Consider the following 1124954-nt stretch of genomic DNA (forward strand, 5'->3'; position numbering starts at 1 on the left):
GTTTCCTCTCCCTGGCGGCTGCTAACTAGAAGTCATCTTCCAAAGAGCAGTAGGGGTCTCTCTCCTGCTGGCCTATGATATTTCTGGGTACTGTCCTGTTTCAGCTAATATCGTTAAGCATTTCCTTCATGCACTGAGCATGTTGATGAAATAAATCCAGTTGAGAAGGAGCACCTGCTATTATAATTTCCCATACCTATACTGAAAATTTAAATCAAATTTAACTTCAGCAGTTTAATGCTTTCCTTAACTAAAAATATATGTGAGTCAATGAGAAAAATATCAAGTCAATGTATTTTCATAATGTGCGTTTTTAATGTTGTGGTACTGTGACAAAAGAGAATTCTGAAGATTCATGTGTACCAGTCTGCTATATTATTATCAAAGTATATTCTGTGCATTTTCAAATAAGTATTAAGTAGTACATATTTGGTTATTTCTATAGAATATCTAGCTGCCAAAATACATCAAGGGTGTAAAATATTTAGAAGGGTACATAGCCTTACAGAGTCTGGCAAATTTATGTTGCTGCATACTGTGCTGTTCATTTAGGCTCTGTCTGCATTATTTAGAAATTTTCTATGTCATACTCTTGACTGCAATTTCACACACCATGTTATAGTTATCTAAATTCTGACTTTAGGCAACAGGTATCAGAGCTCCATGAGGAAACTGAAGCAAAGGAAAGTTATTGTACTGAGAAGTCAAGGACAGAGAAGTACTTTACTATCATGTCAGACCACTGACAGAGTATCTTGTCAGCTAAGCAGTATTTTTCCTGACTTCCAGCTGTTTTCATTTGTAAACAGAACAACAAAACTGTTGTAATGGAAGATGAACACTCTCATATCAAAGTGGAGGTAACACATCATAATGAGCTGTGGTCTCCAACTTTGTTCATTTATAATTTCAATGTAAACATGATGTCTAGAAAAGTTTTATGTGTGGCATCAAATCTTTGAGTCTTCCTCTGTTATGACTTGTTGCATCATTTGTATGGGACAGAGGAGGACCTAGGTCAATTTCTTCATATCAAGCAGTTGAATACTTCAGGTATTTAAAACATGAACTGTGACATCTATGGAACTAACCTTAACACCAAGTTTTATTCTGTAAATCTGAGCTCCTGAAGTCCTTCTCTGTTTCCTGAAATGTGGTGCTATATAAACATTTTCACTATTTAAGACTAAGAATTCCTCCCCTTTTTCTTGTAAGTATTGGCAGAAGGTGTGTTAGGATTGAGCCACAGAGCACAGTGGGTGGCAAGCTGGCAGATGTTCCTGGTCTGTTTTAGTGAATGCTGAGCTGCAAATGGTGCAGATGAGGAGCAGTAGACTGCTTTCTGTTGCATCTTCTTCAGAGCTGAGTCTCCCACAGATAGCCTGGATGGGCAGCCATGGAAGTACTTCCCTAAGTAGCTGCACTTGGAGCTGCAAGACCTTAATTGCAAGAAACATGTCAGAATCAGCTAATTTCTGAAACCTTTGAATTCTCTGAGTAGGTTAGTATTTTGATGTCAGTACTCAACCTCAGAAGTAGCCAAAATTGTCCAGATCTGGCTCTTTTTTGACCTGAAAAATCTCTGTGCATCTGTGTATATGCTCTTATCTGGAGGCCTGAAGTCTCAACTTCATTGTGGAGGAGACTGATGCATTACAAACACTAGCCAGATATCCCCTCTACAGTCCTGACTGCAGGAGTGACATATTCTGTCTGGAAGATGGAAAAGTCCTCTGGAAAGTAACAGGCTGCATCTGAACCATGTCTGCCTGACACCGAAAGTGAACTTTAATTGCCTGCTTTTGGAAGACTGTCTTAAGTTCAAGGTTTATTTTACTAAAAAAGGGCTCTAAGGCTACTTAGAATCATAGAATTATTTCAGCTGGAAGAGACCCTCACGATCATCAAGCACAAACATAACCTAACCTAACTCTAGTACTAAACCATGTCCCTAAGAACTTTGTCTATACACCTTTTAAACACCTTCAGGGATGGTGACTCAACCACTCGCTGAGAAGCCTGTTCTAACACCTGACAACCCTTTCCATTAAAATTTTCTCCTCATATCCAATCTAAACTTCCCCTGGCACAACTTGAGGCCATACCTCTCTAGCTTTAAAAGGAGTAAGCCTTGTTCAGTTAAGTGCCTTCCCACCTTGGCTTCCAAGTGATTCAAGAGCTTAAAGTTCAAGTCCTAAGTCAGGCATCAAAGCTAGTGGGAACTTCTGGGATTCCCAGACATCACTATTTTTTCTGCCTGCTCTGAGTGGCTTTCCACCACCATACACAGATTTTGTAGATTACCTTTCCAAGGAACTCTATTGAATAGATAGGGAATGAGTTTGCCTGGTTTTGGTGTTGCGAATTATCCTGCTGGGCTATATCTAATTCTAACACACTGTGAAACTACTTAACCTACATCAGCTCATGACAAAGCAAAATGAAAACAGAATCCATTCAGGTGGACAACGTCAAATTATTATATATTAGTACTATCTCAAGACTGAAGTGTAGAGTCGCAGCTCAAGTAAGTACAAGCAACATTCCCTAGGATGGTGAAGTATTTCCTCCCTTTAAACACAACTCCAGCAGAACCTACGCCATGTTCACACACAGCTGTACCACACTAAGAAACAAAGTTAAGCCAAAAGTCTTATGATGTCATGTTGATAAAACACAAATAAATCCTGAAATGAGTTACAGTGATGTGTTTAATCTCTTTAATACTCAGCATAAGAATTAGATTAAATGATCCATTCACCACCTTTTCATGATGAAAGAAACCCCAGTGGTGTGTTTTTTCTTTTTTTCAGCACTTGTCATATTTTAATTCAAATGGTTGGGGTTTTATACATTTTTGGACAGTAGAGGCAGGCTAGTCTGATAACTCCAGGGTTCGCAAAGCCGGCTCTGAAATTTGCACCCTGGCAGGCAGGTGCTGTGCTTGGTGTCATGATGAAGAGGTCGTGTATCGATGTTTCAAGCAACTCAGGAAGTAAAAACAAGACAGACTTTTCAAGTTGCATCTACCTCATTTTTCCTTCTAACATGCAAGCTCTCCTGATTGGCTTTCATTTGCTCCTTTTTCAGGTAATTTAGTTTATTTTTTTTTAGCCATTATTCATATTAAATTTATAGCATTTGATCAAGACACTCACAGCTGGCAATGAGTCAGATCTAAACATTATATCTTACTCATTTTCTCTGTCATTACTGCTAAATGAATTATAGGAGACCACTCTAATGCAGAAAAGACTTTCTTAAAGTAACCCATGAAAAAAGTTACATAAATCAATGGGAAAGATATGGGAAAACCAAGTTTTTTTATCTCCATTCTAAATCAGTAGGATAGATCCACTGAAGTAGGCTAATTTTGGCAGACTTATGAATCTTGTGCCACTATTTTGTGTTTTAGATTCTGTCTCTTTTCATAGATCTTCCAGCATTTATAGATAGAAGGAAACGCTATGAAAATGTATGTCAAATGTGAATGAAGTGTTCTGAAACCATTTCTTTAAGATGGTGAACTTCCCATTTTAGGATTCAAACTGCTGCTGGATTCTACAACTGACAAACTCATAATTTTTCAGAACAGCCCAAATTTATAATTCTTTGTGGTAGATTTCATTATAGCTATTATCTGGCTATAAGAAAGCATTAAATATCATATTTTTGTCTTACCGTTCTACTAGGATCAACTTGAAGATGACTGTCTCCAGCCCTCATAATGCAAGGGAGATAAATGAGTTGCAATAATAATTTCCTGTGCAGATTTAGGAAATGATGAAGTGCTGGGGTCCCCTTTCAACCAGGATTTCTGGTAAACTGGACTGACTAAGGAAACTGAACTGGGACAAGTTTTTGCTCCCACTGACACACTGCACAGGGGGAGGGAGGTTCAGGATTGGGCTAGATAGCAACTTAGGAACCAGGACTCTTAAACACTGGGCAACTTATAGAGAACAGCAACAAATATTTCCATCCTAATAATGAGTACCATAAGATACTCACTGACAAAATGTGCTGCCATGAACCACAGCTATATGAGCTATAAACTATTTTGCCGCTTGTATCTATTTTCTAAACAATTTGAATTTACTTCTTCTTCTTTCCATACCCTTTCCATACCCATTTTGAATATTCCTTAAGAGCAAGCCCAGTTGTTGCTTGGCTCACAGGTAAATTCACCACTGACATAATTCAAACTGACTTTACTGGACTTACCCAAGACCTGATTAAGGCTCAATTCCTGTATTTAAATGGAAGACATTTATGTAATTTTAAAAGTCCATATGTGCAAAGAAGAAACTTATAGAAGATCTGCAAAAAGTCCAATACCTTAGAATGCTTTCTCATCTCCAGGATTTTCCACAAAGATTAGTATAACAGCACTTATTCTTTCTCATCGTACATCAGCTAGGCTAAAATAGTAATAGAATTTCACATTAAGGGCATAGCTCAAAAATAAAAGGCATACTCCAGTGTTTCTTTCCAAAGATAGATTACTTACCACTTTTTCAGTTGACTTTACTCTTTCCATCAATTGATCTGACTTTTAAGGACGAAGTGGAGTTGTGTACTTCTAAACAGAGATAATTTTAGTAGTGTTGATCTAATGCAGGGTATTGAGGCTATAATATGAAGCTGACAAGACCATTACAGTCAGTCTGATATATTCAACCTAATTGCCTTTCATTCAGAGAAATAACTTTGGCCCAGTCACAGGGTATTTAATACTCATATCTTTGGAGTAGTTCAGTAAGTTCGTGGTTCTGCATAGCTTTCAGAAACATGCTCTCCATCAATTAAATTTCCTGCAGCAGGCTGCAACAAATCAGTCCCTGCCGTAACTAGATATTCCAGCACAGTTTTATTGTATAATAAATGGAAGGACTGGTTTTTATTAATAAAACGAGAGGGGACTATTTTTTATTATTGGTTCTAACTTACAAGCATGTGGCCATACAAGAATGTACAGGAAATGGCTTCAAGTGCCTAATATTATTATAATTACTGTAATTCATCAGCTGCCAAATGACAAATATGAGCAGTGTTTTTCTCTGCAAAAGTATCTGCTATTGATACACCTCTACTGTGCTATCAAACAAAAACTTAATGATAATGTGTGGAATGAAAGAAACATCTTTTCAGGTGCCTTCCTAAAGACCAAAACACAGAAGTAATTTTGACAGCTTGAGGGCTGAACAAATTGGTCCTTATTGCATTTCCTTGTGCAAATTACTTCTAAGTCCTCTATGTCTCTGTGTTCCTCCAGAGAAATAACACTTTTAAAGTCAGTAGGCTAACGAGCCTGGTACTATTAGAGCTGGGTTTTTGCAGACTTTTGACTTGGTTGATTGACTTTTTAAGTGACTTCTACAAAAGATTTATTTTCTCTCTGCCAAGCACCTATTATGTGCTCCAAAATAATAATTTGATGGTGAATGGTGAGGTGTAGAAATTAGCAGACTAGTATCAAAAGTTGTGAAGGAAAAAACTGTGAATACTTGTACTCCATCTCCCTCTAGCCCTGCAGGCGGGTTTTTTTTTTGTTTGTTTGTTGGTTGGTTGTTTTTGTTTGTTTGTTTGTTTGTTTCCCCAATTAACACTTACAGAGAGTAATTATTTGGAAGATATCCAGACAGCTAACTGATTTCTTAGAAATAAAACAATGAATTATTAGAAGAGAACAAACACAAGTCATGGTCCACGTGATCTCTTAAGCTTTTTTCTGTAAGAAAAAAGACTAATAAAATAGGTACAAACAACCCATTTTTTTCAATACTGTTTGTAAAAATAAGAGAATAAATGGGTTAAAGAAACGTACTTGCCAAATGCATAAAGAATATGAATGAGTAGGGCCATCTGAGGCAAAAGTTGTTGTTAGGCATGAGGACACTAGCTAAACCTCAGCTGAATCCTAATCATGCTTCTTTATCTCTTGGAGGTCATTGCTGTTTGTGTTAGAGGTGAAATTGCCAGGGCTTTCTGAGGTGTTCGACTGGAAATCAATCATTCTGAAACAGCTGAGAGTTTGTTAGTGGAAGCACAGGCAAGTCTGAAACCTCCTTATTGGCACACTGTAGCATGTACATACCAGATCCTATGACACCATGATTTTGCAGAGTTGCACTGCCCTTCACCCTGTCTTCTCCACCTCCAGAGTGCTCATGGGACTGTCTGTAGGCTCAGAGGTTAAGTATTGGACAAGAAAAGTAAGGCATGTAGTTAACTGTTCACATGTGCTAGTTTCCAAGTGAAAAAATATTGCAGTTAAAGAGAATCTGTTCTTTGTCTTTATATAATTTTAAAAATGCACAACCAAAGCCTATTTCAAATAAAGGATTAAAATGGAACAGCTGGTGTAATTTGTTTGCCTTCTTACGTAAAACATCATCTTCAAATGATGGATACAGAAGTGTTACCTATTTAAATAAGAAGTTAAAGATGATTGCTGACCTGTTTAATTATCTCTGTGATTTGAAAGCTGTAGGTACAGAGTCAACTTTATAGTCACTTTACAAATTATTTTAATGAAAATATCATTGGTTATCAAAAATTCATATGTACATTTGAAAGTTCCTCATATTATGCCAAATAGTTATTTCACTTTTGCTTAGCACAGGTATAACAAGGCCTCATGATCGTAAATGTTAGAAAAAACTTCATAGATAAGAAGACTAACTACTATAAATATTAGTTTAATCTTAACAATCAAGCTTTAGTTTTGAGCTGTGGTTATCATATTTTCATAGTAATTTCTGTGAGATACGTAATTGTATATCCAGAACAACGCATACATATTCGTAAGTGTGTAAAATATCTGGTTTTACACTTTTAAATAAAACATACTTGTAGGAAAAGAGCATTACAACCCATTAGAGTTACTATTTTCCAAGGCAAAATAATATTCAAGTAAAATGCAACAATTATTTGATTGACATTTATATAAAGGGGTCATGTAGATAAATCATTAACATTTCCCTTGGAAAGACCACGTAAGAGATTCAAAAGACTTCTTTAATTTTGAAAAGTGTATTTTATATCCACACGGTGTAGGATCTATTACTACTTTTCAAGTTCTCTTAATTTCTGTGGACTACGTACATATAGTGTGTGAAAACCTTAAGAAGTTATGCAGGCATAGGGTTCTCAGATTTTCAGGCGGCACTCAGTACAGTCTTTAAGTGTAAATCAAGTGAAAAATCAGTAGCTGAAGGAAATTAAGAATACTAAGGTAAATAAACAAAAATTATATACATATTTTCTTCATAGGATAAATTAATTCCTGTGTAAGTGACAACTAATTCTTTTACTTCTTGCTTACATAGATCAGTTCAAATGTGAAATGGTGTATCTGCTGAAATTAGTGGCAATACAATTGTGTGATTTCAATTGTTTGTTTTTTGACCATGACAACGTCATTATTAATGTTCAGTGTCTTGCTTCCTGCTTCCCAGACGAAGGGACAGAGGACTTTATGGTTTTTATGAATGATTATTTTAAACAAATACTTCCCATATTTCACAGATATTCACATTTGGTTTTACATCTCTTCATTATGTTCTTCATCTTTTCTTGCAGATAAGTTTATTATCATGATTATTTGCTGAAAGAGTACATATTAGGCTGATATTGCAGGACATGAAAGGCAGAGAAATTTTATGTCTTTAATCATTCTTATTAATGCCACAAAACTCCAGCTGTAGAACTAGAAAAATATCCTGTTTCTGTGTATTCATTCAAAACTTTTTGTATATAAAGAAAATACGACAAACTGCTCTAACAAAGAACGATTTTTACAAATGATTCTAGGAAATCTTTTTAGTACAATAAAGATGCTTGACAAAATCATGACTGTGGAGGGACACTTGTTTTTACATAGAAATGCAATGAGAAATAAAGTAATGTATTAACTATGAAATATGATTATTTGACTCTTGGCTTTCCATACTAACTTGTGGTGATGTTCTGCCCCAGGTATACAGTAGTAAGCAGTAACTCATGTCAGAAGATGCATTTGGCTGTATTACCGATTTAGAGATATCAGATCCTACATAAATAACGAGAGATTAAAGGTAAGAACAAAAACTGCTACCTTTGACTGTACAAGAGAAAGTATCTATATGTAACTATCTACTTAATTCTTGTTTTAGAATATCTAATGATAAAGATGTCTACTTTTCTCATCCTGATTCACGAAAGAAAAAAAATAAACAACAGCGACAAAAACCAAACCACACACACATACACACACAAAAACAAACAAAAAACAACCAAAAAACCAAACAAAACAAAAAACAAAAAACAAACAAAAACCACAACCCAAGTGAGATAGGGCCCTTTTCTACCAGTGAGTATTTGTTTTCTCATGAGCAGCTTCTTGGTTTTGCCTGATTAGAAACTGTGTGACCTATAGTCGAAGAGATTCACTTGTCCCTTTAAAATGGTGGCTTATCCAGCTTCAAAAGAGAGCATAACAAAACCATGTACAATGGCTACAGACAACCATACTGGCATTATGAGGAAACAGCTCAGTTCTATAGTATTTATTAGATCGGGCTCTGTCCTCAAGCTGATAATTAAAGCTAAAATAAAATAGCTATATTACCATGGCCTTGATCCTAAGCTAATAAGTTCTGTCAAGCTTGATTTGCCACCAGACAAAACCAGCTCAGATATCTTGGCATGATCAGTTCTGGGAAGACTCATTTGTTCAAGCAGAGCACCTTGTGATCATGGCAGTCTTCATCCATCCAGTTTTGTGGAACTCCGTCAACTCTCATAACATCTTCAGGAACCAGATGCAGTGGGGAGCGTGTCACAAAACTTCTCAGCCTGGCTCCATGGGCACCAGCTTAGATCCACGTCCTGGAATACATCACGATCATATGGTCTGAAATGATGGAGACCGAACGGTAATACATAAGCATTGATTTTCTGGTAAGCAAAACCTTTGGCAGTAACGGCAAAACTCAAAGGACTGAAAGTCATAATATATTCTTATACAAAACCAGTGCTGAACTACTGCTCTATCATCCTTAATAGAGAGTCTAGAAATATGTATGGATATCAAAATATAAAAGCTAAATGGAGCAGAACTTATAATACATAGTCAAAGACCGTTAGGAGAGACGCCAATCTGATGGGCTATATCCCCTGACTTTATTTGGGATAGAGAGATGCCTCTTTGCAGCAACTCTCCATTTGTGCTTCAGCTGAACAAACACATACTTAAATCTGTCCATGTTCAGCAAAGGGATAGAGTTCGTGTTTAATTATAAGCACTTTAACTGCTTACAGATGTAATCAGTGTGAATTAAGCATGTGCTTAATTGCTTTGCTGAACAAAACCAGAGTGCTGAACTGGGTCTTATGCAACCCAAGAGGAGAGAAGTCACTCCAAATAGGAATCTTTCTCCATTTAACAGGTTTTCTCTTCAACATCAACCTCACTTACACTCAATATAAACTCTCTCCTGCAACCTTTACATTTTTCAAAGGCCGACATATGGTCCACAGACTATAAAACTTAGGTTTCGCAATAAAAATATTTAGGAGTTTTCTCCCTTTTTTGGGTGATGATGCTGTTTATTTTGTTTGCATTAATCTCTCTGTTATAAAAGCCCAATAAATACTTGAATAATGTTTTCATGGAACTTATACTCCTTGTGCATAGTTGTGCATATGCTACCATTGCCAAATTTACCATTGACAAATGAAATTCATTTTTTAGAATGTCAGGAATGTTTCAGGGTTTGTTCTATCACTTACATATTTTGGAGATTCAGATTTGTGCTTTGAATATTCAATATTTTACCTGCAAACATGAAGAAGATCAGTTAGGATTGAATTTTTTCAACACTGACATTCTCAGTACATAATAAAACTCTAAGTGTCCTGTTCTTCACAGTTTATACAGGTTTCCAGTCTATGGCCATTATAATAATTTCTCAGTACTGCCTCTAGATGAACTTTTCAGGGAATTAATCTTCTACGACCTTTGGCAAGATTTATCTAACCTCTGCCTTGGGAAATTTGCCATTGTTGGCCTCTCCCTGTCAAAACATCTCAGTGTGGGGGAAAGGCCTAGATAAACTTTTTCGTGTTTTGGTTCTTTATTTTAGCATCTGTATACTGTTATTCTTCCCTTATTAAGCAACATAGAATTGACTAAAGGAATTTGTATTCATGATTAACTATATACTACAAAGTCTTCAGGGCACAAAGTTATCTACTGATGTATTTGTACAGAGCCTATTACAACTGCTTCAGCCTTGATTTTGGCATAGAACACCGTGTTGGGTGTCCATGACGAGCTGTCCTAGTGAGGGGGCTGTGGGGTGGCCTCTGTGGGGAGAGGCCAGGGTTGCCCTGTGCCAGACACAGATGGTTCCAGCCACTCCAACCACTCACCAGAGGGCATTGCTGAGCTTCTCAAACTAGATGGTGGCATCTCTGCGATAATGTATTTGAGAAAGAGGAAAAAACATCAGAGAGTGGAGGAAGAGCATACAAAAAGAGTGTGAAAAAGCAGAGGGTGTAGCTCAATGAAGAGAACATGGTGGAGCAGGTATTTCCCTGCAGCCCATGGAGAGTCCATGTTGGAGCAGGCTTATCCAGAAGGACTGTAGCCCATGGAGAGCCCACGATGGAGCAGGGGAGAAATGTGAGGACGAAGGATGGGCAGAGAGCTATTATAAACTGAATGCAACCCCCTGTTTCCCATCTCCCCCATGTAGACAGGGGCTAGAGGGGAAGGAGGGAGAGGGGCTGGAAATGAAAGAGTAAAGATGAGCCTGATAAAAGGAGCATAGGTGGGTGTAAGGTGTTTCATTTTTGTCTATGTCTGTTTTGCCTGTGACAGTAATTGGCAAGTAATTTCCTTGTCTTTATCTCAGCTCGCGAGCTTTTTCTTTTAATTTTCTTCCCCTCTTCTGTTGAGGAGGGGAAGTGAGAAAGTAGTTTGGTGGATGTCTGGTAGCCAGCTAAGGTCTACCCACCTCAGGCATTTTCCTTACTATTTTAGTAATCTCAAAAAACAGAATGTAAATGTATTAATTGTAGGGTACAACACAGAGGACAGAGAGGGTTGCTTAAGCTATAGGGTAGTATGGAAATGAAAGAACATATGGTTTCACATTAACTATTAACTTCTTTTGGAAATTAAGCAATATATATCACTGCCAGAGGAGATGTATCAGAATCTTTCCACAAGAAAGTACTCAGACAAAAATAAAGAAGTGGATTAAGATTATGCTGGATCTTGCTGTGATCAGGGAACTGCTTGTGATGATTTTGACAATTCTATGTTCCTTCTTCTCATTGCTATTATACAACTACCTAAAAAGCCTTAGTAACTGTTTTTCTCTGAAGACATCTTCTTGCAGCACCACCTTGATCTCCATGTATTTGGCTCATTGTGTGTAAAGGTGAAAGATTGTCAGTTCTCAAACTGAAACACTAACCTGTGAGATTCTGATATACATTAAGTATTACTAAAAGTAATGTAGGGAATGACACAGTCAATTACAGAGCTAACTTATCTAATGCGATTCAGACTTTCCTGAATGCAAATAGTGGTTTCAGTTAACCTGTACCAGAGTAGGCCATATTTTCTGCTGGGATATTTTCTTTATTTCTTTATGGTATATTTCATAGATAACATAGTAATGTGCCTGGAGTTTATAAGATAACACAATATTTTTCTTAGTAATTTTAATAACTTCTCTATATTAATGTTTCATTCCCTCTTAAAAGATCACTGCTACCTATCAGTTTGTGCATCTGTGATAAAAAATTGTCATTAGTTTTAGTTTTTACAACCCCAGCTAGAGAGATTTCCAAGTTTCTCACAATAATATCCTTATTTCCTGGTAGGAGAAAAAAAAAAAAAAATAATTCCCCAAACATTGTTTTACTTCTTGCGTAAACTGAAATCCTTTTTCCTCTTCTGTTTTCTTTGCTATTTTATGTCTTTTGTTATTTGGGGAAAATAAATAAATAAATAATAGGAAAAAGAAGCCACAGTTGCATTTTGGACTGTATCTTCCTAATCCCCATTCCCTTTTAAATGTATTCCCCTGAGATGTTGTTTACACATCTCAGTTCCTTCTAGTGTTTCAAAGACAACTTTAGAGTCAGAAGTTGCTTAGAACTACAGGGTTTTGACTATATAAAGATTAATTATGTTGCACAAATTCACTAGTGGACTAATTTTCCTTCACATCCATTGGCAGAAATCTTGGTGAAGTCTACCTGCAGAAGAAGCACATATTTCCTTTTCAGAGACCACACAAAAACCCTATTAAATTAGTAGACAACTTCCTGTAAAGTTCCTGTGGCAGTACACAAGACCTTAGATTTCTAGAAGTTCCTTGGAAGATCTATACCAAAGTGGTTTAGAGGAAATGGAACCTTTTTGGTTTTATATGGCTCCAAATCTCATAATCACGTAGAAGTAAAAGCAAATGCCTACAGTAGAAATCTAAACGTGTCAGGAACATTCTCTGGCCGTAAGGTTAAATGGCATGGCATATAATCAAGTACCTTTTTCCCTCAAAATAGGATGACCAGAGCGAAACTGATAACAGTCTCTGGCACGCACGATTGCCTAGACAATGCAGCAGTTATCTGGGAGGTGGTTGTTTGGCACAAACCGTGCCAGGGATTGTGCTAAAATTTAAACAATGTGGACAATCACAGGCTATTACAAGTTCACAGCCTGGAACAATTTCATTTACTTGTATAGACATTACGAATGAAACCACATGAGTCATCCAGTCCCATGCCTTGTAGTTGCAGATAGCTTTGTCATTGGTATTTGTTTAAGAAGGATCCACAACTCTTCCAAAAGGGATCCACTCTCCAAAATAGTGCAATCACAGAAATACTCCTCAGATACCCCACAGAACTTTTTCAAGTTCTGAAGGTAAAAAGCCCTTCACGTGTATGATTCATGCTGCTCTAAAGGACTTATTTCAAACTGGTTATGTAAACAAGATGATAAAAGTATCAGTTCCTCTCCATTGGGCATAAGAAGGTAGATCATAGCATGATGATGGCAAGCACATCTGTATCTTTGCCAGACGTCTGAAGCTTGGTTAGATAAATTTCATGCTCAAACCTTAATACCACAAGCCTAACTTCTGCTTCTTCTGTAAGAGAACTCATCTCCATTACATCATATGATCTCTGCCATACAGTTTAAAAGCACTATCTTAAATTCCAACATAACATTTAGAAAGCTGAAGTTCCGCAATAAATCATTTACTATAAAAAAAATTCAATAATGTATTTTATATTATCCTCATTAAAATATCAGTCTTTACTCCATGTAGATTATATTTGGATAAACAAAGAAGCTCTCTGAAAACAAACAATGGGTAAACTATTTCCTTTATGTATCAGACTCTAGTTAATGGAATCTTTAGGAAACTCAAGAAAACTCTACTGATGGTCATATATTTCACTCAATAACATACACTTTCTGAAGTTCTTCTTGCTCTCCTGAAACCCGGCACAATATGAAAAGGTAAAAAGGACAGAGAACAGCCAGGAACACAGGTTCCTCCTTTATATTAACTTCTCATTTAGATGAAGTAAAGCTTCAGGATGTTAAATATTTTGCTTCTTTCCAACCACAGGCATAAAGAATTTTTGAAGTTCCAGTGTTTTTCAGTTTGTGGTCACCAGAAAGACCATGATATCACCCTTTAGACCTTGAAGTATATTCTAAATTCATATATACAGCAAACAGTTTAAACAGATATAATAAACATCTTGGTTACATATTTAATTCAAGTTGTATTGGGTTTACATGGTAAGATTTTGATGACAGCAGGACTATCGGGGTGATTTCTGTGAGAAGTCTCTAGAAGCTTCCCCTGTGGCTGAGAGAGACAATGAAAAGACAGACCCAGTGCTGGTCAAAGCCAAGCCCATCAGTGATAGTGGTGGCACCATAGTTAAGAAGGGAAAAAAACTGCTGCACAACAACAAAAGGAAGAGATGAGTGAGAATATATGAGAGAAACAGCTTTGCAGACACCAAGATCAGTGAATAAGGAGATGGAGGAGGTGCTCCAAGTGCCGGAGCAGAGATTCCCCTCCAGCCTGTGGTGCACAGCATGGTGAGGCAGGCTGTGCCCCTGCAGCCCATGGAAGTCTGCAGTGGAGCAGATATCTACCTGCAGCCCATGGAGGACCCCATGCCAGAGGAGGTGGACTTGCCAGAAGACTGTACCCCGTGGAAAGAGCACATGCAAAGCACCAAAACTGGAGAAGTTTGTAAAGTACTGCAGCCTGTGTGAAGGGCACATGATGGAGAAGTTCATGGAGCACTCTGTCCCGCTCCCGTAGGAGGGACCTCATGCTGGAGCAGGGGAAGAGGACTAGGAGGAAGGAGTGACAAAGACAACAGCAACCCGCATTCCCCATCCCCCTGCACCACTCAAGGGAAAGACAGAGAAAATTTGGAGTGAGGTTGAGCCTGGGAAGATGGGAGAGGTGGAGAGAAGGTGTTTTAAGATTTTATTTCTCATTATCCTACTCTGATTTGATTGGTAATAAATTAAATTAAATTCTGCAATTCAGGTCTCTTTGCCCATGATGATAATTAGACATTAGCATTTTCAAGAAAAATACGTAATCGTTTTTCCTACCCAAAGTAAACAATTTTTTTTTTCTGTAGTTCCCCTTAGCAGGATTAGAAATTTCTTGAGAAAGCATGGTCTGTATTTAAATCTTCTATGAGAAAAAAATAATTACTAGCTCTATATCTTTGACTACATCTGTTTTGCTTTCTTTGAATGTTTAGTTGTGCAAAGTACTTTCGATGCAAGCTAAAATGCACAGACCTTAACTGTGTAATTATTACCCTTACCAATCTTACAGCACTGACTTCACTATTATGACTTAAACAGAATCAATATGCTTATTTTTCAATTTTTAAAGTAGTTTGTTTTCCTCAAGACTAATACTTATTTGAAGGATACACTAAACTTTGGTAGGTGTCTTGAAGGAATCTCTTTAAATGCTAATATAATGTTGAAAAATATCATGGACATTTTGTAACTGCCATCTTATTTTCTAGTTTTTGATATTGTCTACTGAGGAAAACAGAAAGTAGAATACATGAAACGTTCCTGGGGGGGGGGGGGGGAAGGGCAAAATTTATTGTCTTCATAAAAGGCAAAGCATGAACCTATTTTTTGAAGTATTTTCATTATGAGGAAACCTGTTGCTGGTATTGCACTGAATCTGATATAATCCCTTTAACATTTTTTTCTTTCCAGGAGTTATCAGTCACAGTCAATATGAATGTCAAGTGTATGGCTTCACAATAAATAAATTAGATTTCCAAAACAGAAGACTCTACACTCAGTTCAACCTAAGTAATATATTTTTCCAGCCAAAACAAAGCATTAATTTTTGTAGGAGCTTTCTAGATCTCTTTCTGAAAGAAAACGCTCTGTTTTGTACTCTTTGCTAAGATAGTGATGTTATATTAGGTATATCTATATAATGATATTATGTTATGTACATCTAGTTATCTGTATGGTTCTGCCATGAAAAGCATGTATTAGCTCCAGAATTGGAATCTGTATATACCATATACTCCAGAATTATGTTATTCTCTGATCTTCTTCATGGTTTGTTAAATATAATATTTTCCCGTGGAGGAGAATGGCACAGTCAACACTGGATCTTCAGGGGAAAAAAAAAAAAAAAAGACAAAAAAAAAAGAACAAAAAAAGGCGATAATTGACTTTAAAAAAATTACAATGCAGTAGCTCTCCAATGACTGCCTGACAGAACAAAATTAATGGGATAATAATGACTTCACTGACATTTTTAGGCATGTTTATAAAATTATGTCACACAAACTTTTTATTTTCAGCTAAGACATTTTATTCCCATCTAATTTTTTCTTTTAGTTTGGAGAACAAGTGCAAAATATAACAAGATTGGCTTTTCTGCCTGACATTTGAACTACATTATTCCCTATATTTTAAATCCACCCACTCAGCCTTCATATTCCTTATATTTCTTCTGCTCCCACTTATTTTTCCTATTTTAGTATAGCACCTTTTTCATTATCATTTTTCAAGAGGTGCCTGAGTTTCATTTTGTGTCGCATAAGTGGCTTGGACTGTACAAGGTACCTTTCATTTAGCACACATATGATCAAAATGACCAGTTTATCCTTCTTTAGACTTCGGTTGCACTGCAATAAGGCCATAAATAATCCCAAGATTCCATTTATTTGCACACACGAACAATGTGAAAACTAAAAGTTGAACATGTTGGTCTAAGTCATAGAACCATAGAATTGTTTAGTTTGGAAAAGATGTGTAAGATTATTGAATCCAACCATTAACCTGAGACTGCCAAGTCCACCACTAAACCATGACCCTACAGACTTCATGTATGCATCTTTTAAACACCTCCAGAGATGGCAACTCAGCCATTTCCCTGGGCAGCCGGTTCCAATACCTGACAACCCTTTCGGTAAAGAATTTTTTCCTAATATCCAATCTAAACCCCCCCTGGCATGACTTGAGACCATTTCCTCTTGTCCTGTTGCTTGCAGCGCAGGAGAAGAGACCAACAACCATCTGGCCACATCCTTCTTTGTAGCTGTAGAGACCAATAAGGTCTCCCCTCAGCCTCCTTCTCTCCAGTATAAACACCCTCAGTTTCCTCAGCTGCTCCTCATAAGACTAGTGCTCTAAACCCTTCACCAGCTTCGTTACCCTTCTCTGAACTCTCTTCAGCACCTCAAAGTCTTTCTTGTAGTGAGGTGCCCAAAACTGAACACAGCATTCACGGTGCAGCCTCACTAGTACATGGGGACAATTACTTCCCTGGTCCCACTGGCCACACAATTATTGCTGATACAAGCCAGGATGCTGTTTGCATTTTTGGCCACCTGGGCACACTGCTGGCTCATATTCAGCTGACTGTCCACCAATACCTCCAGGTCCTTTTCCACTTTCCAGCCACTCTTTCCCAAGCCTGTAGTCTTGCATGGGATTGTTGTGACCCAAGTGCAGGACTTGGCACTTGGCCTTGTTGAACATCATATAGCTGGCCTCAGCCCACTGATCCAGGCTATCCAGATCCCTCTGTAGACACTTCCTCCACTCCCACCCAACTTGGTGTCATCTGCAGACTTACTCAATTCCCTCATCCCGATCATCGAGAAAGATATAGAACAGAACTGGATCCAATACAGAGCCTTAGGGAGCACCACTCGTGACCAGCCACCAACTGGATTTAACTCCATTCACCACAACTCTTTGGGCCCAGACATCCAGGCTCCCTGACCACTGTGCTGAGTGCTTCATTGCAGATCCTGCCAGCACTGGAGCTGCTCACCTCATGAATTGAGTCCCACTAGAGATATCATCTCCTCATGCTCCCTGTGTAGTCTGTTTGCAAATGAGGATGCAGTAACCCAAGGTCAGAAGCAGATGCTTGGGTCTTCCCACTGCAAATGAAGGGAATTTATGGCAACTTCTCTCTGATCATGGGTGTATTAGATCTAAAGTTAGGTGACGCTAAGCTATAACAGCATGTGTAGAACATCCTTCTGTATCTGACCCTCTTCTTCCCTCAACAATAGTTGTTTGTCTTAGCTTGTAAGTCCTTTGCAAGAGGAACTATACATTAAAGGACAGGACCATTTGAGAATTCTAGGTACTTTTGCATTGAAAAGTATTACTTGAAGAATGGGAAGTTTCTATGGGAAGAACAATGATTCCAGAAGGAATGATCAAGGAACCTAGGTGCAGAAAGTCAATTGGGGTAATGCTCAACTGCTAGCAGCTTCTCTAAAGCTCATTCTAAAATAACCTAGTGTTTTAATTTCCTCACTGAATCATTATTTTACAGCCTCTCATAACAGCCACAGTAATTATAATAACAGTTATTATTGTTAATCATAATTTAAACCCAAAGTCTTTACACAATTTATGCTTGGTCTATATCTGATATCGTATCAAAAATGAACGCACATCTGTCCTGGTTTCAGCTGGGATGGAGCTAATTTTCTACCTAGTAGCTGGTATAGTGCTGTGTTTTGTATTTAGAATGAGAATAATGTTGATAACACATGGATGTTTTAGTTGTTGCCAGGTAGTAGTCAAGGACTTTAAAGCTTCTCACACCATACCAGGTGCACAAGAAGCTGAGTGGGGGCACAGCCAGGACAGCTGACCCCAACTGACCAAAGGGATACCCCATACTATATCACATCATGCTCAGGATAAAAGCTGGGGGAAGATGAAAAAAAGGGGAGATATTTGGAGTGATGGTGTTTGTCTTTCCAAGTAAACATTACATGTGATGGAGTCTGCTGTCCTGGAGATGGTTGAACACCTGCCTGCCCATGGGAAGTAGTGAATTAATTCCTTGTTTTGCTTTTCTTTTGTGGGTGCCTTTTGCTTGACCTATTAAAATGTCTTCATCTCAACCCACAAATTTTCCCACTTTTACTCTTCCCATTTTCTCCCTCATCTCACTGGGTGGGAGTGAGTGAGAGGCTGCATGCAGTTTATTTGCCTGCTGGGATTAAACAACAATAACGTCCTTAAACCTCTACATTCCAGTAACATGCTGCTTATTTAAACCTCATTTTGCAAAGTCTTTCAAGTACCAGCAGCATGCCTCAGAAATGTATTTAAATCCTCTCATTTTCATTCATACTATGCTTTCCTCTCACTTTTAAATTCTTGTCTTTTAAAAGTAAAGTTTATATGACCCATGTCACTTTGCAGGAGAGAAAAAAATAAGACCAATATGAATTAAAAGGGAATAGGTGATGATGTACATTTGAAAAGTGTTGCTACTAAGCATGTTATTTACATTCACAATTCAGTTTTTCTGATAAATTGTTTCTGATAGGTTGTGGTTTGGTTTTTGACTTTTCACTTAGAAATATAATGCATTTTTATTACTGTATAGATTTGTTTATTCTATTTGGAAAGAAGTGAATTAACTACCTCTGGCATATGTTGCAGGTTTGCCTCTTACGTAACAGAGCTTGTTTCAACATCTGAATTAACATTCTGCCTAGACAACATCTGAAAATGTTTCCAGCTTTTTTGATATACAGAGAAGAAATATAAAATTGAACATCATCTTTTGAAACTCAGATGACATCTCAATATTACAAGTATTGCAATATTGACAAAGGTTAAGAGGTTTGTTGTAAAAACTACCTTTAGAATAGACCAACATTTTAGTAATATTCATTGCAATATTCTAAATGCAGCTCTGAAATATAAGTACTAAATATTTCAGTATTAGGAAAGTCTTCTGGAAATGCAAGTTGATTCTCTTATTTTTGGTCATTAATCCCATATAATATAAAGATCCCCACTATGGCAAAAGGAGAGGTGGGGACAGGATTGGAGATTATGTCTGTTTTGAGGAACCGAATTTCTTAGTTCCCCTGTCTGGATACACACAACAGCCATCATACTCTAAAGCTGTGGTGCAAAGAATCCAGGGAATGTATAATTCCCTCTTTTTCTAGTGTCATGTCCTGGTATCAACTGGAGCAAAATCCATACACGAGTATCAGAAGGGGCTCCAACTTTTCCTCAGTCTTTCTGATTGAGGGATTAGGACAGTGGAGTGCTCTATGGTACACACTCAACCATGCTATAAATCACATAGCTGAGATTATGTGGAGACTAAACCTTTATTGCTATTATTAGAAGATGTCTTTTATGGGACACTAGAAGTCCATTTACTCTCTTAAAGCAGAAATAAGTCACAAGTGAAACACAATACTCCTAATTTCTTAGGCAATACAACTTGCAACTAGAGCACAATATATTCATAATTTGAACTCAGAAATATCAGTAGTTTGGAGTCTCTTTGGATATAAGTATATATACATTAATATATACAAAAGTCACTGACTTATCTTCTTGATACTTTCACCCGAAGTGGGCCCATCTCTTTTTTTTTGTTTCATCTGTATTTTTATTTACATTAGCTATCTGTAATTCTGTCTTTCAAAGCTTCAATTTAAAGTTTTACTATGTCTCCATTATTAATTTAATACTGAGTTAATTATAAAGATAATATTAAAAAGCTCTTTAATTTCCAAAGAGGATTTTCTAATTATTAATTATATCTGAAATGAGACTGATGAAATGTAGAAGTATTTTGGCTTTTTTTTTTTTTTTTTAAATACTGATAGTTATGCAGTTTAATGTGGAAATATAAGCTTAATTAAACTTGAAAAAAAATAACTGAAGTTAACTAGAATTAATAACGTATCTTATTGTAATGGAAGTACTCCCTCATTACCTGAATGAATGTACAGATTTTTTTTTTAAAGCGATTCCACTGATGAAATTTTGATGGAAGTATGAGGAGCTCAGGGTCATTTTTGGAAATCTAGAGATGCCTTCAACAGTTTAGACTACTGAATATGACTGTCAATTATCTGCCTCAAAATGCATTGCTCACTAAATAGATTTCCACATGGCAATTCAGTGGGTGAATCTTTGTGTTTTACTCATGTAATATGTGTTTTCAAGTCTCTGAAGTTTAAGTCCCAGAAGATAAAGTAAGTAGGTTTCTAGAATGTGCACACTCAAGGAAAACTGTTTTCTAAGATTTTTAATACCTAAAGAGTATAGTTAGAAACAATAGCTGCTAGGAGTTGCACTCAATAATTAATAAATTTATAATTAATTCACATGTGCATGCACACACAAACCTTCCTTCCATGAGTTGTTAGTGATGGAAGTATAATTTCTGCTATTTACAGTTTGAGAACTTATTTGATATTCCATTTTGGAAGAAATATCTAATCTCTGATTTAAGTGTTCTCCACCATGGCTCAGAATTTCAGCTTATCGTCAGTGCTACGTTCTTTTACTGTGCAGTAGAACACCAATATATTGGTTCAATTCCCAATTTATATATATTTGAATTTCGTTTGTTTCAAGGAATCTCAGTTACATTTGGAAAGTTTCCAAAAATGAGGGTCTTGAAATATGTTTACTTCAGGCTAAGAACAAAACTTCTTTCTTTCTTCCCCTTGTTCCTGATGGTACTAAGTGCAACTTTGAAAAGGTGGCATTCCATACATAAATAGTAAAAAGAGAACCATTGGACTAAGTGATCTAAACTGGATCTGAACTGGATGAAAAGCATGGACAAACCCTGTCATCATATTAAAATAGCAACTTTATAACATGCCTGACAAAAAGAACATGACCAACCTGTTGGTGGCTTGTTTTCTTTTTTGTTCTTTTCCTAACTTAGAATAATTAATGATCTTGTTTTCCTTGCTCTATAGCATGTGGAAAATCTATGACAAAGATAACAGTCTGACTGTACTGAGTGTTTAACAATCAGCACAGGTTTATCGTCTCCAAAACCCAGGTTACAATAGATGTCTGTTACATGGGAAACAATGGTTAGCTTCTCTACTTTGCATCTGAAAATGCTGACCCCTGTGGCAGATGCAGTCTCCTTCCCCACCCCGAGAACAACAGAAACGTTGAGGCTGATGGACCACTATGGTCACGCGTACATCCCTTGGTCAACAGAACAAGGTCTTTGACCAATAAAACAGAAGTTTCTGGACAACTACCATAAGCAATCACAGCTCAGATGCATCTAGGGTGTAAATGGAGCCCACTGGAAACCCCCTTTGAGTTGGTCTTCCTCAGAGCAGTGGGTATGCAGTTGAAAACTCTCCTCCTTAGCTGGCCATCTAAGGAACATTCCCTGGTGACTGAAACACCTTACTGACCTGGTAAGCAATCTGGGTTCCCTTGAAAGTCCCCAGTTTGAGAGAGAATGGGAAGAGGCACATTTGTGAACCATCACTCTACAGTTTTGAGATCAAATCCACTTGAGACTTGAGTCAGTTGTATAGTAATCAAACTTATAACCGGTATGTGAAACTATGTTGTATAATGTTATCGGAGTGCTAAATCATTTTGGATAAATCCCATTTGTAGCTGGTTTATTTTGAACAGCTCTGGTTAGAATAAAATCTATTTGGAGCTTGTTGCCCTCCTGAATTGACTTTTCGGTTGCCTCTGTGACAACCTCATTTCTTTGTTCCTGTTCCTCCATCTGACCAAATGATTTTTAACAATCTCTCTGAATTATTGAAGCGTTAGTTATAGTGCTATTAGTATTTTCTTTGAGCTTCTTAGGACCATTATTGTTAGGTGACTGAAAAAAAAAAAAAAGTTACATTGGGAAAGCACTAAGAGTTTCTTTGCTGAAAAGAAGTCTAAAATAATAATCATATTCTTCCTTTTAAAGTTAGAGTCTGTTCCTTGATTTTTTTTCTCTCTATGCAAGCAATTGTTTTTCTTCTTGACGTAAAGAATATGCATAAACATAATTTAATTAAACCTGAGTCCAAACCTGCAATATAAAGGCAAAGTGAGAATTAGCAGTGAACCATGCAGTTAGGTCCTCAAAACAAAATTTTGATACTTAGTCTGCTTTAAACAACATTAATCATACAAGGAGATCTACTGAGTTAAGATGGAGGGCTTTTGATATATAAACCTATTCACCATGCTATATCATCTTCACTATAAAATGGAATGAAGATAAAATTGTCTGTTTAGGTACTAAACATCACAGAACTGGCATTTCATTACTCACTATCACAACCAGCTCAACAAAACCACTGTGCATTTTACTTGATTCAGATTTTTTTCTATTTCCCCTTATTGATTCATAAGCATTGCTAATTGTGCTTGCTTGAATAGTTCCTTGTTATTCAGTAATTTGAATAAAATCTTAGTAGTTGACATGCAGGAGCATTTTTTTATTATTATTTTTTCCGCTGTTATTATTCTGGAGACTTTTTACTTTGTCTTGATAAGTTGCTAACATTTCAAAGACTACTGAAAGTTCTTGACCTGCCAGAAACTAAGTAAAGTTTCCAAATAATTTTCATGCTATTTTCTTGCTACTATTTTCTTTTTAAATTATGTATCTTATTGTGCATTCTTTTCAAAGGAAATAAAAGACTTTCATTTAGGCTAGAAATCACTGTTATTTTCTAGCAGAATCAAAGTTCTGAAAGTAAACAGTGACTTCTATGCAGTGTTGCTAATTATTTTATCTCTATTTTGATTTGAAAAAAAAAAAAGATGAAAATTCTTATTTGCTGCAAGAAAGCAAACTTATAATTAGGAATAATCTAAGTAGCCTTGTACAAGCTATCACAATGGTTATTCTTATCTGTTTTAAGAAAAGAGGCTGATTATTATGAATAAAATAAGTGCTATAGTACAACAGTTAGTTTTCCTAGTTACAACCCAAATTATATGTATCTGTGGCAAAACTGAGTCAATTTAAAATCATTTTTACTAATACTCTTTCTTCAATATCTATTTTTTACAGTACAATTGTACAAAGGAAATACTGACTTTGGCAACATTAATCATTGTAATAGTGTAAGTTAGGCCATTTGCAAAATTTGTTATACTATAACAAATGAAGGAATGAATGTTGTACTTGTGTTTTTCCATTTAGTTGCACCTAAATTTCTCATGCTTCCATTTTCAAGGACATTCTTCAGTTCTGATGCATATTTATAAATCTTTGTGTTTGTTTTTTGTGTGGTTTTCTTGTGTGTGTTTTGTGTTTGTTTTGTTTTCTTGTTGTTTTTTCATTCCAGAACGCAGATTTCAGAGAAGATAAAGAAATATGAGGAAAGGCAGTGGGGGCAATTTGGGGCAAAGCAGGGAACCAAACCAAAAAAGACCACCACCACCAAAAAACAAATTCTGAAATATATAGTGTTGATCTTACTAAAAAAGGGGAATCTTTAGAAGAATTTTTTTTTCCTTTTTCAAAGAGCTGTCAGTAAGATATAAAATTCATCAGTGAAGTGGCCCTTGTTGACAAACGTTTCCTAATCATTCCTAGCAAATTTAGCTGTACGCTGGAGGTACAATTCATCTATTTGAGTCTTTGTCAACCTGAAAAATGCACATGAAGCAGGGCAAATATTCCATTTTTTCATCATCCTATACACACCTTTGTAATGCATAAGCAATGAGACTCTACAACCTACGTAAGACCTAATACTTTATACACTGATTTTTCTTTGAGTATCTTGTTAATAGATGCTGTGGAAGTGAAAAGTGGCTACAGACAATTCAGGATAAGATTAATCCCAAAATATAATATTTACTTTCATGCTATAAACATAATGTAAGTTTCCATCACAACACATAGAGGTCATGTTAATACCACTAGTGGAGCCAGGAGGATGATTCAGATGTAAAAGCAGTTGTCCATGGCATGATTCAGTTTGTCAAGCACCCGTATTTATTGCCATGTGAGATTCTTTGAAACATCTTCCTGGTCTCCAGCCTCTGATGTGGGAAAGCATGATTCTTCTGCAGGTCATGGGTCACATCTTCTAGTCCTGTGGGGATGTCTCAAGTATACTAACTCTTCTCCAATGACACTAGATTCCTGTTTCAGTACCTAAATCCTCTCTCCATTGGCTATAAGAAGAAAGCCAGCTAGTCGACATACATTTACAGACACCCAAATTTATGTTATTTAATCTTGATTACTTAACCTCTTAACCTAGAAGCCCCAGACAGTAAGCAACTATAAAATCTTTTTATCAAACAAACAGAAGAGTCAGTCTCATTACCTAGCATAATTATAGATCTAATTCTCATGGAAGCTCTTTTGAGGCACATGAAGGGGAAAAAAAAAAAAAAAAAAAAGGTGACTGGGTACAGCCATCCTTGATTTCTTGAGGGTAAATTGTGTTTTCCTTGTTTTGAATAAATGACCATATCTCTGACTGAAGGGTGCACAGTAGATTGCATTTACCTTGATTGCATGAAGGTTTCCATGCAGTCTTCCACAGAGTCCTGGTAGTCAAACTGAAGAGAAAAAGATTAGATGGTTGAACTACAAACTGGGTTAAAAAAACTGTCTGTAAAGTCAGACTCACAGGACAGTTGTCAATGAGTCAAAGTGTACCTAGTAATCTATTAGTTGTGTTCCTCAGGAACTGATAAAGGGGCTTACACTAATTAAAAGCTTTGACAGTGACCTTGATGAGTATCCACCCGTATGAGGTTCTTTGTTGACTTCAAATTGGGTGTCATGGTTGATATGGTGGACAACTGGGTCGTTCTTCTTGAGGAACCTGAACAAGCTGGTAAAATGCTCATAAATTTCAATAAACATAAATAAAGTCATGTACTTGGCATGCAACAAGTCCATCATCAGTCCAAGCTGGGGACAGACTGGCTGGGTAGCATGTCTTTGGGAAAGGGTCTTAGATCCTATAGGACAACACCATACCTTTCCCATAATGAAGACCAAATGCCTACAGGGTTGTATTACCAAGAGTAGAGCTAGCAGAACGAGGCAAATGGTTATTCTTCCCCATTCAGTGACTGTGAATTCAGTGTGTGCATCTGGAGTACTGTGTCTGATTTTGGACCCCTGGTAAAAGAACAGTATCAACAAGTATCACCAAGATAGTTAGAGAGGGTGAAGAAACATTGTTTGCTTAGCATGGAAGAAAAGAAGGTAACTAGGGAAGAATCTAATTTCATTTTTTTCATTACCCAGAGGGGAGTTACAGAGAAGACAAAGCCAGATTTCTCTCTTGGAGGTGTACAGCAGAAGATCGGGAGCTAGTAGCCACAGTAAGAAGGAAGAAAAATCCTCATTAGATATAGTTTTCACTGTGACAGGTTTCAAGCACTGGAAGAGGCTGCACGGAGAGACAGTGGAATCACCTTCCCTAGTGATTTCCAGAATTCAACTGATCAAAACACTAGACTGTCATGCTTTGAGCAGGGCGTTGAATACATGTGAGTCACTTGTCCTCCTCCAGTTTGTCCCTTACAGTAAAAATGAAAATAACTGACAAATCTTTTCATCAAAGCACACACCAAAAGGTTTTTATGCTATTGCTCTCCATTTTCCTTCTGATATATTTTTACCTATTCCAAAGCTTAATCTCTCAACCTACTGTCCAATGATAAGCCTCATGTATTCACAAATCCTCATTAGGCAGGAAATGCCAATTTTCAATATGCCCTCCACAAGTCCAAATACAGCCCCAGATTTACAGAATTGCCACTGAAGAGCCAAGAGGAAACCAGAAGAGAATCTTTAATAAAAAAGATAACCTACTCAAAACCAAAAAGTGTAAATTGATTTCCAAACCTCCTCAAAACATTTCACTATGGAATAGAATGACGTTTTAATATTTTTTCAAACTTCTAAAAAAATGTCAGACAACAGATTTTGTTTCTTCCTGTCCTTTTTATTCTATTTTCTTCCTTTTTTTCAGAGTGGAAAGATTCAATTTACAGAAGAGTGCAATCAAGTGAATAATAAGACTTATCTGTAATACCACCAACCTAGCAATGTAACATGCATCTGAGGGTTTTCAAGACAACTATTTTGCCTTATTTGATTGTATTATGACATTAGTACTCAGCCCACATTAGATGAAAGCAGAAAGGGCCATGTTACAATTTCTATTGTGCTTGTTTGTGAATTGAAGCCTAAGCTGACATTCCATAGTAGAATCAAGGAATGCAAGCAGCACAGCTCATAAACCTGCTTTTCTCAGGTTTCACCACTTGATAATATAAATGCTTGAGACATATTTTACTCAATAGGACACTCTATTCTAGTTTTGTCTTCAATAAAAAAAAAAACAACTCACCTGATTTTATTTGCTACTTTAAACGTTACACTAATATTGGAGTAGTCATTTTACAGCAATAGCACTGGATGAAGAAGAGCATAAATAGATGCACATAGCATGTTCGATATAACAGACCTCAGACAGTTATGATTGAAATAAGAAAATAAGTAAGTCCAGCATAGACAATAAATATGGTTGTACTGTTCACCTTGGATGTAAGAGGTGGAAGTTCAAATATGACTTCTTTCTGATTTAGATCAGGGATTTGAACTTGAATGTTCCTGGATAATTGTTCTAATCACCTGATCACTTTTAAGCACTTTTTAGCCTTCCTTCCTGTTTGGATATTTCTAACATTTTTTCTGTCAGATAAAAATGGAAGACTGATTTTATTGGTTCTAAAGTTTAATGACAGAACTTTGGTCTCTGAATATAAGGCCTTTGTTTGGTGCTAGTGAAGGATTTCCATCTCCTGAAGGCATGCAGTTGAAATATAATTCAGATAGCTCCATCAATCCAGCTATTTTATTTGTTTGTATCTCATACTGAAGTTAGAATTGGTATTCACTTTGACAGCAGCATACCTAACTTCTGATTTCAGCTCAAGGCACTGACTACAAGTTAATTACCTCAACATCATCTTGATAATAATATGGAACAACTTCCTCCCCTGTGTTCCGAGATGAATGCCAGAGGTTAGCAAGCAATATGGCATTATAGTATAGAATCATAGAAACATTTAGGTTGGCAAAGACCTCTAAGATCATCAAGTTCAACTGTAAATACAATGTAAGTAAGTACACATCTTCAAGTTCTCCAGATCTTGAAGCTTCAAGTTTTTCAGGAACTCTAGCCTTTGGATCCCAATGTTCAGCTTCACTGACCTGAGATCAGTGCGGGGATACAGTAGGAGTCTACTTGAGGTTTATAAGTGGTTCAGCTGTTGGTTGTGCTAAATGCCTCCAAACATAATTGGAAGAACTTCCCAAAAAAAAAAAAAAAAAAAAAAAGTTCTACAAAAACAAATGTCAGCAGGATATCAATTGTCATACAGACCTTTAAGTAAAAAAACACTTGAAATAATTATATCATTAATAACAATAATAATAATAGTAATCATCATAATATATTAGTATTCAAAGCACTCAGCTCTCAAGGAGTTTCTTGTAAGAAACCACATTTATTCTGTTCCAGAAGCAATTGACATTTAAGTTAGGTGTATGAATGCTGTTCTCTTTTACAATTCAGTCTAGTACAATATGAACAGTGAAATTTTTAACCATCTGCATTATGAAAACAGAACCAGTCACATCAGACCAATTGGGCACCTCAGGAAGAGGGGCAATGACACTCAGATGCGTGATTTAGGATTACTTAAGTGTGTCTACAGCTTATTTGCAGCAATTTTCGTTAGACTGACAGGCAGTTTAGTAAGTGGTACAGCAAAGCTAGAGCCTGAGAAAGGAGAAGGAGCTTGTTTCTGATGACAAGACATTTACAAGCAGCTGAGCAAAAATATAGCCCACACTCCATCAAGATGTTGCACGTGAAATACAAGACAAAAAGAGACTTGCATACAGGTTTTCAAAGAGCAAAATATTTATACTCTTCCCTTTTGTACTGTCTATAGATACGTTGCTTTAAGAACTGGACCAGTCACTGGCTTATACTATACTTATACAGCAAAAAGTGAGCACTACAACTATGAAAGAAAAGAATATATATCTAAAGAAAGAAAATTTAGGAAAGCTTAATTGATACTCTACCAGGTCTCAATGATTTTTGTATTATGATACTAAAACTGAAGGTAAAATGATGAATGTCTTCTGAAATGTTTGGTGACAGTCTGATGTTTCTCAGTTTTAGCATGGTTGAATTGCAAGCAAGGTTATTTAGTGTTGTTCTGCTGAACATAGTATTTTACTATGATTATAATGACTAAAAATTACTAGGGTTCCACTGGCTTGCAGAGACATAATATGTAAGGATTCTTAAATAAAGAAGTGTCTGGTCAACTTATCCTACAGACTTGAGCCCAGATCACCTACAGCTGCATTTTGGTGCATATTCTAGTTCAAATTCAGAATAAACCAAATGATTCTGTGAGGACACGTGGGGTTTTTGTTTTGTTTTGTTTTGTGGGTTTGGGTTGTTTGGTTGTTTGGGTTTCGGAGGTTTCAGTTTGAGAGTTTTTCTGATTGGTTGGTTTTTGGTTTGTGTGTGCATGTGGTTTTGTTGTTGTTTGGTTTGGTTTGGTTTGGTTTGTTGGTTTGCTTTTTCTTCTTGGTTTGGTTTATTTGTTTTGTTTCATTATTAGCAGTGTAGATTTGGTCATTGAAACATGGCTTTAATATTTATTTGTCAGCGGAATTAAGCATAGTGAAATAGCCAGAAATCTAGTTTCCATGACATTTACATTTTTAAAATGTCACCTAAAATTTGCCCTATGTTTGCAGCCAAGTCCTTCCATACTTTGTCAGGCAAAATATCTATTGAAGTCTTGAAGAACTGAAAAGATAAGACCTAATAGCCTATTCTTGTTTTGCAATTACTCTCACCTTGGTGTCATGGGCTAATCTCAGCTGACAGCTGAGACACCACCAACTTACATGCTCTCTCCGTCAGTGAAACATTGGAAAGAACTGGAAACACAAAAAGCAATAAAGCTGAAGAGTAAAGATAAAGACAGTTTAGTAAGTGGCGGGGTGGGGGCAAAGAAAAACCCCTAAGTGTTGTGAAAGCAACCAGTCACCACCAGTAGACCAATGCACATCCAGTCCCCAAACAACAGCTCTCTTTTTTAAAAAGTACCACTCCCTCCAGTTTTACTTCTGTGTATGATGTTATTTGGTGCAGAATATTTTTTTGGTCATGTTTGATTAGCTGTCCCAGCTGTGTCTACTCCAAACCTCTCACCTACTCCCAACCTGCTTGCTGGGGCAAGAAGTGAAAAATAGAAAGCCTTGGTGCTGTGCAAGTACTGTTCAGCAATAGCTAAAATATTACTAACCTTTTTTTGGTCACCAGTCTAAGCAACACCATGCAGACTGATCTGAAGAAAGTTAACTTCATCCCAGCCAAACCTGGTATATTTTCATTTTCAGTTACTCCTATCTTAGTTATTGTCCTGGCAACCTAAACATACGGTGTAGTGTTATGGTGTTCTATAGCCATGACTAATTTAGAGCTTTTCACTTTTTCACATAATCTGTTTCTTACATCTCTGTATTCATTTTTCTATATTGATTTAATTTATGATAAATTTGGATTTAAAACTTCAGACAACATCAAAATTTTTATAGACTACTTACACTGATATGGGTCGAACAAGTGAATAGGTAGATAAGACAGACTGAACACATATTCAAAAGGATCAATAAGCTTCCCCTGCCTAGAGGAATTACAGTCTTACAAAAAGAAACTTATTGCTCAAAAATATAATGTAATTATTTCAGCAACAAATTTCTTAGAACTCAGATACTTCATTTCTCTTGTCAACTATAATTACCGTCTGGAAACAAAAAACCTTGCAAATTCAGATTTTTTAAAGGAAATTGCTTTTCTTCTTTGCCTTTTGTCTGCCTAAATACTGAAACTAAAAGTGACTTGAGTGAATAATGTAACGAATCATTTTCTGAGAAGGTGGCTTGTAGATTGTACTAACACTATTCTTATTAGCACAGAATGTAATACTTCCAGTAAATTTACTGTTAATATTTGCACTGTAATTTTAAAAATATTCCTCCGTGTTTTTCCCCCACAAAATAACTGTTCAACTTCAGGAACATCACATCCTTGTTAGAAAAAACATACATAAACATATGTCACTGCCTTTTTTTCTAAGCAGGGACTTAAAGTATAGCATAATTGTTTAAATGGTTCCTGACAATCATATACTTTCTGAGCAAGAACTGAATCATACATAATATTTTTAGACAATCTACAGCTCTACAACTATTACTTTCTCTCAGTAAAATACATTAGGTAATTAATGTTCAATGTTTTGAAATGGTGTTATTACCTTAATATTAGAATTGAAATCTCTCACTAAACATTCATTTTCTTTTCCCTGTTGCAAGCTTCAGTTCCACAATCAATCCATGCATAGTTTCACTAAAATCTGAGAACTCCATAAAGATACAGGATTCTTGTTTAAGAAGTGAAATTGCAAAGTCAGAATGACAGTTCTTCCTTGGCCCTATTGCATTTTGAATCTTGTCCTAGACAATCATGATTAAATTAGTGTTTTATATTTCAGGCTGAGGGAAAACAATAGATATTATAGTAAAAGGCAAAAGAATGTTTAAAATTATTAATTTTCATAGTCAAGATTTCCTTTTAGATAACAGGCTAGAGGTAATTATTCCTTCCTTTCTGAAAGTTTTGAAGTTTTTGTTTTAAAATTTCTATTATTTCATGTAAATTTCCCTTTTCTTGAGAACAGCTGCCTATTGAATTCAGAACTTCAGCTATTGTTCCATTCTTCAAAAAAAAAGGGCTTTATGATTCAGCAGTATTATCTAACCATAGGCTTATTACTCAATTATCTCTGCTGTTAAGTCACGGAACAGAAGTTTTTTAATTACTTGCAATATTTTTTTGAGAAATGTTAGTGTGACTTTAGGGAAAAGTATAGGACAAAAGTACAGGACAAACTTTATGTTCTTTATAATTCAGGAAAAATTCCTTTTATCTTAATAAAATAGACCTAAAGTTAATTGAGCCCTTCAATGACAAAAAGTGTTCTGTATAGGTCAATGGACATTCTAGCACTGATGTGATTGGTGAGTTGAAATAGAGTTGTGCACCTTTAGGCCCAAATCTTCCAATTTGCAGCCAACTATGCGTGCCTGTAAAGCCTCACTGACTTCATCAATTGTTTATAATTTTTACTTTTATTAGAAATTAAGTAAGCTTTGCTTCTGCTTGCAAAATGACAAGAGTACATTTAAGCTGTGTTCTCTGAAGAGAATGTTGGCAGTATCCGAGAACTGTTCCTAAAGGTGTTGAAGGTTTTAGAGGCTGATGGATTCACATCGGACTGTAGATACTAAATGCAAGATCATGAGACCTTTAAAAAACAAGTATGGTTTTGATTAATAAAATAAATCAAACTAAGTGCTGTTTTATGACCTCTACCCACTATTCAGGGAAAGCTAATGCTGTTGGCTGACAACAAGCCAATCTTTCCTGTAATGGCAGCTATTAAATTCATGAGAAATCAAGTCATTATCCAATTCATACCAATTAATCAGATACCCTGGCTAAGTAGAACTGATGTCCTACTTTGTTACCAGGACGCGTATTAAAACATAATGGCTATATTAGGGGTCAGTTTAGTAGTAAACCCAAGATTTTACACCCAAATTTATTTGCTTTTAATTATTTGTGTTTCAGGTCGGTTTTAATTAAAAAACAGCATTCCTGTTCTGGTTTTGTGATGTCCATGATAGTTTGCAAAAAAATGAAGCAAATAAACTGTGGTCTTTTAGAACATATGACACCAGTGAAAGATAATATCATGAACAGAATATTAGACAACAAATGCTCTGGAAATAAAACATCACCTCAGAAGGGCATGTCTAACAGATAAATTGTTTCAGAACATACTTATTTGTCACATCAAGGTAAATAGGTCAATTATAATGATGAGTTTCTGAAGGAAGGAAGAATATTTCAGTGAGGTGAAAATGAAAAAGAATACAGCCAGCAAACTGAAGTGTCACACCACATCTTTGGGAAATTAGCCTGACCCTGTCAAAGGTGCTTTATTTAAAGATCTTGTGACATTCAATATAAGCAATTCTCATAAAGAAGGTTAGTGAAAGTCATACTAGAGCTTAGTCAAATTTGCATTGAACAATACTAAATTATTTTAATATATTTACAAGATTATATAGCTAAAATAACAAAATATCCATCAGTCTTTCAATATTCAAATATTCATTTTATTTCTCTCACCATCAGATTGGTTAGTGGTGTCTGCTGGTTACCTCATGTAAGTTATAACATTTTGCCAATGAATAGATCATATATAATGATTTTACTCATAGAAGGTTTGTCAAGCTTCCATCCTGACATAAAATATGGAAGAAACAGTCCAAAAGCCAGGTCTTTAGGGCTACATCAGGTAGTCCAAAGGGCTGTCAAAGGCTTAGATTTTTGGTTCATATATTACTGTCCAGTTTTGTCAGACCGCAACACTGAGGAGTGTTAACAAAGGGAAATGCAGCTCTTAGTTGTAGGAGACATGTGACTCCTTGGTGAATACATAATGACCCAAGAACTGCATGAGGACAGTAAAGGTAAAAAGATTTACTGTGCAGATGGCAGGAGGAGGATAGTGTGGGCATATAAAAGATCAGATTCCTCTTGTAGAAAACATGCAGAATGAATCTTTGACACTCCCAGAGGACTGACACAGCTCTAGCAAGTGAGCACTCTAGGGACATATTTTCTAGGGAACTTTCTTTCTTGTTTCTTTATCACAGCATGGACACTTTCCTTGTGAACCTCATTGTGGAGAGTTACTGGCTGTGTGCTGTGAACAAGCCAGGGCTTGATGCGGCTGTGCTACACGGAAGGATTTCCCTGAGACACCAGAGACAAAAGGACAGTAAACAGAAGCCGGTCTGCTCTCGACCCAGGCTGCAGGAGGGGCGTTGCCACTGCGCATGAACAGTCTGTGAACAGTGCCCTGCAGCCAATCACCATAGTGGGGGGGCATGAGTGACTGTGAGTGTAACCAATTGTAGCCTGCACTTGCCGCATGGCCTTTTGGTATAGAGTATATAAGGCTTGGAAAAACGTGGTCTCGGGGACATTGATATTCAGTGTTGTTTAAGAGTTCATTAAAGAGTATGGATGGTAAATTCACATTGAATTAGACTCCTTACTCTCGCCCGGCCCGCCCGTTCGATCAAAGAGCTTATGCCGGCGTCTGGATTCGTCGAATTTGCTACCGCCACATTTGGTAGCAGAGGATGGTTCGTTAGCAGAGCATCACGCTTCGGATCTACATATGGTAGCAGATGGATGGATCGTTAGCAAAGCATAATCGCTCCGGATCGAAATTACTGCGGTGAGCAGCGTTCATAAAAACGGAGCCAAGCCGGGGTGTGGGATAGTGTGCTTAGTCCGGTATCAAAAGACGGGCACCAGTCGAGCTGGCCACTCGCATCCTACGTTAAGACCGCGCTGATAAGATAATGGATATTGAAACAGCCGCGGCACTGCTGACGACTATTCTCTCTAAGAGAGGTATTGAATCGTCACAGGAAAAGCTAATCACATTGATTTTTTTAGCTCAGAAGTGGGGACACTTTGGGGAAGTTCCACTTTTGTTTTCCCCAACGGAATGGAGATCAGTGGGGGACACTATGTGGGACAAAACTATCAGAGGGGAAGAAGAGAAAGAAATTAAAGCTGTGAGAGAATTGTGGAAAACCGTATTAGAATCATTAGAAGTTATGAAATCGGAACAACGTGCCGCCCTAAGAGCCGCGGAGGCGCTTGTCCCAGAACAAACCTGGACTGATAAAACTCGTCCAAAAGAAAAGAGGGGCCTGTGGGCTACTCTGTGGGGTCTGCCTGCCGTTCGGGGTGGTCGCGGGGTCCCGGCTCAGCCAATACTTTCACAATCCGATCTGCAACGCGGATTAGAAACCGCGCGGCTCGTAAACAAAGAACCGGAAGTTTCCCCCTCCGAGTCTCTGGGGCAATGTCCCAAGAAGGCGGAAGTGCAACTAGTCGACTGTCCGGATGTGGGAGGCCCTGAGTGCCGCCCTCCTCCTACCGCTCCGCCTCTGCCCTGCCCCGAGCCGGACGCCCCCCCTCCCTCCGAGAAAAGCGCCGGACCGGCCGCGGCGCAGCCGCCGGGGCCGGGGCCGCCTCAAACTTTGCCTCCGCAAGCACCCGCGGAAGTTTTTTGTGAGCCTCCTCCTACATCATTGGGCTCACCCCAAGCAGTAGAGCAGTTACTGCAAGTCATTACCAACAAGCTTGAACAACTTAACTTAAGAGTGTCAAATGTAGAGAAAAATAAGGAACAAATTGAGTTTCAAAAACCAGCTTGCCCTTCACAAACAATGCAATCAAAGGTGCCTATAGACTCTATTGACCAGCCACAGCCCCGACGTAGCAGATGGTCAGGGGTCATCAAAGATGCCATTCTAGAAGGTGATTGGTCTCCAGCAAAATTAGCCCTACCGGTAATTCAAAATATGAACACTCAGACAGCGGTATGGGAACCACACGATTGGAAAATTTCGCAACAAGCAAAACAAACAATCATGAACTATGGTATACGTTCAGCAGCTACCAGACACAAAGAACATCTCCGAACCTGTATCCCAATCAGCGACCAACCGTGAACCAGGCTTCTTTCACCTCAACAAGCCAAGCACCGCAGGAAGCCTCGGAGTTGATGTGGAGACAGCAGTAGATATAACATTGACCAATACTGCAATTCATAGAATACCAACGAATGCTAAAGGACCTTTATTTAGACAAGATAGTCTCATTGGAGGCCTATTGATTGGCCGTTCTTCTGCTAGTATCAAAGGTCTTATAGTAATACCAGGTATAATTGATGCAGATTTCACAGGAACTGTTCAAATTCTGGCCTACACTCTGCATCCGCCAATTTTTATTCCTTCTGGGAGTAGAATAGCTCAGGTAGTAGCACTGGAAAACTGCCTACCAATACTTCCAGGAGTTCCTCCAGCATCCTCAACAGAAAGGCGTGATAAAGGATTTGGATCGACAGGTCCTGCAGTTTGCTTCACCTCATCAATGACTCAGCGTCCCATGTTACGTGTGCAACTATTTCAGTCTGATTCTACTGTTGTTGTAGAGGTAAATGCAATGCTTGATACTGGAGCTGATGTCTCCATCATTAGTCAATTCAAATGGCCACGAAATTGGAAACTTCAAAAATCAATCTCTTCCACTGTTGCTGGAGTAGGGGGTCAAACTACTCCAAATATAAGTGTTGATCCCATTTCGATTAGTTTCCCTGAAGGTCAATGTGTTACCCTTAGGGTGTATGTAATGGAATTGCCAAGCAGCCTTGAGGCGCTTATTGGCCGTGACGTCTTGGGGCAACTTGGTGCTGTGTTAACTACTTCACCTTTTGCTTAGTGGTCACTGGAAAGCAGTTGCCCAACCCTCCATTGACCTGGTTAACAGATAGCCCAGTTTGGGTTGACCAGTGGCCATTAACAGAAGAGCGACTGCAAAAGGCACGTGAATTAGTAGAAGAGCAATTAGTTGCAGGCCATATCAAGCCTTCTACTAGTCCATGGAATACCCCAATTTTTGTAATACCAAAAAAGAGTGGAAAGTGGCGATTATTACATGACTTGCGAAAGGTAAATGATCAAATGCAAGCCATGGGTGCTTTACAGCCTGGATTAGCATCACCTGTAATGTTACCAGAAAATTGGCATATTCTAATTATAGATTTAAAGGATTGTTTCTTTACCATTCCTTTACATGAACAAGATACACAGCGTTTTGCATTTACACTGCCTTCAGTAAACAAAGCAGAACCAGCTAAAAGGTATGAGTGGGTAGTGCTACCGCAAGGTATGAAAAATTCTCCTACACTGTGCCAAATGTATGTTGCATGGGCACTTCAACCTATTCGTGCATCATGGAAACAAACAATTATTTATCATTATATGGATGATATTCTGTTCTGTCAACACGCTGAGTTCACAGGAAGTTCCATAGTCCAAATTACGATTAAACTCAAAGAAAAGGGGTTGGTTATAGCTCCAGAGAAAGTTCAAAAGTCTGCACCTTGGAAATACCTTGGTTGGTCCATTTGTGATGCACAGATTCGTCCACAAAAAATTGAATTACATACTGATTTACAAACATTAAATGATGTCCAAAAATTGTTAGGGGACATACAATGGATTAGAAATTGCGTAGGCATTACTAACAATGATATAGCACCTCTTACTTCACTTCTAAAAGGAGGTGATCCAGCTAAGAAAATAAGCTTAGAGTCCGTGCATCTCAAATGTCTTTCTGATATTATACAAAAAGTACAGACAAATTGGTCTAGCCGAAGACTTTCTGATCGACCAGTTTCCCTCCTTATTAGCAATCTAGAACATCCGTGTGCAATCATCTGCCAGTGGCAAAACAAAAACGGGGAATTCCCCATAGATGTTGCTACAGATTCTTCCTTTTGTGCCACTGTCAGATTGAAAACAGAAAATGATTTACGATTATTAGAGTGGATTTTTCTCAGTGTCCAACCAAAATTCAGTATTCAAACGAGACCAGAAGCAATTGGAGAATTGATTCGAAAAGGAAGATCTCGAATATTAGAAATTAGTGGTCAGGAACCAGATGACATCAGTATTCCGATAAATGGAGCCGATTTAGAATGGTGGCTGAGACATTCGATGCCTATACAGAATGCATTATTAGGATTTATAGGCAAGGTACATTCACGACAACCAAAAGGTAAACTATGGCAATTCCTTAGAACAAATCAGTGGTTAGAGAGAAGCAAAGTAAAAGCAAAACCTGTTGAAGGCCTTACAGTATATACAGATGCAGGAAAACGAAGACACCAGGCAGCATGTGTCTGGCAAGAGAATAGTCAATGGAAACAGCATTTAATTGAAGGTTCAAAAGAGGATTCATTGCAGACTTTAGAGCTCACGGCAGTAATATGGGCCTTAAATAATTGGCTGAAATTTGCTTTAAATGTTGTCACAGATTCTTTGTATGTAGCAGGTGTAATACCCAGAATGGAAAATGCCCTGTTAAGACAATCGAATAATCCTCGATTAGGAAAATTGTTTGTACAATTGAGAGCTATTTTAAATCAAAGAAAAGAACCCTGCTGTGTGATTCACATCCGCAGTCATCAATGGAATCTTGGTCTAGGTGAAGGAAATCAAATTGCAGATAGTTTAGTAAGTTCAGTACAGCACATGCCTCCAACAGATAAATTCCAACAAGCGAGACAAAGTCATGAGAGCTTTCATCAGAATGCCAGAGGTCTCCAAAGACAATTCGATTTGACTTTAAATGAAGCAAGAAGTATTGTACAGGCATGTCCTCAGTGTGGAAGCCAGATGTTAGGTATAGGAATCGGTGTCAATCCTCGAGGTTTAAAAGCCTTAGAAGTATGGCAAATGGATGTGACACATGTGCCAGAATTTGGAAGACTTAAATATGTGCATGTCACAATTGATACTTTTTCAAAAATGATATGGGCTACTGCTTTACCAGGGGAAAAAGCACTACATGTATGTAAACATCTTATAGCTTGTTTTGCTGTAATGGGTGTCCCAGAAAAGATTAAGACAGACAATGGCCCTGCCTATGTTAGCCAGAAAGTTAGAACTTTTCTAATGAAATGGGGAGTGAAACACATTACAGGTATACCTCATTCCCCAACAGGCCAAGGAATCATCGAGAGAGCACATCAAATGATTAAAGGGTATTTGAGCAAACAGAAGCAGGAAGAGTTAGATTGTCAACAGCGTTTAGCAAAGGTGTTGTTTACCTTGAATTATTTATGTCTAACTGGAGATCATGAGGAGCCTCCTGTGATCATTCATCATTATCAGATCAGACTAGGAAGGAAAAACACTTTACCAGAATTCATGGTGAGATATCGTGATCCCACCACTGGATTGTGGAAGGGACCAGTACCTGTTATTTTTAATGGTAGAGGGTATATGTGTCTCTCCACAGATCAAGGTCCATTGTGGGTTCCAAGCCGAGCAGTAAAGCCGGAGTTGAAACAAACTCAACCAAGTCAACTCCCTGCAGCAGAACCCTCGGAGGTCACAGAGCGAGGTGTAACCTTTGCAATCATTTAGCTGTGACATGTATGCGTACTATAGTTATATAAGTAGATCTTTAAACACCACTACCTCTTGAGTAAGTTTATCAACACCCAGCACATCGTTTGTTATAAGTTGAGTATCTTTAAACCAAAGTTCTTGGAATTTGTTTAATCAATCCATTGCGATATTTAAACGACAATGGAATACCTCAGGTTTATTGCAAAGTGCACTGTTTATGTTGATTGTTATTGTTATTTATATGTTATGTATAAGTTGTTTTTTATCACATATCAAAAAAGGATTAGAACACACAGCTAATCAATCCTGGCTTGTCCAAAAAGAAAAAAAAAAGGAGGAATTGTGGAGAGTTACTGGCTGTGTGCTGTGAACAAGCCAGGGCTTGATGCGGCTGTGCTACACGGAAGGATTTCCCTGAGACACCAGAGACAAAAGGACAGTAAACAGAAGCCGGTCTGCTCTCGACCCAGGCTGCAGGAGGGGCGTTGCCACTGCGCATGAACAGTCTGTGAACAGTGCCCTGCAGCCAATCACCATAGTGGGGGGGCATGAGTGACTGTGAGTGTAACCAATTGTAGCCTGCACTTGCCGCATGGCCTTTTGGTATAGAGTATATAAGGCTTGGAAAAACGTGGTCTCGGGGACATTGATATTCAGTGTTGTTTAAGAGTTCATTAAAGAGTATGGATGGTAAATTCACATTGAATTAGACTCCTTACTCTCGCCCGGCCCGCCCGTTCGATCAAAGAGCTTATGCCGGCGTCTGGATTCGTCGAATTTGCTACCGCCACACCTCATAGATAACACCATAAACAATACAGTGCATCTCTCCAGTCTAATTAATCTCAGCAGAACATCCTAACTGAGATAAACTTCTTTACAGAATAAAATACTATGTTCTTTGTATGTATGATGTATTTGAACTATTCCACAGTGATAGAAGGAAAACAAGACAAAATCACATGGAGCAGTTGAAGACTAATAATCTAAATTAGGCAAAGATTAAAATCTTATGAGTTCTCTTAACATTTAAGACAAGCAAAATGGGATCCAGTGGGAGCAGAAAGTAAACTTCAGTATGAAGGGCATTAAGGAAATCAGTGTCATGAATAATGTGCTGTTTCAGATCCTTTTTTGCTTAAATGGTGCATGCAATTTAACATGCAATTTTCTCCACATGAGAGTTAATTGTGAAAGTCTGCTACTTCAATATGAGCAGTACCAACCTGAAAACACAGCATGATTTAGCAAAAATTTGAAGTTCTTACTTAAGCCCCAAGGAATGATCGATAAGATTTTATAGATATGTGAGAGTAATCAGAAGTTTTCTAGCAATATTAGCTTTAAGGTGCTTGCAAGCATAGAATCTTAGAATCAATAGAATCATATAATGGGTCAAGTTGGAAGGAACCTTTAAAGATCACCTAGTTCCAAAAGCCCTGCCAAGAGCAAGGACATATTTCCCCAGATCAGGTGACGGGGCAGCCACAACTTCTATGGGAAAACTGTTCCAGTGTTTCACCACCCTCATCATAAAGAATTTCTTCCTTATGCCCAATCTAAAACTGCTCTATCTCAGTTTAAAAACATTGCCCCTTGTGCTGTCACTACAGGTCTTCATAAGAAATCTTTCCCTTTCTTATAAGCCCCCTTTATATATTGAAAGGCTATAATAAGGTCTCTTCTTCTCCCATTGAACAACACCAACTGTCTCAGCCTTTCTTCATGGGAGAGATGTTCCAGCCCTCTGATCATTTTCATGGCCTCCTCTGGACCCCCTACAACAGGCCCATGTCTTTCCTGTACTGAGGGTTCCAGAGCTGGATGCAGGACTCCAGGTAGGGTCTCAAGCAAGTGGAGTAGAGGGGTAGAATCACCTCCCTTGACCTGCTGTCCACTCATCTTTGAAGTACCCATTTCTGGATTATGTCTAATTTTTCTTCTACCAATACACCCAATTCCTTCTCCACAGGGCAACTGTCAACCAATTCATCCCCCAGCCTGTAATCATACTGGTGGTTGCCCTGACTCAGGTGCAGGACCTTGCACTTGTCCTTGTCAAACTTCATCAGATTCAGATGAACCTACTCCTCAAGCCTGTCAAGGTCCCTCTGGGAAATATCCCTTCTCTCCAACAGATCAGCTACACCACTCAGCTTAGAGTAAACTTACTGAGATGCACTCAACCCCACTATGTCATTACCAGTCTCAATACAGATTCCTGAGTGACATCACCTGTTACTGATCTCCATTCGGACATTGAGCTGCTGACTGCAACTCTTTGAATGTGGCCATCCAGCCAATTCCTTATCCATTGAACAGTCCATCCATCAAACTCATATCTCTTCAATTTAACAAGAAGAATGTTGTGTGGGGTGTTGTCAAAAACCTTACAGAAGTCAAGACAGATGGCATTAGTTGCTCTTCTGGACTAGTCAGGCACTATTTGTCCTTGGTGAAGCCATGTTGTCTGTCTCTAATCAGCTCCCTGTCACTCATATGCCTTGATGTAGCTTCCGGGAGGATCTGCTCAATGATCTCAGTGAGCACGGAGGTGAGGCTGACTGGTCAGTCATTTTCAGGGTCCTTCTTTTTATGTTTTCTAAAAATCAGCATGATGTTTCCCTTTTTCCAGTTACTGAAGGTTTCACCTGATTGTGATTACTTTTCAAATATGATGGAGAAGGGCTTAACAACTACAACAGCAAAGTCCCTAGGATCCTGAGATGCTTCTCCTTGGGCCCCATGGATTTGTATGTAGTCAGTTTCCTCAGATGATCTCAAACCTGATCTACAATGGATGTGAATTCATTTCCCCTTGAGATTCAGGGACTCGAGAGATGTGGAAAGAGAAAATGCAAGTGAAAACTGAGGGAAGAAAGTTCTTCAGTATCTCAGCCGCCCCCACATAAGTTGCCACCACGTCTTGTGTCTCATTTCTTGGGGGAGGGACAGGGGAGGTATACCATTTCTTTTGCCTTCCATTTCCATCTAATGTATCCATAGAAGACCTTTTTTCTTCACATCGTTTGCCAAATTTAGCTCAAGTTATGCATTAACTTTCCTGATCCCATCCCTGCAATCCTGGGCAGTATCCCATCATTCTTGCCGCTGTTTGTGTCTCTGTTTTCATTGCCTATGCATTTCTCTCTTGTGTTTCAGTTTGACTAGGAAGTCCTTACTCAGCCATGCTCATCTCCTGCCTTCCTTGACCAATTTCTTGCACATGGGAATTGATATTTCTGGTTCTCTAAGGAAAATTGTCATGAAGCAGCTGCCAGCTCTCTGCTGGGGAGAGGGCAGTTTCCCAGGTGTTTCCATCCACCAGATCCTTTAAAAAACTGAAAGTTCACTTTCTCAATGTTTAGAGTCTTGACTATGCTATTCACTTGACCTATATCCCTTGAGATCATGGATTCCACCAGGGCATGATCACTGCAAACCAAGATAACACCAGTTTTGACCTCTCCAATAAGTTCCTCTGCATTTGTGAGCAACAGATCCAGCAATGGTTCTCTTCTGTTTGGGCTTTCTGTCACCTGAGTTAGAAAGTTGTTCTCAATGCATCCCAAGAGTCACCTAGACTGCTTGCAGCTTGCTGTGCTGCTTTTCCAGCAGACGTCAGAGTGACTGAAGTTGTCTAGCAAGGTGACAGCCTGTGAGTGTGATGCTTCCTGTAGCTGAAGTACTTCATTGACATCCTCCCTTTGATCAGGCAGCCTTTACTAAATGCCAGCAATTAGGTTTCCTTTGTTGTCTTGGTCTCCAATTTCTGCTTTTCAAAGACATCTCTGTGCAATCAACCCCTTATTTTATGTAGAGGACATACCCCCCTCCCCCTCCCCTGCTTTCCTTCTGTGGATGTTGCTCCTGAAGAGTTTATAGTCATTGCTCGCAGAATGCCAACCATGTGATTCATCCCATCAAGTTTCAGTGACAGTGATCAAACTGTAGCTGTCCAGCTTCACCGTGGCTTGCAGCCCCTCCTTTTTGTTACCCATGCTGTGTGCATTGGTATAGAGATGCAGTTGGTTTGACTGTTGACTGTCTCAACTTTTTGGTGGAACCTTTTTGGAAAGCTAGGGGTCATTCCTCACTACTCTGGTAGATGCACTCATCTGCTCTGTTTCGTGTGAGTACACAAGTGTCATGATTTTGGACTCCACACTCCAAGTTCATTAGTTTAAAGTGCAATTCACTACGTCAGCCAAACTTCCAGCAAATATTTTCCTTCTTCTAGACAAGCAGATCTAATTTCTCCCCAGTAATTTGAATTCATCAAAAAATGCCCCATGATAGGTAGAAGCCAAAGCCCTGGTGATGACACCATCTACAAAAACAGGTGTTCATCTGCATGATGTGTCCACTTCTGCCCACACTTCTATCTCTGACTGGCAAGATCGCTTGGGCCCCTGTCCCCTTCACTTGGGACACCAGGGCTCTGATGTCCTGATTGATTTTTTCCAGGTTATGTTTTACCATGCCATTGTGTCCACATAGAAAAGAAGCAGGGGATAGTAGTCTGTGATTTTAAGCAGTTGTGGCAGTCTCCATGTGACATCCCAGATCTCAGCTCTTGGTCAAGCAGCAAAATTCCCTTGCCTGTATATCAGACCAGGAGATGGGTGCCTTGGTGCCTTTCAGTAAAGAGTCACCCACTATTAGCACTCTTTGATTCCTTTGGCATCTTTCAGCATGTGCAACCAGTGTGGTCTCCTCCAGCCTCTGCCTGACTGATTCCACCAGAGCAAACCTTGCACAGGTGGAGCTTGCATTCTCCTCCACCCAGGAGTGTGGAGTAGTTTGCAGTTCTCCACCTGGACAGCAGCTTACCTGATAGGAAGCTTTGTCTGGCTGGCCACCTCCACCCATCCCAGGCTAGCCTGGCTAGATAGATGGCTCCCAGCTGCTGTAGGGCACAGCCCTTATCTGGTCTAACAAACTATCACGCTAACAAACATGTCAAAGCGCTGCCTAACAAGCCTTTCTAATTCCCTGGAGACCTCAATCTGCTGGGTAGGTTTGCGTAGGTGGCAGCTGACTGGCATGACTGTCTGGGCTGCAGCCTAAGCCTGCAGGTGAGCAGAACAGGCAGCAGCCTGAAAAGTGGCAGAGTGCACTGCCCTTCTTGCACAAACTGCCAGGCAAACTGCCTCTCTACTCCTCTCACCACCCATCCCTGTTTGCACAACCTGTTTGTGGTGCTTCTGGTCACTGGCACTCCCCAGGGACCAGCTACATGCAGCTTCCTGTGGTTTGAACTGGCCACAGGGACATCCAGCCTGCAGAGACCTCTCAATCCTCACACTCTTCCCAGCATGCAGTGACAACTGCTGCTGCTGCTGTTAGCATGAAACTAAAGCATAAGAGCTATTGCAGAGCTGGAAGTATTTGCTTTAAACTGTTTTTGCAACAGTTACTTATGGGAAAGAACAGCAACAAAGAAACAAAATTATGCTGGTTGTTTTTAGCAATGGTAAGGCACACCAGAAATGTCTCAAAGTGCAAAATTAATGGATTGTAAACATGTTACTAGGTTCTTTTTAAACTAATATAACCAACCACTAAAGCAAATAATATGAATACTTGTAAATAACTCAGAGATCCCATAGGATAAGAGAAACTCTACACATATAAATTGTTCTGCTTATCACAATTATGGCTAACATAAATACTGGGTAGAATGCTACTACTAAGACATCTTTAATAGAACTATAATAACTGTTATATAAAAAAAATTAATTATCATGAGCACTTAGTCGAAGTGGATTTTGGATAAAACAGCTGTTACCTGTATCCTAAAATGTGTATTTTAGAATACATGATAATTCTTCCAGTAAATGATCTATCATACCAGTCTTGCAGTTAATCATCGGCTCTCTACAGCCACAACAGGAGAACAGCCCAACATCTACTGTTGCACCACGTAATGCAGAAGGCATACTCAATGCCAGCCAGAGCTACTGAAGTGAGGGAAACATGTATTTTGACTTTCTTAAACTGTCTTCTCTCTTTCACCTGGAGAGCCTATACCCTAATCAGTCAATAATTTCTACACAATCTTCCTCAAATTTCAAAAACATGCCTGTAGTTCTGTTTTAGCCATCTGTACACTTGCATAAAGGCTTGACTCAGCCCAATCTTGTAGTCTTATTTCAGTTGACTTAAGTGCACTTAAGTGGAATTGCACATGCTTTACTGACTTGACAGGTAGATATACTGATGCAAATACAAAGTTTCACTCGTTCTGTTACTATTGTCTAAACCCAGAATTTCACATCTTAACCATATGTGCTCAAAGCACACTTCAGCTAGAGTGAGACCACACTGGCTGTACTATACCTCGTTTCTAAACCTCTGCATTTAATAAGTTTAAATATTTTGCTTGTGAATTTGCATTAAGAAAGCTAAGCTTCAATGTGAAACAAAACCAACTAAAACTCCCAGAATGTACAGTTCAGTTATAAGCCCATGAAAGTATGGAGTTACAATAAAAATGCTGACGCAATTTTAATCGTAGATATGTGAACACAGCAAACTGTAATTGCTCCCATTTATTAAAGACTTGAACTGTCTGTGTGTTTCACAGAACTGGTTCTACAATTCTATCGTGACTTGTTTTTTAACTACTGTTTGAAAAATATTCCTCATTATAGAAAAAGATCCTCTGTGTGTTTGTTGTTGTTGTTGTTGGTTGGTTTGATTGTTTTTTCCTGTATCTAGCATTCATATGTTTCCTATAGTACAGCTTGATCTGTTGTCTGTGCTTGAAATTATTTCGTTGTTAATATAACAGATCACTGCATATTCTCTTTAAGAATACAATAGTGTAGTTGCACTGATCAATTTTTCTCCCCCCATACCTGGGCTTCAGGTTCTGTGGTCACTTCTAGCTCAGACATGCCTCATTACCACCTTTTTTACCTGCTAAAGGATGCAAGAGATCACATACAACTCCTTTCCTCCCCAGCACCTGATGCTTACAACACGAACAGCTGAGTGGAGGAAAAGTAGCCATTCTGAAAATGTGACTTATGCATCTACACAAATGGTTAGAAGACAAGGAAAAGGGACAAAAATAGATAGAATTCAGTATGAATACCAACACAGGTTCTGTGAGACAGTCTTATTGAACCAAGTCTAAGGCAAGCACAGATTACTTCTCCCCTCTCTCTACAGCAAAGAGAAAATAGATTTTGTGTGTGTGTGCAAAATTATCATCTGCTTCTTGCTTTCCACCTTAGGAAACACAACTATATATAGCGTAGGTTTCTGTCAGAGTCAGAATTAGCTCCTTAATGTGTGGAAACACCAGTTCCTTTGATTTGTGAAATATCTGAGATGACACATCTAGGATGACCTTTTTCTCACATCAGTGAACATACATTCACTTAAGAGTGTCCTACAAGTGCCCACAAAGCTGATGCTGAGTTATCCAGTTTGTTGAAGCAGTAATGTCTGTATTTTATTTTGGTACAAAATAGAAATGATGTGTTCTTCTTTTAAAGTATTACTGTTCAATCATTCTTTGGAGCATTTTGGTTGTAAAATAGTTTCAGCTCATTTTTTATGTTATAGTCATATATTATTACTAGACATAGCTCCTGGTATCTTATTGAAGAGTACTTTCCTCTCCTGTTTGCAATAGATAATCAATCCAATTCCCATTACACTTAATGGGCATCCATCAGATTTAATTAGAGTTGATTGAAATCTGTGAACACTAGTCTTGGTCACTACTGTCCAGCACTACATTGTATGCAATCAAATAATTTTTAGATGAGTAACTACCATGCGACACCATTGCAAACCTTTACATGTAATACAAAAAAATAGTATAGCAGGTATTGAAATTATGTAATACTATCTGTGAAGTAAAGTGAGGAATGATAACCTATATCAGCTAAGAATATGACCCAAATTGTTCTTCACTGAGGAACTGTTAATACATTTGTCACAAAGTGCCAGAAATGTTGTCTTATGGTGAAGGTCACCTCCCCTAAACATCTTCCCCTGCAAGCATCCTTATGTTTCTTTTGTGCTGTGAGAGCTAAGTATATATCTGCCTGGTCTTTTTATCAATGGGTCAACTCCATCCAAGATAGAAGACTCGTGGAAATGATGGGGCGGTCCTCAACTAAAACATTTCTGGTAGAGGTGGTGTCTCCATCTGAAATGTCACTTGTGTGAATAGCAGAATAGCCTAAGTGAACTTGTTTTTTCAGTCACCTTTTGTGGAGCCCCTGCAAATCATCCAAGCTTAACAACAACTCCAGCCTCTAACACAGATTACTAGCATGAGTTTGGAAGTGTACCAACTGCCACCATAGTACAGAGTTTAGATTGTAAAATACCTAGGTGCTATATCTTGGAAATGTAACACAAGGACATGAAATTAGTTGTCAGATCTAGAAATCTTGGTAAAACTGTTTATATGATGTGATTAGTATTTGTTGCGGGGGAGTAATTATTTAGGGTTCTGCTTGGCGGGGTGGGGGGGGGGGGGCGTTGAGTACATCCACCACAGTATTATAGAAATTCTGGGGAGCAAATAAATACTGTGTATATTTATAATGTTTATTTCTAGTGTTTGTTAAGAGTTTAGAGGCTAATATTCTTTGTCCTGGTAAAAGAGAAAACAAGAAGAATGGAATAATGTCAGTAATCCATGCAGACCTTTGTTGAAAAGTTCGATGCAGCACTTCTTAGCCTATTTCAAAGTTAGAATGTTGTGACAGTGGAGAATTTTAACCAAATATTTGCCAGAGAAATATTATGACAGGTTATAGACTGACAATCCTACTTATGAGATATTCTGGGAACAATCTTTGTTTGGGATATTAGAAGAGGACTAGTTAAATTAGATTTAGTTCTACCTGAAGGGGAGAATTGATTGAGATGTCAAAAGTGCATTGTAGTATGTGGTGAAAGTAATTACAAAATGATAAACTTAACTATCCTAAGGGAAACAAATGTGATAGAAGACCTGAAAATAACATACTTTAAGAAGTCAGCTTTGATAAGGAACTCAGGAAACTCATGTGATAGGTTTTTTTGGTAAGATAATCTGAGAGATAAAGGAATGTGGCAAATCTGACAGTTACTAAAAAAAGCTATATTAATACACAGTAGTAAACTAGCTAATGCAAAAAGAAGACGGAAAGCATGGTTAGAGACAATTTTACCTATATCAAGATATCCTCAGTGACTTGAAAAGTAAAAAGAGATCATATAAAAGGGTCATAAGACTGTGGGGTCCTATAGTTGAGTCGGAAAGGAAGAACCCCTATTTGTAAGGATAAATCCAGAAATCCAAAAAAAGTCAGGTTCTAGAACTGCATGAGAGGAAAACTAAAAGCGATAGAGGTCCAAGACTAATTGGAAAAGAAGAACAAATAACATCTGGAGCTTTCAATTCTTTCTTTTCTGAAGCCTAAGTTGAAACTGGGCTGCAAAATTTATGTTTTAGAAGATGGTGATGCAGGTTTGATTCTGGAAAGAACAAGTTAAAGAATACTTTGGTGAGATAGTTGTATTTAAGTTACAAGTGCTTATCAAAATCACCTTACATTGTTCATGGCACTGTGTGAAGGATTTGAAACATTAGTGGTACTTTAAAATATGTGATAAGCCTGGAAAAGCCTTAGAGGCTTGGAAATGGGGGGGAAAAAAAATCATAAACCTGTGGTCAAATGCGCAAAAAGGGGAGGGACAAGAGAGCTGTAAATTAGTCAGCTTTGGCTCCAGAAAGATTCTGGAATATATTGTTAATTAGTTGCTACATCTAGATCATTAAAAAGTGGTTAAGAGAAATATTTAAATATTAGAGTCCTAACTTACATTATCAACAAAAGTACATTTATACTAAACCAAAGAAGACTGTCTGTGTGAAAGGCTAAGATTTGGACACAGTGTACCCTACCATTGACTAAAATGGAGCAGTGGAGTAAAGCAGACAACTGGATGCCAAGCAGTGTCTGACAGAACTTTTCTCTCAATCCTCTACAACAGGGAATAAAATTATTCAGCTCTACTTGGCACTGGTGATCCTTGGTTGCAATACCACAGTCAGTTTTAGGCACCACACTTTAAGAGAGAAAAAGGAGTTTAGAAGAGGATAACATAAATGGCAAGCATGTTGGAGAGTGCACGAAGCAAAAAATAATCAAATTATCTTTGCTGATGACAGGAAGTGGGAAGACAGTATCCTAATTATAAAGGGTTGCTATGAAGAAGTAATGAAGACAGTAGGAAAGGACAAGTAAAAATCAGTTCAATTTGCAACAAAAAGCTGTAGATAAGGTATTAATTTACTGTTTAATGTTATGAGACAGACTATTAGGGGATGTTATAAAGCTGCTTCCACAGTGTTTTTCAAGAGCAGATTAGAAATACATTTGTTAGGATAGTTTCACTGTAAGACGATGACCCAGGTGATTTTTCAAGGTCTATAGTTGAAAGATTTTGCTTCCCTTTCATTTTGTGCTAGCATGAGTGGAGTACATTTTGTATCTAGAATACAGTAGATAGCATCAGGTGTTTTTATGCAATGTATTTCATGCCACTGCTAACATTTCATTAGGGTGTGCTTACTGCAGAGATACAATATTTAAAAAACAGTCTTCAAACAGAAAAATGTATAGTCTCTTCATTAAATAATAATTATAGAGCTATATGGAAATAATTGTATCTAGATTTTTAAAAAAGCATTTCACCTATACCCCTTCTAAACACCAGCCATTTGGTGCTACGTTTACTGTTTAGTTTGTGGTGCAATCAGATTCAGAAATGTTCTACATGGTAATTGTCTCAGCCTGATGATAAAGACAGCATATTTTTGTACTGCATATCAAATTATTTTTTAAAAAAGTTCTTTTGCATTAACTATTTTAGGGATTGTGTTGTCACAAAATCAAATACATGATTACACAGGGCAGCTGAATGATTAACACTGGGGCCTGAATGAAGACTTCTAAAATTTTGTGCTGCAACACAGCCTTGTGACATATTCTCTTGTAGTTACAGATCAACATCTTCCTAGTGCTAAACCAAACATAAAAAATAAATTCCAGCATATTTCTGTCTTTAAAGGAGTGGTTTTAAAGCCCTTGTAAGCCTAGGCTCAAATCCATGACACAGACCAATTATATTTCTTATATCAGAGGATTATCTTCCCAAGTAAAAGGAAAAGAAAAAGGTCGGGGTATATTTAGAAATCTGGTTAATTGATTAAACTGTTGGCTAGCTGCTACAGTCTTACTCAGCTCCCTCCAGTACAACTGTCAACCTTTAATCACAACTCATTTATTTGAAGAGTTAATATACAACTAGCATTACGATGCTATTCTTTGTGACTGATTTCATGTGCTGACACTTGTTGGCTTCAACTTCTTTTTGAGATAACACCAAATGCATTCAAAAATCAGATGAACAATTGACTTTCAGGATACTGGTGGAAAAAAATAGCATTTTCTAATTCACTTTATCATAATGAACTGTGAAAAAGTATAGCTCTTTATAAACATAGCCTGAAGACAAATGGTAGCATTCCTATTCAGGAGAAAAAAAACCTGGGCATTTAGGTATCTCCATCTTTAACAGGAGGCCAAGTGCTCATTATAGTAATAAGAAATTTGAGAGGAAGTGTGTGAGGCAGTCACCTGAACATAAGTGTCAGGACTGTTTTATATGGCACAAAGTATGATCCTGGCCTCCAGCTGCACTTTCAGTATAGGTTTGCTGTAGGACCTGTGTCATAGGTCCAGCTTTGTAGGTGCCTTAGATATGCCAGGGCAGATGAACAATGTTTAATATTTCTATATTAACATAGTGATATTATTACTTCTTAAAGCTACATTTGTATCTGGTTAATAAAATCTTTATGCAACCACATGTTTTTCTTATCCTTTAATAAGATTTGATCCACCTATAATTATTTTTAAATCTTTCTAACTGTTCAGAGAACTTGTGTGTTTTGGAGTTTTTAAAATAAATGTGCTTTGTTAGAAGTCTGTTATATGAACTAAATTAATTGACATGCTGAGCAGAGAACTAACTGAAGATGTGCTATTAGACTTCACATATAAAAAAAAGTATTTGGAAAATTAACCAAAAGCTTCCTTTTGTTTTCAAATATCATAATTACTTGTGTTTTGTTTTGTTGTTGTTATTAGTTTGGTTGGTTGGTTTGTTTTTTGTGGGGTTTTTTGTGTGTTTTTTGTTTGTTTGGGTTTTTTGGGGGTTTGTTTGTTTTGTTTTGTTTTTTAAACTTCTCTTTGAACGAACAAATATTAACCTTTTAATGAGAAATCCTTTCTAACAGTGCTTATATTTTAGCTATATTTTAAACATTTTATATAAAAACCATCCCTACCAGGAAAAGTCATCAAAAAGTCGGTGTGATATTTTTAAACTTCCCATAAAAACATTAAATTGATCAGGTTTACTGAAAGTTCTGTACCTGATTTATTTACAAGTCTTGCAAATCAGAGGGGGAGTATTACTAAAATATGCTTTTTAGGAGTCTTTAAGAACCCTAGAAATTTGATTAGGTTAAAAGAAAAAATAAAATCTGATAGATATGATGTTCATTACTTTACCCAGCAAAAATGTGTGCGGACTTAGTAAGAAGGAGGAATTGGGTAGTTTATGGTCTCAAGTAAGAATATAATTTTATTGAAAGATCATTTAAGTAACTTTGTGTAGGAAGTACATGCATTCAGAATCCACACTTTAGATATAAGACCTGATACAGAGGAAAACCAAATTTTCCTGTTCCTTCTGAAAGCTCTAACTTTATGCACATAGTTTGAAAGACATTGCTTAAACTCATTGTGAATGAATGTGATTCCCTATTTTTTTCTGCATTTATGTTTTACCTAAAAAAAAAAAAAGTGCTACTGGTTCATTTTGTGATGTGATTATGAAAACAAACAAGTGCAGGACAATGGTAGCATTTCATGACTTGCTGTGTTATTGTCAGTTATGACTGGCATTAATTAAGAGACTAAGGTGTCTCAGTAAACCCAAGTTTGAATATACTGCACCAACTACCTAGGAATCAAATCAACTTCTCTGTTTTTAGACCTCTTCCTTTACTCTCAATTTTGTCAGTTTATCTGCTTAGTAGATCATGCTTATGTCTTAAGAGTAGGGACTATGCCCTTTTACACATGTGAAGGACAGTCAGTATATGCAAGTGTAAATAATAATAATAACAACATATTTTAAAAATTACAAGAGGCTGATGGGTTCCAGCTTATTGGGCATAATACTAATTTCAAAGAGATGGCTGACATCATATTTGCAGCTTGGATCAAAACTACTGGCAGCTTTTTCTTGCAGAGAGACCTGTGGATATGGTGTGCTAGAGAAAGTAGTAGGTCCTGTTGTGTCTACGTGCAAGATTCTCCACCTTCACCATGCACCTCTGCAAATCTTCAAACCCTGTTCTTTAGTTCCTCTTAAGTAATCATGTGCTGACAATCAATTACTTGCATATTTATGTTGGTTGATGGGGAATTTTCCATTGTTTCAACAAATATGAACAAGGATAATAATCAATAGCAGTGCCTGATAATTTGCAGCAGAATTTTGTGAGGAGGAGAAACAGTGTTAATAAAATCTATATAGGATTGCTGAAAAAATAATATTTATATTTCTATACCTCTCTATACCTCAGTATCTCAAGAGCTGATGAATATAGACATAAAAAAGATTAGAAAAAAAGTATTTTGAATTATAACTTAATAAGTATTTCAAATGCCTCCTTTTTTTTTTCCCCTGCAAAATCTTCTTCCATCAGTTTCCTGACTTCAATTTCTATGCAATGTATTTTTAAACTAAAAAAAAATAAAAATTGAATTGCTAAATTTTAAATTTATAAACAGTTGTAAAACTCTTGTGGATCAGTTTGGGTTAACTTGCTTTTGAAAGAAAAGAAAATAAAAAACACTCTATTCCATTGTATAATGAAATTATCATGGCTGGGAATTCTCAAAGCAGTCCCAAGCATGAAACAATTTCTCCCCCTTCAGGCCCACGTGCACAACTGAGCCATTCCCCTCTCCCTCCTCCTTCCATCAATTTGCTTTCCTTGAAAGCGTACATAAAAGACTAAGATGGAGATTATTCTGAAATTTTCCAAATGTTGTTTTCTTTCTTGTTAATGTAGTAAACATTTTTTTTGCCATTTGGAACTAATAGAAAATTCAATCCTACGTAAATCTGAGAGATAGGAAAATCCATTTAATTGCAAAGACAGAAACCAGAAGTCTGAAATGTCACTGTTCACGTTGTGTAAGGTTCCTTAGAAGTAAGTGAAAATGAAATCTCGACATACGTTGCATGAGTAAGGTTCACAGACTTTCTAGCAAATCAATGGACACGTTTACTTGCTTCAAGTGAAATTAAAAATCTTATTTTGAAACATTAAGCTGTCACAATCAAGGCAGACTCAAACCACAGATCATGACTGCTGTACTTAATACTTCTTTTAATTTGTTCCAGTTTATCTTTGCGTATCCTGTTCTGTGTGATTAAATACTCTTCATCACTCATGAGCTCATGCTGAGCTATATCATCTCACACAAGGCATGACAGGGAAAAGCTATTCAGGATCAACACTCACAGAGAAACCACTTGCCCCAAATTCATCATTTTCCATTTTATCTAGACCTCTGGAAGCAACACATTTTCAAACCAAGACATAGAAAGATTTTTTTTTTTTAAGCAGCACTAAAATTGTATAGACACCAGCACAATGCCCATTCTGAAAATATTTCAGTGCAATGGTTTTGTCAAAGGTCAGAAAAGGAGGTTTAACCTTCTTGTGTAGCTAAAAAGTTGTATTCTTAAAGTACTTCTTATTTGCTTTGACTTAATTCTTTCTTGGTGAGAAAGAAGGTCAAGAAGCTGTAAGTTCACAGGAGAAGCCAGAGGAGTTCGTGAAAAATAGACTTTGAAGGGAATCTCTGTTTATTATTGTAGTGAAAAACAAAGGTCTTCTTTGTATTTTGTGTTTGTTTGTGTTTGACTTTTCTTTTCTTTTCTTTTCTTTTTTTTTTTTTTTTTAATAGGAGTGCCTTTCTTTGAATGCCTTTTATTTATTTATGCATTTAATGTCATCCAAGCATTATAGAAGTGGGGAGTGAAATGGAAATGCATCAAGACCTGAAGCTTATGGCAGCCTCTGTCTGCTAAGCCTGGTCACCCATGGTTGGCAATGTGGCTTTTGCATTTCTGCCAGGCAGCAGGACAGCTTTCTCAGAAAGGGTGGAAAGGGCAAACACTTCTCCTCTGGAAGTGGCCTCGCCCCTGGAGATGTCACTTCAGATGCAACAACTCTGGCTTAATAGGGAGGTGAGGAAACAAGGGCTAACTCCTAAGGCATCACCTGTCAAATCACCAGGTGCGCTGTGAAGAGCAGCGTTATTCTCTCTTCCTGTGGTCTTGACTGAGTGTGGTTTTACCACTCTGCTTGGGAGTACACTGCCTCAGGGGCAATTTGGGTAGAAAAGTGCCTGAATTCTGTATTGCCATATGGGATAAACAGATCATAGGAACCTGTATTTCCAGACCAAAATGCTTTTGCCGTATGTTCACGCCTCAATCTGTTGGACTAGAAATGTTGCTACTCTGGGTTTAGGCACTGTTAGAGAATCAACTGTGCAGATCATGCTGTCAGATATATGTTCTGATACTGTTAAAGTTCATTTTTATAACACTAAAGGTCAGGGTGTGGGTTGTCTGGATCATAACCTTTATAGTGCTGTGCCTTCAATTCCTGACAGTAAAGTAGAGGTAGATATAATACTTTGCTACCTTATGTATTTAGACTGTAAACTCCTTAGGAGTAGGACTTTCTCGTACTCTCAATTTGTACACTGACATGGACATTCTAGAAGTGAACAGAAGAAGGCCTAATAAATATTTCCTGGTTTTGGTACCTTACTGATTTTGTCTGGTTCCCGTGCTACAATTTAATTTCTGGTGACTGCAGCCACATTTTTTTTTTCCCAGTAAATCAGTTGCTGTTCAAATGTTTATGTCAGTTTGCACCATATGATGCTCCCAGGAGTCTGGACTGTTTTCCCAGTTTTCTGGACAGAGCGAGTTTTGCTTAAATGATTACATTTCTCTGACTTCATTACATTAAGAAGTTTCTCCTGGATAACCAGTTTTCTTCATATAATGAAAGCAAAACTTCTAGCCTATCTTAGTAAGAGCAGCACCAATTCATTTTACTGTTCCACAATTTTTTTCACTAGAGCAGGAAAGAATACCCTTGCATATTTATTTCCATTTTAGGATCTAAAATGCTGGAATATGACAGCCTATATTTCCTCCATGAATAACCTTTCCTTACCATAGATCCTTTTACAGCTTGCCTGTCTTAGACACCATAACAGTAATTTTTAATAATTTCATTTTCTAGCACCACCTGCCTAAAATGAGACACCTGCTCTCCACATCTATTTCCATTTCTTTTCATTAGTTTTAGGTAATGTCTTTAAAACTCCCTTCATTTTGCTCTACATGACACATTTTTTTTAAATGCAACTATTGTAATGAAATTTATTTTTCATATTTTGTGCTCTGATCCAAAATCTATTTTAAATATATTTATAAACTCCTCCTTTTTCTCAGACTTCTAGTTTCTCTTTCACTAATTTAGGATTAAAATCTTCATTTTCATTTGCTGGTGAATAATGAGCAGGGAAACAGATGTTTTCTTTTTAAGATGAACCTTATTGCCTTATCATGAGTGACCCTTGTAGTGCAGTGGTGATATAACATTAAGAGGCTTTTTGGTTTTCTTTGCTTTGGTTTAATTTTCATCTAGACACATTTTGTCATTGTTATAACTGAAAAAGTGGGGTTTTTTAGTGTCCACCCAGTGCTCTGCACTATTGCTTGGTGCCATTAAATACATGGTTATAGAGCAGAATACTGATTGACTAGTTATTAGAACTATCAGGATAATGTAATTTAGACATAGATTTCCAAAGCAAACCTCTAAAACAGATCTGAGAATTTTAATCTTAGTTCATACTTCCACTGCTTTCCATTTCAAGTTAGAAAATTTATTTTTCAAAACTTTGAAAACTATTTTCATGTCAAATTTATGGGTCAAAAATCACAATCCCAGCCATTCAAACTGAAACTCCATAATCCCTCCTTTCAAATTTACTTTTTGTTTATTTCCATTCAAAGAAAGTAGGGAAGATGAAAATATATGTGCCTCTTCCTTTGGACAAAACTGATCATAAAAACACTAGTGTAAAGCCACAGATTTGTTTAAACTGTAAGCTAATGTCACTGGCATTGACTTGAGAGGTTATAATAAAAAATTCAGTCTACAATACAACACGAGCCTACTCTGATTTTTGCTGAATGTTAAATAGAGATTGCTTGAAACCAGGGAATTTGCACATGTATCAAAACCACTACATGTTTCAGAGTATCTCAAACTGGGGCTATGATCTTATCAGTGAGAACTTACAGTTCTAGCTTTTGCATTCCCATTGCATTTGAATTAAATATACAGAAATGTTATAGCCAATTATGTGAACTAGAAACTGATCAACAATTTGCAAATGCCTATTCTGACTTGAGTCCCTTAGATTGCATATTCTACGTAACAGACTGAAAACAACCCACATTTCTGCAGAATTAGCTAGCTGTATTCCAAGAATGTTTATCTTTTAATCCCATCCAATTTACAATCAGGTGATACTTCAATCAGAATTTAGATATTTATTTCATATAATCTGGGACTTGAATCAAAAAAACAGTTTGGATTTATTTTTTCTTCAGTCTTCTATTGGAAGAAATATCTTTCTGGCTTAGTCAAACTGCATTCTGCTGATAAGGGGGAATATGACTGACATACAATATTATGTCTCTGTGGAATCCTATATGAACACAGGAAACAATACATTTTGTTGAGATATTAACAAAAACATCAAATTAAATCTATGAAAATCCTTATGGGTAAAACCTTACTGTCTGCAACATTGTACATGGAACCATGTATATAAGAGATACTCAGGCATCCCTTAAACCTCTTTCTAGTCTGTGACCTGATTTTCTGAAAGAAGTGTGTAGTTCATTTATCCAAAGACCCCAGAGAGAAAAATATTTATACCTGTCTATATGGATTTATCTGCCTACGTGTATACATGTTAGTATATAAATAGCTAGACAACTAAAAGGCCCGTTTGTGAAGCTTTAAAAATTTCATTATGAAAGCTGTTTGAAATATGGATAAAGATATTGAAATTAATATGGTTCTTCCTTCACAGTCCAATGGCTAGCAACTAATCACTCAGTCATTCTCATAGCATAATTTTTGCTTTCCAGTCACCAGTTCTGAGTCTCTTTAAGGTTTTTTTTATGTTTCAGTCACTGTGAATTGCGATTACTGTGACTTCCTCAACCTTTCTGTTGCATGTACCAAATATACTTGAGTTCAAATTGCAGAACTGCATGTACAAGCATATTGGTAAGATACTTCTCTGCCTTTCCCACTGTCTTCATCCACTCCGTATCTTCAGGACTATGTCTCCATATAAGCTTTTTAATCTCATGTTTTTCTGTAATGGAATGGTCTCTTATTGATTTTAATTTATTAGCCACTTAGTTCCCAGCTAAAAAATGGAGAAAGTAGACACTGAATTTTTGCAGATTCTGTGCTATCCATCTCAAATACTTGATCACAGGCTTACCTTCTTTTTGTCAGGTTCCCCTCAACCTTTAAAACCTGGCTCATATTCTCTTCTTTATGTCTCATATCTAAGCAGTAAAATAAATGCTGCTGATGTCTGGAACCAAAAAAACTCTTCTGTCTATGCTCTACATGTGCCCCTTCATTGTGTTGAACTTTGTTTTAACTGTAAGCATCATAGAAGAATTGTGGACATTAGACTGTCATTATTCAGCTAAACAGTTACACATCTAACTCGTAGGCTATCACCTCTGCTTGTATGCATTAGCTCCTACAATGAAAGATGAGGTGATCCACAGCAAGGTCATGTCCTCTGCAACTTCTGCAGGTCTCAGTTCTACACAGCTCTGCCAAACCCCACCAGCATCATCCTGAGAATTATGACTGTGTAACTGCTACGCCAAGCAGTGATGCCAATAGTCCAACTGTTCAGCCTCAGCATGTTTAAAACCTGTGTATTGTTTGAAGAGTGCTCTGCCTGACAATTCCCTGTTTGTTGCATCATACAGACAGAGGAAAAAATAAAATAATTACACTGATTAATCCTTATTGTAACACTTGAAGTGCTTAATGGGAAAGATTATAATGGCAGGGGGGAGAAGTTAGTGGTGTTTTTTTTAATTTTTGGTTTGTTTGTTTTTTGTTTTTTTTTTTAAACAAAGCCTTTAAAAATCTAATTAAATACCACAAACTTTCCTTGCAATTAAATTGGCAAGCAACACACAGAGCCCTGGCTACTGAAGAGATTGTCACTTGTACTTTTATTTGTCCTGTTTTTTTAAATTAATTTAACCAAACAATTTCCCTCATTTATGAAACTAGTAGAAATCTGAAAACGCAGTTATCAGGTTACCAATATTTATCAACACTTTATCCACAAGAAACAAAATCAACCAATATATTCTAGTTTTGCTGATCTAGAGACTATATTTGTGATTAAAAAGAAGATGCATAGCCACTAGTAGTAAGTAATGAGGACAACATTATCGTAATTGCACTGCATCATGGTTGCTTCTTTGTTCAAGAAATGATTGTTTTAAATATTAGGCAAGGACAGTTTTCTTTTTGACAATACTTGGATGTTGTTAGCATTCACATTTGCTTAATTTTACTTTTTAGAAGACTGGTTTTACCCAGAACTCATTTTTATTCTTTTTGTTTTAACACAGAAAACTGGCAAGCTAACTCCTCTTAGTGGGGATGAATGTCAGTAACATTGATATTAGGTTTTTAGTGATAATATAGAACTTAAAATTTGTGTCCTTATGGTGCTTGACACAGTCTTTACTAAGGCAAACACTTTTTGACGTCAGAGATTTACCTGAGGGTAACTGAGTAAAAACTTCTGAAGGCAAGGAACCAATTGCAGTTATGATTTCTAATAGTTTAAGATTCAAAAGGTTCTTGTAAGTAAGTAGAATTATTTTCATTACCTTCAAAAGGATTTTGGGCAGACTGGGATGATTACATATTTGCATAACCTTGATATCTATTTTGACAATCCTATTGCCATTTTCCCACACTTTTGAGAAACATCAGCTTTAATACCTGCACAAACTGAAGGACACTTGGAGTCCTCTGCTGAACTTGGCCACCGTAGGATTTAATTTACAAAACAGCTTCTTTTTTCATGGTGGCAGGATGCATGAGTTTAAATGCATTATACCTCAGAGCTCTTTATTTCTTTGTGCCCATGCAGTTCATAAATAGTCCACAAGTCAAGTCTCAATGAAATTAAGATGAAAAAATCACCAATAAATTGTGTGGCTCACCTCTGTTAATTCTGGATTTTTTCTCAAAGTATATTTACAACCAGAATTTCCAGTATACTTTTTAAAGTTCTAGCTGACAGTCTTTTCACTACATTTGGAAGCATGTTTTTGCTGTTCTGACTGAAAAGTGTGCATGTAGTATGAACTTGTACATAATTTTTAATGAATTAATATGTATCTGATATTCTTTTTCCCACAGCTTTTCAAAAGTGTAACAAAATCTCACCTCAAACTCTGACATTGCCAATTACTTCCCTAGTTCTAAGTCTTTTTCCTCCATGTTCCATAAAACTATAATAAATAAAGAAATTATAAATAAGAAAGAAACAAATTCATATTAAAACTGAGAAACAAATGATAGAAATATTGAAGTGCAGTTTGATGCTTAGGCCATGCTCAGGTCATTCATTCCTTATCTCCAAAATCAAGCTGGTTAACTCATTTTAGTTCAGAATATATTTTTTCTGCAAGTACACTGCCTGAGCGGTTGCTTTGTTTTCTTTTTCATTCCCCCAGAACACGGAGAAGAGGTCATCTTTTGACATTCAGTGCATACTTCCAGTGGGACCAATTTCTAGAAACCGAAGGGCTTGGATGTTCTTTCTCTTTCTTTATTTTCAAGCAGCTAATGGCAACTTTCTGCTCTGAGTCAGACAGTGAAACTTTTGCTGAGTCTACAGCTGATTCTACACTTCCCTGCTATCAGAGAAATTAAGTTTTCTAGAGAAAGAGAGAATCAATCCTATGGTCTTTATTACTATTATTGTTATTGTTATTATTCTGTAGGTGTTTAGAAGTACTAATAGCAGCATGCTGCTGTTGAAAAATTCTTCAGAGACCAGAGGACAAAATATACTGTTTGCTTTAAGAGGCACAGCAAAGCAAAATTAAAGATCAAATGTTTGGGAGGTTTTATATTTCTTAAATTTCCCATGTAAGTCACAAACACTTAAGCTGACACACAGTGCCCTGTTTATTTCTGTGGATGTCACATGAGAAATAGTAGTGCTTGAGGGAAAAACTTGGTTGCAATGGAGATGCTTCATAGCCTTGCAGTCACCACTAAAATATGTACACATAAGAAGTATTACTTTAGAAAACCTTGTCCTGTTCTAGACAATGCTTTTCTCCCACATTTTTCTCAATGAGTGCCTAGACTTGCAGTATGCTGGAACACCTTAGTGCAGAATGATAGCCGTGCACTTAGCTGTTGTCGTGGTTTAACCCGAGCTAGCAACATAACCACAATAGCTGCTCACTCACTGCCCCCGGTCCCACCCCCAAACAGGGGAGAGAATTGAAAGGAAAGGGAGAAACTTGTGGACTGAGATAAAGACAGCTTGATAAATTAACAAAATAGCACTAATATATTACTACTATGTAAAATGGAAAGAGAACGTAAAATAAAAGATACTCAATACAATTCCTCATGAGCTCCATTCACACCAAGCAGCCAGTCCTGGGGAGCACCACCTGGTCCCAAACAACCAATCCCAGAGAGAGAAGAGAGCAAATGGTGGAAAGGCCCAGAGACCTCTGCAAAATGGTAGGATGGCAAAAGGGCGAACTAAAGAAGTCCTGAACAGAACTGCTCCGAACAGGTCTTTGTCCTGGCTCCAAGAACCTAGCCGGAAGATCCCAACTCTCTTTACAAAGCATGATGCTAAAGGCATTGTATATTCTCATTGATCAGTTTGGATGTCAGTCAAGGTCTGTCCCATCTATGCCCCCCTTCCCAGCTGCCTCAGAGACCCCAGAGCTCAGGGACCTTGGCTCTCAGATTACAGTAATTAAAAACCTTAACTCTATCTGAGAGGTTATCTTCTTGCTCTCAAACTAAATCCAAACAATGACCATCCATGAAAAAGAAAGATTTCTAAACGCATGAAGGAAAATTAACTCACTTTCAGTCAAACCAGTACAGCTGTGTTTTAAATCTTGAGGGATTTCTCTTTCTGTACTCTTAGATTATTGTCATTTTGACTCCTAGATTTCAATAATATACATGAATGGATTGGCCATGAAATATTTATTGAAAGTATAGCAAAAGTGGAGCCAGAAAAATAAAGTTGTTTGAAAAGGAAGTCCTGAGACAGAATGATATCCTGGGCAGTACAAACAGATCTCTTTTTCATCTTTCTTCCCAACACCAGTTCTTTGGCCTTTTATTTACCACGAAGTATGTGACTTACTACAAGAGCGCATGATTTCAGATTTAACAAAAGCTAACAGACTATTCCTGCTCATATGACAGTGTAGGCTAGCAGTATCCTGGGCGGCATTAGGTGGGTGGAGGTGATTTTTCCCCTTTGCTCAGCATGCACCCAAGGTCAGGCAGTCACAGCAGCCTTCCCTCTGGTGGGCTGCCAGATTCAGCCCAATTCCCTTCACACTTTTCAGGTGCTGTTTCATGACCAGTTTCTTGCATTGGTGCAATAATCTTTATTTTGGTCACTACTCAGATCATACACTCAGCCTGAAAATGTTTAATGTTACCAGTGACAAAATGAAGTCTTATTAAGAAATAATTTCTGTCAGGAATGAAAACACACTCTGAAACAGGTATTCCTGCCCTCATCCTCCAGTGCATCCTCTCAGTTTCAGATCTTATTCGCGTACTTGCCAGAAACCTGTACATAATAAAGACTCAAAGTGCTATATTATAAGTCCTATTGGAAATCAGAACCTTTCCAATATTTAATTATTCTGAACAGAAATTATGCAGTAGGTTTGTACCTTTTCCACTAACATTTTTGAATGCTTTACACCATAAATAAAAATTCAATTTCCCCTTTCTTCTTACTCTCAGTAGGATTAAATAATATTATAAAAGATAAATCAGATTCTAACTTCTCAAGCTTCTTTCTTTGCTTCAGATTGATTTATAATTTCCAGAATACATCATATTTGAACTCAAGCCTCCCTGCCCCTTCCCCACAATTGTTTTGTCCTTCCACACTGCCTTCATCTGAGTAATAGTGGGGTAACAAAATATTTCACATAGAGATTTGTCACCACTAATTTATCCTAAGTTCTTCATAGGAGCATGTATTTGCACCCTGATGAAGTTCAAATCTCGTCTCTTTTCTTATTAGGAAAAGTCAGATTTCTGTTTATTTAGATTTGTTTAATTTTGCTTTTTGAGGGGTAAAGAGCAAGTCAGTATCAGTGGGGAGAAAAATAATGAGAAGAAGCATTCGAAATATGAGAAAAGAAAGGGGAAATTCTGATGAAAGTGAGGATAGTGGAAAGACTCCATATCTTCAATGGAGGCAAGATGTGACCCCAGGTTACTGTTCAGAAAATCACCAGATGGTTTCCTTTGCCTTTTTTCTCTATGGCTTTCTATCAGGTCATCCTCAAATAGATTCACTCCTCTATTTTTAGTTCGTTCATTATTCCTCTTCATCTCCCTCTGTGGTGATGAAGGGACAGGTCTGGTGTCAGTGGAAGCAATTTGAAATGAATAAATGTGCTAACTGACCCCTTCACAGCCGTTTCACAAGGAAACATTTAGTGCTACTATTTATGGCCTACACAGAGGATTCAAGCTCTTAAATGACTTCAAAACAAAACTGTCATTTGGAGGTTACTACCACAGCTGTCCTACCACAGCCTAGTCTCTAGGCTAGAAAGTGGTTTGCTAGTTACCAAAGAATTGTAATAATTATACTTACTACTGTCTTCTAACAATATTTCAAAGAAACATACAGATAATGAAATGCCTTTCTGAAGTAACTGAATGAGGGCTTTCTGTTGGATTTTTAAGTTATTTATTTACTGGACTGAATATATACATTTAAAAATTGGTGACGTATAAAATATTTGTTAGATTTGCTTGTGGAAAGAAAGTATAGAAATTATATCATTAAGTGTTTTCATTTTAAAAAGAAGCAGTCTGGATAAAGGGATGGGAAGAAATGGAGAGAAGGATCTAAAGAAAACCATAGTCTGCTAGGCAACTGCAACTGGAATTCAACCCATTTTTTAAACTACACAGCAATTTCTGAATACCAAAGCCTAAATTTCTTTGTGCAAGGATTCAGAATTTTGTACTGTCTAATTAAACTAAAACTGGAATTTTTCCAAAATTATTTCTGCAAAAATAAACTACAGTTTCTACAACAGCATCTTTCCAGAGGCCTCCTTCTATACAGGAGGCAGCTCCCTTACTGGGATACGTCAGTGTGCAATCCAAGTCCCCCAAGAAAGAAGTTATGCAGTCACATTTACTAATTATAGCTCTCTTATTTAATCTTTTCAATAATGCTGTCATGCAGTGCATTTTCTCTTTCTTTTCTCATAAGAACAATAACAACCAAAAAAAGGGAATTATTGTCCTGATCATGTAAAATGGAACTGCATGGTGTAGCAGTGAAGGGGGACCATAGCCAGCTATTCTTTAAATGCTATACAAATTTTGTGCATGTACAGTTTGGAGATCCACCTGCTGAGTTAACACAAACAAACAAACAAACAAAAAACAAAGACAAAATAACAACAACAAATAGTGCGGAACTTCTAAAGAGAAAACTATGAGAATAGATTATAAAGCATAAAACCAGAAAAGAACAACAGGATGCAAAATAAGAGATTTGAAAAACACACTCAAACAGTGTCATAAAATAAGGTAATTAATGACTGCCTTGATTTAATTAAGCCATATTAAGATCAATCTGACTCTGATTTTTTTAGTAGTGTATAAATATGAAATTAATGTAAGAAACAGAAAGATCAGTATGGGAACTGACAATTCCTAAAGAAATGGGTTTATAGGATACAACTGAAAGGATGTAGCAAGATTCAGATGCTTAAGTCAATGGAGGAAGAGAGAGCGGTGCTTCTTTTGCTCCACTGAGGTAATTTTCCTATCATTTACTTCGAGCTACTGCTTCTCACTTCTTTGTGTTACCAGTTTTCAAAATTAGCTTTCTTTCCACATGCAGGGGGGATACTGATCTACCTGGGGAACAGAAAGCTGAATTCCTGCATTCTTCTTATTTTGCAAGTCTCTTAAGATGGAGTTTATTCATAGAAAAAGCAACAACTAGAATGCAAATCTTCCATGAGAAGAAACTGTGGTAAGGATTCATGTCTCCTAATTTTAGCTTTCAAATAAAAATAAAAATTAAAAAAAAAAAAAAAAAGGCACATATAAACTCGTCACCAAGACTACCTTTCAAAAGCAGTGGAAATGGAGAGGACTTGTGAAAGTTCATTTTTGGCTCTTTAATCCCTATGAAGACAACAGAAAGGCAGAGGCTTCTCCAGAGTTTAACTTGGATGCTCTGAATCATTGTCTAGAGGAGTCTCTAGCTCTTCATTGAGTATTGTGAGATCTGCTGGGTTATTATTCTCATTACAGAATATCCCCTGGAGCAGACCTATAGATCACTCTGTCATTCCTCTAAGCTTAGTGCTCTGTTTTAAGACAGAATTAATTATCTGCTGCAGTGCCTCGCTCTTTTCTGTGAGAGTAGAAAGATCTGAGGGCAGCTACCATAGGCTAGACCCCTGTCTTTTAGGTGAACTAAACTTGGAAAGATCAGTCCCACTCCACACTCATAAAATATAAATGTGCCAAAGAGAATCTGAACTAGAAATGCATTTAAGTTGATAATTCAATTTCACCAGATGAACTTTTCCAATCATTTTCTCAATCATTATACTAGCTTTCTCTCCAAAAATTTGTCGAACCACAGTGTAAAAGATAACAAAGTTGTTTATTAATACTAAACACCTGAAACTGTATTTAAATAATAGTTTGTGTACAACATAAGAAAAAAAGCTCACAGCAGTAAAACACACTTATTCTAGTATAACAAGATTGAAGGAGTTGAGTATGCAGAATGCAGACTTTTCCGTATACTTTCTATAGCTCCCTGATCTTCTCTTTCTCAGAAGTGAAGCTCAAAAAAGATTACATTCAAAAAAAGAAACATCTTAGTCAGTTTTAATGCAAGTTATATAGGTTATAGTATATAAATGTCTCGAAGTTGCAGAAGTTGCAAAAAGCATGGCTTTCATGTACATTTAAAAATAATTTTACTCCTGGTTATTTTCAAGGGGCAATATACCTGTTCACAAGTCTCATTCAGAGCTTTTGGGTGAATAAAATTCCATAATTCGCCTGTTTTAATTGCAGAAAGCAAGTTATTAGAAAAACTGGTACAAGTATTTACAAGTGAAGCCTTTATTTACTTTAATATATTAATCCATATCATTAATTTCTTTGTTATGAGCTAAAGGAACTCTAAGGGTGGTACCCTAAAACTGATGTCAATGTGATTAATTTTATTTTTAATACCCTCTGATTCATAACAGCTTATTTGTTAAGACTATTAGATATTTTATGCCATTTTGATCACCTGCCTTTGCAGACTCCTATTAAGTCCAAATGCATTTGAGCTGCTGTTCTTCCATTTTAGGCTCCATTGAACGCTCTCTCTTAACTTGAAGAGGAAAATAGCACAGTAGTTTACTTCATGCTCACAATCCTTTTTCATTTTATTTTTTTATTTTTTCAATTTGGATTTTTTTTTTTTTTTTTTACTTTTTATGTAAAATGGAAGCGATAAATATTTCTATTGTATTGGTATTAAAGTGTGTAAGTATGTCAGAATGAAAAAAAAGATGACACACATTTAAAAAGAAAAAATGGAGAATGAAAAATACAGGAATTACATCTATCAAGAAGGAAAGCATTCTGCAACAAAGGAGTCTATCAAGTTCTCCTCCTGTGACAAAAGTTATTCAAGGCCTATAAATATGAAGTTTAGATTAGATTAGATTAGATTAGATTAGATTAGATTAGATGACAACCACGAAATAATTACTTCTTTGAGTCCTGTATTAATACCTGCTGCTATAAAGGGGCATAGAGCTATATTATTCTAGATTTTAATTATTTCTAATCTTATTTAGTTTCCATACTAACTTACTTAAATCCTAAATTATTGCCATTACAATGAGAAGAGGCAGTGACTTGTTAACATACTAGTGACTCTTTAATCATTTAGTGCATTTATCCTTTGTCCTACACAAAAACCGAAAGTGCTTCACAGTTCAGTGAAACTAAAATTATTAAAAATTTAAAATATTAAATATTTTCCTATTGGATATAGAAATTATGAGATTTACCTTTCCCAGCATGTCAGATAAATTGTCTCAACTGTTGTGAGCTATAATAAATTGTCTTTTATATTTATGGTAAAGCAATAGACCTGTGCAATCTGTGTGTTAAGAACAATGCCTACTGAGTCAATACTTTCCTCTCACTGTTCCCAGAAGGCATCTCACCCCTTCAGTGAGTACCTGATGTTGCACTAAGGTACGTTCATGGCAAAATTCATTCTGTTTTCCTATTCCCACAAACCTCGATTAAAAGAAAACCCTTAGTGCAGAATTTATACTAGAAATTGTGATGAGATACATCAGAATTTTCTATATCATCAAGATATTATGGAAATGGAATTATATTAATGGACAATTAAGCAGGCCAGTTATGTCTATGTTACTCTATTAAGAGTAAAAACCAAACATATCATCTTTCCAAATGAAAAAAAAAAAAAATTAATTGATCAATTGTTTTAAGCTACTCCTCATTTAATAGTATAGATTGCCATAAAAGTATATTGTACAGAGTGTCTTTTATGCTGTCTTAAATAAGAGACAATACCTTTCAAATGGTGGGATTTTGAAGTCAATCTTTCTTCATGAGACAAAGAATGAGAAAGAAGTAGTTAAGGATCTTTTTCTCTGTAAAGGAGAAGATTAAAGGACTACTCAAATAGAATCTTCCCTCATTTTCTATCTCTTTGCCTCTTTTTTTGCCAGAAGAAAAAAATAAGCTCATGTTATCTTGACTTTAAATTTAGAACAATCCTTTAAATCCTCATTATTCTCAAGATTACAGAGATTACAAGGCCATACAGCATTTCCTGAAAACAGATGCAGAGAAATGACAAACAAGTATCTAAATAAGTGGTCAAGAATTCTTTCTTTCAAACACCGAAAGAAAAAAGGGAAAAGACACACAGCATTAACTGTGTTTCTCCCATTCTGTCTCAAAGCAGTATGGTAAAGATGAACACAAATCAGAGACAATGGTCTAAAAGGACTTTACATAGTCTGCTCAATACAAAATATGTGAATCTGTAGACAACAGATACCACTGCACTTTCAAAGGTGCCCTATGTTGAAAATATACAAAATAAAGTGCAGATGAAAGTTAAAATCTTAGAAAAATGGATATGCAAGCTCTGCGTTCCAAACACTTGCTTTAAAATTCTGGCTTTTTTCAGTTGTCCTTAGTGCAATTTATGATCATTTGAGGTCAGATTTTGCTTTTGTTTCATGTGAAGTAGATCCCAGCAACACATCACTACTGCTGCAGAGGATGGTTTGGTTTTTTTTTCCTAAGTTATTTCCAAATTTTGCCTTGAAAGGTCATTTTACAACCAAGTTTGCATTTGTCTAACATGCTGCAACATCTATTGAAGTAGTTTGCATTGGTATTGCTCAAAATAGAAAGTACAGAGCATGTGATAGCACTAAGATGAATTGAGTTCCTATTCTCTTACACTCAAATTAATTTTAGAGGAAAATATGTTAAAAGAAGTGAATAAATTATTATGTATTTTAAAACTGTCACTTTTACTTTTTAATATAACCACCAGGAATGCTGGGCCATTCTGCTAAAAATCAACTATTTCTGGATCATCTGATCACTTTCCTAGGAAGTTAACTGAAATGGTGCTAAAGCTGAGCAGAAGGGTGGGGTTTTAAAAAATAAAAATCACTGACCTACAAAGAAGTACAAAAGAGCTGTACTATTTGTTGCAGTTCTCAAACAGTAAGTTTTTCTCGATTTTTTTTTTTTTTTTTTAGGTTCTTGTTCCTGATCAGATGAAAGTTAGAGCTCCACAATGCAAGACAATATTTTGAGTAAGAAGAAGTAGTGAAGTCTCGATGCCTGATTTATTTAGAAAATGAAGTATATTAGGTTGCTCTGCCTATGTGTCTCCTCATATAATTTAACCAGCCAATTTATAAACTAATCAAGAGGTATAAATCTTAAAGACACAAAATTCTGACATATTTTGTTGAAATTTGGAGGTGAGTAGAGGATGGAGACCAAAATAAGGAAAAGCGGATATGAACTTGGCCCACTTAATAATTCCAAGAAGAAAATCAACACATATATATACCTTTGGGATACATGATACAGGAATGTTAAAAAATAAAAGACAAAGCTAGCCAGTATTGCAACAAGGGACTTATTAAGGAGACCTAAATGCAGTCTGCAGGAAACCAGCTGTCGCTCATTCTGCATCTCATGGGAATATCTTGGCTTTCAATCGTTTTTCTCCTTGAAATTATATAAAAAAAGTCATCATTCTTCCACTAGATTGACTAGTGTTTTTTCCAAAAGACTTCTAGTGTTTATGTTTTGTGTGTCTGTTACTATTCATGGTTACTTTATATATTTACAAAATCACGATACTACTTAGAGTTGAAAAAATTTATTTAAGATATTAGAAATGCCATGTATATGTTGGGTAAGTATGAAGTGAGTTTGTATTACCCTCTGTTAAGCAATGTGATAGAGGTATCAGAAAACTAAAAGCTTTTTTTTCCTCTGTGATTTACCTTTCAATTTTCTTAGAACAAGTGTGGGAGAGGGCTTGATATCTCTGTTTTCCTGATTTAGAGGTGTAATGGCAAATTGTTATATTGTAACTTAAAACTTGTATTCTAATAGATTTTCTACTTAGATTACATGTGGCTGGTTCTAATATATGCACATATTTCTATATTTGATTTTGTTTGGTAGGTACTTTTTATGTATAAAATGTTCTCATATGGGGTATGGAAGGATTTCCACTTATGTTGTTTCGTTCTTTGTTATTTTTCTTCTGGACTTGGAAGAGATTATTAGCAGAAACCTAATAACAGAACATACTTGTTACTTTTGAAATGTCAGCCCCTTATCTCGATAGCTAAGCTAAAAGTAAAGACAGAGTTGTCTCAGGGAAGATTATAAGGAAGCAATAGAACACCTGCTGAAAGATATGAAGTCTTTCAAGTCTTTCAAAGTAATTAATTGACTGAGGAATCCAGAACTTTACAAAGGAAAAGCCTTGACACTGATTCTTGTAAAGAGAAAGGGAGCAGAAGGATGGGCTCTGCATAGGCCCTAAGATCATGAAAGGACTGAATAAAACTTAGAGAAATATAGATGGTTTGAGATTGGGTTTCGAGTAGAAGCTTTTATTGCTTTTCCAAAAGGCTATGTACTTCATGGGCTTCTCTGTGAATTATCTGTGGTTGTTTAAAAATTCTTTGACTACTCTTTCATTGTTGTCTTGTCCCTGAAAGCATTTTAAAAAATAAAAGATCTTCAGCATTGACATTTTGGTGGAGCTCTGGAAGCAGGAAAGAACGACTCTACACTTCATAGGACAGCTGTTATGAGAGGAGATGAGGTCAGGATGTAGATGGCTACAGTACAGAGTCCAATCCTTTTAGGAAGGGGTTCTTGACAGTAGCTCTGGAGCTTTGGATGGTGTTTAAGGTCCTAGAGGTGCCCAGTCCTACCCAAAGTAAAACCACATGGGATTCTGTGATTGAATTTGTGCAGGCCAACTTGATGAGCTACATATGAGATAACTTATTTAACATTATAATAGTCAAAATTTTGTGATAAATATGTACCATCAATTTTCTATATAGGGGTTTTCAAACAATGTTACTTTACATTTTGCATGACTAATATCCTTTAAATAAAATATCTCTGTCTTTGCTGACTATCTGAATATACTGCAAGTATCGGGTTTCTTTCTATAACTTCCATCAACATCAGACCTTGATTTAGTGTTACAGATCTATGGAGAAATTAATTCCAGACTATACTGCATTATCTTGCAGTTACAGAGCCACTGTTTGTATGAATTCCTGAGCAATGATCTTGACAATTAGACTTTTTTCTGTTTCTTTTTTTTTTTTAATATGCATCATGAACACCTGCTCTGCTGGAAGGTGCTAAAGAGCATTGTTTTGGTTTTAAACTTGTATTTAATTCTCTTTAATGTAAATTAAACTTTGATTTGTTTTTAAGGGAATATCCAGAAAACATTCCTCTTGGAAACATGTCAAAAATGTTTACAGAAGCAACACACAGGAAGGTGGTGAGCAATAGAACTTAAATAGTGACCATTACCAAAATAATACAAATTCCATGTACGGATGTCTATTTCTAGTTTAAGAGTGGAACAGATACTCATTAAAACATCTTTCTTTCTTTTTCCTTCCCAGAAATGAACAGAAGGTGACTACAAAATGCCAAATTGACAGCAATGGAATTACTTCTGTCTGCCTATTAGACAAAGCATAACAACTAAGCAGGTTTTCTCTAAATTTTTATCACTTTTGTCAGGCTTGGCTTTTTCCTCTGCCATACAAAAATTAGTTCTTTGCCCATTTAAATTAATGGTATCATTTCTGTTTACTCCAAAGTCTTTCAGTTCAACCCTCAAATACAGGAGCTAACTGCATGCTAATTACCATTGCAGTAACATGTATATATGCTAAAGTATATGTTTGTTTAAATAAAAAGAATTATGAGAACTAGACATGCATTGTTTGAGATTACTGGTTAAGGCAAGTCCTATTCTTGAATTTTCCATTTACTGCAAGTAATTCTAAGTACTTCAGAGCACATTATATTCGAATAGTGACTCTACTAAGAAACAGGAAGTTCAGTCTGCTAAAAAATAACTTGGGTCTTGCAATAGTGGGTGGAAGAATGACTAAGTATATTGACATTGAGGATGAAAAGTTTGTGTAAGGGCACCTCTAGAATAGCTGTGAATAGAAAAAGTTTCTAGGATGACAGCTATCCTATTCTTTCCATTTCTCAGGGAAGGCATTGAATTATTTTAGATCTAGGAATGACTCCCTGGCGAGCTATATACTAGGTAAGGGTAATTGGGAGGGAAGTAAAGAAGAGGGAAAGGAGTTCACATTTTTTCCCAGTGAAAAAAAAAAAAACCACAATAACACACCCTTCAATAATTTTGGAAAGTAAATGAAGAGAGTAATGATTTTTATATTTTTAATAGTATTAAAATATTAATTTAACATAAATGAAAGTGCTAAAATCTAACAAAATAACCAATTCCAGATAATTCAGGTGTAACCACTGTGCCAGGCCCCATACACACTTTAGAAACAGTCATTTCCCCCTTTCCATTCAGTCCTCACTTGGACGGTTTTGTTATATATTTCTTATGTGCCATCACATGAACCATTGTAATTCATATTTCCAAGGGAATAGAATTAAGGTTGCATGAAGAACTTTTATTTTAGTTTTGTCTAATCTGAGCACACTTAATCATGAAATATTGGTATTTTCCTTTACTCTTACAGAACAGTAATTTGACATAAAGTTTATCTGGCAAGAGTTGGGTTGGATGGGTGGTCTGTGAAATGGGTAGAAAATTGGCTAGCAGGTCACACTCAGAGGGTGATGATCAATGATTTTTACTCAGGCTGGCAGTTTGTCACAAGTGCAGTCCTCCAGCGACCAATACTGGCACCGTGCTGCTTGACATCTTTGTGAATGATGATTGAAAGGATTGAAAGCATCCTCACCAAGAGAGAACCTGTCCTATGAGGAAAGATGTAAGGAGTTGTCTTTTCTCCCTGGAGAAAAGGTCTCAGGGAGAACCTCTTCACAATATTGCAGTACTTAAAGGGTGGCTACAAAAAGGACAGAGATGCTCTCTTCACAAAGCACCACATGGAGAAGACAAGGTGCAACAGGTACAAGCTGAACTGGGAGAGATTTTATCTCAACATAAGAAACAAATTTGTTACAGAAAAAGCAATCATTAACTGGAACAACCTCCCCAGGAACGTGGTGAAATCCCCTTTTCAAAATACAATTAGACAGGGTGCTAGATAATCTCATCTCGTCTCCTTTTCCCACAAACTGTTGGACCAAATGATCTTTCAAGGTTAATCTATGATTCTGCGATTCTGTGATTTATTGAAGGTACATACTGCACTTTTTTTAAATTATTTTTTTAATCTTGCCACGTGTGTCTCCCCCACCAATTTAAATCTTTTGAAAAAAAAGTGAAAAGAATGTGCAAAATTTTTGGGAAGACAAATTAACTGAGAGTTTCTTGGCACTATGAAACTCTGTCACATCTAAGATGATATAATGAGCCAAGTGCCCTGCAGCAAAGTTTGCAGTTGAAGTTACTCGGTGCAATTTTTTTGCAAATTTTCCTTTCCCAAATCACAGAGGGTTGAAAAGCTAAAGAAGATTAGGATCAGAAGCTAGTATTCAAGTTGCACTCATATAAGCAACTGATGATTATTTATAACAGACTTGATATTCTGATGAAAGAATACTTCACTAGTCACTGAAACAACTAATGTATTTTTCATGTTTGGTTATGCACATTCTTTTCAACCTCTAGTCTTGGTGAGACTGGGTTACAGAAGTTTATTTGCAACAACTCCTCAACCAGTTTCACATTAGACCCTACAGAACTTCTTTCTGTACTGTTTGTCCTTTTCATTCTACCTTTCAAGAGCCTTATATCACCCATTTTAGTATTTTACTTGGGATCGTGTTAAAATCATATTTCTCTTCGTCCTTCGCAGAAGTCTGAGGTACTCCAGCAGGCTTAAAATCGTAGAATCATGAAATCATAGAATGACTTGGGCTGGAAAGGATCTTTGAAGACCATCTAAGCCAACCACCCTGCCAAGGACATGGACATTGTTCACTAAATCAGCCTGCTAAAAAAATCCCCATCCAACCTGATCTTGAACACCTCCATGGATGAGGCAACCACAACTTCTCTGGGCAGCCTGTTCTAATGTCTCACCATCCTCATAGCAAAAAATTTCTTCCTTATATTCAAACTGAAACTACTCTCAGTTTAAAACCCTAACCTGTCACTACAGGCCCCAGTAAAAAGTATTTCTCCATCTTTCTTCTAAGCCCCCTTCATATATTAGAAGGCTGGAATTAGGTCTCTTGTTCTCCAGGTTGAACAACCACAACTATCTCAACCTTTCTTCATATGAGAGGTATTCCAGCCTCCTGAACATTTTTGTGGCTCTCCCCTGGACCCACAGATCTCTGCCTTTCTTATACTGGGGACCCCAGAGCTGGATACAGTACGTGAGATGGAGTCTCACAAGAACAAAATAGAGGTTTCCCAGTCATCTCTGTAAAACTGTTGAGTGTGAGACATCAGACTTATCAAATAAATATAACCAGTTTGAAAGATGCTGAAGTAAGTAATCAAACAAAAAAATAATATATATTTTTTTTAAAATATGGAATGTATGTCTTTACTGTAAAGGAAGATCTACATTACTGTTGGCACTATTTTTGTTTGTGTTGGTCTTAAGCACAAAAAGACAATGTAATTTCTTAAGGCCTCAGATTTCAGGGATTCCTTAGCTACTAATTCTATTTTTCCTTCAAACTGGTTGCAGTAAATGAATATCAACTACTCAGCATTGATCATTGATATGTAAGTATATGTGCACATGGACATCTACATGAGAACAACAGCTGACACACTGATTTTCACAGAATCATATAATATCTCAAGTTGGAAGGGACTCATAAAGATCATTGAGTCCAGCTCCCAGGACTCCAGGAATCTAATTCCAGAGAGAAACAATAAGTGGCTGTGAAGTCTCAAAAACACTATCTCATGACTGAGCTTGTTCTTTGAGTTGAAGGTCTATGATATAGGACTGACAGAAAGACAAAAAAAGGTATAGGAACTAGGGAAGTAGAATACTGAGCATGAAATTGTCGGGTCGAGGCTGGGGCTTGATGATCTTAAGAAGTATATTAGGATGACATCAACATGAGAGAATATTGAGCTGAGGTCCTTCTTTGAGGAAATAGAGGAGGAGGAGGAGAAAGGCAAATAGATGTAGGGCACATAAGAAGTTGGAAGCATAATGGAGCCAGAAGATAAGATAAACTTTCAAGGATAGTATTTTATAACATATAAGGCCTTGCCTGAGGCACAGATAGATAGATGTACAGACAGAAATATATCTTTTCTGGTTTGTATTGACAGTTCAAGAAGATTGTAGAGAAACCGCAGACAGTCCAAAGCAGGGCTATCAATATGGTCAGGAGACTAAGGCACACGAGCCATGAAAAGAGACTAAGGTAACTGAGTTTCTTCTGGCAAAAAGGCTCAGAAAGGCTCTAATGGCAATTTACAATTACTTGAGGGGCAATTAAAGAGGTGATGGAACTTAACTCTTCTTAGTAGTATCAGAGTATCAGAGTAATGGAAACTGAATAAGTCACCCAGAACATCTGGGTAATCTCCATTTACAGGGGCCTTCAAAAATCAACTGGTCAAAAAGACATAGCAGACCTGATCAAACGTGAAGACATATTCACTTCAACAGGGAAGTTGAAATGGAAAACTATCATCATTCTAACTAACATTCCTTTAACGTCTGTGTCTGTGTATATTTTCCCATTAAATTAATTTGTAACACCTCTATCTGATTTTTGTATGGATTTCACACTACAAGGATAAAGTAGGGAACCAACTACACTGGTAAAAAAGGAGGAAAAAAATGATGCAAAAAAGTTAACATGACCTTGCAATCTTAAACCAGTGGCCATTACAAGAAAGTTCGGTCTCTATGAGATTCAGTGGAAGTTACACTACAATAAAACTGTATTTACTATTCATACACCAGCAAATGTAGGTGAATTACGCTTGCTTAGCAAACCCAGTAACAGTTGTATTGGTGTAAGGTAAGTTAATTTACTACAATACATATATTAACTCCATTATTTAGACTTCTGCTGAACTTGATCTTGTATATAGCATCTATCTTTTTTTCTTCAACACATCTTCCTAAGAAATTGTCTTTCAGATGTGATTGAAGTCAATTTTAAGTTAGGTGAAAGCTTCATAGAACTGTAAATAAATGTACAAGAAACTTAGTAACTTACTGTATCCCTTCACAACTCTAAATTCCATCATTGTCAAATTTATTTACCTTTACTTCATTGAGCCTCTAGTGAGCTGTTTTGAGAAAGCTGTTCAAAATTTACATACTGAAATACTCAAAAGGGCTGTATAGAAAGTGCGAGGAACATGCGTTTAGTTTGGACTGTTTTAAATGGGATATAAAATAGCCATTGAAATCACAACTTACACTCCATGTTATGGCATATGTGGTGATCTCAATACCCTAAGTATGAGTGAAGTAAGCCAAGGTATCTCTTTGAGCAAATCTATATGTTTAAATGTAAATGTGAAACATTTTGGTAAGACACTAACAGCATAAAAAGTTATTTATATTGATGCTGAAAAATGAGAAATTTGTATCTCAAAGATTCTGAAAACAATAAATACAAATTTTTCTTTCAATGAGTTTTCTTAAAGGATAAGCTTAAGTCTTTGTCCCATATTTTCTGTTACAGTAGGGTACTTTGACAGAAATTGATGCGTTCACTGTGTGTAGTGGGACTAGAGAGATTTGGTATTGAATGTAGATGATAACTGGATTTCAAACCTGAATATGCAAATTACTTTTCCACAATGCCATGATTCTCCTCTACAACACCCCCCAAAACTACAGCATCTTTTGGTTTTTGGTGTTTTTTTTTTTTTTTAGGTGAAAGGCAGCCATGGTCAGTCACTGGGGGGAAGATGATCTTCAGTGCTCTGATGGGGACAGCTGGGACTGGACATGGTGGAAAGGGGACCCTCTGGGGCCATGAAGGCTGGAAAATTCTCCATCCTAAAGCTTTCATCTCCCCCCTTACATAAAACAACTTACTTGCAGCTGTTGACAGCATACTCTCTTGTCCAGACATATAACTTGGTGAACCAGTGCGGTGGGTTGCTGCGGGGCCAGCAGCCAAATTCCCACCTAGCCTCTTGCTCACCCCATACAGGCAAAAGTAGAACAGGAGTGAGAAAGCTCACAGGTTAAGATAAAGACAAGGAAACTGCTTACCAATAACTGTTGCAGGCAGAACAGATTTGACTTGGGAAAATTAACATAATTTATTCTCAGTTAAAGTAAATATTTAATTACTGACTCAAGTAGTGGGAAACAAAATGACAAACATTGAAACAAACCCCTTTCTCCCCCCATTCCCAGGCTCAGCTTCACTCCTTCCCTCCAGACTCCTTTGTTTATCACGGCAGATTACACTCAGTCCCTTCAGTAAGCAAAAAAATACTGTTTATGAACAATAAGCTGTGATACAATGGAATCATGAACTGCAGCACATGAGCCAAAAAGGTAAGTTAGGTACAAGTATACAACACAGAAGAATAATATTAGATTTTTCAGCCAAAGAATTATAATTATGTAGGAATTTATCCTGAAAAATCAGAATATGCTAATACTCTAATATGATAAAAGTAACATGAAAGTAACTTAAATCTGCAACAGTTATGAAGAATTAATAAATACATTTTCAAGTTAAGTCTTGGTTTTGTTTTTTCTACCACTGAGGAAAATATGTCAAATATCTGAGAGTGAAATTTCTCACTGGAATATTTACTCTTCAGTCACATTTTCCCTAACATGATTCTCAGTTTCTGAAGGAATTTAAAAAATAGACTCCCAGAAATTTTATAGTTAGACACTTTGTGGAATGTGGAAAATTTATAATCAGGTCCCAACACCAAGTCATCCATAACTGGATCTGGATCTATGACATCACTTGTAAAGTCTAATCACTAGGCTACTGATGATACTGCAAAAGCATTTTTATAGGTAGGAATTGGTCCACCAACTAGGTTGCATAAAGGAAGATTTTGGTAACACTTTGTTTCTCAGGAGTAATTTGAAGTGAGCCAACACTGACATTTTGAACCTAACTCAAAGATTATTTTAGCAAAGAATCTGGAAATTCTTGGAGGTCATATCTTTCTAAATCTGTCAAAAGTCCCTATCAACAGTTTTCAGAAGAATACATGAAACACATGGTTTTAAGAACTTCCTTCCAAGAAGGCTCTTCTTTCTTCCAAACTGTTAAGACATCATCATCCTTTGTTCATACAGCAATATGAAGGTGTCTGAGTGTACCAAGCACCAAACATTATTTCATTTCCACATACCTGTTATTCTAACAATATACTATTCCTTGAGCTCTTGTTACAGCACTGGTTCTCTTGGGCTTCCAAATTTTTTGTGACGTTCTTGAGATCTGAATATGCTCAAAGGTTTCTATGAAGTCTCTGCTCTTCTCATATAATCTATTGTGATCATAGCATGTACAAATTAAAAAGGTGGCATAAATGATTAAAATGACCTGCAATATTTCAGTTACAGTGCAATGTATTGCAATAATTTTCCTTCCTCTACTGGGAGAAAAAAAAAAATACATATATATATTGGTTCAACAACAATATATTAATATTTAAAAATAGTAGAAGTAGACTAGTAAATTATCTGACTTTTACTTTAATTCTATTAATTCTGTGCAACACTGAAAAAAATAACATTGAAAATTTAGAAAAATTTAAGATTTCATTAGCACAATTCAAAGAAAAAAATGCTATTAGTTTTCTCAGTCAATAAGAAATCACTACAAGTGAAACTGACTTATGCAGCTGAAAAATTAACTAAATGGAGGACTGTTTCTCCCTCTCCTTGCATTACAAAGGCGGTGCTTAAGATGGTCTTGAAAGAGACAGCTGATATGTTTTTGTTGGGTGCCAAGTAATATTTGGTTTCAAAAATTACTGGTCTGGAAAAAAAAAATTAATAAAACACATTTTACAACTCTCTGTTAATGCAAATCCAGGGTTGAGGCACCATTATTTTAGCTACATTAACTTATTTTCTTTGCCTTAGGGGACACCATGGTCAGACAAGCAATGTAGCCACAATTAACTGACTTATTAAAAAGAAAAAAAATTTAAACAAAGAAGCAATAAACGCTATTTCATTATAATGTTTTCCTTACGCTTTTTTTTTTTTTTTTTTTTGGTAAGGAACTTCTAAGAGAAATTTAAGCTTTGAGAACTGTTAGAGGAAAATAGATGTTGGATCCAACAGCCTGAGGGGCGAGGCTGCGTCCAGTCCATGTCTTCAGGTCCAAACAGTGGCAAGGCTGAAGATGTGTTCCCAGCAGGTGTGCACACACAGAACACATACTTATACTAAAGACACCTGCCCACATACATACATACATATAAACATATATACACATATGCACATATACATATACATGGTCAGCCACAGATCGGACAGACACACAGAGCACCCAGATAAGCACAGGGAACACCAACACCCTCATCCTGTTCCCCTTTCTGGCTAAACAGGATGGAGGTCCAGTCTAGGAGTGAGAAATATTTATACATGTGTACAGTCTGTGTCTGTCCAGCAGCTCCGTTTTCTCACTCTGCTCAGCAGCTGGCCCTGGATCCCAGTCTCTCCAGTTGCTGGCACCTGGACATGTGGACCCCTGAAGCCGCTGCCCTACTCCAGTTACTGGTACAGTCACACAAACACAGCTGGTCTAAATGAATTTATTAGCACAACAGCAATCTTACATCAAGACTGGTGAACTCTTGTTGTTTGCAGGTAACCTTAAACAGTTTACATGTAGGAGGTGGAAATGAAAGTTAAATTATTTTCACTAAAGGTTACACAGAATATGACTTTTAAAGTGTAATCACAATGATAAACACAAACTACAAACAAGAAAACCTCTCTTCAGCTGCCATCAGCTCCAGGCTCCCTAAACCTGTGTACAGCACAACAATTTACCTCATACCGAATCCTGATCAGCATTATATGCCCAGTCTTCTTGAGGGAGTTGACTTATTGAACATGCTGTGAGCACAAGCAATAAATGTGGATACAATTGCAGCCGGTGCTTTCCATAAAAATTGTCTTTATGGCATCAGCTTTTCATAGACGACTGTCACTAGTTCATATCCTCAAGAAACAGCAAACTCAGCTTTTCCTCCTTAGGAAGAAAATTCAACATCCAGTCTATGGCTGTGATAAAAGAATTAAATGTGAGTTCTCCTTTTGCAATACCATGAGCAAAGAAATTAATTTAAAATTCACTGAGTGAGAGATAGTATGAGTTGGTAGGCAAGTAGTTTGAATTATCTCAATAGTGAATCAATAGTGAATCGTGGATCCTAATTCCTACCTAACCTTCTTTGTGGATTTTATCCAGTAAATCATTAACATAAAATATAATAATCCTAAGACTGGGAGTTGAAAGGTGGATTTTAGCTGCTCTATAATTTGTTACATATAGTTGTTAGTTCTCTGAATAAAACAATACCTCAATTCACTTTCCAGAGCATTTTGAGTTATGAGTCCACAGAGACGTTTTAGAAAGCTCTTGATCCTGTTATCTGTTTTTCTAAATTTTCATCTGTACTGTACTCTAGCAGTCTATTTTCCAGTGAACACAGCAGTTGTTGACTGGCTTGACAGGGGTCGTACTGCAGTAAGCTTCACCTATTGCCTCTCACCTCTGTGAAGCAAGAAATAAGTCTCCACAATTGTATGACTGTGTCAGATTTCCTATTCATTTCTGATGACTTCTTCTCAGGACTTTGTGATTAACAATCTGCAACATGTGCATTTGCCCACTGTGTCTTATATTGAACGTAAGAATATTTTTATATTGCACTCTCTAATGTATTGCTCAAATTTCAGGTCTTTGAGTAATAACATTTAAGTTTTGTCAGTCTCGCTCTGACACTGTTAACATTTGCATTTGTAGCTAGCATTTTTAAAGTTGCACTGATTGTATCTTGTATGCATAAGATGCTGGCACTCATTTTGAAACAATGACGTTTTGCTGCAAAATATTTCTGGATAGTAATTTTGAGGAAAATAACAAACATTTTTCCATACTCCTCTAATTTCTGAAGTCTCCACCTTTAATAAATCTTTTGCTTTTTTTGAACTTCTCTCTCCCACCACCTGCTATTATCAGGGAGGTAGTTTCGCGTCAGGTTCTAAACCTATCTGTTCTGGGTGCTAATTCATTTCCTTAATGTCAGTAAAGATGAAATAGAAACTGTATTTAATGTCTTTGCAGTTTTCAACAGTAACATGAGAGGCAAAAATGCACTGCCCACCTGTTAAAAGTAGCTGAAGTTCATCTCCTAGAAAAAGTACTGGCATAAACAATGAAACAGTTTGTTAAACCCCTACAAGAGCACAAGGTGATGAGTAAGAGTGCACACGGATCTGCCAAAATCAGGTAGTGTCACACCACTCTTTCTCGCTTTTGTAGCAGGGTAACAGGCATTGTGAAGGAAGAACGGTGGATGACAAATATCTTGGTGTTAGTAAGGCTTTTGACATCATTTAACATGACATTTCATAAATAAACTTAAGAAGCAAGGTCTAGTTTTCAGAAAGAATGAGTGCAAAGCTGGTAGGAAAGCTACATTCAGATAGTGATTATCAATGAAAATGGCAAGTTTCCACAGCAATCTGTTTGATGCTCTGCTTTTCAATAACTACATTTTAGATAACAAGAAATCAAGAAGAGTGGTAGGTATGCTGCAGAACACTAGTAAGGTAGCAAGACTGCTAGATGATAGTCTGGAATCCAAAATATTTTTGCAAAAGAGGAGGTATGGTCCAAAAAGTATATTGGATGCTGTTCAAATAAGGACAAGCAAAAGATCATTTACAACTAATGAAAAACAAACCTGGGTTTGCTAGTAGATCAGAGCATGAAAAATATGAAAGACATCACAGACTGCATCCAGGAAAGGCACTTTCAGAAGAGATGAGTGAAAAAAATATGTTTATGTAGAAAGCATTGATGATGTATACAGTACTGGCCACCCATGTTCGCAAAAACATTTGTTCATACTGAAGTAGATTGACACAATAATGTTTCTAGGAACATGTTGGGAAAGAAATGCTTATTTTGAAGAAGAAAAATGGATTTCCTTCTTTTACCTGCAAAACAAAAGGTAAAAGAAGATCTAACTGAAGAAATAAATCACTTTCCCATAACCTACAGTACATACATGATGTTCAGGAAAAAGAAGTAAAAAGCCCTCCTTAAGGTAAAGGACAATGTTGACACAAGAACATGATGAATAGAAACTGTCTATAAGGTAAATTAGGTTGCAAATTATGACAATGCTATACTATCAGAGAAGTGACACTGGTTGAGCTAATAAACTGATTAAGCTCTAGCTTGAAGCTAGTTAAAGGAATTATGATGAAGCAGTTGCTTTCTATAGCAGCTGGGAGAGCCCTTGCAGTTCCAAATGATTCATCTTAAATCTAAATTTAAAGTAAGTATATATAGTAGCTGATATACTCTGTTTCCCTGAAAATAAGACCTATCCTGAAAATAAGCCCTAGTATATTTTTTCAGGATTTTTGAGGATACTTGAAATATAAGCCCTACTCCAAAATTAAGCCCTAGTTACAGTTTATTAAAAAAAAAAAAAAAATCAATTTAAATAGTGTCCAGGCAGCTATATATGTAAAATGTAATAAGTTTTGGAACAAAAATTAATATAAGACCCAGTCTTATTTTTGGGGGAAACAGGGTACTTCCTTTAGCAGTATGTACCTATACACCTTCAGAAATAAAAATCTCTATAGTCTCCCACACCCTGGCACTCCCCAGAAGTGAAGTCTGGCTTCAGGCTTCCGATGTGCCATAGACTGCAGAAGATAACATCCCCCATCTGCAGGGGACAACATCCCTTGGCACCTCGTCACTACTCTACACCAACTACAGCAACACTGAGTAGCAGCTCTGGACCCTTATGCACCCCCTCCCGTGCCAGTCCCCACTTTAATTGTCCTGCATTAGTTTACACATCTTGATGACAGCACTCCAGATCACTCATGCTCCCTGGACGTGAGTTAAATAGGAAGCAACGCAGGACTCTGCCATGCCTACCTGTGAGATCAGCTGCTCAGCAGGTAACTTCTCACATTACGTTCTGGTTCTCAGTTGCAGCTGACTGAGTCCAGCTCCTGCTCCTTCCTCTGGTGCTGTGTGCCAAACGTGCAGAAGTGTGCCTTCCTAGGAGTAAATTATATACCGCTGGAATCTGTGATGCTGCAGTTAGACTGCTTTTGGTGAGCAGGGCAGGCAGATTACAGGTGAGAAAGTGAGACATGTCACATAGGAATCTGCTTATTGATAATGTGATCTGATCTGAGTTAACATCTTTGCTGTGGAATTAGCTGAACACTTGAGAAGATTGGAACAAGTGCTGCCATTGCAATTAAAGAAGAGCTTCTTCAGTTGTTCCTTCAACTCAGAAATCTACACTTGAGTTTTTATTGCCTTTTCTTTTAATTCTGAGGAGAGATTCTTCTGTAATGAATATTTCTTTATATTTTAGGTCTCAAGAGGCATTAGAAAGTTCTGGGAGAGATGACACTTTTCTTTTGAAGTTTGAGAAGAACTTTATGAACATTAATGAATATTTAGTTTCTAAATTAATATCAGTTTTAATAAATAAGAAATTTTAGGTCATTATAGTAATGAAAATATTAATTCTCCTTGCAATGCCAATATGCAAAACTTCTTACTAGATATGTAAGTTGCAAATGTTGAACTCAAAAATACATTCTCACGAATGTAAGAAGAGATAAAATGCAAACACATTAGACATAACTGAAACATTTTCATCTACTTATGCTATCTTTAAAAACAAAGCTATTGAAATAAGAAAATATTTTCAATAAAATATTTCTGAAATCTTTTGTAGGAATTTAACCTAAGATAATGCAAAGTGGAAGACTCCATCTATTGCCGCTGGGACTCCACTTAGGGATTATTCATTCTTACATTCTACACTTCAAGCACTTCAAATTTGCAACTGCAGATTTATCACTGTTTCATACAGTATTACTCACAGTAATGGAAAACAAATACACACACTAAAAATATTATATATACTTTAATATATATATATTTAAATCCATTATATAAGTGGAAAATATAAAGAAGCTTTAAACAAAACAATTGTTCTGGACCTGTATTTCTGTGGTTCTGTAACTAGGAATTCTTTTTCTTGACATTCAAAGACTCTGCTGTATTGACAGAAAATAGAAGCCTCCAGGAACTTCTGCAATTAGACTGACATCTTATATAGTTAAATAAGGAACTAAAATAATCATTAAAGCTACCACAATCTTCAAGAAATTTACATGTATATATGCATGACAAGAGAGAGAGGGAAGTATCTCTTAAAACTGTCAGTAAAGACAAAAAAATGTTGCAATATGCAACAATGTAAAACATAAGATGGATGAATAATTTGATTTTCCATGTTTAATTTTACCCTCTACAGATATACTGAACAATGCCAATGCATTCAAGGATTGGTCAGTCCCTGGACCAGGTTCCTCAGGCAAGCAATCATCGCATCAAGCCTGTCAGAGTTCAAGGAGTGTCCGAGTGATGCTCTTAGTTATACGGTTTAGTTTCATCTAGTCCTGTGAGGAGCAAAATGTTGGACTCTCTGTGATCCTTATGGGTCCCTTCCAACTTGAGATATTCCATGGTTCTGTGATTCAGTAATGAATGCAAATATAAGCAGCTCAAATGGACTCATCCCACTCTCCTTTCTGGCTAACCAGGATGAAAGAGAAAAATGTATATATACAACATGTACCCCTCCGTCAGCTGGGCTCAGGCACTCAGGCTGCCCAGTAGCGGCCCTGGATCCCAGTCTCCCCACTAGCTGGCATCTGGACATAGGAGCTCCGAAAGCTACCTCTCCACTCCAATTGCTGGTAGCCTAGTCTGCACACACACACGTGCAGACACATTCCCACACACACTATAGATCACAGAATCACAGAATGTTAGGGATTGGACCCACCAATAACCATCCTTGCACACTCAGTTTGTCCAGTAGCTGGTCCTGGATCCCATGGTGTCCCAGCTGCCACACATATATATGCACAGATGAACACACACGACACATGCTTTACTAACTGGTTCAGATCTATGACCCCTCCCATAGCCGAACCCCAGACCCCGTGGTTTCTCCAGTAGCTGGCAAGAACCCCTGTTCCCTCAGGTAGCCAACTGTCAAACACCCTGGTCTCTCCAGGGTCCAGCCCAGACTTATGGCCACTTCAATACCCATCTGCTGAGCCTCTTGTTCTACTCACCAGTTAGTCCAGCTTGAGGCACACCAGAAATTACACACTGAAATACACACCTGCTTACAAAGCACACATTCTCTGGTCTCTCCAGTGCCCCCCACCACAGACATGGAGGCCCTGAGACCTCTGGCCCTTCTCCAGTTGCTGTGCAACCCCAGATACACACATGCACATGAGACACAAATCCCTGCACCTGGGAAGATAGTTAAAAATGGGGTGTAATGAGAATACAAGATAGACTGCATTGATCAGATGTAGGGTATGCCCAGACAAGCATGTTGACCGTCTCACTGCTCACAACTAGTCCTTTTTATCCCTTTTCCTTTGCTTTCCTTTGCTTGCTCCTCACCAGCCATCTTTGATCCCTCCCTCTCTTTGCCTTTGATCATCCCACATCCCCCACTTCTTTGCCCTGAACATCCCACAATAAATCTTGCAATAATGCTGAAGGTCTTCCTGATGTGCTGTAATGACTCACACATCCCCAAAGGCAGTAACCACCTATGGAAGGTGGTTGACTGAGGGATCAGGTTGCTGGGTGCCACCCTGGGGCCATGAGCTGAGGCTCTCCTGGGATTGCCTGGGGAGGAACCACCTTGGGGACTCCATTTGATCTGAGGAGGTTGTTATTGTTCCCCCAACTGCCATTGTTCCCCTGGGATCCTTTGGATTCATGGGGATGAGCCTTTAATCACATAAACTAACGGTTATATGCCCACCTCTAATCTCTGATATATACCCTTCAGTTTTCAACACAGAGGACTACTTAAAGGATTCCCCAATGACAAATATTTCTCTTTAGAAAATCAGATTTTGAAAGAAATTGGAAGTTAAGGAAGACAGTACTACGAGGGATAAAAATGGGTGAGAAACACATTGAAAAATGGTATTAAATCAGAAGCTACAAGCAAAAGTCATGTCAGTATCTGAAGAGTGATGAAAAGAGTACTAAAATGCAGTATTACTAAATAAGCAGGTGAAAGATATTTAATGCAGTGAATCTGAGTGAAGAATGCAAACATATCTGGAGGAAAAAAGGCAAGGAAGACTATAAAAAAAAGGAAAGAGGATATAGAAAAAAATTGTGGAAATAAAGCGAAGGAAAAAGACAAAAATCAGCACACTTGGAAGATATTTTGAGCAAATTCTTTAAAGACAAAGAATAAAACAACACACAAGCTAAGTTGAAATTATTACAATGAGGTATTCACATTGTACCAGAATATGACAAGGAAATCAAAAAGTACATCAATGTGGAAGGTACTAAAATCGATATATAGCCAAATATAGACATTTCAAAGCTCACTGTTTATTTATGTTGTGGTACAACAAGATAACAAAAGTAAGGATAATACTGTAAAGAGGAAGGATTACAAGAACCAAATTAACAATTACTGAATAGATACCAAAAGTGAGATTTCTTCCTGGGTATGTATGGTAACATAGAAACAGGTAATTAGAAGTAAGGTCCTGTGGGGTAGATTCACTGACATGGTGCCTGTAATGGGCATGGACATGATATTGAATATGAGAAAGCTGAAATCTTCAACAGCTGCCATTGGCCAGTCCAGAAGCCTCCACCGCAGTAAACTGCTATGAACACAGATGTGACTTTATCAATGGAGAAGAGAGTTAAGTCCCTTCTTCCCCAGTTCCTGTTCTAAAAGGTCAGTGTTACTGAGCACAAGTGTGCCCCAAGGCAGTGTGTGGTGTGAGTCATCTGTTACACCAAACCTTGGAAGACCAGGTCCATAGCAGATCAGGATAAAAAGATACCTTGGCCAAGAGATAGAGAAGCAGCAATGGGAATCACAAGGCTGCTGGCAACTTGTGGCAGGAAGTTAGACACCCAGCTGTGACCGTTTAACTGAACCAAACCACAACTCATACAAATCCTATTGCAAAAAGGCAATTAAATATGCAGTTTGTAGAATCATAGAAAGTCGTGTGTTGGAAGGGATACACAAGGACCATCAAGTCCAACTCCTGCTCCTGCATATGACAACCCCACAGTTCACACCGTGTGTCTGAGGGCATTGTCCTGTCTCTTCTTGAACACTGTCAGGCTTAGGGCCGTGACACCTCCCTGGGGAGCCTGTGCAAGTGCTCCACTACGCTTTTGGTGAAGAACCTTTTCCTAATGTCCAGTTTAGAAAGATGCTACAACTGTGTGGGTTTCCTGGTGCTTGTCTTTTTCTTTGTACAATCTACATTTTTCTCTCCAAGTTTTGTGTATGTCACAAGATGCATTAATTCAAGGCTAAGATGTTTTCCCACAGCTGACAGTGAGCTGCTAGTGTACTCAGTAACAGAAACACTTACTTCAACAGGTAAAGTTGCAGGAATGGATATGATAGCTTTAGAGGTCAGCACAATATAGTTCCATTATGTTCACTATGAAAGCAGTCTAGTAAAAAGCTACAAAATAAATTGCCATGAAGAAAAATAGTGAGCAGAAAATGAAGGGGGAAAGGGAAAATAACAAGATTACAGAATGAAATTAATACAAAGTACTTTACAAATTATTTACAAGTAATGGCTTAGCCCCAAATGGCAACTAAGCACCATAGAGTCGCTTGGTCTCTCCCCCATCCCACCTTGGTGGAATGGAGGCGAGAATCAGAAGAGTAAAAGTGAGAAAAATCAGTTCAACAAGTAAAGCAAAAGTTACACACAAGCAAAGCAAAACAACGAATTCATTCAATACTTCCCATGGGCAGGCAGGTTTTCAGCCATCTCCAAGAGATAAGGGTTCCACACATGTAATAGTTACTTGGGAAGACAAACATCATCACTACAAACATCCCCCCCCTTCCTTCATCTTCACCCAGCTTTTATACTGAGCATGACATTATATGGTATGGAATATCCCTTTGGTCAGCTGGAGTCAGTTGTCCTGGCTGTGCCTGCTCCCAGCTTCTTGTGCATGTGGCACAGCATGAAAGGCTGAAAAGTCCTTGACTACACAGCAACAACTAAAACTTCAGTGTATGATCAGCATGATTCCCATTCTAAATCCAAAACACAGCACTATACCAGCTACTAAGATGAAAATTAACTCTATCCCAGGTGAAACTAGGACAACACAATGTACATGCTTTGAACTATACCAGGAATATTTGCAACTATAAAGGAGAGGAGATATTCGTAGACTATAGAAATACAGTAAGTCTTCCAGATTATTTTTGGTATAGGACAGATAGGACCTGCCTAGTTAACTTTAACTGCAGTAAAGGTCAACACAGGAAATAATATGGCAGGGATTGCCTGGTTTTTAAGAAGGGTGAGTTGCTCAAGTCAGCTGATCCATCACTATATATAACCAATATATTCACAAGGTGGACAGATCTCACATCTGATAATATAATCATTTAACCATTTTCTGTGGCAGACCTAAAATCCCAACTTTCTTCCCTTTTCTGTCAGGTAAAACTGTTTCTCAATAATGGAGGACAGAAAACTGACTTTTGAACTAAAGGAAAATTCAATCAAAGGTGCAAAACTGCTTAAAATCGATAGAGCACTGCACATGGACTTTTCACATGCGAAAATGAACTAGAAAAAAAATGAACTGACTTGAACTCGGTGCAGTAGAAGCTGATGAAAAAAACTGACCTAGAAACATCTTTAAACTAATCATAGAGATTAAGGTATAGCTGTGAGGGAGTTTCTAGTGTTGAGTATGCTCACTTAAATAAACTGAAAAAGCAAAATGAAAACTAAATTAATTAAAATTATAGTAATGTTAATTCTAAAATGGCCACACTAGAAAAATGTTTAAACATTTCTGCCACTGACAGCAGCACTCTAGCTCCACTGACATTCTCTTTATTAATATTCTTTTGGATGACGTTAGTATTTCTTCAGCTTCAGACTTCATGAGACTAAAATTTAGACTGTCACTTGAGGAGATTTAAATAGCTCTATTTAGCTATTTGTCACTTTCATTTAGCAATTGGCCAAACATTAAATTTTTGAGATTTCAAGCACTTTTATGGCATCTTAATTTTGAAAAGTAAAATTTAGTAGACAGACTCTAAAGCTTCAATTGCTCTTCTTAATTGTATTACTTTTCTAAACTGTGCAGCTGTACAAGAGATTTTCAAAAGAGTTCTTGAACTTGCAGTTGAAACTGCTTAGCAGAACATTTGCCCATTGCATCTTTGGAACATCATTACTGTGCTTAAACACTAATAGTCAGAAATAGTCAGAATATGTATTTTTATAACTCCTGGTTTCTTTTTTGAAGCTGTTGTTACAACTCTGCCCATATTAGTGTTGTACATGGCAGCAACGCTGCTGCCATATTCTCTGCAGTGACCTGATCAGTCCAACACTGGAAGAACAATGCAAGGAAACTACTGCAAAGTGATAATTTCTATTAGTTGTTGGGGTTTTTTTGCTTGGCTGGTTGTTTTTTTTTTTTTTTTTTTTATGTACACAAAAGGCTTTATGAACTCTAGATGCAGTGGGAACAAGGCAAAGCACTATTTTGCCATTCTGTCAACTTGATTCAGTAGCAAACTCTGAAGACTTTGAGTGCTCCCCATGATGTATGAATTTCCTTTTTGAGTAGCTTTGCACAACTCTGTGCTGAGGGTTATCTTTGAGAGCCTTTTATGAACATCATGTGGAATTGGTTGTTTTGTTGTGTAGCTTCTGATATGACACAGGGTTGATTTGTATTAAAGAGTTCGCAACTGATTTTGTGGAGTTCACCTCCCAAAAAATGCAAATCTCTGTCTTTTCCGATGATTCTGAGGTGGTCCTGAACACCATCTAGTAAGAAATTAGAATGAGGGAGAAAAGGGAGAAGCTTAAGGCCTCATTAGAGTTGAAACACTCTTTGAATAAAGATTATATGAGAAGAAGTTTTAAACTTCATTCTTTTGCTCTGCAAAAGAAAGTTACCAACACAGGGTTCATAATCAGAAGTCATCTTCATGTCTGACAATAACTGGTTCTGAAGTACTTTACTTGATCTAAAATGCATTTGTATTCTCAGGAGTAGAACTCAGGACACCTTCCTTGTATCCTAATTTCTGGGCTACATGGAATACCTTTCTTGCTTGATACCTTATTCTTCAATGTGCTGGCATGCTGGAATATCCTGTAAGGTGCCAGTTCTCCTTTTGCAGCATGTGTTCTCTGCTGCAGAGTGATACATAATCATCAAGAGTGTTGAAATGTCAGCAGTCTGACAAGATGCAACAAATGAGATAAAAATGAGAGAGAAGTTTGAATATCTAAAAAGCAGAGAAGCTACGTGAACTGTGTCTTAGTAATAATGCAAAAGGCAAGACTGCATTTTCCTTGCATTAGAATCTCTTCAGTTTTTCACAGGCTGACAAATTTTGGAGGATTTGTGGACAGTGGACTTCAAGTGAATAGAAGCACCCAAGACCTTTTCAGATAAACCTCAATTCTAAGCATTTCTTCCTGGGAATCTCTAGGCAGCTCATCACCAGTGAGCTGATGCTCTGAAGCATCATTCAGAGCCATCTGACACTGCATCTACACTAGACAGAGGAAAGTTTGGTACTTTCATTCTGGGTGTCTGCCTCAGAAGATCTCTGGCCATGTTAGACAAGTATTTAGAAAACTACGTAAATATCTAGTTCCTCTTGAAAGGAGTAAGAGTTATACTCAGAAGTGTTTATAGGTCTTGAAAATTTTATCATGAAACTTCCCATAAATGAATAGATATGAAGGTGGGCATTCTCAAGACTTCTCATTCTTTCTAATGTTGCTGATACTTCATTCTCTCAATTCTATCTCACCTTTTAGTCCTGTACAAAAGTTTATGCCATTGGCTGCCATTCACATTTAACTTTAGACTCTTTTATATCACCCTTTATATCTGCAAGACATCTGTAACAAACCAAACACAAAGCCTAATTCAATGTCTAAAAGACATTTCAGGTATAGGGACCACACACTATCTTGTTATTATTATGCAAAACTACTGTCTATGACCATGCTCAACTACTACATCTAGCAGAAAGAGTAGAGGTGTATAACTGGCTTTATTTTCCCCACTGAAATTTGGAAAATTTCTGCTGAACTACTAGTCTAAGGATTAATTCAAAGTAACACTTAAGGATTCTGAAACATTCAGAGGCATTTATTTCTTTATTTTTGTTAAGGCCACCAGACAAAGAAGGGATGTGAAAATTCATATATTCTGAAAAAAAAAATATTCTCTTTTGTGTTTATAAAGAGCTATGGAAGCACAAGTCCACAAACACAAAAGGAACAATAATAGAATTTTGAATGCTCAGTGACATATTGTAAGAGGTCCCAAATATAAAAGTTCCATTTCAAGAGTATGTATCAAACATGTTAAGTTAAAGGGACTTCAATGGATGTTTGACCATCCTCCATCAATCCTGGCAATTACCTTCTTCTAACATTATGAGATTTAAATAGTGCTGATACTCCTGCAAAATCATATCAGCTCTTATTTTACTGTCAGGACTGTAATTTTCTGCCACTATGCACTGGTTCAATTAGATCCCCATGACATATAATGACAGCCTCTACACAACCAAGAGGCATCAGGGAAACTAAGTGTAGGGACCATATCCTTTGATAGTTGCATCGCAATTTACTGATTGTTGAGCAGGGCTTGGTTAGCACTTAGCATTTGGAATTAGATTTAGCTAGTGAGGGAGTATTACGCTTGGCAAAATCTAAATGAAGAAGCTATCAGCCATATTTTAAAATAGAAAGTCACAAAGTTAAGTTTTGCAAGGGACAAAATCCTGCAGGTGGTTTTGATTTAGTGTCAAACCAAAATGAAGCAGACCCCACCCTGTTTCTGCCACACTTCTGAGCCAGAAAATAAGGGACATTCTTTACTTTTTCCCATGTTGAGGAAAAGACTTTTAAGTCTTTGTGATGCCCTAAATGAGAGAACTGTGAATTCTGAAAGAAAAGCAGCAATTCATAGTGCTTGTGGTTCCCTGTACAACTGTTCATTCACAGGCCCTGAAATGGACACTGAACAGGAGTCCATAAGACATTGAAATGGGGCCTATTTTGATGGTTCATTGACTATGGCATCTTGCTATGGAGTTACTTTAACACTCCTCTGAAGCATTTCAATGAAGCAATACAAAACAGGTTCTTTGTAAATAGATTCTTCACGTGTTAGATTTTGACTAAATACAGCAGTTCTCTTGCAGTTTTGTTATCTCATATCCTTCCTACTCCTTCTCCTCTCTCTTATTTAATCTTGTTCTGTTCCCTTCCCTTACGACACTTAAAGTGTGAGGGTGTTATTTGAAGATCAGATATTGAGTGGGCATTTTCCTTTACATGACATTTTAAGACTGTTTAAAGGGCTTTTATGTAACTGTGAAAGAAAAACTTTACCACAAAATATATTTCTTTTATATGTATATTTATATTAAAAAAAAATATTTATATGACTGTAATGTATTTGGTAAAAATGGGAAGGTGTTGGCAAGGGGGAGGTTGCACGAGTGGTGTATGTGAGAAGAAGCCAGGGGTTGCCCTCTGCCAGACATAGTCAGTTCCAGTTGGTTCCTATGGCAATGGACACACCACAGGACACAGGTGAACCCATCAGCCAAGCTGGTGGCACCTCTGTAAAAACATATTTAGGAAACGGGAAAAAAACACTGAGGAAAAAGAACAATGAAGCTGGAGCAGTAGCAGGTGATCCATGGTGGAACTGGTAACACTCCCAGAGGCACTGTGGCCCACAGATAAGCCCCAAAGGAATTACAGCCCATGGCGGACCCACGCCAGAGCAGAGGAAACAAGTAAGAAGGAAGGAACAGTGGAAGAACAGGATGAGAAATGACGAGCAACAGAAAGAAACTATCAGGGTCTGTCCCAGTCTTCTGGATCACCTCTCACCTCAACAAAAGGACTGAGCATAGCCTGCAGTGATAACAGGAGACTAGGAAGGAGGAAGGAGAAGTGTATGAGTGACATTTAGCCTGGGGAAGGGGCAGCAAACATGTTTTCCCTAAGTGTTCAAATGTTTGCCTTCTTTGTTTCCATTACCTGAATAAGTGACTAAATGTCTATATTAATTGGCAGTCAATCAAGTCAAATTCCCCAAGTCAAATCTGTTCTGCCTGTGACAGTAATGTGTGAGTGATTTTCCTGTCTTCATCTTGAACTTTCTTGCTCCTGTTCTTCCTATTTTCTCCCAATCATGTGGGGCTAGGGGGAGTCAGATGAGAAAGAACAAGCAGCCATGTGTGTTCTTGGCTGCCAGCCAGCAACAACCCACCAAGTAAATCACATGTTTATAAATGCTGATATGATTTATTCTCTTAAGTCATTGTCTGGTTTAATTATCTTCATTATATTTATAAGAGTCAGTTTTAAGTACCTTCATTCTTTAAAAAAAAAATGACTACTGTATAAAAGAGGTTGAAAATAAGCCCATTAAAAATGCTTCTGCTTTTCTCAACCCCATGCTTTTCCTCACAGCTAACTTATGAGTGCAATTTTGAATTTCTTCAACTTTCTATTCAGCTCTACTGCTGTTACTGGGCAGGTAAATCCTAGCCCACAGAAAGAAGAAGAAGAAGAAGAAGAAGAAGAAGAAGAAAATAAAGAAAAAGAAAAAGAAAAAGAAAAAGAAAAAAGAAAAAGAAAAAGAAAAAGAAAAAGAAAAAGAAAAAGAAAAAGAAAAAGAAAAAGAAAAAAGAAAAAGAAAAAGAAAAAGAAAAAGAAAAAGAAAAAGAAAAAGAAAAAGAAAAAGAAAAAGAAAAAGAAAAAGAAAAAGAAAAAAAGAAAAAGAAAAAGAAAAAGAAAAAGAGAAAAAGAGGTATTAAATTATCCAGCTGTCTACCAAATAAAGTCACCATCATAAGGTAGGACTAATGGGATGACCATGACTGCAAAAGTACTGGGTTAATGGATGCATGTTTCACTGAAGATTTGCTTGGGAAAGGCTCAGATCCAAAGAATAGGTCCAAGTGGTTCTTGTCTTGTTTTTCTGCCCAATTAGACCTGTCTGGCTGTAATAGTAATGAAAAGCGTATTTTTAAACAGGAAAAAAAATAGTGCAATGTAAAATGTAACCTATGACTTCTGGTCATTTTCATCGCATAGCTTTAAATCTCAGTATGTTTCTTACTTAACTAAATCAAAATTGTTCATATCATTTAAAATAGTAAGTGAACACTATGGTATTCTGGAGGTGTTTCTGTCTTTTTCTTTCTTTGCAATGTCAATCATTCTGCTCCTGATATCATATACATAACAATCTGAGTCAGAGATTCAATTTATAGAGAAAGAGTTACTCTCCCAATGCTACCCTTTTCTCTCAGTCAAACTCTCTTCCCTTCTCCGTCCCTGTGAAGTTCAATCTTTATTATAAAACTTCAGGAATTAAAACAGCCAAATGTCCTGTAAAAATGTATTTATGTATATCAAAGAACATCAGACTAATATTTCTGAACTTAAACCCTGGAAGCTTGGTGCTTAATGAGACAACTACACTCAAAAATCTTCTCTCATTCCCCATTCAAGCTTTGAAGAAAGTTTTCTGGGTTAAATCCAAAAAAAAGGACCTGAAGTGGGGCTTGGTGAGATTTAACAACGAAATCCAAAGCAGCAACTGAAAAGCTCTTGTTTGGCAGCTGTATACAGGTGTGTTTTCTCAGAGGTCCCTGTGGCAAGGGACTCCTTGCAGAAGGGAGTCAGTACTCTTACAGCTAATTTTCCACCCTAAACTACCTCTGAAGGAAATTCTATTGACTGTGTCAGAAACCTACACAGGTCAGGTCCAGCAAACTGAGGTTAGCTTTTGTGCCTAGAACATGTGGCTTTGTGTATAACCCTGAACTGCAATTCAGTTCTCTGAACTGTCACTGAAGTTCAACTTTAGTTAAAATATAAACTTACTCTAGCCATCATTTCTAAAAACTGGTGCCTACAGGTAGAATTATGGAACCCCTCAAGAGGGGACATTTGTAGCAGGTAGACCAGTACCATATACAGTCAAATTTTGAATATCTCCGTGAATGGAGACTCCACAACCTCCAATATATGTCCAGTTTGTTTAAGTACTCCCTAAATCTTCAAGGTACAGAGAAGCCTTTTTTTGTGTTTTTAATTTTTTCTCTGAATTGGACACTTTCGCTCTCGAGGGATCTAGAAGCTCCCAGCAGCCCTTGCGAAAGCAGGTGACGTGGAGTGGACATTATCACGGTGAGGGCGATCACACCCCTGCTCCTCGCCTTGAAAAAGCCTCCGGGAGGGTAACAACACGTTGCTGCCCACCAGGTACCAGAAGTGGCAACCAGCTTGTGATGTGGGTGAGTAGCACCCACACTGTGCAGCAGCAGCAGGTGTGGTAACTTGCGCACTAGGGCGCAGAGGGTGTCACTTTTTGCTTGTTAGACTCTCTCACCTATTGCCACTGTACCAGACCACTGCTGACCATGGTCTCGTCCAGAAAGAGAGCTTGTCTCAAGAAGACTGTAGCAACTCAGACCAATGGCCTGCCCTGAACCGTGGCTGTTCAGGTTTCTGGCTGCAGGGAGTGCCAGAGCCTGCTGCTGCTGGGGGGAGGATGGCCAGCATCCCACCTGTGTGAGGTGTGAGCAGGTGCAAGATCTGCTCAGCATGGTCACAAAACTTAAGGAGGAGGTCGAGACACTGAGATCCATCAGGGAGTGTGAAAAGGAGATCAACTGGTGGAGTAACTCCCTGGTGTGCCACTCAGAGAGGCTTGAGGGGGATACCCCCCAAAAGGTGATGAACTCCCTGCCCTGTCGGGCAGAAGGGCAAGACCCAAGACAGCCCATGCCCTATTACTGTCAGGCAGAGGTAGGGGACCAAAAAGAGGACGAGGGTTGGAAGCTAGTTCCAGTTAGATGCCGCGGGCAACTCTGCTCCCTACCTGCTTTGCTTTCCCAGGTGCCTCTCCATAATAGGTCTGAGGCCCTAAATCTTGAAAAAAGAGGTAGGTGAGAATGTGGTGTGAGGCCCACCTACAAGGTCATATAGAAAGAGGCATTTGACTCCGTGCCTCAAGACTGCCTCAGATAAGAAAGAAAGAAGGGTAATTGCAGTAGGCAATTCCCTTCTGAGAGGGACAGAGGGCCCAATCTGCAGAGTTGACCCACATTGTAGGGAGCTGTGCAGTCTACCTGGAGCCCGGATCAGGGACATCACCAGGATGCTCCCCAACCTTGGTGCACCCAATGGACTACTACCCACTGCTGATCTTCCAGACAGATGGGGAGGAAGCTGCATCCCACATTCTGAGGTGAATGAAGAAAGATCTCAAGACCTTGGGACGGATAGTAAAAGAGTCTTGGGCTCAAGTGATTTTTTCTTCTCTCCTTCCAGTTTTGGGTGATGACATGAGATGAAATAGAAAAATTCAGTCCATCAACAACTGGCTACAAGACTGGTGCTACAGGCAGGGCTCTGGGTTCTTTGATAATGAGTGATTTTAAAAGACACCAGTCCAGACAGTGATACATTGGAAAGGTTTATCTCACAGGGGCAAAAGGATGCTGGGACAGGAATTAGCAGGGCTCATTTGGAGAGCTTTAAACTAGACTCAAAGCGGGATGGGGTGGTAGCTGGGCTTGCATCAATGGGGCAGCACTCTAGAGTTGATGAAGGCTGGGAGGCCTCCCATATCCTTAGGGTGAAATCAGTGTACTCAGCTCACTCTCTGAGATGCCTGTACACCAACGCGTGCAGCATGGGGAATAAGCAGGAGGAATTAGAAACCTGTGTTCAGGCAGGAGATTATGACCTGGTGGCAATTACAGAGACATGGTGGGACAGCACACATGACTGGAATGTGGTCATGGATGGTTATGTCCTTTTCAGGAAAAACAGGCCAGCTAGGCATGGTGGTGGAGTTGCTCTTTACGTGAGAGAGCAACTACAATGTATTGAGTATTATCCAGGCACAGACGAGAGGTGAGTTGAGAGTCTATGGGTGAGAATTAAGGGGCAGGCTGGCAGGGGGGATACTCTTGTGGGTGTCTATTACAGGCCATCAGATCAGGGTGAGGAAGTTGATGAGGCCTTCTACAGGCAGCTGAGAGCAGCTCACAGTCACAGGCCCTGGCTGTTGTGCGGGATTTTAACTTCCCTTATGTTTGCTGGAAGAACTACTTGACCAGCCAGCCACAGTCTAGGAGTTTCCTCCAGTGTCTTGACGATAACTTTCCGTCGCAAATGGTAGAGGAGCCGACTAGGAAAGGTGCACTGCTGGACCTCATCCTCACTAACAAGGAGGGTCTGGTTGAAGTGGTAAAGGTTGAGGGCTGCCTTGGTTGCAGCAACCATGAGATGGTGGAGTTCAGGATCTCCTGTGGCAGGAACAGAATAGCAAGCAGAATTGCAACCTTGGACTTCAGCAGGGCAATCTTTGGCCTTTTCAAACAATTACTAGGGGAAATCCCATGGGCAAGGCTTCTTGAAGGTAAAGGGGCCCAAGATAATTGGTTAGTGTTCAGGGACTGCTTCTACCAGGCTCAAGCTCAGAGCATCCCGACATGTAGGAAGTCAAGGAAGGGAGCCAGGAGACCTGAGTGGTTAAACAGGGAACTGCTGGGTAAGCTCAGGTGGAAGAGGACAGTTTATAGATCATGGAAGGAGTGGCTGGCCACTTGGGAAGAATATAAGGCTGTTGTCAGAGAGTGTAGGGAGGCAACTAGGAAAGCTAAGGCCTCCTTAGAATTAAACCTGGTGAGAGAGGTCAAGGACAACAGGAAGAGCTTATTCAAATATGTGGCAGATAAAACTAACAAACACCAGAGGCAATGTAGGCCTACTGATTAAAGAGGTGGGTGCCCTGGTGACAGAAGATACAGAGAAGGCAGAGTCACTGAATGCCTTTTCTGTCTCTGTCTACTCTGCTGGAAGCTGTCCTGAAGAGCCCCATACCGCTGAGGCCCCAGAGGAAGTCACGACAATGGAGAAGTTTGCCTCGGTTGATGAAAACAGGGTTAGGGAGCAATTAGACAATCTGGGTCTGGATGGGATGCACCTGCAGGGTGCTGAGGGAGCTGGCTGAGGTTATTGCTAGACCACTCTGCATCATCTTTGCCAAGTCCTGGGAAATGGGAAAGGTGCCCGAGGACTGGAGGAAAGCAAATGTCACTCCAGTCTTCAAAAAGGGCAAGAAGGAGGACCCGGGTAACTATAGACTGGTCAGCCTCACCTCCATCCCTGGGAAACTGATGGAACAACTTATTCTTGGTGCCATCTCAAAGCATATCAAGGATAAGAGGGTCATTAGGGGCAGTCAACATGGCTTCACCAAGGGGAAGTCATGTTTGATCAACCTCATCACCTTTTATGAGGACATAACAAGATGGATGGATGATGGCAGAGTGGTGGACGTGGTCTACCTTGATGTGAGTAAGGCATTTGACACAGTCTCCCACAGCATCATTATAGCTAAACTGAGGCAGTGCGGTCTGGACGATCGGGTAGTGAGGTGGACTGCGAACTGGCTGAAGGAAAGAAGCCAGAGAGTCATGGTCAATGGGGCAGAGTCCAGTTGGAGACCTGTATCTAGTGGAGTGCCTCAGGGGTCAGTACTGGGACCGGTATTATTCAGTATATTCATCAATGAGTTGGATGAGGGAATAGAGTGCACTATCAGCAAGTTTGCTGATGACACCAAGCTGGGAGGAGTGGCTGATACGCCAGAAGGCCCCTCAGTTCAAGAAGGACAGTGAACTACTTGAAAGAGTCCAGCGCAGAGCCACTAAGATGGTTAAGGGAGCGGAGCATCTCCCTTATGAGGAAAGGCTGAGGGAGCTGGGTCTCTTTAGCTTGGAGAAGAGGAGACTGAGGGGTGACCTTATTAATGTTTACAAATATATAAAGGGTGAGTGTTCTGGCAGGGGTATTTGACTAGATGATCTTTTGAGGTCCCTTCCAATCCCTAACATTCTGTAATTCTGTGATTCTGTAACCTTCTCTCCCACTGAGGTTAAGTCTGTCTTGCTCTGGACCTTCCCTCTGATCTCAGGTGCCTGAGATTCCTGAATACAAGTCTTAACAGTGAAGATTGAGGCAAAATGCCTTAAGTACCTCGACATTTTCCACATCCTTTGTCACCAAATACCATGCCCCATTCAGCAGGAGGGGCATGTTTTCTCTAGTCTTCCTTTTACTGTTTATGTATTTGTAGAATTCCCGTTGGTTTTCACATCCCTTGCCAGATTCAACTCCAGGTCATCTTTGGCTTTCTTAACCCTGTCCCTACAGTACTGGACAGCAACTATACGCTTCTGGATCAACTGTCCCTGTGATCACCTCTGATATACTTCCTTTTTTATGTCTTAAATTCAGTTAAGGGCTCCTTGATCATCCATGCAGTCCATAGGCTGTCTTTGCATAATTTCCTGCTTGTCAGTATGAGGCTTTCTTGAGCTTGGAGGAAGTGATCCTTGAATATCAACTGGCTCTCCTGCATTCCTCTCCTGGTCTATATCCCATGGAATCCTTCCAAGAAGGTCCCTGGAGGCCAAAGTCTGCTCTCCTGAAAGCTAGGACTGCAGTCCTACTCCTACCTTTTAGGATCTTGAACACCATTGTTGCAACCAAGGCTGTCTCTGACTTTCATATTTCAACCATTTCTTCCTTGTTTGTAAGTATCAGGTCCAGGAGAGATTTTTTTATGTTGACTCCTCAACAACACGTGCCAGGAATAAGAACAGGCTAATGTACACTAAACAGCTCAGCCTGTTTGTTGCTGTTCTCTTCTTTTCTAGGGAGGATACCCATCTGTTACACAATAACCTACTACTCTGAGGACCTGCATTTAATTTTCTTTTTAATCTGAGGTTTTTCAAAGAACTCATCCAATCTAACTCTTAAAAAAAGATGATATCATCAGGATGTAATTTTTTTCTCTCTCTTTTCAAAGAGCAAACTTTATTCCTGGCTTTGAAAGGATAGCTGGAAGCTGCCATCCCACAGACAGGAGTAGTCTCAGGAGAGGGCAAGTCAAAGAACGCTTATAAATTCACCCTCTAATTTATACCCATTTATGTCTTTAATTAGCTATGAAATTGCCTACTGAAACTCTTTATTCCTCTGTATCAACACTGCGGCTAATACAGTGACCAGTCTTAAACAGTCAATAAATTGAATGTAATTAACTACCACTATTGTTGAAAGTAAATCTAAGATAGAAGTTATTAAAAAAATCATGCTGAAATTACAAAAATGAGATCCATAGGATTTTTTTCTTGAAAAGTATGAGGCAAACAAGCCTTGGCAGGTTTGAAAATAAGGGAATGCTTATCATTTATCCATATCTGAAGCAGTCACCTGACATGCTTAACAGACAATGAGTAAGTGTAGCAATATTTAAGGTGTGATTCATCTGACCTAATTTGGGAGTCTGCATTAAGGGTCAGCGACATGCATTCTAGAAATGCTTGTTTCTCTCCACTGGCTATAAAGGGAATATACACAGCTGGCTCAGGCATAGACATCTGTATTGCAAATGCCTGCATCAGATCAGATGAATCCCATGCTTGATGTATGAATGAAGTACTTTCTGCAAGTCAAGCAACTCTTAGAATAACCACAGAATGTTACCTACATCCTTGTGCTGTTATGATCTAAGAAAAGGTTGGTAAGCTTTGATGATACTCAGAGCTTCTACTGTGTATCGGTAGAATAAACAGCTAAAGGAAATACAGTAACAGGAGCTATGATAAAAGATAATGCTTATGTCTCCATGGAAGATGGAGATAAACAATGGCATCTGTTTTCTCAGAGTATTCTGTCTATGCAGGAAGGGCAGAAGTGGTAAAAAACCACCACAGACCCCCCCACACACGTGCACACACAAAACCCCCCAAAAAACCCAAACCAAACCACACCCAACAAAACAAAACCAAACAAAACAAACCAACCAACCAAACAACAACAGAAAAAAAGCCACACACATTCAAATTTGGTTTCCTGGAAGAGTCTAAATAAGAAGTGTAAAATTACTATTTTAAAGTATTTGTAATAGTTAAATAAATGTTTTAAAAACAGCACTAGGTCATGTCCTTCAATAATTGCAGGAAAAATACAGGATTCTGTAAAATAATTTCATCAATCTGAGGATTGTTCCTGTCAGCCTTTTTCATACCAAACACAAACTACCATGGGAATTTGGAAACTGTGTAATGGCAAAGAAGAAAATAACAGAAGAAATTACTCTCAGTTATATTAGAATTAATGAATTCAAAATTCAGCCTCAAAATTGCCTTACTCTCAGTTCATCTGTTTTCTATTCTTTTCCTTTGTCAGACATTTTAATATCCAAACACTTCATTATTTAAGTATTTGTTATTCTTCCCTATCATTCTTACAGCACTTGACTGTAAACCCACATGACTTCACAGACAAGGCAGCTTTGTGATGTTAGCAAGAGCTCACTCTAGTTTTTCACTGTGTTTATAACATTTTCCCAAGCTTTCCTAGAAGAGATAGTAACGAGGTAAGAAGACCTGTATTTTAATGAAATATTGTATTCCAAGAAAGTGGGGATTTTTTTAGTTTTTTCTTGGTTTGTTTTGTTTTTCTGAGTAACAGTCAATGATGTTTCCAGCGACATGTAACTTAATGTAACTTAGTGTTACAGGGAAACCTAATTTGAAACACTGAGTACCACAAATGGAGTGTAAGAAATATTTATAGTGACTACTGACTGCTTGGTATGTAATCCCAAATGACAGTGAAGGATCACTACTACTTCAAACTAAACCATATTTTACAGACCTGTAGAGAAAGTCTAAAATCACAGCTGGCATAATGCCACAAAGCTGGTTGATTTGCAGCAAGAATAATATTTTTTGGCAGAAACTGTCAACAGTATCACGCGGAAAATGTGTATTGGAGACAAAAATTTTTAAAAAAATGTTTTTCAGAGTCTGATTTTTAAGCTTCTTTAAGCTTGTTTCCATTGCAGAGTTATTCCACGATTTTCAGGAAGGATCCGTTAGTAGAGGTCTAACATTAGCTCCTCATATCTTCATATTTCACCAGCTAAGTAACATACCTCTGATCACGTATATTCTACAGGTATATATCAAAAATATCTTGAGCACAGAGTTAAATAAGTGTGTGTATTGTGAAGGGCCTACCTCAGGAGTGAGTAGAAGTAGAATGGTGTGTTAATATCTTTTTTTTTTTTTATACTGAGCATGCCTGGAAGGATTTCTGGGGCAGCTTCTCTGCACTTATATCCACATCTTCTGGACTGCCCAGTACTTTCCTCTGTGAAGTAAATAAGAAGGACTACATTTACTGGATTGGGGAAACAAATTACCTGCTTTGAGAAAATGTCTGGTTGCCTGTTGTCTCAGCGCTACTGTTTCCCATCTTAGGTTTTGAGAGCACTCCTCATTCACAAGAAGTTTTTGTTTTTTACTTGCTCCTCCCCCCTGCCCATTTGTACCTTCTTTCCCCCACCAAAGCATTCATCCTTCCTTCTCCTTTCACCCTACTGAAGACAGCAGAAGACATACGTTTCAGACTGGATGTTATGTATTTAAATATATCTTTCACATATACATGTCTTTTAATCATAATGGTATACATGTGCTGTTAAACATCTGTATATGTACACAAGGAAATTCACACACATATTGACAAGATGATTTTATAGTTTGCTCACATAATCAGTTGAATGTGTAAAACTGGTGCTCCAGAGTTTTGGGTTTTTTTTAAATCTTCTTTTGATTGCTGCTGTCCAAGGAACTCTATATCGTTATGTAAATACTGCTTAAAAATGGAAGCTATCTTTGTGAATAAAATATAATAAATTCTGCCATCAAATATCTGTGTAAAGGAGAGTGCAGACACTTACAGGGGGATAACACATCCTTCAAAGAAATAGCAGGCAACGTCATAATCAACCTTTAGCTAAGGAATAAAAGGCCTCATGGGCTGATCTGCAGTGTCCTAGTCCTTTCATGTGAATACAAAGTCCCACTGTAATTATAGCTAGTAATTTAGGTTGCAAACCACTTTTATGTTTTGCTAATTTTTGCTACATTGTAAGCAGTCTAACAACGAGATTACTCCTTCATAAATACAAAAAATAAACTGAAGCAATTTCATATATTAACTCCTGATCCCAAAAGTCTCACCATAACTGGTTTTTATGTTTCTTTTGCTGAAATTGCCTGCAATACAAGTGTAAATTTATCAACAGTTTGTCTCAGCTGAAAAAGAAAGAAGGAAAAAAAAAAAGCCTTTTGAGAAAAAACCTGCAGGACAATGGATAGAACAAATACATTTTCTTTTGTGATATCATTGATTACATCCATTGCAGGTAATAATCTGGGTTCAAAATAACATCCAAATCAGAGAAGAAAAAATAGATTTATTAAATATTTAGACTGTAACAAAGTTGAAAAAAAAAAAATAAAAAGTTATGTGTACCAAAAAAATGCACAAAACACAAAATCTGAAAATATTTGTATTATGATAAAGTCTACGAAGCAGAAGAAGAATTTGTACCCCATAAGAAGTGACTTCATTATTAGATGTTGTCAGTGCACCCACTAGTAAAGGTTCTAGAACAAGCTGAGAAAAGCAACTTTTGATTTATAGATATAGGCAAGCAGTTGGCCCATCGGCTGCCAAGCTTATCGAAACTTAAATCCACCCACCTATTGAAGGCATGAATGGTTCTTACTGTATAGCATTACAGGAGAAAGTCTTCAACAGCTGCTCCCTAGGAACTTAGGTTCATGGGCAGGGAGAATCTGGTAGGGGTACAGCTCTGTATTCACAAATCTAATGTTTACCACTCAGTAAGTTACTGAAAGTGGCCAATTTGGAAGTCAGGCTCTAAGAAAACTTCTGACTTTGCAGCTGTAGCAGGCAGGAGACAGACTTTCCCAGGAGGCACAGGTTTTCTCATTGAGAGTGATTACTTTGCTCTTTGATCACAACTTTAGAGACTGTTGCAGTGGTCTCCTGCATTATGGAGCACATCTAACAGTTCTTCTTTAAGGTCCTGCCCAACTTGAGAATTATTATTACTGCTCTCTGAGCACCTAACTTGTCACTGGAGCTTAAAGTTATGGAGTGTCAAGTAAAGAGTTCGACATTTTTTAAAATTTATCTTGTTCCCACACAAATGGTTTTCCTGCATGGATATGCATTGTATATAGTTTTGAACTTGGCTAACATTATCTTAATGTAAAAGTATTTGTATCTTGGGTTGTGTCTTGTGTCCTAGAAGAAACACCAAAACATGAAATCCCAATTTGCACACAAGTTTAACATATTTGTTTTTTTCAAGTCGTTCACATGAAATGCAACAATGTTTCTTTTAACTAGCATTCTGATCTCAAAAATATAGTTCTCCATTGGTATTTTAGTCTTTCAGTACCAAGTGGAAGTCATGCAATCATTGAAAATCTACCATCTACACTAAATAGTATGTCCTGATATATTTAGTGAATACAGTGACTATTTAGTAACCTTGTGCACTACAACCTGACAAGCAAACGGGAGATCTGAATGTTCAGGCATTTATTAAATTATAATGTTCTTTACATATGCTGTGAACCTGGAACTGTTTGTGGTAAAGCAAATGAAAACAACATTATCCTTCAAATATTTAAAAATTTATATATTATTTCTGATAATAAATTTTAAAAATTAGGGATATTAAAAAAAAAAAAAGAAAAAAAAAAAAAAACAAGTGCTATTTATGGATGTTTTCTCGGCCTTTACAGTGCATTCTGTCTTTTCCTATACCATAAGGCCTAATTTTGGAAAGGTGAGAAAAATAGTAAATAAGATTGAAAATTCTTACACGATCACAGGTGCCTGCTAAATCTGACAATATAATTAACTTGTTTCCCTAGAATTAACTCCCGTCAGTTTATGGCACATACTGCTGATGGGGACCAATGCAAGTATAGGAAGATGATAGCAGTTTAGTGTTTCATAAAGTTCCCAGTCAAAAGGTTTTAATTATGTCCAAGTCTTTCTCTAGAATACTAGGTTAAAGACATGAAAACAAATGTATGCTCTGCATAACATACATCATTTACCTACCAAGAAATGGAGGAATGTAAAAACTGAGATTAAGGCAATCTCTTTACAGAAAGGAATTGACTGTCTTACATAACAAGTTTGTGAGCAGAATACATTAGTGAAATTATAAAAAAGTATAGCTATTTTATAAAGTTCAGCCACTCAGTAGAGATCCAAAATAGCCTCATACATGTATTTGAGAGAGGAAACATTGCTGTGTCTGCTGTTGGCTAGTAAAAAAAAAAAAAAACTGAATCTTGATTTGCTGTATTTGATTTGTTTTCAATTTTTCCCTTATCCTTTAGAATATTAGAGTAAGAACTAGAAGCATGTATTTTTAACAAGCCCTGCATTTTTCTTTATTTGTTTTATCTTTTTTTTTTTTTCCCAGGACTTTTCTAAAAACAACTGCCTGTGAAAAACTATCAAGTTATGAAATTACCTCTTTGAGATGTGCTTTACAGTAAGTACTTTGCCAGTTTGGTGTTAAAGCTTGTAGTTTTGTGTGTAAACTTACCCTACAGATCATTATGGACAAACATAAGTAAAAAGTGTTTAGGAACTCCTTATGATGCTCAAAAACTGAGTTTAAAAATTGGGTTTGAATATAAATTCAAATAACTGGAGGTACATTCCTAAATTCTTTATGTTCACCCATCTCTTAGAGTAACCATGCCATCTGAACTAACATCACAACACGTCTTTTCACAAATGAATGTCAAATGGGTTCAAGTTACGACCGCATCGGTGGAAAAACTTGAATAACGTATCTCTGTACCTTGGCTCCTATCCATGTTAATGTTTGTTGATTTGCTTACATATAGGGTCTTGCATCCAAAGTTCACAACATAATTTTGAAACTTAAAAATGGCCTTGAATCTTCCTTGCAATTCTAGGGGTCAACTAGTCTTTCTCTGGAGAGCTGAACAAGAAAGGTTGTGATGTCAGAGTTGGAGTTACAGTCATGCCATTAACAAGAGTTAGTCAAACAAACGTACTGTAGAACAACTTATTAGAAAATTTCCCTTTCCTAGGATTATATCCTTTCATTTTCTGTACATATAAGCATCTCATGAAGGATCTGTCCCCCTTTTCCTTGCTTTTCAAGTATTTAAACCTTACTCTCAACTCTACAGTTTCAAATGAGAAAGCAGTCCCCTGATACTGCCCCCGTTTCTAGCTCTGTCTTCTTTCACTTTGTCACTTTGACAACTCAGAGACTTTTGATTGACTGGCTGTATGCTGGAGGTAATGCTAGAACTTCCACAACCAAAGCACCGTGCTTTCTCTCATCCGAGTTTTTTTTTGTGTGTGTGTTTGTGTGTGTGTTTGGGGGCTGGTTTGTTTGTTTGCTTGGTTTGGTTTGGTTTGGTTTTGTTTGTTGTTGTTGTTGTTATTGTTTTGTCTTTGATTTTTTTTTTTTAATTAAAGAAGAGGAAAAGAAAGCTTTTTGATCACTAAGAGTCAGGAATTTTCAAGCTAAAAATTGTTCCCCAAACTGGAAATATCTTGTTCATATTTTTGTTTAAATGGTGTTAAAAACATTCCTGAATTTACAAGTGTCCTCATTTTTGTGACACAACTGAAAGGTAATTTTGTCAGAGACTTCTTTAGACAGCTAGAGATGAATTAGGTGGACCTAACTTCACCCATCTAATTTAATGCCTTTAGTTGGGCTGCCTAAATTGAGAGTCTGCTCACCTCAGGCTCCCTTTACCACCAGTGCAAATATATAATAATTTCAAAAACAAACAAACAAACAAAAAAAAAGAGTCAGGTTGTGGAAGTGATGTCTTTCTGTCAAGTTGTCTAAAATTCTCCATAGGAGAAGCTTTCAGTAACTAGACTTCTAATTTAATTGTCTCTGTTAAGTACCTAAGACTAAGAGAAGGTGGATGAACTCAGGTCATTGGTTTTAGAACTTTAGCAAAAAGCTGGAAGATAGCATACCACTCTCCACATGTCTAGGCCTTGAGGTTGAATTCTCACACCTATAACACACATATATACATATTTATATACTGATATACATTTATTTTTATAGCCTCAAGCAAAATGGACAAACATACTGCCACCATTATATTGCTGCTACACCTAACAGCAGTAGTGATAAAAACCAAAATCACAAAACATTTACACTGTATCAAAAAAATGTATGGAATGTGTGGATAAACAGGGATGATACAAGGCTGGTTGAAAATCTCAGTGTGCAAGTCTGGAGGAGACCTGCCTAATAAGTAAAATTGCCTGCTTTCATTAAAGAAAACTTCTTAATAACAAGAGCCATGTTTAAAAGTTCTTTTAATAAATCATTGGTCAATATAATGGAACTTATAATTTCAGGTGAGAGTGACAATATCCTGAGTCGCTGAGGACTTTAAGAAGTAGAACAAAAACAACCAGCTAGCCTGGGAGCACTGTCTATAATCATGTCTCAGCCAAATTCTCCTGAGGAATTCGACTTGTCTCAGAGAGTAACATCTCTGCTGAGCTGCTGCTGCTTCACATTCTTCAGGGAATGTGGAATCCTTGTGACTACTGATGCAATTAATTACCAGTATAATTAAAAAGAAAAATCTTAGTCTCTCAGTCATTTGCTTCAAGATACCAGCTCCTTGCAACAACCTTTACCCTGTTTTCACCAGGCATTGTATTTCACTATTTCAAGACGATACATTTATTCCTGAAAAGGGTAAAATAATTTAATTCATCTCATCACTAATGGCTTTTAGCACAAAAATAGATGAAGCCCAGTGGAGGTATAGTATCACATTTTAAATGAATGGTAGCATGCAAGTCCCTGAAATTTTCCTCCATCAGAAAAATATGGGAGAAAGATATTCAAATGACTAATGAATTGTTAATGCATTTTCAAGTTCAATGTCTTATGTTCCCTACATAAAAAAGGCAGCTAATATAATTGTATGTATGCTCATTCTAGAAATCAAACATAGCTTACAGGATTTGCTTTCGTATGACTTCAACTAGAAGTTTTCTGTGAAGACAGCTGTAATATGTGTTGAAATTTTGATTCAGCATTAATGGAAAAATATTCTTACAATTCAAATGCAGAGTGCTACAAATTCTTAAGAAATTGAAGACATTATTAAGAATTTTTGATGTTTTAAGTGTGAAACGCAACTTCGACTGCATGGTTGTTTAGAGCATTTATCTTCTTTCCAATTCAATTCAAGTTTTTCTCTATGGCCCTTAATGTTTGATTGTTATTTTTTAACCTAGTTGATAGTGTTTGGAAAAGTCCTGAGAAGAAAAATAAAACTGAAACACCTATAAGCATGCATTGCACAAAATTATAAGCTGTCCTATAAGACACAACTTTTGCTCTGAGTTCTGGCACTGGAAGGGTAAGACAGGTATTCATTTATTCTCTGCATGGGTCTCACAGTTACTGAGTATCAGACTGCAGAAAATCGACTATAGAATGAAATAAAGACAAAAGATGGGAACATCTAAGGTATCAATAAACCTTTTATTGTTGCTTTATCTCGGTGTCTGTTAAGTCTGAAGTATATTGCCAGACAGTCCTGTTGTTTTGAGGCTCATATATAGTTCTAAAGAGTAGACTTTCCTCCTTAAGTTGTACTCAGTGTAAATCATTTTCTATTTCCCAGAGGAAAACAACCTCAGAAAATCCTTTTTACCATTATTCACTTTCTTAACCTGTTCTTTCGCTTCCAATATCTCTGAATTTGTCATTCAAGCTACATAAACTGCATGCTGTGCTCTCTGTCTTTACTCAGGACGTTGTTCAGGATCAAAGTAGCTACATATTCAGAAACTACACTTAGTCAAATTCTGTCTTTCTGTTTCTTTGGTTTTGGAGACGAAAGTATTTCCATCTTAATAGTAAAGAAACTACATTTTTCTGGCCCCTCATCAACCCTCTTGATATATATTCAAATAACTGCAAGAGCATTTGTCATTAGATAACTGGTACTATCTTACTGAGAGCAGCTTTTTGTAGAGAGTATATAGGCAGAGATTGTGTTTGGATTATGTTTCAAGGGTAAATACCCTACCATTTTCAGAATTTCTTACAGCCTCAGGGTCATGTTAGAGCTAGCATTGCTTGCGGACTCACCAATACAAATCTTGAAACATTCATCCATTTTCATTCTACGCCAGGCATGTATATGATGCAAAGTTAATGTTACATTATCTAGGATTTTATATGATCATAGAATCATAGAATAGTTTTGGTTGGAAGAGACCTTCAGAGATCACCTAGTGCAACACCCCTGCAACGAGCAGGGACATCTTCAACTAGATCAGGTTGCTCAGAGCCCTGTCCAACCTGGCCTTGAATGTCTCCAGGGATGGGGCATCTACCAACTCTCTGGGCAACCTGTGCCAGTGTTCACCACCCTCATTGGAAAAAATGTCTTACTCATGTCTAGCCTGAATCTCCCTTCCTTTAGTTTAAAACCATTACCCCTTGTCTTATCATAACAGGCCCTGCTAAAAAGTCTGTCTGCGTCTTTCTTATAGGCCCCTTTTAAGTACTGAAAGGCCACTAGAAAGTCTGTTCAGCACCTTCACATCTCCAGGCTGAACAACCCCAACTCTCTCAGCCTGTCCTTCCATCCAGAGGTGTTACATCCTTCTAATCATTTTTGTGTCCTCCTCTGGACCCTCTCCAACAGGTCCGTGTCTTTCCTGTACTGAGGGCTCCAGAGCTGGATGCAGAACTCCAGGTGGGATCTCACCAAAGCAGAGCAGAGGGGCAGAATCACCTCCTTCGACCTGCGAGCACACATTGCTGGCTCCTGTCATCCTGTCATTTCATCCACCAGTAACCCCAAGTCCTTTTCAGCAGGGCTGCTCTCAATCCCTCCATACTCCAGCCTGTATTGATACTGGGGATTACCCCAACCCAGGTGCAGGACCTTGCACTTACTGAACTTCATGAGGTCCACATGGGCCCACTTCTAAGCTTTTCCAGGTCCCTCTGGATGGCATCTCATTCCTCAGGCATGTCAACTGCACCACTCAGTTTGGTGTCATCCGCAAACTTGCTGCAAGGCACTTGATCCCACTGTCTATGTCATTGATGAAGATATTAAACAGTACTAGTCCCATTACGGACCCCTGAGGGACACCACCTGTTACCAGTGTCCGTATGGACATTGTGCCATTGACCACCACTCTCTGAGTGCAACCATCCAGCCAGTTTTTCATCCACCATACAGTCCACCCATTAAATCCACACCTCTCCAATTCAGAGAGAAGGATGTTGAGGGGTATCATGTCAAAGGCTTTACAGGAGACCAGATACGTGATATCTGTAGCCCTTCCTTTGTCCACTGATGTTGTTACTCCATCATAGAAGGCCATTAGGTTGGTCAGGCAGGACTTGCCCTTGCTGAAGCCATGCTGGCTGTCTTAAATCAAATCCCTGTCCTCCATGTGCCTAAGTATAGCTTCTAGGAGTATCTGTTCCATGATCTTCCCAGGCACAGATGTGAGGCTGACAGGTCAATAGTTCCCAGGGTCCTCCTTCCTATCCTTTTTAAAACTGGGTGCAATGTTTCCCTTTTTCCTGTCACCAGGGACTTCACCTGACTGCCATGACTTTTCAAACACCATGGAGACTGTATTGACAATTACATCAGCTGATTCTCTCAGGACTCTGGGATGCGTCTCATCAGGTCCCATGGACTTATGTATGCCCAGGTTTTGTAAGTGGTCACGAACCAGATCGTCACTTACAGTGGGAGGGACTTTGCTCCCCCAATCCCTTTATCACATTCCCCCTGGCAGGGCTGTCTATTTCCTGGCTTAGGAAGTTATATGCAAAGCGCTCCTGAGTCTCCTGGATTGCTTACAGCTCACCGTGGTATTTTTCCAGCAGATGTTGGGGTGGTTGCAGTCCCCCAGCAGGACAAGAGCTTGTGAGCATGATATGTCCTCTAGCTGGAGTAAGAAGGCTTCATCAATAGTCTCCCCCTGATTGGGCAGCCTATAATAGACACCAGCCAACAAGTTTCCTTTTTTGCCTCAGTCTCTGATTCTTACTCATAAGCTTTAAACCTGCTCATGGCCATTCTTCGGAGACACTTCTTCACACTCTATACACCTCTTGATGTAGAGGGCAATGCCCTGACCCTTTCTTCCTTGCCTTCTGAACAGCCCGTAGTCATTGATCGCCACACTCCAGTCATGAGATCCATCCCATCACATTTCAGTAATGGTTACTAGGTCATAGCCTTCTAGCAGAATAGTGGCTTCCAATTCGTCCTGTTTGTTGCTCATGCTGCGTGCATCGGTGTAGCCGCCCTTCTGTTGGGCTGCTGGCTGTGTCACATTCTTAGAGGAAAACCCCTTAATTCCTTTGAAAAATTTCACTGTTGCTTTCCTGTTGGTCTCTCTTACCTCATGAGCCCCTGGCTCATCTCCATAAGATTTCGGTTGTGTTTCAGTGAGCCCAACATGTCTCAGGGCCACTGGCTGAGGGTCCTTGCTAGCACCCCACCCATCTGTCCTTGGCATCTTGTCCCACAATTTGCCATGGGAGAGCCTGATATCATCCCCCTCCCCATCATGTCTGTTTCAAAGCTCTGTCGATGAGCTCTACTAGTTCATGTGCAAAACCTCTCTTCTTCCTTTGAGAAAGGTGAACTCCATACAACTTCATAACTATCACATTGTTTGAAATATTAAACTGATTTCTGTATTACACCCACATGAGAACTACCTTAGAATACCACCAGAGATTTCTTTTAATGTGGAATAAAACCGTTAATCTTTTGAAAGCTGTGGGTTGCTTTGAGCGCACACATCTAGTTCACACTGCAGTCACAGAACTGAATACGCAAATAAGAACAGTCACTGATGCTCCAAAATCTGACTGGCTGGAATAATCACTGGCAGTTTAGTAATTTCTGCAAATTGTCAGAGTTCAGGTATCCAAGGTATTTCCATGCCAGCTTTATCTGTAATTTGCAAGATCTCATAACATCAGGACCATTTATTTTGTGTTGATTATGAATATCTGTTTGTGCCTGTTACTTGGTTTAATCACTGCCCTGAATCACATGATTGCCTTTAGAAAGATGCCATAGAAATGAGTCAATTAATATAAATGACCACAGACTTTATAGGTGTTCTAGCATTTTTAATGAGCAAAGTGGTATAAAATACCAACTGGAAGCTTCTTAAAGCTTCTCTAAGGCTATTTTGAACTTGCTTTTGTGTTTATTTTTCTAATTGATAGATTATGTGGTTGCTCATTGCAATGAGTAAAGATGGATATAGAGAAAACTACTTGAGTGTGGTGTCTGGTAATTTGTCAACAGTATCACACATTTTGGGGTTCTACCATTTTCAAAGTTCTCTCATCTCATTTGAAAAGGAAAACAAGTAAATTCTAGGATAAAATTTCTGAAATAATCTAGCTCTTCTTAACTGACTGATTTTCAACAACTTGAATTCCTTCATCAGTCCGACACAAGACACTGTCATTTTTACTTTGTTTAGGGCCAGTGAAATGTGTGTGGTTTTATCCTGTTTTGCATAAAAGCTATGTTTTAGAGACTTGATTGTTCAGTCTCTGCATGAGACAGGAAAAAGGAGTGTCTATCAGTTCTTTATGAAACTCTAATTCTATATTGATATAGATATAGACACTAATAGCTGTATAGAAGCTCTATTCTATATTCTTTGAGTCAGTCAAAGTATAACTTTGACTTTATAATATAAAACAGACTGGGACAGTCTGGCTACTGACCAGATCATTGTATCGGCAGTCACTGATCCTGGCTCTGTGTCATTAGAGAGATCCTTTGTGTTCTTAGAAAGACACAGATTTAAGTTGGATAGTGGAAAATAGATGGGCTTTCATTAGCAAGGCTCTGGAAGAACAATCTGTTCAAAACTCAGCTCAGCTCATAGTAATCAAGAAGCAATACATCCAACTCATTTTCTTTCCTTCTCCTGTAGTTAGCAAGCTCTCCTCCTTGCAAGTAATTAAAGACCTGTACCATCATGGGATTTTAGCCTCTGCTCTCTCTCTTGGAATTTTTGCCCTTTATGCAGATCAGATTTCACTACGGAAAGTGATCCACCTTGTTATATTTGATAGATTTATGGAAAGTGGACTCCTGAGTCACACATTAACACAGTAATAAGAGGTGATAAGACTTAAATATCAAAACAGAGATTGGGTCTGCTTAGTATCAGTTCCATCTTTGATATGTTTTGAGTCAGGGAAGATATTTACAATATTTATGAAGTGTATTTTAAGTGGGATAGCTGGGTCACTCAACTTTCTGGAGTGTCAGAATTTATTGAGGTAAAAAATGTAGGAGCAACCAGACTATCCTGAAAATTCATTGCCAATCTCTGAAATTAATTTCCTGTATCCTGAGGAGAATGTTACTCAATTACTTTGAAAATAAATTCTAAAGATCAATCCTTTTCCAACTTGTAAAGTTCTCTATGTAGGATTATTCCACTACAGTTTCAAGCTTTTCTGTAAGCAGATCATTTTTAATTTGCATGGCAAAGATCAATTTACATATTTTGCAGATTATATTTTTTTACCCAGAAGATGAATTAATATCCAAAGCGGTTTCATGTACTGAAAAGAATACTAACTGTCACTACTCATTATTTCTGTGTGCTTCAGAACATTTCTGCTTATCAAAGTATCACGTTATTAAATCACTGGTAAATTCTAGGAAAAGAAAATTTCATTTAATGTGTAAAACTGGTTCTTAGCTGTGTTCAAACATCCATCACAAAACAGCTTGCTTTAAAACTGAGGTTCACATAAAGTCACCTTTTTCTTTTTGTTTTTTTTTTTTTCTCTCACAAGATTTATTCTTCCTTATAAAAGTCAAAAGACCATGGACAGAAACTAATATTCCATCCTGCACTTCTTCCAGAGGTATCATCTTGAATACAGCCTATCTCTGAAGCAAGCATGAATAACTAGGAAATAAAACCTTGTAAAAAGGCTAATATTCAGATAAATGATCCATGAAATAATTCTTCCAGCAAACAACAAAAACGCTGAACTTATGACAAATAGGGTTCTCTAGTCTCTCATTCTTCGTGTTAGTCTAGAATTTGGATATTTTCATTGACATCTTGCAGTAAATTCATATTGGCTCTAGATACATATGACTAACAGGGGCTTATATCTAGCATAGAAGAAGTCTATTTTTCATCAATGGATTTGTCAATGACTACTATGATCAATTTGTTTATCATCCTTATCATGATTCCTGATTCTGTTTTTTGATGCCAGTAGTTTCCAGCTTTCTAAAATTGCTTGAACTATCCACTAAAGTCACTATCTGCATCATATTCTCAAATACACAAATTCCAGCACTACAGAAACTGGTCATCATATTTTTTGAAACACTGATATAAAAGTCACAGTCTGCCATTATCAGAGATGAATATCCATAGTCTTTCCCGGGCAAAGCAAGGCAACCAGCAGGCAAATCACCTATCAGAATCTATCTTTTTCAGTGGGCATGTGTCCAAGAAATCCAAAGGACATTGAAAAACAAATGAATGCAAATGTATAGAAAGAAAAGCAAAAGGGAAGGCAAGACAGGTCCTAAGAAAAAGGCAGATAATGAAGTTGGTAGGATTTCTAAAATTCAAGCAGCTGGGTGGCAAATATGAGTTGATAAGAAGATATTTAGAAGGAGACAGCTGAGTACAAGAGGAATGAGGCACTTTGGGAGAGAATTTCTCAAGGGAAGTAGAAAATCAGAACTGGTTGTGAAGTAATGTATTCATAAGCATGAAAAATGAACAGATTTAGATCCTCTGTGACATTCACAAAAGTGAAATTTTTCAAAAATGTGTTTTAGTAGGGCCTGTTGTGATAAGACAAGAGATAACGATTTTAAACTAAGGGAGGGGAGATTCAGGCTAGACGTGAGGAAGATATTTTTTACAATGAGGGTGGTGAAACACTGGCACAGGTTGCCCAGAGAGGTGGTAGATGACCCATCCCTGGAAATGTTCAAAGTCAGGCTGGATGAGGCCCTGAGCAACCTGATCTAGTTGAAAATGTCCATGCTAGGTGCAGATAGGCTGGATTAGATGACGTTTAAATGTCCCTTCCAACCCAGACTATTCTATGATTCTATGACTCTAATTTAGTATAGCAATTATATTTATATTTGATCATTCTGTTTACATAACTCTATACTATTTCAGTTCTACTGACTTAAGTGGATTTATATTTATTTTTATTCTAATGCAATTGAGGAAGCAACCATGAGCAGTGATTTTGTCTAATGATTTGTCAGAAGTGTACTCAGTCATCTTTAATACCAGCTCTTTTTTTCACAATTAGATTTGAGGGCTAGTATGTGGGAATTTTAATGAACTGATGGAAACAATTTTGGAATTAGAAGTTTACTAATGACAGTTGCACAGTAAAAGAAACCCATAAATCACAATAGATTCCCACAGTGTGCAGATGTTAGTAGAGCTATCATGAACCCCTAAAAATTCCAAACATATATAAATATGAGCAAAATGAAAGGAGATGACGGATGATACACAGTAAATACTTAAGAATAAAATTTTCAGGCTGTGAACAAGATAGAAGTCATTGCCATTTAAATAAATAAATAAGATCACATCTAAATATCAAACAAGTTTTTTTGAAAATTTATCTCTGAGGCAGATTAATAATTAGGAAACAAGCAATATTTATTGCCATCGTAAACACCAGAAATTGTAGAATATTTGGTGGAATGGATATTTTATAACATACATGTATTATATTTCATAAACCTTAAATATTTGCTGTTTACCTTCTGATTTTTCTTGCCATTTTAATACCTTTATGTGTTGAACTTTATAGCTTTTTCGCATTTATGTCCCTCTCATTTTTCTTTTGAACCCATGTTTATCAGTGATTACATTGTCTGTATTTAACAGTAAAAGAACAGGATTGGATATCTAAAACATGAATTTCCAGACCGAGACTTCCTATTCAGGTATGTAACACATGTTTTTGTGCTATACTTTTCGTCTTCTAAGTTTTGACCAGGTTTGGGAATGGATTTACTGAAATAGCTGACTTATCAAATTAGAAACCTGTCAGAAGATCTTAGACTTTTTCAGGAAACTGGAGATTTCCAACTCTGTTTGTCCTGTCCAGGGAGACTGGCAGTGTTTTGGCAGCTTTTCACTCCAGAGTTCTCAGTGTTTTGATGCTCTCTTGTCAGCCCTGCATGTCTCTGACTCATAGCCTGAAGTCATTCTGCCTTGCTCAGGACCAGTGCCCTTATCAACAGACATGGGTTGTGTTTCCAGGACTTTCAGACATGTCTGCACCCATCCATGCTGATACCACACAGTGCTGAAATCCTAACTAAGTTGGCTACAGAGTCAGAAGCAAAGTGTTTGAGTTAGCAGAGTAGATTATTCTATTTTAAGAAAGCTCCGACATTTTCCAGACTGAGGGGGACCACCTACAGGATACTACGGTGTGCCAAATCAACATGCTGGTGGTTGCACATCCTACCCCATCAAAAAGCATAGGTGTGCAACCTGCCTCTAATCTCACATTATGGGCACTTGAAAGTGCAGAAATTCACTTACAAGAATGATATAACTTGGCCAAATGCACAAACATAATTATATTATTGTTACCAATCCAACACTGCCATGGAGAAAACTCTGAGTCTCTGGTTGAAATTCAGTGAAAGCACTGAAAGACACTAGGGAGGGTTCTCTTGAAACAATTTCTTTATAGTTGGGGTGAAGCTAAGGGACATTGCCAAAGCCGAACTGTATAGTTGGTGGTACAACTGGCTAACGCACCCAAAAATCCCACAGTTTCAATGCCCCAAGGGCTCTTCATTCTGATTCTATTATCTCACTGGACCCTCCAATGAAGAGTTAGTACCTAGACCAAGGTTTTTAAGAACAGGTTAAGAAACTGCCAAGAAAAGAGGATATGTATGGAACTCTGTTTTTTTTCTTGCCAGTTATGTATATTTTGTGAAACAAATTATATTATTCTATTGATTATAATAGATACAGGGAAAAAATCCAGTATGCTTAGATGACTATGGGTGATGGGGATACATTATTCATTACATTGCTATTTTTTCACACATTGTTTAGCTAAGACACTTAGACTAATGAAATCACAGCTAGTGAGGAAGATTCATGCTGGTAGACCACTAAATATTGTGAAATGTATTGTCTAAAATAAAGATGTGTTTATGGTTGTTGCACATAATTTACCTGTAATACAATTTACATGTTAGTTTGAAATGAACTTTTCTCTCCTATTCTGGACTGAATACTATGGGGGTTATCCTGCCTTGAACTGCTGCAAATCATAACTTCATATGAAATATTAAATCTGCTATTTTTGTTGAGATAAGTTTGCCAAGTGTCTGTTAGAGATAGTAGCAGTTGTGCTTTTAAGTAGAGCCAGTGTCTCAGAAAGTGGGAGGGTGCCCAATTATAGACCCTTCCTATAAACCAGGAGACGGTGCCAGGCTGATGCTCACAGATATATGATCCTTTTCCTCTGGAAATTCTGAGTCAGATAACTTGGTTGTGTTGATTTAAGCAAAACCACAATGATATATGCCAACTGCTGATTTGGGTCAGAAACTTTAAATAGTGTTCTCTGTCTTCTAGAATTTGTTATTCAAGATTTTCTTACAGATCAGGGCATCACCAGTACAGCTTTTTTTAGCATGAAGTGAGGTAACGCTGACAGTTGATGATCAGGGGAGGTAAAATGAAAAGCATGATTACGGTGGTATTCTTTCACTTTCAGAGTTTTTTCCCCCTCAAAACAGTTTGGAGTACAGTCATTTTCACGTGTGCAATTTTTGTATGTAATGGAGAGCTAGATATCATTGTAATAAATCATTAATTCCCTTTGAACTTTTTTTTCTAAACATGAATTTTGTCATTTAGTTTTGAAATTATTCCTTATGATGTTCTTAAATATTTCCTAAATTGTTCACTGGATTCAAGTTGCTCTTTCACTCATCCTCATATCATGAAAATGTCCAATAACTTTCCTTATATATTGTTATGCTTTTTTATTATTTCATTTGAGAGCTATTTAGTCCCCTTTGAATACATAAATCAATAATTATTGGCAAACAAAACACATTAAGAATTAGTTCATCATTAAGAAAACAACTGAAATAGAAAATCTGCACTGTGATTAAGCATTTTCAGTAAAGAGTTTGACCAAACAAGAGTTAAGGTGGTATGTACTCTATACTTAAGTGATGTGGTTTTTCTGGGCAAAATTCTCACAAGTTACTGTAATAGGGCTGATTCTCATGAGTAAATAAAATTGGTCTTCTAATCTACCTTATCTTGCTGAACATTCCCTAGCGTTTCTTCTCATTGCTTTATAATGCGACTAACACGGTGTACTCCAGCTACTGAGTCATACTCGAACTTCATGACTGTTTGGTTCAGTCACAAGGGGATACTTACACATATTGTCTGCACTCCCTAACTATTTGATTTAGCTTATTTTTATGTGCCAAGATGTTCTGTCTTCTTACCCTGCATTTTACATGTCTGGTTTTGGCTATAATGCAGGGACTGCATTTGCCGTCAGCACCCTCAATGTTGTTGTGTTTAAATCTACTTGCTTTTTGGGCTCTATTTTCTTTCTTGTATTTTTCCAAATACCTTTGTTCTTTACAAAATACTCCCAGGGCATTAAAAGGTTGCTGCATTTGTCAGGTTTCACTGGGGTATTCAAACATTTCTTACTGTGAAGTATCCTGTTATTGCAGTATCAAGCAATTTAGATGAGCATGATAAATGACAGCAGGTTGGCTTTATTAAGGTTAATGACTTGATGATTTACAAGTGAAGATGTGTTCAAGTCAAAATTATTGCATTAATTGCTCCATTAAACAATGTGAACTTTGAGTATACTGTTTTGGAATGCCCTAGAGAGGTGCCATGACTGTTGTATTAGTTGTGACATGGTGTCTGTTTCAGATGTGCTAACAATTTAGAAAAAATAAGTACTGCTGCTTACAGCTGTCCAATAACCTGTCAGCCATTAATGGCCAATAGCAAACTGAAAATTCCCACAGACAACAAACAGAGCAGGCCAATAGCAATGTAGACTGTTGGACCTCCTGTGGCTTTGAGCAGCATTAAAGCCTGGGGTTTGGAGGCAGTTGTACCTGTAAGCTAAAGTAACACTAGTGATGGACAACTGCCACCTTGTCCATCTCTTCAGTTCAGTCAGAACTGCTCCACACAGAAGCCTCAGCTGTGATCTGTTGGGTTACAATCAGATAAAAGAAGAGTCAACAAAGTGGTGGGAAGATAATCTGCATTTTATGGTATCAGAAATGTTTTTGAAGCAGAACAGATTCCCAAGCGGTACGGTTTATTAAAGGAAAGCCTTACTTCTGGAATTAATTCTGACAACAGAATAGACACTAGGAAGCTCTTTCTGATATAAGGAACATCCTTTTAAACATTTGCTGATGGGACCTTAGAACTTAGCAATCACATGTCAATAATTACAAAGAGATTATAATATTATGTCATTATTTTATTTACTCAAGAAGCACATTTTGTTTGTTATTATTGTTGGTTTTAATAATGAAATAGTACAGTGAAGCCAGCTGATGAATGCTCTCATCTGAATTTTTAATTCACCAGGGATATATCAAACTGCTATGTTGCAAGATTGTTTTCAGAAATAAGTTTTTCATAGTAACATTTTGAGTTTCAAGGGAAAAGATCAGCATAAGTCAGAGGAGATATGAAATGGTAAATGATTCCTTAATATTCCTATACTGAGATATACAGCAGTTATTCTTTTTTGACTAGCAAGAGGAAAGGTGCCCAACCCATCCTTGTCAGCTGTAAGCAGGTCTACCTTCAGAGACTTCAGTAAAGCTACACCTGTTTCCATTCTGATTAAGTTGATCAAATATTCATCTGTTTAACTTCCTTTCTGTTACATATGTGGCTATAGAATGACAAATGATTCTGCTGACTGTTTTCAGGACAACTTGGTATAGGATTACCTGCAACAAGTAAAGTGAAGCAAGCAATAGCAAGTAAATTAGTCTATCATCTACTTTCCTAAGAGATGAGTTACATCAGGATTTCAGGGGGATGACAGACACAGGGTTCAGCTAGACAGTAAGCATAATATCATTTAGCAGCAATTCTACCTGTAGTTCTCTTTTTATCCTTTTGTCCCATTTTCCTTTGTTTTCAGCACTGAAGAACTGTTGCTTCTCTGTTCCCTCTGTCTTTCCACCTTCCTCTAGATGATTTGAGAAAGAACAGCAGCAACCTAAGCTGGAAGCTTTTGCTGTTGTTACTGATAGGAAGAAAGGACCTGATAATTAGATTCTGCTTAGTAGCAGCCCATGGGCAAGGCTTTCACATGGTGCTCCATGGGAGAGGCAACTAAGAAAAATTCCCATGGAAGACATAACCTCAAATTGTTTACCTGGACCTTGAGGTGAGGAACCAGGGATGGGGGAGCATGGCTTTTCTTGGTTCTTCAAAGGATGTATGGCAAAATCAGTATAAATACAGTGTGCGTGTTTGTGTTTTCCATCCAGAGTAAAGAATGATTTCTACTATAAATGTAAGAAGTTATTCAGGAAATGTCTTGATGGGTAAACTTGTTCTGTCTCTGGTTTCTCTAGTCTACTACCATTTGGGTGTTAGCCTCAGGCATGACATTGCGTGATGATCCTCTTTGACAATCCCTTCACTAACTTGGACTTGCAGGTAAACTATCCCCACACGCAAGCCCCAGCTTCTCCACTATATGTAGATCAGAGCCATAAATACCATAACTGTACAAACAAAATGTCAGGTGAACACTTGACTGCTAACACACATGTGCTATTTGTGACTTCTTAATGCTTCTTAAAAGAATCAGAGTTTTCTAACAAGATAGCAGCTTCTCAAGTACTCCACTGATTACTTAATGACAATTTTATGGAGCAATAACATTCCACAGTACTTTCAAATTGTTTATGGCGCTTATGAACTGAAAATACATTATTCTACCTTATACTGAGCAAGTTTTTTAGCTTCCTTGCTGAGAATTGAGGACTTATGCAACTAATTCAGTCCCTTGTTTTACTAATTTTCTTCTTATTTCAGGGTGCAGGTTCAAGCAAAGTATACCTAGAAAAAATATTGAATATTCAGAGTCACTGTGTTAAGGATGTAAGCAATTGAGTCATAGGGTTCAATGTGTTGGAATAGCCAGATATGCCCTGTGTTACTGCAATGGCCAATTCACAAAGTATCCTGTTGCTGTTTATTATTAGAGATGGCCTCTGAGGTTAATAACTACCTGACACAGCAGGTTAAACAATCTCTCTTTTTTACAATACAAATTATTTGGATTTCAATGTCAGAAATTGAAAATCTGGTAAAAGTTACTAGGAAGGATTCCATCCTGTCAGGAACATATGGTAATTTTACATTAACTGATATCTCTTGTAAATGTGACAGTACAAGCATATGTGGAAATGTTTGCCTGTGGAGGGGAGCAAAATGTGTTTTGCTGAAAATAAGTCTTCAACAATTGTCACAGTGTATCTAATGGTTAACAGTGTTGATGTGCAAATGATTTGCTGAAAGTTGCAGACTGAACATAAGTCCTTTAATACTCAAGCTGAGAAGAAAGACAAAAAAGATGCAAAGTGAAGATCTGTTTTGTTTTATCATGTTAACACCTAACTCTGTCTGCACTCCCTGCCTCCATTACTGCAAATGGGCAATCTGAAAATTAGTAATTTGTAAACCCTCACTGCTCCCTCCTTAGTCATTGAATTTAACAAAATAAGTATATCATTGTCTGATATTTAACATCTGCTCAGGAAAACACTATTTGAAAATAAGGTGCAAAATTCCCATGTGGAAAGGGCTGTTTTATAAGAAGATAGTATAGAAGATTATGATTTGCTAATAAAAATAGGATACTTCTTCCTATTTTCCTTGAGGCATGATAAGTTTTAGGCATCTGTTCAGAGGGAAAATGTTCTTCAAAGAAGGCGGCAAATCGCTAAACTAAGGGATGATAATATTTGCATGCAGCAGATAGGATACCTGTTCAGAGAATAAAAAGAGAAAAAATATATTCAAATATTAAGCGTTCTTGCAGTGCAGTAAAAAGAATAGTGTTCTATTAGAAATGAAAGTTGTGATGAAAGTTAATGTATCTATAAATACATATGCTAAAGTATGGGAAAATGTTGACAATTACAGAAAGTTAAGTTACAGAAATGGGGGGGAAGTGTTCTCCCTTCTATTCTTGGGATATCTTGTTCCTTCTACTGTTTTTCATCACTTACTGAAGAATCTGTTTCAAAAGGCTGAAATGCTTGGTTGCAGTTTTAATATTCAGCCAAAATATTAAAATACTTGTCCAAAATATCAAGCTTGCCTGCTTTGATTTTGTGAAACTGATAAAAAAAAAGACAGGAGAAGAATCTTTTTTTAGCAAAGTTTCCAGCATTTAGACAGTCAAACAAGTAAAAAAAATTACACTTTCAGAATATTTTTAATTGTTTCACAATCTATTTATCCAAACAGAAAATAATATTTCAGGTTTAAACCTAAGCTAATCTAACTTTTGAAACTACATAAAAGTTACACTCTGATTCATTCAGGAGATTTTATTTTACGGAACTCTTGTCTATATCTTTTCAAGACAATCATTTAACACCACAGTAGGACACTTCTGCTCTGAAATCACCTCTCTTGCTGCTGAGTGCTAATATGGAAACACTACTTCCATGTGCTTGCAAAATCTTGTATAAAACCAGGCGGGAAAAAGTTTATATCCTCTTCTACCACTCAAATCCTTATAATTTATATCTTTGTAATTCCTTATACTTTATAATCTTAGTTTTCTCTCAGTCCAGCATTTTTACATGTATTGTACCAGAGAAGACCTCAGTTATTTTACACATTTTAAGACACTGAGATTTAGAGGTTTCTTATTGATAGATGACTGTGTGAAATCATTTTAATGTTTTTCTGCTTTTCACTGCAAAGCCACTGTTCCTGTTTAAAATCCCAAAGGCAACTCTTTAAAAGTGATGGTGTCTGGCAAGATCAGAGTTCCCCTGATGTGGTTCATCCCTGTTTCAGTTCTAATAAGTTATTTGAATTTTGCAGGACCAGAAAAGGAATCTGTTGTAGTAATGAACTAGCAACTGTGTGTTCAAATGCAAATTTCCAAGTTTTCTTATCACAATATGTTAAGCATGTGATCACGTTGGAATTGATATGTGAAGTTACCAATTCATTGTTTTCTGTTAGAAATGGGAAGACATACCTGGTCAAAATGCAGATCCCAGACTGCATTTGCAGTTTTGACTCTAAATGTTTCTTTCCAGCACAGTTTTTCAATCAGTTTGAGGACCTGTGTGAGTGTATGACAGAAGCAAGTCTGGTTGTGACCAGTATGTAGGTTTAAACATTGGAAGATCTGATGGCTACATATAAAACGAGGTAGCAGAAATAGTGGACTACCTTAACAGAGGGGAAACAAGGAAGACAGACTTAGTAGGACTGTGTTTTACAAGACTAAAACACTTCTGCAAATGCATCACTTATATCTGTTTCTCTCCTGATCTAAAATGGGTTACTGCCTTTCATTTCCATCAAAATGTAATCCATGCCAGGGGCAGAGTATGAGCATCTGATACCTCACTTCTGTTGTGTAAGAGAACAGAGCACATTAGATGAAGCTCTGAAGAACTATAGTGCACTCTTAGACGGAATAACATTAATGATATTGTCTTTAATGGTGTAAAATTCCAACCAATAAAAGTTTATGACGAGACTAATATGCGTACTATGATCATTTAGCAGAGTTGAGGGGGAAAGAAGCAAGGAATAACAGAACTATTTTCTGCAAACACTATGCTGAAACCTTTTCTATAATGTTATGATGACCAGTAAATATTTAACAGAACAGTATCTCACTTTCACTGATTTAGTGACATGCCCAACCACCTCCCATATTTCTTGTTCATTTTGAAATGCTGAAAAAATGTCTGTCATCTTTTTGACAGGCAGCTTTTATCAGAATAGCTCAAAAATTCTAGAGAACAGGCCATCCCTGTTATCTGTTTCTTGATTCCAACCATATTCTGAGGGTAAATTTAAGCATCACAAATAACACTCAGATGAGACACAGAATCAGCAGCTTGTGGTTTCCAGAAGAATTTGGGTTTTATTTTTTTCTTTTCCCCTCAAAAGATATGTTCAACTTCTTTGTTATTTTTCTGTTCAGTTAGGAGGCTGCTTGCTACTTGTGCATCCACATTATATCGATAAGAACTTTGATGGTGTTTGGATTCGATTTAAAAGAGGAATGCATTTGTAGTGCACCTTGGTGAGGGGGAGTGACCAGATATGTTAGCTCACCTGTTCTTTTCATGAGCTTTTAGGGAAGTAACAAGTAAAAACTGGCCAGAATTTTTAGTTCTATAGGGTATTTCAGATTTCAAGTGCTTTTGACATTATAAGTGTGTTAATGGATTTCAGCAGTTTAATTTGAATTCTGTGATTACCATGCTTCACTTCAAAGAGGGATGCCAAGTCTAGATGGATGCTCCTGTAATCTGTAGATAAAGGTAAATAAATTTTTCTGTTCACTGTAGCAGGTTCATATCAACTTTTTCATATGCTATGTTAAAATTCTACTTCTAAACAATGTCTGAGTTGTAGATATTTTCAGTCTAGCTGGTAGATAATGTATGTGAAGAGAAACAGAATACAAAGCAGAATATGAATAATGTACTAAAAAGTCTTACAGATGGGGATCCTAACTTCAGAAGTTGGAACCCAAGTTTTCCTATCTCTCAAGTTTATTTCTACATTCTTACTTGTGAAGTTGAATTGACAAAATTCTCTTTGACTGCTGATGTGGGATGAGCATGTATACATAAAAACAGTAAAACTTACTGGTGGTTAATTATCTGATGACAGCATTCTCAACAAATAAGAAAGTTGTGGGCACTAAGTTGTATGCTTAGTTATGTTCAGGAGTAATTATTGGTCATATAATCCTGTGAAAGCAGAAATACTTCAGAATAAGAGAATTATATCTTTAAAGTGAATTTAAAACTGCAGTGTTGCCAATATTTTCAGAAGTGCTGAGAGATGTGGCTTTTGACTGGACTAAGCCTCGATGTGCAAAGGAATTTCTAATACTGAAACCTGCCTGAGCTGTGACTTAAATGCCCTTAAACAAGGCAGAGTGAGAAATTTATCTAAGGCAGGAACTCAGTAAGATGCTCAAAATGAACAAGGAACCTTATAAACTCATAAAGAGGAGATGTCAAGGAGAAACATCATGATTCACACCCCATTTCAAAATTTGTTAACTATATTCACCCTTCCAAGAGCGTATATGTAGAAATGTTGAATCTGATGCTGTTTGTATAAATAAATACCTTTTTTTTTTTAAACTGAGACTTAAAGTCTATATACCCACATAAATGCCCTATCCATTAGAATCTGGAATCACTGTTTTACTAACACAAATAAATATGATTTCTGCACATTCAAGACTCTTCAGCAATGAAAATGCAAAATCACCCCCACCAAAGCAAACAGTGACATCGTGGTGACAAACTAGGTGTCATTATCTGTGTTACCTGCACATTGTAGACTGGACTAATGACTGTCAAATATCAAGTAACAGAGAGATTTGAACTGGAATATTCCACATACTGGCTTAATAAAATAACCATTGACTGATGAGGACATGCACATCAGTCTAAAAATTTTGTTCTTTTATAGTCTTTTAAGAAGATTGAGACTTCTGAGCGTGTACCTATGATGATATAATCCAAGGAACACCTACCCAGAAAATTCTGTAACACCTAAATGGCATTACTATTTTCCAACAAAATCTCTTTCACATGCCTATGGAAACTTGTGAATGTTTTGAGGCAAAGTGACTTTTCACATTGAGCAGCAAAACCAGTCTGTGAATAACATGGGTGCCTGAAGAGGATATTTGGAGCCCCCTCTTAATCATATGGCTCTCCAGAATTCCCTCAGTTTCACAAAAGAGATCTGTTTGTGTCCTCTTGAAAAAAGATCATGCAGTATGTCAGCTTTTTGGTTAATTAAATTTATATTTACAAGCTTGGCTAAGCAAAATGAGAACCATTAAGAGAATCACAAGACCGTACTGAGATGACCTTTGACCTGAAGACTTCTCAGTTGTGTCCCAGTTCCATAACAGGACAGGATATGGGCATGCAGTAGCCTCATAACCTTCCTTTCTGTGACTCCTTCTCTCATTTCTTCTTTCCTAAGCAAAAGAAACCCAGGCTCACAGGTCCACAGCAAGTGGCAATATGGCCCAATAGCTGCCTTGGTACAGACATTAGCAGCCTGGGTGGCCTACAGACTACATACACCTTGAAATACTTAGAGACTTGCAGAAAGAAACTCTCTACTTTTGTTAATACAGTCTGATTTATCCTGTAAGAAGCAGTTCTGGGAGCACTTAGTACTGACATAAAGCTTTCTCCTGGAAGCTATCCCCACTTGACCTCAATAAGCCTGTGGGAAGCAGTTTCTTCAATATATACTTGTAGGCTAACACCAGAAATTCATTTCTGTAATAAAAATCTTAAAAACTATTTTCCAGTCTGACTTCCTCAGAAGATTTCTTTAAGAAATTACTACAGTATGAAGTACAGCCTCTGTACTTGTTAGTACTGACTCTCATTTTAATCTACGTGCAAACCACAGTCTCTGTTTAATGTGGTAAACCATTCTTCATTCTCTTCACTCACATTTGCTTCTTTAAATAAATTTTTATAAATCTTTGCTATTTCAGTCACATTCTCATAGCTTGTTCAGAATTCAATTGCATGCATGGCATAGTACACAACATATTGTGTGAAAGTTCTCTACAATACAGTCTGTTCCTTTTAAAGAGTCTGCCATAATTTTTCATTATAGATGCTGTCAAAACTAAGTTAGACAATATACTGTTTGATAAAACATCTTACTTCAAAATACACCAAGCATATGCAGTTAAAGCCAATGTAAATGAGTCTTGAGGAAGTAGCATTTCCTCCTCATAATAAGAAAGAGTCAATGTTTTGCTATATTTTTGGCAATGAATTCTAAAATCCAGACCATGAGTGCTAAAGAGCTTGTCAGTTTGGGAGCTAATCCATATGCCAAGGAAGCATTAAACAAATATGTAGCTACTCATCTCAGGGAATGACCAGGTATGAATAAAACTTTCACAAGGAAATCAAACCCAACTGCTGGTAAGTGTAGGGTGAAATTTAAATCACTTTTGACAAGGTGGAAAAGCAGACAGGGTCATGGTGTAACTGCAGTATAATGTGTATGATTAACTTACTGTGGACCAGTTCCCTGGCAGCAAGATTTTACACAGGCTGCATAGCAGAAATAAATAATAATTGAGAGAAAACATGTAATTCAAAGTGCAGAGGCATGCAGGAGAATAAAAAATGGAAAAAGTGAACAAGCAATTATTTCCTTTTCTAATCACAGGCCTCGGCAGTGGGCTCTACAACACAGTTTTATGTTTCCACTTAAAGCCATAGCTCTTGTTTCTCTACTGGAAAATAGGCAGAGGAGCTCAACTATCTTCAAATATACTGTTAAGCAAAAAAACTTTTATCCTCTTCATGGATGCTGTATTTTTCTATACCTTTAAAAGAATGCTAGGCACAACTCTCCTTCTTAAGTTCTTAAATCTGACAGAATTCTTCACTTCGATGAGTAGCTGGTACAGTCTTTTAGCATATCTGAAGCCCCAATGATCAAAAGGGGGAAAAAAGCCACCTCTTCCTGGAGTTGCTTTCAGTTTTCTCATGCATTGTTAAATCAGAATACTCTACAGGGATGGATGCAGAATTAGGCCTTGCAGTCTCACTAAAGTTTAATGGGTGGTCTGATGATAACAGCATCAGTTTCTGCTGTCTGTTCATAAGGGGACCCCTGGCTGTTCAGTGAACCCCTTTGTTAGTCATGCTAAAAGCAATTTGGATAGCTAAAATTGAATTGTGTGAATATCCCCACCTAGAAAAAACATCAGTGCAGTAAATACCCGAAGGTAGGAAAAGAGCAAAAATTAGAGCAATAAAATTATTTAAATACTTAGAAAATTAGTTCCATTTTCTCAGCTTTTTTGATTTAAACAGCTACATTCCAAGTACTATAGTAAAGAAACTGTACTTACGCACTCCAAATAAGTTGTCCAATAAAGTTAGACTTCTTTGTATAAAAACAATCCTGGTTTCACAAATATGTTGTTTTATTTCATTAGCAGTCTAAGCAACATCTATTACCACTATAGTCGGTTTTGAACTAATGGTCTTGCATATATCTTGTTCTGCCTAATTTCTAGTACGTATTTCGTTGTATCGTTACTGATGCCAAATGAAAATGGGGAAAATTATAATACCAGGTTATATGGAAGGAACAGTGATAGCACTAAGAAAAGTATATATTTAAGTTTGTATGAGAGTATACTTACTTGTATAAAAATTATTTGGGAAAAGAATTTGTATGAGTGAAAACATAGTTCTTTAAATATTGATTTTCAAAGTGTAGTATGGTTGAAGAAAATAGTTCTTTTAAATTCAAATAAATATTTGTGCGTACTCTGTTGCAATATTTACCTAGATACAATATTGTAGGAATGCATTTCAGGAGAGTTCTGCAGGGTATTAAACATAGACATGAAGCAAAGATAAGGATTAAAGCTAATCAAAAGCTAAGCATAACAAGAATCAGGGATATTTAGACAGATTGTTAATTATCTAACCGTTTAAACATTAATTCCCTGAAGAACAGTGAGCATTAGAGACATCCCTGAGAAATGTGTCTAGAGGAAGAAAAGGCTTTTTACTCTAAAAGTGTTTATTTGGATGTTCTAATTAGCCATTTAAGTATACTTTAGTTTGAAAGTGGCTACAAATTATATTGTTATCAATACGAACATGCCTTTTCAACAATGACCTTCATTGCTTCCATTTTTTCTTTTCTAATTAGAGTCTGGGGAAGCATCTATTCCAGACCAGTTTCCATATCAGTACCAAAGCAAAGTTAAATTGTTTTCAGCTCTCTTTACAAGAGCTGAACAAGCTCTAGGCTACTGTCTTGCTCCCCGCTCCTGCTTTTATTTATGTCATACTTAATTCCAGCTTATCTGGTCTTCCAGCAATTAAGGATAATATTAGGAAAGTTTGCACAGAAAACTGAGTTAGAAGTTGAGTAGAAAGATATGTTCAGCCTTTTTTTATTATGGACAAATCTCTCACTGTACTGAGCTTAAAAGAGGTTTTCACATTGATCTTGTATCTGAAACGTATCTGGGCCCAAATTGGCCAGCATTTATCTACAAGTATCTATAGGTACACAAGCATACTTATTGAGTGCACTGAGAACAGAGACGGCCTTGGGTGTGACCTCTGTAAGAAGACACCAGGAACAGCCCCCATGTTAGACAGAGCTAGTTCCAGTTGGCTCCAAAACAGACCTGCTACTGGCCCAAGATGAGCTCATCACCAACAGTGGTGGCACCTCTGGCAATATGTATTTGAGAAAGCATAAAAAATGCTGCACAGCAAATGTGAGAGAGAGAAGTGAGAAAAACGTGAGAGGAACAGCCCTGCAGACAACAAAGCCAGTGAAGAAGGAGAAGAGATGGTCTCCAGACATCACTTGCAGCCTGTGGTGAGACCATGGTTGTTCCCTTGAAGCCCACGAAGGATCCCACGCAGATATGCATGCCCTGAAGGAAGTTGCAGCTTCTGGAGAGGCCATGTATGAACAAGTTCCTGGCAAGAGGTGTGGTCCATGCAGAGGAATCCACATGAATCAGGTTTTCTGGTAGGAGTTGTGGTCCATGGACCCATATTGGAGCAGTGTTTCTGAAGGATCTTACCCTGTGGAGACCTTCCATGGTGGAGTAGTTCCTGAAGAACTACAGCCTGTGGGAAGAACCCATGATGGAACAGTTCATGAAGGACTGTCTCTCATGGGAGGAACCTCACACTAGAGCAGGGGAGAAGTGTAAGCAGGAAGGAGTGGCAGACACAAAACATTGTGAATTGACCACACCCCCCATTCTACATCTCCCCTTCACTGATGATAGAGCAGAGAAGAGATAGAAGAGTTGAGAACAAAGGACTGAAGTTGAGGCTGGGAAGAAAGAGTGGGGTGGGGGAAAACTGTGTTTTGTTTAGTCTTTGTTTCTATTCTACTCTTTTTTTTTTTTTTAATTGGGAATAAACTAAATTAATCTTCTGCAAGTCAAGTCTGTTTTGCCTGCGATGGTGATTGGTGATTGATCTCCCTGTCCTTTTCAAACTCATGAACCTTTCATCTTATTTTCTCCCTGTCCTGCTGAGGATAGGGAGTGAGAGAGCATCTTGGTGGGCACCTGGCAGTCAGCCAAGGTCAACCCACACAGAAGTTTATAAGTCTGTCACATCAGATGAGCCCCTTCTCCCTCTTTCCAGTTCTGCTGTATTGTCTGGCATATGATGTGAGTGGGTGGTATTAATTTCCCTAATGTGCTAATCTAGTCTCTTCTCAGTGTCCTTTGAAGCTGATGTCTCTTTCGTGCTATGATCCTAAGCCACTGACGCCCCATGCTTCAACAAGAGGAAGGCATTCACATAAATTGTTCCGAAATTGCAAGCTTATTTCTCATCAGTAAGCAAGAATGTTTTTGAGATTGAGTTCCACATTTAATACTTACATCCAGCTTATGCTGATTCATCTGCAAATAATCACCCAAATTCATTTTCAGAAGGTTATTGGTGAATTGCCCATGTAGATTTTCCATATCTACAGTTGTAGATTACACACGTACCAGAGTTCACATTTTAAAATGTGGTCCTGCTATGCAATTGTGCAAATTATACAGTGTTAGCATATACTGAAATTTCAAGGCAAAATGATATATGTAGTATTAGTAGCTAAAATTCTAGAAAATTACACAAGCTGTGATGACATTTATAGTATAAGAGAAAGTAATGTTGATAACATAAAAGTTAATACATGGCTTAGAGAAAGACCATGACACATCTTGTGTGTATGATGGCAAACTGGAATTTGCATGTAAAGGGCAAAAAATCTAGAATAATAGATTCCAGTGTTGTGAAGTGAACATAACATAGTGCTTGGCAGGAGTAGTAGTAGCACCTGTAAATCTGAATGTTGATAAAAAGGCAGACTAGACTACATACTCTAAAGGGCCTGCAAATAGTATATTTTATTTTTTCACAGTGTTTGGCATAGGAATGGTTTCAAGACAAAGGAAGTTACAATTATGTACTTATAAAACTTCACGTAACAATTAAAAATGTACACAGAGTATCTAAAGCACTAGGTACAAACCTGAAAACCTGCTTTATGTACAAAAATAGTACAAGGAAAGGTTATGTGACCACACTAATGAAGAAAAAGGAATTGCAGATGGTAACAATATCATGAACTTTTACCACAATTGCACTGTCAGAGAGCAGTTTGTAGAAACTATTAGCCTATTGTTCTCTACTCTGACAGTCCATATCACTGTACTACTAGGTGTACTGGTTTTGGCTGGGATAGAGTTAATTTTCTTCATAGTTGCATGTATGAAGCTATGTTTTGGATTTGTGTCCAAAATAGTGTTGAAAACACACTGATGTTTTAGCTATTGCTGAGCAGTGCTTACACATCATCCAGGTCTTTTTGTCCTGCTTCTCACACCACCCCACCAACTAGTAGACTGGGGTGCACAAGAATTTGGGAGGGGGCACAGCTGGGACAGCTGACCCCAACTGACCAGAGGGATATTCCGTACCATATGATGTCATGCTCAGCAATAAAATCTGCAGGGAAGAAGGATGAGGAGGGTTGTTCAGAGCTATGGCGTTTTTCTTCCCAAGTAAGCGTTATTCATGATGGAGCCCTGTTGTCCTGGAAATAGTTAAACACCTGCCTGACAACAGAAAGTAGTGAATTAATTCTTATTTTCCATTGTTTTACCTATTAAACTGTCTATATCTCCACCTATAAGTTTTCTCACTTCTACCCTTCTGATTCTCTTCTCCAGCCCATTGTGGGGGGAATGAGTGAGCGGCTGGGTGGTGCTGAGCTGCTGGCTCAGGTAAAGTCGCAACAGTGAGGAAACTGGAGAAATTTTAAGTGCTACTTAAGCACTATTTGAGTTGCCTTTGGAAAGAACTGAGTGAGCTCTCACTCTGTACACTTGCCCTCATTCCCATCTAGCTTTTGATGTGGCACTTGGCCTTGGCCTCCTTATTTAGCCGTATAGACTTACACTATGCATAGGATGTTCAGTTGCTATTGTAAATACAGTTTTCCTTATCTAGATTGATAGCTTGTTGCCTAGAGTTTCTAGATCTGTATAGTATTATCCATATTTCTATAGTATATGATGCATTTTAGAAAATACAATAAAGAATGAATATATTAGTTTGCTGATTTATGAAAATACAAACATATTTTAATCATTAAATCATAGGATACGCTTCCTAATGTTTTGATGGGATGACAGGATGATTGTATTTCATATATTAAATCTGACTGTGCTGTTAGAAATATTCAAGGATTAAAAAATACCACCGTTACTTCTCCTTATAGCCTTGGTGTGACTGTACAAGCAATAAAACCTTCTGCTTGCCATAAGCTTAAGGAATTCCTGCAAAACAGTTGGTGTCTGCTGCCTTGAGTAGGTAAATTGAGTTTCTAGAGATCCTGCCTTCTGATTTCAAGATTGGGTCGTTTTTATGGTCTTAGGAGAATGGCTCTCAAGTGTGTGTTATTGAATGTGAGTACATTTGCATAGCTATTGGTAATCTGAACATTTTGCAGAAGTGGCCTGCTTATGGCCAAAGTTGTTGCTTCTGAAGTGATTACATTTATAAATCAAACCACTGCAATGGTCAGGCATAGGAGTGTGTTTGTCAAAATCAGATTACTATCAACAAGTTAAAACAGTCATTTTGATACTATGGGGTACAAAAAGTGTAATGAACTGAATATGGCTGTGTGTTTATTAAAAATATTAATGATCATGTGAAAGGTACTCATTTGGATATTTGGTAACATCTTTGGTTGTGAGTAGTCAAATAGGTTCTTGCTTCCTTCTCTTGAGAAGATGTACTAAATCATGCAGTAAATCACTACAAGAAAGACATGAACCTGTTGGAGCAGGTCCAGAGGATGGCCATAAAGATTATTGGGGGACTGGAACACCTTTCCTGTCAAGAAAGCCTGAGGATGCTGGGGTTGTTGAGCCTGGAGAAGAGAAGGATCTGGGGAAAACTTATCGCGGTCTTTCAATATATAAAGGAGGAAAGAAGAAAGATGGAGACAGCCTTTTTGCCAGGGCCCTTAGCGATATGGTCAAGGGCAACATTTTTAGTTATTGCTTAATTCAAAATACACATCATAAAGGTAAAGTTTTTGGCATACGAATTAGGATTCAACATCATTAACAAATCTAAAACTTACAACTGAAAAGAATCTTCACTGTCAGTTGTGGTGCAAAACCAATCTCTTCAGGCAACTCTTTGCAAAACATAATGGGTATATTGTTTCCCATCCAGAGGACTGGGAATCTTATGCTAATTCTTCGAGAATAATTTAATACCTAAATATTCAACTAGTGCTATATTTAGGGTGACTTTAACTATAGATGTTTGTAAAAAACAGTACAAACTATTGTTATCTTACATAGATAAAAAATATGTTATTTGTTCATAACACTGGATAAGTTAAATCTGACAAGAAAGACTTTACTTATGATAATTATATTTTTGATAGTGCTAGACATAAAACTAGCTAATAGTAGTAGCAATAGATTACAACATAGACTTATAACACAGACCATAAAAAAATCTGCATTTTTCCTTTTTATGCCAGCTTTTCCAAATATTTGAGAACTGTTTTCTATCTTCCAAAGGTCAGGTTTTTTAAGAACCTTAATGATCTTATTAGTATGTTTTACTGGAGTGCCTGTAACATTCTGTTTATGACTTGATAATTTAACTACAAAAAAATGGCAATTTGCATTCTGAATATAAGAAGCTGATGGTTATTTGCAATAAGATCACCTTAAGAAAAGTTTCATAATTTCAGCATTACATAAATAAAATTAATTTGGCTTCTTTCCTGTCAGCAAGAACTTTAAGAATGGCAATCTGCTGTGATATTTTCTGTTCAGATATAAGTCTTCCTGTCAGAAAGATTGACTAACCTTGTATCTTCAGTGCAATTTGAACTGAAAAGACAATGCACCAAGGAGAAATTTCTTAAACAAATAATTAAACAAAAATCTCTGAAACAATAATATCTTTTCCAAAAGAGTAAAACAAATACTTTAAATATGGAATAAATACTTCAGAGTTATGTTATCTTTCCTAAAAGCTGTTGCGGATTTGAAATTTTGCCTTTTATTTTTAGGTAGCAATAACATGCAAGAATTTTTAACCTTTCCAAAGTGATGCATACTGATTAGTCAGATTTGTCCCTTTGACAGTTTACTGTCTTCATATTGTCTGTGTCACAAGGCAAAATGATCAGTTAACAATGTTCCCAAATCTTAGTATAATTAGTTCTTATGAAGAACAGAATGTCAGCAGTAGATTAACCAGGAGCTGTTTTCTTTTACTGTTCCACCTCAGAGGTGAAGAATATTTGTGAATTATTTAATGTGGGGGTTCCAGTTCTTGTATATTTTTTTCAAGTTACTATATTTCTCTTTACTTCCATTTTATGGATGCCTCCTTGCATCCCTAGCACTCTTGCTATATATTGAAAAATTAATCCTATATTTTTTATTTACAGGACTGCAATGTTAAAAAAAATGACATTTTATTCCTGCTGTTGATCAACAACAGTGATTCTGAATTCCAGTCCAAGAATAATACCTACTTGTATCAGTTTACAGACTGTAACGTCTCAGTGCCCATTAAGAAGAGTATTTCACAAATACAGAGCCAGACAAAGGTCTTTGAGTTCCTGCAAACAACATATACTTTATAGCCCAGCTAAAAATGGTAGTAGTGGAAAAACATACAGGCAGCCTGACCATTATTCTGTTCTCTGGATCTCACTATAGTTTTAAATTTCCACTACCCATTTCAGTACCCTGGAAGGTTATCTGCATCAAATATTCAAAAGCCGCTTCCACTGTGCATCTACATGAGTTCTTCTTTTATTCGTAATCCTCATAAATGATCCATAGGGGAGGGGAGAAAGATCATAAATGAACAAATAATACTAATGCCTCTACTGTGGGTAAAACTGTCAAGGACAGACCTTTAGACAGCCTATGAGTCCAGTAGGCATGTGTTAATGTCCTGACAACTGAGTAATAAGGGAGCTATTAACACCACTTACTAGATATTAGTGGCAGTCAATGGGATTTAGCCTTATTTTCTAGGAGGTTAAATTCTGTTCTTTTTCTGTTTTACCCAGGCTTTATAGCACTCATCAGAAAAGGTGAATACCCTCCAGTAGGATTGCAACATGACCAAGAAATAATCTGAAAATTACCTTTTTTTATTTTTTTCCTCTTTCCAGATGGAGAAATGGCTAATTTGGGTTAATAATATTATTGCTTTATGCAAGCTTGTTGTTATGGACTTCCAGTAAAAGAAAAAAAAAAAAAGACAAACAAACAAAACAACAAAAACAACAAAAGAAAAGAAAAGAAAAAAAAAGGGAAAAAAGGCAACAAAATAAAACCTAACAAGAACCAAAAACTTCCTAGAAAAGCACCTTCTGTTTGGAGAAGTGAATTTTGTCAAGGAAGTTTGTCTTTGTTGTGGTTCATTATATGTTCTCATATGGTCCTCAAGGACCTTCAATCAGACTTTTGTTTTCTTGCATATAGTTTATTTATAATATAGGAGAAACTCTGTCAACAAGAGACATGTAAATGATCTTATCCATGTGCTCAGTGGGTATCTTGCATATTGAGAACAAGACTTTGAACATGGTCAATAAGTAAATGATGATTCTCTGTCTAATCTTCCAGTTTCTCTAAGATGCAAAACTTAAAAACAAATTTGAAAAATCACACGTAGGAAGATAAACAGACAATAATTTTCAGGATCATTTCTGCAGCCTTTTTTTAAATAGAAACCCTCTCACCAAAACGGACACCAGCATATCAACAGCATCTTCTTAAACCTTCCAATTATTCTCAAGGAAGTTTACTATTTTTAAAGAAAGGAGCAGTATGTTAAAACCTCGAGTTTATGCTTATTAAAAAAATAACACTATATTACAGATATTGGAGATATCAAACTTAGTGTGGCCATAAGTTCCTTCTGAAAATATGCCAGTAAGGATTAAAGGTATTTTTAGTTCTCACAGTGCTTTAATGCAGATAATTTAGAAGGATAGGAAGAAAATCAATCTCTGTTTACACAGAACCCACATTAATTGGCAGAGGTACACTTTCTGAAAAGCATGCTCCAGTGCCTTCCTTCTTAAAGGATACGAACAATTTAAGACAGCATTTTCAACTCTAACCTCGTGTTTCAAACAATACAGGATCTCAAAGGATCACTTCTGAAAACGGGACTCAGGAACTTCTGAAGGTGCTATTCTTAGTCTTTTTAATGTCAACTGTTATCTTAAGGTGGGAACAACACTGGGATTCCTGAGGAAAAGGTTGGATTTATGACCTCTCCCCATAGATATTGGAGCTGGATGCAGACATCCTTGTGCCAAAAAAACAAACCAAACCAAACCAAACCAAACCAAACCAAACCAAACCAAACCAAACCAAACCAAACCAAGCAAACAAACAAACAAAAAACAAAAAACCACAAACAAAACAAACAAAACAAAACAAAAACAAAAACTAAAACTCCTTATTTTCATGTGCAACTTAGAGCCGTGTGCTTTCCACATGACACACAATTCTTTCTGGCACATGCAAGACTGTATATTTACATGGGCTGAACCTTAAAGTAATAAAAAAGAAGGAAGGAATGGCAATCAATATGAATGGAAGAGAGTATTACACAATTCATTTAAAGTGACAGCAAGAAACTAAACATCGACCTTAGTAAAAGTTGCAATGGATTTATAGGGATCGTCTGATTGTCTATACTGTGTCTTAACAGAAAGTTGTCAAAAATACATTTTACAGTTTGATCTTTGTATAAGATAAATATACTGCTGTCATTATGACTATATAAGGTACAGGTTATAAAGGTGAAAATTATCAGAGCAAGGTGAGAACAGGACTGCAACCAAGACAAAACTTTTTTTCAAAGCAGTAAACAAGAAGGCAAATAGTATGATTTACCCAAGACAGAAACACTACCAGAAATCTTGGGGTCTTATTTCCATTGCTCAGAAGAACACAAAGCACAAATGTCCCCCTGAATCCCTACCCAAAGGAGGTGAGCAAACCACTCCACATTTGTACAGATCCTCTACTGTGTAGTGCCAGGCGAACTGGAGTAATAAATACACACAGCTTTAATTGTTCCTGCACAAATTCTGATGCATAAGAGAAGACAGTATAATTTCTTCACCATATTCTTCTGTTAACTTTGTATAATATTTGAAATAATTATTTTTTTCCATGTGTCAGAGCGCCACTTCATTGTTTATTTTGTTATCTTAAGAGTGCAGCAGTGGGTCATCATTTAAAAATAGTAGACTTTCTAACTTAAAAATAAATTAAAAAAAAAAAAAAAGCTGTCTTTTGTAGCCTCCAAAAAAAAAAAAATCATATTCTTACACCAGAGAGATGGTTATTCCCTAAGCTTCTGTCTATAAACACCCACTGTTCTCACAAAATCGTTGTCATTGAACTTTATTCGGAATGACAAAGATATCTGTGAAATGAGACTCCAGCTGGAAACCTGAAGGATAGGACACATTTACATTAATGGAAAATTATTATAGGTAGAGCTTGTAACATTGAGTGCCTTTTACTAAGATTGCTCAACACTTTCCATTATGAAGGTTTCCTTTCAGTTATTTACAAGGTTACTAAACTTAAACTGTTCGATTTTTTCCATGCTAGAGACCTGCTTCAGGTTGAATGTCTTTTTTTTTTTTTTTTTTTTTAATGTGTAAAATGTGGCCAGCCTTTTCTGTAAGAAATACATACAGTGAGAGCAGGAACTGGCAATGTGGAAGCAGGGAGTGGACATTTTTTTTTTCTGATAAGAACTTTCCAAATTGTGTTACCAATTACATGGCAGTAGATGTTTTACAGCGGTTTATTAACTGTTAAAACTGTCAGAGATTTCACATATCCTGAGATCTTCCTTTCACCCCATCTCGGTACCTTGTATTGATAAGATAAGGACTTACTGATTTTTATATAGTTTATAAATAATATTTTCATTTATATGTCTCTGTATGATATTACTTATAAGAACATTATAGTAATGGTACATGTGCGGCTACAGCTTGGGTCTTTTTCTTAGACAGTTGTCTCTCATCCTTTCTGTTTGCAGCTAAATACCTTTGCCTTTGAACATTTTCAGATTGGCAGTGAAAAATTGACACCTTGTATCCAAAAGTAGTTTTCTCATTAGTTTCACTCCAATCTTTAAAAGTTTCTTCTAGAAAAATGTTTGCTTTGGTTGTTTACTAGAATATCATTGAAGACAATCAAAAGTCTACAGTTTCTCATCTGTATAAGCATGTTGGCCTGAAATAGAAAGAAGGAATTAGATTCGTCTGACATGATTTGTTCTTGGCAAATCTGTATTGAAGATATATATATATATGTGTGTGTTTTGGTTAACTTCAAAATGGTTTTATAGTCTGCTTCCTCCCTTTCCAATTGCATGACAACCCATTCCCAATTGCAGTTACTTCATAAACTCAAACAAGGAAGATCCACATTTAGGACCTAGATTCTGAGTATGTAGATGCTAATATCATGAGATTTGTTGGAATATTCATTTTTGCACTTCGCTTTTGAAAATCTGCGAAATTGCTTCAAGACACATACAGAAGATGTTAAGCAAAGCAAGCACTTGCAAGATAAGAAATAACAAAAGTGAGATTCTTTGTCTTATCCTAATTTTCCTGTTCAAGCATAATCATACTGACTTTAATGTGGTAGTAAAATTATATTTTATGAGAATTCTTGAGACTCATTTGGTATCCTATGTGTACCTCTCTTTACCCACTCAGGGTTATGCAGTACAAAAGTATAAGATAGCTTTTATACACTGACCCATTTTTTGACTTTTAATGAAAGTTTGCAAGACATAGGTGCTCTTAGGACATGCTGTTGAGACCACTTTCAGTGGGTCAGTTTGATGGTACCAGGAAAATCACAGAATCACAGAATGTTAGGGATTGGAATGGACCTCAAAAGATCACCTAGTCCAATCCCCCTGCCAGAGCAGGAACACTTGGATGAGGCTACACAGGAATGTGCCCAAGCAGGTTTTGAATAAGAAGCCTACAGCCCTGATTGAAGTCACAGTTGAGAATGTGAATTTTCATACAGCCCCCTTATGCAAATAGTCTTTAGTTTTTGTTGTGGTTTTTCTTATCTGTCCTATGTCCAGCATACTAGAGCTCTAGTTCCAGTTAGCATATTTGGGAACTACGATAATTAAATCTATCATTACAGTCATCAAACAAGAAATTTACATTAGAGCTCTGAAAACATGTTGATCTAATTCTTTTTGGCATTGTCTTACAAAAAAAAAAAAAAAAGCTATGCAATTATTAAATTGATCTACTTGCTGTATTAACACATGAGAGTTCATGATCTGATGCAATACAGAGGGGTGATCTGTTTCCCTGTCAGCATGTGTACCTTTGTGAAAAAATATTATTACCTTTTACAAATATTCCACTAATGGAGATAATGTCCATAAAGACTGAGTAACCAAAATTAGCCCAAATTTAAGTAATTATTGCTTATATACACTTTCTTTTTGTCAAGTACGCTTGTACATCAGCTGAAAATGATCTTTTATCTATACTGATGTTACTTTTGTATTAGATGTTCATACGTTAATAAAGTAAGCAATAGAGAGAATGACCTGTTAGGATGAAACGTAGACATGCTAACAATACTGCTTCATGTTATAAGCAATGACTGAAGTGAAAATATTACAACGAACCCAGTCTGACATTTGCAATAATTGTATGGCAGGTGTAAACATGCCAGACTGAGTATTAGGTAACAAATATGCGGTCCCCTTTCTGTAAGGGATCAATAGGCTTCCCTTTATTGTCACAGTGCCCACAGATATCACTGGAATCACATTCAACTAAAAATTGAAAATGGCATTCATATAAAATCTCTTTTTAAAAAACATATTCCTTGCTTTAAAAAGAGCAATAGAAGGATTTCTGTAAGTGACAACTGATTTCTAGGCAATCAGAGGTTAAAGACCCAGAATTGTGTCCTCATTATATTTTATGCTGAATTATTTTAAAGATATAAATTCAACATTTTAATTACTCACATTGCTCCACACCCTCCCCAGTGTACTGCCTATATTTAAATTCCTAATGGGTTCTGTTCCCTCAGCTTCTCTTTTTACCTTCAAATATCTGCTGAATTCCCTGACTGTTCATTTTCAGAGGCTGTTAACTTCTCATGTCCACATCTTTTGGCTATTCCTGACTGCATTTTTCATTTTTTCTGGCATTTTTGTCTCCTGGTGTCACATCTCAGTGTCAGCTCTCCAGACTTCACTCGCTTTCATCAGTTCAGCTTTTAAATGACATCTGCCTCCAGTTGCAGTCCTATCATGTTCCTGCCTTATTGTAAATGCCATTGTTAGGTCCCTGCCTGTTTCCCTTCACACCTTCAGTACCCAGATCTCCAGACAGCAGTGATGAAACAATAAGTCCTACTTTCAAAGGCTCTGTAGAGTCTATAGCTGCCAGAAATATATCTGCATGACTTCAAATGTACCTTTTGTACTAGATTCTGTCCTGTAAAATGCACAGGTAAATGTGATCTGGGAGGTACAGCATCTCTGAAGTCCAGTTTTCTCTCTGTTTCACCCTTACTCCATAGCAGCAACTATTATGGGAGCTATAGTTGCTTGTGAGTTCTAAGTCTGTTGGGTATGAGAAAATGTGACATCACTTGTAAGACTGATGGGCCAATAATGCCAATGCTGACATGCACTGCAAAAGGCTCCTGGATGACACTGTTTTCCAGTTGTTATTTAGCACTGCCTGTGTCAGGGCAAATGGTGGTGTTTGTCCTTCTTGCCTCAATATTAAAGGCAGAATAGAAATGAAGCCAATGCTCTTCCCAATCTTTGTTTCTCTCTGCTCTCATACCCTAACTCCTGGTCACTTACAAAGTGGAATATGGTTGGAAACCACAAAAGTTATTAGCTTTTCCCCAGTCAGCCACCCAACTAGAAAATAATAATTGTAAACCGTTATTAAGCTAGAAAAGCAGGAAAACTGGGAGTCTTTCGTTAGACTTACGCATGAAATAGAATTATCTTTTTCATAAACTTATATTTAGAGCAACTCCTTTTTGATGTGTAACTCTAAATTATTTCATAATTGGGAGATAATTTGGTGCAGTTTAACACCAGTTAACTGTCACTTTTTCTTCTAAGATTGCTTGCATTTTGGATAAAATAGTAAACACATTTTTTACAAACACCAAGGAAAGTCCCTGTTCTTTACTGTACTATCCAATGAAAGTAACCCAGTGAAACAAGGAAATACACAGAGCTGACAACAAGCATTTTTCCAGCTACAACTAAGTAGTAAACAAAGGACTTACCAGGAAAAACACAGGAACACATCTTCTGATATCATCATATTCTGTAAATGTTTTGGAATTGGCTCAGTCTAATTGCTGTTCTTGGAGTCTTCATGGGAACTATTAAGTATTTAATCTATAGTACCTCACTCAAAAAAAATCATCATCAGAGTGGGAGGATTATTGACAAAATAAGAAGGGAAATAAGTGGTTTAGCTCATAGGTACATCCTGGAATAGTGCCTAAAGTCAGCCAGAACAAAATTCTAGAATTCTTCAGGAAATTCCATTTTTCTAAATATGTAATCCAAGTACCATAAAATACTAACATTTTTTAAGATGTGGTATGCACAACAGTTTTATTAAACAGTATTTTCAGCATTTATCTTGACCTGAGCACAATAAACACCTTCAACATTTCATGCACTGCTACCTTTCAGTATTTTTAACTTCTGATTGTTTATTTATTTATTGCCTTTAAAATTAATTTAGAAGTGTTAGCTGGTGATGTGATAACTCTAATGAGGTCTTGGAATCTCATTCTTGAAAGCATGTATTTGTGTGATTTCAGGGCATCATAACTATGCAAGAGATGTCAACAGTCAGAAGCAACCATCAAATGCTGTTATATGTCAGAACACACTTATACTGACTTTTACAAAGTTTGTTCAGATCTTGCATTTAGATAGTTTACATGGAAAAACACTTCTACATACCATGAAATACCACTGCCTTTTTTTCCCCTTGCACTGTGCACCATTATCTCAATATCTTGAAACTCTTGCATTATGATGGCTTTCACATTTCACCAAACACGCTATTTCCCATTCACCATCTTCTCAAAAATTGACCCTGATGTCATCTGAACACCAGTGAAAATGATGCATATGCTTCATGTTTTTATTTTCATTGCTCTAGTGAGGGAATCCAGAAATATTTCTGCTCATTACCTCAGCAGATCAGTAAACTCCTGTAACTTTAAATGCCACTGACAGCATTGAGAAACTTGAGCTACTGTGACATGCTGATTGTCAAATGTGCCCATAGAAACACTTTTCAGTGTCACCTCTTTCAAGAACTCTTATTTTCTCAATTGACACAAAAAAGCCAATACACCAGTGATGACTGTTCAAATTTCAATACGAGTTAAATAATTATAACATTCATATTTTGCCTGTACCAACTTGTGATGCATTTCACCAAACTGAATTTTCAGGAACAAAGGTGCTAGGCCTGTGTACTTGTGCTGCTAAACAAGTTTGATGTCTATTCTTTGTTTCTTTTTTCCATATACTTTTAAAGATAGTTAACTGAAGACAGGAGAGGTCAGACAACAGGTTAGCAAAACTTTGTTAATTAAAACCTAGAGCTCTGTGCTATTGGACTTTTTGATGTTTATATGTTTCACTGTGAGTCTGGATGTCTGTATTTTGTCTGTAAACAGTGGAAAGCTATGAAATACTGCTAACAAAACATATCTGTGGATGATATAAAACATCCCACATTAGTCCAAAACTATGTGGATCGGTGTAGCCACTGTTTTTGGCATCCAAGAGTGTTTTTCTTCTTAAATTTGTTTCTAATGCTTCAACACTTGAGGCCAAGAGACTTTAGTCTTCCCAGACCTAGTCTCTAGTCTTTAGTCTTGGAATGAGCATAGGCCTCTCCACATTTATGAGTGTTACAAAAACCAGGAGAGACAGCGTTGATGTACTTCCAAAAAATAGTTTTGCTATCTGCTCTTTTTCAGTCCTTTTTGGTTGTCATTTTCTGTAGATGATGCATACTAAATAGAGAACAATATTTATCTTGCCCAACAGTTACCCTTCTGTCACGTCGATAATGTATAAGCATACTTTTGGTGTGGAGAATAAACTTGCAGTGGCAGGTATTGCTTGACATTTGAGGTTGAGATATCATGTGTCACACAAAGCATAAATTTATCCTCCTCTGAATATAGGAAAGAACTTCACAAATGTTTTTTTTTTTAATAGACACTGGAGGCTGACTCTCACTTAGGAATCAGTACAATTACGGCAATGTCTAATTCTCAAAGCAGCACAGTGACCTGAAACTCAAATGAAACATATAAATTCTATGGCATTTTTTAATCCATATACATCAGTGTTTATCCAAATATTTAGCTAGCATGATATGTCACTTTGGGTCCAAGCCTGTATTACAGGAAGAAGACTCTTCCCATTCTTTCCAAACTCTTTCATCCCTTTTTATTTACAGCCATCACAAGAAGGTTACGGGAAACTGCAACAATGTGTTTTACTCAGAGTAGGTTTCAGGCCCCCAATGGACAATCTTGTTGATTCTGGCTGATTATGCTGAAAAGCAAATCTCTGCCTCTCTTAACAGCCTTCACCTAATAATTAAACTTTGGTCCTGAAGATTTTTTGCAGATTCCATCAGTCACTCAATATTCTGGACATGTACCACGAGCTGGACTTAAAATGCACATCGAGCATGCATCAATAAACCCAAAGTTTCCCAAAGGCGTATTTAATAGTCATTCTGTGACTGCTGAGCTAGAAACTAAGGGAATTCTTGTGATGATTTAGATGGTCAGTCCGTTTTTTCATAAGTCAGGGAGGCAAAGGTTTGCTGAGCAGTGGGGAATTCTGCAAGTTTTAGTGTCTGTCCTTTTCTGTTAACTGTTCATGATCTCTTGAGGCAGAGGTCAGGAGCACTCTCTTAACGTGCTTTCTGGTACAGTAAATGGTATTGATGCAATCCCTTCAAGTGCCAAGGAAAAAATTGTCTCAGTGAACTGTGGTTTCTGAGAAGTAGAAAGGGAATGAGTGCACTCCCTAATGCACTTGTGGGATTCTCTGTAGACACAGGCAGTCAGAAAACCTCAGGGAATTTCTAGGATTTGCAATGTGCAAGCAAGTGCTTTCCATAGCACAGTATATGCACTAAGCCCTGGCTTTCAGCTTGCTGTTGCACAACCCCTCAAAATCCCTTAAGAATCAGGTATCCTTTTCCTTCTCTTACTGCTTGACTTAGAGCTTAGTGCAGTGAAAAAAAAAAAAATTGTATTGGGAAGCAATGAGTGAAGATCCTTCAGGACTATCTAAACTAGCTTCCATGTTTCCTTCATCTGGATTAGTCTGGAATAACCCTTTTCAAGTTTAAGAAGAAGCCACTCTTCTTCTCTGAATAATGTGGACACACTTTTTTTGTGTCCTCTCCAGGTAAGCAGAAAGAGGAGAAAGCAAAACCTTTAGCCCAAGTTTTATCCCATTTTAAACTATAAAGCTTTTCCTATTTGTTTTTCACATGATATTATTACTGTTTTTCCTGTGCTTTGGCACTGTGACACCCAAGGTTGAAATGCTCTCATTTCTCTTTTGATATCTCCAATGTCTACCTAAATATATATCTGTGATGTTCATTCTAATTTCCTCCTCTTGTCAATGGAGAAAAAGAGAGACTTATAGGGAACTGTTTATCTACTCTGTTTTAGACATATGCATCTAATTAGTTGAACTAGCACAAGAAGAACCTACTTGTCTGCATAAGCTACAGAGTCCAAACAATGAGCTGAAATGTACATGTTTACACAGTACACATCTGTATTCAGACAGATAAATCTGACCCCCAATTTCTCTCCCTCCTTTTCTTTGCATTAAACTGTATAATTTAATTAGTAATTAACTGCCTTTAAGCTGTTTTTCTAACAGAAGAAACATTGTTAACGTGTATATATGGTGATAAGGAACAATCAAACAGTGCTTTTACATGAATCATAACTGCTTTCATTGTGCGAAGAAGTACAAATATTAAATATGAAACCACTGATAGTATTCAAATTGAGTAACTACTTCTATGCCCTTCAGGTTTTGTTTTATGCAGACTGCTTCTGGGTACTCTCACACTTATCTGTGTCTAACAATGGGATATGAACTGGAAGATGCTGAGCAGAGCAGAAGGATTATATATATATACCTTTATATATTTTCCTGGCTGTACTCCTATTTTGCCTTCTAGTATAGAGCAGAGGGACATTGCTGGTTGCATAGTATGTGATCGTCTGTACTTCCACATCCAGCAGAACTGGCACCTATTCAGTTGTTTCTTCTGTTATGCTAAGTACTAGGTTGCAATTGTCCAGTTATCTGAAGACTTCCTCATGTCTAAATAATGCCAGCATTTCTGAGAGTACCTTATGCACCTAAACAAGACCCAGATCACCATAAATATATCACCCTTTCTAAGACCCACTAAATGTTTATTTTCATTATTTAAGATTGCATTTTTACCCCTTGGTTACTAATATGAAAAACCTTGCTGGTATATGGCAGTAAATCTTTTTATTGAAGACTGAGACAAAAAGACATTTTTAAAGTAAAACTGTTTAGTGGTTTGGTATCAGACCAAGTCTTTCCTTAGTCGTTTCTTTGCATCTGACTACTATGATCTTTGTAGGATGACTCTGTGATGCTTTTTTGTCCCTTAATCGTTGTCTCTTATTGTTGTTACATCCGATTTTCCTTTATAATTTTGTCCCTACACATCTGTGCTACACTTTTTAACTCTTTCTTGATAACCTAACCTTAATCCTAGGTTCTACATTCCTCATTGTCATGTCTGAGCTCTAGGGAGGGTGCATGATTTAATAAAACTGAACTCTTGGTAGTCTCCTTTTTTCCCTCTGCAGTGAGATAAATTGTAATTATAGCCTTACTTTTATTTCTTTAAAGATGCTAACTCTCTTTAATCCTTTTACTTTTGGTTACTGTCCCCAAATATATACCCTTCTGCTTCTGTGAGTTGATTGAACTCTTTAGTCCTTTTTACATATTTTCCTGCCCCAGAAGTTGTGAAGACTGATATTTCAACTAAGCCTTAATGAAGTTACTCTCCACAATAGCAGTTTAAACAGTACCTCTTTATTAGTTATAATCATATCTAGAAAAGCCTTTCTCTCATTTTAACTTTTCCTATAAGAAAAAAAGTATTGCTAAAGCAAGAGCAGGAGTGTTGTCCTAGGAGAGCCCAAGGATTTTTAGCCTCTATAATGAAACTGCAAGTCCTCATATCTGTGGAGAAAAGCCTTAAACAGAAAGCAAAAAATACTGAAAATAAACTGACAACATTCATTATTTAAATTTCAAGATTTTGAGAGACATGACACATGACAGTTAAGAGCTTGAGGACCCAGTATTGAGTTATCAATAATAAATCTTAGAATGATGAAATGAAGTTTTCTTAGCTCTGAAATAGAGAGGTAGTATTTTAAAAATGGAAAACATTATTAATATACTTTTGTTAAAATATATACTTTTGTAAAATCTCAGACAGCTTTTGTTTGTTCATGTTTTAAAGAGCTTAGCTAAGAGTTTAGCTTTCTAGCACAGAACATGTTTCTCTGTCTTTTCTGGAAGATTATGTAGACTCACCTTAAACAGTATGAAAGCAGAAGTTAAGCATTTGTCTTGAAATTTAACAAGAGGATTTTATCTTTGCCAATGTACAAATACAGAAACTCAATGGATTCCCAAGAACCAGTATATCAACAAGGCATGCACCTGTCAATATTTCTGAAAATACAATGAAGCAAACTGTGAAACTGTAATGTTTTTTGTTGCCAATAAAATCTATGTAAGAAAACTCATTTAAAAGTCTGTTGTTTATCTTCTGATTTTCTCTGACAACCTCCTTCACTGAGCAGAGAGAGTGGAAACTCGTTTGCTCTTGTTGGAACAAGGACAATTCTCGCTGATCTGAGCCACCTCCATGCACCATCATTCCTCTCCCTTTCACTCCCCGTGACCCACACCACCCTCTCCAGTCTGTGGACTTATAAAAACCTGGAGATACTCTTGGTTTAGTCTCCCTCCCTTTTTTTCTAATACCTCCTAATAGCATTACTAAAAATATATTAGAATTTACAGTTTTACTACCTTACTGACATGCCTTTCTTCGCACAGAAATCAGCAAGAAAGAAATCCAGAAGAGGTCTAGGTAGGATCAGTTACACAGAAATATGGAGTAAAAACAAAACAAAACCAAAAACAAACACAAAACAAAACAAACAAACAAAAATCAAAAAACAAAACAAAACCAAAACCAAACACAAACAAACAAACAAACAAACAATTTGTGGCAGACTAAGGTTGACACAGAGGAAATTGAGGAAACATAAGTGTCCTGGACAGATGGCTCTGACTTGTCTCACAACAGCCTTCCACTGTTTCTTGAATAAGAGGGAACAGCTTTTTCCAAGTGGAAGGACATAAAGAAACTCTTTGGCAGAAATATAGAAATATTTCCCTTCTTTTTCCTGTACAAGCTGCTTTTCATTTCAGATGTTCAAAGCAGTGGAAAAAGTTATTTAAGTAATGTTATCTATCTGCCATTTGAAGACCAGAAATCAAGATTGAGAGTTCTGAAGTAATTTGTCATTAAATAAAATGTTAGGGAACAAACAAGGAATGAAAGCTTGTTAAAAATGTTATCACCATTTCTCTCTCCCTCTTTTCATCTCTCCTGTTCCTTCTGATTTTCTTTCCCCTATTCTTTCCTCTCATCCTCTCTCTCTTTTGCTCATGCTCACTTTATGTTAAAGTCTGTATCTCCCTGTCAGCAAGAATTTACCATAATTTAAAAGTGATAACAGTAATGCAAGTGAACAAATATTCAACCATCTCATATGGCATGAATGTCAGAAAGGAAACGCTCAGAAAATTGCATGCAACATATAAAATGCAAATGTAATATATAATGTCCCATGTGGAAAATGAAAATGCTGAGCTCAATTCTTGCCCTTTACTTGCCTTTTACTTCGACTTCTTCTGCTGAAAAACTAAGGCATAAACTCTCCTGAATCTCATCTCACCATCACTACACAGAAAACTGTGAAGTATTGAGGTAGCTGTTTTCTCTCAGAATCAAGACAAAATGAAGCTTCATAATAACTTGTTTTATCAGGCCCACCTATTCCGCAAATACTTTAGCTTGTATTGACTGGCAAAGAACACACTACTTTCAGCTTTCTGCTGCCATTGATCTCTCATGACTCTATCAACAGTTTCTCCTGCAACTAAAAATTAACAATTGGAATATGCAATAAGAATTAAAAGTCTTTTACTTTTCTCATGAAAGAAAATTGTTTTTCTTCCTGTCCGTGCAATTAGCTCGTGTTTCTCCCCACCTCTACATCTGCTATTAAAATGTCCCAAAGTTCTTAGCAAATTGTTGAGGCCTTTTTTTTGTTTTGTTTTCTGAGGAAAAAAGGGATCTGGTTGTGCTATACACTTTCATAACTTCTGCAGAATTCCCATAGGACTGCTACATTTTTAGTTTCATTAAAACTTTAGAAAATTTTTGTGATTCAGACTGATTTCTTTTTTCATGTCATCAGAATCTACCTCATTTACTCATTATTTTGCTTTATTTTTTTAACTTAGCCACAGAAATTTGGTCATTTCAAAGAGTAATGCATGTTAAAAAATTCTGGAGATATTAGTCATCAACAACGTTAATACTCTGTGGTTTGGCAGAACTCTTGGAACTGGTGGAGGGGCTGCCATATGTCAGAAGAGTGCTTTGCTGTGAATTCTGAAAAGTTGCCAGTGCAGGAATCATTGTTGGTAATTAGAAGCACCCTTTAATTATTCTATCCTCCCAGATCGAGTGTGACCCAACCATAAAGCACTATCTCCAATGGCAAGTTTTTTCCACAGCAGAATTACAGCTGAAGATAAACGTTTTGGCCAACACCAGCCACAGCCAGTGAGTGGGAAGTAAACTGGGAACATTTCTGACCATCCTTCCTCATCAGTGTAAAGAACAGTCCTGAATGAGCAAGCTGTCAAATTGGGATGTAAAAAGGACAAAAGACAGAATATAAGGAAAGAAAGATATGGATGGACTTGACAAGCCCATGAAAGATATGGATGGACTTGACAAGCCCATGAAGACTGTAGCTCCAGAAAATGAGATAAAACTGTGGGCAACAGTTCTGAATCAGACAGTAAACAATGAGGCAGATAAACAGGGAGGTAAGGGGGTTATCAACAGACAAGAACAAGGAGGAGGGAAGACAGTCTGTTAAAGCATACAGGGTAACACCAGGAAGCTTGAACTGTTTGAACAGTTCATTGGGTTATAAGCTTCTGTGAGGAAGAGGGCAGAAAAGAGAAAAAGACCATTAGAGAGAGACATTAATGAGCAAAACGCTCATTCATGAGACTAGCTGATGCATTGCTAGGGAAATGGTACAGTTAAAGCCATCAGAAAGAGGACCCTGAAGGATGACGTGTAAATACACACCTGGGCAAAAGAAACAGGACTGAACCAGGGCACCACGAACAGCCAGGAAACTTATGTGGCTCCCTGCATATTGAAGCAATTGGCATGGACTCCTTTCCTCGGGAATCTCATCATCCGCGTATATTTTATAGACACTCCAGAGGCTTACCTCAGAGCTGTGGATTACATTTGGCTTTAGGATGTTCAAACATTCGTCTTTGCAATGATCTTTCTCCAGTCTTCCCACCAGAGCAATTGTTTATTTTCCTTTTTCCTTTATTCACATACCCCACATCAGTGTAACCATCTGGCAAGTTGGAAAGTCAATATATTATAATGGACAAATCTGGATTTATCAAAAATTCAGAACAGATTGCTTGTTCTGGGGATAATAGGTTTGAGTTTACTCTGTTTGATATGCAGCGTTAGTCTAAAGTTAGCAGGACAATCTATATATATCCTTTATATGAATTCTCTGTACATTTTTTGTGCTGTATTTAAAAAAAAAAAAAAGTCTCTCTGTTTGATCAGAATTCACCATCTGAATGAAAACAATTACAGTATAAGTCATAAAGCTTCATTCCTCTTCAAGCCCAGAAGATACTGGCTGAATTTAAACAGAAGCTCACAAGGTTCACAAGTAAATGTCCTTTTCTGAAGATGTGGCCCTCAGTGATTTAGCACTTATGAGCAGGATTTGCAGTACACATTAGATTGGAGAGAAAGATGTTTATGTTAATCAGCTGGAACTAAAAAAAAATTAAAATAAAACTGTGTAAGAATCAGGCTTTCTTTCTCATATAGCCCAGCTACAACCCTGAAATATGCAACTTTCTGAAAGGCACATATCGAACTCCCAGCTACCTGCCACCACAGCAACTGGCTGCCTCTGTAACTTTTAAAAAACTTGTTAAGAAAGGCAGTAGCACCAGTGAAAATGTCCTGCTGGATGGAGCAAGTCCCAAGGCTGTCCGTTGACATGCCTAACTACTTTGTCAGGATAAGTTCAAGTCCCTTCTGGACTTAGCCTTAAATTCCTTATTTTATATTTCAGTTGTTTCTAGAGAGGCCTTTTTAAAGAAATACAATTAATACAAATATATATTTTTTCTTGACTTGAAGATAGCTGTCTGGAATATCAAACCTAAAAAAAAAAAAAAGGCAAACAGAAAAAACTAATTTTGACACACAAGTTTCCCCTGAAAGGGACAATTTAAATTATTATGCAGCTATGTGTAAAAAGTAGAGTTTATATCTGAAATAATTTTTCATCCTTAACTACTGTGTTTATCACCATGGAAGAAATATGTTAAGATCACAGTATCACAGTATCACAGTATGTTTGGGATTGGAAGGGACCTCAAAAGATCATCTAGTCCAATCCCCCTGCTGGAGCAGGAGCGCCTAGGTGAGGTCACACAGGAATGTGTCCAGGCGGGCTTTGAATGTCTCCAGGGAAGGAGACTCCACAACCTCCCTGGGCAGCCTGTTCCAGTGCTCTGTTACCCTCACTGAGAAGAAGTTCTTTCTCAAATTTAAGTGGAACCTCTTGTGTTCCAGCTTGATCCCATTGCCCCTTGTCCTATCATTGTTTGCCACTGAGAAGAGCCTGACTCCATCCTCGTGGCACTCACCCTTTATATATTTATAAACATTAATAAGGTCACCCCTCAGTCTCCTCTTCTCCAAACTAAAGAGCCCCAGCTCCATCAGCCTTTCTTCATAAGGGAGATGCTCCACTCCCTTAATCATCTTTGTTGCCCTACGCTGGACCCTCTCCAGCAGTTCCCTGTCCTTCTTGAACTGAGGGGCCCAGAACTGGACACAATATTCCAGATGGGGTCTCACCAGGGCGGAGTAGAGGGGAAGGATGACCTCTCTTGATCTACTGACCACCCCCCTTGTAATACACCCAAGGATGCCATTAGCCTTCCTGGCCACAAGGGCACAGTGCTGGCTCATGGTCATCCTGTTGTCCACCAGGACCCCCAGGTCCCTTTCCCCTACACTGCTCTCTAATAGGTCATTCCCCAACCTATACTGGAACTTGGGATTGTTCCTGCCCAGATGCAGGACTCTACACTTTCCCTTGTTAAATTCCATCAGGTTATCCCCTGCCCAACTCTCCAGCCTGTCCAGGTCCCGCTGGATGGCAGCACAGCCTTCTGGCGTGTCAGCCACTCCTCCCAGCTTAGTGTCATCAGCAAACTTGCTGATGGTACACTCAATTCCCTCGTCTAAATCATTAATGAATATATTGAATAATATTGGCCCCAGTACTGACCCCTGAGGCACTCCACTAGATACTGGCCTCCAACTGGACTCCACACCATTGACCACCACTCTCTGGTTTCTCTCTTTAAGCCAGTTTGCAACCCACCTCACTACTCTATTGTCTAGACCACACCTCCTCAATTTAGCTGTGAGGATGCTGTGAGGGACTGTGTCAAAGGCTTTACTGAAGTCAAGGTAGACCACATCCACCGCTCTGCCATCATCCATCCACCTTGTTACATTCTCATAAAAGGCTATGAGGTTGGTCAAGCATGACTTACCCTTGGTAAAGCCATGCTGACTGCCCCTAATGACCCTCTTATCCCTGATGTGCCTTGAGATGACACCAAGGATAAGCTGTTCCATTACTTTCCCAGGGACAGAGGTGAGGCTGACCGGTCTATAATTACCCGGGTCCTCCTTCTTGCCCTTTTTAAAGACTGGAGTGACAAGATAATGTATTCTAATCTAACACATCTTATTTATTGAACTATTAGATAGTTCAGTTAATCACTGTAGTTTTAATGTGAAGAATTTCCACTTAAGAAAGCAGAAAAAGGTGCTCAAATTTTCACATTATCTTCATTTTGGGTTTATCTTTTTTTTTGTTTGTTTCACACAACTCTCTTCCCATTCACTTGTAATGCAACATAGGGAAACATTTGATAAGACAATGATAAACTGGTTATTTCTGAGGAAAGAATTTCAGTATTCAATAGAACTTCAGTTCACAGAATGAATCTAACATGGGAAAATAATTATTGTCTTGTATGTTGTGAAAACCTGAGCTCTTTAAAAGCAAATCACCAATAAACATTCAGCTACACACCAAAAAACAGCTCTAGCAATGCCACAAATGATAATGCTGTTTTAACAAGACCAGAATTGAGTCTGATTAGTGATTTTCTACTGTTTCTGATTTACTACAGCTTTCCAGGTCAAGCATACAGATCAGAACTCAACAGTATTTTAGAGCCTCTACTGTATCTATAGCCAGCAAGGTTATTTTGTTTTTCTTTAAAGTGATGTCAGTAGAATAACTAAATTATTTTTACAAGCAGAACTGTGTTTATCTCATCTGCAGTTCTTCCTTCTTTGGTATCATGAGACTCTTCTTAAGTAATTCATTGTTTAGTAGCATAGTTTTAAAGAATGTGTTTTGAACCCTAGAAAGTTATAGTTATTACCCTGCCAGAGAGAGCTTCCCCATACCAACGTGACACAGGCTGTGTAGCCTGAACAACTTGTTTCTGCAGTGTTGTTGTTGCTATGGGAACAGATGTGAAATGCTTACTGCTGTACTATAACACAATTAAGTACATTATGGCCTCTTTAATTGCATTCTTTAGGAGTCACTACAAATGAAAACAGAGCATCAGTCTGGACGGACCTGCACTTGTATTCAAACAACAATATTGAATTAATATTAGAGGATATTTTTTTTACCTATTTTAACCACTTCTTTCTCTTACAGTTCTCACATCAAAAGAAAAAAAAATCTGTCTTCTAAAGATACCTAACAAATTACTGCATTTAAAAGGTGGGAAGACAAAAACATTGAGTTTAGGGGCTTTTTGAGCCAGTAGATCATATTTAGTAGATCTTGACAACTCCAATCTAGTAACAGTGGAAAATTCTTGAAACAGAACATGCCAGTTTCTCCTGCATAATGGGCCATATAGACCTACTATGAGAATATCCCAGCTCTTTTAAAATAGCTGGGATATTCTCATAGTAGGTCTAGATGTAAATATTGGTTATAATAGTGATTCTATCTCCTTTATTTGTATATTGTACTATAAATCATCTGCTTTTATTTTTTTTTTCCTCCTAATATTGACTCTCCATTCTAGTTTACATACTACATAATGAGTCACTGAGCTGTCTTCAAAAGAGAGTTCCATTTTTTCAGGGAAGAGAAAAATAAAGAAAACGTAAAGAAAACATCAAAAACCAAACAAATAAGCTTGATAAAAAGAAACAAGTCTTGTCAAGAAACAGAAGAATGAAGTTTCCAAGGCTCCACTAAATCTAAATTCTTGTACTATTCTTTCAGTACTGCTAATCTCTCATTGTCTCTGACATAATTCTATGCCTAATCTGTTACTTCCCACAATCTGCTAATGAAACCCTAGCCATAGAAAAACAAACTACTCTGGAATGGAAGGAAGGAAGGAAGGAAGGAAGGAAGGAAGGAAGGAAGGAAGGAAGGAAGGAAGGAAGGAAGGAAGGAAGGAAGGAAGGAAGGAAGGAAGGAAGGAAGGAAAAGAAAGAAGAAGGAAAGAAGGAATGAACGAAGGAGGGAAAAGCAAAGCAGTAAGTGATAAGAGGAACATCAGATTGAGAGTTTTTGCTGTCTCCCAGTTAGGGAAAACCACTGGAATAGTTAGTCATGCTGAATGGAAATAGCAAAAGAAAATACATAAATTCTGCCAGTTGAAGAAAAGTTTTCAGTTTTGAAACCCTGTATTGATCTGGTGCATTCATTCTTCAGGAATACTAAAAGTTGCAATCAACAAGAGGACCTTTTGGGGGTAGAAGAACAGGGAATAGCAGGAAGAAACACTTTGAACTGATCATAAAGAAATAGCTAAACTTCCAAGCAGTTTGGCCCGTGGTGGATATCAGAGACAAGTCAGAAACAGGAGGTTTACAGAGATGCCAAAAGATGGAAATACCTGAGCAACAAGGACAGTTGTGGTATGGTCCAATGATATTTTATGTTCAAATAAAGATCACTCTTGTTCAAAATACTATTACTAGTACCTCTATTACCATCCCTGTTGTTATTGACCATTATTGTTATTAAATGCCTGTGTGATTCAGTGTTCGCCGAGGCATGGGCGGCTCCCAGTAGGAGCACTGAGCTGGACCGACCTCACAACCACTGGGAGAGTCAACAAAAGCCAGGCAGAAGCTGTGGCCACAGAGACTGGCTGCCTATAAGCAAGGAGGCAGCAAGTGTTTTTCTAGAGCGCTGGGACAAAAGTTGTGCTGTGATTTGTCAACATTATTCCAGTCTCACACACAGTAACCATTCAGCACATTTTTAGTTGTCTGATAACTTCAACATCAGCACAAAACTTCTGATTAAGTCTCCTCAAAGGTTCACAACAGGTTGGGTGCTGCTGTCATGCCAATCACCTAGCAGTTCTCTGCTCATTATTCTGTTTTTGAGGAAAGCACTTGCTAAATCCATTGGTCAGAAGATCAGTTCAAAACTCCGGCCTCAGCATCTGACAGAGAGAATATGTAAACACAGAAGACTATGGAAGGGACAGTAAAAGATTTCCTCTTCAGATCATCCATGACTAGTTAATTCATGTCACAACAACAGTTTTCAGCAATGATTCATGTGTGTTTCAACAGAATAATTTCAAATTGGTAGCCTATCTGTTAGGATTAGAAAAATCAAAAGGGATTGGAAAAGAATAGTAATAAATTATTTCTATGTATTTGTTATTTTTGAATTGATATATGATTCATTTATATTTATTAACTTTATTTCTTGCCTTTGGTAACAATACAATGATCCCCTTACAGGAGGACAGTTATTTCAACTGGTATATGATAAATCCTTAAAAGATGAGTAGAGTAGGACTAACCAAAAAAAGACATAAGCTCCTAAATCTATCCGGAGCTATCCCCTCCTTTAGGTACCTGAATCTGCTCTAGATGGCTAGAGCAACCTCCTAGGCAACTGGGTCTAGGTGGCCCTGCTTGAGCAGGGCAGTTGGAGTAGACAACCTCAAGGGGTTGCTTCCAATCTCAACCGTTCTGTGATTCTGTAATCCAAAATTTAAATTCTAAAAACTAACATTCAATAGCCATAATTAAAGAATGCCTGAGCTTTCTCTGAGTAGGGACTGCTTTTAGATCTTATCAGAACTAAGTATATATGGACACCAACGAATAGTTATTTGTTCCTTCTTCCACATTGTCTGCTAGGCTGAGTTCAGTAGACATTCATAGCACACTTATTGTCTGACACAAAGTATGTTACTGTCACAAGAGAATATGTTGTTTATTCCAGCTTTATCAGTAAAGAAATGCACTTACCCAGATTTTGGGAACATCTAATGTAAAAGCCGTTCCATCTTTGTCTCCCACTAAGCATGCCAGCTTTGTTAACACAAAGCTTGTTTCTGTTCTGCAGCCTGGTGAAGTAAGAGCAGCACTCTAGTCCCTTCTGGCTCAGCTATTTCACTCAGTAGAAAATGATTACATGTTCAGTATTCAATGTTTAAGCATGACTTCACAGGCTAGTGGACAGAGAAAGAATCTTTGATTATCTGCTCTACTGAATACTTAACATTGAGTCATGATCGTTTACTGACACCTAGTCTCTTTGTTCGAAAGAGTACACTACACACTGGAAGTTGTTCTGTTCATGTTTGCTGGTCCAATAAAAATGTATTTATTTCATGGGGAAAAAAGACAGTTTCAGCAGGAAGTAGTGATGGAAACTGATTTCATTATAAGTTATAATTGTATTGTGTGGAAGGTTTAAGGGAACAGATCGAAGAAAGAAGGACAGAAAACCAAAGTCTTCTGTCAGAGAGTCTGGAATGAAGAGCCAGTGTCAGGAGCACTCTAAGTGGTATCCTGTAATTGGTACATAACTGTTTGGGTTCAAGCCCTGTTTTCACTGCATCTTATTAGGTACCTCAATGTCTCCTTTTGCTACCTGCTGTCTTTTATGGATCTTATCTTCAGATATGAGCTCCTGTTTCTAGTATGGATCTTATTTCTGCAGATCTAATTTTCTCCAGGCATTTTGGGGAAGACTAAGCACTGGAGCTGGGATGGGGAAATTCCACTAGGCAGTGAAATGCTCAAAAGAATCAGTACAAAGCTACCCATTGCAATGCTCAAATATTTTCATAGATCTAATCACAAATCACTACTGGTCCCAGGAAAAAAGTATACTTCACAACAAAATGGTAACATGTGAGATGAAAAAGATATTTTATTGTTCTTTCCTTGCTAATTTGTAAAATACAAGGGTCAAAAATGTCTTGTCCTACCTCTAAGTACCATGAAAAATAAAGGACAATAGCTTCAGAATTTTCCCCTCATCAGGTAATTTAATGTCCCTGGACTAAATTGTTGGCTTTCTTCTGTGATTCAAGGCATCGGTCCTAGTGTTGACTTGCTTTCTGTATGTATACTTCAGAGTACACCTGCTGATACTATCTGTGCCCATGTATTTCACAGTTCTGGTTGTGGTTAGCTAGGATTATCAGCAAGATCAATGAAGGAGATGTGGTGAAAAATAAGGACAGTGTTTGTTCTTAGAAATCTCACATTCCACATTGATTTCAGTTCTAGAGCCAGCTGTTGCAGTGTTACATGTTCTAAACAAACACAAAAGAAATCAGGAATTTCTGACTATGTCAACTAATTGCAATTAGGTCTACTTATTTCAGTGGTAAGACAGAGTATGCTATATTGTTCTCTTAAAAATAGTTTGGAGCATAATTTCTTATTCCCTTACTGTCTTTATATCTGTATACAGGATAATAGGAGTTCTTGTATATGTTTTAATGGGGTTTTTGCTGTTTTTTCCACAGAACAGATTTATTGTTTCAAAACAAAGATTTAACTTTATGGATATGCTTCTGTGTTTATACAGGCAGGTGTGTCTGATGAGCGAATCTAGCTGCAGCACTAACTTTGGCTCTGAAGCCAAGAAAAATCCGCTCCCTTCAATTGTTTGAGCTTAAGGCACTCAAATGCCAGTGGATATTACTCAAAACAGATGTTTTTTATATTGGAAATATAAAGAACATCAATTTGGGAAACCATAAAAAAGAAAATTGGTGTATTTTGTCACCAACAATTATTGATTACTTTTATCTTAGCAAAATAAATGTTTAGTTATACTGATACTTCAGACAAAATGGACAGGAAATCTGGATGTAAAATCAAACAATGGCATTTAACCAGGTTGCTTTTCCATTTTCTTTCTTTCTTCTTCTTCCTTCTTTTTTTTTTTTTTTTTTTGTACAATTGCAGAAGTTAATGCTGCTATCAAATTCAGACACCATTATTCCTTTCATGCAGAAGCATTGTCTGTTTCCTTGCCAACTGTTCATATAATTTCACATTTGGGTTTTATTTTCTATTTATAATAATTATGTAGAAATTAATTTATATAGGCATATCAATGGAGAAATCCAAGGTAAATATTTTTATTTCCATATTGTATGTTCATGTTTTTTAAATATCCATTTATCTTTTTATTGTCACTGCAGTGAATCTAAAATCCATATCACAAACTTCAGTGTTAAACACCATCCTCAGAATCTGCTTGGTCTAAGATCATTAGGCTGTGACTGTGAAGAGATCAATTGCTATTTCTGCTCTTAGTACACAAATAGTCTAAACAACCACATACTTAGAAAGCATGTTAAACTGTTCACTGCTCTTACCTTGTGTATATGTCTCAATTCTCGGTCACAACTGATATATACAGAGAAAGGAAAAAGAAAGTAATGATGTGCAAGAGACTCAGGAGTAAAGCACTTGAAAAGACACACACTTTCCTGCACTGTGGTAGACATAATTTTCATCTAATTTTTTTGCTGATCATCCTCCTTGTTATCACAGGGTGTCTGCCGGTGTCACATGTTCTATGTGTTACCTATGTGGCGATCAGTGCTCAAATCTTTCACTTCTTTAGCTTTTTTCCAAAAAACATGCTTAGTTTAAGGCTACAAATATCTTCTTAAAACTAATTAGTGGTTACTCAATTGCACACACACCCCCTTATTTCTATTGTGAAAACACTAAAAGAAAAACTTAAAGGCATGATGGCATTATCCTGATGTTGCAAGAAGAGGAGGTGAGGAAGGGGGTGAGGTAGGATTTTTCTGGTGCCATCCTCCTGCTTGGAGCCTACCATGGCTGAAGGAGTTCCAGGGAGGGCAGAGCTGCTGGCCAAGCTTGCACTGAGGCCAAAGGGACAGTTACTAGAAAGGAGAATGGAAGACTCTGGGCTTACAGGTGTCTTAAGGACTACTGGCAATATAGACGCAATTTTAGAGAGTGCTTTTCAGCAGGGAGCTGGAAGTGAATCAATGGAAGAAAAGCTCCAGCAAAGAAAAGTAGTATAACTCTTTTACATCCCAAAAAAGAAATTGGAGAGTGAGACCTGGGTGAAATAGGCCTTTGAAAAGACTGTGGTTCACATGAACACTCCATAATTCTGTGATTCTAGGACTCATTAATTTAAATACGTGATGTGGTAGTTATGACAGCATGAGAGATAATGTGATCTCTTTATTACAATGTCAATGACTCTAGCCAAGCTTGAGTTATCTGCAGTGTTTACATCTGAACTTGTTATTCTAAGCTTTCTTTATACCTAGCACAGAGGAATTCCTACTTCTAAGTTATATTCACCTCACCCTAAATTAGACATGCAAAATGTGTCCTAAATTGGGGCCCTAGAAATGTGTGCTTTTATGTACTGATAGCCTTGACTGTAAAAGTCTATGTGGTGTTGGTATCTAAGTGAAGTAGACTGCACTGTATGTCTTTGAACATATACCCCAGCATTGATTTAGCATGTATTTTATTTTATGAACACTAGTTTGAGAAGAATAAATACTTATCTACATATTCAGATTAATGAAACATGTTATTCAAAATCCTGTGCAAGTGTCTAAGTAATATTTAAGTATGCTAACAATGGGAACTACTTGATCATCATTACCATTTGTCCACTATAGCTTTGTTTCCTTCTGCCTTAGCTTCAGATAATCACTGCAGAAACTCCCTCATTTAATTGCTCAGTTGTCGTCTTGTTTCCTCCCTGGAAGTCCCCTGCCTGTGTGTTGCATGCAGATGCTTCACCTTTTACCTCACAATCTCTTCCTGCGTGTTCCTTGACTTTTTTTTCTCTACTTGTTTTTTTGGACAAATTGACAGCTGTTGTTTGATCTCAGACAAATCCAACACTTGTGAATTCATGTCATTCTTAACATTTACAAGTTACACAACCTAGCAAAATGTTTCTAGTGCATGGAACTTGAGCAGTGAAAGTGAACATATGTATCCCACAGGGAACCACAAGAAGAGCAGAGGTGACAACATGTATCTGCAATGGATTATATGAGTTTTATGTAAAGTATGATAGAGCTGCCTTTAGCATATTGGTATAAATTGGTGGAACTGTGAGGAGAAATAGACTGATATTTTTTCTATAACATCTTAAGCACCATCAGCTGTTCTGAAAAAACTATAAAAAAGGAAAATAGCCCCCCAGTAAAATGATTTCTGATTTTACAGTGCCCCTTTTGCTGCAAAATATGTGATCCTGAACAGAGAATTTTCCTGTCATCTTTCAGCCTAGAGCAAAGTTTTATTGATGAATTATAAGCCCTTGAAAACAGGGAATTATAATGTAAATCCTGGCACAATCTTAGCTATTGTGGTACAAATGACAATAGTATAATAAGTAGCCTACCGCATACTACTATGTTAATAAATATGCACAAGATGAAACATGCTATTTTAATATTCTAAACTCATATAATCAATATGTTAATATATTACAATACACTTCCCTGAAATACAGCAAAGCACATACAAATCTGAGGCAATATGCTATTAGAATGTCCCAGCTATACTAGAAATAAGTAAAAGGCATAGGTGGTATCACTACAAAGTCATTGATACAGCAGCTCATTCCTCTTACCTTTTGACCTTGTTTATATTAAAACTTTGCTGAGTGTGTGGAGTTTTTCTTATTTTTACATGCAGTACAAAAATGATCTGAATACTAAAATAATTTACAATGTCTTCAAGAATTGTTACCTGATATGTAATTACATCTAAATATAAAATAAAATGCATGTAGTCTTGTGAGTGCTGCTGATAAACAGTCAAATACAAAAAAATTGCTTCAGTAGCATTTTACAATTTTCGTGTAACAGAATGAATAAGATACTGTGGATGTCCTTGTGGAACAGGTGAAAACTCAGATAGCAATTAATGTTCATAACCTAAAATAATCTTTCCTAATGCTGTGATAGGAAGTAGAGAAAGAAAATAAATTTGTAATATAGTATATTTCTAGATGTTTTAATACTCTTCAGAGTGAAAGCCAACCTATGGTTTTAATATGACCATTCATTTGTTTAGTGTAAGGAGAAGTCCTCATGGTCATGAATATAATACTAGCAATAGAAATTTAGGACTTGCATTTCATATCTCAAAGGAATAGCTTGTTTCTCTACTTCAGCTTTATAATACTAAAAAATCTTCTTGTTTATTTAGGAAATTCTAGTACTTGTCATTGGATAGATCAAGTTTTAACAGTCTATTAAGTCTGCTTCTGAAAGTATATACTTCTGAAATTCTTTAAATGAAAGTAATTCAGTTAAGGTATTTGGAGGGTTGTCTATAAAAACTATTAAGACTATTTGCTGTACTGAGATTTTCTATTACCTTTTATAAAGTGTAAGTTTCCCGTGTATAGCATGATACACCATATCAATGCATGTGTAAAACATGTGTACAACGCTTTTACATTGAAGTTTAGTCGGCAAAAAAATAGACTATGGAGTCTGTTACTGTGCATTTCACCCCAAGGACATAATTTCAAATCCGCCAGCAGTCAAAAGTCCTACAATCTTAAAAATCTTTACAGCCTTTTCCAGCTTTCAGTCTTGTCATCCTCAGGAAAGAATCCAGACTCTGAATCATGGAAACATAAAAGCCCTGTGTCCTCACTAAATCTTGAGAGGAGATTAACTGATAGACTGGCATTGGAAAAATGGGAGTTCCACTTCTCTCATTTTACCTTTTCTCAGGACAACCTAAAAACGTCTGTGTCCCTGGTAGCTAAACTGTACGTGAGTTTTAACTTTTTCTGTTAACGAATTCCCATTCACTAGTGTCTTGCTCTTGTTCAACTGACAAACATAGATCATACAGTCTCTTTCTCTCCCTTCACTGTATTAATTTTATGAGTAGTGTGACCTTCCTAAACCAGAAAGTCAGAATAAGAAGCTGTAAAGAAAAAGCACTAATCCCAAAGCCAGGCTGCTAGACTTCTTCCTGGGAAATTCTGTGCAGAAATATTAGTATACAGTCTGTGAAACCAGGGAACCCAATGAAGGACCAAAAGTAAAAAAGGGAATAGGTACATTTATTCTGAAGTGAAATTTTGTTAATTATATATGCAAAATATTTAGATGATCTGTTAACGAAAGAGGATTCATAATTACACTGAGATATTGTTTTGCTGTATACTGCTGTATTTCCTATGCATATTCTCCTACTCTGTATGTTGTCCGAGAATGGCACACAATTTTTCCTGACACCTCCAGAGACACCTGTGACGTTAGAGTCTTCTCCATCCAAATAACCTTTCTGCAACTTTGTCTACACCTCAGTTCAGCAAAATATTTATGAGAGTTTGACAATTAGCATAATTTAGAGCTCACAGGTAACAGTGTTAGCATATTAGCTTTTGTTAACCCTATCGGAAAAGAGAGTTGCTCAGTTATAAGAATAAAGGACCATAAGCATAAGCAACATGGGACAGCTACGAAGGTGTCAAGAATCACAGTGTGTGAGGGATATTTCTAGTGTTATCCACTTGACAGCCACAAAGAGACTGTGTCATCTTTCCTGTGGGGCAGGGAAGTAATGAAATTTGTAAAATGGCACATATGGGCCATTACAGTGTTTTGGTATCCAAGCATGGTTTAATAAGTGCTTATCTGTTTAGTTATATCATCAGTTGTTTTGCTTGTTCTCCCAACATGTTTCTCTGTAGCTGATTTCTTCTTCATGCTGATGTTTGATTTTTTTTTTTTAATAGTGTAAATATTTTGGTTTTATCTTTGAAGAGCAAGCAGATGTTTTCATTGTCATGAAGGAATGTGTCTGGTTGAAAGGAGGGAAATATCTTCTCTGCTTCTCCTTAGGCCTTTAACGGCTAAACAGGCAAAGTAGTCTTATCTCTTCAGTGAACAGATAAGTAATTTCAACATTTCTGGAAAGCATTCATAATACTTGAAGACATGTTCTATTTCGCCCACCTGAAATGCTGGAAATATAGAGAAATAATATAAAAGTACCAGAACTTAAATAATTGAAAGTTGTCAAATTAAAAGCTGCATCTTCAGCAGAGTAGTGAAACCATTTGTGGTTTTTAGGGGATTTTAAGAAGTTAAAGTGAGATTTTAGCATGTTTTTATTGCCTTATGTAGCATGACAGTATTATCTGGGTGAAAGAGAAGTGAGCACAGAGCTCCTTCAGGCACTGCAGAATGGTTGAAAGGGAAAGGTCAGTTGTTAAGTTTTACTTGACAGTGTGTACAAACTCATTGACTTAATTTTCTGTCACACATCTCATTTGAATTTCCGATAGCTACATGCCCATAGTAACTCCCCATTCACACAAACAACACACTCATTGACTGATTTTGCAGAGATATAAAGATAAAATGTTTGGAAAACTTTCTCCACATCACACAGAAGATGCACTGTTGCTTCAGAGGGGACTCCTGTTCTGCTGCTGCCTTTCTGTACATAGTCAGTAACAATAAATAACAGTTTCACTTCTGTACCAGTCAATTTTATAATTTCCAGAAGCTTTAAATTCATTTGAAAGTATGCTGTTCTTTTACAGAATGACACAGGATGATCTTTATTATACTATTTTAATTTTTTATTGAAACATGCTAATGCTAAACCTTTCACGAACACTGTAGTTTGCATTGAAAATTGTTTGGAAAGAACAAGGTGTCTCACTACTGCTTCTGCTGTGCATAAAATGCATTCAAAAGGAAGTAATTCCTAAGAATCTAAGCTCATAAAAAAAAACCTGATTGGAACATGATCTGAAGAAAAATACATGGTTGTATGTTCAATTTTCATGCATGTACAATTCCTTGTTCTATAAATCATGCCACATTTACTGTTTTAGTTGTAAAAATACTGTATAAATGGACATTCCACATTTTTAAAAGCATAGTTCCTACTTTACTAATATAGTTGTCAGTCCACAGCACAAATAATTTTGGAAAAAACTAATGTTTTAAAATAAAAGTAGTACACACAAACCTATAATCAGCCAGTCAATAAATATGCATCTTACATTTCCTGGCTATTGCAGTAAGAAAGAGAAATAAAGGACAAAGCCAACCACAATCAATAGCTAATTTCACTAAGAGGAATAGACAGTAGTCTGGTATCTGTACGTCTATGTGATGTGCTCACTTTGAATGAATCACCACATTGGAAGCTGTCATATAACAATTGGGCAGACAGAATAAGTTAGTGAAACAAGAAGTATGGGAGAATTTAATTTAGTTTGGAACTCAGAGTATATGATGAAAAGTGTAAATAACACTACTTACTCAGAGAAGCTTAAAAATGCAGTAAAATAATATAGGCTCTCACGAAAAAGTTTCAAAAATTTCTGTGATACAAAGATAGCTGCAAGATTAAAAGAAGCAGCTGAGGTTTGCCATTTTTTTTGCTCCAGTACGTTATGATGTAACAGATTTATGTAATTAACCATTGTACATTCAATCAAAAAACAATTCTACAGGACTACAAAGATAATTTTCTAAAAAAACCAATATTTTAATATGGTTCTTGGTTTTTGTTACTTAGATCTTCACAAAGCAGCATGTTTATGTTATGGTACTGCAACTTCAAACTCTTTACAGTGTCCTGCAGATCCTATGAGAGTAATAAATGCAGATGTCCTCATTTTATTAAAACTGAAGAACCTTATTGTACTAATGTACACATTTGAATTATATATATTCATAGCATAAAGATAACTGTGCCAAAGAGCCATACAGCTAAAGATCAGAAATTCATTAGCATTCCAAACCTAGTGATTGATTCTCTCCCAAAACCAGTCTTAGAATGAATATAAATTGAGAAAAACACAAAGTAGTAGACCAGCAGGAGGTCTCAAATGCAAGTGAAATTAAAAATAAATACTGAGGTTTCAAAAAGTCCATTTTCTCATTCTCACTCTGAAATAGATCCATTGGAAACACAGATAGCAATTGCAGTTTTCAATCAAAAATCTCTGTCCAGAGCTTTTTTATCCTTAATTGTAGAGTATTCTTTGAAGGCTAAAAACACATTGAGAAGTTGTACTTCAGCTAAAATTAAGTAAGCTGTTTTGTTTATTTATCATATGTCTGAGTCACAATGTTATCTGCTCTGACGTACGTAATTTAAAAAATCAAATGAAATTGATTTTCACGCTCAGAGGGATAACATTCAGAAAGGTAAATTTACAAGCAGAACTCAAGTTCTAAAAGTAAATAGTTAATGGAAATGTTCCCAGGAAACTAAGTCTAGAAGCAAAGAGGCAGTTTTGGCATTCTTGTCTGCCCCATCATCCTAAGACATATCACATATCGAGCCTGGAGTCAAGGGTGTGTATAGCAGATGAGTGCAGTAAAGCTCAGGTCACAGTATCACAGTATGTTTCAGGTTGGAAGGGACCTCAGAAGATCATCTAGTCCAATCCCCCTGCCAGAGCAGGAACACCTAGATGAGGTCACACAGGAACATGTCCAGGTGGGTTTTGAATGTCTCCAGGGAAGGAGACTCCACAACCCCCCTGGGAAGCCTGTTCCAGTGCTCTGTCACCCTCACTGAGAAGAAGTTTCTTCTCAAATTGAAGTGGAACCTCTTGTGTTCCAGCTTGATCCCGTTACCCCTTGTCCTATCATTGTTTGCCACCGAGAAGAGCCTGGCTCCATCCTCATGGCACTCACATTTTATATACTTATAGACATTAATAAGGTCCCCCCTTAGTCTCCTCTTCTCCAAACTAAAGAGACCCAGCTCCCTCAGCCTTTCTTCATAAGGGAGATGCTCCACTCCCTTAATCATCTTTGTTGCCCTACGCTGAACGCTCTCCAACAGTTCCCTGTCCTGGTGCTGAGCTCAAATTCAGATATTCTGCACGTACAGGCCACTTACATTCCATCAAATTAAACATGTCTGAGAATTCCAAAGGCACAGGGATCGTTAACAGAATGGCTGGTATCTACACTAAGAGATTACCAACACTGGCATAGCTGAAGGCAAAACTAGGTATTCTCCTGAGCTGCTCTGACCAACAGGCCATGTTGGGGAGCTGTTAAGGGACACCAACACTTGAAACACGCCAAGATTTTTTTAGGGAGTGTGCTGAGAATTGCCTAGCAAGGACAATTACGTTCTCACACCCTGAAGCGTTCAGAAGCACATTTGAATTGAGTATAAATGCATCAAGGCAGACCAACATAGGCAGTGTTATACAGACATAGGAGCTCAAAGTTCTTAACCGTAAGACCTAAGCTTGCAGTCAGCCATGAAATTCCAAACTGCGTCTTAGATTTAATGTAGAGCATGCTGTCACGACACAAAATATTTTATGACAATGAAGCTTAACATTTTTCTTTTACTTGATACAGCATTCCACCTATTGACAATGTCTTTTCAATATCATTGTTATCAGTGAATTTTGTGCTTCTACTTATTTTTCCAAAGTCACAAATGGAAATATTAACTGACATTTTTCCCATGACTAATACCAGAAAGTTCCACTGGCAGTCTCCCTCTAGCTTACTTCCTTTGTACCTATTTATCAGTTATTGCCTGAACACTTTACCATTTCTCCATTACTATTTATATTCTGCTGCTAAAATAATAGTTCTCGAAGTGTTATCATTTCAGATGATCAACTCAAATGTGAGAATATAAATTTCAGTAGAATTGCTATGTAATACACTTGCTATACAGTAAGTATATTATGTGAACTTACAATAAACTTTTTCCCTGTATTTTGAAAATTATCTAGTTTAATATTAAAAGATATGAGCTTAATTTGGCACCGTTTCCTTTTGGCAAATCCAGCTTGTATTTATATTTTGGAGCTTTGTATGTAGGCCAAATCAATAGTTAATCTTACTATCTGTGCAAAGGAAAGATGTGATGCCATTACAGCTGTTTAGACAGCAGCTCAGTTCTAGCTAGAGAAATGGAACAGAAAAAACTGGCATAGAAAACAAAGGGGAGAAAGAGATTAATGCCTTTATGTTTTCAGTAATTCTATACTTGATAAATAACCTTTCTTACTGAGCAGATAATTGCAAACTTCTAAGCATCTCGTGCTTCACATGCCAATTGAAGGCAAGAAGTGAAGAAAAATTAACAAGAAGACAAATGTTTTTCATAAGAATATATGTAAAAGAAATTATAACCACAGAAGTTTATGAGTTACTAAATCTATTCATATTTTAATGCTGGTTCAAAATAATACTTTAAAATGGATTTGGGTTGAAAAATGTATGGAGAAAGGAATAGTTTTGCAATTCCATTTGTGTAAGAAAACACTCATGAATGATATTTATGACTTTTTCAAGTGGAAATGGTTGCCTGTATGAATTGAAATAGTGCTATTGAAGTCAATAGGCAATTTTTCTACATAGTGAACAGACAGATATGCCAATGACAGTCAAAGAAAGATCCTGTAAGAAAAAAGTATTTTTTAGTGACACAACTCTCTGTTAACATTTTTCCATTGTTCTAATTTCTAATTTGTTAATACCCATTTTCTTGTTTGTTTTATTTCTTTACCATTTCATCTTCACAAAGGAAACTTTGCTCATGATCCGGTTCTGTGAAGTAACCTTGAGTCGCCAGTCATTTTCAACGAACTGGAAATGTACTTGTAGATTCATTGAATTCCATTAGATTCACTCAACAGTTCAAGTGTTTTTGACAAACTAAATTATGGACCCTAAGTATGTGGATTTTTATCCTTTTTGTCATAACAGCTTTTCCACATAATTTCACAAAATATCTCTATAGTTATATATATATTTTAATTTATAAAGTTATGAAATTATAAATAAAATTCTTATGAAATTATAAATAAAATTCTTATGTGTATAAAGCAGCTTTGGACATGTGTCAATGAGCAGATTCTCAGAGCCTCAGACTAAATGCTCAGTCACATATATATCAACTGACAAATCAAGTAGTATTAAAGGGGTTTAGAATACATGAGTCAAAGAACTGCAACATGAATAGGACATGCTCTAGGACCACTTTCTGTGTCTTTAGAAGAGATTTGAAAAAGAATACCTAATTAACAGAGACTACAACACCCTTAAATTCTTCCTTGTCTCTCTGTAGGGTACATTCAAGTGCATGTTTATTCATCTATAAATACACATATATTTTCTGTTAATATTTTTAGGGGCCTTGAGTCATAAGACTGTGTGCAAAAGTTGGTTTCTGCAGAGGTAGGGAAGGAGATGATGCACCCACAAAAGTCACTCAGAGTAAGACTGCATAGCAACAATCTCTCACCACACAGGTCTGAATCAAACTGTACTCCCTCCACACTTATGTGCCAGCACTCCTGACAGTCACACAACCCTGATTCCACACTCCTACTTCTCATTCTACCCTCATGAAGGACAAACAAGCTGGTCAACAGCTGTTACTTCTTCTTTTCTCCCTTCTTGATCATCCTTCACATACAGAATCTGGCAAAATGGTATTTGCACAAAATATAAAGGACATCCTTATTTTTACTTTTTTTTTTTTTAAAATAGTATTTTTAGGAATTTGAACTTCATTTAAATCAGTGTTTCTTTGGATACTGAAAAGCAAAACTTTCTTCTCCCAGAGGTTTAAACTGAAAGCTCTTTCACAAATGAAGGAGTTACAGCAAGCCATCCTAAACTGTGAGAGCTAACTTCAAATTCCTTCCCGGTGGTAAGTCATATTTTGAGCCCCAAAATGTATATAAAAATCACAGTTAGATCTGCAGACTATCACAGGTGTCTAGATCCTATATAAAGTCTTCCTGAAAAAGCTAGACCCTGTAAAAATTAATCTAACTCTGAAGTTAGTCCCCCTTTGAGGAAGATGTTGGCTAGATGACCTTCAGAGATCCCTTCCATCTTAAATTATTATATGACTCTATGAGCCTCGTACTGCCTTTGACTTCAACAGGTACTGGGCTTGGTGTTTCTTGCAAAAGTAACATTTATTCAAAATTTTGAATGTTAGGTCCATTCAAAAATATCATTCTATGAAAAATAATTTCTGAAAAATCTCATCATGGGTTTTCTATTTTTAAATTCAAAAGCAGAAAAAAAACAAAAAAAATTGTTTCTGAAAAATACTTTTGTTAAAAATATATTTTTTAAAATGCTTTGATATATAACTGTGGCAGTTGCACCCCCCCCCAACAATAACATTCACCAAAATATTTTTTCAATATAGATATTTTAATTTTTTTCTATTTTTCATAAAAAATAACAATGCCAATTCTTTTCTTAAAAATAATTTTTAGATTAAAAGTCAGTTTTCCTTAAACTCATTTTTTTGAATTATGTAATCAGCCTTCAGTAGGTATCGTAACCTTTTTTTGTTATGGGTAAAATAGTTAGCTAGATAGTGTAGTTGTTTTCAGAAGCTGTGATACTGGGTATTAATCAGTTTTGTAATTCCACAGGAAAGCAATTTTCCTCCAGACACAACATTCTATGCCAGCATAAGCCAGTTATCTTCTGAAGTTGATAAAAATGCAAATAATGGTAATGATCCTGATTTAAACAAGAAAATATTATGATATACTATCAGGGCTATATAGTATGCTGTTCTCACGTGTTCTGGCATCAGAAGGAGTTCACTTCCCTCGTGGATTTTAATATATTTCACAAACAGAAAATAGTTTTGAACAATACATGTCACAATTTCCTGACTTAGTTTCTATTCTATAGTATTCTACTCTACTCTAGTTATTAGAGTAATTACAGAACAGGTAATACCTTAGGAAAACTTTCTAGATTCTCATTATTGGGTCAGGGAAACCAAATCAAGTAAAACAACTGACACCAGCAAGCAACTGACTGAGATCTTTTAATTTAATTAAGAAACAAACTGTTATAAAACTATTTTTAAGGTGTAACCATTGGCTCCTTCCTAGTTATTGTTTCTAAGTTTACAGTGACGGGGCAGTGTGTCTCAAAAACTAGAGTAGTCTATTATTCCTTGTGATTTCCTTCAAGAAACAGTTTCAGACAGGATCACTTGTTATAATAAAATGCTGCGAATAAAGGTAAAGAATGAAGCTTTCATGACAGCAGTTGAAAAGCTTGCTGAATGCTGTAGATATGTGTACTCCAAAAGAGAACTATAAGACAAAGAGTAGTTGCACATACAAAAGGAGCCCGTTTCTGGGAAGAGACACTGTCACTCAGATTCAAGCGCAGGCAATGTTACTTACATTGTAAGTCCTGTGTCAGGTGGTCTTGATACATAGAGGATGAACCAAACAGAACTGAAATAGCAACAGGAGGATTCTCATAATACAAAAATAGTGCACAAGCAGGGACAGGAAGAACATATCTCTTTACAAAAGAGAACAGTAGAGCTGTGCAGTTAGGAGAATGATAACAAGCAACAGCTGGAAACTGTAAACAGCAGAGAGGAGTACTAAAGGAAGTGTCATAAAAGTTATACTTTCCTAACAATAGAGAGGCTGCCCAGAGAATCTGGAGATAACGTTGCTGTCATCAGTGTACATCACAAGATCATTTCACATTCCAAGGGACAAAATATGAAATAAAAACCATATAGTAGTATTAAATGTTGAACTGAACAGACTATCTTATATTTAAAACTAATATGGAGCAACTGCTGCAATATTGACAGGAAAAAAAAAAAAAAAAAAGAAGAAGAAAAATAAGGAAAAGAAAAAAACAGAACCGGTTCAGGACAATATTTATTCAAAGCAAGACAGCTATGAAGATCAGCTAAAATACTACATGCACTTAGAGAAACGAGGTTGGACATTTTTGTTTAATTCCAAATGTGAATAGATTTTTTTCAAGTACATTTATTAAGAAATGAGGATTGATGTTATATCCTTAGGTTCCAGATGTTTGAGGAAGTCTGGTTCATATCTGTCACAAAAGATAACTTGACAGAGGTTGTTTAAACAATTCACATGAAGCAGAGGGCTGCTTAGGTTAAGTATAAAGAAAACTTAATCAGCAACTCCAGGGTCACTCTGATATCTGCATCTGGGAAATTTAAAAAAAAAAAAAAAAAAAAAAGAAAAGGCTGATAATATGAAATTAGATATCACTTAGTGGAGTGGAAGCAGATTTAACAGGAGTGCTAAGAAAGCAACACTGTTCACCTTCTCCTGTCCAAGTCGCACCTCATGAGTTGAGGGCTGACATGCTGACATGCAGCCACACAGCTCCTGTATCCACATGCAAGGTGCACCATGCCATCAAAGCACAACAATGCTTTATGGCAATGGCAAAATGCCTCCTATTTTATACTTACAGAACAATACTTATGTATGGGCAAAGACATGCCTTCTACAGTTAATTAAACAGTAATTCTGGTATCAGATATCAAAGGATGCTCAACACAAGATGTCCCAGCGGGCTGTGGAAAACTCCCTTTTGCAACAGTCCTAACCAAGTCTGGAAGATATTGCTCCAATGAAGAAATATTGTCAAAGATTAAGTGGGTCTCATCATTAAATTATTTACTTTTTTTCTAACTTCATGTGAGGTGCAGAGACTCCAACGTGTTTCTTAATTTTTCCCATGTGAGTCGGCAATGAGCAGATAACCTTGGAAGTATGTGTGTAATCAAAGATTTAACAATAACCAAGCAAAAGTACAATAATATCTGTCATATTTCAGTGTTAATACTTTTGTGATATCCAAAAATTCATTAAAATAGTTAGTTATTTAGAAAAGTGTTCCTTATATAATGCCTACATAATAAAAACATGAAGTAAACTCCCAGTGATAGTAACACAGGGGTGCTGAGGAATTCACAAGAAAACAAATCAAAGAACTGGTATCCCTGCCTGTTTTGACTGTTAAATGCACTCACCATTAGCAAAAGATACATTTCTTAATGTTTTTAGAGTAATACTCACACACAGCAGCTATCAGTAAGCCAAGAACTTCTTTCCCTTTGATTCATGGTGTTTCATTCGTAATCACTATACTCTCATTGCATTAATAAGGACTGAAGAGAGCAGCCACTCAAATCCTAGCAATGATAAAATGCTAAAAACACATCTAAGCCAGCCATTTCTCACAGGTCCTCTGTGGCATTGCACTCTGCTCACTTTATATAATAACTGTTTAATCCAATAGCTCCTTTTCACTAGAGATGCATTCAAATCCCTCCTTCGTCAGATAAATCTAAATTGATATATCTACCCTCTCAAAAGAAAACAGTATGGATATATGCCCTGTGCAAAATGTTTCTCCTTGAATGAATTCTTAAAACATAGTCAGACAAGAGATTGACTCTAGGTTTTAGAGCTTAGACAAGTGAAAGAATTATTCCTGTTTCGTATAGAAGGTTTGTTGTACAAGTGAAATAGATTTAAGAAATCCGAGAGGCAGACCCAAAAAGACTCTAATGGTTAAATCACTCTCTTGGAAAAGTTGCATTCAAATGCTCTGAAGGTGAGGGAAAGGGTGAAAAATAACTGGACTTATATCATCTACATCCATAGTGAGGGTTCTAACCAGCCGTTTTTGTCTATGCTGTATGCAGAACATACTCTGCTCAGTGAGCAGTAAATAATTGCCAGGTCAGACTCTGCAGAAAAGCTAAAAGAGGTCCCTAAATTATGACTCCTGGTGGGTACCAGTAAAAGAGAAATATTTATCTGCTCCCCGCTATCAAGAATTGATTGATTTTGAAATTTCTACTGCAGAAATAGAAGACATTCAGCATCCCAGGAAACATGATAACATCAACATATAGGGTGGTTATGTGCTCAGGATTTAAATTTGAAACTTTGCTGGCAGAGAAATTAGAAGACCCCCAATTATTTGTAGCCATAGCTCTTGGCATACTGAATTGGATTTTTCCTACGTGAATAAATAAAATTACACAAGCCCTCAGGTGTCACCATTTCACTCACGACTAGTAGGTAACATTCTGCTATAGATGTAAATGGCCCAAATACAACAAATGCAATTTTATTTCAAAAACTGAGCACATACCACTCAGAGTAACAGACACTGTATGGAGAGCTTCAGTTTAACAGTTTCTAGTGGAAGCTGAAAGGACAGTGAGAATCAAGGTCCATACTGACTTCATGTAAGCAACAATTTCAGTATTAGCCAGCTAATAATGAAACTACCAGCAACTGAAATGTATTCAGTTAAAGGAAAACAACAAAACAAGCAAAGATACAAAATCAAAATGCACTCATCTTTGCCACAAAGGTTTGCATCAAAGGGAATAAATTTCTAACATGCCTGTTGCCATATGGGTTAGATTGCAGTTACCTAAATGCAGTTGATTGCATGTCTGTGGAAAGACGGCACATTTTATTACAGCACCATGTCCTAAAAGCAATTATTTCAGAAAAATAGAATTTCACAACTTGTTCAGTAGTCTTCCCTGAGTAGGTAGATTCAGACTCTTGTACAGAACTGTGAAATATTTAACATGAAGAATACCCACTGTGCAGCATAACCTGACAAAGTTTTTTTGCTTGTTTGTCTGCTTTCTGGATTGAAACACATTTGTTGTGGTTGATCATTTCTCCTGATACATAATTTGCAGTGTTTACAGAAACTGCAGGTATTTAGGTCATACAGAAATGGAAACTGATATTTGCAAAGCATAATATTTTTCTTGATTTAACTGTTCATGCTGGTTCTCAGTGTACAGATCTATCTATCTCATCATCTTCGCACAGAACTTTGACTATAACTATTGCGTTAACTCGAAGAGCTGCGTTACAAACATAATATGATGGCAGCCATGGAGGACAGAGGGCAGTTCCCAACAACTTCCCACTTATATGTGGAGCATGATGTTCATGGTATGGAATATATCGGTTGCCTGGCTTGGGTCAGCTGTCCTGGATCTGCTGCTCACTGGTGCAATCTTGTATCTGCAGCTGGGCAGCTGGAAAGTCCTTTGTCTGCTTGGCAACAGCCAAGATATCAATGAATTCTTACATTCTTTTCAAACGAAATCTCAAATACCGGAGAGCTACTTGAAGAAAATATTAACTTTATCTCAGAATGAAAAGTTAATAACCGCATGAAGAAAATTAACTTGCTTTCAGTCAAACCAGCACAAACTCAGTTTGGGTAATGGCTATAGGATTTTCTTGATTTTCCAGGAAAAAAAAAAAGACAATACAGAACTTATTTCACAGAACCAGAGTCACAGAATGGTGAGTCCTTAATTCAATATAACTTTAACTAGCTCTAACTTCAAAGCAGTTCATTTCAAGAGACACCAAACTTCTGGAATGATTTTGAAATCAACAGGACCTACTTCTCACAAGTATCAACTTTAAAGCTAAAAAAATCACTTCTCAAACTGAATTCCTACACAACAATGACGGGTATCAGACCTAAAAGCAACTTCAAAACAGGTCACAGACAAAAGCTCTTGTATGCAGTCACTCACACTATTGAATTCTTAGTATGGTCCCTAAAACAGCTTTGACCTGTGCCGATCAGAACAGTCTTATACAATGCCCAAGCAGCATTCATGGAATACTCTGGGCAAGAGACTCTTTCCAATAGGCTGGATGCATGAAGCCCCTGAGCGAAGAGGTGCAACTTGCCACCACAGATTGATTCTTGGTCTATTTGACTTGCCTACAAATACAGCTTTGACTAGAAAAAGAGTGTTGGGAAAAATTACTATCAGGAAACATTACAGAGAAACTCCTCAAAACTTAAACATGCACAGGAAGACCATCAATTCTTCACAGAAAGCCTTGAGTCAGACCTTCATTTAAACGAAATGAGCTGAGTTCTACTGATTTTGAATGAAGTCAGTAGTACTATGCTGATTTCCATGTGCTAGTTATTTGACTCTCTGCTTCACAGCACAAAAACATCTTCATTTAAAGTCTCAGTTTAAACAGTTCTGAGATATTTCATTTGTCTGGAAAAATCTCTTCTTAACTGTGGTTGGTTTGTTGGTCTGAGTCCCTACGTAAGAAGGGTTTAGAGCTCTAAAGGCAGAGAGAAGTGGAGCTAAGTTAAAATATCCATTTCATTCATTTGTTCCTACAGAGGATCACTAAATGCAGTAAATCAGGTGCTATTAAAATCTTAGGGGAACTGGTTCAGAGAATCTCACTGACAGCAGCATGACACCTGCTTCTTCCATATAGTAATAGAATCAGAAATAAAGGAAATGATGCAGGCTAGAGCTTTAGATGGAAGAATATAATTTTAATTTGGTAATCAAGGCAAAATATTTAAAAGTAATTACTTTCCTCTATATTTTTAGATATATGTGATTCAAAATAGAGTTTTAACCTCTTTTTGGCAGCTAATGACAGGAGAGGTAAAATGATGAGACCTTTCACAGGGTTTCAGATCCAATGACCAGTCATCACCTGTGAGGAGATACATGGCTTTAAAATTACATTACCACTTAGTTAGTACCTGAAAACTTTTTTGTATCATAAACACATTAGAAAACTGGTGCATCTGAGTCCTCTATATATTGACTGTTGCTATTTCATAGCCTACAGCTGCTCTACAGCTTCTCCTTTTTTATTGTTTCTTACATTTTCTTTTTCAAAATTAGAATTACCTCATCTGCAAACTTCCAGTTGCAGTCTGTTGCTTTCTATCCAAACCTACATTATTCCAAATGCAGATTGATGCATCTGGGAAAGACAACTTTGGAAGAAAAAGTAACCCTCAGGAGAGAAAAGCTGACCCTCAGTAACAGGGAAGCTGGGCTAAGAAAGGTTAGTATTTTCTTATGCATTGATAGTGCACAAATTCCTTGTGCAACTCTGTACACATAGCTGGGAAAGGAGAATGCATGAACATTGAAATGAACATGAGTGAAGCTTAGTAGTTTTGTATCTTAAGTGGGAAATTCACCCAGGCTTCATGTGGGATCTGCTTAAGACAAGGTGGGTCTACAATCGGTGGGCTATCATGACTTGAAAAGTCTTTCTGCTGGAGCTTTGCATGCATCTTGAGTAACTCCCATTTAGCCAGGATGACTAGAGACTGACTTTAGAGGCTTCTGGCTACAGTGCTCAGGGAAAAGGAGGATTCAAAAGACCATCTAATTGAATAGTCAGAATTTGCAATTAACAACTGAAGTAGCCCCAGGTTGTCAGAGCATTCAGATTCAAATTCCTGACTTGAGTCAGAAGAACTGAGAGTCAGACTCTTCCACATGCAAGAAAAAATTACTTGGCCATGGGTATATAACACAAGTAGAACAAGGAAGGAGAGGAAAGCCTGTGAATCTCTAAAAAATTGTCTTACAAGTTGCTGCAAAATCATAATTTAATTTTATTGCTTAATTTTGAAAAAAATTGCAATGATATTTTGGAGGTAGGAAAACTGATTATCACTCAGATCTCTTTGGAAGAGAGACTGCTGACATTTACTGGCACTCCCTAAACACAGATAACAGAGTTACATCTCCCAGGGACTGCTCCATTTGCACTAGTTTCTACAGATCTGCTTCGCAACACGCAGGAGTAGTATTTTCCTCATTTCATCAAGCATTCATCTACATATTTTCTAGACTGATCTTTCTAGTCAGATCATGTTTGAACTGTCTTTTGCTGACTGCATTAGGAAAAATACACCTTAAGACGATCTATCTATAATCAATGAGTCCTCCTACATCGTCAGAGGATGTATTCCAACTGTAATAAAGTTCTACCAAAAAATCCTGCAAAGTCACATACGCACCGACAGAAATACATTCAAACTGGAGAATTAGAGTCAATTCTTGTCTCAGTTATTGATCTCAGTTTTCTTTGTCTAGGGTCAGTTTATCCTGGAAGAGAATTATTCTCCTATGTTGGTTTTGACTGTAATAATACTAATCTTTTTTATGGTTGCTAATATGGGGCTATGGTTTTGATTTGCACTGAAAACAGTGTTGATAATACAGAGATGTTTTAGTTATTCCTGAGCATCACACAGCATCAAGGTCCTTTCTGCTTCTCATACCACCTCACCATCAAGGACAGTGGGGGTGCACAAGAAGTTGGGAGGTGACACATCTGGGACAGGTAACCCCAACTGATCAAAGGGATATCCCATACTATATGACGTCATGCTCAGCATATAAAACTGGGGGAAAAAGGAAGGGGGGATGTTCAGAGTGATAATGTTTCTCTTCCCAAGTAACCATTACACGTGGAGCCCTGCTGTCCTGGAGATGGTTGAATCTCTGCCTGCCTGTGGGAAGTCCTGAATAAATTATTTGTTTTGCTTTGCTTGTGTGCTTGGCTTTTGCTTTACCTATTAAACTGTCTTTAACTCAGCCCACAGGTTTCTCACTTCTACTCAATTGTCTCTCCCATCCCACCAGGAAGGAATGAGCAAGCAGCTGGGTGGCGTTTAGCTGCTGACTGGAGTTAAACCTGACATCCCCAAGTTGGTTGGTTGTTGTTGTTGGTGGTGGTTTTGGTTTTGTTTGGTTTGGTATAGGGATTTATGGTTTTCTTGTTTGTTTGTTTGTGTTTGGTTTTGGGTTTGTTTTTAATAAGGAAACTGCCATAAAAAAACTTAGCAAATCAGTTTTTTCTTCTGGATTATGCAACTGTATCCTTTAGATTATTTCAGAACCTAAATCTAAACCATTGGGTAGTATTTAACCCACAGCTAGTCAGGAAGCCTTTGGTAACCTCCAGATCCTACCACATATTTCCAGTGAACTACTTTAGCAGATTAATTCCCAGAGAGGTTACAGAAACAGCTTAGGAAAGCACTGACTACCTGGGAACTAGTTGAGGCAACTAAACCTATTTAGGCCCTTCACTTATAAAAGATATTAAACTCACAAAGAGGAGAAACAAAGAGGATTTTGCTGGCTAAAAAGTAAAGCTACAGAGCAGAGCTCTGGGAAAGCATAGCAGCAACCCTGAATACCTCAGAGTTTTTATTTTGGAGGAGGATTTCTGTTTGTCACACTACAAGGAAGAAATAGGGCTAGAGACATTTACGTGTTTAGTGTCAAGCTGGATAAATCCAAAATCCTTGCAATAAATCCCTAACTGCAAAATGAGTTCAAGCCTGAGCCTTAAGTGATTTTTCTTGTTCTGCTTCTGGCTTGCTTGAAATGACACAAAAAAAAAAAAAAAAAAAAAAAAGTAAAATCCAGAAGAATGAATACACAAAAAGCTTTAAAAAGTATAGTGAAACTTGGCTATGCAGTGGCATTTTTCCTGAGAACTCAGTAATGTATTTGACACAGGACAAGTTCAAACCTGCTTTGCACCTAGTCTAATAGAGGTACTTAGGTCAAATGACTTTCCAAATAGTGTGTGGGATGACTATCCAAACCAGTAGGAAGGAAATAAGATCAGTGTGAAAATTAAATTCTGTATGTACTGAATTTTAGTAGCTTAAATATCTGTGGTGCTTTATTTAACTTTGTTGTTTTCCATACTGATTCACTGAGGAAGTTCCAGCCAATGAGAAATTTCTGCTTCTCTGTCGTCTTCCATCATCTGACCTCCAGAAGAACGGTGTCTGATCAGACTTGCACAGACTGCACTGAGGGTACAGGCTCACTCCTCAGCACGTGATGTAGCTGATAGCACCATCTGCTTTACTGCGGAGTGGAAGACATCAGTATGGGGAATGAAGACTTGGAATAATTTCTCTCGCCTTCTGAATTTTTCAGGAAGCATTTGGATCCAAGACTATCTGACAGATGACTGTTTTGCTCTGGTCTAACGTCAGTGACTAGTACAGCGTAATATGTGTCTCTGCACATAGCATCCATCAACCAGATGATTTAAGATGCTCTTGATGGTAGATCATCCCATATATGCTTTTCTAATCAAACAGAACCATGGTTATAATTAACCATCAGCATCAGCATATTACAGACTTTCAAAACCTTATAAGTGTAAAATGCAAGTTTGTACTGACATTAAACTATTTTATTAAATTACGTTAAATATTTGTATTACTATGTTAATTGCAATTCTAGACTAAGATTTTACGCTCATAGAAACATGGAAGAATTTCTCAAAGTAATATGTTGTTTTTCTTTTACTAATTACTGAACACTTTGTCTAACACGGGAAAACATCCAGTCCGGACATTTTACTACATAGAAAACTTAAAAATATATACTCTATTACTTATTCCTTGGCATTTTCTTAACATTCTTGTGATCCTTAGAATTAGTAAATTTTGATAAATTTCTACAGTGGATTGATTTCTAACTACCCTAATAGACTGTCATCTTGACTACATTTGAAGACAACATTTTTGCTAATTAAGTGGGGTTTTCCCCTGTTACACCAAAAAAGTTCAATACAAAATGCATTTATCTAGGCAGATATACATGTTTAGGTGTCTGCATAATCAAATAGCTTTTCCTGCAAAATATTTCATAGATCTACTTTATTCTCTGGTCTATGTGCTCCTAATCACCAACTAACAGTGTTGATATTCTTCTCAATAACACAATAGTACTGAATCTACACATCACCTAAGATCTGGTAATGTTCATTTAGAAAAAGAACAGTTTTACTCTAAAGAGAGTTATACAGAAAGGATATACACATATAGATATACAAGTAGACACTCTGGAAACACGTAGAGTCCAGAAGAGGGAAACTGATTTGGGGCTCAGAAAATACTGAGTCAAATGTAGCTTCTGAGTCTTCTTTACTGTTCTGTTTTCCGAAGATATTCCTTTCTTATTTAATTCTCTCTATTTGCAAGACAGAGGAAGTTTCCCTGATGGGGTAGGTAACTCTATTATTGAACAGACTCTAGAACTCTAGAACTCTATTGTTGAATAGATGTATAATAAAAAAGCAAAGTACTTTTTGCCCTGCAAAATTTCTACTATGAATGAGCTGGGACAAGTGATATGAGAAGAGACAGTAAGAAGTTTAATTTACCCTCAAAACAACTGGGTTACTTTTTGAAACTACTTTAGTTAAATTAAAATGCTCACTTATGTAAGTAAGGCTCAGCATTGCAATGTATTAGCCAGTAAATCTCTGCATTTGTTAATGTAGGTGTCTTATAAGTTTCTGTTCAGCCCTTTGACTTCTGTGAAAAGTCAAACTGCTGAATTGTATCCAACTCCTGTAAGTGAGCAGCTAAAAAGCCTAAAAGTTTATGTTGAGACTACTGTACCAAGGATGTGCAAGTGTGAATGGTTTGCTGTTGAAGTATGCCGAAACAGATCCTGCCATGTCAGAGAAACTGCAGGATCATTTTCCCTCCTTCATGTCATTGACATGTCTCCCTTTCAAGAGGAATAAAACAAGATCCTAAAAAAGACAAAATTGCAAATTTATATAGTCTTTGCCAAAAGATGTCACCTCACAAATCTGACTACATCCATGTCTCCAATTTCTATCAGGAAAGGCTTTGAGGATGGGTATGATATTTTATGCTTCCTATGCAAGACAGAAAACTGGGGCAGCAATGACTGTGCCATAGAGCTGAGGGAATAATTCAGAGTTAATAATTTATTTGCTGAATATAGCTTCCTCTCTTCCTTTTGAACAGTTGTGAAAGAGCATCTTCCGTTCAGCTGCAAGAGGCAATGGCACACTGGGTCACTCAAGGTGAGCAAGAGGCCATAATACTCCTTGCACCTATGCAGTCTTCCTCCTTTGCTGGAGTCCTTTAAGTACAGATCCCCTTGATGTACAGTCACTTGTATTTCCTGATTTGTGACCCAACCAGGCTGATGTGTGCTATAAAGCACCTCAGGAACTACGGTTCATTGCTGCATACACCTAAGACACGCAGACCTGGCTGGGTTTCTGCATTCACAAGGCAAGCATCAGCTGCATGAGTCTCATATATACTACATGGTAGACCTCTGAACAGAAGGCTGAGATTAGTTTAAAAATTTATTATATAATAATACTATTTATTTATTCATTAACACTAGCTAAAATCTGTCTCCACATACACTTGGTAATAGTGCAGCAAGCAGTTTACCACAAATACAGAATAACAGATCTTTTATTATTTATCTGTAGTAACAAATAGAAATAGGTCTTTTGTTTGGTGCACTTTATCGTCTATGTGAATACAAGTCTTACCCCAAAAGCCTGGCTTCATATATTTCCCATTCTACAAATATTTCTGCCCATGTTTTGTTAAAATGTAAGACCATTTTGACTATGCTTTAATTTAGAAACACACAAAATGTTTGTAGGAATAGACTACGTATTTGATGATGAAGATGCGCGGCTATAACTGGAAGAGCAGGAGATTACACGTAAAGTATTGCAGCTATCATACAAGCAGCAGTCACTTTTTCTTTTTTCTTTTTGTTCTCTGCAGGGCAGAGCAGAGCTTGGAACTAATAGCTTATTGTTCATTTTCAATAATTGCATATTAGAACTCCAAGTGTGACTTCCACTAGTATAATCCACTATTCAGTAACAATACATATTTTAAGCAGTTTCTCAGTAAATTAATTTCCTAGAATATTATTGCAATATGAGCACAAAACGAGCTAGAATATTGCCATGGAAAATTCAACATTTCATTTAAATAAATATTTGAAGATTTTACCCCTCATTATCTGCTTAGATATACTCATCTGCAAAAAGGAAATATAGAAGTATTCCTTTTTTTTTGTGCATCAATAGCTGAAAATGTGCTTTAGATTTTTTAAGGGCTGAAAGTCTTCCTGGAAAAGGAATGGGAAGAAGAGAAACATAAAAAACTGACTTTTCTGAAACTCCTCCATGTATACAAAGGTAAATGAGTATTTAAATCATAGATATACATATATAAATTATATATATATGCATGTATAGGTACACTGTGTATACAAATGTACACCAACTGAAGCAATATTGGAATTTCCATTAAATACCTATATTGACTGCCCCATTCCAAACAATAAGTTTGGAATTTTTTTAGAGACATAGTTATGGAATGGCTGTAATCAAGACAAAACTATTGTTTGAGTCTTTAAAGATGCAATAAGGTCACAGCAAACTCCCTACCAGAACATTACAAAACCAAGTCAATGTCAAATGTTTATGATAATAATATGCATACTGTTGTTTAGGCAATGAAGCTCAGTAAAACAACACCAAAAGGTTCAAATGAGAGTTTCATGTTTTATCACTGAGGTTATTTGTTTCATCCTCAGACTATATCTGCATACTGATTTGCATGACAACTCAGAAGCCCAAATAGACTGAACAATGTCTCTGATTGCCATTTCATCCTCAGGGCAACTAGTGTGAACACCATTAGATGACAATTTTTGTTACTGATAAAATAGAGTTTGCATGCCCAATTAGATAAACTAGGTGAGAAATTTTTATCTCATGAAGGTAGTTCTTTTTTAATGACTTAATTCAGATTGCCAGAAGACAAGCAACTTTCAGATAATGCTACATGACAGTTTTTCCAAAGTGGATGCATGGTATTGTTTCCTCCATAAATATATATACATATATATATATATATGCATATAAAGGAAAATGAGAACACAACTGTATTTACTCAAGACCTGCAGAAACTAAGAGGAGAAGGGGGAGACTCACTTACTCACTAATTACATTGCCATAAACGTAAAACCAGAGGGGAATGTTTTTAATCCAAGTAAGACAGACTGGGTTTAGGAGAAGCTATGAAGCATATCATCAAAGCAAGGAGAAACGTAGGCTTTATCAATTCTGTGACGACAACAAAAAAAATTTCACACAATTCCTTTTTTTCCACTGAAAGCTGGCAGATATATATACTTAACAATTAAAGAGGTTCTAGGTGACCTGATTAAGCTGGACTTCTGAATGGTCTATGGTCTATCTTCCTTGTATCTGTGTACTTGCGTACCCCATCAGTGAAACTTTCCCGCCTCTTCTCCACCTCGTTCTCCCCAATGGGCTGATTTGCCTTGATGTCCATTTCCCTCTCTATTCATACCTAATTATCCATGACAAAGTGATCTAGTCAGGAACTTTAATGACAAGATTTCCAGCATCTTTTCTCCAAGTGTTGGGTACAAAGTAAAGACACAAGAATTACTCTTGAAAACTTAAGTGCCTTCTGCCCCTTTTTTCCTTTTCAGGTCCTTCAGCTGGTGAAGGACTCCACTAGAGAAATGAACGAGTCATCTGTGTGGACTGCCTACCTGAAAACAAGGAAAAGTGATCCCAGCTGAGCAGAAGACTACCTTGTCAGGTTCTACTGCAAACATCTGCATGTGTATACATCAGGGATCTCCAGAAAGCACCTTTGCAGTTGTTACTACATCATGAGTGTAGCAAATCACTGGATGGCCATAGGATCTGAAACCTAAGCACAAAATAAATCACGGCCAAGTTTCACCAATATTGGCCAAAAGAGTAGGAGGACATGCACTGTGTCACCTTTAGAATACTTCTTATCTGTTGCTGTAATAACTTAGGTTGTTTTGGTTTTTTTAATCCTTGCTGAAATAAATTTAGCTTACCTGTGATCCACTAACACTTAAAGTATGAGTATTTTAAATTTTGATGACATTTTAAAATCTACTAATCACTTCTGTTTTTTCCTATTTAGAAAATGTTGTTCTGCCATTTATTTTCAATGAAGTTTAAAATAAAAAACATTTTTCTTTCTGTCATTATTTTTGCATCAGTATCATTGTTGGTTTCGTTAATGTCAGCACAACTCAGAAACGGGTTTTAGATTACTTGAGCTGCTTTTGCTGACTGAATTTGCAGCAGCAAAGCACAAAACATTTCAGGCTCTTCAAAAGCACAGTCTTTTTATTATTTCTTATTGAGAGACTAGTGATTCAAAAAGTAAATAGGTGCGTAGATTTCAACATGTTCAACATGCTCCTTTTTTGTAATCTCCATGCAATGAGACATTTCTGTGCACTAGATAAACAGCATAATTTATATAGATTTTTTGTCATTGGTGTCTGCAAAACACGCACAGTACCATATACCTAAATTGTACAGCCACTACAGTCCCACAAGATTGTCTCTAAAATGGAGACATAAAATATATCCAAGCAAACAATATACGTGTCTATCATATATGTGTCTATATATACATATGTGTATATACATACACTCACATAAAAATAGTTATTTTGCAGTAGAAGTTGATGTGTTTTGTGGCATGTGCCAGTTCTCTTGGTGAAATTAAATGCACGTCACACTTTCTCTTCTCACCTGTTGCATGCTGCCTAGTTTTCAGTTTGGTGCTGTCTAGATATGCAGCCACAGATGGAAAGCCAGTATGTGTGACATGTTTTTCACCTGTCGTGAAATGCTGAACTCCCTCCATCATTTTGTATAAACAATTTGCAGTTCATTTAGTTCTCACACAGGGTATTCCAAAATAACTCCGTAAAATGTTTACTATTGACAGTACTGGATTTAAAAGCAATGAGAGCTGGCAGAGCACTGGAACAGGCTGCCCAGAGAGGTTGTGGAGTCTCCTTTTCTGGAGAAATTCAAAACCCGCCCGGATGCATCCCTGTACAACCTGCTCTGGGTGAACCTGTTTTAGCAGGTGGATTGGACCAGATGATTTCCACACATCCCCCCCAAAACATTCTGTGATTCTGAGATTCTGTTAGAAAGGAATCCACTTATAGAAGCTTTTATGTGATATCATTGCCATATCTGTAACCTACAGCATAGTATGAGGGATTAAAATTATGTATGAACCTCTGCATTTGAATCTCTGATATGAATTTTTTGTATTGACATCTGGAACAAAAAGGAGTAGATGTATAATTTAATCCTATCAAAGACAATTTTAGTTTCCCTTTTCTACACTGTGTTAAATGCGCAGAAGCTTCAAGCAATACCATACGACTGTCTAACAGCAAGTTTATGATATGGAAGGGATGTTGACTTAAGACACATGATATAAACAGCTTTGCAGCACATCAGTACATTATTTCAGTTGTGAGGCCATGTTTCTCTTTTCAGTCCATGACATCTTTTATGTCTTCCACAGTAAGGAGTATTTGAAGGATGTCTTCTTGTTCCCACAGAATGACCTTTGATGCCAAAGCACTTTACAGATATTGCATAAAAATCTCTTGGAATCTGTTTTCCTATTATTCTTCTATGGAAAAGTATTAAGAATATTAAGAGTAAAGAAGGATATACTGAAAGATACTATAAGTAAATTCAAGATGCAGTTGCTTGCCTTTTTCTATTGACAATAAAAGAAGCTTAGAATATTATCTTAGAATAAATTCTTGATTTTGTGATGGTTAAATTAGGTGAGATGCATCCCACCTTGCAATTTGCCTTTAGAGAGCATCTGCAGCTCTCTTCAGGTTCATCTCTGGGGCTGATTCTTTACTAGCACTGCGTAATGCTTCATGTTGCTAACATCCTTCATTATAACCATGCAATGCCATCAAACAAGCATATGTCATCCCAAGGGTTACCTTTAGCTTACTTACTTCATGGAATTGTTGATATTTCTACATGTCAAATATGTAAAGATTCACTGGACAATAATTCATTAGTTCATACACAATACACAATACTAAATATTATTGGGATTTCTTATTGCCACTAGCAATAAAAACTGCTCTTTACTGTTGATATTAGTAAACCTGGTTTTTTCTTATTGTTGTTTGTGTTTTCCTGAACAATAAATAGGGCAATCTTTCAACCTTTTTTGTTAGATACAGTCATATCAAAAATTGAGGGAAATAGCATATGGACACGAGTGTTTAATTTTTACAATTTAGGCCCAAATTGTATTCAAGACTCTGCATATTTAACCTACTTTGATCACTGTGGGAGATGTAAGTAAGAACATAAGATTACAAATTAATCTTACTTACACAGTAGGAGAAAGATTTTATGTCAAGGAGTAAGAGTTACAGAAATATAATCAGAACCCGTATTATCTTATTACATATATTAGTCATACTGTAAAACATGAAACACCCAGCCCGTACAAAAAAAGAGGTAAACAGTGTCCAAGTAATTACGCAAGTAATTTTTTACATAGCCATTCCAAAACTAATGCAGATGTTCTGGGTGGCTCTTCAGGGTCAAAATATTTCTTCAGGAGTGTAACATTAATCATGTATGCAATTACTGGGAGGATCTAAGCCTAAAAAAAACTATCTTTCCCAATACAGACCTAACTGATCGCTATAGCATAAAGCTGCAAGGTAAGCATGTATGTATTTCTTCAAATACCTATGGATTTTCCAACTGGTTACTGTACCCTGCAGTTTCCTTTCCTAAGGCAATCCTCACTGTGGACACGTTTATGTTCACAGATGAATCCTTACATGAGGAATCAGGAATCATTAATTTTAAAATCAGGCCTTGGTCCTTCAGTAATAATCCTGTACTGAACATCCCTGTGCCCACATAAAACCCTGATGAAGCTCATGGTACGTACAGGGACAGCAAATTTTGTACTAGGTGTCACTACCAATTCAAATCCAAATAGAGGATATACATTCAAATTTTCACTTTATCAGAGAAACCCATGTCACAGGTCTAATTAATTGACAAGTTTTGAAAAGTCTACAGCAAATAGTAAATCTGTGTTTTATGACTTCTTTTTTCCAAAACCAGTCCATTCTCTGAAAAAAACCAGCCTTTAGGGTAAAGGTGGTGGTTTTTTTTTTTTTTTTTAAACGGCAACTTGCTTTGCTAAATGCCAACATTTGGGAAAAAAATTAAAAATAAGTAAAAAAATGTTTCTAACATTATTAATAAGCTAATTTGATTTCATCTTTTTGTTTTAGTGGCACAATCAGTGAATTTTAGCTCTGGGTAAACACAGAACAGTGTTTTGAGTTTTTTAAATTTTTCTGTTCAGGGACTGAATAAGAAAAAATAAAACAAAACAAACAACAATTATTTGTGGTTTTACTGCCAACTCTACAGTCTTTTATTTGAAAAAATTTCTGCTTGTCAACTACATGTTCAGTACAAAACAAACCAAAACAAAGAAAACAAAAAAGCAACAGCAGTAATCTATCTTTACAGTTTTACCATGAAAAATATACTTGTCTACAGAAAACTTTTCTAGATCAAGCTTGAAATGACATGAATACATACATGTATTTTCTTTGAGTGTGCGCATGTACAACTTTTTTGTTATGTCATTTCTGTTTTACTTGGTCAAGATATTTACATTCCAACAAACCAAATGGCAAAATATCTATTATTCAAACATAACACTGGATTTTGTAATTTCCTGAAAGTTTGAATGTATTTAACCAGATACCATATTTGAGCTTTACATATGTAATGAAGCACAGTAGATTATGAATTCCGAAGAAAAGTAAGCACACATGATCTGACATTGTATCTTTAAAAAAAAAAAAAAGGAATGTGAATTCTTTATTGCCCTTTGTTCCTGTTAGCCAAAGAGAAAAGGAGAATTTTTACAGTAGCAAAAGTGCTTATTTCATAGTAGAAAGGATTCCTCAGTGATGCAAATGTTATTAACCATTAGCTCTACCTTTGAAATAACCATTTTTTATGATGCATCAACAAAAGTGAAAGCATTAAAATTCTTGTCTTAGTACACAAGTCCAAATCCTACTAAATCTGTTTGCTTCCATGGCTTTTATCAGAAGTGCAACAGTGCAAACTGGAGTTCTTGTGGTTTGCAATAGTAAAATCACTGCTTGCTGAATTTTCCTGCTTAATATTGCATGCAGAATATGGAGTATGATAATCGTGAAGTGTTTCATATATGGCAAATTAATTCAGGGAAATTTGCTATAATTAGGTTGTTTAACAATAATTTTTACTGGGTTTTTTTTTTTCTGTAAGTATAGTTTTGGGTTGGTTTTATTGTATTTAAAAAGTTAAAATGCTAGATATCGTACCCTTTGTTTAGATTTTTTTTTAATACCACACATATGTACAAGTTAAGAGAATTATGCTGTCAGGTATTATACCAATTGAATGACTGAAACATTAACATATATAATTTATACAGCGCATCATGGATCAATATGTCTGGATGATAACTAAGAAAAGCCATTTATACATAGGCAGTTGGATTCTGATCTGTAATTTTACCCATGTGGCAACACAAGGAAAAACAGATACATAATTCATACAGGACCTCTTCCTGATGGTGCTAAAGTTAATAGGAATAAAAACCAAGGACTTAAATTTAATAATTATGACCCACCCTGGTATCTTCTTGGGTGGTAAATAAGAATTTATTCTTCTGAGGTGATAAACATTCTTAGATGTCATTAATTACATTAGGAGTAGGAGATGTGCAGCACTTTGTAGACAATGCTCGCCATTAAGCTCCAAATTAGATTCCTAATGCCCAGCAATGAGAGTTCAATTTGTTACCATATTTAAAGATGTCTCATTCACTCTCTGGCCTTAGGTGAATGTACCTAAACATGTATTAAATGTCACTGAGAATATGAGACTTTAAAAAGTATGAAAAGTTGCCCAGTGGCCCCAACTACAAAATCATAGGGCAAGAAGAAATGCAAAGAAAACAACTGAAGAGCTTGCCTTTAATATTTTTATAGAAAAGAAATGGCTTTATAGAAAAGAAATGACTTAGATAAATTTGTTTGTTTGTTTGTTTGTTTTTTCTAACTGCTGCTCTCTCAATTCTACAAGTTACTGGGATCAGGCATAACTTTTATCTTGGAGATATTGAGCTCTATCCCCATACAAACTTTGTGAAGCTTATTGAAATTTTTCTTTATCGTTCTCTCTTTAGTGACACACAGTGATAACAGAACACAAGACTGTACAGAAAAACCCTTGTATAGATTGTTATGAAGGGAACACTAACAAGGTAAGACAATTTAGTTGTTATACACTGGAAGAAGAGGGAGAAAATATTATTACCATGTTTGTAACTTCCTCTTCTTTGACCTTTTTCACACTCACCTGGAGCTGCTCACCAATCTCTGCCAGCCTGAGGATAGCCAAATAAATTCCCAACATGTAAGAAGTTGCATTAAGTAACAGGTTCTCATATATGTAGTTTTTACTAATGTTTAAGCATGTTACAGAGTTCTCACGCAATAGTTCACTTCCACACAAGCTGCTAATGGATATTTTGCAGGCTGTTCCCAAGCTCAAAGAGATGGACTGCAGTAATGCCACAAAAATTACCAGGACTTTCACCTCGTTAGTATCATTGTGATAATGAGTAACCTCAACTGTGCTTGTTTTGTATGTCAGTGTTCTCTTAAACCTCCACTGCATTATCCCTGTGCATACGCATATGAACACACAAGTCTATTACAGATTTTCTTTTTTTTCTTGAGATTCTGACAAGCTACTAAGTGTTTGAGCTGACACGGACTAGGGTCTAGGCCGGGAATATGCCACTAAAGAGCTCCTGTTGAAGAACAGCTGCTCATCTACACACACCTCCAGCTAGGAGTTGCATCTTTTTGCATTAGCAGCTGTGGAAAAGCTGCAGAAGGGCTCCCACTTCTCAGCTGTAATTCTTTGTTGTAGTTCAGGGCCATAGCAACCGGGCGAGTGCAACCTTTGTGCTGTTCCTTGTAACTGACCAATGTAACCAGAGATTCACCTACAGGAAGATAAATGTGGAAGTCCACAGTAAAGAGACTGGAAAAGAAAGTGTCCAGATCTCTCTTTTCTACAGTAAGCTAGCAAGCAATTCTCAAAATTAACACTTCAAAATAAGGAGAGGTGTCAATTTATAGCCTGGTTTTCTGGGTAATTGAGTAAATTTCCAAGTAATTGAGTGAATGCAATCCTTTTCCATGTCAGTCTGTCTGTCAAACAGTAACTCTTGAACATCATTTTAGAGGGCTAAAGAGCCTAAAGTTAAGCAGTTTTTATCATTTTAGGAGAACTGGCAAGTGGATGGAGAAAGAGGCACCCTATTATTATTCCTTGCGAAAGAGGCTAATGAGATCACCCTTTCTCAGACATCAGAGACAGGAGGGAAATCAGACATCATTAGTTTTGCTGGACCCAGTAATAGTCATTTTTTTTAAAGCTTTCCATGTTATATGATCTTCTGTCCTAATTGCTACAACTGGGGGATGAATTAGAAAAGTACAATATGGAGTTTGGAAGGATTGATGTCCCATCTAGACAACATTTCCATTCAGTACAACAGACAAAATTAGATGACCAAACTCATTGTGAATTGCAAGACGGGTTTGCTGAGGCTGATGAGAGCAGAACAGAATCCTCAAATGGACTTTGACCCATAACAGAACTGTCATTGATTCTGGGACCTTGAACTACACAAGTGGTTTCAAATTGTTTCTTCTAACAGAGCTGTATTTACAGAAATGTCCCTGCTGCCTGGTGTTTCACCCTTCTGCTTTCTATTGCTTTAACATGAATTAGATTGGACAGATTTTTTTTTTAATTCACATGGTGCATGTCAAATATCTAGACTGTAATTGCTGTAGTCTTGATGCTGGTTTATGTTATATCATATAGCAGTTCTTTCAAGTGACTGAGCAATGCTACATACACAACCGGAAGGAAACTAATGATCCGACATTGCGATGATTTTGTTCCTTATTATCTTGCTTTGAGAAGGTTGTAATTCACGTTAGATATTTTCTCGCTATTTGATTTATGAACAATGATATTACAGCAAAATAATGTTTTTAATTTGTAAACAAAGCTACTGCCTCCTTATGAAGCAAGTATGATTTCACTGAAACATACTTCTTATAACTTGGACAGCAATAATTTTGTGCAAGCCGTCAGATTGTCTTAGCAGCATAACTTATAACTGAATAACCTGTGCTGAAAACTGCCCTTGAGGTGAAGTATTTGTTTAGTTTTGTGATTAAGTTAATTCAGGAATAAGTCTAATGTATCTCTGTGACATATTTCATTTGGAAGCACATAGAGTACAAAAAAAAAAAAAAATAGGATAGTTTTCAACTGTAACTTCTTGATTTTATGACTGCTAAGTTCTTGATTTTATGACTGCTAGGTCCAGATGACATCCACTAATACCACGACACCAAGTCTAATTAATGTGTTTCTCAGGACTTGTTAACTTTCCACTTTTATACCTTCATTTATGTTCCAGAGGAATACAACGAGGTTTAGATATTATGAAAAAAATGTTATCTTTTCAGATTTTTATTGTTTCAACTTGATTTTTTTAAATTAATTTCATTCAAATGCTATATAGGTAATGTTTCACTTTTGTAGACAGATTCGAAGATATGTTATTTCATCTTTTCTTGGTGTTGGAAGTTTGGACTCAACATTCGCAGCAGCAATGTCACCAGGAATGCCACAAAAAAAAAAAACAAAGTATTATTTCCTCTGTAAGCTGGTGAAGTAGTTTGCTACAAAGGACTGCTTTCTCATTGCTGTTTATGCAATTAGAAAGCAATCATTAACATGAAAGAATGTTTTTATTTCCTGTTCTGAACTGTGGTACAGGGGCTATTAGCAATTACTGGCATAAAAAGTGCCCCTACAGGCAGCTCTCCAGATATTTTCAGGTTTGAAGAGTTACCAGCTTCATGCCAGTCTGCCCGACCTCAGGCTTCTTCCTTTACTAAGAGCTGGCTGGACTAAGGAAGTAATTTGTAGTGCAAGATAATAACTTTATTCAATCTACTAACTTCTGAAAATATTAATTTGTGCCAGTGAATGACACACTGTTTCTATTAACTATATTTTTGCACATATTCATGTATTTCATATAGGATTCCTATAAAGACACTGAGACTTGATATGGTGGAAACTTTGCTGGAACAGAAACCAGTTATTAAAATGGCTAGGACACAATTCTAGTCACTCTTGGTCTGAGCTGTATTACCCCCTTTTGGGTCCCCTCCATGTAAGGTGCTGAATAGCAGAGACAATCTAGTAAAAAAGCAGTTTAGAAAGGATTCACAGTGTAAGAGAGATAGGACTAATTAGGCAAGGAGCCATTGATCATTGTGGTGCTTTTGCAGGAACAGGGGAAGGTGGCTGACATCCAAATCCTACATTTCCTGGAATGCAAAGAAAAAGGAGTATATATAAAATGGTAGAGTTTGGATACACATTGAAAGATTGCCATGCTGCAAGTATGCTGTAGAGTAAAAATAAATACATACTTTAAAAAAAGAGAAGTAAAGTAAAAAAACCTGTGAAATAAGAAAACCAAAATATTCACTATATATTTTTAGTTTGTTTTGGCTGATAAAACATTTTATCATATAATCTGTTGTCTATGAGGCAAATAGGTCCCAAAGTGCAGAACACAGAGAAAAGTCTGGTAGCCTTATATATATAAAACCTTATATTTTCTCGCTTTATTCAGCCAATATTAGACATTTATTCTATCAGGTATCATCCCAATGGAACAAAGACTTCATAATTCCACTGAGCAAAGATTTTGTAATTTCACTGACCAGATGAGTTTTTCCAAGTATAAGTAGACAGATGGATAGTAGGGATATGGATGGCCTGGAGTAAGGTGCTTAAACCCTTAAGAGAAGAGGGAGAAATTATATTCTGCAATGTTTTTCATAGTCTTTGAATCTGAAAGCTACTAAAATGCAAAATAATTTATTTTGTATCTTGGCCCTTGACTATGGACATTTTAAAGAAGAAAAGTAATCCGATTTGAAAATGGAAAGGTTCAGCCTTTGTGAGGTTGTGCAAATTTAGTGTTTCCTCGAAGACTTCATAACCACCCAGGAGAAGTCTGTCATGTCTATGGTTACACTGGATCACAGACTGTCCATGTCTCTTTAAATGTTACTCCCTGTGAATCAGGTCTTGTTTAGCAGATCTCGTAGCTCTCTTCAAAAAAAAAAAAAAAAACAACAACATTTCTAGGCAAGTTCTTTTCCTTCTGAGACTAAGATTCTAATCTGATTTAACCCTTTCACTGTTGTAAGGCTGGAGAACTTACAAATAATTGCAGTTTAAAGTGCAAAGTAGGATTCAGTGCCCTAACTAAAATGACCTGGACTCATAAAATTTATTTATGTTCTGACCCACTTTGGTCCTTCAGTTTAGCCAAGCTTTCTTCTGAACTGAGAAGGAACATAGGAAGGAATGGTCATGACTGAATCCTAGACTTGTAATATTGTCTGCCTGTTCGAATATGGTCTTTAGGTGCCTTGGTCTTTGAGAACCAGCTTAGGTAAAAATAACTTGAATCATGTCTGATACATATTTTACCCAATGGCTCAAGCAAACAATGACTCTCATGTGCTAGAGAATCAGTGCATAGAAACAGAGTAAATGGAAGCACCAAACTCTACATACTTCAAAGAGCAAACTAGTTGAAGTCGCATGTTGTCACACACCGATGCAAAGATTTGTCAGAACTAAGTACTGTACTAGCACCTCACAATTCAATATGAGAGAGAGAGTGTTTCTAATGCATGCTGTGCATTCTAAGAGGGTTTCCTAGTGTTATTCTTTTCTAAAATGCTTGTTGAATGAAAGGTGAGTTATCTGATGATACTGGAGATTATGCATGTGATTAGAAATGTGGCTACAGTGAGAGAGAGTAAGTCTGGCAAGAGGCATCCTTGTCAAAGAAGACTTCCCAGAGTGCTTCAGTACAGCCAGGAGTATCAACTCTAGTGGTGAATTAGTTTTCTTCATTAATTCACTCTTAGTTTCTCTTTCTAAGGATATGACCTTAAAGGCACTGAAGTCCAGGGTTGTTTTCCCATTGACTTAGTGGACTGGCTCAGGTGCTCAGTCTCAGGCTCATTCTGCCTAATTTAAAGTATCTAAGACTCCTCAGTTAAGGATCATTGTTAATCCAGTCTGTCCTTCATAGTCAACAGTCACCTCTCTAAATATACCCAGATTGTAGGTAGAATGGATTGCTCTCTGGAGTTGCTTCTCTCCCTGTTAACACCTGGAAGTTAGGGTGAGTAGGCTCTTAATTAGGTAGCACAGGTGCCTAAAGCTAAGTTGGTTGAAATTGGGCCACATAATATAGAAGAAACAACTATCCTTTGAAGATACTATAAGAGCCAAAACATGAATTCAAAATGAGAAGTATTTATTTATCTAAAGTAAAGTTTACAAGTGTTTATTTACTATTTCATTGGTGGTTAAAATATCAGAAATTTGAAGAGGAACACCCAAAGTTTAATATGACTAATACATAGTTTAATAGAATTAATCTTTTATATAATATCCTGTACATCAAGAAAAACATACGTAATTACTAAATCAGAATTTGTTGGGTTAGAGCAGATAAAATACAAATATTTGAGACTGAATCTGTCCCTTCTTCATGTGAGATTTTCTTGAGACTATTCCAAGTACTGGCTTAACCTCACCCTAAGCAAAAGTAGAAACCACAGCTCTGCTTTCCTCTTCCATCCACTAAATCTGTAATAAATGCATAAAAAGCCTTTTCCACAGAAATAAGGGTCTTATTTTAGGTTAATGATGGCTACACTAACTCTCAGATTTGCTTCAGAATTTAAAAGAAATGGTGCACATTTTGCACCTCCCCCACAGTATGTCTTAATCGTTGACCAGTGAGAGGTCATTTTTTAATGTCCAGAGCAATCCACTTCTACATATAGAAAGAAGGGTGACAAGCACTTGCACTGCAAAGTGACCTGAGCCGATTTTAGCAAACTCCCAGAAAGATGGCTTTTCGTCTTTGGAAAATTATGCCCATATCAAAAGCCTCCCACTTATTCTGTCTGGTCCACAGTACAAAAGGTAGCTAGTTTTAGACAAGACAAATCTATGAAGGCAAGGAAACTGTAGACTGTGAATATAAGTATTTGTGCTGATTGCATATTTGACCACAGCATTATTTTTTAACTTGCATTATAGAATCATTTTCCTCTGTGAGAAACACTCTTAATCTCACGATCCAGTTCTTCAATGGGGCTGTGATCAGCACTCTAGAAATCCTCATATCAGACTTTTTCTATTTACAAGGTTTCAGGAATGTTCCCTCCACTGAGACAAACAAGCAAACAAAACCCAAACAAACAAACAAAACCAAAAACACTCAAAACAAAACATCAAAAACCCAAACCTGTTTTGTTCAGACTGAAAAGCACCCAGACTTTCAAACAAGCAATGCACAAGGTAGAAGAGGCAGATCAGTAGAATATTCTGCTAACAATAACCAGAGTAAGTTTTGGAAGAAATTTTTTTATTTTGAAGGATAATAAGTAATTTTGGTTCCTATAAATTAAAAAAAAAAAAAGCCCTTTGCATTGTTTGATAAATATGTAGATAAATATGTGGGGTTATTTTATGGAAGCAATTATCATTACTCTAGAAGGGGGAAAATAGCATACATTTAGAACCCAGTTATCTCCACATGATTTTATGCATTTGGTATTGAATACACAAAAATATTAGTATAAAAATGCAGGAACTGTGGAATTATCTTCTAGACTAAGAAAGAAATAAAAAAGTCAGAGGTATAGCTGAATCTTAAGGTTAAGGCTTACAAGGTAGCTTTAAATATTTGTAGTGTTCTTTTCTCAAAAGGAAAAATCACTGACTTTATACTAGAAGAATTAGGAAGAGGAGATGTACATGTACTTTAGTCTGTAAAGAAAACTCTTAGTTTCATACATTCTAAATACTTCTAAAATATTAAAGAAAAAATTAAATGCAATAATATAAACTTATGCATCATAACTGTTACTACTTTAATCCTTAGAGAGTGCTTTGTGCCTCAAGACTTTGGAAAGAATTAAGAAGGAGCTCTTATTAGAGTCCATTGTACATTCCCTTTAGTACAATTTTCTTCTTTTGCTACAATTACTAGGATTTATTTTCTTTGCTTTAAAATAGGATTTTTGACTCATTTGAGTCCCTGATACTTAATTCCTACTTAAAGTCATAATCCTCCCTTTCACATCATACCAATCTCTTGGTAGCTAATTTTGATGTCACAGGCAGGTTTTGAGTTCAGAAGAGCTGATTATTTAGGCACATTTTATGTATCACAGTTTAGCCATTCTGGAATGTACAAAGTCAGCAATACTGCAACCAGACAATTTCAAGACACTAAACTCAAGGCACAAGCTGCGAAAGTTTGAAATTCTGGTTTTCACTTCCCAGTAGTATATCACCGGACTTTCTGTTAGAATGAGAAGGTAACAAAGTGTATTCTTCAGCTTTTCCTTCCACAATACTCTTCCTGAAAGGGGCCTTTCCGATATACAGACTGTCCATGAAAATTTTAGGTGAGGTGATCATTTTTCCAGTTGTGTCAGAAAAGACTTTGAATGTGGACTGTTTTCAAACCTCTGATTTAAAACAGACACTATATTATAACACTGCCTGATACCAACTTGTGCAAATGTAGAGGCTTCGGGTTTTTTGTTTGTTTTGTTTTTTCCTCTTCCTGCTGAAATGTGGTAAGTGTCTGAAACAACATTAAGATAACAAAAAGAATCCAAGTGATTCTTTAATGGAACCCATTCTCATCTCTGCAGGGGGGAAACCCTTTGTTGCAAGTGAAGAATTCTATCCTGGAAAAATTGCAAAGAAAGAAGCAACTGAGAGCAGTAATTGTTTTCTGTAAAGCTAAGCATGTTAAAAAATAAGAGCAGTCATCGATTACAAAAGGAATCTATAGCTGAAAATGAAACCTCTTTTGATTATTTGTCAGGAAAGGAAGTCCTGTGTTATTGCCTCAGTGGTGAGCTGACAGGACCATAAATTGGGCTTTATTAATTGCTACAAGACTGTATTTTTGTAGCACCAAGTCAAAACCCCTGATCTTTCATATGGGAGAAGAATATCCACATCATTGAAAGCTTAATACCTACGGTTGACCAACTTATTTCAAATTAATGGATCAGTTTGTAGGATATAACGTATCGAACATCTGAGCTAGAAAAGGACCAAACCAACAAACAACTTTGGTAAAACTACAGAAAGGATCCTTTATTTTTTGTAATATTTTAATTCATGTGATTTAATGTATGTGATTGATCATCATTTCATGTTTTCCTAAGTTACAAATTGCACACACAAACATTTTTAAACCTTTTCTCCCCATGCTTTCAAGTATTTCTTATGGTAACCACTTATAGACTACAGTACTGATAGTGTTCATCTTTTTAATGGGAACTTAAACAGAAGGTAATACATATTGAAGTTGCGTATATTAATAAAATATATGAAAGAGGCACCCCTCAAGCTTTGGTATATATTTGGTTTATTTTTGTTTCAGGTTTATTTGGCATATGGCTAACATAGGTGATCGAAGTGGGAGGTTTGGTTAGAAGATCTTCAAGTATAAACGAACCTTTTTACTCTATGGTTCCTCTGGAAGTCTCCAATTACTAAGGTAAAACGTAAACTGGGAGGAGGAATACCTTCTGATATCGTGATGCCAGCTGTGAAGAAGACACCGAGTCTTTTCAGAAACTTAATTTAAAAACACAGATAGTTCCTCGTATTTATCAGAGCTATCAGAGCGGCACGTAGAGCTCGAGGAATTATGTGCCCGTTTTCCCCGGAGATGCAGCGATGCCACGAGCTGGTCTGCGGCTGGGGGAGGTGGCGGCGGAGCCCCGGTGCAGCCCAGCGGGCGAGCGGCAGAGCGCGGCGAGCGGAGCGCAGCGCGGAGGGTCCGCCCGGCTCCGCAGCGGCACCTCGGCGGGGAGCTCACTTCCCGTCATCCACACGCCATCTAGCGACGAGAAAAAGGGGGCCACCTTTGCACGGGAGCGGAAAGGAGAGGAGGAGGAAAAGGCTCCCATACCCGTCCCAGCCCTCGCCTTTCCCAAAGCTGGTAAGAGCCATTTGGATATTGCAGCTAGAACTCCGTGTGGCTCGGGGCGGTTTGTGAGGAGCATCCCCTCCCTCGTCACTCCCAAGCATTTTATCCCCCTTTCTTTCAGTAAATCGTTCCCCTTCCCTTGAAAGGAGCCAGCGCTCCCAAGATATCCCCTAGATACCTCACCTTAGCTATCGCCGCCGCTCGATCCCTACTCGAAACACCGCTAACTCCAGAGGATCTGTGCGGCGCTGCCGGCGGAGGGGTTGGACCGCGGGATCCCGGCCCCGCAGAGACACACGCACACCCACACACACGGGCACTCCCCGCCTGCCCTGCCGCTGCCACCGCCGGCGCAGCCGCCCGCAGCCCCTTTGTTCCGCCCGCGGAAAGATGCGCTCCTCGCCCGCGCCGCGCCCCCCCGCGCCCCGCTCTGCCTCCGCCCGGCGCCGCCCGCCCCTGCGCCCCTAGCCCGCCAGCGGCGGTGCGCGGCAGGGCGGCATGGCCCGCCCGCCGCGGGGGAGGCAGCGGGAAGCCCCCCTCCCGCCCCCGGCCGCGCCAGGGCCTCGCCGCCGCCGTCCGCAGCCCGCGGCAGCCCCGCGGCAGGGCCAGGGGCAGCGGCCGCAGCCGCGCCTGACAGCAGCCCCGCGCCGCAGGATCCGCGCCCTGGAAGGACGTGCTCCGCCGAGTTGCCAGGCGCGATTACGTTGTTTTTCCCCCCACCCACCCCTTGAACTTGTTGCTTGGCGCTCGGCGGTGGCGGAGGGGGGTGGGGGTGGGGGAAAGCCTTATTATCGATGTCCCTTTGGATGTGATCAAGCTTTCTCAGGAGCAACTACTTCCCCACCGTTCCCGGCGGGGCGCGGAGATCTAGCGGCAGAGCCCGTATTTCCAAAAGTCTCTATGCAACTGAACGCTCTCGCCAGACTTTCCCAGGTAGGTGCCACAGGCTGGGCACGTTCGGAGGGATGCGAGAGCAAAGCCGAGGGGAAGGAGACGGGAGGGGGGGATGATCCACTGCCGACCACCAAACCCCTGTGGAACTCCCGGCTCCTGCCCTGCGCCTGCCCCCGCGGTCCTTCGCCCGCGCCGGCCTCCCTCGCCGCCGCGGAGCCACTGCCCCTCTCTCACTCCACCACCAGGCTCTCCCGGCTTCGCCCTTCGCTGCCCGCTCGGCCGCTCCCGAGGATGCCACATGCATCCCGTCTTCTGCAGGTGGCTCCAAAGCACCCCGCTCCTGCCCCCGCCACCGCCACCGTGGCTGTGCCCGACCCCGCTCTCCTCGCTCCGGATCAGCCCCTGCCCGTCCCGGGGAGACTCCCTTCCGCCCTCCTCATTTCTCTAGGGTGCACCCCACCCCCCCGGTGCCCCTTCCCCGACGCCCCTCTACCCTTCAACGCATCTCCTACAAGGAAAACTTGCCTTAAAGTTTAATGCTGTCACCGGAGCTCCTCCCCCTGCCCCGCCGGCTCCCCCGGCCCTTAGCCGGGGTCAGGAGGAGTCCCCGGGGCGGCGATCAAGGTCAGGGAGAGGATTCGTCCCGCTGCCGCTCCAGGGCTGAGGCTGGGGAAGGAGGGGCGGCCCGCCCGGCCCATCTCCTCCGCTCCGCCACAGCGGGCGGACGGCGGCGCCGGGCGGCCTCGCTGCAGCCCGCCCGGGAAGGGCTCCGCTGGCGGCCGCGGCCCGGCTCCGGCAGCGGGCGGGGAGCGGAGCGGAGCCAGAGGAGGGGCGGGGGAACTGGCTGCATCGCGCGTGGAAGAAAATCTTCCAGGTGGCTGCACCGCTGCATCGGGGCTACTAGCCGGCTCCTGGGGTCAGCGGTTTGTGGTTCATTTCTTCCGTCCACGGGCCTCGCATGGACCTTGTATCCAGAGGATCTGGCTGCTAGAGTAGCTGCTTTGAATACGTTGATTTCCAAGTGCCCTGATCTATTATCCTAACAGGCTAAGCAGTCCCTGGAAGGGGTATTCTGGAATGAAAAAAAGGGAGGAGACAGAAAAGAAGCACTAAGATTTTCATTTAATCACAACAATAGTCAGAAATTCTGTTGCTTAAAAAATATGTGAGCTTTTTTTTTTTTTTTCTCTTCCCTCTCTGTTTTAGTGGCTGTACCAGGACTGTCTCTAGATTGACTCCCTCAGCTGTAGTAGTTGTTTGGGACCATGGCAGCAGGAGTAGCAGCTTGGTTACCCTTTGCCAGGGCAGCGGCCATAGGATGGATGCCAGTGGCCACAGGTCCCATGCCAGCTGCTCCACGGCAGGAGAGGAAGCGAAGCCAGGACTCTCTGATTGTGCTGAATGTGAGTGGCATCCAGTTCCAGACATGGCTGGACACCTTAGAGCGCTACCCCGATACTCTATTGGGCAGTTCAGAGCGGGACTTCTTCTACCACCCTGAGACGCAGCAATACTTTTTTGATCGGGACCCTGACATTTTTCGCCACATTCTTAACTTCTACCGTACTGGGAAGCTTCATTATCCCCGCCAGGAGTGCATCTCAGCTTACGATGAGGAGCTGGCCTTCTTTGGCATCATCCCTGAAATCATTGGTGACTGCTGTTACGAGGAGTATAAGGATCGCCGTCGTGAGAATGCTGAGCGTCTGCAGGATGATGCTGATCAGGATCATGCAGCTGAAAGCTCCCTGCCCTCAATGACAGCTCGACAGAGGATGTGGCGGGCCTTTGAAAACCCACACACCAGTACACTGGCTCTGGTCTTCTACTATGTCACTGGTTTCTTCATTGCTGTCTCTGTTATTGCAAATGTAGTGGAGACAGTGCCCTGTGGGGTAAGCCCGGGTCGCATCAAGGAGCTGCCCTGTGGAGAGCGCTATGCTGTGGCTTTCTTCTGTCTGGATACTGCCTGTGTCATGATCTTCACAGTTGAATATCTCCTACGTCTGCTGGCAGCCCCTAGTCGCTACAAATTTGTGCGCAGTGTCATGAGTATCATTGATGTGGTTGCCATCATGCCGTATTACATTGGCCTGGTGATGACAGATAATGAGGATGTCAGTGGGGCTTTTGTGACACTACGAGTCTTTCGTGTTTTCAGGATCTTTAAGTTTTCCCGCCACTCACAGGGGCTGCGCATCCTGGGCTACACCCTGAAAAGTTGTGCCTCAGAGTTAGGCTTCCTCCTCTTTTCACTCACTATGGCCATCATCATCTTTGCCACAGTCATGTACTATGCAGAGAAAGGTTCATCAGCCAGCAAGTTCACCAGCATCCCTGCAGCCTTTTGGTACACCATTGTCACCATGACAACACTGGGGTAAGTGCAGCTGGTGTTTGGTTACCGTCAATGTTTCAACAAGTGTATTGGCACAAACGGAAAATAGTCAATTTAAAAAAAATGTTGCTAGAAAAAATGCAAGGGTATGTTTTTCTTACAGAACTTTATAAATATGACTCATCACTTCTTTCTAAATGTTTTACACATGCAAGTGACTTCTAAGTTTTGCTCAAGTTAAAATAATCCAACATACAAACCTGCAGATAAACTGAAAAAGTAAACAACAAAACAAAATCTTGAAGCTGTTTGGGTTCTTTGCAATTTTATCTAACATTTTATTTGGTTTTGGATAGTGAAACTGGAATATTTTATGAATATCTGTGAGTTATCAGTGGATTTTTAGTAGAGTAGTGTGTTTGCTCTCAGGACTTGTTAGAGTGTTGCTGAAGTAGTGATAGCTATAAGGAGAAGCCAAGTATGATCTCTTATTTTGGTAATACATAAAAGTCTGCCATTTTGTTTGAATTGATGTATTGATGTATATTTGGATATTGAGTTCAGTATTACAAAGTGATTTGTTTTTATGGAAATAAACCAGGTATAGTTACCTTAATCTTCACAGAAATTATTCCTGATGCTATTTAAGACACTGGATAAATTTTCTTTGATTTTTATGTATCTGTAACTTGTAAATGACAAGTGTCAAACTGCACTGACTGGTGATAGACTCTGGAAAATTTTCTGAGGAAGTGTGAGACACAAGACAGATCAAGCATATGTCTTAAAAATAATTCTAATGCCAGTATAAGTTCTTCTAGAGAATTAGGAGTTAAAAAATACCATTGTTGACATTAAACCTCAATGCAGTTTACTGAAAGGATGTGAGATAGTATTATTTAACAAGGTCTGTGATACCAGAGTCATAGTGTACCATCTGATTCTGTGCACCAACTTGTAATATGCATATGTCTGTAATTATAACAGGGATTTAGAAGGCTGACTAATTTAAGAAGAACATTTTTTGCTCTATTCTTAATTCTGAGCTGTAGAGAATCATCTATGAAACTGAAAATTTGTTAATTCTTTAGAAGCTGTCTTGTTATTTAATAATTAAAGAAATTAAAAGGCAAACTTTTCACTTTCATGGAGATAAAGCCCATCATTTTACTAGCCAAACATTTTTCCAGATCTTGTTGGGACTATTGAGGTTCATTAAACAAGTATAACTTCTAAATTTAACAAAATAAAAGCGCATTATTCATCTACTGTGAAAAAGTTGTTTTGTTATGTTTAATTGTAATTTAGTTGGGAAACACGCATAACAAAATATTGAAAAACATAAAGGAACTGTTTTATGCCACCATTTTTTATACAGAGCTTTTACCTTCAGTGTGATATAACAAATGAAGATAAATATAGTGCATCATAAATATTTCATACTACTTGTAAGGGCAAGTTATGCTAAAAAGGAGTGACAGGAGCTTTGGGGATTTTAATTTCCTTTTCAGGTTCCCAACTTTTTTTTGTTCTTGTTTTCTTCTGGTAGTGACAAACTGAAGGGACAAGTCAGCAGAAGGAACAAGTTATGCATGCTGACTACTTCCATAGTCCTGTATTTTCTGATGCTGATACATTTTGTCACATATTTTTGAATTAGAACTGCGATGGTTTCAACAAATTAGGTCTTAAAAATTTACCAATATTTAGAATGTATAATCTTATTATAAAAGAGCAGGATCTGATCTGTGTTTTTTGCAAGGAAAGGTGTTTTTTGGGTAAGTTACGTTTGCTGTTCTGGGCAGTTTGGGCAGGACTTGTCCATGGTACTGAACATAATTTTGTCACCACTTTGCGATTGTTTATGACATGGGTGTGGTATCTACTTGACATTAATATGATTTGTTTGCTTCTTTCACCAAAAAGTGAGTATTCTTCTATAGTTTCAGGCTCTGAGGTATTGCACCAAGTAAAATCTTAGAAAGTACTGATGAAATTTGAACATCATTAAAAATCTCTTTGAACGGAGCCTAAGAAGTTATTTCCACATATGCAGCCATACAATATTTAGGTCCTGAGTGGAAGAAAAAGGTTTAAAAAGAGTACACTCATGCTTGACTGCTTTATCAAGGTAGCCTGCACAGAGAAAGTTTTGAGCAGGTTGTACAGAGACCCAAAGAGTCACCCTCAGAAGTTCAGATATAATTATAAGTTCAGACATGAAAGACATCACAAATTTCTGACAAATCTTTAATCAATGCATTAGCTGGATGAAGTCCTTTTAGTAACCTCATGATAATTATATAAAGATTATGTTTAAATATTAAATACGTATGAATGATTTAAATAGAATTAACATAATAAAAGCTTTGAACTCTTTTTAGTTGATGAAACAATTACACACACGAAAAAGAGAGAAAATAAAAGGACAAACAGCAAGGGTCAGTGAAAACCGATTGTAAGTAGTATTGCTACCTTTGCTCTGTGCTAAAGCTTCTCGTCCATTTACTAATATAGAACTGCCATTCATTTTTAATTTTAGTTTTAGCTAAAGTAGGGCCATATAAATGGACTCTACATGAACGACTTTTTTTCTTTTAGCAACAGAACCAGATGAAGTATTTATGTTTTAAATGACAGTAGCACACAGTAGGTTATGTGAAATATTACAAAAATGCATGAAAGCTAATACTGAATAATAGATTAACATGAAGTTGGGCTTTTGAGTTTTGGTGTCATTCTCATATTTTGATAGATAGCAAGGGTATTGAGCAAGAGACCTTTACAATTTGGGGAGTTATTATCTTGGAAGCAGAGCTATATTTCTCAGTTCTGCATGACTGCTGAGCAATTAAAGTGTCTTTAAAAAACATAGATTACATTTTCCTCTGCAGAGTGCCAGTGATTTCAAATATTACTACATTTTAGCACCCAAGGATATCCCAGCTATTAACTGTTCTTGACTGCTCAACTCAAGAAGTACATAGTTGTACTCAGAGATGTTATATGAAATAAATGGAAGAAAGGAGCAAAGGAAGAGAGATAAAGAGAGCAAGAAAAAGATGAAGGCTCAAAGAGATAGATAGAGAGGGATAAAGATGACTCTAGAAAAACAGCATGCACTCTGCCAGTAGCTGAACTGTCTGATTTCAAGTTTCAAATTAGTGTTTTATCAGTATTACTTGTAAAAAAAGCAGAAGTAGGGACAAGAGACAAGAAAAGACAAGAGAATAAAATTGAGAGAGGTCACAAAGCAGCTTCTGGTGAATCAAGAGAACAATGAAATGCATAGAAGTTAGGGGCATCAAGGTCAAGAAACAGGGTAGTGTAAAACCTGGCAGAGAAAAAAAGCACAAGTCTACTAAATTGGGACTGGTAGACTTACATGGGGACTTGTGAACATCTACACACATAATGACGCAGTTATGTCACTCTCTGCTGTCACCTCATAACATGAAAATATAGAAACTTTCCTTCTGCCCTGTCAATAGCCAGCAGATGAGTTGGAATAGCTGATAAGGTTTTGATGGTGTAAGGGTAATGTTTTTTCTCAAATAAGACAGACCTATAGTGTAGTTTATGCTTTATAAAGATACTATACTTAAATAAGGAACATAGTGCTCTTCTGTGGCTAGTTTTAAAGCGATCTCACTGCTATGTTAAACTTCTATAGTTATATGCTTTACATTGTGTAGCTTTGTCAAGTCATAAAATACTTTTGTAGATGAGCACAATACTTTATGAAGGAAAGCTTAAACACAAGACCATTTATTTGTTTTGACTGTATAAACTAGAGATGTGTCTTTCAGAAAAGACAAAGCAACTATTTTCATTATTTGTTAATATAGCCCCTAACATATGATGAAGCCCATCTGAGACATATACAATTCCCTGGACTTCGTAATAAAAGAGGTGACTGGATGTGACAATGAAAAGCTTCAAATGGTGAACAGGAAAATAGGGTGATAGATTTCATTCTCTTGCGCATTTGATTCTCTCCCATCTTCACTCCTTTTCCATTCATATTGCACCTTATGGGTATACACCACCTATTTATTTTCTTCACTTTTCTTTCAAACTATGACATTTTACAGTTTGGGGTCTTTTCTGCCGGCTTGGCAGCTTTCTTGTCTTCTTCAAGACAAGTTCAGTGTTCATATTAAGACTTTTCTGGCTTTATTTTTTTCTGTTTCTTTGTTTCAGATTCCTCATTCATCCTTCACCACTAGATCAAATCTTTCATGCATCATCATTGTCATTCATTTGACCTGAACTTTTCTCGTAACAGGTTTTTCTTCTGACCTTTCTTTGATAGATTTTTTCCTTATGAGCATCATAAGATTTCCACAGCATCACTTTTTTGCCAAATGCCACACACATTATCTTGTTTTCTTTTTTTGACCATTGTGAGCTGTTTTGGTTTCTTATGGTATCTGCATGCTAGTTTGAAAATAACCATCTCTTCAGAACTTGTATTAAAAAAATTTAGTTCAGTAATCTATAAGAGAACACAAAAAATAGCAATCTTTATTTTGTGAACAATTTTATTAAAAGTTTAGAAATAATCTTATGATAAATATTACAAAAGTAGAGATTAGCAAAGTTGGAATATTATTTCTGTATCTCTTACTTGCATATTGGCTCATTCATTCATTTTGTGTTTGATATTTCCAACCCTGTTTCAAAAAGAATTTTTCTATTTTTGTGTTCTTGTATACAACCTAGTGAATTTTGTATTTTACAAATGTGTTTGATGTCTCAATCTATTTTCTCTTCACAGCAGAAATGTTTAGCCTGAATAGGTAGAATACTATGTAACAGAAGAGGGACAAAGTGTAGTGTAATCATCTTCAAAGCACATTACTAGGTATTCAATAAGGGCTCCAGAAAGGATTTGAAATACTGAAAAGTGAGGGTCATTTTGATGGCAGTGAAAAAAAATATTTGTTCTCCAATAAAAAGGTTACTTAAACAGTATTGAGCTGTTGTTGGCCTGAGAGAGAGCAAGAGTCATTACTTAGTTGCACTAGGGACCAGCTTTCCTGTTCAAAAAAATTCTGAAGAACTCCATGAGGAACAGGAGTTAGTTCACTCATTTTTCTTGACCATGTATTTTCTTACTTCAGCTATGAAGAGCATGAAGGTGACACTTAGCAAAAAGATCTTTCTGCTCAGAATCTAATTTATTTGCTCCTTTGATGGAAACAGATGGAATTTTGTTTCCTTGCTGTTATTGCGTGTCAAGCATAAGAACAATGAGATTGGTGTGGGCTGGGATGCAGCAGAGAAATACGCTGACTTAGTACAGCAGAATAAATCGACTCAGAGAGTAATTATGACTGGTGCCTGATCTATTAATTATGGCCTATCATTCAACTAGTCCTCTGCGAATATTGTGATTTTAGTAAAAGCCTTAAGTGATAGAACCCAAGAAGTTCAAACTGAGTGATGACAATCTGTACTTGACTCACATCATTGTGCCTCTGTCTAAGAAGAAAAATTTGCAATATAAAAGCCATATAAATCTATGAGTACAGTATTAGAAATAGTACTACTGTGAAAAAAAATCTGGAAATGGAACTTATAAATTCTGCAGAAATAAAACAATTATCCAAAATAGGTTGACAGCATCTTCTAACTTCAAGATGACTATTAACTTCCCAGACATTTGAAAGAAAATCAAATTAACTACTATTATTTTATTTTTACACTGCAGTTCACTGGCAGCAGTTCGTAATTTGTGTCATAGTAAACTGAGAAGAGAAGAATCTGGCTCAGCAGGGGTTAAGTGGATAACTTGTTCAAAAGAGGGAGTATAAATTAGAAATGCAGAAACAAAGTTTAGATTCACCCTTATCAGGTTTCATCAGTTACCTGACAACAGAGCTGACAGTGATGGAAAAGATGCTGCATATTTCTGTACCTATCATTTATCGGGCAATAGATGGGAACACAGATTTTTGTGCAAGACATAATCTTTAAAACATCTTTTTTTTTTTCTGCATTGCTCATGCAGTGGAGGAAAGGTATTTAAATTCCTAGGCAGTACTTTGAAATGATAGCTCTATGCTAAATTTCCTGGAACAACAATAGTTACCATGCTTGGACTTTGACCCCTGTCACAATTAGTAACCAAAATTCTACCATTATTTCTTAAGTATTTTTTGCTGAAGCACATGATTTTGATCTACTTGTGCATCTGGTAATATTTTCTATCCTCCTGTTGAGTAAAAAAGTTACCCGTTTTGTTTTGACAAAAAAAAAAAAAATCCATTTTCATCAAAGTACACAAATTTGCATTATTTCCACAGCATGGAGATAAATAAATGTGAATTGAGATGAAATAAAAAATAGTGCTTTTGACTAGGTCACCTGATATGCAACAGGTGTAAGTGTTCTGTAAAAAAATACTGGATACAAATATTTGCTCAGGCATCTGGTGTATGAATGCTAAAATTTAAACATGAGCACATATGAAGATCATGTACCTGATACATCAGTCCTAGAATATTTTCATTTCATTTAAAAAAAATCCAACAAAATTAATCTCTATTATGATTCAAATAAGACCTCACTCTTTTTCTCATACCAGTGTAGACACACCTTGTGCTTTATTAGAAGGCATATCTTAATGTATCCAGTCATCAGTACAGAGTTCCTACTACCATCAGTTCAGATTCTGGCAGTTAAGTGCATGTACAAAAGCTAACAAAACATTAAAAGACTATTTGTGTAAATATTAAAGATACAAAGATATTATTCATGTAAGCAATTGTGTTCTTTGTGTATTTAGAAAAACAGTGAAAGTGAAAGCCTTTGGAGGCACTGGGTTAATGTACTCATTTAGGGCCTGATCCTGCACTGTTACAGAAAAGGAGAAGTTGCCTAAATACCCACAAGAATGTTATTAATATGAACAGAGTAAATTTTTGCATATTTGAAGTATTTAGGAGCAGTATTTTGCATTTCATCCCCAGGTTTTCAGTTTTATCCGTGTTATGGTTTCTTTGATCTAGTTGGCTTGGTGAAATCAAGTCTTATAGACACAGAGATCTCCTGACTTTCTTAGTTTATAGAAGCTAAACACTGCAAGAAAGTTTTTTGAATGGTGTTTAGGTATCTAGAGAGGCAGATGGACACCCAGCTTGAATTCTCAAAGAGGCTTAGGTGCTTCAAAACACAAAGAAGAACAGCTGAAAGCAAGCAAGCTGGGAAACTAGGTACCTAGTCACCTTACAAAACATGGTCCTATGTACACAAGTCTAACTGCTAGGATGAGTGCTGTACTGAGACTCTGGGTATGTCCTACTCAATCAAAATCAAATGGATCTTGCAAGGATTCATGTCTTGCTAAAATACAATATGCCCTAGTCATATAACCCCTTGGAAGGAGATGATAGACAGCTGAGTGTATGGTATTCTTAAAAGGCATTAGTAATTCAAGAAAAGAAAAAAGTTATTATGTCTGAACGAGTAATGTAAAGCATTCAGGGGATAACTTATTTGATCCTAACATTGTGGTTTGTGAGTTGACTCTTAACCAGATGGTGCCTAACTAAGCTTTGTACTACCACTTGCACTAAAGCTTCATATCAAAAATTAACATATGAAGCAGAACTCCTAATATTAAGAACACATGTATAATTTTTTCAACGTGCGATCTAATATAACGTGATACTAACATTAAAATAAAAATAGTATAAAATCCATATCTACATAAACAAATTTGTCTGATTATTGAAGACTCAGTTTCCTTAAATAGATAAAACTTTTGGTATAACAGACAATATAAGCTTCTAGGAATTTATTTAATTAGTTTAAGTACTTTGGTGAATTAAAATAAAGTAAGTATATTCCACTACAGTTTTAAATCACCTTGGATAAAGAAGTAACTGCAACTTCATAAAGGTACTTATAATCTATTTTTATGTTAATATAGTAACATGCTTTGATAAATTTTTTTTTGAAAAAAAATATTTTAAGGCCAAATCCAACTTTCTTCAAATATGTGTTAAGAGACATGGAGTTTTTTTGCATTTTATTGGCAGATTCTCAAAATGTTTTGGCTGATACACAGGGAACAGTCTTTCAAGTTATCACTTGCAAGCTTGGCCATCCAGGCATTCCTTGGAAATGGCTGAGAGTCAGACTGTAAGGTTGTGAAGGACATAATTTAGCATTGTGTAATAGCTCACAGTCTAAATGTGTGTGCTGCATCCTAACTGCTTGCTTCTTTCAGTAAGATGAACCAGAGGAGTATTCTGTATGAGAGCAGATATAATGTGAGTAGGATCCTTAACTTTTCATTGTTGTTGCTGTTCATCTCCTATTTTTTTTTTTTTTTTATAATCCAAAAGAGGAATTTTATTACTGTGTTCGTGGCCTTACTTTCAGTTTCTGTAACTTTCATCTCTCCCACTTGCAGGCAGTTAACAATTCTCTGTGCATCCTTATCAACTATGGACAGCAACTACTGCACCGTGCAGGGTTGCTTAGGAACAAAATTGATGCTCTTTGACACGGTGGATTACAGCTGCAACATGCTGGTCCCCAAACTCTCCTGCTTCCCACAGAGGAATGAAAAGCAGAGAGGTTGCAGATGCTTTCCAAAATCTGTGAAGAGAGTATATACTTTTTTGTTTAAGGATATCTAATCACTACTTTGTTGGTAAATAGCAGGTTAGGAATTGTGGTCTTTCTATTGAAACCACAGCAGTACCAAAAATCTTTAGTAACAACTCCTTTTAACAGCAGCTTTCTAATTTAAATACCATGGTGTCTTGTATCACTTACAGAGTTGAGATTTGTTATATTTTCTAAGCTTTCTGGTTGACATTCATTATTGAGGCATTTGTTCATATGATCAAATCCCTGTTGAGTCATGTATATCAAGGACTAGGGACAGGCAGAACTATAGAGAATATATACACCTATTCTTGTACACCTAATAAGAGCTAGATAAGTTGTAGGTGCAGCTATTTGTTATATTTATTTGATATGTATTTATATAAAAAGAATCTTTGAATATTTGCATTGTAAACTCTACAGTGATTGAGAATTTAGTTAGTATTTGCCTTTTCGGCATCTGTATAGAAAACTGCAAGGACTACCAAGTGAAGCTTCCCCTCAGACAGATAGTTTAGAGCAAATCTCCACAGACTGGCTTAATGATTTGACAAGCTCAGTATTACTTATTTTCCAAGTGAAAGGGAAGCTCAAGTTTTGTCTGATTTGCTTGTGAACACAGTAATCAACCTATAGGATGTTAATCTGTGTCACAAAGTGTTGAGTTTTAGAAGGAAATATTGTAAAGGAAACTCCTTACAAAAAATGTGTAATATGTGATCCATACACTGTCGTTCTTGGACTTTGTCACACTTTTGGCACCCCTCTCCCTTCACCTTATGTCAGTCAGATCATTGCAGAAATAGTGGCTGCTGTAAGACTGCAACCATTATAATTCATTTAATATACAGTTCCTTTCCTTCCAAGGCCCCAAGTTTTGAAATTTAATACATTAAATCATTCATGGGAGAAGCAATGTTGCTGGTCATGCTGGTGAGCACGGTTCAGCCTCCTGCCATCCTGGCACAGCCGTGACAGCCTCGCTTCTCTGTGGACAGGCACAGCTGCAGACCACAGATGATGCTGACTAGTTGTGTCTGGCACATGCAACCAGTGATTTTAAAATACAGACACCCTTGTGCAGCAGTTCACATGTGTAAGATAAAAACCTAGTTGCGGCAGAGGGAGATAGAAAGCAGTTTTGCCGCAGGTCTCTAGGACACGACAGAAAAGGGAGCGTCTGGAGCGAACTGCACAAATTGCTTTGGATGCAACTGCCTCCTGGCCACTGTTTGCCCCGAGCCCTCTTCACACCATGAGTACAGTGTGAGGTCTGTCAGACAGGGATCCGCGGAGTGAGTTTGTCAATGCAGTAGGAAAAAGACTGTGTTTTTTGCAACACCTTTCTAGAAGGTGTGTGAGCTTTCCTTATTTCTCTATGTAGTCAGCACATCTAGTGTGCACTGTTTGCTACGTCTTCACAAATTAAATAAATACAGAGAAAGATGCTAGATGATGCGGAATGCTGGACAGGGCAATGTTTTGAACTATGGATTTGGATCCTTAAAAGTGGATTTGAACGACACTCCTATCAAAAGGCCGAAAACAGGTTGGTTCATCTCTTTAGTGTAAGTGGGGTATCTTCTGCCTTAATATACTTTCTGATACCCATTTTCCAGCTCACTAGCTATACCAAGAAGCCCCTTTGTTTTCAAAGTAAACAAATCCAAATACAGCAGAAAGGTTTCCTTAAATAAGCCTTCCATGCTGTCCGTATACAGTTCTTCCAATGCCTATGTTCGTGTGCAAGGATATGGCTACAAAATTAATGGATTGTGTCTTGGGTGTGGGGGTTTTTAAAGGAGACAATCAGGACATACAACTCTTTTAAAGGAGACAAGTACAATATCCTTTTTTTTTTTTTTTCTTTTAAAGGGACAATCAGGACACACTGTATAATTAAATTATTGTAGAAGAACCTGGACGTGGAATTCAAACTTATTTCTCTGCCAGTTGCTTACCATTTCTGGGAGGTATTTCTAAGCCCTTACTCCTCTAAAAGTTAAATCCTTCTGAACTAGTCATCCTTGTTTCACTTAGGAAGTAATGAAGAGAAGCAGGCAGCTGGAGGTGCTCATTCCTCTGCACTGAGTATAAGTGAAATTTATTATGATTAGCAGAGACTTAAATATTTAAATACCAAGTGAGATGGATGAGATAAATCCCAACATTCGTGTCTAGCTAGTTTGGTCTAGCCTCCTTGTTCCCAGTTATATAACTCTGAAAGACCCATAACATATTCCTTTCAAAGATCATAGCAGAGTGCATGCTTGGGATTTGATGACAATTCCCACTTTATCAAAAAGACAGTATGTCTGCCACATTTAAACTCAAAAATTCTTGTTTTGTGTAACTCTCAAGGCCTCTTCAGTGCTTTTGCCAATTTCCTTGCCTTTTCCAAGCAACACACAAAGAAATTACATTAAAAAAAATACTAAGGAGTTTTAATGGTCCTGCTGGTTTAGAAAAAACCTCTAGAGGACTGCAAGAAACACTTGGATAAGTATCTATTGTAATTTTCTGCAGGAAAGAAGTCGTTCTCCAAATAGCACTGCTTTTGAAACCTTAACTTCAAAGGGTTGTGAACTATTCCCGTTGTTCTTCCTGTTCAGCTGATTCACATGTTGGTCTTAACTGTTTCAACCACTCCATTTTAAAGTGCCTCCAGACAAATATATTTACTTCCCCAATGGAGAAGTGTCAGGCATGTTCCCCCATGTCATTATTCTAGTGTCTTCCACGAGGTGTCAGAGCTCTAGATGGCAGCTAGGCATTGCCAGTGCATAGCTCTGAAGTAGACTGAAAATCTTAGATACACTCTAAGCTAAATTGCAGCAGCGATACTCTCCTCATATCAGTATTCATTTTCATATTTACTTCAATTTAGAAATGACCATTTGCTTTAAAGCTGCCTCCAGACTGGAGCACTGCAGAAGCTTGAGGGCCACAACGGAGGGTTATGGTCAAAATTGCTTCAGAGTTTATGTCTTTCTCATTTGCCTTCTGAACTTTGTTCACTTCTCTTCAATTCATGCCAGCCTCTCTGGTGAGGTTATTCTGTAATTTGGTATGACATCCTGTTATTGACAATGATTTGGTTTAACTCATTTCAGTTCATCTTCATGTTCTGCTTTTCCAGAGCAGCAAATCTCAAATTTGCCAGCTAGTGCAGTTCTATACTAGTGTGAAATAGCTACATTTTGTTCAGTATGTTACTCTTTGTGTGAGATTTCATGAAATTCTTTTCCTTTATGCATTAAAAGGCACATTAACCTTTTTTTTTTTTTTTTTTTTTTTGGTGGAAAGACATGAATGAACTGCAGAAGAAACAAGTTCTAAAGCAAAAGTGCTATCCTGTATCACTACAGAAAGTTAACTTCTCCTTTGGGGGAAAACAGTGGTTGTCTCATAATTTGAGGAAATTAATTTCGATTTTACTATATTTTAAAAAATAGTACTTCCATTTGCTGTTTAAGTAAATGCTTTTTATAAACTTGAAGTCAGATAATGTTGATGGGAGAGAATGTATGCTTTTTCTTAAGTTTTTTGCCTGATTCTAAGTTGCTCTTGGAACAAGTCCTTGTATGAAGACAAGTCTATTTACACACTTCTGAGACTTGAAGGGATGTTTTTAATATGCCTACCACTTTCCCCCTGTCTTAAGAAACAAATTGACAACACGGACTCTAGCAACGTCTGCAGATAAATTGTTTACCTAACTAGTTTACTGGAAGTTGAGAAAAAGCTGAATACAGTGTTAGAAATGTGAATTGCTAGTCCTTCAAGAGAGCAGTGTGATAGTGAGTGGTGTTCTGCACCGGGGTGGGGTGGGTGGGATGTGGGGCAAGAGTGAGATGGTGCAGGATTCTTTCTGGATCTCAACAAGAAAGACCTAACAGAAAATGGCTTAATAAAATATCTGTTTTAATAAGATAGAGTGAAAACAGTAGTATAGATAGCTAGTAAATCTTATACTCAGATGCTACAAACCACACGTTCATGTAGTTTGGCTGGATTTTTCCATGATATGCTGCACAGACCCTGTCCGTGAAGAGAAAATCCTTTTTGGTCCTTTGCACTGTTATATGATTTGCTTATTTATATGTTTGTTTGTTTGTTTGTTTATTACAATCAAACAACTGTCTTCATAAAGGATGTTCTCATGAGAATTTCTTGTTGCACTTTTAGATGAAGCTAAGGCCACCTGAGTGGTGTAGTTGCCATTACTGACCTACTTGCAGGCTCTTCGATTACAACGATCTGATCAGGTTTATCCTGTGTACAAGATATTTGTGCAGCACAACCCAGCATGAAGGGTAGGATGGACATGCAGCACAGGGCTATCAGGCTCACCCAGTTTTGCTTTTAGTGGACCACTAACTCTTCCATATACTGTGTTCTCCCAGGCAGGTTCACTACAACAGATTTGTGGTGGGAGATGGAAGAACAATATACCTGTTCAGAACTTTTCATTGCTATAGTGTAAGAATTTATAACTTTTGTATTGATTCTGTTTACTGAATTAGATCAAAGTATTATTAAGAATGCTAAGAACTTTCGTAGTTAGACTAAGTTAATATGAAAATAGGGTGAATGTGTTCAATTAAGTATCTAGAATTTTTTTTCCAAAAGAAACCTTATCTTCTTCTAGAAATTTCACAATATTACATCAAGAACTCTTTGTAAGGTGATAGAAAATCTATTCATCAATCTTTGAACTTCTTTTTTTTCTTAAGTAAGACTTTGATAAAAGCAAGATGTAGTTAGAAAATATAACTCATGAGTTTTCTGTTTCAAAAAAATTATGAATGAAAACCACTTTTTCTTTTTTTTTCATTTTTTGTTTAGAAATGTAGAAAATGAAATGACACATTTGGTTTGTTTGATCTGAATTGCTTTTTGGATTTCAGTTCAAAGCAATTTTGACTTTACATCCATACATCGAATGGAGAATATTTTTAAGAAGCAATGCTGTGAGAGAACAATTTCATCTTATGATGTAAGGCCTCTTTCCAGTCATTACTGTTCTATTTTTACTGCAAAACAACTAGAAAAAATAATGACAAAAGACCCACTAATGGGTATCAAATACAAAAGTTACAACATCTGCCTTGGAAAGTCCTTAAGCTTCAGATTGCTGAAAGCTGAGAAGGTAGAATGGGGGAAATATCACTGTTTTCTTACCTTTGCTTATGTCATACCCATGTCATTTGCTTTTAGCCACTGCTAGGATGTTGGACTAGATGGCTCCATCATCTCACCCTCTCAGGTTCTCAGTTAAGGGAAATGACTTAACTGTGGGTTGGATCAGGCTTAGATTTCAGAAAAAAAAAAAAAAACAAACAACAACTGTTTTATATTTTTTTCCTAAGTTATTTCAAGAAGTCGTGGACAACGTATAAAGACAGCTATTCCTAAGTACCAAAGGTTCAGAAGGTCCAAGAACATCATAGAGCTTGAAAACTGTGCGAACAGGAAAACAGTTGCTTTAAACTGGCAGTTGTTCCTTACATTACTATTTTGTTCAGCTATTTATATAATCAAAGGTTGTAATCTACAAGGTGATGAGAACATATGTCATCTTCAAAACACTTAATAAGCATTTCAATGGAAGACAAATAAATACTGTAGCAGCTGGGAGTGTTGAATGCCTTGCAGGATTTAGTGCTATTCACTTGATTTAAAGCCTATGAAAATCAATTAGAGTCTTGGACTTGACCTGAGAGGACTTTGCATCAAGCTTGTGTATGAACAACTTCTAGCACGATATTGACCAGGACAACAATTATTTATTTGAATTATCTGAAACTCTAAGGATTTAAACCAAACTCCATGGCAGTGCAACAGGAATTCCTGCAATACATGTCAGTACCTTGTACTCAGAGAGTATGAAAAAAAGCAACAGACACAGTTTGTTATATTTATTGAAGCATAGTTTCACCATGAGAAAAAGAGTAAGATAATAGAGTCCAACTTCTGATGTAACAGGTTTATTCTATCCGCAGTTTATCAAGAGGAAACTCTTTGTGGGAAGCAAATATACAGCATCTCCTCTGGTAACACGGAGGCTGAGTCATACATGGGATCCCTTCACGAGTAGTTCACAGAAATTGGTCATAATCAACATTGGAGTAGAGAATTTGCTCAGAGTTTCTTACAGCTGAAAAAGAAATAAGTTGGTATAGTTTTTTGTTTTACTTAGCTTACCAAGGTCTTGTTAACTCATAGAAACTTTCAGGCAGCCTTGAAAGTATATCACACATTAATAGCATCAGAGAACGTGACAGCCAGAGCCTGATGTAACTAATTTTGGACTGGTATAAGAGTGCTGTTTAGAGCAATAAATGTTTTATCTGTTGGTTGATCTGTTTACTAAAATAGTTGGTGAAAAATGTGCCAAATATTGTATGTCCTCATTATCCTGCTTTTATAAAGGACTTCTAAACTGATAGTTCTGCCTATACTTTGGGATTGTCCTGCTTAACTACATTAGGATATGGTTATAGATAAAATGGGCAGAAAGAAGAAATACTCAGTTCCCAAAGAGGAATCTGTTGAACAGTTAAAATGAATGGCTGGCTAAGACCCATACGTATCAACGGCACGGTGATTATTATATGCACTTCTATATTTGCTTGCTTTTCCATATTCAAATCCACCACTCCCAGCAAGAAGGCCCACACTTTCTTAAGTTCCTCCCATATATGATGACCATTAGCTAAATAATTTGTTTAATGAAAGACAAATAAACTTGCAGGTATTTTGTTTGTTTGTTTGTTTTTCTGATGTGAGACATGAATGCCAATAATCTGAGAAACCTGGAAGAAGGACTGAGGGAAGAAGGCTTTACTCTTGGATTTTACTCAGTTGAAGAGCACATTGCAGCTTTGTTGGCACAGATGCACTACATGAGTGACTTCACGCATATTCACAGCTGTTTCATGGAAGGAAATGGCTTATTAAACAGTAATCATATAACATGTATAAAAGAGTTTTGTGGATAAACACAGATCTTTATGCTCATTGCCTAACATGGATTGTTGAGTAAAAAAGTTCTTCTGATGGCATTTTCCAGGAATTTTGCAAGTCATATCTGATTTCCTGTTCTCCATGAGAAATTCTTTTTTCCTTATCTCATATGTAAATATTGCTGATTTTCCTCTGTTCCTTTTGAATCACACACCTGGAGAAAAAAAGAACAGCATTTAGGAGTGTCTAAATAAGAGCCCAGGTGAAGTAATCAAATACACATGTCTGATTTCAGGTGAGCTAGATCACTCTCTAGATTCATTGACTACAATGGGAGCTTCAACCCCAGCTCACTTCCAAAAACCTACATGCACACATCAAAAGTGTCTTTGTTTTCTACCTGAATTCTCTTCCAGGACAGGAAAATGGACTGACCATGATGTCGGAATTATGAATATTTTTTTTTCTTTTCTTTTTTTTTTTCCCTTGAGATTGCCCTGTTTAGTGTAATGACCGAATGTAGTTTTACCTGCATCTTATTCTATTTTCAAGCTTCTTTCGACAAGATGCTTTTGCCTAATGATATTGTCCACTCGGAGTGACAGCATCTTTCTCAAGAGAAAGGACACAATCTATTGAACAGGTCACCTCAGACCTTAAATTCATATACCTATATGTCTTGAGGCACTATGGTTATATTACAATAGCCCCTGTACGCGTCTTGAAAGAGTCATGAGTAAATATTTTTCTGCTAGTTGAATAGAATGAGGGAAAACACACAAAATGTACAGCATTTAAATCTTCTGTCCTTGATAGTGCATTTAATAAACAGTGGAAAACACAGCTGAAATGATATTCAAAAGTATAAAATATTGCTAGAAGAAAAAAGACACAGAGGAATATTATAGAACTGTATTACAAACTAGTGAAATGAAATGAGACAACTTACGGTAAATAAAACTAAAGAAATATACATAATGAATACTATGTCTTATGACAAAAAAGGCCACTAGAAACTGTAAGGGAAAACATACATACTGTATTTAAAAAATATTGGCAATATTTTGTTTTATAAAAATAGAGGTAATTTTATGCCAGTTTCTTTTCATGTGTGACAGTCTTATTGATCTAATACAAAAGAGGAGCATTTTTCACCCGTGCATTTGCTTTCTAAGCAGCAATATAGACAAATGGGTGGAAAAGTTAATTATTTTTACCAGCATTTGGGTTTGGAGGCAAAGCCGACAGAAGCTAATGGAAATTCTTTCATTTTCTTCAGTGGGCTTTAGATCAGGATTCTAGTTATGTCTTACAGTATATAATCTAACATTTCTATGTCCTTAGTTCATACCTTTAAAAGAACTCAGTCCAATGGGGAGTGGAGTGTTGGATTTTTCCCACATAAAATCCAACATAAAAGCTTTGACCTGTTTTCCTTATGATAGACTGGTGGAAATGTCAATGAAAGCACTGAAAACAGTTTTGGTTTGTTTTTTTTTTGCTGTTGTTGTTGGGTTTTTTTAATGTTAAATGTGTCATGGAAAGGTTTGCTTACTTTATGTAATCCACTCCAAAATGTGTGTCTCAGCCGTCAGGCTGGAACATATCAATGTGTAAAAAATGGAATTACTCTTCAGGGCTGAGGCGAACTCTAATAGTTAGATGCTGCGCAAGCTTCTGAAACTAGGCACCGTGACGATTTTGTAGGCATCTCATTAACAAATGGTAGCACTGCAGCATGCTCTGCTTTACTTATTTATTGAAGAGATAATGGGAAATAACTGGTTTCTTTGTGAAGTCATAAATAATATGACAGAAGGATATTAAATGCACTGAGATGTGACAGGAAAGCTAAAAACTTGTGGGGTTTAGTATTTTATGGTGCCAGTTCTCTTTTAGCAGTACATGTAAAACCAACAGATATGTTTTAGCTGTTTTTGTGAACAATTATCAATTTAGTGTGCTAGCTACTAAAATGTGGGTGTCTTAAATCGTAAACAGTATCCTGCTTTTGCTGTTTTACAGTAACATTCAGAAGATACTAAACAATAAATCTTCTTCCTTTTTTTGTGTGGTCGTTTTTAGGTCTTTTTCCATTTTTGTTTTGTACAGAGATAGTTTTTCTCTGGTTTTAAATTCCTGATATGAAATACTGGTTCTACAAAGTATGAACATTTCTGACCTTTATTCTCTTCATCCTCTGTTCTCAGAGGGAGTCCTGACCTGAGGCTGCACACAAACATAGACACAAGGTGCACTGTGGCTTCTCAGTACTTTGCACACTTGATTAAAATAAAAGCTATTTTTTTCCCCTTTGTATGTGCATATGCATGCATGTGTGTATATGAAGAGAGAAAAATGTGGTTTATTCTGAAGTTCAGGCATAGCACTGAGATATAGATTGAGGTAGCACTATCCTCTGTTGTCTTCATTCCTGTTCTTTTCACTAAAAGATTTATCATTCAGTCTATTGTCAATTCCCTCAGAGGCTGTGGTGATTAAAAAAGTAGTAATCTATTTGGGTATATTGGTTAGTCTTGGGAATATTTCTGAGTATCATGACGCCACAGTTCTTTACCCTGGGTTTGACACAACATTTTGTATGAAACTAGTATAGAAGACAGAGCTTCACAGTGATGCAGCCTATTCTACTTAGGTTTCTATACCCTGTCCATCTTCAAGGTACCCAAGCACCTGTACGGTAAACAAATTTGAATAAATTACTTTTCCTTCAGCAATAGGAGCTCCTTCAGGGTTGGTAGTTTAGACATGATTGCAGCAGACAAGTGTTGAGGTCACAAACATGGGGATCTCAGTCACTATGCCAGTGCGAATCTTGCCTATGCAAAGCATTTTATGGTTTTATAGCATCCATTACCACATCATCTAAACACTAAGCTTGTCTGCTGAAGTGTGACACTTTTCGCTGGATACATTCCAATCATTTTTATATGGGGTGCTAAGCCTTCTTGCTTGCTTATCCCACTTACATCAGTTTTACAGCAGTATATTAATAAATCCATTGTTTCATGAGCTACTCCCAGTTTACAGTAATGTGAAAATAGAGTGAGGCCTGATTTGTCATGCTTAGCACTGCCAGCAAAGTATATGTTAATTCTTTTGAAGTAGTGGGATGTAGAAAATAGCTGAAGCAATTCTATTGTAATTCAAATGATGTATATATAAAAATCTAAGATTAGAAACAATTTGATCAACCATTCCAACTATTATGTGATGCTTATTATTTTAACTTAAAATTTTTCTTCAGGGTCAACAGTACCATAATGATTTAAAATAAAATGTTCATTTTTCATTGGACGATGGAGTGGCAACACAGTGGTTCATACTACACTTGTATAAGGCAGAGTTTCATCTCCAATTGCTTAAATGACTGAGAAGGCACTGGATAAAATGTTACTCAGTTCTGGAAAAACAAATTATGAACAATCACAGTATCACAGTATGTTTGGGATTGGAAGGGACCTCAAAAGATCATCTAGTCCAATCCCCCTGCTGGAGCAGGAGCGCCTAGGAGAGGTCGCACAGGAATGTGTCCAGGCGGGCTTTGAATGTCTTTCTTATAAATTTTAGGAAAATACAGAATTCTTGATCTGGAAGTACAGCAGATGAGACACATTCATGTTGTGATTATACACAGCAAAAATGACAGTTTACTGTTCCTGAAGTGTATGTCCATTTCTGCTAGCTATTTCATAGGGACTACTGCTATAACTATATTTTCCTTGTTTGCACATTTTGGATCACCTTTCAGGGAAAACAAAAACACCAAAATGAGTGGTTGACTTGAAATATCAGTTCTCCAAGCGAGCAAGCTGCAGACTTACACGAAATATTCTACTTTTTGAAAAGCTACCAAGAAGTTACATCTTGAATCTATCATTTATACAATCAATTGAAAGATCCATGACGCAACCTGGGCACCTAATTTTGATACTATATGTCATTGTAACTCTCTTTTTTTGGACTGGCTGAGAGGTCTTTGAGACATAGAGTCTTTAACAGATTATTTCTATCAGCAATCCATTGAATTAAGCAGCCACACATAGATATTCAAGGATAACAAATGGAGACCCTTGCTTGGAGTTTGAAGTAAAAGAGGTAATAGATTGAATCACTGTCATATTTTGCCACAAGTGGTTTGTGGTAGAACACTTCTCCATTCATTACGTTCCATGTTTAATACTGTTACAAGCTATTTTAACAACATTTCCAAATATTATGTTTCAGAAAGAGTAGGCCTAACATAGTTTGGTAAATTCTAGATAATTTTTTCTTGAGAATAATACTGGATATAAGTTAAAATAACATATAACAGTTCTAAATATCAAAAGAAGTAGATGTTTATGAACCTTATCAAGTATTAGGTGTATTTTTAATATATATTTTGCCTCTTTGTTCTTCTGAGATAGTAGTTATAGAGCTAGATAAACAATATTTGTATGGCTGTGTCTCTTAACCTCATTTCTTATGAGCAGTTACAGGTTTTGAATTAGAAGATTAGAAAAAAGAAAACATTATTTTGTATGGCAAATTTTACTATGGCTTAAAAGGCGTGAAGTACATAGCATGTCTCAAGCCTTTGCTTTTTCAAATGCAGTGGAGGACTCTTTTCAATAAATATGATGTATAATAATAAATGCTTTTTAGGCCATGAACCACTTTGTCAGGAGAACTGCAAAATAAAAGGGTTAATTTTAAAAGTAAAAAAAGAAAAAAAGCTACACTAATATTTTCTTAGTTACGTGTAGAACACAACTTGAGCAAAAATGGTTATTAGGTTGTTCAGCTAACTGATTAGGCCATTCTGTTCTGTTTCCAGTTCCAGGAAAAAATCTGATTGTCAGGCTATATATCCTTGTTTGTCCGTTTTTTTTGCCTGCTACGACCTCTTCATATTGTATAAATATTTAACAGAAAAGGGGCCTAATTACACAGACTTCCCCCTTCCCTTTCTAGTGTAGAATTGTTCCATCAGAGGAGCCTGGCACTGTCTGCTCTGATGGGAGGACAACACAGCTATGTTGCTTCACAGGATGTTAATCTAAAGGGTGTTCTCAATTTATGTTCCCAAATGGTGACATATCCTCCTACCCATAAGTAATGTCTATTCCTTGCAAAACAACTGAGACCTTCGCTATTTTTTTCCTGAAAAGCTTGTAGTTTCCCATGCAACTGTCTTCAGAAGATTACACGGTTGCATGCCTAGCTTTTCTGAAAAAAAAGAAAAAGAAAAAAAAAAGAAAAATTAAAAAAAAAAGGTATGAATTACCTCAAAGCTAATTTAGTGCCTATTTTTATTTTTCCTCTCTACACACTTTTTATGGCCTATTAAAAATGCGCAATATACAGTTTATTCCAAATAATTACATAGCATGTGTGTATCTGTCTGTGTGTACATATGTATACACACATATAAACATACACACACAGAGAGTATAAATGTAGTATATATAATCATATAAATAAAAGTTGTATGCAGTTATACTATATATTTTAGCAGCACACCTTGTATGTACTTCAGAGCATTGAAAGTATTTAAATCTTGAGAAGTGCTGCAGCTCATTCTTGTCTATCTGAATCTTATATTTGTCTGCTACAGAAGCATCTCCTTTTTTTGAGTCCTTTATTTTTGCCCCACTTAATTTCAGTAAGACTTCTTGCATATGTAAGAATTTAAAATGTTAAGGATCTCTGTTTCCAGATTCTGAGTCAGACACTAGCTAACCAGTAACATCTTTACCTTGAACCTCTCTCTTTTCTTTTAAAATTGGCAGAGAGCCCAGAAGTGTTCTTCATCAAAGGCATGTTTGCAGTTTTTAGCCTCCTTTCATGCTAATTTGCTCTTTTAATCATGAAACTAATTAAAAAAAAAAAAAACTTTTCCATTGTTTAAAGTAAAAATAACATTTTTATAAAATCATTTTAGAACATTTTAAATATAAAGTAAGTGCACTATTAATGACAGAAAAATAATTACACTTAGAGTTGTCTCCTTTAGGCAAATGGTAAGTAAATTAGTGGCTGATCCAAAGCCCATTAAGGATCTTGTTGACTTCAGAGAGTTATTGGTTATGTTTCAATAAAGAATCTTTACTACAAAAAGACCTCAGAAGAAAGGAAAATGTAGGTATCTTTAGAAGTAGAAATTGCATCACAGTTCAATCTTCAGCCATAGTAACTACTAGATTTGTGCAAAATCTGTGAAAAGAAATATCTTGAGAATGCTTGATAAGGGAGGATTTATTGATCTACATTTCTTTAAAATTGTCATCCTTGTGAATTTTGTAGTCTAAACTGTGCATTTCAGAAATGCTTTTTTTTCACAGGTAGTCTGTGTATAACATCTTCTTCCTTTTATATCCAGATTATTGCTTCCTGTAATTCTGTGTAAAATACAAATAGAGCTGATCATGGAAATTCAGTTCTGGAAAATTAAAAAGAGAAAACCCTTGTCTGATGGTATCATGTTCCCAAATGGGAAGGAAAAAGAACCAAGTAATTTCAGAACAAGAATTCAGGACCTGAAAGTGTAGTTGAAAGTTAAAGTACCTGAAGAAGCATTTTTTATTAGGACATGGAAGATCCAAGGGGATTCTGGAAATTGCTGATTTTCTTCCTCTGCTAGCAATGAACTGAGGGGGAGACCAGGTTCAGTCCAAGGCAGTAGGGCAAGGTAACAAAAGGGAAGGTGTCACCAGGTGGTGCTCTTGTCCTCCATGGTCCAAGTTCCTGTTCCTTTGTGTGTGAGCATATGTTTAGTCTTGGGTAGACATGAAGAGCTGTTTTAGTTTAGGGTCATGCATGAAGAAAGTTCCCTTTCTTGATTGGTTTCTAACCAGCAAACTATCCCAGGAAAAATTTGCTTTCCAGGAGCCACTCATCAGGTTTGAGTTTCAGGGTGGAAGAAACAATATTTGCAGAGTATATAACTACATTTACTTCAACAAGAAATATCATTTTTGCTCCAGTAAAATGAGGGGAAAATTTTTAAAAGTAACACTGGCATTGGTGAAAGAAACAATGGTGAAAGAAACAATGGTAGCCTAAGCTATGCGTCTGTTTTTAGCTGATCAGTGTCATTAAATATTTGCAAGGGTTGTTTCAATGCTCGGTCTTTTGAAACATTGTAATTAAGCTACAAAAAAATAACAATGCCTTTCATACTGGATGTTCTGCAAGAAGCCTGGAGAATTATTCCATGAAAATTTTTAGTTAACTTACTCATCAGTCATGAGACTTCAACAGTATTCATCAGACATAGTCATGACTAGGAAGACCTTAGAAATGCATTAGAGGAAATAAATATGATGGAAGTTCTGTTCACTAAAATTGTGCTAATACAGAAGAACAAGAACATATATAATGAGATTTTATATCAAATTGCATGTCAGATAAATGCCAAGTCAAGCTACAATGTCCAAGTTCAAAATTTAAGTATTATTTTTTATTATTTTTTTTAAATGTAGGAACTTTGAACATTTTGCATGGTTCTAAATTTTCAGTTATGTTGGCATAAAAACTATGGAAAAGTCTTGCTTCTAAAAAAAACTTGTCAGTTTTTGATTTTTTTTTTATTATTAATGATTTAGTGCTTCAGTAATCCTTACTTTCATCCTGTTTTAAGACTTTGTAGTTCTCAGAAATGCAATGTTTTTTCTCAAGATTTTCAGCAAACCAGAAACTCACTGAACTCTGCTATATCTCACGTAATAGGTGTTTAAAAATTTACTTTTACTCAAGGGGATAGCTAGGCAAATTCATTTATGTTTGTAAGTACATAGAAAAGCTATCTCCTTCATAAAATCCCTGAACTGAAAATAGATGGAACTTGAGACAATATTAAGGGAAAGTGTCAAATATGTTTGCTTGTTTTCGCTCTTTTCTCTGCAGTTGGTAATGACCACAAGAACCTGTCCTATATATCTTTGATCTGACACAATGTATGAATTCTCAAGTCGTTATGTCACTTCAAAAGGAATGAAGCATGATATTACTGTGTTTTGGATAGATACATTAAACCTGTATGCTATGAGAATGGAGATTCCAAAATTCCAAAATGTACCTGGTGTTACTTCTTATGAGTCATCAGAAGTCTTAAGATTTTGTAACAGAATATTTTGTATTCAACACATTGTCATCACATTGTCTCATCATAAATATCAACATAAAACTTTTGCCAGGAAATTTACAATTAGCAATAGATATGTTGCTTACTGCATACTTAGTCTGAGGAATTATTTAGTTTCTAATTAAAAGTGAGTATGTGTGGCATTTCCTTTCTAGCTAAACGTTAAAAGGTACATTGGACAGAAAAATTAGTTAGGTGGGTGTCACAATGAAAAATGTTTTTAAATTCTCAACCATTACTTCCAGTGATTTCTTTGAAAATCATACTACTGAAGAAAGTTGTAGAAAATGTGTTTAAATAGATTCCATAGCATATTGGTAATGTGATTAGCATGTATGTAACTTTATTTTGTCTGTAAGGCTATAAGAACTGAAAGCTAATGCTTGTGACCATAAGCCAGCAATTTAAAATATCTGTTCAAATGACTTTTAAGAATTTGATGCCATTGACTGCTTAGAAAACTTGCATCTAACACTTTAGAACACCTGATAGACCAGATAATGAATAAAATAAGTAATATTTTATAGAACCATAGAATTGTTTGATTGGAAAAGACCTTTAAGATCATTGAGTCCAACTGTTAACCTGACACTGCCAAGTCCAAGTCATTGCAGGAGCTTATTTAACTATCATAATTTTCTAGTTGAAGCAATACATCATGTAGATACAAGAAAAAGGTTTGTTTTAAAGACTCTCATGAATTACCAGGCTCATAAGTAAGTCTTCTGCTTCTTCTGAAGTCTTCTTACTTCCCCTTACTCCTCAGTCTGTACTGTTTATCTCCTAAAGGGCTCAAAGGATGCTAATATAGGTTTTGCAAAGTCTGGTCTTCTCTAATCTGTGAGATACCTGAACTGACTTTCCTGACATTGCTGTGGCAGGCTGTCTGGCAACAATCACACCATGCCTGGGCCAGGGATTTTAAAACCACTGTTAGCTGTCTCTTACACATTCACTAGTGGGGGAAAACCTTATGTATCAGTAATCCTGCAAGGAGTGTTACAATGTCAGGGATATAGCCTTACAGCACAATATTTTATTCTTGTAAAACAGCATCACATAACTGAGCTGAGGTTGAAGGGGAACTCTGGAAATCGTCTTGTCCAGCCCTTCTAGCTCTAAGTAGGGTCACCAAAAGCAGGCTGCTTAGGGTCATGTCTAGCCTGTTATTGAATATCTCCAAGGATGGATGTTGCACAGCCTCTCTGGGAAACCTGCTCCAGTGTTTGACTACTCTCAGACTGATTTTTTTTTTCTTATGTTTAAAAGGAATTTACTCTATTTCAATACTCTTCCATCACCACTTGGCCTCCATATTCTTAACTATCTCCATATTCTTAACTTCTGCACTCATCAGGTATTTATATACATGGATAAGATGCCCCTGAGCATCTTCTCTAGGCTGAACAATGCGAGGTCTCTCAGCCTCTCCATGTAGCTCAGATGCTCCAAGCCCTTCATCATCTTCATGTCCTTGTGCTCAACGCACTTCAGTATATTCATTGCCCACTTGTACCAGAGAGCCCAGGACTGTACTCAGCACTTCAGCTGTGACCTCTGCAGTGCTGAGGAGGAGGGAAGGATCACACAGGAGATGCCATTCTTTTTCTGATTCAGCCAAGGAAAGGTTATTTACCTTCCTTGCTGCAAGGGCGCATTGCTGGATTTTCCACCAGGATTGCCAAAGCCTTCTCTGCAAAGCTGCTTCCCAGCCAGTCAGCCCCCAGACTATACAGGTGCACGTGGTTATTCCTTCCCAGGTACAGGATGTAGCATTCCTGTTTTTTGAATTCCTTGAGATTATTGTTTGCCCATTTCTTTAGCCTCTTAAGGTCCCTTTGCCAGCACAAGAATCTGCTCCATCAACTACTCTTCCCAAGTTTTTATCATCTGCAAACTTGCTGAGGGTGCATTCTGTCCCATTATCCAGGTGATTAATGGAGATGTTAAACTGTACTGGTCGCACTACTGACCCCTGGGAAACACCACCAGTAACTGGCCTTCAGATGGACTTTGTGCTGCTGACCACAATCCTTTGAGCCCAACAGTTCAGCCAGTTTTCAGCTCACCTCAATATCTGTTGATCTAGCTTGTACTTCATCAGAGTATTATGAAAGACATTGCTGATAGCCTTGCTAAATTCAAGATAACCAATATTCCCTCATCCACTGAGTTAGTCATTTAGCAATAGAAGGCTTCCAGGTTCTTGTGGCGTGACTTTCCCTATATAAATCCGTGCTGACTACTCCCAGTCCGCTTGTCCTTCATGTTTGGAAGTTTGTAGTTACCTGGATCCTCCCTCTTGCTGTTCTTGAATTTAACTATTCTATTCTGAAGATAAATACATTAGCTACCTAATTTAGGAGGTTCATTTTAACATATATATGATATGCAAATATCTTATAAAATTCAATATGTGTATTTATGCTACTTCAAGGCTTTTTTTTTAAATGAGCAAAAGAGTTTAAAACACACATCCTGTGGGTGGATGTTGGGCTCATTAACTTTGCTTTGGTTATCATAGAGTTAAGAATCTCTTGGATGTGATAACACTCAAATGACAGAAAATGCCAGTTAAATTTTGGAATATATATATTTTGAGAGGTTTTTATGAAGACAGCAGTTTTAGTAAGAAAACTTGAAGTTCATGAACACATTTTGTCTGTTTCCGCTTGGACATTTTTGGGATTCATTGTGGTGGTGTTTCCAGCTGCTTCATCAGTTGAGTTTGTTCATGCACTGAGGAAGTCCAGAAGAAACTGATCACATAATTTTAGTGAAACAGAAGTCAAAATTTGAAACCAGTACATTTCAGTAAAATATTGGCAATGGAAAAAGCCTCCTTTTCTTAAGGGATATGTGAAATGTTAGTGACAACTGTGAATATACTTTACATTTTAGTGACTGATAAAAATTAAATTAAAGTTAAATATGTTCAAGAGAAAACAGGACAGGAAACTTAAACTATAAACCTGTTTTATATTGATTTCCTGATTTCTTCAATCACACCTTAAACTGGAAAGGTAAAATTAACATTAAGAGAAATACAGTTCTTCAATATATTCATTGAATAATCTTACTAAAAACTGATAACTTTGCATGGTGTGGAGAGAATTTGGAAGAAGTTTTAAAGAAAATAATAAAATAGATTTCAGAATAGATAGGCTAAAAAATACTAGAAACAAGCCTTGCTGCTCTTTGTGAACTTGAGCATTTGTAAACCCCAAAGATTTGATTTGCAAAAAAATGGAGAATAAATAGTTTGCAGTAGTATCCTGAATTCAGTTTGAACAAGCATAAGTCAATATAGTAAAATTTATTTTTATTTACAAGTCTCCCATGACATCATCCATGATGCAACTAAATTAATGTCTTATTATGATAATGTTGAGAGCCAAAGTAATTTTTCCCTATTTCGTCTCAATTTTTTAGAAGAAAAAAAAAACAAAACAAACCCACACAACAAACAGACAAACCCCAACAAAAAAAACCACCACCAACAAAAAAAGACAACCACTGTTCAAAGTTTTAGTGAATATTACTACTAAGCATATACAGTTTATAATAGTTAACCTGCAGAGACAAATGTCATTCTTATTTATGGAGCATTACCTTGCTGGAGCAGTACAGGTCACTGATTCCTGTACTAACTGCTGGCCACATTTGGATTCCAGAACAGCCATATTATTGTCATGATACCACAAAACTCTGCCCCTTCAGGCCCTCCTGAATTATTTGGTTTCTCTTTATTCATGGTCAGAATCAAAGTTTGTCATATACAAATGTAAAAGGAGCTAACAATACTGAAAAATGGTAAAAACACTGAAAACCTCCTTCCTGTCTTCAAAGCTGAGGAAAAGGGCAGAAAAGTACTTAACGCTTACAAGTCAGAATTACAGATTCCCAGTACAGAAACAAGAAAATGAGGTAAGCAAAGAAATTTTATTAATTTCTTTCAATCAAACTTCTTCCATTTAAAAATTGGCTTTGAAATTATTTCATGTTATTCTCATTACTCGCAGGAATTTGAACTCTTTCTATAAGGGGAAAATAGGTTATGGAAAGAAGTATGTCTTTCTCATTGGCCATATATAGGTTACACAGTGAAATGTGCCCAGAGCTAAACATCTCCCACATGGTTATAAGCAGAAGCTTATTTTACTACTTTGAAGTTGAGAGTGTGAGTATCTAAAGCACCTCCAGACTTGCTTCATGCTTATGAGTTTAAGTTAAATACTCCCACATAACTAGAAAAAAAAATAGGTTGAACCTTCAATTTATCATGTAAAATGTAAAATGGTAGATTTAAGACAGAAAAAGTTGCACCTACAGTATGTTAAAAGTCTAAATACATCTTCTAAACCGTAATCTCAATTAAAAACCTGAGGAAGAGAGGAGATTTGAGAATGCTGAAGGTTCAAACCAGAGCCAAAAATATTTGCAACTAATGAATGAATTAAGAACTTTGATGTTAAATATGTCATGCATTCTGTTGCATTTATAATTTAGTGTGGTTATGAGGCTGAAAACTTATTCACATTTTAATTTTTAGACTGGAGAGAGCATTTTTATGTTCCATGTTAGAACTCTTCTGGCATGAGCACAGCTTGTACTGAAGTCTTACAAATCATTTCAGCACTGAGTGGTAAATTCTGTAGCCATATAATAAAGGTTGTTAAACAGAATAAGAGATTGAGAAATTATTTTTTGAGCTAAAGATAATATGAAAAATACATCTGTCACCTATTTTATCTCTCACAATTTGATTTCTAAGACAGAAGTGAAAACTCATGTGTTAGATGGGTGAATGAATAGTATTGTCCAACCCATGAGCATACAAACATTGCCATCAGGAAAGAACGAGAGGTTAAGGCATCTGTGAAATGCCATTACAATTCTGTAGGAATATCAAGATGATAGTATTAAAGGTTTGGTGACATAAACTTATTTATACTGGTATGCAGGTGTAGGGGTTTTTTTGGTTTTTTGTTTTTTTTTGTTTTTTTGTAAGAGAATTAATTGTTAATCAGTTTTATTTCAGCTGGAGCTCCAAATTTAACTTGAAGAGTTGAAGCAGAAATAAAAGATCTAGGTTTGATTATGCACTTCATAACGTTTGTTTCTTGTCACAATTTGAAAGTATCAGAGTTAAACTGATGAAGAAATGTTGCTGGAAATTCCTTTTTGGTTTAAATCAACTGTATTGAATTTTTTTTAAAGATAAGACTATTGTGATCACTGCATCAGACCTAATATCTGAAACAAGTTATAGGAGTATTCTGAATTCTGGTTTAAATTTGGGAATATGGTATAAGAAGTGCTTCCTATTCCGTTTGAAAAACCATCGGTGAAGAGTCCATCACAGTCTTTAAATATCTGTTGAAATGTGTGTGACGCTCCTAAAATGAATGAAGGAGTGCTTCTTAGCAAACTTTAATTTAGATGTCTATTTACATCTGAGCAGGTTTTCCAGTGGAGAGTGATCGGTCCTTTAGAGCACAGTTCATTTACCTCAGATGAAAAACGTAGTATGATAGAAATGTTCATAGCTGTCCCCAGCCTGTAAAGGAAGTCGAGGCAACTATTCATACATCTGCATCTGAATCTGCATATTTGCATCTGAACAGAAGAAACGTGTATCCCGTGCAACTTCTCTGTCATCAATTTTGAATATTTGGAACTTGTCTTCTGGACTTGTCTCAATGGAAGAGTTTATCATCAATATGTGTTCTCTGCATAGACATTGCGATATTCACTCTGACTGACTCAGTCATCAGTTAATAGAGTCTCTTTGAGAAGTTACATGGGCAATGTGCTCCTGGAGTCTTCTACTATGAAGCATGTTTTCCAAACCCCAGTCACTCTTGTGGTTATTCCAATAATTCACCTTCATTTTCAGCATTAGTCTTGAATTATGTGCAGAAGAACTGTATGCAGTATTCTCAGAGCACTTTTTCCAGAGGCAGAATTGCAAGTGATATAACCTGTGTAATTGTGATTCCTGCATATGTATTGGAGAATCACACTGGCTTTTTGTCCACAGCAATAGACTGTGAGTTATTCAGCTGATTATCTCATCTACTATGTTTTGTTTAATTTCAAGTAATTAAGGCAAGAATTAAGTGAAGCCAGAATAGAGAATATTCATACAGCTGAACTGACCCTGTGAAAATGTATTGAGATTTCATGAGACACAATGTACTGTGGAAGAATGCTGTCAGTGGCACTGTGCCTTAAAAATGTAATCTGTGGGTTTATTAGGACTTTACAGAAGTTTCAAGTAAGACAAATGAAAAACCAGTTATATTACATAAATCTGTCAAATTCAAGATAATAAAATAAAGGAATATCATGTGCATTGAGAACCATCATCCCTGTTATTCCAGCACATTGGGAGGGATGTTGCATATTGTATATAAGATCGATCAAACCAGATAGTTTTTACTGAAGTCTTTATCTTAATCTGATGCACTATGGAGTAAGGTTTTAGTAAGGACCGCCAGGTTTTTCACAGTGGGAATTTTCTTGGGTAGAAAATGCGGAATGGAGTTAGTAACTTCAAAGGGAAATCTACAGTTGCTTCTGTTCCTTGTAACAGGGCAGATATCTCTGTTAAAGGATGTTTTAATGAGATGATGCAGCATTATATCTCATGTCTAAGCACAGTGATCACAGTAAGGTTATACCCACTATTTAAGGAAAAGAATGAGGAAGAAGAATGCTATTTTATGAACTGAAAAATTCAATTAACAAATCTAATTGGGAGTTGCATGGGTAGAAGTATGTGTTGGGGTACTTAGTCATCTGTATATAGGACTAAAATAGAGAAGAAAAAGATTGTTACATTAAAGGTGCCAGTATTCTATTTGAATTTACACAAATGCACACAAAAATATCTTGTTCCTATTCCTATTGAATGTCGAATGTCCTCAGAGCTTACTGGGATGGGGATTATGGGAAGATGTTAATGGGAAAGAAGCTTAGATCAACTTAAATGATGCAGCCTTGCAATGTGGAAAAGTGTATAAAGGAAAACAGTGCTAATTATTTGTTTATATATGTGTATTTAAATATATATTTATATTAAATATTACTCAAAAATCCCATTTGACAGGGAAAATGTTTATATATTCTAAATAAATAATGGACAATATAAAGAGCATGCATAGAAGAATCACAAGAGGACACTCAGGTTATTAACAGATAGAACAGTTAATATATTTTTTGGCACTCCCAGACCATCAAAATAATGGAGTCTTACCACTTGTCATGCTTTTACCACTGAGTTCAACATCCCCTGACATTTTCTTAACTTTTAGGCAACAGGGAGGGTCCTGATTAGAATTTGCATTAGACAGGTTTTTCCACATCCTCTCACATTCTTTATTTCCTGCCTTTCTGAGCAACTTGCTGCAGCTTTTGTTGGAGCTTTTGCTTTCAGTGCTCAGTGACTCTTCTAAGCTTTTCAAGGTTTTCCTAAGTTAAACAGATAGTCCAATGCAATTACTCTTTTCCTAGTTTGTCTGCTTAAGGAATTTCAGGTTTTGAGGTGGATTTCATGCTTGGGAAGTTATTGCTTATTTTTGTAAGAGTTTGTTATGATGGACTGGTATTCAGAACTCCGTCTCCTGCAGAGACCCTTCAGAAATCACCACAGCTGGAGCTCCTAAACACAGTTGAGATCCTAACAGGTATACATGTTCTGGATGAGCTGTGTTTCTTGCTTCTGAAGTAAATTGTTATGAAAATCTCTCTTTGAGAGAGATTTTGTCACAGGAAAATTTGTCTCTACCAATGCAATAATTTTAAAAATAGCAACATTTATGTATTTGTACATATGACTGCTTCTGTAGAGCTGTAGGACAGGATGGCCATCTTGGCTGATGTCACTGATCCTATACTAACACATTTAAGGATTGACAGTTGCACACTTCAGAAAGCTGAAGGAAGAGCATGCTTTAGATTTGGTTCTTAGTTGAGAGAGGAAAGCTGATCCTTACATCCCCTTATCACCTAGAGATCTGGGTTATAACTGAGTTTCAGAGCAAATTATCATGTCGCTTCGTCACCCTATTGTCTTACATCTTCATGGGGTTTAAATGGTCCCACATCCCTGTATCTCCGCAGTTCCACTCTCAGTTCTGAGACTCAGCTCCAGTTTGAAAGAGTACCCATAAGCCACTTGCAACACATCATCTGTGATTGATAACATTATTGTGGGACACCAGTACTACCAGTTGTTTCTTACCTTTCAGCTAGCACATTGTAGTCGAGCATTTTGCTGAATCAGCATCAATATTCTGTCTGAATAAATTGAGAGAGTGTTGTGTACCATTTGCTTTTACCGTGAGTTTGTCATTGTTAACTAGCTAAAGTTTTAGCACGTAAGCATGAGGTAATCTTACAGACACTCACCTAGATCAGCTCTACTCTTTCCATTATTGCACCTACAGGTGAGCTGTTTCCTGTCCTTGACAAAGAATTGTTTTGAAGAACCAAAATAGGGCAATTACAAAGATATTATATATCCAGCACTAAGGATCCAGTTGTGCTTGCTATTCTTCCTCAGGCAGACTGTATTGAAAGGAAACAATTGAGTAACAACTGTTTTCTGAAGCAGTAGTTGTAGTCACCTCAAGGCCATCCAGAGTATATTGTCAGAAATATTAACCATTGTACGTTAATGTGTGACTCCCTTCTGGATGGCAGGCAACAAGAAGATTTTTAACAGAAATGGCAGTGACACAATGCAGTGCTTTGCCTCTGGTCATGTGGCATCCCTCCACTTCACTTCATAGAGGAGATTTGCTGTTCATATACAGCTGTCAAGCAACAGTAGAGTGAAGTAGTGACTGTTATTCTCTGGTGAAATTAGGCAGTTCATGCTTTGCAATGGCTTAAAGTTACTGGTCTGAGGAGACAGCATTTTGTGCCTGCTTTATGGTGCATCTAATTAAAGATTTCTCAGGATAAAAGGCTTTCCAAAAAAAAAGTGCATTTTTCAGCCTTTCAAATAAATGAAAGTGAGCCATGTTTTTTGGCATGAGAAACACCTGCCTTTTCGAAGATGTCAATTACTCTCTCTTTTTCTGCCTTTAAAAAATGAACTATTCTAAATTGAATAGCCATTTAAATGTAGTATTAATTAATATTTCATTGCTTTACACTGGAGAACAGATCAGGAAAAGGGTTTTTTTGTTCATAGACATCTGGTTAAACAAAGCTAAGTGGAACCTTCTGACATTATCAATGGAAAGATCTGAAAGGAAAGCTGTTCTGTACAATAGCCTCCTTCATGTATTTCTGCAACTGTTCCATTCTGGTTTGTTACAAAATAATACAGCTTGCGCTAGTTATTTTTTATTAAAAGAAAAAGAAAAGCTGTAGTTACAATGTGCATGAGCTATTTTCCATTGTTTTTAGAGCAAACTATAATCCGTTTGCCTGTATTTACATGATTTCTGAAGCCTTTGTGGACTAAGCTGATCTTGCCTCATTGAACTGTTAGTTTGCCCACTGAGTAGATCAATTTTATCCTTCTTTATGAACTCATCTAGTGAGTCATCATTTATTTCCATGAAAATTCAGTTACCACCACCAACTACTGCAGCTTAATCACAAATGTGCCTGTGCCTTCCAGATGAAAATCAGAGGTTCTTAATTTTGTTCTGTATGCTGTTTCCCATATGAAAATATCTATTCTGTAACTATGGAATACAAACCTTCTGAATACTGCTTAACATTCCAAATAAAAAGAATGTACCTGAGGATGTGTTTTTCTTCAACTGGTCCGTTCCTAGTAGGAGTGTTTCTGCATTCTCTTACACCCTGCCTTATGCCTTATCATTCAGGTTCTGCAACCTTTTTCTCTAATGGCAGGCACTTCCAAGAAGGCAGCCAAGATGGAGCTAAAACTCCTGTTCATAATGCTGTCTTATGCACACAGACACAGAGGCACATACACACATTGCATTATGCAAAACACCATCATATACTTATTTTGTTTCCATTATCTGAGGTCTTAAAGAATGAGAATATATTTTAAGGAATTAAACATGTAATGTCAGTCTTAATCCTGCTAATTAAAATAAACCCAGCACAAGACATAAAAACCTATTTGTAGGGAAATATTTCTTGTAGAGTTTAAATGTGTCATTATATATTATGGTGGAAGAATAAAATATGCAAACAAATATTTGCATCAATAGAAACAAAAAAAATAGCAAATTCGAACACATCTGTTAATAAATCTCTCTTTATCATTCAATTTGAATAAAAAAATTGACTAAATTAATTACCAATTTATGCTTTGAAGCTAATGAAAACAGTTCCTGATCAGGAAAACGGTTTTGTGCTGCCAGTAAAGTTGACAAACATCATGGAGTCTAATAAGCTCTACTGAAATTTTATATTTTCATCTGACTGAAACACATATGTAACATAAAGTAAGACAGTAGGTTTTCATCTTGTAGAACACATAGGAAAATAACCCCCCACAACTTTGGCCATGCACTGCTTATACAGCTGCAATAGTACATTTCCTCAAATTAATTAATTTTGAATGATGTTATAAATTTGAATGTTTGTTTCAATAGTTTTAATAATGTTTTAACCGGTTTGTTTGAGCATGATTTTTTTGTTGTTGTTGTTGTTGTTGTTACATGGTATTTTGATCACTGAGTTGGTAAATCTCTTTTCACATAAATTCTTTCAGGAAGTTAAATATTTGAGTAGATTTAATTTAATTAAAGATTCAGTTTATCTGCAAATATCCACTAATTGATAACCATTGAGCTGTTGGAGCATAATAAAAAATAAAAAATCAAATATTAAGACAACCATGGAATGATAAAATTAGAACTGTTAAGTCTTTCATAAACTGGTCCCTAAAAGATTAAAATCTCTGGACACTGTTATTTAGCTGCCCAGAAGCTCTATGTGGAATATCCTTAATGAGAAAAATGCAAATAGTGTTGATATAATTTTTGAATAATGTAAATCCCCTGCATTAGCCAGGTTATCAACTCTTTTTTTTTTTTTTTTTGTCTTCAGCAGGTGAAATAAATCAGATTTTCTATTTGCCTTGCAGCTGGTACAGAACCGAGTAAAATAACTAAAGTCCTTTCTACTCTATATTAGCAGTGGATGTAACATGCAGCATCTGTTTTACGTTCACAGCCTGGAAAGAACCACTAGCCTGACCTGCTGTAAGATGCGAACTGTGTCATTCATACATTTTCGTATTGCTCATGATCAGGGCATACACTGCTGTCACTTCTTTGCCTTGCTCATACATCTGCTGATGCCTGAACTGCAGCATAGATAAAAGTAACCTCTGCTGACAAAGCATACCTTTACTGGTGTATTTCTCACATTTACCTGTCCTTTAGTTCTGTATGCATAGTAAAGGTATGAATTTAGAAGCCTTGCCATAATTCTTTTTCTGTTACTGCAACAGAAGGTCAGAAGCCTTGCTGAGTGGCACTCATGTTGCCAATACAGCCAAACCATAAAAATTCACATTTAGGGCTACAAAGAATTTAGACGAAAATAGTCATTCAAATCCTACCCTGCAATGCCTGCCCTGTAGGCATTACAGAAGGCACCCTTTATGTTTATTAAATAAGAAAACCTGCTTGATAAACCCTTCTTTCAACTCACCTCTAGCTTTGCTCATTAAAGACTGAATGCAGACATAATATTTGTCTCAGGGATAACACTGATTGCTGAGTATAATTAAAGATGAGTCTTCATTTGACTGTAAATGTACTTGTCCGTATAAATTTACCACTCAGTCCTAGTTTTCCTTTCTTTTGAAAGTAGCTGAATGTGAGTGATCGGTTGAGTCAAATACCTGGGTTTAACACTAAATCGAGTGAAATATATAACTTACAGTAGCTTTTTAAAATCTCATCAGTGAAAAGGAAGACCTCTCTTTGCACCATATGTTAAAGGATAGTACTTATATAATGAATCAAGGATTTTAGAAGTCTTCAGGTTAGCTTAAACCAGATTGATTGATTTTCAAAAGTTAGTGTTTCATTGGGTTTTTTGTTTGTTTTGTTGTTTGTTTGTTTTTAATCCATCACAAAAGTATACTTCCAATTGAGTAAAATGTTTAGCAACCCCATGATTCATCAGTGATCATGAAGTTTAATCTCTTTCCTTCATCCCCATCATTCTGCTCCTTCAGTATGAAAAGTTAGGAAAATTCGAGGGCTTTTTAGATACCAATAGGCAATTCTCTCCTGATATCTGTCTATCTTGATAAACTTGCAAAAGAGATACATAGATAGATAGATAGACAGATAGATAGATAGACAGACAGACAGATAGATGGATTTACTAAAATGCCCAAGGAACAAAAAACAAGTCAGTACAGATACTTGTTCTTTTAGAATATCTTTGTTGAAAGAGTATATTAAACATGGGATGTCCAGTAAGGATTCAGGACTCCTTTAAATCACTTTTTTGTTTATTCCTGAAAGTCTGTATGGAAGCTTGGAAGTACTGCTTTTGTACTATAGCTCTCTGGAAAGTTTATTTGTCATCAGATCCTGCTACAGAACCTTCCAGATCCCAGCTCTCCACCAAGATAAACTGGGATGTGTACCCTTTTCTCCTTTCTGTTTGTACCAAAAATACAAAAAGCACCTCATTTGTTTGTACTGACCAAAGCTTTCTGTCATAATCAATGGATCCAAAACATCTACTTCAAAGGACATTAAAAGATATTTTTAGATGCAAGACAGAAGATAGTCCTCTTCTACTCCGAACATCTCAACTCATTGCACGCTTTACATTGACCTCAGTTTCTTTGATGCCCACATCAAGGCATTTTGCATGGTTAGAAACATCTCAGTCTAGGAAACTGGCACTTATTAATATCTGCTGATCTCACTCTGCTAAAATGCTCGCTTAAGTCTCCAGAAGGATTTAGAAAGAGCAGATGGATTCAGAAAACAGCTAATTGCATCAAATGGCATTACCTTCATTCATAAATAAGGGCAGCAGCATCTGTGTCCATTTGCACAACATTTAGGGATACAGTGTATATGGACCATTCCAAAAGAGTGTCCAAGGGAGCAGGCTGTTCCAGAAAGCAAGACTGAAGTGAAGAGAAACATTAAGAAGACAAGCAAGAATAGTTTCTACTCTTCAGCTGAAGTTGCTCCCAGGGCAGTTCTTCAACTTTCCTGGATAGGTGCTTGTAACAACTGCAGTATTATGCAAAACATGCATAGCACCCTCAGCAGCAGTCCTTTTTAAAAAATTAAGCTCTGTAAATTAGCTCAGCTTCATTATCAATACCCTAGATCCAAGGTGAACACCTACATAGATATGCTTTTCTACTGATTGTCTCCAGTTACTGCCTTACTCAACATCCAAGTATCACAGTATCACAGTATCACAGTATGTTTGGGATTGGAAGGGACCTCAAAAGATCATCTAGTCCAATCCCCCTGCTGGAGCAGGAACGCCTAGGTGAGGTCGCACAGGAATGTGTCCAGGCGGGCTTTGAATGTCTCCAGGGAAGGAGACTCCACAACCTCCCTGGGTAGCCTGTTCCAGTGCTCTGTTACCCTCACTGAGAAGAAGTTCTTTCTCAAATTTAAGTGGAACCTCTTGTGTTCCAGCTTGATCCCATTGCCCCTTGTCCTATCATTGTTTGCCACTGAGAAGAGCCTGACTCCATCCTCATGGCACTCACCCTTTATATATTTATAAACATTAATAAGGTCACCCCTCAGTCTCCTCTTCTCCAAACTAAAGAGCCCCAGCTCCCTCAGCCTTTCTTCATAAGGGAGATGCTCCACTCCCTTAATCATCTTTGTTGCCCTACGCTGGACCCTCTCCAGCAGTTCCCTGTCCTTCTTGAACTGAGGGGCCCAGAACTGAACACAATATTCCAGATGGGGTCTCACCAGGGCGGAGTAGAGGGGAAGGAGGACCTCTCTCGATCTACTGACCACCCCCCTTCTAATACACCCAAGGATGCCATTAGCCTTCCTGGCCACAAGGGCACAGTGCTGGCTCATGGTCATCCTGTTGTCCACCAGGACCCCCAGGTCCCTTTCCCCTACACTGCTCTCTAATAGGTCATGCCCCAACCTATACTGGAACTTGGGATTGTTCCTGCCCAGATGCAGGACTCTACACTTTCCCTTGTTAAATTCCATCAGATTATCCCCCGCCCAACTCTCCAGCCTGTCCAGGTCCCGCTGGATGGCGGCACAGCCTTCTGGCGTGTCAGCCACTCCTCCCAGCTTAGTGTCATCAGCAAACTTGCTGATAGTACACTCAATTCCCTCATCCAAATCGTTAATGAATATATTGAATAATATTGGCCCCAGTACTGACCCCTGAGGCACTCCACTAGATACTGGCCTCCAACTGGACTCCGCACCATTGACCACCACTCTCTGGCTTCTCTCTTTAAGCCAGTTTGCAACCCACCTCACTACTCTATTGTCGAGACCACACCTCCTCAATTTAGCTGTGAGGATGCTGTGAGGGACTGTGTCAAAGGCTTTACTGAAGTCAAGGTAGACCACATCCACCGCTCTGCCATCATCCATCCACCTTGTTACATTCTCATAAAAGGCTATGAGGTTGGTCAAGCATGACTTACCCTTGGTAAAGCCATGCTGACTGCCCCTAATGACCCTCTTATCCCTGATGTGCCTTGAGATGGCACCAAGGATAAGCTGTTCCATTACTTTCCCAGGGACAGAGGTGAGGCTGACCGGTCTATAATTACCCGGGTCCTCCTTCTTGCCCTTTTTAAAGACTGGAGTGACATTTGCTTTCCTCCAATCCTCGGGCACCTCTCCCGTTTCCCAAGACTTGGCAAAAATGATGGATAGCGGTCTAGCAATGACTTCAGCCAGCTCCCTCAGCACCCGCGGATGCATCCCATCTGGACCCATGGATTTATGGACGTCCAGACTACTTAATTGTTCCCTAACCCAGTCCTCATCGACTAAAGCAAACTCCTCCATTAACCTGGCTTCATCCGGGGTCTCAGGGGTACAGGGTTCCCCAGGACATCCTCCAGCGGAGTAGACAGAGACAAAGGCGGCATTCAGCAATTCTGCCTTCTCTGTGTCTTCTGCCACCAGGGCACCCACCTCATTCATCAGTGGGCCTACATTGCCTCTGGTATTAGTTTTATCTGCTATGTATTTGAAAAAGTTCTTCTTGCTGTCCTTGACCCCTCTCGCCAGCTGTAATTCTAAGGAGGCCTTGGCTACCCTAGCTGCCTTCCTGCATCCTCTAACAGCAGCCTTATATTCCTCCCAAGTGGCCAGTCCCTGCTTCCATGACCTGTAAACTCGCCTCTTCTGCTTGAGCATACCCAACAGATCCCTATTCAACCACGCAGGCCTTCTGGCTCCCTTCCTCGACTTCCTACGTGTGGGGATGCTCTGATCCTGAGCATGGAAGAAGCAATCTCTGAATGCAATCCAGCTCTCTTGGGCCCCTTTTCCTTCAAGCAGTCTTGCCCATGGGGTTTCCCTCAGCAGTTGCTTGAAAAGGCCGAAATTAGCCCTGCCAAAGTCCAGGGTTGCAATTCTACTTGCTATTCTGTTCCTGCCACACGAGATGCTGAACTCCACCATCTCGTGGTCACTGCAACCCAGGCAGCCCTCAACCTTTACTGCTTCAACCAGACCCTCTTTGTTAGTGAGGATGAGATCCAGCAGTGCACCTCTCCTGGTCGGCTCCTCCACCATCTGCATGAGGAAGTTATCATCAATGCACTGGAGGAACCTCCTGGACTGTGGCTGGCTGGCTGAATGGTCCTTCCAGCAAACATCAGGGAAGTTAAAATCACCCACAACAACCAGGGCCTGTGACTGTGAGGCCACTCTCAGCTGCGCATAGAAGGCCTCATCAACTTCCTCAGTCTGATCTGGTGGCCTGTAATAGACACCTACAACAGTATCACCCCTACCAGCCTGTCCCTTGATCCTGACCCATACACTCTCAACTCGTTCCTCATCTGCTCCTGGGCAGAATTTAGTACATTGCAGTTGCTCTCTCACATAGAGAGCAACTCCACCACCACGCCTGGCTGGCCTGTCTTTCCTGAAAAGGGCATAGCCATCCATGACCACATTCCAGTCATGTGAACTGTCCCACCACGTTTCTGTAATTGCCACCAGATCATAATCTCCCGACCGAACATAGGATTCTAACTCCTCCTGCTTATTCCCCATGCTGCGCGCATTGGTGTACAGGCATTTCAGGGAGCGAGCAGAGCACACCAATTTCTCCCTAGGGGCACAGGAGGCCACCCGGTCCTCATCTGTTTTAGAATGCTGCCCCTCTGGGGCAAGCCCAACTACAACCCCATCCCCCTTCGAGGCTAGTTTAAAGCTCTCCAAATGAGCCCAGCTAATTCCTGCCCCAGCATCCTTTTGCCTCTGCGAGATAAGCCTTTCCTGCATAACACTGTCCGGACTGGAGTCTTATAAAACCAGCCATTATCAAAAAAACCAAAGCCCTGCCTGTAGCACCAGTCTTGGAGCCAACCATTTAGAGACTGAATTTTCCCATTCCACCCCACATCGTCACTTGAAGAGGGAAGGAGTGAAGAGAAGATCACTTGAGCCCCTGAACCTTTCACCATCCTTCCCAAGACCTTGAAGTCATTCTTCATTCCCCTCAGACTACGGGAAGCAACTTCCTCCCCATCTGTCTGGAAGACCAGCAGCGGGTAGTAGTCTGTCGGGTGCACCAGTCTGGGGAGCTCTCTAGCAATATCCTTGATCCGGGCTCCAGGTAGACTACAGACTTCCCTAAGATGAGGGTCAACCCTGCATATTGGGCCCTCTGTTCCTTTCAGAAGGGAATTTCCTATTACAATCACCCTTCTATCTTTCTTATCAGAGGTAGTCTTCAGTTGTGTAGTCAACCGCCTCTTCCTATGTGATCTTGCAGGCAGGCTTGGCACCACCTCCTCACCTACCTCTTCTTCAAGATCCAGGGCCTCAAACCTATTACGGAGGGGCACCTGGGGAGGCAAATCAGGCAGGGAGGGGGGCTGCCTGTGATGCCGAACTGGAATAAGCTTCCAACCCTCATCTTCTTTCAGGTCATTTACCTCTGCCCGACAGCGACAAGGGTGGGGCTGTCTCAGGACCTCCGCCTCTGTCCAGTAGACTGAATTGTTCTGCAGACTTGACTAACCTTTCCATTGAGTCAATTGAATGAAGTAAATAACTCAAGAGTTCTGGATGATCTTTGATAAACAAAGGTGCCTATCTCTTTCCAAAGATCCTGCCACAGTCAGGCACCCACTTTTTAGGCACTGAGATGATGACTGTTACGTAGAGATCTTGCCTGTGAGGGTAGGCATTGGAAATGAAATTCTGCTCCAGAGAAGGTAGGTAGCTATTGACAGGTATACACAGATCTGGGTGTTCAGCTGAGTTAGGATTCAGTTTCTTGAAGAGAGACCTGTAGTGCCATTTGATACAGTCTATGACATATTGCCTGGTAGCACCTCCTGCAGAATGCATGGTATCCATCTGCTTCTCCTACAAGATGCACATCTCCTTTGGTATTATGTTAAAGCTTTCATTTATGTACAGAAATTCTAGAGGGTTCTTCCAAATGGCAAGTAGAGATCCAAACTGTGTCTGTTTTAGGTGAGTAGCATCACTATTAAGCATCACTGGCCTCACTGATTGACTACAGTGGGAATTTAAACATCAATTCATAAGTGTATGTACACATATGAAGTTAGATTTTAATTTTAAACTAAATTGAAGCCTAATGGATTAAAGTACTCCAAACCCAGCCCAAGGCAGAACATGGGAGAGGAAAGAGAGAGATCACTCCAATTTTCTGAAGGCAGGTGTGTACCAGCTACCACGTGGAACATCCTAGGGTTTCCAACTTCCACACAAGGCTAACAGACATATATGACGTGCAGGAGGTCCATGTTTTTTGGAAGAGCAGATGGCCAGGTCAGATGCCCTAGGCCATTTTACACAGAACTACATGCCTAAGTTTAGACATCTGAATCACATCTAGATAGTCTACAAAGACAACTACTGGGCCAGCTGAATTTGGGAATAACCAGAGCAGAAAATATAGAATGGGTGAAGTTCACAATAAGGCTAATGATAAGAAAAGTGCATTAAGTCTGTTGAAAGTGAGGGAGTTCAGACTGGAAATGCAACTTCCACATAAACCTGTTAGTGCTTGACACAAAGGCTGCGTTTTTAACTTAACATGCTGTTTGTACTTATTTCTAAGTCTTGTGTTTCAGAGGTGAGTCTAAGTGCACTAGTCTTCTCCACAATATTTGGGATAATGAACTTATTACCTAGTTAGTTAAGAACAGTTAAGTTTAACTGAAACTGCTTTGAGCTTTGATAGTGTGTTAACATAGTAGCGTAAAACATTATGCCTCTTTGCCTGTAAATTATGAAAAATAACAATAATAAAAACTGAAGATTTGTTGTATTTTCTTCAGTAAACTATTTTTAAATTTGCCAATCTCAGTTTGATTAGAAAAGGCATATGCATAAGTATTTGTTCATAGCCTTTGGGAATTTTTAATCCTTTGTTGAAAACATTGATCTGGAAATTCTGCTGGGATTACTGGAAGATGAAGGTCCTGGAACATATAATTCAAGAGGTTATTTCTGCTATGGATAAGATATTTAACCTGCAATGTTACAGTCAGAATATTTTGTTGGCTTTTAATAAATCATTTTGGAAAAAAAAAAAATGCATATACACTGTTAGAGGCATAGATCCAGCAAAAAAAACCATGGGTTACTTAACATTTCACTAGTGGATCAATTGAATTAACTATAAAACCACCTTATGATTATTTTTTTTTTAGCTCACTTGAGACCACCGTCACCAATCTATTAAACCCTCATATCTGTATAAAGACATCTTCTTTTAGAAATGAAAACTTAAACAAGTGTATATTCAACAGAGGCATGGCTTTCAGGCTTAGAAGTGACTTTTAATAGCCTTTCTCCTTCATAGTAGTTATCTAGTTTTGTCTGTTACATTACGATTTATAAGAACCTTAGTTTTATGATTTCAAACTTCTCAGGTATGTAGTACTTCCTGAAAACTAAAGATTTCTATTTTTAGAAAAAAATTCAGTCTTCAAGTGTGACTAAGTATATTCCCCACATATTCTATGTATTCAAAAATAAACTAGTGAACCAGTAACTTTGGAAAGAAACATTGTTCACATGAAAATGTTTAGCTAAGAATAGATATTTTTCCATGAAGAAAAACAGAAAAACCTAGTCACATTAATAGATGTCCTGGAGAAAATTAGATGAGTCTTCATGATTTATTAGAAATTGGAAAAATGGAAAATTCACCATCTGAAGCCAAAATAGGAAGCAAAAAACATGAAAACAAAATGATGCACCTGCTGTAATAAAACATTTTAAAACAGGAAATTCTTACTAATACTGTTAACAGTTAACAATGGCTGAAAATATGTACAAGCAATATGAATGTAGCTTGTTGGTATCCTTCCCATAGTAACATTAAATTTCTCTTCTCTAGAAGGAAGTTTGGTATTAAAGAATCATGTTTTGTTATGTGATTCTTAAAAGATAAGTAGTACCTCTTTGCAGAAAACCTTTATTTTCTTCTCTTATAGAAGATTTCTTCCATAAAAGAATCTTGCCCCATGCTGAGCTCACTGAATTTATCTAGCTGTCACCATGACTTCCCATGAATCTACCTGTTCTGAAGTTTCCCTGCAGTATACAGCAGTGTAAGCATTATGTTTGGGACTTCCTAAATGAAAAGTCTGACAAGGAACAGTGCCATTTGCAATGCTGTGTAAGGCTCTAACCTGCAACACAGCAGAAATATTCTCAGTGACATGACCAGGCATTGTTTTAGGCCTGAAAGGAACCTCACTTGCAGTATCCTTGCTACCAATAGACAAAGAAGTAGATTATACAAGTCTGATTTTCCAAAATAGTTTGTGTATTTTTAGAATACAAACAAACTTTTTGTTAGGTTTCACTTCAGATGAACCAGTTTGCCACACTCTGGAAGAAATAGTACAATGAGGTCCCCTCTAACCCTAAACATTCTGTGATTCTGTGACTCTAGCATCAGGAGAATTTAAATGAACTTTTGAATTATCTGTGAGTATGTGTGCTGTATTTGTTTTTAAATCTTCAGTCTTTAAAATTCTTCAATCCTTAAATCCTCAGACATCAATTTGCATCTTAAATATTTCATGTTGAAGGAATGATTTATTTGAATTTTCTGTCTTAAGGTATACTGACTCTGTCTCCTGTGACTTGTACCTCTAAATTGGCTTGATTCCGACTATATAAGTTCAAAATTAGAAGCAATACCACTTGTATTTCAGCACTTCATAAGCTTATTTTCCATGGTGACATCTCCTCTGAAACTGACATTTCCTGACATTATTTGTTGCTTGTTTGTAGTGGGATTTCTGTACTGACAGTAATGATAACACATCACTTTCCTATGGCTTACAATAAATTTGCATTTTATTCTAGATGATCAGCCTTTGAAAATAAGTACATACACTATATTTTCATTATATGGAGAGTGGTATGAGTCAATTTCTATGCAGATGTTAATTCTTGCATATGAAGGTATTTGCATTTGTTTTTCAAAGCTATTTTGAAACCTTGAATCAAAATAGAAAGATGCAGAGAAAATTTTTCACACTGGGTTAAATCTTAGCAGCACGGAAGTCAGTGGGAGTTCTGCTTCAGTGCGGCTAGGTTTAAATCCTTTTAGCATATAATACAATAATATATATCTCCCATCCTTTTCCATAAAGCTGACTAAAAAGGAAAGAACAGCGTCCCCTTGCCTTAGCCTGCACACCAATAATATCTTTATAATCAATAACTGATGTGTATAGTAAATTAGCAATGTTAATTGCTAGTGTTAGTTCATCCATGGGTTCTCTATGCAAGTTGTTTCCTATCCTGGATTAACTTCTCCCATTACATACTGCACTAATCATTTGGTTAAGAACCATACGATTTGAGAGTGTCTTATTTGAAAAGGCTTGGGACCACACTATGCAAGAGAGATAGACAGTAGGAGGAAAGGTGCAGTATCTCCATTCTGTGGAAGAAAATTTGAGACCTAGAGAGTGAGTTGCTTGCTGGTGTTTGCAAAATTTGTGGCAGGCCTAAGAGCTCTAGTGTTGCTGTTTGGAAGTTAGTTTCTTCTTGTCCTCCTGCACACAGGTATAGCTCTTGATTCCACTTGGTCCAGTCTTCTGCACTGACCATGGCTTCTTAAAACTGAGAAAATAATCCAAAGGTATTTTAGTTACAAAAACCCCGGTTCGATCATCAGTAAAACCCAACAGAAAAATAGGAATGTAAACTTAATATTATTTTATATTCTTATATCAGACTAAAACATTCTGTTAATTAGAAAAAACACAACTTGAGAAACTTGTAACAAAAACCTAGAAAACCATAAATGATAAATATTATCGTGAGTGTGAAAAGAGACTAGCAGTGTTTTTGTCAAGATTTTTCTTCAGCTACAAAAATCAGACCCTGTCATTGCCCTGTAGGGCACTGCTTGATCTTTTACGCTCATTGATTATTAATGGGGTCTGAAGATGCTTGTCCCTTGCCCCCACGTTCCTTGAAATAAAGAAAAGTAGTTTTTAGTTGTTAGAAAAAAATGACAAATTTTATATTACATTTATAGTTCATTTGCAAGCCTTAACACTTGTTAACTCCAGGAGACATCAGGGTACTCAACACTTTGTACTACTAACTCCGCAGATATCACCTTACATGAATACTTTGGGTAATAAGCATTATCTCGGTGAACCCACTTCAGTCAAAAGAAATGAAGGAAAACATTCCTGCATTCCTGAGAAAACAAGTTTTGACAGCAATGATTTTTTATTTTTTTTCACATGTGTAAATGTCAGTGGACTAGAAGATGGAAGTGGGATTTTTTTTTTTCCATTTTATTTAGGAAATAGGCTCAGCTACTCCTCTCCACCTCAGGAACACAATTATTATTTCTGCAAATCTTCGAAAATATAACCTTTCATATAGGTCTATGGGGAACACCAGTGCTTCTGAGGCAAGTCTATTCCACATGATCAAATATTGCAAATAAGGCATGTTTTTGTGAAGAATATTGCTTTAATTTCTATTTAGTACACTATTTCAATGCAAGTGGGTAAAGAAATCCTTCTCTTTTTTGTAGGCACAAATGAGGTTTATGTTTTTGAGTGTGGACTGCTGAGGTTACCAAAATCTGAGCAATCACAGGGCTGACTGAGGCTAAGAAAAATATAAAAGGTTTGGGAGAAATTTTGTTTTACAAGGCTATTTATAAAGAACAGGCAAATGACTGACTTTGCCTGAACTTTTGAGTATCTTATTAATGAAAGCACTTAATATGTCCAAAACTTCTCTAAATATATTTCTAAACAATAATGACAGGTGTCTCTTGGAGGAGGAATCCTGTATTTTTTCATTTGTCTGTTGCTTGTAGATTAGTTTTAATGTGTCTGTTCTTGTTTGTGAGCATTGAACATCTGTGTTCTTACACAGATCTTACACATCCCTGTGTAAGAATATCTTTTTTTACCCATTTTATCATGTCTGTTGCAGCTTTGAGTAGGAGGTGTAGTCTATTTTTCATGGTTTGTTTTGAAATGCACATCTTGTTTTTATGTTGTCTTTGAAATTCCCATGCCCACTTATCTTTAGATGAAAGAAAGCTGTTCATTTATGCAATAAGATACGATATAGAATATATTTGGGGATGATAACTGCACATTTGTAAAGTCTTCAAAGACAAAAGACTGAAGGTCAACAAACTAGTATTTCAGCAAAGAGCAGTGAATCTTCTGACCACTCCAAAATTATTAAAACAACTCTCTCAAATCTTGAGTAGGTGTTTTCTTTCTTTCATGAACTGAACTGATATGGGAAAAATCATATCCGGTTTGTCTGATAAGTTCACACTTTTGTGAATTTCTTTATACCCAAAGTCAATCAAGCCTTTTTTGTTTCCTGAATTGTAAGTTACTTTTCTAAGAAACAGCCAATGGGACAGGCCTAGAAAGAATGACATTCCCTAGACCTGTCACTGCTAGGCATGGCAATTTACTGGAGAATATTTGCCTGAACTCTAGGATCCCGAGAGTCTAGACATGTTCTCTAGAAGCACTAGCTTTTCTTCATAGGCCTTTCACATGGCCGTATACTGTAGAAACACAAGAGACCTCGGCCGAGGAGGCTTCTAGTGGAATTTTATGTGTAAATCATATGACTGTCTTGCCTTGAAATAGGCAAAAATTTGTCAAATCTGAGATATCTTCAGTGAAACACTTTAGACTCAACAAATTTGTGTTTCATTAACAAAACCATGTTTCTTTTTCTGGCTTATTTTTTTAACCATTATGTTCCAGATCTAATTCTCACACCTTTGTGATGCTCTTTATTCTGTGATCTTCTTTGCCTTTGAGGTCTGCAGCTGCGGAATCCACCTGTGCTAATGCAAATCACCGTTGCAGCTGAAGAAACCTTTACAAAATGTGATTTACTGTGTTGTATTTCACCCTTCTTAAAAAGAAGGTCAAATTACACTAACTCAAAATTTAGAATACACACTACCTATTTTGATCCATGCATGTTATAAAACAATACAGTTGCATGGGTAGTGGGAAGTCAATACTGAAAGAGCTACAAAGATAATTAGGGGTCTGGAACATCTTCCTTATCAGGAGACACTGAGAGAGCTGGATCTGTTCCGCCTGGAGAAGAGAAAATTGAGAGGGGATCTCACCAATATTTATAAATACCTCAAGGTGGGTGTCAAGAGGATGGGACCAGAGTCTTTTCAGTGGTGCCCAACAATAGGATGAGGGGCAACGGGCTCAGGCTGAAGCATAGAAGGTTCCATCTGCATATGAGGAGAAACTTCTTTACTTTGTGGATGCCAGAGCACTGGAACAGGCTGCCCAGAGAGGTTGTGGAGTCTCCTTCTCTGGAGACACTCAGGACTCATCTGGACACATTCCTGTGTGACCTGCTCTGGGTGAACCTGCTTTAGCAGGTGGGTTGGACTGCATGATCTCCAGAGGTCCCTTCCAACCCCAACCATTCTGTGATTCTGTGAAATCTTGTGACGAAAATCCTAAGCTCAAATCAAGGCACTGGAAAAACAGGATGATTAAAGGTGCAATAGTGTACAGCTAAGCTCAGAGCTGAAAGCTGAAGTCTAAGCAGATTCTGAGTGCAGAAAAATACCTATGTCTGAGTTGGCAAAGTATATGAAATTCAACACAAAATCTTTATAATCAGAAATGCCAGAGAAATTTAATGTCAGCTAGTGCTCTTAGCCCGGCCTGAACTGCCCGAATCATGTCAGGTCTAAACAGCTGCGGCTGTCACTGATGTTAACAGGAGCTGCATCCACTTGCAGGAATGGATTTTGTTCCCAGAGATAAGGCAATATTACTCCTCCTCCACCCCATTCTTTTTTTCCTTCTAGCTGAAAGAGAAGTTAAATAGGCTTCTAAAATAATGGTAAAGATAAAAGCAATGATGTTCAGAGGTAAATATGATGAAAGAAGAGAATGTTTTATAATATGAAGACTAACTGAGCCACACAAATCATTGGAATTCATATCAAAGTTCAGTCATTGGTTCTATAAATCCATGAATAATTCGTCAGAGAAAAATCTACAAACTTCAGAAGAACTACACTATGAGAAACCAAGCATTTTAGTTCACCATTGGCTCTTTGGTTTCTTACCACTATCAAATGGATCAAAGGAGCCATGTGGATTGTGCCAACATTTACCACACACTGAAGGCAGAAAGAGCCTTTAGTTTTAGAGACACAATTAACTTTCGGTTTATATTTCTAAATCGAGTGGCTAGATATGTCAGTGTTTCCATGCTACCGCTTTGCGTAGTTTAACAATATAGAGGCCCAGAATGCTGCCTGATTCTAGCTGAGGGAGATTTGAGAAATGACACATAATAGTAATGCACAAATGATTTCCATTCTATATGCAGATAGTACAAACAGATGCACATATCCCTGTTTTATTACTATTAAGAGTACTGAGAGAGTTTCTTTGCTTGCTTGCTTGTTTGTTTAATGCCAAATGTCCCTCTCAGAAAGATGGAGCACGAAATCTGTTCCCCTAAACACACTATTCCTCGTACTGATCATGGGTAGGGACAAACTCCACACTTCCCTGGACTGAATGAGTCAAGCTCAAATTCATCACACCTAATATTGGATATTTAACTGATGCATCCAAATTAAGAGAGTGGTTCCCTTGCACTTCTTCCATAGTCAGTGGAGAATAACGGAATTATTGGGATGAATACTACTCCTCTCTCTCTTCTGAATGAAATAAAATGGTAAAAGGGCTAGGCTCCTAACTTACATGTGGCTAGAATAAACAATGAATGCTAAAGATTCAGTGATTAATGGGGAGATTAATGGTGCATACGGGTCCCAGCTTCTAAATGAAAATGGAATTAGGATTACATCTTAAATAATTTTGGCTTAGGGTAAAGAAATTATGTGAAGAATTGTATTCCTATCTGTTAAGATATCATTCATCATCTTCAGGCATCATGCTGCACCTGTTACTAAGACCACATTAACATTTACAAGGCAAGACTTTTTAAAAAATTAGAATGTCTGTCATTTGGTCTGCTTCTGTTTTAATATCTTTGCTTTCTGAACCAAAACTTGTTAGTTATTAACCGCCATAAATGGCTTTCAGGTTATATACTGGATTTCTCGCTCACTTTTAAAACTATAGCCTATAACTTCACAGGTACAAGTAATCCTTTTAAAGCTAAGTTAATTCATCCTTTGATTTTTTTTCCCAGTACAACAGTCAGCTTACTGTGGGTAATTTGTCATCCATAAACATGTTTAATTAACATGATTTCAAAGTCTGGTATTTTAGAAATTGAAGGGTTTTTGGAAACACAGAGTATGAATTTAGAATGATCAAAAACTACTATACCATTTCCTTCAGGGAACTTCTGATTGTATACAGGAATCACATGCAATGCATTAGCAGATGAAAACAAATTTGAATACATTACAGCATGTTTATATACATCTCACATAAACACAAAGTATAACCTGAGTTGTAATATTTCTTATTTGATATATGTTACTGACTTTGCTAGTGGAGTTCTCAAACTATTATTTTATTATTAGAGTTCTTAAACTATTATTTTTATATTGTAACAAAATTAAATATATTGCATTGCCATATTCGATGCTGAGATTCTGCTAGTGGTTCACATTCAATCCCCTGCTTTCAAGAAAAGAAAATAGATAAAAGTAAAGTAAAATTAAATTATTTTTATAAGCATTTAAGCAGGCATTCTTCTTTGCATTACTCAACAACTTTGAAGCAATTTGATTTTTGGAGAATGCACATATCTATTCCCTGTTTGCATGTGTGTATATATGTATACACATAAACACTTACATTAATGTATGCTTACATTTACATCTGAAATAAATATTCATTAGTTAACATGATTTTCACTTTGCCACTACCATAGTTGTCATGTGGATTTATCTTTTCACAGCAGAGTCCACTGAGCTCACATGCCCAGAGGAAGATGGCAAGATTAGAATCATAACATACAGATGTCTTAGTTCAGAAAAAGCATGTTCAATGTATAAGTGAATGTCTTTAAAACAGAATTTGGTATTGATTTAACAATGAGAATTTGTCTTCAGGTTCTATTTTTAAACCTATGAATGCATATATCATTTCTGAACAATTATTTTATTCTTTTTCTAGCATATCTGAATTGCTATCAGGTGTAAAAATGTCTTCCTCCTCCTTACCACTTTCTCCAAATCTGATGAGAAATCTTTTCAATCTCCATAAATCAAAGTCCTTGTTGAGAATTAGAACACTCTCCTAGTCAAGGGAAGTGGGGAATTAGCACTATTGTTTTATTTATCACTCAGAGGCTTAGATCCCTGTCCTACCAGCTCAGATGTTAAAACGGATTCACAAGGCTGACAAAAGTTGTAAGATACGTTATTAAGGCAGCTGTATTATTTTATGGCCACAAACTTCAGAGAAGCTTTACATTCATAATATAGACTGGAAGAGATTAAAATTTTAACTATATTGCTACAAAGGTTATGCAGTTCTCAGCCGAAACTACAGAAGAAACCCTTTACTGTAATTTTTACTAATTACTTGGCATTAAAAAGCACATGCTTTAATGACAGTAATGATGAGCAAAGAGCCAAAACCCTCAAGAGAAAAACTCTGATTAAGAAATAAGATGACAAACTGTGCAATAGTTCTGATTAAAATATACCTTGGATGCATACACAAGGTGTTGTTGATGCCAAGAGCCCCTAATGTACTTAAGGTCTACATTAATGAGCCCTTTTACACATTTCATTTAGAATACTACTTTACATTTCTAAATCAAGATTTTTATGTTCAAATAAGAATCTCCCTCTTAGGTTATAAGTAGACCCAAGAGACCCTTTTATAAATGTGTGACATTTTGACATAATTGTTTGTTTAAATACTTAATACAATTAACACTATTTGCAAGAACTTTTTTTCTCCTCTTTGCCTTGTTTTATGGTTAGATGTCTTATTTTGTTTTGTTGTCAAGTCAGTATTTATTTACACTGTCAATAGCATGTCAAATCAACTTTATACTAGCAAAATTTAGCCAGGCCCTGCTTATTGTGCTCACTGCAGAAAGGTAGTAATCAGGCTTTGAGGGCATAACTGTCTACAGACTGTGACCCTCAGAAATCATAAGAAAAAGGAAAGTATGTTCATTACTATCTCACTGTGACTCCAACAAAGCTCATCTGATGACTTTAAAGTATTTGGACACACCTTACTGCCTTATCCTTCTTTTACGTGTCATATATTTAGGATTTCATTCTTAAGTATACTAGCAAATTAGTGCCATTCCTTAAACCTGGCAGAGGTTTTTGCTGTATTTTGTCAAAATATGCTTTTTTTAGAGTATATATTTTCCATGGGAAATATACCTTCCAGACTGCAAAAGCGTTGTTTAATAATAATTTAGAAAGATGTGTAGGAAGGGACTATCCCAACCTCCTTGAGATATTGCTCATTTGCCTTTGATCATTTGCCTTTGATCATTTGCAAATTTAGGCCCTGTTACTGCTAACACTCATGGGCTTAATTCTCCTTTAAACATTTGTGGCAGTGAGGTCTTGAAGTTTTTTTTTTTTCTTGCCATCAAAGACTGAAGACTCTGATGTTCTTGGATGAGAAGTACAAGATAAATACATAGAATACAGAGTTTTTTCCCTATGAATTTCACCAGAAATTTCCTTTCCTCCGCTTTTCCTTTTCCTTTCTCTCAGCACTCTCAGGCAACATATCCAGGCTGCTTCCTACCACCATGTGCACTCTCAGTATACACCTCTCTTGCATTTTGGTATACCTCTATGTGTCCTTTCACGTAATCCAAAACATGAGTATCACGAGTCTGGAATTAGGGAAGACATGTAGGAGGAAGTTTCTGAGTGCCAGTTTGGCATTTCACATTAGTTAGCACTCAGACAAGCACTTTCATTGTGCTGAAACTCTCAGTAAAAATAGAGATTATTGCCTAATAGAAGTAGAGACCATAATCCATTACATACCTGATAAGAAGTTGTAAGTGCCACATATCATCCCAAATTCTCGATAAATTGTACCTTCCCAGTAGACCCACGCATTACCCAAGCTTTACCAGCTGAATAATTTGCACATAGAGAATAAAAATCAGTCTCTCTAAAAAAACCACAACCAACCAAACAAAAAAGAAATCCAAACCAAAACCAAACCAGAAACAACACCAAAACCAATCAAACAAATGAAAAACCCCACAACATAAAACTTTATGACTAGTTTGTTCTCATTTCAAGGTGATATGGTGCAAATACCAAAAAGCAGTGTTGCTTATTTTATAAGAAATAGCCCAGGAAGAATTTGAGACATCTCAATCTGATATTCTCTCCTACATTCATAAAAGAACAATAGGAGCATGTGCATTAACACAAACTGTGCAAAATGAAGGCAGCACATACATCCTTTCAGGTTCAAGAGAGATAATGCTGAGGCTTTACATCAATTCACTGGTATTATTTTTGGCTAATACAGAGGGATACACCCTTGCAAACTTAGCTGAGAAAACTACATGACACATATCACTTCTGCTCCCACTGTACCAGCTGAACAGACACTGGAGTAGAAACCAATCTGTACTTCCCTGCCTTACTAAGGAGAGGCAAACTAAAACTAGCTTCAGAAACTGCATGTGCTTTTGACACTTCCTGGCAATTCTTTGAAGCTTTACAGTTAGAAGTTTGAAATATATTTTCTGTGTTGTGTTTGAAAGACACCCACCACAAGGGAAGTCTGACTGGAAAGCAGGTAGTGTCACTTCTCTTCTTCAAAGTGATCTTTGCAGACCAGTGCCTGAAGAGTCCTGTTGCAGATAGGAGGATTGTCTACTGGCAAAACCTTTGCTGCTAGCAATAAAAATGCCTGTATTCTCTTTCTTCTTCTGCCTGGCATTGCTCTTGGCTTCATTATGGAGAAAAAAAAAAAAGTAATTGGATAAAAGAGAGGTATCATATGGTTCATTCTCAGCCCACTAGAAGGTGTAGTTATGAATAACATTAGAGCTTCTCCAAAGATAACCAGTAGATAAGCAGACAGAGTGGATGTACCTGTTTTTGTACTGAGGGGAAGAGAGTGCGCTCCTACACTGAGTCCTGTACCAGGGCATTTCAACACAGATTTGAACACAGGGATCTCCACACAGAAGATGGTGAGAAGAGAGAGACCCCGTGGGCTTAGTACCTGAGCACTGTCTTCAGGGAGTGGAGGGGTGGCTAAAGGGGAGCAAAGGGCTTCTTCCTTAACCACGTCAGAAAATCCAATCTGACATCTCGAGAAAGTGGAAGTAGCAATTAGCTCAGAGCACCTAGTCAGAGCTCTGTCAGATGCAACCTGTGTTGATTCAGAAATCAGAGGAATTCAAGTAGTGAAGCAGTTTGCATATTTTGACAGTTGCATTCAAACCAGTAGGGGTGTTTTGGATATAAAGAATATCAATTGGAAAGATGATAGTTACATTCATCATCTTAAATGCAATTAGGCTTTTGAAATTCTACTATTTAAAGAACAAATCCTGAAATTTACAGCTCACGTTATTTTTGTTTTAACATATGGATGTGAAGGATGTAAATCTATCAAAGATATAGAGTAAAGTCTAATTTCTTCCAAAAGAAAAAAACTAGATATTGCATTGATTCAATATGTAAGAAGTATTAAGGCTGGTGTTCAGATTTTTTTTTTTTACTTAAAGATATCCAAACAGAAGATGGAAATGCGTGAGAATGTGATCTGTCATGATATGTGTGCCATTGGACACCAGAAGGGTCAGGCAAGTGAACAGCTAAAAGGCCCCTTCCACCCAATATTATAGAGAGAGGATAAAACTTAGGAGACTGAAAAACACACAAATATAATCAGTGGTTTCTGACAGGCCTTATTTGCACGGCAAGCAACATCTGACATCATGGGAAAGACTCAGCTTCAGGTGTTAGCCCAAGTTTCAATTCATGTCCCTGATTAGAATCATTAAGTGCTATAAAAGTTGACAACATAACTTTAAATAAACTTAAAATAGCTTTAAATAAAGCAAGAAAACTTAAAAACTTCTTAAAAAATTTTAGAATTCTGTTGTAAAATGATAACTCATATAGGTCATGTCCATAGCTCCACCGTATTCAATGTTTTACAGGACAGATCACATCCTTATGCTTTGAATATTAAATTTTGGCAAGCTACAAAGGCATTACTTTTGAGAATATCTAAAAAAAAGATAATAAAAACACTTTCTCTCGAAAATATCTTGTTTATAGTGAATGTTAAATTTATATACATATCCTAAAATTTTAGTGTGCTCAGAACCACTTGAAATCTACAAGGCTTTATTTTGGTTACAGATAACAAGCTGTCTCTCATATTTTACTTTGTCTTAGTGTCTTAATCTGTGCTGTTCCAAAATATATTTTGTCCATGTTCCTCTGTGCACACCAGATAAACACTTGATTCTCCATCTGAAGTCCCAGATATTTTTCTGTGTAAGTTTGAATCATCTAAAATTGCATGAACTGAACCAAAACTGATTAATGTAACTAGAAAACTGAATATCGATTTAGAGATAAGTATAACTACATTTCCTCTCTAAATTTTTTTTAAAGATTAATTGGCACACTCAAAAGGATCAATACTGTACCTCTTAAAGAAGATAGATAGGATGAAATGTTGTTTGACAAGCTTGTCAGAAGAACAAGCTGTAAAAGCTGTATTTAAGGCCAGGCCATTTGGTTATTCTGTGTGCTGATTTTGAACAGTTCTTCCAGTAGAATTCTTTCAGTAGTAAACCTTTCATAGATCATGATTTTAAAGGAAATTCTCTTATTATAGTTGCATACTTTACTTACCTAGGACTTATCCTTTTATTTAATAAGTACATATCTGTGACTGACTGCATTATGGAAGAGAAAGTCAGTGTTCTATTTTGCTCATTAGTTTTACTAAAAGGAGTTAATGGGAGTTAGTATTTGGAAAAAATGATGATTTGGAGTTCTGTAAAGTATTTTGGATGATATTTCCTCTTCTTTCTCAACTGAAGCAAACTAAGGTCTTCAGAGAAACATCACGTACCACTTCACTGTAGCCTAATGGTCTGTACACATTCAAAACGTATAGTGATTTCAATAAACACACCAGTTATAGAAAAAGTTAAAAGTTAATGCAAAACAAACAAACAAACAAAGTCTGGGTGCTTGGGACATGAACAGATGATTGCGACTTGGGAAATAACCAAGGCAAGGCACTGACAGTTCTGTTCAGAAGTTGTAATACTTGTAGAACAGCAGAAACCCCCTTGGCACACATTTTAAGTGGTTTTGGCACTGTTTAGCTGGAGCACTGAATCAGAAATAGCCATGGTGGACAAAGCCAAGGAGCATCCTTGCAGGATCTCTGTAAAAATGTTCATGAGAATTAATGGTGCTGGAAATAGTCATCTTGGTGCTTGCTGTTATCCTCAGGCATCAGAATGCTAATGAAGGCCATCTCATTGATTAGTGTATCACGAAGTGAGGGAAGCAGAGACCAAATTCTACCTCTTTATAGGATTTCTGAAGTTCCACTGAAGTTTCTTCTGATTCCAAATCATGTAAAATAAATATGTATGCATTGACAGTGAGAGACATTAATATCTGTTTGCTGGGAAATGGGCCCATTTGTTTGCTGAGTAAAGCGGGGTGTGTAGAAAAGGGTGAGCTTGTTCCTTCTGGCTCATCTGTTTTTTCTTAACCCCAGGGAAAGTAGGAACATGTAGGAGAGAAGGGGTAGGAAACAGCTTTACCAGCTCTCTGACTGCCAGGGAATCTATCACACTAAGAGTATCACCTGCTGGTGAGATGTTTTTCACTCCTCTGTGCCACCTGGTTAGTGTAGAGGAAGAGAAATAGATGAGATAAGCCAGACCACCAAGTGCAAAACTGTAAAATGTTGTTCTCATTTTGAACATGTGCAAAGCATCAGAGAATAAGCCTTTATTTTAAGGAACTGAAGGAATACTGTGTGAAAGGACTGTGTCATTATATCTGGTGATAATTATACACTGGAAATGTAAATTGTATTTCTTGAGTATTTTTTTCATTTAATTTCCATTGTAAATACTTCAAACTATGAAGCCTAATTTACTGCAAAGAATGTGTGAAATGACATGTGGTATATTTTGCAACATCTGTCTGCACACATCACATTTCATTCAGTAGCAGTGAAAAAAATAGTGCTTTTTAAATTATATTGACTGACCATAACCTTCCCCGTCTATTTAAAGGTATGTCACTATTGAATGCCCAGCTGCAAGTTTCAGTTTTTACCACTGTACTAATAGAAAGTCTTTTCAGATATACTGTGTATTCAAGGTACATACTCAAATTACAGAGGAGATCACATGTTAATAATTACATTATGTGCTTCTCTATAAATTTGAGAGTGGAAATATTTTTCAAGAGAGTACATAAAGGTCATTTGCTTAACAATATTTGCTTTTATAGTAGATTAAGCAGCCTGTTCTTCCCTTGGGTTCTCAAAGCATTGACATGGAGCAGAGAGCCTCCGGCACTTAGCACAGTGTTAAGATTAACTATTGCAGTTGTGGACCAACAACTACTGTCAAGAAGTGGCTCTTTGTAGACCTTTGAGGCTGGTGGCTAAGCTTCTGCTGCACTTCCTGATACATTCTATCCACATACAAACACAACAAACATGACTGAGCAGCCTTGACATAATATGAGATACACACTTGAAGTGCAATAGAAACAATTTTTCTTGAACATTATGATGATATAGCAACTGCTGTGTTATTCTATTCAGAAGTAGCTAGATTCTCAAATATAGTTTCTAACCAATATCTCTGTCCACTTTGTGTACTCTTGCAGTCAGCGTTTTCTCTGGGCAAGTTGATGAACTCTGAATCCTGGCTTGAAGACTCAAATAAGGGGCTGTTTTTCTCTTGGCTTTTTAATCCATAGGAATTAAATATCTTTGCACTTTTAAAATCCTCTTGATTCTCACCTCTGACTTCAGATGCCAAAAAACTTTGAAAAGCCATTTCTAAATCATAATTTGCTCCAGTTTTTGTGATCTATAACATAATAAAATATGAAAAATACTGCCTATCTACTTCTTTGCCAAAATTATTTATTGTTTGCAATGTGCTCTGAAAAAGTGAAATGTTAATTATTGTAATAGAGGGTTTAGTATCAAAAGAAGATTGAGGAACAGAAAATTTACAATTTTATTCTTCCAACATAAATTTTTGGACTGTAAATAGATTCCACCGTACTTGATTTGTACTCTAGCTCTTAAACAGCCCTTAGAAACTTTATTCTCAACTCTTTCTAACTTGATACTAAGATAGTGAATCAAGCATTCTTACGTCATGCTATTATTTATTTGTCTCAGTCACCCATTGCTTAAGTTTTCTTTCTTCTCAAAATATACATGGGAAATATCTCAGGTCTTGTAATGTATTGCTGAGGACAAAATCCTTTCATAGGTAAGAGTGAATCCTTTCAACACAATAGTGTCCATTTGAGTATGCGAACTGAAGAATGAACAGATGGAAATTCCTGCCTACTCCCTGGTTCCACTTAAGCTGTAGATGAGGCATGACACTGAATTCAATAGGAGGAAAGCCTGAACTTTCATCGATATCAGAATCAACATCAAATAGCACTTCACTCTTATTTGTTGCTGAATGGTCTAAAACGTAATTGCAAAGTACTCTTCCAATTAGTTATCTTTCAAATTTTGCCTTTAGCATGTTACATTCAGCAGCTTTGTGAAGTGTAAAAAATGCCACATAAGTGGATAGTGTCTGGGGAAACAGCTACTTTTTTCTAATCCTAAAAAAACAACAGCTTGTGAGGGTCAATCTTTTAAAGTGTACGCTTCACTGAATGCAATTATTAATCATTTCCCTTCAGGAAAAATATTAAATTAAGTGTTAAAGTACAGATCTAAACAGTGTTAAGTGCCCAGAGCTACTGAGTTCCTAGTTTCAGCTGTATTTCAGTGTGAGATAATTGACCTTCCACAATGCAAATGTAGAGCTGGCACCGACTGATACAAAATGACTCATCCTGCCTTAGTATTTTATCTCCTTGCACTTATTTATGTATTTCTGTGTCCATCCTCAGTTGCCATGAAGATCTCTGTAGGTCTGCTTAGGATTGGGTCCTCAGCTATACCCATTTTTACTTAGGACATAGTTTGCAGGGTGATTTTCTCTATTATGACAGTTTCCTAGTAAAGATAGGTGGAAATCAAGACAAATAATATGGTCAAGGATGTTTTGGTTTGGTTTTTTTGTTTTTTTTTTTTTTTTTTTATGGTTTAACAATCCTCTAAGCCAGCTGAATTTACTGAGATATAAAACTATTTGCCAGCTATGGTTAAGATGATTTTCGTAGGTAAACAAAATCCTCAAACTGTATCAATCAGGCTCAAAACCAAAAAAAAAAGAAAAAGATTGTAACATAAATCTTTTTCTCTGTGCTTATGATACTGGAAAAGGCCTCTAATACTCATCCTAGTGTTTTATTATTAAAGTGCTTTCTGTGATTACATTTTAATAATATGATTGACGTCACTAATTACACGTTGTGGCTTTTCCAAAGCAATACCCAATTCTGGATGCCTTCTCAAAGTATCATGCTAATAACATCTAAACCAGAAAAGATACTGCTAGTCTGATGAACAGAAGAAGCAGATATGAAAGACATATTTGAAAGGAAGCAAGGCTGGGGCACTTGGTAGGATCTAAGAACAGTAGTACTCATTTTTTCTACCTTAAATGTAGTGTCTTTGTGTGTGTGTATGTATAAATCTGTGTATATAAACACATGAACATACTTGTTGCTCTCCCTCTATATATGTACACATACATGTATTTATCTTTGTCCAGCTGTTCTGAGAAATAGAGCTACTGTTACTATCACCATATGCTATAATGAGTTTACATTATTTTGTATCAGTGGTAGCATTCACAGTGGAATGAGTGTTGCTGAAGAACAGTGATTTTGAAAAGTCTGATTAGGAATGACTGCTCTGGTGGGAAAGATTATGTCCAGTTTGATTCATTACTCTTTCACAAGACAGTTAACTTTAGACAAGTCAGTTATTCTTATCTTATACACTGGCTGTGATTTGGCAAACAAATACTTCATGTGAAGAAAAACAATCCTGTTATCCCAAGTTACAAGAAAATAATAAAAATGTCCATTTTTTTCCATGGACAACTTTGTTGCCAATTGAAAGGCTTCATTCTAAATAGTGATGTGGATTTTCTGTATTATAGAAATCTGATGTATATCCCAGACAGAATTAAAAAGATGAGATGTATTGTTTACCATCAAAAAAGATCCTCATGATGCTTTGAAAGGTAACAATGGGGAGGGGAGAGAGGTAGGAAATAGAAACAATTCACGATCTTTTTCTCTTCAGGTTAGAGTTGATATTTCAAAATGATTTGTGATATATAGGTCTCAGCCGCCTTAGTGAAAACAGTGATTCTTATGTAATTAGTTACACAATACAGAAAGTGGCATCTGAAGGGGCTGATCACAATTCTTGATATCATCTCCTGCCACATCTCCTTCCATACAATAGCCTAGTAGCAGAAGTACTGAAAGGCAATATGGGATGTATTTTTCTGACGTAAGGGCTTAGAGAGAGCGGAGGCTTCAGCCTGTGTCTCTGACATCAGCACTCTGGCTGCAGGGCTGTAGAATCTCCTTCTCTGATGTAATCATATAATGTACAAGAGTTCCAGTAAATGACCTCCTTTAGGCCAAGGACTTGAAAACCCTTTTTTCTATATGTAAGGTGACTGCACTGATAAGTAACATAGTAACACATTCTTGGCTGATTTCTGCTCTCAGGTAACTTATGCAGTTCTGAATATGAGGAACCAGTCTGATGAAAGCCAAAACAAACTCAGTATATCCATGCACAGAGTTCCAGTTTTGACACCTGGCATTTTCGTATGAAGTGAGATTCTTCTGAGAAATAACCACGAATATATACAAACATTTTAATATTTTTGGATGTTAAATGTGGATGGCCTCCTTAGAAGAATCATAGAATGATAGAGTATCAGGTTGAGAGGGACCTTAAGGATCATCTGGTCCAACCTTTCTTGGAAAAAGCACGGTCTAGACAAGATGGCCCAGCACCCTATCCAGCAAATCTTTAAAGTGTCCAATGTTGGGGAATCCACCACTTCCCTGATTATATTATTCCAATGGCTGATTGTTCTCATGAAAAATTTTCCTCTGTGTCCAACCAGAATCTCCCCAGGGGTAACTTGTTCCCATTAGCCCTCATCTGTTCCATGTAACTCCTTGTAAAAAGGGAGTCTCCATCTTCATTGTAGACACCCTTTAAATACTGGAACACAGTATTGCCTAAGTCTTTTCTCAAGGCTGAGCAAACCCAGTTCTCTCAAGCTTTCCTCATATGGCAGCTTCCTAGTCCTTTCATCATCTTTGGGGCCCTTCTCTGGATCCTCTGCAGCCTGTCTACATCTTTTTTTGCACAGTGGCGGCCAAAACTGAACCCAGTATTCTAGGTGTGGTCAGACAAGCATTGAGTGGAGGATAATGACTTCTTTATCTCTGCTGGTGGTGCCCTTTTTGATGCAGCACATTTTCCTGCTGGCTTTCTTTGCCACAGCAGCCCACTGTTCACCCATATTGAGTTTGTTGTCCATCAGGATGTCTTCTTTAAACTTTGATATTACTTTTGTTCCCCCGCTACTGGCATAATTTTGAGTTTTCTTTAAGGCTATTACAAGCCATTAGTTACTTACTGTGTATATGATTCAAGCATATTCTTACAAGTTTGAACCTTGTTCAAGAAACAGTACTAATGTTTTAAGTGAAGGTTGACCTTTCTTTAGATTTCCAAATATTTTCAGCTGACTATACCTGTAAGGGCAAAGTTGGAACCAGGCACCACCTAATATCTGTCAAAATTTGTTTATCACATAATGGCAAAGCTGTCCTGTACGTTACTAACTGACCCTATGAAGTGGCACTGAAACCATAATCCAGTGGCCTGAGGAGTCCAGCAGTTCATCGTCTTCCGTCAATGCTGTATGTAGTTCAGAGAGGGGAATGGATTTATTTCCATGAATACTAGCTTTAGTTGCAAGTTCACAGCAACTGCATTGTTCTGGGTTTGACAAACATTTATTTCGACATTTATACCACTTCTTGCTTTACACCTACCCTCTTTCTCTTTTCTGGGATTTTGCTGAAGACACAGGTCCTGAGGGAAAACAGAAGCAAGTTCTGAGTGTTGGAGCAGGTGGCTGTCCTGAGTACATTGCTCTGAAGTCTCCACCCCTTGAGGGAATGATTAATTGGAAACTGCACAACATAGCCCTCGTACCTGGAGTCACTTCTCCCCGGCTTGTTTTAGCTTATGGGGTGCATCTGTTTATATTTTTTCTACTTTATGTTAAGCCAGTCAAGAGTTGTTTGTTTTCTTTGAGAGTATATCAGAATCTATCTGACCAAAAATAGTGAACTTCTGTCAAAGTTGCACTTCTAAAGAATATAAGTACAAAATCTGTTATAATGTGTATTTGGAGAGCTTATAGAGAAGGTTAGCCCTATTTAATTTTCTTGCACATCTCACCTTGAATTCAGACTCTGTGTCCTTGCCTTGAAAGACCCTCAAAGTTTTGCCCAAAGCTATCTCTCTAGCCTTATTCCCTATAGCATTCCTTTTCTTTATGCCACCAACACCTGTCTCAATGCTTCATTTGTCCTCTCTCACTCTCTCCAGGCTTTTTTCCATGCCTGTACATTCCAGCTTGCGCTTCTTTGCCAAGTCACTATCCTACTTTTATTCAAGTCCATTAGCCAAAATAAAAGAAATACATTTCTTTCACCAGATTTAAAGTGAATATGGAACGAAACAAATGAAAAGCCCACCCAAATCCTGGTCTGAAGTGGTAAGCCAGTGTCCCATTTCCTTGGGTCAAAACTGCTTGATCAGACAGATAAAACTGCAGGGTTCGGGAGATGATCCTTCTCACAGAAAGTAATTGGAGTAGATTTATTTAAAATTTGTTGCTTTGCTTAGTCAGTATCACATGAGTCAGTAATTCCATCATTCAGTTATGTGTTTACATAGCTCTTTTTAGTATTTTCCATGACCCATACATAAAGGTATCAGTGCAGCCTGATGAAATTACTATTTAATGAAAACAGTAATTCTCATCTATCTTTAGCAGTGGCTTATTAACACAGCACTAATTAGGGCTAGATTCTACCATGAAGGAAGCTGACGAAGCAGGAGAAGCTCCTTCTAGAAAATGAAGGATTTTTATACGGTCTTAGGGTTACTATCCCTTAGGAAGTGACCATGAAAGTTCAATTCTGATCTGTGCTTCCCCCTTGATCAAGGAAGCAGTTGGCACTGTTCCTTTTGCTGGAGTTGCTGGCTCTGTTTCTGCTCCATATAAAGTTGCCCAGTGCTCATCCACCAAGAATCTAAACATCTTCTGACAGTACCTGATGTGGCTAACATCTGTCCCATGTGGTCTGGTGTCTGTTCCTGGCTCTGAGGAGTGTACAGGTGGAACATGATGCAGTTCCTGGTTTTGAGTTCTTCCTAAAATGTAAGTTTAAAAGAAATAAAAACAGAAAGTCAAGCAAGCAAAAACCTTTTCTACCCGTAGCGATACTAGCTGCTGAATCTGAGATTTTTTTTCTTTTTGAGGTTGGATATCATAATCTGTTCCTTGCCCCTTTCCACTCACTGGAAAATCCCAGCAGTGGTGACACAGAAGGAGCAGCTGTCTGCCTACCCCAACCCCACAGGCACAGGTGGGGTGTGTTCCACCCACTGCAAATGCTATCCGGGCACACTGCAGGGCTCACAGCCTAGGCTTTAAATGTTTGATTTGTGAATTAATTATTTACCTATAAAAGTATCATGGCATTTAAAAACATGCTTCACTGAAAATCTGTCCTAAACTTTACTCACTCTGAGATGTGAAAGTGGAGGCATAATGCATCACCTTTAAAAGATTAAAAAACTTTCATGGCATTTCACTCAGGAAGACCCTCTCCCTTGCCTCTCAATACTGCAAAGTAGATTGGCACTACACAGAGAAAGCACTGCACCAGAAAGTTTGTTTTCTAATCCTTTGACATGCCTCCTATTTTTTTCTTCTCCAGTGTTCTAGAAAATAGACAGGCAAAAAAAAATCTGAAACAATATAACTACTAAACTTAGCACTGTCAGACAGTACATGATCAGAGCTGGGTATGTTTTACTCTGGGCCTGGAACTGCTGTCAAAGATCTTCTAACCAACTCTGCTTAACAAAACTAAATAATTCAAGGGGAATATTGTTTGTTTTTCTGTTTGCTTTTTGAAGTTGATTAGTCTAGTGGGCATTGAATCTTTCATTATGAAGTTTATTTTCAGGATAAAATATTTGGTTTCAATATTGCAAAAAAACCTTCTAATCTTAAAAAACAAATGCCTTGACTGTGGTGTGGTGGGTGTTGCTTTACTAGATATGGATCATACATGTTGTCTTTCAGAGATACACAGTTTGGGGAATTGTGGTGGTGTTTGCCAGTATTCCTTGCTCACAGCTATTCCTGCCTCGTTGGTTATTTTCCTCACAGATTTAATTTTATTTAAGTGTATGAAGATTTCTTCTTACTTCATGCCATCTTCTGTTTTCTCATTCTTCCTTATTCCCTTAGTTCCATTACATGATTATGAAGAAAGTAACAGCTGTGCTTAAAGCAGCAGGGTTGAGGGGAAGCAGTACATTCTTGCCCAGTTTCCTCACTAAAAATAAGAGGGAAGGAAAAAGAAGGCTGTCAAAGAAAATATTAAACAGGAATTTTGCATTTCAAAACTAACGTGTTTTGTAAAGTCCCACAATTACTGTCTGCAAATATATATAAGAATCTTAATATGAATGGCATTACGTTCTGGATTGGCTTCAAAGACATTTAGAAATGCCACAGTTGTTTTAATTTCTCCATAATACAAGCAATTTTTTTTATAATCATTCAATCTGAATCTTACTGAAGTCAACTGGCAAAGAACAATTTATCCTCTCAATTAAAGAACAAATTGAAGACTTTTCAGCCTTTGAAATATCCAACTCAAACTAAAGCTTGCTAGCAGAGAAGTGCATGTTCCATGGGAGGGTTAAATGGTATCTGTAGTCCTGACAAAATTAACAGAAACGTACAGCTGAAGTGGCAAAGATATTTTACATGGGATGTTGACCATGATTTAATTATTACATATATTAATCCTTTTAATATTTTTGTATAGGAGAAAATGTGTTGTTCTGTGCTAGATCGGTTCTTCAATATAGGTGAACACGCTCACTGTTTCATTTTTTGCTCATGCTTCTTGTTCTGTGGGCACCTGCCTCCATATTCTTAACTTCCACCCCTATCAGGTTTCTATACACATGTATAAGATGCCCCTGATCTTTCTCTTCTCTAGGATGAACAATATCAGCTCTCTTGGCATTTCCATGTATCTCATGTGCTCCAAAGCCTTCATGAGCTTCGTGCCTCTTTACTGGATTTACTCCAGTATGTCCATGTCCCTCTTGTACTGGGGAGCCCAGGACTGAAGCCAGCACTTCAGATGTGGCCTCTCCAGTGCTGGCCTCTCTGTCAGCTCCCAGACTGTACCAGTACACACCATTATTCTTTCCTAGCTGTCTGTTTCTCTAGGTTGCTGACAGCCTTCTGAATGTCAGCATAACCATGTGGTTCATCAACAACTCCTCTCTGTTTTGTATCATGTGCAAACTTGCTAAGGGTGCACTCTGTCCTGTGGTCCAGGTTATCAGTGGAAATGTTAAAACATATTGGCCTCACTGTCAGCCACTGGAGTACACCATTAGTGACTGGCCTCCATCTGGACTTCATGCTCCTGACCACAACACTTTAAACCCAATGGTTTAGCCAAGTTTCAGACCACCTCACAATAGCCCATGTTTCATCAGTTTGTCTAGGAGGATTTTATAGGATACAGTGCTGTAAGCCTTACTGAAGTAAAGACAAACATCAGACCCCTCTCCCTTTATGCACCCAGCCAGTCATCTCGTTGCAGGCTTTCTGGTCAGTCAGGGCTGCTTCACAAATCCATGCTGACAACTCCCAATCACCTTCTTGGCCTTCATATGTTTGGAAATGGTTTCCTGGGTTATTTACTCCATCACCGTTGCAGGGATCAAGGTGAGGCTAGCTGACCTGTAGCTCTGCTAATCCTCATTCCTGCCCTTCCTAAAGACAGGAATGATATATGCTGTTCTCAGAAACCTCCAGCATTTGCCATCACCTTTCAAAGATTATTTGCAAGTAGTCCTGCAATGGGACCGACCAACCCCCTCAGTATGCCTGAGTGCATCCCATTGGGTTCTGTAGATTTTACTTTGTTTAAATATTCCCTGATTGGGTCCTCCTCCACTGAGGGTAAGTCTTTTTTGCTGCAGACTTCCCATCTGTTCTCAGGGACCTAGGATTCCTGAAGTCTCATCATACCAATAAAGACCGAGGCAAAGAAGGCCTTGGGGTGTTGGCTTTTTCCATGTCCTTTGTAGCCTGCCCTGTCCAGGCTGTTGTTGCTGGTGTACCTGAAGATGCCTTGTGAATGCCAGCTCAATTTTTCCCTTTGCATTTCTGTTTTTCTTTACCTAAAAATAACAAAACAAAACAAAAAAGGCGATATATATTAAATAAAATGCTGTACTGAACCTCGTATCAGCTCTTTTACGGATCATCTAATATTACTGCACTGACTCTACTATGGATAATAACTAATATCTAGTAAAATGTAGTTCTTTGCCCAGCTGTAATTTAGCACTGCATGCAAAGACTTCAGATATATGTAGACAGAATGCCGGTTTCCCCAAGGTATTTTAAAATTGTTATCCTACATAAACCAATTCTTCTTTATATTAGTTAGTGTGAACAAAAACATCGTTTTATTGTACTGTAAGCACGTAATTTGACTTACTAGCTTCCAGGATCCCAAACGCTAAGAGTCTCACATAGCTTCTTAAACAAAATAACAGCTTTACTGATTCAATTATAACATTTTATCTGCTTGGCCGATATAGCTTAAGCAAGCAAATCACACATTTTGGTATCTCCACTCTGAACTGTAAGGTTCTTGTTAGAGACATTATGAATTTCATCTCAATCACAGCTTTCACAGTTGGTACCACATTCCAGTCTCTGTAATCTACTTCTGTCATCTTCATAATTCTTTACTCCATTTATGCATGCCTCACCTTCTACCTTTGATATTTTACTCATATTTACTACTCAGTATGGTCTCTAGTTCTCTTTTCATCTCCACCTTTTTTCTGGTTTTTTTTTTTGTCTTTATTAACCCATCATTTTCAGAGACAGCACAATTTGTTAATAGGCAGGGCTCAGCTCAAATGCACATACTTTCCCCATAGAAAAGTAGCTAGGGAGATGAACAATGTAAGATTTCAACAGAAATGTTTATATTTCCGTACATTTAAAGCAGTTTTCTTAGCAAATGTTCTATGTGCACAGTCATCCATAGCCTGATTTCCGAAAGATCCAGTGATATTTTACTTCGTTATAGTTCCCTTGAAATCAAGGGATGAATGCTGTTGCATGGCACTTGTGTGACACCATTCCTTAGAGCTTACTGATCTTATATAGGGAGTTTTTCAGTAAAGTGTAGTGGCGTCAATTCAAATGCAATTTCAGCTGGAAATTTGTCCCAATGGAGAGAAATTTCACTGGAAAATGGGGATTTTCTGTCTTTTCTGTCCTTTCAGTGCTGCAGTTGTTTACAACACATGCATAACATGTTTTTCTTTTCTTTTCTTTTCTTTTTGTTTTTTTTTTTTTTTTTTCAGAGGGGAAAACTAGTACTCTCTGTAGTTCATTAAAGTACTGAAATATTTGAATCACTTTTGAGTCATTTTACTAAAGTTCAATGAAATAGAATATTACTCTTTTCTCTCCTGCTTTCTTACACACTGTGTTGTGCCTTATACAACTGTGTTGATTGTTAGTGTTTTGTATTATATCCAGTTTGCAACTCATTTTACACAGGAGTTATTTTCTGTGGAAAAAGCAAGAGATGAAAGATGGAGCTCTGTGTCCAGATTATTTATTCTCAGAAGATGATATAATATTCAGAAGGTTTTCAGGAAATGAATGGTAGAATAGAAACAATTATGTCATCTTTCCTAGAATGACTGAACTTGTAGTTACAAGTTAGGACTGGCTTGTGAGCTGGTGTAAATCACTGTAAATTCTCCTCAGTCAAAGCTATGCTGAAGTAAGGATCATCCTTCTTACCAGCTGGCAGGATAATGATGAATTGGTACATCAGATTGCACTATTTTAAAGAGATTTTAAAATATCAGCTGTGTAAAGAGTTTCAACAGCATTTCCACTAACCAGTACCTTTCAAAAGTCACTATCAAGGTGATGTGCCAAAGCAGACTATAACAACCCATTTATAAATTAACTTGAATACATAGAATGTGCCAGAACAAAAGAAATTAATATAAGTCAATATATTTTCACCTTGACATAATGACATGGGAAAGAAATAAAATAAAGTTAATCTTAAAATGAATTCAGCCCAGCCTACCAATTAATCAAGTGTAGTATCAAATAGGCTTTTGGCCTCACACAGGGTGTCCTGTTTCTTACCTAATTCTAAAAATAAATGTTCAATCACATATCTTCAATATCCAACAAGTGGATTAAAGGCAGATCCTTGAATTTGGATCTAGATTTGAAAGACTCAGTATGGAAGAAAGCCCAAGGCCCTTTTTTTATCTCCTTTTTCATCTTTCTACTCCCCTGTTGCAGTAACCTCAAATCATTTCCTCTCCCCTCTCATTAACTGCTGCATTTCCCCCTCTATGACTGCATAAATATTCAGACCTGTGCCTAGTTTTTACTGTAAAACCAAAAAAATTACCTTGTTTCTGACTTCCCCACCTTCCCAAACTAGGAACCCATCCTTGTGCCTCTGTGGCCTTTCTATCCTACTGCATAATTAACTCCCTTAAAGCAAAACCCCAAGCCAGTTTCTTGTATCTTTTTCCAAATTTTCTGATACACTTTCTGTTAGATCCTCTTTGTTCTTTTTCTCCCCTTTCCTTGTGATTATCCAAACTTCAGAAATCAGCTTGAACTTGTTGCTGCCCAGGGTGACAGCTGAGCATTTTCTGTGAAAGATGACAGCATTAAGAGCACAGAATAAGGCCAGAAACACAGGACTCAAAATGTGATGCTTAAGCCATCAAACCAGAGCCATCCTTACTATAAAAGCAATGAGCGACTGCAAGCTGAAAATACGAGGAGCAAGTTCATTGTACATAGGAAGAAATTTTCAAGTGTGAGAGAACTGAATGGAACCATAAAAGACTAAATTTATCAATGCTGAAACATGTTCCCCTGAGGTAAAGTCTTGCTAATTTTTTAGTAGTCAGGACTTGCTACACATTAACTCATACACTTCCATAAGCACCTCACTTTTGAATGTTCAGCAGAATAGAGTGTTTTTATGGGAAAGCAAAGTATGAACATTTACTAAAGATCAAGCAGAAGTAAACTTTGAGCCTGGATGTGTTGTCCCATATAGTGGCAAGGTGTTGTAGTATTTCATCAAGATACAGTTGAAGAGTACCACATCTTACTTGTTTGTTTTGCTAGAGTAAAGAAAGACATTTCATGTAAGAGCCTGATTTAAATATCAACAAAAGAAAAAAAGTGAAATAATCAATAAAAATTATTCAAAGTTCATCCTTTTATTTTTGCTTTGATACTAGGTCTACACAACCTACCATCCTTATTCAGCATTTCATCTGCAGCTGAATTTTGTGACAGAAATAAGAAAATAAGCTGTTTAAACCATAACCCTAAAAGGACTACCATCAGTCTTACCTAATGCTTTAAAACTTTTTTTATTTAAAGCTAAAACTTCCAACCCTTGAATTTTTTCATTTGCCAAGCCATTATAGAAGGCCACAGAATCCACAAGGCTTTCTATATGGAAACATATAGAGAGGTAACACTATTTCTATAAGTACTGTCACACCATGCAATATTTTGAATTAGTGTTCATGTATCAAGATGCTAAAGAAGGCTTTGGCCATTGATTGAATGTGGAAATGAAATGATGCAGACCTTCTGTGTGCATTCAGAAAGAAATAAAATGACCCCGGAGATAGTTATTTTCTCTACCTGGTAGTTATACAAACACATATTTTATTTATAAAAGTGTTCTATCCTTGACTCCTTGAAGTGCTACATAAATGCTTGGAACAAAAATGTTGGAAAGAGGCCAGATTAAAAACCCAAAATGTCCATCAGAGGTAAAGCAAACAAGAATGGTATGTTCTAAACTAACATTGCTCTTCAATTCAAAAACTGATTTTGCACTCAAGAGTACAGTTCTGCTTTATGACTTTGTTAGTATTTTTGCAGTTTCTTTTACAACAAGCTATTGCATGTTCTAACACAAAATGCAAATTCTCAAGAGCAGTTTATATTACAAACTTTATACCAACTTTTTCTTGTCATTAAAGATAAATTGAGTATAAGTAAATTACAAGAAAAATTATTAAGGAATACCAGGCAGGAAATCATCATTGTTTGGGGAGTCATTGTTTGGAGTCATGGCGGATTTGTTTGGTTTTTAAATAGCTGGGAATGGAGGTGAGAAAAATTGGGAGGGATAGAGGCAGCTTTCTCTCCTACAGCAGCAAACTTACATTCAGTACTATGTAAATCGTCAGGATCATTAAGTTAGGTTGTCTGTACATTTTATTCCATGGCTGGTAGCTTAACTGGTGTTCCTGTAAATAATGAAGAGTGAAGGACAGGCTTATGGTTCATCCAAAGAGCATTTCTCCAGGGAGTGGCAGCCCCGGTTCAAACCTGTGTGTCAGTTGTTACATAATTACTTAGACAAAACAAAACTGCTCCAGGAAGATAGATCTAAGCTCTAGCTTAAAAAAATAAAAGTCAGATGAAAGATGGGAAACTGGAGAATAAGACTGCAGTGAAGTAGTACTGGTCCTCCCGACTATGCCAATTTGTCACAGATGAGTTGAATGTACCTCACTCAGAGAAGCAGCAATGTGTTTCATTGAGGTAAAATCATAATTTGACAGAGTTCAATGAATTTGATGGAATTTAACAAAGTTAACAGTGGTTTGACAGGGTTCAACAAGTTTGTTATGGCAAGGTTCACCTTATTAATTACTGCATGGAGAAAATATACAGAAGAAAATTGTGTTAGCCTTCAGTTAGAATGTTTCACACAGAGATCAGAGATGCAGAGAGTAAGGTAAACCCTCCTGTTGAGTCTTGAGGTTCAGAATGGACCTTCTGGCTTTCTAAACTCCTTATGGAGCCTAGGTGCAGGTAGGTCCAATCTTCATCCTAGACTCAGTCAACAGTTTATGACTAAGGGTGACAAAGTAGTAATAATACATAGAATGAGGAAAACCCTCTAATTGAGTCACAAGCTTCAGAACAGACCCACTTGCTTTCTAAACTCTTTCTTAGAGAGGAGTCTAGTGCAGTTGGATCCAGACTTAGTCCGAGACTTGGTCAACGGTTTATGTCTAAGCATAGAGGTGTGGGGAATAAGGGTAAGGAATACAGAGATTGTAATGATTAATATTGGATGGCCACATGAATTGGTAATGTTTCATTAGTTGTCAACTTAGCATGCAAACAAAGTTACCAAGGCAAAATCAAAGTTACTACAAGGTTAAGTGTGATATTCGCCTCTTACCAAAGATCTGCTGTTGATATAAGGTCTCTCTGCCTCAAGGAGTACCCTTGAGAGGTGTCCAAACTCAAGGGGAGATCACAGCCATACAGTCATGCAGGGAAAGCTTGAAAAAGGCTCATGTAGGCTGTCATATTTTTAGGATAATGGTTCATAGTCAAATCATAAATGTGGCAGGAAAGATATGCATGAGACTCCTTGTGTCCAGAACTTTGTTCCTTGATAAATGAGTCTTGGAAAAGCCACCTGCTATTCATACATCTCTTGCATGACTGGTGTTCCAAGTTCATATGCATCGGTGCTCACTGTACCACTCTGCTCCTTTGTGGGTAAGCTGGAGGAGTTCATGGTTCAGACACAGTGAAGGCTTTTGCCTTCTCCCGATCCTGTAGCCAACCACCACTAGCCTGATCAAGGATGTAGAGTGCTTCCATTACAAACAGTTCTTCAGAGAGTTAAGGTGAATATGCCAAAGCCAAGCCAAGTGCCATTGCTGAGAAGGTGGCCTTTCTAACTGCCCCATCCTGCAAGACCAGCAAAGCTGCTGCCTGCCCTTCTGCATGAGCAGGGAGACACCAGCATTTGCATCAGGGGAGCAACAACAACTCACACACTGTTACTAATGTGGTCTTGAGAACAACTGTAACAGCTGAACAAGAGAATGAACAATGCAGGCACATCCCCAAATACAGTCCTTAAGACCAGATTTTAGTAAATATTAGTGTGACTTAGGTTTTAATGGCACTGATCTACAAAGACAATAGAAGCTCCCCCTGATGTCCTTTGGATTAAGGTAACTGGTTTTCTTAGAGAATTTAAACTTTAACTGCTGTTCCAAGATGGCTTTGTAAAAGCCTTGTTAAACTGTTTTGCTTTTTTATCAATGTTTTCTGATTCATAGAATCATAGACTCATAGAATGATTATTAATTAAAAAAAAAAAAAAGACACTTCTCAAATGTGATTTTTAGGAAATAGAAACAAAATAAAAATAATAAAATTATTTTCAGGATCAATAGTTGCAATTAAATTGCATTTAATGATAGTAATTACTAAAGCTGTGGATTATTACACTCAAAAGATGAAATTACATAGGCTGTCACAATTTCTTACAGCAAATGTAGAATGTCTTTTCTAACACATTCTGTGTTAGCTAGATCATCAAAAAGTTGACTGTTATTTGGAATTGTCTTAAAACTTCCTAAACTGTATGTCCACACCCCTATTATTTGAAATCTAAGTTATTCACCATTATCAAGGTTTAGCTATCATAATAACTTTAGGATCTACTAAAAATCTTTAAGCATCAAAGGATGATTAAACTCATCTCTCAATTGGTAATGTTGGTTTCAAGCACTACTAAAAAACTATGTCAATAACAATTTTTTAAAAATTGAACTGAATTAATTGAAGGAGGACTTTTTTTTTTATGTACCCAAAAGGTGGTAAAACAAAATTTTGTGTAGGCTAAGATTAGTTTCTGAATGACACGGTTATTTAAATTAAACCTAATGAACTGTGGGCTATCATTTGAAAATCCAGTTAACAAGGTTTTTCCCATCAGAAGATAGCTCAGAGTTAATTAAATCAGTTTCTCTTTTTTGCATTGTACGTATGCTCGAATTATTTCTAAGTATTACAGAATGATTTTGACATATTAGAATCTGTGCATCATGTTCAGAGGTTAACTTGTGAAAAGAGATGACTATTCACTTAGTCCAAATAAGATGTAATTTCTGAATAAATACTACACTTGTGGGAGGTACAGTTTCTCATTATAATCTTTCATATTAAGCATCTATGTATCAGTTATGTACTACTGTTTTTTGAAAAAGATTTTCAGGTAACAGTTACACAGTTTTCTTGGATTTACCAGTGTTCAGCAAGATAGAGGAAGGTCTATGAATTTTTTTCCTATGTGTCTTGTACTATGTCCCTCTCCATAGTATTTAAGCAGTCTTTAACTGAGTTATCTACGATTTATAACATAAATGTAGCTCATTCTTTTTCAAATCCTCTGTCAAGAGAGGCAATTTACAGGGCGTAGATCTGTATGCTTCATGTCAGTCCACATCTTCAGATTAGCCCTAGAAAATTTAATGCAGACAAGTTTTACCATTTTTATTTTTACTTTTTAAACACTTTTACTTACTTTACCTTTTTAGAAAATAGGTAAGTTAATCTACTACAGCCCAAAACTGTTGGGTGATCTAGTCAAAAGCCATTTTATGCATAGATGCATATGCAATACAATGAAAGTTTAAAAGAATGTGTAAGGCTAGAACCACACTGTACAGTGCACCTTGTGTGTAGTTACCTTTATTACCACAGGAGATACAGATGCCTCCAGTGAAAACTGAGGCAGAATTTGTTGGACTGTTTTCTGCATTAGCTAGATTGCATGGCACTGATGCTATTTTAGGTAGTAAGCTGTCCTGGTGAGACTCCACTAAGAAATCCCATAAGTAGTCTTGACAAAAGCAAGAGAGTCAACTCCTCTTCCAAAAGCTTGATGCATATGAGACTGCAGAAATTGAAAGAGTTGAAGGAATTTAGTACATTCCACCATAATGGCCAAGGAATGAAATTAGAAAACACAGGAAGATTAAAACTGTATACCTTAGTAACTATTTCTACTTCTTTGATGCAATATAATTTCTAAATTACTGTGAAGTCTTTATTGGTTTAGAAACTGCAAAGTAAAAAGATTTTAAAATTGGCTAGCTTGGGACTCAGCCTGATTACAGAAAGAATGTCTCCAACATTTTCATCAAGTTTCCATAAAATATACCTTTATAAAAATATAACTGTTTGGGGGGGGAAGGTGTTCTTTTTGTTTGTTTGTTGTTTTTAATAACTTTAGCCCTTACATACTGAACAAAATTATCCTTATGATGCTGTATTTCTAGCATTAACATCCAGCACTGATTTTTGAAACATGAAGAATGCCAGGGCCAACAAAACATGACTGGATTTGTAACTCTGCAGGCTTTACTACAATAATTATCTTTATAAATTTGAGCATCTTTCACACAAAATGCTCAACTTGCCTAATCACTTATGTTAATTCTGTGTTCACATTAGCGACTATGATTTTGCATGGTTTGGAGATACTTCTACTTTCAAAATCAGATCTTCTGTATTGGTTTATCATATCCAGAAAATAACATTTCTTTCAGGAAAAACATAAAAATAAGATTTAGGGCTCATGATATATTTTAAAAAGCACAATAGTGTACTGAAATAAGTGACCAAACATCCAAATAGAATGCTGAACACACACACAGACCCCCAAAATTAAAAAAAAAAAAGTCAAAGTAATAGAAAGACCATAATTTAAAACCAAGTAAACTAAACACTAGTTATTCTTTTGACCTCTTTAACAGCTCTAAAATCAGATTTCTTTTCTTTTTTGTAACCATTCTGTTCATAACAAAACAAACACAAGAGGCTCCTAAACAGATTAATGAGTCAGTGTCTCCCTGTCATTCTCAAGATCAAATTGAGTTTCAGGCTTTTATGTCCCTAGCAATCTTGAAGTAAATCTTGGCATGTCTCAAAATAGAAATTTTGACAGAACTTTCTATCAAAGCCACATCCATACAAACAGGCACAGTTTTGTCAATAGAACTGTCATGTGATTCACAGTACATGCATCAGCACATGATTTATGTCTAACTTTTTTGAATTTTGGCTTTTCAGCCTGTACCCCAGTAATATATAAAAAGAAATGCAAATAAGATTAGCAATTCACAATTTCTTGGCATACTTAAGCGCTTAGCTTCTGGTTTTAGCCTGGGGTTCATCTTGATTAAGATTATAGATCTTAGTATAGATATTTTAGATAAATCATGGAAGTTTTCCATCAGTAAGAATGGAAAAAGCATCTTGTGAGGGTGCATATTCTTTTTATTACCCTCTGGATGTATCTGTTTCACTTCATTGATTAGAAATGGAGCAGAGATGACTGAAGTTTATGAAGTAAGTAACTTTAGGATAGCTAAAATCATACGAAACAGAACCAGCCCTTAGGGTCTGATAGCTTCTTGCACTATGGATCAGTAAGCTTTACATTGCATTCACTCCCAAAAAGTATTAATACAATAAGAGATATTGTCTCACATCATGTTGTTTTCTGTTTACCACCAGCATTTTGGGCTTTGTGAATTACTGGGTATTAAACTTAGGACAACAAAATGTAGAAATCAAAGCTGTGAAATCAACAAAGGAAAGAAAAATGTACAAATGGTCAATTCTAGACAGACTGTTGTAATTTTATTTAAATGTTCTGGGGGAAAAAAAGAAAACAAGAATGCAAGAGTCAGAAATCAGTGGAGCAAGAATTATTTACTTGTTCATTTTTTTTTGTAATGTACATAGTATCACTATTTTACCCTAACATGGAAACAACTACTTTTAAGTAAGATGTGAAACCAGATTTTAATACAGATCTTTATATTTTAAAAGATTTGGATCCATCAAAAAGTTTTACAGGTACAGGTTATTTTAGGATTTTTTCCTGATTCTTGTAAAATGCAGAGGTGTTACTGATATTGTCTATAATTGTTTTATATTGCAATGTAAATGTTCTTTTAAGAATGGAAAAAAAAGTATCTCTGTCATAATCTCTCTGAATTTGATTTCCTGAATTTGAAGACATCTTCTTGTTTTGCTCATAAATCATATCCCTTATGCTCAGTAAAACACAGCACACAAACCCACATATTAGAGTTGCCTAAAGTTTTCTTCACTAAGAACAGCACCATTGCTTCAGTGCTACAGAAGAAAATAATCTGAGCTGAATTTCAAGGCCAGCTCACTTGATCCCTTTTTGTGCTGGAGAAACACACCACCATTTCTTACCAGATGCAAGCACGGTGCCGTGCTGAGCTGTGCCGACATACGTCCTTGTGCAGAGTTCATCCCAGCAGACGTAACATGGCAGTGATTTGTGCAGTTAAGATATGCAAGTAAATTTAGAAATGCGAGAAATCTTAACTCCCATCCTGAGCTAGGCATCTGCATGGGATTGAAATTCATAGCCTGGTAACCATCACATGGATATATAATAGTATGATATCCCTTTTGCACATGAATAATTGAATCACTCTTTCCTTTTAAAACATCAGAGCACCAAAGGCATGGAGACATACTGTGCATTTCCCTGGTTCTCTGGTCATCCAAAGAATAAGGCTTGGACTCCCGGGCTCAAGGATTTTCTTATCCTTTATTTCTGGCTTGAGAAAGAGGTAAGAGTTCCTTTGGCACAGTAGAATACAGTGTTTCTAAAGCTAAAGAAAGAGTGAATGCCAGGAATGTCCATCTTTTGAGACATTATCCTATATCTTCTGCTGTTAAGTACAGTGAAATCCAAACCAAATGTTCTTCCCAGACAACTCATTTTTTTTCCCTTCTCAATGACTGGTATTACCTGATTGGTATTTTGATAAACATGTGAACTTTTTAATAAATCTAGCACATTAAAAGGTTTTTTAGAGACTAAAGGGGTGATAGAATCATAGTTGTAATATTACATTTCTCTGCAATAAATGGTTTGTGTCTTCTACTTTAATCTGTGCAGAAAATTTATGTCGGTTTAAGTGAACAGCTCATTTGTAGCTTAAAGTAAAATAAAGCTGAAATAAATTACCAGTAAATTGTAATAGTCACTTACAGAAAGTAAGACAGACTTTTCTAAAAGGAAAATATTTTTTTCCAATAATATTCAGAAGGTTTAGCACCATAAGGTTAACTGCTGTACCAAGGGCTAAAGCAGAGGCAAGCCAGCTCTGTTCCATTGTAAACTCGATCATTGGTGTAGTGATTGAGACACATCATATAAATGTAGATTGGGTCATCTTCTAACATTCATTATTTCTGATTAAAGAGCTCCTATTGGGGTCTCTCTGTCTTTTGTAGAACCTTAGCAGAAGAATACAGGCAAAACTGCAGTGGGAATACATAACAAAATGTAATTCCTCTGATTATATAAACATGGACTCAAAATGGACCTGCAGATCACTTGTAGTGAAATATAGCTGATGTCCAGGGTATTGACACTTGTAGTTCAATCTTGAAATGCTGTTCTGAAAACTCTGATGTAAAAGCTACACCAAGACAGCAGTTCTAGTTACTCATGAAAATAAACACATCCCTGTGGACATCTAAAGATGTTAAACAGTTCTGTAAGTAATGAGTAGCCAGGTATATTGTTGATCACTAATCTACTATTAGTTATTTTTTTTTTTTTTTTTTTTCCCCCCACAGGTCATCAAATTAATTCCCTGTTCTGGCTCACTGTTACAATCATTAATCAGGTGTAAATTCCTGGAAAATATGGTGCCATCAGACTCTACAGCAAAACTCTGTTGATGTTTGTGGATTGGAATTTTGTGCTAAGGCCCATGCAGTGCCATGTTTAAACATGAGAAAGAAATAGAGTTGGACTATAGAACAAAACCATCCACTGCATGATTTGCCTGTTCCCTTACACCTTGGAAGCTAGCAATACTGTGTGAATCAAATAAATGATAAATTAAAATTAACAAACATTTAGTTTGCTAGTGCCAGAAAAAAATACAGTAAAAAACCCAACTTTTTTATTAGTAAAAGCAAAAACCTACTAAATATTGCATACTCGGGTCAAACACCTGATCAAGTCATCTAATTTAGTCCTGCTGTACAAACTTCAGTTCTGTACACTTTCATCTTAAATGTAATAGTTCTGTATCTGATAGCTGTGGGCATAATTTTTGAATGTGAACCAATGTACCTCTTTGAGGTTGAAACTACAATGTGAAGGAAGAGATTTTCCTATAATGAATTAGCAATTCTGCAAAGCTAAGAATAATTAATTAAATGTGGAATTGTGTATGCAGTATGGCTGTTTTCCATTTCTGTAACTATTTTTATACACAGAATTACAGAAAACTTTGTACCGCTAGCTGTCTATGAACTGGATACTCAAAAAATTCATTGCAGGAACAGATTTGCTGTTTCTGAAAGCTACTTCATAGACAAAAAGTAGTAGTAGTGGAAGAACTGATGTTGTCATTTGGATTTTGTAACACCTTAAGTTGTAACCTCTAATTAAAACTTCTTCCGTTGGGGGTGAGGGCATTCATAACGTATCTTTCTCTCCTGCATGGATTTTCTCATATCTAATTTGAAGTTAATTCACACTCCAGTCACTCCTTCAGTGTATATGATAATAGGTTGTTCATATTTAGTAGCAGTCATTTAAAAAAGAAAAAATGAAGATCTTGTTAGACTTGATATAATTATAGGTCTATCAAATTTCATAGACTTTGGACAATAGGTTCAAATGGTGATTGGGAATTGAAAGATAGACTTAGGATTATTACAGCAAACTCCTTTTCTTACAGAGACTGACAAAAAATGCAAAAGTGAAGACAATCTGAAAATTGCAGGAAGATTAGGATTTTCTTCAATGTTTACCTAAACTGTAATTAATCCATAAAACCAATTTATGGTTCTTCAAACTGAATAATCAGTACCTTATGAGCAGTTGGTCTGTGGAGGCATATTGTCTACCTCTACAGCCTTGTTGTCTAGCTGGCCTGAAAACCTCATGAGCTGAGCATCGTGGTGAGCCACCAGCTTTCCAGGCACAGACCTGCCATGTGCTTCACCTGCAAAATGGTTCGACAGCTTGCTGAAGCCACTAAGAATGGGCAGGCATGTGGCATCCTACCAGGCTCTGCCTATGCCTGCCACCACAATCATAACATAATTGTTGATACAGCAAGTCTGGTCTTTCAGGAGGTCTCAAGATGGCCCTCAAAATGCACTGAAATCAATGGGACTATTGTAGCCAATAAATCCCAGCTGTGATGTTTTCTGAGGTGTTCCGAATTACAGATGAGGATTTTTCTGTGTCATTTCTACTTTTTCCTCCATCGAGAAGCAGGTGTTTTCAGGCAATCAAGAAAATATTTTAGGTATTTAGAGGTGCATTTTGTCTCACTGAAATTTAAAACTATCAGTATATGAAAGCAGAACTGAAAATGTGATTATCATTTGAAGAATAATCTGAGTCTGGCCTCTTTGAAGGAAAAGAATGCAGTTACTATTCCCATGTCTCTTAAGGTAAATATATTTGCAAAGTATTCAGAATATAGCTCTGAAGAAAACCAATTTAAAAGGTAGAATTTATTTTTCTACTCTTTCCATGTTTGTTTAAAATATATCAGCTTTAACAAACAACAGAAGTTTCAATGGCAACTTGTTTGTTTTCCAAAGCATGTACACATTTCCTTAATGAATACCAAAGACGGAAATATTCAGGAATAGAACAGACTTTAAATAATTCTCCTAATGACACATCAAAGTTTAAAGAAACCATGGAACAGCTGAAGGTTATCTCCAATCAACTTTATCTCTGAAAAAGTGATTGAGTGTCTGACATAAATTCTTAAATCTCCTGGAAAATTTAGAGTCAGATACACACCAAACTACATAAAAACCCTTACTGCTTATTTGCAGATAATTAATACGCATTGGCTTCATTTAATAATTACGGTCTACTCATTTATTTCTGACTTCTCACACTGAGGTTTATCATCACAAGGAGGGTTGAACAAAGAATTGATTCCTTTATACTTTATTAACCAAACTGCAAAACAGAAAAAAAAAAATATTTTCAGCTTAACTTATATATTTATATGACAATACTTGAAAGTTTCACTGATTTTTAGTGAGATTCAGGTAATTTTTAACTGTTTGTTGTTTTTCTTAAGGGGAAATATTCAAGTGAAAAATTAAGGTATTTTTCATATGTTTTACAGGCAGTTGTTCAGAAATAATGCATTTGTACTTTAAAGGACAACCTTCCACCTAAAATAATAACTCCAAAATCAGAAAAAATTGCAAGTAATTTCAATAAAATACTTTTGGTGAATAGTATATCATTAAAATATATGTATAGTCAACAGATGACATATAATCAGTTGTTTGCATATAATCAATAGATTATAGATTCTGAAACATTTTGCTCAACTTCACTTACAACCTACCTGTCTGACAATTAAAGAAATGTAGTTACTTCTTTAGAGATGGAGAAATGAAACACAGATTGTGTTATTCCAAATCTGATGATATGCTGGTTGACGTTTTCTGATCTACTGCGTTAGTTGATCTTTACATTTTCAGAATACACAAAAAACCCTACAAACACCACACTCCCCTCCTCGCCCCCCCCCCCAAAAAAAAATCTCCAAAACAGAAAGACAAAAACAAGCGAAACCAAACCAACAACAACAAACCACAACAACAACAAAGCAAACAAACAAACAAATAAAATCACCGAACATTTATGATACTGGATTTGGTCTTGCAAAATAGAAGTGGGAGGGAACATCAGTGCATACATGCACCTGAGAAACTGGCAGTTTATTTATTCTCTGAACCATTATGAAAAGTTCCAGGTCAATGTCTTCAGCAGAGCAGGAGTACCTACTCCTTTCAGGTGTGGTGGCTGGGAAAAAGGTGAATCTTTCAAAGGCGCATCCCTCCCCTTGTATTTCATCTTAATACGTTTATCCAGTGAGCCAAAAGCTTTTTTGCTTGGTGGCCAAGTGTTTGCTGTGTAAGGAGAACAGTGCAAGCAACACTTGGACTTGTCTGTCCCAGCTGTGGTGATGTGCAGACCTCCTCCAGCCTCTTCAGGCTGATCTACCAACAGACTTTTAATGGTGCATAATTGTGCCATTATTGGGATTTTTCACCTAACATTTTAAAAAACTCACGCGGGAGCCTCATTAAGATTTCCTTTATTTTCTCAGTAGTTATTGACTCTGTTCCTCTCTATGAGGATGTAAATATTTTTTTCTGAAGGCATTTACATTAGTGTAAAACAGCTTGGAGAGAAAAATCAGAGTTGTTCAATTTCTGGGAAACAAACAATATAATTTCTCTCTAAATGAGTAGGAAGGCTTTTACGCATTGATCCAAACTTTTATGAGTCTTACCTTTCAATATTACTGCATATATAAAAATAGGAAGGCAATACAGTCCTAATCTACAAGGAATTGGTGCAGAACTGCCCATCCAAAGCAGGCACGATGCCCAAATGATAGTTTTTAAGTCATTTTGGTTTTACCCTTTTGGGCATGAGGTAGCCCTGTCAGAGAGATACTCAAGATCATTTTCAGTCCCACACAGATAAATCATGCATGTGCAAAAGACTATATCGTGCAAAACAGATGAGTCCAGCTGAACCCATGCCCATAATATACAGATTTGTTTATTTGGGCTTTGTGTACAGGGAGATAGTCACTAAATTTCAGGATGGGTGAACAGCTGGAAAAGCAGCAGGTTGCCACAGATATATGGGGAAAGAACAATTTCAAATGGTTTTGTATAACGCACAGGGTTCAGCTCAGATGCAGTGTTGGATGGGACATCTGAACTTTAGGACCAGTAAGACAGAATGGGTTGGACTGAGGACTGTCCCCTTTGGGCATTTGCCTTTAAATGTTACTGTCCATTTCATCAGCAACTCCTCACTATTTTCAGTAACCCCATCTGGGCTATTCATGTGAATAACATGAGCAGGCTATCACCCTAACTTGATTAGTTTGCACCTTCAAGGTAATTAGCTCCTTATGTTCCTCTGCTCGAGGCAATCTGTGTTATATTCCAGGCAGCTACACAGTTGCCATCCCTTCTGTCCATACCGCCTTTTAGGTTACTCAGGAAGGTAAAATGTGCTCTAGAAGTACTGCTGCTCTGCTGTGTAGAGAAATAGGTTAATGAAAGTACACTTTTAGGTGAGAAAAACAAGAGATATCTGAAGTACAACTAAGAAGAGCTAATAATCTGTTTGCTCCTGCTTGTATTTCTGAGGTTTAATTCTCATTTTAATGATTTATTTTTACATAATTCCTTTTTCATTGGTAATGGCTGAGACACAATATAAAATTATAGGTTGTTAAATATTAGGACTCAATTTTAGGACCTAAGGATTTAATAAGTTAGGACTTTGCTTCTGCTTGGCTTTTGACTTTGATAAAAAAATTACAAATTCTTTTATATAGCTGTGCATTTATTCTGTTATACACTCCAAAAGAGTTTTTCACTTTATATCCTCCCAGGTATGGAATGCTGTAATTTAGTGCTGAGGCTGTTTAAAATAAGTGTTGTGCTATGATTACTGTGGCACAGAAACAGAAAACTTATACAAATTGTTGGAGGAGGGCAACTTCATTTTGCTTTTGGTATGGGTAGGTCACTTATAGATGCATAAAGGAAGTATTAGAGCTACTATAACAGTCACTGGATTACAATTTCTCAAAAATTACATTAAGAAGCAAATTAGGGGGTGACTTCTTAAATGTTGTGATTTAATAAGATAAGAAATCTCAAAGTGAGGTCATTCACACTGGCAATGATAATACCGGTACATTAAAGGGTAGGTCACTTTTATGTAACATTAATCATATAAATCCCTCAAATATGACTGTTACGGTAAAGGCATTTAGTGGATCTTAGCATTGTATGACCTTTATTTGTATTAGCATTTTAACTAAAAATCCATTAATATATGAGACCATTAAAAGGTCATCTTATATACTTTTATTATTTCAAGAGTTTGGGTTTTTGCCACATATTGCATACCATAGACTCAATGTAAAACATGCGTTACATGTAAAACATGTCTTAAAGGATTTTTTCTTCATGAGATTGCCTTTTGTAGTACTATCAGGTTAAAAAATGGAATTTCTAGATTTGGTTTTGGAGTTAAAGTATTTTTCAAGCAAAAATACTCAATTGTCTGCTTGATTTTTTTCCCATATTATGCCAAATGGGTATAATGCACCCATTCCTAGAAATTGCTTCAAAAAGACCTTAAATCCTTGCAGTAGTATTTCTGTGGAGTTTTATTATGGAGACTGTTATAAAAACAACATGAAAGGAATGCAGAGCTTTTTTTTTTTTTTCCCTCGAGATTACTGTGTTGACAGGACTAAATAACAGTAGATGTTCTTCAAAACAGTGTAAAAAGATGGAAAGGAAAAAGCCATTTTAAACTATAATTTTTGTAAAAAAATTATGGTATATTTTGGAATATATCTCTGTAGATTTTTCACAGGGAACAGAAAGTCCAGAACATCATAAAATGTTTTGACAGTAGATTTTTAAATGGGAAGACTTCTAGGAAAATTACTCAAGACACACATCTAAACATTAGTGAAGATCAAGTCTAAATTACTGCCTGTTTTCCACTGTGTTTTTCCTGCATGCAACAAAATTTTATTTTACCTTGAGTGAAATATTGGTATAACTGCACAGTTGACCAAAAGTTATCTTCTTTTTTTTTTTTTCTTTCCCTCTTGAATGGTAAGATATCTTCTGAACTCTAAATGGTGGTCATTGTTGTGATGTCCTTACTATGGTGGCCCTGCAGAGTGCCAGGCAGCAAGTGAAGAACATGTTGACCAGTCTTTAGTGGTGCAAGTGAGACACAAGTGGTGTTGAAGTGAATGGATTTCCAACATATTACACTCTCTGTGAATCTGGTCCTCAGTTCTTAGCCCTCAGAGAACTCATACTTCCAAACTAAAAACAAATACAACAAATGAGTGTGATAAATATCCCTAAACCATAGGGGAAACCAAGGATTAAAATAAGCTATCCCTATTTACTACATGGCTTAGTTAACAGTCCTAGGACCTCACAGGAAAAAGTAATGGTGGATTTTAAGATACTTTTATCAAGGGTAAATTTCTTTTCCCATGGCAAGACATATTAGTTTAGATTGGCTTAAATAATTTGTCTTTAGATGCATGCACTTTTTCTATTGTTTTCACACTTTGCCTTTTGTTTTCTTGAAGTCTCACTCCATTCCTTCTCTTTTTATCTCTTCCTGTACCCACCATTGTCTCTTTCTTCATAATACCTGAAACAAACAAGAAGGGTGAGTTGGGGTAGGGAACATGTTAAGATTCTAAATGCATAGCCAGGACAGCAGTGCTTCTCAAACAGGCTCCATTTCTGGTGTAAGCTATTGTAACATTCTTCTCTTCTTTGCATGTGAATCAATAGCTTGTTACATTATTTAATCATTAGGCATCATTCCAGATGACCACATATTTCTTTTTCCCCAAAATAATCAGCACAACTTTCTGCTGTAAATAAAGGGGATGAATTGGTGGTTGTAGCTATTTCCCCTCATAGCAGAGCAAATAAGTCTTAAGGCTTTTCCACCTCTGGCCCCTTATGGGAACAAAAGAAGATGAGCTTTCAGGCTTCTACGGTCATAAATCACCTAAATAAGAAACTAGACCCATGTTTTTACTAATTTATCATATTGTCAGTTATTATAGATACCCTTTCATCTAAAGTCTCCTAGCACTATATCTTGAGCATCTTCTTAAGGCAGCTCTCTCAATCCCTGTTATGCTTCTTAGATTTCTGTATTTACTCTTGGCTCTTCTCACATCCACTTCCCCAACTTTGTCATTCTCACCACCCCCGTTCACCTCCTGTCTACTGCTCCAGTGCTTCCTTTCTGCCAGTCCCACCTCCATTTTCAGGTTGAATAGTATCTTACAATACTTTCAGATACTAAAATCGTGTGCTGGAATGGATTTCTCAGCAAATGACAAAATCAGCCCTCTGTAGTCACCTAACTTCGAAGTCAGTCTTAAATTCTTAGTAGGTGATGCAGATCACCTGTCACAACCTAAGTTACTTATCTCTGCTCTTTGTAGCTTTGTTTTTTTCTAGAGATCCTTTTTCTTTTCTCTTTTTTTTTTTTAGTTAGTCTAAAAATTGCTTAAATCATTCATTCAACTCCTGATTGTGTAAAATTGTGAAGACTTAAATATAGAAATTTTCAAGATGATTTCTTTGTTTCATTTCAGGTTACCAATTAACAGAGCTCCTCCATTTCTTATTGGAACATTTCCACAATGCTAAATGATTGTCTAGTGAATGAACAACCATCTATTTTTGGTTCTTAAAACAGACTATATCAGGTCATCATTCATTTTTTATATTTATGAAAATTTCTGATTAAAAACTGATATATGACACAGTTAAATAACTTCATAAATGAGCTTGAAAAGAAACCTGTAAGCTAGAACACTAAATTGATAGTCTTCATATTTGTCAAGTTTTTTTGCTAAGGAATAATAAAAATACCTTAAAATCTTCAACATTTTGAAGAGTGATGGTAATTTCTAGACACGAGATGAAACCTGAAAAAAAACCCTAAAAATATAAAATATAAAATGAAAATCTCTCTGTTAAAAATAAGCAGCACAATTCTTAATGTAAAAAGATTACTTCCTAAAAGTTATTATACCATTAGTATAACTTTTTGTAATGTTTCAGAAATGGTATTTCTTATACTACGTGATCTAAAATCTTTGTTTTCTACCTAATAAAAAATCATTAAAAATAATTGAAAATAGCTCAGTATGGGAAAAAAAAAAAAAGTTAAATAGGTTCTTCATGGTATGCTCTACAATGAGAGCAAATGTTTTCAGGTTTTACTGTTTGTTTGTTCTAATGCAAGAAAAAATGCATAAATGCTGCAGAACTAGGACAAATATGGGTCTATAAATAACAGTCAGTCTCAGTGAAGCACAGCAACTTAATCTCCATTTGAAGCTATTCTGAGCACAAAGTTAGGTTGAAGGACATGAAGCTTGTTTTGGTTCCCACTGTCTTCCCATCACTTTTGTCACTCCAAACATTCCCCTGTTCTCCACTTGTCTTATACTCCTCTTATCTCTCAAATTTATCTCTCTATTTTTCTCATTCTTGACATCTCGTGTTTCTACTTTCCTTCCTCTGATGCTCAACAGAGGAGCTTTCCCCTTGAATTTTCATCTTTCTCATCTTTTGAGAAACAGATCTGTTCTCCTTAGGCTGCTTGAAGGAAGCACAGAGAAAACACTTTTTTAAAGGTTAGGGATATCTTTTAAACTTTCTGAATCTTTATGAATAAAATTAAATTCCTTTACCTAGATAGACTGTTGTTACTCTTTCCTAATGCTGCTAAACTAAGTAGAGCTTCTTTATGGCATGTAGCAACAAAACATATAGGGGTATAAATGAATATAGGACACATAATAAAGGAATATGGTATATATAATAAGATAGAACATAGGAACATAAATCAAACTTATTTGGAGGTGCTAGGTAGAGATGTTGCCCTTGATGAATATACCTCTCATCTCAAGCTTCAGTGTGCTACAGTCCTCTGGGGTTGAGTCACATCATTCAGAAGACAAACTGTAGCAATGAGCAGAAAGAAAAGGGGCTTCTTCAGTTTCTTTTTGTGGTATTCCAAAGTATTTTCTTGAAAGGTAGCAGGGTTTATTCTCAAAGTAGAATTGGCAAGAGTCCTCAGCTTAGACCTCATGAACACCCTGATATCTCTCAGAGCTTAAAACCCACTAGAATATGATTTAAGTCTTCTCTCTGAGGCAATTTGGCTTAGGATGTCTGAGCCAGTCTCTGGGGAATTTAGTATGATGCATTATTATTTTCCACAGTCACCTACGCAGCACCCTGAGGTAAGATCCTGATATGTCTGATGTTACACAGGAAGGCAGTGTCAGAGCTAGGATTCAAATTGTTTCCCAGTCGTACTTCTGATCCCTTCAGGCGCAGAAGGCCATCAGTCTCCAAGACTGTTACTCGAAGTGTCCAGAGCTCCACCAGTCGCTCAGCAAGAGATTTCTGTACATATCCTGTCAGAGGCAGATAAGGACCGAGCAGCCCTAATGGGATCAGTGGTAGCCCACAGCTGTATGATGCAGGTTGCTGGTTGGAATAGCATGGAAATGCAGGGAGTGGGGATGGGTTTCTCGGTATTTAGTAGTCTGGCTGGGTAGAATTTCTATGCTGCATCTTGAACTGATATTTTCTGAGTTTTAGTTCAAGACTGAGCACATTGTACAGTTTGGTATGTGACTGGCCATTATGAGACAGGCTTTCTGCAGGTTGTCCTTCAGGCAGAGCTTGGGCAGTCCATGAACCATGCCAGGATTTAGGGCACTGCTGCTCTCACTGATCCAGTGAAGTGCAGACATAACTAACACTGCAGAAAACCAGCATAAAGAAAGCAGACCTGCAGGAGGCAACATCACCAAGAATTAAAAAGCTGACATGGAACAGAGTTTTCACAGGGGAGCTGCAGGGTTGGACAGTGAGGAAAAAAGAAATCATCAGCTACAAGGTTTCTAAAAGAGAAATGTTTGGGAGCCAGGAACCCAGAGCAAGCTGACTGATTGAGATCTGAAGACATTCATTTGAGATAGGCTTACTGCTTGCATTTTCTTCATTGTAGAATCCTAGTTAGAAACCACCCTGCGCTAATCAAAGTAGGTTTCTTCCCTTCTCTCTCTTCCAACCATTTGCCCAAAACTCTTAGTGGGGAAGAGAAATGGGCTGAGAAGCAAAATGCTCCTTACCAGTATAAATGTTAATGTTACCATGTCTTAGTTTGACAAAATAGTAATTAATTTTTGAAGCCTTAAATATTGGTTTGTTAGTAGTAGATTTTGTCAGAATTTTTTTCTTCTATATGTATGTTCTTCAGCTTTATGTGATTTTCCTTAGAGGAAACAGGCTCTAATTTGTATTCTGCTTCTGAAGCATGACCTTGACGTCTCTTGTGTATTGATTAAGACAACAGAGATACCCAAGTGTTTGAGCTCTAGTAGGTCATTTCGGTATTATGCCCATTTTAAACAGCTTTAATTTGATTTTTATATAAACATCACATCACCAAATAGTTTCTTTGTCTGTCAGTTCAGTTTAGCCATGCAGGGCAGTTTGCAATTAGCTCATATGCTGTTCTGGAGCTCTAAAGGCACAGCTGGTGTATGCAAACAACCTTTCTTTCTATCCCTGCCCTCGGCTGTTCTGACTGCCAAAAAGTTGGCTCTGCACAGAGACCTCATGTTCTCTCTGCTACCCTCTCCTCCCCGTTCCTCTGAAGATCTGCTGGTCTATGAAGGGTAGCTATGTTTTTCCTTCTTTGTTGCGCACTCTGTAGCAGTGGTGGATGAAAAATTGACTTGTAGATGAAGATACAAAAGCCTATTAGCTCTTCTCTCTGAAATCTTTTGCTATGACCCATTTTCTTTTCTAAGGACAGAACTCTATACTATCCCAACAAATGAATGTACCTTGTAGATGCACTCAAACCTTTACTAAATACCCTTCAGTCGTTTCTACCATGTAATTATTTTACTTTTACTTCTAAGTATTATTTTTGCTGTTTTCCAAAAATACCATGCTACACTGCCAGTGACAGAATTTGTTTCTGTTTTGCCAGTCATCCTGAGTTTTGGAAGGAAAGGGTTACACATCTGTTGTATAAAGTTGTCTTTGTCCTTCTTAGAAACGTTATTTTAGTGATTCTGGTTTGGGCACAGAGTTTTCCTCTGACTGCACATAGTGATGTATGGCAAGATGAGTGATATCTGCAGTAAGAGAGCAGGATGAGAACTGCTGTTCTTGATGTCCTTGTGTTGCTTGAAGGGGACGTGACTGAGCTGAGGCTATTGTTTTAGTAAGTTGTAAGCCTGTGAAAGAGAAGTTGAGAAGAGGAAGAGGGGAGAAACCTGCTTCTAAATGCCATTGTCCTTCAAATGTACCACATACACAAGGGCATCCTAAAAGAACACTAATCCCGTGACCAGTCTCCTAGATTTTAGTGGGGCCACTGATGCTCAAAATTAAACATGCCCTTAGGAGCATGGCTTCGTGGAGTAATGCTAAGAAGCAACATCTCCCACTGTCTGCTGACATTCATCTCTTTCTCTTCTTGTGTGCCTCCTGATACTGCAGAAAAATGCTTTCTGTGAAGCTATGATGTAATTCAGTCTCATAAAAGAACAGCCCTTGAGAAAACAGCCACAATGATTTTACATCACACAGAAGTAATGCATAACAACCTCATCAGTCAACATTTTAATTTTCATTTACACCACTTTATTGCAGCAACAGTGAGGAATCTAAGCTTTAAAAATAAACTGAAAAGATACCATGTCATGTCATGTCATTAAATCTGTCACTACATTATGGCTAAAATTGTGGGTTTTTAGATATATTTTGAAAATATATGATGTAAAAAGGAATGAACAGTAGGTTAATTAGGAGAATGAAGAAATCCCCAATGAAGACAATGGAGGGATTATGTAAGGGAACCCTATGCACCCCCTGAAATTGCCATGCATTTAAGATATCGATTTATTGCAGACAGTATAGGCTGACCTTGTTCACTGGGTGAAACTGAAATGGAAAATTGAACTGCAGCTTTGGGATCATTGGGGCAGTCAAAGGCCATCCACCACTCAGAAACTGCTGATGCATATTCCTGGGCTGCCCTAGTCTGATCCACGTCTAACTGCACGTGGTCACTGACATAGAATCTTTACACTGCTGCAAAGAGTCTGTCAGGGGAACATCTTCCTGAGGCTTTTTCTGAAAAATATTGTGTCTCTGAGTCACATCTGGTGTATTGTTTAAAATAATGCAAGGAAATAAAACGTTTTGGATATTGAGCACATTTTTTCTGGTTTATAAAGGCCATGTATATCTGACTATGCACTGTACTGAATTCCTGCTTAGGAGTAAACACACCATGACAAGCAGACTTCAGCCAAAAAAAATCACAGGATAAGGCAGGATAAGGGATTGGAATTCAGGTTTTCTTCGACATCCTGTGCTGATCACATCACTGGTCACAGATTAGTATGGTATCAAAATGTCTAGCAGTGCTTTTCACAAAATTACAAGATAGCTTAGATGTAGAAGTATGATTTTATTTTTGTCAGGATAAATGGCTTTTTTAAAGAATTTTCCAATAACAGTCTTATTTGCTAATTAAAGAGAAAGAATTCTGTCAAATGAATTCAAAAGAATAAAACTGTGAAATCGCATCTGCCCTAAGTGTAGGCTGTCTGTTCATTGAGACAACACACAGATTATATAGTTACAACCATGCCAATAAAGAAAACACAAGTATATAGTATCCAGCATTAAACACGTTGCCAGAGTTCCTGCCTTTTAGCATTGCAGACTGTCAATAGTTTATCCCTTTGTGCGTCAGAAGGACTTGCATCTTTATAAACTGAAACCAGGCATGCACACATACATATGCGCTTCTTTTTTTCTCTCTTCCTATTTATACCTCATAGATTCTTTGAAGTAAAAGGTCTGATCTTTTATTATAGCAAGCATGAATGCATCTACTGTATTTAGCACCCTGAAAAAAAAATATTTGCACAGATGGATCCAAAAACACACTGGCTTCTAACTATTGTTATCTATTCTAGTTTTTCTCCTAAATTGTATGGCATTGTGTTTCTCAGAGTCATTTGAATGTTTTCCGTTTCTTATTTTGTTCTTATTTCAAGTTAATTTGGGGAGTTTCTTGGACATTACAAATGTATTAATGCTTCCTACATATCCCGATTAGGGTCACTTGTTTTTCATGTTCTAATGGACTGAATCACTAGAGCCCTGCACTTCATGTGATCATTTACACATGCCCACTTCGAAAGCAAAATTAATATCAAATCAAAACAATATCTGTGAATATTTGCACTAGGTGCTATACACCCGTGAACAGAACTTAAATGATTCACATCTTCCCAGCATATGGAAGGAAAATGGGGACATCTCTGTACCTGTAAAAAATTCTAAGCACTTTGAAGTCTTTTGAAAGATATTTTTAGGCAAGAGCTCAGTTTCTGTCAGTCACAAGTATAAAAGGAAAATTACTGTATTTGTGCACTCTGCATGTGTATCTGCATCTATAAACAAATATTTACTTAATAGTTCTTAATTTCTCAGAAATATTGATTGCTGATATATTGATTATCCATTAGGATTGCCTGTCACACAATGAATATTCATTACTTCACAAAGATGCACAAACCTTCATGGGATTTGACTGTTAAAATATATGAAACCAGTTTGTATATCTTCATCAATTAAAATAAAGAACTCAGGATGGTAGTTTCATTATGATGCAGATATGATTTCAGAATGCACGTTACTCAAATGGAAGTAGTCGAACATAGTAATAAATCTCAAAAAGAAAAAATGTTCAATAGATATTTCTGTTCTAGGGAAAAAGCCAAATGTTACATCACAGGATGAGGAAAAACATTTTCCGTTTCAATTGTAACTAGAGCTTAAAAAGCAGCTACTAAAGTTAAATGATTTCAAGTTACCATCTGTAGATACTCGGCATCTAAGAGCCTTGAAATCAACTAGCTCTCTGGATTATTCCTACTGATATTTTATTTTTCCTGCAACAAATAGAGAAATTCCATAAGATTGGAAGATAATAACTATCATATAATTATCTAAGGAGAGTAAATAAACCAACTTGAGAAATATTATCCTATAGGAAAAGCAATGCAACAGAGTTGTGGACCTCAACTAATAAAATATTAAACAAAGATAACATAATGAAAGACAATCGGAAAGGTAAAAGGAAAATTATTATCCTCCAACACAATTTCATTTTAATAAGAAGACAATTTAGGTTGATAAATTTGTTCATATATTATATTTAAAATAGTTTAAGACAATTATTTAGTATTGTTAATTATTTTGATTTTAAAAATGTAGGAATAAAATTTTAACATAAAATCAAGGGGTTTAAGTACTAGCTAGATGACACATTTCAAATAAACATGTAGAAGGCAACTGCTGTTCTAAAGAAGTCAGTGTCATTTTAATTAAACTATATTGAAAAAATAATAAAACATAGTTTGCAGTTGACACAGAACTTAGGGTACTAATAAATAATGAAATAAATGGTAACTCTTACAGAAAGCACAGTGGAAAAATCCAAGCATGATCCTAAGGGACACAGACATATATCAAGCAATAGGTAAAGTCCTTCTATTCCTTCAGTCTGTAGTGTTGATGCAATTGCCCAGTGTTCCTGGGCCTGTTTGATGACTACATGAAGAATATTGATACAGAGACTGTACAGAGGAATTTCATAAAATGTTTAAACATGTGAAAAGCAGAATATGCATTAAAAGACTGGAGAAGTTCTATGTATTCAGTTTATAAAAATAAAAAGTTAGTAAGATTGTTTGTGGCAAGTACAGATGTGGCTAACAAGCATAGGCTTTGCAATGTAACAGACATAAATTTATTTTTCTGCTGGCTAGATCTGGAGCTAGAAAAAGCTTAATGTACATTTTTAGCAAATTCCAAGATTTGAGATGGATGTTCTATCAAAAGTACTTTTATAATCAGGGGTAATAATTTGTTCTGCAAGACATGTTGTTTGGACAAGAACTAACATCAGGGAAGCCCTGCAATCTGTATTATGTAAGTGGTAATAATTGCTGAGGTCCTTTTGGGTTTATGATCTAGGAATTTATGGAAATCCACAGCTTGGCCAAGATACCATTACAGAAATCAATTTCTAATGTTAATATCTAAAAAGCCTAGAATGTGGTACTGAAGGCTAGGCAGGGATGAACTGTTCACATTGTTGGACATCATTATAGAAAGAAAAATATATTCCAGGTAGTTTAATTCCTTGATGCTGAAATCTCATCACGTTTTGGGAAATCCTGTATGCCTTAAACATTGTATTTTCTGCTTCTGATACTAAAACAAGAGAAAGAAAAAAAAAATCTAATTTTTAATTTCTAAAAATCATTTGGAGAAATAGAGGACAAAGAATGGAGATCCTCTTCTCAGGGTGAATGGTGACAGATTAACATGGCCCAGAAAAAGAGTTCCACTTTGCTAGAAGTATTCAAATTGGTATTTTTGCAAAACGTCAACAATGCACAACACGGAAACCAGATACCATATCTATCTTAGGTTAAACTTTTATTAAACTCTGCAACTGGGATGTTTGAAACTGTGTGTATTGATATACAATAAAACATGTTTAGATCTTTATATAAATGGATCTCAGAATACCTAACAAAAATATTCTCCTGAGATTAGAGAGATATGTATTACTGTGATTTCATTTCACGGAAGGGGATACCAAGTATGAGAGAAATTAAGTAATTTTGTTGATCTCATGAAGGAAGGCAATGACAGAAATGGGACAAAATAGTAGGGCATGTGATACTGATGTGGATTGTTTCTGCTGGCTGAAAGTCCTACAGACCTGACCAGCACAACAAGAAAACTCTGGCTTATCCTCTTCACAAGTCTGGTTATTTGCTTTCTTTCCTTCTGGTTAGCCAGAATTGCAAGCCATTTGTTTCATAACTCAGTCCAAAAATACATACATCATTTATGGACCTGTTCCTTATTGCATTTATTATTTTCTCTTCCAAGAGGAATCAGGCCAATTCAGAAGGTTATACTCTCTCTAGATAAATGTTCCAAAACAAATGGTTTTAGATATGGCCTCTTATTTAGTTAAAGAGGTCCTTTGGCAACAGTCTCTAAATATTGAATTGAAACCCACTTAAAAACTGATAATCTCAAGTGAACCCAAATAATAGGATCCTGTCCTGAAATTCTAGGACTACTGTTGGAATAAATTGGCTTTATATTTACATCACAAGTTATTTTGTAATTGTTGTGTCTCCTGTTTAGACTGCATATCTTGTTTTGAAAATGAATGTTGAAAGACATTGTAAGGCTTATTTGTTAAGCAATTGAAATACTATTTATACATTAGAAAGCAATAATTTTGTCTTAGGGGAAATGTTTTTGTTTTAAAAGAAAACATTTTAAGTAATAGAAATTATACAGTGGAATTAAAAATGTAAAAAAAGGCTACAAATTTATTACTTTTCCTATCTAAATACTATCTCTAATGTTTTAAAAATAGTGTTACGGGCTTTAGGTTTGAAAGTTGAAAATGGTTTCTGTAATGTTGATGGTGAGAGACTGTAATTATACTGTTAAAATAGAAAAAAAAAAGTTTGCATCTTTTTTTGCCATTGTTTTATGTTAAAAAATGTTGTTTCATAATTGAAGTAGCCATTGTAACGTTACTAATAATGGCAAGAGACACAACAGGGATATACAAGCTAAAAATTCTGGGGATTTTTGTTTGGCTGGTAAACCTCTTTTGTCTTTAGCTTTCTGACAGTTTTAATGACAGATGCCTAGTGTCAGCTGTAGCACTTTCTTCTCTTACTGTACCTGCCAGCAGGAAGTGAGTTGTTCCTAAATTTACTAACAGCAGCATGATCAACATGACATGGTAATGAAACTTGGGACAATATTAGAATAATACATCAAACTAGGGATGATCATTAGTGCCATGGGTCTAAATGGTATATACCATTTTTCTGTTGCCACAGAGAATATGGGAGGGCACTTTATTCCTCTAAGGATTGCTCAGGTAACAGCGCAATCTTTTGATTTAAACCCTTATGAGCATGGTCAGAACAGTTTGCAAAATAAAGCACATTGATTAAATAATTCAAAGTACTATAAAGGGAAATGATGTGTAATCTCTGTTCTTGTAATAACCATGTTTGAGATCAGGCAAGGTAGAGCACAACAGTGGATAGAAATGCTTGATCATTTAAGGCCTGATGTTGGGAGGTGCAGAGCTTCTCCTGAAGTTCTCACTGGAGTTAAGAGGCATAAGCGTCTCTCAAGAGCAGGCTTTCACTTGCCAAATATAGACATACAGCGTTTTCACTCAAGAGTTTTATATTCGGTTTCTCTAAATGCTATACATAGTTGCTGTTTCTTTCTATGGCATGTTCTCTGAGGGGGGTATTCACACCATATAACTTCTGGCATCTGACTTGTGGACCTAAATTAGGACTGTGAGCTCCATACTTAGCAGTGCTCCAACAGGCAATTTAGAGCTACTCAGCCCTAAATATCTGCTATTTGGAAAATATGAAAAGCAACTATAGTAAATTGTAGCACAAGATCTTTATTATTGTGTCAGAGATTATATCAAAATACTGTACCTTAATGAACATACAAAAGGAACAAAATTGCAAATAGCAAGTATCAAATACTGGAGAAAATTCACTTTGCTAAAGGTAGATTGATTGAAACACATATGTGTAAAATACGTTTTATTTTTTATGTTATATATATGTGATATTTATAGTTTTCAGCACTCACTGCTCAAGTTCAAACCACTACTTTTTATTTTGGAAAATGAATTTTAAGTCAGTTGGTAATATTTTCATTCTTTTTCATATGTTTTTCGAGGCCATTCATGTTTTTTTAATGTTACCTTATGTGTTTGGCTTTAAAGGTGTCCTGTGTACGCTTTTAAACAAACAGCCCTGAGGTCAATGAGAGCTACCAATGTGCACGATCTCTAAAAATCAGTCCCTTTAGGTTATGGGTGTTCAAATTACAAGTGTTCATGTGCATCTACAGTTTATAATAAGCAGTGATAGTGAGCCTGTGGCATGTGTGACAGAATTAGCACACAGAGTTGTTGTCAACAGCAGAGAAACCAAGACCCAGGGTTTACCTGCTTCTCCTGCCTGCCAGGTGGGAAGTGGCAGCAAGGGGCCGGGGGGATCTGTGGAAAGTCAACAGTGAGGCGAGGGATGGGAGGGGATTCAGAGGCCAAATGGCACAAGAAATTAAAAACCAAACCAAACCAAACAAAACACAAAACACAACATGATTTTATATAAGTCCTATAAACTGAGAATATAAAGCACATTATCTTAACATTAAGGTGGCAAAAGTTCCTTTTCTCTAATTTCAGCCTCCTTGCATGAATGTAATAGGGTCAAATATAGGTAACCTATAGGTAGGAAGGAAGGTTCCATGTCAAACTGAAAGACAGCTTGTGAATTTTAGTGATCTGGATCACATCCTTACTACCTCAGATTTCTAAATGCAGAAATGAGAACAACTAGGAAGTACTAGTCTTACAGAGTCACACAGGTTGGAAGGGACCTGGTCAGCTGATCCAAGCCACTTGCTCAAGAAAGGCCAGTTGCCCAGGATCATGTCCAGGTGTCTTTTTAATTTCTTTAAGGATATATACTTCACAGTCTCTCTGGGCAAACTCTGCTAGTGCATGGTCACCATCACAGGTAAAAAGTATTTGTTAACGTTCAAAGGAATATTCCTGCGCTTCATTTTGTGCCCATTGCCTCTTGTTCTGTTGCTGATAAGAGCCTGGCTCCATCTTCTTCGGTTCATTTTTTTCAGATATTTGTACACATTAATAAGAATCGTAGAACAGTTTGAGTTGGAAGGGATCTTCAAAGATCATCTGGTCCAACCCCTCTGATCCTTCCTTTCTTCAGGCTAAAAAGTCCCAGGTCTCTCAGCCTTTCTTCATATGAGAGATGCTTCTGTACCTTAATCATCTTCATGGCCTTTTAGAGGACTTTCTTCAGTAGCTCCACATCTCTCTTGTACTGGGGAGCCCAGGAGTGGACACAGAACCCCAGGCGTGGCCTTGGCAGTGCTGAGTCGGGATTCTTGCAGAGTTGGGATCTTGCTGTACCTGTTTCCTTACACAAAAGGCCCTATACCCCTTGCTCCTCCTGCATGCCCCTGTCCCAGACCACTTCATCCCAGTTGTCTGTTTTCTCTCTCAAGCTATTCAAGCTATTGTCCACAGCATTTGCATTGCCATCCTTCCACGTCTCAGGTCTCCAGCTTAAGTGCTGAGGAAGTGCTTGAGTTTCCCTCTTTATTCAACACTGCTTGCAAAAAAAACCTCAGACAACCTCTCTCTTCTCCTTCCTTCTCTCTCGTCCTTCCAATAACAACCATTACAAAACAAACATGCTGCATGAAAACTGTTGACCTGGATTTTAGCAGTTACAATGAAAGTATTCAGAGTTTTCTCTGTGGATCAAAGTAGTGCCAAGATCTTCACTGACTTAAGCTTTTAGAAATATAGTAACTTATCATATTGTAATATGTAAATGTGGTTTCAAATATTAACATTTCTTGCTTGTTTCTATATTTCAATAATTAGTTCAGTTTTAGTAGACAAAGGTGCAATGCATTTTTGGTTTCTGTCTTAAATCCTACTTACTGTGCATTATTAGAATTCTACATTTCAAAACTGTTTCTCCTGATGAATCCCATTTGGCTTGGTTTCTTTGGCTACTCTGGCAGCAGTAAGTTGTTAATTTTGCAAGTCAAGCTGCATTGAATGCAGAACTGAAGGTTTTAATGTATTTGAAATAACAAGGAGTAAGAACAGATCACTTTGAATCACTTCCATATGCTATAGCAATCTCAATTGTTGATGAAAAAACACATCTGCATAAAAACAAAACCAGACAGACTTCAGGATTTTTTTTCTTGTATCTTAGAAATACAAAAGGTATCAAAATAAAAATACAGAAAAGTGGCCTCAAATACTGTTAGGAAACAATACAATCTTAGAAAACTTCCCATTATCATTGTACCAGAAACATGTATTTCTACACGTAGCCATATAAATTTGTTTTAAAACTATACTGTGATACAATCAATTAAAAAATATCCAGAGCATCTGGACAAACCTAAGTCACAACTGCAAATAATAACTTAAAATCCTCTAACTTCCAACAACCAGTTACAAAAATTACTTGTTGTTTTGTGTTTTCTTTCTACAGTCAGATCATATTAAATAGAAAATGGAACTAGATTACACACCATGTTTTCACTGCAACATTTTACATCTCTGGAAACAACCTCATGGGAAACACTGTGTGATACAAGGAATAAAAGTTGCATTCAGTCTTAATTGGTTTCTTTCTTGATGTTGTATGTGATTCAAAGAGGGCACGTGCATTTGTTTCCTGCTTGTTTTCATTTATCAGGCACAGATGTTCTTTTGGGTACATTTGTCTTCTAAAATGCAAAAGATTTTGTCACATCTGGCTACCCCAAAAAAGAGCATCCCTTAATGAGAGAAAAAAAGAGCCAAAGTCATAATGAGATTTAATCTCAGTTTAATTGCTTCAGAGCTGTTCAGGAATGTAAGGGCAGGAACCACTATCAAATGATGAAACAGATGGATCCTACTGAAATCCATCCTAGTCATTGTGCAATACCGACTTGTACAAACCTTCGTTGTTTTTGATATCCTTGAATAATCATTGATCAAATTCTTAGTAGTTCATTGATCTATGTAGTCTTCTGACTCTTAAAATTTGAATGGAGTCCTGTCCTTGCTACTAACAGAGTCAGTGTTTCGTTTGTGGACTTCTGGGTGGAAGTCGACTGTTGGATCATCATAGATGATATCATGTCAAATACAGGACAGAAAAACTTCTGCCTAGAAATTTCTGCATCCAGCTTCTTGTAATTAAGGTACAACATGGCTGAGGTGGGAAAACATATTTCCATTTTTATATTGCATCAATATTTTTTGATAGATTGGAGCAAGGAGTGTCCTTATCAGTCAATTATTGGAATTGATGCAGTAAACTAAGATTTTTTTTCCATTGCTTCCTTAGGGCAAAGTTCTGGTTTCTGTACTAGCAGTGCAGTGATCTAGTGATCATTAAAAGAAGAATAATGGTGAAGTGGTCAGCTCTCTATTTGCATATATTAAGAATTTACATGGCCCAAATTTTTATCAGTGTTGTTGATTTCTAGGGAGAGGCTTCCCACTCAGAAGCTATTATGTAGATCTCCCTAGTTAATCACCACCTGACGTTTTGCCTTGACAGGACTGATGCCTTCACTCAGTTGATGTCTGTAACCTGCCTTCTCTTTGACACTGTTTGGACAACTTTTACCACGAATAAAGACACTGCAAGAAGGATGTGAACATTGTAAGAGTATAAACCAGTTATTTTTGGGTGTTACACACAACAGAGAATGTGGACAAACAGGGAGAATAAGTATTAATATGCTTACAACCCCCAGTAAAACATGCAGCAAGTTTGTGCTAGCGAGACAGCTTGATGGCATGTGTGAAAGGGTCAACCTCCTCAGTGCTGCTGGTGTGCCATCTTTGTACCTTCTCATGTCACTGTTTTTCTCCTGGAATCACTGAGATGCCAACTATCCCTGCCTCAACAATCTTACCTCTGACTGTTATCTTACCGTGCTTTTCTAGCTTAGTACTTTTTCACAGCTCTTTCTCACAACTTAGCATTTTTCTCAGAAGTCTGAGCCAAGATTACACAACCACGTTATATCAGAAGGAGACAGCTCTGAGAGGACCCCTAGGAGAAAGATGACACACCAGTGACACTGGGAGACTGACACTAGTGAGGAAAGCTTCTATGTTTTTAAGTAGAAAAGATGAAGTGCTATTCATCTGTGGCTGTAGAATAGCCAGGCTTATGTGAAATTGAAATGGCCAAAGCCTCACCTTTATCAAGGCTAAATTTTAGGATGACACTCTAAACAGAGGAAGGAAGAAAAGTCAAAGTACCTCTCAGCTTCTTCTCAAAACATTGCCCCCAGTGCACCATGTATTTCAGAGACATCCATTTTCCCACAAATTCACCCTAAAGAATTTATCTGTCACACATTTAAGCCTCCTCAGCCTAGGAGATTACAAGACCATCTGCTCAGGTTTAGACAACACAGTAGTTAAATTGCTGGCATCCTTCATGCTCTAGCACTTTCCTGACTGTTGCCACCAAAGGAGGTGAATAAGAAATAGCACCTCCACGTGTATGAGATGAGGGAGGAATGTTGAACACCGACAACATGTTAATGAGTAGGAGAATGTGTAGACAGAGAAGATTTAGCTGGCCTAGGAGAATGTGTAGACAGAGAAGATTTAGCTGGCCTAGCAGAATATCAAGTGAGAAGCAAATGAAAATACTCTATCCAAAATTGAAAGAAAATGAATTTGAAATCCATAGGGAAAATGAGAAAGTGGAAAAATGGAACAGGTCAAAAGGAAATGGACTGAATAGTGTAGCTGTGCCAAAGCTGCTTCTGAGAGGATCCAGAGACATATTCATCCAGAATAACTGAGATGCCCAAAGAGAATAGGTCACAGATACTGCCTAGAAATTAGATGGAAAAAAAAAAAAAATGTCCTAATATAAAACATCTGTACTATACCATCATTATCATGCCAGACAAGTAGGCTTTTTGTATGCATCATAACTCAAGATAAGGAGAGATAGGCTAAGATATGTATGTAGAAGCACACACAGATAGGTATCAGTGATTTAAATCATCAGTGAATATACAGCAGGTAGAATTTGTGTCTGGCAGGCTGGATGCCATCTGTTGCAGTTAGGTTCCTACAGGATGACTGGAAATAGATATTGGCAGCTTCCTGGTTAAAATAATCTATTTAAATATTCGAAAAAAATGTTTCTTTGCTATCACAGGCATAATTTCAGTTTATGTTTTTTGTATATAGACAGGAGAAATAAATCAGTATATCTTTAAGAGGCTTTGTGGCATAACAATAAATGGTTCTGTTTTATTCTTGAAACTGACTTATTATGTTTCAAATCCTTCCTAAGGCAATTGCCTTTCTCTGAATATACAGTATGTTAATCTACTACTCTCAATCTCTGCTTCTTTCTCTCTGCACTAAACCTGATGTTGAGGCTATCATTCTTCTTTGGTTCCAGGAGAGACAAAAAGTTTTGGTTTTTTTTTTTTTGAGATAAAACCCTCAACCTTTTTGCAGAGAAAAAAAAAATCACAAATGTTTTGAAAATTAATTAAGCATTTAAACAAATTACTTTATTGCTCCTCGCTTTGTGTAGTCAAAATGTATAAACTCAAAAAGACCATGTTACTGTAAAGGGCTCCTATCAAGAAAAATCTTAGTTGTTAGAAAATGAATGCTTTGATCAAAATTGGCTGACTGATCTATGAATGAGGTGATATGATGCGGTGCATGAATTAAAACATAAACCACAGCATTATTTTTGTGGCCACTTTTTGTTCCATCCTGTGCTATGTATTTTAATATGAATTGTGCACACAATTTCAGATAGAGTAAAGCAAATTAAAAAGAAGACAGGGTTGTTTATGATGCCTGTGTATTTTTACATTAAATACCAGTTAATCCATAAACCACACATATTGTATTTCACTGGTTCTTCACCAACAACAAAAGTTATTAGAGCTTTTAGTTTATTCTTTTAGTCAAGCAACAATATATAACACACTTCTTCCAATACAGTAAACACAGAAGTCCCCACTGAGTGCAATTACCATAAGACAGAAGCTGTGGAGAATTTGTTTTAAAATTTCATGTTTTCATTTAAAAAGAAAAGGTGAAAAAAACAAACCCTGCTACCAGGAAATAATAGTAATTTATATTTTTAAAATGGTCATTTTACTTTTCATGTCTTTTTACTCTAAATCTGATACTATTATCTATTCTGATATACATTCATGCCTAAAAACTGCTGATATCTTACCGTTTCTACTTAATAACCTGGTAATTTATCTAACCTGTTTTTATATAAGTGTATATTATAGGTATGTATATAATTATTCATACATTATGTAAGAATGATTGTTTCCTGAAAAAGCCACTGGGATTACAACTATTTGAGAGATGAAAAGTGTATTGCAAGGCTTATATTAAGAAAAGTATTTTTAACCAATATAAAACACTGTTGTAATAGTTCATTAGCTGATTTCTGTGTAGAGCCATTTTCATGAATATACTTTTTATGATCTATACTTTTTTTGAACCCACTCCATGTTATGTACCAAATCTATATTTGTTTCTTTTTCTTTAGTATGAGGAACCATCTTTTACCCAAAAAAAAAAAAAAAAACCTCTTATTGGGTCATACTGAAATTTTAATGCCTTTTCAACGCAACTGATAGCAAAGGTTTATGCTGTCATTTTGTCATGCTATTTGAGTTTTATTTCATAAAATAAGCATTTGAAGAGGATAGGCATCAATTCAGGAACTAAAACTTCTGTTTAACAGTCATTCAAGTCAGAAATTTTAGTTGGAATGGTCTCGTACTTATATTTCATGCTATGGTTTTAGGATAACTAAAGGTCTTCTGCATTTACAGTCCAAGCTCTTTTATGTTCTAACAAGCAAATTTTAAAGAAGCAAAAACTGCACTGTGGTGTAATTACTGAAAGGGGAGATACAAGTCCAATGTCATTCCCATTTGGACCACTATGTCGTGTTGGGAATAGAGGCCCAATATTTTCAATGAGATATTGAATTATACCATTGTTGTCCTTTTAGCTGCAGGACTCATGGTTCCTGACTGTCTTGGAAGGTATAAAACGTAGATAAATTACTAAAATTAAAGTATGTAAATGTATAATTTTAAAAATCTAAAATTTAGCATCTAAATTCGGAGCGAATGGTTGCAACACAATAATGCACAGATATTACGACACAAAAAGTGGTTCCCTATAATAATCAATATTAAAATATTATAAAATGGGATTATAACACAGAGGAGAACATGCTAGCACATCAAAGTATTGAGTAAAGTCATGGAAGAAGAAACCAACACGTATATAAATGGAAGAAAATTAAAAATACATATCTTGATTGACTTCAAAAAGATAAATAAAAATACAAATGTTTAACAGCAAACATAATCCTTAATGGGAATAAGGTTAAAAAGCAGATTTAAATTTCATCCCGTTATGCACAGTCTAGTACCCAGAAAAATAAACAACAGCTATTAATAAAGTAACAGTTTAAGTAAGTGATGTACATGGAAGTTTTAGATGCCATAGATAACTTTTATTTTGTTAGGTCAAGTTCTTCTATGATGAGGACTAGAAGATAACTGCTGTAAAAAACAGTGGGTTTTTTTAGTTTTCTTATGGTACCTTTCATGCTGACTTTTAATCACTTCTCTCTGATTTCTGTTCAAGATTATGGAAGAAGTTAGGACAGAAAAGAGTAGGACAGACAGAAATGTACCTGAACCCTGTAAACATGATTATTTGATTCCAACTGAAGTACATTAGCAATCTATTTACCTGTTAACATATGATTTCTTGATGTCAAATAAACATTAATGTTCACACTATTATGAAGCCACAAGGTACTTTTGATAGTCTTGGTCCTAAAATTTGTGTGGGCATGAATGTGAGAGTCGACAAGATTATCTTACTATTCCCTTCATTCTTTCTCCTCAGATTGAGTGAAATTTGTGTTGAGCACACTACAGGTTCTCACAGGATGCTCAATCTTCAAGCTGCTATCACCTCTTTTAAATCTAAGGATATATTACATTGTTAGGATTTGGTGCAGAGATGTCAGTTGAAATATGAGAAGTATCTTGATGATGCCCAGTTTTACATCCTTCTCCCATATTAAATATTCTACTGACATCAGTCAGGACACTGACGAAAGCAAATTGCCTTTTCATGTCTGAAGGACGTAAAAAGTGAAGAGATAATGGTGGCATCTGAGTATTTTGGCAGTCTTTCAAATCTAGAACATTGGCCAGACATTTGGACAACTTAAAAAATAAATAATAATTGCAGTTTCCTTTACTTTCAGGTGTTTTGAGAAAATGTAATGTAAAATTTCCCAACTAGAAAATATAAAGTCTAATGGTCTCATATAAGACCATGTCTTTTTCATATATTTTCAGATATGGACCATAGTATCATGGGACATGCTTTTGCCACATTCAGGCAAGACTACATAAATATGCTTACTGTCGGCTAGACTGAAGAGATAAATGGTAGAGAACTTAGTGACCACTTGTTTTTGTGAATATTAGGCACTACAACTCCACAATTCGCATGCCGAATGACATAATGTTGGCATCGACCACTAAAGAACTAAATAATCTCTCCTACTTGGAAGAAGACTCGCTGTCTCAATTTTCATTTTATTGTCCCCTTCTGCATTATAGGATATAGTCAGTTTCCACTGTTAAAGGCATTCTTCTTAAAAATGTAAACTAAATGGCTATAGTTTTCTCCAAATCCTTTTTAATAGAACAAACAAAACCAAACAAGAAAACCCCAACCAAAACCAGAAAAAAACCACACCCAAACATCATCTTCTTAAACTTCACCTGAATTCAAGGAGAGATTTATTCCATATAGAGAAGACTTTTTTTTTTTTTTTTTTTTTTCAGTGCAAAATATTAAAATAATGAATAGGGTGAGAGAATCTGGGCCATCAGATCTGAAGGTCTTGTTCCTTCACAGCTCTCAGGATCCATGTGAGCATATTTTTCCTCATAAAGGAACTTATCAAAGGAATTGCCAACTGTGCTCCTTGAGAGTAAATGTGTTTGTATGAAACAATCAGTGAAGCCTAACTAGTTCATTAAGACGTGGCCATACATACTGCAACAATCCAGTGAGGAGTCAGTATTAAATGTTGAAAGCCCCCAGAAGACACCTACAGATAGAAATTGTGTGAGCCCTAATTTTCTTTCTCCTGAACTAAAGTACTGTACGTGAGACAGTCCTATGAGAATATCTACTCTAAATTCATGCTAGTTCTTCAAACAAAACACAAGCAAGTAAACTAAAAATATCTAGGCACCTCTAGACTCATAGCTGAAGAAATAAATGGCCACATTTCTGGAGTACTGAACGACAGCACTCTGTCCTAGTCCATTACTTGAAAAAAATGGCTTAAGTCAAATCCTGACAAACTAAAGCTGTTAAGCAATTTCATCCTGCTTCATACTGCAGTTCAATTTTACCATAAAATCATAGCCACCACTTGCCAACACATCATACCCTATCATAACTCTGCACAGCACAAGAGAACTGCAATTTCCAGCAACAGGCTATCATCTGCTGCACTCCACCAAGCACACACTGGAGTAGCATGTCCCTGGCTGACTGCCAGACCACTTCAGCACTCCTCAACACTCCATGTCCAGCTCATAACTCAGCTGACGAGTATCAGGACACCATAATGGACATCTTTGTGTGAAGAAGGATTTAGCACAGCTGTAGAACGATGCAGCTGACACTCTCATCGTGATACATCACCTTATAAAACCAGTAATATCCACGAGAGGGGAAATAGAATTGGCTGGTCAGATGAGGGTGCAGCCAACTGGATCCTATTGTTCTCAAAACCTCTGTATCACATTAACATATCAGATTTCGAACTAGCTTTTGGAAGCTGAAAAGGAATGAGACATTTCATATGTAAAACCGGCATAAAATTCTTAGACCAAAGTCTGTTCTGCTTGATACCCATGTAATGCTATTAAATTTATTCTGTACAGTTAATACCCAGCAGGTGTGTTAATTTTAGCAAAATGTTCTGTGTCATGTTATGTGGCCCTCCACATGGACTGCAATGTCAAGCTGCAAGGGAGTACACAAAAGCCACAATGCACTGTGGATTCTCAATTCAACCTGATGATCTGATGAACTCAGCATAAGAGGCCCACCAGAAACAAGCAAAAGTTGACAAAACACATCATTTTAAATTTTGCTCTGTGTGAGGAATGAAAATGGGTAGTTATCAGATGAGGAAAGCTGAAGAGTATATGAGCAAGTGTGGTGACCAGTGTGGCTCAACTAAGCAATTGACACCCAGACAACAGGGTAAGGTTCTACGACCCTAATATAACCAGATTCATCACTTGCAGATGAGAAGTTCCAAATTCCCTTTGGCAAGGAGATGAGTTTTACAGTGTACTAAATCCGTCACACTGATTGACCTTGAAGGACAGGACTAGGTTTTTACTTTTGTCATAAAATTTTTGCAGAAGAGGGTGGAGTTTTCCAGCTTTCTGAGAGCAGAGGCGGAACCTCCATGAGGTAGGTTGGTTCAAGTTGCAATTTGCATGTATACTTGTTTCTGGTCATCCACAGATGGAATTACAGATAGGATAGTCATCCTCCCAAAGGGTGGGTTAAGGTAAAATATGTTGTGATGATTGCAATCCTAGAAGGACCAGGAGGAAACTGGTGAAGGCTGTGATGGTCTTAGCTGGAATCAAAGACGAAGAACAGAAGGGGCTTGTCTGTCTTCTTGGGAGAGGACTGCACAGGTGTATATTCATTATACATTTTGACACAAAAAGTGTGTACTTCACTGGATAAAATGAATGAGAGTAGGAAGAGGCAGGCTGTCTGCAGACCTGTCTGAGGCCTCTCAGTGAATCTCTACTTGGAGCAGAGAAGGGTTATTGGCAGTCTTCTACAAACTAGAAGAAATTAAGGAAGGAATAGTGACCTGTTCTGTGTGAGTTATATCCAAGTGAGTTAGAGTAAATTGTCTTCAAAGCTGAAGTAAACCATATGCGTAGCCTCCTGTCTTTTTTCTCACACATTAAACACAATTCTTGCCTTTGGTGACATTTGTCATCTCATGATATTCTGCTGCTCCAAGTTCAGGGTGTGATTAAAAAACCAGAATCTTATTTGGATGGGCAGCAGCATTTTCAGGTATCACCCTCATAGAGAGGTGACAAAGCTTAGGGAGCACTCAGGAGCCAGGTAGTCTATACAAGAGTAGAAAGCACTTTTATTAACTGAATTAAGGGCTCAATATAAAGCAAATGAGTATGGGCACTTGGAAACATCCAGGCTATGAGTCAGTGAGGTATTAAAAGGGATGCTTAACTCAAAACCTACACTTACATCCCATTAGTGAACAGTTTAAGTCAGTCTTTCATAAACAAAGAAATTCTGTTATAAAACCTTATCTTTTAACCAACATATATGTTGAAAGTATTTTGCTTTGAATTAGGGCACAAACTGGGTGTCCAAGAATGTTAGTAATACCTGTTTTTATACTATATTCTCCTATGAACACAAGCCCTCCTAAATTAGGAATGTAACTGTCTTTTCTTGCACAATCTCTAAATCTGTGTTGTAGGAAGTTTTTCAGTACTCTGAATGAACAAAATGTCCACCTAAAAATGCTAGATTATATCTTAAAATAGTGCTTTCTAAAACTACCAATCACCTTTCCTTGTTCTGTCTCTTTGTGATATTCTCTACATTTTAACATTTAGCAAGTATAATTTCTCATTCCAAAATGCAAATAGAAATTTGTAGAAGTTTAGACCACATTCCTTATTTCAGGTAAGAACTTAAAGTTAGACTAAATGGAGTAATTATACTTGTCTCTTCATATTTTGTAAGCAGTTGAACATTTGCTTAAGACGAATGATGTTCAGTGTTGGAATCTAAAGGAATTAGGAACTCAGTCATCCAGGAAATTATTGGAGGTGATACATGCTCAGCGAGACTCTGCAGTACAACAGTTTTGGATTTGCAAGCTGTTAAAGAAAAATAAGGAAAAATAAAAAAGTCATAAGCTTTATGTCTTCTGTTGTTGCTGCTACTTACATTTAAACAGCTCAAATAACAGCAAGGCATTATATCCTCAGTGGTCAAGGTAATTACTCTTCTTTATATGGTCAGAGTTACTTATGTTAAAGTAACTGTTGTAACTGCCTTTTCTGGGTAGAAAGGCAGGAAGGAGACAGTATGTTTATAAAAGATGACTGAAAAGGATTCATTTGAAATAAAAGCATTGTGTTTGGATTGCAGCTAATCCTAACATTCCAGTATACTGGCCCTGGGATATGGAAATCTAAAGCTGTATGGAAAATCATTTATCTGCTCTGTCAGGTGGCAAGGAAGTCATGCTGATAGGCAGGGAGATGACAGTTGTCACTAAACAAGTGACTGTGGAAAAATCCTGAACACTCCAGTTCCTTTAGGTATTTGCTGTCAAGCTGAAGTGAAAGAGATCTTGATAGCAAGAGTCATTGAACATCCAGATCGATTCCCTTCCTTGGTAGAGGCAGAGGCACCTTTGTGCAGGGGAAATCTTTGTCAAGGGCAAGCAGGAGCAGAAAGAAAAAATAAAACTTACAAGAAAAAACAAGTAAGAATTTTATTAACCCCACTTCATCCTCTCAGTCGTGTGATGTTTGATTGAGTCGCAATTTATGATGATCCCTGTCATATTGATGCAACATTTAGATATCAGAACACCAGGAAATACAATGAGGTTAAATTGTTCATTCTTAATATAACTTGAGAAAAGGTTTAATTTTCAGACGTATAATTGACTATTAAATATTATGTTAGGTTATGAATATTAGGTAAATTTAAATAGATATTACTCTTGCATTTTTCATGCAGTTGGTGTGGCTTTAGTCTCCAGGACATTCAATTTATAATAATGAATATGCATTTTTGTAGAAAGCATACGACAGCAGTGTCTGAAAGCAGCCATTTAAGTTGTACATAGTATTAACTGAAGGGAAAATTTAGAACAGAAAAATACTGAAATGTTTTGCTTTCTTATTTTTTTAATTAAAATGTGCACAAAAACCCCAATATCAATATGAATAATAATCATATCCACAGCTTGTTGTTTGGTTTCAACAGGTGCACAATTGGGCTTGTTTGAATAGATTTTCTTCTGTATGTGCCACAGGGATTTCTCCCAGGAAAGTGCTGTTTAATACAATAATAAATGAGCAGAGAAAATGAGAAGAGAGAGGTATAATAGCGGAATATTTACATTTTAAACTACTCAAGGTAGCTAAAAACTGAGTGACTGGACAGTAAAAACAGAGATTCAGTTAAGTAATGATAGGTGCAAAGTGATATGAACAGAACTATCCCCAAGCATCTAATGACAATTATACAGTGAACCACTCTAAATTAACTTTTGTCACTCAGAAGAGAGTAATCATGAATAAATTTCTAAAACTAAATCTCAGTGACTGGAAGTCACCAAAACCAAAGTGGCATAATAAATGCTATATATTTAGGTATAATTTGAGGAGAAATACATATATCATGCATGCCTGTAGTACATCTTTATCTTGAATACTGCAAGTATCTATATATCTCCAAAATGTTTTCACATAAAAATTAACATATGACTTCACTTGAAATCATTAGTACATTTAATAAAATGTATCATTAGCTTAGCCTGATATTTTGAACTGCACACAGAAAAGTCTTTGAGAAGTTCTGGGACCTGCCATAAACAGGGCAGTACACAGAAAACTACCAGGTAGGTCAGCAAGTATTATCAGAGACGAGAAACAGATTTTGAATGGGCAAAGCTAGATTGTGATTCTTCATCTTGGAAAAGAGACACAATAGTTTTCTTTAAAATTATTAGTGGCAAAAAAGCAAAGCAGAAGGATTTATCTAAGTTTCTTACAACAGATGAATTAGGGAATATCTGAATTAAAATATCAGGCAGCATTTCTAAATTGAACAAAAGAAAGTACTCCTTTCATCCAGTATGTCATTTAAATTGTGTGATTAGGAGATTGTTCATAGGCATAAGTTGAAACTAATTAAATTCATGGAGAATATGTGTTAGATTAGGTATTAATGGTTTAGATGCAAGTTGTGGCTCAGGCCATTACTGCTTATTGATATAAACTGAAAGGACACACTAGAAGGAAGAACACTCTACTCACAAGCTATTCTTACTGTGTATCTGTGCTTTTATTAGGCCTCTGTTCTTGGCAGTTATCAGAGACAGGCTAATGGGCTAAGTGGACCTTTGATCTGATCCATTATCACAATTTGTATGCTCATCTTAGATCAGGTCTCCTTAGAGTGGTATGTTCCAAAGAACTTGGAAGATGCAACCGTTAATTTATGTTTCATACTCTTGATTTCCAAAATAATAACCAATTCTAGCGCAGTAGAAGAATGGGTATACATACAATAGAGTGAGGAATTGTTTAATAATTACATCATGTGACTTGCTGCAGGGCTGTTAAATATGAAAAATTTTTACTTTACTCTTACAGCAGCAAAAAACTTCTTGCTCTTCCAAAGTACCCATTGGCCACCATTTTGGATGACTTGTAAACATTTAGACTCAGCATTAAATGCCACATTTTGAGACAGTTTTTGTTGTATATAAGATACTTACATTTTCATGGGGAAACTTTTGCTTTTTAACCCTGTCTCAATTCAGTGCAAATCCCTTGCAGTTTTATTAGAGCAAGCCATTTTGCTTCTTACTTTTATAATTTTGAAACCCTAGTTTTCAATTATCTTTGCCTTAGCTTAGCATGTGTCCTCTTGGTCAAGTGCTTACATTCTAATTATAATTAGTCAAATTCCATTCAATCCATTGCTAATTCAGAATATTAGAGTTTTAGCCATCTCAGCCTATCAGCCTCTAATTACCAGGATGTTTGTGCTTTTTGCCTTCCAAAAATTCACAGCAGTGCTTTTTGACAACCACCATGCTTGTTAGGAGGACCTTGGTTGCATTTCCAGTGCATACACGAACATTAAGCAAGTATAAGGAGAGGGTAATCTCCAATTTTATTGATAACCTTCACATATTTGTGTGCTGGGCAGCCTGCCCATGCTGCAGCTGCTTGGACTGTAAATGAGCCAGAGGTCTGGCAACCAAGGATCCCTGGCCCCTGCTCTGCTCCCTGGGCAAACAGGCAAACAGGCAAGCATATTTTATCTTGAAAACAGTTAAATGTTGTCACTTGTTTCCAAACCATTATTGGGCTGCCATACTTTGACAGAAAATGGAGTTTGTGAACCTTTGTTTCAATGGAGGCAAATGCTGTTCTTGAGTCAGTCAAATCAAGTCCAGTTGTCACAGAGAGGGACGCACACTGGACACTCTTAATGGACAAGTTAATAGGTTTTCTTCATTATGCCAGTTCTAACCCTCCATCTTCAGTTTGCACATCTTCTGGATGCACTCACACAGCTATGAATCTTTGACTATAATAACAATCTGTGATGCCCTGAGGGGAGGTTACCGCTATGTTTTATATGTACCTCTTTCCTTTCACCCTCTTGGAAATTAGTCAGAGTGAAAATACCAGCTGTCAAGGAGGAAAAAGAAGGCTTCTCAATCTGCAATTGATTCTGCTGAAGTCACTTCAACATCTGTCTACTTTATCTTCATTCTGTATCTGGTTGGGACAGTTGGGGATAGTGGAAATGTTTGGAAAGTAATTTTCATTTTCAAGCACAGAAAAGATTGATGAGGATTTTTCTCTTCCATCATAATCATAGCTCCTAAATACATCTTTCCTCCCACTCACAGAATTCAGTTACTTCACCCCACCATTTAAAATATGTGTGGATGACTCGGAAAGAACAAGTCTGATTTAACCTGAGTTTGTTTTTAAAAATTCCTCTATCTCTGTATAATCAATATGGATAGAATGCATCTCACCATTTTTGGTATCTGTAATACGAATATTTACATCTAGCTTAGACATTACTTGTGGTCAAGAGAAAAGAGTACTCAGCAATCGATTTCTTTGTCAGTTCCTCTGTCCTGTGTTAGTCAGTGCTGTACCTCTGGGTGGCATTTGTCTCCACCACCTATACGGAGTCGAGATGGTTTGATCTATTGTAGATCATCCACATGGTAAAGGTATAGAATTAGGTAGGAAGAATCTCATCCTGTCTGTCTAAAATATCTCATTATTTGGGTTCTGGGAAGCAGAAAGAAATAATTTAAGTAAACAATTAATATTACTGAGGCAACGTATGAACTTTTGTCTGCAGTAGATTATGTTTACCTTAAAAAATGCCTGAAATGAGGAAACTTCATTTATACTGCTAACATCAGAGTTTTCATTGTTGCAAAATAGATTTTGAGCATGGGGGATTTGTTTATTTTCCTAAGGTCCCACACTTTAACGCTTTTTAATCAGTTTTATTATTTTGATTGTTTTGGAGGAGTTCAAAATTTTCCTGAAAAAATTCCCTAGGAAGTGTTTTCTTTCAAAAGAGAATACCTGTATTTGTGCTCTGTTAAGATCCTGTGCATGTTATTTCACTACAGCACATCAATGTAACCACATGTAATATAGATTAGAGGCTCTGTCATGTGTTTTGTTTACAGGCCGAATGATGTCTCAGCAATTCACTTTCATTTCCCACTGTTTTGAATGTTTGTTTTTCCCCATTTGTTTGATTTCAGTTCCTCTTGAAGGAAATTCTGATCTACTAATGTTGCTAGCAATTTTGCTACTTTAGAAAATCCATGTTTTCATTTTAGATTGCAGGTTTCGTCATAGCTATATGACATCTCAGAATGGAACTACTGGATATGGCATAACTAGCATTTTCTAGCTGAAGATGTGTACAGTGTTCACAGGTTAAAAGTTCATGGTGGGTATATTGTTTGAGAGTTATTTAAGTGCGGAGAAACAGAAATTTACTTAAATGCTTAAAAGTGAACCATTTAGCCTCTTAAAAGCAGATTGAGTGACTTGGGGACCAGAGGATTAATTTCTTGTTAGAAATAAACTACTGACTTTAAGGGTCTCTTTAATATAAAAAAATAATATTAATAATAGGAATTCATAACTGAAAGACATTTAAACTGAGTAGGAAACTGGACCAAAATATGCAATAGTGAGATTAACTAATTGCTGGAGAAAACTACAGGAAAACCTCTGGAGTCTCAGTGGCCAGATGTCTTCAGATCCAGTCTGGATTCTTTTCAAGAAGATATTTTTTGCTAAACTCAATTTGTACATCAGTGAAGCACAAATCATTGGCTCCAGCAAATACTGTAATGTATTATGTGACCTAATGATCCTCTTTTAGCAGAAAAATGAATGAAAAGGATATATCCACACAGTTATATTATGATTGTTTTAATATTAATTTTCTTTCAATTTGGTGGAATTTGCTAGAACCAAATAAAGCACTAACTTTAGATTTTATAAATTGATACCCATATGGCAAATATTTTTCATTTCTAAGCCTTGTTCAAGTTCTCTTTTGTTGACTCTCCAAAGAGCATCACATGTTTCAAGACCAGTTCAACATTTGGGCCTTTCCACAAACAGTTGTCATGCTATACTTACTGCAAATGGGAATGAAGAAACAAAGATTATACAGGTGTGTACAATAAATACAATTTTTTGAGAAAATATACCAGCAATACATTTTTGAGAAAATATACCAGTAATGTGTGTCAGTATTTACTGAGATGATTTCTGTTGGGCTACTGTGTTCAGTTATCACCAAACTGAAAGGCATTCAGAAATGTATCAGCTTCAGTGAATTGACAAAGGGACTAATAAATCAATGGAAAACACACACAGCAGAAATAAAATGAAGGCTCTTAGTCCATTCACGTTGTGAAGAGCAATATTTTGAACATATTTTGCAATAGTAATCCAAAGGACCAATTTGACAGCAGGAAGTTTTTTGGTCCAGTGGAAAAAGTTATAAGAGATTACGTGCTAAGAAGTGAAGACTTACAAGTTTAAACACCAGATATGACTGACAGGAGTTTGGATTTATTGTTTGTTTGCTTATTTGTTTGCTTTTGGAATGTGAGGTTTGAGGGCTGATCTGAAGTCCACCTGACACCTTGCAAATGCTTAATCAAGCCACCTCCTGAAATCCTCATTGTGCTGGAGAAGGCACAAAGCCACAGGAGATCTAGCTTCTATCAAGACTTTTAGGTTCCAAGTTGTACAGGTGGCCATAAGTAAGGTGAGTTGATAGGGAGTCCATCTGGCTTTTGTTTCAACTAATTAGTGTTTGCCTGATAATTTTTCACAGACATTTTTCAAACAGCCTAGAAATAAACATTAAAATGACTTGTGTATAGCGTATGTCCTATAATTTGAAATATTGAAATGAGATTCTCATTTCAAAAAAAGCACATATATTTCAACCACAGCTACTACTAATAATAGCAAGACATAATGTAGGGAAGTTCTATTATTATATTAGGCAAGATGTATTATTAAATGTTCACAGTTTTCTCATTGCCTGAAATTCCTTAAGCTTATCAACAGGTAGCCTTTTTTTTCTTGATTTTGGTATAACTGGATTCAAAAAACAACTATTGTAAAAATCTTATTAAAGCAGAAATCTAGGGTCTACTTTCCACCTGGCTTTCCAATTGTGTAATCCCAGTGGTTATTATCAAGGTGCACAGTTAGAAAATCAGCACAGAATTTACTGCTGAATAAGTTAATATTTTAAGAGTTTTAAAATAACTTTCACATTCCTCTTTGTTTGGCTCTTAAATTTGATATTGCTAATAGATAATCATAATCATTAAGTGAATTCTCGTAATGATATTATAACAAAGACGACTGCACTATTGTAGCATCGCTGACACTGCTGTCGGTTCTTTAATTTCACTGTAGCTGATGCAATGGTTTATTCTTTGTTGTGGATTCAGTTTTTACTACTTCTGCAGCTACCAAGGAGAAAAAGCTTAATTTTAGTGCCTAAAAGTCTCAAGTATTAGACTACCAATTTCCGTTTCTGACTTGACATCTGAAGTACAATACTACAAAGAAACATTGATTTCACTTTCTGTATTGCTGTACTTGAATACAGCAAGCTGAACCTGAGAACATTAATACTCAGTAATGAAACCAGGAAAAAGAACCAGAAAAATAGGCTAGTGAAAAAAAAAAAAAGCTTTGAATCCCCTCAAGCAGAAGAGGGCACCTACATGTCCCTTAACAGTTGCTTTAACACAGAAATTGTCACAGGGTCCTTACAAAATATAAAGAAAACTTAGATGGGAATTGACCTCTGTAAAGGTATCACCTTGGAGACAAAGATGTCATGGTCAGTGAAACAGCAACCTTGAAATTTCCCCTTAATTGCAACCTCCCTTCCCAAGAGGAAGCTTCAGGGAAAGGTCTTTTGGAAAAGTGTGCTTAAAATAGGAATATATGATAGCAGTCACAGACAAATGTATTCTTCTGTGAGTTAAGCAAAAAGTAGCAAAGACAGTAATGCAGATCCTATTTCACTATTGAACTAGCTGGTAAAATGTTATATCTTCAGATTGTGCTTAGTGGTAATAGTTTGTTGTTTATCCTCTCTTTTAACTTCTAATAAACCGTATTTCTGGTCATGTATTTTCCTTTGTTAACATCTGATATTGATTTTGCACTCTAGTACCTCAGAAATGTGTTAGAAAGTTTGTAGTACAAATAAATAGCACAAGGTACCTCTTACGAAGCCAGATGCTCAAATTTATTGTAAGATCTCAAACATGAAGTGGTAACACCTCAACAAAGGAGTGAGAGTTTGTTAAGTTATTGCATGAAGGTTCAATGTATTCTGTAACTTCACTGGGAAAGGTGAAAAATGATAATGAATTAGTTTTGCAAGATGGTTAGGTACTTTATGGTGTGCTACTGAATACTTTTATACAACAATTTCTTTATCTGGCATAAGCATTCCCACAGCTTTTGGAAGGATATGTTCTTCAATATTTTAAACACAGTTGATATTATTTAAGTGAAGGGGAAAGGGAACTAATGAATGTGATCAGTACATTTGGGACAGAACAATGAGCTTTACACATAATAGGATACACTATGTAAAGTTATTAATTGAATTATTTATTTTTTTTAGAGGACAATAGCTCTGCAATCCTTTTCCACAGACAGTCATGGTAGTTCAACCTGACTGTAGACCACAGGAGATTCAGAAGTCAGTCTGTACCCAAGCTGTTATATTATATTCTACTTTCTGTAATTATCTACATGCAAATTTTGTGAGAGAATATACCACTTTGTTTAGAGAATACTTCACAGATCTGTTCAGTTTTGACCCATTCTGCACCTCACTGTGTAAATCCCTTACATGTTGAGCACGGGTAGAGCACAGAAGTAAATGAATTATAATCTTCATTTGTGGAGAACAGCATTTCATCTCTGTCTTACCACTGTTATGGAGTAGATGTGGTTATTAATCTTCAAATAATTTATCAGATGTGTGTTTCACACTAAAATATATTTAACTGCTGTATAATCACATTGTGGTTTCATTATTACACCAACAGGAGATGTTTTATTTCAGTTTTGTTAACAGCTCCTGTAAAATCAGACATCACAATTTCTCTCCTTTTTTTTAAGTACATGATTAGTAGAAGATTAAGAGCCCAGTCCAACTCCTCCGAAAGATAACGGCAGTCTTTCAGTCAGGGTGTCTCATTAGTTACCTAATGTGAGGAATAAATTTTAGCACTTCAGGCATTATTTACACAAATTTTTATTTATATACATGGTTCATGAAAGTGTTTCATGGACTTAAAATAAAATAAATTAAATAAAACTGCACTAGATATTATATAAATAGCCAGAGGATGAAATGAAATAGTAAAAAAAATGAGGTAAAACCCTTACAAATAACTGTACAGCATTCAGAAACTTCTTATTTAATGAACACATCTGTGGCATTGGCTTGATGTTTAATTACATTTATAAATGGTAGCTCGGAATCTAATTTCACTTCTGTTTTAGAACTTTTTTTGCTGCTATTGGAATTTCACCAATTTGAGTTTGAATATTGATTCTCTATAAATACATAAGGCTAAGGTTTTTTTTTTCTTTTTTAATTTTTTGCTTATTGTATTTTATTTTTAAAATATTTATGAGACTGGATGATAGAAGGATAGACAGATAAACAACAGACAAACAACAGGACTTCGGAAATGTTAAAATATGAAATTCTATTCCGATGTACTACGGGGGTCATTGACTTTTCATTCACACTAAGGTGTTTTGGGTTAGGTGTTTATTCAGATAAAACATACCCCTAACGTTATTTTCTGAATAGTAAAGCTACAAATAGAAAGAGGGAAAAGCAGAGAAATAGAAATAGCTAGGTCATAATTTTTAATTATATTATTCCAGATAAAAAAGCAGACCACATTACTAATTTTGCTCTGTTATTTCATCTCAATGCAAGCTAAATTATCTCTCTCTAATTACTACTGCTGAAGGATCAATACACCATTTCAGTGCTTCACAATCTTTTGTCAATCTATCTGCCATACTCCTGAAGAAAGACATCTTTATTTTCCTCTTGCAGTGTGATTCAAAATGAGATAAAGGTATTTGATCTTGGCAGATGGACAAATAATCTCTTCCAGTATGGAAGAGTATTGTGCTTTTTTAGAGGAAAAGGGAAAAGGGAAAAGAAGAAAGGAAAGAGAACAGAAGGAAAGAAGGAGGGGAAGGGAGGGGAGGGGAGGGGAGGGGAGGGGAGGGGAGGGGAGGGGAGGGGAGGGGAGGGGAGGGGAGGGAAGGGGAGGGGAGGGGAGGGGAGGGGAGGGGAGGGGAGGGGAGTCAAATACTTTGACTTGAAATGACAATCATGTTTAGAATGAAGTGAACATTTTCTAAAAGTCTCAAAGTTTTAGTCCTTGCCACATATTACATAGGAAGTGGTTTAAAAGGCTGAAAACATTTTAGTGAAATGTAAGAGATCTTTTGCAGATATTCCTAGCCAAAATTATACAAACAAGTTGCAAGACTTTATCTGGAGCTTAAAAGAGAGAATAATCCCACTCTGTCTGAGTTAAAAATACAGTGAAAAGATATGAAAAGTTTCTTCTTCCTATGCATATGAACCAAGTTTAAAGTTTCCATTGCGGTTGCTAACTTCTTATACTCTGGGCTAAGGAAAGGCGAAGAGGTGTAAGATGGATCTCACCCCTTTGGCGCCTCCATCCCTGAGGTTACCCTTCAGAAGCACATGAAATGCAAAGATAGAGGTGCAGGATGAAATATAGAAAAGGTGGCTGCCAGGGCACTCAACTGGGAGCAACAAGACACAGATTCTTGCTCCTCATGGCTGCAAGGGGGGTCAACAGACCTGGCGTCTTTTCTTCATCCAGTAATATACAGGGAAAATGGATATTTTGACAACTCTAGGATAACCATGGATATCTTATTTTAACATAGGGAAAAAAAAAAACCAACAGTAAAAGCATTCCTTAGAGACATGCACCATTAGAAGACAAACTACAGTGAGGTAACTGAAATACAAAAAGCTCAGTTCCAGTAAGTTTGAATTAAATTTTGGATGAAACCTGCCTTCTGTCCTACAGCCCTGCTTTCTAATCACTGGTGTTCACTGGCTATTTGGATAGCAAAACTATTCACACCATTTCTCTGAGGCCCTAGGGAGACCTCCCTCCTCTGTCATTCCAGTGAGCACTCCCAAAACTTCTTATAGTTGCCTCCAAGAAAGGAACAATCATTTGAAATTTTAGTGTATCCTTCCTAATATAGGCCAAACAAAACAGGTAGCTGCCTCCTCCTTCCTGATGATCCTTTTAGAAAATACTGTGCACGGCCCATGCGCGGTAAGCAGTGAACAAACAAATATAACAGATCTCATCCATTTCATTTACAAGTCCCACCTAGAGTAGAAACAATCCTGGGATTTGAAATGCAGAGAACAGTTTGGGCCTGCGATAGTATAGGTTTCTTCTTTCTTCTGAAATGAAAACTTGGAAATCTACATTGTGCCACTTGGTCCATTGCAAAGAAGAACTTATGAAATTCTGTGAATCTCCCAGAATGTGTGGGGAGATTTTCCTGTGCCTAGGAGAATTACTCTACCCCAGCAAGGAATAAATTAGGCAATCCACAACATATTCTTCATTTGTTATGTCTTCTCATTAACTCCTTCAACTGAAATTCATCCAGCCTGCCTTCATTCTGTTTTGGTATCTGTTTTCAAGTAGCACCTAAACGTAAAGCCATGCTAATCTTGTCTGAGTTTAATTTTATAGTAACTGAGAAGAAAAAGATGCACAGTTCTTGCTCCTATGATGAAGCTCTGCAGTTGTATAATGTAAACGGACAAAAGGTGAAATCATATTCTGTTAAAGATAATGGGAGTTTTTCCATTTGCACCACAATGTCACTCAGCAATGACTGTGGAAAGCAGAAGAGTCACACAAACATTCATGTGTTGGACCACATCACGGAGGAGTTTCATCAGAGGGCTTTTTCCCTCTCAGATTCGCATGGGCCACCTCTCCTTTCAACTGTAATTGAAATGCTTTCGTAGCAGCAGCTGCAGCAATTAGTGAGGTGGAGGAGTAATGCTGTAGAAAAGTATTTAATAAATTTCAAGTGTTTGCTGATGGTTTTGCTCTCCACAGAATGGCCTGTTTATTCTCAGAAAAAGGAGTTTGAATCATGCGGTTGTAAACATTCCTTTCAATTTTTTAACAGCTTTCCAAGCTGTTCGTTGCAATTCAGAACATGAACATCAATAGGAAAGCATGGCTTGGAAACCCCTCAAATAGATTAACTGGATAGGCATTTGATCACTGACGGCCACTTTTCTGACTTACGACACTGATCTTTCCCTGCTTACAATGATAGCAGACAGCAAGATTTTCAGAACTGTTTATGTTTCTTCATCAATAAAAAGTATGGTATTATGTACCTGATTTACTTGTTTATCTATAAATGTAGACATTTTGAGTAGCTGTTCTATGTTCTGATGTCAGAGGGTTGCAGGTGGAGTGTTAGAAACCATGCAGCAATTAGTTTTGATGTAAAACTGTAAATCAGTCATTTCTACCTGTATTCACCATAAATCAACCAGTGCAATTTTTTCCCTCTCTGCCTTCATCTGCCTCTGTACTTCCCTATTGCCTGACTTTGTGTCAAATCTCTAGTATGTTCTGTGCTTTCAACCATGCTTAGGTTGAATGCTTCTTCACATTTTACCACTTATTTGCCTTCTGCTCTGAGGTTTATTTACATTTTTCACCTCATGCACGGAGTAATACCTTTTTCCCTATGGAATCAGAGAGCTTAGATTAATTATGTTTGTTGGTCATGCATCTCACATGATAAGCTCTAATTAGCAGATTTGTTTACTCATAAACATGGTTTCCAGGTAGATCATAATTCACATGACTGGCAGTGCATATCAGTAGGTCTCATAAATGTTTTATGTTTGTACTCAATGTCAGAATAGTTTACTAAAACTTAAGAACAAATCACTCTCTTCCACTTCATCCCTATATCACATTTTACAAACCACTATCTCTTAACCCTGATTATGACATTATGTACTGAAGTTTAGGAGCAAACCCAAGCTAGAGTTGCCATCTCCCTGCTCACTTTTTCTGAATTTGCTACTCTAACATTCAAGAACGACCATAAAAATAAGAATCTTAAACCTTATTATATCCTTCATATAATTTTATTTTAAGTAGCACAATGAACAGTGTTTTTAATGGGTTTTGGATAATTAATCTGTATGTTTTAGGCAGAATAATAAGATGAAAATAACCAGATTCATATATAGTAATCAGTAACTGTTAATGCACAATGAATTGTACAACACTTCAGTACAAATGAGTGCTATTTTCTCCAAGAATAGATTCATTTGTTACGGGCTTTGGTTCCCTGGTAAAATCCAGGAGCTTTAGGTGCGCCATAAATTAAGAAATCACTCCTTTAGTGGATATACTACGTATGCAAAACTGTGCTTATTGAGTTATGTAACTCATTAAAATCTTATTTTCCTAAATATTATGGTACATGTTCAGTATCAGACATTTTTCTATCCTATCATTGTGTATGTGCTTCCTAGTAATGACTTTTCACAGCCACCAACCCAAACCGATTTCATAACAGTGACTTAGATGTAAAAGACATAACACGGGCATCCTTTCTCCAGTCTTTTGTTACATCCATTGTTATCTTACAGTGCAGGAATGAGAAAGATATAGTTAGCAAAGTAACAAATAATACTTTAGCTTTGGATTTCATAAGAAAATCAATTGAGATTTGTGTCTGTTCTATCTTTGCTGCAGGTTTGAAGCCACACTGTGATTCATTTCTTTTACGTAGTTCACTCGATCACTTTATTACAGGCACAGGTCACTGCAATCAGTTTGTGCAGCTGCTGAACCATGAAAACCCTCATTCATGGCTGTGACTTACAACCCTGCAACCACTCTTTTCACACAAGCTGAATCTTCAAATACCCTCTGTCCCATTTTCACTGAGATAGAGTTAATTTCCTTTCTACTAGCTGGTATGGTGCTGTATTTTGGATTTAGCATGAGAAGAATGTTGATAATACACTGATGTTTTGGTTGTTGCTGGGTAGTAAAGGACTTTTCAGTTTCTAATCCTCTGTCAGGTGCACAGAAACCAGGAAGGAGTAAATCCAGGACACATGACCCAAACTGTCCCAAGGGGTATTTGTTAACATATGACATCATGCTCACTATATAAACTGAAGCTGTCCAGGTGGCAAATACCACTGCTCAGAAACAAACAGACTATTGGGTTGCAGGTGGTGAGCCATTGCATTGTTCAGCACTTCTTTTGTGTATTTTATAACTATTATTTAATTATTCCTTCACTGTCATATCAAACTGTTCTTATTTCAACCAACAACTTGTTTTTTTTCCTTTCCAGTTCTCTCCCCCATCTCACCTGGGGGCAGAGGTAAGTGAATGACTGCTTAGTCCTAGTTGTTGGCTGGGGTTAAAGCACAACACGCTTTTAGGTTCCCAGCACAATCAAAGATTTTGGGAATAGGCAGCTGTTGAATACAGGAGATACCTGGGTAGAGGTAAGACATTCTTCTCCCAGTTCTCTGATTTTAGAAAACAGGCTTATTAAAAATATACTTCTAGCCAGATGCTCAGTAATTTACCTTTTAATTTCATTGACATGTCTACTCTGGAGAGAGCAATATATATTGACATTTTGCATCTAGCTACTTCTTTATTGATGGCAAGGCCAGTTGGCAGATATTATTCCCCTGAGAAATACTAACCAAATACTGCAAATCTTATTCACAAACATCTATTTGAACTAAAAACCAAAAAAATTGGCTGTGTCTGTGGTCCCAGGGGATATGCTTTCTGCAAATATTCTAGCAAACAATATTAAAAGGAGGCATGTTCACTGAATGGCCCAGCCAAGCAGCTCATGCATATTCAAGAAAATATTTAAGCATATGTTTAACTTTGAACTTCAAATTGTATTGAGTCTCAGAGGGATTCAGGCATGTACTTAAAATTCTGCTTGTGATTACTTACGTCAAGAAATGTACTATACTGTGTCCTGAGTTAAGACCATATGCCTTGACAGCTATCAAAGATCAGCTGATGCATGGTAACTTGCACAATCAGATCATTTGTGGTCTTGATAAAGTCTTTGCATTAGTGTAAATTTATCTCCTTTGGCCTTTTAGGCTAAATATTGATTAAAAGCATGACATAAAACTCTTAAAATGTTTTACCTTATGTCGCTTCTAAAGGGTGTGGTTGTTCCTCGCAAATGAAGGATAACATCTCAGAGTTTTATGGGTAGGAGAGCGACTGAAGTTTAGCTATGGCAGATGGTATTCCAAATCATAAAAGCCATTGGATCTAGATTTTTTTCCATCTATCTACACTGGTAGACAGTGGAGCCATAGTCATCTAGGGATTCCTATTTCTTTCCTTGGGCTAGAAACAGAAAATATTAAGAGGCTATAATTTAAATAGGGTGAACCTGAGCCCTGATCTCATAACATGGATTAAGAAGAGTATTTGGTTAGGGACTATACTATGCCAACTTTTTATTCTTATTGTCATTAAAAATATATTCCTTGACCTTTAGCAATCACTTGAAATCCCGAGAAAAGTTCATGACACTTGCAAATAAAATTAATTTCTGCAGACATAGATAAATGTTTTGTTTCCTACAAAACAGTATGTGCTTCATAATAGGCATTTTTTAATTATTAATAACCATCAAACTTGATTTTTCATTTGGCAGAATGAGTTACCTAAAACATTTTCCATTTTTTCTGTCTCTGATAATTTGATGAACACTGCTATTCCAAAATTTTGATTATGTTTATTTTATCTACTCTAATATACTGTTCTGTCTTGACTTTGATAGTTTGCTGCAATATGAGGATGTCACCATTGGTTTACAACTCTTTAAAGTTGTTAGACAACTTAATTCATCTTCAGCTCTTATAATAAACACTTGATAATGATCTTTCCTTAATTACTCAATTTATAGTTCCACTCCCTCTCCATTTCCTTCTTGTGATAATCTGTTTTCCCTCAATGGACTTTACAGAAAGTGAAGAAGGAGATAACATTTCTTCCTCTCAGACTAGAGCTTTTATGAGTTACTACTCTTCTATGCACATCTTTGGGGAGTATGTGCTGAGATGAGCTTTTTCTTCATATACGTGCATTTCTTAAAAGAAGGGAAGCAATAAGATTGTACTATTTTCAAGATTTACTTTAAATATGTTTCAATGTTCTGCAGAAAAGACAGAAAAAGACCTTCATGCAAAACCTGAAGTTTAGAAATCCATTCTACCTGCTTAAAAATACAAATTGCCATCACAAACTTCAATGATTCTACCTAACATGGTCCCAAATCAATATCACCACGTTTTTGTTGGAACAATCTGTGAGTTTTTAAGGCAGAGATTAATTAGTGAACAGACAGCCAATTTCCTTTCCTACATCAACCCAAATTCAGTGGTAGTCTTTGTTCTGCATATAGAGAGGAAAAAGATTGTTTAAATCACTAGTCTTTTCTCTAATAGGACACAGTAAACCCAAAATATAGTTGTATAGAGACTGAAATCTGTGCATTATGACAGCACTGGCATACTTTCTTTCTGAAGACAAAATGTTGGGGTTTTTTTTGTTTGGTTGGTTGGGTTTTTTTTCTCACCAAAGCAAAAGTTTCAAAATAATTTGGGAAATCTACGTCCATCAAGCACAGTTGCTAGCAGCCTTTCAGAGCAGCTTCGTGATTTTTAAACACTGTTTTAGTCTGTCCTACCAGTTACTTCATTCTAGAGTTGATTTGTGACCTGCTTGAAATACTCATCCTGTTTTTGTAATCAACAATAAAATAATGGGTAGTGGATCTGCCAGGGGCAAAATGCATTGGAAAGGATTGCAAATTAAATTACATTATCTATATGTAGTGAAATATTTGTGTGGTCGATTGTGTGTGGGAAGTATGATCCTTAGTTGACTGATGAATTAAGGTATAATTAACTTTGCAGTACTTGATTAGGCATTTTTGTTATTTAAATGCTTACTTGTATGTTATCATTGGATTCTTGAAATACAACATCCCGCATATGCTAGCAAGAGACATAAGACAAAACAAAATCAAACAGGATAAAACTTCACTGATGCAATATACTGAGGAAGTTGACAACAGTCTCCCATATTCATGGTACAGACACCACCTAAAAATCCCGCTGTTCCTGCAAGGTGTAACTCTCAACTTATTTGAGACAACATTTAAGCCTATCTTTAAGTTCAACTTCGGTATTTGGAACAAGCTTTAGGGAGTTTTACAAGGAAATTTTCCTGAGGCAGTGCCTAAGTAGGGAGTGTTCTCTTCCCGGTAAAAGACAGAAGGGGAAAAGGACTGGAGACACTATACACGCTTGTTGCACACATTTGAAGAATAAACACCTAACTTTTCATTCAGTTTTGGTCCCAGTTTGGTTTCATGTTGTTTCTGATTTAATAATTGCTTGTTGGCTTCAGTCAGTGATATGTATTGCCTTCTATTTGTGCAATTAGTATAATTACATAATTAGTGTAAATAGATGCAATTGTGATTAGAAAGTTTTGGATTCCATGAAACTTTATGGAAATCATACACTCAGTGGTACCTAAAATACTGCAATGTGATAGTTTCAACCTTTCTTTTTAAAATTACATTGTGATGTTTCCACAGCATAGCTCAAAACTGTGCCTTGTATTGCAGGTTGCAGTATGCCAGCAAGCTAAATGCACTTCTTGCCAAATAATAACCAGCAACTTCTAGAAGTGTGAAGTGTGAAGACTTCTCCTAACTGCCTCTAAAACATAGGCATAAATAACTGCACAAAAATTCTTACATGGAAATATGCAGACATATAAAAATTCAGATTCAGCGAACACCTCTTCAGTTTTTCACAGATGCCAACTTAGTATTGTATTAACATCTTCCTCTTAATGAAACATAAGAATAGGGAGGTAGGTAGGGAGGTAGGTAGGGGGGTAGGTAGGTAGGTAGGTAGGGAGGTAGGTAGATAGATAGATAGATAGATAGATAGATAGATAGATAGATAGACAGACAGACAGATAGATAGACAGACAGACAGATAGATAGATGGATGATAGAAGTGTAAAAGCACAAGACATAGGAAAGTAGGACTGAAAGTCATAATTTGCTTGATGGAGACCCTGCAACTATGAATAGGAGCTTCATTCATAATAGTCTCACTACACTTACTCAACAAGAGAGCTGGGGAATTTAAAGGTATCACAACATCCAGAATTCCCAGGAATTCTGCCTGGTAGCAAAGGGTTTCACAAGCTTCTCTGCTGAGGACATCTGCTGAAGCCCAGACACAAGCAGCTATTTACTCATCTGCAGACATCTCCAAGAAGAATGCTTTTATTCACAGTAATTTCAAGAACCAGTCTGAGGTCTTTGAAGTAAAAAAATCTACAAATCCATAGAAGAGTCAAGACTTATTTGCCATCTCACTTGTCAGCTGTGCTGTGCAGTTATGTGATAAAGACTAAAGTGATAGCTACACTTGGGGTCATTATTGGTGGGGCACATTATATGAGGAAATAATACAGATGATAAAAGTTTTGGATACTCTGAAGAATTTCCTAAGATTTTCTGTTTCACATAATTCTGATATTTGATTGTCTGTTAGGAACAGTCAAGTTTTCCAAGGAGTTATGCATCCAGGCATTTAAAGGGGAGCTGAACTCAAATTCTTTTCCAAATTGTGACCACTGAACATAACTATCTGGCTTACAAGATGTTGCACTGTATCTGCTAGATGATGATTTCTGTGACTCTGTTCAATGTCACTTCCTCATAAGCAGCTTCCACTGACATACCCTGCATCATACTAATGCATGTGAGAAATTCCATTCACATGAGGAAATTGCTGCCTAGCATGCATAAGCATTATAATATTCACTTTACCTAATAAGTCTCATCTGTTAGGGTATAGGAAAGGATGAAAAACATTCACTTTATTGCTCTTTCTGAATTGCTATTTCTAAACCTTGCAACTCTAAAAGAGGCAAAAGGTCTACAGATCAGTGGGAATTTGTCTCATTAACATTTATATATTTTTATTTCATTTTAAATATTTCTAAGATGGTCTTCCTTCTGATTGAAGATGATTTCTGTATCAGACATATCAGAGTCTCATTTCCAGAATAGCATAATTAAGGGTAAAGTTCTGTCACAGGTTGCAAGGTATTTTAGACACTGTGGGGAGAAAAAGAACAGCACACCTCCTGTAGATCATAATTTCATTGCCGAACACTCTGCAATCTTTAACTTTTTATAATTTTGTTAGTACCATGATGAGTATTTTGAGATGTGCAACTCTTCCAATTCAGCAATCCTAGATAGGAATTAATTCTACCATGGAGGAATTATTCCCATATTTTTATGATGTGGAGTTCCCCAAACCTACAACACACACACACACAAGCCTGGAGATAAAAAATGGCAGTGTTTTTTTACCCCTTTACATGTGCTTTACGTTTCAAAAACTTTGGAGTTAGTTTTAAAATTATGTTGGGATTCTGTGTAATGCTAGTCAGGGTTGTCACTTTTGCAGTGGGGCTCAGCCATGCTCCCTGCTGTTGTCTTAGTTCTGCTGAAAGACTAGGAAGAGTAGAAAATCTTATGAAGAGAATAATGCTGGCACTCTCAGCTTCATTTGTGGATTGAATAGTTCAATTTTTTATATTTAGCTCTACTTTATTAAGTTATTTCAATTCATTTGCTATTAAGTAGCTAATAAAAATAATACACTGTAGACATCTGTAATCATGCTGAGCATGTGAAAAAGCAGGGTTGCATTTTACACCTCAGATAATATTTTAAACTAACTCCAAAGAGAGGTGCTTTATGGTCACCCTCCATTCTCACATAACAGGTGTATAACTCCCACTCATTTCTAAGTTGAGCTACAGAGAAAAGTAAAGGATCATTTTCAGTAGCAGAGGTCAGTACATTAAAAATTCAGATCTCTCTTCTTCATATAGCTCATAAGGATATATCCTGATCACTGTTATTTCTTGGAATTGTTTGGTTTTGCTTTTATTTGTGGCAGACACCAGCCAGCCTGGTCACACAGCCCTCTGCTGGGCTGCCGTTTCTCTCTTTGCCCTTCAAGGACCAGGAATGACATGCAGACTTCTTCACCCTTCCATGCACTGCCAGACTCTCACCAATCACCATCTGAGCAGGGAGAAAGGGCACCATAGCCCACCTCTGTCGTGGCTTCAGACTTTCTTAAGTACCAAAGTTCAAGAAATAGCATGTCTTGCTTATTCATGTCTGCTGTGCCGCCAAGAAACCAACTGACTAAAAAATGACTTGAAAAAACTTGTGACATACATTCTCATTTGTGTGTTTTAACTTTCAGTGGTTCATAGCCTTTAAAACTCAGAATCAGCCTAAGTTAAGTATTCTCTTATTACTCTCATTCGGCCCCTCCCTCCCAGCCTTTCCCTTACCATGTGTACTTGACGCCTGATCCTGCTCTGACGGTCTATATGAGTGCACAGTGAGTCCTTTGTGTCTGTCTGTCCTCACTCATCACTGTGTTCTTGTTCCCAGGAAGAAGTCATTGTCCAAAACCAGCCTGCAGGTGCAGGTCTGGTTTTCTTTTTCTCTGCTCAGCAGTGCTAGGCTTTACAAACAAGATTTTTAAAGGCATTGTGACATCTATCTCCCTCTGATTTTGATGAGAGTAAAATGTATAAATACCTTGAAAAATCTTGTTATAAATGACTTAGCAAAATCCAATTTTCCAAAGTGACTTAAGCAGACTTAGGAGCCTGAGAACTCAGACACACAATTAGGTTACTGCTGCTTAACATGTTACCATTCATCAGCTTAGCTTGAACTTCAATCATTTCAGGGTAGGCTAAACAAAATTATCTTATATTTGCCACTGGCTAAGACCGAGTGCACAAACATTTAAAATTGCTCAGCTAATTCAGTATATCTTGTTAAATCACAGTAATATGACAATATTCCTGGATGATTTATCTATTTGAAAATCAATGGGATTTGGAACTTTTGTCACAATAATGACTTTTTATGGCATTACATTTTGTGCTGTGTCAGCTTTTCATCATCGACAGTTCTTCAAAGACAGTTCTGTCTTTACTCCAACCCTTTGGCACAAGGTGGCAGAGTATCCCCTTCACTGTGTTATGGGATATGTTCATATGAGGCAAATGTGTTCACACGAAGAGTTACAGCACCTTTAGCTCATCCCAAGATGTATTATGTGTCATAACGTTAAAATTGATAATTAATTTGTACAAGTATATCTTGGATACCTATAGATATTTCTATCCTGAATAACTACAGCTTATGTAGATATAAGCCCGTTTTACGTTAGCTGCAGTGGTAGTAATGAAATGGTGACAACATAACGTTCACCGTGAGCTAACTGCATCAATATTTACCCAGCTTGTCAAACAGATGGATTTAATTTTGTGGTATGTGCAGTAAAAATACTTCCCAACCTAGCAAGTTAAAAGTTTCTGTAATAACACAGAAATGGCCACATCAGAGATCCATGTAGCCTGGCATATTACTTCCACCAGCTACTTGGAGCAGTATTTGTGAAAGAGTGTCAGGGTAGGGTCAACATGGTATAGTATCTCCTCTGCAATACCCTCTAAAATTGCAGCAACCTCAGTCTCAGTTGCAGCAGTTCTATCTTTGTTTTTAGTAGTCTTTGTTTCTTACTGGAATTCACCTGGTCAGTTTTTGGTCAACTGTCACCTTCTGCATGGACATCATCATGAGGCAATGGATATCAACACTCTGTTGGGGGGAAAAAAAAAAAATAAATTGGTTTTATTTATTTTGACCTGTCTGTAAATTATATTTTATATTATCCAGCTCTTTACCTTTAACAGTCTGGACATAACTGTCTTTCCTCAAGGTCACAGAAAAGCTGTGGTAAAGAAAAGGTCTGAATCTGTTTTCCTGATTTCTGTCTTGTGACATAGCCACAGAACCAGCCTTCTCCTGTATATATCAATTTAAACTATTTGGAATTCAGATGAGTTTGCCTTACTGCATTCCTAATTTGAATCAAACTGACTGGCAGTGAATACATCTTTGCTAATGCAGTGTAGATAAGATATAATATTATAAAGGAAACATCACAGTGAAGGCACTTAAATGTTCCAGCACACCTCTCATACATCAGGAGCCCAGGTGTTCCTCTTCAGGTTGTATATATGCTTTATGCATATATTTTATTTTGTGTTATCTCACAGAAAACAGTTTAAGTATGTAGGCTTTATTTCCAGACTATTAAATGGGTGCCATTTCTCCAGAGAATAACCTTGTCCTGTTGATTAACAGTAACATCTTTCACCTATGCTGCAAAATCTCTTGTGAATCACTGTCATATGTTTAGTTGTCATAGGGAAATATGAGGATTATTGCATTCCTGTGTTGTGCGCCAACATTCATCTAAATCTAGCTTAGTTCCCTTATGTGAAGAAAACAGCTCTTCTTCTGATTTGTTTTTTGGAACCTGTGATATTTTTTAGACCTTTCATGTTATGGGTAAAGGTAATAAGTAGCTGTTCTCTCCAGGCAGACATTTGCCCACTTAGATATAATTTACAAATTCACTCATTTTCTAGTTCCTGGCATCTTCTGGTCTGACTGAATGTTATGTGCAACTTTAGCATCATTTCAAGGAGCCAACAGCCCTTTCCCCAGGACAAGATTTGGCCATTAAAATTTATTCAAGTAACAACTGTTTTTTCCGAGATGACTATTCTAACTCGTATCTCTTTATGTCTCCATAAATTTTTTTTTTATTGATAGGCTGAGGTGACTTGTAAATTCAGTAATGCATACAACATGTTCATTTGTATGTGACATCTTTTCATAAATCAGACCCTAATTGCCTCTTACCCCGGTGTCTTTTTATTATCCCCTGGTTTTCATCAGCTGAAATAATTCTGATTGGTGGACCATTTATCTTGTAAAGCAGTTTTATATAAAGCCATTTCTTAGCAATTGGTTTATAATTATGTTCTTGCAGAAATAAATTCTCCAAAAGCTTTATTGTTTGGGTTTTTTGTTTGTTTGTTTGTTTCTCTTGACTTTTAAGGAAGACAAACAACAGCAACCAAAGAAAGATATTTGTTTTGTTTTGCTTTCAGTATTATTTTACATTTAATGGAGAAAAGAACATTTGAAGGGAAAAAAAAATATAACAAGCAAAACCCACAGTCCTAATATAAACACATAAAGGCAAAATGCTTTGTGAAGGCTGCATTGCATGCTCAAAGGAAGACAATAGAAATTCATAAAAGAAAAGACACACAAGAATATGCCCTGAAGTTTTGTTTTATACTAATATTTCTAATAGAATCTTAGACACTGAAGCAGCAGCTGTAAATTTAAGTTAATTTGAATGTATTTCCTTCATGTAATCAGACATGATGGACAGATACTTTTGTTAACCAGGTACACACTTTTTTCCCAATAATTATTTTTAAAGGATCAAATCTCAGAGCATTGTGACAAAATTTTGCGTAATTCCTAGCAATATTCCAAACCAGCATTTGTGATTTATTTATGTGTAGAAGAAGCATTAGTACTATTAGATATTATAATCAAATATCAAACTTTTCATGTAAAATGTTTCTGATGCATTGCTTGTTAAAGAGATAGGCTTGCTTACTCTGACAGTTTTTAAAACTGAATCTACTTTTTCCTTGTATTCATCCATCTTTGAGTTTTGACATGTTCTATGTTTCCATGAAGGCTTCAAGAGTTGAGATGACCTTGCCAAAGATCAAGAGGTGTGTCTGGAAGACTTATAATTTCTTGGAGGACGATTTATTTGCTTACAGTGTAAAAGAGTACTTGTTCTGTAGTGATTGATGACAAGACTGGCAGTATTGACTGATCATTAGAAATATTTATATGGCAGGTCTGTTAAGGTAGTGGTAGATTTGAAGGAAAGATTAAATGCATATCAAGAAGACAACAGTTTCTCTGTGTATGAGATCAGAACTTTCGGTTCTTTTGCAATATCTTTAATTACTTTCTTAGTTTGTCTTGTTTCATTGAAACAAATGTACCATGATTGCCTCCAAAATGACTTTAAGGGAATATGCATGCTCTGTTATTTGTGACTCTGGCATATTTTTAGACATCTGAGTTTTCTACTGTGTTATTTACCAGGTTGTGTTGAGACATTTGTGAGTAACCTTTAGTAAGTGATAAGCTAGTATTTTAGCTATTCATGGTCATTAAAAATAGATGGTCATTAAGATGGTCATTTAAACACAAGTAGACCCGGCATTCTTTTCAGTTTCAGCACATCACATTACTCCATTAAAGAGAATAAGTCAGTAGAATTACTCTTAGTTTAGTTAGGTGCAAGTGAAAGTAAAATCTCTCACTGCTAGTGTATATAGTAACTGAAGACACGCATGCACTCTCGAACCCTCCCTAAATATATATTTATGTCTAGTGAGAGTTCATATATAGTATGAGTAGAATTATCACAGCTTGACAGAGTACCTTTAATATATTTAATTTATGAAAAAGCTATTAAATAGAAGTATGTCTGATTTAATCTTCCTCTTCTTTCTTTGTATTGCAGCATTATGAAATTTTTTGCTTACACTACAGTCAGCTTTTTGATTTTTTTGAGCAATGGGACAGGTTGCCCAAAGATGATGTGGAGCCTCCATCCTTGGAGATATTCAAAAGCTGTCTGGATGTAGTTCTGATCAACCGGCTATGAGTGGCCCTCTGTGAGCAGGGAGAATGGACTTGCAGGGATATCATCCAACCTCAGCTATTTGTGTGGTTCTGTGATTCTGTGAAACTAGCTTCTAAAACTTCTCCATATAAAATGCACTGTGCAGTTCTGATAATAGGTTGCATGTAGCACAAAATACAAAATAGTAAGTGCTCATTAAGATATACAGATTCCATTGTTTCGATGTACTGAAGTAAAGAATGAGCCATGTTTCTCAGATTTTACGTTAACATATGTATATACACTGGTAATCACCAGAATAGCTAGCTATTTTGGCTCATTGGGATGAAAGTATTGAAACTACTTATAGTATATATCTAAATTTATCACTCCTTTCCTTCATGTTACATTTTCTGTGAGTTAATTATTAGTTGCTTTTAATTATGCTTCATGGCCTCTGTCCTGGACACTATCCAAAGAGTAGATCGTCATAGTATGCAATTTAGTGAAACGGCTTCCAGGCATCATGCCATCCTCAAGACCATGTGAAACAATTGTTATTAAAATCAAGAAAATATTAGTATGCATATTTAGATTATGAATAACAGGAGATAAATAGTTGATGTTATTCCATGGAGTGCTATTAAACTGATGGAAGTTTTGGGTGTAGTGTGGCTTTTATTGCAGTTCCTAAGCACTTCAAATTTAAGAGCATGAGAACAGCAGTGTGTCACTTCTGTGTCTCCATTTCCTGACAGAAAGCACAATGGTTTCTTATCTTTCTGAATCTTTTTTAAGTTTATGTGTAGGTGTAAAAAATCTCGCCCCACTGCTTTGGAAGCAGCTGTTAAGCAGCATTTGTCCTCAGAACATCACCTCTCAGCTGACTGATTCAAACAGTCAAGATGAAATAAAACTGACACAGGTTTTCACACAGGCCATTGACATCAATGAGGAACTACTGGGAAAATTAGGTAAATCCTTGAGGTGCTAGACCAGGGGTGTCAAACTCATGTTCACCGGGGGTCGCAACAGCCCTGTGGTTCCCTTCAAAGAGCCAAATGTAATTTTAGGACTGTATAAATATAGCAATAGTTACATTTCTACAGTTTTAAAATTACTTTCGTCCATTTGAAGGCAACTGCAAGGCTGATGCAGCCCCCAGTGAACATGAGTTTGACGCCCCTGCACTAAGCCACGCTTGGTTAACCATGGTTACATGTGCAAAGCAACCATGGTTTTATTATAACATTTGGTTTTGGGGGCACCTTGCAGAAGCAAAGAAATATGTACAAAGGCAGTAGATGTCTATAAAGATACAGATAGATATAATATAACTATTGGTTAATTTATGCCTTTCAGGAACCATTTATGAATTTACAACAATGTTTTTGTAAGTATTTTTGAATCTTATTACTTGAAGAAGCAGCCATGCAAAGAACCAGAAAAACTGACTCAGAGACTGAGCCCACAAGGACTTGCTAAATGAATAATTTTAGTTTCCTGAATTGTCCCATTGCTGACTTTATGTAAATTTGCTCTGTAATGGAAAATGTTCTAACACTTTTAATGTTGAAATGCAATTGAAGACCAAGTAATACAAAAATGTTTTCAAACAATTAGCCATTATTTGCAAAACAATGTCTTATATCTTTATGAGCCACTACATAAAAATTAATCAGCTCGGGACCTTTCTGATGAACCAGGAGAAATAATTACATGAAGTTCAAAAAGGAAGCTGATTCTGGGAAAAAAATAAAATAAACAACTTGGAAATAGCATAAACACAAATGAAAATACTTTCAATCAAATTCTAAGTACATGTATAGTTAAAAGCTCCCTATGACTAGAATATGCCATGTGCCTCAAAACAGAAGGTTTATTGGAAGAAAATCTAAAAGTTTTTGTTTGTGTTAAATTACATTCAATATAACTGCTAATAGGAACAAAATACTTATGTTTGACTAGTGCAATACTCTAATATCACACATCATTATCAATATACTAAAAATAAGATAATTTGACATATGTGTCTTGTTGAAACACATTTTAATATGAATATGAAAGACCTAATTTCTAATGAATAAGGTCCCACTATAGCAAACTACAAGAATATTCACTTAAACCAAGCACCTCTGGTTCTCTTTGAGTAACTTTAACAGACTTTTTCTTACTTTTTTCTTTAAAAATGCCTAACATTGTTCTTATATGTTCAAAAAATAATCTAAATGAAATAGACACTATTTTTTCTTCAGCAACAAACCCCAAAACAGGCTTCATAATAGGCCTTTAGTATACCAATCCTGAGTCTGAATTTAGCAAGCAATGTTCATTGAAATTCGGCATTTTGTTATTCATACTAGCTTTTAAACAAAATTTCCATTTTATTATACCGTATTTTATGAATTAAATCTATTCAGCTTCTCCCTATAGAACTGCTGTATTTTTTCACAGATTTTTCCCTCAGTACTTCACATCATTGAACCACTATAAGTCAAATTTTCCAATTTGAGAGCTGACTTTACTCTCAGGGATTTCACCTGTTAGAAATGTATCTGGATTTCACAAAGTAGTTAAGCATGGTCAACAATTCCTGCTCAACTACACAGAATGAGAGTGTCTGCTTCTCTCTTTCCAATCCAAACCAGTATTTTACACTAACAAGCCCATGAGAAAAACAGCACAGTGGTAATTTCCCAGTTACCGTTATTCTGCCCATTGATTTGTAGTTACCTAGACATGGATCTCAGAGGCTTCTCTCTTGATTGTGACAACATCTCACCTTTTTGCATTATTTGTCTCTTTCTGCCTTACTATTTCCTGCTGCTCTGTTTTGGAATCCTCATACATATTTTTTCAGGACAGGATGGTTTCCCAGCAATTTTTATCTGCAGTTAAAAAGTGATTCACATTTTTTTATCCAGTTCAGTGGCAATCTATAAAGATTACTGAATCTCTTTCCACACAGTAAATTTCACAGTGGATATAATGTGAATTTAGATCCATACTATTGAGTACATGTTTCAAACTGAAAACCAGTTAATGAGAGTTAATCTTATGGTTTCCATATTATAAGGAACAGTTCTTACAAACTCAGGTCATTGTCCTAAGGGTTCATGATAGTTTAAAGTAATAGTTTTTTGCTTAATTATAATGATCCTTTCATGAGCAGAATCTCATTTGTGTTAGTAGTCAAGTGTTGATTTTAATTTGGAAAGTTCATTGCAAGTAAGTTCTGTTCTCTTGATTTAGGTAATTATACTCACTTAGTACATTAATGGCAAGGACTGCTCTGGCTTTTTAAAAACCTTCTAGCTCTCTGTAGAACAGTTATTAAAAGGAGTGGAGAGTATGCAGTTCTCTTTGATCACTTTAATGAACCTCAGTGTTTTTATTATCTGTTCACTTATATGCAAAGTGCAGTGTAATTGTGTATTAGCTACTAATTAGAGTTCTATTCAAGAAAAAATAATATAAAAGTAAGCTATGTCATAATTAAGATTTTGAACAATATTGTTTCTAATGATTATCAAAGAGCAAAACAAATCCATGTTAATTACTTTTTAAATGCACATGCCTTGTTGCAGAACCTTTTCTTTTGGTTGTTTTTATGTTTATAAGGACTTTTACATTTTGTCAAAAAGACAAATTAGAGCATAGCCATTGTCACAACCTTTGCCAGCCCACAGGCAGCAACAGAAAGGGGAAAACACTGTGAGAACAACATGAAATGTTTATCTCCCTGTTGGTCTCAGTTGCAACATTTACATTTACATTTCCTGCAGCAAACGTAACAGCATTCTAACAAACCCCTCAGGCGATGAATGACCAGTGACTACAAGTAAGGACTGCAGCTGTTGAATCGTGTTATACTTAGATGGATCATGTTTAGATATTCCTTTACCACTTTTATTCTGTATATGCATGGGACATAACATTGTAGTATGCATGAGATAAAATGTTCTCACTTTCATTCTGTCCTCAGTGCAGGTCCATTATTTCCAGCAATGATTCAAGTGATAGCATAGGGCAGAAGGTGGTATGTTCACTACTGTATTAGCTAAACTGTTTATGGTGCAGTTCTTCATGTGCAAAATAGTAAAATAATAGGATAAACACGTCTCTGGTACAACCAGGTGTTCAGGAGGTGGGGCAGATAACTGAAGAGTAATCTTCAATCCGAAGAATAAAGGTACAGAGGTGTAATTTAAAAAGGCACACACGAAAAGAAAGTATGTGAAATAGCTTCTTGTGCAGGGAAATTATGCACAAAAGTACCTCACCTGTTTGGAAACTGTGAGAAATGACATCACAGGAATGGGCTACATAAATTAACAAAAGTCATGGAGGGAACCTAAATATCACCCAAGCCCTAGTGAGAATAAATGCATGGAAAAGAGGACATAATTCTTTAAGTGATGCATAAATCTTACTTAACAGCTTGTATTGGACTTCAAGAATAAATAAATATGCATTTATATATATATTTTAAATAAAATCTAAAGTAAGGCAGTCAAACAGCATCACCTGGGTGGCTGTGTCCCACCATCAAGGTTTTTTCAATAACCTAGAATAATGCATATAAGTATTTCAGAGATATAATACAGTCCCTTTATGTGTTGTTTATTGATGTTTTCCTGTTACATGCTTGTCCACTGATAATTTCAGCACTTTCTTTGACAAGTGACCTGAATATGCTGAAGGAACAGATTCTAATTAGATGTATTCATTTCAGAAGCAATAGTTTTGGTCTCTGCACTAACACTAGTAGGAATAATGTTCCAACTTAACTTGGGTCAAACAAAAACCTCTAAAAAAGTTCCATGTGGCTTTAACAAACATACTTTCTTCTTTTTTCCTTTTCATATATGCAGCAACTTTGCTTAACTGAAGGCATAACTTTATTAATTGATGTCATGTCATCAGTTGTACCCGAAGGCTTTTGAATGAGGGCATCAGATGGGTTTTGGAAGTGACACTTTGCTCTCATTAGCCCTGTGAGACTGCTGAATTGCAGAACAGATCATCTGCTGGTCAAGCTCCTGCCTCATCACCTTGAATTAGGGCCAAATGATCACATACTTATAGATTCTTCTTGTCTCTTTTGATCCCTCCACTGACTCCCCTACATAAAAACAAAAATGTTGCACAGAAATCTGCTTCTTTCATCACTACAGCTTTCTGTTCCCATACAGAGTTCACTGTAATCAAGTTAAGATTTTCATCTCTTTTACTTATTGACTTACCTAATGCCACTGGATTCAGCAGAACATTTTCCATTGGCTTGTGTGGACTTTGGTTCACACAAACTGGAGTCACCGTATTACCAGGATCTCTATACTGGTATTATGAAAGCCTTCCTAGAACTGCATAAACACCAAACACATTTTTTGTAAAGAAATTCTTCTTTTGTTAATTGCTTTTAGTCTCGCACAGGTTTATGGTCCTTCCCTACATCTTCATGCGATGGGGTTCTGTCCACTCAGGTGTTGAGCAATGTCTAGTCCATACCCCTCCAAAGCTGACACAGTAACACCAAACAGAAGATGGGAAGCAAGAAGGAGCAGAGGACAGCAGCAGCTGCAGGAGGGAATGAGCTATGTGCCAGAATCGAAGCTAGCAGCACACTCTGGGCACAGCATCAGTTGTGCAGGAGCTGAGTGCTTTATCTTCTCTGGCACTTCCAGCTCTCACTTGCTAGCTGTTCTCCTAAATTTCCCCAGGATCTACCAGACAAGTCTCACTGTAAAGTATTTGACTGTAATATAGGGAATCCACAACCAGAGTGCATACTCAATGTAGTACAATCAGCTCTCAGGAACCACCCCTGCTCTTAGTGTGTTGTTGACAAACAAAGTTTTTACTCTATTAGGTCTAGTATGCCAACAAGGCATTAATTCTGCCTAACCTTCAGAAATTAGAAAAGGTAGCAATTATACCCATGAAAAGTCACTTTTGAATTGACTAATTAATCATTCATTGCCCATGGCACTAATAAGTCATTAGTTGTGTAGTGGCTCATTATAAGGTGCAATATGTAGAAGGGCTCATTTATGCAACTCCTTGCTGAATGTTGATTAGGTTATTTATAGATAATACGTGCTTGTTATGATCAATTATGACTTACAACACTGGGAATGTGGTTTTTCTGTCGAAATATAACAAGGTAAAGACTCATTTAAAGCAACTTTAAATTTAAAGTATTGTAAAAGAAGCTGTTAATACACTATCTCTTTCAGTACTATATCCTCCAGAGAAAGCGTTCTTTTGTCTTGCTACATTGAAATCTGTTCCCATTTGCTCTTTAGTTTTGCTTTTCAATTGCTGTTCTGTCTACTTGAGTTATTCATGCTTCCTGAAGAACTCTGCAATATAAGAACTGAAGTAAAATACACGTTGTAAACAGACTTTAATGCATGAAGGCAGTTAGTAGCATTATTCCAGTTTTATATGCTAATGTTCTAAAGGCTTCAAAAATACAATATGAAGTCAAAGTTATTGGATATATCAACCTGTGTTTTGAAAACACTGTCTGAATTTAAAAGAGGCATAATTACCCCAAAGAAAGAGGAGACAGAAAAAAGGATGGTAGCAGAAATGCTATGTGTCAACGTTGGCCAATTTAGAGTCACTGAAGTAATTTTTTAATTGTTCCTTTTTGATTTTTGCCTCAAGAACAGAATTTACAGCCAAACAATTAAAACCATGCATTTCTCTCTACAAAGAACATAAGTAAAATGTAAAACCACATCAAATCTTCTTTAGTTTAAAAAGGCTGCAGTAGATTTTATCTCAATACATATACACAGAAATCCTCTATCCCTAATGGTTTAGGTCATCTCTAAGGACAGCGCTGAATACTTCTAGAATAGCTGCTATGGCTTCATCAAAAACCCTAGTCCTGTTAGCTAACTGCAATGGAAAACATTGTTTGATATATCCCAGCCTCTTGTGGTTGATAAAGACTTCCACACCCAGGCTGCTGCAGAAAGGGAAGAAGGGCTGGAAGAAGGGGGAGGTGGTGACAGGCTGGAGGGATTCCAGTTCCCATTCTGAAAGAAGACAGAAGCAGGGGAAGGGGAGGAGAAAGAAAGAGGAAGAACAAACAAACAAAACCAGTTGTTCTTGCAGAAAGCAACTTCAAAAATTGTGAAAATATCCCAAAGCCAGATAGGAGGAATAGAGACTCGTCCAGAAGTGGCATGGAACACCTCTGAGCAGGGAAACAGATCAGGAAGAAACCAAGGACGATGTTTAATAAATTTGCAACTATTTCTCTCCTTTGCATTCAGTCCTCACTGTGCTCAGATCAGAAGGGTGGCATCTTGAGAGATCTGAGGCATTGAAGAGCTGCTGGGAACTTGCTAGTATGAATCTATCCAATGAAGGAGAGGCGTTGTTTATGGTACCCCTCTTGCAGAGGGAAGAAGGTAATGTAGATCTGAGGATAGAATTCCCAGGTACAGCAAAAGCATGTGTTAGCTTCGGATGTTTGGTGTCCTAGGAGAGGTTTGCCAGGATGATATATAACTATCTAAAAAAAGCATTATGTTCTTAAATAAAACTGGCAGGCACCAAGGTTTCTTTGGCCTTTTTCCACCAAAGTGAGGCTGTATCCAGGAGTAGTACCTCCAGAAATAAGGATCTGGATGTGGTTCCCTGCTTTTTCTATAAGTGTGATATCCCACCATGGACACCCCAGAGAGATCACCCTTGAAGGGTGAAAAGCACCTGAGCAAAGGATGAGTCACTCAAATTTCATGTTCTAAAAGGTAAGATATGTGAATCAAACAAGTAGTGTAGATGAGCAAATCACACTCTGTTGGCTGTATTTTTTCTCCTCAAAGTAGTGAGGGAACAAACTGCCATTTATGATATCAGCATTACTATACTATTATATTTCAGTTCCTATATGTCCTGTGACTGTGCTAATATGCATTCAAGACAGCTGTTGACAGCTTTCTTTGCTAGTCAAATAAGGTAAAAGGCGCCAGTTTCTGTGAATCAGTATCCTAGCATTTGCTCAGAGGCATCAAAGTCCTCCATGACACAGAAGAATTGGCTGGAAACTCTATCCACAAGAGCTTGCTACTGCCAGCATCTAGCAAAGTATTAAATATGTTCTCGATTCTACCCAGCGAAATACAGGGCCTTAAGCATAGAAGAAACATGTTACAGCAAAGTAATCCAGGTGAAAGTAATCATGGCAATTAATCACATACTAATGATACACAAGTGTTAAAATGTCTGCTGGATCAGGACCTGAGTTTGTTTCTGGGTTATGCCATAGAATGGAGGACATAGTTAAAATTTGATAATTATATAGTAGTCAGCCTCAAACTCTTGCTTGTAGAAATGTTTTTGTGAGCATTTTTGTGTGAGCCAATGAAAGAATGAAAACTTTGATGGTCTGTATATAAAATAACTAAATCAAAAGTATTATTTAAAAATCAAAGGAAAAATATTTCCTAATCCTGTTAAATAAAATTCAATTGGAACCCATTCAGTCACGTTCATAACTATTTAAAATGGTGATTGCACAATACTTGTGTGATCAAAGTTAATGTAATATTTATGCAATCAAAGTTAATGTTAAGACATATAATTATTTTACCAGATGAGTTGTGAATATAAATGACAAATTAACATAATTATTAAAGATCATAATATTTGCATGAAGGAAAAATATTTTTTGCAGAAGTAATTGTTTGTCTCATTATGTCTAAGACGATTCTATGTATTATTTATCTTATAAGAAAGTTTCCAGATACCAGCTTATGATTTGACCTTTTTGAGTTATTTTTGAAACAGCAGCAGTAAAATGGTTGTGTTTGTTTTGTCCTTTTTTTTCATAGAATATTTAAGTACATGGACAATTCTGTCTTCAGTGGCTCCTACTCAAATCTTGAGTCCAATCCACCTTGATTATTGACTGGAACATTAGCACACAGGCTTCTTAATTGTCCTCTTGCCTTTTAAGTTTATATTCTAATGACACATTTTATGGAGTTGCCTTGTCTGAGTGAAAAAAACAGAGACAAAAAGCCTGAGGGAGCTGCATGCATCTTCCCCAGAACTGAGGTCCATGGTGGGACTTCCTCTCCCCACGCTCTGTGTAGTCTCCTGCTTGGCCCCCATGACAGCGGTCATCAGGGAGGGCTGTGTTCCTCCCATCAGGACCTGACACCGCCATGGAGGTCTCCTGTCACATAGCGAACACAGAAGTGATGCCATTGTGCCAGGCTTGTCATGCTTGCAGAAAGGGGGAGGCATTTTTCACATTATTTTCTTGCACTCACATGCCAAGGAAATAGAATCAGGCTTGCTTTGTTTTCAAAATGCAAGCTGGAGAGAAGCCACAAAGGTGAAATCTCACTGAATCCTAAGCTTTGCAAAGTTTTTATAGTCTGACCTTGTATGTAAGATTTAGAATATCAAAAAAGTAAGGATTTGTCTTCCTTTGTAAGATGCTCACATACTGTTTATCCATTCTCAGTTAGTGACTATGGAAGAACATTTTAATCTTCCTCATTATTTCTATTAACTATGCTCTAGTTCCTTCTAATTGTCTTTTGGATTTGTCCCAAAAGCCAGCTTCTTAAATAATCCTAAATACCTATCACCTATAATAGAATTATTTAGATCTCAGGTCTCTGAAACCCCCACAAAACATTAAAGAAAGAGGTGTTTGCTGGAGCTGTCATGAGCTTAACCATTCAGTACAAAGAGGATCTTTTCTCATGATTCCATGTCACAGATAGAAATAGTTATTAGCTGTGTATATTTCTAATCAGGATTTGTATAGAACAGAGGTAGCTTTAGGACTAAAATGAGTGACAACCCTCAAAAGTAGTGGCTGTTGAAGCACACAATTTTATGTTTAATAAATCCGTAACAGCTTAGATTCAGTGGAGCTGGCGACATAAATGTTGGCATATTGCATATTTGATAATGGCGAGGGCAAAGTGGGCTTCTGAAATTCTGTGGAGTTTGTTGATGTGTTTTATACATATATTTAAGCATGTACATAGTTATGGTGTTTTCTCATAATTTGTACCAGTCATACTACCAGTAACCCTGCACATGCATTTGTAATGATATTATATGTATTTTATATAATAGTATTACACTGACACCAATTCTACTGTGCTCAGACAATAAAAAATAATGAGAGCCTGTTCTATAACTGTATAATTTATGAATACCATAGTTGTTTCAGGAGATTATCCTTGTCCTCATGCAAATTATTTATTTTGTATCTACTTATAGTGTACCCTTTGAAATTAAATTGAAATTATGGAATGCCTTAAAGCCTGACTATCCAGTACCAGCTGTCTCAGTCAGCTGGCTCATCAGTCAAGAGAGACTGCAAATCACAACTATATTTGACCCTGATTGGGAGACTATTTTGGGAATTGTGCCAGTGTGACGAACAAGTTGTACTGAAGAGATCATACCCTTCGTAACTGGTGAAATGAAGAACACAAAAATAATCACAGCTACACAAGGATGAGTTATGTGTTTAAAAAAACTGATAGCCAAACAAGCTTATATGAAAACGCTCATAGTCAATCCGCATCCTATCTCTCTCCAAACATTCTCTCTTGCTGCTTTTCCTTTTCTTTTCCCCACCCACGTTTTTCTTCCATCCTCTGAAAAATTATTGCCTTTCCCAGCTTTCTTGAAGCTCTTGCTATCCAGTCACTGTCCTAGAGGATGCCCACTACATGCTGCCCTGGCTTTTGGTCTTGTCTCCTTCTTTGTTAGCTGAAAGCTTCTGGCAAAAAAATATTTATTTATTTATTCTTGGGGAAATTGTTTCATAGGCTACTGCTGTGTTTCACAGCACTATAGTTTTTTAATATCAGTTTGGAATCTTTGAGAGTTTTAGGTCTTTCTTTCTTTTCGCTGGTATTACTAAGTACACACTAAGGTTCATTCATATGCAAATCTCTGTTAAGGTCTAGTACCCTGACCTAACTGGTTTTTATTGGAGCAAATATATTGGGGAAATTATTTTTTTATTGAAAACATGAATCATACAGATGTTTTTTCTACCTATACTACCCAGTTAAACCGTTCAATTTATGCCTGGATTGCTAGAACACCCTTTTTCTATAGTCCTGAAAATGACGGTGACTCTCACTATGTTATGCTGTTTCCTGTTGCAGGACCACTTAATTGACTCCCATAATGATAACATCTCTGTGGTTTTAGGACTGTTCAGGTGCACATAGTCACCCAGACACATGTATCCCCAGCTGGTTTCCTCGCATTCTCAGCAGACTTTTCCAGTGTATACTTTGGTGATTTCATCCATAACCTAAAGATACATCCCATAAATACCTGCCAACCTGCCTCTCTGTTTTCCTTTAAATCACAAATTCTGCCTTTCCTTGCTGCAATGCTTACACAACCCCCAACAAAACCGTTGTCACTCATACTGTCTAACATTACCTCGTTGTACCTTTGCAACCTCTATCTGCCTGCACTTACCAATGAGCTGTCTTAAATCTGAATTGCCTACCTGTGTTCTATTTGCACAATGTCTGGTGCGGTGGACAGACGAACCCTGCCTTTTTTGTTTCAAGGTTTTATATTTAACAATAAGCAGCAATAATAATTAAAAAGTACCAAGTACCAAAATTATCTTGCTAGAAGGGAAACAGAAGGAGGTATTATTGCAAGAACAGTATTTTGTTCTTAAATACTGTGATAGTTCTTTTTTTTCTGGGCTTGTCTGAAGAAAATCTCATTTTACCTTGAAGCAAGTGAACCTATTTGCTTTGAAAAGTTTATCTATGGATAGGATTTACTGTAAGAATGACTATACTTGAATACTTCCATCTTAAGATTTTATTTCAAAATCTAGACTACTATTTTTTAGGGAATGAAATGTAACATAATACATGTTCTTTGATTTCTGTTTCCTCTGGGAGAGAAAGAAAAGGAAAGGAGTAGAACAGTATTCACTGTGCAAATGCATGTGTCTTCATTTCAAGAATATCAGGCACTGAATCTCCATTCCACATCTCTCTCAGAAAGCTGCTTGTTCATGGCACTTACCCAAGCTGTTTTCCTCATTGCTGAACTTGAAATGCTCTCTCACCTTGGCATGGTTTCAACCATGTCAGTTAAATCAGAAAGAGGGAAAGTCGAGCCAACAACAAAAACACCTTTCCTGGAGAGTTACGATGCTGACCCAGAAATAACACTTAGCAGCCAGAATGTCTTTGCTACATGTAATATTGTTTCAATAGAAGAGGAATGATCTAGTGGTATTTGCACATATTCAGCCATTGTTGTGTTTCCAGTTGCCATGATATGTGCTTGCTAGAAAGATTTAAGTAAGGAAAAGGAAAAATAGTGTGCAGGATATGAAATGTTCTGCTTGCTACTCTGTAATAGAGTATAGGGCAACATTTAATCATTGACAAACATCATTTTTTTATCATTAAGAATCCATATGGAAAGTACATTGCTTGTGGTAGAATTTTTACTGACTTATTTTGACTATGCATTTTCACACGTTTGGGTATATTAATAATAATGCTTTTCTCTGCAGAAATGCAAATATTGAAGCAGATTATAGTCAAAGCTTTTACAGCAAAGGTTCAAAATAGATTCAGGAAGTAAAGGACATTACTTTATATTGAAGATATATTTAAACAAAATTCTTCAAGTAGGCAACAAATTGATTTTTTAAAAATATATATTATTATTCTCATACTTGTACTAGGTGTCAACAGGTTTTTCATTGCATCTATTTTGTATATAAATACACAGAAATTACTTCAAATCCTCAATGTAGTAAAATTATCAAAAATAATCCAGTTATAGAAATTATCCATTAAGCAAGGACTTGTTTTGTCTGTTTGAATCCAGATAACATTAGATAGTATTTCAAAAGCATTCATTTTTGACCTACCTTTATTTCCAGTGATATCAGCTCAGCCATTGAATTCTCTGAAACTGTCCATTGCTCATTGATTTTGAAAACCCTACTCAGGGTGCTAAGGAAGAAGAAAACTTACAAGGCCAAAGCTCAACGTGGTTTAATTGGCTGTTTTGTTATTCGTATCTCCTAAAAAGCCAATCATGCAAATTTTTATGCTAATCAAAAAGTGCATTTTTCCATTTGTTAAATTATTACCCTCCACTAAACTTACATTAAGTCAATGAAAATTTGGGGATTTAAGTATCCATATTGTCAGTGGTTAATATAGAAAAAGATGAAACCATTAATATAGAAGTTTGAGTGCAAGTAACTTGTCTAAATGCATAATGGGATATTCTTGTTCATCGTAGTCAATAGCCAGAAATGGCAAGTGACAAGTACTTCCTAAAGGTGGTTGTTATTTCTTCATATTCACAGATTGTGGGACATGGTTAAGACACAGTTAAGAATGTTTGTGTGGTAACATCATGCCCCACTCCTTATAGACAGTTTTCATTTTAATTTTGTCTTAAAGCTCCATCTGTGATAGGACAGTGTAACACATTCTAATTGCAATGTGCATAAACTGATAAACATGTTGCTTTGGGATTTTCATATCACCAGTTGAAATGAAATGTGTACCTGTTCTGTATATTCATGCAGTTTAATTTGAACCTGAACAGTAAGAATATATTTAATAGTCTGCTTCAATCATTCTGTGTCATTATGTGTTACTAAAGATCTCAGAATTTGTCAAATACATTCATTAAACATGACACTGGCAAGGACGGACTAGTCTTTTTCATGTACCAGCTCTCCATTGGGAACAGCATATTTCATGGTGAATTTTTCTTGATGAAGTGATAGCAATGTTGAGCTATTTTAAAATATATTTCCCATTTTTCTGCAGTGCTTGTAATGATTGGAGACTGATGCAAATGTCACTCCCCATAAAACTGAAGTTTTAATGAGAGGAAATTAACTTATTCAGTATTGTTAGTAATATAATTTTAGAAGTCTTTAAGATGCTGATTCAAAAAGTCTTCCAATAAAAAGAGTCTATTTAACATACATAGCTCTAATTTTCCTACATGAGATGTCTAAATTGTCTAAGTATACTCTCTAGAAAATTTAATATTTCACCTTCTTTGAAAAATAAAAAGACAGAAAAGGACATGTTTATATAGGCTATGGTTAAAACATTTTCCTTCGCCTCTGTCAAAGTACATATGTCTACTGTACATAGAGTATAGTAAAAGTGAATATTAATAGTTCTTTCTATGAGCTACACACACGTTGTGCCAAGTGAAATTCATGAGTTGTAAAATATTTTCATGGATCATTTTTTTCTTTTGTAGCACAGTCTTCACAGTAGGACATTATTAGTGGATAAAATGCACCTAGGTACTGAAAGCTTGTTGCATAATCATTAACAATTTTTGTCATTTCAGAAAATACACCACGGTGGGAGGGAGTACATGCTCAGGTGCCTTCATGATGTTCTGTGTTGGTTCTGTGTAACACAATAGTATTCGGGGCATACAGCCTTTGGAAGATTGATTTTGTGTGGTTGGCTGTCATGCTATTTAATGCCACTTTAGTTGTCAGACCTTATGTGAGAGAAGGAAGATAAATGAGAGGAATAAACACAAATTATGGGAGAAGAAAATTCCACAGGAATAATTCCAAAAAATGACCTGTGTTTAACTACCAGGCTGGGTTTGTACACAAATCTGCATCTGTTTAACATCCCAAAAGTCTGAGAACTTTCTGATGAGCATACTGATTCTCTCTTGTAATTAATGCACCATTGAGAAATAACACCCTAGCGAGAGTACCTGACTAAGAGTGCCAATTCATGGCTGTTAAGGAATGTGAATCCTTCTATAACTGCTGATAATTTGGGCTATCTGCAGGCCAAGAATGATGTTTAACAAAACACACTAACTTTTTATGGCTTCTCCTGTAGTACAGATATCTCTTAATTGTACAGGAAAAAAAGCTAAGTATTAATAACTAATGATAAGAACGAATCAAGTAATATATTAATTAATTTCATTCAATCTCCCATGGTAATATCTCCAGCTCGTTTATATTCGATTTACATTAAGTATAAATCGACCTTAACGGCTGTATTAATTAAATAATAAAAGAATCTCCAAAAAATCAGAAGCAACCAACCTAAATACTTTAAAATTACTAGTAAAAAGTTACTTAATCTCAGTCTTTTTGTAATTCAGATCATAATATTAGGTTTCAGTACATATGGGGTTAGGGCACCAAAGTGACAGGCACATGAATTCAAAATTTGAATTCTCTAATCCTTAGTCTCCTGTGATCTCACTTGTGAAGAATTTAGAGTCCTACCAAGAAAGTTCTGCAGTTCTTTTAGTTCTGATGCTAAGCAGGTCCTAAAATTACCGAACACCTTGGTCCCTAATCCACAACAATATTTATAGACTGGAAGATCCCCTGGCTCTTCAACCACCCTGGTGTCATCAGGAGGATGACAATGCTGTCTTCCCCTCCCCAGCCCTTCTCACAGGGAGAATATTTTCTTAGTGACTGGGATAGCTTGTCTCAAATCTTTGCTTAGGCCAGGCAAGTAGAAGACCTCAACCAAGTCCCCCCACATCTCAGTCTCTACCCATTGAGCTAAAAAGTGGTAGAAGCTGGCACACTTCCAGTTTTTGTTTTGAATTGTTACACTTTTTATTAATTAAATAGATTTTTCAGGTGTTTTAAGGATGATCCAACCTAGCAACTGTTGTGAGATATCACCTAGTCTGTATTTTCACTGAGGCTGATGCCAACCAGTTTGGCACTGAAACTGTTGAAAGAAGCCGTGTGTAGGGCCAGACACAGAAACATGGCTGCCTTGTAGCTTCACTAGGAGAAAGTTAAATGCCAGAGCCGAAGGAGTGTTTTTAAGGTATATACTTCGCACTCAGTTGTCAAAATGACATTGAGATATAAACTGCTGTGCAGATCCTAACCCTAAAGCTCTAATCCTAAACTGAATGCATTTTTCCATGTCACCGTAGGTTCTTTAGGTTTGCAAACAGCTAATAAAGGAAGCAACTAAAGTGTCAATATACTAAAATCTTGTTTGTTCTCTTTAAAGCTCATTAAACTCTGTTAAAAAATTTCCCTATGACAAAAGGGATTGTCAGACTCAATTAGCACTGCTTATTTTCTCTTTTAAACCATCATGCCTGCTCCCTCCGGAATTAGGTGTTTGCAACAGAGACACACAAAGGAAATTGCTCTGTTTATCTAATTCCTTTGTAGTGCTTTGTACAATTTATTTCTCACTGGAACAAGACAAGACTCCTGGCAGTTGCCATCTCAGGAATAAAGCAGTCCCATAACATTTTGCCTTGCTTTTGGTGAAAAAGCATTCACAACTAAAGTTCTTAGGTCATTTCTGGAATCAAGATTTCTGAAAGTGCTTCATGCTATGATCCACATCAGTCATTTTAGGTGACTTAAAAAGCTTCTACAAGTAAAAAGTGTATCTGGAGTCACTGAATTCACCTTATATGAAATACAAGTAGTCCGTTAGAATATTGATATATTTTAAGGTGAAAAAAATCTAATTAAAATTACATTTAATTTGTTTTATGTCAGCCTTGGAGATGAAACAAGTTAGCATTATGAGAAAGTATTATTAATCAACCAGAGATTTCCTAGTATTTTTAAAGATGGTGTAAGTATGTTTACAACTGAGAAAAGATTTTGCTGAGTTAATGAAGGTTTTGACTGGAAGTATGCAGCCACATTTGAATAAGCATATGATGCCATATTTCCAGAAGAAGTGTGATGCAGGTATCATCTTGTCAGACTGTGACTGTGTTTATAATATAAAAAAATGCAGACCTGTAACCATTCTCTGGTCTTAAGATTTAAAGGCATGGTACTGTTGAAATTGTCAGTCCAAACCGACACAGAACTATGGCCTTCTAGTGACATATTAATGTCTAATAGATGAGGAAGGAGCACACGTTGATGCTCCTATTCTTTCCGTCTACAGACTAAGCATCATCATAAAGAAAATTATCTTAGCCGTGCAGTCCTCAAACCTTACCAGACTCAGGTGCTGATTTTGATTACATCACCAGACTTTGTACCATTCGTTTACATGGATTTTTTTTTTTCCATGAAAATAGTTTGCATAATGGAATATTGGATTCTCAGGCTTTTGTGCACAGAGGTCTCAGTGAAGTATTAAACACAACTATGAACAGTATATATTTCTAGTTTTAAATTTTAGACTGAAGTTGATTTTGCCAGTAGTCAGTTGAAATAAATTCTCTTAGGTCTTACAAATTTCATAGAACTCAACAGAGAGCTGGCATGGTTCACATATGCAAAGTTAGGTCTATAGTGAAACAAATCTCTTAAATTTTACAAATATAATAGAGATTATTTCAAACTCTTGCACACTTACAGTCTTCTTTAAAACAGGCTATTAGATTGTGATCTCACACGGGTACCTCTTTCTTCACATGGATTTTTCTAGAAACTGTTTAACCAAAAGAAAGCAGGAATTTAATCTAGTAAAGGAAGACTTTTTGAAGAAGATGGGAGTTTCATGCAACCACTTTATTATTAGCAATAAATAAGCACAAGGACTTCAGTGATAAAAGATGGAAGCTTGACACATTTTTGCTGGTGAAAATAACTAGGAAGATTAGGATTTCTATTTTCATGATTACATGAATCCACACATTGCCTTTTTCCAAATGTACCTCCTTACATTGTTATAATGGATCTTTTGACTGTTATGACTAGAGTAGCCTGACCATCAAACCTGCAATATGTGCTGAGTGAGGTTATGAAGTATGGTAAATTCTAATTTTTCTGCAGTATAGTTATATTCAACACAGCCTTGACCAGTGACAGCTACATGTTTGCACTGTTCCCCTCCAAGTTATTTATGTCAGAAATGGTATGAGAGGGCTATGAGCTGCCAAAGTTATGACACTTTCATTCATGTCCTGCCCAGTCATTTTTGAATCTGTCTGTCACGATTCATGGAATACCTGGAGAGGGTAATTGTCCAGGCATTTTTTGAAGATGTTTAGAGGAAGGGAGAGGTCTCTGACAACTGAGCCATCTGGTCAAAGGTTAGAGACGTGCTCATTCCAGTAATGTCAGAGTTTAAATTAAGCATATGAATTAAGAGCTCTGATTAGGTGGCTGGGATATTACATACAGCCCATAAAGAGAAAGAGCTGCCGCTAAAAGCAATATGTAACTATACAGGCATTCGATCAGGATTATGTTTTGTGTATATTAAAGTGAGGTGAATACCCTAGTGTGTTCAGGACTTGTGAACTGCCTCCATTGTGACATGACACAACATTTTCACACATCTTTGAGAGTCCTAATTAATTAGAATTAAGTGGTCTTTTAGGTTCCTTAGGATCAGTGGCAGGTTGTTATTTTACTTGAAAATTTTACCCACTGTGACCATAATTTTTCCAGTAATTCTGATAGCATGTATTTTGTTCAGAAACAGGTGTTTCTGGATGTATTAACTTTTGCTTCCTGTTCTGAAGAGATATTTGTATGGGAAAGCAGGGGGAAGAAAAAAAAAAAATCAGCTGTCTCTGTGGTGGTTTCATATTCATTTTCCACTGGTACTCAATGTTCAGATTTTATTGGTTATTAACATCACTATATGCAAATTTTAAACAAGACACTGCGATATCTCCCAAAAGTGAATGTCAGCTTGTACTATTGGCAATCCGTTTTGTGTTGGCTAGTTACATCAGTCATATGGTACTGTTTATGTTAAGTCATATAGCTCTCTTAGAATCAGAGAACATAAAAGAGGACTGCATAATTATCAACAAGCAAATAGTAATTCACTGCAGATACTTCTGGCTATTTTTGAATAACCAACATATTCAAACATATTGCAAAATGGATATGCAATTTTCAAACAGAATTGAAAGAACAATGATGAAAATAAAATATTCAACAATTTCTACTACTAAATTGCAAGAGGTTTTATAAATTTGTCCATGGCATTAGCTGGGAGATTTCTTCAGTTTTGGTGTTTTGCTAGTAAATCTTTGTAGTCTGTTGTCATTATTTGTGAGTACCTCAGAAAATAGACTTAACCAGAAGCAAAGAAGGCATAAAATTCAGAATATAAAAATCATGTTAACTTCAGTGGTGTATATGTCTTAAATCATTAATCTTAATAAGGTTAAGATCTTAAATTAGTATATTAATATTCCTTCTGCATACACAATTTGAGATATGTGAGATCATGTTGAGAATATTATGGTTCTAAAACATTACTGTATTGGCACTACTCTATCATTTAGCATATTTCCTTACTAATATTTCATATTTATACATTGCAGCTTCTTGTAATTTGATTTTGTAGATAAGGTTACACTTACTAAAAATCTCCCCTTCATTTTCTTCCTTCAAGTAACATAATTATACAACACAAGTTTTTATACTCTTAAAATTAATTTGAAAAACTTGAAACTCCCCAGAAAAGTGTTCAGAAGTATATTCTTAATTAAGAGATAATGTCAATGGCAACAAAAGTTGTCTTAGGTTAATGGTCTCCAGCTGCCACATTAATGCTGAGGCAGAGCCAAGATATTTATTTTCTAAGCTGGAATCATTGATCTTATGACAGTGCTCTATTATGATGACTTAATTCCTCTTATGTCAAAAAACTGATGAAGAGTTAACCATTTTTTCAGATGAATTGCAGTGCATGAGAGTGACAGATGTTCCATGTAATAGTATTCATTTGCTTTATCCTAAATTGACCTTATTTATCCAATCAGGTGTTAGATTAAATTTTAAAGTAAGTCACACTATTTGCAAATAGCATTCTTTATCATAATGGTAAGTGAAAGAAAAATGATCTTGGAATGAGAGATGACAATATTGGTCATCTCTCTCTTATTATAAAGACATTTGGCCTTATTGCTGCAATATAAAAGGAATTTTTTAATGTTTAGGATTCATTTCAGGTGTAATATATAATTTACAAGTGTAACTTCCACAACATCATCTGCACTGGATGTATCAATATCTTATGCAACAATGGAGCAGTCAAAATATCAATATCACATTAGAGAAGTAGATTAACTTAGATGAATGGTTGGCTTAAACCATTGACTACCATAACATAACATTATAGAGTCAACAAATAGTTTAGTGTTGCAATGTGTTCTAGATCTTAACAATATGATATTGCAAACTAGAAGCTGAGGTTATTCAGAAAGGCAAAATATACATAAACTTATTCACTTTTCTTCTCGATTATTGTCCCTCTAATTTCTGTGAAGGGAACCTTATTTATTAATGAAGCAGAAAGAAGGTTTTACCCAAGTAAAATTTTTGAGCTTTTCAATTGTACTCACATTTAATCTTCAATGTTTTCATTGAAGCCACAACACCCAGGTGCTCTAAAAGACAGAGCTGCTTGTTTAGGGTCCCACTGTTGCTAAAGGAGAAAGACTTGCTCCACAGGAGTCCAAATAAAAAGAGAAAATAGTAAAAGTGTCCTTTATCTTGCACCATAGAAGTCTAATTCTACCTACAGTCTACTGAGAAAGCCTAGAGGATCTGTTTTCTTAAATGAAGCACCTGAAATAGGATCACTTAAGGCTTGGTTTTCACATACTCGAATTTTAAAGTTTTTATCTTCACATGGCCACTTTGCTCTAGGAGCTTCAGCTCCTACAATGAAATTGTTAAATGGCAGCACTTCAAATAGCCCACACCAAGTTTTAACTTCAGAGATTATGCTTTTCAGAAAGCTTTGTAAACTAAGTATAGCTGTTGCAATTATTTTTTTGTCCTTTTAATCCCTTAGGGGAAAGAGGTAATCTAATACACTGAAATTTTCAAATCATATTACATTGTCAGAAGCACGTTTCTATTTCGTCAAGGCATTCTTACTGAGATGTTAAATCCACTGTGAAGTTTAACATTTAGCAACTTGTTCTACATGACAAATGGAGGTGAAAGTGGTCATCAAGGTCCTCAGAAATAGCATATCAGAAAAGTACATTTTGGGTTTCTTTTTTAAGTAGATTAAAAAAAGTAAACAACCTTTTTCTTCTTGAGGAAGATAAAGCTATGGATTTTATGAAATTAGTGTTTTCCTCAAGAGAGTGTTTTCTTCATTTGTATGAGCATGTCTTAAGTCAACATTTATCTTCATGGACTCTTTTCATTACAATTTCTATAATGCAAGTTTCACCTGGAAAAATATAATGATTTTGGCTTGTAATAAAGAAAGAAAATTATTTATTAAAAAAAAAAATATATAAATAAAGGATGCAAAGTACAAAGCAGGAAAAAATCTCCAGAAAATAGTTAGATAAGGGGTTTTGAACACCTTGTTTTGCGGTAAGAAAAATTAACATGAATTTAAGTAACTCCATAATGCTGAAAAAAAATCCAAAACAGCACTTAGACAAATAACATCAAAGCCATAAAAACAAATTTAAACTAGTTTGAAACTTTTTGTGCCTTTTCTACGCATTTTAGTGTCATTTTAATGCAGTTGAAAGTAAACAGTATGAAATCCTACTTCCATAGATCTCAAGCAGAGTTTAGCCACTGAGTTCTATAAAGCCTGAATTTAAGACTGATCACAAGGCAAAGAAGCTTTGTTGGAAACAAAAGTCTCTGGCAACTCAAATATCAAAGCGGAAAAAAGCTGCAAACTGGAGGCTCTCATTTCTTTACAAATTCAGGCATTTCTGCATCTAAACACTGATGTGAGCCCTCCATAGCCCCAGGAGCAAGCATGGAGGCAGTCTCAGGAAGCCCCAGACCACCTGAAAGGTTTTTTGTTGTCCAACTCTCCTGCTATTTTTCCTCTGTTGACTCATCCTCCCTCTGTGGACAGCTGTGGGACACTTGTGACCTGCTGGGTTTTACTCCACCTTGTCCCCCAGTTGGTGCTATAAGGTGGACTTTGCCTCACTGAACACCTTTGTCTCTATACATCACTAGGGTAATGTAGTATCTATAGTAGCTGGGATATCACCATTACTGAAGCTAGGCTTTCTTTAAAGTCACTGGAGAGAAACAGCCATTTGCATGTTCCAATAATCTCCCCAGATGTTGATGTTTGCATTATAAATCACGCCTCCATGACTCTAAGGGATGTCTGCAAAAGACAATAAAAAACTACATGGACATTTGCAATTAGTCAGATAAATCCTACTCCCTCTAGCTATAGCTGCAGTCCTTACAGAGCATTATCTACTTTCTACCATATTCAGATTCATTTAATATTATTCCAGTAAGGTACAGATTACACAAGCTTAGTTTTACATTCCTTAAGTAAAAGAAATTACATTAACTACAGTCTATATTTCTCACAGTTAAAGCAGGGGACATTTAAATATACTGTGTTTCTATTTGAAACAGTAATCTGGAGTTTAGCAGTGATTTGATCACAGGAAAATTTTGCAGTCCCTACAAGAAAAACAGCTCTTTTAAAAAAGCTCAAATAAAACCACTGTAGATATTGAGACTACTGTGAAAATGGGCACTGTACTATGTAATCTACATCCAAAGAAAAAAAACACAGCTAGAATAAAGGGAAAAATTAAAGTGAAAAAAAATACTATGCGTTAAGTTTAAATTAATTTTTCATAGCACATGATTAGACTTGAATATCTGATCTTCTTCTATTAGGAAAATGAGGATGTGATTGATGGAAGGCGAACATTTTAATATACAACCCCCAGATATTGGCAAGATACTTTTCTGGGTTCTCAGAATTATCTTCTGCCCCAAAGCTTATTCATAAATCATTCAGTGTTGATATAAAAATGGATGTTTTTGCAGAAAAACTTGTTTCTGAGGCCTTGAAATGATGCTGTAAAATGTTTTATTACATAAAACTCAGAACAGATTAATCAATCCATATAATTGAGGATTTCTTCATTTTAAATGTAACACTAAAATGCTTGCTAACTTTTCCACAGGCAGTTCAAATGATTACCTATTCATGTATTCCTAAGTATTGTATGCTTATCACAAAGCTTCATCAGCTTATCAATTAAACTTCAAGGAGTTTATGTGAAATAAATTGCTGAAAATCACAGTTACAGCATAATATTTGGACACACTGGGAGAACCATAGCATAAAGAAAAATCTTAAAATCTGAAATAAATACTTCTTATTATTGCACATGTACCGGTGTTTTAAATAGTTTGGGTTTTTTTCTTTAATGGAAAAGAAGTCCTTGATTTTTAACTGCCTATTGCTTTTCCAGACTTTTGTGAATTCCTTACATGTTAGTATTACATCTCTTTCCCTAGATAGATAATTTCTGGATGAAGACGTAGTGAACATTGTCCACCAGGGTTGATGTTACCCCCTTACTTCTCTCCAACAGTGCTTTTTCTTTCTGTTTCAGTTGTTCCTCTTTCCTGGTGCCTGCAAGATTGCACAGAGCAGTTTTAAATTGGTAGCATGCTGTTAACTGAAGAGTATAGCAAATTAGTGTAAATTACAGGGTTTTGTACAATGTACACTACAAAGCTCTTAGCAAACTATCTGTGGAGTTCTAAGACAATAAACTGAGTTCCACAGTTATACCACACAATGCACTATTGAGATCAAGGGGAATTGTATCCTGGGAGCAGGAAGAAACATCAGAGACTAAACTCTGTTTTCTTGTACAGCCAATACAATATCACTAATGTCAAAGTGATTTTCAGAGGGAGTTCAAAAAACTTGAATTTGATAATAAGTTCATGAGAAATAAGAGGAGGAACTACTAGTTGGATGAGGGAGTAACACCTTATTGGAAAAAAAAAAAAAAAAAGAAATGTAAAAAACCAGTAAAAGGAAAATACCCCCTCCCCCCCACCTCAAAAGAAAAAAAAGAAAAAGTGACAGCTAGAGAGTTAACAAAGAAAATAAATGTAAGAGATGGGAGGTAACAGAAAATAAAAAGAATGTGAATAACAAAATCAGACAGGGAAAATGCATCCTATCAACAGGGACCTTTTTTATTTCTCCAGAGTAATTGTATCTCCATATACCTGAATCTTGAATCACATATAACATTTCTTTAACTTAGACCTCTCTGCTGTTTAATTAAATTCTCAGTAATATCTTTTCATAGGATCATGAGCTAGGAGAAATGATCCTCTATTTGCAGCACAGTTCAAGTCACTGTCAATATCAGGTGTTAGAAAAATTAAATTTCTGCTTTCCCAAAAGATGTTTTGACTACTTCTCCAACATTGTAATGAATTGCCTGACCTGTTGAGAGGCCAGCCTCACTGGAGAGGCCATCCCTACTTTAGCCATCCTAACTCAGAGGTAGTTTGACCACTGAGATAGTTCATATGCATGGAATAGGATAACATATCAAATAATTTTGAAAGTGCTGAAGAAATATTACCCAGTTAGTATGGTTCACTTCCTCACGAACAGAAAAGGCCAGGAGTCAGTAATCCATACTTTTCTCAGTGACTTTGATAAAACCTTTTTATGCTATTGCACTCATAGATATTCTGATTGTGTCGCTACATGTCATAGTAAAAATAATTTTTCAAAGGTATTAGAATTTTATTTTACTACATCTGTTTTTGTATTGTTATGTGTGCAAAGAGAGGTCCAGACCTACTATGAAGCACACTTGAGTATTACTGGAATCTTAAAATTGCCTCAAGAGTTCTTATACACATATAGATGCATCCGTTATTTAAAAACTAAATAAATAAAATTAAATCCTATGTCAAACTTTTTCTCTTTGAAATCTGTCACAACACTTTCTGGATCTTATTAGGAAGCAGATTTATCTTCCTCCCATAGTGTCTTGGGTAAGAAACAATGATTCATATAAACCAAGAATCCCTAAAATCCAGCAGCCATCATCTGTCTGTGAGGCTGTGGGAATTGTGAATGGGATCAGTGGTCTCTGTCTGAGCTGCTCCCCTAGACCCATGCAGTAGCCAAAGGAAACAAATATCTTTCAGGCATGATACTTCTCACCCTAAAGAGACAATACATTTCCTCTAAAGCAGGTGAGACAAATCATATCTTAAGAGTGTCTTTTTCTCTTCCTTGACTATAAAAAGAGCCTTAGCATGGCTAGTTCTGATGTAGACATCTACACTATGGATATTTTAATCCAGATGTAATAAATTTTCTCACGTACCACTATCCGGATGTAACCAATTAATTATTTTGAAATTAATTCTATATGTAGCAGGTACAAAACGTTGGCAGTTTGCTCTAGAAAAGGAATACTTTTAGTTCTCTTATAGTTATTAGCATCTCAAAAACAAGTGGATCTTTGATATCATCTCCCCTTTCCTTCCTCTTTCCCCAGTTATTTGTTGGTATGGCATGCTTACTAAAAAGGAAGTAAAGTATTTGATTAAGAAAGACTTTTTCAGAGCATGATTGCTTCTCCTGAATGCTGTTGCCTCTCACTCTTGAAAGGCTGACTCTAAATTAATGGGGGATGAAGGGGATCCAAAACTGCAAAAGCAGGTCTCCAAGAGTAACGTGTGGAGCTTTTTCCCATGATTGATTTTGATGCAGTTCAGCTGGTGGTGAGAAAGAGCCTGGGGTGGAGAAAGGCAGAGAAGGAAGGACAGGAAGAGTTTTCACAAGATCAAGACAATGTGTTCAGTTATAAAACACTGTGCCGCAAGAAATTAAATCCTTGTCTTTTTGAAGGAAATAATATAGCTGGAGGTGAAAATTTGACATTATTTCTTTTTAACTAATACATCAGGTTTCTTTGCCATACTCACATTAAGTTCCCATTATAGTATTTTGGCATAAAACCAGTAGTGTCGTAGCAGCTTCTCCTCAGGAGCATAAATAGCAAAAGGTACCTTGTGTGGGTGAACGGAAGCACATGACAACAAAACATTATGTGGTATTTTCTGAAAAAATACTGCAAATATTGCCATTTAAAAACAGGCAAATCCTTACATGTCTTTACATTGAAAGCCAGTTACAGGGAACATGCATTGTTATTTTAGTATGGAGCTGTTTTCAGTTTTAATCAGATTTTCATGATTTGATGCAATCTCTTTAGTAACAGTCTGGAAATTTAAAATCTGAAACTGAGCTGCTTAAAAGGTCAGTCCAGTTACTTGCCAGGGAAGTGACTGGAGATTTATGTTTTCAGCATTTGCTTTTGTTTGTTGCATGTCAGAAAATGAATTTTGTAGTTCATGTCTTATATATTTGGGGTTTGTAGAAACTCCAAGATCTCTATTTTATAGAGTATTGCTCCACTGAAAAGATGTTGCAATGAATTTTGACAGTAAAATGTTTTCAAGTATTTTTAAATACCTTTGTTCATTATGTATATTCTTGAGCTTCATAAAAGATCTCAATGTTCTTTATTTTACCTGATCTTAAGGACAGGAATGAAAGACAACCTCTGAAATAGAACAAAAATTACCATGAAAAATTATAAATAAAAATATTTCTCCCTGTTCCTTACTCTGCATATCCGATATGCTTGTATAAAAATATAGGCCTTGTGGTACACCTTGAATCTAACAGTGAGCCAAAAAGAGCAATGAATTTGAAGTTGAATCTTCCTCAAGGACATTTCCACTTGTTTGATAACAAGACAGGTCTGTTTTTAAATTCAGTGGGGATTACATCATTGTTTGCAACTGGTTTAGGATTCTGCTTTATAAAAGGTACTACCCACAAGTTTGACGAAGTACAGATTTGCAAATGATCCAAATAAATGTTTGAAAATTGTAGATATAAAAAAATTCTGCTATTTGGCTTATGAGGAAGCATCTGATTAGTGAATGAGAGAGGAAATACCTTTGAAAATCATGTTGTAGATTGAGAAGAGGCAGGAAACAAATTATTATTTATGGTAATTTTAAAATTGTATGGTTTTATGCTGATTCTTTTTTCTATTTCTGAGTTGTCATATTGTCAGAAATAATGTGTGCAGCAGCATAGGATCTTCCATCCAAAAATCTTAAATAGTCTACAGATTAATTAATGTCACATCTTAATATCACCAAAACTGAATTTCTGAACAGGAAAAGAGAAATCTAGTAAGTTGGAAACACTTAATTTCATTCAACTTGGGAACAGAACTCAGAATCCTGTATCTGAACTTTGTTTTGAACAACCCTATAGAGAAAAGCATTTTCATTACCATCCTGCTTTCTTTATAGAGTTCTGGAAGTTGGCTATTTTAAAATCTTTCCAGTGATAATAACTTCTGAACAGACAATTTTGCCGTTTCTTTTTATGGTTTGCTTAATTCATCAGCATGAAAATTAACCAAAAAGAAAATTGAGTTTTGTTTAGGGGGTTGGACTTTGCTTAGCAAAATATGGATTTGTACAGCATCTCTTTTTTCCATACTCTGTGTAACACTGCATTTCCAAAGGGGTTTGTGTGCTGTATGTAGTTCCATACTTCAGAAAACAGGCACATAAACAATAGATAATTGTTTTCCTAATAATTACAATAGGTATGGAAATGCTTCTCACTTTTGCTATTTATGTGTCATTAGGATGGCTAGAAAGACTATCGCAGCATCGCTCAGTCCCTATTTCAACGGCAGAATTATTTTTCTAGCACTGTTGTAGCATTGAAGCATATAAGAAATGCTAACTGCACTTTTACTGTATGATCACAAAGAACTTGTCGTATAGCCATGGATGTGGTGCCTAGTACAAAACTTTATAATTTGCAGTAATCAATTTATGATTTAAATTCAGGGAAATTAAATCTGTGACACATTACGGTACATCACGGCTGCGGTTGCTGTTACCTTCTGTTGCTTCCTTTTTCACATTTATTACAATGATATCCAGGGATCCTTCTGCAGACTTCTTTATTCGGGCCCTTTTGGATAAAGACAATTTAACATGCTGCCTAACATGATGTAAGAACTCTTTCTCCTGTATTTCAACTCCAAAGAAAATATCTGTACATGAAACAAATGTCTTGCCTACATTAGCTCTTAAACAAACAAACAAACAAAAAACAAAGAAAAAACCCATAAACAAACAAAACCCCAAAACAAACACATTAAATAAAATATTACAGTATATGTTTAAGACTTTTCTCCCAGCAAAGCATAGCAAAACCCAAGCTGCAAGCTATAATTATGTTTTTGAAGGACAGTTCTTGTCCTGTCCTTGCTCAAATAACAGCCTTTCATGGCAGCAAAACCACAGAGTAGCCAGCCTGTAAGCAAAAGCTTAATAACATGTATTGTGCTGTGATTTCTAACAGGCCATGGTGCAGATTAGTTTTAAGAACATATCGAAGTAAATTACAATAGCAGTTCTGGGAATGTTTTTGTATTTGTTTGCATGCTGCTAAAATGTTTTAATTGGTTTCAGAAATCTGTTGACATGAAATAATTTAATTCATTATGCTGCCTCTAACAATGAACTCTAAATTACCTTGTACCTTCTCTATAGTTAGGCACAGTATGTTTTATAATTAATATTTGGAATATTTATTTTACAGCTTACTAGGCAAAAGCTTTGTATTACAGACACACACACACATTGTGCACCTTAAGGAGTTACATGCATTATGAGTGGTTCAAGAACAGTAAATACCTATTTTGTATTGAAATACCAAGCAATTTGTAGCAAACTGCAAAATATAAACTAAAACCTGTAATGAAAGCTCCAGTCTAACTTGCACTTTCTGCACCAGTGGAATTGTAGCATAATTTAAACTGAAAACTGGTGCAATGCATTCAGTTGAATTTCCATTAGATCTCTCTACTGTCACTGGAAGTTTTATCTGGTAGGTAACTTCCCAGACAGTGCCTGCTGTAGTGTTCCAAGTTAACAGCTTTGAAAAGAAGCCCAGATACAAAAGATCTTCACTTGTACCAGACGTATGTAGTAAAAGTAGCATTGGGACTTCCCAAGGCTATAAATATAACTGGAAGATGGCTAGGGATGGCAGAGCTCCAGTAAATTTTACCTCCCCAATCTCAGAGTGCTGGGATGTATTGTGACATTAATTGAACTAGTACTAAAAAGGAAATTTCAGATTTTCAGTATACCTAAATAAAACTCATTCACTTTAAAATTAATAGTGCCAGACAAAATATTAGTAAGAAAAAGCAAGTCCAATTAAGATCTAAAGTTATTTTTGCATTTTTTAAGGTTGGATATTTCTCTTCTAGCAGAATCTGTTGCTAGGGTCTGTTAATTTTTAAAGCAAAAATGGGAAAGCATTTGAAAAAATGAAAACATAATTCTTTAAATATATGCTTGTTTTCTCCAGCAAATAAGAAAACACGAGCTGCTCTGTCTTTCCACCAGCCAAAAGCCTGCTGCCCTTCTAACATAGTGCTGCACACATTGGTGCACTTTGGGTCTGTATGAGGGGTGGGCAGGTCTGAAATCACCCTCCAAGTAACAGAGATAAGTGGAAAAGTTGTTCTAAATAGAGCTGCGCATCAGCTGAGCTAAGACCCTAGACTTCAGGAATGGAGGAGGAATCCCAGTGAGCTCTGCAGTCATCTGTTTCAGGACCATCTATTTCTGGAAGGCCGGTTCCAAGGGTGAATTGAGTGGGGACAGCTAACAGCACTACAAAACAGGCCGTCCCAGTTCCATCCTCCCAGGAATAGATGCAGCTGAAGAGAAGACTGCCAGGCTCAGGGCTCACCTGCTCCAGGCTGTGACAGGCTGTGACATCCATGCCAAGATTTGTGGCTGATTGCGGGGGACACAGCACTCTGGAGCTTGTGGAGTCACTCACTGAGCTCGCGAGTTTAATGTACAGTGTATATGTAGCTGGTAAATTACTTTTAAAGGAAGCTATGGGGATCAGTGGTGCAAAATAGGTAGAAAAGTCTCCTGCATTGAGGGGTGAGATATGAGGAAGACACCCTGTGAGAATGAGCACCGCTAGCAGAGTAAGCCCCTGTAATTTTCTACCCTAAATTGAACACGAGATCTTTTTTAATAGCTTGAGCATGTGAAGTCTGAGTGATGAGTGCAGAGAGGTTGGTGTGTTACCTGAAGACAGCTAATATGCTCTGCAGGTCCTCATGAAGGCTGCAGGTTACATGAGACAATTTTTGGCAGTTCAGGATCTTCAGATTCCTTTTACAGTCATTAAAATATTCTGAACTACGCTGTATTTAGAGGAACGGAAACTGTTTCAAAGGGACTAATTATCGAATATGCTGTTTTCCCTGAAGCCTGTTTCAGTTCATGATGCTCTTCGGGGATCAGGAGAACCTACATGTGAGGATTAAATATAATTGCAGCCATGTTGTTCAGGTTCATCTTTGGGGAGTGGATGGAAATGCTTCAGGAAGGCAGGTGTATTGTCTTGGGACCAAACAAAGCATTTGAAGGGGAATAAGTACTACTGCTGTCCTCTAAGTTTATCACAATCCTTTTCTTCTGTTTTTAGGCTTTTTCAGACAGTGGAACTCATTAGGAAAAAGTACTTAATCATAACAAAACTTGTAGAAAGGCTTTATAGGAGGAGTATTCTTTGTCAGATTCTATTTTGATAACAAAAGCTGTGTATTTCAGGAAAATTAGAAGATTTTTGACATTTATCCGTGCCACCTGATTGAAAGCTCAGTGAGTTTAGGCAACTTTGGAATCAGGGTTGCTTTGATGCAAGTCCAGCAGTGACCCCAGTACATCTTTTCACCAACCATGATGAAATTTGAAGAGATGGGGAAAGAAGAAAGTGTAATGCTGATCAACCCAACTACTTCACAATTATTCTAGGTAGTTCATGAATTATCAGTTTGCAGACTAAAGCAGAATTTTTCTGTCTTAATGGGGGAAGCAGAAGTATCATTTCTAACCCTTTGAAGAATGCAAAGAAGAAATGTGATAATTCTATTGCTTTCAGCACTATTCTAATCCATCTCTTTGTTGTGCCTCAAAATCTCTAACTATCATGTTCAAGATTATACAAGCCAATTAAAAAATTATTGTCAAAAAGAACCATGTGCTGAAGCCTTGTTATTTGCATATTGGGAACACAGCCTTATAATTAAATGCTATTTGCATGTTATCTATGCAGTGTCCATCCTGCTAAGGCTAACACCTCAGAACAGATTCTATCAAAAAGTTTAAATGAATTCTGAAAAGTCAAAATAAATTCTTCTTAAATTTTTTTCCCTCTTTTTTTTTTTACTCTAATGTTGAAGGCAGACATTTTATTTTGTGATTTTAAGTTTTAAAGGGAAAAAAAATGAAATGCAAAATGCATTTCAAACTACAAAGTAATTTGTTTTTAATATTAACAATGTAAACAAATGAAATGGTTCTTTTGAATATAGGGTGACAAGTTTAGATCATAAGAACTTTATGTTGAAACTTTAATGCAAAAAGACTTCTTATTGTGAGTCTATGAAGTGATTTATTCTTGTTTTGAAGGCCTTGAAATGAATTGTACTTTGGACTTTTTACTCTTCCTGACTGTTCTATATGCTGGCAGGACACTGCACTCATTTCAACCGGAATATTTCATACTGATTGTTCAGTTCAAAAGAAGAAAAGTTCTTCCCAAATATTTAATTTTAAGGAATAATGCCAGTAAAAATGAAAAGAGCCACTGACAGCTACTAGGAAACTGTTTAAATAGAAGGTGAATTTTGCTACATTTAGGACATGCAATGCAATCCTGGTCTTCCTGTGTTGCATGTAAATTAGAAGTTTCACTGTAAGTGAAGCTACACAAGTTATGACTTGTTTCAAGATTAGACTTATTATGATGAACAGTAACACATTAAAGTTAATGATGACATTTCATTTGACATTTGGTGCTTTATAGTTTCTCACTCAGGCTTTTCCAGATAGACTGTAACAATGAATGTGGTAAAGGGTAAAGAAGACTCTAGAAATAGTGATACTTGAAAAGGTCATCATAATTTCTTTATGTACTGAAGAACATTTGTTTAAATGAAATGTACTTGTTGTAAAATTATTTTGTATATTGGCACATACATAATTTCTGATATACTGTTTAGGTTATCCTTTTCAGTGGGGTGAACATTTGAGCAAAAGTGTTTTCCTCCCTAGACTGAGAAATACTAGCTTTATTTCTGCTTGCATATTTCTATCTACATATAGTAATCACTTTCAACAATAAGTCTCACTAAGTTCACCCTAAAACTTGAAAAAAACCCAATATTTCTTTCTTTGTTTAAAGCTGCTTTCTAAGGCATGAAACAAGGGAATTCTTGCTTGAACAACCATATAAATAAAGTTTAAATCTTAGTGTAGTGAACCTGAACAAGATTTTATGTTTTGAATACATATAAACTAGTCTGGATACAAATCAATAGTATATATCCTCTTTCTTGTTTTATATCCAGAGATGTGACTGGCACGTGACAATAATGCAGGCATTCCTGCCACATGCTAGGAGCTCTTAAGGATATAGACAGCACAAGGTTATGTAATTAAATTTCTATTTGCACAGTTTTTGTGTGGTGGGAGGGAACAAAAAGAAAAAAAAAAGGAAGGAAAAAAAACCCAAAAAAAACAAAAACAAAACCAAAAAACCTCATTCAGTTCAAGCATGATGAAGGATATTCCTTAACTAGTTCAGAAAGTGCCCTAAAAAATTATTCTCAAGGGATGGGTGTAGCCTGCAGGACACAGGATGGGAAACCTGAATTAATGTGCAATGTTATCGCTGAAGTAATTTCCACATGACATCTACTGGTACTTCTGAGGGATAAATGTGTGTCTCCTCTTCAAAGAAGCCCACCCTACTGCCAGTAATGCAACAATCGCAACTAGGAAAGCAAGCAAGTTTCCCACTATATTCACATGAACTCAGTTCATATTTCCAAAAGCGTGTCTCTTATTAAGCAGTAAGTATACATACTCAGTCATATGATGTGGCATTGTCCTCTTCCAAGTGAAAATCAGGCTATCATTTCCCTGACCACATTTTCTGTAAAATTGCATTTCTTAGGTTTCTTAGGTTTTAAGCTCTCCTGTTGATCTCTTAATTCTTTCTGCAAAAGCTGCTGATCAGAATTCAGTGATTAGTTAGCAGACTTTAGCTTATAACTTTCTGCTACCTTCTGTCTGTAAAAGTAAAGTGTGAAATTCCTTGTCGTTAATTAGACCAGCAGTAGGAAAGTTCTTAATCTGTTTAAGGAGAGCAAATAACACCATAGCTTTTCTGCTTATGAAAATGACTTATTTAAGGCAGAAAGTTTTAACTGGGAAGGGTTACGTTTATATTCTTATTTTGAAGTTGCAGGACCTTGTAAGAAACAAGCAATTGCACTGACTGAAATGATGAAACAATTCTTCTGAAGTGAAATATAAACACTATCAGTGGCTGTTGAGTAGCAGGAGCTACTTTACTCCAGAAATACTAGAAATTGGTTTCCTTAGCTTTTTTAAGATTAAATGTTCCACTGACCATTACTTTCTGTTGAAGAAAAAAGCACAACTTCATGAGTTTGATCGTTCTGCAGATGGGACATTCCAGGAATTGTCAATATTGGTGTACAGAAATGATAGTAGTTTCACTCCTCTTCTCGATTGCTACAGCTTTTTTCTCCCAGTATGTAAGCAAGTGTAGTGAGGATTTCTTTTCCCTTTCTTCTACTCCTCCCACCAGAAGATAATTGCATGCCACAGAGACTGCACAAGGCCTTTTGGTTTCTCTTGTTATTTTGTTTTCACTTATTCTGATAACTCCTCAGGGTGTGTGGATGGAGGCATGAGGGCCCTTTCCTTTAGGATGTGTCACTGGAAAGAAAAGAACTTTACAGTAGTTGATGACCTTGTAAACTTCTCTGTCTTTCATGTCAGACTGAGTTAATTATTGGGACACTCATCTCTTCAGCTGTTTATCTGCAGTATCTTTTTTGTTTTGCCTACATTTAGACAGATCATGGATAATGCTTCATGTTGCTTATCACATGGCACTCCAGACTGTGACAAGCAAGTGATTCTGTAACTTAAAAATGCTGTTGCTATAATTCCAATCTGTGTTTTGACACAAATTCCCAGATGAATAGCCATCTTCCAGCTTTCCTTTGAAATGTCAGCTTTAAGATTTCAATTTTGTTTGCTTCTGGTATACTTCTATTTGGTAGCTTACTAGCATTTCACTAGGTAGAAATTTTATTATTCTCCACAGGTGTTTTCCTTTATGTTTATTTAGGAATTTTAGTCTAGGTAGGATCAAAAAAAAATAGTTTTGTATTACTTAAGTGACCTTATAGTATTAGTTGTGATCTTTTTCTAAAATTGTCAATTACATTCTTTTGTACTACATTATGCTTTGTGTACTGTTATACCTCTGAGACCATGATATTCTTTCCTTAAAATTCTTAATGTTCATTCTCCTGGTATCTGTCTCAGCAGAGAGAGAAGCAACTACCAAACTTTTAGGTATTTTTTCTATATGTCTGTTTAGATGGATGCTAAAACAGCACAGGTACAGGATAAGAATCAAAGTAAGTGCAACTGAAACAATTGTCAAATTAACATCTAAAAAATCTATATTTTACTGCAAGTTCCTTACATACATGCAAAGATACCTCACCGATATAAAGAGAATGCTATTTAGGAGGCAAAAGCAACCCACTAGTCCAGCTTAAAAGAAGTCTGTCACAAAACAATTGCATCTTAATGTTCTTTCTAGCAAAATTAGCACACTTGAAAACTGTAAATTGTCCATACATGAGATGACTGTTTCACTCCATGCAATTATGTAACTCCCCCATAGTGTTTGAAACAGTGATTTCATCTAGTAATAGATTAGATTGCATACAACCAATGAGGAACTGTGAGGCAAAATTTACTTGTAGTTTCATAGCCTGTTTCCAAGAATTGAGCCTCTGGACAGGTATATGCATTGAGTGGCTGTCAACATAGGCAAGAACAGCTTCCAATAAGGAGAAAAAGGACTTTGATGCCTGTGACTTTGTAGTTATTTCACTTTGAGGCTTTTAAGTTAGAAATAAGTTGTGGAAAAAACATGTAAGATATCTCTTCTTTCAGAATTGTCCTTTTGAAATTAGTCCCAGAAACAAAATAATCAACAAGTACTTTTATATTTAGGAAATACTCCTTTTTTGACAGTTGACTTCAAATATCAGTGCTCTGTTTTGTTTGGTTTTTTTTCCTACTTTGCTAAGACAATATGCTTCTTTATTCCTCTTTGGTGACTGAAACATTTATGGAGATTTATGGGACAGCTACTGCCCCAAGCTGACAGATTTACTGTCCAGCTCAGGAGGATACACACACATTATTTACAACCCAAGGTTGTGGGTTCATTGCTTACAAGACATTCCAAAAGGCATCCTAAGAAGAATAAATACCATTTTAACATATGCACAGATAACCGCTACTTATTGGTCACACTTTAAACATGATAGCCTGTGGCATTCATTTTCAGTCTTTTCCATGGATGAGATACCGTGTAAGCACACAGAGGTATCACTGTCCTATAGATATGGACAATAAACAAGTGCCACTGGATTACTTTATATTCAGCAGTCCCTGTTTGGGGTTTAATTCAGTTTTCCTTATACTATTCCTTTAAAAATCTAGGGTGGACTTTCAACAAAATATTTAGGAGACAAAATTGGTTTTTAACCTCATGAGATTCATTCATGTTAAGAACAATTTAAGAAAACACAGTATGGGCATAAACTGTTTAAAACACAAATTTCCCTAAATGTCCTAAAGAACTAGCACCAGTGCAAAGTAGAGATCTTTCCGTTTCTGATCAGGACAGTCTGCAGTTTAAAACCTTTTGGAATTCAAAAAGCTAGATTTCCTGTGCCTTAGGTGATGATGACATACATGTTCCTGTAAATATGGTGGCAGCCTCACCTCGAACAACTGCCCACAGCACATTTTCCTGTGATAACTGATGCACTTAGCAGTATCCAGGTGCTGCCATTGACAGAGGGTCAAGGTACATGAAAAAATGCTTGCCACTCCTTCACTAAGTAGTACTGAAGTAGGCATGTCCCACACACAGCCAGGATCTCCAGGGCTACTTGATCTGGTGCTGCTTTACCTGCATCCCCTCGCCAGTGGTGCAGGACTGGGGCAGGAGTGCAGGTGTGTGAGCAAGGGTCATTGAGGGAGAGGGAGGGAGATTTGACAAGAGAACAGAGCTTTTTAGAAAGCAGTTCTTATTTATTTGAGGATAGTGAAAGGAGATCTATGGACACCAAAAGGTGGTACTCTACTACAGGGATGTGACAGAAGAAGAAAATGTGGTTCCTAAAGGGAAGAACCAGGAGATAGATAGATGGATAGATAGATGAATGAATGAATGAAATTTAAAAAAACCCAAACAAACAAAGGAAACACATAGCTACGCTTGAATTCTTCGAACTTTTCCAGATCCCTCCCAACCCTTGATTTCTTCCAACCATATGCAGTTGTTCTTTCTGTCCGCTACCTGATTCATACATCCCCAATGTCTTCAATACCCCTTCAGTACCTGTATATTCCTTCCATGCCCTCTTCCCCCCAACCCAGGCCACTCACACCCTTTCCTACTGTTGGAAAACCATACCAACACCTTCAGATCACCCGTAACACCTCCCCTCCCCTGCCCCCTTGTTCAGATAGCTGACAGCCACCTTTGAAAAGCTGTCCAAATCTGCCCAGAAGGGTAAGGACACCTGCTCTTTTGGATAGCAACAATTAGTTTTGCTTGCATCGTGCGCAACGTTGAGCTCCCCCAGCTTTCCCATATGTCCCAGGTAACCACTGTGTTTTGTCTCCTCCAAGGGGAGGGCTGCCCCATGAGGACATGAGGACTCCCCCTGCACAGCTGCCCACTGGCAGCCCTTGAGCCCACAGCACCTGCCCAGCATCACGGAGGTGCAACAGCCCAAATAACTTCCTACAGGCACATGGTGAAGCAGGACAGAGAAATTGCTTGTCAGGCAGCATCTGGCCCTGTATGTGTTCATTGTTGAACAAATAGCAATCACATAGAAATTATTCACTGTTAGGTTGTAAAAGACAAAATCACACAAAATACTGTCAGGATATTTTATTTATGTTTTTTGCCTTTTAAACATAGTTTGTTTAGTCATCAGGGACATTTTACAATGACTACATATTTGTGCTCCTCTCCTCTTTGACTTGCTCTTTGACTCTCTGGTAAAAGGTGAGATTTTTTTTTTCCGTTTGATGGTATGCATAATGAGAGTTTTAAAGCATATTTCGAAATGTCATTGTAAAACTTAGGCATATTCCCGTTTAGCTCAGAGCCTGAAGCAATAATAGGAGTCTCTGTTAAATTTTGAGATTTCTGTATTTGCATTCAGATTAAATTTTCAATGCTGAGTATACTGTGTAAGTAATAGAAAGTCAGTCCTCTTCAGAAAATAGGACCTTCAGTTGGTAAATGTGGAGCAAGCAGATAAAGCTTAGGAGTCAACCAGCACTTCTGTCTGGGGAAACAGTACTTGAGATTTGAGAAAGACCACAAGTTAGCTCATTCAGGGATGTCTTTTACCGCCATTTTGACAAGCTGCCCAATTATGATCACCAAGTGAAACCCCTCTCTGTTTACACAGGCTGGATGGAGGCTTTAGTTCACCAGATGAATCCTCCCCAAGACTGTTAACTGGGAATGAACTTGATCCAAGTCAGGGGTCCTCTTCTTTGACAAGAGTGCTCATACCTAACCCCACTAAAGCATAAGCAAGCTCTCTCTGGCAGCTACAAGGCCTCTACAAATGACCCCATGTGGGCACTGGAGTCCACCATGGTGCTGAACACAAGACCTGGCAACAGGCAGACTTTCTCTCCATAGAGGTGGGATGCACTCTGCTTCAAGAAGGAAATGGCAGTTAGGCAGAGAAGGGAGAAGGGAGTAGGAACCGCAGAAGAACACAAGCAAGAGTGAGGAAGTCTCACAGAGAGATGCAGCAGTTCAGGGTGGATGTGGAAGAGAAGAAGCAGAGGCAGAGAAAGTGGTCAGCAGTAAGAAGGAAAGAGAAGCAGAAAGTCTGAAGGAAGAGACAGAGGCACAGCAAAGTGAAAAGTTAGAGGAGTGAATGTAATTTAGTGAGTACTAAAGGTTGGAAAGAGGGGGTAAAAAGTATTCCTCCACAGTAAACTCCTCCATCCAACCAGTAGCACACCTTGCACTCCTCCAGTGTTTTCCTCTCTTATTTTCTCCCAGAGCACCACGTATTCCAGCCCTCCATCCCTCAAGCAGGCAGGGAGCATCAACATGGATCTCTTTTTCCCTCCTGATTCAGTATCTGTATGGATTCATACTGCTGTTCAATGCAAATGTTATAAGTGAGTGCTATTTTCCACTCCTTATTCAGGGGATTTCTCCTAGTTTGCACTCCTGCTGTGGTTTTCACTTAGCACTTTTTGCTGGTGTAATCCTCCTGCCTTAAATGGCTTTCCTGCAAGATCACACTGCTCCCAGAACCATTACAAAACATTATAAATCGCATACCATAATAAGTCTTCATTGTACTACATCTTCTCAAGCTCACAAGATTGAGATTATTTTCAATGTTCTAGAGAAAACATGTGCCATCTGTGGAAAGGGTGACAGACTGCTTTGTCTGAACCTGCTTCCCTCTTATTTTTTCTCATTTTTTATGCAACACTTCGACAATGTTCCATATACTGGAAAAACAATCACGATACGAAATAAAATACTCAGAAGGCAGGAAATGCAAAGATTAACTTTACCGTGGCAATTTCAATCTCTCCCCTTTTGCCCAGTGCATATTTGTGAATTTATTGAAAATCTTTGCTAATGCAAAGATTAACATTAGGTTGCTTAGTGAGTCTCCAAGCACTCTAACTCTGAATGAACAGCTAAACTTAATCCTCTGAAAACCAAGTAGTACAAAAGTCAACACCAATGTCGTGAATCTGTAACGTTGGATCTTTACACAATGCCTGATGTGTATTCAAGCCTTTACCTTCATTGATGCTCGAGACCTCAGACTCCAGGGTAAATCTAGTACTTTACTAACATAGATTTGGTTTTAGATCAAATGTAACACATAAAGCTATCTACAGTTTGCCTGTAGTTAAACCTACTCAAGCAAAGCAAATCACAGAATCACAGAATGGTTGGGGTTGGAAGGGACCTCTGGAGATCATCTAGTCCAACCCCCTACTAAAGCAGGTTGCACAGGAATGTGTCCAGGCAGGTATCGAATGTCTCCAGAGAAGGAAACTCCACAACCTCTTTGTGCAGCCTGTTCCAGTGCTCTGTCACTTTCAAAGTAAAGAAGTTTCTCTTCAAACACCCTCAAGAAAATATTACATCTTCTTTATTCTTGCCCTGATAATTTTTCCAAAGAAATAGTAGAAAGAAGGTGAAGGACATCACTGCTGAATATGACACATTCATCTTGATGCTTTCTGTAGCCAGGAGATATCATATCTGCTTGTTTCAGAACCAAACATAAAATAAATAACAAATGTCAATCAACTCCAAAACTGCTTATTTTAGTGCTACTTGGCAAGCATTTAACAGAAAGTAAAGCTTGAGCCTAGCTGTAGCAGGATTGAAACTCCTATACAAAAAGCAAAGAATGCAAAACACAAATATTTTAAGATAAAAGTAGGATTGCTGGAACACTATAAAATTAACATCGTAGTATTCAATCTTGAAAAAAATGAATATTGTTTTAGCCTGACCATATGCCGTAAATTCCCTTTTTCTGTTTAGAGACTGAGTTGAGGCAGACACAGACCACAACTGTGAGCTGTTGACACCTGTGCACGCTTGTGGCTTTGCACAGGTTTGGCAGACTCACTGTGTTCTGAGTTTATCATTTCCTGCAGACTCAACAGACTTTAGGGGCTATCAGTCCTTGGGAAGCTTCCCCACACTACCTTCTCAGTGCACATTTTTCTATCCAGACATATAGATACTTGCAGTACACATTCACCCTCTCCACCCCTATCCCCCTCCCAAAAAAATGTCATTTCTGATGTAAAATTGCAACAGAAACTTTTCATGTTTTAAAGACTCTTTATTTTTCTCTCAGATACATATACAGATATATGTGTGTGTATATATATGTGTGTATATGAATGTATACAAACACAGAAAGAGAATAACAGTGTGGGGGGGCAGTGTGTTTATATGTACAAGATCTGTTATTTAAGTTTGAATGCATATTTAACAGTGGCTAAAATTTTTTGTATGGCTTTTAAAGTATCTGGTTTAGTATTCTATCCACTCCTCAGCCTCACACCAATGAACTGAATAATCAACAAGAGATTAAATTAAAATCCAAACAATATCTCCTACATGTGCTGAAGGAAGTCAAAGCTTCGTTCTGCAAGATGTGGATGTGCCCTGTGTATGAACTCGACACATTTGAAGCCTATTGATTTTTTTCCCATGATGAGCTCTATCCAACTCCTACTAATGTCAGTGGGCACCTTTTCACTGAGTTCAGTAGGATTTTGGAGCAGATTTTTAATCTTTTTAATTTTAGTGTGAATTTGCAGAAATCATGAACTGTAAACCTTTATGTTTGACCAGCTCTTTGATATGAAGCGTTTTGTACCCATGGAGTTAATTTATTATTTGCAGAATGACTTAAATTCAGTGCTACAATAAATGTTATTTTCTGATACATAAACGCAGTTTGACGGCTCAGTGGTACAAAATGTATTCAGCAAAGTGCAAATTTAGTCTAGGCTTTGCAATAAAGTGTTTTCTGGAAAAAAAAAAAACGATTTCTTAACGAGGAAAATAAACTTTTGAAAAAAAGACATGTATTTATTTATTCATTACAAGTCCATTTAGAAATCTGGAAACAATTTAAGATTTTTAGGCTTTTAATTTAAAAAAAAAAAAAAAAGGTTGTTGTGCTAACTCAGTTTTAATACTGTGGAAACACTGAACACAGATATCCATTTATATCTGTCCACATCTATTTAGTGAAAGCTTTCATATTTTTTTATAAGGCAAAAGTATTTAGGATATAGAGAATCTTAAAAAAATATATATATATATATATTAGTCTTAATGGAAAATATCAAAAGATGGATTTAATCACCTGTTCAGTTACGTGCAAGACTCCAATCCTCTCTCCAATCACTGACATGCAGGGCAATAAAAGTTAAACAATTATATTTTAATGATTTATTCTCAAGTTCATATTCAGAGCTTCAACCACGTGTCTGCCATTAATGTTAATAGGGGTTACACAGCTAAAGCCAATTTAATCAAGAACACATTCCAGAGTTAAAAAACTGTCATATGACAGAACATGCATTTTTGTATTAATAATGAGATTATGGGTTGCAGTAGAAATTCACTATGTCCTAAAAAGAAAATGCAGGAAGCATACACAACAGATGCTGGGAAGATTGTTATTACAAGGAATGCATTTCCACCACTAACAGCACCTTCTCTCTGTCTCATCCACAAAAATGCACTTGATGGGAAACAGGCCTCTGAAGCTGATGAGTCAGGCAAAGCTTAACACAAATAAGTTTTCTGAATCTGATGTGTCCAAGAAATGGACAAGCTCTTCCACCTCTTTGAGGTAGGGAGCGAAATAGTAATTCTTGCAACAGAAACAGTTTAGTCTTTCAGGATTTGTTTTGGTTTGGTTTGATTTTTTTTTTTTTACTGTACAAGAGCATCTTGCTGGGGATGCCTAATATGCAGAAAGAGTTGAATCATCTTTGGGAAGCAGTATAAGATCCTGTCTCCTTCTTCCTTCTTGAGATGCCTCAGGTTGAAGGAAGACCAGGTTTCCATTACAAACCAAGAACTCAATGTGAACCTAGACTGCAGCAGCTGCAACTGAAAGGGAACTGGCCTAGACGAGGCAGGTCTGGATGCATTGAAAGGAATGGCTGCGTCCTGCCAAGATCCCCAGCTGATCTTCCTCAGCACCTTCTCAGACCTGTAGGGGATAGAACTAAGGGATTTGAGACATGATGTTGGAAGGACTGCTTGTTGGCTTTCCTGCCCAAATGCTTCTCCTTTTCCTTCTCCCCAGAGATTAAACAGGGACAGAAAGAGGAGCAGGGGGAAAGTGAGCTGAAATCCCTGGCTGTGAAGAAATTAGACTCTCACTTTTTGGGAGCTTTCAGAGAGCAGACATAGGGTCTGGTTGACCAGCCACTGTTCCCAGCCATAAGACTGTCTGTGGTTGCTATGAACTTCATCTCACGCAAAGATGGGCTCTTCTGTAGGGTTGGGTGCTGGAGGGATCGGCCTTTATGTCTGTACCATTGGGAGTTAGCTGCAGTCTTGAGAGTTAGCTTCAGCCTGGCTTTCCATCCTGCCAGCAACTGGCCTGCTTCTCTAAACTATGACTGTGGACTTCATGTGTCATTGTATGTGGAGAATGTGCAAAGATTCTAGATTCAGGAAAAATCCATGGATTTGGTAGAGTGATTCCAAACTTTATAGTCCTTACAGGTTTCCTTTTACACAGTGATTAGTCCTCCTTTTGGAAAAACACCAGAGAGGGCCTGTGATACAGATATCTGAGATTCCACGTGCCAGTTCATGTGATGGAAAGATGCTTCTTGTGTAGTATAATATCCATGTGATTAACAGGTTTGCAAACAGCCATGAAATAAGAACAGTGCCATGTGTACTGAGTTCCATGACAGGACTCAGGGGACATGCCCTCCAGTGGCTTTCTGGATGTGGTGCAGTGTCAAAGAGCTACTCTGGAGTCAGGGTTGCAGAACAAAGAGAGGAGAAGCTGTAGCACTGCTCAGCAAATGGATATGGGAAAATGGGAAATAGATCCCAAAAGTGGGAGTTGATTCAGGTGCTGTGAGGCTTAGCAGGCCTGTAATGGCCAACAGCAATGATAAGCTGGTAAAATGAGTGAATGCAGCATAAAAATATGGGAAGAGGGGGAACTGGCCAGCACAAAGTAGCTGTGTGTGGAAGCAGTCCCCCCCCTTGCAAGAAAAGATAGTATTGACACTGGGATTGCTGAAATTTTTCTGTTGGAGTGGGGAATGTTTGTTTAGATTCAGAGTGCTTTTCACTCAAGCAGAGCTTCAAATATGACGGAGTTCTGGTCACTGCTAGGCTTCAGTGGTGAGAACAGTTCTGAATTGATATGGCACAAAGGATGTATCCAAGGTAAACCATCTTCTTATTTTATCTTTATTTGAACAGTGAGATATGTGAAAATGTGAATAACCACTGAAAGCCTGTAGATAATGAAAGAATAGTGTTAAAAGCTAGGGAGAAAAAGACCAGAGGCAGAGCTGGAACCTGTTCTGAAGAGTACAGATTCCCCTGAGAGCCTATAGCAGAGAGTTTGCCAGGGAACCTATCTGATCTGCATGAAATGATGAAGTCAGGCAAAGGGTGAAGTGGCCAGAAGTTTTGATATAAACAGGAAAGTTGATAATTTCTTGTTGTAAAACTGCATATTCAATATCAGATTCACTAAAGGAAGGAATGATTCATGAGTATGACACTGAACTGTCTCCAGTCTGGGAATCCAGCAGTAGTGGTGAAGACAGCCAGCTCCCAGTGGAGGTTCAGATGACTGCTCAATAAGGATCCTCACAATCCAGAAAAGAAATAAGGGGTGTCTTTTCTTAAGGCCAATGAGAAAGAGGATTAGAATTCCCAAAATCTTCTAAAATGAAGAAAGTCTACCTCTTCGCAATCAACATCTTGCACAGAAACATGAGATGAATTCCTAGATACGGTGCTAGTTCTGTGGGGTGCAGGGAGGGACAGACAGAGAAGTGGAAAACATGTGGCTGTTCATCACTCAGAAAAGACCAGCTGGCAGCACAGAAAGAGAATGGTTGGCACATCTCCCTCAGGTGGTAGAGCTGGCACCACAGAAGTTATTGATAGAGCTGTTGCAAACTGCTTAACCTACTTTGAGGGAAAGATGGTACCAAAATATGGTCTTGTTTTTCCCTGCATTACGTTTTGGAACCAAGTTAGGTTTCTAGCAACAACTTCCCATCAAAGAGGAAAAAAATATTAGCTGAACCATTATTAGAGGAAGGTTTAGGGCTTACTTAGAGCTTATAAGAAAAAGTGCATTGTGCCTGTATTAGGTGAAATGGAAATGTTTGTAGTGCTATTCTGGCAGAACCTCGGGCAGGGACTATGTAAATCAGTCCTGGATGCTTCTGGATTGATTTTAGGTTCCGGCTTACAGTAACACCCTCCAAATATGTCTGTGTATGGATGTGGTTTCTAAAATGTTAATGCTGCAAACTCTAAAATATCCCAAAGCAGAAGGAACATAAGATGCATGATAGCATGTTTTTGAGCCAGTAATCTAACTAACCCAATTTAATCAACCCAATAATCTAAGTGTAACAATAAACTATTAACACTGTAGTGCCAGTACTGCTTTTATTTAAAGAAAAAGGAAAATGGAATGTAGCATTCCATTAACATATCTTGGATATAATAAACTATGAAATTAACTTAAAGATGAGTGAATTGTCTTGTAAAGTCAGCAGGAGCTTCTTATAGCATCAATCATCCTTTAATTCATAAATCCCTTTACTACATCCTACAGCTGGTTGAAAGTATTCACATGAATTTTGAGTAATACTAAGTATAAACGGTTGCAACCTCAAACACTGAAAAATGGTTGACTACACTTGAAACATTAATCTGGTGACAGTTGCTGAACAAGCAGCTGAACAAGGACTCTTCATCAACTGTCTCCCTAGAAAACCCTTCCAAAAATTGTGTTTTAAAGATAAAGAGCATTTTAATCAATCAGACATCTTTCACCCATCAAACTACTGACAAAGTCCAAAAATGGTAAATGGAACTATCAGATGTACAACCCTTACACCGATGAACAAGCAAACTGTGCCCTAATTCTCTGGCATATACCTGTGTGTTTATATAAAACATCATTTCAGGCATGAAAAAGTAGGAAAAATTTTCTCCTCTCCCTGCTCTTTTTGTCCTCATTCACACTTCACCCCAGTCTACATTTCAGCAGCTAATGGAAGTTTCTCATGACTGTAACTTATCCTGGCAGTATACACAGCATCTCATCAGCATTTCATTAATGTACACTGGTGCTTGCTCTGGTGTCCACTGCAGGTGAATGTCTGTGGTAAGTCACATCCCTGTATACCCACAGTAACAAGAAACCATGTTCCTCTGTGCTGGAAGTCCAACACTGAGCATTTTGTTTTGTGCATCCACTCAGCACCTCCTGCCAGAAATGCTCCATTAGTCGGTACACTTTCTGATATCTAACAAGTTTGGGAGCAAGGTTTAGGGTTCATGTAGTCTACTTAGAGCTCATAAGAAAAAGTGCACTGTGTCTGTATTAGGTGAAATGGAAATGTTTTGGAGCACCATTCTGACAGAACCCCAGGCAGGGACTATATAAACCAACCTCTCAACAGATCTGGAAAGTTGAGTAGTCTTCCTGCTCACCTGCTCCAGCCCACAGCTCAAAGCCATATGCCAGGTGACCTATCCACAAGTTCCCCATAAGCTGAGGACCACATATCTGACTGTGATTGCCCCAGAAGGGCTTCTCAGCAGCCAGCCAGGCAGGTTATTCCACTGCTGGGGCTCTGTTGCCTTTTTAGAAAACACTGCCAAGTTTAGGTCTCTGTGGTAGTTAATGTGGTTATCCATACCTATGGATTTTAGGTCTTGCCATTACACCTGTAACGCTGCCACAAACATTTTTTTTTGGTGCATGAAAGTAATTTGCAGTGTAGAATTTCCACAGGTGTGCAGGTAGATAATAAGTATAAGAAATAGGAAAGCACTGAGTGATGTAGTCCCCGTCTCAGTATGGAGAAAGGCAAATGTGCAGATATGTTCATTTTTTTTAATAGTTGAGAAGTAAATCTTCATAAACATAGCTTGTGTTTTAGGACATAATCACTCACTCTCCTCTCCCTGTTTTAATGTCAGCATAAAGAAAGTTATGCAATAACACAGCAGGTGTTAAACATAAGATTCTGCACTAGAAAAACCTTTGGCTTGTAACTAAATTAAGAGGAAATTGATGGAAAAGGTCTAACTGCTCTCTTGAATATCCAGATCTGAATGACGATAAAGACTGCTAGTTCTTTCCTCCCTTTTAGTTTAGGTAAATGAGTGGCTGGGATCTGTCCCAAATATTCTATTTCGTTTCTGGAGACAACTTGGAACATGTCTGGTTATGAACAGATGCCAAAACACCCTAACCGAGACATTCATTTTTAATGCTCAGTTTCTTCTCTGTTGAGTAATTTGGTTTAGATAATACAGAGATCAGTAATTATTAGACCTCAGTGAGGAGCTCTCTGCTTTGAAATTCCCTTTGTGCACCTTATTGCATTTAGCCCAATACTGATCTTTATAAACCTGAAAGCTTGGCCTTTTGGATTGCTTTGTGGAATTCATGAACGCCTCCAACTGTACTGATTTTCAGTTTACTGATATGAATAGGAGCCTTTTCTCTGAGTTAAGCCCTGCAAAATGTCTCAATCTGTCTGAGTTGCATCTAACCATCTCATATTTTCTGCATTTGTGTGATGGAGAAACAAGACTGATTCTGCCTGTTTATAGTACTCCGTTTTCCTTTGCTTTGTCTCAGATTGCCGCAGACACCATTCAAGGTCTGAGCATTTCCAAAACGTACAAAGAACTATCCTATTTCCTTACTGATATTTACATTACTACAAAATGATCCAAATAAATGCATGTTTATTACTTATAATTGTATTGTGAAAAGATTCAAGTACATACAGATATTTTTTTTTTTAATATATATTGTCTCAGAGTTCCTTTAAAAACCTACTGACTCCATATTCTTGCCTTTAGCTGTCATTGGATTTACTCCACTGCAATTTAATTTATGGGGGTTAGATACGTACTTGAACTTCAGAAATTTAAAAGTAACCTCTTATGTGTAACATATGTTTATCATTTTATGTGCTAACTTTTAATATACAGAATAGACATTGACTTGACTGCAAGATATGTTTTTATTACAACAAATGCACTTTAGGAAAACAGCAAAATAGGAAAACAACCCAACACGAAGAATATGAGAATCCTGGTCATTGATTCCACCCTCCTGAACAGTGCAGCATGACTGTACACTGAATGTATTTCCTTCAGAGATCTTTGTTCGCATTTCAAGACTATATAGACACTTCATTGGTGTTTGGGGCCAGCCCAGCTGCTCCAGAGATCTGTAGACATGAGAGCACAGACAGCCTAGGGACTCCGGGGATTTTCCAAGTGGACTGCAGACTCTATTAGTTTTTAATTTCACACAGTCTCATAAATGTCCTTTCAAAGGAAAATCAGCAGTCTGTGAAGGTAAATAGATTTTTAAAATAAGTAGACAGGGTTACAGTTATGTAGCAAAACTGATTACTTAACAAGTGAGCACAGTTACCTTCCAAAACAACATTGGTCTGAAATTTCCACCTTTTATTCCATACTTTGTACTGTGACTTGAACGTCTGTTCTTTCTTTTTCTCAGGATCTTGTAGATGTCTGTTGAATATCTAGTACATAGCATCTTGGTGTACTAATAAAACAAACACCTTGCTATTGCAAGCATCATTTTCTAGTCCTCTGTGTCGATGACATTATGAATTTTGTCCATGACAAAAATACCATTATGAGCCTTTATTATTTTTTTTTTCTGTCTGGTTATTAAGTGCATTACCCTTCAGTTATCACTCATAGAACTAGGCAGGGAGTTCTGAAAATTTCTGAAAGGAATAGTGGAATCCCACTGTGAACCAGTCTCTATATTACAGAATGAAGGTCATGTACATAGTGTAGTGAAGAATTAGTGGAAGCAGAAAACTACTTGTTCTCCCCTCAGGACAGTGAGGCTGTGGTGCCTCAGTCAGTATTGCTTATCACTCAAGGCACAGAATGAGAAAAAAGTAAACAACATTGAATAGGCTGCAGAAAGAGTAAGCACATCAGAAACTATTTCATCTGCACTGTATTGAGGTGCTTAGCAGAGCTCTTACTCAGACTTTCTACTCAGAAAAGAAACCACTGCACAAAAACTAACACTGGAGACCCAAGCTATTGTTTATTTTCTACTAGCAAGTAAAAATGAAGCCAGCAGGCCAAAACAATCAGCATTACAGAGGAAAATAAAAGTACTGATGAATATCAAAGTTGTACTGATAGATATATATTTATGAATGTTTATTTATTTATTAAAAATTTATTCATACATGTGTATACACATGCATATGTGTATATACTTGTAATTAGGAAGGGAACTGCTCCACCTCTGATAAATCTCATGTTCCTGGGGGAACATGCATTTTTTTAAATGTATTCCAGCAGACTCAGAGGAGAATGGGCTGACTTCAGCAGGGATGGATATGAGGATTCTCAGAAGGCACACTTAGATATATGTACAGTAGTTCCCAGAGACAGGCAGATCTAACCAAGTGCTGCCTTTGACTCAACTGGTGTCATTGCAGCTGGCTGTGATAATCATGGCTAAAACAGAGAGCTGTGAACCAAAGGCAATGCCGTTCAAGGTGACCCTTGAATATTCATCCTCACCATGGGACAATGAACAACATTGCAGGTGATGATTTCACAAAACGACCTATGGATGGATCACTACCTTGTTGATATTCAACATGTTCTCTCAGGATTGCTTAATTTTTTCCCTAATTTGAGTTTAAGAGAGAAAGTAGGAAGCAATCCAATATTAACTATACCAGAAAAATAAGGGTATGTGAGTGGAAAGAGATGTCTTTTACCCATGCATTTTCATAATATCTTCTTCTGTACAGACAGGGATAAGCAAGTTCTATGTGGCAGTTTGCAGACACATGTTGACACAGACTGAGATGCAAAGAGGGAGTTTGCTCAGCCACCAGAGCACTCCAGAAATGCTGATGAAGACCGCAAGGCAATAACAACCAGGCATTGCTAGCTTAGGGGTTTAATTCTTCTATACCGGTTCTTTACTAATTTCTGATGTGATTTTATTGATTATGTTAGGTCTGTGCCTAAAGTCAGTCAATGGCTCGTTCTCATCCAAGTATCTTATGTCAGCCCACTCTAATGTGATATTGTGCATGATGGCAATGGTACATGTTGGTGAACAAGATGGTCAACAATTTCGCTTCAAATTTATCTAGCTATGGCAAACTCAGGCAGTAACCTGTCTGGTGTCTTTTTATAAGGCAATATCATTTTCTTTTTTGTAGTTTTGGAAAAAGAAGCAGGGCTGATAAATAAACAGATGGAACAGAATATCAGAAATAGATGAGCAAAATCAGAAGCCAGTCAGAAACCTTAAAAAGAAGGAAACTAATTTTTCCAACAGCAGAAACTCTATAATCTTTCCAGACTTTATATAGATCCTTTATTTTTAACCTATGGAGAGCAGATGGAACAACAAAAAGAGAGTATCTATGACTAATCAAGTCTATGAAAATGACCAAAGCAACTAGAAATGGAAAAAACGTGGGGTTTTCTAGTGTGTAGCTCTGCTATTTATGCCCGTTTCTGTACAGTACATTTTCTCATGACTTTAAAAAAAAAATCTATTTAGATATAAATAGATTTAAAAATCCAGCTTGGGAACTAGTGCAGCAGCCAATTAGAACTGTCAGACAAATGTTTTGTATCTGATAGCTTGTAAATCTATAATGCATTTGTATATGCATACTTTAGATACAATACATATAATGCATATATACATACTTTAAATCTCCTGTCAGCAGAATATGAAACAAAACCACAGGAGGTTATGTAAATGTTTGATTCCTGTTTGTAAGAATGCAATAATTTTACATTTAGATTCTCATAAGAGTGAGAATTTCTGTGAACCATGTAGAAATGATGAAATCTGGCCCTTAAACTAACCATTAACATTTAAACCTTGCTAGTTAAGTCACTTTATAATTATGGTAGAAAGCCAGATAAACTACAAAGTACGTAATAACTGTGTCTAATTGTACAATGGTGCTATTTCAGTATCAAAATTACGTATATTTCTAAAGCCTTCTTTTTGTGCTAGCAATATTATAGAAAAAAACCCTAATGAATATTTAATAAGAGTTTGGTTTGGCCATATGTATTAGAACATAAACGCACTTCCATTTGATACATGTTTTAAGGTATTTGTTGCAAATAGTATGTATGATTTTATTAACAGACAGTGCTATAGCACTGGTAAATCTTCCTGGTTTTGTTCAAATGTTTAACTGAAAAGATGAAGTTTCTCTTCTGTTCTCTTGCAGCAGGGAATCCAGGTGTCTCACTTCATTCTTTGAGTGGATCTGCTCATATATATCCTTAGAGAAAGCTGCTGCTGTTAATGTTTAATCCAAGGTAGTGATGAATCTCAAGATCACTCACGTGTGATGTTGCTGTGCTTACTTGATAGTCAGATGGTTTCACAGAAGTGCTCAGGTTGCCTGCTAAGAAACACTGGATTATAGGACCCAATACTTTAATGTCAGATCCAACTACCACTGTAAGAAATGAGCTTACATCTTAAAGTAGGAAGTTTGGGCTTTGGGTTTATTTCATATTCTTCTGATTAGTCATTCTGATTATTCAGATGGTTAGAAATGTAATTTTCAGACTAGATTTACATATAGGTAGTTTATATTCACTTGTTATTTTGCCTATATTATCCTTTTTCTTTAAATAATTCTTTACACTTTCTGATGTTTACCCTATTATACATATATAGCAGCATCATGCTACCCCTCAGCTGTTTTTCCCTACAATAAACAAGAAGGTACTGTCTCCTGATCTGTAGGAGGCCCTGTATTCAACTGGCTGCCCCAATACTGATTCTGTAAAGGTACACAAAGATGGGTGAGTAATCGGATTTTCAGAAGTGCTGTGACACTCATTGTATATCACTGTAAGACATAAAGACTTGCTTTGCAAACAGTACAAGTATCTTGGAATGCATTAGATATGTTTAGATATGTTTTTCCAAATGCTGGAAGCCATGATTAGGAGCCATTTTCGAATCTGCCTACATTTCTGACAGGACAGAAACACAAACTTCTCAACCTTCCCAGCAGTTCTGCATCATGCCTGTGCTTCTCAGCTCACATTGCTGTTTCCTGTGCATCCTATTCTGAGAGGTCCTGTGGAAGGCCTGCCTGGAACAGAGGATTCCACTAGATGTGAAGGCATTGAAGTGTTAGACGCTGCAGTTCTGATCATTGAAACATCAAAGTGCATCTGTTCATTTAGCCCCTGATTTAGTGCCTTGAAGATGCTTCTCCGTCTTTTGTAGTGCCTAAATACATTGAATGTGTGGATCTTTATTTTAAAAATTGAAAATATCCGTGCACGCTTCTTAGCATGTTCATTTATCATATGTAGTTCAGGTCTGTATCTATGGGTAGGGCCTGGGAAGGCTCCCAACCCAACATTGTTCTTTCCAGACTAAAACATGGTCCAGGTAGCACCTAACAGATGCCTGTTACATGTAACCAGTAAGAAGCAATCTAAATGGTGGCTGAAGATGACAGGTTTGACTGAACTCTTTCCAGGAAGTGTAAAAACCTGTTTCTTTCTGTCTACCAGTCATTAGAAATCAACATTTTCCATTGACCCATTGTCAGGGCTGCTGACAGAAGTCCATGCTCATCTTTGGAAAGCTGATCCCCTTCCAGCATTTTGCTACAGGGTGTTGAACCACAGAAAATGAGAGTTTACGATGCAATTTTTAAATCACACTCAAGCTTAGAAACAAATGTAGGCCTAACTAACAATGTCAACATACCTTCACAGTGCAAGAGGTTGTGGTGGGCAGCCTGAAAGTCCACTGAGGCTAACTGGAGGTATAGGGGTGCCCGTCTGTTATGCTCTTCAGGTTTTTTCTCCATTATGTTTAAGTTGTACAGCTAGCTGTGACTAAACTATTACTGTTACATTAGTAAACATGTGTGATTCAGAAGTGTTACGAAATTTGGACATCACAATGTCTGTAAGAGGAAAAAGCAACTTAAAGCTGAAACATTAAAGCTTAAAAAATACATCAAGGATGCCAATTAGAAATATCTGAGAGACTGGGATTACTTCATCTTTTCTCATACAAGGTCACAGTATCAAATCACAGGCAATGAGGGACAGATAAACAAGAGAGTGTTTTAATTTAGACAAGCAGAAAAGTGATGATGTAAAATATATTGTGGCCCAGGGTAATCTGCTCATTATCCAGCCCCTTAAACTGAGCAGGGAGAAAGATCCTTATTGTAGAGCGTGATCTTGAGAAGATACTTTATGTCTAGGGCTTTTCAGTGATTTTGTTCTCCCGTTACAAATCTTACTTCATTCTTACATAGCCATAAAGTTTCTCATTTCCTGGTGTACAGCAGTCATTAAAACATAACTGGGACACTGTCAAAGTGCCCTTTGGGTGAGTGGTTTTCTCTAGTGTGTCGGCTGCACGGCTTGCTTTTAGGTACTGAGGAATTTACTAACATTATCCAGGGAACTGCCTTGTCCTATAGAAAAAAACAGCTGAGAAAAATGCTGTCACTGCAAGTGTCCCATTGAAAGTTCATGGAAATTCAGCTTCTAAGTCACTTGAAGTTTAAACAAAAAATTTCACTGAAGACTTATTAACACTAGGACCTATGCACATAAGTCATGTACATTCATTTAAAAATGTTTATACTATGTGCAGCTTTTAAGGACTTAATTTATTTAGCAATCTAAATTTTCTGTTCCTTTCTGTAAATTTCTTATTCAGCAGAAGAGCTCTAATTGAGTCATATTGAGGCATGCAGTAATTAACATTTCTTCAGTCATTTCTGCAAAGTGGTCATTATGGTCAGGAACTTGCTTATGCAAAATCTAATTCATCAGATGCACTGTTTCTATGCATTCAGTCATAAGAGTTTATTCACATTTACTTCTTTGAGTGGCAAAAATCATTGCCAAGGAAAAGTCAATACAACTATCAGATGGTGATCTGCTTCTATTCTGGCTGGCAAATCATTTGTGGAATCATTAACTAAATAGCAAATTCTCTATTACAGCTTATATGTCAGCCAATAAGAAAACAGCTCTGAATTCATTTTGTGATTAAGTTAAAAATTTTTCTTTATCTTTGTTTATGGAGCAAGAAAGCATGTTTGCTTACAGCACAAGGGAACACAGAATTGCACAGTGCATTGCAGAAAGAGTTCCTTTATAGAATGCAACTGTACCTCAATACATTTGCATATCTGCAAACAGTATCTGAATAATTAATCATTCAGCAGTAGTGCTGCTTATTTAAAAACCTTACTTATTGGGCTAGAGTGTGAAAATCTTATTTAAAAAGTTTAACTGTCATGATAAACATAAGTTCTAATCTATTTTGCAGAACTTGTGTGTTTTATTTCATTACATCAAAACTGTAAATAGCACAGATGCCCTCTTCCTGTCCTGCAACTGCAGAGAAAATCCTTCTGTATGTAAGGAAACAAAATAACAGAAAATAATTTGTCTTACTTTTTTATTATTTTTTAGATTTTTTTTTAAATCCAACTCACATGGTTGATGCCAAGATTCTTTAAGAAATATTAAATAGTTCAGCAAAACTCAGAAAACATACTACAGTTTAGTTTACTTGTAAAATCAGTACAGATCATTCTAAATTACTAGACTGTCTCAACACCTTGTGATAGGCAGAAGACTGAATACTCCATGCTAATGCAACCCTTGTGAGATGGATATACTTAACTCTTAGACTACAGAAATAACTGCACTTTTCCTCACCTCTTCTCTGCTTGCCATGTTCAGTGCCAGGAGGTGTTAATCTAATCAAACGTTTGAAGGGGAGATTAAGAAAATGGAGATACCCTGCACTGCTGTTGCTTCTGTCCATAAACGTAATAGATGATCCTTTCTGTTTCCCTTGTGTCAGAATTGCTGCACCTTAATGAATTTGACTTTGGCAAAGAACAGAATGATCCGTACTCTGTTACCAGTCCCCTGAGCCAGTTCCTTCATCCCACAAATCTGCCTTTTGCACAGGATGCAGTTCTGTGCCACATGCATTTAGCATGCGCTTCATCTTATGTTCATAATCTTTATGCAAAAATGATTCTGCATTTTGTAGATTTCTTAAGTGACAATATCCCTCAGCAGCTGGGGAATGCACAGGACACAAGGAAGGTAGTAAGCTAGTTTTGAGGTGAGTGATATTTCCTGACAGGCAGATGATACATTCATAATAGGATTCAATTTTAAGTGTTCACTTGGCTCAGGACCACAAGTCATGTAATGCTATTGTGGTTTCTCAAATAATCATGCACATCCTAGTTGCTTACAGATGCTAGCACTTTAATTTAAATGAAACATATAGTTCTGAGTAAACCGTGTTATGTATCTGAAAGCTGATTTCTTATAGAGCCAAGATACTGTTATTTTTAACCACTAATTGGTGTTTTCCTCATTTGGTAGATTTTAATGGGGTAAGAAGACTCCTTTCCTGCCAACCTGATGTCAGTTAAATCCATCAAGTAGTGTTCTGTTTATACCAGGTTTACACATGGCTCATTTGAACATATTTTTAAGTATTATATTGAGACGCTAATATGTGAGTAAGTTGAAAATGTGTATCCCTATAAAAAGTAGTTGCCAAAAATAAATCTGTCCAGTTTCATAAAACTTACGATAAATTAAATATCACCAAAAGTTTCATTTACAGATTTATGCACTATTATTTGCATTTATACCCATTGTACGGAGAGATACTTTAGTAGTACTAAGAATGGTAATGACAATAAGAGCATTGTCAAATCCTCAGAACTGTGTACTCAGAACTGTTTTTGAATTGTGGAAGAGAGATTTCTCTTGCAAGCAAAGTCAAGTCCGGATTTTAAAGATTTGCAATCTATACCAGAGATAAAGTATTTAAGAGTAAGGGCTACATTCTGTTTCATTTCTGCACAAATACAAGGACAGGAGTGTGATAATTTCATCTTTTCTCTTTGTAGCTCTGTATTAACTACCATGTGTTTTAAAACAAGTGAAGAACAATGGAATGGGGAAAGAACAAATAGGAAGAAGGGTCTGGTGGAGACAGAGATCTGAGCTCATCCTGTCTGCCTTGACTGAGTCAAATTACAAAGCCAGTACCAGTAGGCTGCGCTTACAATCAGTGGATGGAGGCAGACACTTCTAAAAGGCAATTCAGCCCATTTCAGTAAGTGATTTGGGACTTGCTTTCTCTCTCCATGTTGATCCTGAACTGAAATACTGTGAATCTAAATCAGAATTACCTAACGCCTTTGTATAGTCATGACATTGAAAGTATATTGTGTGTCTGCTTAGAAATGAGTTGTAGCCGGCTTGCAGAAGTGATCCAGTGAATATTAATGGAAAGTAGATGCCATATGGTTTCTTGCAACCGGTAGCAATATGCAGTAGCCCTGGCATTCTTTAACACAGAAGCACGTAGCACCTGAAGAAGCTCATTTTATTAAAAACTGAAGATAAAAAGGGAAAGATAGGTTTTCTTGTCGTTTTCATACTTCTTAATGAGTTACTTCTCTGCACAGTCTGCTTAAAGAAATGCTTTCATTAACAGCAATCACGCTGTTGAGAGAAAATTCTTTTTATTCTTTTTGACAACAGTTTGTTAATCAAATTCAGTATATATGTCCTCAGTCCAGAAATGAAATGGAGGCTTACATTTAAAAGAAAAAAAAAAAGTAATAATGTCAAATAGATATATATATGTACTCCAGGCCATCTATGTACAATGAGGAAAAGTCTGTACCATTTCTATGTGGATGTATATCTAAATATATGTTTTCTTTTATTTGTCAGTGTATTTGTATAGAAGTCTACTTTCAAAGTTTCTCAGGTAACTTTCTGGAATATGGAACTTTCCTAATTTCTGTGTATTGAAAGGTAATATAGCCATTATAGCCATTCACCAAATTAACATCATAGTGACGACTTCCCAGACTTGCACATCTTTTCTTAAAGCACAGGAAGGAATGATAGCAATTGTTAATAACCCACAAAATTGATCTGCAAAAAACACTTTTGAAATACAAAAAATGTGTTTTATGAGAGAGCGTCTAAAGGAATCCTTCATTTCTCTTCACCAATGACGCTATGAAAGATGTCAGCTTGAGCCATCCTACCTACTTGCTGGTAACATTGAACCCAGTTGTCTGTGTAGCTCACTTCATTTATTTGTCTTTAGTATATGTTATAGTGGCAATTGCAGGAAGCTTTGTTTAGGCCCAAAGGACAACCCTCCCACTGTAGGGAACTGTGGGACTCTGATTTACACTTGATTGGATTGCTGGGTCTCAGAAAACAGATTACTGTTAAGAGACCAGACCCGTGTCTAATGTATTTAAATGGAAAGAACATTTATTTTGCAATATCAGTGTTGCTTTGGGTCCAATTTGAGAAAGTAAATCTCTAAGAGTACTGTAAGGCCTGGGAGGCACTGGAAAATCACTTTTGTGTCTGCTTAAAAAGAATCCTCAAAAAAATTTAAGAAATTAATCCCAACCACCTGAAATGATCTATAGAAAGTTGTCATTAAGATAACTTATGATTTGTTAAAATGCACCGATATCTGCCAAACCAATATGAAAGTCTTTGAGGGAAAACATTAAGGGATTCTTCCTGTGGCAAAATATCAAACTCTTGGCACAAAGGAAATCAAAGCATACTCATTTGTCAAGCTTCAGCCTCACTCTACACTGGCTGTAACAAAGCATGCAACCTACAGGAACAAGCCTAGAGATTGCGATACAGACCTTTGAAGCTAATCTTCCATACACAAGGTTCCCATTACTAACAAAACAATGGTCCTTGTGATTTCTGTGGATCACTACTCCAAAATATTTAAGGTTTCACTAAACATAAAGCTGGAACAGATCTTGGATCACCCAATCTATCTGCCTATGCCATAAAAGCAAAATGAAGATTAACAACATTCAAATTATTTCTTGAAGGTTTTGCCTAGCTTGTTCTTTCATTCTCCACACATTTCCTATTCTGTAATATCTTGCCCAAAGCAAGATTAATTTTTTAATTCAAATTTCCTTTAATGTTAGACCTTGATCACAAAATGGCCTGAAATTCAAGTACAAAAATAGCAGTGGGACAGATTTGAACACACTGTATATATTTAAGAAGTACAATTATATATCCTAAGAGTAAAGGGTTCCTCTGAACAACAAAGGTGAAGTTGCTCTGTAGTTACAATGCTTTGCAGATTGACAGGCTGGAAAACTTTCTTACAAGTAAATTAATCAGAGCAAATTTCTTGATCATACTAAACTGTCCATCCTCAACTAAGGAGAAAATGCAAGGTGACTTTACATCATCTTCATACTGCACAGATCTTGAGGCCACATGAAGACTAGGCAATATCTAACATAATAGGTACAATAATGTACAACTATAAGAATAGTTATTATATCTGGCAGATATCAATGCCAATTCCTCTAATTCTTTGAGACATTGAGCAATAGATTCCCTTTCCTCAGATCTTATCTGTTGTGCTAAGAATGGAAGTCTATAAACGGATAATAGAGCACATTCATGCACTGAAATCATAGCCCTGAGCAAGGTAAAATCTCATGAGATGAATCCACTGCCTTTAGTGAATCACCAGACCATGAAAATTGGGAAAGGACTTCATCAACCCTGCAGAATCAGCCACTTTTCTTCCTGCTCAACTAAAAATACTGAGTGCAAGAGGAGAAAAGGAGAGGCATGACTGCAGAGTACTGCCTGTGAAGTGACCGGTATGTATGATATGTATGTATCTCTGTCTAAACATCATGTTCCCCCTGAGTAAAATTTGCCCAAAAAAGTTTACAGCATGAAAATGCATACTGCATCCTTCCCAGCTACTGCTGAAGAGAACTACCCTCAAGACTGGCCATTAGTGAGCAAAGAAGTTTTCCTCCTCTTTCCAGGATGGAAACCCTATTTTCTCTTTTTTTTTTTTTTTCTCTTGTTTAACATGTCTTAGCCTGTTTTCTTCCTTTCATACCTACAGAAGTTCAGTTCCCCTTACTTATAAAAATATGGATCAGTCCTGAGTAATTCTGGCCTTATACTTTTCTGGATAAGCCATGACAACGTGTCCTTACCTGCCTAGTCTATACATCAGGGGTGAGTGTTAAGAATTGGCTGAATTCATTGGGCTCTGTGGCCTGGGGGTTTCCCCTTCCCTGTTCAGCAGGATAACTGTGGCATCACAAACTGGGACACATGCATGTGCTCCCCAACACACACAAACATGTACAGATGATGCTTTTCATTGGTCCTGCCTCACATATACACACTCATTCATACATGCATTTGCCCTTTTCCTCTTCTGCTTTCAGAGAACTGGTAAGTTTTCTTCTCACAAAGGCAAATTTGGGGTGTATTAGGGGAAGAGTAAGTTGACAGCGGAGGAAGTAGAAAAATTAGTTGTGAATGTGTGCATAACCCAGAGGAAAATAAGGCAAACACTATTAATATTAATATGTTTTTAATAAAGACAAACATTCTGCAGTAAAATGTAGTGAAATATGCAGGTCTGATGATAGCAGTCCACTAGTGGAATGATTTGAGTGATGAATAGGAAACAAATGTTCTATGTCTCCAACTGGAGGAGCCTACACATTCAGAAGGCAGGTAATACTGACATCTGCAATGTCTTGTACTTTAGATACCTAAAAACTTTCTCATAACTAACACTAAAATGAACATGGAAATTCATGACAAATGGAGAGTATTGAAAAAAGTATTCTTAAAATTTGCTTTGGTGAGCTATATGCTTTAAAAATATCAATCATACTCTCCTTTGAGTGGAAATATACTTATGAGAATTGCTCTGTAGTATTGATTCCTGGAATACATGTACAGATGCAGTTTATTTCAGGTTGGTAACTGCTGTCAGCTCCCTCCCTTTAAATGCCTCTAAGTAACCATAGTTCATTGAGAAATTTATTTCACATGAATACATACCTGAACTTGGATCTCTTTATAAGTCTTCTTGCACAATAGCTGATTACCTTGGCATATGTTTTCAATATATCTACTCACTGAATATTCCTTTAGATATATTTTTTACTTTTACACGATAAACTCAAGATAAATAATGGCTAGAACAGCAGGTGACAATTAATTTTTTTATACAGGAAGGTGGTATTGAGAACATATTGAGTTGAGAAAGTAATAGAAATGTTTGGTAGAGGGGCATATACCTAAGTTATTTTAGATGGAAACAGAGAAAAAAAAAAATCAATGTTTTGGGGTTGATGATGCTATGCTCTCTCCTTCCATTATAAATGATGGAACGACAACGGGTGGAAGTTGGCTCTCTTTCTTTTATATCTTCCTCATCTGCAGTTAATACAATGATTTTTTTAGCCATTAAGACAATGTGGCATATTCCTTCACTGTGCATTGCTTTCCTTTGAGTTCATTTAGCCCACTGACAGGATACCTTGCAAGATTCAAACATTCCTGTGTCGAGTCCACAGCTTGAGAAATGCAAAAAGCTTGAATGTTGGTCTCATAACATTTAATAGCACTCATTAAAATACTTGTATTAAAGTTACTTCCTTTTTAAGACAGTTATAGAATAAATCTTGTGGGGGTTGTTTATTTTACTAGCAAGCAGAATTCCTGAGTTATCAGTATTATAATGAAGTCCAGCAGCTGGGAAAGAACCCCTGTCTGATGTTCAGGCTGGGAACTGGTTGGCTGGGGAGCAGATCTGTGGAAAAGGCTATGGGGGTCTTGACAGAGAGCAAGCTGAACATGAGTCCAGCAGAGTGCCCTGGCAGCTAAGAAGGCCAACATCATCCTAGACTGTGTTATGAGCAGCATAACCAGGAGATTGAGGGAAGTGATTTTTCCCTCCATATTCAGCAGTTGTTCAACTACATCTAGCCCATTGCACCCATTTTTGGACTTTGATAAAATGATTCAGGTTCATCAAAGGACCACCAAGCTGGTCAGGGAACATGAGCTCTTTCTCTGTGAGAAGAAGCTTCTGAGGGAAACAGGTTTCTTCAGCCTGAAAAGAAGGCTTAACATCAGCTTGCCAAAATGTGTAGGGAGTCTACCAAAAGAGATAGAACCAAACTCTTCCTGGCGATCCATGGTGGGAGGATGAAGGACAACAGCTATAAGTAGAACTCAAGAGTCTTAAGCTGGACATTAGCAAGAACAGTCAAGTCCCATGAGGATAGTCAAGCAGCAGAACAGGTTGCCTGGAGAGGTAGTTCAGCCTCCATCTTTGGAAGTTTTCAAGATCAGACTGGATAAATCCCCGAGCAATGGTTAAATCACCTCTCAGCTAAGTCAGTTTTGATCAAGCAGTTGGCCAAGAGAGCTGCTGAGGAGCCTTCCAAGGTGAACAGTCCTGGGGTCATGGCACCTGCGTCGGTGGCACTGCTGTCCATGGTGCTAATTGAGCCTGGCACTACTCTGTGATTTTGGCACTAGATAAGAGGATTACTAAGCACATGTTTATGATATTTCATAGCAACTAAAGTTAAAAGATCCTGAATGAAACACAGCTTACAATTACATTATATGAAATGTTTAACTCTGATGAGAGATGAAGCTGTTCTAGGAAATATGGCAGCAAAACTCTAACAGCTCATAAGGAAATTAAGTCCGTAACATCACAGGGACTCTTCAGGTTCCATGTCAGTGAAATAGTGGTGCTCACCACCATTCACTACTGGATTCCAGTGCACTGAACCAAAGGACCTAGAAATGGAAAAAAACTTAGCGTGTTAATTTTTTAAATTCACTCTGATGGGCTGTTTCCTATTTACATTTTCAAACACCAAGAAAGAGAAATTTGAAAAGTGTATCTAAGAACTCAGCACAGCCTCACATCTTTTAAAGTAAACATAATGACTTTGTACTGACAATGCTTATGTTAATTCTAAAAAGATTTATTTTTGGTTTTAAATAGGTGTTCCTCTGACTTCACATAAAAGCATACTATTTACATCTTTTAAAATATTTATTTGGCATTCTTTGCTGAAACTCCTGAAAGTTAATTAAGATGCTGAAAAAAATATATGCATTACCTTTATCTTCTATTGATTTCAAAAGAGTGAAGAATAGAAAACAAGCCAATGTTGCAAACTAAAATAGTGGTCATTCATCTGAAACCAATGAAAATCACATTTCATACCTCAGTCATTTTCACCCATTGCTACCCTCATGCAAGAAATAGCAAAATAAAAATTCTATACTGACTGAAGATGATGAAGAGGTGCATTTGCAGATGTGAGCAATTTAAGGACATAATTAGCGATACTTGAAGTTCTTAGCATGAAAAGATGTATTTGTTAATGGAATGAGCAGAGAAAGAATTCTCAAGTGTCTTCTCATGTTATCCTTAGAACTTTTTGAAACAATGGTTTCTCATTAATTTTTATCAACAATGGTGTTATTCACACATCTACCTTGTGCTGAAAATTTCATTATTATTTTCAAAGTGAATTGACGATGTAAATACAACTACCACTAACATTTTCTTTTGTCATTGAAAATTTGGTATTCATCTGACAAAGCTTTTTCATACGGATTTCTCAACATCTCTGGGTCTGTAGCTGGACTTCTCACCCTTGGAAAATAGGTTATCAATTTATTACTTTTTCATTTAGTTACTGTAATAAAACAAATAAACAACTTCCATAAGTAGGGGGAAGAAAGTGGCAAGCTGAAATTTACTTTAAAGTTCCATTGGTGTGCTTTATTGTTTGTATAAGTTCAGTCAGTAATGACTGCAAAGCAAAGAGTCAACATGTATTGAATAAACCTTCAGCAATCAGTTACAAATAGGACATTGAAATATCTCATTCATAAAGGAGAGTAATTACTCAGGAAATTTAAGAGTCATGATATCTCTCATTAGGTCTTATTAGTTTAAAAAAAATAAAGTATTATACATTTTTTGTGATATTATTTAGCAATAACATGTAACTCTGTATGTGATAAATAGCTTATCATGGTGCACAGTGGCAAATGATTTAACACATCTTATGACTTGGAACTGATGAAGCAAATTAAGCAACCAAAGAAACACCAGAAAAACAGTGAAGCAAAGCAGTATATATTAATAGCATAATTTAATGATGGTTATAAATGTTCCCAGCAAAAATTATGCAATCTGACACTTAGTTCCTGTGTAGACCATCTGACTTCATCCACATTCTCTTTTCATCTTGGTAGAAGTTGCACCACATATGTATGTATCCCAAATGAAAAGAGTAATAGGTATCATAATCATAAAACTGAGCTGGCCCTCCCTCCTCAGTAAAAGCGAAGTTAAATGGTTGTCTTAGGCACTCTGAAAGACCCAGAATTACAACTCTTTCTGTTGTATCTTAGACTTCTTTTGCTGTTTCTCTTATTTCTCAGTTTTCTACAGACAAGTGTTTGCCTTGCCTGCCTTCCAATCTATCTTTCATCTACCTAAACTATTAGAAGCATGATGAAGGCTGTAGTCTTTTGATCTACCTACTCATTGGCATATTTAGGCCAAAGTATCCCAAAAAATCCATTAATTTTACATGACCCCACTATTTCTTTTAAGAAACTGGGTCTTACATTTTAATAAACTTCATCATATCTGTAATCAAAGCTATAAAGTTTCAACACTAAGAAGATTAAGCTTCCTGTGATTCAGGTTGAGTCTCAGGAAATGACCTGCATGCTGAAAGAAGACTGCCACATGACTCACTCAAAGTCCTATGTTCACCTGTAAAACATTTTTCACAGCCCTAGCATTCCCCTTTTGAAGAATGTCCTTGGAACTCTATTTGCAGTACTCCTCTCAATCTAGACTCAAAACTTTAAAGTGTGCACTTAAACAAATTATTGTGAGAAGTGCTGTGGTGTTAAGAACACAGAGAAGAATGCTTAATTAGTCTGCACCGGCTACCTACCTACATGCTGATACTGACATTCATTTTATCACTTCTGAGGTTATCCATCATCATTTCAGTGGGCTTCCAAACACCTTCTAATTTAGCAAAACCACAATATGTAGCAAAACCAGAATAACTTAAAATTTATTTTCCTGTTCTACAGTGACAAAAAATCTCTGGCAGGCTCTCTGATTGGAAGCTGGATACATCTTCTGCAGCTTAGAAGGAAAAAAAACACTGCTAGAACATTCTGTTCCACAGAACACTCCCACTCTCTTGCATGTGCTTATCAATAGTATCATCTTCATAGTGTTATTTTCTGTGGAAGGAACTAGAAAGGTAACAGATGTTTGCTCCCTTTTCACAATGTAAGAGTAATTTCATAACAATAAATCCATCACTGACTGGCAGAAAGCAAATTATCTTGGCAGCTCTGGACCTAATATTTGACTGAAAAAGCAGAACGTCTCCATATATTTCAAGAAATTTCTAAGATTTTCTTTGGAAATAGTTCCCTCTTTGTCAAAAATGTTCTTTCTTCCTTCAAATTTTCTAGGAAGGGGAGTGTTCTTTGGTTGGTTGGGTTGCATTTTTTTTTGTTTGTTTGTTTTAAATCTGATTCCATAGCTTTAATTGGCAAGATGATTTTTACACTAAGCCATCATCTTAGGGGAATGGCTATCAACTAACTTTCATTACTGGAATTCATTCCAGCATGTGTTTAGCTACGTATTATATCTTCCACTGAAAGCTTTCTTATAGGATAATTCCTCCATCCACTTCCCTTTTGTTTTTATAACAAAGATATTTGATATTTGAACAGTATTAGTTCTCCTAAGAGAGTTTTTCGGGATGCAGGGAAATAGATTGCTCACTCTACTAAACTATTTCTTTAAATCTCTAAAGTCTCCAGTTTATTGGAAGTTATTAGAATACTTCCTCTGTTTTGTTCTTCACTTTGTTTAGTTTACTGACTTCTGTGGAAATATGATTATTCAGCATACATATTTTCAGCTAACTATCTCCTTTCCTGTGTAATCATAAATAGCTCATAAAGTGTATTTGCTACATTGCAGTGAGAAACCTGAAAACTTCACAGAGTTGTAGAACAGTTGCGTTTGGAAGGGACTTCTTGATATTACCTAGTTCAACTTCCCCTGTTCGGAGCAATGTCAACCAGGTAGAGCAGGTTGCTCAGGATATTATCCAATCCAGTTTTTAATTTTCATGAAGATAGAGTCTCCACAACCAATTCAGCCATCAAGAGGTTGAATTCTGTTTGCTTCACGCTTTGCCTCCTTTCGACTGGCAAAAAAAGAACAAAACATTAATTCATGAAACTGCTAAAAAAATCTGGAGAACATGAAAAAAGGAGTATGAGGGAATAAATCTTGTTGTCCATATGCTCATGATAAGTAATTATTTATTCAGTTGCTAAGAAACTAAAAGACAGCACTGATTCTACCTTAGTGTGTGTGCATGTGTGTGTGCACGTGTGCACATGTACGATGCACGCATGTTTGATTTACTTTTCTATAATTAAGCATTTAGGTATGTATGATTCAATTATTAAATGTTTTCTAAGAGCAGATTCACATTAACTATATGAAAAAATAAACTTTTAGACCTGTAGAAGACCATGTGTGAGAGAATTCATGTCTGTAAGAAAAAGTCATTGAATGAGCTGCTGTTTGCTGTTCAAAGGTTGCACATTGTTGACTAGTAACTAACCGTTAATATTTTTGTTAATTCATTTACCAATGAGAATGACCCAATAAAAAATCCAGTCAAGTATCCATCCTCTAAAAATCTCCATAGCATTATCCTCAGAACTTTAGTCATTGATTTTGATCTGTTTCATCAACAGGGAATACCTAGATGTGTTTTCTAGTACAGGCACACTGATTCTATCAATTGCCCAAAAACGTTTTCAAGAGGGTTTCATCTTGAGTATTACATCTGTGAGACTGGACACTAAAAACAAAGACAGTGAGAAAACTAGGAGGCATACAAAGCATAGATAGGCTTTGTAAGTGAACGCAAACCATCTGAATTGTGCTAATTATGTATGTTGTCTCTCCAAAATAAACCCAGTAGCTTTGGACAATTTCAAAGTAAAACTTTATATCTCCTTTTCCTTTGTAAAAGTATATTAATATGCAAATTCTACTTGCCAGAAGCAGATTTTTAATATAATCTCATATGGTTGAATTTGAAATTAGGTGTGTATGACTGTTAATGTTATAGGAGTGCTGCTAACTACATCTGCTAACTAAATCTGTAAACTGTAAAATCTTTTGGCTTAGTGATCACATCAGCTTTAAAGAGCTACCATTTAAAAAAGATTACATGTATTTCTAACAACTGTTTCTAAAGCTGTTGACAGAATGATAATGCACCGTCTAATGTCTTAAGATTCATCTCAAAATGTGATCAAGGTAACATTTTTGATCCATTTTTCTACCCGGGTAGTGTTACAACAAATGTGGGCAATCACAAAATACTGTTTATGCAAGCTTAAATAATGATTTTACAAACTTTTATCTACTGAGTAGTTCCCTGTTCAAGGCTACTTAGTGATGATAATACTTTCTCATCATAGTTAAGAATATTACCTTTGTTTCTAAACAGCAGGGCTCATCCAGCTTTTAAATAGACAGCAGTAGAATTTAAGGAGGGAGCTCAATAAAATAAATGAAATAAAATAAATTGGATGCTACTTGGTAAAACTATTATCTGGAAAGTAGGATATGATATCTGATATAATGTAGACCTGAAGAGGGAAGATTCTACTCATCTACTCATCCCTTTAGCAATATTTATATAGAAAACTAGAGAAGCACCTTAAGGTATGTTTTTCCTCCTGAATCCAAACAGATAAATTGATGCCAACTAGGACTTTCCAATAATTTGTGTTTCATAACTAGCTCTGCTCCCATAGTGATAGCAGGAGTTCTCCTTGACTTTATCTCCTAGTGAGAGTTTACAGACCTCCACAAACTCAGAATTTTTCAGGTTTTAATGCTAAGAGGTATTGGACCACTATCTGGACCAGGCTAATGATGCCTGACACCAATGGATCTCCCTAGCCAATCTAACAAGGTATTTAAGAATTCTCCTTGTCAGAAGTCCCCCAGGAGTGTACACAAAAAAGCAGAAATAGGGAGAAGGAAGAACAGGCAACCTAAGACTGCTGCTGCCCCGTGGCAATGCCCAGCTCAGGAATTGCGCTCTGAGGGCTCTTTCAACTGAGGCACTTCAGAGACCCTCCCATGTGGCCTTTTGGATCAGTTTTAAGGTCAGGTTCTTACTTCAAGACCAAGAAAATAGCCTGTGATTCAGTGAGTGTATAAACATAAGAATGCATTTGTTCAGATTTCCTTGTAATTTTTTTTCATAGGACCTCAAGAACAGTTTCCCAATTGCTTTAAGGGGGTGTGGCCCAACACAGGAAATGTAAACCAAAGTCATGCTAATGATAATTAGCTACTGTAAGCATGGTATGTACCTGATAATCTACCCTTTGGGCTGAAATCTCAGCCTACCTGAGGGAATCTTTTTAAAGTACAGAAGGCTGTACTGTTCCCTAATTGACTGACCAATATGCAATGGGGCAGATCCAGGAAAATCTGATGGCCATAGAAATATGTTGGACGTCATGACTGCAGGAGAGTATTACACCTGCCTTATCCTGTATCTTGACAACTTTATCATCTCTGTCTCCTCTTCCTTTCCCTGTGCTCTTCAGGAGCACATTAGGCTGAGAATTGGTGTTACAGCTGCAGTTTCTTACACCAACTGAGCAAACTTGCTGAACCTGACACATAGCTACTTAGGGAATAGACTCCAAAATCCTCAATGATTTGAGGAAGTAAGACAATATAAAGCCAAAGAGAAAGTTTCTTCCTTTGCCCTTTTTTAAACTAGAGCTTACAGTTGGCCTCCTGGTGTATGTTTAAGTCCTGATCCAGTAATTGACCTGACTTGTAATTTCTTTGGTGCTATAATAGTTGTCAATCACAGGACCGAATTCTTTGCAGGTACTGACCATCCAACAGCTTCCATCAGCTTTTCATCTAGGAATGTTCAGCAAGTAAGAAGAAAGAGAAAATACACAAAGGTATTTAGGAGTCTAAATGTCAATTGAAATATATCAATGAAAGTTCAAGCACCTAAACAAAACTCTGCAGAAAAAATTTCCCAGCTAAGGTGAATCACAAAGTTCTAGCTGTGAGGTTTTACAACACTGAGAAAGAGATGCTAAAGCATGACATTTAATCCAATGTAGGTCTGCGTATTTTTTTAACTATTTGGGAAACAGTGACTCAATTTCTCATCTCTGCTTTCCCCTGCATTGAGTGACATCAAGAACAAATAAAACCTGAGTTCACATTAAAGTATATGCATACATATTGGCAATGGAATTTTGTATTCAGGTGATAACCTCCAATTTACATAATCAGTTATTTTAAACAATATATAGTTATTAATACCAACAGTTTCCAAAACAATATTATTCTTTATAAAATCTTCTGATGCAGCTTTCTTTGAGATGGATAGCTCACCTTTCTTCTAATTTGATCTAACCTGCTCATACCTAATATCATTCAACCCTGCACAAACTGTGAATGGAGAAATACAGCAAAGATGAATTTAATCTACCAAGTACATGTTCCTTCTTGCTCAGTTACTCATGTTCTTGCTACAAATCTATGGATTAATTTAATTTCAACTAGGTAGTGGTAGGCAGAAACTGCAAACACTTCAGTCAAGGGAATTGTCTTTGCTTTTGTCAGCCTTTGACCGTGCTTTACATTACTAAATCATACTGTACTTCATAGTAAGTACTTTGTACACAGTAGTCTTTTTTCAGTGCCTCTGAAGGAAATTATCCCTGTGTGAGAAAGCAGAAACAGCTAATGGAACCCATTCTTATGTCTAATCTGAAACTCTCATGTATGCGTCATTCCACTTTTCAGAAATCAAATTTAAATTACAGGTATCTTAAATGTGGTTTCCTAATAACATTCATAGCTTTTGAAGATTGATTGTTCAGCAGTATTTCTATTTTTCCCTTTTTGGTACTTTTAGTCTACCCTGTGGACTTTGAAAAGTCTAGTAATATAGCGAGCTTTCAATGAAATTTATTATCCTTTTTGGGCAACATATAAATATCTTAAATAAAACTTCAGCATCAACATCAAAGCACTGAAATATGTCTTCTGTTCTCTCCAGCTATTTCATATTTTATGTGTTTGATGTTAATGTGAATGTGATATTCAAACTTAATAAATGTATGGCAAAGGGAAAAGTAAATGTCAATAAGCTTCATTGAACGTTTCTATTAAATGCATGTGTTGTATACAAAAATTTTAAAGTTAAGAGATGCTATAAATCCTCTGCACCACCATTATGTAGTTTTGCAAGTTACAAAAATATTTATAATCCTCTATAAAAGATGTTAAATAAGTTATTCTGATATATTAACAAAAATAATTAAGGTATTAATATTGCCCTTATTGACGAAGTCTTTTTCAGCTATCTGCTTCTACCAGCCAGTTGTACATGCTGTGTGTCCACAATGAATAATGCTATCCCAAAATAAGGGATGTTTTACTTTTTCTATTTTGTGAGATCAAAAAATGCAATAGCTAAAACATTTTCTACTTGTTTTTCATATTTTCAATTAAAGTCTAAGAGCTCTAGCAATGAAAGGACATTATTACTCTATGTTAAAGTTCTGTGCATTACACATAAGCTGTGTTTTAAGAATCTTTTTATCTACACAGTCTGCATGAAAGAAAACTAACCTGCACGCAATTACTCTTCCTAGGATTAGTATTCCATTTTCCAGTAGTCTCTTTTCTACAAGAGGCAGGTGCAGCAGACATGAATTGTGCCATCAGCCTCTGTATGTGAGACTGAGATCACTAGGTAAACAACTTCTGGGGCTGTAACCTCCATCCTTATGGATCCTTGCCTGCATGGTTCCAATTCAAGTAATTTAACAGGGTAGTATCTGCAGGGAATCAGCTACCCTATTCACAGCATCCAGCTCCTCCAAATGTCAGGTGGCTCTGGCTCAATGGGGACTATGATCACAGCAACTGGATAAATGGTTTCTTTCAGACTTTGGAAAGCACCATGATTAGTTCAGTAACTATCACTGGCTGCTGTGAAGTCCTTGGTGAATATAAGTTTCACCTCAGCAATAAAGGTAAGAGTTACATTGAGAAGAACCAACACGCACATACATCCACCTGCTCTCCCTCAGTGCTAGTCACCTTAGTGCCGTGATGGACTACATCAGCCTAGGTGAATCTACCCAAGGTGTGTTTGAAATCACAAGCAGCGGGTGGGCTGCTTTGGCATGTGTGCTGGAGAGCAGTTCCCTTGGTGATGTACACCAGAAGTACCTGGTGTTATGGTTGTAACTTTGAAATAGTGTACGTATGATTTCCCCTTCCACACTTAGACTTAGCTATGTGGGGCTTGGTTTTATGACTTGCTCAGTAGCTTCTGGAAGCACTAGATTGCTGTCTTGAGCTCTATTACACATTTCCCTCATCTTAATTTGCATTGGTCATTTACTTCCAGTACTTGCAAAATCAGTGCTAGTAATCTAAGGGAATTCTCCAAACTAAATAATCTTATTTCTGTCTATTGTAAGACCACTTCCTACTCACAGATGAACCATGAATCTTGAATAGAATTTATCTGAGGTCTAAAATTGTGAGAAAATTTTACTTCAAAAAACATCACATATAAATCTGTGTCCCATCCTTTCTCTCGTAGTCTTCCCCCATGGCAAAGCCAAAAGTATGAAACCCTCAAATACTGGTTGCTATTTCATGAGTAGCTAAATTACTTTGGCTTTACCAGGGTGCACCTCTGTGCAAATGGCAGTTATCACAGGTAGCTAGCACCCTGTCAATTTACACATTCGCAGGTTTCCCTCTCAGTCATTTGTTTGAAAGTAAATTTCATGGTGTTTTCCCTTGGCTATTAAAATTCTAATCCTTTAAATCAAAGTGGAACATTAAAAGATGCCTCTTACATTTCCAGATGCACCTGACTAGGCCCCAAAACAGCTCTGCTAACCTCCACAGATTTATGCATGAGTGGATTGACATGATTAGCTGTTCTTTTTAACTGCCAGGGAGAGCATTTTAAATTCAGAATTACCAACAATACGATAATTAGACTTTAATCCCTGTGAATTTTGATGGATATGAAACTTCAGGCCACATATAAAGACTTAAACACTTAAAGCAGAATTCAGGTGAACTTCAGTTTGCACACAACCCTGATTTTGAAAACACGTGTTGCCTCAGCCCTGAAGACCACCCTCGCTGTTAACCAGGTTTCTGTCTCAGATCCTCAAACCTCTGCCAAGCTGCTTCTGCCATTCCCCAGCACCACCTCAATCCTGACACGACAGAGCAGCTTGGTGTCCTTCACACATCTCTGCTGTTTGAGAAGCTGGGTATCCTCCTGCCTTTCTCCAGAGGGGCTTCCCAGGAACTGGGGAAGACATGCTTTTCAAACATCACTGTGACAGCCACTTTCTTTTAAAACATGACCGAGTTATGCACTTTCCTCAACTCCAACCACAGCATAATGGTTAACACACTCACAGATTCACAGGAGATGAAGCGCTGGTTTCTACCTTTTTATTGAGAAGATTCACTCCCATCTCCTGGGAAGGGATGTGTGAGGAATGGTGGGACACTGTTAGACCTTTCGTTTGAGTGAATTCTAGAGTGGAGACTCATCTGTTTGCCTAGTCCAGACTCCACAGATGGTATGTGACTAGCACAGAGAACACAAACAAACATCAGGTCTAGAACAGAAACTCCAGTTCTCAGGTGAACTCCTACCTGAGCTAACTTTAGCAGACTTGCCTCCTTTAGCCTCCTCTGTAGACCGGCAAGTCCTGAACAGCTTTCACATCAGGGACAGAAAGATGGAATCACATCACCTTATTTCCTTCATTTATGATCAGCACATATCTACTCTCTGTTCACAGTGAATAACACTGGAAACAAACAAACAAACCAACCACAACAACAACAACAACAACAACAACAACAACAACAACAACAAACCACCACAACACTACAAAATCTGATCTTATTTAAGGAAAGGTAACCAGAACCTACATTCAAGACAAGCTTCTGGGCTCTCAGTCCTGTCTGGACAGAGATGCTTACCTGCAGGAGAATACGGGCAAACTTCAAGAATGAGGTTTTTGCTCTTCTTTTTTCTAAAGGCTGTCCCCAGATGACTTCCCACCTGTTTGGCTGCCTGTTTTATCCCAGGCTGGGGTACCTAATTCTCCTCATGCACATTGTAAGTGTTGTTTTTTGTGGCACATAGTCTTCTTGAATGCTACACTGACATGCCAAAATTAAGTTGTGTAGTCTTACATTTTCTTTTTTATTTTAGTCTGTAACACTTATAAACTTCCCTGCAGCAAAATCCCTCTTTTTCCCCACCTCCTCCATATCCCAGCAGAAGTTCTGGTTCCTATAGCATTTCATAATATCAGCAAATCTAACTTTTTCAATCATTTATTGATGATTCTAATGGTCAACTTGAAGCATAGCGCTGGGGTCTGCCTGTCAGAAGCCTGAGTTCTGAGCATTTTCTGAAAATCAGATCTCTCAGTCTCTCTCGCCTTTCCACTATTTTGAGTTTGACTAAACTGGCATGTGTGAACTCCCAGACTCCCCAAAGTCAGTGGCAGTTCTGCCATTGATTTCAAATTGTGGTATAGATCTTCATCATGACCAACCAAAGTCTAAAGAGATCTGACCAAAAAGTCAGAAAATGGCAGCTGCCTATCCAACATTCTCAGACTTTCTGCTCCAGTACTGTATACTAAAGTTTGATGCCATCTGATATTGAACTTCAAAATGAAGGGAATTACTTAGTGAAAACTGACAAGCGAGATGGAATGAGGGATATCAGTCTACATAGCTCAAAACATAAGCAGAAAAGTAATTTAACCTATTTTCTCTGTAAAGATGTCACTGTTAGCAATTTAGACTGTTTACCTACTACTTTCTATGAACTTTAAACTAAGTGTTTTTCTAATTTAGCAGATTGCCTTGAAGCCTGCTACTGGCTTTCTAGTAAGCTTGATCTTTTATCAGCTACAGTGCTTTGTGGTATTCAATATACATTAATTTACATTTACATTTTTAGATTTCAGAAGTATATTAGCATTCTTTTGTTATTAGCAAATGGCAGAGTAATTAACATAGAATATTTGATCTCACTAATAGAATTCATGTTTGGTCTTCTGAGTCAAAACTCATAAAAAATAAGCAGTGAAAAAAATAGTAAAACATTACTCTCTTGAGGTGTTCAAGATATTTTGTTTGGTGTCTCCTTTTATGTTGCTTTATGTTTGTTTTACCAGAAATGCATCCTTATCTGCACAATCCTGTTAATGTACCTTTTTATTTTATGGAATATAATACACTCTAAACTGGAATTGATAGTTTGAACATAGAAGTGGTAACACTGTGTATACTGTTCTAAAGCTAAAAACCAGGAATTTTTCCTTGCTCATGTCATACTGTGTTGACTCCTGTGAAATTCTACTGAAGAGGCCGATTTCTTCCGCAAAGACCTAGGGGAATATACTGAGCCAAATGTGTCTACCTTCTTTACACGTCAGTGATTTTATATAAAACATACAGTGTCTCCTTCCCATGCAGATGCTTGCCTTTCATTTAGGGCATGAGTGGAATTTGCTCATTGGTAGTGTTTGAATCCAGTAGAGAAATGGACAGCATCCTCACAATTTCTCGGTGGGTATTGGATAGATACGTGATCCACAATCAGATAAGACAGGCAAAGGAAATTCTCAGTATGATTGCTAAATCTAAACTAATTGCAAATGTTGAAGCAAAGTGCTCTTCAGATGATTCTTCAAAAGATACTGAAAGCCATTCTCCTGAGGAAGGTGCAGATGCATATAATCAGAGTGCGCCCAGGATTGCTGGTAATCTCACAAAGGTGAGGCCACATGGTTGCCAAAAGGCTGTAGCTACGTATGACGTCGTTGTCCCTAGCTGTTACCCAGGAACCTACAGTGAAATAATTACCCTCACTGCTGGGCAGAAGATACATCTGTGCTCATCTCACTCTGTGCAGAGCCTGGCAGGCTAATTCAGACCGCTGTAGCAGACGCTTGGGTGAGCTGCCAGGGAGGGCACAGACGGGCACCTACACGCTGTGTCCCGGCCACTGGGCTTCGGAGTCCGTAACCTCTGACAGCAGAGAGGGAATGGAGGGGCCACAGGGGAAATAACGTCAACCGTCAGAGTTATTTCAGCAGTGTATGACTGCCTATGGCCTGACACATTAATTGCTCTTCTTCCTGTATTTTCTGAATGGTAAATTTTCAAATAAAATTACATGGAAAAAAATCCTGAAGTTTTTAATAAAGGGAAATAATTTGGTTGACAGGATTTCCTACTATTATCTGCATGAGGAACTGTTCTGAGAGAGACTGTAGAACAAACTGAAGCAGCTTAAAATTGTTGGCTGGGATCACCAAGCACATAAGGCTTCAGCCAACTACAGCAATGGTCAGTAATTCTAAGACAAACAGCAGGTGAAAGGGTACCATGGGTGTTTTGAGAAATGACTGCAGAAAGAGCTAGAATTAAAAGCTGAAGATAGGCTTTGGTATGTGCAGCAGCACTCTCTCTATGGACTAGGGTGCTTAAGCAAATATGGATGGAAGGGGAATCAGTTTTCCCTTTGTTCCTGCCTGAAAAAAAATTAAAAAAAAAAAAAGTTTTCAACTTTCGCTGTGGTAAGAAAGTCTGAATTTATTAAGCAAATGATCATCATAAAGTCCTCCTCTGTGGAGGAAACAGATTATTCTCTTGTTAGATCAGCTCGTGCTGGTTTGAAAGCATCCAATTCACTGCTGAATTTGAGGAATAACACAAAGGGGAAGGCTCTGTAGGGAAGGCGCTCTGGGGATCCAGATTCTTCAAACAAGATACTACACAAACTGAATAAGGCACCTCTGTGCTCTGTGAGAGCACTCTGCCACAGATTACAGCCTCATATTAGACTTTCTAATTTGACAGACTCTGCTAAAGCTAAATCAGAGCTTCACGACTAAAATATTTCTGATAGTATTCTTTATTAACACAGACTTCCTATAGAGACATTTTATTATTTACCATTTGGTCTGAAACTTGATGGTCAAAAGCACGACAGCTGCTGTTAGTAATTAGATTTGTTGATTCCCTCTCCCACCACTCTCACTAAAGTAAATAAATAAGTAAATAAATAATCCCCCCAAACCACACTGTTACCTTAGGAAAGCTGGTTGACAAAGAACATCTGACTCCACCTGAAACTGAGAAAAGAGGGGAGCAATCACGTGTTTATATACTGGAAGTTTGCGTTTTTAACAGGGTGAAATATTCTGGATTTGTGTTTAGCCCATGAGAAACATTACCCTTTCTCAATCTTATAAATCTTATATTCTTCAGCAATGGCTGAAAGACATCTCAGCTCTGTGCTGAGACTAAGAACAGTTAGCTAGCTAGTTAGTTAGCTAGATGCTTGGCTATAAAGTTTGTCACACTGCTGTAGAAGAAAGGTACATTTATGGCTTCAATTCAATACTGGAGAGTGGTTCACATTGGTGAAAACCTGTTTTGATTTTCTGGCTCCAGTCTTTTCTCATACTGGGCCAGAAGGTGTCTTCCAATTGTTAAATGACAAGTGGATAGGCATGCTTCAGGATTTCCCCTGGTTTTAGGTGCATTTTGAATTAAATTTTTGTAACCAGTGTAAGTATACAATTTGAGTTGGAGTTTTCCATGTGTTTCACAATCCCATTTAGTATAACGCTCTTTCAAGCCTGCTTTGTTGGTCAGATCAGATGAATACTCTAGAAGAGATTAAAATAAGTAGTTTTGCAGCTAAAATTACTTCACCAGCTACAATTAAATTTTTGTAAACTACAGTGTTTGCCACTGTTTTAAATTATCACTCATTTTCTTCATGAGGAATTGTAAATACTTATCAGCAATATATTTTTTTTCTAAATGAAGTTAAATGATTGCTTTTTGATGAACAGCAGATTTACTCCCAAATATATTTATGAAGAGCCTAGAGCTATTCTCTAAATTAAGTTGAATCTAGCCAAAAATACAGGCCAAAAATGCTGGGTGAAAATTTCCAAAAATCAAGTATTGTTTTTCACTAGTTCTTAAAAATAAATACATTCTAAAATAAAAAAATGTAATTGACCTACTCTTTGAAAAAATCTAGGTTTCTAAAAGCTTTTATAATGCTAACATCAGAATAATTAAATACTTCTGTAGTATTTTTCAGGTTTACTTTCAGTTATATATTTCTTTTTCATCTTACCCAACATTTCCGTTCAAACATTTCATTCAAAACCAAACTGCTTTTTATCTACCAGGGATAAAATATGGAACCCTATTACCAGTCCTATTTCTAATTGTAACTGTTGCAACTGTCCCTGCAGATGTATTTTCCTTCTTTTTAAACATGACTGACCATAAAAATGTATCTGAGACATTTCCACACATTTATGGGGACAACTATCAATGTTTTTATTTGTAAAGTAAGAATACTTCATAAATTCACTATATTCTATCTTTCTTGGAGCGTGTTATTGAACTGCAACTACTTTACTCCAAAATGGTGCAGCCAGCTGTTAAAAAAAATACAGAAGGAATTATTCCTATTTTTGATAACATGCATGAGGCATTGTAATTAAATTGAAAATTCCTGTTAAAAAAAAATATGTGTAAGCCACTGCATCTGTTAGCCACTAGTCATTTATACACCAACACTTATTCAGGATTGCATTCCTTACTATGCCTTAGAAAAAGATCATCATTATGCCAATGCAATTCATTGTCTTCCCTGGCAGTGTGGTAGAAGCAGTACCGATACTAAGGTATTTCTTAAAGAATCACATGCTTCTTGGAGAAATACTTCCTATTTTTGCATATCCTGAAAGGAATTGATACAAATAACAGGAAAAAGGAGTTAAGGTATCTAAATTATATTTTTATTTTTAACATTTGTCCAAATTATAATGGATTTAAATTCTGTGCAAGAAAGGAATCCCACTAGTTTGTCACTTGTATGTTGTCAAAATAACGTACAGGCATTTAAAGGAAGGATGCTATTTGACTATCAGAGATTAGTTAAATGTTTATGTGTCCAATTCATTGATTTAAATGTAATTCAAACTGCTCTAAGATTTAGTCAGGTTCATAATTGCAGTAACTAGAGCAGGCAACTGGAAACCACATTTACTGCAGTGGTTTGATTTTCCTTAACAAGGTTTATGGGATATGTTAGTCATGAACCTCCAATATGACCATCAGGAGTACTTTCTATGAGTTGGCCATCATTACACATGAATTACAAAGGGAAAGAGGAGTTCAGAAAAACACTTACCTCCTCTTATTTAAAGTAATAGAGGGTAAAACTCTCCTACACAACTTCTCAGGAGTTTCTTATCTCTACAAGCATCCTGCTTGCCTACAGTCAAAATGTTTGTTAGCTTCTACTGGCAGATATCCAGGGGTAGGTGTGTGGTCTGAAAATTTCCTGAGTGGAGTTTATAGCAACATAAACTGCCTGTTGTTTCCTTTCCCAGTATGGGCTTGAAAAAGGCCACTTTGGCTTGAAAAATTGGACAGAGAGTGCAACTAGAAGATTTCACGGACAGCGCAACTAGAGAATTGGAATATGAACAGAAGTGCCTCCTCCGCAGGGCCCTGACCACACTGGGAGGTGACCTTTCTCTTGGTGTAAGATTGATGGAAAATGTGTTGCACTCTAACCAGATGAGAATCAAATTCAAGAGGTCATGTTAAGGGAAGAAGGGGAGGTATTCATCTGTAATAAGTCAATATATGTTAGCTGTATAATAACTGTGCCAGGAGTGCTTAGTGTAGCTCACAAGTTTTTACTGGGTTCCTGGCAAAGGACTTATGTTAAATGACCTTAGCTGTATTTTAAGCCCATAAATGGCTGTGCCTATTCCATGCAAATTTCTCAGAGACAGCTTGCATTCCCAAGCCTTGTTTGAGTATGAATTTATTTTCTTTTTTTTTTTTTAGTTGGCAGGTCTTTTTCATTCTCTACTACTGTACTTAAACCTCCTGTTTTAAACATCCTTCTTAGATACATAGCTCATTCTTAATTTTGTCTCATATTAGCTGCAATATGGTACAACTAGAACAAATGTAATTCCCATTTAAATGACATATGAAAACTTCATCAGTAATACGTTTGTCTATAAGTTTTTTACAACCTCAGATGAATTAAAAGTTCATTTACTTGCTATTCCAGCTCTTACTACAGGAATTCTCTGTAGCTACTTTAAAAATGTTATCTCCTACCAGATTTGTGACAGAGCATAATTCAAATGAGTTCCTCAAACTGATACCGCTATTTCTGGTTCCAAGGCTATGTAGGTCACAAACAAACACACTCTGATTAACATTATCACTTACTTTATAACACACTTATTATTATTTGTCTACCCGCATTCTAAGAACACCTGAAGCAAAGCTAGGATTCAATGAGCTGCTGTACCAAATGGGAGTGAATGATAAACCTTGCCTCTTAAAATCTAAGGCTATAAATCAGAAATGCATTAAAGTGTCTGTGAAGATTTTCTCCCTTCAGAAAAGCACTTAGGCAAATAATTTCAGTTAAGTGCGTGTATAAGTATGTTCCTATTAAGGAACAATTTCTAGATTAAATCTCTGAAATTATAAATCTTAGATAAATTCTTAATTTTACTTGCACAGTTGGAATAATTCCACTAATATTTTACAGTGCTCTGTGTCTCTGTCTGTAAAAGGTACATGCATTTGACAAAATTTCATGTAAGGGGTTAGTGATATCATGTCTGACATGTTTCTTAATGCTATGAAAAACTCTTACAATGCACAATGCAGACTGTAAAGTACAGATCACTTCACTTACACTAACTTATTTCTTCAGCTTCTTGATGAATAAAGTTGTAAAGGTACAGTTCTGTACCTCTTATTTTTATAAGCCACAAAGGGTTGTTTTTATTGTCAATTGATGTAGTATTTTTCATTTTTTATGTTTTTATCCTGTGAGTTATAGTCATCACTCCAGAAAGTGGATTCCTTTCAATGAAGATTTAATTACTTTGCATTAATTCTTCCATGCCATTATTCTGCTGAAGAACTTCACTGCACATTTATATGTTTATGTGGCTAAACATTTGCATTTAATAGCTTTTGAAAGGCAAGTTCATGGCTACCCTAATTAATAACAATGATATAGTGTGGATTTTATAGCAAATTAACCATCCAACAACAAGGCTGAACAACAATAACGTAAAAGTTATGATGTGTGCTTCATTCCAAAACTAACTTACAGAGAAGAAATAGACTGCAAATACAGAACATTAAACAATTCATCCATTAATCAAGTTCGATCCTCATTTACAAATGTATATCAGAAGTATCTTAGTTAAAAACACTGTATGCATTCATTTCAGAATACAGAAAAGGAAGGCAGAACAGCTTTGGTTGTTTGCGTGTTTCTTTATCTAAAAACACTGATCATATAACTTAAGTCATTTTTACATTTTTGTGAAACATATACTTATAAGAACCCATTGTTTTCAATTTTCTCAGAAGAGATTACAATACTTTGCAATCACTTTGCAATCACTTTGCAGCACCTCTGCAAATTAGAAGACTCTGACCAAAAAAAAAAAAATCAGTATCATAGAATTAGCTTTTCTCAGTACTTTCTGGTGTCATCAGCAAAATTTGACTTCTAAAAACCAGGCAGTGAAGAGTTACTTTGGTATTTTGTATTCAAAGCTTTTAAAGCTAAAGCAAACTGAGTTGAAATGACCAAAATAACCTTAATTCTCACTCACATGGAGAGCAGATTAATTCTGAGCATTCATACTCTTTCCTCCTACTCCTATCTTGTTATGAAAGCAAATGGCAGAGATTGAGGTCCTGATTAATGGGAAGAGAAACAGAAAACAGCTAATATATAAATCCCAATTGCCGTGAGGAAAACAAAGGCAAAAGCTCACCTATCTTACATGATACCAGGGCTTCCTTGCATCTTGACATCTTCATTACAGAGTAGAACTGAGCTGGGACATCTCAAGGGTGATAGGGAATCACAGCTTGAAAAAGAGAAGAGGGCATGAAGCTGATAGGTGCTCTCATTTATTCTCTCCTATTTTCCATTTCTCTGTGTACTATTCTCCTAATATTAATGGTTCCTGTTTACCCAGACTTTCCCTCATGTTTCCCTTCTTTACTAATACATCTCATCTCTTCTTACTTTCCTAAATGTCCCTGTTGTTCCCAGGCTGTTACTCTTTACATCATGTAAAATAATTTATTTTCTTTCTGAAAGTATGTTATTGGGACTTTGAGACTTCTGGGGTACTCCAGTTATATGTTTACCCTATCCCTTAAAAAAAAAACACATAGGCAGGCAGATAATGGCATTTTCTGTTTATTGACAGTCTGCTCCAGATTTTGGTTTTCTAGGTGATGTTTAAACACCAACAATCAATGGGAATTAGGCTACCGGGCACTTTTACTGACATTGCTACACTCACCCCAGTGCCTGATCTAGCTCAAGTACCTGATTCTACTGCAGCCTTACATAATCTTGCATATGCAAAAAGACGATTTAAAAAAAAATACATCTCTTGTATCATTGCACAGATAAATTGAGTGCATGAGAAAACCAAATGGAATCGTAGTTCTGCAGAAGAACAACTTGCAGAGATCTTTCTGTAGAAACAGTCTATTCCTGGGAATAAGTGACACAACTTTCCTCAGCTCAAAACTATTTGTCTCAGGGTGTCTAACCAGAAGGAGAAAAGTCTTCTGAGGTTTTAACAGCAGGGACAAAGGGAATTTCACCCTTGTTGAGCCTTATAGAGTTGTATAAACCTATAAGAAGTTGAAACAAACCATCTGGGTTCTTAGGAAGTGACTTAAGTCTGAATCACAGGCACTGATGTGTTGTGTCTGTAATGCAATTTATAATATTCATAACTAAACCAACACAGTTATCTTTTTGAGAACTTTGCAGTTTCTGCTACATGGCTGCCACAACAGGCTCTGTACAGAACAATGTTATTGTCTAGTTTTGTAAACTGAAATCAACCCAATGAGATAACTGGCTTCCTCACTTCCTCTCCCAATGAGCATATCAAACTATGGTAAACATATCGTTTCTTAAAAACAAAACAAAACAAAGCAAAACAAAGCAAAACAAAACAAAACAAAAAAACCCCCACACAAACAAAAAAGCCCACACAATATTTTTATTGCCTACTCAGTGTTGTGCACACTTTGAGTCAGTCTGAACACAAAGGATCTTTCTGGAGAAGGCAAGAAGAAGTCTTGTTTCATCCTGTTGATTCTCTTTTCTTTCATTGTACGAGTCTGAAAAAGCTGGATGATATGATACTCTTCCCTGTTGTAAGGAAGAGGGGTGTGGAATACTTCAAAGATGTACAGCCTCAAAGGCAGTACTTGGTAATTGCTTGGGAATTCCTTGATTGTAGAGCTATGTATTTTACTTTTAACATTCCTTTATGGAAAGACCTGACTAAAGGTGAGCCCCAAATCCTAGGATGGAGGTTAACTCATGGCATTTCATAATCTCTGTGCCTGTTCAAGATCAGTCTAAATTCTCCTCTGACCACTTCAAATATACTTTTAGGAGGCACCAATCAAGTGGATGTGGAAGAGTTTCTCTTCCCATTAAATAAACAGATCTTCTCTGAACTACTTTGATTTAAAACCTAAGCACATCTATAAACATTTTAAATATAAGTGTGGTTTTTTCCTACATTTCCACTTTCACACAAAACTGACTTTGAGATTGAAGTAAGAAGTGATGGGCCTCAAATCTGATATTAGGGTAGAAATCTTGACCACAATGAAACCCAAGTCACCCATTGACAGGAGTGACAAGATGTTGTCTTGCCCTGAGTACTGACTGGAATCTCTTGTCAAATTCATTAATTCCCAGTCACCTATGCTGAAGTTGTCCCTGCTTCTTTCTTCTCTGAATATAACTTTTATTCTTAAATCATATACTCCTGTCCATTGTTTATCCTTCTCCTGCACTTCAGTTTAAAATATGAGTTTGTCAGTGATTCCAGTTACAACTGATTATAAATCATACTCCAAGCAATTGGTGGATAAATACAAACTAGGGTTATTTCACATCTGATACACATGTAGCACTCTTTCTTGTATTTTCAAATACGCTTGATCAAATACATACTTAGAATTTTTTTGCTTTGCTTGCTGCAACAATGCAGAACTCTGCTTTACATGATATACCAGGGTATTTTTGGTATTCTAAACTGATGATACTCCTCATTAACTAATTTTATTATTATAGAGTATTTTGCCAGTGTAACACTAGGAGAAACACAACAGATTTAAGTCATAAAGCTTCCTTCATAATGTTTTTAACAGCTTTTGTTCCTTGAGGGCATAAGGAAAAGGTGTTGCATATGCATGCAACTTTGTTGCCAATAAAGCTGAAATAAAATTAGTTAAAAACCTAGGGAAATCAGAGTTCTTATGGAACACTTTTACTATTAAAAAAAATACTACTGTAATATAATTTCCGTTCCTATTTATATTAATTGACTAACAGATTGTTTCATACAGGATCTTTAAAAGATTTATTTCTCAAAAAATCTTCCCAGGCAAAGAGGAAGGCAGATGGAATGAGCTATAATTGTATGCTGCTCTGTAGTTTAAAAACATTCTGTTGACAGAAACCTGGTAGGAATAACATAACCCCCAAGTCTGCAGAGGCACCACTGAACTGCTCTAATTGTAAGAAAAGTTCATACTGGACTAAGTAGTACTTGCGATTCAGTCAGTTTACTGCAGATCAACCAAGAAGCCTGTGATAGAATCCAGATGCTGAGGCTGCGGGTTCTGCACTATAGATGTGTTTTTTTACAAAGTCTGGTCTCCCCAGGGTTCCTCTGCAGTAGATAGAAAAAGAGGCTTCTTCCAAGGACTCACCTCAAACACCCAAGTTCCTATTCCAAATCTTTTGGCTTGTGAGTCTTACCAAGATGGGGGATCACGTTCACTCTCTCTCCCTGTATTGTAAGGAATTACTTGTCTGATCTTTAGGTAGGGAATTACAAAGGGTCAGTTGAGCAGAAAAGAACAACCTTGCTCAGAATAGGTTGCTATGAAGTGCTTCAGCTACTGTGAAGTGCTTTGTTCTCTCAAAAACTTAGTCCTATTTGTTTTAGCTACTGAATATTCTTAGTGACTTTAGTGGCACTTCATGTATCATGTTAATTCATGCAGTTGTCTGCACTTTTGCTGAAGGGAGTGAGAAATCATGTTGTATCCACACATAGAGTGGAGTGAAAGAAATACCAAATATTTAAAAAGTAAAAAGTTCCTTTGTCATAGTTCCAAATATTGTGTGGATGTTTCCTCCCATTCCTCTCTCTCTCTTTTTCTCCTAACCATCCTTGGAGGGTGGAATAGCAGAAAGAGACAGTGCTGAGAAACAGTTCAATGACAGCCTGGCAGGGAAAATACATGTGGTAAAGCATGGAAGAGTATGAGAAGCTGTTGTGAAAGTAACTTACCATCACCGCTGTACCATCACTGAACTACAAGCAGCAGTGACAGATCTTATAACCAGGGGTAGACAAAGATTAGTGAAATAAGCTTAAACATGATACAAATGAGAAAATTAAAAAAAAAAAAGTTCCCTAGTCTGTTAGGGTTTATGTCATGGGCAGCACATAACTCAAAAAGCTCACTTCAGTGCAGATCAGCTCTATGAAAATGTCATACTTTTTGTTTTGCTGACATTCTTAACTATTTCATCCCAATTTTTAATTTTCAAAATGCTTTTTACTTGTAAAATGTTTTCATGGGAGTTGCTGACAAACTCCTTGATTTCCAGCAGCTCCTAATCCAAACACAATGTTTATCTGAAAATTGATTTGTTTCTTTGAATGAGTTACTGGGCTTTGGGATCTTATTTTTTGCTGTATAACCGTAGGTCTATTTTAGCTTAGAAGATTTGTGTACTGTAAGTAAATATTCTTTCGTAAGTTATCTCTTTGTGGATTGTATAATGAACTGTGAGAAATAAGTGCAATTTCAAGTGAAATACCATAGCTGCAAAAATCTTACACAAACATGTTTTAAATCATCTAAGTATTCATACATGAGTGTTAGTCATGTCAATAAAATGCTCCTTGACAAGGCAAAATACATAGTTTAGCAAAGAATTCAGGACTTGTATAATAAAAATTGCCTAAAACCCATCTACTTAAAAATATATTAGCTAGGAATTCATTTTCGACAATAACTTGACCTTTAGGGTATTTCTTCTTAAAAGACTATCATTGTGCTGAAAAAGCAAAAACCCAAACGGAATAAGAAAACAGTGCAGTACACAGGGGCATTCTCAGATGAATGCCTGGTGAAGAGCTAGACGTGTTCAGAATTTTTCTGTGCATCAAGGTTATCCATTTAGCTGGTGTCTCTTTTACTATCTAGGAGCATGCATTTTTCCAGTCTAGAAGATTTCACACATGAATGGTAGTAACACATTCTGTAATTATCCTTCATCCTATGTCTTTGTCACAATGTGTAACACTACAGTTTTTCATCATTAGAAACAGCACAGGAATTTAAAACACTTCAAATAAATTTTACACATAACTGTTTTTTCCCAGAGTTCTTAGAACACATTGGAGTGTGTTTTAATCAAGGGGATGCCTTCTTAGGCATGGAAGGGGAGAAGTCATTAATAATACTATTATTAATCATTGTTTTGAGAAGAAGCATACGCAAGAAAATTAATTATTTTGGAATTGTTCTGATTTTTTTTAAAACTAAATACTTTGGATTCATTGAGTTAGTAGACAAAATACAGAATTCACCATTCTAAAAATTTAGCCAAGGGATTCCAAGCAATTACTAAGAAATTAAATTCTTAGTAATTCATAATCAAAATGCTTCTAATGATTTTGATTCTTTCACTGGCTAGTCTAGGTCCACAGCTTGGATGCAAACCAACTTCAGCGATGACAGATAAGCATTTAATAATCTTTGATAAAATGTATTTTCTACACGCCACTTAGAATGAGAGCAGATAGAGCAAATAAATTAAAATACAGTGCCAATTTCGTAATTTCTAAAATTATGGTCTTTTCAGAAATGTGTGATACGAGTACAACATCATTTAATTTTATTTTCCATATATAATAATTTCTCTGTTATTTCTCTGTTTAAGTATGATCAGCTTCTTGTAGAAATATTTTATAGAAGCTCAAGGTTTCACAACAGCTGTTGAATGGAAGATCTTTAACTTTTAATACCCATTTTTCGCAGACAACATGCAGGCATAACTGCAAACCTGCTCTTGTGAGGATGCAGGATGATCGCAAAACATAATTACCAGTTGTGAGCAAGACCAGAACTTGTCTTCTGGACAATTTTCATGTCAGATAACTGCAGATGTTTCATGTTCACTACTTTGCTCATTCCCCCTTTTCAGTACTTTTGTCTGCCAAACTGAAAAGTTACTTATATATGTAGTTTCTGCTTCCTGTTGGAAGCAGCCTAGACTCCCAAGGGTGTTTGGGCAGGGACCTCCAGCAGTGGGACGGGCACTGGCTGGAGGATCTTGCCCCGAGGGAGCAGGGCAGATGAGGGGGCCACAAGGATCAGACCCACCCCAGGCACTGAGCACCTCCATGAGGTGGGGTTGGACCAAGGCCAGGCCAGGATGTGGACCCAGTTTGTCAGTTGCCCGTGGCTGAGCAGGGCAGTGGGGAGCTGGAGGCCAGCTCTGCTGTGGCATTGCTGGGCAAGGGCTACAGCGCTGGGGGTCTCCTGGGCCATGGCAGAGCGAGGGAGGGCAAGAAAGGATCGTAGTGTCCTCAGGGCCTTGACAGTACCAAGGACACTGTAATCCCCAGTTAGCAAAGGCAAGCATTCTTAACTGTATCTGTTTCACTATGCATAATAAAGCTTAATTTCCAGTAACAGAACAATAAATTGAGATGTCCAAGTTTCATACTGATTAAAGTATTTAAACCAAAGAGGAAGTGAGTAATAAAGTCCCTTCTTGGATTTGGTGCATTCTCAACTAGGATAAAAACTCTAACACTGGTATAATTTGAAATATCTGCTGAGCTCTTTTCATCATTTGACATCTTCCTACACCTTAGATCCACTAGCAAAGGCTCTACAAAAGCGAGCCTGCCAAACATACTAGAAGTTTGGTTTCCAGAGCTTCAGCATAACCTCTATCTGAAACAAGCGTGGCCCCCAGGCGGCACTCCCCCAGCTTGCCAGTGACAGTTCCTTCTCTGATGGGAAAGGCTATATAATACAGAAACAGAGGATAAAAAGACTTAGCAAAGTGGATTTTTTTTTTTTCAGGCAGTTTCAGTCTGCTTTCTCTGGAAGAAGAGAAAGAAAGGATGTTTTTCATGAGGGAAGCACTATAAGCGGAGACAGTAGATAAAACTGTCCCAGTAACAGAAGACTCTACCATGTAGCAAGAACCTTAGGATGGGACTGTGCTGCATGCCAGCATCATTCTTGTCTCAGCAAATTGAAAAGGGCATAAAGGAATGTATTGATTTTCAGGACACCTCCTTTATTTTGCTATAGGTCACTGAGGTAACAGCTTCTAGAGTTTAAGGTTGCATTGGCAGCACTTCACCCTGCCTGACCCTCTTCCTGCCCCTGAAAGAAAGGAAGAAAATAACAATGTCTGTAAAGTTTGAGACAGGACACAAAAATCAAAAGGAGGCAAATAGATCTTAAAGACATCCTAAGCCACTCGTTTCAGATTTCTGATAAGAATGAAAAAAAAAGCCATAATTGCTAATATTTATCTGCAAACTGAATAGGTCTTAAAAAACAGATAGTAGGATACACAGTCTTTGAGAGACTGAAATAAATAGTATTTCAGCATGAGCACCATATGACTCATAAGTTTGAGGAGTGATGTGAAACCTGAGCACAGGAAAACTTTACTTAAGTTATTCCAAACATGTAAATTTATTAAATATTAAAGTTTTTTGATAAATTGAATATTAATATTGGTACTGACTATCAATGAAATGTGATTGTTATTTGCTGGGATACACTGAATTATCAGATACTTTCAGTTCAGTATTGGTTAGAGGTGATGGTCTCCTTATGATGTTGGCAGCAGGTATTAATAAATACCAATCCTTCCCCCATCTGAAAATGTTTGGAACATTATGTAAAATATACATGTGTCTCTGGTTAGTACCCCATTTTCTCCCACCTTTGGTTAAGACATTTCAGCATAAGGCTGTAGAAAAGAAGTACACATCTTGCACCTGTTCCGTAAATAGCAGTAGAAAGCAAACCTCTCATTCAGAGATCCTTCAATAATTTATGAATTCACTTAGAAAGGAAATAAACCAAAAAAGTAACTCAAGCACAATAAGCAATGCCCTTCTTCGTTACCAAATATTCGAAGTAATAATGCATTCTATGGAAAGTGACTTGATGCACTTCATGGAGTTTAATAACAAAAATGATTTTCAGTTTTAGAGTTTCTTAAGTTTCAAAACTAAGCTGCATGAAAAACAAAGTGTGATTATGAACTAATGGAATATACAATAGGGTGGGCAATTAAGAAAAGAGCCTTAAAAAAAGCACTTACAGAGGAGCAATGTTCTGCACCCATTTTTAACTCTGCAATCCATGTTAGCTTCAGCAAATTAGAAGTGCGTGAGTCTGATGAGAACACAATTTGTCATGCTAGCTAAGCAACAGCTTGACTGTTCCTGAGAGCTCTTCTTTCCTTGCATAAGTATTTATTAAGTAGAGAGCAAGGATCATTTCTGAAAAGGTGTATCACAGCTGCCAAGGAGTATTTTGGCAGTATTGTTATGAACAGCACATAGTACACAAAATAATAATGGACCCCCCTCTTATTCAGGATGTCCCTTTTCTTTGCATTGTTCCTACAATTGGTACTATTTTAATTCATGCAGCAACTTATATAAATAATCAGATGGATGTCCTATAGGTCTGTAATGCCCTTCAATTCACTGTTTCAGGGTGAGCTTTTGTTTCCTTTCTCTTTAGTCAAAATAGAGATATTTTCAAAAATGTGGTATTTGTTGCCATTCTGCATTTTTGTTACTGTTGATGGATTTTCAAAAACATGGTGTGCAGTAACACATCCTGATCTTTATTATGCTACCATCAACTCCATGAGAAGTGTGGAACTATGAATCAGATGCATTGGCTTTTAATTTTATCAAGTAAATAGAAGCCAATTGACATTTTCTGTGTGGTACTTCTAATAATATCTCCTTTATTTATCTAACAGATTTCTCCATAGCTTTTAATTGCAGTTGCACTGTTTTTACAGACCACAGTACTTTCCTTCATAATTTATAGTGTTACTGCACAATTAAATTAACACAGATCCTCTAGATTTCATTGGGAATACTTTTTTTTTAGTGAAGAGATACTGGAATGCAGTGTACATATCTCACAAAGCAGGTGGGGTTTTTTTATATATATTGCCACTAAATGTGGTTACTTTATAATTCTTTCAGTGTTTATGAATGCAGTCTATTTTGCTGGAAGGAACACATGTTCCAAAACATCACAGATAAGTTAAGAAATAAAAAATAACATGTGCCCTGATCAGTGGATTACTTTTTTTTTCCGGCAATGCTAATGCATATGTATATTTGCCATGGTAACCAGACCATTTTAAATTTCAGATACAGGCTTTTTCTTCTCTTTGTTTCTGAATGTTTGAAAATATAACAAACCCCTAGGTTCACAGATGCTGAAGTTTTATAATGAAGGGCTTCTAAAAACTATTCCTGCAGTTTAGAACTGTCAGAACCTGAAACTTTTCCAAAATGGAAAGCAATTACCCTGAAACATTTCGTTGGTCCAGTATTTCAAATGAGAAAGCCTGGATGCAGAAGAAAGTCAAAATTCTTATGAGCATTTCATCTCTGCTCATGATGACATCAGTCTTGTGCAGGTGTAACAGTGATGAGCAGGTGGGGAGCTGATGTTGTAACATTGTCCATTTAAATAGTGTGTGGTAGTTTTCCTTCTGTGTGGAGCAGATTGTCTGAAATATCCTTAAAATGCCCATGACCAAGAAGTTGGCCAGTTCTTCCAAATATGCAAGTTTATAAGGATAGTACACTATGAAATATATGCCGTTGCCTTAAATGTTACCTGAATCTCTTAGGAAAAATAAAAATTACGAATTGGGATTTTACCCTGTCATTCAGAAGCATTGAGAAGTTTTTAGCACTTTTGGCTACATGAAACAAATCAGCAGTCCATATACTTTAAATGGGATTTTTGTGCATATCTTGTAGTGGGAGCATAATCATTAATTTGTTAGCCATTTTTTGTTGACCTGTCAGTGTAATAAGTGGCTTTTGTGAATGGAGACTGTGCATCCCCTCAGCTCCATTTTCTGAAAATAAGCCATATCTGTTAAGTGTGCTCTGTCACTGCACTACATTTAAACTTCATTATAGTTCCTGCATATTAGCTTTGGAACAGTTACCATGATCTGATCATACCTGGAGCACAGCTGAGATTTCCAGTCAAATTGAAATAAATGCACTATGCTGGGTTCCCTGGTAGACATATTTGTACTTTTTCTATAACAATTTTTGTAATGAATCTAGAATCAAACTCAGGCAAATATAGATAATCACCCTCTTTATTTTGTATGCATTCTATCTAATAATGACAATTGCCATGTGTCATCATACTTCAGACAGTTCATTGTGGATTTCAGGGATTTCCAGGTAATTTCCTTTAGAAAGAGAAATCAGGAATACCTAGCTGGATATTTTCTCCTCTAACTTGTTTTATATTCATGCTGCATAGACAGGAGGTCACAAACGGCAGAGAATAACACTTTTCTGACTCTTCAGCTGTGACATTAAACTTGCTCCTTAACAAGTGGTTCTGCCCGAAGACAAGATTTTAGTTAAAAACTCAAGAGCAAAGAGAAGATTCCTTTGATCTACCCAAAAGGAGACTGTATGATAATACAAGCAATGATATTATATTTCTTCAAAGATATACTCACCACATAGGTTCAGAAAACACTTTATAGAATAGTGCAAGGTTCCAGCTCCTACTACCCTTCTATATTACACATGCACATAAATTTTTCTATTTGATGAAACTCACCCCATCTCTTACTAGTTTATCAGGATTCTTTTCCTGCCTGGCTTTCATTGATTGTCTCTTTTCTCTTCTTTTTTTCTTTTTTTTTTCCTTCAGCGCTGTTGCTAGCTCTTTGCCACTCAGTTCTTCCAGTTTTTGATTTACAAATCACAACTGTCTAGGCCAGTTTGCAACAAGCATCAGCGTCTTTTGGCATCCCTTAATTATTGTGCTGAAAGTAGGCAAGAGATCTCTGGACCATATTGAGCAGTGTTTCAAATGATGAATCTGATTTTGCTGTGGATTTAGATCAACGCGACACCTCTGGAATCATATCTCTTTCACAGTGGTGGAATAAAGTACTGACTCAGATTCATCGTTAATAAATATAGCTCATAGCTTTGTTCTTGCTTTGGATTATGTAACATAGCCCAGAGAAAAATAATCATAAGAAAGGCAGTTACATTCCTCCCTCTGCTACCAGTTGCTTACCAATTGTACGTTACAGAAATGAGAGTACTTCTTGATTTTTAGCATTGTAGATGAGATCTAGACTGAATTTACTATTCCTGCATTTTTTTTACCCTCCAGTAGTTGTTTTGGTTTTGCTTTTGTGGGTTTGTTTGTTTGGGTTTGTTTTTTGTTTTTGTAAATTTAGAAGGAGATTTTGATTCTAGCAGTATTTAAAATCTTCATGTGGGAATTAGAAAAGATAACAAGTTGGAGGAGTACATATACAAAATCCTCCTTAAGTGATTCCACTGGATCAAAGAGAGTAATTGCATAGAAAGGCATTTCCAACAGGAACTAAACCTCTTGCATCCTAAGGAAATCAAGTTGTATTCTGATTCTGTTTTTTATGAAAAACAGTGGATTATCTTCTTTTAAACTCCCCTGCATATGGCAAAAAATGAACCAGAATCCTGGCAAAGGATTGAATCTTGAAATTTAAAAAAAAAAAAAAAAAAAAAAAGAAAAAAAAAGAATGAGAGCAAAAATAAACTAATAAACTGTGTTCATTTGGTAGAAGGTACTATATCTAATGCAAATTAAAAAAAAAAGAAAGAGATTCAGGCTTTAACAGTGTTTTTATACAAACAGTATATAAGGTTCCACTATACAAAAATTATTTTCCTAGCATTGCCAGGTATGAAACACAAATGTTCCTTAAAGAATTATACTTTACACTGGAGTTTTATCTTGGAAATCAACTAAAAGGCTAAAGTATGCCTGTATTTGGCAAGGGTAAAAATGTTTCTTGCTATTGGTTGCTTCAGTAACTTTTTGCGAAAGACTTCCAAAATTCAGTTTGATGGCTAGAAGTAACTTCATAATTCTGCAAGTTCTTTAATCATGCACAAAACAGTGCTATGCCCAAAAGAGGCAGTCCTTCTCTCACCCCAGCCATTCTTTTCCACCTCTATACCCCTGCCTCCTTTTTAGGCTGGCAGAAGTATTCAGGCAATCATGGGGCAAATCGCTAAGTAATTTGGCTTAAACTAACTCAGGAAATTAAGTGTTTGAACCTGAGTCCATTGTCTGAGCCAGCACACTGTGTCTCCACCAAAGTGCCTGGGGAACTACAGGCAAGGCAGGAGCATCTCTCCTTTAAGAAGCTGCAGTGCCAAACTGGTGATCGCTTTTAGGGACTGGGACACAACGTGTATCAGAGAAACATGGGCAATAGACCTAAAGAGGAGCATCCCACTAAGTTGACTCTCATTACAAAGGTCATATGGCTGGTCCTTAGTTCGAGATAATCTTTCCTGTTCATCATAGACTGAATTTTGTGGAACTATTCGAGTTCCTCTGCATTGAGCTCCATAGCTCTCTAAGGGTTTATGTGCTTTTGCCAAGGACCAGACCCGAGCTGGCTGGCAAGTCCATGCTGCACAACTCAGTCTGTTGAGAGGCCCCTAAGCACAGCATTTGTCATCTCCCACATGCATCCAAGTGGATCTACTTGAACCATATTGGGCCTCGTGGTATTTACGCGTTGTCCTGCCCATGCTGGAGCAGGTTGGAGATGTCTGTGGTCCTTTGTGTCCTCCCTGGCTGAGTCACCATGCACCCACAGAGACTAATGTGTCAACAACTGCACGGACCTGCACTTGCATGAATAATCCTGCCAGAACCAAGTTGGCCTCCCCCAGCGTCTCTGCATCTGTGGCACAATTAATCTGTCAACTAGATAAACTGTCCATGGATAACTGAGCACTGGCTGTGCACAGTAGAAAATGAACATATATAGCACGCTGTATCATAGTAGTGTAAGGACAAGTAATGATTAACAGGTAGGTCTTCCTGTCATTGTAATTTACGAATATGCTTTGTTAACACTGAAGGCAATCATAACTGAAAGTGATGGGAATAATCTGCTTCTGTAAGTTTAAATTACAGTGGATAGTAGCTAATCAGTTGTGTAAGAGGGTGGGAAAATTCAAACTAAAGTTGTGTTCATTACAGATGTGGTTTAGTAACAGGTCTAACTGCAGTGTCATCTGTTAGTGAAAAAATAATTTCTGCATATCTCAGGAGGACACCAGCATCGTGAGCCTTGCAAAAGCTTGTGGAATAGCAGCTTGATGCACTGGAAACCAGAGTACATTTCTTCCCCTGAGTGTCAGTGAGTGGGCTAAGCAAATTCTATTTCAGAAGGGACAGTAGAGAAAAGCTTGTCAGAAATATGAAATCGCCAGCACTTGTTAGCTCGGACTGGGCAATACTGGATTTCTGGAGCAGAAGAGTTATTTGCAAAGTGCTGAGCAGAGAGGAGCTAACCCAAAAAGGCTTGTCCCACGGGTGCCAGCAGGTGGCTTTGCAGCAAGTGTTAAAAAAACAAGCAAACAAACAAACAAGCAAACAGATGACAAACACACATAGGGGTCTATTTAGGTATGAACAGAAAAAGCACGTGCTGTGATTCAAGGAATAATGAGCTAAGTAAGGCAGAGGGTAAGTGATGTTGTCTGTTATCCAGATGACATGCTAATAGCTGGGAAGATTTCAGATGAATGTTTAAAACCTAGGAGAGGCTTGAAAGAGCCTCATCACAAATATGTGATTCTAAAGCTAACAAAGAGTAGTGTGCTCATTTTTGTTGGATTTGTCATACCCCTGCACTCCCAAGGCAGGTTACGTAGCTTATGGGCTGAAAATTAAGGCTACATATCTTCCAAAACTTAAAATCCAGTATACAGAGTATAAATAGGGCTTTTAAGATTTCTCAAGGGTTGAGCTTTAGGGCCATGAGAGGAGCTAGGTGTCAGATGCTCGGGGAGGATAGAGGGAAGAGTCTGTTAGATTGCCAAAGCATTGTATGTTGTAGAATGCCTTGTGGGATTTTATTTTCTAAATATGGTTTGTTAATTTTTCCCTCTTAAGAGGCAGGGCTGCTTCGGATGTTAGATGTCCAAGGTATGCCTCAGAATATTCTGCTGCTTAGAACAACTTTGGTATTTTGATATCTGTGCTTACAAAGAAAAAAAAGTGAAATAGCTGTGGACAGAAAATAATGCTGTTTGAGGAAGCAAAATAGAAACTGAATAGTTCAATTTACATCGAAATTACACGTTATCCAAAACAATGGGGTGTAATACCTCTCTTCCAGGAAGTGAGCTACAGCTTCAGACATCTATAAATCTGGGATTGAAAACACATTACATTTCCTTCCACAATATTAGCAAAAAGTGGGATAAACTACTAAAAGAATTCAGACTAGGGATTATTAAACTCCACACAGAAAAAGTTGTTTTCAGCTCACAACAAAAATCACAAAGAGTTGGTAAAAATACTTCAAAGATGCACCTTCCCTAGCTGGTGACAGTGAAGAGCCTGGATCTTACCAGATCATTTTAAAGACCATCAGAGAGATATGCTAATCTGGAGTTTCTGTCCCAGCTGCCATTTATTCAAGAAAAATGTTCATAGACAAAGAAATGCTTCATTACTAGATGACCTCTTTATTACAGTTAAAAATACTGCCCTATAAATAGGAAAAGCCCCTGTACCAGTTAAGAAAATTACTTTTACATGCTCTGACTAACTTCATCGCATAACAAAAGGGAAAGTTTATTCTTTCTAATTCAGGAGATTGAATTCACCATGGAAAATGCTGGCTGAGGACTAAATGTAATACCAACATATCCACAAAAAGTATGCAAAATAGGTTCAAATGGGAAATGAAAAATGAAGGAAGAAGTTAATTTAGGAAGCAGACATAGGAATCAATACATAGAAAAGGCAAAGAGAAGGTCTGACCAGCCATCAGAACATCACAGTATCAAACAAACGATGTTGTGCCACCTGTAGCTGAAACTGAATTGCTGAACACTGATTCCTCAAGCAAACATTATGCAAACATGGCCAGGCAAAGTGGATGTGTTCTCTCAGTGCTGAGAAGTTGAGGTCTGTGATAAAAGACTTTTCTATTAACACTTCTAAAGTGTTTGGGGAGGTTTTTTATTCATATAAATGAAATTTCAGAGAAATGTCTGTGATTTACTCTGGACAAATTTCAGATATTCTCCTAGCAAATGCAGTAAAAGTCCAGCTTTGAATGAGCAATTTGGGCAGACACACAAATAAGGATAGAGGAAAAACAGCTGTAGAATCCCACAAGGCAGCAGTCCAAATTACTTGTTAGCACCAAGGTTTGGCCTACCACCTCCTGCTCAAAATACTTATCTGAAGCTGGTGTCCTGCATTTGATTTCCTAAAAACAAAAACCAGACAAGACCACATGAAGAAAGTCAGTGCACATTGTAAATCTACATTTCATAACTTTGATTCCACAGTGACACTAAGCAGAATGGGAGGAATAGAGAACAAATGTAGGGAATGTGTATTGGGATCAGTGGTATATTAGGGAAAAAAGAGGAGATAACAAAGATGAGAAAAGGCCAGCTATTATCAGGTAAGAGCTTAGTTACAGGGCATAAGCCTGGAAGTAAATTGAAATGATAAGAGTTTTCATTGACTGGGAAAGAGAACACAATACCTGAAAACAAACTAATAAAAAGGAGCAAAAACAATTCCTCTAGGTGAAATTCTAGTAAAAAACCTGAGAACTTTCAATTCTATTTGCCTTCCTTGACCATACAGCTCTAATGACAGAAAATTTGCAGACGTTAATAAGATCAACCATATATTTTGTATTGATTTTGTACTGCATTTATTATTTACAGAATGTGCAAGGAAGCCTGTAAAGCAGATTTAAAAAAAAAAAAAAAGTTATATGTCTCCTTGTTCCATGGATTTGTCTATTTCTTTTTCTCAGAATACTGTGTTTAAAGTACATATGTGATTGAGAAGGTTTTCATTCCAGCTATGATTTAAGCTTCTGCAGTAACATAGGTTATGTTGTTTCTCCCTGTTGTTTTCCACTTTCTTGGCAGTGTTTTGCAGATGAAAAATAATGTGTTGTTCAGTATCTGCCTTTAGGAGGGAGTGCTGGAACTTCTGGTTTCATACCCCCACACATGGCAAAAACATAACAGAGAGCTGGAAGGAATACACAACGTGCTGCAGCTCTGATGACAGAATCACAAACCCATTTAACTCCAAATTTAAAAAAAAAAAAAAAAAAAAAAAGTTTATTTAAATTACCCTTGACACAGGTCACATTCAAGGCCTTTGAGGATGAAAGTCGGCCATGGGGAGCTGCAGTAATGGAAAGCAGCTGCAACCTCACCTTTGTTGCTGACGCAATTTTATCCAGCATAAAAAAGAATAATTTGTAGCTGAGATTATGGAAGGATCCAGAATCCTCCATTCACAACTTCATGCCTTCTAAGCCTAAGGGTGGCCAAACAATCCCTTTTCTCTGCATAAGAAATTGTACTCCCTCCTTACTGAAACAAAAATAGACAGGCTGGGACAGATAAAAATACATTACACATCCTTGTATTCACCTCCGTGAACCTCAGCTGTTGTCTACAAGAACAATTTTCATAAAGAAGTGCCTGCCTGTAATTCAGCAGCAATAGTTCTTTTTCCCCACAGAAATAGTTCCTGGTTCAAGCAGGCAGGCAAATGTATGCATTCCTTTCACAGAGAAAAACATGCTCTCAGCAGTGCTCAGGTAGGCAGGCAACCAGGCATGAAACTGAAAACACTCAGGCACAGAAAAAACAAGTGCTGGCAAACGCAGCCGCGAGTTACGGGGAAAAAAAATAATAATAATAAAAATAAAGATAAAGAGGTTGAGGGGCAGAGAAGAGATCTCAGATCAACTCCTACTGTTTTTTTTCTCATATTTTCAAAATGTTTCCAGCAAAAGCATGAAGATAATTGAGTTATCCCAGCAGCAACATTTCCTATTGCCAGAGGAAGGAGTCACAGCCTCTTTGTATTACACTGTGCAGCCTGTGACCCCTGTTCTTCAAATGTGCACACACAGGGGTGGGCCGCAAGTCTGGCCAGCACAGACCAGAGCAGCACTGGGTATCAACCTGGATCTCTGCAGGATTGAGATGCCTCACAAAGACAGCTGAATGAACCTTTGTCAACCGAAGATTCGTTAAAAAGGAACAATAGAGCATTCTTCTTTTAATAAAGAGCAGGCAGGGGACAACAGGAGCACTCAGAGGGAGAGGAGTAGAATGGCTCAGAAGAAAAGAACAGCAGAGAAAGGGACCAGTGCTGTGCCAGCCTGGGGTCTGCTCAGCTTCAAGCAGCAGCAGCATTAAAGCTCCTGAGCTTTAAAGACTGGTAGCAGCTTTTGGAGGGGGAGAACCATTAATTTTGGCACCCTCGCTTTCACAAGGTAGTAGAGAGGCTGGATCGTTTCACAACCCCATTTTCCCTGAACAACCATCCGCATTGAAATAAATTATGGAAGCATCTGTACAGACATTTTGGGCAGCATTTCATATATCTAAGGTTTGGAGTGCAAGAAACAATAAGAAATGCCTACTCATGGGCTGAAAAGCACAGTATCAGAAAAAAAGAAAGCAAGTCTGCCAAACCTTATTCATCAGCAAATTATACATTTCACTGGACATCATGAGAGCCCAGTTCTCTTGCGAGAGGTACTCTGGTGTCCATGTTTTTCTTTCAAGGAATATCTGCTTTCATGTCAAGTTAGTTCAGTTTATCAGTCAAAAGCAAATATTTATTTCTGGCAGACATGCAAATGCATTTTGGGATTTGAAAATCTAGCTGAAATCTCTCTGATTCATATTATGTATATATTACCTTTGTTTCTCTTTTGCTTCTGTCTTGATACTGAATGATTCTTATTTTCTCTGACTTTGGGTGTATCTCTGGTTTTCTGAAACAGGAAGAACAATAACTATATCTCCTCTTTTCCTCCTAAGTCCAGAGATAAAACTGCTTGTTTCTGTTTATTTGCTTGTGTTTGTATGTATTTATGTGATAAGGGGCAAATGTGTGTCTCATGCATGTGTAAATAAATTGTTGAGGGAAAATAAGGGAAGTGTTATCTTTTGTTCTGAAAGCTTTTAGAGTAATGTGAATATTCTTATCTTGTGCAGAAGAGGGCATGATAATGTCCATTATCCTCTGCAAGTTTTGTTGCTTGTACACACCAGCCTGGTGTTGTTCCATTGTTTCAGAGAACCATAAATGTTATCAGAAGCAACGATTCACACAGGGCATGCAATTTCTCAGTAGGCGGGTTTTAAAATTCAGAAATTTAGACAACCCCCCTGATGAGAATTAATGGGAAGCCAGAATAGAGAACTGAAAAAAAAGGCAGTGGGTTTATGGACCAGAGGACAAAAAAGCATATACCACATCCAGATCTGGGGCTCAACTGGCATGTGTCAGCTTGTAGTCAGGGTTGGAGACCATTTCTGCTGTTTTATTTGTGACAGTCTAATCAGCAGGTGAGACTTTGTAGCATCTGTGCAATTTAGTGAGAATTAATGTAGAGCTGAGCAGGTAATGGCCTTTTTTTGTGCTAAGTGGTTATCATCAGATGAGGTGTTGAAAACCTTTGCTGCCATCCAGTTAAGCCAGGCTTCAGAGCCAGTGAAAATGTCCCTACCTGTTGTCCTGTCTGCCAAGTGGAAGTTTTGTGTGAAATGAATTGGACAGGAAAAAACCTGTTTCAGCTCTTCTTTCAGACTTCCTTTCAAAATCCAGAGACTGTCTGTAAGACCACCCCATGTGTGGGTGTTGATCTCTGAGCTTTGTTCTTAAGGACAAGGAAGCAACAAAGAGACAAGCAGTTCAGAAGTATTTGGCAAGCTGTTATTTAGCCAGCAGTTTTAGTCATTCTGAATGAGTCTGAAAATAATTTAGCCCATTCTTCTATAGCAAATTTTTGATCTATTTTTTGTTCATCTGAACTGCCTCTGTGAATGTTCAGTTATGCCAGTTCAGAGCAAGACTGAACAGAGCACAGTAAGAAGCATCAACGTATAGTCTACTTGTCACCAGCTGCTGTTATACAGAGCTGTGGTAGCTCGGATACAGAAATATCTCCTATTTCAGGGCTGGTAGAGACCAGGAGTTCACAGTCCCTTAAGAGGCAATGGGAGGCCTCAGTGCAGCAAAGGGCCATGAGTCCAGGTGGGATAATTCAACTGATGCGGCAAGCTCTGTTCTGTTTCTATTGATTACAGCTGAACCAGTTCAGGGGTTCACCACTATGTTCAGCTGTGTTGGGTTTACATGGCAAGATTTTGATAGAGGGGAGATAGAGGAGAGCTGCAGGCGTGACTTCTGTGAGAAGACACCAGAAGCTGTCCTCATACCAGACAAAATCAGTTTCAACCAGCTCCAAAACAGACCCACTGTTGCACAGAGCTGAGCCCACCGGGTGGTGCCTCTGTGATAGTGTATTTCAGAAAGAGTAAAAAATGCTGCACAGCAGTTGTGACAGAGAGGAGTGAGAAAAATGTGAGTGAAACAGCCCTGCAGACACCAGATGGAGAGGAAGAGGTGCTCCAGGCACCAGAGCAGAAATTTCCCTGCAACCACTGCAACCATGGTGAAGCAGGCTGTGTTTTAATACCTTGCACAAATCCTAACTAATTTACCATTAATGAAGGCCTGGCTACACTTTTGAACAGGCTTTTTTGCAAACGCGATATCCACTAACACAGACATTCTTTAGACAAAATACATTAAAGCCTTACAATACACAATGTAAATAAATGTAGTTATAAAAGAAGTATTGAGGTACAGCAAAGCTGAAGAAGAAGGCTTACAGTTAAATAAGAAACAAAATCAAGGGGAATTCAGTAATTCATTTTAAAAAGCCAGTCATGATTTGAACACCATGTCACATCACCTGCTTGATTTTAGAATCTTACTAGGAAAGTTAACCCGGAATAAGAAAAAAACAGGGTAATAATTCATAAATGCTCTTAGCCCAATCAGTATTTCAGTAGTCTCTGACTGCTAAATAATAACTATTCTTAATTTTTTGAGTGGAGGGGGAAATTGGTAATGACACTGAGCAAAAGTGAAGATATAATATTGATCCTAAGTGAGCATTTTACCTGTCTTAGGTTGGTTAGGGTCAGAATTTCTATTACAAAATTTCACTTTTTTTGCAGTCTTAGAGAGGTTTTATTATTATTTGTCCAATATCCCCGGTGGACATATCTGGGTGTTCCATGTTCACTCTGTGAATACAAAATAGTCTTTCCCTGTGGATTAGGTACCTCCAACCTCACAGCAACTCTAAGTACAAGAGAGGTCAAGGAAAGAGAGGGGAAATAGAATTACAAAGGACTGTATTCAGACTACATATCTCAAGGTACTTCAACCCAAGGAGAGTGCTGAGAGTATACCTGCTGTTAAGAGCTTGTGGCTTATGATGCAATCATAGAATTGTAGAAAATTGTCACTGGAGGTCATCTGCTCCAGCCTGCTTGAAACAGGGCTAACTTCGAAGTTCAGTCACACTGCTCATGACCTTTCCAGTCAAATTCCAAATATATACAAGGTCAGAGACTCCACAGCCTGGATGTCTTGGTGGCCCTCTGGCAGTTTTCCAATGTATGTCTTGCAGCAGCAATAACATTTCTTATTCTGATGGCTAAACTCCTGGTAATGGAGCTCCACACGTGGTTAGAAATAACATACCTCTGACTCATGTTCAGCTTGCCCACCAAGACACACAAGCTCTTCTCTGCAAAGGCGCTGTCGCCAGTAAAGAGCATAGCAAAGAAGACAATGTCCTTCCTTGTCCTTTGACGCCCAGTCCCATACTCAGCAGCAAGCTCTCATTTTCCTTAGTATTCCTTCTTCTGTCACAGTTCTGAAAGAATAAAATAGATGGAGTTTGATAATGCATTCACATTGCCTGTTGTAATGCCTCATTCAGGTGCTGTTGGGTGAATTGTTTCACTTACTTCACATACCACAGTGGACAGCATGAATGTGGCCTAAACAAGCATGCCCAATTTCACAAATTAAGCCACTGGCAGAGGCTGGAATAGCACTCTGTCCTGTCCCTTATCCCATTCTTTCTCTTCACTTTGGTATTTTATTTGACTTTTTTTGTGAAAATGCTGCCTGGATTTGCTAAACTGAAGATGCATTAACAATGTGTCTGTATCCAAGGGAGACGCAAACCAATGCAGCTTTGCAGCCTCACCTTCTGCAGAGTTGTAGTTTGAGAACCCTGCAGGCCCCAGCAGTCATTGTGCCATTCCTACATCAATATGGGCATCACATCAGTATTCCTACTAGATATGACAATGAGCCATTGAAGAGCTCCAGGAGCCTCATTTAGTGTCTTTCAGCTCACATAATAGTTTTCCATTTCTCAGGGGCTGGCTCTGGGTCCTTTTTATAAAATCAGTAGCAGTTACAGAGATTAGCATCGCAGATCATGAAAGAAATCCCATTGCATAATATTTTCAGCCTAGAATAATTGTTCCAAATGTTTAAGAAGTTGCATTGCTTTTCACTAAAGTATTGTATGCCGGAGGAAATCATTTGAGCTGAGCACTGATGAGCATACAGGCTGCTCTTGTAAGGGAAGCAGTGCTTTATGTTTCATTCTTTTTTAAGTACAATTTTGGCAAGTAGAGGAGTATGAAGAAAGTACTTCAATCTCTGGACAACACATTACTGACATATATAATTTTCTGTTGACTTTGCTAACATCAGCTTGAAGAAACATTACTATTTTTCTGCTTCAGTATGAAATCCAGTCCTGGTTTTAGCTGCTTTGTGTGGGTAGTGGTTGTTTTTGCAGGCTAATGGAGATTAGAGACCTATGAAATGTCCAATAAGATACATCACAGTAAAAAGTTTCCAGTCAGGTATGTTGAATAGGTTTGAACAGTTTCTCTATAATATTTAGCACATACTAATATAAAACTTGAGCATGATCTGATTTACAGATAATCCTTTAGAGTAGCATCATAAAAATGTATGAGCATATAAAATGAAAAGGAAAGGGAGAAGAGCATGTGTATCTTAATAGACCAAGTACACAAAATATTGAAGTATATATTCCATTGCTTAAGGCAGAGTAATAATAAAAATTGCAATAAAAATGAAGTGTAATATCTTTAGACTAGAAATGACCTGCCAACCCCAATTGTAAACCAAAGACAAAGTTGGAAGTGTAATTTCCAACACCAGGCATTAGGTACTCCAGCCACATGTATCAGACTTCTTAATAAAAAGCAAATATATTGTTTATTAGACTCCCTAAAAGTGTGGTCAAAGGCGATTAATATACATGCACTTACACATGCTCAAGTACACATGCACTGACAGGTAAGCACAGTCAAATATGGAGAAAAAAAAATCAATTGAAGTATTCTGTGCATCTCTGAGAAAAAAAAAAAAACAACAGGTTTTATTTCTCTGAATATTTACTGATCTGTTGAGAATAAATGCTTTTGATATTGACAACTGGAAAGAGAATCTGAAGAACATTGTTACTGGTCTCTGAGCTTCTTGACCATTGCTTCTGAGAACATAAATGTATGGGCTGAAATTAATCTCTTCTGCTTTTTAGCTCTCCATATTTAAGTACTTGACTTTACCTAGGCTTTCAGATTATTATGAGAAAAAGAGCTCTCTGATCCAGATTCCTCAGATATCTTTTCAAAGGGAGATGAGGTGAATGCAGGTGAAGGTGTATACAACCATACATCTTGTGTCCCACCATTCTTACTACAGAAAGGAGCATTCCCATAACAAAACAACATTATCAAAAATCTCACAAGCAACAATATGTACTTTAACTCCTGTTCAGGTTTTTCTCCATTTTTATTTGATCTCCTGTCTCTATAAGCTCTGCTGAAGTTTTTGAAACCTAGGCATTGCCTTCATTTCTGTCTGTAAGTACATTGGTACTTATAAGTGTGTAAGTATATCAACACTGCAACACTAATAAATCCTCATCACCAACAATAGGGAACTTATTTGCTATCTTATTTGAAAGACTCTGGATGACAAAGGTTGGCTTTCAGATTTAAATTCACAACCCCTTTTTCTGCAATATGGGTCAGTTGATTCAAGTGGGGTTTCATTGTTGTACATGATGTTAGAATTTAGTCTACAGTGTTCATGTACTGCTGTGTCACAGCAAAACTTTTTGTTTCACTATGTAGAAAGTGGTCTTCATTAGAGTCCTATTTTATATTCCCTGTCACATTGATTTCAATACTCTATAAATGACATATTTTTTATACTAGAAGTCAAAGGAAACTGTATCTCCAGAGCTCAAAAAAACACTCATTATATGAACTTGAAATTGTTGGCCATCATGGAATTATACTCCTAATAAATTTCAACTCAAAAGTAGTTTCTTATAGGACTTACAAACGTTCTTTGCATTTAAATGCGGAAAACTCATGTGCAGATTGTTTTTGAAGAAAACAGGTTGTTATCAGTAGTTTTATCCCTAATCTGCCTCCTGTCAATTTGAAAGAGTATTATGGGTCTAATCCTGCTCTTGCTAATTCAGCGAATAAGATCAGACAGTACGTGTAAGGGCACACATGTTGCCTTTACTCTGGCCTCAACTGGGAAAGTACCTCTCTCTTTCTTCTTAAGCTGCTTTTGCCCTCCTCAGATACTGCAGAGAGGATCTGGAATGGGAGTTTAGGGCATTCCTCATAGAAGAAGGAAAAAAAGATTGTGTTAGGCTTCCATGGCTGCTACCTTGAGACCGTGAGAGACTAGGATACCAAAACGAGCATCCGAGACTGCATAACCGCAGAATTTTTACTCCAACAAAGCAAAATTATTTGTCTGTGAAAGGAAGAGAGAAATATTTTAATGAAGTCTCCACTGCTTAGTGTTCTTTTTTTATGGTGCCACTCGGTCTTTGGCAAGAACCACCCTGTAGCCCTAATGCATTTCTTGCGTAACAGTTCAGCTGAGTAAAAAGGGCCAGATGTAATGCAGTACATGACCTCGACAAATTCATCCCTTTTATGGGAACAGAAGAAAATAAGTATCAATGAATTACATCTGACGTGTCCAAAAGATTTTTGGAAGAACAACAGCATTTATTATACTTGTTGTTTTACGTCGCATTCTGATTTATTTTTCAAATAATACATTATATAGTTTTATAAATGACTTAAGGTGGGGTTCTTCTAAGGATTAAGTAAATCTGCTCAAAATGCATCAATTACTTGGATTGTCATGAAGTTTTGATTGTCTTCAGTGTTTCTCCAGCACTGTTTATAGCTTAGTCCTCTCACTGAAGCAAACACTTGTACTAACAGGAATTTGGCACCACTATTTCATTCCTACACTTTGATGAACTCTGTATTTCAGGAAAACTGACCACATTGACTGGTTTTGTTTGATCGCTCATTTTTAATAGCTGTATAATTATTATGTCAGAAGGACAGAATGGATTCAGATGAGATGAGTCACACTTCTCCAGTCACCAGTAATCACACCACAAAAGGTGGTCCATATTGTCCACTAAGGGTCACAGACCATCATCTCCTCAGAGCAGAAGCAGGGCCCCTCTCCCCTCTCCCTGTGGGATACCAGGAGTACCGAGTAGTAAACACATTGGCAGTACAAACGCTGGGCTGCATGTCTCTTCCGCTGACCCTCTGAGCTGATGGGATGAAACTCAGTCCTGGTCTGGGCCCTGTGCCAGCACAGCATTGAGATAAAGCTGATAAAATTCTTGAAAAGGTGACCAATGCATCCACTTGGTTCCCCCACTTAACCTTCACAGGACTGAATCACTGAGAAGGAGGACCACATGTATCGCTGTCCTCATAGACGTGTCTATAATAATTCCTGAGGAATCATGTCCCTGGGCACCTCTTTCTTCTCTTCCTTTATACCCATTGTTCTTCATGCTCTTTGTGAGGTTATCCTCATGTTATGCTTATGGTGACAGGTAGATTTATATAAAGGCAGGATCCCAAAGCCTGTAGGCAGAGATCTAACAAACTGAAATTTGAGGTTGAATGACCAGACAGTTATGACTGAGAGGATCAGACATTACCAGACAGATAGAACATTTTAGGCTGGGGAGAAGAGGGGAAAATCAAAGTGTAGTAATATAAAATCAGAAGGAAAAAATACTGCCCAGCTATGTTCTGATTATTGGCATAGATGGGAATTGCTGCTTTAATCCCTGAGAAGCTTCCATTAATTCGGTCTTTTTTTTTTTTTTTTCTTGTGAGAATTGACCTCCTGTGGATTTTTTTCTCCATTTCTTCCCACTCCCTCTGAAGAGGAACAGGCCAGTGATACACCTGCATGCCTACTTATTAAAGACAAAATGTCGTTAATAGAAAGCAGAGATCTGCTAGCTCCTAAGACAGACACATTTAGTGTTCAATACTGATGAGCACATTAAAGAAAGGAAGGCCTGGAGAGAGGGCTTTAATTGCTATCTGACGTATGAGCTTGTAATAGTGCAGTGTTGGGAAGAAGAAAGGAAAACTCTCCTAATAGTTACAACCAAAATTTGCCCTACTTTGAAAGTGATGAAAAATGGCTTTTTAGCTAACACCCAAACCCAATCTGTGCTCTCCAGCACATGTAACTCTGAGATCTCACAGTCTAAGTTTGTCAGCATGGTGAAGGATGATCTGAAATGCACCAGACAAAAAGTAAGCAAATATGACAGGACTCATGGTGATAAGACCATGTGATCATTCAGTCTCAGATGCTTGAAATGTTTTTACTCTTTCTATGAAAATTTTTATTAGTTCAGTTTTTGTCGTGCAAAAAGGAATCCTAAGTCTGGAAATGAAAAAGAGGATGAGAGTGGTATGGCCTGCTGCTGTACATTTTTGCTGCCTATCTCCTCCCCTTCTTCACAGCTGCCTCTAAGCAATCTCTTCCTGTAAGAAGGGTGCTGCAACTGGAACTGTGGTGAAAAGCAGAGTGCTGGAAAGAGAGACACAGCAGAGATCCAAGGAGAACCTCTGGTGTGGTACCAAGAAGAATTAAGCAGAGTGCCAGGGACCAGTACAAATGTGAGAGTAGAGCGTATCCTGAAAATGGATGGGAGAAACTGGGAGGTCTCTTGCAAAGATAAATTAATAGGAATTATGCAAAATACTTCATTAACTAATGTGCCGTATCATCACAAGAAGCAATTTGAACATCAGCATTGATGGAGTCTCCTCTGCAATCAGATCTAGGTTGTGAGCTAGATCGCACACATCAGATACTTACAGCTGAGAGCAATTACTCATAAAAGAAGCCCTACAGAAGTAAGTGAAGCTGTTGTTGCAAGTGGAGAGGCCAGAATCTGGTCCTCATCAGAAGCTCTACTTCACTTGAAAGTATTACTTTTGAAAAAATTGCCCTTAAAAAAATTGAACATTTCTGATTTTCAGACTACAATGACCCAGCGTGTTAAATCACTGGGCTAAAAGTCACTTTAAGAGCCCTTGCAATCATGAGACACCAACTCCCATCTCTCACAGGAGAGCAGAAGTCACTTCTGGAGATGTGTGCAACACAACACAATGTTCACAGCAGTGACATGCAGCCATACCTGTCACTCCTCTGTCTCTTGTGCCATGTAACAGCTTAAGGCCAGCAGGTCATTTCTTCACACATTCTCTCAACACACAGCTTCTGTACAGAGCTGAAAGCCAGTGGGGACCCGGGGGGCAGTTGTCAGGCAGCCCTGACCCAGTTCATGGAGAAACAGTTCTCTGAGGTGTATAATATTTTTGGACCAGGATTGCAGCCTTGACTCTCTTCCCCCAGGATGCCAGCTCCGTCCCCAAAACTGTGCAGTCATAATGTAGGCACAAACAAGAAAGCACCTATAATAAGAAAGTCAAGGAGAAAAAGAAGAAAATCAGCGTTCAACACACTGAAAACAACAAACCTGACAGAAGGAAAGGACAGAAGACTTGCTATATAAAGGTCTCTAAAAAGAGATTTATACTCAGTGAGAAACAAAACTAATTGAAAATGCATAAAAAGGAGAGAGCTTGACAGTCCTCATTAAATTGTTCCTGTTGTTGTAGAGATAAAAGAAACACAGTTTGAAACAAAAGGTTGAGTAGAAATTTAAAATCCAAAGACAAAATTTTCAGTGAAAGGCACAGGCAAAATTAAGCACGAGGGTTGTCAGATATTGGTTAGAGTTCCTGATTGATTTTGACAAACAGAAAGATAAATACATCAAATACAGTTATACTCGAAGCAGAGACAGGTAAAGACTGTGAGATTATTCTTTGATGCTGCTGTGCACCTTGAGGTCAGGCTGGAGAGAGTGGCTCAGGAAATAATCTTTCAGCTATGGTCAGAGTGCTGGTTAGGAGCAGCTTTACCTACTTAGTCATTGTTTACATCAAGGGTCCAAAAACACATCCTGCAAGGCCAAGAAAAATGATCTGCAGTATATTGCTTTTATAGTGTTTTCAATTAACAATGTGATTCTAAAGGTTTGCAGTAGGTCAAAGTGTGGTTCAAAATGTTCAGGAATCACTGGTTTGGGGAATTCACTGCTTGGTGGATAAGCAGTAGGAGCCCTTATTTGCAGCACAGAAATCATTACTGAAAAGGCAATTTTTACAGTGCTTCCATGCTGATGTCTGGCATACCACAGCGTTTCTCTAAGCATGACACACAACCTTTGGAAGGGGAAAGAATTACAGTGGAGGCATAATATTAATGATTCAAAAAGTCTCATGTCACAACCCTGAGCACTGCAGTATCTAATTATTAGGCATAACGATTTGCACACAGGCTGTGTCAAATAATGATGGGAGAATTAGACACCTAAAAATGGAGCCTGCCCCCTGCAGAAGGTCAGTGTAAGCCAGTTGAGGGAAAAAAACCCAAGTAGTGCTGTGGGACTGAATTCCTATTCCCTCACAGAATCCTGATCCATGCTACGAGGAGGGTTACATCCTCCAAGAATATAGAGTGAGCCATCATCCTAACTGAAACAGGTTTTTCTTCCAAAACCTGAAGAAGAGAGAGGATAGGAAACAGCTTTTTTTTCCAAAGGGCAGGGAAATAGGTGCAGGGGATCCCCCCTGAATTCCAACCTTGATGTTCAATGCAGTTGAACCAACTGCTGGAGGACTGGGATCAAAAAGATTTTCTGCATGAGGAATTTGACCCTCCATGAAAGCTCCAGTCTCCAAAAGTTTTACTCACTATTGGTAGATAAAGTATTCTCTCTATGTCATAATTCAAAAATGAAAATTAATGAGTTAAAAAAAAATAAGACTGCTTGTAGCTGTGGCTTCATCGTTCACTTAAAACAGTACCAAATTTTAGGTTTGGCTTGCTGAGTATTTATGCATGTTATGAAATACAGGCTGCATGGAAAGAGATTGAGAAAATCCCTTTCCAGCATTCCCTAAAGCATTTCTGGCGTACACATGCGGAGTGTCTATACTCATATCTCTCTGGGTAGAGAAGTCTCACATAACCTTCCAAAATCCTTGCTTTTACCATTGGGCATCTAGCAAATTTTCCACAAAGCTCCAGACTTTTTAAAGAACACTGAAACTTTACAGAGTCTGCATTTTAAAATGTGATGGAAGGATGCGTAGTGGCCCAAAAGCTCTATTTCTGAAGGATCCATGAGAAAATTCAAGCACTATACGTGATCTCTAAAAAGTTAGATTTTGAAAGGGCTCTGGCATAAAGCTTTTGAATGTAGTCTGAAACAGAGAGGGAGACATTTTTTAAAAAGGGAGAAAACTCGTGAAAATCTATTTCTCTACTAGCCGTGAAAAGAATGGTAGTGGTCAGCGTTATGAAGCATTATGCCTCAATGACTGAGAGGATTGGCAGAGAGAAACTGAACCTCTCAGTTATGGGACATGAATTCAAATAGGAATGGGGTTAGTAGTGACAGAAAGTCATTACCATGTCATTGCAGTTTGCTAACGTTTAGAGATTCACTGGTGGCTTGAGTCCAATTACTCGCACACAAGAGGTCACATTACAAAATGCACTATCAAAACTGCCAGAGGTAGGCAAACCCATTTCCACTCTTTGTATTATAACATGCTGCTACCTTTCTGTGTCCAAAGTTATCCATTCAAATTTGTGTTGAGACTCAAAGCCAGTGTGGTGAAGCATTCAAAGTCCACACTGTAAAATCCGATGAAAAGAAGACTTGAGTCTCGTGGCCATTGATCCAATACTTCTCATGTGTAATAATTGCAAATTTCCCTGTTTAAACTATGTAATGCTAAGCTCGTACAGGCTGCAGAGGGAGTGCCTGGCAGCTGGGAGGGTGAGGGTTAAGCTGTCCATGGGCAGAGCAGCTCACACAGCATTTTGGTTTCTTTGCAAGAAACGGGATATAACTATGCTCAGCTGAAACAAATTACTCTGCCAGGAAACTTTAAGTGGATTGAATGCTATAACGTCTCCTCCTCCTCTCAAGGTTTGGGGTGATTTAGCACTGATGGAAAGCTGAGTTGTGAGGAGCCTTGAGTGAACTCAGAAGAGGCTTTTGTTTTGCAAGGCTTGAAGTATGTGAATTGCTTCATTTTTCCTGGACTTATCTGAGCGAGCTCAGAAACCCCTGAAAACTGGAAAAGAGCAAAAAAGACAATTAAACCAAGGCAAAGAATAGTATCTAATTTTCCCCAAAATGAGACCTACCCTGAAAATGAGACCTACACTGAAAATAAGCCCTAGCATGATTTTTCAGAATTTTTGAGGCTGCTGGAAATATGAGCTCTACTCCAAAAATAAGCCCTAGTTACAGTTAATAAACAAAAGATAATCTCAATAGTGTTCAGGCAGCTATACATGTAAGAAAGTAATAAATTTTGGCCCAAAAATTAATATAAGGCTCTGCCCTATTTTCAGGGAAACATGGTAAATAGTCTGTCGCAGCTAATAACTTCCATTGAGGTGTTTTCTCAAATATATTCCAAAGAGAAAGGCACTAAAATGTCATGAAAGAGGAAAGAGATGAATTTTGGAGGCAAAATAACAGTAGATGTTCTCAGAAACATTACTTTCTTGACTAGTAGCTAGAAAGGAACACTAAGATCCTGGACTGTGATAAATATTCTAGTGCACAAAAGTTGTAGAAAGGAATTATTATTACCTTAATGGGAAAGTTCTTGGTCTTATCTAAGTGTATGCATAGAGATATATATGTGTGTGTATATAAAAATGTGCAAAAGTAGTTTTCACTCCTGGTTTAACAGATTCAGAGTTAGGATTAGAGAAAAATTACCTGAAGTATTCAATATTTGGCAGAGATCCCTAGTGAGTTAGGTCAGCAGCAGTTTCACACTGACACCAGCTATTTCGTGTTTTCAGCTTTGCCTGAAGGATTGTATAAACAACATTGGTCCATCGGTGGTTGTGTTAGCAAGCAAAAAACTAGCTTGGCCTAAACTGGCCAGTAATGAATGTGACACACTAGCCTATTTTCAAAAGAGGTGAAAATATTTGAAGGAAAACAAGTAATAAAGAGAAAGCTGTGAGGATGAGGAATTCTGTTTATTTTTAAAGAGAAGGAAATAATTATGTTTATTATTGCAAGAACACTTTTGAAATACTTTTAGTATCACTATTTTAACATATTAAGTTCCAGTGTTGTCTAATGGGACTAAATAAGTGGAAGAAAAACCAGAATGTTTTTAAGTTGGAAGGTATGACAAAGGGCGAAGACAAAGCTGCACTGCAGACTGGGTACATTGTTCAGTATTTTGCTGGGAAAAAAAAAGCAGAACAAGGAGTTTTGAATTTTCTGGGAACCATCCCTAGATCTTGATCTGCTCATTAGAGTGCTGAACAGCATTAAAGCCAGCAGTGGCTAAAACCTCTGTCAGTCAGAGTTTTACTTGAACACGGCAGCAGCTGGATTTGATTCCCGAGCGAAATCAGTAGTGTGCCCAGCAGCCGTCACAAAAAAAGGCATGGCTGTCCTTGCAAACTTCCACAGTGTTTTTCTAGTGTTAATGTGATTTATACTTGAAGCAGTTTGACCTGATGGCTAATATATACTCAAAAGAAATTTGGGAATGGATTGGAAGATTAATGCTTTGTTTTGATTTTGCTGCTGTTTAGCACAAGTATTGCTACTAGAAGAAAGTCTGTAGGAGAAATTAATTACATAAAATTTTCAGCAGTATTTCTGAAATGAACATTGTACCCAGAATGTACCTAATCACACAGCTAATGGGAAAATTCTCGTCTTCAGTCCACTGAAGGTGGCACATCAAAGCATACTCCTGGGCTTCAGAAAGATGCATTTGGACCTTCATCAAAATCTGTGCTTCACAGCTCAATCCTAATTTTAGTCATGATGCTGAAGTTTTACTAGACAGTGTGTTACTAGAAGAATACAGAAATATGTGGTTTTGTCATCTTCCTCATGCTCCTGGGGTGTCTAAGAACAGAGAGCATTCACGAACGAAGGCCAGATGGGCGAGATGTGTGATATTTAGCAGCTGCCTTTGGAATAATTTTGCAGGAACGATGTGGCAAACCCTGGTCTCTCCTGCTGGGAATCAATGGAGCCGGCAGCTGGACTCTCTTCACAGCCAGCCTTGGCATAGTCAATGAATCTCACATTATTCTCATTTACCACCTGCACCATGGGTTTTTCATTCAGTCTTCCCTAGGCACTATGGCCAGACCCTCACCTGAAGGCATTGCTCATGTTCCACCCCTAATCTTTAATGTGAAGAGTGGCTAGAGACGGTCGTACTTCTGAAGGTGGGGCTTTTTTATATCCTGCTATTCATGTTGTTTCTGGTTAAGGTCTCAAGCAGGAACTGCTGGAAATTCTTTATTGTATTTGTATCAATTTATTTAAAATGCAGAGTGTTTGGTATCAGTGTGCATTCATCTATTCACAGGACAAAAAAAGCTGCACTTCTTTAAACCTAAATGTTAATACAAATCTATGAGTTCATTTTCTTCCTCTGATTAGCACAGGTACTGAGTGAGTTATGCCATTTGAACAATTATTTTGTAAGAATTATGTCATGACAGTCAGCAAGACCCCCACGCTGTGCCCCAAGTCTAACAGCTCCTTTTCCTCTGTCAGTGGTAGAGTTGGGAAGTAAGGCAAATTTTACCAGCTCTCACCAATAAAGATTTGGACTGAGAAATATTGACACCGTGAGTAATAACAGCTCGCTGTTCAAGTTGGAACCAGAAAAATAAGCTATTCTGAACTTGTACATGCCTCTTCTTTGAAAACCATGTGCAGTTCTCACCTTGCTTTCTTGTAGGTAGTATAGAAGTGTATTAGAGAGTAGATTCTGTACAAGCTGAATATGACTTGTCAGGCTAGAACAGGCATAAGGTAAATAGGTATGAAAAGAGAAGTAGCAGGAGTAGGGTGGCTAGAGATCACACACCAGCTGCTTTTTTGAGTACAAGGACCTGGTTGGGGGCATCCTACAAAGCAAGGAATCACAGACAGAATAGTCAAAATGACCATAACCAAGGAATTGCAACACAGTGTTGTGAATGCCAAAAATGTGCATCAATTTAAGGGGACAAAATAAAGCCCACGGAACTGTGATCCACTAAGGATCACTAACTACAAAGAAATGACAGTTTTGGTACTTCTTGAGTTATTTGTAAGCCGTTAGAGGATGGAAGAGCATTCAAGGATATTATCATGTGTATTTAGCCTACTCTTTTTCCCTATATGTTTGTTTGCTTCAGGTTGAATTTCGGAGACTGTATGCTAGGCTTAGTAAAGCTTTGACCTGACCTCTTACTGGTATTATTTTGTTTATTTCTAAGCCTTGAAAGACCTGGTCAGTTCATCCTATATATCTACTTGTCTGTGGGTGCATGCACTGACAAAAGAATTGTTAAAAAATTAGGTCCAGACTAAGTAAGTAATACAAGTCATTGATTTTTAGCAGCAAAGACCTTGGAGCATTTTCTCTTAGTAAGTCAGAACTGCAAGGGCAAAGATCAAATTGCCTGTTTTTTTTCTTTGAGTTACTGTTGGCTTCACATAAAATAGAATGAAAAAAGGGGAATGTCTACAGCAGGGTCCAGAAAATGCAAAGTATCTGAGTGACAGAGGAAAAGTATATTCTTCCTGTAATCATTTGTACCTTCTTATGAATAATTATGCAGCCAAGCATTTATTCTCTGCTTATCACCATTGTGTCTTAAAGACTTGAAATTCTGAAATAATACAACAAAGTAATAAATGAATTCTATGTTAAATAGATATAGTATTCTTAGGACTAACAGTGATTTTAGGAAATGAAGACATTTTTACTTCTGTCTCAGTCTTCCATATCTAGCCCTAGATCATTTCACATTCACATAGAGCAGTGTTTTAAAAATGTACAGGTTGAATCCTCAAGGCAACACAGTTGAAATGCTTATTTTGAAATTCCACTTAAACTTATTACCAGTAGCAATTTAAATTATCTGGTTTTGGATGTAATGTTGAAATAAATGACTAATTAGTGTCAACTTGCCAGCATTTAGTCACCAAGCAGCTTGAAAGCTCTAGGGAACAGCTTTATAACAATGTAAAGCACCCTTCTCAGACAAGGACACCATTTTGCAATTGTCAGATATAATTTGACAACTCTATAATATTGCTTTACATGTAGTACTTCTTTTTCTACTCTCAAAATGGATAGATTATGTTCTTTATTGATGGCCTTTTTTTAACTGATCTTGAGGTCAAAGTGGTTAACTGATATTTGGTCACTTGAAGCATATCTGCTTAGTCCTAGAGCCAACCTTGTTGTGAAGGAAATTAATTGAGATTGTTTAATTCACACATCTGTGATAGCACAAAGGCAGGGCTGAACCAGTCACTCCTCCTGGAGCATGTGGCAGTCCAGCTGATGAATTTTATTGCTGACGTACAGTCTTCAATCCACTGTAGTAAGCATAATACCCCACCAAATACATGGTGGAGTAAACATCTCCGTCACGGAAGCTGGTGCTGGAAGCCTCGATTCTGCGGTAGTCCATAATGGGCCGTGATGTTACATCATTAAAAAAGAAAAATAATAAAAGCCAAAAAGGGATTTGGAAGAGTAAGCCAATGCCTTCCTCAGTGGCCAGAGACCCTCAGCAGTGATTTCCATGTTCTCAGTGTCACCTTTCAGCACGAGAGGGCTCGGGCGCCGGCAGGGGCCCTGCAGCGTGAGGCCACTTGCACTTGCTGCAGAAGCCTGACACCCTGTGAAAGGTTGTGTGAAGCTCCGTTTGCCCCCAAACTCTAAAAAAGGCCTAATTTTACTTATGACTCTGGATGATGGCCAGTGTGTTGTCAGCACCACCAATTTTAGGTAACAGTAGGAAAGACAGCTTGCAACTTCTGCATCAAGAATAGTTTTTCTGCTATGTTGCTTTTCTTAGTCATAAAAAGTGTCTGATCCATTCAGAAATATCCTCTTTTTCCTAAAAACAAATATGCTTATTTTAGCCTCTGAAGTCTGAGGAAAACAAAACAAAACAAAATGCCACCTTAGCACTATGTCTGTGTAACTGCAATGTAGCTGTTAGGAGTCAGCTGAGCTGTGGTTTAAATAGCCCCTGTATAACAAGAACCAGGTGTCATATTTCTGTGATGCTTTGCAGCAGCTCAGGAATAGTTAGGATGTTAAATTTTCCTATGGAGCGGGGGAAAGATGACAAAAAAAAAAAAAGGAAAAAAGATACTCTTTACCACTTGGGGTTTAATATTTTATGGTAAATGAAAACAGAAGGACTTTGGCTATCTTCAGTACAAGAAACTGGGATTGCTTCCTTGGGCAAGTTCTATTTTTTTTTAACTTCTAAGTACTGAAGCCCACTTTTACAAATCTATTTAAGCTTATTGGATAAAAGCCCTGGTGCACATGCAGAAAAAAAATCCTTGAATTTTGTTAGAAATTTTGTATTTCAGAAGCTGCAAACTCAGCCAGGTGCAGCAGCAATAGTTTGAATCTCTTCCTGGGAAGCCCAGGGAGCGCTGCCACTCCTGAGAAGCAGATGTGGTTTTCATCATTCATGAGTGATCATTCTGGCCAGCTCTTGGAGGAACATTTGTGGACCCCAGAGGGGACCACGTCCATCACTACTGAGCAGAAGACAGGGCAATTGCAACAGAAGGCCCTTTGCAGCGATAAAAGCAGACGGGAAGATTATTTGCAATTCCATGCAGAATCTCCCTAGGCTGGAATAAAATTTTGAATAAACTGTGTAATGCTCTGCGTCTCACACTAACAGCAATATTTTGTATTATTAGAAATTACTTTTCCAAAATCATTAGACTATTTTAAGATCTAGGTAAGGCTGCATATTCATCATGATTACTGTTAGTGTCAGAGAGGCTGGGAATTGCTTTTCTTGCCTTCTCCCCTCTGCTGGCACGTAAACCCATGCCCAATTGTGTGGCTGGCTGACTAAAAGCATGGGCCGATGAGCAGCTGTATAATCCTCGCTGAGAGTCTCACCAGAGCAGCCTCTGGGGCTCTGCCTGCAGCTCCTGGAGAGCAGGAAACAGCCATTAGCTGAGAGGGAAACAAGAGGGCAGATGTATCATCATCATCATCATCATCACCATCATCATCCCACCCAGGTGGGTAAAGCACCACCTCTGCCCAGAGTAAGATTGCAGCTAGAGGATGGGAGGATAGACGTGGTCCTGGAGAGGCAGGGCACCATTCTGTTAATCACCTCCAGTGCAAAAAGCTTGAATTCTGCCTGGATGACACGCTAAACCCACTGGGAAATGTGATTTGTCTCCCACACATGAAAGAAAAAAAAAAAAAAGAGCCGTGCTGGCTTCTACAAAGGTTGTTTAGTTTCCATGGATTTCGTGTTGTTTTCCTTATTCATTGGTCATAAATTCCCCTTCTTTTAAAATAAATATTACCAAGTTAATTTTAATGACTTTTCATTTATTTTACAACTCCTTCATTTTCTGACACGTTTTAAATGTTTGAAAGCAGAAGTGTTACTACCTTTCATTTTCAGCAAATAAGGTGGGAGCAGACAACAGATCTCAATCAATGCAATATTTTATAAAGAATGTAAATAAATTCGAAGGAGGTGGGAGAGGGCACATGTATTTGTAACACGCATTTTCAAATGGTTTTGCATTTGCATTTATTTTTAATGGCGTTTATGCCCTCTAGTGTCAGTAAATGTTATTGCAGCTATATTTTTTTAATAGTGGCAATTTTTTCCTTACATATATGTTACTATTAGCCTAAACTACTTCATCCTTGTAAAAATGTCCATCCTAGATTTATTCCTACTACATATGTCCTACAATTTCAGATTTTTAGTGTAGAGGTCACCACTGGGGGAGGCGGGGAGTGTTTCTATCTGAAATAAGCTATTGCAAATATGAATTTCTGATCTGTAAAACATACAGAAAAATATTATTAAATTACATTTTCTATTATTACTTACTTTATCCTCCAGCATATGCTTCTGTTTTTCAGCATCAGATATATGTCACTCTTCAGGTAGAAAAGCAGTATTGCTTTGGTAGGTGGATGTCCACAGGTGAGCACTGACATGGCAAAGCTTACTTTACAGATTGGGCATTTGTAAACCCAAATACCTTCATGTTTCCCACGATCCTACAATAGCTCAGCCTTTTTGTGTGTTTCAAGCTGCATCTTGTGCCCCTGAATCTGTCATGCAAATCACTAAGAAATTGTGCCCATGTTACTCAGATCAGTACTTCGAAAGTTCCAGTATTTGCAAAATAAGGGAATCCACTGGTTTGCTGCCTTCCCTTGCAGTAAGGAACAAAATATGCAAATGTGGTCTGTCACCTGTTTAATACAAACAACTGGGACAAGCTCACATGCCCTTAAATCCATCCATGTATCCCTGTACGACGTCACTTAGTGAACGGATGTTCACAAACCTCAAGCAGCAGTGTGTCTGACCTGTCTTGACTATGTCTAGTGAAACCTAGGCATTAGTCTTACCATGTAGCTTCTGACTTGTGATTTGATAAAACTTGATCGACACATCTAGTTCGTCATAGGCTTTTCCCTCCCCTGTTTGGCTAATAAATTATAATGCATGTGATTGATGACAGAGATCAGTACAACATCTCTTTTTCTTCACTTATCCAGAGCGTACAATATTGGGATGACAGCTTTTGACGTTACAAAATTAGATTGTCAGTAAATGCCCAAAGACTGACTTGAGCTTTGGCCACAATAATAGACATATGTGGAACAACTATATGCAAAGTTACGCAAAGACTGCAAATAGGACAAAAAGCATGTAAAGGAGAATATGTTTGCAGTTACAGTCTGAAGAGCAGTAAGACAGGCAGGGTAGCACTAGATAAAACCTTGAAACTGTTCTCTCTTCACAAGTGACCCTGTGAAAATTGCTTAATAAGATGACATATTTGTTGTCTCTGTGACTGGAGAGATCAGATTTTTCTGCAGAATTTAGAATTTCTTTTAGAGATCAAGTATAATTTTCCACTTTGAAATACAAGTACCACAAAGCTACTCTGCCATTTGAAAATGGAATTATGTTCTTTTTGGGTTTAGACTTTTCAAGGAAGAAAGCAATTACAGGTGAGGTAAAGGAAGAAATTTTCACTTAATTTTGTCACCTGCTTCCACTGGTAGTATTTGATGATTTATGGGTTATAACTAAAGGTAATGTTTAATCCTGCAGCAGGAACTTCATTAACAATTCTGCTCGTGCCTACACTAGACTAAAATCTGTGTCACTGTCCCCAAGGAGAACAAGGCTAACCAGGGTAAATGTAGTAAATACTCTGTTTTGTCACAGAACTGAGCAAATATGTTTCTAACCTGTGCAGGAAGGCTAATTTCTTCAAAGTCATTTTTTCTGACTGTAATTTTCTTTAAACATCTCCAACACAGTGTTTATCAACAGGAGAAAAAATAATTATGTAAGAGTTGTTAATGATGTGAAAGATATTATGAGCACTACAAAATGGACAAACAACCTTACATTTGGAAAATGTCACCGAACTACAACTTATTCGAGCCAAAATAGAAAAATAAACAAAAGCAAGATATTTTAAAGTAAGCAGTATATCTATCTATCCATCATTTTGCCCAGAAGGTAAGAAAAACATTGCAAAATACCCTCATCTATCAAACAATCATCATTTTCTTATTTCACTCCATAACACTGAAATACTGTGAAAAGACATCTCCTTATGTCAAGTAGGTAGGTCCACACATAAGTACTGAAATGTTAGTGATGGAACAGCTAATAGTTCCTGTCACCACTCCTAAAGCATCCGTCTCCACTTAATTCACGTAATTACAGTGTCACATTATCAACAGGATGAACTACATCCCTGAGCAACTTCAAATTAATTAGAGCCAGAAATGCCTCCTGTCCGCAGCAGCCGTCAGTGACAATGTGAGCTTATGAAGGTTCAGTAATTCCACATTTCAAGTGACAGGCATCTAAATATAGGTTTTTAAATGTGTTTTAAAAGGTCTGTTCCATTTGTACCGGCCATGTGTAAATTTTGCGATCCAACATCTGACTGCATCAGGTGTATATGTTGCCTTTTAAATAGCTTTCTGTTGATAAACTTTGATTCAATTTAAGAAAATGCTTTGATTGTATCTAAAAGATGAAGTAAAACAGTAACAAATACTGTAAACCAGCAATGATTACCGGTGATATGATCCTTGGACTTCTACGCTCACCACCCTGGCCCCATGCCCACTGCTCTCCTCACTGCTCCACCTGAAAAAAGTGCGCTTAGGTGATGGGGATCCCATTTGTCAAAGGGACCTTGAAAGATCGTTTATCCACTTCCCTGCTTAAAGGCAAGAACAGCTGGGCATGCATCACTCCTGACAGCCGACAGTCAGCTCTGGCTTTCAGAACACAAGCACCAAAAATGCCTGTGTTGTAGGTGCAAAAGTTGATGTGAAGGAAAGCATGTCTTTCTTTCTAGTATTTTTCAAGTTTTATATATCTTGTAATTAAGACCTGTATTAATAATTTAGAAGATGGATTCTATTATATTATATCTTTTAATCCAATCCTACATGTCACAAAATCAGAAACTAATAAGCATTCAAATATTGAACAGGGTGGGGGGGCTTTGTTGGTAAAAATATTACCGTATTTTTTCCTGTGAATATTTTACACTTGGGCATGCTTTGTAGAGGAACTAAACATTTATTTTATACAACATCATCTCTGACAATATTCTAAGACTTGATCACCTATATTTTATCTTCCTGGATGACAATTTATTTTAATATTTACATTTAAAACCTTCCTCGTGTCTTACAAAATGCAAACCATTCATCTTCACCTACAAGGTGATACATAGTCTCCTTTTGACATATGCTAAGCTCTCATTGCTAGAAGGTGTTCTCTAACCCGACATAGATTCTCCATCATTGGATATCCTCATCCCTTTTATCCTGTCCTTTTCATGAATAGGTGCAAAATTTGTACCTTCCCATCTTCTCTATTATTTTTCCAATTCCTGCTCAACAGACAGGTTTTGTTTTCCAGATAGCATTTTCCAAACACTGCCCCTCCTGCAGTTTTATTTCTTACCTTTTCTTGTGTTAACAGTTTCTAAATTCTTTGCAACAGGAAGTGTGCAATGTCTCTGCTCTCAAGCGTACTAAATCCATGTGCTACAATAGATGTCTAGTAATAATTTAAATTCCAGTAAAATTAAAATAAAAGAGTATCAGAAGGTACTTTATCTCTTTATTAAACTCTGTAGTATGTAGTTACTTACTTGTCTATAGAATATGGCGTCCACAGAGTGCAAAGTGCTGGAGTGCCTCTATGTTCTTCAACAGCACTATGTTCTTACTTGCTGGACAAAACAATAGCCAGCAGCATAAAGAAAGCTGGTAGCCCTAGTAATTCTGAGTACTGCTGGGATTCACAGTTAGAATTTGTTTGGTTTCTTGTTTGTGGCTTGAATTTTTTGTGTTTGCTTTTGGCTAGACTGTAGATGGGACATCCGGAGGCCAACTAATCCGGCCTCTCACTCAGACAGCCTATCAACAACAGTAGCTTAGGTCAACCATACTTTTGTCTAGCCAAGTGTTGAAAATCTCCAAAGATAGAAAGTCCATTATCTCCTGGGCAACGTGTTCCAAAATTGCACTACCTTCCTAAATGAAAGTTGTATATCAACCTAGTGAGACAACAGATTATTCAGTGTGGTATCTAACTTACCAAGTGGTTTCCCTAGGATCTTACCAATGGAAAGCAACGAGTTCTTCCAACACACGAACCACATAAAGACTTAATTTTGACACTGATTATTTTCTTTTTTCCTTAGCAAGGTGACTCTCTCTCCATTGCAATAGAGGCAGCCTGGGAGACTAGAGCAGGTGAAAGAAAGATGCCCACAATTTGATCAACAGGACACCCAACATTAGCTTGAAATTATAATTATACGTGCAGAACACTGAGCAAGCTGTGTGTGTATGTATGCTTATGTGTATGTCCTGGTTTTGTTAAAAAACAAGTTTCTCTTTTAGTGAATTTGCCTGTCAGCTAAAGCCTTCATATTAGCTTCATTTTCCTGGAGAACCAGACACATGTTTTGGTAAACCTAGCAATGGAATGCAAACTTATTGATAAGCACGGATGGACATCTCGCGAGGGGCAACGAGAAACCGGTGACCAAGAAACTGACCAACTCTGTATAACATTCCATTCACTTGAATGCTTCGTATAAAAGTGGGAGATCATGAGGATCTCGTCCCTTTTCCCTTCTGCTTATGGCCAACATTAGGAGAGGACCTTGCTGGTTGTCCCTGCAAACTGAGGCCTAGTGAGAGACTGAATCCAGCTCCGGTTGGCTGCAGAGTCCAATCCAGGACTTTGGGTGCTGGCTCGGCAGTTGCTGAGACTTTCAAGATTGGTTTTGTATATTTTGTATTATTTTCTCTATTCTTATTAGTAGCATTAGTAAAAAATTTTTAATTTTTCCAACTCTCTTCTCTCTGTCCTTCTTTCCCTCCCGATCGCCTGTCCTGAGTGGGAAGGGGGGAGAGGGAGGGACAAAAAGGGGGAGGTGGGGGGGAGAGGAGGTTAACAATACATCTGCCAGGGTTTGATTGTCACCCCACAATCTTAACCCTTGACAGTATATAAAACATTACTTGTATGCAGCGATTATTATTTGCAAGAGAAGTAAAATCCATTGTGCACTTAATTAATCTTGAAATTCAATACTTATAAGAGATTTTGTCTTTACTAAATGTTTTATTTTCTTTAACCCAGGTATGGTGACATGGTGCCGAAGACAATAGCTGGCAAGATTTTTGGTTCAATATGCTCCCTGAGTGGGGTCTTAGTCATCGCTCTGCCTGTTCCTGTAATTGTCTCCAACTTCAGCCGTATTTACCATCAGAATCAACGAGCAGACAAGCGCAGGGCACAGAAGGTGAGCTTATAATTTTTCTAATTTTGTTGTTGAACAATAGATTAAATATGACTTTTCTATGTGTAGTACATTTGAAAGTGAGTTTAGTTTCTTATCAAGAGAACTACTATATGTATGTGCTACATGCCTACCCGGTGTCCCAGATGCAAATACTTCATTTTTTTGGGGGGAGGGGGGGGAGGAGGAAAAAGGTTCCCTTATCTTTTCTGTCAGAACTTACAAATCTATTATTGTGGTAATTTATCCTACTTATTAGACTAGATCTAGTATTTTCAGGCAATAGCTTCAGTGCCATCCACTGAAGATTTCTCTGTATTTTTCAGGCAGACTTTCCACCAGAATCTTCTGAGGAAAATAATAGCCAAAAAAAGAAAACTCCTTATAATGATTTCTAATGTCTGTCCTAACAGCCTGCTTCACCAATCCATGTGTTTAACTCTTAGGTTCATTCCCTGGGGGGATCTGATTATTGGGGAACTTGTCTCGTCAGCTCTAATTTGTGTAAAAGGCTTCAAAAAAAGAGTTTAATCAGGGAAAGCCGAAAGCAAAAGTCTGTTTTTCCAGCTTCCTTGATTTGCTGAGTCTCCCACTGAAATATCAACTAGCTCTACAACAAGACAGTTTCCTTCCCTGACCCATCCAAGCAAGATCAGGAGCCAGGAAGAACTTTGACCAGGAGAGATGCAGCCAAGCCTGGACAGTCATCTTCATCTCCACATCACTGCCAATGCCCCAGTCTCAATCCACTTCACCCAACCCTGTGATGCAAAGCAGATCAGATGGTCTCTATTGGCACCTGGAGCCCTGATGCTCATCTGCTGGTGGCAGTTGGAGGGCTGCACAGGTTGCAAGATTTCCAAGGTTGAAGTGTCACCACCTGGGGTTTTTGTGGTCCCATGGCCTCTCTTTAGAGGTCCTGAGTCTCCAGCAATGACATATAATATATAAACCAGGGAACACAGGCTCCCAATGTCTGCTTCATACAAACAACAGCACCAGATTTAAAGATACAAAATGTTTGTGTGTTTCTTTCTGGCCCGCTTTTTGACTGATTTCTTCATAAAAAGGAAGTGAAGTAGATGTACACAGTGATACCATCCCCAGAAAAATCAGGAGAAACAGAGGCACATGGCCAAGAACATCAGTCATAGGCCCAGGCTGAAGATAATGCACCCTTTTGTGGCCACATCTTGGAAAAATGCTGTCAGATGAGGAAAATGGCCATAAAAGAAACCAGATGTATCACAGAAATGTCACACCTGTCTAGAAACTCGACTTCAAATATATGCTGTTTCAGTGGTCCAAATACCACACATGACCTTTCTGCTAATTCTGCACAGCCTTTTCCATGCTTTTTTGTCCCACATGCTATTTCCAGCTGTGCGTTCCCCTGTCCCACAGCTGGAACATGGAGAGAACATGTCACTTCTACACTACATTGTTTTTGTTGAGAACTTTTCCACTTCTGTTTGCGTAATGGCAGCAGACAGAGAAGGAACAGTATGTATCAGCCAGAACACAATGCTTCATTACTGTGCCTCCAAGCATTGTGCCTGTCATGGATAGCAGATCTGCTTGATCCCAGCAATCAGTGTGCCTGTTCTGAGCTTTCATAATAACTGCGGACACAACCAGCCTTGTTTCAGATAGAAACTGTCTCTTACTGCATGTCATGAAATAAAATTTTCTATGCCTGCTTTACACTTGCCAGTGAAAAAGAGATGGACACAAGAAAATACCTTGCAAAAATTAGATTGGCAGGCTGGCTGCTATTCTCCGTAATCTCTTCCTGAATAGAAACTGCCTGAGTTAATAACTGACTTTTTCTCCTTGCAAAACAGTGAGCTCATTGTATGTTTCCAACAGGAATATAAAGTGATGAATGGCAATCCTGCCAAGCGTCTTTTCCTCTGCTCCCCAGAGCAATGCCAAAAGTGAGGATGAGAGATTTCCTCTGACCGTGTTTATACCCTGCTTGCTTTGGAGAAAATGACTTTGAGGTCTGATTAATTTAGCACTGGATGTGTGTTTCATTGATATCTCCTATTGCAAAGTTAATCTCTGTCAATCTAAAATGACTGAGATGTTGAACTGAATATTGCTCTGACAGACTGAAAAAAAATCAACTAAAAGAACTTCTTGGGTACTGTATAGTCCATATCTAGCAATATTTAGCTATGAAATATAGCCTTGTATTTCATAGGGGATTCTGCTGCATTGTATAAGAATATTCAAGCAAAAAGGTCACATTATTAAAGTTTGAAATTCCTTCTTCATTCAATACAATAGAAGATTTACACCCTTTTCTAAAATAAGCATTTCCCTAGACACCAACCTTATTTCTATTCTCTAAGGCTGAAGAACATAAGCTTGAAAGAAGGTGCTGTTTCATGGAACACAGCATGAACCCATGCAGGCAATGGTACCTCCTGCTGCCTGCAACAGCTTCCATCTGATAGAATTGGGTATTTGAATTGTTTGACTTACTTTATCAATATTTCATACAGAATTTTAATCAGGTAGTCTTCAGACATGACAAAACTTTTGGGCTCTAAGGAAACTCAAGAGAAAGTTCTCCACTGAAAACCTGAAATCTAGTCTCAGGAGCACTGGAAACTTTCAGCAGAAAAAATTTGTCACTTACATTAGGTTTATTCAAGAGCCATGTGACCGTGAGTAGATGTATTTACTGATTTCTGTCACTCAAGATTAGACAATTCTACTAGTTTCTTTTTGGAAAAAAGACGCCGTATATTAATGTTCAGAAGAAGAAGGAAGAGAGAATTTTTTTATATACCATCTCATTTTGAATGCATTTGAAAGGAAGTTCCTGTTTCCAACCATGGAAATACATTGTTGTAAGAGATACAATATAAACAAAACAAATATAAACAAAACAAAACCAAAACCAAACAATTCAAAAAGTAAAATAAAAGATATAAAAATCATCTCTGCTCATCAGAATATTTTCTTCTATCAGATAATAAGGTCCAAGGATCTGACCTATCCCGACAATAAATAAATAGATTAGCCAAAATAGATTTTAGAACTCAGGGCAGAACTAATTATGCTCAGTAGTCTTACTATGCCTTTTCCTAAAGCAGATTTATCACAACTGAGACAGTTTTGAAGAATCCTATTTGTGGAGCTTTTCTCAGCTAGAGACAACTTCAAGAAGCCAAGATATTTTGGTGGCCCATCAGTGCCTTCAAGTGTCAAAGTTATGACAGATGTGTTGTGACTGGCCCATGTGTAAAGGAAAAGAAAGGAAGAAAAAGGAGAGGAAAGGAAAAATAAAAGTTTAGGCAAGCTTGGATACCATTTCCTATTCCATATTTGATAGGTATCAAAGGCTGGGGTACAGCTAGACCCTCTCAGTGTCAGAGTCACTGGGATGACTCCCAGCACAGGGAAGGGAAAGGAGGAGTCTGAGCTTCCCTCTAGGAACAGGTGTCTGGACACTCTATGGCACCTTGGCTGAAAAGCTCCATCCCAGCTCTTATGATGACAATGTCCTCCTTACCCTGAAAGAAGCATTCCTTGTTAGATGCCTTCCCTGTTTTCCACAAATCTATCTTCCTGCATCTTTTGAAGGCAGAAACCTTATAGCTTTTTAGCCAGCAAGTCCTAAATGCTGGTCTATCTGCCCGTTATTGTTCATTACCTGGAGGAGCCTCAGTTTTAGTTGCCCAAGCACTCTCTCCCTAGAGTGACTTTGCATGGTGCCTGAACAAAACACTCAAGCAACTATCAACTCCAAAATCTGTTTTAATACATAAAATTCAACCTGAATCTTTCATGTGAGTATGGTCTTTTACCTTTATATAGCAAAATATATCCTGAGAATTGGCTTGGCTTTATTATCTATTGATTGTACATGATGCATTTATCTGTCAAGTTATGAATAATTAGTTACTAGATAAATATAATAGCTCTACGATAAATTGAAACAACTGCTTAAAGCGCCTGCCAGTCTAGAGTTGAGCGTTTGCAGGAGGGAACCCTGCTAGCTGTTATGACTTCTTTAAACAAGATAGACTATTAATCTCAGTGGGGTTGCAGAGACATAACTAACAGAATAACTTACCCAAGATTTTTTAATTTAGCAAAAAGCATGTAAAACTTCTGTTTACTGAACAGCAATTCGAATAGATTGTGAAAGCAAAGCACGTCTCAACAAATATATGCACCTTATTTAATTCCGTACTCATTAATGTACAAAGTAAACAACATTTTCTTCTCTGCTGCATGTTGACGTCCTATAAATTATTGCAAGCTAATCTGAAGTCAATTATTTGCAATTACTGAAAATTAGAAAATCAGAGCATGAAATGTGGGCCTGATTTTTTAAAGCAAATGTGTAAGGTGGATATATGAACTGCCAAACAAAAAATTATGTAAACAACAACATAGATGATTTTCAGACTATTTTGGCCATCACTGTAGGAGCCACAGAGTTGTGGTTTAACCCTGACAGGCAGCTCAGCACCACCCAGCCACTTGCTCACACCCCTGCAGTGGGATGGGGGAGAGAATCAGAATAGTAAAAGTGCAAAAACTCGTGGGTTGAAATGAAGACAGTTTAATGGTTTTTTAAAAAGGGAGGGGAGCGAAGAACAACAGGGAGGGTGGGAGGAAACAATACCAAGAAAAAGAAGCAATTCAAAAGAAAACAATTGCTCACCACCAACTGGCTGATGCCCAGCCTGTCCCAGAGCAACAGCAGCCCCTTCCAACCTCCAAGCCCCATCCAGTTTTACTGCTGAGCATGATGTCATATGGGGTGGAATATCCCTTTGGTCAGTTGGGGTCAGCTATCCCAATTGTGTCCCCTCCCAGCATTTTGTGCACCTCCAGCCAACTCAATGGCGGGACAATCTGAGGAGCAAAAGGGCCCTGACACCATGTAAGCCCCGCTCAGGAGTACCTGAAGCATCCCCGTGTTATCAACGCTGTTTCCATCACAAATCCAAAACACAGCCACATACCAGCTACTATGAAGAAACTGAACTCTATCCCAACCAAAACAAGTACACACAGAATGACTGTGAAGGAGTTCTTATCTTTTAACTGTACAAGTTAAAAAAATAATAACCATGATTAGTATTTTTTGAGTTTTGATAGTAAGATAGTTATGCAGTCTGGAGAGTAGCAGAAGAGAGACAAGAGGAGCTATCTAAGTACTAAATTACCTAGGCTACCTGGGCTTCTTGCATAGCAAACTGAAGAGAGGCTCTTGCCAAAAATTATTCTGAGTACCCCAGTAAGCCCTGCTCTAAAGTGTTCCTGGTAAAATCTCTCTCTTAACACAGCTGGACAGCTGAGGTCATCTTGAGTGTTAAAAGGTGGGTGTTGCAAATACCCTACAGTGCTGCATTTAGCACTATTTAAAACCTTGTGAAAATAAATGTTTATATTTCTAAAAACTGACAGCACTAGCTGTTGTTGAATAACAGTGTTTTCTCTTTATAAGGTTTCATAAATGCAATCACAGAGAAAGATCTCTAAGTTGCAAAATTTGAGACTGGAAAAAAGAGAATGCATTCAAAATGAAAGTTCAGTGCAGCTGCAAGGGATACTATAAAAACAGAGGTGATGATCAATTTCTTTAGGAAGTTTCAGATGAGATAATTATGGTGGAATTTCATCAGAATAAGTAAAATAATTGTATTTCAGGTACACTGGTTTTGTTCTAAACAACGTTAAAATTGCCAAAACCAAGGTTTCGCAATCAGTGACTAACAGGGAAAACCTCAGAGCAAAGAAGATAATCTACTGCTGAAAAACTTAATCCTTTCTTTTTTTTTGCTAGATATTTCATGAAAGGGGAGAGTTAGGAAGGGCTTTGCTGTCATCGAAAGGGGCAGTTATCACTCCCTTTCTGCTGGATGTGACAGAGAATGCAGTTCGCAGAGTAAAGGAAAGTACAGTTCTTCTGTAATCACAGTTTTCCTGATGTCATCGCATCGTTTTGGTGTCCTTCATGGGAATTCAATCCCCAGTGCACAGCCCTTAAATCCTGTGGCTGACACGAGCTTTTAATGGTTCCTTGATAGGAAATGTGAGGAGTCACGAGACTACTCACGCTACAGGCTCTGAAATAAATCAGGCAGAAGCAGTGAAAAGAAATCTTATCACTTGAACAGATTTGTAAACACCTCCAGTTTCAGAAGTATTTTCTGTAAGCTGAAGTATAAGGATGGAAGTCGCAATATCTGGTTCCTGTCTTGTTAATAGATTCATTGTCTTCCCTTTGGTAAGTGATGTAAATTCAGTCCACCTGAATAAGTCCCAATTATAAAGATGTAAGCTATTACTTTCCACCTCACAAAAGCTTTCTAAGATGCAATAAGTCTGTATTTGTAAAGCAATTTGAAATCTTCGCATGGAAAGTACAACCTTCATTTTATGTGTGTTGTAGTAAATTGATATATTAAGATAGTCTGATGAACCACTGTATTTTTTATATTTCTTTATTAAATGATGCTGCACCATCATTAGTTTCAGTCACTGAAAGAGAAAATGAATATGCATGCTCAAATAAAAGCATAACTAATGTATGTAAAATCTCTGTTCATTAAATCTAATGAATCTCCCTTGATAAAGAGCACTCTGGAAAGTACCACGGCTAAAACATTTCTAACTGAAATCACTTATTTATGAGGCTCCTTGTTATACCCTGCAGAGGCACCTCTAAGGCATCTCAAGCTCCTAAGGCTAAACAGTAGTGCTAAGAGAGACCTTTAATACATTTATGAATATTTTCCAGTGCACATGTCCCAACCCATTACTGCATTCTGCAGTGCAGGTAGAGCCTTTAGCCCATCATGCTGGTGTTGCATCTGAAGAGCTCCACCTTGAAAATAACCTGTTTTCTGCCAAGGGTGTTTTTGATTGCCAGACCTGAGGACTCAGCCCTAACCACATCGTTGGCCCTGGATTTGCCACCAAGGAGCCCATGTAAGCCCAGAGGGTTGGAGCTGTTGACCATTCCCCCACTGGTTGGGTCCTGGAGACCCCAGGCCAGGCCAGTGTGTTGCCCTCCTGGTGGCTCAATGCAGCACACCAGGCTGCTCAGACCTGGTCAGCCGTGGTGCTCAGTGAAAGAGTCCTGGCTGAATATTTACCTCCAGTCAAACCTCTGGGGACCCACTCAGGGTGACAGAATCTGGGGCTGCAGTTGTCCTTTCAGTGCTAACAGGAAGAAGGAGAAGGTAGGAATTCACCTGTGCAGAAACACTGTGCAGGCGGTCCAGGCACTTCGCTCCTTACCACTAGAATAAGGTGGATTAACCACATAGCTGGAAAGGCTGTGTGTTCTGGGGAACGTGACAGACCAATGTGTTAATCTAAAATGGCCAATATATCACAAAATCAGGCAACAACTTCTCATGTGATCTTTTTGTCTCAGTGAGGCACACATGCACAGCATTATCTTATTTTCTTGTGGAACAATTAAAAGATAATAAATGCATGACATATAACATAAGCCAGATTCTGGACATGTTTTCTGTTAGCTGTCATTAATTTCTTGGCTTGCTGTTGAGAAGATCCTCTGTAAGTTTGAGGCTGTGTTTGCGAAGAAGCATGGTGTTGAGTCATTCCTTATAGTCAGTTAATTATTAATCATGTCAGAGAGCTCTGGCAGCTGCAGTGACCAGGCTGCTTTTCTCTAAGTGTTCAGGGATTCTCAGTCATTTCATGCTGACATTTAGTGCCACAGAAAATGGGGGAAGAGGGGAAAAATGCTCCCCCTATTTTCTGAAAATACGCACTGAGTAATTATCAGATATGAAATCTTTGTTAATGTATCAGAGTCAGTTTTTCAGGTTCTTCACTGTGTCTCCTGTGCTTCAGCTGCCATTGAATTCCAGATGCTACATGGCATTTGGCTTTCAGAATCAGAAACCTAACCAGGAAGATAAACCCAGACTCCTTCTTACACATGTAACCAGCCACAAAAATTACAGAACCCGCATGCCGTCCTAGAAATCCCATAAAAGCTTCTGTTTTCCATATTATTGTTTGAGAGTCTTTTCTTCATGCTTTCCCTTAATGTTGGCTTCCAGCTGTTGCACTACAGTCAATGGATGCAAAGTGTCCTTCGCTCATGAGCCACCTTCTGCTCTGGGATGGAAGTCACCTTCGCAAGCAATGAAGCTCACCTGGGAAATCTCAGATCTCGCTCAGCAATTTGATGCCTGCAGTCTCTGAAAAATCAGCTTATGGACAGATTGTGACTAATGACAAGTATTAAGTCTGATTATACCAATAGGTATGAAGAGGTTAAAAAGGCTTTTAAAAGGCCTGGCAAGCATTCAGAAACTTAGCTGAGTGACAGCATAAAAAACACTATCACATTCTGCTACTCTCAAAACCCAGAGGCTCTGAGAAACTAGCTCATGGCAGTTACAATATTATGTTTTTCTGAACCGTTTTTTTCCATTTAAAGAGATTTTAACTGCAGGAGCAGCTGAGATGGATGCCCGTGTTCCTGAACCACAGTTGTGACAATGCAAAAAAAAAAAAAAAAATTAGAGGCACTTACATGCTAATCTGTCTAATGTCTTATCCAAAATCATTGTTCTTATTAGCTGATGCATGCAAACAAATAAAAAGTTCTGTCATTTGCATTTTAAACAGGAAGGCACTTCTGATTTGCTCCTGCTGGAGGATGGATGCAATGCAGCCATTCAGTGGTTGTGATACTGGTATTCACAAGCAGCTGATTCCAATTAGCAGTTTTGGATAAACAGAATAATGGATATGAGTGTAAGTGACACTTTCCCTTTTGTCTGTTTACACAGAAAGCCAGACTTGCTCGAATTCGTGCAGCGAAGAGTGGGAGTGCTAATGCCTACATGCAGAGCAAACGAAATGGCTTACTGAGTAACCAGCTGCAGCAGGTAATGTTTTCATACCCTCCACCTCCAGAGAAACAGCCTAATGACAGCCTGGTAGTAGCTTAGTCTATTCATCACCAGGGCAAGCCAACCTCAGTCTTCGGGCATGGTTATCTTTAGAGGCAGATTAAGGAAGGATAAATTGGACAATTACTATTGTTCAAGGAAGATTATGGGACTCGATGACAAGGTATAAAAATATGAGGGAAATGGCCAGATAAACATGCTGGATTCAAATGTAACACATGATTTTTAGAATTAGATCCTGTAGAAGACCTCATTAATGAAGTACAGTTTCTGCAAGTAGGTTTGATTTATCTGCTTTGACTTTAGGCAGGTAGGACATGTGTGACAAAATCAGGCTCCATCGTCAGTGAGGGAAAAGGGTGGCTCTGGGGCACTGTTTGCACAGAGGGTTGTTGCAGAGTGAAAAGCCTTCCCTGGAAGTGTCTAAGGAAAATGTGTATGATAACCACAAAAGCATCAAAATCTAATGTTACCTGAAGCAAACTCCCCGCTTAGCCGTGCTGAGGAAGCCAGGACGAGGGCAGGAGCCCCAGGCAGCGGCTGGGACTGGGATCCAAAGTGACCCGCGCTGCCAGAGGCAGGCCTGTCCTGCTCGGAGCTGCAGCCACCTGAGAAGAACTGAAGGCACAGTGTATTTTATCCCTGTCATTTTCTGGCATTGAAGCAATTCCCCGAGGGATACAGGAAGGCTTTCTTTCCTCTATGCCCTTTCTGTTCAATATGTGTTAAAAAGCTGAACGCTTTAACCTATAGCCAGAAGCAGAGGAAGGGGCTGTCCTGCCCGTCCGGTCTGGCACAAAAGATGAGCAGCAGAGCACTCGCTTCCTCTTCTGCTTGAAAGAACTCAAATCTTTGAACTAAAAAGACACCAAATACCTTAATTGCCATTCAGATTTAAAATATCCCAAAGTCGAATTGTAATCTTTCTTATTATCCCACTTCCTCTCCCGTTTAGTTTTCTGCTTTCTAGTGAATAATTATGAAAGCAATTAATAAACAGTGGATGCTTTCTATTTAATTCTTCATTCTGTGCCAGTAACATCTGCTATACGCTTTCCAAACTCAGCAGATTGGGATCACTGACATGAATTTTTGTGTAAGCAGCAATACCACAAATTCTTTAGTGCTATGAAATGATCCCAGGGGGACAACTATGTTTAATTTCCTTCAAATGAGGCACATTCTCAGGAAAAAAAAAATAGTATATTACTGTCACTTAAATTTATGATAATTTTAAGCATGCGTTGATTCAACATTCAAAGCTTACATGTTGATTGCAAATGTAAATTGTACTATTCCATCTATGTGTAAAAAAAACCTAAGATACAAACATTTAAAAGGAGGTTCAAGGGAAGGAAAGCAAATATTTTGATTAAAAACTAAACAAGCAAAAGAGAACTCAGGTCCAAAATAATTTGGGTTATACTGTGTAGATGAAGCATTGCAGTTATGCTACCGTGTACAATCCAGATTAGTTCTGATCGAATATTTGGATAAGAGCCCTCTTGCTCACAAATGAGAATAATACAGAGTTTTATGTATTAACAGTCCTCCAGTGAAGAAGAACAGGCCTTTGTTAGCAAATCTGGCTCTTCCTTTGAAACACAGCACCACCACCTGCTTCACTGCCTAGAAAAAACTACGGTAAGAAAAGAGAACTGTGTTTTCCTGTGCATTCCAACACCAGCCTAGTTTAGAATGTTTTCTGTATTTCTTCTCATTAATAAGCCTTTATATGAAAGCATTTAGCTGGAAAGAAAAGCCATTTTATCTTGTTTTAAGGCATTATACCCACTGCATATAAATAAGAGAGAGCTCCTGGGTGAGAACCTGATCTGGGGTGAAAGATACTGGCATCAGTGAGATGACACCAGTACAACCAAGCTGTATATGGAGTCTTCAGTATGATCTGCATACACTCCATAATGTTATCATTTGCACTTTTCTGCAGTACCATTTGTAAAACGCCATTTGTAATCCACGCACATTCAACACTCAGTGCGGTCAAAGCAAGTTTTTGCCTGAGTAAATGTTGGGCTTTTGTACAGCGAGAGCTGCCAAGTGTTTCCTCAGACGTGAACATGACCCTCACTGGTGTGACTTTAAAAGAGGATCCCCAAGCATCCTAGTTTGAAACTTCAAGTGCTTAATCTAGATGCAGGTGCAATGCTTCAAAGTCATTTGGCTTCAGTTTAGACTCTGAGATCCCTGTAGAAATCACTGATGTAATTCATAACAGTCCAAATATGCTCATCTAGATTTGAAACTCCCTATAAATCAGATAGACTACTTATTATGTGTTCTCTATATTTTTCCCTGGTCAATACCTGAATAATTATACAGCCATAAAGGATACAAAAGTACTACAGGGTTATGATTCAGTAATAACTTAGTGCCACGTTTTCTAATAGTATATTTCTGGACGGATAAAATCACAACTATAATCCTAATAATCCCTAAATTTACATTGTTTCTTTTTTTATCATATTGTAAGGAAACTAAGAACATAAATATTAGTTATATTGAATTTAATCTTCATAGAATCTTCTCCATTCCTACTTTTGAAGTACTCATTTTTATATTACGTGCTGTAGGACAAAATGTCTTGCTTCCTATTCAGAGTATAATGTGGTTTCTTTGCCAAGATTCAGGCTGGGTCCATTGGAATATTTTTGAGACATTTTGTACTAGAACCTGATAAAAATGATCTGCCTTAAAATCTGTTCCACAGTTGAACATTACAGACATATTTAAAAACCCTTGTAGTAGCCACAAGTCTTGTGAAACACTCATAGAAATAATGAAAAAAAAATTCTTTTCATTTGATGGGAATTGGATTCAGCAGCCAAAGTTTCACATTTCCTCTCATCATAGTGGTGGAACACGTAAACCTATTCTTTTTCTTTTTTTAAACAGAGCTTTTTTAAAAAAATAAATAGGTCTATAAAGCGGGTATTATCTTGTTTCCTGAATTTACATAGAATCTACTTTCTTTGTTCCTTGTTTGTTGGGTTCTGCTACTGGCATTGATGTTCATATGACACAGGAACACAAAAATGTGTGCAGGGGTTCCAAGTTGTGTTCTGCAACTTTCTGTTCATATCAAGCATTCCTAAAATTTTAGTGGGGACATGAAATTTTGGACCATCTGCCTGTGGAATTTCAGAAGTTGCTGGTTCATGGTGTAACAGCGAGAGTGAGGTGCTGCCTTAGCCTTGCCTCATCCTTTGAAATATCATTTGGTACAAGCATCAGCACAGATGATGGTATGCAAAGGCGTATTTTCTCTTTTTTGGCACTTTAAATTCAATAGGATAAGAACTCTTCCACTCTAAAAAAAAAATGAAGTGTGGGCAATGTTATGGAATTCTGTGAAAATTACATTAATAATGAAAATAATTGGACTGAAAGTTAGATTTTACAGACTAATTTTAGCTGAATTAAGAACAGTTAATTAAGAAGTATAATAAAATATATTAACTTGAGCCATTATATTGTTTCAAAATGTTTCCAGTCTACATTAAAAGTTCACTCAATAACCCTCCTTAATGGACCCTACTAATTGAATTGCATTGACTTGAATTGAGTTGGTTGCTCCATAAAAGTTTTAGGAAGCACAGAATTACTTTTAATTGGAAAACTAGTGGAGTATTTGGCAAACATACTACTGAAAGCCACTGAACATAATCTAAAGACAGTGATAAGGTAATTTTTCTCTCTCAATTTTTTGTCCACTGTGTGGTCACATTCAAAATCTTGATTATGACTGACATACATCTTGTAGAAATCTATTTTCGAGCAAGTTCTTTCCATATCACTAGAAATTGGCATTCTTCAACACCACTCAATTCCACACAAACTTATGCCTGAGTGAAAAAGAACAGGAGAAATTGAAATAAAAATAATATGCCTATGAAGGTATTTCCATTTGTTGCAAACACTTGGCTGCAGTTGCTACACTATTTACTTTGCTAACATATTTTATATTAGCACTGTACTGTAATTCTCCTGGAAAACATCATCACCTTTCCAATTAGCACGTTGTTCTTTAGGGGAAAAAATGATGTTTCTCATTTTGATACACAAAGACACAGCATGCTAACAAACTTTTAGTGAAAGAGACTGAGTAGAGCATAAAACAACCCAGAAAATGTTCCCTAAACCATCCTCAGGATCTTCAGACTGATTCCAGCAGTAACTGGAAAGACTTAAAATAAATAAATAAATAAATAAAAATAAAAGAAAAAGGAAAAAAGGAGGCTTTCTCAAACTGTGCATGAACATATCTTAATGGGCTGCTACTTTAAAAAGACTGTAAAAATTCCTCTCCCCACTCCCCACATAAGCAGCACCACTATTTCACACTCTTTCACACACAAAGATAATGTGGAAATCACAGTTATGTGTGAAATGCTCCCTGATCACCTACTGAGTCAATATAAACCAGCCATTTGCTTGAATTTGGATTCAGGTCTATGACAACCCTGTAAACCTACTGTCCGTTCTGGGATTAAGCAACAATTGCAGGAATAAAGACTATGTCATTTAACTAAATGATCAGTCTTCTAAACTGCTTTCAGTACATCCATCTACAGTAATTAGGAACTTTTTAAATAGCTGCCTCATCTCCTATAATTAAATATTCTCTTTAATTGAATCTTCTTCTTTTGCATGGATGCATACTTCAAAACATTTCTAACATGTAATTCAACAGGAAGCTTTATAAACTCATCTGGAAAATATTTATTATTTTATTTTATTAGAGTTCACTACAATAAATCTTATTTATTTCTAAATGACATTTAGAGCATTTACATAAGCACCACTTGCATTTTTATTAATAAACATAATCCATTGTTTTGTGGCACTTCATAGATTATACAGATATTTATAATGCAAACTACATTACAATCATGTGCTATTTTACAAAATATTTTGGATTAACTTTTCCTTATTTAGAGCTCTGAACATTTTATTCCAGTGTTTACATTTGTATTGGTATTCAGCCAGGCTAATACGGGCTAAACACCATAATCAAGAATAAGCTGTCTAACTTGCCCAGTTTATTCAGTTGTGTCAATTTAAGCCTCTGAACAATCATGATTAATATGTTTGCTTTAATTATCTTTCTGTGTGTGCTTTATTCCTTTGTTGGATTCCTCTGGGCTAGAATCACGAGTTTGTGGATGAGCAAGTCTATGAAGAGAGCTGCATGGAGGTTTCCACCGTCAATAGACCACCCAGCCACAGCCCCTCTCTCTCATCTCAACAAGGCGTCACCAGCACTTGCTGCTCACGAAGACATAAAAAGACTTACCGCATCCCCAACACCACCATCACCGGTAGCCGCCCAGGCAGCGTACAAGAGCTCAGCACCATCCAGATCAGATGTGTGGAGAGGACGCCTCTGTCTAACAGGTACTTCACACCATCTGCACGCCCAGAGCTGAACCCCTTTCTTTGTCAGAGATGTAGAGGTGTTGTGACCTCTGCAGGCAGGCTGTGAGGCTAAAGACCAAAGTCAAATAGTCATCAAAAAATGGACACTCGTACTGAAACATCCTGTGCTTAGTTTGCTCCAAGCTTAATCCAAGACAACAGAATAGTCTCTATCAATTTCTACCATCTCATTCCACTCACCACAAAATAGTCTGCACTATTTGCAGCTCATAGCATCCAGGGATCCCAAATTACATAGAGCACCAAGTATTATATACCATGCACAAACATATATCAAGAAAAATTTAGCATAGCAATTCAAATATATGAAATGAGCAAGTGGGAAGAGAAGAAAAAGGTCTGTCGCTGCTGTATCTACTGGTTTTGTTCAGAAGCATAGTACAAATGTGACTTCCTTGGATTTCCACAGAGCAGAGAAATAAAACTGATTTCCAGAGTCCTAAGTGTAATAGTCACTCTTCTAAATAAAAAAAACCATGAAATTGATGAGAAAAAGAATGTATGTCCTAGTTTGAGGACTTATTACAAAAGTGAATTTAAGAGTCTGTAAATTACTGGACATCTCTGTACTCTCAGAACTAAAGCATTCGTCTTTCAGGTATTTCAGAACATCACTTCTGAAAACACAGCAAAGGTCTCAGGAGACCCAGAAGTGTTTTCTATTGAACTCAAACACACCACCCTTTTAAAAAGAAGTGTTTTCAGCACTAGTTGCTATAGAGATTGTCTTGTTAAGTTACATTTTGAGTAGCTTGTCTTGTATAGTTATTAGGTTTGGATTTCACTTCCATGAACAACCCAGCACCTTGTTGCTACTAAAGTTTTTCAGCTGTTGTGCAATGAGACCGCCTGGACAGCACAAAGCTCCAATCTGTCTTAGCTTTTCAGGAAATATTCGGCCTGGATCCAACCTTTCTTTGCTAGAGGAGTTGCCTGCACCATACGTCCAGTCACAGAGTATGTAAAAACACAAAGCACCAGCTTTCTGCTTAAAAAAAAAAAAAAAACAACTAAAAGCACAAACACAAAATACCAGTCTCATGTCAAAACAGTCTGAGTTTTACAAGTTTCTTGTGATGCTGAGGTACTGCAGCAATTCCATGAACATATTAACCTTTACTAGTGCATGCATCGCTGTGCCTTACTCTTGACGATACATAATATGCAAAATGTTCTTACACAAGTGTGGCATAGAGGAATTGGTAGGAGACTGGAACTGCCCCTTAGTTTCCACTTTCCTGTATAATAAGTCATACAATACAAGGATCATCTTTCTTGGCAAAAGCACAGTCTAGGCAAGACGGCCCAGCACCCTGTCCAGATGAGTCTTAAATTTATCTAATGTTTGGGAATCCACCACTTCCCTGGGAAGATTATTCCAATGGCTGATTGTTCTCACTGTGAAAAATTTCCCTCTTGTGTTCAGTCAGAATCTCCTCAGGAGTAACTTGTACCCATTGCCCCTCATTGTCTATGCCAAGTTTGCTCCTCAGGGAGCTGCTCAAATGCTTCCCCTGCTCAGAAACACTTAAGTGATGACCCCAGAAACTTTTAGAAGTGCAGAAATGGTGGGAAGGAAGGGAGATAGGGGGCCTGTCCATGGACGTGGGCATGGACCACCCACTGCTGGATACAGGGTGGTGGGTGGTGTCAGTTCGCACCTCCGAGCTCTGCAATGGGGCAGGATGGAGATGGACAGCTGAGGGAGTGGAATCAGGCACACGAGAGGTTTGCAGTAACGTGGACTTTCTTTCTTCATCGATTTTTGTTTCTTCCTGCAGCCGTTCCAGCTTAAATGCCAAAGTGGAAGAATGCGTTAAACTAAACTGTGAGCAGCCTTACGTCACTACAGCAATAATTAGCATCCCGACACCTCCAGTCACCACACCCGAAGGAGATGATAGGCCAGAGTCTCCTGAGTATTCAGGAGGAAACATTGTCAGAGTATCTGCTTTATAAAATAAGGAATTATTTATAAATTAGCATAAAGACCACTTGCAAGCTGAGCTCGAGCAGTGAGAAAAGAGTCATGAGGAATGAGAGAGCTGACAAAGACAACACGCCTTGATGTCTGCGCCAGCAGCCGCAGAGCGAGAAGTTCAGGAGAAACTAAACACTTTTTGGCTTTCAGTGTCATAGCGTGTGAACCAAAAGGAGTTTCTTACCCCTTGTCAGAACTGATGCGCGGTGGAATCTTCTGTGACCATTCTGACTTACTATATGAGCACAATGAAATGTCCCCATTGATGCTTCTTCTTATCATAAGAGCTCTTTTTAGAAAAAGAAAAAATACAAAACAAAAAATAGAAACAAACCTGTGTTCCTGCTGAATGCAAAACGACAAGAAACATTTTGATAACACGTCTTTTTTTTTTTTCCTGTTAATAAACCACAAACTTGTTGAGAAACTGTCAAAAAAATGGAAGAAAAAAATGCTCATGAGAAATATGTTTGTACTGACTGAAAGAACTACAACCACAATGCATGCTGAAATTATTTGGACCTGTGATCTCAGTTTATTTTTGTTGTTTTTCAGATTAGGCATGATAAAATATTACTGTAGAAAGGGGCATTTCCGTGCACTTACAACAAGCTGATTGTTAATGTTCCATGGTAGTTGTACAAATAACTTCCCTTTGAAAAATGCAGTATTTCTTATTCAAACACTCATTAGTGAACTAAAGGTGTTCAGTTAGTTCAATATTTACTATTGTTTTATCTTGCTTCCTAGGTACTGTTACAACTGCAATAAGTCATTGTACACCTGTTGTATCAGGAATCAGGATTTCTTTTTTTTTAAGGTATATTACACAACTTCATCTACACTAAACACTTCTAATGGCAAACATTTAAATAATCTTATAGCCAAACAGTGCACCACGAATGTGCTATTCAGTCATTGTTCCTTTTGTCCACCGTCCTCTATTTCTGTGACAGTTTGTTGTCCACTCCAACATTACCGTACTATTTGGGATTTCAAGGCTACTGATGAATCAACACGGTCCTTTCTTCGTGGGCATCTTCTCTACTTCTGTATTTTAAGAACACAGCCCTCATCCCAATGTACTCTTGCAGGATCAGTCCCATTTGAATTAAAATGGCAGGAAAGCTATTTTTGGGATAAGCTAACACTCATCTCCAAACCTTCCTTGTTGATACTCTGCAGCATCCAGAGTATTGGCTACACTGGAAGACACCGAAAGACATTCAGTAAAAAGAGATGGCCTAATTATTTTTGTAATTTTCTGTAAACTTGTATCCTAAAATTGGTTGAGAATTTATATTGTGTGAAGAAATCTAATTACCTAAGAGTACTGATAGCATAACAGATTAGGTCCCAAGGCTATAAAAATGTAATGTATTTCAATTGGAATTTACGCAGATTGGCAGGCCTAAAAGCTAATATTAAGGTTCTACTAGTTAAGGCTTTTTGTCTTCATTTTAAAAAGATAATGAAGTTACCAGAAACCTTTCTGATAAAAAAGCATCACTTTTCATCATGAAAGTGCGTTAGATGTATCATAATGCTTCCTATATACATGACATACCATACATCATATACATCAAATATACATGGAATATATGCATATCAATACATACATATATACATCAAAAACACTGGATCAGAAATAATTGCATGTCTGCAAAATAAAATATGCATATAAATCAAAAGGCTCAGTGCATTAGATACCATTACAAGAAATGATTAACATAGTTATTTAATAGTTTGAGTAGTGTATGTTTCAGTACAGTATTTGCTAGCATTCTACTGACCTGAAAATTTGCATTAAGTGACAATACCCACTAAAAACTGAAACTTGCTGATGATACACTGTTTACTGCACACAAGTACTGGTCTTTCTCTCTACCTGTCAACAAAGATTGAAGAGTAGGTGATGGACTATCATGCTACAGTACATACACCAAAATACAATCTCACATGTCAGAATTACATTGCAATTAAAAGGAGTACATAATGTCATGCATTACTCTTTTATAATTTACTTATTCAGAAGCTTGGTTAATTTGCAATTAACTTCCCACTTTTTCTGCAAATCAGAAAAACTCACTCGTTGTAAACTGAGTTTCTACGTTTCTCTCCAAGCTGAACAGAGAGCAGGAGCAAAGGCCTTGCCTGGGCTGACCCGGGGAGCGCTCCTGCTGAGGAGCTCTGCAGAGGCTGGTGACCTGACCTTCCTCTTCTCTCACCCTGTTAGAAAATTCCAGTAGATCTGCCGAAACTGGTGGGTTACATAAGTCTTAATGGAGCTTCAGAGAGAGTCAGAATGGACCCACTTGCATCCTACTTCTACCCATGGTTACTCACCTTTTGCCAAACAGTTATTGGTATAAGAACTGTCCTGATGTTAGCAACCTGCAACAATTTATTTATGCCACATGGTACTTCTTGACTAGTTATATCAGGTAAATAATGCAAAGAGGCAGTTAGTAAACCCACTTTGGGACAGATTACATACAACCCAGGAAACCTGCTGACTCCATCAGGTCATGTGTCTTTTAAAATCTCTTTATTCTCCTTTTCATATGGACTAAAAAGAATGCACTACAGCAATACACTTGCATAACAGTTCTACCCCTGAAGCAACTTGTACTTTCATTTTAAAAATGTGGCTTAAGGAATAATTTAGTATGATTTTGCAGAATTTCAGTCCTGTCTTCTATTCCCATGTCACATGCAAAATCATTAATTTATTCTGAATTCGGGAAATACACATTCTTTTGGTGTTTTAGGTGATTTAAATGCTGTTTTGGTAGTGAATGACTGTTGATGACTGTGTAAAATGCATCTGTACTGTACATGAAATGTAATTATTTCTGTGTATCATACAAAGAAACCGAGGTTGTTGTTTTGACAATTTTGTTTGACAGTCATATATCGTATTTCAGAAGGCAGCATAATACCTGCATTATGCTGAGCAAATAGACATTTGAGGAATATTTAAATAAAACATCTGCATGCTTGAATGGGTCAACCTGGTTTTGCAATAACTTATTCATGGAACTTTTTTTTTTTCCTAATAAGGCTAAAGGAACATTAAATCTAAGGGCAACGAATATCCCCAACACTAATTCCAGGCAAGCTGCAAGTGCATGTAAACCATACCAGAACCACCAAGACCAGGATGCCACAGCTGCCCTCGTCTTCTGTGGGTGGCAATCGCCTTCTCACCCTGCAGCTGCAGAGAAAATTGGGGCATTAAATTATTTCCAGCAAAAGCATACACCTTCTGGAGAAGGATACATTAGTGAAATCACAGGATCATAACGTTTTGGGCAGAGAGAGTGCTCAGGAGGTCATGTGCTCTCGTTCCTGCATCTGGGACTTTATTTTCCCACTGACTATTGTAACATCTGAAGATTTTCATGTGTTCTGGAATAGCAATCAGCTGATGGGATAGGTAAAGGCAAAGCTGAAAAAGCAGTCAGGAGTAAACAACATATTTAGACCGAAAATACTGTAAGACAGCTTAGTTTCTTACCTACTTACCTTATCTATTTACTTTGAGGTACCCATTTTCACAGTATCTATGTAAAATAAACAATTGAAGGTGGGGGAGCGTTGAGTAAAAAGCAAGGAGATGCATAAAAATTCTGAAGTATTTAGGACATCCCAATTTTATTTTTGTTTAATGTAGTCAGTCATACACAAGTCTTAAACTTTTAGATACAATCTCACTTCAATAATAGTAATTCATATGAATCAAACATAATGTTTTCGTGGTAAAAAATTCAAAATCTATTTGAAAAGTGCTGTCTCCATATTTAACTGTATAGTCACTGTGACCAGCAGTATCTCTTTTTACTATTTATTCTTCATAGTTTCCCTTATATTTACAGGTTGCTTTTACAGAATGAGCTGTTATAAAGAACAAAAAACATAGCTGCATTTCCTCCAGAAAGCCCTGTCATACAACCTGCTGGCAGATGAATCAATACCTTGTCTAAAGACCAGGAACAGTGAATTTTGCCTCCTAAAACCATCCCCATACCCCCAAGTCATGACCTCATGGTGCAAACCTTCTCAGCCCCAGGACTACAGGCAGAGTCCCCCAGACTCGGCACAATTACTTGGGCTGACGGAAACACCGGATGCGGGCAGGGGGTGACCCCTTTTCTAACACATTTGCTCTCTTCGCCATTAAGGGATCTGTGAAAAACGTTAAGGAGCAGCTCCACAGTTGCTTGTTGCCACAAGAAGGATTTGGTTCATTACACTTGATACTGCAGAGAAGAACACAGCAGCCGCCTTCTCCAGGTACTCCAGAGGATAAAGTAGTTTTCACTTCTGCAAGTATCTCTAAATGTCCCCTTCTTGCCAAGCAGTCTCTCTCCTACACATATCCTAAAACTTTACAGCAAAAGAACAGGCTCACAGCAGCCCAGTCAATCAATTTTAAGGCTCTTTGAACAATCCCTATAAAAACAGAGACACCTCATAGCCTGAGCACAGTGAAAGAAAAGAGTTTGAAAGTGTTCCAGTTTGCAGCTGAGACCCATTTTGGCAAGTGTGGTTAGATACTCAAAATAGAATGATTCTTTCCCAGAATACTTACCAGTAGTCCTTACTAGGGAAGGGAACACTTAGGTCGAGAGAGGTTCTCCTTCCCCTCTACTCTGCCCTGGTGAGACCACACCTGGAATATTGTGTCCAGTTCTCGGCCCCTCAGTTCAAGAGGACAGAGAACTGCTGGAGAGAGTCCAGCGCAGGGCAACAAAGATGATTAAGGGAGCGGAGCATCTCTCTTACGAGGAAAGGCTGAGGGAGCTGGGTGTCTTTAGCTTGGAGGAGACTGAGGGCTGGTCTCATCAATGTTTATAATTATATAAAGGGTGAGTGTCATGAGGATGGAGCCAGGCTCTTCTCAGTGACAACCAATGGTAAGACAAGGGGTAATGGGTGCAAACTGGAACACAAGAGGTTCCACTTAAATATGAGAAGAAACTTCTTCTCAGTGAGGGTAACAGAGCACTGGAACAGGCTGCCCAGGGGGGTTGTGGAGTCTCCTACTCTGGAGACATTCAAAACCCACCTGGACACATTCCTGTGTAGCCTCATCTGGGTGTTCCTGCTCCGGCGGGGGGATTGGACTAGATGATCTTTCGTGGTCCCTTCCAATCCCTAACATTCTGTGATCCTTCCTGCCATGTGGGTTTTTCCCCTAATTAAACCAGCCCTGTACCCAACACAGACCAGCTCAGGATCTGGGTAGCCAAGCCCAAGTGAGGTTACCCTCACCATGGATGTTCAGTTTGGTGGGGGTTCACAAACACCGGTCTGGGAGGTTGGTCCTGTACCAAAGGAGCCCTACTCCAAACAATCCCTTTGCTCTTAAAACGAGCTGATGCACCTAATGGCAGTGCTTCATCACCGCCTGGGAAGCCTAACACCAAATGACCCAGGCTGTGAGCATCTCTAATTCTAGTCATGGACTTCTCCAACCCATGCCCCTAGCCTGGCTTGCCAAATCTGTTTGTTCATGAGCTCTAACCTGGACACGAGAAGATAGCCAGGCAACCCTCGCCGGTAGTCTGGGGAATCCTCCCATGAGAGGACTTGGGATAGCTGGAGCATGGCTAAGCGAGCTGCCGGACACTCCTTGGGGAAAAACTTCAGGCGCCAGGATTTCCTGGACAACGGGTGGGACTTCTTCCTGCCCTTTTTTACATTACTTACGTTGAGACTCCCTACATTCAGCCGTAATCCACAGCAGGATGTAGCTGTGTACATGTAACCTATGCAATCCACAATCAAAAGATTCCAAAATTTGTGGTTTGGTGGGTTTTTGTTTGTTTGTTGGGGTTTTTTTTTGTTGTTTCATTTGTAACAGGGAAAAAATAACAATGGCTCAAATGCACTGCGTAGCACCACAGGTCTGCAGCACTCCAAAGCCCAGGGCTGGCCTACATCCAGACTTTCTCAGACACCTGCTCTTTTTCTGCATGGGAACCTTGTCCTCAGCTGCAGCAATGAAGCCCAGTGGGTGCAGTGGAAAGGATGGAAACCTGCAGGAACACTGGGCATCAAGGCTTCCCAAATAGTGCATGAGAAAGTGTTTCTGACAAGATACACCAAGGAAAATTTTGGGAAGGTCTGTCCTTCAGGATTTTCTTACCACCCAAGATAAGAAATAGCAACTCTGCAGGAGAGGTACAAGAGCAGACAGGCAACCTTGCTTGCGATACTACCTGTGAAATAATTACACCCACGTGTAGACTGCTAAAAACTAAACAACAGCCCACACAACTGAAGAGCTTAATTTCATGAGCCCTTAAGAAGCTTTCTCAGAAGCTATAAAAAAAGAAAATGGAATTTACAACACAGTTTCTCCACGACAGAGTAAGTGGAATGGGCAAAGACACATCAAATTAACTCACACTAGCAGCAGGACCCTCCCAACTCCCACCCAAAGCATTCATAATCTAGGACTTTAAAATAAAAAAGCCATTATGGAATTTAAGACAAAAGTAATTTTATTGTCCTCCAAATCACACCTTGTTGGTTTTTTTTTCTTTTCTTTTACAAATTCCAAAACAAATGAAAGAATTCTTAAAATGTAGTATTATGTAAAAACCCATTGGCCACAAACTAGTGTCATCAGTGGAACAAATATATATTTCTGGAGCGTGGCCCATTGTAAAAATAATCCTATGAAATAAACCTTGTTCATAAAAATACAGTAAAATGCACTTTCCCCACCTCAATAAATACATTTTAATGCTGTTTCCAGTTGGCATTTTAAGCCACTAGAGAGCTTTTACTGAAGAAGCCAACATATAATTTCTCCTTATGTACTTTACAATTATTGCAATAGCACCCAGAACTGTGAGTATTTTCCTTGTAGTCTATTTTTTTTACCTTCAGGAGAATCACAGACAGGAGAACAGATTTATCTGTAAAAATGTGCTACTCCCATATTGATTCCCATTTGGAAAGAGTGTTTAAAGTTTTTTTTCTTTTCCTTTTACTAAGAAATAGCCTGTAGAACAAACATTTTCAAAGAAGAATTCTTGGGAATTACTCAGAAAATTAGTTTATTTTCCAGAGTCATAGTTTTGTTTTTAATCCCTGTTTGATACATTTAAAATTAAAAATTAACCAGTTATGTTAGATAAAAACAGAAGTTTTAGAACATCTTTAACAACAGCTAAGATAAAGGTTTTGTCAGAAAAAAGGAAATTGCAGCCTATTTACAAATCTTGCAAATTTTTAAATCCAAGCATTGACTTGAATTGTAGTGCTGCTTTCCATGCACACACAAAACCCCACAATTATATATACATAAATCCCTGATTAAGACATTTTCCAAATGGCTTATTAAACATGTAACAGTCAATTTCAGCTGAAGTCACATCTTGTTTGTCCAAAGCACAGTCGTTTCTTCAGAAGATGAGTATTTCTTTTCCTTTCCCATGATGCTTCCTTAGAGGTTCTATCTGCCTGTGAACGAATCAGTATTTCACACATCATGCAGCTTGTGACAATAAGTTAAATACGACCGTGCTCAGTGAATGAGTGCCTTTTAGAAAACAAACGAACAAAATCAACTCTCTTCCAGGGCTGAGACCATGGCTAAGAGGCAGGCAGGCTTATCCTTCTTTCCATGCTCACCTCCTTCACTTCCATGCATCAGCTGTTTTCTGAAGCACACAAAGACTGGTCTATTTGGCATACTTGATGGAACAAAATAAACCCAACAACAACAAAAAATACAAACAAAACCCTTTGTGACTTCTCAGACTGATCACATCAACCTATAGCTCTTCCATTTCAAAGTGTGTACTGAAGCTGTTTGCCATGGATGTGTGTTCAAAGATCCTTGTCAGGCTTGGTTTCAGTAGCTCCACGGAATGACACGACAGCTGCTGCGAGGCTTCGCTCTTCAGGGACATGATCTGACCCGCCCCGGGATCCCTTCTGTCGTAGTACAGAGCCCACAGCAAAGTGATGGTGAGGATCATGGCCAGGATCTGCGTCACTCCAATGGAGATTCCCAGAAATCTCAGCACTTGCAATTGCTTTGTCCCTCGCAAAAAACTGTACATTTTTTTACCGCACCCCTACGAAACAAAAATAGATCAAAAATATTTAGTCCATATTATTTGGCTTGCAGTTCTCGAGGTTTAGCTCATCCTACTTAGTGCTGGCTCATCTGGTTCCCCAAAATTTCTCTTTCACTCCCTTCAAACAACGCTTAGAAAATTATTTTCCCTATTTTCAGGTCTCTTCCATAATGCCATCTTTACGTTTTTTCATACACAGAGTTTACTGCATGTATCAAGCTCCAAGAGATCTGTGCTGCTCTTCAATTCAGAAATCACTCAAAGTTGATGTGAGTTCCTATCAACTATCACTGATTTGTAAAGAAACAAACTGGTTTCGCAAAGGTTTAAAATACACTAAATCCTCTTAATAGTGTTCTTTCTGTCCTTAAATTGCAGATCTTCAAGGTTGTCAATTATTTTAAACTCTTTAGACTTCTACAAATAATACCACAATCTGCAGTCAAAACAATATCCTAGGAAAAATCTACAGACCTGCATAACCTTATCAGTGTTTCTTCCCTCCTTTTTAGTGTTTTATCTGGACTCATTATATGCCAGTTTACTAGTTCTGAAGACAGTCCCTAGGGAGGAGAAAAATCATTACATTCCAGACACCATCTGAGTAAGAAACATCAAATAGATTAACCTTTAACAGAGGGCTTCTGACAAATTTTCAGAATGCAGTGGGTACAAACAGATTTTACTTAGTACTTAACAGTAATAATACCACATAGGTGGCACTACTCCTGCTTTTTACTCTTGAACTAGAAGCATCTCTTCATTGAAAAATTTTATCAATTTATGTTAGTTACACTCTGCCTACCTCCTCTATCTGCAGACTATATTTTACCATTAATTGGCTTAATTTACTATCTGAATGTAGAAATACCTCTGCAAATTATTATGATGGCACTACATCAAGAGCCAGTTTTCTCATATCTTGTGCTGGGCTGTTGCTACTTTAAGCACAATGATGTCTCAAAGTCTTTGTAAAGACTCATTGCTATTTCCTCAGAGAAAGAAAAAAAAAAGGAGAAAAAAAATCATATTAACTTCAAGTCATGTTTACTGGGAGGCAACACTGAAGCAAATATTATGAAAAATGACAGGAAAATTTACCAGTTCAAAAATGAACTGGTTTGGCACAGTGGTTTCCACACTTTTTCCCCTCTCACACAGCATCTCTGACTGCATCTCTGGCCACAGCAGGTCCCCAGGCTGTCTCAGGTTACCTACAGCTCCAAAGCAACCCGAGCACCAATACACATCCCCCTGACCACTATGTCAATGTGTACTGTGCAGACATCTGAGCTTGAAAGTCACCTCAGTGTATCGCTGCCTTGTTTTGCCTCGTTAACCGCTATGAGAGAAGCTGTAACAACCCACCTGGCACCAGGGTCCCCACAAAGCCAGGCTGGCAGCTGGACCCTGCTCCAAAGCACTGAGCATCCCATGCTGCACTAGGATGGTGGTCACAGACACCACCTCTCCCTACCATTGAGCAGGTGCAAATCCAAAGCAATCATTTAAAGAATAATAATAATTTCTATTATTATTTACACAGCAAACTTCTGATCCTCAAAAAGCATGTTAAAACATCACAGGTTGGTGTTTCCTAGAAATGGAAATTTAGAAAGAGTTGTTGGCTCTTTGATTCCTCAGCAGTTTCCAACCCATCAGCGCACACTCCAGAGTTTGCTTAAATGGACAAATAATTACTGTAAAAGGCTTCAGGAAGGCTCCAAAGCCCTTGTAAGGCAGCAATGATGCACAGAGACACCAGCTTTGGGAACTACTGGACAACAGTGTAAACACAAGCTATGGTGCTTGCTGCTCAGGAAAGGTGATGCCCAGTCTTAGAAATGATAAAACCTTGAAGAAAAATCCCCAAGCTACTCTAGGCCATGCTAATTCTCTACTCTAAACTTTACAGGGTTTCACAGCACAGAAATCAAAGGAACAAAGCCACCAAGGAAAAATTCAGAGTAATAATCTGGATAGGATAACTGTAGGCACCAAAAGGCATTGGTCCCAGCAGAAGACATCAGGAACTCATCTAAATGACCAGCATCTTCAAAATGGCATTTTTGTGTTTATATCCTTGCTACATATTTCTTATGCTTTTCTGTTGAAAGAAAGTAATTTATTAATGTGACAGAACCTAAAGACAGGACATGATCAGTAACAATTTTCCATCAAGCTGAAATTACCCAAAGCCAACAATTTCAAATGCTACAGTCCTGAATGCACTTGATGAAAACCCTGATTCTCACCTCACACAAAAAATTCACATTGCAGTCAACAGATTTTCATTTAGGATCTAAATAAAATTAATGTATTATATAGCTAATTGTACCTGAGTAAATTAAAAAAAATCTCAGTGTCTTTTCTCCAGTCACCATTTCACTGTATCAGTTTCTAAACATTAACAGAGTTTAGATAAAGAACAAAGACTAAACGTGCATTCTTTGAAATCTGAAAATAATTTTAAAAACCCACACTGTAGTAAAAGCAATGTAATTGAACTTGCTGATGAACAAAAACTGTCACATTGGTGTCTTTTTTTCTTCAACTAGAAAGTGTTGTAATTATACTACTTTCCAAATATGTTTTTAATTACAGAGAAACTGGCTGCCTGTTGATACTTTTGATAACTTTAAGGTATGAAGGTAGATGGTGGTCACAATTTAAAAATGCTCAGCCACAGCAGTATTCAAATTCAGTTCATTTGTTGCCTAGAGGGAACATCCATTAACAGAGAGCAATAACATTAATGCCTACATCTCCCACAATACAGACACATAACTGAGACAAATTATGCCTAATCTAGATAGACTGCCTCCTTCCATTTAATGATGTTCTTACAGTTCTGCTCCAGTACACACTCAAAATCAGTTTCAAAATTGAGAAACATCCAGCCACTCTTGTTATCCTCACATTCATGCATTTTATTTCTGCTTATGTGACACATTCATAGTTGGTAGCCTGCAATTAAAGCATACATAAATATACTTTCCTCAGCAAAAGTAAAACTTTGTCACTAAACAGGGAGCTCTTGTTGACAACCCAAAAATAGTATAAAACTTTGCAGCAATCATTCTGAAAAATTATCTTCAAACTCCTACAGAGCTATGGACTAAAGGCCTGATTCACATTTATTACAAAGGCCATTTTATATTTTCAGCGTTAAAATGGAAACAAAGCATATAGTTCCGATTTACAGCAGCATTACAGAATAAGGACCAGATATTAAGGCACTTCTCAGAGTAGAAAAGATAAACCATCAGCATATACAACAGATTTGTTGTATACTCAAAATTATGGTAGAAAACAAAAGAAAAAAAACATCGAACATGCAATTTTGACTTTTCTGAAGATATCCTACCAATCATTTTATCTAGGCTACAGTTCCCAGTCACAAGATGGGCAGAGGTCTGCTTGTACTCAGACCACAATGAACCTCCGAGGCCACATCATCATCTGAACCATCTCCCTCACAACTACGCTCTTTCTAAGGTGAGTCTGTTCCATGAACTGCACCCAAAGGTGGAAGCTCATGAGAATAAAAGCAATCCAAGACCAACACATTTGAAAAATAGCTTTCAAAAATCCATCAAGGGAAACATGATGCCTGCCAAAAAATACTCTCAAGCAGAACTATAAGTAAGCCACCTTTCTTTCTACAAAAACTCTATTGTGAAGGATTCCAACTCAGACTTCAGAAAGCTCTGAGATCCCAGGAGAAAATTACAGAACAGCTACAACAAAACAATTTTATCAATCCTAGCCAAACCAAACTTCGGTTTTCTGAAGTACTACAAATAATTTTTCTGAAGTACGAGATTGGACTTGCAAAGCATTTACATAAGCCAATTTCAGGCTAGCGAGGCTAATCTTGTCAGGCGCCCTCTCAAACCACCAGACTATGCAAGTTTGTTTTGAATCAGTTTCTAAAAAAGCCTTTCTCCTTCAATTCTCCAAAGCAGAAGTCAGACAGATTAGCCTTGCAAGTCTAAGTTGGTTTTGCTTTATATTGATATACATATCAGCAAGTGCACTGTACGAGCCTGTGAGACGATCCACAGGTAAGCGCTATGGGAAAAAATGGTTTTGCTAGCAAAATACTGTACCTATCTCAAAGAGCAATGGAGTATTTTTCTGGTTGGTAAAACAGGACACAGCCTATGCCTTTTTGGAATGGATTTTGCAACAGAAAACCAAAAATAAATTTTTGCTAAGAGCTGAATCTATCCAAAATACTCTAGGGTACAGTAGAGGAAGAAGCAGAAATGTGCCCTTCAGGTTTCTTTTAGAAAATAAGTCAGGCAACCCTTCTTGTTATCAAGTGTATCTTAACATTGCCCTTATGTTCTACACCATCATCATCTTTGGCTATCATTCTTCTCCAAGAAGAAGTAAAAGAACCTGATCATATAAGGTGCACAGAGAATCACTTTCACGGAATGTGGCTATGGCAATGAAATGTTAGCAGAAGAAATGAAATGAGAAAACCTTGCAGTTTTGACAAGACACTCCAGTGACTAGTATTCTTCTTCAGAAATTTTTGAGCTTCCTCACCTCAGAAAATAGTTTTTTATTGACTAACACTGCTTACATACTCTTGCTTTTCCACATAGGCAGGAAGGATGCTCAGGACAAATTAATGTTCTGCAGCTTCCATACCTCTACACTCCCTGAGGGCTCTCCACGGCAGAGTTGGGCTGCATGTTATCAATACTGGCAACAGTATTACAAAAAACAACCATTAATGCAGAGTGACCCACGGTTTGTTGTTCTTCAAGAATGTGTAAGAGATTGTCAGGCCCCAGGAAAAGCCTGGATGGCTTTCCCATTCCGAGACTGACACTTCTGAAGTGTAATCAGTGCTGCAAGCCCTGTCATAAGGCAGGAGAGGCCTTACAAGTAGCTGATAGAAAGAAAACAGCCTCTGCCACTCACTTTAAGGTTCCCTAGAACAGACTGGCCTGCTGAGGCACCTGCCTTTTGGCAGCTCTACTTTCTCGCTTCCTATTGAAGGCACACAAGGCCTAGGACAGACGTCTGACAGTCCAGAAGAGATTATATAATTTCCGCTCATATGCGTCAATGCCATACAAGCCTAGCAAATCACTCTACGTCAGTGATGCCATTTCTCCAAAACTTGATTCTTTCCTAGCAATAGCTAATACTTATCTTGGCCTGTTTATATAGTGAATCTCCCCTGCTTCAGAAGTTTCTCTCCATGAGTCCTGAACAAGAGCCACATAATAGATTCTTGTAAGAGTCTTCAACGGTGGTAAGAAATTGGGACAAGACAAAATGGTTCTTTGGGTGCTCTTCCATTGAGCAGAGCTGCACTGTCCACTAGAGAAATGTTCACGCTGCAGCATCTGAAAGCACACTTCTCAGGCCCATCCTCCTTCCTATGCATTCTGTATTACTCTTCTCAGATCTTCATAACTACACAACTGAGACATGCTTTTTGTTGCTACTGGACTACACCTGGTCTGTTGCTCACTCTGCTATTACTGAACGCACAATTAAAGGTTTTCAGAGGTCTGTGAGCATAAAAGGAAAAGGTAGTTATCAAAGCAGCCTCCAGACAAAGGCAACTTCAGATATTTCTGTGAGAACAGTTAAGAGTTTAAGTAGGGAACATGCTTACTTATTTTTATAATTTTCACCCTAAGAAAAGCAATGATTTGCTACCATAATCTCCTCCCTTATCCACTTTGAGTTCAAATAGGCCCTCTTCTGCTTTCAAGGCTTTTTTTTTTTAATTTCTTATTTTAAAATAATAATCATACTGCAACATAGTACAAGTTAGAGAGTAAGAAAATTGTCACACAAAGTTTCTAAGCATGCTTGCAGCGTAACAACCTGCCTCCTCGCATGAGCACTGTTAACAAGAGAATGCTCATCTTCCAAAGGACTTCGCAAAAGCATCCTTCACTGTACATACCACTAGACATACGGTAACATGACATACGGTAAGTAGAATTTCTCTTAGTTTAGGCAAGCTGGAAAATGGACATTACACCGAAACTAATTTTTCATTTTTTGATTGGAACAAATTTCAACTCCAACCTAACCAATATATGACAAATACCTCAATGTTTAAGCATGTTAACTGCATTGCTAATAACATCTTACTTTCAGATAAGGGTGGATGGGTTTGTTCTTTCTTTTTTCTTCCTTTTTCTCTCCTCTCACTTCATCAATAATAAATAATAAACATAAATAAACATAATAAACACTTTCCATAACCATAATTACTCTACAAACCTTTCTGCTGCACTGCAAGTCAGAAGTTTGGAAAATGACTGGATCAGGAAGAATTTACAGAGCCTTCTGAAATATCCACATTGTTGTTCTTACCTCCTGGTAAAGGTCACTGAGATCCTCATGATGTGCCTGCTTAGAGCACCCAGGGAACTCTCTGACACAGCAGGAGTCAGGCGGCCAGTCCATCTCTGTCATTTCCAGCCAGTCTGTGAAGTACACCACCCCACAACATTTAAACTGCAAAGGAAGGATTGGTCAAGATCAGCAATAATGATGCTACTTCTTCATAAAAGTAGGTCATCAGACAAGCTAAATAAATTCCTATTGACAGCTTCCAAAATACTTATGAAGGACTAAAAACCATCTCCCAAAGCTTCCATGTATCTTCTTCTGCTGCACTTTGACATAAAAGCAATGTGAAAAACGTAATGTAGTGACCAACGAACACCTCAGAAACCACCAATGCTATTGCTCTGGCCTTTAAATCCCAACTGCTCCCTCAAAGGATGCTTCACAGAAATCGTCCTACCCTGTAATTCTGCTATTGTTACTACAAGGAACCAACACGATAATTTCATGTCAAAAGGGTGACTAATGAACAAGTATACCTGTGCCTGAAGGAGGTAGTAGGAAAAGATGATTACGGGCTAGTGCAGACTATTCTGGCAATGCTATAACTATGGACACATCTGTTGAATATCAGACAAGAAAAGGTACAGATTTATCTGAATACATAAAAAAATATTTAAAAAGTGAATAAAAAGGTATAGAAATCACAAATGCCGAAAGGTAAAAGGAAAATGGAAGCAGAGTATCACACTAAAATAAACACTGCAACAGAGTTCACCATAAAAGCAGGAAGTCTGGCTGCAAACCAGATGAGCCATAATTGGCTATAAAACCCACCAGGACTAACAACCTGTCTTCTCCTCTGCAAAGCACACCAAGAGATTTAAAGCCAAACAACCAGCCTACCACATTCCTAGATGCTTTCACCTAAAAAAGGGTTGAAGCAGCTACATTAGATTTTCTTCGGCACTGGATGAGGACTTGATATGACTGAAAAAAATAAAAAAAGCCTCACTGCAGGAATAAGATGCTCCTTTTTTTCTGTCTGCCTGCTCTCCAGCACCAGGCTGAGTGTTCATAATGCATCACTTGTTTCCTTTGACCCATGGGCTTGGGAACATTTGCCCCCCTTACCCACTTCAGGGCCAGAGTCCTGCATACCACACCACTCACAGTCACAGTCCAGCAGGCAAGTGCCCAGACATCACGGTGGCACACACTGTGCTTTGGCTTCTCCAGTCCTTACAAATCTCACTTTTTCATCACAGCTTTAATGTCTCTGTTTTTATCAGTTTGCTACTCAGTCAAAAACCTCCCAACGCTGGGCTTTCTAAGGAAAGATCAAGCTTTAGCTCTTCATTGTAACTGCAAAGACAACCTCATTAAACATCCTTTCCTTACTCCCAAATCTTTTTTTCTACCCCACTCAGTTCTTCCTTCTTGACTTCAACTGAACCTTCCCATCCTCATAGTCACAACTGTGATTTTAGAGGGGGTTGGAGGGAAATATGTTTCCCATCTCTCTCAGATATTAAAAGATACGGAAGAGTGAGCACAAAGCTGATCAGGGCTGAATCTTTGGAAACAATTGTAATTACAAATTTTTTATTTAGGAAAAATATTGTAATGCTGAGTGAAGAAGGGCCCCAAGCGTTGTGCTCATTCATGCATAAAGCACATATCAGGCTCACACATCCATTGTCTGAGTTATGAGTGGACAGAATAAAAATGAGAGCCCACTAATTAATTAGGAGCTGTAAAAGAGCCTTCTCAGTTCACTTCTAACTTTCCCCCAATCATTCCTCTGGTCAGAGATGGAAAATAGGAAATCTAATTTCTAAAAGGAACTTTTTCTCCCCTGGAAGAGTTAAGGCATAGTTGAAGTTTTATTCATATTCATATTAAAACCAGCTATTACGATGACACTGCAACAACCAGTAGGGTAAGAGGTAGCTTTTAATATGATCAACCTATACATTTAAACCAAGATACAATATCAGCTCTATTCAGGTAAACAGAGGCCATTTGATTATGTCTATCTCAGGTACAGAACACAGGCACCAGCACTACCTGAGTATGAAGGATTACTTGGTTTCATGGAGCACTTGCACAGCCAGAACAGGAGACTGGGAAGGCCAAGGGCTGATTAACCTCATGTAGTCCTTGTTCTTTCTTTCAGGTTATAGTATAAATACAGACTAACCAAGTGCTGCCAGGAAATGTTTAAATAAACAGGAAATCTGTGCAACAATGATAGATTTCAACATTTCAACATGGGCAGCACAATGACAGGCATTTAAAGAGTTCTCTTCCTGCACGTGAGTTATATTTGGAGTTAATGGCTTTTACCTTGGGCAATTTCATGTTTTTGTAACATAATAGTTCATTCTTTGAAAACAGTTCTGAATTTTAGTAGGCCAGAGGGCAAAGCTGCGAATACACAAGGCAGCTTTTTGGTTTGTTTCCCCCACCCACCCCAGTCAAAGAAAGTAAAAATCCTGATCACTTTCTCTAGGCTCAGCCAAAGAGACAGTGCTGGCATCCTCTTGGAAACTTCCTTTCCCACTCAGTTCCAGCTAAGGACGTTATCTTAGACGTGACAGCTCTGTGAAAGGAAACTAACAGAGTCTAGAGGAAGGCAAGCACAGTTTAATATTAAAATAGCATATAGAAATATTAATTTTATTTTACCTGCTGACTTTGAATTTTATATACATCATATTCCTAAATGCTGTAATAATCCTAAGAGGTATTGCAGTCCTAACCTTACTGGCAAAGCAGAAGACAGTGTTAATTTAACCGAATTTAGTAACATTCTTTTCTTGGTGTTTTAGAGTCTTTAGGGCTCCAGAGTTGGATATCAAGTGATGTTAAAAGACATCATCACTACACAAGGTTTCACATTAAATGAACTTACATTTATCTATTCACTTAAAAACAGTCTTTTTCCCTTGGCAGATAAATAACATTTACTTCAGCTCATGAATTAACTGTCATCTTACCTCCCTCTGGAAGAAATTCCAGGCATGGGTCAGCCACTGGTACCTTGGTAGACCATAATTGGTCATCCTGGCCTTCAGCGTGATCATATCAGACCACTGCACTGGAACCTGGAACAAGGAAAACAAAAGTGATTCACACCACAGAAAGCTCATAATCGTAAACAGATTGGTTGGCTTGTGGCTCCAATCCTAGAACTTTCACCTATTCTGAGGTCTTTCCAGTGCAAGGATCAAAATAACTTTGTATTCAAATAAAACAGGAAAACAAGTGCTTCAGTCTTTACAATATTGAAACTTTACGACCCTTTATTAAAATATCAGGAAAAAGCTATTTGTATCCTTTGCTTACAAATTAATGGACACTGGCAAATGAGCTGCATTTTGCAGAGATTCAGAGATAGTTGGGTGCAATTTAACTACATCATTACCAGATTATTTTAATCTGGCATAAAATTCTAACTGAGCCCCATCCAGGTCATCAGGGATGGTATTTATCTCCCCCAGTTCTGGTATCTCGCTTGTGTCTTTAATAGAAAGAAACAGGTAGCCATGAAGAGCAATCTCAAAACAAATATTAATATTAAACAGAGCAGATGAATCATTCCTTGGAAGTCTCAAATCAATTCCACTGTTTAAGGTGACAAACTTAGGTTTAAACACCTAACTTCTAAACATATAAAATCAATTTAGATGAATTCTACCCTGAGAGTCTTTTCAGTGGCTTTCTGGCTTTGTCTGGAGTCCCACGCAAAGGTATCTTGAATGTATGTGATTTCAGTATCTTGCTCAAGAATGGTAAGAAAAAAAGTTTAGACAATGAGGCCCTGTGAACTTTTTTCTTCACACACAATTGTGGCCTTGTAAATCTTTTATTCTGAAAGGATTCTTAGAAGTATTTTTCTTTCAAATTGACTACTCAGAAGTGAGGAGCTGGTGCTCTCTATTGTCAGACTATGACTCTCAATCAGCAATTTGTTAGAAACAAGAGAAACAAGTGCTATGGCACCCAGCATAATGCAGTCAGCATTCAAGATAAGAGACAAACTTTTGTTCAGCAGCACAAATTTCAGTGCGCCAAACTACAATAAGAAGCTGAAGACTTTGCAGTCACCCTTCCAGGCACACATACCATTCATGCTGCATTTTGCCTTGTTCCCATTAGTCTTCACAGTCATGGTGAGAAAAATCACAATTGCAATAACAGCTTTCATTTTGAGGGTGGGGAAGCCCAGCTCCTCTAGTAGCTGTGAGTTAGCCCTCCCATTCAATTGAAAGCGAGCAGTCAGGGCATTCTGCAAATCAGCAAAACTATTATCTAAGGAAAAAATATGACAATACTTCCCAAGGAGCCTTGATCTTTGTTGTGCTGGATGCTCTACAAAAATATAGGGACAATCACTGCCCACCTGACCCCGTAATCCAAATAAGAACATTTGGTAATGTTTCATTATGGCTGTTAAGTTACACTACATTTTTGATGCCCTGGTAAAGCTTCATATATCACAAACATATTAATCAAATCCCATAAATTTTGCACATCTTTCACTTAACAGAACTTCTATTTCTTAAGGTGTAAAGCACTGAACTTAAAATTGTCCACGTGAAAAATACATTAGCAGTGGAATACTAAAAATACTTGAAAACAATATCACTAAGTATTTCTACAACAAACATTTACACTGGTCACTATAATAAAATAATTTGGTTTTGTACTCAATGCATTTCTCTTTCCATTGCGCTGGAAGTTAGCACTCTGCTTTCTTTGGATAATAGTTGATATCGCTACAATTAAGCTCATATTTGCTAGACTATTTTTTTATTATCTTCTCTGAGTTGAATACAGGCCAAGGTTATGCACGTAACACAAGACGTCCAACTTCTTTATGAAAACAATGGAAAGCAGGGGAAAAAAAAAATCAAGAAGTGAGAAAGGAAAATTAAAAGCAAGTCAAAACAAACTAAGCCCCACTGTAGGAAGGCAATTTGAATTCTGTAGCTAAGGAGGGACATCGGAATCTGTGTGTCTGACTGCTCCAAGAATGCCAATGTGTCAAACTAAGGACATCAAGGCATCTACTAAATAGCTTCCCGTCAGCTCATGTGTGCAGTAATGCACAATAAAACATGACATTGAGGGGCATTCGTTTGACCAATATTTTTCTGTAGCACTTAGCCAAACAAAAACTAGAGATGGTGGTTTGATTTTAGCACACATTTTGTAAGGCTCGGTTTGCTGTTGAGATTTACTTATTCATTATTATTTTTCTAATGAGTATCAAGGCCCGACCAATGCCCAAGTAAGACAAGAACCCACACTAGCTGTTCAGTCTTGTGCGTGCAATAACTTAGTCATGAGGCACACTTCATGCTGAGAGCTATCATGAGCTGGAAGGAAAACCGTTTATACAAGGACTCTTACAGCAACTTGTCCACGTGCCAAGGAGAGCCCATATTGGATTAGCAGAGGCGATTATGCCTCAGTGACATTTTTGACAACATCACCCACCCACCTACACTAATATTAGTCAACTGATTCCCTAAAACCCACCAGGGGCTCAAGTGATTTCATGCTACGCTGAAACCAACATGACATCAAGTCACCCCTGTAGGTATAAGAGGGAGTCATCTTATCTTTATCAAGCAGAGTAGGAGAAAGCATGCCCTAGGGAAGCGATCTGCACAGAAAGAACCACTGAAAAAAAAACTGTGTTCTTCCAGAATGCTGCATGCCCTACGGGTCTCAGCAACCAGAAATCTGAGTCTCGCCCACCTCATCACGTGAGGACCAGTAGTGTTAGGACAAAGGGAAGCAGAAGAGGAAATCAGATGGAAAAGAGAAAACAAAACCAGGTGGCGGGGACAGAGAAGAAAAGAGATAAAAAGAGAAAAGCAGTTGCTGAAGATATTTTTGTTTCCATTCTGTTTGCATGCGCATGTTCATACACTCAAACACCTGGGAGAAAGGAAGAACTGAAGGACTGTGGAGTATCTGGGTTCACTGTGACCCACTGCAGAAGGTGCAAACATGGAGCTACGCGCTGCTTCTTTTGGCAAAGGGGTGCAGGGACAGCCATGATTCTTCTGGAGGGAAGCAGCATCACCTGTGCCTTCACATATAGTAGGGCTATGCCAGTTTTTATCAAACTGTCCCAGGTTTGGGTTTCAGTAGCATAGCAGGTAACTGAAAGCTTAGGAGTCACACTAAAACAAGCCGCAACTTGTTCAGCAGCACAAATTTCAGTGTGCCAAACTACAATAAGAAGCTGAAGACTTTGCAGTCAACTTCAGTTTTTAACTGAATAGTGAAGGCTGGAGAAGGCATGTATTACACAGTGCACTGAAGGTTGTGCTATTTCAGGCAGCTTCCACTGACAAGATTTCTGTGGAGAGATGGATGTTAGTTATAACAGTCATCCTCAGCAAAACCCCCGTAGAGGGCAGCTGTGCCCACAAGATGAAGCATGTCACCTGTCCGCATCCCCAATTTCAAAACGCATCAGTGTAAGCTGACATTTAAAGTAAAGGGATAGCCTTAATCGCTCCTATATTAGAAAACCCCTCTGGAATCCATACCACAAGGGAATGAATGCTGCTGATGCAAAATGCTGCCACGTAACTTCAGACTTCAAATCTGCCAGTAATTCCTTTGGTCCCAGTACTGTCTAAATACCAAGAAGGTTGCCTCCCATCTTACTACAATGAAACTGACATATGCTGGTGGAAATATCAGTATATTGGACACATCTTGGCAGCTTAAAGAAAATATCTGTCCCCCTATTCATAAAAATGTACCAGACTGAGTACAAAACAGAAGGTTATAGGAGCCAGCAGAATAACATTTCAGTTTAATTTCTGCTCAACACTTAACCCTTTTCTTGTGTGACGGTTACAAGTCTTCAGTTTGAAAATTACAGATTGGCATAGCTATAAAAACTGGACAGAGACAAAACCTCTCCACAAGTTTACAGAAGAGTGTTTTATAGCCAAGGCATGCTTGCTTAAAACCGGCACTTATAGATTGTGGAGGCAGCATGAAGGTTTCGGCAGACAGCATTCCCTATCGAAAGAGCACACTGTCTGTTTACAATGTAAGACACTCAGCTATAGCTCTTTAAAACATGAGGAACTTTTGGGGCAAAATCCTTTCAAATGCTCACATCTCCTCTCTCAAAATACTTATCTTAAGCCTGAAGTTCATACTCTATCCTCAAAAAATCCATTGCCTTCAATAAGAACCTGCCTAAGCAAGAATTAACTAAAAATAAAGTCCTTAAATGAGGGGCTGCAGGATCTGGTTCTCAAATATACAGGAGGTGGGGAGAAACCCAGAGAGAATCTTCCAGACAGACAAGCTTTCCCAGAAGAACTCTCTGTTTTATAAAAAAGGCAGTCGTATGAAATTAGGCTGTCAGAACCATGAACGAAGATAAACACTACAGCAATTAGAAAACAGCTAGCCAATGGAAATCTTTTGTTTTTTTTTTTTTTTCTGTTGAAAAAATGTAGCCTCCTTTTCTGACTCACCGTAATTTCCTGCTCGTAGGTCCAAACACCACAGGCCAGTTCAACACAGAATATAACAAGCAAGCTTCCAAAGTACTGCAGAAAACAGAATGGTCTTGGTTATTTCATCCAGGCTAACCTCTAAAAAAAAGAGACTTGAAAATATTAAGGGACATCTCAAAACATCATTAACTTCTCACATGACTGAAGACAAGGAATCTGAAATACATTTTTGCATGCAGCAAACTTTCTAAAATTTTAAGTCATGTGGCATTTCTTACTCACTTAACATGAATCATATGAACATTACCATCGGAAAACAAATTCATTTCCTTGTTGCCCCAGAGTCCAAGGCTATCATTACATATTATGCTAAAGCACTCACAAAGAGGACAGTCTTTTTTCCCCTCATATATGTAAAAAAAAGTAATATTGTTTTGTTCAGTTCTATCCATTTAAGTAACATGCCCAGATTATGCTAATAGCCAAAAAGTGGAAGGAAAACAGAATAAAAGAAAAAGATCATTCACAAGATGAAACCAAACAAGGCTCTTGAAAGCTATGTTCTTATCAATTTGTAGGTATTTGAGTCCAGGTGTAAGTAGAATCACAAAACCACTTACGTTGGAAAAGACCTTTAAGATCATCGAGTCCAACCATAAACGTAACCAAGTCCACCACCACTAAACGATGTCCCTAAGTGCCAATGTACAAAAGTTTATTGAGATGGATTGAAATATCTTTGTCTGTTACAAGATCTAACCCTTGAACTATTTTAAAATAGAAAATATGTATATAACTGCAGAAGCTGTAGAGCTCTTGGTAATGATGGTTAAACCTGGTCACTACAATTAAAAACAGTGGGACTACATTCTGTATAGCTTCAACAAATCCCACCTGAACTGCAGAGTAATGCAGCATGGAAATTAAGACTGTTTAACTGGTGCCTTCTATTAAACAATTTATATTTTATTTAAAGCAAAGGCACAGTTCCATTCATTCTTGAGTCCAAGTGCCCCTTGTTTTCAGTACACAAGACTTGAAATTACAGTCTTCATGGATTTTAATTTTATTTGGAGATCAAAGAAACACTGTCACAATATAAAAAAATATAATAAATATATAATTCCATTAGCAGGATACATGCCAAAAGGCTTCTAATTAGTCATTTAATTCTGGAATGTATCTAGGACAGGTATTAAAAAAAAACCAAACAAACAAACAAAAAACCACCAAGCAAAACAAACAAAAACCCACACATGTACCAGGGTAACTGATTTTTTGGTTGGGTGGTTTTTTTGTTGCAAGATCAATAAGTTGTATTATTTAAAATAGAGAATATAAATCTGCAAGTTTTAGGATTTAATAGTCATCTACACAGGATCTTTTTCATTCACTCCATCTGGAACTGAGAAATTCACAGACACCTTGGTAGCTACTAAACAGCATCTTGCCTGAACTTCTACTTGCTGACCGCATCTAACTCCCTGAATTAGGTTTCTAGACACAAACAGCCAAATTAAAGATGTGCATGTAAAAATATTCATATGAATTTTCAAGAGAAACTTGTACCCTCCCGCCCACAAAGGTCTGCTCAATAAAGCTGGTGTCAAAAGAAGAGGTCCTGTTTTACTGGTCTCCACCACATTACGTTGCATCTTCACAGTCATTACAGCTGAACACCACATCGCATATCCTTACAAATCAATATTGTCAGTGCACACAGAGCTCCAGTATAGGCCTTCAATAACCAACATGTCCATTCTTTAAATATCTAAAGAGGATAGAAGTCTGAGCCGCATCTTATAAGAAAAATGATGCTTTCTCTAAAAAAAAAAATTCATGAGCTTCTAGACAATGTATTCACTATCACTGTAGTGCCTGCAAGTTATGCAAAGGGATCTTTAAAAAAACATGGAAATCTACTTTGCAAAGTATTTCCTTCAAAAGAAGGAAAGACTGCCACGTTTTAGCTCTTTTAAGTCATGCAAAAAAAGTTTAAGGACATTATGGTTAAAAACAAACTTGAGTTCTCAGTTGTCTAAGAAAATTTCAGTGGTTTTATACCCTAACTGAATAACAATGCTGGGACTGCCTGCTATCCCCAAATCTTACACAAAACTTACTGATGATGGTGAAAGCTATACATCTGGGGGTGTACGTGTGGCATGCTCTGGAAAATTCTTTATTTGCAGTTCCATATAACATTCATTCACCAGCATTAATGCTGAAACTTTCTCATTTTTGTCAGCATACAGTTAAGAAAATTTCTGGTAGCAGTTAAAGACAGAAAAGCCAAACCCAAGATTTTCTCCAGTTACTGAATACAGTCTGGGATAGAAAACTGTTTAGCCAGATTCACACATAAACCACTTTTGGGTCTGTGAGGAACTGAGCAGTCCTGACTCTAGCTACATCTGGACACTTCAGGACACTGCAAAAATCAAGCCTTCTGTCCTGAGAAAGCACATCTTCTGTCCTTAAGGCAAAAGACAAGAAAAGACAGAAAGCACGTGAAAGCACATGCTAAGAACTGAGCAACTGCAGGGACATCAAACTCACACACAGGAGCTTCAGTTTCACCCTGCTATTGAAGAGCAATATTATACCTCTCTCTAAATGCAATGGTTTGCAAAACAAATAGTTCTTATGTAAGTTGTGTGGGGAAAAAAAAAACACCCTCTAACCATTATTTAAATTTATTACCCTTAATTTCGAACTTCCAAATACAGAAATTATTACTGGCTTCAATGCTTATTCCTTGTCCCCAATTAAATTCCCACAGGAGTCTGAATGCCAAATGCATCTTCTTGCATTTATACACTTCTGCTTTTTGCCAGAAACAGGGACTTGGTTTTGAAGCAAGACTTAATATTTCTTCCTAGGAGCTGAGTGGCTGCATTTTGTAAAGGAAACGAACTCCCTGAGGAACACGGGTGTGCATCATGCTCAAAACCACACCAGCTGGTCGCTGATATTACCTTCTACAGCACATCTCCTTCAGAGCACTCATGGCTATTGCTATTTTATACTATGGTTTTTTGGTTGGTTGGTTGGTTGTGGGTTTTGTTTGTTTGTTTTGGCAGGGAGAAGGTAGGATGGGGCAGGCACAGAAGGGAGAAAGCAGATTTGCAAAGATACCTACAGGTTATCATAAAATAACAAAATCTATAAGCATATAAGTATTTAATGCATAGCCACAATCACTTCAAGAACTAGAAACCTTTCACATGGCAAATCCCACAGGCTTTTAACACTTCTGTATGCAATTGCTAATCACTGTCATTCACTAGCCAGACTGCGCAAAGTGAGAAAACTGAAGTGGTGCCTTCACCCTGTACCAAACCCCACAGAGTCAGGTTCGCTGAAGGATTTCCTCCAGCAAGGATGTGAAAAACTTAAAATGTTGCTTCCTTGAGACTGAAATGCTGGTAAAAAACACTCTTTTGAGAGTAACAAATCAATGTAAAAATACTTGCCAATAAAAAAAAAATGCAGTAGACATTTACTGCTCCTCACTAAGTCACAGACACACACATGGCCAAGATCCTAAACTTCAGCATCCCTGCGGTGTCAAATGGATGTTGTCAATTAGCAGGAACTGGTTCTCCTGCAACCTCCTCATTAAGCTTGCTCACCACCGCCGCCGGCCACAGGGGAGGAAGGCAGGCAGGCAGCAGCTTTCCAACAGAAGCATCTCCTCTAATACCTGGAGCCTTGCACAAGCCCCTGGATTATTTTCGGCAGCAACAGATGGGTATGTGTGTGCGGTTCCCTCCCCAGAGTGCAGAGCTGCAGCACTAACAGCCTGCAGAGGCTTAAACAACTGTATTTTTCCAGCACATCAGTCCTGAAATGCAGGTGAAGGAACTAGGGACTGCAGTTGAGCAGAATCCTGTTCCCTTCCTTTCTTGTGCAAGAGAGTAAACAGGAAAGAAGTGAGAACAGAAACAAAGTTATTACTGTGAGAACAGCTTTCAGAGAAATGTAGAAAAGACAGAGGGATGAAATGCAAAGGAAATATATTAAAGATATACCCTACCTAATCACCAGACTCTGTTCTTCTGGAATACCCTTCATGTGGTACAGATGTAAATGGGACCACAGTCAACATCCTCATCCCTCCCCGAAACCTCAGATGCAGAAACCACGCACATCAACAGCACAGAAACCCACCACAATGGATGGTACCTGCTAGCACAGAGAACACTGCCAGATCACACTGCTACAAATCACAACAGCCTCCAGAGAGGTCTGGCTCCTGTGCAAGTCAGGCAACCATAAGTCCACTTCTACAGGGAACTGACATACAAGACAGAAAAGATGGTGGGATAGTGGAACATACCGAATGGAAAACCAATGATGATGGAATTCAACCACAGAATGGAGATAACCATCAAGCAAATAATCAAATACAGGAAAAATTAAGACTAGAATTGAAGTAATAGGTTTTGTGCTATCAGAACCTCATAAAGGACTAGAAAGGTTCACGGTATTTTCAAATACGCATTTAAAAATCAAAATAATTCATAATTACTTTTAGAAATATCTGTATGGACTGTCTAAATACGATGAAAAGTTTTAGTCTGAATAAAATTCCTGCACACTTCAGTGGCATCCCATAAGAGGGCACAAGCTACACATATGCCAGCGCTCCATACATGGAGCATATATACTCTGGCATGTGCCCAAAATGTCTTCCTTTATCTCTACATAAGGCTAAAAACAGAACTACAGAATTAATTTATCCTAATTTAATTATGACAGGCTTTTTGTCATTCTATTTGTTCTACCAAACTAAGCAAATGACAACCACCAAACACATTACAGGAACAGATTTCTTCCTTGATCATCTCAACCATTTAGATACAAACACAAATAAGAATAGCAAATGCAAGCACGAAATAATTCTTACTGAAACTAAGATATTTTGCATTTGTTCAAAAGGTGTTTGTTCCAACAATTCCCATTCTGTTCAAAGAGTAAGGGTGAGCAGCACACACATGAAGTGCCTCTCAACATAAATCTCTCCCTCATGGCTTCCTATCCTGCAGAGAACAGGATTTTTCTTTTGCAATTGTAGGCAACTGCAGGGAAGGATATAAAACATGAAGCACGTTTTGTAGTTTTTTTGCAGAGATGTAATACAAAACTCTTATTGTAGTTCTAGAGATTGTTTTGCTTGTCTTGAATTTGCCACCAATTCCTGCAATGACTGACTTAGTAATATAATTTGTCTATGCTTTTCAGGCGACAGATGAAAAGAATTGGTGAAAAATAACCTTCTGTTTCTGTTACAAATATGGCGACAAGACAGTGGAAAAACTGGCACTCCGGAAAACACAGTATATGGATGGAGTTTGTAAAAATTTTGCCACTCCTCCTAGCCCACTCACCATTTTAAATGCCCTTCTACAAATTATTTTCAAGAAAACAGAGTTTTCCAGAGATTTTTTGACACTGCAAATACTAAATTCTAATTACATTTAGCAAAGGAAAACTACAGTTAAAACTCTATTGTCCTGCAGTAGTCTCCTTCACATTGCCTTGGCTACTGCACTGTATATCACGTGCCCTATTATCAGCCACTGCGATAATCCCACTGGCACAGAAACAAAAGCCACCTGACTGTGCTCTGAGGATGCCTTTCCAAACCCTAGTGTGAGAATTATGCCAGAAATGAAGCCACAAGCAGGAAACCTCACAGAAATTTGGTGACTTGGGGTACTCAGTGACCAACAAGTCACTATGGCCCTCTGGTGCAAAGCAGCCCAGGCAGGTAAGGGCAGCCATATTACAAAGCCATGAATACCCAACTATGTTCCTGAAGTGGTACCACATGAGGTTTTTGCTGGTTTTAGTGATTTATTTGGGCAATGATCTACAGAATCATAGAATAATTTAGGTTGGAAAAGACCTTTAAGATCATGAAGTCCAATCATAAACCAAACACTGACAAGTCTACCACTAAACCATGTCCCTGAAGCACCACATCTACATATCTTCAAATATCTCCAAGGATAGGGACTCAACCCCTTCCCTGGACCTACAGAATGCCTCACCAGCACTCAGCCACTATAACCTGTAAAATCAGTGGGCGATTAGCCCACACATATGGAGAATCAGAGATCTGGGCACATGCCCAGTCATGTTCTCATGATCCTGCTCGTACCAAACATGGAATGATCATTTTGTTTGCGGTTTGGAAGCGTGATCTGGAAGCAAGAGTCTAGGCAGCTCACAAAAACACAAACTGAGACAGGGTTCTGCAACAACCCAAATTTCATCAGAACTAGAAAGGCACAAGAGTGGCTTAATTCATCTTCTTCCTCCCTCAGACCTTTTGGTCAGCATGCTGCATGTTGCTCCTGGTACTGGGAGTAGGACCCTATTTCATCCATTCTGACAGCTTCCCAGTTAACTACTGTCATCCTAGAAAATCTGAAAAGTCTTCATAGTCTACTAAATTCAACCCTAGACAACAAATCTATCCCATCACACAATATACTCAAAGTACTGGCAACTACTTAAGCTCATTGCCAGAGAGTGAGAAAGCAAAAGAACATTCTGTATGTGAAAGTAAATGGCACTGGCAGGCCGGAGCTAATGACTGGAGTCAGGGGTTGCAACATGGTGAAGAAAAGTGAGAGTATGGGGGGTGTTGCAGCTTTTGGAGCATCCGATCTATAAGACTGTAGGAATCCTTCAATTTTTGAGCAAATGTGTCTTTCTTTGAAGGATCAATGTACTTATTAATGAATCATCATTCATATGCTCTGTATTTCATTTAATTTTTTCAAGCTTTACCACTCTCCTCCCAAAAGTTTCTCTTTACTCCCAGAAGATCTAAAACTATTTTTTTTTCCCTCCCTTCAGACTCAAGAAAAACCACAAACCTCATGTCAGAGCAAATGAAGAGTAGCTGATCAACAAGCTCAGCCTCCTCAGACTTGCTGGCTGGTGCTCACGCCACCTTTCTGGGCAACATGGTCCATATGGCAAGAGAAGCAAGGAAAGCTCTGGGAGTGAAGGGCAAGGGCTGAAGGAAACTCCAAGGGTAAGGCAGCTGCAGAATTAAACCTTACAGGAATCTCTAAAAGACCAGAGTATATGGTATGTAAAAGAGATGCCAGAAGATTTTCAGAGGGTTATGCATAGTATTTCCCAATGGCTAACAGCCTGAGACCATCAGCCTTGTTCTCCTGAGACACGAGCCATCCAGACATCTGTCTGCACTCTGAGAAACATCAGATGACTACCACCGCTGCATCACCAACGGGAACCAGACTCTTTCTGTGCAAAACCTAATAAAAAGTCCTCCCTCCTTCAGTAAGTTACAAGCTATGGTTCCCTTTTGTTACAGTTTAAAAACAAGGTTATCTTGATGATTAATCTAGTTATACTTTTTAAAAACAAAGCAAACACTCATTAAATGGAGTCGGACAAGCTGCACAGAAAACCAAAATCCTCTTGTTTATCCACTCAAGTAGCACAAACTTTTCCCTGCCCCCTCTTCATCCCTCCCCAGCTCTCTCAGCCCTGCCCTGAAGGGATTAACAGTTCATTTATCATTTTGATTTAAAAATTGGTTTACTCACTTGACAATGTAGAAATTTGTGAGAGATGCAGGCACAAGTCAACAAGAAAATGGGCTGAAACTGCCACCTTAACAACGTTAGCTACTGAATGCCATCCCGTTCTTCAGAATACATACATTCCACTGCAAAGTTATCAAATATCTCTGTTATTTTAGATTTGGTTTCCCAGATCACAACATCTGATCGAAATGTCTTAAAGCCTGTGACCTTTGCAAAGCCCAAGTTTTATATAAATAGTTACCACTTTTTCAAAAACCTTAATGAAATTTTCAGAATCAACTTTTATTTATGGCAATGAACATTTTAAATTTTCTAAGGTATGTGTCCAAGTTTGTTTGAAAAACTAAAAATTATTTATGAATAGTTAGAACTTTTTTCACAGCTTCGATTCTTCTGAGAGATATTAATGATTGGTTTTACATTTTTTACTTTAATGGTTAATCTTTGCTTATAAAACGAAACATGTATTACTTTGGAAATAAGCAAATGCACACTTCAGACAATTATTAGGATTTATTTGCCCAAGGTTCAATTACCTCAAGTCATTGAACTCCAAGGAATATGGGTCGCTGCAAGGTCATGGTAAAGTACTGCACAGGACACAGGTAAAAATAGATGTTAGACCACAATTTCCTCAGGGCTTATGATATTCCCTTCGCCCTTCTTTTCTGCTTATTTCAAGGATTTATATTAGAAACTAAGGTTTCTTATTCCACACAGATTTTTGAAACACAGCCATCTTCATCTGCCTACCCCCTACTAAGGAAATTAAACACTATAAAAATGCTTATTTGGTCAAGAAAATCCAATTCAGTAATGATACACACACTAACTGTGCCTCAAAACGTCCCCAAAACACTGCAGACATTCACAATTTTGAGTGGAAAAGTGTTCTTCTCCGGTACAAAACCCATACTGCAGCCCCTGTGCACACACACAGTAAAGTGTCTCTGTGGTTAATTACTCATAAGGGCAAGATTAGGCACAAAAAAAAGATGCATTTACCTGACCGAACACCCACTCCATACTCAGCTTGTGGCAACAAGAATGCAGCTGAACCACAGCATCAAGGCATGTCCCACTGGTGGGGCTGGGCTGCATTTCCGACCAGACACAGAGCTCTGGCTGGGCTTTGGAGGGTCTGTTTACTCACTTATTCCTTCCCTCCTCCAGGGACTCTCCTGTTCCCCATTTCTTTCAGTGCAGAAAACAAACAAACAAACAAACAGAACACACATGCCCCCACCCAAAAAAGACAAACAAACAAACAAAAACAAAAACAAAAAAACCACAACCAAACAACTGGGCAAATAAGCAAGGAGAGAAGAGGAGCTGAGAAAGAGAGAAAAAAAAGCACAGCACTTTGGCAGCAAGACCACACATCATCTCAGCAGCTGCCCATCTTCTCAGTCAAGATGCGTCCCTTATCCTCATCCTGGTGTCACTCCCAGCTCTCTAGCATCATAAACCCCCGTTCCTTGAACCTATGTCACATCAGTCCCTGTCCTTTCAATAGCTTCCTGGTACCACTTCCACCATTCCACTTCAACAACCTTTCTATTACTACCTTCCCTCCTCTATTCATGAGGGAGTAGCCCTCCAGAGATTTTTTCAGCTCTGGTGCCAGTTTAGTCTTTACTACTGCCCTGGGCATCCATAACTCTCAGGAACCTGGAGAGAGGATGTAATATTAACAGTGTAACAAGTGGGAATGTGGGAAAACTGGAAAAAAAGGAAGATACCAGAAACAAGGCTTGCTCCAAAAGTTTTGCATCATGAGGTGGCACCTAGTAAAACCACTACTCAGGACACGCATCCCAAGCGCAGGCAGAGTAGTCACCCCCATCATGTGAGCCTGAAAGTACAACATGCAGTGAAAAGTGTGTCACAAAAGTCCAGTCAGCATGTTTCATACTGGAACCATGAAATGGCTACTGTCAACTGATATTTACCTTTTAACTTAGCACTATACCTTTTTCCAAAAAGATGATCAAGTGGCTATTCATTGTTGCAGAAGTACGCAAAAAAGCCCCAAAAAAACACACCATGTCACAATTTTAATTGATGGCATCATAACTGTACTGTCCAACCTTGCCAAAGACATTTGTCTGAATAGCTCTCAAGGGACTGGACAGTTGTTACTTGGAACCACCAGATAACAGCATCAAGCAGGACAGTGCTGCCTCTGCCCTGGCACAACACGCCTGTGTGTCCAAGGCAGCTGCCAGGGTGAGGGAAGTTGATCATGACTGAGAGCACAGCAAACATTTGGATTTAAGCCAAGCACTTGCAAAAAGACCTGGACACTCCCACCAGCTCAATTCCTGTAGTGCTCCTCCACCCCAACTCTTCTCCCTCCAACACCGCTCAAATACGCAGCTGCTCTTGTGGTTTGCTAAGCAGGCAATGCCCTTCAGCTCGAAGTGCCTCCCAACAACCCACAGCGTGAAGCAACTTGTATCTCTCTTCTGTAAACTTCCTCTCCTTCTTAGGGATATTAGGCTCTGTTTCAAAGCACTTGTTTTTGAAGAAGTCTTCTAAGTACATACACAGCACTGCATATTTATGCTGGAGAAGACAAGGTCAACAAAATGCATCTCATGCTTAGGCAGACGAGAGGTTGGCACTGGACCCCAGGACCAACATAGTCCACTCCACCATACTGGAAGCCCTGCAGAGTGCACTCGCTCCTGCAAAGCCCAGCTTTGCTCTCTGGTGACGCTGTGGCATCACCAACACCCATCTCAAAATCCAACAACTAGTGTGAACCTTAAAAACCTTGATCTGAACAGGAAAGGAGTTTACCCTCTACTCCATTTCAAGGCAAAAATATGTCTAATAATGATTAGTACAGGTATAGACTCAAGCAGTTCACCTTTGAATTGCAAGTTAGAAATACAGAAAGAAAAAAAAAATAGTTCTAGATTTATTTTCTTGAGAAAGTTGCTCATATCTGAAACTACTGGAGTATAATACAAACTGGTGAACTTTCAGTGTATTTTCTCTTACAATCACAACATCAAACAAGCACCACTCCACAATCCAATATCCAGCCCCTTACCCACTGACTATCTCAATTTGAGTTTTAGTACTGGCTTCTCATCACACTTGTACCACAGTATTATAAACACACTTAAATCCATCTTCCAACAAGGCAGGCCAACCAGTCTTATGAATCTGTTCTTCTCCTGCTCATACCACATTCATAAATGAGATGCTGATAACAGGCGCAAAATATGAAAATGAACTCAGCCTCTGTCCTGCCTGATTCTAAATTGAAGGGGTTTACACCAAGTATATTTGTCAGTTATTTCTTCCCTTTCAGTACTTGGTAGATAATAATTAAGAAATACTTATGTTAGTACAAGGTATCAGACCAGCTGTGACTGCAAGGAAGAGTCCACATGGGTCAGAACAACTATCCTGTAGTATTACAAACCACTCTATATTATGCATTATTGCAGAGACACATGCTGCCACACATACACACACAAAAAGGACAAGAAATAATTATCACCAAACTCGCATACTAATTCAGGCAAGTTGTAGCCGCAAGTGCTGCAGAGCAGCTGATATTTCCCACTAAGAGTCCCTTCCAGGCAGCCATTAGCAGTTACAACTGGTATCTTGCAACATAGCATTCACCTGAACTTAATTATCCCTATCACCTGTGCATTCACAGAGACTGAAACGGGTGTATGGGGATAGAAGAATCTGCCCCAAGTGGCAACACAGTCACTGGTTCCCAGGAATTGTTCAGATGGACATACAGAAACCACTGTCACCAACATCGCCTTTAGCTGGCTGGGAACGACTGACATTGAACAGCCACGGTCACCTTGCGTTTTTCACATGTCTCCAGTTTAACCCTTTCAACCAAAAGCTAGCACCATTTCAAATTGTTCTTTATGAAATATTTACCTGCTTTTAAAGAAAAAATCAGTTTAGTTTAATAATGGTTTGTCCAGTTGTGTTTCAACTCAATTAATAGACAATTTAGTCTGTCAAGTTCTAATTTACAACCAGGTTCTGCCATAACTGAATTAACAAGCTGTCTGACCACACGCCAACAGGGTCTAACAAAGTTTAGCTCTGAGGAATATTTATTTCTCTGCCAACCTCATGAAAAAAAAAAAAAATCAGTAAAAGGATTTGTCCTACTGACCATCAAATATTTCTAACACTTCTCCCCTTTGTGAAAACATATGCAGACAAATTTGAATCCTGGGCTGTTTGAATGCTGTAATTACTGAAAACTCATAAATGCCAGAATTTGCAATGAAAACTCCAGCCAGGAAAATATTTTCCAGTGGGATTTTCATGAAGCTCTTCTTGTCAAGCAACAGAGTTTACTCGTTGTCTTCAAAGCAATTCACACACCCCTAAGGTTATTATGCGTAAAGAATATACACGTGTTTTCTTCTTGTTTGTTTGTGTGCTTTTGTGGGGTTTTTTTGTTTTCTGGTGTGTGTGTTTTGGTTTTGTTGTTTTTGTTGGGGTCTTTTCTGCTTGTTTGGTTGTTTTTTTGTTGGTTGTGGGTGGGTTTTGGTGTTTGTGGGTTTTTTCTTTGTTTGGTGTTTGTTGTTGTTTTGTTTTGGTTTTCCCTAGTTAGGCTATATGCACAACATACTTTAAAAACAATCCAAAAATGTACAGAGTCTCAGAAGAAGTAAAGGATGGTTCTGGACTTTAGAAATATAAACTAAATGATCTTGTTTGAAAAACTAACAAGCACCATAAAACCCGGACTCCAGTCTCTCATCCTTGGACTTCTAATACATTCAAGTCAATGACCTAAAGGAGTCCAGATCTTCCAGTTGAGGCTGGCATCACTGCCACTTCTACACAAGGACATCCATCATTCATGACACAAAACAAAATTATATTATAGACATTCAGGGTACACATAGGCTCTTTACTCCAAGTAGCCTTCAGGACTATGCATTCCTGAAGCAATTAAAATTAAACAATTGTAGCTTTAAAATGCTGATTCTACAAATAATCCAGAGCATGCACCTCAGAAGACTGAGGAGTTATATGTTCTTACTATTAAGCTGAGTAAATATTGGTTTAATTTATATTTATGTGAAGTTAGGCAGGTTTCAAACATTTAAGTGAAAGATAAAATTTTAAAAATACACAAAAATAGCTATGTATTCAGTTTTATTAAAATATCTAACACCATAATACATATATTTTATGGTCCTTATGCTTTATTAGATTTTTTTTTTTAAAAAAACACAATTCAATTAGCAACATTAGCATTAGCATGCTGCCAGGACCGTCAAGATATGTATCCAAACATCTCTGCATGCCGTCATTATGGCTGTTCACGAACTTCAAAAAGAAGATTAAAAGCATGATTGAAGAGATTGTTAATGTTTTACATGAAGGTTCTTTTCTTTTAGTTCATCTGGTTGTACAAAAGCTCATTTTGCTGATCCATCACTTTTCTAATTAGTCCGATGAATGAAGCATTGACGTAGGTCTGCATATTTATGTGGTGTAACACAACTGCATTCATTTAACAATTAATCAAAGACAGTGACATACTTAGGAAGATATCATTTAGTTTTGCTTTTCAGTGTGCTTAGCAAAAGCAAATTCTCAGGCTCCTGAAAATGAAATACTGCAACTTAAAATGATAGAAATGCCTTGTTTTGATTTGATATAATTTGACTGCCTAAACACACTTTGAATTATTTATGTCTAGATGGAATTAAAAGCTGTAAAAGATTTCTTCTTTTCACTGGCAGTTTAAATAAACTGAATGTCAAAGCCAGTTTTAACTTTTTTTTTTTTAATTAGTTATAAATTTTTTCAAGGCTTATACCAAAGATAACGACTTTTTTTCAGACACTGTGTAGCATTGGTCTATATCATATAGTTGCTTTTGCCTTCTAATTAATTTTAATTCACATTAAAAGCTATCACCACTATAAAATAAACACTTTATGAAAACAATCTTATAACCTTACTGTAAGAACTAAGGGCTTAACAAGTTTATCATCTCTTAATACTTTCACTATTTACATAAAACAAAAATATGTACAAAGCCCAAAGCATGTAAGAAAGATTACTAGATAAATTGTTATATGGTACGAAATTACATTAATGCATTATTCTTATACAAGTGCTCATAACTAAGTAACATAGTAACTTAGAACTTGTTCCCACTGAATTTAACCTTGTGAGTTTAGGGTGTAGAAATAAAAAAATGCATGACTATTATATCACTATAAAGTATTCAGATTTAAATGAGAGTCTTTCCTAACTATACAGCTTTGACACAACAACCTTTGTACTGCATACAGGCTTAACAAATACCCAAAAAGAGAAATGGCATCTGCTCTCTTGCAATTGAGGAACACCTCTGCTGCAGACTTTCAGCTGGAAATCTCAAATAAAGCTTACTCCAATTCTCTCAAATTAAAAAAGACATTTTAATATAAAACCCCAGCCCAGCTTCCCAACTGTTTCCACTGCAGTTAGAATATTTCCTATTAGATAAAAGTGAAGGTTGCATAAATCTCAGCCAACTGCTCACTTTTTTTTTATTGGTCATTTTGTGCAAAATTTGTGAGGTCCGGATATCATGTACTCAAGCCTTCACAGATTCACAAGCAAAATGCAACCACAGGCACTTTGGGAGAAGCCAACACACACTGCAGGGAAAAAACAGCAGGAGCCCAACTTTACTTGTTTAGGACTTTGAATATTCTCAGGAGCTGAAGGATTTTACCCATCCACCTTCTCCTACTGCAATTACGGCAGACAAGTCTGATGCGCCTCTTTCACATCCATTGCTCCCACTCTCTCAGGCTTACAGACTACTTGGAATCCTGCTCATCATCACGTTACAAGACAAAGCCCAACTCTACAGAGGGAACCACCTACACTTCCAAGAAGTACACAGGTAATGGCACTGCTTGGCCTCAGTGTTGTCAATGGTCTAAATATTTTTAAACTCTAAACCTTTGAAATTTGTGCATGATTGATGGGGTTTGGTTATTTGTTTGTTTGTTTTTATTGTACTCAAACTCACTGACTTCCAGACGAAAAAGGCATTTGGCCTATTTGACAATCAAAGCCTCACCATAGTTAAATGGTACATAAAGCCTTGTACAGCAGAGCCTATCGTTTTTCAGCTGCTGTTGGCTCAGTTATGTAGCCTCCAAAGAAATAAAAAAGCTGGATACTTCGAATTTAGTTTTAAATTTGCTCACAACCAAATGCAACTGCAAAATTCCACATCCACATAAGAGAAGGTAAAGCTTCTGAATGCACTCAGAATTCACTTTCATCAGCTACAAATGCTGCTACTTTACACACACAAACTGTTGGGATAAAGCAAAGCATACGTTATTTAGCTATTGCACAGCCAAGAGTCAAAAGGGTAGCATAAGGGTTTATTTCAGAGCTCTCAGATTCGAGTTCCTATAATTATCAGTGCTTAAGAGTTTGAGTTATTTGTCCCTTCAGCAACTCTTCTACTAAATGAAGTGGATTTTTGCAAACGAGACACTGCTTGTCTTTCAGTCACAGCATAATGCAGTCGAGGCAATAAATTATTTCCTACTGCGTGCTCTGCAATTACAATTCCTCACTGATATCATAACTCAACATGGTAATAAAAAATAATCAGTATTTATCTAGTGCCTGTGGATTAAAACGTTTCTTACACTGTTGAAGCATAGCAGAAGTTAGCTGGTTTTAGAGGTTATGAAACGTACCCAGACAAGGAGCAACAGATTTCTTTTGACTGTTCCGCAGTAGCCCAGCATTCCAACTATGATGAGGAAACAGCAGACTGCAATCATGACTGGGTGGACCACAGGAAAGTAAGTCAAAATGACAGCCTCCTCCACCCTAAAACCAATCGGAACCATAAAAAAAAAAGCCTAATCACACAAAAGTGACAGAAAAAAAACATAATATAGCTATTAAAACAAAAACAGTGGATTAGCAGATGTGTTATTTCCAGCGCCTTACATGTTTCACAGAAATCTCTTCTACGTAGTTTTAAAGTCAAATGCTACATTCGGGTACCAGAAAGCAATGCATCATCTGAAATCTCTTTGGGGTGAAAGCGATCTCCTGTCTTGCACTTGCACAGTATGTAGCACAATGAGGCCCTGTTCCATCAGTAGAGCTCATAAGCACTGCTGTAATAAAACTAACAGCATTCCTAAATCTCTGGACTGAATAAAGTATTCAAAACCAAACAGTAATATAATATGGTTACATATTGGCAAAGGGCCAAAAATTTATTCCTGTCAGAAGAGAAAGGCACAGAAATAAAACAAGACTGAATACATCTTTCCCCCTTTTCTAATTTCAACTGATGCCAGAAATGCTTGCAAAAATACACCTTCTAACGAAACAATAATTAGCTCAACTGAAGACTTCTTAATTCTAGAAATCATAATTAGGAAACTTGCCATAAGAATGAATGACATCTACCACAATCAATCACCCACATTGATTAATAGGTTGAAGGAAAGCTTTACCTCGTTTCTGCGGTCAGAGTGAGAACATTATTCAGGTAGTCTCTCATCCAAGCAGAAACACCTAATATGCTGATGGACATCAACTAAAAAGAAAAGATGAAGTTATTTATCATGCATTTTTAAAAAACTGCAAAATGATTCATAATTTAAGTAGAGGGTAAATCATCAGTAACATCTTTCATGCATTCGTTTATCTGAACAACATACTGTCCCCAAAACTGTACTTCTATATGCTTAGAGTTGATTTGTTGCCCAGTGGTTTATGGAGCCAGTGACAACAATCTTCTCTTCTGGTATACATATCTGATGCCTGGAATACCTTCTCTTTCACTCAGTGATGCCACTGCTGGCTCAAGCCCCACCACTGCACAATGCACCACAGAAACAACAGGGAGGCTTTATGCTGCTAAAGTCAGTGACTCTTTCAAGGCTCACAGGTGATGTCCATCAGTCTGTAAGAAACCATGAAGCCTTACTCAGGTATGTAGCCAGTGAAGAATAATCTGAAGCCCCATAATGGATACAACAGTACTGATAAATCTCCTGTGTGTCAGTGTATCTACAGGTCAAGTTTAGAAGAATCTGGTTCTCACTCATCAGATAAAGTCACACCATGAACACTATGCCTCAGTTTCCTGAATCATAAAGGACAATAAAACTCACTGCCCTTCAATTATAAATCCTAGATCATCAGAGCTTCTGGGTACTTAACCCACCAGACACTTAAGTGGCATAAAGCTACTACAGTTTCACCAGGACTCCTCCTACAGCAAGCAAGCCCCTGAGACCGAACCCACCTAAAACTGCCAGCACCTCAGCAGACCTGGATTTCTGTCAGCTGAGCCACTGTGCACTGCAGCACACCTGGGACCTACCAGTAGAAGCTGTGGCCTCTGATTTTCTTGAGAAGCTAAACCTGTACGTGGTCAGATCACATCTGCCACACTGTGACAGCTCTTCTGCTGCTGTAGCAGAAGTACCGCTAGAGGACAACACACTCTTCAGGGTACTTGTCCATGTATTTTGCACAGCATAGTAAAATTACAGAGGCTGGGTAAGTCAGTACACCCTTCCTTCTGGAAGAGGACTCATGTAACAGTGGCCATCATCCTCACCTTTGTGATGCTCTCTGGCCCCAAGAGCACATCTCCTCCTGCACGCACAAGACAGACGGAGCACTGCTCCCCAAACAGAAGATCAGAGATGCAGCTATAAACTCCTTCAAGAAGAAGAGGAAATCACAAAGCTTTTCTATAGAACAGGGCAAAGTTAGGGTTACTAACACCACTGCTTACTTCTCAAACTATTTCAGGGAATTCAGCTGGTATAAACCGGAAGAGGAATTTAGAAATATCAATGTCACATAGGCACCTAAACCCCACTTGCCAGCACAGGGGTTGAACCTGGTAGACTCAGGACTTCAGAAGCACCACTGTCTAGCTGAGGGAGGGAGACCTAAGCATGCTGGTTCTCCTGAATTCCCCTGTTTTCATGGATTGTATAGATGTCTGCCAGGAGACGTCAGCATTGCACCAACAGCTTCTTAAATCAGTGAGAAGTGCTAATTGCCCCTGTTGCCGTCAACAGCTAGCTTCCCACACAACCTCATATTTCCCTGAAGTTGCTACAAAGAATAAGTTAACTGGTTCAAAACTAACACATCAGAAAAGTCGCTCTGTGTCCGTACCGGCTCCTTTGCCTGCAGCACGCCTACAGCAGGCTACTTCGGCCTTTAAAACTTCACAAGGAGTCCCAGTGGCTACCCCATGGTTTCCTCCTGCTTTTCAAAACTGATGCACAAAGCACAGGTACTGCCTTGATTCTGGGTGGTGCCAGCAAGAATATGGGGTGCTCAGCATGCTGCAAGCATGGTCCTGAAAGCCAGTGCATGCTGCCAGTCTGCTAGGTGCATGTATGTCCTTCACACTCTGGAGCATCCATCTGGGCTGGTGGAACAGTAGGAGTAAAGAGCACTTTCTCTTGTATTATTTGCAGAAAGCTGCAGAAGCAAGGAAAAGAAGATGACTAGATAAACCTCCTACATACCTCCTTGGAAAAAAAGCATCAGGAAAATATACCACACAAGCAATAAAAAAATATTTCTAACAGAGAGAGGTAAAGGCGACTAAAAGCAGACAGACTACCTCCTTATGGTCAAAAAGCAACAGAACACATTTTTAAACCTCTGAATCTCCCTGCAAGACCTGCTGATAGACACAGATAAAGTGTTATACTTAAGGCATATTTGGTTACTTTGCTTTATAGCAGTGGTGCTCAGGAGTGAGGAGTCCATCAAAACCACACTTCTTATCAATTATTAATAAGACCCAGATGGTGCTACTACAAAAACCACACCAGAAAAAATGTTCACTTGCTAAATAATACTCTTCTTCCCATACCAGACTAGTGGACTGCCTAGTCCCCGCTCTCCATTAAGAACTTCCAGCCTTCAGTACATGACAATACATTCCCCTATATCAACAAAAGGAGATGGATCCCTTGGAAGAAGGCAAGAAATTGCTTCTTCAGCCAGGGTGAGATCTGACATGCAAAACTGTCACCACGAGGATACTGGAGCCTCCAGGTTACTTGGAGACAATGGGCAGGTCAGGAAAACCAGCTAAAAGGCACAGGGGACAGCAAGGACTTCCTAGAGACAGAAAGAAATGAGCAGAGTCCTGCCACTGAGAGAATCAGTTTACTAGGAGAAAGGACTTTCCTATTTACGCAGATTAGGAAGGAGAAAAACCTTTGTTTCTGCTCTGTTTGCTTAATCTGAGTTTTCTCTACCCAGATATGTATTTTTGCCCACATAAAATCAGGGAGGGGAAAGTCTAGGCAGATACATCTCTAAGCTGTGGCCAGTACATGGCCACGTAAGTTCTACAGAAACATTTAATAACCATACCATGGAACATGACTCTGTTTTCATTTATCATGAACAGCAACTGGAAGGGCTGCGTCCTGTCACCTAGCAAATGTAACCTTCACCAATAATTTATCTACACAAACACTCTTCCAGTTCATAAGAACAAGCTCTCTATGAAAAGTCTTTCACTTCAGTCAAAAAGTTTTTAGCCATTTAGGTCCCCCTGGCTGTTCTCCTTCAGTGTGAATAGCTAATTACTACTGTTTCTTGCTGAACATATACTATGTGCAAAATAATTCCCTCTGTAACTCCTGTGTAACTACAGCTCACCTGTTCACCTGTCCTGTGCCCTGAATGATCTCACCACCATCAACTCCTCCAGGTGTTACTGAATTCTGCTAGGCTTACAACACATGTATGGTACCAACACAAGGTAGCTCAGCATTGCTCTGAAAATGTACACAACATAGTCCCTTACATCACTGCTACACAGGTGTTACACACAGATTACCCATGCAACACCCTCCTGCCAACCAGACAATTTCACCTTTGGCACTGTATTTTGAATAAAGTCCAAAGTGAAGTATTACTCCAAGTGACATGAAAACCAGAGTGCTGCAACACAATGGATTCATGCCTGTAAAAGTCAGTAAAACTGTCAAACTGCGGCATTATAAAGACATGGTTCAGAAAGAGAGTAGATAAATACGTGAGAAGCTCCTCTTGAACAAAGAGGCCCGTGGAAGAGCAAACTGCGGTAACTCAAAAAAAAAAGCAATTCGGCAATAAGTTGATTAAGAAAGGTTTATTTTACAGCACATAATCCAGCAAGTAGCTCCCTGCTAGCAAAGGGATGTGCTGACAAAATGTCATATCCCTTCTGATCAGCAAAAGTGAGACTCTGGGCAGGAACTCCCTGAGGGATGAAAGACACATTTGCAACACCAGATTGCCCTGTGTAATGACTGATGTTTAGTGACAAAAGATTACCAAGCACTAACGAACACTCATCAATCGACTTGCTCACCTGCCTCGTATCCCCAAGGGAATCACAAGACCACCACAGGCATGCCCAACCTCCACAGCCTCCTGACTCAACACACGTTCTGCCCTGTACAAGCGCTACGCTTGCTCAAGTGCCAGCCAAGGAGGCTGCAGGCACCCACCCCCTCACACCACCTCCAGCAGAGGCACATCTTCAGCCAGCAGCACAGGAGCTACACTAATGCCAACGTTACAACTCAGCCCATGCACCCAGCAGGCAAGAACAATAACAACCTCCCCAAAAACCCTGGTGTGCCTCCAAACCTACTAGCAAAGAACAGCCGTCACTTCACTGCCACAATTTTCATGGAGTCATGGGCAGGTTCAAGGTCCTGATTACAGTTTTTGTCCATTTATTTGGAGGGTGGAAAAGTCAGCGTTAAAAAACTGGCAGCCCCTACTTCAGCCAGTGTTTTATAACTAATCTAGATGTAAACTACAGTTAGAAATCTGTATCAAGGAATCAGACAAAAGGACACAATTTTATAAGAACTAGAAGTACAAAGATTTAATTCTCACCACATTAGCAGTTACATCATTTCAACATAAAGTTTTCATCCAAGCTTCTCTGATGACAGCGAGTCTGCTGTGCTGTAAACATAATATGATAGTAGGCAGTAAAACATGTTTATTTGTTGCAGCTGGCTGCACAAGTCACTATGGGTTTCATTCTGAACTGTCACAGTGTGTTATATAGCCATCAACATGACACTGGAGAGTTTACAAAACTGCCTGCTGCCTTACTCGATCTTAAATATATTTTCATACTGATGAAAAAAAGGTAACATATATTTGTACACATGAGCAATATGCAGCTCACACAACAATATAGTAAATTTCCAAATTAATATGTAACAAAATTTTTAAAGCTACTAGAGCTTTCTCAAACAACTGAATTACAGTATCCAACAATGGGCTCAAACTATTAGAACTGGTCATTTCCAAGCATAGTTTAAATTGTCTTTGGAATTATTTTACATAAATTTCTGCATCAAAACCAGAAAATATCAAAGCATCTTTTATCCATTAAGTATAAATTCTAAACTCTTATAGTGACAGTGCTACTCACGTCTTTGAGGCCAGACTTAAACTGGAAAAGAAACCTGCATTTTCAATGAATGAATGATTTCTGTCTTTGAGGAAGCAGAGCTGTTGCTATAGGCACACTTGTTTTCATTTGCTTATCACGTTTCATTCAAACATTCTAACACCTTAATTTTTGACAATGAAAGTTGCTCCATGCTCAAATATGAGAGAGGGGATTTTTTTCGTTATTAAATCAAAGGAAAGATTAAAAGTACCTTCCATATTAAAATAAAAAGGAGGGAGGGTGATTTTTAACAGCTATGGTAAACAACTTCAGGCCACACTCTGGTACCCATACAAGGTACTGACTAGTAGCACTACAGGGCAACTTGCTTTACAGAAGAAGGTTGCCAGCTCCAAGGAAATTACTTCCAAGATATGACAACATTCATCAGAATACTTCGTTTCATTTTAGTAAAGAAATAAAACTTGAGAAAATTTTCCAGTTAAAATTGATTTGGGTAACCTGAACTGTCACTTACCAAAGTGGAGGGTGGTTAATACACTACGAGGTCAGGAACAGAACATGTTGCAGTGCTTTCACAGACTGTTAACAATTAGGTTCAATATTCAGATCATTGAACAAACACAGATATCTGACTCAGATCCCTGGACAAACAGGCAACTACATTTTTTTGGAAGGGAAGGGTGTAAAGGCAGAAGAGAGTGGGACAAGAGGTCTTGTTTTTCTGTATTACCTGGAAAAAGCATTATAATGTTTACAGAAAGAAGCGTGTCCTATTAAAAAAAAGGAAATTCCCATTCTTCCCACTAATGCACCTTCTATTCTACAGACATGCCAACATTTTGTTTTAGCCAAGGTTCCTACATAGGGTCATGCCTTTGTCCTCCCTCACTTGCAGTCAGCTGAAGCACTTTGAATCTGGTTTTGCTTGCACAGCTGCAACAGTGAGTTAACAACCTATTCCACGTTTGGCACGGGCTGGAACTTGCACACTTTGCAATAAGGCAACTGCCAGAGCACTGACAGGCTGCTAAGGGGTCACCCTCCTGCAGGAAGCAAGCACATTTTCCAGCAGCTGTTTGTGCAAGGTTCCTAGAGCAGCACAGCATAAAGAACAAATCAGAGCCCAAACATGCAAACAGGTCTAGGTACTGTCCATCTGTCAGCCAGTTCTTCTGAGTGTCAGACCGACGTATCAACTTCTGGGCTCTGCAGCATGAGGCTACATTAAAAGCAAAGAGGGATAAGCAAGTGCTTATATTTCTGCATTCATATTCTCTGTGACTACCTGGGCACTGTACTTCTTAGGACACGATTTGTGCCATTCTCCCCTCAAAAGTAAGCATCTCACTGTTGCGACCTTTTGCCCTTGGGGAGGCAGAGGTGCATGCTGCTGATCACAAGTCATTTGCAGCAATGCTAAGAGCTCAAGTGTCCACATCTGTATCACGTCACACACATAACCGTAAAGACGACAAGCCCTCACAGATAAACGATGCACTCTTCATTAAGTTTCTGTAAGAGCTTGTTTTTGTTCACAGCCTCACAGATGGCAGGTAAAATGATTTTTAAATCCAGGATATATAACTGGAAGACTGACAGAGAAAAAGCCTACGTATTTCCTATGATCCACAGGATCTACATATCAGCTGGTTGTGGGTATATCACTTAACTCTCCTGTTTTACACATGAACACCGGTGAGTACATAAAGATTACTAAAATAAGCCTGCATTTTTAATGAAATCACACATTCCTATTAAACTGTTGCCTATACTTTAGAAAATACCTACAAGAGATTAAAAAGCTGGTATTAATCCTATGACTTTTGCCTAGTGTCTAAGACAGACTCTTGAGATGATGGAAAATCTTCAAGGTACTGAAGCAGTGCCTGAGAATTTATGAATAATTGGGTTATCTATCTTCAACAGAAAGAGATGCAAATTTAAAGAAAAATAATGCAAGTACCTACAGGCCAGATAGAGCTTCCCAGTTCTGCTGGAGATCGTGGCTTACTGATATAAGCAGTAGCCCTTGGGCTACCGGCTCAAATCTAATCAGCACGGGTTCATGCCTTCTTCCTCAAAGTAGATGCAGTGAGTCCACACAGTTAATCATGAGGATTACAAAAAAAAAAAAAAAAAAGCCTGTGGTTTCACTGATTTCTAAGTGCCAATAAGAAGCATATTAATGTAATTTCTAACATTAAGGTGGAGTTTATTTTTTTTCCTTGCAATCATCACATCAAGCCACTCTCTTTCAAGACTGTTTTGCAGAGACTCATCTAGCAGTTCACTGTAGGCATGCCATGCAGGGTGAGCTGTGTCACCCACAATGATATACATGAGATAAAAGGTTATAGAGAAGTAGATACAAAATTGTCTTATGGCTGAATTCTACTTCATTAGGACATAGCCTGGTAATAAATATAAATAATACCACCCGAAGACACAAAAAGTGAAAGATTTCTCAAAGACCAGAAGTAAAAGTATTTCTGGTACTTTAAAACTCCTCCTGTAGCATGCTCTGCTGAACACATTCCTTTAAGAGATACCATATTCCCACAGAAACTGGACTTATTCTTGCATGGTTTTTAGGTATTTTCTTTATACAAGAATGCTAAGAAAATCAGGTTTCAATTACATACATCTACACTGCAGTCCCTAAAATCAGGGTATATTAGCCTAGAATGAACCTCATGTTCAGACTGCTATAGGTACCCAACCAGGCAGTGTTCATTATGTTATCAGTCAGTTCAATTCTTTAAAAACTTGACCCTAATTCTATTTGTCCCAAGTATCTGCAGATCCCACTGATGTGAATGGAAGTTAGAAAGCAGCAGAAACACCACGTCCATACAGAATCTGGTTCCATGGAAAGGAGGATACACTGATTTCTTTCTTTTATCACAGTACACTTGAAAAATTAAGCAAAAAATGACAAGATTCAACACATACATTTTAGGTTGGAAAAAGAATTAATGACAATACACCACTGCTTCCAACCACCCTCAGCGCTTCCTTGCATAACACAAATATTCCCTTGCTCTAAATGTCAGGTGGCACACATAACCAAAACTAGAAGATTTAAGGGTGCAAAAGTATACAAAACAAAAGGAAAACTAACTGTAAGCTGGCTTCTCTTTCCTTTTATGTGACTTTTTTTGTTCACAAGCATGAATTCAAGATAGATGCAAAACAACTGCTGCTGCCTGCCAGGACAGTTTATTGGCTGCAAGCACATAGTCTAAATCAGCTAGTATTGCTCTGTACATGAAGAAAAGCTTAGGCACCACTCAACAGAAACAGCATATCCCCAGGCAGAAAAACCTCAAAAGGTGAAGGATGTGGCAACATCGCTGGCTTGGCTCAAACATCCAGTGACACTATTAATCATCGGTTAAGAGATCCTTACCACCTATGACAGAGTCATCTGCAACTTACAACCTTGATTTGCCCAAGCCGCTAAAGTACAGTCATCCTCAATTACAAGCAACACAACGGCAGCTGCTCCTCCTTGTGCCTCACATGTCCACTAGGAAAAAAAGAAAAAAAAAAAAAAGCTGTTTTCTCAAGACAGAAAGGCTATACAGACTTTTTTTGTCCGTGTTTGCTATACTTTTTTTTAATTAAAAAAAAAGATGACTGACAAAATAATTGCGCTGCTTTTACTTGCATCTATCATCACTAACTAGTTCACCAATTTTGACTATTTATAATTTTTTGAAGGAATACGTGTGGCTGAGCTGCCAAGAAAAGTAGAACAGGCCCATGCCTCTCAAAGCTCTTGCTTTGCCTAATCTTCCATTAGTGTCAGCAGCCAGGACATCGAATTTTTCCTGTACTCAGCACTGTTTTCTAGTTCCTGTTCCAGCACAAACCCCAGGGGCCACTGCCCTCAGATAACCTTCTGTGTTATGCCTGTGCCCTTACTGCAGGCTGGCCGCATTCTGCAACTGAAGTTCTCCCTAGTATAAATGTTTGCAAAGGTGGTTTAATATGGAAAGAGACCACTGCAAAGTACAGAAGATCAAGGGCAATGTTGCAAAATACAGTGAGGAGGATTTCTGTGAGGACCAGTTACAAAGTGCTCAAAATGAATGCGCATGTTACATCCGCGATCACTACTGAGCTGGAACAGTGTCAGGAGTTCACTCAGACAGCAATGCCCCATCAAGAGGAAAGACCCTGTAGTCTCATAAAGTGCATAAAATATGTTTGTAGAGCTATCAAAAATAAATCTGAGTCCTGACACAGATGTTATATAGAGATAATAAAGACCAGTATTGCCACTAAGAACAGAAAACTAGGAAGCAGCAGGAGCATGCCTTCTCTCCAGCACTACTAAGATTACCGGCTTAGTTAAGCACTGAGTGTTAACTACAAAACATCAAATCATGCACTTTTTTGGAGCTTTCCTCTTTCTGTTACAGCTGTCCAGAATGTAACATGCTACAAACAGCAGTGTTACAGAGTGTACGATCAGATATCTGCAGAAATCAAGTTAGGTCTCTCAGTCTCATAAATTACCTGAAGAAGTGATGCTCATTCATACATGAGGATAACAGGAGAATGAAACCAAATGTTAACTGCAGGATTTAGTCTGAATGGTATTCCTTGTACAGGGCACTGTCAAAAAAAAGCCTTATGAAATTAGATGACCGAGAGGTCCTGAAACTGCAATTCCTTTTGCTTCAAAAGAGACGTCTTGCAGTCAGAGGCAGGATTCAATTGACCTTGGAAACAGCTTCCAGAAGGGTATCATGAAGTCTACTACCACAGACAATCAATAATTAGAGCACTGACAACAGACGTATTCCCACTTCAGGAGAAAACACCTTTCAAGATCTGCTGCAAGTTGCAGCTCTAGAAGTTCTGATCCATTCATATCCACAAAAACAGTGTTTTTCTGGAGCACACTTACTGGTCCATTATCAAAACGGGATGAACCACTAAAACTGAGCCTTGGGCTTACAGTTGATTGCTTATGAATTACTTACAGCTAAGCAGCCTTCAGGCCAAAAATTACAATTAGCACCCCTCTCACGCACATACAGGTACATTACCCTGTCTACCACTCCGCATCACAGCTCATCAACTGAGCCCAGTAAAACAAGTTTCTTTCCAAATAGACAGCATGCAGCTGCATACTTACTAACAATGCTCTGGAAAAGCTACAAGGATTGCAACAGAGTGACTGATAAAGTTTTTTCACTTCTCTGCTTCTGTAGGCTTCAACAGAATCCAAATTATGAAAACATCAGTGTGTTGTGGCAGCCATCCACATCTTAAGCTTTTCAGCAAGACTGATGGTCAGATTAGCCAGTTCTGTTATGCACAACATCTTCTTAAGGAACTTTACCTGGAGAAGAAAAGGCTCTGGGGAGACCTTGTAGCAGCCTCCCAGTACCTAAAGGGGACCTACAAAAAAGCTGGAGAGCGACTTTTAAAAAGGGTGTGTAGTGATAGGACTAGGAGTAATGGCTTTCAACTGCAAGAGGGTAGATTTAGATTAGATGTAAGAAAGAAGTTCTTTACCATGAGGGTGGTCAGGCACCAGAACAGGCTGCCCAGACAAGCTGTGGATGCCCCATCCCTGGAAGTGTTCAAGGCCAGGTTGGATGGGGTTTTGAGCAACCTGGTCTAGTGGAAGGCATCTCTGCCCATGGAAGGGGGTTGGAACTATATCATCTTTAAAAGTCTCTTCCAACCCAAACCATTCTATGATTCATGTGCAACGCTTGCAATGAAAAATGCTGGGGTCCCATCATACACATGCTGAGACAAGTTGCATACATGACATGCCTGAAACTTACTACTTTAGATGTTCCCTATTCCAGTCAGGACCTTCAATCAAACCATGATTTTAAAAAGTCAACATGCACTGTTTGCACATCTTTGCTGTTTTCAGTCAAACACTGATAACTGACACAGCAACCAGGCACATTATCAACAAGCTTGAAGATGTTTGGAGGCACCAGCCCTTGGAAAGGAAGGAAGCAAGAGAAAGCGTGAAACTCTCCAAGACTGGGATTGAAGAGAATCCCACAACTGTGTCCCAAACTGGGAGGTCTGTACAGATCCTGGAATTGCACATCGCTCTCATCTCTACCTACCAGGCCAGATCCTGCCAGGCTCAGGATGCAGGAGGACCATGGCTGCACATTTTCAAGGGTCTGATCTAACCTAAACTTCCTGACATCCAACCCATAAGTTGGGCTGGTATTTTTCACAGTAAGTGCTAACACAAGCGATAGGGAAGATAAAGACTTCCAAAAGGAAGGAAGAGTGGCAGCAAGGGGAAATCACAGCCCCCATCCCCACACCAGTGGGTATGCACCTGCTGCCAGGGGAACTTTTCACAAGAAAACTCTGCCCCATGGGTCATGTTCTGACACTCAGAAAAGGCAGTGGTAAAACTCCCACTGAGCCCAACATGAGAAAAATTCAAGCTCTGACAGAGGACATATGGCAAATTTCACCAGAACAAGCAGCTTGTAGCAGATTTGTATTTAACTGTTAAATACACATCTGAACAGGACCAGATAGGAAGCAGAATGAGGTTTTTACACACACATGCCTCTGAAGAAGTCTGATGTAACTGCAATACATTCAACTACTCATCATGCACCCCATTTCTTACCACGCAGTTCTGGAAGACTGAGGGTTTTTTTGCTTATTTGTTTATTTGCTTTGAACAAACCCTTTGCATTCATTTGCTTTGTAAAATGCAGAGAATTCCAAATGGACTGGCCAGTTTTTCATTTGAGTTCCAACATCTTTAATTTTATATACATTACAGAAGACAGCTTTAGTTCTTTGTGACATCTGTGGTGCAAGCCATCTGCTATACTGGCATTTATTATTTAATTACATTTTCACATGCTTCAGCACTATACAGATTTCACTTAGCTGCTTGGGTGTAATTTCCAGTGTCCTGGCCTTAGCTAAGAAGATTAATTACAGACATCTTTTATATTTTGCAGACAAGCATGAGAAGTTACCATTTTCCTCCCCAGGACGTGTCATACCACAACAGACTCAAAAGATTCTTATTCCTATGTGACAGAGGTGAAAGAAAAAAAAAAAAATAAATAAAAATCACACTTTCTAGTCAAGGATGATCTGAAACATCATTATTTAAAGGGCAACAAAATATAAAGAATGAGAAAATATTTCTAGCCATGAATGCTTTAAACCAGATCTAGACGTGAATTATAAATGGACAAAGTTAACCGCAACACTGCATGACAGATGCAGTTCATGCTGTTCTCCTGCCAAGCAAAAAGGTGCTCTGTAGCTCCATGTCTGAGGTCCACAACAGACAAACACGTGAACAAAACAATGAAAAGTAGGAAGGAGGAATCTGACAGGGAAAGAAATGTAAAATCTGAGCAAAGAGGGCAGATACATTAAATCTCCCAGGTGAGAACTCGATCTCACTGAAGAGGAACTGCAACACAACACACTAGCCCCCTCCAAAGGTAAGGGCAGGCTTTAGTACTCAAAGAAAACATCTCAGGGCTGAGAAACTAAGCACTTGGCTCCAGTATCAAGGCCCCTACCACCACACAACAGATCAACTGACAGGGCACAAGGGTATGACCTCATGTGTAACCTGGGTACCACCTAAATGGCTATTTCAACTATAAAAAGCTGCTGCTGAATAATTTATCTGATGGGACACAGCAGGCAATGAGCATGGAAGGCAAGAGAAAGGAGCAGAGTAAGTTTGACGAAACAAAGACAGCGGTGAGTTAAGGTGTGAAAAGGAACTGATGAGAACAGCTCAAGGCAAGAATTATGGAAAACAGAGGAAAGCAACAAACACCAGGACAGGATGTTTTCAGCCACGTGGATGTCTGTTGACCCGACTCTAACAGTACATGTGTAGAAATCCAAAGTTGAACACAGGTCAGTTGAACCCTGGCAACCTTCATCTTAAAAAGAAAATATAGGTTTTTACATTTTGTATAGTATCCAATGAAAACCATGTATGATGTAAGAAACAATTACTTTTTTTTTTTTTTTTAAATAAAGATTTCCTCATCTCCTGGTAAATAGTTTTATTCCTACATGCACCACAGAAATAACTTCATCTCTTTTAAATATAATACACAAACCTACATACTTTCAACAGATTTTTGAGATCGCTTGCATTATATAAAAAGTACCATCCTGTACCAAATGCTGTTCAACAGTTTTGTCTCTCATTCATATTCTAATCTCCACTTAATTTTCAGTAACGGCGGTATTTCATCTCAATTCCACTGTAAACTAAGCTGGGCCCTAGCCCACATATTATCCCTTCATCATTCAAGTCCACAGCACCTCAGGAATCAGTGGTTGTGAACAGCTGTGGGATGTCACACCTTTTGCCCTTTTGTTCTCTTTCATTTATCCAACATAAATCTTCAACTATACAGGTGAAGCAGAATTCACTTGGTGCAAGTGAGGACTCTTGGAAATCTGCATCATGCTGTTTGTCCAGAGCTGTGAAAGTTTGGGAGCAAGTGCTGATCACACCCACTTATGCTGGAAAGAAAAAAACCCTGCTGCTATAAATACAGCTTTGACTGAAATGATGTAAACAGAAGAAAGAAATCACCCGAGGCTTTGCCTGCCAGTTGGGATCTCGCCACTGAAAGCACAAAAATTACTCTGAGCAAGCCATTCTCAGAGCAGCTGAGTGCTCAGATACCTGCGAAAGCTACAAGTTCAGCTCAGGTCACAGGATGCTGCAAAACTCATCCAGTCAGAGAGCCACAGCACACGTGAATATTTCCCTCTCTACTTATTATAAGTGCACAAATTCACACTTGTATTTATAACACTAGGTTAATACCAAATCTAATTTTACTTCCAATTAATTTCCAAAGGCTTTTTTTTTCTTTTTTCTTTCAGTGATCAGTATTGCCTGGCGGGAGTTGCCAGGCATGTAGCACACACCCAGAGGGGCAGCGTTCGCCCCTCCGCCGAGCGCGGGAGCCCCGCGGCCCGAGCGGCCGAGTCCGCCGGGCTCTCCGTCACCCGCCCGGCCGAGTCCCCACCTGCTCGGGCGGCGACTGGAGCCCGGCCTGGCCCGCCCCGCGTCGCTCCACTCACCCAGAAGAGGAGGTTGAGGGCGTACAGCAGGCAGCGCAGGCACTTCACCGAGTCCTCCCTGGCCATGGCGAGCCCCCGCGGGAGACAGCCCCATCCTCTCACCACATCCTCCCTCCCGAGGCCGGGCCGCCAGCGCCCTGTAGGGGAAGAGGCGGAGAGGGGCCGGGCGAGTCCCCTTGCCGAGGAACCAACGCGCAGGTGGAGGCGGTGGAGCCGAGTCGCGGAGCGGTCCCGGACCAGCGGCACCCGGGCGGGAGTGGCCGAGCCCCCCAGGCACTCCCGCAGTGCCCACCGGCCGCCCACCCCCCGGCAGCGTCCCTTCTCCTCCCGCCCCGCCCGCCGCTCCTGGAGATACTGATGGGCGGGTTTTTTTAATAAAAATGATAAAAGCGTGGAAAGGGGAGAAGTCGCGGGCTGCCCCAGGAGCCGAGAGCGGCTGAGGGCGACGGGGAGCACGGCGGAGGCGCCGGTTCCCTCCCCGCCCGGGAGGGACGCGCTGCCCCGGGGTGGACGGCCGGAGGACAGCGGCCACTTACCGCCCGGGCGCCCCCCTCACTCACTTGCTCCGGCGAGGACTCATCGGGACGGGAAAAGGCAGCGCAGAGGCGCGGTGCCCATGCCTGGCGGTGCGGGCGCTGCCTCCAGCGGGGTGCTAAGGGAAAGGTCCCGGCAACTGCCCCGGCCCCTCCACCCGCTGCGCTCCGCCGAGCCCGGGGCGCCCAGCTGCACCGATACCGCCGCGCATGCGCAGCTGCCTGCACCCGCAGCCCGGCGGGTCCTAGCGCCGCCGCGCTTCTCACCCTGTCAGGGCTCCGCGAGGTGAGGAGGGCTCTGCGGGATCTGACCTGAGGACGGTGGGTCTTTCTAGAGCCTGCTGAGTAGGGACACGTACCTGCGTGGAAATGACAGCTCGGGGCATGCCCGAATTTCGGTGTCAAATCCCGCAGGTTTCTTTCAGTGGAGCTGCGCCCGTCGCGGTAGTTTTGGGTCTCGGCCTGGGGAGCAAAGGCTGGAGGGGGCATGCCCAGAAACGAGGGATTCCACCCTTCCTCGCGCTGACAGACAGGCACGCTCAAAACCTCATTTATGGCGATGCTCGGAGTTTGCTTTGCTTTTTTCCCCCAGGAGGGACGTTAAAAGCAAGGGGCTCAAGCAAGCAGAAATAAAGGAACCCCCCATCTTGTGGCATGTTGGCCCGGAATGGCAAATACCTCGGAAAACAGGGTATTTTTTGCAAGATTTCACAGGCTTTTCACAAGGTTTAAACCCCACTGTATCACAAAGTAAACCCTGCTGATATGGAACCCCAAACTGATCACTGACAGCCCAGTGCCCATTCCCCACCGCTAAACAGCAAATGTAGAAGTGCAGCCATGTTGGAGATAAGTTATTCCAGAAATAGGCAAGATCTGGAGGGGGGGTTTATTATTACTTAGGGAAAATGGCCATTGATTTGCCCCATACTGTGCAAAGTACTTGCAGATGCCACAACTAAGCTGAAAAACACATCCTGTCTCTGAAATCAAATTGGGTAGGCATCTGCTGATTAGGCTGGTAAATTCCTACTGACGCCTGTATTGCTGCAATTGCATCTATCTCTCTGTATTTTAAAAAGAAAATTTGTAGTTTAAGGTTATATGGTGATTAGCAAAGAATTTTCTATTACTACTTTTAAAGGTGTTGCAGTGCCACCATCAAAAGTATTAGAAGAAACTATGCTGACAAACGTTTCTTAACTAGAGAAGGAAAATAATCTTCAGTAGAAGTTATATAAAGACTGTTTTAACAACCGCTAGTGAATGCTAAGAAAGAGGAAAAAGGATGTAATGGATGAAATCTACCTCTTGTGAGGCCAAAGAAAAATCTGTTTTGTGAAGCACTAGAAATAGCGACCTGAAAAAACACACAAACACCGGATATTCAAATGCTTGGCACTAAGGCTGTTGGTGGGATCTCACCTCAGCTTTAATTTCCACAATGTAATGCCATTAGTAATGAATCAGGGCAGACCAACTCTTCAGGTGTATTTATTTCTCCTTAAAAAGAAAGTAAAATGCACATGGATAGACATAAAATCCCATGCAACAGGGATTTTATGCCCAATTTATAGAAGTGAAAATGGTAGTAAAGTTGAAAGTAGTCAAGAATGTTGCAGAAATGTGATGTGTGAAGATTTTTCTTGCTTGAAATTTGCTGAGCTTGAACTGCTATTTTGGTCGTCTTGTCTGGAATCAAGAGACCCTCCAGGGCTTCCGCAGTGAATATTGCTAATTCCATACCTAAATAAGGCAAAGTGAGACAAGACAGATACTGTTAAAAGGTGACATTGTACATTCATTGTGCTGTTTACATACCATTCATTCCTCTTATTACTGAAGACTTCACATGAACACAGTCAGCAAGACAGATCTTGAACAGGTACAGTATTTTCAGTGAACTAATGCTAGTTTACAAAAATAGTGTCAGTTTACAAATGAGCTCCAGCCTTGGCTGAGGACAATACAGACTGTTATAAACCAAATTAAAAATAATTGAGGTTGTGTTTGTGTTCTTGATTGTTACTTTGGAGAGAACAAGTTACCTAAGCAAGGTTTTATAAAAAATGCACTACGAAAGTATTAAATTATCTTATACTAATTTTTCTTTAGACATGCCAAAAATAGCAAATGAAAAGTGTTATTACTTGTTTCAGATTTTTTTTTTTTTTATTTAGAGCTTAGCTATTCCTAGTGCATAAGGATTTGAGGAAAGGAAAAAGAAAATCAGTCTCTTAGACTTCTCTCGTGTTAAAAATCCTATTTAAATGTCACTTCAAGATTTTATGTCTCTGAGTTTCCATTCTTTGAGGTCTTTGGTCATAAGATACTCTCAGACTAATTTTTTTATAATTCTGCTACAATAATTCCATCACAAACATAAAGCAGACTCCCTAGTTGGTAAAATGATTTTTCTGTCCTTTTACTGTTAGCTAAATCATTATTTGTCCAGAAGGGATTTTGCTAAAAACCTAAAGAAAACAGGTCCTATTTATGAGTGTCTGCCAAATGCTATAGGGTCTAGGGGAAGGTCCCTCTGGAATACTGCTTTCTGACAGGCTGTCAAACTTTGTGAAATTTCCATTATGTCAACACTGGGAAAGAAATACACAGAAAGTTCCCAAGCATTCAAAACAGTAACTAAACTGGAAGTATTAGCTTATCACCTAAAAAACCTTAGGGAAGCTACTATGCTGCTTCAATACATGCTGCTTTTTTTTTCCCCTTTAAATACTACAGATTTTATTTAGGGAAAGATGAAGATAATTTTTAGAAAAAAGTCTAATGGCAAAGCTCTTCAGATTTATAATTTTTTGAAATATGAGTTTGCTGTTAGCAAGTAATCCTTCTTTAATGTATAACACAGACACTTATGACCATTGAACTATTGGGGCCTTCTGGGTTGGTATTGTTTGCTTAGATTCTCCAGTGTCTAATAAACTACAAATTGTGAAACTTTTTTCTGTGTATCCACAATAAATTTCTAATATGAATTCTTTAGATTTAAAGTGTTCATGATACAGCCTTTCCATCAATGGCAGGGGAGGAGGATGGAAATACAAGTAACCCCACTAATCTCTTTCCTCTGCTTAACTGCCCGTTTTAATTTGATGTATGAAAACTTAACATCTGAAAGATGGCTCCTCTGTCAACTGTGCTTGAAAAAGAGTGTGGTTTGGTAGACATATGTCTGCATGAATATTACAGTATGATCTCACAGGACCTTCATCAGGAAACTCGACTGAAAGAGGAGCAGATATTAAAGACACCCATCTAGCACGTAGCTGCAAGTGTCTTTAATTTAAACGACATGAGTAGCCTGATCAAGTGGAATAATGTTACACATACGTGTAAATTTATAGGTGATAATTGCCTGATACTATATGGCAGGAAACTTTATGACTGAAAAAGCAATAAGTTAGAGTAATGTCTTCTTATATGCTGCCATAACATTTAAAATCACTCAGATGAGTACTGAACAGAGGAACATACATGTGGGTGTGTTTTGGCAGATATGCATTTAATTCTGTGTGGTATCATTCAACCTCAGGCTATTCTGATGAGCAAATTGTTCATGCACAAATTTATTTGCAAGATAGTAAATACATAAATAGCCGACATGGACCTCTGAGGATGGATTTCAGAAGCTAGCTGGTGGCTTCTCAGTGTCTCTGATGTCTCTCACCACTTGGTCTTGGTTTCTCAGTGTGTTACTTGATTGTAATTGCATCCTGTACTTTGGTTCTCTCTACTTAGCTTAGCTCTTTCTCAGCTTTGTTCCAGGTCTGTCTGCTCCTTAGTCTGGACTTGGTTTCTTTCCTTAGTTTCCTTCCCTTTGCTCCTTGAGCCATTTACTCTAGAGCCTGTCTGTCCATGTCTCCCTTTTTCTGCTCTTTGCTTTGTATACTGCTTAACTTCTCTGGGGTCTGGTTTGCCTTGTTATTAAACCTGGTTCTTGCCTGGTCCTCAGCATTGGTTATGACAGCATTAATGACAGCATTAATGTCAAGGGCAGGATGGAGGTTTCTTTAAGAACAGAATTCTCTGATACACAAATATCCATTGATAAACTGAAGGTGTAGTAGTTGGCTAAGGAATAACCTGTCTGACAAGTGCATGCTCATAACAGGACCCATCATTGCTTAAGACCAGGAGGTAAAAGTGCCTTTCTTTCTTTTGAAATAAATACATCAAAAGACACCGACAGTTTCTAAAGCTTGGTTTTGATTTAAGGCGAAAACAGGAGTCTTCAATAAGGTAGCACTTGAAATAAATAAAATACAGAAGATTAAGAGATTAAAGCCATAGCCTTGAAAACACACTGGTTTAATGGGCTCTTGCAAATGGGCTTCCCTGCCACCTAGTTCATCAACTTTCCATGGGTCTCAGAACTGGAATATCACTTCAGCAGGTTTATTTTCTGGGACTCTGTGACAATTTTTTTTTCTCCATCACTTCGGAAACTTTGCAGATCTGCTCTCCTCTCCCCTCATCAATCTCTTAATCTGAGCCCAAGATGGACAATCCCTGAGCAACCTGGTCTGACCTCACAGCTGGTCCCTTCCAACCTGAGTTACCCTCTAAGCCTATGTTTCCTCCCTGTCTCCTCTCCTGGCCATCACTGTCTCTCTAGAAGCTCCTCTGGGTCACCCTTTGGCTGGGGAACAATCTCTTCTTTCTTCCTTACCTAGAGAACAGCAGCAAACAGCCTTCCTCTTCACAGCCAGCAAAACTCTTCTTCACAAAACATATAATTCGTACACAATACGATGTGAGCGAGCAACCAGACACTTATAACATCCCTCACAATGTGTTTCAGTGTTTCTCTGTGAAGAAGAATATGGATATAAGTATGGACAAGCATGGATTCTTCAAAGTCAGGGCACCTGAAACAAAAAGAATGGAATGAAACAATAATACACATTAAAAATATGAGAATAATATACCATGTAGCAGCTGGAAAAAAATGAAAAATGAGAAGATTCAAATTTGCTTTTAATACTAAGTGGAAAAGAACAACTCACATTTTTCAGTCTTTATTTTTTTGAAAAAAGAGCATTAAAATCTGCATGTCATACAAATGATGTGAGAACCAAGTTCAGCTGGAAAAATACGTCCTTGATATCACAATTAATGTGTTAGCAATAACAAAAGTGATGCATCTGATAATCAGAAACAGATGAATCCGGCTCTGTGATTTCTAGGTCAACAGTTGTGAGATGAGCTACACAAGCCAGGAGATGAGAATCCTTAGTAGGGGAGCACATTAACTCATTAGGAGTCTAGAAATCCCATCCACACCAGAAAATATGCACAGCCACTGAGAGATGGAAGTTTGCTACCAGAGCTAATTGCTAAAAGTACTGAAGCAGACAGCATAATGTGAATTTCTTAGAAGCAAGCAAGAAAATGTCATGTGGTCAGTGAGCCACGTGTTATAGAGCTCAGGAAAATGAATGCTTTATGGACTCAAAAGAGCAGTGCTCTTTAAAGTGACTCCCAAGGTGAGTCCAGCTAGAAGACCAGAAAAACATGGAGTTGGATTGTTTTATCCCTGCCATAGGCTGAATTTATTTGCTGTTTATCCTAGGGCACTTCCCAGTGCCTCTTCTTCCTCATCCCATTCCCCTGTCCATAAATATGGATTTTAGTTCAACAGAAAAGATCATGCCTGCACTAGAAGACACAGTTTGAAAAATCCGCTCTCTTGTTTTCTGGTGTTTTTTCTTCAATATATGGTGTCTGATGTTATAATAGGGGTCATATAGTTTTTGCTACATGTTCTCTTCTAGTTAAATCCCATGAGGAGCTGTTCAGCACTGGTAACCGCCCCAGAAACAAGTGATCTTCAGAGTCCTGTTTATTACAGTCCACACTTCCTTTTCAGTCAGAACAGGGGATTTTACACAAGCAAAGAGCACATTTTAGTATCTGTGATGTGCCAGTAGCACTGATAGTTATCAAGCTTGCATGATACTTCTTGTCAGAAAGCCCTGATGCCACAGGGAAATACAAGGGAGATCTCATTGTGAGACAGTAGCTGCTTTGGAGAACTGGAGTCCGTCTCCACTGCAGAGTTCCTGTGTGGCAAGTTCCTTTAATCACATTTTTCCGAGGTGGTTGTTATTCTCTGTTTCCATTGTCCAGCTTGAGATATCACAGACTGATTTGCAGAAATGTTTAAACATTCACAACTGTATCTGAAGCTACTGGGAAATGCCCTTTGAAAATAGGAAATGTTACTCATTGTGAACTACTCAGATGGATCAGCCTGAGTTCTCAGATACTCATATCGTACAGCCTGAGTTTCCCAGCTGTAGGGTGAAGTTGATGAAACTAGATTCTTTCAGGGCAAGTATTGTGGAGAGGAATGTTTGTGAAACATATATGTGCTATGAGAGCCACAGAACAGGCAAGCAAGAAATGTATGGCTGTCCTCACAGCTGACTCAATAGTGGAAAGTAAATAGACCACATGCCAAATGAAGCTAAAAGAATAAACTGAAAAGCTCATTCTTTGCACATAATGAAGCAAGGGTCAAAGGGAAAAGTGCATATGATTGTATAACTAAAGCCAGCATCATAATTTAATAATGGATTAAAGATTCGCAGACATCTTTAACTCTGACACTTACTTATTTTCAGTGTTTGATAAATTATCTCTTAGGGCGGTTTTTCTTTGGGGACGTCAGGATGAATGTGGAATAGGTTTTCAGAAAAGACTCCCTTGCTGGCTAAGGTGAATGCACATAGTTGCACTGCTGTACAGAGTTGCTGTCACACCCTATTGTTCCATCTCATTACACATACCCTACGGGATTATCTTCTTTAATAGCGGTCCCAGGTCTCTGAAACGTGTGATAATCAGAGCTCAACTCTGATTAAGAATTAACAGAGAACTTACTAGAGGCGATGAAGCAAAATCTGGTGTTGCAGAGCACTAGAAAAGCACTTAAGTAATCATCACTTTCCTTTTGGCCTTAAAGGGAGAGGAGAAGTATTCTCTTTCTTCACATTTGTTTCACTTTCTTCATCTTTCTCCTTATCCTTTTTATCTCTACTCCTTCTCTTTCTCCTCTTCTAAATATCCTCTGTAGTTAACCTGTTTTTCCTCCTAAGTTTCCATCCCTTGTCCAGACCCTTCTCTGCACTGAGATTGTCATTCAGGAGCCACATAAAGAAGTGTCTGAGGTCACAGCTCTGTCTGGGCCAGTTACACCTAAGTCTTCTGATGTCAAAGCCTGGAGCTACAATGCATGAGATGCCCTAACACAAATGGTGTCCCCTTCTCCTTGGATCTGAAAGCCTCCCTGGCTGGCTCACAGTTCCCATGAAAATTGCTGCTGGAACTGTCATTGGAGGGTTGAGCGAGATGCAGGGGGAAGCAGGACACAGAAATGACAGATGAGTGGAAATTCAAAGACATTAAGAACAGGTAAGACAAAAGAACATGTAAAAATCTTGAGAATGATGGAGGGATGCTGAGGCTTGGAAAGGAAAACAAGGGATGTGAAGACATCTGAAATATGTATTACTTTGCTATCATTGTAAAGCTTGGTAGGAAGAGCAGAGTGAAGATGCTTTAGACTGAAGCTCTTCAGAGAAGGAAAGAAAAATAAGTTGTCTGACTGCAGTTTTCTTAATTCTAATAAAGTTCTTTATCCATGTTAGAAGGCACAGATTTTTACCATGGCTTTTTAAGTCTGATGTGTGATAATTAGATCTGTATTGGACAAAGGTACATGCCTGACAAGATACTTACCTAAACCGAAAAACTATAAAAGGCATGGAAAGTCTTTATGTGAAGGATGCCTCTCAAAGCATCGTTTATTTTACTGAATATCTGGAATTGTCAAGTGGCAGGTTTTAACTGCTTTGAATTTATGTGTAGAAGTAAACATACTTAGGTATATAAGGTATATAAGCCAAAACTGTTTTTCTCACCAGAGTCATGAGTGAGGCTGGGGTTACTGTGATATTTTTCCTTTACATTGTAACCAGTCTCACTTTTCTGCACTATGAGGGATTTTTCATCTAAGAAAATGGGCTTATATCACAAGAGACAGCAAGTAACAAGTCAGAATCAGAAATGATCTTTCATGGAACAGAGGACAACTGTGGCTTCCTCACCAATCTTTTCCTACTTTCTGTGTATTATCTGAAGTAGGTTCCTTGTGCCGTAAATCTGAGCCATCTTTGTGCTAGTTTTTTATAGGCAGCACACAGCATAGGCTGTGGTTTTACCTTAGAGCCTCTACATGCTTGCCACAACACAAACAGCATACTTCATAAATATGTACAGCAGAATCATTGTACAGCTTCCTCTGAACACAAAACCTCATTATTTTCACAAGTACTTGTAGTTCTCAAGTATTTTGAATTTTAAGTTGGCAGATGAGGATGTATAGCATTTATTTGTTAAAATTCCACCATTAAGAGTCTCTTTATAATACCTTTCATTAATGTACCCCATTTTTCAAGTGGATGAATGGGCTGCTCGTCATGTAGACAGTGTGGTATAGAAATGTTGATGCATTACTGCCATGGACCGAACACCCTGGGGAGGAAGGGTGCTGGATTTGTGATGCAGACACAAGGACAGAGAACTGAGCTGCCACTCTGTGGTGCCAGGGATCATCGATCATCAGTTTTTGTGCCACTACCCATTGGCACTGACATGGCGGAGCACAGCTATTATACACAATCAAACAGATAAGATAAACTGCTCACAAACAGTGATGCAGAGATGCTATGCAACTTTAGTATAACATCCTAGCAATGACAGAGTAATTATAAATAGACTTTGTAAGTGATTCTGAAAAACACAGTAGGAACCCAAACGCCATAAAGCTCCATTTTATCTGATACTAAAACACCATTATCAAAGAGAATTTTCTGCTCTGATCTATCGCTTATCTACTGTCATTTATCCATGATGTTCCATGGAAGGTGTTAAAATGAAATTGCATTCCTGGTGGATTATTTCTTAAAGAGCTCTTACTTCAGTACTACAGCATTAGGATGCTTTTGATAGCTATGACATGCCTTAGTTTAAATCATCTTCTCTGTTTGTATCACACTAGTGTGTATCAATTCCTTTTTTTCAGGATCAAACAATAACTCATTAAATTTCTATTTGTAAATAAAGCATTTGTTCCATAGCACCAGGTGTTCTTGAACCACTACAATGAGCAGCTCAGCAGGACGTGTCCTAAATGTACTCAAGGCTCCACTGAATGGTGAAAATGTGACTTGTCTTTTAAGTGTCCTGGGAACAACTCGTTATGGCCTATAAAGCAGTAGAAAAAGTGTACACAGTGGTATTTCCAGAACTGAAATACAAATCTAATTAGACTCCCATCAAATGGCTTGAGACTGAAGAATTGCCAGACTGATTACAAAGTTTGCTTTGTAGATTAATAGGCTAGTTTAATAGCCATAGTTCTCATTGTGTATGAACTACTGCTTTATTCACTTTGTTGTACAGATATTAATTGCTTTGGCTTTTATGTGATGTATGTCTATATTACTGCTACTTTTGCAAATGAGACCTGCCTCAGGTAACCTTTTTAGCCTGTGATTTCCTTTTTATTTATTTATTTATTTTTTTAATTAATGAAAAAAGTCAATCTGTTTTCCAAGCTAGAATTCACTTTCAGGCTTATCAGCAGCTAACTATCCAGACTGGTAGTCATGCTTCCTAATTATTGAAAAATGTTTAATTCAATCCAGTAAGACTTTAAAAATGGAAGCAGAACAAATGATACACAAAGCAGGATTTCATACACGAAACTGCCTAAAATAAAATGCTAATAGACCTTCTTCTGGGGACATTCTACATTTGTAGGAGCTACTGGATCTGAGAGATGAGTGAAAAGAACTTTTGTCTGTGTCACATCATGACAACAACTTCTTGGTATTGATGCTAAAATTATTAGAGCTGGCACTGCACACACCTACTGGGCAGCAAGGGCACACTTTCCTTCTTCATCAGCTTCTGGCAGCTGGGATGGCAGTTTTCATTGCAGAAGGGTTGACTGTGATTTCATAAAAAATTCTTTATAGCCTGCAAAATCCCCATCCTAACTAATAATGAACTACAATGACAATGAAATTTTTGTGCATTTCATCTTTTTATTTATACAGCCATATCAACTAACGAGTCCACACCCCTGTCGAAATCTAATGCCAGATGTTATGTTTGACTTTTAAAGAAGCCAAGAGAAGGACAAAACATTTTCTTGTGGGGGAAGAGCTGCACTAACAAATTTTGAGAAGACCAGCGGTAAGGGGAAATGACTGGGTGGAAGTACAACTTCAAGACTAGGATAAGACATTTTAATTTCTTAAGTATGAAGGAAACTGCGTTTCTGATTTTGACCACTCATTTGACCTCTTCCCTCCTTCTAGCTTTGACATATTTTTTATTTTCTTTTCCGAAGTGATTGCTTTTCTTACCAAAATGTCCATTTATTTTACCTTTCTCTTCATTAAACACTGATCTGGCTAGAAGACCACCATCCAAACTATTTTTTGACCAGTGACCATTGTTTCCTACATGCTTAGTAGTGATATGTTGGCCTTTCATGAGTGACCATGACTTTGCAGTCTTTTCTCCTTCACAGTCTTCTCTCATTTTTACTTATGCATTATTCATCTGCCCTATTCCCTCTCTTTCTTACCCTTAAATCTTTCTCTTACTTCCCCCCATCTTGCAGACATAGATAATTTTGAACAGCAATTTCCTTTTATTTTGTGCAGCCTGAATCCTGCTAGACTAATCTTATGACTACTTGGAGGTCTTCACAGCTTTTCCGTTCTTCCTTTATATCTCTTATTGATGTCTTCTGATCTCTGTCTTTACGTTTTCAGCAGGTCATCTAATTCTTTGATTTTCTTATAAGCATTCCTCTGTAAAACTTTGCTTCTAAGTGAAATCCATCTCTTGGAAATTCCTCCCTTTCTGTATCTGCCTGTTTGCAGTCCATGCTGGCTCCTTCCTTCTCTGAAATCATGAGATGATTCATTTGCAGCTGGGACTGAGCAAGATTTTTCATATCATCACGTTTGATCTGTTGATAATTTACTTAGCTACAGAAGAAAAAAGAAACATCCCCCTCCACTCAAATAAGAAAAGTTTACATGGCTGAACAACAGAGAGGGACTTATATGTGACATGATCATAGTTTAAATACGTATCTGTATTACAAAGAAAGTTGGGTTGGTGTTTTTTCATGCTATTGTCTTAAATACGGCATAGATGCTTAGCAACTTTATGTTGTACTCTTAAACACTGACATATTTTTTCACCTTTGTTACTCTTCTAAATCTGAGAGCATAAAGGTTTAAGAATGTTTTATTAGTTCTGCTAGATAATCAATAGGCTTGAATGATACAAGAGAACAGAAGTATTGATTATATGTATATGTTATATAAGTACATTTGACACATTTGCCCAGTCATCACTATTGCTAGAAAAGAGCTTTATGTACAGCATTATATCATGTACTTTTTCTGTTTGCTTTGAGCACCTCTTATAATACAAATACTCAAAGCTCTAATATATGATGAAATTTATACTCAAATAAGGAAGTATTGTTTGATAGAGATCTTGCAGCAGTAGAATAGTGTTTGTGCTCAAGTGACAAGTATCCACAGGTTCTGTGGTATCTTGAGTCCTCTCTCAAACTAATGCATAATTTGCAGTGTGGCACCAGTGAGAGGCCTTTTGTGGGATCACCAGTATTTATGCAGTGCTTACAGTATTAAAGTCTCCATTGGGAGATGTCTGCCTTACAATACCTTCTGAGGACGTGTAGATAAAGTGCATATATGCTTTGTCTATTACTTGTCTTTTTCATTCAAGTAATAATAAGAACAAAAGGAACTTATTACTAAAACAGGATGGCAATGCCTGAAAAGTTGTGCAAGTGAAGCATATAATCCTTTAGCCCACAGATTTGTTACGTTCCATGTTTACTCCATGCTGAACAGCTAAAAATACTTGGAACATGTGGAAAAATTGAAGGTGATGAAGATAAAGCTATTCTGAAGCCTGATATTGCCATTCAATAGTATTGTTTTCGTGGTAACTCCTGTATCACATGGCACCTGTGTACACCATGCAAAGACATTTCTTAAAGTTACATAAATACTAACAGGAAGGGCAAACTTCCATCTTTTTTTTTTTTTTTAATCAGTGTGAAAGAAGCATTTTATTTTCATTATAAACATAGAATTTCCCATAATTCCCATAGTACTTAAGATATGAGGTTGTAAACAAAGTTTTATTCATAAGTGAAAGACTTGTAATAATAAATGATGAATTTTAAAAAGGGTTTATGAGGAAGAAGGAGAGCAGTGGGTTAAAGGGACAGCTGGTGCCTGTGCGTTACTCGATATGGGAGTTGTGCTCTCTGTTACTATTTAGTTACTGCTGTGGCAAGGCAGCAAATGATAGCTACCAGTAATTCACTGAATAAGGCACGTGTATCGCCCAGCTGCATCCATGCCTTCAGCCTTCCTGCAAACAGACTGAAGAACAGAGTCTCTACAAAAAATCCTTTAGAACTCACGAGAGGTAAGGAAGCTGGCAGGATTCTACAGATATTGCTTCAAAACTTACAGAATTTATCTGAGTATTTGTCCTTCTCATTTTTGACGTTATCTTACAAGATTCTATAATGTGACTATTACTTCCTAATGAAATCTGTAAGATAAATAAAAAATAAAGTTATAACATTCCATTAAATTGTGTAGGTTTACTCACATGATGTTCTCTTTGCCCTTTTTCAATTCAGTCTTGTAAAAATCTTACATAAAACCAGATAGATGCTGAAAATACACATTCTTTTTCTATCGCTTTCAAATTCTGAATCTATAAATATATATTCTGTCAACTGAAATGAGATATGTAAGGACAGGTAATGGAAAACAGTATTATGAACAAGATCTGAGTACCATTGCCAAAAATAACGTGTGTGTGTATACACAAGCATTCACACACATACACACGTACATGGAGTAGATGTGTGTTTGGAAGGGGGAGATTAAAATTTAAATCTGAGTGGGTGATTAAAGCTAAAATCTTCACCAGACAACAACATTTCTACTTGATTCAAATATGCTGGTTCCAAACTAAGAATCTGTATAATATATTGATTCTTAATAGGGAATAAATTCTTATATTTCTGAGACAGACAGCAGACACAGAGCACCTCCAGACTAAACTATAATTGTATGTAACACTCAGTACAAAGGCTCTGGCTCCTATGAATTCTGCAGGGCCCTGTAATGTCTTCAAAGACTGATCTGGCCAGTACCTGTCATCTTTTAAACAGTTTGATGTGACCATAATCACTCATTGCTTATGCTAAACATTTAACAAAATGTGCTTGTAATTTTGAAAGGAAGTACCAAGGAATGATTACACATTAGTTTTATGCAGTTAACGCTGATAGAAAATTGAAAAGGAAGAACATTCATGGTAAAGAGATAGGTGTGCTTTCGTTTTAAGTATCTATATAATAACGTTCAGTCCTAGCATGATAATTTAATCTTCTTTCCATTCTGTTCTAGCTCGTTCCAAACACTGTCCCATTTGGCACAAAAACCTCCAGTTCGCTGTTGGAAACCAAATATTTTTCTTTCCAGGGGCAGACATTCTTCAGTCAAGTTCAACTAAGTGGCCCACAAGGGAGCTGTCTCTGTTGTCCAAGCTAGCAAGATACATTTATGAGCCAGCATCAGTAAATAAAGAAGGCAAGCTACATCTGTCCTCCAGCACTTGAGGTCACTGAGCAATTCCAGAACCATAAGTCAGCGATTTAATGGAATTTCCCATTCAACTGATTAGGGCACATTAGACCATATCACAAGCCAAAATTTTCGATTCCTGCTGCATTCCCATTAAAAAAATGCCATAAACCAGTTTTCTGTCTGGCATCTCTTACATAACTTTTTTGTAATTCTGTGCAAGAGTACAGAGAGGTTAAGGGAGAAAAAATCTTGGAATATGAATTATCGTGTGCCTGTCAATGAACTCTGCAGCCTACGATGAGCCATATCCCTGATATGAGCCAAAGGCCAGGTAGAGAACTCATATATTGTCCAAAATCGGAGGATGCCACAGGACCAAGGAGCGGTGCCAGAGAGGGCCCGTGAGAAAGCAGCCGTGGTACGGGCATGCTGACAAGAGACCAGAAGGTAATTCCCATAAGCAGCAGAATGTGCTCCAGCCCCAAGGGTTTAGCTGTGGACCCTGCCAGCTGCATGGCTGAATAGTTTGAGGACATAGAAAATGAGTGACTCTTGGTGGGAAGAGCATGGTTTTATTCTGTGGTGCTACTTACAGGGTAACACACTTTGTGAGAAATATGGTAGAGGTCATTTCAGCTAAACAAATGTGTAGTTGATTATCCAGACACTGCACACCACTACACAGAAAATGAATGCGTTGTTCTGAGATCTAACATTCAAATATAAGACCATAGGAATTAAAAAAAACAAAAAAAAGCAATTATATAACACTACAATCTATTCTTGTAAATTACCTGTTGTAATTTTAGCTCTGGACAACAATGACAAATTACAGTCCTCATTTCAAGGATATGAGATACATCACATAATGCAGATCTATAGTGTTTACATCCATTAATCATCTTCTGGCAGCACCATTTGTGTTAACCCTGTTTACAAAAGAAGAGACCCGCTAAAACATACTATTTTAGGCGTTTCTTTTTCCAGTTAATATTGTTTGTAAGCAAACAATTGTAATCTGAATTTATGTTTAGCCTTAAAATGGAAAAATAGCCCAGAGGTAATCACAGCAAAGAAATGTTGACATCCATGATAAAAAAAGAATTAAGATCTGTTTCTATTTTTACCAAATATTTCTCTGTGTCTATGTTAATTACAAGCTAAATATTGTTATAAAATTACAACTTTGTGTTACCTAGTAGTTTTAAGATTGTACCTTATGCAAAGAATTTAGGGTGCATTGGATTTTTCTCAAAAATTTAGAAAACACTTTCTTCGAAGTTATATAAAGTTCTTCAAGTTTACTGTCAATTTTTTCAAGGGAAATTATGTCTATAATCATAGAGTACCAGTTTTCACTGCAAATAAAAGTCATTCTTATTATTAATGCTATCAGGATATAAATACAATCACAGTCAAACTGAAACAATATGAGTTTATAACCATGTGTAATCATAATTATTTTTATTAAATCTGTCCCCTACTGATAAAGATGCTCAATATCAGGTTAGACCAGGAAATGGATTTTTTTTTTGATCCTGTAAAATTTTCTTAAATGTTGTTTTTCTTTATCAAATGACACTAAACCCTTTCAATTTTATGGATGCGCAGATAACAATCTGGCAGTGAGAGGAATTTACCTAGAATGTGAAAGATTCAGATTCAGTCTGCAGGTCTGCCATCCCTGCCTGTCCCAGAAATCTGCTCCAGCCACCAGGAAATCAACTCTGCATTGTTTTTCCTAAGCTAGCAATGGATTACAACTTCTGTATTTGTATATTTTGTTTAAATTCTCTGCAACAAAGCCATGAAGCAGAGTACCCAGGTTGTCCAGCCCGGAGAAGAGAAGGCACTGGGGCCTTTCAGTATTTAAAAGGGGCCTGTAAGAAAGATGGGGACAGACTTTTTAGCAGGACCTGTTGTAATAGGACAAAGAGTAATGGTGTTAAATTAAAAGAGGGGAGATCCAGGCTATACATGAGGGAGAAATTTTTTACAGTGAGGATCATGAAACACTGGCACAGGTTGCCCAGAGAGGTGGTAGGTGCCCCATCCCTGAAGACTGGATGAGGCTCTGAGCAACCTCATCTAGTTGCAGATGTCCCTGCACATTCCAGGGGGGTTGGACTAGATGACCTTTGAAGGTCCCTTCCAACCCAAAATATTCTATGATTCTACCCAGCATCCCAGACAGACAGAATGATTGTTGGACAAGCTCTATAGCGGTGTCTCCCACATCTAGCAGTCAGGGGACTAAGTTAAGATCAAGAAGAAAAAATCTCAGCCCCAACACCTCAATAATGCAGAAGAGACTCCTGAATGTACTGCCTATCTTCTAAGAGAGTTTCATGATCACAAGGTTATTACCTATTATACCTCTCCCTCTCTTTGAGTTTTGCATTTCAGTAAAAGTCCTGTTGAAGCACCCAGGTTCTTGCAAGTGCCTTCATATATAGTGAATGAGTATTTTCCAGTTAAAAATTGGTTTCATTGAAGAATTCCCAGTCAGCTGCATTTCTAAGTGTTTTGCATTAATCCTTAAGGGCGGAAATAGAGAGAAGAGCAGAGAAGATCTAAGATTGTAACTAAGTGGAATACAGTATTTCTAGTTAAAGGGGGAAAAATACTTATTTTGTTTTCAAATTTAACTGAAGTAAAAAATGCAGTAATTTTCTTACTTTCCTTAGGAATTATTGTCAGTTAATTAACAATACTTTTCTTCTTTTGTTTTTGTTTTTTTAATAAAAATAGGCTTCCCTGCCACATTAGCTCAGAGTTGCTGACGTGCTGTAAATTCAAGTTGCGGCTTCCCAAGAAGTAGGTTTCTTTTCTGGTAAAGCCCTTAATTCTTATAACTTCTGTGATACCAACAAATTTATCGGGCAAAACATATGTGAGTGTAAAAGACCAAAGAGCTCTGCAACCAACATGCATGATAATGAGAGCTGAAAAATCTCTCAATTATAACCTCTTTCCCCAAATTAATTCTTTTTTGAGTAAGATCTCCTACTCATGGTAGCAAAGTTGGTTTTGAAGTTACATTCTTTCCACTTGCTACACTGGAAATACACTGTTCATTGCAATGAATACCAACTAATATTATGCCAGTTAAGTCCAAAGTCACTATGTAATTTTCTTCATATGTTATTGAAGTACAATACTGATGCAAGGTGGATGTCTAACAGGCAAACTCTCCACATGCACTAAATTAAAATAATATTTCACTTTTAAAACTTAGATTTCTTTTTTGGAAAGAATTGGCCTTAAAATAGATGAGAATTGTGGACATGTCTAAAACTTGAAACAAGATTAATCCTTCTAAAATGGACTGCAATGGGACTTATCAGCTATTCTGTTTTAGCAGTGCAATTTCAAACAACCTTGGGCATGCTTACATTAAAGCTTTTTGCATTTATGCAAACATTAGGCAATTTGTTACATCATTACGTTATGTGCTGATTGCAAACCTTTAGAAGTCATAAAAAAATATGGCAAGGTTACTACATCAAGGCATGAGATTAAAAACAAATTAGGTATTAACTTAGCCTGTGGCCACTATTTATTCTTTATTTCTGTAGTAACTAATATGACAAGGCTCACCAGATGTGGGACCATGAATTTGCATTTCAGAACAAAAATTATAAAAATAATAACCTTAAAGTAAGCTGATGCAAGTCAGTAGGGAATAATATTAGTTCATTTGTAAGCTGAGCAGACATATTTTCCATTGTGTTGCAAATTTGGCCAAGGATGTATAAAACAGGTGTGTTTATATAATGTGAAATATTTGTAAAAGTTAGAAACATCACACAAAAACCATCAATAGGATAGCTGGAGAAGAGCTTATGTGCTCTCCAAATTGTCTGTATGTTCATCAATTTTATACATCTATAATAAAATAATTACCATGTAAATTAGCTTCCCCAGAAAGATTAGAGTATCACAGCTACAGTGTTATTGCCATTTCAAATACATCCAGTAATGGAATTTCAAGAAAGTCAGTTGTTCTTCCTTTTTTTTTTTTTTTTCCCCCTCAAGTTTTGCCTAACATTCTCATAATGTGGTTTTAGCAGAGAGGTAAACCTGTGTCTTGTGCTAAATACCATTAGATCTTCCACCCCCTTGGTGAGGAGTTGCAATATTTGCATTCTGTCACAAGGATCTGTCATCTCCTGCAACTCCACTGAGTCTGAACTCTGGTTTTTCAGGTGCTCTAATCTCTGCACAGCTTTTGTTTAATGATAATGAGAGAGGAGGTGATTTCTGGGTTGTCCTCATGTATCTGACAGTGTTTGTCCAGGAGCAGTGAGGATTCATGCCTGCACTCTAAGTCTGCATCCTCTCCTGTGGCAGCTGTGCTCCTGCAGTCAATCATCATGTCACTATCTTGGCAAATTTCTCGGAGTATTTCCTTCCCCTGCTGCCACTTTCATCTTCTTTGAATTTGCACCAGGGACAGAGAAGGCTACAAGAGCATGAATTTGGGTGGAGAGCATTACAACTGCATTGTCACCTCCTAACTTACAGTTCCATCTGCAGGGCTCACCTCTCAGAGAATAAGTTTTCTGAGCAGCAAAGGGGATAGATAGATGATAGATACATAGATAGGTAGATAGATAGACAGACAGACAGACAGATGGATAGATGGTGTTGTATCCCATATTCTTTTGTGGCACTGATGGCAGAGCAGCCATTTATAGCATTTCTTGGTGGAAAGCTAGCAGACATGGACCTCTTCCAGACACAAGAATGTGCTGACCTCGTGGAAAAAAATATGATTGTAAATGTGACAGTTATAAAAAGGCAATAAATGTCTTTCATTACAGATAAACAGCTAAAGGCATTTGAAATTTCAACTTGTACTGTAAGTGTTTAAATGATCATTAAAATAATTAATTTCAAACTTTATTCCCATGCATACTGTATGACCATCATTCAGGAGGTTAAGAAAATCAAGTGAACAAAATCAGACAGCAAAACTGTTTGAGTTGGTTCATTGTGCATTTGCGCTTACAACGGTGCCTAATAAGTTATGTTCTCCCACTGAAGCTTTCTCCATGGTTGGAGAAGTCATTGCTCTCGTGTGGATTTTCTTGAGTCTAAGACAGGGTAGGTTCATACTGCAACCTTTTCATTAGTGAAAGGAAGAAAACAAAACAAAACTCTTAAGGACAACACAGCATTTCAGGAGTACAAAGTTCATCTCCAAAAGAATGTATTTTCCTTCAGATAGGTTGAAATCAGTCAATTCATTCAACAGACATGGGGCAGAATGAAACATCAGATAAAGAATTGTGCACACAAACATATGGATGTAAGCTTTATTTCCTTAGGAAGCCAGATAAAACATTTCAGTGATTAATATATAAACAGCAATTGCTCATATCCTGCAGACGTTCAGGAAATAACTGAAATCTGCAAGTAGATTTAACGGAGTCGGTAGCAGATAAAATTAACTAAAAGATGAAGATGTAATTGCCTGAGCCTGTACACAAAGTCAAGCTGAAAGATAAATGGCAGTTCCATTTTCCTGTTGACTGTTAAAGCAAATTAATTATCTAGGGTCATGGATTTGTTTCCAGAAATAGGAATATGAATCTCAGAATTTTTCTGGAAGTCTTTGTCATAAGTAGAAAAGGAAGATTATTTCTCAGCTAGATTACCATCCAGCCACAATACTTCTGGGCCAATTTTGCCTTTCTGAGGAACATTTTCTGAAAGTGTGAAGTTTCTGCACAGTGCTGCACTAGACAAGGGTAACATTATGTATTTTCTAGTCTCACCCAGCTTATTCCTAGGATCTGGCTCTGGATGGAGTTTCCCATTACATAAAGTTGATTGCCCAGAACAAATACGATCATGCTGTAACTCTTACGTGGTGCTCAGTCTCAAGACAATTTAGTTATTTAACTAATGTCCTCCCATAGCCATGGTGTGTAGCACAGCAGGAATGATCGTTATTTCCTGCAGAGGGAGAATGAAGCTGTGGGTGATGTCCCTGTAGCAGCAGAACGGGTGGAATTTGGGAGACAGTGGGATCCATGGCAGCTGGGAGGGACAGCTGGACGGGGGGACTGTCAGGACTGGAAAGAATGGAAAAATAGCAGCAACAGCAGAAAAATAGCAGGCAACAAACAGGAAGTGAGGAAGAATTATAATAAAACAGTTGAAAGCATGTGAGGAGACCAGCAGATCTGATGCTGACACCGGCAGACAAAACTGCCAGGAATGCTGCAATCGACAACACACGCTCGCAGCAGCATGCCGTGGTGAATGGATTCCGGCCCGCCAGACAGGACTGCTCTGGCGCGGCAGCGGCAGGTGCCAAAGAAAAGCAAAATACTCATTTCTACTAGTATGAGAGCTACCCAGGCTTGTAGTTGTATGTAGGCTCTGCTGCATCACTGCCTGCTCCTTCTTAGCTGTCACTTGAAGTCCTTAAAGGAGACCAGGGTAGCCACGGTGACAGACAGGTTTTGCTTTCTGCACTCTGTACATCAGCAATCTTCATGTGCAACAGGCAGTAAGGCTCCTGTATGAGAAATCGAAGCACAGAAACCCACCAGTAGTAGTTGTGACCTGCAGCATCCATCTAGAGATGAGCTAGCTTGGTCTTGGTCTTTCCTGATTTTTTCAATCCAAAGCATTGGAAATGTATCCTTCTTGAAAACAAAGAAACAATACATATGGACTATAGGTCTGGAAACACTGTATTAGACAAAAGTTAAAAATCAGAGTACAGAATAAAGCCCTGGAAATCATACAGCTTAGAATACAGAATGGATCTGGAATGAACAAGGAAAGGGAAGGACCAACGATTGATAGCAGGTGGAATGCAAATATGGGAAGGATGGAGTTAGAGGTATGGCAAACAACCCTACAAGTGGGAAGAAATAGAATAAATTAGAGTAACTGAAAAAGGACATTACTGGGTTATGCAATGGGTAAGGACAAAAGAGAGGGACAAGATTTATAAGTCCTAACCCCATCTGAGAAGCGTACATCAAAACATAAATCCATGTTTTTAAATCCGTTTTTTCCTGTCAGTTTAAAACTAATGAAACCTATGCAAGTAATTAGCTTGAGGTAGATCACAAGACAGCTGTTATATTCCGTTATGTCATTCTGTCACAAGTGAGGATAAATGATTTATGTGAAACATTTGCTGGAGAAATGCCGTCAACATTAATGATGTTTTATCAACAGAAGAAAACAGCAGCTCCTGTGGCCTCCCTTCCTTTCTCTGTGCTAAACAGTTCTGTTGCTGTGTGGAAGTCTTTGAGCAATGTTGGTTGGAATTCACAAATGGAGTTTCTTTTTACCTTGATTTCACAGTTGGTGTTTAGTTCTTTTTCACTTTGTTTGCATCCCAATAAACAGTGTCATTAATCAATGTTCCTTTATCAGGAACTGTTCTAATTAGGCTTTTCTAAAAGTTCAGTTAATCAATAGAGTTAATTCTTTACATTTATACACAACAGGAAGTTTTCCATTGTAAATAGTTTCTTTTTGTACAGACTGAGTGGATAATCACTTCTTAAATGTCCGTTTAAGCTTAGTTCCATCAGTATGTTATGATAAGCAGCACTTAAACACACAAGCCCACTTGGTGTAGCTACTCATTTGATTATACAATATGAATTAATGTTGACAGAAATGAGAAATTTGACATTTTCTCCACCTGTCTGAAAAAAAAAAAAAAAGCTGAAGAAGACCACAGGTGGATAAATAAGTTCCTGTTTGCTTTTCAATAAACATTGAACAAAGTTGAACTACATTTTGATTTGCATTCTACTACATAATGCCCTCCCATCCCTTGCTATAAAGTACTACAAAGAACAATTTCAGAAGTAGGTTCCTATTTTTGTAAAAGTCTCTCACACTCCAATAAACCATGAAACATAAAGGGGGGTGCTTGAAGACAGCAGCCTCTTAGCATGCTGGAATTTCCTCTTCCCTTTCCACTAATGTGGACAGAGCATGTGCTATTAGTAATGGGAATGACTGAGACACAGCCCCAGGAACTGTGTTTCTTGGTTTGCTTGATCTGGATACCACAACACACAGGAATTAGATGAAAATACCTTTGTACAATAGCCCTCAGAGAGGATTTTCTGGCTATTCCCAAGTTTGCAAAGATGAGAATGTGGCAAAGTCAGGCAGGAAAACTGGAGCTTCAGGGAAGTCACAAGATCCCAATGTCCTGGTTGTCCTCAGATTCTGGTCATGAAGCAAATGATAAGAACTTCTTGTATGACTGTGGTTCTAACAGTGGAGTCTTTGTCCAGTATTTGTACAATATTGTTCTTTTAAACTTGTGCTACATGAAATGTGCTCCCAAACATGTTTATGAACAAATTTTTTATTTAAAAACCATTAAAGCCATCACTGAGCATAAAAGCAAGTGACTCCACACCTAGCTTTTCTCCTAATGAACAGGGGATGTCATTACTTTGCTGTGCTTTTACATGGGCTAACTTCTCTTGCTGCATCAAACCCTTTCACTTCAATAAAAGTGCAGGCATATACGTTCCTGGGAAGAGTCAGTCTTGTCATCTACATAACAAAATGGGGCCAAGCAATTTCTCTCATAAAACTTCAAAAGTATTGTCATTCCTACACCAGTGTATCAGAAGTCATCCAACAAAGAGTGATCTGGATGAGCAATAGTATACAGATTCTTTCAACTAAGGCTCCAGGTGAACAGTAACTGAGCTGGTTATTACCAGCTAAAAAATGTGCATTGCTATGTATGAAACTAGTTGGTATTACTGTTTTGACAGTATGGATTACATGGCTAACAATGAAGCAGGTAGGGAAAGTGACCCCTTCGGCGCATAGTTTTTTTTTTTTCAAAGTTGATAGTTACTGTTATACTTTTTTTTTTTTCCCCATCTATAATGACATAGGAATTAAAAAAAACAAACCAAACCAAAACAACAACTTAGCTATGCCCTATGTATTTGAGACATAGCTAACATCAGTCTTCATAAAATATACACACAAAATTTATGCTTCACTTCCCAAATTTCAGTCACCATTAGCTAACTACTCACAATATATGTAAAGCATGAGAAAAAAAATACCATTTTCCTTTGGTCCTGACACTCAAAACCATTCCACACAGGTTTTTACTCAGGCTTGGCTTACACGCACACTTTATTTCCTTGCTTGGATGTATATGGCACAGATGAGAACATGATAAGGAGAGAAAAAGCACAGCGGAAAGTGAACCCGTTCTGCTGCCACAGTTCTTAGGCTCTTGTACCTATGCCTGGCATCACACTAGCTCTAAAACTTCCTTCCCACAGCCAAAAAGCAAATGTGGATAAAAGCATCAGTCCATGATTAGAGCAATAAATATTAGATAGTGATAAACCTGCGATGAAATAAACTATTTGGGGCATTGAAACTATGTGAAAAACCTCAGCCCCGAACAGCTGAAAGTAAGTTAACAGTATTGTAACTGGACTGCATCGCTTCATCACTACCATCTGCCTGGGTTTTGCCCTTTTTTTTTTCTTTTCCAACTCCAAACAGCAGTTCTAAAGGCCACATGCTCTCTCATGCCCATGAGGTTGTTAATACCTGTGTAACTGATGTCTGCTCAACAGAGCTGCTTTTTTCCCTTCGGGTCACTCATAAGAAGACACGTGAATTAATTTCATTAGTTTTTTCACTTCTAACGCATTTTATGCACTATTACCACCTGTAAGCATTTAAGGGATAAACAAACAAAAGCATAAAGTCTGATCAAAAAGCTGCAAGTGTTTCCTTTCTCTCGGCCAGAGTTGCGGCGCCGCGCTGGGATCGCGGAGACCCCCCAGCAGGGCCGGCAGCTGCCCGGCCGAACTGCGCCCGGCAAAGCGAGGCCTGAGAGGGGGCTCCTGGGGAAAAACCGCACGGACCTGCAGGGCCGGTGTGTCCCCGGGACCCGCGACAGTCCGGGAGTAGGACGGCCGGGAAAAGCCCAGTGCCGCCTCAGCCCCAGCGGCCGCCCCGAGGGCGGAGCGGCCGCCGCAGTGCACGTCGGCGCATGTAGTTTCCCGTCGCCTCCCCGCGCGCGGACTACATTTCCCGTGACGCCCTGCGGGAGAGCGCGAGGCACGGTGTGCGTCAGCGGCGCGGGCAGCCAATCGCGGCGCGGCCGGAGCGAGCGCCGTCAGCCGCCAATGTTGTTTTCGCTGAGTCGAGCTGCTGGTGTTGTTGGCGGCGGCGCCATATTGGAGGGGACGAGCCCCCGTTAGCGAGAAGCCCCTTGGCGCTGGCCCGGCCGCCGCCATGCTCTATCTGGAGGACTATCTGGAGAGTGAGTGTGTGCGGGACGGGGGTGCCGGGCGGCCGGGCACGGCCGGGGCAGGGGAACCGGGGGGGAGCCACGGCGAAGAGGCGGCGCTCCCCCTCCCCCACGGCGGTGCCGGACTGACTGACTCCCTCCCTTCTCTCCTGCTCCCCCGCCCCTCCCTCTGCCCGCAGTGATCGAGCAGCTTCCCATGGATCTGCGCGACAGGTTCACCGAGATGCGCGAGATGGACCTGCAGGTGCAGAGTACGTGAGTCCCGCCCCCTCCGCCTCTGCCCGCCTCCCCGCGCCCCAGCGCCCGCCCGCCCGGCCCGCCCCGCCAGCGGGGGGCGGCCGCGGGCTCCGGCCCCATGGCCGCGCCCTGCCGCACGGCGCGGGCCCGCGGGGGAGGAGGGAGGGGGAGGCAGAGGAGGGAAGGAGGGGGAAAGCGGCAACGCCGCCGGGCGCTCCGACCTGAGTGGCCAATTCCGCTCCCCTCCCCGCCGGCCCGGGGCGTTCGCGCCCCTTCCCCACCCTGCGCCCCGGCTCTCCGGCAGACGCTGCTCCGGGGCGGAGGGCCGCGCCGCGGGGCCGGCCGCGTCTCGTCTGCACCGGGCGCCTGACGTCGTCTCCTGCGGGCGCGGGGCGGCGGGCGCTGGTGCGGCTGCGGGAGGCGGCGCTGCGGAGGCCCGGAGCCGCCGGGACGCAGCGAGGGGCGGAGCGCGCTCGCCTGGCGCCGTGTCAGCAGCCGCGCTGAGCCGCGGCCCCGGAGAGCCGCCCGCACGCCCGCCCACCCGCTCCAGCCCCGCAACTGAGTCTCGGCCCAAGTAGGGTCTTACAGGAGTTTCGCTCCTGGGCTTGTGCTGCTCCCAAAGGCACTTTCGGTGGCACGGCCCAAACTCTTTAGATTTTTGATCCCTAAGAGCAGTGATGGTGGTTTGGAACGTGAGTTGTGTCCCACTCCTTCGGCAGGTAGCGACATGCTGTTTCTGAAACTTTCCAGCCAGCTCCCCTTGTTACAGCCTATGGGCAGGTGCTTTTTGCTTAGCCTCTTGTGCTCTAGCTGACACATGAACAAATACACAGTCTGGTTTAGGTCTCTTTGTAGATCACTTTGTATTATAGCCCGATATAGCTGTGCTTTACCCTGTTTTCAGGTGCATTGCCTTTTCATCTTTTCTAACGTAATATCATCTGTGACTTTGGTGTCCCATAACGCTCAGTTGTTGCTGTCCTGTAACTGTGATGGAGAGGTCTTTGTTAATGAAGTTGTTACTGCACAAAAGATGAGAGAAGTCATCAGTACAGAAGGGTAGGACTATTGTAAAGAAGAATGAGAGAAAAGTCAAGGGTTGAAATAACAAGTGAATGTCATACAGGAATACAAAATGCAACACTGTGTGGGAACACAGTTTTTGAAAACAATAGTTTCACCTGTAAGGTGAGGTCTCAGGCTTTCCTTTGGATATTGACTTTAGCGGACCCAGCTGGACTATTTGACAGACTTTATTGGCAAATGTTGAACTAGCTATAGGATTTTTTTTTGTATACTGTGGCCTAAGTGTCATCTTGGGTTCAGTGCTTAAAGCTGTGGGAACAGAGCACTCGGAAGTAACTTGCTGGAGAGCACCAGGAGAGGGAGTGGGCAGCTTGCTGACTTAAGCAGTTCTGAGTAGGATCATAAATTGTACTTGCATTTAGTAGGGAGGCAAAGAAGACCCTACTAGCACTGCCAAGGTTGCAGTGGTGTCATTTCCTCTACTTTGAATGGAAGTGGCAAATAGCACTCCATACTGTATTACTGGAAGTAGGAAATAACATTGAACATTGTATACTAAGACCTGCCTTAGGCCCAGAGAACAATTCTCTCAGACCTTGGTACTTCTTATTTCTTGCACAATGAGTGACAAAACATACATAGACATCTATGAAACTTCTGGACTAGCATCTCTTGAACATCAGTTGCCGAACTGCAAACCTGGAGGTGGTTCTCATGCTGTGACACGGTGATTTGTGGTGAAGTGTCTCTGAAGTACTTGTATTCAAGTACTTTGATGAGCAGTGCTGTCCCAGAAGCCTATATGAGTTGTAATTCAGAGAAAACTGTGCTGCTGTGTTTTAGAGTCAGTGTTGACTTTAGGTTTTGTCCTGTTAGCACCACATAGACTTGTAACAGGGCACGTGCTTCTGTTGTTGGAAGAAATAGTAAACCAACTGTACCTACTGTATGTCCTGATAAGGCTGCTGTGGGAAAAGTGAAGACCATCTGAGTTGTGACTTGACTCTTGAGCTCCAATTGAGACATTTTGGTATGGAACATAAAATGTGTTTCTCTGTTCAAGTTAAAATAATGGATTATCAGACCTCTGTGGTAAAATGTTAAGCTCTGGAAAAAGGCTTTTCTTCTAATAGAATTTCTGACAACTCTCTTGGGAAATTCGATCTAAGAAATTAGTATCTCAGAATATAGCATCACAGTTGGATTAAAGAGGTGTGTGGGGGACAAAAGGTGGAGGAACTTGAGTGTATCAGAGAGAACATTTCATGTCATTTAGTAGATCTGACCTGCATTCCCTTTTGCCATTCCTACCCTTTCAGGAGAGACCAAGTTTCTGGGGAAATTTTCCCTTAAGCAGTTTCACAGAAACTGTTTTGTGTCCTCAATAAAAGTTAAAAAGGGAAGACTTTTTTTTCTTTCATGTCTATGGAGCTATTAGATAATTATCACCTAGCTGTTTGCACTCTGGGAATAGGAGATAGGACATTTTGTCTATTGGCTTTATGGACCAAATTGAAGTCATTTGGTCAAAGAACAAAGCTTTAGGAAGCCTCCACACAAAGTGTGTGCTGCTTCCTTGTTTCTTAGGCTTCTTAATCTTTTCCCTGAGTAACACAGTGCAAGTGGGAAAGGCTCATTTTACAAATTCTCCCATCTTTAACCTGCTTTACACCAAAATTTTCAGTACTTTGTTTGTCTGGGTCTGAATACTGTTGATGTGAGCCTGTGTCACAACTGTTCGAGCTTGGGATTAGTTGCTCTCTGTCTGGTCAGTTGTTAGGTTCCTGTTGGGTTTGATGCTGGATCTTCCCAGCATAGGGAAAACTGATGAATGTTCTTGCTTCATTTAGTATGTATGATTTTGGTTATTTACATGAACAATTAACTCTAGCTGCGCATTTTCACAGAGTGAAAAGACCTTTGGCTTCATTGGATTTGAAGAGTTAATCATACTTGGGGATTCTTAAGTTTCTTGAACTACTTAATTCACTTTTTCCCCCCCCCCCCCCCCCCCAAGAGATAGTGGCCATCATGTGATCCAGTTTTAATGGTGGTTTCTGGAAAGGATGTTAAGTGTTTTACACTCTGAGCCTGAAGTGGACATTATTGCTGAGAATACTGTGGAAAAAATTTCAGTACTATCATGTGTCCTGAGACTAGCAAGGCTGTGAAAGTTAGTTTGGCTGAGGCAGCTGTGTGTTTTTGGAAATGTGCAAGCTGTTGCATGCACAAGTGTCCAGCTGTTGAGATAGTAAACTCAGTGCTTTTTCTTTGCTTTTGACGGAGGGTGGAGGGAAAGGGAATCCCTATTTCTGTCTCAGTAAACAATGCAACAAATAACTTGTAGTTGACATTTTCCTTTCTTATGATAGTTAATGTTAGAGAATTGGTGGCTTTATTTTTTCCCGTTATGGTATTTCTCAACTTCAAGGAAGTGAGAGTCCTGTCCAAACAGCATCTCCTCAGTGCATTTACCCTTTAGTGCTACCATGTGGGGTGGGGGGAATAACTTCATGAGTGCTTTTGATTTGCTCTGACCCTCCCTAGCATATAATGGAGAGGGCCTTGACTTAAAGGTGGTGACTTGACTATTCAGTTGCTCTACCTTTTTGAGGCACTAATTTTTTTCAATTATTTGGTTTTGTATTTGGCTGTTTCTCTTAGGAGAATATTTTGTTTCCTGCTCAGTTTGTAACTGGCTAGAATGTTCCAAAGTCAGCAGTCTAGAGCCCTGGGTGAGGAGTTTGGGTCGTGCTTTAAGTCACTACCACTGCTCTTAGGGACAAAAAACCTTTAGAACTTGGAGTCCTGCCTGTCCCATGCTGGAGAGCACAAGAACTTTGATGAGAATCCTACAGAATGCAATTCTGCTTCTTGGAAATTAAGGTAAATATTTCCCTCCTCTGTCCACTGTCACTTGGTTGTTTTGGGTTTTTGTTGTTTTGTTTTGATTTTTTTTCTTTTCCCCTCTCTAATAGTTTACACGGTAGTCCTGTCAACTTTGTTTAAGGAAAAAAATCCACCTTATTTCGTAATGTTTATATAAATGAGAAACTAAAATTTATCTTAATCTTTTCCTATGCTACAGATGCAATGGATCAGCTTGAGCAGAGGGTGAATGAATTTTTTATGAATGCAAAGAAAAACAAACCTGAATGGAGAGAAGAACAAATGACATCAATCAAAAAAGTAAGAATATCACAGGAGTGGGTCACATTTTTCTTTTGTAAACAAAGGTAACCTTAGGAAAAAACAGCTTATGATTGATGGAGACTTAAGCATTCAGAACTGTGACTTTCCTTGGACTTTCACAGAGATGGATAGAACTTCCTAGGAGGAGAAAAATGACTGAAAGTTTTCTTTGATCAAGTATTTCTCTCAAGTTTTACCCAGTATTTGCTAGCATTTTAAAAATTATGATCCTGGAGTGGTGAGGAAACCAGGTACTAAATTTTCAACTTGGATTTTTTGTTTCTGCTTGTCTGACATGAAGCAGCATAAGTTAATTGGCTTGCTTTTAGAGGATATTTTTCAAGCTTAGCTGCAGCATTTCCTGTGATTCTGCCTAAGTCCTTGTATATGTTGTACATATGGTATATCTAGCTTTAGGGAGGGAGAAATAAGAAGATAGATGTGTTTTGTTTTATGCTTCAACACTCAGGCATTGGTGGTACTTTTAACAAGGTAGTCCATAGTTTTGTCAGGAGAGACTCCTTTCTAGTCTCCTGCACTGGCTACCTCAGCTCCTTGTTTGGCCAAGGTTTATTTTTTTTTCTTAGTTAATACAAATAGCTTTCTATAGTCAAAGCTCTGACTTCACTGTAGTAAAAATTTGCTTTTGACTTTAGTTGAACCAAAATTCCAAGTAGTTTTCACTAAAAACATGTAAAAATAGAAAAAAAAATATTCTGTGGATTTCCACTGGTTAGAGCAGATTTTAAAATTGAATTGCTTCAGTCAAATTATTTTATAATACACCTACAAGTTGCAAAAATATATTTTAAAATAATTTCAACCTTAAACTGTGTACATCATTATCTCTGTTTAACCACAGTGCTGAAAAGGCCTCCCCTCACAGTACTGTTTAGCATCATTTTGAAGGGCAGTAGTATCTCCTGAAGATCCATACAAAGTAAAAGACATCTCATTTCAAGTCCAAAATTGTATGCTCTGTAGTATAAAATGAATCCAAGACTTTGTATTTTTGTAGCGTTTTCATGCAGAAATAGAAATATTACTGTAGGAGGAAGTGTCCATATCTTGTAGTTTTGCTTTTTCCAAGCCACAAACAATAAATTGATATGTAATATATCCCTCATGTAAAATTAGATGATTGCTGTTTATGGTAGAGTTTCACAGCCTTTCTGAAAATTTATTTGAATTTCTCCTTTTAACTTGCATTTTTTGCTGGATAACAATAGCTTAAAATGATGGAAATTAATCTAGTTATGTTCATGATTTTAAAAAAATCTCTTTATAACAGGATTATTATAAGGCTTTGGAAGATGCAGATGAAAAAGTGCAGCTGGCTAATCAAATATATGATTTGGTAAGTAGAGAGAAAACTTTTGGTGAGTTACCTAATTTATGCTGTAAGGAGTTCTAAACATTTTTATAAGCTCTGCAACTCTACCACTTGTCCTGTCAGCTACGTAGAGATATTTTTGGTTGTGAAAGAAGCATTGAATATTTTATTGACTTGCTTTGGATAGCAAGTGCCACTTCAATTCAAAACATACAGAAATAATGTTAGAAATCCTAACATTTTCATGCATGTCTCATTTTCATGAGAGCATTCAAGGACTTAAACATCCTTCTTAAAATGTTGGGGCCAGAACTGCACACAGTGCTCCAGATGAGGCCACACCACTGAATGAAGTGGGAGAATCCCCTCTTTTGACTGGCTGGTTGTATTGTGTTTGATGCACCCTGGGATGGGGTTTTGCCCTCTGGGCTGCCACAGCCCACAGTGCTGACTCACACTGAGCTGCTGTCACCAACACCCCCAGGTCCCTTTCTGTAGGGCTGCTCTCCAGCCACTCCGCTCCCAGTTCATAGTAGTGCCTAGCATTACATAGAATCTGGCATTTTGACTTGTCAAATTTTATAGAATCACAGTATGGTTTGGTTGGAAGGGGCCTTAAAGATCATCTAGTTCCAAGCCCCCTGCCATGGGCAGGTACACCTTCCACTAGACCAGGTTGCTCAAAGCCCCATCCAGCCCAACCTTGAACACTTACAGGGATGAGGCATCCACAACTTCTCTGGGTAACCTGTTCTACCACCCTCATGCTGAAGAATTTCTTCCTTAAATCTAATCTGAATCTACCCTCTTCCAGTTTACAGCCATTACCCCATGCCCTATCATTACATGCCCTTGTAAAATGTCCCTCTCCATCTTTCTTGTAAGTCTCCTTTAGGTATTGGAAGGCTGCTATCAGGTCTCCCTACATCCTTCTCTTTTCCAGGCTGAACAACCCAGCCTTCTGATCATCTTCATGCCCTCCTCTGGACTTGCTCCCACAGGTCCGTGTTCCCCTTATGTTGAGGGCCCCAGAACTGAATACAGTCCTCTAGGTGTGGTCTCATGAGAGTGGAGCAGAGGGGGAAAATCACCTTCCTTGAACTGCTGGTCATGCTTCTTTTGATGCAGCTCAGGATACAGTTGGCTGTCTGGGCTGCAAGTGCACATTGGTGGCTTGTGTTGAGCTTCTTATCAGCCAACAGCCTCAAGTCCTTCTCCTCAGGGCTGCTCTCAGTCCATTCTCCTCCCAGCCTGTATTTGTGTTTTGAGATGCCCCAACCTGTGTGCAGGACCTTGCACTTGGCCTTGTCGAATTTCATGAGGTTCACATGGGCCCACCTCTCAAGCCTGTCAGGGTCCCATCTGGATGGTATCCCCTCTAGTGTGTTGACCATACACCTTGGTGTCATTGGCAAACTTGCTGAGGGTGTACTCCATCCCACTGTCCATGTCACCTGACAAAGATGTTAAAAAGCACTGGTCCCAACACTGAACCTTGACAAATGCCACTAGTCACTGGATGTTGAGTTGTTGACCTTAACTCTTTGAGTGCCACCATCCAGCAGTTCCTTATCCACTGAATGATCCATCTGTTGAATCCATGTCCCTCCAGTTCAGAGACAAGGATGTTGTATTGGACAATCTCAAATGCTTTGTTATGCACAAGTCCAGGTAGATAATGTCGGTTGCTCTTCTCTTATCCACCAATGCTGTAACCCCATCGCAGAAGGCCACCAAATTTTCCAGGCATCATTTGCCCTTAGTGAAGCTGTGTTGCTTGTCACCAGTCACCTCCTTATTTCCCATGTGCCTTAGCACAGTTTCCAAGAGGATCTACTGCATGATCTTGCTAGACACAGTGGTGAGACTGACTAGTCTGTAGTTCCCCAGGTATTCCTTTTTTCCTTTTTTAAAAATGGAGGAATAAGTTTCCCTTGTTCCAGTCAATCAAATTGCCACAACTTCTCAAATATGATGGACAGTGGCTTAGCATCTTTATCTGTCAGTTCCCTCAGGACCCGCGGATGCATCTCATCAAGTTCTATGGAACTGTGCACCTTCATGTTCCTTAGATGGTCTCAAACCTGATCTCCTGCAGTTGATCATTCTTCGTTCTCTGAGTCTGTGCCTCTGCCTTCTGCAACTTGGGTGATGTGGCTAGGGCACTTGCCGGTGAAGACAAAGGCAAAAATGTCAATGAATACCTCAGCTTTCTCCATATCCTGGGTAACCAGGTCTCCTGTTTCCTTCCAGAGAGGGCCCACATTTTTCCTAGTCTTCTTTTTATCACTGATGTACCTGTAGAAGCTTTTCTTGTTGCCCTTGGTGTTCCTTGCTGGATTTAATTCTACCAGAGCTTTGGCTTTCCTAACCTGATCCCTGGCTGGTCAAACAGTTTCTCTGTATTCCTCCCAGGCTACCTGTCCTTGTTTCCACCCTCTTTAGTTTTCCTTTTCCTGAGTTTATCCAGGTGTTCCTTCTTCATCCGTGCAGGCCTTCTGGCATTGTTGCCTGTCTTCCTCTTTGTTGGGATGCATCCTTCCCAAGTGTAGAGGAGGTACCCCTTGACCAGTTTTCTTAGTCCCCTCTTCCCTCCAGGGCTTTATCCAGTGGTACTCTTCCAAGCAGATCTCTGAAGAGGGTGAAGTCTGCTCTCCTGAAGTGCAGGGTAGTAAGTTTGCTATGCACCCTCCTTGCTGCCCTAAGGATCTTGAACTCCACCATTCCATGGTCACTGCAGCCAAGGCTGCCCTTGAGCTTCACATGCCCCACCAACCCCTTCTTGTTGGTGAGAACAGGGTCCACCAGAGCACCTCTTCTTGTTGGCTTCTTCATCACTTGGAAAAGGAAGTTATCATCAGCACATTACAGGAACCTCCTGAATTGTTTATGCCCTGCTGTGTTGTACCTCCAACAGATACTGAGTTCATTAAGTCCCCATCATGACCTGGGTTTGTGAACATGAGGTTGCTCCTATCTGTCTACAGAGGGCCTCATCCAGTCTTCCTGGTTGGGTGGCCTGTAGCAGACCCCCGATATAATGTCACCTGTCCCAGGTCTGCCTTTAATCCTGACCAAATAGCTCTAAGGTTGGCTCCTCATCCATGCACTCCAGCTGACCACTGACATTGAGGTTGACACCTTCTCATCTCCCGTGCCTGTCCTTCCTAAAGAGCCTGTACCCTTCCATTCTAACACTTCAGTCACAGGAGCCATCACACCACGTCTCTGTGATGCACATAAGATCATAGCCCTACAGGTGCGTGCACATGTCGAACTCCTCTTCTTTATTCCCTGTGCTATGCGGGTTTCATCCCATTAATCATAGCCCAGTGCTCCAGTCTGTCTGGGTCCCTGTTTACCTAAGTGTGTAGTGGCACAGAAATTGCAATTCAGTGAACATGCAATTTCCCCGGTGCAGCCTAACTTCTTCTAAACTGTGTATTCTTTCTCTTCCCCTTTCTATACTCATACCCACAACACCCCCATGTCCTCTTAATCTTTTTTTTCAAAAGAAATGCATAACACTGTGTCTTGGAACATGGCCTGGGGTAAGAGGAGGGCTTCTAGCTGCTGAGCCAATATGCAGCCGTATTGTATCCTGTGATTGACTCGGCAGCTTAGGAGCAACAGTGCTATTTTGGCATTAATTCTAGTATCTCTGCTGGGTTAGGGATACGGAGGTGACTAAGAAGATATGCTTCTGTGTGTTTTTATACATGTTTAGTGCTGCGTTGCAGCGAGTTGCTGGGAAGGAAGTATTAGCAAGCCCGAGATTAAGGGTGGAGATATTTGTGTTCCAGAACTGGATGCTATGTATTGTTGCTTTGTCTCAAAAACAGGTAGACCGTCATTTGAGAAAGTTGGACCAGGAACTTGCTAAATTTAAAATGGAACTTGAAGCTGATAACGCTGGAATTACAGAAATATTAGAGAGACGTAAGTATGCATGATTTTCTTTTAATAAATAGACAGATTTTCTGTCAGTTTGCAAATTAAAAATATCATACACTTGTTAGTGGCCAGCAGTTTTTCCACTTCTTTCGAATTTGTGGTTTAACCTGCATACATTTAATCAGTCAGTAATTCTCAAATTTTAGTTTCAGCCTCAATTTTTACCAGGTGAAATCAAAATACTACTGAGTAATTAGAATAATTTTTTCCACACAATTGTTGCACTTCTGAATTGCTACAGTAAAGTACAGAATTCTTTAAAGCTATTCTTAATGATTGTAGGTATTCAGACAAGTACTTCAACCTAATCTTGCCACCTACCTGGTTGAAAGTGTACCAATTTTCACACCATTTGCCACCAAATTGATGATGGTAATTGTTTTAATTATAGGTGTGGAATGTCAAGTAAAGTTAGATACTCGCTGGATATCTTTTATTAAAAGGGGAGAGAATGGATTGTTTTGTAATAGGGTAGCAAGAGAGAAGCATTTTGGGCAAGGAACTTGCGTACCTAACAGTATAACAATGTTAATATCCAGAATGTGAAAAAAAGTAATGTGACAGCTTTTTGGCTGGTTTGGTGTAGAAGAAAGAATCTCACCTTTCTGTACACATGAGCATATAGACATCAGGTTCAAATGTGATTATGATAAATTTCAAAGTTGGTTTAACTACTGTGATCATGGAGCTAAGAGACGGTGACTGCTCATACCCAAGGATAGTGAAGAGTAACCTAAATCACTTTAGGATATTAGGAATAAATATTCTTTCTTTGAACTTTGTGTGGCTTTGTCATAAAAACTGAGAGTTTTTGGATATTTTATTTGTAATTGCTATTACATGTAATGGGCAGAAAAAGAAAACTCCGAAATAAGTGCTTTTAATGAGCTGGCAGCTACAGAAAAGAACTAGTTTATTTTAGTTGGAATCCCAGCTGCAGTTTTAAGATGTGAGACAGCCTTCAGTTGAGCTATGTGTTTGGTGAGGTAGGTAGGTAGAATTTCAAGAACTCGAAACAGAAATGTATCAGGCTGCATGTTGCATCTTTAAGATATTTATTTATTTTTCAATAAAGTGAGAAGTAGAAACCTCTTAACGTTTTTTAGCTTTCAGACTAAATGCCTATTGTTGAGGTTCCTCCAGAGGGCAGCCTTTGGACTAGTTCGTAAACTGATTAATGTTAGCTCAACCAAAGTACCTCCTTATGCTATGAACTTTTCCTAGAATAATTTTCTTTGAACTTTTGTAGTACACTCACATACTTTTTGAAAGGACTAAAAAAAAGTTAGATATTGAAGCTACAGATTTTGAAAAATGAATGTGAATTACGTTATTGAATTGTATTTTGTATAAATGCAAGTTGGTATTGCAGCAAGTTCAAAATCTTTTTGCCAAAGATTAACAAACAAACCATTATATCTTGTTGTAATGGAAATTTATGGTCAAAGTCTGTTTTGTGCTGTGATTGCTCATGGCAAACATTGCAAGAAATGTTACTCTTAGACTTGCATTTGTGCTGCCCCGATCTTTCCTTTTTTTTTTTTTTTTTTTAAATTCTTTAGATTGTTGCTCTGTGTATTTTGAATGTTGAGAAAATTTGCATACTGCTCTGAAGCCCTTCCTGTTGATTGTTAGATCATCTTGGAAGACACTAGTGCTTGTATGTTTTGACTCATTGTGACAAGATGTGTTGTTTAATACAGTTTACCTGTTACAATCTTTAATTCATTTTGATGGAGATAGTCAGTACTTTTTGTGCAGTATTCTCCAACCATCATTGGCATGTATGCAACTTATTTGGATAGGGGGCATGTTGAGAGCAGTGTTGTTATTTGTTCTCCTTATTTGCCTTGATACTAACTTACTGATTTCAACAGTTGAACAGCAGCAGTCACCAGTTTTTATTTTAAAACTCTTCTTCTCACTGGCTCCTGGTTGTACTGCAAGAAAGGTTTAAACTCTAGTGAAAATCCTTCTGATTAAAATACATATAACTGCATAGTGATTTGGTTAATATGATATTCATTTAGTGTCTAAAAGTCAAAACCATGTCAATAATAACTGGAATTTTCTTACCCTTTTTACCCCCCTCTTAGGGTCTCTGGAGCTGGATACACCATCACAGCCTGTGAATAACCATCATGCCCATTCTCACACTCCAGTAGAGAGTAAGTATTTGAGACTTAAAAACATGTCCACTTTTTATGTTTCCTTATTTCTTGTTGAGCAGTATTAAGGAAAAAAAAAAAAAAAGTTCAGGCCTTTCTCCAAAATTGGAGGGGGAAAAAAAAGGCATAATGCAATAATGATGATAATTTCTATTCAAAAGAAGTTCAAGAATGAAATAATAAGGTTTTGCTGTTGGGAATTAGTTGAAAGTGCTGTTTTATTTCTCTAGTTCTAGTTTGACTTTCAAGCTGAAAAGGTTTTGCATTTGCATTGTCTTCATTTGTTTCATTTAGAAAGGAAACACAATCCATCTTCTCACCATAATACAACAGATCATGTTCCTGAAAAGAAGTTTAAGTCTGAAGCGCTTCTGTCTACCCTGACTTCAGATGGTTCTAAAGAAAATACACCAGGTAATCGTAATTGTCCTGCATTTTATTACTTCTTAATCAGAAGAAGAGAAACCACAATTTTATTTGTGAGTTATTGTATTTTGAAATTGGAGACTCATACCCTTTCCTCTGGGATTTTCAGTCATTTGAAACATGAGAAATCGCAGGCATTGTTACTCATCTGTGTTGTCCATGAAGTGCATCAGCTTTCTTGTCATTTAACAGCTGCATGTTAGGTGTTTGTTTTCATTTATACTGCTTGGAAGAAGATAACAGTACAGTTTCATTCAGCCAGTAGTAGAAATATAAGAGATCAAAGCATTATTATTTTTGGAAAAAGAAGCGTATACAACAATTTCTAAAATAAGGAAAAAGAATTTTCACACTTTTTTTTTTAATGGTTGGTCTGACATGGAATCCAGCTGCAATATAATAAAATTCCTTTGTGTGTTGTCTATTTCAAAAGAAGTGAGAAGTCTTTTTGAGTAGTGAATTGAAAGAAAACCCACAGCTTTCTGCCTAATTAAAAAATTAGGGGTTTTCGTAGTTTATTTTCTGAAAATAAAATATTGTGAGAGGTTATAATAAGTAAACTACATTTTGGAATTTAATGCTGTTCATCAGTTTTAAGTAGTCTCCCTCATATCCATTTTACTTTTTTTTTTTAAAGAACTTTACATGAGATGGCAAATAAAAGGTAACTGAGCAGCTGTCAGTCTGTAGATGGCCATGGAAATCTCTGTTGCATTAGAACTAATTTGTAGTTTTTAGAATTAAGGTTATGAAGTTTTAATTCAGGAACAGTATAGGTATACAGTCAAATTCTTTTTCTCTTCTTGATAGTTACAGCAATCAGCATAATTTCAACAGAGATTGGATTTGTATAGATATTGTCATAGCAGCTGCATCTGTTCTTTGTTAGCTGAATATGATAGTGAGGACTGCCTTCTAAAAGGACTTCTTGCACATGAGGATAGGTGGGGAGCAAACCGTTGTGGTTTTTTTTAAGCCAATAGTGGCTGGGTCAAATGACTTTTAAACTTTTTTCCAAGTGATCAGACTGCTCTGCGTAAACGGAGTTCCTGCTCTTTCACTGGTTGTCATATATATTACTCTTCTTAAAATGCAAAGGAATTTAGTTTCATTTTGAATTTCATAAATGTGTTCTGTTCATCAAGGGTGTCGAAACAGTAATTCATCATCCTCTTCAAACAATGCATACAATACAAATTCTTCTCAACCATTGGCATCATATAACCTGGGCTCATTATCTTCAGGATCTGGGGCCGGTGCAATTACCATGGCAGCAGCTCAAGCAGTGCAAGCCACGGCGCAGGTAATGTCAAAACATCCTTGTCATTCTGCCATCCACTACTGATCAAGAAGAAAGACTAGTGAATATTTTTTTTTTAATCTGAATTCCAGTGATCACTTTCAGCTGATGTGATTCAGTTGTCATAATTTTTGTTTATATGCTATAGTTTCGTCCTGTAAAACTTAAATACAGGGACAGCTTGTTTTCTGGCTTTTCCTGGGGGCTATTCTTACCGCCTTTTTACCACTTACTGTACATCATTTTGTTAACAGGGTAACTAATGAGCTTGTGCAAATAATTAGCACTTAGCAGCCTGGTATGTCTTCTGTAAGAGCTCCACTGTGTAATCTGATACAGTATCAGTATTGCTTCTAGATGAAGGAAGGAAGACGAACATCCAGTCTAAAAGCCAGCTATGAAGCATTTAAGAACAATGATTTTCAGCTTGGAAGAGAATTTTCGTTATCAAGAGATTCAACTGGATATTCATCATCAGCTCTGGCATCTACATTAACACAGACATTAAGTTCATCAACCACAGATTCACGAAGTGGTAGAAAAAGCAAGTAGGTTTTTTTACTTGTTGACTGCAGTTACAGCTAAAGGTTGTGGGCCATGGGCCATATTAGAAATACTTATTGTCTGTTGTCCTTTTTTTTTTTTTTTTCCTTTAGTGCTTTCTTGTTTTTTCCTCTCGCTGTTATTTTAAGCAAACTTACTCCAAGGCTTTAAATAAATTGAGATGTTGGCCTGGTGGCAAATGTTGGGAATGACTATGCTTTTGTAGACGGTTTTGAAATAAATCTGGAGATCAACTTCATGCCACTTGACAAATAATGGTATCTGGTGGCTGACCATCTAGGACAGGAAACAGAATGAATTTTGTTTCTCATTAAAATAAAAATTAAAAGCATTTTAAACAACACAGTGTCACAACACATTGTGACAGCGATCACAAGTTATACTTGAAAGCACTTGTGTCAGAATGCCCATCCTTTTAAACTGACTTGTGTGTTTTTCTTCATGCAAATTTGTGTTTGTTCACAGCTCAGTTAATAATAGTGTCTTAGAAGCATTTTTCATCAGAGGATATCTTAGGTGTCAGATCTGACCTATAAGCAAAAGCATAGAAATTGTATTCTGGTGCTGTTCATGCAGAGTGATTGGTGATGCCTGAGTGGAGATTAACGTAGAATCAGTCATCTAGAAAACATAGCTATCTATTGTACATGACATACGACATTATCTATATGTAAATTGCTGTTCTTTGGTCACATAATTTTTATGGGGACTTTATGGTAAAGCTGTTGATGGAAAATTTCGTGAAGAAAAACATTCATTAAAGCTATTTGGCAGTTTAAAGCTGTTAAATTCCATTGATTAGAATACCCTGTCTTGTAATATGTTAAGACCTTTTTCCTTTTCCAAAAAACATTCAATGTGTCCAGTTCTTGTAGTTCTTGAATGAAATCTGTTAGGGAATGATGCTTTGGGATTTACATAGTGCAGTATTTCAGAGTCAAAAAGGTACTTGTTTTATGATCCTTTTACTTGGCAGGAAAAGATAGTATTTTTTTTTATTTTCCACCCCCCCCCCCCAGAAACAACAACAAATCTTCAAGTCAGCAGTCCTCATCATCTTCCTCTTCTTCATCTCTGTCATCGTGTTCTTCTTCGTCTGCACTGGCACAAGAACTGTCTCAGCAAACAGCAGTAATACCAGAGTCTGATTCTAATAGCCAGGTTGACTGGACCTATGATCCAAATGAGCCACGTTACTGCATTTGTAATCAGGTAAGGATGGCTTCCAACCTGAAATACAATGAGAGCTGCTGTTTCGCGGTAGTTGAACTTCCTTCTGATGACTAATTTACTTAAAGTCTTGCAATTCTGGTCTGTTTTTATTTAATTTCTGTTCATGTGAATAATGAACTCAGCTGTTGAAGCTGAAAACAAGTTTTCCAGTTGATGTGGCATACCTGGAGAGTTTTAAACCTGTAATGAAGACTTCAGGAATAATTAAATTAAAAATTGAACAAGTTCACAGTAAATTTAATTAAAATTTTAGGTTAGTAAGGAATTTGCCTGGTCTTTCCTACTTTCCTTTAAAAATGAAACGTGACAAACCACAAAGAAAACCCACATGAACCAAATAAAACCTAGTTTTGTAAAAGCTATCCAGAAACCTCAGAGACTGAACAAAAATATGAGAAACTTTTATTTTAAAATACCTGTTCTTATTTTGAAGACTTTTAAAATTATTGGATTTTTTAGAGTTTATGGAATTCTGTAATTCTCTTGAAAGTATTTTTTTTCAAATAAAGTGCTTTAAATTGTTGCATGTGCAAGGAAGATGCCAGACATCAATATAATCCTGAAAACTGGGCTGGTAATGTACTGAGCACTGTTGTCCAGACCAAAATATTCTTCATTCGGGTTTTGAATGCTGACTTTGTTAATCTAACCTGAAATATGCAGAAGTATCTCCTTTTCTTTGTATAATTTTTTTTTTAAAACCAGTTTGCTGTGAAGACATTCTTTGGGTTGCGTAACAAAAGACAAATCTGTTGTTGCTGTTAACGGAAAAACTCCTCAGAGGAGGAAACTTGAACTTTTGCCCTTTGAAAATGTTATTGCTTTTAATTAGTAACACAATTTTTAATAAGGTGTTTTTTGTTTCTTTACTAGGTGTCCTATGGTGAAATGGTAGGCTGTGATAACCAAGATGTGAGTAACAAAGTTAAAAAGTTTTATGAGACACTTGTGCCTGTAACTATTGTTTCCGGGAGTTACTTTTCTTTAGAGTTGGTTTTAGTATAGAGGATTTAGAGTCATGTATGTATGAGTTGAACCATTCCACTGGAAACTTATCATCTGTCCTCACAGTTCAGGTGCTTTTAAAAACCTTCAACCTTTACTGGGAAGGTTTGACATCTTTAATGTGCCCTTTATTTCTGGGAGCTTTTAGCTATGTCACTATGAATATCAGTTGTCCCCTTCAAATAAAAACAGAATCACAGAATGTTAGGGATTGGAAGGGACCTCAAAAGTTCACCTAGTCCAATCACCCTGCCAGAGCAGGAACACGTAGATGAGGTTACACAGGAAGGCATCCAGGTGGGTTTTGAATGTCTCCAGAGAAGGAGACTCCACAACCCCCCTGGGCAGCCTGTTCCAGTGTTCTGTTACCCTCACTGTGAAGAAGTTTCTTTTCATATTTAAGTGGAACGTCCTGTGTTCCAGTTTCTACCTGTTATCCCTTGTCACTGAGAAGAGCCTGGCTCCATCCTTGTGACACTCACTTTTTACATATTTATAAACATTAATGAGGTCACCCCTCAGTCTCCTCTGAACTAAAGAGACCCAGCTCCCTCAGCCTTTCCTCATATGGGAGATGCTCCACTCCCTTAATCGTCTTTGTTGCCCTGCACTGGACTCTCTTCAGCAGTTTCCTGTCCTTCTTGAACTGAGGGGCCCAGAACTGGACACAATATTCCAAGTGTGGTCTCACCAGGGCAGAGTAGAGGGGAAGGAGAACCCCTCTTGATCTACTAATCACCCCCCTTCTAATACACCCCAGGATGCCATTGGCCTTCTTGGCCACAAGGGCACAGTGCTGGCTCATGGTCATCCTGCTGTCCACCAGGACCCTCAGGTCCCTTTCCCCTACACTGCTCTCTAATAGGTCATTCCGCAACTTATACCGGAACCTAGGATTGTTCCTGCCCAGATGCAAGACTCTACACTTGCCCTTGTTATATTTCATTAAATTTTTTCCCACCCAACTCTCCAGCCTGTCCAGGTCTCGCTGGATGGCAGTACAGCCTTCTGGCGTGTCAGCCACTCCTCCCAGCTTGGTGTCATCAGCAAACTTGCTGACAGTGCACTCTATTCCCTCATCCAAGTCATTGATGAATATACTAAATAGTACTGGTCCCAGTACTGACCCTCGAGGCACTCCACTAGATACAGGCCTCCAACTGGACTCTGCCTCATTGACCACGAGTCTCTGGCTTCTTCCCTTCAGCCAGTTCACAGTCCACCTCACTACCCAGTTGTCCAGACCGCACTTCCTCAGTTTAGCAGCAAGGATGTTGAATGTAATAATGTATTTACTGAGATAATATATTTAAACAGAAGGGAGCAATGATACCGCTGTTGTGCAGCTTACTTGACCTGTGACTTTTTGTGAAAAGCAGAATCTATGCTTCTTACTCATGCATAATTTTTGTAGAAATGTATTGGTGATAGGTGTTCTGAAAAAAAGTATCCCATATTCCAAATGCTCTCTTTTACTCTGTTTTTGTAGTGCCCTATTGAGTGGTTCCACTATGGATGTGTTGGACTGACAGAAGCACCGAAAGGCAAATGGTACTGTCCACAGTGTACAGCTGCAATGAAGAGAAGAGGCAGTAGGCATAAATAAGTTTCTTCATCTGGAAAACAAATGAGATACTAAAGGTTTTATAGAGGACTCGGGAGGGGAAGGAACCCTCACCACACTTCCTTGCAACCACTTAAGGGTTAACATAGCAGTCATAAAATCTTGAACTATTGATTTTGCTAGTTGTGTTTTAATATTGTAAGTAAATTATTTATGCACATTGATGTGCTACAGATACTATTCCAGTGAGCCCTGGATTATTCCAGTGGCCAACATATGCAGACATTTGTACTATCAAACCATTTTCTCTAAGCAGTGGGCATTCTACAGTTATTCAATCTTCAAAAAATTCCGATAAGTCAAGATTTTAAATGTTGTTTTATATACAACAGATATATTCTGCTGCATGTACTGTACTCAAGAGCTGTTATGTAACACTATGTATATAAATGGTGCAAAAAGTCAGTGCTTCTGAAAAAAAAATTGAGACAATGGTTTTTAAAATGCCTTTATAGCTTTGGTTCTTTATGAAACTTAATTCAGCAGGCTGAAGAAAATGGTTCTTGTATACAGCGGGCTGTTGTCCTCTAGGGTACTTGAGTATGTAAAAACAAAAAAATGCTGTAGAATAAAACAAACTTGTGCCATTAGTCTTTATATGTTTCTGCTCCAGAGAAGGCGCAGGCCATTAAGAGGAAAAAAGGTGTTAAAGTGATGATAAATTTTTATACCAAATGTGTTTATTTTTTTGTGCAAGTAATCCTTTAAATTTGAATTGTATTAGGTGTTAAAATAAAACAACCTCAACTCCTCAAATTCATGTTTTCTCTACATTTGCAAAAAAAGGTTTGTTCCTGAAATGATTTTGTTGTATGGGAGGACTTTTCTCTAGTGGGTGGATAACTAATACATATATGGGGAAATGCTGAAGTATCATTTGCCTTGGTGTCTCTGCCTCAGGACAGTCGGTGGCACACGGCTCAATGGGTGCAGCAATCCCAGCAGTGTCAAGAGTTGTGTCCACAGGCAGGATTGCCTTCCCGTTTCCATGGCACAGATCAAAATTGAAAGGGGAGAAGAAAACCATGGGAAGTGTGTCTTGGCAGCTGCCATATTCCTTCCTGGACAGCAGTTTGCGTGTGAATACCAAGACGTAGTTCAGGAAAGAAGAAAGGGAGTAATAGTTTGTCCTGCTGTGGAATCTCAAGGGTGACAGGGAAGGATCATGTTAGGAAGCTTCAATGCAGGCCCCTGAGTGGCTGGATCTGTGACTTGGAGATACTGTAGTAACAGATCAGAAAACAGATCACTAAATTAGACGGTTGACCATGACTACAATGGAAAGATTTTATCTATTTTTTTCACCATTTGCTTGTTTTGGACATGGTAGATTTCCTTTTACTGACAATTTCCTTTTGTTGTTTTTGTATGGTTCTTTCATCCAGCAGCACTGAACAGAAACAAGGTTATTACTCCAATTTTTCTCCTTCCTCCTTCCTTCCACTACTAAAAAAAATTACACTTTCCCTTTGAAATAAAGATTTTTTTACATAGGTATTGGGTGGGCTGTCTAGCTGGAGGATCACAGCCTGATTCATGTGGTAGCTTTCCAAATGCATGCAGAGGAAGAGAATAGGGAGAAGTGGTGTTTCATTGCATGACTGAAAATAGCATCAAAGAAATAAAACACGTTAGGCTCTTTAATAATAGGAGTTTGTGCAGAAAATGGCAAGCTTTACCTAAACAAAAATGAAACCAGGCTTCTGTCACATTTGAAAAAATAAAGTAGGCCTTTTAAATCCATGAACTGAGGAAAACTAAATATCTGAGAAAGAAAATGTGATCATGGACAATAAATAGACCTTGGTAAAATAATAGAAGTTGGTGAAAATAAACACCAAAGGGCAGCATGACTAAGTTTCTGTTAAAAGTGGCAACTGAACCCACTGTATTTCTGTGGAAATCTCAGTCAAAAAGAACGCTTGAGGACTAGAATATCTGTTTTTTAAAGAGGCCATTGAGACAATAGAGATAACAAACTATTAGTTCTGTTGGAAACTGGTGCCATGCTCTGAACTGAAGGTAAATAAGCAAAGGGCAATCGAGGACTGAATGTCTAAGTCTCTAGTGCTAAGAACTAAGTCTGTTAAGAATTAAGATCATATGTAGTGAAATGCCTCATGCTGGTGGTAACCATACCTAAGATGGTGCAGAGACTGCAAATCCAAATAAAAATTTCTATTTTTCTTATGAGCATTAGTTTGCTGTTTCCTTGGGCAATATAAATTATTTCTTCATGGAGGAGCTATTTGGAGAACTCACAGGAGGAAAGAAACCTTACCTTTGTCCTCATTAGTACATTAGTATTTTGTGTCTAAGTTAAGAAAACGGACAAACGTGAGAAATGTGGAAAAAATCCAATACATAGATCAAAGACGTAGGGCAATAAAACCTGTACATGTTTTTGTTTTGCTTTCTTCTAAACAGGATGCAGGTGATTACAGCGTGAAAACGTTGAATAGTGTGAATAGTGACATTGGCAGAGTCCTTGCCTCGTCATTTGAGTTCTAGGAAGCTCTTCTGTGTAGACAAGGCCAGGTTGATATAGTCTACAGAAAGGCATTTAGACAGTTTCTCGTTGAAGTTTCGTTAAAAAACAGTGATGCACTGGTTGAAGAGTGGAGGTCCATTAAAGTTATATGGCTACTTGCAAAATAGAATAATAGAAAGTAAAGGGATAAATTACTGATATTCCAAACACAGGCTGCTAAAGGAGTCCAGCAGGACCTTGCTGCTCAGCAGATACGCAACAGACCAGTTAAACAGGGGTATAAAGTAACATAGTGTTTCTACTTATGCTGGATTCTCAAAAATAACAAGAATGGAAAGTGTTAAAAGTAGCAGAACACTCTTGAATGATAAAATGGAAGATGCAATTCAACATTTGCTGATTAATATCAATATGAATAAAATAATACTTAATTCTCAATTTACCTGCAGCTGAGGCCTCTGAAGTACCTGTTGCCAGGTAGGAAAAGATTTTGGAATTATCCAGGAAATTCTGTGGAAACATCAGCATATTGCTCAGCAGCAGGTCAGACAAGTGCTAGGAATGACTCAGTAGGAGGTAAAGAATAAATCAGAAAACAGCTTTACACTGTGTAAATTGATGTGCACTTGGGTCTTAATGTAGTGTAGGATTCTGATCCACTTCTCTGAAAAAATGTAGTAAAAGTAGGAAAGGCTCAAATAGGAGGATCCAAGTAGTCGGAAGCTCTGTAATGACAATGTGTCCAAGAAACAGCTGAATTGTCTGGGAGTCTTCTGGCTGGGAAAAAGGAGGCTCAGTAAGGATGTAACACGGATCTGTAAATCCAGGAGTGCTGTGGAAAAGGTGTGTTTTTTGATAGAAGAAGCGGCAGTGAGGTAGCCAGTCCAAAATGAAATAAGAGCAGCATCTTTTTATACACATCATGCTTAAATTGCAAAACTAGCTGTATGGCTCACACGGCTGTAAAATGTGACTGAGACATTAATGAGAGCAAAGGCCATGGAGGCATAAAAGTAACACATCCAGATCAAAAGCTCACTGAAGAGTGATCACTAGAAATTAAGAGAGTTTGTAGCCAGGAAAGTGTTCCCAGATGCCCACAACAGTCCTGCACCCCTCTGGCGTACACCACTGCATGCTGTTTGGTACAGGACATGCGGTTAGATGACCCTTTGGCACGCTGCAGTGCTGCTGGTTTTAGTTTCATCTCAATTCTCCAGCATTTGCCTGACTTTTTAGGATGAGAAGGTATTTGTAGCACCACAAACTGAAAACCAATGTGCTAAGCATGTAATAGAACAAAAAGTGGTCTATGCCCTGTAAACTGAATTGTCTGTTTGCATGAAGAAGCAGGATTTTTTTCCTCAGCTGTAGGTTTTATTTATTCTAGCTCTGAAATGAAAAAAGAAGGAGGAAATATATTTATGCTTCCTGCTCTGAAAATCCTACTAGGTTGTCTGTCTGAATAGCACAGAATAATTTGCATTCTTGTCTTCTTCACTGAACTTTGCAAAGTGTTGTTCAGCTGTGCATGGTAAAGATCTAGAAATTCTGAGGTTTGTTTTCCCTTTTCTGTTCTCCCTCACCGGGGAGGTACTTTCCACTGAGAGCTGGCTTTTCTTGGCAAGTTTTTTCATCTCCCACCTCATCCTGCTGGCATGTCTGGGCTGTGCACTTTCCTTGTTCAACAGATGTGACAGGTGACAGAAAGAGGACCCAGGTGGCCTCCCTCTTGACAGCAGAGAGTTCAGTTTTGCACTTACACTAAAAATCTCCGAGAAGAATTGCAAGAGGGATAATGGTCTGACTGGTCACACTCTTAGGGGTACTCATGAATAATGAAAGTTGGACCTGACTGAATGAACACAGTCTCTGCAGTTTTATTACTCTTCCCAGGATTGCCTGAAATCCTCTGGGAAGAGTAACTGAAACAAGAAAAATGTCACTCTTCATTATATCTATACTAAGTTATAGTAATATTATTCTAGCACTTTCAAATCTCTATCTTGCTTTTATATTTATATGATCTTCTATAAAGACAAGCAGCAACTTTGCAGCTTTTTCTTCTTGATGTATTTTAGGAGCTATTTGAGCAGGTAAAAGTTGTCAACAGTGGCATGATTGCTTACAGACTTGTGCTTGTATACATCATGTCTTATAACAATAACAATTTCCTACATTATTTCATATGCATTTCAAAAATTTACTATAAACATGACTTTAACTGTTTGCTAACTGTATTCTCTTTGTCTATTGACAAAAAGGTCCTGGAGGTATTGGGAAAAAACTCCTAGCCTATTACAACTAGAGAGTCTACCTAATGCAGTTGAAAATGGTATTAGGATCCACAGCTGGTTTAACATTTTTAAAGCTATTATACTTATTTGTGCCTTGTATCTTATATTCTGTGTGTCATGACTGCTCTGTTCCTTTCTAAATATTCAGCAATATGTCGTATACATTGAAGCAAATGTGTATGCCCACATTTTTCAAACTGGCTACTGCCAATTTAGAAAAGTTTTACTGAAGTTTAACAGTACAATGAGGAGACTCTTAAACTAAATAAAGTAGATGCAGTTGTTTGGCTACAATTTGCATATTTTGTATTAAAAAAAAATGGGGAAACCTAAGTATACTTCTGTTGCTGAACACAGATTTCATTATTAGGCTGCCAATTATCTTGGTTTTCCTAATTAGGGTTACAGTAAGCCTTTCTTCATAGAAGAGTATATGATAGTTACACTGTATTTGCACACATGAGAATTGGTGAAACAGAAATACGAGTTTTATATTGTTTCCAACTGTGAAACTGTGGCCCTGCAACTTCAAAGCAAGTTTTGCTTTTTCTTTTCAGGAAAAGGCATGGGATAGATGTTTGGATAAACTTTGCAAGCATGAATGCAGCTAAGTGCTGGAGGGGTCAGTCAGGGAAATGCTATGGAGTTAGGGAATCCTTTCTTGTCAGAAGTATAAGAATATTTTTCCCTGTGTTGGTAAAGGAAATGTTTTTTACAGCATTTTTCTTTTATTTTGGTGAGACTAATATGACATTGTTACTGTGTGGGGATAAAAACAAGTTCTCATCATATTTAAAAATTGTTTTAGTAAGCATTGGTTTATGTGGTTTGCTTGAAAAGGTGGAAGACTGGGGTGTTTCCTGCTGTCATTGATTCATCTGGATATGATATTCTTGACTTAAATGATTTTAAAATGTGTTTCTGTCATGTTATTTGAGGCTAAATTAATCTCAAGCTTTTAAAGAAAGCACATTCTTTAGATGGATGGATTAGCAGTTGAATGAACTCGCAATAAAATGACGTGTTCCTTGTTCAGGTCTGGAAAATGAAATGGTTCTACAGTCAGTAGTGTTTACCAACCCCTTATTTTAACTTAGGAAGGTATACCATACATTTACTAGGGATCTTCCGGATAACGTAATACACATGGAACAGATAAGGAACTGAGGAATAAACAGAAGTTAAGCTATGAGTTATTTTAAAATTACCCCCCCCAAATTAAAATAATTTGTGTATCCTTTTAATCCAGAGTAGAATTTTCTTGGACGCTGATTCAAAGAATGCTTTTGCAGATAGAACTCCTGTTTTCAGAAGTATTGATTACCTTTGAGAGAGTCACATTGGAACAGTTTTCCCCACCTCTTCTCTAGCATTGTTCGTTGCTCTTGTAAGATATAGATACAATTTAAAATATCCACTGGGAAAACATCTCAACAAAGTTTTAGCCAAGGACAGAAAAACTAAAGAAGATTCTTAAAATCAAAAAAGAGAAAAAAAAAATCTAACTTTAAGGTGTTTTGGTTAGTATCTCCATTAATGTTCAACATTTACCAACTCTAAAGTACTTTTCATTTTGAAAGTTCTTTTACAAACACTCACCTACAGCTATTTAGTTAAAGACTTCAGCTAAGAGGGTGAAAGGAATGTACTGGGAATGTCTCTTTATGGAAGCTGACAAGCCTTTTAACAGAAAAGAATCTAAGTTTTCATTTTCCCTACTGTTTGAATCTTAAGCAGTAATATTGAAACTCATGAAGGAAGGAATTGTCAAAGTATATTGTTCATAACTATATCAACACATTATAAAACTGTAACCTGATTTCATATTTGGCTAATGATAGCATGATTTTTAATTGGTTCCAAATATTCTTTGTAATTCTCTTTCTAAAGTCTGTTTTAAAACAAGCAAATTAGCTATCAGCCTTTATACACCTTTTATAAATTTCCTGTGTTGGCACTACCTGGTTTTACTTTATTTTCCAAAACAAATAGTTTCTTCAATATGCTTTTTTTAAAAGTGCATCAAAACATACGGAAGAAAATGATTGATTTAAAAATATTAATAAGATTTTATTCAACTACGTCATACTGTATTTCAGACAGATTTTGATTTAGTTGTGTTTTTGGTAATATTTTAATTTTTGCCAAATCAAATCCTAAGACCACCCATATCTGCCTCTAGTCACAGAACATACCTCCGTAATTAAAAAATATCACAAAACAATGAACAAAAGAGACAACCCAAACAACTCAGTAATCAGACATTGACCAAAAATGCTTCTATTCATTTTTCAGCCCCTCTGGACAATTCAAATTAGGTGTGAAATGTAGAAAATGACAGCGGAACATTTTAGATCTCTCAGACCCAAGAAATATCTTCCTTAATCCTTGCTTTTGCAACAGACTATGGTTTTACACGTGACCTGTTTAACCAGGATGGCTGAGATCACCCACCGCCAGTGTGATGTTGGGCCTCCTCCCAGCCACACCACCGCAGTCCAGCACGATGTCCCCCTGTCCATTTCAGCTTCCAGAACACTCCTCCCAGTCCCGTGCAACAGCTGTTGGGCATGTTCTGGCCAGCTGTGTGCTCCCGCAGCCCCAAGCGGCGCAGTGACTCTGCCAGGCAGGACACAGAGAGCACCTGAGTCCCCATGCCAGCTCAGTGGGGACTTACCATGTGGCCTCCTTCACTACATGTGTTCTGCCCACCTCACTTTCGTTAGCTGTAGAAATAGTCAAACTTAATTTTCAGCTCTGCTTTTAGAAATACCATGTGGATGAGGTTGTCAAAAGTCAGTGCTTAAAAGATGTAATGTACTGAAGGGTGTTTCTAAGGTAACTTCAGTGCCACAGCGGTTGCTGTTATCTTGTTCTGCTGTAATCATGCTGCAGCAGCTGGACTCGTGAGGGAAGCTGTGTAGTTATAATCAGATTGATAGATTCAGAAGTATATTATCTTTTTCTGCTTGTCTGTAATAACAACAAAATAGCATGTCTTGCGCCTCCATAAATTCTATTTTCTTGTACAATAATTTCTCCTACACATGCACAATATGTGAAGCGCCCCAGGTGACACGTTTCTGTACTGACGGTATATTCTGGCAGCACCACAAGAATGCAACAATGGGAATGGAACAAACTGAGAATCGGAGTTCAAATGTTTTTGCCTGAGATGTGAAGAAGAGGGGGACCAGCAACTTGCCAGAGAAGAGTTGAGTGTGACAAAATAAAATATTTACTTAAAATAGAAAGGAACACACATGCTGTCAGAGTCATGAGATATTTCACTTTGTTCCTGTTCTGCATACCCAAAGATAAATGTTCACATTCTTGCAGGCTATCTGGGCACTTTTTGATTATCACTGATTCTCATTCAGCTCTCAGCAGTAAGCAATGAGTATAAGCAATCAAACTGGCTACAAAATCCATAAATCTCTGTAGAATCTCAGAATAACTGCTGCAAGGGGATTATGTGAAGAGTCAATGAATAACTGTAGCAGGAGGAAACCAAGTATTTATGGATCTGTTTCTTCCTCCTGACACACAAATCTGCCTTTTAAGCAGGAACCAGTATCTTCATAAGACTTTGGTCTTCAGCTGCTTTCCCTTATACCCCTGTCAAGCAACTTTCTGTATTATTAACATATATAAATAGATATCTGTGTTTCATTGCCACCTGTGGCAGAATGCAAACCCCCCTCTCTCCCCGCCCCTCCTTCAGTATGGAGGGAGTAGGCACATCTCCCTCTCTCTGCTACTTGAGGCTAACAACTTCTTTTGTTTGGCCCAGAGCACCCTGGCCAGGGCCATTAGGAGAAGGGATTGCCAAGGCGCCAGTGAGCCGCTGGGCACCTGTGACCAGTGTGGGGGATGTTTGGAGGCTTCAGGGGCACCCCACACACGGTGTGGGGGTGCAGAGAAGCTTCTAGAATGCCTACAGTCAGGTCTGATCAGCCAGTACAAAAACGGGACTCTCTCGTCGAGACTGGGCCCATTGTCGCCGGTCTCTCGGAGCTGCGAGCTGAAGATGCTGCTGCCAAGAGCCCGTCTCCCCGGGATGGAGACCCCGCTTGCCTTGCCGCCACAGGTGTGAGTAAAACCCCTCGCAGGATTGTGAGTATATTTATCCTTTCCGTGCACATATGCACGTGTAACTTCCCGTGCTTAATACAAGCACGTAGAAAATTATTTCCTCGCACAATCGCGAGTGTAACTTTATTCCGTGCACATTTGCACGCGTACTTTAAATTATTTCCTCGCACAATTGCGAGTGTATTATAAATTTATCCTCGCACAATCGCGAGTGTATTTTCCTCCCGTGCTTCCACATAAGCACGTGTAGTATTCCGTGCACATTCGCAAGTGTAAGTAAACTAACCCTCGCAGAATTGCGAGTGTGTTATAAATTTACCCTCGCGGAATCGCGAGCGTACGCTTTACCTTTATCTCTTTAAGAATAATCCCGCACCGTGTTCAGGCAAGTGTGTACTCCTCTGGGACTCGGGGGTGGTTCCGGCATTGTTTTGGGTGAAACCACATGCATGCCTGTTGTACCAGTTGCTGCCCCTTAATAATTTTCCTCAACTGATACCCGAACCTATATTTAAGTCACTTTTGGAGTGCTAAAACCCTGTTTCTCACCGGTTTAATAAAAGTTGTTTTGGACCCTGTTGTCCCTTAAATTAGCCTCGGGGTGCCTCCGTGACACCACCCTTATGCCAAAAAATAGTAGTGAAGAACATGGCTGAGGTACAAAGAGATGGCTCTGGAAAAACGAGTCGATTGGCCCAGATCCTACCTAAAACTTCAGGGAAGCCAGGGCAGGTTCGGCACCCTGGTGAGCTGCACGCCAAGCTTTGACACAGCCTAAAAGGTCCCGTGTTCTCCTGTGGTTTAACTTGCAGCAGCACTGGGGCCCCTTGGATCCCTCTGTCAATTCAACTGAGTCACCTGGTAGAAAAACAACCCAGCTGTGCAGTTTTTTCTCATGGAAAGTTCTAATGAGCACCATCATGGGATAGGAAGAGGGGAAGGGAAAGAGCAGGAGTCAGGGTAAGAAGGAGACACTAAGGCATGGGAGAGGGGAGCAAGCAGGACTTTCCCCTTTCCATTACTAGAAGTGGGAATTATTAGACTGGCTGGTCTGCCCATGGAACTGGAGGCCTAACAAGATCTTTCTTGGGGCAAAACATCCAGCAATCACAGCTCTTAACACACTGATACAATGTACAGACTAAGGATCTAAAATGGATTATATATTGACTATACATATATATGGACTGTAAATCCCATGATAAAAGAAGTAAATATGCCACTTGTGTGGTCTAGATAATTTATTGCCTCTTACATAAAGAAAAAATATTAAATAAATAGAACAATAATGAGAAGCAAAACCAAAAGGAGAGTCTCCCTTAGAACTCTCCTCACATTAACATCAACCGTTTCCTTTTCCAAGGATTTGCAGAATTTTCTCTGCTAGATTGCCTTCACTGTGAGCTGAGATCAGAGCTGAGCCAAAGCAGGATCAAGATGTGAGTCTTTGTTCTCTGGAGTGCTCTGTGGAACAAAATCCCAATATCATTAAGGCTTACGGTGTTCTGTGAATGGGAAAGGGGAGAGAGTCTGGGTATTTACTATGCTGGAATCGATTTAAACTTCAGTAGTATCAAATCTTCCAATGTGCAGAGAAGTAATGAAATTTATTTCTCCTGTTTTCTTCACTCTGTGCCAGTCTTCCTCATTCACTGCTTATAAAGGGACCACACACAGGACTGAAGACACTGCAAATCTAATTGCAATCTGGATTGAATTCAGGGTGAAGTAAAAAATCATGGAGGGTGCAGCTGAGCAGGTTTTCTTCAGCACAGATTAACTAGATGTTTTACCGAAATATTTACAGTGCTATTAATGCTTATTGTTCATAAAGCTTTTATCCAATATTTGAAGTTAGTGAGAATTTATGGCTCTTGGCATAGTTTTTAGTATGCTAGAAAATAAAAAGAAATCAAAGAGTTGAACATAAACAATGAAAATTGCATATAGATTTGTACTGTGAAGATGACAGGCCTGATTATAAGGACTTGATGATCAGTTCATTCAGAAGTGATTTGTTGGAGCTTATTTTTCATGTGAGCTCATTTATCACTGAAATGGTTGCTAGGACACTATACTTTGAAATTTGAAACTTGCTCCAGAAAAGAGCAATTGTGAACAGGTTTTTAAACATATTTTCCTCTTGGCAGCCTCTATATAGTGAAATTATTGATGCAAAATGTTTTTTATTATATGAAGTCCTGATCTTACAAGCACTTATATCTGAAGTTAACTTTATTCAGCTTTGCAGAATGATTCATGGTAGATTTCTGAGTGAAGTTAGGCATGCATAAAATGGTTCTATTCAGTTGGCCTTAGATTTCTGCTAACTTTCTGTGCCTAATATTTTCTTCTTGGTTAGCTCCTGGCAATTATCTGTCCAGATCACTACTTAGACCATGGAAATCATTCTTCAGTGTTCACTAGAGTCCACCACTGAACAGAGACCTGTGTGAAATCGAAACTGTGTGAATAGGAGCTGGGTTGCGTAAAAGCCCAGTGAGATGATGAATGATGCAAATTACATGTCTGTATGGTGTATTGGCTGAGACCTTTCAAATCCTAGTCCCTGGCAATTTTTAGCAAGTCTTGTGACTTCCCTCTCACCTTTTCTGTGTCGGGTTATCTTTAAACACTTACAATCTATTACAAATGATGTAGTTGCAGCTGGGATTCTGGCTGCGAGCATTGGAGATCACTCTTGACAGACGTGGCTGGTTGGATTGGGCAGGAGCGATCCCTGCAGGATCTTCCTTCAGGCAGAGCTGGGCAGCAGCTGGTTGCTGGAGGGACAGTCCAGGAAAGCAGCCCTGAGTGGAAGGAGCAGGGAGAGGTAGGAAGGCCAGAGAGATCTTAATTCATGTCGTGGGAACAGCCACTGGAAGGAACAGATCTGGGAATCCCAAATAGGAAATTAATACTAGATTTATTTTGCATGTCAGAAAGAGGAGATTTGCAGCTTTCTGCTAAGAATTCTGAAGTAGGTGCATACACCTTCAAGTATAAATACTTAGCTGCATATTTCCCATCTTAAAGACAATTGTGTTCTGCAGTTAGTTGAATATTATGCACTGAAGAATCTTTCTCATGAGTTTGGGACCCATCATGCCTGACTCTTTATCCACTTACATATTTTTTTTAAGTGACTAGTAAATGTCAGAGGAATTAGTCCCCATTTGCAATACTCCTGGGTAAATTTCTGAAGTGTCAGGATGTGACCAGGTAAGTCTGTAGACATGTAGGTGCAGAGATGTGGTGGAATCCCGATTCAAAAGATGACAGGGGTCATGTTCATTTCACTCTAACTGTGACTGAAAAAAGTATTTACAGCTTAAGAAATGTGCATTACACGCTATTGTCATGAAAAGAAACCACAGAACACAAGGGAAAAGCCAGCTCACTCCTTGGAACATCTGGGAAAAGCAGATGAACAGAAGACTGATCCTCAGCAGCACTCAGGAGGCAGAGGGATCTGCCTGCCCTCTGCCGACATCCCTTCATCTCTGTGTTTGCACTATCAGTCTTTGTATGGTAAAGGAGTAGAAGTTGTTCACTTGTCCTGAAGACCGGGGGCTCATGGGTGATTTTGGGGTTGCAGGAAGAGTGAATTGGTTCTGAGATGTTGGGGAAAATGTGAGGAGTATACCTCAGTTATGAGCTTGGAAGGGGAAAATGACTTTGGGCTGGAAGGAGTGCATGGTTACCTGCTGTGCTGAAAGCAGCTGAGGGAGCAGACAGAAGGGGTTACTTGTTCTAAGTGTGGGACTCTAGCAAGGAGCTATGATCTCCACATCATGAAACAAGCATTAACCCAAATTTTATAAACTGGTTTTAACCAAGTCTTCTAGCAATAGAACATAAACCTCTGACTAAAATACCCTCAGGGAGAATTTGGGAGAAATTGACAACCAGGCAAATGCCACCCACACAGCTGGTGGTTGTGAACTCAGCAAACCGGGCATGCCAAAAAACCACAGGACAGTCTCTTCAAACAATAAAGCAACTCTGCTGTGCTCTCCTCCTCTGCCGATGGAGTTTACTGTGGGTCCCAGGCTGGCTGCAGTGTCCCAGCAACCCTCCTTTGAAGGTACCAGCTCCCTGGGAACCCCTCTCCACTGAATGGCACAGACCTACTGCAAAGCCAGCCACGGGGAACCCTTGCTTTGCCAACACCCACCAACCAGATTTGTAGGCTTGGCAGGGACTTTGCAGGGCATGCTGCTGGAGCAGGGCCTGAGGATGCAAATTGGTGTGCTGGGAAGGAGGGAGCACAAGCAACCGTGTCTCCAGAGAGCAGAGATGGGCGTTCCCGTGTGGATGGCAAGTATCTGTCACTGGAGGGTACCAGCGAGTTTTCTGCTCCTTTCCTGCTCAGGATAAGCCAGGAGGCTAATTTAGACAACTACAGCTGCAGACAGAAAGTTACAATGCAGTGTGTGTGACAGCTGAGGTGCTGCACGAGGTGTTGAATCACTCCTATGGCATTTTTCTATGTGTGCAAATTGATGGGTTAAGTTTTTGGGGAAAAAAAAAAAAGGGGTTGAAAGCTGAATAAACACCAACATTTCAAACATATATACTCGTCATTATTGTATATAGGATTCTAGCTTCCTAATGCTGCTGCTGGTGGTGCTGTTGAATTGTGTAAATTGTCTCAAAGTTATCACAACAGCACTTGCTTCTTATTTATGTGGCAGTATAGGAAGAATTATTTCTTTTCAAGAATAACTAAGGATGAATGATAAAATAGATGACTTGTGTAGAGGTATTTTTAGCTAAAGAACTTGATTATATGAGAAGTTTAAGTCTAGAAAGATAGCGGAGTTCCTCAACTGTTCCCATCTGTCTTGTCCCTGCCCTGTGTCAGCAGGGGGAAGTAGTAACTAAGACCTTCTATGGCTTAGATACTAAGTGCTTTCACTGGAGTATTTTTGTCCGCCTTCCTTTCTTTCCCTCTTTGACATCAGTAAGAAGTTTTATTTATACACTGCTATGAGATATTACATCTACTATGGAAAATTACTGACAACTGCTTTGTCAGTGATGTTCATGTCCAAGTAAATCTGCTTCCTTTTACAACATTTTTGATAACCTGGATTAAAATATTGTAGGTGCTGCTCAGATTTCTACTGCCTGCCAAGATATTAATATTGTTCCAATTAGACTGCTTGCTGTAACAGCAGTTTTCTAAAAATTGCACTGATGGTGGCTTCGAGCCACGCGGTGTGAGCAAGGACACCTCTTGCTCCCCATCCAGACCTCAGGCTGTGTCTCCAAACCCCGAGCCTGCTCTGCGCAGAGCTGGTTTAGCCCCACCCTCTGAGCAGTCCAGCCTTTATTTATATGAAATCCGTGGTCCAACTGGCTTCAGATGGTGTGTGTATGTGCGTGTGCCTGCCTTCTGAGTGAGTGAGACGAGCTGGGATCATGAGCCAGGGTTGTTCCAAGTGGTTTTAATCAGCAGCCCATTAGAGGAGAACGGAAAACTTCTAACAGGATAAGAACCGAGTAAGTAAACCTAACTTTGAACTCGCAATCTGGACGAAACAAATGCAAACGAAAGTCTTCATAGTCTGTCAGTTTTCAGATAAATGATCACTTTTAGAGAGAAAGCTGAGCATGCTGACAGGAAGGAGGCAATTTAAAAGGACTGGAATGAAGGAAACTGTAAAAACAAAGTGGGAATCGAGAATACAAGAGAGAAAAAAACCAGCAAACGATTGTTCACAAAGTTGGTACACTCTCTTATTCTTTTCAGCTGTGGACAGGACGTGTTAAGCTTTAACCTGTTGCTTTCTTGGACCCTGTTGTCTGTCTGAGCAGTGCTCTCTGCGAAGCGGGTGAAGATTTCTGCTCCTCACCTGTCTGCCGGCAGGTCTGTTCTCCCGTTAGCGAGGCGTGGAGCAGCTCGCTGCGGATCCGCTCAGAGCGCCCACGGCACACTGCCCTGTGCCCCACTCACTTCTTCTTCCTTCACAGGTTGTTCCTGCACCCCCATGGGCCGGTACCTCCCAAGCCTCTGCTCCCCTGGAACCTGTGACTCCTTGCCAGGCACCAGGAAGGCGCTCAGCAACAGAAATGGGGAAAGCTCTCGCTAGTTTTGGGTAAAGCGTGCTTTTGACTTTTTTTACCCTGGCAAGACGTGGCTACTTGGACTGCATCTGCAATGTGGCAAAGGGTGAAGTGAGGACGGCGAAGAGGCCATGGTTTGTGGGCAAGTCCCCAGGTGCCGCAGGCTTTGTCGCCCTCGTCCCTTCCTTCTGGCCTTAGTGGTGGCTGGCTGTCTGTTCTGCCAGACCCTGACCCCCCTCATGACCAGCAGCATCCTTTCGTCAGTCGTTAATGGGATTGCACCCAACAAACTGACTAAAACACGGCAAGGAAGATACAAGGAGGTCTCCCCAAGCAACATTCTCTGCTTCCCCCCTGGCAGTAACTCACAGACAGTGAAAAAGGTAAGTCAGCTGGAGCAGAGTGCTGAGCAATAATTAGCAAAATGAGGGGTAGCGAGTCTGGCAGGATCATCCAAGTCCAGCTAAAATTAGCCTGAGCTTGGAAGTCTGAGATCTGTATACAAACAAATGGGTGATCTAATGACAGCGGCATATGCGCAAGCACATCTCCATTACCAGCTCCTCACTGTGGTGTTATTAACACAGGAATCCTGAAATCTTCAACTGAATCATGGCACTGCTCTGTGACTCCAGGGAGATTTCAGTGTGCTGCACAGACCATATTTTATTTTGGCTTTAGGAATCGGTTCAGAGGCTTTATGGTACAGGCTCATAAATCAGGAGCCAGTGGGGTTTCATGAAAGTGACGGAGGCTGTTAATTAGCACTGGGGTGCAGCTGCCTGTGTTAAAGTTATCTGCTGGTCTGTTTTAAACTTTACTGGTGTTCTGCTGAGAAGCTGAATTTAACTGCATTTGAGAAATAAAAAAGTGCTTTTCAGGTTTTCAAATCACACTATTTATTTTGGAATCTTTGTCCCACAAATTTTATTTTGTCCTTAGGTTACCTGACCTCATGTTTACTTTGTATAGGGTTCCTAGAATGTGTGTTAAAACTGCACAAATGCACACACTGTTATTTTAGTTGGAAAATGTGGTTTATTAAATGGTCCAGACTGAGGCAGTTATTTTTACCCTGGAATCTGTGATCAGCACTAGCACAAATGTTTCAAGTTTTCTTCACTTATGTAGAGGGCTGCTAATAGAGCAGCACATAGCTCACAGTGAAATGATCATTATGCTGGCATTTTATGTACAACTGTATCAGGACTATAAACATTTATCTGTGACTTCACAGATTATGGACAGCATCTACATAAAGCAGTTCACATTAAAAAAAGTCAGAATGTTGCTTTTTTGGTTAGATATGGTTCACGATCTGAAAGGTCAGCAGTATTGATTTTAGGAGAACAGTTGTAAAGTGCATCTTCTGCAGCAATTGAAAATAGATATGTGAAATAATTTTGGCATGAACTCTTTAAACTCAAATCTTAAAAAATGGATGTTTTTTTCTTGTGAAGGTCAGAGAGATTTTTCTTATAAGTTGCAAAAATCTACTCTATGATGCATTTGTAATAATTGCATATTTTAATGACCTTTTAGTATACTAGGTACCCAGATTTGGATTTTTTCAACAGTGTGACATGAAGAATTACTACTTACAGGCACATAAGCACAATTGACAAGTGTTGGTCATGTTGTGTTACAACCTTTGGCACTTACAGTTCATTCCTTTCCACTCATTGCCATTGTAATGGCAAGAAACATTTCATATCTAACCTCGGACTGCCTACATTCTATAAGAACTGGTGAAATAATGGCAAAGTTTTGCCTGAATGCTCTCTGTAATTTCTTCTTTCCCATTTTACCTGAGAAAAATGCACATTGATGTTGGACTTGGTGTGCTGGCTGTTCGAAATGAGAAGGAAGCTTATGTTTTTACAACGTGCTGTACTTACTGCCTTCCAGTGTGCGTGGTTGGATGTGACTATCACATGCACATGCTGAGCCTATAGTACAGATGTAAATGCATATGTTAACCCTTATAGGTATGTTTTCCAGGACTGTGCTACTCTAACACATTCCTCTTCAAGTTCTGAAGACCACCCATAGCTGGCTCCCTGTTTGTCTTGAAAGTTTCCTCTAGAGCATGATGAACAAAATGTCTTGCACATGTTGGGATGTCACTCTAAGTTGCTCTCTGTTTCCAGATAATACTCTGCTGGTTGTGTGGGCTGAATAATAATCTCAGGGAACAGAAAAAACAAACATCTCCAAAAATCTCTACCACTTCGCTTTGAGAGTGTGTTCTTGAACTGTGTGTTTTCGCCCACTGCTTATTTAGATAGCTGGACTGTTATCTTGCTTGATTTTATTGGGTACCCAGTAACATCTAAGGCAGATGTCATGGTTGAAACTTCACACAGTTTTATTTTACAGTCACGTGCCCACCCCCAGTGGCTAGTTTGGGAACAAGTTTTCATTAAAGGTCTGGTTTGAATCTTCATGTATATATCTGGAAAAATACTTTAAAATATATTTCAAAACATTCACATCCTTAATTAACTAGTCACACATGTATTCTTATTCTATAAATAGTCCAGCAAGCAAATTTATTAAAAAAATGATTCTGCAGTTAAACAGTGACTAAAAGTAAACACTGCAACATGTCTTATGAAGTCAAAGTTCATGAATAAACGTTAAGGCAAAGAAGACCCTGCTGGAGATAATATTCTTCAGATAATACCCAGAGTTTGTGGGTTTTGAGCCATAGCATCTGTCACACTGCAGAATCTCTTCTGACTGGGTAGAGGCAGGTTCAATTCTTGTTTCCTGCAGAGAAATAATCCGTATTGTGTTGAGCCTGCTGCAAGAATGTGGTTGTGATTGTTATTGCATGAGTAAAATCCCCTTGTAAAGTCTGATAACTTCCCCATTAGCACTAAGTGTCTCAAAAAAAGAAAAAAAAAAAAAACCAACAAACTGGAATCTCTTATGAGCCTTGGGGATAAGCGGAGGGAGAGACTGGAGGAAAAGTGAAGCTTTGCCACTGCATTTCTGATCTAAAAACTGGTCTCATTTTGGAAAGTTCCAGACAAATGTGGAAAAAGCATGGGGCTGGAAATTGCCAATTTGATCTATAAATGTGTCACCCATGATGCCCTGGGATGGAACCACTACTGTCAGGCACATAGTGCCTGTCTTTTTTAAATTATAAAAATGCAGTTTTCATCCATAGACTGGAGAACCTGACAGAGCTGATACCTCTCTCAGGTATCACACATTACAGGAGTTTTAAAAGCTACTGGAGAGCTGGTCCTGTAGCCTTATTTTCACATGAGCAGAGGTCAACTTTTTATAGTGTAAAATTAAATGTTAATATCTGTAGCATGAAAAATAGAGGGCTTATTTCTGATTCTCCAATATTAAAGTCATTAGAGGGAGATATTACATCCAGCAGCAGGCTATCTTCAGGTTCAGCCAGGCACTCTTACCTCTTGCATGACAAAATATTTGCAAATATATACAGTAAGGAGAACAGCTGGTGCTGTAGCATCAAAACTGAAATAGTTATCAACAAAAAAAGCCCATAGGAGCCCTGAGTGGAGGTTTGCCTACCATAATATTGTGCCAGAAATACCTTCGGTACCAACCAGACATAAAACCATTACACTCATATTAAGTAATTTAGCTCTGATTCTCAGCCAGTTCTGATAAGAGCTGATTAACTGGTTACACTGTATTTCCACTCTCCAGATTAATTTGGCCAGAGCCAAGTGAGGTGTCTCTGCACAGCAGGGCATTTTGCCCAGGTAGACATAGCACCTTTGCTGTTGTGGGGAAGAAGTGAGACAGTATTGCTGTAAAAGAGGAGCTATAATGAGGTGAGCAAACAGGAAGAATGAGAAAAGGATTTTTATGGCTTTATTCTGAACCAATAACATATGGTTTACTGGCAGCAGACAGCAAGAAAGAAGCAAGATAATGGCAGCTTCATGTGGCTATATCTCAGAGATACTATGTAGGAGAAAGGGGAAGGGGAAGAGGAAGGGGAAAGGGGAAAGGAAATTGAAAGGAAGGGAAGGGAAGGGAAGGGAAGGGAAGGGAAGGGAAGGGAAGGGAAGGGAAGGGAAGGGAAGGGAAGGGAAGGGAAGGGAAGGGAAGGGAAGGGAAGGGAAGGGAAGGGAAGGGAAGGAAAGGAAAGGAAAGGAAAGGAAAGGAAAGGAAAGGAAAGGAAAGGAAAGGAAAGGAAAGGAAAGGAAAGGAAAGGAAAGGAAAGGAAAGGAAAGGAAAGGAAAGGAAAGGAAAGGAAAGGAAAGGAAAGGAAAGGAAAGGAAAGGAAAGGAAAGAAGGAAAGGAAATCTGAGAAATTGTTACTAGAACTTTAAAACATCCAGAGTGGAATGATCCTCTCTTTACTTGAGTGCTCCACTGTATCTTGTCAGACCCAGAAGGCTGGACTTCATGGTCAATGGATATAACTTCCTCTGATGCAAAAGTCGTGACTGAATGTAGACATTTAAAACAAATCTGTTGATCTTCATCCTCTAAAGACATGTGTGCCTTGTTTTTCTATTGATTTTTTGGATGGAATACACTTGCTTCAGTCAGAAGATGCAGGGCAGGAATGGACCAGGAGAGGAGTGTTGTGGAAGATGAGATGGGGAAAAGCGGCACTGGCTGGGCGAGGGTGGGAGGCAGAGCAGGGAGCTATGGCTGCAAAGTAACGCTGTCCTCAAAGAGCACAGGAGAGACTGTGCACAGAGGGCTCTGGGTTTGTTCAGGGGAAGAGGAGATGGGAATGGAAATGGAAAGAAAAGAAGACAAAGTCAGTGGGAACTTTGAAATGTAAATGTGTGAAAAAGGAGAAATGAAGCTAGATGATAGAATGAGGAGTGATTTTTGCTATTACACAAAAACGGAGTGTGGTGAGAGCTCAGGATAGAAAAGATTACATTATACTTAATAAGGTTTGATACACTTTTAAAGTAAATTTAGTCTTTAAAAGGATATTTATTTCATAGAATATGGTAGGGGGATGAGAACTCTCTTCTCCTCATAAAAGAACAAACTACTTTGCTAGTATGAAACCTGTGTTAATAGAAAGCAATCGACAGATGGTATGGTATCAGCAACTGTTTTCCGTGATATGATACCACATTCACATTGCACCCTATCAAAGCAGGACATTTTTTCCCCTTTTCAGTGTATTATAGAATGCAAAAGGCACTGAGGAAACAGCTATTTTTACTGCGCAGATATCTAGAGAAATGTTGGTGGTAAAGGGCAAGGCTATTGTAGCGGGCAGGAAAGAGGGGCAGGGCGGAGACTCTGCAGGAAGGGACCTTTGAGAAGGATGGATGCATCAGCGCCAGATGGGAAGTGGAGGCAGAACCTCACTCATGCACTTCTTTGGAGCCTTTTTCTCAAAAGCAGCTATTCTGACAAAATGGAAGGATTGGCTAATCATCTGTTCTCAAGACAAGGCAGTTGGTAACATGAACTACATGCAATTGTAAAGCAAAGGCATTTTGATAAAATAGCTCTGTACTTCTAGCTCTGAAAGCCAGTGATGACTATGCAAATAATTCCAGTTTTGCTCTTGGATTTACGAAGTCATAAAAAACCAAGAATCAAAGTAGTGCCAATAATCTAGTTTCTTGTTCTGTATTGATTCAGCAAACAATTAGAAGCAGAATTACATTCCAACCATTTCATTCTGCAACCCAGCCCTTTCTGATTAGGAAATCTAACAGAACATAAAGCCAACACATTTAAATATCCTCCAGAAAGTGAAACAGGAAATCAACTGCTCTGTTACTTCTTGATACAGGAGCTATGTGCACTTCAAATACAACAGTAGTATGAACAACCTACTATTTCTAAGAACTTTTATGCGAACATGAAAAAGAATTTAAAAGTCTCATTTGGAATTAATAAAGGTCTGCACAGTCTTGTAAACTAATCACTCAGGGCATTAGAACCACATGCTAAGATTTTATAATCGCTCTTCTCATTAATGCTGTTTAATATTAGTGGAGTGATTTCTAGGAATCCCACTCATGGATTTTTTGTAACGTTGTTGTGCTAGGTGGTATTTAGCAGCGCAGGCAACCCATGCTGTCCTTGGTGGCTGAATGGGAATTTAAGCAGTTCTCCACCTATGAGGATCGTTGGTAGGGCCAGTGTTGTTTATGTAAGGCTGGTTCTCTTTCAGGGTATTTCTGTTTCACGCCTCTTCAAGCAAAAGCCTTTTGGTTTGCATGGTGGCTCATGCATCTCTTTTGCAGCAGCCCAGTTCCTGCAGAAAGCGGTGGGGTTAGAGTAAGCTGCAGTCCAGTTGTTTGAACCTACTGGACAAGACCCTGAGAGTCTTGGCTAACTCAGTGTAAAAGAGTGGCTGCCTGTAATCAACACGGGGACTAAAGCCACCAGAACTGGGGAGCTGAAAAGATGAGTCACAGTTTTTCAGTTCTTTCCTGAGAGAAGCTCAGGCAGGCATGAGTTGGGCCATTATTTTAGGAAAAAGAATTTTGTTTCTGTATTTGAAGTGATGGTCAATGAAATTCTGTGGCAACAGTTCAAACTGTATATTTGCTTCCCTGCCAGGCAGAGACAATGCATAAAAATTTATGGAATTATGCAATCTTCCTGGAATCTGAAAAAATGCCAAGGAACTGTTTTTCTCTCCTCAACTTGAAATATCTTTGCTATTTTCTTCTTGGCCAAAACAATGACAGTAATTATGTATCATAAGATTCAGTTACTGACCAAATTGTGGATTTTTGGATCAACCCAGAAATTCTGTACAATAGAGGAAGGCTTCAGAGACTAATACAATCAATTTTATCTTTAGACATTCCTAACCTAGAATTGGATAAACTGGCTTCAAGGAAAATGTCAAAACATTTTCTCTTTAACAGAACTTCACAGCTGTGTGGAACTTGCAGGCAGAGAGAACTAAGAATTGCAACTCAGATAATAGACGTCTATTTTCAGTCAGACAAGGATGGTTATGTAGTTCTTGAGCTTTCATATTACATAAACTGAGCTGTTTATCTCATTTGTTAAGACCTCAGAGGAATATGCATTTGATTTGATAATTTAAAAAAAATTCCATAATAAATGTTATGGAGCTGACTTTATTTTGTGGTTTTGTGTTATTCTATAAACTGAAAGCAAAATTACAAAATTCATTCTTATGCATTTTTATTTACTTTAGAGCCCATTGTGGTTTGTTTATAGCAGTTCTTCCGGCCGTGGATAATGTGTGTAAAAGCCTATTGCACTAAACTGAGGTCAGTGACTCAGCTAACTGCAATGGTTTGCAAGCTGCACAAGCAGGCATATCATGTCAAAGTTGACACAGGTCTCATCCTAAATCATATGGGAAATCTCAGCCTTGCTGTAAAGCCTCATTAATTTCAGTGGAGACAGCCACACTATTCTCTAGGTAAGACATGGGCCACAGATGTTCTTTACCAACCCGTTTCACATAAGGTGTATTGAATCTGTAATAAACTGACCTGCTAACAAATAGCCTGAGACTTCAAACAGGGGAAGAGCTAAAAAATGGTTAGGACATGAAAACATTTTGCCATGTAACAATTATTTTCAAATGTACCAAATGTTATGGATCCTTTTTTTTTTTTTTGTTGGTGTAAGCCTACTGCACATTAAAGTTATAGGAATGCCAAAAAATCAGAACCATAAAATGTCAAAATATGCGAACAGCTTATTTTCATTTATTGCACTCTGCTTCTTTTATACCAGCTCTCTGCCCAGACTGCATTTTTATGATTGAGAAACATTTTATAAAAAACAGCAGACTCTTTAAGTGTCTAAACATGACTGCTATTGCTATAATATTGGAAATTCTGAAATACATCCAGTAGTAACTAGATCAGTATGGCCAGTGATGTAAAGCATTTTATAGAGAGGTTTGGAAAAAATTATGGAATCACTTGCTACAAACGTGCAGTTGGCCAGAATTTTTTTTAATTCTGTGTAGCCAATGGTTAGCTCAAAACAAAACAAAACAAAACCACCCTACACTGCACTGGCTTGGCAAGAAAACAGAGAGGACACGTTGTATCTTGTAACCTGGACTGCAAATAGCTCTGAAAGGAAAGGGCAGAGGAAATAAAGTTGGCAATGCTACACATGGATCTCAAGCACACACCGTAAAAGGTGCAGAGCTACATCATGCTATTTAATAGTATTAGATTAGACCTCAGGTTAAGCTGTTAAATTTATGACCCTGAATTGTCTCAATGTCCCAAAGATCCCATCATGGATTTTTGGGAAGTTAGTGGATAAAAGTGCATTATGCCCAGCGCCTGGGTGGCGGGAGGGGCAGCTGGGAGTGCAGGCAAGCGTGTCCCTGGGGAATCAACCCTGCATCAGGAGGCTTTGGACACCGGAAGCCTGAGGGGTTTTTACATGTCTCTGGACTGTGTGTCCCAAGGAAAGGCCTCTGGGGCGGCTGGTGCTGTGCTCCGTATATGAGGGCCATGGTGAGCCCTGTGTGTGCCCATGGAAGGCGGCCGGTGGGAGCTGGCTGCTCTGCAGGCCCTGGGGAGCCACTCCGGCTGTTTGCCTTTGTGTTTTGTGGAAGTGACCTGGGTTACTGCCGTTGCTTGAACTTCCTTTTTTTTTTTTTTTTTGTGCTAGTATCAATGTTCACTTGAATATTTGCTATTGCCAAACTGTTGTAAACATTTCCACTAATCCCTGGGCAACTGGGGAAGATGTGCCTGCATCAGCACTCACATGGAGGATGGAGGGAGAGCTCCCTTCCCCTGGGAGATCTCACTGCAGCCAGGCTGACCCCAGCCTTTGGGGTCCCCAGGGCCCTGCCCGGTGGTTCCTGTCCTGCTGTGCCCTGCCGGCCAGGCGGGGGGAGCAGTGGGGGGCACAGCTCAGCCCAAACCTCACTGGCAGCCAGGGCCACCAGGGGCTGTTGCACCAGGCATGGGCTGCCAGGTGGTGGCCAGGCTGGGGTCCGCCCTGCCGGAGCTGACCTTGGAGTATTGCCTGCAGGGAGAAATAAAGTTGTTTCTGGGTGCTTGAGATAGAAGCTCTTAAAGTTTGTTTGCAGGAAAATGCTTAAGGAGTGGCACTGCCGGAAGCTTTGCTTTTGCGAAGAAAGGTGTATTTTGGCAGCATGATAAAAGTGTGTTACCTGTCAGTGAGGAGAGGTGCACACGAAGTGCCACCAAGTCCATGGCAGATAGCACCTTAGCCGCACCGGGAGGGGCGGGAGCAGGGCAAGCGGGAATCGCCAGCTAAAACTGGGCAGGGATGTGTCCTGGGCTGCAGCCCCTCTGCGCTCCTCATGTGTCCTTAGCTCACTCCACAACACCGGCCCTTGCAGCACACGTGGGATGGAAAATTGGATTTGCTCACAAAATAAAGTGAGAGGTGTCTCTATCCACTGAGTCCCTTCCGCTACGCAAGTGAAATGGAAAGTGGAAAGTGTCCGGCCTGAGTGCCTGGAGGGGGAGGGAGAGGGAGTAGAGGGGGAAGGCTGGCGAAAGGGCTGGATTTAGGAACAGGGAGGGAGGGGGGAAATGGAGATGAAGGGCTGCCAGCGCCTGCTGGCGCTGCAGGAGAGCAGGAAAGAGAGGAGATAAGGGGAAAGGAGGGAGGAGCAAAAGCTAGAGGAAAGAATGGCCGGTACTGTAGCGGGGAAGGGCGATCTGAGGCGCTCAAACGCTGTGACTGCTGCCCAATTAATGTGTTCTAAAAACCCTGGGACGCCGTGAGGACATTTGACAGGTTACCTAATGCAGTTCCTCTGACTTCACCCTGTGCTATTTGTGCTTCTTCCGGCCAGCATGTGATCAGTCTTTACTCAAATATCCCAGTGTCTAAAGTTGTTTTGAGTTGCACATTCAGCAAATACACATGGAAGACTGACAGTGTTGTATCGAGATATTTTTCAGGGTCAATTCATCTATGATGCTGACCCTTTCCACAGGAGATATCTACTCTGGAGCAAAAGCAGACACGGTGTTAGAGGCTCAGGGCTCTGAAATAGTTTGTGCTCCTCACTGCCATGGAGGAGCTTACACTTCGGCCAAGTGTAATGTAAATCTGCATCCTGTAGCTGCGGAACAGACTGCCGAGAAGAGTGATTTTATCAGTGGATCCCAGGCCTATAAACAACTAGACACATCTTGAATGACATTTGTTTATATCAAAGCATCTGTCTCTTTTCAATGTGGTCTACTGTGCAAAAAATTGTGGTGCCTTGTTTGTGTAGCACTTCCTATGTCCAGTGATAAGCTTACTAAAATTAGAAGTTATGGAATACCTTAGTTTTTAAAGGACCTACTGTTGACTGCTGCTAGGTTGAAAGAAATGAACTTAACAAGAACTGATTTAATGTCCTGAACTGAATCCCTTAAATGCTGGTATGTTTCAATCCTAAAGATAAATACTTTTCACCAAAAGAAAATCTTGTCTATTAATGGTGTTTTTATTGCAAAAGAACAGCTATACTACTTCAGATATTAGTGACCTGTTTCCCACAAGGAGCATCCTGTTTTTATGCCTTATGTAAGATGTAAGATGTAAAATACCCTCCCTGATTACAGTGACCCTGTAATTCACTTTGCAGTACTTAACGTCCAGCTCATGCCATCTCTGTGTGTTTGGAGTGACTCTCTTCCATTTCTCCTTGCAAGAAGCTCATATTCCAGGCTTTATACAGAGGAGGGGTTTCCTCTAGATGTCATTGCCCCTAGGCCCTATGTGGGAAGACAGTGAATGGTAGACAACTCAAGAGTTCCCTGGGATTCGTTGCAGACATCATATACCTTTCCACTTGCTCCTATATACAGGTGTCTCTGTCAGTCCTCCTGAGCTGGATTGTGTTCAACTAATAAGGTAATAAGTTATTGACAAGATTACATTTAATTTTCTAGAGCCACAGCAATCTACAGTACTGTTTAGGATTCCTCTACGTGCTTTTACCTCAGTACTCTTCTTATGTTTCTTAATCATGCTGCACAGCAGAACTCAGACCCCTGCACTTATCATCTGCGTAAGACCCATGTTCCTTAGAACAATAAACATGGATCCTATCAAGCCTTCTCTGCTAGATGACCCACAGGTCAGCCTCAGGCCACAGTTAAAGTCATCTGGCAAGTACTGTTACCCGCTCATCAGAGCAGGCCAGATTTTAGCTAAAGATGTTTCCATGAAGGGAAGACCATGGTTTAAAGACCCTCCATTGCTACACTGAGCTTTCAAACCCTTGCAATATCAGTCCAAAATGAAGGCAGAAAAGACAGAGAGGCTGACAAGATTGAATATGTGGTCAGAAGTCCCTGATATAAAAAGAATTCTTAATTATACCAGAAATATTTCCTGGATTGTCACAGTAAGTTATTAGTATTTTGTTGTTGTTATTGTTGTTGTTGTTGTTGTTGTTGTTTGGTTTGGGGTTTTTTTGGTGAAAAATAACAACTACATGTTATACTGCTGAGGGGTGTCCTATTGTACAACCATGATCTTTTCGTTGTGTTTGCTGCAGATCGACGACTCCATTCTCCAGTACTTTGGAAGCCGTACAAGAAGAGCAGTTCTGTATGCACCTCCTGCACACCGAGAGACTGACAGTCAGCTCTGCCAGCGCATCCTCACAAAACATGGATATAAAGTCACTGTCCTTGAAGACAGGAGACTGGTGGAAGATCCCAGGCATGAGGGCCCTTATCACAGTAAGAATAATTGGCTTTAATTAATTCAGTAGTTACTAAATATTAGCTATTGGTCCAGCATTCTTCCACAGAGGTAAAACTTATAAACTCTTGATACAAGTAAGGATAGAAGCCAAATTTTAGCCCTTCTCAGTTGTGCAGTTAATTTACCATAATTAGGTGATTTGTCCATTAGATATATCCCTCTGTAAAAAAAATGCAGCAGTGATTCATTATAGTCTAGACAACCAAATCACATCAGTGTATTTCCTGATGGCTTCTCTTACCAGCTTCCTCCATATAACTGAGTGATTTTCAGTAGAGCATTTAGTACCAAAACACAAACCTGCTACATTTGTTTCTTTCTCATTTTCTCTCTTAAAGAAAAGCTGTGTGTTCCTTCCTCCAGTAATGCTTTGATTGTTCTGTAAGTTTGTTAAAGAAGATGATGCAAAAGAAGTACATTTTGCATTTGCTGCAGAGCTGAGGTAAATTACTGTTGGTTCTTAGTTCCTGTTGAAATTTTATCCACAGCTAAAGCAGGCTGCTGAAGAAACAGCTTGATCTCTTGCACAAGAGACTAGCTTTGTGTTGCAGTTATACTGTGCCTGACAGAGGAGCTTTGGGCAACAGTTAAATACATGCTGATCATGTTTAAGTGGACACCTTAAAGGTATGAACTGAAACCATTATCTCAATTTGATCTTCCATTGGAAATCAATTTTGGAACTGGAAGACTTAAAAAATACACAGGCCACCATTCTGTCAGTAGAAAAATGGTATGGTTGGTCACTTCTCATGCTAAAGGGAGTGCTGCTTGCATCATTCAGGCTTGTAATAGATTCCTGGCTTTATGAGAGAGCCCAAGTTTGCTTTGTGCTTTAACCAATCAGAGTAGTTTCATAGATGAAAAACATAATAACTTAGCATGCTGGAGACTGTTCAAAGTTCCACCACTAATTTCAAGTTTCTTTAAGAAACTTTCTTGAAAATTAGGTACATGCACTTTTCTTGGCAGGCTGTACCAAGAAGTGGTAAACTGTCTTCACCCCACTCCATTATTTTAATCTGGTTTTGTAGGCACCTTTCAGCCACTTCTTGCTTTGAGTACTTTCCATCTCAGAGTGACAAGACACGCTGTGTCTGGAGGCTTTGCTAATGTCAGATGTGCTGCAGAGAAAAGATGGCATCTCTGGGGACCATGTGCACCATCTCTGTGAAATAATTTGTTTGAAATAGCCAAGGAAGTGGGTATGCAAAATTCAGTTATGACATAAAAAAATGACTGTACAAGATTTTGCTACAGTGATCAGCTCAGGTTGAAGTTCTCCAACACAGGCTTTTACCCTCCAAACACTGCCTTTGCAGAAATAAACTTAACTGTGGGTATTCATATTTTACAGGCTAGTATCAGTATTTCCTGTAGTATTTTCACAGGAATTAAAAAAAGAAATGAAAAGGTTTTAGAAGTTTTCCAGGAACATCCTACAGCTTCCAGCAGATGTTGGAGTATGTAAAAAAGTCAAATGCTTTCCAATTTAAGGTAAAGAATAAGACTCTACTAATTTCACTTCATGGCAACATAAGTCTGCCTTTAACTGTTCCCTGGGTTATGTAAGCACCTAGCTTTAAGATTATGTTTTGAAACCAAGAAGTAAGTAAAAGGGCATGTATGCATACCGAACTAATGATCTTTTTTTAGAACTAAACAAGTTATGCTAAAAGTTGTTTTTCTTTTTCAGTAGCTGATGGAGTTCACTGTTCTGGCTGGGATAGTAGTCCTTATTTTGGAGAAGGGTATTTTGAGCTGTGGTTTGTCATAATATTTTCCTGATAGGAGTGTTATAAATTATTAAAAAATATGCTCCTTGAAGCCTCTATTAAAAAGATATAATGGACTGAGAAACATAGATCATGAGTGTTGTGAAAAATCTATAAAAAGAGTCATTCCTTCTTACTTAGTATGATTTAGCAGCTCTATCTGCTGCTTTTATTTTTGTGCGGTCTGTCTTACTCATGTATCTTTCAAAGTTCACTCTAATTTTGAAAGGATTTTTTGTTTAGAATGGCTGAAAGCCAGGACTCTAGCTGGAGTCATATATGGAAAAAAATCCACCACAAAACATTCCTAACTTTTTTGTGCTGGCCCGCTATTAATTTTGGGACCAGTTCTGCTCACATTTGACACCCAAATGTGACAGCTCTGCACACCGATCTTCCAGAGAGATGCTCCACACCTGGGCTGTAGCACCATGTTGAGTTCATTGACGTCAAAGAGAAACATCAGGAGAATAGTTTTCTTCAGTGGAAACCTTTCACTTCTTACAGACCACCTAAAACATTTTGAGATTTGTTAACTGGAAGATAGTTGGCTAAAAAGAGAAAGGATACTTTTTTTTTTTTTTAATGGCAAAAAGACTGTGGTTTATGGATTTCCTATGAAAAATCCATACAGATGTGTTCTGCAGTAAAACATAAATTATTTAAACCCCTACTTTTTCACTGAAAAATAGCTTTGTCAGTAAATTCTGAAGCAGCTTTACTTGAACAAAAGGTAGCTGTGCTTTCACCATTCCTTAGCAATTAAACCCACATGGGGAAAAAGACAGAGAACTGATGATATCTGTGCCTGCTCTGAGCTCTTTGAGTCTTGCTTTTGCAGCAGCCCTAAAGGAGCCAGTTTTGCTGTAAGCTTTAGCACATCTCTTAGTTGGCTGCTGGGATGGAGATGGAGAGGTGGTACTGTGCTAGTAGAATATGATGGGATGGTCAGGTTTTGTGGGGAGCTGGGATTGCCACCTTGGGCAAGCAGCTGCTGCTGGGGTAGATCTGTTTAAGCATGGTCAGTATCTCCAGTATCTGTGGTAAGTCCATTGTGGATTCAGTTCAAATGAAGCTGGATGACAGCTGAGGAGAAAGATGTCAGGTTGTATCGTCCAGCACATCTATAAATTGCACACTTATTTTGTTTGCCAGCTAGGCAGAAGGGGGTGTACTTGGTTACTTGGTGTGTTGTTCCTTCCTGCTCCTTTATTTTTTTTTTAAATGTGAGACTCTGTTCATAGAGACATAGCCTCTGTGACATGTCCTGCCTTTGCTGCAGCCTGTGGTCATGTTTGAAACCAGTGTCACACTGCTTCACAGAAAATAATAAAAGGATCAGAAGGAGGCGTGAGAAAGCCCCATACATCTGGGCTTCCTCCTGGGAGCTTTTCTGTGCTGAGCCGCACGAGCCATAGACCTTCCTTCCCTCTGCACTGCGCTGCTCTACCACAGGTGAGTGGGATGAGCTGCCTGGCTTCAAGGCACACTTAGATTCTCCCAGAGTGAAAAACACCAGAGAAAAACTTTCCAAATATTTTTCAGGGTCTTCTGCCCTCTTCCCTGTCCTTCCAGTCCAAGAAGCTCCCACCTCTGGGGCCATAGCAAAGATTAACAAGACATATGGGTCCCTCTGGCTCTGTGATGCCCTGCCAACATTTTAACAGGGAAGTTTTATCTCGGAAATTTGTTGCACTAAAATGCATTTCTGCCCTCGAAAAATGTCTGCTGCCCGAACCTTTCCTGAATTCCATATTTTCCCCAGATGAAATCTTCTAAGAGAAATAACCTACTTATATGTTTATTTTTGGAGTCATCAGTTTTTCTGTCCTTTGTTCAGTGTGCCTGCCTCATTAGTCAATGATGACCCTCCCTTAACAGGTATTTCTCAATTCTTCACCTTTGCTAATGGTTACACAAATCTCAGAAAACTGCAGGCTCTGAAAAACATGTACAGTTGTATGCTACAAATCTGACCAGCCAGTTTTAATTCTGCAATTACATGCAGAATTCAGTTGTTACCGCTCACTTTTGGAATAGAAGACATTCTGCATAACTTTAATGACAGCCAGTCAGTTTGGCCATGGAAAAAAGCACATCTATTCAGGCTGCTGGCAAACGGAGTACAGCATAACATGATATGCTCCCTGCTGCCTTAGAATGCTGATTTTAATAATCTGGTGGAAGTTTGTGCAATTGCAATGGGTGACTTTAAAAAAAAGAATCATAAACTATTTTCATAGTATCGATTTTGCACGAGCATTTCCTACTTTTATAGTACTATGTTTAAGCATTTAAACATTACTATGGCTTCTGTTTGCAGTTTGAGTAACATCCACTGAAGATGAAATTTTAACCATGCCATTGAAAGATCATTAGAGTACATATATTGATTTGGGAGGTTTTTGTGGTTTATTGTTCCATAGCATTTATAAAAGACAGAAATATATATATATATATATATGTGTGTATATATATATATATAAAAGAACATTAGATAAGAAGTTATTTCCTCTTTGCTGATCATGTCAATATGCACTGAATTTCGTTCTGTTTTCTGCCTTTTTCGGAGCATGCTGTGTTTCAGCACTTGACTGTGTAAATTAAGCCCTGGTTCCAGCAACAAACTATGAGGATGGTCTGGCTTTTTGCAGATGTGGGAGTGGTGCTTGGGTGGAGCTGCTCCAATAACAGGAAGGGATGAGTGAGGCAACAGACCCATGGGAGCAAATCTTGGCCCTTCTCTTTGTGTGCTGGGTCAAGAGATCTGTCTGGCATTTAAGGTGGCATCTCATGGCATTACTTACATATTACAGCAAGGAGTGAATAAACCCTCATTGTTAAAGCAACCTGAATATATTCAGACTTCTCTCATTTTTCTGTAAGATGCTGATTTGACAACTGTTGTATTGTTCTGGCAGATGTGGCCTCTGCTGCCTCCCTCTTTGGCTCTCTACAGAGGGTTTTGTTGCTTCCTTGTACCCAGTGGTTTCTCCCTGTATAAGCTGCTGCCTGGGGAATGTCAGGAAGCATCAGCCTCATGAACAAGCACAGGTGTTCAGCAGACGTGGAGTGACACCAGTTGCAGGTTTCTGTCTCTAACTGGATGGTCTGTGACTGAAGAAGCAGCTGGGGACAAATAAAAGAAAATTTCACTTTGATTTTCCCAAAAAGCAATTATCCAAGTCAGTCTTCATCAATTTTTCATTTTGGCTTATTGGGTATCCTTTGGGAAAATTGCTCTTTAAAGGAAATCTGCATTTTCCATGGGACGAAAGTGTCTGTTTGTTCACAGTAGGACTAGGAAGCAGAGAAATGTTGCCACACCAGAGTCAGAGATGGAGAAACTAGGATAAAAACCATCTGAGTCACTGTCAGAACTAGGATGAAATGCATGCTCTTTGCTGTGTATCTTTATGTTATTCCTTCAGTGCATTGTATCACCTCTATTATTCCTCACTATCCATACCTTTGACCAGAGGCTAAATCAGCAAAAGAATCAGCTTAATTGCTGACATCTGGCCATCAGTAAGGTAGGAACTTGCAGAAGTGCTACTTCATAAGTGCGGCCAGTAAGAGTTTCCTCAGGGCTGCTAATTAGTCTGGAGAATGAAGTACAGCCACAGGTTTCAGAGGCCCCCAGGGCTGTGTCTGGTGACTGTCAGACATTTGCTTTTCATTTTCCAAGGCATACTATGTCAGCAAAAGTAGTCAGAACCAGAGGAGGTGATAGAGACAGGAGGACACAGTGATGCTCTTTCATCAGTGAGTGTGAAGACTGGTATGACTGGGGGAACAGAGGTATTTGTTAATGTAAAATATTTTAAAAGTCTGTTGCCAAGGAAAAAAATAACAATTTGTTCTTCATTCCTATGGTAAATAGGACATGAAGTACTACAACAACAACAACAAAGCTTGGTTAGATATTAGGAAAGCTGTTTTGGGGGTAAGGCTAATGAAGTAATAAAATGTATTCCCTGGAGCTGTGGAGCATTCAATCTCAGAGGTCTTAGAATATTAGGTAAAGAGATTTTATTTGGTGTATTGTGTCCCCTTGTGGGGTAACAAGATGGACTTACAGATTTCTTGAAGTCTATGACTATTGTTGAGAAAATGAGGCAGATAGAAACTAAAAAGGGAAAACATAGTGATTTCTTAAACAGGTGGAGAGATTTCAGGGCTTTAACTGAGCAATATATAGTTTACAGCATCTTCTTAAAATGCAAAATATTCTAAAAAAAAAATTCCAAACCTATGAGAAAATATTCCTGCCAGGAGCAGGGAAAAGGGAAGGGAGCACAGTGTCAGTGGTGTATAGCCAGCTGAAGTTTGAGGAGATATAAAGCAACATAATCTGAAAAAGGGATGTTTTTCATGGGATGGCATGTAAAAATCAGTGCTAAGAGAAGATCTAAATCTTCTCCTTTACTGAGTTGTTTTCTACGGAGTTTGAAATACATTATCAGAAGTAGGCAGCATTAGTTCTAACTTCAATTTTATTTCATTTTTTATTTTTAATTGTTCAGAGTAAAGTTAGGAGGAAACCCTTCTTGCTGTTTGTTACAGCCTCAGACAAGTTTCCATGAAGCCCAACTAACTTTAGCAAACAATTACAGAGAGTAAAGGCCTCAAGGAAAATTGCTGGTGTGTTCTGTAAACATCTGGTTGCCATTTTCAATTACAAAGACCAACCCACTGAAGGAAGCAGTTTAGTTTTTTTGGAACAGAAATGGGACACTGGGGTTTTTGTTCTTTTTCATAGTGGAGAGTAAAGGAAATGTCAGGAACAGAGAGGTCACTAGATGCTCAGCTTTTATAAATACAAAAGTCTCTGAGAAAATTAAAGTAAATTGAAATCAGGTTCTGAAAGTGTAAACAACCCTGTGGAGGTAAGGTTAAATAAGCAGGACTGGAGATCCTAGCATGCCAGCAAAAGCACAAGATTATTCTATCATAAGTAAGTAATTTAAAATATTGTGCAAAATAACAATGGTGAGGATAGCTACAGAAGTGGATTACCATACAAATACATGTGTATCTTCAAATCTAGCAAATAAAAATTCTCTTCCAAAAATCATTTTGACTGTTGGTACAAATATATAGCTGACGGTATGCAAAACTGCTTGGTTTCCTAAAGCAAAATGTATGTCATATGAGGACTGTGCAAAATTTTGACAAGTAAAACATACGTTTCAGAAGCATTCCTTTTGTATGTGGTTGAGTAAGGAACTTCCTAAACAAGATAAATAGGTAGAAATGTGATCCTTGGAGCATACTGATTTACAAGCACACTTAATGTTCATTAAATTTGTTCTGCTTCCTTAAAATGAAAACTCATGTAGTTTTAGGAAGAAAATGTATACCAGAAACATACACTGTCTTGATCACATTTTAATTTTTCTTCTAGAAATTAAGCCTCAGTGTTTGCCATAAAGTTGAAAGTGGATGCCTGGTCTCATGCTGCAGACATTGTTGGTTTCAGTACAAAACACATCGGTTTCTGACAAACCAAAATAAATGCTGCTCTCTAATGGGATGCTGTGGTTTCTTGTTAGATAATCTAAATGCATCGTATAGTTTTCTGAACAATATGTATTCTCTTTCTTAATTATTAGCAGAACACATTCATGGTTTTCTAGCAGAAGATCACACAGACTTTTTCTTTATACCACTAAAATAAACCCTCTGTAGAATTGTACTAAAAACCCTGTTTCAAATGGACTCTTTTCCTTGAGGAAATAAATTCTTTATTTGTTCATAACAAAAGCATAAGCACATTGAACTTTTTCAAGTTAAAACCAAAATATAGCATTCAGTCGTAAAGTTACCAAATATACCTTTCTTCCAATGTTCTTTTTAGTCATATAAACAGAACATGCAGTCCAGTGGAGAGTGGTATTTATTGGACTGACTTAGAACTCACAATAATGAAAATGTTACATGCTGATTACACAGTGAGCTAAAATTAAAACTTTGCTGGAATAAATTATGTCATGTTAATAGAATGTGAAAAACACCAGTGTCCAGGCAGATACACGTTGGCCAAAGGAAAGCAACAGTGTACGCATCCACTGAAATTAAATAAATACAAGGGATTAAGGTGTGAGTATGCAAGCTTTATAATATGCTAGAAACATGCAAATCCTATACAAGGGTTTGAGGCAATATTTTGTAAATGTAGCCTAGGGGATAAAAAGGCAACAGCAGGTAATTGTTTATTCAAGTATTTTTAAAATGCTTCACTCTAAGAAATGAGTCCTGGCTCTGATAGGGTTCAAGCAGAGACTCTGGTTTATAAATATATGTGTCTGTTCTTAAATGTCAGATGATTGTCTATTAATACAGGTGCTGGGAGAACGGCAGTGAGCCTGGCCAGAAGCCAGTGGCAGCCCCTCCAGAGCGCTCTGTCAAAGGCGCTGCTGCGTTGGTGCTCTGCCCGCTGTTCTGGCTGCTGGAAGCTCTGCGCCCTTTCTGATGCACTCCCTGGCTCTGCGCCCTGGTCAGCTGTGATGAGAAGTGTGCTGTCTTTCATCATTGTGTTCCCATTTTATATAGAGGCGCTACATACCACTGAAATCAAACCTTTTTTTCTTTTTTTTTTTTTTTTTTTAGCTACTGTGACTTTGGTTCAGACAGCAAAAAGCTAATCCACTGTGTGGGCCTTCATTGTAATTTGCAGCCAGCCCACTCCATTCCTAGGTTCAGATTCCAACTTTCTCCAGCTGCATCCACTTTCAGCTGACAGCTCTTCTGACTGTTGCATCCCAAAAATGCCCCAGACATCAAAAGCGCAGGAGCCACCCACGGGTTAGAACATGTCTCTGAAAATTTCACACAATGTATTGTTGTTACACTGGCTTATTTTACATCAAATGGGAACCTTGCCTTCATGAGGACACTGATTTTTCTACCCTTTTGATGTCCATTATAATCCCTCAATGTTGATTTTTCAATGTAATGTTGAATATTCTTTTGTTCGCCTTCTGAGGTTGTCCATTTGGAGGTAACCCTAGTTAACATGGATGTCGAAGAGAAAGGAACATTCTCTGATGTACTCAGAAATCAGTACTCAGTTTCAAATAGGTCACAAGACCTTTCAGATCCCTAAAAAAACCCCATATGTACAGAAGTGGTACCTTCGCTTTGATTAGAAATAATATATATATATATACAATTTCTCTCATTTCTGGCAGCCATGTTTCCTTAAAAAACAAGGTCCATTTTTAACAACAGAAAGACAAAATATGGAATGGATTTGGACTAAGAAGTAACAAAGGATTTGAAATGAAGATGAGCAACCTTAACTGGTAGCAAGAATTAAAAAATGTAGTCTAAACATATTCCCTCAAGGGTGCCTCATGTAAGTAAAAGATATTCAGACCTTGAACGAGGGAAGGACAGAAGAGCTGAGTGGTATGTATTTTGGAAAGTTTGAAACAAATGATTCAAGGCATAAAATGTTTCTATAACAAGCTCATTGTTGTAATGACTTTGTTTCTGACATTTGTGGTAATGCTTTCCAAAATAAATATTTAGCTATAAAAATGGGTTTCATTTTTAATTTATAGCAACTACTACAAGTGTGTATAAACATAGAATATACGATTTTTTTTCTGCATTATGTAAGTGCAAGAAGAATCTGGCAGAACCACAGTTATTTTAAATCTGACAGAATACGGCTCTATTGATCAATTTTTTGCAAAAGGATTTTTAGCGTAAAATGGTAAAAGACAAAATCATTTTTTCTTTATTTGGAAGAAAACCGCTGTTTGCTACAATTCTTTCTTTCTTTCTTTCTTTCTTTCTTTCTTTCTTTCTTTCTTTCTTTCTTTCTTTCTTTCTTTCTTTCTTTCTTTCTTTCTTTCTTTCTTTCTTTCTTTCTTTCTTTCTTTCTTTCTTTCTTTCTTTCTTTCTTTCTTTCTTTCTTTCTTTCTTTCTTTCTTTCTTTCTTTCTTTCTTTCTATTTTTTCTTCCCCAAGAGATTAAATACAAAACCTGTCAACATATTGAAGCACTTTGTTAAACAGGCTGATAAAGTAAGAACAAGACTTAGCTATTTTGCACCAGATCAAGAAGTAAAGTATTTGTCTAAATAGAAATGAGGCATTCAATTTATTTATTTTTTTTTGCCATCTGGCTTCAGCAACTCTGTCTCAAAAAAAATAAAAGCCCTCACTCTGATTTTCACAACCACAGTGAGGCCAAGTATCACCGGGACCCTTCCAGAAGTCAGTCTTCAACAGAAAATAATTGAGGTAATTTTCTGAGTAGGGCTGAAGACACGGACTTCAAATACATAGGACTTGGCACATGTTAACCCCATTTTCACTTGGTATGAAGTGCTACAGCTTTAGAAAAAAAAAAAAGGTTAGAGGACCCTTGGAGAAAGCTCTAAGAATGGAAAGAAAAAAGTACTCACAGAAATACTGACACAGGAAGTAACTGTAGACTGGCCAGGCTGCCCTCTTTATGACAGGATGATGTGTGAGGTAGGAGAGAGCAGCAGGTTTTTTTTCCTCTCTACCCAGCACCACAACACGTCTGATTTGCATCCCAGATGTTATAGTACATATATTTTGGAGATCAAAGAATGTGGGGGTTTCTGTTGACCTTCAAAACCGAGAGGTCTGATCCTATATTTCTTTAAAATGTTTGGAGAGATGATTTTAACTTCTGCTTTAGAGTCCATGTTCCAAGGATGCTCTACATGATAGTCTGTATCTCCAACTTTCCATACCCTGTGGCATGCCAGGTGGGTTGAGTTGAAAGGCAGTGTAGGGTTCTGCAGATAACACAGTATATGTGGGGTACAGCTGGAAATCTCCCTTACATGACTATTGCATCACCGTCTTCTGTGGTTTTGTCTAACTCATAAACAAAATAGGTCAGTTCCCTGGTCCTGAGGACAAGTGATGCCATATGGCTCATGTCCATGTATCTAAACTCTTTTCCCCTGACTGAGTGTGGCCTGCTCTTCACAGAGATCTAGGAACCGTCACTGGCTTGAGCTGTCTCCTGGGGCATTGCATGGCCACCCAGGGAGAAGAAAACAAACACAGAAGATGGTTGAAGGCCAGCGGTTGAGGCCATGTCCTGACACTGTTTAGTTTAGCCATTTTCTCTATTCCCAAGCTTCTCTTTTTCAGTATTCTGATTGTTTCCTGCCTCGTGGGTATTAAGGAATCTGACATATTAAATAGTGTTGGCATAGGATGCCCGAGGGCTGTAAATGCAGTGATAAAGGGCTGCCATTCTGACTTTGAAATGTCTTTGTTTCTTGCAATGATGATCAAACACTGTACTTTAAACACTAATTGTAATCCTAATTCACTGTAACTAGAATGAGATAGGACATCAAGACAAATATACCCATCTTACATCTTAGTTGCTTATCCTGGGGCTCCTCTATATCCACAGAAGAGGCTGTTTTCTCAACTCTAGTTCAGTTTCTGCCCTTTAAACTCAGTGATGAATCCTCATTAGTGCTGTCATTCAGGGGACTTCTCAGCTCAGCCTCGTTATGTTTTCAGTCTGTTGCAAAGGAGCGGCAGAAAGGTTGGGCTGAAGGAAAGCATAGAAAGTGTACTCAGACTGACAGTTTGGTTTCCTTGGCCACAGTTCCTCCTCCCCAGGTGCTACTTTCCCATTGAATCTTTTTTTTTTTTCCAGCCTCTGGCTCTTTCCATTTGCTGCATGTGCCTCTTTAAACACCCAGACTCTTCCTTGTAAGAGCAGCAGGATCAGCAGGCTGGATTATAGTCTAGTGGGGAAGATGCTTCAATACCTCTTGGTTTTGTCGTAGCTCCTATGGCACATGTATCCAAGTTAGGGATTGCCAAATCTATCAGCTTGACAGAGGCGAGGCCACCACAGCTCCATGCTCCCAGGTCCAGCCAGCAGCAGGGTTGAGCATGTGCTCCCAGCCGGCACAGGTACACACCTGTTCACCACACACACACTGGTACCCCCCCACACTTGCAAACCACACATACACCCACACACAGCAGCCGCAGAGATCAGCACACACAGACACAGTGCGCACACAGATGTGATCAGCACTGGCAGCATCATTCACTCACTAGTGGCCTCCAAGCCCTGGTCCCACACCCAGGGCTGCACTTAGAGCCCCAGACACACACACACACACACACACACACACACACACACACACACACACACACACACACGTGAGAGAGCCTCGCTGCCAGGAAAAGTGATAGAAATGGAGCTTAATGAGAGGAAAGGACAGACTTGCCTGAGCAGGTGCAGGGCATGGCTGGCCAGGACTAGCAACCATCCCACTGCTTAGACATGACAAGCCTTTTCTATTGCTTTATTCCTCTGTTTTCCCATGCTTGTTACTCTTTAAAACATCTTGATACCTTATTTTCCCACTTTTGATTTCCTCCACTAAACAACCTGTAATAAAAAATTGGGAAGTGCTCTTCCCCTGCACCCCATGTTGGATCCCAAACCCTTAGGTAATGTGCTCCTCACCCTGCCCAGGTCCAGAAGGTGTTTTGGGGCTCCTGTTCACTCATCTTGATGGACACTGGGGCTGAGTTTCCCCCGGACAGTGGCTTGTGTCTCTCTGACCACATTACTGGAATTCCCTCACCCAACCTTGTGCCTCTGCGCTTCTTTGTGTGTATGTACACGTGCATAAGAGAGAAGTGTGTTGTGTGGGCAGATCCCACTCCTGTGATGTCCCTGAGAGCAGCTGGAGCAGGGAACTCTTTGGGCTTCTCCGCCTGCTGCAGTTTCTCTGGACACTGTTGGGTGCATCTGCAGGATCAGCTTTTTATCACAGAACCAGCAAACACAGCACTCCTAAATTCTGCTTATTCAGCAACATAGACATGGGTCTGAAAGTTGTAACCTGTGTTCCTCTGAGTTTCTCCCAGTAGAGTAACAGAGCTTCAGGCCTAACTAATCTCTTTTTTTTCTTCTCTGCAAAAGTAATCGAAGGATTAATAACAGTTTCTGTAAGAGAACTTTTGAATCTTGGTGATTATGCATCTATTGACTCTGTTGGTTTTCCATCTTACAAGTCTGTATCCAGCCAAGAGCAGGTTTTCCTGTCCCCAATGTGTTCTTCATTGCTGCATGTGTTTGTTTTCCTTTTGCCACTCTGCTCTGAGTGACAGAGGTAACTATCTCATATTTAAACTGCTCCTTTTCTTTATGTTATCTGAAGTTTAAATAAAGCAAATTAAGCAGAAAACTTGAAGACCTTGTGAATCTATGACTAGAATGGGTGTGTATGCGCACAAGCAGCACATTTAGGTACTCAGAGCTGTGACATGCACTCTTTTCAACTTTAATTTGACTCATTTGCTCATGATAAATCCTTCTATTTCATGACTGCATGCTACTTTTCCACATGACTTTGTCTCAGGGTGCACAGAACAGGGATATGAAGTTCTTTCCTGGATATAGTCCCAAGAGTTTCTGTTCGAATAACTTGGATCATGTAGCAGTGAGGGTTGTCCAATTGAAATTGTGTCAAGCAGTCTTTTTCCTTGGCACAGAGCAAGGTGGAGCTATTCTTCCCCCTCCTCTGAGGCTTGGAGAGCTGAACACCCTCTTAATCACATGAAGCGGTGTAGTCTTCCTCCCTCAGTGGAACGCAAGTACGAAAATTTGGTAATGTTTTGATTTATTTTCTTTGATCGATAATGGTCCAGTGCCACCTCTTATGCTCAGCCCCAAACCCTGCTACCAAGCCAGAGACATCACTGCAAATTTTCTGATACCTGTGACAGATGGTGCATATAGACAGTAACTTCCTTAGCTATAGAGTTGCCGTACCCATGAGCTTCTTCATCCCAATCTGATCATTGCATATCTCAACTGCATGACCCCCTATATGCACATCCTCTTTTTTCAGTTTTCACCTGGTTGTTCATCCCAGTCAATCTCTAGTAGCCTGTCTCTATTGTCTCTTATTCTGGTTTATCTGTCAGAGAGTTTCTTTCTCCACCTTCACCACAGGTAAGGAAGCATCCACACAGGTGGATTAGAGGTACCAAGTACTCCCGTTGCATGCAAGGTTAGGTATCTGTACCATAATGCTTTCTTGTGCAAGTGAGAAACATATCTAGCAGCTTTGACTGTGGTAGTCTACCTGGTGTATAAAATATATATAGAGTAAGAATTCCAACATTTGGGAGCAACTAGGGGTGTAAGCCTTGTTAGCTTGCATACAAGTAGAGCATACCATATTGGATTATTAGATGCTTTTAGTTTCACTGAGGCTTGTTATGCAGAAAGTACCCACGTGTGGAGAGCATACCAGAGTAATCTGAATGTTCATGCAAAGCATAGTGTGTAAGCATGGAAGTTGAAAAACAGGCTTGAGTGTTTGAATTGCCCTGATGTGTTTGCCATTGGGTCTGGACTACATATTTTCCTTTTGTTTTGTGGTGGGTTGACTTTGGCTGGATGCCAGGTTCACACCAAGCCAGTCTATTGCTACCCTCCTCAGCAGGACAGGTAAGGAGGGAGAAATTGAGATTGAAAAAATTTGTAGATCAAGATAAAGGCAGTTTAATAAAGCAAACATAAAGGCCATGCACGGAAGCAAAAGAAACCAAAATATTAATTTTCTACTTCCCATCAGCAGGTGATGTCCCGCCACTTCCTGGGAAGTGAGGCTTCAATATGCGTAGGAGTTTCTCCAGAGGGCAAATGTAACCATTAATGTCCCCACAGTCCTCCTTTCTTTTAGCTTTTGTTGCTGAGCAGATGTCATATGGTACGGAATATGCCTTTGGCCAGTTTGGGTCAGCTGTCCTGGCTGTGTCCACTCCCAAGATCTTGCCCACCCCAACCTGTTGGTGAGGGGGCAATGTTGGAGAGACAGCCCTGATGCTGTTGTGGCACTGGTCAGCAGTGGCCAAGACACTGGTGTCTTATTAGCACCTTGCTAGCTACCCATGCAAAGCACAACACCATGAGGGCTGCTATGGGGAACATTAACTCCATCTCAGTGAGATCCAATATGTGTTTGCTTTTGAACTCTGCTGTAGCTTAGAAAGTATTTTGACAACATATTTTCATACTTTCAGTTGACAGATTATGCCACGATAAAAACTATAGGTTGTTAGAGTTATGGTCTGTATTACAACTCAGGGAAGAACAATTGCTAGACTGAGACAGCCTCTCCCAGATAAACTAGGACCCATCTCATGTACCTGTCTTACATGCTGCAGCACTCTTCTCCTAAAGTCAGACTAATGTAATTTTTGAATGTACTTCAGTCACTTTTCTTTCCAGTATTCTGGTCATTCTTTTGTTGCACAGAAAAAAATATGTGGATATAGTTTAATAGTACAGCAATTTTTTGTGTGCTAACTTTTTTTGTCTTACAGGCAACCAGTTATCTGCAAAGTAAAACCACCACTTTAAATTATCTGCTGTAGGTCTGCAAATTTTCTTGTGGTTGTAGGGTAATTTGTTGATTGAAAAAGGGATTGCTAATGCCTGAATGTGATATAAATGGAGAAGGGTTTGTCCTGTCTCTTGTTTGTTCTTGTATTTGTGCCTGCAATAGGTATCTTTTGCTTCTTTTAGAGAAAGTTATCTGCCTTGTACTAGCAATTATTCCAGTGGGAAGATTGTAGCTGGTTGACTTGGTAAGTGGGTCCAGGGCAGTTTTAGAGTCTGAGATCAGGCAGAAAAGGGAAAACATCTGGCCAAATCTGAAAAGAGTTCTGGAAGGAACTGGTAGCTCTTGGCTTCTTACACTCATTTATTTTTGTACTTTTAAAATTCTGCTCTGAATTAACAAGAAAATCAGCATTGCAGCTTGGCCCTTCCTGATGTAAGGAAACTGTAATAAAATAATTTTTTTTTTTTTGTTCTTTTCAGACAAGAGTGGAAGCACTAGGCCTCCCCATTTATAGCTAGACCTAACATGTCTCTGCAGTACTTGCAAAAGAGATCCAGAATAGTCAAACATTACCCTGATTTTGTGGGTGAGGCACTGAGACAGAACTCCAAATGACTGTTTTACCCTCTAAATGCTGAACACAGATGTGGCTGCATTAAGTCTTGCAGACTGGGAAACGATTTGTGCTAAACTGCTCAGGGACAGATGAACTGCCCTGGCAATTAGACTGGTTCTGCTTGGTTCACACCAGCCTCTCCTCCACAAAGAATGCTTCCCTTGGCGCTTCAGATCCTCTGCTTAATTGTTGGGTAGCTGAGCCAAAATAAAACCATGATCATCCTCAAGGGGAGTGGATAGTGACTGTCCCCAGGATTCCTGCAGCCTTCCCCTTGCAGCTGTACAGCAACTCTATGAAGTATTTTGTGAATGAATTGGTTGCATCCAACAATTTCAGCCTCATACATAAGGTGGGGTTTTTTTTACACTTATAATATTACACTGCAATTAATCTGTCAAAAGATTTCAGCGTAATTTGTCTAGTTCAGCAGGTGGTTGCTGGACTGGACCATGCATTATGGCAGAGTAGAGTCAATCTCAACAAGTAGTATGGAGCACACTGTGTGAAACAGCAAGAGGTTTGCACATGGACAGGTGAACAGCTGCTCTCCAGAATAAGTCAGAAAATATCAGAAACTTCATTGTCTTTTCCTATGCTATCTTCACTAACCAGAGTGATCATTTCTTCATTGTTGGTGTAGTGAGTTCAAATTGGTGATCGCTCATGACTATAAATAGCCATGCCAAAAGAAAAATTAAAATACCTCCAATAACTACTTCTTTAAGGGGAAAATTCCTGCACACCTAGGTATGAGACATGCCCTACAAATGAAACAGTGATACCAAAAACTTATAAAAGGCAGTATCTTTAACATAGAAAGCATTCAGTCCAACAAGTGGCATTCTGATCTTTGCACAAGTGAGACAGCCAAGCTGCCATAGCCAGAAATAGTCTTCAAAGGATATTTCTCCCTGGAACGTTATCAGTGAAGCTCAGATCTTCAGGGGTGTAGAATTCCCACATCCCCAAACCTTATCACACAGCCTGCCTGATGCTGCTGCCCTCTGAGATGCTGAGGGACATAAAATCAAGCCCAGAGTCCAAAGCCAGGCAGTGAGGCAGTAGTTCTGTCTTTCAGACACTGGGTAGTTCTTCCACTCTAAACCCTTGACTGGCAAACCATTGTGTTCTATAAATTGACTACATTGCAGGGATGAAGCCTGCCTTGTAAAACATATTCCTTGGTCTTTTTAAAAGTTCGATTTATACACAAGTGGCTGCTTCCATAAATATGTGTATCCTCACTATACTCGGTTCAATATGTTCTCACTTCATTGCCCTGCAGGAGCAGAGGAGTTTGACTTTTTATTTTCCATGTAGACTATGAGAACTCATCATTCATGAAGCTAAAACCTACATTCATCAAATTTCATGTTTTTACAGATCAGATCACAACAGGCCAAAAGTGTATTTGAATCCAGTTTAGCGCATCAGTACCTCAACAATACCATTTCCTAAAAATCTTCTATTTGCATCTATGCTGCTCAAAGGTGCCTCCTGGAAATACGTTTTAAGTAGAGCTGAGGGGAATTTCTTTTAAAAAAGCACTATATGCAAATCTCAGGATCTCCCTTGGCAGGGGTTCTGTAGCCTCCTTAACGTAACATATTGCAGTACTTCATCCTTGTGGTTAGAAACTTTTCTTCATATAATCTTTGTGGAAAATTAAAATGTTTACTTTGTCTCTTGCCTCCAGTGACTATTATACAAAGGACAATTCATTTTGGATGGGTAAATATTTGGTTTTTTGGTGTTGTGGTTTAACCCCAGCCAGCTGCTAAGCACCACCCAGCTGCTCGCTCACCCCTCCCTGCTGGGATAGGGGAGAGAATCAGAACAGTAGAAGTGAGAAACTTGTGGGCTGAGTTAAAGATGGTTTAATAGGTGAAGCAGAAGCCATGCACACAAATAAAGCATAACAAAGAATTCATTCAGTACTTCCCCTGGGCAGGCAGGGTTTCAGCCATCTCCAGAACAGCAGGGCCCCATAATGTGTAATGGTTACTTGGGAATACAAATGCCATCACTCCAAACATTCTCCCTTCTTTTTTCTTCCCCCAGCTTATGTGCTGAGCATGATGTTGTACGGTATGGGATATTGCTTTGGTCAGTTGGGGTCAGCTCTCCCGGCTGTGCCTCCACCCAGATTCTTGTGCACCCCCAGCCCACTCACTGGGTGTCAGAGTGAGACACAGGGAAGGTGCTGACACTGTGCAGGCATCACTCAGCAATAGCTAAAATATTTTGATTTGGTCAAAAATCTTAAAGACAGCACTGTGTAGGCTGCTAGGAAGATTGTTAGCTCCAACCCAGTCAGACTCAGTACAAGGTCTTCCAAAACCCACCACCCTCTTGTGACCCTCTACTGAAACCATGTTTTCCAAACCTGAGAAATGGTGTTACTGCTGGGGTATGACCAACACCAACTGCAGCAGCAGTATTACCTCCTGTTCCTTGTAAATAACACTCATAAACAGGTTTTGTTGCAACTCTTAATGTCTGCAGGGTTATGATTATATAGAATAGTCCCCATTATTTAGAATTCTCTATGATGTGGAATAAATTCAAACTGCAACCCTAAAGGAGGGGAAGTCAGCTCTTTCAGTCCCAATAAGTCTTTGCCAACAACTCAAAAGTTATATAGGGATTCTTTTTACATATTAAATTGTTAATTCATACACAGTTTATGAATCTGGTCCTTTTCTTCAGTAGTGCTCCCTAGCCAGTTGTATCTGTCCATCTAATTTCTCCTTCCAAATTATGGCACTTTGAACTTGTTTTGAATTTCCTCAGGTTGAATTTGGACCATATGTCAAAATTTTGAATTCTAAAATGTCTGCCAGAGTACTTATAGTTTCCCTTAACTTGGTGTCATTTGCTATTTATAAATGCACTTACTGTTCCATCTTTCAATTTGTTAATGAGAAATTTGAACAGAACTGAATGTACAGTGGGGTATGCTTTGAGGTTCTACTCCAAAAAAAAAAAAAAAAAATCCACTTTGATAGTGTACATTTCATTTTTTCAAATAGCTGTGGACTCACCAGATAGGTACCTTATGTGAAAACAGTGTCTAAAGACTTTACTAAAGTTGAACTGTTTCATCGCTTCTATTTCCTTTGTTCACTTAATCAGTTACTCTGTCAGAAGAAATTACATTAGTTTTATATGATGTGTTCTTGACAAACAAATGTTGGCTGTTTCTTGTCATCTTCTTAGCCCCTAGTGTTTGCAGATTGATTCTTTTTAGGGTGATGGTGGGAGTGAGTGCAAAATTGCAAATAAATAAAAATAAAGCTGACCAGCCTTTTCAATTCCCAGAATGAATGGAGTACAGAAATATAAGCATAAAAGATGAAAATTTTATTTGATTTTTAAAGTGCTTTCATTTCAAGATTCAGAATGAGTATCTTAACACTAAAAAATGAAATTTCAATCTATGGTATTGAGATGACACTTACTCATTTGGTTATATCAAATAATGATTTGGTTATATCAAATAATATTTCTTATGTGCATACACATCTAACAGTTTTCCTGCAAAATCTACCCTCCAATGCCATAGCTCATGGGAAGAATGCAATGATTTCAAAGGTAGGAATAAGATTATTTCATTTTAGAGCTCCAGAAATTGTTGGTGTTCATCTAAAAAATTTATATGATGTAAGCCAAAAACCCCACTAAATCCCACAGTTCTCATTTTGTTTCTCTTCACTTTGATCTATAGTATCAGAATACAACCCCCCCCCAGAATATTTTTATAGAAAAAGTTAAATGTTTTTATTGGGCTTGGTCTCTGCACTGCTATTTCCACTGCTGCTAAAAACATGTTTGTTTTTTTCTCCCCAGATTATCTTTTCGATTATTTTTTCTACATTAACCATTTTAATTATTCCAAGGAACAAGTCAGAGTCAAAGCCAATAAAAACAGTGGTATCTTGTTGAAAATTTTAATTTATACATTATATCAATTTTTAGTTGAAATGTATTGCACTCTAAATTGTATATCATATACTTTGACTTGTTCAGAATGAGGGTAATTAAAGGTGGTCACAGCAGGCTGGAATCAAACAATGCTGTACTACTGCCTCTTGGATCAACTTGTGTTGATATTCTTAGGCAAACATGAGATACACATCTCAGGTACACAGACACTTTTTAAGATGGGACTGCAAGATGGGGCTACAAAGACTGGAGGTGAGGCAGGGAAAAGCTGACCTAAAAGAAATAGAAGCATCACGCTGCCAGCATAATCCATATCCATATTAAGGTTGCTTTGCCTGCATAATACGATGTAATTCTGCAGATGAACATTCCTTGTGTAGGCAAGGCCTTAATTAACAGGCTGAACTAAAAACCCTTGGTTTGAAAAGATTCTTAGAAAGAAGATGAACAGACAATTTTATATGCTCATTTTAAGAAGTTACTGCTGCAAAATGCAAAATAATACAAAGCAGTAGAGACCATCTCCCCAAGGTAGGACTTTGTATTGGTTAACCAGTCTACTGCTCCTGCATGCTGAGCTCCGCTGCTTTGCTGAGTTAAGTAAAGAAGATTTTAGAAACTGTAGACAAAACTCTTTGCGTGTAAAAAAACTTCATGTATATTGCAAGTTTAAATTTTCAGATATGAAGTATCCATTTTAGACTTCCATGGCAAATGTCCTGTAAAAGACTGTTCTGATATGAAGTATGCAGGAAACCAGCAAAAGAGTATGTACCTTGAAGATGGAATTATATAGACATTATTAATGTTTCTTCATTAAATATTTCTAAATACATTTTGAAGCATGAGTTTTTCCATACAGATGAATTGTATTACTACTGTCACTTCTGTTCTTCTTTTCTCTTTTATTGTAGTCTGTTTTAGCTCACATATTCTGTCTTGCTTTACTTGAGATATAATTTCTATGAAAGAGATCTTCTGTGTTAAAATACAGTGCCTGACAGCTTGTGATCCTTTGCCTGGGCCACATGATGTTACTGGAATATTAATAACACTACCACTTTTTCACTGAGATATAGTTTTATAATTATGAAATTTGCAGAATGGAGACAGATTCATGGTCTCATGATCATGGATGTTCATTTCCAGAAAAAGTTAAGCTGGGGGAGGAATTACACAGGCAGTTTCTAGGCTATATCTGTTCACAGAGAAGTCAGTTCCAAAACTAAAAAACTGTTTGTACACATGCCTCTCTCATTTATGTTTCCCAAGAACATGTTTTCAGGTGTAGTTGATGAGGAATGTATTTATACATTTAAATAGAAGTCAGACTGCTCTGTCAACTAAGACAGCACTAGGTGTATGCGGTTTTCTAATAGGAAGTCTCCTGTTTTCTATAAATAGATATGTTTCAGTTCTGATTGTTCTGTGCTGAAATAACTGGCGAGATGTCTAATTACTCTAAATAGGAAACACAAGTAATGGCAGGCATTCAACCCCTCCTGAAAAATTGTTCCTAGCAGTTAACTGTTCTACTTCCTGGGCACTGGCTTGAAAACTCACTATGTCCAAGTGTCCTTTTTCCTTCTCTTTGGTACATTCATATTGATCACTGTGTCCTAAGGGCAAATGATACACAGTACAGTGTATACTTTGGAGTCAGGATCAAATTCATCCCTGGCCAGGACGTATAACTATAAACAAGGGAAGGAAATGAACTGCTGCTGAGAAATGAAGTTCCCTTGAGCTCCCTCTCAATTTGCACACTGCTAAGCATTGTGCTTTATACATAGTTATAATGATTTATTCAAAGGTGTTTACTAGTAAAAGGCATAACCTCTTGCTTATCTGATAATTACATAGCTGGTGAGGTCATCAAGTAGGTTGTTAACACTCTCAATCTTTTGCACTAAAATGAAGTATTTTCTTGCATGTTTCTTTAATGTTTCATATATTTTCTATATATGCCATTTTTATCAACCTGCAGTTTTTGTTTGTTTCTTTCACAAGGGAGCATGTAGCTAATCTGTCTTGCCTAAATTTCACATGCCTTAATTATCCTGGTACCATAATACTGGTTCTCATATTGTGAAACTGAAGGATTCTTTACAGTAATGGGTGCAGTGTAACTTACTGAAAATTCATCTCTTCAGCTTTGTCACACTGCTTATAAACAAAAAGGTGGTTGTTACTTTCATACTCCTGAACTCATTCTGCGCAATCGGTTCATTACTGTACTTAACATAAATTGAGTGCTGCATCTCCTTAAGCAAAATCTGAACTCTGCAACTCTGCTTTGTGATTGCGATTGGCATAGGAAAAAAAAAAAAATTTTGAATAGGGAAATCAGCCAAAATAAATATCTCTTTGGGCCATCAGTGTGACCCAATTTAGAGGGTCATCTAATAAAATTAGGAAGGTATCACAGATGGATAGCACAAAATGACATAAAATGTATGTAATCTTCCCAACGTTGGGAAAAGAATGAAGCAACCAGTTGTTGAAGCAGCTGTCCTGCAGAGAGCTTTGACCTAACGCTGTACCCTGCCTTGGAGGCTGTAGATCTGCTCTGGCTGCCCTTTCCTGTTTGGAACTTCTTTATTTTTAATTGTCATCCTGTCACTGAAATAGTTTACTGAACATATTCTTGGTGTTCTCAACAGATGTAGTGATTCTGTTAAACTTTCAAGAGATGCCATAATCTTGAACTGATCCAGATGAAGGCAGTATGTGGAAGAAAATAACTACTTCAGGGAGCCGATCAAGCTTGTTTGAAGCTACACTGGCATTTCTATACCACATCACATGCTGCGATGTGTGCAGACTCCAAGATATATTTGTATCTTCTAGTCTGTAATGGTGTTTTAGCTGTTGCAATTTAGTTTTGCCTCTTCTTGAAGCAGCCATCTCTGACTCCAGTGTTGCTTGTTTCCTGACAAGAGAATCCCATTGTCTCACAGGTCAGCTTTGCCCCAGAAAGGCAGATTCAGAGCTAGCTCAGAAGCTGGCTAATTGCTCAGTGCAACTTAATTCCCACTTATGCACCAGTTCTAGATGTTGGCAATCTGGTGTCTAATATTTAGGAAGCTGCTACACAAAATTCAGGCTAGAAATTCCCGCTGCTTGCAATAGCATGACCAATATTACTTCCAGTAAAATTTAATTCCCAATAATGAAGGATGTCAGAAGATCAAACTGCACATAATGGATGTATAGGTGTGCACGTTAATGGAGTTCAGAAAAATAAGAGCAAATTGCAACAGCACCATGTTATTGAACTTTTTAGTTCCTGAATGATAATCAGATCAGACACCCAGAGACTGGATATCAGTAGGTAGGTATAACAGCAGCTGATTACTGTGAAATACCTGAGTATCTTTCCAAAGCTTAAACTGTTGTAGTGAATATGTCTTTTTCCTTTCTGCCACCTGTAGCTGTTTATGTACTTAATGCTCCAAAGTTTGCTGTTCCTCAGGATATGGTGCTAAGTATTTCTTTGTTCAAATAGGAATCGCATGATGTTTTATTTCTCAATATTTTTTTTTCTTCCCGATAGATGGTGTAAGCCCTTGGGATCTTTTGATCTGCTTATCTTCCAGAAAAAATGATGGTACTGGCTGCATTCAAATGGATGACTTTCATCATCTACAGTTATTCCAAAAGGTACAAGATTATTCTGTTTTAATTTGTGGAAATGAGAGGACAGGGCCAGCCCAAATTTTCAGTACCCAGTCATAAAAAGAAGAGTATCTGATCCTCATTTTATGCTACGGCAGCATGGTTTAACAGCAATACAATTTTTTTTTCAAGTTTCCTATCTACTGAGAAATACTTGTCATATACCAAAATTTTATTCTTCTTTACATCACACTCAGTGACCAAAAGCAATTTCTCATTTGGACATCATATGTTATTTTGGATCTAAGTATTTCCATGTAAATATTGAAAATTGTTACAACTGAGTGTCAAGTTTTCCTTTTCTTTAGCTTGAATGTTTGCATTCTTGGCCACCCTCAGCCAACAAGTCAGGCAGCAAAAGTGTCTACAGAAGTCGGAAGAAATTTAAGCACTTCACCTCATTAGAAAAGAGAATTAGAAATGGGAGAAATAACCAACAAATGGATACAATATTTCAGAATAGTAGCATAGGCAGAAGATAAAGCTGGACTAATTTAGGCTTCATATCTTATAGTGCTATGGAGTTTAATCTAATGTAATTGCTCCCTTGTAAACATAACTTAGGCACCTCACCAAACAGTGACAGTGTTCCTACAATTGATTATGTGCGAGCTGGACCAGTGTTCTCCTTCAGGCCCTTCATGGGAGTTCCTTACTCTGGCACTACAATCTGCTTATTCACAGTCCAAAGCATCAGCAGTGCCAACACTTATTGGTATTTTCAACATTGCTTTTTTGTTTGTTTCTTTGGTTGGTTGGTTGGTTTTGGTGTTTCGGTGGTTTTTTTTTTTGGTCTACACTTAAGCCTATTGTGGGCACAGTTTAGGTTACTTTGATGTGCAAATGTCTAAATAAGCAGCTGACTTGTTGGTGAAAATATGTGACTTAAACTGAGGGCTTTGTTTGGAAAAGTGTGACCAAACTATGGATAAAGCTTGTCTTATATTTAAAGTACAGTTTCATAGATAATAATGTCAAGACCCAAAATTATAAACTCTGACCTGAGGGGCAGAGAGAGTTAGAGATGCTTTTGAAAGGTATTCAGGTTTGAAGTTCACAAAGATGCAAAAAATGACTGTGTGTCCACAGAAGTCAGATCTAGGAGCATGTACACTGGGGTTCCTGGGGACAGGATGCCTTATCTACGTGTATCCAGTGAGATTTTTATAGCAGTTCCAGCGTGCTAAAAATACACATACTCTGGATTCAGGTCTCAGATCATAAAACAGCCCAGGCTCCTGCAAACTGCTTTTTGCTCATTCTATCCATATGATCCTAGCTGAGCCCCTAATACTGAGCAATATAATAGCCCTTACAGCACTCTGCAATGTCCAGAAGTTTCACACATGAATGACCGAGACATAAGGTGATCAAAGGAATTGTCCAAGTTCCCTCAGGAAGTCTGCAGTGCAGCGGGGACTTAAACCAGATGGACCGTATCTCTGGATAACTTTAAATATTGGACTGACATTACTCACTGTTGGCATGTCCATACGTCGGTGCAACACCGTTCTTTGTTGCAGAGCCTGGATGTGGTTTAGCTATGTTAGCTAACCACTGTTCTCCAGCACAGCGATTCAAGAGGCACAGGCTATTTCCATGCTGTGAGAGACAGTGATTGATAACTGGAAGAGAACAGAGAAGCTGCAGAAACAGAAAAGGGGGTAGGGGAGGTGTGAAAAGTCAGCAGCCAGGAGGAAAGCCAGAAGTCTAAAATTTTGTGTAGTGATGGCTATGGAGGAAGAGCCCCCACTTTAATGTCATTATTCCACATTGCAGGGATGGTGAAGTTGTAATTCCTCTTTGACACTAGCAAGAGATTTGCACACGAGGTGTCTCTGATAAATTAAACACAAACTCATTGAAGGCTCCAGGAAAAAGAACACTTCTCTGAATGAAATAATTAAAGCTTATCTTTTCATGCACAGGTAAACCTACTTCCAGAAATCCAGCATTTCCTTTGTGGAAAAGAGGGATTATGCCAGATAACAAAAGTGTTTTCAGGTAATGTAATTTCTTCAAATCTGCATATGTGATGATGGTCACAGGAAGTCTCTGAAATTAGACTGTCACGTTTGCAATTCTTTTTTATTTTTAGTCATAAATGCCTAGGGATGAAAAAATGAAACAAGAATGATAATCCATTTTGGACAACACTTAAACACGCTTCAGTTATGCAGTATCTTTTCAGGTAAAGATATTGCATTGTTTAGCCATTGCATACTGCAGAAATAATTTGGATATAAGTGTCTTATTTTTGGACTGTTTTGTGTTAATATAGTGTATTGATGTTTACACTTCAAAGCCCTGGGTTCAGTGTAATATGTTTGTTCAGCTTTACAAAAATGTTGTGGCATGGAGAAGGAGTAGGAGTCGGAGTTTGATTCCCATCCAGACACAGTTTACTGCTAAAAAGCCTTTGTGTATTAAGATCATCGACCAGTAAAGTTTAAAGGTTACGGGCCTGTTGCCAGAGAATTCTAATTTACTATGAGTGAAATTCAGCTTTGAATAGAAACTAGAAAAAACTTTTGTGCATGGTATTAGGTCTTTTAGAGCTGCAGGGGGACACATTCTGATCTCAGTTACACCACTAAATAATCAGTGTTAATGCTATTTTGGGTTTATGATCTATCTTCACTGTATAAACTTTGCTTATAAGAAGTCTTGTCTTTTTTTTTTTTTTTTGCATGTAATCCAGTAACAACCAACCCCACATGTATTCCATTAGTATTTAGCCTTGTTTTCAGACAAATAAACACGATTGATCAGTTTGATTTTCCCTCTCCTCCTCTGCTCTCCCTCTCCTCTTCCTTTTCACCTTTTATGTGTATGCTATCTTTAGCACATAAAAGAAGGATTAATTACAATCTCATTTAACCATTTAAATGTCAGGTATCTTCTGCACCAGTATTCTAAGCTTCCCATTAAGCCCACGGGGAGAGAGGGACACCTTCAAACACCACTTTATTTTATTCTAAACTATGTGTTTAAAATAAGTGTGTTAAATTACTCTCTGCAGGTACTCACTACTCAATTAAGTCTCACCACAGACTGTAAATGGAGCCTAGACAAGTCACTTAGATTAAATACCTGACACTTGGATGCTTGACTAAATTTGAGGTTAGGTGGTTCCTAACCTAAGCGGAGTATATTTTACCTTTAAAGATTGATCAATTTAAAAAGCTATGTGAAGTGTTTCCCTTAAAGAACTGTATGTTGAGGGTCAGTTTAAATTGAACAAAACTGATCCCAAGGAACATGCAGTATAAGCAATATTAGTCCAGGTTCCATGAGAGTCCCTTATTGTGAAGTCATATTACACCAGGTAAGTATATTCTGCTTTGGCTGAGGTTTAAGTATGTCTTTAGTGATGCCTAGTGCCTTGTTTCCCTTGCACTGGAAAGTGAATTAGAAAGTATTCTGATATAGTACCAGTTTCAGACAAATCTGAGCAGATTTCTAAAAATTTCAAGGACTTCAGGAATTGGTAGTACCTACCCATGTTGTAACAGACTGCCTTCAAAAAATATTGGCTTGCCCTTCTACTTGGAGAAAGGCCAATTGTAGTAGTTTTATTATTTTGCTACTGCAAAACCGCAAACACAAGAGGCACTCACTACACACAGGACTTTCCTCTTAAAATATGCACATTTTCACTGGTGTCCACAAGCTGTGGTACAAGCCACTCTGTCTATGTGGTCTGCTAAGCATTCCAGTGTTTTCTCTCCTTTATGGAAGGGCCATTTGTAAATATCTTAGTGCATACTTACATTATTAGTGCTTTCCTAGCCTTTCTGACTAATGCTGAAATCTGATTGAAATCAAGGTCGTATGTGCACCCAGCAGCAGGTGTCTGAAAGTCCTACCCACACAGTAATGGAGGATTATTCTAGCAGACTGATGAAGCACTGTCAGATAGGAAAAGGTCCATCTCTCACCTTCCAGTTACCAGTAAAACAGATTTTGCAGTAGTTTAAAACAAATAAACAAACAAACAAATCCATCTCTTAAATCTAGGTGTCTCCACATCAACATGTGGCCTAGGGGCTGAGATAGCAGTTTCAACAAAAGGGTCTCGTGCCACTTGAGATGCCATAGAGAGTACAGGACTCCCAGTAGGAAGGGCAGATTTGGCACAGAACCTATATCTTTGTGGTCCAGCAGCTGTAGGGTCAAAGGGATATCCTATGGTGTCCTAAATGACAATAGATGTCTGTGTGTGGATAACTGAATTTAACACTTTATATCTAAGCTTCCAAAATTAACAGAAGTACAGCTTAGAGTGAGCAAGCCCAAAAGAACCTTTACTTTAAGTGTAATTTACAGTTGGCTGAATTTCTCCACACTGATTGTACAGACTACACTGATGTCCACTGACAGGAATGAGAACTTAGACAGTGGCACACAGAGGATCATCTTTGTATAGACCAGACCTCAAAGTGTCTCAATCCAGAAAGGAATCCCATTCAATACCACTTGTCTCTGACAGCTAGTTTTCTACGAGTGAAATTCACCCACATAAGGTAACATTAAAATCAGAAGGGTAAATCATTTTATTTCAGGTTAAGAAAACAAGAAGGCCATCTTAAAAAAGCAAACTTCTATGTAGAGTCAAGATTTCAGATCCTCTCCTCCCCGTCCATTCATCTGATAAAGCCAGCTCTTTCCGCTTCTTTCTCTAACTTGCCTCCTCTGACAGACCTTTCTTCTCAAAACCAACAATGTTGCCAATTGTCAGGATTTGTTTGACCCTCAATTTTAAAATTATTTGGGAAAGAATAGTTTTCATCAGTATTTCCTCCACAGAAGAGTTTGTTTCCTTTCAAATTAGTCGTGTACTTTCACTCTTGTATGTTTAAGTCAACAGAGGTTTTCTGCAATTCAAGAGGATCAGTTGGTTTGCTATGACTGCATTTGTTGTTTAGTCAGCCCCACAAGGAGCCAAGCAATTTCCTGTAAAAGTGAAAACACAAAGTTACTGCTCTAAGTATTATGTTATCTAATTAAAGACACACTAAGTTGTAGAAAGAAATATTAGGCAGCAAGGCTGAGAGGATTGGATTACTGAATTTACTATGGGTATGACAGTGTAGATATTGATAAGCAGTGGGTACAAGGATAATGGTTATTTAAAAAAAAAAAGTTATTCTATTTGTTGTTGTGCAGCTCTTAAGCTGCTAGGTTTTGTATTTAAGAGAGCTTGACCCTTCTCATATCCTTTTTGTATCAATATGGGAAAGAAAAAGAGTTGTAGAAAATATCAGGTCATTGCTCATTTCTTTGCTTTGTCTCTTTATTGGAAAATCTTTTTGTCACTCTGAAAACTCAGGTTGGTTCTACCTATATAGGGGGAAAACTTAGGCATGAACCAATGATGACTCCTTTTTATGAGACAGGAGAGAAGCTGGGAAGAGGAAAAAAGTTAGGAAAGACAGACTGGGGGAAGAATTTAGAGGAGCAAAATATGTCAAAATACGTGTGATGTGTGTGGATAAATAGGATTGAATAAGAGAAGCAAAGAGGTGAAAGCAGTTCCTGGAGGATGGGCACATGTGGCAGTGAGTTTGTGATGAGGCCTAAGAACGGTAATGGATCTGAAAATTCAACACACAAGACACTGATAAGTGCTTGCTGCTCAGTCTGAAAATATTGGTTTCACTCTTGCTTTTGCAGGGCACTTGGCCCATTTTTTAATTGGGTGTCTTCTGTTTGCTCACTATATGGAACTTGAGCCATGAAGAGGTTCTGAGATGTCTATTGAATGACCAAGGAAGGCTCTTGGCACTTATTGGTCAGGTCAGCAAAAGCTGCAGCTGTTGCAGGGATCTTTGAATGAAATCTTCCTGCAAACATCCAAAACCTAAAAGCTCTCTGAGGTTGGAGTATGACTGTTGAAGATATTTCAGGTGCTCGTACTTTGTATCTCACCACAGGTGGGCTGAGAATGGGGCTTGGCTTCCTCCTGGAATGACCCTCTGCTGCTAGATGGAGAGGACTAAGGTCCACAATGTGAGCAGAGTTGTCCATCCTCAGTTTAGCGCACAGGAAAGGCACCCTAATGTATGCAAAACAAATACTCTCTTTGACAGATTTTGTCTGATAAAGTAGTAGGAATACTTATAGCATTGCCTCCCTGGTTTTCCTGATCTCTGAACAACCCAGACTAGTCTGTCTTTACACACAAGCATTTCTCTTGCTTCATCACTTCCAAGGCTCACCCTGGGCCATGCATAGCTGTTTTCTCTACCCATCCAGATGACTGACTCTTTTTAAAGTAGCATTTTGCTGTACACCTTCCTTCTGTGTTTGTTTTTATAAGTGCCACTAGTGCAGAGACTTTATGAGTATCTACCAGCCTTTTGTGCTCCCTGGCTCACCTGCAGGGCTGGCCAACAGCATTAATCACCCAGAAGGTCTTGGGATAGACACAGCCCTAATGAAATTGGGTGGGAGGGAGAGCCGAGATAGTCCAGCTGTGTGACTGTGCTCTCACTAGGTGATATGTTTACTGTCTGGTGCTAACCTCACTCCAGCTTTCCTCTCCTCTTGCTTAGAAAATCAGCCCTGCCTGTCCCCAGTGTCCCTGGGTCACTCGGGAATCAGTGGGAAGGGTGATGAGGGGAGGGGAGGGGAGGGGAGGGGAGGGGAGGGGAGGGGAGGGGAGGGGAGGGGAGGGGAGGGGAGGGGAGGGGAGGGGAGGGAAGGAAGAAAAACCCCACAGAGCCACCTATGTAAGAGAGAAATTCCAGATTAAATTTATTTTCTGTTGTAATAATTCAACACCTCTGCTACAAGAACATGCTTTTTACAGGGAGATGGTTTCTTTTGCCAGCTGCTGATTATAAATGTCTACACATCAGTTGTGATCAGTTTTCTGCCTGCTACATTTCTGCTACTGAAGTTGGAAAGAGCCTCAAGAATGGCCAATAAAATCAGCATCTGATTCTTTTGAGTTTTTTTGATTACAAACTACTTGGGGCAAGATTTTCTTTGTTTCACAACAGGGTCAGATCTCAGCTAGGACAAAAACATACTTCTGTAATAACAAATATGAGAAGACTGAAAAGATGTAAAACAGCTAAATTAATTTGATTGCTTGGCCTTTACTGTTCTATATTGTACTCTTTTACTATTACAGAATTGTAGCTGTGGCTCTGATCATGTAATAATCAGCCAGCATTTTCACCCAATTGCTTTCTTCAGAGTTGTATAACTTATCTGTAAATTTAAGTTCTGGTATGAAGAGTACACATGGAAGAAGCAGCCCTTTTGGAAAATATTGAGAAAAACCCTAAGCCTATCTTTTAACTGTGAGCATGGTTTAGGAATGAAGAAGTAAACATGTTTAATGAATACTGTTTAACATGCATCTGACAAAACAGAGAAGCGAAAAACATAATAAATGATTAATCTAAACTGAGACTGTATTTGCTGATGTTTTTAAACGTGAAAATAAACAACACATAGATTTCGAAATGACGCACTATCATCTTTATAATTCTGAAACCTCACAGGAGCCTTTAAGCATGAATTTCAGTGCATTCCAACCCATAGTTTAAATTCCTTTCCCTTTAGATCTGCTTTACTATGAACTTTTTTCTATACTGAACATAGATAGTTAGTTTAAATTTCCAGAAATGACTAGACTAATAAATTGAAGTTTCTCCATTCCATATATTCAGAGTGGGTTGCTTTGAGGTTAACTGTGTTACAGAGGGAGGGATCACTGCAGTGTTTGAGCAGAGAGACCTTTTAAGGACAGCTAGATCAATAGTCAGTAGTGGTTGGGATGTAAAACGTGCAACAACATGCACATTGCAAACGAAGCTTATAATACATGTCAAAACCATCACAGGGCTGTAAGCATCAAGAAAGAAATCATATTTCTGTGAAATCGATGGAAATTCACCAGGACTTCACTGGGGGCCAGGATTGCCCCTAGTCTTCCTGGCTTCTTTCAAATACTCAGCATCTGCTTTGCGTTTGACACTTTTCTAAATGCAGAGATTTAAAAACTGAGTGTTAAAGGTTCTCTCTCTTTCTTTATCAACCTCAAAGCATGATGTGTAAGCCATAGGAGAGTACTAATCTTTGTTTCACAGTCTTTTCATTGGATAGGTCAAATGGATAACAGAAGGCAATTAAATGGAATCGGTCCACTTTCTGTGACAAGCCTGCAATGACCTCAGGGCATGTAGCAGCAGCAGTTCAACTGAAGTCATCCATCCTCCAAAATCAACACTGAAAAATTGAAAAAATGTGTTTTCAATGCTCATTACTTTCATGGTTATGCAGCTTAGAGCAGGTTACTATACATGACTGAGCAAAAGGTACTGGATTTGCTTTATTTTTACCAAAATCTGCTAGTTGTGGAGGTGCTCAGAGGTCTGTCTAAGACTTTGTGAGAGCTATTGAAGCATCTCCTGATGTGAAGCAATCTTTGCAGCTGTCGAATACACCTTTCCAACATTGGAAAACTGCCCGGTTGTGAATACCAGACAAGCACCAGGTTGTAGCAATGCATTTTGCCCAGTCCATATCAGAAATAAGCTCTTTGTGCTCCAGCATCCCACACCAGTCAGGCAGGTGGATGACCCCAGCACAGGATGCAATACAAAATTCCTCTGACCCGCTGAAATACCTTATCAGAGAGCAAACCTGCAAGGCAGGCAGAGAGGACCTCTTATCAGTCCCTCACGAATATTGTGCTCCAGAAACTGCCGAAAAATTATGGGAGGTGACTATAATTCTTTTTTTTCCTGTATGAGAGGATTCAGAGTCCTGCTAGAAACAGACTACCACTGTGAAAATCTAGGAAAAAAGTTCAGAAGGCTTCATGCAGATGGAGAATCTCCTGTATACTTTCGGGATGTTCTTTAATGTACTTTAATGTTCTGAAGTGATGTTTTTCGTGCTAAAAAAGAAAAACAATTGGATGAAGACTCTGAAAGTACAAATGTGCTGAACTTACAGTCTGCTTTATGAAAGATATGAACAGTGAGCAGGGCTCAGGACAAAGCACAGCACCTTAATTACGTTTCGTTACATCTCTAGCCTGTGCTTCATTAAACAACCAGGAGCTTCCAAGGTGACCTGATTGCTCTTGAATTGTTTCTTATGGATCTGACACTTGATGGGCACTTTAGAAATGACAGTCAATAAACAATAGTCTTAATTGTTCCTTGCTCCGTGTTTGAAGTGTGTAAAATATAGCTTATTTGATCTTGAATGAAGTAAAAAAAAAGTGAACAAAAAGGAAGCATATCATAACCCTTCTTGTAACAACAAAGGATAATACAAAAGGAAGTATAAAGAAGAGGACACATTATCACTCATTCTCAGTTTCCTTTTCTTTCAGTTGAGTGTTACTCACTTTGTTCAGCCAGTAGTCTTCTGCTGAATCCATTATCTTTGCAGGTCACCAGATGTTCTTGTTAACCTCACTGTTCCATTTACCACCAGTCCATGTGGCTGCAGCCAAGTCAACACCAACCTGGCTCAGCTCCAGGAAGTCTTAATTCGTTCAAATGTACTTCTAGCTATCGGTAAACCTTTTGCTCACTCACACGCCGTAACTCTTAAATCAGCTATTCTTTATTGCATGTGGGTTGAATCTCATGTTACACTTCAGAACTCTGAGCCAAAGACAAGTAAATAACTTGAGAGCCAGAGGTGGGGGGAGAGGGAGCAAGAAGTCATAGTTGTGTAAAATACTTGAAAGGCTGCATTAGATGTCAGTGTAACTGCTTCATTAGATATCAGTTGTCGCAGTCAACTCATCTCTTTGACTCTGTTGTACTTTGAGAGATTGCAGTTGACAGAACAATATCTACCACCAGTTCATGTGACAAAGAGGTGCTTAATTTTTTTGATCTAGAGGTGCTGACTTGCTTTGGTGGATGTTATACCTCCTTCTCACATGTGCCCCCCAGATGTTCCTGTGTCTTAGATTTGTGTTTTACCCATTGCTGTGGTTAAAGGGCTAATGTGTGAATTCAACAGAGAACTTGTAGTGGCTTCCTCACCCATCAAAATGGCATCTTGGAGAACACCCCAGACAGAGGTAAAGTGGTGCTGTTTGTCAGTGTTTTCAATGGTGCCATTTCAGAGATATCAGCATAAGAAACCCTCTTCAAACCAGAATTTTGATGAAGTGAAGCATATTTTTTAAGTGAAAGCAGGTATCCAGCCTTAGGCTCTTTGCTGTACACCAGATCATCACAAACAGCCTGCAGCTGCTCCTCATGAAAACCGGCAGTTGGTGTAGCCTTTCAGTTACTGGAGAGCCACTTTAAAAGGGAAAATATAATTTTCTAGTCTTTGTTTGGTTTTGTTGTTTTTTTTTTTTTTTTGTGGGGTTTTTTGTTTGTTTGGTTTGTTTGCTTGTTTGTTTTTAATCTTCAGAGTCTACTACAAAAATTACCGATATTAAGATCCGGATTTTTGAAGGTGAGGATGTAATCTAGACATGATACTGTGGTGCTGGGACTCTTTCTAACTTGCTTTCCCAAACTGCCTGACACATCAACTGCTGAGCCTGCCTCACCTCTTCTATTATAAAACGTTGATGTTATCTCCATACTTCAAAAGGACTGTTAATTAACAACAGCTTGTAGAGTGATTTCAAGATGGAAAAAACATGGCAATTACTGCAAACAGTAAAAGCACTGCAGGCTAATTTTCATTGATGGTAATGTTGACTAACAAATTTACATCCCTAATAAACAGTGTTTCTGCTTTTGAGTGCAAGAACAGGTGAAGAGTTGCCATGAGAACTGATGCAGCTGAGTGTGCTGCAGTTCAGTGCTACTGACATCTCTTTATTATGATGATAACTGTATTCATTGATTAGTAGGAGTAGATTTACTGAAGTGAGGGACTATTGCTCCCTCATTAACTCTTCCTGGTGGTCTACAGGCTGTGTGTCATCTCGAAGGAGCAAGCACCTTGTGACAGTCTCATTCCCCTTTCTGCTTCTTCCAGCCACCTGGCAATGGGCTCTCTCACAGATGGATGCTGACACGATCCAACAGAAGTGTGCAAGGCACCACACAAACAGGGTGCTCCCTAGCATGAGGAATAATGTATGAGCATTGCTCCTTTTTTGTTCTCAATACTAATTGCCAACACCCTGTATTTGTTTAAACCTCTCTTCTTAAGGAGATTGTAGGTTTCCTTTTTTTTTATGTTGAGGCATTTTGCAATGACTTAGGACAATGCTAAGGAGCTTCTACCCAGTAACCTGAGAATTTCAGGGCACCTGAAATTTCATCTGTCCCTACCTTTTTGTTTTGTTTTGTCATATCCAACTCTAGTAAATGGTCCACCGGGTAGTGGCAAATGAATTAATGCCAAAGTAATCTTTTCTATTTCCTTAAAACAGCTAAAATTCTCATTTTAGAGGAGTAAACATAGATATAAACCTCATCTCCTGATTTTCAAACCCTGCCTTGTGAATTAATACCACATTGGTTACTTGTTGCTGTAGCAACACAATTAAAACCATGTTTTAAAAAGAAAAAGATGTGTTCTACATTCTCCTGAGTAACAAGCTGAACAGCACTTCTCTGCTGCCCTGTTCTTATTTTCAGTGAAATATTAGCTTTCTTTTAAATTTAAAAAATGTGGTTTGTGCCTTTCCTTTTCTCAACATTAAGGTCATTTTAACTAAAGCAATTGCTGAAAAATGTGTACCTTTGTCATACTTTGACTTTCAGCTGATCAGCTGAAAAGATCTGTCATTCTTGTCCTTTGCATGGTTCTGTTAATTTTGTCAGGTAGCTATGACCTAATGTAAAAGGTTGTATATGTCATAGGGAGCTTGGTCTGGAAGCACAATTCTGCCTCCTTTTAAGCTGTATGCTGGAGCCATCAAGGCAGGACAACCTGTCTTTCTCTTGATGTCCCCCGAGGCAGCAATGACAAGGGGGTAGCTTGGACTGCTGACATCGGCTTCATCAGGTTTTGTGTGACTCTGATTCCACCCATGCTCAACAGATTGGTATCTTGCTGTTTGAAGAGCTAGGCCATGAGATTTAGGAAATCCTGCGTCTGACGGCACTGGGCTGTTCCTGATGGATGTGCTACAGTACCAAGATACAAGGGAGCGGGTCTTAACTCCATAACTTCATAGACAGTTGCAACAGCAGAAGGCTGTGTCTTGCCTTTTTACCAATGTGAGGATAGATCAGATAAAGGTCTTTGAAGTCATGTGTGCACTGTGGAAGGCCTTTATGTGTTTTAATAATTCTGGTTTTACCTGAACTCCAAAGCTGTATGATCAAACTTTACACTGTGGGAATTATTTGCAACTGCAAATAAGTAGCGTAGTTTTCTTGCAGAGTCAATGAAAAACCAGCCCCCTTCAGACAGCAGTTCCAAATCAACATTTCCCTTAGTGCTCCAAGGATTGGTTTCTCTCTCTCTCCATTGCCTAAAGACAAAGCCTAAGAATACTACTTTGCTAATATAGACATTTCAGTTAGGTGACTAAAACAATACATAAGAGTAGTTGCAGTGGGACCATAACAAATTGCCATGGTGGAGTGCCATTGTCTCTTTACAGGGTAGAAATTGCTGTAGTGAAATGGTGTTGTGTCTTTACAGGGTGGATATAGAAAAAATAGGACCTCATTTAGCAGGTCTGCTCCCTGCGCATATTCAGAAACAAGTCCGCTGAACAAATGACTTAATGGGAGTTTACTGGCTTATTCCTGTTATCACTGCAGAGCCAAATAGGGAGAGAGTAGTCTACCAAACAGGTAGTCGCTTACAAAGTCCAAATCAGTTATAATGCATAACACAGCTCAAAGATGCCAATGACAGTATAATCTGAACATGAGGTGCTATATTAATAAGCGCCTGGTTTTGGTTAGTAAAACCTTAAATCCTGCTCAACAGTGCATGGAAAGTGAAGGAGAAAATTAATTTTAGATCCCAGTTGAGCTTGGAAGGCTGAACTGAGCTGATGTGATGAACAGTCGATAAACACAGACAATCACAACGTAATTTTAACAGGATCTGTATGAAAATGAGTAGTACTTTTCCATGAATGGCTGCTCACAGCTCATCACCAGAAACACAACTTCAGTTTTATTTTTCATTTCATGCACCGAAGTGGAGAATGCATGCATTAAAAGAGAAGCTATACAAATAAATTCATAACAGCATGGTGCAATATGTCATTAAAAAGATGAGTAATGAAGTTTGGAAATAATGTGAACAACTTGACATTTCCCTGACTGTTACTTAAGAACTTGAAATCTGAGCTGTCTTAGAGTTAATGAAAACCACCCTACATGAAATAATGACATAATGTGAGGGCTCTGAGCCTTTTTAGCAGCATAGTAAAAGCAGAAAATACATAACACCTGTTGACTGATCTCACATCACAATATTTTGATTAGTATTAATAGTCACATGCCTCAGTAATCTTGAGGACTCTTGTACATCAGTCCTGTTGCCTCTGCATTTGGTGGCAGAGCTAAGCCTCCTATAGATTTCAGTAATTACAAAATGTAGCCTTAAACAGCAAACCTAGGAACAAGGATATGTTTTTATTTACTGAGCTGCCTGTGTGATTACAGTGGCATAGTCCCTTGGTCCTTAGTCAGATAAATTTCTTATCCCTTTTGGTTGTAATTAGGGCTATGTGAGAAACAAAGTTTTTGGTATTGTACATTTAGAAATACAGGATTTATATTTGGAAGGGGGAAGGGGATGGTTTCTTCTATGCAGTACTCATACACTCTTAAAGCGGGAGTTGCAGTTGAGCCTCTGAGCTTGCAGCTGGCAGGAGGTGCTTGGTGGGTGTAAAGCTCTCTGCCAGCAGATCCAAAAAGGATTATAGCCTCAGCATTTGTTATTTTACATTTTCACCTGATGCTGGTATTTTCTTTCTGCCCATTGTGTTTTACACTTATTATCTTTAACAGCAGGAGTCCACCGCTGCTTCCAATGCTTTGCTGACTTTATCATCCTCTTGGCACTTTTTCAGGCCTGCAGCTCCCAGTCATCACCCCAGAGTGCTCCGGTCAGCCTTGGCTGTCAAGGGCCAGCGTTACAGGCAACATGTCCCAGGGCAGTGAAAGCGCTGAGAAGACACGTACAACCCATCATCTGCGGTCCTGGTGGGAGCAGAGCAGGAGCGCACAGCTGTAAGACAAAAATGAAACCCCACCCTCAGAAACTGCGAGTGCTTCATTGCAGTTTTGGTTGAGAGTCAGGGACACACAATGTAGCAAGAATGCAGCAACTGGAGCACTTGGATGTCTTGCATCTCTTATACTTGCACAATGTTTATTTCTGTACTAGCCAAGCTTCAATGTTTTTGTGTGTGAACAGCTAAGTCTTTATGTCGAGGGTATTGAAACATCTAGACAGATAAATACAGACCCAGAGACACCCCTGAATGTTTAGGTCTTGTAGCAGCTGCTCCCATCCCTGCCTTGTCCCTACTGCAAGTACACATCTGTAGTTCTTTACACAATCACTCTCCCTGAAGTGAAAAACTAAGAAATATGTGAGGACTGGCTCTCCAAGTGCTGTTTCCTATGTTACATTATCTCACAAATGTTATGCTCTGAGGACCTACTGTTCTGCAGAGAGGAGAAAAAGGTCTCTTTAAGATAGATATTCTTAGACACTCTTAACAGGAAGCAAAACTGAGGTCTGTAAAGGCCACATATTGCCAAACATTACACAGAAATGGTAGGACAGCCCTGTGTCTTTTTACCAGTAATCTGTCTTAGAGACCCGTAGTTTGTATAGTCATCTTGTCATTGCATTTATTAGAGGGCAGATTGAAACTCAGAGATTTTATCAGACAGAATAGCAATCACATTTTTGAATATGCCCAAGTAATAAGCTTTTATATAGCAGATTTTTTTTTCCTGTCCTGTTTCGATGACTGATTCTTTTTGTGTGGACTATGGGAGCTGTAGGCCAGTATCTAGAGAGCCATGCCACTTCCTAGACAAAGGTACCTTGCATAATTATTTTATGTTTAGTTCATTTGTTCTGGGTTATTTATAGGTGTCATAGTCACTCATAATATTTGGAGTCATAGTTCATGGCTTTCATTAGAGAAAGCACGAAGTGCCACATGATTTTGTTCCTGTATTACACTGAAGGAAGTGCTAACAATAGTTCAGTCTTTCCATAGTTTGTTTGTTGTTTTTTTGTTTTGGTTTGTTTTTTTCTGAATTCACCACAAATCAGTGTTAAATTTGGGCACTTCAGCTATGCACCTCTGTTACTTAAACTTCTTGGATTTCTTCAGTGTTTTTGCCTTTACTCTGAATGTCCTGGGTTTGAAACAAATTAAACATGTTCACAGTGCATTTACCCCTCCTAACAGTTACTTTCTACGTATGGAAATTCAAATTTTAAAATAGTGAAAGCAATAAAAAGACTTGACATACAGCTTTGTTCCAGCCTGCTTGGTTTCATCTACTGTGTTGTTTAACTCGAGGGGAAAAAAAAGCCAATTTCCTGTTTCCACTATTACTATTTCATTATATTTTTATAGCTTAATTTCCTCATTTGCAGAAGCACTTCATTATTGCTATATATTCTTATTACTTTCCAGAAGTCAGGTATCAGTTTCACCAGAACACCAGGACATCCTTAAAGCTCAAGACTTTTCTGTCATCGTCAAAGCATATGTGCTTGTGACATCCTTAACACCTCTGCGGGCATTCATTCATTCAACCGCCACTGTCTGGCATCCACCCAAGAAGAAGCACTTTACTGTAAAGGTAAAACATTTCATTTCCTAATTTTTCCATCTTTCAGGCGAAGAACAGAGACAGAAAAAGCAGATAATAGCTCTCTTCTCTTTTACCTCCTCTTTATTTGCAGTCTCCGGATGACATATGAATATTCTCCTAATGTACAGCTTTCATTCCTCAGCATGAGTGGGATTTGATTCATGAAGGAGGGAAGAGTTGCCATGTGCGGTGGGGTTATGAAGGGCCATGGGATTTGCTGCTTCAGAGGCCATTTTTGTTGGTGACATTTGACAGCAGTTGCAAGGTTTCCTCTGAAGCACAGCAGTGGGGGTGCTGTCATGCAGAAATGTCTTTTGCCCGGATATTGACAGTGCCATAAAAAAGGAAAGTAAATATTTAAAATGTTTTGTTTAGATTGTTTAGATTTCTTTTTTTTAGGTGCAGTAAAACAGCATGGAGGAGGGTCAGGGTCAGGGTCAGGTTTTATGGAGAAGGATGTTTCATATATACCTTAATTAGATTAACTCTGGACATCTCCAAGTGCCTGGAGACACCCTTCTTTCTCCATGTCTGGTTTGCTCAACAGTTCTATGGATTTCCAAACATGCCTTCCCATTCCTTTGTTGTTTAAGCAAGTAACTGTGCTTATAACATGGCAGCTCTTTGTGAAGGAGCTACAGTTCCATGGCTGTTCCTTTCCTTTTGAAGGAATGAGGTCGCAAAGTAGCAGTGATTTCTCGAGGTCACACAGATCAGCTGCTGCACAGCCATCTGAGGATGGTGCACTTTGCCCATGTAGCCCTCTTGAGGTAGGAGCAGGTCTTGGCTTTGAATCAGTCTCAGTGTCGTGGTGCCACTGTCAGGCCTCTTGATGATGCCAGCCATTTGGTATGTTCTACAATTTTAACTATCTCAAAGTTAAGTGCCTAGTCTAAGCTCATTATCTAATTCTAGTTATTGGAGAAACAGACACCTCTAGAGAACAAATCATCCCACTCAATTTAGACACTGACTTTGGAATGAGATGAGTTTCCTGCTAAAAGTATCTGCTTCCTTCCATGGGCTATGATACTCTTAGAGAACATACCAAATTCTAGATTGCCAGAATTAGCTGAGTTGAACCTATTTCTTTTTCTTTCCCCACTCAGAAGCTATGGAAGCCCAAAGAGATACATTATTTTCCCATCTATTTTCCTTTGTTTACATTTAAGAAGACTAATGGCCACCCACTTTCAAACCCTGGGGTTCAGTTTTGTTTTATGTTTATTAAAATAGCACAATGTCCAGCAGCGTCAGTGTTGCAGCTGATGTACGGACTACTTTAAAGGCTAGTAGTTATAAGTAATTGTGATATGGCTCTGTAAAATAATTTCCACTGAGGAAAATCTGCTAAATGGGGTGCCCGCTGCCATTTACAGAGTATTTTGGCAGCTGAAGAAGCACTAAAAATGATAGATAGAAGCAGAAACACTTTTACAGTAGTTCCACTCTGGTTACTGCTGTTGTGGTGTTCTATCTTCCACGACTTTAGGCAGACTTGTCAAAATGGCAAGAGATAAACAAAAAAAAATGGCACCACAGAAAGCACATTTATAGTGATGTAAAGACTGAAATGCAAATTAACAAAATGATGGGAAGCGGGTTGTATAAGACTGTCTCTCAGCATAAACGGTGTGCCCTATAAAGAACCTGGGAAGAATCAGAGAGTCTCCAGGAGAAGTGAGACACTGGGAATTCATGGAGTGACCAGAAAGGACTAGTGGGAGAATCACAGAGAGGCTTCTGTGCTTGGTACAAAGGCATCAGATGGGAGGTCATCAGTCAGAAAACAATACTTGGGAGAAGATTTTAATTCAGTTGTTGACATCCTTTGGGATGAGATTACATCAAGTTTCTCATAAACATTGTGGACCTGTCACTTGTTGCCAGTGGGATGTGCCGTGCCAGCATTCTCCTCTCCTTATGTTACCAGTGGGGCTATGGATATCTGTACCAGCCAAGGAACCTGGTCCCGTAAACTCCTAAGCCTCCAGTTTCTGCTAACTCTATTGTGTAGGAAGGAAAATTGTTTGTTATGTTATGAAGTTCCAACCTGTCGATAGTCAATAATGACAGAAAGGATCTCTAAGACCTGATATTCTGCTGATTGAAAGAATACCTGTAAATGTCACTGGGGATTGAACATGCCTATACAGGAGACTTTGGTCTGGAAAATTTTGCTAGTGTTTGATGTGTTTTTCCCCAAGAACAGTTGACTATTTTGTTTTGTTTTGTTGTGGGTTTTTGTATGTTTGTTTGGTTTTTTATGAACATATGAGAATAATTTAAATCTGCTACTATCATAGATGTGCTACTTTCAGTAATGTTGCACAATAATTTAGAGACCCCCTCAGTGTATATAGGTCTCTGGTCAGCAAATTTTCTCATGCCAGTATAATTAAACTATTACTGATGAGAAATTGATCCACAATTGTGGTTAACTTGGCTACAGCATTACTATCACAATCTCAGTATATTAAGTTTAAAATTTGATCCTCTATGTACAAAAACCCTTTATGATTTATATGAAGGGGAGATTTTTAAGAGGTCTGGGCACGGAGTATCAGAAGATACTAAATGAGTAAGAGAAACTGTGTAAAGAAAAGCCAGAAGTTTAATAAATTAAATAATACTGCATTCCTCACTGTTTCTTTGATAGTAAACTATTACAAATTATTTTTACAACTCAGATATACTTATCGTAATTATAGTGGCAAGGCTTCAGAATGACTCCTTGAATAAGCGTTGACCAAATGGCAGTTCAGGAAGAGTTCAAGTGTGTTTTGCTCACCAGCTGCCAGGTTTTCTCTGGATTATGCACATTTTGGTATCTCAGTCCAGAAAGCAAAGGAAGCTAAATCCTGTGCTGGCATGAGATTTTTGTGTGTACTCAAGGAGTGGCGAAAGTGTTACTTTACATTTAGGCTATGGTTGGGAAGATGCAGGAAAAGCAGGGGAGAGAGTGGCTTTCTGCCACGCAAATGTTTTGATATGAGACTTGCGTAATAGCCCTATTTCCTTGAGGAAATTTGGAAACTCCTTATTTAGACCATCTGTGCTTTGAAAAATTAATAATGAAATAGAAGCTTTCTATTTTGCATATGGTACTGATTAAGGGATGGATCTCTGTCAATGTATGCAATAATTACCTTTGAGTTAATCAAGATTATGCATGTCTATCGAGCAGAAGGCTGATCTCTGAATAATTTTCTGTTTTATTGAAGCTGGTGTGAGAAACAGTCGTTTATGATTGATTATTTCAAGGTTTAACACACTGTGAAGTGCTTCCTTTGCCCTGCCATTAACCTTTTCCAGCCTGGTCCCAGTTCTTAATGAAGGGATGTACTTTCATGGACTTCCGTGGTGCCAAGTCCTTCCATGCTGTTGGCAGCTTTGCATGGCCCCCACTCTGGCTCACTGTCCCTTCACTTACCCAAAATAAACAGTTAGGTGTCTCCTGAATTGGAATTCCTGGACTCGCGTACTTGCCTAACCTTTGATACTCTCAGCTGAAACTATGCCCTTAAGTGATTTTCCTGTTGTGCAGGGAAGTAAACATAATTTATTAATGCACTTTGCTGATAAGCTCTGTGTGGTATAAGTCACTATATCACTGAAATTCTCTCTCTCCGTGTTATGCATTTGAAAACTTGACTAAAGAGAATTTTTTTTTTTTATACTTAACATATATGCAAATAAAACTGGACCCTCACCTCCCCAGGAAATATATCTTTTAGTATGACGTGGAGGTCTGGCTAAGAGCCGAACGCTGTGAAAATAAGGTTGCCGTATTGCCCTCAAGTGGCCAGTTTTGATATTACTTGAAGTACAATCCGGAGACAATGTGAACTAGGATGCAAACATGCATGGAGGTAAAGAGCAAAATACTTAGAAACAGCAGAAACGCTCAGGATCTTTTCCCCTTTGTTTTATTTTTGAATTACATGTGCTTGCCTTCTTACTTAGCAGGAGCAAATGCAAATAAAATTACCATCAACTCTTAATCAATTAGATTGCAGGGTTATTTGGAAATAAAATTACATTTGTCCATCAGATTCTGTAAGAACTTAGCTTTTGCATTTCACTGTTCTTGCAAGTAGCCTCTGTAGAGAATCAAATGCTCTAATGCTTCCCTTCCTGAGAGACTGAACATAACACAAATGCCATCTCTACATCTGGAGCCCTATCGTTTCTCTTTTCACTGATACAAGAATGAAAGTCTGTCTGGACTGGGGGAGATCAAAGACATGCTTGGTCTGACATTCTGTTTCAAGCAAGAAAGCATCATGAAACTGTGGAAGAGAACAAGCATAGAGTGGCACTCATCCCTAGGCAGACTATAGTTGTTTCTGATAATTTGCAAGGTTAGAAACACAAAACTGGAAGTGGAATATATATATTTATGATTAGTAAGCTCTAGTGGACTTTTATGCCATGCAATCCTCTGATAAATTTTTAAATCCGTTAGTTCTTTTGGTCTTCCCAACCTCCATTAGTAATGAGATTCTACAGATTAATTATATGTTACCTAAGGAAGAATATTTGTTTACTTTAAGACTTCTATCTGATTACTCAATTTCATATCCCTAATTCTTGTCTTAAAAGAAGGAACGAGCAATTTTTCCTTCTCTACCTTCTCCAAGTCTGTGCCAATCTGTCATGCAGTGCGCAGAGTTACAATTCTTCCTAAAGTTCTTTTCTGCTCTTCTCAGTACAAATATCCCAGTCCCTCTGGTAAGAGCTCTAGTCTGATGCTTCTTTGTAACAGGAGGATGTGTCATAAGTGACTCTCTACACTGTCATGCAGGCCTATAGCTCTCTGCTTTTCTCCTGGTCCACAGATGCCCTCGCCCTGACTCTTTGGTCCAGGGAGGTCTGTAAACTTGTCCCTCTGTGGCTCCCAGTTTGCCTAGACCTTCCTCCTGTTGTCCTAATTCTTTTTCTTGTCTTTCTTTTTTGCTTTCCAGCTTCCATTAGTCAAGCCGATCCATGTTTCCTTCTCACAGGAAGCTGGGAAACGCTGTTACTAAATCACCTTTACTTTTCCACTCAGAAGTCGATGAACCAATCTTAGTTCAGACTCAGTCAAAGTACCTAATTCAATGGCTGCTGAAGCTGATAACTGTCTTTTTGTCTTCGGACTTAGTCTCAGGAGCAAGGATCCTTAGAGGAAAGCTTTCTCAGATGGTCTTTTCTCCTTTTTTCATTAGCAAAGGCTTAAATAAGACATTCAGGAACAACCACAGGAGTGAAGATCTTCCACTTAAGTCTGAAATAAAACAAAGAGTATCTTCCATGTAAGTAAGTTATAGAAATGGTAAGGGCCAGGAGTATTTTTGTCCTGAGATATAAAAATCTTACGTAAAGAAAAAAAAATACAACATGTACAATATATAAAAAATGTATTTTTAAAAGTGAGAAATTTACTGTATAAAATAGCTGAATATCGTGGCTTCTTCTTTCAACAAGTAGCGTGTTATAGCTGCAGAGAAATGGCACAACATAACAATAAATTAGGGATGGAATAAACAGACCTACCTAAGGCTAACACTATAAACTTATGATAAATTACTGCACTGTTTTCTTTGTGATGTGTTATGGAACCTTTTTTTTTAATATGGGTACATTTTTCTCCCATTACACATCTTATAATTTTTTCTATATACTGTGATAGCCTGCACTAGCAGGCAGTATAGGAAATAGCTTCATTGTAAAATATGCTTTTCTGGCTTTCTGTGTAGAATCGGTCCGTATTTTTGCAGATATTTAGTTACCTGCATATATATATATATAAATATAGTCAAACAGATTCTTGCTTTTTAACTATGAATGACTACTTATATCCAAAAGTATTTGGACTTTTAGTGAAGAAATTTCACCAAATACAGATCCAGTAAGAATGAAAGTACAAAAATTAACTGAAAGGACAGAGCTGACAGAGCTTATACTGAAAAGTTATCAGAGACTGATTGAATTTATTCAAGTGAAGACATCCTCAACTGTTTTCAGAGATATGATTACCTTAAGTCTTTTGAGGACCTGCAGATCCAGCTGATCAGACAGACTGCAGCAGCTCTGATGCACAGCAGAACTATCTGGACAGGACACCCTTCATTATTTCAAAAAAGGTCATTTCTTGAAACCAAAGGTCACATTTTGGTTCCTCAGAAGTAAACCTTGCTTTCAGATGTGATCCTGATAACTTTATCTATCACCTAGTTTTGAAGGCTACAACGAGGGACCAGCAAGGTCCTCTTTAAAATCTATTAATACAAATTCTTTAAAGCATGATGCACTAAATCTGAAAATGTAAACCTCAAAATTACACTGAATTACTCAGTAGGCCCAGGGGCCTTTCACCTTGTATCTCCTTGTTGCTTGAGTAAGTTCAGAGCTCAGCTACCCCTCTGAAGGTGTTGCAGAAAAAACTGACAAGTTCACGTTGTTTAAACAAAACCAAGATAGAAGTGGTTAACTGATGATATGTAATTAACTGGCAACCAGTAATAATAATATACTCGCAATCAATATCAGAAACAGAACAGGTAAACCATGATACTAAACACTTCAATAATATTAATAAACATTACAGATTTCTGAAGGTCCTTTTGAAAGAACACCCTGAAGCTGCAGTCACACCCACCCACTCCACCATGCTTACACAGCCCCCATCTTACAGGCAGGATGGGTGACAGACACAGCCCCGTTCTCCCGGGATGCTTACACCTGCTTGGAGAAGTGGGGGCTCCAGCTCTGTGTCTGCCCATTTTACGTGTACCCACACAGGACCCGTGCCCAGTCCTGCACCCTGGTATTCCCTGCGCTCCAGGCAGAAGCTGTGATGCCAATGGGCTGACTTCTGGCAGTGTCTGACCAGGTTTCGACTGCTCTCGTTTCACTCCAAAGTCTCTCACCCAGCGGCAAATTTCCTGGCTGCCCTTACATTGCTCTCAAAGCCAACTCCTTCCTTGTTTCAAAAGCCACTTCATAATTTCTTGGTTACTGTCTAACCTCGCTGATGGTCACCCTCTTCTTTATCATGAAAAGTCTGGGGCAAACATGCTCCCAGATGGTTTTGTATATTCCAGACGCAGGGGTTTTCTTGTCCGTGGGTGGGCTGTGTGAGTACTCCTGTGGTGTATCTCCTACCTGTCTTCAGTGTCTCATTTAGATTCCCTGTACAGTCACTGGAGGAAAAGAGCAGCTTTGGATTGCAATTAATGTCACTTCGTTGAGGCATCTGCCTTAGGATGGCATAGGTAATTCTCTTGAAGCACCTGTGTTCTGCAATGAGGTATGAAAGGAACCTGTACATTTAGCTCATACGTAGATATGAGCCATGTAGACTTGTAGGGTGGGATTTGTCTATGGATTTTGACACCTGAGTGAATTGTCTTCACTTGAGCTGTGCCTCTGAAGACCTATTACAATTAACACCAAGCTGATCAATGCAGTCAGTGAAGGCAGGTATTTCCAGGTTGTGTTTGTTGACATTCCTAAGGTTAGTTAGGGAAAATCTTTCTTGACTCATCACAAGGCTACACTGTGCAAGGACTGAGCTCAAAGGTAACCCTAGAAGGGTCACTACAGCTTGTTTTTATTAGAGTAAAATTCATTTCAGTCTTCTGTAGAGTGTTGGCATATGATGTGCAGTGCACACAGTGTCTGGCTGTGTCTGCTGCTCAACATGATCTGAACAAGCCCCTTAAAACAAGGGGTGGAGGTAGAAGGAGCAGGGAGATGGCTGTCTAAATCACCCTATAACCTTTCACAAGAAAATCCTCAGGTGACGGTTGAGCTGTCTGCCCCAGGCTGCCCCAGCTTCTCTCTTAAGAAATTCATTTGCAGAAAAATTGCCAGACGAAAATGCTTTCAAGGGAATTACTTCAGTCACCATAACATCCAGCCCTGCAGATGGCACACACTCTTCCACTCTCCTTCAGTGTCCACGAGTCTGCATGAAGCCTGCAAATCGGAATTCTTTTGTCAATTAAATTGAATTTTTTCAGTGTGTCAGGCCTTTAACTGATGGTTCAGTGTGTTTTCGAGGAGCCAAAAAATGCTTTTAAAAAATGCTGAAGAAAATGGCAAAATCAGTGCCATGATTACTTGAGGGTCTCTGGTTTTGCAGCCCTGTGTGTATCCAAGTGCTCTTGGCTGTCCCTTGAAACAGAATCATAGAAGAGTTTGGGTTGGAAGGGACCTTCAAGGGTCATCTAGTCCACACCTCTGCAACAAGCAGGGACATCTTCAACTAGATCAGGTTGCTCAGAGCCCCATCAAGCCTGGCCTGGAATATCTCCAGGGATGCGGCATCTACCACTTCTCTGGGCAACCTGTGTCAGTGTTCACCACCCTCATTGTAAAAAATGTATTCCTCATGTCTTGTCTGAATCTCCTCACTTTTAGTTTAAAGCCATTACTGCCTGTCCCATTGTAACAGGTTATAATGCTTATTTTAATGACTGCAGATTTTAAAAAGTGGATGTCAAAGCAGGTAGAAGAAAAAACATTGTAAAATTCATATTGTGTTAGCCAAATCTATTTTTCCCCAGTGGCTTATCCTAAAGCAGAAGTAATTACCAGTGAGTGAAAGGTCAATGACTTAAAATTGATCTTAAGAACATTTCTAGCTCATTCTGCCTTTAGAGAAAAAATACGCTCGGTCCATGTAATCTGTCTGCCTTTACACACTTTCTGAAAGGCATTACAAAAATATGTGGACCATACCTCCAACTGTATGCATCCAGCATGTGGATGAACATCTTCAAGATCCTGAGAAATCTTCCATTTCTGCATACAATGGTGTCATTGTAAAAAATATATGTGCATGTCTGCATTAAAGTTTTGTAGCCTACTAAAATTTAATCCCTATTCCTTTGCTTAAAAATTTGCCAGCCAGAGGTCAGCTTTCTCCCAGACTAAATTCCTGTGATTGCCACAAGTTTTTCCCATTCTGTTCTCTATTCTACCATTTAATGCTGCTTTTAATCAGGCTCAATCAATAATGAGACTGAATCTTGCTGGACAGGTAGTTTATTTCCTCTGAAGGCAGGAGAACAAGCATCAGAAGTAACTTTCAACTCCATGAACACAGATATTTATAGATCTTTATCGGGCACATGCAGAACCCTGAGGTTGCTGCAGGTTTTCACAGTTCATCTCTCCTAATCCATATACTATATTTTTCCCTGTCAATTGCTGAGAATCCTGTAGAATCCGCAGGAGTCAAACCTAACCTGAACTGGTTTAAATGGGATTTTTTTCATGAATTGGAATTTTACCTGAAGCATTAATATCTTGTCTCTATTGGTCCTGAACCAGACTGACTAAATGTTTATTTTCAGCCATTGGCTTAGAATAAGCCTCACCCTAAAACCTGATATCCCCTGATGAAAACCTGTTGAGCAACTTTCCTTGTCTGATCTGGCTAAAGAGGTCTCCTGCTCCAGCAGGGGGACTGGACTGGATGATTTGAGGTCCCTTCTAATCCCTAACATTCTGTGATTCTGTGATTCTGTGACTAAAATCCAGTTTCATGAAACAGCCAGTTTTATTTTAATGCCTGTTGTACTGGAAACATTTAGCTGGTAGGGCCAACAGCATGCTCTGAATGCATTTCTGGTTTTTACTTGAAATACATGCATTGTTTATCCTTCATTTTGAAGTGCTTAGGAATTGATTTACAGTGAGGAGCAAATGAGATAATGGGGCTTTTTCTGTCCCTGTTGCCCTTCCGTCCAATAATACCCATCTCTGAAATTCTGTAGCTCCTTCTGTTTGCTGTACAGCAAAATCACACAGCTTCTCACTTAGCCCCTCAATGCCCACTGCAGATTTAGGAAGTTAGAGGAAAGGTGCAAACCAGTATAGCAGCTATGTGAGTGATGTACGGGATTTGCAGAAATGGTGGAAATAGTTGTCAAAGACAGCTGAAAAACCACCGTGTAGTCCCACCTTGCTGAGATGAGTCTTCAGTTAAATTTTTTTATTTCACATGAACATTTTAATTAACTGATTTTGACCTGAACAGGGAACTGAAATGGAACAATTTCATTCAGAGATTAATCTAAATCAGAATTGATTTGAAAAATGTGAAGCTTCTTGGTTATAGTCTTTGTACTATTCTGTGAGAGAAACACAACTCTGATGTTCTTAGAATTTGGGAATCACAGGCACTCTCTCAGCCTGTTGTGAAATGAAATGGAGCGTGATCTGAGTATTTGTGTATTCTCTTTCTAAACAGCAATTCTGGGGCTCTTTTGCCCTAGAGACTCAGGGAATTGCAGTACACATGGAAAACTTTCTACAGCATAAAAATACAGTTTGATGTAATGCAGGATTTCAAGATGATGCAAACATCCAAAGGGCAGAGTTGAGGCTATATGTTCAACCTTTGCTTTTCAATTTCCCAGCAGTCAGAGTTTAATTTTATAACTTCAGTCATATATACTGTCGTCATATTTTTTCCTACTGTAATTTCAAATAACTTTATCAGAAAAAGCAGAAAGAGTCCCAGACATCACAAACCTTCAGCCCAGATCTGTGCATGGGACACATTTCTTTTAGTCAGTAAAGCTAGGGAAGGAAATGACTTGTTAGAATAAAACCGGAGGTGACAAGAACAGAAGACAGGCAAAACATCTTCCTGCCCACCAGTTATTTACCAGCACAACAGAATGGAGTTACTGGAATTGAGCAAAAACCAAAGGAAGATCAGCATTAGCTGCATGTCTGAGTATTTCCCATGGCTGGCTGTAGGCAATGATACAGTATATTTTAAAGGAATGTGGAAAATGCTTGTTACATTTGACTGCAATATGCTGCCTGAAGAAAAAGAAAGCCATTCAACCATGCCAATGCAGACCAGTGTGCTTGGAAGTGTTCACACTCACAAGGCGGGGGGGCTTTAACACTGCCTAGAAAATTCTGTGGACTAGAGTGCACAGAAGCATGTTTTAAAGAGATCTAGTGTCAGCACAGTGAATGTGTCATAATGCATCACCAGTAACTAGTGATGTACCCCAGGGGTCCCTACTGGGTCCATCCCTGTTCAAGTTCTTCATTAAATGTCTGAGTGATGGGACAGAGTGTACACTCTCATGATGCAAAGCTGGGAGGACTGGCTGATACACCAGAGCTTTGTGCTGCCATCCAAAGGGACCTCAACAGGCTGGAGAAATGGGCTGACAGGAACCTCGTGCAGTTCAACAAAGGGAAGTGCAAAGTCCTTCACCTGGGAAGGAACAACTCCATGTGCCAGTACCTGCTGGGCACTGATCAAGTGGAAAGCACCTTTGCAGAAAATGACTTGGGGATCCTGATAGACAGTGAGTTGAATATGAGGCAGTAATGTGTCCTTGTGGCAAAGAAGGTAAATGATACACTGGGTTGCATGAGGAGAAGTATTGCTAGTGGGTTGAGGGAGGTGATCTTTCTCCTCTACTCACCCCTGGCAAGGCCATACCTGGAGTTCTGTGTCCAGTTCTGGGCTCCCCAGTACAAGAAATTTGTGGAGATACTGGATAGAGTCCAGCGAAGACCTACTAAAATGATTAAAGCATTGGAACATCACACATATGAGGAAAGGCTGAAAGAGCTGGAAACATTTAACTTGGAAAAGAGAAGGCTCAGGGGGATCTCATCAGTGTGTATGAATATCTGAACGGACACTGTAAAGAAGGCAGAGTGAGTCTCTTCAGTGGTGCCCAGTGTCAGGACAAGAGGCAATGGTCACAAAATGAAAGACAGGAGGTTATGTCTGAACATCAGGGAACAGCATTTTTTTGCTGTGACAGTGACTGAGCACTGGTAAAGGTCTCCCAGAAAGGTTATGGAGTCTCCAAATTTTGAGTCATTCTAGAGCTGTCTGGACACAGTCTTGTGTAACTCACTCCAGGTAGCCGTTTTTGAGCAGGGCTTTGGACAAGAAGACCTCCAGAGGTCCCTGCCAAACTAAACCATTCTGTGATTCTATGATCATGCTTGAGACTCAAAACATTACATTAAGCCTTGTTACAAACTTCTGATAAATGCCAAGCTTTGTAAACTCATCTGCAATGAACACTTGATCATGACTGTAGTCAAAGGCAGCTAGAGAGATGCAGCCACATCAGTCCCCAGTGGGGTTGTCTACAGAAGTGTGCGTACTTCAGTCAAGATACCCAAGTGGGTCTTGTAGGATAGGTGATAATATATATATATATATATATATATATAACTGCATTTCCAAGTCAATTTAGTAGAGAAATTCTCAGAAATAATCAGAATTTATTTCTTTTCTGAATCTCAATACAAAACATGTTCTGTGTATACTATAGTCCTTCATCTCTAAAGAGAGTACTTTTATACTGTATAAATGTATCTGGTAATATAGTGCTACTTAATTACCTAATAGTTTTACACAGTTCAGACATTAATTGGGTTCTGTGCAGTGTGATAATGGGGTTCAAAGGCAGCGTCTTTCTTAGCACAAGGGACTCTAATGAAACAAAACCTCCCTGTGTCCCACTCTTCACTGGGGCTCTGTGTTGCTCCAGTTCCATTTTGCTGAATCGTAAGTGATGCAGCAGGTGAATTCTGATGAGTGATGAAAGAAACCGAGAGGACAGTGTCATGCAGGCCAGAGAATATGGCACTGGGAGGATTCGTGAGACTAAAAATCTCAGGATAAGCCAGAGTCCAGTCAAAACACAGGCTGTGGTGGCTGATCAATTTTTCAACATCTCTTTTCTATAGTCTATTTAAAGCTTGTTAACATGGGGTAAGGATTCATAGGCAAGGTCAAGCCTTTGGCATAGAATGTTAACAAGAGAGAAGTCTTTTACTTTGAGTGTGCTATTACCTACTGCTGAGGAAAAAGTGTTTGTGATTTCTATTGCCTAGAACCAGTTGACAGCAAAAGCTTTTGTCAAAGTAAGCTTAGACTGTGAGTAATATTTTATAAACCATTCATACAGAATTTGTTTCTGATATACTTATTTCTAAAAAAACAGTTCTTTTCTTCTAGTATGCTGCATGGTTCTTTTCATGCATCTTTACTGTGCAAAGTAATAAGAATTGAAGTTTATATTCTAAGGCAATTTTTATTTCTAACAGACTTTTAATTTATGATCTTAAGCACTGATTTACCTTGAAAGTTCAAAACCATATGTAATTTCTTCCACAGCTGCAAAGGTTTTTTGAGTTATTTTTCAAAAGTGGTTCTCCCCAACAAGCCTTCAACAACATGAAGGAAGCCATAAGCAAACTTCTACTTATAACTGAGATCTTCAGTGAATCTTCTGCCTCAGGACCAAATTCTTTCAATCGGTAAGTGACTTGCGGTGTTGTCAACGTTTAATGCAGGGCAACAATAAACCATGGCAGATGCTCTCTGTTAACTACGTCCCCTCCCACCAAGGAAAAGCAATAGGAGGAAAAGAGAGGAGACTTGCAAGTTGGAAAAAAGTTAGAAATTATTTACCAATGCTACTAATAAAATAGAGAAAATAATACAAAACATACAAAACCAATCTTGAATTTCCAGGCTCCTCACTGCTCCAGCCGCTGCAGGGCAGACACCCGGAAGTCCTGGGCTGGACTCTGCAGAAAACTGGAAGTGGATTCAGGGATGCAGGGTCTGGAACCAGGCCTCGGATCACAGGGATGACAGGCAGGGTCCTCTTCACATGCTCGCCACGGTCAAAGAGAGTGAGACCCTTGTGATCTCCCACTTTTATAGGGTGTATGACGTGGATGGGATGGAATATTTAGTTGGTCAATTTTAGTCACCAGTTCTGTTTGCCCCTCCTTGCAAATATGCCCCTCCCACTTATGGAATGTACATTTTTGTCAGTGACCTTGCATACCATTGCTCCTATCTGCAAAAACATGCAGCCAAACTCAGAAAAGTGCAGTTACTTAGAAGAATTTAGCTGAAAGGAAAATTCACTAAAAGAGAAACTGTTCTTGTTTTTAACAAAACCAGGACACAGTGCTCACTGCTGTGCCATTGTCAAGATAGCTCCTTAGAACAAAAAAAAAACAGCAGAGGATCCATGACTCCTAAAATAACAAAATCCCCTCTATTTCATACTTGCTTACAAAGTGAGGATGTGCTGTGGTTAGGGAGTAAGACTCTTCAACATCCAGTGTTTCTGGTTTGTGAAAAGGTTATGAGGAATACTTATGACCAGATGCTGTGTCTTGATGAAGTGTTTCAGGCAGCACAAATGAAAACAAATCACTCACAACTGGGCTTCAATGAGCCCTCTGTCATGTGTCAGTTGAATGTTACAGTAGCCCAGACAGTTCAGAGATGGCTGGGGGTGGCAATCTGAACAACAGGCACTGTAGAATGCTTTATGAAAGGTACCCTAAGAAATGCACCTAGGCAGCAACAGTCATGTTTCAGTGGGTGTTAAATCATTGTAATCACTCAGAGTGTTAGAGTTGTTACATATAAATCAACGTTTATTATGTAATATTTTTCTAATTTAAAGTAATATGTATTATATATATGTTATGTCACATCCCTGACATTTTTATGTTAAATAGTAAATAAGTTACTGTTTATTACTTTTATATGTTTTATAGAGCTATTTGAGAGCTCAGGTGTTTCAATAGCAGTAATATAAAGCTCACTATTTAACATATGCAAGTTGGAAATAAAGATTACATTGTGAGTGGAAAGGGTGGTGAGGAGGGGAGGAGTATAATAGGGATGGAGCTATTTTGACAGTGGTCCAAACAGTGACATTTTTTTACCAATGAGGTAAGTATTTCTTGTGTATGTAATCTGAGACTTGCTCAGAGCTCCCAGCCCCTGCCTTCAGAAATCCCTGTAGCTGCAGCACAACTCTTCGGGTTCAATGAACCTGGAGAGTTTCACCATCTATTGCCTTCCAAATGTCTTCAAAGCTTTTGCAGGACCTCATTCTCAACAAAAAGGATTTCCTCCTCCAGTGTAGTTCATCTCCCTCACTGGTTTAAAAATAAACTATATAAATACACTTTAATACATCACTGTTTTAATCAGTTCACAATATGACTCCATCTATGTTTAAGGCTCCTGACTCTTCTTAGAAATTGTTTTTAGTCTGTATCTCATGCTTTCTCTGGACCTTCGTGTGTGTTCTATCATTGTAACACACATTTCACAACAGTATCTAACCTCACTGAATACGATTCCTGTTATACTGTATTTCAGATGCAGCCAATGTTTTCAAATGCTAACCTTTGACATTGGATTTGGCACCTCCATATACCCAGTAGTTCTTAAGGTGAGAAAATGACACAAATTATTGCTTGACCCAAAATGACTTACAGGAAAAACACAGCAGGGAAGCCTCTTTCAAAACTCTGAAGAATGTCCAAGTAAATTAATATTTATTTTGCCTTAAAGGGGAGAGTTGCTGTGGGACAAACCAGTTTTTAAGGGTCAGAGTTCCTCCAAAGTTCACCATGCTGTTTAAGTGTGCAAACCTTTCAGTTTTATCATTATGGGATTACTACCCCAACTGAATACCAGCAAAACAAAATCCATAGGAAACATTGCATGCAAGCAGAGTTAGGTATGAAGTGTGCCAGAAAAAAGAGGAAGGGAGGAAGTTAAAATGCCACAACAGGTTTTTAATACAAGTTAAAGCTTCCCGTGAACTGTATTGTACTTCTTCAGTTCATTACCTGCTTTTATGCACACACCGACAGCTTGAAGTGATATCCACGTTCGTGCTAAAATACTAATTTATTCATATTTTGTAAACATGAGTTTATTCACTGTGTTTATATATTGTAAAACTTATACCTTCATCTGTAGTAACTTCTAAACACCTAAGAGAGTTGTGTTAACATATAAGCTGACATTTTACTTTTTTAACAATATTTCAATACACACACACAAAAAGCTCTCACATGAGACTGCAATGTTTTACTCTTTCCACTGGAGGGCAGCAAACATTGTGATGTGTATTTCTAACAGAAAATGTGGTACCGCATTTGCTGTCTCATAATACTGTCTGTTTTGTTAGTGTTATTATGACTTTTTTTGTATAAATAGTTCCAGTTTGGTATATGTGGCTATGGGAAGGTTGGACTAGATATTCGGACTATGAATTCTTGCTTTGTTTTCCAACAGGTGCATGGAAACTTTGACTTTCAAGATGAGGATGAATCAAATATTCAGGACCAAACCTTTAAAGAGTTTCTTTTTGAAGATACTTTTAAATTTCTATTATCTAATGAATCCTCCACATCCACTTTCATAGAAACTTTACAAAAAATACATGGATCAACTGTGAGGAAGGTTGTTCATTTCACTTTTTCTCATTAATTATTTGAAAATATTTAATTCTGATTTGTATGCCCTTATGAAATTGTTGGTACAAATTTATAGAATGAAGTATTTATTGAATCAAAACTGTGTGTTACTGAATTTTGGAGAAGTAACGAGAAAAACTGTGATTATATTGAATAACAGAATTTTCTTTAAGAAAAATTCCACTCTCAAATTATGTCATTTCCCAAAGTACAGTGCTTTAAAGATAAAATTAAAACATTTACAAAGTAATTTTCCCACCATTTTTTAAAATGATCTTTTTTAATCTATTGTTGTGTGTGTTTTTATAAACCTAGAATTCATTAAATCAAACAAATAGATTCACAAGCATCAGAATTAAATTGTTTCCTACAACTTCATGTCTTATTCTGAATGCAAGATCCAACTACAATTTTTTTTACATTTATAGGGTCTGTATTAACCTTGCATCACTAGTGAAATCTGTTTCTGACAAGCTGGACTCTCCTTCAGCAGCATTTCTCTCAGTCTGGACACTCTTAGGGGGCATTTCTGAGGAACCCCCTGCTTGCAAGAATTACAGGGACTAATTTATATGTGGCTTCTGCCTCTCAGGCAGGTGTGACTATAAAAGGGTCATGGGTTCTACATTTGTGACAGGATAAAGTGGGAAGCCACAGACATAGGCATGGGTAGACGTACAATATGATTACCAAAGTCTGCCTCCCACAGGTGATCAGACCACATTTCGAACTGTCCGCTTAATTGTCTGTACTTTATGCAGTCTCTTCCCATGGTAGTTTTTATGGGTACTCTTCTACACAAAACCAGTGCAGTCTACTTTATTCTAGACTGAAAAATGGGAAGAGCTATCAAGGAGCTGGCTTGACATGACTTTGGATGAGGTGAGGGCAAGTTGAGCGCTGCTGTAAGTTGTTCCTCTGATCACCAGAGGGATTGGGGTATAGTGAAAATACATTGTCTTCCATTGGATTTCACCAGAATATGCTGCCCTTTCCTTCACAGGATGGAACGTACCACAGAGAAGATGAGCAATGTTTGTCTTTAGAAGAGATAAATTCAATGATTACTTTCATACAAGAGCTGAAGAGTCTTGGACGATTTGAGCTGGTAAAATAAACAGGGTTTTGTTATATTGGATACATATTTTATGTAAATCTCTTAACATTTCACTTTCATCACTGTTCTTTGCTATCTCTGGCATGTGCATTAGGCTGGATGGACAGGGAAGCAGGGAGAGCTTATGTTGATTTTATTTTGGAGGATTTTTGGAATTTAGATTAGAAGTGATAAAGAAATAAAACAGAGAATTTGAGTTAAGGATTCATTGAAAAGAATAGCTAAAGCAGAAACAGAGACCAGAAAATAGAATGAAACGAAAGGGAGGAAAACTATGTAAATTACTAATGAGTTGGTAAGAAAATGGAATGATAATGAAACAAAGCAAGTGTGAATTGAAGAAATGGGGCCAGCACAACACTGAGATCATGACCAGAGAATAGATATAGATGAAAAAGTGGTAAAAAAGCAGGTGGAGTATGTAATACATCTTCTTCTTCACACTTCAAGTGATTCCATTTTTGAAGAAGAATAGAGATGGAGGAATAACAATCAATGTCTGTTAATAGGCGTGGCATCTAATGAGGGAAGTGATGACTATTAGAGAAATAAAAGATCTGCATCTGGATCTGTTGTTCAGAAAGTCTGCAGTATATCAGGATTTCTTCTAGACCTCCTGGATGAGTATCAAGGTTGGAAATGGATGAGACTTTCTGAAGAGGGACTGAGTTAAATAGATCTGGAAGTTGAATCAGAGGCAAAGGAGTTGGACCTGCATGTCAGCACTAGTAATTGTGATTTCAAAGGCTGGGCAAGTTTGTCATTTACTATACTTGTGGGAAAGAACATTAATATACATCCATCTGCATGCCATATACACTGTATTCTGATATTTTCTCACTTTTTTTTGCATTTTACAAATATTATCACATGTAGTGTCTAATCAGTGTCTCTTTTCTCAGCTTTTCCCTTCTACTGCACCCAAGATTCAAACTTTACTGCGTGACCTTTATCACATGGTTGACCCCATGAGGCGGCTTGGTTCACTCCTAACTATGCACTGGTTACTCTCCAGCTTACTTGAACAATTCCAGTTCATGACTGAAGAGGCACATACAAATCTTTCAGAATGGTAAGACAGCTATTACTTGGTATCTTCAGGAATAGTTTCTCAAATGATACTAGCTGCAGTAGCTCCAGTGAGCACCATAAAACTTCATCCTTCAGTAGATGTAGGTGTATTTACGACAGTTGTGATGAGGATCCATCATCCCGTCATGGTGCACTGTCAGCTGTGCTGCCATCAGAGTTGCAGCTACATTTCTACATAGGGCAGTTTTGCCCATTTGCTTCACTTTCTAATCCAAAGAATGCTGGGTTAAAAACTTAATTAAACCTACAGTATTTTTTTTTCTAAGAAATATGAAGTGAATTAGGTAGGTTGTTTCTAAACAACCGTAAACTCAAAAATAGGAGTGCTTACCAGGGTTAAGGCCATATTTTAATTTATTCACTAATTAGAAGCAAAACTGTAAAGGAAATGTGAAAATTTCAGGTGAAGATTTTTCCAAGAGGGACTAATAATTTTGAGTGACTCTACATTTCCTGTCTAACAGGAAAGCAGTCAAAGAGCACCATACGCTGAGATCCTCATTTTAACTGTTTTTGAAAAGCTGGAAAAATATTGTAATGGCAAGTTTGGATCCATTGAGCTTCTGGCAATAAATTTTAAGTTTAATAAGGAGGGAGGAAGACAGGGATAAAGAAAGGAAAACAGAAGGAAGAAAAGGAGGAAAGAAAAGAGGGAGTAAGGAAGGAATTTCGGGAAGGAGAAAAGTTGTGGTATACTATATGTTCAGTATAAAATTTTTAAATTGTTTAAAAATGTGTTCAATCTCTCCAAGCTAATGACATTTCATATACATTTATGCCATACTTCTTTACTGACTACAGGCATGTATTATTTGCAAACAAGGGCTTGGGGGTGGAGGCACATTAGAAACTGAGTCTCAAGGAGAACGTGCAAATGGCATTATCTTGACCATGTTGCTTGGACAGTGCCATAGTGACTATATATATAAGGCATCTGTAAGATTTCTTGAGTTCTAGTTTTGTTCCTCATTGAATTTGGTGTGGCTTTCAGCAAGTCAAGAGTCATCTCTACGGTTGTTTGCTTAGCTATGAAGTGGACCTTATACTTAAACACAATGCTAGATGACTGTTTATTAATGTTTTTAAAATACACAGTGTTGTGAATGTGCTAAGTATTATTGTTGTTACTGCTAGCTACTCCATGAAAAGTAACTCAAAGATGCAGCTGCTTGCATTCATGTATAAGCCCTTGCCCTTTTGCCAAAATATTTAGGTTTGCATATCAAAGCATACCAAACTTTAGCAGCTTTCTATTCTAATCTAAGCTGTGCCACTCACTCACTTTGAACAAGCCCCTTGGCCTCTTTTTTCTTCTTCAGGTTGAACATTATTGTATGTGTATAAATATGTAGAAGTATCATGACCCTTCTCCAGGGCATAGGCCAATCTCCTTCTTTGCACTGTATGTTTCTGCAATGGCTAAGCTAATACTATTTTGTTTATTTACTGTATTAAAAAAATGTGTTTTGGCATTGCTAAATCATAATCTTCCACTCCTATAGCTACATGCATATGATGGTGATGCATGTGTCAGATATGCATGTAATTACACTTAATTGCAAAGAAGAGCTTAGTAGAGCTTACTCCCCAGATAACTCAGGTATGCATTCTCTTTGAGCTTTGATTAATCTTTTTTGAGATTCTCAGTTTTGATGACTTTGTATATCAGAACACTTTTCCTCAGTTTCTTCAGTTAAGGCTAGGTTATTCAGTTGATTTATTTAACAGTTTTTATTTCTCTGACTTTGAAAAATTGGTATTTCCATCTACAAAATGCAGTGATTTGCATAGCTGACTGTCCAACTGGACAAGGATGGATACTTATGGGAAAAGTAATGACTTTTGACTTAGATGTTGTTGTATAGTTATGTTCACTGATCATGAATCCATAGGATGGAGACAGGATGTAAAGACATTTCCTGGTCTACTTTTCTTAACCCATTTCATCTATGTGACTAGTAATGAAACCTGCAATGGTATTAGTGAATTCTCTGAATTCCTTCCACAGAAGAAGCAAGAAGAACTCTAGATAGAAACTCATCTCAAACTATAATGAAATGGTTGCAGCCTAGATGAGAATGACCATCTCAGATGTATTGGTATAACATATGACAAAGTTCTTTAAAAATGATGAAGTGGTCCTACCTAGCATGCACTGGAATAAATTTTCTTGTGTTGTTTGTGCACTGCTTTCAACTCTATACAGTTTGAACTTGTGATATGACTGAGACATACATCATTACTGTCTTTTAGAATAAGGGCTGCGAAGTTCCATGGCAAGTATGGCTGTTTCAGGCAGCAGGGTAGCATGGGAGAATCAGACTAGTAAGAAAAGCTAACCCTTCTATATTTGCATAGGACAAAAGCCTAAACGGGCCAATAAAGTTGCAAATGCTTTAATGACGTCAATTCATATACCTGTAAAAGTGTTACTGGTTTCCCAAGTGCGAGCCCTTTGTTAGGTCAAAATAGAAGCAGCAACCCTCAAACTGAATTTGGATTGAAAAGTTTCTTGGAGTTTAACTTGGTCATGCTCATCACCTGGGTAGTTTGAGAAACAAACATGGTTTGGATTATGAGGTGGAAAAAGACAACAGCAAGAAGTCTGGATAAGACTACTGATCTGCAATGGTAGGAATGAGAGACTGAGGAAGGGAGAGAGACAGGCAGTTGGGCTGAATTGCCGGGAAACCAATCCCACTCTTGGGTCTTCAATTTTGTATTTCTCTTTTGAAGACCAGAACAAGATACTTCATTCAGTGAACTAAATGCTCTCATGGAAACTGTGACTGAAGCCAAGCAAACACTCTACAACAGAGAGATCACACTGCCAGTTAATCAAACAGAAAAAGTTTGCTAGTGATCATATCTTACAAAATTACAACTGGTGGCTCCTCATTTGCAGGAGACACCTATAAAACATAATCTAAAGAAAAAGAATTCATAAATCTACTGAATACTGAGATATGATCTCAGTTTTTACTCTGTGACCATCCACAACTAACACCATCCACAACTAACACATCCATGGCAGGTCCCAAAACTGACTAGTTCTTTTTTCTTTTTATATTTTAATCTTAGGAGAGATATTATCTATTTCTACACATCCTTCATTGCCTCTGTTTCTGATTGCTTGGAGCATCAGAGCTATATTGCTATTGCTGCTGTCAATCCTTGTTTGCTGAATCAGAGAGATTCCTAAAGAACAGGTTCACTATCAATAGTCTGTGACATATATGGTGGGGATCTCTCAAAAGGTGCATTCACGAACATGCACTCACCTCGGGTACCCAACGTACAGTCATTAGTTTCATTAGAGCTAATTGCAAAGTGTGTAGGCAATGCCGTCATCTGCGCTTGATAGCTACTACAATATAATGAGTAAAGTAAATAAGGGGCTGCTTATATAAACAAGGGTCCCTTCTTCAGTAACAGAGCGTGGAGGAAAGGACTCTGCAGAGCCCAGGACCTCAGCTGCTCCCTGCCTGAGGAAGAACTTTGTGTTGTTCCTCAGTCCTGCCCGCTGCACAGAGCTTGGACAACAGAATACTTAATGGTGTTGATGATCACAAAGCCTGGTCTTCAGCAGAGATAAACACAGTAATCTGAGTATTTCTGTAATATCGTTTCTAAATATTACATTTTGATACCCTTTTGTAATTAGATAGATTTATTATATGTGTCTTAATGTTCTCTGATGATAATCGCAATCTCTTTACAGAGTTGACACATGCAGGTCATGCAGTTCCTTTGAGAGCCGTGGCCTTGCAGTGGGGGTGGCTGCCACACTCCTGTGGTGTCTTCTGACTAAACCAAAGTCCAGTGTTTTATAGAGTTAAAATATCTCGTTTTCACCTTACGATAGGGTTTGGGACTGGGCAATGCAAAAAAGAGCAGAGAGAAAAAATGTATTTGACAGATGTTAACCATTACCTCCTTGGCAAGCAGAAAGAGGGGTACAAAATTACTTTTAAGTGGGAAAACAAACTTTCTAGTAGTTTGTCAAGTGCCTCCTTTGAAGGAGGTCACAAACGTGCATGAAACTAGGGCAGTGTCTAGACCCTGCAAACTCAAACTACATCTTCATGCACATGCAGACACACACAGATCTACGGGGTGCTTCTTTCCTTGTTTTGGTGAGATAATGCAGAAACCTGTTTTGTTACTGGACAGTTTGCATTTTACTGTGATTGACTTCAATATTGCTTTCAGCAGCTCCTGTTGAAACATTAGTGATGGCTGATTGCACAGAGCAATGTTGTCTCCTCTCTTCCTTGGCACAGACAGTGCCTTTGTGTCTTTGAAAACCTGAACTAAATGGGTAGCAATATTTGGGAAGAAGATGCTTTATGAGGACTTCTACAGAAAACCCTGTAAGGAAAATGTGTAAGCTTGAAGAAATGCTAATGAATCTCTGAAAAGGTCTCATCAGCCAGAGGTCCAGTACATGGTCTAGAGAGACACCTGATGCATTTCTTCTTCTGTGCTCCTGGAATGCTATATTAAAGAAAAAATCTGCGGAGTTAGCAAACTGGGCACCACTACCATGTAAATGAATTTCTGCTATTGTCTTTTTTCACTGAAGATTTATATACATGTTCTAGATGTTGCGCATGTGATTTGTTTTGAATTAGCAAACAAATCACAACACGTACATGTTCCTTTATATAAATTCATGCTAACCTCAGAACAGATAATCACTGTGATACAGGCCTTCATTAATATTTAAATACTTTTTAACAAAGTCTAACTTTAACCTTTTATATATGTTAAAAAACCAACATACCACCAGTTAAGAGATATGATTTGGATTATTTTTTTCTTGGCTATGTCTGCTCTTCCTTTTACCAACCACTCAACTTTGTTTTGAAAAGTATTTCTGATTTTATTTTTTTGTGTGTTATATACTACTATTTATTATAGAATATGTGTTTTCTGTCATGTAAGTTCAGGTAATATTGCTAATGCTGGGAATTTGAATCCAGAAGGTTCATCTTTCCATGGAGAGTATTAAAATATTATGTACCATGTGTCGCCATAAAGAAATTTTTGAAAAAAGTTCCTTGATTTCTGTTCCTTCCATTCATCTAGAAATATGTCTGATTTTGAATTGACAGGGATTCTTCTCAAGAAAGCATGAGTCCTAAGCAGAACGTTCCTTCTGACTTCAGGAAGATTCATGAAGGTAAGGATTCAGAGTAAGATCTTTTATATACGTTATGTTTCCTGAATTTGTACTACTTCTGATATTTTATATTGTTTAGGTGACATTGTTTTGCATTGCAGCTGGAAGGTCTTGGTTTAATATATATAAAAGACCTATTTCTTCCTTATCTTTGTAAGGTATTTTGCTGAGCCCACGAGCAGTGGTCATGAGCCTAAAGCAAAGATCTGACATTGAAAAAAATAAAAGTACACTGTATCTTTTCTAATTAACACAATGGGAGTTCCTTCCCCTCTATGACTGTAAATCAGGTTTAGAGAAGAAAATTGTTAATTGTTTCTGTTTATCTTTCAGCATTGCGCTATTCCAGTAAGACTAAAGAAAGGCAGTGCAGTTATGGTAAGTCAAGGTCTTTCTAGACCACTAAGGGTGAAGAAGAGAGATTACTTGAACAAATTTCTTTTTTTTTTCTGCATAACCTTTCAGTGAATGTAGTGCCTGTGGGCTGCTATGTAAAAAAAAAGGACTTTTAGGTAGCAAGAATGTTTATGAATCACTCAATAATTGGGCTTTATGTTAAAAAGCCTCAAGCACAAAGTTAAACATTGCTATGTGTACATATTATTGAGAGTATTGCAGCACTCTTTGATCCCTTGCTGCACGTCAATAGACTTTTACCCCTTATTTCCAAGAACTTTAGCATACATTTGTTCTTGTGGAATAACCTTTAAACTTGTGTGGAGTTTAATCAGCCTTGTATAAGGCCGGTCTTCAGCTCAACAGTGGAGTTTTAAAGAGCTACTTAAGAGATGAAGAGTTTTTCTAAAATATCTGCTTGTAGGAATATTTTAAGTATATGTAAAGATATGTAAAGATTCAAAGTATATTTGTCTTCTGTGGGAGCAATGCTTTCTGCTACCTTCCTCATTGACACATTGTCTGATGGGTCACCTTACCAACATGAAACAATTGCTCTGTGGTGTGCTCATTTCCCCTCTGTTACTGATCTCATGGTGCCTCCAGGAACTCTGTGTCAGAGTCCAGAAATTCTCCTTGGCTGACTGACTGGAGTCACTATTCCGATTGCATGCTCTTTTATTTTGAAAATACCTCAATAAATTCTATTTTGAAAATTGCTCTTCATTTTTAAGCTAGTAGTGAGATAACCTTTCTAGGTAAGACATACAGAATCTGGAAAACTGTTTATACTAATCTATAGGATTTTTTAAAATACCTTCTGTGTGTCAACTTGTAAACCTCTGTTTCCCTACAAATCTATACCAAATTCTGCTCTTCCAGCAGAACTTCCTTTATGTTTTAACCTGTGCAAAAGAGTGCTGAAATTGCCCTGTTTTGTTTCTCAAGGCAGATATTTCAAGATAGAAAAGGCCAACGTAGAACTGTTTGCATCCTTTATGACCCTTTTAAGCCATGTTTTAAGCCACAAGATTTTTCAGATATTATAGTAAAAGAGTTTCCTGGTTGGAGTGTGTTCTGAAGTACACATTTTTAAGCACATACTAGAGAATACGTGTGGAAAGCAAGTTTTGAATGTGTAATTGTACTGGAAATCTGAATTCAATAGGTTGGATTAAAATATTTGTCATAAGTGGGTTGCCAGCAAATAATTATTCTCATGAGTCATTTGGCAAACACTACAAAATAAATGATACATTTGAGCAAATAGGATTTGATTGTGGAGATTTCATACACAGGGAAGGAGCTGGAATTTGTTGATTTAGGAATGTTAATATAACATCCTTCAAGCTGTACTGCAAATGACCCCATGGGTCTAGATATCTCCATGTGACTTGTTCTTATGAACAGTATGTCTAACTTATTTTGATTTTTATTGGAAATTGCACATGTACATAAACCCTGTACACAGGCTGGTACCGAAGTAGGTTGTGAATTTTTGCCTAACTCTTCTTTAAGTTTCAGTTAACCAGCTGGAGACAGGATCTCCTAGACCTAATCCTTGCATTTTCAAAGGCTTACTCAGACTTTGAGTTTTGTGACTCTGACTAGAGTAATTGAGCACTGAATTATTAAAATCCCTTCAGAGTCTCAAAATTTCTCTCAAGTGACAATACAAACTCCATTAAAACCTTGCAGCAGGATTATCAGTCTCAGAGTAACCAAGCACTAAAAATCTTGCCACTGTACACGTTATCAATCTGCCAGAAGTTACATGTTATTTAAAAATGTTCATACATTTCACAGTTTTTTCTTTGATGCCTTCTTGGAACAGATAAAGATACCCTATCTCATATCAGGCAGATCTTCACCAGTCCACAGCTGGACTTGAATCCTCAATTTAATCCAAAGACCAAGGAATACTATGCAGAAGTGCCATTTGACATGGTGACAGTGAAGATAGGAGCAGAACCATCTAATTGTCAATGTCAAGTACACCTTGATGACAAGAAAGGACCAAGGTATGAGTGACAAAATATGAGTGTAAAAAAATTAAAGTGTCCTTAACACTGGAAGTATGTCAGAATATTACAGAATTGTTTTGTGTTTCTAAAAGCACTGAATGCCTATAAATTAGTCACAGGAAAGTTGGAGAGAGTTCAACAAAGTTGTATTTCTTTGTCCATGTCCTAAAGGCAATGGTAATATGTTCTCAAGTCATAATCAACCCTAGCTTTATGGAGTGCAGTTGTTAACATCTCTGTCATCTTCTCCAGTCACGGACACCATCAAAGCTGGGTGGGAACAGACCATTATTACACTGCACACAGTAGACAGCAAAGAATTTGAGCTTTCACATCCAGGCCTTGATTTTGCACTATGGCCTAAGCTACTGCACCACTGGACTTGGTCACCCAGCCAGCAATCTTCACACATGGGTCAGAGAAGGGCAACTGTGGTCAAAAGAAGAAGGAAGTTCAAGTTTACTGATTCAGAATGACCCGTTTTCATCAGAATTACACTATAAGGGATTGTCATGCAGTCATTTAGGTTGGAAAATGACCTGAAGAATGAATCCAACTGTTAATCTAACACTGCCAAGTCCCTCATTAAACCATGTCCCTAAGTGCCAAATCTGTATGTCTTGGATGTTGATTCAGCCACTTCCTGGGCAGCCTGTTCCAATGCTTGGCAACCCTTTCAGTGAAGATTTTTTTCCTTTTATCCAATCTAAATCTCCTGTGGCACAACTTGAGGCTGTTTTCTCTTGTCCTGTCACTTGCTACTTGGGAAAAGAGATGTATACCCACCTTGCTTCAGACAACCGTACGTAGTGATAAGGTCTCCCCTCAATCTAATTTTCTTTAGACTAATCCACCCCAGATTCACCAGCCACTCCTCATAAGACTTGTACTCCAGACGCTTCATGACCAGCTTTGTTGCTGTTCTCTGAACTCTCTCCAGCACTTCAATGTCTTTCTTGTAGTGAGGGGCCCAAAACTGAACACAGTATTTAAGGTGCAGCCTGAGCAGTGCTGAGTACAGGAGGCCGATCACTTCCTTGTTTCTGCTGGACACACTATTCCTGACACAAGCCAGAATGCTGTTTGCATTCTTGGCCACCTGGTCACACTGCTGGCTCTTGTTCAGCTGGCTGTTGACCAACACCCCCAGGTCCTTTTCCACCAGGCAGCTTTCCAGCCACTCTTCCCCAAGCCTGTAGCGCTGCCTGGGGTTGTTGTGACACAAGTGCAGGACCCAGCACTTGGCCTTGAAACTCATATAACTGGCCTGGCCCATTGGTGCAGGCTGTCCAGATCCCTCTGTAGAGCCTACCTACTCTCAAGCACATCAACACTCCCACCCATATTAGTGTCATCTACAAACTTACTGAGGGTGCACCCGATCATACAGATCATTGATAAAGATATTAAACAGAACTGGCCCCAATACTGAGCCCTGGGGAAGACCACTCATGATTGGCCACCAACTGGATTTGACTCTGTTCAACTGGATTTGACTCTGTTCACCACAACTCTTTGGACCTGGCCATCCAGCCAGTTTTTTACCCAGCAAAGACTATGCCTGTCCAAGCCATAAGCAGCCAGTTTCTCCAGGAAAATGCTGTGGGAAAGTGTCAAAGGGTTTACTAAAGCCCAGGTAAACAACATCCACAGCCTTTCCCTCATCCACTAAGCCGGTCATCTTGTTGTCAGCAAGAGCCTCAGCTGATCTGATCTTTTAGAGAAGTATAGAGCTGGATGATAGGGGAGAGAAAAAAGTCATCACTAAACATCAGGTCTGAGACTGATCCACAATCATCCATGATGTTTAATTGCTGATTCCTGGCACAGTTTTGGCTTTCCCAACCAGCTCTCTCACAGACAGCAGCATGTGTCAGGGACAATCCCGGTAGGCGTTTTGGGCATGACTTTGTTTTGGATGTTAGGAAGGACAAAAGGTGTTTCCTGGGTCAGGTACCTCAGAAACAGAGAACTGGCCTATTTACATGTAACCATTAGTGAGTGGATAAAAGGGAGAGCAGGGACAATTATTTGCTTGGCAGAAACAATCCTTAATCATTACAGAGGTAGCTTTGCTTCATGACATGAAGTGCCTATGTCACACACCGTCTTTTGACTGACTATGAAGCAGACATTTTGACATAGAATGTCTGCTAATAACTAGGCAGTCTGTGCAGTTTTTACTGATCTAATGCCTAATTTGCTTCCTGTGTTTTCAATTAAAAATTAGTCTTGATTTATCATTGTACTGGTTTGACTGAAAATGAGTTAATTTTCTTCATGCAGTTAGAAATCTTGCTTTTTCATAGGTAGCATGGTCATTATTTGGACTTAGTTTGAGAATGAGAGAGAACACCCCAGTACAGAGTTAATGTTTTTAATTGCTCTGGTCTGAGAGCCGAGGACATTCTGAGTGCTCTGCCCACGAATGTGAGGCATTGAGGAACAGGGGCATGGATGGGGAAGAGGCTGACTGACATCCAGACTGACCAATGAGAGTATTCCATCCCATTAGTGTCATGCTAATTATTTAAGGAGAGTCAGGATCTTTTGGTCTCTCTCTTGTGTTCTCTTCATTCTTGGAGACCTGTTTGGGGGAGTTCTGTTTGGGACTTTCTTTAGTTCAGCCTTTTGCTATCCTGCCATTTTGCAGAGGAGTCTGTGACTTTCTGCCTTTTTCCTTTTTTCTCTCTAATGGGATCGGCTGTTTGGAACCAGGTGCTGCTTCTTGGCTTCTCAGTGTGGATGGAGTTCATGAGGAGCTGCACTGAGTATCTTTTATCTTATATATGTATATACTAGTAGTGTATTAGTATTTTGTTATTTTATTAAACTGTGTTTATCGTCTCAATCCGTATTCCTCCCTTCCTTTTTGATTCCCTCCCGTATTGGGGGCAGAGGGGGAGGGGGTGAGTGAGCACCTATCATGCTTGTATTGCTAGCTCAGGTTAAACCAAGACAATCATTTCAAAAGAAGCTCCCGTAAAATTCTTCCACCCAATCTTTTAGTGTTTCAATATTAAACTGCCTTAGCAGTGAACACAGATAGATGTGAAAAACTTAGGAGATTTCTTCCTTGTAAAAGGAAAGCAGAATAGCAATATGTCCTTTACAAAGAAAAATAAAAGCTCTGGATGTGCAGGTTCTATGTCTGTCAACATTTCTCTTTTCCCTGCCAAGGGAGGAAAAGCACAGTCCAGCTTTGCTCTCATCTCTCACTCTGAGCAGTTCATTTGAGACTCCGTCATATTTGTCTAGTGGACAATTTCAAGAGCTAGCTGACACCTCTGATCTTGTTTGTCTCCCTGCTGACTTCACCATGAACTTGGACCTGCCAGAATTTGTTGTCCCTAGTGGCTTCATTCAGAGATTTCATGTCAGAATTGTTGTCACTGAAGCTGTTTTCACTTATTTTCACTGTATTTTGTGTTCTGAAAATAATTGTAAATTGTTACAATTCTTTTTTTACGCTGTTTTTTAGTTTAAATCACATGTATTTTGTAAGAGAAAGAAAACATTACCAATAGAAGTCTCAAGGAGCTAGTCAGCTCTATCTGCCATAGATGAAGTAGTGTAAATCTTTGTTTCTTTAGTGTTTATTCCTCTTCTTTCCTGTTTTACCTTGCAGAATTGCTAACTACCCCCTTGGCCTTGGATTGAACAAAGTCATTGTTCTCGTAACAGATGATTCTCAGCCCAGTCCTCAGGTTGTGGGCAGCTACAAAATCACAATTTATCGAGAGGACCGCCCTAGTCTGCCTTTGTTTGATGACTATGTGATGTGTGGATTTGTGCAGGTATTATCTCTATTTTCTTTTGTTATAGAAATTAATAGTGAATTTAACTGCTTTCTATTCATCTAGTGGTACAAATTAGGGTATATGGGCCAAAGCGGGTGTAGAGTCAGTTTTGGTGTGATTAGAATCTGAGTTCTAATAATTGTATGAAATACAGCATTTACACAACTTTTTTGGATATAAAAAGTCCAGCATAAGTACCTGTTACAATTACCATGTATTTGAGAGCTCCAGGTTAATTAATCCTTACTTTAGTTAGCCAAAATGTCACTCATCAGAGAGCTGTTGTTTGCCTGTGAGAAAACAGTCCCTCAGTACTGTGCAGTGGGCAGACTGCAGTGGTCATAACTATCTATGACAATGGAACCATAGAATTTGTTTTACCAGGAAAGATATCTATTATGACAGTGTGTTTATCACTATTCAATACAAATGCTGCTACATAATTTATGAAACAAAAAAAAACAATGAAAAAAACCCACTGATCACTCTGAAGGAAGTAGTGATTGTTGCCTACATCACCTACATTTTTCCAGGTATAAGTAAGTCTGGGAAAGCAAATAAAATACTCCTAACAAATAATAATCCTTAGGAAGCAGTGGTTGTCCTGAATGCAAAAAAGTCTGTCCAACAGGGCTTAGGAAGCAACAGGTGGAGGAGGGCCTCAGGCTGCATTATACATGGAATTGAAAGGAAGATAATGAAAGAAAGGAAAAATGAAGCTTTCAATTAGTGAAACTACGGTGATAAAAGTATTCTTCATAAGATAGAAAACCTGGGACACAGGCTGGAGCAAAGCTGTTTGAATTCCAGAGTTTGAGGACTAAAAGTTGAGACTTGATACAGTGGACAAAGATAAGCCAGTCAATTCAAAAGGGAAGTGACATGGTAAATCATAATGAAGGGCAGTGCTTTTGCCTGTGGGATTTTAGGCAGATTAAAAGATTTGGTGAGCTCATTCCAAATATTGGAGGATTCCAGAGAAATATGTTTCATCACTATTAATTCTGCAACCATGAAGCAGGATTTTTAAAACCGTAGTGTTCAAACTGTCATCCAGTCAGCCATGTAAAATGTGGAATCCTCTCTTTATCTTCTTTATGAAGATCTTTATATATCAATATATGCTTTTTGTGAAACTTGTTTTCCTTCTCTAGTTTCTTTCTATATACTTCAGAAGAGGCTGGGAGACCAGGGTGGGAAAAGGCAGAACAGTTTACATTACGGGACAGATCAACAGGGATTTTTTTTTTTTTTTTTTTTTAATTGTGGAGAAATAAGTCTGAAACTTACAACAGGAGCCAAAGAGATTGTAAATGTTGATAGCAAATTGTATGTTGACGATAATTACCTCAATCTGAAAATCAGAACTGCCAGAGAAAATGCTCATAGCAGTCATAGCCTGCTGCCTGTTGATCTGAACACCTGATTATGGTGCTGTCTGGCCTTTTACCTATTTGTTGTATCTTCTCTTACGCTTATCTTAGAAGCTCAAAAGGTCAAGGACCATCTTGCTCTTTGTACTGGCTCAGCACTAGATCTTACAGTTGTTATAGTAATACAAATAAGATTAAAAATGTAAAATACCTAAGCTTTCAGTTCAGGTGTTCAACAATTAGCTTGACACCTTAGGTGTGAATTAGTATGAAAAGGAGAGTAGCAATAGCTGGTGTTATACTACTAGGAGAACACACTGACTGGGAAGATGTGAGGAAAGTTCCTCTTATCACCCAATTTAAGGCATGTGTCTGTAGGAACAGAAATTCCATCTCATACACATCCTCCCACACTAGAATTTATACTGTTGTTAATGTTTTATGATATCATTTCTGAGACTGTGTATGAATCTTTGAAGTGTTGTGAAGGCAAAGAGATCTAGAATGATAAAAATAAAAAATGTTTTAGAAGTTTCTTTTGACTGAGCTCAGTTTTCTGTTCATCTGTGAATAACTAATTAATATAATTGTTCAGAATTAGGGAGGACTTCAAAAGTTCAGTGAGATGAAAAGCATTCTTGTAATATCTAATGAGAGCTGTGAAGATACAGTATGATATTCTAAAACAATATTTCTTTAGGTATGTTAAAGGCAAACTTATCAGAGAGTGCATTTAAAAAGCAAACAAAGGCTAGAGCTGAAGATAGAAATGGCACTCTAAAATGCTCAAAAGCCTGCATTTTTTTCCTTTTTTCCATATTTGCTAAACATAATTTACATGCCTTTTGCTTAGAGTGTTTTTTTTTAATCAATACAAAATTTAAGTCTTAAATAGAATCATTACATTTTGCTTTTCATACCAGGGAACATTATGTGTTCTTGCAGGGGGGTTAATACACCCTGATCAATGACATGAATGCTTGTTCTCTTAGTAACAAGACACCTGTTATAGGAGCAAAAGGATAAATGCAGCATGAACTGATGGAGTCTCCTTTGGACACTTGACTAGGCACAACTGGGATCACGCATGGGGAGAGAAAGGTCACTGACAGTGGTGTGGTCTTTCTCACAGAAAGCTTCAGCTAAAATTCTAATCCAGCAACTTTTTTTTTCCTGGTCTTCTTTTATGTTTAATCCCATTAGGATATTCAGGTTTCACTGCAAGATGATACTATAAGGAAGGTTACAATAAAAAGACAGTGTGGGATGTTGTTTCCAGTCTTCTAACAATTCTTATGCAGCTGAATAATCCTGGATTAATTTCAAGGCTATTGAGTTAAGAAGTCTGTGGTTCCAAGCCTTGCAGCCCCTCAAAGGGGAAAAATTATTGTCCTCTCTACTTTTTGATAGCAGTTCTAAAAGCAAATTAGCGAGGGATAAATTGTGACATCACCATAGCACCTTCAGCAGCTTTGGTTGCCTCTCACCGTGTGTTCTGCATTCTGACAGTGTTGCTTGGACTGCAAAGAGGTTATTGGTTTGTGTTTTAACTTAGTTGTATGAAATTATTGACAATATTAAAATTAAGTGTCTTTGAGAGGAGTGGTGCCATCATCTCATTATCCTCTGTGAAGCTGTGATACCAAGATAGGCAGAATACAAAGCAAGCAGCAAAAAACAGTGAGCTCTTAAGACAGGGATATCAGCATTACCCTCCATTGAAAGATCCCAGACTATGTACACACTGTCATAAAGAACAAAATATTCTACTCATTCTTGCACTGCCCATTATCTTTAAAATGCAAACAGATTTATCTATGCCTTACTTGAAATGTGTGGATGTTACCTCTCTCTTTGATTGTTAATCTTTGCCTAGTTGCAGTCATGGAAAGTACCTGGTGTTTAGGGAACCTTCTTTGACACTGTGAACTTTTGTATCTATATTGTTCTGCCACCACATGTTTTTTTTGGTCTCTCTCTGTTTTTTTGGTTTTGTTTTATTTTTTGTTTTGTTTTGTTTTGTATTTTAGTAATACAGTTATTTATTTGGCTCTGTATTTCCATTGTAAGTAATAGATAGCTAATATTATATTTTATAGCCATAGCATGTATCGTTCGCTTTGTCTGTGTATTTTCACAAAATATGAAAAAGTACTTTCCAGACTCAGTGCAGCACAGTGGGTTGATGCTCTGACTGTCCTACAGCTTTCTCAGGTCTGAGAGAATGAACTTATAGGAGAACAGCTTTGAAAACTTTCCTGATTTTTACAGAACACCTTATTCCCAACTACTTTTATCCCCTGTATTTTAATAAGCCCTTTAGTCATATTCATTTCCTATAGTCCAGATAGCATAAGCAGTCCAATAGAGCTGATAATGAAATACTGGTATATTGTTGCTGACTCTGTAACTCCAAGTGGCTGCAAGGCAGCTGGCAAAAAGATGCCGGCAACAAGACATTGATTTATCTTTCTGTCTACTGAACTTCCACTGATGAAAAAAGCAATTAGGACCTAGGCCTAATACAATAACTATATTTAACTTTACTATTGTCTCTGAAGGGTAGAGATGAGAAAACTCTTTAGAAAGGAAGAAGCCTTTCAAAACAAAATCAAAGTATTTCATTTCTTTAATGTAAGATATGGGAATATTTATAATTTTTCAATTCAAGTTACAAATTTCCCAAGGAAAATAAAATGTTTTTACTTCATTTTAAACTGTGTGCTCTTACAGTTACAATGCCCTTCATACCAGACAGTAGAAGTAAAAACTGTCAATTATAGAAACAACAGTTAAGTCTTTGCCTAGTGCTTTCGTGCAAAGATTTCAAAGAACCTTGCAGAAATTAAATTAAGTCCATAAAATAAAAATAAAAACAAACAAACAAAACCAAAGCAATCAAACAAGCTTAGGACAGAAACACAGAACTTGTCCTACAGTAGAACAGGCCTGAAGCACATTAGTCTCTTCAGTATTTCCCATTAGCTGCACTAGATTCAGTTTGACCCCCACTGCAAACCAGCCGTCTCTTCTGTCCTTAGGTCATTGCAGGTGCCATGTGCAGATGCAGTTTTGTAGTGGTTGTTGTAGCAGCAACTAAGCTCCCTGGCAGTTCTGGGTCTGAGTGTCTTGCTGGAAAATGCACCAAAAGTGCATCTCTGGAACTGAATACACAGCTTAATTGTATCAGCAACCAGTTTGTATCTTATTTGCAAAGTGAGTTTATGTCTCTTTCAGAGAATCAAAGAATATCCATTATGGGAGCAGTCATGCATTGCATTCTTCAGTCTTCTCAGATCTAGAACTGGTTAGAATTTTTTCAGTGGTTTTGAATTTTTCAGAAAACAGCAAGAAATGCCCCAAAGTTAAAAAAAAAATTAGTTTGAGTCTATTTTTTTCTTTTGCTGTATAAAGAACAGCATATGTTTTCTTCAAAAGTAGATGTTTTGATTCAAAGAGGGTTATTTGATTAAAAGAGATTAAAATTTGAAATTTATGCTAGTGTAGATCTCAGTTACTTTGCAGTCCTGAATGCTGGCTGTTTTCGAGGAGGAAGTGGCTGGGACAAACAAAAAGCTTACTCATTACTAGATCTGAAATGCTCAAGCCTATACTTCAAATTTTCTCCAGAAACACTGGTGAGAACATAGTATGACAGTCGTTTTTTCCAGGAGCAATGCCAACTTAAGCATCCCTTTCCCTGCCTGCAGCTACTCATGAACCAGATGAGAGAACACTTTTTTTTTTTCTAATGGGCTACTTTCTAGGATAAGGTTCCCAGTTGCTCTGTGTTAACACAAGCGAAGGGGTGGGTGAAGGGGCAGAAATGAGCAGCTGGGCACAGGTGAGTGGTAGTGAGTGCCGCTTAAGGCAGCTTTTGCTTTCTTCATGAAATAAATTCCTATTGAGATTGGGTTTAAAACTCTTGCAAGTGAACATTAATAGCTATAGCTGTGCAGAAACCAACAGAGACCTGACTTTAAATAAACAGGAGCTTCATGTTCAGAAATTGTAGAAGGGATTTAGGGATTAAACGCATAAAAACACTGGAAGTACATTTTCATTGCTATTTATCTATTAAATAAGGCATACATTATTTTCTGTTTTATATGCCTGCAACCCACTCACGAAGAAAGACGAATCAGTGTTCACATAACCTTGAGAAGAAAATATGTAGCAAACAGAATATGTTGTTAAATTTGAGGTATTTCAGATGAAAGCCACAAAATACTTAGAGAGCTAGAAGAGAGAGACTGCTGTAAAAAGAAAGGTGAGAACCTGTACCTTCAACTGCTGAATGTCAACATGATTCAATTAATTTCAGGGGAGCAATTCCAAATTACACTGTTGGAACACCTGTCCTGACAGAAGCTTATGGCTAAGTTCTCTTCAATTATGTGTGCCAGGCAATGTTTATGAGCGAATTCACTTGTATAAACTGCTAAAATTGTTAGTAATTTTCCTAAATATTCATAGTCAAAAAGCAGCTCAGGAAAATCTAAACACTCAAAATTTTTAAAAGGATCTAAAGGTCAAGGGGTGTAAGATCACCATTCACTATAAATATAAAGTGAACAAGCACCTAAATTTATAACACAACTTGGTGCTTCTAAAATGTGTATTCATGAAGATATAGAAGATAGAGGTGTATATAATAAATACACTGAGATAATTTGCAAGTAGATTGATAATTTCTGTATACATCTCAGAACAAAATGTTCTGTTAAATTAGCATATTCTGGCTTCATTCACATCTATACCACTCAGGAAAGAAGGTTTGCCATGCTTTCTTAATTATAGGAAAGTTTTTTGTGATTATTTGAAGCATTGCTTTGTAGATAAATCAGAGGAATAATTAACTATTTTGATGGATCTTCTCTACATTTGTGCTGTTCTATGCTGACCTCCTTTTGGATCTAAATATCAGAGATGGAGCTGTTAGGCTGGGATCTTAGTCAGCGGCTGGTATCTGTTGCTTTAAGGAAAGGTCTCAAAAGCTCAACAGAGCATAGATCTGTCCTTTGAGGGAATTAGTGTAACACCCTGGGTTGTCTCTAGAAACCAAACACTCACTTCTTTCACTTACACAGCTGACTTTGCACACAATCTGCACTATCATCTGGTAATGACAGGTTCCCACAATCATTGTTTGCTGTCAGACATCTGCCAGGCCCTGAACAGACCACAGAGAGAAAATGAGCACTACTAGGGCATAAGGTGGGAAGAATCAGTAAAAGAATGATGTTCGGCTATGCTTCTACTGAGTCATCTCTTTCTCTAAGTACGGGATGAAAATTTCCTTTGCAGTTTCATCCTGGGTCTCCAGTAGGCTGTGCTTGACTGGGACCATCAACATACTTTCCAGCATTTTGGGGATGTCACATTACAGCACCCAAAATTTGAGGCTCAAGTCCATGTTGGGTCCAGCTGCCTGGATAAAAGCACATAGTCTTCCAGTTTACTGCATCTTGCTTGCACTCCTAATTTTATATTAGTTGTGCTTACTCTATATAGCTAAGTTTCCTGTTTAACATGTGATACAAGATTAATACCAGATACTGTCCAGGAAATGTCTCCAGCAGGATCAGGCAGAGGCTGAAGGGAGCGGATGTTTCCATTCAGCAGCTACATTTGTCATTATTATGATACATTGTATATGGTAAATGGTGTATTACACAGATCACTGATGGATAACTTGCCACGAGTGCTTTGGAACAAGCCATGTGAATGCTGATTCAGTAATTCAACAATTTTAAACCAATAATAACTGAGATGACACCAATGAATTAATTTTGTTTATGATTATTAGGCAGAGGAAATATTAGGTTGCTGCAGTAATTAGCCCTTTAAGAGAAACATTTTTTTAGGCAGCTTTCAGCCTTCATTTTACCTATGCTCCCTTTCCTTGGGCAGCATCTTGTAGTTAAGAAATTCTTGAATCAGGAATGATAACATTCTTCATCACCACTGAATTTATTAACACCAGCTAGGGTAGTTTGTAGCATCTCCTACCTCAGCAATGGAAAATTTAGTGTCTTCTCTCTCTCCTTTCCCTCTTCTCTCTGTTTGCAGTTGAGTAGAGTCTTACTAGGAACATCCCACCATTCCAGACACTCACATTAGGTGACTCTTGACTTGAAGGGTTATTTTGCTATTATGCTGCTGTAGAAAAATGTAATTAGTATATCATTATGTGAGGAACAAAAAGATAAACCTCAATGCCCTGACAGAGCTGTTTAATTATTTTGTGTGTTCAGGGTGTGCTCCCCCTTCATGCAATTACTTTTGTTGTGTCATGGGTGTGCATGACACCTTAAAGATATAGAAGATGAAGATCTGCCTGGGAACTAGCCAAGCAGAAACTCATAATTGCATGACTGAAAATGCTAGGGAGTCAAATCTTGACCCCTATAGCGACTGGTGAACAAGATCCCATCCTGGTGGGGTGTATCGTTGGACATTTCAACCTGAGAGATGCCTTGCAGTACCTGCTCTTAGGGTGCTGCAGGATGGGGAGAGCTGAGACAGATACAGTGGTATGAGTGCAGATTCTGGAGATACAGTGCTATCTCTGAGCCCATCAAGGACTGCTAGTACAGAATGGACCAGACCCAGGTTTTTCTGACTCCTTGCCTTTAACCACAGGATTGAAGTGTATTTTTAAATAACAACAGTGAACCATTGTGGGTGGCTGTGAAAGGAGACAGACAACAGCAATTACAGGATAGGCAGTTGTTCTCCTTGGAGAACACTGTTCACTGGAAAAACTTAATAAAAAAATGCTGGGTTTATATAAATCTTTTTAGCCATGGGGTTTTTGTTTGCATTATCAGGCAATTGCCCCACATATTTAGAATAGATTTCTGTTTATGCTCTTTTTTTGCTCTTTTAAAAAAATTATTATTATTTCAATATAACACTGGCCCAGTAATGCCACTGGAATCAATTACATTTTGCTAGAGAACTGGTAGTAGTAACCTCTGCAGAACACTCTGTGTAGTAAATACTTTTTTGTGCTTGTTCTTGTTTTCTCTCCCTACCCTCCACAGAGGCTTCTCCATGAGTTTCTGAATTGTGGCCAGGAGAGGTACGTCTTGATGGGTAGAGCCCATCAGGGAAAAGGGGGAGTGAGGTGTGGCATGGTCTCAGCCTGAGGCCAGCCTGGAGACTGAGAGCCTGGGGGGTTCCTGGCCCAGCCTGACTAGCCACAGGAAGGCTGACTCCATCTGGCTGCCCCTGCTGGCTTCAGGGCACTGCTGGAGCCCAGCCTTAGGCAGGCAGAGGAAACTCCCAGCCTGTAGCCCTGAGCTGGGTGCTCTTGAGATACACCCTGTGTGCCGTTTTTGTGATGTGTATAATAGTAAAAGATGAGAAGAATATCCCTAATCCAAGCCCTTTGAACAGGGAAAAGACTCCCACTGACTTCAATGTACTTTGGATCTGACCTAACTAGAGTTATTTTATTAGCTTGTGGGGTCAAAAAATGAGTCTGCAGAAAAGAAAGTATGCCTGCTATCACATCTCCAGAAATAATAGCTCTGCTTTGATTATCTCAGCTTTTGATGCTAGTGGAATTTATTGGTGAGATTTTGCCATTAGAAAGCTGTAATGTGAAGTAGAGGGTATAGGTTGCTATGAAGATGATATAAGAAGAAGACTAATAAGTCATGGTAATGACTCTGTAACTCTCCACAGTAATTTTTCTTGTCTTTTAATAATAATCTTAGAATTCTGAGTTGGTACAATAAAAGCAAAAAGGTTAGTTCTGCAAGTCAGTCATATGGTACAATAGAACAACGGAGACTGATGTGATTTATTGTTGTGCTGTGTAAAGGCTATCACCTCTTTTGGCTATATGCTCACAATGCATATTTGAAATTCAGATAATTCTCCCTGTGCATGGTTTTGGTAAAGAGAATGTGACACTACTGAAATCCTGCTGTGGGTTTCATGATGTGGCATAAGGTTTGACCATTTTTGTTCTCATTCAAAGAGCCAATGATGCTGTGGCACAAAGAGCGGGTAACGGTCTGCCACAGGAATGCTGGGAAATGGGATAAACCCACGTGTCAGTGAATACTTGAAACAAAACTGAGACCTGAAGGTTTTATCACAATGTGGGGCAATTCTTGCATTCTGGGCCTATCCCAGATAAAGTGGAAAGTTTGGTCACCTTTGTTTAGAAGCTTGAGAAGTGGCATGCTTCATGGACCAGAAAATTATAGAAGTATTTAGTCTAATTCATCATTCTAATGTCAGTCAGAAGTAGTTACACCTAAATTATAGGGCCATAGATATTTCATAGTTTCATCTATGAAAACTTGTGAAAGTCAGAAGCCAAGTTCCTTTGTCAAAGATCAAGATGCAATTAAGACAATCCATGTTCTTGATTGTTTTATTTTGTTCCTCATTAGTTTCTTATTGTAGAATGTTCTGAATTGAGATCCGAAATAGAAAATTATCCAACCCATTAGCTGGTTAGTCTGATTCTTTTCTATATAGAGTTATGAATACATGAAACAGTTTTTACTGTTTTAAAGGGTGCTGGTACTTACCTATGTTGCTCCTAAGTAAGACAGTGAAAGTTTATTGCATGGCTAATTATAGTCAAATTGATCTGGTTTCGTGTTTGTTTAATAACTTGAAAAAGAGCAATAAATTGATTAATTGAGAAGTATTTACTATGCAAGATAAGCCTAACACCAGAAGGACAATGTTCTGCTAAAATCAGGAAGCCAAAAGGCTTCTTCTACTTCTCTTTCTCCTTTTGGAATCTAGGTAGTTATAGAAAACAACCATCAATATAAGAAAAAAGGAGACTCATATTTGATATATTTTACTTTGTAACTATCTTCACTGAGAAAATCAGGTTCAGAGTACTCATTACTATTTCTGCATCTGTAGAATCTGTCTGTATCCTGCAGAGAATTGTTATTCTCTTTACCAATGCCTCTACAATTTATGTTTCAAAGCTGAAATCCAGGGCATTCACTATTGACAGTTGCTGTATGCTTTTCAGTTCACCTCATATGCTGCTCTCAAATTCATCAGAAAATGTGAAATAGCGTGTTGAATTTTCCCCTTGATGATACCACAATAGATATGAAAGAAGAGCCTTCAGCATGAGGCTTCCTAAGTGTTAACAGATCATGAAAATTGGCAACAACTGTTGTGCCGAGTATCATAATCTGCAAGAGGAAGGCCAGCAATTCCACAGTGATGAGAAGAGAGCACTTGGTGTTTGAGCTGTGGTCACATTTGCCTTTCAAGTCATTCAGGCCTCCATAACACACTTTGTGGGAGAAGAAAGCTGATGCAGCTGCCTTTGCTAATCAGTCAGTATGACCCAGCCCCTCGGGGAGGCAGGCAGAGGCAGATATGTACTGAGACACACAATCCTTGCTGATTAACAGTGAAAGCTGGTAAAGTTACTCTCTAAGCCTGTCTGGCCCATCAGCTCCAGAAATGTAATTTAGATGATTATCTACATACCCATTAAACCTTGTGACCCATCGCTAGTCTGTTTGAAGTTTGCCTGCTTAAACTTGCTAATAGGAAGAATAGAAGGATTAACTCAGAGGTCATGAAATAAGAGAGCAGCAAAGAAGATGACAAAAGAGCAGAGGAAAACTTCCTACTGCATGTATTTGGTAAGGAGAAAGAACTACAGTACCACAGTCATCTCAGCAGATACTGCTACTTTATGGAGCAAGTGAGCCATCTGGAATTCAGGTCATTTAGCACTTTAAACCTATTTTGTTTGGCTGCACAAATAAAATGAACTACCTGTGTAATAAATGTTGTGAAGTTAGGTGCTACAGAACATAATGCAACATATCTCAAAAGGACATGGAATGCCCGATGTGTCATGGTAAGTGTTCCTGATTTTGCTCAGAGTTACAGCATGTAGATATAAAGAAGGAAGAATTTAATTTAAATTGGTCACATCAGAGTAGTCACAGTTAGGTCAGAATCAAGGCCAGACTTGTTCCCTTTAGGGTAAGAACCTCCCTCCATTCATTAGAGGTGCTTGTGAGTTTAACCATTGTCAACAAAAAGCTTATCTTGTGAATCTGTTTCTCATTAGTCAAACTGAAATAAATGTAAACATTTATAATTATCTGCATAAATTAGTCACAGGATGTTGCAAGAAAGATAGTAACTGGTTAAAACTAAATTTGTAGACAAAAGGTGGGATTCATTGAAGAAAACAGAATGGAACACATAACCACCTCAGTAAGGGTGTCCCAGGGGTTTGACCAGTTACTGGAAGAAAATGAGATTGACCTTTAAATGGAGTCTGAAGGTCATTTACCTGCTTTTGCATATACTGTCACCCTTGAAATGAATATTAACCCTTTTGCTAAAGACACAGTCAACGTACTTGATGAAAAACATTGTTTGGGGGCACATTTCAATGTATTTCAAAGAAGAGAAAACCATTTCACTGGTGCTATGTCTAGATCCCTAGGTTTTGTAGTATGAAATGTTTTTATAAAGAATTACTCTGGTCTACTTTGTAATACTTTTGGAACATTTCTTTATGTGATTCTTGTTGATATAATAATGATTAAATATAGTTCTGTTTCTCATTTTATTGTGTTGAATCAGGCATATTTTCCAACTGTAATCTCTGTGCATCACAGACTCCTTTCATTTACATGCACAACTCTGTAGGAGAGACAGCAATATGCTAGTGGGGAAAAAATAGAATGGTATTCAGTACTGGGGCAATTCATTTTAGAACTCGGGACTTAGTTTTTTCGGTGTTCTTTGTAATTTTTTTTTTTTTTTTTGTGGCTGATACTGGCTGCTCTGAAGCTGATGCCTGTATTTTGCAATAAAATGCAGCAATTTCAAAATTCCACTGTAAGCATTACACTGAAACTGCCTTGCACAATAATCTGGTTAGAAGTATTCAACATTAGTGTCAACCACAGTCTGAATCTTCAGTCTGAAACTGTCAGCCTCTGTGTGTTGACCACGCTGGCAGTGGTTTTCACCTTGAAAAACATATTTTGCCAGAAGTTTTAGAAAGGAAACAAATTTCTGTTGCTGATACTGAGTCTTCCATTGACTGACACGTGCTCAGCTGCTTGCAGCCAGACTGCTTCAGAGGACAGAAGTTATTCATAAATCTCGTTCCACCATTGTTGTCTGAAAAATAAAATAGATGCCAGTATCTGCTGGGAAGCCTTGTAGAAAGCAGATCAAAGGCTTCTGGAGTTTATTTAAGAAGGACCAGTTGTGAATGGCTTAATGTCTGAGCGTGGCATGAAAAGTGAAACAACCATGACGATGAGCCACCGTACACAGAAATCCTCAGGGCTTCAGTAGAGAATTTGGATAATGTGTGGTACAGGTGGGCTGATGTCTCACCCTGTCATTCTGTTATTCCTTTGCCTTTAAATGAATATTGCCCCCTCTGTCTAAACCTCTGAAAAAGGGGGAAAAATTTCTCAAAGATGCTGCAGAACAGAGCCTTTTTCACCTATACAAACTGAAGTACCTGTTGAAGATCCATTGTCTTCTCTAGGTCCTTTGGTTTAAAGGATCTGTGAATCTGTGTAATTCACTTAACCTGTGGCCAGTGTTCTGGCTAGTATTTTTACTTTGAGAGTTTATCAGAATTAATCACATCCTTTGTTGTATCCCTGTTCCAGGTGTGAGAAACTGGATTGTTTTTCGTTAGAATTATCTGTTTTATTTATTCCTATCACTCTTATGTCCTATGGGATGCCTTGATTTATAAAATACTTGGAGACAGCTGCAACATTCCGCAGTTCTTACCAGTCATACGTTGGCGTACAAATAGTGTCTGTGCTTTCCTATGGAACCATCCCATCTATGTTTTAGGGATTTCTTTTCTATTCATTTTTGTCCCATGATTTTCTTCTTCCTTCCTGCATTCCACATGTGACTAAGTTTTCAGCATGGATGGCAAGTACAACTGCAAAACAAAACAACTCAGCTTTAGAAGAATCAAAAAAGGGGTTAAAATTTTAAAGAAGTGGCTATCCTGGTATCTCGAAGTGGGCCCTGCTCCTTAGCTCTCTTTTTATTGACCTCAGTGGTATACAAAGGCACCAGCCCTTTCCTGGCCACACCATGCTCTGCTGAGAGAAGGGTTTAGGGCTGCTTTCAATCACTCAGGTCTCTTAGGCTGAGTTCCTCCAAGGAACAAAAATGCTTCAGCAGGGAAGTTCCCAGATATGGTTTCTTTAGTAAAGAAATCACTTTAGAAAAAGATCAAGGAACCAGCTAGGAACTGCTGTGTGAAAAGGATCTGTAGAGAAAAAGGAACAGGGATCAACTGCCTCCTTCTGCGCTTCTCTTCACAGCAGAAACTCAGTATCATGTCTCCAAGCTGCTGATCCCAAAGGGGCTGGGACTGTGCATACTTGTCAGTTCTGTGTAAATGCTTAGTATGTTGAATATAATTTTTACACCTTAATGCACCCAACTGGCATGAGTTTCAGCACCTCTATCAAACCCTCAATGTTTCTGACTGGTCACCTGACAGGTTAAGGTAACTCCCATGATGTGTTGTTGCTATATGAATTTCGTCTATAAAATATGTTGTCAGAACTCAAAAACCCTACTGATACTCATTCTGATATCTGTCTCCATTGTACTATACCTTTCCTAGTCGAAAAGCCTGGTGTTTTTAATGGTACTAAGCTACAGATGAAAATCAAAAAAAAAAAAAAAGGAATTGGGAAAGAAATTTCTTGAGGATCTATCTTATTTTAATTAAAATAAAAACATTCCTAAGTAAAATTATTACGTAGTTTGCCATAACAGCATTATCAAAAGCATCATTAAGACACACAGTGCTTGACAGAAAAGTTGCACAATTTGTGTTTAGTGGTTGCTGCTGTGACTTTTTTTGAAACAGACATTTGACACTTCAGAATTTTATTGTGAGAGAGGGTGGATGTGATGGAAATTAGTTGTGGTGTTACCAAAAATCTCTAGAAGCTGCCAAGTAAATTCAAGGCAAAAAAAGGAACACTAATAGAATGCAATAACTGAACAACAATATGGTGATAGCAAAAAGAGAGAGAAAATACTGGAGGAGAGCTCTAATCCCCATGACTTGATGCAGTTTCAGAGGGAAAACGTGAAGATATATTGCTTTTTTTCTGCAAAGAGGTACTCTTAACTTCACACACTGTGGACATTTCCACTGATAGTGAGATAACTTGTTCTGAGTAATACCATATGTCTCCAACTTTACAGGCCCAAAGTCTTAAGCAGAATTTCTTAAGTCTGGTATGTGTATAATTGTATCCATGTTTACGTTTATCCAGTACTAAACCAGGACAATCAGTACTTATTTATTCTTAAAAAAGAAACATATTTGTACTGGCTATCAATGTTCATGACTTTTGCCTTCTAGCTTTTTGTTTGTTGTGTGGTGGTTTTGGTTTTTTGTGGTTTTTTTTGTTTTGTTTTGGTTTTTTTGTTTGTTTTTTTTTTGTTTGCTTGTTTGTTTGTTTTTTTTTGTGTGTGTTTTTGTGTTTTTGATTGTTTTTTGCTTGCTTGCTTGTTTGTTTGTTTGTTTTATAATGACACACTTTGATATTTATGAAAAATGACCCTCTTGTTTCGATAGGAAAAAATAAATGCTCTGTTTCAATTCTATGTGAATTATTACATTAGCAATTTGGCAAAGCAGATTCATCGATTACACAGAGCTGTTGATAAATATTGAGTTGCTTATACATGTATGCAATCTTAATCTTCTCTTAGCTAGTTTTACACTGGGATTTCCTGAAGTCTCTGTGAATTGATGAAACGTAATAATCTACTAGAATAACCAGAAATAACAAAGAAACAAAATATTCTCTCATTGTTTCTTCTTGTCTTTCTGTCTTTTTTTCAGTCTATCTGTCCACCAGTAACATTTGCTTGCTTTGTTTGGGCAAATGTTTGAGGAAAATATCTTTTAGGTCCACCATTGGTGTCCTTTCCACAATGAAAAAAGTGCTAGTCTTCATTGGCTGGTAACGTCATAAAGTCTGAGTGAAAGTTTTGGGGCAAAATGTGTCAAAGAGGAAGAACAGATGAGAGTGGCAATGGAAATGGAGGTCAAGCACATATATGAGAAAGACAAGAGTGAGAAGATCTATTTGTCATTGATGTTCTTTTTATCATGAGAGATAGTGATATGGGAGCAGAAAAAGAAGACAGGTAGTTTCAGAAAGTGCCTGCAGTAGATTTACAGTGCATGTATGTGTCCTCCATTTCTACCAGGACAGAGGACAAATAATTAAAAGACAGAGAAAGTTTCATTTGTGTGTTTTGTGCTGGTGTGACTGAGCTTTTATCTTGTAAGCATCATAGTTGGGTGACTATTCAGACCTCAGGTTATGAATATCTTTTCCACTCATTCATGAACAGAGTAACAAAGTACTCAACTAGCTATAGTTACCCTGAATATTCCTTTAAAATTTCTTCGTAAAATATTTTACCAGCAGTATTAAATCAAATGCTTTCAAGTATTCTGTAACTGTTTTACTCAAGTAAAACATACATATATATATTCAATGAAAGCTTTACATGATCAAGTGATAATTGAACCATTTTTTGTTTTTAATAGTAAAACACCTTATAATATTACACAGTGCACATTATGTATTTTGGCAAATGTGATTTTATGTTTTTGCTTTCCTAATTTCATTGGTCATCACAGAGCTTTCTTCTGCCAGAAATCTGCAAGATACTCATTCTTGTTATCAAAACAACCACTCCTTTTACTATTCCTTTTTGTTTACAATTAAATACACTAAGTTCTCCCTCTAACAAACCTTTGTATTCTTTGCACTGCATGAGTTGACAAGCCTAACCTAGGAATAAACACAACATGTGGATTCCTCTGGCTGATTGTGCAATGAGAACAGAGGCTAATCTGAGGTCTTCATGAGGATCTGGAAATCCCACAATATAATTTGAGAAAAAAATGTGCACCAAGAATTTTGTATGTGTAGTTGATCTTAGGAAAACATCAAAAAAAGTGCAGATAGACGATGCAAGACTCTCTTTTAATCTTAGCATTAAAATCTTAGGACATTTCCATTCTTTAAAGCGTATGGGATGATTTAGAGGAGGGGCTTTTTTAAGCTAAAATTCAAATCTTGTGGCTGAAACCTTGAAATCTAAATGGAAGCCACAGGCAGAGCCAGTCATGGGCAGAGTCCCTGCCTATGACTGCAAGAGATATATCTCAGCAGTATGCATATTCTACACTGGTAAACAAATGGCAGGAACATATGACTGAAGAATTTATTTGTGTTTCCATAACCTTGAGATCAAAATACTCTAGATGGGCTACAGTGACCAAAGGAAAGTACTACAGTTGTCTCTACAAGCAGCAATTTCACTGAACAAAACAGCCACGTGAGAGCATCCACAGCAGTAGATCTCAGTCCCTGGCAGGTGCATTTACACTGGTATTTCAGTACTTTATTTTTGGTATTCAAAGCTTCTTGTCTGTGATAAACTCTGCCACTGCTGCTCGCTATTCGTTTGTGCATTCACTCTTCCACTGTAATATTTTGAGTGCTACAGAGGTTGGAGAAATTAAAGCTCATGTTTAGAGCAAAACTAACAAAATAAAATTATGGGACTTTGTTTCTCCTGCCTTTATGGAACTTAAATTTTCTTCTCTCTTTCTTCCTTCTTTTTCCTTTCAACTTTCTCACTTTTCTCATTTCCTCTAAGAATTCTGCTGCATCATGTTAGGAGGATGTATATGGGTTGAGAGAATGAGGTTGCAATTTGCTCTCAGTGAGCTGATGCTCCCAGTCATCCACCTCCCCTGAGGGACCAAGTACATTTGTCAGCTCAGTCACTGGAAAAGTTCACACACCGCTTTCACTCTCATAAAGCTTCCAGTTCCCCAATTGTAAGAGCAAAGCAGGTATAAAGAAAACTTTCAAACTTGCAATGTAAATAAATTGGGTATGTCCCAAGCAGAACTGGAGAGGAAAATGTAAAAGACGTCTACATTGAAGACATCAGCTAAACAACAAGCAAAGCACTGTGCGAGAAACTCAGAGTTTCTCACAGTGCAAGAAACTTGCATTATGTATCACTATTACCAGTTCTTAACTTCCAGTAGGCAGGATAAAATGCCTCTTTTTTTATTTTGGAAAAAGTTTGCACCAAGGGATAAAAGGGTGCTTGGCCCATCCCTCTTCAGTCCCTTTGGAAAATCCACTTTTGCACATACCGATTTCAATTCTGCACTCAGCTTTGGCCACACATTTCAATGAGATTTGGACACATGACTAGGATGTATTTTCAAAACTAATGATAAGCATCCAGAAGTCTTTTGGAAATATGTGTGATGACTAGTGCATATTCCAAATTACATGAAGGCATATTCAGACTGTGAGAGATGGGGCCTTGAAACTTCCAGCAGAAAAGCTGACACTAAACTGCATGAAATTCTTGCATGTCAAAGAAGGGAAAGTGTTAGGAGGATGGCAAGACAGGAGGGGCTTGGCACAGTTTATTGTCTTTATTTTACTTACATTAATGTATTTCTTTCCAGATATATTTCATGTTTTATGATGACATTATGAAGCATTTTACTGTAATCAGTAATAACATGCGTATTTTTTCCTAACAGTTTGGGTTTTTTGTTTTGTTTTGTTTTGTTTTGTTTTAATTTTATTGTTGCAAATGAGGACTGAGCTTGCATTCAGCTGTTGCTGTGCCAGTCTAGCGTAACCCCACCAAAGTAACTGAAGCTATTGTAACTGAGTACAGACTGTAGGCTTGTGCATTTTGCAAAGCATCTGGAAGCTTTAATGGATCAGAGCCAAAATCGTAACTCATAGTTATTGCTCTGATTATGTGATGATTTTATGACATATAATATCCCATTTTCTTAACAGGAGTCTTTTAAATGCAGACCTCTGGGAACTGGATATTTCTGTCTCTAACATTTGTTTGTAACTAGCTTGGGTAAAAGTTTTATATTGAAGACCAGGTAAAATATATTTGTTAGGCTTTGAATCTAGTGCTTAAGTATGACGAACTTTTAACACATTACATAAGCAGTTCAGGCATTCAAGTCAGTTTCCAAAACAGGACTGAGAATGTCCTGACACACCTGACCTTAAATAAGAAAAGGTTATGAAGGACCGAACTATTCATTCACTGTCTGAAAGACCGAGGTACTCCCCTTGCTAATACAATTGGCCAGGAACCTCAGAATTCCCATTTGAAATGAGTACACCAGAAAAATGGAACTCAACAAGTGTAATGGCTTTTTTTATACCTCTGGTTGTCTTTAGGAATATAAAGAAACTTAACAGATATTTCCTGCTTTGAATGTTTGCACTGTTAACCCCAAGCCTGAGGCAGGATCTTTTCTGTTGTTGTTGTTTAATAGGTGTTTTTTGGTACTTGACTTTTCAGAAATACTTAACCAAATTTCACATTCCAATTACTGTATGTAACTACATATTCTATTAAAACAAACATGCACTAAAGCAAAACAGAAGTTCAGTGGAAGGCATAAAAAACTTTTATTATCACCTTGGCAAGTTCTACAATCAAACATGAATAATTTCTTTGGAAATTAGTGATAATTGAATTCAGAAATACTGATTCATCATATGTTCAGGCTTCCAGTTTTTCTACCGCTGCCTTGGCTATCAGATGTCCAAAAAGACTTTTTTTGAAGGCTGCTTCAGCAGACTAGAAGTTGAGAAATTTGGTGGGATTTTCCATGAAGTGAACTTTCAACCCAAAACTTTCTTCTGCTTCTTCCAGTCTTACCCCAAAATAAAAATAGCAGCTCCCAGCTTTTGTCTGTTCTGCCTCTGGCCCAATGGTTTCCTATTTTCATTATTCTGAATGACCTTCTCCAGTTGTTCTAAATCTGCTGCAGGTTCTTCTCTCTATAAATAAAAATAGAGATGTTTTTCCTTGTAAATCTCTTTCATCTGGTTGGAGAGAAGAACTGGCTTCCTGGCCTATAGTTTACCTAATATTTCATTGGTGAGGTGAGGTTCAGATGGCCTGAATGCATGATGGGTACTGCTGCGTCCTCCTCCTCACTGGCTGCTGCCCTTCATGAGAAGTGTGACACCACCTTAGGTAATTCTAATGACTGCTACAGATGGCCTTAGTGATTCCTTCTGAATCATATTCCAGAGATCATTCTGGATCAAAATATGTAACTGACTAGCCAGTTATCAGAGAAACTTTCTATTATTGATTTATGGAATTAAGTTCTCCACAGTCCCAAATCAGTATAGTTGTGCTAAGGCAACAGTGTCTGCAATTTGATCTCTTATATAGCTGGATGATGGATTGGTGTACAAAAAGATGATTCTCTGTTACCTTAAATATCATGTAAACCTAACTTCCCAGTGAAGGAAAATTCCACTTATTTGGGATTTTATGCAAGAGAAAATATTTGCAGTGTCAAACAGATGATAAAATTTGTAATTATCTTTTGGACTAAACTGTCAGTGAAGGACATCAATCACAGATGGAGGCTTCATGAAGGAATAGTGAGACAAAACTGGATTGCTGAGAAGGTTCTGCAGCTTGTTCATTCCTGAAGAGGTTCAAACCTTCCACTGGTACACCATTGTCTAGAGGTGTGTTAAGCAAATGGTGGGATGCACAAGCTCTCTGCTGTATCACTTTCACTTGCTGCTGGGCAGCTGTTTCATTCTGGCTCCTCAGCAGAGGTGCAGTCACTTCTTTTATAAATGTTTGTAGACAATTTCAAAATAAAATTAACTAGGTTTGCTAGACTGTGGTATCTGGAATTTAAATTAGTTAGGAGCCCTCAAAAAGTGACCTATCACCTCTGCCTGCCTTGGGCCTCCTACAGTCTGTTCAAACCTAAATTATTCTGTGAGTCCACAGGTCCAGAGTCTGTGAAACTTGGTTGAATGCAAAGACTTTTTGAGAATACCTCAGCTACATGGATCACTTCACAGTTCAGCGAAGGACAATGGGCACTTCTCAAGCCAGAATCTATCCTGTAGCATATTAGTTTTTCTGTTATTCCTGTGAACACAGCATCTCTCACCTCTTTTGTATGTGTGCCACACAGAGCAGAGCAGGGAGTACTTCCACTGCATCTAGCAGAATTCCACCTGTCTTTGAAGGTATGAGCTGACTGTAGCACTTTCACTTTGCTAAATACCACAAATAATATTCTTTGTGACTTCCAGCCGGCAATCAGACGTACAAGTGGATATAACCGATTAGCAGGGACCCTACTTCTAGTTGGAGACTGGACTTGCTGTGTACGTCTCCTACACATGCCTGCAGTGAAGTTTCAGCCTCTGGACCTTTGGCACTGTAAGGCAGGAGCATCGTCTGCTGAGCCAGGCTGCAGCTCCCCACTCACCAAGCTAGAAGCTGTGCCAAGTTTGCTTCAATGTGAAACTAAATGTGAAGCAAGATATGTCCTAGTTCTCTCATCAAGGGTTAGTTCAGCAGAGAAGGGCATTTCATTAATTATGTTTTTCTATTCTCCTACATTGTATTTCTTTAACATTCTTATTTGCGGTTTTGTTAACCACTGTTTGTTTCCATCACATTCAAATAAACAACTCATCTTGCTTCTCGACTAGTATTCTGACATTTTGAGGGAGAGAGTTCATTAAGGTCCAGAGGACACAATATATGCTTTCATATTGTGTTTAGTCAAAAACTCCACTCAGAAAAGTTAGGCATTCGATCATATTCATATAAAAGTAACTGGTATTAGTAATCAATACCTTATATGAATGAATATTTTTTAACATTTTTAATTAAAATGGACATAAATAATCTGGAGTTTTCTGTTATCAGGTCTTTTGACTAAACATGCTTTTCAGTTTGAAATTCAGAATTCACTTTTTTTCTGAATCCTTCTTGTGCTTGAAGGAAAACTCATTCAGGCCCGTGTGTCTTCTCTATTGCACTGTTTTTAATTAACTTTATAGTTGCAGATCTGTAGAGAATTGCTTTTTGCTTTGTGAATTGATTCCTTTCTAATAACCATTAGTTATAGATCCATCTATGAAACAAAGGGAGGTTCTATAAAGAAGAAATAGTAAATGGAAAACAGATATTTGGCAAAGAAAATTATTGCTTGTTCTTTTCAGACATTGCTGTTTCTTAGCATTTCATGAGTAATAGATTATGTGGCTTCTCCCAGCCTTTTTTAGCTATGTTGTGGAATGCTCTTCACTGGAAGATTTTAAGCAAGATTAGTAAAACTGATGATAAAATTGATCCTGCCTTGGTATGGAGGATGAACTAGATGAGCTCATGGGTGTATTTGCTCATGGGTTTCTTTCCTGTTTTGTGTGTTTGTGATTCTCACAGCTCAGACTCTTTTTGTAAGAAACTGTGCTGCTCTGCATTTAATTTTGCCCATACTGGAAATGAAATAAAATAGGATTGCTAATGATTTGCTCTATCTATATTTCACATAGCTGAGCTTAAGAACTCCTTCTCCTTCCATTCAGTTTTAAAACACTGAAACAAGAGAGAAATATAATTTAGAGACCTCTTATTGCCAGGAATCTTGCTTACAAATGCTTTGCTCTACAAAGATAAAGGTCAAGAGAGTTTTAAACCAGGATGTACCTTGCCAACTGAGCAATTTAGGAAGCAATTATTTGTAGCTTATACAGTTTGGGATAGATGCCATCATTAGAACAATGAGACTTTTCCCTTGTTTTTGATCCAGTAAACATTCTGTTATGGAGCTGTGTAACCATGCATATAGACATTAGGGAAATGAAGGCAGAATTTGAAAAAGGAAGTTGCTGAATTAAAGACAAACTCATGATACAGATTTTAGCTCAAAATGAAGCTGTGCTCAAGAATGAAGGCTTCATTTGTGATTGCTGAAGAATTATGAGGTAGTTGGATGTCAACAGAACTGTGGCATGATCAACTACATACAAGTATAAAAACAAAAAAGCAACTACTTTAATCCATTGTTCAAAGCAAGCTATTATGTCTACCTAGTTTAAATTAATGAATTCTGATGTAGTAGAAAACAAAGGCATTTTCAGACAACATATTTCACTTTCTAGCAAAATGATCTCAAACTATATGTTGCTGTTCTAATGTTTTTCCAGAAATTCAGCTTAATCAATAAATGTTCTAGAAATGTTTTTCTATACAGGGCTCATAACACCAAATTGAGAAGCTAGACAGAAGTGTTTGTTTGAAATGCTCTTTTCTATCAGAAAATAGTTGCTGTGTACAAGTATGAGAAGAGGTAAAGTTCTAACGTAACTTTTGTTTTTACAGCATCATCATAGGAAGCATTTAACACTTTTTCTGTATTTCTGGTCAATTGCGCACAATGAAAGCAAATCATTCATATTTTTCCTGTTCAGATAAAACATTTTGTCTGCTATTGGTGGTAATTCCAACTGAAAGGAAGATACATTTACCAAACAAAACATGTTTCAGCCACACAGTTCCTATTGTATCTCAGAGTCCTACAGAATGGCCAGTGCCCAAGGACACAAAAAGAGGTGAAACATCTGTTCCAAAATAAATATGGAAAACTACTTTAGGGGACATTTATGTCTATTAACATCAGCTGTGTCACATATGTTAAACTAAGCTCTAGAGTTCTGAAAAAAAAAAAAAAACAGAGTATGTAAAGCTCTGTTCTTTAGAAAAAAAAAGAACAGAAATAGGACAGAAATTAAATAGTAAAAAAGCAACTACAAAAAGACCTGTGATCACATGCAAACACTGAAATGATGAGTTTTTTTAGTTTTAATGATGCTACATTCATCATCTTGCAAATATGTATTAACACACAGGTACCAGAAGAGCTGAACATATCAATGTTTGTTAGTTTATTAGAAACAGAACCTATCCAGTTGTTTCTGAAAATAGTGTTTGGGCTGTTGTCACATAGACATTTGTGCATCATTAAGAAGGAGCATATTAGGCTGCCTTTTTTCTCCTTGTAACACTGTGTTACAGATTTTACCTACACACACTCCACTCTGCTGTACTGATGCTTTAATCCAGTGAAGGAAGGCTCAAGGCTTCCTTATTTGCACTTAGTAAAAGATCAAACAGTCTGAATTATTGAGACTATGTTTGGTGTAGCCACCAAAAATATTTATTTTAATGACTAAAATTGTTGTGTATCATACTTCAAGCCTAGATAAGACTTTAAAAATAACCATAGAAACATAAAAATGTCAGCTGGGTCCTTCTGTGCGGGAAGATCCTTCTGGCAAAAGCTATGGAAGGCCAAACAACAGAAACTTTGTTGTTTGGTCCAGATAGGTGAAATTGTGACGTCATTAGCCAAGGGACATTTTCAGAGACGTCTTCCAGGCACAGACCCAGAAAAGCAGGATCAATACATCACCTACACGCTCTTAAATAATTATTTCTACCATGCTTTAGGCGGGGAAAGAAACACTTTATTCCCTGTTCTGTAGGTTCAACAGAGTCTGAAGCCCTGACAAGCCAAATTAAGGTGAGGCATTATAGACCAGGCTCTGTCTGAAAGGTCCATTAATAAAGACAGAGACATCTGCTAGAACAAACAATGTTTCAGAAAAATAAAATGGAGCATTGTACTTGTTTTGTTCTACTTCAATAATTCTGTGCTTTGTGACTGTTTTCAGAAAAGAGCAGATGAAAAACAGTCATGGAATAAAGATATACCACACTCAATAGGAATTTGATTATTTCTTTTCTGTTCTACAATAAATTAAATTAATAATTATCAGCTTTAGACAGGAACCCATAAAAATATGTAAATCCACTGAAAAAAGAAATGTGAAAGAATATCATCTCTTCAGAATGCATTTTGTTGTTCCTTTTGAAAGGAAGCTATTGAAAATACTACAGTTCTCAGTTTAGTCTCAAATCTCTGTTTTTCATTATTGTGGCTTATTGCCCACTATTAACTGTTTTTAAAGCCCATTTGAAGCTCGTGTGTTCTTTGACTGCTTCTGCTACAGATTGTGAAAGAAATTGCTGAATATTGTGTCCCATTAAGTTTTATATTTGGTTTGCTGTAGAAAAAATATTAACAGCATCTTCTACTGCCTCTTCTTTTGACAGTAGGAAAGATGAGAACCATAGTGTGGATTCCCTCTGTGCTTTGTAGCAGGCTTATAAGAAATTCATCTGACGATAAGTTGCCAGAGAGTTGATATGGTACCTGAAGAGTCACCATGTGCATTTCTAAAGGGTTCTCTGGTAACTGACATCTTATGTTGACCCTCTGTACCAAATATTTCACTGGGTCCCCACTCTCTGCAAAAATGAAAATATGATGGTGGGATGGAAGGGAAAGCCTTCTGTGACCAGAATAGTTTTCTCAGTCTGTACCTGACTTCTGTTTTCAGCAATGTAGAGCTCCAGCGCTCAGCTTGTTCCTTTGGGTGCCTTTATAATCATTTGAGAAAAATCAACAGTTTTAGGGCATAATTCAGCTGATCTGTTTTGGGTATCTATTTTAGTTGTCTGAATGACTTAGCTATAAAGATGTAGTGTTTGTGTTTCAGCTATTAATATTTTATCAGATGAAACCTATCTTGTGTAACTTACATGCTGAGCAATGCTGATAAAATATGTGACAACTCATGCATGCAAAGTTACCTGAGTGTCGTGTTCACAGGAGGTAGGGAATGTGATGCAAGCTCCTTTAGCAGAATGTTGGTTGCATCCACTAGCACACGAGATACTTGTAGTTCAAACCCACTGTCAGAACTCTGGTGCCACTTTGTGACTCCCAAGTATGTGAAGCTGGATATGATGCTCAGAATTTTATGACTTGTGGGGTGCTGGATATTCTGTATACATATATTTCAGCAGAATGGAAGCATATGCTCCTAAACGATTTAACCTGTGCCAGATCTATTTACTCACTGAAAATTCCTGAAACTCTTACCAATACAAGGTCAAGTCATTATGAAGGTAATGTGATTTTTACCTAAAGGTTTGTTTTGGAGAAAGAAGTGAAAGAAGAGAAAAGGAAAGGAAAGGAAAGAATGGGAAAGAAGACTGGTGATGAAGAAAATTGAACAGCAAAACCACTTTTCCCATAATAATTTTATTTGAAAGTATAAACTAGTGGTGGGTGTTTTTTTGTTTGTTTTGTTTTGTTTATTTTGGTTGTTACTTTGCAAAGCTGAGTATTTTGTACTCAACCCAGCAAAGTACTGATATGAGTGCTCAACCTTAAACACATGAACGTAAAGCAGGAAGGTCTGGATGGGATGTATGCATGTGTGTAGAGAGAACAGGGTGTTACCCTGCACGCTTGCTCCACCTCCTGCCACAGAACTGGGAATTTTTGGCATATTTCATCTCTCTGCCCTGCTAAGAGCATCACACCTATTAAATCACAGAAATATTGTTATTTTGTTACACCTTACAAGAAAGAGATAATTGTCTGGAGCAAGCAGTTTTGGGGAGTAAAAAGGCAGCCAAAGAGGCTGCCCCTCCACTACTCGCACAGCTGCCACATTGAGCTTTCCATGCACAGGCTGTTGACAAAATTGCTGGATCGTGTTTTAAGATGAGAGAGACTTTATATATTCTTATTGTTTAGGACACATTGGTTGTAGAGACTGATTGCTAAGCCCTTTGCTGTAGCTGCAGATACGTTTGCAACAGGTTTTTCTCAATTTGTGTTTCTGTACTGGTTCATGCTATTGATAGTCTCTCATAAATTGCATTTGGTGTCACATTACACAGCTCAGAAATCTGTCATGACATTTTTGTAAAGGTTGTTCTGCAAATGAAGCCAGCATGACCATTCCCCTAATGAATCAGACAGAAGCTGATATAAATGAAAACATATTTTGAGTTCTGTGTTGCTAAAAATATCTTGTCTTCATAGACCAGAACTGTGACTGATAATCAGACTGAAATGTAAACTGCAAGTAAGTGCTAAATAACAGCCCTTTGTTCAGTCAAAGCTGCATATTTTCTAAGTAGGAGTTAAAATACTGGTAACATCAAACAGAGGACTTGTCAAACTTGCAATCATTCACATAAAAATTCATTACAACAAATGTAGTGCAGCTGGTTAATTAGGAATTCTTTTTACAGCTGATGGTAAAAAGATATATATATATATATATATATATATATATATATATTTAATCTACGAAACAGTTGCCTAAATTGCAGCAGAATCCCCATGCCAGAAGAACTCCTAATTTAGAGTTAGTTGCTACTTATACCACTGGAGAATTTTTACTTAAACCACTGACTGACCTCCCATCAATCAGTACACAAAGTATTTGATCTTGCATCGCCTACATCTCAGCATTACTCATTAGGCTCTTAGAGATTAGAGAGATCTATTAGCTGTGTTTTCTGCTGGGCTTAGGCTGGCATATAAATTCCCAGAATATTTACTAATGAGCCTCTGCTGACAAAACTGGAGGAATACCTTTTTCTGACCTGATTCTTGGCACCATCAAGTCTCAGATAGTTGTGTGCAAGCCAAGTTGAAGAATAAAAAGCTTTTAGGGCACACTTGGCCTGTAGCACTTGCCTTCTGAGGAGATGTTGAGGGAGATGGTTTTTTTAACCTACAGTGCAGAAAGTTTCAGGGAGTTAATAACAGCCTTCCAGTATCTAAGAGGAGGTCATCAAGAAGAGGGAGCCAGGCACTTGGTGAAAGAGGTGCACAGCAGGAGAAAAAAAGCTGATGGTCATGAATTGAAACAGGGCACTTTCTGACTGGGAACTTGTAAGGGAACATTTCTCACTTTGAGGACACTCAAGTGATGCAGACTGAAGAGGAGGGTGTGCAGGCTCCATCCTTGGAAGTTTTCAAGACCAGTTTAGATAAAACAACCTGAGCAAGCTGGTCTGATCTCATAGCTGAGTCTGTGTGGAACAAGAGGTTATATTAGAAACCTGAGGTCCTTTTCAAATAGAATCATTTGTGACTCTCTGATTCTTCAAACTGCATAGAAGCAGATGCACATTTTCAGGAATTATAAAACAAATCAGATGTGCTCTTTGACTATGCCAAGTCATTATGCTGTGAAAGATTCAAAGGTATATATGTTAGTTTATATTAATGATTAGAAGTGCCTTTCATTTTGAAATTCTATCTTTTGACATCTGAAGTAAATAGTATAATCTACAAAATATGAAGAGTGTTACAACTGCAGGATATGAACCAGAGATGAACACACCACAGCCTCAGGGTAACCCATTTCTTGCTGTATAAGCCAGAAATATTTGTGAGAGTATCATGATGTTCCAGAGTGCTACGCTGTGCAAACAGATCTCTGCTCTTAGGGGACAGATGTGGAGCAAAAGCATGTGGTCAGACAACACCATTAAACACTGCACATGTGGATGTTGCAAGCAGCACATTATTCCACATAAAATTACTACAAAGTTATGATCAGCATGCTTTCACTCCTTTTGTAATTTTTCTAACAGAATAGAATGATTTGACACTATTTTTTTATACCATTACTGTTTGTGTGAGGAAGACTTTGGATAAAGAACTTGTACTTCAGAAAAGAAGGACGAGCAGATCTGAAGAGTTGCTTTGTTGGAAACAACCTTATGTATGTGAGCTGTGTCTGGTGAGGTAAAAAAATGAGCCTTCAGGGAACTTACACCTTGCATTAGTTCCTGGCATTTGAGGCATTCACTATTAAGCATCGTGAAAAGATGGAGATTACTTTTAGAACTTGCTGTATTTACCGTGGAGAGGTACTCATTAGCCTTGTGGATATTTGAGACAATTACACTCAACAGCTGCCAGTGAGGTCAATCAGAAGAGAGGAAAAATATATTAGGAAATGTTCAATTTCTTGTAAAAGCTGGTCATGAACAGCACACTGCCAGTGGACCACCAGCACTCATAAATAATGATGGCACCTCTTTTGTTTGGCTTTAACTCAGAACTAACTTCACCACTTTAGTCAGTTACTGGAAGGTGAGAAAGGCATAAGATTATTGGAACAGTTTTTTTGCTTTACAAGAAATGCCTTACAACACATCCAAGTCTCAATTACATGAAATTTCACTCTTACACTCTGGTAGAGCAAAAGGGTTTATACTGTTTTACCAGGAGAAAGCAGAGTCGTCCCCAAGCCATTGAACTTGTCAATGTGAGGGTCATTTGGAGCCTCTATGTGTCTGGGTTTTCATAGCTGCATTGAGCTAATTTGTTGGACCTGCACACCTTTTTATTCCCCAGTATGCTAGGTGCTGAAGTTCAACAGCCTAGAAAAAGGTTATTTAATCACCATAATCTCTGTGTGGTGGTCTCTTAAAACCAGGTTTTGCATGAACAATTTGGAGTGCCAAATTGTAAGCTGGAGTATGTCTGCTACATATTTTCTTTTTAACACACTGTGTGAAAACAGTAATACAGTACTTTCAGACTAGCAATAAATTTTGAGTTGTTTCCTCCTATGTAATGCTTTCAACACAATAGAAGGCAGGTTTAATACTGAAAAATAGAGGCATATCAAAGTATTTCCAAATGCTCTTTAACAATTGCAAAAGATCATTCAAGCAATTATATCCAATTGTCATAACATGGCACATCTAGACAGACATGTACTCTAAGAAACTCGTTTACTGTTTATTTAACCCATGTCCTTCTCTTTTCCCTTTCTTCTTTCTGATCTTCTCTCAAGATTTCTCACTCTCTTCCTCATGTTGGTAATATGAAAAGAAATAAGAAATTATCAAGCAGAAATACTTTGCTAGAAGTATCCTCCCTTGGTTCAGTCATGCAGAACTGCCATTTTTATGAGGGAAAAGGTATTAGCAGCTGAAGGGTAAAAATCACTAAGGTAGAATCAGCACAGCAAGACTACTTCATATCTGTGTATTTCTATGAAAAAAGACTGTAAGCTTTATACAATTTCTACTGTTGTCAAATAAAAAAAAAAAAAAGATATGGAAGGGGAGAATTAAAGAGAAGTAAAAGCAAGATGACAGCATCCTTGCACTAATATGTAATTTTACCTTTGTTAAATTACCATCATGTATCTAATATAGATTATAGTATACTGTATATAATGGTATCTAATGTATGCTATATCATAGTATACTGTGATCTACTACTTGATGGAATAGACTCCTTCTATTATTTCAGTCCTTTTGGCTGTAGTATATCCTCCACATCTGCTTCAAACTGGAAATGTTTTAGTTTTTCCCAACAGCCAAGTCTGCCTCAAGGTCAGGGTCTCATTGTCCATGGTAAGTTCTGGCCACCCTTTGCCACACAGAAGAGGTCTCATGTGGGAGGGAATCTAGCTGTGTGTTTGGTTCAGGATTTTTAGGGGTTTTGCTGAGGTACTACTGAGCGAACACTGAGCAAAATTCTTCCTGCAAGATACCCAGTATCTTACCAAGGAAGAGTATGAATATAAAAAATAGCTGTTTAACAACTAGCAGCATGGGCAGGCCAAGAGCAATCCACCAGCCAGACTGTTCATCTGTCTAGGCAAAAACATTTAAACAATAACATAATATTCAAGCCATGGCTTCAGAGGTGCTCAGGAGACACTGCCTGTGATTAAATAATCTTGTCGGTCAGGAAAACATTGTGAATTACAATGTGGGATTATAATGTGAATGTATCCATGCCTATTTTGCTGAAGTAAAAACTTGTTCCACGTCTTCAGAAACCTGAATTTACGCCAATTCATTTTATTAGTGGACGCAAGGAAGTTAAACACAAAATGCCTCATAGGCAGACTTAAAATACATACGAAAAGTGGAGGAGCCCTTAGCTCTATATAGAGTTATTTCTTTGAAGTGCTGAATCTTGGTTAGTGTAGGTTGGGTCACTGCCTGGGCCTGGAGCATTGCCCAGATCCAAGTGCAGCCTCCATCCTTGCAAGAAAAACAGTTGTTAACATGTTTCTGACATTTTTGGGAGAACAACCTGAGTCACTTTGATTCAGTGATGTTTGTAGTGCTGCACTAGCTGCATTATCTGCCTCCTCAGACTTGAAGTGAATCACAGAAATATTCCAGTCTGTCTATTAGGGAGAGTAAGTTGCTGTATAAAACTATTCATATAAGCAGGGGAACTTAGGTGATTAATAAGCTGTAATTAACTGCCTTGATACATTTTTGAAGGAGCTTAAATTTAGATTTTTAAGGGTTTTTCTTCTGTTTCCACTGTGTTCCATCTCTGTGCCCATATGACCTCAGTACTGACAAAAGCAAGGCTTCAGTTCAGCATCCCTTGCCATGCCTTGTGCAGTAGAATAAACATTGTCACTAAGCACATTATTCAGTTTTCAGCAGTAATTAGTTGTTTTTTTGTGAAGGGAGCCTTGTTCAACTAGTGGCTGCTTGATTACTTTAGCTGAATGAGAAGAACATGCAGCAGTAAATTACCGCAAGCAGGCTGTTGGAGAAAGCAGGGTGAATTCTAACTTCAATCTGCTCATTTGGCACTAACTGCATGCAATCTGTTTCTGTCCATGTGTTAAAGCTACCTGCATGCAGTCTGCTGTTCAGTAAGTCATCAAGCTGTAAGGAGGCTGCATTTTCAGTCTGCTGTGCACCAGAAGGCAAACCTTTAATCAGTATCTTTTGAAAAAAGATCATGATTAATAAAAATCCATGAAATTCACTTCTGTGATTATAGCAGCAAGTGTGCTGCAAATTCATTAGAGTAAATTTTGACCCTATTATAGTTTAGAAAATAAATTACTACATGAGCAGATTTGTAGGTGTTCTAGGAAAACAGACTTGCCTGTCTTACCCCTGTCTCCCAGCTGTGTATATTAAATGGGTATCTGGGGATATGTAAAATTTAGTGCTGGACATAGCTATTAGACTGCAAGTTCTTTTGAATGAAATATGTATCAATTTTCAAAGGCAAATCAGTCCTTCATTACTTCATTCTTTTCACGGTAAGATACAGTGTGGTAAAAGGGAAATATAAATAATATACATACTGTATATAAATACGCTTATCTTTTCTATTTTGATGCAGTCTTCATTGTGTGCATTATCCAATAAACTCTAATCTTGAATGATGTTGACTGATTTAAATATTGTATTTTTACTGAAGCTTTTAACTGAAGAGGAAGAAAAGAGGAAAAAAAAAAACCAACAAACCACTACTTCTTAAGTCTTCACATTCTTTCATACTTACAGAGTAAAAGTCATAGTCTTCCCTTCTGTACTACTGTAGACTTACACAGGACCTTCTAAATGTAAGTAGCTTCAATGTGAGTTATGGATAGTGTGGAATGGAGACCTATCTGTGCACTGTCCATCTGTCCTGGACATTTGCACAGAGACTTTCTCTAGTGTCATTTACACATTCTTAGTTTTAGCCCTCACATTTCTTTGTGTATGCAATGAGATTCTAAACTTTACATCAAGTAACAGATTTTTCGTAAAATGCTTGCTGGTTACAGTTATAAAGATTTGTATAAATACTCTTTCTAAATATATACCCTCTCAAGATCTTTGAGCCTGTCACCTGACTCAAACAAACAGCCTAATGTCTTAATATGCGAAAAGTCTGATATTTGATCAGAAAAGCCTTGAAGATTGATCTTTTACCAGAGATGGGCCCATCATTGAAGGCCACTTCAAAAAGATATGGTCAGGTTGCTGCTTGTGGGGCTGCCCGCAGCTGTAACCTGCCTCCCACTGAGCTGCTGGGAGAGCACAAGGTGTCAGGGATCATTCCAGCCCAGGATGGTGCATTGCAACCAGTGCACTTCTGATTCATATGCCCCTTTTCTCCTTGTCACCTTTCAGGTGAGGAGCAGTAGTTGCTGAGGTGGTCTTCCACAGAATGGACATCCCCAGGCTCGGGTCTGGCCCTGTGGCACACCCCTGTGTCCCTCTGACCTGGATGATATTTCTCATTGAAGAGTGGCCATTGAGCAGACAAACCGTTTGTACCAGTCTCACTGCAGGGCAAGCACAGGTCCCTTCTCCAGGGGTGCTGCTTTTTGAAGAGTGGGGCGTTCAGCTCCTGGGAGCTGGCTTGAATGACTGGGGTGCTCAACGCAGCTGCTCTCGGGATCTGGCCCTGTGTGTTCCCCAGTCCACCAGTGAAGACATCCAACATCAAAGCGCATGGATATGTGAAGCTGCCTGCGTGCTTGGGCTCTTCAAACATGTGCGGCAGTGCAGACTGTAAATATGCAAAGGGAAATACCTCCTGTTGTCCACCAGATACAGGCATGCTTCCCACTAGAGTGAAACCTCCACACATATGTAGACTCTGTCTTTACATGAAAGGCAGGAACTTGCTGGGTTTTTTGGCATTGTCTGGGAAAACAGATTCAGAAGTTTTCCACTTGGTGTTTTAGTGGCTTCCTCAGTGTTCCCCAGACCATGCATGGCTCTGAAGTCTATTCCAAAACCTACTAGGCCACAGAGAACAATTTCTGTATAAAACAGTGTATGCACTAATTCCTTAAATAAAAAAACATTTTAATTCACCCTGCAGCCAGCATAACATAAATAAAGAAACTCACCTGGCTTTTTTTTAAAGTGAATATATTTAGTCCCTTTATTTACTCTTTCCTTATCTTTGTATCATCTACTTTTCCAAGGTAACAAAGCTCTTTAAATCTTCCTGTCAGTCTATCCATGGCTCTTTAATAAAGGACTGAAAAATCCTTTGGTCCAGTTTAAGCTCTATTTAGACTAAGAGGACATACTGATTTTTCATTTTTTTTTCAATGAGAAGAAAAAAAAAGCAAAATCAGTGTTCCTATTGACCTAGACTTGCAGAACTTTGTTATTTTGCATCCTTTGAGCAGTCACCAGCTTGTTATTCATCATGAACATTTTGCTGGAAAAAAACCTCAGTATTATGTTTCTTGTCTCCTGTCCAGGGAACGTCTAGGAGAATCCAGGGGAATCAGCTGAGGAGAGAGAGAGATTTAAGCATCATGGTGTCCAGTGAAACACACAATGTCCAAGCTCCTTATGCAATTGCACAAGGAGTGGTAGTGAGGTAAAGCTTGTAGAGAAAAGTTTAATATTTTTTAGCAGAAAAAGTGACCAGGAAAAAACAAACACAAAACCACAAACAAAACCAAAATAAACAAACAAAAAACAAACAAACAAACAAACACCAAACCATAAACAAAAAAAACCACCCCCAAAAGTATTTGGGTACAGCCCTTTTTAAAATTTCATAGAGCAGAGTTCAGCTAATAAAAATAAGATCCACCAGAGCCTGCACAGTGATTAGGGAGTCAGATGTATTGCCCAGCAGAAAATGGTATGGGAAGGAATGTATCATAAGTGTACCTTTCTCTGGGAGTTACACATCCAGTCTTGGGTTACAGGAGGTTCTGTCCTCCACTTTGAATTGCCATGTGCTCTCTCAAGGAATTAAGTAGCTACTTCAGCTGGTCCTTTCTCATGTAAGAGTTAACAGGGAGGCTGGTGGTGCTCCATCCATCCACTTTCACCCTGTGTTCTTCAGACATATCTAGCCTGTGAGTGGAGCAGGTTCAAGGCTCTTTACAAGTTGGTATTTAATTATGTGTACAAAGCAAATGCAAACAGCTTCCCTAGGAGAGACTGAGGCAGAAGTGCCCAGAAATTGGGAGCTTGAACTGAAATCTTGGTTGCAAATCAATTAAAAGAGGGACATTAAACTGTTTGTTATATCACAGGGAAATCTTCTACCTATTATATGAAAGGGGAAAACAGTTTAGGCTTTGTACACTGCATGTTCCCAGTGACATGTCCTGAGAACACTTATCAAATCAAGCACTGTTGGCAAAGGGATTTTTGAACTCTGTTAAGGCTTAAGGGGCTGACTAACGTAGCTCCACTGAGCTACGGATAGTTTTGCCTACATCCACTAGAAGAAACTTAGGCACTTGGGAACATGGTGACAACAGAATAAAGGTTTTGAGATGATACATTACAGGTGTGGGTAGTAGTGGCTGGAGCTTCCAGTTATCTGCCCAAACTGATACAGAAAATAAAAAATAGAGTCATAAATTGGACCCAGATACACTAAATCTTTCCTTGGAATCTTAACCTCAGTATGCCCCAAGCCCTAAATAAAGTTAATAGATGTTCTTGATTTTGTGCTAAAAGAGAAAAACTATTACTTGTGGTACAGTACATCCTGAAACACTGAGTCCAAATCTGCAAGTTTTGCTTGCTGTGAAAAGCAGCTTTAACAATAGCTTTAGCAGATGTACAGCTCACTGGACCAAGTCATTGGCTAACGTATTTTTTCAATGCATTACATTCATTGTCAGAGTATTCAGTTTCAGAAATCATGAATGAACAGTAATGCTTTTTCAAGTCATTCTTTCTCTCATACCTTTTCATACTTTCTGAATGTAGTAATGGCTGTTCCGTCTGGGAAGTTCTACTGTGTTTGTCATAACTGTGATAGAAAGGTCTTAGTTTAAAATCAAAGGGACAAGACTAGAGCTCAGGCATCTCTTGCACCTAGGAAGGTGTAGAGTATAGATCTCTCTGCGATGTGAAATGTGAGTGCCATATATCCTAAGCATGGGAGGGTAGAAAAGAATGCTCCTTAAAAATAGCCACAAGATTGTGGGATTTCTCAGCTAATACAGTACATTTTTTACTGAACTAAGAGGGAAAACAGTCGGGGCCATATCAGCACTATATTGAGAGAGAACCATAAATACCTAATAATTCCTTTTGTTATCATGTAAAATATTGACTTTTTGCACTGTGAAAGCACGTTGTTTTCTCAAGCTATTCCCCGTTTTCAGATAGTGCACTGGGTAAAAGTCAAGTCAATTCACATTGAGAGCTTGCACTACAAAAAGAGGTGGGAGGAAAGTGGAGGACTAAGTGGGAATCCAAAATTAATGCAACTCTTAGAGTCTCCAGGTCAACCTTACCGTCTCACTTTTAAACTACAAAACCACCAGAACCTAAAATAGCAAATTGCCTCTCTTTATCTGCTATTTCTTGTTCCTGTTTTATCTTCATTTTGAGAGAGGAAAAAACACTACATTCTTTTCATTCCTTTTTTATTTTTTTTCTTGCATTGTGTTTTTAGATTATAAAATACACAAGCTGGAAATCATCACTGCTCTTGCTTAGGAAAACTATCGTTAGTTGCATTAGGAAAACATATTTGCTAGGAAAACATATTTGCTAAGAATACATTTGTGAAATCCATGCAGATGTTAGCTTCAAATATTGAAAAAATCTGTAATTATCTTTAAGTATAGTTAGAAATATTTTCCAACTCTTATGTTTACAATATTTTATTCTTAATGGAGTTGATTTTCACATTCAGCCATCTGACTTTGACTAATTCCACTGCATCTCTGAGCTCTTCAGAATCATAATTTACAAATCTCTGCTAGATTAAGAGTCATGTTTTTTAGCCCAGATGCAAAACTTTGAACTATTGACTATTTGGGAGCAGAAAGGCAGATGCAGAGTCTAATTGACATTGTAAGCAGTATTAAACACAGTATTATACAGGGTAAAAAGGAATTGAATAAAAATCCTTAATAGATTGAAAGGATTCTTTTATATTGCCCACACACATAAGAAATATTAAAATAGTGGTATGCAACTTGCAATATTTTCTCTTTCTAAGTGCTGCTCAGTTCTCAAAACAGTTTCCTAGCTTTCTCTGAGGTTAGCACTAGTGTGGCGGAAGCCACTTTGCATCTGCTCTAGTGTCAAGATGAAATTTATTTGTCTATATAATCTGTATGTGCTTTAAGGCAGTTATCTTTGTAGACAGACACCTACTGAGATTTTCAAAAACTCTTTAGCAGATAATAAAGATATTGTGCAGATATGACATCTTTCTCTAACTGGTTAAAGCATGTGACATTATTCCCCCAAAAAATTCCTATGCAGAAGTTTTTGCTTGAGAGAGGGAAAATCTTGCAACACACAGTATGCTTGTATTCTTAAGACAAAATAATAGCAACAACATGAATAGCACTAAGTAAGTACTTGAAAGCAATTCATACTGATGGCTGCACCTTGTCCACATTTCAAAGTGTTCTCTGATGTTTCCACCATGCCTTGACAATATGGCCAGTATCTCAGCTTTCCATATCATTCCCCGTCTCCTGCTGATGTCTGTGCACTGCATCTTCCAACTCTGTGAGTGTCCAGACCCTTTTCTAAAGAGCTTTTATGGCCTCTATCAGATCCCTGTGGAACTGAGCCTCTCATCATCATTTAATGTTTCTTTTGTGACAGTGTCTTTGGGGTCATTGAGGAAATACTATCCCATTTTTGCAGATGGAACATATTAGGTTCCTTAAAAAACACAGTGGTGGCAGTTTCTTTCCTCTAAAACATAGATGCAACACACAGACACGCTGCTCCATCAGTTCACCCCATTAATCCTATACTCTCTGTTTAAAGGTTTGGTGTGTCTTCTGATGTAGGCAATGTCTTCATCTATGTCTTAGACAGTGCTTGATTAATAATAGTCGTTGTTTCCCAGGCAAAAGCAGTAGTGAACTGAAATGTCTCAGGAGACTGCTTCTCTCCTTGTGAGAGCTTTCTAGACTTATTTTATGGACCCAGGAGTTTCAGTTCTATCTAGTTAATTTTGACTGTTGAACTAAACCACCCTAAACCTCCAAATCTTTAGGGATTCATTTGTCACTGAATAGTGCAGCCAGCCAGAGAGAGATGGCTGAATAGAAGTCAATATGCCAACTGCTCCTTCATTTGTTACTGCCATATTAATAAAGTTGATAGAATGGAACTAATCCATCTGCTCGCAATTTATTCCCTAGCAATAAGATACAATTTCATTATTTCATTATTTCATTATCTCACTCTTTGACTAATTTTATTAGAGTTCCTTCTATAGCATAATTTTTAATCACTTTTCATCCATTTTTACCTATGTGTGAAATAGAGAAAGATGTACTGAAGAGAGATGAAAGGATTTCATGAGAAACCCAGGGCAGCTTAAGTAAAACCAGATCAAATAAAGTCAGCAAGCCTACAAAGGTTTCAAAAAAGTGTTAAAAAAAGTGTTCAAAACTATCTCTTGTACAGGAAGCTTTGTTCTAAAATGTAAACAGTCAAAAGGAATAAGTCAGCCTTGGCATCATCAGGAGGTGATGCAGAGCTGTGGTGCCTCAGGGGACATGGCTGGGTGACGTGCCAGGCTGATGGGCAGCGCTGGATGAAGGACTGCAGAGTCAGAGCCTGATGGGTGGAGAGCTCCCCTCCCTTCTTCACTAGGAACTATTGAATGAGGTTTTTATCATCTACTAGTTCACAGACATGTGTGGGCTTAGAATGTTAAAAGGATACAGGATTTTGGCTACACTCTGGTTGTATGCAATGCTAGAATGAATTCCTGTGAGCTTAGTTACATTTCTCTTTGTTTAGTTTAAAACATTTGGATATGCTGATCCTTTATTAGTCTAGTAGGGGTAATCTTCAATGATTTGGGATGGGTACAATCTCAGACATGAGCACCTAAGCAGAAATTACCTGGTTTTTGAAGCATAGAGCCCACCATTCTCATTGATCACTGGTGGTTTTAATACAAATGCAAGAAAGAGTCTTACTGAAATAGCTGAGAGTAGAGCCCTGATGCAGGCATCCTGGGTGGAAGTTTCCAGACCATTCAATTCATTAACATATGTCTGCTTCCGCTGAAAATGATAGTTTTAGAAACAACTTTGAGTGGACAGCATTGTGTTATTCCAGAAAAATTCTGAAAATCCTACCTTCCTATTTTAAAATGCCTTTTTGAGCTGAGAGATGGCAGCAACTATAGATACTAAAAGTAATTTTATTTTTGTTATGTGGTGCTCTGTCACTGCTGGAGCAGTGACTGAATGAACAGAGATGGACAATTTGTTCCTATTTGTTATGACTTTTCCCAGGAAAGTCATGGGCTTCTTACCTTCTCTCCTTTAGACTGCTTCCAGTTTGGGGGAAGCTTATGGGGTTAACCTGTAGGTAATTACTGCAATTTCAGAGTAATCATCCTTTCATTAGAGTGGAGGTGTTAAAAAGGTACAACAGCAAGGAAAAAATCCATTAATAGTTGTTAGATCTCTTAATCTAAATCATAATTGCAACCACAATGGTATTCTCGATATGACATTCATTCCATGATATTAGCTGCATGACTGTGGATCATCTTTATAATGCTTTGGTTATCTCTCTCACACACACATCTATATGATTTTAAAACTGGTATTTTTTTTTAATATTTATGTACACTTGAGTGAAAATATGTATATATCTGCATATGCATGTGCATAAGTACACAACCAAGAGGCAATATAGTGCAGTTATTGAAAGCTGAGCTAAACAAACAAAATTCTTGTTGTACCAGGCACCTAGACAACAAATAAATGAAATAAATATGCATTACTAGCTCCCAGTTAACAATTTGAGAAAATTATAAGGTAGCAGACGCAAAAATCTGAGTGATCTCTTAAAGGCTAAAACTTATTTCCTTTGTAAAGAGCCAAGTTCACTGTAGTGTGTTCTGAACAGAAAAAATTCTCATTTCACACAGCAGATGGATTCCAGAAATGTTTACTCTCTAAGTATCAACTGATGTTGACTGAAAGCTATCTAGATGTTCAGAAGAAAGCTTTGTTCCTCTTATTTGTTATTGTCCAGAAAACCTTCTGTAAAGATAAAAGAAAGTTTACTAGTAAAATGCCAAATCAGTCTTATAAAGAATCAATTCTAACTGTGAACTGAAGGACGTAATGTAGGGGAAATTTTCTTTTGATTCTAGTCCAGACATTTTAAGGGTCTTTTAAAGTCTGCCTTCTAAAAAAGAAGGTTTGCAGGGAGATCAGACACAGAGCAAGAGCTATCATTTAAGTTTACATGCCTGGCTCTCATCTTTGCCATGAGTGATCTTCCATAAACGTACTTAAGATCATAAGATGTTTCATCTTCGAGCAAGGCAAGAAGGATGTCATGTCACTGCATCACCTGTAGAATACTTAAAAAAATCTGCAGATAGTTATAAAAGTCCTTAATGTGCCTAACCTTGGTGAAACTGCAGTAGATCTATGACTGCTGCAGATTCATTCTGCACTTTATATTAAATATGTCAATGATGATAAAGGATTGGTCTCCCACAAAAGAATGAAACAGATAAGGCTTGTTTAGTGATTCACAATATCTGACGACCCTCTACTTTTAGATGTTAATTACATATTAAACACAAACAGTGTCCTTTAAAATAATAGTTTCCATACTTTGTAAACACAACCAAGTTAAAGGGAATCAGTTACATAGTTTGACCTGCATGCTGATTGTGAATAATAATAAACCAGCCACATGAAACTGTTGTCATTGATATTGTCCAAGGAATGCAACTAAAATCAATTTTTTGTTTGTTTAAACACATACCCTGGGTAGAGATATGAACAAGAAAAACCCTGTTAAGCTATTTTATGGCACTATGTTGAGAGCAATGGCAGCACATTCAGGAATTTCAGGCTTTCTTGTGAAGTCCTGTGCAAATCATTTTACTGCGAAGTAGAATCTTTCTGGTGTTAATATTAGTTGAAGTAACACTGTCAAATAGCTCTATCCAGTGTGTCCAGACCCAGAGACTCCAAGGCAACATCACAGTTTAACACTAGAAGATACCGTGCCATTCATTTTGTTATAACAGCTTTCCCTACTTAAGGAGCATTAAGCAGAGAACAGGACAACTGTGCAACAGAACCCCCACATATCTACTATTTCTCTGTCTTTTTATGTACAAAAATGTCCTTAACCCTTTGAAGTCAGTGGAAAGATCTTTTGTTTGTTTGTTGTTTTTTGGTTTTGCTTTGATTTTTCACCACATAATTTCATGCAATCAGAATAATTGTGAGACAACTATTTAACTCTGGGTTTTGATTGCATAATCGAGACCCATCAGTATTTACTAAATTCCAGGATGGATTAATAGCTCCATCTATATCAGTGGCACATATCCTACTAACTGTCAAGCTTCACCTTGACAATATTAGGACATACTTGTAATTTGCTCAGTGGTCCAATTTAAGTATAACATCCAAGATGTAACATAATTTCAAGGAAACAGTGAATGCTATTACATGATAGTTGGAAAATTAATTTTAATATAATTTTTGAAAACAAAAAAATAAATTAGCATATTTCTGTGAAGAAAAGACTAATTAAATATTTTTTTCCTTTTTGGAGAAAATACATTTTCTTTTTGATTTCAAGAATACTCCTTGAAACAAACACAGTCCAGTAGAAATATGTTTCTATTTGTGTAGCTTGTTTGTAACTAATTAGTATAATAAGTATATGCAATTCTTTAAAAAGACAAATTTTGAATTATTTAACATTTGCATGACTAATATCCCATTTAGCCAGAAAGGGCCTCAGTTGCATTTTTCATACAGTATTTAAAAATAAAAGCACATTAAGTAATGATTCCCATGGTTAAATTTTCATAATATTTTATTCTTTGTCATAAAACAATCTTTTTCATTCTTTTAAGACCCAGTTCTACAGCTTTTTGATTTGGGTGAAAATAACCCTCATTCCATTCTGCTGAGCTTATTACAACACAGAAGTGAGGGTCAGACAATAAAGTATGAGATAGTAGACACTATTTCTTAAGCTAACACTGACCCCAGAATGCTCCTATCTTCTTATGAAACAACCGACAGCAGCACCAGTTTGGGCAATGTGATGTGGAGGATGAGTATTTTTACAAAGAAATTCAAAGAGAGATTCCTCTGAATTAATGTAGATATGTGCCTCAGAATTGTTCTAATTGTTCTCTTTTCACAGTTGAGGGAGAAAGGCTGTGATGTGATTCATTTTATCCTGAAGTGCACATCTAAAACAGATTAAAAAGGTGTACTAGGAATGCTATTTCTCTGCAGAAATGATAAAGGAAAACTAGAATAAGCAACTTGGGCAGCTCTATATACTGTAAATATCTAAAATTATCAAAAGAATTTCCCAACGTCACAAATGCAGTGATGTCATTTATATCATGTCTGTGGATGCCTGAGCATTATAACAGTAAGGCACAAAGGTGATACAACCCATTATTTAAAATGTAGGAACCCACATGTGCGAAAACTTATGATAAGGAGTCACTATTTATCTGGATATTTCATCTGAAATTCTTGGGAGCTTGCAGCACCTCTGGCCTTCTACGTAGAATAACATTCAAGTTTTCTAAAAGCCAATAACATTTTTTACTTGCAAATTTTAAGAAAGTTGATTTCAAATTGAGCGATTGCTATTCTAGGTTGTTACTGCTAGATTTTTAGACATCTTGTATTGATTGATTCTCATATGCATTTCTACTAATCTCAATAAGGTTTATCAGAAATTATCAAAATGTGAGAAACAGCCCCTCATGAAGTGTGTTTACAGTGTATGTCATTGCATTAGCAGTCTTTACTACATGCAGTTGATTTAATAATTAGTCCATATTTCTGGATGCAACCATAAACATAGATAAAATATTTTGGTGTTAATTGTGGATCTTAGTGAACTCTTCTTTAACTAGAACATGATGAAGAAAGATCAGATTCTTTTCTATGAAGAAAAGTAGTTAAAGGTGAATGTTTTTAAAAAGAAATACGTCCATTATTAATGTTACCCTTATGGTAGTGTCTGAGGTTTACTATGGATTACATTTCACATGAAGACCCACAAGAAGATTATATTTATAGTTATATTAAAACCTTTCTGTCAGAACCCCTAATAAGTATTTGTAACTGCTCTACTAGCTCAAACCTTTTTCCCTTGACATTTTTTTTCCTCTTTTCTTTATGCACCTGTATCTCCTGAAGTTAATTTGGGGCATTTCATCACAGAGATGTATTCCATATGACTGCAGATATGCATAGAAAACTGCTAAGGGCAAATAGGTCAGGATGGTACAATAAGTAGAGACAACACAGCATTATATGAATGTTATATATGTTTGACTTAAAATTTTTTTGTATCTTTAGGAAAGGTAGCATCTTATACATTTACTGCAGATTGGGATGATTTATTACAAAACCATTGTCTGAATTGAAAAGGGATTCTGAATTTCATGTTAAAAATATGTCTTGAAGAGCAAAAGCTGAATGAATTGCAGAACCAACCAACCCTAAATATATTTTTTCCTCTTTAAATGAGCTTGAAGAGGGTTTCAAAGTCATACAGACGGGTGTAGTGCCGTCATTTTCACAGATTTCATTTTACTTCAGGACTGTGGTTCTCGAATTCGTCCAGAGGAGTCCTGTGGCTTGCAGCCTCTGTCTCATGAATACCTCTCAGCAATTTCACAGACGGTGTTCAAGACCTGTGACACTGGAGACACAAAAGGTTTGTACTTAATCTTTCTTCTGAAAATGAACTCATGCACCTCATCAAAGTAAAACCAGAAACAATGTTTCTTCTTTTCCACGGACATGCAATAACCTACACACAATAAATTTAACTAATCACTTGTAATAGTTACAGATTTTTAAAAACAGGTTAATTTGTTTATGAGGCAATTTTTAGTTAATAAGTTTCTAATCAGTGATCTACCACTGCATGTGCTATTGTCATGTAGCCTTTAAAATACATTGCAATATTTCCATCAAAACAATTTAAAATAAAAATTCTTTATTCTAAATGGGAGGTATCATCTCCTCCAAACAAAAATTAGCATTAGAAAATGAACACAACATTTTGATCCATTTGAATTTTATATTTCCACTTCTATATTGAAAACACAAGACCAGTTTACACTTTCCAACAGTAAGGCATGTGGGTTTTTTCACATTTTGAGACCTTAAAAAACAAGATGGACAAATCAAACATTATACAACCAATACAATCAAAACATCTCTTTGGTTTCATGAGAACCCAGATCACCACAGAACAGCAGACAGGTGTTCACATCTAGGTCACAGATACATGAAGATTTGTGCAAGTGTACTTTAATAATCTGAGTAATCCACAAGACAACTCAGGCATGCAATCTTATTCATAGCTGAATTTGTTGCTGGATTAGACAATAAGTAATTCTGCTCAGTTCTTTAATAGACAAATGAAAAATAACTCAACACGCCTGTATGGTCTCCTAACACAATTGTATTTTTTATCTTGCCATAAATAGGAGCAGCTTCTCACAGCAGTAAATTTGCAAAAACTCATGGAATAATCAATACAGAGTAAAAGAAATGTGGGAACTGCCTGAATGCATCACTTTGTGTGAACCACACAGGCATCCATATATTAATTTTGTGTTATATGAAGGGAACACACAGGTGAGACACGGTTGTACCTGGCAGCATATTTTAATCACACAGCAAGTTGTGAATCATAAAGAAGCACAACTCATCCTATGCTACTATATCAGGACATACAGTTCTTGACTAGGATGCCCAAATCAAACTGACAGAAGAGTCTTTCTGGGGCAGACTATCTGTTTCTCCTGATATATAACATGTTTCTTTTGAATATTGTATCTAGCTAAGTGAAGCTGAATAGAAAGTGTCTTTTACAGCCTTCTTGCAAATACTATACACATTTTAAATGGAAACAAACTTCAGGAGTTGTAGTCTCAAAGGACAAGTATATTAAACAGAGAAGAATAATTTCTGCTTATAAAGCGAAGATTGCCAAGAGGTGTCTACTAAGCCTAGAACTGGGGTTTGCAATATCTGGCAATGAGTGCTTTTATAGTTTCAATGTACGTCACAACTTCTAAGTGGAACTGAAAAGCATTGCTTTTTGTGGAAAATTGTTCCAAATTTGTAACTGAAGGATATCCGATGCCTGGCAGTTAACATTTTCCTAACACGCATGGGAGCAATTGCAAATTCACAGCCAAAACAGCAACATCTCTTTTACTTAAATAAATTGATTTTTCAGAGAAGCCAAGCAATATCTTGTTTCCTCTCAGAAGAAAATCCAAAACTTCTGCAGAAGTAAGGCAGTGTCATACATTGTTCTTAAGCCAGGGAACAGCTTAGTTGTATAGGGATACCAAGGTACTATCACAGAAAAATATACCTATGCTGGCAAAAGCTTGTGTTATGTATGGACATAGGTAGAGATAGAGATGAAACCTTAATTCTGACATTAAAGATAAAACTTAGAAGTCTGCTTTGCAATTCAGTACAACCAGGATTTTGTGCCTCATTTCTGGTCCTTTGATGCAGGGCAGAGGTGGTAATTCAGGGTCTCACCAAAGGCAGAACTGGCTGCCTCCCGTCTTCGTCACCACAGCAGTCTGCTTTGGAGGAAGCTCTGCCCTTAATTCACACCATTTCTTTCACTTTTTCTCTCTGTTTTCGGTTTGTTTTGGGTTTTTGTGGGGTGGTTTGCTTTTTAAAAAAAAATACAAATTGGAATATTCAACAGGGGAAGTTTGTCTCTTTCCATCTTGTTTGGATCATGGCATGAACTTATGGTATTTGTAGCCACAAAAATCCTTTTTTCCTTCAGAAAATACATTTTGATTCAATGGCATTTGAACCAGGCTATCATAGGAAAATTACCTCTCTGTTCAGTATCACTACGTTATTAATAACACAGAAGTCGACAACCACTAACCATGTGTTTGGCTCCTCAGAGAGAGAGAGAAATAAATTGACAGAGACCAAGAGAACCCAGCATTGTGCTAAACTCCTGCAAATGAATTGGGCTACTGCAGTCTGTGGAAATTTCGTGTGCAAACAATTACAAAAGCTGCTGCATAAGAGATCACAGCCTCACTTCTAATGTTTTACCTCGCTGCTATGACACGTGTGTTTTACTTGTATCCAGCTGTCCACATCTTCTATGACTGTATCCAGTTTAACACAATTCTGTAGGAGCTCTGTCTTCACATTCAACAACTACCTGGATTTAGGTCCAGCAGAGACTTAAACTGATATTGAATTAAATGAGTGTCTCCTTTGATTACAAAGACTAAATTTCAGTTTGGACATAAGTTTGTAGGCCTGAGGCAATTTATTCTGTAGCATCAAAATCATGATCTTTAAAAATATTTTTTTGATGTTCACAGATGCAACTAAAAGAAAAAAAAAAAAGTCTGTAACAGATTCATGGATAAAACATGTTTTTAAAGACTTAGGAAGCCAAATAGACACCAAATGTAAAAGTAAACTAGTCATAATTCAACAAGCTATCTTTAGCATCAATTTAGGTTAAATATTTATATTTTGAGTTGTCAGCTTAGTTTTTTGGTTTTTTTTTTTTCTTTTTATATGGATAATTGTTTGGCACTGTAGAAAAACATTGATTTTGTTCTTGAAAGCAAAATATGTGTATCTGTGGCTACAAAGATGGGAAAGTTGGAATAAAGATAAAAGAGGCTGAAAGCCCTGTCCAGAAGAAACAAAACTATTACATTAAGTGTATAGCCATTATTGGTTAAAACTTTTTAACTTTGGGCTAATGTTTTTAAAATACAAGGTAAACAGTCCTAGTGATTTTTTTTAAGTATATTTCTTTACATACCATTTTAGGAAAACAGTTTATGGGAGCAGTGGCATTGTTTAATATCTTATCTTAAGCAAAAGATGGATTTATGCAACTGAAAAACTGCTTTAATGAGCCAAAAATCCAGTTTACTTTCACTCTTCCTGTGGAAAACCTCTTACCTACAGGCTTTCATAAAACTTTGTCTTTACCAGTTTTTAATTTGGGAATAAGTTTAAAGTAACAGCAGCACTCTCTCTCTTGCTCTCAGTAAAAATTAATTGGCTAACTGTTGTGAAGTTACAGTAGGCAAAGTTACTAATAATTAGATAATTGCATAAATTTACTTACATCATTTTAAAAATCCATATAAATATAAAAACTGCAACTATTCTATTATCATTAAATGTCAGTGCTTCCTATAAAGATGAGTTTATGTCCATATGTCCTTGTTCTCTCATTGTATTACATTTTCCACTAACCTTCATCACATGTCAAAAATGGACCTATTTTTTTTCTTAATATACCTAGAGAGCTATTGAATATAAATCAAACACTATTTGAAAGAAGCTTTTCAAAAGGCACTTATCACTTTCAGTTGCCAAAATTTAAACTTTTATTGTTCAGATGTTTCAGCCCCTCGATAGTCATTTTATACAGTTCTATTTTTCTAGTTTACTACCTAAAACCAGATCAGCTCATACATGTACAGGATGTTAAGAAGAAAATACCATAAAATGAAGGATCTCAGATCATAGAATCATAGAAAGTCCTGAGTTGGAAGGGACCCACAAGGATTATCAGTTCCAACTCCTGTCCCTGCATAGGACAACCCCAAAATTCATACCACGTGTCTGAGAGCGTTGTCCAAATGCTTCTTGAATACTGCCAGGCTTGGCTGTTATAGACATTGACAGAATGTTTGGATATTTAGTTTAAAAGAAAAATTACGTGAGGAAAAAACTCATTCGTGTTTTGAACGTAGTCTCAATCCAGACTTCAAACTAACCAACCATTCTGTCCCTACCCTGTTACCCAAAAAGGCGTAAAGCAATAAAATAAAGGTGTTTGCATAGCATCTATTGCTGTGTCATCAGAGACCTTGCACTTCGCAGTCTCTGTGAAGCTGAGAATGACCCTCTAGCCATGGATTGCAAATGGGGCGCAGAGGGAGCTGAGGGCAAGATCCACAACTGGTGACAGAAATTGTGGAGGGTCAAAGTGTGCCTGGCCCCAGAGGTGGCCAGGAAGCCACGGCCTGGAGGAAGAGACCTCAAAGCCGAGAGAGGGCCAATGTGAGGAGGGGTTTCACTGTGGCCAGCACTGGAGGCTGCAAGAAAGAGGAATCATCTAAATTCGCCTGTGGTTTCCCTGCTGAGCAGAACATTCAACTGGAAGAGCAGTCCTTGTTCCTGATTATCCGCTTTGTACCTTTAGATAAAGATTCACTGTAACGCCTAGATGAAAACTCTACATAGAATCTCACCCAGGGACCGAAGTTTGGATCTCTCCAAATAAATAATCAAGTTACAATCATACTACTTTCCTATCCTAATTAATTTTGAGCTGCATCTTTTGCAAAACCTCAGCTGATGAGACTTATCCTTAAGGACAAATAGCTAGGTGATTAGGACACAGGTGATGCAAGTTTGGGACTCATCTGGGGAAGAAGCACTGGGCAGCTTCATCTCCCCACCTGTACCCTAGCATCACGGAACTGAGCATCCTTCCTTCCTCTCCTTACACCGTGCTGAACCCCGTTGCTTGCCCAGCGGCAGCCTTCTGGAGGCACCTGTGGGAACCAAGGGAGCCGCGTTATGCTTACTGATCCACAGCATTATAAAGTCAATGTCCAGGCTTTTATTTAGGTCCAGTCTGCTGCTACTTGCTCCACCTCCAAGTGTAGCTGAGGGTGGGATGAGTGTGTTCTGCAGAAGGGAGAAATAGTGGCAACTGTGCAGGCTACACAGAAACTGGAACTGCATGGTGGTAACACTGTGGGATATATTCTGCCCTTAGATGTACCAGTGCAGGCTCCCAAACAAACAATTCCTGATGGTTTCATTTAGAAGGACATTTTTATCTGCTAAAATTATTTGTCTTGCTACTTACCAAAACATTTGCTTGGGTCTTTTGCTCCGTGCAAGGACAGGCTGCCTCCCTGGAAATTCCCTTGCTCCTGAAGCAGCAGCTGACTCTCCCAAGGTGCTGGGATCCCACAGGATTGCTTCACTCAGCCTCCCACTCAGTCCCTGGCCTGATAATTGTCCACAGGCAGCAGCCTTGGATTTTTGCTGTGGCTTCTTGTGTAGCAGCAATCTATCACACACAGCAAAACCACCCAGCTGGCTGCTGAGCTGCTGCCAGTAGTGGCAGTCACAAACTCCAGGATCAACTCTGCAAACATCTGCTTTTGGAGCTGTTTGCTGGGCTGCAATGAGAAATCCGGCTGTGCTAGCAAGGTCTGATACCATTGACATAAGGGCCTGGCGACCTCTGCGCTTTTCCTTGTGCAATGCCTTTAATCAGAGGCCAAAGTGGGTTTGACTGGCAGAGGTACGTTGACGCTGGGAGATATTGTCAAGGTGATACACTTGTTTGGGTGAGAAAAGTGTTTCTTGTGTTGATCTGAATATAAAGGTAACTCAAAAGTTTTCTATCTTCCTTCAGAACCTAAATACCTCTGACTTCATGTAGGATTTGAAATTTAATAACTTTAGAGAACCAAAATTATAGAACCGTTCAACCTTAGGTAAGAGATGCCTAAAACCCAAGGAATTTTTGTAATTCCACTTTATGCTCCTAATATGTTAAACCATTTTTGAAAATGGGGATCAGACTCCAATAAATCACATACGTTATTCACCTCACCTTATTTTCACCTTCTGAAATGTGTACACATAGTCTGGGGTGTTTTCTGAACTCCCACAAATTAAAATAATCAGTATTTCTGAGGTAAAGTCATCCTCTCTCACCTGTACATTATCTGTATAATCTCATATTCATGTTTCTGTCAAGAAGCTCTCGTAATTTAGCTTCAAGCAACCACCCAACTTCTAGATGTTTAGTGTTAGGTGAGAATGAATCTTGTCTTCATACATTTCTGAATGTGAGTATTTTCTATTCCTATCCAGCCTCCTCATCCCCTTTCCCTTTCTCCTATGCCTTCTGTTGAGAAAGGACAAGCTGCTACAAGAAAAGTAACATGAACTGAGAAATGAACCCACATGCAACTGTCAAATTCAAGCATTTGCAGCTCTTTCATGGAACGGAAGGGCACAACACAAAGGAAGGAAACAGTCTCCTCAAAGGGTTGAGGGGCATTTAATTTAGAGAAAACTCCCATTAAAAAACCACTTAAAAATATCTCACTGTATAATAAAGCTAGTCAGAAAAATACAGAGGAGATTCTGACATCCTGTTGCTGTTTTACAGGGCAGTGGATCGTCCCTTGCCTCAGCTGCTCTGACAACAGGACCTGTGACTGGAGAGAAATAACGTGGCAGCCCCACGGCTGCCGACACTCTGTGCTGGCCAAGCCTGAGCTCCAGCGCTGTGTGGAGGGCAGAAGGGTATGTAACAGATTTTACGTTTTTATTTGGTTTTATTCACCTGGATATTTAGTGTCCTGAAGCCTTAAAAACGATCTTATGATTGATGTGTAAGAAAAAATCCTTGTTAATTAGAACTGGAAAAATACTTGGATGGAAAATCCACAGCAATGAAAACCAGCCACTATCTATAATTTAGCCTCATATGCAGTCACATTTGTCTGCTGCCGTTTCACATGGAGCTTACATCACACCAGTGGAGTTTCAAGACCTATGGTGTACATGGTTACCATTTAGACCTGCAGTGAGTATATAAGGACCATAAATGGAGGATGGATTTGCATTGTTTTCTTAGTTCGTCTCACACTTGACATGCAAGTTGGGTTTCTTCTGCTGCATACCTACTGCATGGCATTGCTTGTGCACACTAATCTTACCAAGTCTTCTTGCACATTCTTTTCTTGTAGTGAAGCTTCTAAGGTGATTGCTTGGAAACACAAGGTCTCCTTAATAAGCATGCTATGACTGTAACACTGTTGAGAGCGCTCTGGTCTGAGGTTCAGGTACCTTACTGAGGATACAAATATCCAGAAAGTAAGTAAATAATTGTTATAAAGATTTTTATAGCATATTGTCTAGGTTAAGAAAATTGTAACTAAGAGTGGCATTTTGATAAAATCCGAGAGCATTTGTATATAGACAAATACAAAAATAGCAGTCTTTTGGTTAACATTTCCTCTATATTTTCTGGTCATTTCTTGTCCTGCACAAGTTCCTTCATGGCCATTTGACTTTATTTCTGCCTGTGGTTTTCTCCATTACTATAGAGCTGTGGGCTTCTCCTAAAATATTTTTCTAAAAAAAAAAAAACCCTTAGGTTTATATGATAGAGGAGAAGCTTGATTTGGTCCTCTTGTACAAAACAAGCACTTCTGGATTGACCACAGGAAAACTATAGAAGAATTTCGTAGCTTTTGGTCTTTAATTTGCATAGACATTGGGCTGCTTCAGTAAGCAAACACCCTTTGGTCAGACAATTGGAGGGCCGCAGGGGAACAATATGCCGCTATGGAAGCAGATTGCCAGGGTATTGCTGGGAGGATTATGCTGACATCCCCACCTCCTGAATTTGACCACTTACATTCAACAGTGTCAAAAAAGGGGCAGTGGTTCTTAAGGGTCCATTAAAACCAAGTATATGAAATGAATGCTTGTGAGCTTGATTTCTTAATTCAAATGCCACTATGTTTTGACTCTTTGAGGTCACGGATCTAATGTCAGATGAGTGTCAGATCCTGTGTGAACTACATTAACACCATGCAAGAAAAACCTCTGTTAAACTAATTGCACTTGTTTCCTATTCTGCATCTTTTGCGGAAGTCTTCCATCATTGTCTGATAACCTCCACTGCTCTGTAGAGATCTGCTGAATCACTCCTGTTACCTTTGCATAGATGTCCTTTTAACTGGTTTATTCTTTTAAATCATCATCGTCATGCATGTTCCCCTTTTGGTATCCTTCTCCTATATCTTTCCCTTTCATGTTATTTTTGTCATCACTTTGCAGTGATTTTAACTTCGTGTGGTATTTTGCAATAGTATTTTTGCTTCTTTCACCAAATAAATAAATGTAGAGCCTGGACCAACTCCCTTGTGTCAGTAGAACTTAATAACGGAGAGAGTCTTTCTTCATACCTAAGTCAGATGAGTAAAAATGGTCCTCGGCTCGAGTGATAAGGTCCCAATTCTGTCTGTGATTATGGCAAACTTTAGAATTACTTCACACAGTCTAAGCAATGTAATAGAAAAATAATTTTTTTTCGGGTTGTCACTGAAAGAGACTTTTGCCATCAGTTTTATAATGTGCTACTATATGTGTTTAAGAGATCTGAATCTTTTATAAGGGAGCTATTGAATTGACAGTAATATATAATTTTTGTGAACAAATAACATTTTTATTATACAAGAGATTTTGGTAACCATCTATAAATATTCATGTTTCCTATTTTATTATATTTATTTAAAACCGTGATATGCCTTGACTTTAAGCACTACAGAGATCACTGACTTCCACCCAAACTAATGACATTGTAGTTTCTGTAGCAAAATAAGATGAAAGTTTCAACATCGGAAATGTACACAGATTGCGAAAAGACCATAAGTGCAAACAATAAGGGCAAAAATAACCAACCCAAGTGAGGACACTGAGATGATCTAGAATATTGTTTGATTTATACTCTCATTTGCTGCAGTTTGAGAAGGACAAGAGCTCACTCATGTTCAGTTCTCAAAATGTGTCCAACTAACCTCTGTGCCCCTGCATTCTGGAGTATGTAGTGTGCCACCACATTGAGCAACTTCAGCTAGCGTAACTTTGGTCCCTGAAGTTAAAATCCTTTATGAAAGAGTGATGTAACTTGACCTACGTTTTGCAGCATCAGAGGCAAAATTGTTCCATCAGAACTGAAAGCCACCAGGAACTATCCCTACCGCAGCACCATTTTCTTACTTGCAGGATCTGAATTCTGCACACACACTGCACCTGAATTCTTGCTAAAAAGTTATCCTGAACTAAGGCAATAAAACCTCCATACAGCCCGCATAATTACCGGTCCTTCCTCAGGAAAGCAGAGGTGTGCACGGCTGTAGCATCCCTATGTCAAATGATGTCACACCTTCCATCAAAACACTAACAGCCCTCTATGACCAAATTTGTCTTCTGAACACCCTTCATAAAAAGGTCAGAGTCGTGCAACTTCTGATCAGGAGTCAAAGGTAAAGCAATTAGTGGCATTTGTGATTCACTAGACTGAAGTCGTCGATTTTTGGCCTAAAAAAAAAAAAGGGGGGGGGGTTTCACAATTCTGACCTTCTGGCTTTACTTCTTATGGGTAAAATGTCATGATAAGACATTATAAACAACACAAGTGTCTGTGATTATGTCTTTTCTTTTAAACAGTAGATGCTATTTGACATGCTGCTGCTAAATTTCAACTATGATAGCTGCAGGCTCTTTTCATATACTTCCCTATTAGTTTTATAAACAAAACAAAACAAAGAATAAAAGAAAATATTAAAAAGAAAGAGAAAGAAAGGAAGGGAGGAAGGAAAGAAAGAAGGAAGGAAGGAAGGAAGGAAGGAAGGAAGGAAGGAAGGAAGGAAGGAAGAAAGAAAGAAAGAAAGAAAGAAAGAAAGAAAGAAAGAAAGAAAGAAAGAAAGAAAGAAAGAAAGAAAGAAAAGAAAGAAGAAAAGAAATCAGGCCTGCTTGTATTTCTATTTCTAACGAATGAGAAGGGAAGTATGCAATGAGTTAACCATTGTTGTGCTGTGTCCCTGGTCTGAGTGCACTGCAGCAACTGATGAAATAAGATGTACAGTGAATGCTCTTTTTGGTGTAAGTGCAGCACATGTAAGGTCAACTACTTAAGTGCAATCATTCTGGTTTTTCCACGTTTTATAAAACAACAGTAAAATACAGCATTCAGCTAAGTCTCTTGCTCATTAACTTCTTTCATGCATATGTCAATGTTTCTGAAATATGTTTATGGTCATCAAACACAGCATTTCTTTCCTATCTACATCACAAATAAAACTTAAAAAATACTTTCTAACTCCAGGCTACTTTCACATCTTTTATTAAAATTGATTTATTTTTTTCAGAGCTCATCTCTAAAATGGTCATCTCCTTTCTCTATAACAGAAATTCATTTTCCCTGGCTGTGACTTCTGATTGATTTCACATCATCATTAATTGCCATTTTAATTTGTGTGCATATAAAACTGTGTTTCAACTAAGTTGTTTTCTGTTTCATGAAAACCTAAGACCAACTGTAGTGAAACAATAACACTCAGATTGGTGGAGATGAGAGAAAGGATATACATCCACAAAAACAGCTTATAAGGCCTTATTTTGCTTTATGATGTGTTAGCAACACTAGTCAGTCATATGTTTGTATTTCAGACACAGTAAAAAGCAAAATTTTGAAGCATTGAGGCTAACATGATTCTGACTGATTTTCTTTCAGTCCGCTTCTAATATTTACAGTCCTTTTTCTCCTCTATTTTAAATTGTAAATGTAATGAGAATCAGAGCATGTTGTTCTTGGGGAGCCCCATATGTATGCCCTAATTGAATAAAAGAAATAGGTGATCATAATAAAAATATTATATCTGTATTATATTGGCTCAACAAAATCCTCTGTAACTGTGGTTAATGATTTTTTGCTGTAAGATTTATACAATTCTATTAAGATAGGATGCTTTGATATTTGTACAAGAGCTTTTAAAAATGGGTGAAGGAAAAGGGATTCTAACAGGTAATTATTTATCCAATTAACAGCATATAGAAAGCTGGCCTCAATAGTGGGGGCAGATGTATTTTGTTTATCATTAAGAAATACTACTCAGAGTCTAGTCTTATAATAAAGTACCATTGAGTCATGTGTAATTAAGAACAGGAAATATGAAAAGGCAATATTTGCTGAAGTACTTAAAATTCAGCTGTTAAAACAGGAATTTTAACTTATAATTTCTTAAAAATATTTTAGAGTTAAGTAGTGTTTTGGACTTACAGGTGTTTAAATTTCCTAAGTGTGGTTAATTTATAATGATAGGTCTAGTTAAGAAGTGAATTCCACTATGCTTACACAATCTTTTAAAGCCTGCAAGCTATAATGGAATTTTTCACACAAAACAGTTGCAACAGAAGACACTGAGAACATCTGTCTGCGTGAAAGTGTTGTTCTTAGTCTGGTAAAATTATAGCCTTCTGTATGTCTGATCCTTTAGTCATCCTGCAGACAAATCCCCCATTGACCTGAACAGTGTCTGCCTTGTGCCAGACTGTAAAGAAAACAAGATATGGCATATTCTACACACCTGAGCCATCATTTTACTCATTGTTCTCATACAGCTGAATACAGAATCATCCCCAGAGTCCCTGTTTCATACCGTATTATAATAAATACTACATAGCATGCACAACTATAGTAAGTTCATGCAACTGTATAGAAATAAATATGGCCATAGGTACCACACATTCAATTACTTTGAATAATTATTCCAATTCATTTAAGCTCTTGGCTTAGTTTAATTATATAAGTTTTCTCTTGAGGCTATACACCACTTACTTTAGTCCTTGGGTCTTTAAGCATTTTCTGTAAATGAAGCTGACTTGGAAAAGGTGGGTGCTTCGAAAGATGATTTGTGATGGTCTACATACCACAACAAAATGTGTTTAACCAGGTCTGCACAAGACATGTCACATCTGCTAAATCAATGTAATTAATAGCTGAATATGCCTTTGCAATTTGAAGTCCCAGTGTGCAGAGATTAAAAAATGTTATCATACGTGATTAGAAGTCAAACAGAAACAATCTAGCATGTTCTGCTGACTGCTCGATGTGTGTAACCCAGTACAGCCTATTTGTTATTCTGCTAATGTTGTTCTGTGTTTTAACAGAAATGTTCTCACCCACATTGCAAGTTAATTATATCCTGGCTGCTAATATCTGAGAACTACTTTTTAAATAGATATACATCTAGATACTGCAGTGATGGACTTATGAAACAGAGATTAAAGAGACATGGGTATAGACAGACTGGAGAGCTTAGGAGATTTTGCAAGTTAAAAGAATTGGGTTTTAAAACCTCGAGTTAACCTACTTTAGAATTAGGACATATTGTAAGTGTGGACTGTCCTCCTAATTGTAACTAATGGTGTACATGTTTGTGTCTGTTAGAGAGGTAAAGAGAGAATACCAACCAGTCCTTCCAAGGATTCTTGACTTCTGTGAGTCATGTTAATGCTTAGTTTAGAGGTTTCTTCTGACACAATGTAAAAAGACTTGGAAATCCCCTTACATGTGAGAGAAGCACTTGCATAGTCCAGGCATGAACAACAGCTGTTTAAGGATTTACTCTATGAAACAGTTTTGAGAGGTGCAGTACAGGCACTGCTTGGTTTAATTAATTTGCTACCATACATAACCTACCAAGGGCTTCTCTGCAGCCCACAACAGGCAAGGCCTGGGATGTTCAAGTCATTCTTATGCTCATTCTTGGCCCTTGCACTAGATCAGGAAATGTTTGTCTGAAACTGCTTCTTTTCTGTGGCAGCCATCATTGGTACACTGTTGTGGTTTATTTTTACTCACAATAGGTTCACAGTGGGAACCAGAATCAGTCACTAAAGCTGTGACATTCCTGAAGAGAATAGATAAATAGAGGTGTATTGGATGAGAGAAGTCCAAAATGCTTTCACCATGTAAAATCTCTAAGAGAAGCTTTGGAAATGTGTTCTTAAACCTGTAATCTTTGCAGTCTGAATTTTATTTGCATAACCAAATATTCAAGGTGGAAGTGGTAAAGCATCAAACTCCAAACCAAACTGAAAAACAAAAACCCAACTTGCAGGATGCCAACTACCCTGAGTGCCAGAGGAGATAGGAGAAGATACACATTGCTGTGCAGAGAACAGGGCTGTTATTGTGTTATGGCTCTATGGAGTTTCTGACACCCAGTTTTACATTTATGCTCCTCTATGTGGATTGCTGTCTGAGGTGACTGTGGTAATAACTGATTATGTACATAGTTTCCCTGGCAAACCACAGTGAACCTGGGTTCTCTTCTCTTTTGGACTCTTGTCATTGCTTATGTGTTCTCTTCAGCAAAAGGAAATGCTAGTCATACCCACTAAAAATAGGGCAATTACATTAAAAAAACCCACACATTAAATTATGTGGTCCCCACATACAGAGATGTTTGATTTGCCAAGGGAGTCTACAGAATGACAAGAAGCAAGCCCAGATTTGACTTCTTCATTCGTTTGCAAGTTCAGAGCAGCCCAGTGAAAACTGCTGATACTTGAAGTATTTCTGCTATCCTGATGGCACTCCTAACTCCCTTCAGGCTATAATGCTTCCTGGTGGTCACATCACACATGCCAGGGGTCTATTCAAATTGTCTGCCAGCAAAATAACCCCTTTTTTCCCAACTCTCTGAAATGGCAGAAAGACCGTCTCTTTACAAATAAAGCAACAGCTGCATCCATTGATGTGTGTGAGTGTGTCTTACTTTGGTGTAAATACAACATTTGTGGAAGACAGACATTAATGAGATGTGCTCTGTAGGAACAAACCACATTATAAACTGGAGGAAGAAAGGCAGGAAGCTGCAAGCAATCATGCGATGCTCTGTTCTAGCAATTGGAAGTCAATATAAACTTAAGCAAAATAAATTACCAACAAAGATGAAAAATGCAGGACTAACTGTGCACCTATAGCCATCTATAACTTGTACTTTTTATCTTTGAAACAATATAGCTTTTTGGTTTTGATCGTATTGATTTTGCTAAAGGAAAATTTTAGTATTGAGATGTCAGGGCTCGAGAGCTGGCAGCTCACAAAGAGTTTTCTTGAACATTATGAAAATAGTCTAAAAGCATCCAGACTAGCTGTATTATTTTCGTAGCTTTTGTTTTTTGGAATGTACAACTTCTAAGTTGGTCATATCTTTTTTTCCATCCAAAGATTCTTTTTATAGGTGACTCAACTAACAGAGGGATGATGTACTACCTAATAGAAAGAGTGAATAAGACTCTTCAGGAATGGCAAAAGACTCATGATGTTAAATGTTATCACAATATCAATGAGGGGAAAACATTTATCAGTTACTCCTACTACCCCCAGTTTTGGATGAATGCAAACCAGAGACCAACTTTTGAGAAAGCACTAGAACAGCTGCTACAGAGGTACCGTACAAACTCTATTGCTGGGTCATTTGTATTCTTGTTGTATTCACAAATGTGTTTAACACATTTTACGATTTAAGTCAGTAAACAATTAAATGTAATGAGTGCAGACTGTATTGTGTGGTTGAAAAATAGCAGAAAATGACATGAGGCCTCTGATCAGGATGCCAGATACAGTTCACTGAAATGCAGCGCAGTGCAGTTAAAATGTTTGCCATCTGTTTTAAGGCAACACGTGTTGTTTTTCCTTTCTGGGTTTCAGATCACGTCCCCTGGAGAACACAGACCAGACCGTATTAATTGTAGGTGGTGTTCAGTGGCTTAATTCCAATCACCTGCAAATTATCCAAAAGGTGTTGAACAGGTAATGTCATGTACTTGGTGTTGTTCCAAGTCTTGATATGATAAATTATGAGAAACAATATTTCATTTGTTTTCTCATGGGTGTGCAGTTAAGTGACTTTGGAAAAATAAAAATGCAGCATCTTTTGATGTGTCTGTCAAGTAAAATGCATGTCCTTTTTTTGTTTTTTTGTTTTATTTTTTAATTTGCCAAACAGGGAAAATCTATCAAATATCCTGGTAATTATCAAATCCATAGGAATGGGCTTTCACCTCCCAGTGGATGGAATACATTCTCTATCACAGGTAAGCTACAGTATATTTAGAGTGCATTTTCGTGGAAGACTTGTCCTTTCAGCAATAATTTTGCTGTCTGGTCAAAATATGTTAGAACCTCTGATGAGCAAGGCTTAAGTGGATCAAAGAAAGAGTGTTTATATTCACTCATGCAGTTTGCTAATACAGATTCAAATCAGTTTCCCTGCAATCAGAGGACCATTCGAGACTCCATGCTCAGTCAGCTGTCCCAAGAACCAGAAGAAGACCTGATATCAAGTGGGCTGCTAAAGCTGAGAAATCGAGCTGAGAATAGGCAGGTTGAGCTCTCACCAGACTTCCTCCATGGTTATTGCTGGATTAGATTCACTGGTGTGGCTGCATTGCACGGCTATCCATAAATCTATCTTAACCAGTCTATAGAGCCAGAACATCACAGAACAGCTGGAATATACCAGTGAATCTAGCCTGTTATTTGTATGTTAATTGGATGTTACAATCAGCTTAAATCATATCCAAGACTCTCAGAGTAACAGATGGGCTCATTTCAATGTGCTGTGTAACTCATTCAATTAAATATTTTTATTTACAATTTGGATGGTGGTTTTCTATTGAACACATATAAATGTGTGGATAAGATGGGGCTGGGAAGCGCCAGAGGGCAGAACAGAGACAGTGATGCCTACCAGCACTGCGTGTAATGCTCCAGCTATTCACTGGTGTTGAAAAGAGAAAATTATTAGCTTTCACAGTTTACATACAACACTCCTATCACACTAGGGATTGGCACCCACGTCTTTTTGCAACCGTAGCACACTGCTGTATTCAGTGTGTGACTTACTGCTACTCTCAGCTTTTTGCTATAGAGGCTGTCCTGTCAGACTTTGTCCATTATTTCCAAGTTAGTACTACCTGCCTTGTCTCTACTGGATGTCTTCTTACTGATTCCAACCATTTCCTTAATTTATCTGGATGACCAAATTATGATACAGTAGAGAAATTATTGCCATGAACATTGTCATAACTCCTGCCATAGATTCAGCAGAGTTCAGTCCTAGGAGGAAGAAGCAGAATTTTGATTGAAGGTAGGTGAGGCAAGGATAGAAAGAGTATTAAAGTCTTCCAAGGACTACCTTTTTCTGTTTCTTATCCAGTAGATTTACAAATCTCTAGAAATCAACTACAGTGCATAACTGATTTTCTTTTCCCTTTCAATATTGGAATAATGTGCCAAATTACCCATGTCATTTGGGTGCTCTAGACTTCTGGATTAACCCAGCCACTCTCAAAGCACTTCCATCTTCAGTGTCAAATCCACCAGCTTGCCAAATTTATGGCTAACCCTTTTTCTATTCCTGGACTTCCTGCAGTATCTTGAGAAATAATAATCTGTTCTTCAGCATAACCACTTCTAAGATACTCAGGGCCTTATACTTGTTTTTAAACAAGTCTCAATGACTTTGATTTGAAGCTGAATTTTTCTTCACAGGAACAATTTCACCATTTGTTTCAGAACTTTATAACAGGATTTTTTTTTTTTCCCAACTACACCTTATATTAGCTAAGTACATATTAAAAACAGCTACCCAGTAATTATATTTTAAACAACATTGAAATATTCCTGTGAAGGAAGCTACCCAAATACTGAAAAGTATTGATAATTTCTGCAGAAGTCTACAACAGTCTTTGAGGAGAAGCTGTTTTGAAGAGTGAATTTATAGTATTTCACGTCTGGACTATAATGTAATTGCTTTATTCAAAATACAGTTTTACTATTGATTTCCTTGGCAGAACACAATAACCTTTAAACAGTCCTTCTGACAAGACATTGCAATATTTTATTTGCAACACAGGCAGAAGTGCAAAACCTGTGGAATGAAAACTTGGTTATTCTGGATACAGCAAAAAATTTCGGCTATGAAGTTGTTGACACCTTTATCATCACCATGGGGCGTTACAAAGAATTCCTGCAAGGGAAGTGCGGCTGTCATTTCCATGAGGTAATAGATTACGCTTGTATCATTCCCAGGTATATAAGAGGGAATTTAACTGACAGGTGCTTTGAAACAAAAGGGTACACAATGAGGTTCGCATCTGTGACTCAAAGGTAGACCTAAATAAAAACAGTTGGTACTGTGGCACTTGACCCTCACCATTCATAGTGAGATGCTACCCAAGGATGGACAGAACTGCTGCAGTGGTGGTTCCTTGAAATAAAAATAAACATGTTCTTCTGCAAAAGTAGCATGTATAGAAGGATGTTGCACAGCTTCCAGGTTCTTATATTATTTGCTTTGCATTACATATCCCTACTGCTTCTGCACAGGCGCAGTTTATCTGTGTGCCATACCTCAGTCTCACAGGGTTTTACCAAAAGCCTTCCTAACTGTGCAGGTCATCAGACTCCCATCAAACCAGAGATACATTTAAATGGAGCTTAAGATTGAAAGACCAGTCTTACTGCTGTGTGTCTGTTTTCATATGTCCGAGAAAGACTTGTCTGGGACCGTTATAGTGACTGGATATACAAAGAGAAATATAAGTCCATTGCTCTCACACCCATAGTTCTGTTTTCTTTTTTTTTTTTTTTTTTTTTTTTTTCCTGAAATCCATAGAAATTCTGTCTTCTGTTTTATAGCTACTGGACCGGTGAAACTGTGACATGGTAAAATATAGGAGTACGGCAACTGAGAATATGTTCTTCTGTTCATTCGAAGTTCTGGCAAGGCCTCTTCACAATATACTACAAGTGAAAGGAGTCAATGGTTTAAATAAAAAATAAATAAGCAAACACATTATTATACCTAGGCACAAAATCAGCCCAGAGACTGCCAAACCAGTGAAAGCAAAGAGTTTGAAAAACAATATATTTAAAGTTTTTCTGGTTTTCTTTAAGATGTATTTCGAGTATGCAGTACGTCTTTTTATAGCGAGTGCTCTTCTGCATCAGCAAAGAAGGGATCCGTCTTAGGTTTGCATTTCTTGTGCTTTATGTACAGCAAAGGAACAAGCGCACCCCAGGTTTAGTGAAAGGGACCCTAAATGAAAACAGAGAGTATAATTTTTGAGCAGTGAAGCAGGCAGGTACCCTCTGCCATGAGGTTTATGACATTAATTTTGCGTATGATACTTAAAGAAGTGTCACCAAAGCCACCAGACTATTTCTGTAGCTTCCAAGTCGTTCCTCGTATTCATGACACCAGCTTGTTGGTATAGAAGCCGAGTTCCCAGGTTCCTATTATGGGGGATCATTTGCTGAGAATCTGAACATGTCATTCATTGCTCTAATATTACCCATGAATATTACATTGCTCCCTTTGGAAACCAGAAAAAGCTTTGAGGAATAAAGGAGGCTTATACCTGTCCAGGTGCTTAGCTCTTAATTCTCAGTAAACAATATATCTTCAGTGAAAACTGGAATCATGCACTCAGACATCCTCAGTAAGCCCATGCCTGAATTCTTCAATGAATACAAGGACAGAGAAGCCTTCTGGTACCTCTATAGATGAAGTTATATTTGGCACTGTAAGAAATACCCTGTGATGCTACAAGGATATTAATACTTATTAACTGAATCTGGATTGTCTGCTTAACAAAAGAGTAGGAAACTACCACAATTTATTCCATTAAAATCTGTTTTGGACCATAAAACTTGAACTGTCATATCTTACAGGAAGATTACATTTCCTCTACGTGATCAGAAGAGAGATGACAGGTGCAAGTTCTTTCACAGGATGAAATACAGAATGAGAAGAAATTGTTATCGAAAAGTTAAAACTGGAAGAAATAAAAAAGATTCAACAAAGGGTATCTCTTTGAAACCAAGAGTTAATAATTTATAGTGTTTTACAGTCAGCTGGGGGCTTTAAGCCAGTAAGAAGCTACTAGTTGGTAGAAATCTCAGGAGTTTGCTTGCTGACTAGAATAATGACACAAGCAATTTGATATATCACTTACAAGACAGAACTCAAAAAGTTAATTCTTACGGGCAAAATCCTAGAACTTTTTTTAATTATAGGTATCAAAAGTGCACAAATATTAAAAAATATTATCACCCACACAAGTGAAATGCTAGCATTTTCCCAGCACGAATTTAGGAATTTGTTTTCTGTCAAAACAAATTACTTCAAATAAGAGAGACCACCAAATGTTTTCTGAATCTCTCAAGAGAAGAATAAAATCCCTTTGCTTATTTTGCCAAGTCATGGCTATTTTTCTGTAAGCCTCACTCTTGGCCAAAACTGTTATGGGACGTGAATGTGCGCAGGAATAGCACAGAAGCTCCGTAGACCTTCACAGGTACAAAGGTGGACCATGATGCCAGGAATTAAGTGGAAACACTAATTTTTGCTGTGAAGAAATGTCCAGACAACTGTGATATATTTCCCTTATAGACCCCAAAAAAGCGAAGATCTTAAAATAAAGTTTCCTTCATCAGACACCCACAATATACACCGGGAAACCAAATATACTTTAGCTAATAAAACCTAGGAGCAGCTTAAACCAAAGAAACTGAAATTTGGTGGTGGTGATAGTAAAATTCAATCATAGGCTCCGGAGTGTCCTTGTGGTGTCTGCTGGCCAAGGACTAACATAGAAATCCTAACTATTTTCTTGTAGCTTGTGGGTTATATTTAGTTCTCTTCACCACAGCAGTCACCTTTACATAAAGCAGAATAAAAATATGAATAACTATAAAGCTTTGATTTTTCTCCTTAAATATCACAGGCAGAAATATAAGAGTCAGTCTACCAGACAACAAATGCATTCCCAAAAGAGAGTGGGAAAAAAAACAGTTGCCACTGGTTTAGTGTCTCTGCCAGTGTGAGGCTTACTGGGACTGAGCACAGCTTTGGGAGTGTTATCAGACCCATCTGGCCTCACGCGCTTTGCATCAACCTCACAGCTGGTTTCCACCTCAGGCTCCTCAGCAGCTCACGTGTTTCCAGCCCATTGCCTTGGCCTCTGTCCTGCCTTGGGACCAAACGCGGCAGGTGTGGTTAGTTAACTGATCCTTTAATCTGCTCTGCTCAGTATGAAAGAGGCATGAACATAGCTCAGTCCAAATGGAGCTGGGAAAGAGGGAGTAAATCACAGGGCAGGTATTATGCATGGAGAAAATTCTTCCCTCTGTTTCACCCAGAAGGCTGTATTGACCCTTTTCTGTCTAGAACCCAGATGTTAGTGTCTTCATGGGTCATTGCTGTTGTTCACCATTTCCACAGAGCTTTTGAGTGAAAAAGAGAACTTCAAAGTGAAATATTTCAGATGCTTTGTGTGGAACTGGGTGGAAAACAGCAGGGCGTGATCGATCGTCAGCATTTTTCATGCACTCCTCCATCATTTTGTATGAGCTCATGTGCAGATTTGGTCTTGCTTCTCTGTCGGAGGAATTTCAACAGAGAGTATGCACTTCTGTGGAGGATCAGGGGAGAACTTGGCTCTCAGAGCTGTTGTTAATGAGTCCTGAGAGGCCATTGTGCCTAAAAGAAGCATAGATGTGCCCAGGAGAAGCCATCAGCCTCCAAAAACCAGACTCTATCCTTGAGGAAAGCAAAAAGAAAGTCCTTGAATGCTTTTGATACCTTGTTAGTTTTAACAGTTTTGTCATCAGTTTATTTCTGCATCCTGGCAAGTGGAGTTTCATCAGGTGCTGGAGCAGCTTGCACTAGGAAAATGGCATTTTGCCTTCAAGGATGGAGCCAAGAACATTGTGTAAAATCCCAGAACTGTTCGTGTTTTATGAAACCAGATGAGATGGATTAAATCTACTGCTTTGTATTTTCACTTTCTTTCTCTTAAAAAGTGACGTTCTAAATTCCCAGAAAACTAAACCCCTCTGTAAATGCCTTTGAGCTAAAGCATGGCTGTGTGGGAATGGCGAGCTGACCATTCTGTGCAGTCAGAAAAGAAGATCTGAAGTGCATTCCACCATTCCCATTTAATTCTCACTAGCTGGCCAAACAGAAAGACATTTCCTTTGATTGTTCTGATATATTATTTGAGTTCCCATCAACCCATTTCAGAAGGCCTTGGGTCACCCTGATAGCACAGAAATCTGCAACTCTGTAGATCCTACAGTCTTCGCTAAGATTGCCAAGGGATATGGACTCACAAAGGGATTTTACCAATCTGGGACCAAAAATCTGGCACTTCCTGCCGAAATATACTTCTAGTTCTATGCACATATGCAAACCTAATTTTTTAATTACCTCATTCTTCACATCTGCTTATGGAGAAGTAGATTGGCCCACATTTATAAAGACCTTCATGGAATCTATTTTTTAATTCAGATTTATTTCATAATTTAATGGCAATGGAATCATGATCACAACATAGAAACTAGCAACCTTGTGATTTTGGTATCTTGATCAGTGGCTGGCTGCTGCATGAATATTAGATTGCATTCCTGGGAGATTATGCCTAACAGGAATGCAGTTTGGGTGATTGGTTCAAGGTGGCATCATTTTGAAATAGTTGTAAGATCTAAGGCTCTAATTTAGAAAAATGAACCTGCAGTAATTGCATGAAAACAAATAATAGCACTTGGCTTAGCTGTGTGAAATTCATCAGAGGATATTTTAATTTTCTACAAGGATAATTCCTCGTCTTTTTTTTCCAGTTCAGCCAGCTCCCTCATAGCTTCTCTGCCCAGACTTTCAAGCCTTTGCACGTTAATCTTTCACTTGCATTTAATTTTGTATGAGTTGTTTCATTTATGAGCTTCACTATGTGTGAACATTGTTTCCAATTGCTCAGCGACAGTAAATATACATTGTATTTTTGAAAAGCTAATATCCTTATGCATAAATCTATGCACCAATAAATGAAGTCTGCTTTTTCAAGTATCTGCCGTGATGGATATAGTGGGAAAATTGATGGATATCAGAGCTACCAAAGAATATATATACTATTTTAAAAATAAGTTAACCACCTGGCCCTTTTTCTGCATTCTCTGTGTTAGCCAGTGCCTGGGTCAGGATCCTCTGTCCTGCCTCTATGCAAGGTTCTGAGGTTTTGTCTCTACTGAAGTTGCTTCATTATTTATCAGCGACTGTGTGTTCACTGAAACAAGACCTTCAGCATCTCACAGGAGACTCCTGGCAACCATACCTTTCATATTCTTTCTTGTTAGTCCCATGGGCATTTGTCTATTCCGTACAAATTGAACATGATAATCCCAGAGCTGTACACATATTGGGGAGGGCCGAAGAGGGAGCATTCTTCTGTACTAAGTTATTGAAGCACATTTTGGTTATGTTAGTGTAATGTCCCAGGGAGAGGGAAGTTAAACTGCACCATAACTCCCTTCTTGGAGGAACACGACACATGAGTGTTATCATCTCAACATGGAGCTGGGCCAGGTTTGCACCAAGACCTGAGGGTGAGACATTCTCACAGGGATCATGGCTGAGACACAGCATATGCTCCTCAAGTGCATGAGATCAGAGCAGTATTTAAACCTTCCTGCAAGTTATGGCTGTCCTGACTTTATTTTTTCCCGTGGTAAATACACAGACCAGCTGTTAAGTACAAATTTTGTTGTTCAGTTAAACTATCCCTAATGAAGAGTCAAGTCTGATATACAAAGACTTTATAGAATCAACTGAGTACAATGGGCCTCTACATTTAGATTTCAAGGCTTAAGTAAATAAGATCTTGCACTTTAATTAGTATCTAACGTAATGAATTTGCCCACTAAAATACTGGTTTTGAGCAACTTGCAGCTCAAGGTGAGAGTATCAGGACCTGCTTTGTGTAGAACTGTCTCTGCATTTCTGTACACACAGCTGTGCATCCTTCTAAGTGCAGGCAGAAAGCACTCACATCTGTCACTTGTTTTGCAGGTGGTGAAATCCAATCCTTCTGAAGAAAGTCCGCACATAACAATGACGTTACCAAGGCACCATACATTGGGGAAATATTTCGTCAGTCAAAGCAAGCCATCAGAACTGCAGGACTATGCAACAAATTCTCAGTCCCCATATCATGTCCGAGGTCCAATAAATCAAGTTTATTCTGAAATCCTTCTCAGCAGGCTCTGTGCAAGAAAGAGGGAAGTGGTCAGCACGTAGCCTCTCTTCAATACAGCACTGGGACTAGAGATGTGCCGCTACCTGAGCGACAATCCAAGGACCATGGTGGATTTATGACATGCTTTCTTGATTGGCTGCATGCACACCAAGAGAGTTTGGGACATGTGGCATTTTTCTAAAAACTTCATGAAATCAAGATATGCCCTGGCAATTCTGTGGTGTCAAAATGGAAGATGGAGGGGTGCAAAGGACAGAAGAGGCAAAGTTGCTTGAACTGTTGCCAAAAGCTGGAACAGCTGTAGCTCAAGCAGCTGTGTATTAATGATAGTAAAACCAGAGAAATATATACACTTGGAAGATTTGGAAAGGACTGCTTTAGCTCTTCGGCAGTATCTAGTTTTCTATTTATAGAGACACTGTAATATTTGAATGTATTTAGAAGCTGGCTACATTCCATTTTAAAGAGTTTTATGTGGATAGGTTCCCCTTCACTATCAAACCTTTTCTATTTAGACACTTGGTTTATACAAATTGCAAATATCTATCAGCATTCTACTGATGATGCCATTTTGAACTCCAGTGTTTTTAGTGAAAACACATCCCTTCTTTGTATCTTAGATGGAACAGATGTCTATTCTATTTTTTGCATGTTCTAAAGCTAATATAGAGACAGATTACTTAGACTTGAGACTGATTATAACATTCTTCATGTAACATGTAAATATAGCGAACATGTTAACATAAGCTTATTTATGGTCCCAGTTTAGGAGAGTGGCCATATGCAGCAAGACTGCTTAGATATGTGCTCAGTGTCTACCTTGGCCTGTAAGTCAAGCAAGTATTCTTCCTGCATGGAAGTTCCATTTCTGTTATGATTTTTTATAAAATACTTGCTAATGTTTGAAGCCCGTACCACAAACAGAAGAAAAAATCCCCTTTGCAAGCACACATAAGAACCTGGGGATCTGGATTTTAATCTGTTAGGAGCAGTGTGTGATGTGATGAGAGCAGAATATGCTGTCTGCAGCTCATGCTTGGCAGGGACAAGACCTTCTCCGAACTCCAGGTTCATGCTGTAGTCCAGCTACACTCCCAATGTTTGCAGATCTGCTCTGGGTGAAACCCCAGGGAGCAGCTTTACCACCACAGGGGAGAACCGTCTGCTGATCCGCTGCCACAGCATTGGCAGCACACTCATTTGCAGTTGTGGTGCCTTGATGGGGAACCACATGTGGTCCAGGCTTAGTAGCTGCATGATGGGTTAATGGCATTCCGTAAGACTATTCTCCTTACAAATTATGCAATTATGGGTTTTTATGAATCCAACCATGGACAGGCAATCAAGACACCAGTCTCTCCCACCATGCACTAGAGAAGGGAGTCAGAATCAGGTAAGTACGAGGACCTGCCAAGCTCTGTGACATGCTTCCCCTTCACATTTTTATAAATAAGCTTCCACTAGCTTCTACTGCCTTTTGGACAGGATGCTGCAAGCAATGTCAGGGAAAAACAAAACAAAACAAAACAAAAACAAAACCCAACAAATTATAGCGCGAAACTGATCACCATCCTTTTGGTCTTAGTAGCAGACAGAGAGTCTGCCTTGTGTAGAAGGACTAGAAATTCATGTCACCATATTTAGGGTCTGCCAAAGATTATTAAACTCAACACAGTCTGTATCCCTGAAGTTTTGTGAATTCCTAGTCCTTCAGATAAGATATGTGGGGATACAACTTGAAATCATCATGCAATATGGACTTTGGCTTCCCTTGACAATCGAAGGATCCTCAAAAAGAGCATCTGACATATCTAATTCAGGAGACCTTCTACAATATTGACAAAGCTCCTAATTTAGGCAATGACATTACATTTAACGAGACAGTGTGGATATCTGTTTCTCTATAATATGCTGCTGCTGTGCTTACAGTAAATGTGCCTGACTTTCTCTGTAAGGTTTTCCCTGGCATGGAGCTTTACATGAAAGATGGGTCAGGAACTGTGCATAAATACTGAAAAAGTCAGCAATATTTTTTTTTTTTTTTTTTAGCAATATGATTATCTAAGGAATAGAATTGTATGCAAATGATATAATATATAATTTTGGGTCTGGAACTCCAGGGCTGCACAACCTTAAATTGAAGGATTTAATACCATGTCATTCATATCAATAGATGTAAAATGCAGCCAGATGTCTTTGGTATTAAGATGATCAATGATAGGTGTATTACAATTCTGCTTCTGTTACGATTTTTGTAGCTCCTTTACAACCATATGCTGTTGCTGTTATTGTTGTGTACACAAATGCTTTAAGGCATGAACTCGGGTTTTATATTTGGGTTGTTTGCGTTTGTTGGTGTTTGGTTTTTTTGTGGTTTTTGTTTGTTTGTTTGTTTGTTTGGGTGTGGGGGTTTGTTTTGTTTTGATTTGTTTGGTTGTTTGGTTTTTAATCAAAGGCTATTGCTGAAGCATCAGCATAATGATGAAAAGGAAAGAGCTGACTTTGTTATCCTGTAGATGATACTAGCAAATGTGCAATTCATCACTTCTGGTTTCACCACAAATGGTTTACATGTGCTGTGCACCCAGATGTCTTAATGTTTTCCAAATCTTAATATTTTTCAAATGTAGCAAGTGCATTTTTTTCTATGTGTTTTCTATTTTTCACATGTCTATGTACATATATATGTGTCTACAAAGTCATTGGTGTAATTTGCAAATTGATCTTTACTTAAACAATTTAACTGAATATGTTTTTTCAACACTATATATGAACCATGCAATCCTAGGAATAAGCAAAGGGAATGCTGACTAAAATAGGTACCAAAGTGCATTTTTCCTTATTTAATTTTAAAATATATCTAGCATCTCTAGGTATGTGAAAGAAGAGAGTTAAGATTGGCATGGAAGTATCCCTCCCTCATACACATTAAAATGTACAGATTAAGACAATAAAAGAATCATGTTTGAATTCCATTGAGAGCACAAATGTTGCTATCAGTGGCTTACTCTAGAATTATTACACCTGCTGTGACACTTTTCCTGAATAAGCATAAAAGTGTTCCTACTATATTAAGACTGTTTCATAATGTAGGACATTTTCCTTAGTCCCATGATTTACCATTAAAACAGCAAAGGACCTAATTATCAAGATGAGTTCCACCTCCTAATACAGACATGAACTGCACTGGAATTGGTGGGAGGATTGAAATATTCGGGTTGGGGAACAAGAACACTGAGAAGTTGTGTTTCCTGCTCAACCTCTGCCCAGCAGCATGTGGAGTTTAGAGTGGAACCAAGGTACACTTTAATCTATGGGTGGAGAGACTGAAACCGGGTTGCAAAAAATAAATACCCTGGCATACAAAGCAGTAATCTCAGCTACTTTTGTATCCCTTCACACTTTAGCTGAAACTGCAGCATGATGTACCAGTGTCCAATGAGTTATAAATCCTTATCTCTCATGTGATTCCATAGATGTTGCACGGCAACTTGGTTTTAACCTTGCAGGGTAGATGCCACTATGGTCAAGTGCCTCTCAGTAACTATCTTTGGGATAAATGGCTATAACGAAAAAGATTTCCCTATTTGTAAGGAAATGCCTTGGCAAGTCAGCTCTGTCATCGGAGATGCTGTATTTCAAGTAGCCTTATTTGACAAGGAGCTGAAAGAATGAACTATGAATACCATTTTTATGCTTAGTAGTCATTTGAAAATGTTAATCTTTAGAATAATCTCTTTCACACCACTAAATATGAAGTCTTTACTTTTCTCTTTTGTGACATATTAAAGGGACATCAAAGTCAATTTATTTGCTTAGTGGGTGGGGTAGTGGGGCATCCAATTACCTCAAAGTTTAAATAACCACTAAAAGTTATGCTTCTGTTGCTGTGCTGAGCCAAATAGAATGCTTTGAAGAAGCAGATATGTGTGATATTAAGTTGACTGCAGTCCAGGGATCTTTCAGATTACTCTTTCAGAATAAAGCAATTTTTTAGAGGTGTAGCAAGCTATTTGGCATTGAGTCAAACTACTAAACAAGCCTCTGTAGACTCACATGAAAAATATAGTCCAACCTTTTTGTTTGCCTGCTAGCCTTGCATCTGGCTTGTTTTACATCTCTGTTATGACTATCTGTACCTGCTCTATTCCACATCAGCCTTTCTCTCAGATGACCTGAGAAGTTTCTGTTTCATCTTAGAAGCAACTTTTGGAAGTCTGAGAGATAATTGTCACAGATTCAGGCTAAATCTTCAAAATATCAATGTAATTACCTTCAAGTTTTTGTCAGTTCCAACAGCAAAAGATCCACTGATTGCAGCAGGGGTAGAGCACACCTCTTCTCTAAGGCAGTGATGTTCTCTGATGACTTTAAAAGAGTTCAGTTGTGGAAAGTACTTTGTGTGTACTAGGATGTAGCCAAACACTATCTTTCAAACTCCACTGCCATCTTTACCTCTGTAAATCTTCAGAATACAAGAACAGTCAGTGTATAATGCAGGCATACCTATGTATTGCTGCTGGTACGTACCTTGCAGTATTTACTGGTACCTTCACACTATCCATTGAATGGAAAGGCCCTGACTACACAGTAAAAAGATGCTCTGCATTTTAGCCTTACTAGCATGAGGTTTGGTGGTAGTAAAAACAGTGTTACATATGCCAGTCTAGGCCAGTGCCTAGATCCAAGTGTCCTAGAAAACTATTTGTCATTTACTTGAATGGGACAAAGGGTCCTGTAGGGTCGCCACAGGGACTCCTGCAGCACCAGTTTCTACTGTGGTGGACTTCTCTTTTTCAGGGTTCATTCATCTGGCTGCTTGGGCAGCTCCCCAGCAGCCGTGGGCAGCCCTTCCTGCAATCCCTTAAAGATGTTCAACAGCCTTGGTAATGTACACCATGTTAGGTAGCCGTGAACTGAAGGTAAAGCATATGTTTAAATGAAAACTGAACTGAGGTCTTTGTGAAACACAACACCTACTCAGCATCTCCTTGGTTTTCTCTATAATTGAACTGTTCTAATGAAGAGCAGAATTCAGTCCCTTTCAGATGAATCTCAGATAATGAGGTCTTTTCTCAACTTTCAACAAACTTTCTTCCCACTCCTTGCTTGCCTGGAATAAAGGGAAGGACCTTCTCTGCATGCTGCAACCTAACAGAGTGGGATGAGCTGTGCTTGCACAGTCACTGCAGTGGGATTTTCCCTCGTATGCCTCATTATGGGGACAAACTTACCATGACAGATGGTGTTTTCAATATTGTGATTTTTTTATGTGTCTTGGGCAGTGAGAGGCAACACGGTTGAAACAGCCAGTGCCTGGCTCAGCGTCTGCCAGCACCGCCTGCCCCAGTGCTGCTCTCAGGATGCCAGGGAGATTCTGAGTGAAGACAGACTCCAGAACTAAGATCCTTGAGTGAGGAATCAAAATGCCTCGGACGCCTTTTGGTGGGCAGTTAGGGACATCAGGGCAGTTATGAATTGCTCAATACAGATCAAGCAGGTGAAATCAAAGTTGTCAGGAACCCTTTAAAGTCGGTAAATTCTGTGGGATATTGCCAGGGTTTGAAGACCAGATCTGTATTTGGCAGAGTTTCTCACTTGCCATATTCTGAAAATGTCCTTTATCTTTTCTTTTGTACTTGTCATTATCAACTCCCATATTTCTGTTATGATTCTCTGGGATTAAGAAGCTTAAAGTAATATTTCTGCTCTGCCTTTTGACTGTACAGCCTCCCCAGAGGGTATATAAATTATCTTATAGATCAGAGAAGTTTTATTATTTCTGCACGATTTTTTTCCTTTTTCTTCCACATGACAGCTCCAAAGATTCTGTATATCTACAGTTAATCATCAGTGGCTTTAGTTATAATGACCTCAATGCCTCCAACATATTTGAAGAAACCTGATGATCCCTTTTTATCCTAATAGGACATAAAATACTTTAAAACTTGAAAATCTGACTTTGCAAGTCATTAGACAATGCAGCACCCAGCATGACCTGGCCCACAACTGGCTTCCTTTAAAATAAAGAATCAGAGTCACATCTTCATATGTAATAATGTGATGTTGTCTCTTACTGAAGTTTTTGCTGGAGTGATTACAGTTGGAACACGATTTGTGTGGACTGAGGTTTTTTTTGTCTCAGGGCCTCTGTTGAGCTCTCTTTACAGCAGATGGTATCTACTAGCTACTGTGAAATTCTTTTTCAACATCTTTTGTGCATTATTTCCCCCTCAGTTATTATAAAATACATACATACAAGTGGATTTACTGCTGATGGTCTTATGGCTCCACCCATTACAGGTCTTTAAATCGCGTCATCTGTGTATAGCAACAAGGAGTCAGGGTTTAGTAACCTGGTAATTCTGGCTGTCTGCATGGCTCCTCAATCCCCAGAACAGTTCAGTGCTGAAGCCCTGATGGAGCTACCCAAATAGCACACCTTCAGCTATGAAATGCATACAACAGAACCTGCAGACATAAACAGAACATGCCTGTTGAGTCAAGTTCACCCTGGAAGTCAAGAATGACAGATTCAAGAGATCTATTTTCAGACACCAGAACCTGGAATCTTCCTTAACTCTAAATATTTAACTGAGGCATTTTAATTATGAGTGTGGTCACACTAGGTTTTGTGCTCATGATAGAAAGATAAAGATATAAATTATTCTCTAGAGGTGTCTATTACTTCTGCAGTATTGCTTAATGTACAGGGAACCTAAAGTAACTCTCAGAATTGTCTGATAGGTGCCTAAAGTTTTGAGAAATTAACAGCTCAACAGATGAGTCAGTGTGAGATTTATTGTGTGGGTAAAAGATATCTTCACATACCCACTCTGCTCATTTAGACCAGAAACTTGGTTATAAGTCCACCACCACCACCACCAGGACATGCTCCCCAGCATGACCTAGGGTGATACATTCTCAACATCTACTCCTGGAGCTGTTTGATCATTTAACAGTGTGCTGGATCAGAGGGAAATCAGCCCTGCAGGTAACCTGGTGAGCAGAACATTTGATGGTAGTATGGGAATGCAGGTTCAAATCCCTTCATTTGGAGAAATGAAGAAAAAATCTCCATCTATCGCCTTACAAGGAGGGTGAGTAGGTGGGTGAGAAAAGCCAGGCTGACAAGCTCTGAACTCCAGAAAATAACAGAGGTTCTTTTTCAGGTTTAGAAACCAGATTAGAGATAGGTACCTGGTTTGTATCTGATGGTTCCAGCTTCTTGCCCTTATGCCTGTCCTAGAAGCGTATGGCGAGCCTGAGTAATTTATAGGCTGCTGACTTTACAATGCAGTAAAAGCACCTAATAGGTGTTGAAAACCTGAGCCAGACACCTTGGTCAAATACCCTATTTTGGCTCCATGAAGAATTTACGATTCTATCTCTCCATGCCTCACATACACAAACACAACCCCAACATTATTACCCTGTACTTTGTGGTTTACAGCTGTTCATGGAATTGCTCTCTAACCCAGCTCACTCAAAACAACACAGGCTAGAAGAGATCTCTGTGAACTAAAGCATGTAAACTAAGCTGAGCAACTTCAGATTATTCGAGATAGACAGCTGTTAGGTAGCAGCTACACCAGTAGGTGAATGGTAGCATCCCTGAAGACACAGAGGAGAAAGGCAAATGATGAACTGGAGGCAGGGTGGAGCTGACAATCTCTCCACAAGTCAGCTGCAGACAGAACGAGCATCTTCCCCTACTGAAGGTCTGTTGATGGACTTGTCCTGCAGCTCCTGGGGTTTGAATGCCTAACTTCAAAGCAACATCCTTAAATTAATATGAATAAATAATTACTACAAATACAAGTCCATCAATAAGACAAAAAGGGTCAAAATCAGGAACTTCTAAATGTTTGGTAATATATCTAACTGTGTCTAGGCTGTCCCTTGAGACTATAATGAGTCTATAAAACAAGTTAACACCTGCTCCTCACACTTTCCTTAATTAAAATTCAGTAGACACGTAAGTCATTTTAATGAGTGATGTGTGGCTCCGCAGGGACCAGTCTGGACTGGAGGCTGTCTCGACAACACTGCAGTTTGTGTGAGGCAATTACTGCACTTTGCATTGGACACACCATCTTCAGCGCTGCTCCAATTTGGGCAATCAGTTTTTTTTTTCCTGGGGTCTGAGGGACTGAATATCAACCATTTAGTCATTATTTGTGTCCCAAGTCCACAATTTTTTTCTAGTTTGGACTGATACCCTCCAGAAAAAAACTGTGTCATGACTGTGGGAAGGTCAATTCAGGTGCACTGACCTTCCTGTGAGGTACCAACACTCGAACAACAGAATCATCATCACAACACTATGGAGTACAGTCCTGCAGTTACTGGGAGGGAGTCAGTACAGTTAGCACACCCCAGGCAAAGTGAGTGACAACCATACACCACCCAAGGCAGCACTTGCACATCTAGTAAGACTTTTTGTGCCCTGAAGAGGTGCTCACTGCTGACGGCTTTGCTTCAGTTTCTTCCACACGTGAACATAAGACCTAGCCTTGCTCTCTCCACCGTAACCAGTGCTCGGCCTCCTTTGGGATCCTGAGACCATCATCCTGGCCACACATTTTCTGGGATGTGTGTAAGTGAAAACATCAAACTTCGTGTTGCCTGGTTCAAGGTTGTCGCTGCCTGTGCTGCACAAAGGCTTTCTACACAGAGCGTAGAAGATCTGGGTGAGGAAACCTGACGGGAAGAAAAGTCGTTTGGCACATTTAAGGTTTTGACAGTAATTCAGCCACAGACAAGTTGCTGAAGTGAAAAGTATGGCTAATGTCCAAGTAGCGGCTCACTTCAACATATAATGAAGGAAAAGTCAAGACTTGATTTACAAGGGCTCTGTTTAAAATGTTATGACAGAACACTGGTAGGTTTTTCCCTTTTTGTGTCTTAAAATATCTCAACAAGCAGTACTGAGGGACCTGGCCTTATTTTTTTGTTGTTGTTTTTTTTCCGATTGAATATCTGAAGTTTTTTTCTCATCTCACAACAATATTAATGGCAGTGCAAGTTATACTCAATAAACAGAAATCTAAGGTCTGGCCCTGGTTTGTTCATGTGTGATATTTTATTACATTTGAAGGCAAAGAAGACATTCAGCAGAAGTGCCCAGTATCTTTCCAGGTTATTGTTGACATCTTTAGAGACAACTGCTATGAAAGCATGTGAACATCGGCCCCGTCGTGGCCAAATATTCATCTGGTATTAATGGACTTGCTTCCTGGGTCTATAAACATTTTATGGTCATCTAGTCAAGCATGCAGATAATGCTTTTTGGTATTGATGCCTTGCACATAATTCCAACATTTGGATGAGCTACCTGGGATCTTTTCCTCCTGTCTAAACTCCTCCCTCCAACTGCTCACATTTTTATTTGAAAAGATCCTTGAAAAGGGCTTCCAGATGGCCAGAAAATGGCAAACCTCTGAAACCTGAAGTTCTTCAGATTAGCTCATGCTTTACTTGGATGCACACAGTGTTCTTTATGAACATGAATGCGTGCAAGCAATTCACAGACTCTCCTGGCTTATTTTGATGAGTCCTACAAACAAATAATTCCTGTCCTATTACAAAAGCATTTCCCAGCCTTTGCCTTTTCCTCTCTGTTGTTGAATATTCCTTTGTAAAATCTGTCAGCCTTTTCCATCATTTTTCTTTACTTCTCCTGGGGTCTCATGCTTTCCATCTTCTCTCACTCCTGCCTGTGTGCAGCTGATGGAGCTCATTTTTCCAGTCTCCACCCACCACCTTCCCTTGTTGACTATTGTTCGGATCTTGGCTGGTGAAGTTGTGGTCTCCATCAGCTTTATTTTGGTGGACAAGCACTGAAGGTCTTGCGAGAAAGCCAGCTTGCCTCTGTGCTACAGCCACTTTCATAACGATTACAGGCTATCATGCCAGCAACCAGAAGGGCAAGTTGCGCAGTCTGTTTCCTCAGAAGGTCAGGGAGAGCTGTACAGCAGCTTACAATAACCTCGATATCTCAGCACACCTCGGTCTCACTGCGCCTCTCCTGAGCTAAGACTCCTTGTGTTCACAACTGAGACTCACTGTGTGACTAAAATCTGATAGAAGCAAGAGCTCCGAAAAGATGAAAACTAAAGTTGAGTGGGGACGCATTTCAGTTTTCCATGTTTTCTTACAGGAGCCATTTCTTCCTTCATCTCACGTGTTTTGTTCACCAGCACGTGAATTTTGTCAAATCTCTATTTTCATAGAAATATGTTTTACTTAGCCTTTTAACTTCCATCCCCTGTGCCCGTATAGGTGAAATTACATGGTGTATTTAAACAGCCATGTCCTCCTTTTCAGTTGATCCTAATACAGTGACAGCATACTAAAGGAGGGAAAAGTTTTGTGTCGGTGAGGTGGAGACCCCTGATTTGAATAGGTGGAGCTGTATTCCTGTAACATAGCAGATTCTGGATTTTGGTGAGTAAATTGCATCGACTCTCACACTCACACGTGCATAAGTGGTCTCAGGAGTCTGCTGTAAAGCAGTCTACCCTGTAACACCTCACCTCAGCACACAGCTTTAAGTGTCTTAAAGCTTACTTCTATAAAAAAGTAATTTCCATAGCTCCTGGCCACTTTCTGAAGCTCGCAGATTCTGCAGCTAGGGAGTAGTTTTACATCTGATTATTTTTTTTAAACCAGTTTGCTTATTTTTGTAAAGCAGGTAAATTTAAAGTTAGTATACAGCCCCTCTATAGTCATGAATAATACAATGAAACTTTATCCTTCAGCATTGCTGCAGGGATCTGATCCAGTAGGCACTTACTGTGAAGTTTATATGACATAAATATAGTCTGATATAGTTTGTTTCAGCAGACATTTATTTTTTCTGCTTTATTAATACTGTACAGATAGTGTCATTTATTTGCCAAAAGTAGCCACAGATATAAAATAGAGACCATGTGAAATATTTGCAAGCTCTGGGGATTTTTATAACTGTATCTGAGAAAAGATACCTCTCCATTTTGAATACATATGATTCACTTAACATTTTGTATTTAGGCTTCCCCTCTAACTATGCTGCATTTGTTTTTGCCATTGCCAGTTTCTGTAACAATACTAGTCAACTTTATTGGTAAAGCTAAGTGAAAATTGATTACTCTCTGCCCTTCAAATTCAGTTTATATTATTGTTTCGGCTTTATCAGTGTATTTTTACCTCTCAATTTCCACATTTAGCAGAAGGGGATCATTCATGGAGACGCTATCGTTGGCATCGCTAACAATAGCATTTTCAATCTCAAATGTAAAAATAAAACTAACACATCAGTGCCTCAAAACTGTGATAATATAAAATTAGTGACAGCTACAATAAAAGAAAATATCTTGTAATCCTTTTCATGTATTTTTGCATCTGTATCACACACTCAGTCTTCCTCTACAGTCATGAAAGCTTTGAATCACGCATCCATTAAGTTGCACTTCAAAACACAGACCAAGTATCACCAATTCAGTCTGCAAACCTACCTATTAACATATTATTGGCCAGCAGACTATGATGTCCTGCATAGCCTGAGGGTTAGATAGACAAGCAGTGCTCGGAGATACTGGACTTGTGTGCTAACCAAGTTAGTTTTCTAACAATAAAAATAGAAAGAAAGCCCTTATGACTTTCCTCCCCTTTGCTCCAATACATACTAAAGAAGTGTAACAAGCCTTGGAAAACACAAGGTGAGGTGAAGATAGTCATTGCCAGAAAACAGGCTCATTTTCCCTTCTTTTTTTGGGACTTGGATCAGGCCTGTTCTATATCACCATGATGTTTGCCTGTGAACTAAAGGATTCTCTTGGGACCCTCGCAGATAACACCCCCCAGGGTGTGTCTGAAGAGGGTGTATGCTCCATTAAACCACAGATAATGGGATGTCTGACACTGGAAACAATTATGAATATATAGCTTACACACAAATTCTGTTATCCAAGCATATGCCTTCATCACTTCTGCAGAAATAGCCATGGATATTAAAAAATTCAGCAACTATGATGAAGAACCTGTTAGGCTCTCACACATGAAAGTAGCAAACACAGCTGGGGCAGAGTGATGAGATGGACTAAATTCTATCACAACTGTTGAGGATACTTAGGAAATAAAATAGATTAATATTTACACAAATAAGAAATTAAAGGATTTGATGGTCTTATATGTTGTTCTTTACTAGCTAAAGGGCAGGAAAATTCTAAATCATGAGATAATTGAATTTTCTGAGGAATAACAAATGTTGAAAACATTTGCTGTAAGAACGTTGAAACTATAAAAATATGTCTAATTTCTAGACAGAAGTCAACGTGGTGTTGAGGCTGTAAATAAACTGTTGATTCAAGAACAAAGCTTAATACTGTTCGCACTACTAAAATCAGATATTTAGAGCACTGCAGGACTTCATTTTACAGCTGTGTTTGTGAGTTCCTTTACGCTTCATATGGGGAATCTTTCATACACCCCAGAAGCTGCAACCGGCAGGAGGTTCCAGCCCTCTGGGCAGCAGCCCTGTCTGTGCAGGGCGGGCAAGGAAAGACCAGGGAGCGACAAACTGCCCGACTCCACTTCTGGGGTTGGGATCAAACACCACACTTTGAAGGAGCTGAGATTCTTCCTTCAGAGCTGCTGGTGTTTATGGGTCCTGGCATCATCTGGACCCTCCATGGCATCATTGGACCACACACCTCCTGCTTGCCTCTTGTAGCAAAGACTAACGGGCTGTATCAGCACCTGAACGGGATCGGGGTGGAGATGCCTTGCCCTGCTCTCCAGGATGACTCCCAAGGCACATTTGCGGCTGCCCAAGCCATGCTAGGGGACACTCCCCTCTGCTCACGTGAGCAGGGGAAACTGGACGTGCTCGAGCTCATTTTTGCTGCCTCTTAAACAGCTCAAAAGACAAGAGTCAAGTAAGTTTTCAAACAATAAGAAACAACCCATGGGAATGGCCTAAAACCACCAGAAAAAATCCCCAAACAACCTAAACTATTCCCTTTTATCCACATCAACCTTAAATTTCACATGATTTAGGTCTATGCTATTACAAGGTTTCTGAGATATCAAACCCCAGCTACTTTGATAACTCACCAGTTCAGCAGAGAGTTCAACTCGTTGGGTACAGCCTAAACCCTGTAGACTTTGGCATCTTGCCTGCGGCTACACACATTTTAAACCACAACCACCCTGCCTCATGCAATAGTGTATAAATATCACAGCTGCAGGGATATAACAAGGATAAGATTTCCAAAGCTGAAAGACTCTCTGTGACAACAGTGCTAAAAGGTTTAAGTGGGTTCAAATGCTCCATTACCAGGCCCAGTCAAAAAAAAATATATTGGAAAGAGAAGAGCGGATCACTAAGGAGAAGAAATAAGAAGGTGGCTCAGGAAACAGGTAACATGTAACACTGATTTAGCAAGATTCAGTAAGATTCGAAAAATAATTTGATATTTATCAGTCAACCCAATAAAATATTTTGAAAGTGTTATAAACCTGCTATTTCAAGGCAATCTGTGACCATTTGACATTAAAATGAACCATTATGAAGGGACAGATCAGCTTCTTACTAGGGAGCTTCCTGCATCTTAATTTTTAACATCCACTCTGCTCATTATCAATTAAGAGATATTATTTTGCGTGGGCCTTGGATTGCCCAGAACATAACTGTAAGATATTTTTATTATATTTTCATCAGTCAAAAAGTGCTTAGTGGAAACAAGGAAAAACATGAAACTAGGAATATTGAGGGTCTAAAGGAAAAACACCAAGGCAGAAAAGATGAAATTAATGCACTAAAGATAAAATCATTGAAATTGGGAAAAATGGCAGGTAATGAATTATTTTAATCCCACACTTGGGATTTTTTAAATGTTGTCATATAACCTGAAAGACTGTTAACTTGAAAAAGTAGGCTGTTTATTCTTTCCCATCAGTACCACATTGTAGGTGGCAGTTTACTACAAGCAGCTACTGTGGCTGTCAACATTATACCATTCCCTCCCATTTCTTCCTGAACTTCTTCCTTTTAAAACTGGGCTTGTAGGTAAATTCATATGTGTGATGAAAGTAGTCTGATGGCTGGACCAAATGCTTTGCAGACGAGCTACACATCCATACCTCGATGAATGAGAAAATCATAAATTGAGCACCTGCTTTGTGTTATTACAGTTACAGAGTAGATTCTTGATTCTACAATACTATTATTCTCACTCAAGAGATAAATAACTTGTTAGAAATTGAATTAGCAATTAAAAACTGAGGTCCTAATTGTAGGTTTGATCATGATGTGCTTATCTGACTCCAGCAAGTTGAATATCTTTCTAAATCTGAGTTCTCTCATCACAGGATGGCAATAGTTCTGTATATATGAATCATGTCACTATTACAAGATATAACAAAATTATTACTGTAAAAGAGTTGTGTGGAAAGTGTTAACACAAACTAGCATTTGGGGTAGGAACATGAACTGAGTTGCAGACAGCACAGCTCCCAGGGGAGCAGCTCCCCCTCCTTCCTCTGCCTGTTGCGTACCTAAAATACAGCGACCTCCTTGTGAGTACGCTGCTTCTGTGCACTCGGTGAGTGCACCTTATCCTGCTTATCTCAGGAACTTCTGTATAAAGCTTCCACGTAACAGCAACAAAGCAGCGGTGTGACACCCTCAGGAGGGTCTGATTTAAACGCTAAAAAAGGAAAACTTCCAGACTTCCTCTCTCCACTAAAATTACTCAGGCTCTTCTGGGCACTTGAGCTACTTTTTTCCACCAAATTCCAGAATGACCTCCTAGAAGTTCTGCAAAACCACTCAGTAGCACCATTCTCCTCTATTCTCATACAGTTTATATACAAACAAAAAAAAAATATAAAGCTTAAATAATGCTGCTTTAAGTATGAAGGAAAACATTAAGCAAATTTTATGTCAGTGAAAGATTTAATTTTTCATAACCTCATATCTACTAGAGTGTTTTCCATCCTCTTCAAAACAGCCAAGGAAATTCATTGATGGCATAAAGGTGAACTGCTATCAAATACAATGTTGCTACTAATTTTAATTTTTAATAGTAAGGAGGATGTAGGTTAAACCAGAATTTAAAAGTTGGGAGTTTTTTTCCACATCATTCATACCCCTCTTGGTTAGGCTTTGAAGCCTTATCATCATTTCCTTGACACATTTTCCTTAATATTGGTATGCCAAAAATATCCCCCTGGAGCAACTCCAGAAAATACCTACGTTTAGACTGTCCATGTCAGAGAACAGAATTTGCCAGCAGTGCTTCAGAAGAAAATTGGATCTACTTCCAGGATCCCCGAAAATATAAGCAGATCTCAAGTTCTTCTGTGAGTACTGGTAAATCCAGGATACTGTCACCAGATTTGCAGCCACAGGTTTGGTAAATACAAGATACTGTCTGAATTCGTGACTACAGGGAGCAGCAGACTCCAAAGTCAGGTTGAGTCCCCTCTTCCTCGGTCCTGGCTTTCTGGCAGCGCACCATCAATGGATGTAGATTGGCAGGAGATCTGCTCAGCAATTGCTTCAGCAACTGTCACTGGAGTTATGAAATCCAGGAAACTCACTTGGAAACTACACTGACTTTCCTCTGAATTTTCAGTAAGGATGGAAGAGATTGTGCCTTCCAGGTCCTACCTCTCCATTTTTTATGTATTTGTGCACATGTAGAGTGTTAATGAAAGAGTGTGGTTCTGTGTTATGCAGCTATTCTAAAGATAATATTAAGGGGAAGCTTTGGAATCATTACACATTTGTGAGGTCTGTTTGTGATGTCTTTGCCACCTTGTCATTACTGGATGCACTTTAATTGCTGTCCTCATCATGTGTGAACTCAGCCTGCCAGGTCTAAATTAGCAACGGATGTGTGTACTTTCAGGCTATACATACTGAAATGAAAAATAACACTGAGAACAGCAATAATATTACACCTCTGGACAAAAGGTGGGTTGGGACTTTCGGGGACTATGTATGGGAGAAGGGGCATCTCTCTTTTCCTCTCTAATTTCCCCTACCAGCCTGACCTTATTGAGAGCTTAAGATTCATCTGCTGAGACACCATCTCATGCAGAGATGCTGCAGGGTCCCCTATAAGTGGAGCAAGAGTGTAAGGATCCCTGCCCTGAAGTCAGAGGTGTCACTGCACCTGTGTCCTCACACCCTCTCCCACTGACGGTACAGTGGTCTCACAGATCTCATGGTGCTACAGCTCTGCTCACGAACCACTGTTTTGCTGGGGAGGGGGACATGAGCAGGGCTCCCCGCCAGACCTTCCCTGCTGCCCAAGCAAGGTGGCTCACACAAGCATTGTTACCTGTGGGCCGAGGAGGAAGGGAGTGGAGGCAGAGAAAAGGGGTATAGGATGGCTGGGCTGGGTCAAGCGTCCCAAGGCACAAGCCCAGTTTTGCAGATGGGGCAGCGTCATGCTATCAGTTCCAAATAACCCTGGCAGCGCATAGAGCTGCGCAGAGAACTGTGATACCGCTGTGCTATCAGAGTATTGCCCCGCACTGACTGTGTCACCTGTAAGTGAGCACAGGGCAATTCGCAGCTGCTGGTTGAGGAGCAGTTGTGACCTTTAGACTCACTTCAAGGTTCTGCTGGCATGTGATCTCTGAAAACAGACTGGGTACTTCCTCAGAAAAGATTGTCACAGCCAAAACATATAAACCTTGATGACAAAACCTAACACTGACACAGTTCCAGTTGCTTCAGTTCAAAAACTCAGCATGTTCCCAGTTCCTGAGGCTGACAAACACCATCGTGCAGCCAGGCACTGGGGTGGATCAGAAGTACATTTGTTGCATTAGAAGTGCAGAACTTGCACTTGGTCACCGAACATGATAAATTTCAAGGCTGAAGGGATAACCTGACTCAGAGAACATGGGAGATTTTTCTGTTTGGATGGTGGGTTTATCTGTGCTCATGTTTTAAGATAAGGGCATAATGGTCAGTAGGACAGGTGGGACAATGAAGTCTGCTGTGGGGTGTTAATACTTTCATGTCTCTGCTGGGCATCAAAAGTTCCAGGAGAAGGAAAATAATTTGAAAAGTGGTGACTTGTTTGGGAGAGGTTAACTTTGCATGTACTTCTATCTAGTAAATAAGATGTCAGACCTTGATTATAGCAAGAGCACTATCCACTAACTTTTTAAAGAGATAGCTGGTCTATCTCTGTAGCATACTATCTGTCAAGTGTTCTGTTTATTCACACAGATTCTGCACAACAAGATATTTTTTCCTTATCTTAGAGTGAATCAATAAAATATACTCTGTCAAGATCACATTAATCATCATTAAACAGTAAATTACTAAATGTCCAGTCAGGAAATACCACTCAGCTTAGACACGTTTCCTTCTCTTTTCTTTTAACAACAGTTTATTGTCTTCTTTTTTTAAAATAGAAAAATATGGGGGTTTTAGTATGAATAGCCACAGATAGCCCCACCTTGGTCAGAGAAAGCAAGATAAGCAGTAATTCTAATTTATCTTCCCTGATTTATAGTAAATTTGGATGATGCAGGTTTGACACTTGACTTGGGTTGGAATCTAGTTCACTGCCTCTGCATCACACTCGTGCAGCTGTCTGTCACAGGAGGAATGGTCTCCAGGCAGAGAGGGCTCTGAAGCACCAGCGAATTAGAATTACAAACTTTAGAAACCTTTGGTAAAATTCAATACATTTTGGTAAATCAGCAAGATATTTCAAAATACTGTGTCCCTTTACAGTTTGCAAAGTACAGAGCTTGCAAAGCAATTTTATTTCCCTTCCTAGTAGCCAACTGACTTGTACGCATGCACATAGCTCTAGACTGGAGATAACTCCTGTATAGAAAAACTCCTGTATGTGCTGCTTTTGCCCAGAGGGGAGACTATTGCTAGAGGGAATAAAAAAGAGAGATGGTGTAAAAGGCAGATGGGAAGCTGAGAGGCAGGAGAAGGGAAGGGGCTGAGGGATCTGTGGGGAGCCAGGCTGCAACAGCCGGACAGGAGATTCAGGGACTGTGGGCCATGGGGGAGTGGTTGTAAGGGAAGCAGATGGGGACAGTGGCAAATGCAGGATGAAGACACAAACACATAGTAAACCAAACTTCTCTACAATCAGATGGCCACAGGAAAATGTGGTTTTCTTACAGTCACTGCTAGAGATTGAACTGGATGATCTCAAGTAGTCCTTACAATTTATATTTTGAACTGGATGATCCCAAGAAGTCCCTTAAAGTTTATATTTTTTACCATCAGCCCTCCAAATTGCAACTGTTTCACTTTACAGGAGTGTATATGATCAAAGGGTTTTCCTAACTGCTTAATGGTTATTGTAGCAAAAAAATGTAGAAAAGATGTGATGCCAGCATACAGGAATGCAACAGAGAAATAATTTATTTATGATGAAATATATAAAATATTATACAAATAGGACTGGGATTTTTGAAATCAATATTTTTCTAATTTAAAAGTTATGTTAATTGTTATTAGAACATAATTTTATGGAGCTTCTAGAAAAAATCACATTTAAAAACTTAGGACCAAAAGCTCCATACCAATAAAAAATAAAAATAATTAAAAAAAAAAAAAGAAAGAGAAGAAGCTAGTTAAAAGAACTGGCAGGAAAAAATAATTTCAGAGTGGGTGATAAATGCATACAGTAGATTAAGAAGCACATAAATACATGGCTGCTAGTTCATGGCTTTGAATTAACTTTAGTAGGTGGAGTCAGGAAGCAGCAATAAGGATAAAACAAACCATGTGTCCTGGACTAATTAGATAATACTCTAACACAGCCCACACAGTTTTGGCTGGTTCAGACCTGCTTCACAGCCGGTTCCCCGTGTCCCAATGTCATCCTCCATCCATTTCCCTCACTCCAGACTAAGTTCCTCTGCAACCACAAGCAGATGTTCTCCAAACTAAAATTCAGAACAGAGAACACAAGCTGTATCAAAAGGTTTAAATAGCTCATTGGGTCATATGGCATCTGCCCAGAACTGGTGATGCTTCGGAGACTCTTTAAGAGCAGGCAAATGAGCACAAGTAGAACGGAGACATAATTTTATAGATCTAAATGTACCACAGCCTATTCTCTTCAAATACCTCAGCACATCCATGGGGAAAAAGACAGAGGGAACACCACACTTGTGTGATTATTTCTCTACATGTTGTACTCTTAAAAATGTACATCTGTCACCTGAAATGATTGATTGCGCTCTTCACTTAGAACTATTGTCAGTCAACAAGAACTATTTCCCTAATTTACAACGGTGTCAAATTAAAGTCTTTACAGAGCTGTCATTTTATCCAGATTATTTTTAGTGCAGGTGTTTCACTTACACAAAAGGAAGCAGCAATGTATTGTGATCACAGAGGACTTGGAAGTCCAGAGTGCCAGCACCAGCTCACCATCAGGTGCTTGCTGACTCATTGTCGTTTAATGTGTAAAATGAGTAACTGACAATTGTTAAGGTAGGGGTTGATAAGTGTGTCTCACTTGAAGTTAAAAGGAGTGGACAAATGCTGTCCTAATGAATACTGATGCTGACTTTGGAGCCAGTTGGTTAATACTGCTAAAGCATTAGGAAATTTGGATGAAATGTATGGGGATTTATTAACATCAATATTTTGCGCCTTCTTCTGCGGATGAAATCACTGCAGACCTACAGGTTCCTCCTCTTGCAGCCCCCGCAGCTCCCGGACCCCCGTTAACGTCTCTCGCTGCCGCTCTCAGCGCTTCTCATCGCAGAGGAAAGGGGCAGCATCGCCGCGGGTCTGGCGAGCAGCTGCACCCGTCCCTGTCTCGGCACACGGAGCTGCGCGGAGCGGCGCGGAGCCCCCACGCTCTCGCCGCGCCCCGCCCCGGCCCGCCCCGGCGCCCGGGCGGCCAATGCGAGGCCGGGAGAGGCAGAGCCGGGGAAAACATCAAACCCAACTTTCTCACCTTGAAGGGAATCGAGCGCTCCCAATGCTTCCCCTCCTGCCGTCTTCCCTGCCAGTCCGTCCTCTTCGGGAGGGCTCTCCGACGGCCCGGGTTGCCCCTGCCAGCTGCCCCCTGCCCCCCGAGGAGGAGAGGGCCGAGTAGGGGGGGCACCACTGACAACCGTCCCCCTTGGTCCCTGCTGGCTGGGGAGCCGGGCGGCGGGCCAAAGGCGGTGCGGCGAGGCTCGATGCAGCGGCCATGGGGCGCGGGGCCCCCCTCGGACCGCGCCTGCTGCGGGCAGTGCTGCTGCTCGCCCTCTGCCGCCCCGCCGCCTGCGGCACCTGGATGTGAGTAGCCGGGCGCGGGAGGGAGGGCTGCGCGGCGCCCGTCCCCTCGTGTCCGCCGGGGCCCGACGCTGACCAGAGCGCTGCTTCTGCAGGTGGCTGGGCATCGCCGCCGCCGGCGGGCCGGAGAAGCCGGGCTGTGCCAGCCCACCGCTGACCCGCCGGCAACAAGACCTGTGCAAGCAGAAGCCGGAGCTGGTGCCCGCCATCCGGGAGGGAGCGCGGCTGGGGCTCCAGGAGTGCCGCAGCCAGTTCCGACACGAGCGCTGGGACTGCCGCCCCCCGCCCGCAGCCCGCCGCGGACCCGCCGCCCCCTTCGGGCGCCAGCTGAGCAGCGGTGAGTGTCCGCCCCGGCGGGGCCACCGGCCCGCAGGTGCTCCCGCCGGGGCAGGGTGGGGCGCGAGGCTCCCTGGCTCCGGAGGGGTCCCGCGGGGCGGGCGGCGGAGCCGGGACTCCAGCGGGCCGGGCGGAGGGACCGGCCGGGCGGAGGGACCGGCCGGGCGGAGGGACCGGCCGGGCGGAGGGACCGGCCGGGCGGAGGGACCGGCCGGGTGGAGGGACCGGCCGTCCCGCCGGCTGGGCCGGGCAGAGGAGCGCCGTCGTGGCGGGTGGTTACCGCATCCGCCCCGGGAGGCTGACACAGGTACGCGAAATACACCGAGCAGACAAAACCTGACATTGTGTTTCCAAAATTATTGTTGCTTATTGCAATTTTTTGCTTAATACGTCCGTGGATGACAGTGCCTTTAACTAGATGTACTCAACTGTGTTGAAACGTTGTTATTTTTATACTGATGCTAGGTTTATCCCCTTATAATTACTAAATGAGTAGGGTAATGACACACAGCATTTCGAAAAGGTCACTCGATTGCAAGTAAAAATCTGCTTACAGCACCATATGCGATGTGAAGTACTTTAAAATGTATCATATACGCTGAATTAGGTGGTATTACTGAACACAGCAAGACAAAACTGCTTTCGTTCTGTGAACTAATAATGGAATTGCCGAAATTTATACTGAAATAGGGACGTTTTGTTTGTATCAAATAGCCACACCAAAGGTCTTGAACCTACAAGGTTTTTTTGAGCACTCTGCTCAATGATTTTGGCATACCCATGAGTGTGAACTTACATATTGTGGTACTTCATTTTGTGTTTGTGCAATCTTCACTTTATACTACAATGCAACAGTGAAAAAAACCCCAAACATTAATCATAAAATCAGGAAAAAAAAAAAAAAGACGCATATTCCAACCAGAAAAGAAAAAAAAAGAAACAGAAAATAAATAAACAAACAAAAAACAGGAAAAACAGGAAGCAGTTTACCCTACTCAATGTAACCATATATATCATATGTTACTCCTGCTGTTCAATGGGAAGGACTGTTCCTGGAGACCCATAAATGAGTGGCACTGCTAACCTATGAAGCTTCACTAGTATGTCCTGTGGAAGCATTTTATGATGGTACCAGCACCCCAGACTAACACAAACAGGAGAAACAAACAGGAACTTTCCTACCCATGAGCATAAACTTGGGAGACTGGAAATAACAACTTGTTTTTCCAACAGTAAAAATTAGCACAGTGAAATTTTAGGATCAGTTAATGGTGAGGCATTAATTTTCAGTTTGCTTAGAGAGTATAACTTGCTTAACACGGTTTAAAGGTCTGTGCCACATTATGCCAGAAGTCTCAGAGAATGGGACTGGCTTAAGAGGCCCGGGCAGGTCCCTCCATGACTCTTAAGAGATATAGTACAACAGTTAAAGCCTTTTTATACTGCTGACTTTCCCATGGAAAACGGAAAAGCACATGGCCTAAATATCCTTGTGCCATCCTGATTTCTGCCTGTGTTAAGATTCTTGTGGCTGTTTGCAACCTTTGTGAATTAGAACAACCTCAATGTTTGCTAAATTTAGCATGAGGTAAGTTCTGGCCCTGTACCAAAGTAACCCAGAATCGTGACAGCTTCAGGTTCCTCCTCCGAGATCTGAACTAACCTTTTCTTCTTCCTCAAATCAATATGAATAGTGAAAAGCAGAGTGGACATTAAGGGGTTTGAGGTGTGGTCTGTTTGGGATTTGATTTTTTTTAATTATTAAAACTTAATTGGCTTGAAAGTTTCTGTGGCAAATAAAGTTTCCAACCAGATTTAGGAAGGACTTACCAAAAATCACAAGGTACAAGCAGCCAGAAACAGCACCATTAATAGCATGGTCATATGAAAAAGCCCTGAAGTCTTTTTTGAACAATTTAACACTACAGACCAAGTTGTGATGACTTTACACTTGTAAATGTTCCCTTTTAATAATAGTCTTGGCTTGTAAAATCACTTCCTACAGCTCTGCTGGGAAGGCGATCAGAAGGAGTTATGAAGTAACATATTTGTGCCGTGCTTTTGTAGGCACGAAGGAGACCGCGTTCATATACGCAGTGACATCAGCGGGCCTTGTGCACTCGGTGACGCGATCGTGCAGCGCAGGAAACGTGACTGAGTGCTCCTGCGACACGAACCTGCAGCACGGGGGCTCGGCCAGCGAGGGCTGGCACTGGGGCGGCTGCTCCGATGATATCCACTACGGAATGGCCTTCAGCAGGAAGTTCCTGGATGTGCCCATTAAGAACGTAACGGGCAAGAGTGGGAGTGGGCTGGTGGCGATGAACCTGCACAACAACGAGGCTGGGAGACAGGTACGTATCACTATTAGGAAATTGGAGCAATTACTTGTTCGCCTTCTTTGACAAAATGACATCAACCAAACAAGGCCTGTCCTTGTCTGCAGGTACAGGTGGGGCCAATGGCAAGAACTGCACTAACACGACCAAAGCAAACATGTACAAACTCAGAATCAGAGCTGTTTGTAACTTAATAACTAAACTCCACAATCAAAATAAAATCCACAAAATAAGAATTAGATCTGGAGAGTTAACCAGAGTAATCTCTAATAGATATTTGATATCTGATAGATATTTGATATTCTGTAGAAAACTTGAAATAGTCTTGTTATCAGAATAATACATTAGCAGTTTTTTCACTTGTTATCTATCTGTTATATTCTGTTATTATAATGACCTGCATTTTTAATTCTCTCTAATACTGAATGAGCAGGCAGACAGGACATGAGACATCATTACCCATCCACAGCCTGGGGTCAACATCTGAGAGCAGAAATCCAAAACTGTTCAGAGAGGAAATTGAGTGCTAACTTTTCTTTTAAAAGATGGGGTGGAAATGGCACTACTGTTTTAAAGTAACTCACCAGATAAGTGAGATGAGCCTGGCTTCGCATAGCTCTTCTTCAGGCCAGGGGATTTCAAACCCATGATTGCAGAAGAAATTGTTCATGGGTTTGTGACGTTGGGTCCTCCTGTCCTTTTCTTCTGGGGGTGATAAATAGGAGTACGAACGGCCAACACAGGGAAACGTGAGTCTGTAATCTAGCACTTGGGGCTCACATCTGGAATGATGGAGACTTGGATTCTGGTTCTTGCTTTAAAATTAGTTTCTCTCCTTTACCTTGGAGTTTTTAACTTCATAGGTGTTTAATGGCTCTCTCTGGTCCTGTAAGTCTTTAAATCTGCTCCACTCAGTGACACAGCTGTAACTGAAGAAAAGAGATGGAGAATCTCTGGTTTTGTCTGCACATATTGATCACACTTGTTGGACTCCAATGTAATGTGGTAATTTCCTGTAGCCAGAAGCAGCATCAGTGGGTTTTACTGAAAACAACTTTCCTATCAGGAATAGCCATAGTAAGCCATTTTATGATAAGAGCCATAGTGGTACCATTGCAACCTATTTTGAATTAAACCTATTTTTACAGTTTACAAGGTAATATATTATATTTAGTTAAGTTATATAGCTGGAAAGACAGAAAATCTTTCATGGACATAGACCCTTTTCAGGACTGGAGTGAGAGAAGCAAACTTTAAGACTAAGCAAATGCTGAAAACAGTTACAGTGAGTTTAATTAGATGCCAGGCAGCTAAATCATCTCCAAGAAAATCGGGTTGGTATTGTACAGTAGGGATCTTAATAAGAGCAATAGGAAATTAAGTGGTTATTTTCTTAGGGAAAGACCAAAGTGTCATTTATCATGTTTGTAGGGAGAGATAGTTAAGGGAGGAGATAACAATCTCCAGAAAATTCTCTCTCTTGATTTCATGAATTTTTAATGTACAGTACATACATGTTGTTTTTTTTAAAAAAAATTTTAATAGTCATGTTTTTCATTAGACGGTGTCATTTCCTTGGATTAGGATGAGAGCAGAAGTGTAGGGAGAAAAATTGCAAGGCCCCAGAGAAACTTCAAAAAGAGAGTAATGATTTCTGTCTTCAGGTGGCAGTGACACGGGTCTTCTCTTTGATACCCTGTTCTCTTTTCTGCCTTTAGCTTTATGTTAGCAGCAGCAGTATTTTGCTGTCCTTTTGACTTTAGTGACAGTAATCACTTATGGTCTTCCAGCACCATCCTTGTACTCACCACTTGTTGCTGACTGTGTGCCAGCACAACTGTCTGGGGTCTTCCTCTGTGAACTGTACCAAGGAACCGTTCAACTTGAAAAAAAGCACACACACAACACAGACACACACACAGACACGCAAACACACACACACACACAGCCTAGAAGAGACACTTTTCTTTTGGAGTTGATTTATTTAAATTTGGGTTGGTTCTCTGGTCTCACCTATAGCAGCCACACAGAGAATTGTGCTGCCAATGTCATAGGGACAGGCCTGACTGGCAAAAGGGAAGAGTGCATTCAACCAGAGATAATTTGGATCCTGTCAAAAATACCATTTATGGAAAGTGAAGACTTTCTCCAATCACTTGTAGCTTTAGCTCACTGTTTGAAAAAATGTTATATTCATGAAAGTATATTAATAGTTGATTCTGAGTCCACATATTTAATGTCATGCAACCGCAGTATCTTCTATTACTATTCATGATGAGTGGTACTTCTTACTACACATAACTTAATGAAAGCAGAGTTTTAGGCTAGGTTATCAGTCTCTGGGAATGCAGTAGAATCTGGCCCAACAGGATCCATTAGGTCTTGAAGACCTTTCAGGATTTCAGGTATGTGACGATACTGAGCTCTCCAACAAGGCCCTCAAAATACACAGTCACAGGCACATTTGGTGCACACGATACATGTGCTCATTCCTTTTGCAAGACGCTTTACTCTGTTGTTTTGGTTTGGTTTTAATCCACTGGAATCCTGAAAGGCTGGGAGATCCTTATTTCACCGGTTTTTATCAATGGTGTATTTGTTGTCCATTATCTTGGAAGAAAATATGCAGAGTATTTAGTCAGCTTTCATGCATAAATATTTTGTAAGTTATTGGCAAACTGTAGGATAAAGCAAATATTTTGTCCACTGTCCAGAGTGAAAGAGAATGTTTATTGCCGAGATTTCTAGCAGTGACATTAGCTGAAGTAAAGTTTAGCAGAACTCTGGGTTTTTCTAGTTTCAAAATCTTTAACTAGGAGATGTTAGAAAATATTGACTTTCATGTTTTGGGACTTACAAGAAGAATGTTTCGCAATACATTTTGATACCTTATGACCTTTTGTAATAAGTAATATAATGTTCCTGGTTCTGTGCCTTGCAAGAGCAGTCTTCCAGGAAGAATACTTCTGTGTTCGTTTGGAGTTACTAATGGAACTGGTATGTGCAGAATTCTCTTGTTCCTTTCCCATTTACATATAAAATTATACATTTCTACATCTCATAGTTAAATCCAAGATATATCAATTTCAAAACAGTAAGAATCCTTTGACTGAGTTGTTCACTGTTTAGGTTACTAACCTGAACCTCAGAAGATCCAGATTTCATTCCTTATTCTGACACAAGATAAATGTTCATCATCTTTTAGCATTTAAATGTACTTAGACATGCCTATGTGAGTTGGGGACCTTGGCTCCTTACATAAAAAAATGAGGGGAGTCAGGCACTATGGTTTGAGTAGTATTGTATTTGTATTCTTTTACCAATGGAAGAATTGCTCAGTTTTGCACTTGTGGGACTCTATTTGATCTGCAGGACTTGTGTTCTCACATTGAAATAGCTTTGTTCATCAGAGTTTATTTTTAATGAGATTTGTGAGCTGGTAACAGACGCACCAACAGCCTGTGACTGTTCTTAAGTGCTGTGCCTTCATTTGGACACGTGCTTGTCTTCATGAATAGTCCTGTCAGTTCTACTGATGGCTTAAATTAGGCTATTTGATTGCAGGCATCAGTTCCCATTGCAAAACAAGTACTGGCAGCCCCTGTCTCACAGCTGAGAACGGTGCCTGCAAGCACAGAGCTTAGCTTGGAGTTATTAAGCATTAATTGGCATTAAGGGGTATATAAACTGCAATTCCACTGACACTCTCCTTTGCTGCAGACAAATCTCTGCTTTCAGCTCATCTGCCTGTTCTACCCACACTTTTCCACTCCACTGCAGTCCCTCTGTTCATTTAATTGAATCAGTGAGAGGAAATCAGTTTTAAAATTACATTTTTTGGGGGGTAATTTTTAACACAGCTGTGTTCAGCACTGTATCCAGTTCATCACTTGACCCTGCACTCTTATGTGCTACTACCAGCACGGCTGAGGTCAGTGAGTGGCAATAGAGGCAAGAGGAACTGCTCAGGTTGGCTTGTGGCTGAACCCAACACTTGTGGACACAGCTCAGTTCCACACAGATCATTTCTCACAAGCAAACAGTCATTTCTGTTTCATGACCAGCCTAAGAAAACTGAAAGTCTGTCTCAGTCTCCACAGAAGGAAACATCTTTCCACCGTGTTTCTGTGACTAATAATACTCCTCTAAAGTTCTCTATGCAATTTTGCTCTTAAGGGACAATCCTGTCACCGAACTTTATGAATAACTGTGAAGATTCACCACATGAAAGTAAAGGTGTGAAACTGAGCACTGGTTGTGGAGTCAGTCTGGAAGTCATGCTCCCAGTAATTCTGTGTATCCCAGTAACTGTGCACTGCTGAGACACAGGCATATATTGCAGCCACATCCCACCAGAAAGCTTTGTTGGCTCTATAGGCACCATCTTAGGTTTGCTTGCAAGAAACCAGCAAGAGAAGATTCTAAGTCTCTATTTTGCCAGATGTTCGGCTTTGGGAGTTCGTTGGAGTTCACATGGCAGCCTGAAATCCAGTGGCACATTTTGTGACAAGCCAAAGCAAGATGTCAGCTCCCAGGGCTGGCAGTACAGGCAACCTGAAATATCTTGGAGTCCAACCAGAAAACTTGTCCATCTTAACAGATGGGAAGCAATAGTCTGAGGTCATGCAAGACTGTGATGACACCATAAATTGTGTACACAGATTGTATCAGAGCTTCATGTGAGAATCCTGAGCAACACAGAATAAAACCACAAATGTTTGTAACTGCTGTGGATGTTCTTAGTGCTTCCACACTCAACCATATTTGTAGTTCTTCCATTGATCTGATCTTCCATATGCTGCTAAAATATGCTGTATTTTTATATTTCGTTATCAGCTTGAGACTCCAACATCAGTTTTCTCCATTTAGAAACTCTGTATCCCTTTAGTTTTTATTGATTTATCCTCAGAGAAAGAATCTGAGTGTCATCTGCTGGGCTACTCGCCCACGTTGAAGTAGCTCACCCTTAGCATCTAGCAGACATGTCCAGTGCTTTCCCAGACAACTTCTGAATCCTTCTGCCTCATGCAGGTTTTACTATGCCTGGTTCTAGCAGACTTGGAAGCATACTTCTTTCCCCAAGACAAATTGCATATTTTCCCCTGTTGTTTCTTCCCTAATTAGTACCCTGTCATACTGCAGTGAAAGCAAGGATTGCATCTGTAACCTCATAAATCTTACAGCACAATGTGATCGCAGACTACTTTGAGATTCTAGTTACTTGTCTTGATACAAATAACGAGTCATTAGAAATTGGATAATACTATTGAATCTCTTCTGTTTGTAAACTGTGTGTAAAATTTATCTTTCAATACCTTGTTTCTCTTTACTGTGACGTTTTCTTAGGGTATCTGTATCCTAACAAAGACTTTCTGTCCATGGATCTCAAATTCTTATCTCCCTCAATCACTGTTATGTCTTAATAATGCATATTCTGACTACTTGGTGATTTCCTTTTGATAGATTCTGGAGATACAAACAAAAGGTCACATCTGTCTATTAAACATAAACTAGGCTGTGAAGGAGAGAAGATAAGTATCTACAGGAATTACTGCCAGTTGATTTGCCACTGAAAGAATTTGTGTGTGCTCTGGGGTGATAATCTGTTTGTTAAAATATTCTTGTTTCTTCCACATTGGGGAAAAAACCTGCAATCCCAAACACGATCTATAGCACCTAGAAATATCTCCTGTATTGGTGCATCCCTTCACCAGGCTGAGTTTGAAAGGCTAAATGGCTGTTCTAGGTCAGGGCACACATCTGCTCTTTCTTGCTAATGGTTCTTTGAATGCCTTGCTTGTTGGCTTCCATACTGATCTCTACCCACAAACAGGTCCTGTTCATTCACCAAAGACGTGACTCCAAGCAAACACTTCAGTGGTGTATTTTTAACAATGTTTGTAGAGCTATATGCAAATACCAACTCAGGTTTGTGTCAATATCTTTGGGGTGGACCGTGCCAGGAGGCCTCAACTCCCGCTGAACTCAATGGATTTAACCATATTGGACTCATCCCAAACTTCAGTGACTGCATTTGCAATGATGAAAAGTCCCATTTTAACACATGGGGTAGAAACATCTAATTTTATCTGCTCCATGTCTTGACTAGCTCTGAAACCTTGAGGATGACATTTGTGCTGCCTGAGCTACAAATAAGCAGTCTGGGACTTGAATTTATTTACAGTCATGCACAGGGTCAGTAGGGCTCGGTAGAATTTCAGAACTCTGGTCTCACTGCAGAATTGGGGCTTAGGAACAGGCACAAATGAAGCTACTTTCCCAGGGAAAAGAAGAGTGTGTTGTGTAGATTTGTCTTCCGGTTTTTGTTTTGTTGTGTTTTTCAATAAGGCAGTTTGAGAAAGACATAGGTTGGCAGCAGCTCATATTTATAAGCATTGTGGAGTAAGTGAAGGTTTATGGTGAAATTTAGTAAACATCATGAAGCTGGGGGGGGATGTTTTTCTTCCCCACTTTGTGGGAAATAGTGGTTCCTCCACAGTTGAATTTGTATTGGCCTTGCTGCATGAGAAGCACCAAGAGAAACTTACTGTGAGTTTATTTAAAAATCACTCATTCTGTTACATTTCCCAATTGCCTTTATTGTGGAAATTAAATATGGGGCATAAGTTTAGTAAGATGCAAGATGATAACATGGGCTTTCCACACCATTTAACAGTAGCTTGTATGAGTTTACAGGATGGCTCCAGAGCATGAGCTAATAGAAAGGTAAAACAGAACAAAACAAAAATTATGATACTTTGTCCTTTTGCCATGTCTGTGCATGTGATGCTTTTTCTGTGCAGTTTTCAAAACTATAATATAATGTGAGATGTGTCACAAGGCTAACTGTGTTAATTTTTACTATGACTATTAGATATTCCAGAATGAAGTATTACATTGACTGCCTGCTCTGCTGGTGGTTTGAGTTGCTGTCCTAGATAAAGAAAGTTACTGCTTGTTTACGGATTCCAGTTTTTTGAGGCTTGGTCTCATATAAATCCTGAGTGTTGCAAAAGTTTGTCACAGGCTGCCGATTCCCATTATTGGTCAGACAGTTTCTGGTCAGCCCAGTGCTTGCATCTGCATGAGTGTGGAAAAGTAACCCACCTAAAGGTATTTTAGTGTTGATAATAAATGTGGAAATTTTGCTAAAGCATTTAAAATTATAAAAGCAATGTGAATAAAATTACCAAATTGTGTTAAATACGGCCACTATGCAACTGGAAACACTAGAAACCCATGATAGTACCGATATGCCAAAATTACAACAGTAAGGTTTGATCCCTTAAGTCGGAAACACCTGAGATTTACTCCAGAACACCTGAGTTGAAGATCGATACCTCTGCTGAACTGCAGTGGCTCCTTTGATGGCCTTTACCTGCAGATCAGAGACATGGGCATCATCCTGTTCTTCCAAAACGGGTCTGCCCTGAGGCACATGCACTGCACTGCTTCAGATGCTGAGCCACGCTGCTTGCACAGACGCTGTCACCTCCAGCCATTGCTGTGGCTGTAGTTACCAACTGTGTTGTCAATGTTTAGTGATCTTGATGGGAGCTGCAAGGCAGGCTTAAAAGACAGCATAGACCTGCTCAGTAAATACCTTCCAATGTAGGAACGGTGCTGTTACCTGCCCTGTCCCTGCTTCCCCTCCTGCTGTTCCCCATGAGGGCTGTTTGCGTTCCAGCAGAGGAGTGACACAGGGTGTGTTAATTCAGGTATTTAGGGTCCTCCAGAATGAAAACCCAACCAGAAACATAAGCGTTCATTATTGTGATTTGATATTGCCATTCCAAAGTGCAAATGCAGAGCACTTCTGAAGATCAGGTGTCCCATAGTGGGGATCTGCAGTTGGAAACCTGATTCATAACATGTATCCTCCTGGATTCTGGCTTCCCCATCACTGAAATGACGATGACAGCTGTAATGTTAAATGTTTCAAGATGCCAGGCAGTATTCCCAATGAATGAAAGACCACGTCCAAATGTCATTCTCCCTTTGCTTTCAGGCTGTAGTGAAGCTGATGTCAGTGGACTGCCGTTGCCACGGTGTTTCTGGGTCCTGTGCTGTGAAAACCTGTTGGAAAACAATGTCGTCCTTTGACAAGATTGGCCGTTTTTTAAAGGATAAGTATGAAAACAGCATACAGATATCAGACAGACTGAAAAAAAAGCTACGCAGGAAAGAGAAAAGCCAGCGAAAAATACCAATTGGGAAAGAGGACCTGCTGTATGTGAACAAATCACCAAATTACTGTGTCGAAGACCAAAAACTGGGCATCCCTGGGACTCAGGGAAGGGAATGTAACCGCACCTCGGAGGGACCCGATGGCTGCAACCTCCTCTGCTGTGGGCGCGGGTACAACACCCACGTTGTCCGGCATGTGGAAAGGTGTGAATGCAAGTTTGTCTGGTGCTGCTACGTGCGCTGCCGGAGGTGTGAGACCATGACCGACGTACACACCTGCAAATGAGATGAATTACAGAAAACAAGGCCAAACCATCCAGCACTGTTTGGTACATGCAACAGCAGCCCAGGCAGCAATTGCTCTTATTGTGTGGGATTGCAGGGGGATCAGCCTCAGGGGAATATGTATTGCTGAAAAACGGGTAGTTCAAACATTTGGCGTATGAAAGAGCAACTGAGTGAACAGCAGCCTGCACGCAGGGACAGCTGAAACAACAGAAAAGGACTCCTGATGACACATTTGGACAAATGACTCTGTGAGCAGGGATGGACACTAAACTTTCCAAGTCTGTAATAGCCACAACATTGTGAAGATCCATGTGTTTGGTAGGTACAATGGAGAAAACTCAAGATCTTGTTAGCCATAGGCTGAAGAGTTGAGAGGGCATGTAAGACATGTTAGATATATTCCTTATGTATGTATTTCTAAAGCTGGGACTAGATGAATCCACTAGGTCGTTCGTTTCTACAAACTTTAGGGGAAAAAAAAAAAAAACAAAGATGGGGAAATTTTCTGCTGTTGACCATGAAGAATTTGCTTTGCAACCCTTTGGAAAGCTGTCTTCTGCATAGTATGCAGAAAAGTGTCTGGTACTGAGAACCAAGCATGACTACAGAGAGCCAGGCACTGCATGGGAGGAGAGGAGGGTCCATCAGTGTGGAGTGAGCTGTGTCCAGAGTAGAGGGGCTGGAGCACTGCTTGGTGAACATGAACAATGTACCAAATGCCTTGGGATTTTTTATAGGTTGTCTTTCAAATGCACAAAGGACAGGTCTGAGGAGGGAAAGAAATACAGTTTGGTATTTGAAGGAAATAAAATCATTTGCAGGCGTTTCCTCAGTATCTGAACACACAATTTGCAAGTCAGCTGGTCGTCACCCTGCTCTTGGACTGCATGTAATAACCCGCCATGTTCAACCATCTAGCTGGTGGTTCACTATCATTTTCACGATTAACCGTATGAGATTCAGCCCAAAGAAATCTGCCATAGAGTGAAAGATTTTTTAAAACATTGCTTTCTCTTATAGAAACAGCAGCTAGAACTTTTCATTAGGTTGCATCTTAAGTAAGTTCAATGCACAATGTAGTTTATGGATTGGCTCACACCACTAAAATATTTAAACTGTTATTGATAACATTTTCTCCCCCTCCATATGTTGGCTCAATTTTAGTTTACATCTGTGAAAGTTTGTTTATTTTTATGCAATGATTTAATGCCTAGCTTAAAAAGCATCATGTGAAAGGATTTCTGTTGTTTAAATGTGCAAAGACCTATTTTTGATAAGACAAGAAAGTTTATATTTTGTAAATATTTAAATTATGCAAGTTATGTAAAAGGTCTCCAAAACTAATGTGATAAGATTACAGCCTTTGACATTTGTTAGGTAGGTATTCGTTATTATTGTAGTAGCTTTTAACTGATTTTTATTTGCATGTGCAGGGGGAAATTACACAATTACATAAATGTCCTTTTTATTACCATCAGGGTGGTTATAACTCTTGCAGTTAATACACACTATGATTTTCTAAATGAAAAGTTAATCAATATTCTGTATACCTTTTTTTTATTATTCTTTTAAATCCATTTTACAAACAGTGAGATCCTGGCTGCAGTGGTAGGCACAGAACTCCACTGACATCAAGGGGACTTGCAAAAGTTTGCAATCCCTTAACTTGTTCCACACTAACACTCAGTTTTTAGAAAGAAATAATCTTAGACAGTTTGACTGAGGCTTTCAAAGTTACTTTGAGAAATTAATTTCCTAGTTGTCAATTATTTTCCGATGAAAGGTGGTGACTAGATTCTCTGTCACTCTTCATTGGATGTGTAGGTCAGAAAGATGCTAACAAAATCATCTGTGTTGTGGTACTTCACTGCCTGAACATCAGGCCAAGAAGTCCTTTATCTGCTGGTTGTTTTCGGACCTTCCCTCCACATTTGGCCAGTTTTTCTCCATTGGCCAGATAATTATCCTGAGGTAATAAAATCTGTTACCTATGGGAAGGGTGCCCAGCATGTCAATTGCTGTCACAGGAGGATTCAATACCCTCCAGATAAAAACTTGGATAGGGAGGACACATCCTGATGGAAGACCCTGAAGAGAGGGTTGTGAGCCCCAGGTTGTTCCCATCTTCTATCAGTGGAAATAATCCCACAGGTTCCACAGGCCCTGCCACAGCACCTATTGGCAGCATGGATGGAACATGTTCCTGGTCACTGATGACATGATGGTGTTATAGAGACCACCTCTCTCTGAATCTGTCCTTGGTCAAGCTGCGGGCAGAGGTGGGCACCTTAGTGCCCCAAGTGAGGCTGCTTCTGGTGGTGCCTCCAGTTAATTCAGTGTTGTGGTCACCATGGTTTTGTCATACAGGGCTCCAGCAAGAACCAGCCACTGGGAGTTCAGTGTGGAGACCAAGATCTTCTCCTGAAGCAACCCCAATCTGTGTCTCAAAACTACCTTAGAGTTTACTGGACCCAAAGGTTCTTTCACATCTGATCTGTAAAGTACAGAAAATCACCAATGCATTTCTCAGTACACTTTAACTTCTGGCAGTGTAGAAAATGCAGAAATAATGGTCCCAGAGTCCTGGGCCTAAGGTGAGCTTCAGGGATCTGCCCAGGAGCAAAATCTCAGTAGGCTGTTTCTGTGGATTTGAAGGGGAAGGGCACTCACGTCAGCGTTGCACTGAGACACGGGTAGTCATGGTCCAGCCAGTGCAGTCGGGGTGTCTCCTGCCTGCTTGGGTAGCCAGGAGGTGAGGCTGCAGTACATTTGAGAGGTTGTCTAGTTCCAAAAAAATTCTTTTTGTTCTTAAATGTTGTTAATATTATTTTTTTTTCTGGTTTATGGGGGTGGGGAAAGGGTATTTTTTTTAAGAGTGGCAAAAGGCAACAAAGAGAAGTGGCAACACTCAAGGTTTATGAGAGCTACAGTGCTGAACAAACAAGGTACCAGGGGCTTGAAGCTTCACTGGCAGTGGTAGAACTCATGTTGCTCCTGAGAAGCCAAAGAGATGGTGTCACCTGCTCTGTCCCGAGGTCAGAACAGTGATGAGAGCAAGCGTGTGTGGTCTGAGGGGCTTTGGTCGCTCCCTCGCTGCACCAGCATTGGGGGCTGGGAGGGGGGAGCAGAAATGGGGCTGAGGGTGTCGTAGAAGCTGGGGCATGAGCCCCTCTGCCTTTCATAGCTGAAACTGCTGTTTAGGTTAAGCACCATTGTAATGTATCTATAAGTTACATGCATAAAACTTGTTCTGGATAGGCAGCACCTGTAAAAGCAGTTCCGGATGGGATCAGGATATGAATATTGTTTTGTTGTAGCATCATGGCTGAAGCATTAGTTGACCTTCATTACAGTAATTATTCCACAAAACTGCCTTTAGCCCTTCCACACTCTGGAAAAGCTCTCCTTGAGTGAGAGAGAGCAGAACCATCTGTAAGACAGCATGTCTCCCTAGCTTTCAAAGAGGAGCCTACACATGACATATGTGGGTCAGCTACTTTTGTGGGCATATGGCACTGGGATGTATTTCAATCACTCACTTTAATATGGTGGATTTTTTTTTTTTTTTCCCAGTACTTGTACTGGAACATCAAGGTTGTTGACTTTGAAAACATCACCTTGTGTAGCTTTGCAATAATATATCCTTTCTGGTTGAAAGTAGCTATGTGTGTGCTTATCTGAGCAAGAGGGATTAGGGAAAAAAAAATGGAAAGAAATTCACAGTTTGAGTGGGAGAAAGGTTTTATCTCAGTCCTGTCCCCTCACACTGCCCTTTCATGCACGGAGCAGCTGTTCGTGAAAAGTAGCAAACCTATGAAAAATGCCACAAGTTTGTTTTTTGAAGAAAGGATAATTGTAACTTCTTTTGAATGTGAAAATTATGTACCCTGTTTTGAAAACAGAAATGCTTGCACACTGACTGTGTATTTTAAGAGCAAAGTTGTGTTGTTGACTGAAGTGCTGACTTAGGCAGCAGAGTTACTGCAAGAACACAGCTGGCCATCGACTTCCCAGCCTGTGTGTGCATCGGTAAGTGAAGAACACGGTCTTGTCCTTGCCCATTGGAGATCCCTTGTCAAAAGATGTGTGACAAATGGAGATTGTTTCTATTGCTGTCAAAATTTCAGTGAATGACAAGTATGTGAAAGGTACATGCGAAGCAACCAGCAACAATTAGCACTGGTCATTCTGAGGAAAAGCTCTTAAAAGGAAATGCACTTCAGCTGAGGTTTCTGACAGAGCTGAGATGCTGGATTTCATTGAAGGATGAGGTTTCACAAGGTAGCAAATTTGACTTTAGGGCAGTTCCTCATAGATCAAAACTGACAAGGCTAGGTCATGTAAAGTGCTGAACAGGGAGCAACTCACTCTACTGGTTGAAGTTTGTTAAAAGCATGTACAAGGATCACCCCACAGTGGCAGACATCATGCCAAACAAGACACTGTTTGTCTGAGCCCTCTAATGTATTGTAGATTTCACACAGGGTGGAATATCAGGGAGGATCAGAGTGGAATAAACGTTATTTGTTCTAGATAACCTACCAGAAATGCTAATTTTGAATTCTTCCCTAACCGTATTCCCATCAGTCTTGCAAGGTTACCTGGAGTGTCCAGATCCAGCAGTGACAGTAACAATAAATGTGGTACCATAACTTTATATCTTTCATTTCAGACAAGGGTTTGCAATAGCAATTTTTAGCATTATACATACACAATTTTCACTGTCAATGAATTCGCACAGGCAGACAATCACTAACACTACATAACTGAGAAACGAGACTTCAGGCTTCACACTCGTAAGTCCAATGAGCATCACTAAGGAGGGTAGTAGTGGTAGTATTCTGACTATAAATGGGTAACTGAGGAACAACTTTGCTCAAAATCACTTGTAAAAACGGTGGCAGACCTAGGTCTAAAAATAAAAATAAAAATAATAATAAATTATAATAATAACAACAATAACAATAAATTATTATTGTTATTGTTATTGTTATTGCTATTATTATTATTATTATTATTATTATTATTATTATTATTATTATTATTATTATTATTATTATTATTGGCAGGTCTCCTTATTACCAACATAATGCTTTAGCTATGAGATCACTGCATTTGTTTTTTAGCCTGTGTAGTTTATAAACCATGGTTTGCCATTTAGGACTGTACAGCAACCATCCGAGTTGTGACTACTGGGCAAGTCCTGCTCCAGAGCCCAGTACAGGTTTTCAAGGGCAGGTAAAGACTAAAACAGTTGGCTAAAATTGCATTTCCTAAACCTCCTGTGGTTTGTATTTCTGGAAGTCAAATATACTTTTTTTTTTCCCCACACACAAATGATAAATTCATCCTGAAGAGAATGGTGTCTGTGAATACCATATTAAACGAATGCTGCAGACAATTAATGCTAAAATACCCTTGCCTGTCCCAGAGTCTGCTATTACACTGAGTCAACAGCTGTGTAATTTCACAGGTATTTCTGTTAAATAACTAATGGTTTATTCCGGAGAGAATTAAATGAGAATTAATTGTCTCTGGCCACTGTGTCAGCTCTGCAGGGCTGGGGCTGTGGTGGCAGATAGCAACAAGGGTCTGGAATTCATTTCCCAGCCAGCAGATAACACTGGCTGCTGATCCCTCTGTCAGAGGCTGGAATTTGGATTCCAGGGCTGACTATAAATGCACGGGTCTTCCATGGAGGGGACCTATCACTTAATTTGCACAGCAAAGAGATGTAACTAATAAAGCCTTGGGAGAGTGAAGGCAGATGTGCACATGGAGTTTAGATGCACTAATTGAACTGGAGGAAGATGCAGATTTATTACAGGGCAGTGCCACAGACCTTGTGAAACCTTTTGCTGAACCTGAGCCTGCAAGCACAAGCGCAGCTTGTCACGGGCTAAAAGATCAGAGCTGATCTCAGGGTTTGGCCATTTCATTTTCCTCTCAGCCCCACCGTGTTTATGACTATACAATATAATATTAAGTGAGCTGAATGTTTTTCTTCAAGAATCATCAGCTTACCAACATTTTTACATTATTATTTTTAATATTAAGTGTCTATCAGGATGCCTTAATTAAAATGCTTAAACTTCTGATTGAGTAATACTTCTATTATAATTTTCCCCAAAGTCCTGAAAATCTGTATTTGATTGTGAAAGAGAGTGAAGCAAATTTAATAAGAATTTTTCTAGAGAAAAAGCTTGACACTATACTAGGGGTTAAAACCAGGTTGCAGTATTATTTATGTGGATGACGATTTACCCTCTGTGTTGACAGGTACATTGTGCCTCATGTCAGCAGCACAAAACCAGCTGACAACTGAAACAATGTCCCTTTCTCTTGCATGGACTAATCTGCCCCATAATCTAGGAACTTAATCTGATACTCTATTGTGTCTCAGTATGTGCTAATTAATATTTTGACATTAAGCGTACTGAGTCTTTAGATGATCTACATATCATTAAGAGAATCAATGTGCAGAGGAACACAACAGCAAGAAAATATTCAATTCCAGTTTAAGATGTGCTATTTGGGTTTTTAAAAAACTGTTCCAGCTGGTCATTGCTGATTACACCAATTGGAGCAAAACCAGAAGTTATGTGACATTTAGAGAACTGAGTTAAGTTTTATATTTGCTCATTTTGGAGCTTTGGCCCGCAGCCTCAGGCTGGCTGGATTTACCTATCAGGTTGCTGAGCTGCCCTGACCTCAGACCTTCCACTGGTTTAGAGACATAGTTCATAGAAACACTCCAAAAACAATAGCTTTGGCTCAGTTTGGAGCAGCAAACTGCAGCAAGGATGTGGCAGTAAGAACTGAGCGAGGTGACCAGATGTAGTCAACTTCTTGAGCTGACTGTGCTGCCAGCATCAGAACATTGTCCAACTATGGTTTTACACTTCATGTACACTGAAAACATCAGGTTTTTAACATAAAACAAACGAACAATACTAAAACCCACACAGCACAAATGGAAAGTATTTGACAGATGTTCTGCAAATGAAACAGTTAGTGAAATAAACCCATGCAAGAGGTTTACATAGAATCAAGTTTTGGAATTACCCAGTGCTAACAACCACCTCCTGCAGAAGTTTAATGATCCCGCATGATGTGCTAACATAGGAGACCTCTCAGGAAAACAAGCAAGCCATGTACAGAAAGAAAGGGAGCAATGATTTTCTGGCACTACCACTGCAGGTAACCACTTTAAAAAGCCCTCCTTGCTTTGGGTCTCTCAGAACTAAACAGCACTAAGGAAAGACAGAACAGTATCATACTCTCTGCTGAGACCGTATTTGGGATAAAAAAAATTCGACCATTTAAATAACCTTGATATGTTAGTCGGGTTCAGTGTTGTGCTGTGTTTTGTTTTGTTGTGTTTTTTCCATTGGCTGACTGCCCCATGACTGCAATGATGAGAAAAGAGTCTATAACTCCTGCATTGCAGTGCAAGGTCAGCAAAAGGAACAGAATTAACCAGCTGCTTTGGGCTGCCTCCAGGGATCAGAAATTTCCCATCGAGGATAGAGTGACTTCAGTGCATTTTATACAATACATAATGTTGTTGGACTATTAGAGTGCTCTATACCAATCCCTAACCCCCTCCATATATAAAGCCCTGAAAGAAACTTTTCATTTCTACATACTTCTAAGGTTAACAAACAGGCAATGTTAACTTTATTTACTAATATACAACAAAACTTAACATCAGGTATAATTATCTACATTGTGTGTTAGGTGCTTTTGAGACATCTCTGAGGGTTTAGATATAGAAGCCACAGATCAAGACATCCACCAAGTTTTCCAATGGGAAGGATGATTCAGCTGCCAAAACCTGTGAACATGAGGCTGTACTGATAAAAACAGTACTGAAATATTCAAGGCTGAAGAAGATAATTAGTCAGAGGGGACTGGAAACACTTGCAGGCTACATTCCGCAGAAGACAGCACTCCCACCACCATCTGTCAAGCTCAAATAGGAGATACAATTCCTCCTCAGCTGGGTGTGCCTTTTTCATGTCAGTGAAGTTATATTATATCCTGCTATGGACAACACCCTCAGAAAGGAACAGATCTTTTTGAGAGAATGAGTGATTACAGATATATGAATCAGAACAATTTTAAAAGGATAAATGCAAGATTAAAGGAACTGGGTTGCATGTTCTAGAAAGGAATAGATAGGGCCGGAAAGACTGTAAAAGACATTGAATAGGAGAGTCACCAATTTTTAACTTGCAAAGAAGTAGTAATTACTTTTCAGCAAAGATGAGACAGACTATCTAGATGGATAGTTAAGAATAGGAAGAGACATCTGAAGAACCAGTTATCACCTGAGTCTATGAAGGATGCATTTTATCTTGTTTGTAAGGCTGAAAGGGACAATCACAAGAGCAGTGGGGAGGAACCAAAAGTCATTTCAAGCTCCTATTAAGCTAATCAGAAATGTAACAAAACATTCTTCATTTTTTCACCTCCAGGAAGGCAGCAGCAGGAGGTGGTGGAGCCCAGGTGTTTGCATCGTTTTGGCACAATGCTCAGAGGGCCAGAACCAGTGCCCCTACTACCTCTAGTACAGCACCAGAAGCCACTGACACCTCATGGTACCACCGAACAGGCCGAGAGCCATTCTTGCACCTTCCTGCTTTGACCTCAAAGTTCCCATCCAGTCTTCCAGGTTTCTTTTTCAATTTTCTTAGCCCAATGCCTTGTATTGAGGCTAGGGTATGGCCTTAGAGATGTAAAAGTGAAGAGGATTTCATCAATAAAAAGTCCCTTGCTTGGCATCTACCTTAGCCGTGACACAAGTCAGTTTAGGGAGGAACTACAGAACTTCCCACCCTTACATGGGATGGGTCAGTCAGCATTTAGGGTGGCAATATTATTATTTTATTCAACCTCCTAGAGTTATCCACCAGCCTTTATTTTATTAGTATGCTCATTCTTGAAAAGCAGTCAGGCTGCAGAAAATTCAAACAGTTCGGGGGACATTAAATGCACATCAAGCATTTAGTAGTCATGTCAATGTTTGAGGGAACTAAGACTGACATCTGGAAAGCAAAACGTGCCAAACAAAGGGAAGCTTTTTTCGAATGAGCAGTCAGGAAACTAAAGCTGTAAAAGCCTCTAAGTTTGACCATGAGAGACACCAGGAAAGATACAGAGGGCATGTCAAGGCAGAGCTCCCCTTTGGCTTCTTTCTTAAGGTTCCTGTTCTCCACATGAGGCAACACCAGCACAGCAACGGAGAGCTGCAGTTTACAATGAAGACTTCAGGTGTCTTGGACCCAAGCTGGTGGCTCCTTAGAGTAAAAGAAGTTGCAACCTCCTTCTGTCCTCCTCCTCTCTTCTCACAGCTGCATTTTTGAGGTAGATATACCCCACAATCTTTCTCTTTCTTCCCTCACCGCTCTGTTCTCAACAAGTGTGCAAGATGCCGCTAATATTCCAATCATCTCATGTAGGACAATATACATCCTAGAGCTTTGTTACAGGTACCTCTGCACAGAGTCACCTGTACACCACGTCTTCATCTTCACAACCAACAACTTTCTACCCCCAGCTGTGGGAGAGATCAAGGAGGCCAGAAAAGTCAACTTTGTGCTTGGTAACTCAAAGGAAACACACACAGAATACCAGAAAGTCTCACTTCTCAAGAGTAAGCATCACAAAGTTTACCTCAACAGGAGGATACTGTAACTAACCATGACTAGATTGTGGCAAGTCAACAGACCAGGATGACGGACAAGAGCAAGGAGACCCCACTTGGGTGGCCACTCCAGTACAAGTTTTATATATTTCAAGAGAGCCTTATTAAATATGATGCCATAAAGCTGTGAGTATACAGGTTAGAGAACATGATGAAGATTTCCATTAAAATAACAAGAATCAAATTTAAGTAGTTACAAAAGTAATCTTACCACTTCACCGCTTTAAAATCCGTTATTTAAGTGGTTTGTGGCAAATACAACTTTAAGGGGTTAAAAGAGTGACAATATATTTACTTAATTCAAATTGCTGGAAAAAAGTAAAAAATTGGAAAGACAGAGGGTCTAAAAGAGGTCCGCCTTCAGTCTTATTTCCTCTCCATTTAGTTTTGTAGAGGAAATTTGAACTTTTTAATTTGACGAAAAATGAAATATTCATTGGCATTCAAAACCAAAAGAATGAAGACAGGCGTAGTCCAGAGACACTATTAATGCAGACAATTTTTTTTCTCTTAAGCCCTTGCCAAGTAGCTTCACAATTATTCTGGTGTTATCCCAGATAGCAGCATAACCAATACTGGCACATACACCAACAGAACAGCATTTCTGCGAAAAATTCCAGGACTTACACAATTAGTTTTCCACAATAGTCTAATGTTATGAAATAGAAGAGGGTTTTTTCCAATTGATAGAAACAGAGGGGGCTACTTCGATTAAAAAATATTCATTATTTTTACACGCTTGCCTACATAAGAAAAAGTGAAAGATTTGACAAGAGCAGTTTCACTGTATAAGGTGCATTTATTGCTGTTCTACATTAAAGTTGAGGGAAAACCACATTATTTAACAAGCTAATTAAACATACAGAACAACTCAGAATCCAGTCTTACTCTGGTATCACAGGTTATCTGACTTACAAAGTAATTCCCAATACTGCTTGAAAGTTTTAGTGCACAGAGTTAAATTTGCCTCAGAAGACAACAATAATAGCATTTAGAGCATCACTGTGTCCACCTCACACTGTGGGTTCCTGAAAAATCCTTTGTGGCTTTTGCCCAGCATAAGAGCCAGAAGCTTTTGAAGATTATACCCGAGCTCCTGACAAAAAGCTCCAAGAGATTATACCCAGTTCTGTGTCAGCCCCTATTTTGTGAATACGACCACCATCAGTTCCTTCTTACTAACTTAGTTTCAGCAGAAGTTCAAGCTGGCCCTACTTAAAAGAAACAGAAGTTTCCAAACAAAGCAATGTGTTCTAACAGCTCTGATACAAGCTAAAAAATAAGGCCACTTCAACTTGGTCCATTGTCTTCCAGTAAGAAAAAAGGATGAAGGAAACATTGTCAGTTAAGTTTAGATGTCACACATTGCATAACCCAAGACACAACGCTTCCTCTAACATCTCCCTGCAAGAACAAATTGCCTCAGCTCACACTGGATGTAACGCAGGTTGTAAAGGTGCACAGTCGTGTCCTGGAACAACTCTCCCCAGAAGGCAGAGCCTGTTTTCCAGCAAGCTCTCTGGGGTGGGAAATGTATTCCTGCTGTTAGAACTAAAAGAGGAAGCTATTCCATTACGCACATTCACTGTGTCTGGCCCCTATAGCTGAACAGCCACAGGCAAAATCAATGGCTAAGCAGGAGTACAAAAATTGCAATAAAAACTGAACAAATCAGTCACAGTACTGCTGCTTAACATGCCAAGTCTCTTCTACAAAGTAAACATTGTTTTCAAGTTAAGCACAAATCCTTCCACGCCACTTTTAAATATCATGCACACTATATATTTACTTTCATTCTTCCCCTAATAAAAAGAATTTATATTGTGCTTCTCATGGCATATCTTTGTTACACTATCATGTATTGTTTCGCTGCTGATTATTCAGTTTTGATGGGGGATAACAAAATAAATTTTTGGAGCAGTTGGTATTAGAATAACCAAATAGCTTTAATAAAAAGTGATGCTGCCATTAAAAAGGCAGAGGATAAAAAAAAAAAAAAATAAAGCTCTTTATTAACTTATCACTAAAATCTACAATATTCCACAATGGTTACATACTCACAGCAACTTTACACTGTTAAGGGAACAGTAAAACATTTGTCAGGATCTGTTTATTATCCACATATGCAATTTATTAGCCAGTTGAGAAGATATTATTTACCACAGGCAAACTAAATACTGTGCTTTTAAAGAAATCTGCATAGAAATGATTTGATGTTTCTCATCTTTTGGACATATTTACAAAAAGGATTTCTATGTGTGTTAGCAATAAATAATCCCAATATTCAAAATGTCAGTGCTCATGCACACACCGACAAGATGGTTGCATGCTTTAAAAATATTATTTACAGTACAGTTTCCTTCATAGCCCTCTCTCTAATAATAGCAGAAAGTGCATTTTCTTCCATGTTCTTTCTCCTTTGCTTTTGCTGGAATTTAGTCTTGCTTCTGAGGGATACAGCCTTCCATCTCAACAACTTCTGGCCAGCCTTCATACTTGTTTGTGTCCTTGTTGTTCTTTATGTGCTATAAACAGAAAACATCAATCTACCATTAATGTGAAGTCATTTTTATCCTGTTGCTTTAACTCACAGCTTTAAAAGACATTTGATTTACCTATTTTCAGGTCAAAAGAGAAGACATCATTATTAGCCTCTTGTGCTTTCTATCAGATATAACAATCTCTCAATATTCACCACTTACTGTACTTGCTCAGCCAAGTGTATGCCAAGAAGTTAAGCCATACTGGGAAAACATTTTAAAAATTTATCGTGGGTGTTTATTTAGGAAAAGAGGCAAGCAAGAAAAAGACCAACTGCATTAAAACATGAACCACTGTGAAAACATAAAGAAGGATACTACATTTACAAGGCACTGAAAATGCATAGTGAGAATTTTAAGAACTTTATTTAATGTTGAATGATCAAGTTTTGTTCTGCAGTCAGGTAAGACATCACTGCCTCCAAGAGTTTGCCACTGCTCCTGCACTGGTTTCCACTCCCTTGCAAAGCTGGCAAAAGAGAACATACACATGCACCTTCCTTGCTCCCCTAGTACAAAGCTACCTCTACTGGTAATTAAAGGTAGTAATAACACATGTTGAATTTTAACAGCTAAAGTATGGGAACATATTCAAATTCACAGATTTTGCTATGGCAGCAATAATTTTTGCCAGAAGAGCAAAGCAAACAGCTGGGAACACCACCACCTTAACTACCACTTATCTGTCAGAGGTCTAGTATTGTTAGTGCAACCAAAACACAAGCGTTAGGCAGTAAGTTTTTAAGCCTTCAGTTTAACTAGATTCATTAAAAAGATAAATAATCTAGTTACTGGGATGCTAGGATATACCCCACAAGATTTTTTTCTTATTTGTGAATCACAAAATAATCTTTTTTGTACAATTAAAAGGAGGCTAGTGAAAGAATAAATTGGAAAATAACAGTGTGTCACTACTGCAATAGATACCCCTCTTGAACAAACACATGGTATTTATAAAACAAGCTATGCCTTTATTAACGTAAGCTGTCAAAATTCCAGTAAGTTACAGAATCACAGACCTGTTCAAATGGACTTTTAGTCTTAATTCCTTTTCCACCGCAGAAGACCCAGTTGTCTCTAAAGCCAAGGTTCGTAATAGATGTGCTTCCCAGGTCAGCAATCAGTTTCCGTGCTTCTTCATTAAGCCTTAAATAAAACAGAAAAGATCAGTATGTGAATAAAAGACACATCCTTAGAGCTTTCATTGTTTCAACAGACCATTAAGCTTTAATTTTATTATATCTAGTTTAAGTCAGTGAATATTGGGCAAGATCTGTCTTTCAAAATCAGGTAAGGCTAGTTCTGAAATCACCTAGTCTATCATCTCAAGGAACCAGCATACAAACCTGTCTGGACACCAACAGAAGCCAAGAACCCTCTCCTGTGAGAATTTATACACACATCTCAAGTCACGTTAGAAATTCTCCAAGCAATTAAAAAAGTCAGCTTTTAAAGTGAACACTGTTCGCAAGTTCAAGCCAAAGTCTAGATACAGTAAAAGCTATTTTACGTTAGAAGAATAACCTAAAAATATGAAAGAAGTGTTTGTCTGCTTGGGTAAATTCATTCAGAATGCTGCCTCACAGCACGGTTCAGTAATGTAGGTCCAAGTAGAATAATTTTAGTATGGAAAACAGTTCTGTAGGATGATAAGTTACCATTCCAAAACCTCCAAATAATGGCTATTTCTTCCTTTCAATTACTGTATTAGCCAGATATAGTTGTATGACTCACTTTCGTTAAAATTATGAAAACTATTAAGTACTTTGGAGGTTATTTCAGAACTCAAGCTCCAAGTCTCTGAAGCACTAGGGCAGCTTTTATATGTGTGTGTATATGTGTGTGAATATATACATATATACACATATGTATAATATTTAATCTTTTAAACATGTTGATTCTTCACAACTGTAATTGTTTTGAAGAACTGCAATTTATAATTATCATCAACCACCAGTAGTAAGGTTTTCGTTAATTACGTAATATCACTAATAAACAGCAGTTTCTGGCTGTCACCATGAATGGGCCTAATTCACCTTCTTGTTCAGTTGATATTTTATCTACATACAAACTTTCAAAAACATCAGCTGTAACATGATTATTGAAACAAACTAACTTTGATATCTAAAATATCAAAGAGGAAATTAAAAACAGCAGAGAGAAGAAAAGTAACAAACCAAGAAACATTAAATTGCTTTCTTCTCCTAAAAGCAGTGAATATATGGACACTTAACTATTTACTGCAAATATAGCACACTACGAAGTCATGACTTGGTCACAGGAAAGTTGCTCCTATATCAAAAATACACACAAGCAGTGGATAAAAAATTGAACCAAAAGAGAATAACACATAAGAAAAAAGTCAAATATTATTAAAACAACAGAGGAAAAGGAAAAAAAAAAAAAAGAAAAAATTAATTTTCACTATTAAAAGCAATCCTTTGGACAGGATGACTTAAGCGAGGAGTAAATTACAATACAAATTGTATAGTAATGCTGGGAAGGTTGGAAGATAATGCTTAAAGAGAACAAAGACTATTCCTACATTAATAAATCGGACAGCTTTAGGGTGGAACAGCTGCAAACACTGAGGCCTACAAGCACAGGGCACATGTGAGTAACCTCAGACTTCAAAAGGAAGGATACAGGCAAGGCCTACTGGGAATGGTCTCTGCACTCCTGTAACCACCAAACTCTGGCTTGGAGTTGATCCAAGAAAAGTGATGGGTGGAACAGACCCATTTCCACCAGGGTAGGTTCTCACAGTCATGTTCCTATGTCTGGACATATCTGAATTTACTAGCGTAAGACAGAATGAACTATCAGCAATAGGAAAACCACTCAGTGCATCTCCAAAAAGACAGATATGCTTGGGAAAATACAGTTGGTTGGACTGACCATATGCCCTCACTGGCTTCCTGTTGCAATAAGATCTTTTCTCAGAGGGGCAAAAAATCCAGTTATGTGCACTGACATAGCAAGTGCTAATTAGTCAAGTATTAATCTTCAGCCTTTTCAGATTTTCAAACAACACTTGGGATACTTCTGCTAAAGGATCTAATTTAATATCTAATTTATTTTTTCTCTGCTGTTAGGATCACAAAAGTATACACCTAACAGTCTTCTGTGTAGTTACATGCAGAACCCATTACACCTGCTTAGCTTTAATTTGATCTTTGTTGTCTTGAATCACAGCAGCATTATAAAACCACTAAACTGAAAGCACCGTTTCAAATCCATCATCCTGGAACAAAAGAACCTGACCAGAAGTGAGTGTGTAATAAAGAAAGTATTTTTTCCAGTAAAAAACAGCATTTAAAAGTTTACGTAATATTTACTGTGTAAGTCAATGACATACTTGGTTGCACCGTCATCGTATGTTCCCATTAACACTATTGTTCCGTCTGGGATGGACTTCAGAAATTCAATAAATGGTGCCACATCTGTACAAGAATTTTTAAAAAGAAAAAAGAAAACACAAACCTGTTTAATAACAAGCAACCATTCCATTTTTAAACACCTGCCACACCTTCCTGCAAAGCCATTCCTTTTTAAGAGTATTTGTAAATTTACATATAAGCTTATAAAATGATGCTAAGTTGGAGAAAGATAAAATGTATCCAAGAAAACACTCTCATTTTACAGAGTTTCATCCATATTGTGTAAAAACGTAACCACTAGTTGGAACTACTCAAGAGAACAAGTGTGTATGATGAACTACCCCATTCCCTCCCACCTCAACTATTTGTGTTTCTTTAAAGTTGTACTCTCCTCACAATTACCAAAGCAGAAACGAAGCACCTTAAACCACCACAGCTCATGGAGTCTGGAGAAGGGAAAACAAACAAACAAAAAGGTAGTAGTTTTCCTCTAACTAGCTAAGGTAATTGCACCTACCTCCTCCCCACATGTCAAAGAATTTAGTGTCTAATGTTTCTCCTGTTTTACCTGCAGAAAAAGAAATATTTGGCTTAATCAAATATAGCAAAAGTCATATTACAGACAACATGCTGAACTTCTCTTAATGACTCTTTCACAGAAAGTGCTGCAGAAGACACCACATGAATAAATTACTATAGTAACTCTAATCCTTTATGAAGATTGCTTCTTAAACAGCACAGTAGTTTGTGAAAAGGCACAGATAAAGGTAAGAGGAAAAAAAAAAAGAGAAAATGCAAACTTTCTTTTGCTTAACAAAACAAAGAGATAATAAAAACCAATAAAGGGAAATCACTTCATGTATTTGCCTTTTTTTTAAGGTGTTTTTGCACAAATGGATAGTATAGCTATAGGTTGCCTTTAGTGCCACGTGGAAAGTAAGAAAGACTAAAATTACCCTGCGTATTTTGCTATAGACTGGAAATTCTTAGTCAATTTAAACATCCAGAACAAATTGAAGAAAATGGACAATACAGTAATCTTGTTAGCACCTTTTTTTAACTATGCTTTCTACAAAGCCAGTACTTCATGAAAGGTAGAATTTTAATTCATACATTCATTTAAAGTTTGGAGTGCAGGGAGAAAGACTGGCAGCTATATAACAGAAAGGTAGGTATTTTGGTTTTGAACAGATGATTGAAACAATTTAGGAGGGCAAAATAGGATTAGGCAAGTATTGTTCAAGTCATACTTTAGATGACTTAAACCTGAGTACAATCCAAACACAACATTAATTTATATTGCAGCAAAATTACAAACTGCTATCTCTGTGCTACAAGAAACTGCATCCTACACACTGAGGACAAATGCCAGTACTGACACTCAGTTCAGCTTTCAGGGTGACAGACAGGTAAACCTGTTTGGTTTTAATGACAGTTAAGTATCCTGAACTCAGTTACATAACACAACGCATTTAGGGATGATCTATAGATACAGACTAATCAAATACACTGACTTCAAGCTAGGAAATAATGAGCCGGTCTTTCCACATAGTAACAGAAGTGTTAAGTAAGTTTTCAGTGAAAGAGCAACAGAAGAATTTAGTCTACAGAGTTTTATTAGTGGTGGCAACGCACAAAGCCAAAAGAAGTAGCACACAACTCACGCCTTTTTCCATTTTACATGTGCACTAAAACTCATCTGATCTATCACACAGATAGTCACCACAGTACTCCACATTAATATTTTTACTACACATTTTTCGAAAAAAAAAAAAATGCATGGAGTGTTTCTGCTAACAATTGGGTGTAAGTGCCAATATCTGATGTTCTATCAGTCTTGATATGCTGAATACTTCCTTTTCTCCTCCTGCTTGCCTTTCTCCATCCCTTTGTATTTCACCTTAAATTTCAGAAACTATTTGGAAATGAAGACAATCTGCTCACTTAAAATGTCACTTACCATTGACCAAGGCCACATTTATTCCTCTGCCAACGTTATTTTTAACTCCACTCATTAAACTGAAAAAAAAAAAGTTTTATTTTTAATAGGATGATTTTCTGATGTGAAATAGTTCTGTTTTTTAAATAGGATCAAATTGTACGAGATACATGGTTGAAAGACCACATATTTCTGAGCACTTAAATGAAGCAAAACCTCCTCGAACTGATCTGCATGCTCTCACGGCACCATCAAATTGAGAACAATAATAGATCAAATAACCCCAGCTCTATCACTTTCATTTGATCATTTTGTCACTTTAGTCATCTTGGTTTCAAAGTATGTGTGTATACCAAAATTGTCACAAACAAGATGCTATTAATGTGTTTAAGGAAATTCCTTGCAGTTAAAGAGCCTAAAACAAAAAACAATTTGAGGACCTCAGTACCATCATGTAACCACATTTTAAGCTTTTTTTGTAAGCACACGATGAACAAAAATGTGTTAATGAGTTTAAAAGTTAATTAAACAGAAGCATTTAAAATGAATTTCGCAGCATCACACTAAGAAGCAAGAAAGACAAAGCAGTTAGCTACTTGCATTTAGAACAGGAAATGCAGATCCAAGAAATATAGTTAATACACTGATGGGACTTTAAAGAAAAGTTGAATGTAATCTTGGGATACAGCTATACATCCCAACAAAACCATCACAACCTACAGCAGCAATCACCTGGCCAAACTCAGAACGGGAAGAAGAGAAGCACTGTGAAATGGAAGCCCTTCAGAGCTGTGAAGAGCTAATGGGAACATCAAGACTGTGAGCTGGCTGCTCTGCTGCCCTGGCCGTGGAGGTGAACCCCTCCGGTGAGAAGAAGCTTCCAGACCTCCCCACCTCTCTTCAACAGCACTGTGTCATAAAAATCTCTCACCTGCCTCCAGGCCCCAAATATCCCAGCGTTAATGGTTTGAAACTAGGAGTAAAAGAGTTAACACACACAAGGAGAAACAGGAGTAAAGGTTGAAACAATTGCATAAAATCAAGATAAAGAAGTCTTCAGCTGAGATTGAAGGCACCTCAGCATAAGCATATGGGTGCACATATGATTAATTACAAACACATACTAACACATGCTTCAATTCCATCCGAATCAAGATTTCTCTAACCTCCCTAGCTTGCTCTAGGAAGGGGTTGCAGATGTGTATGATCCTCTTATGTTCAAAACTACTTCGCATTTCTTCTGTGATCATATGATTTTCGGGTTGTATCGGAACACCCGTTCTAAGCAATGTTTTGGGAGGACCAGATCCTCACACACACACCTGCAACATCAGTTTTCTCATGCAAACTCATTAGTGACAGACTAGAAAAAAGAAATGGTCTATCATGGAAGTATGACAAAAATCTCTGATGCCATCTTTTGCACCCAGGATGAAGCCAAATCTTAGAAGAATGCCACATATCAGCAACAGACTCAATATTAGTTCAGAGAGGCTGCAAAAACTACTGGTAAACGGTAACTCTTGGTAGAGTGACTTCAGTTTTAAAGAACTAGTAATCAGAGATGAAAGAGTCCATATTCTTCTATTAGTCCTCTAAGTTACACAATCTGCCAAATATTCTGATTCAAATTAAAACTCTAATTCAATAACTTACGAAACAGAAAACCTGCAATTTTCTGCTGAAATAAAGAATCCAGTTCTGGTTAGCAGGGAACTCCAGAAGCATTTTAGCCACTGGAGGATCATTTCTTCTCTGACCACATAATTTTCAAGTCATGTCCAAGTATCTGCTCTAAGCAGAGACATGGCAAATTAAGTCTGAAAACATAAGCTAAAAAACCCAGAGAAGCTGTGAATGCATGCTTTTGCTCATGTAAGATGCACTGGACCTTTAATTTACCAATAAGACCTTCCTTTAACAACAAAACTGTCTGTAGAAAAGTGCCAGTCAAAAATACCCAATCCTGGGGTGACCAGACCCTGAAAATCCACACATACATAATGAAAGTCATAACGAAATTTCAGATAACAAAAAATCCTGAAAATACGAACACAAGAAGTACTAGTTATTAAAGGAACATAGTGCAAATTCTCCTATAAGGTTATGCAGCACAAACATGCAATTGCCTTCTTAACAGAACAAGTAAAATTGCACGGAGAAGTTGCTGGTAAAGAAGAAAAGCAATATTGTTCCTTCTTCTAAAAAGCCCATGAAGTATCAACCACAATATTTAATATTTTGAGGATGACTACAGTATGTTTTTTCTAATTTGGATTATGTCCTTCCAATATAGTAGAAGAAGGCTATAACTGAACTTCTATACAGAAGAATTACTATTTCACACAAGAACCTCTATATAATTAAAAAGAAAAACCGAGAAATTGAATGCATTCTGAATTATATCAGCACCTTTAGTGTTCTCATAAACCAAGTGATATCCTTATGTTTATTACACAGCAAAAAAACTACATTGGAAGTATCATTGTGATGCATTATGAAAACATGTCCTTGCTTCCTTGTCCTGGAAGTATGAAGAAGAATACAAAGTAATCAGAAAAAAAATATTTTGCAGGAGTGACTTCACAGAATATCACTAAAAACAAAAAAGCTACTGAAGAAGAAATAAGTTATTTCAGAGCTCTGAGATGCCACTTTACACACTTGAGACAGCTTATGCACTAAGTCACAGATGCCACAGGCTGTAATGTGACAGTCTTCTCACATGAGGGCAGCCGTTCATCAGTTTTAGAATTCTTCCAACAATTCATAATCAAGTTTGGGGAGCTTTTGAAAGAGAAATCAAAATGTCTTATGAGCAAAGCAGGAGATCATCTAAAATTAATCAAATTTTCTGGCAGACTTTCAAACAGACATTACAAGTCCTCCTCAGAAGGAATTCTGAAAGGTTTTTGCCATGGGAAACTGTACTTAAGACTCCAATAGCTGTGCACTAAGGTGTGCACTACTATGAAAAGATTTCTTGCCTGCAACTACTTCCTTTACACCACTTTCTGCAGTGAAATACCCAGTAGAGGATTTATTTTTTTTTTTTTCAACAGGAACAATTTCTTCCTCGTTAACCAGAATGACAAGGTGGCACATTTTGTAACACCAACAAAAAGACCAAGCAGAGAGATTAGATAAGACAGCCCAGGGTCACAAAGTGTATCAATGATAAGAACGGAAAGTAGAACCTTTGTTAGCAGCTAATAATTAGTAGGTGCACGTGGTGAGCTCACACTCGCTTTGCGTGTGCTCCCCAACTACACCATGATGCTCGCGGCAAACACACTCCCACGCAAGCTTGAGCTAAGTCAGCCTTGCAGGAAAAACGGCTTGAAATGTGAATGGTGCTTGTGTTTCTACTGATAACACAAAGTGAAGAAGCTGCACGCGTTTAGTTGTCAGGGAAAAAAGCTCCCATTTCAGTTTTGCTACATCTTAATTGCTAGACTTAGTGCTAAAAAACACAGTTTTCTCTTTAAGATCTTATAAGATCTTACAGACTGACCTTTGAGATTAAGCTTAGAGAATAAAGTGATGGAAAATGTAAACCAACACTTTTTATTATCTTACAAATTAATTATCCTATCTGCGATATTAGATGAGGTAACGTTCACAGGGAAGTTGCCACTTACTTTAGAAGTCCTTGGCACTACGTGCTGTACATGCTACCTGAACCACTCTGTACTAACAGAGTGTGGGCTGAGAAACAGCTCAACTGGAGTAGTTTAAATGCAAATTGAAGGCAGAGGCTTGTAAGTGTGACTGATATTAAAAAAATATCCTTCCAACAATGCAAACAGCATGTCTTTCCCAACAGGTGACATGTAAAAATGTGGCTAGATTACGTTAAAGGAAGCTGCACACTCAGTGACAGTGAGAAGGAACAATCTAAGAGCACAGAAACAAAGAATCTAAAAATTAATATTAATGCTCTCATTATGGCGATTACTGAAAGGTATTCAGGCACACCAGGCACAGTATTATTGATAATACTGTGTTAAAAATACTGTTATTAGAAATACAGGGTTTAAACTGTGTTTCAAGCAGTTCCTTTCCTCATTTCATAATTATTTTAATTTTACTAACTTAAGTTACAATCAGCACAACTAAATAACTACTGATCATTAAAATATTATTTTTCCCTTTTGAAGTCATCCTTTAAAGAAAAGTGGAAAATACGCTTTGACATTGGTACTATGGAAACAGCTTAAAGGATGACTTGCAAAAGACAGTTCCACAGTACGAGTTTAGCTTATAACATTGACTTACAAGTATCAAGAGTAATTACTTAAAAATATAATTGTTCACTGAATTATTAATACTATTAGAGGCACAAGAACAAGTTACTTGGAGGCAAGTCTGCGTCTGACTTGACAAAGTCTGACTAATCCTTAAGTCTCTCAACTTGAAATAAAGTGTAAACTGCCTTGCATGTATTAAAATAGACACATTTCTGCACTTACTGCAGAGTACTAAGCGTGCTTCATTAGAGATTAAGTTATAATGCAATGTATTTTTTCATGTTGTCAAACCACTGGCAAAACAAAACCTACAAAGAATCACTTAAATTACTGACATTGTGTATGAATTGATTCAAGACAGCATCTAATAAAGAGATAATCGAGACAACAGGCAGAAATACTTACACATTATCTTCTACACAAATTTTAGGTCCAACTACATTTGCTGCTCCACTTGCCATCTTGAATGCAAAATGCTTTTCAGGACAAGCTTTAGAGATCCCACATTTGTATCTTGGAGGTTTTGTAGCTTTCAAAAGGAAATAAACCAGGATTTTAGAGACAACACCACAGGTAAACTAACAGAGAAACATCAGTTAGTTTTCTGAAGGAATTCAAGGAAAAGAGCAGAGACAAATAGAATCTCATCAGCAGTTTCATAGGAGCTTAATATAATCTAGGTTCCCCCCTGCTTGCTCTAGCACTGTCATCAAAAGCCACAAGACAAATCTACAAATGAAATACTGGCAAAAAACAGACTTTACCAGAAGTTTAGGAAAATCAAGAAGAAAGGAAAATTAATTTCTGATTGCATTTAAAGTGTAATTAAGACTTTCTTAACTATGAAAATTCAACATTCTTTCTGTTAATAGCAAAAGGAAGTCACAGCAGTAACACATGCATATGAACACTCACAGCGTGCAGCTGCATCCAGTGCTGATCTGGCTAAAATGCAAAAGGAAGTTTTACAAGATGTTACTATTGAAGTGTGATCTATTATAAAATATCTTACAAATTAAAAACCCTTCTCTACCCCTATAAAAATGAGCTGGTTGAAATGAACATTATGTTCCAATATAAAACATTAACCTTTACACAGCAGAAAAAAGAGAGTGATCAGGGACCCAATTTAGAAGCACTGCCTTAATTCATGACTCTCCCAGTAACACAAAAATCCAAGTAGATACAACACCATCAGGGATATGTGCAGGTGTGGACACTGAAGTGAAATTAATTCCCTCCTTATGGCTTCTCCAGGATGGGCTTGGTCTCACCTAATGCTGGGAGCCTGCAACTCATGAATGGCTGGGTCAAACACACCTGACTCCCTTTCTTGGGCTGGGAAGAGACATACGTGACCTCATCATGCATATACCCACAATATATCTGTAATAATCCACAATACATCTGTAATACTTAATGATACCCTTGTCTCTTTAATGATTATTAAAGAGGTCTCTGCTGACTGGTTTGGATATTGGCTCACACTGTAGTAATATGGGGTTAAATAACACGAACCTTACTCATACACCTAAAATTGTTCGGGAGTTTGTTTTGGTTTTTGTTAGGGTTTTGTTTGGTTCATTGGTTTTGCTTTTGTCTTTAAATGAAAAGACTCTTTAAAGACCAAGTTGGTTCAAAACATACACTCTGGATTTTAAGTTGCCTCAGCTGTCAGTTTTCTTCTGTGTAGAACCTGGACATATCCAAGATGTTTTGACTACTGCACATTCAATTGTACATGGTAGTGTACCTGTGCAAGCAAAAAAACCCACCCCAGAACACAAATTCTGAACAGCAGAAGGCAGAGTGCAGATTTCCAGAAACATGATTCAAGTCACCTAGTCTACAATTCCAGACTAAGACTCTTAAGTACCACTACACAGAAAAAACAGGTAAAACTATGCATACCTGGCAGGCAAAACAATCAAACTGATCAAGACAGTAGGTTAAATATTTCATACAGAAACATAACTTAATACACACATTATATATTATGTATGTATAATATATATTTTATAATACTGGGTACACACATTAAAAAGCCACAGAATTATTAAGTGTAAGAGCCCAAGTCAAGCTTAAAGCAAAATGAAGATGATATTCCTGATCATGGCTCAAGTAAATATTAATAGTTGTCTGAAGGAAACAAAATCATCACTTACCAAATATGTGTCCTAAGTTTGCATCCATTTTTATTTCAAACACTTGAGATATGACATAGAACGTCAACAAAAATATTGCTACGACTACTACCAACTTTGCAGCACCTATTTAGAAGTAGAAAAAGGTTTCAAAAAAAGCATCTGCAAATGATAATATTAATTTTATCAAAATTAACTACAAGAGAAATGTGTATCAGATTACATTAAGGGGAACTCATACACAAGACGATCATTTGTGGGCTCACTAAGCAGAAATCATCTGCAAGAAACAGACACTATGATGTAGGATGCAGCTGAGCCAGTCCATCAGGTTGCTATACCAAATATAATACACCCTGCTCTCAGCTTGCTCCAGCTTCATGCTTGTGTGACACCACAGCACACCAACTCAGCTCAGCATCTTAGGAGAAACCACAGAATTTACCATGGAAATCCAGCTTAACAAGATGAACTAAGCTCATCTGATTGGCTGCTGTCCCAAAGGGAAACTCCCACCTCCCCCCATTCCACTTCCCTGTTTTTATCCATGTGTACTTGTTTCCTCACTGTTCACAAATACTCTTTTTCCCCCCTCTTTAAATTGAGCTACCTCTATTTTAACATATGGCCAAGACTAAGTGATTAAGGATCTGTTCATATACTGTAGCATGGCTGCTTTGGTCAGTCAGGTCTGAGCATAACATTAAAAAAGTCACCCAACCAAAAAAATTAAAGCCTCCTCACCTCATTTTCAACAAATTTAAATTGCTGACCTTCACAAAGCAAGTTTGAAGGTTCAAAAAAGCTTATTTAAAAAGTAATAAAGAGCAGTAACGCTTCCCTCCCGGTATTAATATGTCGAAGCCTCATGCAGGTTGGAAGTTTTACAAGCCTAACTTTCCCCAGCACTGAGCAGTCAAGTTACCTCCTGGGAGCAGAGCTGGAAGCACACAACCACAGCAATTTACCTCTGAGATGAAAATTCAGGTATAGGTGGTACTGTCATGAACTCCCCCATTTTTTAGCATAATTTTCAGTAGATTTTTACAGAATACTCTACTCTTAGCTTATTGTAAAAGACCAACTGAGAGCAGAAGTTGGGTGAGGAGGCATCTGATCCACATCCTGCCTTCTCGTCTCATGCCAGTAGGTCAAACTGTTTGGAAGAAGCAACCCTACACATTCTTCTGTTTCTTAGATCGCCAGCCAAATAAATCCTTCAGAAAAAATACAAACTTATGTACTGCAGATCTCAGACCGCGCTGTTCAGAAAACCTTAAAATAGACAGATTACTCAGCCTTCAGAAGGATGAGAGACATTAATCAATCCTTCCAAAAGGCTAAAAAAAGATAAGGGGAGATGAAAAACAACAAGAAAGATGCAGAAAGAGACACAACTTGTTTGTTTGCTTCTGGCTTGGTCTTCCTCTCCCATTTTCCCTTTTCATGTGTGTGAGCACATATATACTATGTAAGAAAACATAGATGCAAACCTAATTGAAAAATACTATGCTGGAACTCCAAAGATTATACCACTCGATGGGAAGTGAACCACATGTAAGCACTAGAGAAAACAGATGATCTGAACATTCATTAAAAAGCAGAAAAAAAGGTTCTCAAAGAAACACTGTTTAAAACGGGAAGATGGTACCAGATTTTGGAATGTGTCATCTAGCAAATGGCACTTGGAGAGCATGTTGTTTCAGCAGATGGTGGGCAAGATGAATGAGAACGCGGTCTGAGCACTGACTACCCCCTCCACTCAATATCATGAGCCCTTCAGCTGAACTGCGAGTGCTCCCCCTTAAGGAAAGACAAATCTAGAAAATTCTTTTAGCACTTGAACCAAAAACAGCCTCTTTGCCTACAAGTTAAACATTCTGTAGGAACTGCTGCATCTTGTCTGTGGGTTTTAGCAACAAAACTATTTACATGAAAGAAAAAAAAAAAAAAAAGAGGTTCAGGTGAATTCCAGGTGATTTTGCCATCCTATAAATATCACAGCATTTTACAGTTCTTTATCAGATTTACTTGAATAGGTTGCTCCCAGTTATATATATTGAGGTTAACAACTTCAGAAGTAGTGACAAAAATCAGGACTAATTTCATACATTAAGAAGGCTAATGTGCAGCTCTCTTGGAAAAGACGGTGTCATTCTCTCCCAGAAGAGCCAAGAGTTGCTCCTTTTGCTCCTTCTGCAACATAACACTACAACTATTGATAAAAGTGCAAGGCATCAGAAACTCAAAACTGTTCAATTGCCATGCAGGCTATCCTACTGCAAGGAAATGTCTAAAATAATATTTTTTATACTGTTATATTGCCAAATATCTATTTTTACAACCACTACACCTTCTATCAAGTAAAATCAAGATTCTCAAACCCTGTACTATGGTAACTTACCTCTATGAAAAGGATTTTATAGCTTTCAAACTCCCAGTAACCAGGAAGTTTCAGACACTATATTACAATAGCACAAAGCACTTTCAGTTAGGGTGTGAGTCAGGGAAGAAATCACTTAAGACATCAATTGGCCATTTCTTATTACTTCATCATCTTACAGAATTAGCAGCCAAGGGGTGTCAAGTCATGACACCTTAACAGTTCCTGCAGCTCAGCTGAAGCATTTTAACCAGCTGCTTGCTCTTAGACCATCCCAAATTCCAATATGAGTCTCATTAAGCATCGACTAAATGGAACCGCAAAGCCTGTTATGTCAGTTAAGTTTATTTTAAACCTTTAGTGTCACAGCTTGTTAATGCTGTCCAGAGCACCAGTTTCACAAGTTAAAATAGTCTTATTTTACTCAGCCTGCTTACCTGCTATTCTCATGTTTGGTCTTCAGTCAGCTATTGACAACACTGCATTAAAAATAGCCACCTAGGGGGAACAAAAAGCACAAAAATGTAATTACAGCCAAATAAGTACTTTTATTATGAGTTAACAGTAAAAAAACCCATAAATAACATTAATTATGATTGTCCTGAATACCTAAGTAAAGGGAAGACTTAAAATGGATTTTTGATGGATTGCTTTCATTTGTTACTCCATGAAGCAAATGTTCTGAAAAACTGTGAATTTAACTTCATCAAATCCACTACTACAAATTCTGTTCAACTTTCAACCCTTCAACCTGTGACCTAAATATTTATGAGTCTTATATCTAAGCAGACTTTCATTTCCTAAAGCTACATGGTAAAAGTCAGCAACTCCATCAGCATTGCTTCAAAGCCCTAGCAACCTTTGGATGCAAGTTGTTATTTAATAACACAACACAGCAAACAATGCTTCAGAGAGAAAATATTTAAGCATTTTGGCCTTTAGGATACTGTATAAACTGCACTCAGTGGAACCAAAAGAAGGTTATTCTAATAATTTAATCTACATGTTAGAGAAATATAAGAGCACATTTGTCACTCATAGCAGCATCCAGGAGATTCAAGTGATAGTCAATGGTGACAGAAGCACCAACCCCAGAACAGCGACTATTTCAGAGTAAACTGAAAACCACCATCTATGAGCAAAGACCATGTAAGCACACAACAGTTTCTTCTAAACCAGAGCTTTCACCACATAGTCAAAATGTGCCACAACCTACGTGGGCTCTGCTCAAAGACGACATCTCCTCCTCAGCAACCCCTTATCCCTGAGGGTACCAAGTCTCTCGTCCTCTGCCTGCAGAGCTGTGACTGCTGGTGGCTCTGTACCATGGCCATGGTTGGCCATGGTGGGCCCATGCTGCCCTGAGCATGGACATCTGTCTCCAGCTGTTCCCCACTCCTGATGAATAAAGATGACCACATATAGTCCCTTGGCACCCCTGCACTACACATGGCATCTGAAAAAATCAGGTTTGGCAAACATTATAATGTCTATTAATGAAGTACTAAATATCCATTAGGAACATGGTAATTCATTTTAAAACTTTTAAATAGATTAAGCATGTAAAAAAAATTACTTGAAATTAGAATTTACTTGGAAACAAACCACTTCAGGCAGTATACTACCTCATTTCCTCTATTTTTATCAGTGTAAGAAGAAAGAGCCCTCAGTTACTTTCAAAAAAATACATGAGGTGTTCAGACAAATAACAGTCTGTAATCAGTACTTCCCTTCTGAATAAATAACCACACTATTTCTGAATTTGTGTTTTGCTGCATAACTACTTACACTTAATATGGCAAAATAAAGTCTACTGGCATTCAGGGATCTTACTGGATCATCTACACTAAGGCTGAATTTGAAAACGTAATAAATACCATTCTAACCGAAGTGACCATCCCACACCCCCATCACAAAAGCTACAGCGTCACTAACACTGTGCAGTCCTATGACATGATTCTCAAAATCAACAACATCATATTCAGAAATTATTTGTAACACTATCATTATTAGAAGTCAGGATATGCAAATCATTTGGAGAAGATCACCAAAACCCCCATGTAGTTCTCACGATGTATGCTAGGCAATAAAATTGCATATTACACAAATAACCTTTTGCCTTAAATCCATATCTGTAAGCTCAGCAATTTGTGCCCAGATTCTCCTTGCCAAAGATACAGACATCACGCGATGCTGCCTAGAGTGTCCAAGAAAATGGTCAGCAGAGAAATAAACAGGAAAAAAAATAGACAAGTACAGACATACTTAGTTCTACTCCATAAGAACGTGAACATAAATATCACCAGTAAAACCTGAAAAGCAGACAAATGTTTTTGAATACTAAGATTGTACTACAGGGGAAATCTCATAGCATATTATGGATATAATATACCCATTAGATTTATATCCACATATGGTATATCCATATATAAAATCCATTATATCTTCTTTCAGTGAAAGACTACTATTTATCTGTCTTATAAAAAAGCAAAGCCAATCTGCCACGGCAGACAAACTCCTTTCATTTAAAAGTCTGTGAACAGAATTATTCTAAGCTCCTTTCTCTCTTTTCCCCACCCCCAGAAATACATCAACATTAAAATAAACACCATCTGTAGTTTGAACAACCACAAGTTTGTTTCAAGTCAGTGCTGGGAAAAAAAAAGTTTCCTCTTTTTATTTGACTATAAACAAAAACACATAAGGAAGTCAAAGCATGACAGCAAGAATATGAACAAAACAAAAAAGCAGAAACTAAAGTGATCACACCATCCAATCTTGACTGCAGGATGCCTTTATGTGAACACTCGCATCTACCCTTCTCAGTAATCATTATTTGTTGCAATCAACAAATATTCAACAGATACGACATATTAAAAAAAAAATTGAAATGTTTCCTTGATTTAGGAAAAAGAATTAATATGTTACACCTCAACTTGAAAGGAATTAAAAAAGTTACATAGAGATTCTTTTTCTGAATTACAGCATACCAAAAAATTGTGGGCTTTGATCTAGAGAATAAATACAGAAATGCTACAGTACAGATGAATATTGTACAGCATTTTCCAGGTGCAAGAGACTGTCCTGGTTTTGTTAAAAAACAAGTTTCTCTTTCAGTGAATTTTGCCTGTCAGCTAAAACCTTCATATTAGCTGCATTTTCCTGGAGAACCAGATACATGTTTTGGTTAAACCTAGCAATGGAATGCAAACTTACTGATAAGTACGGATGGACATCTCGCGAGAGGGGCAACTAGAAACCGGTGACCGAGAGACTGACCAACGGTGTATAACATGCCATTCACGTGAATACTTCATATAAAAGTGGGAGATCACGAGGATCTCGGCCCTTATTCCTTCCCTTTTTCCTCATGGCTGACATTAGGAGAGGACCTTGCTGGTCGTCCCTGCGAACTAAGGCCTAGTGAGAGACTGAATCCAGCTCCGGTTGGCTGCAGAGTCTAATCCAGGACTTCGGGTGCTGGCTCTGCAGTTGCTGAGACTTTCAAGATTGGTTTTGTATATTTTGTATTATTTTCTCTATTCTTATTAGTAGCATTAGTAAAACATCTTTAATTTTTCCAACTCTCTTCTCTCTGTCCTTCTTTCCCTCCCGATCGCCTGTCCTGAGTGGGAAGGGGGGAGAGGGAGGGGCAAAAGGGGGAAGTGGGGGGGAGAGGAGGTTAACAATACATCTGCCAGGGTTTGATTGTCACCCCGCAATCTTAACCCTCGACAGAGACCTTTATTTATGAATGTCAAGTCTTTTTCCTATACAGTATTATCTTATTTTTTTTAATTAAAGACAGAACAGTAAATAAAATATGAATGCTTATAGACCCTCATGAATGTTTATAGACCATTACTCCACATCTTTAGTATTAGACCTCATTATTAGAATTACAAAAGTGATATAAAAAATGGATCTGGGATTTCCAAAAGTGCTTAGTTTAGGATCATTTGAAAACAAAGAATGAACACAGGTTCACAACTGAGCTTGCACAGACTCAGATGTACAAAAATAATATCAACAACATTACTTTGATTGTTTTAGGAATGGGCTAAAGAAAACATACACTGTTTCTCTCCTCTTTGACCTAACATGCCATGAATCAGAGGCAGCAGAATTACAACCCAAGTATCTTCTTCACTTACCAACATCCAGTAATATTATTACTACATTAACATAATTTATCTGTCAGGTAGCACAACAAGGCTGACATTTATCCCTTACTAGGTCTGAGACTGAGGCAGGAGGTACAGCCTACAGCATGATCTACAGGCAGCCCCTGATGGGCAGAGCAGAACCCTATACAGACAAAAAGGCCAAGGAGAGCATCATGGAATAGACAACAGAAGTGATCAACAAGTGTCAAACAGCTGGTTTTGGGAAGCATTATACTATACAATTGTGAAACATGGAGTTTCTTTTTCTGCAAATGGTTTTCTTGGTGCAGAACTTAATAGGTTAATCAGTCAAGGTCTAAAATTTGGACGATGGAAAGAAACAAAACAAATCCTTCACATGCAGCATCAAGTGCCTTTAAACAAGAAGCTGTCCACAGAGGAACACAAACCAAGTGCCTTCAGGTGCCGTTTTTCCTCTGTCAAGAAAAAAGGAAGTTATTACCCCCCAGGACAGGCTAATAGAAGGAGAGGTGTGTCAAATTCCAGGTTTATATCTATCATGGACAGCAGTAAAGGTGTTTTAAGTCAGACCAAATTCTAGCTACAATCAGCTTAGTCAAATATCTGGACATGGCACATGCATTCATTCACTAGACTAATATTACCATGAATTTCAGCTCTTCTATTAAACTTCTGATATTCCTATGTCATCAAAGCAATCTTGTGCAACTTGTCATAAAGGTGAAAGAATGTGCCCTCCTGGTCCTGTTATCTCACTCAGTGCTAAAGGTCTGGACACATCTTCTCTCAGCAACAACCACACGTCAGAGAGCTTTCTGAACCCTGCTGCCCATCATCGCCAACTCACACCAGCCAGCACTCTGGAGAACAAGCAGTGATCTCTCAAGCACAGCAAGCTGTATCCACATCCTGAATAAAGAGCACAGGAACACCAGGAGGTGATGGTCTACAGGCTGGTAGTATCAGGCCTCCTGTCAACAGCTGGCTGATATTGTTCTTGTAAGGCCTGGCTGATGTGAATCTGCAGCCTAGCTCAGCCAACCAGCCACGCTGGTCCAGCAAGATCATACAAATCCAGTACGTAGAGCTGTGAAATATTGAGCAGCAGAAAACAAAGAAAGGAATGCTTTGTTTGTTAAACTGAGGCAGAAAGTTTTCTCTGAGCTGGCAGAAACTGATGGCCTCACTGACAAAAGTAATGGAATACCAGGAGACAGGCAGAGAGCTGGTGCTGCTGTACTAGAGAGCTGAGAGGTTGCTCTTTCAGCACAACCTGGTGCATGGTGTGGCAGGATGCAAACCCCCCCTCTCTCCCCACCCCCCCCCCCTTCAATATGGAAGGAGTAGGCACATCTCCCTCTCTATTACTTGAGGCTAACAGCTTCTTTCGTTTGGCCCCAGAGCACCCTGGCCAGGGCCATTAGGAGAAGGGAGTGCCAAGGCGCCAGTGAGCCGCTGGGCACCTGTGACCAGTGTGGGGGATGTTTGGAGGCTTCAGGGGCATCCCACACACGATGTGGGGGTGCAGAGAAGCTTCTAGAATGCCTACAGTCAGGTCTGATCAACCAGTATAAAACGGGACTCTCGTCGAGACTTTGCCGATCGTCGCGGGTCTCTCAGAGCACGAGCTTAGCCACTGCCGCCAGGGGCCACGGCCCCCCCGCTTCCCGGGACTGAGACCCCGCTTGCCTTGCCACCACGTGTGTTAAGTAAATTAACCCTCGCAGAATTGCGAGTACATATATATTCCGTGCACATTTGCACGCGTACATTAAATTATTTCCTTACACAATCGCGAGTGTATTTTCCTCCCGTGCTTCCACATAAGCACGTGTAGTATTCCGTGCACATTTGCACGTTTAAGTAATTTAACCCTCGCAGGATTGCGAGTACATATATATATTCCATGCACATTTGCACGTGTACTTTCCATACTCACTACAAGTACGTATATCTCTTTAAGAATAATCTCACACCGTGTTCAGGCAAGTGTGTATTCGTCCCGGACTCAGGGCCGGCTCCGGCATTGTTTTGGGTGAAGCCACGTGCATGCACACTGTGCACCTCCTGTTGTATTAGTTGCTGCCCCTTAATAGTTTTCCTCAACTGATATCCGAACCTGTATTTAAGTCACTTTTGGAGTGCTAAAACCCTGTTTCTCATCAGTTTAATAAAAGTTGTTTTGGACCCTATTGTCCCTTAAGCTAACCTCGGGGTGCTTCTGTGACACATGGGTCATGCAACCCCTCAAGAATAGGAAGGAAAAGGTAGACAGCTCACGAGAGGTGGAAGGGGAAGGGGAAGGGGGAAACTGCAGGTTAAAAATCCTTTTTGAATGCCAGCATGCCATTGTTCAGTTCCCTCGTGGAGTTGTACATCTATCCATGCAGAAAAGAGTTATTTATTCTGGATGAAAACTACTAGGGTGTGGATTTGCGGAAAGACAGCTGGGAGCTGAGGTTACTGGTTGCTTTTTTCTGCTCCACCCATCCTTGTGCATTGTATTTTGTCCCAAGGCAGAGGCAATTTCTGGATGTTGTGATTTCCAGTGCTAAAGCCTCTCCACGTAGCAACTCCCATGATAGCCCAAAATGCTATACGTGGGGCAACACAAGAAAAGGAGAAGAAAAAAACCAGCAGCTTACAATGAAAATAATTTTTAAAAGGGAGAAAAGGGCTTTTGTCCGCTTCTTTACCGCTCACTTTCAGTCTTCAGTGGATTTTTCGTTTGTTGCTCCACTTGTTGATTAACTTCTGTGGGAATGACAGACTCAATACAGAGCTGACAAATTTAGTACATATGTCCACATAGCTACTACATGTATTCTGATACATACAAGAACTAGCTTCAATCAGCAGAGCAGAAGACACTTACTTTTAAAAGTGGCCTGTGTCTCTTAATGGAACTCTGCCAAGTACTTCACACAGGGAGCTTATAGTTTAGGAAAACTATGCGCCTCTAATCCTGCCAAGCAAATAATAACCACATTTTATTAGATGATATAAAGTTTTCCAGCATGCCAAGATTGAGTTCTTTCCATGTTCATATAGTAGATATGAGGGTCATTGAGCAAGTTTTCTTGCTAGAATCAAGGTGCAAGAGGAAACTGTATTGAGGTAAGGTAATGGATAAAGTAACACACAAACAGTTCAGTTCTGAGCTGAATGCAATTCAATTCAGTCAATTTTTCATCAGCTTTGCTCAACACTCTTGCCCAGAGATGGTGCTGTGGAACACACGACATGGGCACAACCTCTGCCCCACGCACTGTGCCTGAAAGCTTTGGTCACTTGCAATGTATTAATACTTCTGTTTATAAGGGTTTTTCAAATACAATCGTAACAAATGTTTTTATGAATAATAACAGAATGTGTAGGTCAGTCTACGTCATTCCCAAGATAACAATATTTCCATCAGCAATTTGATAGCATGAGGAGATTATACTTACAAAATGGGCACACAAAAACAAGCAGAGACAAGAGGCAAGAATTTAAAAGGTCAAGGCAATTTTGAATTCTGACCTTAGCTGATTAGAAAAAGGTCCAAAAAATCAGCACAATATTTAATAAACCAGAAAGTAATACACTTAAAACAGACATCAAGCATGGCCAAAACAGGCAGCAGTAATGAAGAAAAGAATCGAAGAGATTATAGCAGCTCTCTAATATCAGTGTCAACAATGTGATACTGCTGCAGAAGTGTGACTGCTCCTTGTGAACTGCACCAAGGGGACTGTGTGTGTGAAACAAAAAGCAATTATTGTGCTCTGTCTAAACAAACAACACTCTGCTTTATGTGCTATCAGACTTTTAACTGAGACCCATATGTAGTTTTTCCCTAAGTCTATCTTAAAGCATAATCTCCAATTGGAAGCATCTAGATAACAATTACATGACCTAAATAAAACAACTAAGGGCTAAAAGAATCAGGTTTGCTTTGCGAGGAACTGTGAAAGCAAAGAGGGCAATGAGGAATGGACACTGTCTCTTACCTCCAAGGCATACTTAAAAATTGTTTTAAAAGATGCTAAACAGTCCTTCTCAATATCTGCTGGTTGCTACTTATCTATTTGTAGGTAATTTTTCAGCTACAAGGATAAACAAAATACAAAAGGTGGCTGTAAATAATCTTAAAACTCTGGAAAAATACGAGAGACAGGTTTTCTTAACCTAGGTAGTTTATGAGGTAGGTGTGAGTTAGTGCCTCCTTCAATATTAACCCTGTATTTCTAAACTATTATATGCAAATCTATACCCAGATATGTAATACTAAATCAGTATCAGCCTAAAATGCTTTGAACTAAATTCACAGATGGGAATTTTTTTCCTCCCCAAACAGGACTTAAAAGTTTGGATAATTTCAAAACGGTCAATGAACACTACGTGTGGTTTTATCTGTATTTGCTATCTGTTAATATGCATAACATTACTAAGTATATACCAATGCTATCCACAGCATTACCAAGCACACTGTATTAAAATTAGATAAGCACTCAAAACTACTTAGTACCAATAGGGGGGAAAAGAAAAGAAAAAAAAAAAAAAAGAAGAAAGGCTTGAGCTTTTATTTTTATTTCCGAGCCACAAGTAGATTAGGACAGTGTTTGATTTTTGCAGCACAAACCATCTTCCTCAATGATTACCAGATGCATTCTTTTTCCTGACAGAGAACAACTTTAAAAAAGTCATTTTACCTTTTCATAACTGATAAAATGCAATCAGTGAAACAACATTTTGTTTAATCCAGCTTCTGTTAATAGATATTTCAGTCTGTTGTTTTCAAGCAGTTCAGAGTGGTGGTTTTCTCCTCAAAATTACACAGTGAATCAGATATGTCAGGGACAGCATTAGTTATTCTTATGCAACCTCTGGTTTTAAACCAGTGGTTGTGCCAAGCTGAATTACATGTTATGGACCAAACAGCTGAGACAGCCAAAATCATTCCAGTTCTAAACCGGAGAAGGAATCTAGCCTTCTAATATAATTATTTTATTCAAACACAATATGCATTTCCTTACCCAGACGATTGTTTATTCCTTGCTAGACTACATACAGTCTTTCCACTACATTTACAAAATTCATTTAATTGGAAACTGCTGAATGGCAGACATAGAAAAGAATTACATCTTTAAAAAGATAAATACTGTAGTTCAGTATTATGGTATAATCGTACACCATTTATGTCTTCTGATAAGACAGGCTATGACCCAAGTAGTTGTTCCCTATAAGCACTCATATCTATATGAATTCCTTGTGGTTATGACAGAACTCTACACATGCGAAAGGTTTGTCCACACAGAACAACTTACAAACTTTTCTGCTTTGAAACAAATACTACCATGAAGCATAATTATTAACCTCTTACAAAAACGGTACCACCCAAATTGTACTCTTCCATATACACGTAAGATTCACCTTGGTATTCTGACAACACTGAAGCATTATTTTACTTCTACGAACTGCAAGTGAAACCAAAACTCATTTCAAAATTAAAAATAGGTAATTCAGCTACTGTTGCATGTCCTGTGTTGCTAATACTGCTATGTGGTTTCACTTCTAAGAGAGGAATGAGAAGCAGCATTACTCTGCCAGGGTGTTTTGATACTTGATACGCAAAACAAACGTTTCCCAAATGATGTGTCGAGTTACTGACCACGCAGGCTCTTGCTAGTGGCATCCATCCAGTACTTTCACCTTAGGCAACACACAGACTAGTCTGTCTCACAAACAGGAAAATTCTCCTGAATCCTGGGAAGCCCAAGATAAAAGCATTAAAGCATTCTTCCCAGTGAGAAACTCAATCCACATGCCTTTTGCAATTAAAACACGAACAAAAAAATCCCACACTACCAAACTTCATAAGCAGCCAACCCATACTTTGGATACTCTTCCCAAATATTACACAAAGTTTACTGGTCCATATATTTTAAAATGGAATTTAATTTACAATACCTAAAATCCATACTGTTTGTATGTCATGAAGTTAACTGTACCATTGCTGTTGATGTACCTATCAAAGAGAATCTTAGTCCTGGTATTTCATGGAGTTGGATAAAATCACCTAGAGAAATTCAGATAAAATCCTCAAGGACGAATTTCTGATCCTCATGCACCCGCTTGCTTTCCAACTTAATCACAGAGAAGTTCATAAATCTCACAGTAGAGATTTGAGAGAGAGAACTTTAACATTTTCTTCTGACAAATGATGAACAAACTATTTGGTAATTGAAGCACTGTGGCAATTACTACTTGTTCAAATATTCAAACCCACCAATTTGTTTTCTAGAATTTTTTTAAGAAACAAATTACGACCTTGATTTCATAAGAGAGTCTGATAAGTCTTTCCATGACAGGAAGGAGTAGATACAGCTTTGCAATGCATTTATCTGCAAGATCACCAGGTCTTGCGACAAGATGTTGCCAGAATCCAGTTTCAAATGCACAACAGCTTTCATATATTTGTAACAATAAAAAAAACCACCAAGCCTGTTGTCAGAATAATGTATCAGTACCATACATCTTATCCTATATAGCAATAGAAATACCATACAAAAATGTATGGGTCTGAAGAATATACATACAATTACTATGACTTCATATAATCACACAGGACCACTGCAGAAATTTATTTGAGGCTATGGTTACAGCATCTCACTGCACACTGGGACCCATTTTAGATAAAGTTATCAAGCAAGCAGAATAGGCAAGAAGCATTAAAAATACTTCCTCTGTAGGTCCAAGTTCACTGCAGGAAGACTAATCTGCTCCTTCACACTATTCTTCTCCCCAATCACAACCAGATTCTAGACAGGAGCTTTAAGATGTCAGAATGAGACTATCTTCTTAGAAGTGATACTCACTTACTGCACAGACCACCACATCAGCCTCATTGCAGAGCTGCACGTCGAGACCACAGACATAGCCAGGCACGGAGCTCCTACACACTTTGCAAAGCAGAGAGGATCAAGGATACCCACAGCAGCAGGGGACATCATCACAATGCTGCTGCCAGAAAAATATGATACTACCAAGCATTTAAGCTTCTTTAACAAGAGTTCAGCATGATCTGAGGCTGCATATTGGAGAGGAGTAGCTCAGTAGCAAGCTGATCTCAGCAGGAAGCCAGGATGTGCCTCTGGGGAAAGTTCTCCATGATGTTCACCACTGTTCAGAGCACCGCTGGCATATCTCCCTCCTCTAGTTCTAAGGGATACAGAAACCCCTGCTCCACCAGAGCCCTTTATCCTCCCCTCATCTCCCACGTGAGGCAGCACTTCAGCAGGACCTTGGCCCTTTGCAGGATAAAAAGAGTGTGCTGCTGACTGAGTGGAACGCCCAGCACAGAAAGCGTTGCCCATCAGCTCTAGGGAGCAGCAGCACATCAGGCCCAACCCGCAGAAGGGCCATGCTGTGCTGACAGGACACCGCAGAGCAGGATCGCACTGCAGATATGCTGCCAGCAGCTCATAACCTCCATGTTGCATGGTGCACCCAGCATCGCCGTGCTCCTAGGGTACAGGCCAGACATTGCTACAGGTCCATACTAGCACTGGACAGGCCATCGTTTGTGTGATGAGGTGGAAGATGCTCAGACATGTCAGTGACATGATCCTTAACAGCTCTAGAGTGACTCACTTCTTCCTTGTTGCAGCAAAGAGACAGCAACAAAAACTGCAATCTCTAGACCGGTTTCTGAGCATGAAGGGATTAGAACAAAGATCCATAACATACCTCCTGGCTGGGCGCAATCTTCCAGCAACCAGTACCAAACATATAAACCATATCCGAGAAGAATAAATTTCAAGAAAAAAAATAATTCCAGAGGCAATGAATCATATTTTTATGTGTATATATATATATACTTTGTATACTTCAATATTTGGTTAACAACTGGTACACAGCACACTAAAACTCATCACAGCTATCTTTTTTCCTTTGAAATTCTAAAATCTAAGGCTCATCGTAGCTGGGAAAAATCAAAAGTTATGTGGGATAGCAAGGTACTGTATGTAATCAGCTATAGGGAATTTTTCCACATTAAGTGCACATAAAATACTTTGAGGAACGGTATCCCTCGATGACAAAAGGATGCTTACTACTGTGACCCTACCACTGAGACCCCATACACAGCTGATACAAAGGCACTGACATGCAGTCACTGTATGCTGTAACAACTCCTGATGTTACATCTCTCTGGATCATGCTGTTGTTGTAAAAGAAATTCACTATTACAGAAATTTCTGTCATAAACTTCTGCCTGAATCAACTCAAATGCAGTTCCAAAACCATTCAGGTGTCAGTGATGTTCAGCTGACCAGCAAACAAACAAAAAGTGATGGCAGTTCCCTCAACCACCTCACCTGGTGCTCACAAGAATATCTGGGCAGATCCAAAGGCAGAAATAAGTGCCTGGGAGCAGGTCAGCAGCTTTCTGGCAGTGGTAGTATGAGCTTATACCAGATTAAATGTTTGTGAAATGATAACTCAAGTAACTGATGATACCAAAACAGAGAGAGAAAAAAAACTCTTTGCTACTAGAAGATGGCTACTTTCTCCTCAGATAAAAGAAAACTGGAGAGTGGGAGAAGGGGTCAACCAGTCACAAGAAGAAAGCAAGTCTTACGAAGAGAGGGAAGACTGCTAAGTGTCATCTATTTTAAAGTTAATTAAGATTTTAACTGGACTCTCATGAGAGCTACCATGCTTCTGCGCATATAAATACACTGTGCAACTTTCTGCCATTAAAACTGACTCAACAGTAGTGCAGATTAAATGCAGGACAGAATTTACTACAGCAGCTCCCTCTGTCCTGATAGTCAACAGAAACTTCTCCCTTCTCCCACAAAGTCTCTTCCATATCCTCTTGGCACTGAGCTCCAGTAAGAGCTGGGAAAAGCCAAGTTGCAGTTTTGTTTGCAAACAAAGATAGAAATTATTTTTGTATCACAGGTATATGGTACTGTATATGGGGAGCAAAAATAGCTGAAGAACAATTCCAAAGAGTAAGTATTGACAACTCCCCATGAAAACTTAAGTGTGACTGCATTTCAGATAGTCTGGGTAAAATAAAATTTAATCTTGCAATCAATGACTTGGACTACTGAATAGGAATAAGCTTTTTAAAATTTGTGGCTAATGCCAAGATGCAGTCAGATGCAAAAAAAAAAAAATTAGAGGGCACAATCAGAAATGCGAATTATATTAAAAAATATTTTAAGAACAAAAAATCCTAAAGCCCTTTAAAGGATGAATATACCATTAAGAAAAGCATGAGGAGGCTATGTTTGGATTCATGGTCAAACACAACATTTTAGATGATGAAGCAGGAAGCCAGGTCACAGATGCTTTAACACCCATCAGAGTTGAAAATTCTGGTGCTAAGAAACAAGGTTTCTAGCAGTAATGCCAGTTCAAAGTTATTTACTCATCACTGCTTTTTGGTGTTCCCACATCACTGGGCCTCAGGTCTACACAACACTCAGAAGCATGAAAATTTATGAGATAGGTGAGCTCACCTGCCAAGTTGCTCCAGGCCCACTGACCATTTCTCCAGCCCCGGCCACATAACTTCACTCACTAAGGAAAGCTGACCCAGCAAAAGAGAACTGATACAATTTCTGCCAGATTAGCAGACTTTTTATGAGGGCTGGGAAGCAAAGCACAGCATCGTCAGGCTGTTAGATTTGCTCAGAAATCTCATGAAGCCTCATTGTAAGACTAAGATTTCTGACAGAGTTGCAAATAACATTTTTGCTAAAGTAATCTTGAGAATTTATGGACAGTCTCAGTTCCAGATCAATGTGAGAATTCCCAGAGGGATCCTTCTAAACCGTGAACCAATTACAATAGTTCCAGTGCTGTTGACAGCAAAATGGTTGTCACAGGATGGCATAGCTACGCGCTGACACAAAAAAACATGCAGGTTAAAGATAATTATGCCTTAAATTCTAAACTTTCCCAGTATATTTTAGTGAAAAACTCAAAACTTAACATATCACTTATATTAGGGCTCAGAGAGATACTGATTGCTGATATAGCGGTAAGATTTATACTAATATGTCAACCCTCTGACTTCGCTGGGACTGCAGGTTTAAAAAACAGAACCTAAGTTCTATATGAATAAGAACTTCTCTTTGAACAATTCAAATCTTAAGGAACAAGTTCTCTGTGTCTGCTGCAGATTCATCTTATGTACACTTCATCTTTAGGCTACAAAACAACCTGTAAGCAAACTGGTATTTTTGCAGCTTACATAGTACCAATTAATTTTATGATATTACAGAAAGAAAATCCCTTCCCCATATAGCTTGTTAACATTCCAAACAAAACTGGAAACTACACATTCAGGAGTTCATTTTTTAAGTATTAGCTTGCCAAAGTTCCATTAAATTCTCAAAATCTGTCTGTATTATCACTCTCTTCTTAAAGCACTGAGAATTCTCATTAAATGTAGAGCACGTACACCCTGAAGCACTCGCACTGCACCTGAAGAAACCAGGCAGTAACTTGTGGGTACTGTGAGCTGACTTGTAACTATGCACTCTGCACTCTAACTGGGTGAAATGGTCAGGACTGCTGGAAGGAGAAGAAAGCAGTGGCCTGCAACAAACCAGCTATCAGCTTGTGAAGAGCCTACCTGCAGGCTTAAAGCAAGTTACAGAACTTGTTTTGCCACATAAACAACTAAGCAAACCAACAGATGAAAGAGATTTCTTCATACTTAAAAGAATCCCTGCGGGGGATATGTGCTAGTGAGGACGTTCATACTTGATTAGTTTCGAAAGCTTTAAAAAAAAAAGAAAATACTGTTGTGAACAGTCATTAATTGTCCATTTCTGTTTGGGTTTTGTTTGGTTGAGATTTGTTTGTTTCTTTTCCAAAATATTACTCCTCCTATTAGTATTAAATAAATACTTTTTTAAGAGAAGAGTACCTGTCAGCTAGGTTCACCAGCAAAGAACCACCACAAGCTCTAAGCCTGTGCATCATTATGAGGTACACACATTATTACAAAGAATACCTGGTATAAGTAGAGATCTCTACAAAAGTCTGGAGTTACTATGGTATAATTTAACCACTTTTAAATGTGAGAAAAAGGAAATATAATCGGGCGAGTTACACAGCCCCTCAGAGCAGCTCTGGCAAAAAATGTAACTTAAGACACGGCAGCACTAACCCACGCCCCAAAAAAGAGTCTAGAATTACTGTATTTTTTCCTACTTCAACACTCAGAGGCTAGAAACCAAAGGAACACAGGCTGCTTCGACACATATCTCGCTGCAAACCTGAATGCAAAGCACATTCTCTTTCCATATAGGTTCACGACTGTTCTCTGTAACGGTGTATTTAGTGTTTTAGTTAAACAGCAGCTGAGCCTTAAACCGCATCTGCCAACGGCCGGGATCTGCTACTGAGCAGCGAAGAACAGACCACAAACGCTGGGCAGCAGCACCGTCTCGGTTTCGCTGCGCTAAGCCCCTTGTTTCAGCAGCAAGAGCTGCCTACACCGCTCACACTTCACTTACTTCACCGGTCCGGGGCTCCGCCGAGCGCCGCCACCCCGCGGTGCCTCCCCTGGCCCGGCCTCCGCCGCGCCCAGCGCACCGGCCGCTCGCAGACCCGCAGCTCCGGCCGCACCGCCTCGCAACCGCCAGCCCGGCCCTCGGCCCCCTCCCCGTGCCGGCTGGGCCGACGGAGAGGAAGGGCGGGGAGGGGAGACCCCCGCCCAGCGGGTCGGGGGCGAGGGGAGGACAGACCCGCTGCCCCCTCGCCACTCCGAGGAGCCCCGGGGGACAGGGGTGCGCCCAGCTCAACTCTGCCCCACACCCGGGGCTCCTGCCCGCCTCACGCACACCAGCGGCAGTTCCCGGGCGGGCCGGGGCCCGAGAGCCGCCGGGACCCCGGAGAGGACAGGACAGGACAGGGCAAAGCCGGGCGGCTCCAATGAAGCCAGCGGCGAGGGCGGGCAGGCGGCCGGCGCCAGCGTGCTGCCCCACGCCGGGCAGAGCGATACGCGCCCGGGCGGCAGAGCCGCTGGCAGGATCCCCGGCGGGAGAGGCAGGGGCTGCCCGCCGCCCGTCCCGCCGCAAAGCCTCGCGGAGAACGCGAGCCCCTACCTGGGCTGTGCAGCCACCGGCACGTCGCGCAACGTCCCCGCGTCCCCTCAGCGGCCGCGCCGCACACGCAGCCCGGCCCGCCCGCCGGCGACGGAGCAGGAAGCCGAGCGGAGGCGGCGGGAGGCGCGGAGGCGGCGCGCCCGCCCCCTGCCGGTGGCGGACCGGGCCCGCGGCGGCACCGCCCCGCAGCCGCGCCCCCTCGCCCCCTCGCCCCCGCCTGCCGCGGCCGGAGCGCCTGTCCCGGCCACACACGGTGGGGGACAGCGGCCCGCATGCCGCAGCGCGTAGTGGCCTCCCGCCGTCCGTAGTCCGGGCGGCCAGAGCTGGTGGCTCGGTCCGGGGGCAGTGGAGCCTCCCCGGCCGTGCTCTCGAGGCCGGGAAGAGGCCGGTACGGATTAGCCCTGTCTGACACCGCGCTGGCGCCTCGCACGGGAAGGGCTGTGTTGAACCACAGCTGTTCGGTGAAGGCTGGAATTAAAAAAATGGCTTAGCATGAACATCCGTAGTCCCGCATCCACAAGGGAACGGCTGAGGGTGGTTGGTGTGCCCAAAAGTCAGTCCGGTGCCCTGGGACGGGAGGGACTGGGAGTCCAACCAAAATACTTATGCTTGTTCTCTTTTATATTTTGAATTATTTTTTCACAAACACACCAGAAGTTATCTTCTGTTACCGAACAGAAAATACATTCTCCAACAAACAAACAAACAAACAAACAAAAAAAGCCCAAACCCACACATTTTGATCAGTAGGAAAGACCTGATGTGTTAACACATTAGAAGAAAAGGTACTTTCTTTCTCTTCATTATCCTTAGCTGTGCTGTGACTGCTGTTTCTTTTTCCTTTCCTTTTTACATTTTTTTTTCCCACTGGTGTTCCTCTAACCCCACCATGAGATGGCATAGATAGGGAGATAAACTGGAAGGGCACTGTTGTATCATGTGGAAGAAGATTCCTGTTGGTCTGACTCCCTCAGCTGGACTGTTGCTGGGTGGGCACGGAAGGTCCTGAGACAGCACACGGACAGATTCAGTCAATTCCACTGTGGCCAAAACACAAAGATAACTTCTTTATAACATCAGTGTGGCACTTCTCTTAGCAGAGAGCAAAGCCACAGCTAAACTATAGGACATATTGCACATCATCAAAGTCAGGTAGACAAAAGGAAGTTTCCATGTCTTATTTTAGCCACATTTGGTCTACAGATCTTTCTTTTAATGGATTTAAATTAAAATACTTTGCTACCAACTGTTCTTTGGTATGAGATAGTTATTTGTACATCAATCAAGCAATTTTTTTAGCAAATTCTCACAAGACATTGCAGTTTCAGACATGCTGTAATCTCACAATGAGCAAAGAAATACCCAGTGGGAGCATTGCTCAAGACAAGAAAGTCTTTATAGCTTTTAATTCTAAATGATGATATATCTTAGTTTCACAGTTATTTAATTGCTTAATATATGAAATTTCACCATGTTCCCTTGATTACTTATTAGGTGACACTACCTACATAATAGACTAATAAGGTCAGTATGCTAAGGAGGCTGGCTCCTTTGATAAGCAAATGTTTGCAATAGAATCAAACGTTTTAAAAAGATTACATAAGCAGCAGTATCAAATTATTAAAAGAAGAAATAATGTTATCTGCACAATAACCAGCACCTCAGAATACATCTGTATCAAAGTCAAAGAAATAAATAAGGTATGAGTATGGCTGTGATTAAACCCCTTTGATTATTTACCTGGCTGAGACGCTGCCACAGCGCACGCAGGGTGGAGAGTCACAGTTCCCAGGACATGTGACAGCTGGCCGAAGCCCGAAGAAGAGGTGGTGTGCCAGCCCCACTGTGTCTCACACAGTCTCTGAGTTCTTTTTTTTCCCTTTTTTTATAATTTGCCTTATAATTACCTTTGGTTTTTTGTGCTTTTTGTTTGGTTGTTTTGGTTTTTTTCGGTTGGTCATGTGCCTTACAGTGAAATGGCTGTGGCTGTTAGGTAGGGGTCTTCCATGAGAAGTGCAAATAATATCTATACCTACAGGAGTTTATTTTTCTTTGCATTATTGTCTGTGATGAACTGACAATTTTTGCTTTTGTAGATTAAGAAATTCAGTATGAAACAGAATGTGTTTCATAGCCACATACGTTCTAAATGTTTCATCACAATGTAATGTGTTCTGAACTTATACTTTTTAAATCCAAAATGCTCATATCTATTTAAAACAACAAAACAACAAGATAACTTGTTTTTATCATTACACTGCTCAACTCTAAGAAAAACATATACTATAACTATTTATCTTGCAAACATCAGAAACCAAAGTGTCTTCAAATTCAGGTACACTGGGCCTGAACAGAGATGACCATGTTGGCCTTACTTGCATCTTTGACGAGTTGCTTTGCTGGCGTCTCTATCATTTGAACTGAACTTTCTTTCTTGTCTCTCCCTTAATTACTAATTTTTACTAAGTGAAACTATAGCACTGCATGATGTTTATTTTTTTTTTATTGAAAATGAAAACATTCCCTTTGTGTAATTACCAGAATGCTGGATGTGATGCGTGCCTTATTTAGCATCATGGGGCTAACAGGGATAAATGTAAACACAATAAAATACAGAAGCAAACCCTTTCAGGTGCTTTGTCTTTAGGCAATTGATTATTGCCTGTGGTAATAGATGTTCTGCTAATCAGTCATCAGTCTTGATTCTCAGTTCTGGTATCAAAGCAATTCCTGGTGGCTTTTAAAAGTACTTTTTTTCCTGCAAGCCTAAACTTCATGTTTGTATGCTATACACTAATACTCCTGCCTTAGCATATCTTTCCATGGCCTCAGACTGCTGGCAGAGACCCAGGTCTCCGAAACTTGGAATATCTGTGGCATAAAAGTTACTTTTCTCAACACAGGATGACAATCACATAAAATACTTATCTTTGCATTTGGTAGTTTCAGTATTACAGTCCTGTGTTAAATAAGATGCAAATCCTAGGCCATCTCTTCAGTATTATACAGAAGGAAAAAAAAGGAAGAAAAGAGAAGAAAGTTAGAGAATGCTGCAGGCAGTTTGCCTTGAAGCAATTGGAAAATGTGATTTTCACCAAGTTGTGAGTTGCTTGACTATAAAGAGAAACTAAAATGTATAAGCACAACATGAAGCCCACTCCTCTCTCCTGCCTCTTCCAAACACACAAGAATATATATGAAAAACATGTTCCTTAAAATGACATTTTGTTACTTTTCTGTCTGGTGTTATCAGGCTTTATATAAATGATATGGATGTATGTCTGAAAGATAATATATTATTTAGCATTTGCCCTGTGATGTGGTAGGTATTTAAAATAGATAGCTTCTCATTTTTGTGACTTCTGTGTTGCTATCAGAAGTTAATTTTCAAGCAGCCAAAATAGATAGAAAGGACAGAAATAAAAGTAATTTGAAAAACTGAGTCCACAGGATGTATCTGAACAGTTCCAAACCTTTCTTGTCTCTGATGCACTGATTCTGATCAGTATTTCACAGATATCTCCTTTTTCTGTAATGTCAAAATAAACTCTAGGTCCAAGCATTCCCAAACTTTCGGATTTCTTTCCCTTTATTTATGTCTATTTTTGTTTCAAGTTAAGTGCATATGATTATAAAAGGGAATCTGTAAGTGAGCAAAATTCCACTGGAGTCAGTATAATTGCAATTGCTAAAATAATGTCACATTTCAACCGCAGGGTTTCTTGTTTGATTTTCTGCCCTGTGAGTGCATCTAGTGTTGTTTAAGTCTTATAGACTGACAACAGTAGAGACCAAAGTGTTCTGTAAATTACATATGCAAGATATATAATTATATATGCAGGACATAAGCTTTCTTATCTTGTTTGTTAAAGTACCTTAAATGTTACAAGAGCTATTCCGTATGTATGATATCCTATTAATTAATTGTGAAATATAATGTTTTTTGTGAAATCAGACAATTTGGTGCCAATGAGAACAGGATATTCTGTCATTTAGACAAAAGAAGTGGAAGCTAGTAATTTTCTTTTGCCATCTTGGACTCATAAATATTTGTCTTAACATCTGGTACACAGGTATTAGTGCAGATGCAGTGAGATATTGCTGGCTTAAGGTCTCATAAGCAATGTGTAACGAGCTGGAGACCCACATGAAGCCTGCATGCAGTGATAAAGAGCAAAATGTCAATCTTTTGCAAAACCTCCTGTTTCCGGATGTGGAGACCTTATGGTTCCCGTATATGACATTATCGAATCTAAGCAGCCTCCCAAAGACCTTTATAAATCTTAAAAATCAGCACTCCAGTTCTAGTTGAGGAGCATCTGAGGAACACTTCCGGCCAAGATCGTACCCATTCAGATCAAGAACATGCATCACCAGCTGGAAACTGTGGACACCCTGAGACAGATGCTGCATATGGTGTTTATTGTTCCTGAGTAGCACTGTGAAAGGCCATGAGCGCCACTCTGAACATCTTGCCTTAGCATGGAAGCTCTTTCACACAATGAAGCTGCTCCAACTACGACTTTTCCCCATAAGAAGCATAGAAAGCTTGCTTCCAAGTTTATTAATGGTTCATTTCAGCAAGATATTTTTCCTGACCCATCAGCTCACACCTTTCCCAAGGCAGAGCTCCATGCATCCCTGCTGCTCTCTCACAAAAAGGGCAAATCCTCCCCTCTCTCTCAGCCTGTCCTTGCTAAATCACCTTTATCTACCCATTGCACCACCCCTGTTGTGTGAGCTGTGCCATAACATCATTGGGGTTTCAATGGGATATTGTAGTCCTGTAACCACACTGAGACCTGTAATTCCTACTGTTGGTTTTCCATGCTACATGCATTACGTACAGGCACTTCCAATGGGCACCCAGTCATGCTGATTTTCCAGAAAAGGTATGAGAGGTTTCCCCATGTCATACTGATTGTATTTTCTTATGATGTGCTTAAGTCAACCTCTTTCACCTTGTTCTGTTGATTACACATCACCTTCCACCACTTCCTTGACAAACTGGTCCACCACTTCCTTACCTGATTGTAGGTCATCATCTCCCTCCCTTGTCATTCCTAGTTTGAAGCTTTCCTCGCCACATTGGCCACCCATTTGGTGGAGCTGCTTTTGCACCACTTTGCTGAGTGGATCCCGTTTCTTCCTTGCAGTTGTTGACCCTAAGATAGGGTCCTATAATAATAAAAACCAAATCCCTGTTATTGATGCCAGCTGCATGATGCTGGCTGGTGATCTGCAGTATCTGTCCACTCCTCCTCAAGCCCTTCCTTTCCCTTCTCTGCTAGTTTTCAAGGAGAAAAACCTGTGGGGTCATACTCAGCTGGTGCCACTGCTTTTCTGGACCAAGCTCCTGGTCCCTCGGCTGCCACCAAGGCATTTAGTCTATTGTGTAAGTGCAGATCTGCAGATGGAGCAGGAGCTTTCCTCCTCTTGCTAGAAACCACAAGCCTTCAGCCTTCATAATAATTTCTTCCCTCCCACCTGTGTAACTGCATGAGCAATGTGCTCTCTTTTTCACAACACAACTCAAAGGATGAGAGAGGAATTGATGGACAGTCTCTCCATGTCCACCCACACCTTAATGTTTAATCAAGATAACAACTCTTCCTGTCTTACCAGCATATAAACCTGTGTCAGTAGCTGTCATGCCTGTGTTTTTCTAGTGAAAAGGAAATAATGCCATCTCGTGAGGAAACTCTCAGGGTGATGGGGCAAAAAACAGGGAAGCTCAGCAAATATCTGGAGAGTAGAGCCCATACTCAGTTGGGCCCCTGAGTGCTACTATGATAAAAACCATTAAATCGTATGTATCCAGAGACAGAAAGCAGCCTATATAATTACATATTCTGCCAGCTCACACAGTTGTCACCAGTATAGAATGACTGGATCCCATCCTTCTAAGCCTCAAGTGATGAGTAAGATAAAAAGTGCAGAGACACTGGTGATCACCCCATCCCTACTGTTGTACTTGGCCAGGCCACACAAGAAATTGCATCCGTAGCTGTACATTGATAGGCACGTTCCAGAAGAGGGGATTCTAGCTCCAATCACAGTGTTACAGGACTGGTAACAGGGGCATCTGACTAACTTTGAAAGTGAAAAATAGAACTTGAACAGCAAACACACTTTTTGTGAAGCAGATCCAAATGCAGCTGTTTTTAGGCCACACTAGGCTGCATCATTGTCCATCTAGGACAAGCAGCTCAGCTCTAATGAAAGGATCCCTGGCAACTGTGGAAACTCCAGGAGCAGACACCTGGTGATGCAGCAGAATTTATGGCTCACTAGCCATAAGATCACACTGTAAAAATGATCTCTTCAAGGACCAGGACATTCAGTACTCTGGGACTAAAATACTGAGCTGTGGCAGTTTGGACACTAAGGTTATATAGCACTACTTTGCAGCTGTGGAGCAAAGAACCAGAACTGTGAGAACCTCTGGAATGACTTGGAAGATGTCAGCTTCTCAGTTAACCGTATGCCCTCTGATACTGTTCACTTTCCATCTTCCCATCAGTATTAAGCCTCTATGGATCTCACTATTGCTGAGAGCACAACGACATTCATGGTCAACTGCAGGCAGGCTCCTGCTCTGCCTGCAGCTGACCAGCTCCTGTCTGAAAAACTCTTCACAGCCCAGCCAGGGCAGAGGTTCACTTTTGCTCAACAATAAAACAAGTGCAGCAGGGAATTTCTGTTCATCTGGTCACAAGCATGGTGTTTTCTGACCTCAGTACTTCAGAAGGAAAAAAGATGTCTCACTGATTACTTCCTCCTACCACAGAGCTGACATGGCCACAGAAGCTCAGATGTCTTTGAAGGAGGCTTACCTCAATAGTCAAAGTAGTATGATATGAGAAGCAGCCAATTTTAAAACAGTCTCTTTAAGCAAGATACCTTGTCAGAACTGACACCTCCTGTTTGCAGCAGGACACTCACTCCTTATACATTGGCACTTAAACGTGTTTCTCATGCTGCCTGATTCAATACTGCACCAGCCTGACACCAGAGATTTTCTGACAAAACAACAATATGCCTTTAAGTGAATTTTTTAAGATACATATTCCCATATGATACAACTACAGGTAGCTTAAATTTTGCTTCAAATGATGACAATGGGAGAATGCTTACTCTGTTTCATAGCAACGTGTACTGTACAAGCATCATAGGAAAGAAACAGCTCATGAGGAACAGGAAGATGCAGCTGGTAAGTAATTCAAGAAAGGCACCTTTTGGCGCTGGGGTGTTTCCTACTCTGCTTTTGCTGGGTCTGTTCACACAGTTTGTTACACTTATGTTCAAGTCTCAAATGCTAGCTTGTGGATTATCCAGACAGCAAAATCTCCCATTTCCCCCCCTAAAAATTCAGAGGGCCTCACCTTCCTGAGGAAAGACAGCTTCTTCAAACAAACATTAACTTCTTCCTCCATCAGGTCTGCACAGCAGGCCATGCCATATCTTTTGAGCCTATGTCTCTGAAGGAAATGTCACAAGTTATGCAAGATGTGAGACTGTACTGCACTTCTTAAATAAAGCCCTTTCTAGCAACACTCCCCAAACATAAGACATCAATTTTTTTGTTTGTCCTTTTTTTTCCTTTTAATTTTAACAAAATTGCTTGTCAAAAGGAAAATTTATTTAATGCTTATAAAAAAATAGTCTAGTCAAGGCTTGAATTCTGAACTTTTGTGACCTGCAATCAGTCTTTTATCCTGCAAAAAGGAGGGGAGGGGAGGGGAGGGGAGGGGAGGAGGGCAGGGGAGGGGAGGAGGGGAGGGGAGGGGAGGAGGGCAGGGGAGGGGAGGGGAGGGGAGGGGAGGGGAGGGGAGGGGAGGGGAGGAGAGGGGAGGGGAGGGGAGGGGAGAGGAGGGGAGAGGAGCGGAGAGGAGAGGAGAGGAGAGGAGAGGAGAGGAGAGGAGAGGAGAGGAGAGGAGAGGAGAGGAGAGGAGAGGAGAGGAGAGGAGAGGAGAGGAGAGGAGAAGAGGGGAGAGGAGGGGAGAGGAGGGGAGAGGAGAGGAGAGGAGAGGAGAGGAGAGGAGAGGAGAGGAGAGGAGAGGAGAGGAGAGGAGAGGAGAGGAGAGGAGAGGAGAGGAGAGGAGAGGAGAGGAGAATACTGGAGGAGTGAGAGGCTGTTATGCGGTTGCACAGTTAGCTTCTAGACAGGACATATGGAAACTAAAATCACTTGATTTACACTAGACAGAAGTGTTACTGTAACAGATTTGTGTTACAAAGCATCCTTTTGATGTACTTTCCTCCTTGAAGTACTGTATTTCTGTTAAAAATTCACTGAAGATGTTTCTCCCAGTACACTGGTTTAAATTATCCCTAAATCCTTTTCTTTTAGAATACACCAAAACTTACTAGTTGATCAGGTAGTCACACGTAGTTTCCACAGAATATTAGGAAGAAGTTGAAAGGGACCTTTAGCAGTCACCAAATCCGTCTGTCTTCTTCCTCTCAGAATCATGAACCTTTCCTTACAACTATTGCTTTATATTTATGCTACCTTCATCTGGTGATGAAGAACCTAGTTTCCGTAAGTGATGATACCATTACCTACCTATGCTTATGATCCTAATGTCTAACCTAAATATTCATTGTTGTAATGCAAGCTCATTTGTTGCGTTCATCTACAGTGATGACAGAGAAGTGTGTATTTCCTTTGCCTTTGCTATTAGTCTTCTCGGTGTTTGAAGACTTTTTAAAACGTTTCCCTCCCCCTGTTTTCTTTCAGCCTTCTTTAAATAAAACAGTCGCACTTTCTCTAAATATTGCTCAAAGATCATGTGTTCCAGACTTTCATTCATCTTCTCTGGATTAGAATTTCTTTGAAACTTGATGGCCAAACCTTAGCACAACTCTTCTATTTAGGTGTTACCAACACAACATGATCTATGGCACACTGTGCTTTTACATTATTCAATTTTTGCCACAGCAATATTGTTGACTTATGTTTATACAGCTGATTTTTCAAACTCGAAATTGCAACCCTTTTTATACTATTTCTGCTGTGTGTCAAGATCTTCTTGAAGTTAATCCCATTCTCTAAACTCCTCACAGGCTTTTGCAGATTAGTTGCATCTGCTTATTTAACAATCAGATAGTCCATCATCTGGAGTGTTAATCAGAGTAGTATTCTGTACTAGAACCAGGACAGACCACTGGGGATAGCACAGGACAAAGGAATTTTGGCATTATACAGCTGAGGGCAGGGCTTTTTTCTATCAGTGTTGCACCCATGCCACAGCAATTTTCTCAAAAACTTCTATGCCAAGATTGCTTCTGAAAGCCTTGTGAAAGGCAGAGTCCACAACCTCACTACTGTCAAGGTATATGACATCCACCTAATTTCTCTTATCTATGTGGCCTGTTACCTTGATTAGGACTCCACCTAAATAATTTTATTCTTCTTTAGCATGATAGAGCCTCTGATGATTATCTGAGGAAAGACGCCTGGTCTTCATGGTATTTGGAATAAAATTTCTCCTTCATTAATAGAATTTTTGTTGATTTCAAAGCAATTAGGCAATATCTGCCCACCTAACCACAAAACACATTTATAGTCACAGAATGTTTGTTATTTACATACCACTAGAAAATACTATGCTTTTTGAAGCTGCTTTTGCAGAATTAGATTTTATTTCTTGTAGGGCTATTACAAGCTGTCTAAGTGAAAAGAAACTGCTTACAGAAACATATACCAGGATTTCCATAGGATATCTTGCCTTCTTGTATTTAAGACTAATTTGGTATTAATGTGTATCTTTAATCAGAGGCAGGCTTCTAGTTCAATTAATTGTGCAAGGGCTGTTCTGAAGTTAAGAGCACTTATGGGCATGTAAGAAATGCAGCAATTGATTATCTTTTGGTAGCAGCATGCTTCAGTTGATATAATTTCTCTAACTGAGGCCTGAATGATGGAACTGGATCTTAGATTTCAGCCAGAGGGAGGGGTTCCTGAAGTAAAGCCTCAGAACCAAATGCCACTGAATGTTCAGAGTGCTTTGCTCATTAATCTGATCCTACTAAACCATGTGGGAATGAAAAAACAAAATCTATAAAACAGCTTTATCTACTTCCAGCAGAGAACAATCTGACTAGAAAATTTCTGATGAAACATTTTCTCATCAGGATATGCCATTCATTTAAATCAAACTGTTCCACAAGAGAATTTCCATTTTTGACCAATTTCCAGTGGAATCCAGGCAGGTTTCCAGGACAACTGAGCTTGCCAGTTTGCCTGTCTGTCTTCTCAACAACCCTTCTGGCTGGTTCTAGGGGATCTTGGGCTTACAGACTCCTTCGCTTGGGGGCTGGCAGTGTGCTGAGAGCTGGAAAGGAAGGACCCTCCAGTTTGTGGCTTCTTGGCAATCCCAGTTCCCCAGACATGCAGGGGATGAGGCTGACAGGCTGCCCCAGAGCTGAGGCATCATGCCATGAAAAGACTCAACACTCCTTGGTTTCATTCCAAATTTTGAAATATTAAAATCTTCTATGGGAAAATAATCTGTATTTCTTCACTCTGCTCTAATGAGCTTATACTCCTAATCAGAGCCTAATACTGCAAGAGAGTTCATATCTGTTTTCACAAGCTGTTGTACAAAATTACACAGACATTAATGGGGCTCTGGCAGGCTGGCTGCACACAGGCATAGAGACGATAAAGATCACACCTGAACATGACAAAGGAGTAGTTCCCATGGTGATGTGGTTACATACCACTGTATTACTAATGCTTTTCTTCACAGTACTTAACAACTGATTAGTTCTTCCAATATATCCTTGAAATACCAATACACAATATTCCATTTTAGAGGCAAAATATTCACATGGAAATGTCACTGGTTTGCTCAGAACCACAAAACATATCAATATCATTAGGTTTACTGTTGTACAGTCTAGCATATTTTGTTAGGAGTCTTAGTTAACATAAAATATTTTCTGTGCCTTAGATGATCATCCAGTTCTGTCTTCAGCCAATGAAAACAACACCTTCCCTGCTGATCTTTTCACATTTCACTTTTTACATTCTAGTCTTAAAATCAAGGGACTTAAGCCCTTACAGCTCAGCTCATAGAGAGAGTATGTCACTGTTTCTTATCCACTTCCACGTGATGGTGTTACCTCTGTCTCAAACTTAGCCTAACACGGCAACATGACCCATGTACTGATTCTGCTGTTGACTTGGGGATCTACAAGAAAAAGACAGTAGAAAACAGCTGTAGAGGTGGTAGTGACTTAAAAGCCACATCAGATTTTTTTCCAAAAATGTGACCTGCTGTTCATGTTATTTGTGGTTGCTTGACATTCCCACACTAAAATATCCCTTTCTTGATGTCAATGTCAAATATAGAAAAATATACTATTAGAATTATGAAATGTAGTGAAAACTAGTAACAATCAGCTAAACTGAGGTAATGCTTAGCCTGCCAAATAGTAGAGCTTTGGTCCAGAAAGACTTTTGAAAACTTGATGAATGGACCAACAGAAACCTCATAAAGTTGTAAGAGGGGAGGTGTGGAAGTTCTGCACCTGGAGCGGGATCACCCCATGCACTGAGAATTAACTGGCTGAGTAGCAGCAATGATGAAAAGGCCTGGTGGGGGGGGTCACAGTGGATGCCAAGTTGAATATGACTAACTAACATGGTGAGGGAGTAGGAGCATTTGATGTACAAAGCCTGAGAGAGTTTGTTCAGTCTGGAGAGAAAGCCAAGCTGTTTTAAACTGCCTAATGAGGGAGGAAGGTTTTAAAGATAAAACAGAGTCTCCTCAGAATTGCACAGCAAGTAGACAAGTGTCCACATTCAAAACCTGCAGCAAGAAAGATTTCAACCAGATAGACAGACACAAAGCCCACAGTGGCAGAGATTAAGCACAGTGGGAAAGATTCTCAACAGACACTGTGGAAACTCTATCCTTGAAAATACTCAAAGCCTAGTTGGAGAAAGCCTTGAGCATCTTAATATAACTTCAAAGCTGTATAACTTCAAATGCTTTGTGCATTAGGTTAGACCACGTGATCTAGAGCAGACCTTTCAGATCTAAATTATTCCATGCTTTTGTAACTGTGATCTCACAGTGAATAAGAGAAATTGCATGCTGGGCTCTATGAGGAGGACACTGGTCAGTAGATCAGTGGGAGATCTTATCCCTGTTGTTCAGCACTGGTGAGGTGATCTCTGGGATGCTATGTGCAGGTTAAGGATCACCAGTTGAAGAAGGATGTCAAGAGCTGGATAGGACTCACAACACTGTCAAGGGCTTGAGACACTTTACTGATAAGCCATAGCTTATCTGCTAGATGGTTAGGCTTTGTTTATCCTGCAAGCCAGAGCTCATGGGATTTAAGCTTGTTCACTCTGGAGAAGAGGAATCTCAGGGGTGATCTGATAGCAGCCTACAACTGCTTGAAGGACAGTTACAAAGACAATCGATCTGAACTTTTCAGAGTAGTGACAGATAGCTTTATAAAGAGTGACAGCCACAAAATGCCAATTGGGAGGTTCTATCTGGACAGTAGAAATAAATTTATCCCTAGGAGAATGGCTCAGCAGAGACACTGGTCACCCAGAGAGATTCTGGAATCTTTGTTGTGCAGGTTTGCCAGTCCTGACTAGATAAAATCTAGCTGACTTGATTTAATGTTGCCTGTAGTCCTGCTTTGAGGAGGAGATGGATCAGTCAACTTCCATAAGTCCCTTCTAACCAACATTTCTATGATTCCGTTAGAATTCTATTTTCTAAAATTCTATTTGATTAATATTAAACACAATTGCCTGGCTGAAATCAAGACCTCTGGAAGTTTCTTTTTTGCAAATAAACAGGGTATCAGGATAGGACATACCATGAAAAAACCCTGCTATGTTGTATTCATGATTTTTCCTAACCTTTTTTCCACAACTATGTAGTACTAGCCATTGTCAAATACAGAGCTAAAGGCACTGTTAGATTGACATATCTGGTAAGGAAAATACTGGTTCCGGATTCCTGAAGAAAAGTATAACGGCTTTTTCTGCATTTGTAGAGTGTAAACATTTGCTGAAGGTAATAAAAAGTCTAACTGTCTTCCAGTCAACGTCACAGCCAGTACAGGATGTTCAGATACTGCCTCTGAGGGAGGGTGAAATCCTGGCACTACGCAACATCCGTGAAAGTTTTCCTATTGATTTCAGTGGAGCAGGATTTCAAGCAGATAGGCTTAATCTGCCCACTTATGAGACTGTAAGACAGTGGTAACTTACCATTACTTGACTAAAATTAACAACTATGTGGTTTTGAAGGTAAACTAAGCAAAACTTTATGCATTATATGAGGACAAATATGTGTTGACAAAGATGAGGCATTGGATGGATTCACTTTGACTACTTACCTAATACTCTTTGTATATAACAAATGAGTTTTAAAATATCTTTGTTTTTGCTATCATGCCCAATATACTACCATGTGATGAATATGGGGAAAATCCTGACTCCTTTGAAGTCATGGCAAACTTCCCATTGGTTTTATTGGCCAACACCTTGTATGGATGTGATTGTGTGAGGTACATGAAATGAAATTTTAACAAATGCGAGCAGGAGTTGCTGGCAGAGTTGTATCTAAGACCAAATTATGTCATATAGTGATTTAAATTTAATTCCTGCTTAGTCAAACATCCAACCATGCTATGGGATAGCAGCTACTGTGCCATAAATGGAAAACAGAGAGCGACTGGACCGCAGATGAAAGGCTGGTGTCTGAGCCTATCTCAAAGCTCAGGCTCTTCTTTCTGTCTGTTACAGCATTCTTTGGCTAACTTACACTCAAGTTTCTTTTATTCCTTGATTTTCTTTCCAAAATACTGGGCCCCCAATTTCACTCTCATAGACCTCAGAGTGAGTATATTCACTCTCTCTATGGATACACTTTCATCTACTCCATTGCAATATTTTGTATTTTATGGGCTATTTTTAATTGAAATCACGAAATTTTAGTTATACAAAACCTCTGGGTGGTCTTGACTCAATCCGAAATGTATATATCTTTGGACTCCTGCTGGTATTTGTCTTGGCTAACTTTGACGGTTCTCATTTCCCCATGCATTGCAGTGCTTGGGAACTCCATTGGTAACTATTCTTGCTCTTGGATATGATTTTTCTGTCTTATAACCTAACACCCCTCCAGGAGACAAAAAAGTAATATTTTATGCAAGAGAGAGACAATGAGTTCATTTTCTTGATTTTTTTTTTTTCCATCGAGTACCCAGCCAGTCAGAAAAAAAAAAAAAAAAAAGCTGAAAAGGCATTTTATACATGTAAAGTTAAGTATAGATTGATTTGGCACAAAGTGGAGAACCCCACCCAGAGAAGTCAGAGATACCAGTGTAAGACTAATTACATCTATGCTCACCATTTCTGACAGGGGTTTCCAGTCCAATATATTCCCACAGACTTTCTATTCACATTTTAGCTTGTACACTGTCTAAATAGTTTTCAAGTTCTCTGAAATTATCTAAGAACTTAAATAATTTCATTTGTAATGTAAATGGTCATCATACCAGTCTTATTGCAGTCTGGCATCATGACTGAATTGGCATCATGACCACATTGGAAAACTAGTCTGCAGAACTGCTTCTCCAGGTGTGCACACTCTTACTTTACCCATTTTAGTGGTAGGCTAGTGCTTTTATGAATCACATTCTGAACTACCACTTTTTTGCCGCTTGTCAAGGATTCCTAAGCGTGTGCACGTCCACAAATCCAGGATATGCAGCAACTTCTCAAGTGCTTGCTTGTGCTGTAGCACACAGGCACAGCATGAGAGGTTTATAGCATATGGGGCCCGCTGTGCAACTGATTTGCACATGCATTCAGGTAAGACATTCTGAACACTGATTTTGCAGCACATGCATTGAAGTTCAATCTGCATGTGCACAACAGCTCTGATGCATCTGGGATACATCAGGCTCCATGCACACACAGATATGTATGAGCTGTGTTAGCCTAAAATAAGATTAGAGGGGTAGAGTAGGCAAAGTTGAAAAGATGATGGTCTTTTTCTGGCTTTGTTGGACTCAGTAGCAGAATGAGATGCTGCCCAACACATGCCTGTAGCATCACTGGTTTCAGGCAATATATATCCTTTCCCCAAGGCTGCAATACAGTTCAAAATCAGAGGGCCAGGCTGCTCACAGCTAAGGAGGAAAACAAGAAGTATTCTCATCTCAGCCTCGTACCTTGGTAAAGCATGTGTAAAACTTCACAATTAATTGATTCAGAATTAATGGGTATGCATGAATTGTTATTTAATGGAAGCCTGTGGTAGTACAGTGTGACATCCCCCTCAACCTGGCTGGCCAAGACAGACATCTGCCACATGATCAGTGTTGTGAGTCCTATCCAGCTCTTGGCATCCTTCTTCAATTGGTGATCCTTAACCTGCACATAGCATCCCAGAGATCGCCTCACCAGTGCTGAATAACAGGGATGAGATCTCCTGCTGATCTACTGACCAGTGTCCTCCTCATAGAGCCCAGCATGCAATTTCTCTTATTCACTGTGAGATCACAGTGCATGAAGAGATGCTGCTGTGGATAACTGCCCTACATACTTAAATGGCAAGTGTGCAGGAAACTTTCTCAGAAGTGGAACTGTACTTCCCATAAGAACACGGTGCTGTCCTATCACCCCAGTGTTTTGAGAGCAGTTCTGTCACACAGCATACTGCAAGGAACAAAATGCAAACCTGTAAATCAGATATCAACTTAATAAACCAAACAAAAAAATTAGACTTCTTTGCTGAAAGAAGGCAGGCAGCTAGTACTGCAGTAGCTGCTAGAAACTAAAAGTAATTTTTACTCATATACAAGAAAGCTGCCAAACTTGCCCACAGAGCTTCCTGAGTCTAAGCAGGCTGCACACGTGTGTGTATGGTACAGTGTATTTGCACTGTAGTCATTTCCATTGTGTAGAGGGGCTAGTTTTGAATAAGCTGAGCAATAGCAGAGGTTCTTATCACAAATTAATACCCTTACTACTGCTTTCTTCTCCCTTTTTACTGCCACAGACCTGTGAGTTCAGTAGGGGTGCTCACAACCACACCTATACTCAGAGATAACACTTTCTGTTGCAAGACACCGCTGTCGCAACATTGGTAAATACCATATTATTTTCCCTGTTAGCTCAAAAAGCAAAATGTGATGCAATATTGATTCGACCCTAACTGCAGTGACTTGAGGTATGAAAGTCTGTACAGGTACAGGTTTTTCCACTTTGTTTTGCCAAAGTGCTTCAGCCACGATGTAAAGCTTGTAAGCTGTTCTGATCCCAAGTCTAGGCTGTCAGCTCTGATGATTTTTGTGGTGTAAAAGGAGACCTCATGTGAGATAAGTACCAAATTTTTCACTTTAAACTACAGATTAAAAAATTAATTAGTTCAAATGGTACTTTAGCTTTAAGATCTCCAAGCTAAGTCCTTGAGAAAAGAAAGATAGTTAATTAAGTTTTTTTAATTGTTTATTGAAGAAAGTAATATTAATATGGTGTTCACAGGTTAGAACATTTATTAATAATACTGTATCCTTGACTTTAACTGCTGGCAACTGTACTTCACAAGCACCTGTGAAAATGAAACCTCTTTTTGAGAACACAAAAGTGATATTCATAAAGATGAGGATGTGGATAAAAATAAATATTATAAAATAGCCACATGATTTGTTAGCTCCAGGACTAGATTTGAGACATTTTTCATAGTTACTTGAATGCATATTTTTTTTTTCTGTGGAAACAAAAGCATGTCAACTCACTGAATAAGTGCATTTAATTCACAAACTTTTTTTCAAGATTGTATGTAAAACACACCTTGTCTTTTCAAAGTAGACTATTTTTGAAACATGGTGGTCAAAATAAAGCAAACATGTAAAAAGGTGGAGAACTTCACAAAAAGGCGACACTGTGCACCTTTGTACCCAACGTCAGTATAATTTCTGTTGCAGTGACACTTTTACAATAGGAAACATCTGAGTAATTTTGCTTTTGAAGTCTCAAGGCTGGTTCTGATCTAAGCCTCTGTAGGAATTTTACCCTGACAAATAGATGAAAACTGGCAAATTAAGAGTTATTTATCTAATTCTTGCATTGAAGTACTATTTTTCCCCTCACAGGAATAATGAGAAATATGGTAAATCTAGTAAAAAAAACCAGAGCTTTTTAAATTTTGTATTTGTTAGACACCACACTTCTCTATCCATATATTGCTGCATCATATGGAAGCATTTACATTTTGATTGTATGTAAGGCCGAGTAACACCCAGGAATACTCTAAGCTGCTGAGGAGTAACCTTAGCAAAGTCTCCTTCTCAGAGATGGCCTACATAACTCCATCTCTAGTTGAGGACAGCAGTTTATTATTTTCTCTTCAGCATATTTGACCACTTGAATTAGTGATCAGTTTAATCTTCCTAGTAAGAGCAGAAATACCAATTTAATGGCCAATGAAACTTGCTATAGTTGTCTTGAATGAAATCTCAAAATAATAAAAAGTGAATGAACAAAACACTGATCACAAACAATAACACTATTATATACTTGGTATTATCATATTTAAGCAATAGAATTGGGTTCCTGCCTACATACCTATAATATACTAAGCAATTTATATTCTGTCTTATTCTTTCTTTAAAAATATTACACGCAAAATATGAAAACTGTAAAACATATCACATCAACAGGCCTGGAAGTTGGAGGTCATCTGCTCATCCCAGGTGAAAGTCAACCATTCCTGAAACAAGCCTCAAGAATCTGGCTGTGTGCCCAGTGACTGTGGTGGGAGTAAGAATAAGTTTTTTATATATGAAGGTAAATCATTTAGCACATTCACCTCAGTTCTTTATCCATTTGAAAGAAAAAGGGAAAGGACACTTTGGTATTTCACAAAATATGAGACAGACAGAGTGCTCAAGTAACAGAATGATGCGAGCCACGTAAGGATGAGTAAGTGGCCACCAGTTGGACTTGGGGGCAGCTGCAGGCTCTCAGGCAGCACCCGCAGACACTCACTGCTCTCTGCTCCGTGACAATCCCTGAGGAGCAGTAAAGGTTTCATTCTCTGTCCTCTGGCAGTGCTTTCAACTCTTCTATGAGATTGCCAGCACAGATGCTGGTTAGCAGCAGGAGCAGTGATGATTTTGTGATGAAGATGTGTGTCTCCTGGGAGCTGGATGAAATCCACCGGACTTATTTTTCAGAATTTATTTCAGCAGACTGTATTACAACCTCTTTCAGTCACCATGAGCCTGACTCGATTCAGATAAGCAACAGATTCAGGAAATGAAGAGGAGTTAAACTGCACTTTTGAAATGGCATTACCATATCTATTCCTGTTTCTGTATGTAGTCATATTTTCTTAGCACTCTTTCTGAGCCATAGTGACTTTTGACAGCTTGTTGTCTAATTTGATTTCCCAAGAAGAGACACAAAACTGGATGGCAGATGATATGCTTTTATTAGACACGCTCATGTCCATCAATGTGCTGGGTAGGACAAGGCAATCAATTCTGGTTTGTTCTTGCCCTTCCAGCATGTTCATTGATATCAGCCACAGAGCATCCCTGTGTGAACCACTGCTTACTTGTCCGCCTCCCCATTGCTCTTTGGATGAGCCTATGTGTTCTCTTTATGTTCCTCCATTTGTAGACACCACAGAAAGTTTTAGCTTGTGGTCTGCTCTTGTTTCTCACCAAGGTTGATGTGATGTTTTCAAGCACAATTACTTACAACATTCACTACCTGAAGTGTGATAATAATTACTTAGAAATAAATTTTTTTTGTTTGCCTGAGAGGAAGCCTTTATGGTTGAAGTTGTGTTGACAGGAATGTCAACAAAAGCCCCAGACTTCCAAGGATGTACTAATTTTTTTTTTTTCTTCTTTCTTTTTTCATATCAGCATAAACAAGCTCTGCATAATTCAATTTCTAAGTGAATCGCTGATCTCAGTCATAGCTGCTTGGCTAATTACTCTGGAAAATTATTTTTATTTACTTGACTGGCTTTTAAAAATGATTACTTCTGTGATACTGCAACTTAAGGGTAATTAGTTATTTGGGAGCTGAGGTGTCTTTGTGATCTAATGACTATGAGAAAAGTGAAATCTCTGTGCTAGCAAAGTTTATTTTTAGTGCTGTGGTTTCTACATTTACTGTAAGATAAATGCAAACTTGGCACATCAGATTTTGCAACTTTTTAGATAGCTTATGCTAATTTATATGATGTGCCAGATTCTTCTCTGTCAGCTCTCAGTCAAAACCAGGATGTCTGTCATCAGTTTTAGTTAGTGGAATGCAAAAATTTGGCTGTGTAAAGCAGAAGGGCTTCATCTGCCTGCTATTAATCGAAGACAGACAGGTGGAGCTGAGGTCATTCAAGAGAAGGAAGAATATGATGGAACAGTGAGGCTGACAGACACCGAAGGTTGACCCTGGCTCTGGGACACGACCTCATTTAGAGACAGATGAATGGGCTTCTAGGGATCTGTGTAGACTGAAGGAAAACTTGAAATGAATGAATAATCTATTTTTATTTCTTTCCTTTTCCTCAGTGCAAAGATAGGGAGCTTACTACATGTTTGAAAATAAAGAGAACATCAACAAAGAAACGAACTGCCAACCACTTTTGCCTCCAGATAGAGTAACCAACAACTCACTGTTTGTGGCTAGCTGCTCAGAATGAATGGAATGGCAATATTATATAAAAATGCTGATTTGTCAAGAACATTTGAACTCCCGTTATTTTAAAGCAATGTTATGGTTTAATGAGTTACCAGTCCCAAAGGAAGTCCTAAGCAAAGGTTGCTTGTGTAAAATTTTACTACGCGTCTACTACAGAGTGAAGCCTTTCAGATGCTTTTGGTGCAACACAACAGGTGGGAAGATAGGTGCAAGCATGTCAGCAGGTTGATAATTGTGCAGGTGCAGGCAGGGTTCTCCCTTGCAGCATGTTGTGGGGACGGAAGCTCAGCAGGACCCTGCATCCTCTACCACTGTGGAACCTGACAGGAGCAGCTCCTTCAGCCTCTCTTGTGACTTCATGCATGGCTTCTGGTGTTAGCTGTTAAGATTATACAGTATTTTAAATCATCATACTTGTTTTTCAGTATCTTTTTTTTTTTTTTTCATTTTAGATGCTCAGAGCCCATTACGGTTGAATTTGTTGAGAAACACGGCTTACTGGCAGAGTTGGGAAAGCACCATTTGCTGTGCTCACCAGAGCTTGAGTGCATTTTAAATCTTCAAATATTCTCAGCTCTGGAAGTGAAGCATGGCTATTTTGTAATGCAGAAAACCAGAATACTGCTGTGTGTAAATTCATTGAGGGCCTTTGAAAGCTAGAAAGGAATTAGAGAGGGAGAGGATTAATAATCTGAATGAAAGAAGAGCAGCAAACAAAAGAAAGAGGCTACAATAACTAAGATCTGTATATTGGTATCAAAAAAACATTTTCCAAAGTAGTGACTCTTCTCTTCCTAACATGGCATCTTATTACCACTGTCGGCTTTTCCAGAAGTTCAAGTGATTAAGTGAGCACTAGGAGTGAAAGTTAAATGTTAAAAACTAGGTTCAAAATTGGTGCACTAAAATAGAAAAAATATTTTAAATTCACATGTTTAGAACCTAAAAAGTGACAGAATTGAGGATCTCTATGCAATTTTAATTTGCTCCTTTGATGCACAGACATTGTGATTGTCTTTAATAACATGAAACTGTGCTGCCACTTTTCAGTAGTTTCCCACCTCATCCAGTGATTTCGATTAAAAAGGAATTTCATTTTCTTTACAGAGGTTTCAGAAGTGCTGTTAATAGAATAAGCTAAGTAATTAAAAAACATTATTATAGTTATCTTCACAATACTACTATTATATTATGTGATATCATGATTCTCATTCTATAGGCAGAGGAATGAAAGCCAAATTTATCAATACATAATATATGCCAATTTCTACTGCTCAAAAAAAAAAAAAAAAAAAATCAGGGCCCTAAATATTCAAAGCATGAGGCTGACTTATCAGTAAAACAGCAGGTAAAACGTAAAAAAAAAAAGTCTAGAATCACAGAAGCAGTCCGTAATCAAGGGAGGGTTAGGATTCAGTCCTCCAGAAAAGCACTCAGGTATCTAGTGTTAAGGTCTTCACTTGCCATCCTGCTTTTCCCTGGCTTACCCTCTGCACATCTACTCGTGTCTTTAAAGGAAGCAGACCACATTCTCTACCCTTATAAGCTCCAGATTTGTCCCAGTGATACCATAACACTCATGCACAAGGAAGAACAAACTGAGATTGCATGAAGAGCCCTAACTGGGACATCTTACAGGCTTGTGAATTCTTTGCTTTACTGTCATCTTATTTTTTTTTAATGTTTGAATTAGGAGGGATGAAGCTGATTTCAAACATTCTTACAGAGAGGGCATGATTATCAGGATGCTGGACTTGTACTGACCCTCAATGTTAGCAATAAAGCAATCAGCCATCCTAATAATCTTACAGTAACTATTGTGTACTCAGCTGCACAATTGAGTAAAAAAGAGAAGGAATAATTACAAATTTCAAAGCATAGTGCATTTTTTTCTAAATGGTACAGGACATTATACTATGAATTCATTCTTTTCCACTGTGTGTTAATTGCCTGTCATCTTTGAGATGGCTGAGTCTGATCCAGCTCATCCTGAAATGTGTGAGGATCTTTCCATTGACTTCAGCAAGCATGTCAGCATCTCTGGGTAGCTCTAAGGTTTTTGGCATTTGACCTGAGCTATGCAGATTCAGCACCTGCAGTTTTGTATTGCTGATGTCAGCTCTTTTCTCCTAAACACAGTGGTTTCACAGAGCTTAATCATTCTTCAATTTGTCTGTTTGGAATGATGCTTTGTGGTAGTTGTATTGCCATGTATTTTTAAATGCATGCCCTGTAGTAGCTGAACCCGAGAACAAACTCTGTAGAATCGTGAGGAGAATGTCACTCCCTAACGACAGCTTTTCAAGCTCGTTGATGCTCTGATTACAGCTGTGCAAACAGAAAGCTAGGAAGAAAAGGAAATGTCAAAGGTTCGTAAGTAGAAAGCCCCTACCATACCTATGACTACAATGAAAGTAAAAGTACAACAGTGATCCCTCCTGCTGGAAAAATAACAAGTGTGACTTGGACTGAGTCCAGGACTTCTGCAATCTATATAAAAATAAAGTTATCACTTGAATAAACAACTCTGTAAGGTCCAAAAAACCACTTCTTTCTCAAACACTCCTACACTGTGCTATCAGGGCCACATGGGCTGTGCCTCTCCGCAGCACGCATGCAGAGGGAGGCTTGCATTATTGTGCGGTGACACGGGTACATTGTATCCCAGGGCTCCCATGTGTAACTGGGGCACCCAGACCCTAGGAACTTTCCAGCCCGTTCTTGGATCTCCCCAGGGAACCCTTCCCGGCTCTGCCGCGGGGTGGGTGCCCCAGCACATGAGACTGGGGGAGTACGTCTGGTTGCTATACTTGTCTGTCAGTGTCAGGGTGCTAGGCTGAATTTCTGGGTCCTCAAGAAGAGCATGGTGGAGTTCGACAAGGTATAGAGAAAGGCAACTGAAGTAACTGAGGGGATGCCATGGCAGCTTTATTAGGAAAGATTAAAAAGGCTGTAGCTATTCAATAGGGAAATGAGAAGGCTGAAAGAAAAAGGGAGTAAGGTTTAAAAAATTATGAATGTGCTGGAAAAGGTCAATGCAGAAGTGAAATTCACTACATCTTGCAGTACTAGGGCTGGAGAGCACTTGGTGAAGCTAGTTTAAAATAGACAAAAGGGAGAAACTATCAGAGGTTTGAAAGGGAGTAGACCATTTATTTAAAGGGAACAGGCAGCGATGTACGTTTACCTTCTGACATCTTTTAACCAAGACTTGTGGATGCTGGGGAACTATCAGGAGAATAGACTCCAGATAGTGGTCTTGTCTGGTTTGTCCCAATAGCAGTGTGTATTGCGACTGTCAAGAGAGAGTATTGGCACTGATGGTTTGACTCTCTGGTCCTACAATACGATGTTTCATGTATTCTTACCCACAGACTAAATGGGCTGGACTAAATGAGAAGTAAGGAGAAATTTCTCTCCTCATAGTGAACACATACAGAAGCCACTGCTTAAAAAAAAGAGAGAGGAAAATAGGAATTTCCTTTCACTAATTTCTTCCTCCCCCTCATTAAAACATCATATTTCCATTCCTTCCTTTAGAATCAGTTTATTAAACATTAACCACAATACAAGTTGTGCAATACACTCCTATTGAATACTAATACAAAAATACAGTAAGTACAATAAACACATGGCAACAGTAATAAATACTACATTTCTTTCTGAAAGCCTCTTGGCCAATCAAATAGAAGATTTTAATTTTATTTTGTGCCACTCACACTAGTGGTCAAATGAAATGAGACTAAATTTCAAGTTTTCACAGGTCTTTTCATCTCAGAAACCTACAAAAGCTTTTACTGTCCTCCCACCCTGCTCGCTGCTCCTCTAACCGACATGCAAATAAAATCTGCTCTGCTCCCTCACTGGCTCCCTTCCTCCCACCAGAACAGATGAAAAACAAAACAGGAGTTTCTTTTCTGACTTCTCACTCTGTTGATGAACAGGTTTGAAACTGTCTTCTCGCTTCCTTCTCTCCTTCATAACCAAAGAGAAAGGAATACTGCATTATTTCCTTCTGGTACGCGTAAAACAAAGCAAGTAAAATCTTTTCTTCCTTCCTGCACTCTGTTACTTATCCTGCTTTACCTGCTGCCTTCATATTAACCCCAACAGGATGGCACAGTTATTTTTAGTTGTTTCATTACCTTTAGGAATCTTTACAGTTTCTTATCCTCCTGTAATCCTCATCTATTCAGGGCTCATTCGTCCTGTTACCTTAGTTGAATGGTTAGTTACAGCTTCCCATGTGTATCCCGTACCTGCAACTAAAGTCCTGGTCATTCTGCTCACTTTGAGCTGCCCTGAAAGCTGAGATGTTGCCTGGTGTTGCCTGTTGCCCACAACACCTGTCCTAAGTGGGGATGCAGCAATACTCCACAAGCACACCCAGCAGACAAAGTGCAAATGAGACAGAAAGAGCCTTTGTCCCTGGTGAATATTCTGTGTTATTCATGTTGAGTTGAACTGGGTAAGGGCAAGTGACTGGAACATCAAAGTCCCACAGTCCCTGCGCTCAAAAAATTTAGAGCACTCCTCTGGGTGATGTTTGTTCAGTTGTCCTTTAGCAGAGTGGCACTTTACACTCAGGCCACCCTCAGCCCTGAGGAACGCCCTCACCAAAGGTCTCTGCCAAGTGGAACTGAAACTACACCCAGCCTTGATTGCTTCAGCCCCAGCAGGGCCTCAGAATGCAACTTCTCATACTAGGCATTTCATTTGCTCTAAAACTAATAATTCATCCTTTTGAATTAAAAAAAAAAAAAAAAAAAAAAGCAAGACTGTATTCTAGCTTAGGTAAATTGCTAAATTGCACTTTTTTGAAAGGTTTACATTCTGCCACTGAATTGGATGAGCAGTTAGTCATAGAACTTTAAAGCTTTCACCTAATAGATTGCTTAAACAGCTAAGAGAGTCCTAGCAATAAATGTCTGCACTGGAGGTATCATATTGCTCTAGAAATAAAGCACAATTATGTAATAGTTCTGTAAATTAATGTTGAGATCAGCTTTTTATAACAATTAGAGATTTGTGTTTCATTTTCTTATCATTTATTATCCTTTTTATTCATTATAAAGTTTAAATGATTGTATGGTATGTAAGGAGATGTTACCCTTTTATTTTAAAGACTCCAATACGTTCCAAGCACTAAGATAGAAAAGTAAATCAGCTTAGAAGGGGATAATTTACATAAAAATATCTTTATTAATATTGTAGAAATATCTTAATATTTTAAGGATCTCTACTAGGCCATTTCTCATTCTATTTTGTTTTTTTTCATAAAGGTTCAGAGCAGATATGGCTCTAAGAGAGACACTCTGGTGCACGACACTGATATGACCAGAAAATCACAGTAGAATTAAATAATGGATTGTATTCTCTAGCACCTAATTTTTGAGAGGAAGCTTCAAAACTCATTTAGTTTCTTTTTTGAATAGAAGAATCTACAATTTCTGGCTTCTTCCAGTTTGAGTACTATGCAATAATAAAAATAAACAGCATGCTACTTCAAAAAACTTCACCATTAAAATAGCTGTGAAATTTAGGTCTTCTCTTGTAATAATGCAAAAACTAGGCCAAGTGTCCTGGATCCTATCTTGAGAACTTCAGTCTTGAGTGATGTACCTAAAGAATACAATAGTATGCAATTAGGATATTGAACTCCTGTGGAAGGAGAAATGCAGATGATGTGTAGTGGCATCCTTAGGAAAATTAAAATGCTGCAGCAGAAGACCCTTGGTCAGGGATACCATACAATGGACCCAACTGGTAGTATTTTAAAGACAAGAGGCCTACATTACCACTACCAGAGTTAAAAAGTTAGCTGAAGTTTTGATTGTCTGGGCATACAACCTTTAGACAACTATGTTTTCTGTGCATTTGTCAGAAAGGCAAGAAAAGAGGGAAATAACAACTAAAAGCCAAGTGACTGAGTCCTGGGTGCTACCATTACAGTAATGAAATCGTATATCAGATAATTGTTGCATGTTCCTGGATATCCATTCCATCAGGATGCAGAACAGCAACTGCAAATACAGGAGTACAGAGAACTACTGTTCAAAATAAAAAATAAACCCTACTTCCACTTTCAGCCAAGTCATAAAAGAGCTGAGCTAGATAAAGAATTTAGAGCGTGAGATTTTTGCAATATGACATACAGTTACTATATATCTGCTTATTATCACATTGCATTAGATTACATGAGATTACATTAATACACTTAGATATATTAATTTTTAAGTAGGAATTAGGAAGATGATTACAAACTCAGCTGTCATAGAAGTCTGACAACACTCACAGTTTTCTGTTAAGTCTGGATAGCTGAGAGTAGATCAGACAGATAAATATAAAGGGATTTATCACTCTGAGACAGAGTTTATAACGAATGCATCTAACTCTGTTAAGCAGCTGGGGAAGCCTTGGGTTATAACAGAGGCCCCTAGGTCTCACAGGAGCTTGGGACCTTTAAGTGGTGCTTACCACCTCCAGGTGTTAGGCAAGCTGTTCAGCACCTTGAAGAATGAGGTCTTACTCAGAATTGCACATCAAGCTCCAATTAATGTGCATTAGATTCACAGGCTTGATAAAGAAACAGGGTAATTATCATCTGTCTGCTTAGATATTGTTGACTTCTTATAGCGCTGAAGAGCTCCTAGCTTTTGAAAGAGAAAATGTGTTGGTTTAAGTAAAATAGATTTAATGTATGGTTTATAGTTCAAAAAATCTAGAGGGAATACAAAATTTGCCTATGAATTATGTTTTAAATAAAAACTGGAGTAACAGAACAAGCCAACTACTCATTAAATATAAATGCTCTCCATAGAGGAAAAGATATTTCTTCAGGAGTGCAAGGAATTAAACAGATTATGGAAAGACACTGCTAAAGCTAAGGACAAAGTATAATCACTTCACAAAATTCATTCTATTTTCTTTATCTGTTCCCCAAAGTCACGGTATTATTATTAATTTCATTCGGATTTGTCCCAGGCCTATTTTTTCAGACTCTCTCTTTTTAGACTCATTTTTGCAGCCGTTTTGCAAATCTGGGCTATCCCTACACAGAAAAAAACAGGAGGAGGTGCATTCCCCATGCCTCTGAGAGTCCATTTCTGGGAACCATCTGCAGTCATTTTTACTGTAAAAGAGGGTTGCATTCAGAACTGTCAGTAACTGATTCAAGATCTAGGAGACAGTTAAGAATAAAGCCTGTTTGTTGGCACTGAGACTTAACTCCGAAGCTCATAAAGGACCAGTGACTCCTGAAATACAGACCACGCTCGGTAAGGTTCTGGTAAATTTTATATTGTCAGCTTGTGTCTAAATTAAGAATTAAACTTTAATCTTTTCCTAAGATATACTCTGTGATATGCATATCTGGCCAACAAAGAAAATGTGGAGTTTAATTAAGGTCTATCTATTTCATTCAACTTGTTAACAGAGGTGTCAGTCATCTCAGGTTTTCTTTTTTGGGTTGAATCCACTGCTGTGCACTATACACTGGTTATTTTTCTCATGTCTGAAATGAATGTAAATTGGCCTGCTAGCAGCTAACCATGTTGGTATAAACAACTGCCTAAGATGCAGAAAAAGGGTGATTCAAATGTTATGCATGCACTTGGGGCAGACATGACAGAGCTGCCTTCCTCATGGCCATGTCAGAGGGACCTCTTTGGCAGTTCATCACACTGCACTGCATAAAGCTGTTTCGTTCACTCCCGCCCCAGTCAGCAAGGTAGGCTTAATCACGTCAGCAAAGCAGGCAAATGTGTTTTTCTGCCCCCCAGTTAAAGGAGATTAAGTATATTATTTTATCATCATATTGGGTCATAAAAATATCAATTTAATGGCAGTAGCAAAGCTGTTCACTAAAGTGTCGTCTTCCGTGACCAGCTTGGAGTGCAGAGGCGGAGCAAAAATCCTTCTCAGCAGGGGCAGCCTGCTTTGCCTCCTCCCAAAACCAATTCTGCCTATGAAAGACCTGGTATTTACTTAGGTTCTTATTGTCTAAACTTGAGCTATGGGGACTGATCATCCTCCTGGGGCATTTTTTTATCTGACTTCAGTGAGAGTATATTCAGATTCCAGATATGAGAGTGAAAAAGAAGCTGAGCTATGTGTCTGCTGAAACCAAAAGTAACATTTGGAAAAATTCTGAGGCTCTAAATTTCTTTTTTTCCTTCCCACATTTTTTGTCCAAAATAGACTATGTAAAAATATCCTTCACTAGACCATCTTTAACCTTGTGATTGCTGAAGCAGGAACTGACAGTGGACAGCGGCACTTGACATCAGTAATGAAAGTACCTCGCTGAGAACTGTAAATATTGAGTATTCTGTACTTAGATTCCATGTTATCATTTCATAATCCTATAGAAAGCTGATCTGTTACTATTCAGCAGAGAGACATTATTATGAGCAATGGACATCCCATTTCAGGTCAGTACTAACTCCACAGGGAGACACAGACTTATCACGTACCTACGAGGCTAATCGGCAGACGGGTTACAATTTCTTGTGCCTCAGTGGTGTCAAGCCAACCCTTGAGAATTTAGCTCTAGTGTATTAGGAAAAATAGAGGACACTTTCATGCAGTAACTGTTTTTCCTGTGTCTAAAGTGCTCCATAAGTCAATCCTGTAAGCTAATGGAATGGTAATGGATCAATAGCAATAGCATGAGAAAATGTCACTCTATCACACAGAGACCATCAGATAAGCTGATTAATGCTCCATCAGTCATCTGGTACAATAGAAATAGTCATTATGAAAGAATACCAGTACATGATCTTTTTGGAAAATAAACACTCTAACCCAATACTTATTTCCACAAATGCTGGAATGTTCTCTAAAAGCATTTGTGAAGGAGCCAGATGCATTGACCACACATAATGCTAGAAAAAACAGCTCTGCAGCCATAACTGTTCTGCAGCCATAACCCTGAGAAACACAGAAAGTGAGTCTTTCCTGTTTTCCATGTCCCTGTGGTGTCAATAAGTCAAATGAAACACCCTTATAGGAATTACCTAGAGAGGGATAGGTTTGCTTATTTTTGGGGAGTGTATGAACAGAAGCCATTCTGTCCCTCAGTTAATGACCCACTGGCTAATCTGCTAAACTAAACCCAGGAGTGTGGAGAAGAACACAAGGGCTTAAGGATCTGAGTAACTTTTCTTGCCAGTAAATGTCATTGTCTCATGTTATTCTGAAGCAGTATTAGACTTTGAAACCCAGAAATAAGGGTCAGGATTCAAAGTCTCAGTAAACTTATAAACCAAAACTGAGCCAAGCTTCACCCTGAAACCTGAGAAAGCCAAATGCCTCCATAACAGGTCTAATGGAAAGCACATTATCACTGACAAGCACTGAACGCTTTGCTAAGGGGATGAGGACAGGAAAACTTTCATTACCTGAGGAAAGCTTAGGAAGAATCAAACAGTTGGCAGATGTGAATAGTGAATTACACAGTCCTGCCAATGAGGGCTCCTTTGACCCTTGAGTTTTATTTCCTTGTGCCCTCAGATGGCTGTCAGTGGTTAGTGATGTTTCTGGGCCCACGGGTTTTTCAAGAAGACCCATTTCCAGCTGCCTGCTTTCTGTGAAGAAGCCTTAGAGACACTCCTGGCTTGGTCCTGTCCCCTGTAGCTGCAGTATTGCCAGCAGCAGTCACAGTGTTTCTGCCTTATCATTTACCTGTCCATGTCATACGGCCTCTGTGCTTGGTCTGCTCAGCCTACTCCTACCTATCCCACCAGCTCTAGGGGTGGTGGTCTTCCATCCATTTCTCCAGGCAATGCCTGACTGAGGCAGGATGGTGCTCCACAGCCAGGGTGGTTTCTGGTCAGTGGAGTCCAGACAAAGAAGAAAGCAAGTCCTCAGACCAAAGGCTGAATTTCAGCTCTGTGAGGACACTTGAGAAATGTCTGAGCATCAGGGATAACCTTCTGCTTGTCAAGACATCTCAAACCTTGCCCTGGTCTGCATTCCTGAACTGCATGTTGGATAAGGCAGTGTGTTCACTCAGGTGTTTTAAAGATGTGCTGTTTTTTGACATCCTTCTCTTCTTTTTCCGGTGGACACTCTCACCTCTGGAAGCTGTTTCTACCTCACCTTCTTAGCATCAAGAGCAGTATCAGCTGCATCCCCTGCTGCTGCAGGCAGTGAGGGGGAGTGGGAGTGGGCAGCAATGGTGGGAAGGTCTGTCTCCTGCCCCACCTGCCAGAGACAGCAGCACTGTGGCAGCTTTTCCATAGCCTCTGAAGGAGGCATTTGTCTCTTCAAGTGTAGTTCATACTCAAATAGCTATCCCATGTCCTTCAGGGAAGAGACCAGATGGAAGCATCCTGTATGCCAGATTTGACTACAGGTTGCCAGTGGGAACACAGTGGATCAGACAAAGAGGGCTCACTAGCCTCACACCAGAAATTTAAAGGATTTCTGACCAAACCTCATGCTGCTTGGTCTGGCCTGAAATCATGCAGAAGCTGCCTATTCATTTCATTCCCTCCTGTGTGGCCTCTGTAGATGGCATCTCTCCATCTGTAAGCTTTAGCCTTCAGGGCTAATAATGCTTTTGTCATTTTCAATCTTGGGTAACTCTCATGTGTGGCACTTTTACGGTTGTCACAAACCTGCTCTTTTCTGCAGTGGAACCAGTTGATTCACACACCTATAAGCAGAGCATGTCAGTGGTCATCAGGATACTCCTACGGAGTCTAGATACTGCAATGGAAACCTGCAGCATGAGACATATTATCTCCCATGGAACACCAGAGTTAATCACACAGTTATTAATGCCTACAAAGATATGAAGTGTAAGAAGATGCAGTGAACTAATTTAGGCTTAAACATGATGCAAAATCATGCTCCCAGAATAAAAAATTACCAATCAATGTCAGTGTGCCTTTGAGTGTTTTCACTCCAGAAGAGTGCGAGGAATTAGTATCTTACTAACTCATTCTTGGTTTTATAAAAGTTATTTCCCGTTAAAAAAATCCCTCAAGGGTATGACCTACTAAACCACATTCTGTCATGCAGCCTGAAGTATTATCTGTACAATAACAATCCTGTCACTGGAATGCACACCACATTATTTTTAGCAGATTAGTATCCAAAATCATTCAACCACAAGCCAAGGATCCCTTCTGAGAAAAAACATGAGCTTGATTATCCATTTATTACCTGCTAAAATGTTCTCATTTGCCTTCCCTTTGCAAAATTTGTCTCTTTGTACTCAAAGAGATTCAATTTCAGAAAACATATTTTCACAGTAATAAATATCTCTATTGCGTCAAAGGGCGTGAGTTGGAGGGCAATATGGGGTGGTATGCAGACAAAACTGTCTCTAGGACAGACAGGCTCGATTTCATCATGGAGGAGTTGTGGCAAAAGTCAGAGCAAAATGAACCCACTGTTGCAATATGTTGCAAACTCATTTAACCAGTTAATACAGATTGGATGCCTCAGTCAGTCCTTCCTGGGCAGAGAGCAGAGGAACCTGCATGGAGTGCCCAGCTGGAAACACCTTCTGAACATCTGAGCAATTGCCGTCTCAGTGGGTTTATGTCAGTGGGTGTGCAAAGGCGAGAAGACATCTTTCTAAATGTCTGTTTCTAAGATAGAAAGAAATAATAGTCTCTGCCAGCTGCCATGAGATTAGTGGTGGCAAAAATGGGAGTTCATCTATTTGGTTCTTTATGGTGACACTTCCCAGACAAAGTATCTCTGTGTCTTGTAGGCAGAGGCCTGTGAATGTGGCTGCTTTGCAGGGAGGAAGACCTGAGCGTGGCATCGCCTTTTTTGTCTCTTCCCAGGGAAGAACGCTGGCTCATGTATTTTCCAGAAGGAACAGGCTGACTGCTCCAAATGTTGCTTAGGGCAAAGCTGTGTCCTAATGCTGCAGATCAGGACAGATTTGTTTTGGAAACCTGCTTTTCCAGAGCGGTCTGGCTGACGTGCTAGTTATTCCCTATTCTTGGCAATTGCTTGCTCTGGCTGAATGTCCTTTTGAAAACTGTTGACAAGATCTATGCACCACCCAGAAGAGCCTGGCCTGCACACAGCCTGATCTACACACACAAAGTATTCTTTGCTGAAGTTCACAGTGTGCAAGCGGGTGCTGGACAAAAAGCTAGCTGCAGATACGGACAAGGAATAATTGTGGTTGGCACCACTGCAACTACCAGGGTGAAATTCATATCACAGATCATTCACAGAGAGACAAACCCAAAAATAATCTCAGATTTTTTTTTTTTTTTGCGAAGAGTACCACGACATTCTGCCATTTTAGGCAGTGCAACCTCGTTGAAAACATCTAGATTATTGTCAAGGGAATCTCTGGATTTATTGAAGTCAAATGCTGTAGTACTTGATGTCTAATCTTCCCCTTTCATTAGGAAAAATTCTTAGGCTGCCACTGTTTTTGCTGCCCTCAGTCTGAATTAAAAATAACTCCTTAGGCAAGAAAAAGCAGGCACAGCTGCACTGCCATCGTATTCAGTGGCAATGCAGGAACTCCTGGGAGAAGCAGAGTTTTTGAAATGGAAGGTGATTGCCTCCGTGGAACTGTTCTTTCCTTGTTTCTGTGGCTTGCTTTTTTTTGGGTTATTTTCCTTTTAATGAATTGTCCACACAATATTAGCCATGAATAGAGATGATTTTAAAAGTGTCCCTTTAAATTCAGAGTGTATTTCACTGTCTTATGCGCTTCTTCATGCTTTTGGTTCATCGATGCTTCTGAAATCCATTACAGGATGTTCACCTTCTTGGATTTTGCTTGTGAGTGCTAATGATATACCTTCTCAGTAATGTATTATTCAACAGGGAAGAAGATGAATGGAGCAAGTTAATGTTAGTTTTTGCCCCAAGAGAATGGAGTTCCACCTACTGTTTGGTTTAGTCTTTTTCTGGGTTTTTATATCACATTGTTTATCAGTCAGAGCCCAAACACTGAATTAAGTAGATTGCTGTCAGAAACCTTTGGATGAATGATTATTGAAGTTTGCAGTAATACTCTACTTAAAAAAAAATCACTACCATAGAGCAAAACATCACCTCCAGTGGTAGCAAATCCCCCAAAAGAAGAAAAATTGTAAGCTGAACTAAAAGGTTTTGCAAAGTGCTTGTGATGAATTTCTTGAGCCCCTGTCCACTGTGGTTTGTTTAACTGCCTGAGGATCACCCTGGGAAGCAGCCTGCTTGCGCTTCCCTTTCCAGCACCCATCCTGCTCGCATGGAAAGCAAAGGGGTGGTGCTGCGCAGCACAAGGCAACTTCAGGATTGGCTTTCAGTTGTAAGGCTGCAATTCCTCAACACGTTCTGCTTCCACAAAATTGCCTGATCCCCTCCTGCTTACACAGGACAATTTCTGCAGATTTATACAGGAGAAAGAACATGAAATGGAGCCATTATTTTTCCTTCACTACAGTGTTTGCCATCTGTTTTATTGGGTACTTGTTTATAGCATGCCCCAAAATAAAGTTTCTTTCACTTTCTAGAGATCAAAGCTAAATGCAGGAGGGACTGAAGCCCTCTGTCATCTTGATGACTGGTTCAGCGTGGGAATGTTTGTGAACCAGGAGAATACAGTCACAGCAGCTAAGAAAGATCAGTGCATGGAGAGTCATGCCCATTCAACCTGCATCCAGTTTTGGACCCGTCAGTACAAGAAAGGCACGAATCTTGTTGGAGAGGGTCCAGAGGAGGGTCACAAAAATGATCAGAGGGATGAAACACAGCTCCTGTGGGGACAGGTTGAGAGAGTTGGGGTTGTTCAGCCTGGAGAAGAGAAGGCTCTGGGGAGACCTTATTGCTGCTTTTCGGTACTTTAAAGGGCCCTGTAAGAAAGATGGGAACAGACTTTTTAAAATAGCCTGTTGCAATAGGACAAGGGGTAATAGTTTTGAACTAAAAGAGGAGAAATTCAGGCTAGACATGAGGAACAGAGTTTTTACAATGAGGGTGGTGAAATACTGGCACAGGTTGCCCAGAGAAGTGGTAGATGCCCCATCCCTGGAGACATTCAAGACCAGGCTGGACAGGGGTCTGAGCAACCTGATCTAGTTGAAGATGTCCCTGGTTGTTGCAGGAGGGTTGGACTAGATGACCACCCTTCCATCCCAAACTATTCTATGATTCTATTCTATGATCTGTGGGGTATGGAGGGACAGAGGGGTGATTACAGCATGTGTCAGAGCCACTTGCCCTGCAGCCACTGGCTCATGACCCCCCGTCCTTCCCCTGACAGCAGCCAGAGCAGGGGGTGGCCTGGCTTCCCATGCTCTTGCCTGTACAATGTGGCTCACAGCTGTGACTCTCTTTCCCTCTCCCCTTTTTCTCCAGCAGTCCTGCACTCTTTCCAGCTGCCTGCTCACTTCTGCCTCAAAGCAGTCCCAAAACAGGTTGGAATAGAGGTGACCCATCTGCTGCCAGCCCAATGCCAGTGCTTATTTTCTGAAGAAAAACACAATTACAAAATAAAAGCGACGTTAGTTCCTGTAATACTTTATAGTAGGTACATCTTAATGCAGAAAAAAGACATAAAAAATACCCACTAAAAATAAAACCTTTTAGTAATAACAAGCTTTTATTCAACGCTGACAGTATTATCTCCTGTCCTACAAGGAAAGCTTTGTACATGCTTCTCTGTTTCCAAAAGCTCCATCATTAATATTATTCCTTCATCTATAAGTGAACTCATGACTCTGCATAATCACTCTCTCTCCTGCATGAGGCAGAATCAAGCCAGCATTGCACATGCCATTACTCCTGAAGGGCAGCTTCCAGACCTGCATTTTAATTGGGGTGATATGTTGTTTTGTCTCTAATCGTTCAGGCACACCAGTGGGTTTCTGAACCTTAATAAGTTACTGCATGTCAGCCAGGGCAGGTGACTGCTGAGGTGCTTGCTCCTCCTCTGGCAAATGCCAGGGAGAACGTTTTTTCTCTTATTAACCTAGCCTGAAGTCTGATCTGACACATTGTTCGTCTCCTTTGCAGTGAGAACTTCCAATCAATTACCAGTAGCTTGTTAAACTGCAGGTTAAATAATCTTGTCTCTTAGTGTGGGGTGCTAAGGCACAGCTGTGACTCTGCCCATCGTATCTTCCTCAGGACAGCTTGGTTAATGGGAAAGAGGAAAGTTCATCTTCTCTGCCTTCAGTTTCTTAAAAATGCATGATAAATGAGCCTCAGGTTAATTACATAGGTTTGCTGTCTGTAAGAGTAAAGATAGTTCTGTATGTTAATGATGAACCCACAGACAGGTCATTTCATACATTTTTACTATAAAATAGCATTGGGATTTTCTGATATCAGCCTTTTCTTCCAGCAGAGCAGATACTGCAGTAATTTAAGACCGAAGCTTTCCTGTGTTACCTGGTGTCATTTAACCTTGCTTGAGCTTATTTATTTACACAGAAAGTGGGTAAAAGAATGCCTGTCTTTCGCACAAGACTGAGGAAGCTTTCATTGAATAATGATAAAAAAACCCTGGAAACCTTTGCTAGAAGAAATATTATGAACTGATAGTTTGTGCACATTAGTTAGGGATTTTTTTAATGTTAGGGATTTTTTTATTATCAGTCTATTGGAGTAGAACTTCCAGGATCATTCATTCTTCCCAAAGAGTTTCTTTTGGTGACAGACGTATTGATTTGCTATTCAAACTAAAATTGTCTTCATGAGCTCCTTAACAACCAAAAAAACCCACATTTGTAATTTAACCAGGTAAGAAAATACTATTCTTCTTGTATTTTTTTCTAAGGAAACAATGTACAGTTTAGGGCAGGCTATTACATGAGATTGCAAAGATAAAGAACACAAGGTGGGAACATTATAGTTGTAAGTGTTGCATGGATTTCTCTTGTAGTAAATTAAAGCAAGAAATATTCACTTTTCTTACGCTGAAATTCTAGAAACACAGGTGATGTCTCTGTTCAGGTGATGACTCACTGCATGACTCACTGCCTGAAGCTGTGGTTGTCTCTTGGAACAGATACCAGCTGCACATGCTTTTATCTGCTCTCTTCGGAGACATGTCCACACATGTGCTGGATGAAGCTGTGAAAGCTCACAAGCCTGGCAGCTCGGAGTAGGGTATTTCTGTATGTTCTTGTGTGCCTATATTTAAACTGCGAAGATAAGGTCCAGACAACCTATCAGAGTGCAAGGTAGACCCGCAATAAATGTAAATATCAGATAGGCTTTACAGGTACAGAAGGATAGGCTGTCTCAGTCACTTTGTTCTGAATTTCCATTGTGAGTAGGCACTCAAAATACAGCTCTTAAAAAAATTGCCATTTAACACTCAGGATGCTCAAAGTCCATAGGTATTAATGTTTCCAACATAAAGTATTGCCCAGTTGTTTTCCTTGTAAATTTTGCCATCTACAAAAGCTCAGCAACTATTCCACATTTACCAGCATAATGACTTGTAAAGTGATGTTTCTCAGACAGACACACAGCCCAGTATGCATTTATAGTATAATGATTATACAGATCTCTGCTAGATACATGGCTGGAGAAGGTACTAGCAGTGCTACTTTTCTTTTTGTGCAGATGTTCAAGGATTAGCATTCAAGAGGAAAGAATCTGGGTTCTGCCTCTTCTGCTGCAGCGTGTTGGAAGCTGCAAGCCCAAACTTTCAGAAGAGCATCCAGACTTGCTGTGTATTCAGCAGTGCATGTTGTGCTAGAAGCTGTGGGTTCATCAAAGTGGTGGGTGTGACAGATGGGGATTTTGAGAATGAGTCAGTGACCTGATGTTTCAGGCACCTGGAAGAAGACCTGGCCTCTGCTTTTCGTTTTAACCCATACATCGAGCATTAATGAGAGCAGAGATGCTCCTGTTTACCTATAAAGGTCTGATGGCACCACAGGAGTTAAACCCAGGCCCCCTCTTGTTAGGTTGATGTTTTATCTGGCATCAACAGGGCTGCTGGAAGACCCAGGTTTCTCTGGGTGACAGCAAGACTCATTTAAGAGCAATCAGCCCCGATGCCTGGGGGCTCTCCCTGCATCCCTTACTGACTGAGCAGGGGGGAGTTCCTGCCTCTGAGGGTATGGGATCCATTATGGTGTGCTGGGAAGAGCATTTTGGGCATGTACAAGACTTGTGCGATGTTTATGGGAGGAACTAAAGGTAGGGCAAAGGGATGCATCAAGGTTATTGAAGGAGGGAAGTGTGTGGAAAATTGTAGAGGAAAGGGGATAAAATATGTAAACAGGTTGTTGTGTCTGGCAGTGCCTTGTGCCTGATCCCCACAGTGAGTGTGTGTACTGGGGGTGTGTGTGTGTGTGGGCAGGTCAGAGTACCAGCAACTGAAATGGGGTGGCAACCTGGGGGTGCCTGAGTCCCAGTGCCAGCAGCAAGAGAGACTGGGATCCAGGGGCAGCTACGGTTCATATGCACATACACATTTACATATTTTCCACTAATGGGCTCTCATCCCAATCAGCCAGAGAGGGAACAGGATCAGGCCTCTTGAACTGTGCTTGTGTAAGTGCTGTGTTTTCTGTCTGTGTGGTCAGCCATGTACATATGTAGATACATCTATGTACATATGCATATATGTGCATATGTATTCTGTGCGTGTGTGCGTGCCTGTTGGGTGTACGTGCTCAGACTCACCGCTGCCTGGGCCCATGAAGTTGTGGCAGCCTTGCCTGAAATGAGCTACTGGATCTGGCAGCATCTCTCAGGTGGAATCCAAACCATGAGCTGTGAATTTGAGGATTCAGGAGAAGTATGAATCCCTTCACAGAGAAGAATAACGAAGACACCAGCATCTCCTTTCCAGTCATGACTCCAGAAAAAGGCTATGAAACTAAGGCAGGTTGAGGCTTTCAGTGGTGCCCTGAATAAGGCATCTAAATTTCAGAATGAAAGGTTTTGGGTTTTTTGAAGGATTAGCCTAAATGGCTGCTAACTCACTGAGCTCATTTCTCCAGACTGCTCCCTTGCATTGAGGCAATTGATTCAGCCTGAAGAAAGCTCCCACTGCTTGTCTCACATAATAATACACAATGTTATGATATTATTTCTAAATGCTTCTCTTTATTATGAAAAGTTCAGACTTGTATAGTCATGTGAAAACAGGAGAGGGCCACATACGCTGCTCACTTTTTGAGTGGAAGAACCGGATGGTACAGAAGTAGAAACTACTGTTTCTCAGGACTGTAAATAGTATTCCAACTGATACAAATGTCCAAACACAAAGATATGGGCAGATAAAAAAGAAGAAAACTCATCATCGATAAAGAAACAGATGCCTGTGTTTATTGGCTGCTCTCATCCAAGAAAGTCTGGGGCAAAAAGCCTACTATATGCAAAATAAACAAAAACATGTGCCAATGTCCTGTCCCCCAAAGAAATCACATCGAATTTTATCACTTCAGTGACACAATGAATTCACCAAAATGTTGTTAAAATATTCAGGGAAACAAAATGTACTGGGTAGTATCTTGGTCTGGCTGAAGTTTGTGGGAAAAGTTCCACCAAATTCTACCAGAGAAGTATTTCGTAATGAACAGAACAAATCTTTGTTACAGAAAAGTACAAGGAAAAATACTATTGGGAGTAGCTGCTAGTCCTTAGCATGGAGTTAATGGTATTGTGTTTTGTTCAGTAACAAAATGAAGTATAGTTAAAAACAGTACCTGGGTCCTAGGGATTAGTTGAATCATGTATAGAGACTGGGAGTAGGGATCCACAGAAAAGGAGAAAATTCCTGGAGTTTCATTAGCTGACCTCTGACTGGGCCACTAAAGTCCTCAGACTACGCTGATTGACTTTGCCTGTGTGTGCAATATTCATGGCTTCTAATAAAACTGGTAAGCATTAGCTAATCTTTTTCTGATAAGAACTGGTAAGCATTTGCTAAACTTTTCCTGATAAAAGCAGGAGCTGCCATCTTTGAGAGTAAGAGTAGAATCTCAACTTCCTAGAAAAAGCTATGAGAAGGACATAGAATTGTAACATGGAGAAGAGGAAAAGGAACAGTAGCTCATGGTATGTGGGAAAATCTTTTTGTTTCATGTCTGGTTTGTGTCTGTGGTGCTTTTTGGTTATTAATATAAGCTCACTAATAGAAGTTGCTTTGAATACTAGCACAAAAGTTTAATTGTGGGAGAGAAAGGCTGACAAGGAAAAGCTTTCCCAAAAGAAACCTTAAGATTCAAGATTTTCATATGATTGTACATATCTTTTTCTTTTCATTCAAACAGTTCTTAAGGCTTCTGTGGTGTAATTTAACCAAAGGTTGGTCCTGCCAAGTTGGGTTCAAGAATTGCGCAATGCACATTCCAAGCTGATTGCATCCACTTGCATCTTTACAAAGTACACCCACTTTAGGTGATAAGATCGAGATACAATGGAAGGCAATGTTTTTCTTCAGAGATGGCAGTCACTGGTGATTTTGTCTATTCATATAGAGTATCAGGCTAAGCAAAGTGCTCTCCTAAAACATGCTGAACACTTCTGAATGACAAATTGACTCGGCTCGGCAGGAGTCAGCATTGCGGAGCTGGCAGGTGTTTGGCACGTACAGGGCAACTAGTGAAATTACGTTTTAGGACTTTTCCTTGTAATTACTTTGCCTCGTGGGAAGTCTAAATTTTCTTTCTACTTTTTCTTCTTGCAGATGTTACAGTCATGTGAGAGCTACGTGTAAATGGGTCATTCTCATTTTATGAATGCTTTGCTTGTCACCAATAATGTGATACTTGTAATTATGTACATGGCTCTGTGTGTAGTTCATAATGTAGCTCTACTTATCATGAACTGAATTGAAGCTTAAAGGCCTTCTCTGTAATTCTCTCTGCAGGAAAGACACAGCAGAGAAAGGGCTGATTAATTCATCCTTTGTGGCTAGAGGGAAGTGTCATTTATCCAAAGTGCTGAGAATTCTCTCCTTTGCACTCCACACTCCAAAACATACCTGTCATAATTCAGAGAGACTAAAAGCTTCATAGACACTGTCACATTCACAGCTCAGTGTGAGATTTGCTGTAGTAGGTCTATAATATTCAGCAGTGCCTTCCAGCACCAAGTCACTTTCTCACTTCAGTAATGCTAACTACTTCAATGTAATAAACATAAATAATTTGGCATAGCTTCTACTAGTTACCTGGTAGGAGGTTTGGATTAAGTTAACTTTTCCACCAAAAAGTCTACATTGGAATCAGAATTTTTTCCATAGATCATATTTTTTTTTGGAGGGTATATGTTGAAATCCTTACTAATGTATGTCGTCATCTCACTTCTGCTCACAACCTCTTCTGTCCCCACAGGAGCCTACGACAGATTTCTGAGGCTGTTTGGCACCAGTGACCCGATGGGTCCAATTCTGCTCATGAAGAAAGGTGATGCTGAGCTCAGTTACACCACTGGATCATCAAATGATGCACTCTCTCACATTTACACCCACTGGCAATAAAGCTAAGAGTTTTTTATAAATTATAAAGATGCTGGTCTTAAAATAAAGTCACTTCTTTTCCAAGAAATCCTATGTTATAAATTTTATATCCCTCCTCTCATCATGGTCAAGAAGTTCTGCTGACCTTTGACTCATATTTTAGTCATCTCAGTTTGGCAGGTGTGGGGATAGTGAGCTTTTAGCCAAAGAGAGTTCTATGTAGTTTGTGAGGGAGAAATTATTATTATAATAATTGTTATCATCAACACCAGCTCCTAGTGTTACAGAAAAATGATTTTACATTATTATCTATAGTGAGTGAAAATAGGGGCAGAGGATTAAAAGGAACCTTCAGAGCTTGTGTCTTGAAATTGCAGGTAATCATTCAATGACAGCAATCACAAAGGTCCTCAAACAATTACAGTAGATTCAGAAAGGCCAGAACAACCTGACTAACACACCTGCAGTGCACAAGAAACTGCACAACATTTCCTACAACAAGCAAATTTCAAATATTTGCATATGACAAGCCAGAAGCACTAAAAAATACATAGGAAAAGAGAAGGAGAGACCAAGACCATGAGAACATCAGGGAGTTTGTCAGGATCTTAAGAAATGCTTCATGTTTTCACCATGTGGAGGAGCAAACATTCTTCACATGATCTGGTTTAAGGGAATTTTTTTTTCCTGGTCTGAAGTCCCGTGACTGTTAAAACAACATTCCCCAGGCACACCTATTAGCTACTCACACATTTCTCTGCACCATAGTTGATCTTTCAAAAAACAATTTAAACCTGAGTATTGACAAATGTATCTGATCACCCTTTATTTGTCTTAACCCATAGCTGTTTTGTGAAACTTTCGAAAAGTAGTTGGTGTTTCTTACTATTTAATGGACAAAAAATCAACATGAGTTGCTTGTATCAAGTCACAAAAATTCTAAGGCGTAGTTTGCCAGAGGTGAGCAAAAAATGAGTGAACTTCTAGCTTGGGAAAATTAAAAGATGATAAAAAGGAGCCTGTATCTTAGTTTCAGCTTATTTGAACTCTGCAGCTATGGAGACATTCAGATAAAAGCTCCCAAGGTCATACTATCTCCCTTCGTGACAGCATGTGGATGGATTGGAAATACAAGTGCTGGACCTGGATTCTGATTAGAATCCACTTGGTGGACCTTTGGCACACTGAATACAGGGACAGATTTGGTAGATGCCATTTAGATCTGTGCTCATCTTTTCTTTACTTCTCTTTAAGTTTGATTCCATCTCTGTTAAACTATTCTGTTAATCAAACTACCATGTTACTACATACCACAACTATAAAACAAGCATAAAATTAAAGAATCTGAGGGCTGCACTTGAAATCTAGAGCCAGCTTTCAGTAAATGCAAGGATGATACATATCCTTTCAACATATGAATTATTCATTTACTATATTGATGTTTGAGAAAATTAGAAATCGGTATCCATCAGAAGTGCAAATGTGACATGGTATGATAAACGAGTCTTTGAAACTGCTTTGCTTTTAGTAAAAAATTCTTATAAATCTTAATGAAACATTGACACGATGAAGCCTAAGGCGTTTGGTTTAATAACTGCATCCGGTGACCAAAAATTGCTGGGGCTCTTAGTGCCACCTAGTGATATTTGGGTGGAATTGAAACGTAGCTATTTCATAGCGTTGCATACACGTTATGAAGATATCCTATAATAAAAAACTCCCCTAGATTAGTAATACTATATTTTTTTTCATATAAATAACTCTTTAAATTCTATTGTGGATAGATAATATAAGAAATCACACAGATATTGGTCAGATTAGCTTCTAGACTGCAACGTATCAAACTCTGAAATGCAGATGCTTCTGATGGGAAAATGAGGCAGTAATTACAGCAGTCTTTCTGAAAGAAAGGAAAAAAAAGGTGAATCCATTTTAAATTGGATACAAAAATCAATCAAAGTTACTGAACCTGTCATACTTGAGCTATCTAAAATGCAAGCTAGTGATTTATCTGCTTGGTGACCTGATAAAGCAGGAGACAGCAGACACCTGCTAGCTCTGTGTCCCACAGTTCTGGCCCTGCATCTTTGCTGGGTTCTTGATTTCCCGACTCCCTTTTTCTACCCTGTAGCATCTATGTATTGCTTTACCTTCACACAAACCTTGACAAAGTTTTGTTTGTTTGTTTGTTTTTTTTAAAGAACTGAAGAAAAAGTAATCAGAAAAACTTTTAAGGTTCAAACCACAAGTAAGGAATTTACCTTCCACATTCAATGCCAGAATAACTCTGAGGTTACAGACTTTGGTCACATTCATATGTTGTGTTCAAGGCCTAACTTTAAAACATATAATGGCTGGTTTTTCTGCATACTTCTCTCTCTTCCTCTATTTGTTTGTGGGGGTTTTTTTGTGGTGGTTTTTTGTGGTGGTTTTTTTTTTTTTTTTTTGTGTGTGTGTGTGAATTGTTGAAAATCTTTAATTTTAGTATTGGAAAAAGAAAAGTATGAAAGCTTTCCATTGACCATTTTGAACTGTAATGCTATAGTGTCTGAATTTAAACCAGATCATTTCTGAAATATTAATAGTATTACAGTCTTCAGGACTTATTTAGATGTAAATAATCCTTTACTGACTGAGAATAAAGCACATATGAAGTGTGAATTCTTGTGTCAACAGCGTACACAGTGCAAATCTGGACTGTGACTGTACTCAAGTGGATGTACTAAGGAAGTGGAAAAAACGGGTTTCAGAAGAGTGATAAAAAATGATAGAATGTTGGATGGTGGGTGCAGGTTTTCTCTGCCCCTGCAGAGAACTGATGGAGCTCTTGCCTGAATGCCTGGGAGCTGAGTTGAGCCAACCTGCCCCAGCACCACACTGTAGCTGCTTTAATATCTGGCTGCTGCAGGGCAGGAGAGGCATTTGGTGGTGTCCGAACACCTTTGTCTAGAGACATGCTCTATACAATCTGTGCAAACTGTAAGTTTTCGGTCTTCGGGGGGAGGGAGGGAAGGAAATATGCAAGCAAACATTTACTTCCACTATTATATTTAAACTATATTTCAGCCAAATCTGCTTAAATGTCTCAGTGAAAAGGAATGCTTCTGCATCTTTCATCTGCCAGATGAACTCACAAGAGAAGCGGAGCCGCAGCCCGAATCAGTGCTCAACATCAACACAAAGCAAGCTGTATTGAGGTTTTTTTTGTAAAAATTTGCATAACGCCATCCCTCCCATTTTGCCATTGGAGCGACTGCCTTTGAGAGGGATGTGTTTTACAATTTACAATAATTATTCATGTTGTAGACCTAAATTTCATCCACAGCATTGCATGCTGAGACAAGCTCAGTATTACATGAATTGAGGCTTATAGTCCCAAAGCATACAGAAGAAGCATTTCAAGTCATTCAACAAATCTCCCCTATGACAGAAGAACAAGGAAGAAAAACCCTGATGACTTTCTATTTCTAGCTACCAAGACAACAACTGCAACTAAAAAGAGCTTCTTTTGTCTCTGATGTGAAAGAATTGTATTCCTTCCTCTAAAATGTGGTCCTTCTCACTCCAACATGTACTAAATTTTTGCAATTCCCAGCTGATCTTGAAGAAATAAAATTTAGTGCCTGAGTTGCACAGCCTCAAGGCAGTGCAGCCCAGCAGCAGTATGGACATCAGATGGCTCCACTCCCGCATCGGCATCAAAGGGTCTGTCTTGACCTTTAAAGCTAGCAAAATCTAGGTCAAGCTTTCAGAAAAGCTGACTCTTCTTTCATGGCCTTTGAAACAAGTGCAATATCTCTGATTCAGGAGGAGGGGCAAGGGGTGGGGAAGGACACTGCTATAGCTTCTTTCCTAAAACCTGATCAGTGACAAAATGTACCTGCAGTTGTGACAGACAGCATTATCAGTCTCTGTCACAGCACATGATACCAAAGAGGATAACGCTTACTGCCAAGTGCAACAGAACTGTTAATGTTTGTGGAGAAAGGACCCAGTGGGATTTGTGGGGGCTGTGGATGGGGACACCTGCTAACCTCCCTGCTGCTGCAAGGTCCCTCAGGGGAACTTCATCTCCTGATGCAGAGGAAGGTGTTGGGACTGCTTCTCCTCCAGCCTTCTTTGTCAAGGGAGGCTCTCCTCCCTCCCTACCTCACTGTGACCCAAGGCGTGCTGCCCATAGCTCATTCATGACAACTCTGCACTTCTGGATAGAGAAAGCTGCTGAAAAGTGCAGAATTGACCATGAAAAACATGTCACAAAACTAGTTATGGGGACCATAATATCATGGTAGCTTCAGTGCCTAGGTTCCCTGATGTTGTCTGATGGTGGTTTAGCACTGTGATAGCACAGCAGCATCTCTGCGTTGCCTTTCTGTGTCTTCAGGGTGGGCCCTGTGCAGTGTGGGATGGGAATCAGCTTTAAACGAGTGTGTCACGCTAGTCAGGAATGCAAATGTGTCTCATTCTCCTGTTACAGGTGATGGTCCCTGAGGAAGATGGGAACAAGCACTGAAGGCAGCCTGGTTTAATCTGCAGTGCTCCTGAGCACCCATGAGCGCCTGAGAGAAGAGCCTGAAATTAGATTGTAGAATAGAGGTGGTTGCTGAGAATGCACATACTGTGGTGAGGTGTAATTTTCCTTTCATCTCTGTGACTTGGCAGTAGACTTGGTTTACATATCAATGTTTCATCAGGATTAACATCTGATGAAGCTCAGAAATTTATCAAATCCAGTTAAGCTTTCTAATTAACTTTCAACCTGTCATAGCAAATCACAGCCACCAAGATAAGCCTCCTATTACTAGCACAATGTAGATTTTTTCAATGGTTCATGAAGAAGTCAGTATTTCAGAAGTGCAACTCATTAAACTCAACCATATTGAGTTTGATTGCTTTCTGAAATGACCATTATGTCAACAAAGCAAACCTTTTGTGAGTCTGTTCTTTGAGATCAGTTGAATGTCATTAGTCTACTGATGTTCCTATTCAGAAGATGACAATGGCTTTGTTGGACCAAACTAGAAGTTCTTATAAATCCAGTATCCTGTTACTGGCCAAAAGTGGATGCCTAAGAAAGGCTATAAGAGCAGAAGGAGCTTTTCAATATGTCCCCCAAGAACTCTCTGATCTCTAACCCAACTCAGATACTTTCTAAACTCTATATTCTTTTTAACACAGATGGTTTGTTCTCCAGAAACCTACCAAGCCTTCCCATGAATCATTGCAAACTTTTAACATCCACATCTTTAAGTAAGGAGGTTTACAGCTTAACTACACAACATGAGAAAAAAAGCATCTCCTTTTGTTGGTTTTGAGCTTGCCTCTTCAGTTTCCTTGACATCACCTAGCTGCTATACTGGAAGAGAGTGTGAACAATCAATTCCTAGTCCTCTTCTCATGCTATTCATCACTGAACAGGCCTCTGTCCAACCATTATCAAAACCTGTATAATTTCAATTTCCATCACCTCTGAGTCTTGGCTGCATTCACTCCTCTTCACAGCAGTTTTCCCATGTCTACTTGATGCAGAGGGTTTCACAACCTGGCTGCATCTCTCACTCTCAGAAATCCCTTTGGTGCCTTTCTGCTCCCTTTGCTAACAAGGATTTCTCACTGATGGACCTCCTTTGACTTTAAGGGACAGAAAGAGATCCTCCTACTGCTGTCAGGTTGCATATGTCAGTCTACTGTTGCCCAGGTCATGTTTTCCCTCTTAAGAGTTAGCGCCTGTTATACATGATCCACACCAGCAATGCTGAATGATGGTTTCAGTATTCACAGGGCCCACTAGTAAAGCAGGAGGCACTTTTCAGGCTGCAATGTCTAAAGTCAAGAGGAACAGATACAATATAAGGACAGAAATGATTGTTCTGATCAGAGCAGATTGTTTCAATGATGTCAAGTCCTGGATAATGTAATGAAATTTTCCTGAAAAATAAAAACACCTCATGCCGTTTTTCTTTTGCATCAGGAGATCTGGCAAGCAGAGCACCTAATGTGGTCTTCATCTGAAATTTCTGGTAGTTAAATAATAAGAAACCCCTTGATTATAGCCACATATTGAGTCAGATTTGGAGTTTTTAATTGATTCTTTTTGACAGGACTGAAGGTGGCTGCCATTTCTGTACATAAAATTTAATGCAGCACAGGAATCTTGCAGGTGGTCTCAAGAAAAAAAGAAAAAAAAAAAAGGCAGATGTCTTTCTAAATCCTTACTGAGCAGCTGAGAATATTTTGGGCTGTAAGTCACAGGAGAAGGTAAGGCAGGCGTTCTGACAAATCTTGCCATAACCAGGGCAGAAACAAGGCAACTGCTGATGCTGTGTTTCAGCCAAACCTATGTCTCCTGCATTCGATTTAATAACTTTTTGCCTGGCAAGGTGCCTGCTGGGCAGTGATTCACTTCATATTTTAATAAAGAATAACTCAAGATAGAAAATTGAATAATGGATGGTAATGCAATGTAGGGAGTTTTGATGACCTGCTAATACAGTGAACTGAAGTGGTTTGTGAATGACAACAAACTCCTCATACTAAGTTACGGTAGAGGATATGTTTCATTCATACAATCTTTATTGTAATTTATAGCAAGAAAAGAAAATCCAACACACGAATAATACTGTAAGACATGGACTCCTCTGCACAAGGACAAACCAGGTAGTTTGGGATGGTAATAACAGAGAAATCTACCTCTAGTTCATTATAATGAAAATAAACACATTAGTACCTTTTCTGTTTTGCTTGGAGCTGCTCCAAATGATAGGTACGCAGCGTGGGCTGCAGAGTTAACTTGTGCCACAGCTGAGGGAGCTTTCTTTGTGTTCGACATGGAACGAGTGGGGGAAGGAAACTCTGTCCTCACAGCAGCAGCAGCTGTGTTTTGGTATCTGATATAGAAGTAGGATTATATTTGATAGGGTGAAAGAAGGATTACAGTGCATCCGACAGTAGAGGGGGCTTGCAGGAAATTGTTTGCTATGGATTATGGGGACATAATCTTTTAATGTTCACAATAAACGTTGATTTTAGAGGAAAGATAGATAAAGAGCATATTAATCTTTAGGGGGAGAGGGGCTGTGTATGTGAATTTCCATAACAACCTAATATGATTTTGATTTAATTATCATTGAGAAGGATGGTTCCGTTTCACAATGTTTTTAATGGATGGAGTGTGATACAGGTACAAATATCACAGCTGTAAATAACAGACATGGAAACAATCAAGACTGCTACAATGCTTTATCTAATACCTTATTGATGTAGACTTTCTACCAGTCGGCCATATTTTAAAGTAATTCTGTAATGCCTGTCAAGAAAAAAAAAATCATGCCCAGTCTTTTTTCCTCGTTTTTAAATTCAGGCATTGCAATCATCATAAGTAAAAAAACTTGATGAATATGTGAATAACCTGTTAATGTTTTATATTTTCTAGTCTTTAAAGAAAATTTAAACGGAAGTGCTTTTAAATAACTAGTATGGTTACTGTCTTTCACTTCTGGGAACTCATTTATCCTCTAAAGCTTGTGTGAACAAGTTTTTATTGTGGGGATACAAAGCACTAGATATCCAATCCAGTATAAGGAGGTGCAGATACCATTGAAAAGCCTGCAATTTATCTCTTGCTTCCACATTCTCGAGTTTCCTTCCATAAGCATCCATTGACAGGGAGCTCTGGCAGCCCTGATCTGCAGGTCTGAGTCCATACTGGATTTCTGGGTGCCCTTTGGGTTTCACACCTGGATAGCGAAACTTGGTTTACCTTCAGTTATTATACAATGCTGGTGAAGACAGAAAGTACTGTATGTATTGAGATGTAAAAGCATATCTAAAGGCAGACCAGAAGCTCAGGGCTCAGGCTGTTTTAGCTTGCCTCTCTGGCAATAAAGGCAATTGACTTAATTTTTTCAAGTGAAATCCACGGGACTAGGATTTTGCTCTGTAATTATCTATTAGTATGTAAGTATACACAGGAGGATTGTAGGAAAAGTGTTTGAGGCTTAACTAGGAACTTTAGAACCACTAAAGGTTCCTTTCATAGCCAAAGAAGAGAAACAGGCAATGGGCCAATAAATCTTATTTTATGTGTTAGAAACTTCCTGGGCTTTTTTGAAGAAAATGGATTGGAGATCCTACCTGTTCTGTGTGGACATAAGGATCTTACTGACCACATAGAGAATTTCTGGGTGGAAATTTGTCCAGTCCCACTTTTGCCCAGTGTGTTACAGAGTTACCACCAACTTTTAAAAGTGTTTGTAAAAAATAGCTCCTTTTCCATTTAATGCTGCAATTTTACGAATTAAATATAAAAATAAGACAAAATGCACTTTCTTGTGAATGCTGTTGGGTGCCATGAGAATACTAGATTCATTTTCCACAGGAGATAAGAACTAGGTTCAGGAATCACAGTATTGGTAAAAGAAGCTATCCATTTTCCTTAGCACAACTTCAAATATTAAATTGGGCCAATAATTAATTCTCATAGTGTCCAAAAGACCTGACAAAGTATTACAGAAATAAAGAGTTCAATATGTAAGCTAAGATCATAGAATTTAGCATATTTGGTACAAATAGTACCCTAAAAGAAAAAAGAGGGGAAAAAAGCAGAAAAATCCTAAATACATATATGTAGATATGGACTGGAAGATTGCTTATAGAAATTAATTTCTTCAGACAATAACTGTACTATGTGTTTAGCAGACTGGATCCAGGCTAAAGTGTCTCCCTAGTATGGATACATCTCACAGCTTCAGATTAGTCTGAAATGACTTAGTGAAATTTGTTTTCTTGAAGAAAGCATTACTTCTGGTAGTTCTGTTGAGCTACAAAATGCACTTTTATATTTACTCTAGAAGCAGTTGATTGCAAATAACATTATTTTGGTTTGTGAACCTTCTGTGGTCACATCAGGACTGTACAAACACCTGCCATCAGCAAGACCCTGCTGTTTCATCATGGTGTATTCACTTTTCCTGAAATGCTGTTGTATGGACTTTCCTGAGATTTGATACAAAAATATTAAAGTCAGTCCACCAGGTGATTTACCTGTAGCTTGGTGTTAAGAGATACATAGTGTGAGAAATTTCAATAGAGTGGGGGGATTTTTTTTACCTTCTCTAATTGCCTTTGTGTATGAATTTTAGCTCATTCTGTTGTATGATAAGAAATTGTGCTGTTCTGGGTAGTTCCTCTAGAATCATTTGTGGTTTTTCTATTCCTAGAGATAACAGGCTAAGGGAGAGAAGCCCCAAGAGTATGCAGAGCAGCAAATGAATGCTGTGATGTCAGTCAGGATCCTGAAGCTCTTGGAAAGGTTGGATTTGCCCAACTCGGCAGGGCAGGAGAAAGCCTGGCTGCCACAATGTCACTTTGCAATAGTGGCTTCAGCAACATTTGGTCACAAAAGTGGCTGCAGTTCGGCTGGGCAGCAACACCCAAACGCACACAGCCTTTGTTAGCAACAGCAGCACAAAAGCACAGGGTTTGATCTCTGCAGGGAGGCCTGGCATAATGCGTCTCTTCTGGCACACCACAAGGTTCCCAGGCCAGGGGACAAGGGGACAGCTTGGGGTCTTGGCCATCCCAGTGCCACTGTGAGGGCAGGAGCCAGCAAAGTGCTCGGTAGCAGAGAAAACTGCCAGAGGTGGTGTTTTATTGCAACAGACCACCTTGTGAGAGAAGCCCATCCATGAGGCTGTTTCCATGACTTGAACAGGTTTTTGACTTCATACTGTATTTATGGCTGATTGTGGGCCCCCAAGCAGCTGGCTAAATAGAAACACTCACAGAAAATGACACCACAGTATGTGCCTAAAGTGATGAGGTCTGAAATGAGAGGTACATTAAAACATAAAGCTTGTGAAGAGAAACAAACCCGGGCATTTAAAGACAGAAAAATCATAGAGTGACTGAAATACACCCGCTGGTAATACTTGTGTGTTGAGCTCTAGGCAAAAGCAAGATTAACTTTATTGAGGTCCATAAATAAACCTCCCCTTTAGAAACAAATTACTTAATTTAGCTCTGTGGTGAGACAACCATCTGCAATGCCCACCCATCGCCAGAGCAGTTCTATAAATAACTACCACCATTGCACTTAAGCAGAAGAGGATTAAAGCTCTCATTTAGCTCCCATGCAGAGACAAAATACAAGGTTTTTACTGCGTGTGAGCAGTGTAAATGGTTGCTTACTGCTAGGCGAATAAAGACCTTCCCAGGACACATTGTGATGCATTCGTCTTTCCATTTGAATTACAGAATCATGGAATCATAGAATACCAGCTTGGAATGGACCTCAAGGATCATCTGGTCCTACCTTTCTTGGCAAAAGCACAATCTAGACAAGATGGCCCAGATGAATCTTAAAAGTGTCTAATGTTGGAGAATCCACCACTTCCCTAGGGAGATTATTGCAACAGCTGATTGTTCTCATTGTGAAAGATTTCCTTCTTGTGTCCAGTTGGAATTTCCCCAGTAGTAACTTGTACCCATTACCCCTCCTCTTTTCCATGTGACTCTTTGTAAAAAGGGAGTCGTCCCTTTTTTTTTTTTGCAGCCAGCAAAGCCCCAAACTGTTCCTGGGAGCATGCTGGTGACGGCATGATATGGGCGCTCAGATGTCACTGCCGGTGGCCCTGCCCTTCTCCTCTTTCCTTTACCAGTACAGACATAGCCTCAAAGACCAAAAAGGGCCAGAGACATAGCAAACTTTATAACCTACTAATTGGCTGGCACTTTCTTGTTAAGTGCAAAAATGACGCCAATCTTTTTCATACCAAAATGTGTGTAGGACTTTTCTTTCTCCTGTGTTTACAGCAGGATTTAAGGAGCTGTAAGGAGGGATTTGCAGCATATTGCAGTAGGAAATAGGCATGAAATGACAAAAAAAAAGATGAAGTGATAAAAGCAGAGAAGACCTTGGGCCTTCACCTCTCTTAAATATTGATATATTCCTTTCCACACTCATCTCTGACAATACATTCTCTCTTTTTTCATTCTCTTCCATGTCTCCATCTCTTTTTTCTCCCTTTTCCTTCTCCCATTCTCATAATTAAAAATGTTTTATTTTTTTTTTTTTAATTAATCTCCTCACTACTGTGGTTCCTCCTGTATATTGCCCTCTAGCTCTTCAACCTGCAACTTCTCTCTCTGTTAAGTAATATTTCTGGCAGTTACAAGTTATTACTAATTGACAAAAATAATTTCTGTCAAAGAATAACAGTTTGGCAGAATAGTGGACCAAGAATTTTTTTCCGAACAATTGCCATGAAACACTGGGATATGCTACCAGACAGGCTGAAGGCCGTACATTTTAACAGCTTAAAACAAACAAACAAACAAACAAAATCTGATGGAAGCATAAACATACAAGAAAATACAATAGAATTTCTATGCACATTCTGATTTAAAGAGTTTCAGCTCAGTGCTTCTGAATTTTTGCCATTCAATTATCTGACTAAAGTGAGGTTTCCAACAAGTTTCTTCCCCCAAGTCCTACCAAAACTACGTATTATTTTGCTGTGAACTCTTCTTCCTTCCAAAGGCTGTCACTGAAGAACCGATTTAATCTCAGGTGTTTTCTATTACAGGTATTTAAAACTGAAATACAGGTTGTAGTTTACAATATTTAAATCTAAAATTTAAAACTGAAATACAAGTTGTGCCCCAAGCAACTACTTCGGTACTCATGTAAACCTCTCAAAATTTATTCAAACTTGGGCAAGGAATTGCTCCTTCCCAGAATGAATCCCAGATGCACCGTGTGACAGAGATTCTGGAAGATACTGGAAGGTGTGATTGAGGTGTGATACTGTGTTGTGCTTCCTTATATAGGCAGTAAACCAGATCCCACTGGAAATAGCATGATTGATGCTGTGTAAATTCTGAAAAAAACATTTGTGGGAGGCTGGAGGAGTTAACCCAAATTCTTTATTAACCAGACTTTTAGCCTGTCTCTGTGAATGGTTGATTTGGCACAAGTAGAAGCAAAAGAGAGCCAAAAGGAACAAATTTTTCAGGGGGCTGTTAGGGAATAGACTGCCTTAGCTTATTGAATTATCTGGTATACTGCTTCCTATAGAACCTATTTAGAAACTGCTTATGGACAACACGCTTAGCATAAGTAGCTTAGGCCACAAGCTTTGAACTTCTGAATTTTCTGCCTCATCAAGCAAAAAAGGGCCCCAGAATTTGTTCAAGCAAGAAGATAAAGGAGCTTTTGATCGTCAGCAGGAGCTACATCCCTAGAGATAAGAAACATAAAAGTGTGTCTAAAAGAAGACAAGAAACAGAAGAACATTTTGGTTATTGCCATGGACTTCTTTTTCCCCCCAGCCGCAGGTGTGAAATAGCAACTGAAGATCAGGACTTTGATATCTAGTCTGACCAGTAAAAGACAAACAATTACACACAGAGATAAGAAACAGCCCACCTGATGAAAATGAAGGATTCCAATGAGGAATAGGGAGACCCCAGACTCTAATCTTGCAAGTAGACCCAAATTGGCACAGAAGTGGTGGGAAGCTTAGATTGTAAGGGTATATTTGGAGTACTGCATCCACTTCTGGGCTCCCCAGTTTAAGAAGGACAAGGAGTCCAGCACAGAGCTACAGAGATTATGAGGGGTCTGGAGCATCTTTCTTATGAGGAAAGACTGAGAGAGATGGGTCTGTTCAGCCTGGAGAAGAGAAGGCTGAGAGGGGACCTTATTTATGCTTATAAATATCTCAAGGGTGGGTGTCAAGTGGATGGGACTGGACTCTTTTCAGTGGTGCCCAACGACAGCATGAGGGGCAATGAGTACAGCCTGAAGCATAAGAGATTCCATCTAAAAATGAGGAGAAACTTCTTTACTTTGAGGGTGCCAGAGCACTGGAACAGTCTGCCCAGAGAGGTGGTGGAGTCCCCTTCTCTGGAGACATTCAAAACCTGCCTGGACACATTCCTGTGTGATCTGCTCTAGGTGAGCCTGCTTTAGCAGGTGAGTTGGACTAGATGATCTCCAGAGGTCACTTCCAACCCCAGCCATTCTGTGACTCTGTAATTGCCCAAGGTTTCTCTCAGTGTACAACACTGAGAGACTAGGAAAAGCCTGCATAAGTTTGCATTAGTCCCACAAATTTTATAAAATACAATTTTGGTGGCCTTAGTGGGTTTAAATCTGCTTACCCCTGGCTTGAATTTGCTCAAGGTAGTTTAGGCAAAGGCTACACAGATACTTTGTTTGATTTCTAATGTAACTGATTTAATTAGTATGTTTACCTTGCTAGTACATACATTTCAGAGTTTATACCACTCATGGACACACAGTTGAGTGAAAAGGTACTATTATGCACTTCAAATGGATTGCCACAGTTCATAAAATCACTGAATCATAAAACATTTTATTTGAAAGGAATCTCTTGATGTCATCTCACCTAACTCCCCGATCAAAGCAGGTTCAGTTAGATCACATTGCTCAGGGCCTTGTTTTGATTTATGGATATGATTCAAGTTTTGAGTATCACCAAGGATGGACAATCCAGAACCTCCCTGAGCAACACATTACAGTGTCTGACCATACTCACTGTGAAAAAAATTGCACAGTAACATTCATAAGGCTGTTGGGACTTTAGAAAAAAATGGTAAGCTTGAATTTGACAGAAGTATTTAGCAACATTACAAGACTCTTCTGTGATAATTGATCTGGTGAATTTATACAAACGGAGTCTGCTTGTCTAAAAGGTACTTTGATTACCACCCACATGGCAAATAACACTGAAAATAATATACTTTTTATTCAGCAAGTAAATCTGTTTAAAATGTTGTAAGTGTCAAAATGAGATTTTTTTGCTACAGAAAATAGAAGATGGAAATGCAGTAAGTCCATGATATACAAATTGCAGTCCTGGGAACCAGGAACCATTCTTTGTCCCCAAGAGCAAGTGTCATTGTGCTACGTGACTCCACACAACTAAAGAGTTGTCCTCTTTCCTTCTGTAGCCAAGTGGTCACATCCACACTTTACCTCCAGAACAGTCCCTGGCCTGTGTTAGTGCCGCACACAGGATCTGAAATGGATCATGATTGTTCCTGTTCCCAGGATCACCAAGTAATTAAATCTTGTAAGCAACCACAAACAGACTTGTTTGATTTTATATGTATGGACTCCTCCATTTCCTTCAGAAATATAGTCCTTGAGCCAACTGGGTCTGAGTCTTCACCTAATCTTAAATATTAGTATTAACAGTATTAAATTTAGTATAAACATTAAAAAATACCTGCTAATATTTTATAATGAGGGCAAGTGTCCCCTTAATTCAAGAAGACACTATACAGTTTTTTGGTTTTGTTTTGTTTGTTTGTTTGTTTTTTTTTAATTAGGATTAAGTGGTAATCAGTTTCTGGTTGGTGCTTCATAGTGATAATCACTAAACATTTTTTTTTTCTGCTATTTTAAGTGGTTTCCATCCTTCTTTTTTCCCTATAGCTTGTTCCTGTCCCATTAGCTAGAACAGGGCTATTTGATTCAGCACAGCTGGGAGACTAGAGATTTCTGGAAATGAAGCAGCACGGAACAAGGGAGGGGAAATCCTATCAGTGACTGTCAGGACCTTGAGACATGCAACTGAATGTCAAGTCAGTGGTCTGCCTGACTGCTTTTTAATCTCTGGTGTGGGAGCGGTCAATAGGAAAAAGTGGTTTTAAATCTCTTTTTTATTCCATATCATTTTGCAGCTGAGCTTTGTAGGCAAAATTAACAGTCACATTTTGACTAAAAGGTGGAATCATTGCTGCAACTTTGGCTTACACAGAGACCAGTTTTGATACGATGTTGGTAAAACTCTCACTGGGAGAAAGACCAGGGTTGATGTCCTACCTGGACCACATCACTGTCAGAAGAAAAGTTTCCATTTCCCATTCACACCAGCTCCACTAAAGCTAACCACAGAATCCTTAAAATTTCATGATCTGAAAGTGATTATATGCCTCTCTTTTTTTTAAATAACTTACATGAACTCAGATTTTACTCAGCCTTCAGGGCAGAAAAATACATAGGAGCTCAGTGGGGCTTTAAGGCTCCAGGACTGTGATTTTGTATCACTAAAATTCCAATAAAAATGTAATTCCTGCGTAAAAGCAACAAAGTAATCTTGCTTCTCAGGAAACTGGGACAGACAAGAGTGTTACACTAATTGAGGGTAAAGGTTAGAACGCATTCTGGTTTCTGCTAATATTTAAATGTCAGTAACAGTATTGTGCTAAAGAAGTTTAGAGATTAATAATTTCACTTTCCATAAGGCACCTGACCTCTAATACCTTTGCTCCATCTACCAACGATACAACATTTATGAGAGTCTTAAGGAGAAGTTCAGGTGAAAGGTGTAGTCCACAGTGACAACATATTCCTATTCTCATGTGTGTGATGCTACATAGATTTTTAAGTCATTCTCTCGGTTCAGAGAAGTCAGTCCCAAAGAGGCTGGTGGCCTTTTCTTGCTCAGAACAGTGATCTGTTGCTGTCTGTCAATTCTGGGGCTCTACAAGAAGACTTGTGCTGTGTCTGTGCCCAGGTGCTGGCCCTGGGCGCTGCGGGGGAACTCCCTCAAGTGGCTGCAGACAGTGGAGAGCCCATGCTGGAGCAGGTTTATCCTGAAGGACTGCAGCCCATGGGAAGTCCATTCGGGAACAAAGAGAAAATGTGACCAGGAAGGATCGGCAGAGAGGAGCTGTTATGGGCTGACCAGAGTCCCCATCCCCCATTCCCCTGCCCTGCTTGGTGGTGGGGGTTGAGGAGTGAACAAGCGAAGCTGAGGCTGGGAAAGAGGGGAGGGTGTTGTTTTAATGTTTTTCTATGTTTCTCACTACCCAAATCTATTTTGATCTGCAATAAGTTACATTAATTTTGCCCAGGTAAAGTCTGTTTTACCTACAAGAGTGGTTGGCAGGTCAACTCCCTGTCTTTATCTCAATCCATGAGCTTTCCCATTCTATTTTCTCCCCCATCCTGCTGAGGAGGACTAGCAAGTGAGGGGTTGGGTGACTGTTTGCCCTTTAACCAAGATTAACTCAGTACACGGCTATATTTCTTATTTTTCTTGCCACTAATGTCAGCATTAATACTTTTTCTTCTCCTCCTTTTACCTCAGTTCCCCTTCCTCATGCTCCTGATGTATGGAACATCATCCCACTACATGTTTACTCAGATGTGTATTTCAGTCACCACAGTAAATAGGGTGCTATGAACATTTTTCTGTCAAAGCACCTAAGTTGTCATACTTGAGGCTAAATATCCGTACACTTCATAGTGTCTAGTTTAGGGAGCACCACAACTAACATGTGAGAGGAGGAACCTGATGAGCATTTAACCTTTACTTGTTCTCTGTTATGCTTCAAATGTATGATAGCAAGTCTGTAAATTCTCATCTGCATCATCCAAATCTTCCAACACATGTGTGACAAATTTATATGGCATGGCTTTATACCACACACAATGCCATCACTACTACTTAGAGTGTGTGTCATCCAAAACTCTGTTGCACTGACAGGTAATACGGTGCTCTTAATTATAAGTTTTTTGTTGACCATCCCATGCCTGCCTTCTGGTTAGGGATAAGACTGGAGGAGACAAAACGAAAGCAATATATATCTTGCCTATTCCTCTTTATTCAAAAGGAGTATTTGTAAGACCAATGCTTGGGACAGGATATCTTCAGTGATCATATCTGTGTGGATATTACTGACTAAAGAAGATCATTTTGTTATTAAAGACTGGTACTGAGTAAATGTAAAAAAGGCTGAAGGGTAATTACACCAAGGATAAAAAAGTGAAGTTGCTCAAAGTGAGGAGAAGCACTTCCACATCAGGCAAAGGTCCAAGGCTGGGGAGCCTTGACGTGTATGACCACAGCCCTGAGAGAGATAAACTCAGCTAGAGGGAGAATTCAGTTGCTTTTCAGCTTCTGATCTTCAAGAATGCATCCAAAACCACAGGATCTGTCATATTTGCATTGCTCTGAGCCTCCTTTCCCAAGGATCTCCAACATACAGGTTCGTATTGTCAGACTTGTTAAGGCTATTAGCATTGTAATCACAGAAATCAGCAATATGCCTGCCTCCAGAGGCAGCTCATCCCAGAGGAGTCAACAAGTGACAACTGCCATAGGCAACCTGTATCCGTCAGCGAACGACTGTACCTGAGCATGCTGCCGTCCCCTCTGTTAGTCCACGCTGCTGTTCCATCCCACAGCTGACACCTACTGCAGTACAAAACCACTTCTGGGCCTGAAAGTGTGTGGGCATGTCCTTCTGTTCACAGCAAACTCCCACAGGCCTGAGGTACAGTCGTTTAATGCTGGAAAGCCTATGCTGATTATAGTGTGCTGATTGCCATGGTAACTAGGGACCTTACCAGCTTATGTGTTGCCATTCAGAGCTCCTGAGAGCAATGTTCTTATTGTAACCATAACAGAGACTATCCAGTACATCCCAGCACATCCCAGGACCACACAAATTACCACAAATATTAAATGTGGAGTGGGTTTAGTCAGGCCCACGCTGTACACCAGGACAGGTGCCCTCAGCCTCTCCCCCAGAGCTTGTGCTGCTCTTGGTGAGACCTTTCCAGCCTTTGCATCACTTCTGGCTCTTCTGCAGCTTCTACACCCCAGTGCTGAAGAGGTTGCACCCAGAACTGCAGCTTAGTGCCTACTACCATCTCTCTGTGCCATTGTAACATGTTCTGACTGCTGATACTGAGGCCATCATGAGGAAAAAAATTGCATTTTTATTTTGGGAGGAAAAATATTCTATTTCCAGAACAAAAGTTTTAAAATAATTGTTTGTTACTAGCAGATAATGTGAGAGAGCCAAAAATCAATTTCAGCCTTTTCTATTAAACTATGTAATGAAACAAGGAACTTTTCTGATCTATTGAATGTAAGACAACCAATGTTTACACATAGTTGCATTATTTCTAAAAATCCTTATGGTCCCTAGAACTTCTGTAACAAAATTAAATAAAATGGCTGAAGGAAAGAAAAGGTCCTTGATGCATACAAAACAAGTGAAGACATGTAATGGTCTTTGCAGGATAGTTAGATTAAACATGAGAAAATTATACATTATTCTGAAAGGCACATTTGAATTAAAAATGTCAGCCTTATTACGTTATTAATAAATTCTGGGAGCTGTTGAGTAATAGCTGGCCATCGCACATCAGGATTTGGTCAGGATAAAGCCCTGAGTAATGATGTCAAGTTGGATGAATCTTCTTTAGTGTGCTGTTTAAACATTGACAAATCAAAGTATAACACTATGTGGAACAACTAAGAAAACATATCCTAATGCAAGTGAAGGGGGGAAGTGAGTACCTGATAAAACATATTTGGGTTAACTGTTGAATTTTGGCCAGTATACAAGCATAAGATGTTTGGACATCATGGGCAATAATTTATGATTTTTAAGCTTTTTCTGAATCAGAATCTGGATTAATTGACCAGAGATACAGAAAGATTTTTTACAATGCAGATTCATTTTAGTTTACAGTGAAATTCAGTATCTGTTGAAATATTGTTAACTGCATGTTGGCACAAAGAAAGCTGAAACAAATTATTCATAACAATTAGCATAGAAGTGCAAAATTTCACAGGAGGGATTAAACTGGAGTGACTCATTCAATCTATCTTGCTGTTTACAGAGCTTTCAACAATCCAGCGAGGGTGGAAAAATTGCCACGTGACTGAGGTCAGGTGAAGAGACGTTATGAATAAGTCAATTGTAACAGCAGTGTTTGAGTAATGTTTTGTGTGAAATATTGTTGAAAGGTACAAACACCTTCCATGAAGTGTATCTTTTGCTTAATACAGAATAGCAGGCTAATTTATGGATGGTGGATATACTAGGTCAAGGGAACAGGCAACCAAGCCTGTCCACAGAGTAGCTCAAAACACCACTGGAGGGAACAATACTATGAAAAGATCTGATCAGAATCTATAACACAACGTTGTTAGACATACCTATGCATTTGAGGTAGAAGGCAATGGTACATTCCATCAGAAAATAAAAGCATTTTGAGAAGTAGCAAAAAAATTAGTGCTTCTGGGGCCCAGAACGGACAGAATGTTCAGATATGGCACTTGAAAGAAAAGAAATTGCCTGTATCTTATATGGAAGAAAACACTTTCACGTACATCTCTTGTAAGCAAGCACAATTACAGCAAAAGAAATCCAAATCTTAACACTTGTCCCTCTGTCACAATCAATCTTGAAAGTGCCTGATTGTTTAAGTAATGACTCAGATTAATGGAGCAAAAATATATTCAAGAACAAAATGCTTAGAAGATAAGAAAGACAACATATTTTACAGTTCTGTAAGGGCCTTAAATGTCTGTATCTGACGTTCGTTCTAGACCACCTAATATCTTTCTGTGACATCACATAATTTTTAGAGGCAATATTTTGACTGGAAGATGTGTGTGAAAAAACATTCTAGGATGTAAATCAAGCTGAAGAGCAAAGCTGGAGGAGAATTTGCGAGTGAATAGGTGAAACTGCTAGTAAGCATTTGTAATTTGTCTTGCAGTTTGGACAGAATTATCCCTGGAGCTGTGGAATCATTCATAGTTGGTGTAATGTAAGAGTTGACAAGAAAAATTCAATTTCTTCAGGACTTGATTCTTGTCTGTGATCAGTACTCTCTAAACTTATGCCCATTTTTTAAATTAATGTAATTAGTTAGAAGGATATTTTGTGCAAGAAATCTATTTTGGCCCAATCCTTCTAAAGCTAGCAGGTAATTTAAAATAAGTTGAATGTCTGATGCATTCTCTGCATTCATTCATTTTCCTGGATGATTTCTGCTGGCTGCAATGATGTCAAACCATCAGTTTACTAAATAGCAGCAGGGTAGCCATCTCTGTGTAAGCAACTCCTCTGGGCAACAGCACAGTATTTGTAGCTCTTGAAGCACAGTGGGATTCAGGTGCAAAGCTTCTTGCTATAAAGAGGAACAGGCAGAGGAAGAATTTGATTAGAGAGTGAATTATAGTAAGTGATTTACAAGAAAGGGCCAAATTCAGGTACCCAGCACTGATCCTCAAAGCTCAGCAGTATGCTGACACTTTTTACCAGGATGCTAAGAGAAACAGTTGTCATTTATGGTCATCAGTCTCTGATAGTCTTAAGTTTATTCTGTACTTTCGACAACAAGAAAAATTACAAGGAGATTTGGCTAGTAATGTATTTATCAACTTCATTTCTGCTGCACCTGAAGTCTGCAGAATCACAGACAATCAAAATTTTGGGAAAAAAAGCTTCAGAATTTAATGAGCACAATATTCTTTAAGACTTGTTTTCTTAGTATTTCTTGGACTGGGAAAAGGGATGGATCTAACTAAATATTGTTGTTCTGTACAGAAGTATGTTAGCATCTTTTATGAATTGCTGCATAGTTTCATGCAAAAAAAACAACAACCCAGGACTCACATATAGATACAAATCTGATTTTCTGAAGAAGCTTGATTTCTATCTAATGGAAGAAGTATTATTCATTTGTATATTTTTTTAAATTTTAAGTCTTATCTTTCTCTAAATTATTTCAATGGCTACTGTATTTCTCATTTTGATGGTTCAAGTTCTGGCCCCATGAATCAATCTTCTGTTGCTACTTCATTAGCAAAACAGTACTGTTTCATGCAAACACAATGCCAATGTAACTATATTTGTGTTTCCACCTTATTTAGGAATTTTTAAAAAGCAAAAATATGTTTAAAATTAGATACAAGAACTTAATCATACAAATAAAGGAAGACGGAAAAAGAGAAATACAACAGCTGTGGTGGGAGAACAGGATAAAAGTAGAAGATCTTCTGGAGATGATTTAGTTTCTGATTTCAGTAAGGAACAAGTTGTTAAAATAGAATAATGGAATAATTACCTTTGGAATGGACTTCTAGAGGTATTTAGTCCATCTTCCACTGTCCACTGCCTGCCCCCCCCAACTCAAAGCAGATCTAATTGGATCAGATATTTCAGGGCCACGTCCCATTGATTCTCAAGCATTGATTCTCCAAGGATGGAGATTCTACAGAATCTCGGGACAATCAGCTTTGGACCAATCTCATGTTTAAAAAAAATAAAATTTTTGCAATTAATCACAATTTATCATGTTCCAACTTATTTTCCTCTCTTCCTAAGGCCAAAGATGATCTAGTCACTGGAAATGAGGATATGAACATGGAAACAATCATAATCAAGAGAGAAACAAAACTCAAAGGGATTAATGATCTTAAGATGATTATTTAATTGAGGTGTGTAGGAACTGCTTTAATGGGTGGAATACTGTGAGTTGTATTGAGTCGTAGAGAGGTCGGTAGCAGAGTCTTTCTAAGATCATTATTGGCAGTGAGTTTTCAATATTTTCACTAATAATCTGGGCAAAAAATAATACTTTATTAATGCAACTTGCTGACAACATAAACTTGGAAGATAAGAACAGTACAGAGAGAAATCAGAACTGTGTAGACACATAAACAGATAACCTTAACTACTGGGGAAAAAAAAATCAGCTTTAATAATATAAAATGCACAGAAGTAAACTCACTTACCCATCCATCCCCCAAATTCACACTTTTTTAAACTGGACTCTGGCTGTGGGTCTTGGGCTAAGGCTCAGTCCACCCCCTTGGTTAGGCTCAAGAGAGAAATAAATTTTAGAAAGCTGACAAACTATGGTGATCAAAATAAGGTCTAGGCCATAGATACCTGGTTAGTGTTCAGGCTCAGACCAAGACTAGGACTTGTACTAGAGTTAGGGTTGGGGTTAGAGTACAGAGAGACAAAGGCTAGAGCTTCACTCACAATCTGCTTTTGATATGAAGTACCTCTAAGCAATTGCTTCTGTTGTATTTGCAGTTTCTGAGACGAGGAAACAAACCTCAGCTCTCAGACCAGTGGGTTCATCCATCCATGACAGCACAAGTGTTAACGTAATTAAAATCTGTCACAGCAAATGTAATCTAAAAGAGAATAATGCAGATTTTAATTTTCCCCATACACAGTAGATATATTTGCCTTAGCAATGAAAATGAATTTAGGTTTTTTTCAGCTCAGGTTTTTATGAGTTTAAGTAATTATGCCAGAATATGTAATTTTCTCCTAGTTCCTGGTTTCAAACATTCTGCTCCTCAACTAGCAAAGAAAAAAGTAGCCCCATGTATGCCTAGTGTTGAACATTCAGCATTGGATTATACTGATGTGTGAACATAAGGATTATTTTTAGCATGGGTTTGAAGGCTTCTTTAAATCTCATAGCACTGCAGGATCAGATTCATCTTGCACGAGAGTCTCCTTTTGCTGCACATACAGGTTTTCCATACATCCTTAAAATGCTTTGTTACAGAGCATTCAAGTAACCCATATCCTAACACTGCATACACTGGGAGGGAAAAATGTCCCACTTGTTTGAAGAGTTGAAATACTGAAAGTAGGAACAGGGCAGTTTCAGAAAGTTGAAGTGACTGTGAAGTCACTTGTCTGAAAAGACTACAGCAGAAACAAGGTGGATAGAAAAGGCTTCTAATAACTTCCATGTTAAATGGGCTATTGAGTGCACACCAGGGAAATGAAACTAATTAGGAGGTTGTATTGGATGCTTCTAACATTTATAATTTTTCAAGCAATTGTCTCTACTTATTTGCTTTCTGCACTGCGAACAAAGAAAATCAGGGAAGAGGATTAGTTTGGGAAGAGATTGGAAAGGTTTTTGAAGAGCACATTACCATTGTGCATAAGGGTTAATTTCAGTGATGACTGTGGAGCATCCTACTCACTTGTTTGCTTCTGGCATCTAGAGGTCAGGAGAAGGGAAATCTGAACACACTGTTCAGCTTTGCCTTCCCTTGGCTCCCACATACACTATCTTACAGGAGAAGTGCACCCACACAGGAAATAATAACCTGCACTTAATCAGCGGTCTTGTTGGTATTGTTCTAAATAGTGCAGAGCAGTTTAGGCTTCATAGACAGAACGAGGTACAGAATAATATTATCATTCTACTCAGTAAGGGCCAGAGTCTTCTTAATGTTACAAATCCAAATGAAAATGAATTAAATAAATCATGTCACTTAAGTAATGAGATTGGAAAGAAATAGAATTTGTCCCACTGCTGAAGGACCTCCTTAATCAGTTGCAGCTAGGTTGTGCTACCTAAACCTGTTAGCAGAGATCCTTACACCTCAGGTATTCCTGGCAGGAATAGATATAGCTGAGAAAGAAAGAGTTCTACGCTGCCTTAGCACTGCTCAGAGTTGCAGGATGAAACAAGGGCTGGCTCTTTCCTCTCAGTTAACACTTTAACTATATTCCTACCTGTACTGTTATCATACTGTGTAGACAATAAACCCATCTGTGACCTTTTGTTAGCATGAAAAATTAACCTGCATTGATCATATATGTGTTGGGAAACTCAACGCTTCCTGCCAGGTCTCAAGGTTACGTGTACCCATAGGCAGATTTTTACTGGGGCTTCATGTGCACATTCCCAAGAATGCATGAAGCTTCAGTTTTAATTACTTGTACTAAAGCACTGAGATGCAGGAGATTTTCACATTAAAATTACATGTTACAATTTTCTGAACTCACTTTTGGAAATGACTGGACCCCTCAAACTGAAATAAAAAATAATTGCTTTAGGTAGCCATTCAGGACTGGACATATGCTTAAAGACTTCAGACTGGCAATTGAAGAAAGGATCATATAATCAAAAACAGTAGTGTGAATTACAGGCATCATTAAGAGTGGTGCCTATAGTGAAATAGGACCATTCATTAAACTACAGTACTTAGCCAATTAGAGCTTTAAACACCGTGTATTATAAAAATTATAGCAATCATCATGATAATTAAATGAGTCATCGATGATTACATATGAGCTTAATGTCACGCTTAAGGCAAGAGGTGCACTTTATGCTCTAAAATGTTAATTGGCATTTAGGAAAAAAAAAAATAGATGGGTTTAACATAAAAGATAGATGGTCCTTGGATTGTGTTCCTCAGTAGTAGAATATAGCATAAGAGCAACCTCCCCTATGTGTCTTCATGACCTCCTTGGACTTCTGTAAAGAAATGTTACCTGTAGGCCCAAAAATTCATTCATTTTAAGAGTTTTTGTATTAAGAAAGACATTAGTTCCTAATCTGGCTGTTCAAATTTTCAAGCATTTAAACATTGTAACTGTGTTTCACTCAGTCTATGAAGCACACCTCATCTGTTCTAGACACAAGCATGTTACTGACAATTTCCAGGGTAAAAACCTGTGTCAGCTTTTCCACCATGTACTTTCTTTTCTCTGATGACAGAGGAATGTGTCTCTTCTGTGAGGAGACCAAAATTTCCCTGAGAACTCCTTAAAGACAGGACATGCCTTCATACCCCTCAGTGGCTCCTGAGTGAGACTCCTCCAAAATGCTGTCCCCTTCCTACAGTGAGGTGGGGACAGGACAACGTTAGTGCTTGTAGGATTAGGAATTCTGCAGAAATGTGAATATTCCCTGGTTCTGGAAAAGACTATGTAAATCTGTATAATCTAAGGATGTGACTGAGGGGATTCATAATCAAATTACTCCAGACCATCTTGTAATCTAGATGAAAACCCTCTGCCAAGGGAAGCTGACAATTGCTCCTACAACCCCGTATTTTACTCGGGGAACTCTGCTAGATGGGATGCCTATACTCCTGACATCCTTGAATGTCTCACAAAGGAATCACCTTTTAGCACCCTTTTTCACTCCCACACTTTTGTTGCTCTGGAGTTTAAGCAGCTCTTCAGAAAATATTTCAGACTCACAGTCAGGTCACTCAAGGGAGTGTCCTTTAGGTTTACTCCCCAGTTCATTCTGAGCTAAAATCACTATTTACTCCAGTATTGTCCCGTGTTTACCCCTGGCCTCAAAAAACCTAGAAAGCTTAGTCAAAGAGGCAGAACATTAGTAAGAGAGAATGGCTGACAAAAACACTTTGGCAAACACTCTGCTCTTATCCACAGAACCGTGCTGAATAAGAAAGTGATAGACAGCAGCATTCACATTAGGTGCTTTCAGGATCAGGAATGTTAGAGAAGTGGTAAACAACACAAGCATGGATAATTTAGCATGCACAGCGTGAGACAGAGCCTCTGGGGAATAACAGAGTTAAACCTGAATTTGTTCTCCACTTCTAATATGCGCTATGGGTTTTGTCGTCCATTCCTCTGAGGAAATTGAACATTGCAAGTAGGCATGCACAGAATTAGGACTATATTTGTCTGCAGTCTTAAAACCCTCTAAGTCTTAGCTCTCTTAGAATCCCCTATCCTGTATAATCAATGATGATCTGAACCTGACCATGCAGGAGCCAAGAAAACTGTATGGCAAGTAGCAGTGAAAGGCATGAGGTCCAAAGATCCTCTTCAGCACCCCAATACAAGTCTGTATCATGATACAAACATTAGCTATCACTGAGGCTGTTTGGAAGTTGCTCACATTTTCTGTAATTCCTTGCTTAGCTTTTCCTTTGTTTTAATATTACAACCTCGTGAGGGAATATAACTGTCCAGTTAATAGATCAGCTGTATGAGCTTCTGCCTGTTTCTTTATTTTCTTGGGTGGATTTCTGATCTCTCAAACACAATACGCAGGTACAGACTATGGATGTGCTGCAAGCCCCACATCTGATTCTGCTGCCTTGACAGCCATAGAAACATTGTCGTCAAAGCTGACAACATTGGACTAGTGCCAGCTAAATATAGCTTTAATGGGATCACTTCCCCTGGTGACTGAGGAGGCTTAGCTGCCATATGGTCTCTTTAGGCTTCTTTTCCATCAGTGCTGTGGAAATGAATTGCCTTTTCACAAACTGTGGAAGGGGAGATTCAAAACTGGTGTTAAGCAAAAGGAAATGAAAGTACAAGAGGTCAGGCAGATTTATAGATTAGCAGAGGACTCATTCATCATGAATCATAGAATCATAGAACAACAGAATCATAGAATAGTTTGGGTTGGAAGGGACCTTCAAGGGTCATCTAGTCCAACCCTCCTGCAATGAGCAGGGACATCTTCAGCTCAGATCCCTATCCAACCTGGCATTGAATGTCTCCAGGGTTGGGGCATCTACCACTTCTCTGTGAAACCTATGCCAGAGTTTCACCACCCTCATTGCAAAAAATTTCTCCCTCATGTCTAGCCTGAATCTCCCCTCCTTTAGTTCAAAACCATTACCCCTTATCCTGTCACAACAGGCCCTGCTAAAAAGCCTGTCCCCATCTTCCTTATAGGCCCCTTTTAAGTACTGAAAAGTTGCAATAAGGTCTCCTCAGAGCCTTCTCTTCTCCAGGCTGAACAACCCCAACTCTCTCAGCCTGTCCTCCTGGGAGAGGTGTTCCATCCCTCTGATAACTTCGGTAACCTCCTCTGTACCCTCTCCAACAGGTCCGTGTCTTTCCTGTACTGAGGGCCCCAGAGCTGGATGCAGGACTCCAGGTGGGGTCTCACCAGAGGAGAGTAGAGGGGCAGAATCACCTCCCTCGACATGCTGGCCACGCTCCTATTGATGCAGCTTCTATTGATGCAAGATACAATTGGCCTTCTGGGCTGGAAGTGCCCATTGCCAGCTCACGTCAAATCTTTCATCCACCGGTACCCCCAAGTCCTTCTCCGCAGGGCTGCTCTCAATCCCTTCATCCCCAGCCTATATTGATACTGGGGGTTGCCCTGATTCAGGTGCAGGTCCTTGTACAAGCCTTTACAGAAGTCCAAATAGCACTTCCTTTGTCCACTGATGTAGTTACTTCATTGCAGAAGGCCACTAGGTTGGTCAGGCAGAATTTAGTCCTAGTGAAAGATGGTAGCAAATGAAGGGGCAGAAGACACAAGTTAACTGTCCTGAAGCACATTTTCCCTCTATTGTGGAATCTATCAGTGCATTCTTCACTTGTGCTTCTTTTATGTTTTTCAAACTCCTAAGGACTAAATGTTTCATATAATACAGATGAACCTGTAGAAATGAGCCAGCAGTGTTCAGAAAGCAGACTTCGGCAATAACCACAGGAATGCTGAGGAAGATAGTCCTAGCAAGGACCAGGGGTGTCCTGATAAAAGTAGCTATTGACTTTTCAGCACATCCTTGAACTGATAATTAAATCAAGTGAAATGAAATGAGATGAAGAACAAAGTAAGTGGTATTAAAATGTAATCAGAGAGGGATAAATGCAAATGTCAATAATTTAATTAGTGCTATTCTTCCTTGAGATGTACTAAGAAGAAAAAAACAACCAAACCAAACCAGAAGATTACAGTTTAGGACCAAGTCTATACTTCAGGACTGCAGAAACTCTTGTGCAAAAACAGTTATATAGATATATATAGCTATCCTTCCACCACTGTGGCTGTTTCTTCATGGGAGAAGTAGTTTTAGTTTACCGATGCAGAGCAAAGTACTGAGGCTGCTGGATAAACTGGCTAGCAAATACCTTCATGATGTAATGCTGATGGTACAGACTTGCTCTAAGATTCCACTGACACAGCCTGAGCAGTTAAGGTCCTTAGTTTTAGTTTGTTGTTGTTCAGAGTCAACATCCATACATCAGAGCTTTTTCTGAATATTTCCCCCAAGGAAAGCACAAGCAGTGCCTGGAGAACGATGTTTTCCCTTGTTGAGATAGGCACACCATCATACTTAGTGATGTTAACCTTGGCAATGAAAACACTCTTCCATCAGCCTGTCTCCACCTACATAAGCAGTTTTGCTGGCATGAGCATATGAAACAGAGGATATGATTTGTTCACGCTCTCTATCATAGCAATATTTAGTGCAGCTGAATCCTTTATCGGTGTAACTTGAGGATCTCAAGCCAAATGTGTACAAACTTTCGCCAGGATAGCAAGTGTTGGCTAAGACATCATCCTCCCTAAGCAATTTGGCTACACCACCAAATGCTGCATGTAGACCTGTCAATTGAAGAGTGGGGACTTTTTTCACTTTGTTTAGCTCTTTGAGGAAACCTATGCAAGCTGCATCGATAGAAAAATCCTCCTGCTGCTCCACATTGCAATCTCCACGAGAGGGCTCTGCTGGCGTGCCTACCTGGGCCCAGCCGGAGCCCAAACCGGAGCCACCTCCCACAGGTTCCTCTGAACTCCGAACTGCCTCATTTCCCTAGGACAGTCCCTCGTAAACATTCAGACTAGCTGAAAAATATAAATACACAAAGGTCAAATCTGTAAAAAACAAAACCAAGCCAAATCAACAACAATACAAATACATCAAAATCCAATTCGTACCATTTTTTTTCAGCTAGCGATGACTGTTACAAAGGTCTTTACTGAATAAGATGTATCACAGACTTCTTTACAAGATAAGGAGCAAAGTTTTGCAGTGAGCAGTTGAACCCTGCCATAGGTCAAAAGACATATACAATACGTGGCAAACTTTACTCTCCAGTGGCTTTGTTTTTTCAAATGCCTTAAAGCATCGTTAGTCTTGATCTTCTGCTCCCTGGCTACTGAGTTTCCCTCAGTAGTGTAAATCCAGGTGAACAAGAGTTCATCTCTTTTTGATTTGGACATTGCAGTGTTTATCAACTTTATATGAGGACTGAAACAGCAAGTTCACTTTATTTCTTATTTGCCACTGTACAACTGACCTCATATCCCCTCATAAGTGAAAGAGTTCAGTCTGTGTAATTGAGCATAGGTGAAAGGAAAGCCAAGGCTAGGACTTTCACCACTGTACTCAGTATAAAATCTTCCTGCACTGAATAATGAGATTTCTGAAACAGAAGTTGGCTCTCATGTGCACAGCATCAAGAAACCAGAACTAGGTCACTCTCATGTCTAAAAATAAATTGTATGTTTCACCATAGCAAGTGATTGGCTTTATATATTGGAAAGCTGTGGTACCTTATTAATTTTCTAATAATATAACTAATTTCTAATTTTATATCTAATCATTACAGAGTATTTGCATGCCTAAGGCTGACTACATGTGGTTTTTTTCTATTTTTTATCTATATGGAATACTGCTGTACTCTGCAAACTGTATTTCCAAGACATTCTTGTAAAAACAACTTCAGCAGTCTGAAATAACTGCAAGCCTAAAATCATCTTTTGCAAATGTGGCTTATGTATTTGAGACTTCTACAATTTTATTCATATCTCATGAACATCTCCCAGGTGAAGGACATTGTGGATAGGGCTAAAGACACTTCTGAAGGGATAAGGAACAATAATGAATGTAAAAAGTTCAATTCTGGTAGAGGTAACTACTGTAATCTTAGTTCATGCCCTGAGCTCTCATGTGCGTGCAGATTTTCCAGCATAGAGGACAGGTGTATGAACACACCGGCTCATACTGACTCACATCTGGAACGCAGCAACCAGCTTTCCAGGCAAGCAAACTCATGTCAAGACTAGATCTGTCTCACACACTGCTCTTGCCCTTCTAGGCAGAATGGGCATATCCAGCTCGAACTCTAGTCCAGCAGACAGAGACAATGAGAATGCAGACACCAAATGTAGTGAGAATGTAGTAACTGAATCTAGCCACCGAATGTCTCTTATGCTTTAGATACACAGGGAAACAAAGGCATATGTGCCAGCCTGTGTTCCCCTGACCCAAATGACTGCACTGTGCTATGATCTACATTTGAAGACCATTCACAAATTTCACCTGGTTCAAGATGCAGAAGGCGGCTTCCTGCTCTTTCCTCAGCATTTCTCCAGAGACACTCAGTGCCCAGAGCGTCCTGGCTCCCAGGTCATTTGTAACCCGGGGTCGCCTGCAGCCTGTGCAGTGATACATGCCTTTGTCTTTCGTGGTTTTAGGATTTGTTGATGCTCACTTTGAAGTTCAGGACAGAGCTCATTTTGGCATCAATGGTAGAATGTTAGTTCTGAAAGAAGTACTGCTGTAAGAACCCAAGTAATTGTACAAAAGTCTCACATGAAATTGGATCAAAAGTCTAGAACTCCTTCCTCCCCACCTTCTCACACACATACACTTTTTTGTTCTCTATCAGAACTACTGAATTCATTTGGCAGGACTAATCAAATCCCATATCAGTTGAAACTTTGAAGTCTTGGTGGCATGGTGGTCTCAAAGAAGGGCATTTGACTAGAAACTTTCCTTAACACTTGATAAGTGACCCGGAGGTCTCAATTTCCAGACTACACTGAAACACCTTCCATTTGGCTTCTGATGAAGGAGGTTGATGATGAAGAGTAGCATTTCAGACAAAGATGTTAAGATCTAATGTTTGATTTTTTTGAATGTTATGTTGTGTCACTCTGGATTTGCTTGACTTCTAATACACATTTTGTCCCAAATGCTGAGAGGCATAATTTAATGAACTGGAAAATAAAATTAGTAGTTGTCAGCATGACTGTTTAGAGATTGGAGTGCTTAGTCACTCATGAATCTGTGACATTTTTAAAGGTTACATGTGATTTTAGTTGTCTGAGTTCTGCTAAAGTCTTATCAAATCAGACAGCTTTACCTCTCTCCTTGAGTAAATGATAGGAGGAGTCATTAGAATTGAAAGACCACACATGAGTTCGAAGGGCTAATGCATAAAGGTTTTTTAGAAAACCTAGAATGGAATAAAATCTTGGTAGTCAGTCTGAAACTGTGAAGTAGTGCTCACAAAGGAACATTTTTTACTTTGCAGACACCATTCCAGCAAAAAGAGACTTGCAGCAGTGAGTCAAGCCAAGGTATCTATTGGTTTAGATGTATTATGTACTTCTTACTTGTGGTGTAAGGGAAATTTCTGGAATTGTGTAAACTCTGTCTTAGTATTCATATTTTTATTTCAAAAATAAAAGTGACAGCAGAAGAATGAAGAAACATGTCAGCAACCATGGCAATCAGGCATACTATAGTCTCTTCCGAGCAAGCAGTCTGAAGTGTTTTCAGGGCAGACCCAATGCTGATCCAAATGGAAACTCTTTGGAGGTGCAAAGGTGGCCTATGGCAAACACCAAGCTGTGGCTTACATGCCCTGTATTTCTTTCCCTGAAGTGCTAAGCAGGAATTTGACCAGTTGTCCCAAAATCACAATGTATACATATTCCATTCTTGTTGCAGACTGCAGTGTGCAGTCCATTTGTTCAGGATTTCAAATGTCGAACAGCTTTCTACAACCAGGTAGTGAGACATCAGAAAGTCCCATTTATTGGCTAGAGCAGTGTGCTTAGCTTTGAAAATAGGAGATCTGTAACACAGCACGTGGGGTTTGGCCTACTCTCTGAAATTCCCAGGATAATTCTGCTGTGGGTGCTGCTATAAAATTCAGTGTTGAGAATCATGTTCCATTGTCTTAATGACTTGCCTTTCACATTCTTCTGCCCCTAATTAGACTCAGATCAAATGAAGTCATAAGTGCCTAGGGATAAAGAGAAACTCTTAAAGGGCAATTGGTTCAGACAATGCAAGCCTCTAAGGGGAGTTTGAAGCAGATGCAGGGATTAATTGGTTATTTGAACTTCGCATGCTGAACTGTTCTGACAGCACAGGTATTTTCGTGCCAACTGGCTCACTCCATTGCAAAAGGAGTTTGGTTGTGTAAGAAAGTTGTAGCAATGAAATGAAGAGATGGCCATTTTATGTGCACATGGCAAGTAGTAAATGGCAGCTGTGCTCACTATTTAATAAACAGCTGTAATAATTACTATGAGAAGTCTAAGAAGATATTTCTAAGGTTTAGAATGTGCTGAATATTTGCCAAAAAAAATGATACTGTTAGGAATGGTGTGTCAATTAGTAAATATTTAGCTGAAAAAAACTGAAATTACTAGGAACAACTGTTGGAAAACGTAAATTCTTCTGTATTATAATGTGGGCATCTTCGATGATATGCAATGAACCAGCAGATCAATGGCTCCAGGAGCGAATGCAAGGTCCATTGGGACTTGTGCTATTATTGAGAAGCCATGCACTGACACTCACACCTATTGCCTCCAGTTCTTTATAGTATTGACAGTGTTAGGATAAACATCCAAAATATCAGCCTGGTCCTATTCTACTCCAATTGGCCAATGTTGAAAAGAGACTCTGTACTCTACAGCTTCCATTCAGCATCACAATGCAAACTCTCAATTTCTGTTTCATTTACTAACTTGGAAGAAAAACACCTTCAGCAAGAGAAGAGATTTCACACCTTGGTCCCTTCCAGGTTGTAACTGTACGTCATTTCTGTGGTATTACTTTGACCTTCCACATGTGCTATATCAGTTGTGTTGTTAGAGTACAGTTTAGTCTGAGTTTAACTGCTAACAACCACCTCTGGGATCTCTTTGGGCTCCAGTATTGGAATGACTTTGCATAACAGACTTTTGTAACTGACCTCTTCCCATCATTCCCTTACTGCAACGTCTTTTGTACAGTAAGACTTAACATTAGTTCCTTTTTCATGCCTTGTTTTGTTCATTCTCTTTCTTCTTATCTTGCTTTCCCTTTCCTTTTTCCTACTGCTGTACCCTGTGCAGACACATGCCCTCTTGCCCTAACATTGTTATTCCACCTATTTTTATCTCTATTTTTTTTTCTAACAAAATACACACAGAGGTATGTACAATGCCTGAACTAGTAAGACTCCTGCAGGAAAAGAAAAAGAAACATATTAACACATTATGTTTTGGGCTTGCTTCCCTTTCTTCTTCTCATTCTTTTGATTTTTGGCTTGATCTGTCATGAATAATCAAACCATGTAAATACTTTGAAGTAGGATCCATATCCTTTATCAGTACAGCACTTAACACACTTTTGGATGCTATCTAAAAGCTACAATATGTGGTTGAAAATATGTGCCTTAAGAACTTGATGATATGGGTACTTAGCATTCAGATTTTATTATCTTTCTTACGTTAGGCAGTTGGCTCTGAAGTAAGAACAGCGATAACAACATATGGAATTAGTCAGCTTGCATCAGTCAAGGGACTGCTCTTGATTCATTTATAGCTTGTTTACATGCGAAAAAAAAAAAATCAAGGCACCTTTACTATTTCTCCACAACTTCTGCGTGACAGTAGAATACTTCTGCACTTCAGATTATACACTTGATTTGTAAGGGAAGAAGAGCAGAACCAAATCTTTAAAGATGTAAATACTGCTCAAATCACATACTATATTTCTCTGTAAACACAGTTCAGTGCTTTGAATTTTGCTGTTTTCACATAATATTTTGCTACTGTGCATGGCCAGTGATAAGCTACAGAAGCACCTCCATCACCAAATCACTTCCCCAAGCAAACCCAATGCACTCAAAGGGCTCATGCTCCATTTTATCAAATCCCACACTCAGTATGGGAGACACCAGCCTTGTCCACAACTTGCTGGTTAGCAAACTTGCCTGGGATGTTTAATCTGCAGGTCTGAGTCTCTTCAGGTGCCTGTGCCAGGCCTGAAAGACAAGTCTCTTCCCACGCTTGCACGACTGCTGTGACCACTAGAATGTTTGCAAGGCATGGAGAGTATTACAGCAAGTGTGAAGGAGGCACTGTGCTGAGAGGGATAACAGAGATCATGTAACAACTGCAGTCTCTAACAGATACTGAAGAGAGGCAGAACTTCAAAGATAAGTTTCCCTCTGGGTTTTCCTATGATATCCACCTACTTGACATCAGATAAATCTTGATTTCCATGCTGCTAGTCATCCATTCATTGCATACGAAATGCAGTCGGGACTATTAAATGCTTCTCAAAGAACCAGATACCTATTAGCATGGCAAAATCAGAATCCTTCTTTGAAGCTGGCCAATAGTTTTGGAACTGGAGCGACTACACACTGCCTTAGACAATGCACCGAGTGAGGCCTTTCCAAACTGATTATTTGCCAGCTACTAATGGCTTATTAAGCTTATTATTTAATTAAAAACGCTGAAGTATTGGAAGAAAGCAGCAAGCCTGATCTTATATTTCATACCATACTCTTAAAGGATATGTTTAAGGAAAGCTCAATGCAAAATTAGCTTTAATGTTTAATCCTTACATCATTATGAATAATGCTACATTATTAAAAGTGAATCAGTCTGAAATATACAGTTTTGCACTCTTGCTGCTGGCAAAGTTTTTGCATTTTATTAATCTGTTGTGATGAACAGAGACCTTTCGGTTATCCTTTTGTTTCAATCTAGTCTTACATTTCACTTTGAGGACAGGATCAAGTTTTAACCTACACTGAAGGGAATGTGCTTAAACTCCCTTTCACTATTATTTTTTTTTAATAGAAACATGTGAATGAGCTTCCAGTTCTGTGATTTGTTGTGATGCTAAACAACACAGCAAAGGTCAGAAAATAATCATCCCCTCCTCAGATATAAAGGCTTTGGATCCAAAATTATGTCATGAAACTTTTCAAGTAGACTGATGTTTAAGAGCATTTCAGGGCAACACAGGTCAGACATGATACAACCACCTGTCTTACAGCACCCCTTGCCATGTGTGCCTTTGGAATGAGTACACAGGATCGAGGAATCAATCTGATTAGAACTGAAGTAGAAAAAATAAATGCAAACAATCAAGCAAAACCCCACTCTTCTATGTTGTGTGTGTGTGTTCCCACCCCCACGAAAATAGTCTGTGCAAAACCCCAGTTAGTTTTAATCCACATCAGTTTCTTCACCACATAGCAGCATAGGGTATGTTTCAATTCAAACTCCTAAATGTGCTTGTCTCCAGTGCTGGAGTTTAAACGTGAGCCCCTTACAGGATGTCTGAACCTCCACTGGAGTCAAGAGAGACCTAGGCCAGAATTCAGAGGGTGACAGCTAATATCTCAGATGCCCAAGAATATTTAATGTACTTCCTTGGAGCTTGCATGTCTGTTGCAAATTTAAGGCAGACCCATGCCCTTCCAGACTGGTAGATGAAGGGCAGATGGGTTTGTCTAGGGACATGCATGACACTACGTATTTATGGTTAGCCAACTGAATATTAACATAGACATTTTAAAAATTTACCTTTCTTTATCTCATCCTAAGATGTCTTAACCTACAGCAGAAAGCCACTCACAAACATGCTAGCAAGCACCAGAGAGAAGGGCAGTACAAGCCATAGTTATTGCTCAAAGGCAATGAGACTGAAAGCCTGCTTTCTTACAGCAGAAATACTTCGAGAGTTGAAAGTGTTGAAGGGACTGGTGCCAGAGAGACAAAAGAAGCCACAAAAATGATTAAAGAAGAAAAACTCCTATTGATTGCTGATAGGCACGAAACCAGAATGCTATTTAGACAATAGCACTGCTTTACCGTTTCAAATCCTTCAGATACTCAAGGTAGCTTAGCCTCAACTACAAACCCAAAAATTTTAGCTTTACACTAAACACAGAGATACAAAGAGACCTCTACAGCCACACTAACATTCATTATCTTCAAGGAGACTTCACTGAAGGGAAATCTCCTTGTGTATTAGAACATGTATTTTATAATTTTCATGTTATTAGTAAAAACAACAACAATAACAGAACTGAAGAGGCCTTTAGTTCCCCTTTAGTGCTGCAAAGGCCTCTGGGGAAAATGGTCCAGCCCAAGATGCATTGTCTTTTCTTGACGTGTAGTCTCAACCTCAATGCATGTCAAATTATTCTGGAGCATTTTCAGTAATTAATTTGAGTTCCTTTTTCCACAAGTTACAGCTGCTGACTCAATTGTTTCTGAACTCAGCCTCTGATGAGGGCAGCCCTCAGTCTCAGCTCCCTCAGGGACCTCCCTCTCTGGTAGTGGCAATGAACTCTGAGGAGTGGGACAGTGAGAAAGTTGAGGAGAAGTCTCTTACACTTCTAAGGCGCTAAAATGATGTAAGTACAAATAAACATGATTAAAAAGCAGAAAACTATTTCAAGAATGCAAACTGCTGCTGATTGTAAGACTCCACAGCCACATATGTGGATAACCTGAACTGAGCAAGAATGAGAAGTCTAATTCCCTCAAATCCAGGAGTTTCACCTCAACTCATTTTTCTTCTAATTTGATCTGAATTCCCCACCTACTCTTTCATAAAACTTGTGGATGATACCTTTGATTTGAATATTTCACCTCTAACAAAAACAAGTGTTCTTAGGTCTCCCTGCTTAGGTGGGATTTCTATGAGCATCTTCCTACTGTGGGGAAAGAGACAAAAAACCCTATTCGTCCCGTACTGTCATCTGGACCATTCCTTCTCAGAGGTTAATGTCTTTCTCTCTTATCACTCCTCTCAATAGAGACTAAAAAAACAAGCTGAAAAATGAATAAAGAACATTCAGGAAGAACAAAACTCTCCTTCAATATAAATCTTACTGATTTTTTTTTTTTTTCCCCGGTAAACATCATTGCCCAATTTATACATATATGAACAACAAAGGCTCCAGATAGCACAAGTGGCAGCAGAGAAACATCATGAAGCTTGTACAGAGAAGCTGACTCAAGAGCTGGGAGCAGCCAGCCAGTCTCAGAAGGCATGGGAAGATCTTCCTGGGAAGAGCTGTTGCAACTCAGAAAGTCACTGACTTGGCTAAAACCAAACCTGGAAGCAAGGACGTGCCTGCAGGGACACCATGAGTGGGAGGAGAGTTGGATATAATTCCCATTTTTTTCTCCTGTTCTTCTTGACTTATTCATTTTGTATTTTCTGTGTGTAGTAAATTAGATCAGTTTGTATAATAAATGCTGCCTTTCGCATATAAAAATCCCTTTGGTCTTCTTTGGGATGCTCACTATGAAAGGAAAGTTCAAGCCAGGGGAGTCAAAGGTCATTCCTTTAAACTTTCCATTAAAAAAATCAGGTAATAAAGTTCAAAATGTAAAATCTGAACTAGTGAAGGAAACCATCACTGATTGTGAAATAACAGGATCAAAAACTGCTGGACAATCTTATAATAGATTTGCTCACATAGCAGGCATCTCATCAGGCATAACAACAAGACTGCAAATCAATAGGCACATTTGAAATAATAAGATATTTTTTAAAGACATGGAAGTATAACAAAACATAAAAATCAGAAACTATACCACATGAAATGTGAAGTTGTATCTTCTCTGGAAATCATCCATCCTTCTGTCCAAGAAGATGAACCCTCTGCAGGTACATTCGCTTTACCTTCTGAGAATTACCTTCAGCTGCCTACAAGTGGGTAGGCTTATGAAGGCATGGGAGCTTTTGAAAGAGACCTCACAAGGACTTAAAAAAAGTCTTTAGATCTTACTCAGGCTGAACATCATCAGGGATGATAGACACTTCTACTAAAAGGTCTATAACAGTTAAATATTTTGCATAGAGAAGGCCAGTTATTTCAGGAAAAGGCATGTAATTATCTTCAGACCATATGAACAGACAGAGGGTACAGCTTTTTTTCTATAACAGAACCATTTTAGTGTTACAGGTATGGCTACAATGTATTGAAATTCTAGCTAGACAAGTTTCTGAGAAAACTCAGAATCAAACTTAGCAAAGATAGTTAAAATGATTGATTTCACAGTAGCTGCCCTTTGAGCATTGCATGAACAGAAAGTCTCCAAAGTTATTCAGGGTGTTGAAAATCTCATGGCAAACGTAAGAGAAAATACAAAGATAACGGAAATGCATAGTCAAGATACTCTTCAGGTGTGCTTTTAACTTTGGTCATTACTAATTTGTCACTCAATCTCATTTATTGTCAGCCAAATGTCAGCTCACAGAATGAACACTAAGGTCAGCTCAGCATATGTTTGTTAAGCTCACCTAAATAACAGCTGCCTTCAAACGCAGAGAAGCCAATTGAAATGAAAGACTGCAAAGAGTGAGTGTAGCCATGGTTCTATGCCGTACAGTAAAATACGGCTTTGACTTACAGCAGGAGAATCCAAGCTGAACTGACTTAAGTCTCCTACTGTAGAGAAACTGAAGGTAAGTAGATGCTTGAGAAGAGTATTATAAATAAATGCAAAAAAAAAGGACCTTGTTTGAAGCATATCTGACATTTCAATATAACCACTGTTTTTGTGGTTTTGTTTTTGTTTGGGTTTTCGGTTTTGTTTTCTTTGTTTGTTGTTTAATATAATTTTTATTTTAATGGGGGAAAAAAAACCCTGAAACAAAGCCTTTGCAATGACTTCCAAGCCTTGTATTTCTTTGTGAAGAGAAACTGTGTCCAATACTTCATTAGAAGCAGGACAGTATTTCTTCCAGACTCTTTTACTAGCTTGGTCTCCTAGATGCCTACACCCAGGCTTTTCTCCACATAATGTTATATTAGCCATAAAACTAAAATCCAAAGGCCAGGGAGACAAGGTAGTAGTCCTCAAAGTTTTTCCATTTGTGTTTTTCTGTATCTGCAGAAATTTATTGTACCTGGAAAGTCTTAAGTTCCCAAGGTGAAGAAAAAAAATACAGTTTATTTAAAGAGAAAAATAAAAAATTGAAAGGACGAGCCTTAATGTTGTGGAAGATCTTGAAAACCCAAATGTTGATACTCTGACAAGAGGTTACAGAATTAAAATGTGGTTTTAAGTCAATGCTCAATTTATTACTTTTGAGACCTCTATTTTCATGTCTAGCAGTGGACTTAGTTCATGATTTCTCATGTCAGTTTGGCAGCACTCATTACCCAGCAATTAAGTTAAACTTGTTACCAAAAGGACTACTTTTAAAATAAATCACGTACTTAATGCATATGTGAAGCCAGAATAGGATTTAAGGAAAACAATAATGAATACCTGAGGACTACATATCGAACAGATGAGTCTTAAAGGCCATCGTTCTTCAAACATTTTCAGCTTGCAGTACATTACCTGTTTGATAGTCATGTTGAAAATAACAGGATTTTTTGTGCGCACCAGTGTTGGAAAGATTCACTTCTGAATTGGGAGGAGCTACTATATATCTATCCTTAACTGAATAAGTTGAAAATCCCCATTCCTTTGAATTCTTGACAGTTTTGAATTTTTTCTCATTACAGGTAGCGTTTTGGATGTCAGCTCAGTTCTTTGCTAACTCAGATGTTCTGGTTGGTTGTCTCTGTTAAACTGAAAGCAGCAATTTAAAAAATATATTTCCCATCATAATCTGCTGTATGGTATGTATTCCTCACTGCAGTATCTGCTCTGCAATTTGCAATGGATTTCTATCATCTGCTTTAGAGTGATCTGCAATACCAATCCATTAAAATATTTTGGATGAATCTTCATGAGTATTTGGGTAGCAAGGCTGCAGATTTTTACAAGCAAATGTATCTGGCCATAGTCATTCATTATGGTATTATTTTAATTCTATCCCTTATGGATAAAGAATACCTGCAGCAGATGCATGTCTGCCTTTAGGGATATTTTTTGAAAAACAGATACGTTTAAATATCTCAAAAAGGAAAATGCATCAAAACATTCTGGTTTTCTAACATAAAATTTAATGCAGTTTGCAAAGACACTAAGAGAGACTGGTTCAACTCCCAGTTAGCAATAAAAGGGAGGTGTGTTAGGAAATCCAACAAAACTGAGAGAAAGGGGCTCAGCCTGGCTAAATCTAGTTACTTTCCACCATCATTTGCCCACCTCTGGAGGAGACTAATTTCATTGTATGCCTCATTATTTAGCATGAAAGCCCTTAGTCACTCTCATACCTGTTCCACGGAGGGGAATGCTTATTTCCACCTGAGGTTTTACTGCCTGGTAGTTCATTCAGACAGGCAGCACCTAAATCCTGACAGCAGCCTAGAAAGTTAGTTGTACTCAAAACTAGCAGCTAACTTCTCCTGACCTATTGGTGTTCTTTTCCTTTTCCCTGCACTTCATTCTAAGCATGTTTGCGAAGATCACAGAAAGTGGACTGGTCTGGGTGCAGGCCTTTTCATTTGAGAAATACAACAAAAATCACAAGACTGTGGTCAATGGGAAGCCATGTCCTTGCCTAGTGGGTGGAGGATTTTCCTGCCTCCTGCCGCTGGGGTTCTGCATTCCCAAGAAGAGTATGAACATTACAGAGGACTGTTGGTGGGTGGAAACAATACCAAGGCTGAAAGTAAGCTTCCTTCTGATAGGCAAGTGCCATAACTGTGAGACTAGAGCCAGGCTTTCGCTCAACTGCTTTCCTCTGGCTTTTGCCAGAGGCATGGATTCAGGACTCGGTGGAAACAAGTTTCCATCTGGGCACAGAAAAACAGAATTGGTTAAGAAAGAACAGAAATGCCTGTCTTGCAATACATATAATGATCAAACTATTTTGTGATTGTAAGAAATCAAATCAGGTGAGTTAACTCGGTGAAAAGACATTTTGATGAGGAGATATCTGTTTCTTTGGGAATTCCTTTATCTTAATTTTCCACATTCTCTTACCTTCCTTTCCATCAAGACAGGGAATACGAAAGCTTCACCACTGTTGTGGTTCAGCTAAACTCTGTGGCTAGTTGCAATTTGGAAGCTCTTTACCGTTTGCCATGCAGATGGTGGGTATCACTCTGATTAACATGTAGGTATCTCATAGATACGTAGCTGAATAGAATGTCGAAAGCTCAGGCAACTGTTTGGAGAACCCAGGCTATAAAAGCATTTCATTAGTACTGCACTAACAGCTTGGTGCATTAGCAGAAAGAAAAGCATATTGGAAACCCAGAATGGAAGGGTACTTCATTGTTTTCACTTTGGGGTGACAGAGCACTGGAGTTGGTGCCTCAGTTACTGAAGTTGGTGTGTAAGAGTAATACAGCAAATAACTGATAAATCCAGACCAACTTTTTACTAATTAATTATGAAATTATGTGTAATTTTTTTTATTCTTCTACACATCTATGTGATTTCCATTTACTCATTTTGGGATCATTGAACAAAATAGATACTGATTCATGTGTTATTCACCAAATTCCATGTTTATATTGAAGTTATAATGTCATATAATGTGGGATTAGTGTCAAGACAAATAAAACAATTTCCTACAATATACATTTATTTTAAAATGCAGGCAGCAAGAAGGAAAGGAGGAAAGAAATTATTTTACAATAAGGCATTTTTTGACAACTTCAGGGCTAACTGTTGCATGCTCTTGCTCTGTGTAACCCCTTTAACAGAAAAAATACGAGAAAATGCACAGAGCAACTGACTTACTAGTAGATTTTTTTTTCTTTTTCATCTCCTTAAAGCTTTTTGCTTTTGTAAGACTTATGGGGAAAAGCAGTGCAGCTGTGGCTGGATTGTCACTGGAACAATGCTAAGACAGTGCAAGGGAAAGGTGTTCTTTACAGGGTGGTGACAGATACAAGAATTTCACTTGGGCTCTACAGGAGAGACAAGCACTTGAAGAAAGGTCTGTTGCAGACTACAAAATCTACTCAAGAAGCTTCCTGGAGTGAAGATGGTCAGAGGAGAAGGGTGCTGGGGGATGTGTACTGCAAATTGTTGCCCTGTTCTCATGATCCCTGAAGTATCTGCTCACAGCCACCACTGGAAACAGAACACTGGCTTAGAAGAAGCAACTGGGCTTTTCTTAGTGGACTGAGATTTTAAAGAAAAAACAATATGCCTCATAACTAGACTACAAAAATTCTGGGTATCTCTAAGAAACATTTGAAGTCAGTTTATTTAGCTTAAGATGGCAGTTAAACAGCTTTTAACTCTGAAAAATGTAGTAGGGAAGTCTTCCTCATCTCTGACTTCACTATAACATATGCCTACAGGTCTGTAAGTCAGATCCCTCCTAACATAATTTCCTCTAGTAAGTTTCATTTATTCCTTTTGCTTTCTTCACAGAGATTTTAGAAGCTCAGATAAGATCTTACAGTGTGAAACAGTTAAGCAGTGTGCAGTTGTATGAGCATTAACAATTAAAACTACATCATTCCTTTTATATACAACCTTTTCTATAGTGTGTGAACAGTCTGAATTGTAGTGCTGTGCAAATGAATACTATTTAGTCAGCAGCAAGACTCAGCTGTTACATCACAGTCAGAGAACTATTACTTTGCATGTACATAACATTTTCATCCTCAAAGAGTTTCATGAGCAGCCACTCATTCATCTCTGACAGATGCCTCAAAGCCAAGCAGGTAAATATTACCCTATCTGTTTCTAAACATGAAAGGCAGAAAGACAGAAAGGGTAGGGACGTTAAGTGACTCACCCACAGGCAATCAAAAAAAGAAAGTCAGTATCAGAGACATAATTATAAGCTGAGAACACCTAATTATATCTAGACTGCATTTAGAGGAGGAGCCGGAGGCCATGCAAGTCTAAATACTTGTGTCAGCATTGCAAACATGAGGTTGTGGTGACCTTTGGAAAAAGCCAGGGAAAGAAATTTTGGATCATATTATCCCTTAGTGCAGCATGCCTGATCCAAACACCTCTGTAACTCCTTTCAGCGATGTTTCCACCATTCCTTGCAGTATGATGAACATGCACAGAATTATTCTGAAATCCTTGAGCACATCTGCCCTATGATTGTGTGGGATTTGTTGACAAAATAAAAACTCCTACTGTCAGCAGTATGGATTCATGAGATCAGTTAATGATGGAGAGCAGGCTGGGTTGGACCTGATAGTTCCTATCTTGAAAGCATCAGGTGGGTGTGGATGCTACCTCTAGCTCTCATGATTTGACCATATCACTCCATTTTCCCATCCCTGTTACTTTTATCCCTGTCACTTCCATCATGTGGAATCTCTCTGAAAAACTCAGTCTTTTTTTGAAGTTTACTCTGGTCTGCCACAGAGAAAAAAATCCTTTATTCATGCCCACATGAAATATGGGATTGACTGTTGTCTCTTGATGGTTCCCTCATGATGAGGAATTTCATTCTCTTAACACAATCATCATATCTCTAGTCCTTACTAGTTTTATCACATAAATTCTTTACAGGAGTCCTACATTCTCCACAGCCGTTCTGCACAGCAACCATTCTATCTCATCTCTCGCAAAATTTATTAAATGACTCTTCAAACTTTTTGTATGCCTTTTATCTCCAATCATATCTGTGCAGTTCACATTGCTCTCTCCCCCTTCTACACCTGCTCTTCTACAGAGCAACTTAAAAAAAAAAACCAAACTTGCTTTCCCCTCTCCATCTCTCATTCCTTTCACCCAAGCCCTCTGCACTTCAGCAAAACTCCCATCTCAGCACTCTTTCTCTGCTCACCAAAAGCTGACTACACTGAGGATATTAGCATAATTGAGCAGCTCAGATGACTGCAACCAGGTGAAGGTTTAGGGTTTTGGAAAAACTTGATCCTGTTCTCTTTTGCCTTTAACGTCAGCCCAACCTTCTCCACGCACACATGATCAATTCCTTGATGATTTATGTCCTTGATTTTCACGTCTATCAAACAAACATAAATTAGACTGTAGTTGCTATAGGGCAGAGTGCTTGCCTTACTTCTATTAATTTTTCTAGCACAATGACTGACTACACAAATAAGAGTTACACCGTTCCTTATAATTCTGTTCCTTCTGATTTACCATTCAAAAGTGGTAAAGCCTAGAGCATTCAAAAGAAGTGAGTGAAGGGAGGATATCCTTGTGTTAGCAGACAAACATCCAAAGCTCAGACATCTCTTTTCTACAGGCAAGAAAGACAAGAATTGCCAAGTTGTGCCAGCTTACTTATTCACATTAAAACATAAGCTTTGAGGTGCTAGTTATTTTGTTTTTCTGCCCTCGTGGACAGCATATGGCAAACAGTGCACAAATATACACTCAACCCCTTTAACCACTAGCAAGGCTGTGTTAATTGATTCATACTGGGGTCTTCATGGAAAAAAATGAGGAAGAATCCAGCTTAAGGGATTGAATTCCCCAGCCTTCAGAAGCATTCCTGGGGTTTGTTTAGTCTTCCTTTACTGTATTGTTTTTCTTCCTTAGTTAATGAAGAATAGTGCAGCCTGGAAAGATGAGCTTATCTCTACTTTCAAAGAAGAAACTTTGTCAGTAGAATTTATTGATGAGTGAAAAAACTGAGCCCACAGAGACCCTCTAGTGGGATCCATTTCTGAGATTAATCTTTTCTGTTTGCAGATATTTCCAACAGTTAAAGCAATTTGCTACTGAAAACCAGTCTGAATGGTTGTAAAGCACTTTACAATCCTGTAGAAATACACAGGAGACAGTATCTCCAGTACTGTAAATGAATGTATCACTCTGAACTTCAAAGGAACTAAGAAGTTTTGCACCAGGTGAAGACCAAATCCCATAGGAATTTCCTGTTGTGCCAGTGTTCAGTTGCTCTCGCATGTCTGGCTTCAGCTGATCTGGATCAGAAGGGTTCTCAGTCCAGCTGCTTCTCACTCTCTTCTCTGATGTTTATCCCCCCTGTTCCCCATCCTTCCCCTCTGATATGTGTATGCAATTGTTCCCTAACCCAGTTCAATCAAAATGAGACAGGTTAGGAAAAAACCTTACTATTTAAAGTGTGTGAGCTAACCTGGATTGTTTTGACTGAACTGGGTCAGGGAGTGATTATACATGCAGTTATACCAGCTGAGTGAAAAGGAAGGGGGATGATCTATTTGCTTGGCTTAGCAACAGTCAGAACGAGCCATAAGACTGCAGCTTTACATAAACAATTCTCAGAGATCAGCTTTGGGTAGTAGAAACTGGCATGTGGTCTAAGAGACGTTTCACTATGCACAGCCACCTTCTTTTTGAAGTGGCTTCTGCCTACATGAGATGCTCCAGAAAATCCTCCTGCAACTGTAATGGAGTGGGCAAGTGGGCATTTTAGGTCTCCCAACATGCTGATGCCTTGAGAAGTCCTGCCACGCATGCTAAGTTCCAACAAAACAGTGTAAAACCAAAATGGTTTAGAACAGTGCTGTGAGAGATGCAGGGAAAAAACTAACATCTATGTCTTTTGAAATCAGCCCGATGGTTTTATTCTGGTAGATAGAGGCAGGCTCCTTTTATCAGTTCTGAAGAGGAGAAAGGATGTGCTACCACTGTCAGCATGCAAATGTTACTGTGTCCTGTCTAACAGATTTAACTATACTTCAAGTGAGGACAGTTAATGTAGACATTTGGGTTTAACAGAAGGTACAGTCTTTGTCAACAGCTCATTTTATATAATAAGATTGTGCTCTGCCTGACCTTTCACTGAGCAGAAAGGAAAACCATGGCAGGCCCTTGGATACACACCTTTTGGCCACACAGAAAGCTAGACCTCTCCAGAGCTAGGGCTAATATTATTACTCTCAGGCTTATTTCCTTCCTGAAAGAAAAAAAAATAAAAAAAAAAAGAGTAATGTTTAATGATTTTGTTTGTTTGGCCTGTTACATGGAAACTTCCCTACAACTCCTCTTCTTCAGTTCTGCATTATCCAGGTACTGACAAGACTACAGGAAACACTGTCCCAAATAAACGGACATTCTGTGAACCATCTGGGTAACAACAAAATGGGAATCCAGAAAACTAACAGTCCTGCTTTGCCTAATTCACCTCAGTGTCTGCTTCTTATCAGACTCAGGGCAGGAAACCATCTTGTCTTGCAAACAACATCACCTGGGTTCAGCACTACCATGTACTTTGAAAAAGATCCCTGGGCCCCCAGTTCAGCAGCTTCCTGGCCGTGCAACATTAGTTTAGTCATTTAACTTGTCTGTATCTCCTTTGTTAAACAGTCTGAAGAATATCATGGTCTCAGGACAACCAGGACACTGAACTAGAGGCAACTCTAAGCATTTAGTACAGATGCCTAGAAAATACTAGTAAGCATTAAGGGCAGCTGGCAGTTAGTGCTATTTGAAAATCCTCCCTGAGAGCTTTGGTTCACAATTCCTCCCAAATTCAGCACCTCTGCAGCCAGGAGGGTTAACCCCAGCTGATGGCCGCTTGCAGGGGTGCGCTTGGAGAGCGAGGGGCAGACACGGCACACGCTGTATGGACTCTGCAGTAGGTTGTTAATCTTTCCCGCAGGAAAAGGGAGGACAGCTGGAGGCAGTAACCTCTTTTGCCATTGTAGTTAAATCCATCAGAGACTGTGAATCACAGCCCTTATTATTTTCCACATGAGTGTTCCCCATTTATGCCCTGATGAAATGATGCATTCAACAGAAAACAAAATGAAGTGCCGAAAGCATTTGATTCTTTAATAATAGGACACACCACAAGTTTTTGTCATTAATCTGCCATAATTAGGAGCTGCTGTTAATGTCTTTCAAAATACAGAATATTGAAATGTTTTTACTGGAAATGTTATAATGGAATGATATGGTGGGATGCAGAATCTCATTTGCACCCTGTCTTGCAATTCTGCTTTTGTCATGAATCAGTGTAGGAATAATACAAACATGAACTTAGAACAATATGGCTTGAAATGAAAGTTTAACTTCCAGAATTCTTGTGGGTTTTTTCCTGAAAAAAACACTTTTCAAAATATAGGGGGTGTGAGAAGATCACTTGTTCAACCAAAACCAAAAAATGTCTGGTTTTGACTCCAAATTGAGATAAGGTCAAATTCCAAAGTTAATCACAAAACAAAACTTTGGAGTTTCAACTTGTGCTTGAAAGCCTGGAAGAAAAGTGATGAGAAAATGTGGCATATTTATACGGGAAGAGGAAATGATTTTCAAATTACCTGATTCTAGGCCACATAATCTGGACAGGCTTGGCTACCTTTATCATTACATACAATTTTTGTTGAATTTGTAGAGGCTGAAGGAGCACTGCATGTATGTAAGTGTGTCCATGTGTATATATGTATTTTATATATATATTAGGTATATTTACAAGGGTATGTGTAGCTAGACAAACAAGAACAACAATGTAATAAAGAACAGAAGTATTAATTCTTAAATATACATATTTGCATAATGCGTGCAAGAATGACAGTAAAGCTAATATCTCTCCTGTGAAAGTCAGGGCAGACCCCCCTACATTTAACAGGCAAATTCAAAACCAATTCTGATTTGTGCAGAGATAAAAAATATATAAAGATTTTTTTAAAAATCCAGTCTGAAAGAGAATGACAACCTCCCTCCCCAATACTTTTCATTATTTTCGGGGTGGGGGGGGGGAACCAAAACCAAAAAAAACCACACCCACCAACAAAAAAACTTATAAATAATACTAAACTGAAAATTTCAACTTCTGTGCAGGGTGTGGAACTGAAAAGCCCGGAAAGCTGATTTTTCATTCTTTTCCCTCACCAGCTTAAACCATGCTGCTGGCTCCTTTTGGATCCAGGGTATTCAAACTCCCTGTCATACCCACAGCTTGGCTGAAACAGAAGGAACGGAGAGCCAAGGGAAAGGTAGGGAGGGCAGTGAGGCTCCCACGCTTCCCGCTAAGTCAGCCTGTGGGTTCCCAAGTGGAAAACTCTTTTAAGCTCTCTTTTACTACTGAGTAAAAGCAGAAGTGGTGAGAGCCTGCTGGGCTGAGAGCTGTGATTTCAGTTTTGTGAGATGGAAATATTGCTAACTATGCAAAGGAATGAAAAATCTCTGTCAATCCTCTACACAACCTGTTTTTCAAATGTGTCACAAGAAATGGGATGAGTACATAGTGTGAGTAGAGGAAACAAAATGAACAAAATCTCATGGCTATTCTAAATTGTGCGGAACTTGACGGTTCCCTTCAAGATGATTTTTTGATGGCAAGTTGATCTTCTTTTTGCAGACAGTGTAAGTAGCATAAGGCATATGTTATCTTCCATTTTATTGCAAGATCTGTTTTATTCTGCCAGAAAATAAGAATGCTCACAACTAATTATCATGTAAAATCACATTCAAGCACAGATTGTGGCAGCCACAGTGAAACTCTGGGAGATTGTTATTTATCATTTTTATTTATGGAAACATTTGGTATTCTGGGCACTGTACAAAACAGAAAAAGTCAGAAACAGTCTCTTTCCTATGGAGCCTACAATCTATGGCTCATACTGTACAATTTAGGATCAGCCTGAGCACAGAGCAGTGGCATTCCCTGGAGTGGGAACATGCCAGCTGCTGCCCTCCTTGCGAAGATAAATCTTGCACATCTGGCGTGCTAAGCCATCTTTGCTCTTTCCTTTGGGTCACTGACCATCCCCAGGGATGCAGTAAAAATGTAGGGTACAACAGACCTTTGAGAGAGAAGCAAAGCCACCTTGAGGCACAGGCTGTGCAGGCAGCTCTCTCAAGCAGCAGATTGCAAGGCCTGCAAAATGACCAAGATTTTGTCTGCTGTGCGCCGGGCAGTCTAGATTTGCTGCTGCTGATACTGTTGCTGACAGAGGGGTCAAGGTAAGCGAAGCAGCAGTGGGAGCAACTCCAGCCCAACCCCGTTTCCCAAATCTCCCATTCCTGCAGCAGGATGGCCTATCCCTGTCCTCTCACCTGCTGAACCGCAAAACTTAGATTTTCCTAAACAGACTCTGAAAAGGAGACTGCTTTGTATATCTATAAAATTAATGCAGTGCTGTGTAGACAGCCCCATGCTAAAGCTGGATAAATGAATATACTTAAATAGTACAGTGCACTGTCTCACAGAGATATTAGCCTAGCTCTTAGAAGCATGAGTTAACAGTTTTCCACGGGGGCAAGTTTGAATGATGCATTATCCTGACATGGCTATAACCCTTGAAGTTTTTGAGCCAGTTCACTTGCAGACAGTTTGGACATGCTACATGCTGCGACAGTGCCTGATGTGGATTTATCCTTTGTGATCTCCCTGCCCTCACAGCTGTGGTAACTGAGTAATGACCCACCCCAGGCAGGTCCTAAATTTGCTAGAGCAGCTCAGAGACCGAATATACTGAGTAAGCAGATGGTGTACCCAACTCATAGTGGTTTAGATGTCATTTTATGATTAAAAACTGTGTAGAGAGCATAATTCTTGCAACAGACTACTCATGGTAGGCATTTATAAAACTATATTGAAGAAGAGATAATGCATGTGGGTGGCCATTAGGCAGGAGTTCAACTCTAGGTGGCCTAGGAGAATGTGGGAAGACAAGACTGTGAGACCATGTGGCACTTAGAAGTGGCATCAAACAGTGGAAGCGGAGGCAGTGAGAAAGGATTTGCACACAGAACAAGGAGTCTGCTGAGCCTTCAGAACAGATTTGGATGTAAGTAGAAAAGCTCAAGTAAATTAGTGTAGGAATTTCGATCTTGCAAGGAGGGAGAGGCAAGGATCCCTGATGAGGATGCTACTACAACTTGTCCACTCTCGTGGATGAGTGATTTAGGGTCCTGCTCGCCACAAAGCAGTGTTTAGATCACCTAAAGAAAAGTGCAACTTAAAGGAGTTTGATGGCAAGGTTCACTCTGTTGCTTACTGCATGGAGGAAATATACCAAGCAGAACTGGGTGAGAGTTGTTTTAGAGTGATTCCTATGGGGACAGGAGATACAAAAGGGTAGAGGGAGGCCCTTCCAATGAGTTACAAGGTTCAGAATGGAACCCTTTGTTTTCTAAACTCCTTCTCAGAGAGGAGCCTAGGTGCAGCTGGATCCATACTTAGCCCCAGACTTGATCAATGGTTCAAGTCCAAAAGACATAGAGGGTAGGGGAAAACAGGTAAAAGATTATATGTATTTATGACCAAAGGGTTATATGTGCACACCTGACTCTTTATATTGCTTGGCTAGGATTTTAAAGTTTTGTTATTCTGCATCTCAGTCTGCTTATTGCCCCTTCAGGGGCCTGGTGTCAGGTTGTTCGAAAGTCTGGATCTCAGGTCTCTCAGAGCAAGTTCTCAGGCATCAATTTCATGGGCAGTGAGTCTGGATTCCAGGTCTCTCAAAGCAAACTCTCAGGCATCAGAGTTTGTAGAAATAAATAATTTAATGAAGTAGTACAGCAGCAGAGTTGACTTGAGCTGGGTGCCTTCACAAAGGTCCCAGCCCTGGAGTTTTATACTGTTACAGTCTATTTACCCATCCCTCACAGGGTGATTCAGTCCAATAGCAACATCTGAGTCTGAGGTCTTCTTGCTTCTCATTAGGTCCTTTTTACTGATCTCGGATGGGCCTTTGTTTTGTTTAGCTGTACATATTGTTTACAGTTCATAACCTTGAAGGTGTTGTTTTGTCTGAATGAATCTTATTTCTTCCCCGTAAAGTGCAGAATAGACCTTATCTCACAGATGTCCAGAATCGCTTCGGGTTGTCCTTGAAGAAATAATTTTCTCCCCAGTCAATTCCATTCTTCCCAGCAAAGTACAAACAAGGCCTTATCTCACAGATGTTCAGAGTAGTCTGTAGCTGCTTTTGTTTACCTTAAGTAGATGCAAGTCTGGTAAATATGAGCAGAACTTTACAGCACAGAGCTTAAGATTTCAGCAAATTCAGCTTACTAAGTAACATGGAGCAGACAGTGTATTAAAAAATCACACAACCTTATAATTCTAAGTAGTTCATTCTATTTGGTAATCATTCAGTTAAGCTAAATTATTGATATGCAACTTAAATTGGGCTCATACAGTCATCTGTGAGTAGTAAAAAATGATTGCCATACAGACAGCTTGTTTAGAAGAGAGAGCTCAAAGTGGAATTATTCAGGCTGTCATATTGATAGAATAAAGTGGTTGGCTCCTAGTCAAATTGCACACAGTGGCAAAGGTGCACACGAGACTCCTTTCATCCACAACTGATCGGTGCTCAATGTGCCATTCTGCTTCCTTGTGGGTTTCCTAAAAGAAGTTCTTGGCCCAGCAGCAACTCAGGCCTTTACTTCCTCTGGAGTCTGGACCAAAGTGCTGCTGGTTTGGCTGAGGGTGGCTCGAGTGCATCTGCCATAACCCCATCAGAGATCATTCAGTGAGAAACACCCCAGATTTCTTTGGTGGGGAGGCAAACAACAGAAAAGAAGCCAAATTAATTTTGTCAGTATTACTTTTCCCTAGAAGGTATAAGGTTATGTAATTTAAAAATAAATTTTTAGTAGTAATTTTATGAAGGGAGAAGAAATAGACTTGTCCTTTGTATTCAGTACAGTTACCTTTGTCTCTATTCTTCCAGCTGGAAATAGAGAGGAGTAAACAGAAAAGAACAGAGATCTTCCGCACTCCTCCCACCCTTACTGGTGTAGCTCCTGTTCCCTGTCACACAGCAGGGACATACAGCAGCTCCAAATGTGCGCTCACTGTCTCCTTCTGCTCAACTGTCCAGAGCAAGCATCAGCCCTACACAGATCCTCCCTCTCCTGCAGCACAAGGGAAAATGTCAAGTAAGAAGGACAAGTCACCAGTTGATCAGTTTGAAAAGCACATATCATCTGTTACTAGTACTTTAACTGCTGTGTACTGGCTGTGTACATAAGTGGTCATTTCTTCCCTGTAACAACAGTGTATATGGAATACCATGTACTTTTGTCATACTCTTTCTGTCCCACAGATGCAGCTGTATAAGCCATGGTACACCTTGCACAGAATAAATCATTCACCATTTATCTAGCTCTTATTTTCCACAGAAGCCTGAATTTATTCATATTAAAATAAAACCACCACTATTCTTTCAGAAGTTAGCTAAGGGGGAAACTACAAAAGCAGTAACAGTTCATACTAGACATATGAATAAGCACTGATATGTATTTTGGTTCTCTTGCCGTAGCTTCATGAAATTTTCTTTATAGGAAGCCTTGGTCAATATAAACAATAAAGTCCCATGTTTTGGTCCCTGTGAGGCCACGTCAACTTACTAAACATAGAAAGACCCCTATGGCAGAGCGATATTTTGTCTCAATTCCTAGATTCTCCAAAATAACTCAGAGTGACTAAGTTGAGGCCTCCAGGAGATCAGCTTTCCCTGAAAGTTGGGGCTCATGCAGTTGTCCCTAAAATTGACATGGCCTGAATCTCTAAGTACTTTAAATGTTCTTATTCTCTCTTTTCTCTGTTTTCAGAATGTTTTGCCTAAATTTCTTGTCATATAGATTGAGAGGATCCTCTCCACACTGAGCACATCTAAAAAAGATAGTATTCAAACAATTGCATAGCTAGTATCACTGAAGATGCCTGGGGCTGCCCTATAAAGAACATCCCATTGGTCAGGCACTCATCCATAGATGTTCTATATTTCTCTTGCCTTAAGAGTCTTGAAATGTACAGAGACCAGCTCCCAAGAAAATAGTCATCAGACTATTAACACCTTCCATTTTTTGTAGTTGAAGCTCGAGTCAGAATGAAGATAAAATACAAATTCCAGGATGGCAGAGGCAGGGAATTCAGATTCTGTGCCAGTTTGTTTCACATCATGAACTTCAACAGATCAGAAAAGTAAGCAGCATTTTTAAGGAATTTTGATGTTCAAAATAAATTAATGTATGCAAAAATAATGCTACCATTAATTATGTAACTGTCTCAGAGGTGCTGCCTTTGAGCAGAGATAGTGGTTACTTTCATACATTTTCCCTTTCATAATACAGATTATATAGAAATACACTATTGAAATTATTATTAAATCATATGCTGATGAATGAGCACAAAACTATTAATGGCACATAATTTGCAGAGCACATGTTCACTAGAGTATCTAGCAATCCATGCAAATCTTATAGTATATCCTATGTGCTTTGATTTTCTCTGTTAGATGATTGAAAAATATTCATTAAGAGATTTCTCTAATGAGCTGTGTTCAAGCGTAAAATAGGCCACTCCTTTTATAATTTAAGTGTGGGTTTCGGAATATAAATATCCTCCAATTCCCTGTAAGAACTGACTTCAAACAGGGATTTTGTCTTAACACAGATTTCAGGATCTTTGAAAGGTCTTTGAAGTTTATAATTGGATCCAAGATGAAATGTGATGTCATTGACTCGAATACTGGAGTTTGCTTTAGATGCTGGAAAAGACATACTTTTTGGGTATATCCCCAAAATTCTTTGGATACACAGTTTGGCAGAAAGTTAGGAGAATATTCACATCACAGAATCAGTACAGGACCCCCTGAGCCTCTGGTCAGTTAATCCTGGATCCCATTCATATATTACATCAGCCTTACTCTCTTTGTTTTCTATTAAGTTGCTTGAGAGAGGTCTTTTTATGCTTTTATTTATTCTGTTTTCATTTTTCAAGGCACCAATAGTGCTTAAGCAAAGCATTAGGCAGTTTTTAAGAATATACATACAGGCCAAATTTTATGAAAAACAAAAAAGTGTTTTCTCATGTACACAGGTGGAAAGCACAGAGTGAAACAACCCTTTGAAATACCAAACTGTATTGCTGTTGTGCCTTTCTGAAGCCTGTTAAAAGCAGGAACATTTGCAACATGTCCTGAGAGTGAAACAGATCTGAACTTCTGGCCTCCTCGGGAAGGTAACCTAACTGAGGACATTGCTTGTCAGAAGTGGCATTTCCAAGCCAGATGAGCTCACTGTGATTTGCTGTCCCTTCCAGAGATGAACAGAGTGACAGACCAGGAGCATTCTGCTTCAGTGATGTTAAATTGCTAGTTACATGATGAGATGAGGAGACTGAAGCTCCTTTCTTTTGCTGTGTTTTCTTTAGTCATGAAAGATTCACACCTGATGTTAAATTGAAAACTCAGTTTAGCTACGAGCTTCACCACAGCTGTCCAGCAAGGCTCCAAGCTGAGTTGCTGCACTCGTCATCACTTTGGCTTTCCCGAGTAGAGACAAATGAGCCTCCACAGAATGCCAAATCAAAACGACCCACAGAGACAGAGAATATACGTTAGCACAGAGGTGTGGCAGATGTGACACTGGGTGATGGTGCATTATAAGCAAAAAAAACCCCACATAATCCATTGCATCTTCCAATGGCTCCAAGGATGAACACAGAACATGGATCCCGTCAAAACAGACTGTAACTTTGGAATGAGCGGAAGGTAGATCCATTATCTGCTCTAGCTACTACTGTTAGCCATCTAACACAGCTAAAGAGAGCCTGGTTGCAGACTAACAACTGCTCTGAAGGGACAAGCATATAAGCTCTGCTCCCACAAGAGTGCTCTAACCATGAGGTTATAATTACTCTTTGTGTCACATCTTATTTCGGCTCTGTAATCATTGGCCTCCTAGTGCACATTCATATCCTCCTGAAATATGGGCTGTATTGGTTCGAACCTCTCTTCAGCTCAGAGGTCAGAGTGAGATTTCTTCCTTCCTAGGCAAGAACCTGAGGTGGTAGGTTTTATGGGAAAGGAGAAAAATGCTGCCACCAAATTCAAGTCAGCCATGATCTTATATAGCCATCCAAGTGGAGTATGAGAAAGAAAAAAACCCACATTTTTGTAATATATGAAAGTTATCAAGATGATTGAAGTCTAATATCAAGCTTGGCAACTTTCTTCTTTTTCACAGCCAAAAGACTCTGGGGACACTCCTGAGACTGATTATGAGAGTACTGGCACATCATAATTTAATCATTTCTTCCTTTTCCTTTCCTGGAAAGTCATCTTGGATGGTGTCTTCTGTGCTGAACGGTGTGCAATCAAAACCTCATTAGTTATACTGTCAAAACCAAATTCATTTAGCTTTCCAACCAAATTCAGGCAATTGTTCTTCGATGTCATTGGTGTGGTCGGAATACTTTTTAAATTAATTTTCAGTGAGGAAAAAATCCAGGGTTGGGAGCGAGCAGCAATTTCTGCTCCTGTAAGTCACGCTTGCTTTTTCATTGTCCCAGTTTCATTGTAAAGGTTCAAAGATGTAATTTTCAATTCCTGTGAACTGGCAGTCTGTTCACTGAGACACACAAGCAAGTCAGGTGATTAGGCAAAACTTGACAGCCACAAATCACCTGTGCCTTCAAACCTGAAATCAGTATGAAAGCTTGCTCCTCAGACCAGAATTCAAAGAGACAAAATGGCCATTTTCAACCTGATAGCCAGTTCATTTCCTTTTGAAAACACTTTGATGACTGACTTCTATTTTTCTCACATAACTGAAAAAAAGCATAAATCCGCTGCCCATACCTTAATAAAACTGACAGCTTTACAGCCTGACTAATCCACAGCCATTTCCAAGATAACCAGCAATTTTTAAGATATAGTTTGCTGCAATAAATACCAGGGTGACCAAATTTCTGCTTGTTCTTCAATTCTCATCACTCAGCCAGGGCTTTCTAGTTGATGCTCACAGTCTTGTGTGAGTTACCAATGTTCACCATTCATTGTGAGAAATTCACCATGCGTTCAGTACTTCTTTAGCCATAGTTCATTCTGGCACAGCTTTACGCTTTTGACAATACTCCATGAATAATCTACTGAGATCCAAGCCTCCCTATGTAAGCGGCTGGAAAATGCTTGTGAAATGTGTACTTCTAACTGAACAGACCTAAATATTTTGTGAGCTTTCCAGAGCTTTGGAAACCATGCTGCAAATAATTTTCTACAAATACCTGTCTGATAAAGAAGCAAGGGTATTTGGCAACATTATCACTTCTGCCATATATTTAAAGTGCTAGATGGAGTGAATAAACTGTGCGTTGTGGCTACTCAAACAAGTCACAAAAGACAGAGTAGCCTCCCCTTTCTCCTTATGCTCCTCTCTGCAGAAAATCTGTGTTTGAGGGCACTTCTTAGTTGTTATACCTACGATCAAGAGAGATGTGAACTCAAGTCACTACTAATCGCCTATGTCAGTTTATATGCTCAATGTAAAGAAGCACATGCAGTGATATGGCTAGAAGAAATTCATTCTCCAATTGTGCAGATTTTATGTATATGCCATTGAACTAATAGCTTAGGGCTAACATATGAAGAGCAGTGAAACAAACTCTCCCAGTTCTTTCTGCTTTTGTTTCCATACTGAATTACTAAGATGACATCCTTCCACATCATCTGAACATGGCTTATATTCTGTTTCTGCATGAAGCATGAGAATCTCATCCCCCCATGTGGGGCTTTCAACTCTGTATAATCTCACTCTGGGCAGTTTTTCAGTCTCTGTGGCACTTTTTCACATTTGTTTGGTCTCTTTGCCACTCAAAAGCAGTTTGCAAGACAAGTGGTATAGGGTTGCACTTCCTAATGAGTTGGCAGAGTTTATTGCTTCCTATAGGAGTTGTACTTAGTTGTGCTTGAAAGCTCTCCAAGTCCTTCTGCTCATCTGACCAGACCTTCACTGTGTTTCTTCACATTCTCTTTTGAAGGTGACTGTTTACCTGCAACTGAGGATACAGTCACATTCACAAATGTAAGCCATCTGTCACACATCTAAATCCGGGGCAAGAGAAGGTTTCCAAAGCTATGTGAAACCCGCTGTCGAGCTAGGACATGGGACTTCTCCCTGGTTTCATGTAGGCATGAGGATCTGTTAAAGATGGTCTGACTGGCAAAGATCTGCCTGTAACAAATTCAGCAAGAGCAGGGCTTGGCAAAGAGAGACTGAATGGAGGACTGGGGGGATTTGGGGTGCGAGAAGGGTTGGTTTTAACTCAGACAAGGAATGGGTGTGAGGGTCTGCATCTGTGTAAGGCAGTCCTAGAAGCAGAGCCCTTGGGAAAAGACACAAGATTAAATTTGAACATCAGGCAACTTCAACTCCTGCAGGCACTTTGCTTCTTGCCGGCTGTGGAGCAATGATGGGCAGACTGCACAGAGGGTGTGGAGAGGCTCCAGCTGTGGTCAGCCACACGCTCCACGCATGGAGACTGTACAGGATTCATATCGTGCCCCTGCTTTTAGGTAATAAAGGCTTCTTTGGGGCTGGTAGTGTAGAAGTAGTGTGTGCACTGCAACTATGTGTTGTATGGATGCTCTGTGATCTGAAATGACCCTGGAAAACACATTTTGCTTTTCAGATATGTTCTGGCATGCTCCAAAGCACACACAAACTGTCTCTTGCAAACAGAAAGGCTTTTTTGCATACCACTTCAAACGAGCTTATCAAAGAAATACCTGTGGTAGATATGTCTCTGGGCAAAAAACCCGCGTCATAGGGAATTAAAGTAATGACCATCCTCTGCATTCCCATGTATTTTACTACCTTGGAACTCAACAGTGGTTTAGGAATTCTAAGTTGTAACACTCCAACAACCCAAAGAAGTATTATTCTCCACTTTGATAGATGAAGCAGCTGAAGCTCAGACTGGCTGGATGACTCACCAACCTAGCTAGAAGTGTAAAACATCCCTGGGGTAGCTGACTTACAAAGTAAGACTAACAAAGAGCTTCATATGCAATTATAACACATATCTCCTGCCAGTCACTTTCACCTTTTGCCCTTTTTGTTGCTATCATTCATCCTGTACTTTTTCTAAATCCACACAAACTGTACTAATTGCTCACTCCAGTCATTTCCCGTTTTTGTCACACATAATATTTTGTACATGAGGAATCTCAAATTCACAACTGAATCTCATTGTAGGTGGTCTTGTGGAGGGCTTCCACTGACTTTCTTAAGCCATAGCTCATAAATTCTTCTACTCTTCTATTGTACAGAAGCCAAGTGCATCGGGAAGACCATTTTTAGTTAGCTTTCTGGTTCTTTCACATTCTTTGTAGGGTTATCCCCGAACAGTCTAGCAGTCTAACTGCTTTCAAAGAAATGTTATGCAATAAATCTATTTCATTTGCAGGTTCCTGAACACCTTTGTGTCAAAGCAGAATATAAAATCTGTATCTTGTTTCATTAAAATTTCCCATGGCAGTTCAGCTCTGAAAAATCTTTCTTTAAAGACTAGCACAATATGTTAAATGTTCAGAGGTCAATGTTGTTGCCTTTGGATACCACATGACATGGTACCAAAATAAAAGAAAGATATAGAACCAGAAATGCTGCACAGAAACACACTAATTAGATCATTGCCTATTCAAGGGAAGAGATCTTTCATCTCCAGGAACTCAGGCAATTAGGTGAGGTCCCTCACAGTACACCACAGGGGCAGTCAGCTGGTACTAACGAGTTTTGTGCTGTAGTTGAGTAAACAACCGGTCATCATGGTCTCATTAAGGCTCTTCCATTTCCATGTTTTCTTCCCAGATGCTGGGCTCTGTGGTCTGGTAACGTGTAAAGGCCTTGTCATTACTTTGTGCCTGCACATGTCACTTCTGCTTGCTCCTTCTACTCTATGCTCGCACTTTTGTTTGCAGTGTGGGACTGGTGCTCACCCTGCTCGTTCAGGCCTCACCCAGCAGCATCATTCTGTTCACGTCCTAGCATGCCTTCCCCTGAATGCACAAACCTGCCCATGGATGTGCCTCTTTCTTGGGCTCATTTTACCAGTGATGAAGCTTCCACTTGCACAGAATCACTCTTTCAGTTCTGGCCAGCTATGATGCTGGTTGGAATAGCAGTCATCACAGCTGGATGAGTTTTAAGCTATTTTATAATGATCATTCACAACAAAGTAGCAAATTTTTAAGTTACACTGACAGCATTTCTACTTCAATCTGTCCAAATGCTTCAGCACACATAATTTTCATTACACTTCTTGAGTCTGTCGATTTTATTCATGTATCAAATAATATTTTATGCTTTTATTCTGAAATAAAAGTATCTGCACACAAGAAATAACTTAAGTCTGAATGTGAATCAGTTTAGCCATTTGAATTCATAGAAAGAATAAAGACTGGATCTAAAAGCAGATACACAAAGTAATTTGCAGACTCTAGGCCAGGCTGTACTCTCCAGTGTACAGTCACTGTAACTTTATACTAGAGGAAATGACAACAGATGTGTGATGTGAGAAGCTGTAAGAGACCAGAACCTGAAGAGCAGAGTTGGTCAGAGAAATTTAGGTAGCACTAGAAACTGATGGAATCAGCCATTCTGCTGAAATTTAAGACCTCATGAAACTGGGTCAATGTTACTTGTATTTTATTTCCACAGAAAATGAGACTACATCAGTACATTGCTTTACGTACTTTACTTTCTTATTTAGACTGTTACAACATAGCTTCTTTTACATAAATGGAAATAAAAATGCCACAATGAAATGAAAGATGGAATTCAGTCACTTAAACAGAGGTACCTGTTGCCATTTGAGATGCACTGGCTGCCAGCTGCTGCCCCAGAAAGGAGAAGATCTCCATAAGTCCTGTGCACAATTAATATAACACAGGTAGACAGATATAGATATAGTCACAAATATATGCATTAGATGTTTGTATTTAGGCAACTAAATCCCAGCACCAGTAATTGTCGATAACTGGGTTTAATGACTGTATACCTTTCAGCATTCAAGGTTAACTTCTTTAGATTTCTCTTACAATTAAAGATAAATACGAATTTGCTTGTTTCGTGGTCCATTAACTTCTCCCGTAACATCTTCCTCAAAATGCATTTGCTTCACCTTTTGTATATCCTGCTCGCTCTGATGTTTCTTGAGCTATGGTGCAAAATATTCCATTGTTTCTAACTGAGAAAGAATTCTTCTAATAAACAGGTATATACAATGTCTTCTTATGTAGACCTTATTTGGGATTGCTTACCTTAAAAAAAAAAAAAATCCAAATTAAGACACTTGCCCTAGGAGGAGCATATTTTGGAAGTAGATAATGCCAGGAAAATGTGCTCTCATTCTGAATGAGGTCTGTGCTTAGAATTACGCTGAAATCAGTAGTACTGAGCATATATACATACATAAATATATGTATGTATGTGTATTGCATCTTAATCCAGGACAATTTTCATAGACATGCAAAGCCTTGGGTTTGGTTATTTGCACTTCGTTATATGAAACAAGCTTTTTCTTGTCATATGCTTTCTTTCCCAACCTTTTCTTTCTTGAAGTAACCTAACCCATTTCAAACAAAAGCCTGCCAGACCACAGACTTTTTTGTCACTGAGAGAACCCTGGGGTATCACTGAAAACAAAGAACATAACAATGCCCAAAAAGTAAAGTATAATTTATATAAGCATATGTAAGCAGCAGAACCTGTCTCATCTCTCAACTTGAACATATTTCACAATAAGAACAGGAAAACTTGAAAGGGTGGGGGAAGAAAATACTGCCTGTTTTAATGCCCTCTGAAATGGTAATTTGCTACAAAATTAACGTTAAGGTGAAGAGAGACATTCAGAAAGTACACCTAAAACATAGTGAATCACAAAAGTCTTTAAAAAGAGGAGGTCTGCGTTTATATGTATTTTTTATAAAACACAGGGTACACGAAGTCTAAGCCAAATGCAGAACTCTTGAGTGTAGATTTAGCTCTTGGTTTAAGTTTCTGCTTTACCAGAAGCTTTTTCAATAACTGGAGAAGTCACCCAAGGACAAGGCCCATAAGGGGAGCCTTTAAACCGACCCATGGGTATGTGCTGAATGTCGACACAGGTCTCATCCTCGCTGCAGATGCACAGGGGAGATTCCTGACAGTTTCATTCTCCAAAGGCGGGTTCTGGAGGATCAGTTAAAACGCACCTTCACCCCATTGACGAGTGAAACACGATACAAGGAGCTGAACCAGCTGATTTCTGGGCATGGAAACTCCTGGCAGGCAGACAGCTGCAAGCAGGGTCTTCCCCAGTCAAAAGCCCTGTACACTTACAGGGGATGTATAGTTGCGTACAGAGAACAATGATTGAAAAACATGTTTACCTCACTTCCCTTGGCTCATTTCCATAGGCAGCTCATCTCTATAGCAGAAAGAATTATACTCAGTTTTACATTAGTGAAGCAGGAGTTGTCTATGCTGGTTTTAATGGAGCACACATTGCAACGTCAAAGACAGAGTCAAGCTCAGGCTTGTTTATGTGGCTAGTTTTTTCCAGAGACTGAGACAGCCAATTAATTCTGCCCAGATAACCAAAAAGCTCTTGTGGCAAGGATGTGGGGGTTTTTTTCCCCACTGAGCTGTGCTACTGCAAAAAAGCATTGACCTAGAAGTGACATAGCCACATAGCTTTATCCATCCTTGGATAAATTATCTCTTTTTAACATACCTGTTCCTAAAGAGTGACCTGGAGTTGATATTCAGGTTTAGAAAATTATTAAAGATCAAATTCCTTTCTCATTTATACCAATGTGAATAAGGCCACTGAAGAATCTGATCCCCAGACTAATGGTGAATATTTTCGCTTACACAAACACAACTGAAGTTATATAACTTGAACAGATTTTTAGCTTTGTTTTCTTTAGTGGTTATTTCCCCCCCCCCCCACTTTTTTTTTTTTCTGTAGCTTTAACATGAAAACAGATGGAAGTTCTCGTTGATACAGACATTCAAGATAGAGAGAGATAATTTAGTGGTTTTAATTTAGCTAATATATAAATGAATAACCATCCTTCTGTATTTTGTCTTTCAGATATTTTTCTTTTTGTCTGTGGTTTAAAAATGAACTCTTTTTCCTTTAGTAGACATGGTTACTGTGTTCCTGTAATTTTCCTGTTATATTTATGAGGCACATCCTTTTTATCATATCCAGTCACCCTTAACCCAAGCACCAAAAATTAAAAATACAACTTTGCTTTGTACATCTGTGGATCACAATGGAGAACAATACTGCTAGAGATTGAGAATACTAGATAGTGTTACAATGACAATAAACTTAACTATCAATTACAATAAATGTATTCCAGAAGGACATTTAGATTCTTTAGTTGATATAAAGGAAAATACAGACACTTATCCAATTACAGCTAAGATACTTTACAGTCAGATGGCTTCCTTAAGTGCCTTTTTCTTGGATGCAATGTCTAAACAGACATTGTAACACTATATTGAATAGCACTCTATAATGCAATATGGAAGAAAATAAAACCCCACTGTTTACCGTAGAAAAAGACTTACTAACAAAGGAAATATTTGCATTTTACAGTGAGTATTCCATCTATAAACACTCTTTAAAATGCCATTATTGCTGTAGCTATAGTTAAGTTTCCAAACTGATTTCCAGGTTAACCTTGCTCCTTATTGTTTAGAATGTTCTGAAAGATTCTGCTTTTGGACCAAACCTCTCTGTGTTTTGCCTCAAATAAATATGAAGTTTGTCCTCTTTATGATCTATTTTCCTTAAAATACTAATGTCTCCTTGTTCGTTCTTTCTCTTTTCTGACCTCAGCTGAAGTGAGCATAAGTACTGTGACCTAAAATTACATTCAACAGCAAATCTTTGTGCAGCATAACCATAAACATGTGCACTGACCTTTAAAGATTGTGCACAATGAATTCTAAACACACCTGTGATGTTTTGTAAGCCACAAATGAAGAGCAGCTTTTATGAATAATTGTGTGCAGTGATGGGTGTAATTCTCCTGCAAAGGCAAAACCAAATATTGTTACAATTCTCAGGCTGAAAAATAACATTTTTATATATATAGAAGGTAGTACCTTCTATATCTCAGTGTTGATATTTTACCATCTATTCTGGTATCCAAGGCTGCATCTTACTGGTAGATAAAATGGAGCATGTCCCATTACTAGGCCCTGAGGGCAAGTTCATATGCAGATCATATCTGTACAGCTAAATTGTATTTCTATCACCCACCTCCAAAAGACAATGGCCTTCTCTGTGATCCTTACTGGAAACAGCTGCTGGTCTGACATCTGCCATATGCTGGAAGGGTTTGCTTCTCAGACCAAACCCATCAGTGTAAGTGTGCTAGGAACATGGAGTGCTCAGTGCTGTGCTTTGGCCTTTACTATGGTATTATAGCCAGCTCATGTGATTTCTGGCACTTATTCAATTGGCATTTGATATTCAGTTGGTCATTCAGCCTTTCTGCCTTGCAATTCAGCTTGGATGTCTCCAATATGACATTGTGGATAGCTTTTCCAAGACTTTGGTATGCTTCTTAGATCATAAGAGTTCCAGAGGAATGCAACACTCTGTCATTAATCCATTTTTCTACCTTTATCTTCTGATATGTCTTCCCAGAAAGCATATATATCTATATATACAGAGTTATCTAGTGCTTCTGGGGAGAGTGTAGCCTTCAGGGATGGATATGATGCTTTTTCCCCAGTACCTTAAATACAAGATACAAACATTGTCTAAGAGTTCACTGCCTTTCCACTGTCTTACTTGACTTAGCCTGAGTATTGTCTGGAGCAAGAGCCTGAATCTGCTTTTACTGTCCCTTTCAGATCTAAGTCCTTGTTATACCAGAAGTGTGGCATTGAAGAGCACCAGAATAATTTTCCTTCCCTTTTTCATCTTCTTCTCAACTGTCTAATCCAATTACCAATGATGTTAAAGTTGAGTAATTATTAGTATGCAATAAGCAATGCAGTGCCATTTAAATGTGATGCTGAAGTGCCATGAAGCAAATGGCTCTTGATTGTTAGCATGATATAGTTATCTCCTTATGCAATGTGATTTTTATAACAGGTAATGAAAAGCACTTTCCATAAAGTATAAAAATTGCAACCACTAAAACTAATGGCCAAATCTACAGAGAGTTACCTCCAGGAGGAGGTGGAAAACAGAAGGTTCTTCTTCCCTATAGTCTCTAAATGGAGGTTTTTACATCAACACCAATAATTTCACACAACATATTTTTCTGGTTTGTATTCTTCACTGATAACCATTCTGGATAAGTGATATTGATTTGGTGTTAATGTCATTAGACCAGAATTTACACCTTTCTGCCTAGCATACTTGGAAACCTTCAAGTATCAGAAGTCTATCAATATATTTTTACAACTCTGTGTGGTATGCTGCCATCACACAGAATTACAAACCTGGGAATGATCCCTCTGATTAGGTAACATATCAGTGTTCAACAAAAGTCTTAAGCCTTCTTGGTATGAAGAGAACAAAGCATTTTATGTTTCTTTATCCAAGACTCCCACTCAGGGTTTATTCTTGAGCACACCACAGTAACTGAAGGTAAGCAGATACAAGACTTTACAGGATTTCCAAAACATAGTTATATTCTGTTTATTATAAACATACATAGATCTAGAAAAAATAATAACACACCTGTCAGAATTTCCCCACCTCAGTTGCCTTCTCTTCAACATTCATTGGATGTGCTTCAAAGTCCTCTGAGAAATCCCGGATCCTGCACAGTGAAAACCTTTCACCACACTCATGGCCTCTCTCTTGCTCTCAAGCAAGAAATTTTATTTCTTCTTTGGCTTGTCTCACCTGCTGTGGCTAACTACGTGAGACTGGAGCTTAGTGATATGATGTGAGTTGCGGGCACAGAAGATTTGCTAATAGCAAAACCACCTGAAATATATCTCACTGCAATATCAGGGGTTTAGAAAAGCAGAGTATGAGTCACTTGAGTTGGAGCTGCAAAACCTGAAATAGAAATGAGATTCAGGTAGTTCAGACTATTTGAAGATCATTTTGAATGTAACTGTAGACATCACCTTGTGTTGTATGAGTTCATGTCCCTTCCCTGTTGTCCAGCATTCCTCTGCCACTGTTGGTCCTCCTCTTTTTCAGCTTTTTCAGATACAGTAGTTTTCAAGGGCAGCTGTTCTGCCCTTGGAGAAATCCAGCAGCCTCAGATGCACATTTGCTGCAGAATAATTAGAGAAAGTTACTTTTTCTTTTGGATTCATCCATCTCAGGCCAAAGAGTTTTCTTTGACCTCTATCATTGATATTCTGGATTTTGTTGTAGTTCATAAGCATATTCAAACCAAAGTTTCAATCTGGACATGGCACACTTGGGAAGTCCCAAATTCACATCAGTGTTATGGTCTACATTTAGACATATTTTGCAGATTATTATGTGTAGATTAGCAATTAAGGTATATGTTTATGGTTTTTTAATCCTTTAACCCAGTAGTTTCTTCTGAAAAATTAAATAAAATATGTTTTCATTACAATAAACACAGACAGTGATTGCTTGCTTATTTATCTCAAGATTTACCACAAAATTTCTTGATGAAAACGTTTCATTTATTGCTTTAAGGAAGGGTTAAAAAGGGTAGCTGTGTTATGTGCTTTTCCAAAAGTTTTCATAATAAACCAGGAACATGCGTATTATCACCTTTGCTATCAACTACCACTATATGCTTTTTCATACTCATCAGATTTTTCTGCCTGTTTCTGCTAAAGACAGCCCAAATGAGACTTTCTTTTAAGAAATGGTCAAATAATGGGCAATCCTGCACTGGTTTTAGAATATCTGTGAGAAAAACATTTGCTTTTAAAGATGATAGCAGCCATTTATTTATTTCACCTGGGACAAGTGAATATTTCCAATATTTCAAATGCTCATAATTGAGTTAGGGTGTAATCTTTGTCCTGTTTAAGTCAATGGGTAAGCTCCTTCTGCCTTTTTCATCAATATTTTCACAGAGCGAAAGAATAGTTGAGGTTGGAAGAAGTATCAGGAGGTCACCTGGTGCAACCTGCCTATTTAAGCAGGGTCAACTAGAGCAGGTTGCCCAGGACCACAACCAGATGGCCTCTGAATATCTCCAGCGAAGGAGACTCCACAGCCTCTCTGGGAAACTTGTTCCAGTGCTCAGTCATAGAGGACACCCACCAGGTCCTTTTCTGCAAAGTTGATTTCCATCCAGGCAGCCACCAGGATGTACTGATGCCTGCAGTTGAATTTTCCCTTGTTGAACTTCGTGGGGTCCCTGTCAGCTCATTTCTCCAGCCTGTTGAGGTCACTCTGAATGGAAGCATGACCCTCTGGCGTATCAGTCACTTCTTCCACTCCTGTATCATCACCAAAACTGTTGAGGGCACACTCTGTTCCATCATCCAGATCACTGATGAAGATGTTGAGGAGTATTGTACCCAATATCCATCCCCAGGATATCACTAGTTATTGGCCTCCTGTTTAACTTCATACCACTGATCACCATCCTCTGAGCTCAGTCAGTTTTCAGTCACATCACTGTCAGCTCATCCAGTCCATATTTCATCAGCTTTTCTGTGAGGGTCTCATGGAAGACAGTCTTGAAAGCATATTGATGTCAAGGCAGACAGTGTCCACTGCTCTCCACTTGTCTACCAAGCCAGTCATTTCACCATAGATATAATAGCTATTGGATTGGTTTGTTATTTTGATTGAGTCAGCAACAGAGAATTGCTCTGCAAGACATAAGGGTTGACAGAGCAGTGTCTCATGATGAAACTGTTTCAGGGTTTCCGAAGTCACTGAAGATTTAGAAAAGATCAGAGTCCTAGAGATAGCCAAGCCTGAGCATTTACAAAGGAGCCTAAGCTACTTTCTGTCCAAAGGCCTCTATAAACATGAATGCAGCGGTGCAGGAAGGGACAAATCTATCATTTTTCTAAACTGACCAAGGTAATGTTTGATAAAGAATACTGCAGTCTTCTTCCTCTTCAGTTATAACAATGGAGGCACTGAAAGAGGACACCTAAGTCTGTCTTAGAAAACAGTAGGGCTAATGCTAGATGGAAGCTATCCTGAATCAACACAATAGGTAATGGCATAGGGTTCTTGAACTGGCAGGAGATACCCCTGTGTGTTTACATTAGGTCATGGGCAGGTACGTAGATGTGGCTTGGCTGTGTGTTTCTGTATCATTATAGATTCATTTTCCAAGTCTGAAGATCTTTTTCTATTTCTTCATTTCAGTTTAGCACAGTTTAAAAATTATTTGCTAACAGAAAACAAATTCTAATTGTGACCTTTGCCACCATTTTGTATCACAGTGCATACTGAATTATAATTACTTAATATATTAGACAGAAAATTCTTTACAGATGGTATAGCACTACCCAAGGTGAATTGTTCAGGGATTCAACAGAGAGCAATGTGAAAAAATTATAAAATTAACAAGGTTTCATGTATTTCTGAAAGTATGTCAAAGATGGTGAATTTTCCTTTAGGAAAATACATGTTGACTTCTCTTATCCACTTCTATTGAACTTTAAAAAGAAGTAAAATCAAAAATCTAATGAGAGATTTTGAAGTTCTTTTTATGTTCTTACTTAATCTTTCACATCATTATATTCTACTACAAAACCAGTTAAGAAGTCATGACTGTACCAAGGGGATACAATCTTTTTGGCATGAAGGATTTAGAGCATCATCTGTGGTAATATTATACTAAAAGGTAGCTATAGACAGGCTGAAAACTGTCATTAAATTTTTTTTTTTTTTTTAAGTGAACATGCCTATTCAGTATGATGAAAGACAGTCCAGTTATTAGAAGCACAATACCAAAATAGGTCAGTGGTGGATTACTGTGATGCTGTGGAGAGCACGGGTTTGTAAATGTCAGTCTTTAGGGGTACTTTGAGAAGCCAGCATAACAGTGATTTTACTGAGCTAAACTCGATCCACAGACTTTCTCGGTTCAATGTTTCATACTAAGCACACCCAAGAAACATAGCAGCAATTAATCAGATTGACTAAATTCCACGTGAATGTAATGTAATGACAGCTCTTGTCTTTCCCTGGTTTTGACTAAAGTCAGGTACAAGAACTGAATAAAGATGAACATAAACTATCACACATACTTATGAAACTTGGCGAGTTGAAACTGTTTTGCCTAATTGTTCTTGTGTTTATTTCCCATGGATACGTTTCAAACAGGAATGATCAGTTAAACAATACATTTCTAATGAAGCATTAGCAAATAGATGTTTTTCTCCTTGTGAAGAAAGCTATTTCCAAGTTTTACTCATCCAGCTTGGGAAGAAAGGAACATCATGTGATCAGCATGTTCTAGCACAGTTTGGATATTGCATATTCCTGCCAGCAGAGTCTACATATAAAAATAATTTACAAGAAATATCTGGTGAATAAATTCGAATTGCAAAACTATGTTATTTTTAAAATCAGGTGATTTGACTATGAGACAAAGCTAAAGTAATCAAATTATTAACTGAGGATTAGCTACTTAGCTTTACGTGAGATATTTTTATAAGTAATTCTAAATAGGATTACAGTTCACTCTTTGTAACTATCACAGATTATCACTGGAAAAATTCAGTTGTTTCAGATAGTCAGATGATCAAATCGATTTCTTTCCTAATGAAGTACACATGTGTGAATAAAAACTAAAGCATTGTGAGCTTTTTTAGTTCCTTATTACTTGATTATGAGGATGATCACTTTTGAAGAAGTTAATGTTTGTACTAAAAGGTAAATAATTAGTTATCAGATCCTTTTCTGCAAGACAATTGCTTTATATCTCTAAGCCCAGGCAGGCCGTAATGATAAACGGCACACCCATAATTTGCCCAGGCATCTTTCTTATTTTGTTTTTAAAGGGTGATCAACAGGTTTTCCTGGTTTGGGCTGGTTTTGTTTTAGCGTGTCTTGTATAAAGAGTTGACTTCTGTCTTTTGTAGTGTGCTTGACTGATTCTTTTCCTCCAACATGCAAATCTTGCAATACCACATGATAAACATATTTTTTTGCAGCTGATCAAAACCAGCATTTCATATAATAACTTTTATAGTATGACAAGTTATAATTGTGGCATTTTTATAAATTATTTGAAACTCCTTACTGATCACTATGGGAGAATTTTTTTTTTTCATTGAAAACCTCACCTCTCTTAATTCCATGGAATTAAGGCCTGTATCTAGTGGAGTGCCTCAAGGGTCAGTACTGGGACCAGTACTATTCCATAAATTCATCAACGATTTGGATGGGGGAATAGAGTGCACTGTCAGCAAGTTTGCTGATGACACCAAGCTAGGAGGAGTGGCTGACACGCCAGAAGGCTGTGCTGCCATCCAGTGAGACCTGGACAGGCTGGAGAGTTGGGCAGGGAAAATTTTAATGAAATATATCAAGGGAAAGCGTAGAGTATTGCATCTGGGCAGGAACAACCCCAGGTTCCAGTATAATGAGCTATTAGAGTGCAGAGTAGGGGAAAGGGACCCGGGGCTCCTGATAGACAGCAGGATGACCATGAGCCAGCACTGTGCCCTTGTGGCCAAGAAGGCCAATGGCATCCTGGGGTGTATTAGAAGGGGGGTGGTTAGTAGGTCAAGAGAGGTCCTCCCTCCCCTCTACTCTGCCCTGGTGAGACCGCACTTGGAATATTGTGTCCAGTTCTGGGCCCCTCAGTTCAAGAAGGACAGGGAACTGCTGGAGAGAGTCCAGCGCAGGGCAACAAAGATGATTGAGGCAGTGGAGTATCTCCCTTATGAGGAATGGCTGAGGGAGCTGGGTCTCTTTAGCTTGGAGAAGAGGAGACTGAGGGGTAACCTTATTAATGTTTACAAATATGTAAAGGGTGAGTGTCACGAGGATGGAGCCAGGCTCTTAGTGACAACCAACAGTAGGACAAGGGGTAATGGGTTCAAACACAGGAGGTTCCACTTAAATTCGAGAAGAAACTTTTTCTCAGTGAGGGTGACAGAACACTGGAACAGGCTGCCCAGGGGGGTTGTGGAGTCTCCTACTCTGGAGACATTCAAAACCCGCCTGGACACATTCCTGTGTAACCTCATGTAGATGTTTCTGCTCCAGCAGGGGAATTGGAATAGATGATCTTCTGAGGTCACTTCCAATCCCTAACATTCTGTGATTCTGTGATTCTGTGATTCTGTGAATTTGTAGCTAATTATTCCAGACAGTTAAAATTTTTCTCTGTCTTTTTAGAAACGTCCCTCAAATCTTTCCAGCATTTGACCATGTTTCAGTGCAGTGACTGTCTAGTGAACTGCCTTCCCCTCAGTAGCATAGTCTTGCTGTAAAATTACAGCAATGTCTGATACTGAATATAAGGTACTATTAAGAAAGCATTTAAGTAGTGCTAGGTGCCTTCCAAATTTTTCAGTGAATGCAAAGAAAAAAAGAAAAGTCACTAACTCGAGTAAGCACTGACACAGAAATGTAGATTGTATATTTATGAACTTTTGCACAGTCAGGAAAGGAGTGACACCAGAGTAACATCCCTGGTTCTTATCACGTCTCTTATCAGGTATAAATCCCCGAGGCTGTATGGTAATGCTGATCACACTACCTGAGGCTGCTGATTTAAGTCCATCATTTAGTTCTGCATTATTTCAGACCACCAAATTCCTATACGGGGTTAAATTCTTTTCTTAGCAAACTAAGTTCACTGTTGGGTTGTAGGGAATCTCTAGGGCCTTGGTAAACCTATAGCAGCCTGGATATCACCATGCTCTAATGTTGTGAGCTGCTTACACCTTTCTCAGAAAAAAAGATCTTAGAAGATGCTGAATTATTGGTCACCAGCTCCTGGTAGAAGTGCCATTAAAACCATTAAAGCCATTGAAACTGGTATTGGTTATTTTTAGCTTGTATCACTTACATTTCAAGATTGCTACCACAAGGAAAAGATTTAGACATTCGACCTTTTTGTCTTTCAACTTTTTTCTTCTTCAAAAAAAAATATATATATATAAAACCAAGCTTGGTTACTTTTTCGATTTTTAGATATCTCCAACTGGATTGTAAGGAGGAAGAGAGAATCAGACATTGACATGGACTTCCTGGCCCTGCCACAGCCAACTTTTGTTGCAGTCATGCAGTATATGTATGTGACATGCAAGAAGACTGGAAGTCACATCTGTGAGTATATTCATGCATGTTTGCATTGAATTGTACTGCACAAGAAAACAGTTGCTGCATTGCCACAGAGAAAATGTTCAGCTGAGGATTGTACTGGTCCTCTTGCTTTTTCAGGAGTAAATCCTGAATGGTTTGCACAGCCTCTGCATAAAATCCATGCTTACAGGTCCTCACAATTACCACTCAGCTTTCCTTTGTTATTGTTATCATCTTCTCCCTTCTCTTTCTTTTGCACACCTTGTCACCTCATAGCCTAAAATTTTAACTGTGAAAAATAACAATTGTAGATACATTAACCACATTAGCAGAACCAGAAATTATTATCAAGTTAAATAAGGAAAAAGGTATTTTATCCATGTCAGTACATGTGTAATTATTCTCACATGAAGAGAAAAGCGAGAAGAGGCAATGTGTTGGAGAGTGTTTCATTTGGAGAGTGCTTTGTTAGCTTTCAAGTAGGTTACACCTCAAGTGATTTGGTGGAATTACTTTCCCTTTCTCCTTTTCATCCTGGGTAAGAGTGAAAATTTAAACACTATGAAGCGTGTGCTACAGAAACTAGGTTAGAAGAATTCTGTAATTATAGAAGTTCACCCAGCTTTTTTCTCCAATTAATTTTCAAAGCTTTTCAACAACCATTGCTGGCTTGTAAATTCTTGTTCTCTTATTGTTTACTCTGCCCTCCATGTATATCCTGCAATAGATGTGAACACCATGACATACTAGGCTTGCCTCCCATCTCAGCTGAACCAGTCTTGCGCCAGTGATTTTGGTAGAGTCATCCTTGGTTCAGGCCAGTGACGAATAGAAATCAAGCCTTTGTTTACAGAATATTTGAACAAAAATGCATAATCGAGAAAAGAAGGCAATGTACTAACAGCTCATTGCTTTCTAGTACTTTTGCCTTTCCACTGATTGCAATGACAGCCAAGCTGATGAACACTGTTCAGTTACATTTGCTACAGTGGTGGCTCTGTGGCTAGAAGTGGAGCTCTGATATAAGACCTGGCCCAGCTATCTCCTCCTGCACACCTGAGTCAGAGTCCTCAGGCACAGTGATCAAAACAAAAATGTTTACATTTTTGTGCTTTATCATAATTACCCATGTTCAAAAACATTAACCTAATTTTCTTCTATATTGACAAGGATTTTCCAGACTCCTAGATGTTTTTCTACTTACAAACCATTTTCCCCCCTCTGTTTCCCCACCCCATGCTTTTTTTTTTTTGGGGGGGGGTTGTTGTTGGTTTTTGTTTGGTTGGTTTTTGTGTTTTGTTTTGGCTTTCAATATAGAATATCATTAAAACATTCCTTTTGTGGAAAAGCATCTCTAGGATGTATCCTAGTTCTCTTTTTATAGCCATGTTTCTTTACCAGTACTAAAATGTATCAAAAATAGTACAAATATTTCTCTTTTGGGCATCTTTACACACAAAGCTCTTTAGAAAGACAAGGAACTCAATTTTCAAGCAAAAGAGATTTTCAGAATGTCATTGCTTTGCACTTCTGCTTACTGGCCTCTTACAGGAAGCCTCTGTTTAACTTCAAGCCATGAAACACACATGCTTGCACATTGTTTTGAAAAGTCACGATCACTTCAATTAAATTTTATCTATATGTAGCACCCGAAATAGGACATCTGAAGGACCTTCTAAACATCTGTTTGCAAAGAATGTGCTTTTTGTACCAGTAGTTAAATCCATCCCTTTGTAACACCAAAGTAATATGGGTATTTTTCCAGTATATTACTTATGAAAGTCTGTCTTTCATGCAAATTCACACTCTTTGTATGGTTTCCTTCACTTTGCACCTGAAAAAGTGGAAGAAATTCTTATGGTTAGCCAGGTGATGTTGATGCTGTTGGCACTTTGGAAAACCATGGAAATATGATGCTTGTCTTAAGGCTCAGCTCAGTCACAGAAAACGGTTCAGATGTGTCTAAATGTATGAAAGTAAGAAGTTATTTATTTATAGGCTTAATATAATAAGCGTTCTTGAAGGAATGGTTTGGTTGCAAGTTGGAAGCAATTCCATGTACAACGAAGATGTTTTCACTTATCTAAGAAAGGATGGGAAAAGTTGCCTGATATAAAACTGAAGTCCCAGGCTCTTAAAAAAATCTCAGAATTGTTTCCAATAAACACGTTTAGGATGCTAAATTTGGTGAAGGACAGTTTTTTCCCACCATGACAGTTTTTCAAGCCAGCCAAATTCCAATCTGAGGAGCAGCAGTTTTTCCCTGAAATCACACACCAATATGAGCAGCGAGACACCAGGCTCATTTGATTCTATATTGCTGTACATCCATGAGAGAACTTAATAGTTCTTCCATCACAGAAAAGGAAATACCACCAGCAGTAGCAGAAAGCCAGAGGCTATTTGGCTTTTGGAGTAGCAGGAAGAAGTGAAACAGACTGGGAGCTGCCTGCAGAAAGAGGGCTCAGTGGCTTAGATATTGGGATGAAAGGCTCAGAGCTGGCATGAGAAACAATATGTTTCTGGCAAAGTGGGCTATAATAGCCATGAAAGAGCCGTGTGGGTGGCCCATTAAAAAGGGGGGTACAGCTGAGTCTGAAGGAGGCTGGCAGAAGAGGGTTCCTGGCTGTTGAATTTGCCAGCCTGAGTATGCTTGTAGCAAGGCAATGACATACAGGGACTTGGCTGGACAAACTCCATCTCTTCACCCAGCAGGCATTGGGTTGCCTTTAGAGCTGAATGAAGTATGGTGATTTTACACTGGTTGGTAAGCATTTGTATACAAAGAACATGAAAAGAATGCTCCTCAGAAGCAAAGGCTGAGAAAGGGTACCTTCACTACAATAGCAACAAATGAACACAGAGCATTCCTGAGAAAGGCTTATTTAAATGTATCTACAAATCTCTAGGTATTAGGTTTGCACAACCTTCTCAGACTATCTTTTCCAATGCTTTGCTCACCTTGAAATTATAAAGTATTTTCAAATAAAAACAAAATTTGTAGCAAATTAAGCTATTTACTTGTTGCCCTACCATCCATGGACTTGAAGATTTTAAGTACAAAAGAGAATTATTCTGCTAACAAAACCAAAACAAAACAGTAACAAAAACAAAACAACACCTGTTACAGCATTGGAAGGCTTTTCATGTCCTTTCTCCCTTCTTCAGTTTGTTTATATGTAGGCTAAATATAACAATATCTTTCCAAACTTCTTAATGGGTGCAGTTTTCCAAAGCTCTCTTTTTGCTGGCTTTCTCTAGATTTTCTTTGACTGCAATATTCTTAAAATACTAAAATATAGTACTCCAACTAAGTCCTCACCAGGGCAAAATACAGCAGAACAGCCACCTTTCAGACAACCCAAAATGATGTATGTCTGTTTATGAAAGCACTACATTGTTAATTCAGAGTTAGTCTGTGAAGCTTTCTAACTTCTAGGTCTTCTCTCTGTTATTGCTGCTAATCAGTTAATGCTCCCTTCTGTACTAATTCCTCACATGCAGTATATTGAATTTCACCTTTACTGAAGTTTACCTTTTTTATGTCAAATGATTCTTCAGACTGTCAAGATCATCTTCAGTGAAACCTTACCTGCCAGCTTCGCTCATTTTTAAACGAAAGTTCTCTCATCCAAACTATTAAAAAGATATTGAAGAATATTGAGCCCAGGAGAGAGCCCTAAAGAACCTGACATAACAAGAGATGGCTGGCAAATAGCTCTGGAGCTCATGTGTGTTTTTAGCTGTGAACCTGCCAAAACCATCATCTTTACAAGACTTGCTTGAGAGAGTGCCGTGTGAAAAGATTTCAAAGGCCAGAAGTCAAGATGCATCCTCTTGCTGCCTCTCTATCCATAGGTGATTTTCTCTGGAGAAGAAGGAAATTGCAGTGGGTGAGTGTTTCATTCTTGACAAATCAGCCATCTTTTTTATTATTACATAATTATCCTTCAGATACTGACAAATGGCATTTAATAATTTACTCTTGATTCTTCCTGGTCTCCAAAATGGTATTTTTTTATAAATCCATTCCATTCCATAATACCCTTTTCAAAATCGGAAATATCTTTCCCATCAGGTTCCCTTGGCTTCCATGATTTCTTGAAGAATATTGCTGTACAGTTGTGAGTTGCTATAATACATTCCATCGGGACCTCCCAAAGTTGAGAATATCTAAAATATTCAAAGGGCCTTGAGCCTAGGTTCTTCTGTTTTGCATTCATATTATTTTAACCATGTAGGAGAGCTAATTTTTCATGATACTTGAAATAAAAAATACTTTGAATTTCCCAGCCTTTTTTTCACCCTTTTCTCTCCTTTCCTGGTGTTGGGCTCCTTCTTGTCTTTTCCTTTCATTTACTTCTAAGATACAATTAGAAGTTTTTCTTCTTGTTTATTTTCTCTTGTTAGTCACCTAAACTGAAAGATTCAATTCTATGATCTCAATCAGTTGATTTTTAAATAATAATTTTAACAGTAATAGTGAGTCTGTTTCAGCCTCTTGGTTCAATTGCATCATTAAGCCTTGCTTCTATTTTCATTCATTCCCAGATTCTTTCAAAAGATAGGCCTTTGTTTTCTTGGAAGTGTCACATAAAGCATATTCATTTTTCATATAGTACATGTTGTGTTTTCAGCCTTTACTATTTAATCCATTGCTCATGAACTTGTATGAAGCAGGTCTAAGGAACAGGAGATCCTTCTGTCATAAGAACATGGTCTCATATAATATGGCAATTGATCACCATAAAATCATAAGTATATTAAAAATGTAAATAGCAAAACGTGTATCACTTTGCAACTCTCTTCTTAAATGAAAAGAGAACTCCAGCTATGCTGAACATCTCTCAGTGCCCACAGGAGAATTACATTCACTGTGAGCTGCAGTAACTTCCTGCGCAGTGAACTGGTGCTCCTTCTCTTCTGTTGAGATTCCCATTCCCATGAGGAAGGAGAGCTGAGTGTCTTTTGTATTTCCCTGTGCCCTGTGCTGAACAGAAAGCCTAAGGTCTTGCCTTGCATAAAGGAACTGAAATAAGTAGACAGTGTATGCAATGGTGGCTTCTGGGAATGGTTTCAGGACTTTGTATTTCCTAGTTATTTTGTGCTTTTTTGTCAAAGGGTAAACATTTCAAGCTAAATTATTCAGAAGGGATTTAGGAGGTGTTTTCTTTAAATTCTGTTGAATACAAATGTGTGGAGAGAAAGAAAAATCAAGCATTCTGCTTAGGTTTTGTGTTTTTGTTCACTGGTTACACTGCGATCTTTGAGGAGAAGGATTGTATAGATGTGTGGGGTAATCCAGTTCCCCCTCTTCCTGAGTAGGGTTTTCATAGGAAGCCGCTCCAATCCATTACTAGAAGAGGGCTATCTCAAGCCTACTAAAGGAAAGAAAAGAAAAATCCTGGCAAGTGACAGGCCATGATAAAATCTGAGGTGATTCTGCTACCAAGAGTAGTATGCTAACCATATTTCTTCAGTAACTAGAAGACGCTGAGTACTTTTCAGGAAACAGTATTATGGAAAGAGATGGCACATTACAGCAGTACAAATCACAGCACAGTTCCTCAGAGTGAAGAGTAAATTCATCTTCCCAAAAAAAATACCTTATTTACATGTGGGTGGAAGAATATAACTCCTTAAAGTATAAGGTAAAAATTTAAGTAGGAGCCACGTGCTTCTGAATTACTGCACTGACAATACAATTTATGCATACACATAGATGTTTGTAATTAAAAAAAAAACAAACAACAGTAATTACTAGAACCATGATATGCCCCTGAACATATATTCTGCATGTACTAGAACCATGATATGCCCCTGAACATATATTCTGCATGAAACCAGAAAAAAAAAAATGACCCTGACACAGTGAGAACTCCCCCAAGGGCTGCTGGAAATGTCATCTTCCAGATGAAAGCATCCTGCAGTGCACAGGAGAAAGCCAGCCAGCACCCTGGGATAAGACCGACTATAAAACGGAGCCTTGACTGTGCTTCATTATTGTAAAGACTCAAAATTTTAAATACATGTGTATTGACAGACCTGTGAGGTTGCTTATATTGGAGGTGAGGAAGAGGAGAGCCAAAATTGTTTCTTGACATCTCAGAAAAGATTAAAAAATTACAAGATATTTTACTCTCAAGAGGTACTGAGAACTTTAGGTTTCATTATGCTGATTAACCTGCTGAGCCTACATGTCTTGGTTAGGCTGAATAATACCAAATGCTCTCAGTAGAGTCAATGTCTTCCTTCAATGTGCTCACAATGTAATTTGGGTCGTGGAAGAAATAGTAACCCCCAGAAAGGTATGTTCCTCATGGCACACTGTTCCCAGAACAGTGGGCTGCCTCCTTTTGAGATTGGGCCTTTTGTTGCTTTGGTTTTCATCCATGCTGAGCATTATTCCTCTCATCTGTTAGTATGGATGTTATTATGTGTGAAATGTAATACAGAAGTATGTGTTTACTTTTAAACATGCAAACCATTATGCTGACTGCAGTACAATTACTCTTTAGCAACTGACCCCAGGACAATTCTGTTCCAAAGCAACACACTGTTCCAGATATTTTTGTAAGTATGTTCTTTCATAGTCCACAAAGCTGTAGGTGTCAATGTGCAGGCATGCACAAGAAGTTGTGTACATCTTGGCTTTCGACATATGAGGTGTAGGTTTACATCCTTGTCCTCTGTCTCAGCATGATCTGTGATGTTTTAGGGCTGAGTTTTCAAGCTAGAACAACTATTTCTGGATAGATTTCAGATACGCAACTGTGAGAGACTGATTTGAAACCTTCTTGACACTAACTCTATTAAAACAAGTTTCAGTACTGCAAGAGAGCTTTGCTGTTCCTGTGATTAAAATTAAGCAGATGCTTAAAAACCTCACTTATCTGGAGCTTGTTAATGAGAGTCCCCCAAACTAACAATAAATGGGAATTAACCACTTATGACAGAGCTCCATTACAAAATGTAGCATTGAAAAATAAGAATGAGCTTGCTGTACAAAAATGCAATTACAATTTATTCTCTTAATGATATATACTTTGCAGATTTTTATCATAGGCTTGAAATATTGGAATAATTTTAGGAATGTTCCCAAGGAAGCAATGAATTCCTAATTTGCAAATAGATAGAAGTAAGGAGAGAGCAAGACGCTGCTGCTATGGACAACTTTTGATTCTTGAAATTCCTCTCCAAAAGTCAATGGAAAGAGGTGTGAGTCTTGAAAGCTTTGCTAGAGGTGATTTAGAATTACATTTTGTTGTTTTGTTTTTCCCTTCACCACTTTATTTCCAACCCTGATATTAAGAAGATTACAATTTTCCTGTGCTCAAATAAGCTTGCATTAATTTTCCACAGCATCTTTCCAGTGCTAGAGTTGAGGCCAAGGGAAGCTGACAAATTCTGCTCACATTCTGCCGCTGGAGGTAGAATATGAAAGCGTCAGTCTAATGCTTCCCCCAAGAGGTGCACCCTGACACAGGGCTGAATGCTCTCAGCCAGGATGGAAGGGTCAGCCGGGGCCTGGGAGTGCCAAGCGCTGTATTGAGCAAGTGGTTCCTGGCAGGCACAGAGAACACCCCTTCTTCCCAGGAGCAGGTAACAAAGACAGACCCCTCGCAGCAGACCCTTGGGGAACCTTTCAAACCAGTCCATGACTTCAAGGGAAAATGCAACAGCTTTCAGCATAGGAGAGAAAGTTGAAACTAAATTAACCAATTTAGTGTTGGACCACACTGATCTGTTAGACTATGTTTGAAAAAAATACTTACAAACCCTCTCTGCAAAGTTGCTACTACTGCAAAATGTTCAGCAGAAGGTGCTTTCATCAGGATTAAGAGGCAGCTCCTTTAGTCTAATAATTTCCAGGAAATTAGTTTGCTAGTCAGCCCTTTGACCTGAGATCCCTGCTGTAAAATACTCGTGTATTCTAACTATTCTGAAACATATCTAGTAGTTTGCTAACTCCAGTAGGCATCACAATCATGCTTTTATTTTTATCACCTCAGTCCTTAAGGCTTCTCTCTGCACTGTCAGACTTATGCCTCAGGAAAGTCACCTGGGAAACTACTTGGAAGTCTGCTTATAACCCAGACACAGACTTTGGAGTAGGTCATTAATGCTAAGGAACAGTCTGACAGGGTATAATGTTTGGAGATTCTCCATAAAAGAACAGAATACAGACCATAAAAACATGTATTGCAAATGCTAAAGTAAGGTGTCTGTTACCTGACACTCATGCCTAGACTCCAGACATGTCCGAGCTAGATGGTAGACCCACCTGTACGCGGTTCATCCAATTATGATTGGATTTGTCATTTCACTGTTACACCTCATTTCACCTTCCCTGCATAATCCTCACTCAGTTACAAGCCATTCAGTAGGGTTTTGTGTATTTTTCTAAGATATAAAATGCACCATATAATTTATTTGCCTAATAAACATAGGACAATGTGTTTGTGAAATGTCACGTCTTTTCCATTCCACATGGAGAAAAATAAAAAGCTCAAACCCAAACTACAAGGCTGTTTGTGTAGCAAGATGCAGTAGGTAAGAATCATGACAGCTGAGAAATGAAAGCAAGAAACCAAGTAATGCTAAATGCAGAGCGCCATTTGTTTGAAACTTTTGAAACAACCAATTTGTACTCATATTTCATTATGAAACACAAGCAGCTCTTGGAATAAACTATGAACATGAAAGTCTGTGAAGTATTTACTGCAACCTAAAACCTGATATTCTTCTCAGATTTAAGAGGTAAATAAGATGTGGGGAGAGTTTTTTTCTCTGCAAAATAGGTGACAATTACACTAACATTGTTTTATAGCTACTGTTGGAGTCTTTTTAGGTTGATAACAAAACAACAGATGGAAAAGATAAGGATATATTGGAAAGGGCTAATACAGAAATGCATAGCTCCTCATGGCCCCAGGTTCTATAAAATGTTTAGATCCCACTCTAATAGGAAACAAAATGTGCAGGAGAAGAGCACAGTTCATTACAAGGTGCTCAAGGGCACTGTCTTGGTATTCAGCCCCATGCTAAGGTGGTGTTAAAATAGAAATATGAACACCGTATTTTCTAAATACAATGGTGTGAAATGTTTTCGCTTGGAATGGTTCCGATCAGATATCAGCAACATTAGAAAAGGAGAATCTCCTGAAGACCTCATCTGAAATTTTGTGTTTTGTACTCATGTGCTCTTCTCTTTTCAGTCCTTTTGCCAAATTTAGGCAAAGCATTTAAAATAGAAAGTGACATATGAAAAAGTGTACATCACGCAGTAAGGTAAACACTATCGCCATTCTAAATCATGGAGACAAATGTGGAATCGAGGCTGCAGAAAACTGCAGGGTGCATTGAAAGTGCTTTTAAGTAAAGCCTTCCAGAGATAATAAGAACTGTCAAAACAAGCAAACCAATTTTATTTGGAAGAAATGGAAAGCAACTGTGCAACAAGAAAACTATACTCTTCTGTAGAAAATATTCAAGTGCAGAACACAGAGCCAAAGTGATGGTAATTCCAGCTTGAAATGGGAAGTATAACAAGAGAAAAGGCTCAGCTTAAAATAATAGTGGCCAAGGTATCAGTCTTCCTAAAGGTCCTAATTATGCAAAAAAGACTGACCAAGATAATAGCATCAAGAGATTAGCATGAGGATATTTGATATTGCCCAAGATACTAGATATATGTCCAAGATATTAGCACCAGGAAATTACTCTAGTAACCTGAGTACCCTGACAATGTAATTAATAAAACATTAAACTGGTATTTTTAATCCATCAGTAGTCCAGGTTAAGTCATGAACTTGTGAGTTAAGCATGTGCTAATGAAACATCAGAACCTAAATTTTATTCATAAAATACACACTCGCAGAGAGGTTATTGTACACAGGGCAAGCGCACACCTACTGAAAGCAGGCAGCCGTGCATGCAAAATTACCTCCTGTCTGTGCAGTGCAAAGGAGCTACTTAGATCCCTTCTGTGTTTAATAATGGGGCCCAAAGGAGAGACAGCTTGGATACTGTGTATTGCTAATAATTGAAAAAGGTGCACTGGAGCCTGCATAACGAACTGTAACAGAAAGGGTTATAGCAATGCCTGTGAGCAACTACAGCAAAAAAAAAATGAGAACACTGAGCTGTGAAAAACAGCTCATGCTCCTCTTCTTTAAGGCTTTTTCTTACAATCCTAATTAGACATGTGCAAATAATTGATTTTTCAGTTTGGTGGCTGAACCTAAAAAATACTTTCTAATTTGTTTCAGGTCAATCCTGAAGTGATTTGTTTTTCACAACATAAAAGGCAGCAGCAACAATACTTGGTTTTCAAGTATTTTTTACATTTATGAAGATGATTCTGTAGCTTTTTTTTTTTTTTCTAAATGAAATAAGATTTGACTTCTACAAGGAATAATCACTAAAACATTTGTTTAAAAAAATTGGGAATTTGATCCCAAAGTCCACAAACTATTTTGGTAGACCTGAAACCTCTCCTCTCATGTGAAGTTTTTCCCCATTCTAATTTTAATGTAGGCACAACCTCCATTGTGAAAAGCCTTTACATTCTTTTTCCTAATTTTGTGTTATTAGACTTCTGCCCTCATGTAAATGGAGCAATGTAGCTTCCACAGCCACAGTGTCCTGAATCAGCAAAGCACTTGTGTATGTCCTTAATGATAAAGAACCTGGCAAAGCATTTGTATTTATTTCTTGAAAACTGGATCAATTAGAAAAAAATAATTAGCCTAACATCATTTCAGCAGCTTACTCCTACATTTGTGTCCCCCCCTTTGGTGTCTACAATAAATATAGTCACTCTTTCTTCTGAAATTTCAAAAACGTTGTCTGTCTTGTTGGGGATCCTGACAGCACATGCTGAGGGAGAAGTGATGGAGGGCTCCCAATCCACACTGCTGATTCCTGAACTGAGGAGCCCCTCAGGGTGCTTCTGCTCTCCAAGGTCAAGCTTCATGCTTTTGCCACAAGCTGGTTTTATCTTGGGGTGATCCCTGGCTCTGTACAGCTCTGCCCATATGGATTATTGTGTGGAGGAGATCCAGGCAAACAGGCTAAATGAGAACCAAGGGAGACTTAGGTCCTAAGTTCTCAATCCTTGTAACTGGGTGAACCAGGATCCCTGAGTTTTCCCACAGTGCAAGCCTTCAGCAGTTGAGCAGTTGCGGACCATTTACATCCTGCCATTTCCCAGCAGCTAACCATTTACAAAAAAAGAAAAACAGGAAATGCACAATAAGAGAGTAATCGATTATATCAGCAAATGAGGAAAATTATCTTTGTCACTTGGACAAAATCAATAACCTGAAGAACAGGAAAAAAAAAATCAAAGTTCTCTAGCAATCTTGGATGCCACTTGTATCAACAGTTTCCAGGGCTTTTTAAGAGGAACAGTGATTGCCATACTGCTTCAGCAAGTTGCCTAACTTTATATTCTTTATGTTTCTTTACACTTTTCCTTATTTCAGTTGCACATGAATTGTAGCTAAGCTCAATTCAGGACATTAACACACAGCCAGACCCAGAGCCATTTGTTAAAAACTTGCTTTTGAAGAATCCTGTCACCTGCTGCTGCCTCTTTTCTGAGAGCTGTGCCACTGCTCTTGGACAACTGCGCCTCCTCTCCTCTTCAGAAGATCCTCATTGGATTCAGACCAGGAAATTCCCGAGTGGGGAATGAGGCAGCCCTTGCCACCTGCTCTGCCAGCACTGTGGGTAGCTTCTACGTCTCCTTTCTGTCTGTTCAGGCTCAGGACCTGGAGTCGCTGCTCCTAAGCAGACAGGCTCCCCACAGCTGTCTTGTGCTTAGGTCCAGCTCAGGTTCCTGGTCCCAGAACCAGCTGCTGTTCAAATGACAGTATATGCCTTCCTGTTCTTAGTCCCAGCTGAAGTGTAGCTTTTGCCCCTTCCTTCCAACAGTTTACTAATTTACCTCTCACACATTTAAAATTTGGGGATCCCACTGATGCAGAAATGTTAAAAACCCAGCCAAAAGGGTTGATCAATCAGGTAGAGCTTTTGGTGTGTGTATGCACACCTCTCTTTTTGTGCAGTCATGAGGGAGTAGGACAAACAATGCTGCAGTGTCTGTGCATGCTTAAATGTTCCCAAAGTTTGAAGGTGATGCAATATTGCAGGAACTGGCTTGGTTGCAGAAAAGGGACTAACCCAGCTGAGTCACACTGGCATATTGTGAAGCTAAAGGTTTCCATCAGTTCTGTCACATCACTTGACATAGACTGGAAGAAGTCTAGGTCTGTGCTCCATGACAAAAAAATCTTCACAGCACCAAGACAAAACACCGGACTTTTCTTCCCACAGTACAAGTGTCTGCATGCATGTGCAGATAACATTTAGTATGTCTGGTATTGGCCTTCACATCTTCTGCTGACATAGTTTTTCAAAGCATGTTCTTACAATGCATTTAAACAGACTGGTTACAGCCTAACATGGACTGATCACTGTCTACACCAGCTGCTGCAGTGGACCACTATGTGTAAAACTCACAGAAACAGAAAGTCAATAGCAGGTAGATGTAGCCTGACTCTGGTAAACTCAGGACAGTATTCAGGAGGGAGGGATCCCTAGAAATTAGTCTTTATTCCCAGCATCGCTTGCACATTTTGTCCAATAACTGTTAAGTGCAGACAGCAGTAGCATATGGCACAGGCCCTGCCCTCCCTGTCCTCACAGAGGCTCTGTACCACAGGACCAGACCGTCAGGTCAGCTCTTGATTAGTCTCTTTTTCACACAGACCCCTCTAAGCGGTAAATGTCTACAAATACAACTTCATTTATGACCTAATGTCTGAGCTCCCACTATAGTCAACTCTATTCATTAGCCTAAACATGGGCACCTTCATGTGTTTGGGACACACATGGGCCTCTGAGATGCCTGCACAGGGTTAGCAGACATGAATCACGACTTAGGGTAGCTGAGTGCTGAGCACTCCACAACACCCAAAATAAACACTCAAATGTGTTTAGACAACTGAATCCCATCCAAGAGATCTAGAAGACAGTGGAAAACAGAAAGCATCTGTGGCAGTGGATGTGGTCTACCTTGACTTCAGTAAAGCCTTTGACACAGTCTCTCACAGCATCCTCACAGCTAAATTGAGGAGGTGTGGTCTAGACAACAGAGTAGTGAGGTGGGTTGCAAACTGGCTTAAAGAGAGAAGCCAGAGAGTGGTGGTCAATGGTGCGGAGTCCAGTTGGAGACCAGTATCTAGTGGAGTGCCTCAGGGGTCAGTACTGGGGCCTGTATTATTCAATATGTTCACCAATTACTTGGATGAGGGAATAGAGTGTACTATCAGCAAGTTTGCTGATGACACCAAGCTAGGAGGAGTGGCTGACACGCCAGAAGGCTGTGCTGACATCCAGTGAGACCTGGACAGGCTGGAGAGTTGGGCGGGAAATAACCTGATGAAATTTAACAAGGGAAAGTGTAGAGTCCTGCATCTGGGCAGGAACAACCTCAGGTTCCAGTACAGGTTGGGAAATTACAATTAGAGAGCAGTGTAGGGGAAAGGGACCTGGGGGTCCTGGTGGACAAGAGGATGACCATAAGCCAGCACCATGCCCTTGTGGCCAGGAAGGCCAATGGCATCCTGGGGTGTATTAGAAGGGGGGTGGTCAGTAGATCAAGAGAGGTCCTCCTTCTCCTCTACTCTGCCCTGGTGAGACCCCATCTGGAATATTGTGTCCAGTTCTGGGCCCTTCAGTTCAAGAAGGACAGGGAACTGCTGGAGAGGGTCCAGCGTAGGGCAACAAAGATGATTAAGGGAGTGGAGCACCTCCCTTATGAGGAAAGGCTGAGGGAGCTGGGTCTCTTTGACTTGGAGAAGAGGAGACTGAGGGGTGACCTTATTAATGTTTATAAATATATAAAGGGTGAGTGCCACGAGGATGGAGCCAGGCTCTTCTCAGTGGCAAACAATGATAGGACAAGGAGTAATGGGATCAAGCTGGAACACAAGAGGTTCCACTTAAATTTGAGAAAAAACTACTTCTCAATGAGGGTGACAGAGCACTGGAACAGGCTGCCCAGGGAGGTTGTGGAGTCTCCTTCCCTGGAGACATTCAAAGCCTGCCTGGACACGTTCCTGTACGACCTCACCTAGGCGTTCCTGCTCCGGCAGGGGGATTGGACTAGATGATCCTTTGAGATCCCTTCCAATCCCAAACATACTGTGATACTGTGATCTCAGCTGACTAAATATAGGCCATCTTAAAATCACTTTAGTCTCTATGAGCAGTTGACTGAATCTACACTGACTCTTTTGGGAGCTTCAACAGCTAGTTAAGGTTTGTAAGTGGACACCCAGGTCTCTTAATCTGAGAGCTGTCACTTGGCCCTATGAATCTATTGCCTTTTTTTCACAACAGCTTTATTCTTGCAGATAGGACAACCCAAGCACTTAAACTCTATGGCTGAAAGCACACTGACAATTGAATTTAGACACACAAAGGCTTAGATCTGAACTACTAGCTAATTTAGGCAATCTAGCCATTATTTCTGGATGCTGCAAAATCTAAAATTGCTTATTAGATTTATAGCAAATATGATCAGATGATTTTAGAGCAAATGGGAAGAGCTGCCTGTAAGAATTCTGACTGAGCAAATAGCTGGGTGCCAAAATTTAACTGAAGTTTCTTGTAGAGGTAAAAATACTTGTATTTATATCAAAGCCATGCATTCAAAACTATCACATTATAACCAGCTGCTGTTACTGTCTCATGGCCATTTGGCAGTACCCATATATAACGATCCCAGTTTAGTTGCTGTACAAGGAGGTTCTATCATTGCAAAGGGTCCATTCAGCTCCCTCACACATAGACTTTGACAGGAAGCCAAAGAGAGAACTGTCACTAATGCTTTTAATCGCTCTTGCAAGTAAGGCCTGAGCCACATTCACTGGAAATTGTGTAAGGGCAAGAGATGTATCTTCCCAAGGTGTTTAATATATTTCTTCAACTTTTAGATTGTCAGTCTGATAGCCTTCACTAGAAAATCAATGCACATTAAATGAATACATAAATGAATGGCAGCAGCATTAAAAGAAGTGGTGTCAAGAGACTTCGAGAGTAAAAGTAGGTTATTTCTGACAAAAATATCTGAGTCCTAAGAAGGCAGTTGAAAAGACATTGGAGAGGCAGGGAAAATGAGATCTTTTCTACCAGTTGTGACTACAACTGTAGTGAGAAAATTTTCCCTGACAATAATTCTGGTGAAAAATCAGCTCTATGTATCTAAGCAGTTGTACCCTGAACTCTTTTAATATGATGGTAAGCATGTTTTGCAGGTTAAGATGTAAGGTAGAAAAGTAAAGATTTTTATAATGAAAATCTGTGGGTTGTTGCAAACAGACTAAGATTGTTGTAGGAGAAAGGTATAATTAATTTGCAGGATTCTTTTCCAAAATAGAAAGACTTCATTCTACAAGTGAAATCTTCATAAACTAAGTGGTTCATCTTGCCAGCTGTAAATTCAGCTATCTGTAAATTCAACTCTCACTCCCACTGACTCCTCAAAGGGCTTAAATATTAAAAAATGTAGAACTGAAACTAATGCACAAATACTGTGGTAAGGAAAAGAGTGACAAGATTGAAAGGGCAGATGAAACCGTGCAAATCAGTGAAATTCACTGTCTTAAACTCAGATCAACAAGACAGCTATGTGGGATCTGGGGAGTTCACTATAGGGCAGGGTCACTCTCATGCTGTCCCCCAGAGTGGGGAGGTAATTGATGATGTTCCAGGCCTGATAAAAGCAGAGACAGCACCTACAGTAAGCTTGGACATCATGTTTAGAGACTGACAGGCACTAGTGATGACCCAGGTTAATTGCTTTCAGGTCTGAGTTTCCTGCAAAGAACTCCCCTGGCAGGGGAGAGACCATCTTCACTGAAGCAGCCAGAAGTTACGAGCTCCAGAGAAGCAAGGTAAGGGTGACAATGGAAGTTAAAACTGTAGTGAAAATATGCCTATGAGCCATGCAAACTGGAAAGGAGAAAGGAACTGGGAGAAGAACTGGATAGTAAATTATAAATAACATACAGACAGTTTAACTGCATGAGACTCAAACACAAGTATCAGCTTTAGAAGAAAAAGATGTTTCGAGAACAGGAGTGCTCTTGTAAGTCATGGGTCAGTGCTGGGTGTGCCAGGAAAGAGAAGACATTGTTCTGAAACCTTATTCTTGCCTCTGCCTAAGTCCTTTTCATGCTATAACAGTAGGAAAGAGTTGTTAAGTGTACAAAACAGCTGCTGCTGTACTTTCTACTGTCTCACACAGTCCTTTGATCACCAAAAAATATAAACAGAGGCCCAGGTTCTTTGCTAAGCAACAGACTGCTTAAACATATACCTAAATTCAAGTGTGAGAGAAAGTTCTGCTTACGTTAGTAGGACATAAGTTTCTAGCAGTTCAAATCCACATAAGTGTTTTGCATCACCAGTGTTGGAAGAGAGGTCACATGAAGCTAGACAGCCATCAGACTTTAGTTGCATTCTCAGTCTCAGCTGTTGCCAGTTCGTGTCTTTTCATTCGTTTTCTGCAGCAGTTTTTGAGTTTCCTCTTCTTATAACATGGCTATGAATTCGGGAGAGGTGGAGCATGAGTGAAATGTGAGAATATAACACCTGAAGGAATCACTGGATCATCTAATCCCATAGACCACTGTCACGGAACCCCATGCACTAACCTTTCAGTATCAGGAAGGCTCCACAGAACATGTCCCCTGTCAAAGTCCTGGTGTATAGGAAGGAAATAACATCTTCCTCTTGCCCAGGTGAGGAGAATTTTTCCTTTGTCTCTGACACAGCTCGAGTCAGCAGCTGGTAGGCTGTTTTAGGTTGATGAACTTTCCTCAAGGAACTCTTGGTAACTTCTATTCACAGTCTGTTCTGAAATTACAGCCCATAAAAAGGAGAAGGACGCTGAGAATATCTGACTGACATGGAGAATAATGTTAAAATGTTTCTCCTACTAAAAAAAAAAAAAAAAAAAAGAGAGAGAGAGGATGAAGCAGCGTAGTGGAAAGGGACCTGGGGGTCCTGGTGGACAAGAGGATGACCATGAGCCAGCACTGTGCCCTTGTGGCCAGGAAGGCCAATGGCATCCTGGGGCGTATTAGAAGGGGGGTGGTTAGTAGGTCCAGAGAGGTTCTCCTTCCTCTACTCTGCCCTGGTGAGACCACACCTGGAATATTGTGTCCAGTTCTGGGCCCCTCAGTTCCAGAAGGACAAGGAACTGCTGGAGAGAGTCCAGCACAAGGCAACAAAGATGATTAAGGGAGTGAAGAATCTCCCTTATGAGGAAAGGCTGAGGGAGCTGGGTCTCTTTGACCTGGAGAAGAGGAGACTGAGGGGTGACCTTATTAATGTTTATAAATATATAAAGGGTGAGTGCCATGAGGATGGAGTCAGGCTCTTCTCGGTGACAGCTAATGGTAAGACAAGGGGTAATGGCTGTAAACTGGAACACAGGAGGTTCCACTTAAATTTGAGAAGAAACTTCTTCTCAATGAGAGTGACAGAACACTGGAACAGGCTGCCCAGGGGGGTTGTGGAGTCTCCTACTCTGGAGACATTTAAAACCCGCCTGGACACATTCCTGTGTAGCCTCATCTGGGTGTTCCTGCTCTGGCAGGGGGATTGGACTGGATGATCTTTTGAGGTCCCTTCCCATCCCTGACATTCTGTGTGATTCTGTGATGAACAAAAGCAACGAAAAAAAGAACAAAAGCAGTGGGAAAACCTGAGTATGACACATGAAGGATTAATTTAAGAGCAACTATGCGATATTATCTTTTTCAGCCTCCTCTAAACATTGCCTACATTTTAAGTTTCTTCCCAACATCAGTTTTTTTCATTAAAAATATTTTTTTCTGCATTTAGATTCCTTCTTCAAATCCTCTTCTTCTGCAAGACACAGTTTTTATGTATAACTATATATGTATATATGTGTGTGTTAATATATATATAAAAACAATATATACAATGTGTACACAAATATTGGCATTTAAACAGCTACTTACCTTTGAACAAGACACCTGAGAAAAGGAAATACAGGATCTTGCTGCTATAGGACTTATTCTTCTTAGCCCAGTATTCCACGCATTATTTGTTACATTCACTTCTCACAGCACTATGAAAATGAGCTTATAAGCATTTGGGACCTGAGAAATGCAGCTCTGTTCAATCTCTCAAATCAGTATTTTTAGCTACTCCTTAAAATCTGTAAAGGAAGCAGTAGCTATAACAGCCACAAAAATTGTGTTAGAAACTTTGGGAAAACCCACCTGACCTGTTATAAAGGGATCACAGACGTTCACATTTATTATATTCAATTTTATTAAAATCTCCTAGGGAATGTGTAAAGACTCTCAAGAGGCAGCAAGGCGGTGGCACTGACAAGCAGCTGGGTTCTGGGCAAGCACCTTCATGGGAATGGCACCAAGGCTTTGCCAGCTCTTCTGCAACAGACAGGAAAAAGAGCAAGAAATGCAAAATCTCCCACAGATGGGATTCCTCACACCTCACTTCAGATGTCTGTAATGAAAATGCCTGTGTTTGAGGTAGTTATCCCCAGGTCATTTTACCTGGAGGTAAAACATCTTTCCATTGGCAGATCCAGGGATCAGCCTGACTCATCAGATGCAAGCTGTGTGTAATTATATAGGCTAATTGCGGGTGCAATTTTCTTCACTTGTAACTTTGTTGTTTTAAAGTTTGGGGATCTGTTTGGTTTGTTTGAACCACACCTGCTCAGAGAGCAACTCTAAAATTTTGCTTCATGCTTTTTTTACTGACATAATGATTATAATTATCACCCCACTTCAGTTAGCAATGTTTTAGATGTGGTTTCTGAGGGCTTAAAGTTGACCGTCCAGGGAACAATACTCCTCAAAAAAAATGCTGATTTTGTCTTATGTAAAATATTTCACACAAATGTGAATGTCATTCTGGAAAAAATCACTCTCCTCTTGCAAGTAGAAGATATGTCCAAGCAATGTCAATAAAAAGAACAGAGATGTTCTGATTGAAGCTAACCACAACATAGCAGAAACAGTTAATTTTCCCCTCTACTTTCAACACACATTTCCATGATAAATGTAAATTCAGCTTAAGCTTGGTGAAGTTTCATGGAAGAAAGCAACATTCAAGAACTCTGAAGTCTACTCGAATTCAGCTACAACCATTGGAATGAATTATGAAGAAGTATTCTTTCTAAAAACTGCATGAATTGTTAAATTTGTATGACTGTGGCATTCCATTAAAAAATCCATAGGATACAAAACAAATAGACTCCAATTATCATGACTGAGAAGACATTAAAAAAATCCTGTGCTTTTTGCACAGAAATAAATGGATAGAAGTTCATTCGTGTCTTCTCTCTAAGTCTGTCAATGTGACTTGGAAAGCTAATAAATTTAAGCCCCAGAAAGATCAACCCATTATTGGTATTTTCAGTAATTTTAGAAAATGGTAATGAAAAATCAATTAAATAGAAGCACTCAAAATGAAGTACTTCTATGTTATCTCAGACTTCAATTATAAAGACTAGAGAGCAAAACCTTCCAGCAATCATTAGCGTCACAGGAGATCTCTTTACTAAGCTCATTTAAAACCTAGATGTGCACCTAAATCCCTTCTCATGAAAGCATCTTCCTTCTGTCTAAAATTTCCCAGAAGTACAAATGTTGAGGCATTGGTGTGCAAATGGAGCAATTAAAAGGAAGATTAAAAGATATTTAAAGAATATATTTCCTTCATAAATGCTCTTATAACTGCTCTGAAGTTCTTCTGTGTCTCATTTGACTTCCCCAATGGATTTTTAGTCTTATTCTAGTATCAATACCAGTCACAATCTCTCCCTGCAGAGTAACACATCTATTCTCAGGGAAGGGGGAGACAGATATGGAGCATCTTCTAAATCAAGCCAAAAATCTTGTGAACTAGTTATGCATTTTTTTTCCTTCTTGCATTCCCACAGCCATAGGGAAGTCACAGTAGGTAAAGAGGTACTGTGGAGAGAAAAATGTCACAAAAACATGAACTACAGTTACACCATGTAGGTGTAATGAAAGTCAGATGTATTTAAACAAGCAGAATTCACATTTACTGGAAAAAATACTTTTTGGGGTTTTTTTGCCAAATGCAATTTAGGACTTTGCCTTTTTTTACTGTTACAAAATAAACAATTGTTTTAAGGTTGGAATTATCACAATCAGTTTATTGAGATAGGCAATTTTGCTGGAACAAAATCTTTATGAGCAAAAATAGTTATATTTTCCCAAATCAGCAGCCTTATTTATTTGAAAATGAAATGGCTTAAATCCTTGAGGGGTTACCTGAGCTCTTACCTTCCTAGATTACAAGAGGTATGCAAGGAAGCCAGAAGTGACTCATCTTGATTTTTAAAAGCTCTTTATAGCTGTTGTAATTTGGACAACTCTGTTCCTGCTGAAACAGTGTGATCAATATGATCTCTGCAGTTGTCTCATATACAAGTTGCAGTTAATGGAAATAGAAGGGGGTCAACACAGTTGGGATTTTATTGTCAAAATAGTTTTCCAGCTTGATTAGCCAATAATAAAAGGTGGCAAAACACCTTCTACCACCATTGCTGGCCAAAACCCTACATCCCTCTCTAGGGTCACAGACATACATGTTTGTTTTCTCCTACTTGGGTCTGGATGCTCAGGCAAGGTGAAACCTTCACTTCACACAGAATGCAGCAGCTCATCTCTGACAGGCACAAATTTCGAGAGCTCCTGAGGTTCAACGCTCAGAACCTGCAGTTGTCTCCCTTTCACTTCAAAGTCACACTGACACTGTCAAACGTTTGGCTTCTATTCAGCAGCCTTATTTAATTTCCTTCAACTGCTTCTGTATTAACAACTGCATAGTCCATCTTTTAGACAATTAAACCAGCAACGCCTAGGGAGTACAGAGGAAAAGACAGTTCTCCAGCTGTGAACCAGGATAAGAGAAATAGAGAGGAATATAGTGGAAAACCAGACCATGCTTGGAATATACTGTAAAATGTCTGCAAAAGACTGAGTGGGATTTACGAACCAAGGAAAAGAATGGAAGGAATAAACTACAAAATAATGTACAAAAACCTGTCAAACCACGAAGAAGCAAAATCAGTTCCATTGTGCTGCCCACTATTGCCAATGTTATGCAATGGCCATAATACTGAAAGTTTTAGTGCCTAGAAAGAAAGTCAATATGGAGTGAAATCACCTTATCCCTTTGTCATTTCTAGAGTTGCTACGGTTGAGCTTGTGTAAGGCCCATAGCTGTTTTATAGTGATTGACAGCAAACATCAAACAGTCCAGAATTTAGATGTAAAAAGACATATTGTTATAAAATCCATCTGCTTATCTTTACAGGATTATTTCCAAATCTATTATAGTACTTTTCATAAAAATAATTGTTTTACATGTCTTGGAACTCAAAATTAGTCGGTGATGTTTGGACATTTAGGAACCTGTTTTTTGTCCAAAAGCAGCAAAATAAGGTTGATTACGTTACTTACTAAATGAGTGGTAACTTACAAGCCTTTAAAGAAAACCAGAAGAAAAAGAGGCCAAATGCTGGATGGAAAAATGACCTCAACACTGGTTTAGTTCCAAGACTGGACTGAATGACATTTCATGCTCTCCATACCTTCTAGATAGTTAATTTAAAACTTTCAAGGGTTTGTGTATTGGTTCTGAGATGTTCCATTTCCAAACTGCAACTGAATGAATGGACTCTGAGTACATCTCTATACTGAGCTGTACTTCTGCCCCTTTGCCAGCTGGAGATGGAGCATGATGAAGTTTCTTCTCAGGCGCTCTACCTACTCAGGATGGGAGAACAGAAATATCATGTTCATGATAACCCAGTAGTGAGTAGTAGTAGTTTGTGAGGTGAAACATGACATGTTAAATGCCCTTCAACACATTTGTGGGCTTCTTGATACTGCTTAGAACCAGACCCAACAGTTTTAAGCTTTGAGAAGTCTATTTGGATAACTGTATAAGGCAGCTGGCTTGATGTCCTGGACAACGGCTTCCATTTACAGTAAATGGGAGCTAAGCTGACGTGGTTAACACTTACAGAGTTTATAATAAGGGTATGCAGTAAGAGTCATTATGAGGCACTAAAGTAATCCTTTTTTCTCATCAGCAGCATGACTCTCAAGATATCAGCTTTCACTAGCACCCCATCTTTCTTCTGACAGGTAGTGTTGTCCTTGTTCTCACTGTATACATAGGGCAGTTGACTCCACCATTCTTCCCCTGAAACAAAAAAATCTCACTTCCTTTTCAGAGCAAAAACCCAGGTAAATTTGGAATTCAGGGTACATAACCAATTAATGAAATGACACATAGCTTCATGATCACTGCTACTTGCAGTGTTCTGCAGTACATCATCTTACTTGGCAATTAAGTGAGCTTGTATTTGCTTTGAACCTTTCACTTCCCTGGGAGAACAGCTGTGACTCAGTATCTGACTCTGTGATGCCATGTATACTGATCAGCGAGTTTGATTCGGAAAAAAACCCAGATCAGTCAGCAACAATCTGCTGAGCTCAGAATGCACTCACATAGATGGCATTAGTATTACAACTGTTCTGCACATGCTGGGCTCTGGTATGTTTTAAAGAACTATGTCTGAATAAATTGTTCTACTAAAAATCACTTATTTATTCTGACCTTCATAGCTGAAGTTCCATGCTCTTCACCTGACAATAAAATAACCATTAGACCAATGGACTGACTGGGCTGTAACATAATCAAAACTACTATGTATTTATATATACTGAGGCTAATTACATTTAAAATTAAAAACCAGCTGCTGTAAGTTTGTACCCCGTCAGAAATTCCGGTCACATCAGTAACCACAAGTCAAGAGCTTAAGTTATACAGCCACTAGAAGACCTCTGCAGAATTAAATCTCAAATAATTCAAAACAAGTTTATTTTTAATATTTTATACCAACACAGACCTGAGCCAGGACCCATGGCCTGGCTTTGAATCTCCAGAGAGTTGTTTAAAATGCCTCTCTTCGACCTGGAACATATCTACCATCCTTTCCTAAGCAATTAGGACTTTTCCGTTGCCTTCAGAGAGTATTTCTTCTTCCCTGTACTCCACTCCCGCATCTCCCTCGAAGCTCCTACTATTTCCACCAAACTTTTCCAAGACACACATCACCACCTCCAGATGCTCTGCTTTCTGTGTGGCTTTTTACCTCCCTACTGGAATAGCAAGACCTCTGCTCTAAAAGATGCAGTAACACTTCAGTTTAAGGAACTTGGTATTTTCTAACTAAATTCAGAAGTGGTTATATTGCCACAAGGTTTGCAACCAACAGGGGTTGATTTCTATGAATTATTAAAGTAAACCAACACTTCTTCAGTATTTTATTCAATAGTACTTTGAGTCTTACCCTACTGCTAGAGCCATACTTATGTACTCATGTAACTGTGCTTCTGCTGATGTTATAAAGTGTGTTGAATTTATGACTCATCTTCTTTTTAAAGATAGTCAATATGCACACATATAAGCAGAGATCAAAAGGCTTGTAACCACTTAACCTTTTCAAATCCAGTTTACTTGCTATTTGATGTCAAACACAGAAGCCTTATCTGATCATAAATGCTGAATGCTACTGACCATGACTCATTTTTGAAATCTCATCACAGTAGGAAACTTGAATCAGAAACTGCTTGCTCTTTTATTGAAGATCTTGATGTGTAACAGGTATTGCTTATTAAGTGATGTGAGGTATAAGAGAAGGAACAATATATTCTACTCGTTCCTATATCAGATTCTGTGTCAGTGAGATAACTGCATACTAACATAAGAACCAGATTTCAGAGGTGCACGTCACTGTTAATTTTTGACTTAAGGTGATGGCAGTTGCATGTGCAAACTGTGTTTCAAAAATCAGTTGCTGTGACACATTCCTAAATCCACTGAAGACAACAATAGGTGTCCATTTTCAGTGGAACAACTTCAAGTCCTATGGCAATGGCTTTTAAAGTTGTATGTTCCTGAATGTCAAATTTTTCAACATTAAAGAAATTCTGATATTTCATTACTAATTTTTTACATAAATTACAGTGGAAAAATACTAAATGTCAGAACTTCCTAGTGAGCCCATTTTCTTCTCCAGAGTTCAATGTATTATATTTTGTATTCGTGCGGTTTTATTTATTTGTTTGTTTACATTCTCATTCTAGAATAAGTTTTACAGAAGACTCGCATCCTAAAAATACCTACTTCACTTTATTGACATAAATGAAGCCATAGACAGTAAGTCCAGGTATAGACAAAATATCATACATGTCTGTAGTTAGATGGGTTGAATCCCAGCTTTTGTAATTCAGAAGTCATGAGACCTAAGGAGATATATAAGACAGCATGACTTGTTGCCCAGCACAGACTACAGAACATTATCCAGTGACTTCTCCCAAGGTCGAGAACTTGTAATGGATAACTGATATTCCACCTGTTCAATGAGGTGAGAAAGTTAGGGACAGGCATAGCAATAGATTATAGCATAGATGATATATAATCAATTATTTTAGAGCCAAGAGAGACTGACCATTGACTTCAAGCAAGGCTTGACGTTTGAGTCAGACACAATTTCCCCAGTAGTTTTGTTCCAACTAGCCAAAATGTTAAATATATATACCCTCTACCTAATTATTATACCTGGTTTAACTTCCAGACACTGCCTTTTCCTGCTAGATTAAAGATGGTCATTGCATCTACTGATATCTCCTTGTTGCATAAATATATGTGTATGTATATATTTATATAAATATCTAAGTTGTACCTAGATTTTCCTTTTGATCAGCTAAATAAATTAAGGATAAGTCCCTCACTATAACATATGAACTCTTCATAAACTCTGTTACCTTTTTGATAAGCTATGGCAAATGCAATCCGCTTGAAGCCTTTACTGCAAGAAAATAAAAATAGAAGTATCATACCCTATTCATGGCAATGAAAGTTTTAGTGTCTATATCTAGCTTTATTAATAGTAATTAAATATCTAGAAGACAGCTCTTAATAGGATCAAAAAGATCTTTTTATTTTTAATTCTCCAAATGCACATCAAAGCCTCCCACTCCCTCCATAGTGCTGTCAGGCTGCTGTATAAATATGTGCTCTGTTGTCTGACAGTAAGGAAGAAGGAATTTGTGGTAAAATAACAGCTCAGCAGTAATGTGGCCATTGCAAAACACGGTATTGTGGGTAGGGGAAAATGAAAGCTTTACTGCGAAGGCACCATGAAACTCAGTTGAGCCAGAACCAGCTGAAGAATCACCATCCTGGTTTTAAAAAATCAGGTGTCCAAAGGCACCTTTTGACTCACGGAACATGAGCATGAAAACTTACTCCACAACCAAGGCAGCCCACAAAAGCCTTTCGCCAATGCCACTCAAAAAAGAATTGGATCATATTTCTGCTCATAGCAGTTAGAGACAGTCAGCTCTGCCAAGTAACAAAGAACTTACTGCTCTTCTAGTCTACTGCAATCCTGCAAGAGCCTCTTTTTGAACATGGCTACATCCCCTGAAAGGTGGGATTTTCAGTCAAGTGCAGATCTGAGAGGAAGAATTTTTACGGATTCTTCTACTTGGGAAGGAAGCGTTAGTTCCATGCTGTTTGATCTTTAGATGTGCTCTCTTAATGATGTATACTGGCTTCCAAAAATCCATAAGATTTATGCAAACACCGAGAGAGGAAAAAGATAGATGTTATTATTTATTAAAAGAACACCAAAGAGAAGTATGCATTGCCTTGGTCAGACAGTTTGAACTGCATGATGCTTAAAGGGCAATAGGTAATTCTGTGCTCTACATACTTTTCCAAAGAGCCCAGAATATCAGGTGTTAAATAAGCAATGGCAAATTATGCTGTACTACATTACACAGTACGTATGAACGAATATGTAGATATTCTGCAAAAGTAGAAAGAACAAAGAATGGTTTGTGTAAATTAAAATTTCATTTGGAGACATTACCTTCATTCCTTATTCTCTCCAAGCACCACCATGACATAGCAATCCCTATTACCTAAGGGATAACAGATTGTTAAAAACTAACACAACAGATTGTTTCAGACCTCAGCAGAAGCCCAATCACACAGCTTGGAAGTGCCTCTCCCTTTGTTGGAAAGTCAGATCTTGGCTTTCTACATTCTTACAGTAGCTGTATGGAAGTTTGCCTATGACCAGTAATTTCAAAGTTTGCATTTATTTGAACAAAAGTTATGATGCACATACTTGTATCTAGATATTCAGATTGTCTCTAGCAGGGTAAGAGAAAGCTGGCTACGGGTATCACCCTTTTGTTACATATTGAGAAGCATCTGTGATTGGGTGGAAAATAGCAAACTGGACTGACTTCTGGGCTCCAGACAGAAATATCGGATTAGAAGTATCAAATGTCCTGATTTTTGTGCTCATTTTCTTGCCTAGCTATTCCCATGGAATTGAACATATCATGCAAGAAATGAATCCCTTCCTCCAATGTGGGTCCATCCCCAGATGCTATATTGCAAATAAGGATAGGGGTTATTATCAAGAGGTCTTCACAGTGCATAGCTCCAATAGCAAAATGCATCCTTCAGCACAATGTAAAAGCCCAGGATAGACTAATTCCTGTAAAGCTGGAAGGTATTATTATCATTGCTTAAGGTAAAATCTTTTAAAGTGCCTAAATTACTTAAGCTGTTGAAGTCCTTTTTCAAAAGTGACATAAGCGCTTAGAAACACAAATCCCACTGAAGCCACAGCCTCATGATTGCTATAGCACTATAAGTTGCTTCACATCAGCTGAGCAGCAGTAACTGCTGGGCACACCCTGCTAAGCTCTGCAAATGAGGCTTAGGTGGCTCTTCCTTTGCAGGTTAAGTACAGTCAAATCCTTCTCACTTCCCATGTAGTGGGCATGCAGCCTGTTATGAAGGCCTACCTGACAAATGGTAGATGGTTAAGTTGTACTAACTCCACTGTTAGCAAATGAAGTCAATGGGACCTTGGAACTTTGAAATAGGTAAATTCAAATCACAAGAGGGTTTTGATTTATATCCTAGATAGAATGTCACCCAGAAGTTCCCTCAACAAGCCCGCAGTGGCTCATTGAATAGATACCTGAATCCATTTGCTAGTTGAATACAGACAGATTGCTTCCTTTTTCTTAGAAATAGGTACAGATTTTCAATACTCTGAAATATTATTCTGGATATTCTTATGCACAGGTATGTATTCTCCAAAGACAATGTTTTACTGAGACCCTGTTGATACTTTCTATTCCTTTATTTCTTCTACCTATGTCAGGTTACCCAAGTTTTTGAGTAGGTATGTGCCTTAAGTGTGTGCATGCGTGCACACACACGTGTGTGTATGCATTAAAAATAGAAATTGTGAACAACCCTCCAAGAAAAGGCTCACTAACAGGTTAATCATCCATATAAAACCATCTGTGGGTGGTTAAATAATTCATTTGAAATATCGCTCACTTCTCACCCATTCACAAAGGTGTTACTGAAGGCATGAAGTTTCTTTCATATTTGGGAACAAAACAAGGCTTCTTTTTGGCTTTTATAAGAACTGCTAAAAGCAATGTGAGAAATCATCTTCTCAAATATACACAGAGTTCTCACAAGCATTTATGCAACATCTGCTACCATGGGCTGAGGCTAGTAAACTGTAATGTTAATACAAGCTAATAATGTGTTATTACTAATAATACAAAGTAATAATACATTTCTAATGCTTAGGGTGTCTACAACTGTATATCTTAAGGCAAAGGTTGGATTGAATCTGGAGGGGCAGAAAGAAGACAGTCACCTGTTTACAGCAGTGAATGTCATCCTTTGTAGTATTTCAGCTTCTCTGCTGCAATATGATGTATTTGTTGGTTTTAAATGTATTGCCCTGTATCTAAGAATGGATGTTGTGATCCAAAGAGCATGTACAGAAGAATATCTGGTTTGATTGCAGGATCACACTTGTTAGGCCATAATATGCTGGATGTAAAGATTTTGTTTTCATGAACATGGTGAGTTTTCCTGTGACACTATCTGCAACTGGATACCCTGCTTTAATGAAAAGTACACAGTATTCTCTATTTACAAAATGTAATTGTTTCCAAAGTGCTGGTGTTGGATAACAAAAGCTTATGAATCTTTTATCTTCCCATGTATTGAAGTTCTCAGTCAAACAGGTTTGAAAGGAATCATGTCACGTTTTTACTCATCAGGTAAATATATCTCACATACCCTATGAAACATGACTATCATCCTGTTTTCTTCCACTCTATTTTATGCTTTTCAGATAATTTTAGTTAAAAAACAAACAAACAAACAAACAAACAAACAAACAAACAAACATGATGTTCAGAAGATACTGGGAAATACGTTTTCACATAGGATAAATCCTGGATGGTATTTTCTGGGAAACTGTGCTTTCAGAAAACAAATTCTAAATCTGGTGGTTTGACATTTTAGAATTGCATTTATAAATTCAGAAGAATGCTTCTGACATGGGCAAGGTATGCTTAACCTTCAAATGCAGGGAAGTGATAATGTGACCACATAGCACAGCAACCTGAGACTATGTCCTTCAATGAGGCATTGGCTTCCTGGCAGTCACTGCACAGTACAAGCAAGCTCGAGGTGTTTCTTGTGCAAGGGTTGACATTATGCTGTTTCCTACTATACCTTACTGTGTGGTGTCTTGCCTACTTGTTGATAAGGGGGACACTGCGTAACGGGAACACCATCTCACAGGAAAGCGTTTTCTGGTTGACTTTTTCTCTCCTCGGACACTGCTCCCCTGTGTGTGCTGGTATGTAAGGAAACCCATTTGATACAACTCCACACCTAAATGCAGCCCAGCCCCCTCATGGCTATAAGTCTGTACCACATGATCCGGTTCAAATCCAACTGGATTGAAAGAGGGGTCTTTCCACTGTGTTTTAGACCAGGCTATGCATCCTGCCTAGGACAGCTCAACAGACAAATAGGTAAGAGCTGGATTTGCCCTATGGTAGACCGAAGTACTCTACTGAATTAAATTCATAATGTCCTGATTATATTGTTTTTAATATAAAAGTCCTTCTAATTCCATTCAAGTTCTCTCCTCAAAACATCTTCCTGCTCTGTCAGGAGAAATTCTGAAATATTCTCATTTTCCGCGTGCTGTGAAATTACAGTACGTGGTCTTTATGGGCAGTGTATGATGCAACTGGCAAGTGTTAAATAGCTGGCCACCCACTGTGGAATAATAGTGGATGGTTGCAAAAGCACAGTAAAAGTCCATCAAATAAAGGGCCAGAATTCCTTAGACAACAGTTAAAACCCCAGGGATAAAGCAGTCGAGCATCACTTCCTGCTTAAGATAGATGACATTAGTATCCAATGAAAACAGACCTGGACTCACAGGGGATAATGCAGACCAGATCCTAAGGTCTAGATGTGGAGGCACCCCATTAGCTGCACTTGTTATCTGTCCACAAAACAATGCATAAATCTGTAGTGCCGCCTGTTTGGGAAAATAAAAGCACTATATAAACCAGTTTATAATTTTTTACAATTCCTCATTGCAGCTGGCGATTGCTAAAATAGATGATCTCATAGTCTGCTGTGTGCCTGCCAGATAGCTTGCATGCAGATAGATGCCTTTGTGCTGCAGACCATAGAAACCTGCATAAAATTGGCCTTCTTTCCTTAAAAGAGCTGCATGAACAAAGATGAGTTTGTTGCTGACCAAGAACTGAAAGCTTTGTTTTGTAAGACTCTCTGAATGTGTTGCACTTCGCCAAAGGAGAAGGTTCTCCATTAAAAAAAAAAAAAAAAAAGAGAGAGAAAGAAAGAGAAAAGGGGAGAGAAAGGGAAGGAAAGAGATAGAAAGTGAGAGAAAGAAAAGGAAAGAAAGGAGAAAGAGAAAGAGAAAGAGAAAAAAATGGAAACCAGACAAAGTGCATGCACTTCTGGTGGTGGATATTTGTGACTAAAGTGGGCTGAAACCTTCTTTTTTTTTTTTTTTTTTTCTGAATACTGGTCACATTTCTTGAGCTGAATAAAAATGAAAGAAAAAGGAACTTTAATTAATGGGATGCCTTTTGATTTGTAGAGCAAAACTGCCAGAGCAGATGTACCAGCAAAGAGGATTAGATTGTCCCTTCTCTGACGCACTGAAAATTTCTTTTTCCCCTTGTAGTAACCCCCATTGAGGAGAGGCTGTCTTTAGTGTCTAAGATTCAGCACTGCTAAAGAAATTGTTGTATTTGGGTACAATGGGCAGTTCTCACAAGACTAGACAGAATATGTGAGCAGAGAGCTAATATTCCTTTAAATCCAAGGTTGATTTCACTTCAGTATTTAGAAAAGCTTAAATAAAAGAGAATTTCTGAGTTCTTTCAAATCTCATCAAATATGTATTAAAGTGAATCTCAAAACAGCTGTGACATTCAACCTTTTTACAATCTTAAATAAGTTAGATAAGGTCTTGAACCTATTTTTCCTTTATTTTCATTACTTCATTAATTCACCTGTTTCTGAGACTTCTGTCTCTGGCTGCAGTTCTCCTTTAACCAGGATGGAATGATGAAGTGCACATTTAACTGATAAGTTTTATACACACAAATTAGGCTTGATTAACAAATTATTTAGATACTCCATTTAAAATGATATTTTAAATGAAGTTTTCAAAACACTAGTTTGTAGAAAAACTGATCTCCACTTCACTTCTACTTTTTTAACTTCCTCTACACTAAATGTGAGATAAGGTGTATATTAAAAAGTCTTTTTTCCTAGTGCTTGCTTAAGTTTATTTTGAGTTTCTTCTGTACTAAGAAGAAGCAAAAAAAATCCAGATTGTATTGGACACATGTAACTGTCTGAGCAGTACACAAGCTAAGGTGGTGAGTATACAGCAGCCTGACATCCAAAGAGACACTGAATGGCTGCAGGAACCAAAATAAACTTCCAGTCTGTTTCATATATTCTGTTCCACCTATAAACAACATACATTTTCTAATGTATGTGTACACAAAAAAACAGAGGGGCAGTGAAGCACTTTGATGCTTTCTTTAGTTATTTGGTTATTTGCTTTGAAAGAATGGAAAAAAGTAAAATTTTTCAGGCCACAGTGCTTGTTTCTTGTCTTTTTGTATGACTCCTGAAATGGAGCAGGCACACAGGGCTTCAGTTTACATTTTCTTTCCTTTTAAAAGGGTAATAACTCTGGACTACATTTATGCCTGCCTTAGCTAAAGGCTAACCTTGATGTCAACTTTCATGAGGATGTACCCAAAATCATGATCTTATTGCTTATTGGTTGCTTAAGTGATAATGTCCTTCCCTGCCTGGTATTTTCCTGTTGTTTGTTAGACCAAAAAATATTTTTTTTCCAGACAGAAATATATCCCTATTTTACCCAGAAGAATGGCTCTCATATAGTAAAATTATTTAAAACTGTTAAAACTTCCTCAGCATAATTCAGAAGTTTTGATAGGACTGAGTCACAATAAAAAGATAGGATAGCACATTTTGACTCCAAAACTAGAATAAAATTTAAGATAGGTAGTAAGAAAGAAACATTTTTGGCAATGTAATTTCAGAAATGTAGTGAATAACATCTTCTCAAAGATGAACAGGGGATATCCTAGTGCAGAGAAAACCTTACCTTATCCTACAACGCTCACAGGGAATATCTCTGCCAGCCTTCTATTCTATTCTCAGCAACAGCAGATATTTTGTATCTAGACTTCCAAGCACCCACTTGAAATGAAAATATCAAATATTCGCCATGCTCTTTATATCCTATTGGGGCAGTACAACATATAATGAAGATACAAAGAAAACTTTCAAAAGTGTGACTGGTACCTCAAGAATTTTCTTTTAGGTCTGACATTTTAGGCATTTTTGTAAATCAGTGAGAGTGCTCACAGACTTGCATTGTCAGCCTCTTTTCTCTGGAACATAGACTCCTGAGTGTGAGAGCAATGGTGGCCAACTCCTTGTACTTCAGTTTCAGGGAAAGTACAAGAAACAGCTTTCATCATCAGGGCAGCTAAATCAATCATCATTTGAGGGCATAAATGGGGTAAGGTTTCAGACAACACACCCGTCAAGACAAACATGAGGAAAAAAGATAATTGTAAAGAAGAGGTGGGTGAGAAAGGCACAAAGACATCAGTGGTTAAAGCCAGAAGTACATGATCCTCTTAATTTCACCGGCTGGGACACGCAATGACACTAATGTTATCTTTTTTGAAGAATTACAAAAATAGTAAATTGTTTGACATGATCATTAGGCAAATCCTTTTCTTGCTTTGCTGTCTTCCAGTTTTCTTTTAGAGCCAACATTGACAAAGGACAAAGATCTCCAAAATTTTGGTCCTAGAAGGCCACTTTGGCTAGTCAGGCTGGGGACTACATAGCAAATGACATAAATCCTCCACCACGACACCCAGCAACATGATGGCCAATAATAAACCAGAAAGTCACCTACGTGTGGGAGTGGGGTGCCTCTGCAAGTTAACTGGTAGGTGGTTTGGTGATATGAGGTTGGCACAGGCTCTAAGGACCCTGGACCCTACGTATCCAGGCATGATCTTCAGTCACCAAACAGCTGGAAGAGGCTCCATCTTTGATGATCACTCAGTCCCCTGGGGAATGAGCACAGTCTCACAGGTGGCCACTCTGAGAGCTGCACACAACACATCCGTGGGCCAGAGATTTCTACAGTTTGACATTAGCAGGGCTTCTCTAAAGATTACCTCCAATATACCACTTCTATCATGTTTACCTCCCCAGAATGGTTTATATTGCCAAATGTAAAGGAAAAAAAAAAAAAAAATTATTTTGTCAAAAATGGTTTCTTCTGGTGCAGAACTTGGTCAGTTATTGCTCTCCCACTGGGTTAGTAGGTAGTTTAGGCTATGATATCAAGAAGTTCAAGTCCTAATGAAACAGTTTAAATTACTACTTCTTGTAAACCAGATTACACATTATACTGCGCATAATACTCCTGTTGCTAGGATAGTGTCAGAAGCTTTATATTTTCATCAAAAGTACATACATCTTTTCCTCACAGAGACCTATCCTGAATAGTACACATATCATTGCCAAGGAACCACAGCTTTTATTTAGCCAGCTGTAAATCCTGTAGAATGCAAGTTGAAAGTCAATAGAGGAAACTGGCAAGTCAAATCATCAACAGCAACTTTATGATGGTATTAAGGTGGTTCTACAAACTCTCCAACATCAAGATTGTGGATGGACTTCTGTGATGGATGTAATGGTATGACCAGCGTACCATTAGACATTTATCTCAGGGAAAGGGCTTATCAACACCCACTACTTCCCATGTGTAACACAGATGGTCTGCAGTCCTTTCTTCCACATTTACCTCACATACTAACAGTGGGTAAAAATGAACACATGGCTTATTCACTAGGGAGCTTGCTTGGTTGTGTATATCCAACTGTTGACCCCCATCCTCAGCTTTGAAACTCGCGAAAAAACAAACAAACAAAAAAAAAAACAGTGAAACAAACTTAAATTTTTACCTTTTGGCAAAAATTGCATATTCTTAGGAAATTTTGTCTCATCTGGACAACATATCCCTAAACTGCCCATTCTAAACCTGATTAGATCATGACACCAGAGTAATTTTCCAAAGCTTTTACCAGCCTGTAACAAAAATCCAAGATTGGCAGAGACAGGGATTGCAGTTCATATAGTGCACAGAATTTAAGAGTGAATACATAGGTTCATTTAAATAAGTTATTAACATTATAATTAGTAACACAATTTTGGCTGTGAACTGTGGGTGTAGTAATATTCCTGCGATAATGATGAGAAGCAGAGGAGTCAGGCAGGGAGTGAATTTTCTTTTTCCATAGATTTCCTAGATGTCACTAAGATTTTCATTAAGTTTATTTCTCTTTCATTTGCAGCATGAGTTTTCATGTGCACTTTTACTGTGCATGCTTCATTTTTTTCTTTAACATGGTATTTACCATTCATGGACATAGAGATTGGCTATAAAATTGTGCTTTTGTCTGTTTAATTCTAAGTAGAATATTTATTAGGAAGGAAAACATAATTTTTTAATATCCCACTATTGAAAGAGCTACAAAACATGTCTTCCTTTATACTGGTTTTCTTGTATCTGTAGTGATAAAACATTTTGGGCTTGTGCATGGAAATTGAATTAGAAACAAAATGTAATGTGAATAAGTTTATCAATCACAGTCACATTTCCATAATAGCATTACAACCACTTTGCTTGCACTTGCTATGCAATTAAATTCATGATTCAGCTTGTTTTGTTAAATTACATTCATGTCTACATATGCAAAGAGCTGGTTCTCTTCTTTTTCTTTTTTCTTTTCTTGTTTTCTTCTTTTCTTTTCTTTTCTTTTCTTTTCTTTTCTTTTCTTTTCTTTTCTTTTCTTTTCTTTTCTTTTCTTTTCTTTTCTTTTCTTTTCTTTTCTTTTCTTTTTCCCTTTCCTTTCCTTTCCTTTTTCCCTTTCCTTTCCTTTCCTTTCCTTTCCTTTCCTTTCCTTTCCTTTCCTTTCCTTTCCTTTCCTTTCCTTTCCTTTCCTTTCCTTTCCTTTCCTTTCCTTTCCTTTCCTTTCCTTTCCTTTCCTTTCCTTTCCTTTCCTTTCCTCTTCTCTTTTCTTCTTTTTTAATTCTGGAGTAGAGTTAAGATGAAGGCACCTAAATCAATGCATGCTTATGAAGCACTACATTAATCCTTTGTTCCTTGTATTTTTTCATATTTTTTAATGCTATCTTGTTGTGTTTGTAAAAAATACACTGCTGTATTCAAATACTTTAGCTTCAACGCAGTGATCTTTTTTTCCTGGTATTTAATGTGCCACATCATTTCCTATACTTAAATGTTCATATAACATAATGCATGTTTCTTCGACTAATGCCACTCACACGTTGCAGTCTACCTACCTGGGTACTATAAGATTTATTCCCCTTTAAATATCCCTTGACAGCTTGCCTTACTTGGTTTCTCTGTATTCAACCTCATCCCACTCTTATTGCAACATCTCTGACAGCAAACTCCAGAGCTTTTCATTCAGTGGTAACTCCAAACCACATACAGTCATTATTCATTTGTTTATCTCTCAAAATATAGAATCTTCTAATTGATTCTGAAATTACTCACTCTGCAATTCATGTCATAGCTCCTAAAATAGACTTTTTGCATAATTTATCCTATTGTTTTTTCTTTCACTCCTCCCATTAAACACAGCTTCGCAGGTTTTGCTTTTGTAACTTGAGATCTAAGAAGAAAGTACATTGTGCACTACATTATTTGATTTAGACGCTGTCCTTGATAACTCATATATCATGGCAGGAATCAAAAAATAGTTGATCACTAGACTGGTATGAGGGTTGTCCTTGTGTCCCTACTCTATGTGACATGAGAATGACTTGGCAAAATGAGACTTACTGACGACTACCCCACCTTAGCTGCATAGCCTCAGCACGCCTACTGGTAAATGAAGAGACATCAAACAGGCATGGAAGTGCATCCATAGGAGGAACTTCACAGTGGCTCTGGCTATTATTGTCAAATCAACTTGCAAAGCACAGTGTTGGATTATCAGGCAGGTGTCAGCCCATGAACACTGAGATGTCCAAGGCAGTGCTGTAAAAGGAGCTCTTGAGCGACAGAGTGGGGCAAGCGAGAAGTGTTATACTAAGAAGGAGAGAAGATTTGGGCAGAAATCCCCAGATGAAGGCAGAGGCAGAAGTAATAAGCAAGAAAGGAAGGTGGTTTACTGCAGGAGAGTAAAACAAAGCAGGTGTGAGAAAGATGAGAGATCCACCTCTGCTGCTGTTTGTTGGCAGCTGACACAGAGGAGCAACGTGAAGCTCTTTTCCCATTCATAACTCCTCTCAAATAGTGCAATATGAGGAGTGATATAACATTTGGATAGAGTGTATTCCCATCACCTTTTTAATGCAGAAGCTATGAACCCAATTTAGGCATGTATTTAAGACACAGACACGCAGAAGAGGAACATCTGAAAGTGGAAGCGTGATACAGAGAACCACAGGTTTGCTTGTCTTCTGCAAACTGCCCTGCTGTTTGCATGGTGCAGCTTCAAGAGCATCAAGCACACTGTTAGCCAGGACACCACAGGGCTGGAGGGCTGGCCACCCTTCAAGAAGCCCTGAAATAAATCAAATCCCCGTCAGGTAAAGAAGGCCTGGATTCAAGGTTTCCTTCTCCCAAGACTGAGCACTCATCGTCATATGATGCAAAGAGAACATGACTGCTGATGGCAGCTCAGGGTGGGAAATAGTTACCTGTCTCCTCAGCACAAGTGTACACGAGTGTCAGGAAGGTTTTTCCAAGTCTTCCTTCAGTGGCATGCCTGAGAAGATCACTGCCTAAGGGGCTGGGTATGTAGCCAGGCTGGAAAGATGTGATCCTGTTTCATCACCTGTCTTTCACCAAAAAAAGTTTTATTTGTATTTATCTCAAGATCTGATTCTGCCAAACTAACTGTCATCGAATAAGGACCTTGATCTGTGAGCAATTCCATCAAAATCACTCTGCTTTTCTCATATACTGAGGTTCAATTCAATATAACTCTGAGGAACAGAGTCATGGCCTTCAAGAAAATATGATTCACTGTGTTAACCCCTCTCCCATCCCCCTCCAGAAAAGAACATTTACCATAGACTTTCTGTCATTGAACCTTCCTCTTTTCAAGGTTCAATTATTCTTTAAAATGTGCCTTAAAAGATCTCTGCCGTTTTCAAAATTTGTAGTTGCCATCACAGGACTTTATATCCCTGAATGAAAGGTCAAGACAGATTCTAAATTGGTATCAGTTGGCACAAAACCATGAGCTTTCATGGAGCTGAGTCTATTTACATCAAATGCCTTCCTGGCCTTTTGAGAACAAGTTTTTATTGTTATTATTATTATAATTTTAAAGGCTACCAAGGCAGCAACATTTATGTAACTCATTTCCTGAAACTTGAGTTTGTAGGAGAACGCAAACAAAAAAGAAGCTACTTTCTCTATCCATTTGCTAATTAAATCCACATACAGAAAATTGCCACTACAAAAATAATTGAGTATAAATTCTTTTTCTTGCAAGCATGAAAAATTTTTCAGCAAACATGATAGCATGAAATGTCCCTTATAATAGGCTCAGTGGCTCTCACAACTAATTGTGGTATTATATCATAGGAAAAAAAACCCATAATGCTCCTCCACCACTGAACCGAAGAAACGTATTAATACATGTACAAAAAGTTATCTCCAAGCTAACCCCCTGACTCTTGCTCAGAGCCTGAAGCTGTGGCTATGTCCCTGTTGAAGGGAACAGCATTCAGAGCAGAGTCCTGAGACCTATGTTATGTCTAGAATTATTTCATAGGATCAGAGGCATGTATGCTGTCCCTCGGCTCTCACATACAGAGACTTTGGGATTTAGCCCCATCCTGTAGCATCATGGTGTACAGTAAAATGACATTGACCCTGTGCAGGTGACCCTGCATGTGGAGCAGGAGGCCCTCACAGCTACAGCACTGCTCCTCCTGCCAACAAACAAGTGTTCTGCTCTTGGGCTGAGTTCCTGTAGCTGTTCCTACCCCCAAGCAGCACAAATTAACACGGGTCTGCAATAACAGGCACTCAGTTTTAGACAGACTAACCGTTTCCAGGCAACGCAGTGACCCTTTTTGTTCAGAGGTATCGTTTTGTTAACCGTAATTGTATATACTATCTCTGCTTTAATGAAAGACACCTAGTAAATTATACAGGGAGGCATTTCACTGAGGGGTACACAGGCACCCTGAGAAACTCCAGCTGTTACTCAGCAATATTCATTATTCATATGCCATCCTGGTTTTCTGTGTGAGGCACTTCACATTACAACAAAGCACAAAGCAAAGATGGTATCAGTTGACATCTTGCAACTCTGGATATAAAAGTTCAACTGTTCAATCCTATGGTCTTCAAGCAGGTTGCTCTTAGCTTAATAGGGTTTTTGCTGCCTAGTGAGTATTTTATTGTAGTTGACCAAATGAGTCCAAGAAATACAGTATAATAATGATGACATTATCATGATGTAATAATGGGCTTAATTTTCCTGATGGATAGCATTAAAGCTACACAGTATCTTCTCCTTTCTTCTAGAAAAGAGCACAAGGATACGACTGGTAAAGAACAGTGTTGCTTGCCACAGCCTTTGGCATCCCAGACAGGTTGGCAAGCAAAAGCACATGCCCACGTGCCTGATCCAGCTGTGTTGTAAACTGAGGGTCTTTGCAGAAGATATGGGAGGTCACTTCAGCTCATATCTGTTCATGTACACACAACAAAGAGAGGGAACATAACACAAAAAGTAAGAGAACAAGGGAAAAAAAAACAAACGGTTAAATTCCCCTTCCCCTTCATTCTCTGACGGACTTCTGTTCTCAGTGCTGTGGTACTAGAGGAAACCTCTGAAGCCCAGACAGAGACAGATAAAACAGCCTGCCTGCCCACAACACCCAGATATCATAGGCTTTAAACAGGAGCAAATGTACTGATGGGCTGTAAAAGATGAGCTCAGATGACCTACAGCGTGGTTGTTTGATTTCATGGGACACCAAATTGAGTGAAAATTCCCAGCCCACCTTAACAAAAAATCTCTGATATTTTTCTAGGAAAAGCTTTGTTGAAAACCATATGTTCTGGAGATGGCATGTTTGGGGATATCTTTTTGACCGCTGATCAGAGCTTTCCAGACCAGTTAAGGATGGGTGCAAAGAGGAAAATTTCCCATATACTGCAGAGAATGAGTGATGACCGAGAGCAAAAGAATTGGCATCAGTTTAATCCTTCAGGTCTGTGGAATAAAACCAGAAGATTCATGACTAATAGTCAAAACTCATTATGTTTTCTTCAGAGAACAAAATGATGTACTATTCAATAATGCCATGGATACTAGGAGAGAGGGCAGAGCTGTGGTGAGTAAAGGAAAATTATGGTGCCATATGGCAGCAGAGCCCACACAGAAAGAGCAGCTGGAAATCCATAACAGCAGCAGCTCCTGGAAGGGACTGAGGGACAGGGAACCCCTAAAAAAGTCCTGGAATAGAAAATTATGATGGTGTGAGGAATGCCCATGCAGCTATAATCATTCCCAGGGTTCTGAACATGGAGTAATCACTATTGCTGGACACTGCAATGGAGCAGTGCAGGATCATAGGGGTATTTCCCTGGTTATGACTCTTTCGACCCTCAAGATCTTCTCAACTGGCTCTGCCACCTCGCTGTTCCCTGCCCACCGGTCCTTCCCAAGGTGGCTCCCATGCTCATATGACAAGAAAATAACCCTGAAAAACCAGTTCTGTACCTAATCTGGAAGTTCCCTATACATAGCTCTGTAACGAAAAGGTGTCTTAGATGTGGCACAAAACCGACAGTAGAGCAAAGGAGCCAGGAGTCAGTTCTCAGCCTCCACTCTTTAATCCCTTCTGGCTGCACTTACTTGTGGTGAGGGAGAAAGCCAGATATGTACAGATCAGCGTTAAAGAATAACCCTTTAGCAGAGCGTTGCTCCACCCAAGTAAGTGTTGCAAAAGCTTCTGAGTATGCAAAAACTTATAACACTTCTAACCCCACAGAAGGAAAGGAAAGGAAAGGAAAGGAAAGGAAAGGAAAGGAAAGGAAAGGAAAGGAAAGGAAAGGAAAGGAAAGGAAAGGAAAGGAAAGGAAAGGAAAGGAAAGGAAAGGAAAGGAAAGGAAAGGAAAGGAAAGGAAAGGAAAGGAAAGGAAAGGAAAGGAAAGGAAAGAAAAAAGGAAAGAAAAGAAAAGAAAAGAAAAGAAAAGAAAAGAAAAGAAAAGAAAAGAAAAGAAAAGAAAAGAAAAGAAAAGAAAAGAAAAGAAAAGAAAAGAAAAGAAAAGAAAAGAAAAGAAAAGAAAAGAAAAGAAAAGAAAAGAAAAGAAAAAACAGAAGAAAACACTGTGCTAATTAAAATACAAATTTGTACAAAAGGAGACTAGGAATATTTTAGCTATGATTTCCTGTTTGAGTGCACATGTACCTTTTATAAAAACAGTAAACTTGAAAGAAAATTCCCAGCAACAACATACCCATAAAAACTCTGAATAAGTTGTTCCTCTGCTTAATTAGCCTCGCCATAATATGCTAATCAATGGCAAATAATTGCTTTTTAATGGTAACCACTCTGTACAGCCTTTAATTATCCACAGGTTTCCTGTAAATCATTGCCATCTCCAACCAAGCGGTAACTTACCCACTAATAGCTCTGAACCTTCATAAAAGTCTTTTGTGATCTGACTATCTCATCCAAGAAGTTCAGCCTTGTCACTCCGAAGTCAGGTCCTTAGAGCAGATTAGCGTATGTGGGGAAGATCAGACTATAAATGGAGGAAAAGGCAAGTTTCACCCATATTTACCAAGCAGAGTTTGGCTTTTACATAGCTGGTTTTCTCTTTTGCTTAACACATGCATTTCATCTGTGATGAAAAAAAAATATGTCCTCATTTCATTTTGTATAGTGTACATATGGGAAAAAGCTTCCATGTGGCAGCAGTGATCTTAACAGATGCTCCCCTTTGGGCAAACGTGGGCTTTTAATGGAAAAAGCACTGAATAAGGTGCCAGGTACCTTATCTTGATGGAGCAAATTCATTTCAAAATGAAAGTTTAGTTTATCTTTAGTGTTCCTTATTTATGATGTTAGCTGTTAGCTGTTATCCTGCATGACAAACAACGCTCGACTTACAGATATTCACATTAGCTATAAAAACAGGGAACTGGAACTTATATCAGTTAATTACCACAGTTTGTTGAATTGCCAACATAACCCATGAAAAGAGAGAATATAATTGTAGCTTATTCTTCATCTGTCACTCATTTCTCTTAAGGAAAATGATTGTTGCTTTTTACATGGAGTCATCAGTCAGACTCATGGGTGCCTGATGAACTGTGATAAAATGAACGTAGGAAACATAAAGAGTCAAGTCATTCATTACTTTCTCTTGTACACCACTTGTAGACAAGGTGCCAGCTGCAGGAAAATCTCTTTCTGCCCCACACTTGAGTTGCAATAGGCCTATTATTCAGTGCCAGGCTATGGTTTCCTAACTTTTCCGGCATCAGCTTAATAGCAGTGTCAGCTGGGCATCATGCCATGTACATCAGCTATGCCTCATTTACCCTCCTACTCCCAATTAGCTCGACCATGATGATAAAACCAGGAGAAAGACCTTTGGATAGAAGGCACATATTTATTTGGCCAACAGTCTAGTAAAAGGAAGGAAGGATGGGGAGCTCATAAAGGGGAGGAAGGATGGATTGTGATCTTGGCTGTTCTGCAAATGTTCTGCGTGACTGTCACTTCTCTCAGCCTCCTCTTCTCCTTTCCCCCCCCAACTGGGATAATTCTTTACCTTGCTCACGGGAATCTTGTGAGCCACTCAGATGCCACAGTGATGAGACTAGAAATGACTATAAATAAAGTAGTCCAAGAACTTTAAATAGCAAGATTAAACACTCATGTTCACAGATCGACAGCTACTTGCTGATGCCTGTTCATCAAAAATCTTTGTTGAATTTCATGTCATCATATTTTGTTTGCTGTGGCTGTTAGGTTGTGATGCAATCAGCTGTAATCCAAAAAAGCTAAATACGGTTATTTTTTGAAGAGGAGAGAAACCTTCCACTTTAAGACCTTTGTGCAAGAGTCACAAGACACTTCAATATAGCTGTGAGAAAGAAATCTCTTTCATTTATCGAGCAAGTAGGGTTTGCACTAGCATGCAGGATCATTACTCTTTACAAAGACCCCTAGATTTGAGATATAAGCAGGGCTTACTATATGCTGGACAGGAAAGGGCAATTTGCAATTCCCTGCTATCGACTTTGTGACATTATCTGGCAGTGTAGGGACAGATCGCTTAAAAGAAACATCCTGTACTTCCCTGTGAACCATAGCAGGAGAAATGTTGTTCTCAGATCCAAGGTGGACAAACTGAGGAAGAGATGTTAAATATTTCTGCAACAGCTGCAAAGAAAATATTCACATGGAATAACTCCAGAGTTTAAGATTTCCTTTGTTTTGGCCTTTGGGCCCACCTTCTGTAACCTGCTACCCATCTTCTAAAAAATCCTTTAGCCTACATGATTCATGATCTTCTGAAGAGAGATGTTCTTTTTGAAGATAATGGAATCGAATGAATGCTGTGTGAAGTCTTCCAGGAAATCTGTACCCAGTGTGGTCATGATGGCTGTTCAATGCCAGCACAGCCAGTCTGGAAATGTCACCACCCAACACAGGGCATATCACAGCATCAGAGCACAGAGACACAGCAAGAGCCAAGGCAAAGGTCCCATTAGGACTGTGTGTCCATTCCAGGTCAGGAAGTCAGCTGCAGATCCTGTCTGATCAGGCCTAGGACCTGTTCCTTCCCACTGCCGTGAAAATGGTCAAGCCGGGACCTGAAATGAGTCTTGTTTCCTCATCTGGGCCCCAGGCATTTGTCAGAGATTGTCACTTTGGCTGTGACCCTCCATTCATCAAAATGAATGGTAGTGGAAGAAGAAGAGAAATAGAAATAGAAAAAGAGAGAGATCAACATGTGATGCCATTTTCATGCCATCTGGTAGTAAGTATGGGGATGCATATGGGCAAAACAGTATTTAGAAGGCTTCTTAAAATGTTTACCCACAAAGATATGCTAGTTCACTAGTTCAATCTTTCCTAGCAAGAATAATTCTCAGAATTACTGTATCATTTAAAACTCATCATAGTATTTACACCTACATTATTTAAAAGTAATGATGTCCATGTTCCACATAAACAGTCTTTCTGTGGGAGGCACTGAATAGAGTGCAAATGGCTTACAATCCCTATGTATTTTAACGTGACTTCCCTTCTCCTGATTTAAACACTTTGAATTTGTTGTGCATAGCAAGGAGATACCTTACTATTTGACTTCACTGAAAAGTTTCAGCTATTTTTCAAAGATCAAATGCTAATCAATATCAAGTTCGTAGGAATTAAATTCATCTGCATTGTACTAAACATGTCTGCCTCTTTTCTCTTTCAAGTTCCTTTCCAAATTGGAAGACTAGCACATTTGTTTCTTTCCAGCAATCATAATTCAAACCATGTTCAAAATTAGGCCTCAGTTTAATTGAGAGCCTCAAGTTCTTACCCAGAAGACTGATTTTCATCCTTGGAGTGTGCTTAAAAACTCTTCGCAAATCTCATTCTAGGATTCATGTGATCCCATCCCTCTTTAAAGTAACTGTCCAAAAGGTATAGACTGTGATGCCTTGAACGTGTTGCTAACTTTGATCACACAAATTCATAGCATTGACTTTCATGCTTGTAGAACTGGGCACTGAGTTTCTACATGATCTGAGTGAGTATATAACCTCCAGAAAACCATTAAAGTGAAAAGATTTACTTTGTTAAAGCAATAAAAGACTATTCCTTGTAATAACATCCCCAATCTTTCGTTCACTACTGTGTGCAAAATAGCACGTCAGTGAAAGAGACACATCTCAATTTCATCAGTATTTGGAATATTTTCCATTTTTCTTTCAGTAGACTTTCCACCAGGGCATTGCAGCCCCAAGCACTCTGTCATAATTCCTCAAATAATTAACAAGGAGAGTATTTAGGTTGAGCAAGTCTCTGAATACAGTCATTGCTCTCTAACATGGGAACATCCACAAAATGGGATGGCTGTGCAATGGCATTTATACACAATATCAAATAATCTGGAACACCATATGAAGAATATACCAAAAGTCATGGACAGGATGTCTCCTTTGCAGCCAAAAGAAAATGCTGGTTTTCAACTGAAAAACGAAGTGGAAGAAATGCTTGCTTTCTTAAAAAAGTACTTTGCTGCCAAATATTTTGGAGACATTGTTGAAGAACAGTCCTTCCTCACATAGAGGTTATCCCTGTGATGCTGCCAAGGTCAGTGCCTGAGTGAGTGATTTGCCAAGTAAATGCCAGTCGTGTAATATATGCTGTAGCAGGCATGGAAGCAGATTTTACTTTCACACCCGCCTTCTGAATCGGCATTCTTTGCCTCTTTTGTGCCAATGTTGCTTCTCTTTCCCATTCTGTGCCCTCTCTTTTCACTGGAATGCCCTCGCCCCTCACATATAAGCTGAATGTCTGATTGTTTGCTAGAAAGCAAGACTTGCTGAATATGGATGTTATGGAAGTCACACAGGAAAGACAGACTGTATAACTTACTATATACCTTATTCACATGATGACACTCTCAGGAGTATGTTATTATCAAAAAAGAAAATCCTCATATTTTGTCATCTGTACTTTTCTACCTCATATAATGGGCATGAAAATAGTTCTTAATTTTTTGGTAGCTCTTCTTTCTCATCATCTCATTCTCTCTTCATAATTTTGCTCCAACTTTTTTCTTTTCCAAATCTTGATTACCTACAAATGTCTTCCTTTTGGAGTTGCAAATTTCCATTGATTAGTTAGGTATTTCCTACTTTTCAGTCTTTAACCATATATTTTCAGTCAAGTCTCTAATAGCTCTACACAGAAGCTTAAATGAACTTATACACTTCTTTCTGAATGCGGATACTTATGTGTATCCTTTCAAGCAGGTAAACCAGATTTGCCAAAGACTTTTTAGAAGCAAGCCTTAGCAGGCAGATAGGATTACACAATCAAATGACAGAAATTCTTGCATATTGGAAAGTTTCTCCAAGTTAGATGTATCTTTTCTGGGTGAGCTGGAGAGTGAGATCCCCGTTTCATGTGTGTTGCTTTTAGTCCAGGCCTGCTGTAGACTAACGTCTTCCTTTTCTGCTATGGGAGCAGGGCAGGATGAACAGGCTGCACAAGGACCATATATTTGGAGTCCCATACCTACACCTCGGTGGCCAGAGTAGGAGATCGGTCTTGCATCCTTTGAAGTTCCAAAGAATTCCTTCCAAGAGCCAAGAATTGGCTGAGGAACAATAGTTACTCTGAGGGTTTAGATGTAGGTTACCTCAGCTGCGCAGGCCTCCACTCATCAGTCAAGCAGCTGTGTTAGTCAGGATGTGTGCTCTGGTCCTGGGGCAAGTATTAGGTGTTTCAACTTAGGTTGCACTTTCACTGTGGCCTAATCCAACTTAAGCTTCTTTTTCCTTTCCAGGGTGTGTACAGGCAATTACTGCCATTCAGCCAGTGCTTCATCTAATATTAAATATAGTAACATGATGGGATGTGAGACCTCCGAGTCTTAATACCTTTACTGAAAGTCTCTAAGATGGATCACTTTAACTGCTCCCTGGCACAGGAAAGTGCCTAAATAGTGTATGAAAGTATCTTGTCTATTAATACATCTTGTAGCCAGAAGAGACAGAAGGAACCTCATTGTGTAGAGCTCATCAGGCCTCCAGGGATTTGTGAGATCCAATTAACAGATACTCTCAAGGGTGGCTGCTGCCACTGCAGAGTGACCATTCAGCAGTCTTATATCTGGTATGTACAATGTCAGTGCAGTCTTTGGCATGCGACGATTTTGCCATGGGGAATTCTACTTAGGAGAATTTTTATTTGGAGACAAGTATTAGTTACCCATCTATTAATGCCTTCTATCAATAGGAAACAAACAATAAAGACATGCGGTTCGAAAATGAGGGGGAAAAAATTACTTTTGAAATATCTGGACAATATTCTGCTTTTATTTCTGCTGAGAGCTGTGGCTTCATCTAAGCATATGTCAAAGTAAGCTATTAAGAAAGAGTAGTTAACACAAAGTTTAGAGTCCCTGTCAGGTTTCTCCATTTATAGGTTCATGAATACACAGCAACAGAGGAATATTGAGTATAGCATTTTATGGGAATAGAAGGGGAATGAATGGAAACTCACTAATTTATTTGAAAATAGTATTATTAAATAGGTCACCTTCTTTAACGCAGAGGAGAAAGTCTACAGATACTAATCTTTGACACACTTTCTATTGTACTTTCCTTTGCATAACGCTGATATCTGTATTTTGCTATGACTGAACTCAGGACAATTTCAAGTGTAGCCACCTACTATTATTTTCAGCAATCTAAATAGACAGAAGCCTTGCACAAGCTTCCCAACATTTCTTTGTAGAATATCATTGCACAAGATATCTTCAAGCAGTTTAACTAAATTTGGAGAAAAAAATGGGCAAACTTGCAGAACACATGAAAATGTATTCTTACCTATGGTAAAATATATTTTATTCTGATTTAAAATTATATTTTGTTAAGTTGACTTTGTGAGTTACTTTCTCACTGGGAGATTTTATTTCTACAGCTCTTCCTACAGTGAAACACTTTTTCTTTTTTAATACATGCTGTCTATTAACTTTCTTCCTATTAGAGATTGTAACAGGATGCTCAAATTATCTTATTCTTCTAGAGACTGTATTTAATTGGAAACTTCACTTTATCTCATTATTTTCACAGTTATATTACTCAATATATTCAACATCTATGTTTAACTTGTTAACATGTAGTATCACAGTATTGGCAGTTCTTCACAAATACCGTAGTAAGAACACAAGAGAAGTCTGATTTCTTAAATTCATGGGTGGTAATAAAATATAAACATTTAAATGTTTATAAAACATTTTTTTTCACTGCCAAACAATCCATCATCTTTACTGTAACTTCTTAGCTGAACTTCATTGGAACAGATGTCGAGCTCCTTCTTCTTCCTTCCTCTTCCTCTTCCTCTTCCTCTTCCTCTTCCTCTTCCTCTTCCCTTCTTCCTCTTCCTCTTCCCTTCTTCCTCTTCCTCTTCCCTTCTTCCTCTTCCTCTCTCTCACTCTCTCTTCCTCTCTTTCTTTGTCTCTTCTCTTTTCTCTCTTTCTCCTTTCTCTTTCTCTTTGGTATCAGCTTCAGCTTCTTCTCTTTCTCAGCATAGTTTAGACTCAGTTTATGTGTAGGAGCCATGAAGGTGGAAGTCCTACTCTCACAGATCTTTAGGCAGCCAAAAGACACTCAACCTGATCCTAATTATACAATACACTAAAATAACATAGAAGGAGCTAGCTGTCCCCAAGTCTTTTGTGTGCTGACTGTTGGACCCCCACAAGATGCAGCCCATGCTGAGATGACACTGACTGTCATCTTATGACATGCCAGTACTAAAAGGGAAATTGCACTTGAAATAGGCTCAAAAAGCAGAAATGAATTAAGATAGGATAAATTTAGCTTTTCTTTAGTTAATAAGTTGATAAGTCCAATGAAGTTTTTTAAGAGTTTGAAGTTTAAATGAATTGGGACATAAGTACATGGACAGTATTTTACCTTAATAAGGAACTGCTTATAAAGAAAACCACTAATGTGTCTCCACTTCACTGATAACATGACTTTATCTTGTTTCCCGATAAATGTATTTATTTCTGTAAAGGATCAGCTGTTAAATAAAGCTTAATATTAATCCATCAGCGAGCATCATTAGATTCTCTACCCTCTTTATTGAGTGGAACACAATATTGTCAGAGTAGCACTCCTTGAGAGCCTGTGTTTCTCTAACCATATTAACACAGAGAAGCTTACAGATTTTGCCATTTCAGTGACACTCCTAGGAAAAATTATTTCTAGATAATAGTTTCAAGCTAGCATCTTAGCTCACTTTAGTGAGATATTACAACATGTCCTGCTATATGCCTCCTGCTGTGATATAAAGGTATAACTAGAACATGAAAGACATCAATTCTTTTGCTGGGCTAATCACCAACTCCTTTTTTTGGGCACCCACCATCAGACATACCCTTCGCTGGGTTTTAAACCTTCTCTTAGTTTTGAAGACTATTCCAGCATATGGCGTGTCAAGAATTGAGCTATTGTGACTTACAGGGTATTCAGAGGAAAAGAAGAGAGGTTGCAGAAGGAAAACTTTAGAAAAATGATGAGGAAATCAATCTATCTGATAAAATCAGTGTTGTCATTGCAGCCACACTATAACTAATTTTCTTCATTTTAAAAAAAATGAATTTGTCTTTCCATCCTTATTTTATGATCTGAAGTGTAATACTTGAGACATACGGGAGTGCAAAGTGAGGTGAGAAATTCCTAATACAATTCATTAGTGTATCCAAGCAACCAAGCAGGGGACTGCATGTGCTGTCTCATGGTCCTCTGAAACTCTACAGTACCTGCCATTCACCAGTGTGGCCCACTCTGACAACAGATGCAAAAATGGAAACTTTGATAAATCTGACCTCAGGACAAGCAATACGATTAAGCTGTATTTTAGAATCATAGACTCATCATATAAAGTATTCAAAAGAGCTGTTACAGGCTGAGAAGAATAAAATTTCCATCCCTGCTTCATTCACCATGATGTGCTTCTCACTGCTTTCTTCTCTTCCTCAGCCCTATTTTCCCCTCCTCCTTCCCTTTTCAACTCCTAGTTCTTTCACTGCTTCCCATTCAAGCCTTGCCCTCTGCATTCAGTTTCTGCTTCTCATTCCCCTTTGCCCGCTCCCCACCCTGCCTGCTCCTTTTTGGGTTCAGTTCTTCTTACTCTATGCTTTTATTTCTCTGAGGGATTTGAATAATCACTCCTTCTTTTTTGATCTCATTGTCATCTCAATAGGTCTTGCTGCCTTCCACCCTGTCCTCAAAAGGTAGGTTTCCAAAGAACGTATTCCCTCCAGAAAGGAGGAAAGGACCTCTGAAACTCACTGACCCTTTCTAAATTGGATGTCCCATTGTGTACCACAGTATTAGGAATTTTTCCATTGTATGAGAATGTTAACTTTGTTAGTGATTTTTTTTTTTTTATGACCACATTAAATTTCTCCTTAGCCTTAAAAAGATGTAACTTTGTCAATTAGTCTATAATAATTAATTTCTGTCTCTGCTTGGCTGATGGTCAGTTTTAACAAGGCTGATTTAGTCACACACTAAATTTTATGTGAAACATCAGAAGAAGGAGTAGCCCTTACTAAAGACCAAATAAATGTTTTTATAGTATACAAACTGGTTATCTAAAACAAGGCCAACACATACTTTATACTTTTTACCACATTTTCAAGATACTCCTGAAATCCAGCATCTGCAACTGAATGCTCTTGAACTGTGCAACTATGCACAGCTGAGCATCTGGTCACACTGCTTGGGCAGAGAAGTCTTTCACATCTGTGCTTGTTCCTTGCCATAGATCAGATCAAAGAACCAGACACAAGTAGCAGGTATTTCAGGAAGAAATTCTATCGTGGTATTTCAGACTCATAATTACTGAAAATAATCTAGAGAATTAGTAGAAAAATAAAATAAGAAACAATTTTGCAGCTATTATCAAAGGCTGACTCTTTCTTTTCGCCATTTGTGGAAAATGAAATAAAATTCTCATTGACATGCAGTCAAGGCCACAAAACAACATGACCTTAAGCCAAACTTCTTCAAAGGTCAAGGATACAGGCATAAGACATTCAGCTAGGATTTTTGCTCCTTATGTATTCCTGCAATGGCTGATGACTGCAAGTTCACTTACAGCCCTCGTAGCCAGGCCAGGAAATATTATACAATTCTTTTTTTCCCTGCAGTACCCAATAACCATGGTACTAAATATGCATTCCAAAATAAAATAAACGCAGAAGCATATGGTTAGTTCTGACTACCATCTTGCAGAAAAAATTTGCTTGTACTTCTGTTCTGTACTACAGATGGTTCTGATGGGCAGCATCATGCAATGCCACATTTTTATTGCTGAGGAAAATGTGAGGACAGTTCTGAAAATCTATTTGTAGAACATTGTGCTTCTATTAGACAAGGGATAGGTAATCAGAGAGTACCTTTAAAGAGTTTCTATTTCTATTCTATATTCCACTCCACATTTATTATGTGATCATGCAAACATCTTAGCAAATGGAAAAACTATTTTTTGACCAATGTGTTGTTAGATTCAGCCCTTAAGATACAATTTTCTTTTATGACTTCCATCTCAGTTCCCAGAATTCTCATTTCCATCTGCAGGACTGAATCTGTTGTTACTGGACTTTTCTGTGCATCAGAAAGTATGGTTCTTTGTCTTCTAAACTTAGTAAGCCTGACTGCCTGGTCTTTTGATGCTGCAGTGGTCTTTATTAGTTTAATAGTAGACACACCTAACCTTAAGTGTGTGGGCTGTTGACTATCTGGGGGAAAAAAAACAGTTCAAGATCTCTTTTCCTTTACACTGGTAATTCTCATTCATCTCAACAGTCTTGTTGTAAATGGATGATGTAAACCAATGAGTAATTTTAACTTTTAGATTTTCATTTATAGTTTTCTTTTACTATAAGACAATAATGTCCAAAATGTTCAGTCTAAAGATACCACAATATTGCCAAACAAAATTTTACTGCAAAACATACAGTTTTAGATTAAAATGTCTTAGAATGATTTCTTCACAAAACATAGGAACACTCATTTTAACAACACAAAAAATTCATTCTCATGTCATCTGCAATCAACCATAATATTATGAATTTCAGTCTCAAACTCAGAGGAAGAGAAATCCCGCCCCTTCTCCCTCCTCCTCCTCTTTGCCCTCTGCAATAATTTAAATAAGATTTCCATATCTACTTTTACCACTTACATTCTGTTTCACAAATAAGCTGTTTTGTGTAAATGCAGATAGCACACGTTCACAGGCATTCCTGTTCTACATTCAGTTTCTACTAGTTTGCATAATTTTCTCTTTAGGGATTCTTACAAAAAGTGACAGGGGGATGGAAGTCCTTTTTTTTTATCCCTCAGCCATGAATTCCATCTGTTGTCATGGCACTGAACCCAGTGTTGAATAGCAGCCAGCATTGCTTTTGATGTTCTGTAGGATTAGTAGAGATGTCTGATGTTATTGTGCAAGATTATTCATAGGAAAAGCTCTACCTGAGCTTTATGCAAATGTTCAGTTCCTAAATTAATAAATGAAAATGGTCTGCCATAAAAGTTCACATTCTGAGGACATTGCCTTGGAAGTTTACTATTTCCATAATGGCTCACAGAAAGTTTTTGCAGTTATACTCATTTCTACAAACACAAACCAAATGTATGCAGGATTTTGTGGCCAAGGAAATATAACTGATGATCTGTAGCTGATGATCTGATGAGGAAAACTTTATTTCTGTGATCTTGTCATCAAAATATTTCATGATTTTGCTCTGCCTTTGACTCTATCATATTTTACGGAGCTATCAAGTACACAAAGTTCCCATTGAGCCTCACTGTGGGAGGAGTCAAATATCCAATAACTAGAGACATTCTTCAATGCTCAGGACATTCAGGTTGTCCTATTTCAGACCCTTAAATGTCTTGACACACATTAATCAAACTTTCACAAATGCCCATGGAGTAGAAGAGCTTTTTTTGGTTGTTTTGGTTGTGTTCATTTCTTTTTATATATATACAGAGAAGTGCTGCTTAGGACATTTTTGGTTCCATTTCTTTTTCATCAAAGGTTATCAGTCTATCAATACCTTGCCTTGTTTATGGATACACTTTGGAAAGACTTCCAAGTTTCAAGGTGTAATTTCTGGTCAAAACAGAGAACATCTTGCCTTGGCATGAGCTCAGGAAAAGTATAAACAGTTTTCTGCGACAGATTAATTACAAAGGGTAGCAAGTGGACAGGGCTCTGCTGCTTCCTTTTCCTGTCTCTAAGAAATGAAGTTTGCTGCTGCCTCTCAGGGAGCAGCCAGGGCAGTGGCAGCAGCTGACACCTCCTGTCCTTGATCGTCCTTCCCTGCAGGAGCAGCAAGCCCATTCACTGTGCTATTGCTGTGGCGAAGCAGTCTAGCACTTCCCCCTTGGAAGCGAAACCTTCAGCTTTGCCTTTACAGCTAAGAGGTCTTGTCTCAGCTTTGGCCCAGGAGAGAAGCCCAGTGGATTAGTCTTTCTAAGTGTAAGGTTTGAGATGCAGAATGGACTCAACAGAGATGTGGATTGGGCACCCCTCAATGAAGACAGGTGCCTTGCTAGTGACTGTCCTCAACTGCTTCAATAACGTTTTAAAAGAGAGTGCATACTATCCTGAGAAGACAAATACGAGCTAGCCATTTATTTTCTTATCTAACTTCTGAAAGATTACAGATTTGCAGCCCCTTTGATTTATGCTGTATTTCTAGATTTTTTTAAAGCTTTTTTTTTTTTTTTTGCACATTCATTATTTTCATATCAACTGCTTGCACAACCTGCAAGGCTCTCAAGAATGGCACTGGACTCTTAATAAGTGCTTGCAGTTTACTCTATCTTTTCCACATGTGAACTCTCTTTAAATAAGACTGTGCAGTCAATTCAGCTGCTGTTTGTATGGAGTAAACCCACTGATTTGAGTAGTAGTATCCTGAAGTTACGTCAGTGCAAATTAAAAAAGTTATTAAAGTAATTAATCAACTTCTGATTAGAAATGCAAATACAGAATAGATACATTGCCTTGCCATTGCCACAGTTTTCTGAGGTTTCCCAGGAGAAAGCATAAGGATGGTTGAACTTCTTGGGATACAGGATGGAACAGAGAATGGTGGTATGCTGTGCTGGGCAGGTAGAGCTTCATCTCTTGATGTCTTGTCCTGACTAGTGAGCCAGAAAGGCTAAACTTCGATAAATTCAGTGGAGCCAGAAGGCTTTTAAACTGCAGTAACAAATGCACAAAAAGCATCTCTTATACAGAAAAAAAAAAAGTTAGTCTTTCAGGAATGAACTAGCAACAAGATGAAGTTTCAAAAGAAGAAAGTCATCCTAGCCCACAGTCCCTTTCCTCCTTTCTATAAAGGCTTTTCACCAAAATCTTCAACTCAGTCTCTGAAATGCACATTTCTTTTGTGGCTGATGTATCAATATCAGTACATACACATCCACATGTGGATGATTCGGATAGGCCTGGACAGTAAGCTGGTTTGGAAGCAGGACAGTTTAGCCACTGGTGAGACAGAGACCAGACACTCACTTTATGCCAATCCTTAAATCTCATTGCTGTGAGAGGTCCCAGTGCCCAGCAGTCACAGCCTGCAGCAGATGTGTAGCATGGGAGTGGAATTAGCTCAGAAGCTCTGCTGAGCATCAGCTGCAGCCCTGCTCACCTGTCGCTTCGACCTGGCCATCTCTGGCAGAGCAATGCAACATGCTCACATATTTGCTGTACAGGGTCTGTGCTCCCAGGGCTTGACTGTATGTCCTTCAGTAGGACTGAGGAAGAGATTACCATGGCTGGAGATACAGGTGATATACAGCCTTGCTTTTCAGTAAAGGGAGGAGACAAGAACACACCATTACTGAAGGGAATACAGAATAGCGTATCTGGAGCTGGTCTGCTATGTGGGTGGGAGTCTCTTCTGCTGCTCCATAGTATGAAAAGGGTGGTAGAGCACTGACGGTGACAGTGCTACAATGAACCCAGCCCAAGGTCAACCACAGCTGTTTTTCTGGTTTTCACGTGCCACAAAGGAAAGGCAGAAAAGAAAGGCCAAGACTTTGGAGTTCATTTGCAGGTTGGATTGAATCTCATCATAGTGAAAAATCTCTTCTGATATCTTGAATACCACTTAGTCCCTGCATTAAGTATTCAGTGCAGATACATGTTGTTTGTGACCTGTAAAAGTAAAGATGGCCTTTCACTGATGATTTGATCTATAAAACACATCCTTTGCATGCTCCTGGTGCACAGGCACAGCACTGCTAGTTGAAGATGAGCCCACGAGTTGCGTGATAAGGAGGGATGCACATGCATTAGCAGCAGGCTCTACCAGTGAAAGTGCTTTCCTTTTTCACTGTGTGTTAGACTGAGCTGCCCTTCAGTAAGCAGAGTAGGGCTGGGTTTCCTGTGTCCAAAGAGAAGGGTCTAGTGAATAAGTGTTGTGGTATCTAACTGTGTGAATTTTACCCAGTTTTGTTTTTCCAGTCATTATCTCATGTAGCCCATAGAGAAGATATCACTGCAGGAGGAACATATAGGTCCAGGGCCAGAATGATCCTGTCCCCTCCCAGGGACCCTTCTTGGCCACTAAAACATTTATCCTCCTTCTTAAGAAGATCAAAGAGTTAATCTCTTTTTTAAACACACACACAAAAAGATGTTGAAGCACTCTTTTTTCAGTGTTTTAGTAGACTATACTGTATTATTTTTATTTGGCTTTGCACTGCACTGAGAGTAGCTTCAGAGATAGGAACCTCATTGATAAAAAGCACAATTGTGTAATCTGTGTCAGTCATGTTGATGGATATCTTGATATTATGGTGCTTAGTACTGTCAGATGGATCTTGCCGATCAGCATGAAATTATATTTATAATAAAGTTGGGAGCAAACTGCAATTAATACATACTGTTAACAGGTTTTCAAAAAGTGGCAGGAAGCCTACTGAGGTCTCTTCTCCCAATATATCACCAGCAAAAGTTTTAGAGATAACCTTTTCTCAAAAGACAGAGAGACAGCAAGACAGTGAGACAGAGTCTGAGATCTATCAAAGCTAAAGCATTTAGGGCCAGATTATGAAGCCTTTACCGAAGTTGTTAAGCACTTACATGTCAAGTCCCATTGACTTCAGCTTCTCATTAGCATGAGAAAGAGTTGCACAGTTCGGCCTTTAGTGAGAAAGTAGGCTTAAAAAATACATATTTGTCAACTTTCAGCTGAAGCATCTCACTAATTCTATGCAGGCTACCCAGCTAAAAGGAAATTGAATAATGTACCCTCATGTTTTTTTCTATGCACTTGTGTACACAGGGGTGAAATCCTGTTCAGTTTAGAGAATATAAATTCTAGTATCACATCAAAAGAAAGAATTACCATCTGCTGCATTTTCTTCTTCAAATGCTGAGCCAATCTTTCTGAAACTCATTATGATTTGGATTCAGTTTCTGAAATGTGCACAAATTTCACAGGTATTCCGAAATATTTCCTTTTTATGTACAGAGAAACAACACAAGTCTTACCATAACTGAATATTCTTGGGAAAAAAATGCCTTCACTGAGCTTGCACTAGAAGCAAAATCTGTTTCTTAACACAAAAATAAACTACAGAGGGCTTTCCTTCTCTCGCTCTTAGTAAGAACCAGTCATTTCCTAAATTTACAAGGATTTCAGACTTATATGATGCAGATATGTTTTCCTAAAGCTGCTCAAGCAGTGAAAGGGAAGGTGCTGATTAAAGAGCTCTTTTCTATATATTGTTGAAGCTATTTTGGATGCCAGACAAATTACATACCAGAGCCTGAATGTGTACTGGGGTAGTCAAACATTTCAGGGTAAACTTTCAGGGCCCTCATCTCTTTCAGTAATAGTGTGTTTTAATACATGAACACAAATGAAGACTCTTTTGTCCTTTGGGGATTTGTATACATGTTTTGGAAGGTCAGTTAACAGTTCCAGTTGTTTTCAGATAGAATCCAATTCTGTCTAAAGACACAATAATGCAGGCAAGGCTCTAGATCAAGAAAAACCCCAAAACTTGATAGAACTGTTTGTCTACAGTATTTAAGAGATACTGGAGAAAAAACAAAGAAACAAATAAAACTTCAACGAAACAAAAAAGTGCAAATTAAGGGTGGGGATGGGCTAGGTAATTGTCCTGTGTTCAGCTGGGATAGAGTTAATTTCCTTCCTCATAGCTGGTATAGTGCTTGGTTTTGAATTTAGAAAGAGAAAAGATATTCTATTATTATTGTTGTTGTTGTTATTGTTATTATTATTATCCCTTTCTGTCCTATTAAACTGTCTTTATTTTAACCCATGAGCTTTACTTTTTTTCCCAATTCTCAACCCCATCCCACTCTGGGTTATGGGGTAAGAAAAGGCTGTGTGTGGTGTTTAGCTGTCTGGAAGGTTAAACCACAACAGTAATATATTTTATATGGTTGATGCTACACATTTTAATTATTCCACCAATATTTTTCCTATGCTTTCTCAATTGTTGCTGTTAAAGAACAACAACATGTTTAACTATGTATATGAATCTTCCTCTCTGTCATGGAGAGATTATTTTTCTGCCTCTGCAATCTGCCTTTCAAAAACATTTGTTTTTCACCTGGACTCTCCAAAAGCAGAAGGAAGTGGCAGCATTTAAAAGCATTAAGGCAGAGTCTATTCTAATAACAATTTCAAAGATGAACAAGAGTCTCTTAAGTATTGATAATACAAACCTGTAGTACACAAATGTATTTTACAAAGTACAGGGGATTAGATTTAACCATGAACCCTTGTAAAACACCAGAGGCCAGGATTTCATTCTCATTGCATCCCATTAAAGATTTATAAATTCTCTACTTCACATAATCTGAGTCTGAATTGTCCTCCCAAACACAAACGATGCACCTTATTCTCTAAAGACTTGATACTCTTATCTGAATTGAAATGAAGACAGATTTGGAGTGGGAAGACATAGTGCTACAGCACTGTCAATCTCAGGCCTAAAACTCTACACAGTATATTTTTAAAGATATATGGTGGGACCAGACAAGAAGCATCTTATCTGCGCAGACCCTGCACATGTCATTGTCCTACCTGAACCTTGTGAGAATATTCCTCACAAAGAGGTGGTTATATGGTGATTACATAGGATAATGTACAAAATAGCAGGAAGAGAAAGGCCACCTATATTTTCAGAGGCCTTTGTATCCCAGGCTTGACCTGGAAGCAGTACTATAAAGCTTCAGTCCATGCCAGAAGAATTGCTTGGTTCTAGCAACAGTCATCTAGCATCTGGGGAACAGATGTATGAGGGACAGTGGCATTTGAACCCTGGCTTTATAATTTTACACTCTACAGTTCATAAAACCCACTAATCCTGAGATGTGCCTCCCAGAATTATTTACAGCAAGTCTTATAGTAGGACAGACACAGTTCAGCAGTTTAAGCATAAAAGAAATTATGTTTTAAATTTTGAACTGACGCATAGCACACCTATTACAAAGGACAGGTGTATTAGTGTGGCATTTTAAAGCACCAAGTCTCATGTTTCTGTAGTGTTTCACAGCCAGCTGACAAGTACAACAGTCATGTATGCCCCAGAAATTTGGGGAGGGTAAAGCAGCTGGGAGAAGAAAACCCTCCATTGTCCAATGCCCTGAGTACAAAGAAAATGAATGCAAAATATTTCAAATTTAGTCCTTTACTTACCATGTATACCAAGAAACTGTGAAATCTTTCTTTCAGGAAAAAGCCAGGATGTTTTATAGCTATTGCAGATTTGTTGCCTGTGACAATTTGACTTAAACCAGCACCACAATATCTAAGCTACAGAAATCATTCATTTCATTACAAACATGCTTGCTAGTATCATAAACTGGTGGTGATACTTACCTTCATCTTAATAAAAAATATCAGAGATCTGAGTCTGTTTTCTGATAGGTGGGAGCAAATTGTCTATTTTCAGTCAATCTGAGCAGTTGACATAGCAAACCACAGGTTTCATTTCAACCTTTGGTTTAATTGAAAGCTTCCAGCAGGTAGTCTAGAAGTGTGGAAAAGGGACTCTGTTTTTCAGAGTCTTTCCTCTTCTAGTTATGGAATTTGTCACACCTTTACACATAGCAAGTCTTTTAAGGCTGCTGCCAACTTCAGAACAGTTAGCAGATAAAGGAGGCCTGAGCAAGACTGACTGTCCAGCTCAGCACTGCTCAGGGTGAACTAAGTGCAGAAGCAACTCATGCCACTCTGGCTATAGTTGGTCGTACGGGAAGAACTGTGCCATTCTGACCCCATTTTTTCCCCCCGTATTCTTGACTGTTGCTGGAGTCTTAAAGCTAATTTGAGATTACACAATTAAAAAAAAATAGGGTGGGAGAATGCTGTATTCCACACATAAAGACATACACGCACAACCCTCTACTCTTCTCTCCTGTTAGTTATCTTGCACATCAAAGTTTGGAGGGTATTTTTGGTACATTCATAAATCACTCAGGACATGAACAAGTTTATTTGTTCCAAACAATGAAAGTTCAAACTTTTTCATTTATGCTACTGGTTCATTAATGTAGCCACTCGTGTGCTAATCCCACTTATTAAGCCTCCCTGTTTCCTATTAATAATGATTTAGCTTAATAGGAGATGTTTCAACAAGGTCATTCATACTTTCATATATAATTCTGCTAGATATAGGTATAGGATCTAGATAATAATCTTCCTTTTCACAAAATCTTTAACCTAAATAGAGCTTGAAGTGCCATGAACTGCACTAGGTGCTGCACAGGCTATGTTTTGTGTGAAAGACTCCTGTTACTGAGCTGTCTGCAGAGTTCTCACCTCCAAAATCCCCATGTGAGCAAAGAAGCACTGTTATCTTTCCTGAGCAGACAGAAACATGTAGAGCAGAAAAGCAAAGGAGCAGAACCCACAAAAGCACTTATACAACTTCATGGGTCCCAGGACCTTCAGGCAAACTCTGGGGAGTAAAAAGAAGCAGGGAATTTTGCAAATGAGGTGGGCAGAGGACGTGAGTGTCCTACTGCCTATAAAACAGCTTCAGCTACTATACAGAAAGTGGCCATTTCCTTCTTCAGATATGTTTGAAAAGTGAGACGATTGGTTGTATCTTGAGAGATTCTTTAGACCAAGCTAGCTAAGCCTTGGCAGCCACGGTTGCCAGATCTGTTTTTAGGACCTGCTACAGTTCTGTTCACCTTTGCTATAGGTAGTATATTTCTTTCATCCCCCAAGTAAGTACTTAAGTTTATACTTGACCTCTCCAAGCCCAAGAACAGCCCATTTCTTCCTCCTCTTCCATGCAAGTAACACATCTTCCCTTTCTCCCCAGCAGCACAGCTCTGCCATCTCATTAATCTGTTTTCCCACTCTTGCGCAGAGTAGCCCACCTTCTCCATATGTAGCACTTCCATCATGAGTTCCCAAACCGCACTGTGGAAATTACCTGCCTCTCTCTCTATCCTTCTAATTTCTGGCAACACCAGCCTGCCTGTGTTCTCTTCCAGCTGCCTCACAAGCACCCAAATCCCGTTCTGCCAAGCACCACAGAAAAATGAAAGGTATCTCTTTACCTCCACCAGTGAAGGAGGTTGAATAGAAGCATATATGATCCTAGGCACATGGAAGGACCACAGTCCTGATTGCGCGTAGACACCGGATTCAGTCCTGCAGGGATGATACCGATCTGGATAAAGAGGGAATGTCTGCCCATCCCTAAGCCCTACGGGGTGTAGCACTTACTTGAAGATCATGACTCTTACTCCAACAACCAGGCATCTGAAGGCAATGTGGAATGAAACTCAACTCTCTTGCACCAACACTCCTTTGTGGATTTAGCTCTTAGCAGTGCTCTCAAGGTGACAAACCAGGGAGAAGATGCAGCTCGAAGATGATGGCTAAGTTCATTTGCCCATGTATAGACATCTGGTGCCTCATGGGTTTCATGCAATATCTGGAGGCAGTAGGTCTCTTATAAATCCTGAAGCAGATCTAACAGCACAGTGTGCAGGTCATGGAGGTTCTTGGGTACCTGAATAGCACTAAATGCCTACACTTTGGAATATGAATCAAGTCCCTAAATGTCTCCTTGTATGTCTAAGTTCTCAGAGTAGTCAGTAAATACCCAAATTGAGATACACGATGAAGAGCTATTCAACACACCCTGCAAAGCAGACACTGACATTTTGTCAGAAAACACTGACCACTTCTTCACAACCTATAATGGGAGCATAGTCATCTTGGAGACCCCTACATTCAGGTGTCTCTATTTGCAAACTGTAGCCTCCCCTGGAGACAATCTAAAACAGCCACCAAACAATGCAGCCTACTGATTATGGTAGGGTGAAATCATATAACCTGACACTAAAGGTTGACTACCATCCCAGTATTTGCCCAAGCTATATTACACAGTATTTTAAAATATTGAAAGATTGCAATAGAAATTACAATCCAGGCAATCTGATGTGTCTTCAAACATTGTTGCTGATTCATAAAACAAACAGAGAATGTTTCAGTCAGGTTGATTTAAGTAAAAAATACTTACTCATAGAAAATAGCACTGGAAGAGTCCCCAAGAGTCTATACACAATATCTAAAACATTCCTGGCAGATTCCTGAGACCACACCTGGAATATTGTGTCCAGTTCTGAGCTCCTCAGTTCAAGAAGGACAGGGAACTGCTGGAGAGAGTCCAGCGCAGGGCAACCAAGATGAAGGGAGTGGAGCATCTCCCTTATGAGGAAAGGCTGAGGGAGCTGGGGCTCTTTAGTTTGGAGAAGAGGAGACTGAGGGGTGACCTTATTAATGTTTACAAATATACAAAGGGTGAGTGTCACAAGGGTGGAGCCAGGCTCTTCTTGGTGACAAACAATGGTAGGACAAGGGGTAATGGGTTTAAGCTGGAACATAAGAGGTTCCACTTAAACTTGAGAAGAAACTTCTTCTCAGTGAGGGTAACAGAACACTGGAACAGGCTGCCCAGGGAGGTTGTGGAGTCTCCTACTCTGGCGACATTCAAAACCCGCCTGGACACATTCCTGTGTAGCCTCATCTAGGTGTTCCTGCTCTGGCAGGGGTATTGGACTAGATGATCTTTTGAGGTCCCTTCCAATTCCTAGCATTCTATGATTCTATGATTCTGTGTTCTAAACTATTCTTAATAAATGATCTAGTGAATTTGTTTTTCTGATTCTATATCATTAGATATTTTGTCCCAACACCTAACCAGAATCTTTCTTTTTACAGTTTAAGCCCCTCAGGTACTGTCTAATCCACAACAGAAAACAGAGATGAGCTCCTCCATGCTCTCCCATGTTCCCTGAAGCAACCTGAAGCATCTGTGAAGACTACTTTTCAGTCTTCTCTTCTTTAAGTTATAGCAAATATTTCCACAAAGCAGTTTAAAAGGTGTGATAAATGTATTATGTCTGCATTTGTTCTCATGTCAGTTGCATCCGTGACTCATTGTGAACAGTGCTCAGTGAAAATGTCTTGATGGCACAGTTTTTCAACAAAAACTAATCAGGCAGACTTTTTCTGGGGAACCATTTTACTTCCTAACTGCATTTCACAGGAACTAGCTACCCAGGATGGGAGTTGGGTGAGCCAGCAGGAAGCAATCGCCCTGGTGTTGCGTGAAACTGAAGAGCTTTCACATAAATGCAAACAAGGCAGATGGTCTGATCCTGTCTGGCTGACTGGGGTAGAAGTTGTGTAGTGACTACAGAAAATACACACATAAAGATCCCTCCTGTAGCTGGCCCTGGACACTTGAGCTATCCAAGGGCTGGCCCCAGATCCCAGTACCCCCACTTGTTAGTACCCAGACCTGTTGTACTACTTGCCCACTCATCTGGCTTGAAGTTCACTAGTAGTTCTATATATACATACGTAGAGTAGAAAACACTCACAGAAAAGTAGTTATGAATAGGATTTAATAAGACAGGATAGCCTACAGCTAATCAGGTGTGGGGCTGTCAAGTTTTAACCCCAGCTAGCAACTAAGACCATGATAGCCACTCATGCTTGCTCACTCTGTCCCCTCCCCAAGTGGGATGGGGAACAGAATCTAAAGAGACTGAAGAAACTTGTGGGTTGAGATAAGAACAGTTTAATAAGACAACAACAACAACAACAATAACAATAAATTAATGAGAATAATTTTATATAGGCATATATATATGTATATACATACATATAAAAATAAAGTAAGGGATACTCAAGCAATTGCTCATGAACTCAGATCACACTGAACAGCCAGTCCTGGAATGGAGAGTGTTCCCAGTCCCAAACAGCCAATCCTAGCATGAGAGCAAAAAGGCAGAAAAGATAAACTCTAACTGCAAAATGGCAGAATGGCAAGAAGATGAACTAACATTAAACTTCAAAAGGAGCAGAACAGAATGAAACTCCCCAATGGAACTAACCAGCCAGAAAAGACAACTCCAGTTATATATGGAGCATGATGCTAATGGTAGGGAATATACCATTGACCAACCTGGATGTCATTTTAGCTGCTAACCTGTCTGTGCCCCCCCCTCCCAGCTGCTTTGCACCTGCAGCTGGAAAGCTGAAAAAAGTCCTTGGTCTCCTTGGCAACAGCCAAAATATCAGTGAGTTCTTACATTCTTTTCAAATTGATTCCAAAACATTGCCTAGCTACTGAAATACAAGCATGGGAAGATTGGTTGTTATCACATTATTATCACACTAAAAACAAAAGACCATGCTAGCTACTAAAAAGAATATATTCTCACTGCATGAAGAAAATGAACTCAAATTCAGTTAAACCAGCACAGAGGCTTAGACCAGTTACCTGCTCATATACCACCAAACCACTTTATGCTCCTCATCAGCATTTTCCCATGTATGTTCCTTCATGCTCCTGATCCTTCCCTTTCTCCACTCTAGTCTCCCTCCAGATAATCAACTAACCGTTAGTCATTTTTACCTATTGGTCCCAGTTTTCCTACATCTGTATCCAAATCTGGTATTTTTGATATAGTTACCAAAGTAATCCTGACCTTACATGTTTTTACTGATATGGTTACCTAGAAACTACTGGCACTGCAAGTTCTTCTCCCCAAAAGACACCACTATTACCCTCCAATCATTGTGAGGTTGGGCCATCTCTCATGTAATTCACCCTTAACCATCTCTGAAACACAGCCAACCTTCACAGTACTATTAGTAACTTTTGACAGCTTCTCTCTCATTCTGCTATTCATTACATCCCACAACATCATGTCTCATGTCATGTTCAATTAGCTGAACCTTGAGCCAGGGCCCAGTCATCTTCCTGCATACTTTACTCTTGGGTGCTTAGCTTCTGCTTCGTTGGTCCCTAACTCTTACCTCAGCCATAAAACTTACTTAGGGATTTTGCTTTCTCTTGAACTTTAGTTCCACGGAAATGTTTACATTTTTAACAGTTGTACTTTAAAATAAGCAGATGACATTTGATAAAAGCATAACCTAATGGCACACACATTCCTTGCAGACAGAATATTTTAATATTCTGATGGCAAACACTGCTATTAACTCTTTTTCTGGCATATTTAAATATGCCGTAGTTGATGTCATCACCCAGGACCATAGCTGTAATTAAGAAGACCTCTAACGGTTTCAGCTTTCTGTGCTGGAGGAACCGATGATAATGTAATCCAAAAGTGTCATTTGGCTCAGAAAAAGCAACCATTCTCTCTCCAACGGCCAGCAGATTCCCAGGAAATGGAAAAGAGGACCAGTATATGGTACTTTCCCCAGGTAATGTGAAACCTCTATTCTGAGTTCAGGAAATTTCCTGGGGCTGATGATACACATCAATTCAGTAACCTTTAAGGAACCTTTCTACCAAACTCCTGTTTGTCTGCCCTTGAACTCATATGAATTCACTGAGTTGAAAATACTGTTCCCAAGGAGCTCCATAGGCATAACTGTCATTGCAAGAACATTGAGTTTGGAGGTTTTTTAAACTTGGCTTATGCTAGGTCCGTTTGCTGCCAGCAGTTTCTTCTGTTGGACAAGTGAACAGTCGTTCCCTATCTACTAGCTCCATGGTCTGGTCTGGTTCTACAGACCTCGACTGCAGGTTGTCTGTTTCCCAGACTGAGGAATCCTAAGCTCCTTTTTCCCCTCAAATTCCTCAAATATATCCTTCCTTATTCCTTAAACACTGAATCATTTCACTTCATCTTTGATCACTCTTGTTGTTCTTCTCTTACTGTTTCCCAAATTTGCTATACTATTTTTGAGGAAAGAAGAATAAAATTTGGGGACTTGTGTGTGTACAGTGGGGAAAAAAATATTCTAAAGAATAATTTTGTACTCAGTCTGGGTTAGAAGTGGCAAGAGAGGAGAGGATTTATAGAGTGGCATAAACAGTGTTCTCTGTTTTGTTCACTATTTGCTTCTTAATAATTATAACAAGGTTTTTGTCTTTTTTTTTGATAACTACCAAGTAATGAGCTAGCATTTCCATACCCCAAATCTCACTCCTGAGTGATAACAGTAACCTAGGACTCTATTTTCTATATGTTTCACATTTTTCTCTGCGCATATTAAATTTTATATATTTCAGATGCCAGAGTTGATAGGTAGCTCTGAAGATTTAATAGCATCCAAGATATGTCTATGTTTTCTGATTAAATTTTGTTCAAATTTAAGAAGTTTCTCTTTCTAGCAATAGAGATTCTGAGTTCTTAGAAGAGATTACAATGGAGCAAGTGTCTTAAGCATTTTAAGATGTTATGGAGGAATATTTTTTTACCCAATGATTCCTTTCCCTACTTGAAAAACTTGTGCCTTTTGTTTCTATGTATTAGAAGTCACTATCTCTACTTCTGTTTATTTTCCTATCAATGCACGAGCATCATTGGTGGTACCGTCAAAAGAAGAATGAACTGTGAATGGTTTATTTTGTGAATGCCTTTAATGCTGACAAATAGTGGCTATTTTTGAGATTGGTTATGGTCTATCAGCATACCCTTGCTGTTGTTGTGTTGCTGCTTACTTTTATCTGCAGGTGAATAGTAGATTTCAAAAGTACTTATATATTTAAAAGCGATAAGGATAATAGCAGTCAAATAATAGATCATTCCATTACCTAAGTTGCTTCTAGTTTCAGTTTTAAAATTGAAACATACCCTCTAAAAGTGCTGCAACATGCTACAAGTAAAAAATGCAGAGAAAAAATGATAAACATGCATTTAAGAAAAAAAAAAAATACATGCTTCATTTGCCAGCAGTTAAGTATTCCTACCATTCAATATGCATTATTTGAAAACTCCTTTGTGCAGCATCACCAACAATGCTTACCCAAGCGTGATGATTATGATAAATTGTTGCAGGGACTTCATATCTATTGTGCTTGTAGGTCAGCACTTGCTGTAATAAAGCAGCCACCAGATTCGCAAATGAAAGAGAAAAAAATTGGCAAAGGTGATGTCAACATAGGAAATACTGTTTGATTGGATCTGCAAACGAGCCAAAACAACTTGCTTTTGGCTGGAATTGACCTAGCAGATCTCAGTTTAATGACTGGTTGCAGGGGGGACTTTTTTTTTTATTAAATGGACTATTGTTAAAGCCTGCCACATACATAGGGACTGTCTGTTCACTCTCCATGATCAAATGTTTGATTTTATGCATGCCTTTAATACGCAGTTTAAGCATGCATTTTGGCTTGCTGGTTTTCTAAGTATACATTTTAGTTTTACTCATCCAAATTTCCTGTCAGGATGTACACTATCTTTAAAAAGAAAGGAGCAGAAAAAGAGCCTTTTAATCACCAACACCACTGAAAACAGTGCTTTATTCTGCAGTTACTAGATTGAAAGAACCTTCTTTACTGGGAGAGAATCCGCTTCTTTAGAGTCCATAATGAGAGCTTTACTGGCAGTAAGAGTCGAAGGGGAAGGGAACCTGTGAAATTGTTACTTTACAACATAGTTCGCTGCATGGGTGACACAGAAGATGGTGGGCTTCTAAGGTGTCTCAACACCAAGGGCTGAATTGGGTGCCTGGACAGACAGCAGAAGAGCTGGGAAGGGCACCACTCCACGATGCCATCGACACCACATTTGGGCAGACCCACTTCAACCTGCACCTCCACAGAAAGACCAGCAAAAACCAGACCTCCCAGGAGGTCATGCTACCCTGTGTTTGTGGGCTGAGGAGGAACCCCATATTAAATAATTCGCTCCTGCCTACTCCTCATTTACCATTTCAGGGGTTAGCCTCATCCGTCTCTGTGGGAAACTACTATGTTGCTAACAGGTAACTATGCAGCGAGACGATATGCTAGTGTAGTCATAGCTGTGCTTTGTGTTCCCAATTTGCCACTTAATAATCGAAGCAGAAATGAATAGGAATGTTAAATAGGAGTATGAAATATTATTTTCATTTTCTCTGCTGCTGCACAGCAGGAGGGAAAATAACCAAATGCCCCCAGAGGCAAATCTGGTTGTCTAGAACATAGAAAGGGAACATTTGCAGCTGGAGTCAGAGCATTTTACAGCACAGCCAAGCCTCTTGCAGAGCTGAAAGCATAGTCAGAATGTCAGCCAGCAGGGCATCTTTCTTCACAGACAGGTTTCTTGTGGAAAAATAGCACCAAACTTCATGGAAAATGTTGGAAACCCTTGTTTGCAGCAAGTGTTGAGTAGCAGTAGTGTGGTGAATAGTAGCATTGAGTGCTAGAGGTAAATTGTGACTGAACAGCCACAAACGAGTATGAATGAAATGCGGACAAATTTGACTCAGTGCTCATGTACCCATATATAAAACAAATCTGTTCAAAGTTTGCATTTCAGCGCATTGTTTATTCCTCACATTCTACAACCGCTCTGCTCAATAAATGGTGGGGTTAGAAGGTTGTTCTTCAGCAGATTTAACAAGGCTCAGCTGTTTTGGCACTGAAGGAACCAGGTACGTACAGACTGGTTTTGCCAGACAGAGTTTTTAGAGAGATGTGGTGGGTCTGGGTGGTTGGGTTTTGTTTGTTTGTTTGTTTGTTTGGAGTTTTTTGTGGTTTTTTTTTTTTAAGATCAGCTCATAAAGCTGGGAAAAACAGATATCTAAGATTTCTAGCCCCAAAACCCTTCATCAGATCTTCTGCTTTGCCATTAGACGTGGTATTGAAGCTGCTTAAAATGACAGGTTTAAACAGTGCTGTCTTCAGTGCATGTAACAGACAAGCTCTTTCCTACTGATTCTTACTGGGGACTAAAATAATAAAAACAGATCACATGAACAGACTTTGTCTGTCACCTAGCCCTTCCCAGGGCCTGATAGCACCTGGATGTTATCAAACTCTCAAGTTTTGACCATTTCCTGAGCGGAAAATATACACTATCTACTGCCCTTGGGTTTAGCTTTGTAAAGCAGTTGAGTTACATCTTCTGTTTAGTGAAGAGCCAGATAAAAGATTCAATGTCACCAATTTTCTTGTCTTTCTGTGCTCTTGGAGGCAACCAAATGGGTAATGTCTCAGACCAGTCCCAAAAATGAAAATAACACTACTTTACACAGAGTACAAAAAATGGAACTCCCTTAAAATATGGAAAAAATAGGCTTTATTTATCTGTTAATAAGTTTTTAAGCGGTAGACAAAAATGCTGGTTTTATGTTTGTTTTGTATCTTAACATTACCGAAAAAAAAAAAGGGGTTGAGATCCCATGCTAATAGTAGTTCTCCATTTCATATTTAAAACTCATGGCAAAAAGTTCTCTGTAAAAAACAGTACACTAACCACATAGATCTGACATGTTTGACTTCAGCATGACACTCAATAAATTTGGGGGTTGGTATGGTATTATGTGTCTGAATCACACTACTAATGACGGCAGTTGTAACTATCACCAGGACAACATACCTTTTGCACACAGCTTTTTAATATTTTGAATTTACATGTCAATTTCTCCGGTAAATTAGATATTAAAGATGGAAGTCCACCAGATTCTTTGTTAACATACTGTACCATAGATATCAAGACACACTGCTGGTGTAGTCTTCACATAGGAGAGGAAAATAAAAGCTGTATGTAAACCCACAAAAGGATTTGACAAATATCAAAGACAGCACTGAAAATGAAAACATTTACCACAAGAGAAGCAGAAGATAAATGCAACAAGAAATTGACATTATTCTGAAAAAAAACCCAAAAACATAAGCACTCAAAACAAGCTAGGAAAAAAAAGCTGAACAAGACACAGAATGACTCACCTTGGAAAATAACACGATTGTCACAATACAAAGCAAAATACAGTATCAATACCTAGTACATTTAGACTGAGAAAAATGTAACAATGGATAAAAAGAGCAGATTTGAAGAAAATGTTTGATAACAAGAAGAATAAAAGAAGGCTAAAACTTTAAGAACTTTTTTAAAAAAAGAAAGACTTATCAAAAGGCAAAAGTGTTAACACAGAAACTAGAGAGGGACCAGTTTCTCATCAAGACTTGCTAATGTTCCATAAAAGGGCAAGTAGAAATGCTAAGTAATGAAAGAGAAGCTTAATGTAAATCCACAAAATAAAGGGTATACTGATGAAAATAAATCATTGCTAAGTCATCAATATGAACAACAAATTACAAAAAAACAGAAATCTAGAATGTCTACAAGTCCTTTCCTTGTCTGCTCGATATTGTATCATGTTGTGAGTTTTTTATACCTCATCTAGGAGAAAGCAGGAGCAGTAACAGAAATCATGTTGTTAGAGCAAGTGAATCAATTTTCTTGACAGATTTCTTTATTTCCAAATTAATTTCTGTGATTTTGGCTTGATGCAGCACAACCTAAAGCATCATGACATGCCAGCTAAAGATGAACAGCGTCTCCCTGCCACAGCCAAGCATTACCTGGATTAAAGAGAGACCTTCTTCACCAACCATTCTTCAGTGCAAGAACTAGAGGGGTATTGTAGGAACTGGCCTCTGGCCTGATGTCTTGTTTAAACCACTGACACCTGTTCAAAGCAGATGTAAAGTACTATCACATCAGGATTTTATTATTTCACTCTTTTTCTAACCAGGTGTGCATATATAAAGAATGGCCAGACATGAACCTTCTCACCCATCCTTATTCTCTTTGTATTACAGGCTATAAAACTGTACGAGTTACTTAGTGTAGACATTTGTGGTCATGCTTTAAAGAGACTAAATTCTTGATGTAAAGGTTTCAAGTGATGGAGAGTCACTCACCTTGTACAATATTCCAATGTATCACCTGCTTGAAGTGAAAGTGACCTAGTGGCATAGTAACTATGTCAGGACCAGATTGTGTAGTAATTTACCAAGGAAAAACAGGAAATAATTGTGCTGCCTACAAACGCTCTGCTTGTCCTTTGGTGTGGGTGTGTTCATGATGGGTAACTTGTTCATGGTATAAATAAAAGGGGATTCTTAAAGAAACCCTGTAAGAAAGAGACCACATTCACCTACCTAAAGCTTTTCCAGCACCTACCTGAGTAGGTAACCATGTCGGCAGCTGTTAAAGCTGATTTTTAGTCTTGTCAATTACAAAGCTTTGGTGACAGCTGAAAACTTGGAGATGAAAAGGCACCAAACTGCTCAAAAGTTGGTCCCCAGGAGGGTGGAGGGTGAAGCTGGAAGCTGCTGCAAGCTCACACTTACGCACAAGCAACATAATTGAGTTCTGTCCACCTACCGGCTTGAGAGGAAAACCAAGTGGAGGTATATCCCAAGCGACATATAGTTCTGCAGTCCTGAGACATTTGCCTTATAAGGTATATTATTATAATACCTACACACATTGCTATGCAATATTGTATAGTTCTTATTCTTTCAGAGAAACTAAGCAAACTGCATAATGGTGTTGCAGCAGGAGTTTGTCTCAAATATATTATCCACTAGTATTAATATTTTGTCTTGCAGATGTGGATCAGTGTGTTTGTGCATGTTTGCATGTGTATGGGTTTGAAAATCACTACAGTTGTTTCCTGGCATCTAGGTTATTTCAATAACATGAAAATCAGCTGACTAAAATCTTTAACAACATTTTCCCTTAGGACAATTCTAAACCAGTTTTCTATTGGTGGAGCTCAGCACATACAACTTGTTTCTTTCCATGATACCAGAAGTCCATTTAACAAGAGCTGTCATTCAAAGTTAATCCTTCTCCTAATGAACCAGCGACCTCTATTTTATATAAACTCTGTAGTACTCTGGAAGATGCTGACTTTGTATGAGAAGACACAACTGCAGTCTGCTTTCCAAATACAATCAACTGCTTGAACATCTTGGCAATTTCTCCTCTAACTTTTGTTCACTCAGAAATTTCTTATTTGCTTCATGTCAAGATAGCTCATAACAAGCCAAATAGACATGAAGAGCCAGTGGACATCAAAACGAAAAATTGACACTGGAGTTTTTTGTTCTCCTTGAAGGACAAGATGGTAGAGGCATCTCCAGTGCCTGGGGACTAAAAGGCCTCGTAGAGTGGGGTACCTAAAGTTGCCCACCATTAAAAGTCGCATCACATCTGTGCTGAGTAGACGGCTTCACTCAGATGGGAACAGTACTGCAAACACAGAAACCATCCACGCAGCTCCTGGGCTGCTCTGGGGATGAAGCAGAGGATCGTGTGTGTCACCCCGCACTCCCGAAGCCTGGACTCTTTCTCAGAGGTGTTTCTAGCCCCCCACCTACCTTGGCACAGCAGGACACCCGGCAGGGCTCAGCTCAGCGCGGGAGCAGGGTGTCTGCTTCCTCCCGGCCGGCGTGCGGCACAGGGCGGGTGTCCCGGCCGGGGCTCCTGATGGGCCCACGCGTGTCCCCCGCCGCGCGGCTCCCCCTGCCCGGCCCCGCACGCACCCCGCCGGCCCTGCCGCCCCCTCCCCGCACCTCCCCACCACGCGGAAGCTGGTGTTTGTTCCCCTTAATTTTTCACTTTTTATTTTTTCGTGTGTGTCTTGTTTTGTCCTCCCGAAGAAACGGTGCCACAGCCTGCGCCCTGACCCACTTCTACGGCGGATAACGATACTCCGCTGCTCCAGGCCCCTTTCCCCGCTCCCCCCTCCAGTTCCCAGGGAACTCGTATCCCCCCTGCCTTCCAGGTCGCGGAGCAGCCTGCAAACGCCACACAATTACAGGCCGGTTGCGTTTACCAGCCCCGCCGAGCTCCCCGCGATTATTCTCACGGCTTCCCTCATCAGTGAGCGCTGGACAAATCGGGCCCTCAAACCATCGCTGGGCTCCGGCCCCGTGACAACTGTTTTTTAACGGGGCTCCTGCATCTGCGCGCCGAGCGGCATCCCCGCAGGGCTGCCAGGCTCCGCGTCCGCGCAGCCTGCGCTCCCTGGGGCCGCAGCGACCGGCCCCTCGCCCCGCTGCCCTCCGAGACCCCAGAAACCCCACAGCCCCCTCTCCGCCTCCACGTCCAAATAAACTTTTCTTTCGCGTGGCGGTAGCGGCGCGCCCCCGGGGATGCCCCCACGCCTGGGCAGCAGCGGGGTCCCCGGCACCAGGGCCGTGCGCCCCTCCCACCCCCGCCCGCCCTCCTGCCGGTGAGGGGGACTGCCCCTCCCGCGGGCGGGCGAGCGAGCGCGCACCCGCGCAAACACACACTCACACACGCACACTCACACACACGCGCGCACCCGTGCGCGCCCGCCCAGCAGCGCGCGGTCTCCGCCCCCCCGCGCGCACAGGCACATACACACACCGGCGGCACGCACAGCCGCGCGCACACCCGCAGGCCCCGCGCACAGGCGCAAGCACCGCGCGCTCCCTCACAGGCTCCCGCGCGCTCCCCGGCAGCGCGGCCGCTCGGCGGAGTGCGCGGCGCGGAGGCGGCCCCGGCGAGCCCCCGCCATGCGCTGAGCCGCGGCCCCGCCAGCACCCAGCGCCGCTGATCCCGCCCGCGGCGTGGGGGCGGCCGCCGGGCGCGGCCGCGGCGCGGAGCCGGCTCCCCACTGCGGAGAGGTGCAGCTGCCCGCGGAGCAGGCAGGCAGGCAGGAGGCTGAGAGGCAGTCGGACAGGCAGGCAAACGGGAGGAGGCAGAGGACGATTTGGACATGCTCATTCTAGGGCGTTTGGTTGCCTGCATCCAGCTCGTCTGTATCCTCAGAGTGGGTGAGTGATATTTGCATGAATTCATCTTTGGGTTTCTGACCAACTTTTCTCCCCGGGCCCCAGTGGAGCTTTCCTCCCTTTCGCTTAGAGCTGCAGGTGCGATCACCGGCTGTTCCCCACGCGCTGTCAGCACCCCGGGTGGGAACGTTTCTCCTGCCCCCGTTATCTCAGCCCCTGCTGCCGGGCTCCGCGGGTGCGCGGTGCCCCATGCCACCCCCGGCACAGGCGGGTTGCCCCGGGGGTGACTCGCCAGTCCACCCTGCCACGGCTCCCACAGCCACTTCGCGCCCCGGGAGCCGCTCCCCGCAGAGCCCTCCCCGAGGCAGCCCGCACCCGCGGGGGAACGAACGCCTGTGACAGGAGGGGGCGAGAAAATCCCTGCCGAGCGGTATTGACATCGAACTTCTCTGTGGGATTGGGGCATGAAATTTGGCGTTATCCCCTGGTATGAAGTGTTCGAAAGAGAAGTGGGGACGGGTGCAAAATTTCACCCCGAAAAAGACTCGTTTTCCAACAACGGGCAACGTCAGTGGTGACCCTAAAGCAGGGTATAACTGCTGCCTCGAAAAGCACAATACAAGTCATTCATTCACGTGGGACACTGCATACGGAATATGGATTCATGTATCGATTTTAGTAGAGCTACTTACATAACCAAATTAATTTTCAACTCATTCAGGTCTGTGCAACTGAAGCGCATCCTAGCAATGACGAGCTGCTCTGTTATTCAGTATTGTTATAACCAGCGTGAGTCAGTTGATGCTGTTAGAAGTGCTGTCTTAAATACTTGGTCAAATAAATATTAGGAGCTTAAGTGGAGGGGTTTCTATCGTGTTGTATGATCATTTCGAATTTATAAATCTGTCAAATGACTAGAAAATACTAGTTGTTTGCTTGTATGAGGAACTTAGGAGCTTCAGCCCATTATGTACAAAACCAGTTTTACAATAGGTCTCTCATGATAAAGTAGGCACTAACCTACATTTTTCACCCAATAGGTGGTGCGGCTTCTGAAACCATGAAGCTCTATAAACAAAGATCGGTGTTAGGTTACCGAGAGTGGAAGCAATTTCGTACCAAGTTCGGCTAGTTACAGGAAACTACTTTTAAAAATTTTGTCATGTGAAAAATATTTTATACCTTCTTTCTGAAAGTATAGTGGCATAGTTCAACTATAAATATGAAGAACGTAACCGACCTTTAATTAAAATGTATGATCTTTCTAAGCGCAGTAATGGGATTTTAATGTCACTTTTAAACTAACCTGTTTCTGAATGCAGGGTGTTGATTCTAATATAATTCTCCTACACTTGTTTGCCAAAGAATGACCTGTCATAAAACTTTCCGTAAGTTTTCCAAACATCTTTCTTATGTTGCCAAACTGTTTCCTAGAATCAGACATACTCCCAAGACTATTTAAAGAGCAAAATTAGCAGGTGTTTGTATATGTATGTGGAGATATATGAAAATGTGCAACTACAGATCAAGTATACCATGATATGATTGCACAATTCAATTTTGGAGACTAACTTCCATGTTCAGGTGATCCTATCACGTTGCAAGCAATGCAAGACATAACTTTTAAAATGAAACCTATGGGGTTTTAATAATTTAATCTCATATTTTTAGAAATAAGGTGGTTTTGTATAATGTAATATTCAAATACATGATGTGCATAGGTATGCTATATTCATGAATTTAAAAGATCTGACAGGATCTTTACTCACACATGAAGTGTAAGTGTGGGCTACTTTTTTTTTTCTTCTCTAAACGGATACACTATTGTTTTCAAACCTGACCTGAAGGGGACACCCTTTCTAGATGTGATGGATGATTTGGTCACAATGGTGGCTCATTCTGAAGACTCATGAGCTACATTGCTCAGTGTGTTCAATGACATGATTGTTCTCAGAAGTGAATACCCTGTGCAGGTTACTGGACTGGTACAATCAGATTTCATTTGAGTATGTTCCTCTTTGAGTATCTCTCCATAACTAAACACACTCTCATCTGATAATAGTAGTTCATAGGAGTTTTGTTAGAATTTTGACATTGTTTCCTTTTTTTTTTTTATTTCATTAAAAAAGATGATTGTATAGTACCACTGTATGGTTCCTAGGACTTGGTGAGAGAGGACAGGGTGGCTCTTACCATTAGGTGTCTGATATGGAAGAAGCCAGACCCAGGACGCGGTGCTTGGGATGTTGCTGAGGAGTGTGTCAGTCTCCCTTTGCATTCTGGAGACCACGCTTACTAGTTTGAGACCAGGCAACGTGTAGATCCCGGCCTCATTTGCTTGTAGTTTCAAAAAATGTTATGAGGGTTCTCAGCTGGTCACATACAGAGCTCCTTTGTAATGAATCTGTTCAGGAGTCTAGCTCTTGCATGTGGGAGATTCAGCAGGAAAATCTCAGTCTCATCTGCGTTCAGAGAAGACAAGAAGGCCAAATCAACCCCACTGGAGAAAAAACTATTAGAGCAAATGGAGGCAAAAACTTCCTTTGGGTATGACAAGACAGTGACAGTTTGTTCTCTGAGTTATTGAAGAAATGCTTAGGGGCTTGATTCTAAAATCCCTACAGAGATAAGAATAGCACCTTCCTCCACAGTGTTACTGAAGCCAAGTACCGATGTAATTATTTATGGAGCAGGGTATTATCTGAGTATTCTCACTGAGTGCCATTCAGTGAAGTTCAATGGAACTACTTGTGGAGTGAGATGCTATTCAGTCGCAAGTAAGGGCACGTGAGGAGTCCTGTGTGATTATTTGTGTACACTACTGCGTAGTTAGAATAGAGAGTTCCTATGAAGTCCATTCTGTTACTAAAATTAAAGGAAAGAAACTGTGAAAATTCACTTACTTTTTTTACATTTTTATTACACATTCATATATTTCTTATTTAAAATATTCAGCCTGAAGACATTACTTGAAATTCTGCCTGGGTTCCCTCTTGCGTTCCATATAACCAGTCAGTGGAATGTGCCCTTTTTGTAGCTTTTCACTTGTTGTGCTTATGGAAAAAGTATCTGGAGTCTTTTCAATAAGTAGACTGTTTATGAACTGGTGTAGGCAAGAAAATGTTAATAGAAAAAGGAATGTGATTTAATGAATTACATTACAATTGTGACTAAATTTGAATCAAAGAGGTGTAAATATTTAGGCAAGACTTAAAAAATATTCCCTGCTTTCACCAGAAAAATGTATGGATAATTCCCCCAAATTATGTAAAAAGCATCTCCAAAATCAGCTAATATGTACCTTACTACTGCCACTGTCTGACTTCAGCCACAATTTTGCCTTTCAAAACACAACTAATGAAACTATGAATTGTTAAATTAGTTGTGTCTCACTTTAATTTTTCACTATCCAGAACAGACCTCTCTCTCATTTTTAGTTTGTTTCTGGCACCTCAATGCCATGACTTTATTCATGCAGAAGTAGATGCGTTTCCCTAAATATTCTTATTTTTCTGATACCACTGACATCAGGACTAGATTTCCAAGCTAGCAGACAGCATACAGCTCATGAGCAACAAGAAAAGCAGCTTCTTTGCACTCTTTACTGGATGGCCCCAACTAATAATGATGAGAATCTGAAGGGCAGCATTGGCTCAGCTTTCTGAATCCAATCACACTTCCTATTCATTCTCATGTCCTCACATTTAGATTCAGTAAGTCCCTAGACTGTTAAAGGACTATGGGATCGGATCCTTCATTTTTGCACTAACCTCTTATTTTTACAATATTTTGTAGGCCAGATACTTGGCATTCTTAAAACTCAAATCGCAGTAATAATACTGTATGTTATTTGTCATGTTTTAGTATATTTAACATTTAATATGATGTGTTACTGTGAATGATGATACATAGTTCCTATGGAGAAATTTAGTCCTGCCATATCTAAAACATAAGAGCTAAAACAAAAATAAGAATTTTAGGAGTGTTAAACCATCTATTTTAACTTTGTCTATGATAACCATCTATATGTACCACAGAGATTGATATATACCAAAATCTAAATATACAGTATAGATTTCTTTTAGATTCAAATACTCACAGGTATGAAAAGTTGTACAGAAATGAATGACATTTTAGAAGTTAATGTCAGCATAACCTAATATTTATTCAGCACACTAGTCTGTGCTTTGCAATGTTTATTCAGTACAATGCGTAAGGAAAGTTTTTTAAGTTGTATTTGGCGTTACTTCACCTCTAAATATACTTTTTTATCTGAATTCCTGGAGAGAAACTAAATAATACATGTAAAATTACAGTGCTAGTTTGAAACTATTTTATTTGTAATCTGGATTACAAATCAGGATGTTAATTGATGTATGTAGGCACTCGCCCATTTCTTAAGGAAGGCGATGTCCTTTGTTTTCTGTGGTCATCATTTAAGTGATCACTGCCCACCGTGAGTTCTCTAATTAGGAACTTAAGGGTGAACAGATTCTCCTCTTTCGCTGACGGTTTCAATTCCTCTTCAAACATGCTGTGCCTCTCAGTATTCTCTGTAGGGTCTGGAAGTCTGTGGTAGTTCCGGAGTCCCTCGCTCCCATTTAACAGCTCGATTCTCACAGCTTCGTGCACCATTTATGTGGCTTTCCTGTATAAGACATCCTCTGGCTATTCAATAAGCTCCTTTTCCCATAAAGACAAAAGTTACCTTTTTGAATACATGTCAAGGCTTCTGCATTAGAAAGTTGAATCAACAGGAAGAAAAGGACTTACAGTATTAAATAAACAAAATCCTCTACATGAAAGATAGCAAATTTTTCAAAGAGGCTGTGACTGTAAATGAAACTTGGCTCTAGCAGGTTGTTGAGGAACTGTTGGCAGCAGAGTACTTTTGCAGGAAGGTATGGTGCAGATTGTTTGTTGAATACAAATTGCTGAAGTTGGGTAGTTCAGTCTTGAGGTTCAGGTGGAAATAACTGGAGATTTAGAAATGAGGTGAGGGTTTATTTTACTTACTTTGCAACACTGGCTGATATTGTGGCACTATGTGGCGATGTGAAATAACATACTTTTTAAGAAAAACAGGCATTGTGTAAAGTGTCATGGACTGTTCTAGCTGAGGCATGCCTTTTAGAAGCTCCTGTTGCTTTCTACTTCTTGCCCATACTTGGACTTAGGTATTCTTTGATCTGCCAGGAGTAGATATAGTTCACCTTGGAAATCAGTGTTTTTCATTACTAATCAAAGACTCTGGGAGATATTGAGTTAGCTAATTTCAGGAATCCCTATTTTGGTAAAAGTCCCGTGGATGGCAAAAATGCTATGCTACATCTGATAAGGAAGGCTCAGTAGTGAAGGTAGGACAGCAGTGGAACTTGCATGTCTGCGCCCAAAATTGAAATTTTAAGGGTCCCTGAGTCAGCTGGTACCTTTCAGGGCTTCCAGAGAAGCTTTCAGGCGCGTGCCTTACCTGACCCTTATTATGTGCACCACAGTGCCTCTTTCCCTCATAAGTTTTATCGAGATCCAAGCCCAACTGTTCTTTCAGATGACTTCGCTGATTGCTAAGTCTGCAAGGCTTCCCTAAATACACACTGACAGGACCATGTGTCTTGATCTGACCACTGCTGCTACTTCTGTTTAAAACAAAGGACAAGGTCATTGCTCTGACACCTGCTCATGTTGTGGCTCAGTGACTGAAGTGTTTTACCAAGGAAAGACAATATAAAGGGAAGACCTGTTCTGAGCTAAAGGGATTTAAACTAGATCTCCTGGCTCCGAACATTGGGTTTTGTCAAATGAGAAGACTCTCCATACTTCTTGCTTAAGATGAAGCATTTTGTCTTTCTTTTTTTTCTTTAAAAAAAAAAAAAAAAATTAAAGGCTAGGAATTGAAGGGAAGGCAGAAAGGGAGAAAAGCAAATAGTATCAATTATGCCACTGCATCAAATCATAAGTAACCTACTACTTAAATATTGTGTATGCTTATGTTCCCCTCATCTCATAAAGGGCACAGAAGATTTGTAAAAAAAGTAAGAATGTGGCAACAGTGAATATCACAGGAATCTGTTTTGAGGAATAACTAAATAAGCTAGGACCTGTCAAGAACAAAGACAACTTTTTTGTTTTATAGAGCATTATCAACTTCCCATTATGATGGGAATAGATTCTTCACCAACTCTTCCAATATAAGAGAAAGGGGGCAGCAAATGAAGGCAGTAGGAACCAGATTTAAGATAAATAAAATAAAAGGGTAGTTCTTCCTGCAACAGGTGATAGACTTGTGAAGCTCTACTGTAGGTTGGTCTGTGAGCAAAACATTTTAAGGGCATACCAGACAACATCTGGAAAGAGAAACCTGCTGATCGTTGTTAAGCAGATGGAAACCCCATCTATTTCAGGATGTTTTTTTTGTTGTTGCTTGGTTGGGTTTTCTTAGCTGGAAATAGGGTCTGGGAGAATTTGCAATGAGATTTGCAAGTGTATTGCGTAAGTTTGCCTTTCTCTTAATGTTCCTTAAGCATCTCCTTCAGGCTTTTGGAGACAGTGCTCTGAATTGGTACAGCGAGGGAGGAAATACAAGATTCTGTGCCTGCTCCTACTCAGTATTTCATTATCCACTGGATACAGTACATACATTACTACCACTGCCTTTTCTCTGGTTGTGCTCTAAAAAGAGCAGGTTTTGCTAATTTCTTTGAAAACTGTAGGTATTTACTCTCAGAAGGGAATTCTAGACTGTACTTCCAAAGGACCAGCCTCCCAAAGATGGGCAGAGCTCTGATGCCTTTCTACCACCTCAGCATTTCACATCAGCTGTCCTGGGCAGCTGAATACCTTTTGGGCAAGACAATTGCTTGTTGTTGCCCTCAGCTGCCTTGCTCACCTGAAGACACCGTAGGAGCCTGATCTTCAAGGCTCTGGAGCTTCCTGCTAGTGACTGATGGGTGGGTGATTCAGCTGAATGCCATCTTGCATTTGGGCTTTTGTCTTAATCACAGCTCTCAAATACATAATTTACACCTCACCTGCAGATTCAGCAGCTAAAGAACAGGCTAGACATGGCTTGGTTACTTAACATTTAAAAGCAATATTTTATTTTCTAGATCCTCATAACATTCCATTAGATGAGCAAGGTAACTTTTTTTTTCCCTACAACCGTTTATATTTCACTAAACTTAGAGACTGTAGATACATGGCAAATTCTTTGTTTGATGTTGAAATATTAGTCATTCTACTGTGCAGATAGCATTCAGCAATTCACATTTCTGTATGAAGATATTAGGATGGCTTGTCTGACTAGTAAGATATTTCATTAAGAGTTTTCAGGAGCAGTATATCTGTTAGCACTTTAGCTCTGAATTGTCATCCTAATTGCCAAGAGATTTTTGCTAAATACTGGATTACCCGAAGGCTGAAATATAAAGCAAGTAGCATTTGAAGAGGTGTCTAACTTCACTGCCTTATTTATCTGTTTGCAGAGATAGGATAACAGTAAAAACAGTGAAAAGTTGATTAGACAATAACATCAGAAAGGGTGAAATGAAAGACATCTAGAGTATTTTTACTATATTGAAATTGTGTTACAAAATTGATCTTTGAAGTGCTGTAAATAAAGGATGTTTTAGAAAAATAAATGAAATCAAATGTATCTCAGTGAATGAAGATGTATGTTTCTGTAAATGCTTGAACAGAATTTGACGAGAATTCCTGAGTCATTTAAAATATCCTTGGAAATCATGACATGTTCTTTAATGTGGGCAGCTCTTGTGTGTGTGGTGGGGGTTTTTATTTTGCTTGTTTGGGGTTTTTTCTGTTTGTTTGGTTATTTTTTAAGTAAAAGATCCAAGCCAAATTGGTTGTTGTTTTGTTTTCCTGAAGTAGTTAGAATGATTTAGTGACTTCACTGAGATATAGATTGGTTTGTTTCATAATTCTTAAAAATACACTTTTCCAAATATAATGCTATTTTTCAAAGCTGTCAAGGCCTTGGAAAATTAAAAATGGTAATGTTCTGCAGGGGCAACTTATATTGAAGAAAATGAAGCTTTTTGAAAGCTAAAGCAAGTATTTTGAGGAAAAATTAAGCCCTTAAAATCAATGTAGAAAAAAAGACTTGGTTCTTCAATTGCTTTGTATGCTGAACTCCATGCTTTCAGCAGAAGTTCCCAAAAAGCAAAACATCTGCTTGCTTAGACTAAATAGCTAATGATCAGAGTAACAGCTGGCTTTATAAAAGTGACCTAATATTACTACAGGCAGTTTGTCTTCTAGCTCTATCCTCAAACCAACCAAATGTCTTCCATCTATTTCTAGCTATTTGGAAAAATCATTTTGTTCCAGGTCTATGTTAGTTGTTCCTATCACTTCATTTTGTAACTCTTACTCTGAGAGGTGTGAGCATGATAATTAACAAATTTGGCAGGCTGGGACTTCCTGGGAGGCTTAGGAGCCTTCTGTCAGCCCCCTGGAGCACTGCTGGTAGATCTGTGGGACATTTCATGTTATGTGGTACGCTCACCACACAACCCATCCACCCATCACCTGCATGAGTTTGGGGAGAGCTCTGTGTGATCTGTGCCTGCCTTTCTTTTTTTCCTTTTTTTTTTTTTAATCTTTGGATTTTAGACGGTAATTTTGAATTTAATTTATCTTACAGTGTTGCAGAAAACTCCCAAGGAGTCAGGCTCTCTTTGGGTTTTGTGGTGGTGGTGGTGGTGTGGTTTTTAGTTGTTGGTTGTGTTTTGCTGTTTATTTCATTTGGGGTGTTTTGGTTTTTTCCTTTGTTTGTTTTGTGTTTGGTTTTTTTCACACACCTTAGATATGTGTTTAAAAAAACCTTATGTTGTTTAAAAAAACTTGTAGATGCGCAGATCGCAGCAGAGTTATGTCTCACTCATATCACTGGAAATATGTGTGAATACATCCTGGATGAGCATCAAGAGGAAAAAGATCCAGAATAGCTATTTAAGTTTTAGGATAGTGCTGACACAAAACCAAATGCATATACACTGTCAATGTGCGAATTTAAGCTGAAAATTAGAAGAAGGTTCCTAACCATTACAGCAGGGAGATTCTGGGAAGTCTTTCCAGTGATAACAGAAAGAGCAAAAAAAACAACCTATTTTTTAATAATATAGTTCAGTGTCTTTTGCAAGATCCTCCTGCAGGAGGACGGAACAGCAGCATTGACCTGGGAATCACCCTCAGTGAGTGCACCTTACTGTTTCAACTGTGCTGAGTAAGAAAACTGAGCAGCGTGTACCTGTCTGTGCCAGCCAGCTTCCCGCTGCTGGAATAACGTAAAACAGCCATTCCTCATCCCAGACTGATAGACTGGTGAGCTGAGGTACTGACGACCAAGTGGCCACTTGGCATCTCCAGTACCACTCAGTGTTTCAGACTGCACTGAGTACTGAAACGTCGTAAATCTACGTAGTAAAAGTAAGTCTAATATGACATCAGTAGACTTAAAAATGTACATTTTTGGTTTAATTATTGTATTTGGACGCTGTTAAAAGTTTACTCTTTTAAATAAGATTACCTGTACAAGTGTAAGGTAAAAACCTCTTTTAAAAAAAAGTATTTGAAATCTCACGTAGTTGTATGACTTGAGGAGCTGGGGTTTAATTAATATGCTAGCCATTAGAAGAGCTTGGCAGTGCTCTCACTTTCTTACATCATATGACCATAGCAAATTTCAGTTCATTTTATTTCAGTGTCAGATTTAACAGTGGCTGAATTCTGAGAATATTCACAGCCTCATCCACCCAGTTCTCTTTAATCACCTCCATGTCTTCTTCTCATATTCTCCTGTGAATGGTCTGGCTTCCCCAACAGCTCTTGAACTCTCACCTCACCATGTGCGTATTTCTCCAAAACACCTGAGTCGACTCATGGAAAATTACTCCTGCAACTTTGTAAGCATTCTCGTTGATGGGTTTCTGTCCCCCTTTTAATGTGTGTTTCCTACTTAATTGACATAATTCCTTTCCACTGTTTCTTCTTGTATTTTGTCTTATCTCTTTCTCCCCTTATTTATTTGGGATGAAGAAAAAGGAGTTCATATTTTGCTTACTGATTTATCTGTATGGTAAACAAAGAAACACCCAAAACTACATAAATCAATGTAATATATATTAGAACTAACCAAATAGTGGGTAAAAAATGTAAATTCCCTATACTTATTTTTATGTGAGTTTTATTTTCTGCACTGTTGTCTAATCACTTAGTCAAAGGTTTAGGGTTTTTGTATCTCTTAATGAGACAGAGAGAAAAAACCCAGATTTCTGTATTTAACATGTATTTGAGCAGAGGTCAAGTCAATATTTCATTCAACAGAATTAATTCAGGAATACTTAGACTGGAAATTACTATTTTAATCCATTAGTGAAAAATACATCTATACAGAAGATTATGGGAGGCTATCCTTTAATCTTTGTATGTTTCCGTCTTCTCTGGTTTGTGTTGTCCACTGTGGGATTTACAATGTGTGAATCGGCAGAGAAAATGTTTCCACATGGCAGTAATCTTCACTGTCTGTGTGGGATGTTCCAGCCTTTTTGTGTGAGGTGATAAGACTATGACACAAAATCTGCTGAAAACTTGTCTGTTTAGTGGCTGTACTTGAGGAGGGAAAGATGAGAACAGGAATGGATATGTACTGTTCATTAGGAATATGTGTATGTCTTAAATGATCTGATTAGCTTTTCCAATTATTTAAGTGTTTATGATAGGAAAAGAGATTAATCATATTAAAACTAATTGCAAGTGCAATTTAGAGCAGATTTTAAATACCCTTATTGCCCTGCTGAAATCAGCTGAATCAGGTGAAGCTAATAAGACAGTCATGTATAATGGGTAGTTTCATGTTACATGCAGTTGAGTGAAATAGAAGGAAATATATTTAGAACAACCAATAAATGTAGTCTTGGGGGTTTTTTTGTGAATAAGATAATGTGGGTTAATCAGCTTTTTGTAACATGATCTACACATTCTTTCACTGTTGTAAACAGTGCACTTGTATAAAACTGTGATCCAGGTTTTTGGGGAAAAATTATAATTATTGAAGGTGGCGGGATTTTTGGTTGTTTTTTGTTTGTTTGTTTTGTTTTTTGTTTGTTTGTTTAGTTTGTCTTGTTTTGTTTTTCTGTTAGTTAATTCCTGGGATTGCAAAGGTTTTCTATATATATGAAACCCTGGACTCCTGGCGTCTGTTGTTCACTTGAAAGTGACATGGAACTTGACCCACTCAGAGTAGCTTTATGGTTAGACAGAAGAATAGGTTTAAGTCACCTTGCAGTGGAATTCAAAATGTTGAGTTAGTCACATTTGTGTACAGAGCATGAGAGTTTTAGGGACCCAGACTGGGATTCATAGCAGCCAGTGTGTTCAATACTGGGACATGTAGGCTTGGCTGGTAAAATAAAGATCAGTGTAGATAATAAACTATAAAAAAGTAATGAAGTGAGAAATGCTTCTTAGAACGACATACAGGGAATAACTATACTGAAACATCTTGTTTAGATGGCCAGATGCAACAAAAAAATATTGGAGTTCATAATTGTTGATCTTACTACTGTAACTCCCAAAATAGCCATAAGATGTTGATACTGGAGCCTTCTTTATATTCATCCAATAGTACAACATTTGCCAAAGAAACAGGAGATGGCAGTTCTAAGCCTTTCCCTCATGAGGGGGTTTAAACCACAGCTGCAGACAGCAGTGTTGTCCATGGGATGACAGAGCATGGCAGTTTAGGGTGGGCAACAGTGCTCATCTGTACCGTGGCTGAAGATGGCAATGGAAAAAAAGTCTGAAAGAGAAAACCTTGACTATCCATTCTAATGAGTGAGACAAAGGTGGCCCAGTGAAGCATTTCCAGGTGCCAGACTATACTTTTGCCATCCTTCCTTCACTGTGCCTCCCCCCTGCACCCCAGCCCCAGAAGCAGCAGCAGCTGCTGTGGGCAAGCAGCAAACCCCTGATCTGCCGATGCTGTGGCTGCCCCCCTTGCTCCCCGCCACATCCACCCACACAGCTGTCTGTGCTTGCAATGGTACATCTCTGCTGGGACCGATGCCTATGTGGACAAAGGTGTTCAGCTGCACAGGCGGCCTCTACTGCTGGAACCACCACTCTGCGATGGGGGATAGGGGACAAGCAGGAGATCCGTTCCGTAGGCTGGATTAAAGCCTTGGGCCGGCAGTTGTACCATGCTAGCTTATGTCTCAGAGTGAAAGGAATGAGACATGGGGTTCCTGTCTCTGGCAGTTTGATTATTTTTATCCTTTATCTAGCTGCTGCCCAGTGGGAAAAAAAAAAAAAAGCCACCAACCAAACAGAAAAACTCACGCCAGGCTTTCTGTTGTCTCTTCTAGTTTTGAAACCTGCTAAATAATCCTGCTGTATGTCCTGGATACGTTGGTCTGATGGTTACCTAGGTCATCTGGCTGTCTCTTAATAGCCACCTACTTAACCGTGGTCCATGAAGTCTCTGCATCTTTCAGTCTTGGACCAGTTTCCTTTTTTGTGTGTGTATGTGTTGTAGAAACAGAACCAGTTAGACATAAAAGTGTATTGTATCTCCCAGAAAACTGTGCAGCTGTATTATTAGTCTGCATAGGAAATGTATGCAGTTGCACCACCCGTGTTGGAATAGCAGGAGATTTTCTGCCGCAGGCAGGTATAGCAACCAAGCAAGCAACAGCTGCGATGTCCTGGAAGAAAATACAGCATGTGCTCCTTTCTGTAGCAAATCAACTGCTTTAGATGGCATAGAGACAACAGATTCATTTCCCCAGTGAGTCACTAAGCCTCCCTAAAGCCTGCTATCTCCAAGGTTTTCAGCTGAGGTGGAGCATATTACACCACTCCCAATACAGCCAAAACACTAAAGGCATAGTCAAACCCATAATTAATTAATGCTTGTGTAACACTTAAAAGATGTAACTCACTGGATGAGCAGTAAGGCTGTTGCTAATGATTTTAAATCTACGAAGCAACTTCCTAAAAACCTTTGAAATTGGCAATTATAATGTTCTGCCTTAGATGGAAAAGCTTTGATCACACCAGAGCAGGAAATAAATGCGTGACTTAAACTGAAGAGATAGTGATAGAGCAGCAGCAAACTGCTAAATACACTGGTGTGGCACAGGGCCAAAAGAAGATTTGCTGCTGCTGCTTCCAAAACTCGTTTTGAAGCCATTGGAGTATTTCTGTGTGGCATAAATGACTGTGAAAGTCCTACGAAGTCTGCAGTTGCCTGTATTTATGGTCTGAAGAGAAAACTTAATTGAAGAATTTTACTTTCATGCCCTCTTCCTTTTTTTTTTTTTTTACCTAATGAACATATCCTGACTTATACTGCCTTATGTTCCAACACAGATGCTTTAGCAAGATTTAAAAAAAAAGGTAGCATTTTAAAAAAATATTAAAATATGTCTGAAATCATATTGTTTTCTGTTCAAGGGTTGGAATATTTTGTAAAGAAACTAACTACAGTCTAGAAGATGGATTCTGCTGTGGTGTTTTCCAGGAGTAAAAAATATGTGATGGTGTCTGCTTGACTAGTGCTGGTTGTGGGTTCAGCAATGACATCAACCAAACTATTTCTCTAATTTATTCAATTTTTCATGAGATGATTAAAATTTAAGAGGTTCTTTGGTGTAGTCTTTGCTTGTAAACTTTTTACACTTCCTCGAATAACTTACAGCTATTCATGGGTAGAAGAACTAAAATAAGAACATTAAAAGAAAATAGAAAAGGCATTGTAGAAAGACTTTGCTTTTAAGCATGTGTGGATATTTTTGAGCTAGTGTTGTCCTGTCACAGGCAAATATTGTTTGTCTTTCAAAGGCATCTTCAGAAACATTTTATTTACTTGGATTAATCGCTTAATAAAGTCTCCTAACAGATGTTTGAATAAGTGAAAAATACTCTTCAAGGTGCTCCTTGAAGGAACAAATATTATTGTAAGGGTTTTATATAGTAATAACTTACTAGAAAAAAAATCCAACTTTCTTTTGGGTATTCCTACTTGTTTCAAGTGGCAGTGTATGAGGACTAAACTTTTTTGAAATTTCATTTACAAAATAAAGTTACATCCAAGTAAAATGAGGGAAAAAAATCTATTTGACTTGTCTGTCAGCTTTCTACTGAGGGATTAAATGTAAGTGTACTGTGCTTATTGATGCAATACCAATATACTTCAGAAATTTTACAAACATTTGACAAGTATAATTAGTTATGGGAAACATAGTCATTTAAATTACACATCATACATGTTTAGTTCCATGGACAGATACATCCTCTAACTGGGCTTTTACAAGTGTTAGATGTTTAACAAAAATGAATCTGAGGTTAAACAGACATGTGGGGATGCTGTATAATCAGGAAATTCCTAACATTTATTATTTATATATCAATGGCATCTAAGTGCATTTGTCAGTGACCAGGGTTTCATTGTGTAAGTTACCGTATGAACGAAGAACAGGAATATGACACCTGCCCTCGGGAATTTATATATAACGAGGTGTATAGATGATGGCAAAGCACTGGATGTGGTCTATCTTGATGTCAGTAAAGCATTTGATATAGCAACATCCTTGCTGCTAAACTGAGGAAGTGTGGTCTGGACGATCAGGTAGTGAGGTGGACTGCGAACTGGCTGAAGGAAAGAAACCAGAGAGTTGTGGTCAATGGGGTAGAGTCCAGTTGGAGTGCCTCAGGGGTCAGTACTGGGGTCTGTATTATTCAATATATTCATCAATTACTTGGATGAGGGAATTGAGTGTACTATCAGCAAGTTTGCTGATGACACCAAGCTGGGAGGAGTGGCTGACACGCCAGAAGGCTGTGCTGCCATCCAGTGAGACCTGGACAGGCTGGAGAGTTGGGTGGGAAAAAATTTAATGAAATATAACAAGGGAAAGTGTAGAGTCTTGAATCTGGGTAGGAACAATCCCAGGTTCCAGTATAAGTTGGGGAATGACCTATTAGAGAGCAGTGTAGGGGAAAGGGACCTGGAGGTCCTGGTGAACAGCAGGATGACCATGAGCCAGCACTGTGCCCTAGTGGCCAGGAAGGCCAATGGCATCCTGGGGTGTATTAGAAGAGGGGTGGTTAGTAGGTCCAGAGAGGTTCTCCTTCCCCTCTACTTAGCCCTGGTGAGACCACACCTGGAATATTGTGTCCAGTTCTGGGCCCCTCAGTTCCAGGGAACTGCTGGAGAGAGTCCAGCGCAGGGCAACAAAGATGATGGAGTGGAGCATCTCCCTTATGAGGAAAGACTGAGGGAACTGGGGCTCTTTAGCTTGGAGATGAGGGGACTGAGGGGTGACCTCATTAATGTTTATAAATATATAAAGGGTGAGTGTCACGAGGGTGGAGCCAGGCTCTTCTTGGTGACAACCAACGATAGGACAAGGGGTAATGGGTTCAAACTGGAACACAGTAGGTTCCACTTAAATTTGAGAAGAAACTTCTTCTCAGTGAGGGTAACAGAACACTGGAACAGGCTGCCCAGGGGGTTTGAGGAGTCTCCTTCTCTGGAGACATTCAAAACCTGCCTGGACACATTCCTGTGTAACTTCATCTGGGTGTTCCTGCTCTGGCAGGGGGATTGGACTAGATGATTTTTTCGAGGTTCCATCCAATCCCTAACATTCTCTGATTCTTTGGGAGGAGCTGCTGAGAAAATAATTATATTGTACAAAGTGTTTCAAAAAGATGGACCCAATTTCAAAGATACAATGAATTCAGAACGAGTCCATCTTTTTGAAAGACCCTGTATATTAGTCTGTATAAAAAGCAGTTGAGTTGACGAAGCAGCGATCTGTCACATTTTTTCCTAGCTGTTGCTGGAAGTGAGAATTTCCAAAGAGGTGTTGAACAGGTCTGTCTCAGTTTCTCATCTGTAAGGTAGAGGTATTATAGTAATGCTTAAGGTGTTTTGTGTGGAGCATGTTCACATTTCTAAAGCTCTTTCAAGAGAAGAAGGGTTAGCTCCCAGTGTGACATTATAGGGCAGAGTCCCCCTGCGATGGATTTATGCAGAAAGCCTTTGCAGTCTACCTGGGACTGACACGTGGGTGTGGGCAGGTCAGTCTGCAGCCGCCTGGAGAAGCCCCTTGTGTGCCATGTAAGCCCCAGGTGATGCTTACAGGTGAGGAGAAGCCTTCACCTGGAGATCTGATGTATTCTGCTGATTCAGTAAGGAACTGAGAATCCTGAGACCTAGGAACTGAACCTGGCAGACAGTGTCAACTCGAGCATGTCATTCACCTTCTTTGCCTTGGTTTGCTGTTGGCAAAGCAGAGATGATATCCCCATACTTTCTGAAGTCAGTTCAGCAAGAAAAGGACTATATAAACAGTGGGGTGCACAGATGGTACAATGTGAGCATTGACACGTGAGGTGCCAGATTATGCTGCTTCTAATGACAAGACAGCCCTTTCAGCATGATCACAGCCTTCCTAATGGCACATGGCTTCACTTAAGTGAGCCTGCATGTACATTTACATCTGAAAACTTAGGTCAAAACAGCTGCTCTGAACATTTATCCTGTGGTGGATCCTCTCTGATTGTAATTCTAAATAGAAACCCATGGACTGCAGCAAGGCCTGGTACCTCAGGGTCCCAGCCTGAAAACAAGCATGGAGAAATCTGGCAAAATCTAGTAGGCATTTACTGTATAAAACAAAGCTCTAACATATCCCTAAAGGAACAGTTTTACTGAATGGGGATACCACTGGTGTGATTTTACCTAATTGCTGTAAGTTAATGTTCATATGCTAGAAGTGTAGTAGGACAGTCATAACAGGCTAAAAAGTTAGGTTTTGCTTGTGTGGCAGTCAGTACAGCTTGGGTCCATGTGTCATATTTGATGGTAATAATAATAACGATAATAATAACCTGTGTAATTCTTTTTCATCTGTCATTCTTCTTCATGCTGTGAAGGTGGGTACATGAACATGGGTATAGGGCTGGTTGCTGGTGGCAGCTGTTTTCCAATTGCTGCCATCTCTGTTCCACGAGGTCTTGCAACACATGTCGTCCAGGGAGTCCCTGGTGCTGAATGGTCGGTACAGCTTTTCTCTGTTACGCCCTCCATACCGCCAGGTAAAAAAGCGCATGGATCACTATTAGAGGCTTCGGTGTTCACTGCCAGTCACTGCACTGTGTTGTCCTCATACATTATTGTTGTCTCTGGTTCTGACTTTCAGGGAGATGATGCTCTGTATTCATTACTCTTAATTCAGAAGTAAATGTTGTGACTATGACAAAGACTGACATGGTCAAAGGCTTTAAATTGCACAAGGGAGAAGTGGATGAAAATCCACGTTTCTTTTTACTCTCTTCTTAAAAAAAATAGCGTATGTTATAAAATGAATAAAAGGACAATTCCAGGTTGCTGTTGTCTTCCAGGAAATGATGACTTAAGAGAGAAAAAAAGGAAGTGGTGAGTCCTACTGACAAGAGGAAAGGTGTTAATGGTAGTTTCCAAAATTCCTAGAAATCCAACAGAGAAATTGAGAGAAAATAGAGCAAAAGAGAAGAAGGAAAAAAAAAAAGAAAGAAAAAGGAGGGAATGAAGAAGGGAGGAAGGAAGGAGAAGCTGTGCAGATGAGACACACTTGGCACTTGTGCAGCATCTGTTTATCTCATGTTTTTTAGGTTTGGTGTTGCTGCAGTTTGTAACTGCTAGAAAAGGAGACTGAGGAAATGAGTTATATTACTCCTACTGTGACTTTTTACGGGCATCGCATCACCAAACACAGAGAGAAATTAAATGAAGTGACTGAACCCCAAGCTTCCAATCTCAGTTGTTTTTAACAACTCACATACACACAGTGGGGAAAAAGAAGAGGGTAATGCTACCAATTTCTTCTTTTATAAAAATGTGGCCAGGTGGAGTTTATTGCAGAACAATTTATGAGATACTCATTCATCACAATAGAGAAAAGAAATTATTCAGAGCAAGAGATGAGGAGTCTTTATATATTTGCCTTTAACAGGAATTGTTTATGTAACTTGGCTTCACCACAACAGTGATTTCTAAAGATACATAGGTATGTAATACTTCCAGCAAATGCATAATGAACGAATTGTAGAAGTAGACATGTTGACACTTGCAAGCAGAAGTTAAATGATGTGAGTTAAGAGCAGTGATGGGTCTGGAGATGCAAGAGACACCCATCTGGCCCCCTTAGCCGCGCTGCCTTGGCCTCTTGTCTGTGGGTGACCCACAACCCTTCTTCTTCTCCTGCTCTTAGGGGAACTTCTGCACTCCCCTTCCCCTCCTCTTCCTCAACCCCACATGTGGGTGTGACCCAGATTTCCCTCTATAAATCCTGTTTTTCTGGAGGCAAGAAGGAATTTTTCCTGACAGGAGGAGGGAGTCCTGCAAAACAGATTCTGTGTAATTGTCGCTCACTGCCTGGGGCAAGCATCCATATCTGAGATTATAATTTAAATTCTGTTTATACAACATGCAGTCTCAATGCAGTTAGATTTCTGTGGAAGTTCTGGCAATATTACAAATAAATCGTAATAATAGTTGTTAATAAGTAAATACTGACAGTGATATTCAGGCCAAATGACCATTGTAACCCAAACAATCCCAAGGAGCTTTACTGTGTTCAAAACAGGAATGTGTATTCATAGGCTGAAAGGTAATTTGGTTGGAATAGTACATTTCATTTATAATGAATGTGTCCAGACCTAGTGCTGCCTTCTTGCACAATATGCAAAGCAAAGATTTGATGATAAAACTCACTGTTCCTGAGCATGGCATACTGGTGCCTCTATGGACAGAACACAGTTGTGCATTACAGGTCAAACAGGGACTTCTCTGGTTTTCACCAAAATGTACAGATCTTTGGTAATAACTGTTTTTTAGGGGGAACATCCGAAGAGGAGTTAAAAACTTGGACTTGTAAGGACCGTGACCAGGATGAGTTTTAGCTTGCAAAGGGAAACAAACAGGCTGGCGTGGCAGATAAATTCTGTAAGTTTAAATTCTTTTACGGCGAGACAATATTTGGAAATAAATTTCAGCTAAATTTCACAATTATTTTAATTGGAGAAAACAACTCTAAATTCTTTTTGATGCAGTATCTATAATGAGTGCTATTTTAAGAATCCACCCAAGGCTCTAGTCATGAAGAAACATGTGCTTGACTGGGTTGTGTTCACTCTAGAAAGTAAAATTTATGTTCTACTTGCAGCTCTAAGAGGAACATCTTTGTTGTTTTTCTTCTAATCCAGGATTCCATTATGTCTATGATGAACATCCGAGGTTTATAGGGAAAAAAATCAAAAGAGAAACAGGCTGTCATTTCCTATGGGGAAAAAAAAAATCTAACATGATACTGGCAGGAAAAAAGGCATAATAGTGCAAATCCTGACCAAAAGAAATTCTACTCAGTTGTAAGCTGTGTCCATAAAATTTTTGATGTACATCTATTAGGTGTTCCATTTTTCTGACATATATTATACAACAAGTAAATTTGTAAGAGTAAGGTAATATTATGGTAAGGACTCATATCCAAGAGCTACTCTTAGGTTTAAATGACTCAGATGCTTAAGAAGTAAATTAGAAAAAGTTAACTGCTAATGTGAATGACCATATAACAAACTAAATTTGAAGATTAATGGTTCCAACTAATACATAAGTATCTTATTTCTTTAATGTAGGAAAGCATCCAAAACATGGCCAAAAGTGTGGAATAATCAGTGCTTTAATGAGAACTATCTGTTATTCATTACACACCAATGTAGCCTCCCAAGCACTATAAAGGTAAAAGTAGAAGTTAAAGATAGCAATAAAAATGACAGAACCTTTTTTTTTTTTTACAGTTATATTCTTCCCTTCCTTTCCTTCCAGTGTTGATGTGGAGTCCATAAGAGACCAGATAGATTAATCCTAAATATAAAGCTTAATCCTAACACAAATAGACTAGTGTAATGTCAGTGTAAGAGCAGTGAGACCATTCATTTGACAATAAGCCAAGCATTGCTGGATAAATTAAAATGCAACCCTTTCATCACTGCTTGATTTAGCAATTAATTGACATTAAACTAGCAAACATGCACTAGACAGAAAATATAGAGTGTGATTTCTCCATATTAATACTGTAATTTCTTTTTCATTGCATACCTTCAGAGTAGGCAGAATTAATACCGACAGAATTTCCATTATTTACTCAAAGAAGCCCCAGTCTTGTTGAAGTATTAGTTTGCACTTACCTGGTACTCAATCTAGATAAGATCTTCCTTCACCCTTAATCTAATTATGACAAAATAAATAATGACAAGTCTTGAGAAAGTAAGTGTGTGACAATTAATAAAGAAGTGGTTATATATGAAGGAGTTTGCTTTGCTGATTGTGATAGTGCTCAGCCTATGAATCAGCAGTATAAGAGGAGTATGCTGAGAAAAGACAACCATAAAGATAAAGGTGAATTATGAAATCCAAATGAGGCCCTGGGGACTAGGAAGATAATGATGGGTAAATCAAATCTGACATGTGGGTTGAGGCACAAACGTGTGGGTGAAGAGGGAAGCTTCAATTTGATATAAGAAAAAGGGAATGTTCAGGCCGTGATCTATGTGTTATAGGCAACCTCAGAGAACAATTCATCCATCATTCAGCCAGTTGCTGGCAGCTTGCTTTCCCTGGGGAGTTAATTTGGTGGCAACAGCCTGCCCTTAGCTGTCATTTTTACCAGGGCTGAGAAGCTTATTCCTGTCGCACTGAGCTTATTGCACTTCCCTGACACCACGCATGCACTCAAATAGGTGCCTGCCAACTCTGGGGTAGAGATGGCCCTTAAGAGCAGGCCAGAGCAATTAATTGGCCATTAAAAAACTCTTGGTCTGCTCCCAGGATGACCCTAGAAAAATGATCCGTCTGCTTTGACGACTGCAACCATCTTTCAGCCATCACCTGTATGGATTCTTTAGTCACAGGTGTGCTTGCCCAAGAGCAGATGAAGTTGTGGGCTCTGCTCACTGGGTTATGGTGTATGAAAACAGATTAAGTGGAGCAACTAAAACATCAGAAATCTGGAAAGAAGTGTATACAGAATGATAGCTGGCAGGAACATTAAATGGACAACTTGAAGTTACCAAAAATGAGATGAAAACTTTCAAGCCAGAAAATAAAGCAAAAGGAAAAGTTAGAAATGAAAGGTAGGAAAGAAGGAAGAAAAGAAACTAGAAGACAGGAGAGTGAAGGTTTGGGTCCTATTCTGGATTAATGAAATTATTATTCCAGAATATTTTTTTTTCTTTATTTCCAAAAGCTCTATTTTTGTTTGTACTTTAAGCTCCACATACATTCTATAGATTTAATTCCCTTTCTTCTGGAAAGAGAGATGAGACATTTATTTCCTGTTTTGGATAGGTGCAATGCCTTCATTTTGATCTTCAGCCCAGGAGTAAGTTTTACAATTGAAGAAATAAAAATGGCCAGATACACGCTCTGTGGTCCTTTGCACATTCACCTCAAAACTTAATGGTTTTAGGTACTTATGAAAAACCATGGTCCCCTGAGAACTTCATGTTGCTACCCTTCTCTGATGAAAGTCAAGATACGTGAAAATTGGAATTTACAGTAGGCTAGACCTTTATTAGCTTTTTCTTTCTAACCTCAGATGTAAGATGCCAAGGAGATTCATGCTGCCTTTGCTCCTTTCCTCTGTTTTGCCTCAGAGTACAAGAGAGGGGAGAGTTAGTGCTGATGCATTTATTCTAACCATTCAAGAACCAAATATCTTTCCCCTTTTGGATGAAGATTAGAACTTTTTCTAATGTAGACTTTGATACAGTTATCTATTTCCTCTTGAATTCAGTTACCTGTGATACATGCCTCATGAGAACTTTCAAAAGGCACTGTCTACACAGACTGCAGTCAGCACACCAACAAGAGGGGTGCCTACTCCATCTCCAAAGAGAGCACTTACTCCCTGCTTACTTCCATGTGTCATTCTCTCAGAGTGGGAAAAAAAAAAAAAGTTTGATACCTCATTTTCTTCTCTTATTTTGCTTTGGTGTACTTGTATGGAAACCCGTGCTTTGGAAAATAGGCAGCGCTCCTAGTCATAAATTATATATAACTTCAAATGATCAATGCTTGCAGCGTGGAAAATTTGTGTTTCCCATAAGTGAAACAGTGTAGAATTTATATATTGCTTTTCACAGTAAAGCTATTTCCTTTCTATGGAGAGACTTATTTTTATGAAAGTTCCTTGAAGCTAATGGTAAAAACTGAAGTAGGAAGTTAATGATATGGAGTACCAGAGAATATTGCATGACATATTGAATGCTGAATTGCAGATAGCTATATGGATATATGAAATATATTTTTGTTAGTGGTAGATATTTATGGACTGAAGAAATATTTTTCCAGTTTCTTCTCCCAGTTTCTTCTGTGTGTGGCCTCGAGCAAAGATCACATGGAAACTCAGGATTTGTATCTTTCTCAGGTGAGTGTCAGGATGCTTGGTTTCTTCCCAGATTCATTTTAGGAGCAGAATTTAAGGTACAGCCTCAGGATTATCTTTGAAGTCCCAAATGGGGGTCACTACAAATACATTTACATAAGAATTTTTACTTTCTAGAATTCTCTCACAAGCAGAATAAATGTTTGAATAATTTACTCAGAATAACCAGTGTCTGTTACTAAATTATCTATTTTCTTTTACTAATAAATGTATTTTATTGTTTGGAAATAATTGTTAAACTATGTGTTGGGCTGAGCAGATAATTTAAAGCATAAGGGGTTACTTAGCATTAAAGGAGAATAGGGTAATGGAAAAGTTTTTTCCAGCTCATTTCTGGAAATTGTGTTCCAAGCTATTTGAATAGCGGGCATTTTAGATAATGTTATGAAATTTTTGTGTTCTTGGGTCACACCTAATGTTAATGGTCTCAGCAAAATCAGTGACAAAGCTTGCTGTTCCACTGAGAGGCCCAGGTGCGTAAGGGAGACAAGAAGTAGCTTTGTAATTAGAATTGTTACATGGTAGTCTGACTTAAAAATAATTCACTGCTTGCCAAGGAAACTAGCAATTAACTCTGAACTCCATAAAATTTCGAACCTTAAATATAAAAGAGAAGTCTGTTCAATTTGTAATTATCTTTCTGGGGTGTAAAAATAGGCTCCAGATAAAGAAAACAATATAATTCCTTTTATTAAAGACCATGAAATTTGTTAGATGGAAGGGCTTTACTATGAAAGTGTTGGTCAACTTAAAACCTCAGTGTCGTTCTGTTAGGAAAAAATATATATATATTTCATTATTGGAAATTCCTTCAGCGTATACACAGCAGAGTCACAGGAAGGATTTTGCAGGTGCAGAAGCTGCTGAGGAAGGTTTGGAATCCAGCAGAGGAGGGAGGGTTTTGTGGAGAGAAGACAATGTGGGTTAGCCCTACATGAGCTGAGAGGGGTGGAAGACTAAAGATTAGATGGCAATAAGCTCAGTAATATAAGCCAAAGCGTTTTGAACAGACTGTGCATCCCTTGGTGCCTCTGGAGTAAGAGACTGTTCAAGTAAGACAGTGACATTTCTCTGCGCTGTAACATCCCTTCACCAGAAGGTCAGCCGAACAGGACCAATCCAGATTCCTCAGAAAGGTCTGGTTTTCTCCTCAGGAGGCACTTTGTAACAGCAGGTGTGTTGCTGCTTTTCAGGGAAACATTTTGAAAAGAATTCATGTCATTTAGGTGCACAATTTCCAGTAGGAGCATTTGAATTTGGAAGACTGGAATCTCCCAAACTCTCCTTTAAAATTAAATCCTGATAAGGATCTATAAACATAGCTGCAATAAATTCGATATCTGGGAGACCCTGTCCTTGCCTTGCAAAATTACAGTGATGTCTTGTGGAGCAAAACTGAGCTCAGTGAAATTTTTTAAACAAAATTTAGAAGAATGGGTCCAAGGGGAGTAGAAGTACCCTCCTTATGTTCACAAGAGTCTAGTTATGAGAAAAATGCCTGTCATTTTTGAAAAGGTCAGCAAAGCCAAATTGCATTGAGGAAGATGTTATGTCTTCAATTTATGTTATATGTGAGAGATGCACTCCTGTGACTCGCAGAGTAATTTTTTGACTTAAAAAAACCTCACTATTATAGCATAGCAGAGTAGCATTTTGATTCTACATATTTCCAAACTGTTCTGGTTTTGCAGTAAATTAGCCTAAGGTAATTGGTTAGTGTTAAGTTATTTTAAATGATCATTTTAAACAGTTACCTAAAATATTTTTTCCTTACTGTTTAACTAATTTGATTTTTTTTTTTTTTTCTTTTTACTGTTAACTGTATTTTAGGAGGCAAAAGTATGTGTTGCTTAAAAGTTTCATCACAATATTCATGCCAGTGCAAGCTTGGCTGCCTGTTTTCTCTGCAGACTTATGTAAATTTCTAGGGACCTTATGTGAATGGAAGGAGTCTGAATTTGTGTCCATGGTAATCTGTTCAATGTGTAGAGGAAGTTACAATGGCATTAGCCCATGAAAAGGGTCAGTTGTTTTCATGGAAAGCAGTCAAGACATGCCTTGAATTCAAATAGTCAACTTAATCAGAGCTGGACATCGTTTTTTAAGGGTTTCTCTTTGAAAGAACTTAATGCTGGTCACCTGCTACAGTCAAAATACATCATTTATCTGTAAAGGGGCATAAAATTTAACAGTTAGCTGAAGAATGGGTACATCCCTGAAATAAAGAAAAAAAAATGCTGCAGTTATTTACAACCTTTACTTGGGCAACTGGAAGCATGAAAATGCCATAGTTGTCCTGGCTCATTACCTGCCTTCTGGCACTGGGAGTGGAGAGAATTTGTGCGGTGCTTCTTTAGGCTGGAAATTCAGCATCATCAGCCCCGTCCAGGCACAGCGCAAGTCCTCTCTGAGCAGGGGTGGCCAACACACCTGAGAGGCAAGACACAGAGGGGCTTGAGCAAATGCAAAGATCCAGAGTCTTGTGTCGGCCTTCAGAGGCCATAACAGGAATTTAGTTCCAGTCCCCCACCTCATCCTGCTTTTCCTCATACATAGATGGTTCTGCTGGTACAGCTGCTCTGGTAAGATGAAGGTGATTCAGACTATATTCCCCTTTATGTTTACCAAAAAAAATCCTACTTAGCAGTCCCATTTGGGTTTTTCTCCTGCAGTGAAATTAAATTAGAGTACAAGGAAGAGTAGCATTAGGCAACCTGTGTTTGTCTATTCAGCAGAGATTTAATTTGCAAGATTAAATAATACCTGTCTCAACTTCATCTGTTTCAGCTAGTGAAAACAAAAGAATCTGCTCTGTATCTTAATTAATTTGCTATGGGATATTTCCACAGTTTAATGGGAGACTTGTATTAGGGATGGCTTGCTTTTGATGATGATGAGAATGACAAGGTTGAAAACAACAAATAATTTAAGAAATAAAACTTTGGTGTCTATAATTAATGTAAGTGTTTTTACAGTGTCTGTCTAGTGCTACTTTAACCAATGCTGCTTTATAGCAATATTAGCTGAATGAATTTGCTGTATTGCTGAGTGAAGCTGCATTTAGAGAGCATTGTAACTACATTTCCTGGCCTTCCTTGAAAATGGCATTACCCAACAGCTTTCCAGTGGGAAGAGGCAAGTCTTTCAATGCAGAGCTCTGAATTAACACAGCAAGAACAGCTGGTACTTGGCCTTCATCCAGTTTAAATAGCTGTAAGTTCCCAGAATCATTTTCATAAGAGCTACTGTGCCCTGTGCATGTTCACCAGTGGAGATGCTTGGACATTAAAACTATAATGGGAAATGCAGTAACTGGTCAGGGCATCAATAAAAAGACCACTGATCACGGTGTGAGCAATAACAGCATCTCATCAAGGCAGAGGAAGAATAGTTAGGTAAGCACAGTAATGGCTGGCATTTTTACTGGACATTTAAATTGTCTTTCTCCATGAGAGCAGACATTAACAGCAAGAATTTTCTTACTAGTTACAATAAAAATAGGATAGACAGAAGTCTACTGTTTAGGAATACCTCTTGCCCTTATAGGAGGCATATGTGTCAATGCCCAGATGAGGCTATATTTCTGGTTCTCCAGGTCAAACACAATTAGATAAAGCAGAATGTCTAGAGGAAAAAGCAGCGTTAATAATAGCAGTAGTCACCTAAATAAGCCTTTGCAGAGGACTTAGGTTTTGAGGATGAACTGTACAGTGAGGAATCACAAAATTGTGCCATTTGAAAATACCATTGCTCACAAATTTATGGAAGGTGTACTCTGTAGTGTTGGTTAGTCCAAAATCTGCTCTATCATATCTCTTACAAGTGGAGTGAAAGGCAACACTGTCTAAAACCAGCATTTGCTCTTTGAACATGGTGGATATTGCAACGCAAGAGTCACACAATCCCCAGTTGTGTAAGGAATATGAAACTGATGGGTCTGAGACTTTTCCGTTTATTAGACAGATAAATTCACAGTCATGTTTTGCTGTCCCTGATAGAATTTCAGACTGTTAAGGGAAACATTGCTAAAACGCATCTAGGGACATATTCACTTGAATCTAAGGAAGAGTCAGTTGTATCACTCGCTTCAGCCAACTTCTCAAAGTTAACTTGATTGCTTACCTGGGTGCAAGTCCAGTGTCTGTTACAGAACCGTAAGTGATGTTTATTTTAGCTGCATTTCATCCAGGACAAGTACTACCACTGTTCCAAGTGCCATGTATCACTCACGTGTAGTGTGCAGGCAGCAGGAATAGCCATGTTGGGTCACACCTGAATTCAGTGTTGTCTGACAGAGGCCAGTGCAGATGCTTCAGTAGAGGCATGAAATCACACAGCGGGTGGACTTGAGATACTTCACAGTCTTTTCTCACACATCTCGTCTATCCTGGGTACCTTTCTAAATGTATTGTGATAAACCAAAATATTCTTGATATCTTTATAGCTATTTCAGTCTTCATTTAGCTGTTAGCCTCAGCAGTTTCCTGCAGTGATAATTGCCTAGATGTGAAAAAAGTGTAGCCATTCATTGGTTTTCTTACGTTCAGCCTTCTCATTAATGCCCCCGGGTGTTCTTGTTCTAGGGAGAGGGAGAACAAAAGTTCCCAGTCTTCATCTTAGCAACATTCATTATTCTTTATATTTGTTTTCTTCCCAAAATAAGTGTTCTTAACATTTTCCGTCTCCTTTATTTGGAACTTTGCCATGGTCACTTTCATCAGCGTTCCCTCTCCTCCAGTTGTTGTGCTTAATTGTTTTTGAGAAGGCAAGAACAGTACAGAATGCAGTTCTCCAGATGAAACCCCACTGATAATTTGTGTTCCTTCTTCACCATTTCTGACATTTTCCAAATTTCTGCTTGGACTCCAGCTATACACTGAAATGAAGAACTTGATTTAGCTGTCCAGGGATGCCCTGGTCTCTTTCTTTCAGCTGATAGAATTAACTGAATACCCAACAAAGTAAAAGTAGTTTATTTTTCTCAATGCCTTTTTTCAGTTCTTTTTGCTGCTACACCTGTCAAAGCTGAACATCATTTGGCATTGTTACACAATTACCTTGCTTTTTATAGCTCTCATAGTCCTATACAATCTAAATAACTAAAGCATCAATGCATTACAACATTTCAGCATATCCTCTTGAATCTTTTAATTTAACCAACTGTTTCACTTTCTGGAAAATCAGTAGGCATTTTGAGTACTTCTAAAAAGTGGCATTGCTATCAGAATGGGAAATATTTTTAGTTTGGGGATTTTTTAAAAAACTTATGATTTTTATTCGCTAAAGGTTGGTGTCAGTGTACTAATTTGGCACCTTTGCTGTCCCTTGAATGTCAATTGAAATTACGTTGCAGTCATCACACTTTAACGGTTTATCCGCTGTTCAGTAGGTGACCTGTCTGCTGTGCATGTTGAGTTTCTCAAGAAAGGCCTCCTCTTGTTTGTGTTCAAGGGCTACTTTTCAGGTTTATACTTGCATTGGTTCTCTAAGCTTTGTCCTGTTGGGCCATTTGACCATTTTACACCTAGTAATTGAAATCTTACTGGTTTCTTACATTTTGCTGGTTGTTTCCACCTGCTACCCTTAGGAATTCAATTTACTTTCCTTTGCTAGACTCTCTAGTACCATTGTATTTATATATATACATAATGAGGGCTCAGAGTTTGTTCTGGTGTAGAGTCATCTATTTGTTCCTCTCCTCTCAGCAGTTTTATTTTCCCCAAGGTGTTCTCCAGAGTCTAAGAAGTTTAAACCCTCATTGCTTGCAGAAGGACGGGAGTTTTAGTACCCTGTTCATTTTGTCTGTTTGGGCCTGCACCCTTAACAGAAATAATTTATAAGAAAATAGGCAGTGAGAGAGCTTTTTTGAAGCCTATATGTAAACTTCCAGGCTATCGGCTGTTCATAACTCTGCATTACTAGGTGTGATGTCTACATCAGGCTTCCTCCCTAGCACGAAGGTAGAAGTGTCTAGATGGCTCTAGCACAAAGTGTCCTAATTACATGCCCAGATATTCACACTCTGAATCCAGCTATTGAAGTTTTTCCCTGTACGATAAAATGTTTCTATAAATATCCATAAGAGAAGGGGAGACAGACAGACAGACAGACAGACATACTTCATAGGCTGCTCATTAATAACTTCAGCCAGGAATTTAGTGCTCTACACCTAGACCAAGGGCAGGTGTCTGTTTATCAAGGGCTTTGAGGATTTTCAGCCCGCAATGGGGGTTCAGTGTTAAAATCCTTTTCTAGAACTGATTCTTCATCGCTTAAGAGCCTAAACCCCTTATTTCTGTTGGAGTTGAGGTCTAAACCATGAAAAAGTTAAGGCGGGTGAATTCCCAATGTAGGAATGACTTTGTCAGTCCTGGTATAAGTTCACAGATGACTTCAGGTACATTGAAACCTGCTTACAAGATTTAAGCATTCTCAAACCATTAACTTACAGTACATTTTTAGATAATGTTTTCCCCTGATTCTAGTTGTCATTAATTGACAGAGCAATTCATTGCTTTATTAACTGGCAATAAAAATAATTTAATCTTGGTAGATGAGTCATTGCAATTAACAGAAGAAATGTAATAGGTACATTGTATTTGATTTCTTCATGCTACAGTGTTTGGTCTGTAGTAAAAAATTGCTTCTGAATTATAATGACATTCTCAGACTTCCTGATTTTAGTTTCAAAGATTTAATTTCTTACTGCTAGAAAGTCACAGTCAATTTGCAGTTGGTTATTGAGTGTTGACAGCTGACAGCCACAATATATGAACTTCCAGTTGTATTGAACTAATCTGAACCTAGCAGGATTGCTGCAGTGAGATTCTCAGTTCAAACTGTGTTATACACTCTGTGTAGGATTGCGAGTAACAAGAGGTCAGAACCTCCATTTTGTGGTTCATTGCACAAATTAAGGCTTTCCATGGAGTATCACCACCACCTGAGACCTGGGAAAAGGCTTTTTACTGCCTTAGTGAAAGGTTGGATTATATGGAGAAATGGTTATTGCAGCAAGGTGAAATTTCATGTTTACAATGATTGATTAAACCATGTATCTGTCATCTTATGGGGCTATTATTTCCACATTTTGAGTCAAATGTTCAACTAGGCTTATGTCTGCTGACAGAAATCAACAGGAATTAGAACTGAAAGAATATGAACTCACAAAACAATGTGTGTGTGGTTTGTTTGTTTGTTTTCTGAAATCACAAAGCTGTATTTTATTACCTATGACTGCTATGTAAAATGTGCATCAATTAGGCAGGATGATGCAGGAAAGGGATATATGCCTATACAGTGGTTTTGTGTTCTGTCTGCATTCATGTGGGCCTTATATAGCTTTCCAGGCAGATATACCTCCCCCCTCCAAGACGAAGAGCGTATTGATTAAATACAAATGAGCAAGGTATGTGGCTATATAGATCACGCAAAATATCTGATCAAAACATCTGAGTCTCCGCTTCCAAATATTATTAGTATCTGAATTCAAAATCATCTGTGAAGTTCCAGTTTCATGGTTGACGTGGGAGAGGACCAGGATGGTCCTTCTTCTGCCTCATGGACATACATAAAACATGAGACAGAATTTGACCTCAAAACTTTATCAGATGGTAGATGCAGTTTAGATAACAAGGTACTGAAGAGAATAAGAAACGAAGTCAAGAAAGGAAATGTGAAGAAGATAAATTTAAATTGACATGGCCTTATTTTATTTTATATTTTCTATATTTATTTATTTTTAAATCTGATGGAGAAAAAAACCCAAAATGTTTATATTGCTGTTGTTAGCTACAATAAACAATCACCTTTAGGAGCAGACATTACACCTTTTTGTTTTCAGCAGTTTGCAAAGGCAAAAATATCGTTCTATAGAATAATATACCACATTTGTGTGTGTTTGATGAAGCAGAGGACAAGACACTGACCATTTGCTTTCCAAGAGTAAAACATCCAAGAGTCTGGTATGAACACTGAGTGCCTGGGTTGTATGGAAATAGAGCTGTGGTGTGGCAGTCTGCTTGCATGGTGCAGGAGCTGGCAAAGCAGGGAGGACAGCCCAGCCCATTCACTGCCCTCTGGCAGTACTGCTCTTCCATCAGTTTTCTAAAACCCAGGATTAAATCTGGATTCCTTAAGGAACTTCAAGATATAAGATATCCCCCCTCGCCCCTCCCCACCCTGTTTTGTTTTTATAGTTTTTTTTTTTTTGTATGGCTTCTTTTCCCAGAGGAAACTAAAATGATGTTGTTTCATCTGTTCATACTGACTTATGTTCATACTGATATAGCAAGTTTTTGAAATCAACTTCAGAATTGCTATAGTGAAATGATCCCACCAAAAGCAGAGGCCTCACTAATTAAACTCGAGGCTGTGTGTCCTTGGTAGCTGTAAGGTCTGGATGAGGATTTTGAGAATTCCAGGCTCATCCAACAGCACCTGTTCCCAAACAAGCAGCCAGCTCGTTTCCCACCGCCACCACCTCTGAACAGTGCTCAAAGATCTGTGAAAAACTCTGGTTGAGTGCACTAGAATTTTTTTTCTGGATCTTTGTGACATGCTTCTTCCAATAATTCCTAGTTTTAAGTTGTGCCCTAAAGATTAAATTCCATGTACATTCCAGATATGTCAGGATGAATCTCTGTTAGTATTAAACTGTCCTTAGAGTCAACAGTCATGGTTTGGCCTATTCAACAGGGAGTTTTCCGAAGACTTTTGCAATCTTAAACAGCAGGAGTCAGTCTGAAAAGTGAAGCTTAGGTGGAAAAAAGACACCCAAGATCAAAGTTACCCAAGTCCTGAAAATACTGAAAAAGAGTTGCCTGACTTCACAGATCCTCAGTTGTTGACTTGAAAGTCTCCTAAATGCTTAAAATTCTACATTAGAGTTTTCTGAGAATTTCTCAGTCTGGATAGTGTGGAGCAGCTTGCAGACTATTTCATTTCTGAAATATGCTTCTAATTTAAAGAAATAGTAATCTTTCAGGCACCCTTTCAGAATTAAACCCTGTCAGAACATGTGAAAACACACGTTTGTACTGTTAAGCTCCATGTAAGGTATTACTGGCACTAATTCTCCTTTTCACTGTGTCGTGGTGGCTTGAAAGGTCCATGGAGATTGGGAGATGGGCTCAATCCTTTCCTCTGCCTGGGGAGATGTGAATCTGTGTGGCAGTTGCTCCTCAGGAGCACCTAAAAGGCAGCTGCAACCTGTCTGCAGGAGCAGGAGGGATCGTGCTCCCCTGTGCTCCTGGTGAAGGGAGCCTGAGGGGAGTGGGAGAGGACACCAGGGGCCACGTGAATCTGCAGTGGCACAGACAGAGAAGCTGTAGGGAAGGAGGGAACACCTTGGTTCCTCACCTCAGTGTATTTCGAAATACAGTATCATGAATGCATTTAAAAGTAATGGCAATTATTCTCATTATTTTATCTGTGATCTCCCTTATGCAACTCTACAAACAATTCTGCTGTCTTCTAATAAAAGTATTTTTTTTTAAAAAAAGCCAAACCCATAGATTAAGTGTCTTTGTTTTGCCTTTGGCTTGTGTTTTTAGCATGACAGTGTTTGTCACATTTTCTCTGTTGTCTGTAGCAATCATGAGACACTTAGTTTGCTTTTCCAAATTACATGTTTATGTAAAAAGTTGCAATAAGGAAAAAAAAATAAATGTGGGATTTATAACATTATACAATAATAAGGAATTGTGGTATGTATGTGCATATGTTTATATACCCTTTGATGACAAATCCTTGTAGATATACATATATCTGGACATACTTAGGCATTTATATAATATAATTGTTAGGATTTGTCAAAAAATATTAGGTTGTTTATAAGTTTTTCGTTGTATTGCTTGCATTATGTTCATATATTTTTTTATCAAATAGAGACATTTTATAGATAAGCAGTTGTCATCTGGTGTTCATGATGAGCTTTGGAATTTTTCAGTCTTGATGTTGTGAGTGTAGAACTTCCTTAAGAGAGAAGAATGCTCTTGGTATTTTTTATAAAAGATATGTGGCATAATCCCTAGATTTATATGAATACTGATAGAAAACTATTGAAATAGTTTGCAAAAGAGAAAGTTTCTAACAGCTTGATTTCACTCACCCATTGTGCTAAAAAGCATTTATTTCAATAAATGTTCCTTTGAGGTGAATTGCATAAGGTCTATTCTCCAGAGTTTTAGATAGATGTTATCAAAGCTGTAGAGTTTTACTGATCTATATATGTTAATATTAAGAGGTAGAAAGGCATTGGAGAAACACAGTAAAGATTTTTAAAAACCTTTCTGAAAGCCAGTTTAATATGAACTCTGAGATTTTGGGTACGGGAGTTAAATTTGTTTTATTCCTCATTGCAGTTCTGAAATGTCTATCACAATGTTTATGGTTTGTTGGAAATGGGATTGTAAATGTTTTAACTTTAAGTACTAAATATAAGAGGAAAAGCACATGTTCTTCATTCCTAATTGTATTTATCACAGTTCTTGACACGCAATTTTGCTAGAAATCAGAATCATAAAAGTTCCTTTGTGGAATACCCAGGACATTGAAGAGGATCATGCAATTAAAGTTACCATTAATATTTATGTTTAAACAATGTCCAGTTCTGTTCAACTCTTATCTCTTTCCTACTTCTCTGGTGTTCGTAACAGAGAAGCAAATTCATTTTGAAACACAATACCTATACTTTCACTGACTTGATTGAATTTTTGTTTGTTTATAGAATCATAGAATCATTTCAGTTGGAGGAGACCCTAGAATCATTGAGTCCAAGCATAACCAAATTTAACGCTAGCACTAAACCGTGTCCCTGATAATCTCATCTAAACACCTTTTAAACACCTCCAGGGATGGTGACTCCACCACTTCCCTGGGCAGCCTGTTCCAATGCCTGACAACCCTTTCCAGGAATAATTTTTTCCTGATATCCAAACTAATCCTCCCCTGGTGCAACTTGAGGCCATTTCCTCTTGTACAATCACTTGCTACCTGGGAGAAGAGACCAACATCCTCCATGCTACAACCTCCTTCCAGGTAGTTGTAGACAGCGAAAGGGTCTCCCCTTATATCTGATCTGGATTTATTTTTTATTTATATGATTCCATGAATTTACATGTGTTGCATTAAAAGACTGTCTGAGTATGGGGAAAGGAATCTGGCTAGTTGTATAAAAGTATGTCCTAGGAATCACAGCTAGGTACCTGCTTTTTGAATAGCAGTTCCAATTTCTATCTTGAACACCAGTTTGCCTCACTTTGTAAATGGTGTAAAATACTTGAGATTGTAGTCCTCTTAGGTTCCTTCTGATTTTGGCTTTGGAAACCTAAAATCCATTGAACATCTTCAGCAGCAAGCCAGTCATTTAGCTTTTCTGGGTTACCTAGCTCTGTAGATTCTTAAATTTTTGAGATATCTTTGTGTTTAGCCCAAGAGCTTCACAGGCAGTGAATTTCACTCACCTGTGCATGTTCAGAAATATCCTTTCTGGAAAGACAAGCACGACTTGTCCACCTCAAACCTGCACTGTCAGCTTGGTTTCAGTGAGCAGACGCTTGAATGCTACCAGAAAAGCCTTAAAACTTATTATAGCCAATGCTTCAACTAACTGCTAATGGCCGCATAGGAAGCTGAAGTCTATCAGACCATTTTGCTCCGTCTCTGGTTGATGTCTAGGTGCACAAGATCACCAATGGAAGGAGACGTAACATTTCCTACTACTTTTCCTGCGGTCACAGTGAAGGTGGAAGTAGGTTACTTGAGCAGATTAGATCACACCTCGTGGTATCCAGCAATCCCTCCAACTTTGCACTGGATGCTTAGGAATTTCAGGGGCCCTGTAAGCCCCAGACATGTAAAATTCCAAAGGGGTAGAACATAAATTGGTCAAACTGGAGTCCTTACTAATTTTGCATATGCAAATGCACTGCAAAATTATGATTGAATGTGCTTTATAAACCTTAGCTGATACCATAGGGATTATCCTTTTAATTCATGGCACTATTCACTGTTAAGTTGTGACAGGTTAAGTAAGCAGACTGCCTATTAATACTCTCATGTTTAATGATAACTGCTTTTAAATGAAACCAATCTTTTTCATATTTTTATTTTAGATTTAAACACAGTTTGTGTTAGTAAATACACATTACAATTGTCAAATTGTAAGAGGAGTTTTGTTTCGGCTTTGTATATAGTGCAGGGAAAGTCTCGCTTTTTCAATCTGTATCAGAATGAGCAGCCTACACTCAAGCATAACGAAGGGAACCGACTCTCTTTATAGATAGCCGAACACGTATTGATGCCTAGAATAAGTCTACACAGAAGGAACTGTGGGTAAAAAAAGATTTTAAAATTTTTCTAAGGCTGTGAGAATTCCCAGACCCATATTGACAAAAGATTAGACACCTGGACTTTCAGGGAGAAGGAATAGATAGAATTGTAGAGGTGGGCTATTAAAGCATTTTGGTGGGTTTAAAGGATTTTGCAAATGCCGTTACAAAACTACATAAATCCATAAGAGAAAGACCTTGCTGAGGCAAATGTAGATCATTCTCTCAAAGTGATTTTTAGATAGCTCCTTTCAGTTAGACCTTCAAGACAGTTAGAAAGTTGTGTTCTGAATCTTTTCATTTCCTCTGTCAGTATAAATCAATAATTATTTCAGTTGAGGCAATGAAGCTACACCATCATAAGATGGATGAAAGGTATAGAAGTGGGTCCTGTGACCTTCCTGTCAATGGAAGGAGCTAAAATAAGGAAATTGTAATTGTTGAAGAAGCACTCCATTTATCATCAGGACTGATTTTGCAGTTTTAGCTGTGTTCAAGTTTCTGTGTTTACTTTCAGAAGTAGAACCTGCATCATAACAGTCTGTCTTATCTCTTTAATTGTATTCTTTTCATATTTGAAAAGCACTGAGCATTTATTTTGCTATTCACATGTAGGGGTTTTTTTTTTAATTTATTATTATGCTGGTTCTGCAGCTTGTCTTCCTGTCTTAGATTTTTTTGCAGTAACTTTAGTGTCCCACTTCTTAGCCACCAGCTATGTACGGGTTTTCTTTCAGCTGCCCTGTATAACCACTGTTCTTATCATAACGTTTCACTTTGTCCTACAAGTTCTAATTCTTCTCCAATGGAGATATTTGTGTTTTAATCAAAAAACAAAATGTATGAAGTGTATAGAAGCGCTGATGAAGAGCAGATAGTAGATCAAGCAGGGCATAAAGACTGAGCTACCTCACTCAGTTTGAATGAGCAGCATCCGAGACGTTCACATTTGAACGTGAACTGATGCATGTCAATAATCTTCAGTGGCCTGGGTGAGTTTGTGTGTTGGAAAATCTGAACATGGGTAACTAGTCTTTTGTTCTTTTAAACAGTTTGCTGAGTGTCTGTGCAAGCACAATATGTTTTTGATTAAAAAAATTTAAACTGCTTTGCTAGTTCAAGCCACTGGTCTGATAACTTCTCTCTGACAATAACCTGGAGCAAATGTCTTGTCAAGTGCATAAAAGTAGGCCAAATATGCAATGATAATTTTCCAGTATAATCTTCCCAGTTTCATCAGTGGACTTAGTGAGCCAAAAGTGGTGTCACTGTGTTGAAGAGCTGTTTTTGGATTTTGCCTTCCCAGACTTCTCAAATCTTTTCCAAACTTTTGTAAACTTCTGGTATTCACAACTTCCAGTTTCTGCAGTGTCAGTAATACATGTGTACATAGCAGAGATCTCATGAGACACAATTTCTTTAAAACGAGAAATTCTGTACTTCTTGGAGAGAAAATTATCACAAAATTTCAGTGATTGCTCACGTCCTTGCTGGCATCCCAAGAGTTCTTGTGCCCTTCCTAAGAATGACAGCTTGAATTATACCCATGTAAATTGAAATTCCTATTGGTTTTAGCATCAATACAGCCTTTATCTCCATGACTGTAATGCATTGCCATTATCCACTTACACTAGATGAATGCTATGACTTAGAGTCTGCCCTTTTTGCTCCCAAATTAGATTTTGGGGCAGGAGGAAGATGTTGAGTGAGACAGGAGGAAAGTGACTTTCCAGGACCCAAACTGTGTCGACAATCTCAATGCATTGTTAAGAGCACCTACCCCCACTGTATACACAGAACAGAACATTTGTAGAAAACCTCACAAATGTAGACACAACCTATTACCTAATTGTGTCCCAGTTCCCATAAATAAGTTATTCTCATGTCAGAGTCTTGCAAACGCCGGCTCTGCTGGAGCTGCAGCTCAAAAATCCAGGCTGAGCAGAGGTGAAACCAAAGAGGGGTTGTCCTTTTGTCCTGTTGAGTCTAGCAGCTGCTATATCTTGACACCAAGGCAAAAAGGACAGGCACAAAGGGCTGGTAAAATTACAGCAGCCTGGTATAAATTACAGTGCCAGATTACGCCTGAGCTTGTATCTTGCATAGCAAAGCAGCATGTTGAGTGCAGCATTCCCCAAATGTAGTGTGTGTCTCGGGCGCTGTCCTCAGAATACCCTTCTTGTTGAGGCTTAAGAGAGGCATCTCTGGTGGATGCTTTTGGGCTTATTGCCTCAGCGTCTCTGAGAGGATTTTCCCCGAAAAAACCCAGAGCTTCAAGGTCCTATTTCCACTTCTCTGACTCATTATCCTGGCACAGAGTGCCAAATCAAGAGGGTCTCTCTCACAGGCATTTCTTTCTGTTAATCTTTAGAGCTATTCATTTTTTACCTCTACATATGAATAAATACACATGGAGGAACTGAATGTTTCATTCACAGTGGTAAATCAAAAGCAACTCAACTGAGGCCAGTAAGTACAAAAGGAATATCAGACTCATGTCAGGAGGAAGAAAACCAGGTTATTTATACTTTCTAAATGGAAAAGATATCTAGAAGACCTTATCACTCCCAGCACTGTGCTTTAACCAGAAACCACATTCTCTGTTCGCCCCCATGACTGAACATGGGACCAGGTCAGTCACAAATCAGTCGGCTTTTCTCCCCCTCGGGAGCAGGGGAGCATTTGCCACCATTAGTCCTGACTTGATGGGCCTCGGGCACTGGGGTGTGCACTGTTTTGGACAGAATATAAAAAGAAACAAGTCTTACAACCTCAAACAGGAAACTTTGGTTTTGAAGGAGGGTAGAAAAAGGGAACAAAAAGCATTTAATGATACCTTGCATGTCTCCTTGACAGGCACAGAAAGATAACCATAAAACTGTTTAAAACATGATCCCGCAACCAAGCTGCCTTGTTCTATGAATAAATCAACAATCTGTCGAAACATGTTCAACAGCTTCCTGGAAGCAGAAGTGAACATTAAGGATTTTTTGCTTCATAAAGCAGCATCTCAACCAGCAAAATTCAAACTATTTTGGGCACTGGCTGGGGACGTCAGTCAGTGTCACAGGAGTCATGCTGACTGTCAAGCTGATCAAGTGCAAATATCAATATTACAGACTTGCGTATAAAACCACAAATTTGACATCAGTTTTGACTTCCCTTTTGTGAAAATATTCTCCTTATTACTATATTAATTTAAATTAAATGCAAGGAATTTAAATACACTATATAAACAGAAGCGCCTGCTGTCATATACCGTAAGCAAAAGGGATGTCAGTTTGTTAATTCAAAATAAAATAAATAAAAATTAAAATAATTTCCCTCCAGCAGGTCTCTGTACAGTTACGTGGTCAACACTGGCAGTTTGCACAGCAATGTTTTAGAGAACACATTGTTCTGTTTTGCCAGGGCAGTTTGCACAAGTAGGTGGAGGGAAGAATTTCTGCATTCACTGGTCCTCGTACACGCATGCACGCTCTGACACCTATGGTAGCTGTGATTCTTCACTCGCTTCCTTCCCTGAATGAAATTTGCTTTCCTTCCTCAATTTTGCTGCATATTTATAGTAGAAAGAGGCAAGACTGCTGACAATCCCTGCAGATGTGAGAAGGCGCTGGCTGTGAGTGTACTGTGAAGGGGCCGTGGGAGCACAATAGGTGAATAGCAGAGGAAAGGAGATGTATGAACTCCTAAGGTCTCCTGGCATTTATAAAGACTTTACATAAGATTTACTGGGTCTATAAGTGTGTAATGCACCAAAAAAGTGAACCTTGCCTCTTTTTTTCTTGTTCATTGAAGCTATCACTCCTTGTCCATCAGACCTCCATGTGGAATTTAAAAAGTGGTGGGACACTCTCACGCCCAAACCCTGCTTATTTAGCATATGAATGCTCAACTGATTGTTTGAAGTAACAATTAGGAGGACAATAGATAAAGGAGGAAACTGGAGACGGCAACTAACACCTGTGAATCAGAACTTAAACAGCTTTCTTTTACATAATTAATTAAAGAAGCAAGCACAATGCACATTGACTTGAAAATTTAGTCCAACGACAATGCTGGTGCATGTAAATCCCTTTTCAGTGCAATTACTTACATGTAAGGTTTGATCTTTTTGTAAAAATTTTAGTCATGAGTGAATGTTGCAAAGTGTTGCAAAGGTTGTTTTTGTTTGATGGGGAGGGAGAAAGGGAAGAGAAAAACATTTAAGGGCAATCACAATTTCATGGAGGAAACAGAAGTCCTGATGGAGTTATTAAAGTGTATGGACTTAAGATACATGGCAGAAAGTCATTATAATACACAGAACATTTCTAACCTTGCAAATAGCAATTATGATTTAACATCCTGTAATCAGCACTACTTACTTCTCTGCATTAAAGAGATGAATGTTGTGGAAGTGTTCCACTAAATTGTATTTATTGCAGAATGTGAGCAGAATTCTATGGCGCTTTCTCAAGAAAGCAATCCATATGTGTGTTCCATGTGCTCATATGCAATTAGTTCTTATATAGATTATATTGTGTTTCTCTAGAGCAGTATTTAATGAAGCTAGTTAACATTATGACTCTCAAAATGAGAGTCTCAGAAACCCTGTATCTGCAGTTTACATATATGAATAAGTATTGGGGGAACGGTCTTCTATTTGCACACATCAGTAGTGTTGCTAGAGTTGTACTGGCATAAAAAGGATAGTGCTGAAGGTTATGCAGTAGTCAGAATAAATCAATGAATATTTATACAGGTAGATATGTGTCTGTAGAGACATATAATGTCATTAAAACATATCTAATATCTAGCCTTCTCTCTCCATAAAGTTTATGGATATACAAGTAACTTCACATGCTTCAGCTGTAATGTTGCCTATGATACCCAGTGAAATGACATTTTAGAATATTGTGCTCACTATCTTTAAGTGGTATCAGTAGTATGAAATTGGAGAAAATCTTTAAAGTTCTGACCACACTGAAGCAAAAGTTTAACTCACATTGACTTCCAAATAATCTAGATTGGGTCTTTCTAAAAGGACAACACAGAAGATGGTTTCTTCAAGGGGGAGTTGTATTAATTTTAAAAGGGTGTGATGAAAAGGGTGTGATGAAAAATTGAAAGGAAGAAAGAAAGGGAAATGATAGAAAATAAAAAACTGGGTGGAACATAGAGAAAATAGACATAATCTGAACATAAAGAAAGAAAACTGAGTGGAATAAAGTTTGGGGAGAATAAGCCATAAATCCTACCAGTGCAGGTATGTCTTAAGTTAAAACTTGAATAACGAATTACATTCAGATAAACTGAAAAGCACTTCTGTTTGCTTTGTTTGTCCTTTTGTGCTACAGTGTTGATGGTATTTATATTCGGTTTAACCAATACTTGCCATTCACGGTCCACTATAAGGACACAGTAAATAATTAATCAGTAATCAAAACAGTGATTATCTTGTTAGAGGAGAGTGTGCCGTCTACACTTCATATTCCTTTAGTCCTCTGGGTTTTTTATTGTAAATTCATTCCTATTTTGCAGATTTGGTGTATGGATACTATAGACAACAGCGGAAACTGATTGAAGAGATCGATTGGTCATACACAGGTAAGCAAAACTGTCTATTAAATAACTTATTTCACTTCGTTATTTTCATGTTCATTATAATTTTAAGAACCTATTGTGTCTGTATACCACTTTTCATATGCCTACACAGTTACTCAAGTAAGAAATTCAGAAATTAAGTCTGAAAAATTTCAAGAACATTACAACAGGAGAGACTGTTTTAATTTCCTGCATCTGTTACTTTCGGAAAGAAAAAGTCCTTATCCTTAAAACCTTAACACTAAGATCTGACTAACCTGATGAAGGCTGGGCCAATAAATTGTTAGGTATTCTTTTATCGTCTGAATATTACTGTTCTGGCAAGTTTAGAAAGCAGACAGGCTGAAACAAGGCAGAGCATGTTATGTTGCTAAGAACATACCCATTCACTGCGCCTGAACTTTGCTTCTGAGCACCTGAGCATCCTCTCCAGCTCTCACCCTGACTCTCCTGAGAAATCAGTCATTCGAGCATCCTGATTTGCGTAAGTAAAAAAGGTATACCCTTAAATTCTGCACGACCTTTGCCTCATCACAGAAGGACTATGGAAAATTCACAATTTGTCTCCTAGGTTTTTCTGTAAAAGTCAGAAGAATTATTACTTTCAGTAATATTGAGAAGGCAATTTTGTCCTAAATTATATGTTATCCAGAATGTAAGAAGTGACTTCCTGAGGGTGTTCATAGAGTCTTACATTTCAAAAAACACTAGTTTACAAAAAGAAATAAGGACTGTCAAATTTCAGTGTTTCATGTATTTCATTCAAAATATATTCCTGTAGTTAAAGAAAATTATAGCATTCTTTTTCTTTCTCTCACTCGCTTTCTCATTTTTGCGACAGTTTTTATCTTTCAGGGTAAAACATATCTAGCAAGTTTTGAGTCTAGAGAGAATTGAAACAGGCTAGTCATAAACCCCTCAAAATGAGATTTATAATGAAAACTCTGCAAAATCCAAGCATAAGATCAATCAATACAATATTTCATGTTCAAAATCCATCCATTTTTCAATATTGCAGTTAGGGGAATACAGGGATAAGCCTCCAGGATTACAGGTGACCAGAAGGCAATTTATGAGTTTACTTTAAAGAATAGCGAATGGGTTTTGCATCAGATATTGGAGTATTTCCCTACCCTGCACAGAGCACCCACCCGCTGTACAGCTGCTGCAGCAGCCACAGGTCATGTTTGCTGAATGTTTTGGATGGCAAAACAGCACAGACTCTTCGAGCTGGGGGATCCAGACCTGTTGGTTCTCTCTCTTAACATGTGAAATACCTTCATGTGGTCAGCTCATGTGCTCTGTCCTAGTTAGCAAAGCCTTTTTCCCTGTTCAGACCTATGTAGTCAGGTGAATAAGGTGGCCAGATTTTAGAGGAGCACTGCTCAGTAGCAGAATCACAGAATCACAGAATGTTAGGGATTGGAAGGGACCTCAAAAGATCGTCCAATCCAATTGCCCTGCCAGAGCAGGAACACTTAGATGAGGTTACATGTGCCTGGAGGTTACATGTGCATGTGCCTTGCCTGGCAGCATCCTGGTGCAATAGCCTCCTGCTCCCGCATCCTACTGCTCCTGCTGGTTTGCCAGCTCCTCTGCCACACGTGCTCTGTCTCCCCCAGCACTCATGACACAGCTGTCTCCATGCGTGGTCAGACATGGATTTTTAAAATCTTTTTTGGGGTGCTACATGTAAATCAGGTTCTCAGTGTCTCGGGATGGCAGCTGTATCAGAGCTGTGTTGTGTGTAGTGCTTTCCTGAAATACAATGGAATTGGTTCAGAGCATGAAAGGAATGCACAAGTTCAGCTTTTGTTTAAAACAACAGTCTTCTGAATGTGAACAAAAATTACAAATTTTAACATTGTGTGTTGGAGGCACAGCAGTCTAGAGGCTGAGACAGATGGATTTTTATCTCATTCATTTATTAAAATTTATTTGTTTATTCTAACCTCATAATTTTATTCCTGGGCCAAACAATATAATGTTCCATATGTCTGTCTGCTATACCTAGCTCAGACTTATGATCTTGAGACACAGACTAACATGCACATTTCTGAATAGATGACCTGTGCTTTGTCAGTTCATCCTTTCCTCACAGTTATCTTTTTCTGTCTTGCAACCTTCTCACTGAAAGACCTGAAAAATTAGCCTCTGTGTACCAATGAAGTGTTAGGAGTGTGCCTTGGAATCCTGGAACCATAGAGTTTAATCCACCGTAACTAAGAAAATTCTGACTGCCTTGGTAAACTAATCAGAGTTTGAGCAGATGTCATTCTCTAGATCAAATGAGAAATTTCAGATACATTAGCCACAGTGGATCAGTATGCTCCTTTACTGGGATGGTGCTGTGAGATGAAAATAAAATGGAACTAGAGAAATAACTTGAATTTACCTGCTGAAATAATGTAATTTCTGAAGTTGGAAGATTCATAATAAAGCAGTTTCACATACTGTAAGCTATGTGACTCATCACTGGATTTTGACTCTTGGATAAATGTCTAATGAAGGCATAAATGTTACTGGAAACATTTTGTAGTGTTTCCAAGGATTCTGCTTTAAGCCATAGACAAATCATGCGTTTGCAAGCATTAATTTATTTTTTCATGTCCTGACTTCGCATGTATTTGCGTAAACAAATACAGTGTTAAAGAAGTGGAAAGTGCAAGCATGCATTACAGATGCATCCAATTTTTTCAGGAATAAGTGGTTCCTGAAACTAGTTTGCTAGTAAAATTACTTTATTTTAGCAGCCATTCATTGTATTTTTCCTTAAAACAGTGACAGAAGTAAAATTTTGATGACATCATGAGTGTTTTTAAATTATGTCATATACTGAAAGTGAATCCAACCATATTTTTGTAGAAAAAACAAATGTACAGAGAAAGTTCATTTCCTCAAATCAATTACATACTAATTAATGATCAAAGATCATTTAGACATTATCTAGCTACACCACTAAGGTTAGGCAATCTCATTTCAAACCATAAAGCGAGCAATATGAGTTTCAATTATTTTTTTATCATACAGATGAAAGATAAATTTTTATTGATGCTTGCTTTATCTGTATTGGTTTTGTCAGAAGGAATTATATAGTGCTGTTTCCTGGTTGTTATTTTGTTTTGTTTTTAAAATGACTATTTCATAGTAGTCTCTGAAAACTCCATGTCTGAATGTTCACATGTAGAATTATCAAATGATCCTACAATGGATATTTTTCTTTTTCCAGTGACATTTCTTTCTGTGGAGGTTTTTACTCTTGGGATTTGGGTCCCGGTTCACAACAAACATGTTACGTGGTTTAGGGGCAAAATCAGACTGAATTCTGCTAAAGGCAAGAAATTATAGACAGCATTCCAGGAATTACAAAAGCTGGGGGTTTTAAAAATTGAATTTACTATGTAAATGAAACCACAGCCAGTTCAGTCTTTTTTGTCTCATCATTCAGGGGTATTAAATTCAGTTTGTGCTGTCATTCATTATGTGATATGCTGATACACAGTTGCCTTATAAATACTGGCAACTCTGATCTTGAGCAAAGAGTGATTTTATTATAAACTGTTGGGTCTCTGGGTATTCAAAGGACGATTTTGTTGTTTGCAAGCAGAATGTGGATCATATTTCATTTTTCTCTGGGAGGAAGAATGATGAATCACAGAATCATAGAATAATTTATGTTTGAAGGGGCCCTTGGAGATCATCTGATCCCAATGCCCTGCTCAAAGTGGAGCGAGCTTCAAAGCTGAAGCAGGTTGTTCAGACCTTGTCCAGCAGAGTCTTGAAAATCTCTGACGAGGGAGGTGCTGCAGCCTGGGCAGTGTGTTCCACTGTCATTTTGAAGATATGTTTTCATTTGCCCAACTGCAATTTCACTTACTACGACTTGTGAACATGGCCTCTTGGGAGCAGGGCAGGGAGAGGCAGAGGCGCAGGGTCTGGCTCCTCCGTTGCAGGCCATGGTGGAGTGTGACAGAGGAGCCATTTTGTGACACAAATCCTGACATTCGGGCCGTCTGGGAGAGCAGGAGGCATCCTCAGGAGCCTGCTGGACGTGGGATCTGAGAGCTGCCTGCTGAACTGACTGACTTAATGACAGTTCTGGGCCCCTCAGTTCCAGAAGGACAGGGAACTGCTGGAGAGAGTCCAGTGCAGGGCAACAAAGATGATTAAGGGAGTGGAGCATCTCCCTATGAGGAAAGGCTGAGGAAGCTGGGTCTCTTTAGTTTGGAGGAGACTGAGGGGTGACCTCATTAATGATTATAAATATGTAAAGGTGAGTGTCATGAGGATGGAACCAGGCTCTTCTCAGTGACAACCAGTGGTAAGACAAGGGGTAATGGGTTCAAACTGGAACACAGGAGGTTCCACTTAAATTTGAGAAGAAACTTCTTCTCAGTGAGGGTGCCAGAACACTGGAACAGGCTGCCCAGGGGGGTTGTGAAGTCTCCTTCTCTGGAGACATTCAAAACCCGCCTGGACGCCTTCCTTTGTAACCTCATCTAGGTGCTCCTGCTCCAGCAGGGGGATTGGACTAGATGATCTTTCGAGGTCCCTTCCAGTCTCTAACATTCTGTGATTCTACCGGACCAAACCAGAATGTCTCCAGGAAAGCCCTGGCCAAAAGCTGATGAAACCTTCTGCCTTCACTGGATGGATAAAACCGTGCTCTGGACAGATGATGCATGCCAAATTAAGTTCACGTTTTTCCTTGCTAGCTGATGACCATGGCAGAATCAGCAAAACTTTGTGAGAAGGTCTGGTCTTTCTATCATCGCCTGTGAAAAAACTCATTTTGTGTTTTATATTCACCGAGTATAATCATGACTGATGTGTTGTGTCTGTTATGAGTAATAAAGAAAAGCCTGTACTCTTGGGGCCTGTGGGTTCCTTCTGTAAAGGCTGCAGCATAAGAATCAAAATAACATGCATTCTTTTATTAACTTATGTAACAACAGCTCTGCACAGGATCTTTTATTTTTTACTAGACCTTATGTTTCAGGGGCTGTCATCCCTTTTCTTGTATGATAGCTCATTACATGTATTTAGGACTCCCAGATCACACAGTCACTCATGGTTTCAGTGTTTTGTCATAAATTCGCAGGCTCATTAATTAAAAAGCCTACGACATTATTATGGTTTGGGGAAGGCTGATGATTCAGCCACAGAAATTACAGTGTTATGCATCTGTTCACATCAAAGAGACAAGGTATCCTCGAGTGGGAAGCTATTGCTGGCACCTCTGGCCGTAGAGAAATCCCTTTTAAGATATCGCAGTGTACTGAATCAACACCACAAAGTATGTTATTCAACACAAATAAGATATCTATTCAGTAGATTTGCGATCAGACTTTTGAATACATATGAAGTGAAATGGTTCAGAGGAGCCTGTTTCAAACATCCTTTCTTTTCAAGTAGGGAAGCTGATCTTTGAGCAGTAGAGGGCTGCTAGCAGCAAAGTGGAATTTATTTAGCTTTGATTCAGCCAATATTTGTAGGATAAACTGAGTGGAAAACTGTTACGAAAAGGAGGTAGGAGGATTGGACCCCATGTTCAAGGACCTTTCAAAGTTGGATGCTTGTAGCACAGGTATAAAGGACCACATGTTGATATTCATATTTGGCTCCTCAGTGGTAAAATTATAGCATTTTTCTGTCAATAAAGTTTTAAGTTGTCTGTTTGCCTGACTTTCCTGATGAGGAGCTCTGATAAGAGCTTTTAATTCCACCATTTCACTCCTTAAATGCTATAAACAAAGGAAACAGCTGGGTCATTTCCAGAAAATGCACAGCATCTTATTCTGAGCATCAACTAGATTATTAAAACACAGGAGGGTTCATTTCTGAAGTATAGAAATCAAAGTGTGAGGTATTTGCATAGTGTGGCACTGCTGTTTTGATAAGGTCTGACCAGGGGTCAGAAAGATGTAGAGACTACCCCATTAAGTAAATGTGTTTGGAAATTAAATGCGTTTTAGGAGTGCTGTCTTTGGGAATACACCAAAGTAAAATGAAAAGAACAGATTGTGGATATCTCACAGTAGACTGCAGCCTCTGGTTAAGCCTCTTTGCCCTTCAAAATGATCATAAAAGTATCCTCATGTATATACTACTGAATGGTTTCTCATTTTCAAGTGCATTCAATCTGTGCTGCGGCGGGAAGGATATGGTCTTGAGGACTACTTGCTTACAAAATGCACAGTTCATTACTTTGAGATCATCATCACCTCCACATCTATATGATTTACGGATTTGTGAAGTTTAGAGCCCAGCGAATAATTCTCTCGTTGCTTATGTTTACAGAAGGCCTGGCTTTACTCACCTGCTACAGTCTATTTGTTTAGGACTTTCTTACGAACATTTTTGCTCGAAGGCTATTCCACTGTATTTATAACAATTTGGGGTTTTTTTTGCTAATTCCATTCATTTCAGGATGCACAGTTTGCTAATGTACTGGAATAAGGGCAATGACTAATTCTGTGCAACGTATTCACAAATTTGAAGCCATTCACAACCTTGCTGTAACTCCTAAATTCAGTAGAAAACAAACCCTTCTGGATAGTTTTTCCATGGGTCAGTAAGGGTTAAAGCAGTCCTCCAAAACGTAATGTTAGACAAGCCTGCATGGCTGGAAGCAGGAGAGAGAAGGAAGATGAAGGGGAAGAGGAAGGATCCTGAGAAGGGAGGGGGCAGGAGCAGCGTGGCCTCCCCCTTTGACAGCAGAAAGCTCTCGGGTAGGCTCAGGTACTCCTGGAGCCACAACCACTGCAAGCTCAGTAAGGGATGTGTGCTTGGTATTTTTCAGGTGTTCATGACTTAGTTAAGCAGAGCATGGAAGCAGCAGCACATACTGTTTCAGTTTCTAAATTTTGAATGCTAAGTGACTGCAAATTACTGTAAATGAACTTAAACCACCTTTTCAGGTTGTACTTTGGAATCCCGTTTCCTGTTCTTATAATGTGACTTTTTCCCACAAAATAATAATTCTTCCAAAACTTTTGAAATTGAGAAATGAGGAAAGGCCGTCAGCTCTTTTTTTAGATGAATCAGCATTTGCTGGGGGGAAAAAAAAAAATCTAAACCACTGAAAAAATCCTGACTTTCTAAAATTACCTTGTAGAAATGGCACTTCCAGTTCCATAGGTCTGCCCCTGCCATGTGTAAAGAATGTCGCCTTCTCATGTCAGAGGTAAAAATAAGCTGCTATTATCTTCAGCTGCATGTTGGAGCCAGCCCAGTTCATAGCTTGGTGGCTGGACCCCATGCTCTCTTGTGAGCATTAGCATAGTCATTGCATTTCTTTCTACCTGCTGACTTACACGTAGGCCAGGAGGTTGTGTGGGTGTCAGCAAACGCTAGTTCAGTCTGCAAGTTTGCTGTTAAGTGGTACTAATTCATGACAAGGAACGTAAATTAGCACGGGGCAGAAATCATTTTTATTTGTACACAGAATACTTTCTGTCAAGAGTTTCTGAGGGGTGATATGTGGTATTTATTTTATACACTTGGCTTAGATACAGCATCATTACAGGCACATTAGCGCAGTTCTAAGAAACCTGGATCAAACAGGATTGTTTTGCAGTTTATTATTTACAATGGGGAGATCCATTCTACAAAGTTTTCCCAAGTAAGTCTGTGCCTGGTTTCTCTACCAGGGTAGCAAGCTTTCAACACCACCCTGAAGACATAGTGGGCATGTTGAAAAGCGGCTTATAATACATCCCAAACAAAGTATATGATTCCAAATTAAGACTCTGTGCCCCTGGACTTGTCCTTGAATTTCACAGCCGTTCTTCCCTTTGCCTTCTTTCTACAATTGTGGTGCATATGAAGCCACTCTTCCACATTCGGAGTCATCGCTTCTTGTGGAGAAAGTCTGGCTGAAAGCTGTCAAAGTCTATAACTGGAAAATGGCTGTGGCACTGTGCATCTGTGAGATATATCAGCTGAACTGTTCCCTCCATTATTTGATTGCCAGAATCGCAGAAGTTCAGTTCTGAGCATCTCTGTTCGCTGTGAAAGATGCACGAAGTCCTTTTTGTGAAAAGCCAGGTCAGGGCATCTAGCTGCATAAATATTTAACTAGTTCTTGCTATGCTTCAATAATTGTGCTTGGAACAAACTCCATATGCATCCTGTGGTGGCCTCTTTCTGCTCTCTTCCATGAGCTTTCTTTATGAGAAATTAAACTATAGCTTGATCTGGTATTGCCTGGCTCCTATTTTAGGAGCCACAGAAACAATTGATTGGCTTCTTCCATCCTTTATCATAGATGCTGCATTCAGAGCTAAGCTGTTTTCCCCCTGAATGTGGTGTTCCTCTCTGAGTGAGCTTTGTCTGATGAAAACTGTGTTAACTGGAGATATTTTTAAAAGGCAGTTACAAAAATGAAGATATTAAAAATAAAAAGGCAAAGAGAGGGACAATGTGTTGAATGCTGGAAAAGAGGAAGAAGAATAATTTAATTGTAAGGACTTGGAAGTTTGTTTTCAAAATTCTGGTGTTTCCCTAGCTGTGTAAGGAATCAACTCAGGGCTTGGGTGCATAGTCATAGACTGACAATTGTTTTTATTAAGTTAATGGCAAAAACAAGCACACAACAACAAAAAACCCACCTTGCATTACCCTGCCTGAGTAACTGAAAGGGAAAAACTGAAAAAATACTGTTACTGGAGTATTTAATAATATTTGGTAAATGGTTCATAAATACTTTTTTCCTATTTCAGAATATAGTGGATTTTCTGCCTGCTTGTACATGTTCTGAACACTTCTTACATGTGCTGTACAGTATGATCAACCTTTTTTTTTCAGCTATATTTTTCCTGTTGGTTTTCAGGAAAGCAAATATTCGTGGCTGGAGTGCTGGTCAGGGAAAACTTATAAGCATGGAGAGGGGCTTTTTTATTATTATTGAAACACATCCTTATGAAAGCTAGTTTTACAGTAGGGCTCTAGTATGTCTGAACAGAGCTCTCTAAATAGGAGCCCTAGCACATTAATCTGTATTTTACCTGCTTTTGAAGTATCCAGAACAGATTGAAGGTGAACAGCACAAACAGGCAATAGACAATACATAACATGTTTTCTTGAGGAGGAGACACATACTTGAACTAGTGCAAGCATTCATTTTTATCAGCTTTAAGTACCCAACTTCAAACAAATTCAGTACATTATCATCACTCATCTTTACCAACAGATGTAACCACCAGGAGATCTGTACATCTGCCAGTCCTAATGTGACGATACCATGTGTACCTGATCAAAATTAGAACAATACTCATTCTCCTCTGCATGAAAGGAGCTGATGAGAATCTGTTGCAGTGGCTTGATCAAACATCCAAAGTTCCATTTGAAGTCATTTGTTTTGTCCAGAGAAGCTGCAAAGCATGTGCTAATAAGAGCTTTTCTGGGTGACTTCTGCTTCTTCTTGCTCAATCCCTTTACCTCACTTCCTACCCATTCCATTTGATACTTTTTGTCATACTGGCTTATTTCCTCTCTTATGACGTAGCTATGACTTGTTTCCCTTTTGCATTATAAAACTCTTCTTTTTCCCACCATCAGATGATTGTCCAGTGTTTTGTTGCCTACTTCTCTCTGACATTCATTAATGGCTGCACGGAGTAACTGTCAGTTTGCTACTTTATCTCCTGTGTTTCCAAGAGAAGCCCTTTCTCCTCCTGAGTAATTAATGGAGAAAGAGCTGGCTGAGTGTTTCCTTGACTATCTTGCCAGCTCTCCCAGCCGCCTTTTCCTAAATGTCAGGGACACTCTCCAGCGTGGTTACCATGGTGCGCTCAGCTGGCATCCCTACCAGGGTGCACAAAAGCCAGCACACCCACTGCACATCTTGTAGGAACATACGATGAAGGAAGGCACTTACCTGCTGTGTCACAGTTAAATAGTGCATACTCTGTATAAGATCGTCCCCGATTTGGTACCAGAAAACCATCAATCAACTAAGAATATTTTCGTTGTCCCTCCACTTGTGAGAATGTTGGTGTATCTTTAGATAAATCTGCTGGTGAGCTTGCCAACTCGAGAGGTCAGTTCATAAATGTAAATGCTGATGAAGAACAGTGAGATTTACACTGTGCTGTATTCATTGACTACCTTCTATAAAAAGATTTGAAGATGTTTTGTATTCCCTCATAACTTATTAATCAATCTGAAACGTTTTTATTGGCAAAAAGGCTTTTCTTTTGTATGGCTTCCTGGTGTGAAAGTCAATAAAGTACATCCTGCATCCAGCCATCGGAAAACGTTATTTTTTAAACCTCAGGTTTGTAGCTAGCAACCTGTTGACAGATTTGTAGCTGAAGTACCAAATTCCTTTTTAAAATGCCAACAGATTTAAAAACTCACTTTGAAATCCCATGCAACTGAGTCATATTGTTGTCTCTAAAATATATTGTTCACTTCATAGCCATATTTCAAACATAAACATGAATAAATGCCTTGGTTCCAAATAACAACCTACCAGTAAGTTCTGTTCCAGTTGCTTGTTTCAGGTTAAGTTGGTCATGTTCTCTTCAACAAATAGTAAGGTAGACTGAAAACACGTTGTACCAGATTCATTGATGACACAGAAAGGAACTCTGAACTACAGTGTACTTTAGTCTGTCTCCTTGATGTTTCATAGAAACAAAATATTCTTCTCCCAGGTGCTAAGCTTTAGCCCCTGTGAATGAAGTCACGATTTTCTAGTGTGAATAAGTTCCTTTCATTGAACGGTTCAGGTTTTTCTCATTGGGACCAGATAGGGACTCCTGAACTCCAACACCCTGCTGTTAAAGACAATCATGCCATCTAACCCTTGGATAAAATTAATCAAACTCTGTTTTAAAAGTAGTTGTGATGTTGTGCTTCATAGTTCCACTGAAAGGCTATCTCAGAAACTCACTCTTGACTTTCAAACGTTGCCTGGATTTCCAAGCCAGCTCTATTAGCAGGCCATCAAGGTCCTCTGGTGCTTCTGATAGAACTGGTTTGTTTATTTGTTTTTGGAGAGTTGTTTTCTGTTGCAAATGTTTGCCTGCACTGATATCTCTCTCCTGTGTGTTTTTTAAATTAAACCACGATAGTTGAGTCTCTTGTCCCCTTTTAATCATTGTGCTGTCTTTTTCTGCTCACCCATAGTTCAGCTAAAATTATTTTGTCTTCAGCGTGGATGACCAGCATCTCATGCACTTATCTCAGATGAGCTGTCCCCAGAACTTTCTATAGAGACATTAATACTGTCTTGTCTTTTCTAGGAGTTGTTTGGTTAGAGCTTCATAACACACTCGTCTTTCCATCATGCTGTCTACAGTCCTCTAGTCTGTCAGACATGGTCTGGTTCACCTCTGCTCTTGTGTTTTTCCTATGGGAAATTCTGATTAGTAACAAACCCTCCCACTAGTGGTCTCTACATTTACGATCTTACAAATTGCATTGTTGAATTTCGTGCAGTTTTTACTACTTGAGTTCTCAAGGTGAGCTCTTTTACCCGTATGCTATACTGGACCTCCTTATGATGGCATGTCTTCACACATCATGTCATCAGTAGGTCGAACTGGCAGAACTCAGAAACTCCAGCATTTCCTGCACACATACACCGCCTGGTACCTCCCATTTACTGCTTTTTACTAGTTTTCTCCTTCTCTCACATTTACTAAACAAGTGAACGTACTGACTTGTTAGATACTGTCGTAACAATTTTGAGTATTTACTGATCTATTCAGCACAATTACAAAATTTCCAGGTTTTCAGACTTCCATTCCTTCCTTCTTTCGCTCTTGCCCTCTTTGTATCTCCCATGATTTCTGAACTTGGATGCCAGCTAAACAGCTGGCTATGTTCTCATTCATATTCTGCAGACAAATTCAGCCTTGCTTTAACTTCATAAACTTTATAAGCATGAGCCAATATAAGGAAGTTGGCTTATGCAGTGTTCTGTATACGAGGCGAAATATCACTTTTGTTGAAAGTTTATGTCCTGTTCAAGCATCATTAAATTGCAATGATTTGTGGTCTTTAATACTGAGTTAGCAGCTTTATAATGCTATCATCAGCAGATAGATCCCATTTTGATAAAATCCTGTGTAAATAACATTTTAATTATTGCTGTCTAAGTCCTAAATTTTACAACCGCACCTAATTATCTGTATTCAAATTTCAAAGCTTAGTCTAAACAGCTGAACTAAAGCCAGCTGAAATCAGTGAAAAGATATCCCATAAGTTAAAATTGAACTTCAAATCAGACCTACCTTACAGTTATGACCAATTTATATCACATTAACAGTGGAGTATATTTCTAAACAAAATTTAAATGCATAGAGTGGGTAGCAAAAATAGTCAGAAGTGCTTTGTGAAGATTTATTCTACTTTCAGTGTGTAAAAATTATTAAACTATTGGAAAAATTATCATGGCAAAACTAGGAGTGTTTGGCAATTAGGTGAGGAATCACTCTCTAATACCCAACAGCAATTAGCTGTCCCTGTGCAGATGCCTTGTTATTTTACATAATAAGAGAAATCACAAGCGTATTAGCTTGATTCTACAAAGTTGATCATCAGTGAAAATTAATGTTGACATTTAATTGTCCTGAAACTTCATATTTAATATCTCACCAAGATGAATGGCTCAGTTTACACTTTACAGAGCTATTGTTTCAGTCTGTGGTAGTACTGGAATCCAAATTAATGCATGCAAGTATAGCTTTTTCTGCACAACCAAGAATGATGGAGAGTTTTACAAAATTAGTGATAAAGTGAAAATATAAAGTAATTTCATAGAGCTTATCAAGATCTATCCAACAAAGCTGCTTCCTGGATGTGATGTTCTTCAGTATTTTCACTAATATCTCCAATGACAGAAGAAAGAGAAGGCCATTTGCAAATTCATGGAGGACACCATGCTGGAAGTTGCAAGAATTTTGGGTCACATAACCAGAATTCAAAACGAGCTTGATGAATTGGAGAAAAGTTCTGAAATCAATCAAATAGAATTTGTCAAAACAATAGTAACAGTAAGCACAAAATATTCCAATGAGGAAAGAAATCAAGCATATAGACGTAAAATGGGGACTGTCTGGTTAGGTGGTTACATGACAGTTAGCTATAATTGCATCTGAATTAACAATATGCTGTTGTTGCATAAAAGGCAATTCCATTTTGAGGTGAATTAACAGGAATGATGTATAAGGCATGGGAGGCAATTATTCTGCTCTACTTGTCACTAGGAAGGTCTCAGCTGTGCTTCTGTATTTGTCCTTGGGCTGCACACTTGTAGGAAAGACAGTGGCAGATTGAAAGAAGTTCCAGAGAAGAAGCAAAAAGAGTGATGGGGGTCTAAGCAAGCCCAAACACCTTGGAAAAAACTGAGGGAAATAAGTTGATGTAGGAAAGGGAGTTATGATAATAGTCCTCAAATTCTTAAAAATGGTTATAAAATGATCAGTTGCTCTTCATGCAACAGAAGTGACAAGTGTGAACCAGTTTAATTTGCAGAAGAGAAGGTCTATATGCAATATTAGAAAAAACTAACTATAAGAATAGCTGAATTCAGGTTGCTCAGGAAGGCTGTGGAATCCCTCTCATTGAAGCTCTTTCAAAAAAATGGAAAAATGGAAAAGACAAGCGTTAGTGAGAGGGATAGTCTAATTATACTTGATCCTGTAATGAAGGAAAGGACTCAGGTGACTTTTCGGTCTTATACATCTGTGATGCTTTGGAGCAACTTAAGACCTTATTTAATCATCGTTAAGGCAGCAACTAGTCTATGTGTTGTTGCGTAGACAAAGAGAATACTACTAACCATTCCTGAAATTCCACAGATTTTCAGTCCTCTACTGCTTTTTTAATCATCAGCTGTTTGTCTAAAAATATTATTCTCTATGTCAGTTCGCTTCCCGATTTTTCACTGTTTGAGGCTGAGGGAGGAAGGACCACAGGGAATATTGCAGACGAAAATTTATTTTTTATAAGGAGACCCAGAAAAATGTGTAACTTCTCTTTTTGGAAAAGAAAAAATGTCGGTCTTTTCTCTGAAAGTCCTTATATGTCCTCATTTTAGATCTGGAACCTGAAAGGATGAGGTGGCTTTTATTTTAAAAACTCAATTTCTGTCTAGTGCAAGTGTTTCTTAGGCAAGCTCTTCACTCCACCCTGATGTAAAATATGTGATGAATTAATTTAATGCCATCTGGGTGATTTAGACTACTGTGATTATTTTGACTGGAAATACAGTAGGATCCAATGGGACAGAAACTTCTATGTGAGGGCAATAACTTCTTAAGCCACTCAGACTTGTTTCTAGGGCTTGTCTGATTTGCATCCGCAACTCATATTTGACATAGAAGATTTCTTGTAACTCTTAAGTTCATAATTTTTTGTGAGTTTTGTCAAAAGCTTTTGGATCCCATTTTGAAATCCAAACTCATTCGCTTTGCCTAGACATTAGTGTTTTGCTTCTTTTGGACATTTATTGCAGACAATTTGAGATTGAATTGAATTCAATTTCTGTCTCTTGGACTACTGCAAGCCTGCAGTCATGCATGCTCATTGCTTCTGTCTGAGGGAAAAGCTTTCTGGCACAGCACTGGGGACTACCAGCGCTTGCACTCCCGTGCTGCTGAGCAGCTCTGACCAGCTGGACCATCAGCAGCTGTAACCTGTTGACATGCCTGTTGGAGCAGCCTGAGGGGCAGATATTCTGCATTTGTGCTGCTTTTAGCCTCCTCTGTATTTGTGTGCACAGCGTGGATGAGCAGAGCCTGTTTGTTGTTTCATGGAGCCTTTCGCGGGCCTGCCATAGCAACACAGTAGCACAGCATCACCGGTTCACCCAACTAATGGTTTCTAGTGAACACTCGATATTTGTCCTGCCATTTGCGTTCTCCATTAATGTGATAATATGTAAAATCATCTTCTACCAGCATGCTGTCTCAGAATACCTCCACAGCTTCCTTCAAGCAGCACAGTGCATCATTGGTGCTCACGCATTTCTTTGGTGAATCATTTTCCTTCCTGTAGCACTTCTTTGATTTCTGCCTGGCTGATGAGTTCCTTACAATATTCCCAGAGGTGACAGCACAGTGTTGTATGATGAATCTATGTCCCTGGGAGGATAATGTTAGGTTTCTTTCATGTGTCATAATCATACTGCATAATGGAGCCAGGGTATATGCCTAGAGATGGAATAGTTACAAACAAAACCAACTCAACAATAGCAGATCTAGAAAAAACAGTTGTAATCCCTTTTTAAAATGTCAAGCCTGCACCTGCATATCCTCATCACCCTTTCGTATGTGTTCTTCAAAGCACTTTCTTTTTTCTGGGCAGTCCAGAGCAATCACATAATTGTATACGTTTTGTGCATGCTTTTATAATAAACTGGCACATTATAGGAGTACATTTAAGTAGATGGTCTTTTAACCTAAGGTATAATAATACACATATTTAGGACCTGATTCTAGCTAAGCAGTCTCTTGAGGTTATTGGAAACCGAGGACACTACAATTTACAGGTTTGTGCACTTGGCTGATTTGAAGACAGAGATGCAGTCAGGAAAAAAAATGTCTCTGTCACTTCCCAAACATTTTTCCTTTTCCCTCTGACATCTTTCTGTAGCCCATGAAGGGGCTATTCTAGTTTTCAGAAATCATTGGTTTCTTCTCTGGAAGCAGAGCACAGAAGTGTTGGTGTATATGAGGAACAGAGCTGTATATCTCTCCGTCAGTGTATTGTATCATGTTCATCAGGCTCAAGTATCACTTTTTTGTTGTTTTCAAAGGAAGCATCCACTTCTATTAATTAGTTAAAGTGAAATTAAATATACCATCAAAGAATACTTTTCCATTATAAAGTGCATTTGAAATACATTCAAATTTCTTTTCACCTCTTTGCACTCTCCATCTTACACACTCCAAAGTCTGCAGCTTACAGACTCCAACATTGTAGGCTCCTATGTGAACTGTATCTACTCTCTATAAGCTCGTACGGCTCCTTTCTTGTTCCTGCAGTATGGTCTAATTTTCCTGCAAATTAGTGCAGCTCACTGGAATTGAGGTTCCAGATGCAGCTTCCTCACCTCTCAAATTAGATTGTCTCTGAATAAAAGGCAAAAACCAGACCCAGAAAAAGAGACCAGGTGTCAGGCTGTTCCCTTGCCATCCTTCCCCTCCACCAAATGCCATAACGTCTATGTGGACAGTCAGGCTTCTGGTCCTCTTGAGAGTTGAGGTCTTTTGCTGCTCAGAGGCCACAGCAGCCCAGCCTTTTTGGAAAAGGTGGATGCTCCTCTCATTTGCTGCTTAGGCGTTTTCCTAATGTCTTGGCATAGCTTCTTCAGGAATAGTAAACCCAAGAATTGTAGTCACTGCTTCCTCACCCGTGCTCTCACCACTCTCACCATTACAAGAGGACCAATAGAACTGGACAGATTGGACTGCCCTTTGAAAGCTGTCTGCCTTCAATATAGCCGGTGAAGACGGAAAGACCCTTGATTTATGAACACTGGAGCTCCCCCTACCAGTCCTTTCACCATCAGCTGTGTTGTGTGTTTCACCAGTTACATCAGGTGTATTGGATTAAGCCCGTGCACTGCCACAGAGATGGCCAAAAACTTCAGTGCCTTTCCCCTCCGTCTCCTTTTTGTTTGAAGGCAAACATTCCATTTCCTCTTTTTGTTTGGATGCTCAGGATAAAAGATCCTTTAAATATAGGAAATGTGATTGCCAGACCTCAAAGTGATCGCTCAAACCAAGTAATCTGATTTCTTGAAAATGACGGACCAGGTTTCAAGTTGGCAGCAAGCATCCTTTAAACTCTGTGCAGGGCAGCAAAGCTGGAGTTTAAGAGCCAAAATCTTAAGCATAAATGCAGTTTATGAAATGTTGAAATGGCTCCAATGTTTCTTAAAGGTTATTTATATATCCATTTCTTATTTTTCATTCTCTGCTTCAACGAATGTTGTTTTTACATTCCACAGTCCATGTAGGAGGCTGTACAAGGAGTTATTAATAAAATGTTAATACTGTAATCCCACAGGACATATTGTTTATACCATCACAGATGCAGATTACATCTCACATCAATGGAGCATTTTTTTAAAAACCTCTTTCTAAAACAGCAGTTGGAGTATGATTAGAGTTGTCCACAGTAGTTATATCATACAGCAAATTAGGAAATCTGTGTCAGGACCCATTATTCTAATGGGGTCTTGTAAGATTTTTGAACAATGAAAGTAGATGCCAGGCTTGCAAAATGATGACCCTCTTTGAAACCATACCTCCAGTAGTGAGGAGACAACAAAAATAGTGTTGACTTGTGTATGACTGTCAAGTTAATGCTTCGCAGGAACCCACGACTAATCGCCCTTCTTGAATGCAAATTCTGCCTTTCTTTAGCTCCCTCATAAGTTATCCCTTAAGCACTCATTAGACCAATGCAGCTGAAAATTGGTAAATTTTTTTCAATGTCAGCTACCACCATTTCAGTCCTGGCCAGATATGAAAGAGACAGCACTCTACTGCTGATGTCAGTTTGTTTTCCTGCAATATTTGTAAAGAAACATTTTGTTTTCAAACTCATTAGAATAGAGTAAGATCTTACATATTTATGCACCATCAAATGCCCAGTATGTACAAGGATGAGGACTATAAAACTGTATAAGCCAGAGGATGGAAATTCTCCATCCTAAATGGCCATTTAAGTAGCACATCTGGAGAAATGCAACTGCCAAATTTTTAGCAATCAGCAGCAGCATTAACAAGGGAGACATTGTGGTATGTATAATGGCAATATTTCTTTTATGCAACTAAGAGTGTGTCCTAATACTGAATTAAATTATGGACCAAATTAAAGGCAAGATCATGCTTTATAGTCGTTCAGTCAGCTCTGCTTCATATGGACCAGGGACTCGTCATACCTAATAGGAAGGGGTGAGTTTATGTAGATACACAGCTGCAGTCAAGTCAAATGGCACAGGAAGACGAGTGTGCAAAGGCAGGGAGCAAAGCTCCCTTAGTTTGTCCCTCAGCCACAGAAACTCTGTGCTTGCAAGCTGGGGATTATTTGAACAGTGATCAGATGTTCTCAGGAAATGTGTTTTAATTAAATTCTGCTCAGCTGAGAAGTGAGACAAGGGCACAATTGTTGACCAAATCCCTCCTTGATGTGAGACTGAATGCTGGTATCATGAATCTCTCACAGTGCTCTCAGTGTTTGGCAGTGAGATTACAGGTTGACAGTACAGAGGCTGGCAAGGACAGCCCTCTTCAGGCTCCACTTACTGGCACTGCCAGTGTGGTCATGGAATATAATTTTCCAACCTGTGGAATAGTATGTACAACTCATCCCCAGGTTTTGTGGATCCCAGAAATTAGATGGGGTCCCCAGGCTGGCCATGCAGAACACTTGTAATGCCCCAGGAGCTCTCAGCTCTGGTATAGGTTATGCAGCTCTGGTTAAGAGGTTTTCTTTCTGATTTGGCTTCACAAGTCCATTATTTTTACTTTACAAGCTCCAGCATGATGGGAAAAGAGTATTACTGTATATCTTCATTAATGACTAGATGATGGGGCAAAGTGTACCCTCTGCAAGTTTGCTCATGGTATAAAACTGGAAGGAATGCTGAGGGACTTCAGCAGGCTGGAGAAATGGGCTGTCAGGAACGTCATGAAGTTCCATAGGGGAAAGTGCGTAATCTTGCATCTGGGGAAGAACCACCCCAGGAATGCCCATGCTGGGGGCCAACCAGCTGGAAAGCAGCTTTGCACAGAAGGACCTGGGAGTCCTGGTGAACACACAGCTGAGCATGAGCCAGTCATAGAATCACAGAATGGCTGGTGTTGGAAGGGACATCTGGAGACCATCTAGTCCAACCCACCTGCTAAAGCAGGCTCACCCAGAGCAGATTGCACAGGAATGTGTCCAGGTGGGTTTTGAATGTCTCCAGAGAAGGAGACTCCACAATCTCTCTGGGCAGCCTGTTCCAGTGCTCTGACACCCTCAAAGTAAAGAAGTTGCTCCTCATATTCCGTATATATAATGTGCCCTTGCAGGGGAAAGAAAAAAAAAAAAGTTAAGGGTAACCATAGCTGCATTTGGAGTAGTATAGCCAGCTATTCAAGGAAGGTGATTCTTACACTCTCCTCAGCCCTGATGAGGCCACACATGAAGTGATGTTCTGTGCTTCTCAGTACAAGAGAGACATGGATGTATTGCAGAGGGTCAAGTGTAGGTGATGGGCACAGAAGGTTCCCTCTGAACATCAGGAAACAGTTTTTACCTAGGGGAGTGACTAAGCACTGGCACAGGTTGCCCAGGGAAGCTGTGGTGGAGTCTCCGTCCTTGGAGATATTCAAAAGCTGTCTAAACATGGTACTGGGCAACCGGCTGTAGGTGACCTTGTTTGAATAGGCAGGGTTGAAAAATGACATCCAGAGGTCACTTCCACCCTCAACCATTCTGTGATTCCAAGAGTCTCACACAAAAAACAGTTCATTACTAAACTGGAGAAGGAAGGAAATACAGGAACATGGTAAGCTAAGAGATGACAAGGATGTGTGAGTCTCAATACAAGTTTCTATGGCAAGTGTCCACAGAATAAGAGTTTCTAAGACAACCACCAGTCAAGGAATTATTTATGAGAACTACAGTGTGACAGGATATTAGCAAAAGTGAAGAGGCAATATAGAAAAAAACCTAATTTTCAACAGATCTCCTGTGACTCAGTCACAGACTGACAGTATTTTCTGTGAAGTCAAAAACATGTTTTCTTTGCAGAAACAATTCCATGGAAACTCCACTCGCTGAGTCTTCTGGATTTGATGTATCCCCATAGGGGTGTAGGCTGTACTAGAAACAAGAGATTCTGGGTATTATTCCAAGATAAAACTGATTCTCGTGAACGGAAAGGTTGTTGCTGCCTACAGCAGAGAGAAATTATTTTAAAAAGAGTTCCCAATTACATATGCAAGAAGCTGTCACTGCATATTTTCAGAAACTTTCATTTACATAGTGCTTTTGCCTTGATTTACCACCCCCAAGCTCCCACCTTTTTCTAATCTAATATGTTATTCATTGTCTTTGAGTTGTTGCAGAAGAATCATGTAATTCACTTACAGGGGTTTTTTTGAACAGCCTTTTCAGATTGAAATCTCTGTGTAAATGTCATGCAAGTTGTTATTGAGTGAGACTAATGTTTTCATATCTTCAAAACTATACCAAGAGATACAGATTCAGTACTTGGGGTTCAAATATGCCTTGTCTGGGTTACATGCCTTAGCTAGAAACTCCAGCCTTGTATCTGCTCTTTAACTATTGTAATCTTTTGCTACACGTTCCACCTCAACTGCAATTAATGCCTACATTAGTCATCCACAGCTGCTCTGGTTAGGGAGAAGTCATGCACAGGTCCTCCAAGAATGAGAGTGCTAGGAGATGATGACACACTGTGGTGTAGGGTGCACATGGTAGGCATGTGGAAGGTCTTCCAGAAACAAACAAAAGAAAACCCAAAACAAAACAACTTTAAAACAGTAAACCATTGTTTTATACTTTGTATGACCTAGGTGAGCTTTTCTTCTCTGATTTTCCTGTTTTTTATTTTTTATTGCAATCTGAGTTTCTTGTTTGAGAATGCAGGAATTAGACATCATTGTTCGATATAGACTTTGGTCAGTAGTCATGGAACTGTCAGAAATCTCTTAATGCATCTGGTGCTGTTTGATGCTAAATGCCGTATTGCAAACACTAGCCACTGTGCTGGGATACTGCAGTGGCAGGAGGCGCAGCTGCAGGGCTTTGCTTTCATCATGGTGCTGTTGGCTGCACAGTGGCAGGGTCACCAGGCACAAGCCAGCTCTGTCAGTGCCTTGGAAGATGGTGGTAAGGGATGACTGGTTTGTAAGTCCAAAATGGGCTTTGAGTTTGGTTGCTCAGTTTAGTCAAACTGACGGTGCCTCAGGGCACAGGCAATGATAGAGTGCTTAGGGAGCTTTTAGTGAAAATTTGGGAACCTATGAACTCTAAAGTGGCTTGGTTTCTTGAGCTTGATTAACTACATTTCACTTAGCTGCACAATAAGAATGTATGGGAGAGATTGTGTCCTAACAGCTTGCAGACCTGTTTTTGTTTTAGTTAATGTCTCTCCAGTTCCTTGCAGACTGAACAGAGATGATTCTTGTTAAACAATTTTTACTCTGGAGTAATTCAGTAATTGTAAGTGTGTTTTTCAAAATAACATAACTAAATAATATTTACATTCAAAATAACATGTTTAGGGTAGCATATTTTTTTTCCTGTTCATAAAATTCATACTTTCTACCATGAGGGAAAAGGGAGAAAGAGCAGTAGATAAAATTTCACCAAAATTTAATCTACTTGTACAGAAACCCTCCACAAATCCAGACATGTTGGTGGTATTCTTGAATACTTGGGATTACTTGGTACTGAAGGCGCTTGTGTGCATCCAGACCTCCCTGAGGAAGGGTTAATTTCCTTTATGTGAATGACAGCGTAACTCTCTGCTCCTCTGCCCTGGGGAGAGGTTTCATGGTTAGATGATGTTAGTGTGTCAGGAATAACACGTGTTCCTCTTGCTCTTGCCATAGTAGCTTCCTACTTAAAATAGATAAATGAACCAAGAAGAATGCATTGAATTTATCCACCTGAGAAAAAGTATGCTAGATCTCTTCCTCCTTGAGTGGTTTATTAGTAAAAAGAAATAAAGACTATATTTTCAGCTGGTAAAAAGTACCCTATGTGTTTGATCCCTGGGTAACAATGTGAAGAAAGTAATATGCTGTTGTGATCCTCTTATACCTTCCTGTGCATAAGAATGAAAGATATTTTTTTTTCTCTATAGAGAAAAGAAAAATAAAAAATGATTACACAAATCTCCATGGAAGTTGATTATTCTGTGCATTAGCCATAGATAAAAAGAAGAAAAAAATGAAGTATTAAGCCATAAAAGATTTTAGTGAATTTAAAACAATATTGATATGAAAACTGGCATCCTCACTATGAACTTGTGGCTCAGGGGGAGTAGGTTAGGTGACAGTTCCAATCTGTCTCTCAATACAAGCAGTGCAATTAATTAATTCTTAGTTTCAGAAAATATGAAATAAAAAGCAGTGCTCCTAGCAGCAGAAAGACATTCATTACGATGCTTAGAGAGGGACAAGAACCTACTGGCTGACTGAGATAGATCTGAGACCGCAATTGCCTGGAGATGCTTGAATTAAGTGTGTGCTTCTGTAGCAGTTAATGCTGCTTCCATCCTCCTTCCTGTTTCCACTGTAGGATAGAATGGAAAAGCTGTGAAGCTAAATGCTATTAATGGACAGCGAGTTCCCCATCTGAGGTGCGTTACACCTACTACTCAGTAGCTTTTAGCTACGCAGTCTTGGGAATAACTACTCTGCATTGAAAGTGACTTTGAAAGTTCTTAATATTGAAAGGTTTTAAAAAATGGTTAGGCCTTTTTATAGATCTACAAAGGAAAAAAATAGATTCACGTAACATGTTTGTGGAAGAAATACTTGGAAGAAATGTGGTCTGTGTAGTTTCTGTGATGCTGTAATCATGTCAAGGCCGGGTGAAACCTTGCTCAGTGGAAGAGTTGGTAAAGAGTTTCTGAGGATACGATAGTCTCAAAAGAAGAATAAGCACATAATACTATTATTTAAATTTAACATGCAGTGTTATCAGAGGAGGAGTTATATACATCCAATGACGTTGCTGTGGCTGTTCTGAAAGCATTTGTTATCAAGTCTGTGGAAAAAATGAAAACATAACAGTGACACAAATTGTGCTTAGTCCAAAGAAAGTAATACCATTAGTGCAGGAAGATCGGTGGAATGTTAGGAGAGGGTTGGTTTTTAACATTTTTTGAAGGATTTTCTTTTTTGGGAGGGCAGGGTAAGGGAAAGAGAATTGAAATTTTTGCTGTTGCAGAAAAGTCCTTGCTAAAGAGCCATTTTATGAACTGTAATTGGCTTTCTAAAATAAAAAATAAATATGATAAAAAAATGTGTTCATAAGCACACATACAGCTATAGCTCTGTGTAAGAAATCCATATGGCTCAATATAATACTATAAAACAAATTCCTGCCTATCATTTCCTCTTATCCTTACCATTATGCAAACATAATATGTATTGAAATTCCCCCAGAAGTGAGATACCAAATCCTGCTAACACATGCTGAAAAGAAATCCCACTTTCCTATGGTAGTATGTTCTTCTGGAGATACGTAGGGGCTTCATTTTATAAAAATTGAAGATCCGTAAAAATGAGAATGCGGGGAGCAAAAAAAATAATTACTTCTATCTCCTTTTGGACATTAGGGTAGTTTATCAGCTGGCAGTTGCTGGAACTGACCGGGCAGTGTTATAATCCAGTAGTCTTTTATTCTTCCATTTGTCTTGCTTTGGTTTATTTCTGCCTATTCCTTGCTTTTCAGGATCTTTATGTTGCTCTTTGCAGTTGAAACAATGTCTTTTTGCTATTCAGAGGTAAATGCCAACTTTTTTCATGGTTATTTATGGAATTTTTGCACCCAAGTTTCCACTGGTGTTGTTTAGTAGTATTTTTTATGTATGCAAAGCTTATCTGATTCAAAGCCAAGAAAACCTACTTGTAATTTTTTTATATACTTCAGCGGGCTTTAGATCAGAACTTAGAACTGTGGCCTTTATGAGATGTATTATTCTTTTAGATAGACCAGTAGGGACAAATTTATTTTCCTAGGTAATAGAAACATCATAATGCCTGTGTTTGGTAACAGGAAAAAGTGCCCTTGCGGTACTCAGCTCATTAGCAGTTTTGTTTCTATACTGAGTGCCTGGTTCTGCTACCCAAAATAGTTTCTAAAATAAAGCAGAGCCTACCATGTAGTAATGAGGAGTGAAAAGCGAAGACTATCATAGTGAAATTCATTAGACTTAGATGATGATCTGTACTCTGGTAAAAATGAGGTTTCTTGCTGCTGAAGATGGGTTTCATTGTGCTTATCTCCTGGGACTACATCAACTATCACTCATCAAACAGATGCTAAATGCTGCACTTGAAGTGGATTATTGCTTCCTTGTTCTTTGCTCCAGCTGCTGGTCCTTTAAAGTGCATTTTTGGTCTATTTAAAATGGGTGCAAGCTTTGAGGATACACAATTTTTGTAACATGCAGCCATTAAAATTCTAATAGAATGGTACTTGCATGATACGGGGCAGAGGGAGATACGTCCATAAGCTTAATTTATGCACATGTTCACCAACAGAAAGGCAATACAGACCCACTTGTTCTCTGTGCAGTAGCTCTAAGTTTGTGAGTAAGCTTTACTTCCAGGATGTACAGCTGAACTGTGATGGTGCTGCACCATGCTGGAAAGCTGTTGCTTTTATTTTGCCAGTCAGGGTGGCTACAGATGGCAAAACCTGCAATTGTGCTGTTGTATTTGTCCTTCCTGGCAAACCGTATGCCAAAAAGCTCAAAAACATGTAGGGAGTCCTACAGGCCTTTGACATTATCATGACATAAAATGGACAGTGAATTCCATGATATCCAGCATGAAAAAAAGCACAGCTTCGGGGTGTGTGAAATGAAGTCATGGGCCACGTTCCTCAGTCCTGGCCAAAAGGCATTGCACTGAAAGGTGAATCAGCGCTATATATCCCAGTTCTGCTTGCAGCTCTGGTTATTTGTCATCTTGGAATGATCTTCGTCACTTAGCAGTGTTGTATTCAGTTTCATGATCTTAGTTATTTCTAAAGGTAAAGGAAATAATTGCTACAACTTGAATTCCGTGGAGTATGGTTTAAAAGTATTCAGAGCTTCCAATTAGAGAGATCTTCACATATTGTCAAAAACTAAATAAAAGCAGGAGGAAGAATGTGTTTCTGTTTTACTAGACATTTGGCACTCTACCAAATTTACTTCCTGAGTACTCACTTGAAAAATATAGCTTAGATCTTCACACTGCATTAATTATGAAAAGTGCCATGGCCAGTTTTCATTATATATTGCTGCACAATACTCTAGCAGCACTTACATGCTTGAGTTTTTTTGTTGGGGGGGGGGCGGGGTGTGTGTTTGTTTTTTGTTTGGATTGATTTGGTTTGGTGTGGGTTTTTTTTTTTGGGGGTGGGATGGGGTGGTTGGGGTTTTTTTGTTGTTTTTGTGAAGATAAAGTGAAAAGAAACAAAACAAAACACACTTTTCTCACTCAATCGCTTTTTGGTTATTTTGTTGAACAATGTCTCAGTGACCGTAGAAGGAGAGGAAGCATAAAGTCTATGTTCAAATAAATAAAGATGAAAGAAAGATCTGATACTCTGAAGATAACAAAATGTTTCATCAGAATTTTCCTGACTCAGCTTCTAAGATAGATTTTAATAAGGGGTAAGTGGTCTGACACATTTTAGATGAGGAACAGACAAGATGAACAAAACAGAGTTCAACTGAAGACAGGTTAGTGCCATGCTATCTTTTAGGGTATTCTCCTCAGGAAAAGTCCATATTTGTCTGTGTTTATACAATATATATTGTCTTTTTTTGTGTACACATGCACACAATACACAGAATATAATGCAGGTATGCTTATACTTAGATACAAAAATGACAAATAAGGCACTAAACAAAATAATAGATAAGGTGCTTTTGCTTGCCTGCATGCATCTAGTTGCAAAGCAACTGGAATTTTTTTGTTGATTCTGTTTGCTTTACTTGAAATATGACACCCTACAGTAATAAAATGTATTGCATTCATTTCTCCATCACTGTACATGTGCCAAAAAAAATCCGTGGGATAAATATATTTGGCTCCTGCAAGTTACTTTATTAATGTTGAGCTTTGAGGGTTTAAGTGGTATTGCAGTTTTTTGAAGTGGCCATCCAGTTACACTGTGGGCTGACTCTCTTCAACATAACCAGTATAATTTCTTTTTTGAACACTTGACTTAGGCACTGGCAAGCAATCCAGTCTTGGAAAACCCACAAGCAATTAAATCACTGAGATGGGGATAATAATGGTCTAAGCCTAAACCTGGAAGCCAAAACTCCTTCTCTGTAGTTGTAACTCTGTCCTGACAAGTAACTTCACCTGTTAAAGTCTGGGCTTTTTGATCTGAATTTTTTCATAACTTTATGAGATTGACTATGAACAGCCTGTGGGGTTATTTCGGGCTTTTGGATGGAAAGCAAACAAACAAACAAAGCCACCCAAAACAAACAAACAAAAACTTGCAGTGAAGATCAAGATGAAGCAGAAATGTTGTCTCTTTCTCAGTAATATGTAAAACTTTGATCTTCCATTTTTTTAATGATCAGAATGTTTCCCTAGAATCCAGTGTGTTAGGTCATGGCCTTTGTAATACGGGCTACGGTAACAGTCACAAGATGAGTATTGACAATACTTCTGTCTTTGGGCCAGTAGTGCACTCATCCAGAACGTGAATTGAAATCATTCTTCTGCCTTGGAGGACTAGAGACTGCATTGTGCAACTGTTGGTGATAAGCTAAATGCTGTAGCTATTAATGGTATGAAGCATCCTGAGGTTTGTTATCTCCATCTCTTCTGTTTGTTCAGTTTTGATGCACTGTCTAAATAGCGAAGCAGAAATAAAGAGGAAAGAAAATAACAGCTCTACAGACAGTTTGGTGTTCCGAGTAGTATTGATTAGACATCGAAATTTAAACTTTGTCCCAGTATAAGTACCCGTATCTTTCCATAGCCTTATTTCCGATTTCTCATATCTTAGACAAAATGTGTTTGCTCTAAAAACAACCAACAACAACCTTGAAATCAATTAACACTTCAAAGTGGTAAGTCAAGAACGTTTTTGATAAGGCACATCCATTATTAACAGTCCACACAGTGGGGTTATCCTTCATCTCCTGTGTGTATCCAATTTATATTTATAAAATAATGATATCATTGTGAAAGCAAAAGCTGATGAAAAATGGAGAGGAAGAAATTAAGTAGCAGTAAAGGATCCATCTCTATTTTCTGCTGTCTTTCATCTATTAATACAACATAAACCCTGGCATTCACATCAATTTCAATCATGAAATAATAAATTAAGTAAGAGTAATGGAAAATCTGAATCCAACCTGTGATTATTTCCGTACAACTCATTGTTACCAGTTTGAGCAGCAGTGTTTATACTCTGTAACTGGTTAGAGTCTAAAGCTAAATGGTGTCTAACAGAAGAAACCTAACAGTAGTGATGTTAACCTCCCTGTGTTTCAAAGCTTACACTTTTTAAGGGAGTATGGCTTCTTCACCAATATTTAAAGCATTTCTGGTTTTGTAACTGTCATTAAAACCAGGGCTTATAGTTCCTGAGGGGGCACATGCCAGGAGTATGCCCCTTTATGAGAAACGTGATCCTAATAAAAGCTAAGAATGTCAACTCTGTGATGGCAAAACAACAGTTACTAAAGTGAAGTGCTTGGAAGTAGAATTTTCCAAATAAAACATCTGCTCACTAATGCAATTTTCTGACATCGTTAGTAATCATGTAAAGCCCAAAGCATTATTTTTAAGATTGTATTTCTCCAGAGACTACATCCATATTCAATATGAAGAAATGCAGAGTATTTGCTTCATGTATTCGGAATCCCATTCATTGAATTTGAGGTTTACATTTGAAGTTATTTCTTTATAAAGATAGCTTTCCACTGATTTAAAATTATATCTTCCATTTTTCATAAATTATTTATTAGATTCAGCCAGTAGTGATACATGGTAGTAAACAGCATGATGAAGGTTTACAGCCTAGCAGACGCACACATTAGTGGTGTGTGAGCACCCTGGGAAAACCCTCTCCTGGCAAGGTGCTGGCAGGACCACAGCTCGCTCAGCTCCACAGCTTCTCTGCAGCTCTGCTCACTTTCTGCTTTCTTTCAGGTATCTTTACCAAAGGCAGAAGTGCAGTAGCATTTTGTGGGCCAGACATTCCACAGACAGTAGCGGATAGAAGTGAAGTACAAAATGAAAATGGGACGCTCGTTGCAGGGATGGGATCAGTGCGGCTAAGGATGAGGAGTAGAGTCAGGTTTTAACATTTCTTGGAGAGAAAGGGTAGGAATATTTTCTTTGGACATTCTGCCCCGGGTAAGAGTGGTAAAGGTTATGGTATAGGCAGTCTTCCATTGACTTGTAATCTGCTGTGTTCAGGCTTATTTTCATTCATTGTGAATTGTCAGTCACTTCTTCAGAGCTGACAGCTTTGACAAACATTGCTTCCTCTATGCACTCTCCAAGATATATTGTGCATATTTTTATTCTCCTCAGATTTCCAAAGCACAGTTTGGTGGAATTCATCTTCAAAGCTCGGTTTCAACAATATTTTTCAAAATGGCTGGCACAGCTTTGATTTATGATTTCCATTATAACACCTACAGTAAAACAATCTGCTCTTGTTTAAAAACATTTGGTTCTTTTGATTTTACTTTGACTTTCTGCAAGTCATGTAAACTGCACCAGTTTCACCACCTATTGCCTACAGTGGATGCATTTTCGCTAACGCTTTAGTTCAGATTGTGAGTGGACTTCTGAAGCGAATGTCTTGGCTGCTCCCCACTTGCCCAGCTCATTTTTAAAGGTAGAGTTGTCTCACCGTGTATGACGTGTTCATTTCAACTGATAGAGAACAGGAGATGTGCTGCAGGAATGTACCTCATGCACTTCAGCAGCCTGTGGGCATTCACCCAATGGGACCAGACAGAGCTAGGCTGAGGTAAAAACCTTCTGAAAGATATATGGTATGGACATCTGGTCCTCAACCCCAACTGTTCTGCTCAATAAACCCACTTGTATTGGTCTGCACTACTTGCTAATAGAGACACAACCATTGCCTTCTCTGACATTTGCAGTATTTATGCATAAACATGTATTTTGCTGCTCAAATATAATTTGGATCATCATGACTGAACTTCAGCTCCCCCTGGAATTCCCTGTGTTCCTGTCTCAGACCAGAGCCTGCCATTGATTTCCTGTACTTTTCATTCATGGATTTTGATCAATCCTACAACTTCTCAGTAGTTAAGCAAATGTGATTTTCTTCTTGACATACAAAATGTACACAGATCTTGTTCCTTGTTACTGAGCGCAATATCGTTTTTACCTAAGAAAAGTGCTCCCACATTGCCTGTGTTCCTCAGTGCTGAGGTCACTTGTACTTCTGCAGTTCTAAGCAGTAGTGGTGTCCTTTGCTCATGTAGCTTTTTCAGCTACACCAGCTGCTGGACCACAAAGAAGACAACTGATAAAATGTTGTCAAATACCTATTCAGAATTGCCAGCAGGAGCATTGATTTGGAGCATTCAGTTAATTTTTTGTAGCTGGAAGTCTTCTCTCATCCTCTGCAACCATGAAATACTTTTCATTTATCCTTGGTTGATTTCAAGCTAGCATTCACACAGATAGGATAAATAATTTTATCTTTGTTGACTAGAGAGTAGTTGAAACAGTATTTGCATCTTTTTCATACATAATATACATGGATCAGCTTTTTATCACGACTGTTGGTGAGTGTTTGGCAATATGTGATTACATGAAAATCACTGTTCTAAAACTGTCTTTGGGACATAAGGATTCATAGATGCTGTAAGATTTCAGTAAGGGGTAAACAAGAAAGTTCCTTTTGAAAGAAGACTCTTTTTGTTATAATCACTTGCTTGCCTGAATTACCATTTTTTCTACACAGAAAAAAACAGGCAGAACATTATAAAATCTTTTTAGCAAGCTTCTCTCATAGGTTTGATGCCTTTCTGTGGGACAAGAAATAACGTTCACCATCTCACCAAGCCTTCTAATTTTTCATTTCTTTCTAACAATACTTGTAAAAAGTTCACACCCAGAATGAAAGAACAAGTTTCCTCATTTGGGCCACAGCATCACCGTGCTGCCCACAGCCAGCGTCCCACATAACTCTGCCTGACCTGGCTCCGGACATTGTGACAGATTACGGTGTTGACACAATAGTGTCTTCTGGGATGAGCTAAATTTACCATTGTTACCGTTAGCTTCATGCTAGGAATTTGTTATATTACATACTGAGACACAGGTAACGACTACTAAGTCGAAGAATTTACATTCTACATAGCAAAACCACAAAATATGAAACTGTGAAAGCTGGAAGGAGATTACAGTTTCTCTAATAGTAATGTATTTGTTTTAGTTGAACATGAGAGTGGATGGTAGGGAATCTAAAGGGAAGATGCAAAATGGGATAATGGCATTCATCAAGAGAAGCGTGGAAGAAAGTGCCCCAAAGTACAGTGGTGGGAGAGAGAAAACACTATGACTTTCAGTTTGTTCTGATGCTAATGGTGGGAAGAGCAGAATAAGTGAAATACATGTGGAAAAAGGTTTGTGATGATGTTCTGAAGGAGAGACTGCGGGTGAGCAATGGGACTGGGTGTCAGCGTAGAGAGAAAGGAGATTTCTACTGCCTTGGGACAACATCAGGGGCCTGGGGAGGTCATGGGCTGTGGCAAAAGGAAGGAGTAAAAGAAGCAGAGCACAAAGCAGGGAGTACAGCCTAACTCAGCAGGACAGCTGTGGGCAGCCAGCCCAGCCCAAACTGACAGAGACTTTGAAAGAGCCAGGGAGGGCTCTAAAGAGTTTACTGCAGCGTGGAAAATCACTGAGCTGCCTGAAGGCAGACCTGGAAGCAACGGCCTGTCTGCAAGGATGCATAGGGCAGGCTGCGGATTGTTATTTCTGTACTGTCTGACCCTGTTTGGAGGCTTTTCTGTTTAAAAAGTTAATTATTATAGTTATATTTAAATAAAATTTGCTTTCTTGGTTTTAAAAGCCATCAGTATTCTTTAGAAAATTCACTATAGAGGACCTGAGCAGATTCATCTCCAACTGTTGGTTGACTTGGGCTCAGAATTTCTTAAGGGAAGATTTTGAGAGAACAGGTGAAATATTTGTCACTCTTTTCTTATGAAAAGCATATTAGAAATAAAGATATTGTATTATTTGCCCAGGTGATAAACTGTACCTCACAGGTAATGTCCAGGACAAGCATGACTTGAGTAGCTGGGAGCTTACCCTGTGGACATGCCCAAGGGTCCACTTCTTGCCTGGTACAGGGCTCTAATCCCCACCTGCGAGATACTCAGACTCAAAACTCATTTTGGTTTGCTTGGCTGTTGTGCTTAACAGTTTGTTGCTGTTTACAAGAAGTAAATGGGTTTATATACCATCTGACCTGCAGTAATTCTGATATGGTGAGGTGATATTGGTAACTTGCTTGACTTGATACTTGTTGAATAATTTAGCTCAGGTAGCTGGCTGTCCAGGTGAGCATCTTGTATTACTGCCTGTTGTCATGGTTACAGGGCCAGCTGCATCTCTTCTCCCCACTCTCAGTTTTCTGAGTGCAATATGAGGGCTGTCCTTGCCTGGGGTACAACATAGCAAATCTTCCACTGACAGACTTGGATGCAGCACAGCAGCCTGTAATTGAGCACTGGCCCATTTCAACACATCTAATAGAATTCAAATGTGTGTATTGGATGCACTAGTGTTAGCTCTTGACTACCAATAAGTGGGAAGCTAACTGAAGCAATTATATTTTCTTAGGTCTGTGAAGTCAACTCTTGGTTTTAATTAGCCTTTTGAAGTGTTACTAGAATTCCCTTTCAGGAAAAAATATTTATATGTATGCAAACACATAAACATACACAACATATTTTATTATTTATACTAGTGTATTATACAAACAAGATTCTCAGGGCAGCTGCTTAACCGCTCACACTGTTCTGTAGAGTGCTTGAGCATTTTTTTTTTTTAAATAAACAAGTCTTTCGTGAAGGATGTTCTGTCCATGTCCGTGTTGTCTGTGTCTGAGCTGGCCGCAGTGAAATGACGTGTGAACCCCTGTGCTCGATGTGCCCGGCAGCAGAACAGAACCTCCTGCCTGCCCTCACCAGCGGCCACAAATGATGTGGCCGGAGTGTCCCGGATGGTCCTTCCCAGGCCCTCCAGCTGGAGCATCGCTAACCTGATTCCTTTTTCAGGGTAGAACCACTTTACCTTTTTCCATCTGTGAAGGATTTTTTTAAAGATCTTATCACTTGTATTTATTTAAAAGCTTTGTTGGATGTCTGACTTCATTGGGCAGAAGGAACCTTAATGGCATTTGTATGAGTTATTTGGAAAGGAGGGTTTTGCAGGAATTCCCAAGTGTTTTGTATGCCAATTTCTTTCACCTGAAAGCATTTTTTCTTCTCCGTTTTATTTATCGTTTCTGTACATTTTGTGTGAGGATTTTTCTGCTGTTTTCTGCTTTTCCTCAAGTTTCATAAACATGTGTGTATAATGTCTAAAATGGTCAAAAAAGTTAGTTAACTGTTGAAGGTAGGAGGCAACGGTAGGTGTCCAACATTTACTTAAGTGTGCTAAGTATTGGTACAAATGAGGCCTAAAAGAATGGCAGATACTCTGGTCACAGACTGCAAACTGTGTTTTAACTTTCCCACATTAAAAATATATGGATGCCAGTTTAGGTTTTAAATGTATTTACCCCAAATGTTTTGATTTCTAGGAACTTTGAACCAAAAGAACTGGGGAAAGAAGTATTCAGCTTGCAATGGTGCCAAACAATCTCCTATTAATATAGATGAAGATCTTACTCAAGTAAATGTGAATCTGAAGAAACTTAAATTCCATGGATGGGAAAAGGAAACTTTGGAAGATACTTTCATTCGCAACACTGGCAAAACAGGTGAAAATTCAGATGTCATGTTTGGAGTTAAATGAGGTTAGAAAAGTGATATAGGGTGGACAGTCAGCCAAGCACTTTAAATGAAACATTTTCATTTCACTTTTCCTTAGCTTCTGCATTCTAAATTTATCCAGTAAGTAAATAGAACAGGTGATTACAATAGCCAAGCATAATAGAGAAATCACTAAAACACAAATGCAAATTACGTGCACAGATACATAGAGCTGAAGCAATCACATCATTTGTATCAAACCACTATGAGCACTTCGTTGAATCTGAACAGTAATTTAACATTTGCTACAAAATAATGATAATTATTACTACATATCTAGAATCTGTAACAAGTATACAAAAATGATTTTTTAAAAGTGTGAATAAGTTACCTACTCTTCTGGAAGCGCTTCATGGGTGAGTTGTGGTTTCAAAAAATGGAGGATGGGATTCATCACATAGTCATCTATAATGTAGACAGTTGTGTCTGAATTACGCACTTAGACTTCTTACAGTTAAAGGAAAGAAATAGGTGCTTTTATGGTCCAATTTGTCTTACCTATCTTAGAAATGTATTTGAGAAAGAAGAGATTTATGCCTACAAGTGCCTATTTCTCCCAGATATAAAATAAGCTTATGGTGGCATTTACATTGTCAGACAAATCTTTTTTGCAACCAATTTGCTGTATAAATCCAGGATAGCAGGAACTAAAATTTTCTTGTTAGAAGTACTGTTTCTTGTTTCAGGCATAGGTATGGAAGAAGATATCTCTTAACAGCTGTCTTTGAGCTTCTACCAGTTCGAGTGGAACCCCTAGACCAGCAAATATGTTATATTGTGTTATGTTAATTTTTTCATTTGCTTTGATTTGATTTTATTGTAGTGTCATTGTTTCTAATATCTGCTCTTGCCCCATCATGTACTTCCTACACTCTAGTCCACAAATCACTTACTGCCTTCTAGCCCTACTAGCTGAAATAAATAGTACATTTGTCTTTTCAAGAGAACCCTAAGGAAACATTCTTTAAAGTCCATAAAAGTGAACTGAGCATTTGCTCATCTACAGCAATTCAGATATTATAAAAGGAACTGCTAAACTCCGTAGTTAAAATTGTCTTCAAGATCTTGAGGAGAGGAATGTAATGAAACTGAACTCCATTAGTGTTGTTTTAGCAAGAGGTCGAACAATTCACAGTCACTGGAGGTGGGAAAGCTAAATGTGGGGCTTTGGTGTATTCCACCCATCTCATTCCCTCCAGAAGACAAGTGCTCAGTCCTGTCTACAGTTTGGGTACAGGTGTGTCCAGCTGAAGACCTGTCATCACCTGCTCCACAGCTGAGGGTCTCACAGACAGGACAGTCCCCCCAGGAACTGACTTAAAATTTTCTAGAAATATGATAATAATGGTGGAGGGAGTATTTTCCTTTATATGAAAAATACAGGTGCTTTCAGGAAGATATGTATTTCAGGAATTTCTTTTCTTAGACAGTCAGATTGGTGGCTAAGGCAGTTTTCTGAGCTTTAGTTCTGTGGCTGGTTTCAGACAATTTGACACCAATATAATAGTGCACTTCACTAGATGACTATTTTATGAATTGCAACATGAAATGAAACATTTCTCCATGCTAATAGTGAATTACACTTCTTAATTTGTTTAAATAACAAATTTCCTGTCAAATTCATTATGAAATACAGGGAAATAAGCATATCTTATTTATCTTTTAGTACCTATTACTGATATATGAGATTTGTAGATGCCTTGGCTGGCTTTTATATTGCAAATCCTTTTTTCCCCTCTCTTTATCTCTCTTTGTTCAGTGGAAATTAACCTGACAAATGATTATTATGTAAGTGGAGGTGGCTTAGACACCATTTTCAAGGCAAGCAAGATCACTTTTCACTGGGGAAAATGCAACGTGTCATCAGATGGATCAGAACATAGCTTAGAAGGACAAAAATTTCCTCTTGAGGTAAAATACAGAATATTTTGATGATTTGTTATTTTGCAAAAAGTAATACTGTTTACTAAATACTTTTTAAAATAATTTGATTAGAGTATATTTGCAAATACAGCATTCACTTAAATCCAAATTAATAATATTTAAATTATGCGTTTGATAAGGGCAATGTAAGGCATTATCCCATGGCGTGTTGAGGGTGTCTAAACTGTGCATTTTCGCACATGTCTTCTAAGATGACATTAGGAGTCAGTCCTGCTAATCTGGCAAAGTTCAAGCTCCCGCTGACAATTAAGCTCCTGTGAGTTGGGCCCATCCTATTCCACAGCAGTCGATGGACTTTTCGAAGCTGGGGCTTTGCTAAGAGCCCATGGGAGCTGCCAGGCCTCACAGTGACAAAGCGCAGCCAGTGTCGCTGTGCTGGAAAGAGGGCTGGCAGCGGCGTGCCAAGAGCCACCACGTGAGAGCAGGTCCTGGGTGCGACCAAGGCATTCATGGGCAACCAGGTCAGCACACCCCTGGCTGGTTTGGCAGAACAGCTTGCAGCAGTGTGGGGATGGGGTGGAGGAGAGGAGCAGCTCTCGCTGAGATCCACAAAGGCGCTCTGCAGACCAAACTCTTAACATGGCATTGTGATCATTTTCCAGCTAGAAAGACACAGTCGTGGCAGGCAACCATGCTGCTTCTCACTCCAAGCATTTTGGTCTCTATGTCAGAGTGAAACAACAGAGCCAAGCTTGGCCTATACCCCATGGAGAGCTGTGAGCCAGGAGTTTTCCCTGGGCAGTGTAGTTTCCTTTGCCTCATTAGCCATTTAAAAATTCCCACTCACGCTCTGTCTGTCCTGCCAAGGCATCAAAGAGAATATTCTCCTCTGTCATCATCACATGAAAAGCTGGTAGGAGCATGACACTCCCCAATTCATGTTGGTGACCCAGCACTGGAGAATTCCCAGCTGCATCCAGAGAAAGAGAGGAAGGGCTGCCACAAACCCAGTGCCTACAACAGCTGTCAGATGTGGGCACAAAATACCTGGTACTCTTTTATGAACACACTTCTCTACATTACTGCAAGACAGATGCAGTAGGGGCATCCTGTCTTATTATTCATGCTTTACCACTGATTTCAAGATTTATCTCACCTGAGTGCTCTAGGTTAGATGTCCAGTATCAGCAAGCTCTCTCATTTTACTGTATTATCCCTGGAGAGTGTTGTGCTCCTTGAAAGGAGAACTTCAGCATACTTAGTGGTTTTCCAGAAAAGATCACTTGCAGATAGCTAATAGCTGATGAATTCCATTCTATGTCTTAAGATAATGCGTGTGACATACATTTGTAGTTAAGTTTATTGCTTGGACATTTTTTCTCAAAATAGAAACATAAACAACTGCATTGATTATTTTTTTATCTTTTGTATGTGTAACATTTGAATATATTTTTATTCACAGATGCAAATCTACTGCTATGATGCAGATCAGTTTACAAATTTTGAAGAGGCAATTAAAGGCAATGGAAAGTTAAGAGCTTTATCAATTTTGTTTGAGGTAAACAAAATATATCTTTGTGTCATTAAACAAGCTTTGAAACATGGCAGATGTTCAAACTGAATTTAACTGGTTCCAGTGTGTGATCACTGAGTTAAAAATTTGCATATATCTTTCCAATTTATTCTTACAGAAAAGCAAATGTGCAAAATACTTTTGCTTTGCTTAAAGTCATCTATAATTTTGGTGGTAAACTGCAACTTTTTTTTTTTTTTTTTAAGCCTGTACTGCTAAAAAATATTATTTCTTTTTCACAGATTGGAATAGAAAATAATCCAGATTATAATCCAATCATAAATGGAGTAGATAGTGTTAGTCGTTTCGGTAAGTCTGCCTCCATGTTTTATTGCTTACAGATTAGGCTAAAATCCATTTCCGTGTAATTATGAAACCTTAAAGGCATTGGGGAGCACAGTTCTCTAGAGCTCAGCATCTATTTTGTTAGAAACAACAAAAGTCATCTGGATAGAGAGTTGGGTAAGCACCAGCTGTATGAAGTTTAACGAGAGTGAGTGCCAGATTCTGTGCTTGGGACAGGGTAATCCTGGTTATACGTACAAATTGGGGAATGAGAGGTTGGAAAGCAGCTCTATGGAAAGAGGTTTGGGGGTCTGGGGTGATGACAAGTTGAATATGAATCAACATATGCCCTGGCAGGCAAGAGGGCCAAACATGTTCTGGGGTGCATCAAGCACAGCATTGCCAGCCGGGCAGGGAGGTGATTGTCCTACTCTGCTCTGCACTGGTGCGGCCTCATCTGGAGCACTGGGTGCAGTTCTGGGCACTTCAGTTTACGTAAGAAGGACGTCCAACTAGTGGAGTGTGTTCAGAGGAGGGCGACCAAGATGGCAAAAGGTCTCAAGGACAAGACTTACAAGGAGCAGCTGAGGCACTTGATTTGTTCACCTTGGAGAAGAGAAGGTGAACAAGGTGTGGAGCAGAGGGGGAGGTGCTGATCTCCTCTCTCTGGTGACCAGTGACAGGATCTGAGGAAATGCAATGAAGCTGCATCAGGGCAGGTTCAGATTGGACATTAGGAAAAGGTTCTTCCCTGGGAGAGTGGTTGGTCACCGGAACAGGCTCATCAGGGCAGTGGTCATAGCACCAAGTCTCTCAGGAGCTCAGACTGCATCTGGATGATGCTCTTAGTTTCAGGTACTCCTGCGAGGAGCAGGGAGTTGAACTCTATGATCCTTATGGGTCCCTTAAGATATTCTATGATTTATTTACCCCAAGACTGAATTGTAGTAACAACAGCAGTAATTCTAAAGGAATATCTATAACTAACATGAGGAATTTACAACTCTTTAAATGCTAAATCAGGAGAAATGGTTGATATATTCTCTGCATTTTCTTAGACATACATTTCTGGATTTTTATATATGATTGGAAGCCAAATAACCCTATTGCAGCTGTCCAAGATGTGTGTTACAAGCATGAGAACGAATGAATATCAGTATTCAGTAGAGTCAGTGGAGATTATTTTTTTTCCAGTAGCTCCTGTGTAAATCTGAAATAATCCAATTGTGTTATATTTTTACTAGCATTATTCAAAGCAAATGCTGACACTTCAGTGTTTTAGAATTCCTTATGGGTTTATGTCGGAGCACATGGACTTCAGGGTGGTGCATGAGGAGATCTGGGCTCTGTTTCTAACTCGGTTTTATGGTGGCTTCACATAAGAATAAACATGAATGAGCACTGTCTTGAACAGGGCTATTTTCTTACATCATGTCCATGGCCTTAGGTATATGGCTTTTTCTCAGTCTTCCTATATGCAATGGTGCTTGAGCTCTATAAAGCCCCTAAGATCGATAGGATGGAAGTGTAAAAAGCCATTAGTGCACTATTTTGAAATCTTTCAAAAGTATGACACTAAAGTCAAGATTGTTTTTCTCTAGAAAACAAACACCATTCAACAAATATAAAAGGGAGCAACTTTCATAAATAATAAAGGCAGAGGAGGGGGAAATATAAAGCAGTTAAGATTCATATTTGTGTGCCATCTTCTATACAACACAAAAGAGAACAAGTAATAAATCAAGTATATTATCTGTCTGATAGCCTTGGAAGGAACAGTAAAACTATCAGCAGCAAGATTCAAGATACAGTCATTACACGGTATTTCAACAATGAGTAAAATATCGTTTTCTTTAATAAAATGCAAATGGGCTCTGAAAATTCAGGTCATGATTAAATCAAGTTGTTCCTCCTGAAGAAAAGTGAATAGCACATGATCTGTCCTTGTCTGTGCTGTACACAGTCTGTCCTTGTCAGTCATATCTGTGTTGTGCTTGTGTGAAACCCAGTTGCTGAGTTCTCAAGCTCTGGAGGGGAGTAGTCCTGTTCCTTCCACACAAACTCTCCATTTCTCGTCATTCTTTGTAGGTGTTAGGTTTTAGAATCTAGATTGTCAATGACATTAAGGGCATTTTAAAATCCAAAGTTGCAAAATGCATAGCAGGATTCTTACTGTAAATGAGAGGTTTCATGTCTGCAGGCATCTATATATAATAAAACGAGCTGGCCATTCATTTTTACTGAAAGAAGAATGTAGTAACTGGACACATACCAGACAGCAATGAGAGCTTCTATCTGAAGGTCGATTAACGTGTTGACAGGAGAAACAGAAGGATGGGCCTTGCCCAACACTGCTGAATGTTCCCCTTTCATGACACAAGGATGAGGGACAGGAGGAGCCAGCTCTTAAACCTGAACTCAGTAGAACAGGCACTGTAAGAAGAAAAGCATCAATTTGCTGCTTTCACCAAATTTGTGAGGAATAGTGAAGACAAAGGTCAGAAATATGTACAGCGCTCAAGAAGTAACATCTGTAAAACCACAAGTTAATGCACGGTCTTAAAAGTCACTAGATATTCATAAGTGAATACTTACGAAATAAGGTATATAAGGATCTACATTATTCCAAGTTGTAAAAAGCAAGTATCATTTTGGATGCACCAGACAATAAGGCAGCTAATTGTTACAAGATAGATTGATAACTGTCACACACTGAAAAAATGTGCCTTGAGGAAGGTGGTACCATTTCTGCCAATTTTTGTTGCTGGACATACTGCCATACCAGCACGAACTTAAGCTTTCTATGGAGGGACTCCCAGCAATTCCTCATGCCTGTCCCCAGCCAACAAGGAACCAGGTAAACTGCTGACCTGAAAGATGCAATATTATTTTCACAGGACAGTAAACACAGTGGTCATACTCTCCAGGAGTAGGTCTTTGCACCCTTCTCTGCTTTGTGTAAAGCTGTTACAGTTTTTCATGTATTATCACCATTTTAAAAACCACTGATCCACAGAAATTCTGCTTCTGATGACATGAGTAATACAGCTCTCAGGTGTAACATGGTGACAGTTCCCCAGGCAGTGATTTTCAAGAGGAGTTAAGATTCTGTGAGAAACAGCTTGACCAAATTCAGGGAGAGTCTGAAGCTGTGTCATGAGACCAAGAACAGAGATTCAACATCTTTTTTTTCCTTTTAAGTTCATGGCTGAGACAAAGATTTGGCATCTTGGACATTTACGAGTAAACCTACAGGTGAAAAAATAATTGTGAAGCAATGTAGTGATTATTTATTCCTGGAGTATTTCATTACACCTTCTCAAGTTAACAAAGTTGTTATTGGACAATATTTGTTCATACTATGTAGAAAAGGCTCAGCAATTTATTTGTATGCTAGTCTGTCTGGAGGTCAAATTTTGAATAGCCTCACAAAGTGTTTCTATCATCGTAACTTTTTTGGAGAGTGTGATTTCTATTTATTCATTGCTTCTGCAGTACTCTGTCTATCTGACTCTATTTTATTTTCTTCAGGAAAACAGGCTGCCTTAGAACCATTTGTTTTGTTGAACCTTTTGCCAAATACAACAGACAAATACTACACTTATAATGGATCTTTATCAACTCCTCCCTGCTCTGAAACAGTTGAATGGATTGTGTTCAAAGACACCATTACTATTTCTGAAGACCAGGTAATTAACTTATTGTATTAAAACAAGAAAAAGTTGCATAATACCAAAGAAAAGCTGCTCGTGGCATTCATTGCCAGCCCAACAACCTGGCTTTTCTTTTATCTGGTTTTAAATTTTTCATGCAACCATTAAATTAGAAAGCATGTGTGTTATCTTTTTCCCTTTTCTTGTTCAGGACTAGATCCTGAGTAATTTCTTGCCTTAGAAGGGAGTAAGAACACACTTTCTAACTCTACGGGCTGTCTGGACTTCCAGCCAAGATAAAGAGGAGTGTAAAACACTCTTTCTGTGTTCCCCCAGCTAAACGGTGATGACTGGGCAGCTTCAACAGCAGAATGAGAAACACAGAGTAAACCGTAGATATACTGCTGGTACAGAGAAACAGAAGTTCAGTGCCACCCAGGAGAGCTCAACTGGGAGACGTTACCAAACATATTTTCCCCAGTGGTTTTGCTCTTTAGCAGAATCTGGTTAGTTTTTTATGACTTCTGACTTCTTTTTTTTTTCTCGCCTCTTCTAGTTAGCTGTATTCTGTGAAGTCCTTACAATGCAGCAGTCTGGCTATGTTATGCTGATGGACTACCTGCAAAACAACTTTCGAGAGCAGCAATATAAGTTCTTTGGGCAAGTGTTTTCCTCTTACACTGGACAAGAAGAAATTCATGAAGCAGGTATTTACTGAATAGTCATTCCTTTCTCCACAGGTTGAAAACCAATTTTCAGTAAAAGATTCATCCTAGTATGAAGATACTAATTTCAAATTGCGTAGAAAGTAGCATGCTGTATTATTACTCATAAATCTATCACTTCAGCAAAAGACTAGCAATCATAAAACATGTCAGATTAAATGGAGTGGAAAATTAAATGCTTGTCTGACCAAACATTCAGTGAAGATCGCGTCAGTTCAGGCTTTGTTGCACTGGCCCTTTAATGGGTTTCAGATTTAAACAAAGCTCCCTTTTTCAGGGGCTGCAAGAGGATTTTGTTTTACAAACCCATTTGGTTCTTCGTTCTGTAATGTGGATGCATTTCCAGCAGAAGCTGAAGTGAGGTCACCAAATTAATTTCATATAATCTACTGAGAAAGTGATAGATGGAGAGAATCCCAGAAGCCAGATTTTGTTTTACCTAGAACCTTGGGGAAGTTTGTGAAGGTCATATGACCAAAACATCACGTTATGTAATGGGAAACAAGATCTAGCACTAAATAAGGAAGTCGATGATTTCTGTACTCACAAGCACAGAATAATAAACATCTAATTTGGGGGCATTATGTTGCTACTGGCATGGGAATACCTGTTGATTCTTAAACTCAGCACTGAACTGTGCTTAATCGGACATAGACGGATGACTGAAGCATGTGGTATAGGTGTTCTCCAGATTAGAAAAAAGTGTGGTTTCATTTAAATTCACATTGTTTGGGTGGATATTTTTTTTTCCTGCTGTAAGGATCCTGTGCATGAAACGTGCCTACAAGCTAAGGGATATCCATCATTCAGAACTGCTGGGGGACTCAGTCCCCTGCACAAGGACATCACACTGTTTTGCCCCAGTGCTGCACAAGGTGGCTTTACTGCTTCATTTCTATAACCAGTCAGTGACACTTCTGTGTGTTGGCTTCAGCTTGTCATGAATTCCTCAAATGTTTGCCCAGAATGTGATTTTTTTTTGCTTTGGTTTAAGCCAAGAAATAGCTGTTCTGGGAGGGCTTTTTGTTCAGGTACTAAGTAGCACTTGAAATTCTGAAGTTTAGAGAAGGAGTGTGGAACTGAGCTGCAGCAGTCAAGCAAATTATCACAAATAAATTTCTTCTTCTGAACAGACTTACAATGGACGCTGTTGTTTTGCCTGACTTAGAGAAAGATCATCCTTCCCCAAATCCCTCCATTTAAAGATGGTTTCTGGGAGACAGGTCTCTCTAATACACACCACTTTTTCCTTATGTTCATGTTGTCAGAAAGAAACTAATCTTCTCAGTCCTTTATAAGTAGGAGTCAGTGTATAGTGACAAAATGTCATAGGCAAAGCACCTTTGAAGACAGAGCCAGGATGACTTCTGCCATCTGCAGTCCACCTGCCTCCCAGGTGGTTGCACTACATCCTAACCCTTCAGCTCAGTCTCTGCAATAGAAGGAAGCTACTTTCAGCTGTGCCATCCTGATCTAGATTTCCATAGGGACTGATAAGAAGAAAAGCAGGATAATACTGTTTAAGACAGTCCTCTGCTTCCTTTTGTCCACTCCATGTGTCTGAAGGAGCTTTCCACATGCTGTCCAAAGCAGTGTGTGTGTGTTAAAATGCATAGGAGGTTGCTTCCAACCAGTCCCATTTCTCCACTATATCAAAGAGATATTCTGTGAATTTTCTATCCTATCTGTGAATTCAGTATCCATACAGGTAAGGAAAGAGTGCCCAGCCTAAAGATATTAAAATCCTTTTCTGCATTGAATTATATAATTTAAAATTAGAAGGCCCTTCTGCTTCATGTGGTGTATAGACTTGTTTAATACCAAACGAACGGGTTTCCATTTGCAGATTTTAAGACAAAAGTGTCCTGCACTGACATTACTGTGGCAGCAAACACATAGTCATAGAATGATTTGTAATACTACATGTGGTATTTATTCCAAACTAGGTATTTAAAGTAATAAATTGTAGGTTAAAAAATCTGCTTTGGCCATAAACAAGGAGGGACAGAAAAGGATAACTAAAATTTCAAGTCTTTTTTTATATATATTTCACACTTACGTTAATATTTATGTGCACTATGTAAATGCAACAACATCACATACACATGCATATGTGTATTTGTGTATACACACACAGATATATGCACACAAATTCAGATGTATGATTTGTTTAATTTACATTAGAGGAGCCCTAGATATCATTGAACTTAAATATTGAGACGTAAAAACTGTAATATGAATGCCTGAGTCCCCAAGAGTAAATGGGATTATGTATTTCATATTAAATATTGCAAAGTTCTTGTAGTCAACAGAGGAAAAATAATCTTTGAAATCGCTTTAGACGACATGAGAGAAATTACAAGAGTGGATCTTACTCAAGTAGATAAGTGAAAAATTAATTTATGTTGCGAAACCTAGAATCCAAATTTTCCCCTCTTGGATTCAGTGTAGACTCTCATTAGGCAGTAGGATTAAGTGCTTGTTTTACTGCTGTTATTAATATACGGAATTTCTTAAGCAGAGGTAAGTTTCCTTATAAGATCTAAAATAATCTTTCTATTCAGCTATAAACTAATTTCAGCAATATGTTGTCAGAAATTTTCACACAATGACAACCTCAACATTCTTGGTGTACAAGCACTGCCTGACTGAGGACATGGGAGATACTTAGTTCCCCAAGCCTACTTAGCGATACATGTAATTTTCCTAGGTGATATATATGTATGCATATATGTATATGTTTAAGAAGATTTAAATAGCTGATCCTTACAGCCATACTCAAGGATTCAACTCAAAAAGCTTTTTGAAATTGTAATGCTTTATCTCCACCAACCTCAGCTGGCATGAAAATCCATTTATAATAGAAATAATTGTTTATTCCTATAAACCTGAGAACCATCGTTGTAGCTGCTGGGTGCATTATGTAACTTCCCATCCACTCCAGTCTTCTAGTAATGTCCTGTAAGTGCAGAAACATCATTCTTGTTAATCTTCCTGGATTTAGTAAAGACATAAAAACCAATGTGTTCTTGAAATTCAAGACTAACTATATAGGCTCATACAATCGTAGAATCAGAGTCATTTAGAGAGACCTTTAAGATCATCCAATCCAACCATTAACCTAACATTGCCAAGTCCCACTAAACCATGTCCGTAAGTGCCACATCTGCTTCCCTTTTAAACACCTCCAGGGATGGTGACTTCACCACTTCCCTGGGCAGCCTGTTCCAATGCTTGACAACCCTTTCAGTGAAGAAGTTTTTCCCAATATCCAACCTAAACCTCCTCTGGTGCAACTTCAGGCTGTTTCCTCTCATCCTGTCACTTGGTACTCAGGAGAAGGGACCAATACCAACCTCGCTACAACCTCCGTGCAGGTAGTTGTAGAGCAGTAAGGTCTCCCCTAAAGTGACATTTTCTCCAAGCTAAACAACCCCTGTTTCCTCAGTCGCTCTTCATCAGTCTTGTGCTTCAGACCCCTCACCAGCTTTGTTGCTCTTCTTTGGACACGCCCCAGCACCTCAATGTCCGGGGCTTCACCAGTGCTGAGTACAAGGGGAGAATCACTGCCATAGTCCTGCTGGCCACACTATTCCTGATACAAACCAGGATGCTGTTGGCCTTTTTGGCCACCTGAGCACACTGCTGGCTCATGTTCAGCTGGCAGTCAGTCAACACCCCAGGTCTTTTTCTGCCAGGCAGCTTTCCAGCCACTCTTCCCTGAGCCTGTATCGTTGCATGGGGTTGTTGTGACTCCAGTGCAGGACCCGGCACCTAGCCTTGTTAAACCTCATGCAACTGACCTCAACCCAATGATCCAGCCTGTCTAGATCCCTCTATACGGCCATCCCACCCTCCAGCAGATCAACACTCTCACCAAATTTCTTGTCATATACAAACTTACTAAGGGTGCACTCAATCCCCTCATCCAGATCATTGATAAAGAGATTAAACAGAGACAACCCCAATACTGAGCGCTGCGAAGCACCACTCATGACTGGCTGCCAACTGGATTTGGCTCCGTTCACCACAGCTCTTTGGGCCTGGCCATCCAGCTAGGTTTTTTTTATATATTGGTAAAAAATACTTCTCAACCTGTTTCCCTATGCAAAGTACTACTGTATAAACTTCAGCAGCTATTTTAGTTAAATTCTCTTGCAAGACCAGGGCAAGGACTCACACTCTTAGCATTTCACATACTGTAGGTGACATAAATTAACTACAACCACTCTCAGATTTTCTCAAGACATTTCCTCTTGTGCAAGACGTTTTATACTCACATGATGTGCTGGGTGTCCGTGCCCAGGCAATAGCTATGGGGCTGCGGGGCCTCTGTGAGGAAACGCCAGGGCTGCCCCCGATTCCAGCAGCTCCAACCACCCACTGCAGGGCACAGCTGAGCCCTACAGCCACCCTGGGGATGCCTCTGGAAAAACATATTTAAGAAAGCTGAAAATGCTGCATGGCAGTGAGGAGTGAGGAAAAAAGTGTGAGAAACAGCCCTGTGACACCAAGGTCAGAAAATAAGGAAGATAGGAAGTGTTCCAGGCACCAGAGCAGAGATTGCCCTTCAACCCATGGAGAAGACCACGGTGAAGCCAGTTGTCCCCCTGCAGTGCATGGAGAGCCCATACAGGAGCAGGCTCCTGGTAGGAGCTACAGCTTATGGAGAGGAGCCCATGTGGGAGCAGGTTTCCTGGCAGCATCTGTGACCCAGTGAAGGACCCACACTGTAGCAGCCTTTTCCTGAAGGACTGTATCCCATGGAAGGGGCCCATGCTAGACAAGTTCATGAAGGACTGTAGCATGTGCATGGGACCCCGCACTGATGCAAGAGAACAGCATGAGGAGGAAGGAGCATCAGGAACAAATGACTGCAGCCCCCATTCCTCCTCTTCCTGTGGCACTTGGGTTGGGAAGATGGAAGAGTCAGAACTGAAGTTGAGCCTGGGAAAAATGGAAGGAGGGGGAGCAGGTGGTTTTGGTTTTGTTTTTGTTTCTTACCACCCTGCTCTATTTTAATTGGTAATAAATTAATTTCCCCAAAACAAGTCAGTTTTCCCATGATGGTGGTTAGTGAGCGATCTCTCTGTCTTTATCCTGAGTCATGAGTTTTTCACCTTATTTTTTCACTTTGTGCTGCTAAGGAGGAAGAGTAAGAGAGCAGCTGGGTGGGCACTTGGTTTACAGCCAAGGTCAACCCAACACACATCTGCTGTGCTGTTCCACCTCCATCCTACAGAGTAGACTGGGAATGTTTTTGCCACACATTGGCAGGGAGCTGAAAAGCCCTTGAATGTCTCAATGTAAACAAAGTGATTTCACAGCATCCACAATTGAGAATCTGTATTGAAAAGATAAAAATCTTAAACCCAGATTCACCTAAAAGCAGAAGAAAGCAACAAATGTGGAAAAAATCCCGTGTCTTATCTGTAGTGCTGCCTCAGAACTTCACCTAATTGTATTCCAACTGTGTCAAGGTCAGAGAAGCTTAAATGCAGGTGTTTGGTTTTTTTAGTATATCTGAATAAGCCAAATTTCAGGAACTTGTTTTGTTAAAAGCATAGCCCAGGCAGTTTTTGACCGTGATTTGGCAAATGTACCCTGGTGTTTCCTGATGATTTAATTCAGTTTAGATTAAAAACTTCTAAGTTATAGGGATAGTATTTTATTCAACAGAAGAATAAGCAGAGATGGGTGCATTATCCTGATCCGATGCGCAAAACCAGCATCTGAGTACTCACCTGGGGAAAGCAGAGATCTGAATTCAAGCCCGGCAGAGGCTTGAATAGGTCTCTGACTTCCTGTGAATAATATCTTGCTGCTTGAGACTTGCAATCCAGTTGAATATCTGTGACCTCAGACGAGTAACAGACCTGGAGAACTTTCTTGCAGTGCCTTCACTCAGATTTTCTAAAAATTAGTATCAGAGCACGAGTCTTTTTTTTTGGATAAGTTGATAGTGTTCTTGTTTTTCCAGTCTCTGGAGAGACAAAATGGGAAAATGCAGGAGCAAAGTAGCTCTCTGTTACAGAGAGGGAAAGGGAGGGAAGGGGAGGGGAGGGGAGGGGAGGGGAGGGGAGGGGAGGGGAGGGGAGGGGAGGGGAGGGGAGGGGAGGGAAGGGAAGGGAAGGGAAGGGAAGGGAAGGGAAGGGAAGGGAAGGGAAGGGAAGGGAAGGGAAGGGAAGGGAAGGGAAGGGAAGGGAAGGGAAGGGAAGGGAAGGGAAGGGAAGGGAAGGGAAGGGAAGGGAAGGGAAGGGAAGGGAAGGGAAGGGAAGGGAAGGGAAGGGAAGGGAAGGGGCAGGATGACTAATGAAGAGGCATCAGAAGAAAGGAAAGGAATGAGGAAGTAGTGAGGGTGAAATAATATGCAGATGACTGTCATGTAGGAATATTGTTGATCAATGCTGAGATGAACAGGACCAAGCATCAGAAGGCGGATAACAAAAAGGAAGATAGCTTTTTTTCCTGAGAAAAAACATAGTTGGAAGAACCATCTGGAAAAGAAAACCGTGAAATTGAAAGATATACTATTGGAGACACCGTTCTGCATTTTAATGTTTTATAATATTGCTCAGTTCATCTGAATACACTCAAAGATTTCACAACCAAAATCACTCACAGACAAAAAAAAGAGGAAGGGGAAAAGGACAGTAACTAAGAGCTTGGTATTTATACTATGAAAAAGCGTTTGGAGAGTTATTTTAAACACCTTTGAAAAGAAATAGCTGAAGAGTGTTTTGATTCGTTGAAACAAATAAAATCAGAGTTTAAGTCATCTGCCTTAATGGTCAGAATTGAGAAGGGGATGATCTTTGCTGGTCTGATTATTTCCTTTTGCCATCTGGTGGAAATGGGTTGCAATGACAAGTTTTGGGAATGGAATATACTGAGATTTTATTTATTTGTTTGCTCTTCCTTTATGTCAATTAAAATAATTCAATATAATGTATGAAATGGTGTGTCAGATACATAGCACAGCAGATTCAAAGCCTGGCAAGCTACAGAACTCAACTAAGTTACACAGACTAATACTGCCTCTACCATTAGCTCACAGAAACACACACACACAAATCGCTGCTTATTTTCCATTGACTCGCTCAGACCAGAGCTGCTCCAAACTTCCCACCTGCATACAGAACGAAAGTAGTCGAGTTTTTCAAAATATTGGAGTTTGAGTGCCCTCCTGTGTTCAAGTGACAAATTGCAAACTTAATGGAAATATTTTGCTTTCTTTCAAAATGCAGTTTTGTCTGCCAAAAACATTGTAGTATCATGATGTTTGCTTCCTTTAAGGGGACTCCAAAGAATGTACACTTTTTTCCTTAATTAGCTAGATAGTTTTTCTTGCTTTGGCTAGATATTCAAAGTTTGTTTTAAACAGATCCTGAGATTTGAAAAATGTGTTTCTTCATTTATTCCGAATAGGGAATTATTATGTAATTACTTGTGAAAAGTCAAGCTAAATTTTTTGTGATAAAATATATCCATCTAATAATTTTAATACGTAAGATTTTACTAAATTACTGAAGGATTCCAAGTAAACTTCATGTACTCTGATAAGTGGTTTTGAGAAGCCTAATGATGAAATAAAGCAATAGAAATGAGATAATAAAGGAAGCAGTAGATGGAATAATATGCGTTTTCAGTACATATGAAAGGAAATTCAGTACATGAGAAAGGAACTTCCTAGAAGGTAAGGGCAGGGACAGAGAGCCACTCGGAGCATTTCAACCAAAGCGCACAAACAGAGCAGTTTCAGAGCAATAAGAAGAGGGATTTATAATGGGAAATGTCAGAGACCCCTGGTCCTCATTCAGAGACATCAGAATAAATTTATTTGCTGTGCTCTCAAGTAGGGAGCCACAAGCTGGTGAGCTTTTGATAGTCATCTCCATTTTTCAGTGCTGCATCTGAACACACAGTTCCCCCCACCAGCAGAGGGGATGATGAGAGCAAGAAAGGAGAGTGGGGTCTCAGTCCAGACCCAAACCAGACATGAACCGTGCAGCTGTATATGATGTTGCGTTATTTTTTCATGTATCATTACTTATTGGTTATTTTTCAGTGAGCTTCAGCTATGTAGTTTATATTTTCTGCTGATGTAATTTTTTCATACAGGTTAATCTAGCTTTGACCTTGTATATTATTTTTAAGCCACACACAGGTACCTGAGCAACTTAAAAAATGACTGCCAGAGTGTCAGTAAATTTCTAGCACACTCATGATCAGTAGATCTATATATCTAGGAAAGTATCAAAACTTTCAGCTTACTTGAATAAGGTATAAAGAGTATTGAATGGAAAGCGCTGGAAGGACACGCAGGAGCAGCTGCCTGACCAGTTCTCCCCAGAGTGCAGGTTCCAGGTTCACCGAGATGATGGGCATGAGCCAGGCCTGGGACTGCTGCAGGCTGCTCAGACTTCTTCAGTAAATGTCTGGATGGTGCCTTAAAACATAATAACATGAAATTACTACCTGCGAACCTGGTCATTCTTAGCCTCTTCCTATTTGCGTTTTGTCTCTTCATTAGGTGCCATAGAAAGATTCAAACACCCTTGAGTGGAAATTAAAGTGTGATAGCTTTACCTTTAACCTTCAAAAACAATCTATTCTAGATTACAGTCTGTTATAGCTGGTGAGTGTGCAGCTCTTCTAATGCTCCTGTTAGACCCATAAAGACAGAGTAATAGAGATTTTTTCATCCCCAGGATATATATATGAATCTTCATGTTTTGTGGTTTATATATTGTTTCTTTGGAACTGGATATCAATATTTCACAAAATATTATATAAAAAGAAGGTGGGGGGGAAGGGGACTCAGCCCTCAAATTAGTTTGCTTTTGAAAATCTAATGTTAAAATATTGGTTCTGTTTATAGTGCATGGCAGCTCAGATATTTTAGCAGAAAACTAAGAATAAGGCACATGAAAGACTTGCGTTAATTTTCTCAGGAGGTGGCTCAAGATCTTAGTAGAGTCATTTCTACCATTGAATAAATATCATGTTCTTTCCTCTTTTCTTGCTTTCAGTTTGCAGCTCAGAACCTGAAAATGTTCAATCCGATCCAAAGAATTATACGAGTCTTCTCATTACATGGGAAAGACCTCGGGTTGTATATGACACCACAATTGAGAGATTTGCTGTCTTATATCAACAGCTGGATGGAGAAGACCAGACTAAGCATGAGTTTCTGACAGATGGGTATCAGGACTTGGTAACTGTAAACTCTTACAGTTTCATACAAAGGGGTGATGGCAAAACACTCACTGTTAATTATCTTGAGGAATTAAGCAGTAGTTGGGAGCTGATTTAATGCAAAAATTACTTCTTTGGCTGCAGCTCACAGAAGCTGTACTTCGTTTTTTGGCTGTGAAGCCACAAAGACAATTAAAAAAAAAAAAAAAAAAAAAACAACAACAGCCATCTCTTGCCCAGAAGAGGGAAAGCTTTCACTAATTGCTCTTAACAATTTGCCTCTGCTGTCCCTCGAAGTTTATGACCATGTCAGTCTCAGAGCTCCTTAGCCATAAAACCCATAGTCAATTAATAGTGATCTGTACTTCATTGTTTACTGACGTGCAGAGTGAACTACATAAGCAACTAAGATGATTCAGTACCATCATGCTGCCATGAATATGAAGTTATTGATTACAGCTTCATGATATTTTACTAATGTGATCTTTTCCTTTTACCCTCTTTAAAGACTCATAACTTATCAGAGATAATGTTAGCTAAACTAATTACCTAAAATAGTGTTCAGCATTAAATAATTATGTAGTTGCGTATCCTCCATTTAAAAATTCACAAGATGTTTTTAAAGTTGACTGAATAACATTTGTGGCAAGAAAATATAAAAAGCATACATTAGAGTCGTAGAAGAAAGGAGCTTTATGGGTCATGTGAAAAATGTGTTATTTAAAAAAATAACATATCCAAATATTTGATCCTTATTTGCAAATAATTGATTAAACATGTTTTTTCTTTTAGGGGGCTATTCTAAATAACCTGCTGCCCAATACAAGTTATGTTCTTCAGATAGTTGCTGTTTGTGCTAATGGGCTTTATGGAAAATACAGTGACCAAGTCATTGTTGATATGCCTTTAGAGGACCCAGGTAAGTGGCCTTTTGAGCTTAGTTATCACTTTTAGCTGAGAATCTGTATTTGAAGAAGTAGTTTGTTTGCAAACCAGTTAAAATGCGTGACTATTAAAATATACTACAATGAAATTTCAAAATCACTGCAGTTAACCATCAGCATGCTCTTTGCCACTGATATTTTTTAAGATGTAATTCTCCGTTCCTTGAAAACATTGTCTATGAAAGAATGCATGTTAATTTTTTTTAACTCTAAGAGTATTCTTGAAAACACCTACCTGATTTGAAATCTCACAAGTGTATCTTTTATCAATATAATGTAGAGAAATAACACCATGTTTGGTATTATTTCTCTATGGTTCAAGCATCCTCCCAAAATAAACCCACAGAGCCAAAGTGTGAAGGAAACAAGTAATACAAACCCCAAAATGACTAAAAAGTCTGTATTAATTGATTTTGAAATTTGATTTCGTATGATTACTTGGAGTTTGATTTCAAAGGACTGGCGGTGATGGAATTCCCTTGCTTCTTAATGCTGCCTCGCAAAAAATCAAAAGGCCTAACAAACAAATCTTACTGATTTCACAGCCAGATTTACTACTTCTGCCTGCTAGTAAATATGAAATAATTTGAAACTATAGCATGAAGCTTGATCTTGTCCTTAATAATTCCTTAAATTCTGTGGAAGTTTTAGCATCAGACCCAGTTCTAATCAAAGTAAGTGAGATCTGTGTTTTTAATTAAGAACTCTGTAACTAATAAAAAGAAAAAAACAAAGACTTCCTGATCATGCAACAAACCATTTTTTATCTTAGGGCTTTGATTCTTGTTGTTTGTTTGATGGATTCTGTAAGCTCAGTTTTACACTTTGTTAAGTCTGTTTAGCTACAGCAAAGTCCTTAGTAATGTAGTGATGTATTTGGGAGCACAAGTCAGTTTTTCCTTTCAAGGGAACCACATTCCACGACAGCAAGAAAGAATATGATTTTCAACAATTGGTACAGCATGAGTTATGAACTAATGGTAATAGGCTTATAGTAGTGCATTTTTGTCTGAAGGAAGGGGATGCAAGTTCAGGTATAGCACGTATACATTTTGAATAAACATTTAACCTGTCTTTCCAACACGATGTATTTAGAAGAATGCATTTTTGGAGTCTTATGCTAATATCTACCAGAATTTTCCTATTTCTCTTCAGTTTGCTAAGAAGTCCATGACAAGGTTCTGACATTCTGCCTAACCTTCCGCTTTTCTGTTTATCCTTTATCTACCTCTTAGACACTGTATTCCTCCACTTCCTTTCCAGAATTTGCTGGTTTTGTGTTTGAAGAGTTTTCTCAGATGTGATTCCGTCTACATGCCCCCACATCCATTTCTACATGGAATGACACATAAGCAGCGTAGTGTTGTCATTATTAACCAATAGTTCAACAAACCAAATTAGTGCAGTGCTGCCATCACAGCTTTAAAACTCAAAAAAGCAGACATTACAACAAAAGATCCAGTGTGGGTAATATCCATAGGACAACCCACCTTACTACTAGTTGTATCCCTGCTGTAAGGATCAGTGAAGCTTGATTGGTGCCACCCTGCTGTGTGCCATGGTTCCTGTTGGAAGGACACATGGATGCAGAGGTGGGATGCAGAGGTGGGATGCTGAGGTGGGGAGGGAGGCAGGAGCGCTCTGAGGATTTGTATTTCAGATGAGAGAATTTGATGCAATAAGTGTTATATTTAGGAGTTCTGAGTGAAGTTCTGATATTCTAATGCCTTTTTGCACACGCACACACAAGGAATTTCTTTTTGTTAAAAAAATGAGAAAATACAATGCAAGGATACCTAGGAGGCATAATAATGTGAAGTTGTATCTGTATGAAATATGAACAGGTTAACATAACTATGAAAATGGTATTTTTGTGCTTTTTGTCATTTGGACATTTAAATATGTCTCAATGTTGCATTAAAGCAAATGAATAGATATAAGTGTATCCTGGTTTTCTTGGTTTTAAATAAAGCATTGGAAAGTTGAGAGTTAAATAATCTGCACATCAAAACTGTATAAACACCTGATTTATTTTTTTCAAATTTCATGGGGTTCTGAAAATTTGTAATAGTTCTAGGTCCACCTAAGGTTTTTCCTTTAGTTTTTTAAAAGCTTCAAAATTGAAGAAGATTGTTTCAGTTAAAAAAAAAAAAAAGTTTTTAAAGGATATTTTAAATTTAAAAAAAAAAAAAGAGAGAGAGAAGTTTATAAATAAAAATAAAATACCAAATTGAATATTTTGGATGTGTCAGGAGAGCTCTTTCTTTGGATACCTCCTGTCTGAAACTTACACAAAGTTCATAAATGTACTTCCTGTTCTTTTATTTTGACTTTTGCACAGTGGTACATCTGAAAGCACTGGAAGAGAGAAAGTCAGGGAAAAATCAATCCCATGTAATTTGTGTGATTACTATGGGTGTACATTGCCCTATAGATAAGTTTATAGCTGCTGTGTCACCCTTGAATATAGTTTTTGAATAGTAAAAAAACTTCCATTCATTTCTAATATTAATGTTTATTTGCATACTTACTTTTACTAATTATTTACACCTGAATTAACTGTTGCATATATTGCCAATATTTTCATATTTAATATTTTAATATTGCAAGTATTAGACAACAGACATATGCGAATGTAGTTATGTAATGCGAAAAATTTGTTCAGAGCAATTTGCTTGTTACCACTATAACATCAAATTGGTTTTGTGATCTACTTTATAGATCTTGAGGCAAAAGGGGATTTCTTGGAGCTCCTGCTTGTGAATTTATGAAAGAAAAGTTATCTGCACCATGAAGACATGAAATAAAATTGACTCACATAAAACATAAGCTAAAACTTTCATTTTCAAGAATTACTCTGAGTAAGCCAGTTTAATTAAGATGAAATTCACTGCACTCACTTCCAGATCAATCAATCTTCATGTTAAGAGCTAAAGTGAGGTGTGTTAGTCATGCAGAAGCATTAGATAGGCCCTTTTCCAGGAAGAATTCTGCCTTTGGAGTTGCTACTCTTAATGACGGAGGTTTCAGTACCCTGTGCAACACAAATCGGGCATTCAGAAAAACTCACAACCACGGTTTTAGCCTTTTTCCTTTTGAGATGCTTGCAAGCGAGAGTGTTTCTCATTACTCCTCCCCACCTTGTCCAGGTGCCTCCCATATGTTGTTAGCGAGCAGTCTGGAGGCTCCAGGTGACCCACAGACCAGGTTTAAACCCTCTTCTTCTCGGCAGTCCTTCGTCAGAGGAAAGACCTCTTGTGGGCTGTGTTCTCTGCCTCAGTTTGTGTCAGTCTCAGTAGCTCTGCTATGACATTGGGCAACTGATTGCAGCTGAGGCTTCTGCTCTTTGGGTTTTTCCTAAACTGTCCTGAGTGGCAGTCCTTTCATCCTGTGATGTAGTGTCTGTGCACATGAGAATTGTTTCCAGTTTCCGTTTAGTAAAAGTCACTGGGTGCCCTGTGTGATGTAGCTACATAACCTCAATTGAAAATGAAAGGAATCACGTATGTAGTGTTTTAGTCAGCTTTGATAAAAGTCCAACCTTTGTTTATCAGTTTTTCATTTGCTATTAGAATTGGATTTTGAATAACTAAATGTGTGCTTTGACTCTCTAGATAACATCTGTATAGCTCTGAAAGTTCTGCAGTAGTTTGTTGTGTAGTTAATACTAGCGTTACTTACATGCTTTTGCTGACACAGTAAATGAAAAATAAGAATATATCTCTCCTCCTGGCTTCCTTTGTGTAGACTTTGGTTGGTGTTTATCAAGAAAAACCCATGCCGCGATATGACCCTCAAAGCTGTCTCCTGCATGGCAGCTCATGCTGTCAGCAGTGCTTTGTGAGGGTCTAACTATGCAATTTCTTTGTAACTTGTCTTCGTGATTTTTGTACTAAAAGACATTAAGCATATCTTAAATGTTTCATTTAGGGGATGCTTTTTTCTAATTTTGTGCTGATAAACATGCAAATCTGAAAACTAATTTAATCAGAAGAAAAAGGCTTTACTTTTATTCTTGCCATGCCATTTATTACATAAGACAGTACAGAAATGAAAACGGCTTATGGTGTGCATGTTATCCTACAATTACAAATCAGATTGTTTTAAGAGATTTTTTGTTTAGATTTGATTGATCATAAATGTAGGGAAATAGTTACTTTTTTTTGTCTTTGTTCTCTCATTTCCTCGTCTGTCATTAAAATGCACTATGAAAAGATCTCTACAAAACTTTCTAACTAATGATTTAATTATTTTATTTTAAAATGTAAGCTATAGAATTATTAATATTTGGTTTGAGAAAAAATAAACAAGCTTGTTCGTCAACCTACATCAATGGGTTGTTTTTTGGAGGGGTTTGTTGTTCTTGCTTGGGGGATGTTAGCAGATTTCTATGATCTCCTGTCAAATCAAAAGCTTAGCAACAGGATTAACAGAACTTCTGAGTGTGTCTCTAATGCTTTTGGCAAATACTTTTTTTGTGACCAACTAAATTTAAATAGGCTCTGTGAAATGCCTGAAGATTTAGTGTTGTTAATTTATGTTTTATATATACATATGTATGTTAATGCCTTTCCGTGAAGATAACAGCAAGAAACTATAGTTTCCTGCTGGTGGAATTTGAGAGCACATACCCTACTATATATGCCAGCAAAATCAGCATATTTTATTTTTCTGATTGAGTCTGATTAAAGCTCAAAGCAAGAATAGTGACCACAGAAAAAATTTATAGGATTTCTCTATATTACAAACATTTTTCAGAGAAGTCTGTTAAGTGCATAATACATGGTATGGGTCTACTATGGGAAGACTTTCAAACTAATGCCTACAATATTTGATTTATATCATTGAGAAGCCAGGGAATATCATTATCTCCTCCGCCCCTTCTTCCCCTCCGCTCCCCTCCCCACCCTGCCCTGGTGCCTCCTAAACTTCCAGGAGTCAGAGGTAAGATAATTTTTCTCTATCTTATTAATGAAAGGTTAATTTAGTACTTGTTAATTTACAAATGTTTGTTACAAAAAAAAAAAAAAAACCACAATTTATGAATATTTTGTGCAGCATTGTTTAGGCAGGATTTGATTGCATGCTATAATCTACTGTATGAGCTTGTTAGTTGGATAAGCTTTATCTAGTTTATCTTGCATGTAATACATGCCATAAATTGTTTTGAAAGGTAGATGTGGACAGAACAAAGAGAATACAAATTAAGTCACACATCCCCATCTGACCTTGTAGAGATGAGGAGTATAAAGATGGCATCTTTCTAGTAGTGTATTGAGAAACCTTCACTTGGGAATTGTGGAGGACATGCAGACATGGAGCTCTGTGTAATGCTCATTAGAATCGCTCCCCAGGCTGAGAGGCTGGAATATTTTTACTTAGTGGAAATCAGCCCTCAGAATACATGCTAGCACTGATGTGCAGAGCACTAGCACATACCTTAGGAGAAAGCCTTAGAAATATTGAGAAAGGGAATGGACCTGTCTGTGGACCAAAGGAGCAGTAAGATGAGTTAATGCTGTGGAAGAGCTATTAGATTTAATCACTGGAGGCCTCTGCCAGCTCATACTAGAGATTTGTAGGTCTCTAGAAACCTGCTTGGAAACTTCTTTTGCTGAGCACCATCAGAAGTACAATACTGGATTTGGCCAAAAACACAGAAGAAGAAGGTGAGAGACTACCTCTAAACTCAGACAGAAGGATTTTCACCTGGGCTGTAGGAAATTCATTTCTTGATCCTTCTTCAATATAGTTAGTTATTAAAGGTGAGGAGGCCTCAAGAGCCTTTAGAGTAGTTCTTCACAGAGTGCTCAGTACCTGTTTATTAGGGACGTTTTGTGGGATGTGATACAACTGGGTTCATGTCCCTACATTAAATCAAATGCAGTGGGAGTCCAAAAAGGGCTTTAACCACTGGACGCGAGGAAGGGTGGGTCTCCTTGGTCTGCCCTGGCAGACACAGGCACCCTACTGCACGCTGAATGTGATGGCATGGCCTGTGCGCTAGGACCCGAGTCCAAGCCTGCTTGCACAAATGAGAAATTTGCTTTATGAAAATTATAGAGCAGATCGTTTTATAAGAATATCCTCAGAGCTTTCAGAATAAATGTAGATAAATAGTTGATTCCCAGACTTACCTGTTTTATCTCTTCTGTACTTGTGCATTAAAATGTACTCGCTCATAAAAAGTGTTCTTGTAAATTTGGTTCTCTCTGACCAGGATGTGGTTCCTCCCACATGTGCTGCAGTATCAAATTAAAGCCAGGAAAAACTGTTGTGACTGATTATGTCCTGACTAGATGGGCATTGCTACCCTTAGAGCTAGTCCTCAGTCCAGGTGGTTGGCCACTTCTCCAAACACAATCCTATAAAATTCCTTAGACTGAGTCTCAATAGTGTATTAACTAATCAGTTGACTCCTTGCAGAATTAATAGTTCTGTTAATTTAAAATGTTGGGTGATATGGTATTTATTTTTGTTTTATAGAGGCAGACCTCATTCCTGAACTGAATGAAACTGAAGAATATGAGGTATAGCATTCATTTATTTTTAAGAGAGTATTTGAAATACATACATTTCAACTAAGTTGAATAGATAATCTGTGAAAATTTACAAAACTATGTCACCACCTGAATGCGTTATCTGTGTTTATTTATACATACATATATATACATATACAGCCTTCTCTTTCAGCTACATTTCTCCCTAGATAACTCTAGTGGTACCTCACCCTGGGGCTGGACCTGCAGGGAGAAGTAAGGGATATCACAGGATATGCCTAAATATTTTTGAAAATGGGACATCAGGTTACTCTCACCTCTGAGTGAAGTCTGACAAAATTGTTCATTCAGCAGAATCAAAGGTGACACCCAGTGTCAAGCTTTCTAGTTTGTTTAAAGAGAAATCTGACTTGAACTTGCTTAGTATGGTCTTGCCATGTAGTAAACTAAAGTAAGGGAGTAAGGCAGTTGTGCTGAAGAGTGTGTCTGCTATCAGTGTGCTATTGGTTGAATTTAACAGTTATTCCAAAATTCTTGGAGGGTCATTTACTTTTAGTTCTTGAACTCAAGTTAGACTTCACAGTATAACTCTATTTTACACAATTTTGGATGTTTTTATGACACCCTCTGCAGCCTTCATACTTGGTAACTAGGTTTCTGGCGTCCCAGCAAGGAGAGAGGTGAAAATATCATAATAAAGTTTTTAACGATCTCTAATACCAGTTTTACAACATGGACAGTTCTTTCAGTAAGACCTACATTTGTATGAAGTGATCCCTCAGAAATTTTATTTTATCATTTCAGTCTATAACCACAATATTCACACTGAGTAGGCAAGTCCTTGTTAAATAGACAACCTGTGTTTATCTGTCTTCTAGTTGTTTATTATTATAATTATTACTTATTTACCCTCCCCTGTACCTGTGGATGCTAACTAACGAATAATACAGTTACTTCTCTGTTGATATAAGTTACGTATCTAGGTTATTATATTGCATCTGTCAGGACAGTAACTGGGTGCCGGTGGATGCTGATTGATTTTTACTTGAACCATGAAAAATTAAAAGTGCAGGCATTGCCTCACAGAAAAGAGATTTTCAGAAACAAGGGCCTGTCCTGTCAAGTCCAGGTTTGAGAACACACAGTCTAGGTGCTGCTGTCTGTACATCTTTAGTATCTAGCTCTCGGCATGAAATCCATGCCTGAGAGTCGTGTCTGAGGTCCCTTATATTGTGTGCGTGCACTAGATGTTCCTGGAACAAAAAGAGACACCAGTGTGAGCACGGCTCTAGCCTGGTGCTTAAAACCCTCACTCTGGTGAGGCTGGGTGAAAGCTCCTATTTGCTGAGTGCCCCAGTTAATAGTTTATTCAGCTGTGCATCATCTTGGGGACTTTTTTCAAAGGGTGTTGATTTTACATTATTCTCTCTCTTGTGCCCTGCTCAGTTCAGTGCAAGAGCAGGATACCTACTCAGCCTAAAATATAGTGGAAACTGAGGATTTCTCAGATGGATAGCCATGTCCCAGTCTCCTGTCTTCTGGGTGTTTTCTCTCAACATTATCCTTTTAATAAAAACAGATGGGCATTACCACCACATCACCAAACCAGATCTTCAAAAGAAAAAAGAGTTACAACTGTGTTTTGCGAGAGGCCCTGTCCTGTTGGTGTCTCTTAGGGCTGTGTGTGTCTATCAAATCACAGCCTTCAGAAACCAAAGGTGCCCCTCAATCTAGTTTACAGGGTTGTGCTCAGACAGGTTTGTTTCTGGTGCAGTTGTAGGTGAGGGCACAGCACAGAACTGCAGGCACTGCTGTGTCTAGCTTCAAAATGAAAATACCCACTGAGCAAGTTAGATGTTTCCATGTTACTTTTTTTGATTTGAGGCAGGGAAAGTTGAAGAGGGGATGAAAGGATTTAAACTTAGATCCTCGAGGCCTGCCTGAATCCTGATTGTATTTAGGCATGTAATTTTTATTTTTTCTTTTTGGATCTGTCCTTAAAATTCAAAGCTTTAACACAGATTTTTTGTGAAGTATATCATTATTCATATTCAACAAAAAAAGGGTCACAACAGGGGCTAAGTGGTATCACTCACAACACTTACAAAACTGTTACAGTCATGTTGACCTTCCTGAAATCTTCTTTTCCAGAAAACTCTGAAGGTTCAGCAGATTTAAGGACAGGTCATCAAAATTCTGTTATTATGACAAGTAGTCAATATCAGTATGTCAGTGCAAATCTCTAAGACATTCTGAAAGCAAAACTTTTTTTCATTGATATGTACAGCATATATAATTGCATTTTATTAGGAAAGGTAGAGGGGTTTTTTCAATTAAGTAGATAAACGCTACAAGTGGTTTTGTCTTTCAAACAGAGCAAAAGTAACACAATATTTAGGAAGTTGTTTTGACACAGGATTTTTTTGCTTGTGTTGCAAATGAGTAGTGTTTTCAAGAGAGAATAGGATACCTGTTCTTGCAGCTAAATATTTTGCTTTAAGACCAACAGTCTTCTCAGTCATTCTCATGCTTTGCCTCTCTTGCTTCTGTGGAGCCAGGAGAATGTATTATTGAAGTTTTGGTTTTCATTTGCATACAGTGTCTATAAACACTTTTAATTGTATTCGGCTATGATATTTTTTCAAAGGATGAAGTTGATGAAAAGGAAACAGAGGTGGATGAAGAAACTGCAGTGATTCCTAGCACTGACAGTACAATAAACCAAATAAGGAGGAAAGATTTCCAGGTGACTACATCCAGCTACAGTCAAGAAAAAATGGGGAGAAAACCCAGTGAAGCTAAAACAAATAGATACTTAACAAGAGAAGAAGAATTGCATGGTAAGGATGATGTTTTCAAAGCAGTTTATTACCCTACTTCTCCACCTGCTAGTGAAATTTCTGAAGAAGAGGAAGGTCCTTTTTTGGAAGCAACTACTGGAATTCCTCCCCAACTCATTGACTCCACCAAAGGCATAGAAGAAGAATACATATACCTTTCTTCAGGCACTGAACCAACAAGAATAACCACTACTGGCCATAGTGATGAAGGTTTCTTGCTGTCTCCTTTTAAACCTCATCAGGAATCTGGTGACTTTTGGAGTTCGGTTCTTACCACTTCTTCAGCACAGCTGGTTACAGAGGAGACCTCCCAAGAAGACACCCTTCCTTCAGGAAGCCCAGATATAAGCATACATGATGTTCTTTCCCAAGGCTCCATTAAGTATGTTTCAGAAGGTTTAGCATTCTCAAGCTCTGATGATCCTCCAAAGCATATTTCTTCCACCGATGGAAATGTATGGTTTCGTAATGCTACAGATCCGACAACTCGATCTCTTGATACATCGGAAAGCAAGCAGTTGTCTCAGACCAGTTACACTGATGCTTATGTAGAGGGATTACAGCCAGCCACAGAGCCCTATTCCAGCAGCCCAGTGGTTTCACAGGACACCTCAGATGCGGATTTAGAATTGCCACATTATTCTACCTTTGCTTTCTCCTCTGCTGAGTTACCACCTCACTCTGTCTCTTCAAGCTCTGGAGAATATGGTTCTGCTTCTGCTGCCAGTGAGGTACTCTCTCAGACAACTCAACCAGTCTATAATGGTGAGATACCTCTTCAACCTTCCTACAGTAGTGAAGTGTTTCCTCTAGTCACCCCTTTATTGTTTGACTCTCAGATGCTCGACACTACCCCTGCTACATCAGATAGTGATGTGACCTTGCATGCCACACCTGTATTTCCCAGTGTTGGTGTGTCATTTGAACCCACCCTGTCTTCCTATGATGATGTACCTTTGCTTACATTTTCCTCTGCTTCCTCCAGTAGTAAAATGTTTCACCGTCTGTATACAGTTTCTCAGATGTTTCCACAAAGTGCTACTCCAGCTGTTGCAAGTGATAAGGTGTCCCTGCATGCTTCTTTGACATTGGCAGAGGGTGATACATTAATACAGCCAAGCCTTGCTCAATACGCTGATGTGGTGTCACATCAAACTACTCATGCTGCTTCAGAGACACTGGTATTTGGTCATAATAGAACTCACATATTTTCTCAAGTTGAACCATCCAGCAGTGATTTAAATATGCATGTACTGTCTACAGTGTCTGAACTTCCTTATGCTTTGTCTAGTAATGTGGGCTCCCTCCAAAGCTTTACTGTTTCCTATGACTCCACAGAATTTGTGCATGATTCTGTTGACGTGTTTCGTCAAGATCCTTTATTTAGCAGCTATAACAATGTACTGGTGCATAAAGCTTCTTCTGTAATATTACAAGCTGATACTTTGCTGCAGCCTACGCGCTCTCTATCTAGTGATATGGACTGGTCTGAAGCATACTCTGGTAGTGAGTCCCTTTTGCCTGATACAGATATTTTAACGGTACTTAACGTTTCTTCCTCTGATTCTGTAGATGAAATTACGTATGAATCATCTGGGTTTAGTGATGTTAATAAGATGCTTCAAAAAGGTGATGTTATATATGGAGATGAGAGAGAACTGCAAATTTCCTCTTCTTTAAGTGAAACAACTTTCAATGCTGAAAGTAAAGTGCTACATGAACTTTCTACATCTGTTTCTGACGATGATATAATTAAGCAGAATACGTCTCTGCAAGAATACCCACTTCCTGTTTCTAGCACAAAGGGAGTCCTTCCAGTCTCTCTTGCTTTTCCCACTACTAAGATATTTGATCGTGATATCAGTAAACTTACAGAAAGTCACCTTTCCATTCAGACTTTGCATGTTACACCTCCAGCCTTTGATGACACTTTGCTTAAACCTATGCTTAGTGCAAGCTCAGATCAAGCTCTCTCTGCCCCTGCTTATAGCAAAATGTTATCCTCGACTCAGCTATATTTTTCTGAGACCTCAGCTACATTAAATAATGAAGCATTACTGCAGTCCTCCTTCCAATCTTCTGGCGATGGCACTCTGCTTAACACGGCTGCAGTTGTGCCTAGTGATCCAATATTGGCTGAAAGCTCCAGGGTTCACAAAGATAGTTCTACATTTGACCAAATATTGCATCAAATGGCACCAGGTTCCACCACGACTGAAACCGTGCTGCATTCTACATCTGCACCTTCCGTTGCTGATACGTTGTCAAACACTTTTAGTAAGCCCACAGCGTCACTTCAAGGTTTATCTGTTTCTTATGCAAGTGAGGAATATGTTTCATCCAGTTTGTTTAACAGTGAAGATACTCAGCAGGTTATGCCTTCATTGTACAGTAGCGATGTTTCATCCCAGCTGGCCAGTTTAGAAAATACAAATGCCTTTCTCCCCCAAGCAGTGAATGCCATAACAACTCCCTTCCTAACAGTTGATACATTACCACATGTAGCTACTCCTGCAGACAACCGTATCTCTTCAAGTGTTTTTGAAGGAAGTGAGGCTGCCAGTGTCTCTTCAAGTTCTGCACCTGGGTTTGATCCTGTTCATATGCCTGCAGTTCTTTCTGATTCTGACGTGTCCATTCGTCACACTCTTCCTTTATCAAATGTACATATTTCTGTTATGACTGTTCCTCCCAAAAGTGAGATCCCTGTAACTTTGAGTAGGTCACTGGTTCCTACTAGAGAATCCTCTGGGTTGTCTCCCAGTATCACATCCAGTACTGATTTGTGGCCTTCTGTAGTTGAGGATGACTATGATGAATATGATGATGACTTCCCTGTAAGTAACTGTATCTCATGCACTTCCCATAGAGAAGCTCAGGATATGGTAGTAGAGGAGGAAGATACAAAGGTAAACAATAACAAGGATCAGAGTAACCTAATTATAAGCTCATATTCTGAGAAACCTGAAGAAGAAGAGAAAATTTCGACTGCTGCATCAGACAGTCAGATAAACGATGCCACGGACAGACACAATTTTACATCCATACCAACTTTGACAGCAAGTTTGTTACCTAAGAAGCAGAACGACCCGACAGTTTTGGAGAACCACATTCAAGCTGCTAGTGTCCCGTTGCAAAACACATCAGAGTCTAAGTCTTGGGCTGTTTTTACAAGTGATGAAGAAAGTGGTTCTGGCCAAGGTACCTCAGATAGCCTTAATGATAATGAAACTTCAACAGATTTCAGTTTTCCAGACCTTAATGAGAGAGACATTGAAGGGACAGTTGAAGCAGGTAACTCAGAATTAACTCCTGGATCATCACAGTCATCAGCCTCATCTGTTACTAGCGATCACTCATCTGTATTCAACATCTCTGAGGCAGGTTAGTCACGGATAAGTCTAACGAATACCATGGAAAGCTGTGAGGGGATGCTTTTGTGCCATAGAGAATGAGAGGTTTATCTACATATAATAAAAGGAGAACATACCGTGCCAGTGGGTGTGATTAACAAAGCACTGGGGAACAGGGGGTGCATGCTGAGCTGGCTATCTTGTGAATGCTACTTCTGGCTACTTAAAACTGCACCTGAAATGTTTTTCAGTAAGAAGATTCATGCTCTGCTTTTGGACAGATGTGTACTGCCAGCAGAAGTTAGCTGGTGCACACTCTAAAACCAGAATTTGTTTCAACGTTAATTGATTAATTTTAGTTTTGAAGGTTTAAGAAGAATCTAAGTTCCTTGTACAAAGACAGGTACTGCCCTTATGGAAAACCACCAGAGAAAATCATGCCTCTGCCAGAGTAAACATATCTCTGAGATTGGGGTTAACTTAGAGCATCACATTTCCTCCTTGTGTTTTGTTTTGTGTTTTCTAAGATGCATTGAGCAAGGAAAAAAGATGCTTCAGTTTGATTCTGATCCATCTTGCCTCATAAAAACATTCACTTTCATTCTCACTCTGTATACCACCTTCAGATTTCAGTGAGATGCAGACTTTTTGTGCCAGATTTGCACATTTCCAAAATACTTACAGCCAGATATTCCTGTACCTGTTTATATTTAGTGCTATTTTCCTATTTAGTCCTCTTAAAGTCAGTGAGAGTATTTGTCATCTGTGATTCCAAGGATAAGGTCAAAAGGCAAAACTGAACCTCACATAGATAAAAACCTGATAAATATAAAGCATTTCCTTTGTATTTAAAAATGCATTTTGGAAAACTTGAGGTATTGAGACACATAGTTTGAATTGCCTCTTCTGGAGCACTGAAAAATCCAAGAGTAAAGTCAGAAACAGTATCTATGATGTTTGGGAAAAAAAAAAAACCACACACACACACAAAAAAAAAACCCACACACTAACAACCAAGAATAAATTGGTGTTTTAGAAAATAAATTGAACTTCCATTAAGTACTCACAGCATCTGTAGAGGGCAGTATCATCCAACTAAATCCACTAAGGAATGGAATCCATAAAGCATGTGAAATTTTCAGCACATTCCTACAAATACACAGTTAAATCACATGAGGTCTTATTACTCATGTGGAACAGAATATGAACTAATATGAAAAGGTGGTAAATTGACACTCTGTGTAGTTGGGGCTAACAGAATGTGAAAAATAGAAAATAATAATTAAAATAGAATACATACTGAAATAAAGTAGAAAACATACTAAAATTAGTAGGAGTCCTTAAAAGATAGTTGTTATAAAACTGAATCAATAAGTAAGTTAGCTCAGTAGGTAGGTAGTATTGTGTAAAATGCACAACATTTCTTCAGAAATCAGCAAAAAGAACATCAGCATTTCAAAACTTATATTATTAATGTGAATGAGTGTTACCATAAGAGATTTATCGTTTACATAATGGGTGTCAGTTGAATTGTTATTGATAGTAATTCAAAGAGGATTATACATGACTGGAGTAGTAGTAGTAGTAACTCAACAGACTTAGAGTTTGTCTTCTAGATATTATTGAAAGACACTATAGAGTATCATTTCTTGTACATCACTTTTTCTAATAAATGATGCCAAATATTGTCTTTTAATAAACTGAAAATTCAATGTGAGCATGTCTAACATGGTGTCCTGTAAATCAGACATCTTTGCTTTCATTCAATTATAAAACAATGGAAAGAAAAAAAAACCCTTCAGCTGAGAACTTATTTATACATAACAGTGCATTCACCAGAAAATGATGAATTGTCTCCTTTTTATGACCATTACAGAAAAAAATGTCATTTAAACTTTTCCCAGTCTTTGTCATTGTTAATGCATATTGATGCTTGTTCTGAACTAGGGACTTCTTCATGAGACCTCTATGACTACCTCAACCTTCCAACCTCTGTTGAAAAACTGTAAGAGAAAGTAATATAAAGAAATGTGTAAAGGATCCAAACTCATCAATTTTTAGGGTGCAAAGAAATCTACTATAGATGAAATTGCCTCTTCAGCTGCTGTCATTGGAGTGATAGCCAAGTGGGCAAGAACTGCCCTGTTACAGAAGCCTCTTCCTTCCCCTTAGAAGGAATGCAAATGGAGTTGGATCATGTGGTTTGAAGGAACCCTGTCATCAGACAGATGAGACTGGGGTTTACAGTATTAATTAGTCCTGAGTTGAATAAGCAAGTCTGAATACTTCAAAGAGATTGTGTTCTGATCTCTCATGCATACATGTAGTTTCTTCTGAAATTAGTAGGAAATACTGATTTTAGCCTCCTCACCAGAAACTCAGGGACAGATTTTTCAGTAGCAACTTGTGCCTGCAATCACTTTGCACACTGAGCTGCAGGATTTAAGGAGTAGTGATTGATTTGGGTGTTTGAGTACTTTGAACTAAAACCAAGAAGATACTTGCAAGATCAGAGCCTAGACCTTTTTTCATAGAAAGCCCTGAAAGTCCCTAATATCAAGAAAATGGAAGCAGAAAGCTGCCTGGAAATCTGTGCTGTGTGAAGCTGTTTGTTTTTTGACATCATGTTTGGGACATGTGCTTTGTTGTCTTTTTTTCAGATACAACTCCATTCCCTCCTCCCTTTTCTCTGAAAGCTTTTTATTCCTCTAGAACTGGTCCCTTGAAATACCAGTGGAGTGCGACTGATTTCTAGACAGCAAAATTCTGATCCCATACAGAACATCCATTGAGTTAGGACTGTTCACAAAAGCAGAAGGCGTTCTTAGAAAATCTAGGGGTTTAATTCTAGCAAGTACAAAAGTGTTTATTTCTGTGTTTTATCTCATATAATGGTCACAGATCACAGTAAACTGCACAGATTGAAAAGAATCAGTCATTCTGTGTCAAAATCACAGTTTTAAAGTGGTTACTTTTTAAGTTATGGTTAAAATTCAAAAACGCAGACTTGGTCTCACCCACCATTGTGTTCCCGTATTTTAATGAGATTATAAAATATACTGTTTTAATCTTCATACAGGTTCCTGTGTCTAAATATTTCTGTCATCCAGCATTACAAGGCTGACATAAATCTGAAATCTAGACAATATCTAAATAATAATTTGATTGCCTGGAAAGGTGGAGGTAGGAAATGTAATTCTGGGCCCAGTAGAGTTGGACGAGGAAGTATTGCAAGAAGGATGTATCTATAAGGCGAGTTTCAGAATGGATAATGTGTTAAAATACAGAAGCCTTAAGTGCAATAGAGCAAGCACATAGAGACTATTGTTAGAAAATTTTCCCATTAAACTATTAGTCAGATTTGCATTATATGAGTGACAGTTTAATATCTAAGTGTTGTATACACATTCCAGTATTATATATTTAGATTCTTTAACTCAGTTGGCTTTCAGCTAATAAACAGATGAAAATGTAAAGCTTTCTTCTCCTATATTTTAACAACAATCTGCTATTCTTGCAAAGAGAAGTTTCCACTGCTGGAAGGCTGAATCACATAAGCTTGAACACTTTCCTTTACCCTCTATCTGCTTGTTTTCCTTAAGCTGGTTTGCAAATGTGTACACTTTCTGCAGTACATAGTAAAAAATAGAGGTAAGTGGTATTAAATAGGCTCTTTATAAGACACATTCACTTGTGCTGTACGTTTGTCAGAATTTAAACATGAACTGTTTCAATTTTCTCTGACTGCAGAGGCAAGTAATAGTAGCCATGAGTCTCGTATCGGTCTAGCTGAGAGTCTGGAATCAGAGAAGAAGACAGTTATACCACTTGTGGTCGTATCAGCCCTGACTTTTATCTGTCTAGTGATTCTTGTGGGTATTCTCATATACTGGAGGTAAGTTGCTTTTTGGTTGTTTGTTATTTTTCAGTTCTAAAGAGCTCTGATTTGAAAAATGTGATTGACATTGTTGAGCTGGTTTACAGGAAGGAGACTGGATCTTGTCGCTCACGGTGTCTTTGTGTTCCTCCCAGTTCTGCAGTGACATGAAGCTGTCAAAATAAGGAGGTTTCTGTCAAAAATGCTCAACTAAAATTATTTTTGGTTACAGAGGGTTGAACCATTGGAAATAGTTTATTTCCATATTGAGGGATATTAGTAAACAGTTACTTGTGATTGTTAATGCCTAGAAGCCAAGTGACTTAACTGAGCACTGAAGAACAGGAGGGAGAAGAAAAATAGCATGGCATGGGTTTGTTTCCTATCTTTCCAATTCTTTAACAGTTAAAAAAGGTAGTTGTCAATTCAGGATGAGAGTCTGTGATCCTCAACAGGACTATGTGAATAAGCTATTCATGTAGAACTGTAGGAGTGTACTGTAGCTGACACTATGCAAGACAGAACTGGGATAGTTTAATGTTAGTATATTAGTGTCAATATTTTAAGATCAATTATTGAGTAGCTCTTACGATATTCTGTGATTTAAAAATTGTTCTTCGTGATTCTGCCTGTCTCTGAACCACAATTTACCTCCCAGCTTTTCAGACCATTCAGTGGGTAACTACAGATGCATTTCATGTGCATACACATGCTCAGGCTCCCTCATGGGCCTGTTTCTCTGTGACTTGATAAGTTGATAAGACAGAAAAAAAAAAAATGGGCTAAAGAGAAGTGACAGCTATAAAAAGTCATGATAACATAATCAGTGAGGGCAAAAGACTCTACCTATCCTGTGAAATAAAGCACATCAGCTGGCATGGCACAGATCTCTTCCATACAGCAGAAGACTCTTCCCTCACAGGGGGAATAACCAGTGTGGTTGCATTCACATCACCTGCTGGGAATGGTCTCTGCCCTGTGCTGACACCAGACTGTGTTGAGCATCATGTGAAATAATGCAAGCTGGCCTGAGCTAAGAGCATGCCAGGAATCTCGTTAGCCATGTGACAGTATGTCGTAGTGCTCAAGCCTTTGGCTCTGTTTCATTGGTTCTCGATAAAGCCAGAGAGTCTTTCTAGGGACAGGTCTGCTTAAGCTTTCATAGAGCTTTCAGAATCCATGCACAGCCCTAACGCTTTCTCAAGGGTGCAGGTTGCCAGCGAGGAAACACAGTGGTCCAGTACAGGGAAGTAAATTGCAAAATCTTCCTGCTATGGAGATTTTTATTGTTTGGTGGTTGCCAGGAACCTGATCCTGTTACGGCTTCTGTAGTGCTGCCATGTAAACTACCTGCAAGAAACAGCTCTTCCAGGAGCTGTACAAACAAGAGGGAGAGGCAGGCCCAAACACTTCACAGATGCTTCCAGAGCTTGGGCTTTTTTTGTCGGTTTTGTAGTTTTTGTGGGGTTTTTTTGTTTGTTTGTTTTTGTTTGTTTTGTTTTGTTTTTATTTCTCCTACTCAATCCTGTTTAATCTACAATGCATAAGGTGATTAAGAACCAGGAACTTGACCTCAGACTGCCCTTTCCAAGCTACTGACTACTGTATTCTTTGGGCTATGGTGTCAGGGTTGAGCTTACTGACTTTTCTTCTAGTCTATTGGCACTGGTTTGCCCTCGGCTCAGCGGGGTGCATCCCACATGCAGACAGGATACAGCCCATCTCTGAGCACACTAGGCTTAACGAACTGAGTTCAGTCTTCCTTTGTTCCAGGCAAGATTTCTTCTTCTTTCTAAAGAAGTAGTTAGTTGCCATCTCATGTCCTGGTTTATGTCTAGTTGGATAATTATACTGTCCATCACAGGATTTCCAGCCAACCACTTCCACACTGAGAACCTCTTCCTCTCAAGTTACGCAACATGAACATTCATATTCATCTTCCAAAGGGTTTCATCCCCAATACTGAATAGTATTTGAAATCTCTTTTATTTGCCAAAGAACACCATCCATTTTAAAACCCAGATTGTACAGTGCAGTTCTAGTAATCCTACACATTACAAGCTTGTTTTTGCCGAATAACATTGTGTTCATTTCATATCCTTTCTCTGGGAATGAACAATTCTGTAACATAGGTCTTTCAAAATAAAACAAAAATCCTGTTAGCAGTAATATCTTCTTGAACTTGAATTTAATCTTTCCTATATTTCTTGTGTACTGCAAAATAAAATATGGAGCTCTTTTTTTGTTAATCCTCAAGGAAATTTTCTTGGCATTATGATAACACCAGTAATGTGTTTCTTATTTCAGAAGAATTAAAAATAAACAGTATGTACTGTAGGTAGGACTTCGTGGCCCTCTTCCAAAGGTGCCAAAACCCTCACCTCTTGTTAAAGCCTGGGAAAAATCGGAACATTAACTTTATTGCTATGCAGTTTATAATAAGCCTAGAAAATAGCAGTCTAAAGACGGTAAGAATTTTTGTGGTTAGGTTTTTTTTTTTAATAATTGATGTGAACTGTCAGTGTTTCTTTTTATAATGTTTTGTTTTTATCTGGGCCAGTTATTTTCACTTATTAAAGCTCATGAATCATTTAGGTTTGCAAGAAGTTATTCTATATTCCGTTGGCAACAGTACTCAAGAATTGCATTGGTATGTCCTAGTGGGGTATTTGAGTGAATAGTGCTTTGAGCTGTTTCCACCATTAGCTCCTAATTTGAATCTGCAAAAGGTGAGTTATTTGATTTAAGAATCAAATAACTACCAAGAGCGACAAGTTCCAGTTTCTCAAGGTTAAAGAAAGGCAAAATTATTTTGTTCTTCACTTGAATGACTTGTATCAGAAAAATAATTCCGTACCATCTGTTGTTTGGGTTTTGGGGTTGTTGTTTGGTTTTTTTTTTTTTTTAATATGAAATTGTTAATCATCACTTGAGGAAATTCCCCAATCTCTCCACTATCTCATTAGACACAATTTCAATCTTTCTGTGATAAAATATTCATTTATCTGACAGGGATGAAAACTTTTAATGGCAATATTATCTAAAGTTTGTCTAATTGCCAGTAGGAAAATACACAATTTTGAACTAGTCTAGTTCTGTGTATCAGATCTTTTGTAATTCAAGCAATTTTCAAGCAATGTCATTTTCCTTTCATTTCTTCAACGTGATTAAGATTACAGTGGAATGAACAAGGAGATTCTTTTGCCTGTTTGATGGCCTTGTCATCTGCATAGGGTTTTTTTTCAGCTTTAGAGGGAGTTTTCCATCCAAATCTAGAGGCTGTCTGTCTTTCTCAGTGTCCATCTATTTGACTGAGTCCTTGCAGCAGAGATGCAGCAGGGATATTTGAATCTCCTTGCTCTGTTCTTTTCCTTTCTGAATGGCTTCATCATTCCCATTTTGCTGAATTAACCTTATCTGTTAAGGTCACTGAAATAAGAAGTTTCTCTGTGCTGACATATAATATACTGGAAATTGCTTCTGCATGTGTGTACTCTTCTGGAACAGTTCATAGAAGTGATAAATGAAAATAAACCTGCTGAAATGATGTATAGGAAGAAATGTCAGGCTATTTGTGCAGATCAATTTTTATAATGGTTATCAGAAGAGCTTGGAAAACAGTAAAATGGTAAGAGTTGTCAGTGGGAGTTGCATCATTCAAGATGCTTTTTCAAAAAATATATGTGAATCTCAGTAAGAGACTAGCTCTAATAATGTGAACGGTAAACCACTGATGCAGTTCCAGCTACATTTCTATTAACAGACATTCTGAATATCAGCTGGGTGTCATGAAGCCTCCTAGACATTACATGACAGAAATGCTTCAGAAATGACCAACCCAATGACAGACAACACCCTAAATAGTCATTTAAATTTTGTCTTTCCTGTACCACCCTATAGCTTCAAAACACAGCTGTCAGAGAACGTTACTTTCTTATCTACTGTTTGAACTGGTGGCTCGGGTCCTGTGCCAGATTTAAGGCAACAAAGTTGAGAACGCCTTCTAAGGACAGTTAAACTCGCACATGCAGGGACACACTAACAACAGATTTAAACTTACAAAGGCCACACTCACCCATCCATGAGGGAAGAACTTCTCAACTATGTGACTTCAATTTTAAATAAAAGAGTTAATAAAATTAAAAAAAAAAAATTCAGCTGATGAGCACTTAAAAATTAATTGGAACCATTTAAAAATGGAATAATTTGAATCACTAGATCTGTTGAGGATCCATTTGAGGATCTTTGGAGCCATCAGATTGTTAAATGATCAGAACAATTCAAAAATAAATTTTAATAAGAGTTTGGCAATACCTGTTGGGAGATACCTTGTGAGCACAGAAGACCCTGAAATTCTCAAAGAAAGAAATAATTGTGCCTCTAAGACTGTTCTGGATGCACAGTGGATATGCAAACCCATCCTGTCACAGATACCTCTGATTCTTGAGGTTCATCTCCCTTCTTGGCCGACACGAGCGATGACCTCTCTGCACACACGTGCACACGGGCACACACACACAGCTCCGCACCATGTCACCTGCCTCGGTGACAGTCCCAGTCAGGCTCTGAGCAGTCCCTACCCCAGCAGGGGCATCTCCTCAGCCAAGGTCCAGGCGCCCACTGGCCAGGAAGACCATGTCGTCTACAATCTGAGGCGCAGCCCTATCCCAGGTTATTCGCATTTAAGTGTTCATTCACATCTATCATCCCTCCAAAGAGCTGCTGCTGCTACACGGCTTCCCCTACAGACACAGACACTAATTAACTCAATGGCTTAGCACTGTCTCCATATATAAAGTATGTGTTTGAAGAAGTGCGGTGTCTAAATTACAAATTACGGTTTTAGGTTGAAGATCTAAATGCTGTGATGAAAGGTGTAAATTAAATAATCAGGTTAACATTGAATGATGAACCCTTTGTCTGGAAGTTTGAAATAGTCATCACTTTTTTCATTAACAACAAGTGATAATTAACAAGACATAGTTATTAACATTAGGTTTAGTCATGACGGCTTTCACTGCTGATACGGAAGCAGATGGAGTGCCTATTTATGAGTCTTATTACAGGTTAAGTCAACTGCTATGAATTTGTCTCCCAAATGTGCTAAGGGTGTAATTTATTTTCAGCTACAATTAACTTGTTAAAGATTAAAGTTACAGTAGCTCAGTGAGGGATAGTGAATGTATGGCATATTACAAGTACATTTTAAGTACTGCTTTAGATGTGAAAGCCATTATGCTAATTAAATTCTTTTTAGGTCAGCCTTTTCTCAAGCAAGGAGGTGACAAAACTGTGTAATGTTAGTCTCTAAACTTTATGTCTGATCATTGTTCATAAGCAGCAGACATCAGGGGGAGGACGTATTTTGCTTTTAAAGGTTTAGTGTCAGACAGGTTGGCATGTTTGGTTGGTACTGTTTTTCATAAACATAATGCATCAGTATTCTTCGTACCCAGCAGGCAGGGCCAGACTTCACTGAAGTGTTTAGTGATTTGAAGCACTCTAATACTTACCAGCCTCTCACAGACGTTTCACACACAGTCCTGAGACTCTCGAGTATTACGCGCGCACTGAGACAGCCACTCCCACCTCAGCACCTGCTAACTCTATGGAGTGCTAATGTCAGAGCCTCGTTAAAAATTAGGAATATGTTCCCAGGCACATCCTGAATGTCTTCTTGGTCTGCACCCAAAATTGCAATTTCTAGGTAAAACCAAGTACATAATGGATAGTCTTACTCCAAACATGTCATGCAAAGCCCAGTCTCCTCCATGACCATCACAAATTTACTTTTAGAGGATTCTAGCTGGAATCCAAATGTGTTTGTTGTGTGATTCACCAGCACTATTTTGCATGCCACAATTTTCCCTTTGATGTAGCTGCCCACTTTTTTTTGTGCTTTAAGAGGATCTGCATTGTACAAAGGCATAAAATTCCCAACAGATTCCAAGAGTATGGGCATGTTTCCCAAAGGCTTAATTCAAATAAGCTTACCAAAGACTTTATGATATACATTAATGGTTCTGGAAAGAAAAACAACATCCACATATTCCCTATCCCTCAAAGTAGCTTCAGAATTTCTTTTTCGTTATAACTATTATATGAGGGGTTTCATTAGTGCAGTGATACAGGAACAGTATAGAAGAATGTAAAATAACAGTGATTACACAAAATAGCAAACAATCATACAATAGCTTCAGCCAACAGCTTTGAAGAAGCAGAATCTTGTCAATATAAAATTAGATTAAAATTTTCCTGATGCATATAGTTCTTTTTAAATTTAATGACTAATGAATAATAATTCAAATAGATTAAGTGACCCAGAGTAAAGATTGTTATTAGCCTGTCTAATCATATGGAGATTTTTTAATTAAGGAGGCTTTGCAATGCTTACAGCAGCAGTTGGTTATTTAGTCCTTTGAAGAGCTTGGGCTCTTAACAGATGCTATTCTTATTATCTTCACATCTGGATTACAGCATAGATACAAATAACACTGAGGATCATAGTTAAGGTTGATTCAATTTGTATTCATCCTTCAATGTTTTTGCAACAAAGCTAGCATCTTCTGGAGTTATAAATTCCCCTGTTCCTGTCTGTCAGCTTCAGGAAGTCCTTGTTTAAGGTGCCCCTCAGTGTTGCAATTACATTACGAAAAAAATGCTTTAGCTCCAGTTATAGTAATTGCGGAGCCACCGTTTCATGTGTTACAGGGCATGTTGTCTTTTATTGCATTTCTGTGTCTGCAGTAGGATCTATCGATGAATTACCAGAACTGATCTCATACGTTGCTCAGTCTTCATGCTAGCATAGTCACGTGAAAGGGAACAGTAATTATGTGTGCCAATTTGGATAAGCAAGGAAGACAATGGCATTTTTTATACTTGGAATTGTTGTGCAGCATCTACAGTAGCTCCTGATGCAGAGTTCCTCTTTCAGCTTTCGCTATGTCTGGTGTGTGCTCTGTCTTCTGCCTCTGGTATAGGTAAAGATGCATGAATCTGTATAATACTGAGTTAATGTAGTGTCTTCAGGTTGTATGCATAATTCGGTGGTGTATTAGGGGAATATTTATATTACAGCAGTAGTATTTGACACTCCATGAAAAACTGATGTTCAAGACTGTGATTTTCTTTCTTACTCAGTAATGCCAGAATTCCAAAAGATCTCAGGTAATGTTTTATTTTTGCAATATTTATTTACATTTCTTCCTCTCTAGGAAATGTTTCCAGACTGCTCACTTTTATTTAGAAGATAATACATCACCTCGAGTGATTTCTGCTCCACCAGCTCCAGTCTTCCCAGTCTCAGGTATTTTTTTGTCAACTGTTCTGTGGATTGGTGTTAGCTGTTGGAAGAACCTGCCCTGTATGTGTCCGTATTAATTCTTCACATAGTGTAATATCTGTAAACCAGATTTGTTCCCTCTTGTACTAATAAACACAAGTGCACTTGACAGAGGCAGAGACTAGCGTTACTAATATTCTCTCCTGTAGGTAACAAGGAAGAGAAATATCCTCACCTTACAGAGTTGTCTCAAAGATACCCTGTGCCTTTTAGCCATTTGAGGTGTAGCCTCACTAGAAAAGTCTTCTGGTGTAGAAATTAGAGCTATACTAAATAACTCTGGTTCATTGTCACAAAGTAGAGGATTACACAAGCAACGTAGTCTGCTGTATTTCTTCCTCTAATTGAATTTGTCGCATTTTATAGAACATGATCTATTCTTTTTACCAGCAGGACCAATATGTGCCTCATCTATCTGCATTTCATTTCAATTACAATGTTTTCTTTAACTGATAGATTTTACTAGCACATTTACTACTACTAAAGTTCTCTGTAAGTCTCTCATAAAAATGATACATAAGTGCGGGATATTATTAGCATCTTCTGGTTTCATATTGACCACTGTTATTTGGAGAAACTTACTTTTCTTTCCTCCTCAGAGTATCAGAGGAGCACATGCAGCCCTCCCAGCTTCTTCAGTCTGAGTAGAATAAAAAGTACCTTAAATAGATTAATTCTACAGCAGATCCCGAACCATATTTTCACACATAATAGAAAGATATCTTGTTCCACAAGTAATGCTTTTGCAAACTCTACAAAAGGGGATGGTTTCCCTTGGAATGACTAAGGGAAACAGAGTCAGCCCTTGTGTAGGTAACTAGTAAACACAATTAATAAATCCAAAACATTAGGCTTCTGTTGTAACTGAATTGTAGGGATCTTTAGATGCCTCTTGTATTGATTGCTGTTGTTAGGGGATGCATAACCTTTTTCTAAATGGTTAATAGGCAGGGATGTAGCTTGATTTCAGAAAATGTGATTATATATTAATGTGAAGTGGCAATAATTGTAGGAAATCTCTGCTCTCACTCTCTGTCATTAACTAGATTGGAGTACAGCTGTATAATTTTACTGCATTTTTTCCTGACAAGCTCACTTCAGGGAGATAATGTTTTCCATTGTCATAAGACAGAATTGCAGTTACAGTTATTCTGAGTGCTTAAAATAAGATGCTGAAGGTTTTCCTTCCAAAATATTAACTTAAACAGTGTTTCTGACTGAAAGATACATAAAATATTTTATGGAAAAAGTTGAAAGCACTGAGGATATATTTTTGTTTTATTTTGTGATGTCAAGAGAGCAGGTTTTGTGTTTTCTCTTGGACAAGTGTTTCACCAGTGTAATTTTACAGCAATTGAGACTAACCGTAGTATAATACTGGCAAAGAGCATAGAGCAGGATGAGCCTTTTGTAACTGCTAAGTTTAATTTTTTATTATTACTATTATGACTGAAATTGCACTCTGCAGATCTCATTATATATTAAGTTTTCCTTTTGTGGGGTTTCATTGGCAGAGACAGGAGAATTTCAGTTATTCACAGAAAATGCCCTGGCACTTCACAACCTAATTCAAAGACACATTTAGAACAAATAATGAATTACAGGGTAATATTAGGACCCACTATCAACCTTTAAGTACTTTCAAGTGATTCCTGTCATTCAGATATAAAATGTATTCCTGGAGTCAGAAGTGATTGAATTGGGAGATTAGCATTGACAAGGAAAAAAAACAGCAACAACACCAGACCTGAGATCTCTCTGTCCCTTACTGTCCCTGCCCTTAGGGTCATCTACCTTCCCTTCTGGTTTCATGTTTGCATATCATTAGAATAAACGCTTTACGCCAGGTTTCATGTATGAAGCATATTACGCATTTGTTCAGCTTCTCCTGGGCTTGACTAGATAAATTCACTTTTTGTATTCATTGCGTTCATGTAAGTGGAAGACCAGATAGATTTCAGTACAAATCAACAAATTATTCATAACTTATAGCTAAATTTGTTAGGTGGCCTAAATGCTGAACATCTGTTCATGTAAATAACAGGTCCTTGTTCAATGGTTTTTATATTTCTTTCTCATATGGAACAGTGATAATATTACAAATTGTGAAATAAACATGTTTTTAATCCATGAAAGGCTTTGGGGAAAAAAAAGGAAAAAAAAAAAAAAGTAGTATTCTTCAGAATGAAAAGTAACTGAAATAATGTCATCCTTTAACAGGTAATTAATTAACAGAAGAGGTGACTTTGTTTACATAGCATATTTGCAGGAAAAAGCAGATAAAAAGTTCCAAAGCTTTTTGACATGATCTCTAATGCATGTTCTGTGCAAGAGTGTTCTTCTGTATTTGTGTAAAGTAAAACTGAAATGTCCTGAAATATAAACATCAGATGGAAAATTCACACTCAGTATCAGGACCCAGAAGTTGCATTTATTGGTTAAGAATATAGTTGTTGTCTTTGTGAGTATCCAAAAAGTCTTAAACTTGAATCTTTCACTTAAAACCTAATGTGAAAATTTGCGGTCAGTACTCCCAGGATCAGAGATAAGATCATTTATAAATTGGTAATCAGAATCAAGGGGAGTATGGGGGAAAAATCTCTACTGAAATACTCACTCATGCAGTTAAAGGTGAAAATTAGTTGTTGTTTCATAGGGATGCCAATGCAAACGTGCAACACATGAATTGAAATTATGCTACTGGTATAATGGTGCATCCATATAGTTGGCTCAGGACTATGTGGCCAGTCCATGTACTGTGTTAGAGTCCCAGTGCAACACGAATCAGCCCAAAGCACCCAGACTCCTCTGCCTGATCATCCTTTCTTTACCAGTGTTATTCAGAGCTCTGCTCCTACCTCCCCCATCGAACATCGTGTAGTAAACTCCCAGTCCTCCCATTTCCCGTTGACTTCATAGGTAGTTCTGAGTGTTCTTCAACTGACAGACAAGCTCAGCATCTTGCAGAGTCAGCACCTTGATTTTGAGGATTTAAAGAGAGAGCAAGACCTAGGAAGGCATTTTCTATATCTTCTTTGCAAATGGTCATTTAGAAGCGTATAAGTGCTAGAGAATTATTTTAGAAATGTTAATGATGTTAAAGAGTGCTTCTATTTTTGTGGGAGCTGTATACCCAAAGTTCATGTCAAAAATTCTATTTCAGAATGTTGTGTGGATTGCCTACATATAAACTTTTTTATATGTCACTCGCTTTTTATTCTTCATAAATATGTTTTTTGTCTTTTCCCATCCCTAAGATGATGTTGGAGCAATTCCAATAAAGCATTTTCCAAAACATGTTGCAGATTTACATGCAAGTAGTGGTTTTTCTGAAGAATTTGAGGTATGGTTCTATGATGTCATCTTTCTTCTTAGCACATACAAATAATTTTAAGTTCAAATGCCTGAAACAGTGAACAGGGTATTACATTCTGACTTGGACACCAATTTCATAAACGCATGTAAATATGAGTACTGTGAGCCCAGTAAGGACTGTTTATGCATAAGGACTAGTGAGATTTGTAAAATCTAACAGGACTGGCATGCAAATGGCAACATTTATCACTGTGGTGATATACTGAATGATTGTGTGAATAGACTATGCAAAGTTAATGCAATCTCAATGGTTAATCAGATACAGTTTTAGATCTAAAGGGTTTCCAACACTAATGCAAATTGAATTTGCAGAAGCTACCCACATTTGTTTGCTCCATTTACAGAGAAAAAAATATGGAAGTAATAATGAGTACACTTGGCAAGACTTCTGATTAACAGGGGAGCTAATCTAGTCTTCCTAAGTAGTCATGAAAGCTTTACAGTTCCTATCCTAAAATATATGGTTCACATGAGGTATTTCAGAACTTTGAAGCATATGCTTTCGTCATTTAATGCTACTATCACCATATCTAACTAGTGAACTTCATTGTTTTTCACACTCATATGCATTACAAGCAATTTAACGACTGATATGTTCTAACCTAAGTCATAAAATAAACATCATAAACTCAAATTCTGTAATTAAAGCTGGGCTATTAAGATTCTTGAGAAGGATTTCTAACAAAATCAGTCAGTCGAAATGGAAGCAAGTTTTTTAATTGATCTCTGTTAATTTAAAATATGATGGCAATGTTCCTAGTGCAAAAACAATACTGAAAGTGAAGAAATTCATAGTTTTGCATCTTCGGAGTTTGCTTTTGGTTCCCCAGCTAGTGTATTATGATCTAGTGGACAAAAAATACCATGCCATTCACCTAACCTTCTTCAGCAGCATTTCTTCTCCAATTAATTTAATGTTCAAACATCCACCTGATTGTGGGACGAATTTGTAAATACTTGGGAATGTCCAGTACCTGTTCACACGTTCCACGTGTGTGTACACACTGCTGGGACTGGGCTCCAGCTGGGTTGGCAGTTAATACGAGCAAACATTGAAGGACTATGTGTAAATACAATGGTTACAAAGTTCTCTCACCATTAGAGGGGACAGCAATATAGAAATCAAATTGTTCAGCCTAAATTGTTCTTTTCCTAAATTGCAGCAGTGATGCAAACACCAGATATGCTGCATCTCACTGAGCTACACCTACACCATCTCAACTATTTCATGCTTGTTTTAACTATTACAAAAAACTCAGTCTCCTTATCATGTCTTGAAGATGCCTTTTGGCTTTACAGACTACCCCCAAATTAGTGTCCTGGTCTTTTCTTTACCAATAAAGAACTTAGAAGAAATGGAAAAATTTAATATAGTCATTGTCTCTGCAGAGTCAGCTTACATTTGGAGAGGAGAGTACAGGGGTGTTCAGGTTTTTATTTATATTACTTTAAAACAACTCGTATTTAAAATCTAATGTTCAGACTTGTAACCACTTTTCATATATGTATTTAAATAGCTGAATGTGAAGGTGATTAATATGAAAATAAATCCTAAAAGTGCTGGAAAACATTATTACAGTATTTTTAGTCATGACAACGTATTTCCTACTTAACAATGAGAACCTTATAAGTGCTTGAGTTTCCTGTCAGTTAATCAATACAATTTAAAAAAAAAAAAAAAAATATAGACTTTATACCTGTCTTTATACCTGTCTTCTCAGGCCTGTCTCTGTCTTTTTTTATAAAAACGTTGGGTTCATTGAGAAACTGGTGACAGACTGAGAGTTATAACGCTGTCCTTCACCAGAGCACCCTGAGGTCAGCAACAAACCCTCCTGCTCTGGGGAAGGTTTTACAGCTGGATGCAAAGACAGCAAAGCCATTGCCCAGAGAAACTACTGCAGTTATAAGGACCAATAACACATCCAACAAACAGTTAAATATATAGATAATCTGTCTAAAGTCAGTGATGTTGCTCATGTGTATAAACTTTCACCAGCCTAAGGTCTAACATTAAAGCTAATGATCGGAAAACAGATGCTGGTATTCTAACAGGAAAATGACCTCTAGTTTCCTTTAAGAGTTACGTCAGCTTTGTTGTTATTATGGAGTTATATATTGCATGACCATAACTGTTTTCCATATAGTAATTGTAATTTATATAAACACTTTTATCCATTTGTTCTGTGCTGTGGAATTTGATTTTTTTTACTTTTTTTGCATTCATTCCCTCATTAGACACTGAAAGAGTTTTATCAGGTAAGGAATTATTTCACTGCATTTTTTTAGCAATGAAGTAGTTGTAAAATATCATAGATAAATGGGTATAAGGCTGTGGTTCTTTTTGTGCTGACAACTGTATTTTAAGACATTTTATGTAGCTTAGTACTTACTAAAGTATGACATACTTTTTTTTATTTATTTTATTTTTAAGGAAATCCAGAGCTGTACTGTAGATCTAGGTGTTACATCAGACAGCTCTAATCATCCTGACAACAAGAATAAGAATCGATACATAAACATTGTTGCTTGTAAGTAAATGCATCACATGGTGTTTTTTTCAGAGATACTTATAGGCAAATATAGATTTATATTTTATTAAAGGAAAATAAAAATACCTCTGCACTGAAAGCTCTGGGTACTGTTCAGCAAAGTGCTTGGAGAGGAACAGCATGATATTTCACATCTCTTCAAGTCAGTCCTCTGGCATTTTGCTGCTTTGATGAGCATGTGTTAGCAAGACGTATTTGTCTCTTCTGTGATGACCCAAAGGGAGATGAGAGATTTCTTTATAATTCCAATATAAAGCCAAAGAAGTGATATTTTGATTGCCAAAATAATCATATTTGATCTGGAATAATGATGAGTTATCCTCTCTAGGAGCTTCACAATCCCTGGATATGTTTACTGTCATATACTGGTTTTACGGGGTATTGTGCCCTGCCACAAGATCATCTTCATTAGCCAGGACACGTTTTCCCATTGTGTTGCCCTTCTTCACTATCCCAGATTTTTCTTTTCTGAAACACATCTACTGAGTTTTGTTAAGCTTCCATTGAAGCTATTGCCTCTGGGCTCTTGATCATTTTGGTGGCTTAATATATTTTTCTTAACTCTCTGTAGTATTATAACTTTGTCCTGGTAACAAGAAGCTCTAAATTAAATATGTGTTCAGCATTCAACATCAGTAAAGCTTAACAGAAAAAGATACAAAATGAGCCCATCTGGCAGAAGACAGTGGTTTACCAGCAGTGAGAAATCCCATTCCAACTGTTTGAACGTACCCCTAGAGGGAAGGAAAGTCAGGGATTTTCCTTTGCCACTCTGTGTTTGCACCTGATTGTACAAAAGGTGAAAACCCAGAGGCTTTTTTATCAAAGGGCAATGCACAAGCAGCTTAGGGCACCTCAAGTAGCAAGAATTGCCCTGTGGAGCTGAATCGAGTCATCCCAGGGCAGCCAGGGCACCACGCAGCCATGGCGATCCCTGGCTCTTGGGAAATGTGTTCCAGTGCCTAAAACGACCCCAGGTGCTTCTGTTCAGGCAGCTAAATTCTGAATCTTTGAATCCTTGGATTCATTATTTTATTTTTCAGGAAACTAGAAGTTTGAATCTGATTCATACCTAAGCACAGGATGTTTGCATATGTGATTATCACTGCATTAGTCTTAAGTATAGTAAAAATTCATTTCAGTATTTTTAAAGACGATTTTTTATAGGAAGAATATAATTCTTGCAGAAAACTGTGCTTATTATCTCCCTTGTTTTACTACAGATGATCATACTAGGGTTAAATTAGCACAGCTTGCAGAAAAGGATGGAAAACTGACTGATTACATTAATGCCAACTACGTTGATGTAAGTGCCTTTTTCTACCTACCAGTATATTCATCTGTCAGCCTTTTCTGTAAATACTGATAAATGGAGGTGAACAGACTTTAAAAAAAAACAAAAACAAAAAACACAATATTGCGTATTTTATTTAAAAAAAACTTTAATCATCTAAATTAAGCCTACAAAGTTAAAGCACAGGTGAAACTCCAGTTCTTTCTTGAATCCATCTTATTATTGTAGCAGTTGCAGCTTAGTGAAGAGCTTTATGAAACAAAAAACGCTCTGTCGCTTCTGAGTCATTTCAGAAGCATTTAGCATCTGAATGTTTGTTCTTTTATTCATTTTGGTAAGTGGTTAATTCTTCTGTCTGAGATAATCTCATGAGAGAAAGATGCCATTTGGCTGAGAGCCTCACCAAGGTACCATTTATTCAGTTGTCATTACCCAGCAATTTACATGCGAATGATCTTGATTCGTTTTTTAAACCACTATCATAACAGATGTCTCATAATTACTATCATGTCAACATTCTGACAGAACACAGGCACTTGAACATACATCCTGTTTGTTGGAATTATAAACATTGACATAACAGTTACATTTGTATGTCATCTGGTGCTATGGTGTTTCTGCAATTTGGATAGTTATAAATTTGAAAGTACTTTAAAGCTTTTGAGATTCTTTAAAAATAGATACGTAAAATGTCGTGTACTCCTCCCAACCTCCTTTTGCTCACAGACTGTGGTTTGACAAGTGTCATTTGTTGTATTTCAATTTAGGGCTACAACAAGCCAAAAGCCTACATTGCAGCTCAAGGGCCCCTAAAATCGACAGCAGAAGATTTCTGGAGAATGATATGGGAACATAACGTAGAAGTTATTGTGATGATAACTAATCTCGTTGAGAAAGGAAGGGTATGAGTACTTTTGTGTGTTATTTATTTCTCTGATGTTGATAGATCTACCTCTAGCAGACTCCTTTCTCCCCCTTTTAAAAATCTGCTTTAGGCATTTATCAAGCAAAATGCAACAGTTTGTAGTAGCTGCTTGTTCTAGAATTGGATATAGAAGTCTCAAGATAAGGATTTGTAATACAGAACTAAAGAAAACATTTAAACTCCCTTGTCAACAACTGAAGTCTTGAAAATAACATGGTCTAACTACAGAAGATTGTCTTATACTGAAAAAAAGACTTGTTGTATATATTTAGACATGGCCAGACTACAGACCTTGTACCACGTTCCACTAGCAGTCTGCTTTCCGTCATTCTCTTTCTCAGCGATGCCTTAGACCCTGGAAAGGGGAAGGCCATAGTTCAGGTGAATTTTTCTGGATACACTGGCTGCTCCCTGTTAACATCCCGTGGGACCTTTCCTGCCACACAACTAGATACACGTTTTCCCAGTGAGACAAAGAGGGGTCAAACCCCATCACAGGATGTGCATTTTTCTGGCTATGCAATAGGTGTGTACATGGACCCTGGGGTCACAGGGGCATTGCATCATGCTAGCCACATACTGGCAGCAATGCCTAAAATGCATGTAAATCTTGTCATATGACCTATTAAGCATCTGTGAGATGATACAGACACAGCAATGCAGGTGAGAGCCGCACTGGGGATACCACATCATTTATAATACCATGCTGTAAACATGCACTCTTCTAGTAGTACTAGAGAAGGCTGTATGTCTGCCCAACCAAAAGGCTGGATATCACAGCTCCCTACTGTATATTCTGGCCACACACAAGATCACTTGCTGATCAGGTATAAATATACCCTCCCCATGCTATGAACCAACCAAAAACCACATATGACTCTACTGACTTGAATGTGTTCATGTTTTTCCTGTAGATTATCTGTTATTTTCTTTGAAGTGCCTATAGAATGGCAAGTTCCACAACTGTAGAGCCCTTTAATTCTGATAACATGATTTAAACCTCTCTTTTTTTTGAGTATTCCAAATAAAGAGTGTCTTTGCACAGCCATCTCTCTTTACAGCATAAAATACATATTATTTGTTCCCTTGTGCTGAAGATCATATCTATTATAAACTGGGTATATTGAGAGTCTCTGTATCTTTTTGTCATTGACTTTGATCTTTCATTTGAACATTTCACCTTGCTAGTTTGACATTTTGTTTTCTTTCTCTTTTTCTCTATTTTTCATTTGCTTTCTAACAGAGAAAATGTGACCAGTACTGGCCTGCCGAAGGTAGTGAAGAATACGGGAACTTCTTAGTTACTCAGAAGAGTGTTCATGTACTTGCCTATTACACTGTGAGGAATTTTACTCTTAGAAACACCAAGATCAAAAAGGTTTGTGGCATCCTGGAAACATAGTTGGGCAAAACGGAGCATTAAACGTTGCTCAGAATACTTTTTAAGGCTGTTGGCAGCTCTGTTCTGTTGTATACATAAAGCTGAATCCTGTAGGTCTCAGCCAGCCACGATGCCTGTCCACTTCAGTTAATCTGACCAGGTCAACAAACTGAGAAGACACTGGCCTGTAGTCCTGCTGCAATGTAGGACCATCAGGGAGAAAGCAGTGATCACATTGGAGAGCTGCTGTGGACTTTGCCTGCCTGGTGAGCAGGAGGGTACATTTTCAGAAAGAGAGCAGCTAGTAGAAAATGGGGTATGAATTAAATTATCCACCTCAGCTGTCCATTTTCCTTTTTAAGGACAGGTGAATCCACACCTTGTGTTACTGTAATCAGAACCAGCATGCTCTCACCTCAGCAGCATGAAATTAGCTATTTTGAGGGGGATTCTGAAAGCTTTATTTATTTCATCTCAGTGTTAGATGCCTAGTCTCTCAGCCTTCCTGTACAATTAGTGCACAATGCACTTACTGTCAAGTAATTTATTCTGCCTATTTTAGGAACCAATCTATGAATGAGATGACTTGCTGTCTGAAGGTGTCCCTGCCTCTGAGTTGCCATGGAGGGAGGGAGCTTAGAAAAGCAGCCTACACAAGGCTACTTCCCATGCAGATCACCAAAGCTGAGTGAGAGGAATCCTGCCCAACAGAGTAGCAGAGTGCCAGGAATGGCTGGTGACTCTTAAGAGCAGCTGTAATTTCTTATCCCTCCAGTGCCCTTAATCTTTCTCTATGACTTTCTAAGGGACAGTACCAGGTCATTTTTCCATTCAGTGGGCAAGATGATGGGACAGAAGCACTGGCCCTTCGTCTTCTCTTTGAAAGCTGGAATATTCAGAGCAACGTGGCATGTTGTAACTAAATAGAGGCAGCACTAATTCAAGAACTATCAGGTACATAAGTAAAATAATGAAGAGCTGCCTTTCAAAGGTGGGCTGCTTACATACAGAACTATTTTTCTCTTGCAGGGTTCCCAGAAAGGGAGGTCTAGTGGACGCATAGTAACTCAGTACCATTATACCCAGTGGCCTGACATGGGTGTTCCGGAATACACGCTGCCCGTGCTCACCTTCGTGCGGAAGGCATCGCACGCCAAGCGCCACGCTGTCGGGCCTGTTGTGGTTCATTGCAGGTGTGGTTTTTACCGCCATAAGGTTCACCCTGCTTCTGTTTTGCAGAAAAAATAATTTTTCAGTGGTGGGTTAAGCAAGATTACTCTCTCACATGTAACAGTTCCTGATTGAATAAGATTAATTTCCTAGCTGGTATTTCTATCCTTGGTGAGGCCAACTAATCAACTGCCTGTGCCACTTCTATAAATCTCTGTAATGGCTGTAAACAAGATGATGCTGCTCTGCACTATGTTCTTTTTTTTGCAAAAATGCTTTTCTCTTTTTTGCACATTTCTGTACTACTCTCTTGATTGCTATGAGCTTACCAGTTACATTGATAGCAGTCATTGTTTCATTTCTGCAATTATATCGTTAGGATGTTTTTGGCTCATGCTTTCTTTGGTGCAGGGATACTCTGTAATCCTAAGAGGACCTCTGTCCGCAAAAGAAGACTCACTTTATTCCTGGCTGAAGTACAACTCTGCTGTTTTTAACATAACTCTGCGCTCTAGCAGCCATTTGCAATGGAGGAGCATTCTGGGGAACGGTTTGAGGTCTGCATGTGCCGCAGTGTGCAGGCAGGTGTTCTGTCAGTGCTCACTAAAACTGGGCAGCTCAGGGAAAATTGGTTAAAAAGGGCTTGTAGGGCCTGGAATGACTTCACAATGCCCGTGAAGGACCGGGTTATTGTAAAATATATAAGCAGGTTCTGGTTTTCCACTGTAGTACCTCACCTTTGATGGAACATTTGGAAAGAGAACCTCCTCATGAATTCTGTCCTTCTGGAGCTGACTCTGAGGAAGCCAACAGGTAAAGTCGCCTCACAAATGCTGCAAATGAAGATATTTTATTTCTGGGATGATCTAATCTGACTGAAATATTTTTTTAGCTTGGAAAATGAAAATTCCACATTTTGGTTGTTCTGCTGCTATCTACACCCTGCCTGTTCAAAATAAGAGTTTCCCCAATATACCAAGTCTGAGATCTATGCCAGTGGGCTGAGAGATCAGCAATACATCATAAGTCAATTAAATTGGGGTTTTAAAAAGTGAACAGTGGTAAGTTGTGTGGCTTCAGTCAGACCTCTCCACTGGGTCATAGGTGTAACTCACCTCTGTCTGTAGGCAGTTTTATTTGGTTTTTAGTTCACCTGTCCCCATACACTATGGAATTTCAAGAGTCATCTCGTGTTAGAAACATAACATTTATTTATCTTTACAGGCTATATGGAGGACACATATGAGGAACTTCATTAAACTTTTTTAGCTATTTCTGTGTTTTGGTACTTTTCATGTTTTGTCTTTCGTACCAAGAACAGATGGTGTCTGGTAATCTTTGTACTTTTTTGTGTCTAATAGTGTGTTGATAACCTAGACCTTTTAGTTTCATATCACATTTAGACAGTTTATAACAGCAATCTGAGCTCACAGTACCCATATTTTGTGCCACCTCTGTGGAAGAAATGAGATGACTGGATCGGCATGTATGGACGGAGCTTGTATCTGCCCTTAAGGGAACATGCAGACCCAGCACTGTGTTGCTGTCAAGTTACATGTAGCGTAACATGTAGCATTTCCTCAACTTAGAGAGTGGTTACAACTGACTAATTCCTGTATATGCCCAGACAGCAAAAAATGACCTCTTGACCTTTTACTCCCTACCTAGATATTTTATGAAAGAAAAAATCGGTTTTTAATCTTACAATACAGTCATTTTTATCTAAATGAGTCAGAGTTCATAACAGGAGTGCTTTGCTTTTTAAGAAGGCTTTCAGCCATTACTTCCCCTCTTAGCTGTATCTGGAGAGCACTAAGCTTTTTATTTTACAGATGTACCTTCAGCAGCTGTGTTACTTCCTGGGGTTTTCCTCAGTACGCTATCTTTGAAATATCCTATGTCTGTAATGAGTGGCATAATGCAGCTTTCCCTTTAAGGTGATGTGTGTTTCAACACAGAATAACTTGGACACATTAACTGTGTCCATATGCTGACATATGCCACCCTTTCTAGGTAAACTTGATGAAGTACCCTAAGGAATATCAAAAGTCTGAAAATTGCAGACCTGCAGTAAACCCCTTAGTTCTATTTCAATTGATGCACTAAAAATCAGTTGAGAAAATGATATCTTTTCTTGCACAAAGAAAAAGCTGAGTTGAAAAGATTTTTCTTCATTACCAGCCTTGAAGTTTTAGCAAAGTATATAATATAATGATATTCTACACACCAGTCTGTTGAAAAAGCTATGTATAAGAAACAGTTCTTTTTGTTATTGTTTAACTTCAGGCTCAAGACTATTTTTTTGTTTTATAGTGCTGGTGTTGGAAGGACAGGCACATACATAGTGTTAGACAGCATGCTGCAGCAAATTCAGCATGAAGGGACGGTCAACATATTTGGATTCTTAAAACACATACGTACCCAAAGGAACTACTTGGTGCAGACTGAGGTAAGACTAGAATATATATGGTGAGACACTATTCGAGTCCATTTCTGTTTGCAGGAGGAGAGATGATCCAGTTTTCTTTGTGGCAGCACCAGACAGACTTGCAGCCAGCCACCAGACTGGACTTTCCATTTTCCTTCCCTTGTTGTTACAGATACATCCTGCTAGGCTTGCTTAGAGCAATGCACTAGAAATTACCGATCTGTGGGCTCTTGTCTGTTTTTTGGGGAGTACTCAGAAGAGAGTAAGTCTGTATAAATCATGTTTCCCACAGTAGCACTTTCTTGGCAGGGCATGCATTTTTGTCATAGATTTTTTTTTTTAAGGAAACACCACGGTCAGGTGTTCAGATCTTCACTGTACCTGATCAAACAGTTGCTATCAGGCAATAAAAAGAAGGAAAAAAACCTGTTCAGATGGAAAATTATCTGTAGCTGCTTTAAACTGAAGATTATTTATAGAATAGTGAAAGACCAGAAGGAAACAATAAGGACAACAGCAGGGCATTTGAAAGTCTATTTCAGGTTTCAAGAACAGGTGGTTAGATTCCCCAGGGTCTTTCAATAGAAAAAAATGTAATCAACAACTGCACAAGCACTTGTTCCAAAGGATGTGAGAGAGACAATAGAGCACAGCAGTAGGCACTGGGAGTGATGGCTTTATTGCAAGAAAGGCAGGGAGAGTCACATAACAAGCTGACTTGAAAATTTGGCTCAAGGCTGTGCTTGCATTTTTAACTTTGTCTGTGAACAGGAGAGGTGGTGGGGATTTGGTATTATATGATATATGCATTGCATGTGTAGTTCAGTTGTGCTTGTAAATGTGCATTGCCACTGAGGAGGGACAGCCTCCACTGTAGAGGATCACTTTTGAGAAAACTCCCCTGGAGCACCACACTGTGAAGAAATACTGACCATGTCAGAAGTGGCAGCTTAGCCCGAGGTCTCCAGGGGTATCTGAAAATAATTAGAGCTCACATGTTTGGTTTCGTTTTCCTAGGAGCAATACATCTTCATTCATGATGCATTGGTCGAAGCAATACTCAGTAAAGAAACTGAAGTTCTTGAGACTCACATCCATGCCTATGTGAATGCTCTCTTGATACCTGGACCAACAGGAAAGACCAGATTGGAGAAACAATTCAAGGTGAGCTCTCCAAGATAGTATCATGAAAAGCTTTAGTCTTGCAAGCTTGAATGACTTAAAAGCAGGTGTCATCTCAACACAACTTTCATGAGCTTCCTCTATCTAAAATTTAACTTCTGAGCCTAAGTTCAGAGCAATTTAACGAATGCATACAGTCAGTTGGGACAAAACAATTTAAAGCCTCTTAAAAGAGAAATTTAAAAGAAAAAAGAGCATGAGACATAGGCTGGTAAGTAGAATTTGGAAAAAGTAACTACATGCCTTTGCACAACGATCTCACAGATAAAACATCAGTCTGGAAAGGTGTCATTCTGGCAAAAAATGTCATGGGCTATTTTGATCAATCAGCATATTCCCCTTTAGTAGTGACTAGAAGAGAGACCACCTCAGCAGGCAATAAGTGAATGCTTTGGTGCTTGTGGATGTGGAGATCAGTATGTACTTGCATGGGGCTTTTAGTCCCACAGACAAAGAGCTGACCCAGCCAGGTGACAGCCCAGAATCTGTGAGAGGAACAGCTCATTGACTCATGGGGAGAATGGGAAGTCCAGCTCACTCACTGGTTCGCTTATAGAGGAAACACAGAAAATCCTGCCTTTTAAAATGAATTTGAATTCAGAGAAGTAAATCACGTGTAAATGTTTTCCAGATTTTGTGGTAAAACAAACTTTGCTTTCCCTAATTTAACAGGAAATGAATTATTGGAACCGTCCTCTCTGAAGATTTTAGTTTTAAGGGGAACTGCATGGGACAATGTGTATTCTTTCTACAATTAGATATTGGATCATAAGTTAAAAACTTAAGCAGATAAGTCTGTAGATAATATCAGTACATAATAAGGCTATGAATAATATTAATATATTTATTTTCTGAAGTATTTTGGTCACATAGGCACAGTAACTAGTGTTTCATCAAGATAATGAACAATACAGAACAACAGAATAGAAACAACATACCAAAGGATTACACAGTTTGCTGCTATCCTGGCTTAAATGATCCAACAGTGTCGCACCAGTTTTTCCTGGGGAAAAGTAGAGACTCTTCTCTCAGCTGCCATGTGCTTGGAGAAATAAGCATCCCACCTTTCCTACATAGGTGAAAGAATAAAACACGTAATATATATAAACAGAGTGTGTAAATATATATAAACACAGAGTGTGCAGTGCAAATTTCAGGAGCCATGTAGAGCTCCAATTTCAAGAACTCAAATAGCAGAAAACGACATGTCTAATTCAATCTCATCTTCCTTTGCAAGCTAAAATTATTAGAGTAATAAGAAAAATGTGGAGTCTTGTTTTACTGAAGAACTGGTTTAGATTAAAAAAAATAAAAGTGGTCTAATTCATTGTGATGGATCTTCCCTGGTTTGCTATCTGTTTTTCCAAAGGAGGCAGCTTCTTGAAGCTACACATGCCCAGCACAAAACTTCATGGAAAAGTCTTTTGAATGCTTTTGAACATTTTGATTTGGTTGATTTTACTAGAAACCAAGAAAAAATTCTAAAAACTAGGAAAAACCTGCTTTCCAAGCTTATTTCATGCCTAATAAGTAGATATACAAGATGGTGGTGTATATATTTGTGTATACACTTGTTTCTTCTCATAGTATTGTCTCTTTGAATTGTATCATTTGAAATAAGTAAGTGAGACATTCCCCAGATCAGCCCTATTTTCCTCTCACAGGTTTGGAGAAGCTCATGACTGGAATATCTATAGATGCCCCACATCAGGAGCTATACCGCCTGTATAACAATGCAGATTTTTCTGCACAGACATTTACTGTTTTCCAAAACTATTTAAAGTTACACAAACAACTGTGCAGGCAAAATGGATGTGACACCAGGATGGCAACAAACAATGAGGGGCTGGACCTGGGAACAGCATAAAGTGGCATTTCTTTCAAAGACATGCTTTTTGATCTAGGGGTCAAGAATCATTTGAAGTGATAGAGAAGAAAAAAGATTCTGATGACCTGCTAAGTGATTTAGCCAGATAACTAGATACCTAAAGTTAAGAGAGACAGCTAACCTGAAATACGGGCACCCTTCTGTGTAATGCAGCCAGTGAAGGATTGGCTTTTGTACAATGACTTGATTTTTTTTTCAACTTGATTGTTTCAGTTACTGAGCCAGTGCAACACACAGCAGTGTGATTATTCAACTGCACTCAAACAGTGCAACAGGGAAAAGAACCGAACTTCATCCATCATTCCTGGTAAGCCTCTTCAAATCGCCCTCTCTAGGTGGCAAAATGTTTATGAACCGTATGTGCCAAACCTTTAATCTTTCCTCAGTAAGAACAGCAGACATCTGCATTGGTGTGGAGCAATGTTCTGTAAAGTACTTTTAGTGAAGAAAAGATTTAAGTACTACATATGGGAAAACAAAATAGATGGCCGGATAACACTTTATCCTGATTATTGTAGCTTAGTGTTATCATTACTATGAGATAGGTGAGATAATTGGTATAATATATGAGTCATTGCAACATTCGTACTAGTTCATAACTTCTTTTTACAGTGGAAAGATCTCGAGTGAGTATCTCATCATTGTCCGGTGAAGGGACGGACTACATCAATGCTTCCTATATTATGGTGAGTCGGTTAACTGTATTGGTGAAAAACAATTTCCCATTGTATAGCTGCTTGCAGATCTGCCATGTGTCCAAGTTAGCTCAGCACAGTCCTGATTTTGAAAGCTCCGTTCTTCCATCAGTCACTCTACCTGAAAGAGTTGCTTCCCCTTGGAAGTATTATTACTTTTACTACTGTCCTTAAGTTTGGTTAGGTGCATTGCAGTTTAACAATCTGTAGAACCAGAAATCCCACCATATTTTTAAAAACTGGTTAAGCTAAATGCCATCTGTGAAAGGATCTTTTGAGATGAACTAAAAGTGTTAACTAACAAGTTAATTTTCAATGGCTGTACTGTAGTTTGCCTTCCTACCTGCTCATCTTACAGAGCTTTAGCAACTGGCATAGCCCAAAGCACCATAGCTCATCAGCTTCCCATTAGCTTTTTGTTCCCTGGGTTTTCTTCGATTCTTTTGCCCTTCATTAGGGGAAGACTAAATGCTTCCTGGGCATTCAGGGAGGAGATGGGAACCTCCCTGCAGTGCTGTTTATGCACGATCCTTCATCAGGTCTATTAGCGCAAAACAGCTATCTTTTGTGGTAAGAAGTTCATCTGGGACATCTGTACAAATTAAGAGACCGCTTGGGATTTTTGTAGATCTTTAAAGTGTGCTATTTTTTGTTACAGGTTGCCGGCTCCTCTGGAAGTCTGGTTGATGTAGAACAATTAGCATGTGTGTCTGAGTTAATTTATTTTCATTCTGAGTTGCCTGTTCAAGGCTCCACTGATCTCTTTTGCTTTTTTTTTTTTGATCAAATTTTTTTAAGTTTAAAAAATTATTTCAGTGTAATTGATTTTATTCTTTACATACAGAAAATACTGCAATGCAAGTTTTATATTCTTCTAATAATTGCAGGAAGCCAAAGGAGGCACAACTCTCCAATTTGTTTTCCAGGCTTCTGTCTCTGTCCACTAGAAGCTTCCTTTAAATGTTAATAGTTGGGCATCAATTCCAAGTCCATTGATTTTGTTTTGCAGGGTTATTATCAAAGTAATGAGTTCATTATTACCCAACATCCCTTACTACACACTATCAAGGATTTCTGGAGAATGATATGGGACCATAATGCCCAGCTAATAGTCATGCTTCCTGATAGCCAGAATATGGTAAGTTTCACAGCTGATTGCTATGGGTCTATGTATGAATTTTATTAGTGTTACCATTTTGAAATATGCAGTACATGAGACAAAATCCTGGATTTTGCAAAAAGCAATTAAAAATTAATAATACTGTGCTGAGTGTAAAATCCTCCAAATCATCTAATGGAAATCTGGAGATCTTTGTCTGGGCATATTGCAGCTGGCATGAAGAATTATTGAATCATTCCTGTATAATTTATAAAAAGAGCTGAACAGCAGGAGTAACCATTATGTAAGGTTAGTTTTGCTCCAAAACTTTTATGTTAGATGTAATATGGCTTCTTCAGACATTATTGGGTAAGTGGCGAAACTTGAGTTTCTCTTGCTCATCTCCTAAAGTTACAAACAAATGTTTGTTTAGCAGTGATTTGCCTGACTCTAGACAGCACAGGAAGCTCAAGTTTTCATCCTGTATGTGTAACTTAATAACAAATGAATATGTTTTTTGGTTACTAGATATGTGGGAATATCTGAGAGCTTTTAGGTTGGTATTTAGAGAAATCTCAAGATGTGAGAAGGCATCATGTTTGGTGATGAGTGTGGAGGAAAGCCAAGCAAATGCTTTGGAGAGTCTTGCCTGATGGGAAAAACATGTGCAACCAAGACAATGTTAGGTTTTTTCTTCTCATCAAATGTTTTATGAATGTTACACTTCCTATAGACCAGATGTATTTTTAAGTTAGCCCTTGTAGTAAGTGAGGTTGTTTTGCCAGGTAGTGCTGGTTTATTACAATCCCTGTAAAAAAAGGCACTCAGACTTTGTAAAGTATCATTTAAAATGGTATTTATTAGAGCTAGCACAGTAAAAGAGAGGGTATTATAGATAATGTTGCTTCCATTCAGATGCTGTAAACCCCAAGTTATGCAGCATTGAATGAATCTCTGATCAAAGTACATCACGGCATGCAACTCCTGTCCACGGAAGGGTTAGCCCCATTTTTGTCATTCAAGCTATTATAGGATTTTCTTAAAAGAAAACAACTCTGTTCATCATTTCTGCTGTCAAACAGAAAGGATGGTCTCATTATAACTTCTCGCTGCACTTTTACATGATTTCAAGGCCACGAAGGTGGCATAATCATGGTGCTGCATGAGAGCTGCCTGCAGGCTCCTGCGTTACACTCCATGAACTAAGCTTATCCCACGGCCATGGGCTGTGGGCAGCACGGCCCAGCCTGGAGGCCAGGCCAGACATCTGGCGCAGCACTGCACATGTTGGCTGTGATGTGGGCCGCTCTCTCCACTGGGGTACAGTGGTCTTCTCAGCAAGAGCCCTACAGAGATGTCTCAAAACCATCACCTGTGATGTTCGTAATACGAATCAATTTTTGATTTGTCAGTTTAAATCTAGCTGGCTGCATTGATTACATACGTGACATATTATTTATTATGTTGGATTAAGTTTTATTTTAAGGGTGCAACATTACTTACTTTTATGGCTGCTTTTTGTTTTCCCAAAGGCTGAAGATGAGTTTGTATATTGGCCAAACAAAGATGAGCCTATAAACTGTGAGAGCTTCAAAGTTACTATGATTGCTGAAGAACACAAGTGTCTGTCTAATGAGGAGAAGCTCATAATCCAAGACTTTATTTTAGAAGCTACACAGGTAACAGTGTCATAAACATGTAACTCAGGACTTGATTTGTTAAAGGTAATGCCTACATTCTGTTTCATTTTCTGTGGTAAATGAGTGATAAAATTCGGTGCCCTTGAAGCACCCAGGGAGGGTGTAACCTCTATAGGTCATGTGGTGATGTGGGGAATAGGATAGTCCTACCTCCACAGTGGTGGAATTCTGTATCTGGAGGCTGGAGCTGGACTGGAACCAGGTGAGGGATAAGAATAAAGACAGTCAATCTTTTATCAAATTGATTTGTTTTTTTTCGTTCTTTTAGGATGACTATGTACTTGAAGTGAGGCATTTTCAGTGTCCAAAATGGCCAAATCCTGATAGTCCTATTAGTAAAACGTTTGAACTGATCAGCATCATCAAAGAGGAGACTTCCAACCGTGATGGGCCCATGATTGTACATGATGAGTAAGAACCGCAGCTTTCAGTTTGTTTTGAGTTTTTTCTGTGGAACAATCCTTTCATCTCATTTAGAGTGAAAGGCACTGAAACAAGGCACAAAGCCTGCACCTAACAGTAGTGCTGCTGCTTCTGTTCTGGCTGCATCAACAAGAGAAACATTTCTATTTTATCACACTTCAGTGTTCTTTTCAATTCAATCATTTTGATACTCCAGATGACTCTTGAGTGGGGCACAGGAGAGGAAATAAATCAGGGCTTCATTTTGTATTACTGAAAAAAGTAAGACCATTTAGATGAGGCACCTTACCCTTCTGCAGCTGTTTACTAATGGCTGAAAACAGTGAAATGTTGAAATATTGAAGGACCTGAGGCCTTCAGGTTTTGGTTAGAAGAGGATTGTAGAGAAATAACTATACAATTGGCTTTTAAAGACTCTCAGAAGTTGTAGCCAGGTGCTGTGAAGGTTCTGTTAAGGCACTGCTGGCCAGTTCTATTTCAGAAAGTGTAAAGACCACATGACAGAAATTCATCTTATCAGTTTACCCTGGATTCTGTATTTTCTCCAGCTGTCTAAAGTTGATCCAGTTTCTAGAGCCTTTTTTTGTGTGTTTTCATTTGGTTTTTTTTTCACTTTAAAAAGGCATGGAGGGGTGACGGCAGGCACTTTCTGTGCATTAACAACACTGATGCATCAACTGGAAAATGAGAACTCAGTGGATGTTTACCAGGTAGCGAAGATGATAAATTTGATGAGGCCTGGAGTCTTTACAGATATTGTAAGTAATAAGCAAAATGTGTGCATATTTTTTTCCTACATGTTTTATTATTAACATGCTTAGATCTTATGGCAACATTACTGAACCACTGGCATCTTAGTTTCTACATGAATTAATCAAAACCCTCTTCCAGAGGTGCTGTAGTGGACTTCAAAGTATTTCCCATGAAAACCTGTTATGTGGTTATTAAGTGGTCATATTCAAAATGTGCAGAGCTGCCACCATCATCATAAAATCTGCACTGTGTCATGTAAATGAAGGTTTTAATTCAGCAGAAATAAATTTCTTTTAAACCCTGAAGTGTTTACCCCAGTCTTCCATTTCAGAATGGACTTTGATCTTCCGTGATCTGTTGAATGGTCACTTGACACCATGTCACTGTGCTTACAGGAAGAAAAAACATGAAAAATATAACAAACAAGCATTACTTATTAAGTCAGTGTTGTGCAAATGTAAATTTATCATAGAAATAAAAAACTACAAATGCTGCCCCTTTTGTCATCCCACTATAAATCTGACAGCTGCAGAGCTACAATGGATGCAATAAGGAAACACTTGAAGAGTGAAACGTTAGGGTTAGCGTTATCACATTTTTGACAGCAAAAAGAAGACATGAGACAGGATTGACAGATGTGTCCACCCCTTGCCCTGCCCAGCTGGCCCAGACTGAGCTGCCTGGCAGACAATGGAGTGGAAACAGGAACTCTTCCCACCTCAGCAGCGCCATCAGGACCTTCGCTCCTCTTGCCCCAGGAACCTTCAGCAAATACCAGGGCCCTGTATCTCAGGTTGCCAGTTTCCCATCTTACTGCAGATTTTCAGATTCGTTCCCCATTCTACCCCACATGTCTTAGTCCAACCTAATAATCCAGACCCCAAACCCCACTCTATTTATTCTGTCTCACTGTCCCCCACTCCTTCCGTCACAGAAATTCTTCACCCTCATATATCCATCCTCAAACCTGAAATATTCCTCTGCCCTTTCATGGCATCTGCTGTTCCCTTGGCTGTGCCCGCTCTCCCTGCACACAATATCCAGCTGTTCCCCCCTTCCCAGCCCACACTGTAGCCCAGCCAGCTCCGTGAATCTTCCTACAAAGTCTTATCTTTCTTCCTACACTTGGCAGGGTCTTCAAAAACATAAACAGTAACTCTAATTACCAAAAAAAAAGGAAAAGAAAATCTGCCTGCCTAGAATTCAGGGGCAAAAAATGAGAAAATATTCAAGGAGCAAAAAAAAAGAGCCAGCAGACAAATAGTAGCCCTAATCCTGACCCCGTTCAAATGGGACTTTAACAAGGATCAGATTTAGCACATAATCTTTTGTTTCAAATACAGTTTTCTCCCCTACCTGTACTATGTTCCCTAGTGTTGTGCTTTAAATTGGGAGCCATTAGTCAGAAGATTAATGAAGCTGCTGAGTAACACAGTAAATTGTGGAGCACGGTACATTAACAGACTGACACATCAGCTGTTAATTAATTTCGAGTAACAGTGTTACAAGGTAATCTAGTGTTATTATTTCTGACAACACACCGACTCTATCCTCTTTTCTTCTCCAGGAGCAGTACCAGTTTCTGTACAAAGCTATTCTCAGCCTTGTCAGCACAAGGCAAGAAGAAAACCCTTCAGCGTCTATGGACAGTAATGGCTCGGCTTTACCCGATGGAAATGTGGCTGAAAGTTTAGAATCTTTAGTTTAATTAACACATCAAATTAAACACACACGTACCTACATCACACCAGTCACACCTGGAGTTTACCATTGTTTTCAGTTTTATACTTTGGCGGGGGGAGATCTGTCCAGTCACTATATGTATAATCAGATCCCAACCTTTACTCAAAATAATTTCTGTTACATATGACTTTACTGCAGAATTTTTATCATTAACAATGTGTGCCTTTTCTTGAAAGATTTCTTGTAATACGTTGTTACGTCTGGACTAACTTGATTGACTTTTACAGTGTTTCTAAGAAATGAATTGTGGTATGTTTTTCCAGTATTAGTTTTTGATTTATCTGGCTTTACTTTTAACTTTAAATTATCATATTTATAGATGTTAGGGAATTCTCAACTACAAACAAACGTCATGGTTTTAGCATTTATTTGCCGTATTTATAACAATTTACATTTGCTAGAAATACAACTTTTAATATAGTAGAATGTAAATAAAATACTGTTCTCCATAACATTCAACATTTGAAGACTTCAGTTAGACATTTAGAATAGTAATCTGATACTTACTGTAAATACTGCTACTTCTGTAGTGACTTCATGGACCAAATTTATATTTATAATTGTAGATTTTTATATTTTACTACAGAGTCAGTTTTCTAGTTCTGTGTAATTGCCTTGTTAAAATTATGTAGTCCGGTATGTTTTTATTTTAACAAAGTCTTCTGATATATACTTGTGCATCTTAAGCAATTAACCTTCGTATAGCTGCATGTGATTTTAACTTTTTGTGGGAAATAGAAATCATTTGTTTTGAAATGAGAAGTTTTTATGAGAATAACACCTGTACTTGGCATTGTTAAATTGTTTTTACCTATGGCATTGCAAAAATAAATATAAATATTCCAGTCTGTGCGTAGCAGTCTGCCACATCCAGTGAACAGTCCTGGCTGTCACATGGGAGAGCTCTTACTCACCAGAACAGGGACTCAAGGTCGACCTGGAGATGGCTGCTCTGCCTGTGGAACCTGCAAGTTCAAGAAGAAAGTTTTAGAAAACCTTACATTTTGTTATTTAATACCTGTTCTGCTTCCACCCGTACTCGTAGTGTCCACGTTAGCTCCTGATTTAGTCTCTCCTTGCACATCTCCCAGTCTGGTCACCCACATGCTAATGGAGTGTCCCAGGCCTCCAAATTGCCCTAATTACCCCCTCAAAAGTCTTCTCCATGCAGGCTTTGCTTCAGATCAGTCCTCAGCTGCTGAGCTCTTTACTGCCTCCTTTGGCAAAGTAAAGAAACCAGATTCTGGGAAGCAATAAAGCAAGAAATATCTGCAAGAACAAAAGCAAAATGTTTCAGGTTGCCACTCGACCGTTTTCTGTCAGCTTCTGAACTGGCAAGAAAATATACTGATTGTACCCAAGGTTGCAGCACTGAGGAGGCGGAGCAACCTGGAGAAGAATAGATCTTTGTTTAAAACTAACACAGGCCATGAGAGTAACGATTGTCTCACTTTGGTACATTCTGTTGCTAAGTAGAAACACACAGAAATGTGGCAGAGATACAGTTCTTGACTAGAATGCCATAGAAACTAATGGACACTAAGATGAAAACTAAGGACAGGAGAGGACAGACCTGATGTGGGCTTGGAGATTTTAGTCAACTCCTTCCTAACGCAAGAGTGTGTGAGGGACCTTGGTGTGTCAGCAGATAGATCTAGACCCCTTCAGAAGTGTGGGGCTGAGGGCAGGTGGAGCTGTAACAAAGCCAAAATGAATTTAGGGGAACCTAAGCAGTGGAAACTTTTAAGAATTCTCACACTGTTGACACATGGAACGAGCATGAAGGTGCTGGACCAGGAGACAAAATGGCACAGAATGACTCAACAGCTACCAGTAAAGCAAACTTTTTCCTGCTCTTGCCCTCAAATAAATAAATTGAATGAATGAATGAATGAATGAATGAATGAATGGCAGGACAGAGAGCAGCGATCAGGCATGAGGCACAAGGGCAGCGCCCATGCAGCCCCTTTTACTCCTCTCCATTTTCCCTTGCTTATTCTTTCCCCTGTCCACCTTTATCCCTCTGTCTCTCCACCCTTGTCTCCCTGCCCCTGTGCAGATAAACAACCTACCTACCTAATTACCTTTTCTTCACGGCCCCATGTTTTCTCGCATCCATACACAAATGTGAAACCTCTGTGCCACCACTTGATCATCTCATCTCAGCCATACACGGTATTATCAACATGGTTACCCTGGTAGTTCTGTCCTAGCAAGCATGTCTTTCCAAAAGGTCTCCAGCAGAGCTTGGCCCTCCCTCACGTAGCCCCTGTGACCTGTCTGAGAACCACAGCTGGACCTCAGGACACTCTTGGTCACATTTCAGAGCTCTTGGTCACATTTCAGAGCTCTTGCTCCCTTCAGGAGGTTCTCGGGATCAGTACAGGCGGCGTGGCCCAGGGCCAGGGCTGCAGCCATGTCCTTCAGATCCAGGGCTTGCCACTTGACTGCACAGCCACAGCCAGTTGATTGAGTAATTCAGAAATAAGGGAATCTACTCTGCTGAGCCAAGAAATCTTTATTCAGGTTTAAATTTTTAATCTTTTTTTTTTTTTTTTTTTTTTTGCTGTGGTCCTTGTCATCCCTGAGGTTTTGCTAATTCTGAAGTCCGGGAAAAAAGGCACCAAGATACAGCTTCTAAGTGCAAGTGAACTTACAGTGTATCCTTAGCGAAGTTAAACACCTCTGAAAAATAGGAGCTGGATTTTTTTCCATATTCTGTGTTATCTTGGCAGTGGTAACAGTTACAAATGTACAGAACTTCCTGTCCCAAACTATGTACATTTTTATAATACTCTTGACTTTTACACACACTTCCGTGCACAAAGTTGGTGCACACAGCAGTGTGTGATGGTTCCTCTTTGAGGAAGGGATTAGTTTCTTTTCCAAGTAGCCTGGGGGTTCCGTACCGCTTCCTCTAAAGCACTCAGCGTGACTGACACCCTCCTCTTGCACATCTAGGTTAACAAGGGCAGCTAATTCTCCCCTGCTCATTTCAAAAATATAGAAGCAATTTTTCCTTTCTTAATCTCCAGTGGTGCCTGTACGAGAGAGGTTAATTGTGATCTTATGGCCATTTGTAAACCGTATTCCATAATCTTCTTAGTGTACACTCCTGTACTTCACCACACTGGCACACAAGAGAAACGATAATGCTCTTGTGCTACTTCTCCAGCCTTTTCTCTAGGAAAACTGGCTCTTAGCCTCAAATAACTTTGTGCTTTTTATTTTGATATCTTCTATTAATGGATTTGCAGTTGTATATATGAAGTCTTTTTTTTGGCCAGTTAATTCTGCTTTGTTTTTCAAGCCTCTGAGGACCAAAAAGCCAAAAAGGAATCCTCCTTTCTAAAATCCCATCTTGATATAACTGTTCCTTTCAACCTAAACTGTTTTGCAGACATTTTAAAATGATAATCCAAGGAATCAGCTGTTGTTCAAGGTTTCTTCCAGAGATGTTTGTAATCACATTCATCGTCTTAGCATGCTGACAAGTTATTTAAAACATAAGTGCTTAGGATAATCTCTTTACTCACACATATTGGTTCTGATCTAGAAAAGAATCATAAAAAAAAATCTTCTATAATCTTCAACCGTGATGGATTACAGATTTTAATAAATGCGTGTCAGTTCCTCTCTCAGACAAAGGCCATATTCTAATTATTTTTTTTCTTGTAATCCAAGCTACAGACTCAAAAGACACATAGCGTGCCTTTTCAAACTGGGTCAAGTGTGCAAAAGATGTTATGTATCTCCAGCAAGAAGCAGGATATTAACAAACAATGTCACTTTCAGATTTTTTTTCAACATAGCTATGTCAGGTGCCAAAGAAAACTTGATTAGTGAGTTTCATCCTGGGAAACCATAGATGAGTTCAAAAAAAATCACTTAAGTACATTGCCAACTTTTTAATGATTGTGGTGTCGATTTGATACCTATGGAAAAGCTTTATAAAAGTCAGCAATAAATGATGAAGTTATCAAGCTCGCAGCTCTCAGCACAACAGCGTAGTAGTTGAAGACCTTAGTATAGACTTTGAAAAACAGTTGACTGAGCTAGTTAGCAATGTTTTAGCACAATGCTTTACCTGGCACTGTTCATCACGGCATCCTAGGTTAACGCGTGTCATTCCAGACGGGGTGAGGTCTTCTGTGGTAAATGCTCACTTCAACACGAGTTTAGAAAAGTTAAACTCGTGTCTCTCTCTAAACATTCTAAAGCATAAGTAAAGCAGAGCTGGGGAGGAGGGGAGCAATATTGTCTTGTTGGGGTTAAAAACAGAAACAGGGACACAACTACCACCGTGAGTCTGAGATGGCCGAGGTTTTCACAGCTTCCGTGCAGCACAGCTGAGTTCCGACCATCCGTTTGTTTCACAGGTTTGTGCTTTAGGGACACGAGGGAAGAGAAGTCTCAGTACCTTGGGCCACTTTACATCCAATTCCCCCGTTTCCAAATTTCATTCTGTCCTTTCAGAGCCAAAACAAAGTGGGGGGAAAAGCCCCTTCTGACTTAGAGAATCAATTCCCTTGTTTCAGGCAAGTCACAACCTGCACACTGCAATTCAGTCAGAGCATGTTTGAGATGGCCTGATGTGCCTTGATAAATTCTGCTGGATGCTCAAAGCTAAATTTTTTTTCTCCCCCTCCTCTTGTTAGTTTTCCAGTTTAATCCCAGATATTTTTTTTCCCCTAAACCAGCTATTGTGCTATGAGCTTATGCCCTTTGTCTGGCAGTCACACTTCGACGCTCTGGTCCCTGACAGGGATGTAATTCTCATCTGTAGGAATATCCAGAGCTGAGAGAACATGAAACGCTGAAGCAAAGAAGGCAGCTTGAGTGCAACGGGGCTCAGACACCTCCATCTCAGAAACAAACTGGGATCTTTTCTGCCCTGGAGAGCCAACATTAGAACAAATTCCAAAGTGAAAAAACAAGAGACACACACTGACAATGTGCTCCTCACAGCATGATATGAACAAACAGCTTCAGAGCCTTTCAGCCCAGGCAGTGACAGCAGAAACCAAACCATGAATTTGGCCAAGGAAGGTCCTCAAGTTGAGGCAGGCAGTGAGGCACCAGCTCCCCTTTCTTCCCGGGGCACAGGGAGACATTACACAGCCACTGTTCTGGAGCTTTCCGCTGAAGTAGTTGTCCTTGTCCCCAAGCACAAAACATGCTAAAAAAATTTCATTTCTTGAGATCATAGCTGAAAAAGATGTCTAGTTACAGATACATATATGTATAAAAATATACAGATGTGGCTTTAAGAGTCCTCTGAGTCTAGCAAGAAGCATGGAAAAGTGTTTCATGTACATAGAGAAGTCCATGTGGAGACACCCTTTCAATATAACCATCTACGTAAAAAAACAAATCCCATTCATACACATCTCATTAGACTGTAAAGATGACATGACAACGAAACAGAGCATTTCAGATTTATTACTGAAGCAATCTTGTGTATAAGATACAATTATCTTTCCAATAATATGCAAAGAGAACTGAGCAGTTTAATCTGCATACGAAAAGCTGAGTAATAAATTCACTTAAGTCTAAACTTAGAAAAGGAAAAGCAGTTTTGCAGTGGGAAAGAGAAATATAGTCTGATACAAAATGTTTCAAAAACAGTAGCAGCATTTCTTGAAGAAAACCCTCTGTAGTGTTCATTCCTTTAGTTCTCCAAAGAGATTATACACTTGTAAAAAAATCCCAACCTTCTTTGCATACTGCATTTCCTAGGCAGAAAAGCAAGCAAGGTGCAGGCACACAGAGCCACAGCGCCATGGTTGTGCACTTGTGGGATAAAGGAGGGAACAGAGAATTCTTGAGTGAAATCCTGATTTCACCAAGCACTGGACTGGAAGGGACCAGCAGATGCAAGTCTAATTTTAAGCCCTAGTTGTAGGTTTTATCTGTGGGGGGGAAGGAGCAGGCAGCAGAGAGCGGAACATTCATTGCAGGCTCCGTCCCTACCTCAGCTGCACATACCAACCAACCAACAACCCGCCAGTGGGAAGAGAAGCAAATTAGCAGAGCCAGGATTTCATCCGATACTCAGAATGTGCAGAGCACTGCAACAGAATCCAAGTTTAACAATACAAAGCCAGTCGGTGGTTCAGTATGAAAAGCCCTCCTCGTTAACAGTAATACTCTGCATTCTGTTCTTCCATCTCCCTTTGGCTCCTTTACCCTCCTCTTTGTCGCAGTTGCTACTTCATTACATCTACACAAAGAAAATCCAAATCCTGAGTAGCAAGACTTGGAGATCAAAACTTCAGCTACTGTTAGGGCTGCTTTTCCTACCGGGCAAAGCAACACCTGGAATTCCAGCCCCTCGGGACCGTGGTAAAAGCATTAATCATCTCAGGAGGTGAAAGGCTGTGCATTTATCAGCAAAGTGCACTTGTGAGCAAAGATGAAAGCAGCCTCCACCATCACTACTCAGCTTCAGAAAAGGCAGC

At 38.6% G+C, this 1124954-nt stretch overlaps 7 protein-coding genes and 3 long non-coding RNA genes across 25 annotated transcripts; 5 read left to right on the forward strand and 5 right to left on the reverse strand.

Annotated features, from left to right (window-relative positions):
* Positions 1–8755: 8755 nt before the first annotated feature.
* LOC139827087 (uncharacterized) lies at positions 8756–155717 on the reverse strand. The gene is made up of 4 exons (XR_011737282.1): positions 155646–155717; positions 24864–24916; positions 9775–9820; positions 8756–8871 (listed from the first exon to the last, which is right to left on the reverse strand). It is a non-coding gene; the product is annotated as an uncharacterized lncRNA (long non-coding RNA).
* A 40712-nt stretch (positions 155718–196429) lies between these two features.
* LOC139826922 (uncharacterized) lies at positions 196430–198961 on the reverse strand. 2 transcript variants are annotated; one of them, XR_011737040.1, is made up of 2 exons: positions 198716–198961; positions 196430–197206 (listed from the first exon to the last, which is right to left on the reverse strand). It is a non-coding gene; the product is annotated as an uncharacterized lncRNA (long non-coding RNA). The 2 variants fall into 2 exon arrangements; XR_011737039.1 differs by lacking the exon at positions 198716–198961 and adding an exon at positions 197480–197723.
* On the forward strand, positions 197165–471419 carry KCND2 (potassium voltage-gated channel subfamily D member 2). 2 transcript variants are annotated; one of them, XM_071803352.1, is made up of 7 exons: positions 197165–197308; positions 199397–200570; positions 451873–452035; positions 460843–460941; positions 462514–462609; positions 466136–466383; positions 468207–471419. In XM_071803352.1, exons 2-7 carry the CDS (start codon positions 199456–199458, stop codon positions 468382–468384), a joined length of 1899 nt encoding a protein of 632 aa, XP_071659453.1. In that variant the 5' UTR covers positions 197165–197308; positions 199397–199455; the 3' UTR covers positions 468385–471419. The 2 variants fall into 2 exon arrangements, with proteins under 2 accessions (XP_071659453.1, XP_065714835.1); XM_065858763.2 differs by lacking the exon at positions 197165–197308 and adding an exon at positions 197850–198229.
* Positions 393803–411185, reverse strand: LOC139826923 (uncharacterized). Its single transcript, XR_011737041.1, has 3 exons — positions 411096–411185; positions 406318–406361; positions 393803–396274 (listed from the first exon to the last, which is right to left on the reverse strand). It is a non-coding gene; the product is annotated as an uncharacterized lncRNA (long non-coding RNA).
* Positions 471420–474900: 3481 nt separating the features above from the next.
* TSPAN12 (tetraspanin 12) lies at positions 474901–521273 on the reverse strand. Of its 6 annotated transcripts, XM_071803356.1 has the most exons (10): positions 521084–521273; positions 520524–520660; positions 507573–507676; positions 506458–506540; positions 505681–505816; positions 490371–490445; positions 485847–485954; positions 482869–483012; positions 476983–477071; positions 476306–476505 (listed from the first exon to the last, which is right to left on the reverse strand). In XM_071803356.1, exons 1-10 carry the CDS (start codon positions 521101–521103, stop codon positions 476448–476450), a joined length of 954 nt encoding a protein of 317 aa, XP_071659457.1. In that variant the 5' UTR covers positions 521104–521273; the 3' UTR covers positions 476306–476447. The 6 variants fall into 6 exon arrangements, with proteins under 6 accessions (XP_071659454.1, XP_071659455.1, XP_071659456.1 ...); XM_071803353.1 differs by lacking the exon at positions 476983–477071 and having other exon boundaries at positions 474901–476505; XM_071803354.1 differs by lacking the exon at positions 476983–477071 and having other exon boundaries at positions 474901–476505; positions 521060–521273.
* A 23741-nt stretch (positions 521274–545014) lies between these two features.
* On the forward strand, positions 545015–563931 carry ING3 (inhibitor of growth family member 3). 4 transcript variants are annotated; one of them, XM_065858964.2, is made up of 12 exons: positions 545015–545125; positions 545293–545364; positions 549465–549565; positions 550860–550925; positions 554744–554840; positions 556952–557023; positions 557318–557437; positions 558595–558752; positions 559107–559297; positions 560333–560525; positions 561420–561458; positions 563041–563931. In XM_065858964.2, the coding sequence occupies exons 1-12, from the start codon at positions 545098–545100 to the stop codon at positions 563155–563157; spliced, it is 1254 nt and encodes a 417-aa protein (XP_065715036.1). In that variant the 5' UTR covers positions 545015–545097; the 3' UTR covers positions 563158–563931. The 4 variants fall into 4 exon arrangements, with proteins under 4 accessions (XP_065715036.1, XP_065715044.1, XP_071659459.1 ...); XM_065858972.2 differs by having other exon boundaries at positions 558694–558752; XM_071803358.1 differs by lacking the exon at positions 545015–545125 and having other exon boundaries at positions 545293–545357.
* A 13505-nt stretch (positions 563932–577436) lies between these two features.
* On the forward strand, positions 577437–727287 carry CPED1 (cadherin like and PC-esterase domain containing 1). 2 transcript variants are annotated; one of them, XM_065845802.2, is made up of 23 exons: positions 577437–577566; positions 578038–578513; positions 589613–589799; positions 613113–613219; positions 615163–615238; positions 627234–627393; positions 628827–628995; positions 642176–642318; positions 644198–644270; positions 645125–645292; positions 646310–646414; positions 647326–647495; positions 652633–652700; positions 653034–653078; positions 654931–655117; positions 658749–658917; positions 701477–701594; positions 708123–708259; positions 715767–715987; positions 716250–716351; positions 716548–716635; positions 718459–718605; positions 724453–727287. In XM_065845802.2, exons 2-23 carry the CDS (start codon positions 578262–578264, stop codon positions 724678–724680), a joined length of 3120 nt encoding a protein of 1039 aa, XP_065701874.2. In that variant the 5' UTR covers positions 577437–577566; positions 578038–578261; the 3' UTR covers positions 724681–727287. The 2 variants fall into 2 exon arrangements, with proteins under 2 accessions (XP_065701874.2, XP_071659458.1); XM_071803357.1 differs by lacking the exon at positions 724453–727287 and adding an exon at positions 719244–724437.
* Positions 727288–744561: 17274 nt separating this feature from the next.
* WNT16 (Wnt family member 16) lies at positions 744562–758876 on the forward strand. Its single transcript, XM_065845814.2, has 4 exons — positions 744562–744917; positions 745010–745251; positions 747318–747604; positions 755598–758876. Exons 1-4 carry the CDS (start codon positions 744829–744831, stop codon positions 756060–756062), a joined length of 1083 nt encoding a protein of 360 aa, XP_065701886.1. The 5' UTR covers positions 744562–744828; the 3' UTR covers positions 756063–758876.
* Positions 758877–766552: 7676 nt separating this feature from the next.
* On the reverse strand, positions 766553–798798 carry FAM3C (FAM3 metabolism regulating signaling molecule C). Its single transcript, XM_065850921.2, has 10 exons — positions 798674–798798; positions 782847–782907; positions 780048–780152; positions 778798–778827; positions 778288–778411; positions 773654–773712; positions 772211–772261; positions 771672–771756; positions 769333–769459; positions 766553–768298 (listed from the first exon to the last, which is right to left on the reverse strand). The coding sequence occupies exons 2-10, from the start codon at positions 782857–782859 to the stop codon at positions 768209–768211; spliced, it is 684 nt and encodes a 227-aa protein (XP_065706993.1). The 5' UTR covers positions 782860–782907; positions 798674–798798; the 3' UTR covers positions 766553–768208.
* A 181235-nt stretch (positions 798799–980033) lies between these two features.
* On the forward strand, positions 980034–1119338 carry PTPRZ1 (protein tyrosine phosphatase receptor type Z1). 5 transcript variants are annotated; one of them, XM_065837906.2, is made up of 31 exons: positions 980034–980545; positions 1020870–1020935; positions 1053477–1053656; positions 1055468–1055619; positions 1057055–1057150; positions 1057408–1057474; positions 1060982–1061139; positions 1061660–1061810; positions 1070861–1071045; positions 1071819–1071945; positions 1078457–1078500; positions 1081118–1084694; positions 1088414–1088558; positions 1095758–1095849; positions 1099143–1099228; positions 1101499–1101519; positions 1101695–1101791; positions 1103036–1103118; positions 1103874–1104008; positions 1105275–1105409; positions 1106442–1106605; positions 1107312–1107395; positions 1108896–1109031; positions 1110028–1110174; positions 1112294–1112387; positions 1112693–1112766; positions 1113785–1113913; positions 1115407–1115553; positions 1115843–1115985; positions 1116620–1116755; positions 1118318–1119338. In XM_065837906.2, exons 1-31 carry the CDS (start codon positions 980488–980490, stop codon positions 1118456–1118458), a joined length of 7050 nt encoding a protein of 2349 aa, XP_065693978.2. In that variant the 5' UTR covers positions 980034–980487; the 3' UTR covers positions 1118459–1119338. The 5 variants fall into 5 exon arrangements, with proteins under 5 accessions (XP_065693978.2, XP_065693996.2, XP_065693987.2 ...); XM_065837924.2 differs by lacking the exon at positions 1107312–1107395; XM_065837915.2 differs by lacking the exon at positions 1101499–1101519.
* Positions 1119339–1124954: the final 5616 nt, after the last annotated feature.

The sequence above is a fragment of the Patagioenas fasciata genome, chromosome 1, assembly GCF_037038585.1.
Source record: "Patagioenas fasciata isolate bPatFas1 chromosome 1, bPatFas1.hap1, whole genome shotgun sequence".
Lineage (NCBI taxonomy): Eukaryota > Metazoa > Chordata > Aves > Columbiformes > Columbidae > Patagioenas > Patagioenas fasciata.

Excerpts from the sequence above, each read along its gene's own strand:
- TSPAN12 (XM_071803353.1), bottom strand. The coding sequence starts at position 521,103 with ATGAGTCCTCGCCGGAGCAA. Across the intron at positions 507,677-520,523 it reads CCCTCAACCTCCTCTTCTGG|GAGTTTATAGCTGCATCTCT; the intron begins GTGAGTGGAGCG and ends TTCTTCTTGAAG. Across the intron at positions 483,013-485,846 it reads GGAATTTCTTCCAGAGGGAG|TTTAAATGTTGTGGGGTGGT; the intron begins GTAAGATGACAG and ends CTTCCTTTGCAG.
- ING3 (XM_065858964.2), top strand. The coding sequence starts at position 545,098 with ATGCTCTATCTGGAGGACTATCTGGAGA. Across the intron at positions 550,926-554,743 it reads CTAATCAAATATATGATTTG|GTAGACCGTCATTTGAGAAA; the intron begins GTAAGTAGAGAG and ends TCTCAAAAACAG. Across the intron at positions 561,459-563,040 it reads TAGGCTGTGATAACCAAGAT|TGCCCTATTGAGTGGTTCCA; the intron begins GTGAGTAACAAA and ends CTGTTTTTGTAG.
- WNT16 (XM_065845814.2), top strand. The coding sequence starts at position 744,829 with ATGGGGCGCGGGGCCCCCCTCGGACCGCGCCTGCTGCGGGCAGTGCTG. Across the intron at positions 744,918-745,009 it reads GCCGCCTGCGGCACCTGGAT|GTGGCTGGGCATCGCCGCCG; the intron begins GTGAGTAGCCGG and ends CTGCTTCTGCAG. Across the intron at positions 745,252-747,317 it reads CGGGCGCCAGCTGAGCAGCG|GCACGAAGGAGACCGCGTTC; the intron begins GTGAGTGTCCGC and ends GTGCTTTTGTAG.
- FAM3C (XM_065850921.2), bottom strand. Across the intron at positions 778,412-778,797 it reads ACTGGATGCAGCTGCACGCT|CTACAAAACCTCCAAGATAC; the intron begins GTGAGTGTTCAT and ends TCCTTTTGAAAG. Across the intron at positions 769,460-771,671 it reads TACGATGACGGTGCAACCAA|GCTTAATGAAGAAGCACGGA; the intron begins GTATGTCATTGA and ends GTTTTATTTAAG.
- KCND2 (XM_071803352.1), top strand. The coding sequence starts at position 199,456 with ATGGCAGCAGGAGTAGCAGCTTGGTTACCCTTTGCCAGGGCAGCGGCC. Across the intron at positions 462,610-466,135 it reads ACTGCCTAGAAAAAACTACG|AATCACGAGTTTGTGGATGA; the intron begins GTAAGAAAAGAG and ends CCTCTGGGCTAG. Across the intron at positions 466,384-468,206 it reads AGGACGCCTCTGTCTAACAG|CCGTTCCAGCTTAAATGCCA; the intron begins GTACTTCACACC and ends TTCTTCCTGCAG.
- CPED1 (XM_065845802.2), top strand. The coding sequence starts at position 578,262 with ATGGTTTGTGGGCAAGTCCCCAGGTGCCGCAGGCTTTGTCGCCCTCGT. Across the intron at positions 646,415-647,325 it reads GTCTTGGACGATTTGAGCTG|CTTTTCCCTTCTACTGCACC; the intron begins GTAAAATAAACA and ends CTCTTTTCTCAG. Across the intron at positions 653,079-654,930 it reads AGAAAGGCAGTGCAGTTATG|ATAAAGATACCCTATCTCAT; the intron begins GTAAGTCAAGGT and ends TTCTTGGAACAG.
- PTPRZ1 (XM_065837906.2), top strand. The coding sequence starts at position 980,488 with ATGCTCATTCTAGGGCGTTTGGTTGCCTGCATCCAGCTCGTCTGTATC. Across the intron at positions 1,101,792-1,103,035 it reads ATACATAAACATTGTTGCTT|ATGATCATACTAGGGTTAAA; the intron begins GTAAGTAAATGC and ends GTTTTACTACAG. Across the intron at positions 1,104,009-1,105,274 it reads ATCTCGTTGAGAAAGGAAGG|AGAAAATGTGACCAGTACTG; the intron begins GTATGAGTACTT and ends GCTTTCTAACAG.